This window comes from Equus caballus, chromosome 16 (genome assembly GCF_041296265.1).
Source record: "Equus caballus isolate H_3958 breed thoroughbred chromosome 16, TB-T2T, whole genome shotgun sequence".
Classification (NCBI taxonomy): domain Eukaryota; kingdom Metazoa; phylum Chordata; class Mammalia; order Perissodactyla; family Equidae; genus Equus; species Equus caballus.
Genome location: NC_091699.1, coordinates 88,123,561 through 89,276,993, shown reverse-complemented (window position 1 = coordinate 89,276,993; position 1,153,433 = coordinate 88,123,561). Strand labels below are relative to the sequence as shown.

General features: G+C 41.7%; 7 protein-coding genes and 7 long non-coding RNA genes across 22 annotated transcripts; 4 read left to right on the top strand and 10 right to left on the bottom strand.

Annotated features, from left to right (window-relative positions):
- Window positions 1–127,833: 127,833 nt before the first annotated feature.
- Window positions 127,834–149,841, bottom strand: DIPK2A (divergent protein kinase domain 2A). 2 transcript variants are annotated; one of them, XM_023621061.2, is made up of 3 exons: window positions 148,873–149,841; window positions 134,361–134,664; window positions 127,834–130,693 (listed from the first exon to the last, which is right to left on the bottom strand). In XM_023621061.2, exons 1-3 carry the CDS (start codon window positions 149,527–149,529, stop codon window positions 130,362–130,364), a joined length of 1,293 nt encoding a protein of 430 aa, XP_023476829.1. In that variant the 5' UTR covers window positions 149,530–149,841; the 3' UTR covers window positions 127,834–130,361. The 2 variants fall into 2 exon arrangements, with proteins under 2 accessions (XP_023476829.1, XP_070095211.1); XM_070239110.1 differs by lacking the exon at window positions 148,873–149,841 and adding an exon at window positions 142,218–142,285.
- On the top strand, window positions 149,678–161,434 carry LOC102148929 (uncharacterized). Its single transcript, XM_070236966.1, has 4 exons — window positions 149,678–149,746; window positions 149,831–150,175; window positions 154,795–155,021; window positions 160,503–161,434. The coding sequence occupies exons 1-3, from the start codon at window positions 149,678–149,680 to the stop codon at window positions 154,981–154,983; spliced, it is 603 nt and encodes a 200-aa protein (XP_070093067.1). The 3' UTR covers window positions 154,984–155,021; window positions 160,503–161,434.
- A 101,440-nt stretch (window positions 161,435–262,874) lies between these two features.
- Window positions 262,875–773,359, top strand: SLC9A9 (solute carrier family 9 member A9). Of its 4 annotated transcripts, NM_001434675.1 has the most exon segments (16): window positions 262,945–263,273; window positions 278,576–278,778; window positions 305,615–305,692; window positions 307,455–307,531; window positions 402,172–402,287; window positions 434,094–434,199; window positions 499,147–499,285; window positions 503,924–504,029; window positions 522,877–522,965; window positions 570,343–570,456; window positions 572,038–572,149; window positions 590,923–591,076; window positions 664,713–664,764; window positions 677,643–677,722; window positions 770,231–770,336; window positions 771,686–773,359. In NM_001434675.1, coding segments are annotated over 16 exon segments (1,935 nt in total). In that variant the 5' UTR covers window positions 262,945–263,098; the 3' UTR covers window positions 771,914–773,359.
- On the bottom strand, window positions 590,875–592,260 carry LOC138918266 (uncharacterized). Its single transcript, XR_011427384.1, has 2 exons — window positions 592,113–592,260; window positions 590,875–591,086 (listed from the first exon to the last, which is right to left on the bottom strand). It is a non-coding gene; the product is annotated as an uncharacterized lncRNA (long non-coding RNA).
- Window positions 656,227–662,936, bottom strand: LOC138918265 (uncharacterized). Its single transcript, XR_011427383.1, has 3 exons — window positions 662,768–662,936; window positions 658,415–658,552; window positions 656,227–657,378 (listed from the first exon to the last, which is right to left on the bottom strand). It is a non-coding gene; the product is annotated as an uncharacterized lncRNA (long non-coding RNA).
- On the bottom strand, window positions 676,749–682,473 carry LOC138918264 (uncharacterized). The gene is made up of 2 exons (XR_011427382.1): window positions 682,110–682,473; window positions 676,749–677,028 (listed from the first exon to the last, which is right to left on the bottom strand). It is a non-coding gene; the product is annotated as an uncharacterized lncRNA (long non-coding RNA).
- LOC138918263 (uncharacterized) lies at window positions 716,180–737,904 on the bottom strand. 2 transcript variants are annotated; one of them, XR_011427380.1, is made up of 4 exons: window positions 737,143–737,904; window positions 722,779–722,922; window positions 717,426–721,688; window positions 716,180–716,671 (listed from the first exon to the last, which is right to left on the bottom strand). It is a non-coding gene; the product is annotated as an uncharacterized lncRNA (long non-coding RNA). The 2 variants fall into 2 exon arrangements; XR_011427381.1 differs by lacking the exon at window positions 716,180–716,671 and adding an exon at window positions 735,079–735,231 and having other exon boundaries at window positions 721,508–721,688; window positions 737,143–737,279.
- Window positions 773,360–812,732: 39,373 nt separating the features above from the next.
- LOC102148858 (uncharacterized) lies at window positions 812,733–818,889 on the bottom strand. Its single transcript, XR_011427379.1, has 6 exons — window positions 818,754–818,889; window positions 818,104–818,289; window positions 816,712–817,668; window positions 815,774–815,882; window positions 813,510–813,721; window positions 812,733–813,097 (listed from the first exon to the last, which is right to left on the bottom strand). It is a non-coding gene; the product is annotated as an uncharacterized lncRNA (long non-coding RNA).
- Window positions 818,890–849,878: 30,989 nt separating this feature from the next.
- Window positions 849,879–853,301, bottom strand: LOC111768437 (uncharacterized). The gene is made up of 3 exons (XR_002800812.2): window positions 853,135–853,301; window positions 852,618–852,730; window positions 849,879–851,943 (listed from the first exon to the last, which is right to left on the bottom strand). It is a non-coding gene; the product is annotated as an uncharacterized lncRNA (long non-coding RNA).
- Window positions 853,302–887,874: 34,573 nt separating this feature from the next.
- On the bottom strand, window positions 887,875–890,215 carry CHST2 (carbohydrate sulfotransferase 2). Its single transcript, XM_023621060.2, has one exon. It carries the CDS (start codon window positions 890,032–890,034, stop codon window positions 888,451–888,453), a length of 1,584 nt encoding a protein of 527 aa, XP_023476828.1. The 5' UTR covers window positions 890,035–890,215; the 3' UTR covers window positions 887,875–888,450.
- A 38,749-nt stretch (window positions 890,216–928,964) lies between these two features.
- Window positions 928,965–1,016,037, bottom strand: U2SURP (U2 snRNP associated SURP domain containing). 2 transcript variants are annotated; one of them, XM_001493057.6, is made up of 31 exons: window positions 1,015,960–1,016,037; window positions 1,010,602–1,010,652; window positions 990,052–990,110; window positions 978,399–978,792; window positions 971,665–971,709; window positions 970,213–970,344; window positions 968,081–968,179; window positions 966,123–966,237; window positions 965,537–965,670; window positions 962,609–962,676; window positions 961,944–962,038; window positions 961,825–961,860; window positions 961,652–961,734; window positions 960,510–960,675; window positions 960,113–960,324; window positions 959,147–959,190; window positions 955,963–956,067; window positions 954,806–954,872; window positions 954,561–954,724; window positions 952,830–952,992; window positions 952,341–952,420; window positions 951,342–951,429; window positions 950,201–950,323; window positions 949,024–949,180; window positions 948,275–948,370; window positions 947,536–947,602; window positions 943,369–943,528; window positions 938,964–939,074; window positions 936,487–936,605; window positions 935,116–935,292; window positions 928,965–933,187 (listed from the first exon to the last, which is right to left on the bottom strand). In XM_001493057.6, the coding sequence occupies exons 4-31, from the start codon at window positions 978,441–978,443 to the stop codon at window positions 933,049–933,051; spliced, it is 3,090 nt and encodes a 1,029-aa protein (XP_001493107.1). In that variant the 5' UTR covers window positions 978,444–978,792; window positions 990,052–990,110; window positions 1,010,602–1,010,652; window positions 1,015,960–1,016,037; the 3' UTR covers window positions 928,965–933,048. The 2 variants fall into 2 exon arrangements, with proteins under 2 accessions (XP_001493107.1, XP_070094380.1); XM_070238279.1 differs by lacking the exons at window positions 959,147–959,190; window positions 990,052–990,110; window positions 1,010,602–1,010,652; window positions 1,015,960–1,016,037 and having other exon boundaries at window positions 978,399–978,481.
- PAQR9 (progestin and adipoQ receptor family member 9) lies at window positions 1,015,856–1,018,815 on the top strand. Of its 2 annotated transcripts, none has more exons than XM_023621055.2 (2): window positions 1,015,856–1,016,200; window positions 1,016,571–1,018,815. In XM_023621055.2, exons 1-2 carry the CDS (start codon window positions 1,015,874–1,015,876, stop codon window positions 1,017,852–1,017,854), a joined length of 1,611 nt encoding a protein of 536 aa, XP_023476823.2. In that variant the 5' UTR covers window positions 1,015,856–1,015,873; the 3' UTR covers window positions 1,017,855–1,018,815. The 2 variants fall into 2 exon arrangements, with proteins under 2 accessions (XP_023476823.2, XP_023476824.1); XM_023621056.2 differs by having other exon boundaries at window positions 1,016,073–1,016,282.
- Window positions 1,018,816–1,038,555: 19,740 nt separating this feature from the next.
- On the bottom strand, window positions 1,038,556–1,065,285 carry LOC138918090 (uncharacterized). 2 transcript variants are annotated; one of them, XR_011427053.1, is made up of 6 exons: window positions 1,065,156–1,065,285; window positions 1,062,696–1,062,793; window positions 1,045,032–1,045,440; window positions 1,040,031–1,040,121; window positions 1,039,654–1,039,773; window positions 1,038,556–1,039,138 (listed from the first exon to the last, which is right to left on the bottom strand). It is a non-coding gene; the product is annotated as an uncharacterized lncRNA (long non-coding RNA). The 2 variants fall into 2 exon arrangements; XR_011427052.1 differs by lacking the exons at window positions 1,040,031–1,040,121; window positions 1,045,032–1,045,440.
- Window positions 1,065,286–1,079,317: 14,032 nt separating this feature from the next.
- PCOLCE2 (procollagen C-endopeptidase enhancer 2) lies at window positions 1,079,318–1,145,919 on the top strand. Its single transcript, XM_023621057.2, has 9 exons — window positions 1,079,318–1,079,903; window positions 1,080,930–1,081,038; window positions 1,119,229–1,119,484; window positions 1,124,522–1,124,646; window positions 1,127,663–1,127,799; window positions 1,135,578–1,135,732; window positions 1,140,527–1,140,610; window positions 1,143,160–1,143,327; window positions 1,145,335–1,145,919. The coding sequence occupies exons 1-9, from the start codon at window positions 1,079,824–1,079,826 to the stop codon at window positions 1,145,463–1,145,465; spliced, it is 1,245 nt and encodes a 414-aa protein (XP_023476825.1). The 5' UTR covers window positions 1,079,318–1,079,823; the 3' UTR covers window positions 1,145,466–1,145,919.
- The last annotated feature ends 7,514 nt before the right edge of the window (window positions 1,145,920–1,153,433 follow it).

Below are 1,153,433 nucleotides of genomic sequence, written 5' to 3'. Positions count from 1 at the left end.
ATATTCTATGCATATAGAAAGATATATATATGTGCATACGTACAAACAGCAGCATACACTCACACAAACCATTTTGAATCCTGGGGCTTTTTCTTTACAAGATATTTTGTCAATATTTCCATATCAAAATATAGGATTCTGATGGTACTATATCAGAATATAGTACACATATAGGAGTACTGTATATTATTCCTTTTTATGTGCCGGCCACAGCTAGTCCTCTATTCACGGACATTTTGCTTGCTTTAATATTTTTCTGTGAAGACAATCAATAATGAAAATTTCACAGGTCCCCGAGACCATCCACATATTTTATGATTCACTAGAAGGATTATCAGGTCTCAGACTATAGTTGTGAGCACAGCTAAGTGTTATTACAGCAAAAGGATACATAACAGGATCAGCAAGGGGAAAACACATAAGTGGGGCCTGGAGAAATCCACACAAAGGCTTCCTATGTTCTCTTCCTCCTGTGAGAGGACACACTGAGTGTGTGCCTTCCTTTAGTATAAAAAGTGCAGTAACATATGGACAATGTTTCTGCCCAGGGAAACCCACTCAAGACTCACTGCCAAGGTTTTCATCTGGGACTGGCCACATGGGTACCCCCTGCCTAGCAACCACCTAAATTCCAAATTTCCAGAAGGAAAGCAGTTGTTCAATGCCCCATGGGTAAAACAGCCTTATTACTTAGGAAAATTTTCATATCAGCACAGGGAACTATTTACCAGCCAAATTCTCAGATGTCAACCAAGAACCAACCTTGGAAGCAGGCCCTTCTAAGGGGGCAGCCTCACACTTTCCACAGTAGCTCTCTTTTGCACAATAAATATCTTTGCATATGCCTGATTTTTCACATATATAAGTAGGCCTGTAGGGTAAATACCTAGACGTAGAAATGCTGCATCAAAGAACATGAACATTTCTAATATTAATAGATATAGCTGAACCTTACCAATGTACACTTGCACCTGCAATGTATGCGAGTGTTCTAAATCCCCACAAACACAGTGAAGCAAATATTTTAAAATATTTACTTTGTAGAAAGAAACATTCTAGGCTCTGGGGATATAGCGTTAAACGAGGTGGAGGTTCCTTCTTACCTTCTATGGGAAGAAAGGTAGAAATAAACAAGTAAATGAACAAGTGAACCAAATAATTTTGAATAATGGTAAATCACATGAAGAAAGTAGAATTAGATCACATAATATGTGGGGGCAAAGGGGACTACTGTGTATCCAGTAGTGGAGGAAGTTCTCTCTGATGAAACGATCTTTGAGATGAGATCTCAATTACAAGAAGAAGACAACTATCCTGAGACCGGAGGCAGAGCCCTACCAGACAAGCTCGAGGAAGTAGTCCACAGGCCCCAAGGCAGGAACAGAAGGACGGTCCCTATGACCAGAACCCAGTGCTGGACCAAGGCGGAGAATAGTTCAAGCTGAAATCCAAGAGGACAGTAAGGGCTTTCTACATCAATGCAAGAAGCTTTGGTTTCATTCTGAGTGCTGCTGGGAACAACAGTCTCATGCATGCAGACTTTTGACCCTCTCTTGGCCACATAAGAATGGGCCTTGGGCCTGGGACATTCCTTACCAAAAGCTAGTGTCCTGACAACATCACAGCGTCACTGGGCTCATTGCCCTTATGTGGGAATATCTTTCTCGTTTCAGACTCAGTGTGTACTGCTTTGTTCTGCTCAAGTGTATAGGTCATGTAGCACCTGGTCAACCCCACTACCGTATCTGTGCCCTGCAGGGGGAGGACAGCGTCCTTCTGCTCTGGCACAGGAAGGGTGCGTGTAGGCCAGTTGCCCTGCGTTGGCTGCCAGCAGGGACCTGCTGGCCAAGGAGGACTGACACCCAGTACTGAAGCTGATCTTGCTCTGTCCCTTCTCTCTGTGAGTAAAGCGTTGTTCCAACCAGCATTTGACTGTGTTGTGTTTTCCTTGGTGACTCTGATACGAAGATGCAGTGAGCAGAAGTGCTCACATTTCTCCTCCCAATGATAGGAGACAGATGCCGCTTGCTCAACAAGTGCAATGTGAAACTTTTGGAAGATTTTCAAGTAGGGGACAGAAGTGAACAGTTGGCAACTCTGTGGAGAATGGATTTTAGAAAAATAAAGGAAAAATCGGGAAGAATTTGGAAGTTATTAAGGCCTTCCTGGTGAGAGATGATGGTGATGAAGTGTCAATAGTAGCAGCAGGGATGGAAGAAGCGAAGCCAACAAGTGTTGCTGAGAGTTTGGATGTGTGTAGGGGGACTGAAACAAACATCATCTCTGTCCCTGTGTTAGACAATCTTGGGACCAGGCGTATTTCCTTTTCCTTGTGTTAAACAGTTCCAAGAACAAGCATAAATAACTCAGCTTATTGCTTGAGGAAATGCTTTCTCCTTAAAGACAAGACTGTGGAACCAACTAAATAGCTTAGTCACCAAGACTAACAGCCTCAATACTATTACCCTGACATAGCCGCCCTCCAAAGTTATTACGCCATAAACTCTTCTCAACCAGTTTCTTGCCTTGAAAGATCCACTTTAAAAATCACCCAGCCCAGGCTCTAGAGTCCTGTCAACATCCTCTCCACCTTCCCCTTCAGAGACACTGCCATGACGGTCAAAGTCGTTTTCTCCCACACTACGGAAGGTCTGATAAACTTAGCTTTACTTGATCAGCATGTTTTCGTTGTCGTCTTTTGTAGAGTTGAAGGCCCAGAGTTTGTTGGGAGAAAAGGAGAAAGAAGCAAAGAGAGTCTTCCGGAAGATTTCTATCCCACCTCTATATTGTCAAGTTCTCAGAATCTTCGAATGAGATCCTGGTAGAATGAGCCCTGGATTAAAATTCAAAACACTTAGTCATTGGCAAATCTATTGACTTAAACCTCTCAATACCTCAAGCTCCTATTCTACTAAATAATGTAAAAATAAAAAGTTAAACTCTGGTCCACCTTCAAAGAATATGAAACAATATATGTAAAGCATTGAGTAGCTTGAGGGGAGAGCTGAACTTTCCGAAGTGAAGGAACTGTAATATTTTCTGATTGGAGTGGAAATTTTAACCCACATTCGACCACCTATACCCCTTTGAAGTACAAGATGAGATTTTCTGATTCCTCAGGAAGTGCCTTGAAACCAACCTAATTATGTTTTACATGAATTTAGATTCTATCAAAATTGGTGAGAGAATTAGCATCTGGGTGTTAATTTTCCTTCAAATAGTAAGAAATAGATAATCCCAGAGCCAGCAGGGCCTTAAAAATAGACATAATCCTAAATTACACAGAATGATGATATATAAAACAAAGAGTACAAATATTGGCAGATAACCATACAAAGCTTTGTCCAGGTTATGCAAATTCAATTCTAAAATATCACTTTTCTCCAAAGAACCCAAGCTTGTTATCATAGACACATTAAAGTTTTGCTGACTTTTGAAATGCACAGAAATCTTTGTTCAAAACCAAAGAAGATAGCTACACTTCTCTCCGGTTTGGATTTTTTTTCAGTGAGTATTTCTCATCAACTATTTGTGATGTCCTTCTACATTGCATGAACCAGGTGCTACAACAAACCAGAACAAGTCTTTTCAACGAAAATACAATAATTGCTCAGAAAACAAGGACCTATAAACAGTGTGCTGTGGTATACGATCTTGCGAAATCTAAATTTAGTGTGGGGTCAATTCCTTTAGGTCACTAAATAGAACCGCCGGCAAATCCAGACAATTACTTTTTGTATTTTTCCCTCTGAACATTTTCGCCACCTGTCTTCATGTCTGACCTCTCCAGTCATTTCAAGCAGTTCACAAATGGAAGAAGGAAAAAACCTGGCAAGCCCATATGCCAAACTAAATCACATCCAGAAGACCAAACGCCTTCTGAATCCAAGACGTGGCTATTTATAGACCTGTAATTAGTGATTAAAACCCCAGGGAGTATCTTGTTTTCCTTTTAACCTTAAACTCCTCTCAGCTTCTACTTATTCTCATACTAAATACGATGCCGCACAGTTCTGCCATTTATTAGGAAACAACCTAGTAATTATTATGGGAAATGTTCTCTTCACAGTATGTCTAGTTTGCTCGTGGTTTTAGTGGCCAATTAGTCTTTAAAATAAGATCAGAACCTAATTTTCCATGGTTAACCATCAGAAAACTCAGCAATGTTTCACCATGTAGACATTAGGAGATACATTAAAAATGAAAAGCAAGTTTTTCTTTTTTTTTTTTTTGTTTGCTTGAGGAAGATTGGCCCTGAGCTAACATCTGTGCCAATCTTCCTCTATTTTATGTGGGACACCTCCACAGCATGGCTTGATGATAGGAATGTAGGTCCACACCCAGGATCCCAACCGTTGAACCCTGGGCCACCAAAGCAGTGTGCATGAACTTAACCACTACACCACCAGGCTGGCCCCAAAAAGCAATGTTTAGTTAGTAGTGATATTTCCGATATATTTAAGCTGAAATTATGATATTTAAGAAACAGGTGTTCAAGTAGGAAAAACAGAACCCAGCTTACTACCTTACCACAGCTTTAATAACTGAGAAGTGAGTAACGCTACATTAAAAGTTTGCTTATCTGTTATCAATTGCTCTGAAGATTTAAAGAGTCAAGGACTATATATTTGCTTAATTAAAATTTGTGGAATATAAACAGGCACTTCACTTCTAGCATTGAAAAACAAATATCAGGAAACAAAAAATTGATTAAAGATCTCAAATAATTTATGTAGATCCCTTGCCCTGAGGAGGGGCAGCACAAGGCCCCACTGCTTACATGTGGGCTGCGCATAGTCCCTTCCTCCCTAAGAGTGCAGTAGGGAGAGAGGGAACAGGCGACACTGTGCCGCAGAGAAATCTGACCAAGACACCTTAGCCGGGTGACCAAGGTCACTACCAACAGTGACAACTCGTGTTGACAGTATGTACCCTCGATATGATGTGATGGGAATGGCACTGCCCCTGTGGATATTACTTCCCCAAACTCATGAGCCCAGTCTAATCATGAGGAAAACACCAGACCAGTCCCACTAGAGGGGCCTCCTACAGAATGCCTGACCAGGATCCCCCAAAACTGCTAAGGTCATCGAAAAAATGAAAGTCTAAGAAACCGTCACAACCAAGAGGACCCTAAGGAGACATGACAACTAAATGTGGTGTGGTATCCTGGATAGAATCCTGCAATAGAAGAAGGACATTAAGCAAAAACTAAGGAAATTTGAATGAAGTATGGACTTTAGTTAATAATATATCAATATTGGTTCATTAATTGTAATGAACGTGCTATACTAATATGTCAATAATAGGGGAAAATGTGGACTATGTGACTACCCTCTGAACTACTTTCTCAATTTTCTGTAAATATAACTATTGTAAAAACTAAAGTGTATTAAAAATAATAATAATAATAATACATGTGAGCACATCCAGCATCCAGATCCTGGTTTCTAGTACCAAAGGCTCCTCAGAGAAATGGCTGATTCTTGGACTAGGGCAGGACATAAAACCTGGCACATCTTGTAGTGTCAGAAAGTAAGACAGTGCTCAAAAGAAAAAAATCCATGATGATGAGTGCATGTCAAAAGGATACAGGAACCAACTGAAAAAGCTTCTAAGGGCCAAAGCTGAAAAGAAGTTAATCATTTAGCTTTTGCCACTAACACAAGGAGGGAAGAAACTCATTGATTGCAGGCTGTTTATGAACCAGGCACGATGTTGAATGCTGAGCATTCACGCCCAATTTAATCCAAGGAACCACTCTGTGAAGTAGATGTGATTATCCCAGCTTTACAAACGAGGAAGCTGCAGGTCAACAAGTTTAGCTATACCTAATGTCACACAGGTCTCAAGGATAAAACCAGGTTTGGGAAGTTTTTTTGGCAAGGAAGATTGGCCCTGAGCTCAAATCTGTTGCCAGTCTTCCTCTTTTTGCTTGAGGAAGATTGTTGCTGAGCTAACATCTGTGCCAGTCCTCCTCTATTTTGTATGTGGGATGCTGCCAAGCATGGCTTGATGAGCGGTGTGTAGGTCTGCGCCCTGGATCTGAACCCAGGAACTTGGGGCCACAGAAGAGGAGTATGCAAACTTAACCACTACGCCACCAGGCTGGCCCCAACCTGGGGTTGCCTAGCTCCTGAGTCCATACTTTTTTCACTATCCCATGCTACCTCTAATTCAAATTCAATCTTCATCTGGTCATGAAACTTAGTCCAAATTATATAAAATGTTTTTGTAAATATCCATTAAAAAGTTAAAAAAAATTGGATGGGGGAGAAGTGCCTTATATTAGAATTTATTATTATTATTCCTTTAGTGATCATTATGGACAAATTACAAACAAAAAGAGCTGCAGAGCTGAGGAAATGAAAAAGATAACCATCCCGATCAAGGTACCCAGTGCTTCACTGTTCTTGGAGCTTGACTTAGCATCCCAGCGGTGGCATCTAATACTTACTCTGCTTCTTGAAAATCAGAGTGTTTCTGCTTACTTAGCCTCCGAAAGAACCAGTTTCAATTACAAATTGATGAGTAAACACCTAGTAGAACCTTTGTGTAACCTCATCAGAGGAAAGAACCCCACATAAGGCCATTCCCATCAAGCTGCCGTCCTGGAAAGGCCAGAGGGGATCTATTTAAACAGAGCTTCACCAGGGAAGACTTGATGCACAGTAAAAACACAACTCAGCATCTCACACACACACACTGCCCGTCCAAGGTCACGTCACCCCGCCCACATCTCCACTCCCGTTTCCTCTCCCTGTCGCCTCCAGCCACACCACCTGGTTCTGGGTTATCTTGTCACCCAAAGGCCTCAATATCCAGACACTGACCCAGGGACTGGCCATCACTGGGCTTAATCTATACTCCTCTGCATCGCTTTTATTGAAATTATTTCTTCTTTGTGGGTAAATCACTCACATTGGTTATTTTGGACTATAAGAGTTTTATCTAAATCTTTTCTTCCTTAAATCTCTTTACCTAGTGGTCCATTCCAACCACATTTTCAAAGTCTAATTTGAACATTATCCCAGGAATTGTGTAGCCTGAAAAGTTTAAGTCCTAGACAACGAGCAGGTCTATGGGGTATCCCAGAATATATTTTTCTGGCTTGGAAATTGCATCCTTTTGGACCCCTTTTTTCCTTCCAAATCATGCTCTTTATCATTGTTCGATTAGTCACTTTTACCTGTGGATCATTTTCATTATATCTTTGTAAACAAGTACTGTATAGTATATGAAACAACTTTTTAAACCTCAGAGTCCAACCATGTTATTTTCTTATTTTCTTTGCATATACAAGCCCTAACTCATTGAAGAACAGATGAAGAGGTTGAAAAATATCTGGCACCAATATAGGTAAAAACAGCCTTATTATCCTGAGAAGGCATCTAAGGCCTTCCACATTGGGCTTCCAGACTCTGGGAAAGCTGGATGAGACCACAGCTCAGATCTAAACGGCTTGATGTGCAGAAAACCAACTCGAGTTTCTCTGTCAAAGAAAAAGCCCTGTCATTGGGGATGATTTGCTGGGGTTGGTGGTGATATTAACTGATAAAGATTACTAATCTTTCTATAAATAAGTTATGGAACAATTTTAAACAATTCATTTTTCTTCTTTAAAGAAAATTGTGTGGCTAACTTCCAAATAAAATGTATATTTTGCCCGCCTTATAAAAGTTAACAACAATATACATGACAGAATTCTAAGCAGAGCTTGAAAAATATTATTTCTAATATTTTCCCACAGTAACAGTCTGGAGAACGTTTTTTCTTATTAGACAACGAAGCAGCCAGCCCTGTGTAACATTCTGGCAATTTGCCTCTCTGGACGAGGGTGGGAAAAGCAAGTATTCAAACTCTGGGAAAACCCATCTCCAAGGAAACCCCCATGTTTACCCTTCTTGGGGGAAAGTGTGTGAGCGCAGGACTCTCCGTGTCCAGGCAGGTGACACACAGAAAGAGCTTTCAGAGATGGGGACTCCAAAGCCCTCCCCAGCGAGTGCTGGCAGTCATCAGCTTATTAGGCTTCTTTGGTAATTAGATGTCTGTGTAACTGCCCAAAGCCACATGCTACCATGAAAAATGACATCTCTGGGAACTGAGCCCCTGGATTTAACGGCTGACAGAGAGAAATGGCCGAAAAGAAAGAGGGGGCTGAGGAAAGGGTAGAACCAGTTGCAGAGAGAATGGGGCAGAGCTTCTCTCACACAAAAAAAGATCAAATTGTAGCATCCAGGGTTTCTAATTAAACTTGGATTATTTAAAAGCCATTCCCTCTCCTGTCACAGACTGTTTTAGAAAGGATTAAGCACATGCCAAAGAAGAGATTTGGGGGTCACAAACCATTGAACAAATAGCACCCTTTTAATATAATAGGTCAAATATGAGCCTGGCTCCCAGTATAGAAAAACCTAGAAAATGTACATACTGGTTAATATTAGATTTTGTACAAACGAGTATGGGAGAAATAGCCAAACTGTACCATGGATACAACTGCGTCCTTGCAGCCCACTTAAGAGATCCACTGTAAGCTCTTAGAGAACCAATTTTAATGGATTTTTAAAACAAGATTAAGATTCAGTCCTTTGTCATCAAAACACATGTTGTCTGGTAGGGTAAAAAGGAAAGCACACTCTGTGATCAGAGCAGCAATGGAGGCTCAGAGAGGGATGGAGAACATGTGGTTAGGAGTAAGAGTAAAACCTTTACGGATGAAGCATATTTGAAATAACCCATGAAGGAGAAAGAGTCTTGAGTTTTGATAGGTAGAGATGGTGAGAAATAGTGTCCAGGGAAAGAGGCAATAGCCAATAATTAATAATAAGGGTTTTAGGTCCATGGAATCAGCAATCTGTTTAGAGCAGTGGTTATCAAAGAGTGGTCCCTGGACCACAGTATCACCACAATAAGGAAACGTATTAGAAATGTTAATTCTTCCAAAGAAGATATTTAAATGGTCAACAGGTATGTAAAAAGATGGTCAACATCATTAATCATCAGAGAAACGCAAATCAAAACCACAATGAGATATCACCTCACAACTGTTAGAACAGCTATTATCAAAAAGACAAGTGATAACAAGTACTGGAGAGGACAGAGCGAAAAGGGAACCCTTGTGCACTGTTGGTGTGAATGTAAATTGGTGCAGAGACTATGGGAAACAGTATGGAGGTTCCCCAAACAGTTAAAAATAGAGCTACCATATGATCCAGCAATTCCATTTTTGGGTATGTATCTAAAGAAATGGAATCTCTATCTCAAAGAGGAAACTGCACTCCCAGGTCCACTGCAGCATTATTTACAATAACAAACACATGGAAACAACCTAAGTGTTCATCTACAAATGACTGGATAAAGAAAATGTGGTACACATACAGTGGAATATTATTCAGCCATAAAAAAGGAAATTCTGCCATTTGCAACAACATGGGTGGACCTCAAGGGCATTATGCTCAGTGAAATAAGTCAGACAGAGAAACACAAATACTGCATGATCTCACTTATATGTGGAATCTAAAAAATGAATTTATAGAAACAGAAAACAGATTGGTGGTTGCCAGAGGCTGGGGTGGGGGCAGCATTTATTCTCCTCTTGTAATGGTATCTATTCCTATTTTGTTATTTTAACTCAAGCATTTCAAACAAATGTGCTTTTATAGGGAAACTCAAGGCCATTTTTGAGGTAACTAGAAAACAAATATGCACATAAATACTGTAAATGTTTCCCAGTCTGGGAAACAATAGATGCAAAACTGACCATTTCATAGCAGACTGCATCGTAATTCAGGGATATTAATACTCAAAGAATAAAATAATTTAGTTATTTTTAAAATAACAACAACTATGCAATAAAGAAAATGCAGGAATAAACATTGAAAAGAATCGATGCTCTGACATTCAGTGCCTAACTGCAGAAATGTACCCAAGTTTTCCAAGATGGGAATCAATAAGGCTTCAGTGGTGAGAAAGCAGCCTGAGCTAGAGAATTGTTACACTTGGAGACAGGAGGGCAATATGGCGTAGACGCTAGGAGTGTTGGCTTGGAGCTTGAAGGGACTCCCATTGATCTCACTGAGACAATTTCAGGATCCAAATAAATAATAAAAGCAATGGATTATAACCCATTAGAGAAAATATAAATCCATGAGTGCAACACTATACAAATAAATAAATGAATAAATAGAAAGTTTGATAAGAAGCAGAATATTTTAGAATTTCAACATACCTTTGCAAAAATTACTTACTAATTGTAAGAAGAGAAGAAGAATTTTATAGCAGAGAAGCCTGGCTGACCCTACCTGAATTAAGAGATCAAAATGAACAGCATTAGATGCAAGACAAATGGAAATCAGGTGCCACCTGAGAGGCTGCAGTGAGAAGACACAGCATCACTTCTGAGATAGCCCAAAGATGCCTGAATCTAATCATGAAAAACACAAGAAACAAACCCAGATTTAAGGGCATTCTAAAAATAACTGGCCTATAATCTTCCAGCATTAAAGTCATGAAACTCAAGGAGAGGCTGAGACACTGTTTCAGACTTAAAGTGGCTAAAAAGACATGACAACTAAACGCAACATGTGATTCTGAACTGGATCCTTTTGCTGTAAAGACATTGTCGGAACAACTGAAGAAACTTGAATGGGATCTCAGCATTCGATGTTGACCATACGTCGCTGTTAACTTCCCAATTTGGGTGGTTGTAGTATGGCTATCTGTGAGAATGTTCTGAGCTGTAGGAATTACACACTATGTTGTTTAGAGGGGATGAGCATTGGGTGGAGGATTTATCCTCGAGTAGTTCTGGAAAAACAAAGTTACTGTACTTCCATCTTTCCCATAAGCTTAAGAATGTTTCAAAGTAGAAATTACTAATAAAAAATAAAACAAAAAGTTCTCGCTTTGGAAGGCCTGCGCTGGTTGCCAGTGTTTGAAATCCAATGTGAGGTCACAAACCCAATGGATAGTCCCGGACTTTCAGCGACGCCTGCAAGCAGGGGAGCAGGGTTCCAGCAGGGGGTGGGGCAGAACTCAAGAAGCTATTTTGAGTCCTATTCAACAAGACAAAGCTTCTGGAGGGCCTGTGCTCAGTCCCAGGGCAGGTCAGGCAGGATCAGAGCTCCACCCTGCATGGAGTTCCGCCAAGACTCCATGGAGTTTCAGGAAACTTAGGCACAGGAACAACACGGAAGCCCAGCTGGCCCAACATGATAGACAACAGGGCACAAAGTAATCTTCAGAAGCGGAACACAGCGGGGAGACTCTGAGTCCCACAGCATTCCTTAATCGCTCCCCCTCTATTCATTGCAGCATTCTTTTTAATACCAAAACCTGGGGTGGGGGGGGGGAGGGCCGCGTAGTTTGAATGTCCACCAATAGATGATTGGTTAAATAAATTGTAATACAGCCATACAATGAAATACTTCTCAACTATTAAAAAGATGTGGCTTACTAATGTGTTCTGACTATAAGTCCATGGGAGCAGGCAATTTCTCTACTCCATCGTTTACTCTCTATCCCTGGTACCTGAAAACAGTGTCCCAGGTAGTACTTAATCAATAAACATTTGTTGAATATATGAAGGAATGAATGAATATGAAATTTTAAAAAGCAGGTTACAAAATAGTATCAATAGTCCAATCTCTTCAAACTTTTACCTGGATTTCTCAAGCCCTCCAGTGTTTATCCTTTTCCTTTAAATACTGGAACCTAACAACCCTCGCCCTAATCACGCTAACCTTTTTCTCATGGGAGGCACATTTCTAGAGGAGAGAGGGCTTGTACTCTCGTAGGAGCTGCCTGTCACCTCTCATTCCAATTTCCTGCTCGGTCCTGTCTCAGCTCTCACCCCAGGACATCTCTGTGCTCTTGGACACAGGCATGGCCTGTCCCCCTTCTTCATTGCCTCTGTCACCACTAAGAAAAGGCAGTTTTGTGCAGCATGTTTTAGTTGAAGTTCTGTGAGCAAAGGAGGTCATTTGAGCTTAGTACAAAGAACAATTTGAAAATAAATAGTAGGCATCGCTCACTGTCCCTAAACTCACAGGGCCTTCTTTCACTCACAGGAAACTGCTTTCCCATACTTGTGGCCTTCCTAGTTCCCAGTGTAGGGGAGGAAGACATTTCCTCTTCCCAAATGGGGGTTCGTCTGGCCGGAGAACGAATTAAATTCACATGAGACAGAATAGCAAGAGAAAATTAAACAAAGCTTTATGAGGAACCATGGCCCGGGGCCTTTCTTCTCGAAGGAAGAAAGGGCACCCAAGAAGTGGGGTGCACATAGTGGTTATATACCCCCAAACAGGGTGTTTCACATGTGATTGAAATGTCCCTTTTACAATAGTCACGAGGTTGCTCTGTCAGCACAGCTCTTGATGGAAATGACAGATAGGTCTGCTGTCTCAGTGAGCGCAGCAGGGTGGCAGGTGTGTTACCTCTGGCTGGGGGGTCACAGATGAGCGCTGCAATCGGTTCCCAGCCTAAAGAAAGATGCTTAATTTTTAAGGAGATGCCAATGTTGGGAGGGGGAGGGAAGTCAGTTACAGGAGGTTACCAGACTAGCACAATAAAATGTAGATTTGAGTCTTTGCCTTTGGTATTGATTAAGAGTTTTTAGAGAGAAGGTCATCTCCTTTCTTCTTCCTGGTACAGAGAGGGAGGCACCTTTGCAGATAGAGATTTACCTTACAAATGTAAACGTGTCCTAAGGAAGGGCAAGTTCCATTCCTCAGAGCCTCCTTCCCTGTCCCAGTTTGTCAAAAGCAATCAGCCTCAAATAATCCTGATGCCAAAGAGACATACCTTGGAGTGGCCAATTCCAGGTCCCCACACCAGCATCCCAAGTCTCCTTCCTCAGCTCTTCCCTGCTGGGGTCTGCTCTCACATCTCCCGTTTCCCACGTACACGGCTTTCTTCAATGCACACCCCATGCTTGCTCTCATGCAGCTCTAGAAACAGTGAAAACAACTATTACTTTACTCTGCACAGCAATTTTGGTCTCTTCTTGGTCTCAAGTTCTTCCATCCAGCTGAGCCCTGAGTCTTTCCTTTTCATGGGCCACTAAACCAACCCATTATTGTTTTCTCCCATCTGAAACTACTGTTTCATCTCATTTTAAGGAGATTCATGCGGTATCTCCCTAAAACATTTTCTGCCCTCCTAGATCAGTCTGCTCAAAGTGAGGGCTATTTTGGAACTAGTGAATGTTCTAGCCTCATTATGTAAATATATAGTCAGGGAGAATATACACCAAAACATTAGCAGTAGTTGTATCAGGCAGGTGGGGCACCAGGGGTTGAAATCAACAGGGCTAGGCAGGCAACAAAACGGAGTGAATCAGGCTGATGTAGGAAAGATTTCTTCTAAAGAAGCAACAAAGTTTGCAGTAACATTGCTTTGACAGACATGATTTACTCTAAAAAATTACGAATATTAATATAATGTATTCAGGTTACCTCCATAGACATAGGTTTCCCTAAAATTAATATAGATACTTGCTTCAAATTTTCATAACTAAAGAATAGTCCACCCAAATCCTCAATTAGAGCCCAGAAGAGCCAGATCTGGAGATTTTACCACAGACATCTGAGATTCAGGTATATACATAATCTCTTCTGACCTCTAAGTAATAGCTTATTTAAAAGAAAGTGCTAAAATGACAAATCACCCAATTAAAAAAGGGACAAAGGAACTGAAGAGGCATTTCTGCAAAGAAGAAATACAAATGTCCAGGAACACATAAAAAGATCATCATTAACCATCAGGGAAAAGCAAACTGAAACCACAATAAGATACCACTTCACACTCACTAGGATGACTAAATGGAAAAGCCAGATAATAACAAGTGCTGGTGAAGATGTGGAGAAATTATAATCTTCATACACTGCTGGTGGGAATGCAAAATAGTGCAGCTGCCGTGGAGAACAGTTTGGCAGTTCCTAAAATGGTTAAACATAGAGTTAGCACATGATCCACCAATTCCACTCCTAGGCATACACCCAAGAGAAGAGAAAACAACATTCACACAAAAGCTTGTACACAAATATTCACAGTAGCCGAAAAGTAGAAACCTCCCAAAGGTCCACCAACCGATGAATGAAAAAAGAAAAGGTGGTCTATCTGTACAATGGAATATTATTCAGCAGTAAAAAGGAGTGAAGTACTGAATACATGCTATGACCTGGATAAACCTTGAAAACGTTATACTAAGTGAGAGAAGTCGGTCTCGAAAGACTACATATTATATGTCTCCACTAACGTGAAATGTCCAGAATAGGCAAATCCACAGAGAGAGAGAAAGCAGATTAGCAGTTGCCAGGCGGAGGTACCTGCAAAGGGGTTCACAGTTGTTTTCTGAAGTAAACAAAATGCCTTAAAATTGCTTGTGGTGATGAATGCACACAACTCTGTGAATATACTAAAAGTCACTGAATTGTACATTATAAATGGGTGAATTGTATGGTATGTGAATTATATCTCAATAAAGCTCTTTAAAAAGTACTAAGCGAGCCAAACAAAACACATCTGCAGGCCTGACGTCACCGACAGACCCTCCAGTTGGGGATCTTCGCTTTATCCTTTCTCATTTACACAATGTTTTTTAGGGAGCATTGTCTTAGTAAGCTCTCTCTGCCATAACAAAACGCGACAGAGTTGGTGGCTTAAAGAACAGAAATCTATTTCCCATCACTCTGGAGGCTGGGAAGTCCAGATCAAAGTGCTGGCAAGGCAGGCTTCATTCTGCAGCCTCTTATCTTAGATAGTAGGTGGCCACAACCTCTCTGTGTGCTCCTGACACCTCTCCTCTGTGCATATGAGGGGAGAGAGAGTGAGCAAGCTATCTGGGGTCTCTTCCTACAAGGGCAGGAATCCCATCATGAGGGCCCCATCTCCATGACCTCATCTAACCCTCATTACCCGCCAAAGGCCCCATCTCCAAATAGCATCTCATGCAGGTTAGGGCATCAACATTTGAATTTCGAGAGGACACGTTTGGTCCACAACAAGCATGAAGTACTCTGTAATTTTGAAAACTCTAACAAAAATTTTAATAAAAATAATTAAACTTTTACTTCCTATAGTCTGGCTTTATCCTAAAGACTAGAATGCAAGCTCCATGAGGACGGGGATGTACTCACCAGCGAATCCTAGCTATCTGACACAGAGTTGGCGCTCAAAAGTATTTGCAGAAAAAAGGAAGAGAGGGAAAAAGGGAGGGAGGGAGGGAGGGAGGACTAACAAACAGGGGCCTAGGACAGAGCCTGCAGGTGGAGGTGAGGAACACAACGCTATGGGACCTACAGGGCTGCGGAGGCCAGGAGTCAGGCCCTCTGGGACCTTCATCCCTGAATTTCACCTGCTCATTCAGGTACGGTCCTTGCCTGAGTCTACCCTGCTTTAAAGACAGGCAGTGAGCTGAGGTTTAGGGAACTCACCTCTAAGGGAATCCTTGTGCCTGCCTTAAGTAACTTCAAATGACAGATGTAGCAAGGCCATCCACACATCGACGTGAACCAACACAATGAATTAGAGGTCACCCAGGAGAGCCAGAACAAGGCTCCCCGTGAAAGGAGATGACAGTGTCCCGCACAGGCAGGGGGCGCTCTCTGGTGGACCACGTCAACTCGTGTGGCAGCAGGGAATGAAGTCAAGGGTGGGAGGTCTACTGAAAGCAGCCGTGGGATTTCGTCTGTGACTGGGTGGTGCCTGTAACCCGTGTGCCTCAGCTGCCAGGAAACAAGAGTTCCCGGAGTTGCCATAAAGGAGCGTGCGCGTGAGCTGCGCGGCGGATCGCATCTCAGTTTTGCTCCTCCAGCGCTGTGAGCCTCGCCACGGCGCGTGTCACTGGCTCACTCCCTTTCCTCTCCACTCTCCACCTTGGTCCATGCGTTATCTGCCAAAGGTAGGGTCTGACATCTTTCACTTAACAGTAGTGTCTAAAGTAATATCCAACATGATTCAGCTTTCGAGTCACACAGGCAGAGAACTCAGCGTTGGGGGAGAAATTTCCAAGAACAGCGAAGAAATCAGCACTATGTTGCAAGGCTGCGCTTTAAAAGAAACGCTACCTTCTATTGTCTAATACATTACACACTACAAAGCACCTTCCCATGTTTACCTCACCTGAACTTTTTGTATCTCACAGGATTGTCATCTGGAAGCTGAAGCTCAGAGAAGGGAGATAATGAAAATATTTAAGACTGATTGAGTTCTTACGCTGCGCAGCCACCACTCTCAGTGTTTAGGTGTGTGAGCCCATTTGATGCTCACAGTCACACTGCCAGGAAGAGAAGGTTATTAGGCAGTCAGGGAACGTGAGGGAATGGCCCCGAGAGGCTCCTACCTGGTCAAGTCTCCCACACACACAGGAGGCCGTGGGAAAATGGGCGCAGACCCAGCCCTGCGGCTCTGAGCACCCGGGCTTGTCCTGTGCACCTGGGCTCCCTCTGTGTGCAGCGCAAACAGAATTTAAAAACCACCTAGAAGGCATTATGTTAAGTGAAATAAGACACAGAAAGAAGAATACAATACAATTTCACTTATATGTGGAATCTAAAAAAACCCAAAACAAATGAACAAACAAAACAGAAACAGACTCATAATACAGAGAACAGACTGCCAGGGGGTGGGAGCTGCTGGCAAATAGGTGAAGGGGATTAAGAGGCACAAACCTCCAGTCAGAAAATAAATAAGTCATGGGGACATAATGTACAGCATAGGGAATATAGTCAACAGGATTCTAATAACTTTCTATGATGACAGATGGTTACCAGTCTTATCAGGGTGATCACTTTGTAATGCAAATAAAGGTCAAATCACTATGTTGTACACCTGAAGCTAATACAATACTGTTTGTCAACTGTACTTCAGTAAAATAAACAAACAAATAAATAATAACCGTTCTGTCGATTCCAGGACTTTTCCACCATTTGCTAGTCAAGATCATCACTGCTTTTAGAGAGAGTGCTGAAGTGGTGGGAGTATTTGATTTGAGTTTTAATAAAGATAGATGATTTACAATCTTGCCTTTCTGGACTTCCATATCCTAAAAAAGACATTGTGTATCTTCCCAAATCCCTTTAAAATAGGCTTCCTGAAGGAGATGGAAATGGAGTCTGAGTGGAATGACTGTGCAGTTGGCTCCTTTCCCTTAAGGAGCTTTCATTTTCAAGGAGACAAGTTTTGCAGATTTAAAACAATTGGAGAGCACCATTAACACAAGTGCTAAATTGTATGGTAGAGACAAATGGTTCTCATCCTGGGCATGAGGATCTAGGGCCCAGTAGAGGTTGCTGTGTATAAGCTACATAGTGGTACATGCCAGCCTCGTGAGGATCCTTTTTCACTTATCAGTTTGTGTGTGCATGTGTGTGTAGGGCAGGGGAAGGTATATGATTGTATGGTTGTGATTGTACATTTAGTCTTTATTGATTGGGAATGTAAGTATGTGTGTAGATGGGTTCAAGAACACCTTGGTACCTTGCAGATTGCTGGGAGGATGGTGGTGTAGGAGGACTCCGAACTCACCTCCTTCCACAAATGTAACAAATATACAACTACCTACGGAACCATTACCTCTTAGAGAGAACTGGAAACTGGGTAAAGAGAACCCCCACAACAACAAACAACACTGGCAGAGGTAGAAATATCCCTCTGCTGAGGAAAAAAACTACATCCTAGCCAGGGTGCTTACAGCTAGGAGCAATCTTAAGGTACGAAGCTTTCCGTGGTGGACCAGGAGATCTGAGTGGGAGAGGTTTGCCACAATAAGCAGCCTTTGAATTCTGCACAACCAAGACAAATGTCATAATACCTGGCTTTGCTGGCTATTAAAATCAACAGGGAATACCCCTAGAAAAGTTATTCAACATAAGAGAAAGAAAATACTGTTCTTAACAGGCCCACACAGAGATTCACTTATTCTGGAAATGAACTCAAAATTACCAGAAAGGTACACAGTCCTTTGGTAAAAGAGACTCACCTGATTAGCTCTGAGTGCATCTCAGAAAGACAGGAGGTGGTTGGGACTATCTCTCCAGGGACTGAGACACTGGTGGCAGCCATTATTGTGACCAGAACAGGTGTGCTGACACAGAAGCTGGCAGACACCATTGGATTTCTTCCTCTAGCCTGTTAGCACAGGGTTTGTCCCATCCACTAGAGCACTGATTTAATCCAGCTCAGCCAGTGCAGAAAGGCTGCCCTAGGGCCTGGCCTTCCCACCAGCAAGCCCACAGGGAGTTTCTAGGCCCATGTAGGCAAAGTGTATAGGACTTCTGTAGCAGGAGAAGTGGATCTGCCTTGGCAGGGCAGGGCATGCACATGGGGTGGGACTGCATTGGCAGAGTGTGTGAGCCCACAGGCAGTGAGGTGTGTCAGTCACACAGGGGATCTGCCCCACATTGCAAAGCCTGAAAGGACTGTGTGCTGCCACGCCCAGGGCTGGCACCTCGCAGCTGCATTCCTGAGAGAGCTGACAATAGCCTTGCAGGCCACAGGCCTACAGCAATTGTGAGCCCCTGAGCCTAGCAACCAGCCACACTTGAGGCCTGACTCACTTAACAGCAAGACAGCAGCAGGTATACCCTATTAGACCTTGCAGCCAGCCGTGCTGAGGCTTGCCCCACCCAATAAAGTGACCAACGTTACCATAGCAGCTGAGCCTCTCAACTAGCTGACTCCGGGACCAGCCTAGCCTACCCATGCACCTGCAGCAAGAACAGCCCTGCCACAACAGAAGGACACACTTAGCCCACACAGAGGATGCTCCTGGAACACTTGGAACTGGTGATGATAGGAAAGTATATTGCTGGCCCTCATAAGGCATCTCTTACATAAGGCCACAACTTCAAGATGGGCAGATGAAGCTGACCTACCTAATACATAGATACAAGCACAGAGAAGTAGGCAAAGTGAGGAGACAGAGGAATATGTTCCAAATAAGGGAACAGGACAAATCCACAGAAAAAGAACTAAATGACTTGGTGGGCGGAGCAAAATGGCGGGGTGAGCTGACCCGGGATTCTCTCCCCTCCAAAATACAACAAAAGATTGGAAGAACTGAATTTCAGAGAATAAACATAATGCCAGCTCATTAGAGACCTACAATACCAAGAAGGTGGAGATCATAACCTTGCTTACACCCTCGGAGGCGCTGGAACGGTAGGAGAGAACATTGCTCCCTCCCCTAGAATCTGCGATCGCTGGGCGCGGGTCGGGGAGGAGCGGGGGAGGGGCCGTGCGACCGGGGGATCATCCAGGACTTCTGCTGCTGGTTCAGTGGAGACCCGCTGACGGGGGAAAGCTTCCGTCCGTGGGGACCCCATAAATCAAGGGCCTTGGGAGACCAGAGAACAAAACTGATCTGAACCCAGACTGGCGCGTGTAACAGCCCCTCCCCCCTAACAAAGCCAGTGGGTGCAGCCATCTTGCCCCAAGGCGGAGAGCTAACACGCCACTCTCAACCCCCATCTAGTGGCGACAGGCTGTAACTGCAACTGAATTCTACCACCATGAGAAAAAACCGCTCCTCTACCATCCAGCAATTTATAAAAGCTCCAGACCAGAAGGAAAACAATAAAAACACAGAGTTAAGTCCTGAGGACTTGGAATTAGGTAAACTAAGTGATAATGAATTCAGAGCAGCTATAATCAAAAAACTCAATGAGGTAGACAGAAAGATAGAGAAACAAGCCGAGTTCTGGAGTTACTTCACAAAAGAGATTGAAATCATAAAGAAGAATCAAACAGAATTAGATGAAACAGAGATGAAAAACACAATGGACCAGATAAAACAGAATACGGATTCCCTGAATGCCCGTGTAGACAACCTAGAGGAGCAAATCAGCATAATCGAGGACAGACAGGCTGAATGGCGCCAGACAGAGGAAGAAAGAGAACTAAGAATTAAAAAAAATGAGGAAAATCTCCGAGAGATAATGGATTCAATGAGGAGTAAGAACATAAGGATCATAGGAATTCCCGAGAATATGGAAAAGGAAAATGGAGCAGAAAGTGTGCTTAACGAAATTACTGAAGAGAACTTCCCAAATCTAGGGATCAATGGAGAAATGTGTGTGGAGGAGGGTTTTAGATCTCCTAGATTTGTCAATGTAAAAAGACCCACCGCAAGGCACATAATAGTAAAGTTGGCAAATAGGAATGATAAGGAAAGAATACTCAGGGAAGTAAGAAAAAAAAAGAGAATAACCTATAAAGGAGCCCCTATCAGACTGTCAGCAGATTTCTCTACAGAAACCCTACAAGCTAGGAGAGAATGGAGTGATATACTCAAAGCTTTAAAGGATAAAAACCTTCAGCCAAGAATACTCTATCCAGCAAGAATTCCCTTCAGATATGAGGGAGAAATTAAATCTTTTCCAGACAAACAAAAGTTAAGGGAATTTGTAACTAAAAGCCCTCCATTACAAGAAATCCTCAAGAAGGCTCTCATACTTGAAAAAAGAAAAAAGGGAGAAAGGGGACACAATCCACAGACTAGGGAGACCGATGGATAGAACCAGAACAGGATAGCAAATATTCAACTATAGCATTAGGGTAAAAATAAGGAAACTACCAAAACAAGGACGATCTTAGCACTCTAACTACAAATCAATAAGACGAGTTGGAATAAAAAATGAAAATAATTATTTAGGAGGGGAAGAGCAAAGGGTCTAAATCAGTATTGGTCGAGTAAGTAAGAGACCACCAGAGAATAGACTATATTATACACTAGATTCTAAATACAAACTTCAAGGTAGACACTAAAATAAAGTACAGAACAGAGTCACAAATCATAGATAAGGAAAAATCTAAGAAACCCAGCATAAGAAATTGCAGTATTAAATGGGTAGTCTAAAGTGCACAGGAAAAGAAACACAGGAAAACAAGATAATGAGCGACAGATTGACAGCATTAAGTCCACATGCATCAATAATCACTCTCAATGTGAACGGATTGAACTCTCCAATAAAAAGACACAGAATGGCAAAATGGATTAAAGAACAAGATCCAACAATTTGTTGCCTCCAGGAAACACACCTCAGCCCCAAGGACAAACACAGACTCAGGGTGAAGGGGTGGAGGACAATACTTCAAGCAAATAGCAAGGAAAAAACGGCAGGCATTGCAATTCTCATATCAGACCAAGTGGATTTCAAAATAAGACAGGTAAAGAGAGATACAGAGGGACAATATATAATGATCAAAGGGACACTTCATCAAGAAGAAATAATGCTTATAAATATCTATGCACCCAACACGGGAGCACCAAGATTCATAAAGCAACTATTAACAGACCTAAAGGAAGATGTTAAAAACAACACAATAATAGTAGGGGACCTCAACACCCCACTCACATCAATGGACAGATCATCCAGACAGAAAATCAACAAGCAAATAGCGGAGCTGAATGAAAAACTAAAACAATTGGACTTAATAGACATATATAGATCACTCCACCCTGAAGGAGCTGAATACACATTCTTCTCAAGTGCACATGGAACATTCTCTAGGATAGACCATATATTGGGAAACAAGGCAAGCCTCTACAAATTTAAAAAAATTGAAATAATAACAAGCATCTTCTCAGATCATAGTGCTATAAGGCTAGAAATTAATTACAAGAAAAAAGCTGAGAAAGGCACAAAGATGTGGAGACTAAACAACACACTACTGAACAAGCAATGGATCATTGAAGAAATTAAAGAAGAAATAAAAAAATACCTGGAAACAAATGAAAATGATAGCATGCCATACCAACTCATATGGGATACAGCAAAAGCTGTATTAAGAGGAAAATTCATCGCAATACAGGCACATCTTAACAAACAAGAAAAATCCCAAATGAGCAACCTTAAAACACACCTAACTGAACTAGAGAAAAAAGAACAAATGAAGCCCAAAGTCAGCAGGAGAGAAATAATAAAAATCAGAGCAGAAATAAATACTATTGAAACGAAAAAGGCAGTAGAAAGGATCAATGAGACAAAGAGCTGGTTTTTTGAGAAGATAAATAAAATTGACAAACCACTAGCCAGACTTACAAAGAAAAAAAGGGAGAAAGCTCAAATAAACAAAATCAGAAATGAGCGAGGAGAAATAACAACAGACTCTGCAGAAATACAACAGATTATAAGAGAATACTACAAAAAACTATATGCCAACAGAATGGATAACCTAGAGGAAATGGATAAATTCCTGGACTCCTACAATCTCCCAAAGCTCACTCAAGAAGAGGCAGACAATTTGAACAGACCAATCACAAGGAAAGAGATTGAAACAGCAATCAAAAACATCCCAAAGAATAAAACCCCAGGACCAGATGGCTTTCCTGGGGAATTCTACCAAACTTTCAGAGAGGATTTAATACCTATCCTTTTCAAGCTATTCCAAAAAATTAGGGAAGATGGAACACTTCCTAACACATTCTATGAGGCCAACATCACGCTGATACCAAAACCTGACAAGGACACCACGAAAAAAGAGAACTACAGGCCAATATCACTGATGAACATAGATGCAAAAATTCTAAACAAAATTTTGGCAACCAGAATTCAGCAATTCATCAAAAGAATCATACATCAGGATCAGGTGGGATTCATACCAGGGACACAGGGATGGTTCAACATCCGCAAATCAATCAACGTGATACACCACATCAACAAACTGAGGAATAAAAACCACATGATCATCTCAATAGATGCAGAGAAGGCATTTGACAAGATCCAACTGCCATTTATGATAAAAACTCTGAACAAAATGGGCATAGAAGGAAACTAACTCAACATAATAAAGGCCATATACGACAAACCCATAGCCAACATCATACTCAATGGGCAAAAACTGAACCCCATCCCCCTGAAAACAGGAACAAGACAAGGATGCCCTCTATCACCACTCTTATTTAACATAGTACTGGAGGTCCTGGCCAGAGCAATCAGGCAAGAAAAAGGAATAAAAGGAATCCAAATAGGGAGGGAAGAAGTGAAACTCTCGCTGTTTGCAGACGACATGATCTTATATATAGAAAACCCCAAAGAATCCATTGGAAAACTGTTAGAAGTAATCAACAACTACAGCAAAGTTGCAGGGTATAAAATCAATTTGCATAAATCAGTAGCATTTCTATACTCCAGTAATGAACCAACAGAAAAAGAACTCAAGAATACAATACCATTCACAATCGCAACAAAAAGAATAAAATACCTTGGGGTAAATTTAATTAAGGAAGTGAAGGACCTATATAATGAAAATTACAAGGCCTTTCTGAGAGAATTGGATGACGACATAAGGAGATGGAAAGACATTCCATGTACATGGATTGGAAGAATAAACATAGTTAAAATGTCCATTCTACCTAAAGCAATCTACAGATTCAATGCCATCCCAATCAGAATCCCAATGACATTCTTTACAGAATTAGAACAAAGAATCCTAAAATTCATATGGGGCAACAAAAGCAATCCTGAGAAAAAAGAACAAAACGGGAGGCATCACAATCCCTGACTTCAAAACGTACTACAAAGCTACAGTAATCAAAACAGCATGGTACTGGTACAAAAACAGGTACACAGATCAATGGAACAGAATTGAAAGCCCAGAAATAAAACCACACATCTATGGACAGCTTATCTTTGACAAAGGAACTGAGGGCATACAATGGAGAAAAGAAAGTCTTTTCAACAAATGGTGCTGGGAAAACTGGAAAGCCACATGTAAAAGAATGAAAATTGACCATTATTTTTCACCATTCACCAAAATAAACTCAAAATGGATTAAAGACCTAAAGGTGAGACCTGAAACCATAAGGCTTCTGGAAGAAAACGTAGGCAGTACACTCTTTGACATCAGTATTAAAAGGATCTTTTCGGACACAATGCCTTCTCAGAGAAGGGAAACAATAGAAAGAATAAACAAATGGGACTTCATCAGATTAAAGAGCTTCTTCAAGGCAAATGAAAACAGGATTGAAACAAAAAAACAACCCACTAACTGGGAAAAAATATTTGCAAGTCATATATCTGACAAAGGCTTAATATCCTTAATATATAAAGAACTCTCACAACTCAACCACAAAACATCAAACAACCCAATCAAAAAATGGGCTGGAGACATGAACAGACATTTCTCCAAAGAAGATATACTGATGGCCAATAGGCACATGAAAAGATGCTCATCATCGCTGATCATCAGGGAAATGCAAATCAAAACTACACTAAGATATCACCTTACACCTGTTAGAATGACAAAAATATCTAAAACTAATAGCAACAAATGTTGGAGAGGTTGCGGAGAAAAAGGAACCCTCGTACACTGCTGGTGGGAATGCAAACTGGTGCAGCCACTATGGAAAACAGTCTGGAGATTCCTCAAAAAACTAAAAATAGAACTACCATACGATCCAGCCATCCCACTACTGGGTATTTATCCAAAGAGCCTGAAGTCAGCAATCCCAAAAGTCCTGTGCACCCCAATGTTTATTGCAGCACTGTTTACAATAGCCAAGACGTGGAAGCAACCTAAGTGCCCATCAACAGACGAATGGATAAAGAAGATGTGGTACATATATACAATGGAATACTACGCAGCTGCAAAACAACAAAATCATTCCATTTGCAATAACATGGATGGACCTTGAGAGAATTATGTTAAGTGAAATAAGCCAGCAAGAGAAAGATAATCTGTGTATGACTCCACTCATATGAGGAATTTAAAACTATAGACCAAGAACAGTTTAGTGGATACCAGGGGAAAGGTGGGGTGGGGGGTGGGCACAAAGGGTGAAGTGGTGCACCTACAACATGACTGACAAACATTAATGTACAATTGAAATTTCACAAGATTGTAACCTATCAATAACTCAATAAAAAAAAAAAGAACTAAATGAAACAGAGATAATCTACCTGATAAAGAGTACAAACTAATAATCACAAGGATGCTTGGGAGAAGCATCTTGGGAGAAGACTGGGTGGACACAGTGAGAACATCAACAAAGAACTGGAAAATATAAAAAAGAACCAATCAGAACTGAAGAGCACAATAATGGAAATGAAAAATTCACCAGAGGGAATCAACAGCAAGTAGATGACACAGAAGAATGGATCAGCAAGCTGAACGAAAGAGGAGAGGCAATCACCCAAGCTGAACAGAAAAAATAATTTAAAAGAACAAGGACATTCTAAAGGACCTCTGGGACAACATCAAGCATACTCACATCCATATTATAGGTGTCCCAGAAGAAGAGAGAAACAAAGGAGCAGACAAATAATAGGTGAAAACTTTCCTAACCTAAGGAAGGAAACAGACATCCAGATACAGGAAGCACAGAGAGCTCCAAACAAGATAAACCCAAAGAGGCCACACCGAGACACACATTATAATTAAAATGTCAAGAATTAAAGATAGAGAGACTCCTAAAAGCTGCAGGAGAAAGGCAACAAGTTACATACAAAGGAAATCCCATAAGGCTATCAGCTGACTTCTCAGCAGAAACTTTATAGCTTAGAAAGGAGTGACATCGGGGCCGGCTCTGTGGCCGAGTGGTTAAGTTCTCACCCTCCGCTGCAGCAGCCCAGGGTTCGGATCCTAGGCGTGGACATGGTACCACTTATCAGGCCACGTTGAGGCGGCATCCCACATCCCACAACTAGAGAGACCTTCAACTAAGATATACAACTATGTACTGGGGGGGTTTGGGGAGATAAAGCAGAAAAAAAAAAGGAAGATTGGCAACAGTTGTTAGCTCAGGTGCCAATCTTAAAAAAAAAAAGAAAGAAAGAAAGAAAGGAGTGGCATGATGTATTTAAAGTGCTGAAAGGGAAAAAACCTAGAGCCAAGAATACTCTACCTGGAAAGGTTATCATTCAGAATGGAAGGAGAGATAAAGAGTTTTCCAGAAAGGCACAAACTAAAGGAATTTATCACAAAAAGAAAACAGAAATGTTAAAGGGACTTATTTAAGTGGAAAAGAAAACACCACAAATAGGAATAAGAAAATCATCACAGGAAAAAAAATCACTGGTAAAGGCAAATATACAGTAAAGGTAGCAGATCAACCACCTATAAAGTTAATATGAAGGTCAAAGGACAAAAGTACTAAAATTTTCTGTGTTCATGATAAGAGGTTAAGGGATACACACACACACACAAAAGAGGTTAAATATGATATCAAATACATATAATATGGGGGGAAGGGAGTAAAAATGTAAGGCTTTTAGTAAGAGGTCATACTTAAGAGACCATCAACTTAACATAGATTGATATTTACCTAGGTTATTATATATGAACCTCATGGTAATCACAAACCAGAAACCTACAATAAATACACAACAAATTAAGAGAAAGTAATCAAAACTAAATATTAAAGAAAGCCATCAAATCACAAGGGAAGAAAACAAGAGAAGAAAAAGGAACAGAGAAGAACTATTAAAACACCCAGGAAAAAAGTAACAAAATAGCAATAAGTACATACTTATCAATAGCTACTTTAAATTTCAATGGACCAAATGCTTCAATCAAAAGATACATGGTGGCTGAATGAGTAAAGGAACAAGACCCATATTATGCTGCATAGAAGAGACACACTTCAGACCTAAAGACACTCACAGACAAAGTGAAGGGATAGTGAAAGATACTCCATGCAAATGGCAATGAAAAGAAAGCTAGGGTAGCAATACTTATATCAGACAAAACCAACTTTAAAACAAAAACCGTAATATGAGACAAAGAAGGGCACTACATAAAAATAAAGGGAACAATCAAATAAGAGAATATAATACTTGTAAATATCTATGCACCCAACATAGGAGCAACTAAATCTATAAAGCAATTATTAACAAACATAAAAGGAGAAATTGACTGTAATATAACAATAGTACAAAAATTTAACACTCCACTTACAAAAATGGATAGATCATCCAAACAGAAGATCTATAAGGAAACATTGGCCTTAAATGACACATTAGACCAGATGGACTTAGTAGATATATACAGAACATTCCATCTGAAATGCTCAGAATACACATTCTTTTTGAATGTACATGGAACATTCTCTGGGATTGATCACATATTAGGCCACAAAACAAGTTTTAACAAATTTAAGGAATTGAAATAATACCACGCATCTTTTCTGACCACAATATAATGAAATTAGAAATCAACTACAAGAAGAAAGCTGGAAAAGCCACAAAAATGTGGAGGTTAAGCAAAATATTACTGAACAACTATTGGGCAATGAAGAAATCAGAGAAGAAATCAAAAAATACCTGGAGACAAGTGAAAATTAAAATACAACATGCCAAAATTTATGGGATACAGCAAAAGTACTAAGAGGGAATTTTATAGCAATACAGATCTACCTCAACAAACAAGAAAAATCTCAAATAAATAATCTAACAGTGCAATGAATGGAAATGGAAAAAAGAAGAGTCCAAAATCAGCAGAAGGAAGGAAATAATAAAAACCAGAGTGGAAATAAATGAAATAGAGACCAAAAAAAATAGAAAAAATCGATGACACTAAGAGCTGGTTCTTTGTAAAGATAAACAAAACTGACAAACCTTTAGCTAGACTTACCAAGAATAAAAGAGAGAAGGCTCAAACAAATAAAATCAGAAACAAAACAGGACAAATTACAAAAGACACCTCAGAAACACAAAGGACTATACTATGAAAAGCTATACACCAACAAATTGGATAATCTAGAAGAAATGAATAAATTCTCAGAATCATGCCACCTTCCAAAACTGAATCAAGAAGAAATAGAGAATGTGAATAGACAAATCACCAGTAAGGAGATCAAAACAGTAATCAAAAAAACAAAATTCCAGGACCTGACAGTTTCCTTTGTAAATTCTACCAAACATTCAAAAAACACTTACTACCTATCCTTCTCACTCTTCCAAAAAGTTGATAAGGAGGGGAAGCTTTCTAACTCATTCTATGAGGTCAATGTTACCCTGACCAAAATCAGTCAAGGACAATACAAAAAAAGAAAATTATGGGCCAATATCACTGATAAACATCGATGTAAAAGTCCTCAACAAAATACTAGGAAATTGAATACAACAAAGCATTAAAAAAATCATACACCAAGATCAAGTGGGATTTATTCCAGGGATACAGGGATGGTTCAATATTCACAAATCAATCAACGTGATACACCACATCAACAAAATAAAGAGTAAACACCGCAAGATCATTTCAACAGATTCAGAGAAAGCATTCAACAAGATACAGCATCCATTTATGATAAAAACTGAAAAAAAATGGGTAAAGTGGAATGTGGAAATGAGGAAAGTACCTCAACATAATAAAGGCCGTATATGACAAACCAACAGCTCAGATCATACTCAACAGTGAAAAACTGTAAGCTAACTCTTTAAGAACAGCAACCACACAAGGATACCCACTTTTGCCACTCTTATTTCACATAGTCTTGGGAGTCCTAGCCAGAGCAATCAGGCAAGACAAGTAAATAAAAGGGATCCAAATTAGAAAGGAAGAAGTAAAATGGTCATTATTGGAGATGACATGATTTTATACCTAGAAAACCCTCAAGAATCCATCAAAAAGCTATTAGAAATGATAAATGAATAGAGTAAAGTTGCAGCATACAAAATCAATGTACAAAAATCAGTTGTGTTTCTATACACTAACAATGAATTAGCAGAAAGAGAAACTAAGAATACAATCCCATTTACAAGTGCAACAAAAAGAATAATATACCTAGGAAAAAATTTAACCAAAGAGATGAAATTACACTATAGCGTACATGGCCCTAGCAGCATGTTTTCAAACACTATGTCTCATCAGGCAACAGAAACAAAAGAAAAAGTAAACAAATGGGACTACATCAAACTAAAAAGCTTCTACACAGGAAAGGAAACCATCAACAAAACAAAAAGACAACCTAATAACTGGGAGAAGATATTTGCGTTTTTCACAGAAATAGAACAGAGAATCCTAAAATTTATATAAGCTGAAAAAGACCCCAAATAGACAAAGGAATGCTGAGAAAAAAAGAACAAAGCTGGAGGTATCAGACTACCTGATTTCAAAATATACTACAAAGCTATAGTCATCAAAACAGCATGGTATTGGCACACAGACACAGATCAGTGGAAGAGAATTGAGAGACCAGAAATAAACCCACACATCTGTGGACAACTAATTTTCGAGAAGGAAACCAAGAACATACAATGGAGAAAGGAAAGTCTCTTCAATAAGTGGTGTTGGGAAAACTGGACAGCGACATGCAAAAGAATGAAAGTAAACCATTATCTTACACTATACACAAAAATTAACTCAAAATGGATTAAAGACTTGAATATAAGAGCTGAAACCATAAAACTTCTAGAAGAAAACACAGGCATCATGTTCTTTGACCTTGGTCTTAGCAGCAGGTCTAGTTAAACACATCCTGCCATGTCTGGAGTGTTTAGCTCACTAGAGGGGCACACAGGCAGCACCCCACTGAACCACTAAGTAACCTGCCTATTCATTGTATGATCATCCTAAGAAGCACCAGTGATTATTTCTGCTTTTCCAAAAACCATGAAACAGTAATAGAAGGAATGATTAAATTCTTCTCAGAGAACAAGGCAAACTTTTTAGGTCTGTAGCTTGACATCTAAGATTAGACAAACAACATCGTTTCCTATATCCTCAGGCTCACAAAGTTTTACATCCTAAATGAGATTGTGTTGTTTCTCAGTTTCAAGACAGAAGTTTTTTTTTAAAAAAAGAGATGTTTGATTCTTTCTTGTGATCTAGAGAAAGAAAGATCCCAAGTGATCCAGAGAAATGGAGGCAGTGCCAAAGGTGGAGAAATTGTGTTGTTTCACAAGAGAAAGAGAATTGAGAGAGAAGGATGGTACTTCAGCCAGGTGCTGTTGTAGTAATGCTGCATAATAAAGTACCCCAGAACTCAGAGGATTATAGCATAAGCATCAATGTGTCTTATGCACAGGTCTTTAGCTTGGCTGATGTGACTGCTCCAGGCTGTGTGTTAGCTCCAGAAGGCATGTGGGGACCAGATCCATTCCGGATGTCTTTCGTTCTCCTTAGACAAGTGACTACCTGGAGCAAGTTCTTCCTAACGGTCAGCAACCTGGGTCATTATGACAAACCAAGAATCAAATGTCAGAAAAAGCTGGAGCTTCTTAAGGATTTCTTGAGACCCAAGAAAAAGAAGAAAATACCATTCATGACCTAGGAAGCATGGTTCTCTCTCCAAACAGCATTACCGACCTCATGCCCTTGCTCCTATCTTCCAGATACACTTTTCTGATGGGCTTCTGAATTTTCTCTACTCTTTACAGTCTACTGACACATGGCTAAATTCATAACTCCAAAAAAGTTGGATGTCAGAGGAAAGAAACAAAGGGAAAGGCCACCCTTTGAAGACAAACAGTAGACTCTACTTTGTAAGTTACTCGTTCTCTCTGAGCCTCAGTTTCTACAAAATGTGATTTTTGAGTGTTGACAATAGCGGCAGAGGAAAAGCAGTAAAGCAACTCGGTGGAGGGGAATGTAGTCCCAAAGTTATGAGTGCCTTGCTGAGAGAAATGCGAGAATTAGACAAATTTAGTAACATCTTATCCTCAAATAAAAATCACCACTAAGAGAGTTTTTAAAGGTCAAGTCAGAACCCAAAATAAATATGTGGGACAATTCCCCTGAGACAGAGGTTTCACTTTGCAGCCAAATTTCTTCTCTTTGAGGTGGCTGTCAGGGTAGGGAGAGATGTCAGCAACAGGAATGAGGAAGGTCAGGAATAATTTATAGGATGCAGTTTCTTCTTGGAATAGGCACAGGCACTAGGAGAAACCATTCCATCCCTTCTTGTCTCTTCCCCACACTCGGTGGAATTGGGCCCCATGCACATGAGCGGAGAGGGGCTCCGAGGGAGTGAGCAGGCAGAGCCCACTGAGGGCACTGGGGTCAACCCGGGTCACGGCAAGTGGCCACGTGCTGCATTCAACCCTCTACAGAACAATTCCACCTGCCAAGCAAACAAGCTGCTGTGAGCTTCCTTCTACAACTGCTCTACCTCAGGTGACGAACAGCACAGCATGATGGAGAAGCCACCTGAGTCCTGCCACTTGTGCTTGTGCCATTGAGTTTTGGAGAGGTCATTATTGCCATTGGCCTTCAGGCTCAGGGCAGATGCCTGAACCTGCAGAGACAGCGCATTCTCATGTTAATCACCAAGGTCTTACCAACTGCTGGAGGAAGAGGAGGCTCCTAGCACTGGAAAATCAACCTGGTGGGAGGGACCTGGCAGGCAGCAGACCCAGCTCTTTTCTGTTGGAGCAAAGTGAGCAGGGAAGGAGTAGCCTTATGTGAAGGGGGAAGCAGGATGCCAGCTCCCATCTTGCTGACAGTTGAACTGATTCCCTGACAAGGTGGATAAAAATATGCCCCAGTCCTTTGGGACAACCTTGGAGGATGTGGAATAGGGCCAGACCCACAAGCCCAGAGAGAAAACAAGGAGGAGGATGAGAAACTGCCAGCTGGATGGTTTCTGTATCTGTGTTTTTTCTTGGTTTGCTTTCTCATGTTCTCCCTCAGCATTGACTAAAGTAATTGTGTCTTTTCATGCCAGCCTATCTCAGTGGTGGAACTTTCCAGAGAAAACAGGGCTCCCCTAACCCAGAGCAGCATGTGGTAGCAGTGCTGGCCCCAGGAGAGAGTGCACTGGGGGCAATGGAGCTGGAGCTGCTAAGATTAGGTGGTTTCCCCCAACAGGAAACTGGTAAATTTTAATATTAAGGGAGGGATTTCTCTCTCACAGGGATGACATGTTATTTGTTGGATAGGGAAGAAGTTCCCTTAGTGGCCAAGAATGTGGTCCCTGGAATTAGACCTTGGACTCAGTTTGGTCCCATCACTTACAGCTGTGTGATCTTGAGCTTCTTAATCATCCAAACAGGATTTCTCATCTATAAAATGGAGATAGTAATTGTAACTTACAAGGTTGTTATAAGGACTAAATAAACTAATGCATACAAAGTTCTTGGCACAAGGCCTGGATGAACTGAGTACATATTTATCATCATCACTATTTTCATCATTATTATCATTACTCCTATGCTTTCTGGGAATTTGGAGAACAGAGGTGATACTCAAAAAATGTAGGATGGAAGGAATTGCTAATTCCTCCATCTCTTTCTTACTTCTCTCTCCACCATAAGTAGACTGCTGACTCCAAATAATTGCATAAGGGTCACACTTTCCAGCGTAGGAGAGAACACTCACTGGAAGTTAGTGAAGCTTTTTTGTGAGGTAAGTTGGCTTCTGACATGAGCAGAAAAGAAAACAAACCCTCCTTGTGTCTCCTGGTGCAGGACTAAGCTTAATATTGATTAAATTCTCAGGGAAAAAAGAAAAACATGGCCTCTTCACCAACATTAAAGTTTCCTTTTAGAGGACAGTCTTCCTTTATCAGGCGTTTAAGTGTCCATGATTCATGACTCACAATGAGGAACTATCAAAAGGGAAAGTTAAACTGGAGAAGCAACATCCCCCACCCATGGAACTGAAACCTCTCCTTTCCCATATTCAAGACCTCAAGGTTCACTAAATAAGAGAAGAGAGAAATAATGCAAGGGGCCAGATCTTTTACTTTGAGAAGTGGTATTTTTAGATAAGGAGGAAAGAACAGAGGTGTCTGGGACATGGGTGTGGAGAATCTGAGGGCAAGTGAGTCAGGGCAGAAGAAAAAGGAAGTGTCACCAGAGACATCCCCATGCACACACATTGTTGTAAATACCTCAGACTTCATCAGGCTTTCCTGTGACGCCCAGTGGAAAATCCAAAATAGCTGGACTAGTCTTCTAGTAAAGAAAACTACTGGAACTGCCCAGTAAAGAAAACTCTATCTGCCCAGTATGAAGTACCAATCTCGGTGAGGCTAAAGACACCAGGTGAAAAGAGGTAGGAAAGAGTCCTCTTTGGTCCCATCTCCTTCCAAGCACATCAGAGAAGCAGTAACAACCACCAGGTGAACAGCATTTTGAAGTTCCAGATGGAAATCAATGGTACAGGTTAATGAGGTTGGCAAATTCAGGAAAGGCAGGGCAGACTCACTGGGTTAGAGAAACACTGGATGTGAGGGGTGGGAGAAGGTAGATATAAAAAGTGAGGAAAGCTGAAATAAAATTATAACCATTAAAGAAATCGAATTAATGAGCAGAAATTTCCCCACCAGAAGGCATCAGGCTTAGACAATGATACAGGCAGTTTAATTAAAACTTTTAGTAACTGATGAGATCAATCTTACAGGAATTGTTTCAGTGGCCAGAAAAAGTAAGGAAGCTACTTAACTTATTTTGGAATGCAATGTAACCTGGATAACACAACTGGTTAATAACAGCACAATAAAAAGAAAATTTATATCTGTCTCACTTGTGAACATAGATTCAAAAATACTAAATAAATAACAGCACATCAAATTCAGCAGCGTGTTTTAAAAAAGTGAATGAGAAGGGTTATCTCAGTCTTAAAGTTTCAAGGTTTTGTAAAAAAAAAAAAAACAACTTTAAATCTTTTGAAAATCAGAGCAGAGCTTCCAGTTTTTGCTAACCTAGCCAGAAACTCCATTCCATGATGCCAAGATCCAGGGAACGTATAAAGTGCATTAAAACATGACCTTAAAACCATTTGCCTAATATTTCAGTCACCACAATCTTATCCCAGACAACAGGAGGAGGAAGAAAGACATGACCTCTCCTTTAAGGACACTGCCTCAAAGCCTCACAGAACACATTTATTTACATCCCATTGGCAGGAACTGAGTGAAATGTCCACCTCTACCTTCAAGTTTAGCTGGGAAATGTGGTCTTTGTTCCAGGTAAACCTGTTCCCAGTTAAGTCAGAAGATCCCCTACTAAAATAGATAGATAGATAGATAGATAGATAGATAGATAGATAGATAGAGACAGGCAGAGAATGGATAGCAATACAATAGTAATAACCCATTAAAAATGTAATTGAAAAAGTTTCTGCTGATAATAACACTACATTATATGGTACATAGGAATAAATATAAACAATAGCAACTGAAACCCAAAAAATATATGGGAAAAGATGGAGAAAATTATTAAAGAGTATTAAATAATATAATAGAAAATTTGAATAATTATGGAGATATACCATGTTCATGAATAAAAAGATTCAATAGCACAAAGACTTTAATCTCACCAAATTATCAATAAGTTCAAAGCAATTTCAATAAAAATCTGAGCTGGGTTTTTTAGTGAAATTGTAAAGCAAGTGGTAAAACTCACATAGCAGAACAAGAGGTCAAGAATCAATTTTGAATAGGAATTAAATAGCAGGGATTAACCTACCAGATATTGGATAATAATTAAGTTGGAAAGGAGTAGGAAAATAGACAATAAAACAGAATAGAGTCAGAAAAAGATCCAAGCATACAAAGAAACTTGATATTTGGCAGTGGGGAAATATATAGTTTAAAAATCAGGGGGTCTATTAGTCAGGGATATCCAGAGAAACAGAACCAACCTAGGATGTGTGTGTATGTGTGTTTATATATCTATACCTGTGTCTATATCTATATTGAGAAAGAGAGAGAGATTGTTGATTTTAAGAAATTGGCTCACACGATTGTGGAGGCTGGCAAGTCCAAAATATTCAGGGTAGGCCAGTGGGCTTGACACCCAGGGAAGAGTTCATGTTGCAGTTTGAGCCTGAAGGCAGTCCGTGGACAGAATTCCCTCCTATTTTTCTGGAGAGGTTAGTCTTTTTCTAAGTCCTTTAACTGATTGAATGCATCCCACTTACATTGCAGAGGGCAATCTGCTTTACTCAAATTCTACTGATTTAAATGTTAATCTCAGATTTAAAAACGCACAGAAATATCTAGAATACTGTTTGACCAAATATCTGGGTACTGTAGCGTAGCCAAGTTAACATAAAATTAACCATCACAGAGGAGTAAGAGAGAGTTATTCTAAACATGATGCTGGGACAAATAATTATCCATATAGAAAAAAGGGAAAACTTAGATCGCCAGTCACTTCACGCCAAAAACTAATTGTAGATGGATTAAAGACCTCAACGTAAAGCAGTAAAGTAAACCAGTAAAACTTTCAAGCATTTATAAAAAAAATATGGAATATTTTTGTTGCCTCAGTAGAAGAGTTTATCAACAAAAGAAAAGCACACACTGTAAAACGAAATTGATAAATTCAGTTACCTAAAAGTAAAAACTATTCTTCCAAAAGAGGAACCATAATCAAAGTTCCAATACAACAAAAGATTGGAAAAAATATTTGTAGTGAAATAAATAACAAAGGCATAGTATCTATATTTAAAGAATTTTTTCAAATTGCTAAGGAAAAGACAAACAACCAAATAGAAAAGTAGGCAAAGGATATCAACGGCAATTCACAGAGGAGGAAATGTAAGTGGCCAATAAAAACGTAAAAATCGTTCAATCTCTGTAGTAATCAGGAAAACAAAATTTAAGAAAGTAGTATGCTATTTCATATCCATTACATTAGAAAAAGTAAAAAAGGCTAATAATTCCATTTCTGTGCTAACAAGAATGTAGAAAAACAATAACTCATGTCCTGTATGATGCAACCACTGCAAAGAAAATTTGGCATTTTTTAGTGAAAGTTGAAGATGCACATGCACTTCAAACTAGCAGTTCTATTCTTGGTATATACCCTAGAGAGACTCTTCTACCTGTGAACGAGAAATATAAGAAAGAATGAACGTAGTAGCATTATTCGTAATAGTGAAAATTAGAAACAACCTCTTACCTATCGGAAAATGGATTCTTAACATGTGGTATAGTCAATATTCATTCAATAGTATATTATGTAACAGCTAAAATGAACGACCTCTAGATCACGTATTGTGTAACATGTATCAAAATAGACAAATCTCAGAGACACAATGTGTAGTCTGATACTATTTACACAAACTTTGAAAACATGCAGCAGTGTTATAGTTACTTAGGAGTTTGTGTGTGTGTGTGGATTTATGTAAATGGAATAAAGTATAAAAATGTGAATGAGAATGATAAACACCAACTTCACGACAGAGGCCACCTCTAAAAAACGAAGGAGGGGAATGGGATCTGGGAATGTTACAAGAAGTGCTTCAACTGTATTCATAACATTTTGTTTAAGAAACAGTATGAAGCAAGAAGGGCATGATGTTAGAATTTGATAGAGCGGGGAGAAGGGTACACAGGTGTTCTTTATGTTCTCCACTGTGCTTGTCTGTTATACTTTAAATATTTCAAAATAAAAGATATTAAGAATTTATTAGTAACGTTTAATTTTTAAACTGCCTCCGTTACCAAAAGGCCAATATCTATTCCCAAAACATAATTTTTTGGACAGAGTGTTATAAATGTAAGTGCTTCCCTGAATTGGTGAGACAACTTCCATGTAACAAACTCTGAACAGCAACCTTAATTTCCATTCCATACAAATTCTGTTTACCCCCACACACTTGTGGATTCTTAGGAAATGCTTCCATTGATATGAATTTAAAGACCTGTCAGTGGACAGAAATAAAGCAAATTGTTAAAGGAAGAGACAAATACCCAAAGTGGTTAGACAACTGGAAGAAAAAATATAGCTGGTTCTTTTTTTTTTTTTTTTTCCTAAAGATTGGCACCTGGGCTAACAACTGTTGCCAATCTTCTTTTTTGTTTCTTTTTTCTGCTTCATTTCCCACACCCCCCTGGTACATAGTTGTATATCTTAGTTGCAGATCCTTCTAGTTGTGGGACATGGGACGCCGCCTCAACGTGGCCTGACGAGCGGCGCCATGTCCAGGCCGAGGATCCGAACCCTGGGCTGCCGCAGCGGACAGCGCAAACTTAACCATTCAGCCACGGAGCCGGCCCCTATAGCTGGTTCTTTCAACAAAAATTTATAATATGTATTCGTTTCATTTGTGTACACACTAACTACTCTAACTGGCATGATACATAATAAAACCTTGCTAATATTCTCCAGTTAAATTCTATGTGCTATGAATTAAAGAGTGCCACTTTCAACTTTAAAATATTTGAAATAATACAGTGACATAGTAAAGGAAGCCTCAATAAAACTTGCCTCCCTCCCCTCTTCATTTCTTGCGTGGACCTTAAGTTTTAACCAGTGTATATGGTTAGTCGTGTGAAAACCACCAGGCGAGGCGTCTTGACCAGGGGAAAAACCACAGCTGAGGAGTGAGAGAGACTTGGGTTCCATTCCAAGCCCCTCCACCTTCTACATGTGTGACCTGACTTGAGAGTTTCCCCCATATTGAGCTTCAGCTTCTTTGTCTATAAAATCTAGATGATAATACCTGCCTTCTAGGGTGAAAGATCAATATGTACACCCATGTGCAAAGTGTAAACAACAGTCACTAAATACATGCCAGCAAGCTGGAGCTGTTTTTACCAGCTTTTACGTATGGCAGTGTATGTTTTAGCCTACATTTAATTTTAGCATTAGCTTTATTCCAAGACAAGATAAGCACTGTCCCAGTGAAGGAAATTGTTTAGTTAATCAAAGTCAATGATTTGCAAACAAACTTTAAAGGCACTTGGAAATACTGGCAAAAACGCAAAATCACAATTTATGTTAATTCTCTGATTTGGGGCAATATCTATTCACAGAAAGCCTTGCTCATCTACAAATGGGCCATAGTGCGTACATTGATAGAAGCACTGAAGAAAGTGAAATAATTTCAATTTATACACTCATTTTCTTAACGTTCTGCCCCCTACAAGTCCATATGTTATATTATATTTAATGTGGCACTAAACACGGAGGGAGCCACTGAGCTTTCCTTCAAGAGAGAACCTAAAGCAAGAAGTACAAGGAGCTGACAGCACCTGGGTGCACCCGCTTGTCCATCTACCACAGTGTTCAGTTCCAGCCAGTGGCTGAGCACAGGGCCGTGATGGGCCGGCCGTTTCTGCCCACTGTGGGCCTTCTCTACGGGCCGTCTTTGCCACAGAGCTCCCCGTTGGTCTGGCCTAGTCTTTCTTGTTGCTACAGCACAGCCTGAGGCTCTTCCTACCCAATCCGCCCTCCCTCCCACTCTCAAGTCACCGTCCTTGCAGTACAAGTACCACACCCCATCGGAAGGTACCACTGCACCTCGAGCTGAAGGCACAAATAACACACCCCCTTGTGAAGGCACAACTATTACACCCCAATCGGAAGCTTTCCCTGCCTACCCCTGCTACCTCTCCCCTTTGTCTTCCATAGTGTAACCCCAACAAATATCCTATACTTCTTCCTGTTTGAGCTCCTGCTTCCTGAAGGACCTGAACTGACACAGGGGGAAATAAATCGAGTTGCCGAAAAGGAACTTGCAATCTAGAATATAATATAAATTATAATGTAATCGATAACATGAATTAATTGTCTTACTATGAAATATGTAAATTTTAGAAGCACATTATGATCCGTCCACTGCAAAACAAAATAATTATAGCCTAACCCCCCACAAAAGCTAACAAAATTCAACTACTTAATAGATATATTTTTTAGTCTTTTTGTTCTGCTGTGATGTCCCGGGGGCAAATGGGACAAGGTGGGGAAGTGATTCCGGAAAAAAATCCATCTTTTAATTGTTGGACCCTGCCGTGGCTAGCAAGAAGAGGAGCTGTATCCCACAACCAGAAGACCTGCAATTAGAATATACAGCTGTGTACGGGGGGGTTGGGGAGATAAAGCCGAAAAAAAAAAAAAGAGGAGCTGTAGTTACTCTGACCAACACTACCTGACACTGTTGAAATCCTTTCCTCCTTGAAGAATTATGGGGTGTGATTTAGTCCTTAATTTTCAACTCCGAGACACTGTTCTTGAGATTTATTGATGGCTAGTCGAGTTGATATGAGTATGTAGAAGTAAGCTGTAAAAGCAGTGTTTGAAAAAAATATGGCAAGATATCCAACGTATTTATTTATTCTACAAATATGTACTATGCCTCATGGGAAGGAAGGTACAACGTTAATGCTAGCACTATGGGAGAGATAAAAATGAAGCAAGCGCGAGTATTCCCTCTAGGAACTTAGAATCTAGTTGAGGAATTCAAAATTATTTGGATATTTCCATTTTTAAAGTCATACTAGCAAATTTAGAAATATTTGAAAAGCAGGGAAAAGTACCCAGAATAAAAATTACATTTCAAAATACAAGGCATCAACTTATTAAAGAGCAAAGATAAAATGCTCTGGGAATTCATAAAAAGGACCATATCTTCCAGCTGAGTTGAGGGGGGTATCAGGAAAAACTTCACAGGGAAGATGGAACTGGAGACAGGAGGGACAGGATTTGGACCTCAGGCACAGACATGAAGGCATGCCCTGCAAAGAGAAGGAAGTAACGACGTGAAGTGAACACCGCAGCAAGGACATGAGGAGGTCATGGGGGAAAGCAGTAATTCAGGTTTGCTGGCACAAAGGATAAACCAAGAAATATAGTGAGACATAGGGTTAAAGGGGTAAATTGAGGCTGGATTTGGAGGGCCTTGAGTGCTACACAGAAGGGTCTTACTTTATATCATACACCCCACTGACAAGAACAGGAGAAAGATGCAAAAACGCACAGGTGTGCTCTTTGACAGTAAGTGAGCATCAAATTAAAGCAACAGAGTCATCTGTAACATCAATGTCACAAAGAGGGAAAACTTTTCCACCCATTTTGGAAACTAATTAAAATAAAGAATAAGCGGCTTTGCCTGCCGGAAAAGAGATAATGGTAAAGAACTTTGCATTCCGTTTAAGTCGACCTTGTAAATATGTATTTCTACACCTGCTTTTATCCTGGGGAAAAAAAAGCTTTTCCAATGTCTTTCTCCATGAAAATGATAAGATTTTCACATCTGATGTCTATGTGCAGAGAATACAACCTATCCAAAACTCCCTTTAGCGTGGAGCAGGAGATTTCACTTCTGGACCGTATCAGTTAGAAAGGTTTAAGATCCAAGTGATAGATGACCCAAACTCAACTAGCCCAAACAATAGCGAAGAATTACTGCTTCAGATGACTAGAAATCCAGGGCAGAAAATTTCCAAAATTGGTTAATTCAGCCACCCAACATCATCCAGCACTCCAGTGATTTGCATCTTTCTGCTCTGCCATCCTCAGCATGCAGCTCCCCTTCAGGCTAGTAGCCCTCGTGGTGGCAAAGTGGCTGCTTCAGCTCTAGGCATCAAATCTCAGTCCACAATGTGCACTGAAAGAAGGAGGGCATCTGTCCTGTGTGTCTGCTTTCATGAGCCAGAGAACAGTTATGAGAAGCCCCTCACCAGGCTTTCCCTCCCATTTCATTGACCAGCTGCCAGCGCGAGTTGACTCACCCTTTCTTAAGCCTGAGGCCCATCAGGAGCAGCTCCGGGTCAATGATGCAGGGGTGAACCCTCAAAAATTAGGATCAGCCTCTGAGGAAGAACGAAAGGTCTGTGGTTGGCAACCAACGATGCCTGCTGCTACCACTACATTGCTGTCTGACTGTGTATGACATTGAACATCTCTGAGTCACAATATCTCCATTTGTAAACTAAGGAATTTTATAACTTCCACATGCTACTTTTCAATTTACTGTTAATTACCTTGCATGAAAATTTACCTTTGTCTTCAAAATTTTCTTCTCTTTAGTTGCATTTCTTGTTTATATTTTGACTAAAACTTTGGTAAGCTTGTGATTTAATGGTGCAAAAGATTTCAGGTAATGTTGTGATAAACAGAAAATAAACTGGTGAAAAAATTTGCAATTCATACACAGAGAAAGGGCTGGTTTCATGCATATGTATGAAAGAAAGAAAGAAGCCTCCTTCAAATTGCAAAGAAAGAAAGTCAATTAAAAAATGGGCAAAATTCAAGAAGAGACAGATCCTGAAAAAAGAAATGCCAATGATTCTTAAACATATAAAAATGGCACAATTAGGGTCAGTCCGATGGCATAGTGGTTAAGTTCACACACTCTGCTTTGGTGGCCCAGGGTTTGTGGGTTCAGATCCCGGGCCTGTACCTACACACCACTCATCAAGCCATGCTGTAGCAGCATCCCACATATAAAATACTGGAAGATTGGCACAGATGTTAGCTCAGGGCCAATCTTCCTCACCAAAAAAATATAAAAAAACCAAAATGGCACAACCTCAATTATGATGAGAGCAATATGCACATTAAAACTCTACTGCTGTTGAACTGGCAAAGATCCAGAAGTTTGGTAATGCCCCCTACCAGCAAAACTTGAAGAAAGGAGGAACCATGTTTTGCTTATAAGATTGGTGATTGGGAGATGCTAACAGAAGGTAAATTGCCTATAGCTTCCCACATCACAAATGCACACACCTTCTGACCCAGCAAAGCCAACTTCAGGAAATTATCTTACAGATGTACTTCTGGTAACAAAGTAATCCACTGTAAAGTTGTTTTTTAAAACAAAATACTGGAAACATCTAAATGTCTATCAATAGAAGATTTGTTGAAAAAATAAATTATACTGCATACATACAGAGAAATAGTATAAATCTGAGGAAAAGCAAAGGAAAAAGACTGAGGTGATATATACACTGATGTGAAAATATCTCAAAAAACATAGTCCAAAAGAATACACACAATATACCATTTGCTCAAGAAAAGTGGAAAAATATATACTACATTTGAACCTATTTACATAAAATATCTCATGAACAATAGCTTAGAAACTAATTAGATTGATTCCCAGTATGGAAGGCAACTTGACAACTGGGAGACAGAGTTGGGAGAAAGATTTTTTCGCTGTAAACTCTTCATATTTTTTGACTATTTAAGTGTATGGATGCATTTCCGTTCAAAGTTAAATAAAATGCTTTTAAAATGTTATGATAGCTGTTTCATAAAACTAAAGTTTGGCTCAACATCTATCTCACAAAATGTAACAGTAATCATCATAAGTTGAAAAAAAAACTTTTACAATATATATTTCCGTCCAAGGAAAAGTACATTTTTTTAACTTAAAAGAATAGAAAAGTAGATCATCTGACTTAAAAACAGTATTTTTCCCATTAATTTCTAATTAGTTAATTCAGTATTGTTCCTAAGAAGGACACATATAGGGTGGTTGATGTTGGTTCATAACGGCGTGCGTCTGGAAACTGATTATGTGTAGAAATCCAAACCTTGGTGTGCCGCAGTCAGCGGCCGTGGCAGCCCTGCAGCCCGCACTCTAAGAGCACCTTCAGGTCAGGAGAGGAGCCAATGCGTGTCCCTATTTCCTGGTTCATCCGCTACAAACCAGCACAACACTACTAAAGCCATGATAAGGATCAACCCTAAGCTTCAGCTGTGTCATTACGGAGACGGCATCCTCTTTAAAGATGAGAATCAGGACCATGATTTAGGCAAGTGTACATAATATTTATTTTGAACCTTGGGAAACAAGAAACTCCCCTGATTTTAGTTATGGCAAGCTGTTTGAGGAAACTCTATAATAGTGGGAGAGTTGTCCAGAACAGGCTAGTCAAACACTGCCAGAAATGAAATCCCTCTCCATACATTTCTGATTGCATCTCAGCAATATAAATTTTTGACTTCATATCCTCTTACTTACAAATGAATTCAGTTGCAAATTATCTACATGTACTTCTTTAGTAATAAGTTACGTACATTATAAAACCTACACAAGAAATAGCAATTTTTTAAAGATCAAGAGGTAAACATGTAAAAGTTCTACTACTTTCTTCTCACACTCCAACACCATGCTCTCCCTGTGGTGTACACACCCTAACATAGGATGTCAAAAATTAATTTAGTAATTTTGTCTTAATTTTCATACTATTAGACTTTTTCTTTGTGAGTATAATTATAATTAATATCTGTATCTGAACAGTTAAATGACTTATCCAAAAAAGATTTCACGATCCTGAACTACACAGAAGGCTGCGTTCTACATGCTTTGAACGAAATAAGGATTAAGAACTCGTTATCCGTGTCCTTGAGGAGCATAGATCTTAGTAGGGATGTTGATATCTATGCTTTTATGTAAAATCTATGTTACTATGAAGTGATAACTACTGCACACTCAAATGCTTTGGAGTTTAGAGGTCAGACAAAAGGTCATTTCAACAGGAATCTTCAAGAAAGATTTGACTGAAGAAGCTAGGTTACATCTTGGCTTTGACTCATAAGAAAATTTTCAACTGATAGAGATGGGTGGAGACAGAGATGTCATTCTACGTGGCAGGAGCAAAACTGTAGAATGATGAGGAGTGTTCCAAGGACACGGAAACGTAAGCTGGAAGTATGAACTGAGAGTCAGGTGGTGGAGGACCTCGAATTGCTGGCTAAGGATTTTGGTGTTTACTTGACACACACTAAGAAAGCTCTGAAGAACATATGTAATGGAATTGAAAGAATCCTAATATAAGAGTCAGCACACCTGGTTCTAGTGCCACTTACGGTTATTTGACATCAAGGAAATTACTCAATCTCTCTAACTTCATTTTCCTTCCTAGATGAAAGCTTCCTTCATCACTGATATTCTCTAATTCCTCAAGGACTTTTGAGACTGCCTTGGCTTAAGCTGAAATCTGGTTAAAAGTATACCATAATAATCCAGAGGAGGGTCATGGTGGTCTACACTAGGGAGATGGCAGTGGAAAAAGGCAGTGGTGTTGACACTAACCAAACACACTGCTCTGCTACAAGCTTTACCTACGGAATTGTCCAAATGAGATTGAGAAGGAAGAAAGAACATGAATGACATTGCCAAGATCATCCCGCTGGGGCATAGTGAGTGATAGGAAACAGGGCAACAGGAGGGAGAGAAACACAAGAGGACTCAGAGTCATTAGCCCACATTACCATTAGTATCAGCACCATTAACAGAGAGGTTGGGATATTAAAAAGAAAATATTCTAGAAGAAGGAGGTGGGGACAGTTTGGGGCCTATTTGAGTATCAGCACCATTAACAGAGAGGTTGGGATATTAAAAAGAAAATATTCTAGAAGAAGGAGGTGGGGACAGTTTGGGGCCTATTTGAGTTGAAGTAGGTAGAAGATTGTCCAGGTCAAAATGTCCAGCGAGGAGGTGGTAACTTGAAATTAAAAGTGACAGATTTGAGAGTCATCACCCAAGAAGGGAAAATTGACCATCAAAGGATAGTACATAAATGTTTTCAAAGAGTAATAAAGACACAGGGAAATGTTCAAGAAATGTTCTCAAGTAGAAAAAAGCATGATATATATTTTTGGTTGCAATGTATATAAATATATGCTCATAGAAAGAAGGTAGAAAGAAAATAAAAATATTATCAGTTATTCAGTCTACATTATGAATATATGAGCAATTTTTATTCCTTACGCTTCTTTGTATTCTTCCAGTTTTCCATATGAACGTGTTACTCGTAAACAGTAAAAAAAAAAAGAAATGTAAAAATAAAGTGATAATCAAAAAGTTGCTATTAGATCTTAATAAGACATTTTTGACATAAATGTCTCTGAAAAAGATCCTGTTTCATAAGTTCTCATGCTAACTAAAACTCATAAGTTTTATAAGTTTTATAAGTTTTCACATAAGTCCAATGAGGCACAAGGCAAGAATCAATGGTCTCAAGTCCACATAGTTCCAGGGAAAACAGCAAGCTATTTATACTCACATTCCTGGTAGAATCAAGCACATTCTACCTGTCTTGCCCTGTGACAGGTTTCTGAATACTTAAAGGAGACAGGCAAATATAGCTAAACATGAAGAAAACGTTTGAGGGAGAAAAGATAACACCAAGTGTCAAGAGAGAAACTTGAGCTTCAGGACTCAATACAGGACTGCCCCATTCAGGTAACTCTATCACCAAGCGCTAAACCTGAGACTTCAATTTTCATTTTATGGTTTCACACATGTTGGCAGCATCTTGTCCCTTAACCCTTGACGAAAAGCTACATCAAATACGGGAGGAGTCTTAAACTTAAAAAGAGGCACTTTTATTAAATCTAGAATCGAGCAACCTATTCTGTTAGGTCAAGTGTAACCAAAGTATTAAAAACAAAGTAAATAAATCAGTTTGTCTACTCAGAGACTCACATTTCTGCTGACATTACTGTAATTAGGCTAGACTAGAATGTAGGAGGTAATCAACAAGACACAAGATTCCAGGATTCCTCTGAAATTGGTTAGTATTCTTCCTTCCCAGCTATTTGGAAGGGAGCCGTTTGGGTTACACCAAGTGGCCTGAAACATTCATTTCTCCTAACGAGCACTCTCCCAGAGCCACTTGGACATAGATAAAAACATAAGTGACCCATGTGATGTCATGAATAGGGAGAATAGACAGTGACAGGAACAAAAGAGGAGCCATCCATTGTGTAGCATTTAGGTAGAGGTGGCTCAGGTCCTGGGTACTCGTCTATAACTTCTTAGCCCGACAGTGGTGATCACTGGGTCAGCCTCAACTGCTGGTCCCACGTCTGAAGCACTAGAGAGTGACGTCCAGCTTGACACTGAACCTGGCCTAGGACGATGCTTCAAAAAGAACCATGGCACCATAGTTGGCTTTCTGATATCCTCTGCTTGTGATCTCTCCGGAGTTCTTGGAAAACAATGTGGCATACTGGAAGGAACACGGGGTTTAGCAACCCTGTGCCTCCATGTGTCATCACCTTACCACAGAACCTTAGACTAGTCATCTACCCACTGGAACCTAATTGTTTGCATCTGGAAAAGAGGGGGAGAAATTCTACCACAAGGGACAATTGTAAGAATGAAGTGAGATAACAATATAAAAATGTTATAACTGTATCAACTCAATGCTAATGTAGTAAATTGCCACGGAGCAAAGAATTATTGTATTAGGTTCTCCAGAGAAACAGAACCAACATATATATATACATGTAGAAAAAAGAGAGAGAGAGAGCTTTATTATAAGGAATTAGCTCATGTGATTATGGAAGCTGAGAAGTCCTGAGATGTGAAGTGAGCAAGGTGGAGACCCAGGAGAGATGACACTGTAAGTTCCAGTCCAAAAGCGACAGTCTCCAGAACCAAGAAGAATCGATGTTCCACCTCAAGTAGTTAGGCAGGGAAAGACCCCTCTTACTTACAAGAAGGTCAGCCTTTTTGTTCGATTCAGGCCTTCAGCTGATTGGATGAGGCCCACCCATGTTAAGGAGGGCAACCTCCTTTACTCAGTCTCCAGATCCAAATGTTAATCTCATCCAAAAATACTCTCACAGACACATCTAGAATCTTAGTGCTTTACAAGGAGCATTCATCCTCTTTAAACCAGTGGTTCCCCCAGGCAGGATCTCACAGCAATGGCAGAGACATGTGAAAACATGCCCATGTCATGCACTAGCATATTTAAGCATCTGTTCACATGATGAATGCTAACATCTGGTTAACTAAAGCAAGCCTCATGGAAAGCCCAACAGTAATGGAGCAGGGAAAAATACCCACCTCTGGCAGGAGAAACTGCAAAGCCACAGAACAAAGGGCTTGGATGCAGACAACAGCAAAAATTGGGAAAAACAACGCAATTTACTGTGGTAACCCAGCGCCTGGCACATGTTAGATATTCAACAAACTTTATTTGTGCGCCTTTTCCACTCCCTCCACCCCAGTTCCACTTGCTGTGTTTGAGAATTTTCTCATTCCTCTTTGCAATGTTCTACATTGAATACAAACATATTTTTAAGAATTAAGATGATGCTGTTAATACAAAAATGCTCCTTCACTCTAGGCAAGGTTTTATGTACCAGGGAAGCTACTCATTTAACTGACCCATAATACCTGTTAGTTCAATTTCCTGAGAGCTTTTCCAGTCAATTAGGGATGTGCAACGTGTCCAGGTAATTTACACCCTATTCCTCAGTGTGCCCGACTTCACACTTGCTTATGTTGAATTTCACCTGCTATTTTGCCCAATTAACTATGTTTGTTCCACAATTATCTAATCTATTTAGCAGGTTCTGGGAGTCTTTCAAGCTCCATTCTCATCTTCGCCCTGACTAAGCAATTTATCATCTAGTGCGTTAACCAGCTTGCCATTGGGCCTTTTTGTCAGAGAGTTCTTTGAAAATATGAACATTTCGAGTCCCAGTGCAGAAGGCGAGAATGTTGTACAATTAATTTCTTCTCATGCTGTGACTTGCCTTTTTCTCTTCCTTGTTTTATTAATCTCTCAGCTTGTTTTTAAATCCATAATAAAATTTTATGTCTCACCACAGTGCTGCCAGTTTCTTTGTGTACTTCTTTATGGAACAAAGATGAAGATTTTATCAAGATGTCAAAAGTCACTGTTAAAAACTTGAGGCAATGTGAAAATCACTCACAAAGAACTGAAGGTGTCATAGGGGATGTTAATGTTTAGAAGCCAATGTTTAACATTAAAATGTGTATTTAACCCCTAAGCTGTCTTATTTCAAAAGAAGGACACTAATCTTTCTTGTCTCTTCTAGTATCTATCAGGCACTGTACAGACATGCTCAGACGCTTTATTTCACTTTACTTCTAACCACGACCTTACCAAATTGCTACTGTTATATCCACTTTACAGATGAAGAAACAGAGTTAACCTCAGTTTAGAGGACTTGACCAGTGTTGGCAGCAAAGATGTGAAACTCCGAATGGTTAATTCCCAAGTCCATCTTCTTTCCTCTAAACCTTACTTAATAGCTCTTTCTCATTCTTTTTTGTTCAATGACTCTTACTTACAAAGAAAAATTCTCACCACCTAGAACTATATTGAAAATTAAGTATTGCATTTCAAAAATAAATTGAAGTGATGGGACAAAAGCCACTTTTTTCCAAACTACTCTTCCCCTACAAAAACTTACCTTATACTCTACTGACGGAGTTTCCCCCTCTCAATTTGAGAATCAATCCTTTGTATCAGTAAAGTCAGTTCATGAAAAATATCTCCCTTGCACCAGTCTCCAAATCCTCTAGGCTAACCCATCGTTCTCAGTATACCGTATCTCTAAACATTTTTGGTCACACATCCCTATTAGTAAAAGATTTTGCATATCTATCTCCAATGTAAGTGTATTGATTTATGAATCATTTAAATGGGCTACTTTGATCTGTATGCTCAATTTTTCCTAAAGCTAACATTTTTCCTATTTTTTTAGGAAACAAATATAATTAAAAGTTTTAATGTCTCTTCCTCCACCTCATTGTGGGAAGAAGGTAGTTCAAGGCCAAGGCTGAATTATAAGCTCCTTGAAGTCCTCAACAATGTCTTACTTGTCTCTGACTCTTTGAGACCTAGCACAGACCTGGACCATGCTAAGCATGGAATTGAGGCTTTTAAGATGAACAAGGAATGACAGAGACAACTTTTTAAGAAAAGATCAGACCAAGCCTCTGTTGTACTTCTCTACCTCCAGAATAATATCTTTCTCCAAGAACACATCAGACCTTACATCCTGTGCCCAAATAAAATGAATTTTCCCGTGAAATGAATTTTCCTTGCCACCACAGCACTCGAATCCCCCCTCTAGAATGGAATGGTTCATAGGAAAGAGCACTGAAGTGGGACTTCCAGATGTGAGTTTCAGCTCTGCCACTGGCTAACTTCCTTCCCCTGAACAAGTCACTCCAGCCTTCTGAGCTCCTTTCTTTTCATCTATTAGAGAAACTTGGAATCAATAATTATGAGCAACCCTGTAGCTATACCAATCTAAATAAAAGAATGCTGTGATTTTTTTCTAAAAGAAAAGTTATATTATATATTCAAAGATTTACATAAACACCTTGAAAAAATAGTTACTTGAACCAGTCTAATACCGAGAAAAAAAAAATCTAAAGTTATTCTTTCTTTCTCATATTCCTCAGTAAATAAGCAAATGATCCCGAGTAAGGATGCGCTTGGTTTGATGTTCTCCTGCATCCAAACACGGTGAGTGTTGTAAGAGATGCCATCTTCCACCGACTCCCACACAAACCCCATGTCTATAAACTCCAAACTCTGCTCCCCTATACAGGCTACCCTTTGGGTGGAATCTAAGGAGAGAGACAATCAAATTCAGACTAGTGAGGGATGCAATAAGAATCGCATCATAAATTTGCTTGCACTGGTCTGCTTCTTTCTGTTCAGGGAATGGATGCAACTTGACTAAGTTACAGAAATGCTATCATAGGAAAAGACAAATCAAGGAGGGTGGGGGGCAGGGGAGGAGAGATTTTTTTCTTAGAATAGTTGAAAATTTCCATTTTAGAAGAAATGGTATTTATTTATATAATTAAATGTAGCATATATAAATCATTCTGCCAGACATACATTTTACCTAAAAGTTGCCTCTTGGCTTTTTGTCAGACTTTGATGTTTCAAAAGACCACACTCATGTGAAAGATTGAAATAAGTTGTACTGTATAAATGGAGAATTCTGCCGTCAGATGGCAATTTCTGTCGGAGATCTGCCCTTTGTCTCTTGAATTAGATCTAGCTGCCCTCCTGGCAATGAGCATTCTCAGCAGAGACAGAAGCCGTTGTAATACAAAGGAGAAAGTTTGGCTACTCAGCGTCTCCCAAAACAAGCCCCTGACTTCCCGATATTTATTACTTTGACAGAAAGTAAGGTCCCATGCGGAATATAGGCAAAACGAAAGTAAATTTGAATGTGTGTCCAGCAGGACAAAAATAGAATCCTTGGTTTTTTCTCCTCCCTATAAAAGTTCTCTTAGGGAAACTCCACAATCAAATGTTCTCTGTGAGAAAGGCTGCTCGCCGGCCAGTCTCCTGGGGAATAAAGCAGATTGGGAAAGGTTTTTCCTGGTTTGAATGTCGCATCCTTTGCAGGAACAGTTCTGTTGCTTTTCTTCTCATTCTCCTGAAGTGCTTCCCACCACAGATGTGAGATCCAGAGCAAGGAGCGCCCGAAGCCAACATTCGAGCACCTTCTGACAGCCGAGAGCTCCGGGATGTCTCTTGAGCGTGGATAGGACAGTACTATCCCCTTTTACAGTTGAGTGCCTTGAGGCTCACTTACCCAAACACAGACAGCTATCAAATGGCCAAGGTCCGTTTCCCCAAAGCTCACTATATCCTGCTAGGGTGTGGACAACCTGCCGGAATTCTGTTCCAGTCTTGTTTTCACCCCAGCAATGGTGGAATGAAACATACATTCTTCCAGACACTCCTGGTATCTCATCCAAGATTAATCCTTACTCTTGATTTGACGTTACATGGTTGGTATTTTTTAACAGTTAAAATTGAACACAATTTTTTTTTGGTCTAAAAGTAAATCTAACAAAGCCACAATTCCATAATTAATCATGCACATATATAAAGTTTAAAACCAGCAAATCTGAGTTACTCTGATGTATGAAGAAACCTACTACAGCCCAGTCATGACTTTCCCTTAAGAACTTATAGTATCTTCATATCTATCATCTCATTCCTTACAACATCTCTCTATAAAATCTAATTACCACATTTCGTATTCAGCATAGGTTCCAAAGACTGCTACTTCTAAACTCGCTTACCCAAAGAAGCTGCATGAGGAGAGGAGGATTTATTTCATTGTCTTAGCCTTAGCAAAGGCTTTTTCTAAATAAAAACAGAACTGAAGGATGGAAAGTCTCAGTATATATAGTCTAACCATACCTATAGCCCCGTGCCTTCTCACTAAGGAGTGCTTCTTTCGATTCTGATGCTGCTGCCTTCCCATCCCTTTCCCTTTATTTTCCTCAAAGAAAACAGGACAGATTCTAGAATCATGATCAAGTGAATTTCTCCATCACTCTCAAAGCATACAACGCATATACACATGTGCACACACACACGCCTATTTATTTATTAGAAAAGCCACAGTAATATATCTTTCCTTACCAATACCTGGTGATTATGCAAGCCCAGGCAAGAAGAATCTATGTCATTTTCTCTGGGATTCCACAAGCTTTGAGTTTCTCACAAATTTCTTTCCTTAAAAACTAGTGAGCAAAGCAACACTTGCAGTTATATAGAAAAAGTGCTTACTGCTGTCCTCACCTTTCAACATAACTAGCCTGGTAATTGGACTCTGAATTTGATAATGAAATTAGCCTCAGGAAGTTTCACATGTACTCATCTCATTCGAAGTATCCTAAGCCAGCTGAAGCATAAATTTTCATGGTATTTAATAGATATTCACTGCAAAAAGGAAAAGGGATAGAAATAGATATCTTCAGAGTCGCAAACAAAAGTAAAATAACACTAAGATCTACTTAAAATACACAATTGTGGCCCCACTGTTGTAGCTCAGTGTTACCTGGAGTAAGAGGCTTCATTATAGTGTCCAAATGTCCCCATATACTCCCCCAAAATCTGGCTAACTACACCTTTGTATGGGTTACCATATGAGTAAATAATGGATTTTCACCACTTTATTATCATGCAGAAGATCACACAGATGCAAATTACCTACACGGGCACCAACTCATCAAGTAACGTTTGCTCTTACTAAGAAATACTCATTCCATCTGCCACCAGCCACAGACTCTAAGCAACTTCTCTTGTCTTGCCTAAACTCTAGCCTTTTTTCTTTGTCTTGTTTGACCTAATTCTCTTATCTTCCTGAAAGGTGCAGATGTTCCTTTCGCTAATGACTTTGGGGTCTTGAGCTTATGCAGTTTCAGCTATGTTCAAGGAAGAAGCTCTAAGTGACAGCCCCTGGACCACCCACTCTGAAACAGACCAGACCAGTTCAGACCACAACCACAAGAAGGACACCTGGACAGTCAGGCAGAGTTGTAGTAAAGTAACCTGCCCTCATTAACATCATAAATTCTCCTCCTCTCAGAGGGGCAAAGCAGCCATTTTTAGATCATGTGATGTATGTAACAGCATGTTTTCAAACCACACACGTGCAAGCTTATGCCCACCTCTACATGTGATGATGAAACTTTCCCTTTGAATATCCATTCCTTACCCCAAATAAAGGTACCAACCTCTCCATGCTTGGGGAGCCATAGCTTTGTGAAATTATTCCTTAGGGTCTCTGTTTTGTTTGCTGCATGCTGCAAATAAAATTAGGCTTTGTGTGACAACTACTTCTGGTGCACTTTGATTAACTCACCAAGGAGTGGACTCACTTGGTCAGGTAACACATCCATTTGTCAAAAAGCTGTCCTTGCACTTGAAAAGGATTCTTAGAAAAAGAAATGCAATCCAAACTTGAACTGAAAACCGTAACTGGGTCCTCAGCTTCTCTCTTAAATTAGAAAGATGTGGATTTAGAAGTATCTATATTACTTGTCTTCTAGATGCCTATCAAATAGGACGTCAGGGAGAAGCTGCATAGATGCCCCATAGAAGGGCTACAGAACCTCCTTATTTGTATCTATCATTGTGATTTTCACCAATGAGTTGACTGGCAATACACAACTCATCTTTATGTGTAACAAACGACACTGTCCATTTTCCTAAGAAACGTATTAGTTTGCTAAGGACTGCTATAACAAAGTATTACAGATTGGGTGGCTCAAACAACAGAAATTTATTGTCTCATGATCCTGGAGGCTAGAAGTCCAAAATCAAGGTGTCAGCAGCCTTGGTTCCATTCAAGGGCTGTGGCTATCCCTGGCCTCTCTCTGGGGCGTATAGATGATTGTTTTCTTCCTACGTCTCTTCACTTTGTCTTCCCTCTATGTGCATCTCTGTGTCCATATTTCCCCTTTTCATCAGGACACCAGTCATATTGGATTAGGGCCCAGCCTAATGACCTCATTTTAACTTGATTGTCTCTGTAAAGATTCTATCTCCAAATCAGGTCACCTTCTGAGATACTAGGGGTTAGGAGATCAACATCTACATTTAAAATGAACACAATTAAACCCATAACAAGACATTACTACCTAAATATTATGTACAGTTTAGGAGAATTGTGCCACATTTTGTGCAGTAAGTTATTGATCTTGATTATCATCAAATTTTAACGAGAGGCTAGTATGGATACAGGAGATCCAAACAGCATAAGGGCCTAATTTCTGTCCCCTAAAGCTAAGCAATCTAATTGAGAAACTGGACATACACACAAGATAAATAACAATACAGTGTGCTTGTGATGAATAGTAAGATAAAATTTTATAAACTGAATTACTTTCTTCCATTTCCTTTTCATTTTAATTGTGCATTTACTAGTGTAACCAAATTTGACTTGTTTGAGCAACCACAGAAGCAATTGCAGCCATGACTTAATCAGAGTGAGTAGAGGCCAAATACAAATAGAAAAACCACCTGGAGATTGCTTTTAGGTGTAATCGGCCAGCATCGGAACTCCGTGTACAATAATATATCAACAGGACCTTTGTGTCTGGTTTACTTGCTCTGGATGCTTAGTTGCTATACTTGTGCTAGCAGATAATGCAACTGCCAGCCTTTACTTACGTTATTTTATCTGGCTTTCCCAACCCTAAGAGATATATTGTAAGTTTACAAATGAGGACACTGAAATTCAGGATCCCTTAGCTGACCTGGACAATGTTATACCACAACTTGGCAGTAAAGACAGGACTAGATTTTGGGTTCTTTCTGCTTCTCTATACTGATCTGATTTTCATAAAGTGAAAGTAAGGAATGTGAACATTGCATGGGTAGATTTGCTCTGTGCAGTTTTTCAACTAATCTGCACCTGATCCAGACAGCTGTCTCATAAATGTGTTTTGTGGGCCACGACGCCCATCAGTGAAGGTTGTGGATGAATCAGTAAAAACAACTCAAAATGAATGCTCTACCAATGTTAGGTCAGGAGCTATCTATCTATCTTCTTACATGAAAAGCGTACTTATAAATTATGTTATAGACAGCCAACTCAAAAAACAGCATTCTTTGGGACTATTTCTGTTCCCAGAACCTTGATACAGAGTTTACAAACCTGTTGCTATGGTTCCATGCATTCCATAACAGGTTCCTACTTGTATGTATCTTATTCTTACTAACTATAAAGAACAGACACAGAACCAGAGCAGGGAAGTGGAGGAGAGAGAGAAATACAATAGAACAGTCATTAGAATGGTTGAGTGTTCATACTGGTGATTCTAAAAGCAGAGGGGTCATATCCCCAGGGAGACATCAGAATCACTTGGTGTGATAGATTATGTCCCAAGATGAGAGCAAAGATCCCTCACAGCCCCACGCCCTTTCATAAATGTAATTGTGCCCTCCTATCATCAAGAGGTGGTGTCTATTTCCCTTCCACTTGAAGCTGGGCTAGCCCTGTGACTTACTTTAATTTTGGTGCTTTTTGAATTTTGGACTTGGGTCTTAAGGGAAATTACAACTTTTGGTTTTACCTTCTTGGAAGCCAGACTCCATATAAAGAAGCTGGGGTAGACTACTGAATGATGAATGACCATATGGACAGAGAATTCTCCCAGCCTCCTAGACACTCCCATCACGGCCCTAGACACGTCAGTGTGGGTAAGGCTATCTTGGACCTCCCCATCCAGCCCAGCTGTCAGCTGAATGCAGCCCCCTGAGTGAGCCCAGGGAAGCCTAGCAGAAAAACCGACATGCCAACTCACGCAATCATGAGAAAGTAAATGCTCGTTGTTTTAAGCCACTCAGTTTTGGAGTGGTTTGTTACACAGGAATAGACACTTGAAACACCTGAGAGCTTTTCTAAAATACCCATGCACCCCTAACTCCCTCCCTCAGACTCTGATGCCCTATTTACCTTCACAGGAACTTAATACTTATCAGATGAAAATCAATAACACAACTTTTTCTTGCCCTCCAGGTGTTCAAATAAAAACAATTAGCCATAATACATGCCAGCTTGTGGTAAGTGGAACAACAATTTAGGAATGCAAGAATTTTGTACTTATCAAAAGTGCGCCCCACCCTTGTTGTCCAAAAAAAAAAAACAAACTAAGAATTTCTGCTTTAAAGAACAATTAAAAATGATTCTTGGTCAACAACCACAAAAAATAAACAATCTGATTTTAAAAACAAGCGAAAGACTTGAAGAGACATTTTTCCAGGAATATGTACAAATAGCCAAAAAAAATAGGAAATGATGTCAATATCACTAATCATTAGGGAAATGCAAATCAAAATCATAATGAAATACCACCTTACACCCATTAGATGGCTACTATCAAAAAAACCCAGAAAATTATAAGTGTTGACAAGGAGGTGGAAAAAATGGAATCCTTGTGTATAGCAGGTGGGATGTAAAATGATACAGATTCTATGGAAAATAGTATAGTGGTCCCTCAAAAAATTAAACATGGAATTACCATATGATCCAGCAATTTCAATCCAAGGTATATAGCCAAAAGAATTGAAAGCAGGGACTTGAACAGATTTTGTACACCCATGTTCACAGAAGCATATTCGCAATAAGCAAAAGCTGAAAATAATGCAAACGTTCATTAATGGAGGAATGGATAAGCAAAATGAGATATATACGTACCATAGAATATTATTCAGCCTTAAAAATAAAGGAAATTCTGACATATGCTACCATATGGACGAACCTTGAAGACATTATGCTAAGTGAAATAAGCCAGATACAAAAGGACAAATATCGTATGATTCCACTTATAGGAAGTACCTAAAACAGTCAAATTCATAGAAATAGAGAGTAGAATAGTAGTTACCAAGGGCTTGAGGGAGAGAAGAATGAGGAGTCGCCATTTAACGGACGTGGAATTTCAGTGTAAGAAGATGAAAGAGTTCTGGAGATAGATGGCGGTGATGGTTGCACAACAATATAAATGTACTTAACGCCACTCCACTGGTCACTTAAAAAGGATTAAAATGGTAAATTTTATGTTATGCATGTTTTGCCACAATAAAAACATAAAATTTAATTTAAAAAGTGCTTGTCAACCTGGCTGTCCATTCAAATAATCTGGGGCAAATTCTAAAAATCCCAATGTCTATGCCCCACCTCAGACCATGAAAATCAAAATTTCTAGGAATAGGACATGGGGGCACAGTATTTTCTAAACTCTTTCCAGGTGATAAAAATATGCAGCCAGTGTTGAAATCACTATGCTAAAATACTGGAATCTACTTCATCTTAATATTTAAAGATGTAATCTTTAATACTAAAATACTTAATCTACTTCACGCATTCAGATTAGCATGCACTCAACACACTAAAATCAATGCCATCGATGAAAAGTTGGGAAGGATCACTGTAGTTACAAAATCATATCTACAGTCTTACAGAGTTTTTCAAGTTACTCGTATAATAATTTGATCAAAGCTATATACAGATGTTGCTGCTAACTAAAGCTTACCCAATTATTCATTCATTCTGCAGCAACTGTGGTTGATGTAATTTTAGGAATGGAGTTTTACATAAATCTGGCCTTTTGTTTTATATGTAACTACTGTCACCCTCACACCCCTTCCCCACAAGTCTGTCCCAGTCCTGGCTTGGCTCCTGCCTCCCATAAGCTCTGTCCAAGTTTGATCCAGCAGTACCGCTTAAACATATCAGACCCTGGTTCCTTTCCTCTGCACATTGGGAAAAGAGGGGGTGACAACACTTCCACTCCTAAGCCATCAACTTGGCCCTTGCTCTTCCTCCTCAAGGTCTCATCTCCATCACTCTCCAATCTGATCCATAGTTGATCACTTTGCTGGCCAACTCTAGAGTCCCTGGATGCCAATGCCCCTCAAAGGCATGTACAGTCACTGTGTGGGCCTCCATGGTGAGTTGAACGAGGACCAGGCCATGTTTCCAATATTTTCACGTCCCTCATCCTCCCCCATATCCCACCACCACCACATGGGACTTAATAGGCATACCAGAATTTACTGAGAATTTGGGGAGCTAAATAAAACAACATTGCAGCACTGCAAACAACCAGAAAGAGGGGCGTAGACATTCCTAGTCTGAAAAAGCCTCCAATGATGTGGAGCGAGTGGAACTCTAGTGGGAATGCAAAACGATACAGCCGTGTTAAAAAATCATTTGGCAGCTTCTTATAAAGTCAAACATAAATGTGTAATGGAGACTCCAAAACCCACTCTTACATATTTATCTAGGAGAAATGAACAGTTATGTTCACATGAAAACCTATTCACGACTGTTCATAATTGCCAAAAACTCAAATATCATTCAGCTGATGAATGGATAAACACACTGTAATACGTCCGTACATGGAACACTACTTAGCACTAAAAAGGAAGGAACTATGGAAACAGACAACACAACAACACCCATAAATCTCAAATGCATTTTGCTGGGCGAATAGGACAGGCTAAAAGGCTGCACATTCTATGATTCCATTTATATGACATTTTGGAAAAGACTAAAACTCTAGGGACAGATCAATGGTTGCCAGGGGCTGGGGAGGAGGAGAAGTAGACTGCAGAAGGGTACTAGGAAATGTTGGGAATGGGGGCGCAAGAGAAGGGTGAATTTTGCCTTACATAAATTATTCTTGAATACTTTTAAACAGGAAAAACTCTCTAAACATGGCAGGGACAATGGGCTCTATGTCCCCAATGCTTATCACCATGCCTAATGGACAGTAGGAGTTCAAAAAAATACAGACCCTCCTGGCACCAGGGTTTCCCACTGCCACCCACCTCAGCAGGCTCCAGCTGCCGGTCACATCCTCTCTCTTCCTCTCTCCTTTCTCTACCCCTGATACCGACCCTGGTATCAGTTTCCCCACATTAAACCCAGCATATATGGGGTTAAAACTAAAACACTCATTCCCTGCTTACTCTCTGGCTTCCTGGCTCCAAAATCCACTCTCCTCCATGGAGACAGACACCGTCAAGGACAAGCACCTGGACCATCTCCTCCCCACAAAGAGATACGAGCTGGTGGGAAAGCTGCTGACCAGCAAGGTCATGAGCTCCCTCCTCTCTGCAAGTGTCTCAAGGCCAAAGAGAGGCTGGTGGGAAAGCTCCGACCAGCAAGGCCATATGCTCCCCCTCCCCTACCTAAAACCCCGAATAAAAACCCTTCCTTTTAGCTTTTCGGGGAGTTTGGGATTTGAGTGTTAGCTGCCCTCTCTCCTTGCTCAGCGCTGTACAAAAAAATAAAAGTCCTTCTTTCTTCCACCACACCCAGTGTCAGAGATTGGCTTGCTGCGCAACGGGTGAGCGAACTCACTTCAGGTTCCGTAACACCCCCTCCACTCTTTTCTTCTTGCCTCATGCCCAAAATTTCTATTTGTTTCTCGTGCTGAACTGTTTACCTATTTCCTTTTAAAAATTTAATTACTATCCCCATTACATTGAACAGTGCCTGACACAGAGCAAGAGGTCAAGAAACGTCTTTGAGAAACGAAAGTGGGGAGGGAAGGAAAAGAAGGAAGCTAGAGAGGAGAGAGGAGAGCTTCCTCCAGTCTCTGTTCCCAGGAGCTCAGTTTCTTCCTCTAAGCAGCTTACAGAGGGTTTTTCTTTCCTTTGAAATTTCCATTCCTAAGAACATTTGTGCAACTGTTAAAACAAACTCTACACACACACTTTCATATCTACCTTAAATATATGTGCTTGTGCATATAATTTCATTATATCATTTACTCATTAAAAAGCCTATAAGAAGGACCAGAAGTAAGAAGTTTTGGCCTTCAAAAGTTAAAAAGGCAGGATCTTGACAGGCAATTGTAGAACGGCCAAGAGAATATTTGCACATCAATATTTGCACATCTAAGGAGACACCACTGTATACTGGAAGTGCTAGGAACATAAATTATAGAATAAAAGAACGTGAGAAGAGAATAAGTAACTCTGCAAACTGCCTCAATTTCCCCAGGGCAAATGGGAACATATGAAAAGATTAGTTCTGAGAAGACTCAGGCAGAAGCACATAGAAGATCTTAATTTTGTGCAGTAGGCCTTTCTAACACATATCCCGTATAACACTGTGACAATGTGACCAGGAAGCTTCCTGCCAGAAAGGAAAAGGGCAGGTCTATGCTGCACAGATAATGGGTAAAAAGGCTGTGCTCCACCTGGTTTGAGATCAGTCTATTCTCAATTACATTGGAAAAACGAGATCTAGGAAGAAATGAAGAAGGAATAAGTCACCAATCTCTGCCTTCAAGGAGCTCAAAGTTCAGGAAGGAATTGCTCATCAACAAATGGTGACTGCCCAACATGACAGGTGAGGTAATGCAGACGTGTACAGAGAGCCATGGGAACGCAGGGAAGGGGGCTGGGCCAGGGAATCAAAGGCCTGAGAGAAAAGATGATCTCCAGGGTTGATTTTAACAATAATGTTCAGCCATCAGGGAAATGCAACTTAAAACCAGAAGATACCAGCCACTTCATAGCCACTAGGATGGTTAGAATTAAAAAAACAGAGTTACCATATGCCCCAGTAATTTCATTTGTAGATATATACCAAAGGGAAATGAAAACATAGGTCCACATAAAAACTTGTATACAAATGTTGATAGTAGCGCCAAAGTGGAGACAACCCAAATGTCCGTCAATTGATGAATGGATAAATAGCATGTGATATGTCCATACAACCATATTATTTGGCAATAAAATGAAGCACTGACACGCATTACAACATCGATGAACCTTGAAAACACTATGCAAAGTGAAAGAAGCAAGTCACAATATGCCACGTACTGAATGATTCCATTGATATGAAATGTCCATCACAGGCCAATTCATGGAGAAGGAAAATGTATTAGTGGTTGCCGGGAGCTGGGCAGAGGGGGAATGAAGCACCACTGCTGGTGGATATGGGTTTCTTTTTGGAGTGGTGAAAATACTCTAAAATTGATTATTAATGTATTGAAAGCCATTGAATTGAACACATTAAATGGGTGGGTTTTATGAAATGTAAATTATATCTCAATCTAGCTATAAAAAATTTCTGAAGGAAAGATAACAAAATCCTGGGGGAGGAGGAAGGATAAGTTTAACTTTATCAGAGGATAGCATCAGAAGGGAACTCTGGGATAGAGAGGAACGAGGTCCAATCCATGGAGGCATTAAAAGGCATGTTATATTGGGGGGTTAGTGAGAAAGGCAGGATGGTTCTAGAAGCGTATGCAAAGTGTGGACGTAAGAGCTGAGGATAGAAAGGGGTTTGCATCTTTGGAATTTATATCAAGTTCCAAATTTGTCCCGAAGGTAATCGAGAACCGTGAACTGTTTTTAAGCAAGAGAGTGAATCATGTTTTAGGAGTATTTGTCTGGCAGCGTAGAGTCAATTGCTGAGGTAGTTACTGGAGGCAAGAGAGCCCAGTTGGAGGGTGGCTATAATAAACTGCATGAGATCTGTCAAGGACCTGACACACTGTGGTGGTAGTTGAGATGGACAAGAGGAAAAATATTTGAAAGCTAGTTATGAAAAATTCAAAAAGACTTGAAAAGTCTCTTATGATGCTAAGATTTCTAAGTTGGGAAAACAGGTAGATGCAGATATCAGTTTTCATCTTTATAGTAAAAACCAGTAAAGATCAAATTATGGATGTAATGTCCATGAAAATGTACCAGTGAGATCTCCTGCTGCAAAGAACATAATGCCCGAAGGCTCCAGACGCTCTGAATCCGCCATTGCCTTAGCACCAAGGCTGTGCTTCCCCTAGGCTGCTTTCAGCCAATGAGTGATGTCACAGGAGTACCAAGATAGGTCCCTTCCTGCAAAATAGGCAACTTCTCTGACAGGCAAATTCGACTCAAGGACTTCTTGATGAAACTTTCTTAGAACTGTAGTGCAGTTTGAGGCTCACCCTATCCAATCTTCTCTCCCTCCCTCTCTCCTTCACAGAGGTCGGACCTGCCTTGGTCGGACAGCTCTCCCAGCCTCTTCCAGCTCCCTCCCATTTTTCTCTTACAGGTTGCTATAGACCGAATGTTTATGCCCCCACAAAATTCATATGTTGAAATCATAAGCCCCAATGTGATGGTATTAGGAGGTGGGGGCCTTTGGGTGATTAGATCAGGAGGGTGGAGCCCTCGTGAATGGGATTAGTGCCCTTTCAAAGAAAACTCACTTCCTCCTTCATCTGACAGTACAATGAAAACATGGCCATCTGCAACCCAGAAGAGACCTCTTACCAAAATCCAACCATGCTGATCCAGAACTTCCAGCCTCCAGAACTGTAAGAAATAAATCTCTGCCGTTCATAAGCCACCAAGTCTATGGTATCCAGTTTCAGCAGCCCAAACTGACCAAGATAGAAAGTGGTACTGAGAACTGGGGGTGCTGCCATAACAAAAACCTAAAAACATGGAAGCGGCTTTGGAACTGGCTAAGGTAGGGTCTGGAAGAGCTTTGAGGTGCATGCTAGAAAAAGCCTACATTGCCATGAACAGACTGTTAAGGGCGACTGTGGTGAGAGCTCACACAGGAAAGGAGAGAGCTGTAGAGAAAGCCTCAGTATTCTTAGAGAATCCATAACTAACCGTCAACAGAATGTTGGTAGAAATGTGGACGGTAACAGCCATTCTAATGAGGTCTCAGGTGGAAATGAGGAACGTGTTATTGGACAAAAAATAAGAGGCAATCCTTGTTATGCAGCAGTAAAGAACTTGGCTGAATTGTGTTCATGTTCTAGTGTTTTGTGGAAGGTAGAATTTGTGAGCAATGAAATTGAGTATTTAGCTGAAGAGATTTCTCAGCAAAGTGTTGAAGGTGCAGCCTGGCTTCCCCTGACTGCTTATGATAAAATGTGAGAAAGGAGAAATGACTTAAAAATGGAATTGTTAAGCAAAAAGAAACTGGAACTTAAAGATTTGGAAAATTCTCAGCCTATGGATATTGCAAAAAAAGTGAGTTAGGAAGACAGCACTAAGAGTGTGGCCAAGTGAGCATTTGGTAAAGAGATTAGCCTGAGTGTGAACCATGACCTAGTCAGCTACCTCAACAGAAGCCAGGTGCTATTCTCCAAACCACTGGAAAAATGACCACAAGGCAATTCGGAGAGCTGCCACGTCCACCACAGGCCCAGAAGGCAAGGGGGCAGGGGCGAGAGAGGGTGCAAAGTCAAAAGACTGGCACCTGTAGGACATCAACTCACACTGCCCAGTGCCCCCTCTCATCACAGGCCCCATTCCCTGCCTTCCAGTGCCACACCCCTTGGCCACCTGAGGCGCAGCTCCGGGGGACCCCAGGGCAGCACAGGCTACATTGGCTGCCCCTCTGGAGGGCAAGGCAGCAAACTTTGGCGGCCTTTTTCTGGGCTGAGGTACATGGCTGCCTCCACCTGGATTTCAAAGGATGAGACTGTCCAGCAGACTCTCTGGCTCAGGACCCCAACCTGGGAGATCCCCAGGACCCAAGCAGAGAGCCACTGCGGGGCCATCCCACAGAGCCATGGGGGTGATGTTGCTACCACAGTGGGCCTAGAAGGAAGAGAATTGAACCTAGGAGGATTACTCACAAGCCTTAAGGCCTCGTGGAGTTTACCATGTAGTTTGGACTTCCCTGGGACCTGTCACTCCTTTCTTGTCTCTTATTTCTCCCTTTTGGAATGGGGATGTCTATCCTCTGCCTGTCTCACCATGGTGTTTTTGGAAGTGCATACCCTGTCTGTTTTCACAGGTTCACAGCTGCAGAGGAATTTGCCTCCGGATGAATCTTACCTTGAGTCTCACCCATACCTGATTTAGATGATATTTAGATGAGACTTTAGAGTTGATGCTGGAACAAGTTAAGACTTTGGGGATTGTGAAATGGAATGAATGTATTTTGCATGCAAGATGGACATGAATTTGAGGAATCCAGTGGTGGAATGCTATAGATTAAATGTTTGTGCCCTTCTAAAATTCATATGATGAAATCTTAACCCCTAATAGGATGGTGGGAGGTAGGGCCTTTGGAAGGTGTTTAGGTCATGAGGCTGGAGCCCTCATGAATGGGGTTACTGCCCTTAAGAAAGAGACCCCAGAGAGCAGCTTCCACCATGCAGAGGACAGAGTGAGAAGTCAGTTGTCCATGAACCAGGAAGTGGGATCCTCATCAGACACCAAACCTGCTGGCATCCTAATCTTGGACTTCTCAGCCTCCAGAACTGTGAGAAATAAATTTCTGTTGTTAAGCCAACTAGTCTATGGTGTTCTGTTATAGCAATGCGAAGGGAATAAAACACAAGTGTTTCCTCCATTAAATTTCGAATATTCTCTTCCCATCTTGGTATCTCCTTCTCAGAGAACTCAAAATAATAAATGAGGGAAAAGAGGTGAAAATAGTGATCCTTATTCCTTTAGCCTATTTTCATATCTTTTTCATTGAAAGTCGACATTAATTCAACAGACATTTTTGAGCACCTGCACATACAATGGTCAAATGAAATCAAATACCACAAAGAATTTCTTGGTTATAGTTGTTTTCCAAGGTTCTGTGGCTTTGTATTACATGTTAATGACTTGGCCTTGGTTCAGTACACTTTTTCTATTCTAGTGGAATATTGGTTGTCACATAAAAAGAAACACTGTACAATCCTAAGAGAAGGAAAACCAAGTTAAAACTTTAAGGTTGCCTCAAATATTTGAAACATATTTGTGTACAGAGAGAGAAAAGACCAAAGGAAAATAACAACAACAAAAGAATGTCGATATCTGAGTGGTGGAATTATGGGTTATTTTCCTTACTCCTTACTCCTACAAACTATGCTATAAACTATGAAAAACCACCTTTTCAAATACAAGAATAAATACACCCCACTGCTCATTAACGCTGGAAGGATATTAAATTCAACACAATTCTAGGAAGAGAATATTTAGAGGCAGCAACGTCTGCGCTTGAGGTGCATTTCAGTTCCCTTTCTACCACACCTTCACTTTTCTTTTCTTTCTGGTCTTTTTCATAAAAACTCATTCCCTCACCCTGGCTGCTTTTTTGCCCACAGCAAGAAAGTCAGACGTGGCACAAGCCTGTACCTAAAAGATAAAAGTAAAGGACATCACACTTTTCTCCTTGGGAGATTTCATTTGCTCGCTTCATTACGTCTACAGCAAGCGAGTCTTTCAACATCTGTGCCATTCAAATTCTCAACTAGAATCCAGTCAAGAATAAAATATAAATGCCTTATAACTCTTGCCAACCCCCTGAACAACTGTTCAAATAGAACTCCAGATTCAAAGACCCACTAGATATAGAAAAATGAAGGTTACCATTCAAGACCTTCTGAGCAAAAAAGTCATTAAAGTGTAAGAAATAATAGCATTATTAGAAATATGGGATCATTTTCCTTTCTTTGAGAAGACTAATTTCATTGTTTAAAAGACTCTATTCTCTTTAAAATACAGAGCTTGGGACCAAAATCTCCAGCTTTGACCTGTTGCTATAACAGACTTTGAGCCAAGATTGATGGGTCCAGGTAGTTCTCAGTGACTGGTGAGAGCTGTTCGATTTTTCGGGAATACTGAGACAGAAAATAACTTTGGAAAATATAGAGTCTATTCTGGAGGAACCAGAGTAATCTTTTATGAATTACTATGAATTTGAGTAGTGTTTCTGATCTCAAATTAGCATTTTTTAAAGTAAATGCTTTAATTACACAAAATCAACAGGACTTGAAATATAAACAATCTCATTCCACAATACAGAGCAGCAACAACATCGTTACAAGGTTCTATCCTAATTACTCACATATAATATGACAATATTACACTGGGAATTAAAGAAAGCCAAATTCTAATCTCAGACCCACTGTCTACTAGTTGTGCTAATTGGAGCAAACTGAACTGTCTTGTCTGTTTGCTCATCCACAAAAGTGAGTTTAATAATACCTGCTCTGTCAACCTCAAGGAATTATTTGAGATTTGAATAGAAAAGGGCATGGGGCTGGCCCCGTGGCATAGTGGTTAAGTTCTCACATTCCACTGCAGCAGCCGGTGACTCATAGGTTCAGATCCCGGGCACAGACCTAGCACAGCTTGTCAAGCCACACTGTGGCAGCATCTCACATAAAATAGAGGAAGATTGGCACAGATGTTAGCTCAGGGCCAATCTTTCTCAGAAAAAGAAAAGAAAACGGCACAAAAGTGCTTTGAATATCATGAAGCATTACTCAAAATAAAGATGATTATTACTTCCAGCCACAGCAAATTATTAATGGACAGCACATGGAAATGGTGGCAATGTGAATTCATATTCCATCAGCAGTGTCAGATAGATAGTAAGGGACCTAGGACAGAAGGTCTAGATAAAATGTTCTCTCTCTTTCTCACACATACACACGCACAGCACCCTTAATCAAAGCCAGCTATGGACAGCAACTTGGGTGATAAAATGAAGAGTAATATTTAAGAGCAAATTAAAAGTATTCTTTAACTCATTAAATAAAAATTCTAAGGTTTATGTCCCTTGTATTTAATATTATTTTAATATATAAAATATTCCTTTCTTCTTAAATAGGCACATACGAGAAAAATAATAAAATTAGATCCCTATCTCACGATTCACCAAGATAAAATCTACATGACAGAAAGAATGAAATATGCATATTTCTTTAATTAGAACAACCAGAAAAAAATAGGTGACTAATCCCTTATGTGAAGACGAAAACTTTCTAAGCATAAAAGAAAGGTAAAAAACATAAATCATTGATAGAATTTAATAATAAAAATTAAAACTTCATGTGTATCAGAACAACATCATAAACAAAAATTAAAAGGCAGATGACAAACTGGGGAAATCTATAACGTGTTAAAAAGGCTTAGATTCTTAACATATAAATAACTCACAATCAGCTAATATAAAGTAAACATTGCAATAAAAAATTTGATATGACTGTTCACAAAAGAATAAATTCAGTCAATAAACCTATCTTTAAAAGGTCAATTTTCATCATAACAAAAACTTTAAATTAAAAAAAAGCAAAGGGGCCAGCTCTGTGGCCGAGTGGTTAAGTTCACAGGCTCTGCTCCAGCGGCCCAGGGTTTTGCCAGTTCGGATCCTGGGCGCGGACATGGCACCACTCATCAAGCCGTGCTGGGGTGGCATCCCACATGCCACAACTAGAAGGACACACAACTAAAATATACAACTATGTACGGTGGGGATTTGGGGAGAAAAAGCAAAAAAAAAAAGATTGGCAACAGTTGTTAGCTCAGGTGCCAATCTTTAAAAACAAAAAAAAAGCATAATCATTTTTCTTCTATCACCTTGATGAAGGTTTCAGGAAGACTAGCAAAACTATAAATACCTGATGGGAATGTAAGTTGTTACGGCATTTCTGAAAGGTCATTTGGCGATATGAATTATTTCACTTAAGATAAATTTGTTGAGCGCCAGTAGAAGTCAGATATTCTGCTAAGACTGGAGAGAGAACAAGACATACAAATCCCACCATCAAAAATGTTGTGATCTGAGGCCAGCCCCGTGGCGCAGCAGTTAAGTTCCCACATTCCACTTCCGCAGCCCGGGGTTCACTGGCTTGGATCCCAGGTGCAGACATGGCACCACTTGGCAAGCCATGCTGTGGTAGGCGTCCCACATATAAAGTAGAGGAAGATGGGCATAGATGTTAGCTCATGGCCAGTCTTCCTCAGCAAAAAGAGGAGGATTGGTGGCAGATGTTAGCTCGCGGCTCATCTTCCTCAAAAATAAATAAATAAATAAATAAATAAATAAAAACTTGTCATCTGGTGGGGGAAATAAGCAATAAACTGCTTTATAAATAGCGATAGTAATGTAGTAATGGTATGAGATGGTGACTGGAAAGAGGAAATGGACTTCAGATCTATTTTGGATATAAAACTCATAGACCTTGACGTGAGGTCTTTGCTCAAGAACGGGTTTCCAGCATGAGCTAGTGATCAGCCACGAAACTGGGTAGATGGCGGCTCCTTCCCTGATGGGGCAAACCCCAGGGGAGGAACAGGCTGGGAAGGAGACAAGGAGATCAAGTCTGAAGATGTGAGGTGTGACATGCCTGTGAGTCATCCAAAGTGAAGAGGTGAGAAAACAGTTCAGAAAAGAGATTTGTACGGGAAATAGAAATTAGTGAACCGTCAACGTAGCGTGCATATCTAAAGCCATGGGAGTAGATAAGATAGGCTAAGAAAAGTGAATAGAGAGAGAAAAGGATGTTACTATTGAAATTGCTGAATTGTGAAGAAGAAAAAAAGCGTTGTTGATGTCGTAGTTCTTTGTATTTACCAGGTGAGTACAAGAATGAAAAGGGTTCTTGGAATTTTGCAACCTGGAGGTCATTGGTATTTCAGTGAAACAGTTTCAATCACTCTACTGCTAGGAATTAATTTGAAGGAAATAATTAGAGACGCACAGCAAACATTAGGTAAAAAGATGTCACAGGATTATTTATAATAGGAAAACATCAGAAACGATCTAAATGACTGAAAATAAGTAGTTAATTAAATTGTTTCTTTTGCAAATAGCATGCTATTCAGCCATTCAAAATATTTTTAAAGAATATATAAGTATACAGGGAATTTTTCATAATGAAATGTTAATTTTTAAAAAGCAGGGTAAAAAAAAAATATAGCACAATTTCAAATTTTGTAAAAATAAATGCAAATACAGAATATCACATAAATATATTTGAAAACTATATCAAATTCATCTCTGCATAAAGTTATGGATGATTTCTATTTTCTTGTTTTTTAAAGTTTTCTCAATATTTCTACTATCACTATGTATTACTTTAACAGAGAAGAGATTGTAAATTATATACATATTTTAATAAGAGGCTGTGCAGGCACCTCTGAGCTCTCTAGAATTTTTAGTGATATTAAAACCAAATTTCACAATTCAAATATAAGTTTCAAATGATGTCTGACGAATTCAAGGCATTTTTTTTAAATAATAAATGTGGAAAATATTGATTCAAAATTTTTTTATGTATGTGAAAAATCCAGAAATACTAAAATTAAAACCACTAAACCAATAAATAGTACTTAGTAAGAGTTCATTGTGTGTATAAGGACAGTTCTCGAACTGGGAGCCATCAAATTCAAAGACTGACGTGAAGCTCAGGGGCGTGATGTTCCAGGACTGCTCACACAGTGAACACGAGGAAGTTGCTTACCCTTTATAATAACTGGATCTTACAAGGAAGGTTTCCAGACAGTAGGGAATTGGTTAAAAGTGATTATCTCATACCATTTTTGGGAAGATGACAAGTTTCTTTTATGATTGTCAGAGGCATTTACAAGTTGAGTTTCACTTGTGTTCACGAAATAAGCTAGAGCTAGTTTTGCTTACGTGGCTTAGACGGTTTGGTTTGCTCAGGGAATTCTCAAGTCCGGTCTCCATTTTGTATATAATCTTAACACAGGAAACAGACTTAGGTTATGGGGATAAGATGGGAGAGAGTGAATGACCCATGAGACAACCCAGGAGGAAGTCTAGAAAAGCAATGATCTCCAAGGTTTCTTAGGAGTACCGAGCCCCAGGCACAGGAAGGCCGGCCCCTCGCCCGTCTCTGAATGTCTCGGGAGCAGTTGCAGGGTGTGGAGTGAATGAACGGGCCTCACTCCCACAGCCCAGACACCTGCATCTCTATTTCTTCAGTTGATTCTGCGGCTGAAGCTGCTAAATGGGATGAAAAAGAGACCAAAAACTCCCTCCCAAGAGTTAAATGTCTGTATCTCTTTGTTTCTAAAGTGATACAAATGAAACTAATAAACAACCACAGAAAAGGACAATAATTGATCTAGGCTCCTGGTTTCAAAACTCTCTGTTCAAATCCAGGGCCTGTCAAAAGGACCAAAAGGACGCTGAGGAGGAGGCTTAGGAGCTAGACAACAGCTTCCAGCTACAAAACAAAAGAGCAATAGAGTAGATTTTGAACGGGTCATTGACTTTCTGGCCTGGGGCAAGCTGCTCTGCTTTAAAAAAAAAGTCTGCTTCTCACAATGTTGCCATGCTTTCAAAATCAGAATTTGGAAGTTTGTTATAAAAGACAATACCTATTTGCAAAACACATGTATAATAAAAGTTATGGAAAATAGACAGAAATAATTGCAACCCCCCCACAACACACACACACGCACACACACACACACACCTCTCAAAGAGATGCCTGGATTGAAGAAACATTGAAAACCTGGTGGCAAAAGTTACTGTAGGCATACAAGCCAAAGTTTGAGATGAGAAAACCCAAAATCTTTTTTCTGAGATGAAGAAGGATTTACAAGCATCACACCTTTTGAGCACATTCTTACGTACTTTTCCTTTTCCATCCAGCCACATGCCCTCATAAGTTCTCTGGCACTGCTTATTACAACAGAAATACCTTGGTTCTACTTCAATCTGCCATAAACTAAAGTCATTCTTTCATTTGCTTTACTTTCTTCAAAAGAAGTTTTGTGAGCCAGCCCTGATGGCCTAGCTGTTAAAGTTCGATGCTCACCACTTCAGCAGTCCAAGTTTGTTTCCTGGTCACAGAACCACACCACCCACCTGTCAGTTGCCATGCTGTGGTAGTGGCTCATATAGAAAAACCAGAAGGACTTACAACCAGATATGTACAACCATGCACTAAGGCTTTGGGGAGGAAAAAAGGGAAAAAAAAAAAAAAAAGAGGAAGATTGGCAATGGATGTTAGCTCAGGGCAAATGTTTCCCTGCAAAAAAAAAAAAAAGAAAGAAATTTTCCATTGAAACCAAGAACTTAAAAAAAATTCATAGTTATAAGTTCATCTGTTTTGTAATAACTTTAATCAAACAGACTAATAAGGAAAATCACCTTTTAAATGGAAAGCATACATTAGCACAAGGAAGTTTGTAATGTGTTACAGTATCTTGCTTGGTAATCTTACAGCCTCCCTTATTAAAGCCTATTATTTTTTAGTTCTGCTTGACTTTCTGCCTCAATTCCTAAGAGAGATTAAATATCTACCTTCCATTTCGACAGATTTTAGTTTTATTAAATGTCACTTCCAACCTTTAGATTTTTGGAAGTTTTTATTAAAGTGGGCTGTTAGCAGAAGCTTCATTGGGATAATTTACTCAGCATCACCTTCTATTACTTCAGTTTCTAGTGGCCTCTAAAATATATCTGAAAACTATGATCATCCTCTCAATAGACAAAATTGCTCATTTTCTGCATCAAGGTTAATTTCAACCATAGTAATACAAGAACTTATCTGTGATTTTAAAAGACTTTACCAACTTATTAAATTCAAAAGAATTTTTTCTTATCATTCAAGAGCTGATACATATTTCATATTTTAGTTTGATGTCAAAGAAACAGAATACTTAATTTATTCATCAGTTTTAGTTGCTTCTGTGGAGGAGGAGGAACCCTTCCTCTCCCCTCTAGGTCCTTCAGCTGATCTAAGAATTAAACTGACGTGAGACAGAATAACAGGAGAAAATCAAACAAAGTTTAATAACATATGTACATGGGGGAAACCCAGGAAAACTGAGTAACTCATCAAAATGGTCAAAGCCACCACCTTAAATACCATCTTCAGCTAAAGACAAAGGAGGATGTTGGGGGTAGCGGCTTCGGAATTCAAAGAGGAGGAAGGCAATTCACAGGAAGATGGAAAAGCAAATGTCATACTTTGCAAAGGCGATGTGACATGGGGAGGACTTTGATCAAATGGGCCTTGCTAGTTTCTTCCCCATCTATCACATCTAGTTCATACTACACTCTACTTATGGTATTAGCTCATTCCTGGAACAAATCTTCTATTTTAAATTCTTTTAGGCAGTTAGGGGGAGGGTCAAAGTTTCTTTCTGAGTCTTTTGTTCTTAAAAATAATCAAGCCAAAGGATACATTTTGGGGTGGCAAATTCCAATCCTCCATGCTCCCTAAATCTAGGACAGGTCTGAACACAGACCAAGTGGACCAGGATTTCCAAATGCAAATGCCCACCAGGGTCAAGAAGGTAAAGAATACGAGAAAAGTAGAACCGCACTTCAAAGTGAGAGGATATGACCCACTCAAAGGAGACAGCTGCCACTCAGCACCAGCCAACTACGACGGGAGAGAATATGAACCAGGTGAAACCAGAGCTTCAAACTCATCAAGAGAACCCAGAAATTCAGATTTGTGTATAATGGCAACTAATGTTTAAAAAAAAACTGTGACGTTTAAACCAAATAAACAAACAAAAAATGTTTGTGGTTCATATGCAGCTACCATTTTGCTCCATCTGGGTGTAGGAAATCCCTCCGTGAAGTAATTGCTGAAGGCTTTTCTCCAGTTATGCCTGAAATTCCCACTCTACTCGCTCCTTCAAAGATATCAATGATACTATTTAAATGTAATTATGCTATCTGAAAGGAAAAACATCAATAAGAGCATTTATCATACCATCTTAGTTTACAAAATCAGAAAAAATCAATCTGAAACTAACAGAAATGAAACACGAAACGGCTGGGTTTTGATGATGGAGAGCCTGGCTAACAAAACTGCAATGGACTGTAACGTAAGAACGTCTGGATGTAAATGAAGCAATGGTCAGGGAGGTTTCACACAAACGGAGGACACAAGTTGAGGAGGCTTTGAGGATCCAGAGGCTCTGCAAGAGGCCCAAGTCATAGGGATGAGCCTGCAAAGCTCCATTGATTGCTAAACGTTGCCAGAGGCCAGCCCTGCTCTCAAACAACTATTTCTATTGGCGACTTAGTGTAATAAGCCCCAGACCAATTAATCAACCAAGCACAGAATAGGAGGAGAGTTGCTAAGTTGTATTTTCATGGATCAGGTTAAAATTAAACACTATGCAAAACATTCAAACATTTAAGAATCATATTATTAAACCTCCACCAGGTCTTGACAACCAAGACACAACAAGGAATCGAAGCGAAAGAGGAATTTTGATTGCACAGCAGCTGGCGTTTTCTGCAAGCCAATTTGTTTACAGCTGTTGGGTAACAAGCTAGAAAGTTCTTGTAGGACACAGAAGAGGGCCAAATACTGAGATAAGTGCACTGCCAGATTCTAAATTACATATCCCACGTACCTGAGTACCAACAAAACACCCCTCATCTCCCACTTCAGTGCCCTCTATTTCACCTGTCCACTTTCACTCTTTTGTTTCTTCTGATAAAGCACAAAATTCTCATGCTCCTTCATGATGGCACTTACATACGCTGGCTTGTACTATGGTTGCCTTCTCTTGAACAACTGGAGGGTAGGAAAAGTTTACGTCACTGTGACTAACATATTTAGCAGTGTCCCTGATGGGAAATACCAGCTCCATAAACTCTGATGTGAATCCTATTGATAGTGGCATTTCCCTAATGCTGACTAGTAGCTCCCTTTTCCTCAGCTATTCCCAGTAAACCTCTGGTCTACCTCCTTACCTGGCTCTGCTGCCAGCCTTACCAAGAATGGTGTCACTTCTCCCATCAAAATCTGTCACACAGAAACTATTTACAAAGTTTGCTTTTCATAATACTCTTTTTTTTTTTTTTTTGAGGAAAATTAGCCCTGAGCTAACTGCTGCCACTCCTCTTCTTTTTGCTGAGGAAGACTGGCCATGAGCTAACAGCTGTGCCCATCTTCCTCTACTTTATATGTGGGACGCCTGCCACTCATAATACTCTTAAGCTGGTTCTAACATTGTGTGTTGGTATTGAAAATGGTCTTTTAAAAACTCACTTTTCCTTCACATTTAAAAAATTATTCCTGATAGAAAATTCTCCCCATCTCCTAAAACCTAAAACCTAAAAACTATTAACTGTCCTAATCTGGTCAATAACTCTCCTAAGGCTATATGATGATAAAGACTTGAGCTCTGTCACATTCACCTCTAAATTTCCTAGTACAGCACATTCCTGCCTCTTCATGACCATTCTTTAACTCTTAGGACATGATTTGGTCCCTAACACATCTCTTTCTGGCAGTTCCAAGACACCTTCATCCATAGCAATACACTAGGTTTAATTTTCTTTCTCTCTGCTAAAATAGTGGCTAAGAAAAACGACATTGTTGAAAAGTGAATCTGATTCTCCATTTGGCTGGTGAATCCGCGTGCTGGAGAAGGCATCCTGAAAGTCTGTCAGTGACCTTGGGAGAACACAGCTCCCCATTTTGCTTGAACAGGCCCTTGACAAAGAAGCACTCAAGACCAGTGCTTCTCAGACGTCGGTGTGCTATGCATTACATGGGGATCTGATTAGATGCTCATTCTGACTCAGCAGGTCTGGGTCTTTCATTTCTGACGCCGTCCCAGGTGCTGCTGTTACTGCTGGTGCACACAGACCACATTTGAGTACCAAGGATCCAGACAATGTACCTTTTGAACTCTTCCTCTGGTGCCTTTTCAGTTTTCCTTTTCTCCAAAGCACCCACCCCACCCTGCAGTAGCCTGCCCAAGCTGCCTGCCAGGCACTGCCCCTCTTCAGTCCCTCAGTGCTGTTTGTCCATCCTTCCTACGATTCCTATAGGAGCCTGCCCTCAGCAGGCTGCAACATTGCAAGAGAAAGCTAGTTGACTGACTCACATGAAAAATTAATAGCTATTTTTTGAGCTGTGCTTTATTTTACGAATCTCTAATTGGTCCAAGGGCAGCGAGAGAAAGATTCTAGAGTGAGGGTGGGGGCTTTCTCTGGACTCCGTAAATCCCAGACCATTGAGGCCACCTAAATTCACCTGTGTTGGCTCATTTACTTTTGCTCTTGAATGTTATTATCCTGGAAATTTCCATTATTTGGCACCTCTTGAGTTCACCTGCCTAGATTATGATTCTCCTCATTTTCTCCTACGCCCCAGGTTGAGATGCTATAACAGCTTGCTCAGGAACTGAGACTGTTAAAAATGTTGAAGTGCTTCTGAAATCCTATCAGACTTGGCAACATCACAGGGATGAATCAAACACAGAAGAATGTTCAAACTTCAGCTGAAATGAGAATGTCTTTATCTAAATTCCGTTAAACCTGGCACCTTTCAGAGAGTTCTCCGACAGGAACAAAACTCAAACACAGTGTCTGCAAACCTGCCAAGTTCTCCTTATCTGAATAACCTTCCATTTAGGGCTGGCCTGTCTCATTGACTTGAGAAAATTACCTGTCATTCCTTTCTTGCTTCTTGTGTAATTTCGGTTTTGTTATAGTCAAGTTCAAGTATCATTTACAACATAACATTAAGATTCCTTTATGGTCATTATTTTAAACTCCATTAGCAAACATCTTCACGGATGAGAAAGAGATTTCAAAGTTGAAAATTTTAGAGATTGCATAGTCAACCGTTCCCATCCCAACACAGAAGAACCTAGCCTCCAATTTCGGATGTATTGAGAAATATTTTGAAGCAGAATTGAAGGTTGAGTCCTCTATAAACTGGATGAAGGTTGACTGTCAATAGAAACAGAAAGGACTAGCCAAGTCAACAAGAAGTGAACCGTGTCATTAGGCAATAATAAATAAGAGGATTTCTAGAATGGGAGTCAGAGAAAGGACACTATTTGTCTCGGATTTCTTCCTTTACCCACTAGCATGATTCTGAGTTCACCTCATATATTTGCTTCTTTAAACAAAGACTATCCTAATTATCTTAATGATTTCTTTTCAATAATGACTTAGAAAAGCATTGCCTCGCTTTCCCAATTAGGCGAGCAAAAATAGGATCTGATTTTACAACATTAACAGGATGGACTCTGCCGCATCCCAGTGTCGACACAGCAGAGTAGTGACAGGCACAGACCAAAGGCCTCCTCTCCTGAACTCCGAAAGGCACATGAAGTGTTTCCTAGCATTTACAATTTTGGAACTCACCATTTCCTTCTCCTTGAGTACAAAAAAATTTGAGTCTAAAAATCTCAGTCTGAAATGGCATACATTGGGCAAGGCAGAGCAGTGTGAGGGCTCTCCCAAAACTTTGAGTATGTTTAAAAGCTGGCATGCTCAATCTCACAAAATCCCAGTCACCTATGTGATTTCAGTCAGCTGACTTCAAGGCTTTGGCTTGGAAGAAACAAGCAGGAAATCATTAGTTATGGAGCACACACAGCAAGCATATGCTGGGGAGTTATATAAATCCAACCAACTCTCTAAATCCTACATTTAGAGCTAGAATTCTGGGATGGCCTCTTAGGCTCCCACCAGCAGCCTTTGTAGGATGTGAAAAAAAGGAACAATGGAGCGAATGCAAATTAGAAATCTACTGTGATAGAGTCCTCAGTGACTTTGGAGGCTGGAGAGACAGCTCTGTGGTGGAGAGCCCTGGAAACCTGCAGCCTTGGTGACTGCCTAGCAGCTGGGATCCAGAATCCCAGAGTCAGGAGCAGCCTCTAACAAGCATGAGTTGCTTGCAGGTGCCCTCCACCATCCTTAATAAATGCATGTCAGGTGTCTGTCATGTTCAGGGTTCCGATCAGACGGAAAGAAAGACAAGTACAGCAAGGTCCTTTCCCTGTTAGCCTCTTGGTTACTTGACCTATAAACACCACTCAACCCCTTAGTTGCCTTCAGTGAACATCTGTTGAAAAGGCACATAACCCAGGACTGAGAACAGGAACATTTCAATAGATTCAAGGACAAGAGCCAACAGATCCACTTATGAATTAAAAAAAAAGAAACTGGGAGAAAGAATTGTAGACAGAGGTTGGCTTAGTGAGTTTGGCAGCTAATCAAGCTATCATTGGTATTATCCAGATTTTAAGGACACGGCATTTTCAGGATTGCCTTCTCTTAATTATATAATGATCAAAGTTTTCCTTTCCAAAAATTATCAATTCATGAAGTAAAAGATGTTCTATGTGCAACATATGAAAACATGTGTTTCTGCTCTATTCTTATACTAACGTAAAATCTGGTCTCAAAACCACACTTACCAAAATGCAGCTTTACAAATATTACCAAAAATGTTATTGCCTTAGATGACTTCATCAGAAAGTGGGCCTAGAATAAAATGACAGAAATATTCTTTACTCCTCACTCAGCAAAGGCCATTATATGCCCAAGGCAAGCAATTGTTTGCCAGACTGAACTTTTAAAATACATTATGACTCAGAACCTATTGTCAACAGTATAATGCAAATATTTTAGAAAGCTTGATTACATAAGACTAGCTCACGAATGAGAAGTCAAAAGTATATTTATTTAATAAATATAATAAATATGTATGTTGATCAATAAAACATTAGCGGTGGATTAGATTTTTTAAACTATTTCCATTGCAAAACGGACAAATAGCTGCTGCTGTTATAGTGTATTTTGTTGTTCAATGTCCTCTATCTGTTAGTAAAGTAAAACATTACCCAAGTACCTGGAAAGCCATATCCTAGAATACATGGAGTCAGGGTTCAACAAACGCTTTCCTTTAGAAGCCAGATAGTAAATATTTCAGGCTTTGTGGGACACGTGATCTCTGCCGCAACTGCCCAATTCTGCAGTTGTGCCACAAAAGCAGCCATAGGCAATACATAGGAGAATGAACATGGCAGCGAGCCAATAAAACTTTATTAACTAAAACAAGTGACAGTCCAGATTTGAAAGATGGACCATAGTTTGTTAACTCCTGAGCAAAGCCAAACTCAATATAGAAATCAGATCCAACAATGTTGTCAAGATTTACCTAATAATTTAAGTATTTGGAGTTTATTCCAAGTGCATTTTCTAATTACACTAAAGTCATCTTTTCGCATATATGTAGGGAATGAAAATTCTGGTTAAGTATATAAGCAGGTTAACAGTTTTTTAATAAATAAGGATTCATTAAACTAGAATGGGTCAGATAATATTGTGCTATAACATTATATAGAAAATTGCATGAAAAGCAAATAATATTCTGCTGAAACATCATAATCAAAACATTTCAGGATCTTAAAGTAGTGCTGAAATGTAAGTGTAAACAACTTTCATTATATAGTGTTGTTCCAATATAACTTCAAAAAGCCAAAATTATGGGTCTTAAGCAAATATAGAATGAAGGAACACATGTGAGAGATTTTATTTAACTCATTATTTAATGAGAGAACTGGTAAGATGCCAAAACTGGTCTAAAGAGCATTTGAAAAGGTCCATGTAGGCAATTTAACAAGAAAACGTTAGGATAGGATTACAGAGTTGGATTTAAAACTGGTTAATGACCAACAACTGAGGTTATCTGTTCTACTAGACAGATGTTATTTGCACATCCACTTGACAAAAATCCGCAAGTTAACCTCTGTTCGACCTTGTAAACGGCCCCGACAACAGAAACCCAGTGCTGCACTGAGCAAACATCCAGTAATCTCTTTGACCTATTCCAGCTTTCAAGTAATTTTTCTGACCATGTTGGAGATTAGGTTCTATCTGCTCTGCATCTATGAAACATCTTGAAATGTATTAAGTAAACTCTATATATTACCTTCTTGTCTTGTATTTTTTTTCCACATAAAAGTAGAGGATAGAATTAAGAAATTGGTGACTTTCTCTGCATCATGGCATGACGGAGACTCAAAAAAATTAATGACAACCCACAGCCTTCTCCAGAGGTGTTCTGCACTGAGCCCTTGGTCATGAGGCTCGCACACCCGCATCCTCGGGCTTTACTGTTCCGAGAGTCTGCATTCACATGGCCAACAACAGACAGCTGAATGGAGGATGGTATATTAGCACCATGGAATAATTGCAGCTGTTGCCATCATATTGTAGAAGCAATTTTGGCATGAAAATATTTACACAATATATTCACAGGTGGAAAAAGGAAGCTACTAAATGGTGTATATAGGTACATTTTCCTGGTTTTCTGCCTTACATTTATAGTTTTGAAGTGTAAGATTCTCTCCCCATTCCTTAAATGTAGTCTGTGAGTAATGACATCCTTCCAAAGAGTAGAGGACAGAAAGGGGGAAAAACAGAATAACTTTACAGTGGAGACACCTAACAACACTACGTCAGCCAGGTGAGCAACGTAAGTACCAACAGTGATAAATCACGTGGCGAGTGTATCCTTGATATGACATGATGAAATGGCACTTCCTTTCTGTCGTCTTCCTCTCAAAATCCCACAGCCCCAGTCTAATCATGAGGAAAACTTCAGACAGATTCAAATTGAGAGACATTCTGCAAAATACCTGAATTGTGCTACTCAAAACTGTCAAGGCCATTAAAAACACGGGAAGTCTGAGAAAATGTCACATCCAAGAGGAACCTAAAGGGGACATGATAACTAAATTTAATGTGTCCCAGAGCAGAAAAAGGACGTTAGGTTAAAAACCAAGATAATCTGAATAAAGAATGGGCTTTAATTAATAGTAATCTATCAAAATTGGTTCACTAGTCATAACAAATGTATCATACTAGTGTAAGATATCAGTAATAAGGGAAACTAGGCATGAGATATATTGGAACTCTCTGTACCATCGTCACAATTTTTTATGTAAATCTAAAACTTTTTTCAAAATAAAAACATTTGATCTTTTTTTAGTTTTATGATTCTCTATTTTTTGCATCACTATTTTTTCACTTCAATCTCTGTAAAATTTTTCATGCATGTTTCACCTTCATAAAGTATTTTAAACAAGGAAGGCCTATTCTGTGAATTTATGTTTCTATATTTTCAAAGCTGCCATCTCAAGTTTCAAAGTCCCCTTTCTCAGAAGAAGAATACTTCCATTTACATCACACCACAATTTCCTCCAGTCTTTCCCTAATCGTTCCCTTTAAAAGAATTCTCTGCACAAATATGAAAAATTGTAACTTTGACATATTGAGACTTAGAATTCTTCATATGGCTCGCATGATTGATTTCCTATCACAAAAACTATCTTCTGTAATAATATTTTACTTTAAGGATACCACCCTGATGCCTAAGTTAAATCAAGGCAGCTGTATTGGTAAGGAGAAAAATGGTAAAAATATTAAATGCGGGCTCTGCTTTATAAGCATTCCAGTATAATCTGGTGTGATGGAAGAATCTTAACAGTAATGCTGGGGTCAGAGTTGATTTCTGTCTTTAACTTCACTCCACACTTACTGAGAGGTCAAGTTATCCATGTGGTGATTTTTAAGTATAAACAGTGATGATATATATATAAATTAACTTTAATCTATATCCCCAGGGTGGCTTGTTAGTGACTGTAAGACCCCCAGTCAGAAATCCACACAACAGAGGTGTCTAGTAAGCACTTCAAATGCAATTATTGAAATCTACACCAGAATATTTGTTAATTAACACTGAGGAAGCTTAGGAAATAATTTTCATGAATGAAATAAATGGCTTTCAATGGTGTTTACCTGGACTAAATGATTATGCAGATCCCACTACCCTTGAATGAAGTCAATATAAAAAGCCAGCAAGGCCAGCGCTCTGAGCCTACAGCTCCACTGGGTTCTGGGTCCTCCCCACTCCCCAGATGACCCTGTGGCCTGACTGCACCAGAGCATTGGCTGGTCCCCTAGAAGTGGAACGTCATTTGTGTCCATGTCAGAGTGAACCTTCGAAGTAGCAAGAGCGAACATTTCTTGATCACGTACTGTATGTCAGGCACTGTTGAAAGCTTCATGTGTGTAGAAACTCATTCAGTCTCTCTGAACCTTCTAGGACATGCAGGGCTATATATATCACAGATGAACAGAGGCACAGAGAGGTTACCTAACTTGCTAAATGTCTCATTGTCAATTAGTGATGATAAAGAAAGAAGCTCTCATTCACCCTCACAAAGTCCTTATGTCCTGTATTCTACAAGTTAGAAATTCCCATAACAAAAATATCCTTAAGGTGTTGATCACCTTCAATATATTACATGACATGACCTCTTCAAGGTCACACTCGCCTCGTTCTTCTGAAGGAGCATTTGACTCCTTTTATTTCAAATGTTTGTTTACTGTGATGTGCCTTGTTTTTAAAATGTTTATTCAAATCTCTTTTTAAATGTGTATCTGACCTTTCTTACTGCTGTTCCCCAAATGTGCAAAGTGAATACTTTGATTGCTTTTTATTTTGGTGAAGAAGACTGGCCCTGAGCTAACATGTTGCCAATCCTCCTCTTTTTGTTTGAGGAAGATTGGCCCTGAGGAACATCCGTGCCAACCTTACTCTATTTTGTATGTGGGATGCTGTCACAGCATGGCTTGATGAGTGGTGTATAGGTCCGTACCCAGGATCCCAGCCTGTGAATCCCAGGCCGCCAAAGCGCAACATGCCAACTTAACCACTATACCACCGGTTGGCCCCTTGCTTTTAAATTTGTGTGGTAAAAACTGTTGTGTGATAGTGCCTGGACTCTGGCTGACATGATTGACCCGTCACTTCACCCTCCAAAGTGAAAAATGCTGTGCTGGTCGTTCCCCACCACACTTTGGTGTAGTCTTGGCCTAACCTGGAATAGAACAGACCTTGAAGAAGAAGAGATGGGCTACCGGAAAAATCTCTTCCTGTCCAACTTCCAGAAAACCTTCCCTGAGCAGTTTTCAGTTCAACGGCTTTCATCATTTCAGGTAAGAATCATACTGAGCCTGTCTTCTGTGTTTGCTTGTTCTGGCTATCTTCCGTTATCCCTCCCCACCACTAAACATATTTTCTGTAAAGATTCCACAAATCATTTTTTCTAGGTAGCCTATTTTCCTCCCTAGACAAGATCCACTTTTTATGGGTGCTCCTCCATCCAAGAGTCAGGAGAGTGAAGCCTCACTCCTGCTCAGTTATTTTCAACTCAATGGACTCCATTCTGGACAATTTGCTGTGCTAGAAATGATCCAAGACATTCCCTTGATAACTTCTAGGACCATTATGGCCTGAATCATCTAAGAGAAAATAGAAAATTTTTTTCTAATAGAAAAATTCCATCCTGGCCAGATGGAGCCTGTTATCTACGGGAAGAAGCAGCATACAAAAGAAAGCCAAATTTTAATTGACCCCCCCTTGGATGCCCAGGAGAGGTTGCAAACCTTACTAAGTATAGAGAAAGAAATGCAGAGAGACAGAGAGAATTTGGGGACAAGTCCTGTAAAAGTATCTGTTAAAAAGTCCCAGGAGAAAAAGTGCAAATCCTCACATCTCAGAGGGGATACAGGCAGGTCCCTCCACCAGACTGTTAGGCAACATGGACTTCTGCGAAACATCTGGATGAAGGAGTGCCCAAGAACCTCAATAACCTTCATATTTTTTTCCTAGACTTACAACTACCCATGCCATGAAGCCCCACCAGCTTCCAGATTTCCTTCCTCAGGGATGCCAGGAAAGTTTCTACACAGTTATTTCAACATCAGATCAAACATTCAAAACACTATCGTTGAAGCTCTTAAACGCTAAGGCGGTCACACCTTAGAAATATGGCCAGTGGTGGCCACTCCACTTATAGTACGTGGAACGAAGGCTGAAGCCCAGGAAAAGTCTCTTTTTCAGAAATTAGTTCCTCTACTGTCCGTTCCTCCACTTTTAAGTCATTGGAAGTAGATCGAAATAACCTCTCTTCTTAAGTAAGCCTAAATTAGAAAGATGAGTGGGATAGAGAAAAGACTAGTCCAGTAGGAAGCAGAGAGTGGATGCTGCAATCCAAAGAGGTATGATTGTAGGCAACTCTGCGTTAGCCTGTGACGTGATCCCTCTGTCATAGATGAAAGAATGTGTTAGCCTAGAAAATAAAGAAGTAAAAATCTCCCTAGATAGTTACAAACACAAACTCGTTGAGTTACAAATGATGTCGAGAATTTTTTCAGAATCTTAAGAAGTGTCCTTTGGAAAGGAGCACTCCAAATGCATTTACCAGATAAAATTCCTATTTTTAAATGTATATGGTTCAAAAGTATAAAATATGTTAAATCTATATTAGAATATTTTGATTGACTATGACGGATGACTTTTTAAACAGAAAGACTGGATGACACTGAAAGTCTGTATATAAAAATAAAGAAAAATTATAAAATAATAATTATTCTTTTGCTAGCAGAGACTTAAGCTCGAAAATAAAAAGGAGTCTTTGGCCTGATAAAGACCAGCTACAAGCCAAGTAATTGAGCCTGAGACCAGTCTCTGAAAGTGAACAGAGAGGGAGGAAGGGAGAAAGGACAACAGTTTAAAACGTGCAAACAGCAAAGACCTCAGTTCTAGAAAAGTGGGGAGGGAGTGATCTAATTACTTCCCTCTTCTTTAATAAAATATTCGTATTTCATCTCACTTTTATTTCCAAAATATTCACTGCAAGTTTGAGGGGGTTTTTTTGGTGGTTGTTGCTGTTTTAAACACCCCTGTTAGGAAAAATTTGTAGAGTATATGGAAATAAGGCAAAGGATGACTGTGTGTCCTTTCATTGTCATCCTGGAACATTGTCTGATAGAAGACAGAATTATACCTTTGTTTTACTTACGATTTATGATTCATTAAAGTTCAGACTCTGTAAAGTTAGTAGTTATTAGCGCGTAGAAAATTGATAAGTTGCAAGTGATTTGGCTCTAGTAGAGATGTCAATAATTTCTGCCCTGTAGAAAATACAACTCCAAGGATTAAAGCTTTCTTGTCCTGTTTTGCACCTAATTTAGCACTCTCATTCAGTATTCTTTTCCGAATCCTCCTTTGATCCATCTTTGCCATCCTGCTGGTTTCCTCTTTAATGACTTAAATATACCTTTTTCTCACTCTATATTTATGTGAGAATTACGTTTTTAACTGTTTAAGTTTTATACTTTGACATTTTTAAATACAAAACTATAATTTTAAAGAAACATTGTATAATAGAAATGAAATTTCTATTGGTTTACATGAATTTTAAGAATATAATTTTATATTGTACTTTATAGTTACAAGTGCAATTACTATGAGATTAGTTTCCATTCAAGAATTTGAATTTCTAGGCCAGCCCAATGGCGCAACAGTCAACTTCACACTTTCCACTTCAGTGGCCCAGGGTTTGCTAGTTTGGATCCTGGGTGCAGACCTATGCACTGCTTGGCAAGCCAAGCAGTGGCAGGTGTCCCACATATAAAGTAGAGGAAGATGGGCATGGATGTTAGCTCAGGGCTAGTCTTGCTCAACAAACAAGAGGAGGATTGCTGGCAGATGTTAGCTAAGGGCTAATCTTCCTCAAAAAAAAAAAAAAAAAAGAATTAGAATTTCTGCACCAAAACTAAAGAGCTAACATTTTATGTAAAACATGACATTTGTTTAATTTGAAATAAATTTCAATTGAAATGTGTTATAATTGTAAATGTCAGTGTTCTTTACAAATATTGTTCTAACAAGACCAAGACCAGATAATCTGAAAATTATATGAATCCACAGAAAATTTTCTGCTTGAATTTCTAGAGTATAAATCTTTCTAATTTTCCAGTTATTTCTTAATTTGATTGCATTTTATTTTAATATACTCTTGATATTTTTATAACATTTTTAGTTGGACTTTAGAAGTCTAAATTTGTAAGTCCTAAGATAATATCTATCTGTATTTATCCAAAGTCTGCTGAATAATAGCTGTGATGATTAGACCTGCTATTAAACTAAAGATATCAATTATATATGTAAAGCGGATGCTTTTGACCCATTAGTTCAGGCAAAATCTGAGAAGCCTATATATCCATGTTTTGTTCTTTGATAATAACATGCCTTGTAACATATGAGGTATTGCCTTGATATCGCTGGAGCAAAATTAAAGACTGATGGTAGTAGGTCAATATAATCCTAATCAGGAGATTTGGATTTATATACTGTAAACTTGGTATAACAATGTAAGTCATGAGATGTTGCATTCTTAAACGCATGTTATATATTGTAACATTAAAAAGAGAATTGTAGCTCAGAAAAGAAAGCAAAATAAATTTAAAAGCTGGAAAGTTTAGGAGATGATTTAGCAGAGTTTAAAATATATATAACTAAATACATAAAATATATAGATTCTGATATTCTAGAAATTCAATAATATTTCTATTTTTACATATATAGTTTAATGACATGTTTTTACGAGAGATGATGGTGTTATAGGCAATGTAGGGAATTTCAGAGATGGAGCTCTTGCGTTCTGTGTTACCTCCAGTAGAGCACACCCTTCTCTCTCCTAGTTGACAATAGCCATCAAGAAAAGATTCAGAGCTAAAAGCCTCCACTGCTCTAAGAATTGAGATTTTTAGCTGCTAATATGCCAAGGCCCTCAAAATGAAAGCAAATGGAAACAATTGAACCAAACTGTCCATCACATGATAATTATATAGCCACACAAAGGCTATATAATTTCTAGACAAAGAAATTTGACTGCAAACCCTTAGAGTAATGCGGTTTAAAAACAAAAGGACATACATAGAAACATTTGGACTTTGTTCTAGTAGTTTAATTGTTTTTCTTAATGTTGTATTTTTATCTTGGAACTATGTTATTGTTAGTAAAGTAAATAACTAATTACATTGATTGTATTAGGAATCTAGACTCCTATAAGACATACATAGTATACTATATATAGTAGCGTGTGAAAGAAAGGAGATAATATTTTAAAGTCAAGAATTAAAGTAGGAAAACCCTACTGAGAGAATGTAATTGGAAATTTCCCATGGGAAATATGCCTAGGAAGCAAGATTACCTCATAATTTTACAAAATTTAAAAAACAAAACAAAAATCAAAAAAGACCTTTTCCAGCTCTGCAAATGTCACTTCTAAAAGTACCCTAGCACCGGCTTCTATGGCTTCCAGTGCTGCTTTTCCCAGGCTTCTTAGAAAAATGTCTGATATTGTGTCTGGGACAGGAAGGCACAAGGCAAATGAAGACCATCTTATTGGCCAAAAAGCAAGAAAGCTTTTAAAGTTTATGCGGTCATATCCAAATTACACCAGAGCCAATCAAAATGGGGCTCCTATTGGCCAAAGTTGTGATAATCTGAGCATGAAAAGAAGAAAATTGGCTGAAGTTGACTCCATACTTTAAATATGAAAAGCTATAAATCCATAATGATACATGGAAAAGAAAGACTAACATAAAATAATGAGAGAAGAACAGAAAAAATATATATTTCTATTCAGTTTTGTATTAAATCAAGATGATATTATTAAATCATTTATTATATCAGTGAAGAATATGGTAACAAATAAATGTAAATACACCAGCTAAAAGGTATTTTTTGTTTCACTGAGAATAACAATGGAAAGATTACATATGGTGTGAGCTGGAGTCAAAGCCACATAAAATATACACATTCAACTAAAATAGTGTTAAGTATTTTCAGCATTGTATGAGCTGAAGAATAACAAAGAATGCAAGATTCCACCGCGCCCCAAGACTTTACATTTCTCAGGATACCAGAGTGAGAAGGAGACTCACATGGAGGGAGCTGCAGGCTTCCACGGTTAAACAGAAGAATTGGGCAATAGGAACAGCTGGAATTCAGCGGAATGGGCTGTAGGATCACCACCCTCTTGAAGTTTCAGAATAATTGACATAACAACCATAAATGGGGCTCAGTATATCCCTGAAAAGACCACGTGGTTGGCGTACCACAGTATACACTTGCAATGGTGATTTTTTTATATGTCAACTTGACTGAGCCATGTGGTGCCCAGATAGCTGGTTAAACATTCTTTCCGGATCCGTGTGTGAAGGTATTTCTGGAAGAGATTAATGTTTGCAGTGGTGAACTGAGTAAAGCAAATGACCCTCCTCAGTGTGGGGGGCATCATCCAATTGGTTGAGGGCCTGGACAGAACAAAAAGATGGAGGAAGAAAGAATTCTCTCTCTCTCTGTCTGATTGCTTAAGCTGAGCTATCAGTCTTCTCCTATCCTCACACTGGACCTATACCACTGGCCTTCCGGCTCTCAGGCCTTCGGACTAGGACTGTAGTTCCACCACTGGCACCTGCCTTCCTGGATCTCCATCTGGCAGATGGCAGATTGTGGAATTTCTCAGCCTCCATCATCATGTGAGCCAATTCCTTATAAGAAATCATATGTATTTCCTATTGGCTCTGTTTCTCTGGAGTACCCTGACTAATACAACACCACAAAGAAAGTCAGGAAGAATTACATGGAGACACAGAACAAATCATCTCAGGCCTGTGTTATGAACTGGAAAAGCCGTTACTCTCATGGTGGCTGTAGGAGTCGGTCTGTCTTCATCTCACAGCTGCAGTTTGCTGCTGCCGATGACGAGGTTCCTTCCAACCCACTTCGCATCATGTTCACTTTCCCCAAGTGTCGCTTACAGTGAACAACGATAGCGCTTGGTAGGGCAGAGTTAAGACTAAAAAATGTATAGGTATATATGTGTGCATTTTTATATCCAAAGAGTAGAGAATATGATGACAAAATCAGTCCCTCTAAAATCAGCAAAAATTTAAAGTATATGTTCTAAAATTTTAAATCTCAATTCATTTTTTAAAATCCTTAATTTTTACTTTCTGGAACCTACTTCATGAGCCTTTCAGTGTCATATTGTGCTTTGTTCTTCCAACATAATACCATGACTCCCATTCTTTTCAATGTATATCTGAATTTCTTTTCAGATTTATATTTACTGTAGTCTCCCTTGTTTCAAATGTATATTTAAATTTTTTAAATTCATATTAACTTACTGTTAATATTCCCATTTTCAAAATACATGCTTGAGTCTCTTTTAACGTCCTAAGAATTGAGGTGTCTGACTTCTGACTGATAGACGCTCTCTTCTTTCCTCTTGCATGCACACTTTATACAAATAGCAAAAGTCATTTTTTTTAAAGATTTTTTATTTTATTTTTTTCCTTTTTCTCCCCAAAGCCCCCCGGTACATAGCTGTATATTCTTCATTGTGGGTCCTTCTAGTTGTGGCATGTGGGACGCCGCCCCAGCGTGGCTCGACGAGCAGTGCCATGTCCGCACCCAGGACTCGAACCAACGAAACACTGGGCCGCCTGCAGCGGAGCGCGCGAACCTAACCACTCGGCCACGGGGCCGGCCCCAAAAGTCATTTTTTGAACAGCCTGAGTCTCATTCTTGTATCCATGGCAGAGCCTGAGAATAAAAGCTAGTATCTCACTGACCAAACATCTGACGACGGGAGTAGGTGCTTTTAACTAAGCGCTAAGTTCTATGCTGTCTCTTTGCTAATAAGTAATGGTTTGCTTGGTAGAATTTGGCCTAAGACTGACTTTCACTGAAACTCCACCCTGGTACAGGGTTGGGGGAGACCAACGTGACCTAAAAGATCTTCAATCACCAGAAGCTCCTGATGTTTATTGAGAGAACCTAACAATTGCCAAACAGCTCTGATCGTAGCACAAGGCTGTTTCACTATATTAAACATTAATATTCTTACTGACAAGATCAAAATTAATTCATATTCAGAACTTGGACTGTATGTTGCACAAAATAAAGTTGGACAAAGTGATTTTTAACTGTCTTTGTATGCATTTTAAAAAAAAATAAACAGGCTAAAGTTTGTCATTTTGCCAAAAAAATTTTTTTAAACTTATCATTTACTGATTTCTAATCATGCAGTCCAACTTTCAAAAAACTTAGATGCCCCTGGAAAGCCAAGTTCTAGTTCCACCTCTCTCCCTGCTGTCAATTATCTGTATTACCTGGAGCAAGTCGTTCAGATGCTAATATCTTTATTATTCGTCTTCTTCAGAGCATTGAGGTAAAGAGCAAACAAGAAAATATATGGGACATGACATTGTTTCAAGAAGTTAAAATCGAATAAACAGGGCTACAGTTCTCAACTTTTTTTTGCCAAAGTGCACATGCCAGACCACCTTCACATACGCCACCCACTCCTATAAGAATATTCATGCTTTGCAAATGCTCATATAGCACTTGCTGTGTTCTAGGCACCATTCTAAGCAATTTTTAAAGAACAAGTCATTTAATGAAGTTGGTATGAAGTATGTATCTTTATCATCTGTTTTACAGATGAGGAAACTGAGGCGCAGAGAGGTCGTGTAATTTGCACGAGATCACACAGGTAGTTGAGCCGCAGAATTAAAATATAAAGCTAGTTCCGTAACTACCGTGGGGAGCTGTGTCTAATGAAAATTAAGTGGATCACACTGCAGTTGCCCCTTGTCGTTTTCTTTGGAGTTTTTAGCAATTATACAAGCAAAGTCAACTATTTGAAGACCCCAAATTGTAACTCCACATGGAAAAATGAAAGCGTTATTTTAAAAAATTAGACCTTTTAAAAAATCTCTACTATATAAACTAACTCCTCTCTCCCCACCTCTGAGTAATAATAATAAGACAACCACTTGGGAGGCCTAAGGCACAGAGGTAGAGAGGAGAGGTTATGAGCCAGACTTCAGAACAACTCAGCACTGAAATTCTTGAAGGATCTTATAATTGTTGGTCATGAATGTTTAAGGTCAAAGTAGAATTTTTGTGATTTTCCTCATTCAAGACCTGCTGCTGAATCACTTCCCACAGATTCAGGACCCCCACAGGGTCTCTTTTTCCGTTCTATATGAGAAAAAAAAGAGGGGCAGAAAGCACAGTGATGCTTCTCAGAGGATAACATAAAATTCTTGCAGTCTTTCTTTTTTTTCTTTCCGATCAGAAAGCAGTAACTTCTTACTCATAAAATCGTAAGAAGAGATACTTCTTCCCAGGCAGACAGTGATGACTGCTGGTAAGTTATTTGGTGAAGTTTAGCAACAGTAGATTTCCTCTTCAGCTAAAGTTGCCACTGGCAGCAATTCCATTTTACACATATTCCAGCAGGGTAACGTTTCAGAAATGATGCCTCAACAATCTTGTATCCTTAACAGAAACAAAGAACTTTAAACACTGCAGCAAGAAGAGTCATTTCACAGTTATTATACCACAAACACTCGTGCTCATAAATGCCTACTATGTGCCAGGCCCTGCCCTCATCACGGGATGCCAAGTCATGGAACGTGTCCTAAAAGAGGTCCCACAGGAGTGGTGGAAACAGTCTCAGGAGTAAACAATTACAGAACAACGTGATTCGTGGTCTGATGCAGGCACATAAAGTACTGTGGAAACACTGCAGGTGAACAGCTCCATCATCCTGGGGAATCACTGACGAGATGACCTTTAGTTTTGCCTTGAAGGGCAGTAGAATTTTAATAGGTGGAGAAGGGAGGCAGAAGGTGTCGATATTTCAAGGAGGAGAAAGAACACAAGAAAGGGCAGAGAGGAATGAAAGGCAATACGTAATTTGTTTGTGGGACTGATGATAATTCTTAGTGGCTGGGAAAGAGCACCCATGGGAGGAGACTGCTGGGAGGGTGGGGACGGCTCCTGCAGAAACTCGTAGGGCATTTTAAGGAGTTTCTATTTTATCCCATGTGTAAATAGATTTTTTTTTTTTAAAGTTTAAAAGCAAGACAAAATCACTGTTAAAAAATTGTAGTTTTGAAAGACCACTCTGGCTGCAACATGGAAGTTAAAGAAAGAAATTAAAGGTGGGAAGATGTGCTGGGGGAGAGTTGCAATAGTTCTAATGGAAGATAATAAGAGAGTAGCCAAGGAGATCAAGATCATAGATTTGGGAGCACTTCATGACGTAGAGTTAATGGGAGTTGGTGACCATTTGGTTAGCTGGGATGAAAAATACCTGGTACTCAAGCTCTGCAGGAAAATGACAATAGAGAGCAATTGAATGAGTCTCTGAAGGGGGTGTTTAAATGTAAAGCACACAGAGAGACAGGAGTGGGTACCAGCATCAGAAGTGGAGAGACATTCAGAATGAAAGCAGGAAGAAGCTATACATCTGTACAAGTCATGAGGTGGTAGAAGCCACAGGGCATCAAAAACCAGGATGTGGAGAAAAGTCAACTAACAGATGCAAGAGCAATAGAAGCAGAGATGGTGCTCGATGGGTCATGTCTGCGGAGCCCCTCCAGAGTAAGGATGCTGGCTTAGGGGGTAGAGCTTCTACAGCTGCCACTGGGTCTCCAGGAGTGCTGTAGGTCAACTGCAGGACCCCTGATGTGCCCAATGGTCCTGACCATACGGCTGTTCCAAGTCTTCCCGGATTGCACAGAGAGCTCTCTATTCCTCCACTTTCCCATGGATCCTGACAAACCCCTGTCACCTGAATTAGCATGAGCGTGTCTTTGTTCCTTGAAAAAAACAAACAAAAGACTGAGAACACAATGCGCAACACTTTTGAGAATTTCAGGACAATTATACTTTTCACCAAGTTCAGTAGTTGCCGCTTATCTGAGGTTTCACCTTCTGTGGTTTCCCACAGTCAACTGAGGTCCAAAATTATTAAATGGAAAACTCCAGAAATAAACAATTCATACATTTTAAATTGCACGCAGTTCTGAGTAGTATGATGAAATCTTGCACTAGGCCTGCTCCTTCCCTCCTGGGATGTGAATCATCCTTTTGTCCAGCTATCCATGCTGTGTATGTTACCCACCAGGTAGTTACTTAGTTACTGGTGATCGGCTATGGAGATCTCACAGTGCTCATGTTCAAGTAACCCTCATTTTACTTAATAATGGCCCCCAAATGCCGTTAATCTCTTATTGTGCCTAGTTTATAGATTAAACTTTATCCTAGGTCTGTGTATATATAGGGGAAGACACAGTATACACAGGGTTTGGTACTATCTGCAGTTTCAGGCATCCCCTGGGGGTCTTGGAACATCTCCCCTGGGGACAGCGAGGGGGACTATTGTAACTTTTTATTTTCTTTTGGATTTTTTTTATTTGTTTTTATAATGTTTTGTTTTGTCTTTATGCAAGGTTACCACACACACACACACACATACGATGAACTACGCTCATTATTGACTTTGAACCCATAGCATTGGATTTTCTCCACAAGCACCTCTAGAGATTTGATATAGAGTATACCATTCAAGGACTAGACCCTTCTTAAAAATTAGTTTCTGAAAAAACTCGTGCATTTGTGTTTGGAATTTCATGATCATGTGGGTATGGTTTTAATGCCAGTGAAGCTTCAAAACACAAAAGTTATCCATCAGACGCTGTACGTGGCTTGCCAATTATATCTGCCCATAAATTCTAATTTTTTTCTTCTCATGTTAGATCAGAGGTAGCTGTAAACTCTGAGGCTTTATTTGAATCAAAATTAATAAAGAACTTATTATAAGAAAGTACAGGACAAATGATGTTGTTTCTTCAACAAATAAATCACAAGGATTTAGAGAGAAAAAAGAGAAAGGATATGAGACCTAGAGATTAGAGAGGCTCAAAATCCTATTAATCATAATATGTGGGCCTGATTTAAACAACTTAAATAAGTTCAAATAAAAATGTAAATAAAAACAAAAAAACTATAACATTTATGAGACACTTAGAAATTTGGACACTGAATTTTGATGGAAAGAAGACGTATTGTTAATTATATTTATTTGTGCTAATGTTTTGTGGTTATGATTTTACAAAAAGAATCCTCATCTTTTAGAAACACATATTAGTATCTAGGACTTGTTTCAAAATAATACAGGAGGGGGGAAATGGGTGAGGGCATAAATGAAACAAGATTGGTCATAAGTTAATTGTTAAAACAGGAGATGGAGACTCCTAAAACTGTTATGACTCCCTGTACACATATTTTGAAATTTTTCATAATAAAAATCTTCTTAAAAATCAGTGAAGATCTTAAGTATCCGCCCTTTCTTAGCCTTGCTATTATATAACGTAAGTGAGAGAATTTTGTCTTCCTCCAAATGTGTGTTTATGTGTGAGTTTATGAAAATGTGATTGAAAACAAAATACCAAAATATTAATAGTGACTATATGCAGATAGTATACACTTTAGATCAGATACTTGTGTCCCTCCAAAATTCATATGTTGAAACCTAATGTCCAATGTGATGGTATTTGGAGGGAGGGTCTTTGGAAGGTGGTTGGGTCATGAGGGCAGAGCCCCCATGAATGGAATTAGTGCTCTAAAGAGAGCTCCCTTGCCCTTCAGCCAAGGGAGGACACACACAGAAGATGGCCACCTATGAACCAGGAAGCAGGTCCTCACCAGGCACTGAATCTGCCCACACCTTGATCTTAGACTCCCCAGCCTTTGGAACTGTGAGAAATAAGTTGTTTATAAGCCATCCAGTCTCTGATATTTTTGTTATAGCAGCTGGAATGGACTAAGACTGTAAGATTCTGAGAGAACTTTCAAAAACTTTCAAAAACTTTCCTACTTATTTGCTTTATATTTTTCCCCACAGTGGATATATACAATGTTGTAAGAGATTTCTTTCATTTTGCACAAATATCCATTATGCCTGAGATAATAGGTGAATTTACAGTGCTTAAATTACATTGCACGAAAGGGCAGATGTCCCTGAATGGAAACACATACATGTTGAGAATAACTGAGCCAATCAGAACCCTGCTAAGTACTAACGTTTTCAACCCCAGTTCTACCTTATTCCCTGAATCTCATATTAGACAGACTATTGTTCCAACTGCCTTCAAATTTATACTTTCTTTATGATTTTAATCTAAATTATCACATTCTCAAAAGTCCAATTCTAAATTTTCTGCCCAAATAAAATATGTTTCCTTCTAGTTCATATTTCAGGTATCAAGCTAATTCTTTTGGCAAGTTGCAATTCCAGAGACCCATAACTTTATAAACATTTGTGGAGCATCTACTATGCTTAAGATACTGTGCTGAGTACAACACAAAATAAAAAGAGCGACTTATGTCAGTCCTCTCTCTTTCTATATATATATGTGTATAATCTTTTGTGAGAATTAAGACAGGGACACAAGCAACTATAAGCAAAAGGCAAACAGAATGTGATACAATAGAGATGTTAAGATACAGTGGGAAATAAAGGAGGGACAGAGTATTTCAGATGAGATGCTCTTGGAATCCTCATGGAGTTGGTGACATTTGAGCTGGGTCTTCAAAAGTGGGCAGCATATAACAAGTAGAAAGGCATTGAAGGGCATTTCTCCCATTGTCTAGAAAAAAATCTCCTGTGTTTTCCTCCATTCACACACTCGCAATACTTCTGACACCAGATGTGTGTGTCTTCCATACTTCAAGCAATCCTCTGTAACCAGCTGGGTGTTCTACATTTCAATTCAATTCTCACACTATCTACCTGAATTAGCATCAGATCCCACAAGATAAGGGCCCAGTCCCCAAAGACTATCCCCACTTCAGACACCAATCACAAATCCCAGGTTGTCACCTGTACTGCTGACACTGTCTATAGATTGAGGTTCCCACAACCCCCTCCTTGGGGTCAATAATTTGTTAGAACAGCTCACAGAACTCAGGGAAAGACTTAACACTTACTGGTTTATGCTAAAGGATGTAATAAAGGATAAAAACGAACAGCCAGATGAAGAGACATATAGAGTGAGGTCTGGAAGGGTCCCCAGTGCAGGAGCTTCTGTCCTTGTAGAGTTGGGATGTGCCACCCCCCTGGCATGTAGATGCATTCATCAGCCCAAAAGCTCCCTGAGCTCTGTAGCATTGCGATTTTTATGGAGGCTGCATCATGTGGGCATGACGGACCATTAAGTCAATCTCCAGAGCCTTTCCCCTTCCCAGAACATGGGGAGTGGGAATGAAAGTTCCAAGCTTCTAATCATAGCTTGGTTTTTCTGGTGACCTGCTCCCATCTAGGAGCCCACCAAGAGTCACGTCATCAGAACAAAAGATACTCCCAGCACCCAGAAACATTCTAAGGGGTTTAGGAACCCTGTGTCCAGAACCAGGGTCAAAGACCAAATATAGGAACAAAAGACACTCCCACAGCTCTTATCATTTAGGAAATTCAAGGGTTTTAGCAGCTCTGTGCCAGGAACCAGGGGCAGATATGTATATATTTCTATTGTTTCACACTCCTGATCAAAGGAAAAGACGAGAAGAAGCAATCCGGTATCACACAGCATGGGAGAATCTCAAGTGAGAGATAAGCCTGGGGAGATGAATTAGGGTCAAACCATAGGTGGCCCTGGATGCCATATTGAGATCTCTATTCGGTTTAAGAAAATGCAGCCGAAAAATTAAATTTTAGTCAGATGCAATTTTGCTGGTGTCATAATAGTCTCTTAATGTAATTGTCTAGTTAACGACCATAATGAATACTATTGAAAATTTTACTCAAGTGGGCCCCTCAGAACCTTTGGGACTCAGTGCCATGGCTGGATCAACTTAGCTTTCTGCTGACAGTGTGGCTGTGGATAAAACTCTGGGGAATGTCTACATATGTCGGAAGTAGTTAAAATGGGAGGAAAAAGTAGATTAGTTAAAGGAATATCCCTTGAACTTCCTTCGAGGCTTTTGCTTAAAACTCTGTCTCCATCACATGTCCCTCTCCCTGGGGTCCTCTGCATGCTCTTCTATGACCTCCCAGTTCACATTCCCATGTCTACACTGGGGTCTCTATAGTCATCCAGGCACGGATGGCCTGGCTTGACTCTGAACACGCTATATTCTGACATGCTTCGATAATTATGCCTTTGTCTCTAAGCTCAAATGAGAAAGAAATATTCTCCCTCTCAGGACGTTATTTTTATACTACTCTGCCCCTGACAAGTATTAGATTAGTAAAATCCCATGACCACACCTCCCAGATGGATAGAATAGAAAGCGTCGTACATGATCCCATCTTGAGTAGAGCTGAAGGAGTGCCGTCATGGCTGGTCTGTCTGCATTCATTGCTCAGCCTGCAGACCCGGCTTGCGGCAGAATAGAAAAGCGCAAAGTGAGAACTTTATGATCAACAGGTTTCTAGAACAAGCAATTTTACAAAGCAGCCTTAGGTAGCAGTGTATACAAGTGCATATAAAAACAATGGGCAGTTTTAAAATAACATCCAAATGTCAGGCATAAAAATGCATTTTTCTTACTTTGCTCTGAAAGAATGCACCAGGGAGAAATTCAGCAAATAAAACCTGTTGAAAATATGAGCATTCCTGCAGGCTTATTTCCAGTGGGACGTTAACACAGGCTTGCAGTAACGCCTCTATTAATGAAGAGAATGTGTTCCAATGACACACTTATTCATCAGATATTTCATAAGCAAGACAGAAAAAAATAGAAAAATAGTGGTGTTAGCTTCAGAACTTCATGCAGGAGGGTAAAAAATATGACATATAATATAAAAATAAGACAAAATAATGAAAGAAATAGCACCAAATCTACCGGAAAATATAAAATAAGCCTCCTAAGATTTAGTTGTAGGGAAGTAAATGAGGAGAAATCTCATTTCTAAAGGATGTTAGGGAAGAAATTCAATATTAACCTTGCAGTCAAGAAAGGTAGAAGGTTTGAGGACGGGTTGATTGGAGAAAGTTTGCCAGCTGACCTGTTGAAGGGCGCGGCAGCACAGGTTTCGGTAAGACCCCACGATGAAGGACAAACTTTCATCTAGCTCCAGCCACCTCCATAGCTGCCACTCTCGGAGGAGTGGAGACTGGGAGGAGCATTCTTGGGGAAAAAACTGAAGCATCATCCCTTCCCTCCTATTTCTAATAGGAATAACTCAACTTCACTTTCATAACCTGGAGATTTCATAACATGCTTGTTTCCCAAGGTCTGATATTCTTTCATAAGGAAACCAAATCTTCCCCATCATAACTTGAATGAATAGGCATAAAACTTAAGTTCTTAAAACATAAGTGCTATTTTGGGTAAGATATTCACTAAATACAAGAGTCAAAACAAATGCCCACAGGAGCCAGCAGGTGACGTAAATAAGTGAAGCAATTGGGGGGGGGGGGCGGTTAACGTCAGAGGACATGCCCTGTCTGTAGGGGACAGCCATCACCCATCTTCAACTGAGGGTGGCCAAGGGAAAGTCTGGATGGTTATAAACATTGCAAGAGTGGCCAGCCCAGTGGCATAGTGGTTGGGTTCATGTGCTCTGCTTCCAAGGCCCAGGATTCCCAGGTTTGGACCCTGGGCACAGACCTAGCGCCACTCGTCAAGCCATGATGTGGCGGCGTCCCACATAAAGTAGAGAAAGATTCGCACAGATGTTAGCTCAGCGACAATCTTCCTCAAGCAAAAACGAGGAAGATTGGCAACAGATGTCAGCTCAGGGCCAACCTCCCTCACAAAATAAAGCAAGCAATTAATTAATTAATTATTGCAAGAGCTTCTTTTATTCCAAGTGAGATGCTGATTCCTATTTTTATGTAAAATGTTTGTATTTTCAAATGTTGGTAACTAATTCGTTAAAACAAATGAAACAAAACGCTGCCAGGGCAGATGAAATAGTTTTGCAGGCCAAACTCAGGACATGGATAGCCATTGTATAACTTGTTCATCATAAAATATTCAGTCAAGGGGCTGGCCCCGTGGCCAAGTGGTTAAGTTCGCTCGCTCCACTGCAGGCGGCCCAGTGTTTCGTTGGTTCGAATCCTGGGCGCGGACATGGCACTGCTCATCAAACCACGCTGAGGCATGCCACAACTAGAAGGACCCACAATGAAGAATATACAACTATGTACCGGGGGGCTTTGGGGAGAAAAAGGAAAAAATAAAATCTTTAAAAAAAAAAAATATTCAGTCAATAGGCAAGCTGGTGGAAGGAAGATCTATTAGGGCCTCGTCTGTTTTGGCAAAATTGAGAGTAAAGAGTTAGGACGACACTGGTTTAGGGGGCTAAGGCAAAAAGGAGGGAAAGCATATTTTGCAAGCCTCACGATTTTGCAGCCCTGTCTGCATGTATTTAGATGGGACAAGTGGAAGCTGTGTGTGCCATTTGTCAAGCCTAACCACATACAAAGCTTTACTTCCCACAGCTTTAATACTGCCGATGTCATCATAAAAGAGATTAGTTCCCAGAGTTTTCACTAATCAAGGTATCACACTACATGTTTTTTGGAGCAAAACCTGTTTATGAATCACATTAAGTTCCATCTATAAGGATAATTTTTCCAAGATGCAGCAGACTGAGGACAACTTTGGATTCTGCAGCCCAAACATCAATAAGGATCTGAGAATGGCGGCATTTTTTAAGGAATTAAACTGTAATCTGCAATGCAGCAATAATTTACTACAGAGCTTTGGGTAAGAAGCCTGCTGCAAATCGTCAGTCTGAAATGTTATTAACACATCAGCTATCGAGGTCACCAAAAGACACTTAGAAGTTTCTCTTGCTGTTCTTAGATGGTGAAATATATAAATCACTTAACTGGTGCACAGACCTTGCTTTAAGAAAATAAATTCAACATTTGCTATCAATCGATTTCAAGGAAAGCAGCCAGCTGATGAACTGTCCTTGGGATAGAGAGAATCCTAAAGCTTAAACTAGATAGCAAGAATCACCCACAATGACACCGCAAAGTTCTTGTGTACCTATGAGTAAACAGAGCATACATATGTTTATAGGTATGTGCATGAGGCATCTATAGCGTGTGTGTGGAGAAAACGTCCTCTTGGAGAAACTAGAAACATTCATATGGTTTCACTATGAATTTTTAAAGCTGGTACTGCTTGCTTACATGCTTTCTGCACTCTGCTGTAAATTTACTTTCTATATAAATAAATATTATCTCATTACCAACCATCTCCATTAGAATCTAGCAGACCATGAAATAGGCTTTGCAAGATCAAGCAATGCACTTAGGCCCAAAAAAACATTGTTTTGGCTTCTAGCTTAAGAACTCATGGAGAAATAAAATTTTACATAACAGCTTGGAGAACATACACTGTATAATCCTTTCTAGTCAAAGGCAGTTCTAAAAAAGGAAAGCAGATTACTTCTAACTGTGAAAAATAAATGTTTCTATTTCTACCTACTTCTTTGTCAACCTTTCTAATATTTCTAACTTTTGCCTTTTTTTCAAGAATCCATATTAAAAGAGTATATTTTCTTTAATGCAAAAATAGCCCAAGGACAAAGCATCCTGAGATTTAAGTCTACTAAATTAAACACTAAGTAAGTGATCAATCCACTCCCCCACTTATTTTAAGCACATAATTTCCAAGGATAACGTCACTAAGAATATTATAAAATTCAAGAGCAAGTCAGTGGCTGCATCCTAGATGCCATTCTGAAATGTTGCTAAAATATCAACAAATCTAGTGGATATTCCATTAATTAGGCAAATGATGCCCCATGACAACCGCAGCAAATACACACAGTTGATTATGGGTTTAGGCATCCATTTAAATCTTTACTTTATTTAAATTACATCAATTTTAGCAGTTTTCATAAAGTTCACATGGCCAGACTCCAAAATTCAAAAGGAGTATATAAGTACCCTCCCAGAGAAAGAGTAAAGAGTTATATTTTTGCCCAGAATTTAAAGTGAGTGGGAAATGTAACAACACAAAGTTTTGCAGCACGAGTCCTGTTGCCAGGCTTAGGAATTGGCAAAGGCCCAGGAACCCACGCAAGAGCCTGGCACAGCGGGAACAGTCAGTTTTGACTGGCAGAAGGCGCGCCGTGAGAGGCACAGCAAGGCACACAAAAGTGCATTTGTGTTCCGTGTCCTGAGAGCCCCAGAAAAGAGGCAATGTGAGGGCCCCAGGATGCTGACACAGCAAAAGCCACCGGAGTTCTGCAGCATGAAGGAAACATGGCAAAAGCTTCACTTTGCAGAACATGAAAGCTTTTTTTAAAAACTGAGCTTATGCATGAGGAAAATTAATCAATCTGTTAAATCGTTTGGTCTAATACAGTGCTTCTATTGCTCATTTTAGGAAGTTGATTTGGGGTGGTCATCTTTCAAAGTCAAGGATATTTATCGTGTACTTCAAGGCATTTCTAAAATTAAGTGAACTTACATAGAGGACTCTATTTTCAAAAGAGTCGTCGATCTTAAAATTCAGCTACCCGGTGGTGCAAGGCATGGTTGTAGAGATTTAGGAGGAGGAGTGGAGGTAGGAGCTCCGTGGGGAAGGATCAGGCTGGGGCCTCTTTGACTCAGGGATTAGTCTTGGCCTGAGGGTACAGGGACGGCCAGACATCACGCACCTCCCGATGGGATGCATCACAAACTAGGCGGCATCGCTCAAGCATTTGTGCCAAAAATGTTCAACCGGAATCTAATCATTCCCAAAGATGGAACTTCTGGTTTCTAGAGAAACAAGAGCTAGAAGAACAAGTTAAAGCAGCCCCACCAGGAAGCAATTAAACAAATTCAGAAAGCAGGTTGTTCGACAAGACAATTGGCCCAGTCTCATCAACAAGTTAACACTGGGGAGAGGGAAGCACAATGGGGTGTTCTCGATTAAAACAGACAAGAGACGTCACAACCAAACGCACAGTGTGTCCCTCCTGAGGATCGTGGTTTCAATAACAGGCTATCAGGATATGTTGGGGATAGGACAGAAAATTCGAAGATGGGCTTCATACTAGATAGTATGAGGCAATTATTATCAGTATATTTTTAGTTGTGGTAGAATTATAGTTACGTGGGAAACTGTCTTAACTTTCTACGAAATCCGTTCTGAAGTCTTTAGGGATAAAATGTCATGATGTCTATATTTATATTTAGTTGAGAAAAAATAGATAAAACAAACATGGCAAAGTTTTACTAATTGTAAAGTCCGAGTAGTGGGTAGATGGTGTTTATTATACACAGTATTCTTTCTGCTTTTCAGTATGTTTTCAATTTTTAATAACAACCAATGTAAAAAACAAAACAAAACAAAGCTATTTATTTTTTAAAGTTACTTCTGTTATATCATTTCTTAACTTTTGATATTCAAAGCAAGACAGTTTCTATATGGCATCTAATTATCTTCCTGCGCCGTAAGTCCTAATGAATAATTTTCAAGCCTCTATTTGTTCGTATCCTTTAATGCTTTGGAAAAAATGAACAGGGATCTGGGCCTTCATTCAGGAATTTTTAAAGGACATTTAGGAGTAGGTCTTATTCCACTTCCCTAAAATACAAAGGTAAACTGTACTTTAAAAGACAGCAAATTACTCTGTGCCATCAGCCCCAAATGACCACTGCTAATATTAATATTCCAGTGTTTTTTAAAGTATATATATTTTGATAGACTCAAGATATTGTTACATAGAAACTTTTTTTTTAAGATTTTATTTTTTCCTTTTTCTCCCCAATGCCCCCCGGTACATAGTTGTATATTCTTCGATGTGGGTCCTTCTAGCTGTGGCATGTGGGACGCCACCTCAGCATGGTTTGATGAGCAGTGCCATGTCCGCGTCCAGGATTCGAACCAATGAAACACTGGGCTGCTTGCAGCAGAGTGCATGAACTTAACCACTTGGCCGCGGGGCCAGCCCCACATAGAAACTTTATTCTTCGTTTTTCATGTATTGTAATGGAGCCCAGGTATTACAGTCTTTTTCTAAATAACGTTTTAAATTGTCTTAAAGGATTCTCCAACCACAAGGGAGACCTTACAACTACAGTGTACTTAAGCATAAGGAAGAACTTTTTAAGTCAATATTTAATTATCATTTTCCATTGGAGAAATCCCTATTAGGGAAGCCACAAAGAGGAAAACCACAGTTAGCAGATAAGCACCAAGTTATATTATGACTAGAATCAGGACCCACTGCCTGGGTCCAGCCAGACCTGGGGCCAAAGGTTCATTCCCTTCAAAGCTGAATAATAGTAATACCCAGTTTTATAGCTTTAAACAACGTGAAGCAATAGCAAACAATTTAGCCTTGGAGATATGCTCCTTCAGAAAGGAATGACCGTGACCTGAGACAGTCAGAATTACTAACAGAGATGACCTAGCTGGACCTGGAAGAAAGCATGGCATGGATATTTGGATTGAGAGTTAGGGTGGAGGTGAAAAGCAAGGACAGGGTCTGAATTGGAGAAGAGTTTAAAAAAATATGGGCATCCCTACAGAGAAAACATGAGCAAACGTATAGCAGCAGGAATGTGCCTAGTAAGTACCAGAGACCAGTCTAGTTACAGCAGAGTGTATTCTGGGGAGATTTAAAAGACAATTTTATAAGTAATTCTAAACCAATGATAAAAGACCTTGAATGACAGTCAAATTCAATTGGAATTCAAACTTCAAGCAACATATAGTTACTGTGAGTTCTCAAGCCAAAGAAAGCCACAATGAAAGCAATGTTTCAGATAGATTAATCTGGCAACAGTGTGTACTGTAGTTTGAATTAGAGGTAAATAAAATCTGGGAAAAGAGTGACATGTCTATAACAACAATGAGTCAGTTGAGGGCTGTAGCGTGGGACTAAGAAGGAAGGGACGTTGAAAGGAAGAGTAAACATGACTCCAAGGCTAATTAAATATGAGTAAGAATGGAGAGGAAAAAGTCAATGATGACTCATGATGTATCCCGTTGTGACTAGGAGGAAAGCATGCTGCCGACTGAAAACGGTGGAGAGAGAGATGGGAAGAAGATCCAGATGAGAGAGAGGCTTGATTTGGATAGCTGAGTGTGAGCTGACGGTGGGACGCACCTGTGAAATGCTCCATAGGCATCTGGAAAGACAAACAGGGCACTAAATGTACAGGGAAATCTGACAATAAAGTAACGTGAAGAGTTTCATGAGTGGTTTGTGAAATCCAGCATCCTAACTGCATAGAACTCCCTAGGTAGGCCGGTAGCTTAAATAGTCACTGAAATGAAGGAGCAAAAAGCTTCATTCATTCATTCATTCAATGAATATACACATATTATTATATTATATTTATTCTACATTATATTTATTTATAATTTGTATTATGTTATAATATATTATAATATTATATATAATACTTATTCTACATTAATGAGAGTCTAATCCCACTCTCATTAAGAAGGTTTACAAGTAAAAGTCAAAATACATGAAAGTCAATTTGGGATAACTAGGAATGTGTGCTGTCCTCCATTACATTGGAAATTACTTGTATATTGAAAAATCCAGAGAGGTTGTTTTCATATCATGGAAAATATCAGTGTGATTCTAGCTCCACAATTTAATAACACATTACATTCTTTTAAAAATACTTGTTAGCAAACCTAGTCTTAAAATGCTATTGCATCTAGATTCAACATTGCACTAAACCCACTTATAAAAATTCCCCTCCCATCACCTTTGCTATAACTGTCAATATTAGTCAGTTCCCATCTACTGACTGTGATTAAGTCCCATTGAGTCTAGTCCAACTCTCTTATGTAGTGATTCATGGTGTTTCTGCTGTCTCTAATCCAAATGAGTATGAGGTCTCAGAACAATTCACAAAGCACGAAAAAAAGTGAATCAAAAGGACATTAGTGTAATGGCTTAATCATTCAAAAGTGAGTGGTAGTAGTTTCAGATAGGCAAGTCAACTGCCTTTCAGAATTCTTTTCCCAGGATATCAAATTCTTGATTCTCTTTATCCTGTGCCATGATCTAAAAGTCTTACCCTATGTTTCTTAACGTTTTTGTACACAATGTTAATAAAAGCCCACACGTGAGAAGTAACCATTTTTAGTAGTTCATTAATTGGCTGATATTAGCTAGAATGCTTCCAGCTTCAAAGAAAAATCTGATTTCAGCTGGCTCAGAGAAGGAGATGTATTGGCTCATATAACTAGAATTCCAGAGGAAGGCACAGTATGGGTTTGGAACGAGCCAATAACGCCAGTCCTATTTCTCTAGAATTCCCTGCACTGAGTCCTCCACTGAGAATTAATGTCACTCTTAGATTAGTTTCTGCATGGTGGAAAAACAGCTGTGGTAGTTCTGAGCTTTTTATCTGTACCTCCGTGATGACCAGAGAAAAACACAATGTCCCTTTCAGCGGCTCTTTCTTAAGAGCAAGGGAATTGCTTTTCCTGAAGCTCTTAGAAAATCTTTCCTCACGTCTCATTGGCAAACTGGGTCACATCACATGCTCACTTCTGAACCAACCACTATGGCAAAGAAGAGAGATTATTTTAGATCAGTGTCACCAATCTCTAGAATTGGAAAAAAGGTCTTCTTACCTGAAGCCCGTGGGGTGGGAGGGGGAAAAGGGATATAGTAACAAAAAAAGGAGGGGAACTGTTAGGAAGAAAAAAGGCAGAAATGGATGCTATGGCAGACCACCAAGCCGTGCCGCTGGACATTGTTTTTGTTTTTTAATTAGGGATTTGTGATATGAGGTAAAGGATAAAATGGAAAAGAAGCCATTGACAGCTCTTAGGGTCACCCATTCCTGCCAATTGCCGTAACTTTTTCTCTTTTTATATTTCTCAAGATACTTTACTCTGTCATTGCTCTTCATTTATACGCCTAATTGCAAGTTTAATTTCTCAATAAGATTAGTGACTAGGATCCAATATACTGGGACTATTCTTGCTAGAAATTTTTTTCATATATATATTTTCTGTCTTCTATTTTTGGAAATATTAGACAACTTCCTAATATTTGGAGGGAAAACTCATCAAGAAACAAAAATTGTCTGTGCATCACTTCCAATAGTTTTTCAGGGATGGGAGCAGGCATGGTACTTCCAAAAAAGCATCAGTTTACTTAAGGAGATGTCACATTATCACTGCTAGACTAAAAGGTAAAGTTTCAAAACAATCTACTTGAGACTGGTCAGATGTCATCTCATCTGTCTCCCATACACTGCTTCTGAAAAGGGTGTAAATTTGTCTACTAACAAAGGGCCGCCAGGCCCTGGGAGCATGCCAGCACTGGGCATGCCTCCTTGTTCTCTCACTGGTATGAAGGATCAATTCCTTGGCCCCAAACCTGAAATGTACTACAAATAACAGCTATTACTTATTGAGCATGTAGGAAGTTACTCCTCATATCAATCCTGCAAGGTAAATGTTATTCACTTCATTTACTCCTGAGAAAACTGAGGCCCGGAAAAGTTAAATTTCACAAAGTTATCAGAGTAATGATTGGTAAAGTCAAGATTCAATAATGTCTGCTTGATTCAAGGGCCGTGTTATTCCCAGTGTGTCAAATAGCTTTTCAATTTCATATGCCCACCAACCATTTTTTTTAAATTAGTAAGCTTTATGTTTTTAAAAGCAACTTTAGATTCACAGCAAAATTGAGCGAAAACTGAACAGAAAGCACAGAGTTCCCGGAGACCCTTCGCTCCTACAGGTGGACAGCCTCCCCACTATCAATATCCCCCACGAGAGTGGTGCATTCGTTACAATGTTATACATTCTATGGGTTTTGACATATGTGTAATGCATTGCAATACTGTACAGAATAGTTTCACTGCCTGAAATCCTCTGTGCTCCACCTGTTCATGCCCGCTGCCCTCCTAGCCCCGGCAACCACGATCTTTTTACTCTCTCCATAGCTTTGCCTTTTCCAAAATGTCATATAGTGGGAGTCACAACAGTATGTAGCCTCTTCAGACAAGCTTCTTTCACTTAGTAATATGCATTTAAGTTTCCTCCACGTCTTTTCACAGCACGATAGCTCATTTCTTTTTAGTGCTGAATAATATTCCACTGTCTGGGTGGACCACAGTTTATTTATTCACTCACCTACTGAAGGGCATCTTGCTTGCTTCCAAGTTTTGGCAAATATGAATTAAGCTGCTATAAATATCCATGTGCAGGTTTTTATGTGGACATAAGCTTTCAATGTCATCGACAATTTTCAGTCACTCCCAACCCCAACCAATCCCTTAGAACTACAGTTGTCACAAAGATTTACTGCAGGCTTGTCCTCTGTGTAGAGTTTCCCAGGGACATGAAGAATTCTCTAAATAAAAAAGAAAACGTTTTAGAAATAGCAGTTAATAATATCTCATGAGCGAGTTTCTATAAAAATTATGCAAATGCTTAATATGGACTTCTTAACACAAATGGAACTCCTGAAATATTGTAAAAATGTAATTTGAAAAATGTTATGAATAAAGATTAGTTTTCACTGTTCTTCAATAGATAGAAATGAAAGTCTCAATGCCAAATGAAAATGACAAATAAAAATTATTTTCTAGGAATTGCATATTCGTATACCACCCATTCTTGGTGCGTATTTTAGAGTGAACCTAAAAGAAAGCAGAGAAGGCTGTGCAAGCAAACACAAGAACCTTCCCCTTGGAGGCCTCAGATCCTCTGGTCCCCCGGGGAAGGCAGACGCTGTGATGTCCGCAGCACTGGAGAGCAATATAATTAATTCCAAATCATAAATCCCACTGAGCGCTTAATGCCCATTATGCCGAGACAATCATTTTCAAACAGGGACACACAAAATAAATTCCGTTTTCAGTACAATTTTAGGAGTTTAATTTGAATCTGATGAATTATGTTTAACACATAAATTTTTATTTATAGAGTTCATGTTATTTTAGATCATTCTTTTTACTATAACTGGTAGAGACAGAGATAAGAATGGTCTGTAGGAAAAGAAGTACTTAATCAAGTCCCTACAACTGATCATTTCAAAGTTACTGTGGACAATGTGCAGCTATGCGAGCAGCAAGAGGGATCCAGTGTGAAAACCGAGTTTGAGACAACGTCAGGAAAGGAAAGGAGAGAAGGGAATCAACCCTACTCTACATAATAATGTGAAATACAAACTTGACAATGGCAGAAGCAGCCTGGCAAATGGAAACAGTTTTCTTTCTCCTTACGGACTTAGAGCAGAGATCAATCAGGTAACTCAAAACCCTACAAGGACCAGGCAGTTAACAGGTAGGGACTGAAGAAAACTGGAAAATTCATGCCTAAAATCTAAGGTGGCAATTGCTACTCAGCTCCAGCCAGTTGTTGCCATGTAGGAATGAGGATCCTGTGTGTTAGGTTTTATTACTCGATGAACTGTCTTTTCAAATCCTTTGCCCATTTTAAAATTCAGTTGCTTGTTTTCTTTCTTTCTTTTTTTTTTTAAAGATTGGCACCTGAGCTAACAACTGTGGCCACTCTTCTGTTTTTCCTTTTCTTCTTTTTCCCTCCAAAGTCCCCCAGTACATAGTTGTGTATGTTTAGTTGTGGTCCTTCTAGTTGTGGCATGTGGGACGCCGTGTCAGCATGGCTTGACAAGCGGTGCCATGTCTGCACCCGGGATCCGAACCAGAGAAACCCTGAGCCGCCGAAGACGAGCATGCGAACTTAACCACTCAGCCACGAGACCGGCCCCTAGTTGCTTGTTTTCTTATAAAGTATTGATCACTTTCCACATATTCTGGACATAAGTCCTTTATCAGATATGTGCTGTACAAATATTTTCTCCAAGCCCGTGGCTTGTCTTTTCATTTTCTTGACAGTAACTTTTGAGGAGTAAAAATGTTTACGTTTAATGAAGTGTAATTTATCAATCTGTTCTTTTATGAATTGTACTTTTGGCATTGTATCTATGAACTCTTTCACCGGCCTAAGACTACAGAGATTTTCTCCTATGCATTCCTCTAGAAGTTTTATAGGTTTAGGGTTCACATTTAGATCTATGATCCATTTCAAGTTGATTTTATTATGTGGTATGGGTTATGGATCAAGTCCAATTTTTGCATGTGATGTTCCTACTGTCCCAGCAACATTTTTTGAAAAGACCATTCTTTCTCCACTGAATTAACCTTTGCAATTTGTCAACAACCAGTTGTTCCAACTTTTGCTTCTGAGAAAATCAAGTGAATGTACTTTTCCCTATTTCTCCCATGAAGAACAACTAAAACTCTGAATATTATATATAAAACAAACATAAGAAGACTCTGAATGGTGGAGAGAAGAAGGCAGACTGGCTAGGGAACTCGGGACCCAAGGAACGACAAAGTGGTGAGTTCTGTCGGTTTTCTTTTTGCCTCGTATATCCCAGACTTGGGGCTGAACAAGCCAGTGATCCAGAAATGCCAATGGGTGCAGACAATAAAAAGCCCCAACAAAAGCCTGTTCCCTTGAGCTAAAGGACCAGGAAAAGAACAACCTAGCAAGACAGAACCCTGTAGACAGTTATCACAACACTCCAGGCAAACACCGCAGAAAAAGCTTGCCCCATTCACATCCTTGCCAGCAAAGGCCAAGTGGGAAGGCTAGACTAGCCTTGTGAGGCTGTAATGAGGTGCCCCAAAACCTTCTCTGGAGTAGGGTCAAAGAAGGCGAAGTAGGAAGCAAAAACCTCCATACTAGAGTGGACATCCTTGTCTTGCGTAGTTTCTGAAAAATCTGCTGTCAATCTTATCTTTAATCATCTATAATGTGTTTTTTCTTTTCTCCTTTAGACCCTTTGAAGATGTTCCTTTTATCACTCCTTGTAGGTAATTTAATTGTAATGTGCCTTGTTGTCGTTTTCTTCATGTTTCTTGTGCATAGAGTTCATTGAACTTCTTGGATCCATGGGTTTAAAATTTCAACAAATCTAAAAGTTTTTCAGCCATTATTTATTCAAATATTTTTCTATACTCTCCTCATTCAGAGACTCCAATTATATGCATGTTAGTCTGCTTGAAGTTGTCTCAAAACTCACTGATGCTCTTTTCTTTTGTTTCATGTTCTTTCCTTTCTCGATTGTTCATTTTGGATAACTTTTATTATGTCTCCAAGTGTACTAATCCTTTTTTTCAGCAATGTCTTATCTGCTGTTTATCCTATTCAGCATATTTTAAAACCTCAGTCATTATGGTTCTCAGGTCGAGAAGTTTGATTTGGGCCTTTTAAAGATATTCTGTTTAGCTTTTTGAACATATGGAATATAGTTTAATAACTGTTTTAATATCCTTATCTTTATCCAGTTTTAGTTCAGCTTCAATTAATTGATTTTTTTCATCATTTTGGGTCATATATTCCTGGCTTCATTGAATGCCTGGTAATCTTTGATTGGATGCCAGACATTGTGAATTTTATATTATTGAGGGCTGTATATTTTTGTACAAATATTCTTGAGCTTTCTTTCTCAATACAGTTAAGTTACTCGGGAAAAATTTGATCTTTTAGGATCTTGCTTTTAAGATTTGTTAGGTAGGACTAGAGTAGCATTTAGTTTAGGGCTAATTAATTATTCTCTTCTGCTCAGTCCCTTTTGAATACCCTAGTCAATGCCCTGTGAATTATGAGGTTTTCCAGTGCAGGTAGTGGAGTCAGGCCCTCTCCCTGGTAGTGTGTGAACACCAGGTTCTATTACCTCAAATCTTTTTTTGGATGGTTCTGTCCTTGACCCCAGGTCGTTTCCTCACAGGGGTATGTTGATTAAGACTCTATTGAATCCAAGAGGGGACCTTTTACATATTTCCAAGATTCTCTCTCTGTGCAGCTCCCTCCTTTCAATACTACGCCCTGTGAAGCCTACCTAACATAGTCTCTCTGGACTCCCAGCAGTATCTTCTTAACTTAGGGAGGCCACTGTCCTCTGCCTCAGTTTCCCTTCCCTGCACCATGGCCTGGAAATTCTCTCAGGCAATAAAACAGGCAATAGTAGGGCTAACTTCATGTGTTTCTCATCTTTCAAGGATCACTATCTTTCATTACCCAATGTCTAGAACCTTGAAAACTATTTTTTCATCTATTTTTGTCTTGTTTTCTTGTTTGTTTCCAGCAAGAGGGTAAATTTAATCTCTGTTATTCTCTCCTGGCTGGAAGAGGAAGGCTGGTGAGAAGATCTTGAAGGAAATTAGACTTGGAAATTGTACAGCCAGAAGAGAAAGGAATCCTACTCCCTTCCACTCTTCAGCAGGATTGGGCATGCCAGTGGTCACCATTAACTAAATTTTCTTGTCTCCCTAGTCCTCACCTTCGCTGACTCCCAGAATACCTCAGCCTTATGGAAATGTACTGTTAGTAAAAAGGGAATAGATACCGGACCTAGATCCTCTGTATAGAAATTGAGTTTTTCTGAAAAGTCAGTGGAGATGCACCCAGCACTGTTTCAATAGAAGCTTAGACCTGATGCAGACTTGAGGTTAGAACCTGACATTTCTCTGTGAAGCCCTGAACTTTTTGAACATGTTTTCACGTCAGCTCTGAGAAGGGCATGTCATCTGAAGGTGTAAATTCTTCTGAGGGGAGAACTGAGAAGGAACGTATGCTAAAATCTCCCCTTTCCTAACATATTCTAGGAGAAGCAACCTTTAATTGCATTTCTTAATTTCCCCCAGAGTAGAGTATAAATAACAGATTCATAAATATAGGAAGAAGAAACTGTGGTGAAAGCCACAAGTTACTGAAGTTAGACTCATTTGTTTAGTCTGAGATTGCTGAAACTTGACATTTAGAAAGCAACGTTTCCTGGCTGTGCAATACAAGTTTATTCTTAGGGAAAAACAATTAAAGAAATGACCATTCCAGAAAAAATTACTTTCAGACTATAATATAGACCAACTGGCAACACATTTTTAATGCAGTGTTACCAAATTCTGCCAGTGGAGTTGAAGTTCTAGCGAAAAAGTTAATGTTCAAGACTGACCAGCTTCTCTGCCTTCTTCCAAACTTCACTGTAACTTCCTTCTCAGAGAAGCTCCTCCTGCTTAAATAGACACACATCTTATCTTGTCATGAAGTTCATGTCTCAGAAAGACAGCCCAAAGGAAGAGAAAAGAAAGAAAACCATATACTTATATGACCTTGTTTGACTCACACGATATCAAACACATTGATAGACCTTACTAGAAAAGCATCATACCCTAAGACCACTATTCATGCTTAACTGCAGAAATCCTACCTTTTCATAGAGTCTAATTGAAGTCTTTCAAATGTATAGAGAGGATTTAAAATAAATTCTTGCTTCATTAACCACAAGAAATAAAAAATCTCCCTTAGAAACCCAGTGGAATAGCTGCAGCCACTTCTTCCTTTCCCAAAAACCCCGTTTGTCTTCCCTGGAATCTGGAAGACAGGCAACAGAGGTGAAACAATCATCTGTAAGAGATGGCAGAGCCCTTCCTCACGGAGCAGAGAGCATCTGAGGTGCCCAAGGCCTCTTTACCTCTGAGCACGTAATCCTCTGTCTTATGCTAAGACTGGACCACAAACCATCTGCTAAGTCTTGATTTCCCAACCTTCCTGAAGCGTAGCTATAATAAACAAGTAAGTACTTTAAGGCCCCCAAGAACATGAGAGAGCAGATCCTACCTCTGATAGGACTAGAAAAATCTTCACTCTGCTCCAGACCATCAAGGCACCACACAAACTCCTTGCTCCTAGCACCACATATTGCTCTTAACTCTAATTCTGCAGTAGTGCTCTATGCTCCTAGTCATTTATCCAATAGATATTTATTGTGCACCTGTTATGTGCTAGGCATTGTGCTAGATCGTGAAGACACAAAGACGAACAAGTCAGAAAAGGGCTCTGATGTCACGAACAGCAGAAGGTGAGAATAGATAATAGAGAAGTAAACAAATAAGATAATTTCAGAGAAATAACTTTTTTGAAGGAGATAAAACAGGGTAATTATGGAAGAGTACTTTGAATGTGATGTGGCAGTTCCTTTAAACAGAGTGGTCAAAGAAGGGCTCTCTGAGTAGGTGATATTTGGGCTGAGATGGAATGCAAGCCACACAAGGAGGCCAGGTAAGAGCCTTCTCCCAATTAAAAGGCCAGGAAGAGCAAGGTAAGGCCCTGTAAGAACTTAGCCAAGCCCTTAGTCTTTTTCTAGAGGGTCTGCCTCCCAGACATGAGACCTCGTGAACACTGAATTTCTGACCTGCCCTATTACACAGCTGTTCTACCCCCAAACTCTTCCCATGCTGAGTGCAAGCCCCAAGGATTCCCAGCTCTATCAGAAGGGTCACCACCCCAGGGCCAACCTTCTGCTAATGATCAACACTGCAAGAATCACATTAGCTTTGTCTTACAAGTCTATGTAGAAATGGTCTTTGAGTGTCTTCCCAGCCAGGAGTTAGACCTGTGCTCAAAGCACACTTACAGGAAGAAGCAGAGACAAGAAAAGAGGAGAAACTGAAGTTATACAGTCCCTGGATTCACTCCCCTCCTGAAGCCTGGCCACTTTTGTGCTGTTGGAGTATGAGACGCTTAAAATAAATACTTTTTTTTTTCACATAAGCTAGCTTGAGTTACTCTGTTAGTCACAATCAAAGAATATTAACCATAACGCTCTCTCCACTCTTCCCTCTACCACACCAGTATTTCCATTGAATGTCAGTTCTGAGCTGTGCACTCTGTGATTTAACATAATGACGAGTGACCACATTGGTAGGGTTTCCCATGCATTTCCTCCTGACAGTAGAGAAGTTTCACTAAACAGTCTGTCATTTCTTAAATGCTAGTGGCTTGTACCATTTTCCAAATATAATACTGGAACCATCTAGCCTTCAAATTGCCCAGCTATTTATATCGTATCTTTCATCTGATGGCTGTGCCCTTTGATAATAATGTGTTCATTTTCCTGGTTCTGTCGTGTTTGCATGTTTTACTTAATGTTCACTTTGACATTAGAGTCTTATTTTTTTTTCTATAAATATTTTAATAAGCCTTCTTATGATACTCGCCTTGATATCATTGAAAGTTTCTAAATGGAGTCTTTGGGAGCAAAATACCCATGCTCTATTCTTTGATCAGTAATGATGTATAAAAGAAATGTCACATTTTCCTTCCCGCTTTTTAATTTAGTTCAATGTGTTACATAAGTATTACAGACTACATCAATATTAATCTCATATACAAATACATAATGAACGAAAAATCAGGAATAGATGCTAAAACCTTGCAGGAAAAGAGACACTGAAAACTATTTCACAAAAAATAACTTAGAATCTGTTCCTGATGAGAACAAGTTTTCTTGAGAACACAAATTCTGTTTTTCTAGTAGCCATCAACATTCCTACTGATAAAGAACAACTTCAATAGAAGAAAAAATGATTGGAAAGAAACGATTGTTGGAAAGATTCAGACTTTTAAGTCACTTTGTCTTAATATGAACAAATGAGCTACTATATCTAATATGATTTTAGTAATTAATCCACATTTGATTTAATTATGTCAGTAAATATTTTTAATTAAAAAATAAACAAACCACGTTTAGACAAGTGATGTCTAATGGAAACTCGAATTTCAAGTGTATGAGGAAAGACATTGGAGATGTAACCTGTTCATCTTTTGGTGTTCAAAGCCCATAATGGGTGTTTACTATTCTAGTAAATAGGTAATCCCATTTAGATATATATCCTTTATATATATATACACATATATATAACTATAGATATCCCATATAGATATATATCTATATAAATATATGCCTATTTTCAAAGCATTAGACTAGCCCTCCTTTACCCCATCTCTCTGAAATGCTTCTACACACCTGGCTAAGATCCTGGCAGCCATTTTTGCAAGTGACAATAAGCAAATAAACAACTAACATATGTAGTAGTACACAGATGATGAAAAGTACCATGGAGAAAAATAAATCAAGGAAGGGGCATAGTCATATTCAGTGCATCTTTTCTACAGGGGAACATTCACATTCTATCTCAAATGTGAATATAATATTTTTTTACAAATATTTGAGAGAAATCTGATGAGAATCTTAACGAGTTTAGGATCCAATAGAATGCATAGCTGTTTAGAGACAGAAGAATGTGCAAAGGAAACACAATTTTATATGCTTTAAAAACAGTTCCTATAAATTAAAAACTTTATCAAATTCTAGAGAATAGTGCTTATTTAGCAACCAGATCATCCTCCACATTCATCTCCATCAATGCCACACCCCACCCCAACAAAGAACACACACCACACAGACACACACACACACACACACACACACAGATGTCCATGAATGCACACACATTTCATTTTGGTACTAAAAAGACTCACAGGACAGTATAGACAAATGGTCTAAGAAGAAATTTATCCCTTAGTCTTACCTTCTGCACCAACACGTTTCTGATACAAAGTCTGCTATGACCCGCTACAGTTCGCAAAACACATCCATTCCTGCAGCAAGCTTTCAATACAGGTCATCTTGCCTCATACTATAGTTATGAGTGTTCACTTCCCATCACGCTGACAGAGGTTCAGTTTATTAAAGGCATAGATATTTATTGAAAGAATATTTCAAAGTGTTTAACAACTTTTCAGTAACTCATTCAACATGACTTATCCAATGGTATAGTATTTATCATTTTAGAACATAGTTATTTTTTAGAACAGAAATTTTTGAGCATTCTTAAATATATTCCGCAGACTACAATAAATTCACCTCGTCTTGAAATTATAGGAAACTGCAGCTGAAAATGTCCTTAGGAACAATTTAATCCTACTTCCTCATAAGAGGAGAAAGTTGAAAACCAAAGAAACAAAGTGACTCTCCCATGATTATTCAGCTCATTAGTGGGAAATAGAGGCCTCAATCATAAATATCCTGGCATCCAAATCATATCTCCTTTCTCTAAAACTTGGTAAACACCCTCAATCTTAAAATTTGATACTCTGAATTACGATTCAGCAGACAAACTGGAATTTTTTAAGATTTATCCTTAAAAGACTTAAATATGCTCTGAGAATGTATATCCTTAAATTTATCCATAGGCACCACTAGTTTATCTCAGCAAAACAGCAGCATTTAAGTCTTCCCTGCCAAAGCATGGCTCACAGAAGTAAACAAAGCCTTTGCCTTGAGGTTGCAGCCGTCTTGAACTTGGTGCTCCATTGTCTAAGATGAAGACATTTAGCTAGACGCCATAGAAGCTCTCAGCAAATCACATCTATTCTCAAGTCCAAAGAGCTAATTCAACCTTAAGGATGAGGCATTTTCTCATGTTATCCTCCAGGCTTGACCCAGCCTCAAAGACGAAGAGAGAATTTATGATGACTCAGCTCTGGAGTGGCAGCAAAGAAACTAAAAGGTGGGGACAGACGGCATTTAAATTTGGAACATTATAAAACAGAAGATTAGAAAGAGTGCTTTTAAGGCCGTGGAGTCCATATGGAAATCACGTTGGAGACTTTTGTCAAGGATTGCCTCCTTGTGTCCTGCAGAGTAAAGCACACAAGTGGAATTTGCTTTCTCAGTAGAGATCAAAGAAATGTCCTAACCATTCTCCTTCCTTCAGCCAACCTCACTGCTAAGCAGGCATGCACTTTTATTTACAAGGCAGCTGCTCAGAGGAAAAAGGGGGGGAACCAGCATTTTCCCAAACTTTTCACTTACAGTAAACTAATGGACTAACAGTTAACTATGATGAGACAGCCCATACTGATGTCCTTCTAAATCACTTCAAAGTGAGAACAATAAACCTGCTTTCCTAAGACTTGAAATGTAAACGGACAGAAAAAAATTAATGAATGTGTCCCACTTTTTTCAGATTAGGCTTTTCCCTCCTTTAAGAATAATTTTTCAACAGTCTCTTCTTTGGAAACAGTCAGGCTGAAAACTGCTCCCGCGTTTCTTCTTGGTCTTGTTGAAGACAGGTGGCGAGTAGATGAAGGATGAGTTCCGGTGGCCACAACTCTTCATCTTTTTCCAGTATCATATATGTAACTCTGGTTACATGCCTCCACAAATAGAAATGCCCTCCGAAGAAAGGACAGTCTCTCAAAATGTGGCAACACGTATGAGCATATATTTTATTCAGCTCAAGGCCTGGTACAAGCTAACTTTTTAGTGTCAAAAAATAAAATGGTGCCAAGGCAAGTATTGAAGATCACATCACAGACATATATTTTTAAAAGCATCAAGTTGTCAGAAACTTGCCAGGAGGAAACAAATATCACACACACAGAAAAAATCTTGCCAAAAACTTGAACAAAGTTGAAAGATCTGCAGATCCATAAAATCTCTTGCCAGTAGCACTAAATATAACCTGAGGTGGCATGTAAACTCAAAAGGGAATCTCATCTCATGGGTCATTTCCTAACACGTGACTTGAGAACTTTAAAAGGAAACACAAAACAGATATGAACATTACTTTTAGCAGTTGTCAAAACTCAGATTTAGAATTTTTATTAAGACCATACATGAAGCATAAATAAAAAACTGATGGCTTGAATTCATAGTTTTTTAAATTGCTCTTTTTATCCCTATAGAATGCACAAAAAAAGGCAGTAAGTAACTGCTTCTTAATTAAAACCGTTAGTGCTGGTTTAGTAAAAACACTTACGGAGAAAGAATTGCTGGGAATTTCAAATGGGATCCTGACTATTGAACTGTTCTCTTAAAGGGTTAATTCATCCAAAGGTATGACATAAATTTTTCTTCAGGGTCAAAATTACCTAGATGTGCTTTTGACAGCTGGACAGCTTGTCAGAATAACAAAAACATTCCTAAAGATCTAGAAAGCTTAACAATTTTCCCCATGATTGCCAAGATTCATCTAGATTTTAGAGTGAACAGCATACTTGTAATTCAGAGCTTAGTTTCATGAATTCAGTTAAGAGTGAATAATTCATTTTCTCACAATCAGGACTGAAATATCTGTACTTAAGAAAAGTGTGCATCACAAGAAGAAAATTAGAATCAAGTGAGAAATTTAAAGATGCTTCTCTACCTTTTAACTTAGATTTTTACTTTGGTTACCATTAAAAATGAGATAAATCCTTTCTCTTTTTTTAGTTTTAAGTATTGCCTCATGCATTTATTTTATTCACTACTCTTTTTTAGTATTCACCATCCTACTGTGATGAGTATAAAAAGCACATCCATTTTCAATAACACTTAACAAAATAACATAGGTAAGAGATGCTCAAAAATTGGTAATATGGATTTAAATTATGAAACATTACCAAGTGGGAGAGGTTGAATGAGAAGTAGGATATATAGTGAAAGAAGACCCAAACTGGGGTAGGAGACTAGTTTCCTGAAGAAAGTATTGTCACCAACTGCCCCCACCACTGCCTTGGAGTGACCTTAACCACTCCTAGTCTAACTTCTCATGTATCAAATGAAGAGATCAGATTCGATGAACGATTTTGAAACTGTGTTTTTCAAAGTGGTAGAGTTCTGAGGAAGCGCCTCCTTTGGAGCCACCCCGCGGCTGGCACAGGTGATGGCTACCACAGTCAGAGTGGGTGTGCGTTTGTCTGCCCTATCTATTGGGAATCCACAGGCGGTTTTGTTTGCAAATACTTTTCCTCTGCTTGTAATAATTTTCAAAACTGCTGGACTAAACCTCTAACATCCCTTTTGGCCCTAAATTTTAAAAAGAGAATTGGTTTTGGATTTTTAAAGGTCTCTGCCATAATCCCTTGAGATTGTATTCAATTATCTCTACTAAATTTCTTTCTATGGCTTTCTACGGATGCCGTGTCACGTGTTTAAGTGTTGTCTACAATTCCAGTATTGCCTGCATGTTAACGTGCCTTCAGAGTGGGGCAGCCCATGTGTTGGAGAATGTGCTCTGAGTACGGTGAGGTACTCTCCAAAACTGGAGAGGAGACCCTCCTGAGAAGCTCTGTGTCAGCATTGTCCTAGCTGACCTGACCTGGCAGGTCCCAGCTGACCAGGCTGAGACTGGAGGAAAATATAAAAAGCATTATGTGAAAAGGTGCAAAAACCCCCAACAATTTACACACAAATTGAGGCAACAGAAAGCACAGAAAAGATGAGGCTACTCAGAAAGCGTGGAAAGCTTTCAATTTTAAACCTAGACCCAGAAATTAAAAATAAGTTGACAAAGAGGCAGCAGAGAAGTGATGATGGCTGAGAAAATGCTGTGAGCTGAAAGCTCTACCTGGCCATTTATTTACACAAGGGAAGCCCTAGCTACCCCTTGATGTTCTAAAGATCCAGCATCAGGAATCTCCATGAAAATCACATGATGGAGAAATGTGAAATGAATGGCTTCGCTTCGTAATATTTGTTTATAGAAATAGCAGTACTGTTTATCATGTGACCTGCAATGATTTAAGTTGGCTGATCTAATATAATATAGCCTATTGGGAACATTCTAAAACCTTTGATGAGGGAAGCTATAGAATCTCCTTGAATGTTAAAAAAATGCCTAGGCTGCATCAGTGCTTGGATCATTTATTTATTATTGCTTAACAAAATACTCCAAAACTTAATGACTTAAAAAAAAAAGCATAAATCAACCACCATTTTATTTGCTCATGATTCACTGGGTCACAATTTAGACTGAGCTCAGCTGGGCAGTTCTTCCATTGCTCTTGCCAGGTCACTCAGGTGGCTGCAATGGTTAGGTATTAGGTGGCTCAGTTGAGACAGGATGGTATACGATGGCCTCACGGACATATCTGGCCATGGGTACTGCCTGTCAGCTAAGCCACATGTCTTCAGGCGGTGTGCTCAGGCTCCCTCACAGGGCAGCAGCAGCAGTGTACCAGGAGGGCAAGAGCAAAATCTGTAAGGACTCTTGAAGCCTAGGTTCAGTCACACCATTCTGCCGCATTCTATTGGCCAACACAAGTAGCAAAGCCAGTGCCAGATTCCAGGAATGGGGAAACAGAATCTACCTCTCAAGGGGAAGAGGAGAAAAGTCACATTTGCAAGATGGGAGGCATTATTGGACCATCTTTACCAACAACCTTCCATGATACTCACTCATACGTGGAGTGCCAGCTCCCAATAACAAAAGCCTAGCATTTAAATAAAAGGTGTTGACCTTGGTAACTTTGGAAAATAATGTTTTGACTGGAAACTTAACACTAAAGACAAAAGCAAAGTACATAAACACTGTGCTTCAACTGATAAATTTGTTTCCTGTGGGAGCATGGGTTAATAAGGCTGAAATCACTGCACGTGTATACTGAGACTGAGCAAATACGTAAAGGCATGGCAGACGGTGGGAGCTGGGTTTCTCACTGTTGGAGAAGGAGGCTCCAAATAAGACGGGAAGGCTAGAACAACCCTGTGGAGACATCAGTATGTTTAGCTTAACATGGATACAGATGGATAGATACATAAATCACTATAGATATGTGTGCATACATATGTGCACAAGTATGTTAACACACGTAAATATATTTCCTAGCTCTGTCCACTGAGAGAGCTTAGAAGCAACGACACTCCATTAGCAACAAGCTCACCAAGGGCCCACATCTTGCTTCATATACCATTCTTCAATTAAGGATCCACTGGTCTTTGGAGAAATGGCCGATTCGAGGGCTGGGACAGGAAATATACAAGATGAACCCGGAGCATTTTGTAGTGCCAGAAAGTAAGGAAGGGCTGAAAAAACAAGGTGGGAGTGTCAAAGGGACACAACAGCCAACCTGAAGAAGTCCCAACAGCCAAAGCTGGAACAATTCAAGCAATAAATACTACGGTATTGGGTTATAATCCAAAATATAAAATAAATATCCATGAGTCTGTACTGATATAAACAAATGATTGAATAAATAAATAAATGCGGAGGGTAACAAGTCTCCCATACAAAAGAATTCCAAATAATTTATGTAGATTCTCCTCTGAAGAACGCAGCCTAACTCCCCAACCCTTGACTAAGGGCTGTGTTTAATGATTTGCTTCCAAAGAATAGAGTAAGAAAGGGGGAAAAGTAACTTGACTGTGGAAAAACCTGGCAAACACTACCTCAGGCAGGTGGTCAAGGTTAACATCATCAGTGATAAATCATGCCGGTAACACAAACCCCTGGTATGAGGTGATGAGGTGGCATGTCACCTGAGTGGTCATTTTCCCCAAATCCCATAACCCCAGTTTAATCAAGAGAAAAGCATCAGACAGAGCCCTTCAAAATTGTCAAGGTCATTAAAATCCAGGAAAGTTTGAGAAACTGTCATAGGCTAGAGGAGGCTGAGGGGACATGAGGACTGAATGTAACGTGATGTCCTGGAACAGAAAAAGGAATTAAGGAAAAACTAATGAAATCCAAATAAAGCATAGAGTCTAGTTAATAATGTACCAATGTTGGGTCCTTGGTTGTGACACATTTACCACTTAATGAAAGATGTTAACAGCAGGGGAAACCAGGTGAGGGTTATATAGGAACTCTCTGTACTATCTTTGCAACTTTTCTGTAACAACAAAAAGCCTAACAAAAAGCTTATTAAAAACAAACCAGGCAACCAACTCTTAGAGAATTCTTCTAGTCTCCTATTCTGTGGTTTAAACCTTGCTTCTACTTGCTTTCCCAACTTTCTATCCTATGACCTTGGACCTTTTTAGTCTGCCTAGCCCTCAGGATTGAAGAAGTCTGGAGGACGCATTGGCCTTCAAGTGAAAAACATAAATATATATATTTAAATACACATACACCCACATATAGCTATAGACATACACATATGCATTTGAAATGCACACACACATAGACATATGCATATACACACATATACAATGACACTGCAGAGTTAAAATGAAAATAAATATGCAAAGAGCAAAAACAACAGATAATCACTGCTAGCAGTCCTCTGCAAATCCCATTAGGCTGTTCCGAAATAAGAACAAAGTGTTACATGCTGTTCAGAAACCTGCTTTCTTCACGAAGTGTATTTACGAAGCTTACGCTTCAAAGCCCCATGTAGGCATAGACCTCTTCCAAGTATCTGAATCTATTTTTTTTCTAAAAGACAGTCTCTAAATTGTGTAAACTTCAGGCCCCATGAAACCTGGATTCACCCGCTTCCATGTGAATAAAGGCATATCTGCATTATCATTTTAAGTGCCAGAAAGTATCACAGTATGTCACTGCATAGATGGACCATCCCTTTTTAACCAGTCCCATAAAGAGATGTCTAGGCTTTCTAGCTCTTTGGACTAGGACCCAGTATTTCAGCTTGGGTGTTGAGTTAGCACCCCTCTAAGATGCTCTCCCGATGCCCTGAAGCCCCTCCCCTCAATCTGGGCTCCCAGCTAGCGCTCCTCCCCCTGCTGCTGCTGGCCTCTAACAGTCTTGAGGGGAGAACTGGGAGTGAATTTGGGACAATAGAAAACAAGTGCAGGTTCTTGAGGAGGAAATCAGTGAGAGGAAGCTGTGTTTTGGAGAATGTTATTATGAGAATCATTTTATCAACAAATTAGTATGGCATGTGTGCTCTGTGCAAATGTAACTCTTAGAGTAACAGAAAAAAGAAAAACTGTAACAGATCTGAGACCCCCTGTAGTGGCAGTTGCAACCCCAGGGGCAGAATATCCCTTGATGGGGCTCTTAGGAGAGACAATCTTTGAAACAAAAATATAAACAAATAAATGAGAAATAGAGGGTCTGGGTAGGATATGTTGTTGGGCACACTTTAGAAAGACACCCCCATAAGCTACCTTTTTTTTCTCCTATGAAAATAGGAGGCCTCCTTATGCAGCAAGTAACAGGAATTTGACACTGAAGTACGCGGAAAGAAGATGGAGGAGGTTAGAAGAAGGCAAACTCATATCAGCAGCACAAGGGGCAGTTTAAGAGTTTGGGAAAGTAGCTTTGTACCTCACGGACCAGACACCAGACACCCTAAAGGAGTTGCACAGCTCCAGGCAGGATCAGAACAGAACAGCCAGTCCCAGGAAGGGCAAGGCAAACCTGGAGGGAAAAGAGAGGACTCACTCTTTCTGACAACTGTCGACAGGAAAGAGCAGTAGTCAAAAAAAGAATTGCACATGGGGAATTTGTACGGCCAGCATGGCACAGTGGAAATGGCTGAGGAAGGGGGATGTGAACTTACAAAGCAAATTCACCTATTATTTTACCCTTGAAATAGCTTTATTTGGGAATAGCCAAAAGAATTGCAATTCAGGGTGCACATGCTATGGCGAACCATAGGCAATTCCACAAAACAAAGGAAGAAAGCTGCTTTTATAGAGAAAAAGGAGGAGAAGGGAAAAGTCTAAAGGAAAGTCCATTGGGGGAAAGTAACAGTTCAGGGAAGCAGTGGCTTCTCATTGGCTGAGCTGTGGTGTTTCTCATTGGCTGGGCTGCTGCTGGGTGGGGAGAGAAATCTTCCTTCCACAGTAAAGTAGTTGTACTTCTGTCCTAGATGCAAGCAGGTCTCTTCCTGTTGGGAGCAATCGACCATGTGTGATAGGGCATGAGCACTCCCCATAAAGGCCTTCCCAACTCTAATTTAGTTAAAGTTTCTTTTATTAATTTCCACAGTGGCATCTGGAAGCCAAGCCCTGGATTTGAATCCCATCTTTGCAGCTTACTAGCTCTGTGGTCTTGGGCAAGGCACTTAACCTCTAGGGACATCGTTTCCTATATGTAAAATGGAAATAGCATACCAACCTTGCTTTAAAAATGAAATACAGTGTGAAGCACAATGCCTATCATTTAGTGTATGCTCATGAGGAGTGGTATTATTTAAAATGATGTTAATAGATCTAAATTAATTGTTCTTTCTCCCTGCTTGTCTTCTTCTCATACTTGCTTCTTCCCTTATCAAGCCCCAGCCCATCTGTGTGGTTTCTCAATCTCTCTCTCTTTCTCAAGCAGAGCCATTTAGCTCTTTCCACTTACTATTTCAAACTTAAAAAATATGAATTGGGTAACTCTGGGCATAGGCTTACTCCTTAGATTTATTTACAACAGCTAATCTCTTTGTTTCTAAAGATATAATTAAAGAACCTCTGGCAGCTCTTGCACTTATAAGACATAAACTTGCATCGACACTGTTGACAGATTTGTTGCTCCAGGTCCAGTCAGTCATTGCTGCTGCCTTACGAGTTCTGGAACAATAATGGACAACTTTCTACTCCTCTCCACAGCATCGATCAGATGTTAGAGTTAAAAGATGTGTGATCGTTTGGAGATTTCTGAAAAAGTTAAGCTTAGAATTCTCATATGACCCAGTTAATTCTACTACCCAGTTAATTCTACTCCTAGATACATAGATACCCCAAAGAATCGAAAACAGAAACTCCAACAGACAATTGTATGCCAATGTTCATTTCAGCATGATTCACAATAGTCAAGAGATGGAAACAAGCTAAGCATCCATCAACAGATGACTGCATGAACAAAATGTGGTATATACATACCACGGAATATTATTCAGCCATATAAGGAATAAAATTCTGATACGTGCTACAACATGGATGAACCTTAAAAACACTAAGCTAAGTGAAAGAAGCCAAACACAAAGGGACAAACGTTGTATGATTCCATTTATATAAAATATCTAGAATAGTCAAATTCATAAAGACAGAAAGTAGATTAGAAATTACCAGGAGCTGGGGACAGGGGAAATGGGCAGTTACTGCTTAATGGGTACAGAGCTTTGTTCGGGATGATGAAACATTTTGGAAATAGATAGTGCTGATGGTTGCACAACATTGTGAATGTCATTAATACCACCGAATCCTACAGTTAAAAACAGTTAAATGACAAATTTTGTTTTATGTGTTTTACCACAAAAAAAGAAAGGACAAAAAAAGATACATGACACACTCGGAAAAAGCACTCTAATTCATCAATTATAACATAAACATTTCTCTAAATGTTAACATATCTAAAATCATCATTTGTTTGACAATCAATGGTGTCTTACCTTTGCCGTCTGCCAGGCAGTAGTTGTGAAGCGTTCAAATTTGGTTGTTGCTCCCATTATTATTGGAAATGTGCAACCTCTAAACACTTCGGTGAAAACACTACTCAAGAACCATTTAAGGAATACAGTATGAGTCCTAGTTTTTTTATCGAAAACCTTGTTAGATCTACTGGTAAGTTCAAGAAAGTGTCAACGTCAAAACTTACAGAATTGGTGGCTTTGGCTTGAAAAAAGAATCTGGAGATAATGCCGAAATACCATTTGGAGAAATGTGGCTGTACCAATGTTCTTGACACAGAGGATGACACATCATGTGGAAAAACATGTACAGCAAGGGCTCGAACAGAAAAGTGAGTCAAGAGAGTGAGTTAATTCTGAATATGAAATGCTTCCAGAATACCTTAGCCATCTATTTTGCTTATGTTTTCCCTTTTAAGTATACACACACAAGAGTTTATGCAAGCTCCTTCAATATATATATATATATGAAAATTCTAAGTGATAAGACTCATTGTAACATAGCTTAATTAACAGTGTTTTTTAAACTCCCTTCCCTTAGTATGTAAAATAATGGTATCTTACAAGCAATAGCATCTTAGATTTAATAAATACAGTAGTTGCAACAAATAAACCAAAAATTAATATCTTTAAAGAGATGAAGCACTCCTATAAGCCAATAGAAAAATATGAACAAATCAGCTTTTAAACATGAGCAAAGGATAAGAATCAGGAGGTCACAAAAAACCTTAAATGGCCATCAAAAGATGGTCAGCCTCACTAAGGCTGGAGCTAGGGTGTTGGGAGAAGACAGTGACATCCTACTCATGTTCCGGGGAAAGGACTGTCTAAGAGTGGCCCTGCTCATCTGTATTCTCCTCTGCAGTGACTAATCTAACTGGCGAGTTTGGGAAAGTGAACTGGATGTATGCAGTTCAGCTACTTTCTCTTTCTGTTCCCTTTTGGGATATGAGTGTCTTATGAATCACAAATTCTCTGCTTCTCCATGCCTGCTTTCTAGGGAGACATTGCCAATGGCAGAAAGTCTGTTGTTTTTCAACTCTGCCTCCAATAAAAGTGGGAAAGATTAATTCTAGGATATTTGGAAAACTATTGTTACCATGGATATAGGCCATGCTGTCCGACAGCTATATCAATAACAGGTGATATTCTCCATCTTGTTGATTCCTGCATTGCCTCTTAATTTATTCTAAATCAGGCAGGAAGGTAAGGGGGTGTTATTAGTTCTCTCAAGCCTCATCAACTATTAAGCAGCTGCAAATAAAAATAAAGGAAATAGTGTTTTTACATAATATTGGTAAAAATATAAAGAAATAAATAAAAGTCAGTGTTGGCAGGCGATAAGAAGCCCATTCTCATACACTGTTTTAGAGAGTATAAGTTGGTAAAGGTCTTTGGAGAATCTGGAAGCTATATTTACATATTTAAATATGCACACCTTTGACCTGGCAGATTCACTTCCTACAGAAGTACTCCTACACATACAGGGTTATTTGTATAAAGATCTTCATAACAGCAGTGTTCTATAGTGAAGAACTGGACATGATTAACTAGAGAAATAGTTAAAGTTGGTTATTTTTATGCAGAAATACTACACAATAATTTAGAATAGGGGTCAGCAAACTGTGACCCATGGGACAAACCTGGCCTGTTTTTGCAAATAAAGCTTTACTGGAACACAACTATGCTCAAGAGTTTATGTATTGTCTATGGCTGCTTTTGTCCCATACAATGTCAGATTTTAGTAACTGCAACAAAGACCACATGGCCTGCAAAGTCTAAAATATTTACTATCTAGTCTTTAAAGAAAATGTTTGCCAACCCCTCATTTAGAAGAATGAAGTAGATCTATTTAGATGACTAGGCTCTGAGGCCTATCATAAAAAAACTCCAGTGAAGACCAGTGTGATCCCTATTATGTAGTTAGTGTGACCTCCGTTACATAAAAAATCTGCATGTATTTAATGTGTGTAATCCAACACAAACAGCATTAACAGCAGTTACTTATTTGAAGTAGGGTTGCTGAGGACAGGACATTGTGGACGTGACTCATTCATACATTCATACTGTTGCCAGGAGTCAGAGCTAATTTGATCAGAGCTAACAACTTATTTGAAGGAGCAAAGAGCTGGGCTTGGGGAGAGGGGTGCTTTTAATGGACATTCATTCATTCCTTTTGGAAAGTTTCATTTAGTATAGGCATCAAAAAGGGCAAAGGAAACATCTGGACCCACCCAGGGATTTCTCTTTGCCGCCTAGCCCCATCCTTCTACTGAACCCTTGCCTAAAATCCATGTTCTGCCAAGAAGGAAAACTCTTCATCTGACTCTCCATCATTTTTGCTGGTACTGTTTCCTTCCAGTGAGGAGGATAGAGATGAAGTGGTTTATCATTTGATTATCAATGAGCTTGCACATTTTGCCATGTTAGCCCCCATTGTGATTGCTCTTTTCCCCAAAAAGTCTGCAATTTTTTTCCCCTGCTGATTATAAATTATTATCCTATGAAGCACAAGAAACTGGAACCTTCAAGTTCTCATGCTGAATCACATCTTTGGCAATTTCATCTAAACCACAGGAAGTTTTCTAAAAATATCTGGGGCCTCTCCCCCTGCTAAAACTAGTTTACAGCCTTAAGTTTCAAAGAGGTGAAAGTCATTGGTAGCTGTGCACCTCCAGCTAGCAAGAGCCAATTGTTTAATCCTTGAATGAAGTCTCTTCTTCTCTCTGGGCAAATCATCAACGTTTGTTATTAAAATATACTTGTGTAGTACTTCACACTTAGGAAGTGCTTTCCCGTACATTACCTCATCTGTCCAGCAAACTTCTGATACAGTGAAAGAGGAAATTCTGTTTCTCTAATGTGAACACTATCTCTTAGATGTCAAATAATTTGTCTAGGGGAACAATTGGCAAGTACCAAAGAAGAGACTCAAACTCTCCCTCTCAGAAACATCTAAATATACATTTTTAACTGTTCAAAGATGTCTATCTTTCCTTTTTAATTGCTTTTTCTCAAACGACATCAGAGAAACATTTTTTTCCATGGGGACAAGTGAGTGTTAGGTTTGAGATTTCTATTTATGGCTTTAACACTAGCAAATGACTTTGTAAAAAGAATATTAGTGCTAGAGGAAGAGAGGAAAGAACTCTTCTTGAAACTTCTTTGCATCTCACTGGGGGGGCACCAGTATCACTGGTTTCATGAGACCAAAATCTGCCTCTAACTTCTCCCAATTCTACTTCCCCAAACATTTTAAAATAAGTTATGTCTGAAAATCATTACATAAAAGGACCAGAAAAATATCATAGTGTTCCAGTAACAATGGGTAAATCAAAGAAAGTCAACACATGGTATTTAAAAATATATGCATTGATTAAAACAACACTCTAAAAAGTTGACTTTTAGAATTGTTGATGAGACAACTGGAAATACACCTTTTAAAGCAAGTCTCAGAAAATAAACAATTTGGGTTGAGAGTGTTTTCCTTACCACTCCCTCCCCACCAACCCAATATTACTAAGCAATTATTCAAAAAATGGAAAGATGACCTACGTGAGAAGCCCTTAGGATACTGCAAATATAATTAAGTAATTTGGGTAGCTAAAAAAAAAATGGCTGAAGATACTTTATAAGAAACTAAAACCAATAATGAATGTCTTTAAACACAAAAAGAAAAAACAGGAAGTTAGCGAGACCACGTAATGACTTTGGAGGGCCAGTGGATTTGTTTCAGGATTAAAATGAAATACTTTCATGAAAGAGCATTGCTTCTGCTAGTCCTGTCTTCATCTAACAGCCTGTAGGTGACCTCTTTCATTATTCTGAGTTACCCAAACATGAGATGTACATAGGAAAGGAGAGTTAAAATCAACAACAAATCCCAAGTCTGACTGAATAACTATTGAGCTTATTTTTTAATAGTCTGTCACCTTAGAAGGTAGACTTTCTTACAAGTCTATATTCTTACAACCTGGGGTACAAGGAATGGCCTAGAGTTTCAACAGTATCTGTTGGATGATGAAAGGTGAAAGGAAAAAAATTCAAAAGGCTGAGGTAGATCCCCAGAGACATTAGATATTAGTACACTCAAATTGGGAAGAGCAATCTTAAGTAACCTATACGGATATATGAGAGGCCTGAAGTTTTCAGGTCCAAGAGAAAGATAGCTTACCCTTTCTTTCATGAGATGTTATTTTTCTCATTTTCTACCTCTTCTCCTCATGTTACTCTCCTAACCCTGACTTCCTCTTTTCTACCTTGTATCTCACTTGGGATTTCTCTACCTCTCCTTGCCCTCACAAATCTTCCCTTCCTCTAATTTATAACAATTGAGAAAATGCATATGAATGTTTTTCACGATTGTATTTTATATGATCTTGCCTTCAGCTCTATGCTTCTGGTTCTTAAAAGTTGCAACACAGTACAATAGAAAGAATGTTGAAATCACTCAGAAAATCAGTGTTGAGCCCAGGTCGACCACTATTTTGTGATGATGGGCAAGTAACTTTTCAAAAGAACTGTTTGTATTTAAAACTTAGACATATAGCTAATTTAGTTCAGAATAATAAACTATAGCTTAGTATAGACTAGGTACTTGGATTTTTCCACATATTAAAGCAAGTGCAAAATTAAAGTGGATGAGTTTACCCAAGACATTAACCTTATAGTTCAGTTGTTCAAATTTGTTTCCACCTTGTTTTAAAGTTGACTTGTTCAAATCAGGATACAAAGATGACATCTCCACTTACTATATGTGTTACTTATGTCTCTTTTAATGTAAAGGGTCCCCATCCTTTTCCTTAGAATTTGTTAAACAATACCAAGTCATTTATCCCATAGAATTCCCCATGTTCTGGATTTCGTTGATTGCATCCCCACGGCATCCTTTAACATGTTCCTTTGTGCCGTGTATTTCCCATTAATGGATAGATCTAGGGGCTTGATCAGATTCAGGCTTTTTTTCTGGCATGACACTTCATAGGTGGTGCTCGGTACTCTTCATTGAGTCCTATTAGAAGGCACGCCATTAAGAGCAACCAATGAGTTCAGGTGTTGCCGTCCTGATCCATCCATACAAAGTTCCTCATCAGCTTTCCAATAGCTTCAGCAGACACTGATGATCATTGTCCAGCTCTTGACAATTCATCAGGAATTGCAAAACGGGGATAGTTTAACAATATTCCGTTTGCATTTATTAACTGGAATAATTCTATATATTCTACAAATTCTTCTCCTCAATTATTTGAATACTCTGAGGCAAGGCAGGATAAATGCTTCTTTCTCTCCTAAGTTACCAGTTTTCAGAATAATCCCTCAATATCCTTCTAGATGTGACTGAGTTGGTTTGTTCTGGGTTGCTGTCTTATATTGAATGCATAATTTACATTTTTAACGTTTCAATCCATTTATTATCTTTATTGATCATGATGTATATAGCCAATGGTTTAGAACTCCTGCAGTTGGATCCTGAGCTTTTGAGAAAACACCAATGGTATTTGAGAGCTTTCCTGCTTTGGTGATATTGAGATATTACTGTTAATTTTTTAGATGTGAAACAGTATTGTGGTTTTGTTGGAGGAGAAAATGCCTAAAGTGTACATGTAAATCAAATTGATCTCTCTCAGATTTGCTCAAAATATGCTGCGGGCAAGTAGGTTGGGGTATAGATGAAACAAGTTTGGCCACATGTTGCTAACTTTTCAAGTTCCTATAACCATAATCTGTTCACTGTATTATTCTCTTGTAGGGCTGGCCCTGTAGCATAGTGGTTAAGTTTGCTGCATTCCTCTTCAGTGGTCTGGGTTTGCAAGTTTGGATCCCCGAAGCAAACCTACACCACTCATCAGCCATGCTGTGCACCAACCCACATGCAAAGTGGAGGAAGACTGGCAGAGATGTTAAGCTCATACCCAATCAGATAGTTTCTGAAAATTTTATGAAAATACAAGCAAGGGGGAAAAAATAACTTACTTATACAACCTCACTTTCCACTCAAGAAAAATTTGGATATTTCAAGTTAAGAGATAGTCTGAAAAGTGTGATTCTTAAAGTATTCTTTATTAAGATCATTAAAAGTTGTAGAAACAACTTTATATTATAAAGGCACAGGAAGACAGTTCTGATAAAATATTCAAATTAAACAGTAACTTACAGTACAAAAGACAATTTTAATGCACATACAAACCCCAAATGTCTGATTCAAAAATATTTCACTGCGTCTATTAATGGGCAATGATTAAAAATATAAATTGCTGCTGTATAATAAATATCTGATAGTGAACATCTTGATAGCAAAATGAACAAAATATTTATTGCTTTTCACATACATATTTTTCCCTGTAATTTTAAATTCCTAATTCTTTTACTATCTTCTCCTCAATCTTTCCCAAAGATAAAAGAAATTCTACATAACCTCATGGGACAAACGGTAGTCATAAAAAACTCCCTCAAGTAGCAATCACTGCTGGCAGCGTTTTGTCACTTCCTGCTCTGCAACCACAATCACTCCTCCAAAAATAAGATAAACGTTTGCTAACCCACAGAAAGACAGCCCCTCTGGGACTGGCATTCTAAAGTTTGTAATGAATACTTATCAAATATAAAAGGTGCTCCATTTTGAAAATGTGTATTTTATTTGAAGTTTTGAGTAAGAGGCGAATGTTGACATGTAATTTTACCTACTCCCCTCAAAAGTTTTCCAAAGTTGTAAAAAGTCAGCTTTGTAAAATCTCCAGCACTAAATGTTTCTTTGAGGGCTAGCTGATATATGTAATGTACTGATGCATAAAAATAACATAATGTGATCTATTTTATAATGGAGAGATCTTACCCTTCTCCTTCCAGTTTTTAAACTGGGATTAACCTCAGATTTCACCCTGCCCTTTTTGTAGCAACCCAGTTACATACGGTACGAGTAGAATTTCCATCACGATAGTAAAATAACATGAAAGCATCATCCTAACTTAATGAGTGCCATTCCAACTTAAGAAATACCTACATTAAAGTATTTGATAACCATTGTAAAGTTACTTAACCATATGTCATATTCAGACAGTGTGTAGCAGCTAGTAATGTGCCTGGTACAGAGCTGATGCTCAATAAATAGCTGTTGAATGAATGAAAAAGAAAAGAAAAAATTGGCTTTGGTTGTGCATATTTTAATCATTTTCTGATTTAGAATAAAGTCAGTCTAGGACTAAATACTGCACACTACACCAAACTTTGCCGTAAACAGAAGTAATAATTTCAAACAGAAAAATATCACTTACATTAGTGATAGTTAATTTATATACTGTAACTTTTAAAGATAGCCCACAAATTTCACACATTTGTTAATTTTTATCCACATACTCAAATCTGATGTTTAACAATTGGGTAATGAAGACCAAGTTGGGCAGACTGGCTAAACTGTCTGTTTTATAGTAAAAATTACTAGTCTATCAATAAATAAAAAGTTATGATGCCTGATTAAACTCAAATGATGACTACCATGTTAATTTTTGCAAAAGTACCAATGAATATTTTTAAGGTACATATGCTTGGAAGCAGTAGCTTAATTTTTCAACACCGAAGAAGAACCAGGGAGATGTGACTTTAATAATGAAAGAGTTAAAAGTATTGGAAGTGGGATAGTAAGAATAAGTAGGTGGCCAATTTTAAATTCTAACCATGGGACTAGGTCTAATATTTCTTTGGCATATGCATTATCATCTTGAACTAGTTAGCATTTAAAAAATACTGGTGTTTTTTTCCTCAATCAAAATTAACATCAAAATGTAGATTGCTATTATACTCTTCTTAAAGCCATTTAAAGGACAAAATGACATTTTGAATCATATGCCAAGTTTATGTTTAGTGTACACTTATAATTATTGGCATTGAGGGATGTAACTGTTAAATAATCTTAAATGATCTCATGCAATGGTGAAACCACAGAAAGTGGGGAGAAAGGTATTTACATAATAAAATACTCAGCTTTCAGAAAAAACACAGTAAACCTGGGAATCCTGCCCTAACAGTAAAAGTGTACCGCACATAGCACTGAATGAAAACTAGTCCAAATTTAAATGAACACCTACAGTAACCTGATTGTGTAAAATAAAAAAACATAAAAATGGAAAAAAAACCCCCTACACATCAGAAGGAAAAGTGGCCTATAAAACAGGCCCATCTAACTTGACATTCAAAGCAAATGCAAGAGATTCACAAAATCATGATAGTAATGCAAACTAAGTCAAGTACCAAGTACCCTTTGATACACAAGCCAATGTAACTATCAGACTCATTTCCAATAGCTTAACAATATTCATTAATTCACTCAGGCATTCTGGGGCAAAGCAGTCAATGATGCTCAAGTCTCCAAAGTGTAAGAATAAACTTATTTGCAGAAGCATCATGTGATTTTTGAAGTAATGTCTTATTTTGATGGATGTTAACAAAAGATCTATCAGTGCAAGTTTATCATCCTCTGAATGTATTAATTCCAAATTTCGTTTTCCCAGATGGTTTTTGGTGGTTTAGTTTCAGCCAGCGATATTTAAACTAAGAGAAATGTCCACCATAGACTACCTCACATTGTTACTCAATTGTGCTAGATATTCCCGCAGTTCTTTTGCAGCCTGGAATCTGCCATAGCGCTTCTTTGGGTTGGCACACTCATCCAGCAAGGCCTCTAGTCGGCCATCTTTGGCAATTTCACTTGGTGGATCATGGAGGAGTCCTCCAGAAGTGCCACGCCAGGTGGCATGTCTGGATAAGAGGTTCTGACAAACAGCATAATAATTGTGGTCCACAGTGGCACGAGCACAAAGAATTTCTTTTGAAAATGATAAGCAAGCTTCCTTATCACAGTCATCAAATTTGCTTTCATACCATACATCCCAATTTTCAGGTTTATCTGTGAAAGGAGAAAAAGCAGAAAGAGAAAAATACATTTTAAAACAGTTTTCAATGCTTCCCCAAAGAGAACATTTCACTAATTAACATAGTGGTATTTGTTCTTAAAATTGTATTATAAACATTTAAATATATTTATACACAAGCATTTATTGGGAGTCCACCAATGCCAGGCAGAAGGATAAGAAGGTCCCCACTACTTAAGTGTTCAGTCTAGAGGGAAACTTTCCATCACACAGAGAAAGTGCCATAGGGAGGCATGACACTATGCTGCAGAGCACAGAGGAAGCAGTACTTCTGCCTGGGGCTGTAGAAGACTTCAGAGAGGAGAACTACAGGTTCTGATTTAGGTCTTAAAAGATCAGCAAGTGTTGGAGCCAGCCTGGTGTTGTAGTGGTTAAGTTCCCACACTGTGCTTCGGCAGCCCAGGGTTCGCGGTTTCAGATCCCGGGTACGGAACTATGCACCACCACTCATGAAGCCATGCTGTGGCAGCATCCCACATATAAAATAGACGAAGACTGCCACAGATGTTAGCTCAACAACAATCTTCCTCAAGCAAAAAGAGGAAGATTGGCAACAGATGTTAGCTCAGGGCCAATCTTCCTCACCAAAAGAAAGATCAGCAAGTCTGAAAAGAAAGTAGAGAAAACAGCATTCTAGACCCAGGGTACAGTAAGTACAAAGGCATGGACTTCAGGGATTAGTCCAGCTGGTTCAGGAAACAATAAGTTCACTGTGGCCAGAGTGTGAGACAGGTGTCTAGGGATGAGGTACAGATGAGGCTAGAGAAATAGGTTGTGCCTGTGAGGTCATGACCATGATTTGTTTTATAGAAAGGTAACTCTGGGCTGAAGACTGGAGGGACTAAGACGATGACAGCAACTAAAAGAAGGTCCAGGAAAAAAAGTCAGATTGTGGAAATATTTGAGACAAAAATTAACAGGTAAGTGTATAAATAAAATTTAAGGCCCTAATTGGATGACAAGGTAGACATTATTAACATAATACTGTTAATATTTTATATATAAATTAGAGTAAATATAAAGTAGCGATGAGGAATTCAAGTGGTCATGTCATATATGCAACTAGAAATACAGTTGAGACGACTTTGAAGTCAGAGGTACAGTACAATATTTAGAACACATCAACATACATGTGCCTGATGGAGCCAAGAAGAACAGCTGAACTATACTGGCAAGCATGTTGAAAAAAGAAGACTGAGGGTAGAACTTTGAAACTTAATGGGTTGGCAGAGGAAAGGTCAGTGAAAAACTCATTCGGCAAATGATTATTTGAATGCCTGCTCTATGGCAGGAAGGGTACATAGTGGCAAACAAAACAGATAAAACACGGTTCCTGCCCTCACTAGCTTACAATCAAGTATGTGAAACAGACATTAAGTAAATAAACAAACATTATCTAGCATAAATTATAGGAACCACTATAAAGGAACCAGCAGTAGAAAGGTTTCTAACCGTAGGAAGGTTTACGAAAGAAGTAACCCTCTCTACTGTCAGATATAAAGGTCAGATCTCTCCTAGTGTTAAGATGTACACTAAGGCTTGAAGGACAAGAAGCTAGCTGTGTATGGAGGAAGGAGAGACAGGCACTTTAGGCAGAGGAAACTGTATATAGGAAAGCTCAGGAGTGGAAAGGTTCTTTCAAGAAACCAAAAGGCCATTGAAGTTGAAGCATCAAGGGCACTGGACAGAGGCATATTAAAAATGAGGCCTAAGAGGAACCAGTCAGCTAATCATGGCAAGGAGTCTGTACTTCACTGAAAGAACAATGGGAAGTCATTAAAAGCACTAAGCAAGGGAGTGATAAGATCAGATTGGTTTCCTTCCATTTACATAGTTCCTTTTTTAAAACAAAAGGAGGGAGGAATTTGAGGAAGTTGTTACTAATCAGTCACTTCACTAATCTGCCAATTAGGGGGTTGCTAATGGCCATGTAGACTTCTAAATCAAGCTTTACTCGGCTGAGGGAGGCCGAGGAAGAAGACATAGGTAGAGTAAGCAACTTTTAAAAAATCCAGTTGAAATGAAAGGGAAAACAGGGAAGAGTCTTATACGTACGGTTTATGGGGAGGTTAAGAGAATATTTTAAGGAGGGGGTGGGAAGTTGAAGAAGATAACTCATGCAACAAGTTCTCAAAGATGGATCTTCTCTGTCTGAAAAAGAGGGATGAATGCGTATTTTTTTTTTTACTAGTTTAGATGACAAAGGGAAGGACACTGAGGGAGTCGCCACAGCAAAACCGAAATTTCCCTGTGAAGGAAAAAAAAAGTCATTTACTAGAAAGAGTTCAGAAAAGAGGGTGAATAAGCAGATACGGCCTTTCGCAAAGTGGCCATTTAGATAGCACCACCATGTGAGGCATTTGACAAGAATGCCAGAGCTAAGGCGGCACTGGAGCAATGCTCACTGTATGAGACACAGGAATACAGATGCTGGATGGCTGTATTGACCCAAGGCCAGGAATTAGTTGGTATAAAACTGTAACGTATTCCAGCAATGTGCTCATTAAAAAAATTACAAAAAATTATTTTTACAAACACTAGAATGAAATTTTTAAAGTTTAGGCAAGTTGTACAACTCTGTGAATTTACTAAAAACTATTGAACTGCACATCTTAAAAAAGAAAAGCATGGTGTAAGCTGCTGCCACCTTCATGAATGGGGGAAGAAGCAAGAGGGGAAGGAAGCACCCCAGCAGGGCGTCCACTCCTTGTGGGAGGGTCTACACGGCAAGTCAAGAAACTATCACAAAGTAGTTTGGTGTGCATGGAATCAGAACAAGGCATTGGGAAAAGTGAAGTATTTAATAAGATCAAGCTAAGATCATGCAAAAAGTACTTCTCACTCTAATGTATTGCTGTAGCATTTACTGCATTCCCCAGGTGCCACAAATTTTTGGTCTTTGTACATCGAAAGATCCTCATATGATGGGCAGGGAGGGGATTAAAAATACAAGACCCTCACACCATCAAGCAACAACCCTTTGGCGTCTTTTACTAAGTAGATTAGTTACAGAACAGGAGGCTTGGTCCCTGACACTTTAAAATTCTATGGCATTTAATTTTCAAAACACTTCAGACACTCTGTCCACCTATCCTGGGAAAAGCTCACAAATAAATGGAGAGGAAAGTTGTGGGTGAGAGGTAATAATGTCAAACCAAAGTCAGTGATCTGGAATGCTAGGAATCATCTAAATGGTTAAAAGAGAAAAAAATCACTGTAAGGACCCCACAGAACAACGGAATACAGAACATCACTCTAAGAGATCCTAGAGAAAGATAAGGCCTCCGTGAGAGCAGTACAGTCTCTCTGGTAGCCTGTAACAATATAAAACCTTGATTCTGCAATAGGCTCCTAAACCACAGAATACAGCAGGTCATATGAAAAAGATGTGTACACACACACAGAGTATACGTGTCCATTTGAACCCAGAGGATATTTTACTAAATATGGAGAAACTGTGACTAAGAGTACAAGTACACGTATAATAAATCAGTGTTGACTGATACTCACCAAATAAAAGGAAGAAAGACACAAGGTTGCCACCAAAGGAGGAAATTAAAGGTTTGCTTCATATAAATGGAAACATTATTTTGACATAGAAAAAATGTGTTCAAAAAACAAATCTAAAAGTTATATACTTACTTTGTCTAATTAACCTTTTGTCAGCAACCAAAACATTTTCAGCATCCACAATGATTACCTTCCCATCTCTAGGACCAACTGCAAAATTGTCAAAGCTGACGTCCAGGAGGTAGAGTGCAAATTCAAAGTCATTGTTTGTAAGCTGCTCTGCTATTTCCATTAATTGCCAAGCGAGGTCGACTCGTTTCTCCCATGGTGCATTAAAGTAACTCCACAGTTCTTCTCCAACATAATTTACGGCCACCATTCTTCCACAAGCTCCAAGATATTTTGCAAAAGGCCAACCTTCATCAGATGGAAAACTCTACAAAAGAATTATCTTAATATTATAAAAGAGACTGATGAAGACAGCCTAGGTCCAGCCCCAGATCCTCTCAGTAGAGAACGCTGCTAGGCAAGAGCTTGGGCTTTCCTGTTATAGTGAGTAATTCAATAGAGATAAATTTGATCTCTTTTCTAATTCATACCATTACCAGGGTCCTGAAAAAAAATTTTTAATAGACAACTTTACATTATACAGCTAAAATAGAATGATAAGTCTTGTCTATCAAAATCTCAGAATTCAACTGATCAAGAAAACACAAGACACCTTCTTTATTACCAAATCTAAAAGTACTTATGCTTTCCTTTATCCTTATTGAAAGGAATAAAAGTATTCCTTTTACTGTGTAAGTACAATCAATCAATCCTTTCTTTTGAATGGACAGCACTACAGGCCTATTAGCCAGGAAGCATATCCCAGCACCAGGCCTTGTGCTCTGCTGGCAATAAGAGTGAACTAAACAGTCTCTAAAATAAAAATTTTAGAAGATGGACACGAACAAATAATTATGAGCATATTAAGTCTTAGTTACTAAAAACTGGTGCAGGTCCCAAGGAAGCACTAAATAGAGGCCTTACCGAGTCTGGAAGCAGACAGCGGTGGAATTCAGAGAAGGATGTCTTTTAACCTACACCCAAAGGTTCATAAAGAGCACTGATTCCTATCAACGCAACCTCCACTCCAAGTGCCTTTGGTCCCAAGTTAGTCTTGTTTCCTTTCCACTGCCACCAGATTTTCTGTTCACCCTTAGCCCAATTTCAAAATTATTTCTTCTCCTAATCTCAGCAAGGTTTTCTAATAGATTTTATAACTACTGGGAGGATTAATATCCTAAAACAAAAGTCTTCCATGACCATGAACAAATCATTTTCAACTTAACTAAAATGATAGGCTTTATCTAAGGCACTTTCCAGTGCTAAAATGCCCATCTACAAAATGAGCATTCGGGTGCAAAAGGATGGGAAGTAATATTTTAAACAACTTCTTGGAAGATCACGTAATCAGAAGTGTGTTTTAAGAGCCAGTCCTTCAGCCTAGCACCTTTCCTTAAATTGGAAAAAAGGAAATTATGAGAAGAAGATGTTTACACAAACACTGCAGAGGAAACATAGTAAAACACTATAGAATATAAATGTAGCCTACCTCTATTCTGAAAATTGAACAATCTACATATATTAAATGAGCTGGAGAAGGTTCTTCTTCTTGGATCCCTCAAGAAAATAAGTAAAACTAATTTTCTTTTTTTAAAGCTTGGCACCTGAGCTAACAACTGTTGCCAATCTTTTTTTTTTTTAATTGCTTTTTCTCCCCAAATAACTCCTGTACATAGTTGTTGTATATTTTAGTTGTGAGTCCTCCTAGTTGTGGCATGTGGGACACTGCCTCAACACGGCCTGATGAGTGGCGCCATGTCCACGCCCAGGATCCGAACCAGCAAACCCTTGGCCGCCAAAGCAGAGCATGGGAACTTAACCATTCAGCCATGGGGCCGGCCCCCTAAGTGACACTAACTTTCCCCTGAGCTTTCATAAAATTGACAAAACTCAGTAATATGCTTAGACTAAAATTTTTATCAACTTTAAAATTTCATCCATAATTACCTATTTTCATTTGTGTCCCCATTCAACTCTATCAATGTACAATAACTGTACTTGTTCTTTGTATATATACCTTTTTTCTTTTAAATTTTAACATCTGAGTTTTGAGACAAAACACTAATTATGTAAATTTGAAATTTAGATACGATAGCATGAATCTTCAAATACAGTAACTAAATTAATTCAATTTTAGTTCAGAGACAATATACACTGATTCTTTAGCAATTAGTGGAAAGTACATTTTTTATCTTATACCCAAGAATTTTTTACTTCTTTTGGGCATTGGGAAAAGTGACAGATTGCCCATGTCCAATGTGAAGTGCAAAAGCTGTTTGCCAACCACATGTTATTTTCCACTTTTCCTCCCAACTTAAAATATCTCCTTGATCTTCAAAATTTAGCTAGATGAAATGATTACAAAAGATTTGTTTCCCAAAAGTCTTCAGGTATAAAGTCTCTGACATAAAAATGAAACACTAAAGACAAGTAAATATGTGAGTTTATATAGTTCTGTCACGCAAAAAGTAAAAGAAAAAACTCCGCCATACGCTATTGGTGTATTATTCACATGCCATATTGTAGAACAGACACAAACATATCTTTGTGAAAGTAAAATGGTCTTTGACAACAGGAGAAAAGGGAACCCTGCCAACATCTGCACATGTACAAATGCCTCCTTGTTTTTGGAGCCTTTCCAACTGGCAAACGACAGTCAAATATACACTTCATTACCCAAGTCCCTCATAGAAGAGGATAAAATATATGAACAAATGTCACATTGAGCAACTTTACATTCATACAGTGATTGCTGACAATGTTAACTGAAATCTTGCTACGCCTCATTTTAAGAAGAGCACTACAATTCTTTCATATAGTTTGCTACCTAATCTTTTGGAAGAACTTTAATAAACTAATTCACACCACTTGCTCATATGACAAGAATTTTTCATTGTATAATCGAAATAGTCAGATTTCATTAATGAAAACAGAATTCTATTGAACACACTGTAGCACAAAGAAAATGCTCAAAGGAAGCCAAAATATTTAAAATTTGTATTTAAAACAATTCTGGCTTAGAAGTAAATTACCACAGTCAAGCAGAGTATGAGAGACAAAATTTTAAGATGTTAGGGCTTGGATTCGGTAAATACATGGAGCCATGAGAAACACAACTTACTTCCTGATTACCAGACTCCCACAGTGCATAAACCACAGTGGCTAGCATGAGAAGTTTACTGCTGAGGTTCACATTTTTTTATTTTAAACCAAATCTTAAAATCACTTTTCAAAGTGCCTAGAACAACAGGGCACAGAGTTTAATCAACTAAAACGTGTGCATTTTAATGAATTATTTACAGCTGAAAAAATATGTACAAATACTTTTCATTTGAAGGAAGGAGTCTTTAAACTTGGAATGGTTTATATTCTAATTGGATTGGAGGCACTCCAATTAATTGCTCAGGGCGTCTCATCACGCTCAAATGTATGTCATAAAGTGTAATACGCAGTCTTTAAAAATAATGTTAAAGATTGTACAAAGACACAAAACAGTTATAAAACTATATATTTACTTTTCTATTACTATATTCAAAAAATTAAGTTGGTGAACAGCCAAAGACAATATCTACTATTACTGCCAATGTAAAAATTAAAAATGGAAATTTAAGCATTAAGCCAAACATGGTTAACTCCTAAGATTTAGGGAAACATTAAATGCCTTCATTGTTCATTTACAAAGTAAAAAGTACTTTGAATATGAAATCTAAGATAAATCACCATGTCTAGGTATCTTTTCTTCTTGGTAACAGAAAACTGCAAGCTACTTCTTGAATATCATAAAATTCAAATAATACTAATAACAATATTATCTATTATATGCATTGACAGCAGCTTACAACCAAGGTTTCAGAAACAAGTAAACGAAACCACAAAGGTCTTCTTCCATTTTAAGAGAAAATAAAATGAAGGTGACATAAAATGTATCTAATCAATACTATACAAAAGATTAGAAAATTTAGATATTTTATATTCTTTATGGTGATAATATTTTATAAAATTTCTATATTTAAAGGGAAATACAGTATATAAGTATAATAATGGACTTGAAATCACAAGGCTAGCTTTTAAGGTCCACCTTCACCTCTGCATCTCACTAGCAGTGTGACCACGGCAGAGTCAAAACTTCTTGGGGCTTTAGTCTCTTCCTCCATAAAACTAGAATAATATTTGTACCACCATAATCATCAGGGCAATCCAAGGATCAAAGGAAAAAAATTATGAAAGGTACTTTGTAGATTCCTTACCAAAACATTTTTATATTTCGTATTTAAACCTACTAAATAAAACATCCAGATATTCATCAAGAGAGGTGCTACAAATAATGAACACCTTCCAAATATAGCAAAAGAACCACTAAGTTAGAAATACATCTTAACTGTCCTCTAGTAGTTTCTATTTTACAACAGAGTATATAAATTAGTTACCAAACTTTAAAAAGGCTCAATGCTGTGAAAAATGTATAGGGCATCCACAGCACTAAAAATACAAAAAATTTAAAACTTGGTCACATGAATACAGATAAACACAGCACTGTAATTTGCTTTTCATTTATAATAGGTAAGCACTACAAAGCAAATTCTAAATGCTTAAGTAAGCTATTACCTATCTATTGATAGTTTATGTGATCAATAAAGAGGATGTGAAATCTAAGAATTCTAGAGTTGGAGGCTCTAGAACTTACACCGTGAGTTGTAAAACTGGTTCAGTCTTATCAGCACAGTTTAAGTGATTCGCCTAAAGTCACAGGGGTAGTAAGAGGCGAAGTCAGGCTAATACAACCCCTCAATCCAACATCCTCCTATTTCAGAAGTTTTCAGATTTTGGAAAGGTAACAGTGCACAGATTTCACACTCATATTATGCAACACCTCCAGGAGTCTGGGGCAGGCACCCCACAAGAAAACTTATTGTGCTGCAAAAATAAAGTAAGTTTATTCATCCTAAGTGGGATAAAGCATATAAATTACCTCATGTGTTTTCATGTTTGTTTTTTTTTTTAATTTGACAAAATCTATTTTTCTACAGGTTTGTAAATTTGGAATTACAGATAAAGGATCGTACGTTAACCTACATTCCAGTGACTACAATAAGCAGCTGAAGTAGAAAGGCAACAAGAGAGTTATTGTGGAATGAAAAGAACATAGATTTCAAATTAAAAAATCCTAGATCTAGCCTAACTCCACCATGAAATGCTAAGTAAACAGTTGTAAATAAAACATAGTCCCTATTCTCAGGAAGCTTTTTCAGCCTGAGTTGGGAGGATGGTTATTAAACACATATAAACTATAAATTACGGAATTTGTTACAAATTACAGAAAAGTGGAGTATGTTGAGAAAGAAGAGTAGGGACCTATTTTAGATTGGGTAGTAAAGAGCAGCCTCTCTAAGGAGCGCTGAGACCTGAAGGATGAGTATAATATTAGACAGACTGAGGATGGGGCAGTAAGAATGTTCCAGGCACAGGTTGGAGCCAGAAGCTGTCTTCTCAGAACTGAAAAGAAAGGCCAAAGCAGCTGCAGTGAAATGAATAAGGAGGAAATGGCTTGAGGCAATGGAGTCTGGAGAGGGAGGGAGGGCCCAGATCATGCTGGCACTTGGAGAATAAAACACAAGCTCCTCAATACGGTCTACCTGCCATAAAAAACACCTATGCCAAAGCCTTAACATTCAGAGACATCTTACACAATGGAATTAACCAATATCCTCTGGTATATAAAGTTATTCTAAAAAACAAGTTTTTACACTATCACAATACCCTTTGATCAGTAGCCATTGTCCTACCAGATCCATAAGTCATTTTATTCTATTATGTCAAAACACAGTCATGAAGAAAGGAGACATGGGATGTATGAGTAAAAATATATAACATTACTTTTTGGTTTTATTAATTAATTTACTTACAGAGAACACCATGAAACTGATAGATTAAAATAAGGTCAACTCTAAAGTGCTTGTATTCCATTATCTTTTTTGTCTCCTTACATAACCAAAAGTAGGGTTTGCATACTAAGTTTAAAAGATAATTCCTTTCATACAAGAAATGTAAAATATTTTATACTCATTTATTACATCACAACATTCCAGTAAAAGGAACATAACTTTACAGTTTGCCTAAAGAAGAGAGGTGCTGCAATAGACTTTTTAAGTGAGGAAATACCTAGCAAAAAGAAAACGGTTTGAAAAAAATCTATTAATAATCAAAACATACAATCTAAAATCTGGTTATAGGTTTTCTACGGAACTGGCATTTCTACACACACACCAAAAATAAATTTGAGAACACTTTTAGAAAGTACACGCCTATCAAAAGCATAGAAAATTCTTAAAGCTTCAATGTAAGTTTCAAAATTATTTTTAAAAGCCCAAATTTGAACAAAATCCCACTGTAGTAACGCATGTTATAACAGCTGTTCATAGAGATTAGTCAACTGTGCTGGTGACAGACTAATGTGTTCACAGTTTTGTGAACTGTCTGGAGGGGGAACATAGTAAAATTACTGGGATGATTTAATGGTTACCTAATTTTTTCTAAAATTTCTTTAAGACCTTAGCTTCTTAATTTATACTACCAAACAGTGGCCAAAATCCATTGCCAATACTGTAGAATCTTAAAAATCTCAAGATTTTCAAGTCCTAGGATATGTTTCACTTATTTCATTAATTTTCTGAATGCCATTTTCCACCCACCTAGAATTCCAACAATATTAAGCAATGCCTTGAAATTAGCAAGGTTGTGTTATTTCACTGAATATCATGTCCAACAGCTGTATCTAAAATTGGAAGGGAATGTCAAAACACATCAACAACAGAAAAAACTACCTCAGTTTAATAGAAATAAATTATCTTTTACAATAAATGGGTTAAGAAATGCTCTCTTCCATTAAAAAAAAAAAAAAACCTGGCCACAAATTTTAAATATGCATAAATTTACTAGTCAACTGACCCTTTCTTACCTACTCTGGCAACTAGCAACCTTGATTCACATTTCGAAGCTGAAATACATACCTACAAACACCATACTCAAACATTTACTCACAATAAAACAAAATGTCAAAGAAAAAAGATATAATAAGCTTCTTTTGGACCCAATAACGTAAGAATGCTACCTTACTTTCTTTAGTCAAGAACCAATTTCTTTAATCAGTCCACCAAATACAACAGTACTAACTTCCCTGATTGCTTTATACACAAACTAAATTAACACAGGCCCCCAGAAGAAGAGCAAAACACCTGCTAGTAGCATAGTATCTCTCTCCTCTAGGCTTCCTCGTCCTAATGGAATCATCACTCAGTAGTTGCTCAGACGAATCTTTATTTTTCCCTTTCCCTCATACCTTAACCCACCCAGGAAGTCTTGTGAGTTATTTCTCCAAAATACACTGGGTCTGACCACTTTTGATAACCTCCACTGCATCCATCTTAATGCAAACCACCCAGCTCTCTCCCAGGAGCTAGCGTGAAAGTCTTCCTGATTCCTCTCTTATCCCTTATTATAACCCATTTTCCACAAACCAGGCCCTGCCAAATACACTTCCATTGTTTCCCATTGCTTTGAAAATAAAATCTTAAACTCACTAAGAATGGTTACAAGGCTATGGACATACAGTCCTTGCCTACCTCGATGACCTTATATTCTACCATGCTTCTTCCCTACTCTTACATCTGATCCCACTTTGCGGCCTCTGGATCTGCCGTATCTCTTGCCTAAAAACATTCCGCCCTCAGAACTTTAGCACCATTGGCTTTTTCTCATCATTCAGACCTCAGCTAAGATGTCACTCTTCCTGACCACTCAATTTAAAGTATTCTATCCCCACTACAATTCTCCATCACACGAGTCTGCTTTGTTCTTTTTATAGTATGTAAAATGGGAAATTACCTTGTTCTTTGTTTGCTGCCCACACGGAATGCCCCAGAAAGCAAAGGCCTGCACAAACTGTGCCCTGGCCTGTATCCCAAGGGCGTAGAGATCAGTTCCTGGCACTACTGAGCAAGGCCACACAATTCTTGTCAGATCTCTTCACGTCACAGTTAAAACTCTAAATAAGCACTAAAAAGGCAAAATATGAAGAAGATTCTGAAGCATCATACCTACCTCTGTTAATAAATCTTTTTGGATTCTGTCTCAGAGTCTAAGAACACCTATAAATAACCTACACTTAACCCCTATTCTTAAAATTATCACTCATCACTGTACTAGGTACAATTATTACACTGTAGTAATGATTTACAGAGAAAAATTAAACTATTTGCTTCATATTACTGAATCCTTATTTAAACCCTGTTTCCTACAATATTCATTCTATTCATTGTACTTCATATGGGACAAATCCCTAAGCCTCCATTTAATTACTATTCAAAAAAACCTAGGTATTTATGATGTGTGTATATGTAAAGGGGGAGACATCTGAATGTCTGCCATAGGAAGAGTGAAATTTATATATTTCTAAGACAGATGTGAACATAATGTACTAAACAACTTTTCAACAACTATAGCTGTCTAAAAATGGAATCAGTTGATTTGCAAAGTAGTAATACACTATAAAAATTTTACAAGTGAAGATATTTCATATATATTATCTGAATAATTCTATCTCATTTAATCTTTAAAACAATCCTGTTGGATAAGTATTAACATTCCCATTTTACTGATTAAAAAACTCAGGCTCTGAAACACTAAGTAACTTGCTCAATGACATCCTACAACTTTGTGGTAGGACAGAATGCCAACTCAGTACTGCCCCCCACCACTCCTGCGCTGCCCACTCCCACCTATGAGCAAAATCTCACTTAGCCTTCAGAAGTCAATTTTTCTGTGAAATCTTCCTATGAAGATACACCCAGATGTCCCTCCCTAAAGGAGTCATTTGACAGAATGCACTATGTTTTTTGGTAGGGCTTATTATGCTGTATTGATTGCAATTAGTCATTTATATGCTTACCTCCTACACAGTAAGCTACTTGCTGCCTAGAAAAATCCCTTCAATCCAAATGCCTTAGACTAAATGAACAAATAAAATTCAGTTTTTCTGACTCTAAGTCCAGGGCTCTAAGTCCAAAGAGCTTCCAGGTATTTCACAGATAACTTCCTCTCAAGAATCTATATTAACAAAAAAAGAGACACACAAATTGGATAAAAGATTTGACTACATAATTTAAAACCTGTCAGGGTCTATGACCAGGATGAAGACCTATCCTCATCTTAAACTAGAAATTTACTAGTAATAAACTAGTCTTAAGACATTTTACAATCACTAAAGTTCTTCATATGCATAGGAAAAATGCAAGGCTTATAGTCTAAGACCATATGAGTTTAATATATACATAATGAGTGAAAAGTAAAGAAAGAAAAAAAATCAGCATTCTGTGAAGGGTCAGCAGCAATGATAGCAATATAGGAAGTAGGCCAGAGACCATAAGCCAGAAAAACAGAGAATAAAAACCAGTCTGATGATCCCCTGAGAAAGTGACCACCAACGTCCAGAAAGCAGATCCCCAAAAGTAAGCTATTCCCCACCAACGTGCATGAGGAATCTGTACTGACCCATGTGGTGGAAATATGAAGGAAAATAGTTCGAAGATAAGACAAAGTACAGAAAGGACCTCAGAATTAATAATGGTCAAAAGGTATGGATAAATCCAGAAAATAGGCCAGGGTGTCAAACGATTTGGCTCCAGTGATCTGGAAGTGGTGCTTTCCTAGGAGTGACTGACTGTTTCCATGGCTTTTCCAAAATAAAAGTCTCCTCCTTTTTTAGACCTGAGGTACACAGCATCTATTATTATTTTTTTGCTTTTTCAAGAAGGATGTTCAAGTGTCAAAAGTGTCAATGAAACCTCAATGAAAAACCAGAGAAACAGAAAAAAAAAATCCTTCTAGATTTAAACTTATGAATTTATTAGATAAAAAGTGCTCTAGCCCGAACCACCTAGCCAGAGCCATCTCAGAAGCCTAAATCTGGGAAGGCAGTTACGACAGCAGCAGCCAATGAGAGAGAAGTGGGTGGCTCCTGAAGCTGTTGCTTGAAAAGAAACTCCTGAGACAGTCTGGACATCCTTGCTAGATGCCATCGCCCCACAAGATCCTTGGCTACCATCAGCTTCATATTTTTTCCTTTAAAGGCAGTCTCGGGTTTTGTTTTGTTTTAATCTGATTTCATACGTGTAAAAATCTGGGAGTAGGAAGACAAACTTGAAACAGGGTTATCTATTCTGGCCTCCACCCCATCCCCCTAGCAGGCACCAAGTACCAAAACTCCCCAATTTCCTTTTAGAAGAACTTAAACCCACCATTTAAAGCTAAGCTCAGAAGAGAAGTAGAAAAACAATAATTCCTCAAATCAAGAGTCTCAGAGTCACAGGAGGTTGTGGCTAAAAAGGAAAGGGTCTAATCCAATAGTCTCATTTTATAATAAGTAAAGTGAGCCCCATAAAAAAAGTTTATCAGCTTGTCTAAAGAAAGAGTTAAATGGCCATAATCTTTTGTTTACTTCAAAAACTATAACTTTTAGTAGTGCATCTTAAAAACATATTCTTCTCCTATAGAAATGACTTTTAAGGACAAAAACAACAACATTCACTCAAAGTTTTCTGTAAAAATTCATCCTATAATGTAGGAATGGGCTAAATCAGCATAACTAAAGGTATGGTTGATAGAATCATAACTATTTTTAAGGTGATTCATATTCCAAACAAGCTTCAAAACAGCTGATCAAATGCACGAGACAGTTAGTTACTTTTACCTTATTTAATGTCTAACATTTATTGAGTGCTTACTAATCATCAGGTACTGTATGAAGTATTTCACATATATTATGTCATTTACAAGGTTTGACATGAAAGCTTAAAATCCATAGCTTAAATAATAATAGTTACATACTGTAAAAATTAGGGAAATTCTATTAAAACCATGATTCAGAAAACTTAAGACAAATAAAGTTCTATAAATACGACAGTAAAACAAATCCTCAACTCCTCCCCTCTAAACAACCAAGAGCTTTCTTTATTTCTATAGACAAGATCATCTTCACTATCTCCAGGTCATAAAGTCAGACATACAGTCTGGGCTTCAGGAAATCCAGACGGCATTTCTCTCCCACACCCACAACTTCTATAAATTCAAGAATAGGTAAGTAGAAATACTAGGAGAAAATTTACCAATAACAGAAAACATCTTGCCAAATACTTCAACACCTCAATTTTTTCACCTTCTAAGAATGTCATTATACAATACAAAATCAACAAAGTCCCTCTCCCCAATTTTTTTCATAGCTTTATGGATTATGGCATACTTGTAATTAAAATACACTTCTTGGTGAAGTAAAAATGTGAAGAGGAAAGGAAGGTCTCACAGTAGAAGTTAAGGGCACTAGCATTATCTTGTTGCTTGATGTTTATACAATTTTTTTAGAAGATAATAATTCTATGGCAGAACAACTTTCCTTACAGCCAGAGAAGCTGCCGTAAGCTAGTAAAACTATCCAACAATGGGCAGAGTTGTTCTTTCATACTATTTCATTCTATTCTATTCATAGTATTGGGAAATTTATATTACAAATCTAAATAGCCTTACATAGATAAGGCATATGCACAATATATTTTACAGACATTTAATTAACCTTTCCTGTCTCCTTTCAAGGCAAAATAGAAACTTCAATTTGTTATTTCTTAAAATCAGAAGAGGCGAGTTTAACAGGTTCAATCATATACATTTTTGAGTTCTTTCTTTAGTATCTTATCAAAGGAGACTCTTAAATGTTTATTTTGGAAGCATGTTTACAACATTGGAAGTTTTATTAAGAATAGTTTGATGAAGTCAGCTCGAAAGCCTTTCTTTCCAAAGAAGTTATCTTTTATTGTCCAAAAATTAAGGAAAATCTAGTTATCATCAACTGTCCAAAAATTCCTTAAGTGGCTCCCTCTCCTGGAAAAGAAAAAGAAAAAGTGAGTTCCTCTTTAAGCTGTAAAACACACACTTGTACCCTTAAAAACATTTTTAAAAATACATGAACCAAAAAATACAGAGCCAAAGGTGAGTGAGTTTTTCTACCATTATCATTTAATATCCCAACACAACCATAAACAGCTCCTAGAAACCAGTATAAATACTAAAATTGTATACATTTGTCTAGTCAACAAAAAGTAATGAACGTAATGATTTGACTTCGTATGTAACAATCTTTGCACTTGGTCACAGAATTTTGAGATTCCTTTCCTTTTAGTAGTTTTATACTATCATCAAACCTCAACTATATTGTTCATACTTCCTAACTCACTAGTTGTTACCAAAGGTTTTATGAAGAAAGTAGCAGCTGTAGGAAGATCTCTTATTTAAAAGTGAGTTTCTTTTTCTACTTGATTGTTCATCAGGTAAAAAAATAAACATACCAATATGATTGACTGGTATTAAGACTCCACATTTACATTTCACACAGCATGTGACTGACTATAGAACTAGGCTGCCTAAATTAAAATAGCAATTTACAAATGTCACAGTCAACAATGTTGAAACATGTATTTCCTCATACTGAAAGCAAAGTCTTGTCCTATAGCCCATCTATCTACCCACTCAAGAGCAAGTGAGTCACTAAGTTTAGATTACAAGAATATAACTGTAATTCTTTTAAAGCTGTTTATCACTAAAGAGTAAAACAGAGGAAGAAAGATTAAGTTTGAGGGAAGAGTTAATCAGAAAACAAGATACAAGCACCCTTGATTATCTCAACTTTATAAAGTAAACTGAAAAAGCCAAGACAACTTCAAACTTCAGAAAATATAAAAGCTTCCGAAAGAAAGCAGATTTACCTTAGTGCAAATCAAATGCCAAAGTTTCTCATATTAAAAAGCCATGACATATTTATAAATAACTGGATATAGTGTTCTTAAAATATTAGTTGTTTCTAATACATCAATACTCAGAATTACCTGATGAAAATCTCTCAATAGGCAGTCACTATTCTAAGTGCAAAAAATCTGTATTACTACTAAGGTAGCTCCTTACTCAATTCTTGGGTCCCAGAGAATTTGGCAAACTATCTACTCAGCAAACTACTGCTAAAGCTTTCTCCAGGGACCAACTTTGCTAACAAACATCTACTCCTCAAAGATAAAAGACAGCTTAAATAGAAAAGACAAGTTTCAAATCAAATGTATGTATCATAAATATGGGCTTCAGCTTTAGAGGCTGACTAGCTTGGAAACTACCAAATAAAGTAATTTCTTTGAGGAAATTTAAAGCAGTCTTATATACCATTCAGTGTTAGAGAGAGCAGTAATTAACACACAATCTTAAATTTGACCCTTTGCATATATCCTATGACAGCTTAAAATTTACTAAGACCCACACTAAAGTCTTGGTTGAGGCAAAATATTTTGTGTTGAAAGTATTTGGCTGAACTAATCAAACAAAACAGGTTTCTCTTAGCTAAGCTGGGCAGCAGAGATCTTGGGAAAAGCAAGCAATACAAATGAACACTGCATACTCCTACTCATGCACTTTAGATTTTAAAACAACAACACAACCCTGTACAACGCCCCCGGCCATCAGTGACATTCGTAGCAGGGCAGAAAGGGCGTGAAGTATGGCAAAATTGCTTGTGATGGATTTTCAGTCACGCTTTACCCTTGCATTTGAAATATTGCAAAACTGGCATGGAAAAGTAGCAAGGTAACTTCCCCTGCGCTCCCCGGGAGGGATCACAACCCCCGCGTCGTCGTACCCATCAGCCAAGGACGCGCGCTAAAGCCGGGTCAGAACGCGTGGAAACTCAGTAACTACTCCAAAGGTAAACACAGTTTTGGGGGCTTGTTTTCTTTTTTGCTGTCACCTGTAAAAAGATCGCAACCTACTCCCCTAAACGGCACATCTGTTTTCAAAATAAAGTCCCCAGAGAGCCACTAACTTAACCAGGCGAGAGGTGGGAATCTCTCCCCCGTTTCTCCCCCCGGCCCACACTTCGTCTCCCTCCTGCAGCCAAATGACCAGATGAACAGGGCAGGTCACAGGACCAGGATGCAAACGTCCGTCTTGGCCTTAAACCCTCCCAGCCCCAAGTCCAACGATGCCTTACTTTTTCCCCTTCCTAAACCCATGCAAAGCCCGGCTCGCGGATTTCCCCCACCCCTGATCACAGTCCCCATTCTCTCATCTTATCTTCCCCAGCTTGTCCCCAGACAGGCTGTCCCAACGATTTGCCAGGTCAAATAAGCTAAGGACTAAAACAAAGACAGACTTCGGGGCCGAAGTTAGGCCAGCCACGCGGGTACTAACGGGGCGGGCAAACGCGGTCCAGACACACTTGCAAAGAACCGAGGAAGGGCCGGGGGCTCGGGGGCCGCTGCGCCGGCGGCGACCCGCGGAGAGGCGGGGAGGGGGCCGGGGAAACGCTGCAGAGACATTTTGGGAGTAAGCACGCGCTCCCTCTGGCGTTGAAGGGCCCGTAGTCGAATCCCAGCTGCGCCCGCGTCTAGGGGACAAGAGCCCACTCGCCACCAGCCGGGTCGCCCCGCGCCCGCCCCGCCGGGTCCGCGCCTACCTGTAGCACGAGCGGCTCGGGGTTGAAGGCCAGGGTGAGCAGCAGCTGCATGCGCTCCGAGTCCTTGAGGTTGCGGAGCAGGAAGCTGCCCGAGTCCTTGGTCTCGGCGTAGCGGCGCACCAGGCGGTCGAGCAGGCGCTGCGAGGGGCAGTGCACCAGGTCGGACCAGCCCTCCACCGCCTCAGGCGTGAGCAGCCGCACGTCGCCGTTGAGGCGCGCGAACTCGGTGCGGGGCATGGCCTGGAGCAGGTCGCAGCGGGGCCGCCCGGTGGCCCGCTTGCAGATGCTCTGGTCGAGCTGCGCCAGCTCGCGCTGCGAGCCGAGGCGCTTGAGCACCACGCGGCGGCGGCCGCCCTCGCGGGGCTCGCCGTACTGCGCGAAGTAGACGTTCTTCACGTTGAGGAAGTCCAGCAGGCGCAGGCGGCCCCACGCCTCGAACGCCACCTGCCCGTTGAGGAAGCGGCGGCACCAGCTCGTGCCGAAGCACGCCGGGCACTTATTGAGCTGCAGGAAGCGCCGGTCGGCCAGCTCGTTGCGCTGCCAGGAGGCGAGCAGCGACGGCGAGTGCAGCACCATCAGCACCAACAGGCTGCCCAGCGCCGCCAGCTTCAGCGAGCGGGACAGGCGGCCCAGCTTCGGGGGCACCAGGCGCCACATCCCGCCCGCCCGCCGCCCGCGCGCACCACGCCGAGGGCGAGGGCACCCCCGGGGCGCCCCCGCCGCGCCGAAAGCCGGAGAGCGACCGGCAGGGGCCCCCGGGCGAGAGAAGGGGCGAGGGCGCGGGCCGGGGCGGGAGGCGGAGGAGATGTGTGAGCGCGAGAAGGGGAACGGGCAGGAGCCGAGCGGAGCGGGCTGCGACTTCTCCCCGTCACTAGTCTCCACAACTCTCGAGCTCCCTCCTCCGAGCTCCCCGCCCTCCGACTCCGGCGGCGCCTCCCCCCCGCCAGCCAAGTTATAGCCGCTCGGGGCGGGGGGAGTGCGGGGGCCCGACGGCCGTGCGCCCGCGTACGCGCACGCGCACTGCTCGCTGGGGGCGCGCGAGCTGCAGCGGCGGCGGCGGCCGGCGCGGGGCGAGTGGGGGACGTCTCTGAGGAGAGGGAAGGAGGGACTCACGGAAGGGGAAGAGAAGCTGCAATGTCTCACAGCGAAAAGTAGCAACAGTGTAGGAAGGTGGGAAGGACGAGGCGGCCCCGCGTCCCTGACGCCGCACGCCCCAGTTCGTGCGCGCCGGCTCTCCAGAGAGGGAGAGGGGCCGGGGGCGGGGCCGGCGGGCGGGGCGAGCGCGTCGCACCGCCCGGAAAGCGTAAGCGCGGGCTCGCGGGGGCGGCTTGGGGGCGGGCTCCGTGGGGGCGGAGCTCGAGCCTTGGAGGAGGGATGAGCTCTCGAGCTCTGGAGGCGAAGCGACTTTCAGGACTAGTTAATCTGTGATCGTGGAGTTTTACTGGGGCCTGTCTCTTGCTGTTGTGGCGACGCTCCCCAAAGTGGGGGAAAAACCAAGAAAAGAATTGCGGAAGCCTCGTGCCGTCCCCTCCCTCCGGGCGGCGCGCGGGCCGGGCCGGGGCGGGGCGGGGCGGGGGCTGGGCGGTGTGGCCCGCGCCTCAAGCGGGGGCGCGCGCGGGGGCTGGGCGAGGCCGAGGGAGGCGGTGGGAGCCCGTGCGGCTTGGCCGGGGGAGGGCCTGCGGAGGGGACGTGGGACGGGCGTGAGAGGTGGCGGAGCGGCTGGGGCTCCGTCTTTAGCGGGTCTGTGGAGGCGTCTTAATCTTCCTGAGTGGGCGCGGGGAAGGCGCAGCCCACCAGACGCCGTGTTAAAGGGAAAGTCGGTTGACGAGGGAAGCGACGCGGCCCGGGGCCGCCCGGAGTCCCGCCCCAGCGCTGCGAAGGATCGGGGCAGAGCGGTGGGCAGGTCGGCCTGGCTCCCCGCCTGCTTCCCAGCCGGGCCTGGCGCCGCTTCCCCGCCTCGGCCGAGGGGCTGTCCCGGCGCCGCCCCGAGGGCTCCTCCCTGCGCCGGGGCCCCGGCCGCTGTGCCGCGCGCGGGCCCGGTGGCTCACATCAGCCGCGGCGCCTTGTCTCGGGCTGAGTTTTAGGGACCTGGACTCTTGAGCTGAGCTGCGAACGCATCGTGATAATGCTCTTTCGTTTAAGCGCTGGGACAGTTACAGTGAGGAGTAGTTGTTAGTCCGGGGGACAGGTGGTTCCTGACACGGTGGTAAATGTCTGCGTCTTAACTGAGTTCATTTTAGGATCCAACCGTGAGTTTTAGAAGCCCTAGTACTGGCGTGTGTGGTCAGCTCTAGGGGGGCTTCATGAGAAACATCCAAGCTGGATTATCAAATTCGCTTTTCCGTGTTGTTCTCAGTAGCCATTCGATTGTAAAAGGCAGAGCCGTCCTCTTGACAAGTACTGTTGAGGTTACTGTTTTGTCTTGCATGACGTAAGAATTCAAACTCCGAAAAAAGCTTCTGGACAATTTAATAAAGTTATTCAACATATAAGTGATTTTTGAATGATGTTCCATTGAATACAGGCACATTGGAAGATTGGGTCTTCAAAGTGTTGTACAAAATGACTACTTGAGAAATTTGGCTGCTACAGCTAAGGACCTTCTGCCACCTTTGGCAATAATTTATTTCCCTTGCCTTCAAGCATCCCCAGACTCCATACTGTGTAAAGTATGCGCAGAAGCTCCAGGGAGGATTTTCTTAGTCTGGAGAGGTCAGCTCTGCTGCTGCTGAATTGTAACTAGGCAAGTTATTACTGAACTGCAAGTTTCTTGTCTCTGACATCTTTTCTACCTGTCCTGTTATGTTTTGTTAGTACTAGATAATTTCTGTGGAGTTGCTTTAAAACAATGAAAGCACTTCATATGTTTTTATATTTATAGTGAGAATGAATGATTCTATTCACATTCTTGCCAGTAAATTGATTAAGCTGAGAGGATTGGGCCATAGGGAGAGACTAGTTTCAGGATTAAGGAGGTACTGTTTCTATGTGTGGAAAAGGTCTTTGGAATTCTTAAACTATTTTCAGCCTCCAAATCCTTGGAATTGTATGGGCATCATTTAAAGAGTGGAAGTAAAAAAAATTACTAGTCTATAGTTGAATTTTAAAAAATGCTTCTTGTGTATCTAAGTATTTTACATTTGTTTAATAGCTCTGGTATTCTTTTCAGTTAAGTTTTCTAGACTTTTATAAAGAAAGATAGTCTTCAAGAACTTAATACATTCCTCAAGGGGAAACAAAGGCTTAGAGCCATGTGCGAGAAACTGAGTGTTCTGAAGTACCAGGTTAGGATTTGACAAAATGTCAGTAAGTGGATGTTAATGTACGTTACCCACCTGTCCTCTAAACTACAGAATGCTTTTGACTAGAATGGCTTATAAGCAGACACCCAAAGTTCTTCCCCATAAGGTTAAATAATGACAAATAATGTAATTTCCAGTGTTTTGTAAAGTGTCATTTTACGATAACTGTCACTCTTTTAACTGTATGGAATGGCATTAAGTGGCATAGTGTTTTGATGCCCATCATCTATTTAAAAAAAGTGAACTAGCTCTCTCATAGTCAAAGTTTTAGAGCGTATTGCTATTCTATCCCCTACAGCAGTGGTTCTCAGTTAGGGACTGTTGCCTCCTAGGAACAGTGGGCACTATCCGGAGACGTTTTTGGTACATAACTAGGGAGTAGGGGTTACTGGCATCTAGTGGGAAGAGGCCAGATATTGCAAAACATCTTGCATTGCTCAAAGCAACCCCAACAACAAAGAATTAACCAGCCCAAAATGTCAGTAGTGCTATGCTATTGAGAACCTTGACCTACAGAATTCTACTCTTACGTAGTATGGTTTTAGGTGAAAGTTTTATTGGTTATCATTCTTTCCTGCAGCAAAAAAAAGTGCATATTTAAATTTATTGCATATCTTGTGATCAAAATGTTCTAAATGTCAATTCTGAAAAGATCTTTTGTGTCATTACAACTATTACTAGTATATAGCTCATCAAAATATAAATATTACAATTGTGAATAATTATAAAAATTAATATTTGATTGAAATGTATTTCTTAATGAGATTGGGCTCTTTGTCGTTTAGCTTAAGTTTCCATGGATGATTATTATTTATTGCTAGAATCTGACAGAGTTCAACATCAATTCTTTTTCTCTTTTTCATTTTTAGAGACGTAAAGACCAAAAACATCTTGTTAATTTAAGATGAGAGGAATAAGAATATTAATATAGCAATTTCACTCTTTTTATTCCTTCTGAGTTATATGCCAAAAGTTATTTACTGACACTGATGTATCAGAATATTCTTAATGACATATCAACTAGGTTTTCTGGTTTAGTTTGGTGTAGAAGCAAATCCTTGGAATCCCAATTTGGAAAATGGTTCCTTACCTGGTCATTACTTTTCTCGATATTGACTGTTTAGTGCCCTGGCAGTTATGTCCTAGAACAACACACGGTACTAAGATTCAGGAGGGGTAAGCGGTATTGCTTTTGTAAGGGCCAAAAAGGCAATTCTCTGTGTATGCAGGTACTCAAAACAGTGTCTGATTTAAGTGGTGGTTTATTGATCATTGCTGGATGGGTGAATGGATGAACAACTGAAGGAATGAGTACTTTAGGATTAAATATTATTATAATAATCCAAACTAGAAACATGGCTGATAGCAGGGAAGCTGGTGAGAACAGATATATTCTGGATGCGTTCTGAAGGCAAACCTAACAGAGCTTACTCCAGCTTTGGATGTGAGGGAAAGGGGAGCATCAGCTATCACTGCATGGTTTTTGTCCGAAACTGCTGGAAGAGTTAACATTTACCGAGGAGGGGGGACTGAGAGGAAGAGGATGAGGAGGATACAATTCCCCCTGTCCGTTTTCTTCAGTGCCACATTTGTGTTTCTAAGCTTAATTTAGCTGTTGAAATCTGTAGTTATCTATAGAAATAGAAATCATATTGTATATGACATTCAGTCTAATTAAAAAACCTACGCAGTCGTTTTTCCACAAAATGATATTATTCCCACCTTGTGTCTAACTTCAGTGCCTAAAATTCAAGCACTTGACAAATGTTAATTGTAGCTTTTCTAAGTAATGTTAGTTATCTGATTTATGTATATGAGGTGTACCTTAAGGACAGGTTTTATAGGTAAAAACTGTTCCATGTTTTAGTAGAATTCTCAACACATTTTATTGTACTTTAAATCAATAACTCTACACATAGGTATTTTTAGGACAGATGTCATATCAAATTATTGGCTCCGTTGGATGTAAAAATAAACTTCTCAAACTTATAAACACAAAAATCATAATTTTGCTTGAGATAATTGAATTATATAGTTTTCTGACTTGATCAGAATAATGCAAATTAGCTCAAATGCAATGGTAACATTATAATTCATGATTATTAATTCAGATTAACATGCAGTGTTACATAAAGTATTCCACCTTGACTAGGCTAATCCAGAGAGGCATATTTTTCTCTTAGTAAATTTTTAAAACTTCTGGTTTTTTTCTAGTTCACTTCAGCAGAGAAAATATTGTATGCAAAGACAAAAAAATTAACACCATTTCAATGAGAGGTCACTTACATATTCCATTGTGAAGACGTTTTCAAAAGTTAATACAAAACATGTACATCTGTGTAAGTTAACCTTATTATTAGCTATCTTATGGCTTGGTATACATATTGAAAGTGCCCCTTATTCAGTTGGGCCCAAGTACCAGATTCTGAGGATGTAGGTTCTGATAGTCCAGTGGAGGAGACAGGTACATACATACCAACTTTATTACGTGCTTGTGATAAATATTGAGATATATGCAAATATTAAAGGAGCATAAATAGGGAAGAAATTCCTGTAGCATCGATAGCACCTCTCTTAGGAGAGTGCACCAGGATAATTTTGCTTCTTTCTCCTTTGACAGCCTGTTTTCCTCCTAAGCCTCACATTGCTGTGTCTCCTACCTCTCCGCATCTGCTGGCTTGTGCACATGGTGTTCCTGTCTCCTCTGCTGGATGATGGCAGCTGCAGCCCACTTCTCTTCTCTCTAAGCAAGCATGCCAGAAAGCTTGGAGAACCGCAGCTGTCCTTTTCAGAGCAAAAGGGCAGCTAAAGCTGGATAGCTAAAGCTGGGACTTCTTACTAAGTAAGGTATCTTTACCAGGATTCCTTCATGGCAACCACATGTATAGGTAAAAGACCTGCCATAATCTTCAGCCTAAGTGCTGTGCCAATTATAAAGATCAGCTACAGATGAGGAATGCATTTATGTTTTGTACTTGGGTATCATAATGTGTATTTAGTGTTCAAAATTATATGGTTGAGATATGTTGCTTTTTTTTTTGCCTTACAAAAGGGCTTATAAACCCTGTAGGTAAGTAATTAAGAGTTCCCATTTTAGGGAACTAAAGATTCTGGTCGGGGCTGGCCCCGTGGCCTAGCGGTTAAGTTCGCGCGCTCTGCTGCAGGCGGCCCAGTGTTTCGTTGGTTCGAATCCTGGGCGGGGACATGGCACTGCTCATCAAACCATGCTGAGGCAGCATCCCACATGCCACAACTAGAAGGACCCACAACGAAGAATATACAACTATGTACCAGGGGGCTTTGGGGAGAAAAAGGAAAAAATTAAATCTTTAAAAAAAAAAAAAAAAGATTCTGGTCACCAATTCCAATGTGTAGGGTGGGTGTGTGGAAGGGGGTTCCCTACACCAACAAGCAATTCTCTGACACCAGCTGGGTGTCCTTCAATTTAACTCAGTTCTGACACTCGCTACCCAGAAAGCCTCAGATTCCATGAGTTAAGGACTCAGTCCCATAAGACTGCCCTCCACTTCCGATACCAATTGCAAGCCCTGATTGTTACCTGTGCTTCTAACTGACCAGCTACAAATCAGAGGTTCCCATGACAACCTCCTTGGGTTACAGGTTAAGGGGTCAGTCCTGCAAGACTGTCCTCTCCCACCCCCAATTCAGAAATCAGTTGCAAGCCCAAGTTATCACCTATGCTTCTCACTGACCCCCTCCTCATGTTCAATTAATTTGCTAGAGTGGCTCACAGAACTCAGAGAAACAATTTACTCAATAGATTACTGGTTTATCATAAAAGGATATAATTGAGGAACAGCCAGACAGAAGAGATGCATAGGGAAAGATATGGGAAAAGGGCTCGGAGCTTCCGTGCCTTCTCCAAGAATACTGCTCTCCCAGTTCTCCACATGTTTACCAACTGGAAGCTCTCTGAGCCCTGTCCTTTTGGGTTTTTATCAAGCCTCATTACATAGGCATGATTGATTAAATCATTGACCATTGGTGATTGATTCAATCTCCAGCCCCTCCATCTCCCCTCATCAAGGGGTGGGACTGAAAGTTCCAACCCTCTATTCTTTGTTGGGTCCCCTAGTGACTAACTCCCTTCCTTAGGGGCTTTCCAAAAGTCACCTCATTTGCATTAACCTAGTTGTGGGCCTCTTCCATAAGGATTACATAAACCCACAAAGGGGCTTGTTACGAATAACAAGGCACCATTTTACCTTTATTGCTCTGAAATCATTTCAGGAACTGAGGACAAGAGACCAAATATTATAACAAAAGATGCTCCCATTGCTCCTATCACTCAGGAAATTCCAAGTGTTTTGAGAGCTGTGAGCCAGGAACTGTGGATGAAGACCAAATATATATTTATTATCATAAATCACAATTTCACAAGAACTAACTATGGAGATGTTTTATCATCCAGTGTAATCTGATTAGAGAGTGTGGCCAGTGGAATTATGGGTTCACAATAGAGATTCCCCATCTTGGAGATATAATTGATTTACTGGTCTATCTGATTTGACAGATCGTTTACTACTTTTCTGCTCTTGTGCTGTCCTATACTTTCTGTAGAAAATAGATTGATATACAGGACTTTCTCTGTTTTTTTCCAGTAAATAATAAAGCTCTGGTTATTTTTTGAAAAGTCAGGAATTAAACATTTAAATCACATCAAATGGAATAGAAAGATTACCTATTCCTTTATTATAATTAAGCTTCCTTCAAGATTTACCTGCTACTTAGAAAATAGAACTTGATTATAGATAAGTAAAATATATATTGGGTGCTAATATAATCACAAGATAACAAGACCATTAGGATTTGTTGGCAAACTAAAAATAGCACTTAGTGAATTAAACTAGACTATCGTAATAATTTTATTTTTATAAATGTATCATTCTAAGAAAAGCCAGCACATAATTGCAGTGTTCAGTTTACAGACTTAGTAAATACAGTAGTTGAAGTTCTAGAATTTGTTTAAAAAGATTCTTTAGGGCCGGCCTCGCGGCTGAGTCGTTAAGTTTTTGTGATCCGCTCTAGCAGCCCAGGGTTTTGCTAGTTTGGATCCTGGGCATGGACATGGCACCGCTCATCAGGCCACGCTGAGGAGCCATCCCACATGCCGCAACTAGAAGGACCCACAACTAAAATATACAACTACGTACTGGGGGGATTTGGGGAGAAAAAGCAGAAAAGAAAAAAAAGCTTTAAATTTTGTATAAGGGCAGATTTAAATTTTTTTGGATTAGGTTTTGGTTGTCAGGTTTTTAAGATACTAGTACTTAATATTGAACTGTAAATAATGAAAGAAAATTGAACAGTTATGTAATCTCCAATATCAAGAGAAAAAAAGAAAGTCAAGTGTTAAGGTCTCAAATACCAAAGAGATGAGCAATGGTAAATAATGAAAACTTTCCTACAAAAACCATTAAATCATAACATGTATGTTTATTCATTTTTGGGCTGTATGTTTCTACCAAAACGACTACCAATGAATTACATTTTTTGCATTGTTTTCTCTCTTAAAATTGGAAATAATTGCAAAAGAAATTTTGGGGAAAATAGTAAAAAGAAATTTATTTTAAAAATTATTTTTATATTCTACAGATCTTTTAAAAAGTCATATTTAAAGAGAGATTGTTCTAATAAAACATTAGCCTATCTTTTTTTATATTTTCTTAACTATTTGTTGCTGGTGTATAGAAATAAAGTCGTTTTTGTATATTGTCTTCACATCAACAATGCTATATTTCTTATTAATTCTAATAGTTTGTAGATTCTTTTGGGTTTTCTACAGACTCAAATTATATAAATTATACTAGCATCACTTTTAAAAAACTTAACTATGTAGGAATAAATATAAAGAAAGAAAGATAACACCTCTATACTGAAAACTACAAATCATTATTGAGAGAAATGAAAGAAAATCTAAATAAATGCAGAGAGGGATATACCATGTTCATGGATTAATAGATTTAATGTTGTAAAGATGTCAGATGTGAAGATGTTAATTTGTAATTCAACAAAACCCCCAGTAAATCCTGACAGGTTTTTAAATTAAATTGACAAGCTGAAAATTCATACAGATATACAAAGAGCCAGAAATAACAGTCAGTCTTGAAGAACAACAAAGCCAGAGGACTTAAACTAATAGTGAAAACATATACACAGGTGATCAGCTGATTTATGACGAAAGTGATTAAGCAGTGCTGTTTCCAAGGTGATGTTTTCAATAAATGGTACAAGGTCAAGTGAATATCATATGGAAAAATACATATATCTTGACCTGTACTTCACACACCATGCACCAAAATCGATTCTAAAGAGATTGCAAATCTAAATGTGAATGATAAAATAAAGCTTGTAAAGGGAAGCATAGGAGAGCGTCTGCATGACCTTTGGTAGGCTGTGATTTGGGAAATCCTCAAGACTACCGTCGCGTTCCATAGTTGCTCGAAGCACAGAACTCCGCAAAGCTTTATGCTCATGATTACAGTTTACTAGAGTGAAAGAATACAGATTAAAATCAGCAACAGGAAAAGATACATAGGGCAGGGTGCAGGAGGAACCAGGTGCAGAGAGCTTCCACTTGTCCTCTCCCACTGAAGTGGTGTGAACAGTGCTTGCTTCTCCCAGGAACGGTGTTGCAACACACACAGTATTGTCAACTAGGGGTGTGCAACCAAGCCTTGGTGTCCAGGGTTTTTATTGGGGGTTCAATCACATAGCCATGGCTCTCTTCCCACATTGTTGACCGTAGTCTCCAGCTCCTCCAGAGGTCAGTGTGATACCAAGTGGCCCAAGGTCCCCACCATAAATCGCATTGTTAGCAAAGACTATTTGGAATGGTTTAAACGCCCCCGGGTAAACAAAGATACTCTTATGAGGCAGGACATTCCAAGAGTTTACAGGTTACCTGCCAGCAGCCAGGAACAAGGGCCATACCTTTCTTTGGACAAGGTTAATCTTTTGCTACACATAGGTAAAGATGTCTTAAACAGGAAATGCCAAAAGCTCTAGCCGTAAAGATAAAAAATGATAAATAGGTCTGTTTTAAGAACTTTTATTCATTGAGAGAATGATTAAGTAACTCACAGAGTATGAGAAAGTATCTTCCGTATCTATGTTTGACAAAGGCTGGTATCCAGGTTATGTAAAGAACTCATACAAATTGATAAACAAACCCAATTGGGGAGGGGTTTGGGGGACAACAAGCAAAAGACTTAAAAAAAGGCACTTCAAAAAAGAAGATATACAAACTTCAAATTCATTAGTTATCAGCCTAATGTAAATTAAAGGCGTAATATGATACCACTATGTACTTAGCCAAAATAGCTAAAATGAAAAAGGTGGACAGTACTCGAGCTGGTAAAGATGTAGAATAATCAGATTTCTTATACACTGCTAGTGAGAGTGTCAGTTGGCACAACCACTTTGGAAGACTATTTGGCAGTATCTACTAAGGGTGAACGTATGTACACCCTATGCCCCAGAAATTCCGTTTCTCGGTGTATAGCCAAATGCATGCATGCATTCACCGGCACATGTATACTAGAAGATTCATTGCAACACTATTCGTAATAGCAAAAAACTGAAGAAAACTCAGATGTCCATTAACAAAGAGTAGATAAAGTGTGATATATTCACACAGTAGAATATGATACAGAAATGAGAATTAGTGATCTACAACTGTGCAAAATATGGTTGAATTTCACAGACAAAATGTTGAGGAAAAGCCAGACACAAAAGGATATGTTCTGTATGATTCCATTTATATAAAGTACAAAATCAGGAATTAGAGATCAGGACAGCAATTATCCTTAGGCAGTACAAAAGGATTTGGTGACTGGAAGGTGCACAAGAAGGGTTTCTGGGGTGCTGATAAGGTTCTGCTTGATCTACACACTAGTTATGTAGGTATTTTCAGTTTGTAAAAATTAAGTTGTATACAAGTTTTTTCTTTCATTAGTTAAAATTGCATCTATCAGATAATACGAGTAGCATCATGCTTTAATAGAAACAGAGTAGAAGGGATTACTGTGCAGCTAATGTGGCTTAAGCTTCAGGTCCTCTCACTTTCATGGGACCCTCTTAAGTGTTAGGAGTTTCTAAGAGTAGTAGTGGGTTCTAGGTGCAGCAAGGAAGCCAGGTTGCAGACAGAAGCATTTCCATATAAACATTTCTGGTTAAATTGCCTAAACAAAACTCAGAAAAAAGGGACCTGAAGTGCCAATCTTCCAGTAATTTGTTATATTCTGATTCTAAGTAAATATTCATTTTGTGACTAATTTCATATTTATTTTGTATTCTTTTTCTTAGATATGAACAACTCCTGCCCACCACTGCAATTCCCCAGTGTATAAACATCAGCTTCCACAAACTTAAGATATGCCTCCGAGGAGTCAGAGGAGCTTGTTCCAACCCTTGCTATGGTTTGGTTTTTATCACTGGCATCAAATCGTTCAGTTATTTTCCTTGCATTAATAGGCTTCATTTCTGTACAAGAAAATGTCCTAAATGATCATAGTTTGTCTGTCATCGTTTCAAGTAAAAATGGTTTGCTATGACAAAAGCAGCTATTTGAGCTTGCAACTCAAAAGACTTACATGTGCTTTTTCTGAAGACACTGTATTTTAGTATGCAGAAGAATTAATTTACGTGTATTTCCCATTTGTCACACAAAATGTTAAAAGGACATGTACTCCATAAAATTAATGGTTTTTACTAAGTTTTTTTAAGGACATTCTTAAACTTTTTTTTTTATAACGTGTGGCAGGAAGAATACATTGACTTAATTCATGCTAGCAGTTTTACTCACCATTGCTTTTGCACCATCAATGCAAATGCCAATGCAGGTGTTCCAAGATAAACTATGAAATTCAAAAAGTTCATTTACCACTTTGATATTTCAGCACAAGTTGTATTTAATGCCTGTCATTCAAATAAAAGATCTTCTCTGATGATTAGTTGGTGCTGATACCAGATAGATGTAGGCAAAACAGCTAGTCCAGCAAAATCTGTAGGCCTGCCCATTTTTTAAGGTAAAATTACAATTCTGCAGATGAGATATCAACCCAATCTTCATGATTTCAGTTAAATCTTTAAAAAGTTACTGTATATGTGGAAAATTGAACTTACGTAATTTATTTTACTGACTTTTCATCCAGCAGGTATTGCGATGTCATCTGTATACAGCTTCATTCGTATTTTGTATGCTCCAGCCAATGCAATACAATAATTCAGTCTGTAAAGTGTTTCCGTGGCTTTTTCACTTCTGATTTCAAAAGCTAGAATAATGTTTGGCTTTAAAGAGCTTTTCACATCTATTTTTTAATATATTCAGTTCCTTTTTCTTTAAACTCTCATCTCAAAATGAAACTACAACTTATCTGAAAGTCTTTTGTTACATAAGACACAATAAGGTAAATTGTTAACATCTATAAGGCCAAGGAAAAGATACTTTTCCTTATATTTTTATTTTTTATTTATATTATATCCAGTTTCTTTAAATAGATTACTTCCTTCCATGAATCAGAGGACTCTGATATCTCAGTTTCATCTTTTTTGGCATTTTTTGACGTAGTCCATCGTTGGGGTGAGAAAGCAATTCTTCTAATCTCCCATTTAAAGCCAACGATCCATCCATTTCCCATGTTGTTTCTTCCTTTGCATAAATTCAGATTTCTATCTGGTTTCATTTCTCTCCTGCATTTCCTTCTTTAACATTTCTTTTTCTCTTTTTTTTTTTTTTTTTTTTTGAGGAAGGTTAGCCCTGAGCTAACTACTGCCAGTCCTCCTCTTTTTGCTGAGGAAGACTGGTCCTGAACTAACATCCGTGCCCATCTTCCTCTACTTTATATGTGGGGCACCTGCCACAGCATGGCTTGTTGAGAGGTGCCATGTCCACACTCGGGATCCGAACCAGCGAGCCCTGGGCCTCCGAGAAGCAGAACGTTCGAACTTAACCGCTGTGCCACCGGGCCAGCCCCTCTTTAACATTTCTTGTAGTGCAGTTTTCTAGTGATGAAGTTTCTCAAGTTTTTAGTTTGAAAAAGTCTTTTTCATCTCAATTTTTGAAATATTTTCTCTAGATATATAATTCTAGGTTGACTTTTTTCAGAAAAAGATTTTGCTCCATTGTTTTCTGCCTTGTATACTGAGAAGTGTGCTATCATTCATAACTTTGTTTTTCTGTATGTAATGTGCCTTCTATGGTTGCTTGTAAGATTTTTTTCTTTACTAGGGGTTTTCAGCAGTATGATTTTTGTGTGTTTTGTATGGTTTTCTTCATGTTTCTTCTACTTGGGAGGCATTGAGCTTCTTGGATATGTAGGTTTATACTTTCTATCAAATTTGGAAATTTTCACCCACAATTTCTTCAAATATTTTTCTCCCCTTCTTTTTTCTGTGACTCCAATTATGTGTATGCTAGACTTTTTGATATTTTCCCACAGGTCATTGACACTCGTTGATTTTTTTCAGTCTTATTTCTCTTTTTCATTTTGAATAGTTTCTATCACTATATCTTCAAATTCACTAGTCTTTTCTTCTGCAGTGTCTAATGTGCTGTTAATCCCATCCAGTACATTTTTCATTTCAGATAACGTGTTTTTCAACTCTACAAATTCTTTGTGGTTCTTTGAAGAATCTTCCATCATGTTCCTATTTTACTCTACTTGTTGATCATACAGAATGTATTTATAGTAACTTTTAATGTCCTAATATAATCAGTGGCATTTTTGTGTCTATTTCAATAATTTTATTTTTTTAATTTAGATTATGGGTCATATTTTCCTGCCTCTTTGTCTGACTGCTAAGTTTTACTGGATGACAGGCACTGTGAATTTTGTTGATAGATGCTGGATTTTAGTGTGTTCATTTAAATATTGTTGGGGTTTGTTCTGGGATGCAGTTAAATTGAAATTAGTTTGATACTCTTGAGGTTTATTTTAAACTTTGTAGGGTAGGTCCAGAGCAGCCTATAGTTAGGAGCTTGTTTGGCTCCACTATTAAGGTAATACCTTTCTGAGAACTCTGCGCTGTGCCCAGTGTATTGAATGCCCCATGTGTTAGTCTTTCCACAAACTATTCCCAGAGTGAGAGAGTTAAAGATTGTCTGCCTCCTCCTTTTTAGTTGTTCTTTCTCTGGTTTCTGGTAGTTTCTTCTCACATATGTGCAGATCAGTCCTCAGCAAAAGACTCCAGATCAAGCTTCTGCAGATCTTTGCAGTACTCTCTATATTTGACTGCCTCCTCAATGTTATTATATCTTTAAATTCTAGAAAATTGGCCTCCCCAGACACCAAACTCTGTTTCCTCAATTTAGTGTGATTCCTGACTTCTGTTTGGGTACCCTTCCATAAGTTACAGCCTGGAAACTCCAGAAACAAGCTTGACAAAATAGGGCTTACCTTCCTTATTTCCTTATTTATAGGGTCACTGATCACTGTCCTGTGCTGACTGTCCTCCAGTGTCTGAAAACCATTGTTTTATATATTTCATCCAGTTTTCTGTTTGTTATGATGGAAGGATAAATCTGGTTCCTCTTACTCCATCATGGCTGGAAACTAAACTTCATAGTGTTTAAATTTTTTTTTTTGATGTTGCATTCCTTGAGAAGACATACACTTCCCAGTTTTACCACTAAAGTACTCACTGCTAAATATTGTCTTAGAATGAACAGTTTCACACACATTTATGTCACTTACTTGATCCCTAAGATGGCTGGGTTTGCAACTGATTTGTATTGTTACATTTCCAGTCTGCTTTCTCTTCTTAAGAGTTTTTTTTCCTTACAACACCAGAGTTCCAACAAAAACTGTGCAAAGAGAAAGGACAATAATAATATACGTGGCAATCGAAATCCAAAGAGAGAATAAGACACTTTTCCTGAGGAAGAAAAAAAATATCTGTGGAAACTTGATACTAAGATAACATTTAACTTACAAACTCTTAGCTTCTCTAAGATATTTACATTCAAGATACTTCAAGTTTTCCCAGGAACAACAGGTAGAGATTTGATTTACATTTGCTTTACAGGCCCATTTTTGTGGCTTTCTTAAAACAAAGAGACAATCTGCTTTAAATGTAAATTTAACCTCTTAAAAGGCAGATATATTTACAGCTTTTAAATGGCATTTCTCCTAGTCTGTATTCATCAAGGGTTCAAAAGCATCTTACGGTCCAGTGTGTCACCTTTTTGCACAAATGTGGTATAACAGAAAAAAGTTTGGTCTTTGTCCCTGGTTCCTGCCACAAAGCTCCTGAAGCCTTTGGAATTTCCTTAGTGATTGGGCAGCCCCCTAGATAGCTTCGGAATGGGGGCTGGTCACCAGTAAGGCCAATGCCTGATTACAAGCTTGGAACTTTCACTCCCCTCAACAACCTCCAGGAAGAGGAGAGTGGCTGGAGATTGAGTTAATCACCAACGACCAATAATTTAATCAATCATGTCTATGTAATGAAATCATCATGAAAACTCCTAACTGATGGAGTTTGGAGAGCTTCCCAGTTAGTGAACTCATTGAGGTGCTGGGAAAGTAATGCACCCAGAGAGGGCATGGAAGCTCCACACCACAGCGCCACCCTATACCTTGCCCTGTGCATCTCTTCCATTTGGTTGGTCCTGAGTTAAATATTTTATAATAAATCAGTAATCATAAGTAAAGCACTGTCCTGAGTTCTTTGAGTTGTTCCAGTGAGTTATCAAACCTAGGGAGAGGGTCAGGGGAGCCTCTGAATATTTAGTCTGCTGAGCAGAAATATAGGTAGGCTTGGCACCCCATCTGTCACCAGCATCTCAAGTAAGAGCAGTCTTGTGGGACCAAGTCCTTAAAATTGTGGAGCCTGACGCTAACTTCAGGAGTTGGTTTCAGAATTGAATTGAATCGTTGGACACCTAGTTGGTATGAGAGTTGTTGATGTGAATAAAAAACTCAACAAATATCTGTTTTTACGATGGTGGTAGTTATGGGCTGAATTGGTCCCGCCCCCCCATTCATATGTTGAAATCCTAACCCCTGGTACTTCAAAATGTAACTGTATTTGGAAATAAGGTCTTCAAAGAGATGATTAAGTTAAATGAGACCCTTTATATGGGTCCTAATCTAATCTGACTGGTGTCCTTATTAGAAGAGGAAATTTGGACAACTAAACAGATACCAAGGGTGTGCACACACACAGAAAAGGCCATGTGAAGAGGCAGCAAGAGTGCAGCCATCTTCAAGCCAAGGAGAGAGGCTTCAAAGGAAATCAGTACTGCTGGGACCTTGACAGAACAGAAATTTCTGTTGTTTAAGCCACCCAGTCAGTGTTATTTTGTTAGGGCGGCCCTAAGAAACTAACACAACAATTTATTACTCCCTCTTCATTTCCGCTGACTTTATATGCTTATTTCAGGCCTGAGTCTTTAGCCTGGAAATTTTAGGATTGCAGTAACTAGTATCCCTGTCTAGTATCCCTGTCCCAACCCAAGGATTTGAATCATGGTTTTCAAACTTAAAAACTCGACACATAAATCACACATCAGAATTAATAGCATGAAAGATCAAGTAGAGGAAAACTTCAAAGCACAGAACAAAAATACAGGTGAAAATATGAAGAAAAGATCAGAGAACTGAAGAACACATACAGAAGACCCAACAGTGAGTAACAGGAGTTCCAAAAGGAGGAAGTATAAAAGACAGAGTAGCATCAATAATTAAACGTTTCACAGAAAAAGAAATTTCCTAAACTGGAGAAAGACATTTATCTGTAGAACAAAAGAGCTCACTCAGGCAGGATTGAGGTAGAAAAACGCTGTTGTGGAAAATAAGACCACAGACTCAAAACTTAAACTAAGACTTTGTTATTTACCAAAAATGACATTGCAGAAAAGGAAGAAGGGGGTTCCCACGAGCTGTAGCAGAGCAAGTATAACCAGCTTTTTAATCAAAATTATCATGGTTTGCTTTTACATAGTAATACAATCAAAACCCAGTCCCAGGAATTGCATCACAGCCACGCACCACTTAAAGACACTCTAGTCAGCGACAGACTGCTTCTGAGATGGTGGTCCCGCAAAATGAGTGCCACACAGCCGAGGGATGTAGCGGACTCTATCACCAGTCTGTGCAAGTACACTCTATGATGTTCCCACACAGGAAAACTGCCTAGATACATTTCTCAAAATGTATCCCCATTGTTAAGTGATGCATGACTATATAGTCAACAGGAAAGAAAGGACCTCGGTGACGGTTAACGAGAAAGGAAATATCAGCACTTACAAATTAGCAAACAAAATGGATACCTGAAAGACTTGCTGATATCATATAATTAGAAGGGGTCATAGAATCTATTCATTAATATCTTAAGGACCAATCATTTTGTTGAGATTTCGACTTTCTCCACATACTGACTTTTAATACTATCTTGTTGTGAACATATTAGAAATAATCTTTAAATATCTGAGTTCCAAAGATAAAGAAAAATGTCTAAGTAACTTTGATAGACAAAGAATAATCATGAAGGAAAAAGAATCAGACCATAACAGCCTTTTCACTTACAATATTAGAAATTAGAAGAAAATTTAGCATCGTTTATATTGAGAAAAAGAACCATGATCCAATAACTCTAATACAACTAAGATATCATTTGATTGTCAATTTCAAAGAAAATTGTTTGGAAATATGTGAAGATTGATAGACTATATCACTGAGCACAACTGAGGAAGAGGGAAGGAAAGGACTATAATCAAACAACAAACGAAAGAAAATAAAGCCGTCAAGACATGGGAACTAGACTAAATGAAGAGTGATGAGCTCTGACACATGGGTTACGTAAAGAGAAATCTAAACAGAGATGCAGAGTGGCTCAGTATGTGTAATATAAGTACTAACCATTGATTCTTGAAATAGAAGTGGCACGCTGAAAGGGAACCCTGATAATAGACTCTAACTAAAGGCGATTAAAATATATCAACAAATCCTAGCAGTTTGGAGGTTGGGAGAGGTGAAGAACAAGTGTTCTGAAGGGTTCATCCAGTGAAGGAACAGAGCACCTGGCAAACAGGAATGGTTGATATCATATTTTCACATAACCCTTACTTCCATATGGATTTCATTTTGAGTGTATAAAAATGATAATCACCAGTTGAATGAAAAAGTATAATAGAATTTCCTAATTAAAAAGAGGAAAAAAATAAGTAATAGTAATGATAAAACAGGAAAACTAAATAAAGGAAATATTTAAAGTGAAATAAGGGAAAACTTTTAGAAATGCAAACAAAGTAGGGTAAAAGGGAAAAAACATATGAGTGATTAAATTCCCCAAAGTATAAATCAGATTCTCAGATTGGGTTGAAAAACCTATCACTACATTCCTTAAAAAAACACACATTTAAACAAAGTAGTGAAGAAATGTTGAAAACAAAAAATGCGAGGAGCTGGCCCTGTGGCCAAGTGGTTAAGTTTGCATGCTCTGCTTTGGCAGCCCAGGGTTTTGCTGGTTCAGATCCTCGGCACAGACCTAGCACCTCTCATCAAGCCATGCTGAGGCAGCATCCCACATAGGAAAGCCAGAAGGACCTGCAACTAGAACATACAAGTGCACTGAGGGGCTTTGGGAAGAAGGAAAAAAAGAATAAAGATTGGCAACAGATGTTAGCTCAGGCCAATCTTGAAAAAAAAAATTGGAAACAGAGATAAACAACTGCATACAAAAGGTAGAGGAAAGGTAACATTAATATCAGATAAAATGGAAAAGTTAAAAGTACTAAACAAGATAAAGATTATGTGATGATGAAAGTTTACAAAAAGAATATAAGTTATAAGCCAGTTTTTAAGGTATTGTCTCTCAGCTTCAAATTTACCCTTCTCTATTTTGCTCTGTGATCTGGAACTGGAACTCTGAAAATAGCATTTCTGATTTGTCAGCTTGTTCCCTGTTAAGCTCTGGCAATAGGGGGCAATAGGGGGTGATCGCAAAACAGAAGGAAGAAGAAAGAAACTCCTCTTTTTCTTACCATTTGCTTCTTGCTCCTATAGCATCACCTTATAGAGCTTCACACCCGCAGTGACATTCCCTTACTAAAGGAGCAGTTGACTCTAGTTTGCAGTTTTCCAAACACCATGCTGATGGTGCCCGCACAGGGAAACCAATACCAGTGGTAGCACCAGCTTCTCTTAGGGCTGGATCCCAACCCTATGAGTCCTCTTATCTGAACTCAGAAATGCCAGCACCAGCCAAGCAGTACACCCTTCTGTGGTCTCCCAGCTCTAGATATGGTAGTTGTGCCCTGCAGTTTCTAGCTCTGCGATATTCAAGGGTTCATATTGTGCCTTTTGGTTCTGTAGTATCTAACTTTTTTTATATCAAATTATTTCACTTAAGTAACTGTGTAGAATTCTGAGAATTCTGAGAGATGGTAGATAGATTTGAGCTCTTTTGAATTCCCTCGTAAAAACAAACATTGCAACTAGATAACAAAGCCAAAACCAAACAATATAGATAAACAAGACAACAGAGTATCCTCACAAGCCTCAAAATACAAGTAGGTGGTGAAAACAAGTCATCTGTAGTCACAAATTCCCATAAATTCTCATAACTGATCCACTCGGGCTCCCTTCAAGTGCAAGGTCTCATACTGAAGACAAACCGCTGGAAAGAAACAAAATTGGGCAGCATAGGAACAACTGAGATGAAGGAAAAAAGGTCTAGATAAAAGGGAGGAGGACAGAGCTGGGAACTGCCCCAAGCAAGCCATCAGAGTTTTGCTAGTATATGAAAACAGCAGAAAAAGGAGCTCAAAAGAAGTTAGAAAGGGTATCTGAACCAAATCTTCAAAGAAGTCATGAAAATTAAATCCACATAAAAATGAACATTAGAAAACTATTGAAGTCAAATGCCATAGAAGTAACTATAAGAAAAGATGACAATAAGAAACAGAATAACCCTGCAGGCAAAGAAACCATGCTAGAAAGACATACTCAAGATATATGCAGACTGAAACATACCATTTCAAAATGAGCTGAAAGACATTACAAAAAGATACAAGATATGAAAAAACAACAAAAATCTGAATTAGGAAAACTCAGAAATTAGCTGATATTGCTCAAAAAAGAAAGAAAAGAAAAAATATTTCAGAACTGATGAATGAACTAGAAGAGAAAACACAACACACATACAGACACCAAACACGACAAATAATGCCTTAAGAGAAAAAGTAGATTAAAAGATAAAAAATAAAATAAAAGGTTAAAAATAAAATGAAGAGATAAAAAGGATTTGAGAGAAAATGACAAATACTGAAGATATGAAGAGTCAACATTCAGATATAGGAGTCCCTTAAAAAAACAGGAAATCTAGGGAATAGAATAAATATTAAAAACTTGCTGAAAATATTGTTGTGAAATATACATTAAAAGAGCACATTGTTACCTGAGAATATCAAAGCAGAACAACCAAGACCAAGACATATTCTAGTAAAATTACTAGACTTTTAAAGAAAAGAAAAAATCCTTTGGGAATCTGGGGAAAAGAGCATATATTTTATAAGGGCATCAAAATTATATTATCATCAGATTTTTTTTAACAGCAATGCTTTATGCCAAAAGAAACGAAGTAATCTATTTCAGGTACTTAAATGGGTTAAAGCATAAGTGAGAGAAAGAAAATGAGTAATTATGATATAGTCTAAATCTGTCATTTCTTACGACCTTGAGACCCAGGATTCTCTGGCTAGAAAAAAGGAGATACAGATGTAAAATAAAAAAGGTTAAGTAACAAGCCTATAATCTTGAATTTGTAAAATCCTAAGAAAAAATCACCAACCATAGCAAATAGCAACCCCAGCTTCCAGAGTATTGTTTTGACATACTATTTTCTTTTTAAAAAACCAGGGCTTCTTCAAAAAATGACTGATTCCAGGTCTACAGTAGAAAATGTACTAGAATATCTTGAAGTACTATATAGCAGAGAAACAAGCAAAGATTACAAGGGTCATGTCAAAGGGATTCAGAAGTCAAATTGAGGCTCTCGCTAGCCATAGATTGTATAAAAGTTACAATGGATTGAAACCAACCAAATGTGTTTAAATTTGTGAGTTCATAGTAATATTAAACAATATTTTTTAAAGATTTCATTGGTCACTGTGGTAGGCCTCCAATGATACCCAGTTCTTATGATTGTACTGTATGTGGAAAAAGTGTCTTTGCAGATGTGATTAAGTTAAGGATATTAGATGGGGAGATTATCCTCAATTATACAGGTGGGTCTTAAATGTAATCACAAGTATCCTTCTGAGGGAGGCAGAGGGAGATTTGACTATAGACAGAAAAGAAGAAGGCCATGTGATGGAAACAGAGTCGGAGAGAGAAGATGGAGGAAGGGCCGTGAGTGAAGGATTGCAAAGAATGCAGCTCTAGTCTCTGGAGAAGAAAGGGCTTCTCCCCTAGAGCCTTGATTTTACCTCCATGAGATTCATTTCAGACTTCTGGCCTCCAGAACTGTAGGAGAATAAATAGATTTTTTTTTTTTTTTTAAAGATTGGCACCTGAGCTAACATCTGTTACCAATCTTTTCTTTTTTTTTCTTCTTCTCCCCACAGCCCCACTGTACATAGTTGTGTATTCCACTTGTGAGTGCCTCTTGTTGTGCTATATGGGATGCTGCCTCAACAAGACCTGATGAGTGATGCCGTGTCCCTGTCCAGGATCTGAACCAGCGAAACCCTGGGCTGCCAAAGCAGAGCACACGAACAACTACTCAGCCATGGGGCTGGCCCCTGGGTATTGTTTTAAGGCAGCAAGTTTGTGGTAATTTGTTACAGCAGCCATAGGAAACTAATACAGTCACAAATCATTATCTTAAAAACACAAATAAAAGGAAAAAAGCAAGCATTCATTTCACCCTTCCTAATGAACCATGCTACTTGGTAAATGATAAATGAGGGAGTGTATTCTTATAAATTTATTCCAACTAATAAATAAAAACATTGGGATACCACTATTTTGCAAATACCAGTGAATTAATGAATCTAGACATCGAGCACAAATGACTGCTAACATCAAAATTTACTAAAAACAAGTTATTTGTGCCTTTGGATGAAAGATTATAGTGCTACCAAAGGGATAAAAATGTAGTTTTATCAAGCTTCTGGATCCTGAAGACAACTTGCAGGAAATAGAAAAAAAATAGAAGTTGTTGAATTACACCATGAGTATGTAATCAACAAAATCAAGACTATGAGAAACTGGCCAGGACAAACAGCTCAGTTCTTCAACAGATAAATATTAAAGAAAAGAAAGGAATGGAGGGAATATCTATACATGAAAAGTAAATTAAAATTCAGATCAAGTTAACAAAAATGGGTAAATCTAAACTGTAGTGTCTAGGGATGCCCACTTGGGTGATCAAAAACCATAAAAACTTCAAGGAAATGAGTATAAAAGTTGGGAGAGTGGATATGGGTGGGAGGAGGCTGTGATAGGAAAAGGCACACAGAGAGGCTTTTTGGATGGCTAGCCAATTTCTATTTCTTGGCCAAGATGGTTCAAGAGTACTGTCTTAGATCATTTGGGCTGTTTTAACAAAGTACCACAGACTGGGTAGCTTATAAACAAAAGAAATTTATTTCTCACATTTTTGGAGGCTGGAAGTCCAAGATCACAGCACTTGCATGGTTGGGTGAGGGCCTTCTTCCAGGTTGCAGCCTTCTGCTTATATTCTCAGTAGGCAGAAGGGGCTAGGGAGCTCCCTGGAGCCTCTTTTATAAGGCTCTAATCACATTCATGAGGATTCCACCCTCAGGACTTAGGCACCTCCCAAAGACCTCACTTCCTAATACCATTACCTTAGGTATCCTACCTTAGGATCTCAACATATGAATTTTTTGAGAAACATTTAGACTATAGCAGGTATTTAACTGTATAGTAATTCACTAAGCTACATTTTCTTTTGTGTGTTTTTCTGTAATTTTATTTCATTTTACAATAAAAAGAATTAAAGCAAGTAACAAGTACTAGATTAGTGTGCCAACCATAACCAACTAAAAAATTGAACAAAATATGGGAAACAACTGTTTCAGACTTTGGAAAACAGGTAGCACAAGACTGATCCTAAAGAGGAGGGAAACAGGTGAGTCCTACAATCATTCCACCTTTCTAACTCGAAGCACTTACAGAATGCAAAGCAGGAAGAGAGCATGAACAGGCCTGGGAGATATTTGAGTTCAGACAAGTCAGAGCGGAGAAACATTGTTGAACAATCAAAGCATTCAGTAGAGACCCCAAAAGGGTCATACCTTAGTAGCAGGGCTGAATGATGTCCACATTAAAGCTGTTCTACCATCTCATGGACAAAGGTTTTTGAAAAACCTTGAATGGAGGAAATAACTGTGCCACAACAAAACTCAGTGTTCTTTACAGGAAGACTAAAAATCCAACTCGACAACGTAAAAATCATCATATTCAGCATTGGATCAAAAATTACTAGAATTGCAGGAAAAAGTGACTAATAACTAGGAGTGCAATTAGTTAATAGAAACAAAGCCCTAAATAAAATAGATGATAAAATTAGCAGACTTTAAAATAGCAATTATAAATATTTTGAAGAATTTATAGGAAAACATGAAGTTGTACACAATAACATAAAACATTAATGAACTTAAAGGTATAGCAATAAAACTGTTCAAACTAAAGCACAGAGAGCAAAAAGTGCTGAAAATGAATGAACACACTCACTCTGTGAGCTTTGGACAATATCAAGTGATATAAAATGGTATCCCAGAGGGAGGGGAAGCAGAAAATTTTGTGATGAAATAATGGTACATATTTTTCAAATTTGAAGGAAATTATATACTCACAATTGCATGAAGTTCAATGAGCCCCAATTAAACCAAACACCAAGAAAATCATACCAAGGGACATAAAATGAAATTGTTGAAAATTAATTATAAAGAGAAAAATTTTAAGTGAGCCAAAGACAAACAATGCATTTTACATGAAGTAGAATTAATAGGATAAGAATTAATATTGACTTCTCATTAGGAAAAATATAGGTTGGAGGGCAATGAAAAAACTTCTTCAGAATACTAAAAAAAAAAAAAAACTATAATCAGATTCTATGTCTAGTTAAAATATTCTTCAAAAATGAAGGCAAAATAAAGTCATTTTCAGAAAAGTCTAAGAAAATATATCACTAACAGCATTATAAAAATGATAAAGGAAGTTATTTTAGGCTGAATAAAAATAACACCATACAGAAATCTGGATCTACACAAATGTTCTAACAGTCCAATCAAAAGTCAGAGACTTTCATACTGGATAAAAAAGTGAGGCCAAACTTTATGGTGTACATAATAATCACTGTAAATATAAAGATAAGTTTTTAGTCATAAAAAAGCTAAAGTGGCTATATCAATAACAGACAAAATAAACTTCAGGTCAAACAATATTACCAAAGTAAAAAATATCATCTCATAACAATAAAATTATCAATTCATCAAGAGGACATAGCAGTCCTAAATGTGTATGCATCTAATAATAGAGCTTCAAAATGCATGAAGTCAAAACTGAGAGAAATGAAAGAAAAAATTAATCCGTAATTATAGTTGAAAATTTCAACAAAATTCAGTAATTGACAAAATAAGTTGACAGAAAATCATTGTTTATAGAAGACATGAACAATATCACCCTGCTTGACCTAGCTGAAATATAGAAAACTACACCCAACAAAGAATATATGTTCTTTTTGAGTGCACAGGAAATAGTCATCAAGATAGATATGTTGAGCCACAAAATAAGTTCCAATAAATGTAAAATAATCAAAGTTATACAGCATGTATTCACTGACCACAATGAAATTAAATTGGAAAACAATAAAAACATTATCTGGAAATAAATACCTAAGTATTTGAGAATTAAACTATATAGTTCTAAATAAACCATGGTTTGATGAATAAATAACATGATAAATTTGAAAAGAACTGTTGAACTGAATAAAATGAAATTATTTTTGAACTATAATGAAAATAGCACATTGAAATTTGTAGGGTGCAGCTAAAGTTACTCTTAGAGGAAAATTTATGGTTTTAAGTGCTAATGTTAGAAAAAAGGAAACATTTAAAAATCAATGACATAAGCTTCTATTTTAAAAAGCTGAAAAAAACAATTAAGACCAATGTAAGTGGAAGAAATGAAATAAAGAATAGAATAATGAAATAAATAGAAAATAAACAAGTAGAGAAAATCAACTAAACAAAGAGCTAGTTCCTTGAAAAGATCAGTAAAATTGGTAAACCTTTTGCTAGACTGATCAGAAAAAAATGGAGGAAGACAAAAATTGCCAAAGACGGAATGAAAGAGGAGAAAACTCCATGGAGCGCAGATACATTAAAAGAATAAGGACATATTCTGACAAAAATTTTAACTACTTTGATAAAATTGAAAATTCCTGAAAGACCAAAGTAACAAAGCTGGCACAGGGGAAAAAAATAAATATATGAATAACTCTCCTATTTAAAAAAATGAAATTCATTTTTAAAAACTTCCCCCAAAGAAAACGCCAGTCCCATGGGGTAGGACTGGTAAGTTCAAGCAAATATTAAAAGAAAAGCAACACTAATCTTATACAGACTCTTTGAGAAAATAGTAGTAATGAAACACTTCCCACTCATCTTAGGAGGCCAACAGTATCTTAATACCATAAAACCAGACAGAGACGTTACAAGTAAACAAAACTACAGACCAATATCCCTCATGAGCATAGATGCGAAACTTCTTATTAAAATGTTGTAAATTGAATCCAGCAATACTTAATACATCATTACCAAGTGAAATTTATTGCAGAAATGCAACATTGATTTACCTTTCAAAAAATACAGATCTTTAATTTGAAATGGATCATAGATCTAAACATAAAAGCTAAAATACGATAAACTTCTAGAAGAAAATCTAGGAGAAAATCTTCACAGAACTGGGATAGAGAAAGGTTTTTGAGATAAAACACCAAAAGCTCCCATCATAAAAGTGAAAAATGGTAGATTTACTTTATCAAAATTAAAACTTCTCTTTATTTTTAAAATACTTTTTATTGTAAACTTTATAGTTTAATAAATTATTTAATAAAATATATTTATGAGATAAGGAATTAAAGTGACTGGGGAGCTGGTTACAAAGGTTATTGAGAGAGTGGACATATGGGATCTGAGACATAATTGAACATAAATTGCAGGCACAGATGAGGAGAGCATCCTGACTGTTGATATCTCGAAGTAATGCTCATTGCCAGGAAGTTGCTGTGGCATTTACAGCTCTATTTGGCAAGGTAAGACCACACTTCATCCCAAGGTATAATGTGAGAGCAGCTATGTGTTTTAAGACTAGTTTGAAATCTACTAATATTCTTTTCTAAACACCATTTATTTTATGATTCTGACTTTCCTGCTCCTTTTTTCTTTTCCACTTTCTTCTTAATTATCAGCTCTTAGTTCACAATGCTTACCCAGCTTATCCTTGCTTAAATGTTTTCCCTGCTTGATGCTGTAGAGGTGCTGAAAGATCCCATGATGATAACTGCCTCTCTTCTTTTCTTCTCTGATTCCCACTGAGGATTGTTTTATTATCCATTTTCTAGGTGTAAACCTGTATTACAATGGGTTTTGTTAAGACACAGTCACAGTCTTGCTTCCTTTGGGAGTGGTTTTATTAAGTGGGTTATTATTTTAAGTTTTGCAAGAGTGTCTTTGCTTTAGTTTCAATTTTTTCTAGTTTTATTGAGATATAATTGACATACAACACTGTATAAATTTAAAGCATACAGCCTAATGATTTGATGTACATATTTGTGAAATGACTACCACAGTGAGTTTAGTTAACATCTATTATATAGATACAAAAAGAAAGAAAAAAAAGTTTTTTTCTTTGAGATGAAAGCTCTTAGGATTTACTTTCTTAACAACTTCCAAATATACCATACATTAGTGTTAAGTATAGTCATCATGTTATACATTTATCTGTTCATCCTTTGATGGAATGCTTACATTGTTTCCATATCTTGGCTATTATAAATAAAACTGTTATGTATATGGGGGTACAGATATCTCTTTGACAGAATGTTTTCATTTCCTTCAGATATATTCCCAGAAGTGGAATTGCTGGATCTATTTTTGATTTTTTGAGGAACCTCCATACTGTTTTCCATAGTGGCTGTACCAATTTACAATCCTACCAACAGTGCACAAGGGTTCCTTTTTCTCCACATCCTTGCCAGCTTGTGTTATCTCTTGTCTTTTTGATGATAGCCATTCTAACAGGTGTGAGGGTGATATCTTATTGTTGTTTTGACTTGCATTTCCCTTATGATTAGTGGATGTTGAGCAACTTTTCACATACTTGTTGGCCAATTTTATATCTTCTTTAGAAAAATGTCCATTTAGGTCCTTTGTCCATTTTCTCATTGAATTTTTTTCTTTTTTGTTTTTGTTATTGAGTTGTATGAGTTCTTTATATATTTTGAATATTAGACTTTCATCAGATATATGGTTTGCAAATATTTCTTCCCATTCCATAGGTTGTCTTTTCACATTGTTGATCATTTCTTCTGTTATCTAGAACCTTTTATTTTGATATAGCCCCACTTGTTTACTTTTTCTTTTGTTGCTTCTCCTTTAGGTGTCATATCCAGAAAATCATTCTCAAGACCCATGTCAAGGAGCTTTCTTCTTATGTTTCCCTCTAGGAGCTTTATGGTTTTCAGTCTTGTATTTAAGTCTTTAATCCATTTTGCGTTAATTTTTGTGAGAGGTATAAGGTAGGGATCTAGTTTCATTCTTTTACATTTGAATATCCAATTTCCCCAGCACCATTTAATGAAGAGACTGTCTTTTCTGCATTGAGTTTCATAGTTCCCTTGGCAAATATTTGCTGACCATATATGCGTGAGTTTATTTCTGGGCTCTCAATTCTGTTACATTGATCGATCTGTCTGTTTTTATGCTAGTATCATACTATTTTAATTACTATAGCTTTATAATATAGCTTGAAATCAGAAAATGTGATGCTTCCCACTTTGTTCTTCTTTCTCAGGATAACTTCTGCTCTTTAAAACATACTATTAAGAAAATGAAAAGGCAAGCCATAGATTGCAAGAAAATGTTATATCTATTTATCAAATTATATATATATTTATTATATGAATAATATTTATTTATATTGTAATTATATTTCATATAAAATTGTATGTATATAAATAACATGTAAATATATCAGTGGTCAATAAACACGTGAAAAATGCTCACCATCAATAGTTATCAGAAAAATGTAAACTGAAATTCAAATGAGTTACTAATACAGACCCTTTAACATGGCTGAGATTAAAGCAACTAGAAATACTAAGTGTTGGCAAGCATGTGAAGCAACAGAAACCCATACATTGCTGGGGGGATTGTAAAGTAGTACAACACTTTGGAAAACTATTTAGCAACTTCACAACATCTTGTTTTAGAATACACTTACACAAATAAGTCAATGTCAAGAAATGGCCTAAAAATGGACCTCATTCCAAAAGTAAAGAGAAAATTATATAGAAATTCATCCCAGTTACAATCAGTGCTAGAAGACCATGAAGCATTATTTACATTTTCCTCAGGAGAAGAAAGAACATTCTAAGAATTTGATACAAAACCAAATTATTGTATAAGTTTAAAATCAACAAACAGACATTTCCAATCTATAAAAATCAGATAGATTATATTAATTTTAAAAAGAAAACCATTGAAATTATTAGAAAAAATAAACAAGCTTAAAAGTAAACCAAGAAAAAGCAAATCTTATAGCAAATATAAAAAAATTAGAAGAAAACATAAGATAATTTGACAGAATGAAGACCAAACATATCTATCAGATCAATAAATTTAAATGGAATAAACTCACCTAGTAAAAGTAAAAACTTTTAGATCAAATTACAGGCAAAAACTAAGTATAGAGGAGGATTGGCAGCAGATGTTAGCTCAGGGCTAATCTTCCCCCTCCCCTCCCCGCCCCCCGCCCCAGAAAAACAAAAAAAAACCCTAAGTATAAACTGTGCATTAAAGAGATTTGTCTAAGACCAATCTAATCCAGGAAGGTTAAAAATTAATAGTTGAACACAAACATACCTGCAAATGCCAACAAAATGAAAATAAGGGAATATTTGTGTATGTTTGTATGTATTAATTTTTTCAAAGAAATTACTATATGCTTATCAATCCCATTTCCTCTTCCATGAGGAGACTGCCTTTCCTGGCCCAAACTGCGGTATGGATATGCCCTTGTGACTGGATTCTGGGAAAGCAATGTGGTGGACGGGATACATCCTCTTCGAGGCCTGACAATAAAATGTTTCAGGCAGTCTTCTCACTTTTTCTCTTGGCCAGCAAAAAGCAAAAGATCCAGCATAAAATTCTAAGGGGCCATAGGAGATGGCTTGAACTAATTTGCTCTTTTCTAAATATCAATATATATAGTTGATAATTTATACTTATTTCTCTAGAGAATATGGCCCTCCATACCAGAAGGTAGCATCTTCAGGAGTGATTTCCTCCTTCTGGGGCCTAGATCTGCTCAAATCCCAACTATTAGATATCCTTAAGCTTCAGAGAAAAGGTAATGTTGAAATATTGCTGGATAGTGCAACATACAAACCATTTTCATTCGCCTGCTTGCCCCGTGTAGAGGTTCTGTCTCATCAAAGCCTTGTCCAACTGTTAGCATTTTCAGGTCAACGCAACCGTTTGATGAGAATGATCTCATTCCTATCATGTTTCTTTGTCTAGATAATTTCTGTTTCTGGATTGTGTACTGACTCTTGATGTAGGATTATGGTTTTTGGTTCTCTGGGAGCTGCTTTCTGCCTCTTTATGATCTTTTAACTATAAACTAGTTGCAAACTACTGGTTACCACTTCAGTTACTAAATATATCTTTCTTGCTACTATCTCCTGTAACCACTTTTCAAATCTCTTCTTTAACCCAAATGTCATCCCATGATTTCCTTTCTCACAAAATGGAATTTTCTGGTTTTTCTCTTAAAGATATAAAGAATTTCTGGCTCTGACATTTATAGAACTTTTTGCAGATTATCTGGTGGTTGTAACTAGTGATGAAGTGCTGAATTATATCAGTGTATTAAAATGTGTTTTGAGCAGTAAAATAACACCTCATTTTAGGTTTCAAAGTCCTATTGAACTGCTCTAAAATCTCAGCCTTAACCAAATCGCTGTTGACAAAATGATGGATGTTAGACTCCTTTAAAAGTTTCCTTATGGGATTATTTAAAATTCCCCCTGCTCCCCCTCCCCCTTCTGTCTGGAGTGTCTATACTTCCTTAGCCCAAATTAAATATTATTTTAGAAGTTTGGGCAACATAATGACCTCCCTTGTCTTTTAGATCCTTGGCTCGGGTAAAGTTTAAAAGTACATCATTGGATGTTAAATCGTCCTCTGTTACACTTATAAAATTGGCTCATATTCTCCAAGTCTCCTTGCCAATGTTATTCCATATCTAGAATCACTGTATTGTTCTCTTAAAGTGAAAAAAATAAAAGATGCTTTATTGTGGAGAGCATAAACATTTTTTCACTTAAAGATTGTACTACCTGATTCAATTTACCTTCGTGTTTCTCCTTAAGTACTTCTGAAAGACAGGAGACAGAGACCCTCAGCTAATAGTTCCTAGAAAATAGTAAATCTTCCTAAACAAGTGCTGTGCCTTGTTAAATCTAGAGGACATATTAAAATAGTGGCTGTATTACTTTTCTAAGGCTGCCACAATAAAGTACCACAAACCAGGTGGCTTAAAAGAATAAGCCCCAAATCTGTCGTCTCACAATACTGGAGGCTATAGGTCCTAAATCAAAGTGTCTGCAGGGCCATGCTCCTCTGAAACCTATGGGGAAATCCTCCCTTGCCTCTTCTGAGCTTCTGGTAGTTTGCCAGCAATTTTTGGCGTTCTTCAGCTGATGGATGCTTTACTCCAGGCCTCCATATTCACATGGCGTTCTCCCTGTGTCTCCTCTTGGAAGAACTCCTCCCTTTGAAACTCAGACCTCTAGACCGGCCAGAGCATAAGGTTGCTGTGCAGAAAGCGAAACTTCTGGTAGTGGATCACTAGCAGTAGTAGAGAGTGGCACCGCTCCCGGATTCTATAGGAGGCTGTTTCTGTCTAAATCAGCGTGCTATGTGTGGTGGTGTTTCTCCCACAGTCAGGATTCACAGGTCCAGGAGTCAAGGGGTAGAAATGGGAATGAATCCTATTACTGTTTAATACAACTGTTTCCATAGTCTAAAAGTTGACCAATAATAGTGTTTTGCTGATTAGTTAAAATTAACTCTTTCTAAAAAAACTTTCAGCAATAAATATAATCACTAATATAAATACATAATTATATATTGCTTATACTGTACATTTTGAAGGAGGGTTGGATTGCAGTTTGTGTCTCATCTGAACTCTTTGCAGTTCTCTTCCTTCTCCATCTGTCAGCGGTTACTCCTTAATTTTACCATCTCAACTATCTCATCTACTCCTATCAGAGAGAAAAAAAAGATAAACTCAATCACCTTAACAGCTCAAGAAAAAGAAATAAACTAATGCCACCAGAGAAACGCGTTAAAAAAAAAAAAAGAGGTTAGATTTTTAGACCTTGTGGTCTTGAGTTTAAAATACCTTTTCACTGATTTATTGTAGTGAGGTTAGCATCATTGCCTTTTGCCTTGAGTTCTTGAGTACTGGATATATGATGTTTACCAATAGAGACATATGCAGACACTATTCCATGATTTATTTACCTCTCTTTCATATGTAATTTTATTATTAATAAAATGATTTTACATACAATATTTCACTTAATTAAAGGACCTTTGAAGTAGATTTATTGTCTTTTCAGAAATAAGAAAACTAAGATTCAAAGCAGTTAAACAATTTATGTTCAGTCATTATAACTAGTTTAGTGGCAAATATAAGCTAATAATCCTGGTTTTTTCCTCCTACAACTCAGCTTTCTGAAAACTTTACAAACTGAATATTCTCTGAGCGACTATTATAACAAAGATTACTTGATGTATTAAAATTCTCCTTTTAACCTATCAAAAATAATGCTGCTTGTATGAACTTGTCGACGAAAATAATCCATAACCAATCTGTAAATGAAAATTTGGATGAGTTTATTCTGAGCTGAAATCTGAGGACCATGGCCTGGGGCCTTTCTTCCCGAAGGAAGAAAGGGCACCAAAGAAATGAGGTGTACAGAATGGTTATATACCCCCAAAGAGGGTGCTTTACATATGATTGAAATGTCCCTCCCACAACAGTCACAAGATTGCCCGGTCTGCACAGCGCTTGATGGACACAGCAGGCAGTGGGCCTGCTATCTTCCTGGGTGTAGCAAGAGGCAAGTCTATTGTCTCGAGCTGGGCGGTCACAGGTGAGCACAGCAATCAGTTTCTAGCCCAAGGAAAGATGCTTAATCCTTAAGGAGACACCAACATTGGGAGGGGGAGGGAAGTTGCACCTTTATCTCAAGGACCTTTTGCTCTTGCCATAGGGAATCTCTAAAGCAGATATACAATGCATGTTCAACGGCCTCGGTCAGGCCCTTTGGAAAGACAAGGTCAGGCCGAACTAGGTTTACACCAAAATGGCTTCCTCATATATTCCAATATATCCTATTACTTGCCATTTTTATTTGACAAACTTCATTCTAAAAAGTACAGTAGCTTAAAAAATCTAATTTTCATTCATCATTTACTTATTTTTAAAAAGTGTTTCTGGATTGTTTGAATATTAAAATGTGTGATAAGACAATTTTAAGAAAAAAAGCAGTTACAGGTGAAAGTTATCATTTCTCAGCCATGAGAAAATTTTTTTCGTTATAGTTTAAAAAGACCTCATGCATCATCCAAAGTAATTTTCACAGTTACTTCATGTGTCCATCCCAAGGACATTAAAAAAGTTATAGGGGCAATGTTTCCTTTTATATACGTTGTCTACAGTAAAGGATTATAAGTCATCAGATGCCAATGTGGTTTAAAAAGTGACAGGTATAACTCAGAGAAAGTAGTTCGCTTTGAAAGGAAATGACTGCCCCACTTTGTTTAAAAACAGTCCAGTGTGTTAAACTTAAGAGAAAAAACTTACACCCCCGCATATAGCCAATGATCTAAATTTATATCTTCAGCCCTGATTGCTTCTCTGAGCTCCAGACATGCATATCTACCAAAATGACCTATGCACTGGGCTGACCATTAGGCACTTCAAACTTAACCTGGCCCCGTCAGAACTCTTGTGTCAGCCTTTATCCCCATCTTAGTAGATGGCTGAAATCTAAGATGTTCTTACTTCCTGTTTCCTTCACACCCTAGACCCAACCTATCTACGCAAACTGTGGGATTCACTTTCAAATTATCTCCTGAGTCCAACTGCCTCTTGAAACCTCTACTGCTACCACCCTGGTCTAAGTCACCATCGTCTCTCACCTGAACCACTGCAGCAGTCTCCTAAATATTTGCCTGCTTCTACCAGACCATTACCCCACGATCCAGTCTCTACACGGAAGCCAGGGTGATATTTTTAGAATGTCCATTAAACCGTATCTGTTACTCCACAGCCCAGAATATGTCCTTAACTTGGCCTAGGGACCTACATAACCTTCTGTCTGGCCTCAGCTTGTACTACTCTCCCCCTGCCATTGCTCTAGCCACACTATCCTTCCAACTCTTCCTACTAACACACCAAGCTCATTCAGGCCTCAGGGCATTCCCACCTGCTGTTTCTTTTACCTTTTCCTGGAGATCTTTGCATGATTCAGTCCTTCACATTATTCAAATGTCAGGTCAGATGTCCTCTGAAAAGGTTTTCCTGATTGCTCTATCTAAAATGACCCCTCCCCACTACTTAATTCTTTTTGACTCCTTGATTTGTTTTCTTCATAGGAAGTATTTATCTTTTGTTTCGTATTAATTGCCTGTCCCTCCTGCAGGAATGGGAGCTTTGTCTTTTTCATGGCCTCCTTCCCAGTGCCTGGTATAGTGCCCAGCGCTTAGACAAAAATAAGTATTTTTGAATGAATGGATGAACGCATTTATTTAAATATTCATAGTTCTAAAATTTAGGCAAAATAGTTTAATTAAAAATGTATAGTACTAGCTTAATAGTTATTTGGCTTTGGAAAAATCTCAATTGGTTAAAATTGTATGTAATTTGCTTCTCTGAAGAGAGTTGATCAACCATTTATAGGCACACCTGATGACAGGTGCAGGCATCGCAAAAACAAGGACTAAGAAATATAATTTGTCTCCCTCTATGGCAGTGCTTCTCAACCTTGGTTATACATTAGAATTGTCTGAGGAGGTTGTGAAAGTCTGATGACCAGGCCAGACCCCAGAAAAAGTAATTCAGAATCGTTGAGGGTTGTATCTAGAACTCCATTAACATTGTTTAAAAAGCTCCCCAGCTGATTACAATTGACAGTGAAGGCTGAGAAACACTGATCTATGAGGTAGGGGGTTTTTGCAAAACTATTCTGGATGCTGACAACAGTATAGGAGGTATTTAAATACCTGTTAAATGAATTAATGAGTGAGTGAATGAATGAATGGGTGAATGTAAAGGGTGCTGATAGCCAACTGAACTCCTGAACACCAATTGAAAACCATTCAATTGCACGGATTGCACGGTTATCAGATTTAGCAAATAAAAATACAGAATTCCCAGTTAAACTTGAAATTTAGATAAGGGAACTTTTTCTAGTAATGTATGTCCCAAACATTGTAGAAAGCATACTTTTACTAAAAAATGTATTCAAAATTTGCCTGAAATTGAAATTTAACTGGGCATCCTTTGTTTTATGTGGCAACCCTACCTACTAATGAGGGAGCAGTTAAGGTTCTCTGGTAAAAATCAGCATGTTATTAAAATATTTAAAGCAATTCACTATTGAAGTAGTAATTTAATCTCTTCTATCTTCAGCTATACAAAGCTACCATAAAAACAGTTTATTTTCCTTAGGAATGAATTTAATTTTGCCTTTTTAAGCTATTAGTAGAATGATCATAAAAATGAGGTGAGTTCTTCTTGTGCATTACAGATTTTCCAAATGAACTTAGAATTTAAATTCTTAAATTTTTAAATTTAAAATCTGTTTTCAAACTATCAAATCTCATATCCTAGAGTAAGAAAGGAAAATTCAAAGTATTTTTTGGACTATAAGGTACACACTCAGCATGACTTCTGAATTCGGGGTTACATCAGGTACCGTACCTTGAATTTTCTCCATGTCCCTAGGCAGTGTGAGAGACAGGAATCTCTCAGGCTATAGGCCTTTATTTCTGCCTAGCGATTTTCTGCTCATTATACTGACCAGCTAAAACTAAGATTAAATGGTAATAATGAATAAGACTTGACTTTAATGCTGGAAAAATAAAATGATTGAAACAAATCAGTTGAATAATTGGTCATACAAGCAGAAGTCTCAAATACACTGCCTTTTTTCTTAAAGGATCCGTGGAAGTTCCAGTCCTTTGCAAATGGCAGGTAAATACCTTTCTACTACCAGGTGGCACACTCATGTGTTCAGGAATTCTCCAATGGGTAGGTGACCCAAAGACGGACCAATTATGGTTCATTATGAATAGGCAAAGAGTGGAATGATGAAAAGGCGAAACAGGAAAGGCTACTCACATTTTGAACATTTTCTTTCCTCAACTGGATTGCACGGTATGGACCAGGTCCTATGCTTCCTGCAGAATTTGCAAGAAGTGGCTTGCTGAGAGTTAGGTGGTCAAAAAAAAATTGACTTTATTTGAACACTGTCTTTTATTGTTTGAGGACATCTTCTTCAAAACCTGTCCAACTGTTGTAATAAAAACCAAACTTTTGCAGCAATCTTCCAGATTATATGCCATTTCTTTGCAGATATTTTAGCAGCAATCTCCAAATCTAATGATAGTTAAAAAAACAAAACCACAAAGTCAAAATAGGAAAAGATCTATTCAGATAGAGATTTTAATCCATCTATCCCATAAGTCTGAGACTGTTTCGGCAAGGGCAAGGTCAGGCAAGCTATGTATTTTCTGCGTAGTGCTCTGGCTGACAGTCTGCAGTGAGGATACAAGAACATAGGAACTCAGTTTGATTTTTCTGATGTGGAGTGCATCTGGCACCATGCTCTTTCATAAACATCACTGCACCTTACTTTCTCAGAGCTTGAGATGACATAATTGCAAGCTTTGTCAATTCTCGGCAACACACACTGTTTAAGATATCTGATGCAGATGTGAACGTAACTTTGGAATACAAAGTTTCAAATTTTGTTTCTAGAAGGATTGTCCTGGGAAAGTGGATCCAGGTGTGGAGTGCTTAGCTCTATTTTGACTTTTGCTAGTTGTCCTCGTATTTACTTTGCAATTCAGTACAAAAGTGGATGCTCTCAATTCAAGAGATTATAGATGAAACTATTTGATCTCCTAAGTACATTTGTCAAGTTTCAAGCATATGCATAGATGTATTTTTTTTAATGTATTGATTTTATGGTTTTTTTAAACTGATACCTATGGTAATAATAATATTACCAGCTACTCCTTGCTGAGGCGATATAATAAAAGCTAAAGGCAAGGGCCCTGGAGGTTTATCTTCCTGGGTTCTGACCCCAGCTCTGCCCCTTGCTAGTGTGTAACTTTGGCAAACTATCTAACCTCCCTAAACTTTAATTTCCTCATTTACCGTCTACCTCCTGGCACCGGGGACTAATGGAGAAAACACATGCAAAGTCCCCAGCACACAGTAGGCGCTGGTTGATTGGTAGCTGCTCTTCTAAGGGCAGAGTTTGTAAACTGGAAGTTAACACTTCAATTAACTCATCTCTGAATTAGGGATAATAACAATGCCAACCTTTAAGGCTTTTGTGAGGATTAAATGATATAAGGTAAATGACACATTGAGCTTAGTGGCTGGCACATAGTAAGCAAGTCAATAAATGGGAGCCATTGTTTTATTATTATTATTTTTCAGGCGCCATATATACCATATCCCTAACAAAAATATCTCCATTTTACTGAGTAGAAGCTTAGACCCAAACAATCTAGAAGATAATTGGTCCAGCAGTCACACCCCGTTCTGGCTCTAAAGCCCCAGATCCTTTTGTGACAATCTATTTTGCTCTAACAAAAGGCCATTCCAACATTGAGAGCTGACATTGACAGAACAAGGAATGAGCTTTATTTCAATTTAATTGCTCAGACATGGGACACTCCTCATACCACTTTGCTGATCTGCTACTATATAATAACTGAAAAATGCATTGTTTAAGTTTTGAGAACTTTTTAAAAAATATCGTAATGATATTATCTTCTATCATTCGGTCAATGAGAATACAGAGATTGTGTAACCAAATAAAGAAATAAAGAAAAACAAGACAATATCATATTCTTAAAATTCTCCAAAATCTCTGACAGAATTATAGACTTGTTTATACTTCTTGGTGTACTTTAAAAGAGCAAGAAGGCAGATATTTAAAATTAGGAGTATTTTGTACAAAGATGTTACATGAAATTATTATTTTTACCTTTAACGTTTAGTTTTTACCTCTAGTGTTTACAAAATGCACCTGGCTAAATATAAATGAGTCAGTTAGTGTTCCAGATGTCTTGGGAAATATCCAGATGTTTGTGATCTTAAAAAAGGATATTTTCAAAACAAACATTTTATTTTCCCACTTTTCAGCTGCATGTACTAGCCTAGCTATTACAGAGACTTAACTTTAATTTGCTTTTTAGTGTAAAATAACCTGAATCTTTCACAGAGAAAATCCAATTCCAAAAATTTAAACTTTAAGTCACTTAGAAGACGTTTTAGAAAATTAGAATGGAAAGGAAAAGAAGGACTGTCTAAATCAGGGGTTGGCAAACTTTTTCTGTCAAAGACCAGATAGTAAATATTTTAGGCTTTGCAAGCCACATGGTCACTCTTGACGCTACTCAACTCTGCCTTTGCAGAGTTGATAGGTGTGGCTGGATTCCAATAAAACTTTATTTACAAAAGCAAGCAGCAGTGGGCTGCATTTGGTTAGCCTGTGTCTAAAAAGACTGAAGATACTGGGTATATCCTATTTGGGGTAATAAGTAAACATTTGCCAACATAAATTAGGGAGAATAAGTTTCAGAATGGTGGCATCTATCACTATCCACTTGGCTTTGAAGGTGTGCTGGTTATGCTTCATTTGTCCCCACCTCTTGTCTGCTGGGAGGCTGCCCTTCACAGACTGCATCATTCTTGGACTTTTGGGTGACACCAGCAGGAGATGAGAAGCTAGAAGGAGAGAGAAATTCTTCCAATTTTGGAGTGCCTCACCCAAACACAGAGACTTCACTGCCTACCAAACTTAGACTGCTGTGTCCTAAGGGAAATCCATACTGTGCACCAATCTCTCCCCTCTCTTCCAAACTAGTATATTACTTCCGTATCTATTCTCTCAGGGCAAGCTTCCTGCTGTTCTCACTTAGAAAATATCTGATAAATCTGTCAAGTTAACTCAACCTCAGGGAGGGACTTCTCTTTATTAGAGAACTCCAAGAAATGCCCTAAAAACTAAATAAGGAAAGAATTTATAAAGATGGTATGGAAAATGAGGACAAAAGAACCATTCTGGCAACTACTGCCGTGGAGACAATTTGTTGTGCATAAGGTCAACCTTGCTACTGGCAATGAACCAAGATTTAGGGGCACACATTTATTGTATCACCTCACCAAATGCCATTAGGTCTTTTAAAACAAGTGGTGTAATGTTTGTTCATGTTTGATACCACCTTAACTAGTATTCTAGAGATATTTTAAGTTCGTCTCAATTGTCAGGTGTTGTGCTGTGGGTGATATAATTGAGAGATAATGAAGTAAAACTAAAGTGGTGATTTTTTTTTCATGTTATCTTAATGACAGACGTGTTACTGTTTTGACTAGCTATGTGTCTACAAAGAAACTGTTGTTGAAAAAAAGGTCATTGTAAAACTGTTAATGAACCATTTGTCCTTTTGTATTTTCTGAAGTGCACTTTTTGGAGCACTAGTACTACAAGTCTGTGTAAAGGAGTGTGGACGTTTTATAGCCTGCTCTTAAAGGATCGCAATGCACAGGAGAGATTAAAGGCTGTGGGAAATATTGCAGTAACTAACCTGTTTCATTTTCTTCACTAAATATTTTTCAAGCTTTCTTAACCAGGAAATCTTATTTTGAATGTGATTTATTAACACTCCATGGAACTTACTTTGGGAAATGCTAGTAAAAGATATTAAGATATTTGGTTTTAATCACTAGGAAAATTGCTACTATTTTACTCAATTATTTTTGGCATTTTCAGTTGATTTGAATATCATTTAAAATCTTGCCTTTGAGAAGATTTGTAAGGAAAAAATAAGGCATTCCCCAAAATGTCTGGTAAACACAGCTTTTGCCTGTCTCCCAGTGTTAGGACTGCTGAAGTCAGGTCACCAATTGTGCTTGAGAATAAGTACTTCCTACGCATGACCAACATTCAACTCAAGTATCACCTCCACTTGGAAGCATTTCCTACCCTTGATCCAGTTACTTCCTCCTTCGTTTACGTTTCCCTTATTTTAAGACTTAATGATGGTTTGTTTTTACAGTCAGTGATTTACTTATCTAATCCCATTCCCCGATAAAGTCCTTCAGAGCAGAGGCTATAATTAATCACCTTTGTTCCTGATATCTGACACGGTATTTCATTTTTAGTAAATGCAAATAATGTGGATTTCTCTGACAATTCTGCATAGTTTGAGATTCCTATAGAAATAATTTTCATTCTCACTAGATATTTTAAGCAGTGGTTTGCTGGAATTACCTTGTTATTGGGCCGTGCGAGGGTATTTACACCTCAGAAAGTGGCAAAAGCTGCAAATCAAGGCTTTTTTTCTTTTCACCTGGAGAGCCAGTTTTTAAACATTTACCGGCACACCACTATATATGATATCTTTTATCTTTTCATTAAATAGTAACTTAATAATAATGATAAAATAAATTTTAACTGTTTTAAAAATAATTTTAAAGTGAGTTCTTCTGTCTCCTTTAGATTGCAGATGATTATCTGGGGAAAGGTCCATTACTTTCTTTTCCTTTATTGTCACAGTGCCTAGGAACTTATAAGCACTGAGCAAATAATTGTATGTGGAGGGCTTGATGTCTTAAATAGGCTTTGTGTTTTGAACAGTAGGCAGTGGTGGGGCATGGGGTGGAGTGTCAAAAAGGAGTGAAAAATATAGGAAAATGTTTTGAGTTGATCCAAACACTGAATTTTATGTTCAGAAGTTTGGTTATACAATATATTATTTCTTCCTTCTAATTTTATATTTATCCTCAAATTTTAAATATATTGAAAGAGTTATATTAAAACCAGTGACATGATCATAGCCACAAAATTACAATCTCCTGGATATAGGATTTTGTGGTGATTGGACCATAGACAAAAACATACTTTCACTGACACAAAACTGCAGCAAAATTAGCTGGAGTTGCAGAATTTCCTTAGTTTCCCATTTTTAAAAATTTATGTTAAAAGACCATTAATTTCCAGGGATATTGACCAACCTCATTAACTAATGCATTATGTGGAAGGTGATGAGAATTTCAATATGAGTTTTTGACCATACGTGAAGAAATGCTGCCTGCGCAATGTACTATGTAGTATTTACGCTCTTGTTGTTACAAATAAAATGAATCTTTGAAACCAAAGGCATCTAAATCTAGAATTTCACCTAAGCAAAATGTATATTATAAAAAATATTTTAAATTAAGCTATATTTTACATACAGTAAAATACATAAATCTTAAAAGTAAAGCTTGATAAATTTTTGCATACATATAAACCTCTGTAACCATCACCAGGTCAAGATATGGACATTTCCTCCCCTCCAGAAAGTTCTCTTCCGCCCCTTCCCTACTAATGCCCATCTTCCCATACCATTATTCTGCTTCTTCCACCATAGATTAATTTGCCTGTTAAAGATATATTTTTAACAATGTATTTTTTGTTGTTGTTAACAAATATATGAAAGGGAATGATTGCTATTTGGGGACTAGTTTGGGGCAAATGAGTATAAAACAGATTAGTGATTATATATTTAATAACAATAATGATTGGGTCTCACTTTCAAGCAACTAGTAATACTTGATCAAAGCAATTTTTAAAATATTTTCCAACACCTTAGGAGTTGCCGGTAGCTACTATGATTTTATTTACTTTTTGCCTACATTTCTATTAAACAACATGGCTATTCCTTATGAAGAACTTTTTCATAAAAAGAAATTTTTTATATTCTTTCAATACGTTGTTAGAGGACCAAGAGTACAGATTAGACATAGACATTTCTGTCAAGAAGTTTAGAATCTAATATCTATAGATCTTACAGGCCTTTCCTCATTCAGCACTGTTTGCTTTACTAGGCTCTCTCTCCTAAGCAGTATGTTTAAAACCAGTCTAGGATTGGAATCTGGTTCTCCACAACCTTTACCCTATGGTTAGCTCAGCCTAGTAAAAAGAAAAATAAAAGATGTTTCCTTTGATGGTGGGCCACAGGGATGTAGCCACAAAGCCAGATAATCTTGCTCAAGTGGAACTTTGTAGGCCCTGAACAGACGGTTTCTGGGAAAAGCCTGAAGGGCGTGATTTTCTGCACAGAGAAGATGGAGAAGAGGCTGGAACGATAATAATTATACTTTGTATGGTTGAGAATTTTCCTGCTTCCTAAGTTGCTTTTGAGAAGGGGCAGAATGTGAATGGAATAAGCTCAACATGGCATTCTTTGGGTGCTGCCTTCCTGGCCTGCTCCCCAACTCTGAACGCTAGAGCTCTGTCTGTAATTGTCAGCTGGGGTCTAGACTAGAGATTGACTAGGCCCTTGGTGACTTCAATCCTGTCATCTAATGTTCCATACTGCCTATTGCTGTTGGTGCTCAGCAGCCTACCCCCACCCCAGCCCTCTATTCCCCTGGTAAAGTGTAACAAAAGCTTCATGAAAGAAAGGGTAGTGATTTCTGATTTCCCTTTAATGTTTTTTTAAAAACTTATTACTCCATCCAAAAAATTCTTGTTTTCTTTCAAAGATGTTTGATTCAATCTCGTCTCTCCAATATCTCAAACTTAAAATTCAAGTTATAAATTGACACCTGAAATTTTGCCTACATATGTTTTCTCTTTTCTCTTAATTATTCTTTTTAAACTTAATTTAAATGAATTTAATTAAACAAATCTTCCTTGGCTTCTATTGTGTGCCTGGCACATATTCTAAGTCCTGGGGAAGCAAAAACAAATAAGAAGCCCACAACCTATACGGCAGAGGTTCTCAGAGGGGATGGGGTCAGGGAGGAAGGATAGACCTGGAGCACTTTTCTTTTTTAAAAATTCCCACTATAGTGGGAATTTTTAGAACCACATGTAGTGAATATTGAGGTGCGGCTATCTCTCTAGCATCTATTTCTCTTTTCTTAGAAACTTCCCTGAATTTTCATTTTGATAGTCACAGCTACTTCATACACTCCTGGTTCTAGGGTGGGGCATGAAGCTCACCCCTAAGGTAGATACCGTATTCTCATGTTCTGACCTCAGTGATTGGTTAACGGTTGTACCACCACAGGAAAGCCAGCCTCAGTGTGAGGCTAATATGTAGAAGACAGAGACCTGGAAAGGAATGGGTCCTTGATGAAACCAATCCTGAAGCCCACTGAAGCCCTAGACTTTCCAGGTACATTAGTCAATAAATCCCTTTTATTTTTAAATTTGTTTTGTTAGGGTAAATATTAAGCTGCTTTAACAAAGACACAAAAAACAAAAACTGTTGCTAAAATAAGATGGTAGTTTATTTCTTTCTTGTATCATGGTTTGGCTTGACCATCTCAGGCTGAGGGAGCAGCTCTGTTCTATGAGGTCATCCAGGAACAGAGAGTCCTCCATCTTATTCCTCTCCTATCACTAGGGTGACCTCCTTTTTGGGATGGTTGAAGCTGGGTCACTGCCATGTTTATACCCCAAAGTTTTAAGGCCAAAGCCTAGCAATGGCAAACATTACTTCTATTCATATATCATTGGTCTAAATTTAATCACAAGGTCCTGCCAAACTACAAAGCAGACTGGGAAATGTAGTCTCCAGCTGCATGCCTAACTAGACCTTGATTACCAAGGAAGAAGGGGAAAGTAGGTTTAGGAGACAGCCAGCAATCTGTCACACACTTTAAGTTTAGTTTTCTGTTACTTACATCAAAAGTTGTGAGACATCCTCAATATAAGAGCAGACATCCATGCTGACCTTTGCATGTAATGAGGTGGGTACTGTAGAAACACAAAAAGTGAAGCATTTCTTTCCCCTTAGGTCTTTCCATAAGGATAAAAATTGCAGTTCTCTGGAACTATTTCTTCCAACATTTGTAGAGCAGATTTAAGCCATTAGAAGGTTCTCGGGGATGTCAGTAATTTTCCTTTGAACCGTTGTCTCAATTTCCTCTAACCTGATCTATTATCTGCTTTTCATTCAGTCTCTTGCTTTACTTCAAAGTACGGTCTCCAAAATGGTCTTTTATGGAATATGTTGAGTCACTATCTTTATGAGCACATGCAAAACTAAAAATGTTTTCCAATTAATCATTGCTTTTATTTGTTCAAAGGAGAGTACAGAAATAGTCAATGGCATTTATAGAAAAGTACTTCAACCAACCAAAACTTAGTCAATATTTATTATACTCATTGTGCCACACATATGTAAGTGGCTCATGTTAGTCATATAATTTCATTGTAAAACTACAATAATGGAATGTTTTAGTTAAAACCTGAAGAAATGATATTACAATTTTACTTAAAAAAAATTTACCTCCTATTAAAAAATGGTAGTATGCCAGAGCTTATAGATTTTTCTTAGCAGACTTTATTTTTTTAGAGCAGTTTTAGATTCACAGCAAAATTGAGAGGAAGGTACAGAGCATTCCCATATACCCACTGCCCCCATACATGCATGATCTCCCCATTGTCAATATCCCTCACCAGAGTGACATTTGTAACAATTAATCAACTTACATTTGCACATCATAATCACCCAAAGTCCATGGTTTACATTCCAGAGAGTTGCACTCTTGGTGGTGTACATTCTATGGGTTTTAACACACATGTAATGACAAGTATCCACTGTTGTAGTACCATACAGAGTAGTTTCACTGCCCCAAAGTCCTCTGTGCTCTGCCTATTCATCCCTGCAGCCTCCTACCTCTGGAAACCACTGATCTTCTTACCGCCTACATAGTTGTACTTTTTCCAGAATGTCATATAGTTGGAATCATACAGTATGTAACCTTTACAGATAAACATCTTTCACTTAGTAATATGCATTTAAGTTTTCTTGAAGTCAAGAGATCTCAAATATAGCCATCCTCTTTTTGTAATAGTCCAGCTTCAGGTAATTGTTTTTCCATTTAAAATATTCTGATTTCATATAGATCTAAAATGAGGCTTTTCAAAGATTTGGGGAATGATTACTGAAGTTTCCTATGAAGCTATTTTCTCCCTTTCTATTTCCAGTATTGTGCTTTCATCATTAATCTCAAAGATTTGCTCTCCTACTAAGGGAATTTCCCATGTAGCATCACTTCTTTCTCTTTTCAAACCCCGTGGCTTATAGACACAAACATACGCACATGTACCTTTATTTGCAAATATGTGTATGTCTTTAAATTTTAAGATTTTAGTATCTTTAAAAATTACAAGATGTTTCCCTTTACCCAACACATCCTCAGCAATTACGTCTATGGCTGTTACCTTTTCATTCATCTTCCAAAAAGTTTTCTTAAAGAATTATTAGTGTAGCAGTAAGATGAATTACAACAACAACAACACTACCTCCATTATTTGTTAAAGAAAAATTTAGTAAAAAATCAGAACTATTAATCAGTCGATATTTTATTTATCAACTGCATGATAGACACTATGTAATGACTATATTGTATATTGTATTGGCATGTCATTAAAGTTAATTCATATTGATTAGTACAAAGGTAAAGAAATAGAACAATAAGACAAATATTTATGTTCTCTGCCAGAATTCCAAGCTAGAATACTCATTTCATGCCATATATTATTTAAGTTACCAATCTAAAATCATAGCATAATTTTGTATCTGTGGAATTACAGAAATTTGAAGAAAAATGTAGTTCTTCTTAAGTTGTTTTCCTACACTGACATGTAATTCTTAAATTAATATTACATTTTGAAAGAAATTTATTCATATGTAAAATAGTTCAACAAATAGACTTCCACTTTACAAACTCGCTATTTAAATCTCAAGGACAGATGCACTGAACACTGGTCAGCGGGCTCAGTGGACTTCAGAGCACAGTGCTCACACGCCTCGGTTGCTATGCACATTGATTCAGTGGGGCGTGGGAAGAAAATATTAGAACACATATTTCTTGTTAACTTTTGAAAATCTCATCTATTTAAAATGACTATTTTTTTGAATTCCCATAATGTGTAAGATATTAGTATAGGAACACATACACGCAATTATGAACATGCATGCGTAAATATGTTTGATGGGTGTACTGCCTTCTTTTCTAATAGCATTGCTCAACTTAAAAATTTTGGTAGACATTGATTTTAGAGATAAACTTCATTGTTCTCTATTGTGTGGCTCATACCTACTACAGTACTTGACACAGAGTAGAGCTGCTCAGTAAATATTTGTGAATGAATAATTAATCAGAATGGGTAGGGAAGGGCTCTTTGCATTATTTAAGTCTTGGAATGCCATGGAAACAGTCCCAATGTATAAATAGGCAGAGCAAATGTTTCCCAGACCTGTTTGTTTCAGGATGCTTAGACTTACTGATTGGTGTGACACTGGACTGTCCCAGGAAGCTCAGAACCTTCTGAAATGCATGCCCCCAATTTTGTTTTTAGCTTTATGGCAGAACAAAAACAAAAATAAGAGCAAATAAATAAACTATGTAAGTAGTTGATACGCTGGAATTTCATTTGGACTTAACAATGAAGAGGCGATTAGGAAGGAATTTACTGTTGAATCTAAAAATGTTGATAGGGAGCAAAATGAGGTGTTGACAATGATGCTTACAAAGACATGTCTTCTACTAATGTTTAAAGCCTAAAACTTTAAGAAGAATGTCATTTAACATTTTTTTACAAGACTTTATACCTTTGAATTTATATAGATTTCTTAGAGTCTTTAAAATTAAGTAGAAAGGCGAAATAGAAATTTAAAGAGGAATTCTGTTTAAAAAGGAATGAGTGACTGCTAGCTTCTCACACAGAAATTATAGCCCTGTTATTTCAGAGGGGATGGTAGTATTTTCTCAGGAAACTGCAGTGTAGGCCTCAGCAAGGTGTAGGAAATAAGATTGCTTATTGACAGTTCAACTTGAAGATCAAAGCAGAAGTATGATTGCATAGGTGTGCAATGTCCTTGGAAAGACAGGAATCTTGGCTGTCCCCAGAGTGGATGAATCGTCATGTCCAAAGAAAGACTATTGCCAGTAGGTAGGGGCTGCTCAGTCAAGGAGCACCTGCTTGCCCAGCAGCTGGACTTCAGAGTATTTGACCTCAGATGAGTTCTAGTGTAGTTATGGATGCAGGGGTGTTACCAATGGACTTTCAAGGGTGTTTTTTGTTTTTGTTTTTTTAAACCAAGACCTTCCCTATTCTGAAGTTCAAGTTATTGTTTCTGCTTAATTTGATTCCATCCCAACAATAGTCCTTCTGAACAAGGGGCTTTCTTCTGATTTGGTCTCATACCAAATGGGCTCACCAACAAGGAGAAAAATATACTGATGATATAAATTTGGGTCCTTTCTGATTCCTGTGATAGTGATTAAGTGAACTAACCAACTCGCTTCTGATGATGTTTGGGTTCAAGCTGAGAAGGGTGCCATGCTGAAGATGCAGGCACTGCAATCTATGAGACAGAGTTCTCATGATAGATGAGCTGGCGTCTTCCTCCAGTTCAGATTCATTTTAGGAACCATGAACCTTATTCACGTCTTATCATTTCTGAATGAGGACAAAAGCAAAATATTTGGCATTTTAAAATGTTAAAAGGTTGGGCTGAATCCAGAATTTAGCAATCCAATGAGCTCCAGCCAGCCTCCCCTTGAAGAACTTAGCCTAGCTACCTCTTCTGTGCTCTCTCCCTAACCCAAAAACGAATTTGTACACAAAGCACAAAGTATGTCCACCTCTGCATGAAAGAACAATCAAAGAAAGTGCAAAAAAGACTCAAAGAATAACTTGGACGTTTGTTATGAGTTTTGTTAAAGAGATGGCACCGTAATTTCACACTGTGCCTCATATAGCCAAGTGCCCCCCACATCTGTGAGCAGCTCTCCTTCTCCATGTTTTCACCCTTGGAGCAGCTGTATAAAAATCAGTCTCCCCACACCCTTCCCTTTGCAGGTGGTCCTCTCTTCACCCACACACCTGCATTTCAGTTCTCAGCCCTGATCCTACCCCTTTCAAAATCCTGCCTGACCTCTGGCCTGCCGTCTCCTGGGAAGAGCAGTCTGCCTTGTCTCTGAGTGCTGTCCTCCTGCTGAACAGTCCTCCTGAGATTCTGGAGAGAAAATTCCTTTACTTCAGTACATCAGGGAGAACAAAACTTTCTTGGAAAGACAATCTTTGAAATGATGTGTCATTTTTGTTTTAAAAATAAGTGAGTACCAAATGGGTGGTTTCTTATTTTAGCATAGGCACAAATTCTTTAAAAATGTAAAAATGTATTGAGAGCAAATGATTGTTTAAACCTTTGAATTTGGTAATAAGTGACATGTTACAGGTATAAAGGGAAGGGCTTTGAAAAGAATTGCAAGGGATATTTGAAAACATTTGGTAATAAAGGAATACTTAAAAGAATTGTATTCATTTTTTTAGCGTTACGTAGCCAGTTGTTAGAAAAACATTCCTCTTAATCTCAGGCCATGATCCAGGTTACTGTATTATTTTTTTTAATAATTAGGGGTTGGTCTGGTCACGCAGTGGTTAAGTGTGCACATTCCGCTTCAGTGGCCCAGGGTTCGCCTGTTCAGATCCCAGGTGCAAGCCATGCTGTGGCAGGCATCCCACATAGAAAGGAGAGGAAGATTAGCATGGATGTTAGCTCAGGGCCAGTCTTCCTCAGCAAAAAGAGAAGGATTGGTGGCAGATGTTAGCTCAGGGCTAATCTTCCTCAAAATAAATAAATAAATAAATAAAAATAATTCAGTGGTCTTTTGTTTTTCTATTATTACACAGTACTGTGAGTTCATTGTACACTTTTTTTCAGCTTTATTGAGATATAATTGACATATAACATTGTGTAAGTCTAGGGTGTACAACATGCTGATTTGATACACTTATATACTACAAAATGATTACCTCATAGTATTAGCTATCACCTCCATCACATCACATAATTACCATTTCGTGTGTGTGTGTGTGTGTGGTGAAAATATTTAAAATTTACTCTCTTAACAGCTTCCAAAGGTTACTATATTTTGTTTTTATTTTATTCTAAAGAAAACTGCTTGGCTAGACTTGACCAAAGTCAAGTGATATAACCCTAGGAAAGTCATTACATTTCCTCATGCACTTCAGTTTCTCCATCTGTAACATAGGATTATAGTTGCCCTGTTACAGGGATTAAATGATAGAATTAATATATGTGTAATAGGGAAAATTTCACAGCTCGCACCACTTCATTCCTAGGGTAAAAAGTTAAGGGTCAGTTGCCTATATGCTAGAACATAAGGTGAGATTTTAGATTTTTTTCCCCTCAAAATTATTTATCCCTCCAAAAAAGATAGCAACCTTAAATTCAAGTCTCATATTATAGGACATTCTTTCAATAGTTTCATGTTGGACAACAAAGAACCGTTTGGGGAAGATCTGCCAGAAACAGCTTTAATCAATGTTGATTTCAATTGTTTATAAAGGTCACTCTGGAGAATCGGCTACACAAATAGGAGGCAGAGAAATTTAACCCAGCTGTAATCATGATTCCCGGTACAACCTCTCAAATGCAAGTGTTGAATGTCATTGTAAATAAGGCTTAAAGGTCACTTTAAAAAGCAATAAATTAAGTGCTTATATTATGGAGAAAATAACAAGTTGATTCTTATGGCTTGGGATAACATTTCAGTACACGCAGTTTGACTGGATTAAATACGCTGTACTTGAAACTAGTTAGAAAGAAATGAACTTGATGTGTTTTGGAGAACTGTGTTAGACGGCTCAACAATGGCTCTATTGATGGCAAAGACATCCTTGTCAAATGTGAAGAATTTTCATGAACTCAGAGAGTGGGGAAAAATAAATCTGCATTTTAAAAAGCAATATAGGTCCTATGTAATGTGTGCTTCCGAGTATGATTGTGTGATTAAATTGAGAAATTCAATATCATAAGAAGACATTTGACTATTTCTTCTATAGTAATCATTTACATACATATTTAAGTTGGCCAAAAACTCTTTAAAGGGGATCTTCTCTTTTGGAATTCTCAGATCTCTTATATTCAGATATGTATGGTATCTTGATGAATGTCTTCTTGGAGAACTTGTGACTCTGGAGATCGGGGGAGAAGCTGGCTTGTCCCTGGGAGAAGGGCACAAGAAGGGAGGAGGGCAGGGAGGCTGGAACCTCTGGAAGGAAGGAGGCAGGACTCCCGATGGGGAGAAGGGTCAGGGCACGTTCCCAGTGATGGAGACACTCAAGGACAGGAAAAGATCAGAGATGAGTATGTTCATCTGAGGTTACCTGTGTGCTGCACTGCAAGCCCTTCCCAAGTCTCTCGTCACCCCAGGTCTTCAGAAATTCTACAGACTTTCATACGCTTTACGAGAGCAGAGTTTTTTGTGGAACTCAAGAAGAGGGATATTTTGCGTCTGAATTAACACTGGAACTGGAGCAGAAGGAGCCCGGAGGCTGAAATGACCTTAAGAATATAGACTATTTCCTGTCCTCTCACCTTGTACTTGTGGGAGATGAGGAAGGCTCAGAGCTTTCCCCGAGCAGAGGTCAGATCGGTTTCTCCCAGACCCGCATGGGAACGGGGCCCAGATGACATGTGGGCCACAAGCACGTGCAAGTTGGGAGCACTAAAGCACTTCTTAAAGTTAAGATGATTGTTATTACTTTCTGTCCAATAACTTGTAGCAAAAATTTAACTACTTCTGATACAAGTATAATGGAGTATTTTAAGTATCCACTTCTATTCTATGACTTAAAAAAAATTATGCTTGAGGCCCTTGTGTGTTTTTATAACTCATTAGTTTTCTCTTATCTCATTTGAGCCCCGTTTTCAAAGAAAGAATATTTAAGTAATTGACTGCTAATTTGGAAATAAGCGCTTTATGAAATAAAATAAATGTCACATTTTTGTTGAAGTCAAGCCTGTCACTGAGTGGGTGTGGATCTTCCTCACTTAGTTTTTACATGATGTTTAAGTGCTTTTGCTAGAGTCGCACACTTGCTCTCTTTTTCTGGGTGCAATTTTATAATTTAGTTATTGCCTTCATTTTACGAAGAGCCATGTTAGAAGTTCAGCTTTCTTATTTATGTTACCAGAAAACTTTCCTCAGGAACATAAACACTAGGAGTAGAGGACATCGGCTTAGCGGACCCAAGTGGAGGAAGGCTCAGGTAAGAGCTTTCGGCAAAGGACTTCTCAAAATTAACAGAAAAAGCATTACCTTCAGGAATCACAACTTCTTAAAAATCAACAAGATGGAATTAAAATACGTTCTAATTGTAATGTAAAATCATCTCCTTTATAAATTTCTGGTTTCCATAACAATAAAAAAGCTTTCATCATTTTTGGTAAATGAAAGTGTCATTTTATAAGCTTTGGTGAAATAAAAAAAGCACTTATGAAGTTGCTTCTGTTAGTGGGTATTGCTAAATTAGTCAGTCTTGATTGAGCCATTTTACTTTTTAAATAATTTTAAGCGTGAATCTGTTTTGAAAGCGTGCATCTAGCTTATGCAGGACTAAATAATTAAGGGGGAAAAACCAAGTTGAAAGCTGAATATGCTTTGCCATTTACTGTCCTGTGCAGTAAGGACTTATTTTTGAGGAGGATTAAGATGGAGGAGTGTGGAGGGGCAGGACACCACTTTTTTAGTTACAAAGGATATTTACTGTGATCCTTATGTTTCTTGTTATCTTGGATCTATTTCTGTAAAACTTATAGTAGCTATTTTCTTAAAAAAAGAATTTGAGGCCTAACTGCTGATATATAATTATAGCAGTGTCATGATGTCTCCTGGTATAATGCACTATAATCAAAGTTGTGCACTCCCTGATTATATAGCCAATTCTTCTACCAACCATGAAACGGTTGATAGGAATGTTCTTGAGAAATAATTTTTCTCCTCCTTATCAGTCCTTCACGAAAGCTGCTTCTGTGTGTACTGCAAAATCTTGAAGACCTTATCCCTCAGATGCTCACTATCTTGTATATCAAGCTTCATGTGAGGAATTTCTTTTAGAATTTAGTTTTGAGGCCCCAATCTTCCCTACTGATGGAGAAGAATGAGAAGTCAGAGAGAGGCAACCAGAGAGAAGTAATTCAAAAAAGAATTCTGGGGAAAAAAATTGTCTTTGGCCAACTTTGTTTATAATATGTTTGTCCTTCACACTGGAAAGCTCTTTTGTTCATCCCTGAGGACTCCATTTTGTCCTGGAGGTTGGAGCAGCATCTGTAACCCCAGGTTCTCATGTTGTGCACCCCACTTCTCGTGCCTGTGGCCGACACTGCTGGTTAATTTAGGTGTTCCTTCCTAACATGACCTCAGATTCTTGGCAATACACAGGATTGGCAGCTCCTGCCAAGCAGTCTTCATTGGCTTACAAGATGCAACCCATCTGTCATCTTCTGGTTAGAAGGTGTGACTAACAATTCCCCTTTTAAAACTCTTTTTGATGTTTTTGTGAAGACATTGAAACCTTTTTATCAGATTTGCAGATGACCTCATGGTGTGAAGACTGTTAGGAAAGCACCTTAGCGCTGTGCAAAGCAAAGTGCTCTGGGTACAAGTGCAGACCTTGACACCCAGTGTGACACTGCCCAAACCACCTTCCTTCTTGTCTTATTTTCCCTTGTGTAAGATGAGTATCATAATGTACCACTTAGGTCTACAGTTAAAATCTAGTTTAACAATGACTGTGACAATCTTTGCAAAATGTCCTATGGTATATACATGGAGGCCAGTGTTAATTTTATGTTTTCCTTGGAAAACTGTGAGACAGGCGTATGTTTTACCCTTTTGTTTTAGTCTGCTTGGGCTGCCAGAACAAAATACAACAGACTGCATGGCTTAAACAACAGAAAATTGTTTCCCCACAGTTCTGGAGGCTGGAAAGGCCAAGATCTAGGTCCTGCAAGGTTTAGTTCTGGTAATGGCTTTCTTCCTGGCTTGCAGATGGCTACCTTCTCGCTGTATCCTCACACGGTGGAGAGAGAGCTCTGGGGTCTCTTATTTTAAGGACACTAATCTTATTGGATCAGGGCCCTGGTCTTATGACCTCATCTAACCTTAATTACTTCCATGAAGACCCTATCTCCAAATACAGTCACATTAGGGGATAAAGTTTCAACATACGAATTTTGTGGGGACACAAATACTCAGTCTATAACATCTGTATATCTTGAACCCTTGATCCAGGAATGTCTGACAGTCATGTTAACAAGTCTGAGCCTGGGCACAGGGAGGCAGTGTCTATTTTTACTATGCCAGGAGAATACAGGGAGGTCTGACCCAGGAGGGCCAGGCAGATAAGTGTAGTTCTTACAGTACTAGGAGAAGCCACATTAAATTTTGAGGCAAGTGGTGCCGAGAAATTTGAGTCCAAGAGTTCAAGGAAAAGAAGTGGGATCCAGCTTTGGAGGCTGGGGATAGCACAGCTGCGGATACCTGGGGATCAGGCCCTGGCTCACTTTCTCACAAGGCCCCTCTCAGGAATCTAATAGTGGAACGCCACAAGGCCTCGAGAGACCCATCCCAAGGGCACTGAAGCTCCAGGATGTAGCAGCCATCATGAAACCCTACATATGGCTGGGGTAGATATGACTAACGCTGCTATCTGCTCATTATCTAGGTAGAGCTATAGCTGAACAGACACTCACCCCTCACAGACAACTGAAGCAGGTTCGTTCGTTAGACCCAAAGAGCTGGAAATTTTCCCTCCCTCCTCTTCCCTACCCCTCCACTACCCCTTTCCTACCCCATCTCCTCCTTCTGCTTCTCTTCCTCATCTCCCTCCCCTTCTCTTTCTTCTAGAACATTTTATGGGAATATTTGGCTAAAGATTAGGGAAGATTCCCTTATCTCTGCTAGGCCTCAAATATATTAATAAAGTCTTTTTATACAGCAGTGAATAAAAGTCTCCAAATGCCAAGAGAGAGTCATCAGTCAAGTTTTTAAATAAAGTTGCTTCATTGTTTACTCAAGAAAAGGTGAGGTAATAGTCAGATGTTAACTGCACTGGTTTCTCAGCTCTGACGGATGAGGCCTTGCTTCTTCGACTGTTTCAAAGATCTGAACAAAAACACATCTTAGGAAGGAGAGACCCACAGAGGGTCGTCCACGGTCAAGATCTGCGGTAAAACCTAGTCACTCTTCCTCCCCCTTGAGATGAGATAACTCTCTCTTTTACACCCAAGATGGATAATCGACAGTGAGTTCATCATCTACCACTTTCCTGTTCTCATCTGGGGTGATGAGAGGCCAACTTCCTTTACTCTCTGACAGATTTACAAGGTCACAAGCATGCAAAATTGCGGGAGAGAAACCAAGCACTAGAGCATATTATGCTTTTGTTCTTCTTCCCTTGTTTTTACTTCCATAATTTACCTCATGGGATTGGGCCCTGTTAAGCTTGCCATGTCAGGCTTTCCTGGAGAGTGGGTACCCACTGCATGTGTTCACAGACTGCACAGGGCTGGACGCTCTCTCTGTGTGATTTAGGGGATTAGGCAGAAGACTTCTTGGATGGAACTCAAGAGCCCATTCTGAAAATGAAATCTCACATAGGATCCCAATGTGAAGAGCATGCGAAAGTGGAAATGCTTTGCTGGGGCTGGGGACGGGGTGGGTTCAGAGAATGAGGTTGTAGGCTCCAAGAGGCACACTTTGAGAACCACTGGCTTTGGGCAAGGGCTCCCCAGCAGACTCACTTACTGCATCCCATCCAGGATGGTGGAGCTAAGAGGAGAGCCTGGATTTTATAGGACAAATTTTAGCTCAACTTGGAAAACAAAAGAAACAGAAATAGAGACATCCTTGTTAGGAGTTGTATAACAATGGCATAGATTCTTTCACAAAGCAGCGAACTTCTGGACACTTTTAAATATTGAAGAAGGGGTGGTTGCCACTTTTAGGGACATGACAGTAGAGTTTTCCTCATCAGGTGGGGCTATGGCTCAGATGACATCCGATTGTTCATTATAACTCTAATTTTCATGGATTCTCTGATTCTGTATGACATCTTAGCAGGTGGCAGAGACCACAGGCAACTGAAATATAGGGAAGTAATCAAGGAAAACAATTTTGAGTATATGATTATATGAATTATGACTGTAGGTTCCACTTCTGGCCACAGAAATTTCTCAATACCAACACACACAAAGGCTGCCTACTGTCAGTGAGGGCCACCTAAGCTTTCCGGCATTAACATACCAAGTCAGCCTAATTTTCATCTATACAAAAATAGCACAAGTGTGAAGAGCAGTAGTCCTAGGTGAAACAGTCATAGAAAGGAGCACTTCACTACAGAAAGCAGGACCCGGGGCTTCCACAGCAGGATGGCCCTGCTCCCACTGCAGGCATGCATGCCATTGCTGTGTTTTCCCCACACTCGAAACTTGAGGATCTGGCCAGAGACTCTCGATCCTAGTCAACTCTGACAGTATGATTTGCTCCACAACAACAGCCCAGGTGTCCTGGGAGGAAGAAAGCATTCATTCTTACAAGGTGACCGACCAATGGACTGATGCAGCTACCCACCTAGAGACCCCACCCCTCAGAAATGTATGTGTAGGGGGAGGAAGGTGCACATATTAATAGAAATGATTCTACATTTGTAGTATAACTCTGTCTTAACTATAAGAGAAGGCTACTCCGGTCAATTTCCACTTATTACATCAAGGCCATGGATGTTACACTGTTCACAGTCCATGTCAGACCCATCAGGAGCTTTGAAAGAGTAGTTTCAATATCTCAGTACTTTGAAATCATTTCCAGAGAATCCCCAGTCCAAACTGGACTCTTCTGGCAACGAGAGGATCCCCAGAGATTATATTAACCAAGACAAGTCTTGCTCACCCCCAGACCACCCAGCTGCGGCAGAGGCCATCAGGATGGATCTGTGGTGTCTCACTCTGGCTGATTCTGACAATGGAAGGACTGAATGGGGGCATTAGGACATTTCTCTTGCCAGTATGGGGGACAGTGTGATGTGGAGTGGGATTGGATATTGTTTTAGGTTCAATTTTTAGCATGCCCTGGGCCTTTGCGTATTGAAAGCTCAGGTATTCCATGCTGATAAGTCCCTGCTCTAAGGGCTTGGTCAAATCGGTACCATCTCTGCCTCAATTTCCTGTTCAGCACTTCAGTTCTCTGGGGAGCTGTATAGCCCAGCACAGTTCTTAAACCTGGGCTTAAAGACCCCTGCCCTGAGCCCTGGACTTTGGACAGCTTGCATATCACAAAAAACAAGTTGCAGAGACTAGAATTTTTTTGGATGTTTAGTAACTGATAGAACAAATGGGAATTATAAGAGAGTGATTTATGAGCTTAACTGGGTGTCCATCCAGCCCAGAGGATGCAGGGCCGAGAACCCTCACCTTTGAGAATGGTGGTGAGGGGTGGGTAGAAAAAAATCACAAACTCTGTCCTGGGAAACCAAAGAGAGGGAGTAGTTGTTTTTATCTGAAGCTGGCCCCGATTCATTCAAAGTGGTATCTAAGCAAACTGGATTCCATGAATAACTGTGCTCTCTCCCTCTCTTTTGGGAGGTGCTAAAAATTCTGAGAAGGAAAAGTTCATTGTGAAAAGCAAAACTGGCCCCCTTCAGCATTCAGGGGAACTTGTCAGCATCATAGACTGGGCCCAGTTTCTGCTCTGCCTTGCCCCACCCCAGCAGATCTGTGCTAGACCAGGAGAGGGGCTTGATCCTTCAGCCATCAAGTCTCTAGGGCAATATCTGGGAAACTGTTGGGAGAGGGGGTGCCTTGGAAGAGAATGTGAGCCCACAATACACTTTTGCCAGTCCCCTGTGCTGGCTTCCATGAGGGAGAATGGATTCTGCTTCTGAGATTCTGGTCTTGGTCTGGGGTCTGACTCAAGAGGCTGATCACCTGGAAGAACAATGCCACTGCCTACCCTTCTGCGTTTGAATTGCTACTGCTTAGAAGCTTCTGCTGCTTTTCCCTTCTTCTCTAGAACACCCACCATCACCACACCACCACAACAACCACCACATTGGACCAACTTGGATAACTCAGTCAGCCTGAGCGAAACTCCTATTTGTCTAGGATACTGGATACGAAGTAAAATCAATTCTCTGTTAACCCCATTTCCTCCCAGACCTGATTTCCCGGTAAAAAAAAAAAAAGATTTCAGAAGACCCACAGGCCAGGTGAAAATTCTGGATTGGTCACTATAATTAGTTGCCTAGGGCTGCCACACAAAGTACCACAGAATCGATGGCTTACACAACAGAAATTTATTTTCTCATGATTCTGGAGGCTAGAAGTCCAAGAGCAAGGAGTTGGCGGGATTGACTTCTCCTGAGGCCTCTCTCCTGGCCTTGCAGGTGGCCACCTTCTTTGTGGCCTCACACGGTCTTTCCTCTGCGCACACATCCCCGGTATCCCTCTCTTCTTATAAGGACAACAGCCATATTGGATCAGGGTCTACCCTAATGACTTCATTTTAACTTCATTACTTCTTTAAAGACCAAATCTTCACATACAGTAACATTCTGAGGTCCCGGAGCCTGGGACTTCAACATATGAATTTTGGAGGGGACATGATTTACCCCATAACTGTCACGTATCACCTAAGTGACTTTGGGAAAGTTATTCAACCATCCTGAGCCTCAGTTTCTACAACTGTAAGGTAAGGAGAGGAATATCCACCCTCTGAGGTTGTTATGAGAAATAAATACACACTATACGTAAGTAGCCAAAATGGTCCTTGGCACAGAATAGAGCCACAGACCCTGAGAGCCAACTTGACTTCTGTGGAGTGGCTGAATCTGTGCTCAATGGCTTGGCTTCCACAAGTCACTCATACGACCGTGTCTGTGTGCGCATGTGAATGTGGGCAGAAAACATATGACTTCTAGATAAGCACTCACGTATGTACCTTTTTAATTTCTAGTACAAGTATTTAGAATTTAGTTTGAGGAAATCGCCCTATACAATTTCAGAAATGAGAGTGACAATCAAATTCAGGTCTTAGGAAATGAAGGAAGGCCTGTTTTCATTTTGCTGCATTTTTTTTTTTTAAATCTTTCAGAACTTTGGAGTGAAGCAATTCAAATGATGTTCCCTAATGGTCTTTGGTGTGCATTTTACAAACTGAAGAAACAGAACAAGATAGAAGAGAGAATCTACCATTGGTATAATGGATTTCATTTTCCTTCTTTCTTTTTATAATATATTGTTGTTGAAGTGGATTCCCACAGGAATAGAATTTCCTTCATGAAAGTTGAAATGAAACCGAGGAGCTCTTCGCACAGAGACGGCTATGTGATTCCAAACACGCTTGCTATTCATCTCCACAATGAGAATGGGTTTTCTGTGACATAGGTCTGAGGAATGTGGGCATCATGGCTGGGGTTATCGAATAGGGCCAGGTCCGTCTCAGGGAAAAACAACAACAGAGAGAAAATGAGCTACAAGAGAATTTGCTTTTCCTAATGCCCCTGGTCGTGCCCAGCTGGTAAATCCCAGAGGCTCTGAGCAAGTCATCAGACAGCTCAGGAGGAGTGATCAGGTCCAGAGCCACTCCTGCAGCCTGATTCAGAGGCGGGGTGTTTGGGTCTGAGGACGGGCGCCTCACTCCATGGGCAAAAGCACATGGAGGGGGCGAGGAACGGAGGCACTGCACTGCTGGTTTGCTGTCTTTCTCTAACAAGTTTGGGGGCCTTTTCAGGACATGTTGAATTCATTTTTGGCAGTCATTTCCCATTCTATTCAGTGAGATAGTTCTGCTGCCCTGGTAGCTGGTCCGAGAAGTGCAAATAGCTGCCCAAATGTCCTTATGCCTTCGTCCACTTCTCCCATCTTCCTGACAGCCCTAGGCCCAGTCTTTATCTCTGCGCAATGGCAGCCGCTCCTCACCTGTGTCCCCACCCTTCTCAAATCCATGCTCCACACTGGAGCCAATGTGTCTTCCAGATAAAGCTCCAAATCCTTTGTTGATCTCATCGGGATGCCAGATAAAATACAGGATATCCAGTTAAATTTAAGTTTCAGATAAACAATGAATAATTTTCTAGTATAACCATGACCCATGCAATACCTAGGACACACTTATACTAAAAAGTTACTTGATGTTAATCTGAAATTAAAATTTAACTGGACGTCTCGTATTTTTATGAGCTAAATCTGGCAAATCAGGGCCCGGCATATTTGGCCCAAACTTGCTTTTATAAAACTCTTTGAATATAAAACCTGTTGGTCAGCTGCTTGCAATTCCCCTAAACAGGGTGCTCAGTCTGGGTTTCCCCGAATAGACCCTGTGAGAAGAACTGGAATGCAGGCACTTTATTTGGGATGCACAGAAGACACTGATAAGGAGTAGGGAAATGACACAGGAAAAGGGAGCAAAGGTGAATGGAGCTGAATCCCTGGGGAAGTTCTAGGAAGCACTGGAAAAGACACTCAGGATGATCCCATCAGATGGGAGAAGGAACTGGGATATTTACATATCACGTGCACCACCCTGTCATTGATGGAGGACTCCTCTTGGAAGTGTACTTCCTCTCAAGCTTTTTACCAGCATTTCCCAGAAGAGGGAGGAATGGCTTTCTGCCGCCTGGGGGAAAACTCTCAGATGGAGATGCAGATACTGGCAGGTCAAAGTGCACTGGAAAACAAGGAAATTTTCAAGCCCAAGGGACAGGGGCAGGGCAGCCACAGGCCTGCTACACGGACAATGGTTTTCCTCTTCTAGGTTCCTTTTCTTTGCTACTCTGGTGAGATATTCCACGTTCATAGATAGGAAGACTCAATATTGTTAAGACGTTAGTTCTTCCCAACTTGATCTATAGAGAATCAACACAATCCCAATCAAAATCTCAGCAAGTTATTTTGTGAATATCTCACTTTGATTCTAAAATTTACGTAGCAAGGCAAAAGACCCAGAACAGCCAACTCAAAATTTTAGGACAAGAACAAAGTCAGAGGACTGTCCTGTGCAACTTCAAAACTTCCTCTAAAGCTACGGTAATCAAGACAGCGTGGTATGGGCAAAGGAATAGAAAATAGATCAACGGAACAGAATAGAGCCCAGAAATGGACTCCCATCAATATAGTCAATTGATCTTTAACAAAGGAGCAAAGGCAATACAACGAAGCAAAGATAGTCTCTTCAACAAATGGTGCTGGAAAAAATGGACTAGACCAAAAAAATGATTCTTGACACAGACTACTTTTCACAAAAATTCATTCAGAATGGATCAAACACCTGAATGTGAAACAAAAAGTTATAACACTCATAGGATATAACAGGAGAAAACCTAGGAGACCTTGGTATAGCAATGACTTATTGATACAACTCCAAAGGTACTATCCGTGAAGGAACTAATTGGTAAACTGGACTTCATTAAAGTTAAGACTTCTGCCCTGTGAAAGACAATGTTAAGAAAATGAGAAGACAAGCCACAGACAGGGAGAAAATATTTTCAAACACACATCTGATAAAGGATTGTTTCGAAAACATACACAGAATTCTTAAAACTCAACAATAAAAAAATGAACCACCCAATTAAAAAATGGGCAAAAGATCTGAACAGACACCTCACCAAAGAATATATGTAGATGGCAAATAAGCAAATGAAAATATATTCCACATCATCTTTCACTAGGGAATTGTAAATTAAAGCATCAGTGAGGGTCCGGTCCAGTTTTATAGTGGTTAGGTTCACATGCTCCACTTCAGCGGCCCAGGGTACCTGGGTTTGGACCCCAGGCATGGACCTATACACTGTTCATCAAGCCATGCTGTATTGGCATCCCACATACGAAATAGAGGAAGATTGGCACAGATGTTAGCCCAGGGACAATCTTCCTCACCAAAAACAAAAACAAAAAACCCCACTATAGTGAAATACCACTACATACCTGTTAGAATGGCCAAAATCGGAGACACTGACAACACCAAACATGTGGAGAATTGAAGCAACTGGAACTCTCATTCATTGTTGATGGGAATGCAAAATGGTACAGCCACTTTGGAAAACAAGTTAGCGGTTTCTTACAAAACCAAACGGGCTCTCACCATATGATCCAGCAATTGGCTCCTTGGCATTTATTCAAAGGAGCTAAAAACTTATGTCCACACAAAAACCTGCACATGAATGTTTATAGTAACTTTATTAGTAATTACCAAAATGTGGAAGAAACCAAGATGCCCTTCAGTAGCTGAATGGTTAAATAAACTGTGGTCCACCCAGACAATGGAATATTATTCAGCGCTAAAAAGAAATGAGCTATCAAGCCATGGGAAGACATGGAAGAACCTTAAATACATGTTATTAAGTGAAAGAAGCCAACCTGAAAAGGCTACATATTGTATGATGCCAACTATATGGAGCTTTGAAAGAGGGAAAACTATGGAAACAGTAAAATGATCTGTGATTTCCAGGGGGTCGGGGGGGCGTGAATATGCAGAGCACAGAGGATTTTTAGGATGGTGTAACCATTCTGTATGTTATACAATGGTGAATACATGTCATATACATTTGCAAAAACATATAGAATGCACAACACCAAGAGTGAACCTTCATGTAAAATATACACTTTGAAAGGTGATATATGTCAATGTAGGTTCATAGATTGTAGCAAATTTACTACTCTGGTGGGGGATGTTAATAATGGGGGAGGGGCTGGCCCAGTGGCGTAGCAGTTAAGTGTGCACATTCTGCTTCGGTGGCCCGGGGTTCGCCGGTTCGGATCCTGGGTGCAGACATGGCACTGCTTGGCAAGCCATGCTGTGGTAGGTCTCCCACATATAAAGTAGAGGAAGATGGGCACAGATGTTAGCTCAGGGCCAGTCTTCCTCAGTAAAAGGAGGAAGATTGGCATCAGATGTTAGTTCAGGGCTAATCTTCCTCAAAAAAAAGAAAAAAATGAGGGAGGTCGTATGTGTGTTGGGACAGGAGGTGTATGGGAGTGCTCTGTACTTTCCACTCAATTTTGCTGTGAACCTAAACCTGCTCTAAAACATGAAGCTTATTAAAAAGAAGTTCGGTTGCACGAAGGTTTTACTTTTTCCCCCATCCTCCATTATCCTCCTTGGACCCAGTCATTTCCTGAGGTGAGGATGATAGATAAGGCCTTTTAGTAAGGCTGACTGAAAGAACTGCCAAAAAGATCTTAACCAGATAGTGTGGTTGGCTTGCAGGTGCCTCCTAACGCAGGATTAGGAGCTCTTTCCTTCCCTAGCCCTGCCTTGATTAGGAACAATCTATCACAAGAGGCTGAACAACAGGTAGAAGAAGGTGAACTCTGTAAAAGAAAGTGAAGCCATTGTTATATGATCCCAATCCTATGCAATGTCCCAGATAGACAAAACTGTAGAGATGGAAACTAAGCTAGGGTCGCCAGGGGCTGGGGGGAAGGGGCCATGAGTAGTGACAACTAAGTAGTATGGGGCTTTTTTCGGAAGTGATGAATGTGTCCTAAAATCAATTGTGGTGATGGTTGCACAAGTCTGTGAATATACTAAAAACCATGGAAGTATGTGCTTTGAACTTTATGGTGTGTAAACGACACCTCAATAAAGTTGCTAAAAAATAAAAGAGGATGAGGCAAACAAAAGCAAAAATGATCAAGGGGTGGGAGGGAGGTGGAAGGAGAGAAAAGAGATCAAGGGGGAAGGCGTTTTCCCGGCTGTCCTCTAGCTTCCAACTTCAAAGGAATGGCCATCTGCGGATGCCCTGGCAGTTTAAAAGTTCGGTTTCAAGTTTGTAAGGAACTACAGACAAATAAGAGTCAAGAAGCCAATCCTGAGCCTCAGTCCCTCTGTGAACTATGTAAGGATTGGAATAATCAACTTGAACCAAAGGAAGAGACATTTTGCACGTGTTCTGGACTCCCTCCGTGTGCCTGTCTGTCTAAGAGTGCGGTTGTTTGGGACCAGCCTCCTTTCACAATAAAGTGAAACTCACAATAGGAAGTCACCTCTTTTTGAATCCCTTTTGATGTTTTAAATTTTAACTTAGGATCAAACATGAGCCTCAGAGAGCTGTATACCGAGACTGTATTCTTTGGCCCCCATAAAATTGCCTTTATTTAATTGTGCTTTGTCATTTTGCCATCTGCCTCTATTGAAGAATGCATTGAACAAACAACCCTTGAAACTCAACATCTTCTTTATTGCAGGGGTGGTTCTCCAAAGCACGTCCACAGACCTGACTGCCTCAAAAGCACCTGAGGCTCTGGTCAAATGCACAGATGCAAAGCTGCTGAATCATAACCCTGAGACAGGGGCCCAGGGTTATGAGTCTGTATCTTAACGTACAATTTTATATGTTGACAAAGGCCCTCTTCTGTTGCATATCTCACCTGTTAACCACTACAGTACATCACGTATTCCTCCTTTATAATAAACCATGGAAGACAGCTCTCTCACCTCAGTTCTAGGAACAATTGTTCTGAACCAATCACCTCATTTCCGTCTACATTCCAACCACCACCAACACAGGCCCTAAGATAGTGAATTTTGTAATTGATCATCTTTTCCTCTCTAATTCACTATCAAGAGAGTCAAAACCAAATTTTCCACCTGTTTATACGTGATGTGCTAATGTTCAACTAAAATAGTTTCCCTTTACTCCAATTATCCCATTCATTTATTTCATTCTGCTTCTTACACATCTTTGTAAGTCATCTCAAATACTTTTTACAACAAGGGGCTGTAAATAAGTTAATATGTGAGATCTTAGCCTAAAGTGTCGGGATCCTGAAGTCAAGGAATCAGAGGCTCATTTCATCCAGTCCTGTGCCTTTCCTCCTTCAAATGTGTTATGCCATCACTGTCTCCAGGGGACAACTGTACATCATTGTCATCTGAAGAGCAGAAGTGCATACAGGTTATTCCTCAGTTTGTTAGCCATAATATTAAGTATGGAGATATCATAACACCCCTACAGTTTTAGAAGAAACTGAGGCCCAGAAATAGTAACTAATCAACCCAAAGTTATTCAGGGAGTGAGAAAGCTGGGATAAGAAGGCAGATCTTGATTCTTCACTCAGTCCTTTGCTTATCACAACGTAACCACATCACTTACCAATTTGCTAATTTCTAGGGATCAGTCAAGGAGAGTCATTGCTTCTCATTCCAAGTAGACTTATTTTCTAAACACCAACCTAAGGGGTGTGCTCTGGATGACCCAAGACTTAAGCACTAGGAAGACCTCACTGCTTGGAGTTAGCACACGAAAGGAGTTGGGCGCTCAGGGGTCATAGAGTGACCAAGTGTTAACCAGCCCGGAAGTCCACAGGCCTTTGCCTCATTGCCCTCTGGGTCAGTCTGGCCCTCCTCCACGTTATCCCTATTATTCCAATCTCTCCTCTCCTTTCAGTGGGAGCACCTATCAGAAATATGAGAATCCTCATATTTCTGCAGAGAAGCTCAGTATGATATGAGCATTTTCTTATCACAGAGAAGATAGCAAAGAGAAGACAGTTCTTTGAAGAACATTTCATTGATGGGCTTTTTCCCCTTAAAAAACATGAAAGATTTGGTCTGAGAAGCCCAGATACTAGATGGAATCCTTCATACTTTGGAGTTTCCAGAGACCAAAGTGGGTGTAAATTCACAACACTCAGAAGGGCATTTTATTTATATTATATGTCAATTAGTAATATTGTAGATGTCCTAAAATTGGTTATGGTTATATATTGCAATAATTTCTAATCCATTACTCATAAAATGAGTGATGAAATTACAAAATACAGCAACAGACCTAATTCCTCTTGAGTCAGTCCATTCCCATTCTGGCTCGCTTGTTCATTTTTTCTCTATCTAGACACACACACACACACACACACACACATACACCCACCTACATAGCAACTTGGTCGCTCAAATCCGCAGCAGTTTGGAGATCAAAGTTTCTACATTTCCAGGTGTGAAGGCCTCTTGACTACTCAAAACCAGGAAGTTATCATTACTAATGATAATAACACAGAGGCTCTTATCTACCACGATAATAAGAAAAATCAGCTGGTTTTATAACACAATTAGAACTATAACTAGAAACTACTTTGCGTATCATGCTGTGAGCAGTTCCTTCATTTTCCTTGAAATTCCCTAGGAATTCTCAAACAATTTCAGAGTATTTACACTCCAAAATTTTCTGTAAAATTACGCACTGATAATATAGCATATGACCCTGTTTTTTTCAACATGAGGGTGCCTCACAGCTGCTCAAGTTAATAAATGTTATCTTGATTGACAACTTGAGTAGAAACAAATGTAGGAGTGAAAGAACGAGCTGATTCATGACCTCTTTATTAGCCAAATTCTGAGTTTTGATGTCTTTAACATACTTTGAGATGTGCTGAGTTTTTCTTCTGATTGTGTATGGTCAGTTTTTGACCTTCTTTTGCCATTTCGTGTACTAGAACATGTGTCACTAGAAAAGTCTGTTTGTTTAATGGACTTTACTTTTTTAAAGCAGTTTTAAGTCTTTTGACACCAGTCCTGAGCAAGCTTTGATGCTGTAACTGCTCCTGCCTCCACTCAAGTTGGCACAAAGGGGAAGACCAATATTAATGGTTGCAAGCTGGCTAGCTTTACAACCTGGGGAGGCAACACAATTGCAAAAAAATAAAAGAAAAATTTTTCTAGCTCTTCATGAGTAAGTTATAGTATCTATAAAGATGAAGATAAATACACATTTCTTTACATTTTCTTGAGAATAAGAAAGTTGTAACAACAAAAAGGATCACAAAAATTGTAGTGAGTGCTGTCACCTTTATTTACTCCTGGTTCATCTAATATTCAAGAATGAAATATTGAGAATGCACTTTGCAATATTCTATCAATCCTTTATTTGGGATTATTTCCAAAAATTAATGTCTTTAAAATCAAAAGCATTGAACAAGATCTATAAATGTTAATATTAAGGTATTGTATTAGTCAGCTCAGGCTGCCACGACAAGTACCATCGACTGGGTGGCTTAAAGAGCAGACATTTTTTTCTGACAGTTCTGGAGGCTCAGAAGTCCAAGATCAAAGTGAGCAAGTTCACTTCCCGGTGAGGGTTCTCCCTGGCTTGCAGACAGCTGCCTTCTTGCCGTGTCCTCACATGGTGGAGAGAGAGGGATCTCTCTCTTCCTCTTCTTACAGGGCTAGCAATCCTATCGGATTAGGGCCCCACCTTTATAACCTCCTTTAACCTCAGTTACCTCCTAAAAGCCCTATCTCTAAACACAGTCACACGTGGGGTTAGTATTCCATATGTGAATTTGGGGGGACACAATTCAGTCCATAGTAGGTACGTTTTTAATATTCAAAAGGAATAGAGTAGGAAAGGAGGGCAAGCAAAGGCAAGGAAGAGAGGAATTTTGCAGGGTGTGAAGTGGTAAATACTAAGAAACAATTTCCTGGCAGTCTGTCCCACAGAAAGGTGTGAACTAGCATCCTTCTCACAAGTTTCCACAGAATTCTCGGCTAACAGGCATTGTTGCAGCGTCTGGAGTGCTCATGGAGGCAGTCATGGTCTTCGTCATCACCAAGTGTCACCATGGCAACAGGAGCCTCTGGAAAGTAAAAGAAAAAAATCTAAACTGTCAACTGGAATCAAAGAGGTTTGTGAGGGAAAAAAAGGCGGAGGCTGAAGTGAACATGAGGCTGGAGCAAGGGCCAGAGCAGAGAAATGTCTGTACAGGAGCTGAACACACGAGAGAGAAAGGAAACAATGAGCAAAACAGAGGGCAGAGACGTGGCTCGCATAGAAGGCAGGGAGAAACACGTAAACATAAAGTCGTGGAAAAGTTTCCAGTGGAAGGATTTGTAATATTTATTGATTTAAATAGCCCGGAGATCCAGAGATAAATAAATACAGGATGTTAAGGTCCGTGTTGTTGTAACTATCCAGTATGCTACTATTAATGTTAAAGAAATATTTAGAATGAGGCCACAAGATAGTAAGAAAGGGGAAACCAATTTGTGGAGTGCTTTTGGCACAGCCTCCTGCTGACTAGGAATTCTTGCAATATTCGGTGTTCAGAGGCACCATATTTGAATGTGCGTGTTCTTTTATTAGACAGTGTGATTGCTTCAGACAAGGGCATGTTGCCATTTGGTCCATTATAAATATATATTTCCTTCATTAAACGATCTTAATGGATTTTTTTTCCAAGAGAGAATTAAGATAATTACTCCAATACTGGTAAAAAGTAAGTGGCAATGTCATTTGGAATAAAACATTTTCATTTAATGTTTTCTGTCTTATTAGTGGTCAGACAGACTGAAGTTTTTTATGGCCCAATATTAATTTTTGTGAAGGGAATATATACACTTTATTAAAATATGCTACTGAAATATTTATACTTTTTTTTTAGAATTAAGAAATGATTTTGAGAAATGAGAGATTAAAGAGAGAATGAAAACAGAGACAGAGAAAGAAGTGATCAATGCAGTGACAAAGAAATAAAGCAAAGGAAAAATAACGAAAGCTTCAGATTAAAGCTTGGAAATAAAACCAGTAGTCTGGGTGCTTTGCAGAAACCTGGGCCCAAGAGCTTTAATAGAGTTTTAATTGTTTTCTATTTTTATTTTAATGACAAGCATTTCTCTCTAGCACTGTACGCTAACTCGGCAAGGGGCCGTTTGTGGCCATTTTTCTTCTGCTCAGAGTAAGTCAACTGGTTGACAGCAGGGATGAGCAAATCTCTTCAGAAAGACCCAAGTTTTCAGTGGCCAGATGCCCCTGCTGGCCTGCTCCCACCAAAAGTACACACCAAGCCCCAGAGCACATAAGAGGAGGGGTATCCATCTGATCTTTGAGATCCATCCCAAAAGCTTTGATGCCAACAATGGCGATGTCTCATTCTGAAAGTTTGTGATTCGAAAAGCAGGGCAAATCTTTTTGCTGGATAATCCTCACTCTCAAAAAAGTTTCATTTTTCTTTTGAATATTACAGCGATGTTTTGATTTTTTTCCTATTTTTCTACCAACACACCAACTGAGCATCATTATTTGTAAAGAATATATAAAATTCAATGAAATTCATAAATAAAATAGCCCATCTCTCATATTCTAGTTACTTGAGAAATGAAACAAAAAAGAGAGGAAACATGCAAATGGAAGTCAAATTAAGGATTATACCTTTTAAAAAATAAACTTTTGTGAAGTACAATTTATAAACAGAGAAGTGTCTAAATCATAAATGTATTGCTTGATGAATTATCGTATAGTGAACACACCTGTTTAATCATCACCCAGATCATGATATGAAAGATTATATTATACCTTTTCAGTGGTTTTCTAATAGCATAAGAAAAGCATTTTGACATAGTTCACAACCACGTCCTTTTATATTGTAAGATGGTAAGCAAAACAAAAATATTCCATTGCAACATCTAAGAATTTTTGTACCATGTGCAGAGAGAGACCCCTGCTGGAACAAATTTTTTTTCGGAGAATGTCTGAAACAATCCAGAGAAACTGTATGGAAAAAGAAATGGCTATGATTCTACTGGCTTTAAGATAAAATTTCTGAATGCATTTTATTCCAAGAAATAGGAAATGTTTAACCTCTACCACAAAAAAATTTCTACAGAGAGGAGGTTTGGAGTTTCCTTGATATTTACTTCTCTGCTTGTTTACTTCTGATCTTCAAGCCTAGATAACAATAGGGTCTAACTTTTTTCTGTGTGTCTTGAGATCCCTATTTCTTTTCTCCCTGCTGGACTGATCTCTCCACATACCAATAGAGCTTCTGGAGACCTCCACCCCATGGGGTGCACGGCCGTTCCTCTAGTTCTCTTTGGCAATGTCATCCAGTTTTTGAGACACACTCTGTGGAGGTGGCGACTGACTCCAGAGGGTAGACCATAATTTCACCATCAGATGGATGTATATCACTTATATCTTTTCTACCAAGTGGTTTAATTTATTCCAGACTTCAGTATTATGTTCTTGTTCTTTGCTGGGGTTCTCCTGGTGGTATGTTTGGAGTCTGTGGTAGCAAATTATAAAGACTGGATTTCCAGTCAGTCCCTTGGTGAGGAGTACCAGCTGAGATGGGAAGCCAAGAGAATCTGGACTTGGAGTAATAAGTGCGTGAGGGTGTTGTCCCGTCTAAAATAGGAAGGCGAAGGCTGGAACAATTTCCCGCCCCAACTCCCAGGCAGTTGGGAAGGCTTTGTCAAGACTTCATTGGGCAGAGAATGGGGCCTGCCCAGAGTGATTCAGATGCACAGGACATGGGAATGATGATAATTTTAGAACCTGTACCACTCTAATTTTGTCTAAACCCTCCCCCCAACCCCAAACTCCATACTTATTCTCTTTCTGTGTTTCCTCTCTCAGCAAAATATTACAAAACCTCTCCCCCCTCACCCCAAAACCCAGGATGCCAACGTGCTCATCTTCCTCTCACCTTGACCTGGACCAGTCTCAAAACGTTACCAAGTTCTATTGAACTCCAATTCCTAACATGTTCTGTATCTGTTCATTCCAGCTTCTGGAATGCTCCAAGGCTGCCCAGTGAAGGCCATAATGACCTTTCACTTGGACCACCACAGCAGTCTACGTATTGGTGCCTCTAATGAATCAATTCTCCAAATGGCAGGAAGAAAATCAACAACTTTCTTATCGTTAAAACAATCCACCTCAGTCTTCAGTGCATTTGAGGTCAAAATTTCTTAGTGCAGCATAAAGGGCCCTCCACCATCTTGATACTTCTAAGTTCCATCTCTTGGTGGACATTTTCTCACATTCCTATACTCTGACATTCTCAGCTGCTTGGGGTTTTCTAAAAACATCTTTGCATATGCCATTCTAATAGGGATATCCTTTTCCTGTCTTATTTATGTTGCCAACAGCTTGTGACTACCTCCTTTTTGAAGCTTTTACAATCCTTCCCCTCCAACCTCAACTGGGAAGAGCCATTTCCTCCTTCATGCAACTATTTTAACCTGTACCTTCTTTTATGGTCACTCCTTTGCCAATTTCTTGAAACTATTTATTTACCTGTCAATTTCTGAAAACTGGAAGGTAAGTGTGAGCCACACTTGAATGATATTCTTAGTCCTTAGCCAAGGGCCTGGCTCCTAAAAGGAGCTCCTTAAATATTTGTTAAATGTGTAGTAAGGTGCTTTAAGACCGAACTTCAGTGACTCTGAAGGAGCCATTGCTGGAAATGTAAACAATTTGTTATTTTAGTTAAGAGGTAGACTAAATTTTTTAAAGAAAATATATTAATTGATCTTTTGTCAAAGGTAAAGACACATTCAATTCCAGAATGCCCAAGTCAGGACCCAGAGAAGCTAAACTGAGCTGTGTTAGCACAGGCAGCAGAGTGTCTTCGTCTTGGTCCGAGCGGTATTTTTTGCAGAGATTATCATGGCATTCAAAGGACATCAGGCTGGAGTAAGGAAATATTGTCTCCCCTCCTTTGTGACATGGTCAACGGCATTATGGGTATGGGCAGTAGGCTGGCCTCCAAAACATGGCATCTCCCTAGGGATAGTTGGGTAGCAGATCGGCCCAGGGGAGGGAAGAACACTGATATACAAGGAGCTTTACTGTTTCCTTTCCTGTATTTTAATTCTCTCCCAGCCTTCAGTTGCAGTAAACATTCTAGCCTGGATTCAGTTGACCCCTGGGGAAGCATGTGAATGGTGGTGAACGGTGGTGTCCGCTCGGGACAAAGCAGCTTAGTTAGAAGCAGTGGGGGTGCCTCATGATGTGCCCCAAGAAGCTCTGGGTTTACAGCAAAATGGCCAGATGAGTGATGACAGAGCTGCTGCTAGCTCTTGTGGCGCCCTTGTAAAAATTAGAAAAAGGTGCCCATTCTTCAGTATTCCTTTCTTACCTCTGCCAGGAAATTGATCTAATATACTTCTGTTATGACTTTGTTAAATTAACGTGTACTAAGTGGAGCACGGGGTGCCAGATGGTGAGCTGCAGTTCAACAAGAGACCACAAGAGAAATTGAAATAGAGAAGTTGATTACACACAGGTCCTGGAGGAAGTACTCAACATGCCTTGAGGGGCCACACCGGGAGATCGAGACAGAGAGAGAGAGAGAGGACCAGGGGCACATGCCTTTATTAGGGTCAATGGGCGGAGTGCTTTAGGGTTCCCAGGTGAGGGCAGGATTGGTTAATTCAAACCCAAAGAGCTGGCTTGTGGTAAGTCCCCTGAGAGCCCTATCTAAGGGGTGCATAAGGCACACAGGCGCTGGGAGGCAGGGAAGATTGTTGATCACAAGTGTTGTTGGGGAAGTCATAGCAGGAACTGACATTTGCTTCTGACTCTGCAGGCTGCTACCTAGGGCATGTACTTGTACGAGGGGGCTAGTGTCAGTTTAAGGTTACTGCAGGCTGCTTGGCCAAACAAAAGAGATGCCGAGGCAGCAAAACCATGCAGTAGCTTAGCTAAACTCTTGACAACTTAGTTTCTTAAAACACTTCACTCTCATCTGCCAGAAAAAGTGTTGCAATAACTCTATGATGTCTACAATGGGAATGACGCTCCTTTATATGTGATGTCCCTATGCATTACAGACCTGTATAACCATACAGTGCAGCCTCTGTGGAAGCGAGAGACAGATACAATAACTTAGCATGCCTTGGGGGTCCCCAGAAGTATTGAGAGTGAGAACCTGCTGATCAGAGCAGGTTAGGGCTGGCCAAAGAGAACATTACCACTTCTGTTTGCATGAATGAATAATGTTTTTAAATAATCACACAACTTTTACATTTTCACCAAACCAGGCAGCTATGTCAATGACTATAGCTGTATTCTACTGCATCTGTAGTTACAGGAAAGTCCCTTTTGAAGGCAATCCAAGACTTTTCCCCCAGATACTTCCTTAAAAAAGAAAAGCTGAGATGTCTGGTTTGTTCAAATCCAAAGAATTGGATCCTTGCTGACTCTGGCTTAATCTTCCTCTATCCTGAAAGATGCAAGATCTTCAGCATTTTCTGTTTATACCTGAAACTATCTATTCTTACTTTGAAGGCAGCAAAGAACTGGAATGCTAAACCAGACAGGGGACTCAATGCCTGGGCTGGGTGTGAGAGTTGGCTGTGATGGGGTCCAGTGCAGGCCACCCCAAGATGCATCACTCTGGTATGTGGATTATTTCGAGCTGAAGACAATGAAGGCTCAGACTCAGCAAGAACATTCGACCTTTAGCCTCTAACTGCCTAAAAGAAATTTAAAATAAAGGCCTGTCCCCAGGACAGACCATCACCATAGATAACTCTGGGTTTCGGTAGACTGGGAGGATCCTTGCTAAGCCCACTGTTATCAAAGTTCTATTTACCAAACATTTGCTTTTCCATTTCCTTGTGGGTTGCCTTCCTCTCCTTTGAAGCCCCAAATCACTACCCCAAATGTCTCCTTGTCTGTAGCTGAAGATACTTAAACAGGCAGCCTCGGTCAGTTGGCTGAGTTACTCAGTGTCCCCTGAATTTCTCCCATGTATACATGCTGTTAAACTTTGATTCTCTCCTGCCAATGTGCCTTTTTAATTATTTGACCATCCATAAGAACCTTAAGGAAGAGGTGGGGGGTGGAGGGGGGTGGGAATTCTCCCACTTCCCGGACAGCTGGTTGAACTGTGAATTGTGAAATGTAAAGGAGAACTGAATTCTGCATTTGGGAACGGAGGAAGCTACGACGAATGGGTCAACATGGAATGTCCGGTCTAATGGGGATGATGGGAACAATGAGCACATCAGAGGCAGAGTCTAGAACAGATGAAGGCTGACCTGGCAGGGTCAGGAGATGCAAGTGGAGGAGGTACCCTTGAATGATGAGGCACAGAGGGGAGAAGCCCAGGGGCAGGGAGGGAGCTGCTAAGGCCAAGCTGGTTCAGAGGGGACATGAGTCACTTCGTGACTGTTCAGAATCCAAACACTCTTCCTATTTGGGGTTAATTCAAAATCGATGAGAGACAGGGGTCCGCCTCTCACCACAGCATCATAAGTGAGGCAGATGCTCCTTTTCCTAGCTCACTGGTGCAGGGCATGGGCATTGCAGCTCAGTATAAGCCAAGTGACTGCTCCAGCCCGGAAATTTGAAATTTCAGTGTGTGACACTGACCTAGCACTCGTTTCCTAGGTAAAAGATCCTGGGAAAAAACCTTAGATGCTGGGTTTTTATTGAGGAGGTGCAATCTCAGAGAAGCAAGAGTGAGGAGAAAAAGGGCAGTGAGGCAGGGAAAGAAAATACAAAGTGATGACAAATCTGGCCACAGTGTCTCAGGAAGCCACAACTGGTAGTTCAGTGATGTGAGACATGTCTACAGCGCATGCACGGAGCCCTGTCTCAGAATAGTCCAGCAGGGGCAGAGAAGATGGCAAGTTACCTGCCTGCATCTTCCTACCTTCCATCTCCTGCAGATCGAAGTCCTTCTCTCTTGGGTGTTAACTCTTCTGCACTTCCACGTTGTGTTAACCTGCCCTCAGGGGCAGCTTATGGGATGGACTGACCTTGGAGCTGCTTTGGCCATGCAAAACAACCCCATCTCAGGGGAGACTGATAAAGTAGGTGGTAATAGGCCATGTGGTGATATTTGCAGCAAAGCTTTCGGCACAGCATAAGCCATCGCTGGGGCTATCTGTCTAGGATGCCCGGCAAGTGGCCCAGGCCTTAGGGCATGAAGGCCCAGCCGCTCTAGAGTGGTGCAGAAATTGGATCTGGCACCAGTAGATAGTCAAGGAAATCATGGAAGATTATTTAAGGACACGTCTAGTGTTCCAAGGTGGTCATGTCAACAGTGGCATTACAACAATTGTCCCCATGGCTAGTAAGGATGGCTAGGGAAAAATGGAAATGGGCAATTATTTTTGAGCTTTCTGTGGATTCTGTAAGCCACTGAATTTCTTTCCAATAAACCAGTTTTCAGCATTAATAACCAGAGTGGAATTTTCCTGCTTGCAGCTGAAACCTCTGCTCCCCATCATAGCCAATTATCCTTTGTTTTAGAAAATGCATCACTCCTTACTTTATCTGGATGGAGAGTGTGTGTGAGTATATGCTACACGTCGGGACTTGGGATAGGCAAAAACAACTCCTATGACTCTAGAACAAATTACTAATGAAATAGTTTGAAAATTCTTTCAAATTTTTAAGATACTATATTACAGAGTATGAAGAAAGGAACTAGCGTTTGCTGGAGGTCACTCAATATACTGTGTGCTTTATGTATATTATTTTATTTAAACCTCAGAACAACTTTTATGATAGGCATAAAGCAGAGACACCCCAGAGCCAGAGCTGGTGAAGCAACTCTTAGAAACTTAAACCTCTATTTTATGTCATACTTTCTTGCTCTGATATCTTTATGCATGGTTTTTTGGTATCTTTGAATTGTTCACTGTATTTAATGCGATACTTCTCACATGGGAAACCCTCAAAAATGTTCAGCCCGTGGAGTTGGAGTCATATGTCATAGGCTACCAAAACTGCCTTCTACAGAGTAAGGAAAAAGCTACCTTGTATCAGTCTGCATATTGTAGCAATGGATTTTCATTTTCTTATACAGCACGTATAGCATAGCCATCTTGATGTCTCATCAAACTTGTTAAAAGAGGAATTTACCTGTCTGTATATGTCTGTGCGTGTATAAGTCTTTTGTTTTGGAAAATGACAGTGACTGTGATTACTATCTGCAAATCACTTCAATGACAGCTGTATAATTAGCAATCATTTCTACATTGTACACACAAAGACTCCCATTTGATTTTAACCCATTGACTCTGTGTGCTGCTCACTCTTTTCATTGCAGATTGCAACACGCCACTTCGATTTACTTTCAGGCAGATTACTTTATGAGACAATTGGGCACCTCTTGTCCCAACAGCTCCTAATGGTGCTGCACTCATTCGTTTAGCAACTATTTATGAAGCACCTGCTGTGTGCTAGGCGCTGTGGGGGCTTTGGTGCTATTTGGGCTTCAATGAATTGTAAACATTGCCCTGATCTTTCACATGGGTTCTTGGTTTTATATTAATTATGTGAAAATCTAAAATGCTGTAACAGGGGCCAACCCAGTGGCTCAGTGGTTAAGTTCGCACGTTCCGCTTTGGCGGACCAGTGTTCACCAGTTCGGATCCTGGGTGCGGACATGGCACCGCTTGGCACGCCATGCTATAGCAGGTGTCCCACGTATAAAGCAGAGGAAGATGGTCACGGATGTTAGCTCAGGGCCAGTCTTCCTTAGCAGAAAGAGGAGGATTGGCAGCGGATGTTAGCTCAGGGCTGATCTTCCTCAAAAAAATAAATAAATAAAAATAAAAATGAAAAAAATAAAATGCTGTAACAAAGAATCCAACAAAGCAGTGGATTAAGGAAGATTATTTTTCTCACCTGGTGCTCCAGGTGGGCTCCTCTGTCCCACGTGGCCATTCAGGGACCCAACTTCTTTCCCTCTCGCTTCTCCTCTAGGTCTTTACCCTCATTTGCATGGTCAGAGGTGGGTCACGAGCATCTCCCTGTTCCAGTTCACAGAAAGGAAAAGTTCGATGGAGGCGGTGTGTGCCTTGTTTTAAGGCCCAGGCCTGGAGTGACTCACATCACTTCTGTTCACGCTCCACTGGCCACACCTGGATGCCAAGGGGCCTAGGACATGGTCGTCCCTGGCTAAGGGGCCACATGCGTAGGTGCAGCTGCATTTGCACGGAGGGCAAGAGTGAAGACGGTGTGTTGCAGCCTCGGCGCATCAGGACTCCTTGCGCCTTGCGCTTTGTTTTTGAGCAGCGTAAGTCACGGCCTTTTCTCAAGCACCACCTCACAGCCATTCTGCGGCTTCCCCTTTGGAAATAAAAGTTTTGATGAACAACTTCTCTAGAAGCTCATGCTGGTCCAGGAAAACGTCATTTTTCTTCCCATCCTTGGTGTAGCACCTTTTATTCACCTATTACTGCACTTTCCTGGTCTCATTCCTAACTCCTGACCCCAAACCACCCCACCTTTACCACATCTCATTGTTCCTGGAACTTGCTTGGTCAGAAATCTATCATTGTTTAAGTTACTCTTTATGTGACAAGATAATTAATTAAAATATTTACTGAGATGTTAACTGGTATGTTTGTTTTCCTATTTTAGGAAAATCAGAAAGAGAGATGCTTATGTTTTTATTTTTTCATTCTCCAGTTATTTATTGAGCACTTACTATTTACTTATTTATTTGGAGTATAATTGATATATACTATTATATTAGCTTCAGGTGTACAACGTAACGATTTAATATTTATATATATTGCAAAATGATCACCACAGTAAGTCTGGTTAACATCCATCATCATAAATAATTACAAAGTTTTTTTTCTTGTGATGAGAACTTTTAAGATTGACTCTCTTAGCAGCTTTCAAATATGAAATACAGTATTAACTATAGTTACTGCACTGTACATTACATCCCCATGAGGATTATTTATTTCATAACTGGAACTTTGTACCTTTTGATGCCCTTCACCCATTTCACCCCTGCTTCTAACAACCCCCAATCTGTTCTCTGTATCTATGAGCTCAGTTTCTTTTTTTTTAGATTCCACATATAAGAAAGATAATACAGGGTTTGTCTTTCTCTAACTTATTTTACTTAGCATAATGTCCTCAAGGTCAAATTTATTCTTTTCTATGGCTGAATAATATCCCATTGTATATACATACCACATTTTCTTTATCCATTCATCCACTGATGGACACTTAGGTTGTTTCTATATCTGGACTTTTGTGAATAATGCTGCATGAACACAGGCATGCATGTATCTTTTCAAGTATTTTCGTTTTCTTCAGATAAATACCCAGAAGTGGAATTGCTGGATCATATAGTAGTTCTATTTTTAACTTTTTGAGGAATCTCCATATTGTTTTTCATAGTGGCTGCACCAATTTACATTCCCACCAACAGTGCACAAGTATTTCCTTTTCTCCACATCCTAACTAGTGCTTGTTATTTCTTGTCTTTTTGATAATAGCCATTCTAACAGGTTGGAGGTGCTATCTCATTGTAGTTTTGACTTACATTTCCCTGATGACTAGTGATGTTAGCATCTTTTCATGTAACGGTTGGCCATCTGCATGTTTCCTTCGGAAAAATGGCTGTTCAGATCTTTTTCTGTGCAAGATACTTATGTCTTATGTCTCGTGCTTCTTCTCTGATTGTAGCCAGACTTCTTCCTTCCCTCGCCTTTAGTCGGTTGGGAGTGCTATATCAAAGGCTGAGAGCGGAAGTTACCTGATGTTCTTGCTTTAGAAAACCTGGGTTAGTTGAATGGATTGTGCTAGGTCAGTCTTTCTCCAAATGTAGTCTTGCATCAGAGTCAGGCGGAGGGTTTGTTAAAGCATTTCCTGCTGGGCCCCTCCCGCAGAGATGATTCAGAAGGTAGTTTGCATCCGTAACCAGCTCCCCTGCTGCTGCTGCTGCTGCTGCTCTCAGGATCAGACTTTGAGAAGCCCTGTGACAGAGACAGGGTGGCGAGTAGAAGGTCCCAAGAGTCCTTCAGAAGCAGCCTAAGAAAGGAAAGCCATTTCCTCAGGCTGAGAAGGGGTCAGAGGTCCTTGGGCCAGAAGCCTGCTAGGTGTCCTGGCGAGATGTCAGATAATGCGCGCCATCAGGGTCTCCTGCCTTTGCCCAAAGAAGAGCAGCGGTCCGGACCTCAAGGGACCGTGTGGGCTTTGCTTACACACGTAACAAAGAAGGACCAAACTCTTGGCTGCTTCTCACCCTTCGAAATGTTCCTCTCTGCATAAGGTCCCCATGACCTTCCTATGACCCTGGTGAACAAGCCTAATGATCGTGGGATTGAATTTCCTAACAGCTCTGACCAACCCAGGCATAGGTTGAGATCAAATTTGATTTAAAGAAAGAAATATGACATTCTTGCCCATCTCGGTTTGCAGCATAAAATTCCCATCTGCTTCATTGACTAAAAGTTGCTAGCCAGGAACTGGCTTAGGGTCTACCCTTTCTCTTTATACCTGTACATCTTTCCAAGGCCATAGGGAGAGTTCCTCAAAAAGTCATTTCTAACCCCTGTGATTTAGCTCTGGAAGAGGATGGGGCAGGGGGAACACTTCCCAAGGCCGTGCCCTTGACCTTGACCCTGTGCCCAGACAGCACAGCAGCACAGATGTCCTGAGGTTGTGAGAGAGGTGACCCGGCACCCAGTTCAGCAGACCCCAATTCGGTCTAGACCTCAGGGCTGCTCTCTGCTGCCACACTTCTATAAACACTTTTAAATTCAAGCAACAGGTGGAAAACTTTTACAAAAATTATAATTGTTCCCCAATTCTCTCAAACAAAAGACAATTCTGTATACACCAAGATGTTTAAAACAAATGTTCCAAATCAGAAATGTTTACTGTCCAAACATTATAAACAAAGAAACTTTTCCAGTTTTCATGCACTTACCCAAATAAAGTGTTTTCTGAGACAGAGTTTCTTCTGGGAAACATGTGTCAGGGAAATCTCCAAAATCTCTGGAGTATGTCATATAATGCTTGTTTCTGTCCTTGCAAAATTACCCTTCATTTTGGCTTTGGCCTGTTCTTTATTGACTGAAGTTCTAAGCATAGCCAAGAATAATGTCTATTGTCTGAATTATTTTCTAGCCATTTTCACAGACACGTGGAAGGAGATGGTCACTATATTTAAAGGAGCTGACTATGGAGGCTGGCCTATTGGTGTAGTGGTTAAGTTAGTACACTCAACTTTGGCGGCCTGGGGTTCATGGGTTCAGATCCTGGGTGCGGACCTATGTACCACTCATCAAGCCATGCTGTGTTGACGTCCCACATACAAAGTAAAGGAAGATTGGCACAGGTGTTAGCTCAGGGACAGTCTTCCTCAAGCAAAAAGAGGAGGATTGGCAACAGATGTTAGCTCAGGGCCAATTTTGCCTCGCTATCCCCCAAAAAGGAGTTTACAACGGAAAGAAAAGGTGATATAAATAAGGTTTAAATACTTGTCAGGTATTGACATTGAGACAAACCACTGTGAAGGAAAGTGGAAAATGTTCCTATTAAAAGCATGGTGTTGGGGCTGGCCCCGTGGCCGAGTAGTTAAGTTCGCGCACTCTGCTTCCGTCGCCCAGAGTTTCGCCGGTTCGGATCCTGGGCGCGGACATGGCACTGCTCATTAGGCCTCGTTGAGGCGGCGTCCCACATACCACAACTAGAAGGACCCACAACTAAAATATATAACTATGTACTTGGGGGATTCGGGGAGAAAAAGCAGAAAAAAATAAAAAAGAAGATGGGCAACAGTTGTTAACTCAGCTACCGATCTTTAAAAAAAAAAAAAGAAAAGTATGCTGTTGACCCTGGACCATTATTTCATATCCTACTGAGTGCGGACCACATGTCTATTTGCCACAGAATTTGCTAAGTTTAGTCTTGGCTGAGCTTTACATTGCCTGTGCAGAGGCCACAACTCTCACTTTCTGAGCATCGATGAACTCTTTCAGGTCACATAGTCCATGGCTCTGGTGGGTGGGGCACAAATGGAATGCAACATGCAGTGCCCTTTCAAAAAGGCGACACTGGATTATTATTTATCTGCTCTTATAGATTGGGCCCGGTACATTTTCGGTAGCTATAAAAATAATTGAACTGCGTCCTGGGGACTGGTATTGTTTCACAGTTCTAATTTCAGAATAAATTAGGAAAAGTAGCAGCTTCTGCTGCTGTAAAAGCACCACTGGAGCCAAAGCTTTCAGCAACAGGAAAGAAACACAGTGTATAGGAGGCACTTTCGAGCCAGCTGGACAGTCGGCCTCTGTCCACTATGGTCTCAGGTTCTGTCTTTTTTGGCTAAAATGTGGGGAGTTCTTATATGTGTCATTTGGTTAAGATGTAGGGAGTCCTTAGACACTATGCCAGGAGATGTACATATATTTCTCACTTAATCCCCCCAATAATGCTCTGAGGTTGGTGCTTTTCTAGCTTAGGCTATCATAACAAAATGCCATAGCTTGGGTGGCTTAAGCAACAGAATTTATTTCTCGCAGTTTTGGAGGTAGGAGTCCAAGATCGAGGCACCGTCAGGATTGGCGTCTGATGAGAGCTCCCTCCTTGGGTTGCAGACCCCCACTTCTTGTTGTGTCCTCAGCTGGCCCTTCCTCAGTGCCTGCAGGTGGAGAGAGAGAGACAGAGAAAGAGAGAGAGTGTTCTCTGGTGTCTCTTCTTATGACGGCACTAATCCCACCATGAGGGCCCTGCCCTCCTGACCTCATCTACACCTAATTATCTCCCAAGGGCCCCATCTCCAAATACCATCACATTGGACATTGGGGCTTCAACATGTGAAATTTGGGGCACTTCATTCAGTTCACTGCTGTACTATCGTCATTTCCATTTTATAGATGGAGACATTGAAGCTCTAAGAGTTTCAGCTAAGCAGTGGAAGAGCCAGGAATTGTGCCCATCCTGCCTCCAGGTTTGATCCCTTCAAGGCCATACTGCCTCCATGGCGCTATCCTTGGCTGGTGTCAGTATTGCTTAATTCCCCAGGTCTTAGAAGCTTGTATCTAAAATGGAGTCACAATTCCAACTGGGCCTGTCCTTTCTTACTCATTCAAGGCTTCATCTCTTATAAATTGCAGCCCTCCATCCTTCTGGGAGATGGCAGGCAGATACCCCTGTGGGCAGCAATAATTCGGCTTCTGTAGGACTGCCTCTCTTCAGGCACCTGTTCTTTCCATGCCCAGTCCCCACGCTTCACCTCAGGTTGAGATCCTGGAACCCTCAAGCTTCACGACTTCCTACTGGAAATGTTTACTGAATGTCTCCTATGTTCCTGGCACTGTGCTCCATTCTTCCACTGTGGGCAAGACAGAAGATAAACAAGAGAAGAATCAAATATACACGACTAAATATTATGACATGTTTTGAAGGTTTTGAACCTATGTGGTGGCAGGGGGCAAAGGACATCTTTCTCCCCCTTTTTATGAGTATATTCAAAGAAACCACCCAAACTTGGAAAAAAGGCAAAAAGACAACCGCATGCTCTTTCTAAATCAAACTAGATTACTGGTTCTCAACCAGGGGCAATTTTTCCCCACAGAGGTCATTTGGCAATATCACGAAACACTTCTAACTGTTGAAATTGGGAAGGAAGGTGCTACTGGTGTTCAGTGGGTAGAGGCAGAGATGCTGCTGAGCATCATACAAACCACAGGACAACTCCCCACGACAGGTATCCAAGTTATCCAGCCCAAAGTGTCAACAGTGCTGAGGTTAAGACACTGTGTACTAGAGCATTACCTATCAAGCTTAATAAAGGTCATCTGATGCTCTAAGGGACTGTGACTTTGTTTGACTTTCTATTTACTACTGATTAAGCCTTAGGCTCTATAAAGTTGGATGTTAACTTGTAGAAGATTGATTATCTGCCAATGATTTCTGTTTAGAACAAAAGTTTTATTGTCCTATTTGTCATTGACCATTCTTTTAATCTAACTTTGCAATTTTATTCCGGCATTCTTTTTTTCTCTGAGCATATACACGCAGTTGATGCTCACTATTTATGGTAGTTCTGTTCTATGAAGTCACTGTAAATATTGAATTGGTCAATGCTGGACCACCGCTCCCAGGAGAAATAGCAGGTTAGCTTCTTTCAAACTTGTGGTCACAACATTTTCATCCATTGCTGAATGCATCCCCTTGATTTGTGTGTTCATTGAACCCTCTGTAAAGCATATCCAGCTTCCTTGAGTTTAGAAACAATAGGCAGCATCTCAACACTATATGTGGGAGTCATTTTGTACAGTAAAATCACCAACAAAAATACAGAAATGCAAGAAACACAACAATAAATAGACCTCAAAAAGCCCACTTGTTTAGAGAATGAGAGCCGAAACAAGAAGGCAGAGCCTCTCTTTGACCTCAACTGCTGACTTAGGTTTTGGGGGATTTAAATTTTTTGCTTCCCTGCTCATGACCTCTGCATGTCCTCAAACCTTCCACGAATTACTGGAAAAGCACCATGAGCATTGATTTGGGGGTTACAAATAAACTTTAGTGAGTAAACAAAGTAGCCAACACAGAATCGGAGAATAATGAGCAGCTACTGTATTCGTTTCTCATATTGGTTTTTGAATCAGTTTCTCATCCTATTAGTTTCTTCATCACAGAGTTAAATATTTGACACATGCTCACTATATTCATATGAGACTTATGTTTTTAATTTTTTGAAAATTAAGATAGAAAATCTAACACTTTTCCCATGTCAAAATTTGTTATTTAGGTGGACAAACGCCTGAGGTCTCACAGTGTTTGAGGGCAACAGCTCTTCCAGCTTTATTCCAGGGACTGAGTTCCAGTCTAGCGGGGACAGGGCCCAGAGACAAATGTACGTGGCTGACAACTCACTGTGTTCACAGTCTTCTCTCCCTTCAGGTGTTCCTGGGCTAAGCTCCTGTGTCTGGCTCCTATTTCCCTCAGGCTAAGTGTTGCCTCAGGAGGCTCTCGGTCCTTGGGAAAACAGGCTGCCGCTGAGCCCATTGCACAATTTCCAGAAATGCCAGACATATCTGAATCCCAGGCTGAACTCAAGCTGGGACATCTAGAGACAGGTGGGAAGCTGGTCTTCAGGGTCACAGCAAGGGGAAAGCCAGGGAGAGTGAGGTCAGGAAAGGTTCAACAAGGTTAAACCAGAAAGAATTCTGAGGGGAGTCTCCCCCGAGAGTGAAGCCTCACTGAGGGGACTGAGGAAACTCTCTTTCATCATGGAATCTTCTGGAACCTAAAAAATAAGGCCCAGGGCCTATAGCAAATTAATGTGTAGCAACCTCAGCATATAATTGAGAGTTTATCAGAAAATTAACATGTAGAAAGTCTTTGTAAGTAGGAGGTGCTATATTACATTAATGAGGCGACAGCTGAAGTCTTGAGAACCAAAAGCAACCTTATGATCCCTGCATACTTAGAATCCATGTGCATTGTATTTTTTTGTTTTTTTTTAAGATTTATTTTTTTCCTTTTTCTCCCCAAAGCCCCTCGGTACATAGTTGTATATTCTTCATTGTGGGTCCTTCTAGTTGTGGCATGTGGGACGCTGCCTCAGCGTGGCTTGATGAGCAGTGCCATGTCCGCACCCAGGACTCGAACTGACGAAACACTGGGCCGCCTGCAGCAGGGCGCATGAACTTAACCACTCGGCCACGGGGCCAGCCCCGTGCATTGTATTTTTTGACACCATTATATATTTTCTGCTTGGGAAGGGTTAAAATGAAAAATAGTGTTTAAAAAACTCAGAAAGGATATAGTTGCATTTCTCTTTTCCCTTCCCATCCCTTCCTCCTTTCTCACCCTTTAGCAACCTGAATTGTCCTTTCGGCCTTGTGAAAATTACACGAGTGGTGTTTTCATCATTTAAAGCAGTGGTTCCCAGCCGGGAGGGATTGTGGCCCCCAGAGGACATTTGGTAATGTCTGGAGACGTTTTTGATAAGGGAGCGGAGGTTGGATAGGGAGTGGTCCAAAATATCAATAGTGCAAGCTTTTGAAATTGGTCTACCCAGAAGTCAGCAAACTCTTTCTGTAAAGGATTGGACAAGAAGCATTTTTAGGCCATAGTCTGTTGTAACTCTGGTTGTGACGTGAAACGAGTCATAGACTACGTGTAAACAAATGAGCGTGACTGTGTTTCAGTAAAATTTTACTTATGGACACTGTTGAATTGATTAAACACAGAGGCCATTAGGCTGAGGTGGCTCTAATGCCGTGGCAGCCTACATAAGCAAACCAAAACCTATGCCTATAAATGCCTCAAGTTTATGAAATTGAAACCTAAGGATGGTCGTACACAAACTGCCAACCAGGCTTTAAGCTGTAGCCAATTAATAACTTCCTCACTTTGCTTCCACCTTTTCTCTGGAAGTCTCTCTCTCTCCTGAAGCTCCTGTTGGTGGACTGCTCCTAACCTCTTCTGGTTTCACGATGCCCCATTCAATGGGTTTTTGCTCAAATAAACTCTTAAATTTTTTAATATGCCTCAGTTTATCTTTTAATACCATTGAAATTTGGATTTCATATAACTTTCATACGCCATGAAACATTATTCTTCATTTTATTTTTTCAACAATTTAAAGATATAAAAGGAAAACCATTCCCAGCCTGCAGCCCATACAGTAAGAGGTGGTGGGCATGGTTTGGCCCATGAGCCCAGTGAACAGAAAGGTTTAGATTTCTATCTATTTTAGAGGAAGCATAGTATTTTCATTCAGCAAAATCACTTATTCTTTTTTCTTTACTTATAACATTTTAAAGAGTGATTTGTGTTGTGTGTTAAATGCCAATGATTCAGCTAAGAAGAGCTGGGGTTGAAGAATAGCCCTTTTTATGCAAGCAATGATGTTATGTTCTGGTCATTAAGAACTGAATTTGCAATAGGCTCATGGACTGAGGAAAATTATTCTTTTTCTTAAGTGTTTATGATTTGCTTATTTAATCTCTGTCCCCTCTTTCAGCCTTCTTGGCTTCCTTTAGCTCAGTCCTGCATTTTCAGAATGAGGCAGACCCAATTTTCTGTGGGGCTGAAATTTCACCAAGGGTGAGTTCGTTCAGATTCTGGGTCATTTACATCTCGAGTCTGCAATTTGATCTGATTTTCACTGGCTGAAAAGAAACACTAAGAGCTTTATTATATGAGCTGAACTGGATAATCTATCCTAAGGCCTGGGGCAAAACTGGGAGAAATGGGGAGTCTGGAGGGTAGTTGCTTTCTTTTTTTTTCTCAGTGGTAGAATATCATGGAAGAGTTTCGCAAGCACTGTTTTCCAAGGAAAAACCGAAAAAAGCTTGAAATTTTTGCTGAAGAACCAAGGAGGGAGAAATACTTCCTGCCACAGTGAAAAGGAAGGAAGAATGGAAGGGAACAAAAGGGGTTATTACGGGACAGTCTGAGACATTCCTAAGAGGGAAAGGGTGCAGTATCGTGCTTCCAGTACTTCCTCCTTTCCTAAGTGGTGTAAAGAGTACCTGAAATAGCTTCTAGAACTAATAAGAGACTTTGCTACAGTGCGCAAACACAATATAAAATTTACAAAAATCGATAATTTCTCTAAGTTTACCTATTTAAAGACATGATAGGGAAAACAAAGGATCCTATTCTTAACGTCAACAAAAGACATAAAATAGCTAAGAATAAGCCTATCAAGAAATGTGCAAAACATACATGATGCAAACTGCAAGATTGTACTGAGGGGTGTAATGAAAAAAGTGAATAAATGGAGAACATTGCTTCCGTCAGGGTTCTATCAGTGAAGCAGAACCATTATGAGTGGTGGAGAGTGAGGGATTTACTCAAGGATTAGACCTTACACATTTGTGGCAACCAGCTGAGAAATCAATATAAGGCAGTCGTTTTTGCATCCGGCGCTGGCCTCATGTCAGCAGAGTTGGCAAATAGGAAAGAAAGATGGCCTTAAGTGGAGGACAGCAGGGAAACACTGGAAATTGTGTCTTTCATCACTGCCAACCTCAGTGACCTGGGTGACCTGCAGGATAAGCTGGCCCTTCGCCTTAGTGACCTCTGCACATGAACCCAACCCAGATTCAGAGCTGAAGGAAGAGGTCCAGTATTGACTGGAGGAGCTGTAGACCCAGACGCTGCTTCATTTCTTCCCTTCAGATCTTGCACACATTTCTCTTGGGCCAACCTTAACCAGAACCAGATCGGGAGGAAAGTGTGAGAAGCGTGGTTCATCTTAGCTAAGCGGACCCTGTACAAAGCAGCCATACCTCCCATGTGTCTGGATAATAGTAATAACACAATAGCAATCACATAGTGTGTACTTCGTTAGACACTTTTCTAAGTGTTTTGCATTTAGTAACTCATTTTAGTCCTCACCACAACTCTCTGAAGTACGTATGATTATTAGATTCATTTTACAAATGAGGAAACTGAGCCTTGATGGGTTAATAGCTTGCCTGTGGCCACACAGCTTGCAAGTGGCAAAGCTGACATTCAAACACAGACAGTCTGGGAAGACTGCACTTTCCAAAATGTCAAGTCTCCCCAGATTAATGTATTTTCATACAATCTCAGTTAAGATCCTAAAGGGCTGAGTGTTGAGAATTTGTGAGGTTTTTCTAAAGCATATCTTAAAGAGCGAACATGTGACTCCATACTATAAAATGCCAATAACTGAAATAGCGTATTTCCATTAGAATCAACACAGCATCAAAGACAGCGCTCAACAGAGCTGAACATACAGACCTAGAAGAGATGGAACTCGACAAATGCGCCCTTGGAAAGCTGGCTCCTGGGGAAGAACCCAGTGAGACCCTCCTCTCCCCGCATGGCACTGTGACTGTGACACAGAGAGAGAGGAGGTGACATCAGTCAGTTTCATGCTCCCTCACTGCCGTCCCTGCAATCCTGCCACGTCTGGCCCTTTCTTCCTGTGCACTTGGGTACTGTCCTGGGCGGGAAGGACACATCATTTTTGCAACCGTTTTTAGATAATAAGTCCCTCCAGTCACCTTCAGTCATAAAGTAGGAGCAGTGAGGGGCAGAAAGTTCTGACTGACGGGCCCTGAGTCCCTCTGGTGTTGCTCCCCCTGGCTGTCACAGATATTTAAAGCTGTCTCTTTATCATGCTAGGATTTTCGGGGCGGCTCTAAGATTCCACTTCTGGGTCCTTTCCACTGCAGGTCCCCTAAGGGGCAGGGCTTCTCCTGGGCTGCCTCTTGCCTCCCGCCTTAGCCTGTTTTTCCTGAGGCCTGCCTCGCCCGTTTTTGCATGACTTGTTGGGCAAGGTGTGGGTCACCAACTGCCCTGGTTTGCTGGGACTGAGGGTTTCGCAGGATGGGAGACTTTCAGAGCTAAAACTGGGACAGTCCTGGGCAAACCACGAGGGTTGGTCACTGTAGAAATTCCCTTCCAACAACGTCTCCATACCAGCATGCCTGTCCATATTTGGCCCCTGAGAAATAAGCACTTTGACCTATTATTACTTCCCAAATGCAGCCTTCTGCTGCGGGGGGTCACTTTGGCCAATCTGTCCTCAGATACAGCTGGCAAGTGGCTTGAGTCTCACTCTGGTCCACTGTGTCACCAAACACGAGGGAACCACACAGCAAGCTCCCAGAGTGGCCTCCTAGAACCCTCCAAATGGGCACGAGCTGAAGGGGAAGAGTCCGCAGGTCCTCCCTTTGGAGTCAGTGTGGGACCCACACCAACAACTCTCTCTAAAGAAAGCCACCCTCCCTTGGCTTTTCCCTGGTCAATTCTTCTAGACCTTTTTCTGTGGGTTGGTTAAGGCCAAGCACTGGTGTTTGTCACTCCTGTGCCAGTGCTGCTGAGGCACTGAAGTGTAGGCACTCCACTTTGGAATGTAGGACTACCTGGCACCCATTTTTTTGGTCACAAGTTTTTAGGCCTCAGACAACACTGTGACAAAAGAATTAGAGTTTTAATATCATGTTTCATAAGCCCATTAAAGACAAAAAAGAAAATTTCAGGGCAAGAAAGGATTATGAAGCTTGAAAAAGATTTGATACATAGAAATGTTATATTTTTGTATGTCAAAAATCATATATAAATTTAAAAGTTAAATGACAACCAGGAATATATTTCCAACAAAATAACAAAGAAGAGGCTAATAAACATAATTATGTAAAACAAACCTTTTACAAATGATAATCTAGAGTCCACATCCATCTTACCACCCGCACCCCCACCTCCCCTGTCTGAGCCACTCTTCTAATTTCCTGGCCTAGAAGCACAGGGATGTAGGCTAATAGAGGCCTCTTTTGCCTCCCTATGTTCTGTGCACCACCAACGGTGAGAATGTTCCTTTAAAAATGTAAACGAGATCGTGTCATTGCTCTATCTGAACTTTCTTTACGGTTTTCCACTACGTTTAAAATGAAATGCAAAGTCCTTACGTGCTATGGCACAGAAGGCCCCATGCCATCTGGTGCTGGCTGGATTTCTGACCTTATTTACACCCAGCCCTCTGTGAGAGCAGTGACTTTGTTTATGGCTGTCACTCAGCACTCAGCACTGCTTAGCACAGAGCAGGCAGTCACTAAATGTTTGTTGAATGAAGGAATTAATAGATGGATGACTGGAAGAAAAAAAGCCAATGAAATATGAAGAGCTTTCTTAAAGAAAGGATACTGTTCATCTTTGGCTAGCTGATAAGGGCACTCTCATATACTGCTTGAGGAAATACATTTTTAGACAACATTTTTGGGAAACAACTTGAAAATAAGAATGTAAAGTATATGAAGTTCATATCATTTTAAGATTTAGTAGTTTCAATTCTAGAAATCCAGAATATGACATGCCAATTGATTTAGGTAAAATGAGTTTATTACAGCATTATTAATCATAATGAAATATTGGAAACAATCTAAATGTCCAACAATAGGGGAAAAGTTTAATACATTTTTGTTTACTCACACGATGGAATATTACATAGGCATTAAAATGATTTCCAAACAAATGTTTACTTCTGAGTAATTCCTAGGAAAATTTTCATGATATAATGCTAAGCAAAAAAAAAAAAATTACAAAATTTTAGATATCATATCATCATGATTAAAAATTATATATGCATAAATAAAAAATTGAAGTAAATCTTTACAGAGTTAACCGTGGTTACTTCTCGTTCTCACAATAACTAGTGATTTAAATTTTCTCCTTTATACTTTGCTTAAGTTTCAAATTTTATTATGTCTAGAATCGGGAAAGTAAATAAAACTTATTTTAAAAGTCATTGTAATTGACAGAGAAACTACTGATCAATGAATGCTGGTGGTCTTTAGCACTTCCACAGACAAGTGCAGCCCAGTGGATTGATGAACATGAATCAAATGTGCATAAAATTAAATTCATTTCCCTGTAAAACAAGGCCAAAGGACCCTAGAACAAGATTTAAGTCTACTCCTGTGGCTCACATATGCATAAAAAGGAACTTTCCTTATTTTCTAGGACTGGTCCCATTTTACTCTACTTTCGTGTTTCTTGATGGTAGAAAACAGTTGATTTGTCAGGTGAAGTTGTCTCCGTCTCATCCAGTTTAAGATAGCATATTTTGGGTAATTACTCTGTGTTATTCCATCTCTTCCTTCTCTGGTTGATATAAATCGGGGTGGGGGGTGTGGTTCACGAGTTGGCTCTAGAGACGTGTCATTTCATCCTTGCTGACCCTGGTCACGGTATCTCACTTGGTTTGGTCACTTGCCACATCTGCCACAGTGTCTCTTGGTCCCTTAGTGACTGGGGACTTGCTCCATCAACCACAGGAATGAGGCTGGTCTCATCCAGTGTTTAGGGCAGTGTTTGCAACTGATACTTATAAAAACTAGCTTTTATTGAGTACCTATCATGAGCAAGGGTCTAGTTCTAAGAACTTCGGGTGCACTTGCTTGTACAATTCTCATACCAGCTCTATGAGATTAGATACAGATAAGGAAACTGTGGCTCAGACACACTAAGTGCCTTGTCCACAGCCCATAAGTATCAAGTCAGAATGTCCATGGTCCTTGCCACTGTCCCCAGTTGTCAGGTCCCCCCACACTGTGGCCCTCTCATTTGATGCTAGGTCTCCTTGGGATCTCTTCCTCAAGGTTCCAGGAACCGTTGGCTGCTTCTCCATAGGCCACTGGCACGGTGAGGCTCTTGAGGTTATTCTCAGATGCCTGTATCTAGATTCCCCAACCATTGCTGCCCTGCCTCACCCAGGTGGGGTTGGAGGCAGGAATGACAGGCTGGCAGTTCCCAGTAATGCTCACAGGGAAAGAAGGAAATTTGTCCCGCTGACTTCAATTTTCTAGAGCCTGCCCTCTGGAGGACTTCCAGGAGGCTCAACTTTCTCCTCCAGCCTCTGGACGAGCTTTCTCCTTTTGAGCTTTGTCCTTTTTCCTTCTTGTCTGATCTTCAAACTGTAGATCTTGATGTGTGAAAACTCAGCTATGGGATATTTGAGAAAATCATTGACAAGCCAGATTATTAGGAGGACAAAAAAGTCTTGCTAGGAAAAAAGTTCAAACAAGTTTCTTAACTTCATGTGTCACCAATTTGTTGCTTTCCTGGATTAGTCTTCATAATAAGACTAATAAGAGCTGACAAAAAAAAAAAAAAAAACAACCATGTGAATTACACAGAAAGGACTTTGGGTGGTATTTGAGAACATTACCCTGCTCCTTATACTCTTTAACCCTGGCAGATTCATCCCAGCCTTGCCATCCCCGCCTGGCAGAACCCCTTCCTATCTTGGTTGGTGGTCCCACCTCCCCCATCTCGCCAACACACACTCAAGAGCAATTGTATCTAAGCTCTGCCATCACATCAGCATTTGGAAGGCTCTTGGGTTTCAAAGGATCCTTACTTAAAATCCACGCTGGTGGAAGTGAAACCTTAAGCATCAAAAGCTAACATATTAACTGTAATTAGCTTGTGTGTCACACGTGAGAGTGGGGAAAAGAACTCACGGAGGGAGCCCATAGACGGCTGCGGCAGCATCAGCATTTTGCCCAGAAGACCTCTTCTTTCTAATATGAATGCCGTCGCTGCACAAAGGGAATGTTATGCTGTATGTGCAGAAAAATACTTGCAGTTTGATTTATCTGTGGGAGTCAGATTAGCTGTGGGGCTAATGATAATGAGTCTTAGTTGACATCTTTCATTTTTTCCACATGTCTAGATTCCAGATTATGTTTTCCTCATGCGAGGAAAATAATCAACACTCCCTTTTTATATCGATGTGAGTCTTAACACGCACATTAACTCTGTTCCACTTGTAAAACTCGATGCTGCTGTTTCTATTTGCAGACTAAGATATATGCAATAAGTTTGGTTCCCAACCCCCACCACCCAAGGCAATTGGGGTGGCCAGATTATAAGACACAACAAATGGAGGCTACCAGTTTTGGGTTTATCTGCAACTCTGTTCTGCCTAGTAAGACTCCCCCAGAGCAAGGAAGAGGGAGGGAGTCCAGGTAATCAATTGGGCTACTTATAAGGTCCCTAGGAAAGGGGCTTAGGCAATGGGAAAATGCTCTTTTGTCCTCTTTATATTTGCCACAGTGTCCACCTCCTGTTCTGTACTACTCTCCTCAGTATCACGGAAAATCCACAGTTGGCCCCACCTGGAGCAATTGCCTCACGGTCTGGTAAGGAGACTGCCTCACCAGCCTTTGGTTTTGGTTGGCCATCACCTTCCCCTTCTGCTCCCATGTTCACTGACACAAAGCAGCCCCCAAGTGCAGCTGAGCGGGGTCCTCATCCCCAAGTAGATTTTCAGCTGATGATCAGAGACCCAGAGAATGCTACCCTGTAATTAAATATGTATTTTCCAGCTTAGGAACATCCTAAAGTGAATAAAAGTGAACAAGCAAGCAAATGAAACCCACAGGTTGTGCTTACAGTGGAAAAAGAATGAGAAGAATCACTTTCACTCAGGTATTGTTGCCATAAGAACCTTCATCAAAACAATCTTGCCTAAAAGTTGAGTCGACAGACCGTCCACACTCCTGTGAAATTTGTTGCTTTCTCGTTTTGAGGGCTCAACCAAGGGGAGGAACCACCCTATGCGAATCTCATCCTGCCCTAGAGACAAACAGCTAGAGGTTGGAAGTTCATCGAAGTTAGCGTTTAAGCTCTGCCCCTTCTTCCTCCTTTGCATATTGCCCTGTGCTTTATTCCTTCCTTAATTTACTGAAAATAAAGAAAATTCTGCCTTACCATTGGTTCCCTTAGAGGCATTTTAACATTTGAATCATGAAATTAAAAAAAAAAAATCTCTCTTTAAAAGATACTTCTTCTCTGATGCTCATCATTGTAAGGTCCTGCCCGTCCTGGGTCCTGTCTCTGTGCCTGCCTCTGACGTCCTCACCGGGAGAGGCCTTTAGGGCTGCGGTTACAGATGTCTGCCAGGGAGTCAAAGCTGGTTCATTGCAAAGAAGAAAAATAATAATGATGACGATGATGATGATGAAGTTTTGGCTTGTTAAAGCACTCTTTGGAGGGCAAAAGATAGGAGCAGACACTTCAAAGAAAATGAAATATAAATGTCTGTAACTCACACGTGCACAAATGCTTAGCACCATTCATAATGAGAGAAATGCATATTACTCGGATGCACCATTTTTCACCTAGTAGATTGACAAAGATCAGAAAGACAAAGATAATGCTCTGTGTTAGGGAGCATGCTAGAAAACATATACTCTCAAAATTGGTGCAGAGATTTGGCAAAATCTAACAAAATTGCCAGTACATATACTTATTGAGCCATAAGTTCCGCTTCAAGTAATTTATCCTATAAATATACTGATGCACATACAAAGTGACAGACGTGAGTGGTTGTTTACTGCAGAGTTGTTTGTAATAGGTTTATTGGAAACAATCTTAGATGTTTATTAATAGGTCACTGGTTACATAAATTATATAGTCCATCCCTACACTGGAATACCAATAGCATAAAAAGACTGAGGAAATATTTATAGATTACATAATGGTCTCTAAATATAAGTGAAAAGAGCAAAGTACCCAAGGGGGTCTACTATTTGCACAGAATAGTTGAAGGAGCGGTCTACATATTTGCACAGCATTCTCTTACAGCAGCAAAAGATAACTCTGAAAAGACTTCCAGGAAACTGATAGCATATGTTGCCCCCACAGAGGGGAACTGGAGGGTTGGGGGTAGGGAAGGAGTGACATTTTTCACTAAATTTCTATGTATACACACATACCCCCCCACACACAAATTATTTTTTGTTTGAATTTTGGACCACACAAATATATTATCTGTTTAAAACTTAAACACACTTTTGTTTGTAAGTAACTAAGAGCTGTTTCTACTCACAACACTTCTGACCCCAAATGTGTGGGTTTTTCCCAGCACCAACAAATTCTCCAACTCTCCAGCCACCAACTGGGTGTCTTACAATTCAGTTCCACTCTGACACTGCTACCCAGAATTAGCCCAGAGCCCACAGGCTAAGGGTTCATTCCCACAAGACTGCTCTCACTTCAGACACCAACTGCAGGCCCTGAGCCACCCTGCTTCTGACCAAACAGCTATAAAGTGGGAGTTCCCATGACTCCCTCATCAGGTTTGATCCTTTGCCAGAAAAGCTCACAGAACTCAGAAAAACACTTTACTTGTGCTTGCTGGTTTATTACAAAGGGTATAATTCAGGAACGGCCAAATGGAAGAGACGCATAGGACAAGGTACGGGGAGGGAGGGCGTGCAGTGCTTCCGTGTCCTCTCTGGGTGTGCCACCTTCTCTGCACCTCGACGTGTTCATGAACCTAGAAGCCCTCCAAACCCCATTTGTTTAGTTATTTAGGGGTTTTAATGGAAGTTTCACTATATAGACATGATTGATTGAATCATTGGCCATTGATGATTAACTCAATCACTGGCCCCCCTATAGGTCAGGGGGTGGGGCTGAAAGTCGCAACTTTCTAATTGTGCCTTAATCTTTCTGGCAACAGGCCTCCATCCTGAAGCTATATAGAGGCCCCCAGCCAGCAGTCACCTCGTCAGTATACAAGAGACACTCTATGGCTCCAGAGATTCAGGGGTTTTAGGAGCTATGTGCCAGGAACCAGGGACAAAGACCAAACATATATTTATTGCATCATAATAACACCATATTACCTTACAGAGGATGTGACAAATCATATTTTCCAAAGCCAGGTACATCAATCTATCACGCCCCAAAACTCTTCTTACGATACATACTGACATTCCCCTTGAATCTAGGCAGACCCTGGACTGTGTAGGGGTGACTGCCTGTGAATTTTAAAGTTAAATCATAAAAGGTGATATAGCTGCCCCTTGGGTACTCGCCCTTGGAAGATGATAGAGCTGTGGGGGATGCTTGCCTTTAGAATCCAGCTACTCGGTTGTGAGGAAGCCGGGTAGCCCCACCCTAGCTCCAGTGGAGGTCCCAGCTGACAGCCAGCATCAACTGCCAGACTTGGGAATGAGTGAGCCAGCCTTCAGACTCTTACAGCCCCCAGCCTTCAAGCCATCCCAGTTGGTGCTAAGTGGAGCAGAGACACACTGCCCCCTCCCAGCTCTGCCCAAACTGTAGATTTATAAGTAAAATAAATGATACATTGTTCTAAGTCACTAAGTTTTGGGATGGTTTGTTGTTACACAGTGATGAATGAGTAACTAGAACAGAGGGGAAATTGTTGGAAGTTTTGAGAAGAACTCTGGAGTACTTTCATGAAATAAAGGCAGTGACAGAGCTTGGTGTCAGGCACAGCTAGAATCAGGTTGGTCGCTTCCACGATTACCTCGCTCTCCATCACTTTCTCTCCATCCGTTGGTCACTGCTGCTTCTCCTTTCCTGGGTGTCATTTCCTCAGGTCATCTGGCTTCATTTGCACGGTATGCTTTCCCAATTCCCAATGCCCAGTTTTGCCCCCTAAGAATAGAGTCTCTTTTCTTAGTTACAGTTTTCAATATCCCGTGAACAACCTCGGACCAATCAAATGTGCCTAAGGGGAGGGTCCTATAACATTTGGCCCCTAGGGGCTCCTCAGGAGACTTGGGGCTATTTTCTGAGAACAGAAAATTGTAAAATGAGTAGTCTTCACTTTTGGCTTTCAGAACTCTTAGGAAAAGAATAAATTGCTTTTAGTGTGAGTTTAAATCTCAAAAAGAATCTCAAGCAAAATACAGCTCTAATTTTATGATAGAAATCAGTGGCAAATAGGATTTGCTGAGCAGGAATTCTTATAACCATACCATCTTGGATTATTTCTGTAAGAGTCATCAAGATCGATTGATTAGGGAGCCAGCAGATTCTAATTGTAAATCGAAAGGGAGATTGTGAAGGGCAGATTCCTCCAGTGTGGCTTTATACTTGAACTAATTTTATGGAGCAGCAAAACATTGTAGTCGTTAGGCACCTGGACTCTGGAGCCAGACTGCTCTGCTAAATGTGGCCCCACCACATTTATGGTATCTTTATGACATTCAGTAAGTGATCTCTTTCTGCCTCAATTTCCTCATGTGAACACTGGCTCTAATAATATTTCCTGCCACACAGGGTTATTGTGAGCTTTAGTAAATCACATGTAAAGCACTAATAATAGTGTCTAGCACAAAATAAGTCCTGGGTGAATAATGACTGTTGTTGCTTTTATATACCAGTCACCAGATCTGATATCCCGTGTAATTTATCCTAAATTAAGCCCTTGTCACTAGAGTTTACAACCACGTTAAATTCATTCAGTGTGAGCAAGTCTCAGCCGAAAGTTAGACATTAATGGGAAGCTGCTTTCTATTGCTAACCCTTTAGTCCCTTTCTCCCATCCATATTCAGGAGGGGCAGTAATGTTATGGATATGGCAGACTGGCGCTCAGTATCAGTTCCAACCTTCTCCACATGTGCCTAGAGTCGTGCAGAGACTGGCGTTCTAAAACGTGCCCTTCCCGAACTTTCACAGGGATGGTGTTCTGGATGGAAATTAGGTGCCCCGATCAGATGCACTTACGCAGAGTCTTTAAGGCGGACGTGAGATGGCTGCCATCTTCCTGTTGCTTTGGAACATGGTTGTGAGGAGTTGGGGTTCTTCTGGAGCAGAAGTCAGTGTGTGTTCACTAGCTTCGTGTGTGTTGACAGGCAGTTGTGAGAGGGAGCGCAGAGGCTGCACCTTCCCCAGATCACAGCATTGGCAGTGAGTTTTCAGGTCAACCAACCCGACAGCGTTTTCCTGAAGTCCCACAGCTCTGAACGTGTCAGAGGCAGCAGCTCCCTTGTTGGGCCTCTTCTATGATGTGGGTTGGGAGTCATTTCGGGACCTCATTCCTCTGGACTATACAACACTTACCTAAGCACCCAATTCCCTGTATTGCATCCTTTCAGCTGTTTTTCTTGCAGCCAAACTCTGATTCAGACAGGGAGCCTCAAAGGCTGTCTTCCCCATGTCAGTCCTCTGTCAAGTGACTGATTTTTCTCACTTATTCAGTATGACTTTGCTGAGCTTCTCTTTATAATGGAGGGGAACAAGAAAAGGAGGGTGGGCGCTGAGGTGTTAGACTGCAAAAGGGCAATTCCTCAAAAAGTAACAAGTTCATCGTGTGCACAAGGGGGAAGCCGTTCTTCGCCTCGGCGGTGTTACGGGGGCGCAGCGGGGCCAGATGTGAAAGGACTTGGACTCGTCCTCAGCATGGTCACCCCTTAAAAATTTTCAGTTGACTTTACAAGTTATTGTTAGATGTTTCCACTTGAGCAGAGAGTTTCAGATCGGTTTTCATCTCCTCTTGATTAAAGAAAAATTGACTTGAAAAAATTTTCACCTTGAAAAATGGACTTTTCAATGCCCATTATTCTTCAAGACTCCCGTTGGGTTCCCCAAAGCCATTCTCAGCCCCCTTCTTCCTTTCTGCTTCCGTCCACAGGGCCTAGAAAGCCATATACTCACTTCTCTTGCCCTCACAGGGATCGTGTGACCCAATTCTAGTGAAACGCTGCCTGGAGTAGCTTCTAGAAAAGCTTTTGTTTTCCTCATAAAGGAACAGATGTGGTTAGTAGGGCTTCCTCCTTCCTTTCCTTCTAACTTGAAAATAAATATGGTATTTGGAGCCACAGCAGCCACTTTGACATGAGGTGACAAGCCAATTCACCAAAGACGACAGAAGGAAAAGACAGAAGGAGCCTAGATCTTTGATGACACCGTTGAGCCCCTGCGTCTGCCCTGAACTTCTTACCCCTCAGCTTTTCCTCGAGTGAGAATAATAAACTCCTATTTGTTTGAGCAAGCGTTTGTAGAGTATTCTAGCCCTTGTAAAGCCTCATTCCTACATAATATTTACACCTCCTGGGACTTTTCTGAGGACCCAACAAGATAACTGGTGTGAAAGTACTTCGAAAAACTATAAAAAGAGAACTAATTTGAAAGTCTTATTTTAAAAGGAATCAGGTGTTTTGAGGAGCTCAAGGCAGAGGAGGTTTCAATGAAATGATAAATGATTGAAATAAGTATGCCACATAGTCCTTTCAACAACTGAGATGAAGCTTTGCTTCTCTCTTAAATTATTAATAACCCCATTTAGTACTTTCAAAGTGCTCTGCCATCGTCTGATACTTAATCCTCAGAATTTCCCTAGCAGATTGTAAAATCTCATTTTACAAGGGAAGAAGTGAAAACAAGGTTTTTCAAAGGCTTTCTCAGAGACACATATGCCTGCGGCAGACTCAGAATTAAAAATCAAAGACTCTAACCGTCCGGCGTGTAATTGGCTTTCTTGTGTAAGTTTGATATGCAGGGCATGACACAGCCCAAGGAAGCCCTAAGCATTTAAAGGCTCATCTCATATGTGTATTCAAAATAAAGTCCAGGTAACCATACAAGACTCCTTACACTTGTGACTAAAATGCCTTCGCGTACAGCATTAGAAGAGGGGAAGGCAAGAGTGCTTCCATCAGCAACCAACTTAAGGCTGCTTACATACTGCTATAGACCGTGTAATAGTTTTCTGTCCTCTCCACATTGGCATGTTGAAAGCTAATCCCCAATGAGATGATGTTTGGAGGTGGGGCCTTTGGCAAGTGATTAGGTCATGAGGGTAAAGCCCTCATGAATGAGATTAGTCCCTCAAAAAAGAGACCCCAGAGAGCTCTCTAGTCCCTTCTACCATGCGGGCACAGTGAGATGGCAGTTTATGAACCAGAAGGAGGTCTCATCAGGCATTGAATCCGCTTGCACCTTGAACTTGGGCTTTCCAGCCTCCAGAGCTATGAGAAATAGATTTCTGCTTCTAAGCCACCCAGTCTACGGTAATTTGTTATAGCTGCCTGAACGGCCTAAGAGAGCCTCATCTAATCCTAACGAAAAAGAAATGAGGTCAGATTACTTCATTATTTTCCTGAGGGACCTCATTCTAAGCAGGGAAAGCGTGGTTCTTTTGATGCTGCATGTTGAAAAAAAAAAATAGGGGCAAAATAAAGAGAAATAGTTAACTGCCAAAGCAGGAAGTGGACTCATGTTAAAAAAGGAAGCAAAGTACTCAAAACTTCATCTGGAAGTGTGGTGCTTAGAATCTTCCATCACCTCAACCCAAGAAAATGTTCTGGCGATTTTAATCGTGTTTTGTTTGATGAGACAAAAATTTGGCCTTTAATTAATGATGTTATTTTTCAAGAACCGATTTATGCACTTCAAGGCCTTTTGTCCAAATTCTGATTTAGTAAGATTTACATGATATGAGATCAAAGAGGGGAAAAGGAAAAAAGAGCTCAAACAGAAACACAAAAAGGCCTTAATGAAGTCTACATTATGACTCTTTATTTTCAAATCTGGAGACGACTGACACACGGATTTCCTATCCCAGCGTTACTACTTCCTGTGTGTGGGACTTGGAACAAGTGGCTTCGTCTGCATTTAAATTCCTCACATGGTACATAGGTCAATGGTAGTACCTCCGTCATTGGAGGCTTGAGTGTGTAAGATGGTATGGTAACAATAATGTTAGCTTTTGTTATTGTCTGTAAAAGGCATAAAACAATGGGCACAATGAGGAAAGGGACACACAGACATACACTCTAAAAGGTGTGGGATGTGTGTCAAATACATTTTGTAGAATACTAAGGGGAAGATTGTTGGGAGGCAACAAAAAGCATACTTTGATCTAGTTCTGCCACCCTTAAGGGCGACAATGGTCACTGGGCATTGAAGGGGCACAGTTGAATTTGAGGAATGAACAGGGTGGCATTCAGCAAGAAGCAGGCATGTTCCTGAGCAGAAAGCCACTGTAAATGGGAGAAAAGTATTAAAAATTGTTAAGGAATTATTATTTGTCACAATAAGGAGCAGATGGCTGCCCAGAAATGCACTTTCCAGAAAGCTTGGATGGTCAAACTTCGATATGCCCTCTGGATTTCTCGTCGAGGCTTTGAGTTTATGGGAACGGCGCACACCTTGGAAGAACAAGAATTTTGTAAGATGTTTAAATCTCTGTCACCTGGTGACTTAAAGGCTATTTTTATATGTACATTTTATTAGTGAAATACCTCTTCTGCAATAGTTTTATACTAATAAGAACAGGGGAGTGAGGTGACCATCTTGCCTGTTTTATGTCACAGATATTCTCAGGGTGTCGTGGAGTTGGAAGAGGGGAGAGATAGGAAAATGAAGCCCGAGAAGGCAAGTGCTTGAAACTAGAAGAATTAGACATGGCAAGCTCCAGAAAAAAATGTGCACAGAGCATAAATGTCAGGCCAATCCTGGCTTCTAGACATTGTTACTGCCAGGAGCACCCAGCATTGGACGGGGCCCTTCCCCGTCAGGGCGCCAAGTGTCCTCAGGCCCCAAGAGCACCTCTTGTGTTTCCTGCCTGCCTCCCAGGCAGCTCAGCCTCTCCTGAGGAAGCGGGGCTGAAAGGGGAAAGAAAATGAAAGAAGGAGGAGCAAGAGAGGACAACAGGGAAAAAGAGGGATCCCATGAAGGACACGAGAGGAGTGCAGGCAAAATTAAAGAGAAGAGCAAGAGGAAGCAAAAGAAGGAGGAAATGAGATAAAACGTGGGGAAGAAAGAAAGGAAAGCATGAGCATGGGACCAGCATGGAATCACAAAGACGTTACTAGGCAGCTGGGCTGGAGTGTAGAGCCGGGCCTGGACACATGAAGGGAGAAAGGGACACGGCATCCGGAGGAGCTGCCTCAGAGCAGACGAGGAGAAAAGAAGGATAGAGGAACAAGAAAACACTATTAGTTTCTCAGATGTCTGAATAATAATTAATCATCTTAACGTCTATTGTGTCAAAGCTCTTAGTGGCATTGTGGGCAGAACCACATACAATATTATTTCAAAACGGCGATGGCTCTTGATGAGGCAGAGTGTATGCGGGGCGAGGAGTCGGATGGATGATGGAAGAGGAGAGTAGAGGCCAGTCCTGTGGGAAACTGCAGGGAGACACTGATGCTGACCCTTTGGGAATGGAAGTGATGCAATGCCAGTGAGAATGAGCAGGATGTTTACTGTCTTTCTGCACAGTCAAAAAAAAAAAAGAAAAATTTATAGCACTGGCTGCACAACCGTTTCTTAAAGATGTACACATTGGCATCTGATTTATCCATGACTGGATGAATTAATTGTCACCTTGAGGCTTTGGTGTGTGTGGCATTATTTACATGGGATGTTACACACCAGTTATTTTACTACATATTTTTAAACCGGCCTTTAGCACTTCTTCATTTCCGTATTGGCTCCTTTTCCTTTATGATATGAGTCATTTATTGCTCTATCAATACATACATCCAGCAAGCTATCTCTTGGACCAGTAGGTCTCCAACTTTAGTGAGCTTCAGAACCATCTGGAAGGCTTGTGAGACACAAATTTCTAAGCTCTACCCCACTAGAATTTCTTAGGCTGTGGTCTGGGGTGGAAGAATCTGCATTTTGAACAAGTTTTCAGGTGATGCTGATGCCGCTGGTCCAGATCTCACTTTGAGAACCACAGTATTTGACTAATCATAGAGTGTTCCCACTGTGTGCAATTACTGTTACTACAGAGATATTGAAATACAAGATTGTGTTTCCAAAGGTGGAATTTCAGAATTTAGAAAAACTGTGTTAGAAGCATTACTGTACAAAGTTATCAATTATATTATTATATCAATAGTAAAATCAAAGAGTTCTGTGACGTTTTGTAGGGAAAGCTTCTCAATTTGTGGCTTTCTCTGATTAGATGACTCACTTGAGGTTCTGGCCTTCCCATTGTAGTCTCTTCAATTTTAAAACCTCAAACTTAAGAGTTGTGGAGGAAAATTGCTCCTCTTCTGCACGTGATCCCACCTTGGTCCAGAGAGAAGGACACATTCACCAACACTCTGTCCTCTCGGAATAGCCCTGGTGAGGAAGCTTGTGCCCCTCCCTCCACCCGCTCTGGACAGAGCGCGGTACTCATCAGGCCATCTTGGTTGCTAAAGGGCTGTGCTCGTAAGGGAGAAGGGACTCCCTTTCTCTCTTTCTGTGCTTCCCTGAGCTCTCAGGTGCAAATAAGTTTACCCCCTCTTCTGTGGCCAAGCAGGGAGCCCACTTGGGTAGCGCCCTTCCCCAGGCAGCAGTCCCTACTGGAGACAGGGCACAAGGCAGGCTTGTCCTTGCTGCTGGCTGGGGTCTTGGACACAGAGTCTTACTGCTGTCTGGACACAGCCCCAGTGTGAATGTGCAGATCCTAGATCTAAAAAACTTCAGAGCTAAGCTACATTCTCCAACGTGCTTTAGCAGAAGCCCTGCTAAGCCCTATATACAGTTGACTGTCTGTTCTTTGAGTGTTTGCTTCATCAGTCAGCACCCCAGAGGGGAGCAAGAGAGAATTTTAGACCTAAAAGACCTCTAAATATGGGCTGGGAAACAGGTCTGTGCACAAAATGGGCACTTGAGTAGCAAAAGGTGGCCTAGGGAGACTGAGGTTCTGAGTGTAGGACCTGGTGGCTGGCTTGGGCTGGGGGAGCTCTCATTGGCTTATAACATAGCCACAGCTGGAACATCAGGCACAGGGATGATCAGAAGCAGAGTTCCAGTTAAGTTACATCAAGAACCAAATAGTCTCTGGGGCTCATGAGGCTCCTGCAGAGAGTTCTAGAAATGCCGTACCTGTACCTCTGGGTCTTAAATAGGCTCTGAACTAGATGTGACAAAAAGTCTGCTCACGAGTGTAGATTTCAGAGACTCCAGCTATAGTTTCAACCTCAGAAGGGTAGTGGAACAGGCAAAGAGGAAGATGGGCCTTCTCCTATAGGGGCTCTTTCACATTTTTAAGCGGGAAGTAGAGGCCAAAACAAAACCATCCTTATTATGCACCAAAGGCTAACAGGAACAATTTTAAGATTTCCATTCCGAACACTCTGTTATTAAAGATTTGGTTTGCTTAGTGACATATCTAGGAAAGAAAACTCTTAGGAAAGAGCTGAAAAGATCTTGCAATCAGAACATCAATGAGAAAAAAACAAAAGCAAAATGAAGGAACACATATTGAAACAGAGGTGGAGAAAGATTGATTTTTTTTTTTTTTTTGAGGAAGATTAGCCCTGAGCTAACTACTGCCAATCCTCCTCTTTTTGCTGAGGAAGCCTGGCCCTGAGCTCACATCCGTGCCCATCTTCCTCTACTTTATATGTGGGACGCCTACCACAGCATGGCGTGCCACATGGTGCCATGTCCACACCCGGGATCCAAACTGGCAAACCCCAGGCTGCTGAGAAGCGGAACATGCGCACTTAACTGCTGCGCCACCTGGCCCGCCCCAATTGAATTCTTGAAAGAAGATGTGACCAGGAAAAAGGAAAATATTTTAGTTGTTACTCAATCAAGGAGTTTGGGGAGCTCAAGAGATCAGTGAAGGAAGATGGAGAGAGCTAACTCCCCCAGTAAGCACCCAGATAGAGAACATTATTAAGAAACCCTTGGGGGCTGGCCCGGTGGTGCAGTGGTTAAATGCGCATGTTCCGCTTCTTGGCAGTCCGGGTTTTGCCGGTTCGGATCCTGGGTGCGGACACGGCACTGCTTAGCAAACCATGCTGTGGCATGCGTCCCACATAGAACGTAGAGGAAGATGGGCACTGATGTTAGCTCAGGGCCAGTCTTCCTCAGCAAAAGAGGAGGATTGGCAGCAGATGTTAGCTCAGGGCTGATCCTCCTCAAAAAAAAAAGACCCTTGACTTTCCTTTTTCTCCCTTTCCTTTCCTTTTCTCCTCCTTCCTCTTTTTCTTCTTCTTCTCCTTTTTAAAGACATTTGTATTACAGAAATTTTCTAACATACACAAAAGAAGAGAGAATAACATGAGGAACCTTTGTGTGTTCATCTCTCGGCTCCAGTAGTTATGAATAAATGGCCATTCTTGTTTCATCTGTACCTCCCCACGCCTTCCCCAGGCCCCAGCACCTGCTGGATTATTTTACAGTTAATTCCAGACATCATATGATTTCATCTGTATTATCTTAAAGAAATAAGGCTTTAGAAAAACCAAAATTTACCCACAATATCATTTCACATCTAAAAATATTAATAATAACTCCTGAAACTAATAAATTATTATAGCAATGTTGCAGGATATAATGTCAAAATACAAAAATCAATTGCTTTCCTATATACAAACAATGAACAAGTGTAATTTGAAATAAAAAAACACAATATGATCAACCTTAAGATCCAAAGAAATGAAATGCTTAGGTATGAATCTAACAAAATACGTACAATATCTATGTGAGGAAAACTACAAAACTCTGATGAACAAAAGCAAAGAAGAACTAAATAAATGGAGAGGTATTCCAAACTCACGGACAGGAAAACTCAATATTGTCAAGATGTCAGTTCTTTGCAACTTGATTTATAGCTTCAATGCAATCCCAATCAAATCCCAGCTAGTCATTTAATGAATATTGACAAACTGATTCTAAAGTTTATATGAAGAGACAAAAGACTGAGAATAGCCAACACAATATTGAAGAGAACAAAATTGGAGTACTGATGCTCCCCAACTTCAAGACTTATTATTAAGCTACAGCATCAAGGCAGCGTGGTGTTAGTGAAAAAATAGAAAAATAGATCAATGGAACAGAACAAATAAACCCCCATAAATATGATCAACTGATCTTTGACAAAGGAGCAAAAACAATACAATGAAGCAAAGATATTCTCTTCAACAGATAGTGCTGGGAAAAATTGGACATCCACATGCAAAAGAAATGAATCTGGACACAGAAGTTGCTCCCTTCACAAAAATTAATTCAAATGGATCACAGACCTACACGTAAAACACAAAACTATTAAACCAATAGAAGATAACATAGGAGAAAACCCAGATGCCTTGGAAACGGCGCCTTATTAGATACAACACCAAGGTATAACCCATGAAAGAAATAATTGATAACCCCAATTTCATCATATATATAAATTTCAAGGAAATGCTGTGCCGGTAGTTCCAGAAAAATTGGACATTTGTGATAAAAAAAAAAAAAGACTGGAAAGATTAACAGAGAATACATTAAACATTGTTTGATGAGTTTGAAGGTGACACAGTTATTTCGGGTGGTAAAGCATCTATGGTCATGGTTTGGGGGAGGATGTCCAGGAAACTCAAAGGGTTAGGACTCGGAGCAACAGTTTAGGGAAGACGAGGCACAGTAATGGGGAGCCAAGTAGTTCAAAAGAGATAAATTCCAGGCCAGGGCTAGCTGCTGGGCTGATGGAAGGTACCTTATGAGTAGAGTTATCTCACTCGGCATGATGAGGATGACTGGATGTGTTTTAACAGTGGACACATTTGGCTGACCCAGAACTAACTGATTTCATATGGGGGACCCCAGAACAACTGTCCGGTCTTAAAGGAAGAAGAGGTTGGGAACTCTGATCCTGCACTCAGTGTACCAAGGAGGAAAAAAACAAAGCTCTGCTGAGCCTGCAGAATTTTTGGAAGAACAGAAGGGGATGGAACATTAGGGGAATTAGGGGAATATCAAACTGCTGCAGGAGAAGATGGAGTCGAAGGAATAGTTCTACCACCGATGATGTAGGGAAAAGGTATCCAAAGCCTGGAACGTCCAAAAGCCAGGGAAAGGCAAGGTTTGGGAGAAAAGCACATGAAAAAGGGCATAAGGATTCTTGCTTGTAAATATCTACAGGCTTCAGTTAGGGATTTGCCGAGGTTAATTCTCCAAATGATGCCACCATGGTGATAAGAGGGGACTGCATCTATAAGACAAGGTTCCTAGATTAACAGAATACCAGCTCCAAAGCTGCAGCCCCAGGACTAAAACAGTCTGGGATTTTTATTGGGGATGGAGAAACAGAGAAGGGAGAGGGGTTGAGATGACAGAATACGCAGGTCACAACTGGGCATCAATGAAAATAAAGGATGCATCACTGGGCAGAATGCAAGCTTGGGAGGAACTGGTCCTACAAATGCAGCAATCAAGAGGGAAATAAAAATACAGTTGAGAACATTTTACTGTGGAAATTTGCAATGCACACAAAAGTAGAGACTAACACAATATTTCCATCTTGCACCCCTAACAAACCACAAAATTATCACCATTCTTGTTTTAACTCTTCCCTCACATGACTTTATGGTGGAGTATGTTAAATGTTCAGATGTTTGTCATTTCATTAGTAAATAAGTAAGAGGTTTTCAACATACGGAACAGACACAGAGGGGACCCATGAAGCCTTGGGTAAAACTGGAGGACTGGAGCAGAGGTGTCACCACCAAGCATTTCAAAGTTTTAGAAAAGACAGGATTTTAAATGCCACTCTCTAATGGCGAGACAGTATATCCAAGTGAATTTCCCCATTGGTGCAGGAAATGTGGTGTGACAAAGAATGAGCAGTTTCTCCCTTGTGGGTTTAGATTCACTGGTAATGGCCTCTGGACCACATGTCCAGACTGACGTTTGTATTGGTCAACCTGAAATCAAAATATCTTACCGGTAACTGCATTTTCTTCACGTGCCTAAGATGAAACTCTCATCAATGTTCCATGCATGATAACAAAAGTATGGACCTGGATTGTGCTTTTACAAAGCTAGGGACAGATCATTTTGCTTGAGAACAATGTTCTAGTGGGACAGGAATTGCCTGCTTCTGTTTTCTAAACTTGGTTGGAGGAAGTGTTGTGCTGCGATTTTTATGTCCTGTTCATCACAGCAGAACGCATGAGGAATTTGTGCTTGGGTTAATTCAACTTTATGGCTGCTGAACATGCTCTAAGTGTCGAGTGCTTCATAGATGGCCCCAAATGTCGCAGCAGCTGAAGGAAATCTGGCCCCGTCAGAATGAGACCAAGCCAACAAAATCAGAAAGTAGAGACAAAAAAATTTGATCTTAGTTTACAAGGGGAAAAGAAATTTGATTTAGAACTTTAGTGCTCTCTCTCATCATTTAATAATCAAATAATTAATATTCAAATTTGAGGTGTTTAAATGTTTTATTGTGTATTTTTTGAGTATTTTTATGCTGACACATGGAGCTTATATACTCTTTTTGAGCTGGTTGCACAATTTGGATCAGCACAACTTACAAAAAAATGTTGAACAGGAGTGAGTTTTCATCCTTCCGTGTAGGGTGGAGTTAAGGCAAATTTAATGAGCTCTTATCCCTCCTCACAGCTTCTGGGGGCAACAGTTAGACCATTCAACACACTGGTCCCAGGAGGATACAGAAGAAGTATCCTCTTGAACAGCAGCAGGGCTGCTCTGGCGTGTGTTGGTTTCCTCTCTGGAGTAGGTCAGCCCGCCCCCAGCCCACCACAGGATTGACAGTTAAGTCCAACAGGTTTAAAGAACGAATACCTAGGGAGAGTTAATAGGGAGCCCTTCTGTTCTTATCCGCACATTTCCACAATGGTCCATGCATGAGGAACCCTCTACCTGTACTTCTGACCTTTTGGAAGTGCCATGAGGAGCTTCTGCTTGACTCTCGATCCCTTGGAACAGGAACGTTGAGTGGGTGATCCAGGCATCACATCGGTTGGGCCACGCCTTACTAGATGTGAGTTTCCTGGACTCAGTAGCAGAGAAGGTTGAACCTTTTCTCTCTTTCTTCATCGCTGCAGTCAAAGTGACCCTGAAGTTTGAGCAGTGGTTGAAGCCCCAGCATTCTCTCTTTCTTTTCCTGCTGTGTCTCTACAGGAGGCCTGCCTTCTTAAAACAGGCTGAGTGCATGGATGTAGATTCTGCTCGGCAGATCAGGTCTTATGCCAGCAGGTTGTCTCTGAGTGTGCTCTCCTCAGCCTCCTTGGAGATTTGGGGTGAGGTGGGAGGCCTCTGGTCCAAGCGACATTCTCAAACATAGTTCACCAAAAGCCTTATATTGTGGGTGTGACTATGTTGAGCTGTTTGTTGTGTGTGTGTTCTCCTTTGGTTAAGGTGGTGGAAGGGGCGAGCTGTAAGGTCAGGCTGCTGAATCTCTAACAGAACAATTCCATTCTTCACGTGGAGATAAATCTAGCTATAAGAGTAGATTTTGGTGGAGTCCAGTGCTATTTCAATCTTAAATTGCTGACAACCAATTGATTCTGCTTTTTCCTAATTCAACATTTCTCATGATTATACCTTAACAGACAAGGTTAAAGTAAGTTCAGAGTAGAGTTAGGAAGACATTTTTGATTTAACAAAAAGATTCTTCATTTAACATTTAACAACGGTATATTGTTTACAGTCCTTCAATTTTCAAGTCCAAATGTACTGAAAAATATTCTTTTAGCAAGGATGCTAAGAGTGAAGAGATTTTCATAATTATCTGTCTTTTTAGTAATTTGTTGAGGAATCCGGGAACCTGGAAGAGCCTTTCCACAGCTGCTATAACACAAAGTGCTCTGTTACAGCTTTAATGGAGATTTATAGGTCCTGATAATATTTTGGAAAACACTTCTTTCCCTCACATAGTGCCTTAGTCTATCTGGGCTGCTATAACAAAAATACCGTAAACCAGGCGGCTTCAACAGCATTTGTTTCTCACAGTTCTGGACCCTGAGAAGTCCAAAGTCAAGATGCCTATAGATTTGTTGTCTGGTGAGGACCCACTTCCTGGTTAATGCACAGCCATCTTCCAGTTGTGTCCTCACATGGTGGAAGGGGCGAGTGAGCCCTCTGGTCTCTTTTATAAGGGCACTAATCCATTCATGAGGGCAGAGCACTCATGACCTGATCACCTTCCAAAGGCCCCATTTCCAAATATCATCACATTGGGCATTAGGTTTCAACATATGAATTTTGGGGGACCCAAACATTCAGCTAGAGATTAGAAGTGAGAATGGATTATTCAGATGCTTGGATCTTCTAACTGAATAATATAATTGTTGTTATTTGTGTATCCATCCTTACCCTAGGTAACAAAGAAATATTCTTGGATCTACATATGATTTAACGACAACAAAATTGCGGTTGTAAGCTCTGTCTTGCTCTGTGAATTTTCTGTTTTTTTCTGCAGTAATTCAGGCCGTTTTTACAGAAATAAAATCACATTGTTCTATGACATCCCTTAAAACCTGCTAGACTCGATTAAGATGAATAGGTAACCACCTATGATTGATTTAATATTGATTTGGAGGAAGACCTTGGGGGGGGTGTGTAGTGTGCGTTTGTATGTGCATACGCCAAGCTACGTAGTTTCAAAGAGTCTCAGGGTATTTATAAACTTTTGATTTAAAACTTAAACTTTAGATATGACATAACATCAGAAAATGACATTTCAAAGCAAATTGAATTTCCTCTCCACGGGGCATACCGGGCTTTAACTCTGCTGGCACATAGGGCACAATTTGCCTTCTTATCTAAGAGACCCACATTGTTCGTCATGCAATTTATTATGTAATTTAGTTGCCTTAAGCATAAATAAAATTCACCTTAGGTGCTGCTTAAGAAATGTTTTGAGCATATCTATAAATTAAGTTATTCAAGTTTCAAAATGCACAGACCTATAGAGATACGGGTGAAATGGAGAATGCATTAGGCTACAACAAAGCTTAAAATTTCGTTTCTGCAAAATAGTATTTCCTAGTCTTTGTGCAAACTTTCTCACTTGTGATTTCTGGTATCATCTCCTAAGTAAGCCATCTGCATCTGAGTCCTTGTCTCAGGCTCTGCTTTTGAGGGAACTCACATCAAGACACCCTCCAACAAAGGCTACCTCCAAGGCTGGATTTTGAATACATTTAGGATGGACTAAGAGGCATTTCTGTCAAAATCTACTTGGCATTCACAAACATCATTTCAGAAAAATATTTCCAAGCATATACAACTTCACCTTGTCAAGAACTCTGCCTTCTCTGCTCCTGTGTTCCTTTCTCTCACTGGACAAAAATGTAGAGATTAGGGAGAGGTGAGGGGTGTGGCGCTTTTCTTTTGGCAGTTCATATAAAAATTTTATAATTTAGCAGAGAAGTGATAGGGCAAAGTCTGTCAGAGTTATTAGTCTGTAAGACATAGAGTAGGAGCTATATGCTAAGAAGAATGTGAATTTATCATGTGGACACTGAATAGAGATCAAAGCAATGAATTTCCTCAGGTCTCTGGTTGCAGGAAGTTTGCGTTAAAACAAGCTGCAGCTTGAGTGGCAGTTCTCCATCTTGTCCTCCTGTCCTCGGCTCTGGAGCCCATACATCTTTCCATCTCTGAAGCCTCCATCCTGGGATATGGGTCAGGGGAATGTTCCAGCCACTGAGTCCAGCCTGCAGTTACCCTGACTTGTGAAGAGCCCACAGAAATTGAGCCAAATAAAAAGCCAAGAAGTGATGTTTTTCTTACGATGTAGCCTTCAACATGGGCAAGACGGAAGAGGGGACCAATGACTAAAGCGTCTTTTAAAATTTTTTTTTTTATTGAGATATAATTGACATATAAGATTTATTATTATTATTCTTTTGGTGAGGAAGATTTACCCTGAGCTAACATCTGTTTCCAATCTTCCTCTTGTTTTGCTTGAGGAAGATACGCCTTGAACTAACATCCATTTCCAATCCTCCTCTTTTTTCCCTTGAGGAAGATTATCCTTGAGCTAACATCTCCCAGTCTTCCTCTAATTTGTATGTGGGATGCCTCCATAGCATGGCTGACCAGTTAAGTAGGTCTGTGCCCAGGATCTGAACCCGTGAATCCAGGCTGCCAAGCTGAGTATGTGGAAGTTTAACCACTTGGCCACGTGGCCAGCCCCAACACATAATATCTATAATTTCTTGAAGAGATGCCCCTACAAAAGAAAAGGGGTGAGGTGCTGTGGATGGAAGGCTGGGGACAAAAGAGAGAGAAGAGGCTGGGTTAGGAATCAAGGAATATCCATTTGGGATTCTTCTCACTCTGTGGCTTTGGCTGTGAGGCCATTGCCCTTTGGGGGCATAGGGATGACATGGCTAGATCCCAAGCACAATGCCAGCCTGCCTCCCTCCAGCTCTGTACAGCTCTGGGACTCTTCAGTGAAGAAATGGCTAAATGAAAGGTGGGATCCAGGCTATGTTTGCTGGGGCAAGACCAGCAAGCAGCAGCCGGTGCAAGTGGAAGGGGATTCCCCTCCTCTCTGGTCATCGCTGGATGGGGGACCTTCTGTACTTTTGGGCATCAATGACCAAAAATCCAGAGAGGAGACCTCACCTGGGAAAGCAGTGAGGTCTGTACCCCAGTTTTCCCTCCTTGGAGCATGGCTGGAACACAGCCTGTGGGGTAGAAGAAGGAAGAGGTCGTCATTCATGCCACATGTGTTTCTGTACATGAGAGGTTTAATAAAATTACACAAATCCTCTCATTTTCACTAGTTTGCAGTGACCTTTATTTCACCTTGCCACCATAAAGAAGAGCAGTGGAAAGAACATGGACTTGGGGGTTATGCTCTGGGTTCATGGCCCTGAGTCCAGAGACCCAGACTCTGCAGAAGCTGAAGAAGAAAAACCAGGTACTGGACAGTGAATTTGTTTGAGATTTAATGTTGTTTAAGTGTTCATTATGAAATTTAACTTTCCTGTGAAATTTTTGAACTCTCATTTCTCTGTGGGGATCCGCTAGTGGGAGAGGTTCATACTGTTCAACTTAGGTGCATTTTTTGTGCTAACGTGTCATTTTTTGGTAGGGGAAGCTAAGATGTGTTGAAAGATAAACTGAGGCACATTAAAATTGCTAAGAGTTTATTTGAACACACATATTCAAATGGGACAGTGCCAAACCGAAACTGCTTAGGAGCGCTCAGCTGCCAGCAGCTAGGAGAGAAGATTTCATAGGAAAGACATGGATGTGAAGCAAGGAAATTATTTGATTGGCTGTAGCTGAAGCGGCTGCCTCATTTGGGAAAGCCTGATTGGCTGTTTGTGACTGATTGTTCTTCAGTTGCATTGTCTTGGTTTTGAGTGCAGTTGGGTTTGGTTTGCTTGCATAGGCTACCAAGGCATCCGAGCCCCCAGTCTAACGGTCACTGCATTTAACTACTTTAACAGATGGATTTATGGCAAGTTTGCAAATAGAATAGGGGGGCAATTTTTGGCTTAGTGCACTGTGTGGCCTTCAAGTAAACTTAATCACAGTTCTGTCCTGGTCCATTTCAGAAGCTTTGGGGGGCAAAATATGAAATTCCCACCTCACTGGTCTCAGGGAAGGATAAATATCAGGGGAGAGGCAAAGGGAAGGAGGCAATGGGATTTTCCCTTAGCCCAGGGCCTGAGTTTACTTAAGTATTTTCTGTTAAGCCCAATGGTTGAGAGAGAACCAAGACTGGGCTCAAGGGAGTGGAGAAGGGGAATCCTCAGCGTCTCTCCTCACGGTGGGAAAGTGTCCCTTCTCCATCCTCTGAGCCCACAGTCTCCACTGTCCTCTCCAAGAACGTAGAACTCTCAAACGGTTGGTCAGATTCTGGAATGCAGTCTGTGGGTTCTAACTGGTCACATTCACCAGTTGGGGTGAGATTACTAATCTAGGAAAGCTTACCTGGCCTGGGAGGCCTCTATCTGTGAGTCTTTCCCTCCACAGGGCTGGATGAGCAGGTTGAGGCAGGGCATTCTCACCACAATAGACTGGGCCATCCTGTTTTTCTCTTTACTTCCACTCGCCTGCATGTTGCATCTTGTACCCAGTAGGTGTTCAGACTGGGATTAAGGGACAATCAAGAATTCTTCTTTGGGCCTTTTGCCTAAGTTTTGGGTTCCATCCTACCTTCATCAGAGAACATGGCACGAAGGGTTATGGTCGCCATCTAATGAAACAGTACCTTAATTTTTAATTGATATTCTTCTTTGTGTGAATGTCTCCCTCAGGAATCTCAGAAAGCAGTTATTATTGATGGTACAGGATTTGTGAATTTGGGGAACCTTAGCTTTTAGGGTGACTGACTGTTCTGGTTTGCCTGTGACTAAGGAGTTTCCTGGGATACAGGACTTTCAGTGCTAAAACCAGGAAAGTCTCCGACAAGCTAAGATGAGTTGATCACCCTAGCTGAAAAGTCATCTTCAGGCCATTAAACCCCACACGTGAATTTGACTCCTTCTGGCTATGAAGCCTTGGCTATGTCACCAAACAGCTCTGAGCGTTAAAGCCCTCATCTGTAGAAGGGATTTTGTGAATGTTAAGTTAAACTAAATTAAATTTCCTAGCATATTTTCTGCTCTGTGGTAGATACCACATTGATATGTATTTCTATTTCATTTTCTTACTTTTATTGGTACAGCAGAATATAAATGATCTCCTAAGAAGAAAACACACAGTAGAAGGAACTGAAATACTTTTCTGAGTGAAAGAATTGGAGAAGGTTCCTGAACCCCCTTTTCTTCTCAGTTTTCCATTCTAATGTTAAGCAGCACCGAGATTGGACAAGGGTTGGTGAATGGATCCCATTCCCGGAATAAACCAGGGGCCGCACATTCAACTAACAGCAGGGGCCATGCAGGGAGCCGGAATGAGTGAAATGGGACGAATGGGACTTGTGGCGAACAGGCCACCACTCAGCCCTCACAGAGTGTGGCCACACGGGTAAGACTAGTATGCCAGGGCTCATCAGTTTTCTCTAGAGAAGCCTTGTGTATGTTTTTTTAATGTGAAATATACTTATTTGAGTATGTTGACATCAAATTTGGGACTTTTGAAAACAACATCTTAGCCAATCAAAACTTTCTGAGGGCCTTTAACCCTCTCGCTGAGTTGCTTCCTTGGGTAAGAGAGTAAAATTGGACGTCATCATTAGACAACCAAAGAAACTTTGGTCTGCCCAAGTGGAATAATCAGCATTATTAAAAGGAAACCAAAGTAGTTAAATGATGACCGAAAAGAAAAAAAAATAGGAAGTTGCCGGATTTTGAATTTGCGTTATCTTGTGAATCTAACAACTCAAGACTAAACCTGTGGGGTTGCAAAATTATGCAGGTAGAACCTGCTAGCAAAGTTTCATGAAATGCTTGAAGCATTAGCTGACAGATTTCAAAACAGTGTGAATATTAGTCATCACAGAGACGCCTGCCAGAAAGGGCAGTATGTTAAAGAACGTCTAGGGTCGCAGAAATACCCCCTGCTGAGCTACACTCCGAGAGGAAGTGAGCTGCGAAGCTGCAGAAGGCAAAGGAGCTGAAGCAGCAGTTTCACATTATGTGGTGGATAGACTTTCTCTGTGGGGGAAACTGTCAGTGAGGAGCTAGTTAGCTCCCAATACATTACAGGTTTGACCTCTAGCTTGTGGTGACCAGATCTTTCAGGGTATCCTCGGACTCATCCTGCTCAATGAATCACTTCCACTGTATAAATTGAATTCTAATTCTGTCAAGTATGAGGATACTAGAGGATTAATAGTCCTGAGTTATAATAATATCCTGAAATGATGAGAAACCTTACTTAACCCTGGAGCGTATCTAATTGCCCTACAGGGCCGATAAGGCACACAAATAGTAACGATTGCTAAGAAAGCAGCATGGCAGTATTACCTTGAACTTTTTCAAAAAGCATAAAAATATGAATTCAAATAGAACCCACCTGCCCAATGGAAGAAGATCTGAAGAATCGTCACTGTCATGGTCCAAGCCCTGTTCAGGTCCCGGCCTTGTGATTCCAGAGACTTCATTACTGGTGGCAGCCTATTCCTAGGTGAGCCACAGTGTCTTGCCACAGGACAGAGGAAGTTCGTGATCTGTGGCAGATTTCTGTGGGTCGAGAATGTCTGGGCCAGAAGCTCTACAAAGAGAAAACCATGTCTGGAGCATCACTGAGGATGGCTGCATGGTTTCGTCCTTCAAAGATAGGTGTTTAGTTTCTTTTCTTTTTTGACACAACATATCCAAACAGCGCAGCTGTAGAGATGGAGACAGAATTTTCTTTTTGTCTTTTGCTTTCATTTATTCTTGTTAAAAGAAAAACAATTGACTCAGAATTTAAATGCTTCTCTTGTGACTACCAATTGTGTAAAGCCAAACAGAGAGAGTCATATTCGAAATTCTTTTTGGCTTTTCAACTTAAAAAAACTCCCTGTGAAATCATTTTAGGTCAAACCAGAGCTATCAATCCCCATCACGTTGGTAGGCTTTGGCTGGAGAGGAAAAATCTCACATGTGAGTAAGGTTATGTATGATTTGCAAATTGGCTTTTTAAACTTAGAAAATGTTGCTGTTGTAAGGTGATCTGTTTTATTATTCATCTGCAATTCACTGGTTATGCAGCTTAAGGAGACTTGTTTGAAACGGTAAGATCATAACTCAAAATCTCAGAATGATTGCTTGCAGGTTTGTCCAATATGAAAGACGATTTCGTGGAATCAATCATTTAAGACAGTAAGGGTCGATGATGAAACCACACTCGGGAGTTTGAAAAGAGACGAGGCTGCTTTAAGAGAGAAACAGGAAGTTGTAACTAGAAGCCATCTGAATACTAAGCCAAAGCAGAATGCTGGTGAAGTAGCAACTTAAGCGGCAGTGTTTATTCTGAAATCCTCAGGCTGACAGACTGTCTTAGGCAAACCTTCATAAAATAGCCCTTATCTAAGTTTTTGTCTAAGGAATCCCAGGAAGACTGGAGAATGGAGAGACAGCGAAGGTTCATGTCTGAGAAGGATGAGTATCAGTTTCAACATCAGGGAGCGGTGGAGCTGCTTGTCTTCAATTTTTTGCTCATCCTTACCATTTTGACAATCTGGTTATTTAAAAATCATCGATTTCGCTTCTTGCATGAAACTGGAGGAGCGATGGTGTACGGTGAGTGCAGAAATTGTAGGATTGATGTGAAACTTGTTGCTTGGGCGTAATTAGAGACTTGTGCTCAGATGGCAAAGTACCGAAACTGGAGAAAACGTGCTGATTGAAATGTCATTAGCTCGATGAAAGGTGCTGCAGCATAATGAAGGCTCATCTCTTTGCAGATGAGCTGCCGAAATTTGCCTTGTCACAAGAGTTAATGTCACAGTCATGTTCTCACGCGGCGCAGAATGCAAGTCTGTTGACAGATGCCGGTCCATTGTCATGTGGGGAGTGAAAGCTGGGTAGCTGTTTGTTTCTGTAGTGGTAGAGGCTGGGAAGTGATGGCTCTGCACGCACAAAGAGCAGCCTTCTTTCACAAGAGGGACTGGGGAGCATTATAAAGTTCCAGAAATAACATCACTTAAAAATGTATGCAGCAAATCTGCTTACATCAACTAGTTTCAGGAAGAAAACGTGCAGAAATGTACCCCACCCCTGCTGTTGGAATAATTGTGTCCAAATCCATTTTAATTATATGAAATAATTATATTTTTTCTTCTAATATACAAGAGTTTCTTTATGTAGTCCTTTTCATTTCTTAGCCTGATTTCAGACTTTCTGACTTATATTATTGCCGTTATTACTATTATTTGTCACATATCTTTTTTGGGGGGAAAGGAGCCCACGCTGTGGAAAAGCAATTGTTTAACATGTTCAACTCCTGAAGTATTGCTCTTGCTGTGCAATTTACCACGCCCTCCCTTTCAGAAGGTTTAATAAAATGTGACAGAGAATATCTAGTCTGTACTCTCATCTTTTAAAGTAAAATGCAAGACACCAGTAGTTTTAAAACTGATCTTATTGATGAAATAGTTCACTTTACCACTCTTATCTCAGCTATTAAGGGATAGAAACTTTGAACACAACAGAAACAGGTGAGGCATTGCTATAATTCATAGCAAAGGATGTAGTTATATTTCGCTTCCCTCATTTGGGGAGTCCTGAAGCCTTGTACGTCCCTGAGGTTCTGGGAGCAGGATCAACGCACATTTTATGTACTAACCGTATCATGTCCTGATGTTAACAACGTACGGTCATGATTTGAGACCATAAGAAATCCTTTGCCTTAACTGGATCCCACTGTGAGATACTTGAGCTGGGAGGCAGAAGTTTCAGGTGAAGCAGTGTAATTTCTTTGGGAAGACTGATGTGCTGACTCACTTAGAGCAGAGTTAAGTTCCTTTGTATTGAGGATCTTAAAGCACATGACAGCACTCTCATTTGAGGTGAAAAAACTCACAATCAGATTGAAGAGAAACAGTTAAACAGAAAGGAAGTGATGCTGTCAGATGTGAAACCCTAGGCTCCAGTCATTTACCCTTCCCCATTATCAGTGGACCAGGAACTTTCTCTTGACTGGGTTAATAAATAATCAATGAGGATATGGAACGTAATCTGAGAAGCCAGAAACAGTGTAATTCTTGGCATTAAATTAAAGGGCTACATATGGTTTAGCTAAACAACACACATTTAAAAATTATGAACTTTTTTAAAGGGAAAGATTTCTTCACAACCCTGAATTTGGTTGAACTATGACTCATTGGCCAATTTCAGCTTATCTGTGATACCATATGTTATCTTATCTATGATATGTTATCTATGATAAAGATATTGTTGATTAAATTTTGGTGACCTTTTAAAATTAAAATATACTTTATACTCACAACACATAAATGTATTTTTAACTTTTGAACCTGAAAAATTCCAGATTACCTTTAATCTTCAATAACTTTATGAAACTTTTAAGTTCTGGGTGAAGTCATAAAATATTAGTGCCTTGTACAAGTGTTGAGATAGCATTTCTCTAAATTGCTATTCTAAAGGCAGTTTAGGCTTAAAGTTTACAGATGGGATTATGTTGAGCTGTCTGATTTCTCTTTCATGAATTTTTTACGTAAAAGTTATTAAAAGCAAGTTCTGAAATAGTGAAATGCAGAAAGATTATAAAAATTATGAAGAAATGCATATATATGTATAACTATTCCGTTACTAGAATTTTTAGTATCTTCGAGTCATCTTGAAGTATATAAATCAATGAAAAACTTTTATTTTAGTGTTGTTTAACTTTTCTGTTGACATAGGATTATAATTATTCAAATTTAAGGAGATCTTAGAGGTTATCTTCTTCAGCCCTCTCATTGTACAGGGGAAGAAACTGAATCTCAAAGAAGTGGAGTAAATTCTCCAAAATTGAATAGCGACTTAGGGCAGGTTCCACGTGCTTTGACTCATCCACATGCCTGATGAGGTTCATGTTCATCCTAAAAGCTCTGTCACTGAGAGTCTCTGAAAACAGTCCATGTGGACGGCCTTAGTGACTTCTTGTATTTCTTCTTCAGAGGTGATCTAACTGTTTTATCTGAAATGTTTATTAGGGACTTTCTGTCAGTCGGATGATAAAATAGTCTGAAACTACAACAGAAGAACAAGATGGCACATTCTAATAAACACTTTCAAATGATAAGGGAAAAGGAGATGCCAAGTGAATTAACTGTCCAGTTATAAATGAATTTGGAATTCATAGATTATGAAAGAGCTTTGGAGGTCATAAGTCCAACATCCTCATTTCGCAGGTGACAAAACAGAGAGACAGATGTAGGTCATGTAGTTAGCTGCTGAGCTGAGATTCAACCTCTATCTCTACTAAGAGAGGTTGAAGAGGTTTTAAAATAAGTAAATTCTTTCAATGATTGTCCTGTGGAGAGGAGGTGTCCATGACATCCAGATGCATCCTCATATTGTTTATGTTTTCAGGATTAGTCAGACAGATTTATTTTCCAGGAAGTCCGAAAGAGTGAAATTTCAGAGTAAGACTAGATAAACCCCTTTGTCTTCAGAGGATGGAACGCATGGTTTCTGCCAGAGCCCGGCCAGGGTCATGGTGATAATCAATGGGAAGAAAAGAAACAAAACCATGTTTAAAACTAAAACTTTTAAAAGTTTCCTTTTTTAAAGGAGATGAACATTTGAGAACAAACTGTACCTCAGACATCTCCATCCTACAGACAAATATAATAAAGCATTTTCTAGGGTTTCATGGTCCTGCACCCAGTGCTTACCAATGAATTTGTCTGACAGATCTCCTACTGGATTGACTACTGCTCTTGCTCTCATCAACTGTTCGTACAACGTGTCATTTTCCTCTGTATCAAGAATCATAAATATTTATCTCAAGCACCGAATTTCCTGTTATACCTCAGGCCACTCTGCCATCTGCCTTTCTGCTGGTATCCCATTGACGTGTGTCAAATGTCCTTTAGAAGACACAATAGATGCTGATGCATTTTATCATTATACCAGGGAATCCAATTAAAAAAATTTAGGGAGCAGGGACTTAGGGAATAAGTAATTAAAGAAAAATGAGGGGAAAAGTCATCAAACAGAACACATAACTGGGGCCCGCCCTGTGGCTGATTGGTTAAGTTCGCACACTCTGCTGCAGCAGCCCAGCGTTTTGCTGGTTCAGATCCTGGGCACCGACATGGCACCGCTCGTCAGGCCACGTTGAGGTGGCGTCCCACATCCCACAACTAGAAGGACCTGCAACTAAGATATACAGCTATGTACCAGGGGGGATTTGGGGAGATAAAGCATAAAAAAAAAAGAACATGTAACTGCTCTTTTATGGTTATTGTTAGGTACAGTTTCCTGGTTGTTAACCTTAAAATATCATATGAAGGGTTGTAGAGGCCAAGAGAAATCATGTGTGGTGTTTGGTTTGACTCAGTGTTCGTTGGCTAGAAATCTGATACACCAAATACAAATAATCCACTAGGTGAAAAATAGCTTTTCTCTTGGTGTTGAGGGTCCTAGGATGCTTTTAAAAATTAGAGGCAGCATTATCAGAATAGTTTCACTTCACCAGGAGCGGGAATGGGTAATTCTGTCTCATGACATTCTATGGGTCTCACTATTTCAAAATTGAAGGACTAGAATCCATCTGGCTTAAAATAGAAGCTATGGTGATATTTGTTTAAATTGGACTAAAAGCTTAAATGACTATTAATGGTCAAAATATTGATTGACAGCAGCTGGTGCACTTAGTGCTGCTCACTTAGGGCTCTGTAACCCTTGCTCGTTGCTCATAAAAGAAAAATTGCTCCTTGTTCCCTGATGACATTAAGAATTCCATTACACATCACTGGGGGCTCCCATACTTTATAGGACATTCACAATGCCACGCATTTGAGGGTTGGGATCTGAGCTTAGGGACAGAACAATTTGAACCTCCTAGAATTCTACCTTTGATTTCAGGGCCTTACAATATAAGGGCCAGTCTCTGAATTCTTGTAGAAATTTTGCTCAGAGTTCAGTGGGCAGAAGGGAAATTTCAAGCTACAAAGCTTAGATTTTGAATTCATTAAATCATATCATATTAAACTGTTAAACTACGGCTGACTGGCTATGAGTATACTTAGCAGTTTAATCGGGTCAATTCAGTTCACTCAACAGCATGTTTTTCAAGATTTAAAGAAAATATAGTTACGTGGTGAATCACCAAGCTTTAAAAGCTGTCTTTCTTGAAAAATCGTAAGGCTTTAATTTCATGCTAACATTACTTGGAGTTTCCTCAGGATGAAATTGGGCTGTTGGACGTGGTGTGGCTCCACCCTAGTGATGCATTTCGCTCTCCTCAGTCCAGCCCTGCCTCCCTGACTGCCAGGCCCACAGGAGATGTTTACTAGCACTTCACGCCCGGCCTCCTGCCTGGAAGGCCCTTCTGAGGATTTTACTTTATTCAAACGTGGCATGCTTTATGGAGAAAGCATTGGGTGCTCTCTTGGGGATTTGAGTTTTTAAATCTTGATAATTTTCTTTTTTTTTCCCCAGTAGCTAGATGCATTACTTTGGGCCATGACTTAACTTCTGGCCTTACTTTCTCATCTGTAAAATGAGCAAGAAATGAAATAGATATCACCAAGCTCCCGTCCAGCTGCAAAAGTCCTTCAAAGTCCAGGCCAAGACTGACTTCAGCCTCCAGGCAGCTCTCAGCCCAAACCAGCAGCTTTCTTCCCAGAGCCTACCAGCTTCTAACATTTCCAGGCCTTTCTCTCAGACGGGATTTGAGTTAGTATTACTTCGCCCCTCTTAGTTCTTCTAGTCTGCTCTGACTTTGTAATGGTGCTCAGTCAAACCTGTTGGATTCCTGTCAGAAGGGGAGGCGAGCACGCTGTACTGTCAGAACAGTGAGGGCTGGCTGGCTTCAGGGTTTTGTGGATGCATGTCCTGAGAGAATCAGAGTGGCTCTGGTTTAATTTGAAGGGATCTGCAGAAAAGGTAATTAGGGTTAAGAGCCCAGTGAACTATACTTGCTCTCCCTTTTGGTGTAAAAAGGTTGATTTTAAGTGGCTTCAGCGATCAGGGCAAGGTTTTCCATGCTGTAGAGCATTAGCTGGACAGTGAAGAAGGCTGCCTCGAAACAGATGGATTCATTTGAAATATGGTGTCGGAGGAGAGCTCTACGCATACCCTGGGCTGCCAGAAAGACGAACAAGTGGGTCCTAGAGCAAATTAAGCCTGAACGACCGTTGGAGGCAAAAATGATAGAACCAAGGCTGTCCTACTTTGAGCACATCGTGAGGAGGCAGGGTTCTTGGGAAAGACAATAATGCTGGGAAAAATAGAAAGCAGCAGGAAAAGAGGAAGACAAATGGGAGATGGGTTGACTCCAAAAGGAAGCCATAGCACGAGTCTACGGAAGTTGAGGAGGGTTGTCGAGGACAGGACATTGTGGGACATCACTCATTCACAGAGTCACCAGGAGTCAGAGCCAACTTGATGGCTCAGAACAAGACGAGTGTCAGCCAAAGAAAAAATGGGAAAGTCGAAAGCTTATTCCTCTCTGTAGGTTTTTAAAAGTGGATTTTAAGCAAATAACCTCCTGTATATTTGTCAGTGCTTCTGAATCCCTAAGGAGCTACAGAGGAAGCCCTTAGAGCAAGCTACAGGCCTCCAGGATCCCTCTCAGGGGTCCGAAGGCTGGTGTGTGTTCACAGCAAGAAGATAAATTTGATTCAAACTAGTTATGGAGATATTACATGTAGTGTAAGTTGAATTAAAATTATATGGTTATGGAAGTGGGGACATGAAGAACTAACATTTGTTAAATATCTATTATGTGAAAATAATGTATAATAAAAATAGCTAACAAATAGCATTTAAGATGTGAACTATGCTGTCCTAAGTACTTTGCATAAATTAACTCATTTAATCCTCTGTAGCCACTGGTATCACAAACTTGAGTGTGTTTATGTGTGTATGTGTGTGTTTGGGGAAGGTGTTATCACTTTCATGTTACAAATGAGGAAACTGACACTTAGAGACATACAGTAATTTGCTGGTAATGAATAGGGCTGAGCCTCAGACCAAGGACCATAAAACTCGTGTTCTTTCACCTGTATTACTCACAAGTGTTGCTGTTATTTAATAAATGTCTACTCTGTGCCAGGTGATGGTACCTTAGGAAGTTTACAGAAGAAAGATGGATATTGAGATATCTAACTACATACATTTTGCTAATCCACATCCATGCAAAACAGGCATGATGATCTTCACTTTGCATATAAGTACACAAAAACTCAGAAAATTTACAACTTGGCCAAGGCTGTGCAGAATAATTGGCAAACACATCATTTTTGAAAGCCACAGTTGTCCTTTCTTCAAAGTCTTGATACGCTCTTGCTCTTGATGTAAACTCTCTGATGAAGTCAAGGAGTGGGAAAGGGTGGGGAAGAGAGGCCGGTGGTTAAGTTTTTCTTTTACTCAAGGCTTCAGAAATGTTCTATTGTCCATTGCAAAAACCCCAGCATGGGAAAGACAGTGGGAGTAATGTTGTGAAAGTGCATCCATGCCAAGCAGCTGGGTTGAAATGTCCCAGGAAGGGTGATGGGGCCGACCTGCAAACTCTTGCCCCAGCATCAGGGAAAGCATGTTGCAAATCCACAGTCATTCTGGTTTTAATTGGCTGTGGTTGTCAGAATGGGTGTGGAAGGCATTGTAAATAGTTTGAGAAGGGACTGTGCCTTATTCATGTGGATCATGTAAAATAGGCTTTCATCATCTATTAGTTTAATTGAATTGAGTCTTTGGAACAGACCAAAGGTAGAATCGTTAATTACACCTCTGGGCTCTCTAAGGTCAGTGAAACCCATGTGCATGAGCCTGAGATGGCATGGATTTTGGTGGAGTTCCATGCCTGGCTTGGTGCTAACTCTGGTGGGAACTATTGTCTTACAGCACAGTGCTTCTCATAGTGAGGTCCCTGGACCAGCAGCATCGGCATCACCTGAGACTTGTTAGAAATGCAAATATGTGGGTCCCAGCCAAGACCTACTGAGTCAGAAACTCAGGGTGGGGTCCAGCTTTCTGCATTTTAACAAACCTTCCAGAGGTTCTGGTGCACTAAAGTTTGAGAACTACTTCACCTGGAAAATAAAATTGAACATGCAGTTCTTAGTTTCATCTCCTCTATTTTCTCCTATCTTTTCTCTTTCTCACTTCATTACCCTCCTGTGAGGAAAAAGGGGTTTGGAAGACAATCTCCATTTATTGGAAAGTCCCTCCCTCTTAATAGTTTGTAATGTTTCCACCTCTGGTTTGAAAGAAAATAGACTGTTTTGTGTAAACATAAAGTAAGAAGTCATTTTGTTTTAGTCAGTGTGCATCTAGGTAGAGATCTCTAACTCTATATTTCTTCTGTAAACTTAAGATGATTGCAAGGAAGGGTGTTCGCTGTGTATGAGTTGGTGGTTGAGATAATTTCTAAAGAAAAGTTATCTGTAATACTATGATAGGAATCCCAGAGTCCTGTGAAATGTGTGTGTTGTGTGTGTATGTGTATGTGTTTTTGTGTATGTTGTTTGTTGTGTCTGCATGCATGTGTGCTTGTGTGTGTGTTCATATGTGTGCTTGTGTGTGTTGTCTGGCATGCACTAAGGATGGGGACAAACATTGGACACACCGTGGTGGAAGAGCTGATGGCCGGGACTTTCTGTCATTTCCCATATGGCTCTGTCCTGTGAGAAGATAGACACTTTGAACGAGCCATCCCAAGGTGGAACAGCTTCATGGACCACTTTCTACCTTGCAATATCGTGAGCTATTCTTGCTGGTGGGTGCCCCAGACCTGTTCTGAAAGCCTTGTGGGACTCTTTCCTTCACCAAAGCAAGTTGGTAGTGAACTAGCACAAAGCAATAAATTATGTCCCTTTTTAGCAACACCCACACTTTCCTTTAGTTCTTTGAATTTAGACGGTTGGTGGGAGAGCAGAGAAAGAACAAAAGCCATAAGTAACCAGAAGGCATTGTATATTTTTACTTTCGTTTCTATCCCTGACTAATCTCAGGGTAAAAGTAAACTGAGGGGAAAATGTTAGGAAATGCATTTAGCGTTTGAATTTCAAACATCCATCATCTCTCTAAATCAGTGCTCTGACAGACTTTGATAAAATGGAGGAGGCAGATAAATACCAAGCACAAAGTTAACAATTAGGGTGATATCACTTGAAGTCTAGTATTTGTGGATACATCTGCAGACAGTTACATGATATCCACTGACGTGGCTTCCTTGGGATATCTGTCACACCCTTTCCTTCTTCATTCCCACATTTGAATCCCTAGTTCATACTTTTTAAATCTAAGTAACTGAAATAATCTCACTGGTTTCCTGCCTTAGAGAGTCACCCACCATAAAAAGTCAATGTAAAGAACACTCTTTGGTAATAATAGTAAAGAATACTCTTCACTGGGCTTTATTTTACTCCTGTTATCTTGAAATTCCTCTACTCAAATCCCTTTGCTAAGTTCTTCCTCGCGCACCTGTAAACTAACTCTGAGGCTAACTTCCTCTCCATGTCCTCACCATATCTCGATTCTCTTTTTTCCCTTCAGATAATTGTCTCCAAATGCAGCTTCCTCTGCTCCAAGACAGAGCAAATCTGCTTCCCAACAAAGAACTCACTCATTTCTTCCTCAGGACCTTCTTGCCAACCACCTCTCCCCCTGGAACGCTCTCTGTTCCTCAGCCGTTCTGGGGCCCTTGATCTCAGCTGCCCTAGAGAGCTGTCCCAAACTGCTTCACGTGGCTGATTGGCACTGCTCACTGATTTCTGTATACTTCTTCCTAGAAAGTCCATGGCCTCTTCTCTACCTGGTGAACTCCTATGCATCCTTAGGAACCTCCTCTGTGAAGTCTTCCCTAACACTTTGGGGGGTGGGGTTAGTTGGTCTCTCCTTTAGGGTTCCTTAGGACTTTGTACATTCAGTTGTTAAAAGAAAAGAAAAATGTTTGTATCTGTTAGGATGCAATCAGCTGCTAGCAACAGAAACCCTGACTGAAGCAGACGTAGACAATAAGGACATTTATTATCTCCTGTAACCAGAAGTCTAGAGAAGAATAGTCTTCTGGGCTGGTTGACTCAGCAGCCTGCTATTGTCATTAAAGACCCACATTCTTTCCTTTTTTCTGTTCTGCTTCTCTCGTGGCTGACTTCAGCATCAGGCTAGCAGCAAGGTGGGGATGGCAGTTGCTGGTGTCCTAACCAAGCCCAGCAACATCCTGAGGAAGAAGAGAGTTCGTCTCTCCTCTGTCTCTCTCTTAGGATGTCAATATTTTTCTAAGAAGCTCCCTAGCCAGCTTCTCATCACTTTTTATTGACCGGAATAGGGTCAATACATGCCGTCCTAGAACCAATTATCACAAGGGAAATGGGAACACCCTTGGAGCTGAGAGTGAGTTCAATTTACCTTGATCACATGGCTGTGTGGGGAGGGGTGGATAGATGAACAAACCGGGGCGTTGCTGGGAAAAAAGGGCATGGATGCTGGGTTGACAATCAACAGGATCTGATACACTTACCAAGTTGGAATATAATATTATATAGCTTAAGGATTTATCTTCTTGTTTTAGTAAGGAATAATTCCTCATTTGTCTAGATTATTCTTGGTAGCCACTCAATGCATAGGGAGTGAAAGAACTACTAGACGATCTTCATGTATTAACTACATGTGCTTTAGGCTCCTAAATTCTCTCCAATATCACATGGCATTTAAATATATATCTGTGTAATAGTCTGATTAGATAAGTGTGTATAGCTGGGCTTGTTGCACTATGCGACTCCAAGGAGACCACTCCTACAGAAACAGAATCTGAAGAGAGCAAGCTGGAGTGTGCCATGCAGTGTGGGAGTGTGTGTGCTGATGGGTGAACACAATCATAGGTGTCGACATAGACAAAAAGATTTTAACACTCTGTTGTGTTTTAAAAACCATTCTGTAATCTGTTTCATTGTACATAAGTTTAATCATTATATATATGTGTGTGTATATATGTAAATCCCCATTCATATTCCTCTAAGAAAAGCCCCTTTAGGAAAATGCTCTGGCATCATGTAGAACAGCTGTCAATAAGATGTAGGGCAGTTGGCTGCGAAATGCAAGTTTAATGTAAGAAGAGACCGAAGAAACACCTGTACTTTATTCTCATTGAAAAATAGGACCACAGGATTAGGCAGGAAGAAAAGGTCTGGTAGCATTAAAATATTTGATTATTTTAGGGCCATGGCCAAATATTTGATTATTTTAGGGCCAAGGCCATGTTTTATTCATTTTTATAGCTCCCACAAGTCCTAGCAGCGTCTTGAGTGTCTGTGGCATGAAAGCAGAAGGAGGGAGAAGGGAGTGAGGTTTTCTCGTATTTCAACGTGGAGAATGCAGTGAGAGCCAGTACAGAAAGACAAGGCTCAGATTTCTAGATGCTTCTCACCTGGAGTGCTCCTGAGGCTCTTTCCTCTTGCCTTCCTTCTTCCCTCCTTTCTTCTCCTGCAAACATCACCATGTTAACTGCATGTTGGGCATCTGCTATGAAGTTCTGTTGCAAGCTCTGCAAGGAAGGGAACATCACAGTTTTTGGTGTGATGTTCCTTACATGTGACATTTTAAAATGTTGGTCACTGACTAACTACATAAACTCAGAAGATGCTTTCTTCCTGACTCCAAGGGAGAAAGTTGGCTTACAATGCTGTCTAAAGTGTTTGACCTTTCTAGAGGAAAAATAGAAAAAGAATGGTGCAGAGTCTCTGCCCTAAACAGTCTCATTGTCTAGTAGCGAAGACAAAGCCGAGGTCTGCAAAGCAATGCTCAACAAACAAATGGGGCAATCAAGAGTGTGATTCAAACTGTGGGTGCTGTAAGAACTCAAAGATGGGGAGCTCCGTGAGCACAGCCTGCATCAGAGCACAGGAACCCACAGGTGGGACATGAGATGGACTTTGTAGGATGATGAGTGATTTAGGGATGAGCTCTATTGTCCCAGCTCCATCCCAGGGCATGTATGCTATTGGAGAGAGGTCAGGGCTCACTAGAGAGCAGATCCACACTGCTGCTGCCCTGGATGCCAAGATGCCCCAACTTATAGGAGCAGGGGATGTAGCTGGTATAGAGTTTCTGCCTGGAGAAGATGATGCCACCAGCTGGCCAGGGGCAGAGCTCAGTGAAGTGTCATGCATTGAGGATACAACCTGGGACCGGGGCTGTGCCCATCACTGCTGGGTGGTATTACTTTGCTGGGGCAGCCTTGCTCCTGTTCTCCTGGCCACGTAGGGTCCTGGTTCATGGCTTACCAATGAGAGTGGTGGTTTGTGTCCATAAGCTGTGGCAGCCAGTCTCCTCTTTCCTTCTTCTATGCACGAGTGGTCGGTGCTTTCTCTATCCTGTATCTTTGTGTGGGTGTGAAAACAACCCCCTTTCATTAGCATTGTCTTCCTGCTAGCAATCCTACTTTGTCTGTCACCTGCTCTCATGCCGTATTGTGCTGGAGTGCATTAACTCAGCACTCAATATTTGTGTCAGCATATGGCCACAGCACTGAGTGGACGTTTGGCTGTTAAAGCATCTTGAGACTCTGTGAGTAGGGGTCTGGCCTCTGACAAATGAGGATTTTCCAGTTGCTACGACTGCAGTGGGTCGCACAAATGGGTACATGCATTTGTTAACTGAGTGAGCTGTGAGGCCCTACTGGCCCTTACGCTCTGCCATGATGATGGTTCCGCTCAGTCCCTGCGGTTGGGGAGAAGTGGGACAGAGCCTTGTGTCTAAGGTGTTCATTTGGGTCCTCCCAGAAGCTGATCCTGGGAAGAGATTAGTTGTGCAAAAGATTTATTGTAGACACTCCTTTGAGGGAAACGGGGAGGGAGCCTGCGGATGCTGGGACCGCTGTCAGACCCTGGTGCAGCCCCAACTCCTGTGGAGAGAGGGAAGGAAGGAGGGCTGGGCAGGAGAAGGTTTAGGCTGTGGTGCAATTCTAAGAAAGGTTTGGCAGGACTGATGGGGCATCCTTGAGCCTTGATGGCCCTTCAGAGGAGCCCCATCTCCCTTTCTTAGTATCCCTGCTGTGCTCAGTCGTTGGCGGGCCTCAGCATGAGTGGGGAGATGGATTCCAGAACGCGGAAGCTGAGACCATCTGTCAACTACACTCCTCGCCATGTGAGATCTATCTGAGAGGCGTGTTTTCATGGCCATCACATCCGGTCACTTCTGGCAGCAAGCAGCTTACTCCATTTACTCCAGAGTGCCCCTTCTCGAAGGGTGGGACTGGAGCGAGTGCAGAGGGCCAGGCAAGGCCACTGAGGTTTTGAGGACTTGTATGAATTTAACCACAGAACCCAGGTACTAGGCACTCATTATGACAAATAGTTGTTTTCCCTTCTTGGGAAAAAACACGGACACTTCATGTTTACCTCTTATTACTGCTTTGAAAGCATATTGCAATAATAAATGGCTCACCTTCTGGGAATTTCAAAGAAGTTAATACGGGTTCTGTTCATGGTACCTGCTGAATAAATTTTAGAAAATGAATCCTTCCTAGGCAAAGAGTGTTGGAAAAGTGATGTTCTTATGCAGACCCCCGGAACCACTTGGAGCGTGGATGATGTGTCTTCCCTTCTCTGTCCTGACTAGTTTTATTGTGTTGACACTGCACATGGAAGGTGCCCTCTGTTCTGTGGTGGATGGAGCACTCACGGTGGTTATATGTCCATCACTTATTTTCTCTGGCTCACAAAGGTTAGGATATAGTATTTCTCACTATTGTGGAGGAGTGAGACAAATACTGAAGTAGGAATAAATAACGGAAAAATATTCTTCCAAGAAATCTGTTTTCATTCTCACCTCTTACTCTAACCAGTTCTCCACGTTGTTGCCGAAATGCTGGTTCTTGCATGAAAATCTATTGTTTTACTCTCCTGCCTAAAATCTACATTACCTTTGAGTTAAAAATAAAAACTTCTTAGCATGAAAGAGGAGCCTACTTATGACCTGGTCCCTGCCTCTGATCTGCGGTCTAGCGTCCTCTCTCTCTCTCTCTCTCTCTGTCTTTATGTCTGTCTGTCTCTCTCTTTGTTTCTCTGGTCTTACACCACTACTGACTCACATCCACCAGATTTCTTAAGTCCCTCTGTATTTTTACGTTATATTAGGTTGTCCTAGTGACTGTTAACACAGAAACACTAGCATTTCAGTGACCACACAATAGAAGTGAACTTTTTACTCATGTAACTGACCACTGCAGGTGTTTCTGGCTTGTAGATGGTTTTCCCCCAGCGGGTATCTCAGGGACCCAGGCTTCTTCAGTCTGGTGACTCTGTCTATCTACAGGACTTTTGTTTCCTCCCCACCCGTCTCACAGATTGGGAAAAAGAAGAGAGAAAACTTGCTTACTTTTGTGATGCTGTGGCCCAGAAGTGGCACACATCACTTTGGCTTATATTCCATTGGTGAGAACCCAACCAGAAGCAAGACAGCCAGGAAACACAATTGCTGGCTAAGCAGCCACTCCCCGACAACTATCCACCACACTGGAGAATGCCAGTCCTGGGGAACTTTAGGCTGTCTCTGTGTTACTCACAGGCTGCCACTCACACGTGCAGCCTGGATCCCAACTCATTCCCCGATTCAGCTCATCTGGACAAATCTTATACAACCTTTTAAGATTCATCTAAAGCTTTGCATCATTCAAAGGCATTGGAGTGTCTCCTCTAGACTCATATAACACACAGTGCTTACCAGCTGTCATAGCACATGTCACGGTGAATTATAACTGTTTGCTTAGGGGTCTTCATTTTACAAACTTGAGCTCCTGTAGGACTGGGACTGTTTTTATTTTAAATCTACAAATGCCTGGCACAAAATATGTACCCAACAAATGCTTTATTAAATAAGTGAAAGGCTATTAGAGGCCTGGATTCGTAAGAGAGTGTTTGATGTTAAAACACCAATATTTGATGTTTTTAAGAGTGAATTGTGGATTTATCCTAAAACACATACATCAATCCTAATTTTGAATTGAGGAATGTGTAGACTTCTGAAGTTTCTTTGCTATTTGTTAATAAATCTATAATGTTAAGAAAGCTCACAGTTATCAGGTTACCATGAGCATGCTAACAGAGTTTATAAACTTAAAAGTCAAGGATTGTGACTTGGGTTCAACTCTTCACTACAAGGAATGTTATATCATTAGAATGTATTTGGCTACAGGTAAGCAGAAACTTGATTCACAATTGTTTGAAAAATTAGAGAATGTGTAATGTCACATAACAAAAAGTCTATAATAGGGTAGCTCCAGGATAGGTTGATCTGGTGACTCAGTGACGTCATCCAGGGCCTGGATTCTGCCTGTATCTTGGTCCTACCATCCTCAGTATATTGATTATGTCCTTGGAACGGATCCCCTCAAAGTCACAAGATACTGCCAGCAAAAAATGGAGAAACTAATTGCCTTGGTCATGTCCTGAGGGAGAGAACAAGAACACCTCTTCCCCAACCATGGTATAGGAATGCTTCTTTAGTCTGATGGGGCTGTCTTAGATACGTGCTGATCTATGGACCAGAAACTTTCTCCAGGGGAATTCTATCTCCAGACTGTTTAGATTACTCAGTATCTATCACAGAACAGCAGATTCTTTTCCAAGCTCTTGGATGGAATAGAAGAGGTGGGTAGCTCTTCTCTCCAAAATTTGTGGGTGTATTAGGAAGGAAAAAGGGGGGATATATGCTGGATATTCACGCAATAGTGTTCGCCGAAAATATTTAACAATACAATCTATTGAACCGGTATCTGTGGAAGAGTGAACAATTTTCTAAACCAGGTAATGACCCAACCCTTTCTCCTGTCAGTTCTGTAAGTTCCAAAACATATATTTAAAGCATCCAATAGTGAATGCGTTAGATTGCCTTCCTCCAGTGTAATTATTTATTCTTTATTTTAGGCCTCATAATGGGATTAATCTTGCGATATGCTACAGCGCCAACTGATATTGAAAGTGGGACTGTGTATGATTGTGGAAAACTGGCCTTCAGTCCATCAACTCTGCTGATTAATATCACTGACCAAGTTTATGAATATAAATACAAGAGAGAGATAAGCCAGCACAACATCAATCCTCACCTAGGCAATGCTATACTTGAAAAGGTAAGGATTCTATCTGGTCATATATTTTTGTTTTCCACTGTAAATAATTGCATCATGTATGAAGCACTATATGTAATGCATTCACACACACATGTACAGTACTCATCCCTTATCTGCAGTTTTACTTTCTCTGGTTTCAGTTACCTGCAGTCTGAAAATATTGAAAAGAAAATTCCAGAAATAAACAATCAATAGGTTTTAAATTGTGCACCATTCTGAGAACCATGATGAAATCTCACGGTGTTCCACTCCATCCTGCCCCAGGACATAAATCATCCCTTTGTCTAGTGTATCCACCCTGTTTATACCGCCCGCCCATTAGTCACTTGGTAGGCTTTTTGGTTACCAAATCGACTGTCGTGGTATCGCAGTACTTGTGTTCAAGTAACCCTTATTTTACTTAATAATGACCCCCGAATGCAAGAATAGTGATGCTGGCAATTCAAATATGCCAAGAGAAGCCGTAAAGTGCTTCCTTTAAGTGAAAGGGTGAAAGTTCTCAACTTAATAAGGAAAGAAAAAAATCATATGCTGGAGTTGCTAAGATCTACAGTAAGAATAAATCTTGTATTTATGAAATTGTGTAGAAGGAAGAAGAAATTTGTGCTAGTTTTGCTGTCGCACCTCAAACTGCAAAACTTATGACCACAGTGTGTGGTACGTGCTTAGTTAAGATGGAAAAGGCATTAAATTTGTGGGTGGAAGACGTGAACACAAACCATGTTCTGATTGACAGCAACATGTTGCAACAGAAAGCCCTGAACCTATATGAAGACTTCAGCAAGGCGTCCCCTGTAATGAGTGACATGAAGCCGTTTACTGCAAGTGGGGGATGGTTACACAGATTCAGGAATAGGTTTGGACTGAAAGAGACACCACATTCACATAACTTTCATGACAGTATATTGTTATAATTGTTACATTTTATTATTAGCTATTTTTGCTAATTTCTTACTGTGCCTAATTTATAAATTAAACTTTACCATAGAAAAAATCATAGTGTGTATATATATACTATATAGAGAGAGTTTGGTACTATCTGTGGTTTCAGGCATCCACTAGGGATCTTGGAACATATACTCCGTGGATAAAGGGGACTACCATATGTCCTTTTACAGTACCACACTATTGGAGAGATTTAGTTGACTAAGGGGTTAATGCCTTGATATACTCCTATTACAATAGTATATAGCTCAACTGCCTGTATTTTCTCCTAGAAGTTAGAAAAGAATGGTTTTTAGTATAATTATTTTGAAAGCCTTGGGTAAAAAATAATAATTCAGCTGACTCTGCCTTTCACAATGCTTGATTCAAGTTTTCACACACGTGTTTTAAGTATCATTGTATACCTCACCAGCTGGCTATTTAGTTCAAGTCTCCCATAAGCCAAAAGGAAAATGGAGGAGAATGAAAAAATTTGCAATTGCAAACCTTGATCTAGGATGACTGGCTCTTGGCTGCCAACACAAAACGCTGGCCACTTGGCTATTTATGAATGTACCCACTCACAGCCAATCTCAAGAGATCTTGACTCCATTGGTTTAGTTGAGGAATCTTAGGTGAAAAGAGAAAAACTGTGAAGTGACTCATCTTTTAAAAATGGCTTTATTGTTGCAAATTTGTCAACTGCTTCAGTTATTAGAAGGAAAACTTCCTTCTGTTCTCAGGGCTCTGGGTCAGAAAACAGGTGAGGTTACCTTTTGTGGGGCCTTGTGGGTTCTGGATCAGTCTTCGGAATAGGTGAATTCGCATCGAGCGATACAAGCATGTGCTGAGAACCAGGATCTAATGAGACTTATTCCAGATCCTGCTAGGTCAGAGCTGAGAACTTCCTTGATATTGTTCAAGTGCATTTTATCACTTTTATCCAAGATGGACTTAGTTTTCTTTTAATAGGTACATTTTTTTTTCTATTTTGAGAAATTTGTGGCTGAGGGCGGATATTTGGTCTGCCATTTATCCACATTCGAGATGGGTAATTTTAGTGTTCTCTTTTTCCTCTTTTCCACATTATCTTCTGCTAGCACATTTCTAGATTAACTTCCTCCTAGCACTTGGCGAGGGCTCAGGAAAGGCAAACTAATTATGATGTTAGCCTAAATCAGACTTAGTTAGGAAAGTGAATTGCAACACACACAAAAAAACAAATTAAATAATGCTTTTCTGAAATAAATAGGAGCAACTTCTAGATCTTCTGCTGTTTTGGATGATCTCGTCTATGTGACTCTTTCTTTTCACATGGATGCTAGAAAATTATCTATCTTGAAATAAATTTTTTAAGTGCCCTTATTAGCAGCAAAGGATTTTAATTAAAAGATACTCTTCAGTTTTGCCTTTGGTTAGTACCCGAACGTAAATTAAGTATTTCCCTCCTCACTCTCCTACCTATTTTTATCTATATTTCTGAGCAGCATTATTTCTCCAAACAGGTTGACCCCCCAAAGATGCTGACAATTATCTCTCTTACTATAGAGATTTTTTTCTCTAGCAGGATGACTAACAAACATCTGATGAGAAATTTTGTTACTGTATTATCGACATAGCTATTCCCTTACCAGCAGCCAAACGCCAGAGTTTGATTTTGAAAAATTAAGGCAAGGGATGGAGAAAATGTCTAACTTGCTGAGGCCCTCTTGGTTTTTTTGTTGAGAGGATTACGTGTTCTGCACATAAAATGTTTAATTGACCTTGAATGGCTGAAGGATTTTCTAGGTTAACTTCTAAATCATGTGACTCATTGAGTCACGGTTAGCATTTGTTCCTCCAAGCGTCCAAAATTGGCAATGGCAACTCAGTACCCAGAGTAAATCCTCCACCATTGCTGGTATAAAAAGGGGCATCCGCTGGTACACTTACCGTATCAGACGACTTTAAGTGGAAAGGATCTTGTTAGTAAATGGCCACAGTGTATCTTAATGCACATTTGTTGCTTATGTGCCAATTTTGGGGGACCCTAGTTAGTCTGCAAAAGTGAAAAACTAACAAGTCTGTCTTCCTTACTGGGAATTCTCCACTGCATGCAACAATTTATGTCAATCAATTGATCGGTCTGTGTCAGATGCAAAAGGATTCCAAAAAAGGGTCCATTCTTTGGAAAGCTTATTGGGAGGCTTGTATGGAGTAATGGGGACAAAATTCAGGACCAGGCTGATCTGCCATACACCCTTAGGAAGTTCTTTGATCTAATCTAAACTTTCTTATTTGTGAAGTGGGGAGATTAGAACTATTTTGTAGGATTGTTTTAATTTTTAAATGAGATGATGTATATAAAGCTCCTGGTGACCACAAGGCCCTTTACAGTGCACTGTCATCACTGCCTCTCCTCATACTACCACTGCCTCTTCTATTGCCACCAGCAATGTTGTCGCCACTGCACTACCTCTAACATCAGTGCTGCCGGAGCTGCTGCTAGGTAATGTTTGAAAGCTTAATATACTCCGGGGTTAATGAAATGTGTGTTTGTTTGTTTCATTTATGTAACATCCGTTGGGGAGATAATATCATGATAAATGTATGATAAATGCCTGTATATAATTAAGTTCTAAATTGTATCCATTGTACGGACTATGAGGACTATAAGACTTTACAGATTAGTTGTCGCAGATACTTGAGCTTGTCAGTGAGGCTTCCTTGAGAAGGGCTTTGAAGGGTGGGCATGGTTTGGATAGGCAGTAGGAATTAAGTTGAGAAAGGTCGCTGGGCAGGATGGATTGGCGGGGAGGCTGCAGGGTGTGCGTATCCAGGTGAGAGGAGAACAGAGCTTCACAGATGCTTTGGATCAACAGAATCTGCTTGATTTTTAGAAACAGCGTGAAGAGAAGAATCTAAGATTTCAAGGTTTCTGGCCTGACTGGGAGACTAGGAGAGTCCCAGGAAAGAAGTATGGGACGGAAGGAAGATTTGAGGAAGAGGAGGGGTGGAAGTGACTCTGGGTCTGCATGTAGAGAGCATCTAATTTAGAGCCAGAAAGAGACCCGACCTCATTAAGTTAAACCCCATCATTTGATAGATGAGTAAACAAGAACTTAAGCATTAAAATTGATTCAAATCAGTAGTTTCCAAACTTGTCTGAGCTTTGGAGTCACTCAAAGCTTCAAAAAATCCTGATGCTGGTGTTCTGACCCTGGAGTTGGTGATTTACTGGTTTAGGGTGTGGCCTGAGCTTTGGGATTTTCCGAAGATCACCAGGTGGTCCTAAGGGGCAGACAAGTCAGGGAAACCCTGATTCAAGTCCGCTGTTGTGTTCGGGTGAATATGGGGAGGAGAGAAATGCCCCTTCTGTGCTTCTTCCCCTCAGCCCGCTGCTGCAGGTCCACCAGCCCCTTTTACACACAAAGAACTTTTCTTGTTTCGGGACCTCTACATATGTCATTCTTTTTGCCTAAAATGGCCTTACTTCTGCTCTTTGGATGTCAAGCTCCTTCTTACCCCAAGAATCTTGGCTTGAAATGCCGTTTCTTCAGAGAGGGCCTGCCCCGCAATTTTCTCACACTGTGTCTTCTCTCTCTCTCCCTCTCTTTTCTTTCAAAGTACTTAGCACCACCTGAGATTGTATATGTACTTGCTTATTAATTATCATTCTTACATTGTTTATTGTCCACCGGACAGTAAACTTCACAAAAGCAGGGACCACGCCTTTTTTATCGACCAATGTATCCTCAAAGACTAGCACAGTACCTGGTGCATGATTGCTGCTAAATATATAGTTTGTGAGTGACTGAATGAACAAAGGAAAGAGTCTGAGAGCTTGGTAGAGGATATACAGCTAGAATATTTGGAAATTATCATCTTAGAGTTGGTAGAATTGTAGTGTCCTGGATGCTTAATGCTTGAAGAAACTAAGATATTCTCTCATCTTAGTTGTGTACATACAGATAACAGATTCATATCCGGAGAAATTACCTGAAATTACCTGATGAGTCCAGGGTCCCACTACTGGTCAGAGGCAAAACTGGGACCCATAGTACTTTACACTGGGTCCTGAGTGGCTTATTGTCCACACTACTGAACAGGTTCTCCAGTGGTTCTTTGGACAGAGAAGGGCAGGGCACCTTGGGCTGAAGTTTGGGGAATCTCACAGTGAGACAGGTAGGGGGAGATGAGAACCAGTGCTGGAAAGAGAAGAGGATGGCCAGAGTACAGCAAGAGGACCAGCACAGCAGAGTCACAGAAGTAGAGGATGGTCAGAACTACGGGCAGAGGTCCAGCATGGTTGAGTCACAGAAGCCATTGGTACAGCCCCCCTGGGTCCTTTTTCTTTGTGGTACAGATTAAAGGGAGTACTGGCCTTTGTTTCTGAAAGTTACAGGATAAGGAAATGAGTTTTACTCTCAGAAGAATATAGTTTAGAGGCTTGGATGAAATTCTTGACTTCAGGATTTGGAGAGGCTGGGATGAATTCCTGTGCTATGTAATCGCCTCTTGGAAGGTTTGTAAGAGCACATGTATTTCTGGGATGGTTAGGCATTGATGCACTTGGAAACAGCACCGGGCTTGATGGCTCCCTGAGTCCCTTCCAACAAGAAGGTATAAAACTGGAAAATATGAGAGCTGTTGGCATTTATATAAGCAGCAGTGTTCTGTGCTTTTATGCCATGTGTAAACATAAAAATTTCAAGAAATACCATATGCCACGCTTGTTTTGTTCATGCTCAATACAGATGAAAGTGTACAAAAGAAAAAAATATTTTCACTTAAATACTGGTGAAAGCAGCATTTTTCTATACATTTTGAGCAGCTGATGATCTCAAAACAACCTTCTGAGAGAATAAAACTAGATTGTGTTGTATCTAACTATCTAGTCAATGTTTCCAACACCATTTGTCAAATTTTTCTGTGGATCCAAGCTACCCTTAACTAGTTTTATCTTAGTGGAGCCTATATTCTATTCCACAATGGTTTTACAAACACTAATTTGTTATGTAATATTTAGGAATACCAGATGTCCACTAATCTTTTCTGAATTTCCTATCAATAATAAGTTTAAAACTTGCTTTTAGAGAACAGAAAGACCTTTCTCCATCACTCATTCATTCATTCATTCTTTGAACACGAATGAACTGAGTGAGTCCCATCAGTTTCAATTCTGAAACAAGGAATGGTCTCAAGGAGCTTCTGAGTAAATCAGAGGAAAACATAGCATATGAATAAATACACTACAAGGCAGGTGCCAAAGGAGTGCGCCAAGTACTACAGGCACTCGAAAGGGGACAATATGATTTCTTGTTAGGGTGATAGGAAAGATTTCAAAGAAGGATAGTTGGTTGACTCTGCTGATGGTGATGTATGTGGTGTGTGAAGGTGGGAGAGGCATTCCAGGCAGAGGGAAAAGCATGATATGGAGGTGGAAAAGGGGGTGGAAAAAGAATATTCCAAGAAAGAAAAACATTTCCGATTTGTTGAAGTATGGAAGACCAGTGAAACATAGGGCTAGAAATAAGTGCAGAGCTTGATTATGGAAGGCCTTGAGTGCCAGGTTGAGCAATGCCAACTCTGAAGTCAGTGGAAGAGTGTAATGTGGACAAAAGCAAAAGGATGGTTAGGCTGCCATGTGCAGGATAGAGACAGGAAGCAAGGAGACAGATGAGGCCTCAGCTTGGATGATAACCAAGGGGCAGATGGAAAAGAAGGAAGGAAGAAAGATAATGTGGAGTTCGGACCAACTGGGCACAAGGAGGAAGAAAGAACAGCTTACTCTGCTGCCCTAGTCTTGTGGGCTCATGGCAGGGGGTAGGCAGAAACAGGGAAGTTAGAAGTTAGGGGAAGGAGCTTATGTGTAGGGGAAAATCACAAGAATGGCTTAAAAGTGATGAGTGAATGACTCAATTTATTTCACTATTAATTTATTTATCTTTGATTTAAGATATGTTAAATATATGTTTACCATATTGAGTTGGAAAGGTCAGCAGGCCATTTGGCTGGAAGGGTCTTGCAGACCCAGTACATTTTCAAAAAGTGTGAAGACAATTAAATTTATACATCCTATCATGCACAAATCAGTTGACTGTAATGTGAAAAGTCAAAGGAAACTACCCAGTGAAAATTTTGCCAAGTCTTCACTTCCTGTGTGACAAGTGACCCTATCATTTGGTAAGGGAAGTTATTTTGGAGTAAGTCACACTGCTGAGTAATCTGTCCTGTCTATTGTTTCAATAAAGAGAATGGCCAGGCTGCAAGTAGGTCACACTGAAGCTACTATCAATTGTGTTGATAATAGTGTATATTTAGAGATATTTTAAGGAAGCCCTTACAGCAACGAATCATATGATTTTTAAAAATAATTTTGTATTTGCAGCTTGAAAACATCAGTGTTTTAATCTTTTTTCTCACTGATCAGCTTTTTCTAATGGTGATTTTGAATTTTTGTGGTTCAGTCTTAATTCTCATGTATTTATTTACAAACTATCCTTGTTCTTTCCAATTTTTCCATTTGCTTGATTATTCCGGCTGCAGAGGCCAGAGTACAAAGCTCTTCTAGTAACAGGAACAGCTTGACCAGAAAGAGTCATTGGACCATGAGATAAATATGTACAGTTAATGTTGGGACACTTTTGGGGAGGATAAAGAAAAGTCAAGAAAGAAATCTCCTCTAAAACCGTTCTAGGCTCACTGAGAGAAGTAAGCGTCACAGAATCAGCACTTGGGGTTTGGAGAAACATTTGTAGGACACTATCAATTATTGCTCTGTGCTACAGAGAATAGGGAGTCGCGATTTATGCTTCTCTATCGTGACAAGTTTTGGCTCTCAGCACATGAGGTGGTCCCAGGGAATGTCAAGCTTGGCAGTGAATGGGCTGAGGCTGTTTGGACAGACTTAGCTACTTTCATCCTAAACCTTAGTTAAGAGATCTGTTATTAGTAAAGAAACTCAACATTTTTTATTTGTTTTAGCGATTTTCTTCCACCTTTGTTCACTTCCTTTGCAGAAAGTTGGCCTGAGAAATGATTTCTGAGATGTCTCAGGACTCTAAGTATTCCTTTTCTTTTTCTTTTTTTGCTGTGAAGTACTTTTTATTTTACTTTTTTCTAGTTTTGTTTAGATATAATTGACATACCATATTGTATTAAAGTGTACAACATAATGATTTGATATATGCATATATAGCAAAATGATTGCCACAATAAGTTTAGTTAACATCCATCACCTCACATAGTTACAGGTTTTTTTCCTGTGATGACAACTTTTAAGATCTACTCTCTTAGCAACTTTCAAATATACAATACAATATTATCGGCTATAGGCACCATGCTGTACATTACATCCGTAGGACTTATTTATCTAGAAGTTTGCACCTTTTGACCACCTCAACCACTTCCCCCATCCCTCATCTCTGGCAACCACCAGTCTGTTCTCTGTTTCCAAGAGTTCCATTTTTTCAGAGTCGGCATAGGTGAGATCATACAATATTTGTCTTTATCTTATTTCACTTAGCGTACTGTCTTCAAGGTCCATCCATGTTGTCACAAATGACATTTCCTTCTTTTTTATAGCTGAATAATATTCCATTGTGTGTGTGTGTGTGGGTGTGGGTGTATACACCACATTTCCTTTATTCATATCTTGGCCGTATTTATTATTCATATCATAATGCTGTAATGAACATATGAGTGTAGATATCTCTTCAAGATCCTAACTTCAATTCCTTTGGGTATATACCCAGAAGTGGGATTGCTGGATCATATGGTTGTTCAATTTCTAATTTTTTGAGGAAGATCCATACTATTTTCTTTAGTGGCTGCACCAGTTTGCATTCCCCCCAACGGTACAGAAGGGTTCTCTTTCTCCACATTCTGGCCAACACTTGTTATCTCTTGTCTTTTTGATAATAGCCATTCTAACAGGTGTGAGGTGATATCTTATTGTGGTTTTGATTTGTATTTTCCTGATGATTGGTTCCATTTGGTTTTAATTTAGTCATTAAATAACATAGATTTTCTTCGTTCATTTAGTCATTCAACAAATATCTATTTCCTGAGGACTCATCATATGCCAGATACTTGTTTAGGTGCTGCTGCAAGTACAGCAGTGAACAGATCAAAATCCTTGCTCTCCTGGAGCTTAGATTCTCGGGGAGAAAGAGACAAGGGATAGTCCAGCACAAGCATTTATAATCTAATGTCAAGCGGAGACATATGCTATGAAGAAAAGTTAGCAAAGTGAGAGGATGGAGAGAAAGAGTATTTAGACATGTCCTGCAGGGAGGGCCTCACTGAGGAAGTGAAGCTGGAGCTGAGATCTGAATGAAGTTGCAAGTGAGCCGTGTAGAAATCTGGAAGAAGAGAATTTCAAAGCAGAGTGCAAAACTAAATGACATTAGATGGCTTTGCTTTCTGGAAGTCATTTTTTAACCTTGCCAGGTCTTTGTTATATTTTTCATCGATATTCAAGATCATTTTGTCTATATAAAAAGTCCTGGAAAAATTCTATTGTGGAGGTAGAAAAGGGTGGAGAAGAAGAGAGATGTCAACTTGGAATGGGGAATGAAAACGCAGAAAATGCAGAAATAACAGGAACATGGTGCGCCAAAGGCTGACAGGCTGTGCGTGGAGTCCTGGCCACTTTTGCAGACTTGCCTTCAGAATGGACAACCCAAAGAATACGGAGATCTTCTACTATCCTTTGACTGTAACTTGGAGCACCCCAAACTGCAAGATTAAGATTCACCTCAGACAGTGTTCCCTCACCAGATATGTTTGAGTTAAGCACCTGCACCTGGAATGCGGCTTGGCTTTCCGAGACAGAGCTGTGGACACAGCACTCAGAAACTCTCCTGACCTTAGGATAGGAGACTTTTTTCTTCTTCCTCACAGCTCATCACTCAGGACTCGTGTTCTAAGGAAACGGACCACTGGAACATTTATTTGGGGCAGGAATTACATTCCAACCAGCTGTTAAAGAACTGCATTCCAAAGGCTTTTGGTGACAGTGGTCTCTTGTACTGCCATGTGATTTGAGCACAGATTGTACTGATGTCTCTCACACTCATTCTTGGTTGGGAAAGGAAAGGAGTTGTGTGAAAGTATATGAGTAGGTTGAACACTGGGGTTGATGTTCTTTCTAATATAACAAGATTTGGTAAGATGGGAATGGCTATGGGAATAAAGAGAATGGCTTCTCAGATCCCTGGCTTCAAGACCTAGAAATATCACAGGCCACCGTAAGGAGAAGCAACTGAGATGCCCACCCATCTCCCAGTCACCCCTTCCTCCTGACTATGGCCTGATCTTGGACCATCTTAGGTCACCAAGAACATGATGGTGGCTCTTGGGCCTTTGCAGCCTTGACCATGTATAGAAACCCAGGGTTTCATCCATCTGTCCATCCATTTGCCTAGTTCAAGAGGGGACTTAAGGTGGTAGTACAGACATGTTTTCTAGAAACTGTGGGAGCCAGCATGGTGGAATATTCCACAGTGCTTCAGGATACGGAGTAGCTGCCACCCACTTAGGTATCAAAGGACAGGTTTTCACAGCTGTACTGGGGAGAGCGGGTGGCTGGGGGCTCTACAGCTATTCTCTCTATCTCCCTGTCCGACTCAGTCAAGGTCATGGGGAATTATATTCCACGAGAGGCCAGTCTTTAAGAAGTATGACTCATACCTGGTTATTTGATACTATTTTCTTTATTTATTAATAAGTCTATATTTATTACGTGTTATCCCAGAACAAAGTATCCCTCCTAAGAGACCATTCCAAAAAACCCTCAAATATTATTCTTTTAAGCATCAGTATGTATGTGGTGGGAACTGTCATGTATGAGGCAGCTTAATATCATGGGTGGAGCCCACTCTGCAGTAAGGATAGCTGGGTTCAAACCCAGGTCTCCCTTTAACCAGCTGGGCGAGCTCCAGCGTGTGACCGAACCCTCGGAGCCTTAGTTTCGTCAAATGAGGCAATGTAAGTACCAACCTTAAGGGTATTATGAGAACTGAATGAAATAATTCACATAAGGGGCTAATATGCCAGGTGTGTAGTAAGTTCTCAGAAAATATTTATTATTATTATTAAGCACCAGCTGATTGCTAAATACTTTAAAACACTGATTTCCAAACTTTTGATTATGCACCCATCAGTGAAACACTTTTGAGTGTATACACCTAATACATGCATATCTATTTACAAATGAGATGCAAGTACTACCGTACCAATATAGTATGTACATTATAAAGCAGTATCAAACTAGAAGTTTTTAAAAGTTGACATAAAAATGAAATAAAGATGTTCTTTGCACACCCAAGTGGATCATCTTGTTCACTCCCTAGCGTGTGCACACCGCAACTTAGAGACCAATAGAATAGTTCATATTTTATTAAAATTGTTTTATTTTGACTATTTGTTATAAATTTCTTTAAAAATTCTGCTCCTTTCTGAAATCTTAAATACTGTAATCCAAGTGTCAGCAGCACCGGTATGCACATGGGCTCTTGGCCTGAGATAAAGATGTTCTCAGGGCCCAATTAGCTTTGTGGGGACATCATTCCCACCCCAGTGACCCCACACTGCTCTACTCCAGTGTCGCTTCTTCCGTCTCACAACTCCGCCTGTTGATCTCACACTGTATCTTGGCTGAGTTGTAAGTTAATATTTGTATCTATGATGTTTGGATGAATGTCTGTCACCTCACTCGAGGAGGGTCCAGCAGGGTAGGGACCGGGTCTGTCTGTGGTCACACTGTATCCCAGCTTGTGGCAGGGTGGCTGGCACAAGGTGGATACTGTGTGGATCCCGGTAAGTGAGACGATGGTGTAATGAACTATCATTCTCCTCTTGTCAGTTGCTACTTCTCACTGCTGTGCTGCCCTGTCTGCACTGGGGACCATTTTATGCCTAAATATCCATCATAGATTTCCCTCAGAGTGAAGTGCCAGCGCTCTGTGATGGTTGTTTGCTACTTAGAAGGTTGAATTGCTATAAGTCTCTTCTCCAAATAGTCAAGTAGGGATGGAAGGAGAGAAAGAAACAGAGGCTGGGCACAAGAGAGGCAAACAAATGGGGCGGGGGGAGGGAGGAAGAGAGATTTCCCACCAGACTTTCAGTCTGAGTGCATAAAACTGAAAATGGATCTTTCAATTCTTTTCCCCTTTGCTTTGTTGCTTCAAGACATTAAACTGCGGCAATGTGCACATTTATTGTTGCTGGCCTCCAGCGAGCAGTTATGTAATGTTCCGTCCGACTGCGTTTCCCTGTTCTTCTCTCAGGTCTTTAAGTAGCTCCTCATTAGTAGCTTCTACAGCCTGAAGGTAGGGTCCGTATCTGCTGGCACAGGAGAGGCGGGACCATAAGGTGTCTGGGCATTTAACTGGCTAGTCTCCTGTGGCCGTCTAAGCCTGTCTTGAGTTGGGGTCTCCCAGCTGCTCCTCTCGATCCGTTTCTGATTGTAATGCTGACTGGACGCTGTCCGATTTAGGGAGTTCTACCGCAGTTGGGGGTGAGTGGAGCAAGACGTGCTGCAAATGCAGGTGCTCTTCACCTTTCTTTCTGACTGTTGCCTATTGCGTTCCCAGAGAAGCAGACTCTGAGGTGAAGTTTAGAGAAGAGGATGGTTAGGTGCCCTTGAGACCAACACTTTATGAATGGAAGGCTGCATGGGGCGAGGGAGAAGTTAACCTGAGATGCAGGCCCGGTGATTACGGCTACCCCCCCGGAAGCTCTGGAGTTAGAATGCCTCTTCAGATTTATCCCCAGTTGGACCGAGATGGCTTGGCCCCTAAAATACTAGATCATTCTGTCCTTAGATGTGGTCTACTCTGGAAAGGGGGTGACCGTGGGTGAGGTGGCTCTTTGCAGTCTTGGCAATCCCTGAAGGGACTGACAGCATTCCTAGCAGCAGGGGCAACAAGGCCTGCATTGAAGGGAATCCCAGCATCCGACACACTGATGCTTTTGGGGAGGAAAAATGTTTGCTTTTACTATCTAGGTTCTTGCCTAGGGCCCCTGTAACCAAAGACAGATTAATACGAGAAAAACAAACAAGTTTATTAACACGTTAATTTCATATATGCATGGGAGAAATCTAGGCAATGAGTAACCCAGAGATGGATTAGAATTAGGCTTAAATGTCATCTCAGCTAAAATAAAGAAAGAAGGTTGTGAGGGAGGCAAGTTTTAGGAAGGTAATCAGCAAAAGTATGGTAAACAAAGGTAAGGTGGTTATGCAGATTTAGTCTGTGCCTTCTCCATTGGTAAGTTACTAATGATTTAGAGGCATCCCTCTCTTCTTGGTGCTGAGAGAGAGACAGCCTTACAAATGGAGACTTCCTTATGTAAATTTCTCTTATAAAAGAGTAACTTCTAGTCTGTTTTATAGGGATTCTCCTGGGTCCGCTGTTTCTCAAAATAATCAGTTCAAAATAATCCTGATGCCAAAAAGGGATATTTGGAGGGGGGATATTCTGGTCTCCTATACATTCCATAGGCTAGGAAATTGTGTATAGGTTATGGGCTCAAGAACAGCACCCGAATCATGACTTAACACATAGTTGGGGACAAATGACGCAGTGGAGTCCTACAGCGGGCTCGTCCTGGCTATGGAGAGCTGATCCTTTATGAAATATCCAAGAGTTTCGCAAGCCAGTTGTTGAAACATTGGCAGCTTGAATGGGCCATGTTAGGAGTACTTACACCACAGGAATTATCAAGTGCTGCAAATCAGGGCTTGTGGCCTTCTTTTCCTCTCTAGAGAGATGGTTTACCAGCACACCAGTGAATATATGCCTATATAATAGCATTTTTAGAAGATCTGGAAATATCCAAACACCTCATTTTTCACCTCACCAAAAAGTCCTTTCCCACGCGACGATTGTCTTAAAATTCCACTGGTAGAGCTTCATATCTTCAGATTAAATTCTGACTGCATGAGGTGATATAAGGACGTGCATAAGGTTTTGTCTTAGTCTGTTCAGGCAGCTACAACAAAAATGCCATAGTCTGAGTGACTTAAACAACACACACTTATTTCTCACGGCTCTGGAGGCTGGGAAGACCAAGATCAAGGTGCTAGCATGTTTGGTGTCTGGTGAGAGCAAGCTTCTTGGTTCACAGATGGCTGTCTTCCTGCTGTGTCCTTCCATGGAGCAAAGAATGAAAGAGGTCTTCTTTTGAAGGGTGCTAATCTCATTCATGAGGGCTCCACCCTTCTGACCTAATCACCTCCCAAAGGCCTCACTTCCTAATACCATCACGTTGGGGGTTGGATTTCAACGTGCAAATTTTGAGGAGACACAAATATTCAGTCCATTGCAGTTTTGCAGTTAAACCTAGGGCTGAATCCCATCTCTGCCCCTCCCGGCTTTGAGACCTTGGATTAGTTAACTTCTCATATTTTTCTTAATCCATAAAACAGGGTTAGTGATACCCACTTTAGAGGGTTGCTTTTCAAAATAAATGAGAAAAGGTTATGTTTAGTGTTAGATGTGCAGTAAATATTATGCTGCCTCCTTAATGTCTGCCCTTGATGGGCACAGGTTTCTCCCTTGGGACCCAGCTTGAGGTTGGCACAATGGAGGAAGTTTGGTGTTGTTTTTTAAATTTGCCATTTTTAAGGTGAACATATCATTTGGAAAACACATCATTTTAATTTTAAATCAAGCTGTTTGGCATGGACCTTCTGCTGATTTCAGCACCTCATCCCGCCCTGCCCCGCAAGCCCTCAAGCATTCCTGCCATGGCTGTGGTCCTTGCTGACTCAGCCCTTCCTGTCCAGCTTCCCCAGGCCAGTTGCTCCCTGGTGAGGTCTTGTGATGGGGAAGCTGCATGCACACTTCAAAGCTAAGGCCTGAAAAGATAATGCAAACTCAGACAACTTGTCAGGCAAAAAAGAGACTTTGTGGGACTGCGAAGTTCCTGCATATTCTGAGGGTTGCAAAGCTCAGTTTCTTTTGCCTATAGTATAAAGTTTGGCCAACATTAAGAGCAATTCCAGTTTGAAGGGAAAATCACTCTTGACGCACAGGTTTTCAGTTATGTTGGATGCCGTTCTTTTTGCAATTTTTACCTGGGTGCTGAGGAATGAATACTCTTGGTGAGATTGGGGGACCAGGCCCTTCTCACACCCGGCTGTTATTTTCTCTTCCCCTGCTGATACCAAGTCAATCTTGGAATGGAGTCCCACTGTCACGTCAATACCACAGCTAGTGGGGGGGATGTAGGCAATCCACACAAAGAAGGGCAGGCCCACAAGGGACCATCAGCCAACCCAAGCTTTGTGTAGTCAATTAAAGGCCAAGAGTCCGGGTGTTTAGGGTCAGGAGTAGGAAACCATATCATTTGTCCTTCAAACTGAGACTCTTGAGAGGGTTGGTGGGGGCGGGGCTGGTGCACGATGAAGGCTGGGACAAAGCATTGCCTGGAACTGTTCTGGTCAAACTAGGACCTACAATTACCTTAGTCAAGAGTCATGAAGGTAGCAGAGGTAAGTGCATGTGTCAAGAGTCTTATGCAGAAACATGGGAGATTCTCTGGCCATCGGCGACTAGCTGCTGGAGCACTGATCTGGCAAACCCAGGTGGCCTTTGTCTATTTGCAGCTAATGGGGACACATCCAGCAGTGAGGCGGGTGACCTGAACCCACAGGTGGATGGCAGATGGAATTTTGTAGTTAAGAAGGCAGCCCCTGGAGCCGTGTTACTTGGTTCAAATGCCACTTTCCAGCTGCGCCATGTTGGCTGAGATAATTAACTTGCCTATGCTTCAATTTCCCCATCTGTGAAATGGGATATTCCTAACTGCTTTGTATGGTCATTGTGACTTACAAATGAGAAAATACAGTAAAGTGCTTAGAGTAGTGCCTGGCCTGTAGTAAGTGTTCAAAGTATATTAACCGTTAGTTGTGTGATCAACAAAGCAATGGAATCATAATCTGAAGCTAGAGTTTGAGTCCAAGTCTTGCTACTTACAAGCTATGTGACTTTGGACAAGTCACTTAACTCTCTGAGCCTTGGTTCCACCGCAGTAAAAGTGAGGTGTTCACAATGCTTACCTCAAAGGGTTGTTGTGAAGAAGAAAATGAGAGAATATGTATGAAGGCAATTTTAAAACTATAGAAGCCATATGGAAATGATAGTTGTTATTATTATGATGATGATTAATTCACAGGTGGTAACTGTCCTGGTCTATAAGTAAGGAAGACAGACCCTGAACATCAGCCCTGCCCAAATTATAAGGACTGTGAATTCCCTTTTCCAAGCTAGTTTACCTACAAGGGCTTTATTGCACTGTCCACTTCAATCTCACCCTTATTCCACAAGGGGAACAAATATTGCCCCATGTTTCAGAGTAGCCAGCTGAGGGGTTAACAGCATACATGACTTGGTCAAGGATGATCTGTGGCAGAACTGGCATTAGGACCAGGACTTCTGACGCTGAGTTAAATGTTCTTTCCACAACTCCATGTTTCCAGGTTAAATATTTAGAATTATGTAAATGTTTTGTTCTCAATTCTCCACTTATTTTCCTGGAGTTGTAGACACTACCTACCTCCAATGAAATACCAGTGTTTACATCTGTCATTTTTGCATATATAATATTAAAAATAGTGTATTTCTAACTTTTGGAATTTTAATAACTTGAAAAGTAATCACAGTTTTGAGCATAATATTCTCATAATTTCTCAATGATCATTTATGATTATTAAATTTTTCTCTACATTGTGCTTCTTTTACCATTTCTCTGTAATTTAGTTCTGCTTCTATGAACTTCATTGCAAAATATATATATTTAGTGATCTGCCATTTTTAACCATCAACATTCATAATACCACGTATTCTGGTTGAGGGGACTATCCTCAGCCTTCTAGTAATTTTTGAAAAGGATGAAAACTCAATAAATTGGGACGTAATAAATTGGTGTGGGTTGACCATTCACTGAGCATTTGTTGCTCACCTGCTTGTTTCCGTACCAGGCCTGTCCGGATGTTTTATCACACTGAAAAACCATAACAGATCTGAGTCTTCAATTCTCAACTTTTCCTCATGTGTTATTTATCACTTTTCACTATTCCTTAATCTTTTTAAAAGTTTCCATTCTATTTCAGATGTTCATAATTCTTTGTCACTTTAGAAAGATATGTGATTTTTTATCAGTGGTTCTGTTACAGTTGTGGTATAACTGCCTAAAGGATAACCTTACAAGCTGTTCATTTGAGAAGGACAGGACAGTTTGTTTGTTTTTAAGGAAGAATCCAAATAGTTCCACAATATTATGCAACCACTGTAAATTTTGCTAAATTTACATCCAGTCTTTTTACAAATATTTTTTTCTATGTGGTTTAAATTAGTCGGTCTCTGAAACTTTGTGATTTGATTTGTTTATTTATTGTCATAACCTACACCTTTCCTCAGGCTTTTAAAAATTCAGGATAATGGATATAAATGTATTTGACTTTTAAGTTATTTCTAAATTTTCACTCATGTGAATAATGCTTCATTGAACACCTACCTGTATAAAGCTTTTCCTATATTTTGAATTATTAAGTAGGCTAGCGATAGGATAATAGATATCAAATATTTACTAGACTAAATGTCTTATGGATCTTTGGAAAAACACTGGACAGTGACAGAAGAGCCAACCAGAATCAGTGGGAAAAGGATAAACTACCAAATACCTATGACAACTCCTGGGACAATTGGCTGTCAACATGGGAGAAAAAAGAATTCGATTCCTACTTCACATCATATAACAAATAAGCTTGAGATGGATTAGAAACTTAACTGTAAACAGCCAGCCATAGAACCGTAGGAGAAAATATATTTGTGACATCAGGACAGCGAAAGATTTTTTAAAAGAAGTTACCGAAAGCTGAAATCATAAGGTAATAATAGAATAAATTTTACTACATTAAAATAAAAACACTCTTGCATGAAAAAGACACCAAAACAAAGTTAAAAGACAAAGTTAAAAGTTTAAAGAGGTGACAGAATAGAAGAATATATTTGAAATGCAAATAACCAAAATAGAATAGTAACCAGATTGTGTGAAAAACTAATCACAAGAAAAAGTCACACTGGGTAAAAGAAATGATCCAAAAATTCACTAGAGAGATGTCACAAAAGGCCAATAAACAAGGAAAATATGCTCATTTCAGTAGTAATGGGAAATGCAAAGTAAACAAAAGAGTGATAACAACTCAAACTTATCTGATTGTCAAAAATTAGAAATTTGTCAATACTAAGTCTTGGCTAGAATGTGGGGGAATATTCTTACACTCTCATATGGGAGTATAAATTGGTATAACCACTTTAAAGTAATTTGGCAATACCCACTCAAGTTGAAGATTCATATGCCTTATCAGCAGTTCCATTTCTAGGTATTTTCCACTTCTAGAGAAACTTTCATGTGTTTGCAAGACTGAAGTGCAAGAATCTCCACTGCATTATTTTTAGCGATAGCAAAAATAGGCAACAATCTGACTGCCTGAATTCTCTTGTTAGAGAAAGGAGGAAACTGTGATGATCTGGTCATCCAGTAGAATGCCAGACAGCAGTTTAAGCAAATGGACGAGATCCACATGTATTAATATAGATAAATCTTAAAAAAAATGTTGAATGTAAAAAGTAGGATACAAAAGGATATTTATAGTTAAGTTTCTGTAAAATTTGAAAATACACTATATGTAATGTACTACTTATATGTATATAAAGTTTCTGTAAAATTTAAAAATATGCTAATTATATGTAATATACTATACAAAAATAATACAAATTATTGCTTATGGATACATGTAGCTGAAGTACAAGAATATAGTCATGGAAGGAACTTTCTAACTTCAGAGTATTGGTTACTTCTGGGGAGGGGTGGGGGGGAGGACTTCAACTCTGACACATCGTTTAAAACTTGTTTGAAGCAAAATGAAGAACATAAGTATAATAAAAGAGAAACAGCTCTAGTTTAGGATTCTAAGCTCTGTGTGGCCCGGTGACCTTCCACATGTCCTTTGAACTTTCTGGGAACAATATTAGGCTAGGGATTCAAACATTTTTTAGCAGAGGAACCCCTCACTCAAAGAAAATCTGACACTGCTTCCCAGTGTGTGCAACAGGTGAATTCACAACTGCTCAGGCAGGTGCCGGAGGGGAGGGCCAGGCGGGCGCAGGGGCTGCTGTGGCCACTTCCCATCACAGCCACCCCTCCCTGGAGCTGGGGATGGGCAGCGAGCAGTTTGCAGACCCCTAGGTGGGTGCCCTCCCAGGCAGCTTCTCCCCGGGGCAGCCTGTGTGTCCATGGCACTGAGTGTCTCTTGAACATGAGCCCACGCGAGGGAAAGCCTGTTTCTCTAGGGAGTGCCTGCCAGGAACGGCAGCTCTGGACGAAACAGCTGGAGGAATCAAAGAGTGCTTTCTCCTGTGGGCGACATCCCGAGTGAGGCTGTACCACAGATTTAAATGTCCAGGGTAGGATTTCTCCCATTTTTAAAAACATTGATTTATTAGCTTTTTGCTGCTCGTATCACTTCCTTACCTCCCTAAACTTAAGCCCTCACCTTTCTATGTCCTGCTCTGCTCTCCTCCTCTTTCCCTCGTGGCCTTTGTACCTTTGTCTCCCATCTCCTGCCTTCCTCTATCTCGTCTAAGAGCCATGCATCAGCTTCCCTAAAGAGCCTGCCATTCCACCCCCCAAATGAGGGACCTGGAACCCACTGCTTCCACATTCGCCTCACTCACTTTTCCCTTACCTCCCTGTACCCACTTCTTAGTTGAAATCAGTTGAAAAGGATCAACAACCACTTCCTAATTAGGAAATCCAAAGGACTCCTCCTGGGCCCTGAAACCCCTTTTCGAGGTCGTCAACACCAGGCCGGGGTAGGGAGAGTCAGCTGCTCCCCGCTGGTCCCTCAGTCCACCAGGCGTGACAGCAGTTTCATTTGGGGTTTTTCATTCTTGCCTCTCTCTTTACTTACTGAATTTCAGATAAATAATTAATAATTGGGAAAAAGTGTGTTACAAGTGTGATACTAAGAAATTATTCTGGAAAACTGTTGTTTATCTGAAGTTCCACTTTCACTGGGCGACCTGTACTTTTATTGGCTGAGGCTGGCGGCCCTGCCTCCTTCTTTCGCTGCTCTTCTCCCCAGCCTCTGTGCCTTGAGCCACCGCCTCCTCCTCCTCTCTCTGATCGTCCCTTCATTGTCCCTCCGCCGGGACTGCCACTTCTTCCCAGTCCCAGGCTTCTGCTCTGGTCCTCTTCTCTTTTCTAGGGCGCTCATTCCTTGGGGATCCCGTCTATACTCGTCAATTCATTTCCTCTGTGCTGATGATCTGGGTCATTTCTCCTTGGCCCTGACCTTTCCGCCATTCACGTATTTCCGAGTGACTCACAGACCCCTGAGACTCAGGGAACCGAGGCCTCAGTTAGCCCTCAGCTTTTGTGACCCTCTTACTTGTGCCAGGTCACCTCCTCCCCAGTCACGTTCTCTCAGTCATTCGCTCAGGTGCAAAAACAGATTCTTTTGGGGGTTTTCATTTTTGCCTCTCTATTTCACCTGCAAGCCCTGCCATTCCTCCCTGCCACACGCCTGGCTTATTCTAAGTAAATACTTGTTGAATGAATGGATGTCTCCTGGGTTTGTTCCTTTCTCTCCATTCTGTCACAGCCACCTCCATTCAGATTGTTATTACCTTGTGCTCATTTTGGTAACTACAGCTTGACAATGGTTTTCCTTCCTCCAGGCCAATCTTGAGGCCCCAACAAACTAATCTATCCAAGACTTCTTCTTTTTTAACGACAAAAAAAATGACTTTAATTTAATTTTTGAGTAAGTGATACATTCACATGGCTCAACATTCAAAAAGTACCAAAAGGTATGTTGGAATTTTGAAGGGGTCATTCAATATCATCACTTTTGCCTACCTGATTTTGTAACTGGTTGAGATATGGATACAGAAGTGAGAAAGATGAAGAGCAAAAGTTAGGTGAAATAATGAGGCTTGGTCCGTAAGCTGGCTTTCTTGTCTTTCACTCCAGAATTAGAAAGACTTATCCACTCAGCCACAGACCCAGCTAGACATCCTAGGCCTTTCTGGTGGATTCTGCTCTTAGAAAGCTGAGGGCTGGGAGAAGCCAGGGCCATCCACTTCCAGCAAGCATGCTGCTTCCAACATGGAAAGGGGGCTGCTGAGTTGCACACACTCAATTCCTTCTCTCCAACTCACCGATCAGACTGGTCACTCTCTTTCCTGGGGTGGGGTGAGTGTCAGGTGGGACCAGGGCCAGGAGTGTTCAACCCTGCACAGCACTCCCCAGCTGGTGTGTCCATCGGTTACAGGTGCACCACCAGATATAAATTCCTTCATCCTCATCTCTGGCTGAGGACGGTTGGAGCCCCAGTCTCTCCTCTCAGCCCTGAGCAGTCTCTTCAGGCCTCTAATTTCCCCATGGTCTACTCCATTGACCCAATATAATCATTTTCTGTGTGTGTCATGGTGGGGAAAATGATGGGTGGCAGTGCGCTAAGCAGTGATCATTTCTGTATCCCTAGATGTGAAGCCAGGGCAAAGAAAGTCACCCCTTCACTAAGTACACACAGAAAATCTTTCTTCCAGCCGCTACCCTGCTTCCAGCCATCAAATTCTCCTCCCTAGTCTCCTCAGAGGCAACCAATAGTGTATATACACAGGTAAATATTCTACGCTCCCCCTTTTCTTTTTCACACAAATTGTGGAATAGAACAAATGCTTTAACCTCTAATCCCAATGACTTAACACAATGAGGCTTTATTTCTTGTTCATGTCCCAATCCAGTGTGGCCTTTGAGCTAGTGAGGGGAGCACTGCCGTCTTCTCTAGGAGCCATTAATCATCCCAACTTCCTTTGATGTAGTGGTTCTACCAATCCCTAGGGATTTGTGACCTCTGCCAGATACTCTACATGAGCTCACAAAGGCAGAGAGAGAGAGAGCGTGGAAGATCTAGGGGATTTTTAGGGACCAGGCTTGCAAATTATTTATATTGCTTCTATACACATTCAATTGGCCGGACCTCTGTCATATGGCCCCACATGACACAAGGAAATGTAGTCTAGGTCACTGGCCAGGACAAAAAGGAAATGGGGCATGGTGGGCCCATAGCAATTTTTGTTACACACGCTAGACGTGCTATTCAACACCTTTCTCTTTTGACTTGACAACAAAGTTTAGAGAGCAACCACATCAGTTCATAGTTTCTTAAGCCTTTCTAATAGTTGCCTAGTCTTCAATTTTATGGACTATACTGTAATTTATTTATCCAGTCCATGGTACAATTATCCTCGGTGCTTTCTTTGTTCCCATTCTTTTATCTGCAATGAATGCTCTTGTTCTAACGTCATTCCACACGTGTAAGCATATCTGCAGGATAAATTCTCAGATTAGGTGTTGCTGAATTAAATGGTATGGACATTTAACATTTTGATACCTATTGCTAAGTTACCCTCCTAAAGGTTATGCAAATTTATACTCCCAATAGCCATTTTATTGTTTAATCCTGCTTGTGTAAAATATCCCTACTTGTCTTCATGTTTGAATGAATATAGTTTAAACCCATCTCCAGTGAGTCAGAGTGAGGTTCATAGTGTGGGTGGTACCCGCATGCCAGGCCTGGACCTCTTTCTCCATCCCTCAGGAGCCCCATGTTGTCTGTTTCTGTTTCCCAAGTGTGTCCCGTGCCTCCTATCCTCAATCCATAGTCTAATTAGTATGTGGTATATTTTCATCAAACATTCAGAATCTACTCTTCTTTCTCCCACCCTAGTGCTTCTTACACCAAAGCATACCTTAGGGCAGAGGAAAGGACATGCCCATCCTTGAGCCGTCTCTAGGCGCATCCCAAAGCTGCCTGCCCCAAACCAGCCAAGTTTCCTTGTATACAGATTTTGAATTTCACTTTTAAATATATCTGAATTTATTTTAATATTTAAAATATTTCAAATTAATTGCTATCAAGTGTAACTGAAACTCCAGGAAGCTGGCAGTTTCCTCTGTGGCTTCATCAACCCTGGCCCACTGCCCGCAGAGCAGACAAAGGAGAGTAGTTCTCTATGTTGGCGTCCCACAGAAAGGCTCCTACCCATCCTTCAAAACCCAACTCATAGACTGCTTCAACATTGAGCATCCCTGCAGCGTGAGAAAGCCCAGAGCAGCATCTCTGTCCTAGAGGACTCTGAGCTACGACTCAGCCCCATCTCCGTCCTGAAATGGCACAGCATCTTTCCTTTCTTTGACTATGACCTTCATGGATTCAGTCTATCCATCAAACATCTGCAAGTGCTCTGCAGCAGAGAAGAAGCTTGTTCTGTTTTTAACAAACAAAGCATTGAAGATGATTGAACACATTGTTTTGTTAGCCACTGTTACTTTTCCAAAGGAATTGAGAATGGCCCAAATCATGAAAGTCTACTTCTGAGTGCCAACTTCTCTTAAACACTCCTAAATCTTGCTTGAAGTGGTTCTGTTAGCCTGGTATTCCCTTGGAAAGCACACATTTAGTTTGCCCGTGCATGTACACCCAATTCCCGGTGATGTCCCTGTCACATTGATTGACACTGGGCATGCCATTCATTCCTTCCCCTGTCTCTGGAAAATGGAGCTAACTGCATTTGCCAGTTACCGCTCAGGAATGTTGTCAGAGTTGATGGAACAATGTTTTTAAAAGGCCTCTTTGGGAGTAATATGCCACATAAATCACAGTTCCCCATTAAGGTGGTTATTTTAGTGCTTATTTATTTAGTAGTTGAGTAGAACACTGGTATTTCTTCCCAGGTAAGTCATTTTGAGTTGCTGGATGCATTAATACTCAGGCCCAAACAGAATTTTATAGCTATAACCTTCTAATGAACTTGGGAATTAAACTTGGTACCTTTCCTTTCTACTCTTGGAAGTTTTCAGGTTGATTATTTCTGTGAATATGTGTCTGGGCCATTCACAGCCAAATACCATTGCATATATGAGATAAAAGGTAAAATTACGGCATCTCTGTGAACATATTGATACTTTTCTGTCTCCCATATTATCTAATATTTTAAGAATTGAATCCAATATTTAAAAATCTCACTACTTTCATGAAACATTAATAATTCTTCCATCTCAGAGTCTCGGGTCTGTTTCTGCAAATTCTAGCCATACCTTGTATAGTATGATAGACCATCTAAAAACTGGATGGTATGAATTTTTAAATTCTAGTAACTGTCTATAAATGTACTGCCCAATACATTTGGGCTCATACTAGCCATAGGTGTGAAATAAAAAACTTAATCCCTCAATTGCACTAGGCTACAAACTCAATTGCCCAATAGCTCATGTAGCTAGTGGCTACCATATTGGGCAGTACTGTTATAGAACATTTCCATCTTCATAGAAAGTTCTGTTGGACAGTCCTGGTCTATAAGGTTTGTATCCTACAAGACTAACGTCTTTAGCTGAAATATTTTTAGCTTTCTGCTTTTTCCATTCTCCCTTGTCTTAGATCTCTGCCCATCATACTATAATGAAAAATTTTAATTGTTTGGGCCTTAAAAACGATTTCACCTCCAAGGCCATGATTTGAACACAAAGTCTGAGGAAAATGACACCTGGAATCGCCATCTGGAGGTTGGTGCAGTGGCAGATCCAGCCATTTCTGAGAAATTGTCTGAGTTTGGAGTTACTCCCAGAACTCTGATTTAGCAGTTCCTAAGCTTATAGCAAGTCTGAAAGGAACACAAATCTGTTTTGTATATACAAATAAATCCTTGTATGCTGCATGCCATTCTCAGCCTGCCAGTTTCATCTGGCTGCTCCAGAAAATATAATTCAATGACACATTAGTTAACCTGCATGCAGGGAATGGGGCATTCTGATTATTGAAATGTTCTGGTTGAGTGATTAACCTGATTTTTGCAGAAAAACTGCCGAGGCAAGGAATTTTCTGTCCAAGATGTTGTGCCACTGTGATGCTCTCTTCCAGATGGCCACACCTGCCTACTTCATTCCCACAGCACTCAGGATATATCTCTTTGCTAAAAACTTTCAAATATGCAATTGATAGACTCACAAAGAGGCCTCATAAAAATAGATCAATAATGGTGTTTCAGATAGTCTTAGAAAAAAGAGTAAACTTAAAAGGAAAAGTAAGATCTTTGCCCAATTTTTACAGACTTGTAACCTTCAAGAGTTCCTGACAACACGACAGTTTCTTCAAATAGTATAACTTGAAAATATTTATTCACATATTTTCCTTTCTTTAGTAATAAATAGTTAAAAGTGCTTGCTAGATGTTAGGCAAAGCTGCAAGGACTTTGCAAATATTAATTCATTTAATTTCTGTCACTACTTTAGAATTAGGGATCACATCATTATCGTCATTTTAAAGATGAAGGAACTGAGGCACAGAGCACTATGGATGGACCATCACTGGTCTACCTGAATGCTCACTGGTACAGGAGGTTGTAACCTCAATGGGTGACTAACTAGGGGCTGGCTCAGTTCAGTGGCTCCTACTTCCCCCACCTCCCCCTTCCCAAATGTGAGATGAGTAGAATTGAGGGGCCACTATGGGGAAGGGAGAAGAAGGCCTCTGGCAAAGCTCAATTAGGCCCAAAGTGGAAAAGGAGTCAGGAGAGGCTTTTCTTGATTTTTATTTAAATCATCCTTACCTGTGATGTGTAAGGATGTTACGGGTACATACGATTCATTCCATTTTGACTCTCAAAAGTAATCAATTTTTCTTTCAATTCAGCAAATATACATTGAGCAATGGGCTGGCACTGGGAGAGATGAGAGCAACACAGAATTGACTAAGGCATCATTATGATCCTTGATAAATTCCCAATATAATGAGGGGAACAGTCAAACGCAAACCAATCATCACAGCAAGTATGTTATTAAACATATTTGCAACAAGGGAGGGTCCAAAGTGCTGAAAGAGCCAGGAAGAGAAGGATCAGTTCTGACGGACAGCAAAGTGGACCAAAGAGAGGAGGGGCTGTGAGATTCAGCTTCAGAGATGAGTGAGCAGTCCGGCATCAAAGGGGGAGGAAGTTAGAAATTATAATTGTGAAATTCCTACATCTGAAAAGACTTTGATGAGTCCTATAAAGGTAAGAAGGCCTTGGTGGCGAAATAATGAATGGCGTGTGTGTGTGTGTGTGTGTAAGTGAGAGAGAGAGAGAGAAGTAGGGAAAGAAGAGGATGCGTCCAAGGAAGGTTTTAAAGATTAAGTGAGCTTTTGTTTTCAGACTACCCAGCAAATAGCAGATATTGGATTCAAGAATTTCTACATCTCATCTCCTTGTACTTCAAGTAATATATGTATTTTTTGGCCAAGTTTATTTTACCATTTAAGTAAAAGCCTATAAACAAATACTAGAAAAATCCATTTTCACTTGCAAATGTGTTTTTCTACAGAGTCTGGAAAATATTTTAAACTTTTGAATGGGACAAAGTAGGGAAAACAGATAATTTCTAAAAATGTTTTACTTTGGAAAACTTTAAATAAATCCTTGTCAGAAACTAAACTGTTTGAGCACTCCAATTCCTTTGACCAGAAAAATGTAAAGTAGAATAAAAACATTTAAAGTATAAGAAATGAATAACTAATCAAAATCAAAGGAAAAAGTTGTCTTTGCCCAGAGAGGTTTCATGAGGCTTTGTTGTAGTTGTTGATAGTGATAGAATGGAGTATAGAAGTTACATGTAAAATATTACTTTACAGTGATATTGCATTTATGGCTTTCTGAGTTTACACTTTCTCTTATTTTTATCTCTGCTAATGGAAAAGCATGTTAATATGCCTCACTCAGTCTTAGCAAAGATGACTCTAACTGGTTTTTTAAACACATTTTTGAGTGGCCCCAAGGAGCATCTTCCTAACTGCAATTTTTGTCTCTTCTGGCAGATGACATTTGATCCAGAAATCTTCTTCAATGTTTTACTGCCACCAATTATATTTCACGCAGGATATAGCCTGAAGAAGGTAAATATATAGTAATCATTTTATTCTTTTACTAATAAGTAGAGAATTTTACCAGCACTAATGAAAAGACAGTTATTTCATGGATTTACCTATTTGGTAAGAATATCATTATCTTAGATTATGCAATACAGATCCAAATCTGACATGCTTAGAATTCTGCTAAACCTGCTCTGTCTGATACACTGGCCCATAGCCACATGCAGCCGTTAAGCCCCTGAAATGCAGCTAGTCTGAATGAAGATGGCCTTTAAGTGTAAAATACGCATTGGATTTTACAGACTTAGTGTTAAAAAAGAATGCAAAAATCTCAGTAATGTTTTATATAGATTTAATGTAGAAATGATAATGTTTTAGATATATTGGGTTAAATAAAACACATCATATGATGAAAATTCATTTTGCGGGGCCAGCCCAGTGGCCTAGTGGTTAAGTTCGCATGCTCTGCTTTGGTGGCGTGGGGTTACCCGGTTCCGATCCTAGGCGTGGACCTATACACTGTTCATCAAGCCACAATGTGGCAGCATCCCACGTACAAAATAGAGGAAGACTGACACAGGTGGTAGCTCAGGGCCAGTGTTCCTCACCAAAATTTTTAAAAATTCATTTTGCTTTTTTAAAACTAATTTTAATGTAGCTACTAGAAAAATTTTAAATGACATACTTGGCTTGCATTATATTTCTATTGGACAATGTTATTCCAGATGATTACAATCAAGGAGTTTGCTGTTAATTAACATCGGGTTCATCCATCAGGGTGGAAATCAAGAATGCTTTGTTAATACTCAGCTGTTGATGCTCATAGAGAGAAAGTCAAGTTTTGCAGTTTCTGTGCACTTGCAGGAGCTTACTTAGCTACAGCCTGAATGTGCACACTTCCTAGATTAGTAATTCACATAATAGTGTAAGTGTCATCGCCCCCAGTGCCACAGAGCAAGGCTCTGGCCTGGAAGATTTCTAGATGCAGAGGTGGTGAGGCTGCTTTTCTGCTGCCCACCCCCAACCCGGAGATGCCTGGGGCTCTCCTTCCTTTGGCCTGTCTGCAAGCAGCCTGGCAGCTGGTTCAGTCCCAACCTGATTTTCTTGTGTACTCCAGGCTCCCTCTTGCTGTCAGTCCTGGCTCCTCAGATCCCACTTATAGAACTGGAAGGGAATTTTCCCAGGCAGGCATCTGAAAAGGTTTAGCAGGCTGGATTTATTCAGGTTACTCTTCCTTATCTCGAGCCCCAATACTCAGCATCATTTTGTGTGATTTGTTAAAATAAATTGTAGGTGATTAAGGTTTTGTTTCATTACCATTATTCATATTCAGAAGAAATATATCAGAGATCCAATAAAAGTCAAAAGGCAACCTAAATCTTTTAGAATAGTGCTTTTAAAATGCTAAAGGAGTTCCAGTGACAACAAAACTTCTTAACTACTCTGTCTTCCATAAATCATCCCAGCGTCCCACATGGAAATTGGCCCAGTGTCTTCCCCTCTCAGGTCTGGCCGGTTCCGGCAGTTGTCTTTCTTGTCTTTACCCCGTCACCTTCCAGATGTACTTTTTCCCTATTTCTTTGAGAAACCTCTGTCCTTTGCAGTGTAAATCAGTCAAGTCTTATTTGTACAATAAGGCCAGGAACTGAGGCTCCAGAAAACAAAACGCGCCTCAACAGAAAGCGCAGGGAGGGGCTTTGAAAGTACGTACATTTATTTTTATATCTTGTTACACTAAGAAAAAATGCTGATGGACTGTACGAAATATATATTTTTTTCTCCCCAGAGACACTTTTTTCAAAACTTAGGATCTATTTTAACATACGCCTTCTTGGGAACTGCCATCTCCTGTATCGTCATAGGGTAAGTGACATTCAGAGCTCAAGATCCAGGAGGCTGTGGGGCCAGTGATCTGTGGGAGGAATCGCACACTTACTGGACTCACACTGACTGGGTGAATTGTGTATTTTTTTCAGTATATCACATCTTTACACATTTTTCTGGCTCACTTCCAAAGCTTAGATGTCTTCTGACAAACACAAGGCTTCGAATTAAAGCAAACTGGAATTAGATTGCTGGATTTTCTCTCTGAGTCTTGGACTTCTGACTTAGGGAATGTGTATAATTGGCTTGAGTTATGTGAAACGCATGCCGTTCTTTTGTTTTGTGGTTTTTGGGGGGTTTTTTTGCTTAAATAATGCAGATAAGCACACTGCGTTCTTTTCCCATCCTCTTTGCAGGACTCTACCTGTATTCGACAGGAGTACAATGCTAACTATATGTCAAGCGTTTTCTTTCTAAGAGAAGGTTTACAAGAGAGAAGTCTGACACAGGCATCTCCAAATATCACCAGAGTTGTTTACCACCGGGATGGTTTTCAGTCGATACACTGTAGAATGCAGACTTGTTTTTTCTCGTTATATTTTATGGGTTATGCTGCTAAACCCCACATCTAACTATCCAGTCTCTGGCTTGCAGCTCATCATAAAGCAAAATGTGGTACAAAATGGTGAAGCCAGTCCGATTCACTGATAATCCTACCCGATGCATTACCTCTCCACTGCAGCAGACCTGTCCAGCTGCTATGCCTGTGATGGTGTGGATGTCTTACATTGTCTCATATGCCAGCCCTCCCCTGGAATTTTACTGCACACAGCTGTTATATCCCAACACAAGAAACCAAAGCTAAGAACACACACTGTCACTCACCCAGCCCTTCCCTTATGAAGTGATTGGGGTGCGTCATGGGAAGCCTACAGAGGGATCATTCTGTGGACCTGGAAGCAGGGGGCTTTGATGATGAATTATCTGTGAAATTTTTATTGATCTAAGCCTAGAACAACTCAGACTATGTCATAAGAACATGTCCAGCCTGGTTAAGGCAGTGAGGAAGCTGAAGATTTTGGCACCTGAAGGTGGAGGTGTGCCGGAATTAGACTGTAGAGGCTCATCAGGTCTGGAGACCCAACAGGTCTTTGAGCTGTCTGTGACTGAGACGCAGTAGATTGGATTGGATCCTTCTCAGAGCGTGTTCAGGGGAGGGCACCTCTGTTCGGTGGGTAGCCATAGTTAAGTACTCAAATTTCAAAGTTGGCAAGGGCCTTAGAGATCGTGTAACTAAAGCCCCTCATTCTGAAGAAGAGGAAAGTAACATCTTGAAAGGCTAATTAGTTATCACAATCTCACCGTCTGTGAGAAGGAGGGTCACAGTGAGGGCAGGATTCAGAACCTGGGCTCCTGACCCAGCAGGTCGTACCATCACCCCCTTCCTTTAGCAATTTCTGTTGAATTCCTCTGCATCCCTCTACATTGTTCCTGGACATTGACTGAAGGCTCTGGGATGTGTGGACTCTCAACACATGTTCATTGGTTCATAGCAAAGATGGATCTTTAGCAGTTCTGTAACATGAGGATCTGAAATTTATAGTGGATCCAAATTCGAAACTTGTGGACAATGCTGTCAAATTATGGAATAATCAGTTTTCACTATTACCCTGTTTCCTTTGTATAACTGATTTTAAGTATACATAAGAGTATGCATTTATATAATATACATTCATCATCATGAAAAATCTAAAAATTTTTTAAAAAGTGCAACAATGTGTAATGTGTGTGTGTTATGTATAATTGACTTGTTCTAAAAAATTTCAGTTCAAGAGATCTGGTGATATTCATTTACTGGATTTGGGAAACTTTCTAATTGATTGTAAGGTTGCAATCAATAATTTATAATGGAAAGTGATTTGGATAAAAAGTGCAGCCCTTGGAAAACTTTTAGAACCATGTTGTCTGTTCGCACTGGGCATAATCTGAACAACAAACACTTGTAGGTGCCTTCTTAATGTGGGTCGCGAGATGAAAGTGCAGAAGGGAGAGAGAGTTAAAGATTTGAGAGTCTTATCTAGCAAGGTAAGGGAAGCCACTGTAGAGCTTCAGTGTGGGAGTGACAAGGTCAGATTTCCGCTTTAGGCTGGTCATTCTAGTCGCCGTGTGAAGGAGAAATTTTACAGTAGGGAAAAGATGGCATCAAGGGACCATTTAAGAGGCAATTTTCATAGGCCAAGTTGGAAGTGACGAGGGCCTGGCCTTAGGCAGTGGCAGTAAAGGTGGATGTGGAGTCATCAACTTGTCGAAATTCTGAGAGAGAATGGGGTCATCCAGGGCAAGTGTGTGGAGTGAGAAGGGAAGACACCTGGGCAACAGCACTATCTGAAGAGAGGGAAGAGGTGCTCGCAAAGGACTAAGAAGTATGCGCCAGAGAAACGGGATGAAAACCAGCAGGGCATGTGTCTGGAAGTCAAAGGAAGGAGAGGAAGGGTGGACAGTGTCTAACATGGGAGAAGTTAAGAGAGATATGAACTGGGGTGTCCATTGGATTCAACCCCTAGGAGGTGATGAGTGATTTCCCATTTGTCCTATGGGCAGAAATAATGGAAGAATATTGGCAAGCCCAATTGTTTTGGGTACTGTACGATAAGAAACAAGAATGTATTTTTGTGCTGTTGATTTCTGGGTACAATTTCAGAACTTCTGAAGGAAAGGCATAAGCTTAAATTCAGGCCAAACTGATACTTTCATAATTTGGTGGCTCTCATTGTATGGGTCACTCAAACTTACACTCAAACCTTAGCAAATGACTGGTCATATTTTTCTGATAAATTAATGGTAATAAGAACAATACAACAAACATTTACTGAGTGCTTGATATGTACCATGCCCTTTTTAAAAGTACTTTACATGGATTATTCATTTAATCCTCAAAATAATCCTATTAAGTAAATATTATTATTACCCTCATTTAACAGTTAAGACAGCCGAGGTTTAGAGAGAATAACACAGTGTAAGTAATAGAGCTGGTATTAGTAACTAAATAGTTTGGCTCCAGAGTCAAATCTTAATGCCAAAAATGTACTTTACTTCTATTTATTATTAGCACTGAAAAATAAAATTTAAAATATTAAGCTAAAAAAAATATATGAATGAGTCAGTATTCACTAACATGTCACATTTCTTCATTAGTCCCATAGGAGTTCTCATGGACATGAGAGATTTTTATTTGGGAATCCCATCCAAAAAGAATTCACATTTTTATGAGGAAGAAGGGATGCCTAGGTTTGTACAGATAGACTTGCATGAAATGGGCGGGAAGATTTAGGACAGTCAGTTAGATTGGACTCTGAGAATAAGAGGAGATAGATTCTGGGAAGTCATTTAATGCAGAGGGATGAGGCAGTTAGATTTTCCATCCATCAAGTGCATTAGTCCAGGTGGGAGTGGGAAACATTGTATAAGGTTCCGAGTTGGAGAGGAGGGTTCACAGAGCAGTCTAAGAGAATATGGGGACTGCAGGGCTGGAGGGTGAGCTGACAGATGGCCATGAAGCCCAGGATCAGAAATTTAGGAGAACGTGGAAGGCCATGATGGGTGATTATGGGACACGAATGAAAACTCAGCTAATGGGCCATGGTCCTCTGTGGGTAAAGAGTGTATCTAACTAAACTATGGGTTGATTTTAGAACTGGACTCAGATGCTTTATAGGAATTGAGATCGTTGGGTCTATTTAAATGAAAAAGTTCTTAAGTTTTATTAACTTCATATGATTTCAGAAATTAGACGTAAACCATCGTTCATATCACATGAGAAAGTTTAACAATATCCTTTCTGGCAATCAAATCAGAGAAATCTTTAAAAAAGTTTTTTAAGGATGGGCTGTACTTAGATAATTCAACCAACTTTTCTAGTCCTCTTGCCATTTTATCACTTACGAAACATCTTTAAAACGTCTCTGTTTTTAAATAAAACCCATGTATTTGAAATATTTCCCTATTCATCTCCTCCATCTCTCTTGGGGACTATTCCTTTATCTTGACCATATGTCCCCACCCTTATATGCTACCTAGATATATCATCACAATGACAACCTACCTAATGCTTACCGTCAGCACACACATTTTGTCCTCAGAACTCATCAATATCCATGAAATGCTTCTTCTTTAAGAGCAATGAAAATGATATTCTTTCAGTTTCTCTGTTATGAGAAATTAAAACAAATTCCACAATTTCAAAACTATTTAGAGAAAGGGATATGGATCTAAATGATGAAGAACAGAGTGTTAATTTTAAGAATAATTCACTTTTTAAATCTCATCCCATGTGCCAGACACTGACCTATGCTTTTTACACTCATTATCTTGTTTTATTCTCACAATGCCCCTATGTAGTGAGTACTGTTATTATCCTTATTTTACATACAAGAATGCTGAAGTTGGGACTTGCCCAAGGTTACACAGCAAGTCGATGGTAGTAAATGGCAGAGCCAGCCTGACTTCAGAACACGCGCTCTTGGAACCTCCTTGTTCTCCTCGTTCTCCTAATATTTACATTTCCTATGGTGTGTTGCAATTAATAACCTTATCTGCTAGATGAAGCAAGCCCTCAGTAATTTAAGATTCTTACATTTATCATTATGGCTAGCAATTAGGAAAAATCGGAATATTTAAGAATGATCTGTGAATATAATTGCAAAATAGAACTGGAATCTGTCTTTTCTTACTGAAGGTAGTTGGAGGGATGGTATGAATCCATTTTACTTGGTTAGAATTGCTGGACTCTGGGTAACTTACTCTAGAAAAACCTAGATTCATAAATGTGAAGTTGTTTATCCTATTTATATCAGTATTCCCCAAGAGTATTGATCTTCCTGTTGGGCATCTTAACATACATGCCACAGAAGCCATGACTGACACTCTGCCCATCAGACCATAAGGCATAGGAGTGAAGGGGCCTCGTGAAAGCTGTTGCTTTGCCCTCTTGTGTCATCACGCCTGCTGACCTGGGGACCCTTAGACCTAAGTGTCTTCACTGCTGGTTCTGGAATTGCTTTTGCTCTGTCCTTAACTAGGATAATGTATGGTGAGAGTCAGTAGTCTCAAATACCAATTCCTAAACCTAGAAGAAGGGACACATTTGCTAGCTAGTCTACAACCCAAACTTCAAGAGGTATAGTTCACAGACGGAGGCCAAGCAATACCTCCGTGCTTGAAGCTCTAATGCTGGAAAAAAAATAACTTAGAGCAGAATTCTTAACCCAAGAAACATGAATACTGGATAGTGCACAGAAGGGCTTCAGGGAGGCAGTGAACCCCTTAAATTATTCATGAATTTTTCATGAGAGAGAGAATGTTTCATCAGATTCTCTAGGGAATTGCAATCCACGAACACAAAGAACCAAGATGTTTTTCAAGAGCCTGAGCAAAGATATGGTTGGAACAGGAGGGATTTCACTTGTTGCCACATTTAATTAAAACTGAAGAATTCTCTAGGCTGCATTCAGAGTGGCTATAAAGTCTGGAAATATGCATGCTATTATTTTATCATGTACTATAATGCAATAACAACAAACCAGTTATTATGTACTTGTCTGTGTTCCCATACTTGGTGGCCATCTTGTATATAAACCTAAGAGTTGGAAGTGCCAGGTGGTATGCTCTACAAATGAATATTCATTTTTACAAAATAACGCTGAACTGTTTTCCAAAGTGGTTGTACCAATTTTTGCTCTTAATTTTTGGCAATCTAATAGTTGTAAAAGGAAATTATATTGCAGTTTTCATTTGTGTTTCCCTGATTGTTAATGGAGTTGATTATATTTTCATATAATACCTACCCAACATTTTTTTAAATTGAATTATAGTTGACCTACAATGTTATATTAGTTTCAGGTGTACAACTTAGTGATTGCACATTTATATACGTTATGGAATGATCACCATGACGAGTCTAGTAACCATCTGTCACAATACGAAGCTATTACAATATTATTGACTATATTCCCTATGCTGTACATCACAGCCCCATGACTTATTTATTCTATAACTGGAAGTTTGTACTTCTTAATCCCCTTCACTTATTTCACCCATCTTCCTACCTTCCCTGCTCTGGTGACCACCAGTTTGTTCTTGGTAGCTGGGAGTCTGTTTCTGTTTTGTTTGGTTTTTTTCTTTGTTTTGTTTGTTAAATTCCACCTGTAAGTGAAATCACATGGTATTTGTGTTTCTCTCTCTGACGTATTTCACTTAGCATAAAACCCTCTAGGTCCATCCATGTTGTTGCAAATGGCAAGATTTCATTCTTTTTTATGGCTGAGCAATATTCCGTTATATCATTGTACCACATCTTTTTTATCCATTCATCTATCCATGGACACTCACATTGCTTCCATATCTTGGCTACTGTAAATAATGCTGCAATGAACATAGGAGTGCATCTATCTCATCAAATTAGTATTTTCATGTTCTTTAGATAAATACCCAGAAGTAGAATTGCTGGATTGTATAGTAGTTCTATTTCTAAATTTCTTGAGGAATCTCCGTATTGTTTTCCATAGTGGCTGCACCAATTTACATTCCCACCAACAGTGCACAAGGGTTCCCTTTCCTCCACATCCTCACCAACACATATTATTTGTTGTCTTTTTGGTAATAGCCATTCTGACAGGTGTGAGGTGATATCTCATTGTGGTTTTGATTTGCATTTCCCTGGTGATTAGTGATGTTGAGCATCTTTTTATGTGTCTGTTGGCTATCTGTATGTCTTTTTTGGAAACATGTCTGTTCAGGTTCTCTGACCATTTTTTAATTCGATTGTTTGTTTTTTTGATACTGAGTTGTATGAGTTCTTCATATATTTTTGATCTTAACCCCTTACTGGAAATATCATTTGCAAATATATTTGCAAATATATCTTCTGTTGCTTTTTCATTTTTTTTGTGGTTTCCTTTGCTGTGCAAAACCTTTTTCGTTTGGTGTAGTTTCATTTGCTTATTTTTGCTGTTGTTGCCTTTGCCTGAGGAGACAGATCCAAAAAATATTGCTAAGACGGATATTAAAGAGTTTACTGCCTATGTTTTCTTCGAGGAGTTTTATGATTTCAGGTCTTATATTTAAGTCTTTAACCCATTTTTAGTTTACTTTTTGTATATGGTGTGAGAAAGTGGTCCAGTTTCATTCTTTTGCGTGAAGCTGTCCAGTTTTCCCAGCATCATTTGTTGAAGAGACTGTCTTTTCCCAATTGCATATTCTTGCCTTCTTTGTCGTAGATTAGCTGACCACATAGGTGTGGATTTATTTCTAGGCTCTCTATCTGTTCCACTGATCTATATGTCTGCTTTTGTGCTAGTACCATACTGTTTTGATAACTATAGCTTTGTAGTATAGTTTGAAATCAGGGAGTGTGATGCCTCCAGCTTTGTTCTTCTTTCTCAAGATGGCTTTGGCTATCTGGGTCTTCTGTGGTTCTATATAAATTTTAGGATTATTTGTTCTAGTTCCATGAAAAATGCCGTTGGCATTTTGATAGGGATTGCATTGAATCTGTAGATTGCTTTGGGTAGTATGGACATTTTAGCAATATTAATTCTTGCAATCCATGAGCATGGTATATCTTTCAATTTATTTGTGTCTTTAATTTCTGTCATCAGCGTCTTAAAATTTTCAGAGTACAGGTCTTTCACCTCCTTGGTTGAATTTATTCCTAGGTATTATATTCTTTTCAATGCAATTGTAAATGGGTTTGTTTTCTTAATTTCTCTTTCTGATTGTTTGTTATTAATGTATACTCAAGTTTTTTGTCCATTTTTCTATTGAGTTATTTTATAATATTTTCATTCATTTGCCAAATTTCTTTATATGACCCACATGTTAATCTGTATTCAATTTTATATATTGTAAATATTTTCTCCTAGTTTGTGTCTTGTGCTTTTACTTTGTTGTTGATGTCTTTTAATGAACAGAAGTTCTTAAATTTAATGTAATCAAATTTATAAATTTTTTTCTTTTATGGTTAGCATTTTTGTATTTTGTTTAATAAATCCTTTCTTACCCCAGAGTCAGAAAGATATTTTCTTCTAAAGTCTTTTAAAGTTTTGCCTTTTGCAGTCAGTGCATTTTCTAGAACTGATTTTTTTAACATGTATAGAGTAGACAGCCATTTACAATTTTCTTCCTCAAATGGATAATGAATTATCCTGTGATCATTTATTGTCTAGTCCCACCTTTCCCCAGGATCTGCAATGCCTCCTGTACCATGTACTGTGGTTTCTGTCTCTAGATCCTTAATTCTATTTAATTGCTCTATAATCTATCCCTGTACCAATAACACACTGTCCTAATTACTATCATATTAAGTCTTTGTCTTATAGTGTAAGACAAAAAGTACATTCTTCTTCAGAAGTACCATGTCTATTATTACTTCTTTCCTCTTTCATATAAATTTAGTCCAATGTATATATTTGTGAGTATGTAATTTTTAAATTTATAAATGTATTTTTATATACTTTGTATATATTTGTATACCTCATAATTGCGTTTCTGAGTATTTTCCTTAAGGACCCACTTGCACATGTACACCAGGAGATACATATAAAAATGTTTGTAGCAACATTGTTCACAATAGCAAAAACTTGGAAACAACTCATATTTCATAAAAGGATAATAGGCAAATAAATTCATTCAATATGACATTACTCAGCAGTGAAAAACAATGAAATAAACTTGCTTATGACGACATGGATGAATCTTAGAAACATAATGTAAGATCAATAAATCAAGTCCCATAAGACCAAATGTAGTTTGAATCATTTTTAAAATGTTCATAAATGACCAAGATTATGCAATATTTCTACAGAACAGACATATCCACATGCATGCATATAGATGAGAAGGCATATATGTATGAGCGTAGTAAGTAAAGGAATTAAAAACACAAAATTCAGTGAAGTGGTAAGTTCTAGGAGTAAGGGAAAAGAAAGGAATGGAAAGAAACACATAGAAGAGACAAGTTATTGGCAGTATTCTGGCTTGTGGGTTGGACTATGTTTCCACATATTCAACATATGCACTATTATAATTTATAACTTGCGTAGATATTCTCTTGCATGTGTCAATTATGTGAAAGAGAAAATAAAAGGGAAAACAAGTGGAAGGAACTTTCTAACAGATTTACAAAACTCTGCTTGGCTATGCTGCCTGCTTCCTTTCCTGGGAAACTCTGCTTCTTCTATTGTTTCTCTTTGTGTGTGTTTTAATACGAACAGCTTGGGTTGGCAGGCAGCAGCAGAGAGGCAATGGCGCCAGGAGTGTATTTGCCGGTATCCCCCAGTTAATTCTTATCAACCACAAATCCCTACATTTTTCCTTTCTCTTCTCCCATCTGTCTTCATCTTGTCTTTCCTTTCTCCCCTCCCCCTCCCCCACCCTCCCAACCATGCTTTTCTCACTGTCCCGTGAGACTGTCTGGGCTGCTGTTCTCTGAGACTCCATTTTCAGTAGGCTGCAAAACAGCAGAGCTCAGGGAGGCTGTGTTGAGTCAGCCTGGAAGGCCCCATGCCTCCTCTGTGCATTCATTTACTCTCTGGATTCAGAGCTGGCCCAGTAATAGCTGTCACCAGTGTCAAAGAGGAAAATAAATACGGCACTGCCCTGACACAGCTAAATAAGAGCAAATAATCTCTAATCTGTCAAGTAGAGCCGAGCTGCTTGGCAGTGTGGTTTCTCACATCCGTACCAGAGCAGGCACAGTGGGATTTCTGGCAGCAGTGAGAAGAGTGGAGTTTATGAGGAAAATAAACAAAAGGCAGGACAGGGGGACCATGGAAAACATCAGAGATGCCTGGAGGCAAAGGAGGCGAAGCCATCAGAGTCACAGGGACCTATGTGTTAGTCACCAATCTAGTCCCTCTGTCACAAGCTGGAAGATGTCAGGGATGAGAATGACAGAAAAGAGAAAAAGAAACAGATTCTGAAAGAATAAAAAAGGAAAGCAAGTAAAACCTAATTCCAAATTAGGAAGAGAAATGTTGAGAATCATGGAGAAGGAAAACAATGATATGTGAGATTGTTGACATGAAAAAAGATAAATGTCTAGTAATGAAAGAAAAATATTTGAAATGTACTCTATTCTGAAAAAGAACTTACCTGAGAAGTCTCACTACTAAACAACCTATCCTAAAGAGTCTACCTATGGGATTCCTTCTAAATGAAGTATTCAAGTCCTGGGATTATCCAGTTTACTTTCATTCTTTAGTACCCTCAGACAGAAAGTCAAACATTTTTCTCTCTTTGACCAAAATCTGATGGAAGAGCTACAGTAAATGTGGCTCAGCTTCGACACATACACATACACAACACTGCGTTTAGATAAAAGGTAAAAAAATAAAGGAAGTGTATCAGTTATCTATTGCCATGTAACAAACCCCTCCCAAAACTTAGTGTCTTAAGACAACAAACGTTTTATTAGTTCACAATTCTGTGGCTCAGCGCTTGAGGTTGGACTCAGCTGGGCAGTTCCGTATTTCCCATCTGAGCCTGCTCACGTGACCACAGTCATCCGGGGCTTGACTGGGACTGGGTAATCTACGATGGGCTCACTCAAATGTACGGTGGCTGACTCTGACTTTGGCTGGTTGGTCTGGGGACTCAGCTCTGTTCCATGGAGTCTCTCGCCCTCCAGTTGGCCAGCCCTGACTTTTCCCCATGGTGGTCTCAGGGCAGCATTCCAGGATGATGGGAACAGAAGGGCAAGACCTCTTAAGGCCCAGTCCCAAAAGTCATGCAACATCATTCTCCCTGCATTGTGTGGGTCCAGTTATCACAAGAGCAGCCAAGATTCAAGGCATGGGGAAATAGGCTCCAGCTCTTGCTGGGAGGTGTGATAAAGTCACATTACAAAGGGGCATGCATACAGGGATGGGAAGAATTATTGTGATCATCTTTGCAAATAAGCTACCACAGGGAGGAGCTATACAGCATCTTTAGAGATATCAAGGTAAGAGCCTGTATTAGAAAATGGGACTCAGAACCTGGTATCAAACCTATGGCTACAAAATGAAAATACAATGGAGAATCAAGTCCATCAGAGACAGGCTAACTCACGGGCCACCTCTGTTAGACTTCCTGATAGTCTGGAACCCATAACTATGAATTCCTACCCTGAGGACTTAAGTGATATACGAAGAAGGATCTTATAATGTTCTATGTTTGGATATAAAAGTTTTATGGAAAAATATATGTAGGGGCCATCCCTGTGGCCTAGTGGTTAAGTTCGTGGGCTCCACTTCAGTGGCCCAGGGTTTCACCGGTTCAGATCCTGGTCGCGGACGTGGCACTGCTCATCAGGCCATGCTGAGGCGGCATCCCACATAGCACAACCAGAAGAACCTACAACTAGAATATACAACTATGTACTAGGGGGGATTGGGGAGAAGAAGGAAAAGAAAAAGAAAAAGATTGGCAACAGTTGTTAGCTCAGGTGCCAATCTTTAAATAAACGAAAAATATATGTAAAGCTCAAGGGGGATAAGATAGAGAGCGTAGGTCACTAAAAGTTTATGCTACCAAAGCCAAGGGCATTCATGGAAAATTGACCCTTGCCCAGCTAGAGTGGGGAATTATGGAAAAGTTTTATTGAATCTGAGAATTTCAGTTGCTCTTTTTACAACTGGTAATGCAGAGACTGTGGAGGAGGAAGTAGAGCCATATTCGCTGTAAGTGCAGTCTCTCTGCTGAGGGGCTTTCTTCTACGGCTGCACGTCCCTTGCAAGGGCTGTCACGTGAAGTCTGGTTTGCATCTGTTTGTCTGCCTGGTGGTGGTGCTTCGGGAAAGGACGGACCTTTGGAGATGGTGAGAGCTTGATCTCGGCAGCTTACTCGCTTTGCTTGAACAGTTTAAGAAGAAATAAGGTTAAGGAGCTTTCCCACATGGTCTTTATTGCACCTTTCCAGGACCTTGAAGAATAACCTAAAAATGGAAACCCGTGAATCCTTCACCAAACTATAAACTACTTTACCAAAACTGTAGAACTTACCTGTGTGCCCTGCCCTGTTCTCCTTTCTCCCTTATCTCCAGAGGTAAATCTTATCCTGAATTTTCTTTATAGTTTTTCCATGTGTTTTCAAGCTTTGTAAAAACAGTAACAGACTTTATGCTGTCATTTGCTTTTTCCTCCATGCGAGATTTTTCTAAGATTCATCCATGTTATGGCTTTCAGCTGTAATTCACTCACTTTCATTAATAGTATGCAAATGTGTGAATATCCTACACTTCACTTAGTCTTCTATTGATGGCGTTGTTTCCATCTATGAATATTCTTTACAAGTCAACTGGGACCCATGTAGAAGACTCTTTAAACATTGAGCTTGGAGTGGACTGTGCAATACCAGATTGCTCTCCAAAGCGGCATTCTCACCAGCAGGTGTGATGCGGGGTCAGTGAGCCGAGGAGTCGAAAGAAAGATTTCTTAGACTCTTAAGATCTGGCAGTAGTGCTCTTTTATTTAGAGAATAGTGTAGCATGGGGACAGGACCCATGGGCAGTCAGAGCTTCTGCTGTCGTCGCTTCTGCTGCCCCCGCTGGCATGGGGACAGGACCCATGGGCAGGCAGAGCTGATGTGTGGGGACAGGACCCACGGGCAGTCAGAGCTCCTGCTGCTGCCCCGAGTTGAGGGTTAGGGCTAAATTTAAGGCATAGGTATATGATTCATCTCTTTACAAGACAAAGGAAAGAACATGAAAAAAAGTTAAAATGGTATCAGTGCAGGTGGGGTCTGGTCATTGGGTGATGCCATGACTTTTAGACAAGAATCAAATCGGATTAAGTAAAGGTTAGAAAGGTTAGACGCCACCACCCTAAAGCAGTTACATGAGATTGCCAGACAGCAACCAACTTAAGTTCTTGCCTTCCCCATTAAGAATTTCTATGGATAAGGTCATCTCTCTTCTTCTTCCTGGTACAGAGAGGGAGGCACCTTTTACAGATAGAGATTTGCCTTACAAATGTAAATGTGTCCCAACAAGGGCAAGTTCCATTCCCCAGAGCCTCCTTCCCTGTCCCAGTTTATCAAAAGCAATCAGCCCAAAACAATACCGATGCCAAAGAGTCATATCTTGGGGTGGACAACTTCAGGTCCCTACAAGCTCATCCCCGCCCTTCCTTCACAAATGCAAATGTCTGTCGAAAGGGCAAGCAAAATTCTAGTCCTCTGAGCCTGCTTCTCATCTGTAGTTTTAAAAGTAACCAGCCTAAAATCCTCATCAGGTGTAAGTGTTTGATTGCACCACATCCTTACTAATGCTTAGTTTTGTCAGACTTCTCCACAATCCATTTGTCCAGCCCTGTGACCATGCCACCCTATTTTAATTATCATTACCTTTTAGCAATTAACTCTTGATATCTAACAGAACAAATTCTACCCTGCCAATACATTATTCTTGATAAGTGTGATAGCTATATGGATATTTTTCTTTTCTTGCAAAAATTTTAGAATCATCTCATCAAATTCTTTGACTCACTGTGTTGGTATTTCAGTTAGAATTGCATCAAACCTATAAATGAGTTTAGGGAGAATTGATATATTTATGATATTTTCTTTTTATCCTTTAAATTTGATATCTCCCTTTCTACTTGTTTTCTTTGTCTTGCAATAAAGAAGTCTTGCACAATAGTCTTGCACAACTTTTATTCAATTTATTCTTAAAAATATTATAATATAATTAGCTTCATTTTCAACGTTTTATTTCATGAGTGTTACCGTTTAGCAGTCTTGTTGAGCAAGAAAATGGCCCCGTCCCAGCTGGCCTGGAGATTACAGTCTACGAGGGAGGCAAACATTCATGAGGGAGCCACACAAATACACGGAAAAGCACACCTGTGTTGAGTGTGAGCAGGGAGAAGTGAATGGTACAAAGAGATCACAGACTTGGAGGGTCTGCTTACGGGCGGGGTTGGTGTGACAAGAGCCAGAATGGGGTAGGTAGATGGGGCTGTGGGAGCACACTTAGGGGGCCGGGAGAGGCTTCTGGGAAAATGACATTTAACCTGAGGTCTTAGGTTTATTTCAGAGGGAGCCAGGCAAAGATCTGGGAGAAGGCATTCCAGGCAGAGAGGATAGCCTGCGGGAAGCCAGCAGCAAGGTGGATCTTCAGTCCTACCTTTCATCCAGGGCAGCCAGAATATGGCCAGGAAGCAGCAAGAGATAATGATGGTGAGGGGGGAATTTAGCCCAGGAACTTGAGACCTTGTTCTGAAATTTGGACATGATTCTGCAGGCTGTAGGGTGCTAAACCAGGAGGGGGGGGGGAGGGGTTTTAAAAGGTCACTCTGACTAGAATGTGAAAATGGGCGGGCGAGAAGAGGCCAAGGCAGGAAGCAAGAGAGCAGTTAGGAGGTGATGGTAATTGAAACCGGAGGCTACTTGGTGGAGTTGAGAGCTGATGGGAGAGGCAGCTGGTGGGCCGTGGACATTGATCAGATGCAGAGAAATAAAGGCCACTTGGGTGACTATCAATTTTCTGGCTTCAATCATAAGCTCGCTCTGGATTTCACTGTCAAATCTAGGACAATGTGGACCTCATATGCTATCCCCTTCCATCCTTTTCTTAGTTGTCATGACCTCTTAGTTATCATGACCTCGTTTTTAGTAAGAATCAATAACTACCTTGCCAAGTGAAGCAATGAATTAATTGACAAAGAGGTAGTAGAAATAACAAAAGTTACAAGAGCTAGCTTTTTGGGTGCATTTTCTAGGTCCCTGGCCTGGAACAGACCACTGCATTTATTATCTCACTTAATCTTCACAACAAACCATAGAGATAGATACTTCTCTTCTTCCCTTTTTGTAAGTGAGAAGCCTGAGGCTCAGATTGCTTAGGTAACTTTCCCAGGGTGGGACTGACTCCAGGACCTGTATGCTAAACTCACCTTTGCGACTGAAATTGCATCCTTGGACCTGCAGCAGCATCAGCAGCACTTGGAGCTTGTTAGAAATGCAGAGCTTTGGGCCTCACCCCAGGCCTCCTGGATTCTAATCTGCATATTAACAAAAGCCCCGGGTGGATTTGCTATGCTGCACTCCCAAACTTGTGGAGATATGGAATACCATACTTAGGATTTAGTAAGGACAGACTATGGGAATCAAGATAATTCTAACTTGCATTTAATCCACATTATCTAGGCCTCATTGAAACTAAACCAAATCAATTAGTTTTATAGTTTACATCCATGGAATTTATATGACTGTCTCTGTGCCCATGTCTGGGTCTAATATTGTATATGTATTATGTAGAAGATAATTGGTAGAATCCTCTTAGTCAGGCAGGCAGAGCCATCACAGTGAGAAATGCCCAGCGTTCTGCTCTAAGGGTTTCAGCACCACCAGTGTGGGAGGTGCTCAACCCGATTTAGCAATTACACTCTGATGTCGTTAAAATGAAATGGCCCCAATAAAAGGAATAGAAGTCAATCTGAACTACAGCTCTGAGATGCTTTATTGCTCTATTTCACCCTTACTTACTAATTCCCGCTGCTTGAGAAGTAGCTATAAAGGTTTCCAATAGGCCAGCTACATTTTCAATGGAGTCATGAATATGAACGATGACATCATTGTTTTAGCTTCGATGAGCAAGTATAATCTTGAAGGTCATTGCTAGTGGATGATAGGTGCCTAAATCTTTGTTTTCATATAATTCTTGACTATTTGTCCTGTGGTTGCATCTCCTTCCTCCAAAGTTTCTTGCCTCCAAACACTAACCATAATTTCATCATCTATTACTGATAGATTATTCCTGTCTGGGACTTACGTGCCACTTCTGTTTCAAAGTTTACTGATATATTTAGTTTTTTCTGTTGATTTTGTATAATTTGGTATTCTGTTATTGGACTCTTCTCTATCCAGGTAGATCTATGGCTTCTAACATATGTAGATAAATTGCTTACATGGTTGTGAAGGCATTTCTTTTAATTTGCAGTAAAAAGGTATCTATTCTGGGTTGCAAATTTAAGGCCTCTACAGATATCAATAACCTGATTATTCAAACAAGTTGCCACTGTGCTTCACAGGGCTGAATATAATTAGAGCCTTCTCGCAGCAGGGAGAGGTGAAGGGTGCAGGAAAAGGTAGACGTTATCCTCCAAGAGTAGAAAGTACGTGGAGACTCCTTTGGAAGAATGCAAGTGGTTATTGTGGATGGCACATCCCTTAGGAAAGAATCTCACTTCAAAATGGGCTGTTGATTTAGGAAGGGTACTCCAGTGTTAGAAATACGGGCAAAATGGCCTGTCTCCATAGCTCTCTACCTTCTTCACAAAGTGTTTTCATTTGCATTTCACAACAGCTACATGAGACAGGCAGGGGCAGAAATTATCCTACTTTATGGGTAAGAAAACTCAGTATTAGAGAAGCTAAATTACTTTCTCAAATACTTTTTCATTAGTATTTGTCAAAACTGGGAATTAAAAGTATTTTTTCTACTTCCTAGATTTCTGCAGATGCTTTTCATACTTGGTTAAGGGCCTACCCGCCCCTTGAAAGCCATTCTCTCGTTAATCACCCAATACAATGAGTAAAGTTTGAGACTTATGATAAATGTGATAAATAATAACAGTACACTATATATACTGTATGCATACCCACACACACACACGCACACACACACACACATACATACATACCACTTTCAATTTTTAATTAGGTTTTTTTACAACTATTATTTCAGTTGCCCATCAAGCCGGCCGGTATATGAGATTTCCCCAAAAAGACATCTCTAAACCAGATCCAGAAATGAATATAAATCTAGTGAAATTGTTTAAGACCCTGGAGGTAGAACTTCATATTATTGCAAGAGTCCTCCGTTGGTAATGGTGCTGTATTCACAAATGTCTGGAGGTTTGTACTTAGGTAATCTCTAGAGGAAGTCACAGACACAGAGCATGCAAGTCAACCAGCATTAACACACTCAGTTGCAGCCGAAATGATACTTTTCAGGAGCTGTGTCTGTAATCTTTTCTTAGACTCAACTGATACACAGTTTAGCTTGGCTACTTCTAATAACTAACTTTTTGTAGGGAAATTGGTTTTCTTGTTGGAAAAAAAGTACAAAAGTCTCCCCAAAGGTTTTTCTCTTTTTCCTTCTAAGTTTAACTAATTTTCCAAGTTTCCAATTAGGAAAATACAGCTATTTTTAAAGATATTTTCTTACATAGTTGCCAGATGATTTCCAACCCTCCTTTTTCTCTTCTTCCCTATCTTCCAGATGGATAAGGTTATAAGAGACATACTTAGTTAGGTACTGATATGCAGTCCCAAAGCCATTCTCTGAGTTCATTCCTCTCGAACTGAAGAATTTCAGCATTCAGTAGTAGTTACGGATTTTTGTTTTAAAGTTCCACAAGATGAAAGAGACTTTACTTAAACCTTGAGTTGTTTGTAGATATTTAGGTACTTTGAAACCTATTTTGAGAAATGTTGATACACTTTAGGCAATGTAATAATGAGAACATATAGAGTTTCTTACAAGCTTTCTGGAAGAGGTCGAGGCTGTCAGTACAGGGCTACTGCAGGTGCGGCCTGCAGCCTGGCACTAATGCATGGGAAGAATGAGCGCAAAAACTCAGAATAAGCCTTAGGAATGTTCCCAGTGACTTAAGACTTAAGAGAATCATTTTATATCTGTTGAATTTAATAATAAATATCTCACCTTGTGTGTTGTATAATGTAAAAATATCATTTCTCCAATAGTTCATTTTTATTGAATTTTACAAAAGTGTCAGTGGCAATAGTTTGGAAATGATATTAATTAACTAATTAGTTAATGCTCCCTCACAGAGAGTTTGAGAAGCAGTACTCAGGGAGGCTAATTCAAAGATTTCCTCATTTCATATAGGAAAAGAAAATGCTTAGAAAATCGTTTTTAGGTTGCAGTTAAAAAGAAATTTTGGTTAAATTTCAATAGGTGGATAACTAGTTTCTCAGAGCAGATCTTAATTCCATTAAAGTTCCTCAGAAAATTACTTAAGAATTTTTTTTCCTAGAAGGAGATTTTTGATAAAAAAAAATACTCTGACTCTGATAAACTGAGCTTAAAGTTTTCTTGTCTTGGAGTTGGGGAGAAGACGGAAGTAGTCCAGCTGGATACTTGGCATCTGGGTCTGTTAACTATATTCCTCCCTGCTGGAAGCTTGCCCTGTTAAGTTTGTTTGAGGCAGCTGAGCTGCAAGTAACTCTAGTTGTCCAGTTTTAAATGAAAGTGGCTGTTTTCCAGGAGGGCCCAGTAGAACTGAGCTTCAGACACGATCTCTGTGGTGAGCATGCCAATGCCAGCCTGGTGCTCCTGAGAGAGAGGATAGCCCCAGGGAAGAGGGGACAAAAAAGTTCTTTAGTGGCCTCCTCAATTCCCCCAAAGAACTAAATTAATGTGGCCTTCACTATGTAGATACTCAGTTCCTGAATGTGGTGAGTTCTTTTCTTCCCCAAAAGATAATTTTTGTATTGAGAAAGTATTTTAGCACTCCTTAAGTGAGTTTGCAAAATTCTTATGATGGAAAGTGTTCAAAACTTGCAATCTTTCTAAAATAACAAACATGTGCAGGGGTAGATTTTCCTCAGTCGAAGCAACATTCCTACCGTGGTGTGAAATTGGTTTGTGTTGAAGGGGAAATAACATATCGCTTTAGAACATCACTTACAATTGGAAAGAATTCTGATCTAGAAAAATATCCCCCTTTATAGATTCTCTCCAATTCTTTTATTTTAACATCTAATAATATTTATGCATCTTTTGTTTTATTAATTTGAATTTTGGTCTTTTTTTTGCCAATTAGTTTATAAAAATCCTTTAGCCTGTAGGGGAAGTTATAATTATGGAAAATAGTTTTTATTTTAAATCGTGTATTGTCTGCTCTCTCTTTTTTAAAAAAGGTGGGGAAAATATTACAAATTATATTCCCTAGAATGGAAGAGATGACTTTATAATGCTTTGTAGTTTGTTTTCATTATGCATCTTGCTGTTCAGATTTAATGTTTTCTCACCAGTCTCCAACTCCACTGTGTAAGTCCATCAAATCACTATCAAGAATGTCTCAATACTGGGGAAAGTGCCCTTAACAAAATTTGGTTTGAATGGATGGAGGAAAAATTCTGCCTTTGGCACAAAGATTGAGAGGACTGTTAATAACGATCTTTGATACCCCATTCCTTTCAAAAGATAGGAATAATTCATAATTTGTTATTATATGTATCAAAATCCTTTCCAACTGCCAGTATTGTAAATAAACACATGCTTTGAGAAAGCGGAATAGTAAATTAGTGAAAAACAAACTGTGGTACTTCTGATTTAAAGAACATAGATTTAAATTTTGCAGGTGATACCTTTTATTTAGAACATGATGAGGATGTGTACCTTTCTTCAATGTCCCACAGATTGGCATATAAACTAGATTCAGAGCATAAAACAACTTGATAAAGCTACGTCCCTGCTTTTTAACCAACACCCACGCAGAACTGAAGCCAAATTTTAGCAACGTTTAAAGGCACCACAGTGTGTTATTGTAAGTTTCCATTTCAAGGTCATTTCAAAGTTACAATCTCTGCTTATTGGAAAGAAAATTTGGAACTTTAAAAGGGATCTGTTTCAATAAGCAGATGTGAAAAGCCATTTTGGTAAAATTATTTGTGGATTTCAAACTCAAGCAAACCCTAAACATGTGAAGTATGGAGTGTGGATTATATTAAAATGGATGTTAAACAGGAGGGGGCAACTCTCACCACCTAGAAAGCTGAAACTCCGTTCCAAAATCCACAGAATGAAACAATTATACACGGGAAACCATATACCAGCTGTGGCTCAACGGCCATTGGCTTTTATATTGTGCCCTCTGGTGGGAAAATTTATAAATCACAATTTTAACAGTTTTGAACTGACTCAAAAAGGCTTGTTGTTTCCTATTTCTGGGCTTTATGTAAAATCAAACTTTAACCTAAGGGAAAATATGTGACGATGTTTTGAGGCAGAGTTACCTTGGGTATCAGCTAATCCAACCTCCTGGTTTTCCCTGAAGATGATAAATGATTTAGTCAGGCTTGAAAGAAGTGAACTATTTATTATTCAGTTCTCCTGTGTCCCAGGGAAAGTATTAATTATTGAATACCTCTTAAGTGCCAGACACTATAAAGGCATCAATTCATTTAACCTCATTATTTGTGTGTTTAGCCCAATGTTTTTCCTCTTTATTTCTCTGTTACCTAAAGGTCTTCTCAGTGCTGAGATCACTCCAGTCTGTTCATACTTGCAGATTCAGGCTGTACATGTCATTTAGCTTCCTGTCCCCTTTCAGACAGGGGCCTATGAGGGGCAAGACCAGCAGAGGTGGGTCCCAGGAGGCACTGTTCTCTCTCAAGCCAGTGAGACCAGAGGCTTGAGACCTTAGGTCCTTCAAATAAATTAGCAGTGGGGCTGGGAAATCCAACTCCAGGCCACCAATCCTGGGCCAGGTGGGGCCAACGGTCCACAGTGGAGGGGCGAAAGGGGGCTCGTGAAGCCAGGAAAGCTGAGGAGAAAATGCACCCAGGAGGCAGGGGAGAGGGGACTGACAGGGTCCCAGAGGGGGCTGGGACATGTGGGGGCATTTTCACCTAGCCTTGGGGCAGGCTTGTCCACATATCCTGGGTCAGTTTGAAAGGCTCAGAGTGGGCAAATATGTGTAGAATATGAACAGGTTTAGAATCAGAAAATGTTGCAGCAATATGTAGTTCAACTTTTGGTTTTTTGAAAATTATCTTTTTGTCTTCTTTGTGGTGTGATACACGACACACATGGTAATAATAAGATAGCTAACGTTTGTAGATCACCTAGTCTGTATTTTGTTCTGAGCGCTTCATGTGTCTTTGTCCTCAGTTTGCTGGTGAGGACACTGCAGCCCAGAGGGAGTAAGTACAGGTGTGACAGGGGCCGTCAGTGTGAAAGGCTGAGGTTCCAACCCAGGCCGCCTGGCTTCAGCGTGTGCTCCTAACCAGTGCTCCATGCCTACATGAAGTTATGAAGCATAATAAGTCAAGCACCTATGAACCCTTGGCTCAACTTAAAAAAGAAAAGATAGCGCTGGTACCAGTGAAGGCCCCCAACCAAGGTGCCTTTCCCAGGAAGGCTAAGTGACTGGCTCACAGTTGCTTTTTATATCTTGCTGAGTTTGAAATCCAACTGTTGAGTTATATGGCTGCTACAGAGCAGCAAAGGTCAAAGTTTACTAGTTGATTGGTTGTTCATCGAGGTCAACAACATAGACTTTTTGCCTTATATGCCTGTTTGCCTTATATGTGGGGATTACCCCTTATCCACATCTTATTTGATTTTAAATAAACCTGAGTCTTTTACTAAATTTATATTTGGAAAACTTTTAGGCTCTCATAATTACTCATTAATTAATGAACTAAGTAATTCACCAAATATGTGTAAAATACCTACTGTGTGGCTATCACCATGCTAGGGACAGGGTGACAATCAGTGGCACACTGAGTGGCTTGCACAGAAAGAAGAAGAAGAAAGGAAAAAGAAGATTGGCAACAGATTAGCTCAGGTGCCAAAAAAAAAAAAAAATAGACAACCTCCACTGGAATAGAATTCTTGGTCTAAGTGGAACGAGTGGTACATACACTCAAAATTTTTTTAAAAAGTAAAGCTGAGCAAAACGAACACCAAAACCCACCACGTCTCTAACAATGGTCGTTTATTGTATGAATATACAAATATATAAATTATATTAAAAATAAAGTTAATAAATACTAAAAACTTATCACTTCCTAATATTTTGCTACATTTTATTCATGCTCTTGAGGTTATTCACAATTGTATCTGTATGATAGAAAGACATTGTAAAAATGTGCTAGCAATTGTGCGTTTTTTCCCAACTCTACTTCAGACCTCACGTTGGTAGCTTGAAATTGGTCATTATGTATTTATACCATAGAAATCGGCAAATGCTTCAAATCAGGGCTTGTTTTCCCCCAAAAAAAGCCAGCTGTTAAACATTTAGCAGCATACCATTAGTCACAGTGAAGATTAATATACAATCTCCAGGGGCCAGCCCTGTGGCCAAGTGGTTAAGGTCGTGCACTATGCTTCAGTGGCCCAGGGTTTCGCTGGTTCGGATCCTGGGCACGGACATAGCACCACTCATCGGGCCATGCTGAGGCGGCATCCCACAGAGCCCAACCAGAGGCACTCACAACTAGAATATACAACTATGTGCTGGGGGGCTTTGGGGAAAAGAAGAAGAAGAAAGGAAAAAGAAGATTGGCAACAGATTAGCTCAGGTGCCAAAAAAAAAAAAATAGACAACCTCCACTGGAATAGAATTCTTGGTCTAAGTGGAACGAGTGGTACATACACTCAAAATTTTTTTAAAAAGTAAAGCTGAGCAAAACGAACACCAAAACCCACCACGTCTCTAACAATGGTCGTTTATTGTAAAGTATATTACCCTTTAACATAGTTAAAATCAACTCTATTTCCATATTTCTCTGGAACTCACGATGGAAGCGCAGAGCTGATGCCATGCTTCTGAAACTGGAATCAGTCTGGTGGGACCCCCTGGGCACAGTGATGTCTCTAATGGTTCCTGTCACAGCTCTGTGGTCTGACAGTTTTTCACACACTGGACTTGGGAGCAGCCAGTCAGCTTGCTAATTAGCACTTCACAGTAGTGGTCATGACTCTGCCTTTGAGGTGAAAAGGCCTTTTGAAGTATTTAACTAATAGGGGTGAAGTACTCTGGTTCCTTCCTGGACCTGCTTTCACTTCAGATAATAGCTGGGCAGAGAACACTCAGAAAAAACCACAGAGCCCCTGGGCTTCCAGAATAAGCGACACATGACTTAACCTGGAGTTTGAGGCCCTTCTGACTGGAGCCTTCGTTCTCAGATATCTGTGCTTGACTATACTGAATGTGCTTTAATCCATAAGCTTGAGTGTATAAGAAATAAAATTTTCTTTACTTTTTTCCTTAACTAATATTATTTTCTGTTTTGAGGCTTTACTATTCTGGGTGGCTGCAACTAAGACTCTTTCCCTGAGATTATGTCCAATACTAGGTGACTTTGGAGCATCCGGGTATCAGGGCAGGGGCCTCCTGGAAGTTACCTGGGCATGCTAGCATCACAGAGACCATCACCACAGTCTGGACTCCAGCCATGTTCTACATGTTTCGATTTTATTCTCTTCTTTGTCCTGGCAGCAAAGTCTCATCAGAGCTGCCAGGGGTCTCAGTCATGTGTGTGCCACTCTGGGGCCCATAGGAAACATTCTGATGCCCCCCACCCCTGACACACACACAATCTGGGCGTCCTCCGAGGCTGCTTGGACTCATCTGCCTGGGCCTGAGGCCCAGCCATGACTCAGCAGCCCGTCTGGCCCAGCTTGAGCATTTCGTCTTCCATTTCTGCCGCCCAGCCTGGAGAGCAGTCTGGAAAAGAGGCTGCTTCTTCCTCTCTATCAATTCAGGAACGGAATGTGGTCACTTCCCCGCCCCAGTAAGTGAGAAGAGGAGGTGAAGTCCTCTACTGGCCACCTCCAAGTGATGACAAGAGGAGAAAAGATTCTGAGTGGTTTCCACTCCTTTCATAGAAAAAGATATAAGGAATGGCAACAGGAGTAGAAAGGAAATCATAATGCCGTATGAACCAAGTCCACCACAACATCAGTGAAATTCCCAGTTATAATGAAAGCGTTTCCTACAGTTTCCATTACAAGTTAGGCTGAAACGGGACAGTTCAATGTAGGAAACAAATCCCCATTCAGTGTCGTTAGCTATCCTTGAGCTTGAGACCTTAACCTTTCCTCCATGGCACCCACTCTCAGCAAGTTCAAGGTGTCTGTCTATGTGTGGTGTGTGTGACTGCTAGGGATATTATTAATCTGGAAAGGCAAGCTTCCCTGAATCTAGTCACTCCATCACTGCCCTTCTTTGGTGCACACCATGTACTACATGCAACTGAATCAGAATCCCGCTCAAAATGTCACAAAATAATAAAATAAAGATCACCAAGAATAACTCCATCTTAACACAGTTGGCACTCAGTGAACATTGGTTCTATTTAGAGAATGTTCCTTTCCCTGTTCTCTACAGATGCTCTCATCAGCTGCTACAATTCAGGCCTGATATGAGATCCCCTTTCCCCTTGCTTCTTTGCGTTATTGTGCTAGCGTGGACTGAATGCTTGTGTCTCCCTAGAGTTATTATGTTGAAGCCCTAACCCCCCATGCGATGGTATTTGGAGGTGGGGCCTTTGGGAGGGAACTAAATTTAGATGAGGTCATGAAGGTTGGGTCCTCATCATGGGATTAGTGTCCTTTTGAAAAGAGGAAGAGACACCAAAACTTTCTCTCTTTCTCTGTCATGTGAGGACACAGCAAGAATGTGGCCTTCTGCCAGCCAGAAAGAGGGCCCTTACTAGGAGCCGAATCTGCCTGCACCTTGATCTTTGACCACCCAGCCTCCAGAACTGTGAGAAATAGATGTGTGTTGTTTAAGCCAACCAGTCTGTGTTATTTTGTTACAGCAGCCCAAGCTGGAATATAGTACAATGTGTGCTTGGAATCAAGGTTCTGTTACAGAACATTACAGGGGAGCCACTTGCCCTTCCACAAACTTTTTGATCTGATCTTTGCCATTTTGACAGGTGAAAAATAATAATGTGTCATTTTCATGTTCATTTCTCCTGCTGTGAGTGAGATGGAGCGTCTTTAGATTTGTTTGAGCCGTTTATATTTCCTTTCAGTGAATGACCTTCGTATCTTTTGTCTATTTTGTCTTTTTCTTATTGAGCTGTAGGAAGACTTTGTTCATCAATGAGATTAGTCCATTGTGATGTGAGTTGCAAATATTTTCCCCAGTTTGTCATTTGATTATGATGAAGGTTTTTTTCAAGAATATCTTTTTTTGTGTAATTGACGTTATTAGGACTTTATTTTGTGGGGTTTAGGTCATTCTTAGAAAGGCCTTTCCCTGTCTAAATTGTATTAAATTTTTTTCCCTTGTTTTCTGCGAGTGCTTTCCTGTCTGTTGGTTTGTATTTGGATTAGTTATTGGGTCTATCTCCAATTTCTGGTATATTTTCTTTATACAATTAGAATGGATTCCAGGCTGCCATAAGCACTCATACTTACTTGCATTCAGATACACCTTCTCTTGAAATTGGAGCAAAAGGGGCCACAGTTGCCATGAACACCCTAGGAATTCCACACACCCCTTGACGTATGTTATCTCTGCACTCAAGAGAGTGTATTCCCCATGTAAACATCATTCATCCTCATGTCACACTGAGGGGACAGAGATTTTGAATTGCAGCCAGAGCATATGCTCTTCTTTATCTAACACACGTTGCGGTGCTGTATTGCCTTTTCCTGGAGTATGTACTACCTTTTCAGATCAGTATTGGCCCAACTTGCTGCTCTGTTTTTTATTTTTATGTGTTTGTGTGCACTTTTTATTCATTAGCTTACATGGAATTACAAGTTAGCATAGCTTCCTAGAGATTTGGGGGCCATTAGGCTGCTCTCAGAAAATAGCGAAAGAGAGCATTTGCAATAGTGTGGAAAAGAAACAGTTCTCATGTCTTCTCCTGATTTTGCTTTTGTTTCGGAGGAGTACTTGAGGGACTGAAGAATAAAACAATAAATAGACTGAGCTGGTACCAGAAACTGAATTCAATATGGGCTCATTTTCACTAATGTTAACATGGGTAAGGATTATATAAATCTACCGAGGGGAATAAAGAGAAGTTTTGGTCTCTGGGTGTAGGAAAAACATGATGCTGTGCAGGGTCTAAAGCAAGTTCAGGTTGTAGTAAGAGCTGAAGAAACCACTCCTGTATTTGTTTTTCTCTCTCTCTTTTTTTTTTTTTGTGAGGAAGATTAGTCCTGAGCTAACATCTGCCGCCAATCCTCCTCTTTTTGCTGAGGAAGACTGGCTCTGAGCTAACATCCATGCCCATCTTCCTCCACTTTATATGTGGGACGCCTACCACAGCATGGCCCACTTGACAAGCGGTTTGTAAGTCTGCAGCCGGGATCCAAACCTGCGAAGCCCCGGGGCTGCAGTGGAACGTGCGAACTTACCCACTGCGCCGGTGGGTCGGCCATGAAACCACTCCTGTATTTTTAAGATTATAAAATACCATTTTGTTTTTATTTACTTTGGCAGCTCCTTGTTTCACCTTGATTACTAGTACTAACAATATGTACTGTCCACTACATGTCATTTGCTAAATATTTGCTAAGTAGTTATCTTTTCCTTTAATCTGATAACTCTATCGTGTTATTGCTTCCACTCTACAGATAAGGGAATAAAGGCTTAGAAAAGTTAAAAAATTTAGCCCAAGTCACACAGACAGTGAAGGCGGGACCCGAGTGCATCCTTTAGCTCTTTACCATGAAGCCATGCCTACCTTTTATAGGTATAGATCCTTTTAAAGGATCTTATTATTTTTTAACTCTTTTTATTTTAACATGAAACATTTTCTCCAAGTGATAAAATGTAAACATTTATACTAACTGTTGCACAGAGGTAAGGGTCTAATCTTGTTTTAAACAAAATAGCATTCGTATGTTGGAATTGGAAACTTTACCAAGAAATCCTACTTTTCTCCGTTAGCTCCCACATTTTGCTGAATGGAGACACACTCACTGAGCCTTAATATGTTATGCTATTCAGTCAACAATTACTATTAAAGCACCTATCATGTGCATAGCACTGCACATCTGAGTGGTCAGACTATATAGAATCCATGTGTTTTTTGTATGCATGAGTAGGACTTCTTTTCATCTAAAATAGCCCTTTGGTATCTTAAGCCAGCTCCTCCTAGTCTAGATGAGATACACTCCACCCAGTTCCAAGACCTTGTAAGTAGTGGTGCGTCTGATTCCAAGAGAGTAAACTTTCATTGTCTTAAAAAAAAAAAAAATAGAACAACCTTTCTCAACATCTATAACTTGGGGATAAAACACAGGGCAGGTTGCTGTGAAGATTAAATGAGTTAATATATGTGAAGTTCTTAGAACAATGCCAGACTCATAATGCCGCCTGCATCGGTGGTGTTCTTCTGATCGCTTATTATCATGGCGATCACCAATATTTATGGGTAGCAATATTTATCGAGTTTTTCCTCCTGAGGGAGAATCATTGTGAAAGAGGAGAGCTCCATGTGTACCTTAGTGTCAGTGAATGTTGTATGAAAGCAAAAAGGGAGGTGAGGTGAAGAATAGAGAAGAGGGGAAAGGAAATGGTAAGAAAGATGGAAAAGTCCAGCTGAAGGAGCAAATGGTGTGGTTATGAGAGTCTCTCCATAGCTGTTATCTACTTACCGGTAATTGCCTGGTGCAAACTCTGCAACAAGCAGAGCAAACATCAGAATTCCTACCAGCTCTCTTCAAGAGAATGTATTTTGATCATTAAAAAGTTCTGAGGGAGTGAGATACTGGGAAGATATAATTACGGTCTATGTAGTTAACTCTAAACCATTAAGCATCCCCTGTCTAATCATTAGGTTATCACATGGAAAGGTGTCATAGAAATACATGAAGTGATAAAGATGATTGGGAAACTCGACATCTAAATGGCCATCTCATTAAGGAAATAGGCTGTTATTTTTAAACATTCATCGAATTTTTTAAAAACATCATGCTGTAAAGGATGAGGGAAGATTCATTCTTACTGTTGAAGAAATTCTAAACCTTTTCACCTCTATGAAAACAAGGCCACACTAAGAGTTCTTTTCTACAAAAGAGCAGAAACAATAGAACACATTTGTTGAGGGTGTTCCATGTCTTTTGCCCTGGGCTTGGATGCTATAGGTACCGAAGAACGAGATGAGTCCCTGGCCACAGGGAGCTTTCTGGTTGAGGTTAATGAGACCTTTGCCCATGAAACTATCCTCCCTCCCGCAAACACATTGGTCAGTTAATGTAGCCCTTGAAGTCAATTTATTTGTCCACTTTCTTACATACAAACACACACACACTTTCTGTTTCAGTAACCCAACCATCTGAAGGGCAGTGCCATCCCATATGTGTATATGATGGGGAAGGAGTATGAGAAATTGCATGTAGGTGGGGAATCATCCACATCTTCCAAGCTCTTGTTGCCCAGTCCTGTCTGAAGATGCCTTGGCACGAATAACATTCCGGGGGTTTGCCATGTTATCCTAGTCGAACCTCAGATCCTTCACTCTGTCCCCTGCAGAAACATCTAGAGATCCAATCAAGGGGCGTGCCTCCTGAATGAGACATGCTGTGAACCCCCTCACCATGTTACTAGCGTATTTCTCCTGAGGTATTCTTCAGCTCAGGCACACCCAGATCATAGTGGTATTAATGCTACCGACGCTGCTTTCCAATTGCATACAGCAACGATGGGCATGACTATCATGCTTTTTAAGGACATCTCACAAAATAATCAATTGGTATACTGAAATTATAGACTCATGGGACATGTGGAAGGAGACTTGGAACTTTTCTAGTCTACCCCTCGATTTACAGCTAAAAAAAAACCCCAAGACTTTGTTGTAGAATGATCAATTTGCAATTTCTTAATGGTAAAGCAATCACCTGACTATTTTTAAATGTGTGATGAGGGCAGATCCTGTGTGGTAGCCATCCTCCTCTGCTGGAATCCCTTCCTTCCATACATATTAGCTAAGCATGTTTATAATGATTCTGGCCTTGTTGTCTGATACATCCTTTTCAACTTTCTTTAAGCGTCAACTTATCCTCAGCATGAAGCACTTTCTCACCTTTGTTTCCTCTGGCTCTCATCTTTCAATATCCCAAACTATAGTTCTTTGCTGACAGATTACTGTTTTCCAATAATAGCTTCCTCTAACCCCTAAGCCATTCCAAAACTTAGTGTGCATCCTTTATCAGTTATCTGTTGCCTCAATAATGCTGCTTAACAAACCACCACAAAACTCAGTGTCTTAAGGTAATAATAGCTCCAGAGTCTGCAGGTCGGTGGTTTAGGCTTTGCTCTGTGGGCTGGTTCCTCTTGCATCAATTGGTCTCACTCACATGTCTGATATTCAGCTGGGGTGACAAGATTGATTGGGTCACCTGCCTCTCATCTTCTAGCAGGATTGCCTGGACCTGTTTTCATGGTGATGGCAGAGGGGCGAAAGAGAAAGCAGAAATGTGTAAGTGCCTTGTTAGGCCTCTGCTTGAGCCAAGTCTGCTAACATCCTATTGGCCAAACAAGCCACAGGGCTGAGGCCACAGGTGGAGTGAGAGGTCACTACAAAGTTACATGGCAAAGGGATGGAAGGCTGAAGAAGCAGGGCCATTAATGCAATCATCCCACCATACATCCTAAATAAAAACTCAAATCTGACGTGAAAGTAATAATGAATTTGGCTGCCCAGAGCCCAGGGTGACTATGAAACACAGATTTATGTAAGTGATTTATATCAGCAATCACAGATTTATATCTTTCATAGAGAGCAGTTGTTAGCACAAACTGATGATTTTTTTTGTAGTAAAGGACAGTTGTATAAATTAAATGCTATTTAATTCAATTTAATAAGCATTTATTATTTTAAATTATTTTATTGCGGTCATATTGGCTTAAAACATTGTGTAAATTTCAGGTATACATTGTTATATTGCAGTTTCTTTGTAGGCTGCATTGTGTTCACCACCAACAGTCCAGTTTCTATCCATCACTATACATATGCAACCCATTACCCCTTTCACCCTCCCTCCATCCCCTTCTCCTCCGGTAACCACTAATCCATTCTCCTTATCAATGTGTTTGTTTATCTTCCACATATGAGTGAAATCATATGGTATTTGTGTTTCTCTTTCTGACTTATTTCACTTAGCATAATACCCTCAAGCTCCATCCATGTTGTCACAAATGGCAGAATTTTGTCTTTTTATGGCTGAGTAATATTCCATTGTTTATATATACCACATCTTCTTTATCCAATCATTGGTTGATGGGCACTTGGGTTGCTTCCACATCTTGGCTATTGTGAATAATGCTACAATGAACATGGCGTGCATGTATCTTTTTTAATTATTGATTTCATGTTCTTTGGACAAACACCCAGTGGCAGAATAGCTAGATCATGGAGTGTTTCCATTTTTAACTTTTTGAAAAATCTCCATACTGTTTTCCGCAGCGGCTGCACCAGTTTGCACTCCCACCAGCTGTGTATAAGGGTTGCCTTTTCTCCACATCCTCTCCAACACTTGTTATTTTTTGTCTTGTTAATTAATAAGCATTTATTTACCAAATATGATGTGTTAGTCATGAATAAACAGCTAGCTATTGAGCAGCATAATTATAACAAGATCCCTACTGAACCCTAAAGCCCCCATATTTCTAGGCAGCTTGGGGACAGTGTGACAAACTCATAGAGTCTGAAGCCGGGGAGTTAAAAAACAGGAATCTCTCTTGGTTCAATGATCTCTCAGGGATCACTGGTGATGGACTCAGGTGCCTAAAACAAAACACCAGATGTAATGAAGATGGAAAATTCAGCAAAGGACTTCTTAGCCTTTCCAGATCACTGGGGTGGACACATGAGGTAGTGGTTGTAGCTAAAGGTTTTCCAGAAGTTACTCTGAGGGAAGCCGTTAGCTGTACTTGTGGAAGTGTTAACTTGCATTGCATGTGTTTTGCCTTCCCAGGGGAAAAAGGATCAGACGCGGTCTATCTGGAAAATGTCATGCTATTCTTGAAATTTCTCCGGTTGGCTGCACAGAAATAAGTCTGTATTCACCCTGAGCAGTAGACGGGGACCTCGTGATTTATTACATCTCTTTAACCTACCCGAGAGCACAAACATCACCTGTTAGATGCCATCAGCAACTTTCTCCATCAAACTTTGGATGAGAATTAGTAACTAGGAGAAAAATGGCATTTCCTGAGCAATAGTCTCTTTCCCTTTCCCCACCCAGTCAGGGTGGATTTAGTAAAAGCAGTGAAACCCTCTACTATGGGCTGGGCAAAGGACAGGAGGAAGAACCCAAGTAGCCTGCCTGTGATAGGACAAAGAATGGCTTTCGAGGGTCAGAGATCTTAGTAGAGAAAAATCTGTTCATTACCTAGGAAATGTGAACCCTCCCAGTTAAAAAGAAGCAACATCAACATAAAATCAGACTCTCAATAAAGACATTTTGTGTAGGAAAAAAGTCATTCATCTGTCTTGATGGCTTCATCGCCAAGTTTCTTGTTTTACTGGTTTTACAACAGAGTTATGACCTTAAAGATTCCACTAGATGGAGATCCTGAGCCATTTTCCATGCTTTATGAAAAATAAATGTGAAAAACATTTTATTTCACTTTTTACTTCTTTTTCATGACTTTTTTGTTTTTGAAAGATTACAGGGTAGAATTATTTATTGGTCAGTATGTTAAAGAAAATCTGGTGTGTGCAAACAAGCACTTCAAAGGTTTTTACTACCACCTATCACAGAGGCTGAACTGATACCAGAAACAGGAGGGTAAAATCCATGGTCGTATTTTATTATAAAAGAGAAGTGCAAGGGTTTGCGATTTTCTTTAGAACCACAGTAACCAAATCACAGATCAATTATTTGAACTGATCTGTCTATAAAGACATTCACCTTAAGTCAGATGACTGGATTCTTTCAACTCAAAATTTCTTTGTTCAGAGTCTAGTATGATAAAGTCAAGATGAAAACAAAGCAGAAGAATGTAAATTTCCAAGGCTTGGGAGCTATCTGGCTCTTGCCTTAGTGACTGACGCAGATAATCTGAATGTCACTGTGGCTTGTATCTCACGCACGTTGTCTGGGCTCTGAAGGATGGAGAGAGGAGGACTCCCTCAGCTCACAAGAAGAGCATATGAGTTCCCAGTTAGCATATGCGTTCCCAGTTCTGCCCACTCTATAGGAAAGCCAGCAGAAGCTGCCGCCAGGAGCCCCAGTGGAGAGCTAACCAGGTCTTCTAGGACAGCTGAGGACTCTCCAGGATGTCAAGAAATCCTTAGAACCAACAGTTCCATCCCCCCTCTTTTTTACAAATGGAACCCAAAAGTACAGCTTTGTAAATGGCAGAGTCTGGACCAGAATGCCCCCTTCAGTGCCCAGCCATTCTGCTGGCTGCTCCTCATTGGAATTAATCTGAGTTCTTCAACTGTAAGCCCACATCTTAAGATTACAAAAACTGTAAAAGTCAGCCACAAAGGCTTCTCGAAGAGGTGAAATGTAAAGAGCTTTAAATCAGAAATACCGACAAACTCAGGATCCAGGCCTAACCTGGCCACTAAGTTGTGTGACCTTGCTCTTCAGGCCTTAGCATCTCGTGTGTAAAATGAGGAGGATGGAGAAGACCATCTCCTCGTTCTATCTGTGTTCGTCCACAGGCATATTAGTCTCTCAGGCAGGCTCAGGTCAACTAGAGAAAATAATCACAGGTAGTATCCTCGCGTCTGTCTCCCTCATAAAGACACAGTTTGTGTGGGAAAGTTGCTTTGGGGATCATCACTAATGAAACAACCCACTGCCAAGTTTCATTTGGGAATGCAGAAGTTAAACTTCCGTCATGGGCTATTTTAATTATTTATTAAGAGTTTCAGTAGAATTCATTTCAATGAAATTTGTAGACTATCAAAATATCCCATTAAAATTAAAACACTAAAAGATCAAAACACCATTGAAATTAAAGTCCACTCTACAAATAAAAAGAGTATTTATATTAGATATGGTGGTGGTGGTGGTTATTATTGTGATTTTTTAAGGCATTCCATAAAGCAAATGTTCATGGTCCTCTCTATATTTACAACAGTATCGAACTCATCAGGAGATGATGTCTAAACAGGGCTGTTTGGGGAATTTCAAAGAAAGGCATGTGAGAGCGGACGGCTCTGAGCATGTATCCATTTGCCCAGTCCCTATGTAGGGGCGTTCTATGAAATGTTCCCAATAAAATGTGGGAGACATGGGCACGGAGACCCACATTGCCCTGGGTTTCGTTGGGTTATTTTGTTCCCAGTCCTTCCAGTAGGAGATGGAGGTCTGCTGGTGCTTATGATATTATCGTTCTAGAACTGAATCTCAGTGGGATCTAAGAAAGGGTCCCTCATCCACAAGAAGACAGAAAATGCTGATGAAAAGGAACAGTGCTTAGGACAGTAAAATACATAAGAGGAGATAGAAACCACAGATTGGAGGTCTCTGTGGCATTTTAGTTGCAACTAAACTAGTTGGTTTAAGTCACAGAAATCAACTCAGGGCAGCTTAAGCAGAAAAGGAGTGTTTATTATGAGAACAGAGGGCGTCTCACTGAATCACTCGGCAGGAAAGGAGCTGTCCCAGAAGGGCCTGATGCCTGTCCCAAGGAGCCAGACAACAGCTCAGGACTTAGGAAGTGCTCGCTGTCTATCTCCTTTCTGTGTCCTTCCACTTTCTCCTCCTCCTGCCTCTCAGTGGAGGTGGAGGGAAGAAGGCAGACATCCCATAGCCCCTGCACTAATAGTTTCTCAGCAAAAAGGACCAATCCAAACTGACTGCTCATTTCTATCTCAATCCCAAATTATTTGGAGGTGAGCAGAAGCTGAATCGGCTCTAACTTGGAGCCAAGTGCCCACCTTGATTTGAACAATTCTGTCCTGGGGAGGGGAGAGTGCACACAGGGTTTCTGGGGTCCACCTCAGGGATGTAGCAATAGTTCTCACAGAGTCTGTCACCCCAGGAATAACAGTGTCAGACGTGAAAAGAGGCTGTGTCACCTAATGGTTAAGGGCAGGGATTTGGAACTTTAGTGCCCAAGTGACTGAGTTGGGCAAGTTATTTAACTCTCTCCACCTCAGTTGCTGTAAGATGAAGATGCCCAAGGTGTTGAGATGAAAATGCTAGTCCATGTAAGCACATTGCCTACAACATAACTAATGAATATTAGTTGTTGATATTATTGTAAATATTAAAAGGTACAAGTGTTTTAAAAAAATGTCCAAGGTTACTTTGACTCAGTTTCTGAGGCTGTAGGAACTTGTTAGTAACCTCTCATTTTGCAGTCTTTCCTTCCTGGTCAATAAGCATAGACATTACATTTAAAAGCGCAAGTTTATACTAAGCCTTAGATGACCCCTTTGTACCCCTCCCACCGGTGTCCCCTCTGTCTACCACCATCCCCCCCGTCCCATCCCAGTCTGCTAGTCTCTGCTAGAACCAAGCTTAGTATCATTTATAGCTCCTGCCCTTTCCTTGCCTGGGTATTCCTCTGCTTTACTCCTCTGACTCTCCTCTGTTCTGAACTTTTGAAATTGTCTGACAGCTGTATTTCCACCCCCATCCCTACCTTGGTTCATCCTCTCTTCTCTGTTAACAACTTGATTCCAAACATCTTCAAGTCTGCACATCCCTGAGAACTTCTTACCTTCTTTAAAGATGTGAGGGCCATTATAGGGGGACTTCCTACACCCGTTAAGTCTCCATAGATTTCAACATTTTCCACTCAGAGGAAACAAAAAAGCCCTACTTTGATAATTGATACCAGACTTACAAAGGATATTATAATGTGTGATCATCCAAAAGTAATTTCTATTTTTGAATGCAACACTATGTCAATAGGTATTTTAACTAGGTTGACTGGTAAATAAACAATGACTTGGGAATCCTTCTGTCCTACATGAGTTTTTCATTTTAGGAAGCTAATTATATCCATAACAGCAACCTTGGCTTAGTGTGGGCTGTTGACCATGAGTTGGCAATGGCCTCATTATGCAGGACTAGATGTTATAAATGGTAGTCATTAAGACAGGATTCTACCTTTATATACGGGCCAAAGATACAAATGCAAAGTTTCTCAAATTGGACATTCTGGGAAAGTTCCAAGGTGATGGAAGAGGATGAAAGAGAGCAGCTTTGAAAAACTGTGTGGTGGTGGCAGTAATAAAAATCGCCAGTCCAACCTCATCCCCACATACTTTCCCTGCTCTTTCCTTTGCCTAGTGACTGCCTTGACTCGTCCTTTGATCTTTTCCTCCTCCTCCTCGTCTCATTATTTTCATATTTCCTGCCAAGCCCTTCACACCACCCTTTTTAATCCGGTAGAAGACAAAGGAAAGGGTCTGTTACTATACTCTCCTTCTTAAATTCTGAAAGTCATGTTATACTTTTATTGTGAGGAAGGAAAAATATGAGGTGATATGAAAATGTCAAGAGATAGAATAGGTTAGCCATGGAACTGGACACTACGGTTCTCACCTTGGTGGGCTGGAGATGCGTGTTTGAAATTTGCGGGGTTGGGGGGACACTTCTAGTTTGTCTGAATGATATTATAGCTCTCGCTTCCTGGGAGACTTGGATATTCATGGACTTGCCATGCACAGCAAAGTCCTGCGTGGTGAAAGCTTGTTCCATTCCAAGTGCTAGTAGTTCAACTGTTGAGACCCTTTGGTGGAGTGAAATATATTGATTATTCAGATCAGGGGTCAAAAATGGCCACTGAGCCAACAAGTGTGGTCAACCAATGTGTTCTGTTTGTCTTGAAGCGTGTTTTATAAAAACTTAAATTTGAATGGTGGTGAATATGTTTCGCCTTTCCCCAGAAGACCCACCTTGCTGTGGGTTTTCACCACGTCTCCATTTATTCTACCCGCTTGGAATTTGAAGGCATTTGAGTCTACCTTGTGCCTTTGATTTAAGTGTCACCAATCTATGTTATTGGAAAGACAAGCAAGCTCTGAATTCTCCCTGTTCCTGGTTTGGGTTTTCTTCCTCTGGCGTCGTCAACTGTGGACCGGGGCTGACGCTGTTTCCAAGGGGCGGTTTCTGGGATTCCACAAGAGAGAGCTTTGATCCCCTCACCTCTCCTGTGCCCTGATGCAGATCTGCTGGTTCATGCTGCCGCTTACTGAAGGCCCTGTAGAAAGCTGTTGTATTCTATTACATTTATTTATACATGATTTACACCTTTTTAAAAAGGCTTTGAGGCAGCTTGCAGTAACAGGACAATTAAAAATAGAAACAGAAGCATTTAAGAGATCAATTAAAAGGAGTAGAACTACCAGGATTAATTTATTCCTTCAGTCAGACATTTAACTTAACTCTGTGCTTCCTTGGATAAACCGAAGGATGGATTAAGGATTCTCACTGCCCAATTAAGGGAAGCCTACACCTTTGTTTTGAGTTGATACTGAAATTGGCAATATTTTATTGCACAAATTCTTATAATGTGACCATTCCTATTAATATTTTCAGGCTATCTGTATTTATTGCTACAAAAATGGATTATCCATCCAACAAACCGACACTCTCCCACAGTGCCCTGGTTTCTGATGTGCAAAGGTGTGGAGGACCAATAAATGATTTTGAAAATCTTTGGATGCTTCATACACATAGGGCCAAGATTATAAGGCAAATGGATGTTTGTGCTAAAGTTTGTCAGGCAACTTGGGGCCTGGATATTTTTAAGAAAGCACATGAAAAATGTGGTAATAGAATTAGATAGTGTGTGGGAATGACAGCAATAGGTAACTCTCTTTTCATGCTAAAGCCCTTGCCTGGTGAGTCAATGGCTTTAATTGGTTTACTCCAAGGATTTATGAGGCCTGGGTACTGCCATGTTCTGTGAAGAAGAGCTTTTCTTTCCTGAATCCTGAGGTCTAATTATGGGATTGTGGCCCTCATGTATTGTGACCACAGGCACAGAAAGGCCTCTAGATAGTTTCTCTTTATGAGACAGTGTGATGGATGAAAAATGATTTGTTTGACTTCGTGTGGGTACAGAGAGGAGGCAGAAGACCTGATTGGTAAGAAATGGTGAATTACCTGCCTTGGTGTTCCAGAGACTAGGTCCCTGGAGCCACCACTGTATTCCCTAAGACATGCCACTGAGCAAGTTTCTCACCAGAACCTCAATTCCCCAGCATTTTTATGGTATGGCGCCCATCATCTTTTCTTTTCTTTTCTTTTTCCTTTCCTTCTCTTCTCTTCTTTTAATTTCTTTTCTTCTTATAGGAAGCTCAAACAAAAGTTTAGAGCCAAGTTGCTTTAACTTTCTTCTTGATATCCAACACGTCTCTCCCACTCTTCCCCTGATACATTTAAAAATTACGTACACACAAGCATACATATACCCACACATGCATATTCACATATACGTAATAGAATATATTTGGCATAATACATATTATGACGTTATATTCTAAGTGACTTCAAACTCTTTTTGGAAGTCAGAGGCATATATATTACAAATAAGTCAGATGAAGAATGAATCATGATATTTGTTTTTAGTCCTTTTTAGCAATCCTGCCATATGTCTATCTTCCACCTAGATGTTCAACAAGACGTTTATCTGTGACCACATAGGATGCTCACAATAAATATTTCTATTGCTTCTAGGAGGGATCTAACATATTTTCCAAACAGATCTTTTCAACTTTAATACTAAATTACCGCAACCAAGGTTGCACGCTGATTTAGGCACTCCTTCTTTCCCTGTGTCCTTGGATGTAACGTCTAAAACTCCCCCTTGCTCTGAGATGCCCATGACTAAGGTAAACACGTCAGACACACCTGTCGTCCTTTTGGGATCACTATTTGAGGGATTGTCAGGTCTTACAGATGTGCATACCAGTCTGTATCCAAATGTGTTGGATCCTTGGAGAAGCCAAGGCACTGAGCATGGGCAAGCTACTGAGAGGGGAAGAGTCTTGAGCTCCCTTTGGAGGTGGCTTGGGGGCATCTGGGGAGTGCCTGCCAGCCCCTTGTGCTGTCTGAGGAGGGCTGGAGGCTCCTGGATCACCCATTGTGCAAACACGCCCATTCACTAGCGAGTTGCCGTTCTAAGATTATTCATCCATAGCAAGGTTTTGATGGTGCTGTAAACCACTCAAGCTCAGCTCTTGTAATTTATTGAAACATCAGCTCCCCTCGAGAGAATTACAGGCTGATAATTACCATTTGTCCAGGTGCCATAAACCAAGTCAAGCGACTTTGAATTTCTCCATGGCAGAACTAAATGCTGTGTTGTAATGGAGGGGAGAGAGATTTTATTAAAACTGAACAGCTTAACAGACAGGAACCATGCCACCCAGATGGGATTCTCTTCAAACACATCCTCCCTCATTTCTCCTCCCCACCCACCCTTGTCTTCATCCCTGAACATTCCTTTATCGGAGGAGCTTCGCCGATAACCGGCTTTCCTTTCGAACATCTCGAGGAGATTCTGTTTTCGTAACGACCTTTGTCTCAGGCCTCCTGGCTCAGGTTCCACCCCTCTGTTGTCCCCTTGTCACTCTCTCCTGGCTCTGCCTCTGTTGGCCTCGTCCTTCCCAGCGGCTCAGCCTTTTCAGTCGCTCACTCGCTACGGGGAGAAGTCTATTCTGCACGGGCACCACTGAGGCTTCCATGTCAATAAACCGAATTGATGGCAGGTTTAACACATTTCCCAATTATTGTCTGCAGATGCTTTTCAGAACAAACAATCCCTGAAACCTTTCACACACAAGAAAACACTCCCTTGGCAAAATTATCTTGTTGGGAGCTTGAAAAGGAAAACCCTGACAAAGGAAGAATAGAGAATGCTCACTGGCAGGAGCTTCCTGGTCATAGAGCTCACGCCTGTTCAGAGGGATAAGAGCAGGAAAAAGTCGGAGAACATCCCACCGGACCCTGCGGTTTCCCTATTGGAAGGAACTCAGTGAGAGAGTGGCTGCAAGAACACTTTCCCTTGTAGTGTCACAGTGGTTCTAGTTTTCATATTTTCTCTTCTGTGGGTCTCACTTTTCTACTGTTGTGGACTCAGGCGGTTAATCCTGCCAGCTGGTTGTCCCTTGTCCATATCTTTGTCTTGAGAGTCTCTCAGACGTGACTTCTGAAAGCCTATCCCAAATTATGGAAGGTGGTTGGCTTCAAGCCCTTCTCCTGGCTTCTAGAAGGAGAAAGAAGAATCCTGAGACATCCAGACATCCCTGATTATGGGGGAAGATTCAGCACAAGTGTTAGTCTGTCCCCCGTCAGCAGGCAATCTCCAGTAACTATTTGCTTTATGGACTTTACTTTTTTCTCTTTATTAAAAATCTTTTTTCTTCTGTATCCCTTTTTCCCTCCTCTCTCCACATAAAGAACTAGAAAGTTAGTTTCAAGACCTTTTCTTGTATCTATTACTATTACTCACCCTTCTGGGCAGTGCAGGTGTGTAAGTGGTCCCGGCAAGGCTGGGACTCACTGAGCTGAAGGTGGGAAGAATGAGTCCCCTCCACACTCAGCCACGTCTGCAGCTGTCTACAGTGAGGGACCATCAGGGGCTCACAGAGCTCCAGGGTCTGCTACAGCGAGAACAGCACCCATCCCTGCGAAGCCTCGAAGGTTGCACGGATAGTCCCCATCCCAAAACTCGACTTGGGATAAGCAGTGAGCACCCTGGAGGGCACTAGGAAGGAACAAGAGTCTGGTGCTGCATCGGGCCCAGGGGGACAGCCCCTGTCGGCTTCCTTTCTTTTCCTCTCTTGGAGGAAATCTTCCACCTTGTTCTCCCACCCATCCAAAGAAGACTGGAACTCTGTTTGGCTGTAATTAAAAGAAGGTGGGGGGCAGCCCCTGTGGCCTAGTGGTTAAGTTTGGTGCACTCCACTTTGGCAGCCCGAGTTCAGTTCCCAGGCACAGACTTACACTACTTATCTGTTAGTGGCCAGGCTGCGGCAGCGGCTCACATACAAAAACAAAAAAAAAGAGGGAGATTGACAGCAGATGTTAGCTCAGGGTGAATTTTCCTCAGGGTGAATTAGCAAAAAAAAAAAAAAAAAAGAAAGAAAGAAAAGAAAATGGGAAAAGAAAGCTGAGGTTTCAATCCATGTTTGGTGTCTCTGCTTAATTCAGCTAGTCCTCTGGTCCCCAACTTGCATGCATTTGGAGTGAGCAAAGGGAAACATTCACACCTTATTTTCACATAGGCCAAATCCTAATTTCAAGGAGGCAGAAAAGCCTTCTGAAGGTGGCAAAATACAAAGTGAAGCTACAGCCCAGGGGCAGATGTGAGCTTAGAAAAAGCGGAGTGAAACTTCTCGGAGCTACTCTGCTCAGGGGAGTGGAGGAAGAGAAGGAGGGAAGGCCTGAACTTCAAAGAAATGTAAATAAAATGTTCCTCCTGCTCTGATTTTAATCTATTCTTGGGCTGCTTTCTATGGAGGTACCTAAGTGACTGGATTTGCCTACCTCTTCAATAAATCAAAGCTTTTCAGAACAGGATCATCGGTGGGGACGCCTTATCCCAGGAAACTGTAATTGAAGGTAAATATTAATTCCAGAGGAAGGCCTTTGAGCCCAAGAAGTGCAGCCACAATGTGCTTCCAAGGAGCCACTTCTTTTCTTTTCCGTATCCGTTGGAAACAGATTGTGGGAGCAAAGCTTATCTCCCATTTTTATCCGTTTTAACAATGCTCTGCCTACTGCTCGTTAAACTGAGCTGCCTTAAGCTCAACACAAAAAGCTCTTTTCAGAGCATCTAGCAGATAACTTTAAAAAAAGAAAAGGAACCTTTTCACACAGCTCTCCTGGTGCCGTTTCATGAATTGGGACTGTGTGCAGACAGCCAGGCCTGAGATGGCTTTTGGGGACACAGACATCACTGAGTATTAGGTCTACACTTACTCTTCTTTAAAGTTGCTGCCACATTCTCGCCTCTACCTTATGCCTTCCTTACAGCACGACTCCCCCAAGATGGGCAGGCTCATGCCGTCGGCTGTGATGGTTTCTCTTTGCACATTGGGTGGTTAAGCCCCGTGAGGATCTCCTGCCTTAAATCATGTCTCATCCTCATCAGGCAGCATCTATCCCTTTAGACAATGTCTAAAACTCACGGTCTCATCCGGAGACTCACTCCACCGACCGCCTATGGCGAAGGTGATAAAAAGGAGAATTCAGGGTAACAGGATGGTGGCCAGATTCTGCTAGAACTCTGAATAGTTTGTTTGCATATCAGCAGTGCTAACTGCCATGGGCTGCTGTCTCTCTGCTAAGGAGACAGACCCCTGGAAGGCCATTTCCCTTCCGCACTGAGGGCGCGGGCATTGCCCACGCCGATGCTGCTGCTGAGAAGCTTGCTGAGAACTCTAGAGTTTGTTTTAAAACCTCTGAAGATCACTGTGAAGTAATTCTTCTTGGAAGTAAGTCTGGAGTTGTTCTGAAGAGGCTAATGAGGGACAGAGGTGATTAAAAAGACTGGATGGAGGACTGGCCCTCCCCTCTCAGCCCTATTTATCCTTGCCTCTCAACAGCGGGCTATGTTGGCGAGAACGGAATTTTCGACAGTCAGGCTCATTGAGGATGCCCCAGGCTCTGGTCCAGAATTCGCTTGACTCGATTCAGTCTGAGGCGAAGGGAAAACATTGCCTACTTCATTTTAGTCATCAGTGTGGCCCACTTCTCCCCGTCCTTCCCACTACTCTCTTTCACATCCTTTCAGCACTGGCCTGTTGATGCCATGCCCACCTCGTTACTCTGACCTTGTTCAGTGTCAAACTATTAACCTCTTCTGGGATGGCACTTCCTCTCATCTCTGTCATAGGTCAGTTCCCCGGGAAGCTGACTCTGAAGCCGAGGTCTGTGTGCAGAGATTAGAGAATGCTTTTGTGTTGCAGGCCTGGGAAGGAGGCAGGGTGGAGCAGAGGGGAAAGTTGAGCTACAGGGCAGTCTCAGTGAAGGTCCAAGCTGACCGCAAGGGGATGAGAAACCCAGGAACCAGGACGGCCCTTCAGAGCCATCCTGAATCGACACGAGGAGGCCAGGTCTTTATGCTCTTTATATTTTGGATGCAGGCTGCCCCTGGAAGGAAGTATGCCCTTGGACAAGGTGAATCTCTTCAACCAAGGCAATCCCTATAGGGGGCTGACAGCTGAGGGCTGTCACGGCTCCCCTGAAGGGAGATGAAGGCCATGCGTCATCTCTTCTACCACAGTCTCCACGTCAGACCATTAGGTGGGCCTGCCAGGGACATCCTCCTGGTGATTTTAAGGTGATAGGTGGTTAGAGGAGAGGATGCCCTCCAAGAGTGTGCATCCTCCTCCACACATAGCAGGAACCTGAGTGAGCAGTGGCAAGAACAGCAGCTGTGACTTACCTTGCAATGCCAACCTGGGGTCCCCAGTTAGCCTGGCTTCAAAAACGGAAGTGTCCAGTAACGATGACTGTGTCTCATCAAAACAGCATCTGATGGGCGTCTTCTCCAGCAGCCCTGGAAACTAGTTCTGCCAGCTGGAGAGAAGGGAGCCAGCATTTGGACTCAACAGGAAGTCTAGATTTCAACAGAGAAAAAATATATAAATATTTATCTAATCACATAATTAAAGGAAATCCACTGTCCTTGTACTATTGCAATCTAAATGGCCCACTTCATTAAAATGCAAATGTTTTTGTGAAATTCTTAAACTGTTTCTTCAAAGAGCTCTTTCCTCCATGGGTTTATTTTTTAAAGAGAAAACAAATAAATATAATATTACTATACAATATTCATTATAAATATTATATATTTGTACATATTTATATATTTTATATTATATATAAATATAAATATATATATATAACTGCATTCTGCTTTTATCCCATACCTTCTTCCCATTTTACTATAGAATGGTTATCAGTTATTAGCACTTAACTAAGACATTACCAAATAGCATCATGAAACATCTTCTTCTCTGTTCCCATTACAGGGCAGTGGGTAGATCCGTCTACACAGGTGAGGGAAACAAAGAGCTAAATTATTCAATGACTTTGATTAATGTTTATGTCAGAGCAGGAACTAATGTATCAGTAATGGGGAAGTACAATTAGTACTTTAATTAATTAGACTCCTGTTTTTAGCTCTATTGTGAAAGATAATTATTTGTTAGCTTTGCATAGGACCTGGGTGAAGGCCTTGATTACAGGTATTACAAAAAATATAATGCACCAAGGTTGGGGATCTCTGAAGAAATGTGAAGCTTGTGAGAATAGAAAACGTCAGTGCAAATTCAAACACGTTGTCATTTACTAAAGCTATTAAAGACTCCATTGAAAATTAGAACAAAGTTCAAAATAATTATTGTAACTGAAGATAGGATTATAAGTAAGATCCCTTTGATGCATTAATTGTCTTCTCTCTGAATTTAAGGCCAATTTTAAGTGCGATATCAAGACAATGCAGTAGCATGCGTTCAACTGAGAGGCTGAATTGAGAGCCTCTCTCTCTTTCTCTTTGTCTGCTGGGAACTTTTATCCTCACAGTGATAAATCTACTAACAAATATTAAGATCTCGGAGGCTTAACCTTACAACAAAGTCGGGTGGCACCTGCAGGGGAGCCTGCATGGTTTAGATGTCCCCCCTACCCACCGCTGGGGTGTAATCATACCTCAAAGGCAGAGCAATCTAGAGGCCTAAGCAACTGCATGTAGATTTTCCTTTTGTTCCTCGTTTTAGTCTATCTGGTGCTTCTCAAACTTTAATGGTATGCTCAAGGACTACTGGACAGGAATATGCTCTTGATGTCAGGATAGTTGTATTTCATGGACCAATAAAGGGACATTCAAGGGCAATTTTGGCTGTCTGAGAGTTACGAGAAGCAAATCAACTATGCAGCCACTGAGGCCTGGAAATCAACTAAAGATCAAAAGCGTGACCCCAACTAGCTATTCTCCTTGACTCCAGCTTTCATATGTGACACAAATATTAGGCTACTGAGAAAGCATTGAACTTTGTGAATGTTTGCTTTTCACGTTTGAACGAAGTGGAGAGCATTTAACATTAGTCCCATAAAGTAGCATGCTCAATCTTTGGCATCCGGAATGTTTTCCTGAGTGGGAGAGAAGGAATTCCAGCTAAGTCTCCAGCCGTGGAGTTCGTAGCCCAGCTCTTTGACACTGTAGCATTTTGCTGTGGGTTGTGACTCTTTCAAATTACTGTAGTGTTTCTGAAATGTGATTTCACAGCTAAATTTCTGCTTAACTTTAACCATGGATACATTTTTCTAAAAGGAGGAAAACAAAGGATAGAGGAAGAAAAAATCTCGATTGTTTATGATAAAGAATGACACCATACTGACTGTTTTTAACATCACAACAGTGGCAATGCTCCCAAATAAGGCAAAGAAATATGCGCAGCATCTATGAATATTAATTTAAAATAAGCAAATAGTAAAGCCATGTGTTCACACTATTTATAATGACAAAGTGCTTTAAAATTTCTTTACTAGTCTATATTTGTATCCATGAAGTGAATGAAGGTTTAGAAAAAAAAATCGACAAAAAATTGTTTACTTAGAAAATAGATATGCCATATTTAACTATTTTCTGTGACAAAAATGACACTTTTATCATTCATATGCTTATCTAATGTTATTATGCACATCTTTATTATGTTTAGGTTTTTCGCTCTGCAATTTTAGCTTTCTTCCTGTCCTCAGTTAGTAGCATCCTTATTTTCCTTTCGTCTTCTTTTGCCCCTCTTTCACCTATTTTACATAGTTGAAATAAGTCTTTCATATTTTACATTACCCCTTTAAGACTTCTGAAATCTTTTTGATGAAGAAAGTGTGTGTTTGTATGTGTGCATGTGTGTGAGTTTGTGAAGGAGGACAGTGGTAGCAAGCACACAAGTCAATAAACAAAGACATTTTTACAAACATACAGGCCTGCATGGCCCTGCACACTCTCACACTTGAAGGAACAGATGAGTGCAGTCAGGAAGCCGCTGTTGTTAGATGGTATATGTATTAAACGTATGTGTGGAACATATGTATTCGCTGGGCTTACTGGATATGCTTCTCACTTGTGGGAAAGAAATGATTGATAAGATGTGACCCTTGCTTTCAGGGGGCTTATGGTCCATGGGAAAACATGGACTAGTACAAAAGCTATCGCTATGCCATGAGGTAAGTTCTAGGAACACTTGTGCTCAGGCTTGAAGGAAGAGTAGGAGCTCCTCACCAGAAAGGGCCTCTCTGCTATTAAGGCAGCAAGGTCAGAAGCAGTGAAAGTAAAATATTCAGGCCAGAGAGGGTCTCCCTGGAGGAAGAGGTTCTTTCTGTTCATGATGGAACCAGATAAAGCATGAACATTCCTGGAGCAAGAGGTCGTGAGGCCAGAGGGTCATGAAACACATACCCTGTCAGAGGGAGGGGGTGAGGAGGACCAGCATTTGTTAAGGGCCTCATGAGATGGCTGAGTGACTCATTTAACCCTCAGAGAAACCCTATGACGAGTGTCCATTCAGGAGGTAGTTACAGAGCAAGCACTATGCTAGGATCACAGCAGGAACCAGCCAGCAAATCCCTGCCCACAGGGGGCTTCCACTCCACCCAGAGAAACAGTCAGTAAGTAAACAAACAAGTGAGCATGAAGGTTTCAGCAGTGACTGATGTGACAGAGCGAGCCTGAGAGCGAGACCTCAGACAGTGATGGTGGAGCTGGGAGGTACTTAGAAGAAGAGGTCCAGTCCTGAGAAGATGTAGGGCAGAACGTTCCAGGCAGATACAAAGGACCCTAAAATGGAAATGAACATAGTGTATTCAAGGAACAGAAGGAAGGAAGGTGGGTCTGGAGAAAGGTGGGCCAGGAGGAAGCAGAGAGGAGAGGAAGTCAGAGAGGAGCTGGATGCAGACCCTGGCCTTCACTGGGGAGTATGGCTCTTCTTCTAAGGGGGAGGGGGAGCACTTGATAGTTTTATGCAGAGGACTAATGTCAAAGAAAAACCAGAGCTGCGCAGTAGTTAAAGTGGTCAAAACCAATTTTAATCAGGAATTATTGCAAGAGAGGAAAAGAGACCTCAGTATAGAACTGGGCTCAATTCCGAATACAAGGACAAGAGGGGATTTACAGTCAAGGAGCAGGGTGCGCGTCAGTGGATGGAAAATTGCTAGGAAGGGGGGATTCTGGCCAAGCTAACTCACCAGGTTTCCTGCTGAAGGCAGGCCAGGGTGATAGACACCAAGGGTGGGGATTCTCCATAAACTGACTTAGAGGATTCTTGCTCTTGAGGACGAGGCCCAAGGACAGGGCCTGCTTAAAATAGGGCAGGAGCCAGACTAAAGTTTGGTCAAGGAGAGTGTTTGTCAATGATGTGATCTGACTGTCTTGTTAAAAAGATCACTCCAGCTACTGAGTGAGAAATGGACTGTGGGGGGAAGAGTAGAGACTCAGGTCGCTGCAGTGGAGCAGGTGAGAGGCAGCTGAGGCTCCATGAACTTGAAGAATGTGCCACCAGTGGGGAAGCACAGATTCGATGCCAAGTCTGATTCCAAAGCCCCAATTCTTTCTGTTATTGGATTCTCTCCCCCGTTGGTTGTGGTAACCTGCCAGGAACTTGTCTAAAACTCTGATCAAGGAGATCAAAAACATGCAACACTCTTCAAACTAGGACTTGGGGAGGGCAAAGAAGTCACATGCTGGCAGCTTGGTGAACCCAGACCTATCCGTGGGTCTCTAACATTTGTGGGACCCGGAACAAGAGCACAGATGGACACCCACATACCATGTGCCTGAATATTTAAAAAGTCAAGCCAGCAGGCTGCTAAATATAAATGTTCATACAGCTACCTTGACAAATATACTTTCATAATGACCCAGAAGGCCAGTTCCAATTTGAATTCTTGAGACTCCAAGTTCAGTGCCAGAACACAGGGGCAGTAAGATTGTGTCTCTGATCCCTGGCTGCCAGCCCACTCTGGCTCATCTCAGACTTAGGAAAAGAGCCCACAGAGTCCCAGGAGCTGGCTTGGGACTGGTAATGACAGGGCATCCTAGAGTCTCAGATACTAGAGTGTGGCCTGGATAGGAGGATTGTGGGTTCAGGGTGGCCCCATCTCCTTGGCCACACACACTCTCCATCCTGTAGGGAGTGGACTTCTGGACAAGGTCAATAGTTGAGTCTCTAAAGCACTTGGGCAGATGGTCATTTCACCGGGTCTCGGAGAAGTGCCACCTGTCCAGTAAGCTGAGAGGTGAAGTGGGAAGCTACAGAGGACAGGAAGCAGACCAAATCCCTAAGAATTACCAAAAAATTAACTCAAAGCATAGCATTATTGTGTTAGTTTCCAATGGCTGCTTTAACAAATTACCACCAACTTGGAAGCATAAAACAAGACAAATGTATTCTCTCACAGTTCTGGAGGCCAAAATCTGAAATCGGCATCCCTGGACCAAAGTCAAGGTATCAGCAGGGCTGCTTTTCCTCCAGGGGTCCTAGGGAGAATGAGTTCTTTGCTTCTTCCAGCTTCTGGTGGCTGCTGGCATTCTTTGACTTGTAGCTGCATCACTCCAATCTTTAAGGCCAGCATCTTCAAACCTCTCTCTGCCCCATCTTCACATCTCCTTTTCTCTGTGTGTTCAAATCTCTCTTCCTCTGTCTTATGAGGATATACGTAATTGCATTTAGGGCCCACCTGAATAATCCAGAGTAATCTCCCCACCTCAGGATCTTTAACTTAATCACACCTGTAAAGTCCTTCTTTCTATATAAGGTAGGGGTTTACAGGCTCTAGGAATTAGAATCTGCTATCTTGTGGGCCCGTTGTTGAGCTTACCACAGCACTGTCATTGTCTGATGATTCAAGTTATGACATTTGGTTAAAAAGAGATTTAAAAAATATTACTTTTGAGGGAAAAAGCAATTGGACTTGTCAATGGTTGAATATGGAGAGAGAAATATTTTCATCTTGGATGTCATGAAGGCCATCATCAGTGATGACAAAAATTTTCTATTTGGTCATATTTTTCTATGGTTAGGGAGGAAAATGAAAAGCAGACGACTGAGAAAACAAGGATTTCTAGCCACTTTTTTCTAATTTTGTTTATATTAATCAGTACTTTTTAAATTTGTGACGGGCAGGTGGTAAATCACACCTGTTGGAAAGAAATCATTTGAGCACTTAGAAAAAAAGGTGAATGTACTCAAATAGGCAGGGCCTGATGACAAAGTTTTTTTCCTGAGAATTTGAGATAGGAATCTTGAATTCAATTTAACATTTCAATTAGACTCAAAAACATTTATTGAGAGACCTCTAGATCACAGGCACTGGGGTTTGAAAGTAGAAAGATAAATTATATCCTACACAGGTTGTCCAAGAGCTCACGATGTAGCGTGTGAGAGAGACAAAGGAGGAAATAACTGGGAAAGTGAAAGTACAGTGTGTTAAGTGCTCTGAGAAGGGTAAGATGGAAGTGCTGGGGATAGGGGTCCAAAAGGAGAAAGAAGAGAACCTGGGAAAGCGTATGACACTCAAGGAGCACTCAATAAATATTTGAATGAATGGACACTGCACTCTCCTCCCCAACGGCTCCCCGCCCCACTCTGAGTTCAAGCTACCGTCATCTCTTGCCTGAACCACTCTAATAGCCCCCACACTGGTGCCCCACAGCCACTCTCATACCCCCAAATCCATTCTCCATGCAGGAAAGCCATGTTCTCTGCCTAAAACCCTCTAATTGTTTCCCTCCATATTGGGAAGAAGATTGTACCTGCTTGCCATGGCCAACTAGGTGACATGATTTACCATGATTTACCCAGCCCGCCTTTTGATGGTTGCTTATGTTCCTTCTCCAGCCACACGGCCTGCTTTCTCTTCCAGAGACTCTGAGCTCATTCCTGCCTCAGGGCCTTTGCCCTTGCAGTTTCCCTTACTCTATCTTAGCTCTTCCTTTCATCCAGCCTCCGCTCAGGTGTCCCCCTTGAGAAGGAACTCATTTGACTACCCCATCTAATTTTTTTTTCATAGCACGTATCAGTTTCCAAAGGGGTCTCCTGTGTTTATTTATTTTCTTCCTTTTCCATTGAAATGCATTTTCTTTCAGGCAGGAAACTTGTTAATCTCATACAACATTTTATCCCCATTGCTCCTCACACGGGGTAAACTTTGGCACCTGTCACGATATGAAAATTCAAAATCTACACTGCCCAAAGTCAAGGCCTTGATGAAAAGAACTTCCAGAAAAAATATACAGCAGGGGCTGGCCTGTTGGCACAGTGGTTAAGTTCGCACATCCTGCTTCGGCAGCCCAGGGTTCACCGGTTCGGATCCCTGCTGTGGACATGACGCCACTTGTCAAGCCATGCTGTGGTAGGCATCCCACATAAATTAGAGGAAGATGGGCACGGATGTTAGCTCAGGGCCAGTCTTCCTCAGCAAAAAGAGGAGGGTTTGCAGCAGATGTTAGCTCAGGGCTAATCTTCCTCAAAAAAAAAAAAAAAAAAAAATATATATATATATACAGCAGCCCGAGTGCTCTGGGCATTGGTGGTGCTGGTATCCCAAGCCTTGAAGGAGGCTTAGCATTTAATCCAGTACAGGCCGCAGTGCACAGCTGCAGAGCTTTCCTGAAGGATGATTTTAGTGCTCTTTCCAGACTCCTAGGCCAGTAACTGAGCTAGAATTATGACACAGGAGTAAAAATGAACTTAAAAAAAAATGGTATCACTTCAAAATAAGAACAGTTCAAGAGATCGAATTGTGATAATTTGAATTAGTTATTTGAAAATCCCTCTTCTTTCTTTCTCTGGAGTCTTTCTTTCTGTACTTCAACAATAAAAATATCTGTAAGTACCATGCAACCAGAGAAGATAATTATAAAAACATGTCTTGGTTGCTGTCCAAAGCTCGCTGGTCAGTGTTTTTCATTTCTCAGTCTCTGTGCTGTGTTTTATCTGGAAGCCTCATCGCTCTCTCCTTTGAGTGATTACCTGAGCATCAAACTGGTATATTTTGTATGCGGTCATATTAAAATGAGAGGTTAAACTGAAAAAGCTCCTTTGTGTAAAGGTCAAGCTTTCCTTGACAAGCTTCTGGCATTCAAAGTTGAAGCAGTCAACAACAAAAGAGGAGGGCAAAGTTGAACAAATGGCCTTAACTGGCCCTTAGACTGAGACTCAGTTAAAAACGAGTGCCTAACTCTGCATTTGGGTCCCTACCATATGTAAAGCAGTCCCTGCTTAGTGGGCTCACTTCAGATAAGTGTCCTCTAATTCCTTTCTCATTAAAAACTTCCTCTGGATATTGGCATGGTAAATACCTGGTATAAAGCAACTCCTGGCTCATACCCCTTTCCTCTGATTCTCCACTTAATCAGACTTAATCATTATTCATTTGCCTAATTCAGGAAACATTTAAAGCTGTTTTTCACTTAATCATTTTGACTAAAAAAGCTCCTAGACCAGTAGAGATTTTTGAAGCCTGTTAAAACCATTGGAGCATAAAATGGTGAATTCTAATTATTATCTAAATAAGACAGGAGAAAAAAATAATCAGGACGTTCTTTTAATGGTGAGAGGAACACATGCAGGGCCTGGGCAGGCTGGTGAGTGAGCGGAGATGGGGCCCTGGGGAGTAGGGGGTCGAATTTTTTATTACTATGGTGGAGTTTGCAGCTCTGAAGGGTTTTGAGTTAGGGACACCTGTGTGGGAAACAAGCATGTCCAGGTACCTGTCATCTCTGATTAACACAGCCTGGAGTCCCATGATGAGGACGCCACATTGAGGACCTGTTAGAGAGTAGGTCTCCCCAGTCAAGAGGCACCATGAGGGCCGGCTTTGACGAGTGTGAAGCAGCCTTTGCCAAGAGGTCAGGGGCATCGACAGATTTCTGCCAGCTGAGTGGATGTCTGAGGGCACCAGAGCCAAGGGCACAACTGGGGCATTGTTATGCTCTAAAGCAAATGAGAATTGGCATTAACCTGGGGCATTAGAGATTCTTGGCTTTTCAAAAATTACTTTGAATTCTATACTGCTGGTGCCTGGGACATGGTTAAGTATTTAATTGGTGTTGGCTACCATTATTACTATTAATCATATTAGCTACTCACCACCTGCATCCACAGAATCATAAAGCCTGGATGGTCATCCGGTCCAAACTTCTGCCTTTAGGGGCTTCAAACTGTCAGGAGACATTCAAGCTGAATTTCTCACTTGCATTCATATCTCAAGAATTGTGCAGCAGAAAAACAGTCTTCTCTTCACACTCATGCTTTCATTCTCGAAATGATTACGAATGCCATGCATTTATGCAAACTAGAAGCACATACCAATGCCTCCATGCAAATTACACAAAGGCGCCCCTCTGTAGTGGTGCAGCCTATTTCCCGGGCCACAGGCTGTATAAGCAAAGTGGGGGTTGGGTTTCAGCCCTGAATCAGCCTCCTAAACTGGCACAAATTGGCACAACCCTACACATCAGTCCTATTGGAATGAGCTGAAGAGCACCTCCTAGGAACAGGCAGTGGGCTTTCTTGGGGAGGTGTGATGTATTTATTTTATTTTTTTAAATAATAGGCTATATTTTACAACAGGTATCGGTTTACAGAAAATTTGAGCAGATAGTATAGTTTCGGTTATGTCTCCTTCCATCCCCCACACACAGTTGCCCTTATAATTAACATCTTACATTAGTTTGGTACATTTGTTACAACTAATGAAACAATGTTGATACATTATTGTTAACTAAAGTTCACATGTTATTCAAATTTTCTTAGTTTTTACCTAGAGTCCTTTTTCTGTTCCAGAATCTCCTCCAGAATATTCCATTACCTTTAACTGTCATGTCGACTTAAGCTGCTCTTGACTGTGACAGTTTTTCAGACTTTTCTTGTTTTTGATGACTGACAATTTTGTGTACTGATCAGCTATGTTATAAAATGTCCCTCTAGTGGAATTTGTCTGATTTTTTTTCATGATTAAGACTGGGAGTATGGGTTTAGGCAAGGAGGTTCACAGAAGTAAAGTGCCATTTTCATCACATGACATCAAGGGCACAAACTATCAACATGATTTGTGATTATTGATGTTGACCTTGATCACCGGGCTGAATTTGTGTTTGTTTGTCAGCTTTCTCCACTATAAAGTTACTCTTTTCTCTTCCTTCCATACTGGACTCTTTGCAAAGAAGTCGTTATGAGCAGCCCACACTTAGAGGGTGGAGAGTTATGCTCCCCGTCCTTTCCGTGGAGTATCTGCATACCTTTTTGGAATTCTACACAAAGAGATTTGTCTCTTCTCCCCCATTTATTAATTTATTCAATTATTTATTTATTTCCGTATGGACTCATGGATATTTATTTATACTTTGTTTCTAATCCAATACTAATTTATTTATTTTGTTGCGCAAATTATTTTAGCTTTGGCCATTGGGAACTGTTTCAGTTGGTTCCTGTGCGCTGTTGATGTACCCCCATCATTGTGGGTTTTATTCCTTACTTTCACTTCCTCGGGTCACATCCTTACTTTCTGGCACTGCAAGAGACTCCGGGCTCATTTCCCACCCAGTCCTAGAATCAGCCGTTTCTCCAAGAAGCGTTGGTTCCTTTTATTGGAGAATATTAGAAACCAAGATCTGAGTGCTACATATGCTCATTGCAACTGGGGTTGTTTCTTTTAGGCCATTTCAGCCAACAGAGCAAAGAAATACATGTGTGTATACTAATTGTGTATATAGATACATGTATAAGTATCTCCATGTGTAACTGTCTGTATGTGTATTAACTTAAACATGAGTTCTTACCAATGTCTCCACTCTAATGTATTACCACACGGATCATTCTAGCCTCCTCCTTGCTGATCTATAAATTTTCTCTCCCATAAGAAGAAACCATTTACTTAATTATTTAATTCCAGTGTACATGTACTGCAGCATTAGAATTTTTAACCCATACCCCTGTGGAAAACAGTTTTATCAGCTAGAGTACAGGATTTATGTGCAGTTCCTTTTGCCTTGGCTTTTAGGTCAGCCCTTTTCCCGTCCCCTTAGTGAGGCTGTTTTATACATTTGTGGCACAACTAGATTCTCTTGTCACAGTCTGCATTCTTTCCTGGGATTTCCTAATGAGGAGATGTGACAGTTTAATAAATAAATTGATCTTGTGTTTACCAAATATATCACTGATGGTTTGCAAGATGGTTTTAAATAGACATCTTTATTTTAATGGATATATATTTATTTTAATTTGTACCAGAAAAAAGTATATAACTAGCTTATAAAAACTATACTTTCATGACTATTACTGATTAGAACAAAGGTAAATATATTTAACTTTAAAGCTGAGTCATAGAAATGAAAATTAACAGTGACAGAGGAATGGCTAAAGTTTGGGAAAAACTGAATTAACATATGTATAAGGCCCATCTATCTCATTCACATATCTACTTTTAGTGCATAGCCAATTGAAAATCCTACTTCAGCTCTGAATCCTCAACCTGTGACATTCTTAGCAGTTCAAAATAATAATCTGGTAAAAAGATAATAATAATCTGATATACATTATATATCTTTCTCAATTTTTTTTTTTTTTTTGAGGAAGATTAGCCCTGAGCTAACATCTGCTGCTAATCCTCCTCTTTTTGCTGAGGAAGACTGGCCCTGAGCTAATCCATGCCCATCTTCCTCTACTTTATATGTGGGATGCCTGCCACAGCATGGCTTGCCAAGCGGTGCCATGTCTGCACCCAGGATCTGAACCATTGAACCCCGGGCCACTGAAGCGGAACATGCGCACTTAACTGCTGTGCCACCGGGCAGGCTCCTCTCAATTTTTTATGAAAAGTAGCAAAGCTGCTCTCACTGATATAGTCTCATATGCTTTTGTATCACACGAGGCAACTGTCAATCTATAACTTTGGCCACCTTCTCACTGAGTTGGCAACTTCTTCAAATGGCGTAATCTAAGGAATTCCAGGATCTCCACATGGAAGAAGCTGGACTTTGTCAGAACACTAAATGAGAGAGTCCTGATGACAATACTAATGTAACTCACCTTATAGAAACCCAGCTGAGAGAAATAGCATCTTGATATTTGATGACAGAGCATGGATAGGACCAAGACACCTTGATATGGATGGGGATAGAGATGAAAAAAAAGACAAAAAAAACCTTGGAGAATTTATTAAAACACAAGCCCCATCTCCAGAGTTTCTAATTCAGCAGGTCTAAATAGGGCCCTAGAATTTGCATCTCTAACACATTCTCAGGAGATACTGAAGTTTTGGGTATAGGAACCACACTGTGAGAACCATTGGTCCAGGTGTTCAGACAGTGGCTTAAGAGAAGCGAAAGGACAGAGGAAGTCTGTGTATGCTATTATAGAAAATATCACTGCTTGAAGGCAAAATCCTCAAATGAAATTTTAGGTATCTAAATGAAATTTATCTTGAACCTTGGAGTTTCCTTAATTTTATTGCGGTCATTGATCACAAAAACAGGTAAGGTTGGTAAGGAAATATTAACCTGTAAATTGAATTAAAGTGACAATTATCAACATCATCATCTTTGTTGTAATTCTTTTCCTTTCATAGCAAAGAGCCTCAGATTTTTAGTAAATATTAAATAAATACTCTATTTGGGTTTGACTTTTTAAAAACCAGAGACTTTTTGTTGTTGTTTTTGGGGTGGTGGTTGATAGGAGTAAGTAGTTTGAGCAAGAAGGAAATTTTTTTTCACTTTGTTCAGTTTGAAAGCAAACCTCAAATTTGCTTCATTTTTCATCTGCTCATCTGAAGGGTATCTTAAAATATAAGTATAAAAATCTTGAAGAAATTCATAGCCTGAGATACAGTAACACTATTTTTAGAAATCTCTCTTTGTGGTACAATATGAAATGTAGGAAGGCGAAGCTTGGGAACAGAGATGATCATTTCAACATTAGTTAAGAGTAAAAATTGGAATTCATCTCAATGTCCAATATTAAAGGACTGTTTAAGTATATTGTGTTAAATAAAATGGAATGTTCTGTAGGTCTGTTAAGTCGAATGTGTAAATGACAAAGAAAATGCTATGATATCATGTAAAAAAATAGTGAATTGCAACATTTTATAAATGGTATGGGTCAAAAATGGATAAAAATGCATAAAAATTAGACTGGCATAAAAAGTGCCAAAGTGATACGCAATTTATCATAGAGTTTAAAAGTGCTGCCTGTGGATACGGACCCAGTGGGTGTAAACCTCAGCTCTAACACTTTCTGGCCATGTGTCCTTAAACAAGTTTATTAATCTCTTTTTGTCCTCTGCTGTGAACTGGGAGTTGTGGTACAGTGGGAAATATAAACGGTATTTGGCCTTTGTCCAGGTTCCTGGCACGGAGTTCCTCAAACCCTTGGAATTTTCAAAGTGATAGGAGTGTCTTTCGTTATTCATAACAAGTTCCTTTCAACCAAACCTGAGTTTATGCCTCTAGATAGCTTCAGGATGGGGGCTGATTGCCAAAAATATCCAACCAGAGGTTAAGTTCAGTCACCGATGGCCAGTGAATTAATCTAGCATGCCTATCTAATAGAACCTCCATAAAACGCCCAAATGATAGGGGTCAAAGAACTTCCAGGTTGATGAACACATCAAGGTGCTGGGAGGGTGGTGAGCCTAGAAAGGGCTTGGAAACCCCATGTCTCCCCATCCCCCACCATCCCTTGCCCTATACATCTCTTCCTTTTGGCTGTCCCCAAGTTGTATCATTTATAATAAACTGATAATAAAGAGTTTCCTACATTCTGTGAGCCATTCTAGAAAATTGTTGAACTGAGACTGGGTTGTGGCAGCTCCCAATTTATAGCTGGTGAGTCAGAACCATAGGTGGCCCAGGACTTGCAACTGGTATCAGAATTGAGGCAGTCTTGTGGAGCTGAGTCCTTTAACTTGTGGGATCCGACGCTAACTCTAGGTAGATAGTGTCAGAATTGAATGGAATTGTTGGACACCAAGTTGGTGTCTGGAGAATTAGAGAACTGGCTGTTGGTGTTGTAAAATATCCCGGGACTCATTATTATTTAGCTGTGACACTAATGGTTTAGTTGGGAAAATAGGTCCATTCTAGACATTTCAAGTAAAAAGAATGTAATAATATTTGGGGGTTTACAAAACTGTTAGTAGGGCTGGAGAAGGAAATCAAGAGGGTAGATACTAGATTTTACAAGTGTGCCCCAGAGAGTGGGGGAATTACGGATCCCATCCAGTGGTGAGGGACTGTAGGAAACCTTGCTGCTAGCCCAGGTATGCCTCAGCCCCACGGCAGGCACGTGGCTGGAAGGGGATTCAGAGGCCATTGAAAGACTAATTTCTGCTGAAGCCCACGTCTGCCACTGCATGAGGAAGAAAAATGGATTCTGACTCTTTTATCTCTCAAATCTAGTGCTAGAGCATCTCACTAGATGGCAAAATGTAGACTGCAGGCAGAATCCAAGTGGGAATGGAGTCTAGGACACGTAGTTCGTGGTCTTCTAACCCCTGTGATAAAGGGCAGAGTACAAAAAAGAACAGGGATAAAGGCTAATCGCTTAAAAATAGTTTTAAAAATCCAACATACTATCTCATGCGGTTTTTGTGAGGATTAAACGAGAAATGCATATAAAGTATTAATAGAGCATGTGGGCACATTTTAGGTATTTAATTAGTGTAAGCATTCTTGACGACGATCATGATGATTATGACAAAGTCTTAGGAAAAGGGAGACCATGGATAATCTATCTCATTCTATACTTTTCCCACATTTTCAAATTTTTTACTGTAAAACTTTATATTATATATTTAGAAAAAAATTAAGTAAATACAAACATAAATGCCAGAAAATTGTGTTTTCTGTAGACACATATAAAATATTAGTATAGGATAGCAAATTATACGAAACTGTAATATTAACTCATAAGCAAAATATATGTTCTACACAAACAAAATCCACAGAGCTTTATCCTGCATATGTTGTTCAAAGCTCGAGATTGATACGTGTTGTCAGTGCAGTCCTCACCAGCTTTGCCACTCATGGGAGTTTTTAAATTCTCTTTAGTAGGGTTCTTATTTTAGGCATTGAGTGAATTCGGAATCAAGTCTTTATTTCTGTGATTCAAACTTCATTATTCTACCTGCTGTCTTCCAAAAATAAAAATGCTTCCAATTCCTGGGAGAACATCTTGGTAAAAATTGGAAGAGGGCAAATGACTAACAGGAAGAACATTAAGTGTACCTGGAACATAACAAGTAATGAGAAAATGAAAAGAGCTAATTTTTTCAGCGAACCCAGGGAGACAATTCCAGTTAAAGGACTAATTAAAATACGAGGCCAGAAAATGCTATTTTCATGGTGAAATGATGTAAAAGAACTAGAAATCATGATCCTTCCAGACAAATCTGAAAATGCGACATAACTGCCTTGACATTTTTAATGTGGCATGAAGTCTATTGAGTTATTATTACTATAAATCTTTAACAATATAAAATATTGTAACTCGGTGTTTTAATCAAAGAATATTATTAGAATGACTCAATATCTGAGCTTTGCTCTACTTAGTCTATTAAAATAATTCTTTCAAATACACCAATTATGATTGTCAGAGTAAGTGGAAAATAATTTATTTAGGAAGTAACCGCATTCTTACTGTTCCCTACCCACTGACTCAAAGCTGATTAATACTTTACAAACCAGATGTGATTAGCCTGCAGCCTGGCTGGGAAGAGCCCTCTCATTACTGGCCCATTACGGTGTCAGCCGTTTGCTCAAGAACTGATTAGTGAACCAATTAACTACCCTCTCCTTTGTGTGCAGGAGTGCAGAAGTGTGCTGTGTTCTTCTCTTACAGATGTCGCCTACTGCAGTTATTTATTTTGAATATCATGAGAACTGAGAGCAAATAGAGGAGAGATTTCTCAGTCTTTACCCTTCTCACTATTGATTAAAAAGTACCCCAGAAATTTAGGCAAAAATTGAAAGAGGGAGTAAGTAGTTACTTCCACAGAGGTCTCTACTTAGGATGTGCTCTGTGTCTGTTCAATAGTTATCGAACATCTGCATCCACTAGAACATGACTTCTAAGAGAGCAGGATTTTATTTTGTTTACCTTGGAATCCAAAGGCTGAGAATTGTGCCTGATGTGTAGTAGATGCTCAAAGAACGTCTGTTTGATGAATAACTGAACACTTGACGGAATGCTAGTGTATAATGGCAAAGAGGACAGAGTTCTTACCTTTAAGGACCTCCCGGGCTACAAGAGAAACAAACACATAAACAAATAGATAGAAGGTAGTAGGTGATGAATTATGATAATACAAGTATACAAGGAAGAATGTGAGACAGAGGGAGACTGAATTTGGTGTCAGGAGGAGGTGAGAGGTTGTGGTGGTTGCAGAGCAAACTTCCCAGAAGTGGGGATGCAGAGATTTTAAAGAATTGCTAGGAACTTAACAAGTCAAATGGAAGGTTCAAAAAAGAACACAACATATATAAAAGTATGGATTCATGGAAGAGCATCGTCTATTAAAAATATCATCAGGGAAGTTGTTTGCATAGCCTAGAAATGTTTGAGGTTTCATGGTCATGATTTTCAAAAAGAGAAATGACAATACATGGAAAAGAATGGGTAAGTTGAAAGGAGAATCTGAAAGTGGCACATTAAAATCACCGTTGAATAAATTAAGGCTTAGAGAGGCCAAGCAACTTGTTCAATGTCACACAAGTAGCAAGTGGAAGAGCAGGGATCTGAACTCATGTCTCTCTTATTCTAGAATCCATAATTTCACACACTAACACTGTACTGTTGGCAGCATCTGTGAGGCATCCACTCAGTTCATTCTTCCCTTGAATTATTATACCTAAGAAATCAAATTAGCTATTCAAAGCCTTATTTGGTGACCATGAAATCTGACAAGAAGAAGGCTATAGTTTGAACGTTTTTACAGAATCCTACTTTCCTTTTAGCTTTCCTCAGGTTCTTTGCTTCCTTCACGCAGTCGGCTGTTCCTAGCTCATGGACACCAGGCTCTGGGCTGAGCATTGATTTGTAACACTCCTTGCCCTGGGCTTCACTGGACAGACAATGAGAGGAGTCTTAATCTCCAACTTTACTTCCCCAGGCTCACTGTAGTGTTAATGCAAATCTAATTTTACAAATGGCCTGTCTTTTTAATTCTAGGATTCTGGGGCTGAACTAAATATTACCTGAGCATTTCCTGGAGTTCCCCAAAGGGCAGGAGTCCTTTTATTTGAGGCCTTTAGGGGTCTATTGTCTACTTTTCTGCTTCACAATATTAATTGCAGAAGCTTTAATCATTATTAAGATTTTCATTTAGGTGATTGGTTCTCAAAAGCCATTCCAGTGATTGCTTTCTCTTTGGGGAATGGGGAGAAAGAAGAGAGTTTGCTTTCATTTTTATTTTACCAACAGAACAAGAAGTGCGGCTCTAACATGCATTAATGTTGAATTTGTCAAGGATTGCATTCTGTGTCCTAGGGAATACACTCTTCCTCTACCCAAAACAAAGGTTTACCTCTGAGTGTGCTTATTGTCACTTGTTAAATGGATCCAAATGGGCTGTAGCCAGATTGAACTGAAGCATCTTGACCAAAGTGCAGGTGACAACACAATTCACAAACTGATCATCTTTATTGTGACTTAGCCACAAGACACTTCACCTGGGATTTTCCTTAGTCATCTTGAGAGGGAGAGTAGAGAAAAGAGCATGGCCTTGTTACTTGACCTTAGTTCACCTCCCAGCTCTGTCACCTCTGTGACCTTGAATGCAATGCTGAATCTCTCCATAACAGAGTCTACTTATCCATGAAGTGTTGGTGTCGCAATCCAATGTACACATCAGGATAGATGCGGAGAGGGCTGATGGCCACTCTGAGTTTATTATAACCAGTGTTTCAACATATGCATAGCTTACGTCTGTTAAACATACGCAGGTGTTCTGGATGAAGTAATTAGCAAATGCCAAGAAGTCTTAGTGATTTCTCAAGGAGCCCTCCCTCGGCCTCTGTTTTGATATTATCATGTTTTTGCTGTGCTCGTATATTTTTATCTTGGAGCAGGCAAGACCTCTTAGGCAATGGCCCCTCCTGCTCCCGATATCGATATCTTGTCTCCATCTGTGCCCCCGGGCGACCGATGCCTGGCTTAGGTTGCCTCCCCCTGGAGATCTTACCCGTCATTGTCTAACTGGCCTTCTCACCTCCGGGTCACAGTTTGTTGGCAAGCCTTTTCCGTGATTATCAACCCTTCCTGCGTCAAGGGTGGCTACATGAACCTTCTCAGCAAGGTATTTATGAGGATTAGAGATAGTACCTGTATATAAAGTAACCAGAACTTAATAAGCACTCAGTAAGTGCTGAGTGCTGACGTTATTATCTAGGAACTGTAGATATTCTACTCATTCATGTAGTGGCACATCCACATGGGAGGACTTGAGGACATTGGAAAAGAGTTAGAGAATCACAAGATAAATTAGAAGGTTAAAGAATGAGCTTTGAGATGGGAGACTATAGAGACTGAGGTTCATGACGTTAGAGATGAGAATGAGAAAGACAATTTATTAATGAGGTTGAGCAATATGAAGGGTTATTATCCTAAAGATGGCAAGAGGCCATTTGCTATTTAACTGAATACAAAGTAGGAAAATTGGGGCCTACGCTGGGAATGGGGAGTAGAGGTTAGGTAAGCTGTTCTCGTGATGCTTGCATACACTAGCCTCTTGATGCATTAGTTGAATGAAAGCATATATGAATTAATGAGCAAATGCAGAATAATTTCCTAGTATTTATGTTTCTCGAGCTTTGGTTTGTTATCGAGAGAGGTTGAAGAACTCTTCTATCTGTTGAAATAGAAAGATTGGAGATGTGATTGAAGAGAGGCCTTCAACTGTCTAGATCACATTTTATTTCTGAGCTGGGTGGATGTGTGTTATTGTAGTTGTGTGTCGATTTATTCCTCATGTCTTTTTGAATATGCCAAATATTGCATAATAAATTTAGAAATAACCATAACCCACTAAATTAGATTCAGGTGTTTCAGAGGCTAGACTCTTTTGACAACAAGGCTTAGTGATGAGAAGAAATAACAGGAGAAGAGGATAACAAAATGCTTGTTTCAAGGGGTCCTGGGGAGTATGCTGTACTAGCTGCCCAGGATTCAGCATGTCGGAGGCTGGGCCACAGATGGACATTGTTCCTCTGCTCTTGTGGTCCACCGCCCCAGAATGGAGGCTGCTGCAAAGGCAGGGGGAAAAGCGTTCTGCTGGAGACAGCTCACTGTTGCTGAGGTACGACCCATGGGGAAGCTGGGATAGTTCTGGGTATTTAACTTGAGGGGCTGGGACCTCAGGCTTTCCTCTTGGTATCTCACTGGTCTGCAGTGGTGACAGCTACCGTCATGATTCTATGTGGTTTTCTATTAAATTGGCAAAAATTTTAACTAATGCTCAGTGGTAGTTAAGTGTTGAGTGAATGAAAATAGGGCATCCTTCAGAATGCTGAAAAATAAAATTGTAAGGAAATATGAACAGTTAACAGTTTTGAATATTATTGGCTCAAGTGGACAGACTCTCCTCTCTCTGTTTCCACTGCACAGTTGCTTACTCCTTTGGCTCCAATTTGGTCCTTCTCCCAGAATATCTGTTTGGAATGATCTATTCAGTGATCAAGATGCCTATAAGTCACAAGTGGTTATTGTGGATCCTGGGCCTTTACAAATGGAGGACCACAAGGAGACCAGCTCTCCCCCTTTCCTCCTTCCTCTGAATTGTGAACCCCTTAAGAAGGCTTCCTACAGCCTCATGACCATGAGCCTGTCCTGCCATCCTCCAAGATCCCCATCAAAATCCTCCTTGTGGCCATTCTGAGTGTGAGATCCGTCAGTGGTAGGTAGTAGGGACAGTGTTCCTTCATTCTTTTTTTTTCTAAATAGTAAAATATATGCAACATGAAATTTTCCATTTAAAACACTAAGTGTACAAATCAGTGGCATTAATTGCATGCTCGATGTCGTGCAACCATGATCACTATCTATTTTGAAAACTTTTTCAACACACCAAATAGAAACATTATAATCATTAAGCAAGAACTCCCTATTCTCCCTGCCCCATCCAAGGCCCATGGTAGCCTCTAATGTACCTTCTGTCTCTATGAATTTGCCTATTCTGGATATTGCATGTAAGTGTAATCATACAATGTTGGTCTTTGGTGTCTGGTTTATTTCACTAGGCATAATGTTTTCAAAGTTCATCCCTATTGTAGCACGTGTCAGAACTTCACCCCTTTTTATGGCTGAATAATTTTTGTTCGAAATAAGCCCATTGAGCACCTACATTTTCACAGCCCTAGGTGAGCTATACAGAGATAGATAAATAACACATGGTCTGTGTCCTCAAGATGTTCACGGCACAGGGTGGGATGAGAGAAGGGTGGGAAACAAACAAGTCAGTCAGTCATTATTGGTAGTACCATGTGCTAAGAGTGGACACCATGTAACAGTGCTGCAAGTGAAAAATAAACAAGAAGAGTTCAAAATGCCTGAAACAATACGTGGACTTACTATCTCAAATAGCCAGCCATCTGGCACTCTCACAGTTGGTTCAACTTAAATCCAGGCCAGTTTCCTCCCATCTTTTTGCTCTGCTGTCTCCATTCTCTTCCCTTCAAGTTAACTACCCCCCTCACGGTTGGACTGTAGCTGGCACAATTCCAGGCAGCTATTTCTCGCACACAGACATCCAGAGGCTGAGAAGAGGATTATCTCTATCTTGAGTCTCCTTTTGAGAGCTAAGATGCGTTTTCCACACTACCCACCCACCCCCAGCAGATTTCCCCTCATGTTTCATTGGCTTAGATTGTCATGCTTCACTCCTGGGGCTGGATGTGGGGCCTCCCCCGCCCAGAGTGCACTGAGAGAGGCTACTGAACAAGCTCAGGGTTCTCCTGGCAAGAGAGAGAGGGAAGGAAAGGGCATAGAATGAGCCACCAAAAATTCCTGCGACCTCCTGGGACAAAAGGGCATGGGGTCTCCACATCGGCTTGCAGAGTGGGAAGGGCTTAGGTGGGATCTTCTCTTTTCTGTTTCATCTCTCTGAGGCTCACAAGCTGGTTGTTTACACCGAATTCTTCCTTTTGTAACTAACAATTTTATTTCTAGTATTAATGTCCACATGCCTCTTGGAAAACATTTAAAATAAAACAGTATTTAAAGAAAAAATAAAAATCAGACAGAATTCTACTATCCTGGGGTTTTTCTGTATTTCTTTTCTTTTTCCATAATTATAGATATAAATAATCTGTCAACCAACTCAGGTGTATAAGCCTGTACATGTAACTTTATTTTCTATAATTCAAATCACCATTATGCTTGGGGGGCAAAAGCAAAATCTTTACTAGTTACATTAACCTCAATCAATTCAGGCTTTTATTAGTCAACCCGTTATCCTCAGTCAGTTCAGATTGTTCCCTTTCTCTTTTCTTGGGGATTCTCTAAGTTCCAGGAGTCATAGTGTTGGTGGAAAGCGAGGGCATCTGGTATTTCATTGCCAGCTGTCCACAGTTCATAGCTAGATCTGCGTCCTGGGTAATTTCTTATCTTTGGTCCAAGTAGATGACTACCATGTCCTCATTGTTTGTACAGCAAGGCCTCTTGGGTCTGTTGGCTGTCGTACCTGTCTCTCTGCCAGGAATCACACCAGGGGCTATAGGAAAAGTTGCCTTAGGCCTGTCTGTGTGGGCACCTCACACTCCTGTTTCTACTCAACTCCTCTCAAGACATGGTCCTCCGGTGACCAAGGTAAAGTGGGGGCCCTCACCGGGGCCTAGCTGAGAAACAATCCGTAAATCCTATGCTCTCAGATCACCTGGAGTCTATGTGAAGAGTGGCATCTCTCCCTCCATCTCCATGCCCAACCTGCAGCCCAGGGACACACCAATGTGTAAAATCCTTCCTTCACTCTCCTCTCATCCCTTTCTTCTCTCCTCCTAGCCTGGAAAACTGCTTCCAATCTGGATTTGGTGCTGAGGGTGGAGAGACTGGAAACCTGGCTGTGGCTAAAATCTCATTCTTCCATATCTATTCATAATGATATGGAGTCCTTCAAGGCCTTTGCTTTTGACATTCAAAACCTAAGCTTTTGCGAAAGATTCAAAAGCCATTTTCTCTCCAAACTTTGTCTATTTTAAAGTTAAAAATCTGGGAATTTTAAAGCCAAAAGCTGAGCTAAGGTGAGAGCAAAAAGATGTAGCAATAGTTCATGGAACGGACTATTTTGGAAAAAATGGAATATCCAGTTGATGTAGAGAATAAGGCAAAGTATAGTCTTTACTTACCGATGCTCAGGTCGGCCAGTGGTTTGACAACTTTTTGTCCTCAGTTTCACCATTCCAAGAGCTAGCAATGGCTCAGCATATTCAGTCTAGGATGGGCGTGTGTTCTGACTGAAACTGTTCTAGTGAAAATCATGCCCTATTTTACCACTTTTCATTTCTCTGCTCCAAATTTCCTTTCTCTGAAGTTCACAAACTGGTCACTGTTATTTTCTGTGAGTAACAAAAGCTCCTTTGGAGAAGGCAGCTCAACAGTGCCTTGGATTCCCGGGAGGTGTGGCTGGGGAGGAGGTTAATGAAGTATTTAGATGGACTCTATTGAAGCGTGGATTTGTCTATTGTAAAATTGGACATTAAACATTCAAGCTATGGCTTTGTTAATGAGAAGTTAAAGTCGAAGCGGTCAGAGGCTGTCCTCGAATCCTCATTCACAATTCCCACGGGTCTCTCTGAGACGTTGACATATGCAGCTGAAAGCAATGTTGTACAAAGCTCTTTCTTTGAGGATAACGCATAAACACGCACACTTTCATTTATGAGAAAAGGATCATTAATGGTGCTTGAGGTATCTCTGCCCACATGCGGGGAGAGTGATGAAGAGCTGCCCCACTTTTCTTTGTAGATTCTCTACTTTGTCCATGATTAGGTCACAGATTAAACACAAACTAAGGTATTTACAGATGAAATACAAAATAGGACTTGTGAGGCTAAAGTAGGATTTTTTGACAGAGGCATAAACTGCCACCAAGTTTTAGACAAAGCAAAATATTTTAAATTCATGGCACAGTGCGCTTATCTTTTGAGGTGTGAGATCTGGGCCTTCTGTTGTCATCAGGTTCATCCTCTGAATCAGTGACACATGCTCCAATAAACATCAAGTGACAGTTCCTAGTCACTAACCAACACAGGGTTCCTGGAGCAGATCCAATCCTCAGGAACAGAAGCCATGTAAACAAACTCTGTTGGGCAGGTCATGCACTGAGAACAAACCAGACTAAGACATCAAGGCAATTCCTGGACATATTGCTGTAGCTGAACAGATGGCAGGCAAGAGAAGTGCTTAAAGGAGCCACTGGAGCACAATTTCAAGTGATGTCTCACATCCTTTGACAGTTGGAGAGTGATAGAAGCAAACAGATCATGGGGCTGTGTTACCACTGGCAAAGGAACAATTTGGTTCAAAGATGACCTGGACAAAAGATGTAGTAGGATCTGCTCAGAAAAGGGCAATGGGTTTGGAGGGGTGACTGCAACTTGGGCATCAAGGTCATACGCTGGGTCAGGATATAGGAAGGGTGGCTTTGTGACATCTAAGAGCCTCCTATTCATTGTGGGACACTACATTTCAGATCATCTTAACAGTGTGAATATTTGATATTAGAGGCGGACAGCTGTATCTAAGCACTTCCTGGCTCAGAAGTGTGGATGAGAACACGTTATGAGGTTGAGTGGAAGATGGAAGATGAGTGAGAACAAGTTATGGAGCTGGAAAATCCAGAATGAAGTGGATAGCAAGCAGGAGTACTGTCCTTATCCCTTTATAGACCCTGCACAGGCCCAAGAAGGAGCAGTAGAACTCATCCCCAGCCTTGTTTGGATATGTGTGTTGAATAAAAGAATCAATTGAGAACTTAGACTTGGGGAACAAATATCTACCCTTCCCCTCTCTTCCTCCCCCTTGCTTCTAGAACCCCTATTTTGTTTAGGCATCTACCATCACCCACATGGCTCTGAGGATGGTGACCTCTTCCCTAGTTCAAGAGTAAATCCCTATAGGTGTGACCAGGGCCCCTGACAGAGATTGGTTGGGCACGTGAACTGGTTCTGGCCAGTGAGGCCTGGGGGGACGTCTCTGGGGGTGCTTCTGGAAAAGATTTCCTCTCTCCTAAGGGGAGGTAGCCCTTTCATCCCTAAAGGTTGTCATGTCCATATATAATGGCTGGAACAAGATGCTGTAGCAATCTCTGGCCACAAAAGGACCAGTCTGTTGATCAGGTGAAATTGGCAGAGCTGAAAAGTTACCAATATGAGTCAAGGTTTTTTGTTATTTGCAGCCTATAGCATCTTAACTGATAGGTTTTTAAAAAAGTTACGCTGCCTTTTTAGGAAGCTTAGTAGAGGTGAGGTAGTGGGGGGAGTGGCTTAGTCTGTAAGCCTTTATCTTCTGCTCTGTCCATCCATCCATCCATCCATCCATCCATCCACAGGTCCATCCATCATTTATTATGTTTATGATATGCCAGACAGTTAGATGAGCATTGAAGATATGAAGATGAATTGGAAATAGCCTCTGCTCTTGCAGTGCTCACAGCCTTGTTAACAGATGATAATATGATGTAATAAGTCTTGTAACATAGGAATATACAAAATGTCTTGGTAGTCCAGAGTGGAGAGTGATGAGTTCTTATTTCTAGGTCAGGTGTAGAGAAGGACACACAGAGAATTATCAGAACTTGCCCAACAGAAAGTATGTTCCCAGGAGTAGGAACTACAGAAGCAAAGAGAAGCGGTAAAGAAATCCCAGCTGCTTCCTCCCCAGACGTAAGTCCACACAGAACGACAGGCTAAGTGGAAATGGACTGTCTGTATTATAATGGAAACCCAGAGAATGCTGAACAAAAAAAGAGGTCAGTTTATTCTATTTAGATGCTACAAGAGAGAGAAGGTAGGTTTGAGGAAGGATGGGAGATGGGTTATAAGACTAATCCTTGCTCTTGAGTTACACAGTCATGCCAAAGTCTCCCAAATACTTCCCTGTCAAAGGGGGTGTGATGGGTGAGCAGGCTCCTTGAAGTCCTCATGACCCCCTTTCTGGTTCTGACTGTCAAAATAAGGTAAGTGCTTCCTTCCACCCCACTTGGCCTTAACATGTGCACTTCAGTTCCACAAACATTTATGTAATCAACTATCTGCTGCATGTGATACAGATTGAAGAACGAGTTACAGAGATGAATACCAGACTTTGTATCAAAGGAGCTCACAGGATAGAAGAAAAAGCACACACATTAAAAAGTAACTTTCGTACAATAGGAAACATTATAATAAAAATGTGTACCCAGGTAATATCCTTGTGGGATACAGTGTAGGGAGATTGGCCAGGTACACAGAGTAGATTATATTTCTGTTGACTCTGAATGATAAGTAACAGTATGAGTTTCCAGGCTGGGAAAGGCCTTCCAGATAGAAGGACCAAGGTAAACAGGCAACTCCAGAAGAATAGGGCATCTAAAGTGAGAATCTTCTAGGGGGCAAGAAGAAACAATGAAGTGAGTAGGGGAGATAGCACAGAGGAGCATGTAGAGAGGAGTCTGAGGTGACGGGATGGGAGAGGGCTTACGGATCAAAAGTGTTGTATGCCATCCTATGGAGTCTGGATTTCATTTATTATATATGTGTTAAGTGTCTCCCATGTGCCCAGAACTGTGTCAGGATCCACAGATACAAAGACAAGGCAAGGCCTCAAGGAGGCCTGATCCAGTGGAGGAGACAGACATAGAGACAGGAGTAAAAAGACTTGATGTTTGTAGAGCCCTGAACTTGTGCTAGCTCTCTGCCTAGATTATATCACGTATTCCTCACAATATCCCATGAGCTAGATACTATTATGCTGATTTTACAGATGAGGAACTGAGGTGTAGAGAGGTCAAGTAGCTTTTCCAAGACTTCACAGCTAAAATAACAAGGAGTCTGGCTTCAAACCCAGGTCTATTGGATTCTAGGACCAAAAAATAACGTAGAAGTTTGGAAGCTTAATGGAGTGGTACTTAATTCAGGCTGGGAGACAAGGAAGTCTTCCTTAGGGAGATGATGCTTAAGCTACATTTTAAAAATAAGAAAGAGGTGGCTAGTTGATGAAGGGAGGGGATTCCAGGCAGAGGGAACAGCAAGGGTGTGGAGGTAGGGAACTGCCTGGTGATAGAGGGAACTAGGTGTTGGTAGAGCATACACTGTGAGGCAACAGGGGAAGGAGATGAACCTAAACATGTAAGCAGGGACCAGATTGCGGATGACCTTTAATATTATAAGGCGAGAACTGGATATTACGCTGTCAATCCTAACATGACCAAAAAACGTTTCAACCATTTCACTGTCACAAGCTCCCTGCAAAATATCTCCGTCATATCAGTTATTGGAACCATAATCCATCTGGCTGTTACAGCTAGACCTTGGGAGTCATCCTTGATTTTTTCATCTCCCTATCCCCTTATTCAATGACTCAGGAGTTATTTCGGTGAGCTTCTTTCTCCCTTCTAAACAGATCTCTGATCTGCTCCTTCCTCATCCTTGCTGCCACTCCACAAGTCCCAGCAAATCATTCTTCACCTGGATCTGGGGAGGGCCTCCTTAGTGACCTCTGCACTTCCACGCAGCAGCCACAGCAATCTTCTAAAAACGTAACTCAGACCACATACCTCCCCAGCCCTGCTTGAAATTCTCCTGTGGCTTCTCTTATATTTCAGGTGAAATCCAAATACCTTCCCATGGCTGGCAAGGCTCTGCCTTCCTTTCCATGCTCACCTCACCCCTCACTCCCCTTCATCTACTTTGCTCCACTTCCTTCTGGATTTCAGAAGACGCTACATTTCCTTCCTCAAGGCCTTTATCTGTGCTGCTCTCCCTGCCTGCAAGGATCCTCTTCCAGATCTTCACATGACTTCCTCCTTCCCATCCTTCAGATTTCAGCTTAAATGATGCTTTACTTGATTCCTCCTTCCTTCCCCCGCAATCCCACTCCAATTTGTTCTCCATCATTGATGTTGTCATTGCCTTGGCATCCTCACCACAAGTAGTCATCGTGTATTTTCTCGTAAAATGTTGGTCTGTCAAATCCCGAGAGGACAGCACCATGTTGTTTTCATCACCCTCTTCCCCGAGGGCCTAGCACCGAAGAGCCGCGGTCCTTAGAAACGTGGTTGTCTTCTGCTAATTTTTTACTAACAGCTCCACCTACTAACAACTGGAGACCTAAAAACAACTTTAAGGGACAGTATAAGATGTAGAAGAACATGAAGAAGAAATAAAATCTGTGCAAGAAATGAAAGGAAGCATGGTGCTACCTTCGATCTATCAGGCATGGAGTCACGGTGACTGCTCTGGACAGCAACTAGCACAAAATAGGCATCGATAAATATTTGTCAGATGAATTAATGCTAGCTAAACGATTGAATCTGTTGACATAGACAAATAATCCGATAGTAACAGACTCCCTTGTGGCAAGTAAAAGTTATAGGCCAAGTCGGGTCATTGTCAAAAGCATTTTCTTCATCTATGAAGGGAAAGCACTCAGTAAGTTAATCTGTTTTATTTCTCAGTTGTCTTTTTTTTTTTTTTAACTATACAAGTTTGACACCAAGATGTGCTTTGTTGTGGAAGGTGAGCTCTGCTAAGCATAAAATTTTGGCAGGATAGAGGCAGAAGCCTTTTCCCTTGCTAGTGAATGGAATGTGATTCACTAAACAGGAATCTAATAATAGTGGGAGAAACACATGTCAAGCCTAAAGAGTGGTCCTTGTAGGCTAATGTAGTGTGAATAGGGATATAGTTTAATTCTAAATGTTTCTGATTCCAATGGCACAACACACCGTGTCGTTAGGGTTGGTTTATCAAAGGTAACAGTGGTTCTATTGATGCCCCAAGTAGCATTTTCAGAGAAAGCATTTTATAATACAGATTTTCTTTATTATTCACCTTTTATATTGGAGATGCAGTCTTATACTTGATCCACCTTGGTTAAAAATGAAGATAAAATTTTAGACAGTTGTATCCTCTTCTCAAAGTACTCAGAAACTAGTTTTTTAATCCCTACTTATCAGTCAACAAATATTTATTGAATATCTGCTATGTGCCAGACAGTGTTAATTAAAATTTGTTTCTCCTTTGTTATGTTAAAACTCCAGGCCTTTATTGTTGCTACCCTATAATTAGGAAGGCGGCTTCTTTTCCGACTATTCATTTTTTTTCCCAATTACTCATGACTTTTTGTGGACGTGGGGATCTCTCGTGTTCAAAATCTTCTATGATTCATCTCAATCGTCAAGTGATTATTAAAAAGTCCCACAATGCGGAAGTCCAGTCTTAGAGGCACTGGGGTGAATCCTTTAAACCTTATGCTGGTGCTTTTTGCAACGATGGATTCCTTGAGAATTAAGGAAAGATAACCACTGTCTTGGTTACTATATTTCCAATCAACCGTAGCCTCGCAGAGTATTTCCCTCAGCATTTTAGAAAAGAGATGGATTTTTTTCAGTCTATGAAGACATTATTTAATTAACTGGGTCAATACTTTTTAAAACTCTGGCCACAAAATGTATATTCACCTCTCCCTGCCTCCTATCTGAACAGACTTCTATTATAGCTTATTCATGGACGAGTAGCTTATCCACTGCAGAGAAGTGTCACAGATTAGATTCAGAATATTCAGGGGCAAGCACAAATCTAATGGTGCGTTATCAGACAAAAAATTAACAATATGTGTGATAATATTTTTTTGTCACCTTTTAAAATGAACTTTATCAAGGTATAATTTTCATACAATAGTAGGCATCCATTTTAAGTGTAGTTAGATGAGTTCTAACAAGTGTATACCCCATTTAAACGCCACCTCAATCGATATAGAGGGTATTTCCATTATCCTAAACGTGTCGTTGGTGCCCCAGTGCAGTCAGTTGCCCTCGCTCTCGCCACTGATTGGAATTGTTTTCTAACTTTCTCCTAATCACTGGGCAGAATAAAGGACAAGACACATCTCCTGCCTTCAAAGCTTTTATACAATAATAGGAGTGGGAAAGATGAGCACCGAAGAAATCCAACAGGAGGATAGTGATATATACTCAAGGATGAAGGTGGAATCATGGAGGCGCAGGCAGTGCTGGGGTGGGAGGAGGCTTGGACTAAGAGATTCGAGGCCTGGGCTCTTTTTTGAACAAACTCTGTTTCTAACTCTCTGTCTTGGTTTTCCTGCCTATAACGTGAGGAGCTTGAACCACCTGACCTCTAGAGGCCCGTCCAGCGTGGCCCCTTGATATTTTCCTTGTGAAGAGTGATGCTGTAGTCACTGGAAGGCCGTGGGTGCAGAAGTCTGTAATTACTCTGTGCTGGATAAAATGTGTGACTTCACTCACTAAATACGTTTTTGTAAAAGTTAATTTTTTTAATGTTTAGCATATTAGGCTCTTCTCATCAGAGGCAATCAATGGAGTTTTATTTCAGTCTATTTACATAATTTGAAATGATTTGAAGGAGCTACTTTTTGGTTCAGTTTTGAGAAATACGTTAATTGATGTTTTCTAGCCAGGAAATAGCTACGAGAGACTGTCCTCAACTGTCTGTCACATCCCCTACTGGCCAGTCTCCTCTACCCAAAGGTGGCTTTCCACAGTTATATTTCTAGAAAGTTACAACTCACTCAAACAGGGAACGAGACAGGGAGTGAAGACATGGGAGGAGAGATCTCTAGTGGACTTCAGTTCCGGCAATGGCAGAACTTCCATCTCCGGGAGTCAAATGAAGAACTGGCCAGTTATCTAAGCATTGTTCTAGCATCTCTGACTGTCAGGGGTGTTTTATTTTCCTTCACTAGGCAGTGCTTCTCGAACTTTTACAAGTTAAACTTCACAGACTCACATCACCTGGGAATCTTGTTAAAATGCAGATTCCAAGTCAGTAGGTCCAGAGTGGGGCCTGAGATTCTGCATTGCTAACACACTCCCAGGTGATGAGGACACTCCTGGACCAGGGACACACTTGGACAGGTGAGATGTTAGACGGCTTGCCTTCTCTGGATAACTGATCTACTGACCACTCTCCTTCAGGTTCTTTATGTTATAAAAGGTGCATAGTTTAGAAATGTCAACTTATTCAGGGACTATGCTTCCTGTGAGTTGAGACCAGTATAGAGTCAGCACCCTGACGGTGCTGAAAATGTTATTGAAATACACATTTTCCATGGGACAACCAACCCACTAGTCTAGGCTTCTTGCTAGAAACTATTTTGTCCTTTGAATTAACGTGAAAAATATGAAAATCACCTCCTGCCCCAAATTCCCGAGGACTTGTGCACCAGATGTAGAGGTCCCATCCATCACCATCCTGGCCTCCTGACGGACTGAAACTTGAAGCAATGGCAGGTTTGGGTCCCTCTATCCAGGACACCTGGTTTTAGAGTTTAGCATCTAACTATGTGTACAAGAGTCTGATCAAATTTTTGTCCTGACCTTGCTTTTCAGGAACACAGTTTCTTTTATTCCTGCTTATTGGTTTGTTGAGTTCTAAAAGCAATTTTTGTTCCATCAATCACATACCCAGAGAGACATATTATTTTTATCACCTAAAGAAAGCAGATGCTGCAACTCAGAGCAGATTTATGTGTTGTTGTGTTTATTTATCAGTAGGGGTACCAGAACTCAATCAGCCTGTTGGGCTGCCTAGAGAGGAATGAAGTGGAGAGTAATCATCAAACTATAGTCAGGAGACTGAGGGAAAAAAATTACAATTTGAAAGTTGTACAGAAAGAATAGACGGCATTAGCAATAGCAAGAACTGATGATATGGGATAAGGATGACACAGGAACTCATTTTAAATGAAATGGAGAGTTAGGAGACAGCCAAGTTACTGATGTCCTGAGCCCTGTCTGCACTCAGCAAATATTAAAATACCAATTATCAAAAGTAATTGAGCCTTAGGAATAGAGAATGGGTAAATAAAAAGAAAATAGTCTTGGAAAATGTAGCCCAGAGACCAATTAGTGGCCACTGAAGACAAAATTGGCTAAAAATGAAAGGGAAATTTGAGAGGAGTTGGGGAGTAAAAAGAAAATGTCCCCTTCCTTGAGGGAACAAGAGGAAAAGAAGTTAAAGCCAGAAGATTCTGACCAAGCGGAGAGGGAGGGAGCCGGAGTGCTGGGTGATTGGCTGGTTAGTGGGCGCTCATGGGAGTCAGACCTTTGGTGCACTGGCTTGGCCCTAGGGGGCGCCACCCGTGTTTATTGACAATGACAACTCATTTTAGCTCTCAGGAAACTGTTAAATTCAGGCGGAAGGAGAGTGTTACCAGGTTTACATCTGGCAGCATCATCCTTGATTTCACCATGCCACTCCCACCCCTCCATAATCAAACTGCTTCAAACTTAACATGATCCTGTTACCCTTGTTCACCTAACAAAATTGTTTTGGCTTACAAAGATTTTCTTAAAGGCCATATTTTCAACAGTACTTTTGTTTTAAACACTGACTAGTCAGATTGCTGAGACATAAAAACAAACCTTCTGTTAAAAAAATAACGTTTTGTTAGTCTTCCTCATTTGCTTTGGTTGGATGGACATCGACCCACAGTGTCAAAGGTCACCTCAGAAAGGGCTCCAGCTTTCTCTCCTTGCACTGAGCTGCTACCACGTGGGGATTTCTCTCCCTCCTCCCCTCTCCTCCCTGTCCTGCGCTGCTGAGTCTTACAACCACCGCCATTCTGATTCTGGCCTCGATTCTGCCCACGGCTGGTGTGAGAGACTCTGTGCTGGAAGGAAGTTAGGGGGCTGGGGCTCGGGGGGAAGTTACCCATCTCCACAGCCCAATGTAATAATGCCTCTCCCTGGGACCCAGGATGGAGTGGTGGGGCACACCTCCAGCTCTTCCCTCTCTTCTCTCTCTTTACGAGTTACCTTCTTCTCCAGAGGTTCCTTCCCTGAAACTTCACGGTACCCCAGGTTTAGAGAGTGGAAACTCACCACTTCTGAGTGTTTCTTTGTACCATGCCACTAAAAAGATTAAGAAATGGAAAGCCCCACCGTTTCCCCTCCCTCTGCCCACACGAGGGGTTTCTGACTTGGTCCTCTCATATAGCTCCCTCCCACACTCTCTGAGGATGTGGCATGAGGCTGCAGTAGGTAGGAGATGTAAGGGGGGATTTTTAGGAAATATTGTTGGGGAACTTTTTAGGGTACAAAAATTACATTTGGTGACTTGGAATTTATTCTTTTAACTAAGATAAGACTTATGAAAAATGCTTAAGGACTAAACTATACATAGGTTATAGCTTCAAAATATTAAATTGATCCTTCCTGTAACTAGACAGCCAACATTTTCATTTACCCATTCTTTTACCTTCCTAAACTGAACCTAGAAAGGAGACTTGAACATAAGGACCTAAGAAGGCACTTTTCAGTGCTCTGCCCATTTTCCTGTTGAAGGCTACATGTGTTCTTCAGGGACAGGTGGAGGGGGTGTGGGAAGGCGGAGGAAGCCGAGAGACTGTAGGAAGAAACAGAAGCTGGAGGTGGGAAGAGATGCTGGCTCTTGCATTTATAAAGGGTGTGTCAGGACACCCACAGGCCTAAGAAACATTTCGAGGAGGCTTCTACAGGCAGGAGAGCCTGGATTCTTGACACCTTGTATGTCTGGGTTGAATAAAAAAAATAAAACTCTGCACCTGCTCATTTGTTCTTTCCTCAGCCAGTGAGACCCAAGGCGCTGGCAGCCGAATGCATCCTCCACAGGCGGCCTCCAGCCTCACAGTCAGTCCTGGTTGTGATTGCCAGAAAAGGACAGCAAAGAGCAGCCTAGGTAGAAATCTGTCTTGTTTTTCCAAATTATTTGTCATGTGTCTTAACTGTATGGATAGAACCTTTGGAATATTTGCCTCATAACTCCAGTAAAGAACCCAAGTGTGGCACGTTTATGTGTGTTTGTGTGTGTGTATCAGAATCTTTACAAATATCAATCAGGCTCAATTTAGAACATTCATTTGGAAGCCTTTTAAAAATGCTGCCAGCTATTACGGTTAGGAATTACAGCCAAGTATGAGAGAAAAAGTAGATTAGTTATTTAATTGAATAATTATTGAGCATCTACTCAATAGTAGGAACAATAGTAGAAGCAGTTTTCCAGGAGGGCACCTCAAGGAATCTCCGGGTAGGTGGGCCTCTGATTCTTGGATTGACAGTTGACCTGCAAAAAGTACAACCATGTTCTACATCCACGTGGGTCGGTGAGTGAAAAACAGAGGGTGATATTCCAGAATGACAGGAAGGCCTGCACAGGACTGGGCTGGGGATAGCTCAATGCTGCTACCGTGGTAGAACTTTTTTTCATTTATCATAAATGTTTTCAACAAGCAATTGCTCAACACCTTTAAATGCCAGGCACTGTGCTAGATATTGAAGATAAGAAGAATAATGTATGGCGCCGGGACTGGGGCACCCACAGCCTGGGTACGACAAGTAAACAGATGTTCAGAACAACATAATAAGCTACATCAACCACAGAATCATGGATGGGGAAGGAAGGAGAGAACGCTGCCTTGGAAGACCCAGGGCAAACAGTGGGCAGGTCAAGATGGCTTCCCAAAGACAACGGCCCCTGAACTGAGACTTGAAGATTGAGTAGGATTGTTTCAGGTGGATATCAAAGGGCAGGAGTGGTGGAGGTAGAAGGCATGTCACGTGAAGGAAACAGCAAGTACCAAGGTGTGATTTAACTAGCCCTACATGATATTCAACAAGGAACATCACACATATATTTGCATCTATTTTTTAAATTTTTTTTGCAGGAGAAGATTCAGCCCACACTAATGTCTGTTGCCAATCTTTCCCCCTTTTTCATTTCCCACCTCAAAGCCTCAGTACATAGTTGTGAATAGTTGTAAGTTCTTCTGGTTCTTCTATGTGAGTCGCCGCCAAAGCATGGCTACTGACAGATGAGTGGTGTGGTTCCACGCCTGGGAACCATACCCTGGCTGCCAAAATTGAGCACACCAAGCTTTAACCATTAGGCAATCAGGGCTGGCTCTGCATCTGTTTTATTTTCGAGTAAAAATATGGACTCTGGTATTTTTCTGGTACCACCATCTTCCACATTGCTAAGACTCTCACCATCTCCTTGTTAGGAAAAGCAAGCAAATACTCAAATAAAATAGTGACTAGATTATTTGGGGCAAACATAATTAAAAGCTGAAGATAATTCCTCCTATTCCTGAAGGGGCTTACTTGAAAGCTAAAGAATATGCTGTGGTTTTATGGGTTCATGTGTGTTTTTATTAAAGACACAAGAAAAGTAGACTTTTTTCTCAAGTAAAAACATGATTTAAATGTACAATTTACCTTAACCTTGAGTGTCATGCCTGTGCATTCGGTGCCTGGGCCACCTACAGGGCAACAGCAGAGCCTGCCTGTCCAGGCTGTAAGAAGGAGTGGGCAGGGAAGATGTCAGAACTCAGGCATTTCACTCTGTGAGGGATTCAGTTCCTGGTAAGAGGGACTGGGACAGCGGGGAGATGGCTGAGCCTGATCGAGTCTTGCTGTCACATTGCTCCCTGCACCTTTCATCCAAACCTCTCGATTCCCTAACAAGGGCAGAAATGTTCCCTGTGTGAGGACTCTGTTGGTGTTAGGGATACTGTTTCAATAAAAACGTGAAAGAATTGTGCAAGGAAAACATTTTCCCCTGAGTTTCTTCTCAAAATCTTATGTGTGGGGGAGAGAAATATGTAAGAAGAACAGAAAAATGTAAGTAAACAGCGCAAGTCAAACCAGTAGGCGAGCTTGCACATCCAAAGATTGCAAGCAGGAGAAAGGAGTTATTTTAGCTTTATGTTGTTCTCTCTGAATGTGTCTTTTTTGTTCTAATGTCTTCAAGTCAGAGGCTTGTAAACTTGCCAGTTCCTAAGAAATGGCTTAGGTGGGATGCTCTATCTTCACTTTTTTCCGTTGGCTCAGTCATTCTTTTCTCTCCTGTTTAACTCACCATAACCTATTTGATCTTCAACTGTGGCTTGAACTTACCATCACCATCTGGATCCTTCAGTTGTCATTGAACATGATTAGCTGCTTAATTCTTACCACTTGAGACTGTTGCATCCACGTTGTGAAGAGTGGGCCTCCTAACCCTGCCCCTGTTTATTCAACTGTGTATTCATTTTTTCTTTCCTTGTCTGCAAACAGATAAGACCACCTTCTACAGAAAATGTGTTCTTTATGGACTTGTTTCCATCCTCAATACCAGTGACATAGCTCTCCAAAATGAAGAATTATGTTGATAACTAAAAACACTTTACTGGAAACAAAATGCTCTTCCAATAAGTGGGATGCATCTTGGTTCGAACTAGTGTGTCAGAATTCACAGCACAAATGCAAAGGATGAGGCAGGGAATGTAAAAGATTGAAGGCACCTGGGTGTGGTTCTAGGTTCAGACTGTGGCAAGTAGTAAGTTCACACCCCTCTGCGGGAGGCAGCCTCCACTCAGCTCCAATGGATTGTTTCCATGAGGAAATAATGGCCCAACATTTCTAGATCTTCCTATTTTCCAAGAGAAGCTCATAGTCTGATTTTTTCTGTGTAATCTTTTACTGTTAGCCACTAACCCTAACAATTTTAAAGGCATTCAACTGCCACTTAGCAGAGAGATTACAACATCTGTGGTAGGCGAGGAATGAAAGAGAAAAGCCATGTTCAGTGCCATTCATTGGAAGATGACTACCCTGTGTGTAGTTTAGGACCTCACTACTTAAAGTGTGCTCCATTGACCAGCAGTATCCATATCACCTGGGAACATATTAGAATTCAGAGTCTCAGGCCCCACCCCGAACCTACTGAATCAGAGTCTGCATTTTAACAAGATCCCTAAGTGATTGGTCTGCACATGAGAGTCTGAGAAGCACTGATACCTGTATAAGGTGATGTTTGCTGTAAGGGCATCCCTGATGTTCTGGAGGGGCACTCCACCATGGTCCACCCACCCTGGGAGGCACCAGAGGCTTTACCTCTAAGAGCTACTGATTGTAGAGCAGCCAAAGACTGTACTTCATTTGCAGTCCTCTCTCCCTCATCTTTTGCCCATCCTTTCCCCCTTCCTGGTCTCACCAGCTGTGGTTGGTGAAAACATTGCTGTTGCCTCCCACAGACTTCCCAGACATCTGAGCCAACAGCAGAAGAGCTACATAAAGAACTTTAGCAAGCTCTTATACTTTCCCTCTAGAATGACCTCTCTTTCTTTCCCTCTGCCTGCCACACATTCCCTTACCCACCCCCTCTCCCTTCATCATCATCATGCTGGTTTGTTTGTCTGATTTTTTTGTTTTGTTTGGCCTCGGCCTTTGTCCACCACCATTTGAATTGGTAACCCCATTCTGGACTGATTTCCTAACTTTGACTTGTACTCCCTTAGGATGCTTATTCTGAGTGCCCTTCTCCCTGTTGGTTTTCACAACCTCATAACAGGAGAGACTTGCCTGAGTCCCACACAGGCTCCCAGGCCAATGGTGGCCACTCTTCTCCACTTGTCATGAGTCTGGGATGAGACATTTTAACTAATCCTTTCTTTGATGTAAACTGATAATTAACAGGTAATACTTAATAAGAAATTAACTATGTGTTTTTTTAAAAAAATTGACGTTTGAGTCTTAAAGAAAAAACACCATTTCTCTTTTGAAAATAGCTCAAGGTAACACCTATGTCAAATCCAGCCAAGTGGCTATGGAGCGTGGTGGCTTGGTGTGCAGTACGATAGAAAATGACTTACTCTTTTGGGTATAAAGCTTACATTTTGAAAATGTGTTTAATTGAAGATAACCTCTTTGGCAAATAATCTTTTTGTGAAATGTATCCTGCCAGACAATGTTTTGCTGTCATACCTCCCCCAGCTTCTCTATGACAATGAGAGGACAGTCTACGCTGTTCTCACTTCTTGGCCCTGAAGTTGGGAGTCGTCTGTTTGTGATGGTTCTGGTCATATGATCAGGGCTCTTTCACATCTGTCTCAGCCCTCCTCCCTACCTCTCCCTCTTCTCCACTCTCACCATCCTTTTATTTGATAAATAGCTACTGAGAACCTATGTGAAAGTACTCTAGGGATCTGAGGATGGCTAAGACAGAGAGGCACCCTGTTCTCCTCATAGCAGGAAAGATAGACATTAGACAATCAATTACACAATCAGTTACTTCTATGGTGAGTGCTATGAAGAAGTATAGGCATTATAAACGCTTCTTTTAGTCAGATCTGACTCTCGCAGGAGGGTCCAGAGTGGTTTCCTTGAAAGACTGATATTTGAGGACTATTTAAAAGATGTGGTAAAGGCAAAGAAAAACCATGGGGTAGTCCAGTTTCCCAGGGCTAGTAACTGTGGGGCATCATTATCTGAAGGGGAAAGGGGTGCAGTGGTACCAGAACCTGCAGAGGGTGCTATGTGGACAGGACCAACTGAACAGAGCTATGACCTCTGACTGAAGGACAAAGAGAGCCCATATAGACCCTGAAGGGAGAGAATTGAAAGAATAAAGAATAAAAACTTCAGCCTTACTCTCCTCTCCCACTCTGATCTCTTGCTAGTGTCCTTTCACACCCGTTGGTCAAATTTAACCAGAATCCAGAGAATGAGGGAAACCATTTTTGGAGCCCATACAGGTCAGCCTCTTGGGACACAGAGCAGGGTGGAAAGGATGGAGAATGGATCTGGGAAGGAATAACCACCACAAGTATTTTAGCATTTAATTTAAGGGCAATGGGAAGTCATCAAAATGTTTTGAGCCTGGAGATACGTGGTCAGATTTGTGTTTTAAAATGATTCTGGCTACATGTTGGTGGGAAGTGAGGGAATGCAGGGAGGCCATTTCAGCAGACATAGAACTATCCAGAGGAGATGTGGTGTTAGCCTGGACTCGATAGTGGATGTATCTGAACCCAATTCAAAAGGTGAAATGGCTGTTTAGTGGTGGATTCCATGTGAGGATGAGCATGCTGAGGAGGTAGGGTGTGTCCAAGATGACCGCCAGTTTTCTAGATGGAAGTTGGTATCTTTGCTAAGAAAAGAGACACTGGAGGAACACCAGGGTTCTGGATCAGATCCTGTGTTCAGGCTCAGAGATAATGAGTTGGAGGTGCCTGTAGGTCCTCCTAGAAGCCAGACAGAAGTCTTGGTATTGGATGTGGTAGAGAGGCTGCTAGACACCTTGTTTAGGGTCATCTGGAAAAGCAAAATGACTGTTCCCTGGCCTTAGGGAGTGAAATGAGTTTTGTGAATGCCTCCTCCCATCTCCTGGGAAAGCTGAGGTATTTGACACAAAGATAACTTCATCTAATCTCATTCTAATCCCAAACTAAGCATTTGTGAAGAAGCTACTGTCAAGTTAGGAAAAGAATTCTGGCTAATGAAATCAGTTCCTGGTGCCAGATTTTAGGTGCTATCAGTTTTGTTTTTACTTTGATAACTGACTAAATGCTAGAAAATATTGTCAATTACAAAGTTTCCCATCTTCCTCTCTTGGTCTTTAATTTTTTTCTCCAGATTTTTATAAAACCATAAAGTTGTAGAATTTAAAATCACCTTGAAAATCATTTAGTTCCATCTCCTAAATTCACTGCCTCAAGCACACTCGTATCCTTTATATAGAAGAAGCCAGTATCCTTTTTATAGAATATTTCAAGGATGCTTGAATTCCTCCAGGGACGGAAACTCACTACCTCCCACCTTAGTGCATTCCCACCTCATTCTTTGGACAGGTTTTCAATAGGCTGATGTAACCCTTTGTAACCCACCTCCCCACCTTTTTTCCTGGCTTCCTGAAGAGCACAGAACAAATCCTGTTTCTCTCTTCCTTATGGCCACCCTCCAGTTTCAAACTCTTGGCGCCATGTTGCTTCTTGGCCTTCTCTCAGGTAGCAAACCTAGCTCTACATGCCTTGCCCATCTAACGTATTTCTAACCCTCACTATATTAGGAGGTGTTTTCCAAATGAGGTGTTTTGAACAAGAAAATATTTTAGCTGAGATCTCACCAATGTTGAATACAGTGGAATTAGTATATTCAAGGTCTGCACAAATACACTGATTTCTTTTTCCTCCACTACTTCTTTTGCTGTAGATCTGTCTTCACTTCTCATCTTCTCTTGTCACTTCCCTGGGCCTTGGGAATTTTGTGATATTTGTTTGAATATTTTCACTATGTGGATGACCAAACCTATTAAGCTATTTGTGGCTTCCTGGCAAGCTTGGCTTCACCATCTTCTGCATGGCTACTTGCCTATTTTCTTCAGGGGGACCTGAAATTGGAGCTGGTGGTGTTGGGAGAGGTGGCCTCAGTGGTGCATGCCTTGTGACAACACTAGATCCAGTATGAAGAACCATTTAAAGGAGTAATCTTTTTCCAATGAGGTCTTGGCAACTTTCCATGGTGGAATTAGGTGAAAATGTATGTTTCTTTGTTGAAAACAGCTTATTAAAGGCTTCTTTTGATAGCTTCAAACCGGAGGTTTTCTCACTTCTTGGGTCTTTGAAGGAATGTTGATGCTAAATGGCCTTTTGTGTTTCCCAACAAAAGTGATAGCTGAAAGAACTAAAGAACACTTCGGGTCATTCAGCAGTGACTCTCTAGTAATAACACAAAAGGAGGACTATTATTATGGCCCTTAGGACAAGGAAACTGAGGAAAAGATGAGATAGGTAACTTGCCTATGGTCAAAGAGCTAGAAAGTGGCAGAGACACTCACCATGATAGACTGTAAGTGTGTTTACTTCTCTATGTACCAGAAAGACTGCTCATTATCTTTTAACCATTTTATGCCCAGCACCTAACAAAGAGCTGGGCATATAGTAGGCAGTTGATTAAAAATGTATTATATGGCTTAATAAATAAAGTTGATTATTTCCTCTTCCTCTGAACCTCATTTTTATAAAGAAGAAGGCACTTATTTCTCCTATGCTGTATCCTTAAAGATGAAATCACACTGCATAATAACAGGTACTTTGTTCTCCGGGGGAATGCAGTTGTTAAGAAATCGAGTCATTAACTATTGGCCCCCTTACTTGACCCTCATCTGCAGATGGTTCACACGACCAGGTTCTGTCTTACAGTTGAATTCAAAGCCCATTCAACTCAAATCACATGGGGACATGCAGAACTGTCTACAGTTCAATGCCTAATAGTGTAAAGCCAGTCCATGTGTCAAAAGGATGGAGGTTAGTAGACGGGAAGTAGGGGCATAGCTGAGGATCAAGTTACATCAATTCTCTGGTGTGGAGTAGACCAGATGACTGGGTGATTGTCAGAAATGTTCCCACGGATTGGTCAGGCTGGCTCCACATAGATCTAGCCCTGAGCCTGCTCCATTCATATTATGCCTGGGACACTAGGGAGTAACAAAATTCAGCAAACCAAATGACCTTCTTTAGCAGATATTTGTGTTGCTGGGGTGATGGGGAGCAGGAGCAATGATCTCGAAGCTCAGCATCTCAGGCAATAATTACTTTACGGGACTAAATACTTTATTGTTTTCTTCTCCTCTGAAGTATTTTGGTGATTTCTTCTCTATCTGATTAGTGGGTAAACTCTGTTATTAGAAGTGAAGCCCTTGAGAACAGTTTGTCTGCTCTGAAAAGTGATTTGAAATATTACAAAAGAAGTTTGCTTTACAACTACAAAGCAATTTCCAGTAACGAGTTGTGTTACATGCGTCGTAAACAAAACAGGCCATTTGAAGCTCTCCATACTAGATCAAAAAGCTTTCAAAAATATATTGACATGGTTGAAAAGGAAGAATCAGGGCAAGGAATTAATGTTTGATTTTCATCATGCAGAGGATAGATTGTTCATTCTATCTTGTCATCAATAATGATAATATATTTTAAACCATCAATCAAACAGTAAATAGTGTAACATTTTAATATGAGCTAAATATGTTTTAAATATCTACATTATTTATAAGCTTGCTGCTTGCTGGAAAATTGAGCTGATTGGGGAAGATCCAGAGAGTTGCATTTTCTTGTTATTTACATCCTATCGCAACCAGCAGTCGGCTTTAGGGTTCCAAATGGTTCAGCTGAAGAACATAAATATGCTTCAGGGAATGTGAAAAGGGATGGAATATTTCCTGGGCATGATAGATTAGGCAAGTTATCTTCGAATCACAGGTTTTATTCCCTTTGCTGAAATCCCAGGCAGCAGTCTTGGAAACAGCCAGTTCTCTTTAGGAGAAAACTGGCTTTCCAGTCCTGGCTCCTCTACCTGCCGGGTTCAATGTGACTTTGACCAAGCCATCAACCTGGGTGGGTCATAGTTTCTGTACTTTTAAGTAGGGATTCTGGGTTGAATAGTCTTTGGTTTTTTTTTTTTTTTTTTCCTGATCTAAATAGCTGATTCCCAACAGTGTTTCAGTTTCACACTTGAAGAAAAATGGCGGCCCAAAGGCTGTAAGATGGTAGACGGGCCTCCAAGTTTGTTGTGGCAGTTACTTCATCTGTGACAGGAGAATAATGGACCTTGATTTCCTCCACCTCCCAGGAGGGGTGAGGGCACATGAGGGAACAGTCATGCGTGTGTTTTTAAAGGTGAAAAATATTGTCCAAGAGCCAGAGAGGACAGGGCAGTGGGCTTTTCTCTTGCTGCTTTAGCCTGGAAGAATTTCAGACTTTGGGATATTTTGTACAGGCTTCCTTACTTGTTATTAATCAAAGATCATATGAATATATGTATATACCTATTTACATATATGTCTAGATAGGTGTGTGTATATATGTAAAGCACAAATGCATGCACACACACACATATTTATACTGCCAATCAGAGCTTCTGAGTTGGTATCGTTCAGCCTGAAGCAAAGAAACCTGTTTTATCTAACTGGCACAGTATTCCTATAATGAACATGCAATTTCTGCTAGTATTTTAAAAAATATTTAAAAAGAAAAGCTTGAAGATTGCCTTTACCACTTTTGAAAACTCAATAGGACTTAGCAGTGACCAGCCTCGGGTGTAATGAGACCAAAGCAATTGTCCAGCTCCTTCCCTTTGTCAGCGAAGGATGTGTCTCTGTACGTGGGGAGGAAGTCTCTGTGGAGCTATAGATCAAAGGCACAGCTGGGGTCCGTTCAGTTTTACATTTTAGTGGGTGAGACATTCCTTCACTCCCTCTTCCCTACTCCTTTTTAATTTTCTTCTGCAAGGAGCTTCAAACTGGAGCCGAGAAGTAGCAATATCTTGAATCCTCACATGCTGTTCGCTAGTCCTTGCCTCTCACCCGGAAGTGAACGGGGAGACCAAGTCACCAAGCAGCGGGTGTTAGGTGCTTATCTGTACGTGGCCCTGTATTAATTGCCTCTCGGGCAAGCTCTATTTGTGAATCAAAGTGCTGCCCTCTTAAGGAGTTTACCGTCAGGGCTGAGTGGTTCTGCCTAATTAACAGCGTCTTCCTTTAAAGTCTCCTACTCAGAATGTGACCTGGGACCAGCAGCATCTGCACCAACTGAGAGCTCACTAGAAATGCAGGATCTCAGGCCTCTCTCCGGACCTGATGATCCCCAGGTGATTGGTCTGGACATTAGAAGCAAGATGTTCTAGATCCTGGCTGCAAATTGGAACAATAGAAGAACGTTAAAAAATACTGATGCCTGAGTCCCCCCTGAAGAGATTCTGATATACTTGGTCTGGAATTTTGCCCAGGTGTCATGATTTTTTTTTTGTTAAGATTATGATAGTTAACAACCTTGTGAAATTACAGTTGTACATCATTATTAGTCTTGTTGTAGGTACGCCACTTCACCCCTAGTGCCCTCCCCCCATCCCCCTTTCCCCTGGTAACCACCGATCAGTTCTCTTTGTCTATATGTTAACTACCACCTATGAATGGACTCATACAGAGTTCATCTTTCTCTGTCTGGCTTATTTCACTCAGCACAATACCCTCAAGGTCTATCCATGTTGTTGTGAATGGGACGACTTTGTCCTTTTTTATGGCTGAGTAGTATTTCATGGTATATATATACCCTATCTTCTTTATCCAATCATCAGTTGCTGGGCACTTAGGTTGGTTCCATGACTTGGCTATTATGAATAATGTGATGAACATAGGGGTGCATGGGACCTTTGGAATTGCTGATTTCAGGCTCTTAGGATAGATACCCAGTAGTGGGATGGCTGAGTCATAAGGTATTTCTATTTTTAACTTTTTGAGGAATCTCCATACTGTTTTCCATAGTGGCTGCACCAGTTCCAGGTGTCATGATTTTCAAAGCTCCCTCTGTGATTCTGATATGCAGCAAAATTTGAGAACCACTGAATTAGACTATGTAGCAATACATTGTGGAAGAATCCATCACACTGAATTACTCAAGTTCACTGTCCACATCTCATGTGTTACCACCTGCTTGTTTTGGTGGCCCATGTTACCTTTTCCAACAGTGACCAACCCTGTGCCTCCTCCTCCTATTTATGTCTGACCCCATCTGCCTTTCAAGAAAGATTCACCTTCAATGCCTTCTTTCCCCAGATCATGGTTCTCCCTTCCTCCTCTGAATCTCATATCACTTTATCTTTAGCTTTCTTACCAAACTTGTTAGTTTTCACTTAGTAGTGCAGTTCTGTACACATGTTGCTTATCCCTTCCCCTAAGCTGTGAGCTCCTAGAAGACAGAAGCCCCATCAGATTTGTTTTTGTAACTCTTAGCACCTAGCAAGGCTGGGTAATGTGTGCATAGAATGGAGATGGGAACAGAGTACAGAAGGCAGAACATTCCAGATGTGCTCTCTCTATTCAAATTAGTCAGGTAAGATGGGCATGCAAAGAATGCATGGGTGGAATTTAGGACCTGGATGAGATAAAGAAGAGAGCTTTGTAAACCATGTCAGAGGATGGACAGTGGGAATACAAGTTGAAAGAGGGGTGGGAGCGAGAGAGCTGTGATTATATCCAGTGAGCGCTAAGCATGGTTTTCTGAAAAGAGAAGGTGGGATGCCCAGGGAGTAGAGAAAGGTAAGGAACCGAGATTACTCAGAGCACCTTAAGGGCCATGCATCCCAGGATGCTGGCGAGGGCTGACAAGCTCTGTAAGGGAGGTTGTCACTTGGGTGCCTGATGCCTTTAGTGAGTGTGGCTGAGTTCTGCACTTCCTTCGTTGCTCCTCTCAGTCTTCTCAGAAGTGATCCCCTTTCACCCCTGCATGAGCCAGCATACTCCCAAAGAGTGGCTGTGAGTAGACATGCAATCACGATGCCTGGTCAAGTTCTCACCGAGTGTGGTTCGTCTTTCAGTAGATCGCTACCTCCTACTGCATGGCAGCATTGTGACTTATGCCCATTCCATGTTCATGCTTGGGATTTATATCACATTTCCTCCAAGAACTTTGAAGCGCTTAACAGAAGAGAGGCTTGATTCCCAGCAGGCACCTGTGAGGGTTGCTGTAGGAGCAGGAATTGGCAAAAAAGTACAGGAGTAAGTGAAGCCTCTGGGGGAGGCTGAGGAAGGTGGCAAGTTGGCAGGCAAGCAGACAGTAAGAGTATGTGGGAAATGGACTCCCTTCACTTTGTTCCAAGCGTCCCAAGGTCCCAGAGCCTTGGACCCCAGCCATGGTTAAAGAACAGCGTATTTCATCACAACCTCCCCTCTGGACCGTTTCCATTCTTGAAAAAATATGGTGGCCATGTTGTCTTCTTGGTCCACAGGAAGCCTGATCTAGAAGTGGCTTAAAGGGAGAATCATGGCAGCCGTGACGCTTCCCATACCCTTTACAGTGAAAACTGGTGCCTAAAAGGAAGGTCTTTTAGGCCATGCCTTCCCCTTGAAGAGCTGGCCCCCTGTGTATCATGTCAAAGACATTCTACCAGGAGCAAAGAATATAGTAATTGACTTTTTAAATTTGGGAAATCAAGGCAAAGATATCTTAAATTTTCTATTTAGTGTCCAATAGCAAAAAGTAGAAAGGAACATGTGTTTAAATCTCATTTCTATCACTTGTTGGGTTTTCTTGTTTATAAAGTAAGATTCATGATGGCTTCCCAACTGGTGTCTGTGTGTGTCTGTGTGTGTGTGTGTGTGTGTGTGTGTGGAGACTAAAAAATAGATAAATGTACTAATATGGGGCCTGGCACAGAGTAGGTACTCGACAAATGTTCAAATGTTCATTCCCTCCCCACTAGCCTCACTCTCATTCCCACTACTTTTATTCTTTCTTAAAATTTCAGGGCCAGAGGGTCCCCCCCAATGACAGATAGGTGCCTTGAGAAAAATCAAGTTCCACAGGGGTGTTGGCAGGTAAGAATAGAGTAGAGGGCATGGATAGAGAGAACTGTAGGATGTAGTTGTCTTGGTGATGGCTGTTTCAAACAAAATATTTGAGTGGCCAAATGTCCTGGCATAGAATTTTCCAACCTCAACACTCACACTTATTCCCCTGACAAAGAACCCTCCCCTCACTGCTCCCCTTCCTCCTACCCCATCCCGTTCCCTAACCAGCCTCCTCTTTCCACTTATAGACAAAAAATTGGACGCAACCTTCCCCTTCCTCTAAAGCCTGTCTTCCTCCACCCTTCAGAGGACAGAGGATTGGGAGCAGGCAGTCCACTGTCTTCATAGTTCCTGGTACAAGACATCTGCTGTAGGAACTGGACAGGGGGTCACCTGTCACCATGGCAAAGATGAGTGGGGCTTCACCTGATCCCCCGTGCTCATAATATGTCCGCAAGCCACCCAACTGACTCCTTTATCTTCTTCTTCTCCCCAACCTTCGATGAAGTAAAAGGAGCAAAGTCTTGAGCCTGGTAGGAAAGGTAGAAAGAAGCAAAGGGGCCATCTAGCCTTGTGCGACCTGAGCACCTGCTTCAGGTACAACGGGGCCCACAGGCTTTGAGGCTCTAGGGGCACAGCAGCCTGTACTGGGGGCTGAGCTGAAAGCCAGAAGTGGAGCCACAGCTCAGCCGGGACAAGCCTTGCCCCTTCATGTCTGCAGTGGGTGGCAGATGGCAGATGGTCCCTGGATTACCAAAGGAGGGGTTTCATTTGTTTGACCATTGGGTTTTGTAATGATTCAAGAAGGAACCACCTTCGTAGGAAAGGTTTTGCATTCTAGGAAAAAAAAATCAGTAGTTGAGACATCCCACATATAGATGGGACATCACTGGCAGTCTCATTACTTCAGTGTTTATTTCAGGTTCAGCAAATATGCCATCTTCCTCTCAGAGCCTTTCCTGTGTCCCCAAGTAAAGAGAGCTTGTTCTCCTCTGTGAATTCAGTGCACTCAATCTGCACCTCTCCTAGGATACTTACCACTTTCTATCACGTGTTTTGCCAGCGTAGGTGATTTGTCTCTCCTTGCTAGAGTGGAAATTGCATTTCTTTCTTTTTTTTTTTTTCATGAGGAATATTGGCCCTGAACTAATATCTGTGCCCATCTTCCTCTATTTTGTATGTGGGACACTGCCACAGCATGGTTTGATGAGTAGTGTGTAGGTCTGCACCCTGGATCCGAACCCTCAAACCCCAGGCCACTGAAGTGGAGTGCATGAACGTAACCACTACACTGCCAAGCTGGCCCCTGTTTGCATTTCTTATAGGACTTAATGTGTATACATTACATACATATACACAAATGGCATATATATACAGTGAGAAACAGTGACAAAAGAAGAGAATCATCCCTTTGACACCCGTAGGAGCCCATGGTCCTATAGACTCTCTCTGAGGCCTGAATAATTCCATGCAAAGTCAGACTCACTGCCTCATGCCGCTAGTCTTGACAACAGAATTATGAATTTGTAATCCCCATTCATGAGTTCCCATGAGATGTGAGCTTCTTCACAGCTTCTTCCTCATGTCTTTACAATCAACTCAAGTCTCACCCCAATCCCTCCTCTGTCTGGAGACAGAGCTGCCTTCCCTCACAGCCAAACTTCTCAGAAGAGTTGGTTGTGTTCCTGTCTCAGTTTCCTTATTTTCTATGAGCTCTTCAACCCATTCTAATCTCGCTTTAGCTCCCACGCTCCTAATGACATTAAGTAAAATGGCCCTCTTGGCAGCATTCAACCTTATTTATTTTATCCTTGAAACACTTTCTTCTCTTGACTCTTGTGATGCTCTACTAGATTTCACCCACGTGTCTGTTGCCTGATTCTCGGTATCCTCAGCTGCCTCATTGTCTCTACCTCATCTTCACATTCTGGAATTCCCCAGGCCTCAGGTGTAGGCTCTCTTCCACTTTATGTTCTCTTCAGACTTTCGTGCATACCCAAGGTGTCTGCTCTCTAATCTGTTTCCTGAGCAAACCCTTCATTGAGATCCAAATCTAATACCCAACAGTCCAACCAGCTCTTCAATCTCAGCATTGCTAGGACTGAACTTGTGATCCTTTCCATATGAAGTCCCCTTCAATGTTCCCATTGTGCACGTGTGTGCACATGTGCAGTACACATCTCTCCACAGGACTTAACCAAGATACTAATAAAATAACAAATTATAAATCAGCTATTAAGTGTTGGGCTCTGCCAATAAAATGTAAGCTCCCTGAGAGAAGGAATTATGTCCATTGTTAATTATTTGTTGAATGAATGAGTTAGTGAACAAATTAATAAGTATATGAGGGAGTGAATGAATGAATTTGACTAGAAGACCTTCTGAATCGCATCCAGCTCAGCGCTGAGAAATTATGAGTTCCCTTATAGGAACAGAGAATAGATTGGTGGTTGCCAGGGGCAGAGGGTTAGGATGGGAGAAGTGAATGAAGATGGTCAAAGGGTACAAACTTCCAGTTATAAGATGAATAAGTGCCGAGGATGTCATGTGCAGCGTGGAGACTAGCTAACAGTACCATTGTATGTTTGGAAGTTGCTAAGAGAGTCGATCTTAAAAGTTCTCACCACACACAAAAATATTTTAACTGTGAGGTGATGAATGTGTTAACTAACTTTATGATGGTAATCATTTTGCAATATATACATATATCAAATCATCACATTGTACACCTTAAACTTACACAGTTATAGGTCAATTATATCTCAATAAAGCTTTAAAAAATGAATTTATGAGTTCTCCATAAATGCATGCCCTCGAAACCCAGAAAATGTAAGATTGGAACTCTCCATAAAATATGAACAAATAAATAGGGAAAGATACTTCTCCAAAGAAGAATATTTGGGTATAGAAATCTGAAATAGAGATGCAGATTATAACCTTCATGTCGCGTCCAGAGCCTGTTGGTTCTGGGCTTTCCCACTGCAGAGTGAGCTCCACGGAGGGGCCTGCTTCACGTGCTCCCATGGGCAGGGATGGGCTTCTCTGACAGTCCACGGGACGGGTACACACAGCTATGTCTCCAAACTGACAATACCTCCCCTTGCTTGTTCCTAGCAGTTCAAAGACTGCCTTTTCCAGTAGATCTATTCATAGCTTGATCAAGACTATTTTTAAAAAGAAGAAGACATAATATTCTTTTTTAAAAATACTGAGAGAGATTAAGATGGCATACTTAAAAATCATCCAAGCAATTGAGCCTTCTGCAACTTTTTGTTTTGAAACATTTTTGCAACATGCCTTTAGGTGTGGAATTTTAATAGTGTGAAACAAGCTCATGAAATTTAAAATCAGTACGTGTGTCACAAACACTCAATAAAGTGAGCGTGTGGAACATTGTGTTGGGCATTTCCCCAAGTTCTCTTTTACCCAGTGCCTTCTCTTAGCATCAGTGACGCAACTGCCATCCTGTGATACTGGACTCTTTGAGGGCAGGTCATGGGTTTCCACCTTTGTATCCTCCGTAGCACAAACACTCTGCTTTTCAAAGAATAGCACTAAGTGGATATTTGTTGAAATCAATGTTATCAACAATTTTTCTTTTCATGAGGCAGTTCTGCTTTTGCCTATCCCTGATACCTGGGCTGTCGCCGAGCACAGACTGACCCCGGGAGGATATCTCACTTGGGTCCATCTTCTTTGTGGCATTGCATGTCCTGGACCTCCCTGGATTCCCTCTCCCCATCAAACCACCTCTTTCCTGTATCCTGAGCCATCTCAAGTACTTTCTGTGAAGTGCTAATAGAACATACCACTCTGTGAGAAGATGGTGGTTGCTAATGGGTTCATGTTTTTAGTCTCCCAGTTAATACAATTATAACTACTTAGTTTTTATTAATAATAATGTAGCAGCAATGACAATTGCTACCACTTAGAAAGGAGTGGCTGGCACATAGTAGATGCACACTAATTACTGACTTCTTATAATTACCCGTGATAATGACCATTGTTGTTACTAATAATAACAATGACCATATGGTGCTCATACTGAACTGAGCTTTTTTGTTGTTGTTTTCTTTTCTTGGTATTATCTCAAGGAAGCTATTGGAATTATAGTTATTTTATGTCTGGGAGTTGATTTGGAGTAAATAACTCATTTGCTTTTTTTTTAAATAAACTGTGTGTATAGGGTTGTGTGTGTACGTGCGTGTTCCTCCTCATTTCAAAGCAATTCGAAAGCTTTATAGAGTTGGTCATTAAGAATGTAGGCTTTGGCATCCAGCTGCCTGGGCTCAAATCCAGCTGTCACAAGCTAACTTCCGCGACCTTAGGCAAGTTACTTAACCTCTCTGAATCCTAATTTTCTCCTTTGTAAAAAGGAATAATTATAATGCCTAACTCATAGAATTTTGAGGATTCAATGACACAATGAATGTTTATTGTGTCACATACTAGGAATCACTAATGTACGCTGTTATTTGTTTTTACTGTAACCTATTTAAACAGAATCGGAAAAATGCAAAAAAGTAAAAAAAGAAAATAGTCACGTGTCATTCTGTTATATAACCAATATTAACATCCTAGACCATATGCTTCTGGTCATTTTGTATCTGTATGTATGCCTAAGTATATTCAATTTTTATAAAATTAGAAATTATTTATTACCACTTTATAATTTGCTGTGTCAATTTACTTTTCTGTGCCTAGTATACAGTCTGGTATATGGTATTAATAGCTGCATATTGATTCATCACATGTGTGTTCTGTAATTTATTCACTGGACATTTAGATTGCTTTGATTTTTCACTCTTATGAGCAATAGTAATCTGAAATAATCTGAATACAGACCTTTTGGAATGTATTTGATTAATTTCTTGGCATAAATTCTTAGGAAAACAATTAGTAAGCTATAGAATATAAAAAATTTAATACTTTTAACATAAATTGTCAAATTGGTTTCCATAAGGAATTTAATTTCATTTCCATCAATTGTATATGAGACTTCTAGTTTCCATAACCTTGCCAAGCCTGGGTAGTACATATGTATATATTTTGTATTTTATCCAATTTAATGGCTTCTGTGCAATATGGGGCATGTCATTTTTTTAAGACTTTATTTTTCCTTCTTCTCCCCAAAGCTCCCCAGCACATAGTTGTATATTTTAGTTGTGGGTCCTTCTAGTTGTGGCATGTGGGATGCCGCCTCAGCATAGCTTGATGAGTGGTGCCATGTCTGTGCCCAGGATCTAAACTGGCGAAAACCTGGGCTGCTGAAGCGGAGCGTGCAAACTAACCACTCGGCCACAGGCTGGTTGGGAAAGTTATTTTAATTCTCAGCCTCAGACTCCTAACCTGTAAAATTAACTAATGGGCATAGAATTCAGAAATAGAGTCACAGGTCATAAAGTTTCTATTGATTCCAAAGCCTGTTGATGCTCCATATTTGAAGTGTGGCTCAGATGAGACAGGACTGTGGTGAAGTGTGCTAACCCCAGAACGGCTGAGGGATGACTGTCAGAGAGCATTTCCGTGCTGATGTCGTGACTGGCCACAGTGTCCCAGTGTTGATCAGACCCGCAGGCTCAATTCAGAGAGTGATGTGGATAGCATATATAACTCAAATATGAGATTATCTTTTATTGCTATCTTGCTCAAAAGCATTCTCCAGATGGGCAGCAATCTTTGTTCTGTTTACTGATGCATCTTAAGCACCTCGCACAAGCCTGACAAAGAGTGGGGGTTCAATAGTAAAAGTCTGTTGAATGAACAAATAAGCTGAATGAAGTTTCCATCTACTTGTTAAGGGGCTGCGCGCCCTGGTAAACAGCAGAATGCCCTCCCCAGGGTAAGTGTGACTGAGCCAGCATGCCTGAGGCCCCTGGGACTTGCCTCTTCCCAGCAACCATTGCTGTGACTCATGACAATCTTTCAGATGTTAACGCCTTCAGCCTGGTCAAGATTCAGACTCCCTTGTTAGAATCCATACTCTTCACAGCAGTATTGGGTCTCTCTGCTCAGACCCATTATGGTGGTCTTAATAGTTCAACTCAGAGGGTAATATTATTTCCAAGTCCTTAGGGATACTCCACTGCTGCCCCTTTGTACTACCTAGAGCAACCACCGCACGGGGTAGTTGCGAGTATATTATGTGAGAGAACATGTAATGTAAAATACAGAACTACTCACCTAGGCAATATGTTGTGCTGGTCAACAGCTCGGGCTCTGGAGCCAAATGCCAGCCGTTCAAATCTGGCTTCACAACTTAACAGTGGCGTCACTTTGAGCAAATTGCCTGATCACTCTGTGTTCAACTTTCTCATCTGTAAAATGCAAATAGTACCTACCGTATAGGATCAATGTGTGGATTAAATGAGTTGAAACATGTGAAGAAGTGGAAATAGTGGGTAAATATTCGCTATTTTAATAACTATTATCAGCAGTAAATATAACCTTATTGAGAATTTACTATGTGCCAGAAACCAATGTGTATTCTCTCAGGCGATCCTTCAGACAACTCTATGGGCTAACCATTATTGTGATCCCCACCTCGTGAATAAGGATATTGAGGCTCAGAAAGTTTTGGTAATATCCTAAAATCATATAGCTAGTGGGCGGTAGAACGTGGGTTTAAATGTAGGTGTGTCTAAAATATTCTCTCGTGGAGATATTTTTCTTAACAGAATTTGAAACATCTGCATTCTCATTGACATTACAATTTCCATCCGATTTCTAGCCTTTTTAGCCATGCTCACAACCTTAGAACATTTTTCAGGAAACTAACTTTAAATGCGTGTGCATATTTAAACGTCGGTCTATCGGTCTGAGGGTCCGTAGTTTCTAGGGACTCCCCTGGAGTCACTTGTAGTGATCTTACTATGGTCCAGTTCACCAATTTCTGTATTTCCTCTACCAAGATTTTAGAAATATCAATCAATTAGATGATTAAATATTGTTTTAAAGGTATAGGGTGGCAAATGATGACCAAAACAGACAATTTTGCATTCAATGGTGTGGGTTTGGTAAGCTTATAAAACTCGTATAATCTCCTGAACAGCTTTTCTTGCAGGGTCAAAAGGTAACCATTTCAGGACTCATTTTCAGCACATTTCAGTGTGTTGAAGTTACAGGCGCTCTACCCTATGAGCGATTCTCTGCCCAGTGTGAAAGTGTCCTGACACCAGCCACACTAGAGACTCATCTGTTGTAAAGTAACTGGTTGACTGAGTGCCCTGTGAGTGGCCAATATCCTTCTCATCACAGTGACAGACTTGAAATTTAACCTTTTCAGACATCCCTAGCAGACAAAGCAAAGAAAACTGAAAAGCAATCCATTTACAGATGTCAACCCAGCTGCTATATTTGTGGGCATGACTTGCTGTGCCATATTTGACAGGTTATTTTTCATATCCTTGAGACTTATCTTGTTGTCATTGAAATATACTATAAACTGTTCTGTTACCTTTTGCTGGGTGAATTAGGCGTGATATTTGGTAAAGGTGTCTTTCATAGTCAAGAGATTTAGATAGTTTGCTGAGAGCCAGCATGGCCATAAATTAGCAGAATAGCAGTAATTTGTCCACGATGCTTATTGAGGACACACACTAGAAGGTTAGCCATGATAACGTGGGTTTACACAGGATTCAACTTGGTGTTTGAAGATCTTATTTTTCTCTTCAACAGGTTAATTATGTATGGCTTTGTGAAGGCCATGGTATATGCTGGCCAGTTGAAAAATGGAGACTTTCATTTCACTGACTGTTTATTTTTTGGTTCCCTGATGTCTGCTACAGATCCAGGTAATTGCTCAAATGTTTTCTTCTTTTCAAGAATCAAACATTTAAATTGAACGTTTCTCTAAAGACCATCACCTGGGTTTACGTAATAATAATTCCTAGTCCTCTGCACCTGCAGCGACACATCGGTTAGTGATTACAAGCAAAAGAAAAGAAATAAACAGGTGAATATTCTCACAGCTCTCAGAAAATGCATCTGAAAGCAATTTTAGTAGTGGGAAAGACTTTAAAATTTATTATAGTTTATTTCTCTAGAACACGTAGCCATTTTGAGCTATAGTTCCTAATTTTTCTCCATTCAACTTGCCTGTTTTCAAAAATGATCTATTGAATTAAACGGTAAAAAAAAAAATTTGTTTTAATTGTTTACTATGGAACTTTTCAAACATATTAAAAGCAGCAAGAGCAGTAAAAAGAATTGTCATATGCCCTTCAGCAATTATCAAATCTGGTCAATGTCTTTCTTTCTACACCCCTACACTCCCTCTCACCAGGGCTGGATTATGTTAAAGCAAATTCTAGACATCATATCACTTTATTTGTAAGCATTTTGAAAAATTACCAGTCATCATGAAGCCTAAAATATTAATAATCATTCTTTAATATTATCGAAGAGCTAGTCTCTGTTTAAATATCCCACTTGTCTTTTTGTCATTATCATTATCGTTATTAGTTTGTGTAGTAGTTTGTACAAATTAAGACCCAAATAAGAGCTACACATTACAATTGATTGATATGACTATTGAGTCTCTTTTAATCTACATATTCTCCCTCTTTCTATTTTTCTTGTCATTTATTTAGGAAGAAAAAGAGGCAATTTGTCTTGTAGTTGAATTGCATATGGATCTTGTAAACTGATAGTTAAATCTAGAGGCTTAATCAAATTCAGGTTCATCTTTTTTGGCAAGGTTGTTTTATCAGTGGCTGTGAGTCTCTTTAGCATCGCATCAGGAAGCACATAGTGGTTAGGGACTCAGCTGTCAGCCTGAGCCATCACACTGTTGAATTGCTACTCTGACAGAGACCACCGGAACACACTTGGAGTTGAACAAGGTGTGTTTATTACTCATTGTAATGAGGGAGCATGCTCACCAGAGGAAGCATGGAACCTGCCGGAGGGTATTAGAAAGGACTTATCATAGGACTTGGGTTTCTGTTTGATGATTTTAGGGAGCGTTTAAAGGAAGTGGGGCTTTGCTCCGGCTTAGACGCTGTCAAGACGTGGGGTGATTGGGCATTTTAGTAAGTCTTATCCAGCAAGAGGGAAGATTGAATTGAGCCTAAAGCTACAATTGGTAAAGAAGCAGAAGCCCCTTGTAATAGCCATAATAGGAGGATACTCGGTCAGTTTTGTGGTTTGGACAGTGTTCATTCTTTGTGTTTAGATGTGATTATGCAGTGGTATTGTTTTCATCTCGATTCATCATGGTCACAGAATGACCTTGTCTGGTGGTGTTCTGTGAAACTGTTTACTTTCTACAGGAGAAGACCAAGGCCCAGCTGATGGTAACAGGCCAGCTCCCAAACGTCTGGGGCTGCTTTTTCTTTCTTAGAAGGCCCTCTGACCAGCAGTATAGGCACCGTGTAGTCTTGTTATAAATGCAGAATCTCAGACTCAACTCCAGACCTACTGAATCAGATTCTAGAATTTAACAATATCCTCAAGTGATTCACATGCACAGTAAAGTTTGAGAAGCTCTACATTTTAGAGTTCCCAGTTTCAGTTAATGGCGTTAGTCCCCATTGATGATTACTGCTTAATTTAGCATTTATTAGGAGTTACAAAATAGTGGTAGGCTAATTCTATCTTTTTTTTGGATTTATTAGCTGATACTCTCTTACAAAGAAGCGGTTTTTCATATCAACTATTTGAGTACCCTGTGATATCATTTGAACAAAAAAGTAAGATAAATAATTGATTCTTTCCCTTTATGTACTGATTTTCAAAATAATTAGTTGTTTCCCTTTCCCTTTATATATGACCAAGATGTTGCCTTTCTTTCCTTAAGTATTATATCAACACTTGGATTTTAACATAGTTGATATGCTTCAATCTACTGCTGTCATTATTCTTTTTGATGATCAAAATATTCCATCTTTGACAACTGGGAGCCTCTTCAAGTTTCGCCTGCATCCTTTGTTATGACTCCAATGGTCTTTCATAGGTTTCTTGTTTGGGGGCAGGACTAGATGTTCCAACCTTATCTTCTTGGTTTCACATATCCTGACTGGGAACTAACCATTTCTTAAAGAAGTCTTTGTTCTTTCTAAGAGGGGAAATTTACTTAGAGACCAAAATTTGGGCACTAGGGGTTTTCATTGCTACTGGATTGGTCATTGTTTCTAGATATTTTTATTTGTTTTGAAGGAGAAGTAATGTCACAAATTCATCACAAGTTCAAATTTAGGGTTATAGGAATTTTACTTAACTACCTTGAATTTTTATTTCCACTTAGTTTTTCTTCTTCTTGCTTTTCTTCTTGCTATCACATTAAATAATTTCTTACTTCCTTAAAATATATATTTTCAAAATTATAATACACATATTATTATTAAAAATATGATTATTGAAAACTGCTTAAGATTTCATTGTGGTTCTTTTTAACCTTTGGATATATCCCCACTAAGAATGAACAGATAAAAATTACTCTGTTTTAAGATCACTTGAAATAATTCCTCTGTGTGGTTAAGCCACAAGTCAAAATATATACAAATATGTTCATTTGTATATATACAAATGTACAAAATTTCATTTTATACAAAATGTTCAAAATATACAAAAATGTTCATTTGCTTTTAATTTTTGTTTTAAAATTAGATTTAATATCTACAGAAGTCCAAAATGAACACCATAGAACAAAATAAGAGAAATCTAGCTTCTTTCTATCCCTGTCCCCTCTACCCTAATTTTCCATCCATTTTGGTTGGTTTTTAGTTCACCCTCTGTTTTTAAATCTCAGCAATACACAAACAGGCACACACTCTGCTATACGCATAGCTCTTCACCTTACTCTTTAATTAACAGTATTTTGGAGAGTACTCCACAGCAATATATGGAGGTCTTTCTCATTCTCTTTCATAGCTGCAGACTACTCCACCATCTACTCAACCAGTTGTCTGTGGATGGACATTTGAGTTCTTCCTTGTCTTTTGTAATTATGAATGGTGTTGCAGTTAATAACCTTGAAATTAACAGCTTTTCCCATTTTGCCAGTGTTTCTTTGGGATGGATTTCTAGAAACAGGTTAAAAGGCAAATGCATTTGCAATTTTCCTAGATGCCAAATTCCTCTCTATAAAGTTTGTACCATTTTGCCTTCACACCAGCAATGTATGACAGTACCTATTCTTTACAGCCACGCCAATGCAGGATTTTGTCACAATTTTGAATTTTTACCCATATGAGAGGTGAAGAATTATATCTCCCTGTCGTTGGACTTTGTGCTTCTCTATTATGAGTAAGGCTGAACATTTGTTTAGGGGGCAGATGCATTTTTTTTTTTCTGAAAACCAGCTGTTTATAAGATGCCCTTTTTTCCAGTAGGGTTGTTGGTCTTTTATTTTCTGAGTTTTAGAAGCCCTTAATATATTAGGGATATTAACCTTTGTCTGTAATATAAGTTACAAATATTTTTTTCCCAGTTTTTTATCTGTTTTATTTTGCTTATAGTATGGGGGAAGAAAAAGAATTTCTTAATGTATGATGTTGACCCTTTTCCTGGAAAAGGAGGAAATGAAAGTAGTTCTCAGATTTAGAACCCATGGTGTAGATTAGAGGACAAGAGCCCCAGAGTGGTGTATAGGGATAGACTGCTCCATCTCCTGGTTTGGAGATGACCTGGCCACTCAGTCATTGCTGGAAGAGTTCATGCTACACTCTCACGGCCCCAGTGAAAGGCAGAAGTCCCTTGGCAGCCACTGGAAGCATGGACTCAAGATAAAATATTTTCAACCCATCCGTGATTCTCATTAGTTAGGGTTGTTCTCTTCTGCTATATAGGAGCATTTTGCTTTTCACCGTCAGGTCTATTTCAGGTCACCTTTGCACAAATCTACATGTTGAAAGTCATTGTATCCATTGTTTCCTGGCCCCAGTGCTGAAGGCCGGTCTGTGGCGTTCTAATGATTCAGCCAGCTCTGAGTACAATTGTGTTGTGTTCATGCTTCACTCCTTCTGTGGCTGGTGATATCCCTGAGGTTATGTTTACATGACACAGGAAAACTGATTGAAATAGAAAAAAAAATTCAACTCAGTAAGATGGTTAGTTATCTGTATCGTGTCAAACAACTGAGCTGACCAGAATTAACTCACAGCCATATAGGGAATCCTGGGAACCGGGTTCCTTCCAAGTCTGGCAACTTTGGGTACCCCTTAGCCTTTCTAGATTTTATAGGTTCTTGGAAGTGGAAAATATTCAATCTCATCTCTTCCAACCTCTTCATTTTACAGATGAAGAACCTTACTTTTCATGTGTAAAATGAAAAGTTTCAACCAGAGCCCTTTCCAGCTCTCATGTTCCATGATTCCTATTTCTGTGAGATTGGTTTTTATTTTAAAACAAACTTTTGCTTTAAAGAAAGCTAACAGTCAACCCAAAGACCCCCACCCAGACATTCTGGCGTTCTAACCCGACTCAGCAAATGTTAGAGATCTCACAGCAGAAACCCATACGTGAGCAGGAAAACCCAAGCTCCCTTCTTTTTGCTGGGAGCTAATTGTTATATTAAAACATGCTGAACCTACTCTCTGCTAAATTGGTGCAATTTAAGATCTTCAACAACCTTAAAACACCGAGTTAATCTTACCCCACAATTATTCACTTATTGCCTAAATTATTGTGACTCACTAATTTATGAAAGAGAACCTATGCTGTCCAGGTCTCATTTTCTTGCCCTTCTTTAAATTAATTCTTTCCCATTTAGCCTAAGCTAAATCTAAGCTAGGTGCAAGTAACTACTCGTATTTTTCTTTTGTGGGTGCCTATCTAGACTTAAACCTAATTCTTCCTGCATGTTTCAATTTCGCCTTGGCCAATTTTCAGCGTACCTCCAGTTAGGATGATTTCACTATTATTTGATTGATTGAACATCCTCCTTTCCTCATTGACCTTGCTGATGACGTAAAGGTCAGCAGAAGCACTTACCAGAGAGTGGATAACTAAAGGCAGAGCCCCCAAAGAGACCGTGCATGGTAAATGGCAGGAGAGGGGACGAGAGAAGTACTTAGAGGGCTTGATCAACAGGATGGCTCGTCTTCAGGTGTATTTACACAGGGAAAGTAGGAGGATGGGGGAGGGGAGAGAAAGGACCAGCCAAATGGCAATAGAGTGAAAACCTCAACAACCGGACATGGATGTTTCAGTTAATATCCCTCATTTTACAAATGGCTAAAGCCACTTAGGGAGCCCTCTGACCTCATACTATGCTCCTACCTCATTCCTCATTGACTTAGGTCCCAGTTTGATAAATTTAGACTATCCAAGGTAATTTATTAAGTCTGAAATGTCTCTTTGTATGGGGTGGCTGAGATAAAGAGAGAGGTCTTTAAGGTATGTAAAGACACGTGGGGATCTCAGTGTACCCGTGTGTGCTGTTCCTTGAACACACCGGCCTTGTTGCTGCCTCAGGGTATTTGCATTTGTCGTTTCTCCCTCCTCACCATGTTTATGTCTTTGCTCAGATGTCGCTTTGATGAAACCTTCCCTGACCAGCCTATCAAACATTACACCCCTCCTCCCCCACTACAGTCCCCCTAAATCGTGGTGCATCCATCCTCTTTCCTTGTCTTCCATTCCCGCACAGCGCTAATTACTATTGATCTACTATTTACTTCCTTATTTCTTTGTCCCCTGTGAGGGAGGAGCTTTATTTCTTTTCTTTCTGTTTTTTTTCCCCTACCTTTTCCCTCTTATATTTCTAGTATCTACAACAGTAGGTTTTCCATAAATACTTAATAAATTAATGAATTAATAAATTTATGGAAGAAACTGCCAGAGCAAAGTGTGGGGCTTGAAAGGGGGTCTGTTCTCAAGTATGAAATGTGACGCGGTTGAGTAACCCAGGTCACCCCGGAGATAAGGATTCTCATGGTTGCTGGAGGGACAGTGACTCAAGGTGAGGGGGCAACTCCCAGCACAGAGCTGAACTCCCAGCACAGAGCTGCGTGGCAATATTAGTTTCTGTCCTCTGAAAAAGATACATTCAACTAAAACAAAAATGTGTGCCTTCCTTCTTGTCTGACCATGCAGCCAATATTTCTTTCTCCCTGTTCACCGGGTAGTCAGCGGCTTAACACTTTCCAGAGAGCTCCAGCCATAGATTGTAGATTTGCAGAAGCAGTTATAATAGTGTGGGGTTTTTTTCAGGTTGGAAGATGTCCAAAGTAGGAGCTTCCTTTAGGAAAAGGAAGAACTCAGCACATTGCATTAAGTATTAATCACCCAAAAGACGCCAGAATCTCATCCTGGTATTTACAGGACTGACATTTCCTCCAAGGTCTCCAGGAAGCCACTCATCCCGCACATGTGGGCTTTGCATTTTCTCACTTCATCAATTTCCCTGTTTCCTACTTGGGTTAAAATGTCTTCATTTCATATGATGCAGCTGCTTCAAGACTCAAATACAGCTGTGCTATTTTGAACTCCAGAAGTATTAGTCCAATATTTAAAACTAGAAAATAATTCTTACTTCATAGACTTGTCCTATTTTCTACCAAGAAAATTAATCCAGGTTGTCCTGATTTAGGTAACCTCAAATAGGGCTTATTTGAGAGCTGCTCTGTCCAATATGGTGGCTACGAGCCACATGTGGCTACTTGAAATGTGGCTAGTCCAAACGGATGGGCTCTAAGTAAATAATACACCCCAGGTTTCAGACTTAATATGAAAAAAAAGAAAACTATCTCAATAATTTTTATATTGATCACATTTTGAAATGATAATATTCATTTAATATTGAATTAAATAAAATATACCATTAAAATTAGTTTTACCCATTTCTTTTTACTTTGTTAATGTGATTACTCAAAAATTTAAAAAGACATATGTTGCTTTCGTTATATTTTTATTGGATGATGTTGCTGTAGAGAAGTATAGATGTGGAACTGTTGTAAGCCAAAAAATATGATCCTTTTTTTCCCAGCTTTATTGAGACATTATTGACATATAACATATGTATGTTTAAGGTGTACAATGTGATGATTTGACGCTCATATGTATTGCAGAATGGTTACCACAATAAGCTTAGTTAACGTCTCTAACCTCTCACTTAGTTACCATTTTGTGTGTGTGTGGTGATAACATTCAAGATCTACTCTCTTAACAGCTTTCGAGTATGTAATACAGTATTGCTAACGATGTTCACCATGCTGTGTCTTAGATCCCAGAACTTATTCATCTCATAGCTGGGAGTTTGTACCCTTTGACCAACGTCTCCCCGTTTCCCCAACTCCCAGACCCTGGCAACCACCATTCCTACTCTCTGTTTCTGAGTTTGGCTTTTTTAGATTCCTCACAAAAATATGATCCTTAATAGAAATACCACAACACCTTAATAGAAACACTTCCTGACTTCTATGGAGTAGAAGAATTAGGCACAGATACAGTGCAGTGCATAGATGGTCATATTTGATGAAATATAAGCACTTTATCTTTACGAGCTTGAACTAACGTCTGAAGTTTTCTTTCTAAAGTCTGTTTTCCAAGTCTATTTTTCTGCCCCAACACTTAATAACCCATAAACTAGTTTACATTCATGCTTCAGAAGCAAAGAGAAATGAGAAGAAATATCTGTATGATTTAAATATCACGTTATGTGCCATTCAAAACTATAAATACTGTAACCTTTGATTTGAGAGAAGCAGATTAAATAAGCTCCTGTCCAAATGTCTCAGTTGTGCTCTTTTCTTTAGTAGAAGATAAGTAACAAGTTCTTAAAGCCTGACAATCTCTGAGTTGGGTTTTTAATGCCCATTACTGTTTTGTTTTATATAGTTTGTCAGAAATCCAAGAAACTTGACATTTAATTTGCGTTAGCCCTGTTTCAAAGTATGTTGATGCATTTAATGTCCCCAAATTGGGTAGACTCAATATCAGAAATAAATATTTATCTAAAAGGAGTAAATAGAGGCTACCTGTGTAGCCAGTTGGGAAAATACAGTCCATAATTCTTTTCATTGAGTTTAGAGTTTATAAATCTAGTTGATGTAAATTATTAGTTCAATTCTCCAAACAAGTCAAAATGTGCATAGTGCTTAGTAAGATCCATTTATTTGTCTTTATCATCAACATTAAATGATATTTAATGACTAGACCTAAGAAAGTATCTACAGTTGCTTCAAAATACGAAAGGCCTGATGAGTTTTGCACAGTGCATAGTAAATATTTATTGAATACATAGAACAGCCCTTGAATATTGCTTAGGAACACTGTCCCTGGCGTGCGATAGGTCTGTGTCTAAATCCCCATGCTGTCTGACCCATTGGAACCTCAGTTTATTCATCTATAAAATGAGGGTAATAAGACTTATTTTAACAGTTCTTTCTAAGGATTAAATGAGATTTTTTATTGTTATCTTATTATTATTTTTATACTATACTAAGATGAGGCTGCTGTTTTCCCATCAGCAAGTGAAAGATGCACATTTTTTCTTGCTTTCCTGGTAATAGTAATGGATTTCCATGAATCTACTCTTGGTTAGTGGAATGTTCCCTTAACCAACTACATTTGTTTGGGAGTTGCTGGGTTAGAGCTAGGGGTGTAGTATATGTAATGCGGTAATTTTGCTTTGGATAAAACACAAATACACTTATATGTTTACTTTCATAGGTAAAAGATAGTAACATGTAAAAGTGAATCTCAGACCTTGCCATTTTATCCCCATGTATTTTTGTACACATCTCTATAATTATAGACATTATTATGGACATTGTTCTTACACAACCATAAACCCACAAAATTTTCCATAATCCATTGGTATCATCTAATACCTAATACCCATTCCTACATTCTAATACCCACATCTAATACCCATTCCACAATCAAATTTCTCTGATTTTTGCCTTTTTTCTTTAATCAGAACCCATAAAAGGTTGACATGTAACATTTAGTTGTTATATCTCTGCATTCTCTTTTAGTTCAGGGCAGCACTCCCTCCTCGTCTTTTCTTTTTATGCTTTGACTTGTTGAGAAATCGGGTCAGCTCTATAGGATGCCCCACATTCTAGATTTGTCTGTTTGCTTCATCGTGGTGTTGTTTAAGTTCCTGTATCCTCATACTGTAAGTGCAAGTTAGCTCAAAAATCTTGATTAGATTCAGCTTCACCTGTTTTTGCAAAAATACCATATAGGGGATGCTGCACAGACTGTGCTTCATCATATCAGAAGTTACGCCTTCGCTGGGTGCCAGCTTTTAGTAATGCTAAGTGTAATCAGTTGGGTTTACGTGGTGACAGCCTGACCCCATCCTTGTGAATTTCCCCATGAAACTTTCATGTAATGGTTTCATCCATTGATGCTTATTGTCTGAACCTACTAGTTTCATTAAGATTGACAAAATGGTGATTCTCTTCTAATTCTATCATTTTTTTCAAATTATTAGCTAGAATTATTCTTGCAGCAAAAGTATTTGATACTGTTATTTTAAACCACTTCTTATATCATCTAAAAGGAAGGTGCAGATCTTATCTGGGTTCTTGGCCAAATAAAGCAGCTACAAACAAATTTCCATTTTAAACCTATGGTTTTACACATAACCCCAATGCCTCATCACGTGTAGAATATTAACAATAGTTTTTGTGGTAGGCAAAAATAATAGTCCTCCAAAGATGTCCACGTCCTAATGTCCAGAACGTGTGAATATGTTACCTTACATTGCAAATAGGGATTTGCAGGTGTGATTAAGGTAGGGGTCTTGCAGTATGGATAGTACTCTGGGTTATCTAGGTGGGCCCATCTTATCACACGAGTCCCTAAAATCTGGGTGTGATCAAGGGAAGATGTGGCTATGGGAGAAAGGCACAAAGAGATACAATTTTGCTGCTCTGGATATGGAGGAAAGGGGCTACGAAGCAAGGATTGCGGGCAACCTCTAGAGGAAAGGACAAGGAAACGGATTCTCACCCAGAGCCTCCAGAAAGGAGCACAGCCTTTTGCCACCTCGGTTTAGCCCATGAGACCTATGTCAGACTCTGACCTACAGACTGTAAGATAATACATTTGTGTTGTTTTAAGCCACTACATTTTGATAATTTGTTACAGCAATAGAAAACTAATGTAATTTTTAAATGTTATAAAATATATAGTTAGATTTAAATTTCCCAGATTGTCTCATAACGTTTTTTATAGCCGCTCTATGCAACCAAGGATGCAGACAATGTCTGCACATTGCTTTTAGATAATATAAGGAGTAATTTAAAATAATAAAAGTGTAGGATATTTTTTCAGAAAGAGACTTTAGGAATCATTTAATCTAACCCCCTTATTTTATTGAAGATCAAACTATGGTTTAGAGGTGAATGATTGGCCCTGAGACAGTCATGTCAAAACATTATAATCACTCTAAAAGATTCATGAAGGTCAGCAGTGGGTTCTGGGAAAGTGATAACCTTGACTTGGCTTCCTTGCCCTTTATTGCCCACTCCAATCTACCTGATTTTGCTAAAATAAGATAGATGTCTATATGCTACTGAGTGCTGGTGAAGCCTTGAGCTCTGTGCAATCCCCACAGAATAACAGGTACTGAGCTTTCTCTACCGTGAGTAGCATGATACCTAGATACCAGCTTCAGAGATGTCTCTAGATGGAGACTGGAAAGCTATGAATCGTCCAGAAAGTTTTGAGTTGTGGAAATCTGTGGATCTAGGTGATGGGAAGTGGGGAGCAGATTGACCTGCTTGGCCCTGTGTAAGGGAATGTGGTCTCCTTGATTACTGGGGAAGGGGGTGGTCTCCTCCAGGTGCCTGAAGGGCGGCCCACCTGCTTCTACACCACTGGCCTACCTCCTGCCACTTACAGGTCTGCCATCCTGGGGGGGGGGGGGTGGGGTCCAATGAACAGTCTGAGCCCCAAAAAGCCAACAAAGAAAAATAAACACACAAGACTTTTCAGCAGCCTGAAAGAGGAAGATTAGTCAGAACAAAAGAACATACACACGGGATAAATTCCTAAAGTAGTCAAAGACAATTTTGGACAACGACCTTATGAGATCTTAGGAAGATCAAGGGCAGATAAAACTCAAGATTTTCCAAGCAAACAACTGAGTAGATAAATTAAAGAAGACGATGATGCAGTCATGACCGTCGTCCATAACAGATAGTCATCTGGCCCAAAATGTCAATAGCGCCAAGGTTGAGAAACCTGCGTGAACAATTGCTCAGGTCGGGGTTTAGACCCTTAGGGAGAGACAACAGTGGTAATCCACCAGCCCCAAGACTTGTAGGGAAAGACAATGCCAAGGTTCTCATCAACTCCTCACCCCAGGAGACCGTTTGCACTGCCCTGATAGTAGCCGCATGAGCACCTGTCCTGTGTCCAGCTAGTTGTGTATGCTTTGTGTGGCAAAGACCTGAGTAATAATTACTCCGTGGAAATGCGCGTGAGCCAGAAGGGCAGGGCTTACATGGTGTTTTTCTACTCTGTCTTTTCAGTGCTGTGTCTAGCTGCCGTTTGCTGGAGGCTGCTGCCTGCTTCCCGCCTCCCTTACCTCCCGCCCTTCCACAAGCAGCAACCCAAACAGCCTTCCCTTTCCCTGGGGCTTTCTCATGGCTTTTGCTGGTGTTATTATTATTGTTTGTTAATTCCAAATGCATTTTTCTCTGTATACTTCCTCTATAACTGATTTTGGGGAGGAAGCCAGTAGCCTATGCTGGCTCACCATCTTTGTGATGGCAAGAATGCTATGATAAAAATGCCACTTTTCCCCAAACTAATATAAAAATTTAACGCAGTTCCCATGAAAACCTAACACTTTAAAAACTGGAGCTGGATAAAATTTTCTTGAGGTTTATAAGGTAGAATAAAAGCATGAAGGGAACTGCCTAACCAGGTATGAGAATATACTACAAAGCTATTATAATCAAATCAGTATGGTATTGGCCTAGGAATAGACAGCCTAGTGGAGAAGCATGGAGGCTCCACAAACAGGTCCCAGTATAAATGAGAATTTGGCAGCGGTGGTGTTTCAGTTCAGTGGAAAATGGGTCATTTATTTAACAAACGGTACTTGCACAATTGACTGGCTATCCATGTAGAAGATGATAAAACTGGATACATATCTAACCATTTACATGTATTTAGAACAGTTAAAATGTAAATAAAAAAAAAACAAAAGAACTCTTGCAGAAAAATCTGTAAGTCTGTATTTATGTATTATAGATAGGGAAATTCTTCTCAACGAAGAGGAGAAACCCAGACTCTATAAACAAAGAATAGACATATTTGACTATAAAATAAAAATTTATAAATGAAAAAAGATACCATAAACAAAGTCAATAAACAGACAACACGTTGGGGAAAAGCATTTAACTATAGAGGACAGAGCATTACTATCTCTAACATGCAAAGAACACTTTACAATGATGATCTGACAGTAAACAAGAGAAACGCGGACAAAGGCTATGACGAGGCAATTCATCACAGAGCAAATCAGCTTGGGCCGCAAATGTCAAAAATTGTTCAAACTCGCCAGAAGTCATAGAAATGTAACAGAAAGTAACAGCATATCATTCTCCCCCTAGCAGATTGGCAACAATTATAACTCCAAGTAACAGTCATTGCTGGCAGGGAGGCAGGAAAAGTGGACTTAGACATTTCTAGCGGAAATTTAAAACATTAACAGACTTTGGAAAGCAGTTTGGCAACAGCTATTAGAATTCAAAATACTCAGCCCTTTCTGACCCCGTAATCTGACTCTTGGGAGTCTGTTCAATGCAAGTCAAAATAAGGACATGCGGACAAGGATGTTTATTGCAACATATTTTAAGTAGAAGGAAAAGAAAAAAAACCAAGAAGTAAAGTGAATCCTCTCAATAAGGGAATTGTTAGGTTATAGGACGCACAATATGCCTTTGGGAGAACAGGTGTGGTTGGGGTCCTGTCTTTCAGGTGCCTCATCTGTCCCTGGCTAAATGCAGTTCCTGACTCCTGCGAGGTGGGGAAGAGATGAGCTAAGGAAATTTTTTATTTGATTGATAATAAGCCACCATCAGGGAAGCTGGACAGCCACATCCCATTAGATTTCTCAGGTGAGTCAAACAGTATTGCGCTGTGTTCTCAAACTCCCGGGGTCACATCTTAAGCTGTCTGATGGTCTACTCAACGCCCCTTTCCACAGGCTTGAGATGAGGGTCACACACACCCAGCCCTCCCCATCTGGGAGGATAAGAGTCACAACTCACAAGTAGTGAAAGAACCCCCTTCACAAATCTGAATTGTAGGCTGAAGTCTAGAGACCTTTTCACATTCTCAGTGTAGGTGAGAAGTTAAGGGAGTCATGTAACTGGTTTTTGGATGAGTACTTTAAAATTGTGTATCTCATTGTGGAAAATGTTATTTTTTTCTTTATTCCACAGTTTAAACTTCTTATTTAACATTTTTTACAAATGCATGTGTATGTGATTGTTATAAAGAGAATTTAGTATAAAGAGGCATTGGTGGGCTACATACGAGATTATAAAGTGGGGTTACTTGGGAGGAGGGAACATAAGAGTTTGGGAAAGGAAGAGATGGGGAAAAAAGAGACATGCCAGAAAGGAAAATTAAAAAATGATTATTAAAACAAAGCAAACAAATAAGCAGAGTATGTACATTGTGATTACATTTATGCATTTATTTTAAAACTCCAAAATTTCATAGAAGTGGGAAAATAAACCAATCATTTTTTATATCATGTCAGTAAATCACTATGAAGTGTAATGAGAAGATCTTAAAGGAAAATCTTCAAACTCAATATGATATCGTGCAAGCCTTGAAGTCAAAAAAAAAAAAAATTCAATGACTTCACATATTACATGTAAGTCACACTTCTTGCCTTGTTCCGGCAGCTGAAGTGTGCCGAGAATCCCAAGTGCTTGATGAAGCCCTCAGCCCTGGATGCTGGCTTTCATAAGGAGACTACTGGTTCATGTTAATTGAATTTAGAAAATTCACTCTGCCATTATCCTGTCTGGAACCTAAATTAAATGCATGGATGATAATTCATTTATTGAAATTAGAAGCCAAGAGGAACATAGATACAAAATCAGCATCTCCACTTTGTTAATTTTGAGCCCAACAGCAAATGTCATAGCACCATGCTATTTTTATGATCAAGAGTTGGGGAATCTGAGGTCTGGTTCACTTTCTGCTACTAACCCACAGGACAAATTCGGGTGGCCACTTAACCTTTCTAGGCTTAGTTTCCTGAGATACTCCTAGAGGAATGAGATGATGGCTGAGGTCACTTCCTGTCCTACATCAGTGGTTCTGCAATTTGAGCACACATAAAGCTCACCTGGAGAGCTTAAAGTTCCGATGACTGGGCTCCAGCCCCAGAGACTCTGACTCAGTAGGTCCAGGGTGGGGTCCAAGCTGCACTGCTAGCAAGTGTCCAGCTGATGCTATGATGCTGGTCCAGAGACCTTTTGAACATAAGAATTGGTGAGTGAAATATTTACATTCTAAGTAAACATGGTGAATTGTAGAGAGTAAAATAGGCTCAGAACTGATGTTTTAAGTCTGAGGTAAGTATCATGAACTTATAGGACATGTATGTAATTTCAAGGATGGCACAATTTACTCATTAGCATAATTGTAGTAAAGATAAACTCCCACCATACGTGTTCCCTCCTCAGAGAGTGTGAACTGCATAAGTCCTAGTTTCCCGGAGACTGAAGAAGTGTAGAAAGTGATGCTAGAAAACCTCTGAGACTTCCACCTCTGGGAGTAGCAACCTCCCTCCTGAGATGCCACCAACCCCACTAGCTCCTGGCAGCCTCTGTTACCCAGCTTTCCCAGCATGTGCTACCTAAAATCACAGCTAGGTGTCACTCTAATTCTGGGGCAAATTGGTGTCGAGGGGAAGTGTGAGCTAGGGTACTGGGGAATGTGTCACCAGCGCTTGTTTGTGGCTTAAAGCATCTAAGAGAGCTTCTAGAAAATTCTCCACACAAAAGGATCACAATTAGGATCATGGGATCACAGTTACGGATCATAAACTTTCAATCCCAAGAAGAACTGCCACTAAAAATAAAATAGACATGTGATAGGGTAGGAGAGTTACCTAAAAATGAGGTAATGATAGGCCCTTCCAGTGGATATTGAAGGTGTCTGTTCATTAAGGCAAGATTCGTGTCGTGGGCGAAGGGAGCACCACATTTTAGTGCTTTCACGTCTCTGAACCTCACTTTCCATGTCCTTAAAATAGATACTGTAAAAACAGAACAAAACAGAAAGAACAGAAAGATTTCTACACAGAATTGTTGTAAGATCTAATGAAATGCTGCATAGAAAATTATTTGTAAATTGCTAAGTGTGATTAAATAAGTTTTTACTAACAATGAGTTCTTCTAAGGTACTCTATTGTCTTTTTAGACAACACTATCATAACATTCTTATTTGTTTCTAATTGAACATAAAATTGCCAGATATCCATTCTTTTCTTAAGTAGCCATGATGAAATAATCGTTTTTTCATGATATTTCATTACTCGTCCACCCAAGTCCATGGTAAATCCCAAATGTAAAGAAATTAAAAGAAAAAATAATCAAATTATACTTATCCTCATGTGAATTCTCTACTTTTTGTATCATCTGCTGTACATTTAAATCTTTAAAATTTGGGGTAATTTCTCCATGCATCCATATGCTGCTCCGGTGGTCATATCAGGCATGACAAGGTGTAGTATAAAGGCTTGTATACCAGCCTCTGTTTTGGATTATGAAGATCATAGTTCCTCCAATAGAATCATTGAGCATAGGTGCTCTAGACTTTTATTCCCTGCTCACCCATGCCCCCACCACAAATTATAAAGCCAAATTCAGATTTGTGTTTGAGTTGGTACTTCACTGCTTTTCTAAACCAGTTCTACTTCTTCTCTAATTGAAGGCTCCTTTTCTTTGTAATTTGACTGCCAGTCCACAACCTGAGTCTCTAGCTTCTGCCATGTAACATGTCTACAATGACCATTGACCATAGCCAGTCTCTGAGTGCACAGACACAAAATATGGCTGCTTATCCTGCAGGGCGCCCGAGGGCGGGGTTTTTTAGAACAAATTCTCCCACTTGACACAACGATTATTGTTGTCTCCTCAGCATGATCAGATAGAAGCACTGGACAAATGTCTAGCATTGAATTTTCATCTTTTCTATTATTAACACTTTGAGGAAATACGCGTCTTCCAAAATGCAAGGTGTTTTTATACACCGTACTTTCAAGTCACTATTTTCATTCAGCATTTAAGTAATAGGGGGGAAAAAAGCCAGCTTTAGCCTTTAAAGTTTGCTGCAGTGTAACCATTCCAGAGACACATGAGCTGTCTTACCTTTGATGGTGTTGATAATCTGAAGACCCTTTCTATTTGGAGTTACTATGGTTACAGCTGCACGGGTGAGCTGCACTGCTGTTTTGATAAAAATAGGTATTAACTACCAGTCATAGCGCTTCTCATTTCACAGTAGTTCTTGCAGAAGAACAGCACATTAAAAAAAAAAAAAGGAGGAAAAGAAAGAAAAAAGCCTTTCCAAAGAAGCAAGAGGGAACATCTGCATAAATAATGGTGATTGGTCATGTGTGTAAAAATATTTTTAATTAAATTCTTTTTAATTAAACAAGGCATTTTGCTGAATCCTTCTCTGTTATTTGCACCAAGCTTAGCCTTGAGGAAGACAGCTGATTAACAGACCCAAGAACCTATAATTAAAAGCAGAACCGTTATTTTTGGAGAAAAGCCTCTCCAGAAAGGGTGACTTAATTGGGCTGTCTCTCATATTTTTTCATTTGTCATTGAACTCTCTGGTTAGAATTTCAATTTTTTTTTAACATGGGAGAAATGATTGGTAACATTGTCATCATCAGAGGAGTTTTTACTTTTCAGTTTTCTTTTCCTTCATTCCCTTTGATCACACGCTCTCTTCATTGTTGCTTCTCAATATTTAATTGCGGTCTTCCTTTCTTTTGTTTGGATCACGCCTTCTTTTCAAAGTCATATATTTTGTTTCCCCTTGGCCCATTCTGCCTCTGCATTTCAGAGTTTAAGAGGACACTAAGTTTGTGGTTTCTCATCACTGGTATTATCAACATTCTACCCAGGAATTCAAGAGAAAACTGAATAACTTTCTATTTGTAGAAAAAAAAAATAAGATGTAATTTACAAAGCAGCCCCTTCGGTCCGGTGTTGGCTTACCAGTTACCAGAGAACAAAGATAACATTCATTTAATATCTGCTAAGCAGCATAGGAACAAATCAAGAAGGTTTTATGCCCATATTCTGGAAAAAAAAAATGCTCACGTACAGTATAAGGTTCATGTCCCTGAATCTTTTGCCCAGTCATGTGTGGAGAAACTTGGGTGACTCTCCTTTTAGTATCGAATCTTCGGTAGAGAAGCATTGGATTGGTCTTGCTGTAGGAGAAGGAAGCAGTGAGGGGATGTTCAGGGTCTTTTCACATGCTTTCATTGAATTTCAGGGCCGGGGGGAATTATATTCTGGAGGAAGTCAGAGGATATTAGACCAGCATACTTCTCACTGGAGGCAGCAGGCTGCTAGAGACTCAGAGAGACCAGCCGTTTTCTCTGTGCAACCAGTGTTTCCAACCTGCACGCAGCATCATTTAACAGTACGACAAACGCATTTTCCTTGTCTATCCAATTCCATGTTAAGCACACTGGGATAGCATCAGTTTAAAAGCCTCTACATAAACCTAGATCTGTAAAACACCATCATATAAACTCAGACTCTATTCTTGAGCAAATTTACTCAGAAATAAAAACAACAGCTTGGAATTATATTGTGTATGTCTTTCAAAGAACTCAACTAGCTTCCACACACAGTATTTCAGTTATTTTCACATAGTTTTCTCCGGTAGAGAGAATCCATTTCTTAAGTGAAATAATTGAAGTGCAGAGAAATTTTTGGATTTTCTTGAGATTTCGCAGTAAGTCAATGAGAGATTGATACAAAAGCCGGGACTGGGGCCAGCCCAGTGGCGCAGTTGTTAAGTGCGCGCGTACCACTTTGGCGCCCCGATTCCGGGTGCGAACATGGTACCACTTGGCAAGCCACGCTGTGGTAGGTGTCCCACATATAAAGTGGAGGAAGATGGACATAGATGTTAGCTCAGGGCCAGTCTTCCTCAGCAAAAAGAGGAGGATTGGCAGCAATTAGCTCAGGGCTAATCTTCCTCAAAAAAAAAGAAAAAAAGAAAGCCAGGACTTCTGTTCCTTTGGACTAGACTGTGTTCTTGCGAGACGAGATGCTAACATCTATGTGATCAAAGTATATTGTTGACTTTAGCTAAGTTGTAGCCAGCTCTAAAATCAGTAACATTCTTATTCTACCCATCAAAGCAATGGTGCACTTGAGTCAGTGCTTAGAAGAAACCAAAAGTCACCAATTGACAGGAAATTAAAGGCTCTACCTGAATTTTCCTACCTGGAGAGTATGTCATGTAGTGATAACAGCCATTAACTAAGCATGTACACATATATCATTTAATTTGATCATCACTGTACCCAGTCTGTTATCTCCATTCTAAGAAACCAAGGTTCTAAATGCTTAAGCGATTTAAGTGTACAAGACTCGTAAGTGGCAGAGATGGGAAAGAAAGCATGTCCAATATTCTCTGTCCTATGCCACTGCTATTTCTCAAAATAGAACAGTGGTGTTCCAATCAGGCTTATCCTTAATTAGGTTAAAAGGAAACCCAATAGTCAAGTATTCATTTTATTATTGACTTCATTTAGCAAAACTTTATTCAGCTCCTGCGGTAGCCTAGGCAGTATAGGAGTGACTCGGGGCGGAGGCGGGAGGGAGTGATAAACCAGACACAGTCCTGCCCTCACGAAGCTCCAGTCTAAAGAGGGATATGGATACAATAACTGACAGTAAGTTTGAAAGATAGGACAGAAATAGTCCATGCAGCCTTGTAAGCACAGAGGAAGGACCCCATGGACCCCTGTACTGCTCTGGTGGGGAGAGGGGTCCGGAAAGACGTAAAGCCTCCTTCACTTCAAGACAATATTTTGCTTGCGTGAAGAAGATGACATGCCAGTTGGAGCAACCACTAGCCATGTTTCTCTCCTGTAAGAGATGGCCTTCCGAGTAGGGGTTTTTCATTCCCATCCACAACCACAGAGGACATGACCTGCTCAACATTAGCAAGATCTTCCTGGGCTCAAACACCCTTTGGGGGTGTCCTGGCTTGATAATCCTGGGGGTCAGGGTCAAGGCAAGGGCACACACCCTGACACCTCTCTCCTCCCTCATGCAGAGAAAAGTCAAACTCAGGATCATTTGTTCTTGACACTAATCTGCACTGGATGTGGTGCAACCATGATGTGACGGCTGCGCCTGGCTCCACCTGCATAGTTAGGAAAATGCGCACACTGCATGCCTGGAGCCTCTAGTTTGGAGTGTAGGTCTGAGAGCCATAGAATTTGAGCTTTGGAAGGACCTTAAAGACAGCCTTGCTTCACCTCATTTTTAGATGCAGATCCTGAGACTCAGAAAGAGAAAATAAATGCACACTGAATAGGAATTAGGTGTTTTTCCAAATGCAGAAATGCAAGGGCTAATTTGTGAGAAAGGGAGGGAAGAGTTTTCACCACTGTTCTGCCTGATAATATCAGTTTTTCCCTCTTGAAGCCCCTTTCGAGAGTCAATGGGGAAACACACAGGTAGGTGTCATTCCTTTTTATAATGGACAAACCCTCTGATGGTTTTGATGACGTGTGAATAACAACAGTAATAGTAACCAACATTAATTGAGCTACAATATGCTGGGCACTTTCCATAATTTATCCCACTTAATCATTCTCCAAAAATCTCTGAGGGAGGGAGTATTTTTATCTCCATTTTGCCGATGAAGCTTCTGAAAACTTAGTAAGCTTAACTAGCTCAAGATCACCAAGTTCATTCACATCACAGCTGGGGTCTGAACCCAGGGTGGTTTGACATCAGAGTCAAGTTCCCACCCATCGTCTTTACTTTAGGACAGAGTGGTGAAGAGCAAGGTCTTAACACAAAGATCTTGCTTTAGAAATTGGAAGCCCAGTCATGGAGAGTCAGCTCCACAGAACAGAAGTGGAGAAGATAATGGATGAAAACCAACAATACAAATGCCATCAGCCCTCTATACCCATGGCTTCCACATCTGCAGATTCACCCAAACCTCAGATGGAAAGGCCTATGATGGTTGCGTCTATAATGAACGTGTACAGGCTTTTTTTCTTCTGGTTATCCCCTAAACGATCCAGTATAACAACTACTTACATAGCATTTACATTGTATTGGGTATTATAAGTAATCTGGATGTGATTTAAAGTGTACAGAAGGATGTGCATAGGTTATATGCAAATCCTACTACACCGTCTTATATAAGGGACTTGAGCAGCTATCCACGGATTTTGGTATCCACGGGCGTCCTGGAACCAATTCCCCTGTGAATACCGAGGGATGGATGACTTTGCTTCAGGATATTGAAAGTGGATAAAGCAAGACTCCAGGTGTTCTGAAGATGGGATTTCAAGAACACACTGAAAAACTGTTTGAAGCAATTCAACAGCTCCATGGACAGCTGGGAAACAGCTGTGGCTGACAGACCTCTCTGGCTCACTGCTTTGGGGAACAGAATAGGTCTGTTTAAATGAAAACAGTTCATTCTCAGCAATGTTCAAAGACAGACCTGCAGGACAGAAGTTTTGAAAGTCGATGTCCAGTCCACACATTCCATTTTTGTGTTAAAGAAGATGTTGCACGTTGTAACAAATTGGATTTGAAAATTTCTTAGAGAGTATTTCCTTGGACGGGAGGCTCTCTGGCTCCCTTTGAGATTCAGTTGGCTGACTAAGGTCAAAACTGTGGAAGAGTGGGGCAACTAGAGAGCCAAACTGAAGGTGGCACTCACGCAAGGTCAATGGAAGTGCAGAATCAGCACTTGCACAACCCTGAAATTGAGTGCCTCCTTAAGGGTGAGATGCCCCGGGGAGCCAGGAGAGCACCCACTCATAGCAGACTGGGGTTGAGTCTTCTCGCTCTACAAAGCTTCGCAGAGGCCCCTTGGGTCAGGATTCCTTGAAAAGCAGATTCGCCCCATCTAGAAGATAGCCAAGAAAGGACAGGGACTAACCTTTTATCAGGGTGCTACAGACAAAAACATTGTGTTGTTCAATTTATTATTTTGAACTGAAATGGAGACAGCTTTTTATAACAAGTGCTATCAGGAAAGGGAATGGGCAAAGAAATGACTGATCACAATGGGACAATCCAAATAATCAGGAGCTGGTCTGACCCAAGGATTTAGTCACATGCTGCAGGACCTTCAAGTTTCATTCATTCCTTCACTCGTTCGATCAATAGAATTAATTGCCTGCTGTCAAAGGCATTGATGAATATATAGATGAACGACCTATACCAGTGATGACCCACTTTTATCCAAGAGAACCAATTCAAAGAAAAGTTCAGATGTTTGCTGGCTATTTCTAGGGGGTATGTTTGTTAAAACGCGGCTTTAACGTAAGAATATGCATTTATCTGCAATTGAACTTCTGCATTCTTATATTATTTTCCAGTCCAGAAGGGATTAGCATAGAGGGCTAAAATTTCAGACATGGCAAAGCTAGCTCATGCTGAAGCACCTGATGTAATAGGCCACCTCTGGAACCGGTTTCTTTTTCCTTCCTTGACTGACTTTGTAAACTACTGAACTACGAAGTCTGGCTTGCCTCTTGATATTGTATCCTATAAAGCCAGAGATTTTTCCATAAATAAGATAAATCACAACATTTTTTTAACACAAACAAAAAGCTTCCAGGTTGATGATGATGCCATTCCTTGAGAAGGGTAATTCAAGACAAGCGCAGCACATTGGCCGGGGCTGGTTAGGGGGCGGAGAATCTGTAGAACGTGCATACCCAGTGCCAGGCACACAGTTGGTACTTAATAAGTATTTGTTCCAGTAAAACATCTCCAGGAGGAGTTGTCTTGGCAATGGCTGGATATGGGAGTCTGTAGCTAAGGGAGAGGAAGGCAAGGGCTGGAGAGGGAGATTATTGGGTGTGGTTAGGGTTGCCCAAGGAGAGTCAATAGAGTGAGAAGAGGACTGAGGAGATATTCCTGGGGGCGCACCTGTGTCAAAGGGATGGGTCTACAAAGGAGAGAGAGAAAGAGAGGCTGGAGGGGTTGAAGAGAAATTAGGAGAAGCCAGTCTCCGCAATACAAAGGAGAGCACTTGGAGAGACAGGAAGGGTCCACAGTGCTGTATCACAAAGAGGGCTCAGCAGTCTGGAAGCCCCGGGGGAAGTCCTGAGGAAGGGGAGAGGGGAGGGATCCTCCCATACGGCATCCTGGGTGGCAGGAAGAGACCCCAAGTTCCATGCTTTATCTCCTTATTAAGTTCTGCCAACTTTTAAAATGGTTTTTTATCCTTTCTAGTTCTAAAAATATGCATGTTTATTGTAGAAAATTAGTAAAATATATAAAAAGCTCAAAGAAGAAACATTAAAATGGGTTTGATCATGAGAGCTGCTTTATGACGTTGGCCTGCTCGCCTCAGACTGGGCTTGCCCGGTTCTGCTAACCTGCCGTCCTGGTTGGGACTTCGTCATCTCCACCTCAGCATCAATTCTTCACAGTGACTGTGCTCAACAGTGTGACCCAGATAGGACAAACATGGGAAAATAAAGTGATTTGATGAGCTATAAAATAATGCATTCTGAGTTAACGAGTGATCTCTTGTGTGTGACAGTCCCACTGACGATGACACACATGAATAATTAACCAGCACAGAGAGGCCGGTAGGCTCACAGATTCACAAACTCACAGACTTCTCATCGGTCCAGGTTTTTCCTTACAAAGCACGATCTGAAACATGGATTTGTCTAAGTGACTTCTTTTCCATCAGTGATGGGGTAGGTCCAGGAGGACTATGCTTTTGAGGGGTCATTCTAGCCACATCCCTGCTCAGTAACTCATGTATTGAAAAGCCAAACGCCTGGGGGCTGAGCCTGCCCACCATTTTGTAGTTCCCATTGTGAGAGGGGAGCAAAGTATATTCGTTTGCTAGGACTGTCCTAACAAATTACCACAAATACTGCAGCTTCAGACGCACAAATTTATCATCTCACAGAGCTACAGGGCAGTAGTCCAGGTTGACTCAGCTGGGGTCTCTACTCTGGGTCTCACAAGGCCAAAATCAAGGTGTGGACTGGCTGGGCTCTTATTGGGAAGCTCTAGGAAGAATCCACCTCCAGCCTCATTCCCGTTGTTGGCAGAATCCAGTTCCTTGAAGTTGTAGAACTGAGCTCCCCGTTTCCTTGCTGGTTGGAAGCTGGGGACACCCTTGGCTCCTAGAGTTCTCTCTCTGGCCCTTGCAAGTGAGCTCCTACATCTCAGAGTCAGGAGCAGTGTGTGGAATCCTTCCCACACTTGGAATCTTGCTGACTTCCCTTTTTTGAGTCTCTCTTCTGTCTTCTGTTCAGCTGCATCTCTCTGACTCCAGGCAAAGAAATTTCTCTGCTTTTGAGGGCTCCTGTGACTCGGTTGGACCCATCCAAATAATTCAACATAATCTACCTGTTTTAAGGTAACCTGAATTATATCTGCAAAGTCCCTTTTGCCAAGTAAAATATGCACAGCTCCCAGGCTTTAGTGCGTGGATGTCTTTGGGGAAGCGTTATTCAGCCAGCCACACAGAGTGATGAGTGTAATGAAAATGAGTGGATCCACGGTATGACTCCTCTCCTCTCATCTGTTTTCCCCTTTGTCTCACACAGGCTCAGTGTTGACTCTTCTCAGTATTACTCTTGTTCACCGTTAGCAACTTTGCTAATGTACTTAGTAGAAATATTCACCATCCATTTTGAAACCTTTCTGTATTGTCCCTCAGGGCAGGGTCTTGATCCACAGGTTGGGAAATGATGGTATAAGACATCTGCTTGTTTCATATCTTTTTGTAGCAAGACAAAAATTTGTTTGTGAAGCCCGCTTACTTTATGTGTACCACGATTGTGACTAACACAATTGCCTCTTTCCTTACAATTGTTACATTTAGTGGGTCACAGTGATATCTTTACCTCCAAGTATTTATATCTTAGTGACCCACCCCCACTTTGGCTGGTTTTCTCTGAATTTATTTCATAATTTGTAGGCAAACCCTTGCCTACCATATTCATTTTTAAAATGGCAAAATACTTAAGTAATACCCTGACTGGAGGATGCTTGTATGACAGGGTGTCATCTTTACTCAGATACTGGGCATACTGCAAAGATTCCCCATTCAACTGCACCATGGCTCATTAAACCCCATTGGTGAGAAAATTGGGTCTTTGTTAAACGTTTGTGTTCTGCACGACTGTTAAATTTAGAATATTCCTGTTGTAGATACCTTTGGGAAAATTATTAAAGCACTAGCTAAAGTGCCAGCACATTTCAGCCCATAAGATCCCAAATACAGGATCTGAAAAACATCCCCCTCCGCTCAGGATTTATTCTCAGATGTCTCCCTGTACAATCTTGGTATATCTTATTTATTTTTCTTAGTGCCAAACCTCATGATCTTCTGATTACCTTTCTATACTCTCAGTGACTTCTGAGGACTGTCCTTCTGGTTTTTAAGCAAAACAGGAAGTAGACTGTTCTGGAATGCCATTCAGCCATGTTTGAAGTCAAAGAAAGGATGTGTTATTGCCAACCTTTTTATTGTGCATCCAGATATTGTAGAAACAATTTCTGTTGACAAAACACTTACATTCCAAAAAAGGACTTAAACAAATACAAGTACTAACGACAGAAATGGGATTCCAGAAATGTGCTGGTGGAGTTAATGTAAAAAGAATAATTTTCCTCATTTAAGAGTTATTAGAAATCTTCTACATGTATGCCAAAAGAATCAATGGGTTATTGCATGGCACGAGATACTAAGATCTGGGGAGCCTTTCTCAACAGGAATCTGATGAGAGATTTAAGCTCTGCAGAAAATTATCTGAGGGAATATTTTCTCATTTCTCTCAAAGATGAAGTTTAGCTAGAATCATTCTTGAGGTATAGGATATAAGTTTATTCATTACATACAACAAATGCCTTAGGACTATGGTTCTCCAGCTTTTTGATATCACAACCGCTTTACAACTCTTCAAAATTAGGAAAGACCCCAAGGAATTTTTGTTTATGTTTGTTATATCTATCAATATTTACCGTATTCAAACTTAAAAAATTTTTAAACATATTTCTGTTGATTTATTTAAAATAACAATCATAAACTATTTACATGTTAAATAACATATTTTTATGAAAAATAAATTTATTTCCAAAACAAGACACAAAAAATCTACTGAGAAGAGTGACATTGTTTTACAGTTTTGCAAATCTCTTTAATGTGTGATGTAATAGAAAATGGCTGGACTCTCACACCTGCTCGTGCGTTCGATTGCACCAGCATGCATACGGCCTCTGGAAAATTCCACTGTACACAGATGAAAGAATAAGAATGAAAAACGTGGGGCTGGCCCAGTGGAGTAGTGGTTAATTTCATGGGCTCCATTTCCGGGCCCAGGGTTCACAGGTTTGGATCCCAAGGACAGACCTACACACTGCTCACCAGCCCATGCTCTGGCAGCTTCCCACATAGAAAATAGAGGAAGATTGGCACAGATGTTACCTCTGCGACAATCTTCCTCAAGCAAAAAAAAAAAAAAAAGAGGAAGATTGGCAACAGATGTTAGCTCAGAACCAATCTCACCGAAAAAAAAAGAGTGAAAAATGCAAGTAACATTTTCGCATTATTCCAAAAGTAGTTTTGACCTTGGGGATCCTCTTGGATAGGTCTCAGGACCCCCCAGGGCCCATACCGGAAATCATTGCCTGGCGGCATTAGGGCTTGTTTCTCCCAAGGATCCCTGGTGAAGACGGCTGCAGTGTTGTGCTTGCATAAAGTATTTTCCCCACTACTAACTCTGTTCTGAAATGATATATCATACTGATGGCCAAAATAAAATCGCAGTGTTTTAGGGCTAAATCATCCATGATGTTTGTGTAACTTCTAATTTAGAACGACCTCAGTAAAGTAACATCTAGCGATTAGCTGTCCAGATCGGGCATTGTTTCTCTGACCTGTTTCAGAAGGGTCAGGTTTTCCAGTTGTATTACTAGGACGTGATTGGCAGAGCTTGACTGGCAAAACCAATCTGCCCCCTGAGTCTGCTGCCCGGGTCTTCACTGAGAAGGTTTAGGCTCTAAATAATTCCAGCATTCCAGCCTGCGCCAGCACACCTCAACTTTTTGGAAGCCCCTCTTTGAAATCATACTGTATACAGTATTTCAAAAAAATGGAAAAGTTACAGGAGAATTTCCTCCTCCATCCTCGCTCTGAGAAAAAAGAAACACATTCTCACAATAATCACTTTTGGAAATAGAAAAATGCTACCTTGTTTATGAGAATACCAGGGTTCTCCACCTGTCGAGCCTGACATGATTCAGCTGCACAGGCTTGCGACGTTTTCGATTCTTGGTGTGTTGGGGACAAGTGTCATACATACTGATTTGCACAGAATAACAGAGAGAGCTCTCTCCAGGGAGAGCCAGCAGCTTGACAAGCTGAGTGACGACTCAGAATAACAGGAGTAGCAACTATCTTGTGGTTCTGTCCGCAGACCCAGGCAGACCTTGTGCCAGGTTGCTGAGAACGGCTGCATTAAAATATCATTTGAAATTTAAATTCTTTGAAAACACCAAGAAAATGTGGGTCAGAGAGCTGCTAATGGAGATTCTAGCGAAGCGACTGTTACTAACTCACCCTGAAGACTTAGAAGTGACTGAACGAGCATCAGGAAAGTGGTCAGTTAAAAAGCTAGCAGAAAAAAAAAAGAGCAAACTGTCTGTTAAGAGTCAACACACTGAGATACTGGTGGGGTCAGGCAGCCATTATCTATGTTTTTATCTCCAGGTATGGCAATTACATTTGATCAGAGACAATATTAGTTTTGATGCTATAATAGAGTTGTGGGAGGGGGCAAGATTCTTGGTATGATGAATTAATTAAGAAATTAATCAAAAAATTATATGCTTCACTGTTAGGGTATTTCTCTTGAAGAATGAGAATTACCCTATATTTGGCCATAGTGGTTTTTCATAAAACTTTAATTCATCCCCCCAGCAGATGTTCTGGACATTTTCTACCCTCCTCCAGCCTCTGGCTCAGGCCTTGCTGCCCTCGCTCTCAGCAGATGGTCTTGCTTTACTGAGAAGTCACCTTTGCCTCAACCCCTCCGTTGTTCCCTGCCTGCTCTGCTCCTTGATCCAGCGGTTTCCTTTCTTTTATATCTGTCTTCAGCCTCTCTTTCCTCTGGCTTATCCGCTCAACCTGTAAATGAGAAATCTAAGGGAAAGCCTCCCTGGGCTTTACACCCCGTAGGCTATTGTTTTTTCCCTCTCCATCTCTCATCGCCAGCTTCTCGGAAGTGCAGGGCACACCACCGCCTCATCGTTCATCCCCCCTTCCCCTGCTGTTTGACTGCTGACACTGTTTTCTCAGATCTCTCCAATTATTCAGCAACATTCCTCAATCATCCCCTGCTCTTACCTGGGGGTAGTTGTGTGTGTGTTTGTGTATGTGTATTTATTTGAGCATAAGGTTACATGTCCTTGCATCCTTTACTACCAATTTGAAAGACAAAGCTTATTTTTCTCTAGCTGAACAGTCAGGTGGGAAGACAGTGTGTAGAGGAGAAGGAGCCCCAGCCCCAGGTGGAGCATTAGAACTTGCCCCTAAGACCTGAGTGGGATGAAATACGACAAAGGCAAAAATGACTAAATCCCGTAATAAAATCAGAGATGTAAGAAATTGGATTGGGTCTTCTCCCCATCCTATCCATATGGTGTCTAGAGTGTTCTCTGTCACAAGAAGGTTCATCTAAATAGGCATTGCTTTTTATTCCGACCCTGGGCCCGAGTTGTCCTTACAACCCAGCAAGGTGTGGGCATGGCTGGTGTGGGCACGTCTACAGCTGTTCCAAGAGATTCTCTCCCAGGAATGTGCCACCAAGTGTCTTGACATTGTGTGTAAGATTGAGCCCTGCCAGCGAGTTAATTAAATGAGTTTTTTAAAAGCTTCAAGCTTAGCAGCAGGAGTGGGTGGCTAATGTCCCGACTCACCTATTCAACTCATTTTTGGTCCCAGCAAATACTCCATCTTGTAGGATACACTGCCTGGCTTTATTTTGAAACTGTTCCATTTCTTAACAGCGTAGATAGGAATGTGCAAAGTAATAGCTTTCTCTTTTGTGTGGGATCTCATTTATGAAGTGGAGTTCAGTTCTTTGTGCAAAAGGAATTGTGGGAATGTCAAAACAGTTTTGAACACAAGTGGATATTCAGTTAAAAGCCTGTCTCTCCAAAAGCCCAAGGCTCTCACTGGGAAGATGCAGAGTCCATCCCAGCGCAAAGTGGACTCCATAACTGGGGAAGGAGAGAAAGGAACCCGCGACCTCACATCCCAAGTCATGAGCCTAGGAAACCTCTCCGAGAGTGAAGATAACTGCAAGTCATCTTCAGAGCTTGGAAATACAAATAAACCACTACAGAAACTAGAGCCAACGATAGAGCTGCCATGAGTGAATTTTCTAGTTCAAGCATAACTTTACTTTTATTCCACAAGATCCTAGCAAAAGGAAAATGCTGTTAATTAAAGTCCCCAGCCGAAGCCTCTTTGTTTTGGTTAGATGCAGGGTCTTGACTCTATCCAAGAAGGGGAATGAGATTATTCAGTAGATGCAATTGCCTCCCACCTCCCACCACCGCCTGCAAAGGCTAAGTGTTGTGGCAAATACTAGGTACACACTAGGGAGTATATCTCTGCCAGTTTCCCTGTCATGATTAAGGACCTGTTCGGGTGGAATGATAAAAATTGGTTCTAGGCCTGGTACAATGGGATCTGGCTAATGGTCATGCCAATTCATGACATTTCATTTCTGTTGTCTCTTCTATCCCAAAGCTGGTTGTTGAGTTCAATACTCCTTCCTCTAGGACAATTTTTAGCAAATAAGAATCTATTTACAGAAATTCATGATGGAAATGGTTTCCAGCTGACTTGTTCATGCTCAAGGTCAAGTTTGGTAAATATACCACATGTGTATTTCATGCTTCTTTTTCTCCACTCACTGCTTAGCTCTAAGCGTCCCCCAAGGATCTCTCATGAACTCTCTCCTCTTTCTATACACTTTGCCCAGGCAATCTCAGCTACTCTTGTGGCTTTATGTTCCATCTATAGGCTTGTAGCCTCCAAATGCTTTCTTCTGCCTTAACTCTGTGTAGTTCCAACCTTTTTTTTCTGGCTTCCTTATTGAAATTTCCACTCAAAATTCCTCCTGGCTATTTAAGTCAACACGTCCAAAAGCAAACTTGCTGTACTCTCCCGTCTACCAACTAATTTCTCCTATGCACTCCCATCTACCAATTGCCCAAGATTAAAACCTAGAGTCACTCCTTCTGTCTCTCAAGCACCAAAACCCACCAATTCTCTATCCCAAATATCTTGGGAGCACCATCGACCCTGACATTACATTTTTTATTCATTCACTCCTTAAAGGTTTACTATATTCTAGCACTGTGCTAAGGGCTAGTGACACACAGGGAAGATGAGAACCAGTGGATAAGTAAAGCACCTTGGTCATTGACCTATCAGAACCCAAAGTGATGGATATTGTGGGGGAGGAAGAAATTTTCCTGTACCCTTCTAGGTTCTTCTGGCTGGTCAAAGAATTAAATTGACATGGAATAGATGAACAGAAGAAAATCAAATTTAATTTCATATATGTGGGAAACCCACAGGCGTAAGAGAGTCAGAGACACAACATACATGAGAGGTTCAGAGACAAAAAGGTAAAATGAGATATTTATGCCATCTTGAGCCAAGGAATGGGATAAGGGTCTGAGGCTTCAGGGGGAGAAGGGTAATTGATAGGATCATAGGAAGAGCAGATGTTCAGTAATTAGAGGTTTGCTCTGCCGTACAGATAGACCTAGAAATATATTTCTGGTAATAACTCTTATTATGAGCAAGGCCCCCAATTTAAATTCTTGAAAGGAGACGTAAAAGTTTCTCTTAAGCCTGCAGGGTCTCGATTGACTTTAACTCAAAATATTTCACATGCCAAAGTGGCACATCTTGGGGAGGCCTGTTCTGAACCCCTTCACTGTGGAGGGCACAGCAGGATGTGCGGGAGCTGGGAGCCTGAATCTGAGACTCTTCCTGTCTTGGTACAACTCATCTCTTGCTGAAACCCCTGGGAAAGCCTCCAGCCACGTGATCATTCTGCCCTCTGCTCTGCTGCCTGAGCTTTATTCCCAAGGTTGAAATCAGATTGTGTCACTCTTCCCGCTAAAATCCTTTCATGGCTTCCCATTGCAGTGGGACAAGTGCCAAACTTCTTGACCCTGCTTACAAAACCTTCCAACTCAGCTTTTCTTCCCCATAGCATTCTCTTGTACAACACAGTTATTAACCTCGCAGTCTATAAAATAGGCAAGGAAAGAACAGAAATGAAAATGCCCGCTCTGCCTTAAAAAGTTACCACCAGTATCATCTTCTACCACCCTCTTTCCTCCTTGGGCAATCAACTCAATGGATCATTTTCCTAATGATTGCTGTTCACACTTTCCACAACTGCTTCAAATATCAAGACACTGGATAGTTTTGATGAACACAGATAATCAATGTGTGATTATTTACTCTCTTGATGTACTCCCAGAGGCCCCATACAAGTATGTGGAATATAGTTGCCATGCAGCAGGCTGCAAGAAACAAGTCCTTAGGCCCGTTCTCAGGAACACTGAGTCCATTTTTATAAATGAGTGTGATCTCGGGAGAGAATGAGACCGAGGTACCAACCAACTCTCCCTTCCCAGGAGTAGGCCACTGTAACAACTTTCATTCATTCATTCATTCATTCATTTAGTCATTCATGCATCAAACACTTATCAAGCATTTGCCAAATACCCCGTGATGCAAAGATGAGCCCTGTCCCCAAGGAGCTCACAGTCTCTTCTGTGATAAGTTCTATGATTTGATCCAAAGCTGGGATCCAAAAGGAGCGAGCCAAGTCTCAGGGGGCTGGGAGGACCCTTGAGAAGCTTTTAAAGATGAAATAAAGTTTTCTTGTAGCAAGATGTGTGTATGTGTTTGTGTATTTAAGGAATGGGGGAATGGTAGCACACGGATGATAAAGGAATTGCTGCCCTGGTAAAGTGAACCAAAATGCATAGGTAATTTAAAAACTACGCAATGTGTTTGAGAAATTATAGCAAGTTCAATGTGGCTTGAGTGAGGCAGCATAGGGAGAGCAGGAGGTGCCAAGGGAGGTGTGGGAAGGTAGACGGTGCGGACTGTGGAAGACTTGTCCCAAGGAGCTCAGACTTCCCCTGCAATCAGTGGGGAACCCAGAGAAATCACTAAGAAGGGGAGTGAATGATCAGATTGGTTTTGCAATAAAGGTCCAGTGTGGGTATGGAGAATGGATTTGAAAAGATGAGTATTTAACGACTACTTTTTAGAAGTGACCACAACCAAGGACAAGTCTGTGGCTTTGTCCCAGCTAACTCTGCATACTTGTGTGTGTTTCTTCCTAGTGACAGTGCTGGCCATTTTCCATGAACTGCACGTCGACCCCGACCTGTACACACTCTTGTTTGGGGAAAGTGTGTTGAATGACGCAGTGGCCATAGTACTCACATAGTAAGTACCAGAACTTGGCCTATGTTTCTTTGACCATGTGAAATATGCTTCACTTGGTGATAATTCCTAGTGGCTTTAATAGTATCTTTCATGTCATAGAGGTGCAAGCAATTTCTAGCTTTAAGGAATTGTTACCACAGAAAATCTCCAATCATGGGTACAATTCATTAGGCACCTAATTTCTAACACTATTAATGAGTCTCATGTTTCCAGCCTATTACAAGATACTACCCAAAGGGTAACATTCCTTTCTCCTCAGTGCATATATTTAGCTGACTCATTTAGGGTTCCTAAAATGCACATAAGTGAGCTTTCTTCATTTCAAATCAATATCATTTAATTTTTTTCCTTATACAAGTAGTTTTCCAGATAATAGACTAATAGGAACCATTGTATTTATAGTAAATTTGGCAAATTGGAGATGGAACTTGAGAGTAAGAATACCCTCTTTATTTCTCAATGCAAATGTAAGGCATTATGGAACCCACACATCTTAAAGTCATCACGTGACAAGCGAAGTGGATGGAGCTACAGCTAAGAGCTCATGTAATTTTCCCTTCATCCTGGAAGAATTTTCTTTTCGAGGTGAGAACTGGCGCTGTTTCCTCACCTCCCGTTTAGACACTTACCATTTATATTTAATAAGTGTCACTTTCGTGGTTTTCAGGATGTCAGAGGTCTCTTCTTGCCTTTAGATTAAGACCAACATTTTGGGCAACTGTCAAATACCCCAAAGGAAAGGAGCTATCTGATAATTAAAGGTGACAACAGGATTCTATTCAGGGTGTTAATTACTTCAAACGCATTTGAAAATGTGCTGCAAAGGAAGAAAGGATTTTAAGTCAGATCTCACAGAGGGGAGCAGAAAACCAGAGCAGCCTCACTCTTTTTTTGGCCAGCTGACATTTCTTTAGGCTGCCACCCCAAAGTTGCCACCGAATTCAGCAACTTTCAAGCAAGAGGGCCCAAATGAACTTACATTTCCCCTGGCCACCAAGAAGCGCCTTTCCTGCATTAGAGGAAAATATCAGGGAGGGTGAATTCAGAGCACAAGCCCTGGCAGAGTCACAAATGCTAAGGGAGGCTTTGAAAGAAACACCGGGAATAATTAATGAGGACATCAGGAATCTCTGTCCAAGAAACACTAGTATTAAAGGAACATTTGGAGCAGAAATTTTAAAAAATCTGCTGAGTCCCTCGTTTTCACTTCCCCAGCTGCCAGGTTGTAAAAGGCCAAGCAAATCAAAGCCACCAGAGCCCAGATGAGCTGGGGAAAGAGTCAGGCAGCCGCAGCCGAGGGAGGGCTCGCCCTTCCTGCTGTCCACACTGCGTTCACAGTAGTTTCCCATTAAAAATGTAGACTCAGGATGAACGTTGATGCTGTTGAACGCAGGACCAGGCATCTGAAACAGTCTATTTAGCATCCCCGGGGGTCAGTACGTGGTTCTTCGGGCAGTGCTTCTCCCGCTTCCCGGCCTATGGCCTATGGCTGTGTCTGAGTTTCCCGCTGCGGCGAGGTCGCTTCCTTTCGAGGCATGAGATGCCTGCCATTCTGACTGAGATCTTGCGCTTCCCAGTTTTGGCAATTCAAGTGTTGTGCAGAGTGACCCTGTGCGTGCTGCCTTTACAATAAAAGTCATCCTACATTAGGAGTACTTGACAGGAAACTTCCACCACTGGACTCTGCAGGCTTTCTCCTGCCTGGGGCATTGGGACCCCGCAGCCCCTTCTGTGAGCTCTACCGAGTGGTGTGTACCCGTCCTCTCCTGGGTCTGGACTGTCCAGCCAGGGGTGCCATCTGTGGCTGACCACTTCCTCCACCTTGCACAACTTTCCATGTGTTGTACTCTGCACCTTTCTCACTTGCTTCTTAAAAGTAGTTTACAGCACATACAATAATCTCTTTTTATACGTCTACGTGCACACATATTCCCTCTCTTCTTGGTGCCCCACCCCCCACACTCTCTCTTCCAACTATCTTCTGGTTCCCTTAGAAAAGCCCTATTTAAAAGTTTTCCATGACTTTAGGCCAAAAGTTGAAACATTTGTCTCCACTCTTCTCTCCCTTCACCCTAAACCACCCATGGCGCCCTGACACAACTCTGGCTGGTAAATCCCTGCCTTCACACACACCAAGTTCACTCCTCCCCAGCTTCTTTCTGCCTAATCAAGTCATTTACCACTTAGCTCAGCCGCCTCCTTCGGGCACCGCTAACCCACATGCCAGGCCCCTATCCACCCCTGCGCATGCCTCCATCAGTGCCCTTCCAGCACAGCAGTGCAATCTTGGCTTTATGCATCCGTTGCCTTTCTTGACAGTAACTTCTTGAAGACAGAGTCTATAGACTTGAAATGCATATTAAAAGAACAAATAAAAACCTCTTTTGTGTTTTCTTTTTGTTAGTTCCACCTGTGTGTGGTTTTGAAGTTTAAGAACAGTGATAGAGCTCTTCCTGTACCAAGGAAAAGAAAAGTTATACATTTTGATGTGAAATTAAGTATGATAAATAACCTAAATCATCGCCCTTGGCAGTGCCTCCCTTTGGCATGACCACACACTCTCATTTACCATCCCATCTTCCACCAGCAAACCTCCTTGTTTAAGAACCATCCTCTTCAGTTTTATTATTTTTTAAAGTTTAATTGTTAGTGTTGTGACAATACTGTGCTCTAATCTTTTCATTCCAATGTATAGTAATTTAGCCACATTTTAGATTAAATCAGCTTTTCCATGATAGTCTAAGAAGCGAATGACTAATTATAGTACTCTTTCTTAGATAAAATATGCTCTGAATTTCAGACAACTAACATATAATTGAGTTTGATGACCACAACTCTTGCACACAGCAGCGGGTGGTGGGTGGTGTCCTTATGGCTTCAAGTGATCCAGAATTGTTCATCTTAAAATAAAAGTAGCTTTATTTAACAAAAAAGTTTTTAAGTTAGCTTGTCTCTGACCCATACTCTTATTTCAAGTATATAGGGAATGTCATACCCAAACATGTATGCTTACTGGTTCATGAGTGAATGAATTCCACGTGATGGATTTGCATTTCCAAAGATTATTTAATAGGCTATGAAGGAAGGCAAAAGATACATTGAAAAGGTCTTAAAGGATGTGTGTTTTTGAATCCTGAACAAAGACATTAGTTTTAGAGGCAGCATGGTGGAGTAGAAAGAGCCCAAGTCAAAAAAGCTGTGTCAGGGTAGCCAAGAATTAACTGTACAATTATTACAGTTGACAGGAAACCAGCCCAAACTGGAGTAAACAAAAAAAGGCAACTATGTTGGCTGATGTAACTGAACAGCAGGAGTAGAAATGGCTCAGGAAAGGATGCAGAGAAATAAGCAGGACTCTCTTTGCTCACTCAGCTTCTTCAGGGTTAGCTCCCTCACCTGGTCACAAGAGGGCTGCCAGCATCTGCCTGGGCTGTAACTTTCTTCAGGAGAACAGAGCAAGAATCTTTGTCCCATTGTTCCCAGGCCGAATCTTAATACACCTTGCAGATTCTGATGCCATTCAAAACCCACTTGTGGCGGGGATAATGCACTGCATTTATTGGCTCAGGTCTAAGTCACATGCTTCATGAGTTCAAGGCTGTAATCAGTTTCACTTGGAAGCACATGAACTAAGACTGGGGAATGGTGGGATTATTGCTCAGACTAATATTGCCACAAAAAAAGGAAAAGTGGATGCTGGACAGAAAGAAAACAAAACCTAAAAGACCATGACAGTGACTTTATATGGCCATAAATTCTCCATGCTTGTTTCCTTACCTACAAAATAATGGTGGTTCTATACACATTACAAAATCATTCTGAGCAATAAATAAGCAATGTGGTTGGAAGGGCTCTATAATCCATATAATCTGTGCCATATAAATATATACATACTTAGTATAATTTATATAATCATTTATATCAATGCATTTCATTCTACTAACACAGATCTCTCTGGTTTCATTAAAATGACTAAAGATCAACCTGCTTCTAGTGAAGCATTCCTTCATAAATATGGCATTTTATGATCCAAGGATTAGAGAGAATAACCATTTTTACGTGTGATTTCCCCTATTAGGAATGAGCCACTTAGTTAAGGCATACTGACTAAAGTTGATAAATCAAGAAATAGATGTTGAAGTATATTACTTAGAGTTATAAAGTTACAAGCAAAATTGAGATTACTCGTGGGAAGTTAAGTGGAGGAGGAGAGAGGGAAAGAAAGGGATATTAACTAAAATGCCACATCTCTCATAGTCAGAAATGAATATATATTCTGTGTGGAGTGGATAAATCAAGCAATGGAGGTATGTGCATATTATTTAGAGTCATAGGGCAACCGTCAGAAGAAAGAAAAACATAAATGCTTAAAAGGAGTTACTTTTGCTATTTAGGACCGTGATGTATGCAAAGGGGGAAAAGATAATTTAACCCTTTATTTTGTATCCTTTTATACTGTATGAATGTTTGCATGTATTTCAATTATATTTATTTAAAATATTCTCCAGGTGATCAAGATATTAACAGCAGAAACTATAAAAGAAAAGCCAATTTATTTAGTGGCAGTAGAGTCAAGCAATCCTAGTAGGCAAAAACCACTACAGATAAAATTAAATGGTGAAGGATAAGCCAAGGAGAGCAATTTCACCACACATGTTGATGGGTTAATGGTCTTTATAATATAAATGGTGAATGCTAATCTGTTTAATATACCAAATGTACTAGTTATGTTACCTTAGGTAAGTTACTTAACCTCTCTGTGCCTCAGATGCCTCGTTTGTAAAATAAGGATGGTAAGAACACTTGTCTCATTGGGCGGGACTCAACATAAAACACCGGGAACAGACCTGGCTCCTAACACTCAATAAACATTAGAGATCAGCTGCTGCTATTACCCTTGTATCAAAGACCAATAAGGAGAAGGGAAACATAATGGAAAAACGGGCAAAGGGTATAAGTAGGTCATGAACAGGGGGAGAAATATAAATGGCCAATAACCCTGCTAAGTAAGACCAGCTTCAGCAATAATGAAATAAAACAAATTAATCCAACAATGGAGTACCACTTTTTGCTCAGCAAGTCTTCATATCTTCAGAACTCAAGAGAGAACAATCATACCAGTGTAAGTCAGGGTCTGGGGAGATGGGCACCCTCCCACGCTACTGGTGAAAGAGAAAAGTCATAAAACATTTGCTAAGGCTATTTGGCAATATTTACTAACAGTCATTGGAATTTGTGAATCCTTTTATTCATCTATTTCATTTCTAGAAATTTATCCTAAGAAGTAGTTAACGACATGTGCAACAACTTCTCCATAGAGATGAGTGCATTAATTTGCACAAGAAGTTGTACATAAGTTACTAGCTGGTTGTAATTTTATGAGGTCATTTGAAAAATAATATAGAAAAAATATATTGATGTGAAGAGATAGTCACAATATAGTTTTAAAGAAAATTTTAAAATGGTAGCTACAGTAAGATCTATTTTGGGTAAAAAATCATAGCCAAATTCATGTGTGTATATGTGTGTGTGCATGTGTATGTGTGTATAATTATACCATATTATAAATGTAATTTCTATATATGTGTATATAATCAAAGTGTTAGGTGGGATCATAGGTGATTTTTATTTTCTTCTTTTGGCCTATATAGATATATATTTGTTGTTGTTGTTGTTGTTGAAAATAGATTAAATTACTTACGATCAACTCTGGTCCAAAGAATCGCCCATTAACATACTTGATGGTTGGCAATCTTCATTAAATGCAGATTCTACATAGGTTTAAGTCTGAAAATTTTTTTGTATCCATGAAAGAGCAGACAGGGATGTTGAGTGTTCTCAGCCATTTATCTGCAAAACAGAAATATGGCCACTATTGTACTGAAACATCTACTTGGGAAATAATTCCACAGTGTGCAAATGCCTCCAGATTTTCTCAGAGATAAAATAAGAGCCTCATTTAACAGCTGGTTCTTGGATGACAATAAATACGTACTTGGTTCCTTTATTCCCTGTTAAGCAAATGCTTGTAAAGAAATTCAATGTAGATCATTAAAAGAGAGGGAGAAATAGAGCACCAATTTTCTCTTTTTAAATAAGTGTTATGTTGCTTAGAGGTTCTTACTAGAATATGTCATTGAAAGTGTGCTACTGCTGAATGCGTGGCGCTTAGAGTGAGCAACATTTTGAAAGACCACATTTCTTATAGCCTGTGCATCTTAAGGGAAATTTAACTTGGAAATTAATGGGATGGCTGTAAGACTCAAAGAACCATGTGACTAAGAGGAACCTTGAGATGTCATCCAGCCATTTAACAAAAATGTACTGAGGACCCATGTGTGCCAGACATTATGCTGAGCATTGGTGATATAGATTGGAGGGGTACGGTCACCCACCCTCGCCCTCAGCAACTCCTCGCTGAAACACGCAAACAATAGCTGTAACGAGATTGAATGTGTGCAGCAAAACCTTGCTCCACAAACCATCCTGGAAAATAGCTGTGTAGGGATTGGTTATAAACATATATCACCAAGGAAATTCCATAATGTCGCTTGGTACTATCAGCTCTAAGTAGATTGTAAGCGCCTTGAAGGCAAGTTATACTTTTCTCCATCCCCCATCAACACAGAGCTAATTATTTAGAAGGTTCTCAAATAATTACTGGATGAGTGAGTTCGTAAAGCCCTTCAAATACAGATGGGGACATTATACTAATCCTCTCATTAAAATCTATTCCAGAAGATGGATATTTAATATTCTTCGTACTGCTTCTTGCAAATATTTGAAAAGCCTTGTTAGTTATCCTCATTATCTCTACTGCTTCTCCCATTTGACCCATAGTTGTAAACGCAGAGGTGAAAAGAAGGTGTCTCCTTTTCATGAGAATAAACTGAAACTGTTTTCACAACCACAGAGTATAATGTTTCTCATGACTCTGCTTAACTTAAAAACAAGTTTCTTATCTTGACACATCTTTCAGCAGGTAATTCACTTTGATATTTGCCTTGGAAACTGATAATCAGCATGAAATGCATTTATTTTGATGCCTGTCTAGATACTGCTGTGATGCATAATTAAAGAAAAAAAAGTTATGGCCCTTTTTGCTTAAGGACTCCTTGTCCTGGTGGTCGGTTCCACACCGACTTCATGTTTTGGACGCCAGGTGGCATCACTCAGCAGGAGTGGAAGCCGCCCTGGCGTCTCGAAGAAGCCGCTGGGAGGCAGCGCTCAGCTGACCTCCAGCTTGAAGCCAGAAGGCCCAGAGTTTGCTGCCCACACCCCTGCCTGCTGCGGAGGCCCTGTTTGCTTTTCTTGTTCCTGACCCCTGGTTCCTGTTTCCTGGATGTGACTGGCATCTTTCCTACCCTCGCTCTTAGTGTCCCTGTTCAGATTACTGGCAGTTGACCTTGGCTTCATCCTGTGGCTCTGTCCCTTGTCTCTCAGATTAGATCTGACGTTCATTCACTGCTTCTTCGCAACTCAGCCCATGACTTAGAACTTGCTTTGCTGCATGTCAGGCCACGCACAACAAACTGACTCAGCAAAAATAAATAAATAAAAGAAACCATGCTGACGGGTTCCTATCTCAATTCCACTGTACTTTAATTTATTGGTGTATAAATTAGATGTAAGTGACAGAAACCCAATTCAAATTAGTGTAAGCAAAAGAAATTCATTGGCCTGTTTAACAGAGGTGGGGCTGACTCTGGGCATGCCAGGATTCAGGATTCAAACATGGTTGTCTCTTCTTTCTTGGCCCTGACTCCCTCTGAGTACTAGCCTCATTCTTTCCTAGTACAGATAGATGACTTGCTCTACCAAGCAAGAGAGGGTGACTAATGGCTTCTCCAGACTTATATTAGTCTAGCTCAAAACACTTAATTCTCCCAATATTTGCATATCAGCAACAGAGAAGGACTCTTATTGGCTCTGCTTGTATCAGAAGATCACCTCTAGGCCAATCACATAGTACTCCAAGAGAATTAAACATGGTGATTGGCCAGATCTGAATCGTATCCCCATCCTTGTGGCCAGGGGCATGGAACCTATTATTAGAAGAAAGTGATTGAAGGACAAGTATAATGGGCATCCCAGAACAATAACTACCATATTTCACAATAATAAAATGTTCAGAACATGGTGGATTGAAATGAAGCAGATAGGCCCTATGCCATTACAAACTCAAAGACATGCTTTATTTAAAAAGGCAAAAATTCTTTTCTAAGTGTAAAACTGATTTTGAAGAAGAGAAAAGGAAATTCCGGACGTGTGAGAAATAAGAGAGAAATCACAGCAAGAGTGAGAAGCTACCACTGTCAGTGGCCACATGCTTTCGTTTAGGAGACAGACCCTTTGGTCTTGGAGGTTTTTGAGCTGGAGTCCCATTTCCACATGGAAATCAGAGCCCTGTCTGTAGGCTCACTTGTGGTAGCAGAACTTGAAGAAATCTCTTTGAATAAAGGAGTCTCAAAGTCCTCCCTCAGTCACACAACTGTCCAACAGCCTTAAGAAAGGGTGAGGAAATTGTCATCTATCCCTGGCTTGGGCTGTTGTGGTATAGGAATTACAAGCCGATCAATTAAGATAAACAGTTTTAAGGACTGTTGAAACTCCTGTCCCGGCCTCATTTCCCTTTCCTTATTTCCAAATATGCAAACTGCTCTGAAGCGATATTTTTTCAACCCAGGCGCATGGAAATCCCACAGGAAAAAAACAAGACTTTCGGAAAACGAGTTCACAATAAAAGTTTATAGGCCGCAAAAGGAAATAACTCCACTGTGAAGAAAGCCAGGAGATAAACAAAACAAAAGTAAATCAGAAGAATAAACACCCTAAGGAACTAAACAAAAATTACAGAAATTCAAGATAAATTATAAAATGAGCATATTGAAAATGACTAAAGAGATAAATGGAGGAGTAGAAAAAAGCTATTATAAAATAAGCATATTGAAAATGACTAGAGATAAGTGGCAGAGTAGAAAAAGTTAGGAAAGAATAGGAAAATAGGAAACAAAAGAACATTTCAAAATGAAAAAAGTAGATATTGACATTAAAAACTAAATGGACAAGATAAATATCATATTAAATCCAGCTAGCGAGCCAGAAGATAAATTTGGCAAATGATCAAGAATGCAGAACAGATTTAAAAAAAAAAATGAAAGGCTTCTTAAGAGACATGGAGGATAGCATGAAAAAAATTCAGAATACATCAATAAGAATTTTAAAAGGAAAAACTAAACAGAATTGATTTGTGGCAATATCTAAAGAGATAATGGGTGATAATTTTTCAGAATTGAAGAGAAAAATTGACACATCATATTGTGTCCAGAGCTGTATAAATTAAAGCTAATCTACAGCCAAGTGTATTACAGTGAAATCTGAGATCATCAAAGACAAAATGGAAATCTTAAAAGCAATCAGAGAGGAAAGATGGATTACTTAAAATGGAAAACAATTTGGATAACAGCAGTTTTCTCATTAGCAATAAGAGCTACCAGAGGACAGTGGAATAATATGTACAAAGTGCTGAGGGAAAATAATCTACAACCAAGATTCTCAACTCAACTAAAATACCATTCAAGGGAAAGAATGAAATTTTCATATAGACATTTTCAGACAGACAGAGTTTACCACTCGTAGATAATCAATGATAGAAATGTGAGACTAAGCTTGGAAAGAAGTGAGAGACAAAGAACATGAGCAAAAAAATTGGTGAAACAATCATAAATCTAGTAAGGAATGACTGTGACAATAATAATGCCGATAATTAATGGGGAGGGGTAAAGTAAGGTAAACCAAGCTCTCTGTTATCCACTACAATATTCAAAGATGGTGGACATAGAATGATAGTGGAGGGAGAGAGGATGTTGTGTAGAGAAGGTGGAGACACAGCAAAAGAGCTGTTTCTTAAAGTGAGTCAACTTTTGCTCCGGTAGTCACGTTCATCAAAATGTTTCTCAGAATGGTGCAAAAGAGTCTGACAACAGATAATGCTTTTCAGTTTGGTTTAGAAATGCTAAAATCAATTTATACCAGCTATGAAACTCTGGACAGGCTCTAATAATTTCGAACTGTACAAAGGATTCCAATACAGTAGGAAGCTGGTAAAGCATCTTCTCTGGGATCCTCTATTTTTCTCTCCCTTTTACCTCTAGTGTCTCCAGTTGTGTAACTCATCATGTTCTCTGTGGAGGCTGTCCTTCATCTTTCTCATTGTCTTCCTAGTTTCTCTTACTCTCTATTTTGATTACCTTGTTTTCTTCTTGTCAAATTTATGATCCACACTAGGAATCCATCTGTTCAGTTCTCTCCAAGTCCTGGGAAGAGGGGGCCTCCATGGGTGGAAAGCAGGGGACATTTTCTGCCACACAAATTATTAATATGCTGTGTGATGGACATCCTTTAAAAATTGACCTTTGTGTCCCCAAGTGATTTTGAGCTGATGTTCTAGACAACAAGCCAGTTTTGAGAGAGACTTGGAAGAGGTAAGTCTGTCTTCTGATGTACATTGTTACTAAGTGTTAGTAGCTTCTTACTCATTTTAGCCCCCATTTGAAATTTCATCTCTCTACATTGGAGGGCCTGACGACGTTCTCTAGTCTGGGCCCAGGATGACCAGCTATTTACTAAGTGAGTGACTTGTACTAAGCAATTACGCATGAGGCAGAGGTGGACACCAGGGTGCTGATGTAATAAACACCAAGAAATTACTGACCCGAGGACCAGAATATCCATGCTAGCACGATCAGCTCATTTTCCTTCTAGAGTCAAGCTACTTAGGAAGCTGAATCATAATCAGCATCTACTGTATTAATTCAATACAGGAAATTACTGTCACCAGGATTTCAAGTACCCAAAAGATCTCATGATAAAAGCAGGCTTTACTGTAGACAGACCTGCATATAAAAGCAAATGGTATCCAGAGGGTTGAATGATACCCTCTGATGAGGGGTAGATCAATGAATCAGATGTTGATCTGCATCCTTCACACAAAAGGTATTTTTTTCCAAATTGTCTTGAAATTTTGAAGTGATTGGCAACCACCCCCTGAATCCATACCAACGCTTAAGATAATTTAAAACTACTCAAAGTTTGTTAGGATAGCTAAATCTTGCTCTCTCCCCACTACACGGAGCTGGGATGGTCACTCGCAGTATTTGATCGTGTGATTCTTCTTGATTCTTCCATGACTAATGAATTCTTCTTCTGATCGATACATTGTACTTCTGTCACTACACATGAGTGCCGTTTGTCTCTACCTAATGTCCTCTAATATCTAGTGGGAGGATTGATAGTGATTCCCTCTCCTTCCCTATGTTGTGGCTAGTGGCGTATGTTCACAAGAAGTGGCCTAGTGACAGGAGATTGCTCATAGCTCGGTGTGAGGGTCATCCATGAGAAGCCATCTATGAGAAAAACCGATCATAACTGGCCTCACGTGAGGTAAGATTTCTAAAGATTGTCAAACTGGCTTCTATTGGTAACCTGATCTAAAATTCTACATGTTAAACTCTTTGGGAGGAGATTATAAGCCTCTTTTAGGATTTGGAGAAAGCTGTGGTTCTCAGCTCAGGGCAGGGGAAGGAAGGGCATCTGAACAAAAAGACAAAACTCTGTAAATAGTTTCAGGAGTTCTGGTTTAAGATGCTTTTTGTCCTACGGCAGAGTTTCTTTCCAACGTGTTTAAACCTGACTTCTCATTCTGGACAACGAAGAAAATGCCTTTTATTTCAGGTGATCAATGCTGAATTTTTTTCCAAGAAAAAATTTTCCAGAGTGCAAGAGGCCAAATCAATATGCAATCATAATTTTGGTCTAAATGCAAAGCTCTCCCTTGGCCCAGAGAATATAATCTGTTCCTATTACTTGGGCTCCAAAATGAATTTGCATGGCAGGCTTATTGCAGATTTTATGTGGGCTCTGCCTTACTGGGGCATGTAATGCTCGGGGAATCTGATTAAAACTTTGGGAAGGAGCAGCTGTTCAGCTATAGAGGGTGAACTCAGGGCCCATTTTTCAGAGCCTGACTGCAAGCCCTGACACCCTCGCCAGCTACTGGATGATAAATTAACTGTCTTTGAATGCCCAGCTCCTGTGTTAATAGCTTTAAAATATCGGTTGTTTATGGGAAAGGAGTTGGGAGCTCTTATCAATTTTCCTGTCCCAGGGGTCCTTAAATACATCATTTTTTTTTTATTGCCAGAAGGACAGGCAGTGTTGAAGGGAGAATTCCTTTCACCATTTAGTTTGTTCTTCATGGGTTAACAACAAGAGTTTGTCATTTCAAAAGATAGTGGAGTGAGTGCCCAGTGAATTCTTGTATGAAACGAAATGCATCAAATTCAGACCACACACTTGCTGGCATTATCCTGTAGTATCAGAATCATAACGTAGTTTCATCTGATTTCTCTAAAGGTGCTCAATTCAAATGGGACATATGAAAGTCCAATTCGGAAGCCTCTTTAGCTTAAATAGCTTATTTCCAGAATGGCAGCTAAATGGTCAAATTTGATCTAATGACGTTAATGTGAACATGCTCTATCTGATGCCATTAAATTAAATCCTAACCCTAGTATATTTGGAAGTCTATCCATTTTGATCTTTAACCACATTCCCATCTTCACCTGCCTACTCTGCTTTCATGGACATCAGAATATTTCCTAAGTGGAGTTAATTCTTGGTTATGTGACTGTTGACCATCTATATTTTCAGATGCTATTGTTTAATAGCAGTCTGCTTTTAGCCCTTTTCATTAGCATGTTTATAAGAAAAACTTATGGAAAGTAGAAAAATATATACATATATGCATTTATTTAGTTTTTTTCTTTTGAGGAAGATTAGCCCTGAGCTAACTACTGCCAATCCTCCTCTTTTTACTGAGGAAGACTGGCCCTGAGCTAACATCCATGCCCATCTTCCTCTACTTTATACACAAGACGCCTGCTACAGCATGGCTTTTGCCAAACAGTGCCATGTCCACACCCGGGATCCAAACTGGCGAACCCTGGGCCGCCGGGAAGTGGAACGTGTAAACTTAACCCCTGCGCCACTGGGCCGGCCCCAGCATTTAGGTTTTTTTTTAATTAGTAATTCTGGTAAAAGTTTTGGTGGAAAAATTTTCATCCTCGGACATACCTCCTGTGTGGATCGTGTGTTATACTTTTCCCTGGAGAAGTGAAGGCCGGGCTGGGAGTCACATGGTGACTCCATCAGTTACTAACTTTACACCTTTGAGCTGGTCAGTCGGTCTCTTCAAGTTTACCTTCTAATTTCATCAAGATGGCAGCTTCAGTATATGTATCTAGTCTCATCTTAAAAAATAAAAATCTGTTAGGATTTTAGAAGTGAGATTACACTGAAAATATAGATTATGAAAGCAGAGAAGAGCAATGTTATGGGGAAACAAAACTATAGAAAACCAAAGCCCAAAACTTGTATAAATTACTTACTGAGATGTATGTAGAAGGTTATTCACATCCATAAAACAGGGATGAGTTGAAATTTAAAAAGTAAAATCTTAGAAATTTAAAATATGAAAATCAAAAATTGAAATATAATGATGTACAAAATATAATACAAAATATACAAAAATATAATGATGTACAAAATATAATGATGTATAAAAATTGAAATATAATGATGTGCACTTGAAATTTATATAATGTTATAAACCAATGTGAAAAAATATGAACATCTGGGGCTGGCCCAGTGGCATAGTTAAGTTCTTGCACTCTACTTCAGTAACCCAGGGTTTGCCAGTTTGGATCCTGGGCACAGACCTACACACTGCTCATCAAGCCATGCTGTGGCGGCATCCCACATACAAAATAGAGGGAGATTGGCACAGATGTTAACTCAGCAATAATCTTCCTCAAGCAAAAAGAGGAAGATAGGTAACAGATGTTATCTCAGGGCCAATCTTCCTCACCAAAAAAAATGAAAATCAAAATAAAATACTTAATAGGTGAGCTGATATGATTGTCGACTTAAAAATACAAGAGACTCAAATGGCAAAATACTAGCTCAGAAGTCTGGCTGGACAGAAGATGGATACACAAAAATCAATAGCTTTCTTGGACTTCAGCAACAACTGACAATAAAATGTAATGGGAAAATTATTTTGTTTGCAACAGCATTTTAAAATGGAAAATAATTAGAATACCCTAAATAATAAAAACCTACAAGATATCTGAGAAGAAATAGCTTAACTTTAGTGAAGGACAGAAAAAGACAACCTCAATAAGTGAAGAGACATACTAAGACCTGGGATGGGAAGATTCAGTATTGTAATCAGCTCTTCCTCAAGCAATCTACACCTTCAGTATAATCTCCCTTCTGAAATCCAAACAGATTTTTTAAAGGTGATTCTAAAGTTCATGTGGAGGTTCTGCTTAAGACAGCAGGATAAAATATTTTACTCTACTAGACTCCCTCGAAACAAGCTAAAACAATGGAAAATGTAGAGAAAAAATTTCATAGTTCATGAAACAGGGAAACAGTCACAACTCCAAATCCTAAACTACGACGTGTTTAAGTATGAAGTATTGCTGCCAGATAACGTGAAATCTTGAACAAGAGATGGAAAGATGCTGAGCCAAATCCGCTCCTCTCGGAGCCGAGAGCAGATCACATTGCTGAAAGGACCAGCCAATGTTCCGTCATTTGGAGCACAGAGAAGATCACGTGGATGGGCCAAGAGAGAAAGGGGGAATAGTCTGACGCTTCCAATGAAAGATGAGTAGGATCATGCTGCCCCACCTTCTAGTTTGCTAGCTAGGATGCTGCAGGAGGCTATTTGCTGGGGGGGCGGGGGGGGGGGGGGCGGCAGCAATTTCCAAGTCAAAACATAATTCGTCTGTCACTTACGGATCTTTTCTTGGCGCCACCTCAATCTGAATGCCATGAACTGCAAAAAGATGTATTCCCAACAGAAAGGATACAGATTTGGTGACAGATGCTTGAGACACACAACTTGTAGCAGGTTTAAAACACAACCCCCAAATTCTTTGACACTCCTCCCATGGCGAGGCGAAGTCTCTGTTCTCTCCCCTTGACTCTGTAGAATGCAGAGGAGGGGAGGCTGTGCCAGTTTCCAGGACCAGGCCTTAGGAAACTAGCAGCTTCCACTTCCTGTCCCTTGGGACAGTCCACCTTGGAGCTCAGGGAGCTTGCTGTGAGGTCAAGCCACTCTGTGTAGAGTCCCACCTAGGGAGGGAATGAGTCGGCAAGACTTCCCAGATGAGTCGGTGATCCATCCTTGAAGTGGATCCTCCAACCCCGTCAGAGCTGCCCCAGCTGACACCATGTGTGGCAGAAATGAGCTGAGCCTGCTGCACTCCGCCTAATTTGCAGATTTGTGAACAAAATAACTGATTGTTGTTTTAAACCACGAAGTTTTGGGGTGGTTTGTTATGCAGCAATCGAGAACCAGAACAGAACCAAAATTAAAACCGTGGTCAGCCTCATGTACTCAACTCTGTTTCACCCCTTTCCCTATATCCCTGTACTATGCTTCAGTAAACAGCCAGTCTCTTTTAAAGGTGAGTAATAATCAAAAAGGAGGGAGTGAGACAGAGTCGTCAAAACTGCAGAATAATTTTTTTTTAATTTATACGAAGAGGAGCCCACAATCCCCAAACAAATTTACCAAGGTATTGCAGAAAAGTCTAGACAAAGAATCCTTCATTACTGTGAAGGACAACATGGATTCTCTCTCTTTCTATCTCTCCACATATGTATACATGAGATTCAAGTTTTATAGAAGAGACATAAAATAATCAAGGAAGATTAAAAGTGTGCTGGCAGAGCTCAGGAGAAAAGCTGGAGAGGTAAATAAAATCACTAATGGGATAAAAGACTCTTTAGAAGCAACAAAAATAGAATGAATTTCTCTGAAAACACTGCCAGGGACATAGAAGATAGACTTGAGGAAATAACACAAAAAAAGGAGAAAAGAACAAAGGTATAATCATGACTACAGAGAATAAGATAGAAGTGGATGGCAGGCAGTTGGGTGTTTCTGAAGAAGAAAACACATGGAGAATATTTAAAAACACACTAAAACAATATTCTCCTGAAATGATGTAGAGAGTGGATTGAGAGACCTCACAGACCCGCTGGATGCCAGGAAAATTTCATTTGGAAACATCAACACCATGAGATAATCTGGCAAAGTTACTGAATTTCAAGTTTAAAGAAAGAATTATGGGGGCATCTAGGCAGAAAATCCAAGCCACTTACAAGAGCAGAAATAATCAGGTTGGCCTTGGACTTGACCACAGTGACATTCAATTTCAGAAGATGGAAAAGCAGCACATTTTCGCTTCTGAAGCAAAGAATGTGAAACCCAAGCCAAATTATCCTTCCAATATAAAGGCAACAGACTGGGTGTTTTAACAAATAGTGTGGGGCAATGGGCTATCCCTTTGGGAGAAAAAGTTAAATGCCTAATTCACATCATTCCTAAAAAGAAACTCTATAGGGATTACAGAGCTAAATATTAAGGAAAAACTTTGAAAATATTAGAAGCCGTTTCTATAAATTTGGAATGTTAGTGGTCTTCCTAAATAAGACTCAAAACTTAGAAACAATGAAGTAAAAAATTAACCAATTTAATTATACATAAATTTTTAAAAGTAAATAACAGCATAAATAGAAGACAAATGGCAGGCTAGAAGAAGATATTTGCAACATCTTTGACAATCTTAATATTTTAAATACACAAAGAACACCTACAAATCAATGAGAAAAAGATTATACGATAGAAAATTGAATCAAATATGAACAAATAATTTGCAGATCCCTCTGTGTGTGTGTGCATATACACATATACAAATACATCTACATCAAGTAAAGTGATGTTTATTTACAAATGGGAAAATACAAATTAAAATGAGACATTTTTCATCTATCAAATTAGAAAGATTTAGAGTCTGTTTGCGTTCAGTTCCGTGTTGGCAAGAATGAAGAGAATCAAGCACTTTTATACTTCTTGTCAGTATCATCCAAAATTTTAAACTTACCCAGTAAAACTGCTTCTAGTAATATTCCTCAAGAAATATTAGCTTATGTGGATAAAGACATTTATACAGTGCATCAGTGCAATGACAACAAAAATATAAACAGCCGAAATGTTTAATAATCTATTGATAAGGAGGAGATTAAATATATTGTACTACAACAAACTAGGGAAAATTTAGAGCCTTTAAAACATAAATGACATGGAAAAAATCTCTCAGACATTTTAAGCTACAAAATAAGGTTTCTGAAAAATGCATATTGTGTAATAGTATTGATGCAAAACAATGACATTGGTATATAAGTGCATACAAATGTACGAGAATGGCTTTCGCGTTTTACTCTATATACTTTTGCATTGCCTTAGTCTTTAATGCAGAGAACGTATTTCTGTTTTACTTCTGTAATAAAAATGATTTAAGTAATAAATGCGTTTTTAATGGGAGCAAAAGCATCTCCCATGCTTGCTTAATAGAGGTTTTAAGTCGTGTTCAGTGCCACGTTCTGAGCACGTACAACCGGCATTAATAGTTGGCCCTTTATTGTGATTAGGTCTCTGTCTAATGAGTGAATGAGTAGGTATGTAGCGAGGATCTAATGGGAAGATGCTTGTGAAAGGCTGATACAAGCACAGGTATTTCTGTGACAGCAAAAACCTGATTTTAAATTATGAGAGTAAAACCCTGGGAATGTGTGTGTCTCTGATGCCAGAACAACGGATTGAAAATTGAAATCCTTGGCCAACCACCCAGCTGTTTGACTGATTAGCTTGGAGCCTTGATCAGCTATTTCAGAACAAAACAGCCCCAACCAGACCTGAGAGAACCCCAACGCCTCTGCTCATTCAGAGTTGTGTTCAGGTTTGTAAAACACTTACATCAAGCTCTCAAACCATGGGGACAACTTACCAAATTAGCTGAATATGAGATAGATTAGCCAATGTGGGGACTTCCAAAAACATTAATGAAATTTTCCTCTACTTTTGAACAAACGCTCAATTTTCCATTTAGATTATTTTTTATTTGAAGTTCCAAAGTTCTAACCATGTAACAATGTTTAAGAGGTATTTGATTTATGCACTTGATTCAGGAAAATATATTTACATAAAATCAAAATTTATTGCCGGGGGGACAATTTAAGTACTTTGGGGACAAGGCAGGTGATGTAAATTTGTGATGGTCCAGGATACAAGACAGCACGAAGTGGTGGGGCCAGTGGCTAAGTGGAGCATGCAAGCCCTCCAAAAGGACTTTAGGTTCAATGTTAATTTTAAACAGTGGGATTGTGAAACGTGACTGGAGGTGGCCAGTTTGTGACCCCAGGTTTAGTTGCCATAAACCATCCACTTCCATTAAAATCTTCTTTCTGCCACCCCCAACTCAGATCACCCTCATTTACACCCTTATTCCCTTGTACCTGCTGTTTTCTCATCCAGGAATTCCCTCCCAAGTCTTCTGCCTCCAAATGGAAATCATTTCTCAAAGCTAAGATCACGTTCTCTCTCTCCAAGAAACACTCTCAAGAACCTTCCAGCCATCGATTCCCTTCTATGAACCCTCAGAGACAGATTTGTTTGGAACCATAGGCTCTCAGAGTGAGACAGGGCCTTAAAGGTCACTGAATCCAGTCACGGAGAGGACTGCCTTCCAACATGACCAGCATGAGGTCACTCCACCCAGGTCTGGTGGTCTGAAGGGAAGGCAACTTTGAGGAGCAATGAGTCCTTCCTTCCACTCATCTTCTACCTGATTGCCTGTATCTTCAAGCCATTGGTCCTGGCCCAACCTCTGGGAATCATATAGTAACTAGCAGCCTGGTTTTTTCAGACCTCCCCAGCGTCGACTGGCAAGTGTTTTTTGAGAAAAATCTGAATTTATTGCCCAGATTTAAAAATTAAGATAAAAACTCACATTTCTAGTTTCTTTTGAAAAAGCTATAGGATATACTAACATTGGGAGAGCATAGATAACATCTCCCTTGACAATAATTAGCTGGCATTAATAAATGACTGCCCCTCCCCTTAACTGGGGCACAGCACCGTCATTTAGTCACTCTTCCCACCACCCCATATTGTGCCTAAGCTGAGCCCAGAGATCATTTGCCATGGATTATGGACTTTGCACAGTGGCTTTTTATGAAAGAGTTAAGAGCAAAGGCATCTGTGAGCATGTTTCTACCACAGGAGGAAAAGTAGAAGGGTAAGGCCGTCCTCTCACTCACACGGCCAGCCCAGCCTCCGGAAAGCTGAATTTGTCACCTGTAGTATTGAAGAAGAGCACCTTCTCTTTCATACAAAAGCCATTTACATATTAGAAAAAAATAAAATTACAAAAACAATTAAATGTTTTCTCCTCTGCAAATTCCTACTCCTGTTCTGTACGAGACATAGTTCGATTCCATTCATCATTCTGGTTGCTTTCCTGTGAATGAATTTGCATCTACGCTTTCAGAAATGCATTAGAACTTTTGACCCAAATGCAGGGATTATTTTTAATCCCTACTAAATTTTGTTTGGATTCATGCAAGGTGCCTGGCCTCTCATCAGAAACTTGTGGACTAATATGTAGAACTTACAGTTAGATGTAAGCAAAGTTAAGTAATTGGGTATTGATTTAAGCAGCTATGAAAGCCAATATTTCTGGTAGCTTGGCAGAGAGCTCTATCAGGGATTTACTCTAGTTAATATTTTTATCAATGATTGGATCAAGGGACAAATTGCAGGCTGGTCAAATTTTTAATTGACATGAATCTGAGAGGGATAACAAATATACTGACTAAAATATTGAGGTTCTAGGAGACAGCAACAGGCTGGAGAAATAGACTACCGCATGTCTTTAAGGTTAGTTTGACATAACTAGTCTCTGAATTATTAATTATTACATCATAATCATCCTATCAGATTTTGCTTTAGGCTATTAACTGATGAATAGCCCTAGGTAAGAGCATTTCCAAAGAAATATACTTTAAGCAAAGTCTGTAATATTCACAAAAATACATTGGAATATGAATTCTTTTTTTAATTTTGTTCAAATGAGCAAATTAAGAATTGAGCTGTAAATCAAAATTCCATTTTTTCCTCTTAAATGTTCACATAATGAACTCAAATCATGGCCTGAAAGCTAATCTCTGATCATTTCTCCCCATGAACTGAATTATCATTAATACAATGGATATTATCTGAAAAATCTCATAGATAATTGTCAAGGCAGAAAGAATTTGCCTATTGCTTCTGCAACAAGAGGAATGGCTCTGTGCTCTTATCCACAAGAATCGCTTCTTTCCCCAAATAAAATGACGTTCAGAGCAAAAAGACATCTCACCGGAGTATAAAGTGTTTGTGCTTATTCTGGAACTTCCCAGAAGATGGCTACATTTCTAGACTTTGTCCTTCTTTTGTTCATTTCTCGCATCCAGAGCATCTCTGCTATTCCTGAGGACAGTAGATCGAACAGGTGGTTATTTTGTGTTGTTTTTGTGCATTTTGCCCTTTTTCCCCACTTGAGTTGATTGGTTTAGGGAGTTATTTAAGCGAGTTTGAAATCTCTCTAAAGAGTTCATTTTACTTATCATTGATTTTGAGGCATCTTATTGAGGAGCAGCCCAAAGACAATTATGGTAAAGGACAACGAATTATTGTCTATTTCTTTTTTCCTGTTTTTCCCCTGGCCAAGCTGAGGACAAATGGTTGTTGAATTCAAGAAAGATATACATTTTTGTTTTTTCATTGAGCCTCATATTAGCATCCTAGGGAATAAAAATGGTATAGTTGGATTATCTTTCATCCCCTTGCTAAACATGATTTCTGTACAGCTGTGTCCTGTCGTCCTCAATTGATCCATAAAGGTAGAGTGCTTCTGTCCTAATCACCATTGTATCCCCAGTGCCTGGTGCTTGGCTTATAAAAGACGCTCAGTGAATACTTGTTGAATGAATTAATGTCTCAGGGCCTTTGAACATGCCATTCTTTTCATCTGAAATTCTTTACCCCTACCTCTACCTGCAACAATATCCCACCATCCCACCCTCTTCCTTTCCTTGCCAGCTTCTTTTTATCTGTCCAATCTCAATTTAAATGAATTGTCTGGAGTGAGCTTTGCCAGACTATTCTATCTAATATGTCTCTCCCCTAACCCTCACAACACACACACACACGCATGTTTATTTTCTATACTGGTAGGATTGCCAGATTTAGCAAATAAAAGCACAAGATATGCAGTTGAATTTGAATTTCAGATCAACAATGAATACTCTTTTTAGTGTATGTAAGTTTAATACTGGCAACCCTAAATACTGTGCCCTGATCATAGCTCTTATCGTGATTTGCAATGTGGGGGAGGGGAAAATTCCCCCCATCCCCTCTAGGTTCTTATAGCTGGTCAAACAATTAAAATGACATAAGGCAGGTTAACAGGAGAAAATCAAATTTAATACATGCACACAGGGAATTCATATAAGCATGAAAAATTCCAAAGAAAGTCAGGTAAAATGAAGTATTTATGTCGGTCTGGGCTAAGGAGAAGGGGGCAATAGTCTGGGACTTCAAAGGGGAAGGAGGGAATTTATAGGAAGATGAACAGAGTTCATGTTTGGTAAGCAAACGTTTGTTGGGCCATCTAGAGACAATGAGACACAGAGAGGATTTTGGTCAAAGGGGCCTTGCTAGCTTCCTCCCTGTCTACCACACCTAGACTATAGTTATCTACAGCGATATCTCCTTCCTGGGACAGGTCCTCTATCTAAGCTCTTTTTAGGCAGTTAGGGGAGGAAGTCAAAGTTTCTTCCTGAGTCTTTTGTTTCTTAAAAATAATCAGCCTAAAATAATCCTCAAGCCAAAGACACACATTTTGGGGTGGCAATTTTTGCTCCCCTACAGCAATTATATACTCATTTGTTTACTCATCTGCTGTCAATTATCTCCTACTATTCTGTGAACTCCACTAGGGTAGGTACCACATCTGTTTTCCTCAACAACATATTGTCATCACTCAGCACATTTCCTTGCACTAGGAGATGCTCAGTGCATATTTGTTGAGTGAGTAGTTTGGAGATCAGATGAGCTATCAAGTTTAATAAGTGATTGTTCATTAATTGATTGATGAGTTAAGCGGACAGATCATTTATTTCTTAGTGTTCCCCCCATGTGGTGACTGATTGCAGTCAGTTACATTTAAAGAATATTACCTTTTTACTTTGATGACGTCACCAAAGAGGTGACCTCTCTAAATGCAGATGTCAAGAGGAAAACAAAGAAATGGTCACGAATTTACCCAAAAGAGATTTTAATTAGTAAAAGATTGGTAATGAAGATCCTTTGCTGATAGCATTTGTGTCTGTTTTAATGTTTTTTGGCAAAAGCAAAATACTCAACTGAGCTACATTTTTAATTTTTTCTTTTGGCACAAAAAGAAATTTTGAATGTATTAATCTTGGATAAAATAAAATAGTTTGACTATGACATTTCAAACACATATTTGAACATACTCTTTGGGCCTGATTTACGTCATCTGTAAAATGAGAGTGTTGACTAAATGCCTCCTATTTTATAGAATGTAACTCTGATACTACCAAAGTATGGTTCAGAAAATAACTTCACAGTTCAGAAAATGATTGGTCTAACAGAAATAACCAATTTAAGTGACTCAGATAGGTCTCTATATTTAGTCTTACTAACAATGAGTCTTAAACAGTGAGCTATGATGGTACTCTCTCTATGCTTTTATCCTCCCATCCCTCCGTCCCCATCCATCTAGCCCTTAGGGAAATAGCTTCTGCCCCCTAGTTTCTCACATTCTAAACAAGAGTATGTTCCTTCTAAGAGGTCACAAACAGTGAGAAAGTAGTGTTTTCCTAAAAGTGCATAGAAGGGATTAACATGTATTGAGGGGGAGCCCCAGGGTAGAATACGGACTACATTAAATTAAATAATAATGGTCTGCCCTTCTGGCAGCTCACAGTTTAATTAGACAAGTAAATGTTCATCTCCACCTGAACTTGTACATTACCAGCTTCCTCCTCTTTTTTTAAATTTTAATATTTACTGAGTGTTTACCACGTGTTATGTACTGAAAAGTGATTTACATACATAATCACATTCAATCCTTCTGACAACATTGTGTGATAAATACTTATTATCCCCATGTAACAGATGAGAAAAGTGAGGCCCAGGGAGGTTAAGCTACTTACTCCAGACTCCTCAGTCAGAAAGTGATAGAACTTAGTAATGGAGCCACTGCTCAGATATCTGATACAATTTGAAGTGAGATAAATGGAATAAATGTCAAAACAAAAAGGTCCTACAAGAGACCCTTCCTGAAAATGAACCAAAGGATCGTGTCATGACTCCCAGACACAGGGGCCACTGAAGGGAAGTGGGGGTCCCTCAGCCTCTCTGCTGTTCTGTGGCCAAGGCGCAGCTGTAATAAGGGGCTCGGTGGGAAGGGTCTGGGGTCACCCAAAGACTGCCTGGATTGAGGCCCCACCGCTGCCACTTCCTAATGGTCCTGGACAACTTGCTCAACCTATTTGACCCTCATTGTTGTTACTCCCAAAATATAGATGCGACTCTTGTGAAAACTTAATGAGATGGGCTCTTTGTAAATTTTATGTAAAACACCATGAAAACAGTATTTATTATCTAGCCTTTTCTGTTAGTGGAGCCAGAGGTTGTTGAGATGCTGGGAAAGAAAAGGCCTTTCTTAGAAGTGCTTCGCCTCAGTTCTTGCAGGAAACCACTGGCCGTGTGGGTGGCCCTCCAGAGTCAGCTGGAGGCTAGTGGAGATCAAGAGGGACAAGTTTATCCTCTTACCCAAAGCTATTGTCCCCGTAGAATGAGGATTTGTGTGCCTTTCCGCAGGATTGACACAGCATGACACAGCGAGATGAATTTTTATCTGGGGCAATGAAAAACATTGCACACATGCATTACACTAAATAAAACGTTCTGTAAAGATTTTAATATTTGAATGCCGTGCATGGAAAATGTGTGTGTGTTATGTACAAGATGCAAATTTTTGCAAATTTGAAAATCCGGTTTTCATCAGACAAGCATAATGGTTCTGGTTTGCTTCAAGTAAGCTTCTTTTCTAAATATTAGTTACTGTTTGGAAATGTGTTTTCTTTCTTTCTTTTTTTCCATACACAAACAAAATTACTCTGCTTAGAACACTTATCACCAGTTGTCTCAAATACTGAGCACGGTTGGGAATTTTGCTTCAGAAACGGTGGTCTTTCCAGTGACTGCATTTTCTAGATTACCTTCTTAGCCTCCTGGCTTTTCCTCTTGTCTTCCAGTTGCTCCTTGTGGACAGTCTTCAACATCTCTCTATAATATTAATAAAATGTAGGTCTTAGAAAATTGCCTTAGCGACTCTTCTGAATGAGTTAGAGAGCCTTGTGGTCGTTGAGAAAATATCCTTTCTTCTTGTAAGAGTCTTTTCACTGTTATGATGGACTTGACTGTGGAAGCTTTTACAGTTTTCAAAATGCAGGGTGTCATGGTTTGAGTCCCTTTGATGTGATGCTCCATGGAAACTGCCATTTCTCCTCTCCCCAGAGAAATGGCCTAAACCCTCTGTGTCTTTCATTCTCTGTTTGGAGAACACTAGGCTAAAATCTATTGGAAATTCTATCTACTTGGTGTTTTTTCCATACATAACTATGCTGAGGTTATCTCTCGGTTCACAAGTGAAAGTAGCATTTCAATTCTTAAAGTGATATTCCTTCCTATTAGATGGAATAGATCCTTACTGGAAGGCTCAGGAGGGTCTTTCCAGCAGGCAAGAAGTAGTTTGCCTGCTGTACATCTAGGGAGGCTGAGAAGAATGGTGAGTCTCCTGTTATAGTGCCAGGTTGGTCCTGAAACAGCCTCTCTCCCACCATCAGAAACCATCCTTGGTTTTGGAGACAGAATTAGGAAAGAATGGGAAGAGGCACATGGATTCAGTACTATTTTCGAGGCCCTATGAGGTCTCTCTATTTATCTATATCTACCAGATTTTCCAAATCTGGGATGCACATTGGACCCCAATCCTCCCAACAAAGGCATTTCTCCCTTCAACCACCGTGACGTTCTACCTATTATGGAAGGCCATGGCCAATGGTGCCAGATAGGTTTTTTATAGCCTCTTCCAAAGAGCTTCTCTGCCCCACTTCAACATCTGTCATTCCCAAAGCTCCTGATGCATAAGATGTCTTGACATAAGGTTGATCACTCAGCCACACAAAGCAGGCCCTATGCCTTACCGACTCTGGGACTCTGCTGAGAATCCCTAAGTATGATTTCCGGACTCATAGGTGTTAATGCTCTTCCTCACCCCATCGCAGCAAGAACAGTAGCGGTTAACTTTTGTTAATCTAATATCTCCCACTTGTTTCTCAGTCCCAGCTGTACTCTTGGCTGCCATGCGAATATTCCTAATATCCATTTCTTCTTTACGTCCCCTGGACACTAAGTTAAGGCCTTCCTCAATTCCTTCCTGGACTTCTTCAAAAGCCTCTAAACTGCTCTCAGTGGCCCCATTCTCTGTCACCGTTAGTCCATTCTTCATGCTGCTATCAGAGTCTTGTTCTTTAAAAGGCCAATCTCATCAGGTCAGTGGGCTGTTTCAAATTTTTCCGTGGCTGCCTAGCACCTCAGGATCAAGTTCAAACTCCTCAACAAGGTGTTTCTAGATCTTCAATGTATCATCACTCCCTCTACCTGCAACTTCTACTGGAATTTGTAAACTTCAATTCGTAAGGCTGAGGTAGACAGATGAGCGAGAGAGGCTGGGAGCAGAAGGACAATGGGAGAAGGGGGAGCTCATGCCCATCGGAAGGGGCTGCTCCTACTCAGCTCTAATTCTTGCCATGCAGAAAAGCAGGCCCAAAATTGATAGAATTTCTGGCTTTTCAAGAGAAGCTAGGAATCTGGATTTTTATTTGAAATCTCTTTTTTTTTAAAAGATCAGCACCTGAGCTGACAACCGTTGCCAATCTTTTTTTTCTTTTTTTTTCTGCTTTATCTCCCCAACCCCCCCCCCCCCCCCCGTACATAGTTGTATATCTTAGTTGCAGGTCCTTCTGGTTGTGGGATGTGGGACACCACCTCAACGTGGCCTGACGAGCGGTGCCATGTCCGCGCCCAGGATCCGAACCCTGGGCCGCCACAGCGGAGCACGCGAACTTAACCACTCGGCCACAGAGCCGGCCCCTGAAATCTCTTAATTTTTAAAAATTGAAAATATTTCATATTTTTTTAAACAAAAAAAAGGGACAGTGTACAGGCCAGATAAAACATGGCAATCAGATGAAGCCCATGGGCCATCAGTGTGTAATCTGGCCCCTGCTACCATCTACTCTAATCCAGGATTCAGCAAACCTTTTCCTATAAATTGCCAAATGATAAATGTTTTAGGTCTTACATGCCCATATGGTCTCTATGGCAACTACTTAACTCTGTCACTGTAGTGTGAAAGGAGCCAGATACACTATGTGAGCAAATGAATTTGGCTGTGTTCCAATAAAACTTTATTTATAAAAACAGGCAGTAGGCTGGATTAGGCCCAAGGGTTGGCTGTAATTCTCTGATTCCTGTCTTATCAAACTAAAGTATCTGACATTTCTCTACAGACTCCATGCATGGTAGATTCTGTTCATTTGCCTGAAATGCCATTTACTGCTTCATCTGCCTGGCTGGTTCCTAGGTATCCATCAAGACTGAACTCAAGGACACCTGTCTTGGAAACCATACCAGATTCTTTTAAAGCCCAGCTGTTAGGGGTCCTCTGGGCTCCCATTTTACCTTGAGCCTTCTTTCTACCACATGGGACTTTCTCTGTTGTGTCCTTTCTTTGTCTGTCAAACTAGACCATGATCGTCTCTCAGGCAGTCCTTTATTTAGTACCTAATCGACTGAGCAAGAAAGAGTAAGCGATATAATAGATAAGTGAAAGTTAGACATCTAATTCAATAATATCAAACAGCAAGATTTCTTTTCTTTATCCGGATTTAGGAGAGGCTTCCTAGGAGGTGTCACTAGCATCCTTGGGAGAAGAAGCCAGGAGGAGTTGTGAGCCTCCTGGAGCAGGACTTAGGAAAACTGAGATCTGTGCTCAGCTCTGCCAGTGACCAGCACTGTTCTGGGTCAACCGTGACACCTTCTGGACCTCAATTATTTATATCTGTAAAGTCAGCTCAACACAACAATTCATAAACGTCCTTTCCATCAATAACATTCTCTGGGATATTTTCTGAGCATTTTAACGCAGAATAGGTTTAACCCTATTTAATGCCATAATCCAGTAATAACCTCAGAGATTATTGGGGGATGTACAGAACTATTTGCCTTTTCACTCAGTGTCCGCAGATTATTCATTCATTCATCTGTTTGGCGGGGGCCCAGGGGTGGGGGGGTGTTTTTAAATAGTTTTCTTTTCTCCTTCCAAAATTTCAGTTCTAAGTTTTTGTATTTCTAGAAGTTTCTGGACCCTTTCAAATTTGCCATTTCTAATATGTTTTACATTGTAAAGCCAGGTGATCAACTTCTCTAAACTGCTGAGAATTGTGTAGACGGTAAGGGCGAATGGAAGCCAAGTACTGTACTGCAAAGAACACGAACTCCAGTCAGATGAAGATGCAGTTCCCCCTTCTGTCACTCACAATGCGTGGCCTTGGCGGGTGTCGCTAATCTCTCTGAGCACCTGTTGTCCTCATCTATAAGATGGGGATAATTGTACACACCTCACGCAGTTGTAAAAGTCAACGATGAGAAATTGTTTACAGCACCTAATATATAACAAAAACTCAGCAAAAGATGCCCATTACATTTATTTCACTGTTATTATTGGCTCTGAGTTATCTCCTGTGATAATTTTATTTCATGCTCTCATAACCTTTTTTTTTTAATTTCAAATGTCTGGGCTCACAGCTGACTTCTGAAAGCTGAAATTGCCATATAGTCAGATCGTATCTGAATGAACACAAAGCACCCCACCTGACACATAAAAGGATGCCATAAATGTGGAATCTGAATTGATAGTTCTACTGCCCATGATGGGAGTGGAAAGTTTCCAATGCCCTAAATAGGGTTTATATCTTTCTCATACTAATAAAGAAACGAAAAAACTTTAAACTGTCCTGGATTCCTATTGAATGCTATGTGAGCAAAGACATGATCCAATTACAGCCCATTCAGAGAGCAATTTCTCCTCGTTTTATTAGGCAATCAGTAAGATGTACTCTATTGTCTGTTGGAGGACTATGAATTAAAGTGCCTGGAATCTGAAGAGAGCTCTGAACAGTCTATTTTCTCCCAAGCTGGAGGTATCTCTGAATACGCTTTGTGGCTCATTAGAAAAGAGAGGCAGAAATGATTGAGAGCCAGAAAGATTGATAAAAGAACTAAATATACGGCTTACCAGATGATGCATAGCAAGGGTGAGAGGGAGAAAGAGGGATCAGAAATGGATACAGGTGCTCCGCAAATGAGTGAAGAGACTTGTTTAGAGAGCTAACTAGAAGGACGGACATGAAATTGAGCCCAGGAAATACTAGTCTTAACCCTCAGAGACGAGGTACTCATCAGGTGGCTTGTTGAAGACTCTCCAAGGAAACAGAGGAGCCAGACTCGTTCAAGTGACTGACGCTGCTCTGGAGCAGGCGGCTGACTGAAAGCACGAGGGGAAGGAAAGAGCAGAGCCCATGGAAAGGGAGCTGTAAAAGCTGAAGAGGGGAGAGATATGCTATATTCTCGCCTAGGAAAGCTCAGTACTAAAAATGCTAATGCTCCCTAAATGAATTTCAAAATGCAATGCAATTCGCAAAAATAATATGACCACTTTTCCTAAAATTGGGTAAAATTATTTAAATTTCATATGAAGGAATAGTGACAATGATGTCTAAAGCAATCCTGAAAAAGAAAGGATAACGGAATGATATAATTATTATAATCATTGCGCTGTAGTACCAGTACAGGAACAGATGAACAACATAAAACACCCAGAAATAAACAGATGTTTGTCTGTGGACATGCACGCACATGTGTTGTCTGTTTAAATTAACATTACAATTCACTGAAAAAATGAGAAAGGAGATGAAGTTTGGGCCATTTAGCTGGCTAATTATGAGAAGACAAAAGAAAAAGAACGTTATAACTCTACGTGATACTTTATGTGAAATCAAATTCCAGATGACATTTTTATAAATGTAAAAAAATATACGTAAAATCTCCAGAAATACTAGGCTTATTACTACTTAGTACTACTTAGTAAGCCCTTAATAAATATTTATGAAAAATTTGGTGGTCACAAGAAGTTTTAACATGTACCGAAGACTCTTGTTGCCAGGGCCTCAAACATATTAAAATTACAGAATGTTTCACAAATTCTTCATGGTTCTGTGCTGAATTTTCTTTTCAGGAAGTTGTTGTCTATAACTGCCAGAAAATTAATCATTTGCTATTGATAGTTGGAATTTCTTTTCCACACTTTTCAGTTCTAAGACGTTTTTTGAAAAGCAACCAAGCAAGCAAGGAAACAGCACACCTCAGCCCCCGCCCCACCCGGAGTTAGATGGTAATCATGTGACTCTGACTACAGCACAGCGTAGAGAAGGAAAGGCAATTGATCACGGTAAAAGCAGCTTGCCATAAAAAAATGTTTTGTGTCTTTTCAGTCCTTCCTGGAGTCAAGGAATCAAACTGAGAAGAAAATACAAGCAGTATATTATTGGGAGACTGTTGCAATCTGCACAGCGGCTTCCAAATTGTTTGTCACATATTTCAGCCCCCGCCGTGTTATTTTTTTTCTTTTTTTCTACATTAGGAAAAAAATCCGTATCGATCTGATTTAACTTTCTTAAAGTGCTTCAGGTTTCTAAAGCAGTTCTTTAACTAAATTGCTATTGAAGTAATTCCCTTTGTTTGCGTGTAATATTCCAGTTGAAACCACAGTAGTCCCCTCTCTGTGGACATCTCAGGGACAGGTGTCAGAGTTTGCCCTCAGGGATGTATGGAAATGTAAGTTCGTGCATATCAGCTGGGAACTCCAGGGCATGTCATTTCAAATCAACTCAGACTAATCGCAGGTATTTTGGTCTCTTTTGCTATAAACAAAGAAATACTGTGAAGTGGAGGTTTGATAAATACACAGTTCTGCCAGGGAGACTTGAAATCACCACAAAGAAGCAATTATTTACCTCTGCTTTCAGTAGGGCGTCCATGCTGCGGTCTGGCACCTAACCCCCAGGATCTTCTTGCAAACCTGTCAGAGCCCAAGGGCACCATCCTGAAGGTCCTTATGACTGCAAGCCAGGCCAGCTCCTTATTTATTCACACGAGATTATCCCATGAGTGACGGTGACTGTCTGAAGGCAATAGGATCCCTAGGGTTTGGTTCTATCCCGCAAACAATATTCTATTTAAATAGGCTGCACTCATGCAAATTCGCATGGGTTCTGGGTTGAGACTGAAACAGGCTGAAATGCAAAGTTTAACTGCTTTGCTACTGTGTATAGTGATAGCTACTTCTCTTCAAGCTGGATGCTGCCAATGGCAATCACTATGCACAGAGACAGGGCCAGTGCAGCTCTGCAGTGACCCACTCATGAGCAGCAGGAGAGAATGCCGTCTAGGGTGAAGTCCGGCACTCACTATCTATCTTTCAGATGCTTCTAACACTGGTGATTGACCCAAAGCTTCGACTGAATGGCGCCCCCTGCCTTAATCTCCAATTGCTTCATGTTGACCTCTGTAATAGCCTTGTCCTTGACCTCTTGATTTTCCACCAAAGATCCACTCTGAGTCAACCTGCCTGTGTTTTTTCCCTCGTGTTCCCAGGCTCTGGAGCACTTCCTAGTCACCTTGCAGAGCAGGATCCAACTGAAAACAACTTTGGAGACTAACTGGCTGCAAACAAATTGATTTTCCAATAATTTTTTAATAAATGAATGTTCCATTCTGGTTGTTTCTCCTGTATCAATTTGATTTCTGAAGTGCCACACATCAGTTTTATAATGCTTTGTTTTCTTCTTTGAGCTTTTTTGTTTTTTTGCTGTTTTCTCCACCCTCGACCCCACCTCACCCCCACACCTAGAATATAAGGGGAACTAAATGTTCAAAAAATACATTAATTTGAAAAGACCTAAGTACCAAAACAGTTGGGGGGTGTGCCTGCCATTGTTGTTTGGAAAGTTTTTTAATGGATTGAGGGAAAAATTGGTTAAAACCGAATGTTTCCTTTCATTATATCATGATTTTATAACTCTTTGTATAAAGGGCATGAGGTAGTGTATGGGGAGATGACAGGATAGGACGAACAGCTGAGTAGACATACTTGACTAAGAATTAACTCAAACTTCATAAATTAAAGAAAAAAAATCGAAAGACCCAAGCCTGAAAAATTTTAGCATTTTTTCTTATCTGTGTTTTTATTGCTTTCTACCTTTAAATAAAAGCAATTTATATACTTTAGAAGAAAATCATAAATTGTAGACAAGCAAAAAGAAGTACATTTGAACCCTTGCCATGATCCAGCCTACCCAGAGACAACTACCGTTACATATACACATATAAACCACTTCTGCTCGTATATATATATAATATATACATATATACATTATTCAGACATTGTATCATATTTACCTAGTATTTGAGAACATTTAGCCAATCATCTACTGTTGGATATTAGTTTTATTTTACTGTGAGTGTGTATTTTGGTAAATTTTTACTATTATAAACAGGTACAGGAATAATTAGTAAAAATAGAAACTGAAATGATAAGAAGGAAAAAAATATTCTGGAAATTGACAAACATTCTAAAAACAAATCTTATGAAACAAACTAAATGAGCACCCAAGTTACCTATTCATGAAAAAAAACATGTGTTGTCCATAATTATTTTCAGCAATTCCTTCTTCTGACTAAATTATCTTATTCAACAAATTTCTTGTGAACTAATTGTTTTCTACCACCAAGTCCTTTTATTGGGTCCCATGAAAGGTTTTTGCTGCAAGTGTCTGGCTCTCAGGAGGGCTCAGAGAGAACCACTCAGAGAGAACCCAAGTCTTCTATCCATTCAACGTATCTCAGATCCATTTCTTGCTCCTTAAACCTCCAATTCTTCTGCCCTCCTTCTGAATGTCTCCTCCAGGCTTTGATTTATAGGCATACCCAAGTCACTGCTTACATATTAACTCCTACACCGTCAACCAGACCATGACATAACATATCATTGTTCTTACCTTTATCTTCTAAATCTTCTCACTAGTCTCAGATGAATTATCCTTCTTTCATTGTTAGAGTGAATACTTTCACTTGGGTTCTCTTCCCTTTGTATCCATTTTAAGACTTTGTTTCTAAACTCATCTCTTCCTCTATTATGCTCTATCTCTTCTTCTGTATCATCTCCTTTATTTCTCCTTTCAGACATGCCCTTATTTTCCCCTTCTTAAATAGTACTCTTCTCTACTATCTGCTTTCACTATTAACGTATTTTTCTTCTTCCTTGCATCACCAAAACTAGTAAATGAGTTGTATTACTCTGCTTTCTCATATCCCTCCTTAGCCCCTGTACACTGGCTTCTATCCCATTCACTCAACCAAACCTGCTTATCCATTTCTTTCATTCTATTCAAACTGCCTTTTCCAAGAATTCGGGCTTCCTTCTCTGAAGCGTCAAAAACTGTTTAACTGCCTACCTTTAGGACTTTCCCCACTTCTATCCATTCTATTCCCAACACTAACGGATCTCTCCATCTGTCTTCCCGACACCCCCTTGTGCTTTGTCTCACTGCATGCATCTCTTCCTCCTGATCTCAATAGTTAATGAGCCTTAAGTCTCTGTCCACACCTCTATTTCTCTCTTGGCTCTTATTCCCTTCAACAACTTATCTATTCTCAAAGTTTCACATCCACTTTCTATTTCATATATCCCCTATATTTTCATGGAGCACATCCTTTAGTAGGTTTCTGCAAAGGGAACATAAAAATTAGTTATTTTGAGATACTGTGTGGTGAACATGGCTTTATTATACTCTCATGCTTGGAATGATACTGTGGCTGGCTACAGAATTTTAGCTTAGAAATCATGTTACCTCAAAATTTTCAAGACATGTTTCGTTGTCTTCCTGCTTCCAGTGCTGCTCTCAGAAATAAAGTGCAGTCTGACTCCACTTCTTTGTTTGTGATCTGTCTTTTGTGTCTCAAGGAATTGTTTAAATTCTTCTCTTTGATGTGCCTGAATATAGCACTCTTTTCCACTCATTGTGCTTCATATTTGGTGGGCCCTAAAACTTAGAAACTTATATCCTGCAGTCTAGGAAATTCTCTCATACCATTTCTCTGATAGTTTCATTTGCTCTTTTCTCTCTTCTCTTTTTATGAAACCTGCTTAATAAAGATGTTGGACCCACTGACCTGATCATCTCATTTTCTCATCTTTTCTCTTCTACTTTTCAAGTCTTTATATATATCTAAACATCTATCCAACTATCTATCTATCTATCTATCTATCTATTAATATAAACATTTTCTGGGCAATTTGCTCAATTTTATGTTCCAATTTTGAAATTTTCATTTCAGCCCTTTGATTTTTTATTTCTAAAAGTCCTTCCTTATTTTCTAGTTGTGTCTTTTTCTAGATTCCTTGTTTCATGTTTCATGAATGCAATAACTTCTCTTGCCTCAGAATATTGATAACAGATTTTGGAAGATTTTTTTCAATGCCTTAAATTGTGTCTGTTTTCTGCAAATTCTTTTCTTCTGTCTTTTCATTTTGTTCTCTATTTTTCCTCACCTCTCTGGAGAGGCTTGGCTGAATACCCATATTTAAGAGTAGGAAGGAAAAATGCCTAAGAAGGCATTGGATGTGGGCTAGGGGCAAGTTCCGAGCTTGTCAATTAGTGAGCCTTGTTGTAGGGTAATTGGGGCACCTGGCCTTTATTTGGGGGCACCTCCAAATCTAAGCATCTGTGAACCAGTCAGTTTCTTCAAATGATTACTCTAATAGTACTTGTAAGTCAATTACCATACACTACAGGGAGCCCTGTATGGAAAAGGGTCTGGAGATTCTCATAGCTCATTATATGGACTTTTGCTTAACCACCCTCTATTCAGTTCTGCATCCTACTCCTCCTCCCCTGTGCCTGTTGTCCCCAGTCCGGAACCTCCCCAGTTCCATCTCTCAGGAGAGTCACTCCTCCTGAGACGGGGTGTGTGGTGATGGCTGGCTGCTCAGAGAAACAGACTGAATGTTTTAAACTTAACAAAATGATGCTAAGGTTTATCTAGAAAAATAAACATTCAAGATAGCAAGGGAAATTCTGAAAGTCCTGTGTAATGCTGGGAACGAGTCCTACCACATGCTAAAGTGCATCATGAAGCTCCAGCCGTCAAAGCCTGGTGCTTGTGAAGGAAAAGGCTGGCAGCTTTAGGGAAGACCAGGTCAGAAAAAATCCAAACAAACACGTGGGAATTTTGAGTATGATAAAAGTGGCTTTTCACATGTGTAGGAAAAAGATGAATTTTAACAGGATATTCGTTACAGCATTGTTTATAAAAGCAAAAAATTAAAAACAACCTAAATGTTCACCAATATGGAACTGGTTTAACAAATGTGATAACTTCATACAACATTTGCAGCTGTTCAAAAGAAGGAAATAATTCTCTGTGAGCCGATTTGGAAGTTATCCAATATATGACTTAGGTTAAAAAGCAATTTACTGAATAATATGTATGGTATTATCTTGTATTTGTTCTTTAAAAAGAGAGACTATATACTTGCTAATTATGTATGAAAGCTCTAGAAGCATAAGCAATATTAACAGTACCCCTGGGAGTGAGAATTGGTGACTAGAGAAGAAGAGAATGAATCTCTCAGTTTTCACTTGATACCCTTTGCACTCTTTCATTTGTTTTTTTCATTTTTTTCCCCGTGAGAATATATATCTTGTATAGCTAAAATTTTGTTAAAAATTAATAACTACAACATTGCTAGCCTACGGTCCAAATACTAGATTGTGAAACAGTTTTTAAATGTAATTGAAAAAATATTGATTCTAGCAGGCCTACCCCATAGCAAAGTGGCCCATGAGCCAGGATTTCTTCAGGCTTATCATCATCCCATATCTTTGCCCTCACCAACTGCAACTGCCAATCATCATGTTTTCTTGCTCGCTTTCTTTAGATACAGCCGTCTAAAGTTCTTAGAACACTCTCTCCAGAATTTTTATTTACTCAACCCTGTTGCAACATAAAAGTTTCCCAGATCTCTCTTCTCTTAGGTCATTTGCTACAGTTGCAGCAGATCAGTCTGCCTGAGAATAGAATTATCTTCACTCCCGCCTTAACTCACTGGAGTGGGGAAATAGACAAGATAAAGAAGTTATAGAACGCCACCCACAAAGGACACAACAAACCATGTTCCATCAGAGATAACGAGCAAATTTACATAATTTCGCATTTCTTTTTTTCTAGAGAGAAGTTTTAAAATGATTCAGCTATATACAAATATATAGAAAAAGATATGTACCCATTACCCATATTTTTTTAAAGATTGATATTACTTCAGAATTCTTTTCTAAAGGAATAAAAATATAGCTGCTGTTGTAGCTCTGTTCCTTCCTGTTCCCTTCTTTCCCCTAACTGCCTTCTCTCCGAAGTCAGTGTGTCCTTCCTGAGCATTTTTTAATGTACCCTATGTCTGTATGTACCTGTGAACAATATATAACACATTTCTGTGTTTTAAAAAACTTACATAAATGGTATTATACTATACTTATTTGTTTCAATTAGATCGCATTCAGCTACAAGTGGTAGGATATTAAATAATTAACAATGTTCTCTGTCTCACATAAAGGGAAGGGTGGTCCAGTGGCGATCCATGGCTCAGAGATGGCATCCGAGAAGATAGTGGTGTTATCTGTCATCCTGCTCCGCCATCCTAGTGTGTGACTTTTCGCTTGCTGGTTCGTAGGTGACTACGAAACCTCAGGAATTCAGATTCCAGCAAGAACAAAAAGGGAAGGCATGGCCAAAGCCTTCTCCTTCTTAAGTTTTGTCTTTTATTTGGGAAGGGAAAGACACCCAGAGAATTTCACTGTATCTCATTTGCCTGAACGAATCCACCCCTTGCTGCAAGAGAGGGCAAGATAGTGAATATTTTAGCTTTTCAGCTTCCTTAGCAGAGAAAGTTACCAGGGAAAAAGGGGACTATTCATGACTTTTAGGTAGCCAGTCATGATGTCTGCTATGTTATTCTTTTGCAACTTGCTTTTTCCACTTGCCATTATGTTTTTAAAAATTTATCCATATTGGTACTTGTAGATACAATCCATTCCTGTTAACTGCTGTGTAATACTCTATTAAATAAATATACCCCAATTTATATAATGTGCATTTTCCTACTGGTGGGCCTTTAAGTTGTCCCATATTTTTAGTATTACAAAAATGCCATGTGAATATCCTTGTATATATCTCTTTGTACTCGTGATAATTTTATATATATACTACATATAGATTTATAGACTACATAATAATGTAATATACAATACATATATTACATGCTATATTATATATAATATATTATATATTATTATTTATAAAACATATATATAAAGAGTGGAATAGGATGATAGATAACATTATTTTCATCCCTGATCACACACACATGCACACACACATATATCTTATTTTGTGCTTTCAACATAAATGCTTTTTCTGTGCTTCTTGTTTTCTCTTTTCCTGCTTTCATTTGGATTATTGAGTTGTCTGTGCTCCATTTTTGTTGTTCTGCTACTGTGAAGTGATTCATTCTAGTTCCTTTTATTATTTTAGGCATTGTCTTTAAATTTTAAATACATAATTCACATAGCATACATAATTAACAAAGTCTGAAATAAATAAATATCTGAAACTATTTAAATAAATAAATATCTGTAGCATCATCCTGGATTATACCAAGAAATTAAAGAGCTCTAACTCTTTGCACTCTTTCCATGATTCATGCTGTTACTTGTCTGGTATTTTAGATCCACCTCATTTTTAACCTTCAATAATCATCATTATTTTTACATTGGTGCTTATTTTGGTTTATCTAGACGTTTAATAGTGTTTTTGCTTCATAACTTTGCTTCATGAACCTACTCTTTCCTCTGTGACCAGTTTTCTTCTTTCTGAAGATTTTCCTTTAATGCTTCTTTCACTAAAGATATGTGATTAGTAAATTATCTCAGTAGTAGTAGTTTAGTAGTAAATTATTAGTCTTTGACTTAAAATTTTTCCCTCACTTTTGAAAGATAGTTTAATCTGGCCACAGAATTCAAAGGTGACAAATGTTTTCCCTCTGAACTTTGGACATATTAGAAAGTTGTATTTTGGACTTTGTTGCTATTGATTAAAAATATGCTCTGTAATTGTTACTCATTTTTAAAGCTGAACTGTCTTTTCTCTCTGGTTGATTTTTGGTTTTCTCTTTACATATTGTAATTGTGCAGTTTCACCACAGCAAGTCTAAGTGTTTATTAATTTTACTTTATTCCACTCAGAGCTTGATATGATTCTGCAATTCAACCAAAATTCTCTTAGAATATTGTCTGTCCCTCGTCTCTCTTCTTTATTCTGAAACTGCTATTAGATATATTTTAGATCTTTGCCATTTATTCTTCACGTCTCTTAACATTCTTCTGTATTTTTCCTCTCTTTATTTACCTGTGTTCTGGGTGATTTCCTGAGATCCTGTTCTCTAATTCTCTTTTGAGCTATGCCAACTGAGTTTTTAATCTTATGGCCTATGGTTTACTTTTTGGATTTTGGTTTCTTTCTTTTTCAGATTGGCTGTGTTCTTTCGCTATGTTTTATATTTATTTTTAAGATCTTGTGAATCACTTCAGATTGTCCTGTTGTTCTATTTCTTATGGTAGAGGTCTTCCTTTTTTATTTTTTATTTTCTGCCTATCCCTCATAGTGGTTACTCTTTTTATATTATGTATCTGTATTTTTATTGTTGTGAGACACAGCTACAATAAGAGAAAGATATTTGGTTTATATTGTTCTTCAGGTGAATTAAAGAAAGCACACAAACTCATCTTTTGTGAGGTTTCTGTTTTTTGGATCTTTGTAAAAAGCATCAAGTGGAGTTTATTCGTTCTTTGAGCTTTCTCTGTTTCTTACTCCTGGGGATTTCCTTCTTATTTTGAGTTCAGCTTTGTGTTTAAAATGTTGTCATAATTTACATACAAGCTTCTATACCCTAATACAGGTGGGATTCTGAGGTAGTTTAGTTCTCCTGGTAGCTAGAACCAACAGGACTTTCTGAGGACACTTACCTTGCTTAACACTTCTCTATACTACTGTCAGCACTCGAAGATGTCACAAGGTCATTGAAAACAAATAGGTGTCTAAAGAGATTTCTGTACAATTCCTTTAATATGTGCCAAAGACAATATCTGCTAATACGATTGTCTAAAGCTGAAGTCACAAACATGTGGTCCGCTGGCCGGGTCTCCTCTGCAGGCGTATTTTGTTTAGTCGACATAACGTTTAAATCTTTTCTATTAGTTTCCAACATTTAAAAATTGGCCAATTTCACATAACGGTTAAGATTTTGAGTGTCTCTTAAAAACAAACAAACAAAAATAACCAGAGAAACGCAGTTCCCCCTGCATCACCGGCCGGTGCTGAGAGCGGCTGGCTCCGTCCGCTGTTAAGAACTAGCTCTCCTCCGCTCCCCCGCTTTTCCAAGGCATCTGGTTCCTTTGCATCATAGGCGGGCCTTGCAGGCCCCTGAGTTTGCAACTTCCGGCCTAAAGAAATAACAGCGTTCATGGAGTGCCATCAAATGAATCTCCATTCAGCTCCTAAGAAACATGTAGAGGGTTGGTTAACCTGGTTAGCCACTGGGTGCTTGAGCAGGTCAAGGGGCTCGGCACTTCTTTAACTCACTGAGGTCAGAACGCTGATCCTGTTTTTTGAGACACTCTAATAGGAGCATATTTATTTTGGGGGAATAAGCTGAAGTCCTGTAAAGAAAATATATGCACTAATTGTGGTAAAAATGAACACAACCGGTTCCAGTGTGGTTTAGACAAGAACAGAAGAGGCTTTCATTTTTGCTTTGTATTGGTGCGTTTGTATCTTTGTGAGGTTTAGTGGTTTCTCTGGAAGCAGAGCCTCCAGAACTCTCTGTAACTCCTGTTTCAACCAGTGGGCCCCTTCTTGAAAACTTGACAGAATCTGTGGGGAATTAATAAGAATTAATAAGAAACATTGGACATGTTTCCAATTCTAAATTATTGCTTCTTTCTAGTTTTGCAAGAATTCAGCTGTATCACAGCTGAGTGGGAGTGCTGTAAACTGTTATTAAATAGCTTTATTATTCCCTGGTAGTTTAGCTATTTATTAATTTGGTCAGTACTAATGTAGAAAAGTAGCCTTTACTGTGTTGCAGTCTCTTGCATATAAACTGTGTTCCCGGATCCTCAGAAGCACATAATTGTTTTTGATTTGTACCCCAAATACTTCCACCTCTAGTCCGCCGCTCCCTTTAGCCACACTAAGCTTCTCACTGTAAGGGAGGAAGACATTTCCTCTCCCCAAAGGTGGGTTCGTCTGGCCAGAGAACGAATTAAATTCACATGAGACAGAATAGCAAGAGAAAATTAAACAAAGCTTTATGAGGAACCATGGCCCGGGGCCTTTCTTCCTGAAGGAAGAAAGGGCACCGAAGAAGTGGGGTGCACATAGTGGTTATATACCCCCAAACAGGGTGGTTCACATGTGATTAAAATGTCCCTCCCACAATAGTCACAAGATTGTCCTGTCAGCACAGTGCTTGATGGACACAGCAGGTAGTGGTCTGCTGTCTCAGAGGGCGTAGCCGGAGGCAAGTCTATTGTCTGGAGCTGGGCCGTCACAGGTGAGCGCAGCAATCAGTTCCTTCCCTAAGGAAAGATGCTTAATCCTTAAAGAAATGCCAACCTTGGGAGGGGGAGGGAAGTCAGTTACAGGAGGTTACCAGAGAAGCACAATAAAATGCAGATTTAAGTCCTTGCCTTTGGTATTGATTAAGAGTTTCTAGAGAGAAGGTCACCACCTTTCTTCTTCCTGGTACAGAGAGGGAGGCACCTTTCACAGATAGAGATTTACCTTACAAATGTAAGTGTCCTAAGGAAGGGCAAGTTCCATTCCTCAGAGCCTCCTTCCCTGTCCCAGTTTATCAAAAGCAATCAGCCTCAAATAATCCTGATGCCAAAGAGACATATCTTGGGGTGGCCAATTCCAGGTCCCCACGTCACCATAGGCCAGATGACTCTAATTTTCCCTGAGACCTAACGCCAACCTCTCCTTCTTCCTCAGGCCCCGTTCTAATTGCCGTCTCCAGTCAGAAGTCATTTTCCTTCACTGACACTTTCATCCTGCTTTATTCACTCTGCAAAGAGCGTGGCTGTCCCCTGGTTGTATGGGTGGTTCTCCACATAGCTGGTCATCACTAGGTTTTGAGCTTTTTCAGAGCAAGCCCTACTTCGTGTCTTTTCATCTTTGTTTTTCTAGAGCCCAATATTCTGCTTGGCACCTAACAGGTACTCAACAAACTTACGATATCTTGAATTAAACTCAATTACTTCCGCAAAGGATCAAGTTCGTTTACAGGGCTAAGGAATACGTATTTTCAAAGAGGATAGATAAAAGTCAAAGATGATAAGACATCTCGTAAAAGAAACACGAAAATGGGTATCTGGCAGAAATTAGATCCTTGAGTTAGCACTAAATTTTGTTCTGAGCCTCCTGGCAACAACGTGAAAAGGGAAGAACATCGTTTGTATGGTTCTCCAAGTCAGTGAAAGAAAACACACAGATCGTCTGCCTGAGCTGCTTTGTTATTGAACTCTGTGAGCTGTAGGGCACAGGGAACATAGTAGATAGTGTTCTTGATTGTAGTCTTAGGAAACGCACAGACGTAGTCTTCAAATTGACCTTCTAAAACCTGCCCTCTGTAAAAGCTGAAAGGAAAGCAGCCATCCCTAACTGAAGAAAGCCACTACTGTAACAGTTCTTCAGAGTTGTTTCCTGGTGTAATGTGAGAGGGGACTGCACAAGGCTATGGGGATCGCGGGGGACATCTCAAAGAATGGCACCCACTGCAACCGGAAGAATGTTTGGTTCTCATACGCTTTAGATGGTTCTTCTCAGGTCTCAGGCGTGAGCACTGTTAAGTACTGCATAAAGCTCATTCGGAGCTGACCTCTATGGTTGGAAGTCAGTGTTTCTGTTGTTGATTGATGAGAGATGTACATACTTCCAATTCCAGCAGATGAGTGTACTTGGTATGGTGTGAAAATGTGCAGTCCTGATGTTTGTATTTCTTTCCCATCTCCGCAGCAGTAAAAGTTGTTTCCTCTAAAGAAATCTGAATGCACTCAAGTACTTAAAAGAGCTGCCGATAGAATTCTGCACGTAGAACATGGAAGAGAAACTCCCGCCTTTGAAACTTTTCAGCCCACATGCACTCACGGGCATTCTCAGCCCTGAGTCTTGGAAATGCCAAGTCAGATGCCTGGTTTTTAGTAGGACTGCCGCTTAAATGGTCCTCAGGGACAGAGCTGAAACTGAAAGAAGAGAACTGTCTTATAACATTAAAGGGACTCCTTTGGAGAAAGCCGCGTACTATTATCACCCCTACTGTACAGGTAGATTAAGTAACTTAGCCAGCACTGCAGAGCCAAGCATCCGATGGCACAGTCAACCGGGAGACAGATTCGGCTCTCGCTTTAGACTCTGCGCAGAATCCCCTCAACGCCTGCCTGCATTTCCTACAGCCTCTTAAAAGGAATTATTAAAACATTAAAAATGAATAAAATATTAATTAAAAGAAACACAAAAACTATTATTAAATAGAGTTAAGGTAACGTACTTAAGTATTAGGAATTTCTAGAGGGTAAAAGAATTGCCAAAATTTGAGTCCTTTTGTAGGCAGCTAGTAACTGTTGGGAGCAGCTGACCTGATACAGCTGGCTCTCCTCACTGGGAAGAGCTTCTTAAGGAGCGAACTTTAGCTAAGATCTCACCGTTGAGCTCTTGAGAGGTGTTGACCTAGAATCCTTGGGTCTGAGCCAGAGCCTCCTGCTTGGGTCCGGATCGTGCACAGGAAGAGGGTTGGTGGCTGCTGGGCCGGCTACGTGCTGCTGGTCCCATAGCCAGCAAGCCAATGATTTGTCAAAACAAATGGTCCAACAGGCCTCCTCTCTCCCCCGTCTCTTGGCCACTTAGAAACATTCAAAAATACTATAGCAAAGTTAAATTTTTATATGATTATCTTAAGGACAAAGAAAACCTATGGGAGTAACAAGTTTTTAAAAATTGAAGAAAGACATTCACTAAGAATTTAAAACAAATGAGTAAGAGGACATGGGAAGACTGTTGTGTTCCGGCTGGATATGCGAGCGTAGAATTTCTCCAGGGCTATCAGGGCCTCAAGTCTTGGCCAGGGGAGTGTGAGGACAGGGAGAGATGGTGGTAGGGATGCTGCAGGCACAGCCTCTGGAGGGGGCGTGGGTGTGAGGGCCGTAAGTAGGGGGGCAGACGTAGTGAGGGGAGGAAGGAATGGAAAGCAGTGAGGGGGAGAGCGAGGGTCCTGGGCCCAGCGGGGGTGTTTCCTCCAGAAGAGTCTGCAGAGGGAGGAGTGCTCTTGTGCAAACACATGGACACATTCCATCTGATGGAGGCACTTATGGAAATATGTAGAACTGGGCCTTCCTTCTGGGTGATGCTACATGATGACTAGATAATGGGCTCAATAAAGAGCCCCATAAAGATGTGCTTCAGAGGCCTCTGGGCATGAGAACCTAGGAATTAGACCACAGGGGCTGTTGCCCGGAGTTCTGCTCACACCATGACATGGACCCAAAATTTCAGCAGCATACTGGGGTCCTCCTTGTGAATGGCAATCATGAGAAGCCCAGTTTAGCTACATGTCTTCCTCAGACATCTGTTTGAGGATTCCTTTAACGATGATTACACTTTGCCATTCACAAAGTCTTCCCACATCTGTTAGACAATGTGATTCTTATGACAACTCTAAGAGATAAATAAGGTAAACTAGCGCTATTGTTGTTTCCTTTTTAGAGACAAAGAGAAGTAGTAACTCCCCACAGCTGCACATGTAACCATTTTGGTGTGTGCCGTGCATTGCCACTTGTCCCACTGAATCCTAACAGCAGCCCTGTAAGTTACTGTCCTTGGAGAGGTCAAGTGGCTCGCCCAGTAAACTGCTGCTCCCAAGGGTGGCAGAATTCACTCCCAACCCAGAGGGTCTGACCCCAGCCCTCCTGTCTCTTCACAGTGACATTTGAAACCTTGGTTAAACTTGAAATCTGCAGTGCTGTGAGTTAGCAGTGGGGGTGGGAGGGTTAAGTAGATGAATTTAGAGGGCTGTGTAATACTGGATTTGGAAATTGTACATAGGTACACAAATTTTAAAAACAATCTATGGAGGTGGTATGATACAGTGAAAGAGCAGTAGTTTTGCAGAAGGATATCCTGAATTTGAATCCTGGCTCTTCCATTTACTGTTGAAATGGATTTGGCCAAGTCACTGAACTTTGCTGACTTTCAGTTCCCGAATCTACAAAATAGAGTTCACCATAAAACTTGTTTCATCGGAATATGATGAAACTCAGACAAAATATTGTCTGTGGAGTCACTTTATAGTTCTAAATTCTGAATTATTTTAAATCTTTGTGTGGGGAGGATCACAGATCATTCCCCATCTCAAAAAACTGATTGTTGGTTTCTGTATTTATGGTCTGTCTCTTTGCCTCCCCACTCCCATATTCACCTGCATATCCCCAGCCTCCACCATAGTGCCAAGCACTTAGTAGGTACTCAGTAAATATTCATTGAACGAATAAACATGAATTACAATAGAAATAATCATATGGGCAATGCATCAAAGAGAGGATATTTTTGAAAAATAACTCCCCTACTGTCATTATTGAGACTGTTTCTCCCCTCAGCTTCCCGTGTCTAAGGGAAATGAAATGTGTGCTTAAACAAACACGCTTGCAGCTCTTCCGCTTGCATCCCCTGGCGCCACTTTCTTATGCTCAGTTAAAATAAATCACACACAGCTTCTCCCCACATTGTTTTCTGATCTTCAGCAAGCCCTGCCAGGGGTGAGAGGCGGCCCACTGGGTCTCTTCCCTCAACCTCGGGCATAGTGAAAGAGAGCATTTGAGGTAATTGAAAGCACTTGTGAAGAAAGTATTTCAGGCTTATGGTTTAGTTAACAGTTTGTATCTCCTGTGTTTTGTTATCTTAGCTCCTCACAACGACTGGGAAATCATTTCCCAATTCTTTCCTTAGCTGTGGTTGCTGACCAGCATGGGGGTTTTCATACTGATCAGTGTTTCTGATTTACTCTGAGTTGAGTTTGTGGAGGGTGATCTCAAATCCACTGGGGGAACAAGAATGTCACCAATCTGTGCATCATGAATATTTAGAAATAGGAGAGTTATTAGCTACAAGGGTTGACTTACCAATGTTAATATTTAAACCTGATAAATTAATGAGTTCTACTTGTGTTTATTTTTTGCACACTTAATTCTAGTCTGTTCAGAGACAACTTCTCTCAGGTTTTGCTGCCTTTCAGGGCAGCTGGCGACGGGAAAGCAGCACTGGGCTGGGAGATCAAAGGCCAGAAAACAATAGTTGGGACAGTTATTGATCAGCTGCATGACCTTGCACAAGTGACTTTATTCTCCATATTTCCTTTGGTTTCTGAATTAAAACAAAAATGAAAAGAGCCATTGATGTCTTACTTGGAGAGATGATGAGAAAACAGATGCAATATTTGGGGACACTATTTCTTACGGGTCTTGAGGGATCTGTAGATGTGTGTTTGTTTCTTTTAATTATTTCCATTTCATTGTGTATGACATTTTAACACTTAAGACACTGTGAAGGAACTTGGATTTCTCCTTGCTCACAGTGCTTGTCTGTGGTCAGCCCCTAGCGCCATTTGCATCGCAAGGGCACTAAGGAGAGAAGTGGCATTTGCCTGGGGCACGGAGAGTGGCAGTGGCAGGTTAGGAGCAAACAGAGGCAATTGTTCAGTTCATAAAGCCCCACAGCTTCCCGCAGGTTATTTGTAGGTTGCATCTCAATTTTATGTTTAATAACAACCTCCATCACAACGATTGCTGATTACTCGGATGTTAAGCACAGCCGTGTTTCTTTGCAAACAAAGGCCCTCCTCACAGAATAAAAGAACCACTTATGCTTACCAAGTAAAGTCCTTTTATTATTAGATTCCTGGTATTTGGCAATTTATACCATTTATAATTCAATGGTCTTAGTAACAACAAAATAGCTGCAACTGATTGTTTGATAAAATACAGAGAAATCCAGAAACGTAATTGCATTCTTTAAGAGTTAAATAAGAGAGAATGACAGAGAAGATAGTTTCTTTTAAACCCTTTCCCCAGGAGGCACGTGGTGGGCTTTCATTTCCTACTTATTCTGCTGGGTAGTCTCCCTGCCTCTCCAGGTCTCTGAGGGGGAACTAGTTTGAATCTCGTTTGGAATGAGGGATTGGTCAACTAGAGGGGAACTAGTTTGACTCTTGTTTAGAATGAAGGATTGAGACCACCAACCTTTCGAAGCTGTGAGTTCTATTCACATACTTTTCAGCATCTGGTTTGCCAAGCAAATCAAGGCCCTGGAAACAAACAAAAAAACCCAACAAACAAAAGATTCCTGCTCCCTGAGAAAGGTAGTGCTGTTGTTCGAGACACGGCAGCTCCGCAGGTGTCTTTCTGTCTTCTTGGGGCCTGTTGAACCCCGTAGAGAAAACCAAACTCCCTCCACGTTAAAGGGCAAGGACGGCAGCAGCACACTTCCTACCCGGAAGGTGGGGAATGATTTTAAACAGGTCGGGCTGACTTTCTTGCAGCATTTAATAATGGGCAGGTAGGGGGCCGTGGAACTGCAGATAAACAAGTACTGAGCAAGTTTTGTCAGTAGAGCTTGCTTCCGGAATGTTCGGGGGTGGTGTACGGAGATTTAGAGGATGAGGGTATCTTTTTCAAAGGCAGCTATTGCAGGAAGTTATGTGAACAGCTTCCACAGCGACACCCTGGTGCTAAGTGTCTGCCTGAGAAAACCAGGTAGAAATTCAGCTCTCCCAGCTCTGAGTTGCTCTCGGAGAAGCCCCTGTCAGAGCATAGCCACAGCCGCATCTTTGATTCTGCTTGGACTTACAGACACGTCCCCCACATTCTGGCAAAAGGCAGGAGCGTCGTTGCATCTGGGCTTGTTTTATGATGCCTCGTGGAAACAGCTGCATCGCCTGTCTTTGTGTGGATACAGTTTTTAAAAAATGAAAGTCTCCATAGCAACAGCTGCAGCCACTTATTACAGAGCAGTGGAAGTGACACTGATATCTGCGAGGAAAGCTCTGCTCTCAGAATAATGTGCCCCTTACGATGAAGTGGATTTGTCCCACCAACATTTCCATTTTTAAAAAAGAAAAAGGTGTGCGAATGTGTTCAAAAGAAATGTACCAGGGAGCTTGCGAGCTCAGGTAATGGCAGGCGGGAACGGAGCCTTGTAGCAGTGGCCCCTGAGTTAAAATCCGACTGCTTGTTACCAGCTCTCAGCACTGGGATTCTCAGGAGGGCAGCGCGCAGCATCTGTTTTTAACCCCACAGAACCTCATATGCCTCTTTGAACAGGAGTGCTTAATGGCAGTGACAGTGATGATGAGAATTAATTGAAGCCAGTTTTCTGCTTCTTTTAGGGTCACACCTTCCTTAGAGCTTTGAGGAATCTCTAAATCTGAGACTATAGGAACCAATTTGCTCCCACCTCAGTCAATAAGTATGACATAGTATAAGAGTAAGTTTCAGTCTCCTTTTAACTCAGTTCTGAGATTAATAGCATCTTTCGTGGATTCGTGCTAAATGTTCTTTCACTTTCTTTTTGCTAAGGATTAAGAAGGAGAGTGAAGAGGAAGGCTAGCAAAGAAATGTTTGTCATGACACACGTTCAAGACTTTATACATTATGAGGGGAGCACCTGTATGCTGAGTTTTGAGTGAGTTTTTCATAATCCCTAAGCATGATGTCACAGCATTTTAACGATCCCATAGATCATGTCCTTGATGGAAGCAGCCAGACAATTCCACAGGATGTGTCTATGAGGGAACAGAAAAGTGATATCAATATTGGGTAACCTATGGAAATAATAAAACCTCAAAAAGTTGTTCTTGTAAGACTACAGATAAATAAGCCTTGAGCATAGCACAAACGTCTATCAAAATCAAAATCCTTCACTCGCTTTCGAAGAACTCTGACACCTGATGAGATGATTCAGGTGTGTGGGGATGTGTGGCCACTTCCGTCTCTGAGTGTGTGTTGTGTACGTGTGCTGAGAAGAAATCAGGATTTATATTATCTGCTGAGAAGAAATTAGGATTTATGTTATCTGCTTTATCTCTCACGAGGTTCAAATTCCTTGAAGAAAAGTTATTCCATATTTTTTGTGGGCCCTAAAGCTTTAGAGTGTATATTTCACCGCCAAAATTATATTTCATCCAAACTTTGCTAAATGATGTTGCACCCTGGTTTGTTTTTCTCCCACGGCTCAGCAGAAGCAGAGAAGCCCATGGAGAAAATTTTTGCCCTGGGCTATAGGAAACATATTGCAAAAAGGCTCCATCTCATCCTACTCCAGGAAATGGCTGAAAACGAAAGCCTTCCCCCTTTCAGCCCAGCCACCAGGGATTGCTTTATTTTTATTAGAGGACAAGGCAGCATATTAAAATCTATTGTGCAGCAAGCAGTGTGTCCCATCTCTCTCCTTTCTTCTGCCAAGTTTGTTCCCCATTCAAGCCAACCAAGCAACTGTTACACACGAGTAAGCCAGAATTTGGGATTAGAACACCACTTGATGGAATCTTCCCAGAGAAATCTTCACTGCTTTTTGACCGGCCACATTTATCCCATATATAACTTGTCCTGGCAATCAGGGGTAGTTTTTCAGTCAATACAAGATTCTGCCCGACTTAAAGGTTCTGTTCAGTTCAGTTCTCGTGATCTCTCCTGCACCCCCCCCCTCATTTCTACACTTCACCCACACCACCCTAATCAATTTATTTATGGCATTGCATCACCTCTTAGTTGAGAGACACAAAAGGAATGTAACTCTAACAATTTTATTTTCACTAAACTAGGCAAGAATGAAGGACACATTGATTTAAATCCTGACGCAGAAAAGGGAATGTTGAATGGTATGCAGCAATAAAGAAGGGAAATAATCATTCTCTTCGTTAAGAAGTCAATACATTTTCAAGGTATGGTAGCCTCAAGCAGATGTTTCATAAGTGTTTTCAGTAGAGAAGGGATCACCATCTGGCACAAGATTCGTCTTAGTATAATTAATTTCTCATTTAATAAATGCATTCAATTTTGCTGAGCCACCTCTGAAGCCAGGGGAATATGGTTCTGCAGGGAGGATCTTGAATCCGCAAGGAGGGTCAGGTCCATCAGCTCCACTCAAAACCTTTGTTGGTGTGCTGAAGTCACCACGGACCACTGTCCCAAACCCTTGCTTGTTTTGAAGCACAAATCATGTGTTCAGGAGAACTCATTGAGGGTCCCGTTTCTTGGTAACATCCTGTCTAGATGTCTTCAAGTTCGCTTTGGTGGTGTAGGCGTCCATCATTTTGCCCCCAGTAGACACTCCCTTTGGAAATACATTCCATTCTGATAGAAAAACAATGTTTTAATTATCTGTAAAATTTAGTGGCAGCCAAGGACAGATATGCCACTTCCTGCCAGATAACAAGCAAAACATTCTACCTTTCAAACAAACATTTTGTTAAGCCTAGGGGAAAGTCTGAAGGAGAGTTAACCCTGTTCCGCCTCAGTTTCAGCTGCCCTTGGAGCCACTTTTTTTTTTTTTAGTTAAATAAACACGTTAAGTAAGAACTAAAGAAATATGCAGGCATAAGTTAAACTAGATGCTTTAAAGACCTCACCAGACACATCTAAGATGAAGACACATCTAAGACAAGAACTTGCCTATTGGGACCACCACATATAACTAACCTTTGTTGATGCACATACTTGCCAACATAGAGCTTACTGGGTAGGGGCAGTGAGATGGAGGGCAACATGGGAAGTTCGGAGCCGGGTTCTAATGCCAGTCCTACCACCTACTTGCCATGCGACTTTGGCCACGTAGCTTAACCTTCCTCAATTTCCTCAACTTCTCCTTGTGATGTGTAGATCATATTATCTCTTCTGTGGGGTTGTTGATAAGATTCCAAATAATGTATACAAAAATGCATATCACAGTTCTGGCTTGCAAAAGGCCCTCAGTAAATGGCAGCTACTAACATTGCAGTGTAGAAAGCAAAAAGTCCAAGAGAATTTTAACACTGAACACTTTGCAGAAATAGACCATGTATGCTTTCCAAATTCAGTACTTAAGACTAAAATTAAACTGGTGTTACACAGACTGATCACTCAATTTACCGACTCAATTTTATATCTTACTAGTTTATTCTATTATGGTTTGAAAAGCTGGAAATTATTTTTTTTCTCTCTCATCATTTTGGTAACTTACTGATTAAGTTCATTTTTCTAAAATCTACAATTGCAAGGGCTGACTGTTTTCAATTTAAATAATATAACAGAACCAATGCCTTCCTTCCTCTCCTCTGCCACCTACACAGACTGGCGCCGGAGCCAAGGACTGTCAGGCAATTCCAAGGCAGAAGATGGCAGAGGCGCTCATCAGTTTCTCTGAGACTTTCAATTTCATTATGGTCCCCACATTCTGGCGTTAGGTTTGTGGGGCTTAGCATACTTTGCTGTGATGAAATTACCTGGGTCTTCAGCATCACGTTCCGTATGCACTCATGGTGCTGTAACCTCTGATTATGTGCTGGCCTCCTCCTGACGATGTTTCGTTAGCATTAAGTGATAACGCAGGCTTTTCACACACAAACACAGGGATTTTGCTATTTCTCAGCATAAAATTGTTTAGAGCTTCTTCCTCTCTCTCTCTCACACGTACACACACACGCACATTTAATGGATATGAAAGCAGTCACAGTCCTTTATTGTTTCCATCTGTATGGCCTTCTCCTCTCCTGTCGTCGGCTCACCTCTGTTTCCGTTTGGATGCTTCTGTACAATGGACCTGAGGCAGTTTTTAAAACTGAATTTTCCAAGAAGGTGTTAATAGATTTGAATAAAAATCTAATGAATACGCTTAATCCAGAGGAGACAATGAGGAATAATTATTGAATTCTGCCCTTTCTCTCAAAGACTTTGCAATTTCTATATAACCTTAGTCCCACTTAAGAAGTGAAGTTCAGCACTAGCTGGGAGCATACCCGTTAAATGGGTAGAATGCTAATATGAAAAACGGCTGACCAAAAAAAAAAACTACAAAGAAAGAGAGTGAGCGAGCGAGCCCTGCCGTAAAAGGAGTGGAGGGGAATGGTCAAAAAGAAGCCCTCACCATCTGCCGCTTGCCCTCCAAACAGGAGGAGCCCCATCTCTGGGCACCTTGTACCAGCTTCTCTTTCTGATCCACCCCAGCTACCTGCTCCTACCCTATGAATCATACAAACAAGTCTCTAATTTTAATCCATGTCAGAAAGAGACATCTGCATCCCAAATGCTTTTCATTATCAATGTATTACTTATTTCATAATTTAGCCCTCGAAGGACATTTCTCCCCCAAATTCCTGGGGGACCTTCAGCCTGTTTCCCCCATTTGCTCTCATGACATATAAATAAAGACAGTGGATCTTTTGGAGATCTTGCCAGGGGTGCACTGAACCATGCCTGAGAGCTGCTGTGTCTCACACATCTGGTTGACCCAAGGAGAGCCAAACCCTGGTGGTGGTGGTGGTGATGGTGGGTACCCTGGCAGGTGACTTTGGATGTATTGAATCAATAAAGTTGACACAAGCTACACCATGAATAGAGAGTAGGTTTGATCCTGGCCACAAGTTAATTTGTGCTTCATGGTGTTATCTGCTATACTTCCTAACTCTGTCATTTACTCCTGTATAAAGACAACTCTCAAAACCTCACCTTACTATCCAGATATACTGAGATGTGTCAACACAAATAATCCATAATCAATCTATAAATCAAAACTGAGGTGAGTTCATTATGAGCCGATTTTGTGAATTATAGCCCAGGAGAACTTTTCCACCAAGGAAGGAAGCTCTCTGAAGAAGTGGGGTGTACCGAGTGGTTATATACCATCTTGGAACAAAGAGCATACATCACATATGACCGGAATTTCTCTTTTACTGTTGTCACGAGATGCTTAGCTTCACAGCAGGTCAGTGGTTGCAAGGGATGCACAGCAAGTCGGTGGCCAGCAGGTCAGTGGTCATGAGATGAGTTAAAGCAGGTCAGTAATTAATTCTTAGTTTCTGGGAAGAAATGCTCATCCTTAAAGAAATGCTGATATGAGGAGGCAACATCCCTATCTTTAAGGGCATCATTCTTGTCTTTGGGACATTGTAAATGTTTAAAGCACATGTACGATGCATGCTTAACAGGCCGTGTGAGGCCTGTCTGGAAAAGCAAGGTCAGGCCTAATTAGTTTTAAGCCAAATAACTTCCTCGTATACTCCAATACATCCAATTGCTTTTCATTCATTCATCAGATGTCAGGAATTGTCACTCTTTCTGACCTGTCCTTATTCACATATGTTCTCCCATACCACCCGGGCCTGAGTAGGAGGTATGTGAAAGGCCATGGCTCAGGCCCAGGGTTTCCTCCATTGCCAAGGCCCCCAGTTCCTGTACCTTGCACAGGTTATCTGGTTCTCCCTGTGTCTCACGTCCTGCAGATTGCTGTCTGCCTCAGCTTTTGACTACTGCCTTCTTATTCTACCATCAGTATGTTTGTACTCCTGCTTCAGTGGTTTTAACCTTTCTGGGGTCATGGCCTAAATGGAGAAGGTGATGAAAGTTAAGGAATCTCCTTCCAGAAAAGTGCATGTATGCATTTACGTTGGGTTCACACCATCCCTGGGCTCCCTGAATCGCTGATTTCCCAGCCCCCTTCCTGGTGGTCTACTACTCATTGTGGCTTGCTTACCTGGTTCTAACCTGAAGCCTTCCACTGACCTCCCTCCACCCCAATTCCCAACCGAGCCTTCCAGCCTGCATGTTCCCCCAGCCTCTGAGCTAGTACCTGCCTAGCTGTGTACAAACTATCCTCCTGAGGTTTCAAGACTGCCTCAGAGCACAGCGCCCTACATCCCAGCACCGAGCAGTGGCTTGTGCTCCTTCACAGCTCAGCAATGGCCCAGTGAAGTGTTCGTCCCCATGCTTGGCCTCTGACTCCAAGTCGTAGAAACTGTAGTGCATGGGGTGGGAAAGGCCTATTAAATGCTTGAGTTAGGAATGTCTCAATTCTTACAAGTTGTATTGGTTTGAGATTCAAACATACCTTAAAGTCCACATTCTTATTCCAGATAAAGCTGTGTCCTGAAGATCTAGTATCAGAGATGACTCCTCTGTGGAACTTTAGCATTCCATAATATCTACTTTATAGCAACTCCTAGACACAGGTAATGAAATTTACAAACATTATGTGGAGGCAAAACCCTCTTTGGTAAGATTTGTTGGTCTGCAGTTTCCATGCTTCAAACATAAAATTGAAATCTGTGGGGTGAGGCAACTGCCTTGGTAAAATACATCAGTTTATGAAGATAACTATGTGCTTTGCCTCCAAAGATAAGCTTGAACTAAGCGAAATTATCTGCAACTCTAAAAAGATGGATGCAAATTCTTAATTAAATTAAGTTGTGATTTGGGGCCCAGATGCTCATTTAATTGCTAATAAGTGGAAGAACAGGGGAAGGGTCTGCAGGAATGAGCTGATCGGTGCAAATATTTCTGGGAGTTGGCTTGTAACCAGGTAAAGAGTCCGTCAGGCTGTCTCAGGCAGCTTTTTGTAATAGGAGTGAGGTTTGTCTAAGGTGAGAATGCAAGGCACCCACATCAAAAAGGCAGCCCATTGTCTATAGAAAGTCCTTTGAGCCAGCCTGAGGAAACTAGCATTTCATTCAGCCACTCATCTCTGTTCTCAGCACACAGCATTTGTGAGACCCTGCAGGCCCCAGTGCAAGCAACGGCCTGTTGGCAGATTCTTCTTCATCTCTACGTAGCATGCAGTGAGCTGCAAAGTGGTGATTGCCATGGAAGCAAACCCCGTTGGCTTCATGACTTTTCCTCGTTGTTGCTAATCAGCAATTCCACACAACTTCATTAGACACCCTCTGTTTACGAATATTTTTTGCTTCAGCTACAGGAACAAGGTTTCTGTGGTATGTCTACCTTGGTGTCCCCTTCTCCGGCAAGGCTGCTACAAGTTCAGCTCTGCTGGATTTGCAAGGCAACCATGGATCTTTTGTGCTTAGCTATTGTTAACAATTTACACGCACCTGTCTCCTTGTTTGATACTATCCCAGTAGCCTTCTGCTCTACGGGCCTCATTAGGAAAAAGATGAATTCAGTATTTGATCTCACTCTAAACATATTGCTCATCTACCCCAGAAGATTCTTATAATGTTCTGACACATTAATTGGAATCCCTAAATACCTCCATATTCTTAGAAGCAGAGTTCAGTTTTTAGTGATTTCTTCTGAGCAAATGGTGGAAGATGTAGTGATCATTCCAACCATAATATTAATACCAATAAGAGTAACAACAGTAATAACAGCTAACATATGGAGTGCTTTCTATGTTCCGGGGAGAAGCACTGTACACACATTTGAACAGTTAATCCCCACTCTATGAAGGAGGCACAGTGGTTACCATTACCATTTTTCAGAGGAAGACAGTGAGACACAGATTAGCAGTTACTGTAGAGACAGTCATCACGCAGGAGCACAGGGTGGACAATTGCGTAGGATGAAGCCCTGCATTGGCGGTGCTGTGAACGCCAAGAGACATGGAATATAGTTTCATACTAAACCCATTCAATACAGAGGAGAGGTCTCCGTGAAGAAATCCTGTCCCAAGCGTCACTAGGTTGTCAGCAGAACTCCTCATACTGAAGTGGATATATTAGCTAATGCAATTATTTTCCCCACAAATTAGGACCAGAAGTCCTAAAGTCTCAAACTCCCAGGGGTGGTCTTTGCCTCGATCCTCTGAAGGTGAAGCGTTTGTTGAGTTCTTTGTCTGTGAGCACACTCGGGTGAGAGATCCAGGGTTCCCACTGCCCGGTCTGCCCGGTACGCAGGCTTCAGTAGGTGAGACCTGAGCTGAATAGCTGCTATTCCACTCACTAGTAAGCTACCTTGAGCAAATGACTTACCCTTCTGGAGTCTGCTTATCTCTAAAATGCAGATACTTTCTTCATTAGATTGTTGGGATGATTGAATGAGGTGAAATATATACAATTACTGAATCTCTCTAAGCCATAGTTTCCTCATCTATAAAATGGAAATCATAATAGCACCTACTTCAGGGGTTACTGTGAGGGTTAAATGAGATAATGTTTACAAAAATGCTTCACCCAGGGGCTGGCCCCGTGGCCAAGTGGTTAAGTTCACGCGCTCCGCTGCAGGCGGCCCAGTGTTTCATTGGTTCGAATCCTGGGCGCGGACATGGCACTGCTCATCAAACCACGCTGAGGCAGCGTCCCACATGCCACAACTAGAAGAACCCACAACGAAGAATATACAACTATGTACCAGGGGGCTTTGGGGAGAAAAAGGAAAAAAATAAAATCTTTACAAAAAAAAAATGCTTCACCCAGTGCTTGACACCTCGTGAATCTCCCATAGTTAGGAATGCAGGGAATAGTAAGTATTCTGAGTTTTCAGCAAACATTAGAACGCCTGACCTCCTTCTCCGTTTCAACCTTGGGGATTAATATTTGGTCTTGCTGGTACCTGTTAATGATTATATTTCCATTTTAACTAGATTTCCATCTTTAGTGGCTATTAACCTACTTTTCTCTATCTTTGATATCTATTATGACTAAAAGGTTCACTCACGTATCACAGTACTCTTTGGAGCTAAGCTTTCATTAGTGAGGATTCAAGAACTGAAAAGTTGGAGAAGGGGTTGAAATTCCCATTAGATCGTGAGAATTAGTCTCTCTCTCTCTCTCTTTTAAATAGGCTCTCAGAAGTGAGATTCAAATTCCTGTTTCTGCTTCAGAAAAGAAAGAAAAAAAGAAAACGAAATAAGAAGAGAATTTGCAAGTTACTTTTACCTCTAGGACTATCTCGAATTCCTTTCCTCTCAGTATTAGGTGTAAGAGGAAATTTCTCAAAGCCCACAGAATAATTCAATTCTGACAAGACTTTTCAGGCTAAATTGCGAAGTAATTTAAGATCTCCTTTTAAAGAAAATGCACATATAATTCATAACAGACCTCCCTTAACGCTGCTTCCCTTTTAACCAATTTTAGACTCAGAGCTCTCTTTGTCACCTTCAAGTTGGAACTTAATGGACCAGAGCCACTTAGGAATCTGTCAAAGGCTTTATTCTGAGCTGAAATTTGTAACTGTTCTTGACGCCCTTATCAACCTGACTCCAACCTCAATCATCGGAGCCTTCATTGCATCCCCATGGTAGTACTGCTGCTTACTCTCTGAGGGCTCAGCCATTGCCAGTGGCAGGATCTGGATTGGCACGGAAAGCACCCTACACCCCTCTCCTGGTCATCCTGGAGGAAGTTGGAAAATAGTGAGTCAGTGACTCTTGGGGCGAGAGGTTCCCTGAGCCCACATTGTTAACCGTCTAGTGCATGAATTTTCTCCATAGCACCCTGGCAAGTAACTCTTTCATTCCATGTTTAAGTATCTCCAACAACAGAGAACTCACTACCCTTTTACAGAGCCCATTCTATTTTCCGTCAGATCTAAGAATTAGGAAATTTTGAAATAGACTATATAGCTGAAATCTTTTTCACCTATAATATTTTACTTTTGGACTTTATCTTGCCTTCTGGAAACACAAAGAATGAGGCCAGTCTCTCCTCTGCATGACTACCTTTCAGATGCTCAATGCAGCTGTTTCTGCTGAATTCATTTGTCCTTTAAACTCTCTTCCTTCTTTCCTTCTTTCTCCTCACTACCCCACTCTTTCTCCCATGGTCTGCCGTGATTTGTCAGGCCTCGTTCAGATGATGGCATCCAGATGGATAAGGAGACGCCTGGTCTGCTCCAGATGTTGAGGAGTAGAATGCGACCATGCTGTTTCCTGTCCAGCTTCCTCTACTGTTATTAACATAGCCTTCACCTGGAATATTCTATACCACAGCTCTCCGCTACACCAAACCCTCCAGTGGCTGCCCTTTCACCCCTAGAAGAAAGTCCTAAGTCCTAAACATGGCCTGAAGCTTCCACAAGATGTGGCCCGAGCCCCATCTCCAGCCCTGTCTCCCACCACTCTTCCCTCACTCGTTGCCTCCAGCCACACTGCCTCCTTGAGTCTCCTCAGACCCACCAAGCGAGCTCTGCCTAAGGCCTAGAAAGCTCTTCCCACTCCGTCTCATTCAGGACTCCACTTAATAATCTTTCAGAGAAGTCTTTCCTGACCACCGTAACTAAAAAGCAGCACCCTCGTCACTTTCTATCGCGTCCCCTCATGCTGCTCTGTTTTTCTTTTCAGTCTCTGTTGTTAGATCAGATATTATTGCTTAGCTATTTATTATCTTGTCTTCTCCACTGGAATGCAAGGAACACGAGATCAGAAGCTTTGTTGTGTTTCCTGCTGTATCTTTCATGCACACAGGAGGTCCTCAATAAATATTTGTTGGTGGAGTGAATCCGTTAATTCAGCCTGAGATGGGATTATTCTGGGGCAGCCATGATTCCCTAACTCGTGCTTGCCGCAGAATTCCCCTTGTCTTTTACTTTTGCACCAGACCTCAAAATGACAAAGTGATATTTGTCAAAGATTTGGAAAATTACCCTTTGGTATGAATTTGGATTCTTAGGGAGCAACCATTAACTAAACGGGCCTCTAGAAGCTGAAGGTATTAATTAATGTGCCTCCCCAACACAGCTCTCCACCCTGCGGGGTCGTTGGCCCTTGGGAAGGTGAAACCCTATGGTTCTAACTCAAGCTCGGCAAACTTCTGGCCAGAACCTCTTATTACTAACAGGCAGCTCTTCGAACCTCCCAGGGTACCTGGAATGCCCCCAATTCCTGAAGTCATTATGTTTTACAGCAGATTCTCTTGACAGAGCTTCATCGGCCTTTGGCAGAACATAAGCCAGAATAATGGGCAGGCAGATGCCAGAATGAATTCCAATGTGTACACACAATTCTTGGCCCCATAAAAATCAATTCCTTATTCATAATTAAGGAACTTCTTGAGAAAGGGCAGGTTGGTACAATTATTAAAAGATAAATAATAGATAAGGATCCACTTGTTTCTTTTTTTTTAAGAGATAAAAATTTTAAACACAAAATAGCACTGTAATTACTTTTTCCTCGACTTTGTTTCTTCCCTGTGACACTCAGAGCCGACCAAACCGAACAGCTTTTACAAATTTTCATTGCCCCTCTATGTTGTGTTTCTCCTTAAAATGTATCCTTAAGTGCAGAATTACAAAGAAATCCATCTAGGGAGAAAAGAAACTAGAAGCACCCTGACATAAAGGTCTCAAGACATCTCATCCTGTGGGCCTTTTCCTGTTTTCCAACTTGGGTTTAGGGGGTACAGCTGAAAACAAAAGTCACGAAAAGGCTCCATACTATAAAGAGAAGCAGGACTCCCCAGCAGTTAGGACCAAACACCTCCCAACTGGTGTAATTTGCAATAGAATCAGCCTCATTTCCTCCAATCCCCATCCCATCTCCTTGGCCTCAAGTCAGATAAGAACTCCCTCCCCATGGGAGTGCTTCCTCTCCCCTAAGTCAAGTGGAAGGGGCTCCCTGGAATCACCCGGATACACTGGGGCTGCCTGCAAGAAGAGGCCTTGCCAGCTCAGTCCCCACTGGGGGAAACTGCAGAGGGACTGAGGCCCTCTCAAGACAGAGGATGGAGAGAGGGTTGTTGGATGTGGCTTCTTGGAGTGGGAGTGCATAAGAACACAGGGACCGGCCTAGAATTTCTGAAAGGAGTCAGCTGGAGCCTCTGTGTCTGTGTCAGCAGGACCTGAAGGCTCTCTGGTTTGGTGTGTCTGGGGAGTGGGCAAGGTGAGCCCATTCAGCGCAGTGCCTCATGGCTCATGGAGGGGCCTCATGGGTACCCCAAATAAGTGATATTGGGGGTCAAGAGAGAGGTGAGAGCCACCAAGCTGCCCAAGTGGCCCCTGATCCAAGCCATAGAAAAGGGCTGGGAATGTGTATAGCTGTCAGGGCAGATGGAGGATCGAGTGGCTCCTGTGAGGGGATTGTCAGCAAAATGGAAGTCCCACCATATCAACAGAGACCTCCAAGAGAGGGATAAAGCAAGAATGAGAGTGAGGCCAGGGACGCCCACCCACCACAGACAAGCAGTGGGCCACATAAGGTGGAGAGCTTGACTCCCCATCCCGCCTCTGTGTCTCCAACACCAGGGGCACTGGTGCCCTGGAGGGAGGGCAAGGAACAACTCCTCTGCCTCTCCTCCCTTCCAAGCCGTTCTGCCTGCTGCTCTAGAATATTCTGCAGAGAAAAAAAGAATCCTGCTTTGAAGATTCAGGTTTTAAGCTGGACTGCACTAAGTTGTAATAACTGAAAGGAATTGAATAATGGAATTGGACCAAGACATACATTAATGGAACTATACATCCAGCACAAAGAAGGAATCGTTGGAGGCAGTCATTGGAGAAAAAGTAAACTATGTATGTATATAGATATATATATGGGATATCTATATATATATATCCCAACTAACAAGGAACTCTTTAATAAACTAGTGCCAGTAGTTAGAAATTTTTTTGTTAAGGATTAAAGATTTGGCAGAGGAAATGGAAGGTCTTTTTGTATATCTTTGGCTATGGTATCATTTTCTCATTTTTTTCTTTAATGATTAAATTCATAGGAATTCTGAAAGGGATACAATGTGTTTGCTTAATACTTTCCTTTTAAAAGTTTTCAAGTGGCATTGATTTCACGTTAACAAAAGAAGTGAGACTGGACTGGGAGAGAAGGGAAGCGGGTTGTCCCAGTCAGGTGCCCGGGACAGTGGACTGTGCGAGTTGGGAGGACCAGTCAGAGGAGAGTGTTGTTATAAAAGAACAGCTGCCCAGGAGCTTGACGCTGTTGGGTAGTTTCTGTGAGTAAAATACTTTCGCAGTAGCAGTGAAGAATAACGGGAGTGGATGGTGTTGGAAATTGGTGATCTTGAGAAGGAGTGTAAGAATCAGGAGAGAGATGACTCAGTAGGATCCAGAAAGGAAAGGTGGCCAGAGTGAGAGGGGAAGGCATTGGCAGCAGTGATGGTGGTACCATTTATAGGATACTTTCCCTGCATTATCTCATTTCACTCTCAGCATAAGTGCAATACCTCCTCTCTTCTTCCTCCTTTTCTTTCGCTTCTCCTCTCCCTTTCCTTCTCATTCTTTTCCTTCATCACTAGCATTTTTTGAGCATATGTGTCACATACCCTTCTAAACAAAACAATTTGTAAGATCAAATGATCCCTAACACCCAGAGATCCTAGGCCAGGAAGCAGTCAGTAAGAGTGTAAGAAAGATAGGTGATGATGTCGCAATTCTGTTCTAGTTGAGGTGCTGATTGGACTTCTAATATGAAATACTTTTTTTGGAACTAAACCAAGCACTCAATTCAAAAGAGAGAGAGAGAGAAGGAGGAAGAGCAGACAGAGGGATGGTTTATGAGAAGAAGGATGGTTACTTAAACGCTTGTCTAGTTTTTCCTATGTGTCAGGTACCATTTCAAAAGCCTTATAAACGTTAATTCATTGAATTCTCATAGCGGCTTTATGTGATAGGTACTATTGTAATTATCCTCATTTTATAGGAAACTGAGGTGCATATAGTTTAAGGAACTTGCTCAAGGTCACACAGCCAGTAAGTGGCAGAGCTGAGATTTGCACCCAGATCTCAGATTCAGTTTCTACACTCTTAACACCACCTCAGCTGCCATGTGTGTTCCCTGAAAGAACATCATGAAGATGAAAAGATAGATAGTTGAGAGATGCTAGAGTTGCCATCATGTCTGTGAATCTTCAGTGATACAGTGAGCAACGTGATGCTTTATGCACATTGCTGTCATCAAAGTAATTTACGATATTTCATCCATTTCAAAATTTTTGAATAAAAGATGCTGCACGCATTTATTTCTGAGAATGGATACAATATGCCATCATCAAACTAGTTTTCGCTGAATAATCTGTTCCTGAACAGAATGAATCAATAACCTGGACTTATTTCCAATTTATGAGATGAATATTTAAACACCGCTATGTATTTCTGGTCATGTCGTTTTCAAGGATGTGGGTTCCGTCCAACTTAAATATACTTTCCCAGAACTGTGGGGCTCGTAGATCCATCTTCACAAGCTTGTGTTATAAACAGTGCCTCTTCAGAGTAGCGTCCCAAAGAACAAGCACCACACAGATTAGCTGCAAGTGCAGTTCCCTCCTCTCCCACCTCCAGTATTTGCATCCACTCCTGGGTCAAGCATCTCCCTCAATGTTTCTCTCTTAAGTCCAAAGGGCTAAAACTGCTAGAACATGACATTCCTCCCTCTCTTGGGTTGAAGTTGGGAAACGATACGTGCTACCCAAACCCTTAGTTGTTTCCGAAAAAGACCTTCTGCAGCTGCTGCTCCGTGATCCCAAGCCTCAGTATGGCAGCTGAAAACCGGAGCCCAGAGAGATGCCTCCTTTGCCAGGGATTGGAGCCTGGAGCAATAACTTGCTAAGATCCTGGAAACTGGGAGAGATGCAGCCTCACTGGGCTGCCAGGTTCCTGATGACTTTGCCTCACTCCTCACCAGAAGCCAGAGGGCTTTGCCTGCAGAACGTCTCTGCTAAACCAGGGGAGGCACAGCTAAGCTCAGCCTCCTGGGCTGTTCCTGTCCTGGGGCAGGACCCTGCCCAGTCTGCCTAGGACACCCTTGCCCTCCTTGATCCCCAGAGCCAAGAGCTCGTGCTAACCATGACAAGTTTTTAGCCTCACTTCTATGGCCATTTTCTCCCTGGAGACCTTTCTGTTCCCACGCAGAAATGCCTAGTTCCTCTGCAGCCACCTGGGAGCATGGTGGGCCGGGAGCAGAGCCACGCCCCGGCTCCCTACAGTTGGAACTTAGGCTTGGCTCAGCCACAGCTCTCTGCTCTCTGACATTATGAGCCCTGCGGAAGTGTTAACAGGATGATGATGACACTGGTGATGAGGGTTGACATTCACTGAGTGTTTATTTTTTTTGTGCACATAATCAGCACTCAGTGAAGGGCCCTACAATCCACAAGATAAATATACAAGTTTTAAATGTACCTCATATCCTCCACATTTTGGGGGGGGGGGGAGGTGGTAAGTACTATTATCTCCATTTTACAGACTTTGACACTGAGTCTGATCGTGATGAAGTAACTTGGCCAAGGCCATCCAGACAATAAGGGTCAGCTCTTTGAGGCTCAAGTTAAGAGTCTCAAGTGTCACCTTCAGGCTTGGATTAATGACCCTAAAAGTAACCACAACATGACTACATACAGTCACTGTCTGATAAAAATGCTGGTAGATGACAATTCATTTCAAGGGATGAGTGGCTTTTGCAAGCTTCCTTCCTGTCTGCATTTCTTCCTTCCTTTCTACTTTCCAGTCATCCTGCCTCCATTCGATTAACCTTTATATAGCCTGCCATGTGCCAGCCACTAGGAACAAGACTCAGGCCAGGCTTGGCAAAGCTTAAGTCCAGGAGCCGAAGCCAGCCGTGAAAGCAGGTTTCCACGAGAAGCTCTCGCCTCTCGTAGAAGGGGAGAGAGGGTGCTGTGTCCCCATACAATGCACTCCGCTCTATCCTTGCATGCAGGAGGTGCTGCCATGTGCCATCCAGGCATGAAATTACAGGTACCTGAACTCCTATTGCCCCATAGTCAGTGAAACGCTCACTCAACAGTTCTGATGAGGGTTCATATTTTCTTCCCAATAAGATCACTTTTTTGAGGGAGAAGCAAGAAATTTATGTTTTGAACTTAATAGCTATTTGATCTTAATTTCTCTGTCCCTTAGTTTCTTTATTTTATTAAAAAAAGAACGAAGGGAAAGGTGGGCTAGCAATCCCTGCCCTGTTTACCTGGCGGAGATGTCACAGGGCCATAAAGTTATAACGTAGGCAGAAAAGGAACAAATGTTGTGTAAATGTGAGGGCTTTTGTATATTCTTAATATGGAATTTAAAGCTCTGAGTGATGCCCCACCTCTCTCCACCCTCCTCAGGTGCCCACGTCCACGCTCCCCGTGTTCCAGCCCTCACTGTAGAGCTCTGCTCCGAAGGCCCTCAGCTCATCTGCCTCCTTGCCTTTGCTTTTGCCCTTCCATGGCCCCTCATTGTCTGTTGACTCTCTTCCTGCTCAAATCCTAGCTCCTTTATTCTAAAATAGCACCCTTCTCCTCATTCGCACCATTAAATTCTGCGTATCTTTCACAAACCCACACTCAGCACATAACTAGAGCTAGTCACCGTCTACATCTCAGGCTGCTCTGCCTCAATATGCCTTGCATACCGTTCAGTAACAAGCTTGTTGACTCAAATTCTGCTTCCCTTCTCTATGCCCTTCCCTGCCTGCCCCCAGTCCCTGCACCCGGGGCATCACCTGGCACAGAGCAGGTACCTGAGGCATGCATCCTGGGGAGCTGGCAAACTCAGTGGACAAGTCCCGTAGGTCCAGGAGAATGAAGCTTTTCCCTTCAGTTAAGTCAAATGTCACAGGGAAGGTATGAAGTTTGGCTGTACCTTGTTGGGTGAGGTCAGAGCCCAGGAAGAGAGCGACATCTCCCAAAGTGCAAACTGTGAACCAGTGGGGTTACCAGATGATTTAAGGTGACACACAGGTGAACATTTTTTTCAAATTTAGTGATTACATAATCTGTTATGTATTAAATAGAAATATAATTAGCACATCAAACCTGGGTTTTCATAATTATTTTTTAATAAAAGCTCTGATATTTGAATAAAAATGAGTTGACTTAAAGAAAAACATTGCATAAGTAATAAATAATGGTATGGGATATGGCCAAATGACGTGATGGCGGTGCTCCAAGCTTGGGAAGCATCCAGAAGGGGAAAACACAACCGGGGAGTGTAGAGGTGGAGACGGGGGTGAAAACGTCCTTGCTGCAGGTCAGATCTACTGGTAGAGACTCAGGAATCAACAGAATTATTTACAAAGCTTTGTTACTATGCAAAAACCTTTGTTTGAAAAGGAGCATGCAACTGGGATGTTTTCTCATCATTATTTTTCTTCATTGGAATGAAGAAAATGAACGCCAACTCACACATCAACATTTGCAGCCTTGGGCACCAAGTTTCATAATGGCCATGAGGTTTTACACCCTTTCCCAGGACTGTCAGAAACAGAGGACCCAAATATGAGAATATGGGTTTGCTTTTCCTTTTTTTCTGCAAAGCACAACACTTTACAAAAAGAAAAACACTTCAAAAGCAATCCTTTTCTTGCATACATTTCAGGGCTCCATTCGAGATCCACATTTATCTTCCTTATCCAATTACGTGATCAAAGCAGAAGTGTTTGGCCTACTTTAGGGGTTTAAAGACTTCCGGGGAAAAACTAAGAACACTTAAAACTACCTTTATTATGCCACACGTCTTCGTGTAAGAGAATTGGAATCTACTCCCCTACCCCCCCCAACTAGTCTCTAGACACAAAAACTCAGGTCGGAGAGTTAACATGCTCAAATCATCCGAGCCACGAAAGATTCAGTTACATCTCGGCAAAATCCAATCTAATCTCAAGCCAGTCTGTCTAGTGTACTTTTCACTCTCTGTGTACTGCTACAAAGTCCCTTCCAGAACCCACTGCGAAACTCTTGATTTTTCCTCATTAAAGACCTCATTTTAAAATAAAAACTGCAAAAAAGAAAATCTGAAACGTTACTTCCTTAGTCTCCCCAAAGCTACTGGTTCTAGGACATCTGTTCATTTTAATGCTGCAATATGGAGTTCATATTTCCTAAAATAGGACACACCTTGTCCTTCATTTAATATGAAGGGATTTGAGGCCCTGGATAAAAAAAAAAAATAAGTGGCAAATGAGATGCCCTCCAAAATATTTAAGTGACCAGATTGCCTATTGGTGGATTGATTTTTCCCTCTGGAAATAAATTTGTTGGCCGCCACCAGAATTGGGGTATAAAAGATGACCCCGGGCAGCTGCTGCCATTTGTTTCGGTGGGAAAATGAGAGTTTTGTCTCTCCCCGGGGGTTAATACTGTGATGCTCTGAACGTCTTCTGGGCTGTTTCTGAAGGGTTACACTAGAGAGGAGGAATACTTTGTGGTTTATGACAAGATCACAGCAGAATATTTTGTACATGCTGTGATTTGTATCGCCCATTTGTGCACAGGCCATAAAAGTGCACTTTTTATCAGGAACATTTGTGAATATATAACAGCGCTGAAGACATATGGCCACTAAATAATTCACAGTTATCTATCTCCTCAGCAGATTCCTTATACACCTACCATGTTTTAATGCCTAGTTTGCTCAGAAACAATATTCTTTACGACCCTTCCAAGATAAAAATGTTTACTGACTGGCAGCAATATATGGATACCGTGGGGCTGGGCTGTAAGGAAGGGGAAAGATTTCTGCTTCCTCCACCTCTTTCTGTCCTCATCTGTCTCCCCGAACTCTTCCAACCAGCACCTAACCTTGTAGGAAAAGGTGCCCTTCCCAAAAGTGGGTACTGAATTCTGACTTCTGGTATTTGGGCCATAAGATGGCAGCCACTGACTAACCTTTACCCTCTTCTCTTTTCAGTTCTATATCCATTTACAGTCCCAAGGAGAATCCGAATGCATTTGATGCTGCAGCATTCTTCCAGTCCGTGGGGAATTTCCTGGGGATCTTCGCCGGCTCATTTGCAATGGGGTCTGCATATGCTGTGGTCACAGCACTGATATCCTTTGTGTGTGTGCAGAAAGCTGGGGACTGCTAAGAGCAGTCGATGTCCCTGGAATGCTTCTCAGGATGGACAACCTTCAGGTCAAGAAATGGCTAGATAGCCTAGTTCAAGTGTGACACAGCACCACTGGGGCCATCTTAGTTCTGAGTCACCCTCAAGGCATAGGTTGGTAGCAATGGCAGAGGGCCCCAGGTTCTTTTCCTGTCCAAGGCCAGTTCTAGCACTACTGATGCTATCTGATCCTAAGATATCAATAGTCTAAAAAAATTGCCTCCTAGGAAAATAGGTGGAGGGGGGCATCAGGATTGGCTGTATTAGAGTCAAGAGGAAGAACCAAAGATCCAAGGTCAAGAACAACACAGGGTTGACTGGAAGTGATAAACTGGGTAGTCTTTTCCTCCTTTTCAAGCTTGTGTCAATAACTAGCTCACAGGGTTGGCCAAGCCAAAGATGACTGTGAGTTTAAACAAGCATCCATAAATATTTTATGGAAGGAGGTCTGCAAGCAGTGCAGAAATGACATGTTTGCCATATCTGGGCAATTGTGTCATCTCGTTTCCTCTTTTGCAGTAGAGGGGTTGGAGGATGGATAGAATTCCTCAAGAATTTGAGCCAGGTAATGAAGCTGGTCTGGTGGGCTGTTCACTCACAGCAGTTGGATGGGGAAAAAGTAGGTCAGAGTTGAGGAGGAAAGCCAGAAGGCTAATGTCAAGAGTGAGGGATTTATGGAAACCACAGAGAAGAGGCAGAGCAAAGGATCGAGGACCAAAGACCTTGGGGGAAAAGAGAAGGAGTAAGGGTGCAAATGGGGTCAGGGCCCTGGCAAAGAAGGCAAAATGTTGGAATGTTTTTCCATGGGGACTGGCCCAAAGATTCACTGAGCAGCCGCTAAAAGGCTAGGTTCTACTAAAGGTTTCTAAGACAAATCAGAAGATGAATAAAACATGCATCCTGCCTTCACTTAGTGACAAGCCTGGAAAGACAAGCTCTACAATAAGAGTTGAATAGAATGTGAGCACCAAAGCCACAGCCAACTTATTAAGACTCTAAAAATTCAAATGAGGATGAGTCCATTGTGTCTGGAACAGTCCAGTCAACTCTTGGCCAACTTCGTGCTTTTGGAAAACAATTTGAAAAGCAATATTTACATGCAGAGAGGGACTTGGGTTTGGCCAGAAAGACAGATAGGATGTAGGCAAAGGCTATGCAATGAGTGATTCAGGAGAAGACCAGCATTCATGGAGGTGCGGGGGTGGGGCTGATGTGGTACATGGCAGGTGTGCCTGAGGGGACCAGAGAGCTCGGGCTGGTGAGCAATGGAAGATGAGGTGACTCAGGTGGGTTGGAGTCAGCTTGAGGAGTATCTTGGAGTGTTATTCAGAAGAGTCTGAGCTTCTTTCTATAGTCTACAATTAGCTACTGAAGGTTTCTGTTCAGGAGAATAACACATTGAAAATCCTGTTCGTAAAGACATAAATGAGGAACTGGTACATAGGAAGACTGGCAAGAGGGCTAGAATCAAGCGAAACTGAGATGATGAGCTGTGAGGGGATATCAGGCAGGAGACCGATGCTTAGAAGAATCTCTAGGACTTAACGATTGGTTGGTTATGAGAGATCAAGAAGAGGAGAGAATCAAAGGCCACTCCCCAGTTTTGTCCTGGAAACCCTGGAGAATGTCAATCCAGCGACAAAAATAAAGTCAATCAGAAAAGATAGGGCTGATTTCTCACAAAGTATGATTAATAATCTACCCAGTACTTATAGTATGTCAGGGTTCCTGCTGTTTGTTTTGCATACTACCCCTCATTCACCTCACAATGATCACATCACACAGACACTATTTTTATTGGATGCTGAAGCTTAGAAAGCGTAAGTTATTACCCAAGGCCACGCAGTTCGTAAGAAGCAGAGCCAAGATTCAAATCCAGGGAGTGAAACCAAGAAACAGACCACACTCTTGGGTGTGAATCCCTATTGCCTCTTACTTATTGAGTGGTATTATGATGGTGGTCTGTGTTCTTTAGAGTAGGGTAATGGCAATGATGATAGCAACGTTTAGTGAATGTCTAACATGTTCCAGGGCCTTTATATATATCTCCCCCTGTGAATCAACCCTATAAGAAAAATTATTATTATCCTCACTTTACACATGAGGGGAGGAAACTGAGGCTCAGGGAGGTTAAGTAGCTCACTCTGGGTCACGGATCAGTAATAATGAACACAGTAATAAAAATATCATCTGAAATTTATTGAGAACTTTACCATGTGCCAGCTGTTGTCTATAGTGTTTTGTGTGGACTATCTCAGATGGCTTTTATGAGAACCCTGGGAGGGAGACACTGTTCTTATCCCAGTTTTACAGCTGAGAAACTGACACATGAAGTTTACACAACTTGTCTAAGACCACACAGCTGGAACATTTCAGGGCCAGGCTTTAAACCCAGGATTTTTGGCTTCAGAACCTGCACTAGATGGAAGAGCTGAAATGGAAACTCCTCTCTGCCTGATGTGAAGGGAAATGATGGACACAGGAGTAAGCATGTTGATAAGGGAAGGGCTAATTCCTGGAGATTGGAAACCTGACATGAGATTGGATCAGATCTGGGAGAAAGCGGAGAGATGGAAGAGAAGAGGGCTCAGTCCCAGGGGCAGGACGGCTCATACAGTGCCTGATGCCTTGGTTCTCAGACTGTGAAGGAGACAGACACACAGTCATTCCCTCCATCGTAATAACCTCCATACCTTGTTCGTGATGAGGCAAAGGCTCCTTAGGGTAGAGGCCCTTGGGCTCTAGACAAGCTTGGGCTCGACTGAACTACTTTCTGGAGTTTGACAGAAAAGAATGCCCTATGATTCTTGATATTCCATTACTCAAATTGACCTGAGCCTTTCCTGCGACAAACTAGTGGAGGGAATTCAGGGGAAGATACCCCGCTAGAAACAAAGCCGGCCTCCGAGTGATAAGAGGGGATGCTGAAAAGGGTCAAAGGGCAGCCCATGTTTTCTTCCAGATAAAGAATTGCTTCCAGATCCTTACTGAATCCATTTCCAGGAAAGATGTTTTACAAAACAAATTAATTTAAATCACACTAGTAAAAAACTAACATCTCCCTTATGGCATACCAGGCCCCCTGCTGCGTGCTTAACACGTAGTAACTGGTTTATGCACCTAAGAGGCAGGGTGCATTATTACCCCCAATTTCAGACAGGAAACCAAAGCACAGAGTGGTCAAGGGACATGTCTGAGCTGATACAGTGAATGTAAACCCAGATGGAGTTGGCTTCCAGAGACCACACTCCCAACCATGACATTATTCTGCCTCTTCCTGGCATTTGGCCTTCTAAGACTTTTTTTTTTTTTTTTTTTTTTTTGAGGAGGATTATCCCTGAGCTAACTACTGCCAGTCCTCCTCTTTTTGCTGAGTAAGCCTGGCCCTGAGCTAACATCTGTGCCCATCTTCCTCTACTTTATATGTGGGACGCCTACCACAGCATGGAGTGCCAAGCAGTGCCATGTCTGCACCCGGGATCTGAACTGGCGAACCCCCGGCCGATGAGAAGTGGAACATGCGCACTTAACCGCGGCGCCACCGGGCCGGTCCCTGGCTTTCTAAGACTTTACAAAACATTTTTAATATGCTTCATCTCATTTTACTCTCCATGCTTGTGTGGGTAGGTATTATTCTCATTGTCAGTTCACATAGGATGGAAATGAGGCCGAGAGAGGTTAACGTATTGCTCAGAAATCACACAGCCAGTGACTGGTAAAGCCAAGATTTGGCCCTGGATCTTCTGCCACAGGGGTCATGCTTTTTGCTTCCCTGCCCTGCTGCTAACTATCTCTTAATATGGAATCTTTAGATTTTTTTCTAGAAGCATAAAAATGCAACATACCGTCCTTCCTGTGGATTCAGTTGCAATGTAACCCTTTCCCATCGTTCACACACTCCTAACCATCTCCCCCTCACCCGTTCTCTGCATGACTTGCATCACTACACTTTTGTTCTATTTGCAACTCATAGGCTATTGACCAAGTGTCATCCCAGCCAAAATGAGCCATTGCCTGCCAAAGGGTTTCCTGTCTGACCTAGAAATAATACACCGTCTCCTCTATCCTACTTATTCTAAGAGGGCATGAGCCACTCCCCTATCACTGAACATTAAGTGTTCCTCCTGACCCATTTCCACCCCCAAGAGAGAAGAGTCTTCAAGGTGGCCTCTCCACAGACTAGCACTCCCCAAGGAGCAGTGGCCTCCCTCGGTGCTGACACACTTGCAGCATCTCACCCCGCCACTCTCTGTGGCTTTGTCTCCTCAGATCTGCTGCAGTCTCCTGAGAGGCCCACCCCAATGGCCAAGGCCAAATTCAAGAGGTTTTGTACCCTCAGCTGGCTGACACTTTTTTGTCTGAACACAGGTTTGAATTTGTCCCGGAGTATTCTGCCCCCAGTGAAGCAGGGAAGTCCTGCTGGCCTTCGGTGTCGTCCTGGGGAGCGGGACAGCCTCCCAGTCAGGTCTGAAAATCAGTTCTCTGATTCTAAAACTATCACAACCAGATTAGTTTTTCTCAGCTGAGAGGGAGATTTAGCTATAAAAGCAGTTGTCGTTTCCCTTAACACGTCTTCGTCACTTGACCAAATTTACCAAACTGTGCGAGTTCCCCATGCTGGAAACAGGCCTGTTTTTCCTCCTGTCTTGGAGTGCCTTCCTGTCCGCCGAGGCTGCCGGCCTAACAGGTCAGTGCTCCATTCTGCACAGCAAACTGGGGGTGTGAATACGTGTGTGTGCCCCCAGATGTACCCCTCCACCATCCAGCGGGAGCTGAAATGGAGTCTCTCTTTTATAGGTTTGAGTCAGAATCAGCCTCTCCTGGGTACCCTGGGGAGAAAAAAATAATAATTCATCCATCTGTACGCAACAGTTTAATGGAAAGTCTCCAAAATGCCATTTCCTCTTCTCTCCATGCTGGGCAAGATGGGGTGTTGAAATCCACAAGTAACTAATTTGTAGAAGTGATAAATGACTTTACAAATGGAAGTCTCTTCTCAGGATGTGAAGGGACACACAACTGATTTGCAGAAGAGGGTAGTGGCTTCCCTTTGGGTGTTAACAGCAAGTACCCATGTAATCAGCCTCTCTAGAGTGTGCGCCTCTCCACAAACGCCAGTGTTTAAAGTCTTCGCATTCGCTCTATGGCAAGCCTGCGAACAAAGAGCTCATGTAGCAGCTCTACGGTTTAATATCTTTTACCGTCAAAATTCTATCTACAGAATCCTCTGAGGTGGAACAGTTGATAGAGACAGGGGCCATCCCTAAGGTCCCAAGGGCCTGTGATCTGGATTCGGCAATGAGATTGCCTTTCTGCAGCAGTGAGGTCTGTGCTGGGATAGCTGCCACGATTGGGTGCCTATCCGTGTACAAGAATCACTGTGGCTCCAGGCAAAACGTCAAAGCTATTTCTGTCCTTTGGACTAGTTACCTGCTTCGCCCAGGTTTCAGTCCTAGGCTCCTTGCACTACATCTTAACCGGCATTCAAGTGGCGAGAAAGCCCCCTGAAGTTAACTAGTAACAAGGTATGCCTCCCTCGGCATTGACATTTTGATAAGTGGTACTTTAAGTCTAAATAATAATAAAAGGTGACATATACTGAAGGGTTAGCATAAGCCAGATGCTAGCCAGCTGCCTTTCATGGATGTTCTTATTAATTTACAAAAAGACTCGAAGTTAGAGACTATATGCCCAGTTTGCTCAGGCAACAGCAAGTGGAGCTGGGATTGAAAACTGGGAGGTCTGATTCCAGAGCCTGGGCTCTTGGGCACCAAGCTTTGTTGCCTTGAGTAAAACTGCTTCTGTGGAGCATCAGGCAGGCCCCAAGAGGAGGAAAATATTTGGGGCCCCAGGAGCCTGCCTGGTCCACTTGCTCCTAGGCGGGTGTTGACTCTCCTGTGAAAGCCATGGCAAACCTTTTCTGTCATGACAGCCTGTTGCTCTGGGCAGCTGACCCAAATTACTGCTGAGTCAGGGGACCAAGCTTTCCCCACAGGCTTTGGAGGTGTCTGTTGCTGATACAGAAAGCCAGCCTGCCAGGTTTTATGACACTATAATGAAGACTACGTTACCAGAGTCCACCCTCCCGGGTCCTCGTATCCAAATCGTTCCAGCACAACATCCACTGTGTCTGTGCCTTACCCTGTTATTCGAGAGGCTGCTGAAGAGCTTATGCATTCCAGAGAAAAGGAATGCTAGTACCCTTAAAGGAAATAACAGAGGTAAACAATTTACACCAGTCTTTCGAAAAATTCTGGTTTCCTTTCCTCCACATTCTATGCCTTTTCAGCACATAACATGTTATAAAATTATGTAAGTAATGCTGATAATAAGCCTACCTATTTGACCTTCTGGAAAGGTAAAGAAGTATCTTAACTCACCTGATGTTTTTATTCTACTGTTGAACTTTCTAATAAACACACACACAAACACACACACACACACACCACCCCCAATGCCTGAGAATTGTTCATTTCTGTATGTGAAAATTATCTATTACCTGGTCCATTTCAGCTAGATCTTGTTTTATTAACTACTTTAAAGGTTGTGGTCCATGTATAAACTGCAAATTCACCTGCTCCTTGCTCTTTTGCCACCCTTTTCAACCTGATATCCTCATCGGATGCCACACAGACCATCTCTAAGGAGCCAGCATTGTGAGATGGGTGAAAGCAGGTGTTGGCCTCAGTAGCAGAAAGACCCAATGTCCATGGCTGCACCCTGGGACACACTCACCCCAGAGCAGTACTCCAGATTAACCAACGTGCCTGATAGGCATTTGGTACAAATCAGACTCTAGGTGTGAGCGTTTTCTACTGCCAAAGACCAAGCCTACTGCATCCAAATCACTTATGTGTTTGTTTGTTTGTTTGTTTGTTTATTATTTAATCCTCACCTATTTCCAAATTGGATTTGAGACAACTCATAACATGAGCCATGCATATCATGGGGCCATTTAGTTGAGGGTAAACACTCAAGTGCTTTGGGATAGAGTTTTTTGCAAAATTAGGCAGCTGTTCATTCCTGCGGTTTGGCAATAAATATAGCTTTGAGCTTTCTGGCAGCCAAAGCCTAAAGGGAAACATGATGAGTTATATAGGAATAATGCAGCATCATAAAAGAAAGTCATACTTATTTATAAAAATGGGCAAACCTTTTTCTAGTACTAAAATTTTAGGGGAATATATCACATCTTCTTTATATAAGAGTCTTTGATACCGTAATAGACAACGTCTTTAATCATAGGTTCAGGGAAGGTGGAGGTCCATTCTTCATGGAGGCGTTTCTCATATCAACGTTCAATACAGTCTGAGGGTGTGGTATCAAATTATAATTTTCTAAGGGTATTTCATGTAATAATAAAATTCTTCTAGTTCTAATCCACAAGTAAACTAATAGAATGCAAAGTGGAAATCTAGAAAAGTTTTTAAAAAGTGCTTAACAAATGGATATGTGGCAATGGACGTGGTGAACCAAATAGAATGAGCTGTTAAACAGTATCTGAGGAACTGTAGAGGGAAGCCCCGATCCTGGGGCCTTATGTGGGTTCACGAACAACACGTCATGTAGGTCCCGGGAATGGCGTTTACTTGCGATGGGTTCTCAGCAGAATTCCCTCAGCTGTGACATTCCAAAGTGGGTGCCCAAGGATGTCCACCAAGTGAGCGGGCCTCTAGGCCTGCCACCCCCCACTTTATCACTTTTATTAGTTCCACGAGTTGGGTTTTCACATAAGATTTCAGTTGAAAAAAAGGATTTCTGTTGCTTTAAACAAAGTACATCTTCTTTTAAGAATGTTTTTCATTTTTTTCTTCCCACCAAAGTAATACATATACGTTGTAGAAAATGTAGATTCACAGGAAATAAAATTAGAATGATCTGTGTTCTTACTGCCTATTAATAACTATTGTTAATATTTGTCTTAGTCCATCTAATTATATGCGTAGACATACACAAATATATACATTCATACATATATGTAACTATACCTTTTAAATTTTTAAGTAACTTACTTTTTTCATTCAACAATTTATAGTGAATGTTTTTTATGAAATTATTCTTTTATATTATTTTTTTAATGCCTAGTACTATATCATATCAACTTTCCATAATTTATTCTACCGACTTTTCGACAGTTTATAGTTCTCAATATTATTAATATGATAGCAGTGGTAATCGTTATAGATCGATATGTGGATTTCTATTTATATAACCACCTAGAAATAAAATGCTGATTAAAGGGAAGGCTAAAATTTCGATGGCTTGGAAAAGTTCATCCAAATGATCCTCCAGAAAATGTATATCCCTTTCTACTTTTCCAACGATGTGGGAGACAATGTGCTCACTCACATCTTCACCACCCTGCCTCTCATTCATCCCTGCCAATTTGATAATCCAGCTCCATTTCATTCTGATTTACATTTATTATATTTTTACTGAGGAAAGCATTTAATTACACGTCACTGGCAATTTGTATTTCTCCTTTGGCGAACTCCCTGTTTATGCCCTTTGTCCTTTTTTCCTACTGAGATGCTTATCTTTGTCCCGTTGAATTTTAAGAGCTCTTTATCTATTAAGAAAATTAACATTTTGACGGTCATGTAGGCTATAAATATTGTCCAACTTATGGTTTTATCTATGAAATATGTTCCACTTTGTTTGTTTAGGTAAGGGAAAAGTTTGGTAGACATTTTCAAGTTTTACGTGGTTAATTTTATCTCCTCCTTAGAAAGCCCAAGATTTTATTAGAATGTGTCTAGAAGGCCCAAGTGTTTATTAATGAATGTATACTTTCTTTTAATAGTTGTCCTGTTTTATTTTTGCATTGGAATCCAACTTGAATTTGTTTTGATATGTGGTGTGGGGTATAGTGGGGATTTGATTTTCTTCCTAGATGGTTGTCCACTCATTCTAACACCCTTCACCTTTAACCTACTATGAATTTCTAATATAATGTCATGCGTATTGGTGCATATATGTGTATGTGTGTTCTGGGCTCTCTGTTGTTCCACTGAGCTTTCGGTCTTCACTGTTTTCATCATTTTAGCTTCATGGTTGATTTTAATATGTAGTAGGCCAATCCCTCACTCACCTTCCCCATTTTCAAGAGCTTCTTTGCTATACTCACATATTTATTATTCTGGATAGACTTGAAAATAACTTCGGTAGGTTTCAAACAGAAAATAACTTTGGGATTATGATTGAGGTTGCATTAATTTCTTAGATTAGTTTGAGGAGAAGTGGTGTTTTTACGATGTTGAGTCCTCCCACACAGGAATACGTTATGTCTCTCCATTTATTCGAGTTATCTTTTATGGCCCTTAGTAAATTTTTATAGTTGTCTTCACATTAGACCTACAAATTTCTTGTTAAGTACTTTTTAAGCTATTTTATATTTGGTGGTATTATAATGAATGAAAACGTCTTCCGTTATAGTGTTTAACTGGCTGTTGTTTGTATGTGTGCATCTAGTCTTCACTACGCTATTTGATTTAGTCTGTATAGTTTTGAAATATAGAACTAGAGCTGATGTGTAGAAATAGCAGTGACGGGCAGAAGTTATGTCAGACTGTCGGCTCCATGAGGGCTATATCAGCACCAGCAGGGTGGCTGAAGCATCCTAGAAACTCAATAAATATTTTTTTGATAAATAGAATGAATGATTTTAGCTCAACAAAAGGAAAAACTCCAAAAATCTTAATAACAGATTGCTATATAAGGTAGCGAATGCTCTGTGCCTAATAATATGCCTGTGAATTCTATACATCCGTTGGTTAGATATTCTTAAGCAGATCCACACATCAACCAAAGAATATATCATAAATTTTATTAATCTGAAACTCCATTTCCCCAACTATTCAGTTAAAATAGAAACATGTAGACCTGAGGAGACAAAAGCCCAGTCAGGATTCATATGGTGGGCAGATGTTGGTTTGGGCACTTTCACTGGTGATGGCATCATGTTACTTAGGGAACTACTCCCTCTCCGTCAGATACTGTCTTGTTAATCAAGGTGTCCCACCCTCCCCCACCAAAGAAAATAGGGACATCCAAACTAGGTCAACCAGACACTCTTTCACTGGGTTGTGACCTTTTAGGAGGGAGACAGAAGGATGCTTAACTGTTGGCACTTGTTCTTTCCAAAAGCACAGCCCTGTTGAGACGTTCTATTTATTCCTGCCACAGATCCCTGGAGCTGCCTTTGTGCCTCCTTTCTGAGAGCTATCACTCTTCCCTCCAATAAATTTCTTTCTGATTACAATAGCCAGAATCAGTTTTTATTGCCTGCAAACAAAGAAACCTAAATAGTACAAGGGAAGAAATAATCCACAAAGTATTTCAACAAAAGAAGTTGCATAACTTGGTGACAGATGAGAAGGGAAGAGAGACCCAAAGTCAGCACAGCCTCTAGGCTAGGATACTTGGGACCACCTCATGCCAGGTGCATACTCATAGACAAACAAAAAGAATCAAGCTTTCAAAGACAGTTTGCACAGTGTTCATTATCCTTTTCAATTCAGCTTCTTATAAGATTCATCATGATCACTTCAGTGTGTGTGGGGGGGTACTCATTACTGCATCTTCTGCTTTCACATTCAGTTCTTACTAATTTGATGATGATCATTCGATTTATTTTGATCATCTTTTACTTCAAGGGCCACATTTGCAGCCGCTTCATCTCAGTCTCTTGGAAATTGCACCTGCAAGTGTTCAATAGTCACATGGAAGAACTTAGTTTTATGGAAATAAGTGGCTTTTAGACATGCAAATGAAGGTTGGCATTTCCATTACCCAGAAGTCTGATTCTCTGCTATTGGAAATATACAAGTGCAGTTTGAGAAAACTTTTATTTGGGAAGACTGGGCGGAATGTCAATTGCAAGTGAGAGGAAGCCTTTCCAGAGGATGAGAGAGTGTAGATGGAAATGGACTTCAGAGCACCCTCACAAGCTGCGAGAACATAGAAAGAAGACAATGTGTACAGATGTGTCTGCCCTACTTACAACATCAGCCACTGAGGGGTATGTCTACGGTTTCTGGCTCCCGCTAACTTGCTGAGGGATTGGAATAAGTCGTCCTATTACTTGGTCTCTCAATTTGTTACTGCTAAGATAAAAAGATTTTATTATTTTGTAGTGGAAGGACATTGTACACGTACAGAATGTGGCTTTTGAGTAAATATATGACCCTGAGATATTCTGTCTATGAGGTACCTGCTACACATGCATACCTAATTTATGATCAGGGAGAATTTGCTTTATGCAGAGACCTATTTTCTAAAAGTCATTAGGTTACTGAGCCATTATTTTAAATTGAATACTGAAAATAATTCAGCAGTATTATTTATAGCATAATCTCTAATGGAATTGAATCCTGTCATAGAAGCTGCTTTTCAGTTTATAAAGATAACCAAAAAGCACAGCTGGACAGGTTGTTTGAAAATTCATTTTTATAATCTTTTTCCCAGCTGAGACTTTGGGGGTCAGGTTTTTGCCAGAAGCAAACTTCCAGGGGCTGTCATTAAACACCCGAAGAGTAAGATTTCTAATGGCAACATTGACACCATGTCTAATGATTTCTCAGCTTCCAGGCGCTGCTGTAATAAAGGCAGCTTCCATTTTTAGATTCCTGGGGCATATTTTATGTCCATTGGAGGCGAAGGAGGGGAGGGAGGCCACTGGCATACCTCATGTTCTCAGACAAAATGTTAAACAGTGTAGCTCTCTAGTTATTCAGCTTAGAATGATTTCCATCTAAGAAAATAAACATGTAAAAATCTGAAAGAAAAAAAGTCCCAATTATCAAATAATGCTATTAGGCTTTGTAGTCTAATTCTAGAGAGTAGGAGACTCTGAAAAAGTTTTTAAACGTGGAAGGGTAAAAACAAGTCATGCTCTCCTGTTCACTAAGGAATTGACCAAGATGGCCGAAAGAAAGAAGAACTCGGCACACAGAAGCATCAAGCGCAACATTAACAGTTAGCTCATCTCAGTGCCATCCCCCAGGCTTGCTCTCCTGTTGGTGTCAAATGACAAGGGCCTAATTACATTGTCATGATAAGGACAAGCTGACACTTGGAAGCTCTGGTCCTGCTTATCTGTTCAAAAGCTTTTGTAGAGCAAGTAGACAGGAGAAGGGAACTTGGGAAAGTCTTTCTTTTTTACAAGAGGCAAGGAGGAAAGGTTTCCAAATGAAAGGACTATTACTGGACATGTTGAGACTTTGCTTGATCTGAGTAAGTAAGTTGGCTCATTACTTCTCATCTCCATCATCTCTCAGCTTGGCAAAAATTGTCTGAAACTCTTAAGAAGTCTTTTAGCTCAGAGGTGAATGTGTTCCATTTGGCTTGCCACTGATGCATTGCATGCTTGGATGGGAATATATTTTTAGATCTCAGTAAATAAAACAAATCACCAGGAGGGGACTTAGTTGGGATTGTTTCTCAAAACAAATCTGGCCAGTTTCAGCTTCTAAGTACATCTCATTAGCTGACATCTCTTAGCTTAAAACTGCTCTTGCTTTCATACAGACAGGACATGTGAATCCAACTTAATTAGCCAATAATGCACCAACAAATGAGGTGCATTGAGTGTTTTCCAAGCCAAAAATAAAATCCAGAGGCTCAAAATATTAGGCTGTAGTAATAGGCACCCACAATTCTCAGGAGGATTAGTTAACGAACAGAGTGCACCAAGTGCAAACACGCAACGATGGCATCCAGTAAACACAGGTGGAAAGTACAGCTCCTTGCATAATGACTCATTAACTCACACCTGCACTTTCTTGAACCAAATAACTCATCATTTCAATATTCAAACAACCTTTTGCATGTAACTTGAGTAGTGGACAAATTTATCCCTCCTTTCTTCACTGGAAATGTTTTCAGTCATTATTTAACATCTCCTCATGGTGCCAGAAGGCAGAGGGAAAAAACAGAAGGTTCTTTCTTTCTCAAGAACCCATATTCTGCCCAGGCATGTAGAAACTTGTCAGAAGACAGATGGCACAAACAGTTAACGTGTAGGTGAAGTTCTGAGAAAGAGGAGTTGAAGATAATTCCCAGCTTCCTATATCAACTGGACCAATGGTTCGTTTCACCAAAATGGGGAATCTAAGTGAATGAATACTTGTAGTAGAAAGGAGGCACAAACATTAGTTCACTCAAGGACCTTCTGGCTTCTGCACATTGTGGAACCTCCACATGGAAAAGTATAGTGGGCAATTGGACATGGACATCTGGGGAGAGGTTACTGATTAGAGATATGGGTGATACTGCTCTAAATGTGTTTGCCCACTTCAAGGAAATGAAAACTGCAAAGAGACAAGGGCGAGGCAGTCAGCCTGACTAACACCAACATTTGAGGTGCAACACCAGTGATCTAAGCAAAACAGCATTTTTTTTTCTTCTCCAGACCTCAAGTTCATTTACATAAATACCCACTACTACATTATGAAGGAGATTTTTGTTTTCAAGGGAAGTTTCTAAACCTTGCAACATAGATATGAAGCAACTCCTACATGCGTGCCTACACTGCGTTGTAGAAACCAGAAATACGATCATAGATCCGTCCGGTTTTCTGTATTGATGTGCTTAAATTCCACAGACTCATGAGGAATCTGCCAACTGTGGAGTTGCCAAATATGGTGAGCTAGACAGTAATTGTATTCTTTGGAATCTTGGAATCTTTCGTATTCCCTGAAGGAGTTTTCCATTTCGTTAAATCTTTGACTTCTCAGTTCCAGGTTCACGTTCAGCGGTGGCGGTAGGAAACCTGTCAGAAATGTCTCTCTTTACTAGATCAAAAATAAATAAAAGTGTGGCATGGAAAAATAACCCATCAACTTTAAAACCCCTCAGAATACTGTCTGAGAGCAAGACACATTTTTTTTCTTTCTCACTCTCTCTCTTTCTGTGTTCTGATGATATAATCAATATTTCCTGTCCAAAAATGCAATATTCACCAGTCTTAGAAACCCCTCAAGTCTACACTTAACGTCAAAGAGAATCATGCTCCATGTGACAGACATTTATTTTTCAGCATCTGTATCTGAAGGCTTCATCAACTTTTAATGAGAAAAGAACTACTGAATAATCTTATCAGAAGCAGAGACTGTGGGTGACAATAGGTTTGGATCAGAAAATTTAAATATTAAAAGAAAATGGACGCTGCCACTCATAAATCCAGATAAACATCTATTTGTACGTGAGGATCAAAAACTAATTTCTCCTGCATTCTCTTTTCTAAGAAGATAAATATTTCCAGAAATAGAAAGTCGTTCCTTTGGCAAACCTGCATTTGAGCGCCGTATGTCTGCTGGGCACTTTTATGGGGTTGATGGCAGCACAAAGAGGGAGGTGGCAGACCCAGCCGTTGAGGAGCTGTAGGTCAAGAGGGAGATTCTGGGTAATCTAGTTGAAAGGAAATCAACACCAACGTGAGGCTGTAATTCTTCACTCCTGTTTATGCAGACCTTGAAGCAAACGCGAACACTGAACCGTTCAGGTCACAGACACTTAAAACTGGAAGGTGCTTACAGGTCATCTGGAGCAGTGTTTGCCAGAGTTTTTTGATCTTTATTGGCAAAAAATAAAATAAAATAGATTTATCCTGCACCAACTGCACACAAGTGTAGTTTTTTGCCCACAAGGGTACTTACGTATGTTCGAATACACAAAAATTCTAACTAAATATTATGGAGTTCTTATGTTTTCTTTTACCCTCAGCGTGGTTTCTTGTATACCCCAATTTGAAGAGCACTAATGCAGGTCATCTTCTTTAATTCATCGAGAAGAAAACTATAGACTGGGCAATGAATTTAATTTGTACAAATCATCCAGCTAGTTAATTTTCTGAACTATGACAGAGGGATCCCAGGTCTCCTGACTCCCAGGATAGGACATTTTTCCTTATATAATTTACAACCACATGTTGAACTTCGATCACGTAGGCACATGTTTATACATACACATATACAATATTTAGTAGCACTAATGCTCTCTGAGAGGATCCAGAAGTGGGAATCAAGGAGAACGGTGTAAACCAAATCAAGGAGAACTCTGGTAACCGAAAAGAGTTAATTGTCCTCTGAAAATTGATCTCTCTGCAAAGAATTTGCTTGCCAGCAGAATCATTATTTTTCCCAAAGAATTATGGACCTCCTCGTGCTGTTTCCTAAGTTTCTTTGCTTGCCAATTAATTTGAATTTCACTGTGTACATCTTTGTGGTTTCTCAAACAGCTCTTTTAGCTAGTGTCATAAAGTGTTGGTTGTAGTTCTTGCTCAATATTGCATAAATGAGTCCCTGCTGCCAGCCCTGGGGGACCTTGCCCACCATTGAAATCTCGCTGTGCGAACAGTGAAAGGCAATCTTGTATACACACATGAGTCAGAAACTCTTATTATTATTTTCTCTGGGCCACCTCTTGATTTCTTTCAGAGCTCCTTATTTATTTTAGGTCACAGATATTTTTGAGCAGGCTCCACTTTCTGCAGACCCAATGTACATACTTAGTTCCATTCATCATTGCAGCGGGACCCCATGAATACAACTTGAATTTAAGATCTTAGACATGTAACATAGGAGGTGCATTTAATGAGCACTTGTTTTTCCAGCAGAGACAGAAAAAGAATAATCAGATTTTACTTTTGTTGGGAAAGAAAATGAAGTAATATTTTGTCAGCAGACGATAGACATACTAGATGTTTTGTACTTCTAATTTTTATGAATACTAGGACTAAGAAAACAAAGATAAGTACTTTCGTACTTGTAATAGTATCACCGTTTTAAGCATAGAGTGTATTGGTTGTTTCTTCTGTTAAGTTTTGTATTTAGAAAAGTTGTAACTAATGAATTCAATGTGTATTTATTCCCTAACCTCTAATGGATTAAAACCCAAAGCGTGCTGTAAAATGCATGCTTTTCATACATGCCCTGCAGTCTCCTGCCTCTCTCCTCATGCTCACATTGAATTCCCAAACCCTGACTCTGCATCCCCAAATTCTTCTCATCTTTCAAGACACAAATGCCCCTGTGTCCTTTAGGAAAACTTTCCCCTCCTCTCCCCCACCTTCCCCAGCCCGAAATCACTCCCCATCAGGATTCCTATTTTCTTGTCACCTTCTACCTGCTGTTATGTGTCTTTGTGTACATGTTGTCTCTGTTAGGAAATAAAGCTGCTTGAGGTCTAGGACCAGATTTATTCATCCTGTGTTCCTCATCACCACAACTGGTGCTTTGTTTATTAAATGACCTCAGCCGATAAATAGCCTTTGAGTGGATGAATAGAAGATACCCAAGCTAACTTGCAGAAATCTGATACCTTAACTGTAATATTACTGAGTATTGTCTAAGTTTGGATTACTACCAGCAAGGAGCACATTTTCACCTCTTTTCCTTGATGCAAGAGTTAATGTGGAAGGGAAGGCAACAATGATTAAAGACGTAGAATATGCGAGACCCGTACTAGATGCTTCATGTTTCTTCCTCTAGAAAATTGTTAAATAGGAAATGTTGTTGTATTTTCCCATGGAATGAGCTTCTTTATTTCTTCTTTTCATGCCTTCTTCCTTTCATTTACTTCTAGGAATTATAGCAAAATCTTAGATTTACTGACTTATTAGTATTAAGTTTATAAAACATTTTAAGATCCATCCTATTACTTTATACTCAGCACAGACCTGCGAGACAGGTGGGTGCTCTCCAAATGAGAAAACCGAGTCTCAGCAACATCACCCATTTTATACCTTCAGCCACGGCCGGAGAATGGCTGCCTGGGAAGGAGGGAGACCTGGCAGGCATGGACCACGCTATTATTTTACGACTTTTAATTTTACTGACCAAATCTTTTTTTTTTCATGTATTCTCTTTGGCTGTTTCTTTTTCATTTTTCTTTATTAAGATTTTAATTCTTTCTCTGGATTCATTTTTATGTCTCGTGTCTAGTTTCTTGAGGCAAGTAGTCCATTTCTTTTCTTTTTCTTTTTTCTTTTTTATCATTTATTTTCCTCCCCCCCCCCAATAGAATGCATGTAAGACTATAAACTTTCCTCAGAATAATCCTTTGGTTTTATCCCATTGGTTTTGATAAGGAATGTACTATACAACTATTGTTATTTATTTCTGCATAAGCTAAAATTTCAAATTTGATTTCCCCTTCAACTCCAATTTTATTTAGAAGAATACATTTAAGAATTCCTGATGGATACTTTTATGTATCTATCCTTTTTGTTAATTTCCAATATTATAACATTGCGATCAAAGGATATGATTTGTTTCCTTTCTTTTTCTGGAAGGGGAAAGAATTTATTGAACTATTTGATAGTGAAATATATCATCAATTTTATCTCATGTAAGTAATTTCTTTCACATTCTAGTATGGCTGTGATTAAAAATAAATAATTTAAAAATAAAGAAAAAATTTTTAAACTCCTCAAATGTCCTTGATAGATAATTGCCCCATGTAACTAAAATTACTTCATGGAATCTTCATGTTAATTCTGGAAAGTAACAAAAAGAAAAATGGAGAATAAAACACGAAAATGTAATTTTAAGGCATTTTTTTATAGTTAGCAAAAGACATTATAAAGCCAAGAAAAAAAGGAAACAAAAATTGCATTGTTCTTTTAGAGCTGTCTTCTAATTGTCCCAAGATGCTAAAGAGGCAAGAATAAGGCAACAGTCTCTTTGTAGGAACATACAAGGTAAAGACCAAGCCATAGCAAGGATGAGCTGATACTGAGTACCAAAGTGTGGGTCAGAGACTTGCTTCTCAAAGTGTCATCCTGGGACCAGCGGACTTGATATCCCCTGGTAGTATAATTGCAGAATCTTGGGCTCCACCTCAAACCCCCTGGAGCAGAATCAGCATTTTAACAGATTCCCAGGTGATTTGGACGTATATTAACATCCAGGAGGCATTGGGTAGATGCCAAAATCTCTCTTGCCCAATGCAGATTCTTGGGCCACAGTTGAGCTTCTAGATGGGGACAAGTGGCTTCTGACGTATGGGGAGGACAAAAGGATAAGCTGTAAATTAAGCACAACCTGGGAGTGACAAGAACAGGCAAGACAGACCCGTGAGAAACAGCGGTAAGAGAGATGAAAGGGTGGGTTCGTCTGAGGAGAGGCGCTTCTGGCGCTCTGACGCGGATGTCAGAATTCCCCATTTCCAACGTCCTTTGACCTGAAAGTTTGTGGTCCAAAGATTTACAACCATCCTTTTCTAAAACAGGAGACTTCCTGAGTTTATCTTGAAATCTCCTTGCTTACTTGAAAAAAATACTTTTGATTAGAAGGTGTGGTAATACGTTTTAGAATTTTACTTTGAAAGGGTTGTCTGTCTAAAATTGAAAAGATATTTGAATGTGTCTAAGTTTATCTTGTCTTTTTAAGAAAACTGAGCTGTCTCTATTCAAAATGTGTAAAGGTTTCATCTGGAACCAGTGTTATTTCCTTGTCTGAACTTAAAAAAAAAAAAAGACTAAATTGAGGTATTAATCCTAGTGAACTAACAAAATAATGTATGGGAAAATGACAAACCCACAGAATTGAAGGAAATCCAAAATTCCGCTTTATGAAAAGAATTCTTTCTACAACAGCTCTGGCAGATGGTCATTCAGCCCAAACATTTCATGTGATAGGGAACTTCTCACACAGCGAGGCAGCCTTCCACTGCAGCATAGCACTCATATTTTGGAAAGATCATGTGATCGGGAATCAGAAAACACATTCCGAGTCTGGGTCATGCCTCTTGAATAGCTCTAGGCCTACCTTACTCCTGTCCCCAAGCCTCTTGTTCCAATCTAGAGGCTCAGACTCATATCACTTTTTAAAAGTACCAATTCTAACCGCAGATCGGATTGAACTGGGCATGAGTCCATTCCTCTAGGACTTGATATGGGTCTCAGTCGCCACTGGTGTCCCCCACTGTCCCAGTTATTTATTTCTTTTTTGAGGAAGATCAGCCCTGAACTAACATCTGCTGCCAATCCTCCTCTTTTTGCTGAGGAAGACTGGCTCTGAGCTAACATCCATGCCCATCTTCCTCTGCTTCATACGTGGGACGCCTACCACAGCATAGCTTGCCAAGCTGTGCCTTGTCCACACCTGGGATCCGAACTGGCGAACCCCGGGCTGCCAGGAAGCAGAACGTGCACACTTAACTGCTGCGCCACTGGGCTGGCCGCCCCACTGTCTCAGTTATAATGGGAGGATATAATTGGATCTTATTTCCAGATGACAAACCTCCAGTGGTTTCAGAGAACCATCAAAGTTAGAATGACAAGGGACTCACAAGAGAGTACTGGTCAGGATTCAGTCAGGAAAAGAGGAACTGGTTGGTTCCTGACAGAGTTTAATGCAGGAAATTGGGAAAACAGGTGATGGAGAGCCAAAAAAATAAAATGGGGCACTGAGGCAACACTGAGGTAGTAATTGCAGGAAGCAGCGTGAGCCCTCGGAGTGGAGGAGCAAAATGAAGAGACTCTGGAAGCTCCTAAGAGGGAACCGCTGAGCTGGGACCCAGACCTCTGAGGACACTCCCTGGCCGCCGTTACTTCCTCTGAGGGCGTCCCATGAGGCTGGTCTGGAAGTGAAGGAAGAAACAAAAACGGAGAGCAAGGCTGGAACCAACTGCCGAAGCTATGGTGCAGAATCATCGCTGAGATGCCGCTGACAGGAACAGCCAGTAGACAGGAAGGAGCAAAACGTCCCCTCCCCCACTGTGTCCCAGCTTCCTCTGGGGCTTTGTATGGGGCTCTGGCAAAGCAAGATGTGGTCTTGCAGAACCCCAGACCCAGGATCGCAGAATGAGCCCAGGAGGGTGGGTTTGGAGCTGAGACACTAGTTTGCTGACTGGCGTCAAGAACTTTCGGTCCCCCTCCCTTCTATATGCCTGAGAACCTAAGATCCAGAGCATGTAGGAGGGTTTTCTGGGGCCCCACATAATAGTGGTACAACCAGTGCCAGCAAGCAGAGGTGTGTAAAGATATAATGACAATGAAAATGTAATTGTTTTTATGAGGTAGAAAACTGTCAACTCTGAATCTGTTTAGATGGCAGAGTATTATGTAGGTAATAGTAGATGTGTTTAGATGAGACATTTTCAAAACGTATTTTGGCTTATAAAAGTCATCCTAATTATGGTAATTTGTGTGAGTTAATTAATTCCGAAGCTATGGAATTATGATTTTGTGTGCTAACACTAGGGTCAGATCAACTTGGTTGCTTTCTTTTAATTACAAACTAAGCCTCAGGTCATGTAGGCACACTCTTCATTGTTTGTTGCTTGTGTGACATATCTGTTCACAAAACTCATGAAGAATTAGCAGAAACATTGCCTGTTAGTGTGCTAACGGAAAACCAATGGAGCTACCGGGCAAATATCCGCAAAACAGCAAGTGCAGCCATTTTCTTCATCAAATTTCTATTTCCCTGGGACATCAGGCATGATGTTTTTTAGATGGCTTAAGATCACCTGAAAACATTCACGGAGGGCCTACTACAGGCAGGAAAGCCCGACAAGTCCTTGGAGTTTTGAATCTTAGCTCTGCCACTGTCAAGGTGACCTTGAGTAAATTTCTTTAGTTTCTTATTTGTTGCATGAGGATAGGAATGTTTATTTATTTATTCGACAAATACTCACTGAGGCCTACCGTGTACCTGGCATTGATCTGAGGATTAGGGACCAATGAATCACTCCGCCCTCAGTGAGCTTCCATTGCCATGCCGGAAGGCAGAAAATAAACACATAATTACATAAAATGTTAAGTGACAGTAAATAATATGAAAAAAATAAAGATAGGCGAATAGAGAATGATGAGAGGGATCGTTTTTATAGAGTGCATAGAGAAGGCCTGTCCAATAATGTAACATCTTAAGGGAAGGAGAGAGCCATGCGGATATCTGAAGAAGAGCTTTCCCAACAGTGGGAACCAGAAGTGCAAGGGCCCTGTGGTGGAACACGCCTATGGAGGATAGTGTGGGGCAAGCAGGGAGTATGGCAGGAGACAAGGTTAAAGAGCTGTGGGAAGGGGAGAAGCGAGCAGGACCGGATCCTGCGGGGCCTTGTAGCCATGGGAATCCATTACAAAGTATGGAGCAGAGGACTGACACGATCTGAATTCTCTTAAAAGAATCACTATTGGTGGGTGGAAGATAGACTGTGGGGAGTCAACAGTGGAGACAGGGGAGCCCGTTAGGAAGCTATTGCTGTAATCCAGGCGAAAAATGATGGTAGCTTGGAAAAGGGTATTAGGGGTGGAGGTGCTGGGAAGTGGTTGGGTTGGGGGTAAGTTTCAAAAGACAAGCCAACAAAAACACTGATATACAGAAAGAGGAGCAGTAAAGGGTGATCCCAAAATTTTGGCCTGAGCAGCAGGGAGAATGGAGATTCTATTCCTGAGAAGGGGGAGACATTGGGAGGGGCTGGGTTGTTGTGAGATAATAAATCAATGCCATAAATAAGATGATGTAAGTAAAACTTGTGCATTCTTGGCCCACAGTACGCATTTGGCCAATCTTAGCTCCCTTCCCTATCTTTAATAAGACTTCTTCGTTACCTCTTCTTGTTCTCAGAATGTGCTCCCCACACCCTCGTCCCCTTCTTGCTCACTGCTCCTCTGCAGATCAATATAGAGTCCAAACGTTTCCACAACGGTGGGAGGTCAGCTAAACCTCACTCAGAAAAACCTCCGACTTCAGAATCAGCAGAGATACACGAAGCACATTTTTTAATAAAGGAAGAAAAATATTTGATACCAAAACGACATGCAAGGCAGTGCTCCCGTGCCTCTAAGTGCTTGAAGCGCTTCAGCACCATTGAAGGTTCCCTGGTACGGGGTGTTTTTTAATAGAAATTCTGTGAAGAGTGAAATATAATATTTTATATGCATTTTTTCTTAAAATTTCTAAAGACAGGCTAAGAAACTAAAAAGTTACCCAAAACATCTATAGAAATGCTGACTGCATATATATTTCTTGGCAAAATTTCCTGGTTGTTTTCATTCTTTCGCCTAAAATTTCGAAGCATACTCTGTAAAGGAAATAAGTAACGTAAATGTCTGTGCACTTGTATTAGGAAAACGTGTCTTAGCAATATTTTATCCAAAGCCAGCCGAAAAAATAACCAACATATAATAGAATCATGCAGTCTACATATGAAAAATATGCTTGGTTCTTTAAAACGCTTTATTGAAGATTCATTTGAAATGTCAGTATTCAGTTCACGTATCTCTACACTCTTAAGAATCATCAGCATTTAATTTATGAGTGTTTTTAGTTGGAAAGATTCTGCTGCTTAAAATTCAATTCAATCCCCTTGGTTTGAGTTGAGGAATACTTACGTCTTGTGTTTTTCCCAAAGCCCTACTCTATGCCCAATTTCCCATAATTAATCAAATCTTTAATCCAAAGTAGAATGCAACCCCACCACTTCCCCACCCCAGTTCAGGGGCAATTGCACAGAGAATAACAGAGCTCAGGGACAAATAACTCATTTTACCTGTGGTTGCTGCTCCTCTGTCCCCAGGCTGCATCTATGTGTGGCCTCACGTGGCATTTAAAGCTGGGTATAATGATGGTTTAAGAAATAAATCCTGCAGCCAGCCAAGAAGCAGCTGAGGGCCCACTGCAGGTAGGAAGCCCACAAGAGCAGACCAGCTTACCTGCAAGGAATGTGTGCCTCGGATGTGTTCGTTAATTATTCAACAGCAGAAAGAAAAAGCCCCCAGCTTTGCCAAGGAGGCCTGAGGCAAACAAGGACCTTTCTCTCTCATTTGGCAAGTAGGAGCCTTGGCGGAGGCAACAAGACCTTGTAGATGTCTTAGGTTTATGACTCATGGTTTTTAATGCTAAATTATGGTATGGCAGGAACTTCTTCAGGCTCCTCAAGGTACACAGTGGAAAGAGACTGTCTGAGCGTGTAGGCCAGCGTTTAGTATAAAATGCAGCAACGTCGTCTGCAGTGGTACGAGAAACCCAGAGCTGACTGTACAGTCTTTTGCTCTCCTCTTTCCAAGTATGACTTTCCTAACTCGTGACCAGGGAATCCTTTATCCCCTGGAAGAATCTGCTTCTTAATGCTTTCCTTTAGGTTTAATCCTACAAGACCCGCATTTAAAGCAAGTGACAAGGTATACCCAGGTTTTATTATCTTGGCAATTATTAGCGGATTTTTCTTTTAAAGATCGGCACTTGGGCTAACAAACGTTGCAAATCTTCCTTTTTTTTTTTTCTGCTTTATCTCCCCAAACCCCCCAGTACATAGCTGTATATCTTAGCTGCAGGTCCTTCTAGTTGTGGGATGTGGGATGCCACCTCAACGTTGCCTGACGAGCGGTGCCATGTCCGCACCAGGATCCGAACCCTGGGCCACCGCAGCAGAGCGTGTGAACTTAACCACTCGGCCACGGAGCCGGCCCCTATTAGCGGTTTTAACTCTGCTGACACCAAGTCCATTTTTTGCTAGGATAGCCCTACCCTTTGACTTTAATGGGAAAGAAGCCTGGTTTTGACCGGTGTGTTTTTGAATTTCAGGGATAGTCGCTGTTCTCTTCTGTGGAGTCACACAGGCACATTATACCTACAACAATCTGTCGTTGGATTCCAAAATGAGGACTAAACAGGTAACAGAAAGAACTCACTGCAGGCTTGGTCTCTTCTCTCAGTGTAATGTTTATGTAGCAATTCTGGTGGTGCACTCAGAAAGAATTTCGTTAGTAAAGGAAGAAAGTAAGCTTAAGGCTTCATTATAGATTGGATATTTATAGATTTTTTTTTTTCTTCAGGATAACCATTAACAATTCTCTTGGTAAGCAAAAATATAGTTATAATAGTCTCTCCCTCCTGAGAAATGTGGAACATAGACTACCGGTCTTGAAGATGAAAGGTCCACAGTCGGTAATAGTTCACAGTCAGTTACATCTGAAAGCATTATAAAGCATGTAAGATTGGGTAGCTATATAGAGAGAAGGAAATGAAGAAGAATAGAAAGTAGTGTTTGGTCTTTAATTGGGTGCTTTCGCTTCCAAGTAAACTCAGCTGCCAGTTGTCACACAAGCAGAGGGTATCTCCCATATGCCAAGAACACAGCTGTTTGCACATTTGCACATGTACACATAGATTCCTTCCACAAACATTTGCTGCACAGCCACTCTGTGCCAAGCACTGTGCTAGGTACTAGGAATAAAAGGACAGATAGTATATGACCTTGTCTTCAAGAAGGTCATTATCAAGTCTGTGGATGAGGATAAAGATGTGTTATGAACAATTCATTATCCACAGTGTGATAAGTACTGTGATGGAAATAGCTGTAAAGGTTGTTTGGGGAGAATTCAATAGGGCATCCTTCCATAGTTGGGATTGGAAGGTAAAGAGAAAATTTCCAGAGATGGTAGCCCAATCTGGAGCTTGAAACATGGATAGAAGTTAATTAGGTAAAGATGTGGGGTCTAGTGGGGGATGGGAAGGTAGCAGGGAGGGCATTCGAGGCCAGGGGTGCAGCATGACAAAAGCTCTGAAGCAGGTAAACTGTTCTGGGTGGTTAGTGAATGGGCCAAAGCTAAAGCTAGTGGGATGCAGTAAGGGATGCGACCACAGATAAGCCAGAGAGCAGCTTATGAAGGGACTTCCACATCTTGTGAAGGAGTTTAGACTTTATCCTCAAGGTAATAGGGAGTGGCTTAAACAACAGAAATGTATGGTCTCCCAGGTCTAGAGGCTAGAAGTCTGAGATGAAGGGGTCACCAGGATTCGTTCCTTCTGAGGCTCTGAGGGAGAATCTTTTCTCTTCCTCTTCTTAGCTTCTGGTGGTTGTCCAGCAATTCCTGGTGTCCTTTGGCTTGTAGACACACCATCCTAATCTCTGTCTTCATGTTCACATGGCTTTCTCCCTGTGAGTGTGCCTGTCTCCAAATTTCTCCTTTTTATAAGGATACCAGTCATATTAAATTAGAAAACTACTCTACTCCAGTATGACCTCATCTCAACTAATTACATTTTCAATAACCCTATTTCCAAATAAGGTCTCATTCTGAGGTACTGGGGGGTACCTCATGTTTCAGCATATGAATTTGGTGGGGTACAATTCAGCCCATAACAGAAGTCACTGAAGTGGCTTAGGCAGAGTAATTTTAGGATAATTGGAGTTTCATTTTAGAAATATCACTCCGCAAGACAAGAGGAGCATGGATCAAATGGTACTTGTATCAGTTAGCTTTTGCTGTGTAACAAACAACCACACAACCCTGGTGGAATCCAATAATAAACATTCATTTATCACACATCTGCAGTGTTCAACACTTTTGAGCTAGGTCGATCTGGGTGGCTCTGATGTCTCGACTGGGCTGACTCACATGTCTGTGAGTTTGCTGAGCTCTATTCAAGGGTACGCTTGACTGGACGACCTTAGCCAGTCCCATGTGTCTGTCATTCATCTTCTGGCAGAAGAACAAGGCCCAGTGTGCACGTGCATTTCTAGCATCTGCTTGTATCATATTTCCCAAACATCCTATTAGCCAAAGAATATCACGTGGCAGAGACCAAGGTCAAGTTGCTGAGTGGGTCACCAGCACACAGTGGGAGAGCACTGCAAAGTTATATGGGAAGGATCATGGATGCAGAGAATGATGAAGACTTGGACCAAATGATTGTAATCTACCCCCAGATGCAAATGGAGGTAGAGAGGCTCCTACAATACACCAAATGATGCTGAGGACATCTGATGTGATATTGGGGCAGAAGGAGTGGAGAAAACCAAAGCGACATCTAAGCAAAACCTGTAATTGGCCAGGAATTTCCTAAAGATTTTGAAGACTTAGCTTAAAGCTCTCCCAAACAGCTATTGTTTTCATCCTTCTCTGTTTGTCATGTCCCAAGATGAGCTAGACCTAAACCTACTGCCCACCTACTTAGGGACTCTGCAACGTCACCCTTTCCCTCTGCCCTCAGAGGAATCACAAGACGCAATCACGGAAATTTTAAGGATCCCCCCAGATTTAAAAAAATGAACAAAAAAAGCTGATACCAATACCTAGAAACCTCCAATGCATAGTCTTCTGGGATCCTTTTAATTATGGAGAACACTAGCATTCTCTAGGTTTTAAAGGGAAATATCTTGAGCTAGTTTTTCCTGACCTCGTCTGGTTCTCCGAGCATTTATATTCTGGGAAGCTGAACTCTGTTTAGGGACTTGCACTTTTAGTCATGCCATCTAGACTGCTCAGCAGAACTTCAAAGATAACTCATCTCATGGCGTGACAGGCGCTCAGCACCTCAGGGAGACAAAGCCAAAATCAGTGCCCCACAGCCTCTGTTCTCCTCCAAATGGCTTGATGAGCATTCCCTGACGGGCTGCCAGCATCCTTTTTACAGTAGTCTCCTTTAAGGAAGGAGATTTTTACACGTTCATTCTGTAACATCCAGATAATTGCATCCCTTCATCTTTGTTCCCCCCGTTGCCTTCTCTCCTTGGTGCCTGGTTCATAGCAGGGGCTTAAAGAACGCTAATTCCCTCCCCTTCTCGTACCTTTCCTTGCTTCTTTTCTTTCAGGGTCTATCATTTTCCATTTATTTTTTATCTCATAATATATGCACATGTAGCATGTGTACATGTTTATACATGCATGCATATATGTGTGCACATATGCACACACATTCCCCACTCCAGCGTGTAGGGTCAGAGGTCACCACTTTGAAGCAAATGAGATCAAGCCCTTTAATTGACTCCACAGGTCAGAGATCCTTGGCCCCACCTGCACCACCGTGGCAAACAAAGTTCAAACTCCACATGGGAAACCCATTACAAACTGTAAAGAAAGATGAGGCAGGGCTAGAGGTTGCCGCTATTCCCTCTCTGGGAAAAGTTTGGACAGCATCATCTGACGACACAGCGTTGCTGAACGCCTGTCTTCCTCTGCATCTCCTTGGTTGTGTTCACTGTCAACAGGAGAAGTAGCAGCTACACAACCTCTTTGCCTCTGTCCCCAGGACCATTTAGCGGGAATAAAGAAAGTCAATTAGCGAAGTTTAGGAAAATCCATGAAAATCAACTTAGTGTTATAAAATCCAAAGGTGATATGATTTATAGAGGAGTTTTATTCATGAACTGTGCCTATGCCAGCTAATCAAATAACTACATCTGAATGCAAAGACCTTTGAGACTTCTATATCCTTCATAACTTCGAGAGTGAGTGCCTTTTTGAAATTGCATTTTCACTTTAAAATATATTTTGCAACTCATAATGACCATCCAGATGTAGGTGAATTGATTTTCACTCCAACCCATTAGAAACATGTAGCATCACTACGTGTTAGGCACAAAGCAGCATTACAGAGACAGCCTGGAGCTGTGACCCACCATGAGGAACGTTGTGATGGCAGAGCCCTCTACTGAAGAGAATACAAACGTACGCAGCAATCCCTTCCGTGGATCAGCCGTTTGCTTGCTTTAGGGTGTGTGCCTCTAGCCCTAGAGACAAACAGAAGCTGGAAGCCCTGACTGTTGCCCCAGACACTAAGGATTGCTAGAGATACTCGCGAGGGACCTCAGCATACAGCAGTCTGTGAGCCTAGAGGTCTCACGCCGAACCATCCAGAGACTGCAGGCAGACCCCATGACCCCACTGACACAAGTCCCAGCCTGCCTCCCAAGCCCTGCTCCCTGCTGCCCTCACCCCTAGGCAGGCCTTGGGAGCTGGCAATCTGGGCCAGACTCCAGGGTGTTTCCCTCAGCTGTCTTTACCTTGCTTGAAGCTGACTTCCAAAACCATGTACTTCCATACCATCCCTTTTAACTAGAATTTCTCCTTCCCTTCCTGCAGTTCCCACCCAAAAACTCCTTCCAACAGATACACATGGCATATAATATTAATTTAAATAATTAACATTTATTATGCGTTAACATGTACAATGTACTTATCTCGTTTACTTTCTGCTTACTTTCCTCCTGAGAGGCAAGTCTTCTTCCAGCACTGATTACCTTCATTCATCAACTAATATTTTTTGAGAGCCTGCTTTGTGCCAGCCACTGTTCAAGGTGCTGGGATACAAGAGGGAACAAAAAACAATTTCTAGGAGAGGTGCTTTATAGCAATCAAAATCAATAAGCTGAATATATAGTGAGCTTATGGTAAGTCCTAAGGCCAGTAATAAAGCAGGAAAGGGAGCTAGGAGTATGTGTATGGGAAGGCAAGTTCGCAGTTTTAGATCGGGTGGCCAGGAAAGGCTCAATAAGAAAGTGATACGTGAAAGAAGTGAGAGAGGGGGCTGTGCGGGCACTTGGGGTAGAGCTGTCCAGAAACTGGGAACAACAGATACAATGGCCCCCTGGGGCAGGGTCACCAGGGTGGGTGAGGCGGAGTGGCCTAGAGGAGAGTAGGAGAGACAATATCAGAGGAGTGACAAAAGAGGGGTCATGGAGAGCCTGAACAAGGTGGAAAAACACTGAAGGCTTTTAAATACAGGCATGGCATGATTGACTTAAATTTTCCAAAAATGGAGGAGCCATTCATTAGCTGGAGAAGACTGCAAGATTGCAGGTTCGGGGGACCATCAGGAACCGAGTCTTGACTTGTTACATCTGGGATGTGTATTAGTCAATAATGTGGAACTGTTGAGTAGCCAGTTGGGCATAAAGACTTCTGGAGTTCAGGAGAGAGGTGTAGGCTGGAATTAAAATTCTGGGAGGTATCAGCATAGAGATGATATTGAAAACATGAGACTGGACAAGATCTCTAAGGCAGTAATGGAAGAGAGATCCAAAAACCAAAGCAGAATGGGAGGTAGTAGCCAATAGGGAGAAGAAAAACCAAGAATGTATGGTGCCCTGGAAGTCAAATGAAGAAGGAGCATGATGACTTATGCCGAATACTGCTGAGGAGTCAAGTAAGAGGAAGAGCATGAACATCGTTGATGACACTGGTAAGAACCGTATTGGTGGAGTGCCAGGGTAAAGACCTGATTATAATGGGTTCAAGAGAGAATGGAAGGAAAGGAATAGGGAACTGTGTGTATAGACAAGTCTTTCAAAGGCGTTTTGCTATAAATGGGGAGCAAAAAAATGAGATGATAGCTGGAGGGAGATGTGAGGCCAAAGAAAAACTTTTTATTTTTAAGGTGGGAGAAATAACAGTACTCTTTTATGTTGATTCAGGGAATAATACGAAAAAAAGAAAAACAAGACCGTGTGTTAGAGGGTTTGCCAAGGCTTCTAAGCGGCAGAGGCAAATGTTGAACTTAGGTTTTTGGACTTTGTAGTTCAAATGATTTTGCCTTTTACTAAACATTCTTTCACTAATAGATGGTATAGTAGCAATTGTAGGGCTTAACATCATTTATTCAGTAAACTTGGCATGGATGGATGGATGAATGAATGAATGAATGAGTGTTTAGCTATCTTTATTATACTTTCAGCTAATTCAGATAATTAGTCATTTATCTTATATTTAATTCTATCATCTTTGAAAATCTGCCAATTTCACTGCGTTTTAATTTTTTACTAAAATACAGCTTGATACGGACATAGATATTTTCATGCATTTAATTTTGAAAAGCCAGATTCTTTGTCTAGCATTTTTGGGCAAACAATGACATTGTTATTACAGCACATTCTTTCCAGATGCTTATTTTATTTCCATTTCCCTCAGATGACATTTTGAGTGTTTATCACCATTGAGTGGAAGAGCAGCAATGCCAATCCAAATTTAAATTTCCGATAGAGAAATGACAATGGGAGCCAAATGATGTACTGTGCGTGACTTTGCTAGAAAATTCAAGAAAAAGATCTGAAAGGTGGGAGAGGCCAGATGATATGGTAGAAAAAAACACTTGACTGAGAGACCAGAAAGCTGAGGTTTGCCCCTCGTCTCTATGACTAAGAGTGGGGCCTTGCATAATTAAACATCTGTGAGCACCACTTTTCTCATTTGTAAAATGAATGATCGAACAATATGACTGGGTTTTAAGGATTGTGCTCTAAACCTAATATTCTGTGATTTGACACAGAGCATAAGAAATGGATCTAGTTCCTTCTCCCAAACTAGAATTGGGCAGGGATGACTTGCTCACAGACTGCAATGCGTGGAGATGAGAGGAGGGATCAGAGTTTGCCATTGATCTGGAGGATAAATCATTGAGTAGAACATTTTAATAAATTGCCAAATCAAATCCAAAGATGAGGGGATCAGAAACAAAAGCCCTAGTTCATACTGGGGTGAAAAGTATGCGAGGTGGATGCTTCTTCCTGGAAAAACCCTCTGCTCCCAGGTGAGTGGTTGCAAGGCTTTGCTAAGACTGCCCGCATCCTTGGGGTGGAGAGTACAGAGCTTGCCTTGCTACCTCTCAGTCTCCGGGTCCAGCAGAAGGGCTTTCCAGCTTTTCGATTCAAGCACGGACTGAGTGTGGACTAAGTACCACATGGTTGCATGGCAGATGCCATATAGAAGTCGCGGAGACAAAGGCTTTAGGAGCTCCTAATATGGTAGGGGACACACACACAGGTGCACACACATGCACAAACAACGACCCCATGTGGCAAATGCTAACAAAGAAGGATGTTCAGTGTGTCATGGGAGCCAGAGGACTGAGTGGCTTTCTGGAGGCAAGGTGTTCATGGGAAGCTGATGGTGGGTTGGGTGTTTTAGAGTTGGGTGTAAGGATTATTAGGAGATTATCATGTAGATTTCATGGAGGATGAAAACAAAGAGAAAGGAGTCTGCAAAAGGATAAAATTCAGAAAGAGCTTGACAAGTCCCAGAAACAAACATGTAGTGCATTGTGCCTGGGGCCCAGGTAGCCTTGAGGAAGTAGGTAGGAGTGCGTTGGGGCTGCTGGTATAGGCTGGAGAGCAGGAAAGGGAGGAATGTGGGAGAGAACTGAGAATTAAAATGGAGAGGTGAGTTCAGGTGGGCCTTTTAGTATCTCACTGTGCTACATTTAGAAGAACTGTATCCTATAAGGCTAATAATTGCTTAAGGCTTTTAGGCATAGGGCTGATGATAATAATCAGATCTGTGCCCTGAAAAGATAATGAAGGTAGCATCACGGAGGAAATGACATCAATCCATGACACCAATCTCACTGCTGACCACACTTCCTTTTGATCAACTACTAACATATGTAACATTTAAATTTACCTTAACCTTCTGTGGCTCTAGACATACTTTTGTCCTGATTAACCTCTTAGGATGTTGTGGTCTATATGAAAAGTTAGTGGAAATTTACCATTTGGTTTTGCCTTGAACTTAGGAGTTCATTAAATTCTTGTTGAATTTATAAATAAGTGAATGAATGAATGAGTTATGACCATTAACATTCCAAGATAAAAAATAGAGAGGGAAAACAATATATGCTAATTAATGGTTTATTTAATTCTGATATGATGCATTAATTTAACTGTAATGAGTTGAATGCATAAAGCAAATGTCTAGGGTAATCCTGAGATATTGAAAGAAAGATCCAGTACAATTCCATTACTTGTGTGAGTTTCCCGCAGTGTGCCCCTGCCTTATCGATTTGCATTACAGTGTTTTTTGATTATGGTTTTGTGCAATTTTTCTCCATCATTTTCAACAAAAGCAGGCACATTCCATCCCAGTTACCTGTTCCGAGGCACAGTGGAGAGAGAATGTCGTGGGTAACAATGCCCCTGGTTTCTGAGAAGTAAGATCAAAGATATCTTCATAAAGCATAGAATTGCCTTTTTTTTTTAGTCTAATTACATTTCTTTTGTCAAGATTTCTACCACTTTTCTTCTTCCCTTCATTCAAAGTACCTTTAAAAATATCATTCTAGAAGGGTTGAATTTATAAATGATGGCAAAGCGTTTAAATTTCTCCTTAGCTAAGCTAGTGATTCTTTTCAATGAAACTCATTATATAGTATAAAGGACATTTAGTAGTTCAGCTAATAAGCGTTCTCTTTTAAATGCTAATGAGAGTGGAGCTCCCGCATCATGACAAGAACACCCTGTAATTTCAGTGCCCAGAAAGAATTATTGTCTGTGAAGCCCTAGTTAGAAAGCCTTACTCCACCACCACTGTACATTATAGTCGGGGCCACAAATGACCATTCAGCACTCTCACTAGTAGGTACCTCCTATATGCCAGGTACAGGGGCGCGGAGAGAAATAAAGCTAAGAAAGACATGAACTGTGCTTTCCCTTGAAAATTTTTCCTTTAAAATTTTTTCTCTGATAAAGCTATAATTGTACAATAACTTTGCGATCGAATCTTAGCTACTCTCTTAACCACACATCTATGTTTGTTTATCATAGTATATAATTGCAGTTGAAAATTTTGTCATAAAATCCAAGAAGTTCAGAGCAAGGTGGGACTATATAGATAAACTGTTAAGCCCAGAATTTTATGGGAGGAAACTGAAGCCCAAGGAAGCTTGATGGCTTAGAAGGGCAGAGTCAGTTCTCCAGCCCAGGGGCGACCTGGAAATACAGGAGCGCTCGAGGGATATGCACTGAAGGCTAAAATACACAGTGCCCACCTCGAGAAACAACCTTTCGTGTATTAGTCTTCTATCGCTGTGTAACAAATTTTCCCAATATTTACAGCTTAAAACAACAAACTTTTATTATTTCACATAGTTTTTGAGGGATCCAAGTTCAGCAGCATCAGCTGAGCTGGATAATTCTGGCTCAGCATTTCTCACGAGGTTGCAGACAAGCTGTTGGCCAATGCTGGACTGTCTGAAACTTGGCTAGTCTTGGAGGATCCATTCCAAGATGGCTCACTCCCATGGCCATTGGCAGAAGGCCTCAGTTCTTCACTGGGTGTCTTCCATAGGGCTGCTTGGGTGTCCTCACGATTTGAAAGCTTACTTTCCCCCAGAGCAAGTGAAACCAGAGAGAGAAAGAGAAAGAGTGCAAGAAGAAAGCAGCAATGCCTTTATTAACTAGTCTCTGAAGTCACACGCTGTCGTTTCTGCCATCTTCTGTTTGTTAGAAGCCAGTCACTAGGACCAGTCCATACTCAACGGGAAGGGAATTAAGCTCCACCTCTTGAAAAGAGAAGTATAAAGAATTGTGGACATATTTTAAAACATTTTTAAAACTAAGCCTGATACCATTTTTGGAAGTGATTTTGTGATAATTGTTTCAATTTCTTATGTGGTTGAATATTTAGGTTTTCTACTTCTGTCAACTTTACTTTCCTAGTAAACCATCTATCCTCTCCAGATCTTCAAAAATTTTAGTAACAACAATTATTGAACACTATATTATGCCAGGCACTATAAATGTATGTTTCGTTTCAACTATCCCAATTAACATTCACCAAAAAACCCATGAGGTAAATACTATTCTTAGTCAGATTTTGCGAGCCTTAGAGAAGTTAAGAAGGTCACACAAAGAATAGAGTTGTAGATGATAATCTGTTATTATTTTTTAACGTCTTTTTCATGTATTTGATTACAGACCTTTCCTATAGAAGATATTGTGTATATATTTCCCTTTCTTTTAATTTATGAAACTGCATAATATATCAATCATTTTAAGAAGCAGCACTTGGGTGTATTTATTCAGTGCACTATTATTATCTCTGATCCCTCCCTTTCTCCTTTTGTCGCTGTCATTCTTCCTCCTCTCCCTGGGCTTCTCATCCTCCCTATCCCTCTAATGGAGGATCATGAACCCCAGTAGCCTTGCCCCGCTGCCGACCACCCTTCCCTTTGCCCTTCTCCTCTTGTCTCAGCTTTAACACTGACTGGAGAGGGGCTTAATATAACAAAGAAGAGCTTTTCTTTTGCCACCAAAGTGATGGTGGTATCTCTTCTTTCATCCTGTGCTCCTCTTTGTCTTGTGACAGATACTTTATTCCATTTTACCGTTGTTGGTTTTCTCTTTCTTCAGGATTCATCAAAGTTCCGTGTACATGTAAGAGTATTTGAGTATTGTTATTGCTGTTTTATTCTGATTCTTCATCACCATCAGAAAGAGTTTTGTATCAGAGTCACCTACCAGGACAATCTTTATCACTACCCCATAGGCAACATCCTTGCAACCCATGTTAATTCACCTTTGAATTGCTTACCAAGAAGATTCCAAAGTCTTCTCTTAAGTTTTGTCCTTCTCATCTTCCAAAACCCCAGGAAAGTATATCTACCTCACTCAGCATTCTCTAAAATTTATTTTTTTCTATTACATTTTCCCCAAAATAATGGCTTTGTATTCTTTTTCACTATGTGGAGCCTCAGCCCCTCAGAGAGATGGCACTGTCTCTCTCTCTCTCACTCTCGCTTTTGCTCTGTCTCACTCTCTTTTTTTCTATTTCTTTCACCTTCAGAAAACAAAAAATTACCATCGTTAATGTTTGACTATCACCATATCAATACATATGATCCATGTCCTTCTGTGTATGGGTCTGATTCAATGCATAATGGGAAAATTTATCTGAATAGGATTTCAAAGATCAGCTGCCCTGGTCCCTGCTTTGATGACATTCAAGACAGATGGGCGCTCATTATGACCTTCAAATTTCTAAAGATGGCAATGGCATAACCCCCTTGAACAGCCCATTACGGTTTTATCACCCTGCTTGATAGGTGCAGGTATGAAGGGCTTCAGTCTCATAATGGCATTTTGGGGTGATAAATGGAAATTACTGTAATTTTTCTACTCATTATAATTAAATTTTATTGATGCAGCACAGAAAACATCAAGGCTGAATATGTGTGCCAGAATCTGTGTTTGTTAAAGAATGTTGCCAGATTTAAGGGTGCCATTTTTTTGATGGTCTTGAAAGATGCAGAAAATGGATTTAATAAAACATTAAGTCTTTGTGCAATTCCTTCAGAAGAGAAATTGAATTGCTTCTGGAGGCACAGCTCAACCCAAAGAATCCCGTCAGTGGACATGTGACCTAGACCTCTGAATAAAGTACCTGAAAGGGAAATCTAATAAATGAGAATAACAGTTTGGTTTTAGGAAAGTCACTTAATACAACTGCTCTGGGTCACACTGAGAAAGAACTTGATTGAAGTCAGTAGTGACCAATCTATTCTTGAGGGAGAAGAGAATGTCACTTATAATGGACCTGCTTTAGCAGTGAGCACCCAGGTACCGAGCTGCTTCTGATGCATTTTTCCATTGGTTCTAAGCTGTTAAAAAACTATGCTTGAAAACGTATTTCTCTTCCCTTTTTGTACTGTGCCTTGCTGCATTCAAATTAAACTTTCAAGGACGAACTACAGGGGCAAAGAGACCTTAGCGAAAATAAAAGAATTCTTCTGTTGGGAAAGAATGTCTAATCTTTTCTCAGTCATTGTAGGTAACTGAATTTACACAACTCTTGTCTTCCCCAGAGATCTGTGAAAACGTGGTCACTGGGACTCAGATCTGGAGAAAGCGTTATTTTGGGTTTCCAGGACAATGACTTCACACCTCAGCACTTGTCACCTTCCGATGTGCTTTTGCTTTCTGAAGATGGTGCTCTGGTAATAGCACCAGAGCCTCCAGCACAGGGCCAAGGTGGAAGGCCTCTTGGCCAATAGAAAGAGAGAGGCAGACAGGGGCCCGAAGCTAGCACATGGGCAAGAACAGGCGAGTTTCAGTATTGCAAGTTCTGACACAGCCGGTTTCTGGATGGCGAAGGTGGAGTTCTGTAAGCAGCCCCCAGGGTCTTCCCTAGGGCCACAAGTGAACTATATCTTAACTTTTTATGTCCTTATGCAGGTGTTCTCAAAAGGTGGTCTGCCGGCTGGTGTGGTAATGATTCAATTTTATGACACTGCCTGCACTCAATTCTGACATCATAATTTACATGACCCTTTTAGGGAAGACACCACCATCCTCCCCCTTTGTGCTAATGTATTGTTTGGTTTGGGGCTTGCTTTTATAGACCCAAGTTGGAGCAGGTGGGCTACAGGAGTCTTTTGCTTCATCCAGTATATCAGAGACTAAAAGAGTTTGAGACCATGTAACCTTCCAGGGAAAAGTAGCCTGATTTTAAGGGAACATTTCTTCCTCATTTGGCCCTACTGAATGTTTTGTGTAATGACTGGACTGTTGCTAGGATTCAGATACATGTGGAGTAAGGTGACAACATTCCTTAAGGGTCTTCCCTATGTTCTTGGCAGAAAACACCCTATTAAAGGCTCCAGAATGTTCCCAGGCACTAACACAGGTGTCTAGCCCTAGTTCCTGATTTGCCTGAGGTCCAGGCAACCCAAGGGAAAGAGCTTGAATTTTATTTGTAACTGGGATTCAGGCATGTAATGATTATGTGTGAGAAGGGGGTTAATGAAAGAAGGCAGATACAGAGAGGAATAACTAACCCCTTAAGAGGGAAATTCCTATAAATGGGAAGGCATCTGGTACAGCCTGAGGGTCAGCATCCTCTTGCAGGACCCTATGAGGATAAACGTGGCCCTCCCAACCCACCTGCTTACTAGCCTGCCTGCGCTCCGAGGAGGAGAGCACTAGTTGGTCAAATGGGCGGGGGGTAGGGGTGGGAGCAGCATCCTTTCACTGCTGGGACCCTCCTCTCTTGCCAGAATGTTGGGCAGTAAACTTGAATTTAAGTAGGTTTCCAAGTAACTCTACTAAGGGACCTTGCCTAAAAGAACTGGACACAAGAAAATGAAGTTCTCCCCTACTGGATGGAGAGAGAGAGAAGTGGCAGAGACCAAGAGGCAGGCAGCAATGGAGAATAAGGTGCCAGTGGCAGAAAGAGTGGATGCCCCGAGGAGTGAGGCAGTCCTAGGCTTGCAGGCAGCAGGCCGCACAGTGCGGGCAGCAGGGGAGAGCGTGGCCAGCAGCTCAGCGTAAAGCAAGAGCAGGTTGGTGCAGGCAGCACCCCCATGGCTGAGCAAAGCAACCACGTGGGCAGCCACAGCTGAGGGATAGCAAGTTCCAGACTCTGATCATATGTGCCGCCCTGGCTCCCTCCCCTTGGAAGCTCCCAGAGCAGAAATTCTCAACCCTGGGTGCATGTCAGAACCACTGACGAGCTTTTACAAATCCCAGATGCCTGGCCCCCTGCCCAGGAGTTCTGATTCATTTACTCTGTGGTGGGGCCTGGGCTGCAATTTTATTTTAATTCTCACCAAGGGATTCCAATGAGTGGCCAAAGATGAGACTCTAGGAAGACACTGGAAGGGGGAGGACTGGACTAAGGTTCTGTCGTTTGGCGGGAGCAGGGGTTTGATCCAATAGATCAGAGCCAAACTGTGCAAGGGACTTTATGTGGGAGCCACATGCTGGGGGGGTTGGGACACTGATTCTCCAACCAGGCTGCGCACTGGCATCTCCCAGGGAGTTGTCAAAATCTCAAGGCCTGGCGCCTCCCCCGGGGGTTCTGAGGTGGCCTGGGCAGCAGAACTGTGTAAAACTCCTTGGGTGGTTCTAAAGTGCAGCCACACTTGAGCACCAGTGACCTAGGAGACATTAGGTCACTCACAGAGCTTCCCTTTGGGATTCCCGTAAATGTTTAAGAGAAAAGGAAACTCTGGAAAGGATTTTATATTCTGTGTGACGTAGGTGGAGGCTTCGAGCCACGGAGATTTGGCAGTTTGTATACAGGCCTTTATCTTCGCAGGCAGGATGTTTCGGAGACATAACCCAGATAAGTATTTACACAGTTCTCAGGTCTGGGAAGGCAGTCACACGGTCCGAACCAAAAACAACTGACAGCCCCCCTTACAGGGTGACTTGCTCACCTATCTGAAGCAAACAAATGGAGGTTTCACTTTAAGATTCACTGTAGTAATCACAGGATGTAAAACTGTTAGACTACATAAAAAATGGCGCTTCACTGAGAATGAGTGATTTAGGGGTATCTACTTTCACTTCTTTAATTTTTAAGTTGGTAGAATGCAGATTTATTAATGGCTATTGAATAGCTAGTAGGTGCCAATCACTGTCTAAAGCAGTTTAGTGAAAATGAATACCTTTAATTTTCATGCCAACAGTCGGTAAGTTAGGTCTTATTAGCGGCTATTTTACTGAGGAGGAAACTGGGACACGGAGAGGGTAAGTAATCGACCTGGGATTACACAGCGACTAGACACGAATGGGGAAAATGGAATGGGAACAGGTTCCAAGTCCAGTTTTCTCCCCACCTCACCTAGCTAGCTTTCCTCCATCTCTAGTTAATGACTTAAAGTATCCCACAGCTCAACTCTCATCTTCCAGTTTGGGTTCCTGTGGTAATTTACTTACGATGAATTTCATGAAATACAGTTGGAAAGCTGCTAAGTGTGGGATCTACATGAATCTAGACTTACCTACACCATCCCATACAATAGATAATTCTAGGAAGGAGAAATTTTTCCACTTTTTCTCCATCTAAAATTATTTGGAGCCCCAATAAATAAAGTCTTCTTAGAGTCCATACTCTCAATTCTTGAGAGGCTGAAATCAAATCTCTAATTTCATCAGCTGAGGAAGACTGGTGTTTCTTAAATGACAGGGATTCTAATTAGTGTACTCTACTGAGGACGAATTAGCATAAAACTTGCCATGTCTATTTCCCAGAAGCTATGGCTAAGGTCCACTTGGATAATTTTTCAGAACTGTGCAAAAGAAAAGTGAGGTGTTTTCTATATAATGGGTAAATGTGTAAAGATAAATCAAATGTGTGTTTAAAGGTATAATCCATGTGCAAATATTGAACATGTTTGTGTTGGGGATTTTAGATTCTTTAACATTGTCAAGAGCTGTCACCTTAGAACACCTTATTCCAATCCCTGAATCCCTCCCCAACAAGGTATACATTTGTATCATGAATGGTAAGTACTCCAAAAGCCCGTATCACTGTAAGGAACATATTCAACTACTTGGAAATAGATAAAGAAAATCCTGCCTGTTTCCAAAAACATATATTAGTACTTAATTTCAACCAAGTCACACAACGCTTTTTAGAGTTAAGCAAGAAAGAATGGACGTAAATTCATTGATAATGTTCAACTGGACATGAAAATATACCACCCAGGCATCATTGGAAGAAAGTAACAGGATTGAACCTACCTCTCTGTTTCTAATTTTAACATGAATTTTTTTGTTCAGAAATAGTATGTACTAGGGGATTTTGTGATAGAGTACCCCAACTTTCATGACAGAACCCTAAAGTGTTTTAAGCTATCTTTAAGACTTACTCTAGGGTCCGGCCCTGTGGCTGAGTGGTTAAGTTTGCATGCTCTGCTTGGGTGGACCAGGGTTTCACCAGTTTGGATCCTGGGCACGGACCTAGTACTACTCATCAAGCCATGCTGAGGTGGAGTCCCACATAGCAGAACCAGAAGGACCAACAACTAGAATATACAGCTATGTACTGGGGGGCTTTGAGAAGAAGAAGAGAAGAAAAAAAAAAAAAGATTGGTAATAGACGTTAGCTCAGGGCCAATGTTAAAAAGAAAAAAGATTTACTCTAATCCATATGTTCATCAATATCTTAATTTTACTTTGACTTGCATATATATTTTTCAAGAAGTGCCTTCTCAGCACTTTTAAGTGCTTTTAAGTGATTGATTCTTTCCTAAATGTTTTCCTTGGTTATGATTTGTTATGATGAGTTAAGTAGTAACCTAAAGGACTTATGCTTCAGATCTGCTTTTAAAAGAGAGATGGTTTATTTCCATTGTTCACCCAAATATTGTAATGATTTATGCAATTGAAGTTACTTTTTCTATCACTTTTTTAAAAGGCCTCAACCTAGGAATTCTATTTGAAAAGACAATGCTTGATTTTAAAGTGTTTCAGAAGTTTCAGTTTATGCCACAGAGCATAAAAAGTGACTTTTCTAAGCTTTTTCTTTTTCTTTAAGTAAAATGTTAGGTGCACCACTGGTTTCTTAAGGACGTAAGTAGGGGTTGCAGTTCAAAGAAAGCCTCAAGCCAGACTGAACATATTTATCCTAAATACATTTTTCTGCCCCAGCATCCCAACTCTTCCACCAGTTTCCCAACATCCAACCAAGCAACCATTAAGGTCGATAAAGAAACACTTAAGTCTACCCTGCTGGTCGGCACACAGGACTCAGGTGGGTGCCAGGCCCCCTAGGTCTGTCCTGCTGCCACTCTCTGGGAGTAAATCCAAGCTCTGTGAACCAAAAGAGTCTGGGATCCCCAAATGCCCTGACAGAGCCAGTGCTCTGCCCACTAAAACACCTGCATCTGCAAAGCATCATTGCCCAACCCTGGGGAGCAGCAGTGCCAAGGCTCTAGGAGATGTGCCCAAAGCAGTGGGCTCCAGGAGAGAGCCGTTAGCATGGACTATCAGACTTTGTGGTGGCCACGTCAAGCTTTACCTTTCCAACTTCGACCTAGGTGAACCGAGAGATGATTTGATTTGTGGCTCTGCCACAAAACAGAAGTTACATGTCATTTAAAATCATTTTAGAATTTATTATCAAATTTTTAAAAGCACCAGTAAATAATTTTTGTGTTCCTTTGACTTCCAGATTTACCTGATTCTTGAAACATTATCATCTTTTAATTAGTATGAGCTGGTATTCAATTTCAAACTATCATCTGATAACTGAATTAATTTTCAATGTGTAAAATATGGGCTTTCTTCTCATAAACAGAGCTTTTTTTAAAGTGAAATCTGGGCTAGGTAGTTATTACATTCACTTTTTACCATATGAAATCTTTAATAAGAAAAGCCTTTGCTATAGCTTTGTGAATTGTCCCAATTTGCAATATATGACTCAATTTATTTGTAGATGCTTATGTTAAAAATTGCATTATATTTTAGACAATAGGTTAGGTGGACTAAACCCAGACATTTATTACATTACAGAAGAGATCTACATTATTATTTTTTTAAATATGCGTAATAGCTCTTCATAAATGTTCACCTCATTAACAAAGAAATGCCATCTCACTTTAGCTACAAAGACCTTTCCTTGACAGGCTCGTTTCCTACAATGGTCCGTTTGAACTATTTTTCTCCCTCTCTCAGATGCATTTTTAGAATACCTCTACTTCCAAGTGATTCAAAGATTTATGATATTTAAAGATGTAGAGGGTTTTTCATGGTTATGCATCAGTAACACAACAAAGGTCAACTTTTCTGTTTTGCACATGGTACGCTCATATATCTGACTGCTTCTATCTGTTGAGCCTCACGTACTGCATTTTTCCAGATTTCAGTGCGTTTGTCCTTTTCAAAGCATCTTCTGACAGGTTGTATCCGTGACTTTTTGAATTATCAACGCCTGGCACAATGCCTCCCAGAAGTGAGAGAACACAAGTACTGAATTATCCGGTGTGTCAGCCTTCACACAGCCTCGGCATCTGGGAAGTGAGGCAGGTGGGGACAAGCACGGACACGGGCAACCTGGATTCTCGGCCTGGGTCTGCTCGTGCACCTGTGGTGTCTCCCTACACAGAAGAGTCTTTTCTTTTACCTTTTACTATTTTTTTAAGCTTTTTTAAATTTACTACATCATGGGCGATTTTCCAGGCCAGGATATAGACGCACTTCATTAAAATGAGACTCACATGTATGTGCTGAGTAACACGTACCTAGATCATTTGATCTTACTTTTCCTACCATTTCTCATGATTTACACCCATGTATTGTATTCTATAGAGATTAGGCTATAAAGACGACATGAGAAGGAACCCAGTAAAGGAAGGTTTGCATAGACTGCCTCTTTTCTAAAGAGTTTTAAGACAAGCCTCCCACACGTTACGTCTTCCCTAGTTTAGTACCACTTCCAGTGGAGGATGGACTGTGGGACCGCTCATGGTTTTATTTCCTTCATTCACTCATCTGAATCCCCGTCTCCAAGGACACGAAAAGGTGCCCTTTCTTCTCTTTTAAGGAGGACTCAAATAAGTAAAACTCAGCTCAATTCACCGCGGGCTCTAGAGAGTTCAGAGCAGAGACTAAGAGAAAGTTTGAGGTCTGCGGTTTGCTTTCGTTGCCAAGAGAGCGTTCAAAATCTCAAGAGCTGAGTGAGACCAGGATGCAGAAGAGGAGGCATGAGGGGTGAATCAAGTTCATTCATGAGCGGGCATAATGCTAGTTTCTACTTCACGGCCCCAGAATCTATAGCACTCACCAAGTAGCTGTTGATGAGTGAGTAGCATTGTTGTGAGGATTAAATTAGTTTTCACATATTCGGTTTTACGGTGTTTGTGACACAATATGCATGTTAGGTTTTGTTTGGGTTGTTTTGTTTTGTTTCTGAGTGCTAGAATTAGGACTCATAATTACATCTTGCAGTTCAAGCTTCTGATCTGTAATGAGATTATCTTATTTCATGAAATCAAATTTAAAATGCTGAAAGAAGATAGGTTGACATAGGCAAATCCTGGATGACATCATGGCAATTTTTCAATGAACTTGGATACAGTAACTACAGATCTGAAGCTGGTTAGATCAGAAAACACGTAGTGAGAAATGCACGTCTTGACAGAGCAGCGAGGGGCCAGGTCTGCCCTTTAGACGGCTGTCTGATTCTTGGCTCCCTTTCCTGCACATTGCAATAACTATTTGGATAATGTTTTCGAGATTTCTGATGGACTTGAGAAAATGCGTGGGCACATTTCCATCTGGTCAGTGAGGAAAAGGCTTGACCAGATAATATAACTTGAATATTTGACTAACCATGATAACTCACTTGCTTATTAGCCGCATCTTGTTAATTAGCTGCAACTCTCTCAGTTCCTCGAAGGCAGATATTCGTTCCTTCTCCTCACACAGTGCATGTTACAAACTCGATAAATGCAGTAAATCATAAACCCTAAACGAGGCTACAGCTGCCTTGCCAGGTTCTCGAACAGGTGATGGTTAGGTTAGAGCCCAGGCAAGCAGGACTCCAGCTTTCTCATTCTCGCTCCTCCATCCTGGAGTCCTGGGGCTGGCATCTTTTCCTCTCATCAGAAATTCGAATCCACACAGGGCACACCTTTGACAGACTTTTCTTTTGCGAATTTTACTAGAAATGCGCATCAGATATAGTGTCTGATCTTTCTAATCTTCCGTTTGTCGATTCTTCACTTTGTAATATATATATATCAACAACTTTATATAATACTCTATAAATTTATAAATTTATATGAATATAAAATACTTTATAAAATACATTGGCTTCTTGATCTCTCCCTAGAAGCCAGTAACCATTCATCCATCACAGAGTCCTTGGAATGGAAAGCCATGACTCCTGTGTTCTTCTCCTTGTTAAAATTTACTTCCAGTTTTCTCAAGAGTTAAGTCTCTGCTCTAATGTATTCAGTTCACCCAACATATAAAACTATTCAGCAAAACAATGTTGGGTTCTTCCCAAATCCCCTGGCAGATCCTTTCACAGAATGACATTTCCTAAACAAAACTTCATAATGCCCTTGTCTTACCCAAATCCCTGGAGAGGATTACAGATCAAAAACAATTAAAATGTTTTAGTAGAAATGGGGCCAAAATGCCTCAGACGACTTAAGAACTCCTCTAGGTCTTTTTCAAAAGCCAAAATGAACTTGGACTGTTTTTCCCTCTTGTGTTTTTATATAAAAAAAAAATTTAATTTGTGTTTTTCTTCACTATCTCGGTGGTGTTGTGGTTGAGGCCATAAGATGTTGACTTCCTTCCAGAAAGGCATTTCCCACCAGGAAACGAGGTGCTCTGATTCCTGCTCAAGGGGCTTGTCTGGGTCCCTGAACCTGACGAGTTAGATCAGCTGGAGTCAGTGCACTTTGCTCCGAAGCTCTGGCTCCTCCCTCGGTGGCCCTTGCTATCTCCTCTTCATCTTTAAGATGCACATGTTCTCCTCCAGGCTTTTTTGCATTTTCTTTAGAGTTAGTGCTCTTGCTGGCTTCACTTTTCCATTTTTTTCATGTTGTTGATTCTCCTGACTCATGCATCACGAAGATCAAAGTAAAGATAACAGACTCCTGATTTATCAGACGGTCCAACAGCCAGCACGTAGTAAGTGCTCAAGAAGCAATTGTTGCCCTTCTTTTCTTTTGAGCTACAGGGACAAAAATATCTGGAGGAAATTTAATGCACAGAGGGCCCCTTCCTCTCCTAGCCCCCTTCTAGCCGTGTTCAGACCTTGTACTAGGTTGGACTATATGAAGTTGCTGCTATTTGATGGTTTCGGCCTACAAAAGCAGCAATTTCGTGATTCAACTAATATCATGCTGCTAAGCAGCTGCATTTCTGTCTCTAAAGAGTTCTCACACTCACTAGCAGGGTGAGCAACCAGCCGTCCCGGTTTGCTCAGCACTGAGGGGCTCCCAGGATATAGGGCTTCCAGCCCCACCACCGGAAAAAAATGCCAAGAACTGGGACAGTTGGTCACCCTACTCACGACACTGCAGTGAAATTCTGCTTTCTATGCTTCCTTATTTCCTAAGTGTGTAAAGAAAAATATGCCCAAATTCATCATAATAATACAGATTGTCCCTGATGTACAATTTTTTGACTTTACGATGGTGCAAAAGCAATACCCATTCAGTAGCTACCAAACTTCGAATTCTGAGTTTTGATCTTTTCCCAGGCTAGTGATATTGGGGTGTGACACTCTGTCGTGATGCTGGGCAGCAGCAGCCCCCGCGGCTCCCAGTCAGGCCCGTGATCACGAGGGGTAACGGCCCAGAAGTGTACAACCCTTCTGTGTGTCACTTTCAGTACAGTGTTCAGTAAATTACATGAGATACTCAACACTGTATTATAAAACAGGCTTTGCGTGGGACGACTTTGCCCAACTGTGGGCTCCTGTGAGCACGATTAGGGGAGGCTGGGCCGAGCTATGGTGTTTGGTAGGTTAGGTGTATGGAATGCATTTTCTACTGATGATATTTTCAACTTACAATGGGCTTATCAGGATGTAACCCCATCGTAAGTCAAGGAAGATCTGTATAATAATCATTAAGATTTACAGAAGGCTCAGTATGTGCAGACGCCCGAGTTAATTTGTTTAATTCTTCCAATAATTCTATGAGGTGAGTACTATTCTTATCTCCATTTTACCAGTGGAGATAAAAGGAAGCACAGAAAAGCAAAGACCTGACTGAGGTCACAGAGCCTGCGGTGGTGGGGCGGGGAGCTGAACACAAGGAACCTGAGTCCAAAGTTAGTGCTCGAAAGAGGAATATTAACTCCTGCCTTCTTTGAGTGTGTGTGGTTTTTGCAAAGCCTGTCCATGGAAGTGGTTCCTGGAAGAAAAGGAAGGAAATGGTTTTCTCCACTCTTCTCTGGTTTTACCTTCTTCTTTCTCCTCCCGCTCCCACACCCTGGGGATCTACGTTCATTACAGCCAGTTAACCTCGGCCGTGCCACAGCCTAGTCCAGCCTGGTGACATTGCCCTCACCTTGTCGCAGGTGCACACTAACCAACTCTTGACATGAGGTGCCACTCCCTCTCCTGCTAAGCCTGTCCTTCAGCTCTGCCTGGACCACCTCCTCGCAAAACAGTTTCATCTATGGCCCCTGCCGCCCGTTGGTTCTGTCCCCACTACTGAATGGTCGAGGTGGGGAGGGTTAAGCCTCAGAGGTGGGTCTGTTGCTGAATCTTGGAGAGTCTTGGGTCTTGAATGTCATGCTAAGCAGTCTGGCTGTTATCTGGCAAACAGTCAGGAGCCAGCTAAGGTTTATAAGCAATGGCATGAGCACATCTCTGTTTTAGAAAGACAAGATGAAAGATAGACTGGCCCAGCGGGTGTATAGGATTGTCTCTTTTATATGAGAGCTGACAAATTCTGATGGAATATTGCTAAATGTATATACTGTGTGGCATCAAGACCACTAGTCAATTAAATGCAAAAAGAATCAAACTTACCCAGTTACTTCAGCTTTGTGATAATGTTCCCTGATTCTTACTCTCCTGAACTGATAGAAAATTCTAATGATGAAAAAATATAAGCTGCCAAGCTTTGTCACCTGTCAAACACTTTAGCCATGCGTTCAGCCTCCTGTGCTCTGATACAGCTAATGTGTTTAGTTAAAATGATAGAGTTTCGTAATCTCACAGTAAAGCCTACGAGGAGAGGCCGGAATACATTTCACGCTCTCTGTGAAAAATGGTAAAAAGCAAAAACAAAAATGAAAACACATGAAAGAGAAATACGGGTGCTGAAAGATGCTATCAAACTATTTCTGTGGATTTGTGTAAAACTGCACGGAGGGAATTTCAGAACTAGAGATATAACAACCTACTTTAAAATAAAATGTCTCCTCAAATAAGCCCGATCCTTATTCTGGAGAAGATCTGCTCTGAACAGATGAGACTTTATGTGTGTAGGTGTCCACAGCTCCCCGAGGGCCCAGGCCCCTCACCCCACCGGAAGCTGGAAGCTTGATCTATATTTCGACCCAGAAGATAACATATACTTTGTCCTGAGACTTCCTTTTATGCCTTGCTGAGTTCAAGATCCTTACAATGGCTGCCAACTCCTAATATTTCAAAGACTGTCTACATTAATATCTTTCAAAGCCCCAGACCCTGGCAAGGAACGAAAATTGTTTTTGAATCTGCTTCAAGAATTAATATTAGAGAATAGTTTTCCTCTCAGCAAATTGAAGCTGAATAAATTGCTCTCTGTCTCCTTAGAAATGGAATTGATTGCTGCAGGTGAGCGCGCTGTGAGGAGCCAGGGTGCCAGCTGGGGAGGGGTGCGGGGGGCAAGAGGGGCCTTTGTTCTCTTAAATTATTGGCAGGTCTGTTTCTTTAAACCTGGTGTAGATGCTAAAATACAGGAAAAGTACATTAGCTTGGAGTTGCATCAGAGACAACCGGAAGTGCTGGGCGATCTCCGCCTCTTTCCTTTTGCCCTGCGCGCCCACCCAGAGAGCACGTGCTCGCTGCGGTGACACCAGTGAAGTGGAAGAGTCCTGAGCAGGGCTGCATCGGCCTCTGCTCCTCGGAACCAGAGGACGGACCCAGGAGACTTTTGCTTGCGGTGCTTCTGGCCTCTGCTTTGCCCACTCCCTGCCCCAAACAAGGGGGCATTCTGTGGTTTGAGAGTTTGGTGTAGTTCCCCCTGTGGGTTTAAAAACCCAGATATCAAAGCCATCTGCCAAAAGGTTTCAGTGATGGCTTTGACTTCGTTATTTTTTTTCTATTTATAAAAATAACATAATTCTTGTAGTATGCTTGTAAATACAAAACAGAACACTGAGACTTAAAATCCTGCTGCCTAAAGGCAACCGCGGTAACTGCTAATATGTTGGCATTTTTCCTTCCTAGCTTTCTTAGCCATTTTAACTTAGTCCAGAATAAACTGTGTGTGTATAATTTTGTATCTTGTGCTGTCTACTCAATGCTTGTAACCTAAGAATTTTCCCATCAGTTCTAATTCCTCCTCCTTCTTTTCTCATTACTGGCCAAATAGACTTATCTAGATACCATCGACTTTTCTTCTCTTACAACCTGTGGATTGTATCATTTCATTCTTTCTTGTTTACTTATCAATTTAATTCCACAACCCAGTACCACCAGCTAGGTGAAAGGGTATGTTTTTTTGGTTGCTGGGTTGGTTGGGGTTTTTTTTATTGCGTTAATACTTTAACTCGTCAGTTTGAGTTTCCCCTCCCAGCTACACATAGCAATTCTCCCCTGAAGCACCAAAGATTAAGAAAACAAAATCAACACACATTTACTGTTTAATAAACGAGTACATAGCTAGGTGTTAATATTATGAAGAAATCACTTAAAAAGGAACAAAAGGGCTGACACAATAGCTCATTGTCAAAAATCCAGGAGAGCAGGGCTACCTGTGTCCCCAGATTCACGAGAAAGAGCCAGTTAGTCTCCTGGCTGGACCCAGGGAAACACGGAGGTGGAAAACTGAGATGACTGGTCAGCAGTCCCACTGATTTTCGTGATTTCCCCGACTCAGAGCAGCAGTGAGGCGCTCTTAAGGGGCACAAGTGGATAGAGTAACTTTGCCAAACCTTAAAATGCCAGATACTGGTTTTTGCTGTTTTTTAAAGATTGGCACCTGAGCTAATATCTGTTGCCGGTCTTCTTTTCTTCTTTTTTCTTCTTCTTCTTCTTCTCCCCAAAACCCCCCAGTACATAGTTGTGTATTCTAGTTGTAGGTCCTTCTAGTTGTGCTGCATGGGACACTGCCTCAGCATGGCCTGATGAGCGATGCCATGTCCGTGCCCAGGATCCAAGCCAGCAAAACCTTGGGCCGCCAAAGCGGAGCGCGTGACCTTAACCACACTGGGCCACACGGCCAGCCCCCTAGATAACTGTTTTATGAACAGTCTGAAACCTGAAGGATCCCTAGGAAATACTTTCCGGGCTGAGGTTTATACATCCTACCAGTCAGGGGGAGCAGGGTCTGGGATGTCTCTGAGAGCGAAGACAGAACAAGCAGTTCTAGTTTTCAGAACATGGACTCCATACTGGTATCCGAATGAGAGCCTGGTGCTTGAACTCCAGCACAAACTGGCATTACTGGTGATAGAGTCCTTGAATAAACTGACAGTAAAAATCCTGTTCATTGGTTGTTAAAATTCTGGCACTTCCCCTTAACCTCACTGTGAAATAATAGAAGAGATATATATTTTTTAAAGGGATAAAATCTTCCTCCGTACTCACAGGCCCCAAAATATGCTGTAAGCTTGGGATGACATTTGAATGCTAATTCCTAGGGCAAACGAAGAAGTGTTTCCCAGGACACTCACAGAGCAGAGGGAAGATTGTGGGAAGATCTGGAGGATGAGATTCATGTGCTACTTAAGCATTCAAGGGAAAGCATCAGTCACTAAGCTGACAGAGCCACAGTCCTCGCTGGTCACTTACATGCTGTGTGATCTTGAATATGTCACTTAACCTCCCTGAGCTACAGAGGCCTCTTCTGCAAAATGGGAGAAATAATGTCTACCTCACACAGAAACACTGTTTAGCGCATAATCAATGCTTGCTGGAGCTCTGTCCTTGCTATTCAAGATGAGGTCTTTGCATAGTGGATCTGTGTTAATTTAAACAATAGTTTATAAAAATAGAGAAATGCCCTTTTCAAAAGCCTTAAAAATATGAGTACAAGTTCCTAAATTAACTGCATCCTCCTCTGGCTAGTGTTTTTAAACAGGTAGCCCATATTTTGCCTAGGCTGACAATTTCTTTTGACATTTGTATAGCGTTCAGTATACGTTGTTCATCTTGGTCAAGTATGGATGTAGATTCTCAAGAAATCTAATTCCATGCGTTGGTCTTAAATATGGGCGCTCTGGAGAGTCCAAACAATTAGTGTAGATGGAATTCTTGGGGCTTGTTGCAAAAATATGTGCATAAACTGATTTTAGTCCTGTCGAGCATTTTCAACCCAGCCATTGATGTAGAAACAACATGGCCAGGGGCCAGCCCAGTGGCACAGCAGTTAAGTTCGCACATCCCACCTTGGCGGCCCGGGGTTCGCCGGTGCAGATCCCAGGTGCGGACCTATACACCGCTTGGCAAGCCATGCTGTGGCAGGCGTCCCACATAAAGTAGAGGAAGATGGGCACGGATCTTAGCTCAGGGCCAGACTTCCTCAGCAAAAAGAGGAGGATTGGTGGCAGATGTTAGCTCAGGGCTAATCTTCCTCAAAAAAAATAAAGAAAGAAAAATTAAAAAAGTAAAAAAGAAAGAAACAACATGGTCACCACACGTTCTTCCCTGTTTGTTAGAGTTAATCCACTTCCTCCTTTCTGCACATTCTCCAAACCCACCCCTCCCTCGCCTTCAGCTTGACGGAGACAACTGAGGCCTTCAGTTGGATGGGAAATCTACTAACCTTGATCCCCCATCTCGGTTCAGCCTCCATCCTTTTCCTCTCCTGTGTCAGCAGGGACTTGGGCCATCGTCTCTCCTCCCTGTTGAAGAACTCTTGATCCCTCTGGCTGTTTCTCCTCAGCACAGCATTTTTCATTGTAGACAATGGGTATGTTCTTCAAACCTCCTCTTCACTTGTTTCTCTGAGACGGTCCGTCCTGTCCTGCTCTTCCTCCTGCTTTCTGCTCTTCCCATCTCGGTCTTCCATCTGCTCTGCTAAGGCATCAACGTCTACATTCAGAAAGGATCCCCAAATCATGTCCTTTCTACGTGTCAAAGAAATGTCACGTTACCATTAGATTTCATTGTTGGAGTTGGGTAAAAGAGACATCTATGTTCAACTCTTTCTTCTTTTTATATAGCTTATATGGTGGAAAAGAAAGAAATAAATATGTGTACCACCGATATTTTGTCCCTACCTCATTACCTCCTTGCCTTAGTAGACATTATATACAATGTTGTCATGATTTTTTGTCTTTCAACAATTAGCAATGGAGAATCCCTATGAGCTAGACATGGAAAAAATAAATAATGGTAACAGTTACACTTCGTTGAGCCCCTCATGTTTGCCAGAAGGTTTACATAACAACAGCTTGCACCATAGGTATTAAAATTTCCAATTTTACATGGAATGATGTTGACGCTTCAGCTTCTCAAGTTTGCACAGCTTGCAACCAAAGAGCTGAGATTCAAGCTGCGTCTCTCTCACTCAACACTTTCTTTTCATGACTCAACACTAAGTATAAATAACAGCTCCTAGGAGTACAAATTAGGAGGAGAGGTGATTTCTGGGGTTAGCTTTGAGTTTTGATAAAGTTAATTATACAGTTTTTTAAATTTATTCACTGTCTCTTTAAAAACTAAGAAAAATATGAAGTTCTGCAAAGTTTTAGAGTTTTGTAAAAGGTAAAAATAAGTCATCCCCATCCGCATTTTTTCATTTCAATTTACAAATCAGTTTTTTCCTACCTTATAAAATCATGCACTTCGGAAGCAAAGATAAGCATTATTTTGTGAAAAATATGAAAATACATTCAGAAAAGTTAAGTGCTGGCCTTTTGCTAGCATCTTAACACCTGTGGACTAGAAACTTTACATCTTTCAGGAGGTGCAGAAACTGTGTCTCTCTGACAGCTCATTAATTATTGACATTTTCTCTTTTTCCTTCCATGGAATTCTGGGACTGGAAGAAACCCTTTCTGTAGCCCCAATCTGAAAACAAATAATGACCTGAGAACCAAACGAAATTGGGGCAGCCTAATGAGAATCAGGAGGTGCGTGTAATGAGAGGCAGGCAGCAGGCCTAATGAGGAGCTTAACTAACTGTCTCCTCTTTCTATTAGCCTTTCTTTCTTTTTCAGGGTAATATTTTAGGGTGTGTTTTACTGGAATTTTAAGCATATTTACACTTACTGTTTCTTATATTCTTGTAGGTTTCTAATGTCGTGAATATAATGGCGCGAAGTGCACCTCAGTCTAAGTAGATACATGGGGCCATGTTAAGTGGCACAGGGAAATCCTTGGTAGCTCTGCTTGTTTCTATGCCACCCTGAAAGTGCCCAGGCTTTTCTGATATTGAAAGCTGCTTATATCTCGGGGGAATACTAGATGCTTCAGGTCTTTCTCCGAGGTCAGGGGAAACAAGGGATGACATGAGATGACTCAGGTGAATTGACAGCACAAGGCGGAGGTGGAGTTCATGGCTGTTTCCCAAATCAATGTGAAAGAAAGCCGTGATCAATTAAATGCCTGTCCTGGGCATAAAAGGGAGAAGTTGTGGTGCCCGTACTAGGTTTGGGGCATTTCTGCGTATCAAGACTGTGAATCCCTCTATTCGACTATTAACTCCTTGAAGACAAGAATTTGTCTTATTCCTTATTCCCCATCGTATCCCCAGGGGCTAGCACAGTCTTAGCACAATGCAAGGAGTCAACCAATATTTGGAAATAAATGGAATTGAATTAAGAGGATATAAATAGTGATTTTAAACTATTTTTTCAAGTCTGACTTATGGGTTAGATTTGTCTAGTAAATAGTCCTTAAATGTGAGCAACTGTATCTACAATATCGCAGAAAAGATCCATGGGTTCTAGGTGGGGACAAATGTATCTCCCGAGAAGTTTAAACCTCAGGCTTGACTTTATGAGAGTTTATGGTTTAAATTTACATTGCCTGTGATATCCAAAAGACCCAAACTTAAAAATAAATTTAACGCATGGACTTAGGTTGGAAATATCCTTGGAACAACTGGCACAAAAAAGACAAAGCATGGTTTGGAAGCCACACTCTAGGGCAAGGCCACAAAGATGTCACCTTTGCTAAAGCTCTACCAGCATTAGCTCGCTGTCCAAAATTAAAAATACACAAGGGAACAAACCACCATGAGAGAGAGCAGAAATAGCAAACAGAATCAGATCCCAAGATTTTCATGTAATGAATAATTGGATAAAGACTATAAAGTGCATATATTTAAAATGATTAAAGAAATGAAAGATGGAAAAACAATATGAGAAAGGAACATAAATTATCAACATAAGGAGCAAACAGATCAAAGGATGCTAAGTTCTTGTAAGGGAGCATTAACAATAATTCACTTTATGTAAAATATGTATGTAAAAATAAAATGCATAACATCCAACCCTGTGGAGAAATAAAGAAGAAAAAAATAGGTCAATCAATACAAAAGAAGGCAGGAAATGAGAACAGCAACAACAACAAAGCCCCCAAAGCATAGAAAAGGCAGGGTAATTCGAAAGCAGATGGTAGAAATAAATTCAAATACATTAATAGTAAACAAAACTGTGAATGGACTAAACTCATGAGTTAAAAAGGAGAGACTGTCTGATTTAACCTTTTAAACTTTTCACTGAAGTATAATGTCCATTTCCTTTTACAAAGGAAAATGAATATAAGTGCACAGCTTGCTGAATTAACACACACTGAACTCAACTGTGCAAACAGCACCAGGTCAAGAACTGGTTCCAGCTCCTCAGAAGCACCTCTCTCCTGCCCCTTTCAGTCACCTCCCTGCTCTCCCCCAAAAGGGTAACTGCTATCTTGACTCTAACAGCATAGATCATTTTTCCTTTTTATTCCAGATTAGATTAAAGATGTAAAGATGAAAGGTAAAACTTTTAGAAGACAATCTTTCTGATCCCATAGTTTGGAAAGACTTCTAAAGCACAAAGAACACAAAAAGGAAAAGTTTGATCAATTTGACCACATGAAAATAAAGTATTTTTTTCATCAAAACGCATCATAAAAACAATAGAAAGTCTAGTCACAAACAAGAGAAAATATTTGCAACTTGACATGTAAGTGCCAAAGGATCAGTATCCAGAATATAGAAAGAATTCCTACAAATCAATAAGAAAAAGATAAACTACCCAGTGATTTGGAAAATAGACAAATATATTAACAGGTATTTCATCTGAGAGGAAATTTTAATAGCCAACAATATATCCAAAATGTTCAATATAAATGGTCACGTGGAAAATTCAAATTAAAACTACAACTACCAGATTGGGAGCAAATGAAATATACAGTATGGTGATTAAGAGCACAGACTCCAAATTCAGACGAGCCGGGTTGGTTCAAGCCCAGATCCACGTACCGGTTGTGTGCTGCCCTTGGGCAAGTTGCCGCACTTCTTTGGGCCTTGGTTTTCACATTTATAAACTGAGGCTAACACTTCTTTCTACCTTATAGAATTATTGTGATAATTAAATTAGTTAATATGTGTAAAGTATTAGAACAGAGCCTGGCATGTAGGAAGATCTATTTGTTAACTGTATCTAACGATTATGGTCATGGAATACCAAGGATTACGGTCAGTTTTGTTCACTACTGCATCTCTGGCACCTAGAACAGTGACTGGCACCTGGTAGGTCCTCAACAGCTTTTTGTTAAATAAATGAATGAATGAATGTCAAGTTTTGGCAAGGGTGTGGACCAGCGGGAACATTTACACACTGCTGGTGGGAGTATAAATTTGAACAACTTTGGAAAACAATTAACAGTATCCAGTAAAGCTAAAGACGGACATACTTTCTGCCCGGCAGGTCTCCTGGTGGATACTGTCTACTTAAATGCTTCATAAATGCATCAGGAGACCAGACAGGAATAGTCAAAGCGCCACTGTCTGTAACGGCAAAGAACTGGAAACAACTCAAATGTTCATCAACAACAAAATAGATAAATACATTTCCACTTATTTCTACCATGTAGCAGGGAAAATGAATGAATCAGAACTATAGGAAAACAACACAGATGAGTCTTAAGAACAAAATATTGAGCAATGTATGCAACAGAGTTTCCTTTATATAAATTTGAAAAACATAAAAACCAAGTAACATATTGTTCAGAGATACTAAGATATGCAGCAAAGTATAAAGAAAAACAAGGCAATAAAGTACATACGATTTAGGATTGGGGTTATGGCAGAGGCAGGCTAAGGGGTGGGATCACAGGGGAGTGGAAAACAATTTTGAAATGCGGAGGTTGTGTTCTTCAACTGTATGGGGAATGTGCAGATGTAAGTTATATTATTTTCTTTTATATTTCACAGTAATAAGTATTCTATAATGTCTACTTAATATGTAACAAAAATAATTTTAATCAAGAATCTAAAGAAAATAAATAAAAATGGTTCAAGAAAGGGATAGGCTATTCATTAAACAGGAATTCCAGTTGGTCAATAAACATGAGAAATTGCTCAAACTCACTCTTATTCAGATTAGGTGTTTGTAAAGTTTTAGGGAAACAGATATTCCAATAAACTGCTCACGAAAAGGTAAGATGATAAACTCAAATAGATGGCAATTCTGTAGTATCTATTAAACTAATGATGTGTAAACCTATGACCAGCAAATTTACTCCTCAATAGATTTGCAAAATAATACCGTTTTTGACAAACATACAAAATGTTTTCATGAGTATGTCTTTCCAGATAAAAACATGCCGTAGGGGTGGGGAAGGGAGGGACCAGGAGAAGTAGTCAAAGGGGACTCTATCATCTGTAATGTTTTCACTACTTTTTAAAGTATATTTATGTATTTCTTGTTTAATTATAATTAATTTTATAAAAGAAATACAATTAAAGCTGCATAGCAAAATTTGCGGGATGCAGCTAATTAGATGTAGAATTTAAATGAAATTAAAGCATTTATATCTTTTAATGTTTATATTAAAAACTATAAAAGACAAAGAATTAGGGTACCGGTTTAACAGGCAGAAAAGGAACAAGCAGAATAAATCCAAAGGATGCAAAATTAAGCAAAAATTAAAGATAAAAGCAGAAATAAAAGAAATGGAAAACAAATCTACAATGAGAGGATCAACAAAGCTGAAACCTGTTTCTTTGAAAAAATCAATAGACCATTTTGATAAGACAAACAGAAAAGGCAAAAATAAACAATATTAGAAAAGAAAAGGAAGATATAACTACAGGTGCTGTAGGGGTTAGAAAGATAAGAACATGTCACGCACAATTGATGCAAATAAATTTTAAAACTTAAATGAAATGGATAGTTTCCTAGGAACATACAACTTATCAAAACTATCTGAAGGGGGAAAATCTATATAGACCTATAATCATTAAAGATATTGAATCAGTAATTAAAAATCCATTCACCAAAAAACACAAGGCCCAGACTGTTTTATAGGTGAGTTCTATTTAACTTTCAAGAAACAGATAATTCCATTTTATGCAAACATTTCAAGAAAAAAAATAAAGGAGGAATGCTCCCAAAATCATTTCACAAAGCTTTCACAAAACTCCTGAAATCAAAACCAGTCCATGGCAGTAATAAAAATGAAAAGTATATGTCAGTTTTACTTATGAACATAGATGCAAAGCCTGTGAACAAGATATTAGCAAGCCAAATTTATCAATGTAAAAAAAAAGTTTTTATAAGTGTGATTTACCCCATTGACCAATGAAAAGAAAAACTTTATCTCAGTAGATAGAGAAAAGGCTTTGAAAAAGATTCAGTGCATATTAATTATAAAATTCTTGGCAAAGTATAGGAAGGAAGAACTTCCTTTATCTGATAAAGTGTATCTGGTAAAAACCCGTAGGAAACATCATACATGGCACTTGAGCCTTTAGAAGTGTAATTCCTTTTAAATCATTTAGGTATTCTCCTTTTGATGTCTGTTTTGGTTGTCTTCCATATTTTTTATGTTAAGCAGTGAATATCCCAATGTAAATCTTGTAAGAATTAACTCCAAAAAGTAGAATTGCTGGTTCAAGCTTTTACATCCTCTAAATTTTCAGTTTTTCCAAATTTCCGTGTAGGAAGATTGTACAAACTTACAGGGACACAAAGCAGTTCTTGAGAGCTTTCTTTTTATTCACTCAACAGATATTTATTGAGCATTATGATATACTGAGCTCTCTGCTGGGAGTTGGTGTTCCGCCACAAACACAACAGATGTGCTTGGCTCCCTTCTGGAGCTCACACATTAGTTTTGGGGTCATCTGTATAAAATTTCTTTAAGAAATTGACTTTTTATGACTTTACTCATTTTTCTAAGTATTCAGCTTTAATTTTCCAGAAGGCAAGTTCTAGAGTGTTCAGCATCTGAAGTGTAAGGGGTATAGGGAATGAGCTCTCTTTGAGTGGAGTAACTATGTTTTCCAGACCGAAAATAGAACCCATGGTGGAAAAGCACTTTTGTACTTATACGGCAAAAAGGGAACAAAGTATCTGAAAATAGGTCAGTCCCCAAAAATCTGAATGTATGATTTCCTCACCTATAGAAAGGAAGGAAGTGCCACGCACAGAGAGGCTGCAAGCACAGCACACAGACTACATCATCTCCCCTGTTTTGCCTTGAGCAGGCCCTGCAGTACTCCTGATATGGTCTGTAATTTGACTCAAATTAAACTCAGAGACGCCGATAGAAGAGAACCCCTCAATACCATTTGTCACTCTCAATCAGCAACTCTAACTTCAAAAAATAATACAAAATTCAGTGCTGACAAGATAGTGAACTAGCATTAGCTTCTGGTTCCTTCCTCCCAAATCAAATTTGAGAAACTACGTAATCGAGAGGAAACATGGAGCTGAGCAAGCAACAATGCTGTAAAGAACACCTGGAGAGGCCAGAGCTGTCTTAAGTGGTGTGGGGCATGGCCGCGCCTGGACAGCAGCCAGAAGCAGGAGTGGGAAGAGAGGTTCAGTTAGAAATTTTAACTTCTGCGTTCACCTCTTCCCCTCATTGTTTTGGGGTGATCCTCACCCATCCCATTGCCACAGCCTCACGCACCCATTTTGGTGTCTGGGGTAGCACCTGGCAAGAAAGAAGTTGATGAAGATGCGGATGACCAGTTGCCCTGCCCTTGGGCATCCTCGCCTCCATCTCCTGTGCCTCCAAACCCCCAGGCTGATGGAAGGCAACCTAGAGAGATTGCCTTTTCCCAGTGTTGCTTCTTTCTAAGGATTTAAGGGTGAGTCCTTGACAGAGGACTTGCCAGAGGAGTGAAGTCAACTCAGTTTTTGGGGGTGATGAAAAATTTGATGATCCTGAGGGCTTTCTCTGCTGTGGAGCTCATTCCTTCCCATCTCCTAAAAATCACTGAGGGGACACTCCAGCATGTTTCTAGGCCTTTCCCCTAGGACACTGACAGACAGGATTGACCTCAGGAATATATGAGCTCAGAGGCCAAAATAACCCAGTGACCAATGACTACAAGCACTACAAAACAGAGATCAAATCTGGACATAGACCACACGAAGCAGTATTACTGGAACAGATAGACTAAGAACTTAAAATCGGCATAATTAGTGTTCTTAAAGAGATAAAGGAGAATATGAGTAACATAAAGCAGCTACAAGAAGCTGTAAAAAGAACCAAGCTGAAATACTAAATACAGAAAAACGTTAAAATAGAGAAGGAACAGATGCTCACTTTTATCCAACGCAAAATCAGAACTGGTCAATTAATGGAAAAGTCAGTTCAAGGAGTCATTAAAAAATAACACAATACCTCCAACATTTAATGGTCATTTACATAAATGTATATTCATTTGCCAATCTTTTGATCAAGAGTCAGTGCTTTTTCTTTGAATCTCAGAGTTCTAGGTTGTCTTTCTTGCATAAAGCACACCCAAAATGTATCGACCAGAATTTCCAGTTTCTATTTCTGTGTCTTTAGTTCAGAGCCAAGAATGAAAAGACATCAGCAAAGCAATGTAAGTGAAGAATCCTTCTATATTTAAATATGTATTTTTGCAACATTTTTTAGTTGTCCTGCTCACTACTAATCTAGTAGCATTTTCTAAGCAACTAATTTTTATTGTGTTTTCTACACACAGTTTTTTGAAAAAATAAACTCTTTATTTCATATTCACACATAATTAATCTGTATAGTTAAATTACAGAATTACAAATAGCAATTTAAAGCAGATATGAAGAGATTTTGGAACAAGTGGAATTGACTCTTGTTAAGCCTAAAGTATACGTGGTGGAGCAGAAGTGACTTGGGTACCCTAGAGAGTAACTCAGTGCCATCAGCGTTTGGTGGGCAGAGGACGTTGGTCGCTGTGCTTAGCAGAAGGAATGAGGGTTAAGCTAGAAAGTGGAGACTGATTAAGAGCTTCTAGTGCACATCTGCAGCAGAGTCTTTCCCTCTATATGTGAATACGATTTGGGTTGCATATAAACTTGTTTTGAGCATCATCAAAAATACACATATAGCCCAAGAGAACTTTCTGGGGGATCTTTGTGGGGTAACTTTGAAGTACGTAAATAGCGTGGAACAAAAATAAAATTGGCTCCAAACCACCAAAATAAGTTAAAGCTAAAGCTCTCATTTAAAGTTGATTTATGCATGCATGGTTTTTATGTGAAAATGTAACTGCCTTCCTTGGAAACAAAGAGAAATACATTCTTGCACTGTAATAATTCATAATTGTTGACATCTTACCTGTATTGTCAAGGGTGTGCAGTAGCTTCAGAGGGGGCTTTATAAATCTTGCTGAAAAAGAAAGCTCGACGAAGTTATTGGTGTAAAATAAGTTTTCTAGAGTTCAATATAAGCACTGACAATCTACGTGCACTACATTTTAACTGTCCATCACAAAAGAACAAGTCAAGCAAACTTAATTTTCATCAGTTAATGATTTATTGATATTCATGCCTTAATAAAAATCATTTGATAGCTGTGCTCCAATTGAATGGCATTATTCAAATGTCATATTTTGTGTTTCATTTTCATTGATTTCTCTGATTTATAAAGACTCTTTCACACTCTCCAATTTCTCACCACGCTCAGCAGAATCAATGTTCTACCCTAAGCTTCGCGCCTTCTATTGAATGCCTTTCCATAATCCACTCAATCATAGTTCAGAAAGTAAATTCAAAATCTTCTGCATAATAGTAATGATTTTTAACCCTTAGTTGTGGTTTTTTCTTGTCTTTGTCGGTCAAATCCATTAAATCTATAACCATCTGGAGAACAAAAAATTAAGAGTTTGACTATTACTGTTTGTAGATAGTATAAAGGTGAGTGTTATGTACAGGTATTAGACTTAAAATCATATTGAAATATACAAGAAAAAAACCTCTGTACCTCTTTACCTTCTAAATTATGAAATGTTTACCTCCATGTATTGTACAAAAGATGACCCAAAAGCTAGAAGAAAGTTGAGCAGAGAATTTGGTCAGGTTAAATAGCAAATCAGTTTAATTAGCCTTCAAATTCTCCTCCCTCAAAAATAGGAGATGGGTGAAGGGTAGTAAAAGACATTTTTCAGAAAAGTTCTGACTACTGTTGTATCAGCACAGTAGCACAGTAGAGTATTCAAAATTAGCTAATTTAGAAAGTTTTGAATATGATAAATGCACTAACATAAGTGGCAGTGTCTATTAGGAATGACATAACAGGAAGCAAAGAAGCTCTTGAAATTTTCAAGCTAGTGATACAACTAAGTGTTATTTCAAACACGTGCTCCAACTTCTAACTCTCAAATACAGGAAGCAAAGCCTTTTTGAATGAAGACTAATTTGATTCTAGTGTTTTGCCTTTGTCCTGATATTCTAAGGCATTTCATTGTGCAATAGCTGATCATAAAACAACACTGAATAATGTCCTCAGTCCTAGGTATTTTAGTTTGCAACACTTTCATCAAGGAAATGGGATGACATGGAGGGGTCAAACACAGCTCGTGGTGTTTAGGGCTCAACGCTCTGTATGTTGCCGGTGGTAGATCGTCACGTAGAAAGAGCACATTGTTCTCGTAGTGGATGGAGCTGTATATCCTCAGCCATGCCGTGAGAGGTTTTCATTCAGATCACTAGCAAGGGCTGGGATACTGATATTTGACTCAGAGATCTAAAAAAATGACATCATTCGAAATCATCCCTTTTTGTATGTATTTATCAGACTCCCTCTCAGGAATGAATTTAGCATAGACTAATTACAGATAAAAAGACACACAAGATGAATAAGAAAGGAGATTAAGAATAGCTAAATGAAAAAAGTTAAAGAAATGGAATAGCAACCTTTAGAAATTTTGATAACTTGTGAATTTTTCTTACCAGTGCCTAATATTAATTTCAATGTTTCTCTCGGTTTACTCATTAAGAGATTTTTTGAAAGCCTGGTTTTAATTTCTGCACAGGTTAATTTTCTTCAGATAGTATTTATTGGCAAAACCACAGAGAAACTAATTATGTTATGCCATGAGTCATTTTTTTAAAGGCCAGTAGTGTTAGGTTTCCTGAGAAGATCCTTCTGGAGAATACTTATTTGAACATAATTCTGGGTACTGTGGCCGTCAGCCTTTGCAGCTAGTATTCTAGACTCAAGGCCCCACAGGCCAGCCACAAATTCCTAGCAAAATGTTTACTTTCAAGACCAAAAAGACGCAGAATGAAAAGTGACCATTGCTGCCTGACTGTAGAATTGCCCACTCTTACAACTCTTCTGATAGAAATTCCCTTTCTGCTGTTACAACAAGCAGTAGGGACTAAAATGAAACCCTATTTGACTTATTTTCTATGAACCAAAGAAGTAGAAGGAAGAGGAGCAGTTGGAAGTGACAGAGAACCAAATTTCAGTTGAACCCAAGAAGAATTTTCTAACAGTTATAGATGTTCAAAAATGCCATTTGCTTCCTTGGGAAATACTGAGTTTTCTGCCTTTGGCAATGTTCAATTACAAGAGCAGCCCCTTGACAAGGTGTTGGTGCAATCAAGCATTGGCTAGATGTCTGGACTTCATACATTACAAGGTGACAGTACCCTTGAAATCTTGAGATCCTATATTGGCAGGGGGGTGGGTGGCTTGTAAGTTCATCAAAGTAGATCTAAGGCTAATCTTACCTGAGACCAATATTTCTGATCAATATCATGATATTAAACACTTTATGAAGTTGCAGACTTGAGAGGCTTTTTTTTTTTTTTGGTGAGGCAGATGGGCCCTGAGCTAACATCTGTTGGCAATCTTCCCCTTTTTGCTTGAGGAAGATTGTCGCTGAGCTAACATCTGTGCCAATCTTCCTCTATTTTATATGTGGGGTGATGTCACAGCATGGCTTGATGAATGATGTGCAGGTCTGCGCCCGGAATCCAAACCTGTGAACCCTGGGCCGCCAAAGCAGAAAAGCAGAGCCCACAAACTTAACCACTGCACCACTGGGCCGACCCCTTGAGAGACAATTCTCTTTTTTATTTTTTAAAGATTTTGTTTTTTTCCTTTTTCTCCCCAAAGCCCCCCAGTACATAGTTGTATATTCTTAGTTGTGGGTTCTTCTAGTTGTGGCATGTGGGACGCCGCCTCAGCATGGCTGGACGAGTGGTGCCATGTCCGCGCCCAGGATTCGAACCGACGAAACACTGGGCCGCCTGCAGTGGAGCACGAGAACTCAACCACTCGGCCACGGGTCTGGCCCCAAGACAGTTCTTAACTTAAGAGTATATTAACTTAAATGCAACCTTAGAAAACCCTGTACTGACTTTTACTTTAACAGCTGAAAAAAAAAGGAAGAATCAAAATTGGAAAACCTCCAGAAATAAGAACACTATTATCAGTGTTTATTGGCTAAAGTAATTTAGCAAATTCATAGAAAATAATTTTCCCCTTAAGTTATAAGCTCAAGGATTTCAAGAAAATCTGGCTATAGTATTTACTCAGTTTCATGAAGCTCAATTCCTTGTAACTGTAACTACATTTATTTCCTATATTAACTTTACTTACTTAATGATGCCTATTCATCTTCCTAAAATGTGTTTTGTTGTGTTTTTATAGGCTGTGCTTTTGAAATTCTCACGCTTTTAAAAAGTCAAATTAGGCTTAAAAGAAGACAAGAAATTCAGGGAATGAGAGAGGGCTGGGTAGCAGCCGGGAGGCACAGGGAACTCCAGAATTCTCAAAGAAATGTGTGACAAAGCAGCAGGTCTCTGAACACCGAAGTGGTGCCCCTGCTCTCCTTCAGGGCCTGTCTAGGCCTAAACTTGAAGAATCTGATCTTGGATTTGGGGCCCACCTCCTGCAGGTGGGGCCGAGACAGAACATCAACACTTCAGAAAGTTCGTCTTATTTTAGTATATATATGTGTATATATATATATATATATATATATATATATATATATATAAATCTATATGCATAATATATATATTATATATATAAAACTATACTATATAATCATCATCATGGTACTATAGGGCACAGTGCAAAGTCCAGAATTTCTCTGAGGGGAAAATGGGCTGGAAAGGGGATGACTGAGAAGGATATTTGTCTTCAAGTTACAAATGTGAGCCAGAGCTTTGTTTTCACTTTTGTTTTTAGGGGCAAGGGAGGATTGGGGGATCGGCTTGGGTGAGTGAGTGATAAGAGATATTGAGAGAGGATACGCATCCTCCACCTCAAGTCACTCCCCCAGTTCTCCTCCTGGTTGGGTAGAAAGGAATTTACCTCTTGGGTTTCTTTACTTGAAAAAAATGTGTCCAGAGTCACAGATATGTTCCTTACCAAGCCCTGAGTTGCTCTGATGATGAAACAAGAAGTATGTATGAAAATATGCTTTGGAAGCTCGAAAGTATTGCAAATATTCACCAATACTACTGTTAACAAACATGATGCTGCCGCTGAACCTGAATCTTGTGTAAAGGGCAGGCAGCCTCATCTGGTGGAAGAGTGGGTCTTGATGACTCAGGATGACTTGATTCTTCCCTTTCTTGTGTCTTATGTGGGCAAGTGCATTAATACCGCTTCCCAACTGTAAAATGGAAATAATATTACCCATTTGTGAGTTTGTCATCATCGCATAAATTGTTAAAATTCTTAAAAGTAAATAAAAGTCCTTGACACATCCCCAGCACAATTTAAGTCCTGAAAAAAATGAGTCCCATTAACATTATTACTATTTTGAAAGCAGTAATACTGATATTACAATGTCCTAAATCTAAAAGGATCTCAAAGGATTGCACTCGCTCCTGTACGTAACTGTAGATGTCCAGCTCTGTAGGGGAGGCTACACGCCCTGGATCATTTCTGTCCTAGTGGTAACGAGCACAGGTTTTGCTACAATTCCTCTCCTATGCTACCTCTAGAACCCATAGGAATTATTGGGCTCACCTTGAACAAATTTCCTCAGGACTTAGGACTCAGCAAATATTAGAATCCCAGGAGCAAAAATTTATTATTTCAATAGAATATATTGTAATGTTTATTTGTAAATCCCCCAACACAGGAATAAAAGTTATACACTTATACTCCAGTTTGTTCAAAATAATTATAGATATACTCAATAGCATACAATAAATGAAATCTGAGATAACCTCTAAAGATAGCTCTCAGTTAGGAATCAAGACAAATTTTGTAAACAAAAAATTCACCCTGTGACAAAATTATGGAGAAAATAAAAGAATATTTTTAGTTCTTCCGTTTCTTTCACTTTTATTATAGTTTTGTAGGTTCTTTAACATCCCAGTTAAAATGAATTTCAGTGCGTTACTTAGACAAGTGGATGAAAATCAGTAGATTGTGTCAAACTATACTAAGCCAAATTAAAACCATGTTGAGGAAGTCATGTGAATTTAATTATGTTAGTCAAGCAGTGTATTGGGAACGGCTGTAATATTTCTCTACATGAACCATAGTAATATGGTAAATTTTCATTCTTTTACAAATAGGAGAAAAAATCAGTCAGAATGAATGATAACCATTTTATAAAATAGATATAACTTTTTACTTTCTAGTAAGTAGAATAAACAACTCAGACTAAAAAACATAGTATCTAATAAGTCTTTGGAGAACATGGTTTGCTGACCAGATTAAGTTGTTTAATTAACATATGAGTGGTTGCCATGAACTTTCAGTGTTTTTAAACACAGATTATCCTCTGATGCAGCTTAAATATTTCCCTGGTCTTCTTTCCACTATTAAGTTGCGCTTTTTTTCCTGAAGAAAAGCTTTACTAAGCAAAGATTGCTTGAAAACTCGATCCTCTCCAAAGTCTCACAAACTGTGAATTAATGGGAAAAAAAATGTTGTTTACTGTACTGGATAAATAAAATTGAATCAAGTCGTTTTTCATTGACCGTGTGTGGGGAAGTAGATTTAAGGTTATTCATATTGAATACTGAATCAACTAGTTTGACATTGATTGTTGTTATTGTTATTAAGATTGGTTTGGGATGGAGTTTTTTTCTTTTTCTTTTTTTTCCCCAAAATTGACCAATAAGTCTATTCCCTCACTAATTGACTACTTCCAGCCAGACTCAGGCAATGAAGTTCTAATTGTCAAGTTGGTTGCTTCCGTCAGCCTGGTCTGACTGTAGATTCTCCTTCTGAAACACGTCTTCAGGAGATTTTTGCATGTGAAACAAAATTGAATTCACCCACACATTTTCATTAAATGCCCCAAGAAGGAAATTATTATGAAGGCTGTTCATTCAGAGGAATGTTATTACATGATATAAATAGCCAAAGGAGTTCTAATCACTGCGCCTGCATTGCTAAGAAGAGAGCCTTTTTTAAAATGCTAACAACCATCTACAATTTAAAATAAATGAGTCTATCAGATTGTCAAAGGTTTTTAAAAATTGATAAAAGCTAATTTTGGTGAGAGTGTGGGGAAAAAGGCACCCTCTGTATCATTATTAGAGATGCAAATTGGTTTATTCTTTCTGAAGGGCAGACTGGTAGACTGGTAGTATGTTGAAAAAGAAAATTTATGTACACCCTTTAACAGAAGGAACCCACCTCTAGGAATTTTACCAAAGGAGTATTCATTCAGCTGGGGAGAAATCTTAATACAAGGATGCTCAGTACAACATTGTTTATAAGGGAATGATCTGGAAATAGCCAAATGTCTAAAAATGGATAACAGTGGGTACAGTAAAAGAAAATTTGGTAGGAAAATACCAAGGGATATTGTGGCACCATTAAAAATTGTTTAGGAGATTCAAACTTATTGCCATGGAAAGAGGTTTATAAAATATTATTGAGTTAATTAAAGTAAGTTATATGAAAAATGTGGTCAGATTAACGTGACATTCTGCATGTTGTCTGTGCATCTACAGATCTATGAATAAAGAGAGCACTGAGAAAGATGTTTCACAAAAAGATGAGTGCTTCTGTTGCTGTTGTTTGTATTTTTCTGCACTCAAAAACAATTTTTAAATAAAATAAGAAAAATGCTAGTAATAGGTAAGAATGTTTGATAACTCTGAAAATAGAAAGATGAAGCGTTGTTCCTCAAATAAGGCTAAAGGAAGAAAACATTTGGAAAATTTTTCATGCTAAAATTTTTGTTCTAATTTAATCTAATTCTTTAAATGATGAGAGTAACATAGTTTCATTGTAAAAAAAGTTAATACAAATGTTCATAAAATGAAGCGAAATTATGAGTGTATTTTTATATTAATACACTCAGATGAATTTATACATACACAAATGCATCATTTATTTCTTCAACTTACTTTTTAATATTTAACAATGGATCTTAGAAATTGCTGTATTTCAACACATATAGAACTCCATAAAATGTATCCTATGAATGTATTATAATCTATTTAGCCATTTCTTATATCATGGATATTTGTTTCCAGGTTTTTGCTAATAGAAACAATTATTATAAAATTTCCTGATTGAAAAATTATATACAAAATTATTGATAGTTTCTTGAATGCATTCATAGATGGGTTTTGGTTTCCATTTAACTTGATTCCTCTGGAATTTATTTGGATATAATGAGTGAGTTAGGAACCCATTTTTAGTTTGGGTTATTTTTTCCCAAATTAGCCAACTTTTTTTTTTAAAGACTGGCACCTGAGCTAACATCTGTTGCCAATCTTCTTTTTTTTTTTTTCTTTTCTTTCTCCCCAAAGCCCCCCAGTACATAGTTGTACATTCTAGTTGTAGGCCCTTCTGGTTGTGCTATGTGGGACCCCGCCTCAGCATGGCCTGATGAGCTGTGCCATGTCCTCGCCCAGGATCCAAACTGGTGGAACCCCGGCCACCGAAGTGGAGCACATGAATTTAATCACTCAGCCGAGGGGCCAGCCCCCAAAGGTGTTTCTTGGAAACACTCATAAAATTGATAACTCTCTAAGGAGATTTATCAGGAAGAAAAGACACAAATTACCAATGTTAGAGGGGAAAGACATAACTACAAATACTGAGATATTGAAGATATTAACAATTGTCAAGCAGTAAATATGAAAATTTAGATGGAATGACAAACATAACTTATTAAAACTATGCAGAAATAAGTATAAAATCTGACTGATCCTATATCTATTCATTGTATCTGTAGTTAAAAATCTTCCTACAAAGAAAACTCCAAGCCCAAAATTCTTCTAAGCATTTAAGGAAGAGAACAGAAACTTGTTGTTTGAAACTTGAATAACTTTAACAATACAACCCAGTAAAGACTACACAAGAAAAGAGAATTAAAAGCCAGTCCTCCATGATATAGTCACAAAAATCCTAAACACAATATTAGCAAATTAAATCCAGTGGTGTATAAAAACGGATAATACATCATGACCAAGCAGGGTTTATTGCTGGAACACAAGACAGTTTTAACATTTGGAAATCAACTAATGTAATTAACTACATTAAGAGAATGAAAGAAAAAATGCCATATGATCATCTTAATAGGAGAAAAAAAGCATTTGATAAAAATCAATGCATTCTTGTTGGTTTTTTTTTTAATATCTGTTCCTAGTAGACTAGGAATAGAAAGTAACTTCTTTAATCTGTTAAAGAGTTCCTGTAAATTTAGTAGAGATGTATTGAAAGTTTTTCCTTTGAGACTGGAAATAAGACAAAGATACCCCTAACACCACTTCTACTCTGCACTGTGCTGGAGGTCTTAACAAGTGTAATGAGAAAAAGATGCAAAATGTATAATGACTAGAAAGAAAAGAACAAAACTATTTGAAAACAACATAATTGTGAAAATCCAAAAGAATCTACTGATAAACTATGAGAAGTATTAAATCAATTTAGTAAGGCCCTGAATGCAAGATCAATTTAAAAAATCAATTATATATGTGTATCTAGCTATAAACAATTAGAAAATGAAACTTGAAAAGTGTACCATTTACAATAGCAACAAAGAACATCAATATCTAGGAATAAAATTGACAAAAAAATGTGGAAAATCTTTATACCAAAATTACTGGGAGAAATTAAAGGAAACAAAACTAGTTGTAAGGATATATATGATGTTCATGGATTCAAAGTTTCAATACTATAACGATGTGCATTCTATCCAAATTATCTATAAATTCAATGCAATTCCAACTAAAATGCCAGTAGGTACTTTTTGTGGAAATTGCCAAGCTGCTTCCCAAATTCAAATGGCAATGTCAAGAGGCAAAAAGTGTGAATTTGAAAAACAGCAACAAAATCAAGTATTGGCAAATTGTGAAGCTACTAGAACTGCTGACGGGAATACAAACTGGAACGACCATTTTTGGAAAACTGATTGGCATTATGTCCCAAGAATTCTACAGAAATCCAAACATATTTATAGCAGCAAAATTCATCATAGCCCCAAACTGGAAACAACCCAAATGCCTATCAATAGTAGAATGAATAAATAAGTTGTGATATATTCGTATAATGAAAAACAAAATGAATGACTTCCGCATGCAACGACATGAAGAATCTCACAAACACAATGTTGACTAAAAGATGACAAATACAAAAGAGAACATGTTGTCCAATTCCATTCATATAAAACTGAAAAACAAGGAAAGCAAATTTGTGATGCTAGAAGTGCTAATAGTAGTCGCATTGGGGCATGAAGGTAAAACTGGGAAGGGAAACAGGAGGAATTCTGGGGTGCTGGGAATATCCCCTTTCTACTCCTAAATTTTAAATTATGATTCATACACTTTTCTGGGTGATTATGCTTCAATAAAAACATTTTTAAGCGTGCAAAAATAACCAGAAAAATTCTGAAGATGGAGTATGGGAACAGTCTAGATCCATGACATATTACAGTGTATTACGGATCTGCATCAATTGAAAAGAATGTGGTACTGGTGCAGGAATAGATGACAATAGGAACAAAGAACAGGTCTGAAAATGGACCTAAGTGGAAAATGGAACCTTTGTACCATGTGTTTGTAAAGTTACTTGTAATTTTGGTCAGTGTTCGATTTCAATAAACTGAGTGACTAAACCAAGTTAAAAATCTGGGTATGCAAAGGAAGCAGATCTCTACAACAAATATTGAACAGGTCCCCATGGCAAATGCACAGGATAAAGTCCCATCACATCTCAACAACCAACAGGAAAAACCCAGACTTTCCCCATAGACTTTTCTTCTCCCTTTAAGGTGAGGTATAGATTAAAATTGGGTAGTGGTGGGCAGGAGTAACAGACTTTCTTGCCATCTGAAAAAGGTCAACAAGTTGACTGCACACCCTTTTGTTTATAATCTACATTTGGTCAGAAGAGGTATTTTGTTCTGTCTTTTTTTAAAGTGGGGCAGGACTATAAATGAGTATGTATCATTTTAAATGATAGACACCCAGCCTCAAATCGAAAAATGGTTTCTTGGTCTCTTTAATTCAAAAGTCCGAGGGTAGATTTTGCTTTGGGAGGGATTTGACACAAAAGGTGAAAACAGCGTCATCAAGGCGTGGCTTCTCTCTCCAACAGCCAGCCACCTCCCCCGTGACCACAGATGGCTAGCAGCAGCTCCCCAGCTGCACCTTTCTGATGTCTCATACAGTGAAAAGGTGGAGGTCTTTGTCCCAGCATTGTTTGCAAAGGCCTTGTTGTATTTCTTTGGCTCCTAGTGCGTCGCACCTATTTCTGAACCAACACTTTGGCTGAAGAAAGTCATTGATTTGAGTGATTTAGTCCTAAATCACATATTCCATGTCTGAGTTATGGAGGAGTCAACCCATGGGCTGAGAGTAGGGAAGGAGGTGGGCTCCAGAGGGAAATTGGGGTGTAGCCTCCAAGAAGAGGCTGAGTGGATCCTAGATGGCAAAATGTCACCTCTAGAGTAAAATATGCTTTGGATGGGTATGGGAGGAGAGGCCCTGTGAATTTAACCTTGGCATGCATTCATTAGCGTTAGAAACTGCATGGCTGCTATGGACTGAACGTTTGTGCCCTCCCCTGCAAGTTCATATATTGAAGCCCTAACCCCCAGTGTGATGGTATTTGGAGGTGGGGCCTTTGGGAGGGAATTAGGTGGTGAGGGAGGAACCCTCATGAATGGGATTAGTGCCTTTATAAAAAGAGACGCAAGAGAGATGATCTGTCTCTCCACCATGTGAGCACACAGCAAGTAGGCTGCTGTTTGCAGACCAGAAGAGGGTCCTCACCAGAACCCACTCAGCCAGCACCTTGATCTTGGACTTCCAGCCTCCAGAGCCATGAGAAATAAATTTCTGCTGTTTAAGCCACCCAGCCTATGGTATTTCATTATGGAAACCAGAGCAGATTAAGACAGTAGCCAAATTTCGCTTTTTGAAAAAGCAAACATATGATGAGGTAGAAAAGTGTTGCCCGTCCCCTGTATGTGCCCCCATGTTTTCAAGTTTTCCGTGGTTCTTTGGGTGTTTGTGTAGATGAGCTGGCCTAGAATGTAAAATGTGTGCTCAGGATAACTGGTGATCACTGCCACTGCAGAAAGACCATCTCGTACCAAAGGAGCTACGACTTTTTTAATCCTTTCTTACTGTTACTGGTTTAAAATAGTGTTTCCGACAAGGCTCTGCTTTTCTTTCTGTCAACTGTCAGTGAATAGGCATTGGGCATTATTTGTGGGGCTCTAAATACATTACATGAAAAAATAATGAGCCCTTAAAAAGTCAAGAGAAATGCCTCCCGGGACGTTCACCTACCATGGTGATTTATGTAGGTTTGGGAGTGAAGTTTCAGAAACTTCCAGATGAAAAGTCTGGAACATAAACTAAAGCCTCTTCCAACTCTGCCTTTGTTGTGGCCCCGGACACATTTCCCTCTCACTTCTAATCGGGAAGTTGGAGGACGTTTTTCATGTTCAACTTAAATTGTTTAGTTAATGGACTAAGAACAACTCTGGGAGCATCCCTCAGCATAGCATGTTATTACTCCATTCCTCTGACTGGATTTGATGTATCTATTGTGTTCTTGCTGCATAAGCTGATCCCTGGGATTAATCATTTTCTTTTCACCAGCTAGAATTGTAGACATTTAATGGATATACCTACATCAGTCAATTTAATGAGTCTCATTGTCTTAGGGTTTGAAATATACTGGTCATTCTGATGCTGAAATATAATCGACATTCATCCTTGTTCCCAGTTTCCAAGCTTTCCAGGTTTGTCCCTCCTGCCTGCCTGAGGAAAGTAATTTAGCTAGAGCTTTTTTTTTCAATTTAGTTCTTCAGGGCCTAGGAAACCAAGTGCACCTGCTAGGTGATGTGCAGGTGGGGCCAAACGACCTTTGCATCGTTTACTCCAGTACACCTGGAGCAAATCACATAGCTTCGGTTTCTAGAACAGGAATTGTTCCATGGAGGATCCTGCTGGTTAATATTACCCAGCGGTATCTCTGGCAGCCTTGTGGTTGGAAAGGAGGATGGGATGTTGACATGGCTGTGGCATCTGTCACTGGGTAAAGAGCCAAGGGAGAGTCAGCTGGCCTGACAGGATAGGCAGGGGTCCCTGCGCCCTCCAGAGGCTGAAGACAAGGCCAAAGGGATGCCTTCCCAGATAAAGGAGGATCACCCAGTGACCAAATACAGTTACAAGATATTAAGTGGACTCAAACCTGAATCATAATTAATAACTTTTTGTTTCTGTTTTGTTTTCAGTTGTTTGAATTCATGAACTTCTTGGCTGAGAATGTCATCTTCTGTTACATGGGCCTGGCGCTGTTCACGTTCCAGAATCACATCTTTAATGCTTTGTTTATACTCGGGGCCTTTGTATCCTTTGAAATACAGAATATGGGGTGATGAGGGAAGAGAACAAACTACTGACTTTTACTGATTGTTCTGTTAAATTGTTAAAGTAATTTCCTCAGGTTTGCTGCAACGCTCAAATTCAAGGCTAATATGTGATTTCTAGTTAGCGGAGAAAAGCATCCTAGGAAATTGGAGCCTTTATTAAATGCTTATGGTTCAGGTAGGAGTTCGGAAAATATTGAGAGAAATAAAGGGGGAAAACTAAAGGAGAATGACATTTTTTGAATATTCAAAATATGTTTAACTAAATTATGAACTATTTACATAAAAATTATGTCAATCTACTCTGTATAAAGAAATATATTTAGTCTGCATTAGGGTGTATCAGAACACAGCCAGGATTATTAAGCTTTAGAAATGTTTTCATTACAAAATAGTAAAATCTGTTTTCCAGGGAGGACTTTGAAAACAGCGTGGACAGAGTAAAAATCAAATGAAATTAGCATGATGGATGGGCTTTGAATATCTTAAGCATTGTGCACATGTAAGATTATTTTAATAAGTTAGCCCCTTTCCTATAAGTAAGAGGACACATAAAATCGAGGCCTCACTTCCATGCAGAGGACTTTTCCAGCTCTAGGCCTGAGGTACAGGCATTCCCAGTGGCAATGGATGTCTGTCTGAAAGGCTACTGAGCCACTGAGGATGTCCCCAAGGACAGTCAGCAGCTGTTGACCTTCTTTTCACTTGGAAAATGGGCAGGTGCCCCCTCAGATCACAGGCACGTGATCTCAACGGCCGGGAGAGCTGAGCCCTCTCCGTTAGCCCTGTTCCCACAAGCACCTGCATTCGCCTCCTGCTCTCTTTTCACTGAGCTTTCAGCCAGACCCTCAAATTTCATCCAAAATCTGGATCTTAGAATCCTCCTCCCAAATCGCTTCATCGCATTTGAGGGCAAACTAGCATAGACAGCCTGTCAGGGAAGGAGTCCAAGACAGCAAAAGGGGAGAGATGACTACCACCAATATTTTCGTAGATTTTAACCAGTAAAGCTTGGATTTTAGTAAAATGCCTCTTAAAGCAGTAGTTGTATTATACATTTAGACAGGCAATTCCTCTTAAAATGAACTAAAAGAAAAAAATAAGTGAAGCTTGCTAGATAGAGGGAGTACAAACTGACGGGGAGTCAGACGGTAATCGTGAGCAGAAGCACATTTATCCTTCCGAAAGTGCTGCGCGAGAGGATGGCGCAGCAGCCGCCCAGTCCCCTCTGTTTACGCTTTGCGGCAGAATTGAGCGTAGTCAGTCATCAGCAACACAAATGCGATGAGAAAAGTTACAGTGATTGAAACGGCATTGGGTTAACAATTTTAACCCAACTATATATTCAAAGAAAGGCAGAGTTCTCTTATTATTTCTGGAAAGGCATTGACATTGAAAGATGAATTTTGGAAGCAAGTTGGACATACATGTACTGACATGTTTACTCCTGTTTTCTGGGTCATAATATAGAGAAACTTAAAGGCATAATATTTAAAGTTCAAGGACTTGTACCCTCATTGCAGCAACATTTTCCTCAATGTTTCCCTTGCTTATCTACAGCTGGCAATTTTTGTTGCCAGGGCCTGCAACATATATCCCCTCTCCTTCCTCCTGAATCTGGGCCGAAAACACAAGATCCTCTGGAACTTCCAGCACATGATGATGTTTTCAGGTATGTGAACTACATTTGTGTTAGTGCTGCCGGCTTCTCACATTTTCACAGTACGTGGAAAACCACAAGGAGACTTAGAGACCTTCTGGGGAAGCATAACTTCTCTTTACCCCATTGTACCCAGCACCATGCTGATACTCCCTGAGTTCTGAGCAACCGTGGGATTTCTCTTTCCAGAAGGAAAATGAAATTAAAGGGAATCTTGTTGGGATAGCCTCGAGGTACATCTGCCAGAAACAGACCTAGAGTAGGTATTGGACTCTCTTCTGACCTATTTCAGATCAGTGTTTCTATCAGGCGATTTGCGTGATCCTTTCACAAATTGCATACTTGAAGGTGAATAGTTTGCAAATGGTGCCATGCTCGTCCGTTGGAATCCCTTCTCCTTGGAATCCCTGTTCCCTCCCTGTGCAAAGCTCCAGGAACTTCTCACGGTCAATACAAAAGCAAATCATATCTAAGTATTCTCAGTTATTAGTGGAGAACACAAGTATTAACTGCACACTCACCAGGTGCTCAGAGCAGTTCTGGGCACGGGTGGATAAAACCAACAAGGTCCCTGCCCTCCAGAAGCTTGTGTTCTACTTGCTTCAGCCACACCTGAGGGCTCCTTTTTCCAGAAGAAAATAAACCAAATGAACTCCCTGACCCTGAATTACTCTGGGCATTGTGGTTTCTTTCTGTTCCATCAGTTTTCCTACCATCGCTGTCCTTATTTGGAGATCTTTCCCCTCACATGCCTGCTCTGAGTGTACACACTTACCTTACACTCAGAGGCAGTGCATTAGATACATGAGAGTAAGACAAACCAACAGAAACACTGCTCTCAGAATAGAGCAAACAAAATTTTGGGTATTCAATGGGATATGGAAGAAGTGAGAGAAACTATCATTTATTGAATATCTACTATCTGCCACTTACTACAGATCAATCCTATGGAGCAGATATTAACCCATTTTTTAGATCAAGAAACTGAGGTTCAGAATCCTAAAGAGATTAAGTGACTTGGCCAGGGACCAAAGCATTCCTGAATCCAGGTCTGTGACTCCACCTCAAATCCAACCCAGTTTTTCCAAATCCACATTCTTAGAACTAGTACTAGGAATAAAAGGCTTGTTTCACCTTCAGTTCCATTCTAGCCTGTGCCACCCAGTAAAAGGTGGCAGCTCCTGGGCTGAGAATGAGTAGTTTAACCAAGTAAGGGGAAATGGAGATCCAGAATCAAAAACTGCCCTTCTGTAGGCCTCTGACAGTGCTTGCCTCCATTTCCAGACGAGCTAGAGCGAGGGAGCATCATAAAGAGGTTCAGCAGGACTGACAGGCGATCTTTGACTTAGAACAGCGATGAACCTTGGCAATGAGTTGAATTCTATTAAGAGAAAGCAAAGGGCAAGTTGGATCACTTATAAATAGGAAGTCAGCATTGGGTTGCATTTTTGCAAAGCATTTCTGGGAGCTGGAAAGTACTTTTCCTTCTTTTCCGTCAAAACATCAGTAGTTTTACTCTGGAGAATAGTGGCTTATTTTTTAAACTTGCGTATTATATTTTAAACAATGCTTTATTTCACAAAGAGTACATTGAGGAAAGCGTAAGGTTTTAGACAGCCATGTTGGGATGTGAAGTGTCTGCCCAAATGGCCACCTGGCTTGATGGCTTCTCCGGAGTCTGGCACCATCTGTGTTTGCTTAGCTGTGGGATTAGAGCTGCATTAACAACTGAGGCCAGCAATACGGTGCGTATGGCCAGGGGGCATGAGGAGGCCCAGAATTTGGTAATATCTTTATGATATTCCAAAGCAGGGAGTCAGCAAACTGTGGCCTTTGAACCAAGTCTAGCCTGCGCCAATTTTGTGAATAAAGTTGGAACATGGCTACACCCGTTTGTTTACATATTGTCTGTGGCTGCTCTTACACTAAAAAGGCAGGGTTGAGTTGTTGGAACAGAAACCGTATAGTCCACAAAACCTAAAATATTTACTATTTGGCCCTGTTCTAAAGCATTTTCACCTTCTAGAAGGAACACAAAAACCCCATCATATTAGTGAGGTTGACATTATTAGTTTCATTTGGGGGAATGCCAATCAGCTAGTTCCTATCATTAAAAAGACCATCATGCTAGGGGCTGGCCCCGTGGCCGAGTGGTTAAGTTTGCGCGCTCTGCTGCAGGCGGCCCAGTGTTTCATTGGTTCGAATCCTGGGTGCGGACACGGCACTGCTCACTGAACCACGCTGAGGCAGCGTCCCACATGCCACAACTAGAAGGACCCACAATGAAGAATATACAACTATGTACTGGGGGCTTTGGGGAGAAAAAGGAAAAAAAATTAAAATCTTTAAAAAAAAAAAACAGACCATCATGCTAAATTTTCAGGATACCTACATACATTCGATTCTGACATCCAGAGAACAACATCCCTTATCTTCCATACTGAGCATTCATGTCATCTGCCAGACATTGAGCCAGTCACTGTCAGCAGTTCAGCAGCTTGACCTCAAGGATTTCAGTCATCTTGGGCCAAAGTGGGCTTGTTTTTATAGGTTTGACTGGATTTTTGTTTTGTTCACTTTTCTCATTGAAATGAATCTAACAACAAAGGGATTGGGTTACTTCCTTATATTTTTAATGCCATTTTTATTATGAAATAACAATATTGATGATAGTCTCCGGTATGATGGAAAGAACATTGGATTTTCCACTAAAAAGCTGTCTTCTTAGCTGTAAAATGAGGAGCTTGCAATCTTATATGATTACATAGGAGAATCATAGATGTTCAACTCAAAAGTCACTTTCCACCTAAGACCTTTCATGAGCAATGTTTAGAGACTCACAGCCAGGCCAAGGTAGGATAAGCATTATTGGTCTCTTTTTGCAAATTAAAAAAGAGAGACATGGAGAGGTTGGGTATCTTGCTCACAATCTCACAACGAATTAGAGATAATATTGAGACTTGAACCCAAGCCTCTTGACTTTGAATTTAGAGCCTTCTCACCCACATAACAATACTTCAGATTTACCCTCAAGGTCATGAAAACACAAGTTAAATCAAAACCATGCCCTTGTTAACCCAGGCCAATCCTAGCATGTCTAACAGGTCTCTCATGCAAACCCAACCCCCATCCAGTTCACAGCAAACCAACATCTGGGCCACACCCCTCCCAGCCAGCGGTTCAGGTTCTCCACTGCACCCACTGACCCCCATCACAGTGTGGGAAGGATCAGATGAGTTCACCACATGCAGGGCAGTATTTTTCTACAAGGGAACGCTCCAGACTCAGCTTTGTTTTCCTACATGAATTCTGATAAGCTGTACCACACTTGGGACCTAAAATTTTAAATGTATTTGGCAGGAAATAAAGAATTTAAAAGGCCAACTTAAGGTAACATAAGCCAGAGGAGGAGATGAGGAAGCAGATCAAATAACACCCTGTCTTGCCTTTTCTGGGTGTATGAGAAAAACACCTGCTGAAACCAGAAGAAAAAGCCAGTCCCTTTAAAGAATATTTGCTTTATAATATAGTCTAATGTTCTTGATTATGCCTGGAGGGGCTTTGGCCATCCACTAAGAAGGATGACCTCAGTAGATCCCTGGCGGAATCTAGTTGTCCATGCTTCACAATAAATTTAGATGGAGCCTTTCTCTACTTAGCTCAAAACGTGTTTCAGAGTCCTTCAGAGAAGGTAAACAATCATGACCCTCTATCTAAAATGGGAGTGTGAGTTTATTTACACATTCGCTCATGCACAGTCATCCAGCTGTTCATTCAGCAGACATTCATTGACACACTCTCTTAGGTAGGTATTTGGGTGAAAAAGACAAAGATGGGGGCCCTGCTTTTAAGAGGCTTGCAGCCTAAGAGCGAGAACTAGACTTTGGCCAAAGCTCAGTTCACTAAGACTGTGCACCTCAGGTGGTTCAAAGGTCAGTTGAATAAGAACCAGAACTTTCTATCTTAGTCAATTACACCTACCACTTGATCAATCCTTTTCCATCATCTTTGCTCTTCCTTTATGCAAGCCCTTTTGGCACTGGACAGAAGAGCTGCTGATGCCTTCCAGGCATAAGTGGATTCACTAGTAAAGTTAATGACACTTAAGCTTCAGGCTCCCTCACCTACAGGGGCCCCTTCTCGAATCCCAAGAGGAGCCCTAGCGGTGTGTTCTGATGGTGTATGAGGTTTGTAAAAGATATTTTTTGTATTATTTTTCTTAAAGAGGTCCCCCAAAATCTGTAAGTTTTTTAGGCCTCACAAAACCTGAATCAGACCTGTCTCCAAATCTGGATGCACCTGGGGGTGAAAGTTTGTGAAGGGACGCAGCTGCTTGGAACTCATCTCCAGGCAGTGAGCAGGCCTGGCCTGAGCACTGAATGAGTGCTGGGAGCTGGGCGGACAGCTCTGGTTCTTCAGTGTTTTTGAGTAAAGCTCGCATTGCTCACGGATGGCTCCACTGCCACCGCCCCCACCCTCTGCCCCTGCCTCCACCTTTTGCCTCTAAAACCAATTAAACTTAGTGAAGCAACTTTCAGGACCTGGATCGAATTTCTCACCTAGCGCAGACCCTACTCCATTCATTTTGTATGGACCGGTAATCTACACACACGAAGCCTTGGAACCTGAAAATGTGGGAGGGTCTTGAGGTCAGCAGTAGTGGTCTCTCTGTCTTCTCTGTCCTAAGAAGTTTTTAATAATGCAAATTCTGTTTTTGGTAGCTAGGTTGCAGTGAAGAGTCAATGGGAAGTTAGCCCTGAGACAGTTTTAAGACCTTCTTTAAATTCAAGGCCAGAGTTGGGAACTGCTCTGGTGTATCATGTGTCACCGGGCACAAAGGGCTTAAGAGGAACGCTGAGCTCCCCTGAAACAGCTTCTGTTGCTCTGAGCACAGCCCTGGTTAATGGCAGGAGGGAGCTGCCCCACCCCGGCTCTCAGTTCCCGTGAAAGCGAGGAGGCAGAGCTCTGTAGTTTAAATTCCAGGAGGAGATGTGCTCCGCACAAATGAGCTTTCCCATTGGTGTGGTGCATATTACAAAGATCAGGCCTCTTGTTTTAATTCAAACCCATGTGCTGCAATTTTTATTTAATTTAAAACTAAACAAGAGCCAGGAGTTGCTGGAAGGAGGAGAAATGCCAAGCCCAGTTGAGCCCTGGCAGCTTTCCTGAAATCACTGTGACTTGGGGACGGTGGCCTCCTGGGCTACAGAGCCTCTGTGCAGAGCGGCTGCGTGGATCTGGACACGAGGGAGCCCCAGAAGCACCTGGGTAGGTTGAAGGAGCCTGACGATATATCAGAGAATATGCTCCTCCAATTTGCCCATTTCTGCTGCACTTTGAAGAGACTTTGAAATGTCCTATCACATAAACTAGGAAGAGTTCTAACCAGGAAAATGTGAGCACAGTGTACAGATATGATGTAAAACGTCATCCATGGGCTCACACAGCCATCAAGACAACAGCACCCGGTGTCTCCAGGCTCTGCCGCTGATTTGATCATCCACTGCCACTCAGCACTCAGATAGCTGCCAGCACCAAAGGACTAAGAGAAAGACGTGGAAGAAAAACTTTAAGAAAATTTTTCCATTAGCATTCATTTTTTCTCCTCCATGGTGGAAAAAACTGCCCCAGAGGCAGCTCTCGGACCAAGCTTGCCTGGCTCCACCAGTGGGAGCTAAGCAACAATAATTTTAAGGAAAAGAGATCAACAAATAAAACCTTTTCTTTTTTAAATGAAAGAAAATATCTTTCACCTACTCACTTCTGGCTGAAAAACCTTTCCCTGATTGTTGATAGCAGTAAACATTGTTAACACTTCCTCAGAAGCAGCATTTGGATCTGAGAATATTTTTCAAACCTTTGCTTGCTTGTGTTTGGGGATTGTGTTTGTTTCCCAATTAAAAATGTGAGATCTCGTTAAAATCACTGGGACTTTTACATGAGCCAGGTGATTTGAGTGAAGAATCAGGTTGAACCTAACTTCAGCCTAGGAAAAAGGTTTCTTTAAACATATGTACAAGGGTTGTCTGAGAGACTGAGGCCCCTATGCAACAGGACTCTTTCCTTCTCTCTCCCCTTGTTGTTACTTCCAGAGAGAGAGCCAACCTACATGATGCCATCGTGCTGTTAAGCATTTCTTGCCAGGCCTACCTCTTCGCAGCCTCCTCACCCAGAGTCCAGTGTTCTCTCACCCTCCCATGCTACATACCCCTCCTGCCCTGGACACATCTTGTGCAATTAATTAGGCCACTATCTCTTCCTTACCAGGACAAGACCAATAATCCACTAAGGCAGCACAGGCTCAGCACTCTTTCTCTGTTAGAGGAGATGAACTTCCACCGAGCCCCCTTCTCTTTTACGTAGTACCCACTGTGGCCTGGGACGGGCATTAGTGAGCAAAGTGGCCAACTGGACTGTATCTTCTGAGGTCTTCAAATGGGACAGGGTTGACCAGCTTATGCAGAAAATGAGTCATGACAATGTTTTAACCAGGGTGTCAAGCAGTCACAGAAAAAGTCATCTGGAATAATGAATAACCATGAGCAGCACTCCTGTGACAAAGTGGACAGGCGTAGTAGGCCCGTATGAAGTGCAGATCCCCCTTAAGTTCTCACCGTTTCAAGCGCTGAGAAAGCCTATGTGATTATGATAAATTCACAACATCCAAGAACTAGCTCAGAACTGCGGCCAGCCCCGTAGAGTTGTATTATTAGGTCAAAACATTATCATTCTTCACTTAGCTGCAAAATAAATTGACAATAACAATTACTGGCTCTTCCATTTTTAAGCAGCAAATTAGGTTCTGCTATTTGGCACACCACGGTATTTTCTAAATAGGAGCTCCTGTTTCGGTGAAGTGCAGGGAGCCCGGGTTTGAGGCTGGCTGTGCTCCGTGGAGCAATGTGGTTAACCCTCTCCAGACCTTAGCTCCTTTGGCTGTAAAATGGGAACAGTAATATTTACCTTAGGTGGGCAATGTTGAAACCCAACTGGAAAGTGTACGTACAATGCCCAGCACAGGGACTGCCGCCCAGGAAACACGCAGTGGCTGGGGAGTTTCCATCACTTCCTTTAACCCCACAGATGAGACGCCATTAGTGCTCCACAGAAACACAAACTCCCAACTACTCGCGGGATAACCTCCTATCACAGACTGAGGTTTCACTCCAAAGATTTGACTGTCAAATAGCTGGTGAGGACACAGTCTGAGGCCAATGCTAAGGCTAGTGACGTATCAGTGGAAGACAAGACCAATGCTCCTCCCCGCCCTTCATTTAGGGACAGTTGTTGATATTCTACTTTTAGTCAGTGACTTACTCCTGGCACTGATAGATGAATTGAAATGTAACTCTAAACACTAGTTTTTATGAGGAAAATATATTTTAGCCCTCTCTGGGACATGTTGACACGTGAAAAATATCACTATCTACTTAGACATTTGCTGAGTGTGAGAAAGTGGCAAGACCTTATAAATGACCTGATCATCCTATGTAGTGAGGGAGCGCAGCCAACAAGAGCTTGACAGCCCCTGAGAGACCCTGAGTCATGAAGGGAGACAATCCAGAATGCTTGTCACCTCTCCCATATTTCAATGACATGGTCCTAGGATACAGAAAAATAAATAATTTTATCATTTAATTAAGGAATTTTCCATGTATGCTTTGGTTTTTCAGGCTGTCCAGAGTGTCACAGATATCACGACTATCTGATTGATAGTTTTAACCAAATTAACATGTCCACTGAGGCTAACAAATGGTCTGCATTATTTTTCCCCATTTTCTGCCTGAATTTGCCTACTAATTGCTTGCTTGTTTGGGTATTATGTAGACATAACCTTAGAAAACTATCAACACATGTGAACCAAGTTCCAAAAATAAGTCTGTGCCAGGCACAAATCCCTCTAATTCTGCCCTCAGGTTCTGTGGAGAGAGTTCAAAAGAAGTCAATAAGATTGACTCAAGTAAGTTATATGTGCAAATGAGCAAGAAGCAGTTACATTAAAAAATGCCCTGTGCTAAATTTCCATAGGGCCATTAAATAATTTAGGACATATCAGCATTATTAGCCCTGATATATTGGGGAAGTTCAAATGCTGTTTGGGCAGCCAAGCCCTCCACAGACGGACCAAACCTCCACGAGTGGGGTTGGGTTGCAGGCCCACTGCGCAGCCTCCATGACTGCCTGGACGGCTCTTCCAAAAGCACGGGAACTTCTAGAGACCCGTGGTTCCACCTGAGGGCAGAGGGAGACACCGGGGCAGGTGCCCAGCCTGTGAATGACAACCTCGCCCACGCTCTACAGGACCCTCCGCCCCACTCGCCACTCACTTCCCTCGGTGCCTGAAAAATGTCACTGGACCTCGCTGGAGCTGTTTTAAATCCCGCAAGTAAACGTGAGAGCAGGCATGTTAAGAAGTACTTTAAACGCACGCCCTTCAGGAGGATTGTGTGCTCCCCTTCCTCAGCAGATTTCTTCCTTCCCATGGTTTTCTATTGTTTTCTTCCTGGCAGGAAGCTCATTTTGGCTGCGTGAGGAAATGGGAGTTCTTACCGGAGAGTCAAAAACCGATCATTTTAGATTAGGGTGGCCTAGGCCTTGGGGGGGGGGGGGCACGTGATGTTAGTGATGTTGGGCAAAGAGAGAGAGAGAGAGAAAAGGCACAGAAAGAGTTGGGGAGGAGAAGCAAAAGGCAAAACATCTATTTCAAATCGTTGCTTCAGAAGGATCTTCTGTCTAGAAAGGGGGAAGAAAATTTTCTTCTTTGCATCTTTCCCAAAAACTCTGATTCTTAAGATAACTATGATTTTTAATCTTTTGATGGATTAAGTATTCAATCGAGAGAGGAAACACAGATTGATAACCAGCCACACCATTTACTCTGTAAGTTGGCCACCCCATCCCTCCTAGCCCCTATGTCCTCGACTCTTCAAAAAGTATTCAGTGATTCTACAGGGACACACAGGGGAGAGAGATGTGGGTGGGAAGGGTAGGCAGAGGTAGGGCTGATGTAGTCTTCCGAAGCCTAAGCTGCTGGAACACACTGACTCCCAAAATTCAGTGGTTGAACCACAGTGGTGAATCCTCTCAGGCTCACGTCACAGGCCAGGGTTAGTATTAACATGGGGGCAGGGGAAACGCCTCTCCTCCAGATGGAGACTCAGATGTCTTCCACTTGTGGAGTCGTAATTCCCTAAGTCAAGTGTTCTAAAAGTGTGGTCCCTGGATCAGCAGTATCAGCACCACCTGCGAACTTGTCAGAAATGCAAATTCTTAGGTCGCACCACAGACCCACTGAATCAGACGCTCTGGGAGTGGAGCCAAGCAGTCTGAGGTTGAATAAGTCCTCCAGGTGATTCCGATGTAGCTAAAGTTTGCCAACCTCTGCTACAGTGGTTCCTCAGGATTCATAACCAGCTGGTGAAAGGGGAAGGAGAGTCTGGGGTAGGAACAGCTGCTTCTTAAAGGCCTTGGCCCAGGAATGACATGCATCACTTCTGCTCTCATTTTACTGGTGAGAACCAGCCGTATGGTTATACGCAGCTGCAAGAGATGCCAGGAAATGTAGTTTATGCAGTTATGGGAGCATACCATGGATGATAAGAACAAGTTCTGATGGACAGATAGCCATCTTTGCCAAAATAGCCCTCTGCAGTGGGACATTATCACCATTTGTAACATTGCTCCTATGGGAATAAACAATCCACTGTCTAACCTAGGGTTTCTCAACCCCAGCAACTTGACATTTTGGACCAGATCATTCTTTTCTGTGGGAGCTGTCTTGTACATTGTAGCATGGTTAACAGCACCCCTGGTCTGTACCCACTTGGTTAACAGTAGTGCCCACCCCCACCTCACCCCAGGTGTGGACAACCACAGATGTCTCCAGACATTGCCAAATATTCCATGGGGGGAAAAATCACCCAAGTAGAGAACTGCTGGTCTGAAGAGAAAACGTGTTAAGTTGACCTTTGGAACACAATCTGGCCATAAGTTGGGTGCTGCTCATATAATGTTGACTTCATGTGATCTCTGTTAGCCTTTCTTCTGAAGCCCTCTGTTGAAGATTTCAGCTAGTGGCAAGGAGTATTCCACAGTTCACTACCATATCCACCTTACCCATATAAAAATAAACTTCCAATGCCAGAGGCATCTATGCATGTTGACTCGGAGCTGTGACAGAGCTAATCCTATTTACAATTACCCTTCCTGGCTGCCCAAGGCATCCAGAAACAAACTTCATTTTATGTAAAAATATACTGAAGTTATGTCGCATTGCTTCTCAGTGGCCTTAAACTTAATGATTCAAGTTCAGGAAGAGAAGTGAAGGAAAGAAAGCTCTGCTTGTCTGACACAGACTTAGTTTCCAGAAAAAACTCAACTTATTTTTGAATGCAGAAGGCTTTTCTACTGAAACAATCTGTTGGCTTCGTTTCCATGTGATAAAGTGATGTTGAACTGAAAATGGAACGGTGTAGCAAGGTTGTACTATCCTGGAATTTTATTTGGAAACCAGACTGACGTTTTTGCTGAAAGTAGTTACCCTTTGCAAGGTCATCTGACTTCAGCAGGGGGTAAAGGTAATACATAATTCAATTGCAGACCCAACCAGGGTCTGATTTATCAGATTAATAAGAATGTGCTGAATCTTTGAAATCAATCCTCTTACAGTATTTGAAGTGAAAGGAAAAAAGGGATTGCAATGGATTATATCCCAAATGGAAAGCAAGGAAGCAAAATAACTCATCTAAGGGACATTTCTCTTAAAGGATGGGTCAGTTTCTCAGGGACATTTCTGCATGCCTGTCCATCTACTGCTCATTTTCTTTCAGGGTCCAGTTGTGTTTCAAATGCAAAACACGACCTTTCCCTCATCCGTTCACCATGCATTCATCCAGTGCTTGGAGAGAGCCTGCCCCATGAGAGGCTCCATTCTCACCGAGCTCGCTTTCTTGTGAAGCGACACAGATGTTAAACATTAAAAAATAAACATGATAATTTCAGTGGTGATAAGTGCAATAAAAAACATACAAAAAAGACCTGGGTGAAAGTGGCGGGCACTTGGCCGGCGTGATCAGGGCAGCCTTCCCGAGGACTCATGTGATGAGGCACAGCGGGCCGAGGGGCAGCCTGGGAGGAGCGCTTGAGGCGGGAGGAGCAGAGCTTCAAAGGCCTTGAGGAGAAACAAAGTTGATTTACAGTAAACTTTATCTTCCTACACTTTTCCAGCTCCAAACCTTACCCCCATCTTCCCACTCTCTCCAGTAAAATGACTCTACCCTCTCCTCTGAACTCCGGACTCTCGGATCCAAACACCCACTCAGACTCTCCACTTGGATGACTAACAGGCATCTTGGAATTCCCACGGCCAGAGCATAAGCCTTGATCTCCCCCATACACCCAAACATGCTGTTCCCATGGTTTCCCCCAATTCTTCCAGTTGCTCAGGCCATAAGTTTTTAGAATTCTCTCTTCTTCTCATACCCCTCGTCCAACCCAACAGCAAATATCGTCGACCTTTGGCATTATTCCAGCACCCACCATGCTACCAACCTCGTCTGACCCACTTTCACTTCTTGCCTGGACTAATGCAGCAGCCTCCTCACTGACCTCCTACCTCCAGCCTGGAAATCTGTTTTTCATAGCAGCACCAGAGTGGTCCTTTCAAGCGTAAAATAGATCCTATCACTACCCAGCCAAAACCTTCCTAAAGTTTTCCATCTCAAAACAAAATTCAAAAGCCTTGCTATTCAAGAGCCCAACATGATCTGGCTCTGTCACCTCTTCAGCATTATCTCCTTCCAATTCCCCCCCCCCCCCGACATTCACTCCATTCCAGCCACACCAGCCCCTTCGTTGCTCCTTGAACATGCCAGGTACATCCTTGCCTCAGGGCCTTTGCATTTACTCTTCCCGAAGCCTGGAATGCTTTTCTTCCAGATACACACACATGGCCTCTCCCTCATTTTATTAGAGTCTCTGCTCAAATGTCAGTTAACCAGAGTGGCTTTCCTAACCACCATAAACACCACCACCCCTCACCTAAGTACATTCTCTATCTTCTTACTCTACTTTGGTTTTCTTCATAGCACCTGACATAGTGTATATATACGTGTGTGTGTGTGTATTTTTTCATTTTCAACTAATCTGGAAGCTCGTTTAAGGCAGAGACTATCTCTTGTTTACTGCTGTCCCTTGGAGCCTGAATAAATAAAGCAATGAATGAATGAATACCTGATTACCATGTCATAGCTAGGGAGTCTGAAACCACTGCAATCATTCAACTTAAAAGCATTTGCGGAGTTTCATGTTTTGGGTACTACGAGAGATATAAGAACTGTGTTAGGAAGATGTAATTGCAGACTTTTACAAGATTAAGAATCGAGGGAAAAGAACAGATCACATTAAACTACTGCTTGATCTCAGACTATCATTTAATAATACCAGTGGCATGAGCAAAGTGTTTTATGGGATTTCTAAGAAAGAGAGAACAACACGGACCAGAGTATTTTGGGAAAACTTCACGGAGGTGGAATAGAGGCAGAAAGAAGTGAAACAAGGGGTTAACAGTGGGATCACAGCACAGAGGCAAGGATAAGAATCGTTTACGGGAAGAGAGAAGACCACCTGTTGGTGTGAAACATACACAGAGGAGCAGGGGAGGTAAATGGGAAGAGTGGTGTGAGGTTCTAATGGAAGGGTTTCTATGCGCCATGGGAAGCCACTTATGGTTGCTGGGTGGGACCACAGCCTCATAAAGATAGGTTTGGAGGAAACTGTCCAGAGGGACATGGAGAGTCTGGAAGGAGGAGAGGCTGGAGGCTGTGAGGCCAAGAGACCAGACGGTTGGTCAGGGCACAGCCAGGGTGTGAGGTGATGAGCCTTGGACCAGGGTGGCCGAGTGGGGAGTGAGGGAGCCTCAGCTATGATCCAGCTCCTTCTCTGCTGAATCCAAAGCTCTAGAGTCAGGGCGCTAACATGAATGACCACGTGTATTTTTAAGTTCCACAGCTGATTCTAATGTGCACTTCTAGTTAAAGACCATAAGTCTAATCTTAAAACCTCCATTTGGAGATGAGACAACGCAGATCCAGATGTGGCAAGCTGCTTATGATCATGCAACCCGTCCGGGGCATGTCTGGGACCAGATGCCAAGTCTCCTGACTCTCAATATAAGGCTTTAGGGGTCTCAATAAATAATGAAAAGGGCAGAAGCTGAACTTGCAGAAACAATTACTCATCCATTCCATTGGCTGAGTATCAATCACTTTTCTACATGTAATCTAGAATCATGAAGAATCAGAACATTCACCCATTCATTGATTTACAAATCAACAAATATTTATTGGGCGCCCATTATGGGCTTGGCTGCTCTAGGTGTTACAGATAAACAAAGCACCAGCCAGTCACCGTGTCATGTCTTAAGTCCCCTGATAGGGCAAGCACAGGTTGTCCTAGGAAGATGTTAGCCCGACCCAGGCCCAGACCTCAGAGGGGACTTGTAGAGAAATCAGTGGCACACCTGAGCTCTGAAGATCAGTTGGAATTAGGTGAAGTCTGTGTGAGGGTTATAGGAAAAAGAATGGAGAGAATTTGGGTGGGAGAAATGATTCAGGTACAGAAAACCACGTATACAAAGACCTCTTTTACCCCTGCACTGATTTCAGTGCCGTAAACACTGCACATCTTTGACAATGGTCTTGATCTGGGCCCTCAGGAGGTTTAGCAATCTTACCTTTTGCTTCATCAGTCGATGCGTGCAAAGCACACTCTTTACACCTCTAATACGCCTTATCACAGTCTACCTGTTAAGAGAATCGTTTTTGTAGGAACGTGAGCCCTGGAATAGAGGAGCCAAACTTCATCATTGCCTTCCCACTGTGTCTTGGGTAGTCTATAGCACATAGTGAGTGCTCAATAAATGTTTGGGTTTTGACTATTGCTTTATACCTTCAATAAAAATGTCCTAGGGGATCCTTATATTCCTGTGATTTAAATGTAACTGTATCTTACCCTCACCCATTCAGAACACATTTGCAAATTTATAACAGATTAAGTTTCACTTTTGCTCTTTAAAGATAAACAGGAAGCTGCACATTTTATGCAGCAGGGGTCCTTGCTAGAAAGATTGCCTTGGTTCAATAGTCCTCTGTTGTTATGAATAGAACATCAACATAATTAACATAAGAATCCCTTACAGACCAATTTTAAATGAAACCACATTTAATTGCAGGTAATTATTTTATTCCCCAAGACGATGCTAAATTTCCAACTGAGTATCTGAAATATATCAAATCTCTGCAAAGTGAACCCATCTAAAATGAAATGGTATAGTCTATCAACCCCCAAAAGTATAGAATTATTTCCATTAGTTGGCCAAAGCAAAGAGAAAAAGAAAGGTAAATCCAAAGGGTCAAATTATTCATAAAACAAAACAAAACACAAGTTTTCACAGTGAGTTCTGGATTTCCTGAGTTTCTAAGCAAAATGGTATGTGTTCTTTGGAAATAACGTTTTGTTAAAAGAAACTCCTTACTCAATATCATTTTTTATTTCTAATATTTTGCTGGTAGCCTAAGTAATTTATTTCAATCCGAAAGTCACCTGTTTCCCGAATCCATGGGGTTAAGTAGGTAAGTTTGCACAGAACCTCCACTTAGCAGGTCATCAGTGTGGATTGCCATGGACTGAACTGTGTCCCCCAAAGTTGTATGTTGAAGCTCTCACCACCCCAATGTGATGGTATTTGGAGGTGGGGCCTCTGGGAGATCACTAGGTTTAGATAAGGTTCTGAGGGTGGGTCCCCTGTGATAGGATTAGTGCCCTTATATGGAGAGATGGCAAGAAGGCGGCCTTCTGCAAGCCAGGAAGAGAGCCCTCACCAGGACCCAACCATGCTGGCACCCTGATCTTGGACCTCCAGCCTCCAGAACAGTGAGAAAGAAATGTCTGCTGTTGAAGCTGCCCAGTCTATGGCATTTTGTTGTGGCAGACCAAGACACATATGTACTGAATGAAGCCATCAATGGCCACTGACTTGACAATTGTCCAGGCTCCAAATGTGTGATAAATAACTTTGGAATCATGAAAGATGAGTGAGACACAGCAACAGTTCTTATCTTGAGTTCTAAATTAGCTTCACTTTGTCCACTTAGCAACCTCATCTGTCTCTGTTCCACGTTTCTCCTGCTGCCAGGCCATCCCACATGTGGCGTGTGCCATATGCGCCACATGTGACCAGGGCTATAGACAGAAGATCCTTTCTCCAAAAACCCCCTTTTTCTGTGTTTTTTTTAGGTGGTTATCATATGGAGAAGGTAGCCTCTTGTCAACATCTTGGAGTTTGGCCCTAATTGGCAATATTTGTCAACCTGCCACAAGTACAAGGCAGTGGCTGAACTTTCCTTTCTTCCCCTAGAGATCTCTATATTTCATCTCCTGTAAATATAGAGAGCTTTATAAATAGACTATATATATTTTTAGAAGTCAGAATAACAGATATCTTTTGAATATATTTTTAAGCCAAAAACTGCTCATGTATAGATAATTTAGATTTAAGAGCATAGTTATGCTAGTTTAACATAATAACAACACATTATCAAACGTACTTAGAAAGATAAATGATTGTGTCCTTCCTTGTCCTTGATGCTAACATGAGAGAGTTTACAATAAGTATGAGATGGCAAGTTTTAATTTGTATTCCGGTCTCTATTCTATTCTTTCTCACAAAAACGTGAAGTAAAAAAAAAAACCTATAAATATTCAATAAAATAAAAATAAATACTTAAAGAGTCCCATCACTGACTACTTCTAATACCCACCACCTAACTTGGAGTAATGCTGTTTTATGGACATTTCTAGCAATGTGAGCTTGAGGAAAAGAGAAAATGAAAAGATCACCTTCTATTTCTAAACTTGTACTGCAATTAAACACTGCCGGGAGCTTTCCCTTGACCTATAAATTCTCTCCTCAGATCCGGAAGTCTGTTGCAAGACTGTTTCCTTGAGTTTCCATTCCCTAATGACACCATTTGTATTTCCCGGTGAGAACAGTGAAATACTCCCCAGTGTTAAGGGCTATGAACATCCCTACTCTCTCGTCCCCAGCTGGGTCTGAACGCATGGACCTCTCTGGTGTGGGACTTTTCTTCTTGAGTACAATCATCTCAAGCGTTCAGAATTTCTGATGTTTCAGAACTTTTTGTTAATATCTACTTCAAATGTTATCTTCTTTATCTTCGGGCCATTTCCTTGTCTACGTGGAGATTTAGAATAATTTCCTTCCTCCATTACATTTTGTTCCTTGAAGGTATTTTATAATCAGAGTGCATTTCCTCTCTCTTTCCTAGGCTTCCTTGTTTCGGGCAAAATATATTAAGTCTCCCTAGTCTGATCCTCTGGATCTTGTGTTACGCCACTTGTCTCTTGTGTATGCTCAGCGTGGAGATAAGAAAGGAGCATTATTTTCTAAGTCGAGAACTCGGGGATAAAAACCGGAGTTGAGACAGTGTTCCTCATCCTATCCGGTATTGAATTCCTAAAATTCTTTTAATGTATGAATACAAATTTATAAATTTAGAAACCTAGATGATACAGTAAATATTATAAAAAGTGGACCATTGAAATTTTATGTATGTCATATAAACCTTCCCATAAAAATAACCAAACCACTACCTCTTTGACTTATACTGGCTGTCATTATAAATGTTTATATGTCATTACCTGATGTAACAGGGCCCGTAAATGTCTTGTACATCTGTGTTACCCAAGAGAGACCTTCCACTTGAACGTTTTTACTTTACTGCTTGTGCCCTTATTTACTCTTCTTCAAAGTCTGTATCTCTGTTTTGTTTAACGTCATCATGTTTTGATTTGAAATTTTAGCATTCAATCTTTAATACCTCTTCCTGCAAATATATTTGATATGGATTCATAAGAATTCTATTAGCGTATTATTATTAAAGAAGAAAAATAAAACATGCAAAAAGCAGGTTTTAACAGGTTAGTTTAGATTATAGACTTTGTAAAGTATTTAGTCAGGCTAGAGTAAGTCTTAAATGTTATTTAATTATTTATTAACTTTCACAGGTGCATAAGCTTGGTTTTCCTTGTTGTCTAACACTTGATTTTTTTTAAAAAATTGTGCCCAAAAAGTTTTTTTTTTGTAGATATAGACAATATTATTCTAAAGTTTAGGGAAAGACCTAGAAAAGATATAACAGACCTAGAATAGATATAACAACTTTAAAAATGAAATATAAGAATCACTCTACCTGATATAAAACCCTACTGTGTATCTGCAGTAATCAAGACAGTGTGTTTTAGAAGAGAGATTGACACATAGATCGAGGGAACAGAGTAAAGAACCCAGGGTTAGATCGACACAAATATACCCAAGTGATTTTTGACAAAAGTGCAAAAGCAATTCAACAGAGCAATTAAACATCTATAGGCAAAAAAATGAAGCTCAACCTAACCTCACACCTTATACAAAAATTAATTCAAAATGATCGTGGACTTAAATGTAAAATGTAAAGCTAAACAACTTTTAGAAATCATTTTAAAAACATAGGGGAAAATCTTTGGGACCTAGAGCAAAGCAAAGAGTTCTTAGACTTCACTCCAAACACATCATTCATAAAAGGAAAAAAATCAACACATTAGACTTCATTAATAAAAAGCTACAGAGCAGGAGGAAATATTTGCAAACAATGTTTCTGACAAAGGACTATTAGCTAGAATATATAAAGACCTCTCAAAACCAACAATCAAAACTCCAACAATCCAATTACAAAATGAGATAAAGACATGAAGAGACATTTCACCCAAGAAGGTATAAAGATAACAAATAAGCACATTAAAAAATGTTCAGCGCCTTTAGGAAAATGCAAATTAAAATCACAATAAGCTATTACCACACACCTATTAGAATGACTAAAATAAAAAATAGCAACAACACTAAATGCTGGTGAGGATGCAGAGAGCTGGATGACTTATATATTGCTAGCGGGAATGTAAAATGGTATAGCCACTCTGGAAAACAGTTTGGTAATTTCTTTTAAGAATATGCAAGTACCATAGGAGTCAGTGATTGCACTCCTACGCATTTATCTCAGAGAAATGAAAACTTACAATCACACACAGCAGCCTTATCTGTAACAGCCAAAAATTGGAAACAGCCCAGATGTCCTTCAACAGATGGATGGTTAAACAAACTATGGAACATCCATGCCATGGAATACTATGCAACAATAAAAAGGAACAAACTATTGACACATTCGGCAACTGGGATGAATATCCAGAGAATTATGCTGGGTGAAAAAAGCCAATTCCAAAAGGCTACATACTACATGATTCCATTTATATAAGATTCTCGAAATGGCAAAATTATAGGAATGGAGAATTGCTTAGCGGTTGCCAGAGGTTGAGGCGGGCGTGAGAGGGAGGGAAGTAGATGTGGTTAAAAAGGGCAACATGAGGGATCTTTGTGGTGACGGGCATGTGCTGTATCTTGACTGTGTCCATGTCAAAATCCTGATTGTGATGTTGTGTTAAAGTTTTGCAAGACCTTATGTTTTGGGGGGAGGTGGTGGGGAGCAACGAAAGGGTACACAGTAAGCCTGTCTTATTTCTTACAACAGCGTGTGAATCTACATCATTATCTCAAAATAAAAAATTTAATTTAAGAGCGTAATTGTGTTTGTTAGCAAACTGTACAGATAAATTCAATGAAATGAGAATGAGATTCATGCAGCTGTTTGTTTTCTTTTTTCGGTTTTCCCCGTAAGGTTTGCGAGGAGCGATAGCATTTGCTTTAGCTATTCGGGACACGGAGTCTCAGCCCAAACAAATGATGTTTAGCACCACGCTGCTCCTCGTCTTCTTCACAGTCTGGGTATTTGGAGGAGGAACGACCCCCATGCTGACTTGGCTTCAGATCAGGTGAGTAGCGCTGTGGAACAAAGGAAACCATCAGGTGGCACAGCGGGCTCGTCCCTTGCTGGTGTTGCTGGCTTGGTCTAGAGGACAATGGCAGGTCTGTGCACTAACCTCCCTGGGCAAAGCTCACCTTCATTCACAACGCAAGACAGTATCACCCATCACAGTTGGAACTGACTTTCCCAAGAGTCCTAGAACTCTCAGGATGATGTCTGTTCATAGCCTGTCTCTAGAAGTGAATTTATCTATCTGTGAATTCTCCCATTCAACAATATTTATCGAGTACAATGATATGTTATGGAGTTTACAAAAACGAGTAAGACGCACAGCTCGTCTTCATACACATATCTTATACTCACGATCCGATAGGATTTATACAGAAAAGCTGTAATACCAGGGAGAAGTGAATTTGTTTGCTTTTAATTCCTCATAGCACTTAGGACAGAATTAGGAACACAGGAAACGCTGAAACATATGTGATTCGTGAGCCACATGTTTAGCCAGAGGGATGCTATGACACAAGTTAGACAATTTCTCACAGGGAAACAGGGTCAAGACTGCAGCTGGAGCCTTCCAATAAAAAGTGCCCAAATGATTGCTGTAAACCTGAAGCACATAGATAGTGGACAATTGACAAAAATGGATAGCTTGTGCCAATTGCGTAAATGGGGAAATCTATTTTAAAATGTTGTCGTCTTTATTTAACTGTTTATTTGACCCGGATCATTTTCATGTCCCAGAATGTAATTGTGCTTTAGGTAAATCACATTTTACTCCTCAAAGCCATGTATCTGACGATCATGCAGCCGCTCCCTGGTCCCAGCCCATTCTCTGTAAGGCCGATCCATACCCATCACGTCTGACAGGAAAAGATCCATCTGCCTGGAAAATGACTTCCAAGAAGGTCCTTTCAGACAACACTCTCTTATTCCAGCACCAATATAGTGCCTGGCACATAGTAAGATTGAATAAATAAGTACTACAAGAAAAATTAAGTGAATATAACCCCAAATGTAAATTGCTTTTGTTAGGCACTTACTGATAATTTCCGATCCATGACCAAGAGGAGGCAGAAGCAGGACTCACAGTCTAGTATAAGCAAGCTTATGCTTAAGCTCAGCCAGGTGGCCATGCATTCAACCAAATTCAAAGAAAAAAGAACCTCTTGAAGTACTGTGAATGTTGCTAAACACATAAACGGCCTTTGACCAAAGGTGAATGGAGAGTGTTTTGCAATGCTTGTTGAATTGTTTTCTAGGCATATAGATGTGACCTGCAATTTCTTTCACAGCGGTGGCTACCTGTGTCGGCACCTATGGATGGGCACACATATTACATTAAACTCTATGGTGCTGCGTGCCCTGTGAACTGTTAGTAAGACAGTGGTGTGTTCAAGTTTCTGGAAAATAAAATTCAGTAAGTGGATCCATGCATGGAAAAAGTAGGGCCTGGAAAACAAAAGTTAGAGGATAGCAGTCCCGATAAGATAAAAGATTGAACGCTCCGTCAGGTAGATTAGAATATTCAGAACATAAAGTAGTAATGTCCACATTTTCTTAAAGTATTTCAAACATAACTTATTTTCTACTGTTGTCTTTTTTTACTCTGAAGAGTTTGTCCCCAAATCAGTAACGTGTTTTATCCTAAAGTGTTTGCCTAACTCTCCTATAGTGTTTTCTGAAGGCACCCATTGACTTCAAAGAGATGTCATAGCTTATGCGGTCTCTTGCTATCCGGATCAGCAGAGAGAGGGGAGTGTACTAATGGGGCTTTAGGCAGGTTAGAACAATTATCCAGGCTACAGGATTGGGCCTGATAAGGAAAGATAGTGATGTCAACCACAGCGTCTGCAGGTGGGGGGGCCTGGAGGTCGAATTAGGCCAGCGATATGACCATCGCCATGTCACAGAGATGCCCCAGTGGGAATTGGCTCCAAATGACTCAACTGATTCAATGCCAGACTTGGCCATCAGCCAGGAGGGGAGAGGGCAAAGGCAGGGCTGTGATGTATTTAGGGAAAGGAGTTGACAGGGCCCCGTTTAATAGGCAAGGTGGAAATCTCAGCTGGGAACTCGAGTGTTAATCTGAAATCAGAGCAGAAGCCCAGTCAGAGAGACCAGAGACCCAGTCATGAGGAAATCAGAGGGCGTAAACTAAGGTTCACAGATGTGTGGGTACCCAGGAAGTCAAGCCGGGCAGACCGGATTCAGGGCAGCAAGTTAAGACAATGGCTCTCAAACCTGAGTGAGCATCAGATCCACCTGGAGCGTCATTAAACCTCAGCCTGCTGGGCCCCTTCCCCAGAGTTTCTGATCTGGTAGGTCTGGGTCAGGGCCTAAGAATTTGCATTTCTACCACATTCCAGGCAGTGCTGATGCTGCAGGTTCCAGGACCACACTTTGAGAGCAGCTAGTTTAGACTTTGTAACCCCTAGTGGAGATGGAGCTAATAGTAAATACTGCCAGATTTGCCCAGAGCTGTGCGGGGTCAGGCACACCTGAGCCTTCAGTTTCAACTCCGTAGCACCTATACTGAGGGAGGCAGGGGTTAACTTGAGGAAGAGTCACCGTGTGTTGATGAATGGGAGGGAAATAAAACATGACAGAATAAACGTGAAAGAACAGAACCATAAGCCAGCATATGTACAAGCGTGACTTAAATTTGGTTCAACCATGTCACAGTGACACCATCATATGTTCTCCTTCCCGGTTTATAATGTTATCAAAGAAATCTTTAATTTCAGTATAGCTTTTAAATGATAGTTGTCCATCATTTGGACTATATTTAGCAAGGCTTTGCTTATTTACAGAGCAATGTCTCATTAACCAACTTTCATGTCAGACACTTCCAATAAAATGCCAGAATGTAAGTAAATTGGAGTTTTAATAAAATGACAGCAGTGGGGAAACCCAAGAGGCAGGAACACAAATGTGATGTTGAATGAACTCAACATTCTCTCTTGGTATATGATTAATTTATACACTTTACATTGCCTTCCCTTCTTGATTTTTTTCTTAATTCTACATTTTTTTTCTCTTATTAGGTAGGTACTTGAGTTTTTTTAAATCCCCATAAAATTCGCCATTCAGCCAGAGACTACCACAGTAGGCTGCAGATAAAATACTTTATATCAGGTAAAAAATGTTAGTGTTAATATGAATGGCCCTTTGTTGGAAACGACTTTAAAACAGCAATGATCCTGTGCTTAGAGACACTCAGAATGATCTTTACATCTGAAACAAATTCTCCATTGACTAAGCCTTGTCCTAAGCACAAATTTCTTGTCCTAAAGCTGTTTTATTTTCTTTTAAAAAATAATAATAAAATATTTTTAATGCAGCATTTGAAATAAATCACAGACCTTGTTTCTCAAAAATCTAGAGAAAAAGAAAAGACACGTACAGTATTGTGTTGGAGGTTGTCACGGAAAAGAAAGCAGAATGATTTCTTGATTAGAATCCGGACCTCCGCCCTCCTGCAGAATCCATCAGTAGTGATGGCGCGAGGAAAACCCGGCCGCAGTCTCCAGGGACTAGCTCTGCTCTTAGCTAGCCAGGAAACAAGAGATCAAAGGTGTCAGGCTTTGTCCTGCAGAGTCCAGTAAACAGGGGTACCCCCCAAATGATCCCACATGCCCACAAATAAACCTCAAAGGCTGACAGAGCAGAGCCCTCTGGCAGTGGTGATTAATTGGGGGTGGGGTGGGGGGTCGGGGGGTGAAACCCCATCCTCAGTTTAGCATAGGGTGCCACATGGAGCAAACAAAGCACATGAGAATGGAGCCCATGCAATAGTGCAAACCTCTCCTGGACTCCCCCAGACGGGCATGCTGGACCATCTCTTCAAAGTGTCTGAACCACAGTGCAGAAAGCCTTGCACACCAGAGCAATACAGAACTTGTGTTCCAGACTACAGTAGAAAGTGCTCCAGCAAGATGACTTCCACAGCTTCTAGAGTTTGACTTCTAACGTCTCAAACAGTAATAGCCAGCTTTTATTGGGTACTTGCTCCGTGCCAGATACAAGATAATCAAGTGTGAGACACATAACCTCCGTGTGACTCAGCCTCTAATCTGTGAAATGGGGACCGTAGGGAGGTCCCTGGGGACAGTAGTGATGTTAGGAGTAGCCACTTCCCAGGGTGGGTGAGGCCCAGCAAAGAGGCCCAGGGTCACACCGCTGTCAGACTACAGAGCCAGCCCCCAGCCCAGGCAGCCTGAGCCCAGGGCCCGCACGCCCAACTAGAGCATTCTTCTGCTGCCCTAAATAAAAGAGCTTATTTCTGATGCCTGCAATCCACGTTGATTAACAAATCATCTGGGGAAAAAGAGATGTACTTTTTAAACCAAGCAGGCCTGATAAAAACAAACACAGGAAATCTTCCTCCTTCGTGAGTGGCTAGGTTGACCTGCTCACACAGCACAGAAACTCTTCCGTGTAGGTTCTCTCTGACTCAGAACAGTTAAGGGCAAGCAGGGCCCACCCTGGTCTGAAGTAGCCAGGCGAGGATGTTTGTCCTCAAATGTAGGAACTTGGAACTAAAGGAATTCGTCACCCTCACAGCCATCTTTGACCCCATCCAGGATCCTAAGTCAGACGGCTGTCAGTCTCTTCCATAATCAAACAATAAATTGCACACGCTAGCCTGTGTCCATCGCACAGTGAATAACTTTAAGATAGTGCAATGTCTCCACTATGGTTATTTTAGTTAAATATTTAAATTCTATTTTTGGTTTATGACCCATCCCCATTTTATGCCATCCTAGAATGCTTTCTTTACCCACTTTTACGTTTATACCCACTGGCTACAGATTTATTAATAACAGCCATCATAGGAACGCACACAGGGGTAAAGAGAGAACTGCCCTGAGTAAAATTTTTTAATCTGAAACAACAGCACAGTTAAATACATCTGCTTACAGACTTTCTTTACGACTGGGGTGAGGAAATGTCAGTTTAATATAATGGAGGAATACATATAATTATGTTCCCTTAGCACCTAGCTGTGTTCCGTTTGCTGTTGTTTCTGGTATCCAGAGTCCCCGGCATGTTTAACGATTTGCTCCACTGATGTGCTGATGTAGTAAATCAGCACGCACACTCCAGAGGAAGACAGCGTGGGTCCCAGCCCTGACTCTCTGACTAGCTGTGGGACCTCGAGCAATAAACCCAACCTCTCTATGTCTCAATTTTCTTATCTGTAAAGTGGGATTAATGATATCTCCCTCTTTAGATTGTTACAAGGGTAAGGTGTTGTATGTATAAAGAATTTAGGGCATACAGTAAGTGCTCAGCAAATGTACCCAAAGGAGCAATGATGACCCTTTCGTATCCAAACACTCTTTTACTGCCCATGGCACATATATACACACACATACATACATATAAAGTGTTATTAATGAATTGTATTTGTGGAAGCATAGCTTACGTGGGAAATAGAAAGAAATAGTCTCTGGGGAGCTTGGTTCATTTTATGTATTAACTAGATTCATCAATTTTACAGGCAGCTCTAATTTTGGCATTCAAAATGATAAACCTCTTAAAGAAAAATGCTCACAAAAAGCATTCTGTGTATCCAACAGCTCAGAAAGATTCTAGAACATGCTTTCATCTCCTTCTTAACGTAATCTTTGCTTAGGATCTTTACTGGCATTTAAGTTGCACCATTTCATCAATTTGTATCAATTTTATTATTTTGTATTGATTCTGTACCAATTTGTATATTTTGTATAAGTTTGTATCAGTTGACAGGCCTGAGACATACCCTTTCTCATGAAACATGGGAAAACCAATTTACTCACTTGAATGGAGACTTATACTTTATATTTCCTACCCCTACCCCTCATTCAAAATTATGTCCTATTTTCCCTATGCTAGCCTAAAAAGTGTTTCATAACTCTAAATATTTATTGCTCGAATCAATCTAGTTTGATATATTCTGTTAGAGATAATGGATATCTGTAGTAACCTATTGTTGACCTAAAAATATCCTAGGTTTATAACAAGCACTATGAATTAGCAGCTCCTAAATTTGCTTCCAGTGCCGCCTGGGTTCTGTGATATGCTTTCTTTCTGTGTACAAGATCTTCCCAGTTCTAGAGATAACAGTCTTTATCTTCACAATTGCCAGCTGCCCTCCACTAGGCACGTTCTTGTTTACCTTCTCTAGCATGCTCTTGAGGACATCAGCATCAATAAGCTTCACCCATTTATTAAGTTCACCAAACAATGAACATTCTGTTCTATTGAGGAGAATTTCTTAGCCTGTTATCATAAAGCATGATCCAATACAGGTGCCTTATGTTAAGTAATAGGTGTATCATTATTTTAGGTATAGATGAAGTCTGAAAAGTTATTTTAAATGCAATAGATGGAACTCGTTATTCAAAAGGCTGTGGAGGGGGTTCCACTCCTGGTCAAGACGGAGCCTACTTACTCCCCTCTGTCTCTTCTACTGAATGAAATTCAAATCCCTGGACAGAATGCATCTGGCAGCTATCTAGGGACTCTTAAAGTAAATGGTTGCAGACAGATTGGGGAAGGAAACCAGAATTTAGAGTACTATCAAACCAGTGGTGAATTTTCCACTTTTTCCCTCTCTAAAATCTTTTGACCTAGACTCAAAGGCAATTAAAAGACCAGAATTATGCAACCAGGGAGACAGAAAGAATTGGAAAAGAAATTCTGGTTTTGACACAAAGCACAGGAAAGGGGACCCCTGTTGGTCATAAGAGTGGGGGAAATCTCTGAGTTTGTCATTGTTGTTTATGTTATTCTCTCTCATCCCAATACCAGACAATCCTGAGGCAACAGTGCTGATGATAGCAGCAACAGTTAGGCAGACCCCTAAAATTCCAACCAGAGGAACTGAGGTCCTGAGACCTTGGGAAGAATTCCCATTGCATTTTTTTCTCTCTTAATCTTCTCACTGCTTGACCTTGGAAGCAGGCACAATATTACGGAAAAATCATGGGAAACATGTAGCAGTGTAGGGAAACTAAAGCCCTGGGCTTTGGGAAGCCAGAAAATGTGGAGGAGATAGTGGAATGGAGGGAGTGCAAGACAGTGATCCAACAAAGTGGTGTATAAACTTTTGAGCTCACCCCCAAGTTGTGTATGCATGTATCTGACCCTAAACGGTACACCAAGGCTTTAAGAAATGAACTACAAGGCAGAGCATCACTCAAGTCCCAGATTGGACATGGATGACATACATGCAGGACAGACCTGAATAGCACTGCAAAGACTTTGAAACTGAACTGACATTGGAGCCACAGGCAACAGAAGGCAGGTAAAAACTTGTGTCTTGGACCTAATGTGATTGATTGCCTGATAAAACAAAGTATCAACATTCTCCATAGGAGAATCCTATGTTACTTAACATATCCAGACCAGAGTCACTTAACATAATATTCAAAATTTCCAGGATAAATCCAAAATTAATCAACATATGAAAACCAGGAAAATCTTAACATCTCACAAGAAAAAAGACAAAAGGCATCAACCCCAAGATGACGCAGATGTTGGAATTAACAGACCAAAACTTCAAGGCAGCTATTATAATGATGCCCCAAGAAGTAAGAGCAAACACAATGGAAACAAATGGAAAAAATTAACAGAGAAATAAAAGCTACAAAAAATAAATAAATAGAAATTTTAGAACTGAAAATGTAATAACCAAAATAAAACATTCACTGGATTGGCTTAACAGCAAAATAAAGAATGACAGATGAAAGAGTCAGTGAACTTGAAGATAGATTATTAGAAATTATTCAATTTGTGCAAAAGTGACAATAGAATTTTTCACCAGCTTACTTGCTCTAAAAAAAAAAAAAAAAACAGGGGCTGGCCCCGTGGCCGAGTGGTTAAGTCTGTGCGCTCCGCTGCAGGCGGCCCAGTGTTTCGTTGGTTCGAATCCTGGGCACGGACATGGCACTACACGTCAAACCACACTGAGGCAGCGTCCCACATGCTACAACTAGAAGGACCCACAACGAAGAATATAAAACTATGTACTGGGGGGCTTTGGGGAGAAAAAGGAAAAAATAAAATCTTTAAAAAAAAAAAACCCCAAAGGAATTTCTTCAGATGGAAGATAAATGATATTAGAGGTAAACTTTGAGCAACAGGAATGAAGAAAGAGCAACAGAAATGATAAATATCTATTTCATATAATAGACTATTTTTTTTCTCTGAAGACCTTTCAAATGTATATGATTGCTGGAAGAAAAATTTAAGATTGTCTTATGAGTTTATCCAAAAAGGGGAGTGGTTAAAGGGACCTGTAAAGTGGTAAGTTTTCTACATTCCACCTGAAATGGTAATATATTAGTTTAAGGTAGACTGTGAAAAGTAAAGCATTTATATTGTTTATTGTAATTTCTAGATCAACCACTAAAAATGTCTAAACAATGAGATATAGTCAAAAATCCAATAGATGATGTGGAATACACAACAAATTCAAATAACCTCAAACAAAGTAAGAGAGGGAAATGGGGCACGTGGGGAAGAAACAGAGGGAACAAACAGAAAACAGGCAATAACATGGTAGATCTAAACCCAAACATATCAATAATTATATTAAACTTAAATGGTATAAAGTCATCAATTAAAAGAAAGAGATTGTCAAAGTAGATAAAGAACAAGAGTCAAGTATATGCTGATACACTGTCTATAAGGAATACACTTTAGGGGCTGGCCCCGTGGCTGAGTGGTTAAGTTCGTGTGCTCCGCTGCAGGGAGCCCAGTGTTTCGTTGGTTCGAATCCTGGGCACGGACATGCCACTGCTCATCAGACCACACTGAGGTGGCGTCGCACATGCTGCAGCTAAAAGGACCCACAATGAAGAATATACAACTATGTACTGGGGGGCTTTGGGGAGAAAAAGGAATAAAATAAAAAATCTTTAAAAAAAGAAAGTAGTTTAAAAGCAATACACTTTAAATATAATGATATAGTTAGGTTAAATATTAAAAAATGGAAAAAGATGTATAAAAGATGTACCATGGAAACATCAAACTGAAGCTGGTGTGGCCATAGTAATATCAGACAGACTAGTGTTTAGAGCAAGAAAACTTCTCAGAGATAAAGAGAACATTACCTAATAGCAAAATGGTCAACTTACCAAGAAGACATTACTATAGAAAATGTGTATGTGCCAAACAACATAGCCTTAAAATATGTGAAGCAAAAAGTGGTAAATCTGAAAGGAGAAATAGATAAATGCACACTGATAGTTGGAAGCTACAATACTCTTCCCTCAGTAATTGGTATAGCAAATAGACAGAAAATCTGAAATTGTATAGAAGAACTGAACAACACCATTAACTAATTGGATTTAATTGACATCTACAGAACACTCCACCCAACAGCAGCAGAATACGCATTCTTTTCAAGTGCACACTGATACAGCAAAATAGATAACATCCCAGGTCATAAAACAAACCTGAAAAATTTAAGAATTACAATCATACAATGTCTGTTCTCTGACCATTATGGAATTAAACTGGAAATAAATAACATTTAAAAAACTGGAAAATCTTCAAATACTTAGAAATTAAACAACACAATTCTAAACAGTCCATGGTTCAAAGATAAAAACTCAAGAGAAATTAGAAAATATCTTGAAGTAAAGAAAAATGAAAATGTAACATATCAAAATTTGTGAGATTCAGCTAAGGCAATGCTCAAAAATAAATTTGTAGCACTAAATGCTTATACTGGAAGACAGGGAAGGTTTCAAATCAACAATCTAATCTTCCAGGATTAGAAGATTAAGAGAGCAAACTAAAGCCAAAGCAAGAAAAGGAATAATAATAAAAGATTTAATCAGAAATCAATGGAACTGATGATATAGGAACAATAGAGACAAGTCAATAACCAAAATCTTGTTCTTTGAAAAGGTCAATAAAATTCATAAATTTCTAGCCAGGCCAACAAAAGGATAAAGAAAAGATCCAAATCACCAATATCAAAAATGAAAGGGAGATCTCATGACAGAACTTAGAGACATTAAAAAGAAAATTAGGGAATACTATGAACAACTCTTTGCACATAAATTCAACAAGACGGATAAAATGTAACAATCCTTGACAAACTACCAAAAGTCATTCAAAAAGAAACAAACTGAATCATCCTATATCTATTAAAGAAATAGAATTTGTAGTTTAAAACCTTCCAAAAAATAAAGCTGCAGGCCCAGATGGTTTCACTGGCAAATTTTTCTTTGAAAGAAGATATAATGCTAGTACTAAACAATCTCTTCTGAAAAATAGAAGAGGAGGGAACATATTCCAACTCATTTTAAGAGGCCAAAAGTATTCAAATACTAAAGCCAGACAACAACATCAGAAGAAAGTAAAACTACAGACCAATACCTTTCGTGAGCATAGATGCAAAAATCCTTAACAAAATATTAGCACGTCAAATCCAGCAATACATAAATAGACTAAATACCACAACTATATGCAATTGATCCCAGGAATGCAAGACTGGTCCAATACTCAAATATCAATCAATGAAGTCTGTCACGTTAGCAAGTTAAAGAAAAACGTGATCATATCAATTGACACAGGAAAAGCATTTGACAAAAAGTGATTTTCATTCATGATTTTTAAAAAAAACTCTTAGCAAACTAGGAGTAGAAGGAAACGTCCTTAAAGTGATACAGGGCATCTACAAAAACCCTTAGCTAACATCATATTTAATGGTGAAAGGTTGAATTCTTTCTTCCTAACATCAGGAATGAGACAAGGATGTCCACTCACCACTTCTATTTAACGTTGTACTGGCAATCCTAACCAGTGAAATAAGGCAAGAAAAATCAACAAGATTTATACAGACTGGAAAGGAAAAAATACAAGTGCCCAGTTTGCAAACAATGGAATTGTCTATGTAGAATGAGAATCTACAAAAAGAAAAGTTTCTAGAAATAGTGAGTTTAACTAGGCTCTAGGGTGCAAGTTGAACACTCAAAAGTCCAATATGTATCTATACCCTAGAAATAAACAATTGGAAACAAATTACTAAAAAACATATTGACAATAGCTCCAAAAATTTTAAATATTTAGGAATAAATCTAACAAACTACATGTAGGATCTGTATGCTGAAAATTACAAATGCCAATGAAAGAAATCAATAAAGACCTAAATAAATGGAGAGACATACTGTGTTCATGGATTGAAAGACTCAATATAGTTAAGATGTTAATTCCCCATGAATTGATCCATAAATTTAATGCAACTGTAATCAAAATCCCAGCTGGATATTTTGTAGACAAACTGATTTTTAAATTTAGAAAGAAAGGCAAAGGGACTAGAATAACTAAACTAAATCCGAGGAGAAGAATTAACTTGTGGGATTCACACTGCTTGATTTTAAGACTTACTATAAAGCTGCCATAACCAAGAAATGTGGTATCAGCAAAGGGATAGATACATAGATCGACTGAACAGAAGAGAGTCCAGAATAGACACACACAAATATGGCTCATTGATTTCAATGAAGGTGCAAAGGCAATTCGATGGAGGAGGGATAAGATTTTCCACACGTGGTATTGGAACAATTGGATATCTGTGGTAGGCAGAAGTCTAAAATGCCTCCCAGCATTTCCTGCCCCTCCCACTTTGCTGTACACACCTTGCAAAATCCTTGGAATTGTAAATATGATGGATTTTACTCCCATGATTAGGTTACATTATATGGCACCGTTGACTTTAAAATAGGGAAATTACTGGGAGGGTGCTGACATGAGCCTTTTCACAAGTAGAGAGTTTTCTCTGGCTGGTCATAGAAGGAACTCAGAGACTCAGAACACAAGAAGGATTTGATGCACTATGGCTACTTGAAGATGGAGGTGGACACGTGGCAAGGAATGCAGGCAGCCTCTGGCTCCTGACAGCATCCCAGGCTGACAGCTGACAAAGAAAAGGGGGCCATAGGCCTACAGCTGCAAGGAACTAAATTCTGCCAACAACAAGAATGAGTTTGGAAGTAGATTTGGAAGCAGTTGTTGCCTCCAGACAAGAACTCAGCCCAGCCCATTCCTTGATTTCAGCCCTGTGATACCCTGAGCAAAAGATCCAGTCACACGGCGCAGACATCTGACCCAGAGAACTGTGGGCTAATAAATAGGCGTTGTTTTAAGCCTCTAAGGTTGTGGTAACTTGTTACACAGCAAGAGAAACCTAATACAATATCCACAGGCCAAAAAAGGAAGCTTGACTTAAACCTCAGATTTTATACAAAAATTAACTCTAAATGGATTGTAGATCAAAATGTAAAATATGAAACTATAACACTTCTAGAAGAAAACGTAAGAGAAAATCTTCATGACCTTGAGTTAGGCAAAGGATTCTTAGATATTATACCAAGAATATCATCCATAAAAGAAAAACTGATAAATTGGACTTCATCAAAATGAAATACATTTTGCTTTGCAAGAGATGCTGTTAAGAGAATGAAAATACAAACTACAGACTTGGAGAGAATACATTGCTGGTGAGAATGCAAAATGGTACAGCCCACCTGTAAATCACTTTAGCCTTATAAAGTTAAACATAAAATTATGACATGACTCAGACTTCCCTCTCCTAGATGTTTACCCCAGAGAGGAAAATGGGGATGACAGCTTCTATCTCTGGAGATTAAATGTGTGAAGATTAAATGAGAAAATGTGTATTAAAGTCCTTTGCGCAACATTGAGCCATCATTAAATAACCTTATTTTACTCACAACTTTTATTAGAAATGTCAGATGAATTTTAATAGCATTTTCAACATATGCTGGGATAAACACATAGTTTTTTCCTCTCCTTACTGATGTGATGAAATGTATTGATAAATACCCTGATATTGAATTATCCTTATGTTCTCAGGATAGCTATTTTTTCCTACAATTTTGTATCTATAATAATAACTGAGATTAGCCTATAGTTTTTCTTTTTCTCTTTTGGGGAGACAGGGCTATCCCTATTGGGTTTAGATACTATTAATGCTGTACTATATTCATAACAGGAACTAAAGACTTTTCTGTTTTTTCATGGTCTGAAATAGAGTAACATAGAAATGATCTAGCCTTTAAAGCCTAGTTAGAAGTCAGCTGTAAAACCATCCGGTTCCTGGAGTCATCTTAATGGTAGGCCTTTAATCACTTTTCTAGTGTCTCCTGTGGTAGTTGGTGTATTCAAATGTAAAACCGTCATTTTGTAGCTCAAAAATGGTCAAGTATTGGCAATTTCTTATGATTCAACCTAATAGTGAAATGAATATCCATATATCCTTTATCTAGTTTTATCCATGGTTAATAATTTGCCCATTTTGCTTTCTCACCTTTCTCTACGTGTACATATAGATCACATATATTAAATGTGTTTTTTATTTATTCCTTTATTTTTCATTGAATCACTTGAATGTAAGGACAGATTTCTTATCTAAATACTGAAGCAAGCATCTTCAAAGAATAAGGACATTCTCTTAGATAACCAAAATACCATTACTATGCTTAAAAATATTCAAAACAATTAATAGTTTTACCAGTACATATTCAGATTTCCCCAGTTATTGAAAAAAAAATTGTATACTGTTTTTAAATTCCAGACCCAAACAGCATCATATATCGCATCTGGTAAAAATTGTTTTAGTCTCTTTAAATCAGTTGCTGCTCTTTTTTTTTCTTTTTCCATGACACTGATTTTTAGAAGAAACCAGGTCAGTTGTTTTGCCCACTACTCCACATTCTGGACTTGTTTGTTTCCTCATAGCATCAATTAATATATCTTTTCTTTGCTATATTTCCTGTAAACTGGAAATTAGGTCAAGGCTTGAAATTCAGGTTGAACATTTTTGGCGAGAATATTCATTGGTGATATTGTTTGCTTGATAATGTGTATTTCATCTTAGTAGGCACATAAGGTCAGGTTGTCCCACCCTTGGTGATGCTGTTTGTTCATAGGGTAACCTCCGTTGTAAAGGGATAGCCTTACCTTCGTAATTTGTTTTTCACTTCTGGGGCGATACTTGAGCACTGTGCGAATATCTTGTTTTCAACAGTGTTTTACCCACTGAGGAGAAAGAGTGGCAAGGTGGCTAGAGGGGACATGAGGTGACCCTCGATGTCCAAATTGGATCCTGCAGGAAATAAGAAAACAGCAGCCAGTGCCACTGAGAAGACAACCATTGAGATGCTTCTGAGCCATCATCTCCAAACATGGGTCCCGCCTCAGTACTCCGTTACTGGTCCGTCGCACTCTACGCGGCACATCTAGCACTGGGGATGGTGGAACCCCTCCCATTAAAAACAAAGAAAGCAAGAAAAGAAGAGCTACTTTACCTCAGTGGGTAAAACACTCTTTCTCCTCCTTACCTCTTTGATAAATAACATTTTGTGGGAGAGTTTTTAGTTTATCAAATGATTACAATTTTTATCACCTTTTTATTATTTATTTCTAATTTATCAAATTATGAGAATGTAACCTGTAATAATTATACTTATAAAATATAAGATTTTCTTTGTGATCAAGTACGTGACTGATTTGGGTGTGTGTTCCATGAACATGACAAAAAACGTGTGTTTGCTATTTTTTAAAAAACGTTCTGTACGTATGCATTAAATTGAGTTTCTTGATTGTTATTCAAATTCTCTAAATCCTTACCTATATTCTTACTAGATGTCAGATTCTGAAAGATATACACTAAATTTCCCACTATCCTGTTTTTTGTAATCAAGGTCTTGCATTCTAATTTTTTATATCCTTTTGTATGCATCTGCTGTGTTCCGTGTGGTGCAGCATTTTATGATAGCTGGTGGATCATCAGGTTTGCCTTCGAATTTGTCTGGTATGTCTTTCTCATTGCAGAAATAAAACTTAAAATGGTCATATCCTTCTTATATTTTCATGCCCCTTTTCTATCCTCTAGACCAGGTAATGTGAAATCCTAAAATGAAAAGTGAAAGCAATATAGAGAAGTCATTTTTATAAGCACCAGACTGTAGGGGACTCTCTCTCCCCCCATTTCATTCTGGTTATGAGTAAGCAGTGAGCTAGTATTGCTTGAAATAGATGTCAGTGTTTTGATCAACATCATTTAATTCCCTGGGGTCCTTAACTTCTCTTCAGAAAATAAAGTCTTATTTTTTAATCTTTATAATCTTCTACCTGCTAGTATGCGTTTTAAACCTTAATGAAATGGTTTAAGGAAAATTACTGTGTAGAATTCAAAGAGTTGCAATAAAACTCCCATTTTGCATTTACCCTAAAGATCAATTGCATAGCCAAAATATGGGATTTTAACTGGAGTTTTTTAAAAATAAGTGCTGGATTCTATCACACACTATCACTTTGAAGAAATTGCTTAAGACAGGGAATTGCCCATCAGAGGCAAAATATGCTCTAATGCCGATTTCATTGTACTGAGCAGGAGTAATGTGAGGAAGAACACCAGCTCTTCTTTGCTTTCTTTCTTTGTTTTTAATGGGAAGGGTTCCACCATCCCCAGTGCTAGATGTGCCGCGTAGAGTGCGACGGGCCAGTAATGGAGTAATGAGGCGGGACCCATGTTTGGAGATGATGGCTCAAAAGCATCTCAATGGTTGTCTTCTCAGTGGCACTGGCTACTGTTTTATTTCCTAGGATCCAATTTGGACATCGAGGGTCACCTCATGTCCCCTCTAGCCACCTTGTCACTCTTTCTCCTCGGGCACAGCACCCACGCTTGAGTCCCCACCAAGCAAAATATCGTCTTTGGGAAGACCTAGCTGAAATGCTAGGAATGGTTTGTTCAGCCCCCTCTGCGGGCCGCCACTGACTGGGCTGCATCACCTGCCCCTCTGGCTGGCCCTGCAGACTTTGTCCACGTGGGCTACAGTTTATTGTGCTCTAGTCATCAAAATAGTCCCACGCTTTTCTTTTTTTAATTTATTGTCACCATGGGTCTATTCATTTTTGTGCAGCTCTCTTGTCATTTCAATGGGATTCTCAAAGAAAGGAGAGAAAATGTATATGTTTGAAACAGTAATCTTAATTATATTTTTCATTAACCAATACCATTTAAGCAAGTGTTTAATTTTTATGAATATAAACTAACACGTGCTTATTACATAAAATTAGAACACTAAAAATTATTTTAAAAAATTAAGTTCATCTGGAGTCCTTTTACATAGAGATAATTACTGTTAACACTTTAGTACGTTTTTCTGTAGACTTCTTTTGGTAATCAAATTTTCTTTTACAAAATTCAGATTTTTTTTTTACTTAAAAATATAGTATGATAACTTTCTAATTTTATTAACTATCCCCTGAAATTATGTTTTCAAGCACTGAATAACAAAATCATGTGAATATACCAAAATTATTTATTTAAATTGGTATTAGAATATATTAGACTAGAATTATTTTAAACTATTATAAATGACATTGTGATTATTTCATACATATATAAATATACACACATTTTTGTATCTCTGATTATTTTCTTAGACTCGATCTATAAAAATGGGATTAAGGACTTAAAAGGTAGACTATTTTTTAAAGCTCAAAATATACTTTGCCAAATTGCTTTCTAGTAAGGTTGAGTTGATTTAAATACCAACAATGTAACCTATTCTTTCCTTGGTGACTTTCTAACCTGTTTATTATAGTCTAGGATTATTGCATGTTTTTGAGGATGCCTAACAGCTTTCTCAAACTTTGTCCTGATTCCAGAAGCTCACTTCTTCTAGGTCTTCAGGAAGATGTTCCTGTTTTCTTGCTCTATAGAACACCTTGGTAAGCTCTGTTCTACTTTTCTTGTCTTTGCTGGCATTTGAACATGGAGAAATCTTTCCAGATTCGAAGTTTGCTCACAGACAGGTGTGTGGATTTCCCCCGCCCCCCTCAATGCCCGTCTGATTATTTATCACATTCTTTTCTTGGAGCCATAGCTAGCTAGTCAATTTGAAACATTTATAACCCAGGCCCTGGGAACAAGCAAATTTCATCTTTGAAGCTATGCTTTATGTGTGTGGAATTTTCTGTTGTCCTCACTGTTTGGTTTTCAGGCTCTCTGATCCAAGGCAGCACACTCTGCTCTGGCACCTCCCAGCCTCCACCCTTGGTTGCCACTTTACTTATGGGACATAGACTCCCAGCATGCAATGTGCCATTGCAAATGCCAACATCTGTCCGTCATCCTTTCCTTCATTCATTCACATTCATTCAACAAATATTTATTGAGCTTCTACTCTGTGCCAGCCACCAGATAAAGCACAGATTAGAAGAGACTAAAGTCCCTGCCTTTGTGTAGCTGGCACAACACCCCCAATTCCCACCTTCCACCCCTGCCCTGTGACTTTTTGCCGTCCGTTTTTTGGTTGATACAAGTACTCTAAATTGGGGCAGAGAGTGGGGCAAAGAACGAAGTGTGTTTCCATTGTCTCGTAGACTGGCAAGGATGCTGTATTCCATGAGATGGGTAGGGATAGGCCGCTGGATGCTGTTCTCAAAGTAGCTTTATCAGCATTATGATTATTCCAACTCTTAGGAGATTCTAACACCCCATTATTTGGGGTTTTCAGTGGTATTGGAGTTGTTTGCCTTTTCAGGGTCTTCAAAAGCATTTTGGCCGGAAGTTAGCAGGGGCACCATTGGGGACTGCCAACTGGAAACCATTTTAAACAGAAGTCACGTGGGGCATTTGCAAACTGTGACTTACACTGTTTCCTTTTTCAAGGTAAACTTTGAGGCAATGGTTTTTGGAGAATTTTTCTGTTGGCAACAAAAGAAACACAAAACAGTAAGTGTATTTTGTAAAGCTATTGGTATATATTGACGGCATAGTTTTAATTTTTTATTTTACTTAATATTTCTGCTCCAATGCTCAACACAAACATTTGGCTAGGATTTTTTTTTCAGTCACTAAGCCAAATCCTCAGTCTGGGTAATTCAGTAGGACACGAAGGCGAAATGGAAATCTGGCGTGTGTTTATATCTTACAATTAACTTTTCATTGGGCTGTCCAGTATGTCCCATAACTTCTAATATATGCTATAAAAATAAATAATAGCATTGTAATTTTGACCTCTGCCAAGCATATTTGCCATCAGTTGGGCTCAGTGAGATGCGGAGGTAGTTTCAAGAATGTGATGCACAGCCTTTGGAAACGGGAAGGCAGAATGTTGCTGATCATGGCATTGAGCACACCTATCTCTGGGACTCACTTGCTCACACATGCACCCCTCTTCCAAACATGCATGCATTTGGGTCCATACACATGTGTGTGTGCAGGCACACACACACACATACACATCCCTATATCTCAGCCATATTGAAATACTTTCATTTCCCCCACATGCCACACTCCCTCCTCAGTACAGGCTCCTCTATCTACCAGGACAGCCTTTCCCCACTTTACCTGGATGACCCCTACTCCTCCCACATGCCTTGACTAGCAGCCGGTCATCTGCTCTGAGAACCTTTGTCTCATCAGCAGCATCCTGCCCCCCAGCTGGAAGATGTTCTTTCCTGCTCTGTGCTCCTACCACTATCCCACGCTTCCCTTCCTGATAGATCACCCACCACAGAAGGAATTCGTGGCCCACTTCTGTGAAAGCCAGCTCTCTACCTTAGACAGGGGGAATCCTGAGGGCACGGTCTGGGTCTCTTCCCTTTGTCTCCCACACTGCATGGCATGTAACAGACATTCAGGGCCTTTGGGGGCTTCCCGGCCATTATCCTAAAGTTTCCCGGCCCCTTGACAGTCCCACTATGCCAGAAAAGTTCATTCGTACCTTCTCTCTCCTCCTCTCCAGCCCTTGTCACCTCTTCCCTAGCTTTCTCTTTCAGCTTATGATCTCCCCAATTCACTAAGAGAATAGAAGCAATCAGAAAATAGCTTCCACATTCCCTCTATATCTACTTACCTCCCTGCATCAGTGTGCTTAGCTCCGCCTTCCATCATATTACGAGGGACAAACTGACCTTGCCCCAGCTAAGGCCCATCCTTCTATTTGTGTGTTAGTTACATCCTCTCTCACTTACTGGAAGACATCACTCCAACATTTATCGCTCTTCTTTCTGTTATCCTGATTTTGTCCTCTTCACTGAATAATCTTAAAACATAGTTGCATTACTTTCACCTTAAAAAAATAAAAATAAAAAACCTTTCTTGTCTGCACATCCCCCTGCAGATACAGCCTTGTTCTCTGCTGTCCTGTATAGCGAAATCCCTAAGAGAGTTTTTAACTCTCAGTGTCTGCAGATCCCCTCCTCTCACTCTCTCTTGAAGCTTGTCTGAGCAGGTAGTGCCCCCCATCATTCCACCAAAACTGTCCTTGTTAGTCTTGCTGCTGTCCTCCATGTTGCCGAACCAATGGCCAAGCCTCACTCGTCATCTTTATTGGACTATCAACAACATTTAACTCAAATGACCCTCCTTCTTCCTTGAAATCTCCTTCTTCACTTGGATTCTAGGACACACTGCCTCTAATTTTCCTAGTACCTTCCTGGCCACTGCTTGGCTAGTATATAAGTCAGTTTTTGCTGCAAGGACAATAGGCCAAATACCTCAATGATTTGAAACCGTGAAGATGTATTTCTTTTTCAAGTTATGTAAAGGCCAGGGGTCAGCTACAGGTCTGCTCGACTCTGCTGGGCTCAGCTTGACTCTGCTTGGCTGCAGGTCAGCTGAGGCTCTGCCACCTGCTTTCTCATTTAAGACCGGGGATAAGGGAGCAGCCCTACCTGGAACATGCTCTTCTTTCATGGCAGAGGACCAGAGCAAAGAGGCTGAAATTCCCAAAGTCTCTAAACGCCGCTGCTTGGACATGGTGTGTATCAGGTTTACTCACATCCCATTGCCCACGGTAAATCTGTGAGTGCCATCGCCTATGAGAAAGGGATAATAACACAATTGAGGCCCACTCCTCGTCTTAAGCCCACAAAATGGGGTTCAGTGAGACCATCGACAAGCTTGATGCATGTTCCCAGAGGACTGAGAGACCCAGGGGCAGACCTGCAGCCTGACCCACCTGAGGAATCTAAAGGGCCAGAAGCTGGCTGAAGCAGCCTGCAATAGAGTGAGAGCCACAGTTTGGGCAGTTGGTACATTCCCACCAAGACCATGTCTAAGAAATGTGTGTAACAGAGAAAGCCTGTGTGAAGTTGTCTTAGACCCTGTGCTACCGTGTTACCTGGAGAGGCGAGGAGATGACAGCAGAAGAAAGCTGAGGCTGTAGTCAGATGTTCAGGGCCAAGGGAGGGGTGCATGGAACTCGCAGTTCATGCCAGGAAACCACAGCTGAGAGAACGCGGGGGTGGATGGGCCTCTGAAGAGCCCTCGCTATTGCCCACACCAGTCAGCTTCTAACATCCATCATAGTCAAAGGGAAATATCACCATAGTCATGCCAGGGAAACATAAGCTTTGTTGCCCGTTTACCTCACCTCCTTCCCCTGTCCTCTAACCTTGGAAAGGCCAAGCTAGCAAGCAGGAGTAGGGTGCGGAAGAGGAGGAGGATAGAAAGACTTGCCGCCTGCAGCAGGCCCAAGCTGGTGGAGGGGACTCACTTTGAATGAAATTCAGATTCTGGTATTATTACGTGCAACTGAACATGGTTATTACCAAACAGAGACTATTTCTGTGATTGTAAGTGACCAGAGGACTCTTTTATAAGCTGAGAGTAAGAAAAAGTCACAGGACCAGTTCCACAGAGGGAGTCTATAGAAGCAAGGGTGTGTGTTTGTGTGTGTGTGTGTGTGTGTGTGTGTGTGTGTGTGTGTCGGGGAGAGGGGCATGATAAAGTTGTTTTCTTTTGTACTCTGTTGGGCCACGTTTGCTGCAAGGGTTATAGGCCTGGACCCCTGGGCTCGTCGCATCCATCTGCTTGGGTTTCTCTATAAGAAGAAGTCACATGCCTTTGTGGAAACCAGGCAACTTCACTGACATCTTTGACCATGAGGATCTGAGAGGCCAGCTCTTAGTTTACAATTGGCTGGCCTCACATTTGACCCTGTTTACGTAAAGAAAATCTAGGCATCTGGCCAATTCAGGACCAAAGAATTTTGCGGCTGGGTGTTGAACTTCATTTCCTTTTTCATTTATAAACGCAGTTGGAGCTGATTCCAAAGTGTTTTTAGGAAGTCAGTAAAAACATTTAGGCATAACTACTACTGTGTTATGAAATTTCATCTATTGTTTTGACCTTGCCTGTGCTTAAATACGGAAATAAAGAGCTCCATGGGACCATGGGGGAATGGAGGGGTATTATGTCATTACAGCACCTACTTCGAGTCAGGAAACTCCAAGCCAACCATCCATTTCCTACTTGATTAAGCCAAGGAATGCAGTCGAGTGTGTGACTAAGGGTAACATGACTCAGGTTAAGAGCTGGATCTATGGAATTTGTTTCCTGGCCAAGAGAACTACAATTCAATTGTACTAGAGTTAAGTGGAAAATATATACTTTTGCCTTCATTAAAGCTTTTGTTACTTTTAAAGACTTGTTGAGAACATAAGATCAAACTTAAACATGATAGCATGAATTCTAGTTATTGGAAACTAAGAGAACCCTTGGGAATATTGCCTTTCGTTCCCAGTTCCACCCATGGTCCGCGTCTGATCTCGGACGTCACACCTCGGTCCTTACACTTGAAAGACACTATTGCTCCTCAACACTGGGCAAACGAAAAACGCTCATCAGGCACAAGTTTCACGAATGTGGTCCCTCACCTGTCGATTTATGTGCTTATCTAGTTCTTCTCTTAAAATGGTACCATTCACAGAAGCACCTCAGGGTACAAGCAGCGCATTAAAATACATTAATTAAAATAGATAAAACATTACAAAGCAGCAATTAAAAGAGCAGCAAATGAGGTTACATCTTAAAACACTGTTCTGCTGAAACCTTTAGAACAATGCTCGCCTCATCAGTCCAGCAGGCACCCGTGCAAGCAGCGCAGGAACCTTGTGGTAGCTTTGAGAAATCATAAATGGAAAACATGTGGTAACACAAATTGCTCTAAACCTTGCGTCAAACTGTGATTGTCCAGCCCTCCGCCCCCCGGCCCTGCTCTGTTCTTCTGTAGGCGCAGCTTGTTGTGCACATGCGTTCGTGTGTCTGTGCAGCCAGAAGGGGTTACAGAGGATTTAGAAACCTCTTTCTTTCCCAGAAGCTGTAACTGGAGTCCTCGGCCATACTTTACATGGCTTAAATGACAGTTGGCCATGCTTAAGTACTAGAAACAATCAAAGGATCGTAACCTCAGAGAACATTCTTCCAACTGAAGTAGGAAAATCCTTGTCCGCATCCCCAGCGCCTGCCTCCCCAGACCCCACAAACACACACAGTTTCCTTACACTGAGCTGTGTGCCCACGCATCCTGTCTACACCTGAGCAAGCCTGTGGGAGTCTCTGCTGACTGACCTCACCTGTCCCATTGCACTTTCCCATGTTAATAAAGGTTACTTGAAATGTGTGGGTTTTACAAATTAGTATTTGCATGGGTAGCAAGCAATTTACAAAAGCTGATAACGCACTTGCTCGGTTTGTAAGCATGTGCGAGTTTGGGGAGCATTCTGAACCAGGGAATTGAAAGAGTCTTCTCTGTTATATAGAAATGGGGCATGGCTCCACGGAGCTGCTGCTCTGTGATGGTAATATTGAGTCCTTCAGAAACCATCCCGCAGGAAGTCCATCTCCTGGTCACTAGATGTCCGTTTTGGTCTACACGGTACTTAAAGGGTAGAGTTTCCTCATGTGCCTGCCTCTGCAGCCCTGGCCCCTGTCCACCCCACCCTCTCCTGCTGCAGCAGGCCAGACCACTCACAGTGCTCGCACTCCAAACTCTCCACACTCAGTGCTTCTCACACGTTGTTTCTCCTACCTAAAATGACCTCTCCCTTTCAGCTAGCCAACACTTTCCATCCCAACTAGATTCATAGAGAATTGAACATTCCCCTCTCTGTTCCCTGCCCAGGTACTGACTCCTCCTTAATGTAATTGTCTGTTTACTGTGTGGCCCCCTCCGTTACTCTGTGAACTTGCAGAGAGCAGTGATTGTGTCCCTTGGCTTTGGGGCCCCAACAAAGAATCTGGCAGTAGTACACAGTTGAATTTGAGGGTTTAAGAGCAGTGGACCTGGATTTAGAACTGGATTTGGATCCTAGATCCACCACTTCCTACATGAGCTGCCTGAGCCTCAATGACGTCATCCGTAAGATGGGATAACACAGGACTACCTCAGACATTCACTCATTCATTCAACAAATACTTGTTGACTGCCTACTATTGTTAGGTGTTTCTCTAGGCTCTGGGGATACAGCAGAGAGGAGAAAAGACTAAGATCCCACTTTCCTGGAGCTTATATTATAGGGAGAGTGACAGGTAGAAACAAATAAGTACCTCTGATCTTCTATGGTGATTATCTTAGGTAAGTGTTTGGATAAAAAGTGGGCAAGGGGGATAATATGAAGATGTCTTTATTTTAGAAAGGAAAACCTTTTTGAGAAAGTAACTTTTGATCAGAGACCTGAATAGAGTAACTGTGTCAGTGAAGAAAGGTCTGAGTAGAAGGAATAGTGAGCAAAAAGGCCTTCAAGGAACACAGGAAAGCCCGTGTGACAGAGTGGAGTGATAAAGGTGCTGAGTTGCAGGAGAGAGAGGCAGGGTCTCAGTTATGTGGGAGCTAGTTAGCCATGGCAAGGAGTTGGATTTATCCTGAGGGTGATGGCAAACCATTGGAAAATTTTGAACTAGAGAGTGACAGTGACCTGATTCAATAAAATAATGGATGGATGGATGGATGGATGGACAGGTGGATGGATGCATGGATGGGTGGATGGATCCATGGATCCACAGATGGATTGATGGATGAATAAATGACCTGCTGCCTAGAGGATATATTAAAGAACACTTCACATATAGCTAAACAGAGAGGTGAAGAACTCTGAGAAAAGGGCCCACAGAGAGGCTGACATAGAAAAGACTTTCCTTCTGCACAACCCATCTTGGGCACACAATAACCACCCCAGTATAACTCTGTGCATTGAAAGATGACAAGGTTTTCTTCTTTTAAGAAAGAGCAGGTATTGGTTCACATGAAATTAGCAATTGCCACCTTGGGTTGTCCTAAGTGCTTGAGAGGTGCAAGCGTTTACCTGCTAGGACACCTGTGACTAACCTTTGGGTTCTTTCTAAAAGTGGAGAGACCTATGGCTACTAAGAAAGCGGCTATGAATATATGCTAAGATATCTGACGCAGTAAGAATGACACAGCAGTTTGACGCCAAAATTGTTCATCTGACATTTTCTGTGAGGGTCCCAGCATATTTACATACACTTCCCACTCTCCCTGGCATAGCTCCACACCCTTTTTCATATGGCCTGAAATACCCTTTAAGGCTCCAGAGAGGACTTATTAAACAGATACTCTACCACAAAGTGGAGGAAGGGGTTGGAAGAAGAATTGAGAGCAATTCTAGCTCATTCCATTTACTCATGAATACAGATGAGACTATCAGTTTCTGTTTGCCACTTGAGCACACAGAAAGTAGGGCCCTGAGAAAATGAGACTTAGGATGTGTGAGTTCTGATGGGAGGGAGGGAGGATGGAGAGATGAGAAGGATAAAAGAGAAAACTGGATGCGCAGGAATATCTACATCCACACAGTAAGATCCTGTCTGAAAGGATACAGCGCAAGAAGGAACAGACTTCCTGACATCCCAAAATGGAGCCGGCCTCAAATAGACAGAATTCCCAAGAAAAGCACTTTAAATCTAGTGTTCTGGACCAAGCTCTGTGGAACAACAGCCCACAAAATTATGCCAGGTTTATTTTAAAGCCTCTTCTATGTGAACACACTTACGCAGCTTTAATTTTGCCAGCGAAGCTCCTTTGGGGGTTGCGCTGTTCAAGTGGTTTTCTACCACAAAGCCGCCTGTGATCATTCTGGAATTTCGCATCAATGAGAGCAAGAATCCCTGTGTTCAATAAAGACCATGCCTTGGGAAGCAAATGCTTGCTGTGGCCCTGGGCAAACTCCGCCAGGTTCCTATGGCTCATTTCATAAAGAGCTTCATGTACCCGATGGGTGTATCCCCACTCTCACAACAATAAACAATAGGGAACCTCCCAGAATTCCAGCGGCATTAGCAGAGCGGCAATTAAAGAAATCACTAGAATGCCTGAAAGGACCTTCTGATTTCCTGCAGGAAACATTACGAAATTGCTGTGTTTCCAGATCTTGTAAAATCCTTAAGTGGGTCTCCCCTGCAGAGGAAAGTGGCAAACAAAAGCTGAATAGGTTCTCGGCTGTCAGCAGGCTGGCCTCCCCTCATGTCCTGCACCGTTCACTTTGCCTTGATTGTCCGTTTCCTGCTGGAAGCACAGTTCGAAAGTGGCTTAAGTGAGCATGAAGACAGTCCAACTTGCGTTGGCTAATTCCGCTGCCCTGGAAAGCCCACAGCATCAGGGGCAGATTGAATGTGGACCCAGGGCGGCCTCTGAACTCCTGAACCCAGAGCCATTGTGACCTTAACTTGAAAACCCAGACGCAGGCACCCGAGCTTTAGAAGAGCCGCCTCTGCTCCCAGCGTGACCAGCTTCTGCCCTGCCCTTGTGGCCGCACATCCCCCAGAACCGCCTCCCCACCCGCCTGCCGTGCCCATGGCAGACACTCAGCCTCCTCCTCTCAGAGCCCCGGTCCCTGGTTCTCTGCTCCGCCCTCTCTTTTCGTTCAGCTAGTATTTATCGGGTACCCTGGGCAATGAGGGGGTGGGGGACACAGAGAAGAATTGCATGATCCCAAAGTTTGGCCCCTGACTGGGGGACAGGTTACTCGTGTGTGAAAGCCATGTCATTCCACAAGCCAGGGTGTGACAGGTAACCCACTGTGAGGTTACCTTTGCTCATGACGCCCTAACAGCTCAGGCTGCCTTTCGTGCCCCAATTCTCCTCCTACTCCACTTTCCACCTGGTGCTGATTTGTGGCGACTTCTCCTCCACGAGCCTTTGCTGAGACCTGCCTCCTTGCTCCCCGTGGCCCCACTGGACTGTGCCCATAGGTGAGTTTAGCCAGAGGCAGCTCAAGGTGGTGGCTGGGAGGTTGGGCTTGGAGGCAGAACGACCCTGACACTGATCCTACGTCTCCTTAGCTGGGTGACTTGAGGCAAGTTATTTCACCTTTCTGTGCCTCTGTTTTGTCATCTGGAAATGGGGACAACAGCATCTACTGCAGAGGGTTCTTGTGGGGGATTAAGTTAACAGAAAAGCCTCAGAATGGTGCCTAGCATGTGATTATGTTCCTATAATCATGTGTTATCACTGCTGTCACTCCTGTTAGGCTGTGTGATTCCCCAGGGTCCAGCCACTGCTCATTTATCTTTGCGTCCCCATCCCTTGCAGCTGTGGGCAGCACAGAGTGGGCAAGCACACAGTTCGATGCTGAATGAATTGAACAATTGCATGAATGACTGAATCCCCAAAGAAATGGGCCTTAGCAAGGACACAGGAAGCAGCATCTTATTGTATCAAGAGCCCTGGGCGTGGACCTGGGAGACCTGAGTTCAGCCAGTCAATTGAGCCCCTGGGTCCTCCAGCACTGACGTTCCTGGAGACGGTGGAGTGTGGCCCTGGAGGCAGCTTACAGGGCTGAGGCGCCCTAGGCCGGGCGCTGGAGGCTAGGGTCCAAGCCCTGATCTGGGACCCTAGTGATTAAGCAACCATGTGCTTGAGCAACCCCAACCTTGGTTTCTTCAGCTGCCACGGCAGGCACTGGACAGCCCAGAGGGATCCAAACCCTGTGTGTCATTCCGGGCTGAGAGCTTTGCCAAACGGTGTTCTGACTCTTCCTGAGGAGACCATTCCACTGTCTGGAGTAGGGCTGGGATCCATGTTTTTAAAAAGCTCCCCAAGTGTCCCTGAATCTAGACTAGATGACTTCTCAGGCTGGAAGGCAGAGGTGGCTACAGGCTGGGCCATGGAGGGAACTTTTATTTTTAAAGGGCTAACATCTGTTGCCAGTCTTTCCTTTTTTTCTTCTTATTCTCCCAAAAGCCCCCCAGCACATAGTTGTATATTGTGGCCATAGGTCCTTCTAGTTGTGCTATGTGGGTCTCCACCTCAGGATGGCTTCATGAGCAGTGCTAGGTCCACACCCAGGATCCAAACTGGCAAAACCCTGGGCCACCAAAGCGGAGCATGTGAACTTGGCCACAGAGTGGCTAGTTCCTGAACTTCTTTTGTAGAGCTCCCTACATGCCTGTCCCAGCCCTTACCATGTGCACACACACATGCATTCGTGTACCAGGGGGACACGCGCTAGAACCGTTTCCACCCTGATCCTTAAACACAGACCTTCGGGTGCCGCCAACTCCCACACAAACCTTGCTCCATGAGGGGTGTGAAGAGTTGTCCTTCGAAGCCACCTTCCAAGGAGATGGGGCCTCTCGGCTGCTCAGCCCCTCCCCGGCACACACGTGCTGAGCAGTAAGGTGAATTACCGCCTGCGATTGGTCGGTGCTGGTTCTAAGCCGTTATGGACCTGCTTAACTGTTTCGCCTGTATAAGCACATTTTGCTTCATCCATTTGTCAAGATGAAGGAAGGTTGTTTTATAAAAGGGGATTTAATTAAATGTTTTGTCCCAGCCTGGCCTTTCCTTTCCACATCTGCATTATGCTTGTGTCATATTTTCCCTGGAGGGCAGGAAAACAATTTAGTGAAAATGAAGGATCCATTGATTTACGATTGAAAAGGGAAATGCCAAGCCGCTGACTCCCCTCTGTGATTTTCTAGTGACCGTGAGAGAGAACCCAGCCATTTGACTTACAGACAGTGTGTTTCCTGGTGCACCTGGCTCTTTATATCCTTCTGTACCTTTCATGCTGTTATGTTTATAGCCTTACTCTTGACTGAAATTATTTCACGAACACTCTTAAGAGCTATTTTTCTTCCCTGAACAGAATAGCTGGTTTTGGTAAATAAAGTCCTTTAATTGTTTCCACCTCCCTGGGGAATGGGGAATCTTTCTTTCCCCAAGACCGTATCAGTAGGATCACAACATGCCTCCTGTCGTTTAACCACGGACCTCCCCTGTGTATAGAATTTAACCTGACCTACTTTTCTGCCTGTTGAGCTGCCTCAGGCCTCAAATGTTCTTCTAGTAGAGATCAACTGTTTTCTGGGTTAAAGTCTTAGATCTTTAGCTCCATGTGGCATCCCAGTGCCTCAAAGGAGGTGGGATGCGTTGACAATCCGAGGGAGCTGGATATGACAGGGCCCTCGCTGGGTGTCCCCTTCCTCCAGTCACCTTGTGTCCACTGATTACCGTCCTGGAATCTGAGCCTGCAGCCAAGGACCAGGGTGGATCTGGGAGCAATATGTTTCATTGGGGGGTGGGGCGGGATTCACAAGTGACTCTAGGAAGGAATATGGGACTAGAAATCAGGAAAATACAGTTTGCTATAAGGAGCACTGTCTTTGGACAAATTACGCCACCTCTGGGGTCTTCAGTGTCCCTTCCAGTGCTAAGAGTCTGTGATTTTTTTCATTCAGAATGTATTGAGTACCTGCTCAGTTGCAACCACTGTGGCTGGAGCAGTAGAGGGGAACTGAGGCAGACCTAGTGCTGCCATCGTGGAGCTCAGAGGCCAGTGGGAGGAACAGGTTGAGTCAAATGTGAGATGATAACATTCCGGTAAGAGCTATCATGATTGGCACACAATGCTATGAGACTTCACAGGGAGATACAGCTTGGGACCTAGCTATCTGTCATCCAGGCAGTGGGGGAAGGCCTTTGAGAGGGAGTGACTTTTGAGTGGACTCGTTGAAGATGAGTTAAGCAGGAGGAAGATGGCTCCGGGCAGACCCCATCCAGACAAAGGAGCAGTGCTTACACAGACACGCCAGCTCATCCCGGCTGGGGATGCTCACTTCCCTGTGATGAGCATTTGCCTCCTCTCTGGTTGATCCATTAGGAAACACACCAGCTGACCTCTGGATTAGAGCTGGGCAGCCAGAATGCGTTTATCCCTAATCGGCCACAAATTACAGTCTGTGGAGAGGAAATGTTTCATTTTGCTGTGTTAGACCAAGAACCAGGGCAGCCACACTTTCACTCCTTCTCTTTCATCTGCACCATGAAGAAAGCAAGGGAGAGGACCTTGCTTCTGCTCTGATTTTCACAAGTCATCTGCCTGAATCGGAAGGGACTCGCTGGAACAGGACAATAACTCCCCTATCATTTGCTGATGGACTGAATAAGATCCGGCCAAGGCTGTTTTGCATTTATAGCACTTTCCACCCGAAGGCCTCAAAATGTTTTGTGAGCAGTGACGGCAACAGGGCCTCATGCTAATGCTAAGTGCTCTCGTAATAAATTTCCACAGGCCAAGGTCTGTCTCATTAGCTAGCTGGGGTGAGGGAGGGGCAAGCCAGGAACGGGGGCCAGGCACTGAGCCTGCCAGTGGGAGGACTAGACCCTTTGCCCACCACCCAGTGCTTGTACCACAGACACCAGTGGCAGGCTCGAACTCACTTCTCCCCTTGCCAGGGGTAACCCAGTACCCTGGTGTCTGGAGATGTCCTATGAAGGCTGATTGACAGGAACTGAGAGCAAGAGAAGGGCAGAGAGAGACCAGAGGTGAACAGGACAAGGAGGGTAAGGAGAAACGTGGTTAAGCCATGGGGCCTGGCTAGGTAAAAAGACGTGCAAGCTGGCATAATCGTCTTAAAGGATTGTTGTCATTGTCTGTGACTTCCCTTTCTACACGATTCCTCCTGGTCCTAGCTCCGGCACCAGTGTCCCTCCAGGCAGGAAAGGGTGTAAAAATGCTAAGCAATCTTGTTTTGGGTGTAACCGTGTTAGCCCTGCAGGTTGAGTGGTGGTTTGAGCAGAGCAGAGAACAGCATTCCCGTGTGCCATTTCAGATGGAGTGGCTTTCAAGCTGGGAAACTTCAGGAGAGATCTGAATGGGGCTTCCAGTCAGCCCTCAAATCCTGCCACCCCGCGGGCTGCTCCAGACACTTGCCCCGGGCTTCCATGCCCTGACATGCCCCTGTGATGTCCTCTCATTCCAAAGGCCCATAGCTCCTGAAAAGCTTGATTTCCTTGATTCATTCCTTTAAGATAATTTAGTGAAAGTCCAATGTGTCAGGCGATGTGGTGGACTCAAGGGGAAGACATTTTCCCTTGCTCTGACTCGTGAATTTCCCAAATGTTCTGTAATGTGTCTGCAAATTTTTTTGGATAGTAGAGCTTGCTGTAGAATTATGTTTGGAAATGGAAATCTGTAAGCTAAGCATTTTTAATAGTATTAGAGAAACAAACACATGAGGATTACTTTTTTAAAAGGTTACTTGAAACTCTTACTTTAAACCCTTGACTTTGTTATCTTCTTCAACAAGAAGATACAAGGCTATTGGGCTCAAACTCTCTTGCAATCTGTCTGCAGATCTCTTTCCTCTAACTCAGAGAATCAGGTGGGTTTATAGCGGGAAAAAAAAACTTCTTTAAAAAGCAAAGACACCCTACTCATGCATTCTGTCCTCAAAGTGCTTACAAAATAGTCAGGTAGGAGAGAAAAGACATCCAAAACCAGAATATTTTATAATACAAAATATACAAAATATTTATTAAATATAAGACAAGATCAAGAGAGATAAAAGTTTTAAAAGGGGTCTTGATAAGGTCCAAGGGCTGCCAGTAGAAGGCGTTTACTCCAACTGAAGGATGGAAAAGCTTGATGATGGAAAGGCCCAGGATCCATGCCTGAAAGAAAACAGGGCCCAGAGCTGCAGACAAGGGCAGTGCTGGGTGACCCGGAAGAGGTTAACATGAGATCAGAAAGGCTTGTGGGATGGATCACCTGAGCTTGGTTAGGATGGAAACCAGGAGGCATGGAGAGATGGAGGTGAGGCTGAGAGAGCTGGGTGTAGAGAGGTCATGGAGGGTGCTGGGGCCCAGGCTGAGGGATCTGATTCTATAGTCAGGGGCATTGAGATGATGGGAGCTCTACCTGAGTCAAACTGGTCCAGCAGCAGAGGTTATGGATCGAGGTGGGGAAAGATGGAAATTGATGCGGCTGAATGCAGGTGAGAGAGGATAAGCACCTGACCTAGGGGAGTAGCCATGGCGTGGAAAGAAGGGGAGGCACTGGAGCATTCAGAGGCAGAATCAGCAGATTCTGGACAAATAAGGAGTAGAGAGGATTTTTCCTTCACGCTGAGCCCTCAGACTGGATGGGGCCAGCAAGGAGAGGCCCAGGTGGTTAGTTGTTGCAACGAGCACCGGAAAGGAAAATTACAGCGCCATCCCACGTCTGAAAAGGAGAATTACAGCATGTTCTTCCGTGAGGACTTCTTCAGCTCAGAGGAGCTGCGGGAGAGGCCAGCACAATGAACGCTGAACACAGCACTTCCAAATAAGCAAAAAAGATAACCGATGAGGGTTCTCTCCTTTTCCTTTCTGCCTCGTTCTTCTGTTTTTAAATCATCAGTCACTAAATATCTACGAAGCAGTTACGCTATGTAGGAAACCAAAGAAACCCAGTTGAACGCCCAGCCCCCATCCTCAAATGACTCTCAATACATTTGCAGAAATAGAACTGCACCCACGTGTAAACACAACGTTATATACTCTAGTTCATGGTAAAGGCCACCTTGAAAATCGCTGGAACTTGAAGTGAGCTTGAAAATTTGCTTAAATTAGGGGAAATTAAGTGTGTGTTTCTACGGGGAGGCGGGTATCCTAGTATAGTGAAGCTGTGTGCCATATACTTGACTTTTTATCTTATTATTGTACCCATTTTAAAGACAAGGACACAAAACCAAGAGAGATTAAGTGACTTGTTCAAAGTCACACAGCTGGTAAGTGGCAGAGCCAGGAAAGCCACCTGTAGCCCGTCACCCTCTAGTGAGAGAGAGAGCAAGAGGGGAGGCATCCGAGATGAGAACTTGGTGTGCAAAGACCTGGCAGAAGTGGGCTGTCTGAACTGCACACCACTGAAACGCTAAAGGTTGGGTGTGCAGCTCCCCGCTGACATTGCTTTCCAGTTGGTTTTGATAAAGGTTTGAGAAATTCACATGCTGCCAAGAATCTGCACATTTCCTCAAGATCTGCAGCAGGGTAGAACAGGGTAGAAACACATGAGTAAATAGAATATAGATGAGTTGCTTTCTGGAGTCCGAGAGTCAAACAGGTCTCTTCCTTGTGTTCTGTGCGCCTGCTTCGTGGGGTTTATGGGGTTAAGAGAGACCCAACCTTTTATAACATCAGCAGATCTCGATTAATCTGGCAAATGCTATAAATCAAGGGGCAGTGTGAAATTGGACACTAAATGTATTGGACGTTATTATAAAAAGAGAAATTGGATAATTTCTACTCATTTCTATCTGAAAATGAAAAACCGCCAGGGTAATGAATCTCCTTGATCTGCTGAAATGCCTATCGCTTATAAAGTACTTTTCCATCAAAGAGATACGCCGAGTCGAAACACACAATAAAAATTATTCACCACAATATTTTTGAACAAAAGTAAATAAATCTCCATGCTCCTTGTGGGGTACGTCCCTCCCCCAAAAGGACCAAGTGACCATCTCTAAAAAAAAAAAAGGGCCACAAAGTCAAAATCAAGGAGCTCCTTTCGCCCTGACACATTTGAGCAAATGGAGGAAATCTCTGCCGCCCATTACGTGAATTGTCCCCCGGTCCATAAAATCAAGAGCAGACTTATCGAGATTGACTCCTATCATCAAGTCCAATTAGATTTGCATGAAAAGGAATGCTGGCCCGAGGGTTATGTTTAAATTCTCCCTTTCATTGTTAAGTTCAAAGAAAGTTACCAGGGCTGTAACTTCACACCCACGGGGGCCTGTTGATGCTATTGGTCTGATGGGTTCCTGTCTTGGATGCTGATTCCTGAGCCATAGTCAAAAAGGTGAGAAGTGGCTCAGTTGGGATGAAATGTGGGCAAGGTCAGCCAGCGGGCCTCCATTCTTGGGAAAGGGAGCCCTTCAGATATTGATTCTTGGGCAGCCTGCCCGTTGCAACAACATTTTTCTGTACAAAGTTCTCCAAAACCTGGAGCCATCTATCTTTTTTCTGTATGAATTACGAATGTGATTGCAACTAAGTGGCCCTCCGGAAATCAATGTTTTAATTCTTATTCTTCCTTTATGTGATAAATACCCACTGCCTGTGAATGAGACTAGTCTAAGTGGGGTAACCAGGATGGGAAATGATCAACCAGACTGCAGACTCTTCAGAGGCTGGCAGAGTATCTCCTTTTCACCACATCCCCAGGAATGGAGAGGCTTTGGCGCATAGTAGGTCCTCGGTGCCATGGCCATCTTATGTGAATCAGTTTATTCACACACTCAACAAATGTGCCAAGCACTATTCAGGGCACTTGAGATAAATCAGTTAAAAAAAGAGACAAAAATGCCTACCCTCAGGGAGCTTTCATTCCACCAGGAAATAAACCAGAAGCAATTAGTATAATAAACAGGTAAGTTAGATGGTATATTTAAAGGTGCTAAGTGCTATAGAAAAAAGAGAGCAGAGTAAAGGACGGGGTGGACTGAGTATAGGAAAACAGTTGGGTTACAGTTTGAATTAGCGTGATCCAGGTAGGCCTAGTGGGAAGATGTCTCTTGAGCAAAGACTTGAAGGAGGGGAAGGCAGAAAAGCATTTTAGCAGAGGGAACAGCTTCTGTAAAACTGTATGAGTGTGCCTGGCACGTTGAGGGAACGTCAGTGGGCCAGTGTGGCCAAGGAGTTAGACGGTAGCAGAACCGTAGGAGCTGAGGTTGGAGAAATAATGGGGGGCAGGAAGAGCCTACCAGGCCTTATAGGCCATTATGAGGACTTTTCCTTTTCCTTTGAAAAAGGGGGAGTCGCTGGAAGGGTTTGCAAAGAATAGGAGTATGGTCTGACTGGTGTTTTACCAGAACCCCTCTGTCTGCCGTCCTGAGAATACACCGTAGGAGGCGAAGGTGGAGGCTGGGAGCCAAGCTAGAAGACATTTGAATGAACGCGAGCAAAGCAACAAATACTGCGTGGCTTCGTGTGCCGTCGTAGTGGTACAAACAAGGCTAGCCCGCCGAGCAGGGTGTGCGAGCGGTTCTTCCAGAGACTTCTCAGGCTGTGACCTTGGAATCGGAGAAAAGGGATTGGAGAAGGGAGGGGGGTGGCAGGAGGGGAGACAGGAAAGGCTTTGTGGCATCAGATTGTGAAAAGCCTTGAATCTCGGGTTTGGTGTTTGTTATGAAACCAGGAAAATGCCCAACTATGCAGCTTAAACAAATAGGGTCTTATTTGTCTCACGTATTAAGAAATCTGGAAGAAGCAGTCCAGAACTAGTGCAGAAAATTGAGGATGACTTTGGTGTTTTGGGCTCTTTCCATCATCATTGTTGTGTCAGTTTGTCACAGTCATAAGAGGCTGCCCCAGATCCATGTTCTAGGAAAGAAGAAGAGGGCAGAGAGCACCATGACATGTGAATCTGTCACCCCCTTTTTTAACCAGGAAAGCAAATCTCCTAGACAGCTACCCAAAAGCCCCTGCTTATGTATCCTTGGCCCCACTGGGTCACATGACCATCCCTACCTGGAAGGTGCCTGGGCAGAAGGGCTGGGGGACCAAGTGTGTCGGCAACGAACAGTGCTGCCATTGGTTCTGAATGCCACTGAGGCAAGTGAAAAAGATGTTTCCCCAGAAGGCCACATGCAGCTGCAGTGGCCTTGCCACCTCTTGGAGCCAGGTCCAGTGGAAGGAGAGGTGCCAGGGAGCACCCACTCCCCATCTCAGCTGTCGTCGTCCTGCCCCCTCCACAGGGGCCGCAGGCGGGCCAGCTGGGCTTCCAAGTCCAGTCTTCCCTGCGCGTCTGTGGGCATCACTGAGTCAGCAGTGGGGCCAGGCCCCTGTGCTGCCTTTGAGATCTGCCTGTGTGTGGAGAAGAGGAATGTGTGCATGTGCTTAACAGTCAGAAGATCCCTGAGGCTACAGGCTTCACTTATTTTGTCAGAAGTGGTTTCTGCCCTGTCAGCATACGTGAGGAAGCATGAAGGCACACGTGTAAGAGGACCCATGGCTGTGCGTGACTGAGCCACATGGTGAGTCAGCAAAGCTTGACTTCAGTGGCCGCAACCTGCTTTCCCCACCACCAGGTGCCTGCTGCCCATCTCTCTTTAGCCTTTTTCCACATCTATTCTCCAAAAGGCTCTGATGAAGTTAACCCTGAAGTGTAAATAACTCGTGAAAATGCCGCCTCCCCTAGGGGTTTCCTCATTTTAGCAGCTGCCAAGCGCCTGTGGCTCAGGCCTAACTGTGGCATGGACAGGGCATCAGAGCATCTGGTTTTTATTTCTAGCTTTGCCCCTCAGTGCCCAGGGAATCAGTGCATCTTTTGGGCTTCAGTTTCCTCATCTGTAAAATAACCGATTTAGAGGAGATGACTCTAAGGTCAGACAGCTGGGTAATGAGCACAGGACCCTCTGTGACTCTGGCCTTGGCTGGGGCTCAGCTGCCATTGTGGTGATGCAAAGGCTTCGTCTTGTATACTCTCTGACGACCATGACCCCTCACACCCCACGTCTCCCTCCGCAGGGGCCATCTCCATCCATGTGTGCACCCCCTTCCTCCCAGACCTCTGCCGGACTCCCTCTACAAGTGGGTATCCGGGTGTGGACAGCCATGGAGAGGAGCGGCCTCTTGGTGCCATCCACTAGACCGTCAACTTGTTGAGGGCAGGGATATGGCTGGGTCACCGTGGTGCTTCTGGCATCCAGCACAGTGCTGGTGCAGGGCAGGCACCTGGGAAAGGATTGTAAAGAGGAACTGCCCGAACCGTGGTCAGAGACTTCTCTCTCCACGCCTCCCTTTGCAAATAGACTCGGGGGCTCTGCCTTCCACCCTCACTGCCTTCTCCCCTCCATCTCTCTTCTTAAGGCGAGACAAAGCCTGCTTTGCACACAGTTCATATTATGGAGTCCCAAGGTGGGCCCCTCATGCCAAACATCCTCACAGCCTCCATCACTGCCTGAGTCACCATTAGATTCCGTTCCCTAGTTTAAAGGTCTTACCGCTTCACCTGTCCCATGAGTATAACAGGAAATACCTGCAGCACCTTTTCGAGCTTCCCAGGTGCTGTCATTTACTCTGCCCTGGGTCTCCTGGGAGAGGCAGTTTCTCCAGCCAACATCAAGCTGTGGCTTCTGAGAGGTAAGCTGACCCCCAGCTATGACACTCAGGTGGGGAAGAAATCACAGGAGTCCTGCCTGAGAGAAATATCAGCATTAAGTGCCAGCGGCCGGGTGGGAATAAGAATAAAAGATGAATTATCAGGAGCCAGGACAGTCTCACCCACCTCGCACAGCTCCCTTGTGCCAGTCAAACATGAAATGCTAGGATCCGTTGTAGTAACTATGTCCAGCCCTAAGTTTTCTGAAACCGTCATTTTCTACCCATCCCGCACCCCACCCCATCTCCTTTCTCATCACTTGTTCTTGCTCAACAACTTGACCTTCTAGTATAAGTTGCCTCAACCCCTATTTTGTAAAAGGATAGGGTACAGGTAGGAAGTACCTTACTTGATAATTAGTAGAGACCGTTTACTCTACACCAAAGGCCCTGATGCGATAGGAAGAAGGGGCAAGAATAGTTTTAAATACCTGAAAAGTGGCCTACGTATCTAAATAATAATAATAGTTTGAATTATGTGGCAAAATATAGTGGTTCCTTTTCTTTGAGACCACATAAGGAGGTAAGGGTGACTTCAATAATGCTATGTGCATGAATGTGTTACACAAGCATAAGTTTTGCCATCATTTCCATGCCTATTTTCTGGGCATTTAACTACTTCATGCTTTAGCCTCGCAGAGAGTGAGCAAATGGAACTTTCCCCAGGAATCTCATCAGCATTGATCATCAATCAGGAAATAAAGTTGCTTTTCAAACCTCTTTTACTGCGTTTTTATGGATTTGAAAAGAAAACCACAACACAAAAATTGGCTCGACCTTGCTTTAATGGTCATCAGTTTTGGAGATGCTGGTAGACTGGAGTGGCTAAAAGCGTGAGCTCAGGGGCCAGCTGCCCGGGTTTGAACCCCAGCTCCGCCACCTGCAGGTTCTGTAGCCACAGCCTAATTACTCAGCCTCTTGGCACCTCCCTTTTCTCTTTTATAAACTGGGGATTATAATAGAAACTACCTCAGAGGGTCACTGTGAGGATTAAATGAGTTGGTATATGGACAGCATGCACAGTACTTAAAACAGTGCCTGGCACATGGTAAGTTCCCTAGCGCTTTTTCTAACGTGGCACTCCTTGTTATCTAAACTATTAGCTTTCTTTAAATAGGTTGTCCACATGATGGTGATCATAAAATACCTAGCTGACCTTCAGCAAAACTGGTTTCTCATGCACGCTGAGTGCATGTGCGTGGATGAAAAATATTAAGAATTCGAACTACATTGAGATAAAAGAATTTACTTAGGAATGAACAGGAGCAAAAAGGCAGAGGGAGACGGGAGGGAAATTGTGCCACATTTCCCCGAAATGGAGAATCAATGAACTCTGAGCTGAGTGTTTTAGGAAAGGAAACCCATAGGTTTCCATGAGCGCTTCTTCTAACCCCACGTCAGCTTGGAAATTTCCAGTGCCTTAATTGCGAGGGGCCAAAATGGTGCCACACTAGTGACTGAATATAAAAGGGTTGATTAAAATACTTTTCAAGTAGTTCATATCCTTGAAAGTGAAGTCTGTGCTACGACCTGAGCCAGTAATAGCCAGTAAACAGCTAATTACATTATAACGTGCGTTTTTTAATTGTTAATTATAGTAAAAGAAGCAACAACCCAACGATAATTTGCCAGTCCATACATCTGTGAAGTTTAAATGGGAAAACTGCCTCTTGTCTCAGCAAGGACGTAATTGATTCTCGGGCACTTAACGATGTAATACCAGTAGCTGCGTGTTCTTCTTTCTTCCTTCAAAGAGCTGACACCATTATGTCACTGATATAAATGGAATCTTGAAGGTGTATCAAAAATTCTCTGCCTTTGGGAAAAAAAAAGGCAGTGTGTTCTTTAGTTTGGAACACGGGCATACGCAAGTGGGCATTCTGGGGTCAAGGATAGAGTCCGGCCCAGTTGGAGTTTTTCTCTTTTCTGTGGGGTGGGGTGGAGCCCATTTTGTCATGTTAGCAACGGTCATTGTGAACCTCTACAATCTTTTAAAGCAACATTTTCAAAGACTGCCAAATGAGAGAGCAAAGAGGCTTTTGTCAGAGGCCATCTGCTCTCGTGTCAACCAAAGCTAACTGGAAAAGAACTCAGGGTTCTTAAAACTGAATTTCATTAGTGGAGATGGACCAAAAAATGTGCATCAAAAGAGAACTGGCAAAATATTAGCCTTACCTCCCACCCCCAGACTCAACTCCTCGCATTGTATTACTGCAGCTTGATGGTAAGGATCTGAAGGGCAGAAAAGGAATAAATTCAGAGAGTCAACATCAAAGTGCGATCTACATTTCCTTTCCAACCAGAACATTGTTTTAATTTCAATTTTTAAATTTTCATTTTTAATTGACTTAGTGGATTAGTGGTAGTGGATATACTTTAATCCTTTGTAATAAGCCATGCACGTATATTTTTAAACTGCTTAAGAGACATCTTATCAATGTGATAATCACTTTCTTCTTACTAATGCCTAGATTATTCCTAACACAATATTTTGGCCTGATATACTGATTATGTATAATCAAAAAAGAATCTAATCCCCTTTGCATCGCACATCAAAACTAAGTGTACATCCAAAGATTATAAACATATGAGTGTTATTTTAAACTTTATCAGTCTATGAAACCTTCAGCCATCTGCCTGAATAATAGGATTGGCCATAGAGCAATGTTTTATAGCTGAACTATATTTCTAGCTGAACAAGTCAGAAGAGGTTCACCAGCTCTTTCTCCCTGGCATAGGACCCGCGGGGAAAATGGACCACAGAGAGTCTTGTTGGTGCCCACCATGTAATCAGAGCAATACTGATTATAAACCTTATGATAATGAGTGCTTGATGGGTGCCACCTCATCTAAATCCACAAAGATCTTGTGTGGGTGCTTTTGTTATCCCCATTTTACAGACCAAGAAAGAAAGTCACAGATAACGTAGGCCTTAGTTCACACAGCCAGTAAGTGGCGAAGCCAGAATTCAAACCGAGGGTCTACGTTTTCAACCACTTCACTACAGCCCCGGCATCCAGAGCCTCCGTTCCTTTTTATTGTGGTTTTTGTTTTGAGGTTTTTATTGTTAGGGGAGATAACTTTTTATTTTGAAAACTATCAAACTTAAAAATAGTTGCAAGTACAATATAAAAACCTTTACTTCCAGAACCATTTGAGAGTAAGCTGTTCACCTGATAACATCGTCACCTTGAAATGCGTTAGCACATCATTCTGACAAACCAGATATTCTCCCACGTGACCACAATATGACCACCAAGATCAGGAATTTAACAGTCAAGACATTTCTTCCATCAAACCCTCATACCCCATTCAAGTTTTATCAGTTCACCACTAATGCCCTTTAAAGCAAAAAAGCCTGCAGTTCAAAATGATGCGTTGCATTTACTTGTCACATCTCATCAGTGCCCTTCAATCTGGAACAGTTCCTCAATTTTTTTTTTTTTTTTTTTTTGATGAGGAAGATTGTCCCTGAGTTAACATCTGTGCCAGTCTGCTTCCATTTTGTATGTGGGGCGTGATGAGCAGTGTGTAGGTCTGTGCCCGGGATCTGAACCCATGAACCCCAGGCCACCAAAGCAGAGCATGTGAACTTAACCACTACACCACCAGGCCAGCCCCAGGAACAGTTCTTTTGACTTTCACAACCTTAATACTTTTGAAGATTACTGGCCCGATCGTTGGTAGAGATCCCTCATTTGGGGGGTGTCTGATATTTCCTCATGATTAGACTCAGGGTTTGCATCTCCAGCAGGAATATCACAGAAGTGCTGCTGAGTCCGTCTCGTTGCATGCTGTCAGGGGACACACCATTTGGACCCATCGCGTGGTTGGCGATCTTCACTTTGAGCACTTCATTAAGATGGTGTCGACCAGGTTTCTCCACTGTAAAGCGATTCTTTTCCCCCTTCATAATTAATAACGTTTTGTGGGGAGTTACTCTGAAGCTGTGTAAAGATTCCAGTCCTCACCAACTTTCAAGTCATTCGCTTATTTTATTATATCAGCACGGATTTGTGCTTCTCCATTTTATTCAATGGATTATTATGTGTTACTACTATTATTTACTTTGATGTTCAAATTGTCTTCAGTTTGCCTTTCGGGAGTCCCTTCAACCCCTCTGCTCTGTCTGTTTGACATGTCCCATCATTTTTAGAGCCCTCCCTTACTAATTGGCACAATAAGATGTTTTGGGCTCTTCTCGTACCCTCCCTGCTCAAGCCCTGGCACCAACCATTTCTTCAAAGAACCCTGGTTCCTTTTAGTGAAGAATGGTGTTTAGAAACCAAGATCTGGTACTGGGTGTGCTCATTACTGCTTCAAGGCTGGCCCTGCAGGTGGGAGGAATTAGGAACTCTGTGTGTGTGTGTTTGTGCGTGTGAAGAAAGAGAGATTTACGTACACGTTCATGCCTATATCTGTGTGTGGCTGTATTTACATTTATATATGGGTTCACACAAATACCTTCAATTCTAGTCCAACATCATTCTAGTCTTTCCCATTCCATATTTGCAACTTCTGTCTCTGACAGCAAGAAACCTAACAGGCTGTGTTTTTAACCATTCTACTATATCGTCTGCCCCCAGGGAAAAGAGGGGAAACTGGACTGACCATCAAGAAAACTTGGACTCAGTCTTGGGCCCCCTCTTCACTAGCTGTGTGACCTTGAGCAAGTCACTTGACTGCTCTGGTTTGCCATTCTTCATCTGTAGAATAGCTATGACCATAATACCTGTTTCAGGAGGCCACACAGGATGGAGGTCAGAGCAAAGGGCCTGGGGCCAGACTGGCTCTAACACTCACTGGCTGTGTGACCTTGAAAAAGTGACTCAACTCTCTGAGCCTTGTTTCTTCATCTTTAAAATGTGAAAAATGCTACCACTGAGCTCCCAAGTGGTTATGACATTTAAATGTATCCAAAACTGCTTGGCACAGTGCCTGGTAGACAGAAACAATCAATAATAGTTATTCCCTTCCCCTTTCTCCTTACCACAATGTTAAGTAAGGATAATAGTAATAATAATAAAACAAGTATAATTATACCTAGATAGAGCAATAGAAAGCCCAACACAAGTTGAAACGATCATGTAATTTCTTGAGTATGATCCAATGATAACCTTCTAAAATAGAAATTGAGTATAAGAAGTTGCATTTTGATGATATTTTTACCCTCTCTGAACATTCCCAACATGAGATAGAATTACGAGAAGCAGATGACTGCTCCAGCAATAAAGGGTATATTTAAGAAAATTTTGCCAAAGAGGTTTGTGGGGGTTTTTTTTCGAGGTAACATTGGTTTATAACATTTTATAAATTTCAGGTGTACATCACCATATTTCAACTTCTGTACAGACTACATAGTGTTCACCACCAAAAGTCTAGTTACCATCTGTCACCGTACAAATGCGCCCCTTTACCCCGTGCCCTCCCCCACCCCCTCCCCTCTGGTAACCACCAGTCATTCTCTGTCTGTGTTTGTTTGCTGTTGTTGTTTTCATCTTCCACATATGAGTGAAATCATATCGTATTTGGCTTTCTCCAACTGACATTTCACTGAGCATAATATCCTCAAATTTCCATATGTTGTCATAAATGGCAAAATTTCATATTTTTTATGGCTAAGCAGTATTCCATTGTGTGTATATATATATATATATATATATATATATATATATATATATACATCTTCTTTATCCATTCATCTGTTGTTGGGCACTAAGGTTGTTTCTAAGTCTGGCTATTCTGAATAATGCTGCAGCAAACATGGGGTGTGTATATCTTTTCGAATTAGTGTTTTCATGTTCTTTGGATAGATGCCCAGTAGTGGAATAGCTGGATCATACGGTAGTTCTAATTTTAATTTTTTGAGAAATCTCCATACAGTTTTCCATAGTGGCTGCACCAATTTACATTCCCACCAGCAGAGTATGAGGGTTCCCTTTTCTCTGCATCCTCTCCAACACTTGTTATTTCTTGTCTTTTTAATAACAGCTATTCTGACAGGTGTGAGGTGATAATTCAGTGTGGTTTGATTCTCATTTCCCTAATAATTAGTGACCCTGAACATCTTTTCATGTGCTTGTTGACCATCTGTATATCTTCTTTGGAAAAATGTCTATTCAGATCCTCTGCCCATTCTTTAATCGGGTTTTTTGTTTTGTTGTTGTTGAAGTGTGTGAGTTCTTGATGTGTTTCAGATTTTAACCCCTTATCAGATATGACTTGCAAATATCTTCTCCTAATTGGTAGGTTGTCTTTTCATTTTGTTGATGGTTTCTTATGCTGTGCAGAAGCTTTTTAGTTTGGTGCCAGAGTTTTAACTGTCACATTTAACTCTGTGTAATAATGAATAATGATGGCTTTGGTTGATTGACTGCCTCTCACAGTAGGAACTTTACAGACTCATGGCTAATCCTTACCACATCCCTACGAGGAAGGTATTACCTTCTCCATTTCCTAAGCTAGAAAACTGCGGTTCGGAAAGCTTAAATGTCCTCCCCCAGGCTGCCCGGCCAGTAAACACTGGGGTCAGACGCATCCAACGTGTGAGGGGCTCCATCCCTGCCTGCTTTCTGATCAGCCCACTATCACATTACGCATCACGAGAAACACGCCAGGACCCCATCCAATTGATCTGTGGGAATCCGGCCATGTTCCATTTGGTCAAAGAGACAAATTAAAATTGCTAAAAATGAGCTCAGACTGTCCCCTCCAGTTCCCAGCATTCCTTTCCCTATGTTCTGGAAATTCAAGAGCACAGTGACTAGAATCTTTGGCATCTTGTTGCCAGAGTATTTCTCCAGCACAACCAGACGAGCTGGTATCTGCTCAGAGACTGAAATGGCTCCTACTGAGGCTGAAATAAGTTCAGCATCATAGACCTGTTCTTTTTCTTCTATGAGCTGTCTTTCACAGGATCTTGTGTCTGAGGGGGTCCCCCGTGCCCTTTGTGGTACTCCCCCTGTTCATGTGTCTGATCCCCAGCTAGACTGAGTTCTGGGGGTGCTAGGAGAGTAAGTTTTGATCACCTTTACCTCGTTTGTGCCAAAAACAGGGTAGGACTTTCATAAATATGTGTTGGCTGGCTGTATGACACTGGTAACCTTTATCTTTAATGACGTGGGAAGTGGGGAGAGAAATATAACGTGATGGGAGGGTAAGGGCTTGGCACAAGTAGAGGCACACAGATCTATTATAAGTTTTCTCAGAAAGTAACTATTTTGGAGAGACTCCAATGTTTTAACTTAGTATCAAGGGTGCATTAGAGAAGCACAGAGGCACAGAGCACGGACTCGACAGCCAGGCCGTCTGGATGGAATCCTGGCCATGATACTTGCTTGCTGTGTGACCTTGTGCAGGTTACTTAAGCTCCCTGTGCCCTATCTGTAAAATAGGGTTGTTGTGAAAAATGAGTGAGTTTGTGCAAGAAAAGTGCTTAGAACAGTGCCTGGCGCATAATCAGCGCTTTATAAGTACGAGCCTTCCTTATCACCTAGCGCCTTTGCTGCGGTGGCAGAGATTAAGACCCCAGTAGCGTAATGAAAAGAAAACAAAGTACCCAAAGCCACATAAACTAAGAAAATGAGTTCTTTGTGCAAAGCATTCCACAAATTAAATTCCCATAAACTGGTAATTTACACATGTAGTCTCGGGGGAAAGGGACGGGAAATGAAAATGAAGCCGCAACACAGTGAGAACCTCCAATATATTTCCCTTCATCATTAACGTGATGTGTTACAAAAAAATTGGCACAATCGCTGTGTATAAAAGCAGACCTTAGTGCCCAGCAGACACACACCCCTGCAAACGAGGACAATCGGTCAGAAAGCAGCCCCACGCCTTCCTCCCTCCCGGCTCCCCGGCCGCTGGATGTCGGAAGAAATTTGCACAATCAAACCTCTGTTTTCACTTTAAATTCATGATCTCAAGGCTCAAATTGTCATCAGCATTGCTCAGCAAGCTTACTAGGTTTCTCTAGAAGGTTCATTTTCCCCCCTCTCAGGCATCTAATTCATTCCTTCTCCATCACTCACAACCCCCACAGCCCCTCCTCCACGCTCTGTATCAGCCAGTGACCTTGCTTCCCGCTTCACTGAGAAAACGGAACCCACAGGCACGAACCCCTCACCTCTGTCACCAAAGCTGCCCCCAGCTTCACTGCTCCCACCTTACTCTCCTGACATAATCAAGAGCGTTTTCCTTTAGAAGCATGTACCTCGGCTTGAGCTGCTCCTGTGTCTGTTCCAAGAACGGCCACTGGTCCCCAGCTGACGCAGTGGAGGAAAAGGGGCAGCAAAAGATGATAAGAGCCAATATTGAGTGTTTACAATGTGCTAAGATTCTTTTATGTATATTTAATTTCCTGATTCTCCACAACAAGGCTACAAGGTAGATGGTATTATTGTCCCCACGTTACAGATAAGAAAACGAAGGCACAGAGAGGTTCAGTAACCTGCCCTAGGTCACAATACCACTAAATGATGAACCCTGGCGTCTGGCTCCAGAGACTGAGTCCTTAACCCAGTAGAGCCTCCTCATGAAGACTGGGTAGCAGATGTGAGAGGAAGAGAGAATAAGTCATGAATTTATTTTATTGTGCTCTTTTTGCTGAGGAAGATTCACCCTGAGCTAACATCTGTGCCAACCTTCTTCTATTTTGTGTGTGGGTTGCCACCCCAGAACTGAACCTGGGCCACCAAAGTGGACTACCCCAAACTTAATTACTAGGACATGGCACCAGCCCCTAAATCATGAATTTTTATGTCAACACTTTGGTGCTCAGGACTGACCCACACTCCTTCCTCGGAGGGCCTCCCCTCTTCCCAGCCTCTGTGACTGTCACAAAGCAAGGGTGTGCTTCTCCCAAAGGGACAGTCCCTCTGGGCCATGGAGGCTCCTCCGCCCCTGGTTGATGGCCACGTGGGGAGTCCTTGGGGGTGTCTCAGTCTGCTCTGGCTGCCGTAGTAAAATGCCACAGACTGGGTGCCTTAAACAACAGACATCTGTTTCTCACAGTTCTGGAGGCTGGGAAGTCCAAGATCAAGGTCCCAGCAGGTTCAGCTCCTGGTAAGGACCCTCCTCCTGCCTTGCAGGTGACCATCTTCTGACCATGTCCTCACGTGGCCTTTTCTTGGTGCATGTGGCTGGAGAGATCTCTTTCTCTTCCTCATCTTATGAGGCCATCGTGTAAGTCCCATTCTACGGGACTAGGACCACACTCTTATGTCCTTATTTAACCTACTTACCTCTTAAAAGCCTTGATCTTCAAGTAAAATCACATTCGGGGTTAGGACTTCAACATATAAGTTTTAGGGGGACACAATTCGGTGCACAGCAAGGAGTATTTCAGAGTCTGCTGCCACAGAGGCTACCGCCTGAGAGCAGTGAACCAGGGGCACCCAGCTCGGGAAGAGCCTCCTGACCTGGTGGAAGCCTTGTCCCCTCTCCTCTCTAAGGCAACCCCTCCCTGCGCTCTGAATTCTCTCCTCTCACTTCTCAGACCTTCCTTCCTTCCTTCAGCTCTCTCCGCCCTCTCTCCTGTACCAACGGCATCTTCCCTCTCCCTTTAGACCAGATGGCTAATGTCAGCATCCCAAATGGTCTCCTATACCCCATTCCACTAAAATAACTGTCTCTTCTTTACCCTTCCCCATCCTCCTCCAGCAATGCTGCAAGACTCGGGGAATAAACACGAGCTGGATGGCATTTAGACCCTTTTCAATCTAGCTCCTATAAAGAAATGGCTTGATCACCAGGCTATAGTTGGTATCTGATATATATACTGATATAGATATGTATGCATGAACATATATATACACATATACACAAACTTACACACACACGCAGATATACACATGTTTACAAATATAGACACACATATACATACAGACATACACGCATTACAGACATAACCACACATGTGCACACACTTAAGATACAAACACACATATTCACAGATATACACACCTACACACACAAATATACTCACATATACACAGCCATGTATACAGAAATACATGCATCCACACACATATAAAGGCATATACACATTTACCCATGTAAGCATGTACACACATATACATACAAACACATATATATACACACATAGTCTTGAAGGGGTTGTGAAGAGGAAAAGAGGAATTGGAATGCAGTTTTAAAACAAATGGTGTGAAGGCCACAAAGAAAGAAAACATCAGACTGAATCTCTGCTTTTCCCCCAAATCCTGCCTGTTCCCTCTTCAGCACACATTTCAAGAGCCTGCTGTGTCCAGGACTGGGCCAGGCATGGCACTTGCCTTAAAATGGTCCATTTAAGCACCCTTAGTCACTCATGGGATTCCTAAATGGGCAAGAGGCTCCTCTCCAGGAAGAGCTGTGATATGTTGTCACCCAGGGAAGGCCACTTGGAGCACGTGAACACATCTCTATAATACACGCACATACACACACACACACACACACACACACACACAGAGTTAATAATACTGGTCTCTGTATGTTAGCACCTTCAACATGGATTCCAGAGCAAGAGCCAGAAAATGGCACCATGAGACCAGCTGTTTCCAGGGCCCCCAAGCAGAGGAAGGGTTAGACAGGTCAAGGTGAGACTGCTGCTCACCGAACAGCCTTTTCTTTGCTCATCCCCCGTCACACAGAGATCTGGTGACAGGTAAAGTGTTTGACAACCTACCCCTCTCACTTCTTCACATGATGCGTCTTTTCAAACTTCCTGAAATGTCAGAGGCGTTTCCCCCTCAGAATTCATCTTTTTAATGGTTCGTGTATGACAGGTCTTCTGAAGAGCACACACCTCTGGGATGGGCGTAGCTTTAGCTGGTCGTCTTCTACTTTACTAACCTTCATACTCCCAGGCAACCGAGGGGGCGGCGCGGCCTGAAATTCAGTGGCTGTGACTGACCACAGCCCCTGCTGCTCTTCCTCCCATTGCCCTCTGTACAATAACACCTTCGAGGGGTGGGAGAAGATAAGTCCTTCCTGTGGGACTCAGAGGCCTTTTCCGAAGGGCAAAGCCTGTTAACTGATGCTGAGGACGTCAGTCCCTCCGTCAAACTCCAGCAGATCTTTGTGGCTCTGTCTCCCACTCACAGTAAGAAAGGCTCAGGATTGGCCCACCAATGTCCTGTTTAATTGCTTTCATTGTCAATTCAACACTGCAAAGACTGCACACCCATTTCACGCAAGACACTGTGGGAAGAGACAAAATGAAACAGACCTGGAACCTGCCCTTGCATTATTTAGGGTTTGGGGTGAGAGAGGGAGAGAGGTGCCTAAGAAAAGGCAGGTTGTGTTCAGAGCTGCCCCTGAGAAACAAATAGGAGCTATGGGGGCCCTGAGGAGGAATAAATTCCAACTGAGTCTTCCTGTAAAATGTGCACTCTGAATTAGAGAATGGGAAGGATGCCAAAATCAGAGACAGGGAAAGTGGTAGGACTTCCAGATGAAGGGAACATATACATCAACACAGAAGGGGGAACACACGGCTCGGGTTTGGAGAAAGTGAGTTGTCTGGTCTGACAGAAGGCACAGGGTATAGGGCCTGGTCCAATGCATCTTGCTCAAGGAGGGCTCAGCTCAAAGGGCTTAGAATTTGGACGTTGTGCTATAGGAAATGCGGAGCCACTGAGGGTTTTAGGATCATCATGCCTGCACTTTAGGAAGATAACTTGGAATCTGAGAAGGTGGCTGCCATAAAGAAAGCATGGTCCTTTCCCCTTGTCCTTTTCAATCCCTTCTCTGGAGTCAAGAAAAGCAAGATTAGAGGCAGAGTCCAGAGGACACACCAAGGGGAGAGCATGTTGGGGACTTCTGGTTCCATAGCAGCCAGCAAGACCTGGCGACCAACAGCAGGGGAGGAGCCTCGAAGCGAAGGCCTTGGATTTTGTGACTCCCTGAAGAAGCCCGGCTGACAGATGTCTGTCTGCCCCTTTAGCAAGGAACTAGGTCCCTCCTGACTATAGGTGTGGAATTCGAAGAGGTCACCAAATCATCCTCACCCTCCTGGACCTTCCTGGGGCTTCCCTGATGGGCTGGATCGGCCTCAGTCTGCTCTGCTGGGCGAGGATTCAGTCAGCACTTTGGCAGAAGGTAGCAGTTTGCGTGCTTGCTGGCCACCAGCCCCCAGGAACGGACACCGGCATGCCTCCTGCCCCCTGCTCTACCATCACTGACAGAATACCCCAACGGGCTGACTGGCACAGGGACTGAGGGGACACACAAAATGAGGAGGCAATGAAAAATTACAACCCCTTACAGGGACTCTGTAATCAGAAGGAGAAAGAGTAGACTGAGCAAGTAGAGCAGGCAGCTTCATTTATAGTAGAGGTAATGGAAGAGAAAGGGGACATTAATAAAAGTAATTAGAACAAAGATATAATTAGAGCACAGAAAAGGCTTTCTGGAACTCAGAATGATATTTCTGAATTTCAGAAGTTCAATAGACGTTGGAAAAATGAAGTCTCACTGCTGAGAATAGAATTTGTGTTCTGGAAGATCAAGTGAAAGAAATATCTCAGGACACAGAGAACTAGCCCCCAAAGTAGAAATCAAGTGGAACAAGAAGAGACTTAGAAGACGAATCCAGAGGATCCACCACGTTAACAATAAGACGCCAGCAGATATGAAATGAAAGTACATGGAAAATAACAAGCAAATAACAGAAGAAAATATTCCCCACACTGAAGAAATACTTGGTCCTTCAGGTTAAAATCTTGGCTGAGAGGCTGGCCCGGTGGTGTAGTGGTTAAGTTCACATACTACGCTTCAGTGGCCCAGGTTTTGTGAGTTTGGATCCCAAGTGTGGACTTTCACACTGCTCATCAAGCCACGCTGTGGAGGTGACCCACATACAAAATAGAAGAAGATTGGCACGGATGTTAGCTCAGGGCCAGTCTTCCTCACTAAAAAACATCTCCTCTGAGTCCTAGAGCGGATGAGTTAAGAGGGGAACACAAAAACAATAAAAACCTGAGACATATCTAGTGAAATTCCTACATTTCAAAGATAAGGAGAAAATCTCACAGACCTTCTGACAGAAAGAACAGGTTACTTACTCATCATCTGAAATACAAGAATCTAAAGAAGCCTGGAATAACACCTATAGAAAGAAAGGAGGATTATTAATAAAAACAAAGTATAATCTTAAAATCCTATTCACCCAAAGGATAGTCATCTGAAAGGGAGAAGAAAGAGTAATATTATAGATCCCATTCTCTAATTATAATATAATGATATTGTAAATCAACAATCAATGATTACCAAAAATTTTTAATTACTTGCAAATTAGGAAGCATTGTTTTAAATTATCTTTAGTCCTACCTAAAATTTGACATTATCTAGAGAGTAACAAAAAAGAAAACATTTTAAATCAAAGAGTTTAGGATAGAGCTAAAACTGTATTCAAAGAAAAATGTATAGCTTTAAATGTTTTTATTATTGTTGATGCAAATAGTCCATAACTAACGGATAAATCAGAAGTGGGGTGAGTTTATTATGAGCCAGAGTGAGGATTAAAACCCGAGAAGACCTTAGAAGACATTCGGGAGAAGCATGGGTTTCAGTACAGTCTTATATCTTTTTAGAACAAAGAACATATGTTAAACATACCTAGGATATGTTTTCATCAAAATTTCAGAGAGGTATTTCACGGAGTTGCAAATTAGGTCAACGTGACGGTAAGGTCAGGAAAGGGACTAATCAGGAGTTACCAATAGGGTGTCACCAATAGGGTGTCTGCATTCGTATCTTAAGAGAGTCCATTCTTTACTTTGATGGTTAAGCAGATATACAATGTACGTTTGATAGGCCATGAGTTAGGCTTATTAGTTCAAGCTAAATCAGTTTTGAACTCGAATAGTTACCCCATATACCTCAATATGCAAAAATCTCTTGTCAGTAAATTAGAAAAATTAAAATGAAACTAAAGAAAAACAAAATAAAATTTACTATTCAACTTAAGAAATCAGGAAAGGAATAGCAAAGGGCAAAAGAAGACAACTCTGGAAGCAGTGCCCTGGGATAAAGGGTGGAAATAACTCTGCAGCCAAGGGAGGAAGCCCTGGAACTTGGAAGCAGCAGGATCAAAAGGAAGAGCTAAACTGAGAAACGCTTCTGGAAGTGGAATGATCGCGGCATCTGGAAGTGGAGAACAGGAAGTGAGGGGAGTCACAGATGAGTACGAGTTTGAGACTGGGTCACTAGGTGAAGGTGAGGCTATTAATAAGACAGAAAATGGAGAAAGAAGAATACGTGTGAAAGAGAAGACATGCAGTTTAATTTCGAATCCATGGAGTTTGAAGTGCTTGTGTGGGCAAGACACTGTTTGAGGTACTGTACTCATTATAAATCTGAATATGCCCCTGCTCACCCCAGATTCCCGGGTCACCTGTCCAGGGCTGCAGTTTGCATATCAAGGTAACAAATAAGCAAAAACGTGGTATGTTTAATATAGGCTGATCCCAGAAATACTCAGCCCAAGCTCTGAGTGAGAGAGGAGGTGACTCCGCGCCCCCAGCCTCTCCTCTGCTGCAATTCAGAGGGCCGGGCCTAGGAGCCTGCAAACGGAGCGAGCGTGGGGGCCAGAGTGAAACAAGCAAGCTCAGCGTTTCCTCAATCTGGCCTCAGTATTCAACTCAAATGCTTTACTCAGGAAGCAAGTGAGCTGCTCAGGAGACTTGTCCCTAACGTAATTAAACACAGCCTCACAGTTGCAGCTCAATGACTGTTAAATAGGACTTGAGCACTTCAGCTCAATTGATGTCTTCTTCCCCGCTGCCCCTGCAGCCCAGAACCCCAGCGACACAGCCCTGAGAAATCTAGATCTTGCAAATCAAATGGAAGAATCGCCGGTCAAGATCTCTTAATATTCAGATAACTCTTTCAAACAAATCTGGTAACAAAGCTTCTGGATCCCATCCAAGTCAATCTTCCTGCGTAGCCTCTAGGAAAAGCAGCAGGTCGATGACAGTTTTCGCTTGGAAAAGAAACAGCCAGGCAGAGAGCACCCTGGAAAGATGCTCTTCTATCCCGTGCACCTGCCTAGGCCAGCTGGATGTCTATTTGATGCAGAAGGATGGCTTCAGGCAGAGTACATTTACTCAATCCTCTACCACTGGCTTGTGCCGTAACTTAGTCCTTGGTGAGAAGGTTTAAACTGTGAGTGAAATGGGAACTTTGAATACTGGCAGCTGATGTTAATCGAAACTTCCTGGTGCTGATTCGAAGCTGTTCAACAACAGACTGAAAGGCTAAGCCACTACCCTGGACCCTCAGGGATGCTTACCATACGGAGACGTCAGGTTGGTCCTCCTGCCGGGAACCTGTGTCTAAGAATGTCTGTGCAGTATCCCAAAAAGTGTTCTCCCAAGCTCAAGCCAGGGAAGGTCAGATAGCTATTTTTATGCCTGCCACTTTCCAGTCAAAAGAAATAGAAGGACATCACACTATTTACAATGGAAGGCTCCAAAGTTTTACTTTGAGTTAAAACCATTAGAGGTAACTGAATGCCAACGCAGGGGCCTGACCTCACATCAAATGAGCCTAATTCATACTCAAGGAAACAAAGGCCCAGATACCCAAAGTAGCCCTGAGAACCACTAACACATTACTAGAGAAAACTAGTATTCCTGGGCCCAGAGTTAACTAGCCTCGTTTGTAGAAAATTGTCAAAATACATCTGGGCAGGCGTTCTTTTTTGTTTTCTGTTCTTTTTCTTTTTCCGCGGATCTTTTGTAAAGTCAGTCCTTGTTTCTCCTGGCTCGTGATTCTCAGCAGTACAAATAAAATGAGGGCAAAATGGCCCGATTCTTCATCTTTTTTTAAGCTGCACCGATCTCTGTAGAGTTAATAGAAGTTGGAATTTCAGGCAAATTTGGAAATCCAGGCAGGATTTTCTTTCCCCTCTATGTGCTAAGATTATTTTTCTCATATGGTACTGATGTTTTCATCTCTTTGATTTATCTGAAAATGGACTTTTAATAATATTCCAGAGAAGGGGTCTGTGGCAAGAGACTTTCAGATTTGGAGGCATAAAGCATGTGATCTGGAGAATTTCACATGTCTTAGAAAAGGTCCAGAAATCTGAAAGATACTGACCAAGGCGGTTTCACTTGGTGTTGTTGAAGAATTAGCTGCCATTGTGGGAATCTCTTCATGTTTTTGTGCTTTCTTTGAAGACATCTTACATACAAATAGGACACAGTGCTGTTATTGTCATCAGCATCGTTCCTGAACAAGCCTTATTAACATGATTAGCTGTGTGTCATCCCATTCATCACTGAACACCCTCACTCTGTCCTAAAGGACCTGGGACCTTTGACTTTACTTCCCTGATACTCAAAATGTTGTCCAAAGACCAGCAGCATCCACATCACCTGAGAGCTTGTTAGACATGCAGAATCCCAGGCCCCACACTCACCTACTGCTATGGACTGAATTGTAGCAAATTCATGTGTTGAATTCTAACCACCAGTGTGACTGTATTTGGAGATAGGGCCTATTAGGAGGTAATTAGGTTAAATGAGGTCATACAGGTAGGACCCTGATCCTATAGGATTAGTGTCCTTATGAGAAGATACACCAGAGAGCTCCTGTTCTTTCTTTCTCCACACACACAAAGAAGAGGTCATGTGAGCACACAGTGAGAAGGTCGCCATCTGCAAGCCAGGAAGAGAACTCTCACTAGTAACCAAATCAGCCAGCACTTTGATCTTGGACTTCCCAGCCTCCAGAACTGTGAGAAATAAATGTCTGTTAAGCACCCAGTCTATGGCATTTTGTCATGGCAGCCCAAGTTGACTAAGATGTCCACTGAGTCAGATTCTTCATTCTAAGAAGATCCCCAGGTGATGAGTACACATATTAAATTATGAGACACACACTGCTTTAGTTAACTGTGATCATGACATTATTTAAACTCATTCCTGTTCTGTCATTTTCCCATGGAAGAGAACTTGAGTCATAGACTGGGATGGACTTTGAAGTGAACCTTAGGCTTGGTTGGGCCTTGACTCTTCAATTCTAAAGCTCCTTGCCAGTCTCAATTTGCCAAACAATCTCTGAAATGGAGAGAACCCGTAGGCTTAAGCCATAGGTTAAGAGGGAAGAGATGCTCCTTGAAAAGCCCTGTGTATCTGTAGGTCTGGGAAGTTAGACTCCCTTTGCAGGAGGAGTCTCTAAGAGGGTCACCAGGGATTGTATAGTGCAAAAGTGAACCAATTGCACAACCCTTTGGATTATACCAGAGACTTCCTACCCTACAAGTACATTTATTTTTATCTGTGGCATCAGCCTGCTCTTCGGTCTATTTGGGAGGTCCATCAAGTTGACAGGGCTATTTTGTTTGGAACCAAATTTACTGCTTTTCAGAAAATCTGGATATTTTTCCTTTCTCCTTGGAATCAGTAATATTTGGTGAGATGGGAGACATGACCAGAGCACGATTAATGGACAAATATGTCTTCCTAAAAAAGAACATTACAAATAGGAAATAATATCGAAGGTGACAAATGGGCAAGAAATACGTGTTTATTGTGGGCTAGTACTAGAAAAATCCAAGACCCACTTCTGTAGTGGGAGAGAGGAAGGGCTCCACCTTCTCCAAGTCTCTCTTCTACCACATTTAGTGGGGACGTCCTGGGTCAGGCTTGCCACCCATTTTTGCATGGTACATGAGCCAATGACGATTTTTATATTTTTAAACAGTTTAAGAAACATTTTTTAAAGAATAATATTTCTTGACATGTGAAAATTGTAGGAAACTAGCATTTCAGAGTTCACAATAAAGTATTATTGGAACACAGCCACGCTCCTTTGTCTACATATTTCCTATGGGTGGTTTCATGCTACAACCACAGAGTTGAGTAGTTGCAACAGAGTATGGCCTAAAATACTTTTACCAGCTCCTTACAGAAAAGGTTTGCTGACTGCTGTCCTAGGGGAATTGGAGTGGAGGCGAGGAGACAAAATTATGTCAGTTGTTTCTAGATGGGTTTTTGGACTATTGGTGATAATCTTTGATGAACATGATGATGCTTTTAGTTTCGGTTTTATTTAAAACTCCAGTTGGGCAGTTTAATGTCAGAATCAATTCCCAGGAATAGACTTTTGGTGCAGCAATTATACGGCTTTTACATATTGCTTACTGGACTCCAAAACAGTTGTAGTGATTCCTAACATCAATCAGTTTTACCATCTTTCCTGAGTGCTATGCAGTATGCCTTCCTGAAGCCAGAGAATATACCTGATGGAGTCTACCATTTCTTTCCCTCACATTAATAAAGCCCAAGATGACACGACGAACCTCCTCAATGGTTCCCATTCCTTCCTTTGTCATCACTGTTCTGCTTTCTTGGTCAGTACTGAAAGCAAAATAGAAATCCCTCTGGTTGCTTTCCGTGTCTTCTGAGTAATGGTAATGAAATTGTCATCAGGGCAAACCGAGGAATAATCAGATGTCCTGTGTTCAAAAAGAACCCTTAAACTTCCAACAGATATGGGCACTGAAGATCCAAGAGTATGAGCTCCTGTCTCCTCTGTACCAGCCTGCATGTAGTATTAAGAGAGCACATCTAGGTCTTTACTGGCTGGAAGTTTGTAAAATGCTCCCAGAATATAATCTTTCCACTTCTCTTTTATCCATCAATAAACACCCTTTATCTCATTTTCCCACTAAGATTTGTTTATTTTCACTGAATTTTATGTCTTTAAACACACACACACACGCACACCACACACACAGTGCTATTCCTCTATTTGTAATGTTTCTTTTGAACCAGATCTATTTTTCTACTAGTTATAACCTAGTCATGCATTCTCCTCAGCAAAGATTATCGATACCAAAAAGGAAAGAAGGAAGAAGCAAGCATTTAATGGGCACCTGCTGTTTCCTAGTTAAATATGCTAGGATGATGCTCTATGATGCTAATTCTGCAAAACAGGTTCTATTACTCTTTCTTTATAGATGAATAAACTAGGATTTGTAGAAGGGATGATTCTTGTCTATGGTCACACAGCTAAAAGGAATGAGGCCAAACTTCAAACCTGGGTTATCCTGGTTCCAAAACCATCAGCTGTCCTAGCACACCCCTGTGCCTAACGTGTGAAACACATGAATGCAGGAGTACTTCAGGTGGTACAATGATGAAAGTTAAATTTTTTTTAAGTTATACATTTATGTTTAACCCCTAGTACACTAGAAAAAAGTACTCATCCCTATTTACCATCTAGACCCAATGAACCTTTATTTTTTATACTTTAATACATTTTACAAATGATTTTCAGAACAATAAAAGGATAGTGAAAAGCAACTTTATTCAAAATTTTAGTAAGAACATGGATACATCAAACACAGTTTTTTTGTTATATATTCTCTCTCTCCCTAGATACATGAGAGAGAAAAGTCTGAAAGGGGCAACATCCTCTGAGTTCAGTTAATTGCTTGTCAACTGTCACGCATGTACCTAGAACCTATTCAATTGTAAATACTTATTCCAGACTTCAAATACATCGCTGAGGTTCTAGCTTATCATTACTCATTGATCTTCTTGCACTTACATCATCAAAATGAAAAACTTAAAGATTTTTTTGGAACTTTCGGTTGATTATAATTTTGTTGAAGAGATGGCCATGTTTTTAGTTCCACATTACAAAACATTTCCATTTTAGATTTACAAATAGCAATTATAATAATGTCTATTGAATTGTTTTAGTTTTCTTCCATTCATCTTTGTGTACATACCTGATTCAGCATTTGTCTACTTACAAATCATATCAAGTAATTTTTGCACAAAAACATCTTAAAGGTAAAAGAATAATGGATATGCCCTTTTAGAAACATGGGATAATCCAAATTGTTTTTGCAAGATATTACATGATAATGTTCTTCCTGTTCAGTGACTAAATGGATGAAAATGTCATATTTGCTTTGTGGTCTTAGAATTATATTTGTCACTCATGGATTCTTGAGTTTAAAACAACTCATCTAGGATATTGTTATCTGAAGAGCTGCAGCCTAAGATTTTGCTAATACAATCAATTTGACCGTTATCCTTACAGTATAGAGTTTTGCTGTCTCTTTACATTTGGTTTCTCATTTGTCTAATAATTGTGAAATGTCTTCTATTGTAAATTTTATTCTTTTTGTTATTATGGGTGAAAAATGAAAAAATTCTGAATTCTCAATTGTGTCCAATGAAAGCTAAAAGTAGACTAGAAAGAGAGTGTCTCCTGTCTTCTTTTACACTTTTTTGACAAGTGATGCAATACTTTGGGCAACATAATAAAAAAACTGAAGGATGATAAAATGATGACTCATTTCGCTATTGTACCTAGATGATCCTATCAGTCTTCTTATTTTCTTATTATTTTAGTATTTTTTAGCATCATTGGGAATAATGAGTAATGAGGAAATAGTTTCCAGGATGATAAAACAGCAAAACTTTTCAAGATAGATGAAAATTAAGATCACTAAGATTTTATAATATATCTTAGATGTTTTAAAAGATCTAATGGACCTTTGTGGTAATTATAGGAAAAAAATAGTATTATTTCATTTTTTTAAATAAGTAAGATTTCTTTTTGTGCTTTGGTAGACTTGTAAGAAGTAATTCAAAAAGTGGTGAAATATCAACACTTACAAATAGAACTACTCAAAAAATAAACTCAAAAACTAAAACTAAGTTCAATGAATCCTGATGGTGTACTGAGGTTTAAGGGGGTATTAAAATATATAGCTAGCATATTAAACCATGACTTCATAGATAATATTGCTTAAGATAAACTAAGCTTGTAAAATATCGGTTGAGCCAAACTTCCAAAATGGAAATAGACCTCAGGTCATTTGTCCAGGCAAGACTCTAAAAAAACTAACCAAAAAAATAGAAACATTAACAAGTCTCGGGAGTGGGAAAGGGGACTAATCAGAATCCAGAATTGCTACAACATATATCCATAATGTCCAGTTTTCAACAAAACAGTTGAAACGTGGAAAGAAACAGGATAGTGTGACCTTTGCATAGGAAGACAACAACAACCAAGCAATATAAATGGCATTTGAGGGGCCCCAAATGAAGGAGACAAGGACTTCAAAGTAGCTGTGATAAATATGTTCAAACAACTAACTGAAACCATGTTTAAAGAATTAAAGGAAAGCATAATAACAATGAATCCTCAGATAGGGAATATCAATAAGGAGATAGAAATTATATTAACAAATGGAAATTCCTAAGTTGAAAAGTACAATAGCTGAAATGGAAAAGTCTCCAGAGGGGTTCAACTGTAGATCTGAGGTGGAAGAAGAAAGAATCAGCAACCTTAATAGATTATTAGAAATTATACAATCTGAAGAACTAAAGAAAAGAAAAAATTGAGGAAAAATGACCAGATCCTCTGAGACACCATTAAGCACACCAACATGCACATAATGAGAGCACCAGAAGGAGAGGAAAGAATGGTGAAGGAAAAATATTCAAAGAAATAATGGTTGAAAATTTCTCAAATATGATGAGAAACATTAACCTACACATTCGAGTTCAATGAACTCCAAGTAGGAAAAACCAAAAAAGAGCCATATCTAGACATATCACAGTCAAAATGTTGAAAGTCAGAGACAAAGAGAAAACCTTGAAAGCAGTAGAGAAAAATGAGTCATCACATAGAAAAGAATCCCAATAACATTAACAGCTGACTTCTCTTTTTTTTTAAAGATTGGCACTTGAGCCAAAATCTGTCACCAATCTTCTTTTTTTCTTCATCTTCTTCTCCCCAAAGCCCCTCAGTACATAGCTGTATATTCTAGTTGAGAGTACCTCTGGTTGTGCTATGTGGGACACCGCCCCAGCATGGCCTGATAAGTGATGCCATGTCCATGCCCAGGATCCAAACCAGTGAAACCCTGGGCCGCTGGAGCAGAGTGCATGAACTTAAACATTCAGCCAAGGGGCCAGCCCCAGTAACTGACTTCTTATCAGAAACAATGGAGTCCAAATGGTAGTGGATAACATATTTAAAATGCTTCAAGAAAAAACTGTTGAGCAAGAACACCATATCCTTCAAAAATGAAGAAAACTTAAAGACATTCCAAAATAAACAAAGACTGAAAGAATTTGTAGCTAGTAGTCCTGCCTCACAAAAAATACTAAAGGAATTCTTCAAGCTGAAAATAAGTGACACTAGACTGTAATTTAATCCATATGAGAAACAAAAAGTGCTGGCAAAAGGAATTATATATTAACTATAAGAGACAGCATAATTATACATTTCTTTTCCTTTCTTCTCTTAATTCAAAAACAACAGGATAAAGCAATATCTATGAAATTGAATTGTGGAGCCTGTAACATATAGTGATATATATTTGACAATGACAATACAAAGGGGAGAAGAAGGAAGGAAGCTACAAGGAAGCAAGCAAGGAAGTGACATGAGATGGTAACTTGAGTCCACAAGAAGAAATGAAGAGTACCAGAAATGGTAAATGAAAAGATGAATATACAAACCTTATGGAGGCTGGCCTGGTGGCATAGTGGTTAAGTGCGTATGCTCTGCTTTGTCAGCCAGGGGTTTGCAGCTTCAGAGCCTGGGTGCAGACCTAGCACCTCTTGTCAAGCCACGCTGTGGCAGCATCCCACATAAAGTAGAGGAAGACTGGCACAGATGTTAGCTCAGTGACAATCTTCCTCAAGCAAAAAGAAGAAGATTGGCAACAGATGTCACCAGGGCCAATCTGGGCCAAGCTCAGGGCCAATCTCCTTCATAAAAAAAAGAAAAAAAATGTCATGATTATATTTTTCTGCTTTCTTCTTAGTTTCTTAAAAACACATAAGATTATATAAAGCAACAATTATAACACCATATTTGTGGGTTTGTAACATATATAGATGTAATATATATCACATTAATAGTACAAAGAAGGAGGAAGAGAATAGAGTGGAACAAATTTTCTATTCCTCTGTGGAATTAATTTAGTATAAATCTGAAGTTGAGTCTGATAAATTAAGATGTGTATTGTAATCTCTAGAGCAACCACTAAGAAAATAACTCAAAAAATATATTTAAAAAGTCATTAATGAAAGGGCCAGCCCAGAGCTGCAGTAGTTAAGTTTGTGCCCTCTGCTTCAGTGACCCAGAATTCAAGGGGTTTGGATCCCAGGCATGGACCTACACACTGCTCATCAAGCCGTGCTGAGGTGGCAGCCCACATACAAAACAGAGGAAGATTGGCACAGATGTTAGCTCAGTGACAATCTTCCTCAAGCAAAAAGAGGAAGATTGGCAACAGATGTTAGCTCAGGGCCAATCTTCTTCATCAAAAAAAGAAAAAAGTCATTAAAGGAATTAAAATGGTACATAGAAAATATCCATTTAATACCAAAAAAAGGCAGTAAAAGTAGAACAGAAGAATAAAAAATACATGAGACATAAAGAAAGCAAATAGCAAAATGGCAGAAGTAAATCTGACTATATCAATAATAACATTAAATGTTAATGAACTAAACAATCTAATCAAAAGGCAGAGATTATCAAACTAGATTTTAAAAAAATAGAAAACAAGATACAACTAGATTCAAAGATACAAATAGGCTAAAAGGCAAAAGATTGAAAAAAACATACCATGGAAACAGTAATTGTAAGAGAACTGGAGAAGTATGTTAATTGCAGATAAAATGGACTGTGACACGTACACACAGACACACGTTGCCAGAGGCTCTTTTATAATGATAAAAAGAGTCAATTCATTAGGAAGATATAACAATTATAAACACATGTTCTTAACAACAAGGCCCCAGACTGGAAAAAAGAAAAGTTAATTTAAAGAAAAATTATTAAAGAAATAATTGTACAAGTGGCTTTCAATTATATAAAAAAATCACACAGGTGCTATGTCAGTTACTAGAGTTTGAGAAATACCACATGACACCACACTACCCCCATCTTGTTTTCAAATTTTAAATTCACTCTCCACTGCCATATACTGACATCTTTGGCAATAAGTACCTTCCACTAATTTCTTCATTTTAATCTTCCCTTCTCCTAAAAGTCCATTCTCACCAAAGGATGAAAAAGATTTTATAATCTCCCCCATCATTATTCATGGGTATTTTTTAAAGATAGGCAGCCTACAAAGTTGAAAGGAAACAACCTCAATTTAAAAACTGGTTTAAAATTTGGTTCTATTACTTTACTACCTAATGACCTCTGCCAAGTAACTTCTGCCAAGTAAAATCTAGGGGTCTTCGCATTCTCATCTTTAAAATGATGTGGTGAGACAAGATGGTCTGAGGTCCTTTCTGAGCCTGATGTGAACTGTTGCCACCAAGCTCACCATGAGAAAGGTCAGCAGGATCTAGACGCTCAGTCTGACCTGGTGACATCCACCTCACTCCTTCATTAGAGTACAATTTCAGCGTCTAGAAAGACTTCTGAGAACTCAATATTTCTACAGAATTTAGTAGTTTAAGCTGGAGCATTTAATAAAGTACATTTTGTCTTTGGGTGTAATAAGTGGATTCCGTTCTAGAACACTTTCATTCCTCCTGTGTAGGTCCTCCTGTGTCTGTGCTGTGGTATGATTTACACTCCTAACATCTGCAGTTGGCAGACGCCAAAACCGATATAGGAATTGCCTGTGGAAACCTGCCCCAGCCCAGGGCTGGAGCAGTTGAGGTCAAGTGGGGCATGAATATTCAGGCACCCTAGAGAACAGTTAAAAACACAATTCTAACTTTTCAGGCTGGAAACAAAACTCTGTTTAAGATTTGTTTATTATATTCAGGAGTTCCTTAAGAAATTTCAATTGCCTATAAACTTGAAGCTTCCAGTTCAAGTGAGACCTTTCTGCAGCCGAGTGCTACAGATGTGAAACTTTCTATATTTTATAGAAAATTTCAGGCAGGAAACAAGTGGTACATTCAAACTGAGTCATTTAAAGAAAGTTAATAAAGGGAATATTTACAAAGATATGGGCTGATCTAAGCAGACCAATAAGGGATCATGCAGTAGCCCGGGGCTGGAATCAGTGGAGAGCAGTTACTACCCATTACCCAAGAGGACAGGGAGAAGGGTATTGACCAGCACCCAGAGAGAGTGGCTGGATAGAGAAGGCTGCCGATTAGGAGCTGAGGCTTCGGCAGAGGGACACAGACCACCATGGTGCCCTGGCAGGGTGGGAGCCTGAGGAATAAATACCCTGTTTTTGCTCTCCTCCCTCCTTCCAATATTCTGCCAGTGCTTCCCTGTGGCCAAAACCAATCTGAAGTCAGAGGGCAAGAGAGTGCAGTTGATGCTGTTGACACTGTGAGCACCCGGAGCCCAGGACAGTGTGGAGAAAGAAGGAGAGCGCACAGAGAGGAGCAACTGGAAAATGTCACACAGTTCCCAAAGATCCAGGGGCAGGGCAGCAAAAACGATTGTGAGGTGATTTCACCCAAGGTCAGGCCAAGGGTGGGCAAACAAGGCACTAGGATGCAAAATTTGAGGAGGGTCATCTAAGGATCAGGCAAAGGCTCAGCACATTCACAAGCTGGAGAGAGGCTGCCTGGCTTGCCTCGCCTCATCCGAGCCCTGATTTCACCCAGAGACTTAAGAGTTGTTGGCAATAGAATTTAGAGAGGGGATGTATCGCCTTTTAATCTGTAAGCATAAGAAGAATATTTGTTAAAAGATTTAAAAACATCTCCTTGGGCTTTTTCCCCAAGGATCAGGCAGATAATAAACTATTCACACATGAGCTGTGCAGAGGCTAGTGTGCTTCATGGTCTGGCATTGTTCTCGAAGACTGGATTTTGATCATTTTGTGTGGGTGTGTCATTGATTCCAACTGCACATTTTTTCACACCTTAACATTTCTGAAGTCAAGCTGTGTCTTATAATCAATGGTGTCAGAAATACTATGATAGTACTTTTCTTTTTAGGGGTACCTAAAGTAATAGCGTGCCTCATAATTGATGGCATCTTTGATTTGATGAAATTCAGCATAAGTACTTTGAGGATGTATCTGGGTTTAACACATTTCTTGTATCTATCACAAAATCTAGCATGTAATAATGATAATGGTGCGTCCTCAACCAGGATTTCATGAATGAATGAATGAATGAATGAGGGAGGGAAGAGGGAATGAATGAATGAGGGAGGGAAGAGGGAATGAATGAAAGCATCCATCTGTCCTAGCTGATATTTACTTTTAGGGCTTGGATAGTGTGGTGTCAGGAAAAATATCAGTTCTTAGACAACAGTTGTTTAAGCTCTCATGATGATCTTCTGGAATGATAGACTGAAGAATCCTGAATGTTGCATTAGCTGTGAGCATTCACTTAACTCTCATTATTTCATTTTCTACCAATTTGATGCTAATTCTGTTCCCATGCTGTGCATTTTCTCTAGTCTTCATGATCATTTGAAAACCTGTTTTAAAGCAGATTTTTACCCATTCTTTTCATCTTCCTCTTTCTCATCTACTTTAAGATAACTTCTTCCCACTGGCATTTTCATTAATTCTTGACTCACACCCCTGATTTTAACCCTTTGATTCTGGAATCAAGGTTCAGTCTTCAGTGTAATTCTAGCGTTAACCATGAATTCTTTTACTTTTTGAAGTTTACACATTTGATTTCGTTTTAACATAGTCCTGCATGCAAGCTTGCACCTCAGCTTCATCGCTAATGGCAACTGTTCGGCCAAAGAAAAACATTACTTTTCAAGTGATTTGCTTAAATCCCTCTAAGCAAGGAACTAAAATTATTTTCTTCTCTTTTGATGAGTCAGGCAATAGTAGCCTCCTAGCTTATCCATTATCTCTTCCTGTCAGTTTCCCTTTTAAAATTAAGATACTGTTTCATTTCTAGCAAAAAGAAAAATACTACCATATTAACACTGGTATTTCTGACTTAACTCTCTTCTGGGAATAAGGAAGAAGTTTTTTCATTAAAAAAGTAAATATATGTATATCACAAAGCTGGGTATTAATTATTAATAGTATCACATGGCCTTACAAAGTATTAACCACCCCAAAGGAGAGTAAGATTTCAGTTAGTTTGTAGGGCTTATGAATCACAATCTATTTCCAATTGTGGGCTTAAATAATGGTTTTGGCAACCATTATTTATCCCAAAGCTGTTTTAACTTCAATTTTGGTGATTTATTAGTGTTGGTGAAGCAATTTTCTTTGGCTATGTTTTCATGTTTTAAGTCCACGTGGCTAATAATTCTGTACCGTCTTCAGGATATTGGTGATGGATAGCCAGGAGCAACAGATTTACTGGTGCAAAATTATTACAGAACCCAGTCGCAAGTGCTTTTTAATGGCTAACTTAAAGAAATGGGTTATAAATCTTTCATTTTTTATCTTTAATTACTAAAATACATGGTGTTACAGTGATAACTTCAGATCCTCTTCCCAACCTCCATGTGCTTTCAGTAATACATGAATATTACCTAGCGCATATTCTAGCACCCCATAAGCACTCAATATATGTTAGCTGCCACTATTAGATAAACCTCTCCAGCTGCCTTTTCACCCTCTGCCTCCCTTCCTTCCATGCTCCATGTGCCCTCTCTCGATACCTTGATGCCCCTTTGCCCTTGGGCTTTTGTTTTCCTCTTTCTGCTCTCAGGAATAAGTCTGATTCAGTTACTTGTACCTTGTGTGAATATAAGCCCAAATATTACCTCTACCAAGTCCTTGTCTTTAGGTCTACTTTTCAGTGAGGAATGAAGCACTTTCTCCTGTGCTAAGGAAGTTCAGGAGTTAGAAGTTAAAGAAAGTCATGATTTGGGGAGATTGCTTTCTCAAAACGTCTTGTAGATCACCCGCCCTACTAACAGGTGAAGTCATTTGGGGATGGACAGTTCAGAGCCATCCATTGGAATTGTACCTTTCACATCAGTTGCGCTATGGGTAAACATCCATCAGTTTTGCCAAGTTTTGTCGTTCTCCTCTTAGGGTTATTTCCAGGATGTCATTTCACATAAATGTCTCCTGGTCATCATTTACTTTGACTGGTTCAACTTTTCTCCCAGATGATTGCGTAGAGGAAGTTTATGAACCATAACTATATGTATGTTCTATGTATTTTCCCCTCAGTGTCAAAGTCCATTCTTGACTTTTGTGGGTGATTTCTCAGGGGGAGAACATGCTCCTTGCATCAAGAGAACACATTCCCATCCAGGCTCCTTCTCACTGAAGCCTGGGCACGTCGACGAGCAGCAATGTGAAGACTTGCTCTGAGATAGCCCTTCCGACCCGCACTGCACGCCAAGAGTGCTCCTGAATGGAGAGCTGGGGCTAGACCACAGCCCCACCTGGAGTCCCTTATCGCTTGGGATGGTTTGGAGTGGGAGGAGGGGGTGCACTTCTGATATTGTCACAGGAGTCTGTCTGTTTGACCCTGAAGTCACCACGAGAGTTTCCAGGTTGTAAGATTTCCACTCTCACTCAGACCCCTGACAGTCTGGGATTTATTTTCTGCCACTTTTGGTCTCACATCAACATGTAAAGCAGACTCCTACAACCACTTTGTATTCAGTAGTAAACTCTCTCTTTTTCCTCATACAACATCTTCAGTTTGACATGGCGAAGATGCCCCACCTGGTTACACACTAGAATTTAAACAAGCTAATGCACTTGAAAGGATAGTTTTTCTGGGGACATGCACGTGGCTTTGATGAATCCCTAATTGCCCAGGCAGGGCACCCAGAGTGAAGACTTAGGGAAGAAAGGCCAGCCATCTTGATAAGCTATTACATCTGTCTTCCCACCAAAAGGTGTCAGTGTGTGTGTGGCTTAGGTCAAAAGAAATTAGTCTGCACACTCAGTCTCAATCTGGTTTCTAATTGGCTCTTATCTGTAGCCTGAAATTAGCTTACATCTTGGCAGAACTAAACACTCCAAACTCAGGGGAAGTTTTGCCAAACTTAAAGAACAGAGTGTAGACCTGCATTTGTGTCTGAGACATGTGCTCGTTTATTGGTGTTTATTTCTCAAAGAACATAATGTTTTCAGCACACTTACGTGTTCCCAAATGTATTCCTACATTGTCAGAGATTGTAAACACCAGCCCCATGGCCCATCATCTCCACAGCCAGAGTACACCTACTCTTCTTAGTCTTTACTGTCAATAAGCCTCCGCTGAACCAGAAGTCGCAAGGAAAATCAACTTTAGGATCAGATGAGGAAGGGCAAAACAGAACTCTTATGCTGGAGATGGTCACAGTCACATCTTCACTCAGAAGGCCCTAAGTAGCAAAGACAGCATCAACGGCCACCACAAGAACGGCAGCTACTTCTCCTGAGCACTTTCTGGGTGTAGTCCTGTGCCGAGCTCCTTACATGCATTATCTCTAAACAACCCTGTGAGATAGTTACTATTCATATTCCATTTTATGGAAAAGGAAACTGAGGCACAGCTTCTTGCCTGTAGTCATACAAGTAAATGATGGGACCAACTTGTCAGGGTGTCTAACTCGATGATTATGCTACGTGCCTCTTGTTAGTTGTTACTTAGTATTTTCAGTAAACTGGGTCAGCAAAGAGTTAAAGAGAGACTAGACTTTTCTTTAGTCTGATCAGCCTGACAGTGACCCATGGAATCGGTTCCACATCCATAATTCGTGGGAGAAAAACAACGTCATGTGGCAAGGCTCAGGATACCAGGACAGGAATGTCACATGAACCTGTGATCCAGCCATTTTCAGTTTGGTAATCAGCCAAGTCCCAGGGGTGGGAAAGTGTAACCAAACAGAGCATACAGGAGACCAACAGAAGACAGTGTGTCCATACACTCATGGAAACCCAGAGGAGTGGCTCTACCCTCAGCAGCATCCCCAGACTTGTATCTTCCTCTTCTAGGGGAGTCCACAGGCACATCACATGCTTCAGGTCCCCAAATTATGAAACCTCCCTTTCTTCCTTCACTTCATTGGCAGATATGCCATCTTATCACTCCCCGGATTCAAAATCAGAGTTGCCTCTGAGTAACACATTTACCTTTGTGCCCTAAAACCAGTCTTCTCATAGAGGTGTAGCATCATCTACCCAGTCGCTGATCAAGGGACTCACTCTCACGCCGCTGATGTGAGCCATCATCCTTCGCTTGAAAGCAAACAAGAAACGGGAGGACTGTTGCTTTTCCTGATATTGAGCCCACATTGACTGTATTTGAGTAACCCCAATGTGCTGCTGTCCCGTATAGTGCCAATGAACCCAAACTGAAATTTTCCTGTATCTACTGCCACAGCCTTCTTCCAGAAAATGTTCACCACTCTCCCAAGATCATGGTAAATTACTCTGCTAAGCCTCTTTCCTGCCAGTCTCTCTGTAGCCCTTCTTAAATAAGATGCTGGACTGTCTTCAAATACTGAATGGGACACATCCTTCTCTAGCTTCCGGGAAGGCTCCCAGTCCGTGGGTCTTGGCCTTGAAACACCCATTATCCTTCCTTCATTCCTTGGACTTTATTGTTTGGTCTCAACCTTCACTTCAGACAAGCAAATAGCCAAAGCTCTTAAGGAGGAGGGGCTGTTTTTCTTGAGCTGATAAGACTGTAGAGAACTGACCTTGCTATACTCATAATAGAAATGCTCAGACTCCACTGACCCTGAGCTTCCGGCCCATCTTCCTAATAGGATGGAGCTCGCGAAGATTCCCACACATATTTCTCTTGTAATATGGTTACCGGCAGGGGTGAACCATTCAGATGTCCCTGAGTAGAAACTCAGAAACATCTCAATACTTGCCTCTCCTTCACTTTACAGTCGGTCTGTCCACCACCACTACCCTTCCACGTGCACATCTCTCAAATCTATCTCTTCTCCACCACTGCTATCTTAGTTTAGACTCTAATGGCATCTTGATTGGACTATTGCAGTAGTCTACTAAATGCCCACCATGCCTCCAGTTTCTTAATATCACAATTTTGCCACTAGTGATTTTTCTAGAGTGTAAATCTAATTATTTCAACTCCTACTGCTACAGGGGGAAAAAAGCACACACACACACACACACTTTCCTAAGCTTAGCATTCAAGATCCTGTATAATTTGGCCTCAAATTACTTTCTGATCTCACCTAAAACAACTCTGCCCACCTCAACATGCATAACCCTCACTGTCTAACCACATATTACTTACCCCATCAATAGTTGAGAAAACTGAGGTTTAGAGGCTGAGTAATTTGTCCCGAAGTTACAAATGCAGTCGGTGATAGAAGTGAGATTTGAACCCGTCCAGCCCGGATCCAGGGTCCCAGCTCTTAGCTACTGTACCACACTGAAATAACGAATAAAACGAGGGGAGTTTTTCAGCTTACTATAGTTCATTTTCTTATTTCCCCAACACAAATTTAAAATATTTGAATGATTAATTATTTCCGATTAATTTTGGTCATACTCAAGCTCCACTGATATTCATTCGAATCCTATGGGGTGGGGGTGGGGTGAAGTACCAGATTTGGGTCCCTGTGTGATGTTCTCAAGGCTACACGACAGTCCCCAACCTCAGCGGGTGACTTTCAAACTCCTCCATTGTCTTGCTGTATTTGTGTGCTCAATATCCAGTCACTCTTCCTTTACTGAAAATGTCATTTTTTACACGTGGCCATCAAATACAGTTCTTAGAAGAAATGGTTTCTCCTCCGCCACCACCCAGCCCCTGTCAGCAGGGGCTTGAAAGAACCCAAACCGCACCTAAGACTATTGGAACTCACACAATGAGACTAAGCCCTAGCAGTATTTCCGTGCCTTTCCGGAGGTGCTAAGTGATAAGGATCAGAATGGATTTCGTTAGCTTTAATGGGAGAAGTGAGCCTTTTGTTAGTTACTTATCTTGCTTCCCCTCTAAGAAAAACCCACCTTTGGAGCGTTCTTTCTGGCCATGATTGGATATGGGAGCATCCTGAGGTTTCAATAAGTCTAATAACACTCACGCAAGAATGGAGGTGCGATGGAAGGGGGTGCGTTATGGTGCACAGAGTGCTTTGCTCTAAAATGGAGCTGGCCGCTCGCTATGAACGAGGACCCTGGAACGAGCTGCTCCGGGGCACAGCTGGCAGTGTGTGCAGAGCTCGCTTCCATTTTCATTTGAATACCGCAGAGGAAGCGCCCAACTTGCTTAAAATTAAAAGGTACATCAAGAATGCAAAACCCAATATAAAATTTTAACCAGCTTTTTTAGTTGCTTTTTAATCCTTTGCTGGTTCATCATTTCTCTATATTTTTAGAAGTTTTCTTGGGCTGTGTGGTTGTTCATCCATCCGCCCTTGGCTTCCCCTTCTAAGGCCGCAGGCCCTTTATAATGACTTATGCACCAGCTGCGCCTGTTCCTTACGCAAATGCGTGTTTCCTCTCCCCCTTCCTTCTCTGTGCTCTCTTTCTGATCAGTCCTACCCAATCCCTCTCTTGTCCTTCCTCAGACACTTTCCTTTCCTTCTTTGTTGCCCTCTCACCCCGCTAGCCTACCAGTAAATTGTAAATAAATTCCACTCTAGGAAGCTTAGCCCTCCTTCAACAGAAATGACATTTTCCTATGAAATCAGAAATCTCTGCCATACACTGGCCACTCCCTGTGGCCCAGTTGTAGCTGTTACTGTTGCCTAGTGCAGATCTGAGGACTAGGAAAATTGCTCTCTGACCTCAGTGAGCGGTGAGCATGGCAGGACCGAGCTCTGGGCCCACTGTTAAACAAACAAAAAGCACTGATAATGATAAAAATAATAACATGGACAATAACTGCTAATACTTCCTGAGAGCTTACTAGGTACCAGTTCCTAAGCTGTCCGCTTTACAAGTATTTCCTTGTTTCATCCTCACCACAACCCGGGAGGCAGGTTCTGTTTTTATCCTCACTGTACTAACAAGGAAACTGAGGCACAGTGAGTGATGCAGTCACACAGCAGTGAGCGGCTCTTCACAGCTGCCTTTCCCCGAGCCCTCAACAACCGCAGGGTGGTCCTGAGTCCTGGGATGCCAGCTAGAGCTGCAATATGGTGAAGAGCACAGGCTTGCCCTGCACGGCTGGGTACAGTCAGACCGGTGAACACAGAGGAGGCCTGGGGCGCCATGGCCAGAGCAGGGTGATCACAGGTGCCACATCAGGGCCAGGTCTGGAGCAGAGAACAGAGTTGGAGGTGTACAGCTACTTGCAGTCCAAGTCAGCAAGAACTTTAAGTGATGGGGGATCTGAACCAAGTTAGGGCAACAAGATGGGTGGTCCACGTGGTGATCAGAAGAGGAGGGCATTAGTGGGAAGTTCAGGAAAGGTGGCTGGGCATCCCAGGTGCCCAGTACTGGCCAGGATGGCCCAGATCACCAGCTGGAGTTTGGAGGGAGGGGTTTCAGTTGATGGGAGAGGCACTGACAGATCCGAGCAGGGCCAGAGCTCGGGGACCATACTGAGTACTGGGCTCAGAAACACAGACAGGTGCAGTTCCAACCCTGGCACACTGTGTGCGGATCAGACGAGCAGAAAGCGTGGCTGTATGCTGTGGGGAAGGTGCTAAGAGCCTTGGATAACACAGAGCTTGGACTTCATCCCATCCGCCTGTGATCTCACCTGGGCGCTGCTGTATACACACATGGCACCACAAGCCGGATGACATCGTGTCTTCTTTCTAATAATCTCTCAAGAACCCATAGTGTGTAAATGATCTTTCATGCATAGAAGTGAGTGGATTCAAGGTTAACCCTAAAAGAATGTCACTTTCACATTCTGACTTGCTTTCTTAAAGAGGAGAGTAAGAGATACAGATGCAGCTGGCATGTTGGCTTAACCCTGGGGGTGCTGCGTGAATGTGCCATGCATGCTGATATCAGTTTCTGTATCACAATCGAGAAAAGGCAGAAAGTGGCCCTCGGAGGCATGGGGAGTTGCCCAGGGGGTGTGCGGGGGAGGTGGGGCAGAGAACAACTGCGTTTTCTTGTAAGCCCTTCTATAAGATTTCAATTTTATTATTTTGTTGTGTGTATGTGTGTGTATTATAAACTTGAAAAGAAAAAAAGTATTAAATTCGACTATGAGGTTATCGGTCCCATACTGAATTAAAAGCGGGGACACATAGAGAGAACATGCAACAATCGTTGCAGGCAAGAAAGCAAGGCCATCTAACTGGCAGATACAGGAATTTCAGAAAGAAAAAGCATAGCAGCCGGGGACCATTTAATGTGGGCCTGAAGAGGCTCGTGTACGTCCAAGAAGTCATTATAACACGGCAACGGTGAGATTTTATGGGGCCGGTGGTGATACTGAGACCTCGAGTAATGAGCAAGGTATCCCCATCACACTCTGTTTAAGGCAGGGAGCCAGATCTCAGCAAGATTTTTATCAAAAGGAGCTAAAATCATAAGTGAAGGAGGCATCGTTTTTATGTGCCTTTCCTTCATAGCGCTTAAACTAGAGCACGTTTTTTTTTTAGACTTTTCTAATTAGATCTGCCAAATCGTATGCCCTGTGAGGGCAGGGACTACGTCTGTTTTGTTCACCCCAGCTGCCCCAGAAGGGAAATAACTTTCACAGGGTTTCTCTTTCCTCAAGCCACTTGAGATGTTTAGTCTGCTCCAGGCCAAGCAGGCTGCAAACCCGGCCCCAGGAGCAGACCCCAACCTTCCTGAGACGGAGGAGGGAGGAGGCACGTGTTTGCTCCCAGTAGAGCAGCATCACGTCGCAGGCCTCCGAGGTGCTTTTCACGGAGTCCCGCACAAAACTGAAGAACCTAATCCGCTGCCGTCATTGCTCAGCTCCATCTGGCTGCTGGAATAATTGAAACTAGAAACGTTTGCTTTGATCGCTGCTGGGGAGGAAAGCTTAAATTTTAGTGGAAAACCTCACTACTGCCTCAAACTTTAAACGTAGGGTGGCTTGTGAAACCTGATTTCTGTTCTCGCCAGTTTTCTACACAGATAACTAGAAAAAGGCTCTAAACAGATGCAGCTACTTCTGGACCCTCAGTTCAATTCACGGCCTCCAAGGTGCCCGGTAGCCCCTGGTGGGGGGAGGGGCGGATCTAGGCTCACCCAGTAACAGAGGCTCCTAGGGGCTCCCAGCGTCAGCTGGTGCACTCAGCTTCACCCGAGGCTTGAGGGTGGCCCAGCTCCTGAGAGAGGGGGCCGGGGGCCTCAACTCTTGGACCCCATTGTTCACAGGATCTGGACTCAGGCCAGTGGCACCCCAAGGTCACTGCCTGGACCCACCTCGGGAGGCTGGGCCTTAACTCCCCCTCCACTCTCTCTCCCCTTCCGCTTCCTCCTTTCCTTCCTCCTCTCACCTCCTGCATCCTTCCAGCCTCCCTCCCCCCTTCACTTCCCCTTCTTATTCTCCTCCCTGCCACCTTCTCCCCCTCCCTACCCTCTCTCTTTTTCTCTTTCCTCCCCCTCCTCCTTTCCCTCCCTCCTCCCTTCCTTCTCACCCTCCAACTTCAGTGAAATAGATCAAATAGCTCTTTCTACTCTAAGGAATCAAAGGTTAGTCCCCACAGAGCCCCTTCCCAGTTACCTGAGGGCCAAAAGTTCAGCACGCAATGACTGGCTACCCACTCCAACCCCAGGGTTAGAGCGACGGGCTCTTCCGCCCAGAGGACACCCAGTGTCGAAGAATCAGAGGTATTTTAAGCAGCTGCCTCTCCACTGCTGCCACTTTCCTTTGACACGCTGACGGGTCTCCTGCCTTCCCTTCCCCCACCAGAGAACAGAACTACAACTACGAGGGGCCTGAAGAAGTGTTTACAGGAGCAGGAGCCCAAGGAAAGACTCTAAAGCTCTAGAAATTGTGCGTTCCCAGGAAAGGCCCTGGTGGAGCCTGAGCCAGGTGTCTGGGCGCCCCCCCCCCTCCACCCCCTTGCCCCCGACCCGGCCCCACCGCAGGCAGAGGCCCACTGTCCGGAGCAGAGGAAGTTCAAGCTCCAGGCCCCTCACTTGCTCTGGGCCTTCCAAGGCCCTGGGAAGAGCCCCAGCATCGTGTTCCCATGGTCCTGTGTTTTTGTAAGATTTGCAAAAGGAATATATTTAACCGCAGTGGGGTTGGATGGCCGTTTCTTTCCACTACAACTTCCCCTCTGTCATATGTCTCCTCTGGTCAGTTGGCCCTGGAGTGGCTTTGAGCATTTGGGGGGTCCGACAAAGGGGAAGCAGAACTGGGAATGCATTTAGTTTATATATAGTGGGATAGGTTTGTGTGGTCTGCAGTCACTTCTGTGCGTGGGCAGGTCACTGCTGGCCATCCCTGTGCAGGAGCAGCTTATAGCAATAGCGCCACAAGGCTGCATCAAAGATGGACATGTCTTAGAAGTCCATGGTTAGTGGAGGAAAACAAGGCTTAATTGCTCTGAGCCAGAAGCTGTCTGTGGAAAATTCTTTCAATCAGGAGATGTGTAAAATTCAAAGTGGAGGGTTCTGCTTTCATTGATGCCCCGTCAAGAGGGAAATTCAGTAACATTCTCAGTGACGCAGCATATATACTGATGAGCACACTGTGCGTTGTTTATGAGAATCTCACGAAATGAAATCTATCAGAAATTTTGGGTTTGAGGGCGTTAACTGGCCCCAGTACCTCGCATGGCAGGTGTGTCTGTGTGAGGAAGCAGGCTTGAATGACTCCCCGTTATCAATAGTCTGATCAGTCTTGCTGGAGGAAAGACTTCCTTATCTTCCGGTTCTCTCATTCAAATCATTATCATCTAAAGAGAGTATCAAAGTATGCCAGGAACATTTACAGAGGAGAAGCTTCTTTTAGAGATGTGTCAGGCAGTTAATTCATTAGAATATTAAGTGTTTTATAGATTTTGAGATATCTTTTACACTTGCCAGATTTTAAAATAATGAAATGTTTTGTAGTTTATTTTTCTTTCTAAAGAGTCACTTTCATTCATAATTTTTTCCTATTTGTATTTTTGTATTAATTTCCTTAAACGGAGCCCCCCAAGTTGTGTAAGCCTCAGGCCCCATAAGCCTGCATCCTCCCTCCAGGCAGCCTCGGAGAGCATGTGGACAAAGGACCGGTTTTTTCTGTCTCTGGGATCCTGCTCCAGCCTGAGCACCCCCACCCCCTGCCCCCGTTCCCGGAGCAGTTTGGTCAATGAGTCCTGCAGGGGTGGCAGGTGGCCTTTCCTCCAGGTTTCCTGTCTTGGGCTGTGGAGGTCTTTTTCCTGAGGGCTCCTATCGCGGGATCTCAGGCTCCTGCCCTTGTTGGGAAAAACAGCAGCGAGGAGCAGCTGTTGGTGCTCCGTCTCACCAGCTGTGCTGAGGCCCAGCTGTGCTGAGGCCCAGCTGTGCAAGGGCTCACTGGCCATGAATCTGTTTGAAGTTCTTTTGATTCCGGGAGAGGCAGGATGGTTTTCTGCCAAACCTGATTCGTATTGTGTTTGGTTCAGGTGATCCGATGCACAAGACGGTCTCGCCTCATCTGCAGCAAGGCCCTTACAGTTTTCTGTTTTCTTTAACAGAGTTGGCGTGGATCTGGATGAAGATCTGAAGGAGAGGCCCTCCTCACACCAGGCAAGTCAAAGAAGCCAATGCATGGAGTATAGAGATGTGAAATGTTCTGTTCCATGCAGTGTTCCAAGCTTGTCCACCATGTGGCCCAGGGGCCTATTCTAAAGGGGCTCGCCTCCACAGATAAAACAAATCAGATGGCTGTAAAATACATGGGAATCAGGGTGTCAATAACCTTTGCGTAACATCTAAAGTGCTTTGAACTAGCATACACTCGTGCCCCCTCTGTGGCAGTAGGAAGCCTGGAATCTCTGCAGTGCGGGAGCAGGAGCAAGAGCACAGCTCTCGGAATCAGGCAGCCTAGGGCTCAGATCCCTGCCCAGCAACAGGCCAGCTCGGCGAGCTCAGTGCAACTAACCCGATGCACGTCCGATGAGTGTTGGGCTCACAAAAAATGGACCCGTTTCTCCTGCATGACTTCTCATTTATCAGGTCTAGGGATACAGAAAATTGAACATTTGCAAAAGCAAGGCAAAACCGTCTAGGTGATCCATTCCTGACTTAGCTGAGCAACCGTTATCTGCTGAGACCTGAAAATCCTGAGGGAAACTCGTTTAGAACAATGTGCTGTTCCCTCAAGTAAGGGAAGTGTATTCTCCAAACTCTGACGTGAGCCTAACATTGGAGTAGAATCCGTCATCAGCAATTTTGCATTAGTCGTTTTTAACTCAGCCCTAAAAACAAACAATTGTGTAGAAATGTTGCACCTTTCGGCGAAATTGCAAGCACGCAGACGTGATAGAATCACATTGTGGATAAGTAATGTTGCTTAATGAATTGTTATGATCTTCTCCGGACTGGAAGAGGACCCGTCTCTCTTGGAGTGCAGGGTTTTTTCCCCGCAATCCGTCAATAAGGCACAGCTAGTTGGTGCTGCCGGGCAGGAGCTGCCGCTGTCCCGGTTCACACAGACATCAAGAAGGACAGAGACTATGTGCTGGAAAATTAAGTTGCTGATGATCCTGGCTCACATGTACTTTGAATTTTTTTGTCACTTGTGTTCCAAGGCCAGGCTGGGGCTATTTTCACAGACTTCATTGCGCAGAAAACACACCTAACTACAGGATGAGGACAGCGGGGTGCCAGCGCACGGGGATGAGGGCCAGCCTGGTGACCTTAGGAAGCGGATCAAAGCCGGTCTCCTCACCCTGGTGGGCTGTAATGAGAAGTTAGTAAGGGCTGGTGGTAGCTGATTCTTACAAAGCATTTTCATCTCATAGAGGTCAACCAATCCATTCTCCTACTTTCAAGCAAAACTTTTATCTAAATTTTGTCCTTCTCTTACATCTTTTTCTTTAAAAGAGAAAAGATAGAATAAGAAAATTCATCAAAGAAAACTCTTCACCTTCCCATAACTGCCTAATATTTTACAATCACGTATAATTATGGGTAAGATTACCTAGTAGCCTAACTCATTCTTTTTCCAATTTAAATGTATCTTATTTTAGCTCATTCACACCATTGTTAATTCAGTAATAACTCTTATCTGAATAACTGAAACCAGTAGAAAGTATTTTTTTGTTAGATAAATGACATAGTACAGTGAAAACTACATGGTATTTGGATCTAGGGCAAGGTTTCATATCTTTGAATCTCGTTTTGTTTATCTGTAAAGTGTGAGTGAGAGTAATGTCCACTTCTCCAGGTTGTCATGACAATCGAGTGAAATTCTGTTTATAAAAACTACCTAACTTTATTTAGTTAAACCCGTCTTCTCTTATGAAGGATTTGAAGCAGCTTACACCACTACATATAATGAAATAATAGCAAAATATTTTTTAAAGAATTTTAAAAATCAGCAAAAGAAAATTAGTAGGAGCAGAAAGTCAAAACCAGACAAGTAAAAAGAATTATGAACAAGCAGATCATAAGCTCCTGTATACTGACTGTAGTTGAACCACAAGTAAGCTTTCTGGTAGCCAAAGGGGGGAAAAGGAAATAATAATCACTAAGGTACTGGATTATTATCATTAGAGGGGAAAATCATACTCTCTCCTCAAGCAGTACAAAACTTCACAGGCCGCCATGACGTCTCCCACTCGGACCTTCCTGGAGAGGATGCTTACAGAGCCATCCAGATGCAAACTAACTAGCCTTGTTATCATCTGCATGGTTCCTGCCGAACTGCTGCTGCTTCAAAATAATTTTATTTTTAAGAAGCATCCTGGAAGTGTTTTTATTCCTGGTAATTTTTGACTACCGAGACAGCTACATTTCAGAAAGAGGTTTTCTCCACATCTTGGAATAATTCTTATCATCAGTGTCAAGTACAGGAAACAGTGGGCGTGGGCCAGAGGTTACAAACCACAGTGTCCACGCAGCTACCGCTCAACCTGGACAGAGGTGGGTTTTTGGTACTTTCCAAACCATGTGTCAGGAACCTCTCTGCCCTCATTTCGCCTGACAGCTCTTTGCTTATATCAGCATTGCTTTTTTTGTCAGACGACGGAGCATAAACTCATGCTTAGGAGGGTTGCGTGTTTCCACTTGGCTTGCATTTATTATCATGCACTTGCGTTAACAAATAGGATAATCTTTGCATCAGTCAACCTCTAAAAAAAAATACTCTATTCTTACGAAAAGCTAAAGATTTCACAAATAGTGATGGCAATTACTGATCATATACTCTCAAAATCAATAATAAGCGTATGTAATGGTATGTACATATTTTTAAAGGAATTTCCTCTTGCTCTGTTTATGGAGAGTAAAATATCCTTCAGGAAATAAGAACTTGTAGCTGAGACTAACCAGCAACGTCACGATTTTCCTTTTTGCCTTGTAACACCTTTAGACTGTGAATGGCATTACATTCTTACTTGTACCAGACCCAGAAGCTTCAGAAAGCATGTTCCATGGGCAGGTTTTAAACTTAAGTAAGTACTCTAGGCAAATGTGCTACTTTGAGAAATGGAGGGTATTGCAGTGGAGAATTTTGTCTCTTAAATGTTAAAAATCAAAAACAGAAAAACCTCAGACACCACCCCCCCATAGGAAATTTTCCTTGTAATTGATTCTGTGTCCTCGGAAGCACAACATTACAGACACAGTGACTGGCTGGAGCACCACACCTGCCTTAATCTTTTAATAGAAACTCCTGCCGCCCAAGAAGGGCTGCACTATTTTTCCCTCTTTGCCATTTTTTCATGATCATCCTAATATTGTTGCGTACTGACTGTTGTTGGTAACACTGTTCTGAGCTCTTGATCTCTACTAACTCACTTAGTTTCCAAGATAGCCCTCTGAGAGGCACTATTGTTATCCCCATATTTCAAACAAGGAAACTGTATACAGAGAAGTTAAGTCACTTGCACAAGGACACAGAGCGGGAAGAGGCAGAATTTGAACCCCAGACAATCTGGTTCCAGACTTCCACTCTTGTTTTTTTTTTTTTAATTTTTTTTATTGAGTTAATGATAGGTTACAATCTTGTGAAATTTCAGTTGTATATTATTGTCTGTCAGTCGTGTTGTAGGTGCACCCCTTCACCCTTTGTGCCCACCCCCACCCCCCTTTTCCCCTGGTAGCCACTAATCTGTTCTCTTTGTCCACATGTTTAAATTCCTCATATGAGTGGAGTCATACAGAGATTGTCCTTTTCTATCTGGCTTATTTCACTTAACATAATTCCCTCAAGGTCAATCCATGTTGTTGCAAATGGGACGATTTTGTTCTTTTTTACGGCTGAGTAGTATTCCATTGTGTATATATATATATATATATATATATCACATCTTCTTTATCCAATCATCTGTTGATGGGCACTTAGGTTGCTTCCACATCTTGGCTATTGGTAAATAATGCTGCAATAAACATTGGGGTGCATAGGCCTTTTGGAATTGCTGGCTTCAAGCTCTCTGGATAGATACCCAGTAGTGGAATAGCTGGATCATATGGTAGTTCTATTTTTAATTTTTTGAGGAATCTCCATACTGTTTTCCATAGTGGCTGCACCAGTTTGCATTCCCACCAGCAGTGTATGAGGGTTCCTTTTTCTCCACAACCTCTCTGACATTTGTTACTATTTGTTTTAGTTATTTTTGTCATTCTAATAGGTGCAAGGTGATATCTTAATGTAGTTTTGATTTGCATTTCCCTGATGATCAGCGATGATGAACATCTTTTCATGTGCCTATCCTTTTCAGACTTCCACTCTTAACTGGCATGCATGTATTCATTCATTCATTCATTCATTCATACAGCCCACCCAGGTCAGGTACTAATGTAGGTGTGAGGAGGAGGATGCAGGCACCACCTCAAAGTCTTCACCCTCCCAGAGCTTGTGCTCTAATGGGGACACTGATGAGAAACGGAAACAACTACAGACTGTCAGTTCAGAGGATGATGACAATAAAGCAGAGAAGGGTATGGAGAACAATGGAGGGGAGGCAATTGGCTGGTCAGGGCAGGTCTCTCTGCGGAAGCAGCCTTCGATCAGAGGCCTGAACGATGTGTAGCAGCGAGCCATGGGGGATCTGGGGGCAAACGGTCCCGGCAGAGGGCACTGCAGGTCACAATGGGTTATGGTGTGCTCGCTGAGCACAGGAAGGCCAGTGTGGCTGGAGCCAGGCAAGCAAGGCGGTAGCGGATGGACATGAAGTGAGAGACAGAGAGGGGCCAGACCATTGGCTGTGGTGTTGAGTTTTATTTTATTCTTCGTATGATGGAGGTAAAAATTCTTCAAGGTTTGGAGCTTGGAAGCAATGGAACCAACCCTTTTTAAAAATGCATTTTTCTCCCATCTCCACTCTGCCAACTGTTACGATGAGGTTAATTTTCATCTTTTCTAACATAATTTTAATTTTTAACGCTGTGCTTGCTTCTCTGTGTGCTCTCTTAATGCTAACTTCCAATTTTATCTTTGCTTCCAATAGTCCCTTCCTTGAAATTCTGGTTTAGGTCATCATTTATGCTTGTATGTAACCTGGGTGGATCAGTTCTGGTCACTGCAGCTCTAGAAAGTCAGAGCAGGGCTGAGAAAAGCCCAGAGAAGAGCAATGTTAATAACTGAACAGAGAGATTAAAAGGATGAGGATTTCTCCAGCTGGTCCAGAAAGACCAGCACTGAGGAGGGAGACAGGAAGTGACTGTAAACACATGAAGGGCGTGAGTAAGGTGGACGAAGACTTGTTTGCCAGCTCTCAGAAAACTGTAACCTGGAATGCCCTAAAATCTGAAAGAGCTCCGCTGCAGAAGGACGAACGTATTTGTTCTTCTGCACAATTGATCCTTTTCCTCAGAGTCATCTAGAGCTGCGAAGCCTGGAAATGTAAGTAGGTTCAGGAAGGGAAGAGATTAATTAACAGATGGTAGGGTCATCTAGTCATTAAATAAAATTTACTTTGCCTTGTGAATATTTTCAAATATCCCTAATAAACTTACAGAAAACAGAATAAAGATTCCCACATATATATCCCCCCAAGTTGACAGTGATCAACATTTTTCCCTGCTTGCTCCTGTGCTGTTGGAGTTGGCCTCATAGAATGTAAATTCCACACTACACTCCCACAAATATTTCAGAAATAGAATACTAGGCTCTGGGATTGATCTAAACTAGATGAGGGTTTTTTATCTTACGTTACAACTAATAGTATTTTGAGAAAAATAAAATGAGCAAATATCTCGGGTTTTCCCTTGGCCAACATTGAATTTTTTGGTTATACTTACTCATGGCTTATACATCCAAAAGTATATGCCCTCCTTACTAACTTTCTACTACTTATGGCTAAATTCCATATGTTTGCCCTACCTGAAGATTCTACAATTACCTGCTGTAGAAAGCAGAAATAACGATGAGGAAGAGGAAGTGGAGGAAGATGGCAACTACAATTTAGTGAGCGTTTTTTTATACATTAGCTGCCCTATATAAAATCACACTTAGTCTTTACCTTGACCAATCAAGATACCTATTATAACCCCCATTTTATAAATGATAAAGTTGAAGTTCAAAGAATGAAAGTAACTTGCCCAAGAGAACAACAACAAAACTCCAGCCCCTTCAGCAACCGCCAAGCTCCCATCTCTTGTTCCTTAACTCAGAGAGACTGCTGCTTTCTGCTTGGACCCCACCTCCTTGCTCTACAACTGGGCGGGGCCTCTAGACAGAAGGTCAAGGAGAATATAGGGCTCACCTCATTTGTTTTCCTTCTCTTGGAGTTCACAGTCCTTTGCTGTCTGTTAACCAATACTTGAATTCTATCATATGTTTACGATACTAGTTACTCTCTCATGACCAGCCATTATAAATTTTGGAAGTAATTTTGTAGGGGGAAACATTGTTTTGTTGTATTTTGTTTTCAGAAAAATACATAATAGTATATACTCAAATCACAAGTCTAAATGTAAGACTTATCTGTGCTGTGGTGTTTGTGATTCGGGGGTGCTGTCACTAGGGGATGGCATGAGCTGGAATCTTCTTGTTCCATTAGGATGTGTGTGCATTTTCCATTAGGATGTGTGTGCGTGGGTACATGTGTGTACATGTATATAAAAGAGTTAGCACACTAACTAAATGATGATAAAAATGAGGCATTAGTTAAGAATGCTGTGAAGCAGGTACAGTGAGACGGAGTGAACTTCCCCCTGTCTGTAAGCTGAGCCATCATTTCATGTCTTTGTATTCAATCTGCAATCTGTACCATGGTGTACTGGACCTAGGATAATTTTTTATATGCTTTTAATGGGGAAACGTTTTCTACACCACAAATATGTTACCCTTGTGAATACACTTTGTAAACCACAAAGAGTTATGCCTCATCATTTTATTATCTCTTCCCAACTCCCACTCCAATGCCTTCTACATCTAGAATTTATGATTCCAGTATATAGTTATATTAGCTTTCTATCGCTGCATCAATAATTATTCCCAAAATCAGTGCCTAAAACAATAAATATTTATGATCTCACAGTTTCTCTGGGTCAGGAGTTTGAAAGCAACTTAGCTGAGTGTTTCCAATTCAGAGTCTCTCATGAGGTTGCAGTCAGATGTCAGCCAGAGTGATGCTCATCTGAAGGCTTCGCTGGGGCTGAAGGATCCACTTCCATGTGGGCAGGAGGCCTCAGTTCCTTGCTAGCTATTGGCAAGGAGACTCAATTCCTCACCACAAGGATCTCTCCATAGAGCTGCTTGAGGGTCCTCACAATATGGCAGCTGACTTCCCTCAAGGGTCCCAGAGAGACAGCAAGGAGGAAGCCCCAATACGTTTTTATGGCATGGCCTTGGCTACAACACACCAGCACTTCTGCCCATTCTGTTGATTAAAAATGAGTCACTAAGTACAATCCCCACTCAATAGGAAGGGAAATTAGTCTCCATATTTTAAAAGGAGAAATAACAGAGAATTTGTGGGTATACATTTTAAAACCACCTCAATATTATATGTACCTGAACCAAACAATTTCTTTGCCTGTGGATTAACTTCAATCTCTTATACAGACAAAGTTATTTGAACCTGGCCCTTTCTTTGTAGCTAAACCATGAGTTTAGCCCATCTGGTAGTATATCTATGATGTCTACATGTCATCCTAACAGTTTTACCCATCCTCGACTCCATGTTTTCCTCCCTAAGCATATATTTTCTAACTATACATTCTTGGAACATTTATGAATTTATCATGGTGGGGGGAAGGTAAGAATATTTGTATAAAGTACTTTCTATGTGGAGGTTAAGAATTCATGATTTACCTTTCGTGTGTGTGTGTGTGTGTGTGTCAGGAAGATTTGCCCTGACCTAATGTCTGTGCCAGTCTTCCTCTGTTTTGTATGTGGGACACCTCATGGCTGATGAGTGGAATAGGTCCACATCCAGGATCCAAACTGGCAAACTCTAGGCCGCCAAAGTGGAGCAAGCAGAAATTTAACCACTGGGCCACAGGGCCAGCCCCATGATTTACCTTTTAAAATGTAAATTTGAAAAAAAAAATCCTATTGACGCTCAACTGTATTATACTCCCTCTTCAGAATCCAGAAATCTTTCTTTCTAAGGGCACAGAATCTGGTCCTCTTGCTGGTAATCAGAAAATCTAGGCAATAAACTTGAAATTATTACGCAAATAGATTCCGAAGTAGGGGGAGATGGTGGGGCAGAGTATTGCTGTCAGATTCCATCCCCAGGCACTGCTTGAAAAAGTGCTTTGGAACCTCAACAGATTTGTTATGATGATTATTGTCTTTGTTATCATTCCGCACAACTTCCGCTGACATCAGTATTGAATATGAAACCTTGAGAAGTAGATAGGAAAATCTCTCTCTCTTAATCCATTGAATCTTCCAGAAACGAGGAGCGATCCCACATGATGGTCCCAGAGCAGCGCTCATCCAGATCACTTAGGGAAGGCCCCACATTTGGATATTGAGAGAGGAATGTATTTCCATCTGCTTAGTTCTTTTTCATTAAAGTTAATACAACAAACAATCCCTCCTTGCTTCAGGGTCTGGTTTTCACAGATTTCTGGCCAGAGCCTTTTCTTTTCTCTCAGGGGTCCAAAGAAGCGGAAAACAAAGAGGACTGGTAATTTTCCTGTTGCTCCCTCTCTGGGGCCGTGCTAAGGGTGAGGGCGTCACTTAAAAGACAACTGCTCACTCCCTACCGTGCTCAGTCACTTCCCAGCCTCTGATCTACTCCCCTGTTTATGGAGAAAAAAGAAAGATATCAAATGCCCCAGTCATTTTTACATTTTCCCAGAAATAGGGGATAATAAAGGGACCAGAAATTGCACATATATCACTCTGCTTCTTAAAAGCATCAAGGGCAAATAAAAGTTAAGACTCGATACCCTTGAATCTCCAGTTCCCATTTACGGCTGTGATCACTTACAGGCTCAGAGTTGGTGAGCGATAGTTATTATTAAATGGTAAACGGTAGAGTCAGAACCCAAACCTTGGTCTTCAGTTTCTGGATCCTCTGCTTATTCCAGCATGCACACTGCTTTCCCTCTGGGATAAAGGAACTCAAAAAGGAAGAAATATTGCTAGTGATTAACAAAATACCACCGACTTCCTGATTCTGCTTCTAGTAACTGCTCACATCCGTTGTCCTTGGGTGTGAGCCCATCTCTGCTTTAGAGTAATACAGGTAAATTGATGCCACCTGCTGTCCCCTGCCCGTCTGGGCCCTCCAGGGCCTTGCCCTCTGTGCTGCCTCATCAGATACCTTCCCTGTTCCAGGGTGACTGCAAAGGCTGGCATTCCCTTGGCACATTTATCTTCAGCCCCCGGTGAACAAGCAGCACACACAGAAGACTAACTCATTTATTTCTACTCATTTATTGATGGCCTTTCATAACCGAGTTATTAAGTCATCAATAACTTCAGAGAAATAAATGAATGGATCTAGAACTGGGCCAACAGATATTTAAGATGTACACTGAACATTTTATCTAGGGTCAGCAGAAAAGTCAATGCTGGGCCATCAGTGGTACTTTTCTCACCTGGGAAAACATGCCCTATGTTTTATTCTAATGAGAACCCAGTGTATTTCTCTACAAAGTAATGAAATGAATAACATCTCCAGTCTCCCAAGTAAAATAAGTTTTGGACAAAAGATTGCATGTGTTAACATTTTTCCAAAATGCTACCTGATGTCTCTTGCTCTCATCAGCTGACAGAAAAATAACCCTGGAAGTTTTGCCAGAAATAGTATAAGCTCTTTCAGGATTGCTGGTGAGTTCTGATATGTTCCCCTCAGGAAGTAAAATAAAATAAAAAGGAGAGGGAAAGGGAAAGAAAGACAGAGAGGGTTCCTTAGACCTTGGGAGACCTCTGAAAACCTTCTCTAAGAGTCTAGAGAAATTCCTAACAGTGAGGTTAGCTTTTTACAGAGACACTTTCAGAGCCATCAGCAGTTCACCCAGCTGAGGAGAGGCACGCATTTTCATTATGTTTGGGGTTCATGTAGCTGCTCTGTATCAACCACCATGAGCACCCCACTATCCCGACCTCTTCTCCCTGCTCAGATACCCCATGGCCCTGGTTTCCTCTCCACTCACACCCTGGGGCCCCAGCTAGATGAGAGGAACTTGGCTGCTGAGGAGCTACAGGTGTGCTTGGAAACCTCTCCAGGTGCCAGGAGCCTCAGATTCCTCATCTGTCAAATAGGAACCATCATAGAACAGACTTCATCAAACTGTTAAAAGAGTTAAAGGAGTTAATATACGGAAAGCACTTAGAATAGTGTCTGGCACATGGGATGTGTTCAAGAAGTGTTAGCTGTTATTGGTGTTGCCGTCATTAATAAAAATAGAGTATTTTTCACATGATTAGGACCTCAGACACCAGCCAGGCCGATTTCCTCAATTCATTTTACAGACAAGGAAACTGCAGCCCAAGTGGCCCATCGTACATCTGCTTCCCAAAGTTTAAAGGCTGAGTGAGATACAGGCAGAAGGAATGTCATCTTTGGAGTCAGGCAGTCCTACATTCAGATTCCAGCTCTGTTGCTTGCTAGCTGTGTGACTTTGGGCTCATCTCTTCCCTTCTCTGGGCCTCTCGAGGTCCTCACCTGTAATATAGGTATAACACAACCCACGCTGATGGATTATTGTGAAAATTGAGGAATAATGACTGTAAAAGATAATGACTGGATAACGTGACTAGCATGCTACCTAGGAATCCATAAGTATTCAAGAGCTGGGGACTGTCATCATTGCAAATGTCATTCTGCTGGGCTGCTGCAAGGTGGGTGCTGGAATCCTGGACCCCTGACCATCAGCCGAGCTCACCATGTCACAGCCTACCTTTACGTAAAAGCAAACAACCAAACAAACAACAAGAATTTGCTTACACTCCTTTCCATCAGTTTTCTTCAATGACTATCTTGTCATCAGTAGATATTATCAGCTATCAAAAATTACCCATGCTTGTTGATGGATAAAGTTCTGTAAGTCCTTATTCTTCTTAAAGAAAAAGAAAGGAAAAAAAAGAGAGAGGCAACTCCCCACTGTTGGCGCAGAGGTTTGCTAACTAGTCGAGTCAAGGGTGAACAGCGGTACTGCCAGCTAAGCCCCAACATGTGGTGCCTGTTTGGGAGATGGTGACTCAGAAACAACCTGCAGAGGCTGCAAGACGATGAAGAAAACATTATGCGCAGCAGTGATTTTGAAAATCTGATTCCTTTATTGGGATAGAAATAGCTAAAGAAAGGTTCAGGGAAAGAATGAAAATTGAACTGGACACCCTGGTTTACTTTTGGGGGAATATGATGAATAAATTCTAACTCTATAAAACAGGGCATGCACGCCAGGTCTCTCAGAAAATGGATCCGTGGAAGTCGAAGGTCCATGAAAAGATTGTAGATGCCCCACGGTGGGGTTTGGGAATGGGTTCCATGGCCAAGTAAGTTTGAGAAACACTTCCCTCTTGACGATTTACAATGCTCATTTATAAATGGAAGATTCTGAGAAACCCTGTATATAAGAAACCTGTGTAACGCTGTCAAACCTATCCTTTCCTGAACGATTGGCACAGAATTTCCATCAACTCCATGTAGAACAATGGCATACTGGGGAACTCCATTTGGGAAACTGCAAGATTGGAAATCAGAGATCTTAAAACAACCAGTGAGAAGGGCTGCCAGTTTGGCATTTAATTTTATTGTGAGTCTCTGCTTCAACCATTTTGGACAAAGGATACATGGCTGACTAGAAATGGACCACATTTTGCTTTCTTGTATTCCCATGTTGTTTGCGGGGGATGGAACTGCAGTGTCTGCTGTTACACAGGTTTCAGAGAGCAGAATATGGCCCTTTGCGTTCAGCTGGTTGTCATTAACCATCAGTGGGACTGTCTGGGAATGGGCAAAAAGGTAAATAAAATAAAATGAAAGTTAATCAACTTGGGCTCATCTAAGGGCTGGCAAGGAGCAGCCAGTGGCTCTCCATTTCTTCCACGCGCCATAATTTGTTGAGAATGTTCACGTTATTACTGGACTGCGAACTCCTGATGCAATTTGAGGGTGGAAGCTAAAGGGCCAAACAAAGCAATGGAGTCCACGTTAAGATATAAATTCTTTTAATGATGGAGATAATTACAACTGATTGAAGTCTGGAATTCTCTTGTCTTAATATGCAAAATGCGATACACAAAAGAAGTAAAAATGCCACTGAATCTCCTTCTTCTCAAACTGCAATGTTCGTTATCATTCGTCTCTAAAGTTCACAGAAAAGGTTCGCCTTCCTTCCTTTTTCTCACATTTTTATCCTCTACTCTCAAGCATCAAGTGCTTTCTCTTTTGTTCTTCTTAATTCATTTTCTTCCTTTCTCCCACTGTGGCCCTTTTGGGGAAAAAAAAGGAGAGAGAAAAGCTCATTCAAGTACTACAGGCTTCCCATCAGGAACATCTCTTTCAAAACTCAAGAATCGAAGCAGGAAGATATCAAAAACTAACAGCCTTTGGTAGTGATCTATCCAAAGGAAAATGGGTGAAAACGAATTGATCGTTATTAGACTGTTATCATTCCTTTAGTCTTGACCTTTTTGTAAGTCTTAAATAAACACCCTCCAAATCTGACAGAAGTAAACTGCAAAGTTCCCACAACAGCAATCTGACAGAAAAATCATTTGTATTGATGTCAAAAAATGACATTTCTTAGCTGTGTAATAAAATGGGGATTATTAAGAGAACTAAATGTTGAATTATACCACAAGAGTCTCATCCACATGGCAAGATCTATGAGCTAATTTGCTTGGCAGCTGCTTCATCATTTAGAAGAAGATGCATTCACCTAGAAAGTGTTTTTTAACGTGGTTCAATTTAACTTGGTTTGACATGTATTTTTATAGTGAAAATATATTAATATTGTATATATCATTTACTAATGTTGATATTATATGTCAATATTTTATATTGATTATTTATCCAATGCCTTTTTCTATTCTCTTTCTCCAGGAAGCAAATAACTTGGAAAAAAGCACAACCAAAACAGAGAGTGCTTGGCTCTTCAGAATGTGGTACGGCTTTGACCACAAGTATCCTTTGACAGTGATGATCTCCCAGATGCGGCCGCACAGCAGAGATTAACTTCCGGCACTTAATCCCAGAGCTGTGCACTCCTGCTCTTCAAGAAACAGAGAAAGGTAAAGTGAATTCACCACCGAACTTAGCAGAAAGAATGATTTCGAAAAATACAAAGCTGTATCATCCATACTTAAAGTTACAAAGAGCTAACGGGAAATCTCTCAGAGTCAAATGAGTTTGGTATATTCATGGCAATCTAGTATTTCCAAAGCGAAGAGGTAAAATCATATAGTCCTGAGGACTGATCCATTTTACTAATTTTACTGCTCCTCCCTTTGTAGAGATTTTACTTCCGGTTGAGTTGGCCAGGTGGACCGGACAAAGGTCCTTCCCCCTTCTCCCGGGAACCCATTCATGTGCTTGGTTTCAAACTGTAAAAAATGAAGGGAGTTGGGGCTCAGGGAAATGGATGGTCTGGGGAGAAGAATGAGTCTGGTCACCACGTTATAAAATGCCAGCACTTTGTCTTCCAGGCAGATTCAAGTAAGCTTTTCCTAGTGAAGGGCAGTTTTATAATTCTAGCACTCAGTGTAAACATAGTGCCCAGACACACCCCGCCAGCGGACTCACGGGGCTGAGAAGTCAAGCCTGAACGGCTTTGCCGTTGTGAGTTGCAATAAGCCGTCCATCTTTAATCCTGAGCAAAAGCGCCACGGAAGAAAGAAAAAATCTGCGCTGAAAATTCAATGTGTTGGGTCTTTGTAGTTAGTTTTGCACAGTCACAAATCCCTCTCCTTTCAGGGAGAAAATGTCAGTCACTGGGTGATTTTAAAGCGCCTAAGCAATGATTAAAGCCACAACAGATCAGTGGGAGAGGAAGAAGAATTAAGAACAGGGAAAAGAAATTCAAAGAATAAGATGAAGAGGTAAAAGTTGAGAGGGAGAGGCGGCAAGAGAAATACAGGAAATTCACAGTAGGAAGGAAAGGAAAGCAAATTAGAGGAATGGCTGTGTAGAAAAAGAATTAAGAATGAAGCGAAGAGAAGCCAATTGAAGATTGTAGAGAGAAGCAAAAATAAAACAAAGAGAGAAATAGAGAGCAATTCTGCAAAAATAGAGCATTCTAGGAATTACAGACGGAGGTGTGGAAGGTGGAGGTTTTTCGAGGCTACGGTCTTGTTTTTCCGTAGCTCTGTTATCTGTGCACGGCGACGTCGCCTTGCTCAGTCTTGAGCTTTCCTGCACAGTGTAGGTTACCACCCTCTTGAACGCCGACCGTCTTGGCCAATAAGTCCCTCTTGGAGGTTCTGGTATCTCATTAACTACTCAAAGCCTTCCTGATCTCTCAAAGGGAAGCTGGTTCTTAACAGGTTATGCTGGTTTGCGTTCCAAGTTGATTTCTTCTGGAAACACAATTTTCCTCTGCCATTGCTTATTTGACAACCAAATTTGTAGGAAGTTATAAAAATTTGACATAAAGAGCACTTTTTATGTATATAAAGAATACACATAAAAACTGCTTGCTTATGATAAGATACACAGTAAGAAAGTGTCTTTTTGGGTTCCTGAACCCAATTTCCAACTTGCTGGGGGGGGGGGGCCTCCCCACATGTCCAAGCGATTCTCTGCACACCAGCTCGGTGTACTACAATTCAACTCATTTCTGACAGTACCTACTTAGAGATAGCGTCTCAGAGGTCAGGGCCCATCCCACAGGACTGCCCCCACCACCACCTCAGATGCCAGTGACAAGCCCAGGTTGTTACCTCTGCTTCTGACCCACTGGCTATAGACTATAGATAGTTCCCATGACCTCCTCCTTGGGTTTGGTTAATTTGCTAGGGCGGCTCACAGAACTCAGAAACATTTTACTTGCAGAGCATCGGTTTATTACAAAAGTATACAACTCAGGAACAGCCAAATGGAAGAAATGCATAGGGCAAGCTACAGGAAAAGGGCACAGAGCTTCCATGTTCTTTCTGAACGTGACGCTCTCCCCAAATCTCTACATGCTCACCAACCCAGAAGCTCTCAAAACCCTGTCCTTTGGGGTTTTGTTGGAGGCTTGTTACAGAGGCCTGACTGATTAAATCATTGACTATTGGTGAGTGAACTCCATCTCCAGTCCCACCCTCTCCCCAGGGGTGGGAGAGTGGGGACTGAAAGTTCCAACCCTCTAATCACATGTTTGGTTTCCTGGCAACCAGTCTCCATCCATAGGTGCAGGGCCAAAAGTCACCTCCTTAACCTAACAAAGGATACCTTTGTTGCTTTCATCATTTAGGAAATTCCAAAGGTTTTAGGAGCTCTGTACCAGAAACGGGGACTAAAACCAAATATATATTTCTTATTATTAATCACAATATCACAAAATGGTAAATCATAAATGAGATAAAAGATGTTTTTGTTCAAATTCTGACAATGCTGTGAGGAATGCTTTACAATGCAGAAAAGGAGTAACGTGGAAAAAAATACCTTGGAGACAAGAAAATGAAAGTGAGAACCCACCCAAATTTTTAGCTTAGAGCTGTGACACTAAATTCAGATGATGTCATAGTTTTTGTCTCACTTTTCACCAGGGGTTTATTTCCATATGATTATGGACAGGTTGGCAAAAAACAAAAGCAGATTTACACTCTCAGTAATATCTCTTCTCGGGGTAATTTGTCCTCCTGTGCATTTGTTCTAAAATTGCAGTGCACAAATATATTTGCACTCAGACAACCAAGTTTTTATATCCTAGTTATGCTCCGAATTCATACCCAGAGAGCAGCAAAGCAACCAGTTTCCACTCTGTGACCTCTCGATAGATCTGTGGTTTTGGAGACAAATTATCCACTTGGCATTTATGTTCTTTCTATTGTCCGCCTAGAACCCAGGTCATGTGCCCCATGAACCTCATAGGTAGGCTATGCCAGCGACCGTCAGTGGAGGAGGATCCCCCAGTCCGGGTCAGGTTGCCTGGCCCAGGTCAAAAGGAAATTGTTGTGAGCCTGAAAGAAACTGATTATGCGGTGTGGAGCTATGCAAGTTTCGTTTCAATAAAATTGCATCATGCAAGTGAGGCATCATAAAGAATTACTGACAAAAGACAAAGAAGAATAAATAAGGCTCCACATGCACCTGTATCAGTCAGGATTCTCCAGAGAAACAGAAATAGAACCAGTAGGAGTACATATACATACACATACATGCACACACATATACACACATATAAATATACATAAACATAGATTTATTTCAAGGACTCTGTTTATGCGATTGTGGGGGGCGGCAAGTCCAGAATTTGTAGGGCAGGCTCTCAGTCTAGAAACTCTCGGGCAAGAGCTGATTCCTTCTTCTTCAGGGAAACCTTAGTTTTGCTCTTAAGGCCATTCAACGGATTGGATGAGGCCCACCCACATTATTGAAGATCATCTCCTTTGCTTAAAGTCAACTGATTATTGATGTTAACCACACCTACAAAATACCTTCACAGCAACACCTAGATTAGCGTTTGAGTGAATAACTGGATATCCTAGCCAAGTTGACACATGAAACTAAACATCACAGAATTCAACTCACATTCAATTCACGCCCAATATTCAGACCCGAGGATAGAAAGACTATCTTAAGTCACCATTGGTATCAATAAAACAAGCCACTGTTGCTCACAAAGTTTTGTTTTCTTTTTATACTTTTTCATAGCAAAACTAATAAGCATATACATGCCCATAAAATGTTTCCAAAAAGCACAGGAGAATAAAAATAATAAAAATTAACATTCAATGAGGATGAACAATGGCCAAGTACCATGTTGAGTGCTTTACCGTTATAATTTCATTTCACCTCCCAGCTCTGTAGGAGGCTGGGACGGTCTGGAGAGTCTAATGGACACAAGTGGACTGCAGATTGTGTCGGCCTCTGCTGAAACAGCCTGGGCTCCCGTGCTCAAGAGCCTTGTTGGAAGCCTATGGTGCCAAATTGATGGTTAATTAAGATTTCATTGTAATTCAATGTGGGCAGCAATTCTGAGTCATGCAGTGCAAAGAAGAAATTGAGGGCGGGGGATGAGCAGGGGAACTATGTTATGAGCACCGAGGCTTTCCCACAGGGTACATTAGTTCATTTAATGCTTATAACCACCCTTTTTATTTAATTTAATTCTCACAATCACCCTCTTCGAAATGGAATAAACAAAGGCTCAGAGAACTTAAAGAACTTTCTTAAGGTTCCACAGCCAGCGTCAGTTCTTTGATTCAAGCCCAGATCTCTCTCACTCTAAAGTCCATTAATATACTTAAATGAACATTATCACTGATAACTCTAAGTCCATGTTATCACTTACTCTATATGCAAAACCCCAACTCAATATTTCATAAAGTCACTATTACAGCAATGAATATTAAGACTGCTTACCTTATGTAGTGCAGAGCTCATACCTCAAGCATCGGTTGAAGACACAGGGGGTGAGAAGGTTGAGGTCCTGCTTGGTCAACCTAAGAACACTTCCATAAAGGAGTCCCCAAGTTTCTGAGTCAGGTCCTCAACTTTTCAGGTGTAGAAAGTTAAATATGCCAAATACTCCAAGAGTGGTTTAATTTCATAGAGATGGATGCATTCCAGCCAAGCTCAAAGGAGGCACCAGTATAAACCAGACACCAAATTCCCAAATCACCATATATATCCCCCTGGGGAGGAATATCCCTTCCCGGCCAAGAGAAGGCTCAAGTCACCATCTGGTCCCTAGTATCCCTCTGGCCCCCTCTCCTACTTTTCTCCCAGGATCCCTCCGCCCCAGCCACCCTGGCTTCCTGAGACACACCCAGCACCTTCCTGCTCCCCGGCCTTTGCGCTGGCAATTCTCTCTGTTTGGGATGCACTTCCCTCAGACTTTCACATGCTTCCCTCCCTCCTCTTTCATTCAATTTGTCACTGGCTTTCCTGGTTCCATATTTAAATTAGCAGTCCCAACAGGAGCACTCCCACACCCCTTCCTTGCTTTGTTTTCTCCGTAACACTTACCATCTGACACAGTATGTACTTTATTTATTGATTTTAGTACTGTCCTCCAACCAGGATATATCTTTTCCGGGGACAGGGATTTGGGTCTCTTTTCATTCACTGGTATGTCCTCAGGGCATAGAATAGTGCCTGGCACATAGTGGATACTCGATAAATATTTGTTTATGAATGAATGAATGGATTGAGCAAGCCAGCAGTATTTTCTATCTGGGGCTCCTTCATTCTGGACATTGATATACATGAAAATCCAATTAATTACCTGAAGGTCACTAGGTGAGTCTGAAAGCAGAAGAAGGCAGAGTGAGTTATCTTAGTGTTTTCTCCCAGGCTGCCCTTTGGCACACAAAGTACACACCCCATCTAGACATCCACCCCCTAGCCTCAGTGTCCCTGTCCCTAAGCAGAGACAGCCACCACAACACACTTGGATCCCTGTTGCCACACTGACCTCCTTCCTATGGTTGGACCACGCTTTCTTAGGTTCAATTAGTACACCCAGTCTGGTACATTCAAGCCTGGCCCTGGCTTAGAAGCCATTCTCTGTCTTGGTGACTGAATACATATTACCTCACCAATCATGTGTTGAGTTTCTTAGTATACAGAACTCAAAATTTTACAGCCACCTATCATCCTCACTAACGATCTCCTATAATGAGAAGGTTAGAAGCAGAAATTGATGTCCCTTTATTCATATTTTAAGACACCAGATAAAATGATTTGCTTGGATTCACAGTGTTACAGCCAGCGTGGGAATCTTAGGTTGCCTTATTCATCAGTGACTAATGATCCTGCCGGACTGTCTGCTTCCTACAGTCTCTTTCCTCTCTATCATTTATCATCTCTTTCCTTAAGCATGTGTATATATTGGTCTTACAAATGGGAATGACACAGTATAAGAATGACCTTTTCCACATTAAAAAGGGCAGCCTACAATCATTTTTAACACTTCCTGTAAGGACAGCGTTCGGAGAGCTTCCGGGTTGTTGTATCAACTGAAAAGAAGGAGCTATCATGTGATTGCCAACACTTTACATACTTGTAAAGAAAGCACAAAGATAACAATGGGTTGGCAAGTTGACACAGTACTAGAATTACATAAAGCCATGTGAATGGAGACTTCCTTCCCATCATTGGTTTGGAATGAAGAGCGCACTGAGGTGTTACCAGCAAAAGGAAAGGCCCATGGTGGGTGTGGACACCACAGCTCTTGAGTTTTCCATTAAAGAACCTGGCCAAGAAAGTGGCAGATACCAGACCCCCTACTATACCGAAGAGTGACAGGCTGGAGCTGCAATCCCGGAAAAGTAAATGCAAACATCAGGACCATTCAAAATGACACTTGGAATCAAGTAGTTAATGGATTTAAATGTAATGGCATCATAGTCTTAATAAAAGGGGGGTGTCTTCCCCTCCTAAAACTTGACAGAATTCATTATATCCCACACAGTCATGCTTATTTTAAATCATAGGTATGACTATTGTGAGCAGCAATTTCCATTCTAAATGATGATCCCTTACTTTTGTTCTTATTCTGACTAGCTGAGGCATCCATGAATTATTTATCGGGGTAGGACTGTGGCCTTGTGAATGACTTGAGTTTACTTCACAAAAAACTCTCAAAGGAACAAGGAATGTTAGCTCTATGAGCCCTGTTTTATAAATGAAGCATGAGCCCAGAGGAGGGAAAAGGCACGTCTAAGGTTACTGCTGCACTTGAAGCCAGCATTCGTAATCCACAGGGAGCAGGCTCTGTCCACCCGCAGATCCCAAGGGTCCTGGTGTGGGTGGTCCAGCCGCTGAGTTCTGGCAGCATTAATATATGTGTGATGCTACTGTTGTAAGTGTGCCTGGCATACAATTGATACTTCCATGTGATGGCTTCTTCCGTGGCTCATGAAAAGCTTTAGCAGTCTGGAGTGGGGCTGTTTACTCTCAGCAGCAAGCAGGATAGATAGCACAGAATGTAAGTAAGACAGCTCGCACTCACCTTTATTGAGCGCCTACTATGTGCCAGGCTGTAGACTAGGTACTAACAGAGAGGGTCGGGTTGGGAGGCAGGACCTTCATGAAGTCTTGCATACCTGCCTCATTAAAATGAATCATGACCCCAAAGTCCTTTGAAATGACAGGTGGTCCTTAGCATAGGAAAGAGAGACACTGGCATCACCAGAGTTTAATGGGGGGGCCTCTTTAAGGGAGCGATAAATTAAAATCATTTGTAACGTTCACTAGTACAATGTAACCAGATAACTCCTTGAGTGGTTTCAGAAAGCACTAAAACTTGAAACTATTTGAAACAAACTTAAGCCATCGGCTTTCTAAAGACTCTCCCTAAATACAGCCCCAATGGTATCCCACATGAGGGTGCACGTGGCATTTTAATTGCTCCCCTGGGAAGCTGGGTGTAGGGAAGAGCTTACCTTGCACTGGGCTGCAGTGCAGCCCCCACTCCTACCCAGGTAGTTAATCCATTGGGTACTCAACTTGGCTGTTCCTCGTCCTTGGCCTCGCAGGTGCTTGTATAGAAAGATCTTGTAGATAGCCCTTGACTTAGCACCTAAGTGAAATGAAATTAAAACTCCCTAGAAGAAAATACTGGCTTCCTGGATCCTTGTGTTCCCATGAATTTTGGTAAGAATCAATGTAGGAGAATGTTACCAGTACCAGTCTCTCGTTCGGGTCATAACTCAGGTCTCCCATGATTTCTTCCTCCATATAATGGGAATAATAAACAATATCCTTTGTTGTGACTAAATCCATCAGAAAAGTTGACTAGTTATTAAAACAACTTCTTAATGATGGTAACTTGTTCACTTGCCTCTCAGAGCCAAAACATGATTAAAACAGTTAAATAGAGCAGTTTTCTCAAGACCGTATGGCCTAAATACTTTGCAACGTTCTGTAACTGGACTAAAACTCTTCTGGAGCCCTGACAAGTGGCTACAAGTATGACACTGTAAATTGTTGCCCGAACATGTGGGATCCCCCACTGTGAATGGGCAAAGTTGTGGATCCCAAGATGATAGCTGAGTTTTCTAGAATAATCCTAGGATTCCACAAGAGATTTGACATCCCTGATTTGTTTTGCCTTTTCCCTGTAAAAGTTTTAATAATATTTCTATTACATGAGAATGCTTTCTCGTTTCATCTTCACTTTAAGAAAATGATATGAAAATATGGATTCACATAAACGAGAAATCAGAAAGTGACCCCCTGCTCTTCTAGAACAGATTCATAAAATAAGTTCTTTTAAGTCCAATTTTTAAAAACGTAATGATCACTTTCTCACTGAAAAGCACTATATTAGACTCTCTTCATTTCTCTATCTACTTATTTCTTCATCACACATTTATCAAGAGCCTACCTTGACCGGGTGCTCTCCTGGGCACCAGGAGTACAGCCACTGACAATTTCGCGCAGAGCTTACATTCTAATCTGGTTCTGTTTTTCAATTTCTGATTTGCAGATATCTTTTCAGGAACGTGACTATGATATAAAGAAAGATGCACCGAGACATTCCACCATTGGTTTTTGTCAGACAGAGGAGAGTCTGGCGGTCAGGATTTATTGATTTGCTATTGTAGCTTATCCACTTACTAGCTGTGTAATTTGAGGAAAGTTCTTTGCCCTCTGTGCCTCAGGCTCTCAGCTGCAAAATGGGGATAATAGAAGTCCTTACTTCATAGGTTTGTTTTGAGGATTAAGTGACTTAGCGTGAAGCACTTAGGAAAGTGCTCAATAACGTGAGATTTATTATTATCATTACTGCCCGTTGATATCTCCATCTGTTAAATGGGGGCATCATGTAATGCGTTTAGTCGTCATTGTCATTTATTGTCTCTGAGCGACCGAAATACTCATTATTTTGTATGCTTGTGATAATTTTTAGTTGCAACAGCCATATTTTAATGCCATTAGAAAGTCTTCAGTCTCCATAAACAAAGGTTCCACTTAAGCTGTAAATGAGCCCTAATTCCTCTTCTTGGATCTCGAGTAAATGGATGTAGCTGGTGTTTGGCCGTTCCTTTGTGTCCCCTGTTCTGCACATGTGATTGTCTCATTTATGATTTTTCTAAGTTACAGTCCATTGTCTCATCATTATTTTTCTGGAAATTACACCACGGATAGTAATTTTGCCTTGATAGAGAAGTGCAGCAATTTTTCTGTTTCACAATGGAAGCAATGCCAGCCTTTGGAGACGATTATTCCTCTCGCGCCTTCTTGTGATAAAGGAGATCTTCCAATTGAACCTTTCAGGTGAAGCCATCATGTTTTGTCGTTAGTGGTGTGATGTTATATTTGAAGATTTCTAGGTCGGTATGGAATCATTTTATTAGGAAAAAGGGAGAAGGGAAAAAATGTTAAGACTCACAAAAATAAATGTATTACCTTAATGTTGCCAGTTTTGATTTTAGTTTTAATATTTCTTCCCCATTAGAAAAAAGAGTATTTTACTTGAATTTTCTTTACTTGCTACTTGGTCACTCCTTCTCAACTGCAGGAGCCAAGGCTTTTTCAGGCAGCCAACAAATTCGTGTGCTACTAGAGACACATTATCAGCATGAGCCGTGGCTGCCAGCCTCACATATTATCACCTGACATGGGCCAGGTCTGACTCGTGGACCACAGTATTCAGCCCTTGTCTGCATGTGAAGCTGTGGCAAACACAGCACAAAGCACATGGACAGACGTGGCCCTGCCCTAATTAAAGTTCACTTCACAAGGTAGATGGTGCTGACATATTCTCCACCTGTCAAACCAACTCATAAATAAGAGTGGCAAAGAGATAAGTGCGCTGGCGGTTAAGGGAGGAAGAGACTGTTGGAGAAATAAATACTGTTCCAGTCATGTGGGAAAGAGTCCATGGAGGAACTGGGATTTCCTAACACGAAATTAAACAATGGAAAGGGAGGAAGAGCATTCTGAGCAGAAGGAATAACATGCAGGAAAGTCCCATGACAGGTGTGGCATGAATAGCTGAAAGGAGCCGGAATAAACCTGCCTGAAAGGCACAAAATTGGAAGAAAGAAGAGAAAGGAGATAGTCTCCAGGGAAGAGTGGAGTCAGCCTTTGAAGCAAAGGGCGAGACTCTCATTACCTATACCCAGTGTAACTAGAATTCTCTCTCGCTGCTACTAATTTTATATTTTTGTTGAGTGACTCAGATGGCTAAAGGTAGAGCAATGTGTCACATGCTTAAGAGCCTTCCAAAGTTTCCTTTCTGTCACAAATCTGATTCATCTGTATGACAGTAATTTATCAGGTACCTACACATTTAATGCTTCCAGAATTGGATTTAGTTTTAATATATCTTCCCCTGAAAAAAAATAAGGGTTTTGTTTAAATTTTCTTCAATGATTTTAACTGAATTTAGTTTTAATACTTCTTTCCTAGAAAAAAATATATAAGTATGTCTTCTAGTTTCTTCTGAAGCCACAGAGACAAATAAATGGTGGTTGCCCTCAAGATGCCAACATCCTAATGAGGTTGAGACAGCAGCCACCAATGCACTAAGAGCTATACTAAGGTTATGAGCAAAAAGTGTTATGGAAGCCAGAGGGGGTCGTAGCCAGCTAGCCAGCTTTGGAGAATCGAGGAAGCGACACAGAAGTAAGTTTGGAAATAGACGAGAAAAATGTAAGAATCTATAAGGAGCTGAGCCAAGGATGTGAAGGACTTTCTGGCAATGGAAACAGCTCAGGCAAAGGCATAAATAGGGTGTGAGGTGTTCAGAAAATGGTGGGAGTTTCAGAGCGACTGGATCAGTGGGCAGTAAAACTGGAGAGTTATCATGGACAGACGGGGCAGGACCACACATGTTGTGGTCAAGAAAAAAGATTTTCTCTTATTGCCAGCAGGAGACCAACACAGCGCTTTAAGCAGAGTCACACAGTCCAGTTGGTTGTAATGAAGACAACTGGTGGTCGCGTGGAAGGTGGTGTGACAGGGAGAGCAATAAACCGAGCATGCTTCTGTACAGTTGCTCCTGAAGACACCCACAAGTTTTCTATGTAGATAAAAGGACAGGAATGTTCTGCTTCTTGTCTGGAAGATATTTTGGAACACTGAATATGTGTTTCAAAATATAAATTATCATTTCACTCAGAGGTAGATTCTTAAATTTCCAGCGGCGAACGTGATCCCACGGTGTAATGGGGCAGGTCTCCCAGAACGCTTTCTAGTTAAAAAGCCAGCTCAGCCTCTCAGCTCAGCTCCTGGTGTTGACCTATCCCTGGTGAGAAGTGGGAGAACCTCTGACAGAGATTTTAACTGATCTCACAGAAAAGTGAAGTAAAATTCACTTTGAAAGAAAAGCCTGCTTTTTGCTCCTAAACTGGTAAACCAGATAAAACAGAATGCCGCCAGCCCTTCGGCCACACTCAGTCTCCTGGGACAGCTGCTTGCCAGTGGTAGCTGAGGCTGTGGGCTCTTAAGTGTAGGGGAAGAAGCCCAGGAGAGCTAACCTTTTACCCAAGGAAACAGACACATCCTCAAACCATTGCCTTTGACATACCTTGAAGCCATTTCCTTGGGATTCCTTGAAATCCACCAGTGTGTTGGGTTTCACTGACCTGTTGCTCATAAACATGGCCAGAGCTGAGTTCTGGCTTCTATGCACAGGCTCCTAAGCAAGTCGATCCCAACCCTTTACCGTGGGTTTATAGCTGCAACAGGAAAGGCCGTAACTGCTTTGTCCTTTGCTCACTACTCTTTCCCAGCAACCTCGAGCACCTCTCCCCGCGTGCATCCTCACTACCACCTAGCCCTCTGCTGGCAGCTGCCAAGCCCTTTGCCTTTCCCTCCGCTGCTTCATGCGGACATAGATCCTACCCGGAGCTCCCAAGAGCAGTGTGGCTGCCCAAGGCCAGCTGCAGGCACTGCAGACTCCAGGTGCTGAGGGAAGAGGGGACCCCATTGAGAAGCAAGTACCCCACATCTTAAACAGCTCCAGCGGCACAAGGTCAAAAGCTGGGTCTTTAGCTTGACCAATTCTTTTTCCTTTCCTTTTTTCTTTTACTCTTAGCCTGAAGTCCTCAGGCCTTCTCTGAACTGAAATGTTCAGAAGATGAACATGATGGTAATTGGTAATTGTACAAGCACTTTGCAAACATCAAGTGCTTCATAAGGTTGAAATGATACTAAATTCAGTGACAGGTTTGTAGGCCTGAAGGCCCTCAGACTCACTATGCAGATATAAACAAGGAGTTTTATTACATTTTTATTATTTTTAAATTCTAGCTGATTTCCTGCCATATTCAGGGTTATGACGAGCACATCAGTCTCCTCTCAGTCTACAGACATGCCTTATTGAGGACTCTTCCTCCCCAGCTCTCTGGTGCCCACACATCCCACTCCTGTGAAGATGTCCCGCTGTGAAATGCATGCACCCTCGTCCTTCATCACTGGCCCTTTAAGAATTCCTGTCCTTACATGATCTCATTTATATGTGGAACCTAAAACAGTCAAATTCATAAAAGCAGAGATTAGAATGGTGGTAACTAGGGACTGGGGGTTGGGGGAATGGGGAGATGTTGGTCAAAGGGTAAAAAGTTTCATTTATGCTGGATGAGAAAGTTGTGGAGCTCTCCTGTAGACCATGGTGACTAGAGTTAAAAATACTGCATTGTGTGCTCAAAATGTGCCGGGAGAGGAGATCTTAAGTGTTCCTACCACAAAACAAAATGGTAACTAGGTGAGGTGATGAGATGTTAGTTAGCTTGTGTGGTAATCATTGCACAACATATACGTACGTCAGAAAATCACGTTGTACACCTTAAATAGATACAATTTTTATTTGTCATTTATACCTCAATGAAGCTGGAAGAAAACAAATGCCTACCCTTGGCCTTCCAGCAAGTAGAAGGTGGTGCTCTCCAGCTGAGGCCCTTCCTTCCTGGCCCAGCCATTGTGAGAACTGTTTGTATTCCTGTTAGGAATTCAGACAAAATCCTTGATGAACAAATCTCACTTGCTCGCTCAGTCTTTTGCAAACCTTTGAAAATGCTGTCTAGGCCATTTAGAAGAGACACATAAGATTTAAACCAGAGTTTTCCAAACTGCTAATCAGGACTCATTAGTGGTTCTCAAAATCAATTTAGTGGGTTCCTAACCAGAACTTTTTAACAAATGAAAGTAGACTAGAGAGAATAAAATACTGCATTGCAGAATTAGAAGTCAATACTATTTCATGAAACCTGTTCAGGGGTGTGTGTGTGTGTGTATACACTAGTTTGTGATAGAAAATGTGTTTCTTAATGGGAGTCATGATCAAAAAGATTTAAAACCTTGATCTACGCCAGCCTCAAACCCTTATCCAGGAACTCTCAGGCCTTGTCCCCAATTGCTCGAAGTGCCGGGTAAGTTGGACAAGGAGCTGTAAGAGCTCAGAGAAAAGGAGCCATCAGGGCTTTTGTGGAAGAGCTCATGGAGTTAGTGGATTTGAGCTGGACTTTGAGAAAAAGGTAGGATATGACAAGTAGAAACTGGAGGAAGCCAGATGAAAGGCTGGACAAAGGAGAAGAGCAACACAGAGCCGCGAGTAGAGGGAACATGAAGCTCGGGCTCCTGGGCCTGCCTCGGCCCCCCGGCTATGGAGCCACAGGTGCTGGGCCTGCTCAGGGCCACTGTTTGCTAATCTGTAAAATGAGGATAATCATATCTGCCCCGCTTAGTAACTGCAATTTTCAAATGGAATAAGGTAAGTGAAGCCACTTTGAAAACTAGACAGTACCCAACAAACCCAAGGTCTGCTTATTACATTTTTCCAGGCAGAGCAAAGGTCCCAGGTAAAGGTGAGAACGTGGGAAAGCATTAGATGTGCTTGGGGTGAAGTGAGATGGCAGTGTGGCACATTTAGGGTTGACTGTTAGAGCAGAAGGGACTAAAAAGCTGTGTTCAGGGAAATCTGTAAGGATTTTGAGTATCAGGTGAAGGTGTCCGGATTTAATTCAGTAGAAAACAGGGAATTGGATAATTTGTAGAGACACAGGAGTGACACAGTCCTGTTTTAGAAAGATTGACCTAACAGCATTGATTAGGGAGAAGTCACAAGGGTCTAAATGTTGGCAGGTTCAATAGGAATAGAAAGGAAAGGGATAGATGCTAGAAAACTCTGGCCCCAAATCCACAGACTCCGCTGCTGCATTACGGGGGGTATCGGGGCACAGAGAGGAAGGGCCAGGGAGGCGCAGTTACAAGGAAGCGGGTGGCTGGGGGTTCCAGCCCTCATGACTGGCTTCTGCTTGCCAGTCACAGAAGGAGGGGAGGCAGGACGCCTACTCACGTGGGGAGGAGACCAGTGGTTGGTTCTCCCCAGGTGGAAACCTGTTTCCATGAACCTGCTCCACATTCTTGCTGAGCCCATTCTTTGCAACAAGCCACTCGCCCAGTCTTGCCTCACAAATGGAGTTCTCTAGACCTCTGAGTGAACGTGTTTCTCTTTCTTCTGAGCTGCTGTCTCATAGGGAGATTCTCCACAATTAACATCTTACTCAAAAGGAGGCAGAACAGTTATTTTAGCTGTTTGTGAAAATTCAGTCTCATCAACTTGTCTTCTGTTTGTAGACTTTGCTTAAATTAACCCTCAGGTTAACCTATGTTATGAATACAGCGCTGATACCATATCCTACCAAGTCAAGTTCAAACTCATTAGCCCGGAGCAGCATGGAGCATGAGTCAAACAGCTCAGTCTAGATCTGCGCCACTGACTACCAGTGTGATGTTGGGAAGTTACTAGAACTCTCCGAATCTTGATTTCCTAATCTGTAAAATGACGATGATAATCATGTTAATAATACCTGTCTTTCAGGATGGCTGCGGGATTTGGATATTAAACTTAACATACCTAGCCTAGGGCTTAGGAAAAAATAGGCCCTCAATAAAGGGCTGCTATTGTTATTATTATCCAAGGACCAGAATTGATGTGCTCCACCCTCCTTCCTAACCACATGCCACAGCTTCTCCCTGGTTCCCTGGGATGAGGTTTACCCAGGTTCTGCCCTAGAAGGGGAGCTTCCAGGGCTGACCTGGCAGCACCCGCCTCTGCGGGAGCAAAAGGGCTGCCACTGCACCTCTCCTCTCGGGTAAACGCCATTAAGCCCTTCTACAGGTTCCTCAGGCATGCTATTATGTTCCAGCTCAACAGTGGTCTGAAAATGCCACAAATCCCTCTCTGGGAGTAAACACACAGACATAGGACTACACCGTGTGTACCACTGCCGTCTCCCAGTAGCCAGGGGCAAGGGGCTGGGGGTGGAAGAATGGGTCCCCATGGCTGCAGCCAGCAGAGACCGGGGACAGCTGGCTTCCTCCTGCCCCATTATCAGGAGAATCTTTGGGGATCTTATCAGGCCACGGAAATAAACTGTCTATTTTTCTATCATAAAATATGGCTGCAAGAATTATATTCAAGCAATTATTTAAGTGAATAGAGTGTTCCTTGTGAGAAAAGTCAGGTATTCTCCAGATTAAACCAGAAATCACATTCAAAACACATGCATTAGGGCCCCAGAGGTCACAAAGCAGCAAGGTTACCAGTCAGAAGTTCCGGTTTGCGGCCCCGGCTTTGCTGGCCATGTGAGCCTGAGCCAACCCCTCTGAGCTTCAGTTTCCCCATCCAGAAAGTCAATGGAATGCCCCTTCCAGTTCTTTAACAAAAGCCACTCCCCCACACGAGGCAGTGCTGGCAAGTCCAGAACCCCTGAGGCCTTGACGGCCCTCAATTTCTCTGCACGTTTCTCAATAGGCTTGGAAATTAGAGCTCGTTTTCAGTCTTTTATGTCTATTTATGCTTTCGATCAAAACTATATTGCACAATGGAGGTGCTTAAAACGCATTATTCTGTGAGAATTTGCCCAAACCAAAGCTACTTTTACGAGCTAGAGTATATCCCGGGGTTTTGTGTAAAGAAAGGAAAGAGACGCCTGGCTCTCTGTTCCATGCTTGGAATCTATTTTCCAGAAATACGGTGCACTTGTCATGTTTTTCTCCTCACAAATTTAACAGAATGTGATGGCCCTGTTTGATGGCATATTGTAAATAAAGGTACTTTCTTAGACTCCCAGGAAGTAAATACTTGACATATTAACTTCCTATGATTCAATCACAGGAAGCAGACACGAAAATGAAGGAAAGAAATGGAATACAGTCCACCACGCTGCCATCAAAGCTGCTTACCTGCCCATCTAGCTTCCAGCATGACCTGAATTTACCCCATTTCTTATAGAAACAGAGGAAAATTCTTACATCATTCCTGACCGGCCATGAACTCATCTTTTTGATGAGGCTCCTGAAATTGATTGTCATCTCACAAATATCTTTTCTAACTGGATCCCCTTCATCGTCTTGGTTTCGGAGTAATTCTTTCAAGACAGAGTTAGAAACAGCTGCTCACTCAATGATTGTCTATAAAATACGTCTCAAGTATTTGAAAGAAGGGTTGAAAAGGCAGCTCTCCCAAGTCAAATAGAGTGGCTGTGGCCGAGAGCGGGCAGGGTGACGACTCTGTTGGCCTTTTTGCTCTAGTATAGAGCAGGAGGCATTCCTCTCTCTTCACAGGGGGAAACTGAGGCTCAGCAAACCTGGGACTAAAACCCAGGGCATGGGACGCCCCACCCCAGGGCCTTTGCTCTGTCTTGTGCTTTATATTTATAACTTGACCTCAAGTGGGTGTCGTTTCCATTTGACTGCCGGTTTAGCTGAAAATGCCGGCATTTTCTTAGAAGAAATTCTCTTTGGAGGAATTTTGAATTGTATTTCTGCTCCTTCATTTATCTGTTTCCTTGAGCGGTCTTTTTGATTCCCCTTTTATCTTTCTCACCAACCCATTTGTTCATGCAAGCAAAGGAAACTATCCTTGATCCTTTCCCACCCACCCATCTGCTTAAACCATACATGGAGCCCTTCTCTATGGAAGCCCTGGGCTGGCCGCCCTGCTGTGGAAGTTCCTGAGCCGGCGCAGGGCCAACTTCAATGATGAAACATACCTGGAGCATTGCTTGCCAAAAAAATTTTATCCATCATTTCTTATAGGCTCCCAGATTGACACATTCTGGAGTTCTAGCAATTGCTTCAGTGTATATCTCCTACCAGGTCCAAGTTCAGACCTTGAATTGTTAGATACTTTTTGTTTATTTGAGGCTTAGTTGGTGAGAAGACAATTCCATTTCCTTTCATTTGCTTTTCTGGAATAACTGGTCATTTTCCTTTCCGGAAAAAAAAGAAAGGTTAGACTTGCTCTTGGCTGTCATATTTCTTTTTATTTGGTGAAGGAAACTGACAAGTCACCTGAAAAATTTTGTGGAGTTTGAGTACCAAGTTCTTTTCCACTATTTTTCTCTTGTTTTCCAATAGCTAGTGTTTTGTTTGTTTGTTTTTGGTGAGGAAGATTGGCCCTGAGCTTACATCTGTTGTCAATCCCCCTCTTTTTGCTTGAGGAAGATTGTCTCTGAGCTAACATCTGTGGCAGTCTTCCTCTATTTTGTATGTGGGATGCCACCACAGCATGGATTGATGAGCAGTGTATAGGCCCGCACCTAGGATCCAAACCTGTGAACCCTGGACCACCGAAGCAGAGCACATGAACTTAACCACTGAGCCACTGGGCTGGCCCCCTAGCTAGTGTTTTCTTTCTTTCTTTTTTCATTTTATCTAAAGATTTTAATAAAAACAATATAATATAAAAGGGCCCCTAAGTGCAGAAAAAGAAATGAGACTTTAGGATGATCATTTTTGCTTATTTTTTACAACACTAAGTATCAGTTTTCTCTAGCAATTAGCTCAGCATTCATTTTGCTAAGAATAATTGAAAAATTAAATGAGGTTCCTTTTTGAGTTCCTTTTTTCCTCACCTGGACTACAGCTCTTTGTACACGATGATGCTCCTTTACCCTTTACCAGATGAAAAGAGGAGACTATTTTTCCCACAAATTTATTACACTGAGAGAGCTTTAACTGACACATAAGGAGAAATCTATATTCAGATAAGAATATATACAAGCCTGAGCTTGTCTTTGAAATTTATTTTGTCTGTGCTTGTGCCCTCCTACAAATTTAATAGGAGAGAGAGTAGTTAAAATTGGACTTAGTTTGGGCCTGCCCCGGTAGCCTAGTGGTTAAGTTCAGTGCACTCCGCTTCAGTGGCCTGGGTTTGGTTCCCAGGCGCAGACCTACACAACTCCTCTGTCAGTGGCCATGCTGTGGTGGCGGCTCACATACAAAAAGAGGAAGATTGGCAGCAGATATTAGTTCAGGGCGAATCCTCCTCAGCAAAAACATAAATAAGTAAAATTGGACTTAGTTCTCTTTTGCCCTTTAGTTTAATCAAAAAGAAATTCCTTATATTCAGTGGCTTTAAAGATTTGTAACTGTAAATAAGACATTATTTTTCCTCCTTCTATGGACAAGCTGTGTGAAGGGTGGTATATGAATGGATGAGAGCCTTCTCTGCCATGATAGGCACTTCAGTTCACTAGATCTATCCTTTCTCCACTTTCCTACTTATGTAGATTGGAATCCATGCTCCATCATTCCAGTAACACTCTTGCAAGGAAAGATATTCCTTTGCCCAATATCTTTTTGGGATCCATCTGGTAACACCTCAAGCAGTGATGAACCCAACTCTCCGCGTTTGGGGAGATCATGTCTGAGGAGATGAGGCCTGTTAGAGAGAGCTACATACCTGTGAAGACTGGTTTCCATGCAGATTATGGCTCACCAACCTCAAGTGGACCTGCACTGCCCAACTACCCTGCATGTCTCTCATAATTTTTATCTCCTATTGCTTTTTGAAACCTACATCTGCTCCCCTCAAACCTCCAACTCTCTAACTTCCCATCCCACTCTCAATAAATGAATTCACCTCCTACTCCACAGCGAATGTAGAAGCCAATAGATGGGAACTTCTCTCGACAATGTATCAAACATTAAAACCAAACTACTTCTACACTTCCTCTTTTCTTATAACGTCAACCATTCTTTCTCAACTAAATCCTTTGAAATGGCTATTAAGCATGTTTAAGTCTTAGCCATTTCACAACAATCACATAAATACAAACTTCCAGGGACCTCACAGCCCCTTCAGCAAACATCTTCTAGCACCTTCCCTTTCACAGTCGAGCTTCTCAGGAAAGGTGACTATCCTCGCTGTCTCCCCTTGCTCTCCTTCTGTTCATTCCTCACCCCCGCTTGGATCTGGCTTCCACCTCCAGCACTTTACTAAAGCAGCTTGTTAGGTCAACAGTGACCTCCATATCTCTAAACCAGATGGAGATTTGGCAGTTCTCTCTGACATGTCTTTCTAGACCATATGACACTGCTGATTGCTCTCTTCTTGTACTACTCTCTTCCTTGTCTTCCCTGACTCAGCACTCTCTTTGAGTTTCTTCCCACTCCTCTGGCCAGTCATTTTCAGGCTCCTCTTCCTTTGTCCATCAAATGCTGGAGTTAATCAAGGTTCCATCCAAGGCTGCCTTCTCTTCTCACTCTATTCTCTATCCCTAAGTGATTCCATCTATACTCTTGGATTAAAATGACACGGAACCAGAAATGAGTCACAAATTTATACCTCTCTCAAACTCCAGACACACAGATACAACTTACTTGATATCTCCACTTGTATGCCTTTTTTTTTTTAAAGATTGGCCCTGAGCTAGCATCTGTTGCCAATCTTCTTTTTTTTCTTCTTCTTCTCCCCAAAGCCCCCCAGTACATAGTTATATATTCTAGTTGTAGATTCTTCGAGTTCTGCTATGTGGAACGCCACCTCAGCATGGCTTGATGAGCGGTGCCACGTCTGTGCCCAGGATATAAACCAGCGAAACTCTGGGCCACCAAAGCAGAGCATGCAAACTTAACCACTTAGCCACAGGGCCGGCCCCTCCACTTGTATGCCTTAAAGACACATCACTGTCAATATTATCCAAAACTTAGCTCACGAATCCTCACTCCAATCCTACTCTGCATCCAGCTTACCCTCTATTCTGTTGTGTAAACAAAAAGCTCAAGCGTTTTCCTGGATACTCACTCCTTCATCCAGCTGTTATGTAAATCAGCTCTCACCACTTTTACTACCTTCAGAATTTACATTCAGGATAAACAGTTTAGAATGTTATGATTGTCATTATTTGGTTGAATTTCTTTTAAAGAACTACATAACACTCTTTTTTTCTCCAACACATTAAAACAAGAAAGAACCGTAAATGGGAAATTATGTAAGTATAAAATACTGTGCAGGGTCAAGTATCTTTGAAAAAACAATTACATGCCAGGAAATATTTTGTTTTTTAAAAAAGGAACAACATTAATAGTGGGCATCATTCTTGTTACCATCTCAAGGGCAGTGTCACTAAATTACACAGGACCTAGACACATAAAGGATTGCAAGCTAAACAGAGAAAAGGTCTGCATGGATTAACGTCTTAACTTCTTAGATGCATACATTTCTTACATTTGGTGGAGTTGTAAAAAGGAGTTTTAAAGTTAATTTTCTGATCATAAAATTTTGCAAATGGCATCATCATATTGGATTTCTCAAGGGATCTGTAACTTGGCCTATAAAAGAGATGTCTCAATATATTTTAAAATATTATCTTTAGTTCTAAGCAGAAAGCACTACAGAGTTAGAATGAACATTTTGCCCTATTCTCTTTTGGTCTTGACTGCCTATACGCTACTAAGGAGAGAGAGATTCTTTGGCAAAGCCTCCTGAGAATACAGAACTAAATGCACAACCAGGATATTTATTCATTTGGGCAAATGAGTTGCATTTTTGCAAACAAACCTTTGTACCTATGTTGAAAACTCAATATTCATAGGAGCTTTCCCAAATAATATGCCTCCTTCTGCCAAAACACAAATCAACCTCCATCAGTTCATAATGAGCATGACTAATTATTAACCTGAACAACAGATGACATCAGAGAAAACTGGCATAAATTATCCCAAAATGAACTGTGAGTGAATCTGTCCATTTAATGAATCTAATTTACATAATTCTTCTCCCTGCTGTTCCTTTTGTAAATAATCTTTCGTGTAAATAATTTTCAGCCCAAAAGCTAGAATCATAATTATTCTGGGAGTTTTGTGGGTTCGAAGGGTAAGCCTTCTTTCAGCCATAACTTGCAAGCTGTTCAGATCATTGATCGCTACACCTGGCTGTTAGTCTAGATACAACATTGCTCAGGTAGTTGGCTCAGGACCTTGTTCAGAACTCAGATCACAGACAGAGACTCCTTAAATGGGAACTCACGGGACCTAGCATGATGAGTAAATAGCCTAGGTGAAAATGTATATCCTCCATCATTTAAAATGTACGAATAGCAGACGAAAGTGCTTCCTTTTATACATAACCATCTCAATCATCTTTGACATCATCATAAGAACCGATGATGGACATATCACCTTGTGAAGGTTCCATCAGACCCTTTAACTTCATCTTGGGGGGACACACAGGGACTCCTGCAGCTTTCTCTCCACAGCATGTTCTTGCTGAATCCACGACCACATTATGAAGCCATGTCATTGATTTGATTGACTACAATTTGTGGCAGTTCTCTCTTAGCTGTTGAAAATTACTTTTTTTCCCTCTTTACATCTTGGTAGAAGATCTCGTTCTGAGAATTGACTTACTCTCACCCTTCATTCCCACACCTTGCCGAGAAGAAGAAAAGAATTTTAAAACAATGCCCTCCTGTTCCCGTCACCACAAAAAGAAAAATCAAAAGGAATTTAATATTTCCTGTCACGCACACACTTGTGCGCGCATGATCACACACAATTAGTCTCCTCAATGATAAAGAGGAAGAGAAGCAAGGAGAAAAACATCCATAACCTCTCTTGGTGTTAAGTCTTTGGGATGCGGTGTGCAGTCAAACCGTCTATTGAGGTCAGAACCATTATCTCCTCCTCTGGGTTTCTAAACTGCCCGTATCAGTCATTTCAGTAAATAAAGGAATAAACACTAAACAATAGAATAGTTGCAGATTTGAGAAACAGTAAAAGTGTCAGTACCATGGATGGCAGTGGTACCACTTGTATGATTACAGTCATTTTTGTATTACTAGCATTTGAGGATTAAATTATCTAACATTTGAGGATTGTTTTGACAATTGTTCCGTGAGAGATAAGATAGAAAGAAGGAATAATCTTTTCAGGAAGAGACACACATTTATGTGTGTGTGAGTACAACACATACGCCAGAACTTGAACGTGCACTAGACACACCACACCCAACCTGAGTGATTAAATAGACCCCCAGTAGGAATTTTTGCAGCCAGCTTTCAGTTTGCTTGGTCTTTTGAAATATAATGATATTTAAACGGTGTCCACAGGGGTGTGCGTCTGTAAGCATTGCCTGGTTTCAACAACCGGCTTGAGTTAATCTTGCCAAATCTGGTTCTTGGCAGCTGTTTGGTCTTGAAGGTTATTTTATTTACGGATGCTACTCCAGTTGCTACATAGATGGTGGCACTGGGTGGGGTGTTTTAAATCTAAGATAATTCAATGATAAACAGGAACACATCAGCAATAAACTTTATGAGTGGACTCATAAGGAATCTTCCAGCTCAGTAACTTCTGGTCAGGGTGCACTGTTCAAAGGAAGCAGAAGTTCTGCTGTTTGTTTCATTGAGAGGTCTCTTCCTAAGGGATCAACAAGCAGCTCCTAAGATGCTCAGCAAAGCACTCAGATGCACTAAGTGACCCTAGAACCCTGGAACCACGTTTCCCTTTGCCTCCTACTGAGGTGGCAGGACAGCCAGGCCCAGCTTGGGACATGGGTTCCCATAACACAGCTCTACAGCCAGAGGTCGATTCACCAAGAATCAACAGCACTCAACCCTCAGGCCCTTCACTTGAGGGGTCCCCTTGAAACAGATCTGTGCTTACTTTATATTTAAAGGTTTATATTCTCTGAATTTGGTGCCCTCCGAATTGTGTAACCTTTGGGTTCCACAAAATCTGGATTCGCTCCTGTTCATGTGAGTAAGCACTACAGAAAAAAATATGATATATTTATGGTCTTATTGTGATATTAATTATTATAATATATATTAAAGTGTTACAATATTCTCACATCACTGTGAAAGATTTCAATCTCTAGCACCCACAGAGCACCATTTTCTGCATTTGCTTACTAAAGTAGTTTTGCTAAAAGAATATATCTTCAATTGACTTGAGCAGGGTTCAAAAATTCCTCAGGAAGTTTAATTCTCAATTTGGCGTCTGAAGCTAATGTCATTCTTTTCCACATCTCTCTCCAACCATTTTGCACATCTTCTCCTGCTCATAATACCATGGCAAGCAACTTTTCACCTCCAAAAAGTGTGTTTAAATTCACAGATACCCAATAATGATGATTATAGGACGTGCTCCAATACCTTTCATTCTTCAGTCTAAATGTTCATTATGCAGCCATGACCTAGAATGACTCTCCTGCCCGCCCTTGCAATGCAGTCCAGTTATCAATGGATGATTATTTATTCTAAATACTACTCTGGGTCCCTTAAACCAGCCTAGACCACAAATCTTTAACTTCAGGCATTGGAGTCTCCCAAACAGGTCCAAAGGGCCTTCATGACAGAAGCACTGAAGAACAGTGCCAACGCTCCTAATTAAAGGAAATCACCCCCCAATCAGACCAAATTAGTGCTATCCTGAGATTAAACTGGAGAAAACAACTGATTATATTCAATGTACATACCAAAAGGCATTTGGGCAGACTTTCCAGCCTAAACGATGGTGGGAGGGATAGTCTTAAGAATTTTATTAAGGATTTCTTAAAGAGTTTTCTTAGAATTAAGTACCCTTTTCAGCTTTAATTATGATTCTGCTACCAGCCAGAGTGATAAAGTTCAGATGATCCTAACTGCACAAAATAAGTAGAAATGAATGAAAATTTTTGTGCTGATGACTGACAAATTTGAATGAATTCCCTATGTCTATTCTTTGCATTTCTCATACCAACTATCCATACTGTCATCTTAGAAAGAGCAAGTCAAAGGGCACCTGAAGACAGGTTTTGGGTCCTTAAAGGAATCTTTACTAAGAGGAGAGAAGATCTGAGCAGAAGATCTTTTCTGAGTATATTCTGAAATATAGACAGATGAATACAGTAAGGACAAATAATTATTATGAATTGCATCTGAGAAAGGGTCGGGGGCCTCCTTTCCAGCAGAAATCGTGGAGAAGGTGCAGACACAGAGCCCTGGGAAAGCTGCCAAAGGCCTGAAGCAAAGCCTCTTTGACAGGGTCTTTCAGAGACTCCACCAGCCGTAGATGGTTGAGGTGGGGCCCCATCTGGCTTTCCATTGAGAAGTTCCAACAACTCACTAGTACCTGTTTTTTCACCATTATAGCCTCTAGGCCTACCATCAAGCCTGGCACACAGCAGGTGATCTAGTAAATGTCGAATGAATGTTGAATCAGTGGGTAATCAAAACCGTCCTTCAGTGAAATGATACCAAAAACACTCACACAGTCTGCCAAGAGACTTGCTCTTTTTCAGATCAGTGATGGGCCTTGTCTTTTGACCTCTGCCCACTGTTTTACTTATTTGCTTTTCACTTAACTTCTGCAGCTTGGCATGGTTGTGCACAGAATCTGGAACCTAAGACTGTATTAGGCCAGCCAAGCATGAAATTATAGTTTGTCAGCTGACAATGCACAAGGGTGCCCAAGAGACTAAGCATGAAATAATAATACTGAGGACTTCTAACATGAATTTAATCAACCATGATTCCAATCATTTATTATTTTGTTTACAATGTCATGATGCAAAAGTCCTCATGTTGTGTCTTTAATGCTTTTGAGATTTTGCCTATGCATTAGTCTTTGACCCAGTTGCTTTTTTTTCCATGTCAGTTAATACCTTTTTGGGATCTGTAATTGTATGTAGCACACCCTATAATCCAGGCAGCACCATCCTTTGACAGAAGCAGTTGTCACTCTCAGAGTCACATTAATAATTGTAAGAAAACGGTGAACTGAGCGACAGTTGTTAACATGAACCGAAGGATCAGAACTGAACACAGCCGAGCTCAGCTTTGGAACAGGAAAGGAAGTCATCAGAGTAGATGTGATTGCTGAGAACTCCAGAGAACACCTCAACCATCTGCTCTTTTGGTAACAACTATTGTGCACCAGGCACAACAATGCTTTTCAATGATGTGACAATATAACATGATGGGAAGCCTTGAGAACATCAGTGAAAAAGATCTGAAGAGTAATTTCTTCAGGTTAGAAACAAGGCAGTACATCAATGTAAAAGGAGGGAACTCGCCATAAAGGGAGGTAGGAGGAAAAGGAATGCTCTGCGCTGAGCCAGAATTTGCAAGGAGATCCTCATCCAAGGTTGAGCCAACTAGGTGAGCAAGAGAGCCACAGACTGTATTTCTTCCCTCCAGCCACTCAGCTCGTATGCAGCTGCGCAAATTGTAATTAACTTCAAAAGAAAACGATGACAGCCAGTACGTACTAGCGGGGAAGGAGGCCGAGGGCACCTGTCCAAGGAGGCGCGTGATGAACCTCCGCCCCAGGAGGGAGCACTAATGAGAGGATTGTGAGATAGCAAGTTGGAATTCCAGGGGACTCGGAAAGAACTATTGATGAGGACTGAGAGTGAAACCATTGGTGGCAGATGTGGCATAGGGAAGCCAAAATCCCGTCCCTTGAGCTGTCGGTTGACGCAGAACCTTGTGTACGAGGCCTCAATAAGATTTAAATGATGGAATCTGAAGGTTTCCAGCATTCGCAACCACTCCTTGGCTGTAATTCCAGCAATGCCTAACAGAGAAGACAGCGAAGAAGCTTTCAGACCACACAGCACTCTTCGATGTTGTAAGTTAAAGGTGGTGCGATGCTGTGGAACTCAGGGAGGCTTCCGATTCAAAACTCTTGAGTTCACACCCCTGTCTCTTTCACTTAATAACTGAGTGACTAGACACAACTTCTTCAAATATCTCTTTTCTAATCTTCCAAATGAGATGACGCTGGTGTCATAATGGTAAAGTGCCAAACACCATACCTGCGTTCATGATTGTTTAATAAGGTGGCAGCCTAGACATGCAATCCTCGGCCTGCTTGAAGGTGGTTGTAACATAAAGGTGATTGATTCGCCCTAGACCATTCTCATTCTTCTCCACCCAGCAGCTGCCGTGAGCAGAAGCCAGCACGTGTGATGCCATCACCTGGCTTGGGGTACAGTCAGGTCTTTAAATAGCTTTAAAGAACTATTTAAAAATACATGTATGCGTGTCCCAAGATCTATACACACAATTTGAGCTGGGAATGAGTTAAATTAGAAATAAATGATTAAAAAGAGCTGACTGGCTCCTGCTTGCCCCACCCCCCTTTCTCTTTGAGTTTCACAAAGGTGTTTGTTAAATGTAACACTGCCCTGTCTGCCTATCAGGATTTTCAGTCTGACCCAGAAAAACGCTAACACCAAATTGGGCCAAAAATGTCTACAGTGTCCATCTCTTTGCCACATTCTTTGTGCAAACTGAAATAGTACAGAAAAGAGGATCCAATTTTATTTATTAAAAAAGCCTCTTAAAATGTGGTTAGGCACAACTAGGTTGACGACCATAACACTTAGACATTGCAATCCAAGTGCGAGCTCTTTTCTTTCTTGAAACTCTCCAAGACCACTAGGATAACAGAGCCAGCTCCTGAGCCTGGTACAAGAAGTACACATTCCGTACCTCTCCAAATACAGGAGTATCTGTTTTAATAGGACTTTTTCTTTAAAAGAAACATCCATATTAGTCTCTTACATATGGCAGTCACTTAACTGGCATTCAAGGATCCCTCCTTACTTCTTTCACCCTTCTCCTTAAGGACAGAAAAGCAAAAAGCATGGGACTCCTCCAGGGGCTCATGACTGCTTCCACTCTGGCCCTGACAAGAGGCAGCAGTGGGTTCTGACTTTCCAAGTACCCAAGTGGAGCCTCCTCTGCCAACAGAGAGGACACAGGTGTAGGAAAAAAGAGACATGAGTACAAGGCCAGGGTCAGCACAGGCTGGGGATTCCCTTCCCATTCTCTAGTTCCCTAAGAACTGTGACTACGTTTGTCAAGCTTCCTCTAAAGCATTGTTTCCAAACGTGGAGGCAGTTCAGAATCCCCTGGGGCATTCGTTAAAATTTCAGTTCTGGCCCTCCCCATGAAGATGCTGATTTAGGCAGCCAGGGGGCTGAGCCCAGGGACCCGTAGGTTTAACCGGTGTCCCAAGGAATCCTGCTGCAGCAGGTCAACAGGAAAGCTTTGAGGAAGTCCAGAAGTCCTATGAAGGAGGTGCCTTGTCAGATTCCAGTGGAGCCTGACTACTTATGTCCATTTTACAGAGGAGAACACTGAGGCTCAAAGTCACAAAGTAAGTGAGGGACCAAATTGGGTCATGAACCGAAATCTGTTAGATTCCAGAGTCCACACTTCTACCTACTATGAGACAGTCCCTCCAGTGCAGTGGGTGACTAAGTGTTAACTTGCCTCCTCTACTGTGGCATCTATTACTTTTCAACATATCAGCTTCCGGCAGCTCTCTGTTAATATATGCTGTTGACATCTAGTAACCAGGATTGTTAAATCAGACACCTTATCTTTAAACCCATTTTAAGTCCACTGGCCATGGTGTAAGGGCCTGCAGGTAGATCCAGACCACTCCTGAGAGTCAAATTCATGGGCTTTGCGACAACTCTTTTCTGCTAGGTTCAGGCCACCTTTTTGCAGACACATACAGGATCAGAATTGGATTTCCAGATGATTAAAATTATGAGGAGTCCAGTTGATTGACATATGCAAATGTTTTACCCAGAGATTTCTCACGTCTAGTGCATTGCTCTTCACACCAATTATAGCCCTTTTGTGGGGTTTTTTTCCCAAATATAAAATTAATAAAAGCAAAACTGCTGTGGTTGAAGATGAGTTGAAGACCCTAGAGCCTAGAGTCCAACTCTCTCTCCCCACTTCTTCTCCTCCTCATGACATCCACTGAGGTCTCTCTCACCCACCAAGGAATATTGGGGCTCCACTGGAGCACAGCTGGAAAGCCAAGGGCCAAAGGCCTCCTTCCAATAATAAATATGCAGACGCTAACGAAATGAATAAGATTTTTGTCAACAGAGTAAGCCATAACAAATGAATAAGATATCCCTTACTTGGCTTCATTGCCAGGAATTAACACAATCTGATAGCTGAAGGAATCAGACTCAGAGTTAGGAATTCTGCACTCTGTTGTGCGTTCCACTGCTGCCATCTTTTATTATCAAGGCAAGCCATGGGGCTCACCTGGCTGCAGTGACGTTCTCCTCCTCTAGCCCAACCCTCATGGCCTATCTCCCAGGCCAGGAAGCAGCCTGCTGGCCGGTAGATGAGATTCAGGTTGTCAAATCAAACACACACCGTGGGTGCTGGCTATTATAGCCACCTTGGTTGTGTAGAGAGATTTCTAAAATTAAAGTTTCAGATCAAGTAAGAACTTAGTGTTTCCTGTGAATATGACTGTTTCCACTAGTTTCCTGCTTACTTGTTCTGAACCCATGCAGATAATTAGGCAGCCACGGAACATTATTTGGTTGCTAAATAACAATTGGTGAAACAAATCCAAGTTTTAAAGACATTTGCAAAAGGACATTTAAAATGAGCCAACGTGTCTTCTAATTTTAGAGGTTTCTTTGTACTGCGTGTTCACAGGAATCCCAACCAAGCAAACACCTCGTCGGGGCGATGCTGTGATGTGCACACAATGAGGATTCGAGCCAACCGGGCACAGCGTGAAAGCACAGTGCCTGATGGGTGGGATGACCTCGTCCTGACCCGGAGCCGGGTGCTTGAGTTCCCATCCGTTTTTCCCAAAAACACTACAGTAGGTGTAAAATCACCCATTTTCTGGGCCAAAGGGCCAGCCCAGCCGACTTCACAGCAAGAGCTCAGGCTTCAGGTCCTGAAAGTGGGCTTGATCATCCCCAAGAGGGACACCACACTCCCCGACTGCTCTTATTTCTTCTAACACAGTTCCTGTGTGTTATATGTGATTTAAATAAAAGTCCAAAGTACCACAGAGGAGTGACAAAGAATGTAACTTTTGGCAGCAGATTTCCCTACGATCTGAAGCAAGTTACTTCAGGTCTCTGAAACCTGGTTCCCTCAGCTGTAAATTGGAGATAATAAGTACATATTTAGAGCATCAGTGTAGGGATTAAATGAAATGATATATCTCTATATTAGTCAGCAGACACATAGAAGACTGCCAAGAGAGCACAGTCATTATTAGTAACACCCTTTGAGTAAAGGCCCGACAATGGCAAATCCTTTCCCATCTTCCCCAAGTCACCTTCTCTCCAATCCAAGGTCATATTGAAGGAGGATAAAACCTCTTCTGTTTAATAAATGTTCTCACTAACTAATACCCAGGCATGTGGATCTCAACCCTCAGGCACACGTGAATCACTTGGGTTCATTGTTTTGCAGTAGGGCCTAAGCATAAGATATTTTTAGGAGCCGGCCTGGTGGCATAGTAGTTAAGTTCTCACACTATGTGTCAGTGGTCTAAGGTTCACAGTCTTGGATCCTGGGCATGGACCTGCACACTGCTCATCAAGCCATGTTGTGGCAGTGTCCCACATACAAAATAGAGGAAGATTGGCATGGATGTTAGCTCAGCAACAATCTTCCTCAAGCAAAAAGAGGAAGATTGGCAACAGATGTTAGCTCAGGGCCAATCTTCCTCACCAAAAAAAAAAAAAGAGAGAGACAGAGAGAAAAAGATATTTTTAACAAGCACTCAAGTATCTCAATGTGTACTCAGGTTGAGAATCAATGACTTAAACTATTCAATAGTTTCCTATTAGTTTACCTATTCAAGATTCTCCCCACACCAAAACATTTTCTAGTGTACTAGCAAAATAGTCTTCCCAATGATCAAATCTGACATTGTCATTCCTATATTTAAAAACCTTATTTGGCTTCCTCTGCCTGTAGCAAAGATGGTGAACACACTTCTCCTAAGACCTTGCACAGGTTATTTCTCTGGCTGCATTTCCTGCCTATGAAGCCACGAGCTATCTCCACAATCAATTTCTTATTTTCTTATTTTTCCTCCCAAGCATGAATCCTTAACTCCATGATTTTCTCATGCTGTTCCTTTGGCAGAAATGGCCTTGCCTCCCCCAACCCCCCACCTTAATCCCCTAATCCTTCTTCAAGATTCAGACTGAATGTCACCTTTTTCTGGGAGAATGCCTATGACTACGCTAGATATAATTTGTCCCTGTCTCCACCTCTACACTTGTGAAGCATTTTTTCCCTATCTTTGTAACTGACTTTGTCATAAATCCATATGGTAATTTACTCCATGTTTACAAATTCAGTCCCCTAATACATGATGCGCATCATTAATGCTCAGTAAATGCTGATGAATGAATGAATGAATAAATGCATGGACTCCTTGGCAGAAGATACTATCGCTAACTCATCTTTGTTTCCCCGTGCCCAGCTAGTAACCGACGCATAGTAGGAATTCAGGAGTCTGCTGAGTGACTGCGTCAGTGTCTACGGGCTCTGCTGCCACCCATATGGCACTATGATCTGGGCTCATTCTGAGTCACAAACCACAATCTGCCAAAAAACTTCCATCTGGAGAGATTGCTCCCCACAGCAGCTTTTCCTTTCAGTCTTTAGGCCTGTTTTGTTCCTTATTCAACAGGAAATAATTGAATGCTAGCACTGACTCAAAAATAACTCGGGAAGCTATAAAAACTGTAAAAGGTCTATTAGTAATATTGTGCGGGATGCTTCATGGCAGCCCTGTGGAGTGCCATACATCTAGTTCGCAGGGTTTCATTACGCATTTATATTGCCCTTGTACTCTTAGCCATGTGGCCAAGGCAGCCCACTGGCCCCTCACAACCCTCTTGTGTGTAAGTCAGCCTTGCTGACTGCTCAGCGCAGCAAAACTGATCAGCTGTCTGAGTGGAGTAAAGGGAAAATGCTCGGGGCATTCAGGGTTATCCCTCATCGGTTAATGTCGTGCAGAAGAAATGTTGCATCCATCTTTTCTCACCCCGTTCCACCTGAAACATAAGTGCTGTACTCTCTCTGCTGACTAAAAAAAAGTGAAATTCTGCCCCAAAAGAATTCTCCTATAAGCACAACAATGCTGAGATGCACAAAGAGTTAAGCTTTCTCGATTCCTTGTGGTTTACTCATTTAAATCGGCATCGCTACAGAGCAGAAACTATTTTGGCTCTATGCAGAAGTGGAATATCTAATATAGAATTACATTATAATGAAATATGCATTAATGCAAGCTTCATAAAGTGCCTTTCATGTTCTGCAGGCATCTAAAAGTTTAAAATGCATATAATCTTACATTAGTCGCGGCTCAAATGATGCTACATCAGGTTATATCTAATTAAAAGTCACATTTGAAACATTCAAAGGGATAGTTCCTTCGCTATTGACATTTGCTGTAACACAGTTAACCATTGTGGAAACGAGACAATGGGATATGTCACTCCTGCCAGGAACAGAAGGAACATACTGTATGATTTTCAGGAAACAGCATGTTCTTGACACCCAAGAGAATGCAACTAACCATGCCCTAAAATATTTGCCATTAATAATAAAATTCTGCTTAAAGAGACACTCTCAAAATAATATCCAAACCACTTAACTGTCTACTTTTAAATGAAGATTAGTGGGAAAGAGATATTTCCAGGTGCCATTTATTCCACAGTTCAGGTCTGACTGGTTGACCGTTGGGCACATTCCCCAGAGACAGACAAGACTGTCTGAAGACTGTCCCTTCAGCTTCTGATGAGCCAGCTGTCCCAATGACGAATGTGAGATGTGGAGCTGATGAAGACCACTCCCTACCACTCGGCTCTGAATTTAAGCTAAGACAGCTGAGCTCATTCCAGTCACAAACGTCCTGCCTCCCCCTTTCTAAAGCTTCATCCGTTTATCCTCCTGCCCTGAAGTCCACAGTGGTTATAAGGCAGGCGGACCGTCCTCTGCCCCTCGCTGCTCCTGTGCATGGTTCCAGCCCCTCCATCAGGTGTCACACACCGTTCCTTGCTTCACCACCTGTTTCCTCCACCTGGAAGGCAAGGCCTGGCCAAACGTGCCAATCCACTTTCCACGAATTGCGCCTCCAGCATTTTTTAAGTATTTCCAAGGCTCTTTCTCAGGATTTCCTCTGAACTAGCCTTCCTCCTGTATGATGGTGAAAAAAACTCTGAGAGCAGAGCCCGCAGGAAGTGCAGGTGCGGAGGAAAAGCTGGGGAAGGGAGCGCTCACGAGGACCCCGCGGCCCCCGCGGAGGACTGCTGGGCACCCTCAGGAGACGGATGTGGTGGACGCGGGGGAGAGGCAAGCACAGCACTCAGCCCCGGAATCCCGGGCGACAGCAGGGGCGGGCGCGGGTCAGGGGGTCGCTGGCCCGCCTGTGAGCATGGTGTCGGGCGAGGGGGCAGCTTCACCACCGTTATCCCCCCACCCCCACTCCGAGGAACTTGGTGGCAAACCAAAATTGTTTTGCTAATCAGTGATTTCAAATTTCATGTCAATAGAGGTCTGCTGCTACCGACAGAGGGGAGTTACAGGTTCTACAAGGTATTTTTCATTTTGGCTGTTTTGTTCCTCGTGGCTCTACTGAGTACCTTCTTCTGCCCTGGTCTCAGGTTCTCATCTTCTTTCTTTACTCACCCATCAACTCCTCTACGGCCACTTACACACACACACACGGGACAACAAGTTACCAGATCTGTAAGGTTGCCTTAATAGGAAACGCCTCTTGTACCCCGGGATTTATTGTGAGCATGGTGGGGAGCAATGTGTTGTTTGGGAGATGGCTGTGCTGAGGCTGGGAAACAGCTCCCTGTTCTTAAGTGGTCCATCCTTGAAAGTGGGCTGTTTGCCCTCCTGACTCTTTTAGAACAAGTGTCACATGCAAAGGTCAACTTGAGTGGAAAGTTTGGGGCCCACATCAGGCAATAAGGTTATATTTTGAGGGCTCTTTGACAAAGATCCTTAAATGGGTCAAATGTGGTCAAGCAAAGCTGATGTAGAACATTAAACAGCACGAAGCATGCACACTTGCAGGCAGGCAAGAACACGGTACCAGAAAGGAGAAATCCAGGTGCTGTCAGAACCATCCTTGGGGTCCTCAACAAATAGGATGTTGGGGGAATGGATCAAGCTAATCAGAGGGGACACCCCAAATAGGCTCCAGCAGCTGAGGCGAACTCGTGATGGAAACAGGAGAAGCCCTCTGTACAATGTGTGGAAGCCAGGAAAAGGTCACACAAATCACCCCTGGTTCAAGAGTGACAAAATTACTGCCAGGTGGAGAGTTGGACGTTCTGATAAAGGAGATGGCAGAGAACTGAGCTTTGAATGCCGTGTAGGGTTTTGAATCAAGGAGACGGGGGAAGGGAATGTGTCGAGGATGACCAGGGCATCTAGAATTCCGTGTTGCATCAGCATCCCATTAAGATGGCAGAAGTCCACCTGCTTCTTCATGGTTCACGGTTGCTGTGTTCTCAGGCTGTTCAGAATAGTTCGGTGAAACAATCTCTAATATCATCAAAGATCTTAAAATCAGAGGCACTATAAACTACTTTGTATTTTTTTAATTACTAGACTTTACATTTTAGAGCAATTTTAGGTTTACAGAATTTTGAGCAGAAAATACAGAGTTCCCATATACTCCATCTCTCTCTGCACACAGTTGCTCCTGTTATTAACATTTTGCATTAGTGTGGTACTTTTGTTACATATTGGTGACCCAATATTGATAATTATTATTAGCTAAAGTCCATAGTTTACACTGGGGTTCATTGCTTGTGTTATACATCCTATGGGATTTGACAAATATATAATGACATGTATCCACCATTACAGTATCGTATGTAATAGTTTATTTTTTTCAAGAAAGCTCAGATTCTGATTTCTAGATATCTATCTATTCTTGACCACAGGTAGGCAGGAATTCAGATAGTGCTTGTCCGTGCAGCAGAATCACCCAGACGGCAAAACTCGCCCTGTTGATGTGCATTGCGAGCAGGAAGAGAGGAGCCTTTCAGAACCTTTCTTTTCTTAGAAAGATCATCTTATCCAGGTTTGCGACTTTGAGTGGAACATGGAAGTTGGGGATTGGACTAGTTAACGCTCAAAGAGTTTAGAGTGAATGTGGAAGAATTAACACTGCTTCTCATAAAAGTTGCTGTGTGTACTTGATTTCCCCCCTGGATAGCCTGGATAATCCAGTTACTACCACATTCCGGAACAGTGCGAACGCACACCCAAAATTTTGAGGTCAGAATGTCCTGTTAATCTTGTTACAGTCAGAGTATTAGCCCTGAGTACCTTGAACAGGAAAGATGTTAGAGGATATTTCTATCTCCAGTAGGTGGCCAGAGATGGAAGACGTTTGTGGGAGAACTAAGAATAGCGAAGGGGAGAGGGGACGGAGAACGGGGGACGAGGAAAACACTTCTAAATTCAAATGATAGGAAACAAGAAAGCCTCAGGATACAAGACATGAAATCAGTCTACTAGTGATATAGTAAGAGGAGATGGAACAAGTAAAACAGACAAAAGCTAGGTCTCCTTTTCCTCTGGAATTAAAATTCGTGTCTGTTCCATATGGCACCATGCTAGGGGACTTCTCCTTTTGGCATTGTCTGATCTGATGTGTAAGTTTTCCATTTTTCCCCCGCATTTAAGAGGAAACTTCTTTTACAGTTCATTCACCCCACTTTACCCCACCCCCAAAATCTAGTTTTATAGACTTTTTTTCCTTAATTGTGGGAGGTGGTGATTTTTTAAGAGAGTAAGTTTACCTCTCACTTGGATTTATCATTTGCCATTTTTGGAGAACTTACACTCCCTTCTTCTTTCTTTCCTGTCTGAAAGAGACTCTACAAGTGAGTTCTAGTTGAAATTCTGGAGGAGTATGTTTCTAGTTCCCCACTGTACTCAGAATACACCAGAACCATTTCTGAGCTTTTTCAACTGAAATTATCAGAAGACTTATTTCTGAACGTGTGTCTGCTGACAGATTCAAGGAGATCATTACTACCAAGCGAAAAAAATTACTTTATTTCACCATAAGACAGATGAGTGGACTCTATCCCCATTCGTAAGAACTATGAGCACAAGGCAAGAGAAAATGGGACCCTGACAGAGAGCCACATGTGACCATTGTGATATACACAAAGATATACCACCTCATTGGATCCACAAATATTTATTTAGTGCCTACTTGGTGCCAGGCACTGTATTCGGTGCTGGGGAAAGAAGACATTGTCCCTGTTGTCATGAGGCTTACAGCCTAACAATCTAGCAGGCAGAAAAATAAAAATCAAATGGAGCATGTGGAATGATGACACAGTTGGTCAATGTTTGCCTGATGGAGAGTGACCAGAGAGGGGAGAGCCACGCTGGGGAAGGTAGGCAGGGGAGGGCTTTCTGAAACTGAAAAGGAGAGGGAGCTAGCCTCTTGAGGAGCTGAGAGAAGAGAGTTCCAGGCAGAGGGAACAGCATGTGCAAAGCCCAGCAGGGAAAGAGTTAGTGTGTTTAAGAATCAGAAAGGCTGCCAGCATGGCTGAAGGGTGGCAAGGGAGAGAATGACTCAGGAGGAAGGTGCAACGGAAGCCGCTGAGGGGGACACGCCATGCAGGGCCTATAGGACAGGATCTGCACTCAGGGGAGTGTAGATCTTATTCTAAATGAAGTAGGCATCCATCAAAGGGTTTTAAGCAGAGCAATAATGTGACCTAACTTACTTTTAACAGATCACTCTGGTTGTGCTGTGGAGAATTGTAGGAAAGTGAGCATGGCTCCAGGAGGCCGGTTAGGAGGCTGTTGCCTTAGTGCAGGTAAGAGACAGCGGGGCCTGGATGCAGGGAATCGTGATGCCCGAGATCCAGACTAGAGGTAGGATCAGAGGACTTTCATGCATTTGCTGTGGGGAGTGGAGTGAGGGAAAAGGAGAAATCAAGCCTGACTCCCAGCTTCCTGACTTGAGCAGCTGTGTGGATGGTGGTGCCATTTACAGAAATAGGAAGGACTGGGTGGGGACAGGAAGACTCCAGAATTCTGTCTCAGACATGTTAAGTTTGAGATTGGCCATTGGAGACGAGTAGCTAGTTGGATATGTGAGTCTAGAGCTCACAATACATATACAGATGTATACATATACATGGTCTATTGACCTCTAGATGCTATTTAAAGCCATGGATGAGCTCACCTAAGGAGATGGTGGTTGGGGGAAGAGAGGAGGTCCCGGGACAGACCCTCCGGAACACCAGTATTTAGAGCTAAGGAGAGGGATGGGAGTCTGCAGAGAAGACTTCAAAGGAGAGGTGCATGAATAGTGGGGAAGACAGGAGGCCAGGGGCCTGAGAGCTCAAGGAGGAGTGTGCGTGGAGAAGAGTGGCCACTGTGCCAGGGGCTGAGGGACACAGAGAAGAGTCCTTTGGAGATGGCAACACAGAGGTCATTGGTTGGCCTTGACAAGAGCAAATTCAGTGGCGGGCAAAAGCAAAAACTAGCTGGGGGTGGATTGAGGAGTGAATAAAAATGAGGAAGTGGAGATAGCGAGCATAAATTAACTCTTTTGAGTGCTCGAGCTCTGAAAGGAAGCAAAGAAATGGGGCAAAATGTGAAGGAGAGTTAAATACGGGAGATATGAGATCACATTTGTAAGTAGCGGTTGTATGATTCAGTAGAGAGGGAGATGGCAGTGATGAAGACTGAGTAAAAGAGGAATTCCCTGAACAGGTGTCAGAGGATGGAATCCACATCCCACAAGGAGGGACTGGCCTTTGGGGTGGCAGGATGAACACTGGCCGAGAAGGAGGAGCGGAAGAGAGTGCGCAGGGCAAACAGGCGGAGGTTTGGTGGTGGGAAGATGAGGTGGTCCTGTCTGTTATATCTGATACCGCCTCCTTATTTCCAATAGAGTGTGTGGTAAGGTGATCAGATGACAATGAGGGTAGAGCAGGAAGCTGGAGGAACGGCAAGTCATTTCAGAGAGGAAAAGCAAGTCGTCTTACAAAACACAGTAGGGTCGTCTGGCAGGGCTGAGTACCCAGCTGGGTTTGTTACCACAACTCAAGTGTGTCATTTTCTCCAACGCTGTCCAGAGAGAGCATCATTCTTGCTTCCTCCAGAAGTCCTTTTACTTGCCAGAAAAATGTGTCCCTGTTCAGGTGTTAACACAAGGTAGCTTCAGAAATGCCTACCAGGACTAGACGCTCTCTGTGAAATGAAACACTGCACAGGTGCCTGGGAACAAGGGGTGCCCAGCAAGTGCTGAGAGGACGGGATAGATGGAGGGAGGGATTCCTTCTAATTCTTCCCCATCCCCTTCAAAGTGTTCATTTCTCCAATAATTGGGTCCAAAGAGGGTCGAAACCTCCTTTCACTGCACATCCAAAATCTGTATATTTTTTCTTTCCATTATTGCTAACAACTTTTTGTTGAATTCTCCGTGAATATTCACATATGACCACATACATGAAGCGCTCACAGAGCAGCTGCATGCACGAATAGAAAACCGATACCTGAGGGTTTCAGAGCTTCAACCATAACAAAACAGATTCATCCTTCTTAAAGCGATACATTAACCCAGGACATGTTTGATGCCTGAGGACTGATTGAGGGCATGTCCGTACATACCAGAACATGCACAAGTGATGACTGACACGCCCCTCTGTGTTTGCGCTGAGCTGATCTTATAGGCAGAGACCAGTGCTGCGGGATTCACTTTAAACAGTTACTGACAAGGCACCAATAGATAGTCCACAACTGTCCCTTTCGATCCTGCTGCTAGTAATACTGACTGGCGTGAGGCCATGGGCTTTCAAAGATTCGAAAACCCCACAGAGCCCAAAGGGATGTTGTGTCCCTTGGAACAGGCTAAGGCCTTCCAGGAGTGTCTGTCCTGCTCAGTTGCTCCTGCCCACAGCATCCTCACCCTTAGCAAAGTTAGGGCAGACCGTTATCCTGACTTGCACGTGTGACATGTAAGGCAGGGCCCTAGCCTTCGGAGCCTGCAGTCAGAGGCAGAGGAAACACCAAAAGGACGGCCACGCTGGTCCTGCCAGAGCAAAACCCCATCTGTCAGTAAGTCTGTCTGAACTGAGTCTAGGGCAAGGTTTGGGTTATGGAGGGTGAGGAAATGGGAGACGGAGTTGACCAGGGTCCTCAGACCTAGTAACGAATACTTAACAAGGCCAGGATTCCAGGCTCTTCCTGGGACTCAGGGCTCTCATTGCTTAAGCACGGTGCTGGCTGTTTTACATGCAGTTTCCTATGCAATCCTGGCACCAGCAGTAACTTACAGGTGAGGGAGGTTAAGTGGCCTGGTGACACAGGCAGTGAGGACATATTCAACCAGGGCCAATGGAGAGTGGGCTCTGAACTGCTCCCACCACCATGAAAAAAGGAGGTGTCAGACGCTTGTTTTTAATTTTTTTTTTTTTTCCGGTCAGTGAGAAGAGACAGAAAAACATAAAAAAGAAAATAGTAGGTTGGCCGGAATCTGACCAACCAGAGTAAAGGATTGGGGGAATTTTTGCATATTTTCCATAGAAGGTTTTTGATGAGGGAAGTGACATTATTTTAAGAAGATGAAGCTGACGGTAGTGTAGGCGGTGGGAGAAGCAGCCTTGAAGAAGCTGCCGGGAGAGTCTCAGTGCAGATTAAGGAGGAGCGGCTACTATTTACTAAGCATCCACATGGTCCAGGCACCACCCAGGTCCTTGCTGTTTACGCTCTCCTCACGCAGCCCGAATAGGCAGGTACTGCTTCCAGGAGCGGAGGACGCCGCCCAGTGGGGGTCACACACGAGGAACAGGAAGGTCCCTGACTGCAGTTGAAGCCAGGGTTGGTCTGACTGCAGAGTGCTTCCCCGCTGGGCTGTGTTGTTGGAGCTTCAGGGACCCAGGGAGGCTGTGGGAATGGAGAGGAAGATTTAGACCAGGTCCACCTGTTGCCTGGGGAGCACTGCAGTGACCCCACGGCGCTCCTACATGTCCAATAGGCATAATCCAAGGAAGGCTGATGCTGTTCCCCTGCCCCCATCCCTGCCCCCTCCCAGGAGAGCAGGAGTTTTCAGCTGAGTAAAGCAGAGAGGTGATGATAACAGCAAAGAACGGCAAAGGGAAGTAACTTCCACCTGGATTGTCACCTCCACCACCCAAAGCAGACTGATAGACATAACGCAAGGAAAAATGGATACATCGGGACCAACTATACAGAACCAACTAAATAATTGGAGGATTAGGTAATCATTTTCTTAGGCTGACAAATTGAAGGCTGACATAAGCCAGCTTCAAGAATCCATTTTAAAATATCAGTATCCTCAGGGTGCATATGTGTTATAAATGGAGCCATATGCTGGAAACAAAGCAAGCATCACTATCTTTTCTGATTACCATTGTGTAATGACCACACCAGACACCCTAGTCTGGTAGACTTCTTTTTTCTTTTAGTCTGTAGGCATCCTATTTTATACTAGTTAGTACTCTAAAAGCAGCCCTTGGACTTTCTGGTTTGAACACACACTGAGCAAGAACTAGTTCACAGGCAAAAAGAGGTACAGATCCTGCCTCCTCTTTCCCTGGTTGTATTAGTCAGGGTTCTTCAGAGAAACAGAGTAAATAGGAGCAATGTATAAAGAGATTTATTTTAAGGAGTTGCTCACGTGGTTATGGAGACTGAGAAGTCCCAAAATCTGCAGTCAGCAAGCTGGAGACCCAGGAGGGCTGATGGTGTAAGTTCCAGTCCAAAGGCCAGTAGGATCAAGACCCAGGAAGAGCCAGTGTTTCAGTTCAAGTCCAAAGGCAGAAAAAGACCCATGTCCAAGCTCAAAGGCAGTCAGGCAGGAGGAATTCCCTCTTATTCCTGAGAGGGTCAGCTTTTTTGTTCTATTCTGGCCTTCAACTGATAGTATGTGGCCCACCCACATTGGGGAGGGCAATCTGCTTTACACAGTTTGCTGATTCACTTGTTAATCTCATCCAGAAACACCCTCACAGACACACCTAGAATAGTGTTTAATCAAATATCTGGGTACCCCACAGACCATTCAAGTTGATGCAAGAAATTAATCATCATACTAGTAAACTATGTAAATAAAGGAAAAAGAGTCAGATGAGATCGACCAAAAGGTCAGAGCTCCTCCACTGTCTTCCAGAAAGGCAGAGGCAGGGCTCCATCGTATCCCCCTCCTCTTCTGAGAAGCCAGGGGAAGAGTCAAGCAGCTTCCCCTTTTGACAAACCGCAATGAGGGAGAAGATAATCCATCTGGGGCAGAACAGGGGTTACTTGCCCGGGGTTCCAGGGCTTAAAGGCATCGTCCAGATATTGTGTGGCTGTTCACCTATTTGGGCAGACACTCCATAACATCTCTCAAAGGGTCTGTCACCTAAGCAAGTCTAAGAATCACTGCTCCAGAGCAAGTAGTCTTCCTAAGGGGCTAAAAATCAGAATCAAGAACTATTGACATTCCAAAAATATTTGAATTGAATTTTTAAATATTCCACAATTACAAGAAGGAATATACTTCCAAGCAATGGGTACATTATTTCTGCTGACTCTTTGGGCCATAGTGATTATAATTAATGTGAGGGGAAGTGTCCTAAAGCACAGCTGACACCCAGACCACAGCGCCCATAGCAGGCCCCTTGGTCCCACTGGAAACATTGACGACCACACAAAGTAAGAACTTGAAGCTCCAAAATGAATGGCAGCCAGTGAGTAAGTAGCTGGTGCTATCCATGATGGAGAACATGCCACGTGAAGCTAGCCCTGGGAGAAAGGCCTCCCAGAATGTGAAGGCCTTCAAGTGGCCGTGTTTGAAGACCAGACAGACCAGCCAGGGCAGAGCTTCCTTGGCACAAAGGGAAGGCCCTTGTAAGTTCCACTCACTGCCCTCTCTTCCTATCCATGTGTGGTACCACTCTCACAAGGCTGCTATGATGAAAAACATAACTGCCTTGCTCTGCAGTGGAGGTCACAAGTAAACTGAGCTTCCAAGCAAAGGGGAGGAGGGCTTCCTGTCTCATTCCCCAAGGGGTCTCTTGTTGATGTGTAATAACTTTCACTGTTAGTTTCCTAGGGTTGTCATAACAAAGTACCACAAACTGGGTGTCCTAAAACAACCGAAATGTATTCTCTCACCGTTCTGAAGGCCAGATGTGTAAAATGAAGGCGTCAGCAGCTCCCTCCAGGAGGCTGCAGGGAAGAATCCTTCCATGCCTCCTCCAGCTTCTGCTGGTTGCCGTCAGGCAGTCTTTGGCATTCCTTGCCTTGTAGATGCCTCACTCCAATCTCCGCCTCCATCGTCACATCGTCTTCTCCCCTGAGCAGCTGAGTCTCTATGTATAAATTTGCCTCTTCCTATAAAGACGTCAGTCATTGGATTTAGGGCCCACCCTAATTCCAGTATGACCTCATCTTAACTTGGTTACATCTGCAAGGACCCTGTTTCCAAATAAGGTCATGTTCACAGGTACCAGGACTTAGGACTTGAACATATCTTTTTGGGGGGATATGAGTCAACCTGCAACACCTCAGACACAGAAACTTCCTTTTCTTATAAACAGGAGAGTTTGTTGTCCTTGGAGTTGTAGTATATAGAAGATAGGCAGTAATTTATTCTAGCAATATTTATTGAGCAACTACTATGCACCAGGCCAGGCCCAGGCACTGAGGATACCATAGTGAATAAGATGGACAAGGTGCCTGCCCTTCTGGAGCTCACAGTGCAGCCAAGAGAGACCGAGTATGAACAAGCAAACAAGCGAAATAACTTCAGAGATTGGTAAGAACCGTCATCCCAGCTGCTCCAAAGTGGCCGTCCAGGGGGCAGAGAATTAAGTGGACCTCCAGTGGACTCACAGCTCGTGTTTTAGGGCATGCTGTGGCAGAGATCTTGACGCAGCAGACACAGGTGACAGCACCAGCCCATACAATATGCTAGGGAAACAAAGGGACAGCCAAGCCAAGGACTCTCAGCCCCTGTCTGAGTCAGGGAAATAGAAACACCAAGTGGGAAGGCATGCCACTACAGTCCCTCCCGGCCTCCACTCTCGCTGCCACCATTGTGCCCTGATCATCTTGCAGATGTTTCTTGCAAGATTTTAAATTTGCAATTGTAGCAGAAATCCTTAGTGACTTGTCACTGTCTCCACTTAGCTTTCTTTCCCCCAGTACATCTATCCTTTAGGAATTTGTGACTTGCAACAGACTGCAAATGTCAGCTGGGGGAAAGACAAATGATAATAATACACTAGGAGTTGAAGCCTCTTTGCTAATTTGCAGAAGCTGTTTCCAGAAAAACACTGCCTGCTAATTAAACAAACTCCTTTTTTCTGATAGATGAAAACATGGGGAAGATCTTATCCCATCAGATGGGGAGCAGCCACCGCCCTGCGAGGTGGCCTCTCTTTGTAAGAGAATTGACTTCTCAGGAACAGCAGTAAAAAGCTTTTACAGGAGGTAGAGCTCTGAGCTTCAAAGCACTTGACAAACATTAACTAATTAATCTGCCCACACCCTGTGGGTAGGTATCATTCATTAGCTTCCGTTTGCAGATGGGAAACAGGAGGCAACAGCCAAAGTGGTTTTGCCAAGGTCAAAAAGGAAAGCTTCATGACACCCAAGGAGAGAACCGAGGATGCCTCTGCACCAGGCTGCCCAGGGCCCGCTTAGACTCTTTCTTGCATTCATTCTCAAACTGCTATTGAAAGACTTTCTCCATCAATTCAGGCGCCAGGCATGAGCATCCCAGCATGCCTAGTCATTGATTGGGTCTGCAGTGAGTGAGCTCTGGTTTGATTAGGTGCTATCCCAAGAGGCCAAATTTGTGGCAATTTCCATTACCTTTACATGGTGGATTTTTTTTTTAGTTTGACCGTTATTATAAGAAATCAAAATCAAGATAAGAGACCTTCCCAGAGATCCAGAGCTAGTGATGTGTGAAATCAGAAGATGACCCAACCCAGCCTTACTCTACCAGCCCCTGTATTTAGCAGCATCATAATCTATGCCTTCTCTGCCTGCTACCCACTCCCTCTCCACCTGGCCAGTCTTCCTCTAGCAAGGCCAAGCTCAAGGCCCTCTCTCCCAAGAAGTCTTCAATTAATGTTAGCATCTCTCATCTCTAAGTCCCTTTGTCCTGCCTCTGTCCCATGCAGCTAGTCTCAAGGATCCTGGCAACAACTACATTTGTGTTGACAGGGTGTCTTATACCATATCCTCAGGCAACTGAAGTGGGTATCCCAGGCTGAGTAAAGACCAGGAATGACAACTGAGACCCCATCCCATGTCAGGGAGAAGTGGTGGGGACTCTGGCAAGTCCAGAGTTCATGCCCCATAAAGGGCAGCCATTTGTGACTGACAGGTTGTTTTGCTGTAATTGGTCCAATGCATACTTCCGGATGGTTGACTATGACGTTTACTGGCTAATTGTGAGGTCTGGACGTATTTACAAGTTTTGCTTGACTGCGCTGTGTATTCTGAACAAGGAAGTCGCTTTTCCTCTCCATGTTTGTTTCCTCATGAGAAAAATGCACCTAATAACATTTCTTTCATATTTACTTCCCCACGGGGTTAATTGAAGGTTACTTTGAGTTCCTCAAAGAAATAACACCAAAATCCCTGCTTATCTTTCTTATTTTAAAGATTGCAGTAATGACAGCCTCTTCCTAATACAGTTTTAATTTATTTCTCATCTTCCCTTCGAAATACCCCAGTCTCAATTTGTTGAAAGAAGGGTGAAATGCATTTAGGAGCATTTATTAGTCAACGGGGAAACAACTTGAGCTTTTGTAAAGTTTTTGTAGTTTTTGAAAGCAGATTGTCTGAGAAAAAGTGAAAATAAAAAGGTGACTATATATCAACATCCAGCCCCACTGCTGGTGGTTGTAACAATCTTCTAGAAATCCCATTGGGTGACAAAGGCCTGTAAAGACATTGGGGTGGAGACAGAAGGAAGAAAATGAAAAAGATCCTTCAAATCTCTAGAAATATAACATGAATTTTGTAGACACAGTTTTCCTTAAAGAAAGAAAATAGATGTCTGCTCTCCCCAGTGCCCAGAGTGCCTACATCTGGAAAAAACTGGTGGGAAGTGTGGTTCACCAAATCTCATCCATCACTCCCCCAAGACCTCACATCCTTCTGCTGGGGCGGGAATCGGGAGGATTTTGACTAAGGAAAGTCTGTTAATCTCGGTAACACCAAAACATCCGGTGAGAGAGGAAAGCGAGGGGCAAAGGAGGCGGGAGTCCTCCCAGCCATGGGCTCCAGGAGCTTCACTGTGTTCTGCGTGAGCAGTGAGCACGCAGGCAGGAGCCTGGCTCTGAGAGAGCTGCCTAGGCACGCATACCATGTTCTTGTTTCACCACGAGCCTGATGGCTGGCTGGACAGAGGGAGCTGGCAGGCTCCCGCCACATTTCTTTTCTCCTTTAGAGGCAGATAATTAGTGCCTTTAATCACCGACGGGTCTGCATTAGGTTGGTTATTTGAGGGGAAATCATTTATTTTTCTCTTAGAAGAGATCTGCAGGAGAGATTCGTCTGTGTTGGTAATAATGGTTGATGCTGACCAAGTGCTGGCTACATTTCGGGCCCTGTTCCTGGCACTCTGCAAGTGTTGACTTAGTTAGGCCTCACAACCACCCTAGGATGAGAACTAAGATTGAATCCTGTGCCCACCGCTTAGTATTTGTGCGATACTGTGCCCATGAAAGCTACTTGACCTCTCTGAGCCTCACTTTGCTCATCTATGAAATGGATAATAATAATCGCTCCTTCCTGGGACGGTCGTTGGGAGAATTAAATGCAGGAACATTTGTAAATGTGTTAAGTACTCAATATGAATTTGCTCTTGACAGTGTCAATGTCATCCTTCCCTACTCCTTCCCTGGTGTGTCTGTTATATCCTACTATTCCTCGCAGGGCTGATTTTCCCCACTGTCCTATTTTTGGTCCATGTCAGATCGTCAGGGTTTTATCAAATGTCCAGAGTGCATTACCTCATATTTACGTACCTGACATGGGGTTGGCCAGGTATTTTATTAGTATCCTTGTGGGATCAATGTCTGTGTAGTCTTCAAGGCACATCTCCAAGGCAGTTCACGGCATGGAATGTTGTCTGCTTGGCCCTCTGCTGCATACCAGCTCTTCTGGAAGCACTGCAATATATGAGTGGTCCTCTTGCCACTGAGTTTGATAGCAACTGCCAGTCCTGTCTACTCCCAGACTCCTATCCAGCCCCTCTCAGAGCACTGAGCACAGGGAATTGAAGTTGTCTGCTTGTTTTCTGTCTCCCTTACTGGAATAGGAGCAAACTCGAGGGCAAGGACTATGTCATAATTATGGCCGTATCCCCATTGGCTAAGAAACTCCTTGACATGTAGTAATTGCACATCATAATTGTTAGGTGGATCGATTGAGAAAATGAAACAAAGCTGGCAAGCCTCTTTGCCCATGTGGCCAAATATGTGGTCTTGTGAGTGGCAAGTGGCTTTCAAAGTCTAAAGATGGGGGGAATGTTTTCACCTGTGCAGTTGCAACAACATATCATTTCCTCCTCATATCTTAGCTTCCAACCCTCCAAGTCCCCATTGCCACAGCCCCTACATCCTGGCTGCCTCAGCCAAGTATAATCCGACTTGTCTCTTCAGACACTCAGATACAGATCACAGAACCCTCTAGATGTAGCTTCGGGCAAGAGGACTTAGGTATCACCATCTTCCGTTGCTGCCTCCTGACTTCTTTTCACCACCAAAGTTCCTTCCTGGCTGCCATTGGAGGCCTTTTCTCTCCACCCAGATCCCAGACTCCATCTTCTCCAGCACCTTCCATAACAAGCAGCCACAGATCACGTTCACTCTACCAGCGCACAATTAACATGCACTTTAGCAGGACCCCAGGGAAGCATTAAACACTGGGTTTATTTTAACTCTTCCCAAGTGAGAATTCTTCCAATTAAAGAAGATAATGTAAAAGCCTAAAATTGGTACAGACAATAAGTAAGCGTCTTCTAGTCTCCTTGACCAAAGGACAAGCAACCCCCTGGGTCTTTATTATCTTATGGTTCCTGAACCATGATTCTTACACCACGATTTTAAACAAAATTAGGTAGGAAAGTGACTAAGTGGCATCTCTCAGTTCTTGTTGGGGGTGACATGGATGTTTGGGCAGGACCAACCATGGACTTACTCTGTGTGCCAACAGCAGAGGAAAGAGAAGCTGACCACTGAGTTTGTTTTGTCATGCCACTTAGCAGCAGTGTATCAACTCTTGAAGCACAAAGAATGCTTTAAAGAGCTGAGCAGAACAGAATCTTCCCAGATGGAGTGTGTTGCTGCTAGAGCTCTCACCACCCGTCAGCCCTGTCAGGAGGAGCCAACTATATCTTTTCAAAGATCTAATTTTAGAGAAATTGGAGCTTGGTAATGTGTGCCCAGTATAATGGGAATAAAATATGATTTCCATTAGTTAGATGACCAGAAGATGTACTATAACTTGTCTTTACTGGGGTCCATAGCTGACACATTTTAAATTTAATTTATTCTCAAAAATTGATTTTCTTTATTTGATTTGCCTCCTCTATCAGGCTTTCTATTAAGACTGCCCATTGTATGGCCATTAATAACCACAGGACTCTCTGAAATTTCCTCCAGTATCACACCTTGGGGTTATTTGTTTCTATGAATTAGACTTTTAGTTCTCTGATAAGAACATTTCAAAAACCAAATTATTTCATGTGTAACTTCCCAGGTGCTAAGGGCTAATGGAAACAGCACTGCCCACCAGCCTTTTAGCTGCTCACTGTTGAGTGCTGTGATAGACCAATTCTGACAGTCCTAAGAGTTACTCTGAGGGTAATCTCCAAGAGGATGATTCTTGCCCCAAAATAGAGCGAGGCTAGCCTGGCTGCCTCTGTCCAGGCGACATTTTACCTCCAGCTTTGCAGAAGTGCCGAGACATTTCCTCAGAGCCAGTTAAAATTCGTGACAAGCAGCCAGCAGGAAAGAACTGGGCCCCATTTCATCTCTGTGATGTGGGGACTGTAGCTTCCAGGAAGGCTGGCCAGTGGGGAAAAGCAGGACTAAAGGCGATCTTGGGGCTTCAGCTGGAGAAACTTCTTTCCTTCGATCAGTTTAGAATGATTCAGAATGATTCGTTTCCATGGAGTTTTGTTTTAAATTCAGAGTTCATTTGTAGTGATACTTGCTAATCAATTTTAAGTGGAAACAGCTGCTGTGTGTCACTCACACAGTCCCCCTCCACATCCTGGAAACTATAATTCAAGCCATTCGCTCCCCACCCCCAAATCTGCTCGTAGTGCTCATTCACATGGCTCTGTCTATGGATTCCTTACCTCTGTCCCCTGGGGCCAGCCCCTCTCTGGGGACAGGTCAGAGGGTGAGGGACCAGCATGCTGTGAGAAATGGTCCATGGGCAGGGAGGAGCATGGGAGCCTGACATCTGATGGAAGAGAGCAGGTTGTGATATGGGCCGGGAAGGCAGTCTACCTGAGGTAGCCATGTTTCTCCTCCATTTGTCCAATAAACATTTACTGAGCAGTTCCTCTGTGCTAACCAACTATACTGCCTGCCGGGGATGGAAATGAAAAGATGCAGGCGCTGTTCTCAAGGAGCTCACAGCCCAATGGGGAGACAGAGGCTTAAACAGTCATAATTCAGGGAGTTGAGTGCTGGGATGGAGAGGGGCACAAGGACAGTGGGAGTTCAAAGGAGGGTCACTGAGCTCCCTCTCCACCCCACCCTTGCACACCCACATCCTCGGTCCCACAAGGAGGCAGGTGTCAGTGGCGTAGTCAGCTCTGCGCCTGGGCCCGCGGTGGCCACTGCCTGGAGATGGGTTCTGCCCATGTGGGATCGGGGTGGAAGGAACCCAGCCTCCCTGCTCTGCACTGTGGTACTTCCCACCATGGCAGGCCCTCTTTGAAGGCCAGCACCCCAGCCAGGGCCGTTCTCCAGGACCGCCTGGAAGAGACGTATGCTGCCTCATCTCCACCCAGAAGGGAACCCGAAGAAGACCCAAGTGTTTCCCGAAAGCCAAGAGGTCAAAGACGGTGAACGTTCCCGCCTTCGTTGCTCTCAGGACATGAGTTTCTCTATCTGTAGGAGGGGAATAACCCTTGGAATGTTTTGGCAGATTCAGGAGAAAATAGAAGTGTTGACGTTCTGGTGAGAGACCATGAGGAAGTCTCATGACAGGAAGCAGTGTTTCTGGCCATTGTGGTTGCCAGGACAAAGCAGGACCGTGGCGTAGACTTCTCTGCCAATCCCAGGGCATGCTTCGTGACTCACATGTGGAGCTATGTCCCTATGGCTACAGGGGGACCAAAAAAAAGAAGAGAGGCAGGCAGGGGCAGGATTTAGCCTTTGGGACGGAACCCTTCCCCATCTCCAGGCCCCTGCCTTCCTTGAGCAGCCATGCGGCCTTAGAATCAGCAAGGCCCTGAACTGCACTTCTTCCCCTCACAATGGAACTCAAGAACAGCAACAGCCAAACCTGCCTTGAAGGAGCATCCTGAGGACTAGCTGTGAGGTCCACATGGAAGCCTTTGGTATGGTGCTCAGTCCACAGTAGATCAATTAATTCTAGTTTTTTAGCTTTTTTTTTTTTTACCCTCCTCAGCCTTTGTTCTGTTCCTTGTATAATATTATCAGCTTCATCAAAGTCTCATAGGATGATAAAGTTAGCTTTCTTGCCCAGAGGATGTCCTGAAGGAGGGTAATTTGAAAAGAGAGGAGGTGTACACCTGAAGAAGAGCTTGTCCTCCAGGATGGAAGATTGACTGGGGAACTCTGAGTCAGCAGCATAAGACGGGGTCATCACGGAACACAAGCTGCCATCTTGGTCTGAGCAACGGTCAGAGGTGTGAGGGGGATAATGTCAGTCCCCAGATGCCTGATATTATTAGAAAATAGTAACCAGCTGCACTCAGGAAGGTACAACGTGAGGGACTCAGCTGCAAAAGTGAGAAGACTTTCTAGGAAGCCAGGGTTGCTACTCCAAGGAATGAGCCGCCTGAGGAAGGTGTAGAAAATTACTTCTCTGTCAGCCGTATGAAGCAGAGTAGGCTTTCATCTACTAGACAGAAAAGCAGGATGATGGAACAGATGACTTCGCGGGCTCCCACCTCATCCTCTGGCCTGTAAGCCGGCGTCCAATTTGGAAAGGCCGTGCTGACTGCCCTGGTGTGACAGCAGGCGGTTTACCTGCATCTCTCTTTTGGGAAAGATTCGATTAGTCAGAGGAGGCTGGAGCAAAGATTTGAGAACAGCCTCTTTCCAGACAAATGTTCCCGCTTCCGAAAACAGCAAGGCCAGACCTTCCGTAGAGGTGCTTTTGTGACATTACAACCGAGGGTCAGCTTTTTGGCAACAATTTGTTTTTCCTCCACAGTGTATTCCTGCCGCCTTGACTTGCTATTGGATCGAGCCTGTTGCAATGCCCTGTCAATCATCCACCCCCACGCCCGACCCACACAGTTCTTGTTCGGCAAGTAACAAAAGTAGCTTACACCGTACCCTCTGACATTGTGAGAGGGCACTGAGTATTTTCCTGGGGTGTTTTGATTCTCTGCAACTTAAAAAAGATTTAACAGACCAAACTGTCAACATTTAGACTTTGTTCCTCCATGAGATTAGAGAATAATTCTTTGTTTCACCTTTTGGTAGACAAAATTGTCTCACCCCTCAAAAGGACTAACTCATTTCATTTTTCCCTACTGGGTGGGGAAGTGTCACATATTTTCAGATTATTCTGTAAGGCTGAGCTTAGGAGGATCTCAGAGAAACTAAAATATGGAATGGCAAGCCTCACTCTTGCATCTCATAATGTTTAGGGTTGGTATTCGGGACACAGGGGAACACAGTCAGCCCGGGCAATAGGTAGAGACAAAAGAACAGGGACATTCAGAACATAGTTCCACTTCCCACCATTGTCAACATAGTCAGAAGAGACGTTTTCCCACTATTTTTATTTTATGTAATAAGATCTGACATATCACCTGCTGCTGATAGAACTTTACTTAGGCCATTACTGTTGTGTAGTTCTGCAAGGTAAAATGAGTAGTTATTGACAGTAGAGGCGCCTAAGCTGCCTGGGAGTAAAGTCTGCTTTCACCTGGATCCTAGAGAAGAATTTCTCATAACCCGGAAGAAATGAATGATGATAGAAAGAGAATTTTGAATTGGAACAAGAAGTCCCAGGGGCAAGCCCCACATCTGCCACTTAACTGTATGCCCTTGAGCGAGTCATTCTTTTCTATGTTTTTAATTTCTTTATCTGTAAAAATATTTTACAAATATTTTTATACAAACAGCAAAACAAAAGAGATGATGTGTTCTCGTTAACTAAGTGCTATTAAATTTCCCAACTACCCAAAAGAGAGGGTCATAACCAATGGAGAAATCAGGCACATTAGTTTATTAGTGTAGAATATTTATGATCCCATACCAAAATATTATGCCATTTCACTTCACCAGCCATATAAAATCTTCCCAAGGCAGACCAAATTATCAAAATCTGGACTATCAAGGCTGTTTATTTTGGTCTCTGGCTGTCAAGGGTATTTCACCATCTTTTCTGCTCACTGAGTCATCCTTCCCTTTATTGCAAAAGTATAAACACAAGAGGGCAGCTAAGAGGAGGCCTGGCCACCATAGACAAGGCAATTAAGCAAGGGTCAATGAGCGCACTCTGGACAGACTTAAAGAAAAGACCCTCACCTCCCACTGACTGTGTGGGGCGGTAAGAAGCCAGTTTCAGTCTTAGTTGAACTGTACAGGCAAAGTCTTCTGGAAATCAAGTTGTTTACACAGAGAGTCTTCCCTTTTACAACCTTCGGCAACTCACTTAACCTTTCTGGGCGCCCATTTCCTGATCTCTAAAATGAGAGGCCTACGGACATCCGACATCCTCCCAAACAGACAATCTAGTTTGATTTGAGGACATTCTTAGCCCTGAAGGATTTTAGACCCAGAATATTTTTCCAGAACTTAAATTTTCATTCTGATTTTCTGTTCATGAAAATTATGACCACTTGTGCTTATCAGTGTTTACACAATCTCACGAGCATGAGAGGGGCCCCGTGACACAAATTCTTGTGGATACACCAATTCTCGTCACTGCCCTCTCTGCGCACACAGGATTATGCCCACTAATTTCCTTAGCCCCTCTAGAGAATGCTCCATCTACCAACACTACCACAGCTAGGTCTCTATGACTCTGTAGTCTCTGCAACTAGAAAGCATGCCTTGTGTCAGAATAGCGGGCAGGAAGCAGGAAGTATCCATTTAAAACTGGTGCAAACCTAGATTCTAAATCAGGATTTTCAAAAAAGTGTAAGACTTTCTGGTTTTATTTTGTAAAGGCCACACCACCCCCGCATTTTACTCCAAGCCTCTCAGCTCTCGTGCTGGCCCGATACCAGTTGAAAATTCCTAGCAGCCCAGACTTACGTGACTTCCTTCTAGAAAAGAGATTATTACACAGCCCTACGGAAAAGAAAGAAAGTGCCCACTGGAAACTGCTGGAAAATGTTCTTCGTTTAGAAACCTCATTCGCAGGCCCACTCAAACTGGTTGGCAAATCACATTTCCTTAGAATTTGAGCCTTTGGGCTTCCTTTCGAAGCTGTTTCAAAAAGAAGAAAATGGCATGTTGCCCTAAATCTCAGTGAACATGGAAGGTGGCACAGAAAACCCTTTCCAGCTGACTCGGAAGCATCTATGAGTCCAGCCCCACTGCAACAGCAGGTCGGATTAAACTAAGAGAAGAGCATAAAATTACAGGCTTCACGCCCACTGAAACAATACGTGTCTTGTCTGGCCCTGAGCCGCTTCTTGTGAAAAGTACAACCTTAAATTAAAAAATAAATCACTCAGAAAGTGCACTGGATCCATTGTCCAGCCAGAGCCCCCTCAGTCAAAGGACCATCACAGCCGAGGGTGGGCACAATTTTAGGAAGTGACAGGATTTCCAGGGACAGACAGAGAGGCTGTTTTTTCTCTAACTCTCACCCTTGGGAAAAGCTCAAAACTTTCCAACCACAAGGCACATGATCAGATGCCCCGCGAAAGGTCTAGTGGGAGTCCCATGGACCAGACCCAGGGAATGGCTGAGAACTTTCCTTCCCTCTTCCCAACCTTTTCTTTTAAGGAAATGATTAGATATCCCCAAAAGACCAGTTGAGATAGAGGGAAACAAAAGGTTAAGAAGATGCGCCTTTAAAGGAACACCTGTTTATTCACCCAGAGGACAGAAACGTGAGAAGAAAGGCTCTGGAAATCCTACACTCAAATGGGAGAGAGGCAACCCTCGTCCTTACCAAACAGAAACTACTGGAGAAATCTTGAAACCAAGCCCAGGTCAGGTGTCCAGGGTTTGAGAAAAATGGGGACATACTTGAAAAAAATTCTCTAGTGAGCCCAAATGGAAAGTTACTTTCCTTTTTTTTTTTTTTGCTTTTCTGCTTCCTCTTTATTTTTATAAAAATTTTCAGGAAAGAATAATTGCAAAGTATAATTGTAAAGATACCCTCTGGTGTCTCCTTAGCCAAGAAAGAAACTACATAATACCATGGAGGCCCTGGGTTTGATTGCTCCCCGTCTCCAGCTCATTCTGTGGCCCCAGGCGAGGTGTTCAGGGGCCCAAGCCTCAGACTGCTCACGTGTAAAATGGGTTGACCTTTGTGTTAGAGGAACTTTAGAAATAATCTAGGAGCCCTTGATTTATGTATTCAGGGTGGGGGGGAGAGACTCTGTGATATGAGTGGAACTTGAAGGCCAAATAGAATCTCAGCAAACCCAGTGAGGGAGAAACTGCTTTCAAAAGAACATTAAGACCGTGCTCATATGTATAAATGTCACGAAGTTGGCCGAAACAGATTTAGAGCTGGTAAGCTCTTTAGAGATTTCCTGCAATCCCCATGTTTTACAGAGGGAAAAATCTGAGCCTAGAGAAGCTGAAGTGACTTACAAAAGATTACCCAATTCACGTTACTGTCAAGGTAAGAATTCAGGTGTCTGTTCTGGCAGAGGCTGAGCCAGCCCGGGGCAGTCCGGCCAGACCCCAGAAGCAATCACCACCACCTTCTGCACGTTATCCCTGGGCCAGGCATGGTGCACAATGCGGTTGATGCTTTGGGCCATTGAATCCCCACAACTCTGAATGATAGGTGTTGTCATCTATCTCCAGGGCTAGCTTCATGGGCTTGAGACCAGTGGAGTCGCAGAGAAACCCCCGTTCAGAAGAGCCCCATGCTTTGCGGTCGCCGTCTTGAAATTCTTAATTTTTTTACTAGGGACCCCATATTTTTATTTTATACTGAGCCCCACAAATTATGTAGCTGGTCCTCATTATCTCCATGTTGTAGATGTATCAACAGAAGCTTAGAGAAATTAAATGGCTTGCTCTTAGTGCCAGCCACTGACAAAAATGGGGACACAAACCCAAAGAATCAGCAGACTGTGTAAAGGTGGACATTGTGGAAGGGGATGTTGTGTTTTCAGGGCTCCTTTGGGATTTTCCTTGCCCTGATGGCCTCAGATCTCTCTGTGCTCTGAGTAGGGTGACCAACCATCCCGATTTGCCTGGAACTGTAGGGGATTCCCAGGACATGGGACTTTCAGTGACAACATTGGGAAAGCCCCGGGCAAACTAGGATGATTTGGTTACCCTATTGCCAAATCGTAGGCATGGGGCTCTGGGGGCTTCCAAGCCCTTACCTATTGTGCCATGTCCTGTGCCCTCTGGGCCACATGTAGGTCTTCAACGGCAGGACCCATCCAGAGGGCAGGCTGGAGACCTTGATCCAGGCAGAAGGTAGGCAGTCAACTGCTGCCATTGTGAGACTGGGGACCAGGCAAGTGAACCCAGAGAGACCAGTCTGCTTGAGAACAGGTAGGCTGCAGTGCACATTCAGAGACCCAAGCCAGGCTGGAGACAGTGTGGGTGCAGACAGCCAAGAGCAGGAGGCTACAAACTGGAGCAGAGCCGCAGGGCGCAGGCTCGGCCATCTTCAGCTTACTTGCTCTGTGACCATGGGCAAATCACTTACTTTGCTCAGCCTAAATTTCCTCATTTGAAAAATAAGGGAAGCAATGCTAACTTCATGAGGTCATTGTTAAGGTGAAAGATTATGTATATAGTGGTCAGTATGACCACACTGCAAGTCTCAATTTATGCTTATTTAATTCCATAAATACCTATAGAACCCTATGATGAGCCAGGCTCTGCAGGAGGGACTGGCATACCTTCAGCTCTTGTGGGGCTAACCAGTGGTATGCTAATAAATGTTAACAACCAGTTGTCCCGAGAAAAGGTAAGAAACCGCTTGGTAGCATATGCCAGTTTCCATGGCGTAAATTCCCCCGCCATGGCTGGTGTCAGTCTACCAGTGTGAGGCCGCTGACTACAGAGTTGGGACAAGTTGTGCTTAATCTGCTCTAGGGAGCCTAGGTGACCCAGCAGATCACCCTCTGTCAAAAAGAAGAAAGCTGAAGGTGTTCTAGAAGAGGCAGGAGAAGGGAAAACAGGTCAATATAACTTTGGAGAAGTGCAGGGAGGACCTCCTTGAGGAAGGAAGATTTCTGCTGAGACCTGAGGATGCATAGACATAACCAGGGGAAGGAAACAGCATATTTGCAGGCCGGGAGGAAAGAGAGGGAGGAAGAAAGAGGACAGCATGTTTGAGAAAGGCCAGGAGCAGGGAAAGACAAGGTTGTGGAAGAGCAGAGACCAGACAGTGCAGGGGCCAAGCTCACCAGGTTCCAGAGCTGGGTTTTCAGCTGCAGAAGCCACCGGCATAATCCTTAGATTCTAGAACCGTCACTCTGGCTGAAGTGTGGGCAATGTGTCAAGAGACAAGAGGGCCAGCAGGTAGATCAGGCCTCCTGTATCCCAGGTGGAAGATGCTGGTGTCTTGGGCCAGGTTTTCTGTATTTGTGTAACAGGTATTTATTGAGCGTGTGCCATGTGCCTATGACTGTGCTAGGCCCTGGGGATTCGTCAACGAGAACACTGTCCAGCCTTCATGGAGCTCACGGGCAAATGGAGAAATTCTTGAAGATATAGTAGTAGTTAACTCTTGAGTGTTTCCTGCAGGCCGGGCTTAACACTTCACGTGTATTATCTAATTCTCACAATAATTCTAGGGGGTGGGTCCTGATGTAACGCTCACATGAGATATTGGATGCTAAACTGGAAGCAAGTGGATTCATGGTGCAAGCACCTGGGTGTTAGCTGGAAGGCGTGTGGGGGCTGGAATGATGGCAGAAGGGGGCCAGGTCCTCTTGGGGAGCCCTCAGCCTCCACCAACCATCCTCCACCTCCCTGTCCAGTGCCCCTGCTCCCCACAGCACCCCCGTTTTCTTCCGAGTTGCATCAGAATCCTTCAGGAAGAAAGGGAGGCTAGAGCAGACAGGAAAACAATGTCCAGGTTTGTCAGCATCCCATTTTAGAATTTTTTTAAGGAATTCCATTTTTTATGATTTTTTTAGGTCATAGACACAAAGAGAAATAAAAACAAATGTTCATAATCTGATTACATTGCCTATGAGGATATCCTACAAAAGAACGTTCTGTTAGACTGTTTTGCCTATTCTCAAAGAAATATGAATTTGACAAATAGCAAACATTCTTCTCTACCACTTGACAGCTGAGAAATTGAGACAAGCCAGGAAAGAAGCCAAGGAGACAATTCTGTGACTTGAGCCATGTTTTCTGCAAGCCCACTTCTGGTCAACGATGTACTTGTTTTTATCTTCAGTCATTTTTTTTCTTATGAGGTTATGGGCAGTTAGTTTGGATCAGGAGCTTTAAATAGAATCGACCTTCATTAACCAGACCCATCAAATTTGCCGAAAGATTTCCTTGAGACCATTCCACACTACAGTGTTTATATTTCCATAGGCAGCCTCTTCTCAAGACTTTCTCTTGCCATCCATTCACTTCTCCCAGCATCCCTGTCATAAAGAGAGTGAAACCCATGTAGCTATGAATCATCATCAAGGCCACAAAATTGCCTTGAGGACTTCAAGGTCAGATAGACCTGGTTTCCACCACTTATGAGCTGTATGACTCTGGGAAATATATTTAACTTCTCTGAATCTCAGTTTCTCAGCTGTAAAATGGTATTGCCTACCTTATGTGGTTGTCAAGAAGAATAAATGAAGAATATAAAGGTTTAGCGCTCAGCGCGTCTCTTGCTGTCATCACCACCATCAGTAGCTGCTGCCACCTAACAAAGTAATAGTGACCCAGGGCGAGGGCAAGGAGAGGGAACAGGCCTCACCTGCTAGAACGTGGTGACACAGCAGCAGACGTGCTGAGTGGAGCTTCTCCAAAAGCTGCCCTCAACGCTCCCTTCCCCAATCTACCCAAACGGCCCACATCAGTGGGCATTTAGGATTCCTGAACATGCAGATGTTGAGATAAAATCTGATGGCTTCGTCACTGCCTGAGCAAAGGAAGAGGGAATCTTTTTCTTAATCCCAAAATTTAATTATAATTTTGATATCTGGTCCAGGATCAGATCTCAAAATATGAAATATGCTCTCAAATTACTACTCATAGACCCAAATCAATTGGTTGACCCTGAGTTACAAAGTTATAAGCAGAGCTGAGCAGTCACCAGCAGGAGGAGCTAGAATGCTAAAGAGTGTGCGTGTGTGAGAGTGTGAGTGTAAGTGTCTGTGAGTGTGTGTGTGTGTGTGTGTGCATGTGCACATGTATAGGGGTCATGGAAGGAAATTGTGACCTAAGGGTGGGAATGCCCTTCACCTGGCTTGCAGGTAAACAGTCAATCCTTGGAAATATCTGTATGTTAAAACTAAAGCATTTAATGCCACTGGACTTGAATTTTAATAGGAATACTCCAGAAGGAAGGGGAGGATGTTAAACTAAGCTTTTAAAAAACTGCTAATAGGAGATGGATTTTGAATGTCTGAGGGGACATTTTGGGAAGAGTCATTATTATTCACATTATCTTTGTTGAGAGAAACGTCCAGGAGCCTCAGCCTCATCTGCAGTGATAATAGCAATTTACTGCTGCTCTGAAGATGGGCCTGGGGTGTCTCATTTATGAGCCAGCCTTGGCTGGACTCTTACCAAGTCTGTCGACTTGAAACCAAGTTCCTGATTGAGGCCTGAATGCTGCCAAGATGAAGCCAAGCATAAACAAGGCACAAACATCCCCTCTCATCCTAAAGTGCCTCTTTGGTAAAACTCCAGATGACGAGGAGACCTTGGGCTCCTCTCTCAGCTCCACTTCTTGACACGGGCTATTGTCCCCTGTTAACTCACGTGTTTCTCGCTGGTGGCATTAAACAAAGGCACAGCTGGTAAGGTGGGGTGTTTCCTGGATGGCTTACCAACCAGTGATTCAGAAGCTTAACCCCTTCTGAATCTCACCTCTCTTCTCCCTGAGGCCATCTCTCCATTGGGCAGAAATCTCACCTGTGTGTGGAAGGCAGGAAAAGGAGGGAAATGCTGAAGAAATTCCATTCTGTTATCATCAGCAGACCTGGTATGAAGTTATGTTGAAGGAACAGACCAAAACCAGTGGACACAACTTGGCTTCCAAATCCACCCCTCCAGCAGGCCACTAGGAATTGACTGTGGTGCCGTCTTCCCAGGGAGACCTAAGGGATCGCTGAGTACTCTTTCCCCCAATTTCCCTCTTTCAGCTGATAATATAAATGTTTTCTGGAAACCAATGCCAATAAATGCCCAGTGGAGCATTTGGTTTAGCTTTCTAAAGACTAACCTTGTATGAGTAAAGTCCTTCTGTTAAGAAATGAAGGAACTAGATGACTTTTTTTAATCACTTCTTTAGAAGCCCAAGGGGCAATATCCGTGCTGGAATGAATCTAGTCCTTTTTGGCTTTTGAGGTAGGTGAGATGGCCCTAGCAAGTTCTGCAAAGGAAATCTCACAGAGGTCACCTGGACCTGAGGTGTGGGTGAAGAGACCCACGTTTAATGCACAACAAAATGGCATCACGTTCTGGTTCTGCCATTAACTGTGTGACACAGAGCTGGTCATTTATAGATACCCCTTTGAGGCTGAGTTTGCTCATCTATAAAAAGCAAGTAATAATACCTTTCTGAAGTAATTATTCTCCAAAGCAAATCTTATGTCTTGTCCCTGCTTAAAACCAGACACTCCCTATTTCCTGTGAGGTGACATCTGGTTCTGAGCCTGGCGTGACCTGCCCCTTCCTACCTCTTCTAGCATCATCTCCGCTATTCGGTCCTCTCCTAACTGCCCTTCACACAAACACTCCAGCGATAATGAACCTCATACTGTTTCCTGCCTCCACTCCTTGGCACATGTTGTTCCTGCCCCAGAGAAGCCCTCTCCCTTCATTCCACCTTCCCCCACCAAAAAAATCGCCTGGAACAGAGAAAACCTTCGCTCATCTTTGAAAACTCAATTCAAATATCACTTTCTACAAGAAACTTTCCCCAAACCCTCCTCCGCGCTCACCCACTGCCCCATCACACACACGCCGAGCTTCCTCCTAGAGGCTCTGACTCTGTGACAGCAGTCCTGCGGTGTCTTCCCCGCACCTTTCTCGAACTCATCTGCCCAGGACCCCCAAGGGCCCTTTTGTCTAATTGGCACAAAGTCTGTGTGAATAGGCTGGCAGTGACCCTGGAGGAACCAGGGTCTGTGGGGACAGGAAGGCAGCCTAAGAGCCCGTGTGTCACACTGGCCAGAAGTGCCTGCCAGTTGGGAAGGGAAATGCCTGAAGATGCAGTTGTGGTTCTGTGGGGGAAGGGCAGGATGTGGTGGGCGGGCGGGGAAGGCTGCCAAGGAGTTGTCTGTGGTGGCGGTGGTGTGTGGCTGGGGCTTAACTGAGGTGGATTTGCGCTGTAGGAGGGACTCTGCTCTCTTGTAGAGGCTAATTGAGAACAAGGAGGATTATGCAATTTGAAAATACCCAATTCCAGAAAACACGATCATCCCTGACGGTGACCCGCTTCCCTTGTTCGGGTTTGGCTCTTCCCTCCAAGTCTGCCTCTCTCAGGCCTGAGCCGCTCGGGTCTGTCCCCCTGAGGGAAAGGGCCAACTCTCCCGCCTCCTCGGAGGCCATCTCTGTCCTTGCTGACAGCTCGCCCTCTCCCGCCTCCTTCTGTGCAGCCTTTACTCCTTTCCCTCTGTCCTCAACTCCCCTCAGGTGCTCGTCAGTCACTGCCCTTCTTTCTTTCTCTCCTGTCACTTCTCACTTTTTCTGGCTGTTTCAGGGCCCCCTTCCCCTCCCCAGGCCACACAAACCTTGGGCCTCCTGGCCTTCCCTGCAGCTGCTTCTCTGGGCTTTTCAGCCCTTTACTTCATTGCCTTCCATATTTATCAGCATCCTTACCTTATTTTCACCTGTTTTCCCTTCAATATCATCTCCTTCCTGTTTCCTGGAAGGCTCTGACTCTTCTGTGCTGCCTGATCTTACTTCTCTCTGCCCCTTCATTCACCTGCTCAACAGGCATTTCTTAAGCACCTCCTGTCTTCCGGGCAGTGTGCTAAGTGCCGGTGACACAGAGAGCAGGAGCCCGTGTCACACAGCTGAATTATAGGCAGTTGTCCAGGAGAAGTGTGGGCGGGGGGACCACGTGCACAAGGGGGCACTTTTCCACTGGGATCAAGAAAAAGACTGCAAGGCCAGCTTTTCAGCAGCTTTGAAAAACCATTTCTGCCCTCTTGCCGATTCCTCTGCATCTCTGGCGCGCCTTAAGCTGAAACTTTGCATGAATAAAACAGGAAGCAATTGGTACCATTAAAAAAGGGAGAGAGATAGACTATAGTTTAAATGTGACAGATTTTCAAGACTCACAAAGTATGCGTTTTGCATAAATGTCCAAATTTAGCCAGCAAATCAGAACAGTCTGGGAGACGTGCAGCAGGGGCGTTTTTGAAGCTGAGTCTGACCATACACCGGTTCTGTGGATGCTTTGTAGCATTAGCCAGGTTTGCAAATGAGAAAATATGGAAACATCAACATGAAAAGATTTCCCAAGGTCACCATGAGGGCAGTGCTGAGCAGTTAGGAGCCGAATGCTGTCTCCTGGGCCGATTTCTGAGCTACTGGTCCACACGGCTTCCTGGATGCAGATGTTAAACGGGTGTTTGCCTTTAAAATAAGGGTAAAAAAGTGTTCTCCTTTGGGCCATATTTCAGTGCAGATCTCCCGGGGAAAAGGGAGTCCATCTGAAGGGAAATTATTTACCTCGAGCTCCTGGACTATGAATCGAGCCGACTTCCCCTTGTGCCTTGCTGAAGAGTGCCTTTGACTTCAGAGAGAGCCTCTCAAACTTTGCTGCCTGCTAGAATAACCTGCGAGCTTTTAAAAACCCTAACGCTCAGCCTCACCCTGGACCAAATCAGAATCTCTGGAGTGGGCCCCAGCATCATTATTTTTTAAAACTCTCCAATATGTAGCCAGCCTTGAGAACCAGAGCTGTCAAAACTGTGTGCACATTGGGATCACCAGGAGAGCTTCAACGGTTACTCCTGCCTGTACCCCAACCCCGGAGACTGTCTTTACTCGGCTTTGAGGAAGTTAAAAGATTCCCAAATGATTCCACCGTATGACAGAGCTCAAGAGCACCTGCTGACAAGGCTTGGGGCTCAGAACCTGGCTTTGTGGGCCAGGAGCGTGGGCATCAGCTCAGCCGAGAGCGCCTCCAAAAGGCAGACCCTCAGGTCCCACTCCAGCCCCACTGAGTCATAATCTGCATTTCAATAAGATCCATATGGATGCACATTAAAGTCTGAGACGCGTTCTTGTCGAGTCTCCTCCCTCCAAAATTTAAAAAAACTTTCTACATTTCTGAACACTGAGGTTTTATCTGCTATGTATTCGCGTTCTCTATGGTTGAGGTACTTTGCGTGGCAAGCCCCCTACGTACATTACCTCCTTTGATCCTCACCACAAACCTATGATACAGGTACAAGCACTATGCCCATTTCACACCTAACCAAACTGAGGTGCAGACTGATGTGAACAGCTGCGAGACCACACGGACGAGCAGAGGGAGGACTTACCCTAAGATTTCCAGGACTTGAAAGCACATTCTCGTAATCCCTTGGTCAGACTTCTCTGGATGGGTTTCAGAGGCGCCAAGGTATTGATCCCCTCAGCCCTCCAGCAGTCTGGCAGGGCCTGGGTGACCACCCACTGCAGAAAAAAGATTAGGAAGCTCTGCTCTATATTATACTTTTTGCCCATAGTTGGACAAAGAAGAAGCTGTCTCCTAGGGCTGAAGTGACTTGCCTAAGGTCATGCAGCTTCTTAAGGCCATAATGGTCCCAGAGTCCAAGAGTCCCAACCACCTGCATGCCTCCTCCCCCTGCGAAGTAGTGTTTCTCCAAGTGTGGTCCCCAGACCAGGAGCATCAGCATCATCTGGGAAGTGTAAGAAATGCAGATGTTCAGGTCCCACCTGGCAAGCTGTTTTAACAAGCCCTGCAGGTGATTCCGTGTTCACTCATTTGAGAACCAGCGCACTAATGCAAGCAGCCCCGATGGCCCTGCCTGCGTGCAGCTCTTGTGCCCGAGCCCTGCTACAGGCTGCAGCTTCTCTGCAAACAGAGATGTCTTACCGGGCTTAGCTTCGAACTAAGCAGAAATTTACATGCTGATTTAATCTTCCTAGGGCTTTCTTTACCTCTCAGGGAAGAGCTGTAATGCCTCAGAACAGAGAAAGTAAATGATGGATAACAGATAAAATATTAAATACTCTTTCCATGCCTTCAACCCACTTTCTGCTAGGGCAGCAAACACGTGGGCATCAGAAAGGGAAGAGAGAACTGACATCCTTGAGCATCTGCTGTATGCCGGGCATCAGGCGTGCAGTGATGCCAGCATACATATTTTGCTCACCCGTCGTCTCATTTAATACAGTGATGCCTGTCTGAGAAATAGGGAAACTGAGGCTCAAGCCTAAAATTGCAAAGTGGCAGTGGTGGCCCCAGGCTCTGTCCCACACACCCTGTGCTCCCGGGTTCCTTGCCCTCCAGCAGGAAAGGTAAAGATCTTAGGACACACTCAGTATCTGGAATGACTGGATTCCAGAACTCTCTGAGCAAGCTCCCAAAACAGATCCGCCTACTCAAAGCCCCCAGGATGCCTAATTCAACAACCTTTTCCTGTGTTCTGTGTTCTCGCTGCACTAGGGAGGGGAGCTGCTCTCAAAGCATAAGAATAGACCAGCCACGAAAAGTGAAACGGCTCAGCTGTGCCTGAGCGCCCTGAAACACTTAGAAATCTATTCTTAACTGGCAGCATCTGTTCCAAGGCAGCGGGCCCTGCGGTGCCAACGCCCCACTAAGCAGCCTTGAGCTTTACTCTTCAGAAGACCAGGGAACTTCTTTGCCACATCTAGAACTTGCGAAATGAACTCCCAAGAGGAAGGAGCACATGAAGATGGTGCTGGTGAGCCACATCCTCCCCATTCCCCAGGGAGAGCTCGCGTTCACGCCATTGGATGCAACGAGGCTCTGAGCTATGATCCAAGTAAAACAAAAAGGATGCTGGCTAACTCAATCACAGAATGAGATGGACACCTGGTTCAAGGTCCGCATTGGGTGTGGATCCACACAGACTTCCTTGTCCGTCCATTTGCCCCAACGCCTGCCAGCACAACCTCTAAACACCCACTTACCGCTCATCCTATTCAGCCACAGGATGGACACACAGTGGTTAACCTGAACCCCAAGAAGAGGGATGCTCTTCCAACACTTGGTCCAAATAGATAAGCTCTGTAGAGAATTCAGCAGGCAAAACACAAATTTTGTCTCAGCCTTTCTCGTGCATGCAAGGAGAAAGCGGTTCTCTACTCTGAGTAATTTTATGCGAATTATATGCTTTTCCCAAAAATGCAGGTCAGTTATTTCTGTAGGGGCCTCAATGGACCATTTTCTCTCTTGTTTGAGGTTAAGTCGGGCCTGGGACTCTGAAAATCTGCATCTAGCCCAAGGGTTACTATTTACTTGTCACTGATGGGACTCCAAGTTCCACTCCCCATTGCCCCTTCCAGGTACATATACCACTACCATGGCTGACTCATAGATTAAAATTAAGAAAGAAGTTATTCAGACATGATGGGCAAAGCCATGTTATTAACTATTGCAGGCCCCTGAAATAGGAGCGATAATGGAAATATCCACAATGGTAGCCACATGCCAAGAAGTCTGGGGCTTCCTCTCTCAACGGACAAAGAAGGGATGCCATGAGCAGCCATGTGAAAAGGTGTTGCGGGGGAGGGCAGGAGCCTTTGCACATTTTGCTCAATTGTTCCATTTTGTATTGTGAAAAAATGTTGCTATGTAATTACAGTCATGTTGGAAATGGTCTGAGCACAATTAAAAATCACTTGGCTAAAGAGGAAATTTTAAAAAGGGACAAATGGTCTAGAAAAGGGTATAGGTGATTAGAAAGGTTAGCTGTGAGGATGGATATGAGAGGCTGTAGGTACACTGTCAGTTACAGCATCCTCTGTGGATTGGGGAGGGGCAAAATTTCTCTAAGAAATGTCTGAGAATGTTTTAGAGTCAGTTAACATTTACCGTCCATAATCTCATGGACTATTTTATTTAATCTTCCCCAAACTATTCATCATTCCCATGTAACACATGAGGACTCTGAGGTTCAGAGTGGTTAATGGGCTATAGCCTGAGATCACAGAACTGACGAGTGGTGTAGTAGGTTTTTGAACGCAAGTCTCTCTTCTTCTAGCTTTTACTGCTTTCTTTAAAGTACCTACAGGGACAAGGCAGGCAGTGCAAGAACAGGGAGCTGCCAGATTTGAGGGAGTCAAAGAAAAGAAGTAAAAGCAATCAACGTATGGCTTCAGTGTTGAGGAGACATTAGAGATTGGCGGGGACTATGACAAAATGGAGAATTATAGACAACCTCTAAAGTGAACAGCTGCTACTGAGAACTGACTAATTGTTACCTTTCAGGAGTGCAGACTCGACTGCCAGGTCTGCTGGTTGTTCAGGAGAAACTAGAAGTCAGATTTTATATAAGCTTTAATGTTAGCTCAAAAAATTCTTAAACATCAGATGTTTCATCATTAGGCGAAACAAAATCTATCTACGAACCAAATTCAGCTCATGGAAAACCAGAGATAACCTCAGCTTTTTCTAAACCAGTAATATCAAATTATTAAACTTTATCATAGATAAAAGTTATCACTGAACTTCTATCAGCTCCTTCTTCTTGCAGATGAAAATTGTCATAAACACTAATTGAAATTGTGAATATTAACCCTCATGATAATGTTATTGTAGACATAATTCTATTTCCTACATGGGCCATGTGTAGAAAGAACATGTTGCCCAACCAAGGTTGGAATCCTATTCCTGCTAAGTAGGAGCTGTGTGACCTTAAGCAAATAACTCAACCTTCCTGAGCGTTCAGTTTCTTCATCAGCAAAATGGAGACACTCGTGTCTGAATTACACAGTCAGGATCAGATTTAAATAAGGCGATTATTAGAAGTTATAGTACACAAGGCCTGTGAGAAGGAGCTTGAGCAAGGCCCCAGGGGTTGCCACTGTCCACCCTCCACCCTCCCTTGTCCATGAATTTCTTTTCTTTCAGTATTTGAACAACCAACTTAGAATCCAGCTGATTTCCTCAAGAAGTTAATGTGAAATAGACCCTGAAACTTCTCATTTTGTCTGAGGCAGGCTCCCCTCTACGCTTCTATGCTTCCTTGTCGCATACCTACTGGGGACCTTGTTTGGCAATAGTCTTGCCTTGTTAAGATTTGAAAATGCACGGTCAGGATTGGAGCCTTACCCCACTGACAGGAAAGGCCCAGAGCTTTCCTTCCAGCTGAGGGAGAAACCCGGTTCTTCCCCGCGGTGCCTCTCTCCTGTGAGCTGTTCTCCTACTCGCACACCACCCTTCACTCTGGCTCTCCTGGTCACCAAATGGGGGGCAGTCCCCACAACAAGCAAGTCTTGGACACCAGCTGGGTGTCCTGCAATTTGACTCAATTCTGACACATGCACCCAGAGTCAGCCTCAAATCCCACAGGCAAGCTCAGTCCCACAAGACTGTTCCCCTTCAGATGCCAGTCACAAGCCCAGGTTGTCACCTGTGCTGCTGACCAGCCAGCTCCAGATCCGAGGTTCCCAGAACACCCTCCTCAGCATCCATTAATTTGCTAAAGTGGCTCACAGAACTTGGGGAAACACTTACGTTTATAGGCTTAAGGTATGTGGTATTTACCAGGATATGGTAAAGGATACAGATGGACAGCCAGGTGAAGACATACACGGGGTGAGGTCTGGGAGGGTCCCCAGCACAGGAGCTTCTGCCCTCGTGGAGTTGGGGTGAATGTGGATGTGTTCACTTACCTGGGAGTTCTCCGACCCCCCTGCCATTGGGATCCCGTGAACACTTCCTCACGTAGGCATGACCAATTACGAAGTCAGTTTCCAGCCCCTCTCCCCTCTCTGGAGGGTGGGAGGTGGAGCTGAAAGTCCCAAGCTCCTAGTCATGGCCTGGTCTTTCCAGGGATGGCCCCGTCCAGGAGTCATCCAGAGTCTCCTCATTAGAACGAAAGATGCCCCAGGGCTCTGATCACCCAGGAAGTGACAAGGTTTCAGGAACTGGGGGCAGAGACCAGTGTGTATCTTTCCTATCATCTCTCACCTCCTCTAAGTCTTTGTCAGCTGAAAGCGGGCAGAACACCACGGCTCTTCCATCTCCTTCCTCCCTCAGTGGCTTACACTCAGCGTGTTCTTTCCCACTGTAAACACCAACAATTACAGGAGAGGGCAGGCGATTTGAGTGTAGTTTTTAGTTTTATTTGAGGTTACGTGAATCCCACAGCAATGAAAAATCAATACTGTATTTGGCCAGATAGACATTATTAAAGCACCTGGATTAAATGGAACATAAATAATAGTCCATTGATTTTTTTTATCCAACTCTTTGTAATTTAGTTTACAAGAAACAGAATTATTTTTAATGCACCAATGCTTTACTAGGCTGAGTATATTCTCCAACATTTTATATGAATTTATGTTTCATCATCTCATCTTATTCTGTTTGTTTTTACAGATGTGTGTAAGAAAAGAGGTTTATAAAAATTTTCCTTCTCTTTTTTGCTCTCTGGTTCCTAATTGGATGCTTGGTTTTAACCATGAATACCTCCTATAAGGGTTACAGAGGCATTCAAAACATTGACTTTTGCTAAAAGATGCAATTATTGAGTATTAGTAAATACTGTAGGAATCATCTTTTAAAATCTGATCATGGAGATTAAATGACTTCTGATTCGGAAGCTACCCGATGCTTGAGTGTCACCTTATGCAGGAATTTCCAATTCCAGGCCAAATAAGACTCAGATAAGCGCCCATGATTGACAGTGACATACTAAAATTCACAGCTGCTGACCGCAGTCTCAGATCACATTCAATAACAGAACGTAAACTCGCTCAGCGCTCAGCGATGCCCAGTCCTCAGGTGGATTCCATCTCGAAGGTCCTCTCTCCCATAAGCACTGAGGATGCAAAGACAATTATCGGGAAAATGCCAATTATGCCAATAACAGAACAGCATGAATTAGCATAATTGGTCAGCAGCTGTGAATGATAAACAGCATGAATTAGTCTCCCTTCCCCAGCCATTTCCAAAAGGATCTGTTCGTAACAGGTTTCCTATCTAAAGGTGTGATCGCAGAGCAAACTTCATGCACATACGATTGGTTTTTGGCAGAGTGAAGCCAAATGATACTAAAATAAGGTAAGAATGGGGAAGACATGCAGATGCACCTATCTGCCAGGCCACTTGTTCAGCCCGGCCTGCGCCAGCGCACACAAGTAGGTCATTGAAAGTCAGCGCAAAGCGGGGCAGCTCCCCTGGCAGGAGCCGTTAACCTGCAGGAGGAATCTTGCAGACAAGTGATACGTTTTAGCCGAGCAGCTGTATATTTTATTTATGAATTGATAGAAGCATAGAGATATATGGGGAGAGGAATGCATATAATATTATCCTTAAACACACTCCAAAATAAAGATAGATAGGAAGAGAGATTTATACCCATACATCTTCCAATTTAAAGGGCCTCTTCTCCCACCATCTCCAAAAAAAGAAAAAGGAAAGAAATCAGAGCTCTAATGACAGCTCTGGGGCCTTAGTGTCGTTAGCGTCTTCTATTCTGTCTGCCAGCAGGTGTTCCGCCCCAGGCCCCTGTCTCGGTTAAGAGCACCTATGCTGCAAGGGCCATCAAGGCACAGAGGGATCCAGGCTCACACATGCCACTTGGCCCAAGGCACCGGGGGTCTTGCATTTTGGAAAAGAGGTACTAAAGGGGGCAGGTGTCTCTTCCTAGGCGTCCACTTAGGTGAGAACCCCATTTTAGACAGTGGAACATGTGTTTGCTTAGAGTCCTGGAATGCAAGATCAGGAAGGAAACTTCGAGGTCCACACCCCTCATTTTACAGCTCTGGGACATCCCCCAGCCCCAAGGGCTGCTCAGCGGACACAGGAAAGCTGAGAGGACCTCCACGTGGCCAGCAGGAGGCAGGATATAGCAGAAAGAATATGGGCTCTGGAACTGGGCCTAGTCGGGTTCAAATCCCAGATGTATGAATGGAGCCAAATTCCCTAACCTTTCTGGTGCTCAGTTGACTCACTTGGTCAGTGGAAATTATAGTGTGAGCCCACAGCTGTCAGCAGGAGTTCAGAAATCCAGTGCCCTGAAAAGCAGAGGAGTTTCCTGGTTCATTTGGCGGCAGAGCCAGCCCAGACTGAACTCACTTGGAGGTGACACCTGACCGGAAGTGATGAGGCCACACATTGTCATCATCTATCCCAGGGCAGCTGAGCCCCACCCCAGGGGCTGCAGGGGCTTCTCTGGCTCTGTGTCCTCCTCCCACGTGCTCAATGGAGGGGCTTCTGCTGCTTCTCCGCCCCCAGCCCAGGCCTGCTGTTCCGGCTGGAGTGGCAGGTTAGGCGGGGAAGGAGCAAGAGGATGGCTCCTGTCTGTAGGAGCAAAGGGAATGTGGGTGAGAGGCCCCTCGGGCCACATCCCTCGTTGCTTTGGAGCACCCGTGTGGGCGACAGTCCCTCCAGCTGGACTCACTTGCAGCTCATATTGGCTCAACTGCAAAATTTCACTTTGGCATTTCCTGACTTTTTTTCCCTTTTAGATGGGAAATAGGACAGTGGAAAAGGAAGAGATTCAGCTTGTAGCTTCATGAAATGTTGTCATTCTATAAAAAAATAGTTAATTTGAAAGAAAGAATGGTATCTCAGAAGAAAAAAAAAATCAAAGTAACACTGCAAAAAATTCTTCCAGACAGACTCTTTAAACCTGCCCCATCCTTTTTGCCTCTGCTATTGGGTGGTTTTAGGTTGGGTTTGCGCTTCAGGCCCAACAGCTCCCCCTCCTGCCTCCTGAACACTGCCCGCGAGGCCGCACAGCCAGCCCTCTGGGTGGGTGGAGAGGACGTTTGGCTCTGGTACATGGTCAGGGCCAGACTCACAAGTGGGCAGAGTGAGGAATACGATGTGTGTGGCAGGGGGCAGAATCCTGCTCAAAATAAGCTCTGCCACCTGGCCTTCTGCCACCCGAGCTGCTCTCCCGTGAGGCCAGAGGGTGTTAGTCAGCAGGAACCATCTAAGGCAAACAGCACTGGGTGAGACTGAGCCTCAGCAGCTTAGCGCTTTGGTGAACAGACACTGACAGCCAAATCCCGTGGGAGTGGATGCTGCAAAGCTGGGGATGGAACTGGGTGTGAGGCCAAGCCTCCTTGTGAGGCACCGCTCAACGGGAGGGGACAGGGTGTGAAAGACAAGCTTCACCAACCTCCTCGTTCCCCAGGTCATTTTCAGGCAAGTCAGCATCCTCCTGTTCCTAAGGCACCTGCAGGGCTGGCGGAGCAGGCTTACGGGCTTCCCCAACCGGGGCTCTTCTGTCCTCTGGTGAATGCGTGACACTCCAGTTCACATGCAACAAACATTTTTTGAGCATCGGCTGTGTGCCAGGTCCTGGTCTAGGCAATGGGAAGAGAGAAACAAAGTATAGCCCTGACCTTGAGGGACTCAAAGCTTTCACCTACCGAGAGACGTCTGGGCAACATGATTTTATTGGTTTTCAAAGTAGGTTCTGTGGAACATGGAGTCTGGGAGATAGGAGAGGTAAGGGGACTAGGTTCTGGGTCTATCTAAATTTGAGAAACACTGCTGACTTCACGTGGTTAGAAGGGTCTTAGCAATAAAGAGATATGCTTAATTTCCATGACTTATTTGGACGCAGAACGCACTTATCATGTAATATGTCTTAACACCCTAAGGTATGTATCCTCCGTAAAACAAACTTTGAGACCCAACCCCTCGGCTTCATTTCTGCCAGGTGTGCTTCACGATTCAGAGTTTGGCAGGGGGGGATGTTAGCAAGGTAATCTAGTACACCCCTTTTCTGTGCCATTTGTAGTGGCTGAGGGCTTCTTCAGAGAGGAAACAGAGAAGACCAGGCTCCATTGGACAGCAAGACCTGCCAGCAGGGTCTGAGGACAAATGGTTTCTCATTGAACTCTGGAGTCTGGGACCACGTGACCAGATTCCTATTTGTTTCAGCCATATTCATCCCTTCCCTCATTTATTTAACAAAAAAATGTGGATTGAGCACCAACTCTGCAAGCAGCTACATTGGAAACTGGGCATTCTCTGTTATCCAGGAACTTGCAGTCTGCCAGGTAGGGTGGGGGAGGCCTGGCCAGTTAGCAAGTGATTTGAAGCTGTGATAAATGCCATGATTAGAGGACCACACACCCTGGTTTTCCTGGGTCTGTCCCCATTACACCTGTTGTCTGTGTATAACATGTGCAGATACCCCCTTCACTCCCATCAGTGTCCTACTTTTTGAGAATAGATTACATGACCCCTAATTGTAAAGGGTGAGTCTGTGGAAGTCCAGAGGAGGGAGGGCCGGGAAGCCTTCTCAGAGGAGCTGGCACTTGAGTTGAGTCCTAAACTGAGGAGGAGGAGGTAGCCAGGGACAGTGGTGGAGTTTCACTCAGGTGGAGGAAATAGCAAGTGGGAGGAACGAAAGAAGACAGGACCCAGCACATGCAGTGACATTGAAGGAGGCAGGAGGCAGGTCTCAAAGGGCCCAGCTGCATCGTGCTGAGGAGTTTAGACTCCTCAGGGCTGTGGGAAGCCTTTGATGGGGTTGTAGGCAGGGAAGTACCATGATCCAGTCAGCGTCACAGAAGAACTACTCTGGCTGTGAATGGGAGTGGAGGTGGGGCAGTGAGCTGGGGCTGGTCAGCTGAGCCCCTAGACCAGTGAGGAGACTGTGGCAGCCACCCAGGGGAGAGGTGCTAGCAGCCTGGGTAAGGGCAGCAGCTGTGAGCTGGAGAGACGTGGATAGTGGATGGTTAGATGGATGGATGGATGGATGGATGGATCAATGGATGGTTGGATGGATGGATGGATGAACAGGGAGTTCTTTAGCTGATTGATTGACTGTTTGGCTGTAGTGGGAAAGGGAGAAGAGAGAGGTGGAGGTCAGGCCCATGCATGTGCATGAAAGTGGGTGATGGAGGCTTCAACAAGCCAGGGAGCAAAAGGGGAGGATCAGGTCTGGGGGAGAGGGAGAAAAGGAGGTCAATTTTGGCCTAATAAATGTGGAGTGTCCTTGCTGTGTCTTGGTCTTTTCCATAGCTTCAGGGCTGAAAGGGTAAAGACAAAGGGACATTTTTTAAAAATGATTCAGAAACATTCTTGAAACTGAATGAAACAAAAAGCCAAGTCAAAGTGTACAGAGCAGCCTTGTTACTGGCACGACGTGTCACTGGCTGTTGTTTGGAAGGCAGTGTCTTGAGCCTCCAAGACCAAGCTCCTCTGTTTGGCCCTACAACAGAGCGGGTGTAGACAAGGGCCCCGTACGCATCCCTCCCACCCACCGTGAGCACAGAACCATCCGCTTCCAGCCTGGGCTACCACTGACGGCCCAGCTGAGCAGACCAGCTGTTATCAAGTGGTCTCAGTCCTTTGTCAGGCTGAGGCAGGTTTACAGTCTGACAATGGAATGCTCTCGAAGCCATTCACCGGCCCCCTGACGGATGATCCACCAGCAGGGTCAGTTCTTTTGTCACTGCTTCCTCATCATCCTGGGCCCATCGTGCAGGTTGGATGAGGGCAGAGGCAAAGGGATTTAGTTTGCTTTTGCCCAGAGAAGATCAGAGCTTTAAATTGCCATGGCAGCCCTTGGATCTTCCAAGGTCGTTTGAAGTTCTGTATTTGATTATCCAACCATTTTTGGCTTTAGGTTCTTGGTTCAAAGCTTATTAATGTTATTCATCTTGGTCAGGGTCTGAGAAGTAAAATGACTACATGTCTGTAGTGATCCTACTCTTTCTAAGCAAGAAACAAGAAAAATTTCTTCATGGAACATCGCTGTCACTAGGGCTGTGCTCGGTAGTGATGCTGTACTGGGAGGCGGCCCCTCTCTAGCGGTGATGAAATCATCTCACTCACACTGTCCGGTTCAGGGACTGGAATGAGCTCCATGTCTGGAGCCCTGAGCCATCTGCAGACTTCTCATTGTAATTCAGAGGGCCAACCTTTACATGTAAAGCAAGAAAATCCCAAATTCAAGTTTTATTTCATAAGTCGTTACAATGACCCAAGGCCAAGGTAAACCTTTCAAAGAAAGCCTAGAAAGAATTCTTGGCCCTGAAAATGCAAATAAGTAGAACATGAACCATGTATTTATATTTTACTTAGCAGTCCCAAGAAACCTATGGGCATTTGGATTTCATAAAGTGTGATGTCTTTTTTTGGATTTGTTATAACGGGAGTCTAGGCTTAGCTTTTTTTCCTTGCTCTCTCTGTGTATAGATGAAATTACAATCATCATAATCAAGCATTTAAGCAAACAAAAATAATCATTTGAAAGCTATTTTCCATAAGCTCTTTAGTTCTCAATTCACTATAATTCTGTTCAGAAGGAAATGCTCCATTTTTTCCTATTGTAGTACTGTCAGCAGTAGGAGAAATGACCGCTCCTCCACATATAAAACTAATTCCATTTCAGCTTTTCTGAATAAAAACAAATCGATCAAAAGCCTAAATTTGTTTTTCTTTCAAGAAGACATTTTTTGGTACAGGCCAGAATCTTCTGGAGAACGCCATCCTAGTTATACTTAAGTGTAAGCACTTGTAATTTTGAGCCCTCCTGGAAAAACCAAATCATTTGTCTCTGGGAAATTTTTTAATCTCTAAAATCCCCTTTGGCATCCACTTCATGTGAATTCTCCTCTTAACCCAGGCCATTCCTAATTAAAATGCAAAGATCTATAGATACAACGATTCTATAAACTAACTCACTATTATTCCATTACCACTGAGGGACAAGGGGCTGAGCAGAAGAAGGAAAAATGACTGTACCGGGCTGCACGAAAAGCAGCAATGGGAATCGTTTCAGACCCTGAGGGAAGAGCTATAGAGTCAGCGCCTACAGCGTAGGCAAGGAGACAGAGAATTTGCAAGGATAAATCAAAACAATGGGCGATCCGCTCCAGGTTCTTCTTTCAACTTCAGTAACCTGTGAATCATAGAAAAGAGACAAAATCACAAGAGAAGCTCCCATTGGGCAGCACAGCAAGAGAAGCACCCAGAGTAGAAAGAAGGGGTGAAAGGATTTTACCTTCTGGTGCATAACACACTTTGATGCTTGCATCTTGACAGCCTTTTTTTTTTTTTTTTTTTTTTGTCATCACGTAAATCACAGTTTGCTTTATTAACAATCTTCTAAATTGGCAAAGCAAAAACTTTTGCCCAAGGTATGAGCTGGCCAAGCTGCAGGTCAAGCATGGAATAGGACACGCTATCAGCTTGGCCCCCTCCTGCAGGTCAGTGCTGGCTGCCCATATAGAGTTGCCTTGCTGGGCATTCCTGGGCCTCCCCTGCTCGCCAGCAGTTGTCTTCCGTCCCCCGCCGGCCCAGTTCCCAGGACAGAGAGGGACCTGAGAGATGGAGAATTTTGCTGATGCACACCTCATGAGGTCCAGACAGAGGGGAGCCACATTTTGCTTTCAGACTTCTGATGACAGGGGCTATAATGACTCAAAGGTGACCTGCAGTGGCACCAGTCTCACAGTTTATCAGACACTGAAGTTTTATGCTAAAGAGTCTAGAGTTAATCTGAGTAGTTTGCTTCCTGGAGGAAACATCAGAAGATGCCATTCTGACGCTTCTCAGCAGTCCTTGAAATCCGAAGTGATGGCCTTCCAGCTCCAGTTGGATCTGGAGCTGTATCCCTAAACCGGGAAGAATCAGTGGGAGAAAAAGACTATCACGCCACAGTCCAGAACAATGCAGCCTTCGCCTGAGCAAGAACACTCTGCGAGGCCCCAGCTGAAAGGACGGTTGGGAGCCAGAGGGGATGTCACCAGGCAGTAACCCTCGGTGATTGGCAGACCCACGGCACTGCCTGAACTGAGATGTCTTGGCCTCCTTTCACATCGTCAGATTTCCTCCAAGGGCTCTGAATGGCATCAGGAGCCCTGCGGCCCTCCAGCAGCCCACAGAGGGAGCCTGGAATGCTTGGCCTGGCCGCCTGCAAATCCTCAGGAAGGTCCTAGATTCTCTGTGTCCAGGAGCACTGTTCACATGGGCAGGGCCTCGCCATAGCTCTCAGGCAGGTCCTGAGGTTAATCAAGGCCCCAGCCCTTCCCTACCACTACCACTCCAGGGCACACACATGCCTTCTTATGCAAACACTCTTAAAATCAGCAACAGAAAAAAAGAAGCTCAATTAGGAGAAAATGATAACAACTAGCATTCAGTCAGCAGATGGCACATGGAATGCAAAAATTCCCCAACTTCCAAAATCACCAACTTTTGAATGTTCTTGGCCTCCCTTTTGTTGGTTGAAAGAGGAGAATCTTTCGGTTCTAGGCACGTTTCTAATCTCTATAATCCAACCTCTCCTGGGTTCTGGGTTATAAATCACATCTCACTCCCTCAACTGCGTATTCATTTCCTAAAATGCTCAAAACACGACAGCTCGTGAGTAGAACCTCAACACTGTAGTAGAGAGAAAGGGGGAAGGGAGAGATCTCGGCTCCTCCTCCGTGGTGTCCCTGCTATCTTCTCCTCCTCTTCTTTTTCCTCAAGGAACCGGATACATGGGACAAAATATTAAAACTCCAGCCATTGCAAATGGAAGTCTCCAGTAAACTCCCCCATGGCAAATCTTTTCTACCAAATGGTGGGTAATTCTGCTCCCAACCCAAGCCATGAATCATGCCACAAAGTTCCTGGGCTGCTGTCACCTACTGGGTTGACGGCCTCAGGTATGATTGGGGCTGAAGCAGCCTCAGAGAATGCAGAAGAGCGAAGGTCTTTTCCAACAGGCCCCTCTGAGGACTTTTTCCGAGGCCAGGGCTCTGCATGCTGTGCTGAGCTCCAGAGTCAAAGCGAGCGGGAGTTGGGCTGGCAGTACTGCAACCTGAGTTCACGTCCTGGCTTCACCACTTCCCAGCTATGTGGCCATGGGCTGGCTCCTCTGCCTCAGTTTCCTCACCTACAAACTGGGGATAATGATACAGCTACCTGCCAAGATTAAAGAAAATTATTCATATAAAGTGCTTAATGCAGAGCTTTCAACATAATTAGTGTTTTGAAAATGGTTAATGCTGTTAGTGTTGCAATTTTGAGTCAGAGCAGCAGAGGGGCATGAGCTTGCTTTTTTTGATTCTAACCCAGGTCAGAAACTCAATGATATTTGCATAGAATTTGAAATTGGGGGGCCAGAATAGCAAGAACTCATCCACGCTGTAAAAAGGCCCATTGACATCAGCACATATTTACCTTCCATATTCCTATTTGTAGTTGATCAACAGTGATCTCAGGGGTGTTTGAAACCTCTTAGAGCCAAAGGGTGCAACTATCTCTATCACTCCTATTGTCAGCAGAAAGTTTTACTAGATTTGGCAGATTACCAGTAAGTGATCACTTCCCGGAGAGGTGGGGGAACCCCTGAGAGCATGGCTGAAGAGCAAGCATCCTCCCACCACTGGGGAGTGCTTCCCATAGGCTTCATGTCTTTGTCCAGGCATCAGTGTCCTACTAGGTTAGGTGGAAATCTCCTTAGATCTAGTTTCCTTAGCAAACTCCAGTTCCTAAGATTCAGGTCATGCTGGAAACGTCCTCAAGGTAATCATATTTCTGAGAAACTGCCAATTCTCCCTACTCATGACCCTCATTGGGTCGTAGAGGGATGTAAATGGGGGCAAGTTCTCCATCCTGCTAAAATGTTTAGAGAGGAATTCTGACTGAAGGTCACAATCCAGTCAGCCTTCCCAATGCCTGAGAGTGATTTCAAATTGGGTTTCAAAAAGAGGCCAAGAGGCAAATCCCACAGAAATTTCTGGAGCTGGCATTAAATGAGTCTTTCACTGAACTCCCAGCAGCGGTTGGATATTAACAAAGAGAAAAGAACAATTATCGTTTGGGACTCTGAGTGCCACTTTATGTCACTTTAAAGAATGAATAGACTTCCAGCTCACTCAGCTGGCTGCTCACAATTACAAAGCAATGGTAAATAATCGCGGCAAATGGAAGGTTTGATTTAGGAGAGTGAAATTGTATGACGACTCAGTGCTTTCTCTTCCTTCTCCATGGCAATGAAGACAGCTCCTGCCACTGGTTTGGCTTAAGTTCAAATCTGCGACTTACCAAAAAAAAAAAGTCCCTGGAACTGTTTATTAAAGCAGATGCACAAACACACAGCAAATCTACCAAAACACTTCTTATTATTTTTACAAGGAGAGAATAATCATATCATGAGACATGGTTTAATTTGCTCTCCAGTGGTTTTATTTAGCCAAAGGATCATATTTGTCAATGCCAATACCACTTTTGAGTGGTTTTAATAGAAAGTGCGTCTTTCCGTTTTCTCAGCCATCAGTTTCCGAGCCCGCTGTCTGAGATCTACCCTGAGAAGCTGTGTTGGCACGGTGGGTGATACGAGTAGAGCTCCTCTCCTTTTGCACCCATAATTCACCTGAAGGGGAGGGCAGGTTTTATACTTGCTCTGAAAGGGGTCTAGACCCCGAGCAGTGCAGACTTTGATCTAGGGGCCAAAAGCATCTTATCCAAACATGCATTCATTTAATCTTGCAACTCAAGAGTGACAGGCCCTTCCAAAGTGGTTTGGGAGGACCGAGGGCACAGGATTGGGGCGCACAGCAGGGACTTGCAGATATGCTCAAGGAGCCAGTTATCTGTGATACCCAGTCTCGGGAGAGAGGCCTTGCCTCTCAGAGAGGCAGGCGGGCAATGTAAAGCTTTCCTAATGCAGGCAGTCTCCTCTCGGAGAGTGAGGTTTTGTATACGGGAAAGCACGAGAGCAAACAAGAGCTGCCCTGGGGAGATGCAGACAGGCTGAAACCCATGGCTGAGGTTTTTCCCACCTTTCCTTTGGCCGGTGCAGCTGCCCATCTCTCACACTCCTGTCTCGAAGGCCCCCATCCAGCGTCCTTTCCCATGACTTTATTTCTTGCCAACTGAATCCCAAGTAAGGTTCAGGTTTCATATAATACCCTTCCCCAAAGAATTTTCATGTTAACAGAAAACCCTAAATCCTTTTCAGGTCTCCATTCAATTCAACAAACATCAATTGAGAGGACTCATTTCCGGCTACTGGGCATTAAGCACACTGCAGATACAAAAAGGAACGAGACAATGTTCCTCCTAACAGAAGAGGAGATATATAGTCGAATAATTCTGCTATGTTATGATTAATGTAATCAGAGAGGTCTGAATGAAGGCCTGTGGGCGTCCAAGTGAGAAATTCTCTAGTTGGGGTATAAGGAGAGTGACAAAGAGGTATTACTTGAAATGAACTGTAAATCTATTAGGATTATGTCTGGCTGCATATAACCAAAAAAATCCAAATAAAAATGGCTTAATCAAAATGGAGATTTTCCGTTCATGTAAATAAGTCCAGCATTATACAATTTACAACTGGTAACAGAATTCCATGATATCGTCAGTATTCCTATGATTCCTACCTTTCTCCTCTACCATCCTTAGTATAAGTTTCTACATAAGCCAAAATGGCTGCTGGAGCTCCAGACAGCTCATTCAAGATCCAGGCAATAAGGGAAAATGGGCAAAACTGATATTCTCTCTAAGGAACGTCTCTAGAAATTCTACCCAACAAACTTCTTCATTTCGTTGCCCATCCATCTGCTGAAGAAATAGAACCTCCTTCTATTGTAAGGAGGAAAGGGAGCCTGGATGTTGGGTAAGCAAATAGCAATCTGTCCCACAGGCTTTAAAGAACAAACAGGACTTCTCAAAAGACAAAGTGAGGAAGGACCTTCCTGGTAATGGAGACAGAGCATGCAAAGACAAAAGTTAGGAAGGTACTTGGTGGATATGGGAACTGTGAGTAGCCTAGAAAGGCCTTCTGTGTCAATCTTAGTAAACCAACCTTGTTTTCTAAGTCAGTGGATTCTCTAACATTAGGTTGTGTGTTGTGGTTATTACCGTGCACAGGAACCCCTTTGTTTGGCTGGAATTTTGTGTGGAACCCCGAGATGGAAAGCTGAAAGCGAAGCAGCTGTGGTTCCTGTGGGAGTGGAGCAGGAGAGCTGTACTTTAACAATCAGAAGGGAGAGCGTCGTCAGGCCTGGGAGACCAGTGATGGAAGATCAGTGGGACTTCAGAGGCACAAACGGCTGAGCTGTCTGAGTGGATTGGGGATTTCCAAGTGCCAAGAAAAGCTGTTCAAATGGGAGGAAGAACAGATGCAAAGACCCAGAGGGACAGTGATACATAAACAGGAATCAGTGCTTAATTTCATTTTTCAGAAACTAAGTCTTGTGAAAGAATGTGGGAATAAGGTTGGAAAGAGAAGGGGGCGGGGCCAGGGAGGGCAGGGAAGTTCAGCTATCTAGCCAAGGACGCGTCCTCTGATCTCACCGCATGGCGGTACGTGAGTGGCAGTCATGCTTTTGTACTCCTACTTCTTTTAATAATAAGCAGGATACACCTGTAATCTGGGTGCTCAATGCACATAGGCCCATTGATAAAACGCAGGATCTGTGAGACCTGAATCTGGATCCATGTGCATCTAAAAGGCAAAACCTCACAGAAAGGCTAAGTCCGCTACTCATCACCTTTGAAACCAGTCCCTGGTGCCTCCCCTGCCAAAGCAATTGCAACCTAACTCTCTAGGTCCCTAGTGACACAACCACCTCGTCCTTAAGTCAATGAATCCTGGGAACTTAGGACCCCAAGGAGAGACAGCGCTGGTGTACGCTCTGCCTCCCCTATGACGCTCTCTCTCTGTCTATACTTCGGGACTATTGATGTGGCAGATGCTTTAGAAATATGATTTGCAAGCCATAGGAGGCTACCTATATGGGTCATAGAATCATTTAACCAACTCAAGACCAGCATTTATAAAAAATGCAATAGTAGAGAATACTGCATTGGTTAGGACAGAATCGACTATACTGTGGTAACAAACATTTCCCAAATCTCAGTGGCCCATTAAGCAGTTTTATTTCTCTCCCACTTAAAGGCTGCTAAGGATGTGGGTGACCCTCTAGAGCGACTGTCCTCCCTGTGGTAACTCAGTGCTCCAGGCGGCTTTGATCCGCAGCTCCACTTCTCAACCTGAGGCCTCCTTGGGTCTCTGTAGCGGGGAAAGAGTCAGCTGGGGGGTTGCATGCTGGCTCCCTATGTTTCAGAGTAGAAGTGACAGTAGTCCCTTATGACCACAGGACATCAGCCAGAATTAGTCATTTAGTCCCACCTACATCAAGGATGCTGATGTACCTACTTCAGGTACCAGAAAGAGGAGGAGAACTGGATACTGGTGAATACTAGCTATGTGCAGTGTAAGCATAATGGAAGACGGAGAACGGAATCGAATAGAATAGGAGTAGATCCAAGCGCATCACAGAAGCATTTCTAGTTTTGTGTGTGTGTGGTTGAGCAGATGTTGGGGCATGTACTGAGCAGCAATTGTAAAATGTATTTCCAGGTAGGGGTTAGAGGTGAAAAAAAGTTTGAAAGTGACTACATCTCAGAGAAAAATGCTCCTGGAGAGGAGAATGTGATTATTTATGACATGTGACCCTATGACAACAAAGGACTCCTCTTGTGTCTGCTCAGCCAAAGGAAATAGAGTTTCTAAACTCTCCTGAATGGGCTTCATTCCATAGCTCAAAAATAACCCAATGTCACAAACCTCCTTTCCTGTACCCGTAGCACACTCAGTGGGTTACAGCAGTCAGCATTGCTGAGGGTTATGTGTGGGTGAGAGAGTGTGTGTGAGCTTTGTTTTCCTCAAAGAGCCACAGGGCATGCGTTCTACTAAGGAGTTGCTGAAGGGTCAAGAAGAGAGGTGTCCATAGAGTATAGGAAAGTTAGAGCTGCCTCAAGGACAGCTAAGGCCCAGAGAGACAGACATGATGATGAGAAAGGGCTGCTGCAAGGTGACATTGAACACCCGATGCCCAACATGAACACAGCACCTTCTGAGTAAGCACCTCCTTCCTGACAGGTCTTTCCTGTGCCAGGACCTCGTAATATAAGTGCTTGATTGAAATCCTGCTGTCACGAAACAATGAGCCTCCCTGGGTACCACCGTGTAGGGCACTGCTCCAAGAATAGAAGGGAATCTTCTGAGAGAAACTTTGCAATATCTTTCCTGGGTCTCCAGCAGCAGCACAAGAAATATTATGAACTCTGCAGGGCATGTGGTGGGTGTTTCATGAGTAAATTGACTTAGGGATGTTTGAAGTATATTTCTAATACTTATAACTCCTCAAGGGACACAGTGAAAAAATAATAATGTTAACTAACATTTACTGAGTTCTTATTATGTGCCTGGAACGATGCTAAAAATTCTATCTATTTTTAACTCACTTAGTCCTCTCCCTTAGAGGTTACTATTGTAAGCTATTTTTATTTTATGGGTGATGAAAATGAGGCTCAAAGAGCTTAGGAAATTTGCCCAGTCATAGATAATAAGTGGCAGAGCTATGATTCAAACCCAGCCTGTCTGTCTTTTTAACTACTACTAAAAAATAAACAGAAGACTTGGGGTTATTCAGAAATAGCAGGAAGTTATAGGCTGAATTGTTTCCTCAAAAAAAAAAGGTGTGTTGAAGTCCTAACCCCCCAGTACCTCAAAATGTGACCTTATTTGGAAATAGGTTCAAGGCAGATATAATTAGTTAAGCTGAGGTCATGCTGGGAAAGGGTGGGTCCCGAATCCAATATGAAGACAATCATGTGAAGACACAGAGCGAACAGCATGGGAACATGGAGGTAGGGATTGGAGTGAAGCAACTACAAGCCAAGGACCACCAAGGAGTGCTGGCCATCACCGGAAGCTAGGAGAGTAGCATGGGACAGATTCTCCCACAGAGCCTCAGAAGGAGCCATCCCTGCCACCACCTGGATCTCAGACTTGTAGCCTCCAGAACTCTGAGACAATGCATTTCTGCTGTTCTGAGCCGCCCAGTTCGTGATGGTTTGTTACAGCAGTCCTGGGAAATGAACACACACGGTAATTGCAAACTCTAAATAATTACCTAACTGGATCTAACAGCATCACGGGCTTCCATAATAAGGAGAAAATCGAGGTCCAAAGAGTTTGAGAGAATTTGCTCAAATTGAGAAGCAGTCACAGCAGCCGGAACCTCAGCCATCTGTGTTAGGTGTCTGCTGTCTCCCTCCCCGTGAAAGTATCAATGGCGGTCTCCTCCTTAACTTCATATTCTGAGAATTCTGAACCATAGTGTCCACACTGCAGTTGCCAGTGCAAAAGTGACTGTTTCTATTTCCCAAAGGTACTCCCAAAGATGAGTACAATTATGCATCCCCATGGGCTCCCTGCCCAAGCCCACACGAGGACTGGTCCCCCCCAGGCTCACACTCCATTCCGAGAGGCAAGGGTAGGACGCGGCCCCATGGGGTACTGGATGAGCCTGAGAGCTTGGGCAGTGCTGACCGCCTCCGTCTGAAATATGAATTCTGGAGCCAAGGCTCCAACTCTCACAAGACCGCATCCACTCAGTTTTGGGAGGAGAAATCAAATAGAAATTTCCCCCCAAACCAGAGTGGAGACCTGGAGCAGAGTTACTTCTCAGAGCTCAGTTCAACATGCTTCCAGGGAGGCAACCCATAAAGGCCTGTCGCCAAAATCTTAGTAAGCTCACAGAGAGGGCCTGGGTCTGGGTGGCACTGCCCCTAACCAGAAGGCCACCAAAAGACAAGACTCATTCCATGTAAGCAGCAGCAGCATTTTCCTCCAAATTATTTTCTCTCAAAATAACTTGAGCCAAATGTGACGTTCAATATGGTACAAATGGATTTCAGCTACCTCTGATAGGCAGCAAAGATTCCTACAAATCTTTTGATCCCATCCTGTGTCCAAAGGGAAGAGTTTCAAGGACACAATAGTAGGAGGAGAAGCAATAGTAATAAGAGTAAAAGTAATGTTATTGTCATTATTATTATTATTGCACTGTGCAGCTCACAGATGTGGCACCTCCACATCCAGAGTCCTTCAAGAGACCGGACACCATTCTGCTCTGCATCATTTAGACCACTGGTTTTCAGGGGATTGTTAAAATGCAGATTACTAGGCTCCACCCCAGGGGGTCAGGTTTAAGAGCCAAGGAATCTGCATTTTAACAAGCATAACAGGGGATTAGGATGCAGATTGTCAGGGACCACACTCAGAGAAACCCGGGTTAGGATTTTCTTCTGTATTAAGATCCAAGGCTGTGGGTCAGATGAACTCTCAGGTTTCCTCCAGCCTCATGATTCCAGTATTTCCCCCTTTTATCTTGTGTTTATCTGTTTATCTTGCGTCCACTTGCCCTACTTAAGCTGGTTGCTTTGGTATCCTACAACTGTCTTCTTTCCATTAACCTTTCCAACAAACTCCACTGCCCTTTCTCTGTCCCTGGATCGTCTGTCTGGAACCAAGAAGCTCAAAAGAATTATCTTAACATTTGCTAGGTAGATCCTGTAGATATCACTGATAAAACCAACCCCCAGTACAAATAGGATAGCAAGCATCCCATTTTATCGGCCTTTAGTCTGCCCTAGTCCTTAATACTTAATCACTCCTGACCAGAGCTTCCTAACTCACGACCTCTCGTGGAGCATGGATGGGTTTCCAGGTATCTGGGAACTCTCTGAAAGTCACGTGAAATTGTATGCAAATGATGAGTGCGCAGGCATTTTTTTCAGAGAGGCAAGTCCTAGGTTAACCACTATGGCTCCAGACACCATCTGACTCACCTGGCGGTGACCTGGGGAGTTGATTTTGATAAATCAAAGCTACATTGTTCCAAAAAGATGTTATTAGTGTGCAGAGCATCTGTCAATGATTAAACAATAATAAAATTTATGAAACAGTCTTTAAAAAAAAAAGCTACATTGTTTGAATCATAGTTCCCAGTTAACTTAGGCAGTTCATTCAGAGTTCAATTTAAAAATCTAACTAGACCACGTCCCCATTCATTAGTAATGTGCTAGACACTAATCACCAAGGATAGAAGATCAAATAAAATAGTTCCTGGAGGATTCTGGGAAGACAGCAGTGGCATCAACAGCATAGTCTTTCAGTCTCTCCAGATCTCCATATAAAATAGGCAAAACAAATCCATAACAAAACCAAAACCCCATGGACACATTTCCAACAAAACTAGAGGCAAGTTTTCTCACAAACTCCAAATTACCAGTGAGTAGAGACAAACCACCAATACCACAAGTGTCCACGCAGGAGGAAAACGGAAGCCCTAGGGTAGCGTCTGATGGACCTGAAAATGGGAGAACTCCTAAATAGCCCATAGAATTTCCTGGAAAGGGTCTTTGGGCCAACTGGATAAACTTCTCTAAAACTGGAGTAGGGGTAGGGAGTGGGGAGTGTTGGCTTCTCCACTAGGAGTAAGTGAACGGTCCCAGCAGGAAGGACTGAAGGGGCTGGAGCAGTCGGGGCCCCTGAGAGCCCTCAAAATGGATCCTCCGGGGCTCCCTTCCAGGACAGGGCCCTCCACCCAGGAGAAACGGCCTGGAGTGAAATCAAAATTGAGCTGGATAGAGACAAGTGTGAGGAAGGAAAGACGAGGTCCAGACCAGCTGGGGAGAGAAATGGGGCAGGAAAGCACAGAATGCAGGTCACCATGCTTAGCACTGCATAAAAACGACAGAAGAGGGACCTCTGTGAAGCTGAAAAGCTTTTCTGCCTCATTCTACAAGTTCGGGAAAATAATTTCACATAAAAATGAACAACAGAAAAGAATAGAAGTCAAATCTCACACAGACTTATTATAAGAAAAAAAAGAGGATAAAGAGCAGAATAACATCCATACAGACAATGAAAACAAACCAGAAAGACATGCTCATAAATAGATCAGAACTACCACATACTGTATTGAAACAAGTTAAAAGACATTAAGAAAATGATACAAGATATGAAAGAACAATATATCAGAATTAGGGGGAAAAACTCTGGAAATAATTTAAAATAAAGAAAAAAAGCATTTCAGAAATGAATAGTGAATCAGAAGGAATACAAAACCATATAAACATAATGGATGATACCTTAAGAGAAATAGCAGGTAAAAAAAGGAAATTTTTTTAAATCAAAAAGGAATGAAGAAAAAGATAAAATGGATTCAAGAGGAAGTCGTAAATATTGAAGATAGGCGAAGAAGGTTGATCATCCAGAAAACAGGAGTCTCTGAGGAAAAAAACAAAGCTAGGAAACAGAACAAGTACTCATTCAAGAGAACTTTCCAGAAATGACAACACATTTAACATATTGGAACTACACATTGAAAAACCACACCATGTGTCTGAGAATATCAACCTAGAACAGCAAACATCAGAAAAGTGTTAGTGAAATTAATGAACTTTAAAGAAAAAGTCCTTTGGGCCTCTAGGAAAAAAAATGTGATCTATAAGGTGAAGAAAATTATATTTTCATTAGACTTCTCAGGAACAACACCCTGTGTCAAAAGAAAATAAAAACATATTTAAGATAATCAAATGAAGAAAGTATAAGCCAACAATTTTACTTCCAGGAAAACGGACTTTCAAAATATAAAGGGCACAAGCTGTTGTCAACATACAAGAACTCAGTTCTTGAACAAGCCTCATGTTCCCATGAGTCCTCCTCAAGGAATCTGCTAAAGAATGAGCTGCAGGGAATCAAAATGACTAGAGAGACATTGACCCAGGCCTGGAGATGAGCATTAAATACAGTTACCTGGAGAGCTGGGACTAAATGAGGGCAGTGAGAGAGCACAGAAGGTGGTGCCTGTATGATCTGACAGTGTTGATACAGTACAGACAGTTGTACTATAGGGTTTTTTAGTGGGAGGTTAGAATGGAGGGAGGATATGCAAAATTGTTCAATGTAGTATGTAATTACCATTGTGGTAGAACAGTATTATTACTTTGAGACTATGTGTAATACAGGATAAGACAAACGAGTAATTATAGAATATTCTAATTCTACATTCTCTGTGTCCTTGAGAATCAGAAATGCCTGAACTTGAACTGGAAATATCCATAGGACTCCTGAGATGTATCACCAGCAGCGTGGTGAAGGGGGTTTGCAGTAGCTGGTGAGGACAGACTGTGCACATCTTGTCCCAACATCACATTTATCGACTTCATGTTGGTATAATGAATTCAGTCACAATGGGAATATTTACACCATAGAAATTGGGAAACACTACAAATCCAGGCCTTTTTTTTTTCTACAGAGAGAGGGAGTCGGTTGTTAAACATTTGCCAGCACCTCACCTTATATGGCAACGCGTGGTGCCCAGATTGTGCTGTTAAAATGCCATTTCTTGCTAAAAGAAACTGGAGAGTTTTGGAGAAATAGTTGGTTTGAGGTCTGAAACAGGAGACGCACAAGATGAGCCTGGAACAACTTGTCATACAAATGACAAGGAAGCTATCAAAGACAATGCCATCATGTCAATAGGACGCAGGAGCCAATGTGAAAAGACTCACACTGACCAAAGATTGTGGGTTAATTTGAGCTTCAACAAGGATAATATTGCAATCAAATGCATTTAAATTCATTACTTTATAATGATGTTTAAACAAAGAATCGGTCATCTTCGGAGGATGATAACCAATCATTATCTTGAAAACTGGTAAATAGAAAAAATCAAGCATTTATCTTGCCTTTCCTGCATTGACTATTTCACTGAATATCCCAATAGCATAAATGAAAATGTCTCTTTATAAAAGTATTCTACCTAATAAAATAAAAAAGATAGAATTTCACTATTTGCAATCCCCAGTGAGCAAATAGACAGAGGTATTACACATCAGTGGCCGCTCAGCAACCACATATGATGTGCCTTCTTTAGTCCTGACAAAGGGGTAGAATAGAACCTGAACCTAATCCAATCTCTGGATCCAGCTGGCAACCTGCAGGAAACACCAAGGGCAGAGGACCACGCTGGGCTGCACGTGAGTTTGCAATCAGCAAAACTCAGGCCGTGGGAAACTCCAAAGGTCAAATGGCCCAGATTCTTCAGCAGATAATTCATAAAGAAATTAGAAGGGTGGAGGAGGAAGCTATGGACTTAAACATACAATATTTTTTTCATAGGCAAGCCCACACTGTAGTGTGTCAGAGCGCACACTTGAGTGATAAAACTATAACACAGACTCAAGGAAGTGATTAGTACAAAAGTGAGGATAGCTGCTCCTTGTGGGGAGAGGGAGGGGTTTTGATTAGGATGAGACACACCCGGAAGGGGCTTAGATGGGGATAGGGGGTGGGTGGCAATGTTCTGTTTCCTGGCCTGGCTGGTTGCCGTGCCTTGTAATGATCCATTAAGCTATACATTGGATTTGTGAAGTTTGATGTCTCCCTTTTTCATTTTGCAATAAAAAGATTTTTAAAATAATAAAGTTCTTGCCCTCAAGGGGCTTAGAGTCTAAAGAGGGAGAGGGAGACGTGAACAATTAGCTTCAAGACGATGTGATAAATGCTGTCAGGCAGGTATGTGCATGTTGCCATGGAGCTGAAGTGCTTCAGCATGGCAGGTTCAAGAAGGCTACCAGGAGGAAGGGACACACCAGCCCAGCCTTGAAGAGAGAGCCCTTCACCAAACAGACATTTGAGTAACAGCTCAGAGCCCAGGCTGAAGGGGGCTGCAGTCACTGCTTGCTGGATTACTCCAGGCAGTTCTGCTCACCCATCAGCGTGTTTTTATTCTGGCATCTGCTGCTGTCTTTCTGCCCCAGCAGTTGTCCAGGGCAATTTTCTTTAAGATGGTAAAGGTTAGAATTGTCAACCAAAGGAGCATATGCTCACCTGCGTGTGAATAGAGGGTTTCTGCCTTTTCCTTGTTTTTAAATCAGAACTTCGTGGATAGCCTAGGGGACGGTGCCATCTTCACAGTTTTTCTTGAAATAGAGTGGGCGCTGCAAAGATAGGATCCCACTCCTATGTTCTCCGCAAGTGCCCAGTGCAGAACTGGAAGTCCTCCCTCAAGCTGGAGAGAACAGAGTGAGGAAACGGCTTAGAGAAGAAGGGCTTTTGGTTGGACTCTTCAGGCCCTTCCTCTGACCCAAACCCTGAACACCAGCTCAGCAGAATGGTTCATCGCGTATTTAACCAAGATGGCAGGACAGCGAATGTCCATTTACAGAATCTGACATGTCCAAAGGAAAGAGAGAGAACACGCTCGATTTGTTAGGCTACATTTCCTGAGAAACAAAGCAGAAGGGGAGTGATTTGTATATTGGAATCTGAGAGCGATGGGATATGTACAATTTTGGGTGTCCTCAGCTGGCTCTGTTCGTGGATGCTGCGTAAATAACAGTTTGGGGACTCAGCAAGTCACTAGCAAGTGCAACCTGGTTTTCTGCAGAAATGTATGGGCTTGGAGGGCAAGGCTGGCCTCCATTCCAGGTATACTCACCCTTCCCCACCCACCTGGCACTGATCCCTGACCATCTCTGGTGGCAAGCTGGCACTGGAAACTAAATGCACTCTAGAAAAAGAGGTAAGAATAGATTAGAAGAGAATTGAAAAGCCATCCGTTTACACATTTCTTGACTGGTAAAAGAAGACCATAGTACCCACCTACAGTTGTATAGAGAAAATAAGACATATGGGAATGCTTTATAAATGAAAGAGTGCAGAGTGTATTCCTGAAAAGCCTATACAGAGATAAATATGCTTGCCTTCTTTACACAGCTGTGCAGTGACAAGTTTTTTATCCTGACAACAAGACCATTCATCAAGCCTATACATACAAACACATGCAAATGCTTCTGATAGGCGCAGTCTCCCTACACAAGCTGAGATGTGACGCTTCATTAATCCACTCTCGGGTCTAACATCATCAAGGCTTCACCTTGTGGCGCCGAGTATCTGACCCAGCCTCCAGACAAGATGGAACAATTGGAGGAGGCCGTTAGAGAGGCCTGGGTTCCAGGCCAACTGGACTTACCTCATACCTATCCTCACCTAAAAGAAATGGCTTTATGGACATGAGAGGCCATGTTCTTTTTCTTCCTATTTAAGATTTGAACCTCATGTGGAGGGCAATACTCCAGAGAGAGCCTACTGTGTTCCACACTTGCTGATCCACAGTCACCCGGGGCACTTAAAATACACCTCTCAGACCTGCTGAATGGGAATCTCCAGGGGAGGACTGGGAAATCTGAATTTTTAACAAATGTCCAAGATGATCTTCATGATGAGGCAAGTTTAGAGAAAGTCAAGATAGAAGATAGCTCCTCAGGGCTCTCAAATCAAAGACTTCTTAAAAGGTCCAGAGAGAAAGGGGTGTGTTCGTCTGTTCAGTCCGCCATAACAAAATACCGTAGACTGGCTGGCTTAAACAACACTTATTTTCTCACAGTTCTGGAGGCTGGAGGTCTGGGATCAGGTGCCAGTGGGGTCGGGTTCTGGAGGAAGTCTCTTCCAGGCTTGCTGAGAGCCACCACCTCATCATGTGCTTACAGGACCCCTTCTGTGTGGACATGTGGAGGGAGAGCGAGTAAGCCTCCTGGCGTCTCGTATAAGGGCACTTATCCCATCGTGAAGGCCTTACTCTCATGACATCATCTAACCCTAATGTCTTCCCAAAGGCTCCATCTCCGAAGACCACCACATTGGGCGTCAGGGCTTCAACATACGAATTTGGGGAGGATGAAAACATTCAGTCCATGATAGGGACAATGGTGCGTAGTCCCCTCAAAGGGGCAGGTGTTCATTTGTGGAGCCGGATCTTTGCTTGGAGTTTTCGCATCTCACCAATCTGTGTAGGACCTCGTCGTGTGAGGCACAGGCATGAGTAAGCTGTGCACCCAATGGTCTTGGTAACATACAATGGACAAAACATGAGGATTTAAAGTAATCAAAACAAAAGCTAACAAAAGAGAGAGAGAGAAATCAATGTAACCAGGTATTTTGGGTGTTAGTTAAATTACGCATTAAATTTAGCTCTGGCCCTGCTGATAGCTCAGGCCAAAGGAGAAAATGCATCTGCTAATTGTCTTTCCTAATTCACGCGTGTTAAATTCTGGGTAGAGTTCCAGCTTTTACTTAAATCTTCTGAACCAAACTGCTATTTCCAAATTTATGCCCTTTAAGGATGAGAAAAGTCATTGTTTTTTTCCCCCCAGAGCTCAACATTTCATCTTGATGTTTCTAGCTTATTAGAGAAGCAAAACTCGCTGTACCAAAAACATCCAATGGGGAATCTTTCTTCCCAAACATATACTAGAACCTGATGAGAAAAATAACACATTTTGCAAAATCGGCAGTTGGGGTTTTTTGTAGGTCAAAAGAGTTTTCTTACTTTTTAATAATTCAGATAACCCTGGAGATCCAGCCACTTTCCAGAAATTGCTCAGCAAGGAAGACTCTGGAAAGTCACTGATTCCCAGGTTCCAAATCAGTTATCCAGTCAGACGAGTCCTGTTACTCAGTGTCTCTGTAACAGAAGGAAGACACCCAGTGTGGTGGAATGTCCCTGCTCTCAGGCCCAGCTCTGCCATTAACTAACTGGCTGGGTTCCATTGAGCCATTCCTTTACCCTCTCAGAGCCTGTTGTCTTCATTAATTCAACAATGATTTCTTGAACATCTAAAATGTGCCAAGCACTGTATCTAGGTGAAGGGGACAGCCCTGCCCTCAAGGAAACCATAGTCTGGAGACAAGGGAGCTTTCCATTCTAGAAGTAATTGCTAATTTCCTTGTGTGGGTGCCTCACTAGTTTGGCAGATAAAACAAAAACAGAAATATACGAGTGCATGAAGGCATGAATGATTGAGTAAGCAAGTGAAACACAAAGGTTTTTTTAATTTGTTTTTGTTTTTCTCTGTGTGTGAGGAAGATCGGCCCTGAGCTAACATCTGTTGCCAATCTTCTTCTTTTTTCTTGAGGAAGATTGTTGCTGAGCTAACATCTGTGCCAATCTCCCTCTATTTTGTATGTGGGGTGCCGCCACAGCATGGCTTGATGAGCAGTGTGTAGGTCTGTGCTCAAGATCCGAACCCACGAACCCCAGGCCTCCGAAGCAGAGTGCATGAACTTAACCACTACGCCACCAGGCCAGCCCCACAAAGGTTATTTTTTAACCGCTTTATTTTATGTCATTACCACTCTTTTCATGGTCCCTTTGTCGAATAACTCAGGCCCAAGACGTCGATCTTCGCCTCACCTTTCTTAGCCTTTTATCCTCAGGAAAACCTCATTCACTGGCTGCATTCTGTCCCCTTCATTCTCTTCTTGACACAGATACTCAGAATCTACTTCCATCACTCACACCACCTCCGAATATTTTTCTATACCATAAATTCGACAAATGTCCATTGAGCACATGACATATGGAAGCACCCAGCAAACCAAGACGTTGGAAAACAGAGACTCAGCTCCTCGTCTGCTGCGGCTGTGGATGGCGCTTTGCGTGTTCGAGTCACAGCCCCACAGTGTGTGCCTCACCCCTTCACCGCACAGCTACTGGGATGTCAGAACAGCCAGAATGGCCCCATGCGCTTCCTTGAAGAGTCTTACACCAACAAATTCTCCCCACCTCTTACCTACCACCTCACGCTAGCTCCTGGTCCAACAATTTTAAGCCCAAATAGCGATTTTTGGTGTAGGAGCAGCTTAAGTTTTCCACCCACTAACCAGCCTGTAAACCCCAACGCTACACCAAATGCCTGGAGCTCCGGCTTCTCATCTCTACCCTCGGAATCATCTCCCAACAGTATTTGAACAACGACTGAGACACCAGACTCTCCAGAAAGTATTGCTTAGAAAATAAACTTTTAAAATAAAATAAATAGCATTCAAATAGCATTTAAGAGTTTAAAACCACTTACTTCTACATATGTTATTTCGGTTAACATTCACAACAATACTTGAGGCTCAGAGGGGTAAGTAACTAGACCCCAGGTCACACAGTCAGTAAAGTGACAGAGTGGGCGTTCTGCCCAGGTCTTCCAGAGACTGCCTACAAATTTAGTCTGTAAGTGTTAGCTCCAACAATGTTGTTCAGAGTTAAAGAGATACGTCATCAGGATTAAAAGAAGAAAATGTTCGTTACACAATTCTAAATCTGTGTTTTACTTTTGAAACATGATTTTGGCATTTCGATTTTTCAGTATAGCGAGAACCCCAAACAGTGGACGTGACCCAGGCCTCTCTCAAACTCTCAGGGCCTTGACAAACCTCTTCATTTTTTTTACATGACGTCTCTAAAAATGTTGCTTACTTGCTATCACTTTTCCATCTGAAAATAAAATTGGCTGGATTTTCCTTGATTTACACTCTAGTTGTACATATATCTTGTCCTCCTCACCTCCCTAAAAAAGCATTTCTCACTGACCCATGCCCACCATAAACGCTCATGAGACCACATGTCTTCACATGCCCCGCCGGAGGGCGTCTGCAGCTTGCCAGCAGGGGTGAGGTCTCAAGCTTTTCTCTCTGTAGAATCCAGCTGCTCACATGCCTGATTCTGCCCTGATCAATTATCTTCTGCAGGGAATGAGGTGGTGGATTCATACAGCAAAGGGAGGCTTTGGACGATTTAAACTCAATTCCTTCCTCTGTGAAATGAAGGAAGGAAGACTCCATACTGAAAATTAACGGAAGACCATCAAGGGCTTTCCAGAGTTGTAGATATGCTTACAAGATGTTATAGGGAATGCCAGGCTCTGAACTTTAATATCTTCCCTGGTCCTTAACTGAGCACAACAACTGTTCATCTGAAAGCAGTCGGCAAGTTTTCCATTTGCAGTTGGAATTACAGACCCTCTGAACAATCTTTTCCGTCACTCTCCTTGCATCACACTTAGGCCATGTTCATGAGCATCCCCTGCCTTGTCACCACTTGGGTAGCAAATGAGTTGAAGCCAGAAGCAAACAGATTCCCGGTCCCCTGTGGGCTGCGTCTTCCCTCTGTCCCCATTCACTCAGGGCATCACGGGAATGACAGAGTGGTGCTGTCCAGTGGGGCCTTCTCCCTGGTCTTCTTGTGTCCTGAGTCCAGGGGGTGACTGGGGATCTTCACAAGCCAACCAATGTGAACTGCTTTCCATTTTTTCCCTGTCTCTATTTATTACAGCTTTTCAGAAAGTTGATGAGGTGAAATATTCTCCAGCAGAGGAAATAATATAAAGCTTAAAAGTTGTTTCTGATGGAATGGTGAAATAATTCCACTACTTTTCTTTGAGCAAAAAAAATAATAAGGCAGCCTGAGGCCGCCTCTGGGGATTTCATTATTGACAGGCTGGAGGGAAACAGGATGGCTTTAGACAAACAGATTTTTCTTTTAACTTGTTAGAGTACTTTGGGATGAAGCGATGAGAAAGATAGGTGCTAGACAATAGAGTAAATGGGGCACCGCTTATTTACATAATTTTCTATAGAGATGCATTGATGTATGAAGTATAAAGTCACTGTGTTGAATAGTGAAAATAAAGTATTTTGGAAAACAATCTGTGTTCACTACCCTGCTCTGAAATGACAACATTTTATGAAATACCCCTTGCTTCTTTGTGAAAATTACCGGTGGTTTAAGCTGTGTGTGCAATTTTAAGAAAATGCAATCTTTTATGCTATTGTTTAAGACAATTCTTAGAATGCATTCTCTAAGCAGATGAGACATGGAGTAGGGGATGGGAGAGGAGGGGAAGAGGCACGTTGACACCTCGCTCTGATGTTGGCGAGTCCGTTCGCCATCTCTTCCCTGCGAGGGCTGGAAACGTGTGTGGAGCAAGGATTATAAAGAGCAATTTTTGCAAACCAAATTGTCTCCTAAATGAAGGAGTGGGGGATTTAAAGATGAACGTAACTGTCTCTTTTGCTGCGTGCAAAGATTTATGCTGTGTGAGAAACTAAATCCTAACTCCCTTTTGGCAAGTATTCCTTAACAGGCCTCACAGATATCTGAAACCAATTTTAACCCACTCTGGTCCGCCACTGACCACCACCTTACCTGAATGGTGCGGTCCCATCTCGAGGCTACTCACCAGCCCTCAGGCCTATGGGGTGAGTAGATATCCCGGAGGAACAAGGTTGTGAATATTGATAAGCCCAGGAATCTTGGGCTGTTCCTCCCCGGCTCAAGGAGGAAGCAGTTTGAAAATTCGCTACACCGAGAAGCATTTCTCTTCTCTTTTCAGTTGTTGCTGATGTGGGCTCATTCTTCTTTTAAAAATGCAATTTTTTATTGTTACCAAAATTTTTTAACCATAAGATGGATTTAAGAAATGTAAAAGAAGTAATGTGTCCTCACAGAGTTCTATGTTTGGAGGTTTTCAATATTAGGTCTGTGCTTTATAGCTCAAGGGAGTGGAATAAAAAATGCTGAGAAGCAATTAGAATCATTAGCAGCAAATCAGAGTGTCAGGCATTGGAGAGGAGCAGAATCTTGGAGTTTGAGGCACCCTAGGAGGTTATCCAGCTGGCCACTCACATCAACAGAGAAAACGGCATCTCAGATATGCGTCAGGCACAACAGGCCAGGGGCGGTGGTTTTTAAAGTGTGGTCCCCAGACCAGCATTCTCAGCATCATTTGGGAGCTTGTTAGAAATGCAAATTATCAGGTCCCGCCTCGGAACTCTGAGCTTGGGGACAGCATCTGTGCTTTAAGGAGCCCTCCAGGTGCTTCTAGAACAGGCTGAAATTGGAAACCACCGACCTGAGGTCACCTAGCCAGGGCTCATTCTACAGATAATTTTGTATGGGCTTCCCAAAGCCAATGGAAGGGGAGTTGAGACCTTAATTCTTTCTTTCAAGGGAAGCTCTGTCTGAGGAAAACTATGCTGGCCAGATCTACTTGGTTTCTGCCATTATCCGCTGTGGTGACTTCCAACCATTCTTAGCCTTGGGATGCTCATCCCAAGAAACATGCTGTGAGGACACATTTCTAAAATAAATATAACAGAAACTGTGTTTTGAGAATTTTCTGACAGGAAGGAGTGTTAGAAAACCCACACGATGAATCATTCTGTCCTCTAAGGTCACAGGATTCTGCTGCCTCGTAACACCTGTCAGCCAGGTTAGGTATCAGTTCTCGAAATCCACAGCATTTCCTTTTAACTCCCTTAACCCAAGGAGGCACTCAATTAGCACGTGCTCTCTATTGACTCTTATCTTAGGCCTAGAGACCCCACATGGCTGCGTTATGGTGTCGAGTCCTCAAGGCAGGCAGCTCAGAGAAACGCTTCACCATGCCCATGGAGATGGAAAAGCTGCTATCTCCTGTAGCAGAAGCTTCAGCTAGGCAAGACAGGGCAGTTAAGAAAAGGAAAACACCCTATTTTCCTACGCAGTAGGACTGCTGTTGTTTCCTGCCTTCGTCATGAAGTGACCTCTCTCTCTTTCCAAAATCCAGGAACAGCTAAAAGAAGACGATGCGGAGTGCATTGTGAACCAGGACGAACTGGCCATGAATTACCAGGAGCAAGCCGCCTCCCCCTGCAGCCCTCCCACGAGGCTGGGGCTGGACCAGAAAGCTGCACCCCAGACTCCGGGCAAGGAGAACATTTACGAAGGGGACCTCGGCTTAGGGGGCTATGAACTCAAGCTTGAGCAAACTCCGGGGCAATCCCAGCTGAATTAGCGGGCGTGAGCGTGCAGATGTAATCACAGGAATGCAAGGCTCACCCAGGGCTGTGGGCCGAGCTGGGGAGGGGTGTCAAGGAGAGGCTGGGAAATGTATTAAGAGTGGAAATTGGAGAGAATCGAAACCCTGTCCCATGTATCCTCTGGTGCCTGAAGAAATGAGAATTTATTATCCTCCTTCGATATTATGCAACTGAATTTAAGTTTTTGACAGCGGCCATTTTTGTTAGTGAGTTGGGTGGGGTGGAGGGTGGGGGGCGCAGTCAGGAGGGGTCAGCGAGGAGAAAACAGATGGGCTGTGTCTGCTGGGCCTTTCTTCTCTGTAGGCAGCTCTCCAGGCCCTTCTCCTAGATTCTGGATTTTATTCCCTTCATTAAGAAGAGTGTAAAAATAAGAAAAAGAGTTTCTGAGCATAAACAGGTGGCTTCTAAACTGAAGGGAATTGCCCAGTTATTTAGGGAGTGATAAGTTGTATATTTTAGGACCTGGACTCCCACCTGCCCTGAATGGCCCGAGGGCTATCTGCGAGTCAGGGAACTGCTCGGGACCACTGTTGATGGCCTCACAGAACCCGTGTGGCATGGGGACCCCCTTTTCAAGCTGCCTGTCCTATTGAATGAAGGGTTGGTGACAGCTGGGTGTACCCTGCACTCGATCAGTCCTGCTCTCCAACCTTGGTTAAGACCCTCCCAGGCAAAGCTGGTGTCTTTTCCCCATACCGTGTTCTACCTGAAGAAAGAGCCTTCCTGTCCTTGCTTCCATTTGAGTCCCTTCTTGGCTCTGCGGTGGGTCCCCCTGTGAGTTGGGCAATGAGATTCTGCAGCACAGGTTGCAGGGTCCATGGGGCAGGAGACTGCGCAGGAGCCCAGACCTATCCGATTCCAACGCTCTCAGCTGATGAGCGGGACCGGAGTGAGAGGAGCAGGGCTGACGATGCATGGACCACACTGAGGAGTCCAGGACGCAGCATCAGGACTCCCCTTACAAGGGGTGGCTCCTGGCCCGCACTGGAGAGACCGACACAATAGCTCTTAATTCAGCTGCATGACCTGTGCCTTTTAAGCCATAAAGATACCTCAAGCCTAGCTTCTCTTGAAATACAGACATTAACATTAGACTCCAAAAAGCAGTCTCCAGTTTGGTGCCCAGGCTATGATGGGTCTGCTTCTGAGGGAGGAAGGGAGTGACATCTTCCCCGGGCCCAAAGCTTGGAAGTAACGTACGCTTCGCTGACCAGTGTTAGACCTTAAACATTAGCCACGGTGGTGTCAGGCACACTGCTATGCACATCGGTGTTCTTGCTTTCAGAACAGTAGAATCCAGAGGCACAAATTGTTTTATACTCAGCTAAGTATCATCTGGTCATCCCAGGGAAATAGGACAAATGGTGAAGCATGAAGTTTTCTAATTTGACTTAATCCTAATAAAATTTTGTTATAAAGTATGATTGTGTTGGTCAATGCTTTATTTAAGGCATTTTCTCTGCCTGTACTAATTGGCACTTCTAGCCCTTGTACTAGAAGTGCCAGGTGAAGCAGGCACTGAAAGGTTACATGAGGGAGATGCAGGGGTCCTGTGGCCCAGGAACAGCCATAGGGGCCAGCACACCAAGTACCTGAGGGATGAAGAGAGTGGCGCTGGGATGGGAGGATGTGCCTGTCAGAGGAGGGAAAACTACATCAAGCTTCAAAAACAGGAGAAGACACTAGAGGAGAAAGGAAAGGAAAGAAATGCAGAAGATAAGGATTCATCTTATTTCTGCACACTTGGTGTCTGTTTCTTTCTCTTTGTGTGGAGAAAGACACACCAGGGAAGGAGAAGATTCCCCACAAAATGCCAAACATTAGTGGGGGCAGGAATGGAGAGAAGGGAGAGAAAGATGACATACCAGATGGAAAAGGGGGGGGGGCACGTTCACAGTCTAAACCCAGCGCCAACTTGGGAAGGGGGTGAAGTAAAGATAGCCTGCTGCCCCCCAGGCAAAGCCCTCTTCCTGCTTTAAAAAATGTCTCTTTCCAGCTGCGCATTGCGGACCACCACCCACAAGGAGCACGGGAGACTGTTTAATCTGGGCTGGGCCACTTGTCCTAGCTGACTCCAGGGAGATGCAATATTGTGAGTCTGAGGAAACTGTGCCCTGCCCAACCCCTCAGACAGGGTTTCGGTCCTGAGATGTGCGTGCCAGCCTCCTTCCCTCTGAGTGAGCCTGAGACCCAAACAGAGGCTGGTGTCCCAGTTAGCAGTTCATAAAACCAAACTCCCTTTATGCTCCTGTTGTGAAGGATAATAATTTATGATCTTAAGAAATGCTCTGTGCTTTGATTAGCAGCACCAGGACTGTGAAATTCAAACCTATTATTTACTGCCAGTTTCTAATGAATAATAAAGAGGAGCTTTATTCAAAGCACTAACGCTTCCACTCATTATTAGAGTTTAAATAGGACTCTAATTAATTAATTGACTTATGGTTCTTCCTTGAGCTTCTTACCATGGGTACATCACCCACACATTCATGCACGTGCACATGTGTGCGCACACACACAGAGTTCCACTCACTGTCGGGGTCCCAGCTAGAGCCTCTGCAGTGCCCCCTGGTACTTGGCGCATGTCTGAGCAAGTCGGAAGCCTGGTTGGAAGGGCCATCAGGGCCTTCATTCATGAAGCTTCTAGTAACTTCTTGGAGGGCAACTTAACAATACAAATCAAAGCTGAAAATTCAAATACCCTTTGACCCACCAATTTCAGGCACAGAAGTTTTATTCTAGATATTTGGGAATATTATACATATAAAGAGTATTTATCAAAACAACTAAATTGACATCCTGGTTAAATAAAACACAGCACAGACATCTCATGAAACAGCGTCATAGGTACTGATACGGCATGAGCTCCAAGATACATCGTTAACGAAAAAAGCAAGGTGTAGGGCAGAGTGGAGGGTGTGCTGCCGTTCTGGAGGGTTAAAGAAAAAATTGGTAGTCTGATTGCCTCTTAAGAACTGAGGGGAGACTTAACTTTTCACTTTTGTACCTTTTGGGTTTTGTACACTGAAGATGCATTATTTATTCAAAACAAATTAAACAACAATAATACAATGCCTATGAAAGAACTCATTGAAGTGCTGAGCTACAATAGGAAGTGGAGTGAAAACTGGAAAAGTTATTTTTCCCCGTGATCCTTGAGACTCTGAGAATACAAAGTGTAGCACCAATAGCATCAGCTGCTTTGGGTTTATTTATTTGCATCATTCGCACAAACATGTACGTGAATTATGTAAAAGGTCTTTCAAATTCAAAGACGAATATGACTCAGTCCCATCCATCAAATGTCTAGTAAGAGAAGGCAGACAACTAAAAAATACTGATTCCTTAAAAGATACCAAAACATACCGTAAAGCTATAGTAACTAAAACAGTGTGGTATTGACCCAGAAAAAAGCAAGGAGATCAAGAAAATCTACTACAGACTCATGAATATATTTAGAAATTTAGTTCCTGAAAAATGGCATTTCAATTTGGGGGTAAGGATGGATGGACCATTATTCAGTAAATAGTGTGGACCAACTGACTTTCAATTTGGAAAAAGAAATAAAATTAGGTAATACCCTCTAATGTACGTAAAATAAACTCCAAGTAATTTAAACAGCTAAATGTAAGAAATAAAACTATAGGATAATAAAAAAGTAAAGTATAAAGTGTAAATAACTCTGGTATACGGACAGCCTTCCCAAGAAAGTCACAAACCAAAAACAAAGAATGATCATTTTGGCTACATAAAAATATGAGATTTCTTATGACAAAAAACACAATAAGCAAAATTTTAAAGCAGAGAGAAAAAATATATATACTTTTTTGTGTGCATATATGTGTGTATCAGGCTAAAGATTATTCTTCAATATATACAAGGAACTCTTACCAATGCACAAAAAAGAAGGAAAAACTACCAAACACAAAAATAGGTCAAGAATATGTAGAATCAAATAAGTATACCTTCTATTCAGACTTCTACTTTTAGGCATCTGTGTAGAAAAGAAATACTTGGCATTTATGCATACGAAGGCATACAAAATGATGTTCATTGTGGCACTATTATTGAAAAATATTAGGGGAAAACTATCCATCAATCGCAGAAGAGTTAACCAAACTAAACACACTCATACTAGGGAATTTTCTATACCAATTATACTCTCTGTCAAGATGGGTCTATATGCATCACACGTGGAAATATTTCCAAGATGAATTGTTAGTGAAAAACAGTCTAGAATGATCCACAGCAGACTGATAACAAATAGGGAGTGGGATTAGGAGGGCTGGATCAAAAGAGCCTTTCGGTTTATCTACATTATTTTTAAGTTTTACAATGATACCATATTCATGTGTGGTCCATTCTGACAGTGACACTGGCTTCAAGATCGGGGAGGGGGAAGATGGCATGGTCAAGAAAGGCTTCAAGGAAGAAGCTACATTTGAATGAGGTCTTGACAGATGAAAGGTTTGACCAAGCAGACATGATTGGTGGTGGCCTGTGGGGCAGAAGGTGGGGTGGATCCCTAGATATGAGAGAAGAATTCCAATCAGAGGGAACAGCATGGGCAGACACGGGTGTGAAGCAGCCTGGCACATTAGAGGACCCATGAGTACTCCACATGGCTACTGGATAGGTTGTTTATGCATTGGAGGGAGGGAAAATCGAAGAATAAGGATAATTCAGGAAGTGTTGATCAAACCAAGGAGTCTGGGCTATGATCCTGTGAGAATGGGGAGCTATTGAAATGTTTTAACAGGGAATAAAATTCCATGGATTGTAGGGAGGCGGAGTGCAAGTAAGACTGGAGGTGGTGCACTAGCCCGGGAGAGAGATGGTGACAGACTTAGCTAAGGCAGAATCAGAGAGGATGGAGAGGAGGGGAGGCAGTAGGTAAGTTTCAGAGCTGGAATCTACAAAGTTGGCAACTAATTGGATATGTGAGGTGAGGAGGCTGGAGGAGCCATTATGACCCCCAATTTAAGGCTTAGATGATGATAGGTGGATGGTCCCATCCACCGAGGGTGTTACCAAGAGGAAAAGGTTTGAGGAAAAGCCAGCGAATTCAGCTCAGATACATTGAGTCTGAGGCTCCAATGGAGAGCCACATGGAGCGTCCAGACATTGTTTAAGTGAATCTGAAGTTTAAGGAAAAGGTCTAGGCTGGAGATGGATATTTGAAGGCAGGAGATGTGCATCACAGCTTCTCTGAAGAGCCTTTCAACTGCCACACGACCCTCCTCACCTTTCTCTAACTCTGCAAAGAGATTCTGCCATGCCCTCCCCACCAAAGGGCCATGCCAGAATCTCCGCAAGGACAAGCATGTTTTTCTTCAAAAGGACGATTCTCATCCAAACCCTGGGGAGAACCCCTGACAATAAGAAGCTAGAGGGAATGGGACAGAGAACTGAGAAGTGCTAAATTCGGTGGATGGGCGGAGTAAGCACCTGGGAAACAAGCCCTGGAGAATCCCTCACTGAGAATTTGAGAAGATCTGGCATTCCCATGGGACAGGGAACTAGCTACAGAGAAAGACTGATTTCTACCATTACTATGCTTGTGGCTTTAGACTACTGCCCTACCTCTCCTCAGCTGTGAGGGTCAGCTTTACTTGTCAACGATAAAATCCTCAATTATTCAATCAAACACTAATTCTAGGTGTGAATGTATATTTTGTAGATATAGTCAACACTCATAATTAGTTGATTTTAAGTAAAGGAGATTATACTAGATAATCTGGGTGGGTCTGATCCAATCAGTTGAAGGGCCTTAAGAGCAGAACCGAGGTTTCTGGGAAGAAGGAGAAACTGCCCTTGAACTGCAGTCTCAGCTCATACCAGTGAGTTCCAGACTGCCCATTCCGATGGCATGCCCTGAACTCAGCTTTTCTTCCCTCACCTGTTCTCTCTCCCTCCCTCTCCCCATCCAGATTGGGAAAGAAAGACAAAAGCTGTAAGAGGAATGTTCACACAAAATTAACGAAACAGGTAGATTATTTGAGGAATTCAAATGTTTCTGAAAGGAACGCTTCAGAGATTTGTTTCTAAAAAACACATTCTGTGCTATATTCTGATTTACTAACAGAGTTGATCCAGTCTCCTGCCCCTTCTCCATCTATAGCCTAGTTCAAGGATAACAGATATTCCTGGGATGGCCCTGAAGCAAAATCTTGAAGTACTTGCGAGATTAGCAAAGAAGCGTTCAGGTGTGTTCGTCATTCAGAGCAGGGCGTTAGACTAGGTCGGGGGAAGGTTTCGAGGAGTAAGAAGCTTACCTATGGAAGGTTCCATATGCATCCCAAATATTGTCCATCAACCTGTTATTCTTTCAGTTTGACAAACATTTATTAAACCCTTACGACGTGCTGCTGATAATCAAGGTTAGGCACTGCCGATGTCAGCATCATTCATGGATAAACAAAGATGGGACAGATGAGCAATGATGGAGTCCAGAAAGCACATTCACTGAGGGACATCCTGGCCCATCTCATCCCCTCATCACACAGATTGATTTGTTTTAGCAACAAGCAGGGAGGAGATGGGAGCCCCGACAAGCCAGCCGGTAGGTAAAGGAGGGGACTGGGCCATCTGATTGCAGCATTACAGAGTCAGTTTCTCTGCATGTCAATATCCTCCTCTATGCTCCCCTCCCCCCGGGAACTGGTTGGTGGGAGGGGAGCACCTCCACAAGGACCTCATGCAAGAGATCAGATTCAAACGCTCCCTGCTTCATAACGTGGCCTGAAGCAATGCAGTCATATTGTGAAACTCACCAACCCCGTGCTTGGTCTACAGGCAGCCCTCAGCTGAGCAAAATCACCAGGTCACCCTCCTTGAAGCTCCACTGCCCACTAACTATCTTGCAGATGGCAAGCATTTAGGATATGCCGATTTAACAGAACTGACCTGGGTTAAATCCTGGCTAGGCAGAGCTCAGCCGCACCTGGCACTGTGTCTACATGGAAAAGGAAAAATGACAAAAGGAGGAGAAGGAAACAAATATTAGTTGGCCCTTTGATATGGGTCTTACTTTTCCATGTATGATCTCATTTCATCCTCACACAATCCTGGGCTCATCACATTTCAAGCCCTGCTTTATGTACATCAACCTGTGTATAACTTACAAGTCCAAGATTGGAAGATAGCTTTGGTGAAGCTGAATACAAGGGCACAAACCAGCCATCAAGATGCCTCCTACCTCTCTCTCTCTATCTCTCTCTCTCTCTTTCTCTCTCCCCTCCCTGCTTTTCTCCTTTTTGGCCTCATTCTCAACAGGCCCAACAGTGGCAAAGATGCCCACCAGCAGCTCTGCGCTTCCATTATTCTTACAGCCATAATCCCAAAACCAAGAGGACACCTTTCTCTCAATTGCTCTAGCAAACTCCTAGGAATGACAGTGGTTGGCCCAGCTTGTGTGACATGCCCACCTTTGCACCAATAATATTCACCCAAGGAGCACAGTTATTGGGTTGGCCGGCCAACATCACCTACCCATCCTGTGGAGGATCAAGCAGAATCATTTAAATGACAGCTCCTGCAGTGAATAAAAACCAAGTCCCCTGTGCTTTCCCCTCCCACACTGACCTGTGTAGCCAATATGATATTGTGGAGATAATAGGGCACAATTATAAAAGACATTTCAACTTCTGCCTTACTCTCTGGTGGGCTATCAGTTGCCATGTTGTAAAGACCCTCAAGCGGTGGTATGGAGGTCATCTGGCAAAGAACTGAGGCCTCTGCCAACAGGCAGCACCAGCTCATCGGCCATATGGGTGACCACCTTGGAAGTGGAAGGCCCTAGTCAGGCCTTCAGATGCCCACAGTCCCAGATGACATCTTGACTGCAATTTCATCAGATTCCCTAGTCCAGAATCACCCAGTGAAGCTGCTCTCAGATTCCTGGTCCACAGAAACTGTGTGAGATAATAAATGTTTATTGTTGTTTTAAGCCATTAAATTTTGCAGTAATTTTTTATGCAGCAATAGATAATTCAAACGAAAAGTTGCTGAGCAGACAAAAAGAAGTCTGTAGCTGTGTAGACCTTTAAGCACATTTTTTCTAGCAGAGTCGATTCCTTTGCTTCATGATATTTGCCCTAGAATACCACAATTTGGGGCTGGCCTGGTCTCAGCACATATATATCTGACTTCCTCTGCCCCTCATCCCTGAATCCAGAAATGGAGGTGATGGGGGCAGCAAGAGGAGCAGTAACCACACGCCCTCTCGTCAGCGTTGGTGGTCACCCATGGGCCCCACGGTAGAGCGAAGGATTGGAAGGAGAAACAATGCACAAGTTCGCCAAGCTACATGCTGGATGCTCTCGGGGGACACAGAGATGAGGAAACTCTGCCCCTGACTTCTAGGAGCTTCCAATCTTGGCATAGAAGACAGTGGTCTCTTGTGTAATCCATAGTAGAGTGAGGCTTGAGAGGAACCCTAAGAGGAAAAGGTTATGGTTCTAGTTCTCCATGCTGGCTGAACACTGGACTGACCTGGAGAGCTTTACAAGTATTGCCTGGGTCCCGCCCCCAGCAACTCTGAGTGAACTGGTCTGGGCTGCAGCCTGAACATCAGGATTTCTTAAAGCTTCTCAGATGATGCTAATGTGCAGCCAAGGTTGAGGACCAGTAGATTACAGGCACTTTCTAGGAGGGAGAAATGTCATCCAGTTGCAGAAAATCATCAAAGGCTTCCCAGAGGAAGTGTGGTCGGGATGGGCTGTAAAAGCTGGGAATGGAGGTAGGACAGTCCAGGGAAAGAGGATAATTAGGAGCAAGCTGTGACCAGGCAGGTGGACTATCCCATGGTACCATGGTTGCTGGGGCAATAAAAGCACATTGGCTACAAAGTAACAGAGAGCTGGCGGGCATGCTGCTACCATTTGCATTCTAATTCTCAACCCTGGGCTGTGAGTACACACATTGCGGAGACCACTGTCCGGCTAGAAAAGCACCAACTCACAAAACCTGTGACTCATCAAGTTCTAAATCCTGGGCATACAACACATTTGAGATGTCATTTATAGGGAGACACAGCTGCTGCCTGAACAAAGGAAGAGAAAATAACTGCTCCCGCAAGCCCCGGGGACCGTGCGACGTCATCCACCAAATCACTCCAATTGTCTCCTTTCATAAGGCTGGATCCAGAGACGAGAACTGTATCAGAATGTGGCGCAGCCGTGCCTCAGTCAGCCTTGGCTGTGGGTCTCCACGTGCATCCTTTTCCTGGTGAAACCTTGACCGAGAGCCACCCCTGCCCCCGACCCTCACCCCACAATCTGCACCAGCAGGAAATGAAGAGATGATGCCTGATCCTGTCAGTGACTGGGTAGGTGCAGAGAACTTCTCCCTGCTTCCCTCCTAGGTTCTTTGGCTGGTCTAATAATTAGGTTGACATAAGACAGATTAACCGCAGAAAAACAAATTTCATATGTACAGGAGCCCCATAAAAATATGAGCTTCCCGGCAGTCAGGTAAATAAAGCTAATATACCATCCTGAGCTAAGGAGAAGTGGGTGGGATCTGGGGCTTCAAAGGGGAGGAGGAGAAGTCACAAGAAGAGAAGAGCACAGGTTTGGTAAGCGAATGTTCGCCCTGCCCTGCAGGTGAGTCTTTCCGATAGAAAAGTGATCTCCTGTGATAGCTCTCTTTGTGGTACAGGCCCCTATCTAAATTCACTGAGGCAGTTAAGGGGGAGATAAAAAGCTCTTCCTGAGTCTGCTGGGCCCCCACTGTCTTCAGCTCAAAATAACCCACGTGCCAAAGTGGCATATTCTGGGGTGGCGTATTCTGCTCCCCATCAATTGCCAATTCAGTTGGTGGGGTTGCCATCCTTAAAGGCTGAAGTGCAGCTGTTCTTTATTAAGAGAGTAAGTGCACCCTCCTGATCTCCATCTTAGTTAGAAAGGGATGTCTAGAGCAGCACTTCTGAAACTTTAAAGTGCATTTGAATGCCTGAGGACGGTGTTAAAACGCAGGTTCCGATTCTGACGGTCTAGCAGGGGACCCGAGGCCCTGCATCTGCAGCCAGCTCTGGGTGCTGTTGATCTGCTCGTCCCTGGACCACACTTCGAGTAACTGGGGGCCAGAGCAGTGTTTCCCAGCCCTGGGACTTGGTTAACAGGTGGTCTGTAATTATCTGTCAAGGGGTCTGCAGGCAGTTTGGCAGTTTCAGAAATAAAGTAACAGAACCATTTGGTTCACAACCAGGTCACTCATTTGAAGTGTAATGTTAACTGTGATTTTCACAAGAAATCCTTCTATTCTTGAAGTTAGTCTGTGTCTGATACGCTTGGGATTGGCCAGTGGCCTAGCAACTCTTCAGTTAACAGGGCACAGCTCTTCTTTTTTTTTTTTACCTCCCCAAAGCCCCAGTACATAGTTGCATATTCTAGTTGTATGTCCTTCTAGATTGTCTATGTAAGCAGCTGCCACATCATGGCTACTGACAGACGAGTGGTATCATTCTGCAGCCAGGAACTGAACCCGGGCCACCAAATTGGAGCACACTGAACTTTAACCACTAGGCCATCAGGGCTGGCTCAGCTCATCTTTATTAATGTATTTTCTCCCTATTTGGGCATCAATGTTTACATTTGTCAAATATACATTTTGGTTGTTAGTATTGTGTCATCACAATTCATGAAAATGGATCAATGACTAAAAGTCCTTCATTGGAGCATAAAAGTAGAGATGGAAATAGTGATGTAAATATTATAATTCAAAATGGTAAACATGTAGGGAGCGAACAAGCCTTGAGGGAGAACATGCGCCGTGATTCTAGCGGCCAGGCAGATGGATCCACAAGGATAAAAACTGCACAAAAGCAGCCATGAAGAAAAAGGATCTGAAACTCAGCGGTCATCAGTTACTCTCACCACGTGGGACATCGTCTGCTATGAAACTTGTCAAAGGAGGGCATGAGCTTTCCCTTCACCTTCAGAGCACAGAGGGAAGCTTCTCTTACCTTCTGTGATAAGACCCTCGAATTTGTATAGAACAAGTACAAATAACACTTTCTAGCACAAAATTGACAAATTGGGCCCAAAGTCGAAGACGACTCACAAGCCACAGAAACATCATTCAAAGTTGTAAGCCTAACAGCAAAAATGGGGCAAGCTATACTTTTGCTAAAAAGTCTGTCAAGCCAGTTTAATTATAAATACCATCCTTAGAGGGAAAACAAGAGTGAACTTGCAGACGTTATCTTCAAGGGGAAAAGCCTCTGTGGCCATGTGTGTTTGCTGGTCGGCTTTTCACTTTTCAACTGGATGATACCGCTAATGAAGAGAGTAGAGGTCAGCTCTCAGCTCACGTGAGATAAATAAATGAAGTAAAAATGCTCTAGACCTTTTTGTGCTCTTTGCTACCGAAAGCCTTTGCTACAGAAAAGACTTTCCATTTTAAAAATAGTCATTTTGTACCCGGCGAGGTAGACCAGAAAAGGTGTGACAGGATCATAGTGACAAAGTACAGTTAGAGCAGCCAGGGAGGCCTTTGCTGGGCAAATGAAAACATCCACCCACACACGGCGTCATTCAGAGAGGGCCTCAAATGTCACCAATATACCTCTTGACTTTTATTTATTCAATAAATGTTTAATGAGTCACTATGTTATGTCAAGCACTGTTCCAGGGGCTTAGGGTACAGAAGTGACCAGAAGACAGTTTTCCACCCTGTTAAAGCTTACATTCTAGCTGAAGAAGATGGACTTTTACAACAAAGGTATAGTGTATAGTACCAAGTGACAGCACCATGGGAGAGGTAAACAGAGCAGCGTAAGGGAGGGTGAGAACACAGGGTGAGGAGTAGTGTGGAGGTTGGGATTTTAAATACGATGACCAGAGCAGGCCTCTAGAAGAAGAGGGCATTTGAGTAAAGACTGGACAAAAGTGAGGGAGCAAACCATGGTGATTTCTGCAGGGAGGAAAAGTTCCAGTCTTGTCTGGAATGCTCAAGGACAGTGAGGAAACAAGTGTGGCTACAGCAGAGCGAGCAACGAGGAGAGTTGTGGAAGATGAGGTCAGGGAGGAAATGTGCATGTAGGTCCATATAAAGACTGGTTTTACTCTTCGTGAAGTGAGACCCCATTACAGGGGCAAGAAGTAGCTGACAAAATCTGACTTCTAAAGAGATCACTCCATCTGCTGTGTTGCAAATAGACTCTAGGCAGGTAATGCTAGGAACAAGGTATTTTGCTCAGCTAATGCTACAGAGCACACAACTACAAAATCTCAGCAACACACACAGGAAGCATCCATTTAGCTCATGTGTCTGCGAGTCATGGGGGTCTGCTGATCCAGACTGCGTCACACTGGGGTGGTCCCCCTGGGGCAACCCTGCTGTACCTCCCATCCTCCTCTGGGACCAGCAGACTAGACCTGGAATTTTCTTTACATGAGAATCATTGGCATATAGATGTCATTTTAAGCCATGATCTTGATTTAACAATAAAAAGTTGCATATCAAATCAAATCGTGGCCACCAAGTGTGGTTTTTCAGAGTGCCATGTAAAGAACGGACAGTGAGTCTTCTGTGCTTTGACTCACCGAAATGCTCTAAATGTCAAGGAGAAAGGGGCTCATGGAGTTTATTAAGTGGGTGATAAGATGTAAGTTTTTTTTACTTCACTCTGGCAGCCAGTAGAGACCATTTCTGCAACTAATCATTTCAACTGTGTTGCTCAAGTTACATATCACAGTTGGATATTCGGTGTCTTGAACAACCTGAACCTATCATTTCAGAGCTGAAATACCACATTTTTAATGTTGGAAATAAGACATCAGGATTTTTAAGAAATAAACTGTTGTGTAGACAGCTCCATCCCTTGAAACTGGCTCTTTTCCAAAATGATTTTCTTCTCTTCTGAGAGAGAGAAATATGTGGTTTGTTAATGGGCATATTTAAAAGCCATATCTAAATGTTATGAAAAAATGTGAAGAAAACTTACAAATACAACCAAAGAATAAATGAGAAATCCATTCTCCATCATCTTCCTTGTTGAAATATTCCTGTTTCCACAGCAGGACTTGTGAATTGATACAGGCTGATGGGCACCCAGATGATAATGAGAAAGCCCTCTGGAATTGGGGGTTCAGGTTCTATTCAGATATCCGGAACTAGCTGGCAGAGCCACCCCACATGTCCTTCCATTACCAAAGACATAATTATTAATTAGAATTTCAAATTTAGGAGAAACACAAACTAAAAAGCCATGGACTGGGTAGGGAAACTCATCTGTGGCTCAAACTCCCCACCACTGAACAGACACATTTTACGGATCTGGGTACAGACATGGACATGTTGGCGAAGCATGATAAACAATGTCATGTCTCTCACTTGGACAAAACTCTTGTTTTTCATTTTAAATGCAGTTTTAATTTTACTTTTTAAAAATTTGTGTTACATCTTATTTCTATGAAAATGGTGGTCCCCGGGTGTATCAAATATCCACTGGGTATTCTTATATGCTAAAGTTTTGAGAAACACATGCCAAGAAACTGCAAGCAAACCCAGTTCACTCACTCATCTACCGCAAGTCAGGTTATGCTACGAACTTTTGACAGACAACCAAGGAAGAAGGAGGCGAGGCTCTCCATTTGAAGGGAAAAAAATTACTGCTAGTAACTTTCAGTTCATGAAAGCTGGCTGTGCCAATAAGCCCAGCCAGTTAAAAGAAAGATGAAACAAGTACAGCCATAAAAACAGCGACCCATCTGCATTAAAAAGAAAAAAAGACACACAAGTCCATTTTGCAGCTCAATTAAAATGACCTCTAGCCATCACACTTGTTACAATGACAGCTCCTCCCTCCAACACCCACTAGACTTGGCTTTCTCTGCCGCCTCGAAAAAAACGACAGGGCATTTATTAGCTCTTTCTCTCCAGGCATATCAGCATTTCACAAGCACTTATGGTGGCTTTAACCTCAGGAGAGTTCCTCCTCTGAGGGCTAAACTTTCCTCCATCACATGTAATTAGCCCATTGATGCGTCTCCCACACTGGGCTGATCGTCTGGAAGGCAGCATTAGTGGGTCAAGTTCAAGTGGCGAAGGCGGGTAGCAGAGCTGCATAAGAGGAGACAGCCCTCTGTGGACAGGGGACCTGAGGGTCTCGGAACAAACATCGATGCCGTGGGAGACAGGACAATAGTTTGAACCACAGGGTATGTGACTAAAGTGTGCAGGGCAGGGGACAAGATGCGTGTGATTGGTGTGCACCAGTGTCGTTGTTCCTCCTCTTTCATCTTTCTCAGGAATTCTGAACTAGGTGAGGGCAGAGCCAGCAGTGAGGAGAGAGAAGAGGGAGCAGAGAGGGAGGCCAGAAGCTATAATATAAGTGCACAGCCCCTGAAGATGCCGGGGGGAAAGAAAACTATTGTTTCAACATCTTTGTTAATTAAACACAATTACCAGAAAGAAGTCACAACCAACTACAGCTGAAATAGCAATTGATCGAAGGAGAGTAAGAAATACGGGTACCAAGCCAAGCAAAGCTGCGTTAGCACAGTCACATTGAAGACAGAGATGCTGGGACTGAAGTATACTTACCAGTTGAGTTGTACCTGAGCGTTCAAGTTGTTTTTCTCTTCTAGACTAGTGAAAAACATGAGGATTTTGCACTGTTGCAGAACAAAGAGAACCACATCTTGAGTTTCTCACATTTTCAAGCTGACTTCATATGCTTTTGACAGTCTGACCCAGTTTCAACACTTACAATCCCCTCCTGGTTCAGGAATTTGGGGGGAGAGATGAAGACGTGTTTTTCCCTGTCCCCCGCACAGGCACCCTCGCTGTGCTAATGGGTGGGTTTCCCACAAGGAGAGTAGGCAGCCCCACTCAAAGGTGAGCCAGTCATCACACACATGGATCAAACATGGAGTGACCATAGTGCCCAGCAAACACTCAGGAATAATTTTGCCCTCTGGGACACCACCCGTAAAACTATACATAATGCATCAGTTCCGCCATCTGTGGAAATAAACTAAAAGATTGTAAACGCGTGACTGACGAGATCAGAATATTCAAAACTCCAATCAAGGGGACCAGGGTGTAATTTTAAAGAAACAAAACCGAACTGTAATTGTAATTTAGGAAAATAAATCCTAATCAATTGTATTGTGCCCAGTTTAAGAACAGACTCTGGAACACAAGAGGGAGGGTTGGCCTGGAACGCACATAGGGGAAGCCCAGAGACCCCCCCCCTCCCGCCTTGCTGAATGTGTGTTCAGCCCCGTCAGTGTTGGTGGCAGAGATCAAGGCACATGTCAACAAGGAGCTGTGCTCTGCCATGGCACAGGGCCGACACACAGGCCTGTCGCTGGCAGAGCCATGGTGGCTCTCCAAGGGCCTTTGGGGGCCACCCCAAGTTAGGAGGAGGGACCCCCACCCTGATGCACCCAGAACAGCTCTCCCTTTATGACTCCCACATGCTAGACTTCACCAAACATTTCTTTTAAAAAAAGCCTTCTTTTGAAAACAGCTGTCCTGAATTAAGCACCCCCAAAACTCTCTTATCTATTAATACTTCCCTTTGCTCTGACTTCATGGCTATTAAGCAAGCTTCTGATGATAATTTGTCCTCCTTACTAAAGAAAGGAAGGCTCCCAAATGGCAAGTATAAATATCAGTCACCAGCATTAAATAAGCCCAATTATGGGTGTACAAAATCCAGTTTAGTCATTGGTCTCTTCCGAGTTTAATTGGCTCCAGAAACACCCAAGTCATAGTCCAAGTCAAGTCACCTTCCTGTCCAGCTGAGGCTTATCCTGTGATGAATTCACCACCCTTGAAGAACTCAGAGAGCGTGTGGAAGCTGGCCTTTCACTGCCATCTTCAAATTACAACATGTAAATGTGAATTAAATGGTTAACTTTGTACTAGTCAACTGACAAGATCTCTTCTATGCCAGCAAAACCCAGTGAAAGAGCAAGTGGACAGTTTTTACCAGCAAGTTGCTGTGGCAGGGGGAGTGATTGCTAGTGTGACACAGGAAGCAAGTGGAAAATAAAGGCCTTGTAAGGGGGAGCATTTTTGAGGACGCACACAAACCGAGAGTTATTCGTGCCTCTTAAAGTCAGAAGAATCCATGAAACCCACCTAGACGGATCAGGGGAAGTCACTTGTACACCTTCACAAACGCATCACTAACACACTGAGTGGCAGGTGTTTGCAGAAAGCACTTCCTGGAGGAAAAAAAATCCACCAGCACCTGAGCTTTGGTGTGGAGCATTGCTGCTATAACAAATTACCACAAATTTAGCTGCTTAAGACAATGCAAACTTGTCTTACAGTGCCAGAGGTCAGAAGTCCAAAGTCAGTCTCAGTGGCCTAAAGTCAAGGTGTCAGCAGAGTTGGTTCCTTCCGAAGGCTCGGCTTGTGGGGAGAGTTTGTTTCTCTGCCTTTTTCTGCTTCTTAAGGCTGCTGCCATCCTTGGCTCATCACCCCTTCCTCGCCTCACTTCAGCCTCTTACTTCCATCATCATATTTCCTTCGAGTGACTCTGAGCGTCCTTGTGATTACATTGGGCCCACCTGGATAACCCAGGCTGCTGTCCCCATCTCAAAAGCCTTCACTTAATCACATCTGCATGATACCTTTCACCACGTAAGGTGACATATACACAGGCTTCAGGGACTAAGACGTGGATATCCGTGGGAGCCATTTTTCAGCCTACCACAAGCATCATAGCCATGGGTGGTGTTAAAAGATAAACTGAGGCATATTAAACATTTCAAGAGTTTATCTGAGCAAAAATCAATTCCAATCAGGCAGTGCCAAACCCGAAACGACTAGGAACACTCTGCTGACAGGAGCTAGGGAAAAGACGCAACAGTTGCAGAGGAGAAGAAAGAAAATTATTTGATGGTTTGCAGCTTAAACCCTAGTTGGCTGTTTGTGATTGGTTGTCCCTAGCATTTTGATTTCATGACCTTAAGGCATTGACAGGCTTAGATTTTGGTTTGCTTATGTAGGTGCCATGGCATTAGAGCCACCTCGGCCTAATGGCCTCCTTGTTTAATTAATTTAACAGTTGGAACAGGAGTAAATGGCGTGACTGAAATGCAGTTGGTAAATCTTAAAGACTGGGCTCCAAGGCATTGCATTCTAAAAGACAAAAGGACAGAGATCCCTTTGTAACTTGGATATTGACTGACTCAGAATGAAGATACACGCCTGAAGTGGCCTGGCATGGATCAACATGGGACAAAATCATCACAGGACATTAGCGCAGATCAACAGAACTCCCAAGACTTGCACAACATAAGGAGAGAATACTAATAGGGCCCAGAAAGCACCCTCTAATCTCAGCCAGCTCCACATTTCACCAACTAGTAGTTAACACCAGACACTCAAATATAAGGAGCATCCAGTATGTTTAGGATCTGTGTGGGTTTATTTTACAACATATAAGCTGGATGAAAGCCGTGTTCTACATTGTGTTCCTGATGATTCTTTCTTGCTGTGTTTATACAGTCCTGGGTAGAGAACTCCGTTAGATCTTGTTAAGCAAGTAACTTGAGCAGAGGTCCCCACCAAAGCTGGTAGTCACTATGCCAGGGCCTGAGGTAGGTAGCTCAGGGTCGACACCATACATGATCTATTCCTGTGCCTCTCCTGTCAATGTCAGGCATGCTGAGAGCCCCTCCTTAGCCCCAAATATCTCCCCAGCCAGCCCCATCGTAAGTCTATAAATGAAGGTCTGTTTCATATCAAGCGTGGCTTTCAAACTGAGTCTGCCCTAGTACAGATTTATCCTCTTTTTAGCTGTGTGATGGTGAACTTACCCGTTCTGAACCTTGGTTTCATCATCTATAGAATATGGGTTATAATCTCTATCTTGCAGGTTATTATGATCATAATAGATAAAGTTGAATTACAGTTAACATTGGAACATAGCACTCAAATAGTAGTTATTATTGTTATTGACATTATTTTCTGATCTGTGAAAAAGGGATAATAATATACACAAATTTGTGTAAGAATTGAGGTAATTTATGTTAAGCACCTGACACAGTGCCTGGCACATAGAAGACGTTCAGTAACGACTCACCCCCAACCCCCTCCTTCCCCGTGTTCCTCTCAACCACTCTGTTGGGTTAACCAAAAGGAGAACTATTAGCTCCAGAAAACTGCTGTCAAAATGTAAACCTTTTACCCGAGACAACCCTTCCCCATCCCTCTCCCATTGGCTCATCAGTCTCATTTCCTAGTCACAGACTCATTTCCTAGGTGATCTTGCCATGCACCACTGCCCCGAGAGCCTGCCCCTAAGGAGACAGGACAGACTAGTTTTGGTGGGATGAGACATTAAGGTGTGTCGGAAGGTATTCACTAGGGACCTCTTATGAAAGGATCCTCTGAGTGAAAGAAACACAGCTTTAACAAGCTTAAGGAAAGACATGTGGGATGAGGGATTTGTTGACTAACATAGCAGAAAAGTCCAGTGGGCATATCTGATAAATAAGACTGGATCCAGATACTTAAAAGACGTTGTCAAGAAGTGTGTCATGCTCCATCTCTTGGCTTTGCTTTCCTCTGTTTGGTTTCCCTTTCTCAAGAAGCTGCTCTTCTCATGCTGGCCCCTGGTCACCAGCTTAGCAAACACAATGGACAGAGAGAAGCTCTTTCTCAAGAGTCCCAACAAAATGCCTGGGCCAGAATTCCCTGGACCAACTTGGGCAAGGTGCCCAGTCGTATACCAGCTAACTGAGGCCAAGGGGATGGAATACGCTAACTGACCAGGCCTAGGGAACATGCCCACCCTTGGAGTTAAGGTACATGGATATTGGGGGAGAGGGTAGGTTAGTAACAGACCCCCCCCCCCGAATTCCATGGATTGGGTGATGAGTAGTTTGCCAAAGAAAAAACGCAGTGCTAAGATTAAAAGAAGCAGGAGTAGATGCTGGAGAAACAAAACCTTCCAGGGGACCTAAGATATAGGGGCCCAGGGTTGGCTGGGCAACACCAGGTCTCTGGGCCAATGTAGCCAACCCTACAGATGGGAAGAGAGATGTGTAGTTTCTAAGCAGCTCTTCTGCTTACCCTTCTTGCCCTTGTCTGCCTATCATTCCTCAGATTACCACATCCCACCACCCTTTCAAAACAGTCTCTGGAATACCCGTGATTCATTTCATTTGTAACACATTAGAAGATCTTACAGTTCAGAGCGTAAATCAAGGTCTGGGGTTAAAACCAGACAAAAAGCCACTCAACCTTGCTGCTCGGTCCTGGACAAGCTGTCATGGACAAGGAGGACGGCAGAGAGCTGGTAATTAACCCCTTTGCTTGAGGAGCCTTGTTTCTCAAAAGGTGTTCTGAAATTGGGTAATAAAAACAAAAAAGAATCTTAAAAGTCGCAAAGTTTTTGACCAGATCATCACATGGGTCCCCACCAGAGGTGGCTACCCTGAAAAATGGCCATTTGTTCCTGACTTTCGGTGTCCCATCTCCTAATCAGCCCTTAGTCCCTGACAGTTCTGTGGTCCCCGCACCCCAGTGCTGGTTACTGAGCTCCCTTCTTAATGAAGAGCTTTATCAAAGGCTTCTGGAAACACTAAATAAATTATAGCCACTAGTCCCTTTTATCCACTGCTGTATTTCAAGGACTTCTGACAGGCTCATGAGGAATAATTTTACTCACCCCAGAGGCATGCCAGCTTGTTCCATTCAAATTCTGCTCGCCCAGGTGCCTTAGCAGACTCTCCAGTGATTCCACTTGCTTCATTCTTCTCAGCTTCCTTACAGAGAAGTTATGCTATCAGTCTGTAACTCCCTAGGATAAGTCAACGTTCTTTCTTCAGGCATCTTCAGAGAACAATAAAAGTGGCTTAAATCAAAAATAAACCAAAGTTCTGCCCCATCGGGCCATGGCTCTACAAAACCTGCTTTTAAGGATGAAGTGGGTCCACACCAAATCAGCAAAAGAGCCAAGACTAGTGTTGGTTCCTAAACCTGGTCATACGTTAAAATCATTCAAGGAGATTTTTACAAATAACCGTGCCTGAGCCTCATCCCAAACCAATTAAATGCAAATCTCTGAGGTTGGGGTCTAAGTTCTGGAATTTTCTTTTAAATGTGCAGCTAAGTTAAGAACTACTGCATGGAGGATGCTCAGGTTCTCAGGGTGTTGGTCCAGGTCACCATTTCTGATTCATCCACAAGCTGGTGTCACCTGGGCAAAGATGTCTGCAAGCATCCGAGGAATGGTGTGCTCCCTTCGTTGTCTTGAGAACCTGAGGACGAAGAGCTTATGAATTAAAGGATCCTGAGGATAGTTTTAAAGGAAGCCAAATCTCCTTTGCTTATGAGAAAAAAACTCTGTCTAGTCATAAAGGACAGTGACTGATAAAGGAAGTTTGTCACCTAAACTGTAGAGGAGCAGACCGTCAGGGTACAGTTGGCAAAGTCTTGCAGTGACAGCATGCCAGGGCCTGTTTGTTCTTCCAAGACTCACACTCATTTGCTTTATGACCTGGGATTAATCTATTCACCTTCCTAGTCAAGTTTACCCACTTGAGGAATGGGAGTGGCCTTCTTGGCCTTTTTAAGATCCTTTAAATAAACAAAAGGCATTGCTCTCAACCAAAAGTAACTTTTGACCTATAAGAACTGAATGAAAAACAGGCCATAGAAGTTGTTAATGGGAGAGGGGCAAGTCCGCGGATAACCGCTATCTTGACCCGTCCCCATTGCTTTAATTATCTGTTTACAGAAACAAGATGCAAAAATTCTGGAAATGCACCAAACTAAGGAAAGGATATGTTAAAATTCCCTCAGGGTGCTGAAGATAAATGCTTTGAAAATTAAGTTGATCAGAGCTACTCGGAACTGAAATATGTTCAGGGTAAGACAGAGCTTCAGAGGTTTCAGCGATCTGTTAACAGGCGTAAAAACCCACAAGCTTTAAAAGAGCACCCCAGATCTACAGATACATTCATGCATTATCAAAATTTCTTTTCTGTTACAGACAAACAGGAAACAATGATAGAAAGTGAGGTGGAAGAGATGTTTTTAACCATTACAAGGTCTCTTGACAATAACAACTGATATATAAAAACTAAATAATATCCAGTGAGAAAGACTGGAAGTCAGAGCTGACATACGATGCATCCTGGCGTTCATTCTTCCAAAGTCTGCAGTACTCCCAGGTCAAGTAGCTGAGAAGGTGGACTTAAACTCCTTACGTGACCTCCATTGTCAGAAGGACAGAACTTGGGAAGCAGGCTGGTTAACTCCCCCCAGGCCTGGGGACCTGGCCCTTGTGGGCAGTGTTGTTTGATTCTGGAGAGCACAGCAAGCAACAGGGGTGCTCTCCGGGGGTTATCTCCATCTCCAGATAACTGAGATGGAGCACAGGCAACTCATTGCACGGTGGCAAGTCCCCTGTGGCAAGCACAGAGATGTGGACATGGCGCCGTGGAGGACCATCTACCTTCTAGATTTATTCCCGTCAAATTGATCCATTCCTTCTTTCCTTCTTCTGTTCACTCTTTGAGAAAACATTGTATTCCTATTGTATGCCAGACTTAGTACTAAGTATGGTGGTATGGTGGATACAAAGCTAAAAAAAAATCCCTTCATTCAAGGCATGTGGTCAGAGCAGTGATTAAGGAATGCCTAGGATGCAATGAGCAACAAGAAGGGAACCTATCCTGGATTTGAGGGGTACAGACAGGAAAGGCTTTATGGGAATGTCAACTGAGCTGAAAAGAATAACCCAATGAAGTGAATAACCTGGTGGAAAACTTAGGGAAATTGCATTCCAGACAGAAGAAAGAGCTTATACAAAGTCCAAGAGACGTCCTTCGATCAGGAAGAGTGTTCCAAGCATTCCAATACGGCTGAGGGTTGAGGAATTTGAAGACAAAATGGAGAGTGATGGGATAAGCAAGAGAGGTGGACCAAATCAGGAAGGGTTTTGCGGGCCCTGCTGAGGGGTTTGGATTTTACACTGAAGGAAATGCAGAGTTACCAAAGGTCTTAAACAGAGGGTTGTGAATAGAGAAGAGCAACAGAGTGAAGGATGGATTGGAGATGGAGAAAATGCAAATGAGGAGGCCAGTTAGGAATGTTCATTACAGTAAAACTGTGGAAATCAAAGGGGCACCGAGACAGGAGTGAGGAGGATGGAGTGGAGGGGGCAGAGGAGACTCAGGGAATCCCTGGAGGTGGAGAGTCAGAGAGAAAGTCCTGCACCGGATGCCTCGGGGATGGCGGTGAGAGAGAAACCCGGGAGGAAAAGTGCATTTGGGGAGAGGACAATGAGTTCAGTTTCAGTATTAGTTGCAATGTAGATCCTGTCAGCAGGTTGACTGGTACATCTGGGGCTGGGAAGAGAGGCTTGACCAGCAGTAGAAACACAAAACTAGAGATACAGGATGGAAGTAGAAGCGATTGGCCGCAGAAAGCGTGTTTGTGAGATGAAAGGGTGGTCAAGGCCAGAATCTTCCCTCCGGGAGCACAGGATTGACAGTAATGGGATCTATAAAGACTGACAAGGAACTTAAAACCCCTCAAGGGCCAGCCCAGTGCCATAGTGATTAAGTTTGAGCTCCGCTTTGGCGGCCTGGGGTCATGGGTTTGGACCCCTGGTACAGACATACTCCACTCATCAGCCACACTGAGGCAGCATCCCACATAGAAAATAGAGGAACAATAGCAAGATGTTAGCTCAGCGACAGTCTTCCTCAAGCAGAAAGTGGAAGATTGGCAACAGATGTTAGCTCAGGACCAATCTGCCTCACCAAAAAAAAAAAAAAAAAACCCCTCAAAAGTATAAATATACTAGCACTGACTACTGTTTATTGAACCCTTAGCAGGTGCCAGGCAGTGAGTGACTGTGCGTGAGCGATCTCATTTCATCCTCAAACGATCGGGGAGGGGTCTCCCTGATCATCTTCATTTTTCAAATAAGCAAACCTAGATTTATAGGAGTTAACAAACTTGCCCCAATAATATGTTAGTAAGCGAAGGAGCCAGGTTTTGAACCTAGTTCTGTCAGACTACAGAGCATACACCTTTAACTAATGTGTGATGGTCTAACACCACATACTAAATGCAAAAGAGAAAGAACTTTTCTTTTCCTCTGCTCTTCACCAAGACAAGAGGTGAAATTTTAAAATACAAATGTTAGAAGAAGAAACGACAATTTAGGGGCTAGGAGAGTAAGAAGAAAGATGCGGTTTGTCAGAAATGGCCTCAGCCCCAGTGTGCCTGTGCTGCAGGGCAAAGGGCACAGCAGGGAGAAGACGTCAGTTAGCCAGTCCTTCCTGTCTGCATCTGGCAAGCACACGCTGACACCTCAGTGTGGTTCGTGCCACGTGGCAAAGAATTACATGGTGGGGGGGGGGGTGCGGGGACAGGGCAGGGCCCGAGATGCTGAAGAACAACAAACTTCAAGGCAGGGTGGAACTTTGCTGAGAGATCGAATCATCAAGAAAGGAAGTAAGTCCGTTTCACTTGCTTGACATCAGACAAGATGGTTCTCAAACATTTTTTTCCTTTCATTTTTTTCTGCTGGAAATCTGTACCTCCGTGGGGCGGTCCGGTTTCCAGCCTGGTTTTGTTTTCCACTATTCACAGCATTCACATGCAGGCTCAGCAGGAGCCTGACCTCATCTCAAAGAGGGTCCTTGAGGGGAACTGGACCAATGACCCCTTTCCGCAGAGGCCCACCAGGGCTGGTGGTGTCCTCTTCGATTTCACGTGGCTGACTGGGTCCCATCATTTTAGGAACTTATTTTTTTAAAGGTGAGTGTTTTTCTTCACTAAGACTCGACTGGAAATCTTTTTCTCTCTTACTCTCTGTCTCTGTTCCTCCCTCTCCCTGCCTTCCTCTCTTTGTCTCTCTCTTCCTCTGTCTCTCTGTCTCTCCCTCTCTCAGTCTCTGTCTCTCTGTCTCTATATCTCTCTGTCTCTCTCTCTCTCTAGCTCATACACACACACACACACATGCACACATGTGCACACCCCTCTTCATTTCCAGCAGCATCTCATTGCCTTGGTGAAGAGTGCAGTGAAGCAGAAAACAAATGCAGGAAGTGACAAACGACACAGACATTTGTCCAATTAGCAAGAAGAAAATCACAAGGCCGGGTGGTGCCCACTCATGTTGAACAGCTAACTCAGCAAAGAGCCCTGCTCCACGTCTCTCTGATCTAATTAGGACCAGTCAGGCCACGGCCAACCAGCCTCCCCTGCACCGCCAGCACACGCAGCGCCCGTGCTCTCTCAGGCGTTAACGAGGGACATGAAGCCATCAGAAGTTTCCATCAAGCCACAAACTATTGCGCTGTTTAGATGCACCATATTTCATCAATTCTAAGACATGCTTTTTTTCCTCCACATTTTGACATCTTTAAAATCAAAATGTGCCTTAGAATCAAGGTAATTATGGTACAGTTGTCATTGCCTCTGCCTGGCAAACTTGGTCACAGCTGCTCATATTGTCATCACTTCAGCTGAGTTCAATACAGTTGCAACGATGGGTGTTGAGGTTCAATGCCATTTAAAAGGCACACAAAAGATTATCCTATATCCTGGCTCTCGAATAATGAGCTATTGTGTATGCAAGAAGAAACAGGGGAGTGGGCTGTGAATTTGACGTTTGTGGAGCAAATATTTGTTGTCACAGGAACAACTACAATTCCATGCTTTCTCACAACGCAACAATCAACTGCTTTCAAGACCTAAAAAAAGACGGAATCCACAAGAAATGAAGCAGTCATATTTGCCCCACATCAAGCAATGCAGCTGAAAGCAAGAGTAATTGCCAAATCTCTCAGAAGAGATGAAAGAAATCTCAAAGCAGCAAGGGGCAATATCACAGGCAGCATCACAGAGGGCCACACACAACCACTGCTGAGACATTATGTCAGAGTTTAAAACAACTTTTGTCTTAGAGGTTAATAAAGTAATGGTGAATCTCATACACTATGGTTTCTTCGGTTTGATGAAATATAGTACATCCAGAATAACTTTCTCCCCAAGAAAACACAAAACTGCCCTTCAAAGTGCTTGAGAAGTTGTGAAGGGGGAGTCCACATTTCGTAGATGGTAGCCACTTACAGACTTTGATTTGAAACAGAGCCAGGTCTGAGCACCCACAGGCATCACCCACCCTACAGCAGATGATATTGGTTGGTTGGAAAGCCTACCTGTCTTCGACACTAACAGAACCCTGAGTTAATTCAAGGCTTAGGGGGCCTTGTGCTTTAGAGGAGACTTGGTTCTTCTCCACCCAGAGAATCTTCATTCATCAGTCCCAACATGCTGATCTCTTCTCTTTCCCATTGGTTGTTTTCGGGGTGGCATGTAACCCAGTTCTGATGGATGACATATGAATGGATGGGAATGGGAGGGTGGGGAAAGCTTTTGAGATCTTAAAAGCAAAGATATATGAGAAGAAAAGAAAGGTGTCTCTTCCACCTCTGGGCTTGGTGATGCCTAGGGCTACTGTGGCCATCTTGCAACCAAGAGGAGGCTAACTGAAGGACAAAGACACACACTGAAGACAGCAGAGAAGAAAGATGGAGGGGACCTAAGTCCTTGATGACACCACCAAAACACTTTCTTAACAAAGCCTAAAGACTGGTTTCCAGTTACATGAGATATTAAATGTTTTTATTATTTAATCCATTGTTAGTTGTTGGGTTTTCTGTTAGTTGCACATAAATTCATGTAATTGACACACTCCCACCTCGCCACTACCACCATGATGCCACCTTCCCTTCTACACTTCTTGAAACACAAATTTCAGCTTAAGCAACACACATTTATTACTGTGCAGTTTCTAAGAATCAGGAGGCCAGGAATGGCTTGGCTGGGTCCTTTGCAAAGCTGAAATCAAAGGGTCCATCAGAGGTGAGTTCTCATCTGGAGGCTTGGCTGGAGAAGGTCCCACTTGCAAGCTCCCTCAGGTTGATGGCAGAATTTCTCTCCTTGTGGCTATAAAATCCATGCTAGCTTGCTTCTTCAAAGCCAGCACTGGAGCTAGCAAGGCCGTCTGCTAGGGACATGGAGTCTTATATGACATAACATAATTATAGGAGTGACATCATCTTTGCCACATAGTGTAATGTAATCAGAGGAGTGACAACCCATTACCTTCACCATATTCTATTGGTTAGAAGTAAGTCTCAGGACTCACCTACACTCAAGGGAAGAGAATTACACAAAGGCATGAGCACCAGGAAGCAGGGGTCACGGGGTCATCTTAGAGTCTATCCAACTCACACAGTTAATTAGTGGCTCTTGTGCAACTGGAGACCAGTTCTATCTTATTCAAACATCCATTCTTTCAATTTAACTATGAAGCCTCAAAAACATAAGAATAAATTTCAAAAATGTAGAGTCTTCTAAAATGGAATATACCGACTGCAGAGGTCTTAAATTCCCTGTCGCTAGAGATGTCTATGCTTAAGTTGGACCGCCATTTGATGTGCATGTGGCTAAAGGGGCTTACGCTTTTGCAAGGGTATCCTGGGGCAAGATGGCAGGAGGAAGTTGTTGAGTTAGGTGACCTCCAAGGTGCTTCTCAACCTTGCAGTTCTGATTCTTCCAGATATTTCACAGAATCACTGAACGTCAAGGTTGGGAGGAGTCTTCGAGATGAAGACCAGCCCCTGCACTTTACAGCTGAGGAAAGTGAGGTCTAGAGAAGCCAACACTTGTTTCAGGCTCAGCGAAAGCTGCTGGTGATAGAAAATGAGCGAACATAACTCCTGTCTTCAAGAAGCTTGTAATCTAGTTGAGAGAAACAGTAAAAATATAACAGAATAAACAACAAACAAGTCCTAGGATGAAATTATATTTAAGGCACCTCAGAAACCCAGAGGAAGAGGAACCTCAGAAGTGGGACAAGTTGTGGGGGCGTATGATGGGGTTAGATTCAGACCGGTGGACGTTGGGTACCTAAGGGACATCCAGGTGGTAAGGTGTGGTACAATGTCCACACAAATTTACCGAGAGGCTTTGTTAAAATGCAGCTTCTGACTCAGCAGGTCTGGGGGTGGAGCCTGAGGTTCTGCATTTCAAACAACCCCAGGTGGTACAGAGGCTACTTATCCTCAGACCACAGTATAAGGAGCAAGTCTAACAAGACAGTTGGATAGTCAGCTCTCAGATATTCGCTCTCCATTCCTTCCCCCTCCTTCCGTTGTCCACTCTCTGTGTAGGGATAAGACTGGATGCTATTGCCAGAATGAGCAGGAGAGACACTGAGGGGATTTTCAGACACGTGCATCTTCCCCAGAAGGCCAGTGTAGACAGCCACGTGCCTGGGAAGGGAATTCATCCACTATTTCTTACCTTCAACTCATATTTGCTAACCTTCCTTTTGAAGGGAATACAAAAATGAAGGACTCAGCTCATCTTTGCAAGAATTTAATAATGCAGATGAATGGCCTGATTAGCCAGGAATGGTGACCTTGAAGGAGGGTGATGTAATTGGCAGGTTTCAATGCAGAGTGTGAAAACCAAAAGGAGGTAGGTAAAGGGTAAGACACTAAAAGGAGAATTAGGGCTGAATGGAGAAGAGGCCGAGGCCGGAGCTAGAAGACAGTCTCCTTAGAAGTCGTTTCCCTCTCCTGAGAGAGCACTGAGACCCACTCTACAGAAAAATAAATTACGAACGTGCCAACTCTACATCCATATGGACTATTTTCCCCATCAGACACTCTAGGCCCAGTGCCCACGGCATGTGAGTTCTTCAGTGACCTACAAAAACGTTTGAGGCCAGAATATGAAATCATTGACTCCCAAATGTGAAAAGAAACCAGCAAAATATAAATTAATAAATGTTTATTGCCAAAATACAACATTATTTTAACCTCATTAACTGTTCAGTTTTGTATTCATAAAAATTCCATTACCTCTGAAAACCATTTGCAAGTTAGATTTGCTCACCTTGTAAAAACTCTTGAGCAGCGTGATGATTGCCAAGAAATCCCAGCAAATTGTCAATTAAGTAAGTTTCCAGTAGCCAATAATTTCTAAAGCCTCACACAGAAATCTTTCTCTTATTTTACAGCAAAATATTTTTTTTTAATGTGGGATTTGAGTTGAGTACGCATTAATCCACATAACGTGATATGAGGTCTGAGACCTGGTACCGACCCTAGAATGTGGCAGCTCTTTGTGGAAAACTATAAACTGAAAAAGGCAGGTGGATCTCCAGGTGACAATAATTATCCAGATAAAAAATTAATGGAACTTTTAGGGTTTCACTCAAAGTAGTCTAAGGATAAAAGAGATCCACTTATTGAACAATTTTATTGGGCACCTACTGTGTGCCAGGCGCTATTCTAGGCAAAGGGCACAACAGTAAAGAAGTAGATAAAGCAGCGGGTAACAACGTACCTTGAGGTAGAGCTCCCTAAGCCACCCTCAGCCACCCGCCTGAGGCAAGGCCAGAGGAGCCTGACCCTAGGAAAATGGACCTCCAGGATGCCATGGAAGGCCACCCTTGCTTCCTCTGAGAGAATGAAGAAAATCTGCATGATTAAGTGCCTACTTTGTGCCAGATTGTGCTGAGTGCTTCCTAACGCATTCCTGTGGAAGCCCACCCCCCACCAACAGCAAGAACACTGAGGCTCAGAGGGCTTGGCCACCTGCCCGAGATCAGACAGCCAGTGAGTGGATCATTTAGGATTTAAGTCCAGGTCTGCCTGACCCCAAAGCCACACACCAGACACCATTCCTGAGGGATGGTCAGCCCTGACCACTTCATTCTTGGGAAGCGGCGTGGCTGATGAGAGCTAGAGATGAGGGGCCATCCTATCAGTGCCGTGCCTCCTGGTCACTATCCAGGGACACCGGGCCCACCCAGGCCCTGGCTCTGCCAAAGAACCCTACACCAGCCTTGAAGTTCTGGACGTGCTTCGTCTCTGTCCTCACTTCCAGCCCTTAAATAAACCTCTCTCTAGCCTGGGGTAGGGTTATCTGGCAACTGGGGAGCTAACTATCCTCTCAGCACCTCCCAGCCCTCCAGATGATTCTGTGGCCACAGTGAGGTCTAAGCTCAAGTGTCCTTCACATCCTGACCAGCATGGCGGAGCGCTCCTTTGCTCCCTCTGGCTCTCTGGTTCAGGTCAGCTGTTCTCCCAGAAGCCCCCAGGCCCGAGAGGGCAGTGGATGGATCTTTCCTGGTCTCTGTGGCTCAGACAGCCTCTCGTCTTCTCTCCTCCCCATGCCCACTGCTTCTTTCAGGTGAAACCTGGGCCTGGCTCTCTCTCAGGACCAGATGCCAGAAAATCCACGAACAGGACCTCTCTCAACAGCAACCATCCCAGGGGTTAACTGCTTGCTTCCAAGCACCCCCACCCAAGGGTCCTCCTCTGAAGGCTGCTGGGGAAATGGTTAATGACCCCCACACCTGTCTCTGGTGTCCCTCAAAAGTGAGTAAAGAGGGGCCAGCCCAGTGGCGTAGTGGTTAAATTCAGTGCATTCCACTTCAGCAGCCCAGGTTTGCGGGTTCAGATCCCAGGCACGGACCTACACCACTCATCAAGCCATGCTGTGGTGGCGTCCCACATACAAAATAGAGGAAGATGAGCACACATGTTAGCTAAGGGCCACTCTTCATCATGAAAAAAAATAGTGAGTGAAGAAAGGAGTCAGCCTTCTGCTCAGTTTTCTGGCTTTCTTCTTTCTTTTTTTCTTTTTTCAAAATTCTTAAGTATGAAGAAAGAGGCAGCAGTAATTATATTTCTTTTCCTTCCTGTGAGAGAGCTGTCCTAGAAAGTTTGGGGGGTTCCTAGACATGAAATTTGGACTCTTTCCCCCTCAGTACCTGAAATAGAAGTCAGTCTTCCTGTTCTTCTGGGGGCAGCTGCAGCAGCACGGTGCAGGCCTGGCCAGCTGCCAAAGCTAAGCACAGCAAGGGGAAGCCATCCCGTCTTGGAGCAACAGCAACTGACCCCAGCCCACAACAAAATGCACCCACAGAAACTCTCTCTTTCTCTTCAACTGGCTTTCCTTCACAGACACCCCCAGTCACCTGTCCCATATCCGTTCTCCTTGTCTTTCTTCATTCTGTTTAAACCTTTGCTTCCCAGCTTTCTTACAGCTAGGCACATTAGGCTGGCCATGTCTTCTGTCCTTCCAACTTCTCCTTCATCCTGTGAGGATTTTGGACAGCATGGCTCAAGACGTGGTCACCAAAGTAGTTTCAAAATACGAGATCTAGCAGTTTAAAGAGATCCTTACAAGTCTCATTCCTTTAATCTATCTGAAATTTATTTTTATGCGTGATACTGGGTACGAGTCCTCTTTAATTTTCTTCCAGATGGACAGCCTGTTGTGCTCACATTATTTATTAAATAAATGATTCTTCTTCCACTAAGTCAAAATACCACGTTTTCACATATAAAATGGGATCTATTTCGGAATTGTCCATCTGTGTTCCGATCTATATAGCTTCCCCTATGCCTGTAACATACTGATTCATTATGGCAGTTTTTTAGCGTTTTCATACCTAGTAAAGCAGATACTGCCTCCCCATGCTTCTTTTTACACTTTCGCTGGCTGTTCATAGGCATTTTTTTCCTCTGTATGAAATTTATCATCATAATTAATTATCCCCCCAAAAGCCCTGATGGAAATCTAATTGGAATCGCATTGATATGTTAATAGTGATGTCATCGATTTTATATGATATTACCTCTTCCATGGAGAACATGATAAGCTTTTCCATTTATCCAGATGTTGATTTACACCCTTCCATCTCATTATCTTTCACTTCAAATCCATTCTGTAGTTTTCTGATCCATATTTTAAGATTTTTGTTGGCGTTGTAAATGGAATATTTTCCCGTTTCCATTTCTAGGCTCTTATTTCTAGAATAAAGAAAAGCTTGTGTGCAACGTTACCAAATTCCTTTATTCATTCTAGAAAATTTTGAAACTAGAGTTTCTTGTTTTTTCTAGGGGTAGAATCACACGATCAGTTTAGCTCTTTTTTCTTCAATGCTTATGCTTATTATTTTAGTAGTATTTTGTCTTAGCACCTTCAGTAGAACCTCCAGAATAGTATTGAACAGGAAAAGTAATAGTTGGCATCTCGTTTCTGAATTTCAGTGACTTGAATTTATCATTTCAGGATTTACAGTGATGTTTCCTATTTTGTTTTCAAAAATAGTCAATCATGTTTACATAGATTTCTTTTATTGCCTTTTAGAGTTTTTTGGTAGGAATAACTCCTGGGTTTTGTTTTTGTTTTTGTTTTTGTTTATCAAATGCCTTTTCAGCATTTGTTGCTCTGATCATGTAGCTTTTCTCTTAATTTGTTGCCATGATAAATTATGTTGACAAATTTTCTACTTGGTTGTAATATGCCATGCATTTGATACTTTGCTGTATTCTTTAGCTAATAATTCATTTTTAACTTCTGCACCTATATCCATAAGTAATGTTGGTCAATATGTTTTGTATACTGTTTGCGCAACAACTAAGTTTGATATTAACATTATGCTGACTTCATTAAATGAATCTGGGAGATTTCCATCTCTTTCCATGATGTGTAAGGGTTTTCTATGATCTGAAATAACCTTGGCATTATTTGTTCTTTAAGGGTTAAATATTCTCCAACTGTGAAATCGGATCCCGGTGTCTGTTATATATAAGCAGATCTTTCGGTGCTTTTCTAATTTCTTCCACAGTAATTGTTCTGTTCAAATTATCCACCAAGAAGAAATTATCAAGTCAGTGAGCAATGGCTCCTGAACCTAGTCTGGCCCACCATCTATTTTTCTACAACCATTGAGCTAAGAATGCTTTATATATTTTTTAATGGTTAAATTTTAAATGGTTATTTAAATACCAACATAATATCCTCAATTTGCCTCTCGGCTCACAAAGCCTAAATGTGTTTACTACCTGGCCTCTACAGAAAAAGTTTGCCAACCCCAGTTCTTGATTTTCAGGTAGGTTGCCGACCAGTTGCACATCATATTTTCTTCTTGTTTTATTCTGCAGTCTCTGTAGCTCTGTCTCTTTTCTTACTCCTCATCTTGTATATTTTTGCTCTCACACTTTTTTTTTAATCAGGCTCAGGAAAAGTTTATGTATACATTATTAATCTTTTCAAAAATCTAGTTTTATATTTATTTATATATTCTAGTCTTTTGGTTTTCTATTTCATTAACTTTAGCTTTTGGCTGTGTTACCACATTTCATCATTATTTTGGATACCAATGAGAAATAAAATAACTTCACATAATCTGGGACATAAAGCCTTCCTATCACTTAGAATGCTTATGTTGTACTCATTGGAAGAGCTCTTTTAGATTTATTTAGGCGCAAATTTTAATCGTATTTCTCTTGTGCATCCATAAAAGGAAAGTATAAAAGTGCAGATGGTGTTTCTAAAATGTCTTCTCGTTGAGAGTCCAGTGCTTTGACATCACTGTCAAGTCAGTCATCAGTGTTCCAGTTGTTCCACACATTGTCCTCTGTGCTGGTGACACAGCATTTCTTAAAAGAATATCCCACCATTGTTTCCAAGATGTTCTTCCAAATTGCTGATACTTGTTCGGCAAGTTACAATGCTGGTTCTTTCTTACTGGAAATGTCATTCAAAATATTTCAGACACCAGTCAGTACTCACGTCCCTTCCTCAAATAGTGCTTAAATGGTCTTTTGACTGACACGCCAAGGGATTTCAATCACGACACCAGGAAGAACAGCCAAGTTCTTACATGCACCGAGGTCACACTGCTACATGGTCAACAGAAATTAAGGACACATTCTTATTTCAGAGATGTCCAAAGAAAAAATAAAGTGGGCCTTAGAATCAACGAAATATGATAATCTTCATTTCCTGGTTTATTTTGCTTTATTGTATTTTTTTAATTTTTTTTTAAGATTGGTAATATGTTTACTTTTAGTTTTTCTTCTCTAATAATGAAGATATTTAAGGTTGTGAATTTCTCTATGAAAATACCTTTTGCAGTGACTTGAGATTTTAGTAAAAGCATTATTTCCATTGCTTTTAAATAGATTGTAAATTCAGTTTTGATTTTTTGATTGTACCAAGTGTTTTCCACTTATTCTTATTCTCCATGTAGCAACATTTTGGTTACTTTCCAGTATTATTTTTTAATTGTATTGGATTATGACCATACAATTTGCCTTGTAAAATCTCTACCTTTAAAAATGTAGTAAGATGTCGTTTTCGGTAATATATATAACTAATTTTATACATTTTTATGGGCATATAAAAATGTATAATATTTATTCAAAGAAAATAAAATCCACTAAGAATTAAAATCAGTTGGATAATTGTTTCATTCAATTCCTCATTGTCTTATTTTTATTCTACGAGTTATGAAAACTGGAAGGTTAAGAAGCGTCAAGAAGCCAGAGTTTCTGGGTAAAATATGGAAACTCGAGCGGACTGGGAAGTGAGATCCTTTTTTAACCACATGGTCAAGCAGAGGTCAAGGTGCAGGGCCAGCTTTAGACGTCAGGGTGGTGGGGACTCCCGTGCGCTTGTGACTGAAAGAGGCCGTGAAGACAACTTCTGGGATCCTGCTAATACTCTGGGTTTGTGTTTTTTAAAATTCATGTGCTAGTTACACGGACACATTCTGTTTGTAAAAACTCTATGATTTTTGTACACATCTGTACATACGTTATTCCTTTTTAAAAGTTTTTTTAACACAACCACAAGGCAGAATTATTTAATGTCATTTGTTCTTTCTTTCCCTATTCCTTGTTCTCTTCAACAAATATTGATCAAAAAGAAGTATAGATTCCACCTTTAGACCTTTGTTTGTGGAAACTGCTTCACGTTCTCGCTCCTTCCTTTCTTCCTAGTTCTTTCCCATCTGTTAGGGCAGTTTAACCTACAATTTAACCCAACATTGCTATGGCTGCACTTGCTCACACAAAGCCCCGTAGAAGTCAGGAGAACTTCGTCTGTCTTGCCTCCATCTAGAAAACATGACCTTGAAGCATCACAGTAGCAGAGAAAGAGGAATCTGGGGAGTGCACCTGACTTTTAAGAGCAAGGTCTACAAGTGGCTTAGACCACTTCTGCCCTGCTCAAGTGGCCAGAACCCAGTCGCACCGCCCCAAACAAACTGCCAGGGGGGGTGGAGAAAAGGAGCTGCCATTTTGCTTCTGGTCACATGCCTTAATGACCCAGAAGAGCATGTGTCCCACGTCAACCCTGCCACCTTCCCAGCTGTTCAAGGTAGCTCTTAGTCCTGCAAACCAGCTCTTAAACTCATGAAACTGGTATCTTAATCCCACTTCCTTCAGCACAAGGCCAAATGATGTATGTAAACGTCTTGCTGTATTAAGAAAGCAAAAAGATTCCAGCGCTTGTTTCTAGTTAGGTTTGGGGCGGGAAAGGGAGAGTTACTGTCTACCTACTTACTTGTTTAACATCTCTAATTTTTCTTAGATGTTCCTTAGCGCTTGTCCAATCTTACCTTTGATGTTCTCACATAAGCAATATATTAAAAGAATCAAACTCGTGTGATATAATCAACAAATGGCTCAATCGTTTTCTCCTCCTACCTATTCAAACCCATTCTGTGGGCCTGATTTTTCCCCAGCCTGCTAGATGAAATTTAAGGCAACTCTCACAGTTTTATGGTCAGTCATCATCAATAAAAAAAAGTTTTCCAGTCACTTGTAGTCATGAAAGCAGTCTCAGTTCAATAATTAAAATATCTAGTCCTATGTAATAGTCACAAGATTCAACTCCAGTTAAAAGTAAATCTTTTTTCTGTCAGACATGCTTCGAGAAGGAAATAGATGTGGTCAACTCTTTTACTATTTCTCCACCTCGAGCTTCCATTTTCCTCCTCCATCCCCGAGGCTGCGTCCACCTCTTCTAGGCTTCCAGAGCAAGAAGTAAGGGGCAGACCTGACTTACTGGACAGATACCATCATGACTCGGTGCACTACAAAGGTCAATTCCAGCAAGCCTGGACTACGCCTGAGCTATTTTACTCAAATAAGAAATGTGCCAGCATGGCCTTGACTCCTGGTCAAGGCATGATGAATAGTGTCGCTTTATAACCATGTCTGAGGAGTTTAGAGATGGTTTGTACCAGCCTGTCAGCATTGCTTATTGATAAGAGCAAGGTTGATGATTTGCACATGGTCTTGGTGAGATCCCCCCAAAAGTCTCGGCCAGTGCATACCGGGGCTGGTTGCATACCAAAGATATACCTACATGACCAGCAGAGTATGAGAAATCTTGGCCATGACTCTACGTTGAGCTCCCTGGTTCCTAAGTGTTCTGTGCACACGCCAGTGGTTCCTGCTCTGAGAGAGCCAGTGCATCCTGGCACAGACCTCAGAAGGAAGACAGCAGGAGCTTGCACCTGGTCTCTGACCCCTTGCTGTGAGGCAGTCTTTGGCTGAGAGATATGTCCTTGCTTTAATGCTGATGCTATATTTTACCTTCTCCTGCAACAAACCAGATTTGTAAGCACTGACATTTGGGGTCCTGTGAGCCTTCTTTAGAATCATGCCCCACCTGCCACCATTAGTGCAGTTGACACCAGTGCTTCCTCCCATTAGCAGGTGTACACAACTGACTCTTTGTTTTGAGAGGCCCTTTTGTGGGTTCTTCAGGGACCCCTCCCAACAGTGGGTTTTCTCCCATAAAACTGAGCCCAGCAGTACCCAACAGCACTCTCCACTGGGTTCACCTTGCCTTCCAGGCAGCCTTCCTGGTTGGTATCTAAGACAACCCTCATCAGTTTTCTCACACTCATGGGCAATGTCTGGTCAAAAGGAAACATATATTCTTTGCCCCAACCAACTTGGGGAGTGAAAGTCATCCCCTTTGCAGCAACATCTTTTCACTCCTCTCTCAGCAAAGTGAAGCAACAGCAGTCTCTTGCCTTTCTGAGTCTCGGGCATGACTCAGATATCAATCCATTGAGACACATGTCAAATTCACTGGTGGTTCCACTGGAGACCTTCTCCCTAGGCTTGAGGTAAAAGAAAAATGTTCCACCTTTTCAACAAAATTCTTCTTCCAATCTCTATTCAATCCTTTTATACTCCTGATGGCTGAGGGGATAAGAGACCCAAAACTGGTTTTGAACAGTTCCTTGCAATTCCTGCATGGTGGTCTCATACCTCACTTTGTAATGTAAGTTAATATCATGGTCTTGAAGTCCTAGCCAAAACTGATACCCCAAAATTTTTATTTTAATATCCTATTAAACTGATATAAGTGGAAAATCAAGGATTTGAACCCTATTCAACTGATTCTAAATTCCATGTTCTTTCTACTATGCCAGACCACCTCCACATTTGTCAAATTAAGGACTGCATATCGAATTTATTTAGTCCTTTTTGAAAGTCTTCATTTCGGCCCTGGAAAGGATGCCTTCCTAAACGTGTACGTGTCGTACCCTGCCCTTCACAGTGGTTTGTTTTTCCACTTGACCAAAGGATGGAAAACCAAAGGAAGCCATTGGTTTCCCTTTCCTTGGACAAGTGGAAAAATTTAATTAGCTCCTATGCTCAATGGATAGTGCGGTTTTAACCTTTGTCAAACTATGGCTTTGTGGCATTCATTTTTTTCCTCAGAGAAATGGGGAGGTATGGTGGAGCACAAAAGAATATACATATTCTGAGCAAATGCTTAGAAAAGGCTTTTGAAAGCTTTTGCTGCTGTTTTCTGACTCTGAAGCCCATGATTTCCAAATTTTCATTTCCAACTGCGGCCATATCAACAAATGCGTGAATCTCGCTATACCCTGTGAGTGACGTTGTTGTATTCATTGCGGGCAGTAAACTCAGGGCTACCTGACGCCCCTTGTCACCCTGAGCTTTGGCCACATGGTCAGATGGTCACTTGTCACTAGGGAGCTATCTTTCCACAGCTTCATTATTTCACTTCACTCATTCTGTCCCCCTCTTCCCACAATTCCTCCACAACGGAAGCAAATCAATAGACAATTTTGTGCAAAACGCAACAATTCCTCCTTTTTTAACATAAAATCATCAGTCTTCCCCAATAGCATTTACCCAACCACATAAAAGAGCCAGCAGGACCTCTATCTGGAAAAAACTTTGTGAGAGTGACCCCACAAACATAACTCTCACAGGCAGAGAGCGTGCCCTGCACGGCAGAACAGCAGGCTGGGGCTCTGCTCCAGAATTTTACCCCAAAAGCCTTCAACTGTGTGGCTTAAAGAAGCACCTTCACATTAGCTACTCCTATTTCAGGAAGACCTGAAATAATTTTTCTCTATAAATTAAAAAAAAAATTTAATTGTTGTAAGTTAAAAAAAAATGTTTAACGTATGAATACTTTCTCCTCACCCCGCCTCTTAGAAAATCAAAGTTAAAAACTTGGCCATATACTTTCCCACATTTCCTCATGATCATTTAAACATTTGTAAGTATACATGCGTATGTGTAAAGCAGATTCTTTCTTTCACAGATATTTTTAAATGAAATCATACTATACACATACTCTACAACCATATTTCTTTTCCTACTTAGAAAAGATATTAATTGGGCTATAAGTCTGGCTGCAAACAACAGATCTAAATTAAGAAGACAGAATTTTCTTTCTATCTGACCTAACAGTCTATAGGTAGTAATCCAGGGCCTTCTGGAACTCTGCTCCATTTTCTATCTTGTTGCCCACCCTCCCAGGCAGCACCCCTCATCCACATGGCTTAAGTTAGTTTTCCATCACAGCCACATTCCAGGAAATAAGATGGAGGAAAGAGGGAGAAAGGACATTTCTCCCCCTCTTTTTCAGAACACAACACACTGCCCCTCATATCTCAACAGCCAGGACCTGGTCACATGGCTACAGCTTGCTGCGAGGGAAGCTGGGAAATGTAGTCTTTCTCCCTCTCAGCTATGTCCCAGCTAAAAATCATGGAAAGGGGTAGACTTATTGGGAGGGAGAGGGATAACGAGCAGCCTTTGCCCTAGATAGAGCTCATACTATAATACATGTCACTCAAACTCATTCTTTTTAATAGCTACTCAACTTTCTAAAGTGTGGGTATCTCAGATTTTATCCAACCATTCTCCTATTTCTGAAAATTTGTGCTCTATCCAGGTTTTTGTTGCTTTGCCACGACAAGAAAGAGTATTTGAATTTGAGTAGAGATTTATCAAGTGTATTTAAACAAACGCATTGCAGTTTCACTCTCCTTGACTGACAGGTGGAGGGGCTGTCAAGTCTCTCTTCTACAGTAAACAATCTTGAAGGATGAAGAAACTCACGTAAAAGACCACAACACCCTCTTGTTTCCTCTTTTCTTCTGGTGCTTGTCATTCCCTCCCCAGTGAAAGGAGCTGTTGACGATCACGCAAATGGAACTAGACACACGTACTTTCTAAGAGGAGGCTGCCTTTAGGGAAGAACAACGACTTTGCTTATTTTCTTCAGGTACTAGATTGTGAGCTATGTTCTGGGAGGTACATCCTTCAGCTTAATTTACCCATCAAAGCTGAGGGTTAGTAGCTACGGGATTCTTGGCAAGAAAATGGCTTCAGGTTAGAACAGGGATTCTCTGTAGCCTGAATATACAATCATAACGCAGTCTTGGAGAAAAGAATTAAAAGGAAAAGAGAGAGAGAGGGAAGGAGGGAGGGAAGGAAGAAAAAGTTGTGTAGCCACAGGCAGGCACCAAAAATACGTTCAGGCAAAAGGGCCTGTGTTAGTTAAGTCTGTTTGATTTTAAGTAACAGAAAATAATTCAAGTTGGCTTTCAGCGTGGGGGCGGGGGGGAGGCGGTTTATAAAGATATAGGAGTATCTCCGGAGGCAAAAAGAAGGTGGGATCAGGGAAGGATGGAAGCCCAGAAGAAGAAAGTTCTCTGGAAATCGGCTTTTCTTTTCCCTCTAAAGACCAGCCTCTGATGCTTTTCTGTGCGCATGTGAGCAGGTGAACATGTCCCAGCTCCAGAGACTCTGTCCTCTCTCTTCAAAAGACCAGCCCAGACTGAATGGGTCATATTCTCAATTCAAGGTTTCCAGGAGACAAAATATGGTTTGTTCAGCTCAGGTCAGGTGCCCATGCTTGGTTCAATCAACTGGCCAGAGCGGCAGGTAGGACAAACCTGGCTTCCGGGACAACGTCCCCATGAGTAGAGGTGTGTTCTCTAAGCAGGCAGGTTATTGAGAGCTGGAAAGACAGCCAAGTACCTAACCTAGCTAAAGACAGCACCAAGCACCGACTCAAGTCTCTTACTCAGGAAGGAGAAGATATTCTACTGCAGACAGTCTAAATGCAATGTGCTCCTGGCCGTCTCTGGACGTGTTTCCTGGATTGAAGATTCCGATTTCACAGCTAAAGATTAATTATAGCACACGCAGCAATTCTTGTCAACAGTATGTGTAAACCTTAGCATTCAAACCAATAGATCAGAAAAAAGTCATTAGTTGTGGTACAATCGTCGGAGCACTACCCCAGCCCACAGGAAGGGAGGTTTGGGGTTTTCTCACCACACTCAGACCCAAAATAATGATCTCCCTGCTCTAAGGAGGTGTAAGCCAAAACAGAAACAAGCTCAGGAAATGAGCGAGGAGTTAAATTCAGGAATAATACTTCCCGCGTGCAGCGTCGGGGTGAGCTGGTTGGAACAGAGAAATGAAATGTTCTCTGGTACCTACAGGGTACACTTCGCAGCCACTCCCATACGTCCATCCACATGCCTCTTTCCCAGACCTCTGTGTCCCCAGCCTTCCAATCTTTCCCCTGCCAGGCCTCTAACCAACCGGTCAAGCCACTCACCACTGCCTACGACCTTGAACCATTCTTACCTTGAACCATTTCTCCTTCCATAAAAGTATATGACCAGATGTATCACACAAAATTCTGCCCTTTGAGAGGATATGAACAGACATTTTTCCAAAGAAGATATACAGATGGCCAATAGGCTGAAAAGATGTTCAACATCACTAATTATTAGGGAAACACAAATCAAAACTACAATGAGATATCACCTCACACCCATCAGAATGGCTATAATTAACAAGACAAAAAACAACAAATGTTGGAGAGGGTGTGGAGAAAAGGGAACCCTCATACACTGCTGGTGGGAATGCAAGCTGGTACAGCCACTATAGAAACAGGAAGGAGATTTCTCAAAAAATTAAAAATAGAAACACCATATGATGCTGCTACTCCACTACTGGGTATTTACCCAAAGAACTTGAAACCAACAATTCAAAGAGACCTATGCACCCCTATGTTCATTGAGGCATTATTCACAATAGCCAGGATGTGGAAGCAACCCAAGGGCCCATCAACTGATGATTTGATAAAGAAGATGTGGTATATATATACAATGGAATACTACTCAGCCATAAAAAGACAAAATCTTGCCTTTGCAACAAGATGGATGGACCTTGAGGGTATCATGTTAAGCGAAATAAGCCAGATAGAGAAAGACAAACACTGTAAGATTTCACTCATATGTGAAAGATAAACAAATACATGGATAAAGAGAACAGATTAGTGGTTACCAGAAGGGAATGGGGTGGGGAGAGGGCGAAAGGGATAAAGGGGCACATATGTATAGTGATGGATAAAAGCTAGACTATTGGGAGTGAACAAGATGCAGTCTATACAGAAACTGAAATACAACAATGTGCACCTGAAATTACCCAATGTTTTAAACAATGTGACCTCAATAAAATAATTAAATACAAAAAAATTCTGTGCTTTGAGAGGGTTTAGGGCTTCATCAGTTATACTAATCTCTGCCATTCCCCTCAGGATGCTATATTGCTTTTAATTTACAGTTGTTTAAGCTACTTGTTACTGAATAACAAATAACCACAAAACGTGGGGGATTAAAACAGCTACCATTTTATTACTTAGAACCAACGCGTGGGTTCACAGGGCTGAACTGGATCGTTCTTCTGCTGGTCTTGCTTGGAGTCTCTCAAGCAGATGCAGTCAGATGGCAGGAATGTCCAAGACAGCTTCACTCATGTGGTGGGCACATTAGCAGGGAGGGCTGGCAGGCTGGGGCCTCTCTTTCCGTGTCGTCTCTTCATGTGGCTACCTAGAGCTTCTTTCCATGGCTAACAGATCCCCAGAGCAAGCACTCCAAGAAGACAAGCCACCACGTGCAGACTCTTCTCAGCCTTTGCTTGCATCATGCCTGCCCACATCCATTTTCCCAAGCTCAGAGTCGATGCTGGAGGGGACTACACATAGGTGTGACTATTGGAAGGTGTGGCTCATTGAGGGCCAACAAAGTAATAGCCCATGTGACCATTAGGAGGAGAGCAGTTCCAAAGGCTTCCACTTGGCTTTTTCCTCACAATATCCCTTAGCTTAGAAGCCAAGGAATAAAACGGCAGTTCTACAAACTACCAAGTATGTCTGTTCCAGGGAAACGACCTCTGGATGCTTCCGTGGACTCAATGGACTATGTATGTTGGACCTAGGCTGTCTAAGAGGGAGGGACCCCGGGTATCAAGGTCAACTGAGACTCTGCTGCCAACTCTGTTTGAAATATTTGGGTGTGCAGTTACCAGAGTAACTTCATCCAGTTACCTGAGTACCATTGGAGGCCCTTTGGGGAATTATTATCCGAGGAATTATTATCATATTTACCTGCGTGGTGTTGCAAGTTCCTTCGTCCTGGAGAATCTGCCTTTCCTTCAGTCAACAGGTTCTGTCCAAAAACTGGCTCAAGTCTGGAAACTGGACAAGGGCCTTCATGAACTTTTATTGGAGTAGTTCCCTCGACCTCCTCATGGTCTAGCTTTGACGTCTTTTGATTGGATGGGCTGAGCCATCCTTTGTTGGCTGCCCGTCGATCTCACCTGTAGAGACACTACATTTTACTAACCATCTCCATAGCTCTCAGTGGCTCAGGGTTTCTGGCTGCCACTTCGACCTGTGCCGTTCATTACGATAACTGTGCCCTCCTTGCTTTTGATAGTTAAGTACCACCGCCTGGATCCTATCAGCCCCATTGCTATCACCGAACTCGGTCCTGGAACAGCATCACCTACTTTCAGCCGTGCCCTTCAGAGCACAGCCAACACTGAACCATTCCGTGATGCTAGTGTCCTTCCTGCTCATTACTTATTGTTTGTTAAATGGATGGTTCTTCTGGCCTTCCCATGGAACATAGTTAGTTGGTATATTTTTTTGTCCTTACTTCGTATTTTCTCTCTAGCATGCCCACTTCTCAGCCTTTGATCCCTTCTCCCAACTACCACACAGTTCTGGCATTTCTACTTCACTTAGCGTAGACCATCACTTTCTCCAAGCTTCCAAGGGCAGTGTGTTAGCAGCGTGTTAGCATCCTCCCCTGGGGTCCGTGCCAAAGTGTTAAATCATATATCCTGTGAGAGTGTTCCCATTTCAATAAACCCTCCTTTAACCAACTGTGTACTTCCCCTTCACCAACAGCCCCAACTGATCCTGACTCCCGTTCATACTCTTCCAGCTCTGGTACCACATGTTGGCCAGGTATTCTTGCTACCTTTCCTCCCTTAGTAGGCCCGGACTTCTCCGGCCAGGTTATATGGTAGAAAGGATAACCATGTAGAGATAGATCCTGGGGGTAGACGGGATTGGTGACGTCTTTTTCAAGGCAAAAATCTTTGCCTTGTCTTCAAGAAAGGGGTGCACCAGTCTTTAATAGTGAGGACTGTGGCCATTTCTGCAGGCTCAGAAAGTTCAGGAGACTCAAGGGATAAAGAGTGTCGATTACACTAACTCAAGTGATCCCATCCCAAGTCTAAGAGTCCCACACCTTTCTCATCAGGACTCTGACCTTAGGGCAGGAGATTTGCCAGGTTTGAGAATTCAACCTCTTCCAGAGCTGCGTCGACATTATAATTAAATCCTAGACTTGATGCTGAGCATTTTCTGCCCTTTGGCTGCTGGAAATGAGAGTCTCTTTATATGTTGCAAGGAGGCCCTCTGCTTTTCACACTTCACCTTAAATTGGTGTTTAATCACCTTCAGACTTTCGTTTTTCTCAATGCCTTGATATCCCCTGACAATTGCCATCCAATTCACAATCTTAAAAATTTTTACTTGCTCTGAACCTCTAAAGCGCTGAACATTACATCTGCCAGTGAATTCCCTTTCACTGGTATCCCATCTCAGTTCACCCCCAGAGAAATTTTAGCAACTGCACCATCCCACCATCATGGGGCTACTAACAATGATGGAGTCCTCATGGCCACCTGGTCAGTGGCATCATCCCCCAGGGTCCAAAATCCTAATTTGGATTCTGCTTTGTAGGACTATGCCTGGCACTAGCCTTTGTAGGTGGACTCCCTGAAAACAAAGTCCAGGGTGGAGGTTTACTGGGGTGTCTTGTTGGAAAGAACCCCTGTAAGCAAGTGAGGGAAGCAGAATGGAGCACAAGGGAGAGCTGAAGTGTGATACAGTGGCAACAAAGATCTAAGCCTATTTCACGGGGAGCTCTAAAGCTGGAATGGCTATTGAGGCAAGCGGATAGGGCACCTGTACCACCACGCCAACCTGTCCTTGGGGCGAGGCAGCTCCCTCTGTCCAAGGACAGTTTCTGAGGGAGGACTTTGCTATGAGCCATCAGCAGACAACGTGCCTCCCCACTGGAGGAACGAGGGCCAGTGGGGAGGGCTCTTCGCAGCATCCCCCATACAGCCCAAGGAAGAGAGTTTACTACACAAAACGCATCGTCTAAATGCACTCGTTAATAATAATGCGATACTAGGAAAGCATAACTGTGTTCTGATTCTACTTAAAGACCTGGCCAATACCCAATAATGGCAGGACAGTGAGAAAGACGACAAATATCAAAAGGCTCACAATCCTAAAATCCTGTGACTAAAGAGAAAAATAAATTAAACCACCCAGTCAGGGCCATCAACCTGGGTTGTGGTTAAACTCATCTTGAACTTAAAAAACAGGTTCCACGTCTGGACCAAGAATCCACCGGTGCATCCCAGAACTGCCGTCTAAGTTGGTCTGGTAAAATTACTGCGAAGCAAGAGGGAGAATGAGGAAACAGATGTGGCTAGAAATAATCCAACACTGAAATCAACCGTGTAAGTGTTAAGAACAAGGTCTGCAATCATTGTGATACTGTGTGTGTTTTATCTCCTTCTTAGGTTATTCAGAGCATTTAAGAGAATCTGATACATTGGACTTGTGAAAATTAACTGTTTAGAAGGGTTTAATCTGGGCCAGCCTCCGTGACCTAGTGGCTAAACTCTGCGTGTTCCACTTTGGCACCCCAGGTTCAGTTTCTAGGTGCAGACCCACACCACTCTGTTAGCAGCCATGCTGTGCTGGCAGCCCACATACTAAAAGATAGAGGAAGATTGGCACGGATGTTAGCTCAGGGCATATCTTCCTCAGCAAAAAAAAAAAAAAGGGAGAGAGAGAGAGAGTTTAATCAAATAAGTTCCTAAGTTTTGGGGGGAAAATATCTTCTCAAACTCCTAAATTTTGACTTCTTAGCTGTGTTAAGCAGTGTATAAATATTTAGCGGAATATTATTTAATCATTAAAGAAATGCTTATTGTTTCATAAAGTCCGAAAAGTTAATAAATTGAGCATCAAAGAAAAGATAGATAGTAGCAAGCATTCCTCTCCAGGTGAAGAAGCCCTTCAGACAGTAAATAATAGTATCAACAGAGACGATATCAGAAATGTGAAATTGCTTACCCCAGGCTTGGCACAGAACACATACTTGATATATGTTGATATTGTTTTAACTATAAAATCCCCATATTCAAAAGACGGTACCAACCAAAAACAGTTCAAAGCTAAATATAAGTCATCGAGTGTTCTCCACAGCTTTTACCTTTTCATATCTATCTTCTCCCATTCGCCAGACAATTGTGGGCTGACTCCACATGCAAATCTTTATGGAATTCTCTGTGTTGGCCATAATATAGGAGGCGCTCTTTCTCTGGTTCTCCAGCAACTCCTTCCATCCTTTGTTCTTCCTGGAAGGCAGCAGATGGAGCGAGTTCCAGGGTCCCAGCGAGTGTCAGCTGGAATTGGTAATTATTTGAGACTTTATGCAAGTCACTTCCACCAAAAAGGCTGCTCTACTTCCAGAGTGGAAGAGAATCAGAAAAATCAAAACAGATTCAGATTTATTTTTGTGTGGCACAATAAACAAGACACTGGACTACTAACACTTCAGAGACACCGAGAACCAGGCGAAGATTCTGAACCTTCCCAGATGTGTGTTTAAGTACTCGGGCTTCCAAATGCATGCTGTACACTCCACACCACTCTCCTGGAAGGATTAAAACAAACCCCAACGAGTGTGTTCCCTTTTCTTTGTAAAGCATTTAAGCTCTGCTCCTGTGGTGCAGTGGGAGCCCTCTGTCCCCGGACTGCTAACCTCTCTTGGAAGTTTTCAAACCTCAAGTAAACGTGGATTTAAAGATGTGAGAGCTTCCTGGCTCCATTCAAAGACACTTTGATGTCAAAAAGAGGGAGCGCACAATGCCCACTCTCTTCTCACGGATTTGTTTGTGTTTTTGGTTTTTTTTCAGACTCTTCGTTTCCTTTTCATTTTGTGTTGAGTTAGTATTTACTTTTCAAGTCACTTTCCTGAGCCAGCTTGTCAGCAAACATCAGCCAAGTCGGCCTGGGGCTGCTCTAGGAGCCAGAGTCCCTGGGGGCCCAGGCAGCACCTGACCGCCAGCTTTCAGCATTTCCTCCTTCCCAGCAGATCCACAAAACACAAAGACCATCTCCTGGAGAAAGAATCTTCTTGTCCTCCAAGGTGGCTTTCCATCAGACACTATGAGGGAGAGGAAAAATCTCTGGTCCCCAGAGGCCTGGATTCCAGTGCCAGTGCTGCCACAAGCTGGCTGTGTGACCTCAGGCAAGTCACCTTCCCTTTCTGTGTCTGAGTCCTCGTTGGTAAAATGAAGGCACAGGATTAGATAATGTACAAGTCTGAATCTTTTATTGTCAGCATTTAGAATTGACAGCTTTTAACCTCACCCTTCCCTCTTCCTGTTCTGCCCCACCTCTGGCAAAGCCCAGGTGTGCCCTCAGGGAGGTTCAAGTCACTCACGCTCTGCCAGCACGCGGGAACCCTCACCCTGTCCCACCCCCTACCACCAGAAAAATCCCAAGCCAATCTCCTTTCCCTGCTCCCTCAGGCTCTTTTTGGACCTGCCTGGGATGGACTCTGCTCTCCCCCGAAAGCCTCATTGCATGAGTAACAAACCTTTTCATCTCCTCTTGATATGTGACATAATCAGTCTCGACATCTGAGCCAAATTTTGGGTTGAGGTCCATCCAGTTTCTACAGGGTGGTCACAATAGACAATCTCTGAGATCCTCATTCGGTGACAGCACTGTCCAGAAGTGTAACGCAGGCTGCATACGGAAACTGAAAGTTTCTAGTACCCACCTTAAAAAGGTAAAAAGAAACAGATGAAATCAGTTTTAATAATATAGTTTATTTAACCCAATATCTCAAATATTATCATTTCAACATTTAATGAATGAAAAAAGTATTAGTGAGCTGTTTTAATGTTACTTTTTTCTGCACTAGTTCTTCAGAATCTGACGAGCGTTTGCACTACACCACATCACCATTTGGACCAGCCACATTTCAAGCGCTCAAAACCCACAGCGGGCGAGCGGCTACTGTTTTGGACAATAGCTGTGATGAGATCCCAGGGCAGGCCCTAGACTCCTGAAACTGTCGTCCTTATAAAAAGTGTTACTGTATTCATCAAAACTGGGATGTCATTGGTTACAAGATGTGCTCTTATTTCCTAGACGCCAAAGAAACAATTGTATTTATAAATGACATAAACTGTCAAATGAATTCAAACATCAGAGATCTTTAAATGTGGAAAAAGTCTGTACCTTAGAAGGGATTAAATAAAGAAAACTCTCTATACACCGTAGTTTCCCCTGAAGGCCTGAGCCCAGGCAAAGCTGGGAGGTGAGGAAGTCAAGGTCTTTGGCGCGATCACCCATTTCCTGCGAGATCCTCTCTCCCTTGCCCCTCGATACTTCCTTCTGTCAATCTTTGCTTTAATTATCATTCAGGGACGGGGAAGTGCTCATTGATGCGCTCTCAGTGCGTTGTAGGAATCCTTGACAGGACACTTGTGTTTTCAAAGAGGACGTCTAAATGAGACGGTCACTGAGCCCTGTGGATGCTGTGAGCTGATCCAATCTTTCCAACAACACTGCGACTTAAGCATTATTTTCATTTCCAAAGGCAAAAAAAAAAAAAAGCAGACAAAAAAGAGAGGTTACGTAACTCTCTCAATGTCGAACAGCATCTAAATGGCAAGATCAGCTTTCACACCTGGATCTGTCTGATTTAAGAGCTCAGGTCTTTTCTCTCTAACTAGAAGGAGGAGGAAAAAAGGCAGGATGATAGGAGGACCCCAGAAGGCAACCACTTACCTACTCCCCTTCCTAATAAGACCCCTTACCCCTCCACGAAGGCCTAAAGGTTGAACGGACAGCGGCCTCCTCCACCAGGAACACCATCAAACGTCAGCTCCAGCCACGGTATTTGGCCACCGCTGATGATTCAGCAGGTTTCCTTTGTAAGACGGCAAGAAGCACTTGGAACTGACAATCCCCTAAAAAAAAAAAATGCACCACCCTGAGCTCCAGGGGAATGCCTCAGTGAACAGATGCAAGCACGCAAAGAAAAGAAAGGGCTGCATGTGCATCTTCGGTGGTGAGCCTGCACAGCTGAGCGGTCACGGCCCATCACTCACGACAGGATGGCTACGCAGCTGCAGGTCTCGGCCGCCCAGCAGCCAGGGCCGGGCAGGCAGGACTTGTTTTTCTTCTCCATGGGTTTGACAGCAGCAGCCCGAAGTCCTACTTAGATCTGAAGGGCTGCCCAGCAAGCCAGGCAGATTGAATTCCAGCCTGGCACGGAGAGCTGAGATGTGAGAAGGGGGTGTTCTTTGGGATAACCGGCGTCAAGGCAGCTCCCAGCATAAGCACGGCTTCCAAACACACAGGCAGAGAGCCCCTGAGCTCAGTCTCTCAGCTGGAGGTGTGGGTGGGTATTCAGCACTATTTATCATTAACAGACTGTGCATATTAGGGAGAAAGTAAACAGGAAAAGAGTGATTAGATGCCTTAATAGAGAGATAAGACAGTGCAAAAAGTCATCCAGCTCTGCACTGATGGGGATTAGCGGCAGACCATCTTATGGCAGAATTTCCTCTGCCACTTTGAGCTGGAAGTCAAGACTTTTCATCCATTAATCTTTCTTGGACGCCACGGCAATTTGAAGATACTTTACAGACACCTGGCCCACCCCTCCCTACAAAAATCCATGCTGAGTAGTTTTTGTCATTATTCTCCAATTTCTAGGTATTTGGAAAACGTAGAACAGGAACTGCTCCTGCAAAGACGAAACGAGCCTCACCCAGCCAAGCCCTCGCAGCTTTCAGTGCACGACCTCGGCGTGCGGGCGCTGGAGCCGTGGTTCCGTCCGTCCACCCGCTTTGCACAGTTGGGCGGCCTGAGGCCATGGCAGCAAGGAGAACCTGGGGACGTGCTGGCGCTTGGCCACCTCAGTCTGGCACTCTCCCATCACCCCGGCTGCCCGAGGGTCAGACCAGAGCCAGTGGACGCCCTTCCCATGGAGCCCCTTGCACAACAGCCACACACCTCTCCCAGCTCACCTGGGGCGGGGCCGGGCCGAGGAAGGAGCCAATTCCAAGATGCTAAAGGCTAAAATTCAGACCAGTGCACTGCAGAGCAGGCCTCAACTTCTTAATCCTAATGGATGGAAACAGGAGGAACGAACACCCTTCGCTTTCCTACAATCCTCAGACCAAAATCAAAGTTCACTCATGCTCACTCGCTTTTCCTAATGGTGATCTGAATACCATTAACTTTAAGAATAAAAACAATAGATACCATTACGGTTTGCTGGCAGTGTGCGAGGCCCAGTGTTGGGCGTTTTGTGGGCCTCGTCTCATTCCATCTTCGTAGCATTTGCCACTGAGATTCTCTTGTTCCTTTGCTCATTTATTACCCGGCTCCCTCGCACCAATCAAGGCACCATGACGGCTGGAAGCTTATCTGTCTCCCTCAAAGCCACTTCCCCAGTGCCGAGAACGGTGCCTGGCACACAGCAGGCACTCAATAATGACTTATTGAGTGAATGATTTTATCTTCACAAGAATTCAGTAACGAAAACCTTTTTTATCCTAATTTTACAGTTGAAGGAATAGAGTCAGAACAACTCAAAGTTTCACAGCTGGTAAGTGACAGAACCAAGATTTGAACCTGGATCTTTAGGACCAAAATCTGTGCTCTGAGATAGCAAAGACCACTTAGGCAACTTTGGCTGAAGCTCTCAGAAGGCCCAACGCAAGCAGGCTCAAGCAACGAGGAAACTATACTCCACAACAAGAAGTGCAAAGGCGGAGCTTCTTCCAGGACTGAGCACCGTCGATGTTGAGCATCATCAAGGGCATGGCTTCTCCCCGCTCCTCTTTGACCTAGCACCTTTAGTGTGGGGCTTGTGCTCTTGGGCTGTTGTCTCCCCCGATAGAGAATCCTAGGATGGGTACCACAGGCATAGGCACCATGCACAGACAACAACATGCAAAGGTAGCAGTGGGAACCACCCTGTCCTGCAAATCCCATTGAGAATAAGGGGAATTTTCCCGAAAGCAGCCCAGCAAACTTCTCCACCCATTGTATTGGCCGGAATAGCATCTCCAGATCACACCCAATCTAAACACATAGTGAGAGAAATGACATGATCACAATTGCCTTAAACAAACAAATACTCACCCTCAGCAGCCGAGAAAGGGCCACATCCTCTCCTCCAGGACATAAACATGCAGTGGAGGGTGAATTGGGGTTCAGTTAGTGTTTTGGTTATTAATGTTGCTTAAGAAATGTCCTTAAACTTAGTGGCGTAAAACAACAATGATTTAATTATTCTTACAGATAATTTGGAAAGGGTACAGAGAGGATGGCTAGCGTCTGTTTCACGATGTCACGGCTTCAGATGGGACAAGTAGAATGGCTTGGGGCAGGATAATTACCTGGAGGCTCCTTCACTCACATGTCTGGTGTCTGGAGGCGAGTGACTCAGGCTGAGCTCAGCTGGGATGGTTAACCGGGGCAGCTACGCAGAGCCTCACAGTGTGACTTGGGTTTCCACACAGCATGGCGGCCTCGTGCTGGTCAGACTTCCTATGTGGCTTCCCCAGGCTCCCAATGTGAGTGTTCCAGTGAATGGGGAGGAAGCTGTACCACCTTATATGAGTCAGCCTAGAAAGTCAAACGGCATAACTTCCACAATATCCCATTGACTGAGTCAGTTAAGCCCATCCAGACTCTAGAGGAGATTACAAAGACCCCATCTCTCAAGGAGTATCAGAAAATGTGTGGCAATTTTTTTAGAAAAACCACCACTGTTAGAAAAAATGAAGGAGTGAAGAAACAAGAGTATCTGCCTTCAGATCAGAAATGAATTACATTGTCAGAAAACAATCACAGAATAATCCCACTTTTAGAAAACTAACAAACTTTTCCGATAGCTGATTCTCCCTCCGTTCAGCAGTGAGGCTATAAGGTAGACCACATACCCATTGATTCCAGCTATAATTTAGGAACTAGTAAGGCTGATACTTTTTAGAACATATGAAGAACACATTCTCTGCTCCCTAAGAGGCGCAAAGTTTAATGAGAAAAAATGGGCTGGTTTACAGCTCCCTTTCTTTAGTTATTTCCGTTGGTCGAAGTTCTTTCTGCACGCTTCCGAGCCGGTCCTGCCACTCATGTGGAATGGACCCCTGTGCTCTGCTTGATCCCGCTTAGCCATCTGTAAAATAGAGCTAGCCATCCCTGCAGGAGCAGGTCCTCGTGATTCCTTTCCTCCATTCACAGCAGACTTTAAGGTCCTCGGAGACTGCACTGTTTAAATCGCAAAATGTTATTGACTATCTTTTCATTATTTGAAAAACTAAAGAGCACGAGGATGCTTCTGTGGCCACGTTGCTAGGTTACTGACAGACCTCCCTGCCTGCGCTGAGATGTTGAGACTGGCTACAGCTCTGCACCAGGGCAGCCTTTCTCCAGCTGAGAGGAAGGTGGGAGAGAGAGGTGGTTGGCCTAGAGTCAAAATGCTAAGGGCATCACTGGGAAGAGAGGGTATTTGGCCACCAGGTACCACGAATGTGTTTGCCTGTTCTTTGGCTCCAACAACTCAGTTTGTAGCATCAATGCTAGAGATGGCTCCATACACAACTGATGGGCTTCACCCTGACAGAGTTCAGCTGGCTTCTCTGAAGGAGCCAAGTCCATACAAACTTAATTTCCTGGGGAATACGGGAGGATGGAATCAAATGTGGCAGGCAGGCCATAACACCTGGAATGCCTTTCATACGCTCAAGGCGTGACATCACCTTTTTGACACACTGGCCGACATTTTTTTAAAGGGAGGAGACAAAAATCTTATGCTATTAATATGTAATATTAAAAATACTTTCCAAGGCCGTGTAATCTGCTATGGGCAGCCTCAAGGTGGATGCTATTGCAAATGTATAAAGGAAGATAAGCTGTCCCAGATATGACATTTAGGGACAGTGACAAGTAATTACACACACACGCAAAAGAAGGAGCTGTCGCACAGTGTACCTCCAGGTGAGTACTATTATTGAATATAGTCTACTGCTGAAGAAAATTCCAGCAGCTTTATCCTGATGAGCCTTTGTCTCTTTGATAATGGTTTAAACCTGGCAGCAGCATCCCAACTCTCAAAAACCCAGGGATATTTTCTCCCTGGCCATGTAACCGTGAAGAGTAATTTTAGAAAATTCCGAAATGATCTCATCAATGGGGATGTGATATTCAGTATTCATCTGAAATCCTCTACCCATCTGTTTCCTTCTAGAGCAACATGGGAGAAAAAAACAAGGAAACCAATAAAGTTGTTGCAAATGAACAGAGGGAAGGAGGGAAGGACAGAGACGGGGAGTGAGAAAGTAGAGGGGAGACAGATGGAAATCAAGCTGTCGGAGAATTCTGCCTGGACAAGCCAGGGGAATGGAGACCAGCCTTCCTCAGAAAACCATAAAGGTGGCTTATTTGTCACCAACAATTTACTGGGCATCTTCTCTGCGCCAGGCCTCTTCCGGGTGCTGGGGAGCGGCAGCGAGCCCTGACTGGGATGCACAGTCCGGCCAGAGAAACCAGTAAATGCACAGGCAAATGCACATTTACAGACAGCGGTGCAAGCCAGGTGGGAAACCCGCAGGATGCAGTGAGCGCATAGGCGTGGGAGATCTAAGGTAGGTCAGCAGACCGTGGAAGGCCAACCTGAGTTGGTGACGTTTGCTCTTGAGGAACCCTGGGGGCCTGTGGAGGATGGCTGGAAAAGAGGCTGACCAGCAGCGCTCGTGGGCATGCTCAGCATTGGGACCTGACCCCAAAGGCAACTGGAAGGCACAGTGGAGCAGGTCCGCTGTCACCACTGCATCTGGAACGAGAAACCCAAATGAGCCACAACCCGTGTGCTCCTCTGCCCCTCCTTCCCTTCCCTAGGACCCCCAGAGGGAACAATCGTCTGTTCGCAGGATGGTTGGTTCACACGACCTCTTTCTTACATCTGGAAGGAAATCAAAGAAAATTGTCTGTTTGGTTTTATAATTTGGCGTATTATCCTCCCTTTCAATCCATGGCACTTTTCATAACATTTTCGTCACTCTTTTCTCCACGTGAAGCCCTCCTCCCTAGGTGAGTAATTAAGTGCTTCCCCAGAACCCGGTTATAAAAGAGCCTGTGTGGTAAACCATCTTCCACAATAGAACGGGAAAGGATCACAATGTGCACAAACGGGGTGAATTTATGTTGTGCCATCTAAAAAAAAAAAAAAAGGAAATGTTTCTGGGGCTGAGAGTAAACCTGCATTTCTCTTGTTCAAAGAGTTCTTTCAGAGGACTCACCTCACAGAAACCTCTAACAGAGCTGCATCGATTAGCTGCAAATTAAGTTAAAATTATACAGACTTGTGGGGAAGACCTGTTACTGTGTCTCGATCCCTGGAATCTTTCTCTTAGCACCGCACGGCCTCAGCTCCCAGATGCTGGGAGCCTGGACAGAGACGGGAGGCAACATCCACAAGAACCAGCTCTATTTATTCAGTCACATCTGCCATCCTGCAATAAACATTCTCTGTGCAAATTGCCTCAAGCGACTCTCCAGAAATTGACTAGTTTCTTACGCTGTATCTTAACACCAAAAGGAATTGAAAACATTTTTACAGCTGATGTCCATAATACATTGCTTCACTGTGTGCTGTGTTTTTATCTGCCAATATATTAAGCTCTTCTTTTATGTTTGCTTATGCATCGCTAGTTCATTTTTTGTGACAATGAAAAAAAAAAAGAGCTTTCAAAAATATTCATCCAAATGAGAGCTGTTAATGGCCGCCAACAAACTGAGTTCGAGCTTCCATTGTTCCTGAAACCAAATTGTTTCAAAAGTAGTAGGAAAAGTTGTGCAGATTAAAACCATTTATGATGTAGAATTAAGCCTCATTTTTCTAAGGTCTAGGGTGGACCTAAAGCTCTGCGCTGAGGTATTCTGTCCTGGCCATGAAGCTTTGGGCCACTTCATTGCAAAAGAATTTCCATCCAAGCTTTGTAATCCACTTACAGAGATCAACCAGATCCACTGTCCTTCATGTTTTCTTTTTAATGGCGAGATGAAGATGATTGTGTTTTTGTTTTGCAGCTTCCAGGGGGATAGTAAATGCTTGGTCATGCCCTCAGAAGCCTCATTTTCCTCCTAATCCTGTTGCTCTTAAGAAGAGTTTGGCAGGGACCTTCAAAGCTCCTCCATTTCCTTTGTTTCGCTTCCCTGGAGCTTTGCGCAATGGTAACAGTGCCCACGCTCCATGCCCCCATCATGAGACCCGCCTCCTCCCACTGAGGGCTCACATCTCACCCTTGCTTTGGAACCTCAACGACGGTGTTGCAGGGTGCTTTTAAATTTGTTTTTATCACAGCACTGAAGGCTAGAAAATGTAAGAAAGCGAACTAATTCCATAGAACACACAGGTCTTCTGTTTCTTAGTGCCCCTCATCTCAGGAGGGGTGGGTGGATACGTTGATCACAGTTCTGCGAATGCCTGTGACAATCGTGCAGTGAGGTATAGTAACGTTGCTCCTCCTTTGGGGGACAAATTTTGCATCATGATTCATGGAATCACAGACTGCCTTCACTGGAGAGATCTTCGAGGACTCTTCATGAAGCCTTCTTCATTTTACAGGTGAAAACACTGAGGCCCAAAGATGCTCCTTGTCCGAGTTCATACAGCCGATCGGCGGCAGAGCTGGGGCAAGAAGCCACGCCTCCTGGTCCAGGACTGCTTTGGTCAAACCACATTTCTACAGGAGTTCATGGATTGATTAAAAATCTTATATTGCAGACATTTTACTGATTATATAAAAACAAGTTAGCTATTTGAATAAACAAGAAGATAGATCATGCGGGAGGAAAAGCCTGGGGAGTATGAAGACGTCAGTTCTCTTCGAATTAATTTATAGGCTTAATATATTAGATTCAGTAGATTGGGGACAGGAAAGAGTACAATTAAATTATTCGGAAGTTTATATGAAAAAATAAGTGGCAAGAATTGCTTTTAAATTTTTGGAAAAGGCAAGTCATTAGAATTCTCACTACCACATAGAATAATATGAAGTAAAAATAGAATAATTAGAACAATGTGTTACTACTTCAGTAAGCAGATACGGTGAGAGGGTATCCTTGAAGCAGGTCCTAATGCATGTAAGAATTAAGGATATTTCAAAAATAACATTTCAGTCTGGCTGGTAAATAAAATATCATTCAGCGAATGGTGTTGGTACAATTGGCCATCAGTTTAGCAAAACGATAAAGTTAGATCTCTATATCATACTTGTACAAATAAATTCCAGGTGGTTTAAAGATTTAAATTTCAAAAGTGCCAAAGCATATAAACCCATAAGAGAAAAGGTTCATGCAAGAAATTTAAAACTTTTTTTTTAATTTAGGATTTTTAAAAAATCTTGATTTTATTTATTAAACAAGAATTTTTCTCCTCTATATATGTATGGATATGGAAAAGAACAATTCTTAATCTATAAAAGTCTTACAAATTAATTAATAAAAGAGAGGCACATTAACAGAAAAATAGGCAAAGATCTAAACAGAAAAGATAATAAAAGAAGAAACACAAATGGGATAGAGAGACAAAGACAGATATTTAATCTAGCTAAGAATCAGAAAAACACAAGAGAAAAAACATTGAAAAATATTCCCTTCTATTATGCTGATAGAAAATTTTTTCCCAGTCTCTCTCTCTTTTTTTTATCTTATCAAGTTTAGATGCTAGCTCAGTCACAAGGGAATTCTTACACACTAACCAAAAATGTATCCATTTATACAGCTTCAGCAGATGGACAATTTGGCAGTATGCATCGAAAGCTTTAAAATGTGTTGAAACACTTTGGCCTATTATCTGCCGTTCTAAGAATTAATCCAAGGAACAGAGATGTGCAAAAAAAAACAAAGCTTTACGAACAAGAATGTTTCTCATAACATTATTCATAACAGAAAAACTTTAGAAATATCCCAAACATCAGAAATAGAGAATAGTCAAATAAACTGTAGTACGGCCTGTGATAAATATTGTGCAACCATCAAGGATCATGTTTTTGAAGAACATTTAAAGATATGAGCTACAAATTTTTAAAAAGTCAAATAAAAACTATATATATTGTATGCTACCTATTTCTTCTCAAAAAATTGGAAAGCTGCATACTGAAATGTTAATTTTTTTCTGAATGGTAGCATAATGAGTGATATTTAATATTTTAACTCTCCCGAATTTATCAAGTTCTCACAATGATCTTGTATTCACAAGAGAAGAAAAAAATATATTAGTAAAATAAACAGACTACCAAGTTAGGAAGGGGCCAGAGCTGGTCCAAGGGTAGCATGCCCAATCCCTTCTCTAGACAATATAGATTTAAACAGTTGCTCTATATTCTGAGTCCTGGAGGTCTGCTGTGCTGCTAATAGTGACTGGGCAGTGACTTTGTGAGGTACCCAGGGGCTGAAGGAGATGGTTCTGACTCCTGGGTTTCGAGAGAGGAGGGAGAAAAAACTCACCACCATAAAAAACCCTCTAGATTGGAAACAACCAAGATGCCCTTCAGTAGGTGAGTAGATAAATAAACTGTGGTGCATCCAGACAAGGAATATTATTCAGCACTAAAAAGAAATGAGCTATCAAGCCATGAGTAGATGTGGAGGAAACTTAAATGCATACTAGTAAGTGCAAGAAGCCAATCTGAAAAGGCCACATACTGTATGATTCCAACAATATGCCATTCTGGAAACGGCAAAACTATGGAGACTGTAAAAAGATCAGTGGTTGCCCTGGGTTGGAGGGGTGGAGGGATGACTAGGCAGAACACAGGATTTTGGGGGAAGTGAAAATACTCTTATGATACTATAAAGATAGACACATGTCATTATACATTTGTCCAAACCCATAGACTGTACACCACCAAGACTAGACCGTAATAAAAACTATAGACTTTGGGTGATTATAATGTGTCAATGTAAGCTCATCAATTATAACAAATGTGCCACTCTGGGGGATGTTGATAGTGGGGGAGGCTATGCATGTAGAGGGGAAGAGGTTATAAGGGGAAATCTCTGTACTCTTCCCTCAATTTCGCTGTGAAACTTAAACTGCTCTAAAAAAATAAAGCCATAATTTTAAAAAAAACAAAAACACTTTAGGGTTCCCTTGTACACATCAGCCACGTTAAACACTAACCCATAGCAGAACCACCACCCGTAAGACAGACTCTCCTCCTTCACTTCTGCTTCTCAAGCCACACATTGACTTTTTATAATGCCTTTTTCCCTAAAGCCTTCCCATGATACCCACTTTACTCTGGCTTCACTTGGATAAAAATACACAGGTTATATACAGGGAGCAAGGGTGTGAACTGCCCCCAAAGTAGGAATAGCTCAGAGAGAATTTTTTTGGTAAAATCTGCTGTAGAATCAGAGCCACTCAGCTCCAGAGGAGACTCACCTTACTGGCCCATATTAGAAAATCGAATCCTTTCATTACAAATAGGAACAAGCAGCCAAGGCTCGGCACACATTTGAGGAAATCAACAGCACAAAAGACTCTCTAAGTTAACAGAGCAGCCAGTACCAAGGATGCAGATACGGATTCAAAGAGAGACTGCATCCATCAGATCTGAACAGGCTGCTTGAATGTGGTGCAGGGAACAGCCCATCCTTTTGGCAATTAAATACATACTTGTCAACAGAAAAATAAATAGAAGGACTAGAAGACAAAGTCAAAGAAAGACTGTGGACTCAAGAGAAAGAAGAAAGGAAAGAAGGAGAATTTTTAAAAAGAAAAACAGGAAAAACACTTAAGCAAAATGCTAGGTCTAACTTCAATCTAGGAACTCCAACACCAATCCAACAGGAGTTCCAGAAGGAGAGAAAAAAAAGAACCGGAAAGAAGGAAATCATCAAACAAATCAAATAAAAGAAAACTTCCTAGAGCAGACGTAAGCACAAGTCTTGGTTGCACCAATTACTGAACCAAAAAGCCAACACCTGAAAAGATTCTTATGAAATCTTGAAACATCAAAGATAAAGAGAAGAACTTCAAACTTCCAGAGGGGAAAAAATATCTGCAGAAAAACTGATGTCAGACTTCTCCAACTCTAACTGGATAATGCTGGAAGACAGTGGAGCAATGCTGGCAAAGTTCTGATAGATTATTTTTAACTTAAATGTACAGCTAGCCAAACTATCATCAAGCGTGAGGGCAATATCATGCAAGGACTTTTGAAACATGCAGCAACCAAGAAATTTTCATTTCCAGTTACCCTTTCTGAAAAACTTACTGTCATTGCATGCCAGAAAAAATTTAAATGAAATAAAAGAAAGAGGAAGATCTGTGGACCAGACAAGAAGTGCAATCAAATAAAATGTCAAGATGACAGCTATGCAGCAGGACTGACCCTGAAAGTTCAAATGGAAACAGGAAGTCAGAAATCCCTCCCATTAAGGTCTTCAATTAAAAAAAATAGATTTACTTCAATAACAGTGTAACTAAGGAGCTTGTTATGCCTCCTAATTGGATAAAGACATTACAACATTATTAAAATGGTCTCCAAAATCAGACTGCTTAGCTCAAATTACAAACTATGTATGTGACCTTGGACAATTACTTAAATTCTCTTTGGCTCAGTTTTCTTGTTTGACAAATGGGTATAAAAGTAATTTCTGCTTCATAAGGTCGTTGTGGGTATTAAATGAAACAGTGCATGCAAAATATTTAGTGCCTGGCCCTCAGTAACTTCTCTAAAAAGATTTATTTTTATTATTATAATTTTCATATCAGCAAGAAGAAAGACAGGCAATTAGAGATTTTGGAAAAGACAAAACAAAGCTGTCAAGAAATGTCGTATGTCAAATTAAACTGCAGCATGATTTGAGCAAGTAAAGGAATATGAAGTGGAAAACAGAATTCATTTGACCTTGAAGATTGGATCTTTCTCCTTTGAGTGCCATGCATTTGGTGATTTAGGGTTATTTTTCCTTCTCTACAAGTCTAATCAAACTGCTTGGTTCTCCACTGAATAATATTTACATAATCATAATTTCCAATTGCCATTTAATGGTATTCGATTTTAAGAAACTAAACTATCGTCAAAGCACAGAAGACTTAATTACAGTTACAGATCGGAATATGAATGTAATAAAACTTGATCATGTGAAAGTCATGACTGGAGCTGAAGAGGGGCAGAGAAGAGGGGAAGGGAGTCTCTGTGGTGCCCATTTTCTCTTCTTACATAATGGGGATACAAGAAATAGTGGTTTACATGTGCTGTTTATGGTTATAGAGGTACACAAAAGAAGGTATTTTAAACGATAATGGAACTTCTAAAAATGAAAGAGAAGAGGAGTGATGTTAATGGACTAAATTCTACAGCTTCCAAAACCAACTTACTTCTTGGGAGCAAGACCAGGAGGAGGAGATCCTGAGCACAAACAGGAGGATAATTTTACTTTTTTTTTTATACCTGATGCTATTTGAAAATTTCCTCATGTGCTCGAATCACTTATATTACTCAATAAATCAAAAAGCACTAGTCTAGCCCATCAATACATATTTACAGAGAACACACTCTGTGCCGGGCCTGGTCAACGTTCTGGCGAGGAAGATTGACAGTGAACAGGGGAGCGATCTGATGAACAAGCACATTTTAGGTGGTGACTGCTATGCAGAAAGTGGAGTGATGCGATCTAGAGCGTCCACAAAGGGCATGTGAAACCTGCTCCATCTGCGGAAATCAAGGAAGGCCTCTGGGAGGAGATGACTTGAACAGAGATGTGACTGATGAGAGCAGCCACGCACATGTTTGAGGAAACATCACATTCAAAGGCCTGAGCTTGGCACGTTGTCAGGCTAGAAAGAAGGCCAGCTGGCTGGATGGAGTGGGTAAAGGGAGATAATAGGAGCTGAGTTCAGGAAGTTTGGCAGGGGCTGGGTCTTATTGGGCCTTTTAGGCTATGCATAACAATTTGATTTTGTTCAATTGTAATGCAAAGGCATTAAATAATCTTAAGTAGGAGAGTGATGTGGTCTGATATTCCTTTTAATAAGTTGACTCACTCTAATTAGTTTGTCATTTGGACCAGACAGCCTGATGTCCTACGCTGTGATTTTAACCATACCTCAATGTCTTTACCCAATTAATAATAAAGGAAGTTGTAGCCAGGGAATGTGAAGGCAGGGTGGGCAGCTAGGAGGTGCCGTTGTGGCTTGGACCCAGGGTGATAGCAGTGGAGATGGGAAAACAGTCAAATTCTGAATATTTGGAGGTAGCGTGGAAGGACCTGAAGATAGATAGATGGATGGAGAGATGAATGAATGTGGGGTTTGGAAACAAGCAAGGAATCTACTGGGATGGCTAGGTTTTTGTCAAGAGAAACTAAATGGATGGTGGTACCCTTTGCTCAAGTGGAAACTTGAAGAACAGCAGTTTAGGGTATGAGTAGGAGGCTAAAGATCCATTCTTCTGTTTAGCTATGTTAATTTCGAAATGCCTATTAGACATTCAAGTGGAGACATGAAGTAGGCAGCAGATGTACAAGCCCGGAGTTCAGCAGAAAAGCCCTAGCTAGAGATCTCATTTAGAAGTCATCAGAGGACAGATTGCATTTAAGGCCATGGGATTAGATGTGATCACCAAGAAGAGCGTGTAAATAGAAACAGAACGATATCCCCAGGGAGTGAGACTAACTGATGATGTTGGTGTGAGGAGGGATGCATGCAGAAATGAAGTCTTTTATAAGGAGAGAAAGGATGGAGAGTGCACAAGCGGACCCCTGCACAAGTGGAAGGGTTTGCCTTAGATGGGATCGGGGATTCTTTTACCATTTCAACACAATGGAAGGCAAGGTGTGTGAGTACAGATTTATGTAAGCTGACAGATATCAGGACGGGAAAATGAGGTACCTCTCATCTGACTGCATCTATAAATTATGAAGTGAAGTGAACCCCAGTGTGGCCTAGACCGATAGAATGCTGTTGGGGATTTAAGGAAAGAGAAGAGGTGTGAAATGGTCCTGCTGAAGAGTGGGAAGGCAAACACCCAGGAAAGTGTTAAGATTGCCCAGCAGTCTTCAGCGCTCATTTGAGATTCATGGCAATGATATAAAGGTGAGAAGAGTTAGAAAGTTGTGTGATTTTTCTCCAGAAATGTTCAGCTACTTGGGTGCAGGCATTGAGCGGATTGACAGTTGGGTTTGACCAGGTCAGGAATATTGCCAAGCAAGGAGGAAGCAGGAGAGGAGAAGGGAGTAGAAGTGCTTGCAAAGGAGAAATGGCAGTGCTGCATCACGGTTAAATCATGTTTCCAAAGATGGCTGAACAATACCCCCCGTTCCACGTGCTCTGTTGCAGTGTGATCTCGCCACTCGCCTGCCAAGAGGTGGAGTCTATCTCCCTCCTTTGCATCTGAGCTCACCGTGTATTTAGTTTTGACTAATAGAATGCAACAGAAGTGATGCTGTGTAACTTCTGCAGCTTCTAGCTTTGCTAATTACTATACTCACTCTTGAGATCCAGCTGCCATGGAAAGAAACCCAAAATAGACACCTGGAGAGAGAGAGAGAGAGAGATGGATCTCAGGCATCATCACCAAGGTCCCAGACAGCGAATGAAGCTGTCTTGGGTCCTCCAATCTCAGTCACCATCTGACTACAACCTCATGAGAGACTCCAGTGGATGCCACATGGAGCAGAAGAACCATCCAGCCAAGCCCTGCCCAAATTTCTGGCCCACAAAATTGTGAACAAATAAAATGCTTATTGTTTTGAACCACTAAGCTCTGGGGTGATTTGTTACACAGCATTAGCTAGCTGAATCAGGAAGTGCTCCCCTGGCTTTTTGCCATCGTCCGCTGAAAGGAGACATGGATTTTAGGGAGGGTTAATATAAGTGAAATAATACAGCGTCAATGGAGGTGTTGGAGCTGAGGCTTCCACGAAGCTGAGGAATTTCCAAAGTGGGAGCACTACAGTGGAGGGTAGGAAAGACGGGAGATGACACCAGAGAGTGGAAAACTTGAAATCAATATTTTGAGATAATGCTGTTATAACTGATAAAAAGGCCATGAATGTGACCACAGGAGTGGGTAGCTGTGGTGGAGCAGAGGAACCAAGGGGATCAGGAGCAGAGAGGCCAGCGTGTCGAGTGGTTCATCTGCACAGGTGTTAAGGTTGCTGGGAACGTCACCAAGACAGGAGCTTAATACAGTGTTTAAGTGGAGATGCTCTGGAGCCAGACTCTATTTCCATCCCTGACTCTGTCACTATGAATGACGTTAGGCAAAGTATATTATTCTCTGCACCTCAGTTTACTCATAAGATGAGGATAATAATACTACCCATCTCATAGTATTATAGGAATTAAAATAATGCTTTTAGAGTGCTTAGAAGACTGTCATTGTCATTATTATTGGCAGTAGAGATAAAGACAGCAAAGCACGTGCTGGAGGCACCCACGACTAAGGTCAGCGAACAACAGCAACAAGGTGGGTAGCAGGTGGTAACATCTGATGAGGTGCTTCAAAGGGGCTGAGGTCTTTGAAGTTGGAGCAAGAGCAGTGATTAATTAGCAGCATCAAAGGAGAGCAAGGAAGAGACTTGCCCTTTTTCCAGGCTTTAAGGGCCTTGGGGTATGAAATCATAGCCTCTCCTTGAGAGGACTGCAGTGGAAGCAGTGTCCTGGGGAAAGCCAGCTTCCAGTTACAGTGAGAGGGTAAAGGGGACATTCAGGGAAGGGGATGAGAATGCACGTCCACTCAGGACAGAGGAGGAGCTCCCAAGGGCACAGCGGAGGGGTTGGACAGGTGAAGGGGAGTGGAAGAAGGGTCAGATTTCAGGATGTACAGAGCAGTGTGCGGATAAGGGAACGTGCCGTGAGGGGTTCTCTGGTGAGGGTCGAGGCAGAAACATTCATGACCCACCTGGGGTTGGCCCAGGAAGTCTCTCAAGAAGCACTGTGGGAAGACCCAGAACCAGCTGTCCATTCTTGTGACTCAAAGGGGTGTGTGGGTGTAGGGGAGGGCAGGGGCCCCCTCGGAGCTGTTCTGCTCAGCAGCTCACTTCCCTACACAAGTTTCAAAGGTGCCAGGGCAGGGACTGGGATGAAGGGGGTGTTCTTCCACTGTGCCTGGCTGGAAGAGTGAAGGACTAGAGCATCCATCTAGGATCCAGTCATGGAAGTCCAGAGACTGATTATTCTCTTCCAGGGGCATAGACGCTGGGCCACCTGACCATGGGCGATTAAAGGACACCAGACGCTGGACATCTCCCACGATAAAAGAAGGGACAATTACTAGCCTTTATAGTGTGTCTTAGTCTGCTCTGCCTGCTATAAGAAAATGCCATAGACTGGGTGGCTTATAAACAACATTTCTTTCTCACTGTTCTGGAGGCTAGAAATCCAAGATCAAGGCACGAGCAGACTGAGTGTCTGAGGAAGTCTCGCCCCCTGGTTCACTGATAGCTGCCGTCTTCCTGCTGCGTCCCCAAGTAGCAAAATGGGTGAGGAAGCTCTCGGAGGTCTCTTTTATAAGCACACTAATCCTCACTTCTTACCCCTTTCCCCCAGCCTTTCTACTCCAGTCACACTGCTCTCTTTCAGTCCTTGACCACGCCAGGCACTCCCACCACAGGGCTCTTGCACCTCCTGTTTCCACGTGTCTGGAATGTGAACCTGGCTTGCTTCTGCATTCCATTAAACTCTCTACTTAAATGCTGTCCTGTTAGAGAGGACTTCCCTTACCCCCGTCCTGCTTAAAATAGAACTGTCATCCACACAAATGCTATCTCCTCATCCTGCTTTATTTTTCTCCATTACACTTCTCATGTAAAACACTATGTTCACTTTTTTGGCCTTTGTTCCCTGCTGTATCCCCAGCATCTGGAACTGTGCCTGGAACATAAGTATCTGCTGAATAAATGACTGAATTTGAACCTCACTTCAATATATTCTGTGTGCGTGACGTTAAGTATAGGGCTTAACCTCTCTCAGGTCTCATTTCTTCATCCAGAAAGTGGTGACAGCAAAACACTTACCTCACACTGTTTTTGCTAAATTAAGTGACACAACGTGCGTGGAGTATCTTCCTCTGTGCCAGGATTTGATAGTTGTTGCCATTGTTGTTGTTGTCCTCGTCATTAATCTATGTTACTGTGGCAAACCACGGTCAAGAATTCAGTTTTAGAGTCCCTGGAAAACCCCCCTGACCCACTTCTAGAAGCTTCAGTGGCCAAACCCAATTCCCATGCTCGCCCTGTCCTGGCAGACCCCCAGCCGAATATCCCCCAGTCCACCCACCCAACTGAGGCTCATGGGCACACCAGAGCCCTGTGTGTACAGACACTTGTTCTCAGGGAGAACCGCTCACCCGTGTGACACCAATTCCATCCTCCAGGACACCAGCGGGGTATTCTGGGCAATGAATTTACTAATGGTCCTCTGGTGCCATGGAAAAGTGAATTCATTTTGCACAGGTCACGAGCGTACTTCCAGAGAGCAGTTTCCTCCCCGCCAGAGCAGGCACAAGTCTAACAGGAACCTGACGCGCAGCAGCGCGGGTCCCTGCAGCGGTGGCGCCCATCGCCCCGGGCCTCGGGAGCCCGCTGAGGGAGAGAAACGAGGAGCAAGGAGGACTCGCGAGAAGGTGAAGTTGTTCTCTGTGTTGCTCTCGGGACTGTTAACTTGTTGTCCTGAGGGACCAAAAGATGGGGGGACATGTTGACCACCACTGGGAAGGCATAGGAAGTGGGAGGATAAAGCCAGAGGCCCAAAGCCACAGTCAGAACCAGGGGTCCAAAATGACAGGAAACGTAAACCTGGCTGGTGAGGAGAGGGAGGAAGAGAGAGCTACAGGAGAGAAGGGAGACACAGTGTTCTTCCGCATCTTCTCAGAGGGCGGCTGGGAATCCCAGCCCAGAGCGTCGGGTGACTAGGATGACCGCAGAGCCTTCAGTGAACAGCACATCCCTGCACCTAGCACCTCCCTCCCCACCCCGCCTCAGACTTCCGTGTTTTAAAAAGATCTCCTTTTCACATTTGTGTGCGCTCTCCATGGCTGTTCCCTCAGATAAGTCATACCGTTTCTCACCAGATCTGGATTTAGAATCTGCCCTTTTCGAGCATTCAGAAATCGCTCTAAAATGTCTCACAAAGCAGGACTATTGGAGGAGCCGTGCACACACACACGCAGGGAGGGCCAGTGCGGCTCACCGCCAGACTTCCCAACTTACGTCTGGAGCCGCCTAAGATCAGAAAGAAACCCAACAAAACGTTATCCGGTGAGGTTCAGCAGCTTATTCGAGACCTTAAAAGGTGAATTTAGACAGCGGAGGCAAAAAGACGACGGCCTGCATCCTCGTTTCGCTTCGTGTCATCTTTTTAGCCCCTCTCCACTTCTCGCTTGCCTTCTAGAAATCTCAGAGCCACTGCTTTCATTTTAAGGGACCAGCTCGAAGTTGTACAATCTGGTTCTATAGGACGTTAGTAAGTGTTTCACGAAAAAATAATTCTTTGGTCATTTTAACTTGGTCAATCCTAGGATGAAAAAGTTAAACGGGTGTCTTTACTGGAGGAGTTTTCAGTACCTTTAATATGTGTGTTGTGAATCTCAAATATCTGGATATAGCACGTGGTGTTCCCCAAACTTATTTGACGATAGAAATCTTTTTACAGGAAGCATCCTGGAGGCACATTCCTGCAAGGGACACATTTTAAGAAATGCTGATTAGATCTTTCTCTTCTACTGGCCCAGAGAAACATTCATGGATTCTCTCATGGTAATATTCCAATCAACAGTATTTTTAAGATGAAGACTTATATACCGGACACTTTTGAAAATGTTAGTTTAAATGTTGGGTAAACATTTCAACTCATAGTATAGAAATCTGAGCCCCACAGTAGTGGAATTATCATAAACTCAAAGTCTCCATTGAAGGCAGAAGACCTGGCATAGTAGTTCAGCGACAGACTATGGAGCCAGACTTCCTGGGTTTGAATCCCAGTTTTAATCTTGTTTACTAACTGTGCAGCCTCATGTTAAGTACTTAACCTCTCTGTGCTACAGTTCTCAGCTTCCCCACACCTACAATGAGGATGATCACAATAATAGCACCTACTTCACAGAGTTGCTTGAGATTTAATAAGCTAAAAATTTATAAAGCACTTGGTATGAAAATTTCTCAAAAAATGCAAAATAGAAATACTATATGATCCAGCTGTCCCACTACTGGGTATTTAGCCAAAGAACACGAAATCAACAATTCAAAGAGATTTATACACCAATATGTTCATTGCAGCATTATACACAATAGACAAGAAGTGGAATCAACACAAGTGCCCATCAACTGATGAATGCATCAAGAAGATGTGAGAGATATATATATATATATAATGGAATACTACTCAGCCATGAAAAAGACAAAATTGTGCCATTTATGACAACATAGATGGACCTTGAGGTTATGATGTTAAGCAAAATAAGTCAGACAGAGAAAAAAAATACTGTATGATTTCACTCATATAAACAAACAAACAAACACACGGATAAGGAGAACAGATCAGTGGTTACCAGAGGGGGAGGGGTTGGGGGAGGAAGAAAGGGGTAAAGGGGCACATATGTATGGTGACGGATAAAAACTAGACTGTTGGTGATGAACACAATGCAGTCTACAGAAACTGAAATGTAATAATGTACACCTGAAATTTACACAATGTTATAAGCCAATATGACCTCAATAAAATAATAATAAAAAAATTTATAAAGTACTTGGGATGGTAAATACTAACTAAACTTTTGAAAAGTAATATGTGATATAAATTGTTTCAAGCTCTTGGGAGCAAAATGGCGCACATATCCTTTGAACCAATAAGATTTATCCAATTGTCCTTCCCCATGTAAGAACTGCCCTATTTTCAGTGTGAAAAAGAACTAGCAGAAATTTAAGTTAGACGTTAACAAAAAAATATTGACTGAAAAGTTATACAGTATGCAGGCGTAGAATGAGAGCTTGATCAGTTTGAGATATTTTAGAGAAAAATATCAGACATGAACTAAATACAACTTAGCCTAAACCCAGCAAGTCTCCAGGCTTGGGAGCATTGACGTTTTGTGCAGGAGGGTATGCAGACAAGTACACCTGGGTGCTTTTGTAATATGCTGGGCAACAGCGTTTTAAGATTCTGCTGTTTTTGATTGCTGAATTGAAAAGTTAACTATTTCTGTGTCATAAAATCATACTCACATCAATGTCGTGAACCTTTCATTAACAAACAGATTTGCAGCGTGTGACTAGATTTACAGACGTTTTGGGGATATCAATGATTATACATCGAGAAATCCATGTCCCACCTCACGCTCCCTCTTCCCAGACCTCTCTCTGACCTGTACCTTTGTCCCCACACTCTCCTGGTCTATCCCTTCCTCCCACCAGCATAAATGCCTGACTCTGCCTTGAAACAATCCTTCAGAACTCCTCTGAGAACTCCATTCTCACATCCTCGTATTCTCCCTAGCTAATTTCCGCTTTCTTCAAAATCATTTTCTGTCGTTAAAAACAAGACTGAAACTCCTTCAGGTTTGGGAAAGTCACTTTATACCACGCAAGTCCTAGTGAGGCTGGAGCTCCAGAAGAAGCCTACAAACTCTCTTCAGGCTCATTATTGCCAGCTATGTCAACAGCAAGTGTGTGTGCAGCGTGCGTCCAGCCGTGGCCCTGTCTGTGCAGCTCTCGACCTTGGGGACCAACTCCTGTGGACTGACTCCACCACCCTCCAGTGCCAGCTGGCTCTTGCGTGGGTTTGGCCAACGGAGACACCTCAAAGCAAGGCAGGAAGAAAGAGAAGACAGCATTTCTTTCCTGCTCCAGGCCACGTTTTCTGGCAGTGGCTGCAACCCTCCCTGAATTCAGCTTGCACTGGACTGAAGTAACGGGCTGGGTAACGCCTCTTGTCCCTTCAGGCCAGGGGCAGTAATGGTTCCCGCCTTTGCTAATCTCTGGGTACCTCACCATCCCTGTTTGTTCCCTTAACCCCGTGCACACTCCTGTAATCAGACTCTTTGTTGCAGTTTATGAAATATGTGAATTAGATTCTGTCTTTTGCTAAGATCCTGACTGACACAGAGCCCTGGTAAAAGTATAATAATTTTACATAAATCATAATTATTAATGTGATTATTAAACAAAAAGCATTTGTGCAAATACACATAGCCTCAAAGATAAGAAAAAATCAGTTATTGCTTCCACTCAGCTCTGCCACCCTGGTGAGTGAGGGGCCCTCCTGCAGGGAGCTAAGCCTGGTACAGAGACCTTCGCTCTTTCCAGAGCCATAACTAATAGTCATGATTCCTGAGCAAGTTAAGCAGCCCATACACAGCACACACTTACAAACCAGAGACAATGACTTAGCAAAAACCAGAAGCATTTCAAAATGTATAATGTTCTCTTTAAAAAAAAAAAAAAAAGCTTATGTCGACATTTTTAACTTAGAATCTCACAAAATTAATCCACTTTGGCAAACACCTTGGTCCCTTGTCCTGGCTCCTCCCTCTGCCTGGAATTCTCCCAGTTTCTTCATGGCTGACTTTTTCTTGTCATTTTGATCTCAACTTAATGGTTACTCGCTTAGAGAGGGCTTTGAATAGACACCCACCTTCTCCCCTGCATTCTAACTTAATCCCGTACATAACACCTTTTCCTATGTGGCATTTTTGCTGTTTATTTCTTCATCGTGCACCTTCTCCCCTATTAGGATGAAAGCTCCATTACAGCCGAGACCTTGTCTATTTTGTCATTGATATATTCTCAGCACTGGTCCATAGTAGGCGCTCAAAAAAAATATCGTTGAATGAGTCAATGAATGAATTGGCATTTTACAAGAAATAAATGAAATAAAATACTGCTCCTGCTCTCAAGGAACTCATAAATGAACACACCTGGAAACTTATAGTGGAAGAAAGTGCTGTAACAGAAGAACAGAGAGAGTCCCACTCCCAGCTATGACAGACTATCTTACAGCACAGCCATCATCCCACTGAGCAAACTACAAAGGTGTGATAAAATGGAAAAAAAGAATACATTTGAAGACATTGGAAACTTTCAAGGAAGCCAGGATTTGCAGGGCCAGGGGCCCAGAGAGAACAGAAACTCACTGAGATGAGCCCAACGTTCTACACCACTTTCCTCTCAGGGAATTTGACAATACATACACAGTGTGTGTGGAAGGGCTGAGAAGCCAAGCAGAAAGCAACTGCTGAGAGACAAAAAAAAAAAACTGAGCAGAGCTTTCATGTCTCACAGAGTTGGGAAGACAAAAATTGGAGTTTGGGGCCAGCAAGATAGCCAGGACTTAAAGGACCAAGATCCAGGAGAGGCAGGAAGCAGAGAGAGATGAGTCCAACGATCTGAGCAGCATTTCCACTTGAGGCATTTACTGATTCGTAAGACACACCTATAGAGAGGCAGATAGTGGTTCCTAAGACTGTAAGAAGCTGGGCAGAGCTATCAGCAGTGTCACAGTGCTGGAAGACTTTCTAAATTCTCTCTGGAGGAAGAAAGCGTCATCTATAATCTCTGCAATTTTTAATATACATGCCTGGCATTCAATAAAGTGTTACCAGACATCCAAGAGAGATGACCAAGAGGGAAAAAAGACAATAGAAACAGACCCTCCAGAGATCCAAGGAGTTATTTAAAACTCCTCTGACTTATACGTTAATGAAAACAGATGGCAAGATTGAGAATTTCACCAGAGAATTTCACCAAGAATTAGAATCTATAAAGAAGAATCAAATGGAAATTCTAAAACTGCTATCAGAAATTGAGAACATAATAAATAGATTTAATAGAAGATTAGACACAGCTGGAAAAAAGGGCTATTAATCTGGAAGACAGGACAGTGGAAATTATACAGAGTGAAGCACAGAGGAAAAGGATGGAAAATACTGAAGGCACATAGGGTACCTAGGAGAAAAATCCAACATATATGGAATTAGAGTCCAAAAGAGGAGGAGGGAAAGAAACAGGCAGAGCACTATTTGAAGAAAGAACGACCCAGAATTTTCCAAAGCTGACAAAAGACATCAAGCCACGGATTCCAGAAGTCCCTCAAGCCCCCACCAGGAAAAATACAAAGGAAAACATAGCAACTCACATCATAGAAAACTGCTAAAAACCGAATGCAAAGAGAAAAAACTTGGAGCTATATACAAAATGCTATAGTTACATAAAGGAGAAAATAATTGTGCTTCAGAGGATCAGATGAAGATTCACAAAGGAGGCAACCGTTCACTTATTCATTCAACAAGAAGAATTCACTGAGCACTTAACATATATCCATCACTAAGATGAATCTTAAAAAAGACAAAAATGACACAGTCCCTGCTCTCTAGGAGCTCAAGTTTAACGTTCAGGAGAGAGAGAAATGTAAAAAAAGTTTCCATAAAACCTGCCAAGAGGGATTTTTAAAACCTCAAAGGAAGAGCAATGCTTGGGGCAGGCTGGGGTGGGGGCAAGGGGAAGGCTCTGGACATTTGTATGTTGTCTTGCTGGAGCCTCCACGGGTGAAGACAAGCCAAGCCAAGGCTCAGGGGGTCAAAGGGGGCATCTTGTGGAGCAATAGGGAGTTGTCTCGGGGTTCCATTGCAGGAAGATGGCAGGCAGTTGCATAAAATGAGGCTGCAGAGTTAGGTTGGAAACAGATTCAGTAGGCAGAGAGGACCCACCACAAGATTTTCAGCAGGAGAGGGGCCTCGTCTGAGTCATTCTTTAGGGAGAGCTCCTGGGGGCAACATGAAGGGTGCTTTTGAGAGGGAATTATGGCAGCCCATGAGACCAATTAGACAATCGTGTGTTGCCGTGACCCAGGCAAGCAAGCGAGCTTGTGACCTGAACTAAGACAGTGGAAATAGAAAAGGAAACCTGAGAGAGTATTCTCTAGACCTTTCACAGTCAGAATCAACAGGACTTGGCCACCTCTGATTATAGGAGACAGAAAAATAAGTCAGAGTTGACTCAGGCGTATGGAGGATGTCAGTGATGTTAACGCATCATTGGGGATATATCATGAGGTCACTATTAGTTTGGTGAGTTAGAAATATCAATCCGGCTTTTCTGAAATGTTTATCGAGGAGCTAGAAAGTCCAGTCTGGAGCCCAGAAGCAAGATCAAGAGCTGACACCAAGCAGTGAGGGCCCAGATGGGGAAACCTGGCAGAGCAAGAGCTGAGTAAAGACCAGTGACTCCAAAGTTAACATATTTCGGTAAAGACAGATTATCCCAACAAAATATCCTCGGGTCTCTCATTCTGAGATATGTGAAAATACATTAATTGAAAAAAAAATCATTAGGATGCTCATTACACAAGAAAACTGTTTGAGAAACAGATCTGTTACCCTTCATACCTTATATTTTCCTTGGCCTTTTGCTAAGCTGCATCCCAATATTTTCTGCTTAGACAGCAGAAACACTAATGATGTGAGCTCTAGTTACAAGCGCTCTCCAAGCCGGCTGGCTGAAAGCTTCAGTATGAATCACGCCAAAGGCACAGGGGGGTTAAAGGCTGTGTCTGTGCCCTGTTTTTAAAATAACGCACATCAAATTAAGAAAAACACCACTTAAAACTGAGATGAAGTTTCCATAATACTAACCAATTACTCTGATTTAAACACATGCACATATACGTACATTATCTACTGTCACTGGGGAAATTTTTCCTCTGCTATCAGTCTGTCGGTGCCTCTAATTTCAGATATGATTTATGGATAAGAATACAACATTGTCAGTGAGATTAGAAGCATTTTTGCAACTAAAGTTCAGGTCAAGAATAACAGACTTCCTTCTGCTGCAGAAATTCTCTCACAGGGTTACACCGGATGCGATTTGAACTTTTGTGTTTTTCCGCTACTTGTGGTTTATTTCTTAAAAAGTCTGTTGATCTGTTCAAGTCCCCTAAGGATGGAAGAGAGGCAACCCCAGTTGATATTTGCACAGTTGGTCTTTGGAGATGACTTCTCCGAATTACTTTCCTATGCCCCTAAAAACCAGCCCCCTGAAGTATCTACTCCATAGTGGTCTAATTAGAGAGTAAAACGATTAATAGTTACTGAGTTCCTCCTACGTGTCCCACACTGCTTCATGTGACAAGAAGCAAGGAAGCCATGGAAGAGATGAGATTTGAAGCAAATGAAAGACAGAAGTTATTAAAGAAACTGACTAAAAATTGCGAGACCATAATCAGGGGCTTGAGCAGTGTCAAGTATTAAATGCTGTAGGAGCTTCCGTGAAGGAGCAATGTGCAAGGACTGTATGAATCTGGAAGTCTCCACGGAGGAAGGAGAATTTAACCCTGGAAACACTAGTGTGTCTCTTGCACACTCTTTGGTCTAGGTGTAATATTTGTGCTACATTTTACCAACCAGCCCAAGAAGAGTGTAGTATCATGGACCTAGTGTTTAGACCTGGCTGAGTCCATTGAAAATTCAAACCCTCTTCTTCACACGTTGGAGTAAGTGGTCAAAACTACAACTTCCCTCACTCCCAAGCCCACATTTGTGCTGGTTGCCCCCACTTTGCACACACACGCACCCATGTGCGTACCTGAGTATGCATGAAGAGGGAAAGCAAGGAGAAGGATGTGAAGTTTCTTACAGGCTGGATGTCTATAGCCTTATCTGAACAGGGATGTTGCAGCCTGATTGCAGACCAATCTCAGGCAAAATGGCGGCATGATGGAAGCTGGTCCACAGAGCCCGGGTTCTACACCTCTTCCAACAGCTCTCCTTTCACTCTCATTTAGCTTCTCTCTGGAGTGTTTCCCCTGTAGATTTAGATCTCATGGGCTGTCATTCGCCAAACATTTATTAAGCACCTGTGAAGTACAAAGTACATGGAGTAGATAGATTGTGTATACCCAGTGAACGGACTGCCGAGAAGTATACAATCCATCAGGGGAGCACACAGCAAATCCTAAGGCTGGCAAGCAGTACTGTGTGCCAGAATTGTGAACAGACAAAGCTATAAGATGGTGTAAATGTCAAGTCTACAGACACAGGAATTTTTTTAAAGCCGGTTGTTTACCGCTGTCTGCAGGGAAGGGGGGAGGGGAGCACTCATCAGCAATTAACACACAAAATTTACGAGTGAACCCCTCTGAGAACTCCTTGTGGTCGGCAGGGGAGGGTGGCCTGGATGCCACGTGGGGAGAGGAGATCTCATTAAATTCAATAGGAGAGGGAAGGGTAAACCTTAGAACTGTAAGGAAAAAAAAAGACAGACAGGGGAGGTGCTGATGAGGCACTCGAAAGAAGTCCCAGTGTTTGTCTAATACCATCTCCATGAGCTGTCATGTTGCTAAAATTTTACCTCTCTTTCTCTAACTCCTGATGTGTAATGCCATCTTATCAAAGTAGGTGGTTTCTGCATTAAGGGTCACTAAGGGAGAGAAATCGATTGAGAGGCTCAGGGAAGACCTTGTGTAGGAGGTGGCATCTGAACCCAGCCCACTGGGTAGACTTTTTAAAGGAAGTGATGGGGAGAACAGCATGATGGGAATATATGGGGAAAGCAGCTTGTGGAAGAGGATGCATGCACTCCAGAGGAGCTGTAATATCGACCTGTGGGATAGGAGGGGGAATTCAGAAGAAGTCCAGTCCAGAAGAGTAGCCTGGGCCTAGTCCCAGGAGGGCCCAGTGGGCCGGGCTAAACTGTTCAGATTTAATTACACAGGCACTAGGGAGCCACTGAAGGTTTCTGAGCAGGGATGGGGACTTGATTCCATCAGACGATGCCCCAAAGTCACTGACTGATATGGCCTCAGGCGCTGCCCTCCTGTAAATATTTACATCTCAGTTAAAAACTTCCTAAAGGTAAAATAAAGTGTTAATCCAAAGAGACAGATGTCAAAAGGGGCGTAGCCAGGGACAGGGGCCTCCGACTGCTGCTCAGACCACCCCTTGAACACCAGGATGCAAGTTCTGGAGGCTGAGATATAAAGAGAGTCTAGCCAAAGTTTCTCTACCCTTTCTCCCCTGAGACGCCCAGGACAGATGGCAGTCACTGACAGAACACACTCCCACGGTGCACCCAGGCTGATGTGGGAAACCAGCTCATTGAACAGTCTGAATCGAGCAGGGTTCAAACAGGAAACAGCTTTGTTTTCCTCTAACCACTGCCTTCAGACCTGCCCTGTCAGAGCTCCCCTCTCTACACTTGACCACACTTGACAGATCCCATAACTTTCCAGTCACTGCAGATTCTAAGAACAAGGCTCATTTTGGTAATCCAGACTCACTCTCGGGCCTGGTCCAGTCGCGGTCAAAGTACCAACCTGCGCAACTCAGCGCTCAGCCTCCTCTCCCTCCACAACGGGACCCCTTCTCCTCTAGCTTAGTCCTGACCCACAGCGGGTGGAGAGAGGTCTGTATTCCACGGCCCTTTCAGGCCTTCTCCTCCTCCACTCAGCTCTCTTCCCTGGTAGGTAGGAGCAGGGAAAAGGGGCCTGGGGCTAAGTGGGACCAAGGTGCTCCCTGATGGATGCTTTTGCAATTCAGTGCTGGCGCCCTGGGGAAGCCCCACCCCGGGCTTGGAAGGAAGAGCCAGAGCCCTCTCCCCAGGCATGCGACTCCTGCCCTTGATGACCCCCTGGAATTTCTGGGCATCTCTTCTTATAGGTTGACCATTCTGGGCTGAAGATCACTGGGCTAGTGTGGCAGGTGCCACAGGGACATGTCTAGCAGGAACTTGTCATCCAATCTTTATTGGCTTTGGGACTTTAGCTGAATTTTTCAAGACAGCAGAAGAGATGTCATTTGACAACTGATGTACGTGCAAGTTGCCACTCACTAATTGTAACAAAACCTTTCTCTCCCAATCACTCATGAATCACACCAAACGCAAGTCAACGGGAATGGAATTGTCATACAGAAACCCCTGAATTTACTCAAATTTATTTTTTTAAAAATATTATTAGCAAATGTGGATGCTTTAAGCATGACTCATAAGTTGGTTTTGGTACCCCCCCAACGACAGATGTTTTGCAACATAAATAGAACCTTTCCTTTACTGGGGCAACTATAGTCTTAGGCCAAGGAGAAGACCTCGATAGAAGGAGGTCCATTTATGCAGATGTAAAAGTTCTAAGATATCACTGTTAAGTATTATCTTGTATTACTAAATCACATATCATGTGAGCAGTAAGGAATCCTGGCTAATTGCACCTCGCATCCCTGATCGAAGCAGGGAGGAAAGTGCATGGAGAATCAAGACAGTGGAAAAGGGCCGTGGCAGAGAGCATGTGGCAAGGAGGCGGTACTAATGGCTTCGCACATGCAGCCCCCACAGCACACTTTGCAGCATTTTCCGGCCACTGGGTTGTGAATACCTTTGGTCTCTGTGGCCTCACGTGTGGAGAACCAGTGTTGCAGAAACTGTGTGAAGGCCTGACCCAGAGGCACCAGGGCTTAGACACCAATACCCACCCTCATCCCTTGGTCTCTTGCAGGTTAAGGCCTTAATCTTCACAGGGATTAAGTCATTGCCACATGCATTAGCTTCTGCTTCTGTGAGCAGGGAGAGGTTGATAAAGGGTAGTCAATTTTTATCAATTTCCCAGTCTCTTCTCAGTTATCGAAAATATTTAGAATCACAGGCCAGTCAATCAATCAACAAACACCTAAGAAGCAACCACTAGGCGCAAGGCCCAGCAGGACCCCTAGTTCTATGGAAAAATACAAGCTAGTCCACCCCTTAGACTAGAGACTGGAGTCTTATCCAACAACACTCCAGCTCACGACATATTCTCTTTAGGAAGGGACTTCAAAGTGTGACGTGGGTCAGGAGGGAAGGAAAGAAAGGAGAAATCTCATCATGAGGTGAAAGAGAGAAAAAATTTCTAGCAGAAGATGCTCAACCGATAGTTAGAAATTAGAATCTAGGAAGAATTAGGATTCTTAAGAGAAGACGAGTCAAGCGATACAGTCAGTTCTGAAATTAGAAAGTATCACTCAGGAACAAGTCAGATTCATCCATTCAACAGATGGGTTGAATGACTTCTAAGTCTTCACTACTCCAAGCACGGGCCACAGACCAGCAGTATCAACATCACCTGGGAACTTATGAGAAATACAAACTCTCAGGCCCCATCCCACAAATGATGAATCAGAATCTGCATTTTAACAAGATCCCCAGGGGATTCACAAGCATGTTAAAGTTTAAGTACTGGTCTGAGTGCCAAGCATTGACTCTACATGTATATGTCTACAAACGGCAACCAGGAAATCTGTTTAAGCAGACCATTCTGAGCTGCTGAGAAAGAACAGACCCAAAACCTGCACAGCTGTAGCAGTCAATGGCTCCAAATGAAGGAACTGGGGGCAGGTGGGAGGCACAGCCACCTGAGAATTCTCTGAAGCACCTTGGGCATCATGGTTATTTAGACTAAGAAGCACGTGTAGCTCTGGGGTTACTGGAAGCCAAAGCAAAAAGAGAAACATGATAAGTTATGAAACTCCTCACCTGAAACTTACCACTCAAGGGAGGTGAGAGATGTTTCTGTAAGGCCTAGATACCAGCGTTAGGAGGAAGAAGTTAAGTATTTAGAGAAAGAAAAATTAAAGAAAGAAGTCTAGTCCCAAAATCATCAGACAGAAAAAAAAAGGAAGACTTCAGATGAGTTTCAAGAGTAAATGGTCTGCATTTTACATGTATCCTTCAAACTCCGTCTAAAACGCTTCAGCACAGGAGATATGTTTCCTAGTTCTTTTGTCCCCCTACCAAGGCCCTGATACAGCCTGCAAATTCAGTTCTAGCGAAAGCGTTTCCTCCTTTTCGTCTCCCTTACTGACCTAGAATTTAAAACACTCAGGTTTTCACAGCCTTTTCCAGTGTTACCTCCTATTTGCCCTTCACAGCAACCCTCCGAGGGATCCCCTCCACGGCACTTTGAGGAGGGCAGGCCCAGGGAGGTCTGCTTCTTGCCTAACATCACACTGCGGGTCAGCCCCAGATATAAACCTGGAATCTGCGTCCCCCAACACCCGAACTGGTGTACTTGACACTACAACCAGCCCCCTTTCTGGGAAGTCAAGATTTAATTCCAGTGAGCAGTCTGAAAATCTCATTTCCAGCTACCAAATGGCAGATTCTTAGCAGAAGTAGCTCTTTAAGACAAGAGGAAGATGGGTCTGCAATATATTGCGAAACCAGTGCCTGCCTGCATTTAGGAAACTCATTCTTGAAAGGGTCAGTGGGAGAGGGCTCCCCATCTAAAATATGCCTGCATCCATGCACTTGATAGCTGCAGCCAAAACCCGGAGAGGTGGTTGTAAAGTCTAAAATAACCCCCCAAGGGGAAGGAGAAAAGTAAGTCTACCATAATCACAGAAAAACAGCCAAGATGAATGAAAGAGACCTCTGCTGGGATGGGCCATTCAGCAACAAACTTGTCTTGCCAGAATATAATTCAGGAAAAGGTGTCAACATCGAAACTGAGATGGCAGATGAACTGTGCAGAGGGGCAGGCTGATCCCACAGAGGATGACAACAGAGACTCAGCACACAAATAATGTCATCGCCACTACAGGGAGAGCCCCAGCCCCACTCCCTCCCAGAAGGAAGCGCTCGGTGTCTCCCTGCCGGGAGAACAGAGCCAAGAGCAAAAAAAGTCTCTGGTTTCTTCTCTCCTCACCACTAATCCACCACCCAGACAAACAAATTTGAAACCTGGGGCTCTGGATAACAGAGATCAGCTCAAGATGCTCCTTTGCAAGCAAGTGAATCTGATCTGTGGGCTGTTTAGTAACTAATCATGTTTCCCTTTCTGCTGCTGTGGCTAGGAAGCTCAGAGCCAAATCTGTGGTCTGCCTCTAGCAAGGGTTCAGGACCAAGTCGTGTCTATTTCCTTGGGGCTTTTGGTTTGTATTTATTCCCTACACCATTTTATCCAGTGACTGACATGTATTTTTATGAGCCACATTATATTGGCTTTGGAATGAGGTGGGATAAAGATGGTAGTTAATAGGATGGAAGGAAAGAAGTGAGGGAAGGAGGAATGGAGGGAGGGAGGAAGGAAGGAATGTCCACAATTGTATGTCTGTTAGAGAGAGAGAGAAGGGGGTGAGCGGAGAAAGAGAATATGTGTGAGTTAAGAATTCAGGTGCATCACTGTGAGTGAAAACAAGAACATCGCAACATCTGCCCAGAGTTCCACGTGAGTCCCACAGGACTCTGCTCGGCGGAGGAGATGGCTGGCAGAGCCGCTGACTTACTAGGGCAGGAGATCAAGACTAAAACCCCTGGTATTGTTGTCCATGCCTGTAATACCCATAGACACCATTCCAGAGAAGTTACCGTGTGCTGCGCACTTGAACAGGCTGTCCTATTTATTTAGGAATAATTTACATACTGTAAAATGCACAGGTCCTCAGTATTCAGATCAATGCATTTGATAAGCATGTACACTTGTGTAACCACCAGTCTAGTGAAGATATAGCTCTTGTGCATCATCCACAACATTCCTTCGTGCCACTTTCTAGTCCGTTCCCTCCCACGAAGACAACCATTGTTTGATTTCTATCACCATAGATTCATCTCGTTTCTAGAATTTAGCATAAATGAAGTCATGCTGTGTGTTCTCTTGTGTCTGATTTCTTTTACTCAGCATAATGAGTTTCACCAATGTTGTTATGTATCAGTAATTTGTTCTTTTTATTGCCAAGTAACGTTCAGTTCTGTGTATATACCATAGTTTGCCTATCTTTCCACCTATTGTTGGACACGTAGGTCGTTTCTAGTTTCTGGCTCTTATGAATGAGACTGCTGTCAACGTTCTTGTGCAAGCCTTTTTGTGGACATAGGTTTCCATATCTCTTGGATAAATATCTATAAATTTAATTGCTGACTCGCGGGGTAGATGTATGTTTAACTTTGTAAGAAATTGGCTAAGAGTTCCCCAGAGTGGTTGTACCATTTAAATTCCTGTCAGCAGTGTATAAGGGTTCCTGTTGTTCTACAGCTTGGTATTATCAGTTGTTTTCATTTTAGTCATTTTAATGGATATCTACTGCTATCTCATTCTGGTGTTAATTTGCCTTTTCCTGATAAATAAAGACATCGAATATCTTTTCGTATATTTATTGTCCACTCATATATCTTCTTTCGTGAGTTTTCTGTTCAAATCTTTTGTCCATGTTTTCAGTGAGTTTGTCTTCTTGTTGAGTTGTAAGAGTTCTTGGTATTTTCTGGATGTAAGTCCTTTTCTGCTATATGTATTACAAATATTTTCTCCCAATCTGTGTCTTGCCTTTTTATTTTCTTAACAGTATCTTTTGATGAGCAGAGGTTTTTAATTCTGAAGTAGTCCAATTTATCGATTTTATCTTTTATGGTTAGTGCTTTCCATGTCCTGACAAAGAAATCTTTGTCTACCCCAAGATGACTAAGATATTCTCCTCTGCTTTCTTTTAGAAGAGTCATGGCTCTGGTTTTATATATTATATCTGTAATCTACCTCAAATTAACTTTTGTATGTGGACTGGTGTAGGGGCCGAGGCCCATTTTTCCACCCACGTGGATATCCAGTGGCTCCAGCACCATTGGTCAAAAAACCTTTCTTTTCTCACATTGAAATAGCTGGGCACCTCAGTCAATTACCATGGTATCATATTTAATCTTCACAACCCTGTGATGCATTTTCCCTATTTTACAGATTAGGAAACTGAAGCTCAGAAGGACGAGATGACTTCCCCAGTGTGACACAGTCTCTGGGATGAGGCATGTGAGTCACACCCAGGTGTCCTGTGTATAAAGGTAACGCTTTTAGACATCATCATCTACAACCTCCATCCTCAGACACCCACTCAAATCTCACTTCCCCCAGGAAGACTTCCCCAACAATTCCAACCTTCCTCTCTCACTCTTCTAAACTCCAACTGCACTCCGTTACCGCGATGGTGGTTGCGCAGATGTGCATCATTTTCTAATTGATACCTATGCCATTCCCAAAACCTGTTCTCTTTCCAACATACTGCTCTGAAGCTAGCAGAAGCCAGGTCTTAAATTTGATTATGCCTCTGTATCACCAAGCACAATGCTGGGTACACAGTAGGTGCTCAATAAATACTTTTTCTCTGCGTGGAAAAAATAAGCATTCTTTTGAACAGTGGAGCCCTGTGCCCCCCTCATACGTTGTTCGAGGCACCTTGGCTTTTACGTTAGGTCCCCAGATCCCACCTCAGTTCCCCCCAGAAATGAAATATCGCTGCTCTCTCATGCAGAAGTTCAGAAGAGGATTTCCAAAGGCAACAGGGCAGACTCCTCATTGTCCCGATTCCCAAGTCTCCAGGTCGGTTTATGCCTCCAGTCGTTTGGGTAGCCAAGTGTTGCTACAGATTAGCAGAAGAACCATGGGGTTTTGAAACTAAAAGGAATTGATTTCAAGAAGTTATTAAACTGCCAAATAATTCATGAGCAAAACTAAAGTTATTAACATTTTGATGAATGCAACAACTTTTCCCCACAACACAATGTTTCCTAAAGCTCACAGACAGTTTACTATTAAGAGAGATTTGGGATAGAAGTCTAACATTGGGCTTATTTTGCAAAATTTGTAGAATTTTAGTGGAAGAATTCTCCTATGTAGAACTTGGAAATTAAGGGAATAGACAATGAACAATTAAATAAAGGGAAAATTTGAAAGTAACAGTTAAATCCCCTTCAAAAATAGTTAAATCCCCAGAAAACCAAGACTTTGTCAAAAATGTGAAATGTGTATGTGCTACTAGGGAGAGAGGAATTACAGAAGAGACTGAAGGCTGAATCATGGGGCATTGTCAGACGAGGAGGCCTCTGAGGAGTCCCAGAGAAGTCATTTTGAAGAATTACAAAGGCCAATCTCACAGAAGATGTACAGTTATTGAACTGAGCTGCAGGCCGCAGAGGCCCACACTGGGAGCTCAAAGGGCACCAACAAACAGCTAAGAAGCAGCGCCCTGCCAGGGCAGGGGTGTCTGGAAGTCAGAGAAGCCACGAGCCTGAGGCCCACCGAAGGAGTGATGCGGTTACTGAGACATTAAATTAGTTCTTCAAACCCACCTGTCCTTTAGAGGAGTTGATGGAGTGATTCCATCCCAAGGACACTGTCAACAGGAAGTCACTGGAGGGCCATGACAGAGCTGGAAGCCTCCAGGGAAGAGGTGGGGCAGTCTCTAGAGAAACACACAGTGACAAATCATGAGGACAGAAGGGCTGTGTCCAAGAATTCAGAAGGAACTAAAAAGCCAAATGGTAGCACTCATGACGAAGATATGAAATCCAGGTTGTAAAAAGAGAAACACTCCAGATGCAGAAGCCAATGAAAGGTTAAGCTTCAAAATCATGTCCACAGGCTCTGCGGGCCGCCCCTAACATCAGGACACAGTCAAACGTTTCCGTCTGCACCACGACGTGAAGTGAGGAATTCAGCAAATCTCTGGGAAACTAGGGACAAAGAATTCAAGCTTTTTAAAAAAGAACTGTCTGTTGCTTTCTTCACCTAAATTATTAGAATACATTTTCAGCTCTACCTTTAGAGCTCCGCAAATAGAATCTTGCAATTAAGGACAAAGCTCACCATTTCAGTAGCCCCAGAGGAAGTTAGATTGTTGAATCCAATCAGTTTATGCACATTTTTTCAAAAAGTCTCCTCAGGTCTTTGTAATCTCTTAGAATTCTCTGGAGAAAATAACAGCAACAGCAAGTCTCTCACCAGATACAAGGCAATTTGCTTAAAATATATGTGCATACACAGGGACGCAGCCACCCACACAAAAGGAAGGAAGCACAGATCATTCACAAACAGCCAGTACCCCACACAGAGTCAACGGCCACCGTGTATTAAGGGCGTGCCGTAGCAGGGCAGGCCCTATGCTGAAGCACTCACGTACGTGAATTTAATCCTCAAAAAAATTCTATGATAACAACATTGGCAACTTATGCAGCTATTTCATTTAGTTCTCAGATCAAGCCTTGGAGGGAGGCACTGCCGTTACCCTATTTTACAGAGAAAGAAAGAATTTAGAGACATTACGTAACCTTCCCGTGGTCATAGGAGCTGTTGAGTGTGGACCAGGGAATCAGTCTGAGTATCTGATCCTATCGCTTGTGCCTTTAACTGCCAGACCCTCTCTGCATTTTACAGACGAGGGCGCTGAGCCCTTGGGAAGCTTGATAACATCAGAGAACACGCAGCCAGTGAGTGGCCACATCAGGACTTGAATGCCAGTCTTTCTAATTCCAAACTTTCATGCTCTTAAGCTTGATGTTATATTAAATTGACTTTCACACCCAACCTTTTATTTGAGGATTTCATAAAATATGAAATTGGAGAAACCCCAGGGCTTCAAACCAACACGAAAGCCCCGAGGTAAAGGGCTGCCTCAGAGACACTGGACAGATGTCCGAGGGAGCCGCCCTGACCACACGCTTCCCACCACCCTGGAGGATGGAACCTTCAGCGTGCCACTGAGAGCGCCACTCAGACGACAGCAAAGCCAGCCATGCGGCGCCATCTAACTCACACCTGCCAGGCAATGAGGGGTTAACTACATAGGATTTAAGGGGATCCACGTAAGGAATGTGGGGAAAGAGAGTCCATTGCTGTATGTTTTTATTGATAAATTAACTTAGAACTCACAATAAATAGGAGGAAGATGAGCACATCACAGAGAATAGCAGGCACCGGCTATTTGCAATTTAGCACCCTCTCCCCATGAATGGATTTCTATTCTGGGTGCTCTGCCTTCCCACAACCCAGGGGTGGGCATGTGACCCAGGCTAGACCAATGGAACACTCCCAGAAACTGAGTCTTCAGTAGAGAGATACAAAGGGACGTTTCTGGAATTGATTCATCCTGGCGGCCATGGCCTGGACACAGTGACGTTCCGTCCCTGCTACCGAGCTTCCCAGAGCTTCCACGGTCCCTTTTGTTCCGAAACAGAGTCCAGAAGCTTTCTCTCCAATTCTGTGAGCTGCTTCATATCGTCCGACACATTCCTCCTCTGCTTAAGTTATCTAGGGCTGCTTTCTGCAAACAAAAATCCTAAGTGAATCTCAAGTCGGCCTAAAGCAAGCTGCACTTGCCACTGGTGAGTCTCAGCGTCAGAATCCACTCCAGGAATCAAGAAGTGACTGACAGGAAAGAGCAAATGAGTGGAGGAATAGGGGTTGTTTTGAGAGACGAGAAGAGGGATTAGGCTCTGATTTTGTTGGGTTTCTGCATAGTTTTACACCCCTGAAATCCTCCGTCCTTTCCACGATTCACACCCTTCACAGTTACTCATCATTTAAACCCGTAGATTCATTGTCCTCCGGGAAGTAGCTCAGCTGTCTCGAGCCTGATGCTAATGAGGGCAGCACTTCTGACCTGACTTTTGTGGGCCAGTTACCTTAGTTCTGAGTCACCGACAAGCATGGCCCTGAAAGCTGATCAAAGCTCTTTTGACGTTTCATAGGGCTGGAGTAATGAAGCTGATGGACAGCACTCATCATCGCCGCCCATTCAGGGTCAGCTCGTATTTCCTAAGACCCTGCTCCACGCCAGGTAGTGCATTAGGCCCTTCACATGCATTATCTCATTGGCCGTCAAGCAGGCACTTGTGACAAAGGGATCCAAGGGTATTACAAAGGAATGACATAACCACATTGAAAGGGTGAGGAAGGAAGGAACTGAGCTAAGGAACTTTGGAAAACAGTCTTTGTCTGGATACTACAAGGCTAAAGACAGAAAGAACGTACGTAAACATTGGACTCTAGCTGGTAATTTGTTCCTCACGGGAGTGTTGGGTTAGTAATTATGGAACTACTTGATGTGTATGCCAGTGTTGAACACAGAAGAAAATATATCGCAGGTAATGAGAACCAAGTTTCTTATTGCTAGAGAAATAAGTTACAAATAAGGCAAGAGGGAGGCTGGACTGAACCCTGTGGTGCTTGATGGGAGTGGGAGGTAGCAGTGTGAATTTATGATTATTATTGTTATTGTGGTAAAATATACATAACATAAAAAGTTACCATTTTAAGTGCACAAAGTAGCAGCATTAAGCATATTCACACTGTTGTGCAACCATCACCGCTATCCATCTCCAGAACTTTTTCATCATCCCAGACTGAAGCTTTGTGCCCATTAAACACTGACTCTTCATTGTCTCATTGTTCTTTTATTGTCCAGTCTTTGGCTTTGGTATCAAGACTCATGGTTATTTTAGATAGATAGAGATAAGTGATAGACAGATGGATGAGAGATGATAGATAGACAGATAATAGATATAAATGATAGACAGATATAAATGATCGATGATAGAGATAAATGATAGACAGATGGATGATAGATAGATAGATAGATAGATAGACATATGGATGTACGTGTTTGCATGGATTAGTATACACACACGTGTGTCCTGGCTCAGCCTGGCTCCCGAGAGAGCCTGAAAGTCGTAGGAACCCAGCGGCACTGAGCACCTAGCACCTGATCTTGGTTTCTAACACCACGCTCCAATGAAAGGAAGCAGGGCTCCTTGGAGAAGTGGCTGATTCCAGGGCTGGAGCAGGGAAAATACAAGATGAACTTGGAGCATCTCACAATGGCAGGAAGTAAAAGAGTGATTAAAAAAGAAGAAGATAAGGGCGTGTTAAAAGGCACCAGAGCCAACCTGGAAGAGCTCCCAACGGTTAAAGCTGGAAGAACTTGAGCAACAAAATCACGGCAACGGTACTGGATTATAACCCAAAAATTACCCTGAGTCCATAGTGAGATACAGAAATGACTCAGCGAATAAATAAATGAATAATAAATAGACGGGAGAGAAGGGACAACACTCCCTTACAGAAGAATTCTAATTAATAAATGTAGAAGGGGACCAGCCCGATGGCATAGTGGTTAAGTTCGTGCGCTCCACTTTGGTGGCCCAGGGTTTGCAGGTTTGGATCCCAGGTATGGACATAGCACCACTCATCAAGCCATGCATCCTACACAAAATAGAGGAAGACTGGCACAGATGTTAGCTCCGCGACAGTCTTCCTCAAGCAAAAGGGGAAGATTGTCAACAGATGTTAGCTCAGGGCCAATCTTCCTCACAAAAAAATTTTAAAAATAAATGTAGAGGGATGGGAGAAATAGAAAATCACCATTAGAACACCACAGTAGTACCTGTTGGAGGCACATCCACTGATAAATGTTAAAATTAGTGAGTGAAAATTTAGGGAAAAACTAGGTATTTCCATAATCTCAGACTATCTTCCTCAAAATAAATATTTATTAGTTTCAAAGGTAAAAACGGTCATTTTCCAGGAGAGATACCACCTCTGTGAAGTGACCCAGGCTAACATCACTAGTGATGTCATTATGATATCATGTACCCCGATATGATCCACCGGAAGGGCACAGCACCTCTGTGGTATTCTTCCCAGAATCCATAACTCTAGTCTAATCACGAGAGAGTATCAGACAAACCCAAATTGAGGGACAGTGTACAAAGTACCTGATCAGCATTCGTCAAAACTGTCGAGTCGTGATAAACAAGGAAAGACTGAGGAGGTGCCACAGAGCAGAGGAGAGGAAGGAGACGTGACGCTAATGATGATGTGTGCATCTTGGACTGGATTCTGGGGCAGAAAAAGACAGTAGAACAACTGGGAAAATCCTAATATCGTCTGTAGTTTATTTAATAGTATTGTGCCAATGTTCACTTATTAGTTTTCATAATTATACTATATTTACGAAAGATTTTAACATTAGGGAAAGCTTGATAAAGGGTATATGGAAAGCCCCTGTACTATTTTCGCAATTTCCCAGGAAGTCTAAAATTATCTCAAAATAAAAAGGTTTTTAAATACCTGAAAGAAAATAAAAGCACACCGTAAATACTTTGAGAGTCCTGAAACATCAGCTTTCTGGGCAAAGAAGGCACATTCTCATTTTTCCTGAATTAATCACTCATAGTAGGAGCTCACGGTCTCTGCCAGCCTGGGACTAAAGGCCTTCAGGGCAACGGGTCAGGCAGGTATCTAGGAAGCTCTCCGGCACCGCGCTGAGGCAGGTCAGAATTTGAATTTGGGGAATTTCCTGGGGGGAAAGTTGTTTCACACCTCTGATATGCAAAAATATCTTCCCAGGATTGTTGTGAATGTTAAATGAAGTCATGCTTAAGAAAGCACTTTATCCCATAGCAGGTATTCAACAAATAGCCTTTCTTTCCTTTTCTCTTGTTTTAAACCTTTTAGAATACAATGAAAGGAAAACAAGATGTGGTTCCTCTTACGTGGAGGCTTTATCATCTAGATTGGGACAAATGTACACATGTGGAATAATCACCAAAGAACAGCTTCACAGTCTGATATAATCAAGCGCTGAGTTCAGTTGGAGAGGGGGCCAGTGCGTGACAGAGCACGACCCACACAAAAGTTGAGATGGGAGAAACGTGCGCTAGCATCCCCGGCGTGGTGGTATGCACCTGAGCGTAGTGCGCCTGGATGAAGAAAGGATGGGGCTGAGGACAGGAGGGCGTCTGGGTGGAGGCTGGGTGCTTCCACCTTGCAGGTAGAAGCAGCCTGGCAGCAGACACACTAGTTCAGAGCACAGGATGAACGTAGGGGAACAGCAAAACCACACCGACTCACTAGGGAATGGAGCAGAACTCTGGAGAGCTGGAAAGGCAGGCTGCGGCATTCTGGGTGCCAGAGGCAAGAGCACTGCGGCTGGTCCTCGAGTACAAGCAGGACTCAAGGGAAGCAGAGAGTGTGTTAGCATGGACTGTACTTGGTAGCCACAGAAGCGTTTCAAGTAGAGGAGTCGGGTGACCATAGCATGGTGTATCAGTCAGGGCTCTGCTGCAGGAAATCAAAACCACTTTGGCCATTTTAAGTGGAAAGAGAATTAAGTGCCTATCAAATCATTGAAAGGGCTGGAGGGTTGAGCGCTAGGACGTTCTATTAGAGAGACTGTAAATTGGTGAAGACTTTTTGGAAAGTTCTTGAATGGCACCTATCAAAACTGTAAATGTATATAATATTTGATCCAAGAATTCCATTCTAGAAAAAAATCAATTCTAGAAAAACATTCACATATGAACATAAAGATAAATATACAAGGTTGTTCATGGGAGCATTTTTTTCTACCAGTGAAAATTTAGAAACTCCTAAATGGAAGAGGTTAAATGAAGTATGATGTGGAATATTATATACTCAGTAAAAGAATATACTGAGCCTTTATGAAAAGATCTCCCAGAAGAACTGTTAATTGAAAAAACAGGTCACAAAGCAAAACCCATAGGATGTCCTATTTATGTGTTTTACAAATGTGTGGACGGAATGAATGCAAAGCGGTATTCACAGCCCTTGCCGTGTGGGGTAGGAGGCAGGAGGGATGGGCGTGTGCTGGAGGCGGCTGTCGTGTTTCCCAGTGTTCCTTCATGGTTTGAACCTTTTATGGGGAGCACGCATTCACGTGCTACTTGTGTGGTAAAAACATCAGTAACTGGTCACCTCCTCCAAACTTCTCCCAGAGATGCAATAAAGAAAAGAAGCCTGGCCTTAATTCAGATCATGACAGGGGTGGGTGACATTCCTCTCCCATAAGAAATGAACTGCTGTGCATCAAAAATGATGACTGGGGACAGGCCCCACAGCCTGGTGGTGAAGTTCGGCATACTCCACTTCGGTGGCCCAGGTTCAGTTCCCAGACATGACCCTATACCACTCATCAGTGGCCATGCTATGATGGTGACCCACATACAAAATAAAGGAAGATTGGCACAGATGTTAGCTCAGAGCAAATCTTCCTTAGCAAAAAAAAAAAAAAAAAAAAGATGACCCAAGTAGAGTGCCAACAGCGTTTCTCCTGGTTTGCTCTAGTGGATGGGGTGGGAGGGCAATGCTGTTAATTTCCCTTTGTGGGCCAGCTAGGTTAGCAGGTTATACCAAAGGGGATATATTGAAAGCCTAGGGGCACTCTTGGAATCAATTGGAAGACTAAAGATCTAGGTTTGGGAAACAGGCAGAAAAAGGGAAGGCAGGCAGCCCAGGAACACAGACATGCTCCCCTCCAGGCAAGGTGTTGTCAGGTCATCTCCAGCAGGGCCAGCGCCACCCAGCTCTGCCTGCCACAACTTAGCTCCAGCAGACCGTGCATGCTTGCGTCACTCTCTGAAAATTCCAAGTCCTGGTAGAAGTGTCTTATTCACCAAGCAAACAAGGAGTAAGGAATAAAGAGTGTCTGTCCCTCTCCTTGGTTGTATTGTGGGCATCTGGGCCCTGCCCCTCTCCAAGACCCCTACCAGGAGAGAGTTGTCTCCAACAAGAAGGATGCTCTGACACTGAGAAGGCCAACGGTGATGAATGGACTACACCACACTTAGATATTTCAACTGCAGACCCTGCCTGACTGTTAAACAGACGCTCCACCTGCCTGTCCGGTGGCCCAGGTCTAGAAAATTCATTTGCTTCTGATTTTCAAGCACTTCAAGTTAGCTTAGCACTTTACAAACCACCTGAGGAAGGAAGGCCCCACGGAGAAGAGGCAGACTCCCTTCTGAGGAGGGCGTCATAGCAGCATCCGTGAGACCAGCATTTATGGAGCTGAGGAGCAGAGGAGGCGACTGACGGCCCGGCCCACAGCCTCCCCTGAAGCCATGTGCCCCGTTTCAGGCGCCCCACTGCATCAGGAAATGAAGCAAATGATTGGGAAGCGTCTAGACTGGCTGGCTGGGGGGCTGGGGGTGTATTCACCGCCTTCAGCGGGCTGCTAGCTTATATTCCAGAAAGGAGTTATTGAGCCTAGACCGGGGAGACGAGAAGGCAAATGCAACTGAGGTTCATCAAACTCATGGAGCATACGCTGGAAAGTGCCTCAGCGGCCCACTCCACAGCCTTGTCCCATAAATAACACAAGGACAAAGGGGTAAGGACATGAAATCGGAGACTAGGAACAAAAGCTCTCACACATCGAGTCGAGTCGTTCGGATGCGGAGAGCCCCTGCAGCCGGCCGTCAGTGCCGGGGTGCCCGGGACGGCAGTGTCTCTGCAGAGGCCCATTTCCTTCTAACGTTTTTTATCATTTTAGGCATTTGCAGGTATATGGTATCGGCACAGCTTGATCTGGGATGCCATTACAGGTTTATGGGAAAAGGAAGGGCTGGGAGGTGATTGCCACGTGGGACAGCAGTTCACAGACGCCACAATCACTCCTGCAGCTCAGCCCAGGCTCTCCGCACAGGACCCTCGTCACTTTGGCAGAGGAAATATGCGAACTTCTCCCCTCTGGGAAATCTCCGGGCAGATGTGGACATGAGCAAAGAGGAGTCGCAAGGCTTGGTCACTTCTTGGCAGACATCAGAGTGTCTGCTTGCTGACGGCTGAGGAACACGCATATGCCATTTCCAGCCTCTGGAAACTGAGGGTTGGGTAGGGAGCTCCAGACTCCAACCCATACCTGCCCACCAGGAGCCCTTTGCCTAAAACGGCGTTCCCCTTTCCATCCAGTAGACCAGCAGCTCAAACAAGAGGGGGTGGGTGAGACCATACAATTACCTAGGAATGCACTGTTTGCTGAATTTTTGTCTCAAAGGCCAGGAAAAGCGAATGGGACTGTAGTGGTCTCTCTCTGGCCGTTCTCATGGCTGTAGCTCACGTCACTCTTGGTCGAAATGAAGGAACAGGAACAGCCTCTGAGATAATAACTGCAGAGAAAGCAGTATTTGGGTGGCAAACAGGGCCAAGAAGAAGCTGGGGGACATGGCCGAGAGGAAAGGAGCCAGGACAAGAGATCAGGCTAAATAGGAGCCGAACGAACCCTCACCTGATCTGGAGACGCAAGTGGCCCATTGGCGTCCTCACAAAGAATTGCTTCAATTTAAATGTTTGTAAGGAACGAAAGACACAAGCACCCAGACGCCATAATTTAAGACAAAGCTGAGAGGCTGGTTGTCCTACAGAAAACTAGACAGTGCATCGCTTTGATTATCCGCTCATGTGCCTCTGTTTTCACATAAAATCTAGTGTCCATTTCAAAAGGGGAAATGTATTTATGTCCGCTAGCCCATTGTTATGGAAGCTATTTGTATCCGTTAGAAACGAGGACTGCTGCAAATAACAGAAAACCTGACTCCAAGGGGCTTAAATAGAGAGGGATTTATTGGTCTTATGCAAACAGCAGTCTAGCCACAGCTCAGAAACTCAACGCTGGCATCAGCATTCTGGGTTTTCTTTCTGCTCCACAAGCCTTTTATTTTAGGCCTCTATCTTCATACTTGTTGCCTTGTGGTTCCAAAATAGCTGCTATACCTTCAGTCATCACATCTACATCCAGGCAGGAAGAAGAGAAAGAAACAAAAAGAGGAAGAGTGTTTATCCAGAAAGCAAGTGTTTTTCCAAAATCCCTTAGAAGCATTCTGTTTACAACCCAGTGACCAGAATGGTGTCTCACGGCCATTCTTAGCTGCAAGGGAGCCTGAGAAGTGTGCCCTTTTTGCTGGACATATTGCCAAGCCCTAACAGAGTCATCATTCTACTGAAAGTGAAAATATATGTTGGATAGGCAACCAGCAGGCCACCACCACAGCTGGGCTCATTGCACTGTGCACGACCACAAGTGCCAGGCCAGAGAGCAAGCAAGCCTGTGGTTCAGCGCAGGTGCTGTTGTCTGCTGAGTTCCCACGCTGTGTGAAGAACACTGGCATTTCATATTAATGGACAAACGCGTAATGCTGGTAAGGGTGTATGTGGTTTAGTCCTCTCAGTAGCTCAGTTTCCACATCTGCAATGTGGCTCTGAGCAGAGTTGGAATCATCTGGTGGGCAGAAGGGGTAAATAGCCTTCATAACATGTGGAACTTGTATCTGATTCCGTTTTCTCCTCAGCTGCCTAGAGTCTGCCACTTCTGATTATTTGTTCCCATAATTACCCAATTTCCAATCCCATTAAAAGCCCCTAAGCTGCATAGGCAAAGTCCGCCTCTACGGTTGTCGCTGTTAAGTCAACGGGGCCATGGGTCAGTGGATCCTCAGTGATGCTGTCAGAATTCCTTCCTCCGAGACCGGCTGCCAGCCCTGGGCATTTGCAGGCAGAGGTGGAGGGAAGGGATGAAAGTGAGGGGAGGTGAGGGAGGGGCTCAGAGGGAGAAGCTGCTCCTGCATCCCGCCTGAGCCCTTGGTTCACGCCCAGCTCCGCCTCAGTGAGGCTCTTGGGCTTCCTGGTGACACGGGGCTGGGAACGCTGCTCAGGTGGGACCTGCCTCGGAGGATCAGAGTCCTCTCCATCACGGTCCCTCACTGAGGCTTTGCATCTTGGGTCCACGCCTCCGGAAGACAAGCACCCCGGATGGGAAGTCGTGGGCTGCCTCTGCACGCAGCCTCCTCCAGAGAGGAGCCTCTTGAGTGCACCGCCATTCTGCAGAGGTGACCTCGCCCACTGGCCACTGCAGGTGCTCATGGGGATATGAAGCCACATACTATCCCAGGGAGTTCCTGACCACAGGACTATGTCACGGATCTGAAACTCTCTTGCCAGTTAGTCTTTCTCTACCTCCAACCCTTGCTATAGGCTCTAAGATCACCCTCATTCATCACAGGTCACGTCCAGCATCACTCTCTCAGAGAGGCCTTCCCCAGCTGCCTTCCCTAATGCACTTGGTGGTCCTCACTCCCTGCCCTTTGCTCACAGGGCTTCTGTTCCACATACATTGCTTACACTAAAAGCCCCGCGCAGCCAAGTACTCTGCCAGTCCCCTCTCCTCTGCTCAGAGCAGCACCTGGCATATAGGAAATAATATCCATGAATGTCAGCCCAATACTTTTTAAGTAAACATTTATTGAGTATCACTAGGTACAGTCCTAAATGTTTTACACGTATTAATTCATTTAAACTTCACAGTAACCCTATGAGGTCAATGCTGCCATCCCGTTTTTCAGATGAGAAAACTGAGACTCAGAGAAGTTAAGACTGCACAGTAAACGGCAGAGCTGGGATTCAAAGCCGGAGGCTGCAGAGCCGTGATGGTGGCCACCGGTCTGTTCTGCCTCCACATAGTAGAAGCTTCCACAGCATGGCGGGTTGGGCGGTGGCAGTGCCCATCTGCTGTTCCCGACACGTTAACCCGGGGACCCCATTCACTTCCCCAGTTATCCTTCTTCTTAATCTTTTTCTCCTTCTCAGTCACGGCTTGAAGTGACCCCAGATCTCCTTTAACACTTCGCTAACTGGGCACAAAGGAGGCACTGGTAAATTTTTATCTAAAACTGTATTAAAGTCCTCAAGTGCTTGGGAGAGTCCTAGTTTGTTGGAAATAACCTACGTTTTAAAGCCAACTGTGAAAATCCTTTTTGCTCGAGGAGCTTCAGGCACAGCAGCTGTAATTTATTGAGCACCTACTTCATGCCAGTGGGGTGCCAGATGCTTTTCATACATCATTTCTGTTCCTTTCAACGATCCTTTAACACAGGCAACATTTTCCCATTTGGAGTTGAGGAACAGAGCCTTGAGGAGTTTCAGTGAGTTGTCTGAAGTCGTGTCGTAAGGAGTCAGCAGAGGATGGGGATTCCCGTTCACTAGCGTTCACCGCTTTGGAAATGAACTCGGTGCCTTCCCAGGCCTGAGGCCCTCACGGGTGAACGTGTAGAGCAGCACACATTCACCCACGGTCTCAGGAAGATGGAAATCCACAGGCGTCATGTGACCCATGAGAGAGCGGAGCAAACAGAACTTCTCCATCCAAGGAGAGACGGTGCGATGCTCCTCCAACAGTCATGCCAAGAGGAAAGCATTTCTCAGACTGCCGCAGGGCCAGCTCACGAACCGTACGAGGAAAGGAGCCTCGTGACTCAGCCATCGCATTGCAGGTGCCCAGCTTCTCCCGGAGCGAGCCCCTTATTCACAGCCCCTTTCTGCAAAGGCTTTTAGCTCTATTCCAAAGATCAAACCCACCTTTAAAGGATAAAGATTGGCCCATCTTTGGAGATGATGACGAGGTGGTTGTTATCTCCATTTTATAAGGCTCAGAGTTTGAGTAAATTGCCTGAGGTCGTTTATTTTGTCATCCGTGGAGCCCAGACTTGAACCCTTATCTTATGACACTAAACCTTGTGTTTTTCCTCCATTTCTAAGAGGAACTTCATTGTCCTGCACAGAATACAGAAGCTAAAGAGGAGGAAGAGAGAACATATTATGGGCATTGGCAGCGTCCTTAGAATAAGCCCATCTTGGCTCAGGTTTTGACTTTGGGGACATCACCCCTGCATGTGTTATAAAGCCATTGATTTCCTTCATAGTCACAGCTCATGAGATTTTAATATGTGAAGACCTGTTGGCTCTTGTCCTCCATGAGAAAACATCCTTAGGCTCTCTCCAGAGAACGTATTCCCCTGGACATGGGGGCTTAGAGATTTCTGGAATTTCTGCTCATTTCCTCAGTCAAGCAAATGACAGGATTGAAAGACCTTCTGAATCCCTTAGATGACAGGCCACCTGTCATGCTGGGCTCTAGAGTCAGCCAGACCTGAGTCCAACTCCCATCTCTGCCACCCACCAGGTGAATAACTTCACTTTCTCCCACCAATAAAATGGAGTTAACTAGGGCATCCCTCAGGGGTGGGCGTGAGGACTGGATGACCCCATGGATGCCGAGCCTTGAGCACAGTGCTGGCGCTGAACAAGCTCGTCTATTATTTCTGTCCCTTCCAGCTAGAAGTAGATGCTCCCAGAGGAGCCACTGCCTCCCAGCTGTGGGGAGTGAACAGGGCAGGGGACGCAAAAACTGCTCTTCCTTCACAGGTCAGCAGGACGTGGCCTAAAGGGACTCTGACTTCAGATTGAACCAAAGTGGCTCCCTGCGTGAATTCCACAAAGTGCGTCAGCTGGGGAGTGTCCTCGCCTCCCGCCACAGCACCCGGGGGCAGCGCTGGCTGGGACCCCATCACTCACGCGGAGAAGAGCCCGCCGAAGGAAAATACCCCAGAGCAGCTTGTTTGCAAAGCAACCGTCCAGACTCAAAGTACACTTTTCTGATAAAAATGCACAAAAATACTGTTTTTCTTTGTTTATACCATTTCTAGCAACGAAACGTTGTCTAAGAGGCACATTACCATAACTGCCGTCACCCTCTGTGCGAATAACCTGCTTCTTGCACAAAATATAATTATTCCTGCTCTCCAGGCTTTTAGCCAAAGATTAACTTGTAGCAATTTAAAAGGTCAAAGCTGAGATCAAACTGCGTGCATTTTAATCTCCAAAAAATGTAAATTGGGCCAAAATTTCAAAAATAACAAGCCCTGCGGGTAGCCTATATATTCACGAGAAGTTTCTCGTGACGCATGAGCTGGTCTTTGGATACCAGCCTTGCTTCTGAGCCATGGACGTCCCTCTGACGGGGTCTTCGCCTGGCACATGGACGGTGGAGGCTTTATCGAGGAAGAACAGGCAGACAGGCCAGGCGTCTCAGCTCCACACGGCCCCGAGGCTGGAATGAGGGTCGTCTGCCACGTGGTGGCCGCGGTGACTCATTCAGTCAAATCTTGGAAATAAATGTCTTGGTGTGTTTGCATTGATTGTCCTCATTTTCACTGACAGAAATTGTATCTGCTAACTCCAGCTCTGAGTAGGGGGGGTGGACTTGGGGATATAAATTCCAGCGATGGACACCATAAACCATCCTGAGAACAATGAGCTCCACTTTGCACAGAAACAAGATGCATTCCTTTCCACATGGCTGTTCTTCAACAAGAAATAATGAAGGCAAACAGAGCTGAAATGTGCTGGGCAATTCTTAATGACATTTTAATAGTTTAAATGAGGAGCAAAGGGCCTCTTGGGGTGCGGTGTTGCATCAACGTTGCCCTTTCGTGATATTAATTGGGGTGGGGGGATGAGCTAGGACAGAGATGTCAGCTGGCAGACCTCCATCCTGGCTGCACAGTGAGGTGGGGGTGCACAGCCTCCCTTGGCCCTTAGAAGCGGCAGCCAGCCCCAGAATGTTCTAGTAGAGCGAACCCTGTCTGCACCCCACATTAGAAATGACTTACAGTGGGAAGTGCTCTCCACACACAGAGGACAGCTTGCTGGCCTGGACGCTGCCACTGCTTAATTTATGCAAAGTTCAGCCAGGGAAGAAGGCTTGAAAGTAAGAAAGAGGCAAATGATTCTTCACTTGCCACCAAAATCCATCTTTTCTAATCTCTAGAGAGAGGGTTATCATAGTAGTGAAATTCCAGCAGACAGACAGCTCCAGGGGCGTGTGGATTTACAATTTAGAGACATTCTCCACATGACAGCCTGCCAGCAAAGGAGGATCCTGGACTCGTTTCTTCCTGGTAAAGTGGATAGCTCCATGAACACATGGCACGGGCGCTGCAGGCCTGTTGTAAGACAGATTTCACCAGTCCTGGCCTAAACCCTGGGACACACGCATGACCAAAACAGACCAGGTCCCTGCTCTCAAGGGGCTCCATTCTAGCCCCAGATGTCAAGTAAACAAATGAACCCACAAAATAATATCAGATAATAATATGAAGAAAATAAAACTGGGGGACAGGCAAGAGAGTGCCCATGTTGTCAGAGAAGCCTCTCTGCAGAGGGTAGATTTAAGTGGAAACCTGAATGGCAAGAGGAGAACAGACATGCAAAGATCCCCAGAAATAGCATGCCAGGCAGAGGGTACAGCAAGTGCAAAGGCCCTGAGGTGAGTCTGCCATGTTCCCTTCCTTTCACCATCAAAGCAGATCCACATTACGTCAGACCTTCTTACTGCAGCATTTTTTTTTTTTTTTTTTTTTTTTTTTTTTTTTGCTGAGAAAGATTTGCCCTGAGCTAAAATCTGTTGCCAATCTTCCTCTCCTAGCTTGAGGAAGATTCACCCTGAGCTAACATCTGTACCAATCCTTCTCTATTTTTTTGTATGTGGGTCACCGCCACAGCATGGCTGCTGACAAGTGGTGTGGGTCCACGCCTGGGAACCAGACCCGGGCTGCTGAAGTGGAGCATGCTGAACTTAACCACTAGGCCATGGGGCCAGCCCCACTGCAGCACTTCTTGAACAGGTGGGCCCAGCTCTCCAGGGTAGAATATGGGTGTGTTTCTCATACAGAAAATCATCACCTATTGAAGATGTGATTGTAGTGCTAGGTGATCATAAGGGCACAGAATTCCAAGAAAGTAGGAAAATATGAGTGCTGTTTCTACGTGCAAGGACTAGTCCATAGAACCCCTCTGAACCTTCTAGGGCAATTACCAATAGCAACAACACATGGAATCAAAGCTGGGGGTGTGGGGGTCCCAACAAGGTGTTTGACCAACACCAGGTTGTTAGGTTTTTGACAGATACTGAGGGACAACATGCTCTGTCCCACGTTGGCTGATCCGGGTCAGTCACGAGTTTTCCTCTGCCCCACACTTCTCGTGACGGCAACAATACCAGCCCTTGGTGGGAATCTACAAAGGGGAATTAGCTTCAGCACGATCACTTGGGGCGGCAGGAGCCAACAGGAGGGCGAGTGCCTGGGCTGGGGTGAGAGAAGTTGACCTTCTCTGCACCAGGAGCTCTGGATGAAGAAATGATGCCCCCAAGTACCTTTGAAATGGTATCAGATTGGGTCCCAAGAGGTGGGTGGAAGACTTGAATGGATCTTATCTTTTCAGAATACAATTCTAAGGGAAGAACTACTCATAAGAAGAGTTTTTGTGTTGAAACAGTCCCTTGAGGTACACAGGGAGTAACGGAGATACGTGGATTCCTCCCAGGCCTGCTGGGGACATCCTTCTCTGTGGAAGGACAGCGCCATTGTCAAGTCTGGTGTACATCCTGCTCAGATGTCTCTCTTGAACAGCAGCTGCTTTTGCAATGACAACCCAGGTTGGATCATGTCAGGAACTGCTCATCTTTTGGGGAACTGACTCTGGGCAACAGCAACAACCAAACAATGCGTTTTTATGAGAAGAATATATAGAATTCCTCCTAACTTCTCTCTTGAAATCTCACACTTTTCCTTCTTAATCTATCATTTGCCGCTAAATGCATCAAATACAATGTAGAAAAGTCTTTGACTTTCTAGATGAGAAGAATTAGATGTTTGGATTTATATGATTGCACTAACTGCACTACCCAAGTGGGAAATTGTTGGCTAAATCAATATGATTGAATCGTGTTCCAAGGATTTCCTCACTGCACTCCTGTTTGATGTATAGAGTGAATTTGATGAGGAATCCATAGAAAATGAAATAGAGACATCCTTCACCACCACAGAATAGATTAGCTTTTGCACTCGGAGATTTGGCCTTGGAGTTCATAAATTGCCTGTTGACTATGCATGTAGCCCTGTGATATCCTTCAGGGGCTTGGGTGTCCCAGAGTACCAGCTATGCTGAAATTTGATAAGATTCAACCATCTTGGCAAATGCACTGCAAACTGGGAGATTTAATTTCTAATTAAAGCTCTACCTACACAACAGCACAATTGTTTTAAAAATGAAAAATGTAGCTAGTTCATTAGGATTAACAATGCCAAACAACTAGTCAAGCTGACTTTTGCTCCACTAAATTGATCAGCAGCTTGTGCAAATGGGCTGAGTTAATCAGTTGGTAAGGAATTAAATAATCTACTCATACCAAAACATGCAAGTATCTAGTCAGAGTTAGGTTATCCATAGTCTGTTCTCTTCTCGACTATAGTAGCAATAAATTTTGGTGCTCATGGGTAAATAGATGAGTTGTTAGAACAGTAAATATTCAATAAATATTTGCTGAAACACAGTAAATAAAAATAAATATACACACTGATATTTCTAGAACTGTCAGAACAATAGCTTACATCCTGACACTTCACAGGCCATCAAAACAAGTTGACAATGGAGAAGTAACTGAGTGGGAAAGAACGAAGAATGGCAACACACAACGGAGGCCCTCAGAGAGAGGCTGACCATTGTCAGCACCCAGGTCTTAATTTCTAACCACCATTCTCCAATGAAAGAAGTCATCGCTGCTTGGAGAAATGACTGATTCCAGAACAGAGAAGGAAAAGCAAAAGATGAACCAGGACCATCTTATGTTGCCAAAAAGTAAGAGATGCTCAAAAAATGATGGGAATATGTCAAAATGATACAAGAACCGATTGGCCAAATCTGGGACTATTTCAGCAATGAAATGAATAGATAGCAATAGATAATTGCCCATAGAATAAAATAAAATCCATGAATTCATACTGATATAAATAAATAATTGAATAAACAAATAAATGAGAGAGAAGGGAAAGCTCTTTCTTGCAATATAACTCTAATCGATAAATGTAGAAGGAATGAGAGAAACAGAGAATTACCATTTGACAAATGCCACAGTAATAATTGTTGCAGGCCAAATTACCAATGGGTGCTAAAATTAATGGGCACAAGTAGGAGAAACAAGGTATTTACGTGGCCTCAGAGTATCTCCCCATTAAATACTTATTAATTACGAAGGGGAAAACAGTAACTTTCCTATGGAAAAACTTGTCAGACATCCCCTTACCCAAGTTATCAAAGTTAATATCATTAGTTATGGAACAAACGAGTCTCCCCTGCTTCCTGATACGTTGCACAAGAAGGACACAACATCACTTTTGTGGTGTTCTTGTCAAACAGGCATAACCTGAATTTAATCATCGTGATACCTGGACAAAGCCTAATTAAGGGGCACTCCACAAAATAACTGGCCAGTACTCTGCAAAAATGTCAAGGTCATTAAAGACAGAAACAGGAGCAAGCTGTCACAAATTAAAGGAAACTAAGGAGACGCAACAACTAAACGTGACATATTATCCTGGATTCGATTCTGGAACAGAAAAGGGGTTAGACGGACACCTGGAGAAACGTGAATAAGGTCTCTAGGTTCTACAACAGTATAGACATTAATTTTCTGATTTTTACAACTTTACTGTGGCTGTGTGAGATGTTAGCATTTGGGGAATCTGGGCGAAGAGGATATGAAAATTCTTTGCAGTATTCCTGCAACATTTTGTTAGTCTGAAACAATTTTAAAATTAAGCATTAAAAAATAAAGCAAATGTTTACAATGTTTCTGGTTGGGGCCGTGGCTGGAGTTGGCAAGTAGCAGGTGGCCTCTTATTGGAACCAGCTTTGTAGGGACTGGAGGGTATGGTCTGTCTGAGAGCTGGGAAGTCATCCACCAACAGGGGGCAGCAGTGACCTGACAGCGCAAGGGTTTAGATAACGCATGAACCCAGCACTACCCTGTTAACCTAACCCATACCTCTGGCCACACTTACCTATTTATACCCACAGATGCTTCAGACCCCATCCTGCTTCCAACTGACCTCAAAATGGAGAAGGAATTTCTTAATGGGGCTTAGGACAAGTTACTTCACCTCCTGGTTCTTCATCTATAAAGTGGGGCCCTAACCGCAGTTAAGTCATAGGGCTGTTGTGAGAATGACACGACACAACATGAGAACTGAGGTTGGTGTGTGGCACAGAGAAAGCTCTTCATAAATGTCAGCTGCTCTAATCATCATCTTCCTCATTATCACTATTATTATTTTGCTTCCAGAGCCCTAGAGACTGCCTCCCTAGAGCCTCGTTCCATGGGAGCGGGTCCTCTGTTGGGCTTGGTCACCGCTGTACCCCAGCACTTCACACAGTCCCCCCGCGGAGAAGGTGCTCAGTAGACGTGCTATTCAAATGGAAGGAAAGAACACCTGGACCCAGCTTTCCTCGCCAATTATTTTGAACAGAAATACAGCCGCTATGATAGGGACCCAAATAAGCAGTAAATGAAATAAGACAGAAGTTTATTTTTCCCCCACAGAACCATTTGCGCACGAGCAGTCCATGCCTGCAAGACGCCTCCAGGAACAGGCCCCCAGATCCTCTCCTGGGGCAGAGCCATCCCCAGAAAGCTCATGACCTCTTCCACATTTCAGCCTGCAGGAAGCAGGAAGGGCAAAGAAGAAGGACACATTGTTCGAGGGGGCAGCCAAGAGGATATACACATCACTTCTGTTTCCTTCTCACTGGACAAGTTAGACAAGGGCCACATGCATTTGCAAGGGAGGCTGGGAAATGTAGTCTTTATCCTGGGCCGCCATGTGCCTGGCTCAGTTTGGCAATTCTGCTGCTATAGATGAAGAGGATAATGCTATTGGGAAGCTGCCAGTCGTCCAGCCAATCTTTATCTCCAGCTTTATCCCTCACTTTCTGTAGGCCAACTCTAGGGCAGGACTTACACCCGCTGCTCCCTCTACCTGGTGCCCTAACGTGGCTTCAACCCCACCCCTTTAGAGGATTTCCATCTCACCTTTCAGACCCCTGAAGTGACGTCACTTCCTTTTGGAAGACTGCTAGCACACCCCCACCCGCCTCCAACCACCCTGGAGGGATTAGCTCCTTCCCTGAACTTCCCCTACAGTGACACTTGTCACACTGCATCTAAACTCTTTATTGTCTGTTTCTCCTATTACAATGTACACTCCAACAGGGCAGAGAATACGTCTGTCTGGGTCCCTTGCACGTGCCAATGCTTTGAATTTCTGCTAAATTATTTTTTTAGTTTTATAAAATATTTTAATATCATTTATAAAAATAACTGGAATGATTATAAATAAGAAATCTACCATCTGATCAATTTACTCCCATCTCTGCATAGTTTCTTGACTTCCTAAAATGCAATGTATTATGATTGACAAGAAAATTCATCTTTTAGAAGAGTTGCTAAAACTTCATCTTCTCGGACAAACATTTCTAAGTTCAATCTATCTGAACATATAAACTCTGTAACTCACTATTTCCTTAGTGTATTATTCTGCTGAATTATTAAGTATATACTTTAGAGAATCTGTATTGAATTCCCAAGCTACTGCTGCTTTGCCCAATGGGAAGAATATTCTTGGCATAAATATGACCACCCCAGACCCAGGCAGGTAGTAGAGAAGGTACCAGTGAAATCAGGCCCCATTGCTTAAAAGAGGAAGTAATCCAGATGCTGTGGGCCCCACAGGACCCTGGGACTGCTTGTCCTGCTCCTAACTCCTGTTTATGTTCCGCTGAGCTGGAGGACAATAGAGACCCATCACCAGCATCTCCCTCACTGCAATCAGCCGGACCGGGGGCTGTCTCTGGACTCACTTCCTGGGCAAGGAGAGTTAGGGTGGCAACATCAGGGCTCTGCTGGCTGAAGTCACAGCACAGATGGCTTATGAACATGAAAAGGCTGTTTAATGTTAAAAGGCTTTGATTTTTTGTTTCTTCCAGATTGATTCCTTTGGTGCCCTGTGAGCTATAGGCAAAACTGTATGAGCCAAAGAGAAAGGTCATTTCAACCAAAACACTGAATTTCCTTGTTTAATATCGTTTTTGTGAGTTCCAAATCACTCTTAAATATATATTTGTGGGTCCAGTGTTTGCTATTGTTTGTTTGAGGAAGGGGAGTGAAGGATATGGTTTCAGGCTGTTTTTCTTGCCCAAGTTTCAAAAAAAGGGGAAGAGAGAAAAATACCAAGCTCAGATGGAAGAACGAAGAAAAGTTACCACTTGCTAAGGATGTTCTCTTAAAGGAAACCTAATTTTAAACCTAATCCTAATTCTCACTTTATTACTGGGCTTAGAATTCCTGTCTCAATCTCCTTTCCTTACTCAGTGCCCTTTCCCTCACTTCCAAATCAGTGTTTTAAACTGGTTTAAACTAAGTTTGCCGATCGAGGTTTTGTTTGCTAAGGAAGGAAGGAAGGGTCTTCCATATGAGACCACTACGTCCTCTAAGTGTCAGGCTCTCCTAGGAGTTTCATCTCATTCACTTTTCTAGCCAACCATGTAAAGTCAGTAACAAAACAGGGTGCCCAATGGTCCCCAGCTGGTAAATGACAGTGTCTTCTCATCAGAGATGACCACCATCTGGAAAAAGCAGCCGAAGATACAATGTTTTTGCTGAATACTCCGGGAAAGTTAAGGGGAACCCAAGAACTCTTTCCTGAGGAAGTTAATCAGCCCATAGACTGTCCTGGTCCTCGGCCCATACCAGTCTGTGATGTCACCAGCTGATGACACCACTTTTCACCAAAGACGCCCTGACTTCTTGCCTCTCACTGGTTGTTCAACAGGCCAGAGCAATCTGGGTGTACTTTCTGGATAACCGAATCTGTGCTCCGCGGCCGTCTGCTTTGTCCTGAACACAGAGCTATCACGTGACACAGTAATAGTTGTCACACACACACGTTGTCTATCCTTAGTTTTAAGTACATAATTCTGTGGAAGATGACAGGTTTGGGGATTTTTTTCAACCACTTGGAACATCACAGGCTGTCTTCACAATGCCTTAAGACCCAAACTCTAAAATCCAATATCCATGTGTGATTAAGTTTTAAACGTGAATCTTGATTAACAATGAGGTTCCTGAGGCCCCCTGGAGCACTTCTCATTGAGAAAATTCACAAATAAGGCCTCCGAAATCATACCACCTCAGCTGGTTCCAAACTGCACCAAAACAGAAATACTTGTTCTCTTTGTGCTCCTAGATAGGACGTTTCCATTCAAACCGTTCATTTGATTCAAAGTGTGGATGACACGTGATGATGATTCAAATCAGAAATTAGATCCTAAGTGGGCCTCCGGATTAGATAACTTCAAGTTTTTTAAAAAAAAAAAAACTAAAAAACAAAGATCCTTCAGTAATTGCCACATGTAAGGAGGGAGCTGTGTGATGTTTTCCTCCTCTTCTTAGCAAATCGTCAGGCCCATCCTAGATTTTTGACTTGACAGAGGGTAGCCATGTCAGTCTGAAATGAGAACAACTACCAACTCTTTAACTGGGAAAAAGAATTAAGTGGTAAGAGCTTGGGCTTTGGGCGGACTGAGCTGTGTGCCCTTGGGCAGATGACTCCACCTCTCTGAGCCTTTTCTGTAAGCAAGGAAATGAGTAGTGGCTACCTTAGAAGGTCACCGTGTGGATTAAACGTATGCACAGCACAGTGGCTAGAACAGTGCACTGGGTCAAGTTCAGCAAATTATTACCATCCTCTGGAGGTCAAAGAAAAGAGGATCTTTTCTACCCATTCATTGCAAATATAAAGTTGCTCTTGAAAAGTGAACCAATCAGCAATTCAGCAAATCTAAGAGGGCTGGGCCTCCCTCTCCCAGAGGAAGCGAGCATTATCTGCACGCTGGCTGTTAGGGGCGCTCCAGCCTAACCTGGTGGGTTAGGCACCACCTGTTAGGGGCGGTCCAGCCCAAGGTGGGGTGTCTAGCATTTCCTTGCTCAGCTCTGATATGTAAAATGCTTTTTGTCCATGAAATAGCTTCCTTAAAAACGCACACATAGGGGCTGGCCCCGTGGCCGAGTGGTTAAGTTCGCGCGCTCCGCTGCAGGCAGCCCAGTGTTTCGTCGGTTCCAATCCTGGGCGCGGACATGGCACTGCTCGTCAGACCACGCTGAGGCAGCGTCCCATATGCCACAACTAGAGGAACCCACAACGAAGAATACACAACTATGTACCGGGGGGCTTTGGGGAGAAAAAGGAAAAAATAAAATCTTAAAAAAAAAAAAAAAAACGCACACATACATGTTTTTTTGTGCGTTCATCTATATAGATAAATGGATAGAATGTACATACAACCATCTATTACCACACTCTTGATTTGTCACCACGCTGTGAGGACTGACCTCAGCCTTCTGCAGGGAGAGCCGGCGGGGCCAGCTGTCAGAACCCTCACTCAAGGAGAGTTCCTCCAGGCTACCGAGAGTCAGGTGTGTTTCACGATGTGTCTTGCTTAGTCTGTGGTGGCTTTGCTCTCTGCCATTTATTGGCTTTGTAAACCATGTTGGCTGCCAAAAATTGTGTAAATGAAGGCTCTTAACTGCCGCAAAGAAACAAAAGATGAGTAACACATTGGATATTAAAATGCAAGTTACCACACTGGGATATTTTCATCAGAGTGGTGCGGTAACAATCTATAAGCAATTAGGAGCTCCTGGAAGTCCTCTGATGTTATTATCAGCCATCATAACATTACTGCAACCCCGAGAACTGATCCCCAACTGACTCATGACTGTAGTCTGGAGCCTGGAAGAAATAATGGCCAAAGGTCTGAAATTATTTCAGGTGGTTTGAAAAGCCTGGAAGAGCAACTGCCAATGGCAATGCCAAGACCACATCCCCATAGGGACGATGCTGAGTCAGTCACCTCTCTCATTTCCAGAAGAGATGACCGCAGCTGGAAGGGATGTGAGTGTGTTCCTCTCCTGGCAGCTTGAGGTCTCCTCACAGCCATTTTTAAACAAATTCTTAAGTTACGGAAAAGAAATGACTCATTCTTTCTGCCCTGCCTTATTCAAAGTTATGCAAGTCACTTATGTCACATGCACATATGCATAAAGATGCACATATGACCTTTAGATGAGACTCTGTATAAATTCATTCAAAGCTCATGTTACGGTCAGGTGCAAAACTCTTGCAGTAGAAAGATATTTTCTCTAAATGGGGTGAGCAGAAATCAGAAAAAAGAAAAAGCTCTACATTGTCATTTACAGCTAACATGATTTTTAGGAAGTCTGGCAAGTCAAATTTTTTCATCACCTGACAACAGGGTCGGAAATGAGAGTATACGTCATTTTTCTGTTATTTATACAATGCTTGTTTGCCGTTAGTCTTCCTAATAATGCACGCTCAAAAAAACTCGAAAAATCCAATTCTTGAGTCAGCCACATGGCTAACATGCTGCTGGATGGAAGCCCAGAATTCATTTTAACAGGAAGTATTCCCTTGACTGTGACACCGTTCAAGTTTCAATTAGCCTTCTCCGGGCTCCCAAAACCAAGAAAAATCTAGTGGGTTGTTAGCATATTCATAAGTAAACAAACGCTTGTTCCTTTGGCAGGCTGCCAGGCTGTGGTGCCACGGAGGGATCCAGGCAGCCAAGGTGCAGCCACAGGGGTCTTTTACTCCCCTCATTCTGTGGCGCTGGACCAGCTGTGGCTGCCACTCCTGTCTTTCTGAGCATCTTTCTCCATACATTTATGGAAGCCTGTGAGCAGGAGGCCCACTGAAAAAGGCCTGAAACGCAGCTCTAATTACTGAGCTGAGGTGGCGTTCCTCGTGCTGAACCACTCCAGGCTGGATGTTTGCAAACGAAGTTGTCTACGGGTCTGTACAAACTGTAATGTGCACAGAGATCTCCTGGGGATCCTATTAAAATGCAGGTTCTGATCAGGCAGGAGAGGGAGGGACTGAAGCTGCTGGTCTGAGGACCCCACTTTGAGCAGCAACACTGTAAAGTGAGCTCAAGACCATTCCATTCACAATTAAATAAACATGGGTTGGAGGCATCCCAGGTGCCAGGCCTGTGCCTTCTGGTGACTGCACAAGGGCAAGACAAGGGCCCAACTTAGAGGAGCTTGCATATGAGAGAGGAGACAGCTTACAACATGCTGGGCAACTTGGCACTCATTTGGATTCTTTGCATTACAAGGAAGAAGGGGCCCATGTAAAGTGCCTCAAGCAAAAAGGGACTGTAACGGCTCCTGTAATTGCAAAGCCCGGGTAAGGCGACCTCAGGTCCAGTTTAAAGCAGGTAAAATGATGTCATCAGTCCCTCGTTTCTCTTTCCCCATCAGTCCCTGGTTTCTTTCTCTCCATCTTTCGGGGTGGTTTGGCTCCCTTCTCCTGGAGGCAAATTGGATGCCAGTCTGTACGTCTTCTCCCCTTAATGAGAGTGCCTGCCTGTCCCAGAAGTCACAGCAGAAATCTCAAGGTCTCTCATCAGCTCTAACTGGTTCACGTGCTAGGTCCTAACCCATCACTGCGCCCTGGGAAGTCAGACTTCCACCATGGCAAACCCCAGAGACAGGACAGAGTTGGCCCCAGCAGAACCACATGTACCAGGAGAGCAGGAGGCACGGATTCCCAAAAGAAAATCAGGGGTTGGACGCTGGGCAGCCAAAAGCCCACAGGCTCCGTGACAGAGGTGTGATAGAAGCACGTGCAGGAGGCAATGAGAGCATGGAGAATAAGTACTGTCAACAACAATGTGTGTGTGCGCGCGTGTGCGTGTGTGTCTCAGCAGCTACAGGCAAAGTTCACACAGTCCCCGGTCTAGGAAGGACTACTGTTAAGTTTCTTGGGAGCCTTTAACACAACACTATCCCTCGTCCACCTCAGCCACAGTAGTTCAGTCACTCCAGAAATTTCATTCACTACTTCTGTACAGGAGATAGGAAGTGACCAGCATGGTTTAATTGTTCCTGAGGAGATTAGAGTTAAACAGGAATATAGACCAGATTGACACCGGTCAGCTATTTTGAAGCCAGTACACAATACTGCATGGCTGAGTACCGATTTGTGCTCAAAGAAAGGAGACATTGGTGTGAGCTGGAATCGGAGCTTCCCTCGGTGTGGACAAACAGGTGCAGTAATGAGCCAGCTTATGCACTGGGACGTGAAGAGACAAACAAATCGTAGGAGAGAAGTGTCATCTTCAAAAACCAGGGACAACTGCAAGATTTGGGTGCCCAGATCAATGACCTCCTCCCCACCTTGGCCTCTGCCACCATTATCCGTGACTTCAGTAATCAGGCTGGGAAGCTGTGTGACATCCCAGCCTTTCAGCTCCTCAACATCTCTGCCTCCCATCCAACGCAACTGCCTCAGCCCTGGATCAATCAGAACTGCGCCATCGCGGAAATGCAGGTTTCAAGAATTCCTGACCACACGTTCCACTTGCTATCCTGCCAGAACGCTCTCTATATTATTTATATTTATATAAAATCTCAAATCTCTGATCTCATCGAAAGTTCCAATCCAATATCCCTCGTCCTTCTTCCCTATCCATTACCCACCAACCAATTAGCCATCTTCTCTACACCTAACCTCAAGCAGCTAGAGAAACACGCAACCTTTGAGTTCATTATAGCCACAAATGCCCAAAATAGCAATGACGATACTGGTGACAACAATGACATCGTTATCGCCTAACATTTATTAAGTTTCATTATGAGCCACCCTTATTCTTGGTTCTGAGTCAGTAAGAACATAATTCTCTTTGGCTTAATTTAGCTCAGTATTTCTGAAAGGAACCACTATTCGCATTTGGAGCAGGACAAGTCTTCATTACATGAGACAGCCCTGGGCCTGAAGAACAGTCAGCACCACTGCCCCAGTCCACTAAACACCAGCACCACCCCCCGCTCACGGCACACACATATACAAGCAAATTTTCCCGAAGACTGTTCCCTAATCCTCCTCCCAACCAGATTGCAGCGACAGTCTCACACCCAGCTGAGAACCGCTGGCTGGGTGGAAAGAGTACTAATTTGGACATCGAAACTGACATTTACTAGGGGCCAGCCCCGTGGCCGAGTGGTTAAATTCACGCACTTCTCTTCGGCGGCCAAGGGTTCGCCAGTTCAGATCCTGGGCATGGACATGGCACCGCTCATCAAGCCATGCTGTGGCAGCGTGCCACATATAAAATAGAGGAAGATGAGCACAGATGTTAGCTCAGGGCCAATCTTCCTCAAAAAAAAAAAAAAAAAACACCTGACATTTACTGTGCTTTGAGATCTTGAGCAAGCCACTTAGTCCCTCTGAGTTTCTTCTCCTAAAAGGCAGATCATAATTCTACCTCTGCCTAGTGGTGGCAAGTTCAAATGAGCTAATAAAATAGTAGCGAGAATATGTAGTGTATTCATTAGGATTATATTTGGCTGTGAGTAACAAAAAATTGACAGCAGCAGCTTAAACAATGATGTGTTTATTTTTCCTGCACCACAGATATTCTAAATGCTGGTGGTCCACAGCTGGTGCACCGGCTCCATGATGTCATCAATATCCCCAGCTTCTGTCTTACTACAAGTGACTTTTACCCTCATGGCTGCCTCTCAGTCACGAGACAGAGCCTCCACTTCCAGACTCAACCTGCACAAAAGACAGAAAGAAAAAGAGACAGAGAGAAAGAAGGAAGGAAGGAAGGAAGAGAAGAGGAAGAGAGGGAAGAAGGAAGGAAGGAAGGAGACAAAACAGGCAAGAAAAGCTCTATCTATATCAGAAATATAACACTTACCTAAAAATCCCCAGCAGACTTCCATTTACATCTTATTGGCTGTCACATAATCATTCCTACCTATAAGGGAGACTGGGAAATATTTTTAGCTGAGCACATTGCCTCCTTGAACAAAATTAAGGTTCTGTGAGGAAGAAAGAAGGGAGAATGGATAGGGGGTGGGAGACCAGCAATCTCCGCCATACCTGGTACACTAGAAAGCACTATAGCAGTGTAAGGTGGCATTATTATTAACACTCAAAGGAAAGTACTTCACAAAATACAGTATCCACAGGGATTTCACTACATGAATTAATCCACATTACTTAAGACTAAATGAATGTTCTTGTTTATATCCAATAAGCATGGCAGCCGCAGTAACTAATAAGGCACATCTCTGCCCACATTTTCACATAGCAGTGTGGAGTGAACAACCTCGTGTGCAGTGGACTCTAAAGCAAATAGCCCCCAATTATTCAAGGTAACAGGAGAATGATACTAAAGTTATACGTGAATATAGAAAACATTTACTGGTTTGAGGCCACCTGGCATCCACGTCCCTACTTTTGATAATTGCACCCTGATTTCCTTGTAGAAAACTACTTCCCCAAATTGTGTGTAGGTTGGTGGGACTGTAGGTCAAGATGCCCTGCTCAGGTGTCAAGGAACAGACACCTGGCCCAACCTCAGCCAACGTAATTTTCTCTTCCAAGAGTTTAAATTCTGAATGTGTGAAGCAAGGCAAAGGAGTGGGGGGGGGGGGGGGGGGGCGGGGACAATGGATGGAGGGAGGGAAGAAAGAAATCCAGAGTGTCCAGCCTTGATCTTTAGCTGTTCTTCAGTTCTGTGGGCTCCCCACAGCTTTTCCACTTAATCTCTTGTTCTGCTCAATGTAGTTGAGTCAGTTTTGCAACCAAAGACCCTTGATGGATGCCTCATAGAATGACCCTTACAGACCACCCAGAAACTCAGCTGTCTGCTTTGGTTTCACCTCATCTCCTATTAAAGCCTGACCAGAATCCCAAAGGGCACACCTCTCTGATCCCAAACATTCTAGAGAGACAGTGAGAATATTGGAGTGGCCAAAAGATTGGTAGGAACCAAGGCAATGAAACGGCTCAGGGCAAGACTATGTCAGAGCGCCCTCGACTGGGAAGTGGGGGCTGTGATTTCTAGGGGTACAGACTATATCTTTTAGCCTTTCTGAACCTCAGTTTCCACGCTCGTAAATGTCTGAGCTGACTTGATGACAGCAGCTTTTATAACACGCCGCTATTTCCTAACTTTGCCAGGTCTCCACCCGCCCACTGAGTTCCTACCTGCATAGCTTTAGAGTTGCAATCCACACATCAGCCTCTCGGACATCACTTGCTCCTTGAGCCGTGCTTGGGCCACTTCATCCTTTAAAATTTAAGTAAGATTGTCTAGAAGCCCCAAGTCACAGTTGGAGACAAGTTTCTCTCCCTCTCAAACATCTCCAGCACCTCCCTGTGCTCCCTCTCCTGTGGTTTTCTGCCCCAGGCCCTCTTGGTTGGCGCTGCTCTGGTCACTTCAGCCTGCAAAGCGCCACCACTCAAGGAGAAGCATGAGCTGCCTAACTGGAGGTTTGGGGCAAAAGAGGCGACTACATTGCCGCTCAGGGGGACAAACAACTTGAAGCTGAGCATCGCTCTTCCTGTCACTGGCCACTGCCTGCTCGTCGCTCCAGCATCCCACCACGTTGCTTGTCTCCTGTTATTCCTCCATTACGTACGTCTTCGCCTCTCCTTTCAAACTCTCTTTCTCCCAACCCCTAAATTCCCTGTTCAGGTTTTACACAGAGCTTCTTCCCACCACCAAAATGGCCTCTGACACGTTGTGCTAACACAGGTCATTCTAAGAGGAATTTTGACCAACAGCTCTTAAGCCAATAATTGCTTTTTTCTTTCTGCTGCAAAAAACGTATCTCTAAAGATGCCGGTAACTCCTGTTCCCAGGCTGAAGGCACGATGCCTCCAGCTCTCAGGATGAATTTCTCAGAAAGCATCGGGCTGGGACAAAATGATTTGCTCTTTTGTTCCTGTCCCTTAAATGGAGACAGTGTGGTCTCTGAGGTACCAAGCAAAAAGAATGAGGCTTTGACATTTACTGGCTCTGTGACCTTAGGAAAATTACCCATCTACACCTGTATTTCCCTTCTGTAAAATGGGGACAATCATAATACTCATCCCATAGGATTGTTATGAGAATCAAATAGAAGGTTACACATAAAGTGCTTTGCACAGTGACTGACACATAACGGACGTTCTACAAAGGGAAAATGATGGCACTATTATTATTATCGCCACCATCGTTATTGCTGCTTAAGGCATTTGAGGGTGAAATTAAAATGGTGATAGAAAGTTATAAAGAGCACAGCTCATCGAGAAGTCACTTGGGAAATGTGAAAATATAAATGAAAAACTATGTGCAGCAAACACTTAGCATAAATAGAGTCCACTCAGAACTCACGTCCTACGAAGGATGCTGGCCTCACCAGGAAGCTGGGCTGGTTAAACAACACGGCTACAAACTACAAATGCGAATGCCATTATTTCAGAAAGAAAATGTGTTTTACTTCTATTTTCTTTTGAAAAGGAGTAACCTAATACCCTCCTTCGTCTAAAGATGCTGAGCACCCATATAAGAAAATCAAATATTTTCATTCCTCCCAGGAGCTATTCAGTCCTAGAGGGAAGAAGAGTGTGCCAGAGTAAGTGGGACATCTGAAAATGGAAACGTGACATTTAGACCTCCACATTGTTTCTTAAAAATTTCCAGTCCCTGAAAAGGTTAAAAGACAATCACACTGGTGGTGAGCTAGCATATCAAAACCAAACACACAGCCTCAGCCTACGTGACAGTGACACATTTTCCTACTGGGCCCTTAAAAAACGGCATCATTTCTGCTTGACTATAATTCAGTTGTTACCTTTCTTTTTTGGGCTGCAGTTTATTGTTCCTCTGTTTCAAGGATCAATATGGAAAGACCACAGTTGGGGCCTTCCGCAGGAGTTATTTGGTATTCCTTTTCATCCAAGTCAACTGGCCTTCTTTTTCAGCTTCCATCTGTCACACACACAAAGCTCAGGACAGGGTGGAATGTCGCATCCTAACTCTAAAGCCTCTTAGACAAAGTGTCTGCCCCTCACTCCCTTCTGCTCTGGCTTCTTGGGTGACACTTTTTATTTAGCACTGACTTATTAAAGACCTATGAGCAAGACGCAGCTTTGGTGTTGGGGAGACATACACACACAGTAGGATCCAGTCCCTTCCCTCCTGAAGGACCTGCACGAGGAGAGGAGATGGGCTGTAAACAGAGAATCCCAATCAGCAGGGACCCACACCGAGGGAACTGTGCACAAGGCAGTAGGAGGAAATAGGAGACAGAAAGACAGTTCTGCATCTTGGAACAGGGCTGATAAATAAAAGCTTCAAAAAGATCCAGGATCTCCAATAATGAGTAAGAACTCACAAAGTAGAGAAGAAATAGGTGGTGGGAGAAGGATAGAGAGAGTAGAAAACTGCTACCCAGAGGAGAGTGGGACACATCACACCCACAATAAAAATGGACTTAGCCGGCTATCCTCAGCATACTGATGAGGCGTACCAGTTGGCTTAGCCATCTTGCATCTTTATTTCTTGAGTTTATTGTGACTTGACCTTCTGCTTTCCATACATAGACCTTCCCTCTCTATTATACACGAAGCAAATAGAGAGAGTCCCACAGCAGTTCCAGAAGGAAGGGAACATTGTCATTAGCAGAACTTGCCAGCATCCACACGCTGAGGACAAGTTGGCCACACTCTCCATCCTCATGGAAGATGTCTGATCTGTTCTTGTGAGGATTCCCACAACAGCACAGGCTGTCTCGGTGCCGACCAGGATTGGTCCCTATCGTTCTCGAGCCCAACCAAGGACTCAGAGGGCACTGTCAGTCACTCACTGCAGTCACCAAGGATCATCTGTCCTGTGTGCACTCATCCCCTTAGAATTCCGTCATGCAAAATGCTCTTGTCTCGCCAGGATGTCTTTGATTTAATTAGAGTTATACACAATAACTCATACCTTTGCATCCACTTTCCAGGGACCTGTAGGCCCCTGTTATTTGCTCTCTCCTGTAGTTGGCATTTAGTCTCCGCATCTGGACGCAGGGCTAACTTGACGGCACACAGCCTGTGCAGTTTGTGGCTCCCCGCTCACAAGGGCCCCGTGCTTGGTTCAATTCCCCGCTGCTGACGAATTGAAATGCTCAATAATTTTTTCACAAGGGGTCCTGCATTTTCATTTTCCATTGAGCCTCACGAATTAGGTAGCTAGTCCTGTCTAGAGGAGTAAGGGCTTCAAGGTGAATTTCCGTCAAGCCCTGTCTAAACGCCAGGATGGAAGCCATTACTGACTGGGTCTGAGTATAGCTTTTGGTTACAGTAATCATTTTCACTGTCATTCACTTGGCAGGGCGACTGTCACAAGCCTGAAAGTTCAAGCAGCCCAAAAATACTTTTGACATCTGATTACAAATAACCAAACTGAAGCTTTGGCCTTGGCACCCCTTTATCATCCTGCCGGATGTACAGACAGGCTCCTGACCTTTAAGCCCCCTTGAAGTTTATAAACAATACCGTCCCCAAACACTGGTTCATAAAGTTTCTCATTCTACAAACTTAATGCGTTATTCAGAATTTAACAATTCCCCTCGCATACTTTGATTCAGGGTGCGCAGAACTGCACCAGATGTAATAAAAGTCAAGCCCTGTAACTTCAATTATTAAACACTTGTACCAACGCCTGTACCCGAGCAGCCCGGTGGCTCGGACTCAAACTGCACGAGTAGCAGCGGGGCCGCCCGGAAAGGCAGGAAAGTATAGGAACGAACTGTGTTCTAGGCCAAGCCGGATGTGAAAGGGCCCTCCAGGTGGGTGACAAAAGGGGCCTGCAAACTGTGCATTTACCTCGGGTCATCCCGTCACACACCTGAAGCCATTCTTCACATTGCGATTGTCATTTTCTATCTGTCCACATTGGATCCTGACACAGATCTGTCAGAGATTCTGATAGAATAATTGCCACTTGATCTCCGGAGGCCTGAAATCAAGCAACCCTCCCCACATACGTGTTGGCTGGTATTAAAACATTCTCTTTTCCAGGCTCAAGACAACGCAGAAACTCACTTGCATGTGTGAGTGCGCATGCGTGTTGTGTGTGGGGGGGAAGAAAGTTGCGGGGGCGAGAGGGGGGGCTGGTAAAGTGACACCTCATCCTTATTCAACACTACGGGTCAGACACACCTTTCCATTTCCCTCTTGGTCTTTTTGAAGTCATCTCTAGAGACCGGGTTTCAAACGTGATCTTCATTTCATTGCTCAGACCTGGGGAATATTAATTTAACGGCCTCACTCGGATTCACATTAATTTCAAAGCGACGGCATAATCCAGCCACAACTGTACTGCCTGCAAGAGAAATCCTGGACAGAACTGGCCGTGGCCGGGCATGGAGATGCACGGGAACAGGCAGCCGTTGTTTCACTCAGCACCCACAGTAGGACAAACTTCCTGAAAGCAGCTATCCTGTGTCCAGGTAAAATCCACCTCACAGTCCTTCAGACTGTGCGTTCACGGACTCACGACAATAAAAGTAGCATGCAGTTTCTGCAAGAACAAACACCTTTCACGCCCCCCCTTTGGCACGGCGAGCATCAGCTCTGCAGGCATGTTCAGATCCCCGCCTTTATCTTGATAAGGCAATTGGGAAAACAAATAATAAAATACTAAAGATGGTGGTGGACACTGAAGGGTCCAGGATTTGTCCCAGTCCCTGCCTGCCAGGTACCCACGGGCCAGTCTGAATGAGGCCTTTGAGTGGCCTCGGAGATCCCTGAAACTCAAGCCCCCAGCCTGTGCCACTGCCCTGTTGCAAACTCCTATTTGTTAACTAAATGCACTGGGCAGACCTCGTTTTCATAAACAGAGCTTTCTAATTGACAAAGGCATTCCAACGTCAAAGGGGTAAGTCAGGGCTGCTATTAGTTGAGCAGAATTTGAAAATAGAAATCACTCTGATAACCTGCTCTGAAGATTATTTCTTCCTGCCGATGGACATATTGCCAAGTTGGGAAATGTGAAAGGATCTCTTGCTCGTTTGCTGCTTCAGAAATGGACACAGGCTCTGTTGCAATTTGTTGTGGCACAGGCCTGCTTGCACCAGCAGCTGACAGAAGCTTGTAAGCACCAAACAAAAAAAAAGCTTCTCTCCGTCTCAAACCTGTGGAAGCCGAATGTCAGTGCTATGGCCATCTCGGCGGTTGGTGGGAACTACACCTGTCTCGCTTTCCTAGAATGCAGCCAGCTACAAATCTCCAGGAGCAGCAATTCACCTTTTCAAATTACAGAGCCCAGGAGTGGCAGAGTGGAGAGCAGGTAGCTGCTACAAACAAGGGAATTAGCCCGTTCAAACACAGCAAGGACAGAACTGTGGGTGTTGAGCTTAAAATTTCCCCTGGGCGGAGGCCACAAACGCTCTGCAGGCTGCAAAGGCTCGACACAGCATCAAATATTTTTCTAAATACAAGATCCAAAAACATCATAATTCCACTTTAACGCAATCAAAGTCCTTAGATCTACTGAGAGAAGAATGAATTCGATTGCTTCAAAATCCTTCACTCAAAAACTAAGCACGAATTTTACTGTGATTAAGTGATAAGAGCTGGTTCTAATGCCACATGAAATTTATTTTTAAATGGTTATTTTATTCAGAGTAGTTGCTTTTTAATGACGCTGCCTTAATTTCCTGTTAAACCTGTTTCATCTGTAGTCATCCAACATTAATATTTATTTTGTTCATTTAATGTTAAAGTATTCTTAAATTAAAGCTATTACAATCTCCTACGGCTGCTGAAGATAAGTCAGCATGGGCACTACCATGAAAATAGAGAAAACATGGTCAACGTGTCATAACCAGAATCCGGCTTAATAAACACAATGCTTTAAACGATTTTACTAGATTAAGACATAACCATTCTAGAAGGTGTTATAAAACCCACTGCTCAATACATCTTTTTTTTGAACCTCTGTGCTTCTTTATCCTGGAATTCTTAACAGTTAGATTTCACATTGTAATGAAAATTACACTTAAGAACCCTCTTGTGCTAAAATACTTCCCATGTACATATTATTTTCCATCAAATAAAATCCTCAGCATTTAACCTGTACAGATTGGCCAGCAGAGATATCACAATAAATTATAGTAAAATAAAGTCATGATGATATTGAACTTGTACCATATTTAATATAATATATAACTACACGGTCTCTTGTGCCTGTTTAGGCTTCATAACTTCCTATCGTCATATGACATTCTGTAGAATGCTTCAGTACAAACGGGCTCAGGACAGCAGCAACACCATTACCACCGCAGGAAAATTGCAATGGTTTTCTCCCTGGAGAATACCAAATCTCAAAATGCAACACACTGACTTATAATTCATTTTCACATCTAAAAGAAGCTCTTGGCTGAAGCCTTATACTGTCTGCAACGTTATAGCTTCCTTGCAATTTTACTTTTAGGAAACATGATAAAGAAAAGCAACAGACCCCATGGGCATCGCAGATAAGCCATTTTAAGTTCACGTTCTCTTTTGCACTAATCTGGATGGGAAGCGAGGAAGAGGAGGAAAAGTCTGAGTGCCCCTACAGTTCCCAGATAAAACTTCCCTTGTCATATGGCACCGTGTGCTTGTCAGTGGCAAAAAAACACTCCAGACACATATACTTCTGTCACTTTTCTAACCAAAGAAGTTGTTACCATCGCCAATAAGAGGTCCACCCTGATTTTTGAGGCATGTGTTCTAATCATCAGAAGTTTTATTAATTACACACTTTTCTTTAAAAAAATTCTTTTTCTGAACTAACCTCAGAACCAAAAAAACATTGGTCTCGGCTTCAAGGTTCCCCAGACTTAACAGTAACGAAAACCGAATGCTTCAGATCCCCAGGGGGCTGCTTCTTCCTCTCTGTGCCCGCAGGGAACAGGAAAGGAGTGTGTGCTTTTTCCTCCATTGCCCTGCTTGGGTTTTGCCTTTAGAATTTGAAGATTTGTTCCCATTCCTGGGCACCTGACAGGCCATGATTTACATCTGAGAAAACAACTCCCGGGTTCTTATCAGAGTCAGAAGCTGCCCCCACCCATCTTAGCTGTTCTCTAGGAATCAGAGGGACAGAGGGTGTGGGGGAGGGGAAGCAGAGTCTGTCTGAGGCTACACAGGACAAGCAACACAGGCAAATCCAAAGTAATGGAGGCAAATATAAAAAAAGAATATTATTTATTATCTTCTTTATTAATACTCACATATAACCCTTGCTTTTTTCACAAAAGTCTACTTGAGAAGAATGCCTCCTTGCTTTATCATGCCCAATGGGGCTTTTTGCTCCTGGACCACTTCCCCTTTCTCCACCCCACCCCCCACATCCAAATTACTCTTTCACATGTTCACAGATACCACGAAAATTTTGTAAACAAGATTTGGATTACTGGATCTTGATTTAATCAACATCCCACTTCAAGATGGAAGGCAGGTAGGGGAGAGGGTAAGAAATGGGAGAAAAGGGAAGGGAGAGAGGCAGGGGAGAGGAGAGGAGGGGCAGCCCGTCAGAACTTTCCAGTCTAGTCTTTTCCGAGATGTGTGTGTAGTATTGTGGCTGTTCCTTGAAATTCGATGACTCAGAATATTGACAGCAAGTGCCTGTGTGGTTATTTATATTATAGAACTATAACCGAATATTCGGGCTTCCTCAGTTTGGGTCTAGACTGTTCTAGTTTAAATACACCACAATCCTCCTGTGGGGGTCTCCACAGAGAGTCAGGTCCCCCGGGAACCACTCTCAGAGCCGGGGCTTCCGGAGCAGGGTCTTGCTGAGGTCTTTGACCTCCTCGGGGCTGTTGACCCGCTCGTAGCCCAGCACGGCCATGGGCTGGTAGCAGAACTCCTCCACCTGTTTGATCTGCTGGAAGGTGAGCGCGGTCCGCCAGGCGTTGGCGGCCTGTGTGGCGTTGCGTGCGGACACCACGAAAGGCTTGGAGGAGGAGCCCGAGCCGCTGGTCATGTTGAGGGCAAACTGCTCCATTTCAGGGCTCACCAGCAACCCCACAAAGTCGTACACCCTCCGTAGGGTCTTGACAGGGTCTCCCACCAGGTCCTCGTACCGCACCACCAGGTAGTGGCCTTGCAACCAGTCAGGGGGCTGCAGGGCCGTCTGCAGCGTCTTGGCCATGCTGTTGCAGATGACCTCCATGGCGCCGAGCGCGTGGTAGTCCGCCGGGCCGCCCACGCCCTCCTTCTTGGCGCCCAGCTTGTGGCCAGCGGCCTCCAGGAAGGGCATGCGGTGGGCTCGCGGGTCCCGGCTGCGCACCACCTGCAGGCTCTCACGGATGAGACCGTGGCGCGAGCGGATGCGTGAACTGGCCACAGCACGGGGATCGCGCACCAGGTGGATGACCTTGAGGTCCAGGGCCGGGTCACGCAGCAGGGGCGCCAACACGGCCACGTCGAAGACACGCACGCCCTTGATGACCAGCGTGCGGTACTTGCGGCACTCCTCCTCGAAGCGCGCCAGGCGCTGCGGCGGGCACTTCTTGCACACGCGATCGTCCACCAGCCCCACGACCTCCTTGCGGTAGGCGGGGCAGAGCGGCGACGAGCACACCACCTTGTTGGTGGCCGCGCCAAAAATGCCCAGCGTGGTGAGGTTGCGCCCCCCGCTGCCGGCGGGACTATACAGCTGGAAGACCGAGAGGTCGCAGCGATAGAGAGCGCTCAGCATGTCCCGCGCCGCCCCTTGCAGGGAAACGGCGTCCCCTGGGTACAGTTTTTGCCACACGTGCCACACTGGCTCGTAGAGGAAGAACACCTCGGGGTTCTGGTTGAAGAGCTCGCCGAAGAAGGACGAGCCAGAGCGCCACGTGGTGAACACGTACACCAACTGCCGCTTGTCCCCGCCACCCCCGGTGCCCCGAGTGCCATTGCCGGGAGGGGCTGCGGCCCCCGCCGCAGCTGCCGGAGCCGCCCCGACGGCAGCGGCGGGAGGGCGGTACGGGATACGCGGGTCCAAGCGGGTGTGTGCGCGGGGCGGCGCGGCTGGAGGAGGCCCTGGGCGCCCCCAGCCGCCCCCGCCTGTCCCCGCCGCGGCCCCGAGCGGCCCGTCGGGGCTGCACTGCTGCAGCGGCTCCTTGTGCCACTTGTAGTCCAGGAGGTTGAGCATGGTGAGCACCAGCAGCAGCGCATAGCCCGCGCACAGCACCAGCGCCTTCCTGCGGAACACCTTCATTCCGAGCGGGGACGCGGGCCAGCGGCGGCCCGGGCGCCGGGGCCACGGCGGGAGCAGGGCGCGCGGCGCGGCGGCAGGGGCGGCCGGGAGCAACCGGGCGGACGCGCCCGGAGGCAGGGCTCGCGGCGGGCTGCGGCTCATCACAGGCACAGCCTGGGCCGGCGGCGCGGGGGAGGCGGCCCTGCAGCCCGGGAGGGGGACCCAGCGGGCCGGCTTCGGGCGCGGGGATTGGGGCCGCGGCTCCGAGGCGGGCGCGGCGGCAGCGGCGGCTGGTCCCCGGCGCCCAGGGCTGGCTCTCCCATGGCAGCGGCTCCGAGGAGGACCTGCGAGGGGAAGCGGAGTAAGCCGGTGCCCCCCAATCCTCCTCCCCGGCCGCCTCCTCCGCCTAAGTAACGCCCACCCTCGGGTCTGCCTGGCTCCCCCGCTCACCTGGAGCCGCAGGCGCGCCCCGGAGCGGCCCCGGATCACCGCCCAGCGGTCTATCCTGCTGTCACTCTTTCCTCGATTTCTCGCGCCTTGTCTTTCGCTGGGGGTGCCCACGCCTCCGAGGGGGCCGCGGGACTCGGCAGCCCAAGCCCTGGGCAGAGTTTCCGGGCGGCGAGCGCCCTGCGGCTCGGGAAGGGAAACTTTCACCGGGCCCGGAGCCCTGCTCGCGCTCCGCTGAGCCCAGTGCGCCCGGCTCCAGCGGCGTCTCCTCCGCCCTCTCGGGACCGCAGCTTCCTTCCTCGCTCCAGGGGGCGAAGCCGGCTGGGGGAGGTGGGGGGAGGGGGCTTATACGGGACCCAGCTCCCGGCAAAGCGGCTCCGCCTCTCTCGCTCTCGGCCTCCGAGCCCCAAATCTTCCCATCTCTCTGGCGGCGGCGGATGGGGCGCAGCGCGTCCCTGCAGCGGCGGCGGCAGCAGCTGCTTCTCCCATCATCCGGAGGATGCCCGGGCGGGCATTGCCGGCAGCCCCCGCTGCTCCGCAGCCTCCGACTGGCCCGCAAGGACCCTCCACACACAGCTCTCAACAAAGGAGCCTGGGGCCGCAGCGCTCCCTTGCCCGCCTCGCCCCCGGTACCAGCCGCTTCTGGCCAAGGAGATGTCGGGCCAGAGGAAGCCCCCGCCGCCGCCGCCGCACTAAAGCGGCGCCCGGGAGGATGCTGCTATCCGACTCCCCCTGCGCCGAGCGGCTGCAACGCGCCCGGGCCGGCCTCTGCGCGGCTCCTGCCAGCTGGCGCCGGGTTGGTGCGCGCCGCCGTCCGTCGCCGCGGCTCCTCCCCTTCGCGGCGCTGCTCTCCTCCTCCGCGCATCCCGCGCCCGCCCCTCTCGCCGTGCCCGGCTCCCGCCGCCGCCGCTGCCGCCGCCTTGGGGACCGGAGATGCGGGGCCCCGTTTACGGCGGCGCCGTTGGGGCCGCCATCCGCGCGGCAGAGGCCGCAGCAATCCGTGCGCAGAGCGCCAGGGCGCGGACGCGGGGCTCCGAGCGCCCGGGCGCCCCGAGCTCTGAGAAACTTGGATTCTCCGTGTCGCTGCCGGGCTCAGCCGCACATTTTTGCTCTCAGAAAGAGTTGGTGATAAAGTTTGGGTGGAAATCCCTCGGCAGCCGCTCACTCCACTCTTCCCCCGGGGTCGGCACTGCCCGGCCCCTCGGGGAACCGAGCACGCACCCGCGCCAGGCGCGCTCGGAGGATGCCGAGCGCCGCTCTCAGGCTTCCTTCTCCCGGCTCGCCCGCTCCAGCTGGCCAGCGGCTTCTCCCTCACCGAGGAAGTAATAAATCTTTCTGACCCCGGGGTCAAAGAAGACGCTTCAGTTTTCCGGAGGAGCGTGCCAGCGGGGCGTCTTCTCCCCGCTTTACTCCACCTATGGACAGGGCCACTTCGGTTCTGTCACGCCCCCAGCAAATGCTGTCCCCATCTCCGCTCGAAGTGATGGGTCCGCTGTGACTGACGTCCTCCGGCCCCTGGGTGATGGAGGGTCGGGAGGTGACACTTGGTTCTAATTTATAGTGAAATACTTGTCTTGCTTCTTGGTTTTAGAGATGAAATTGAACGATTTAGCCCTAAAGGAAACACCGTTGTTGGAAGTAGATCATTTTTAGTTGCTTTGAGTTGGTTTAAGTATATTTTAAGATAATGAGGAAAAGCTTCCCCTCACCTCCCCCCCCCCCCCGCAAGTGAACCAAAGAAGACTAAGCTATAGCCTCAATTTCATCCGTCAAGTGGAGACAGTTATAATGGCCTCCAGTAGTTAATCTGTGGTTGGGGGCTGGATGCTCAGATGGTTAAACCTCAGTTGAGGCCTGAACGGCGACGAATCGCGACCAGCGCCAAAGCTCCTGGGCCGCGGGCAGACTGAGCGCTGATCTGCTGGAGGCGTTTTGTTGCCTCCTGTCCCGATGGAGTTTTTAGAAGTTTGACAAAGTTACTGCAAATTTATTTCTGTGCTATTTTGGGCAGCCTCTCTCAGCCGGAGGAACCTTCTAAATTTAAAATGTTACTGTTTGCGCCATTATTCTTCGGTGCGTCTTACAGAATCTTGTGAGTGCAAGGAATCTTGGAAAGTGACTTAACTCATATGGGTCTTCAGGGTAGAAAAATGTTCAAGGATCTTGACTTGGCCCCGTTTTGCAGAAAAATCCAGAATGTCACGAGTAGAGCTCAGCTAATTGCTTTCCCCTGTGGTTCTGCTGAAGCGTAGGGGTGAGGCTTTTGTAGGACAGGTTTTATGCAAATAGGGGGAGGGAGAGTAGAGCACGAGTTTCATATGCAGCTTGCTCAAGTAGCACAGCCTTAGCTCTAGGAGCCGGTGAGGACAGACACTGTTTAATCCCTGTTTACAGACGAAAGTGGTAGGGTTTGAATGACTTCCCATCTCTCCATTTCTGGACCTCCCTTCCCCTGCGGTCTCAGATATCCTTGTCCCTTCCTCCCTCTCCCCTGTCCCCACAAAAACCAAAGTCATATTGGCACATTGTAAGACTGATGGAAAAGGAAGGGAGTTGGGGAGGAGAGAAAATCTCAATCTTAATATTCAGCATGATTCCAAGAAAAATAATTTCTAATATTTTTCATTTAGTCTCTGGCTTTGTGATTACTCATAAAGCACGTGAATTACAGTCATTTGATGTAACAACCCCGTTTTTAAGCAATTGTTTGCATAGAAACAATTTTGTCGCAATTTTGTCACACTTTACTAGAGTTGGCAAAATAGTAAATCCATTTGCCAGACGCCCCCACAGTGAGTGCTCAGCTGTGAGTGCTCAGCTGGCATAAATTTACAGGTTCCGGCATCTCCATCTCTCCTTGCTTGCAAATATTTTACCATTTTGCACAGTGTCGCAATTAATTCCAAACTTTGTTACAACTAATGACATCCAAAGACTTGATAATGCCTTCCTTCCCACGTTTGTTCAGAAATTCCTTTCATTTTAATCCACTTATCCTTTTAGCGTAGTAATGACCCAGACATATAATAAGTCACATAATCATTTCACTGGCAGAGGAGCCATTCTTGCCACAGAGCTGTCCTGAATTTCAGCTGATGTTTGGTTCATTGCAATTCAGTCTTTTCCAGGACGTTCCTTCAGTCTCTCTTCACTGCTGTCCGTCATGTAGAAAGGAAATTGCTGTTGGAAACTTGCTGTGGCTTTTACCTAATCCTAGACAGATAGGGGGCCCATCATTCTGGGGTGCTGGAGGCTCAGCACCCAGCCCATGGAATATGGTGGAGAGTTCTTCCAGAACCTTCCTCCAGAGTGTGAACTGGGAAAAGATGTGAGGCTGGGTTACCTGGAAAGTTCCCTCCAGGCCTGTCTGTGTCACTGGGGCCTGCAGGATTCACCTTTGAGGAATGTCTGCTCCTGGGCACCAAGATAGATTAAGTCACTCATATTTTCAGCAATTATGCGTTTTCAATGGAACTTGAGTGCACAGAATTGGATTAATCATAATCCTTGATTTCAAACACACTGTCATCATTAGTTCAAGGGTGGCCCTTTTCTATTCTATATAATTTTAAATAATATAGTGAATACTCATGAACTCATCACACAGCCTAAGAATCTCCAGAGGTAACCATGCTACTTAATTTAGCTTAAAAACTTAAATGAGGGGCCAGCACGCTGGCATAGTGGTTAAGCTTGCATGCTCCACTTCAGCAGCCCAGGGTTGGAAGGTTTGGATCCCTGCCCCCACCCTTTCTCCCCTCCTCTGGCAACAGTGTCTGAACTACCCCACCCCACTGTATGTGGCTTTGGTGGGACTTTTGGCCGAAGTTCCCCTCCTCAACTCCCAAGGGGCATGTCTGTGACCCAGGCTCAGCAAATTAGATGTTCTCACTATGAAAGTTCCGTTCCTGCCTTCATTCCATCTATATGTATTGAGCTCTACTGTGTGCCAGGCAATCTGAGGCTTCACCCAACAGACCAAAAGACGGAAAAGAGTTGCTGTCCTCTCACCCCAACAGTGGATCCTAGAGCGATGTCCCATTGTCCTCTCAGAGGGGACCCTGTCCCTTTCAAGCATGTTATTTGGTTTTTCTTTTATATTCTGTGAGCTATTCTAAATGCATCCACGAATAGCTCCTTCCTCCCCACTAAGTTCAGCAGAGTTAGTTTCTGTTAGGACAAAAAATTCCAAATTGACGTGGCAGCTTCCGGCCTAATTCCAGGTTTGGTTTTATTCCTGCTTTGTCTTTGTGCCTTGTTCTCCATCTGCCCTTGAGCAGTGCTTTCTCCTTTGAGTTCCCACCTTTAAACTCTAAGTGTCTGGCCAGCCAGCGATCCTAGGGAACTCCAGCCCAGCCCCCACAGCAGCATCGGCGAGCTCACAGCCCACCCATCCCTGGCCTGATGCATCACAGCACTGGTGGGGCTGCTCACTTGGAACCCCTGACCCCAAGAGCCACACAGCCAGGACTGCACTCACGCTAATTAGTATGCCTTTTTAGTGAGATTTATTTCCAGAAACCATACCTAATCATCAGTATCTCCTAACCTCTGGTCCTAAGGACCTGCCAGGTTTTTAATTATTATTAAATTATAGCCCCCCTATTTAAAAAAAGATAATGGTTGTGTGATGTGAGGTGGTCAACAAAGATAAATACAAGAAAATTGATCAAAGCGAAAATAACGTGAAGCCAGGGGTATGGTCTTGTATAACAATCCATTCCATGAAGTCCTGTTCAGTTGCTAGAGATGAGTCCAAAAAATTGGCTCTGAGCTTCCTCATAGCCAGAGTAAAGAAGGGAAGTTGCTCAAGAGACTGATAGCTTTATCGTACATAGAGAACTAAAAAAAGAAGAAATGTATCTTCCTTTTATTGTAAGCTTCATTCACGTGATTTCTTTGTTCACTACTTTATTCACAATACTAGCCTAATGTCTGGCATGTAAGTGCTCAATAAATATTTATTGGCTGACTTAGTAAGGGTCCTTATAAAAGAATTATATGGTATAGAAAGTGGACTATATCCTTAAGTATGTCTCTACAATCTACAATAAAAACAACTATGGAGTTGGGGCAGAAGGTGCTGGTTTGTATAAGCCCGATCAATGCAATCTAATGGCATAATGTCAAGGCTCAGTTCACTAAAGGCAATTCAGTGTGGGCCACGTCCACCACTCTGATGAAGCTATTTGTCATGCTAAAGAGTACAGGGAAGAATAACTTCTAGAAAAAGACATCTTGGAGAGACTATTGCCTGGAAACAAGAGACCCAAACTCTGTCATCTCTTTCCACGTCTCCATGCCAAACAACTCCCAAGGGCAGTAAAAGCTGCGTCTTGTGCCATCCCCAGCTGGAAAGTGGTCTTGAAGCATTTTGGAAATCATTTAATTTTTCCTGGCTTTTCCCCTAGTTTCCCAGGACTCATGAGTCATGAAAACACTCAGTGGGGCTGAACTGGGGAGCACTCAGTGAGTCTTGCTCTGACCACTGCCCTTCACCCCTTCTGGTGCTCCAGTTGGCAGGAATTCCTCCCTGGAGTAAACCTGTTGTCCCCACGGAGGGCCTGTCCCCTGACAGTCGGTGCTTAGAGGCCAGGACCCCGTGCATCTGCCGCGAGATGGCCGTCCCCCTCACTGTGGACCGTCTGGACCCGTCTCCCACCTGGTCCTAATCAGTCCGGAGAGATAACTCACCATATTGTGAAACACCACATTTGAAAACCCGGAGGAGCTTTGACACTGAGGTTCCAGTCCCTGATCAGAAATGCTTTAAAAATGATCAACCAGTCACCAAAATCAACTGTCATGAGGAAGCAGAGACACGTCACATTAGTAGAGACTCCGTGGGACATCCATATAGCTCTGCAGTAATAGGATTCTGTTTAAAACAAATGAAGGGATGTCTAACGGTTCCCGTGCCTTCAGTGTGACTTCTACCGCAGGTGCCACAGTGTCTGATAAAAGGCTGTCAGTTGGAAAACCCTCTCTTTGTTGACAGAAGGAGTTAAGTTCCTTAAGATTTAGAAACAAGACATAGTGGCTCCTGGACAGAATTCAGAATCGGCCCTGGATTCAATTCCCCACAAGCTTACTCACTAGTTCTCTGTTCTCAGACGAGGTCTGTAATCTCTTTGAGCCTCAGTTTCCCATCTGGGATATAGGGCTAACAGTAGCTGTCTCATAGAATGGCTAGAAAAAGCCAGGGGCGTGTGGAGGGAAAGCACGCGGCCTGGCCCAGAGCGAGTGGTCCACGAGCATCCTGCCCAGCCTGGTGAAGGGCTTCTTCTCGGGGAGGAATGAAGTGAGTTAAAGGAACTCAGGGTCTACAAGACTAAGCATGCCGGGTCCCTTTCTCCAGCCCTTTTTTCTTCGGGATGTTTGGAGATTCGGTTTGGTGAGGGCTTTTTGCAGGGCGGGGAAGGTTCTGGTTGAGGTTCGGAACGGCAGAGAGGAGGGGAAGGGTTCCGTGGTAGCAGAGAGCGTAGCCATCATGGCGGGAGCTGACCTGTGCGCTTCGTTGGCCTTGCGGTCTGTGGGGACTTGCTACTCCGAGTGTGTCAGAGGACCAGCCAAGTTAAGGTCACCTGAGAGCTTGTTAGAAATGCGGAATCTGAGGCCCCAGACCTCTTGCACCAGAATCTGCATTTTAACAAGATCCCTGAGTCACTGGTCTGCACACTGCAGTTTGGGAGCACAGAAGCAGCTTCTTTGGTGTTTAATGGGGGTAAAGAAATAACTCAGAAATAACTACAAGAAATAACTCAGGGTCGTGCAGGTGGGTGGACTGTCCCCCTTCGCTGCCCCCTTTCTGTTGTATAAGGCTCGTAGAAGCTTCCGGAGCAGCTGGTAGCCCATGCAGTGCAAATTAAAAAGAGATGCTTCCCTCCCCCATTTCCACGCCCCAGGTATGGCACAGCCAACGAGCAGACGCTGGAACCTTTGCACAGGACACAACCTGCACAACCGTGTGAGGGCCTGTTCCTAGCACAAAAATAAGTCAAAAAATACTGACAGATTCCCAGAACTGGCCCATCCCTCTCAACTTCTGTATTTACCAAAAGTAGTAGAAATAGCTGCTTTGCTTGCATTAAACAGAAAGAGAAAGAAATGATGGCACTTAATTAGACTAGTGACCACATTGTGACATAGGTTCTTTCTGAAGAAAGATGAGTGCCTTGGAGACGGCATGAGTCTCGCGGTGCATGTGGCCACACACGAAAGCAAATTCCATTCTAGGCAATGTTACCTCCATTCTTGTAACTTACAGACAAACTATGATGCAGAAACGTAGCAATTTTCCACAGGTGGCCTCCATGCTTCTGTATTTCATTTCTACAGTGTCCTGGTGAATGAAGTGGAATGTGCAATTTCATGCGCGCGTTGTTTTGGCAGTCACAAGATAGAAGACCCAACGGGGGGAAAAATTGGAGGGAGAAAGTAGCTCTCGACCTGGAAGGTTCTGTTCCACGTCTTCTCAGCTGTACGGTTAGTCTTTTCCCCTTTCAGCTTCCATGGCTGTGTCTCAGTTCTGAATTCCCAGAGTTTTAAGTCAACTCTATATAATTTGGCTCGGATCTTGCCTAGTTACATGCTGAAAAGTTGGATGCAATTTTGGCTCAAAATGTAACATCTCATTAGTTTTCAGATGATATATCCTTGTCCTTCTCAGTCACGACATAACATGTGGTTTTACTTACTTCAAAGGAGCACCCTTTCGGCTCTAGCAGTTTCTGCCACATCCATTTCCAGAGCACAAAACGTTTTGTTGATTTGTCGAACTGCATCTTTTCTTTGCCTTGTTAGCTGTCTGTTTTTATGCAAGATTTCATCGTTAGGACACAACTTATTATGCAGAAAATTCTCCTCTGCGTATCCGTGTCCCACTTACAGTTTCTGGGAAACAATCCTCGTTTTAACGCCACAGGTCCATTCCAATCCAATAAATATCTAAACTCCCAGCCTTCCATGAAAATATATTGTTTTCTTCATCTCCAGCCAATGCTTCGGTTGTCATTTGTTTCAGGATCTAATTGACTTGATGAAATTTCTGTACAACGTAAGAAATTAGGAATTTATTGTACTGAGATATCTGTTTTGATTTTTATGACAAACATCTGGGTTCATCCAGATTTATTTTTCCGTCATTATTTTAAGGATGGACACTTTGTTTCTTTTTCCCCAAAGTCTCCTCTGCCGGAACATAGGAGACAGGTGGATTTTAGACCTGCCGTTGCAGCCCCCCACCTTACACTCATTGTGGCGGACGAGCCTTCAGCCATTGGCATGGCCTGGACTCTGTGCCCAGAGAATGAAGAATTGATGGACAGCATCACAGCACACAGCATTGCACTCGACAGAAAGGCAGTGCCGACAAAGCGGGAGTAACAGTCACTAGTGACAGAAGGAAGGCCTCTCCCACTGGGGAAAACTCATTCTTCTCAATTACTATGTATGGCACTGCTCTGGAAACTTTTGGATGCCTGGCCTGTTTAGTTCTGTCCATAATGAGGTGGAAGCTGCAACATCTTCACATATTTGCAGCATTTTTGCGTGTGTCGCCGGCTCAGAGCACTTGGGCATCCATCTCTACAGTTTTGCCCTTCTGCTTGGCATGCCATGTTGGAGAAGAACCCAAGAGAGATGGTGCCATTTGGTATGTTTTGGTTGCATAGCACCGTTTCCGTAAACAGCTGGATTTGTCCAACCACGTCGGCCATCAGCTTGGGTGTCTATGGCCCTTAAGAAGCCCCCATATCACTCAGGCAGGCAATTGTTTACTTATGTTCTGCTGAAAACCCTTAGAAGTGTGTGCTCAATCGCTGCAGCTGTGCCCACGGCTTGCCCAGAGTCCCAGCCTGGGTCAGCAGTCTTTTATATCCTTTTAAATAACCCACACAGAATATCCCCTAACAGATTATTATCCATCTGGAAGTTCAAGGCAAAGTGCTGAATGTGCACTGTGTGCATTTGGGGCTCACGTTCAGTCTAATCTCATGGTTCCTCCTGACTGAGAAAGTCTCTCTTGACCTCCCAGACTCCCCCCATCGCCTATTCGTGCTGTCAGGAGAAGGTAGAGAATGTCATCTGCTTATGCAATCATGGTTCACTTGTCAAAGCAATGTACAGATGCTCGCCCTTATAATCTCCCACCAGAGAAGGATAGAAATTTCAAGAAGACTGAAAATGGGCATTAATTTTGCCCATGAATAGCTAGGTCCAGGAGAATTTTAACACCCTTATTTTGTGGAGTTCCCCAAGGACCACTGACTGAATGCCTGACACAGTACCAGGCTCAGATGGAAAGGACGAACGGAGAACTCAAAAAAGGATGTCTCCTCCCTCTGTCCTCGCACATCCACGCCTTCTCCTCCTGATCTCTGCCACAGAAATGCCACCTAACTGGAGCAAACATGCGTGGGAGCCTCCTGGGCAACGTGGGAGATCCCTAAATGTTCTGAAACTGAGCTTCCCCATGACAGCAGCAAAGAGCCGAGGACAGCGGAAGCGGCCCAGCTATGGTGCAAGTCCATGACCACAAACGGGATGCTGACTCCATGCTCAGGGGGTTCTGACTTCCAACTCTGTGTTTGTTCTCTAGATTCACAGGCCTTCTCAAATTGTGGTCCAATGACCTTCTCAAAGTAACGTTTAAACACTCCCCTCCCCACCTACCGAACCATTATCTCTAAGGATGGGTCCTGGGAAAGCCCTTCAGCTAATTCTGAGGCATGCTTACACTGGGAAACTGCTGCCACCTGCAGCACACGCACCTTGACACACACACACACCAGGCTCCCCAGCCATTTCCTCCATTTGGAAGACCCCTTGCTCCAGTGCCAGTCTCCATCCCTAGACAGACAGGCTGACAAGCCTCCTCCAGAGAGCCTTCCATAAGGACGCAGGAAGAGGCCCCGCGCGCTCTCTGCCCTTCACGCAGGAAGCACTGAGTCCACAGCGGTGTGTTCTCCCTGGGCAGAGGTTCCCAAACCTCACGCCTTCCTCTACGCCTTTCACTCCTTCCATGTGTGGATATCACTTGTTCTGTTGTTTATTTAAAAGTTTCTTTCAGCCGACTCACTGTTCAAGACCTAATCTATGTTTACGTTAAATAGAAATTGTACATCACCACCGAAAATGAAAACCATTATGTTCCAGAAATGAAAAGCAATCAAAAAATAAATGTAACAAAAACAAAGGAAGTTATTAAATCCTAGTTAGATTATAGCCCACAGAAGGCTTAGATATGCTCTCTCTTTGTTTAAACAAAAAAAGGAGGGGCCGGCCCATGTCCCAGTGATTGAAGTTCCAGGTGCTCCGTTTCCGCGGCCCGGGCTCGCAGGTTCAGATCCCAGGAGCAGATCTACGCCAGTCACCAGCCACACTGTGGAGGCATCGCACATACCATAGAAAGTAGGGGAGGATCAGCATGGATGTTAGCTCAGGGCTAATCTTCCTCAAGCCAAAAAAAAAAAAAAAAACGGAGGAGATTGGCAACAGATGTTAGCTCTGGGCGAATCTTCATCACCTAAATTAATTAAATAATTAAATTAAAAAGGAGGGGAAGATTCACAAGATTGAACAGCATTGAAGACAGACCAGCCCCAGACTAAAATTGAAAATCCTTCCTTGTTCTCCTGAAAACCAGCTGGCACACCATGAGTGGTAGGGTTCCTAGTCTTTAAGAAACGCTGCCTTGGAAATTAAAAGTTTCTCAGAGATAAGGACCATATTTTATGGGAAATGTAACCGTTCAAAGGTAGACATATTGTCCCTTAGGAAACCCATGTGAGCATTCTACAGTACGTAATGTACCTCTTCAAAACGGCTTCAGGACTCAGCACAAGTGCTCTGCACGTGGAGTGCATTGAACAAATATTTGTTGAGCGAATGAATGAAGGAATGTACAAACATCCCCTAGCTGTAAAATTGATTTTGCAACTTTCCTCAGTTTAACTGCTCCGTTAACCTTTAGTGTTTCCCTAGTCCAGTGTCTCTCTAGTACAATATAAGCTCTACCCCGTGAATTCCTTCCACTGTGCAGTGAGTTCCAATTACACAATTCAAGTCGACAGCACCTCATTTGCATGGGGTCTGATTGGGGTCAGAATGCTCATTAACAGAGACTGAAGTGGGGTTTTTGTCTGCTTGTTTGTTTACTACAGTTTCCATCTTGCATGCCAAATCACCCCCTTCATTGATGTTAGGTCATGAACCACACAGTTTAATGGAGCCGCTGGTTGGTTTTTATGTCGGGGTTTTGGTTTAGGACGCACGTCGAATATTCATCCTCCGGTCGCTAGCTTCTCCTTGCTGAGGGTTTGTGTTTTTGCCTGTACGACCTGAAGCCATTTCTCTCAACCTGCAGCTCCGCTCCAGCTCACTGAATGACTTCTTCGTGATATTTCTGGTTAACTTAGCGGTAAATATTTCCGTTCCTGGCACATGAGCATTGCAAAACATGCTGGCAAACTCCTTGCACCCAAATCTGCTAATGCCTTTGAAATGCTTCTGTAAACTATATACACACAGTTTGCTTTTGCTGTTAAGGTTCATAGTTAACAAAGAGCTTTTAAAAATACTCACTTTGCCTTTAAGTATATCTAGGCCTTCTTTTCAGAATAGTATATGATCAATTATTTGGAAAGATCAGAGTCACATGGGTATCGCACTTGCAGTTACAATGATAAGGGAAAATACATTCTGCTTGTCATTACACTTGGCATTTTGACTCATCCAAAAGATTCATATATTCAGCACATACTTTTTAAGCAGCTACCAGAGGCATGAGGTCAACGTTATGTCCCCACCCAAATTAAATCACAAAACATATATATAGTCCTTTTCCATTCTAAATCTTATTATGACCCACTAGTGGGAGTGCACATTTGTATCACCTTCTGCAGAGTGCCATTTGCTGTGACATATCTGAGTCCTTAAAAATGTTCTACTCAGAAGATACTGCTTCCACTAATGACAAACTTGGTTATTCAGATCAACACACCCAACATCAAAAAGTTGATGGATATATAATGTAGAGGGCCAAGAAAAGCCAAGAGAACCTCAGGGAAGAACAAGTAGGAAGCTTTGCTCTTGCGGATTTCAAAACATAGTATAAAGCTCTCATTATTAAGACACTGGGGTATTGGTGCAGGCACAGAAAAATCGACCGTGAACTACAATAGACTCAGGTATCGGAGACTCAGGCATATATGGACTGTGAGTTGTGACAAAGTGGGAGCTGCAAAAGGGTAGGACAGAGGCTCTCTTTCAATAAATGATGCTTGGACAATTGGGTGTCCATATGGAAAAATGACATTGGATCCTATAACAAAACTCAAGTCCAGCTAAATTGCAACCTGAATGTGAAAGGGACCACACTAATGCTTTGGGAAGAGGCTGCAGAAGAAGAGCTTAGCGATCTCAATAGGGAAAAACGTTTCAACATTATACCAAAGCACTAACCATGAAGGAAAAAATGTACGTGTTTAACTACATTAAAAATAAGAGCTTTTGTTCGTTAAAAAATAACATAAGGAAAATGGAAATACAAGCCATGGAATGGGAGAAGATGTTGCAACCCATGTGAGTGACAAAGGACTTCAATTCACATTATACAAAGGACTCCCGCAGATCAGAAAGAAAAAGGCAGGAAATCCAATAGAAAAAAACTACAAAAGATTTGAATAAGCTCTTCACAAAGGAATAGGTTGAAATTGTCAATACACGCAAAAAGGTGCTCAATCTCATTAGTAGTCAGGGAGATGCAATTAAAAACCACAATGAGATATTACTACACACCACCAAACTGCTAAAAACATAAAAAATCTGGCAGTGCCAACTGTTGGTGAGGATGGGAACACTCACTCCGTGCTGGTGGGGATCATCAATTATCACTATTTTGAAAAAAAGGTTTTGGCATTATCTAGTAAACTTGAAAATGTTCAGAGCCTGTCACCCAGCAATTCTACTCATAGGGCCTATTTGCTGGAGAATCTGTAAAATTGTAAAATCCAAAAAGTCAAAATAGATAAATAAATTGTATGATCAAACAATGGAACATGAAATGAGAAGACAGGAACTAGAGGATCAAAACATGATGAACGTTTGGACACTGTTGAGTGAAAGGAGCAAGACATACAGGACCATCTCATTCGCGGGAAGGTCAAAAGCAGGTGAATTACATTTTTGGGAGCTATACGTGGGTGACAAGATTATATTTTTTAAAAATCGAGCAGATGCTTTCCACACAAGTCAGGTAGTGGTTACCTCTGTGGAGGAGAAAGCAAGTGTCGATAGAGAAGGCGTATAGGGTGCTTCTGGGGACTCGCGAGATTACCTTCTTGATTTAGGTGGTGGTACATGGGTGTTACCTTATTAGCATTAATTACAATGTACATTTGTATGTACTTTTCTTGTGTGTGGTGTATTTTATAAGATAAAAGGAAATGAATGGAGACAAATGGAGAATGAAGGAAGACAAAGCAAGGAAAGAAGAAAGGAAGGAGGGAGGGAGAAAATAAGACAGATCACGTTACAGCTGAGGAAGGAAGTGAAAGTCCACAGTGACCGGCTGAAGGTCGCCAGTGAACCCAGATGGGGGCCAGGAACACGGGCTCTTTTTAGCCAGTGCCTTTCTCCCTGTGCAGCTGCCAGCAGCAACTTCCAAAACCAGCCCTCAGAGGCCCTCTCGGCCCCCCTCCCTCCCCTGCACACAGTCAGGTTACATATTGGTTTTGGAAAGCTATGGGCTTTCCAAACGCTTCGGTTCCTATTTGCTATAAGAACTCAGATTATTTTTTGGTGAATTTTTGTTTTTTAAATCTCTGAGGAAAGTAACACTGATTACATGTGACACTGGAAGAACAACCACTCCTCTGGCCTCCTCACAAGCCGTGACCAGTGGAAAGGTCGCCAATGGGGATTTTTCTGAGGACACCATGTGGCCATGGGAATCGTCTCTCTTCCCATCCCTGCATTTGCCTCACTGGATTCTAGAAATCTGAAAATAGCCGCAGAATCACTAAAATACTGTGGAATCACTAACTGATGAGAAACCACATAATTTCATTGGCAGCTTGCACTGCTGCCCCCGGCCCCCCACAGCCTGGGGAAACGCAGAAGGTTTAGGCCCTAAACATAGAATATGGACGGGCCAGGCCCAAGCCCCTCAGTTGGCGAAACAGGAATTTCCCATATCCTGGGCACCGAAGGCTCTAGGTTTCTAGGCTTTCGTCAGTTTAACTTAGTACTTTAATGCAATTTTAATAGGCAGCGATTTTATTTTGTATCTAATGAAATCAACGGAGTGTGAAAATAGACATCAGAATTTGGAAGATAATGAGTCTGTTAGCTCTGCTGCCAGCCTCGCTGAGCGAGGTCCAGGACTTAAGTTACGAAGAATAGACTGCTTCAGAAGAGGCTTTTATTAGCTTCATTAGGGTGGTCATCAAATGAATGATTTCATAGCAGATCTAATTAACCAAAGAATGTGCGGGAGCGGCGGGCGTCTTCTTCCTGCTAATTGGGCTTCTGGACACACCGCATCTCAGCACCTGAGAGATGGCGCCTACGGGCACACTCGGTGCATTCTTCGTGGGAAAGCAGGTCACGCATGGGGATTTTATAGCAGAATTTTGATCAGCATAAGATAAAAACTTTCCCACCTCTGGCTTCTGACGGTGGACCAAGGACACCCGTCTATCTCATCTCTTTCTCCAACCACCAGGAAAGGCAGCCTCAGAGACAGAAATTTTGAGGAATCTCTGAGAAATGGCTTGACCGAGGGAAAGAGTAGAGAAAAAGGCAGAGCCGGATGGTAGACAGAGTGTGGGGTGCGGGTCCCCCGCAGACGCTGTGAGTCCTGCCGGATGCAAAGGGCTGTCCTGGAGAAATCACCGCGCGGCAAAGAAGGCACTGAGGACACCAGGGCTCTCGGCAGCGCCCACTCAAACACCACAAGGCGAGCTCCAGCCCATTTGGAGGTTTCCAACGTGCGTCTCCCAAGGCCACCTGCCCCCCCTTTCTCGTCAACGCAACTATGAGCTTGGTCTTTCAAGATGCCCCACCCACTTACATGAAAGCACCAGGGCCCTGTTCACCAAAACTCAGACCCACACGTCTGCAGAGGAAGCTCATGTCAGCCAGTGGGTGCTATGGAAAATGGTCAATCAGGAAAAAAGAAGGGAGATTGATTAAAAATATGATCGCCAAAATTAAAAAAAAGAAAATAGAGGGAATAGTGGAAAGGATTGAAGTACAAGTTGTTGATTTTAAAGGCAGAGTCAAAAATCTCCCAGAACAGATAGAGTTAAAAGACAAAGAAATGGAAAATCTGACAGAGGAGTAGAGAAGGAGAGCAGATCTGGGCAGTTTGACACGCATCCAACAGTAATTCCAGCAGGAGCGTACGGTCACACCTGGAGAGAAAAAATAATCAAAACGAGAGTAAAAGAAGATGCTCCTGGACTGAAGCAAGATGTGAATTTTCAGACTGAAAGGGCTCATCAAGCGGCAAACAAAATTGAGGAAACAGACCCGCATCTAGACACATTCTGCTCACATCTCCTGACTCCAAGAAGACAGAGAAAATCCTAAAAGCTTTCAGAAAAAAAATCAGATCACCAAAAGGGAATAAAAATCAGGCTTTTCTTAAACAACACTGGATTCTAGAAGACAATCATGGTGTATTTAATAGTCTAGTGAAAAATTATTGTCTACCAAGAATTTTATGCCCTGGCAATTTTGATCAAATATTAGAGTAAAGTAAAAGTATTTTCAGTCAAGTACCAAAGGATTTATCACACCCATACCCTATATGAAAGAACTAGACAAGTACATTAAATGAAACAAAATAAATCTACATCATGTAATAAGAGTAGCCGTTGAATGTGACTTCACAGAAGTAAAGGAAACTGGGAGACTTTAAGGGAAAATCCACTAGGATGAGATGCTTAGAAAATTCTTTGATGAGCAAAGTTTTTCAAAGGAATGACTACAGTTTCTACTGTATGACTCAAATCATAGTTGGCTCTACAATGACCAACACCTACCTAATAACATTGCTGTAAATGATGTTAATAGGTTTTCAATTTTCTAGAATGAAGCTAAGGAGAGGATGGAAGCCTTAGTTACAGTTACATGAACAGAATGTAGTTGTGGTAAAGCGTGACTTTGTACCTCTAACAACCATAAATCGGGAGGTGGAGAAAGAGGTCGAAGAGGAGACATAAGAGTTGGAAGGAAGAGCAAGTGGGTAATCTATTTGGATTCTCTCAGCTGTTGGAGGCAACCCTGAGAAGAATCAGGCAAATTACAGGCTGTAGGCAGCCAGTGTGGACAGTGGGAAGGGGGCCGTGGTACGAGTGAGCTAAAGTCTTCTCCCTGATAGAGAAGCTAAAAGATTCCATTTAAAGACAATAAATCAAGAAACAGAGGTACAAGCATATTACACAAAGTTATGATGGTAAGTGCCAGAAGAATTTATGACAGAAACTTGACAGTGGTTGCCTCTGAGGGGAAGCCCCAGTAGTTGAAGGAGATTTTTAATCTCCTTTTTTGCTCTTCTATGTGTTTGAAATTTATTATTTTACCATAGGCATATATTTTATATGAAATCTTCACAATAAAAGATGAATTTTCACATTGATAATATTTTAGTCTTCATCAATGTTTCTCAAATGCAGTTAATAGGAACATACTGAATCAAATAGCTTTATGGCCTTCACCAGACTTCAAAATCCACTTGTCTTTAAAGAACTTCATTGAGCTGGATGTTAAAGATCAGAATGAAGTCTTAGACATTTTCTTTTTTTATCTTAAGAGAAAAAATGACTAGCTATATGAGAACTACAACACACACACAAATACACACTTTTAGACTAAAGAATAAGCATATGGCTATGGCTCCAAAACCATTACTGATGTCCCCAAATATGCCATACCAATATTAAGAGAAAATGTGTGCAATGTTTTTTCCTTCTTTCTCGCTTTCTGAATGGTAAGCCCTTTTAGGAGCTTGATAATGATGCTGATATATCCACATATATATAATATTATGTGTATATTTCCTTATTGGGGTTGGATGAGAAAGCTGGAAAGTAAGGTGAAGCCCTCAGGAAATCCCGAACCCCTGTGGCTTCTGGGGTCTAAGCAAACAATACACACCAGAAGCCCCCCTTCCATGTTTCTTGTGATGAAACCATTGGAGACTGGTTTTCTCTTAGTATCTCCACTACAAGCCTGACACCTTTGTGGAGCAGCAGTAAAAATGTACTCTCTTGCTGTTACAAACAAGGGTCTTAATCTCTTCCTGAGGTCAGACAGTTTCAAATCTCAGCTCCAGAACATAACTCCAGCCCCAAAGCTGAAGGCATATCCATTGCTCCCCCCGCCTTGGACAATGACATCAGAAGGCAGCTGTTACCCTGATCTGGGGAGAGAGTCAGGTGGTTCAGATCATCCGCCTGAGAACTTTATAAAAATCTCAATAACTGCCTCCATGGTGTGAATGCTTGTGGAGAGAGAACCAGTCCAATATTAGAATTGTTATTAGGAAAATACGGTTTTATCTAAAACTCCAGTTTTAGAGTGAGGGGAAACATCTGAGTGTCTGTCCTCACAGTTATTGAAAGTCAAAGCGTGGTCCCAACGGTGGTTCCAGAGTTGCACTTTCTATTGTCTAAAACCCAAATAGACACTAAAAATCTCTGTGGGAATACCTAACATTTATAGCACGCTTACTCTGCAGCTGCTTCAATGTGCTCCATGAACACGCATTACTCAGTATTCACGGGACCCTAGGAAGTAGGTATCATATTAGCATACCCATTTTTTAGATGAGATAACTGAGAAACAGAGAGGTAAAGTGACTTACCTGAAGTTACACAGCTAGACAGAAATACAGAGTTGAGATTTGAGCCAGGCAATTGCCTTCCTCCCTGAACCACGCTTCCTCCAGAAGTAATGCTTTCCTTCCCCCAATAGCTTAAGTGCGATTGGTTTTAAGAGCCATAGTTTGTGCCAGAAGGGATTTTCGAGATGAGGTAGATTGTTACATGAATGCCCATGCCCCTCCCCATGATTCACACCCCCTGGGTCCACACTCTTTTGCAATGTCAATTTGATGCTCCCATCCAGAAAAGGGGTCCATCTCCCCACTTTTTGCAGCTGGGTTGACCTCATCTCTTGCTGTGACCAGAGAATGTGGTGGAAGTAAAGTTGTGCGCCTTCAGAACCTAGGCCTTAAGGGGTCTTGCAGCTTCCAGCTTCGTCCTCTCCAGAGACCCTGTGACCAGCATGGCTGGAAGAAGCCCAGGATGAAAGATCATGTGGAGAGAGAGGCTAATGTCCAGACGTCCCAGCTGAGTCCAGCCCCCAGCCAACCCAGCTGAGTGCCACTCACCAGTGCACATGGGCGAGCCCAGCAAACAACAGCCCATTCAGCCCACAGCGCTGCAAAATTGTGGTTGTAGGCCACTAAGGTGTGGGGCGGTTTGTCAGCAGCCATAAATAACCAGTGGAGATCAGATGGCACAGTCCACTAATTTTACAGCTAAGGAACTAGAGGTAAAGCCATTCACCAGACCCTTAATGGTGGAATTAAGATAAGAGCCCCTGTGACTTGATGGCTGACCCCTGGTCTTGCTGTAGACAGAACAGTGCCTGGTCTCAGGAAGCCATAGGTATTGTGGGGTTTGCATCCACCATGCCCTGGAAAGATCAGCCGCCAGCTGGGAGCCCAGAGCCACAGGTGGAAGAGAGTTCCAGCTTCAGGCTTCACCGCTCAGACCCTCCCCTTCCCTGGCTTGGCCAAGTACCAGGAAACCTCAAGACTGACGTGTGGGGATGGGCGGTGAGAGGTGGAAGGGAAAGGGGCCCCCCCCACGGTTGCTGGAGGGTGCCCCCCTTGTTGGTGAAGCCCGAGCTTAGAGGTTGGCAGATGGGAGAAACATCAGAAAGCATCAAAGGGATCTCCTCCTGATGACCTGAGCCCCAGCTGAGAGGCTGCAGAATTGGGGGGACGCTCCACACTTCTCCCCTTGTTGGGGGCCAGGTGGCTTCAGAAGCCCCACACTTACCACAGTCACTGCCCTGGGCTGCTCAGCCAGCAAAGCCAGGCAGGCCTGAGCTCAGGGTGGGGTGGTCAGGGGAGGAAGGGCTGGGAGGAGGAGGAAAAAAGGAGAGAGAGATAAGAAGCCCCGGGCAGTTTTCACCCTGCCTCAGTAGATCTCTCTACCCCTACAGGCCAAGAAGGGGGAAGACGAGGGGTCACCGGGGGTCTCAGAGGGAGCAGGTCAGCCTCTCCTTTCCAGCCGGGGCCTGACTGTGCAGCCCCTGGGCGCCTCACTCTGCGGCCATGGCAGGAGGCTTCTTTCTGGTTCTGGCCACTGCCAGCGTCTCCTCTCTCCAACCTGCCCCAGGATGGCACAGAGGGAACTCATCAAAATTGAAATCTGGTGTCCCTTTTCCTGAGAAAATGTGGCAGGTCCCCATGGCCTCCCCCAGCTATTTGCACACCGCTGTTGAGATGTTCTCCCCATAGCCACAGACACCTGTACTATCACTCAGTGCTTTTCTTGAAAATGACTCACTTTCTGACTTAAATAAATGTATCGTCATTCTAAGCAGTAATACCCATGACATTGTGGGTTTGATGTGCTGTTTATAGTTTTTCCCAATATGCATTAAAACAATTACATAACCAAAAACTTTAAATGTTCCTTGTGTACCCCCTCAAATCATCCCACTGACTGTATTTCCCTCTGAAGCCATACTGAGAGTGTGTCAGAATACTTGGGTACCAAGAAACAGGAGCTGAGTCTGACCACCATGAATAGAAAGGGATTTTATGAGAAAGCTGTGGGAGCGGGGCGGACAGTCTCACAGGAGAGGGAAGAAGGCAGGAGTCCCAGGCTCACAAAGGACAGGGCCAGTGGGTCAGTCAGGGGGTGGGGGTGCCGAAGACACTGGGTTCCAGTGGTACCCAGGCACAGCCACTGGAGTGAATGACAGCCAAGCATCTTCATCTCCAAGTCACTCGGTGACTCCAATTCCAGGGAGGGAGTTCCCACCGGCCTGCTTGGGTCCCCCGCCCACCCCTTAACTCCTGGCTCGGGTGCAATTATAGAATGGATTCTGCACCATCCAAAAACCACCGTCCACTCCTGTTTCCTTCTTAACTAAAAACTGCCTCTGCAACAATATTCACGGAGAGAGCATTTCATGAACTTTACTTTGAAGGTGAAAATAATTTTGTGTCTTTGGGGCAGACTTGTTTCTTTGGGAGATTTTTACGTTGTTTATTTGTTTGATGTTGGAGCTTTTTTGGAGGAAAGGTGGGTAACAGAGGACATTAATAGCACTATAATTGTCTAGTTTTTAAAAGTAAATCTGATTTAAATAGATTAAAAGTACTTTAATCATCACAATCTGCTGATTACCTGGACCCAAAAGAAATTCCTTCTGGCTCACATTCTAAGACCAGCTGGGCTCCTCCTAGTTCGACCAGAAAGCTCAGAGTCAAATTCTGGCTCGCTGATCGTAACTAGGTGTGGTTTTTAGCCTCATTCCATTTTTAGAACCCATACTTGTTTTTCTTTTTCCATCACTCCTGCCTAAACTCCACCTACTTTCTCTTATGCGATATTGTTTGCTTTTTGCACCCTTGAAAGGCACTTTAAATGTGATATGGAACAAGTTGGGAGATGATGAAGATGAAGACGCCCTCACATATCCACACACAGCAGGATGTTAAAATGGGCCTCTTTCATTCTCCATATGGCCAAGAACAAATCAATAGATGTCAAGAACTCCCACATTTCACAGGTTGGTACTAGACCACCCATAACAAGACTTGCAAAGGAAGGGCTCAAGACGGCAATCCTTGGCCAAGACCACTTTGAGGTACTAAAAGGTTGGAGCTGAGAGATTATGGAGAAAGATATTAGCGAGATAAGAAAACTTGCCTCTCCCTCCTTCTATGGGGAGAAGTGGGAGGGGAGAGGCTTGTAGGAGGGGAAAGAGGCCGGAATAGTGGTTCCTGATGAGCCCTCAGGACTCCTACTCTTTCAACACGCCAATTCCACAACTCGCAGTCTTCACACACACAGTTCAGATCACAGAATCAATTCTTCACACAGCACTGGTCCCAGGGTCCCTGGATGCAAATCTGTGTGATTTCCAAAAGAAAACCTATCACAGAACTAAATGAAAGCTCTTACTCGTGACTGGACCACAGAATTGTTCTTAATCTAGCGACATGTCACTCCATGCAGGTGCCTTTGGACTCTGTGTTCTTGATCTGGGAGCTCTCTGTGTTTTCCTTCATTTTGCATTTGGCCAGCTCTGGTCTTGAGGACTGGACAGCTCCTTCCCTTTTCTCGTAAGACATGCTGACAGAGGCCACTGCCCCCGGCTGGCAGGTGTGTGCAGAGTCTAACCAGGGAAGGGGAAGGAGAAAATGGAACAGCAGAATGGCTGTGGGCTCAGGCAGCAGAGAAATCCCAAGGCATAAACCTCAGGAAAGCCTGTGAAATCTCTCGACCAGATTATCAAACCACAAACCCAGGGGCGAGGTCCTCCCTGACTTCCGCGCAGGCCGGGACGTCAGACAGCCCTCCAGCCCTCCTTCGTGAAATGCAGCAGCTAAACGTAGGGCCGGAACCCAGTGCTTCACCCAATCGGCAAACGCTTCAAGACCGGGTCTTCCAACGCCCTCTCAATGACAGGTTGTACTAATGTTCAACACATGTTCATAGATGTGGTAGGAAGAACGGACTGTGCAGTTTAAAGCAAGTGGTGTGAAATTCTAGCAGAGCAACGCACTCTTGGTTAAGTGTTTTATTACAATTACAGGAAAACGAAGAGATTCAAATAATTGGCTCAAAATAAATTGTTCCTTAGTTTTCTGAGCTTGTGGATTTAGAACATTACCTTTTCTGAAAATCGAAAACACAGCAAATGAGATTCCTTTTTTTCTTCAATTGTTTATCTTTCATTCACCTCTGGGACTGTGTCTGACAGCTGGAAGAATGAGAGATCAAGGCATCCAGGGTTTCTTAGTTCTACAGACCAAACATCTCCAAATAACTCTATATAATGCCCTGCCGACAGGAAATATTGTAGCCTGAGAAATAAACATATTTCATTTTAAATTTATGGTTTGGCGATAAGCTTGCTCTCACTTCTTAAGTTTTTTATTGTTTCTCAGAAATTTCCCAGAGATATGTTGAAGAAGGACATGTCAGAAAGATGTTTTTTAAATGTGTTTGATAAAGAACAGGGCAAAAAGATATGAACAGACACTTCACCAGCAACCAAATTCCTTTCCGTTATTTGGAAACTTCTCCAACATGAGAGTCCATCCTGCTAGACGAATGAAAGGGCTGACCCTCACATTCCCAGACTCTGCATCCATGCTCAGCCTTTGACCTCAGCTTGGCTAACCAGCCATGCAGAGGCAGGAAGAGGCGAGGATCCAGGATCGGGTCTGAGAGCGGCAGCAGCGGTGGCTGCAGGTCTGCGCCATTAGCATTTCTACTCCTGCCCATCCTCTGAGCCTGGCTGGCCTGCCTTCCTAGTCATCCCGGAGCCGCCCAGGCACTCCTCAGTCAGCACTAGGCAGTTTCTGTTGCTTGCAGCTGAGAACCCTGAGTCAGAATACTGACTCTTTCAGTACTGAACCAGGAGTGTCGGGACACTGTGCTCGGACAAAATGCCAGACTTCAAATGTGCCTCGGTTTCCCACTTAAAATATGGAGTTGTTACCACTAGCCTCTATTTCCCCAAATTCTTGAAAAGAATAACTTGCAAAAATGCAAGAGTTCTTTGGAATTAAGTGACATAGACAAAACAAGTCTGTATACATGTTTTTGAACCTACATGTTTTACTAAAAAGAACACAAATTTCAAAGCCAGAGGAGAAGAAAAGAGTGTGCAGAAATGCTGTTCCATATCCATGTTCTGTTCTCTCAGACAGGAAGTGGAAATCCAGCTGCACAGCAGCCGACTGGACTTCAGAATTTATGGAGCCACCTTGGAGAAGAGAAGAGGTTTTTCACAGCCCCAACAATGCCATCTAAAGCTTTGGAAGCATCCCACTTAGCCACAATTCCACCTGTGTCATAGCGTCCGTGGGCTTCCCTGCCCTGCGTCTTTTTAAGCTGCTGACATAAATGTAGGACCTTGGTCTCTTAAGAATTCATCTGTTGAAGACTTTTTCTTCTCACCAGCTGTGCCTTCCAATCATAGCATCCAAGGTAGAGGCTAGGAATGTGGCAAGCATGTCACGAAGAATGAACCAGAAGGAGAAAACGCAGCAAACACAAGGAAACCCTGCACTGCAGAGGCCCGTTCTTAGAAGAAAAGGTCACTTACGGGGGGAAAATAAAAAAGGAAATTGAATGCAGTGCATCTGGAGAATATTCTTTCCTTAAGACTTGCTTTCTAATCCTGTGTAAGGTCGAGGGACCCACAACCTTTAGAGAACATCACACACTTAGGTTTGCAAAGCCATCCAGCAGCACCGTGTTCTCTCTCACTGCAAACGTGCTGGAGAAGATGAACAAGAGCCGGCCCTGGGCTGACACCGCTGGAAGGACCGGAGCCCCAGGGACTCCGGGGCTTTAGACCAGAACAAGCTGCTTGGACTGAGTTAACATTTTCCTGCCGGTGTCAATGACTTGGAAAGTCGATTCTATTCCGCCGAGGCTTTTTCATCAGTTATGATACCCTGAACCCATCTTCTTTTCACACCTGCAGCTTAGAGAAAAATCTGTGAATCAGTCTGTCACCAGCCTCCCTCGGCATGTCTCCACCAGACACAGAGGGGGCTGCAGCCAGCCTGCCTGAGGCGAACACTTAGATGCCTTGCAAGGGCAGGCGCTGCCCAAAGAACGTCAAAGTGTGGGGGCAGGTAAGGGCGACCCGCAGACCTCCTGCTGTCTCCGTGGAACCAGACACCTCTTCCAGGGCCCGGAGGGCAGGGAGAGGGCAAATGTTCTCCGGCTCTGAAGGCTGAGTTTATCCATACTTCCACACTCCTGGAAGGAGTGCCCGACACACAGACGAACTCACAAAGTACTTGCAGGATTAAGAGAGCGGAAGACGGCCAGTGGGGAGGGTTCAGCTCCAACCTCTCCCTGCAGCACGAAAGTGACCAGTCGGACACGGCCCCCAGGTGAGCCTCAGGCCTGTGCAGGGGCCTGGGGTGCCCCAGGTCCCAGTGCTGGGCATATTGGGCGTGCCAGGTTTACCCTCGGCCTGCCATGCCCTGCTCCCAGGGCACAAGGAGAGGCCTCCACTCCATCAGAGATGGGCACTCCCTTTACACGGTTTCAAAATGAGTGCAGCCCCCTGGGCTTCAGCCACTGCTGGTTCAAATGGCTTCAGCTCTCCCAGCCAGGGGGACGTGGAGGGGGCCATGCAGACCTGGACTCCACCTCAGGGCCCAACCCGTCCCTGTCATTTCCATTCTGCACGGTGCTTCTGCAGCCCATTCTACCAGCTGCAGCAGAGAGCTGACTCTTCAGAGAGTTTAAACAGTTTTTGTTAGCATTTTTCAATATTATTCCTAGATGAGACACAACTTTATTACCATCTCTAGCTGCCCTTTCTGATTCTAATATTCTCATATTCTGGGCATCCCAAGAGGCCCCTTTCCTGACAAAGATATTTACCTTAGATATGTGTAACTTCCAGGAGTCTAAAATATGATCATAAAGCTATTAGTTAACACGGTGGCTTTCAGCTTCTCCAAAGCAGAACTCACGTCATTAATAAGTCTTTTAGGATATTCGTCTTTGTGTAGCCTCCTTTACACCCTATGTGAGGAGGACTTATTATGGACTATATATTGGATCCACCAGGGGCCTCAGAAATGAGGTCTGCGTGGCATTTTATTAGTCCAATAGATTATGTTCATGATGGAGAGGGAGAAAATGCGAGTTAATACCCCCAGGAGACTTGTAATGGTCCAAAGCTTTTCCTTCAGGCTGAAACTGGAGGGGGAAAGCCCAGCCTGGGCAAGAAGGAAGTCAGGCTCCTGGACCTCGTCTCACAGGGCTCATGTCTGCCTTCGAGAGACCGGAAGGTTCACGCTCTTCTGGAAACTAGCTCTGAGGCCTCCTAAGGATTCGGAGCTGGTTTAGACAGTGACTTTCATACTTGAACACCTATCAGAATCCCCTGGAGGGCCGGTCAAAACGCAGATGGCTGGGCCCCACCAGAGTTTCTGGTTCTGTGGGTCTGGGGTGGGGCCCGAGAATCCTCATTTCTAACCAGTTTCCAGGGCTGCTGCTGCTGCTGCTGCTGCTCTGAGGACCACACTCGAGAATCACTGGCGTTCCCAGATGGTCACTGTTAGAGGACGCTCTCAGGGAGCCAGTGAACACAGGCTCCGATGGACTCCCCAGGCCAGCTGCTCTTCAGGCTCCTGGCCCTCACCAAGAGCCCCGACTCCCCAGGAGTCCAACCTTCCCTGGATAGGCCCAGGCCCATTCCCCATGACCTCATGGCCAAGTGCTGTCCACGCAGCAACTCCCTCAGCACAAGGACAAGCATTCGCTGGCTCTGCCCCTGTTTCTCCCCTGCCAGGACCACCTATAGAATTTGTGGGGCCCAATGTAAAATGAAAATGTGGGGCCCCTTGTGCAAAAATTATGAAAAGTTTCAATACAGAGGCAACAGAGTATTAATCCAAGCATGCGCCTTTCTTCCCAGAGCTTGGTCTCTGGGGCCCCCAGTTCACACCAGTGAGTTCTGATGCGTCCCCTCCCCATCCTCCCACCTCCCTCATGCCTTCGAACAAGAATCCATCCTCCCTCTGCACCATGCCTCACTTCCCTGATTCCACAACTTGCCCCTTAAAAGGGGAGGACTGGTATATTTGGGGAGGGAAATTTAAATACCCATCGCAACTATAAAATGCTTCTATTCTTTGTCACAGCAATTCCACTCCAAGGGACTTCTCTGTCCTGCAGTGGGCAGAGTCCTTGAAATGCCCTCCCCGTGCCCCAAGGATGTTCACTGATACGGTGTATGTAGTATGAAAAAAACAGAAACAGCTGAAATGTCTATCACTAGCAGTTAAAGAACGAGGCAGATTTACAGGTAATGACAAGGCAGTGTCTTCAAGATACAGCAAGTATAAAAAGTGAAAGTGTGTGTGTGAGTGCATAAATAGAAAAAAATACAGGAACTCTAAACAACAAAGTGTTAGCCATTACCACTGAGAATTTTGACTTTACAGTTTATACATCCTACATATTACAATTTTTTATTATTTCTGAGTATACGTAGAACTAAAAATTACTTAAGACCCCCACCAAAACTGTTTTTATCCAGAAACCTTGACCTCCAGCCAGGGCTGCTCCCTCCCTGACCCCTGGTCCCTCCAGCCATGACCCTTCACACTGCTATGTCTCTCATCCCTGTGGTCCCCACCCCTGACAGCTTTCTGCTTGGTCGTCCAGGGTCCCAGGTGCCTCCATCTTCTGGCTCTGCCGCCTTTATGAGCTCAGCAGAGAGGAAGGGAGAGAACATGAACTACAAGGGGGATTTTATGGGTTAGGCCAGGAAGGGATGAGTAAAAACCTCATTCCCTGGTCACATTCCAATGGTCAGAATTGGGCCTCATCATCCCACCTTCCTGTATGGGAGACAGAATGATGGCCCCAAAGATGTCCCCAGAGCCTGCGTTATACGTTATCTGCCAAAAAGGACTTTGCAGGCATGATTACGTTGAGAATCTTGAGATGGAGAGATTGTCCTGGATTGTATGGGTGGTCCAGTGTAACCACAGCGTCCTAATAGGAGAGAGGCAGGAGGGTCAAAGTCAGAAAAAGGAGACATGAAGATGGAAGCAGAGGTTAAGGTAATGTGCTTGAAGACGGACGAAGGAGCCCCAGTCAAGAAATGCAGGTGGCCTCTAGAAGCTGGAAAAGGCAAAGAAACAGATTCCCCGTGATCCCTGCCGAAGGAACAAAGCCCTGCAAACATGTTGATGTTAGACTTCTGACCTCTAGAACCGTAGAACAAATCCATGTTGTTTTAAACCACTAAGTTTGTGGCAATTTGTCACAGCAGCAATAGGACTGATACAGGTGGTCCAGCTATGTGCCAAGGAGGAAAAGGCAACAGAATTTGGTAAATAATAGCAGACTTCTCCTCAGTGGATAATCCACGCCACCCTCTCCGCTGCTGCAGGCTCGGCTCACGGTCCCGTGGCCTCTCACCTGGTGCATGGCTTTGGCTGCCCTGGCCCTGATTTTTACTTCATGTCAGCATCTTTCCCTCTCAGCTGCCAGAGTGTCTCCCAAAGTACGGGTCAGATTGCATCGTTCCCTTGCTCACAATCCCCTGTAGGTCTCTCAGAAGCAAGTCCAGAGTTCTCAGCTGGTGTTCCAAGTCCTCCGTAATGCGGCTTTTACCTGCCTTTCCATCCTTACCCCTCCCCGGGTCCTCCCTCCCACGTGCCCATTAGTAGACGTCAAAAGATGTGGATGAAAGAGGCCTGGTTAAGTGTTGGTAGCTGGCCTGGGGCTCATCCCCTTCCTCACCCTCAGCTTCCCCTCAGGCACCACCTCCTGTCAAGAGAGTGAAAGCCAAGGAAGGGCCTTCCAGATGTGAGGCAGCGGCTGAGAAAAGATGCCTCGCCTACCAAAAAGGACAACCCAAAGGAGCTTGTGCTAAGTCTAAAGAATGAAAAGGGCAAGCCCCAAACAAATTTTCATTGTCTCCCTTGGATATCTGAACATATTGAAGCCAAATTCCTCAGCATGCCAGGCTGAACACTCATCCCTGCCATCAAGCCACTTCACCGAAGTCTTTGGTGGGAAAACTGATCCACAGTACTCCCAGTGACGAAATGCCTGGGATGGCCAACAAGGAGACAAGGGAGCTTTTAAATATTCCCATGCTTGTAGCTGACTTGTTTGTGAGCATAATGAAGACAAAGCTCAGGTAAGACTGAAGGGGAGGCAAGGTCACATCCACTGTCACCTCCACCGGCCTTTCTCAGCCTGGTGCCATATCCCCTCCCCCATTACTCCTAGGTAATGCCCCAAACTCTGGGCTGTGCCTTATGCCCTGTGCCCTTTTCTCTAACCCCTGTTGTTTCTAAATGACAATGGACTGCAAGTCAGTTAATCATGTAATACCATAGACTTGTAGAATTTTAAAATACATGTTTAAGTAATTTTGGAACAAAATTTGGAAATGGGGGAGGGTAGAGAGAAACCAGCCACAAGTCTACTAAGCTACTGCTATCATTTTGATATAATCCATTTTAAACATTTCGTATGCATATTTTAACATCATATCATAAACGCAATTTTGCATCTGGCTGCATAGTCCTCCCAGGCATCATTTAATGGCTTCATAATATATCTTCCAGTAAATTCTCTGCAATCTACTAAACTGCTCCTCTATTTTTGGATGTTCAAGCTATGTCTAATTTTTTACAGTTTGCAAATAAAGTTGTGATGCATGCATCTCTTTCAATATTTTTTTTATTATTTCCTTAGACCAGACTTCTAAAAGTGGGATTTTGGGTCAAAGTATATGATACATTTAGTCAAACTGCATTTTAAAACGTTGTACCAATTTAAAGTGCAGTGAGCAGAGGTAAAGAATATCAGTGATTGAAACATACTTTTATTTCATATAAACATCTAAAAATCATTGCAAATGTATTTCTGCTATTTTAATTGGCAAGAAGAAAAAAACCCCAGCATTTTGGGATTGGAAGGAACCTCACATCTAACCCAGCATCTCCCAAACTTGGGTGCACGTCAGAATTACCTGAGGAGTCTTTTGATAATGTGAGTTCCACTAATGCTTGAGAAATGGCTGTTTTAGGTCTGGAGTAAAAAATGTACAAGATGAGCCTGGAGAATTTGTCATTTCAGAGAACACAGAAGCTATGGAAGACCAAGGTCATGCATCAAAGGACTCAGGAGCCAACTTGAAGGAGGTGCCACTGGCCGAAGAGAGGAGTGCTAAGGATCATAACTGTAATGGATTGAAGCACGTCAAACACGTTAAAACCCACGAGGTTATGATGAGACTAAAAATAATAACAACACTGCAATGGTCACTTTGAAGGATGGTAGCGAGAGCTCAGCATCAAAATGATTTTGAAAATTGGAAAATAAAGGAAAAGAATCGAGCATTTAGGCTGCCTTTCCTATCTGAACTGCACTGTGGAATAAACAAACAGTGGATGAGGGCAAGTTTCTCTGTATTATCTAAGCTAATAAGTGAAAAAGGAATGATAAATTCAGGACATCACCACTTGCAACCATAATGGATTAGTGGACACAGGCCATAACCATCATTGGCTGCTAATGTCACAAGAGACACAAGCAGGTATCGTGTGCCCGATGGAAGGCACACCATCTCTTATGCAGTATTCTTGCCAAAATTTCCAAACTCATATCAGATCAAACCTCTAGATCAAATTACTGCTTCACAGAAGATAAAACGTGGTGGAAGGCAGGGGTGCAGTCAGCAAAATCCAGACTCTGGGGAAGTCTTCAAAATGAATGAGCCAGTTTCTTCAACAAAAGATTTAAAGGGAAAAAAATTAAATTGGAGGACACCAGTGGATTAAAAGTTACTTAAGAGATATATTACCAATCATAATGCATGATCCTCATTTGGGTTTCTATTCAGACAAATTGCAAAAAAACACATTTCTTATAAGACAATTGTGCATTTGTGAACACCAACAGGATTTTTTATATTAAAGGATTACTGTTAATTATTTTTCTGGTGTATACTGGTGTTGTGGATACTTTTAGTCTGTATCCTGTAGAGGAATATACTAAAATACGTACAATTAAAATAACGTCTGGGATTTATACAGATTAAAGTGGCCGTGAAGGGATAATTGTCGAAGCTGGCTGATGATATTCAAGGGGGTTCATTCTGCTATTCTGTCTACTTTTGTATATGCTTGAATCTTCCAGAGTTAAAAGTAAACACATATATATCAGGTCCTAGGCCCCATCCGAGACCTGCTGACCCAAGGTCTCAGAGGGAGGGAGGGAGGGACCTGGAATCAGAGTGCTGAGAGCTCCCACGTGCTTCGGATGTAGCAGGGCTGTGGACTTGTGTCTGGGAAAGAGTAATTTGACTCACAAGGAAACTGAGGCACAAGGACAGTACATCTCTTGCCCAAGCTCACACAGCTAGTTCGTGGAAGAACCGAAGCTGCCTGACTCTGGCACAGGGTCCTTTTCAAGATAAGAGGCAGCCTCTCGGATGCAAACGCCCTAGCTCCTACACATATTCCCCTCTGAGGCAACATGATGCTTCAACTCAGTCTCAATGCATGTGTCCAGAAAGCACCCTGGGAGTTGTCTAGCATCTTTCATCACTCTGAAATCATAGTGCCATGGGGCTACCTGATCCATGAGGACCTCAGTCCCTGTTACGGAAAAGGTGGGGGGTTTTGAGTCACACCTCCACACAGGAACTCAAACTTAAGACCTCCAATGTTATTTCCAAATGAGATTATACACGGAGATCACAAACCTTCCCCCAGCTGTTCTCCAGGATTCGCAGTCCAACGGTAGCAAAGTCCCCTATGTCCTCAACCTCTTTTCTGAATGTTCCTATTACCTGTGTTTGAATGGAAACTGGAAGGCAGTAGAAACATTCAGAAAGGAGGTTGAGGACATCGGGGATTTTGCTTCTGTTGGACTGTGAATCCTGGACCGAGCAGAGGATATTTAGCCTGAGGGGTATTAGAATGTCGGAGGTGAAGGGTGGCATAGGAATCGGGGCCTCTCATGATAAGTGACGTGACCTGTGATAAAGGATTGGGTAAATGCAGTCTTGGCAGACTAAAGAAAAATAATGGTAGGAGTGGTTGTGAAAAGCTGTGAGGAGGGAAGGGGAGGAGGCAGGGTTGGGTGTCTGTGGTTTTCTCCTGACCACTGTTTATGAGTGAGGACTTCCTCTCGACCTTTGCTGATGGCGGTAGAGGCTTACGGGAGGTTCCCTCCCAATCTGGCCCGTTGTTGAAGAGGCAAACCCACACCAAAAGCACTGGCTCCTCTCTGGCCCGGAAGCTGGAGGTGTCTCATCACCCATGATGACAGGGATAGAAAGCTTAGGGCAAGTATGGTTCACTCTGCCACCTTGCTCTGACATTTGATGTTCAATATTGCTACTCTTCAGATTAATCAAAAACAAGGTAAGATTTGGAGGATGAGAACCTTAACGTCCGGTTTTGTATTAACTCTTAGTGCAGGAGGATCTCTCAGTATTCACTTTGGAGGAGGAGGTCCCTCACCACCAGGATAGAGCATAAAAATGGAAACCCGTTCAGGGGGTCCCTTGTCTGTAAAAGAGGACACAGCATTCCTTGGCTTGATTTTTTAATGTACCAGAAACGTCCCACAATCCTCACCCTGCCACACACGACCATACTCGTACACTTACACACATGAAAAACATACCTGGCAAAATTACACTTGAAAAATTGAAAACAGCTAAAGTCACCCAAAGACTTACACTTAAGTTATTACATAATTTCTCTCTTCTAAAAATAGTATAAAATAGTGATTTTTTAAAAACTCAGTTACCATAGATTCATACTGGGAAGTTTTTGGCCTTTTGCCTCAGCCGTCAGAGGAAATCAGTGTGGATCTAGGGACATGGTGCCGCTCAGTGTGGCTCATGCACGTGGGAGGGCTTTAGACCACACGTCTCCTCAGATGACTACATTGACTACCTCGCTCATCTAGAGTGCGTGCCAAAATCACCCTCTTGTTTTTTAGATTCCAGAAATCTCCCCAGCTGGGAGCAAGTAATTTCATCCCATTTGAATTACTTTTTAAAATAGTATGTCACAAATTCCCAGGGCTGGCAAAGGTGTGGTGAAATACCATCCCCCAACATTACAGAGCGTCTGAAACAGTACATTTTTAGAAAGTTGGCAACATGCATCACATGTGCTTTTAAATGTTCATATTCTTTGACCCAATAATTCTGTACCTGGGAATAATCCAAAAAATTTTTTAAATGAAAACAAAAATGTTATGCATAGTGATGTTCATCACAGCATTATTTAGAATAGAAAAAAGTGGAAACAACCCAAGTTTCTAACCACAGGGTGTTGGCAAACTACAGTAAATGATAGTTTGTAGCCATTAAAGCTATAATTTCTCTAAATTCACCACCTGTGAAGCTCGGTCCATCACGGGCCCCCTTCCTGGACTCCAATCCTCCAGCAGAAGGACAAAGAGGTGAAGGTTGCAGCTGCGATCCTTCCTGGCGGGGGGGGGGGGGGGGGGGGGGGGGGGGGGGGGAGGGCCTGGCCAGACTGCCCACAGCTGTGAGTCCAGCTCCTTCAGCCTGCTGCTCTCTCACGTCCTGCTGATTCCCACATCTGGCTTTCCAGCTGCACCATCAATCCTCTGAGTCTCCATAGGCCTCCAGTGAATTCCTCTTTGTTTAATTTAGGTAGAGATGGTCTCTGTTGTTTGTGCCAAAAGACCCTGACACATCTAACCAGCCCATTAATCAGACCATCAGACTCTGAGAAATACAGTGGCCCAATCCCAGTTTGAAAGTGTTTTCCAAAGTACGTTCAGTGGCACTTTAGCCCTCTGAGACCAGAAAAGTTCAGGAAATATGAGCTGTCTCCTGGCTGGGGATACATGGTACGCATTCAAGGCTCCGAGAAGTACTGCTGTAAAGAAGCCTGTTTAGCCCAGTGTTTCCCAGCTCACTTGCCCACATGACTCCTTTCCCCAAACACCTTTTAACACCCTGCAGTGCAGCAGGTAGGGGTAGCAGGGGGTGGCAGCGAACTGGAGATACAGAAGAATGCTTATGTAGTCTACACAACTTCCAGCTGAGAGCAACAGGGCCGCTATGTCCTGATCTGGCTGGATCTGTTTAAGAGAGGTCAAGTGAAGGTAATCTTAGGGTGAATACCTAGCCTCTCTCGTGGGGAAAGGAATCACAAAATCCGAGAAAATGATGAGAGGAGAGGTTGAATTATTTATCAGGGGGCTGCTAGGTACTTGGGGCTATGCTAGATGCTTTACTTAAATGATCCCACTTAACCTTCACAGCCAAGAACCTCTTAACTAGTTTCCCAGCTTCTCCTCTTACCCCTCTCCCATTCTCTCTGCACAGTGGCCAGGGATCTGAAACTACATCAGGTAGTCTGCTTAAAATGTCACGTTCTGCCTAATCTCATCTCCTGCCACACTTTCTTTCCTCACTGCACTCAGCCATACTGCTTCCCAGTCCTCAACACACCAAGCTTGTCCCCGCTTAGACACCCACACTTGCAGCTGCCTCGGCCTGGAGCACTCAGGGCCCTACCCTCACATGGCCAGCTCCACATTATTTCTCAGGTCTTAGAACGTTACCACCCTTATGAGGCCCTCTTTGACACTCTATCTAAAAAAGGTACCTCTCACCCACTTTTCTGTCTCACCAACCTGTTTTTCAGTACATTTTACTATCTGAAATGATCTTGTTTTTGCGTCTGGCTCCTCCCAAATGTGTGTAAATTCTATGACAAAAGACCTTGTCTGTCCTGTTCATCACCATTTACCCCAGCACCGAGAAGAGGAGTGCCTAGTGCATAGTAGTAAATGCTCAACCTGTTGATGAACTCTGTGAAGCGGATGGCACACTCATGCTGCAGATGAGAACATAGGTTCAAAATGCCTTAGGTAAGCATCTCGATCAAGGCCACACAGCTGGGAAGTGATTGGAACCCCTGCTTTTCAATGGTGGATGGCTGAAGGAAGGCTTTGGGTCTTTGGAGTCCAGATATTCTGTTGTAAGGTTGGCCAAGTCCTGCTGAGCCACAAAATACAAAGAGCTAGGTTTTCAAGGAGGCATTCAGCTTCTGTGAACTTTCTGCCTATCAAGCCCTATAGGAGCTAATCTAGATTTATTTAAATGATCAAAGTCAGAAATTCTTCTTTAGAAATCACACTCCGCCCAAAATATCCAAAGAGCTCTAAGGTGTTGAGGTTGGACAACTAGACCCATTCGTACATGAGATTATGGCAGTGATTACATCCAACATTCCATGCCCTTGCCCCAGTCTTTCCTCTTGCATTGGGCAGTGTTTTGGTCAAAGGTAAGGATCTGTACAAATTAATCAGAGAGAAATACCATTTTAACTAAGATCAGATATTTTATCATAATTACCTTGCTGTCTGCAACACATTCTGCAAGGGGGGAACCAAAAGCTTCAGAGAAAGTGGGGAGGAGAAAAAGCACTATAAGGTAGTCAGAAGCAGTAAGGAGGGCAGGGTAAGTCCTCTATTTTCTCCAAAGTACATTATATTCTCCTCCATTTTCATCAAAAGGGTCTGTTTCAAGACAGGTGAACCATCTTCCAGGCAGTCCTAAGGAGCTTGGCAAGGTCTTCAAGGGCCTTTGGATCCCTAACGGGTTCATGTAAGGACACATCAAGATAAACTGACAAAAGGCCAAAGTCTAGGATAAAGAGGGGTAGGTATTAGTATGCTCAGGCACTAAAAATAGCTTCAAGGATTTTTCCTATAATCCAAGTTATATAAGGCAGTGTGGGGCACAAGGAGATCTACGCAGTGGTGGTCTGTATAGCCGAGCACCTTCAATCCCACTGAGAGGGGCTGTGGCACTTGAAGAGTCATTTAAACTCTTTCCTAGGTAGGACAATATCAGTGTGCATGCCATGACTGTTAATCACGAAGAATATCAAAAGCTCTTCCAGAAATCCTCTCAGATCTAGATGGTGGAATTCTGCAACTTACCACGAATGGTACTGTAAGCTCTGAAATACACAGGAGGCACAGTAATTCCCTTAGCACCAAAGCTTTCTCTCATTCTTCATACATTGTTAGTCACGGTTTTATTATGTAATAGGCAAAATAAAGAATACACTAGGCTTCCTTACAAAATACACACAAATAAAGAATATTCTGAGAGGTTTTCACAAGCGCCAGGTCAGTCAGGAGAACAAACAAGTGAAAAGATCATTCCCTGCTTAAAGGCTTTCTCTAACATACACCTGCTCTTTAAGTAAAATTAAACATGCTTTTAGGGCAATCAATTCAGAATTAATCCAGGATTTTCAGACTTTGATGCTCTCGAGAAGAACTTGATAAGTGGTCTTTCTGCTTTGTGGCACTTACACATCCCCAGTATTCGGCACCGAGTTGGACACACTGCAGCTTTTTCTGGGAAGGACACAGTCTTAAGATAGGATATCTCAGGAGAAGTTGAGGATAAGGAACCTATGAAAAAATAAGGTACACATAATATGTGATCTTGAAATTTAGAGTTGAAATTCACATTAGCTAAATGTTATTGTGACTGGACAACATAAAGATAAAAAAATCTACTTAGAACACCTTTTGGTTTTTGAGACCTCACTACACTCTGTGAGGAAGATCTGTATTAGGCCCAGATAATTTACTTTGCCAGAAGTAAGTGAAGAGTTTGACAGAGCTTTTATTAAGATGTTAGCACGGCAAAAATCCATGTGAACAGCATTTTCCCAGATGCTAATAAACTGCTCACACCCAGTAGCTACTGCAGTGCAATAAAACAAAATACGCTGAAATAAGAAAAATCATCTAATAGCACTTCATGTAATAGGACTGTTTAGCTGCCAAGGTAGCCAGTGTGCAGTGAGGCGCTTACTCGTTTCAATTTCAATGTCTCGGCCAGATGGAGGACCGCACAGTGTTTCTAATCAAAGTTTTGCTCTTCTAGATTCACATTTGTGCGGCTATGAGAACTCCAAAGAGCTTTACAAATGTCCTGAGGACATTACTAAAAAGCCATTATTTGTGAGTAGAATTTAAAGTGTAATTTCCTTTTTGAATTCCATATAGTTTCAGCTCTCCATTCTCAAAGTAGTTTTAGGATACATTTCTTATTTCTGCATAATCTGAAAATACAAACTATAACTTGAAAATAAGCACAAAATACCAGAGATCAATTACACTCACATTACTAACCTTCTTTTTAGTCTTCTCTCAGGATACTGTTCTCTGTCAACTCATTTTGTGAAAATTACACATTGCTGCTCAGCTCTGGTAATTTGTATAGATTTTTTTGTTTCTTTGAACTTGGGCAAAGAATCCAGTGCTTCATCATATTTCATATTATTCTCCTGGATCTTTCCACACATACTCTATTTAAAGCTGTTAACATCTAGATTTCCCTTTATGGGCTTCCTTTCAGGAACTTTGGTTAATGGAATTCTACAATAATAAGTGACAACTAATAATAAGTTATTTTTAAAAGTCCACTTAATAAAAATGTTTTTCTCAAAGGAGATTAAGAAGTAAATGTCATCTATAAGACTGGGACAGTAGACTGCAGACTATGAAATGATACTCAGTGTGCAATAAATCAACATATCGTCAAAGTATAAGTTTAACAAATCTAACTAAATACAAATCAAGTATAAAAAGATATCTTCTAAAGGTACCAGTGCAGGCAGCCGGCCCGGTGGCCAAGTGGTTAAGTTCGAGCGCTCTGCTTCAGGCGGCCCAGGGTTTTGCCGGTTCGGATCCTGGGCGTGGAACATGGCACCGCTCATCAGGCCATGCTGAGGCGGCGTCCCACATGTCACAGCTAGAAGGACCCACAACTAAAATATATAACTATGTACTGGGCGGGGAGCGGTTTGGGGAGAAAAACCAGGAAAAAAAAAAAAAAAGATTGGCAACAGTTGTTAGCTCAGGTGCCAATCTTTAAAGGTACCAGTGTTGTGGAACTGCAGTATTACTCCGTTTTAGCTAAAAGATGTTCCCATCGTTAGTTTTCAGTACTGAATGTTTATTAATTTTAAATGCCACCATAGCACAACTATGTGCCAGCAATTTACATGGGATTTCATCCTCACAATAAACACGCAAGGTTTATTTCAAACCCAATTTCATAGGTGAGAAAATAGAGATTCTAAGATTCCAAAAGATCACACAGCTAGCAGCGGAGGAAGAGCTGGCCTTCAAGTCCAAATACAACTTCACAGCTCAGGCGCCTCCTTCTCCTCCACCACGATGCCAAGCCACATCTCACTTTAAAATTAGGTTTTCGTCACTAATGCTCTGTGTTTCCTACTTCCTTCCTGTGTTTCCTTCTTACTCTGTAAGAGTTTAATGCTCTGTTTCCTAAGGATAGGGAAAAATACCTAAAAAGAAGTTAGAACAAAAGCTCTTTTTTTCCTTTCTTTGTGGCAAAACGAACATCTAATTCAAACACTGAGTTTACTACATGCCAAATTTTAGTTTCACTTTTCAGCAGGCAATAAACTAAAAAAGCATGAGTGTGATCATTAATATTAATACACTACAATTTCAAAACCACATAGCTTACTTTGAAAATATATTTTGTACCTCATGCTACGAAGTGTTGATGTGAAATTACATCATACATAACCATTAAAGAGAGCACAGCACAAAAAATGATAAAAATGGTAAAGAAAAGTGGTATGAAGCAGTTGGCATATATATTTGGTATTACTTTGTTTTCTTTTGATGTTTTTACTCAAAATGGAAAATGCTAATGTGCCATTTGGGGAAAATCCTTTTCAAATTCTGTAAGGAAATTCAGAAACTTTAAAAAAGCAGGCTTTAAAAAAGAACGCACGCACATGCTAGCACATGGATGAACCTTAAGGACATCAGGCTAAGTGAACGCACCAGTCACAAAAAGACAAACAGTGTATGATCCTACTTATTTGAGCTATCCGGAGTAGGCCAACTCCCAGAAACAGAAATGAAAACGGCAGTTGCCAGGGGTGGGGGATGTGGGGGAAATGGGGAGTTGTTGTTTAATAGGCACAGAGTTTCAACTTTGTAAGATGAAAAGTTCTGGTGATTGGTTGCACAACGTGAATCTGGTTAATATTACTGAACCATACACCTAAAAATGGTTAATATGGTAATTCTTGTTACAAGTATTTTACCACAGTGAAAAATTAAAATTTTTAAAAAGGAACCACTGAATTTCTTTTTCTTTCCTTTTTGTGAGGAAGACTGGCCCTTAGCTAACAACTGCTGCCAATCCTCCTCTTTTTTGCTTGAGGAAGATTGTTGCTGAGCTAACATCTGTGCCAATCTTCCTCTGTTTTATGTGGGACACTGCCACAGCATGGCTTGATGAGCAGTGCTAGGTCCGTGCCTGGGATCTGAACCTGCAAACCCTGGGCCGCTGAAGCGGAGTGTGTGAACTTAACCACTATGCCACCAGGCCAGCCCCCAAATGAATTATTTTTTAATGTGATAATGATAGCGTGATTATGCTTTAAAAACACTGAGAGATACATCTATAAGATGATATTTGAGGTTGATGGGTATTAGGGATGTTTATTCTACTATTCTTCTTTTGTATATGTTTGAAATTTTCCTCAATGAAATAAACAGAACAAAATAACTCATCAAAAAAAGGGGAACCAATAAGGAAATGACATTTCCTAATCAAAGGAATCATCTATCATGAAAATATTTTATTATAGTTGAAACATATAAAATGTAGTAGCATTTTAGTTACAACTGACAATGGGACCCATCGCTTATTTCACTTAGAAAGCTGCCGAAACCTAGATACAGTGTACTGGGCTTGTATCAGAACACCCGGATGGAGAAAATTACATGAACAGTATAAAGTTTGCTATGAAAACAACATTTTTTATTAAAGTAATTAAAAGTCAAAAAACAACAACAAAAAGGAAATTCCACAACCTTTGTTTGCAACTATATAATCTTTATGTAGAAAATCTATAAAGTGACAGTCTGGAAAGCAGCTCCACAATAAACTTAATCCTTACATCAAGAGTAACTAAATTATGGAATCAGTTCACTCAAAAGAAATTGTCTCACTTAGGATATTTCAGCTGGGCTGATTTCAACTATATTATTCTCATTTCTGAAAAATTGTCTTTCCTGATATTTCAAATCAGCAGAGATAGAAGGTACGAGAGCCTGCTGAAGTAAAAGGATAGAACACAAATACTCCAAGCACAATGCCATGTGAAAATGAACAAGGGCATTTTATCTAAAGATCTACAAAACTATACAAATAACCAGTAATACATATAGCCCATTCACACTGAAGCTCCACGGGTGGTGCTGAAGAGACACTGCGGCACTGCTTTCCAATAATGGAACAGGCTCACTCTGAACAGCAGCACATTCCCACCTTTTAGTCTATCATCACGATACTGCCCCTGGATCTGTATTTGCGTATTATCTAAGTCCTGGGAAGTTAACAAAAATAAAGAAATAAGCCAAAAAGATAATGAATTGAATATCCTCTAAAATCTATTCTAAAACATGCATGTGAAATATGAAGAAACCAAGCACTTTGTGAGTTTTTAGTCACATGTTCCTTTCAACTTATGCTAGTGTCTTCATTAGTATCTGCACTGAATTTCCTAAAATTAGCTTTCCCAGTAAACATTAATAGAAGAGGAAAACAACAAAGGAAAAAAGCTCTTATTTCTTAAAGGTACAGTCCTGGAAAACTAGTACTATGGGTTTTCAAAAACAACTTTCTCTGCTAAAGAAATCACACTGTTGTGGTCATCAGAACAGGTAAAGTCACTTTGGCAACACAGAGATCTATTTAGTCTCACTTTTAACAATCATAGTGGTAAACTATTATCATGGCTATATAATTTTCAGAACTGATACCACCACAGAGGCAAATGTGTAGAGAATATTCCTAATAAACCTAAATTAGATGATGACTGAAATTTCTTAAAAACATTTCAAGTGCTCAAGAATATTAAAGTTTGGGGGAAAAAATACAGAAGTCATAAGCAAGTATTTCCTCCCTCTAAGAGTCTAATTGGGATAAAAGTCTCAGGCTAAGCCCACAAGAATGGTCTGCAATAAAGAAAAATTAGGTCACTGTATAGTAACTTCTGCAAACTTTAGGAGAAAAGCCAAGAACATTCTGAGCCAAATAAAAGCATTCTTTCAGGTCAGGGCTTTTTGTTGTTTTAGTTCTTTAATCTCTAACTTCCCAACATGTTACAGTTGAGAAATGCCCATGTTTACTAACAGTAATAAGGAAATACAAAGTCCAAGAAAAGATTCACAAACACGATCCTCTTCAATCCTAGGTCTCTCCTAGGTAAGAAACAGACCACCATTTATTTACTCTCTCACCTGTAGAAGAGAGGGACATCAAAGGGTTTTAACCTGGTAAGAAATCCCTGTGTATAAATGTTAGGTTAAACGGTAGAGTTTAAGCCACGCCCTTCATAAGTAGACAAGAGAGGATTTCCTCTCACATGTGGCTGTGGGAGAGGACAAGAACTGTCTACTACAGAGCTGGAACAGGTATTTCCTGTAACTAGAAGGCCGTGCCCATGAACATTTTAGTCAACCTGCAGAAATTTTTATATCTAATTAAGAGTGTTCTTTAGATCAGAAATAGATGAATAATATACTATTATAAAAATATGTTAGAATATCTCCCCCCTTACAACTCACCAATTTCTGATACCGTCAAACTTTCATAGAGTCCATGGAGAATGACACAGGTTTACTCTAGATATTTGTTCATTAAGTAAAACTGGAAGTAACCTACCTATCAATACCATTTGCAATTCCTGATTTTAACAGTCCAATACAATCTAATACACACATTAACAAACTTCAAAGAATACACATTCTATCAAGCCTAAGCAATTCCCATCCACCCACCCAAAAGGAAGCCAGTGTTACCCACTGTAAGACAAATGATGTTTGCTGTATCTGGATCAAGATTAAAAGAACTACGAAATTCCATTCCAGTACGAAAATACTACAAATAAGCACCCAAAACTGACCTAAGAATTTCTACTCACTCTTGCTTCTCCAGGTTTTTAAAGGGAGAGAAACAAGCATTCCTTGCAACCTGACTGGCAAAATCATTACCTTACCAATTATTTCTAAGCCTATAGTAGATACCAACAAATGATGGAATGCCCAAATCACTAGCCATTCAACATAACTGTTATTTTCGAAAAGAAAGATAATTATATAAAATTCCATTCTCCCAAGCAATGAACAAGGTAGAAAAGCATACTACTTCAAAAATGGCTATATTCGTAGGTTTTTAAAAACCAGCACCAAACGTTCATGTTTAATCATGTCGAGCAACACTTAGGAACTAACATTTCCTGACAATACGGATAAACAAAAGAGTGAATGATGAGGGAATAACTTTCAAGCAATATTGCATTTTGCTAAGAACCGCTAAGTAAAATAATCTGATGAGCTCGTTTCTAAAGCTCTTATGTCTGCCCAGTTTGGAAACAGCATGCCTCACTGCTCAGCTAACAGAGCTACTACCCAAATTCTGGGTACAGCTTATTTTATTTTGTGACTAGGCAAGATTAAGTAAAACAACCTGAAAAGATAAAGTAACCTAACTCAAAACAATCCATTATTAGAATAGTTTTCCACGGTCTCTGTATAAAGCACCTAAATGAAAACTGAAAGCAAGATCCACAAACAGTAGTAATGTCAGTTCAAGTCTACATACCCTTTTATTACACTATATTTATAGAAATATTATGATCATCACACAAGCTTTCTTACTTCCTCATACTGTACCAATTTTACTCCCATTGTATAAGAGATTTTGACTGCAAATGTTTAAATCAACTTTTTGTACCTTGAATTTACAAATCATTGGATGTAAAGCTTCCTGAAAACTATTTTATTGTTAAATTTTACTTAAAGCTAAACCTAGAACTAAATTCTTTTAAAAAAACAAAATACCAAGGTGCTTTCAACAGAACCCTGTAGAAATCTACCAATCCCAGTGTTTGAGAGCAAGCCTACAGAGGAATATAAAGCAGCAACCACCACACACACAATTCTATGGCCAACTCTTGTTAGGAAACTTCTTTTATAAATAAACTTCTTTCATGATAGAAGATGAAATCAAAAGATAGAAATTTAATTTTTCCCTAAAAATAAGTAGTTGCTCAGGACATAGGTTGAGTATACTGAAATCATATTGCTTCTCTGAAAAAAGAAAAAATAGTTTAGCCAGGCATTCCATTAACAAAACACCATGCCACATTCACCTAGTGCTTTGATCTCCGGGTACTAGTATTACCCAAGGGAACCTCATCAAAGAAACTGGTTGGCAAACCTACCAAATCGGAGGCTCAGGTCCCTTCATTTTGATAATCATCTTAGTAAATATAAAACTTTAGCTACTTGAACAATGGAGCTTGTAAAGTGCAGTCAGGTATAAGAAACACAACAGAAGTGCTAAACTCACTTATTAGTAGGACTTCAAGGGACTTGATGTCACCAATAGGGCAAAAACACAACATCATAGTTTTCTGTTCAGATTTTATTTGAAATCTAATTCAAATTGTCAAAGCTACAAAAGAGGGGAAGACATCTGTATTATTTTTGCTAAGTCACAACATCCTAAAACAAAATACTACTACTGCCAGCAGATCCATTATACACATTTCTGATGAAATTCATTAGCACAATAAAAATTTCATCTTGAAAAACAGCCACAACGAAAGTAATTTATACAATATAAAACAATGACAGTCTACAGATGCAGTTACTCATGAGTTTACACATGCATTCACAAACAAATAAACAAAAAACCCCAGGAATGCTCTTTCATTTGATTTTTTGTTTTTCGTTTTTTTTTTAAAAAAACAGACTGTTCAGGCACAAAACAAAATCGCATTTCCACTAAATGACAGCATCTTAAAAACTGACGTCAGTGTTTGTTTTTCTTTGACTTTTTATGAGACCTGTGTGGAGACCGGGACTGGGATCTGGATTTCTTCCCTGATTTTTTAGGGGATCTAGACCGTGAGCGCCTAGACCTTTTAGGTGTCCTTGAACCAGATGGTGATCTGAGGAAACAAACAAAAACAATTTATCAAAGCACTCATGCGATCAAAACTGACTATCCTTATATCATCTAAAATGATCTTTAACAAAGCACAATCAAAGTCACTGAAATAAAAAAGGTTGTAAAGTTTCCAAATTTAGACTTTGCCTACTGGACACACACACGCGCACACGGATTTTGTACTTCCTTTGCACAGCATCAGCAATCATCAGTGGTGCGCTTGCTTAAGAAAGACAGATTCCTGAACCTTACCGCTGCTCTACTGAATCAAAGTCTTGAGGTTAGGGGCTGGGAATTTGCATTTTTAACAAGCTCCCCAGGTTACTAACATACCCCAAAAGTCTGAACCTCTAAATCTATAAGATAAAGTTCAAAACGGCACCTAAGATCATTCACAATTTTAAAAGCCCAGGCAGCTTTGCAGCCTATCTTCTTGAGGGACAAAGCCCCAACTACTGCAAGCTCATTCAAGGGAATCATTAGAGACGGCATGATTGCCTAAGTGCTGTTCACGAAGATGACCAAAACAAATAAATACGCTATATATAAACAGTCAAGCAGTGATTAATGACAGGGGTATGTTCTGAGAAATGTGTCATCAGGTGACTTGTCACTATGAGAACATCAGAGAGTATACTGAAGGGGAACAAAACCTGCCACCCCAAAATGTCTCTCTTTAACATGAGGATTATTTTAGGCTGATTATTTTTAAGAAACAAAAGACTCAAAGTTTTTCTTGTTACTCCCCCTTAACTGCCTAAAAGAATTCAGATAAACCCATCTCAGGAAGCAAGCTATCACCTTAGCATAACATGAACTAGGTGGCAGAAAGGGAGGAACCTAGAAAAGCCTGTTGGGCTCCACTCTGTGTTCTTCTGTTTCTGCATGCCCCAAATACTTGTTTTCCAAACGTTTGATTCTTTTCCTATCTGTGAACTGCCTTCCTTCCCTTTGAAGTCCATGACCCTCCCCACCCTCAACATCTCTGTCTTTAGCTGAGTATGGTAGTTAAGGTGGCAGCTTTGGCCACTTTGGCAAGTTACTCAGTTTTCCTGGGTTTCTCCCATGCATACATGTTATTAAACTTCTGTTTGTTTTTCTATTAATCTGTCTCATGTCAATTTAATTCTTAGACCAGCCAGAAGAACCTAGAAAGGTACAGGAAAATTTCTTCCTCTCCTCCAGTACTTACATAGACCTACATGGTACAGCCTGTTCACACCTAAGCTGCATATGGTACTCATCGCACAGGACCACTGTTGTATATGCAGTTTGCCATTGACCAAAACATTGTTATGCTGCGCCTGACTGTATACGCAAGCGCTATTTTAAAAAGGAGAAAATTATGTCATAAAGATTTTACTAAAAATGAGTACAATAATAAAGTTTTAGGATATAAAGCAGTTTTAGCTCTCAGGAAAATTCCTCTGTATAACACCAGATAAATAAAACATTTCTGAACCACTTTTCTGGAACTACAAGGGGAAAAGGGTATAACACACTAAATTACACACTGAAGAAATGGTATTTATGCTGTTTATTTCCACAAGTCTCTACCCAAGAACTTGCTTATAATAAGACTGTTTGGGGTAGGGTGGGATGTATTTTTCTTTTAGCCTTGACAAAATCAAAGAATAGTCTACAGAAACTAAAGAACAGAACGAAAAGTAAAGCAGCTACCCCTATTCCATAGGAAATACTGGATACAATGTTTAAAACTCCTGGCTGGTCTTTACCTGTTGGAAGCATTTTTCGGTCATGAGGAGACTGGGATGGGAAGGTGGGAAGGAATAATCTAAAATCAAAGTATCTCTCTCTGGTTTTCTAAGATCCTTTAAAAAATGGCTGCCAACCAAATTATTTTCAAAAGTTGGTAGAATGACAAGGAAACTGGCATTGGAAATATTACAAGAAAGGACTTGCATTTACCTTTTGGCCTTTTTGCTAACATCTCTAGGAGAATCTTTGTGAGATGACCTGGATCGTGAGCTCTCTTTATGAGATCTTTCTGAACGCTCTGATCGCTCCGATTTTGGTGATGGGGATTTCACTCGTCTACCACTGCTACTGCGAGATGGGCTGGGGGATGTGCTGTGCCGCCTTTTCCTATGGAACAAAGCCCCCAACATTCCATAAGTGAGCAAGGGTCAGGCATTAATCTTCCTTCTACTAAATTAGCTACTAATTCCTGCCTGTTTACACTAACTTTATTTTCACTGACCTTATTAACGTTATTTTCCAACAACATTCAAAGCCCTTTTTACTAAGAATAAATGAGTCTTAAAGATAGGTTGATTGAGACAAAAACTGAATTCAACTAAATTGGATTTTCTTCTGCTTGTAAGAGATTATTGGGACAATGGACAAAATTTCATTAAGGTCTCTGATAACAGTGTTTTTTTAATGTTAATTTCCTGATCATAAAATTTTTATTATGGTTATATAAGAAAATGGGGCATCACGAAGGCAAGGTACTCTTAAATGGTTGAGGGGGGAAGGGGGGAAAAAGGAGAATAAGAAAATATAGCACAAATAGAAATATTTTAACATCTGGGACATGTGGGTGAAGGATATCTGGGAATTCTTTATACTATTCTCGCAACTTTTCTAGAAATTGAAATTATAACAAAACAATAATAAAAGACAAAAAAGTGATAGATTTATTATTTAACCAATTAATATACTATATTTGTAACTATCTGTCAAGTGACTAAGCCAGAATTTTTTTATTTGCATTCACTTGGTTTTTATTAGGAAAACCTCAGTTCCATTAACTGAAGCAATTTTCTCTACTAAATCAGCGATTGAGGAACTGTGAAAGTAAGAAATAAAGACTAAAAGAGAAATGATTTTGATTAGAGTGAAGACAAAGCGAGGATCAAGTTCCTATGGCCTGGGTACAAAATGTCCTTTTGAGACAGGACTGGGAGACTCAAGTTTGCAGGTAGAGCCTCAGCACAGAAGAAACGTTTAACTAGAGGCAACAAGGAAGGCCTAGCTGGCTGTTGAGTTAGTTAAGCCTCAGGTTTGCTATCTAATACGCTAACTGAATTCTTGCACTGAAGTAAGGTGAAGGTACTATATGAACCATGTAAAGGGATGATGCCCAGTTAATAAGCCAAGTGCCAACTAAATGCCCCATTTCTCAGCTAATTCTGCCTCCTGCAGGCAGGAGTCAAACATATTTATCATGAAAAAATACTTTTTCAGTTTGTTGGCATTAGTGATGAAAATATTACAAAATGAAACATCATTCCAAATCTTGAAACCAGTTTAGGAATTAAATGAGAAATGTTCTACCTTTCTTTCCTTGTTGGAGTACACTCATCTTTCTCCTTCTTGTCTTTGGACCGAGATTCCAATTTTTCTTTATCCTTCTTATCTCTTTCTCGTTCTCTTTCTAATTCTTTCTCTTTCTCCTGTTTTGTTTTTTTAAAGAAAGAATACTTAGTCATTAAAAAATAGCAACCTGGGTTAATCTCATTTATGTAACTGTATTTTCTCTTTTGGTTAACCATTTTTTAAATCACTACTAACGGCACAACACGACTTTTTAAAAAATACCCACTTTTCCATAAAAACTAGTCATTCCTTCTACTGCATTTAATAATAGTAGTGATACCAGTGACAGCAGCTAAACATTTACTGAGTGCTTACCATAGGCCAAGCAATTACTAAACAACTTTCATATACTATTTCATGTAATCCTTCAAAGACCCGTAAGAACAGTACTATTATCTTCATTCTAGAGATGAAAAATGAGATTCAGAAAGGTTAAGTACCACGCCCATGGTCACACAGGATGGTGAAGTCAGGATTTGAGCCCAAGCTCTAGAGCCAGGGCTCTTAACTACTACCTACTGAGTACTGTCCCTCCACTAAAAAAAACTATGAAAAACTGACAATATATTGACCTTTCCATCTCAGACTACAAGAAAACAGTCAGCTGCGATTCTAATTGTACAGCAAGCTGATTTAATCAAGAGAACTCTTACCAAAGCAATAGGACGAAAAGGGGAAATAACTATTCACGATAACTGTCCATCAGAAAATCTCATTAGTGAGAAACAAGTACCACTGTATTGGACATTTTAAATCCTACTTTATAAAAGTACAAACTGATGACATGACTACACAATTATATAAACCAGAAAAATAATTTATTTGCTTATCCCCAGCTACTGACAATCACCACTTCTCACTTGAAATTATGATTTCTGTTGATAATACAATTAAAGGAGTGGCTACAAACAATGAACCCACAAAGCCAATTTAGCTCTCCGCTAACAGGAATTTAATTTCTCTATGATTTGGATGCATCAAGAAAGCTATCTGAGAGCTGATAAAAAGCCTATACAGGATGTTGGCAAATGTTTTCTGTAAAGAGCCAGATAGTAAATATTTTTCTGCTTTGTGGGCCACATACAGTCTCTGTCACAAGTATTCAACTCTGCCCCTGTAGTCCAAAAGCCGCCACAGATAATTGAAAGGGCATGGCTGTGTTGCAATAAGTTTATTTAAAAAAATGAGTTGATGGCCAGTCAGCTGACTCCTGGTATGTACCTTCAAACACATCCTTCTCTCCAATTACAATCACGGAATGCAAGGAGACTAAAATGGTAATACATGTATTACTACCATCAGGACCAGTGAGCATCTCAAGGTATAGTCTTTCATGCATATCAAACACCTGCCATCATCTCCAAAGGCACTCATGGGGTACAGATACATGGCATCTTTTCAAAAATCTCATTTATCTTTTTTCCTAATACAACATATAGTGTACAAATTTAAAAAGTGATGCTGAGGAGACTGACTCCCTCTGGTGATCTGTAGGATGTATTTTCCTGATTCATAATTTTATAGGAATCAAATTACAGTTAAAATACTTAAAATATTTTAAACATTTTAATTCAATAATAAGAGTAATAGTAGCTATTATCTAACTCAAAATACTGCTAAATTGGGACAATCAACCCAGTCTCACAGAGAACAGGCAGGCTTCAGTGACTTGGCTAGAAGTGCTCAGCAGAGTGGCACCAGGAGACCACAGATCAGTGCAGCACAAAGCTGCTTTACCATACTGCTGCTCACACCACCACTTGTACACTATTAATAGCTTCGTAGTGACTGTCAGCTCCTTTCTAGCTTTGTCCTATTTCTCTTTCTATGTAATCTATTTTGTAATGACAGTCAAGACATAGGCAAAAATTAATAGCAGTCCCAATAAAATTCCTGAGTTCTTTCAACAATTACAATATGGGCCTCCTTGTTCTAAAATTCTCTGTATATCCATACTTTTTTTATGTACAAGAATATGAGGTCCCTCAAAAGCTTAGAATTCACTGACAAGGTATTCTACCACTTGCTGTCCCTCCTTGGAAACAATGGAAAGAACCCTAAACGAACTTCCCAATCTCTAACTCCATCTTTGTCTCTGTGCCACTTCAGGGGCTGTCAGTATCTCACTGCCACAAATGTGACTCTTTCTGGAGGGTCTTCCAGTTTTGAAAGCATGTTTTCAGCAGGGTTTTCTAGTCCACTTGTAGTATCCAGAATAAAATACTGTGCTGATGCCCTAAGACCTTTCTCCAAGTTGAAATAATTGTAGAACATCAAATTTCAAATGTCCCTGTCTACCAGTATTCAGCATTTACACACCAAAGAATGTAATTTGAAATATACTTTTCCTTAAGTATACCAATATACCAATTTTCTAGGTAGTCAAACAAGTAACTTTGGAAAGTGCACATTATTTGTGTATATGTTTTCCTTACTCGTTGAAGAAGTTTATCTCTGTAGTGTTCTACTTGCTCTTGAAAACTCTGGCCTGGTTTTTTAGGTCTTTTTCCAGATTCCAATTCATCCTGAAACTTCATAACTTTGAGCTGTGAAATAAAACATGTTTAAAATAAATCTTTTCATCACTATAGCTTCTAAAGGCCTCCTTTGCCCCTTTTTTAAAAAATTCTTTTCTTTAAAACAAGTGTGTAAAAAGGAAAAACATCAAAACAGCAAAGTAGTAACTGATTATGACTCAGTCAAAATATAATGTCAACATAAAACCCCCTTATCTGAAGGCCACTTGTGAGACATGCCCAACTACGCAAAATTCAAGTGATTAGCTGTGGGTCCACAGCCTGCATAGCCATATGAGATGGCTGTGATTCATATGCCCTGAAGAATCTACTTATTATCTCAACACAATGATAATGAATTTGGTATCTGGTTCCCCAAATTAGAAAGGCAATGTCGCTACAGGCAAGCATACTTCCAGCAAGATATGACAGCCAGCAGAACATACAAAGATAAGCAACTATTTAAAAAGAACAGCAGCATGCTGGTTACAGCTCGTGTAGGACAAAACACAGAGCTGCATAGTTTGAAGGTTTCACTCCTTTTACAGTATAGTGCAATCACTAGTCATCAAGACATCAAAAAAGGTTAAATCACATTTGGAATGTACTTTTTAAGACAGTAAGAGTATATACTGATTAAAAAAAGATCACAAAAACTTCAAATTCCATTTCTTGTAATGTATCCATACACAAACACAAAACTATCTGTACAGAAATATTCACTATAGCATTGTTTGTGAAAGAATGACCACCTATAGTTTACCAAGAGATTACTGGCTGATTATATACACCTCCTTATTGAACTAAGGAAGGACAAATAAGGTGAAAAGCAGGAGGACTTAGACGATGCTAGAGGCAGAGGTGGACAGCACATGGATCCTGGATGGTATATCCTCTTTGAAAGGAAAAAAAGGTTTTGCAGCTTGTTTCCATTCTATTGGAAACCCTCATTTGTAGGGAGAGGGGGAAAGCCTAAAACAATTGAGATCTTATTTTTAAAATATAAATAAAATATTCTAACAGCATTTAGTCCATTTTAAGGACATATCACTGCTGAATAAAATAGTTTATGATGCTTGCATCTACAATAATTCCATTAGACAAGAATGTCTCCCCCACCCCCCTCTTCGAGTGAAACAAGATTGTACAGGTTTGGGACCGTAACCAGGTGGTACCATCCTCCTTTCACTATTTCTGACTTCATGAGCATTTCTATTAAGTTCTCTGATTTTTGCCCTTTTTCTACCTAATTCCACTTCTATAACCAGGGTCATTTATAATCAGAGCTTTGAGGTTCTCTTCTTTCAAAATCCTTACAAGGTCTTGGCTTTTTTTTTCTCGTTTTAAGGATGATAACATTTTAAAAGACGCTAAGATGTAAAGGTAAGGGGGAGATACTTAAATGTCGGAGTTCAACACTGTGTGAAGCCTCTCATGACTAAAACGGCTCTGTTCTATAGAATGTATTTGTGGTAAATCAGTTTAAGTAAAGTGTCCAAGAGCCAAACAACAGACCTGAATGCTACTTTGGGGAAAGGCATTCCTAGGGAACCTTTTTAAAAATCATTATAAAATCCCAAGTTACAGTTCCTGCTGATGTGGCCTAACTTAGGTGTAAGCACAAGTCCAGGGCACCCAAAAAACAGGTAACAAAGGGTCCCAACTCAAAAGAGAACAGCCTGTGCAATGGCTTCTTAGCCTTCTACGCCTCTGTTCCCCTAGGACAGTGGCAAGTATCACCTTCCCACTCAACTATTCACTTTTTCCTCGGGGATCAGGACAGAAAAGGGATCTTTCTTCTCCAACAACATAGAAGACCCGCCACCTGGCTCCCCATCTAGTGTTCCACTCTTCCAATCCTTGTTAGGAGAAATAAGGATAACAGCAGAATTGGAAAAGACAGCTCCAGCCTGGGCACTGCTCTAAGTGGTATCTGAAAGATTAAGAACTTGCTTCCAGGCAACGCTACAACATCATACGGCTGGATGTTTTCGAAGTGCTTTGTAGAGAATGTCAATATTTTATAACACAAATCTTTTGGTGTCTATTAATCCCATGCTAAAAAATGTTCACCTAAAGATATCTTTATTAGGACACATTTGGGGAACGAGAAGAGCTTTTAAAAAGAAAAACTACAGTATACAGATGCATCATACATACTATATATACTATAACATAGAATAAAATTAATTAGAACTTTATTCTTTATTTAAGGATTCTCCAATAAAAGAGTACTCACTGGATTCCATATTCAGAAAGTGACATTCAATTTAGGGGCAGAGAAAAAAGAACACAGCAACAATGCTCATGAGCTGAGTTCTAGTCCAAATTTGCCACCAGTTGTGGACCTTTATGCCACATGACTAAATCTCAGAGTAAATAAGGGAGAAGAATTAGGTAATTCTAAAATGAAGCCAAGATCTATGTTTTAAAATTAGGATTTGGTTCACAGTCCAAAGCTCAAAAGGGCAAGTAAATTCTAAGAGGTAGGCACTATGAGAGCAGGAGAAACAAGCGCTGAGTGTCTGACAACGAAGGGAGAAGAGACATTATCAAAGAGCACACAAAGTACAGAAATGCGTGTACACACGTATATCACATATACAGTGTGGAAATAGTAAGATTCATAAAAACCATTCCAATTAATAAAAAGCTAAATTACATGGTTTTCTTCTAAGTCAATAAGGAGACAGAACATTTAACAATGATCAGTCTGTTTTGACATTTATAAGGGGATAACTCCAATTATCAAGAAAACATATTTTTATTGAACTCAGTCTTTGTTTCTACTCCAACAGTTCCATCAGGTCAGTAAGGCAGAGTTGAGTATGGTTGGGAGGAGCTCTGAGAGTTAAGAAGGGACATGTGCAGCTTGAAAAACGTCCACAGCTGAGGGCATTCACTGATACACAATATCTTATTCCCCTAAAAATCTTATAAAGAATGTATATGCATACATCCCAGGAAAAATGAATCAACTTATTAACTCTAAAAATCTCTCCTCTCCACTTATAACTGACACCATACTGATTCTGTGTAAGGTTAAAACAAAATACTTTCTCCGTTAACTTTCTGGCTAGGTGATACTGGAGAAAGAGGTGGGCAAGAACTTATCATCAGCCTAACAGTGTGTGGGTGGAGAAGCAGAAACAGGGTAACTAATGTGGTAGAGATTACGAGTTAGTAAAAGGAATAGCACTGACACACAAGAGGCATTCAAAATACTGTTAAACGAAAGGACAGAGTATTAAGATTCACTCTCACATATACTTCTGAGGCTCTGGACTGACTGCAACACTGCAGCTAACATTTACTGGGAATGTTTCATCACCGTGGAGGTGAAATGAAGGTGGATGAAATAGGAGGAACGCTCCTATTGCAAAACCCTTCCCTCTCTGACATGTCTGAATACCTTTGGTAATAAAAAAGAGGCACTGAAAAAGGACAGGGGCTAGAGGAAGGGAAAAATCTGCTTGAGATAGTTTGGACTCTTTCAAGTTTTTCTCCTTCTTATTGTTAAGCCCCACTTAATGTCTACTCTCTCCACATCACTAAGGGGTGCAGACACATAAAATGAGCCTACTGTAATAAAATGTACATATAACTTGAACATGCCAGAAAATCTCACTTTTCCTTGTTACACACCACATACACTCAAAATGTAATGATTTTCCTTTCCCTTTTTTTTTCAGGAAGATTAGCCCTGAGCTAACATCTCTGCCTATCTTCCTCTATTTTATATGGGAGACACCTGTTACAGCATGGCTTGATAAGCAAGTGTGTAGGTCCGCACCTGGGATCTGAACCTGCAAACCCTTGGCCACCAAAACAGAGCATGCAAACTTAACTGCTACACTACCAGGCCAGCCCCAAAATGTAATGATTTTCATAATGCAGATACAGTCTATTCATTAGAATCAGTATCTTCAGAGGATCTCCTATGTGCCAGGCACTGGAGATATGATGATGAACAGACAACAGACATGGTCCTTTCCTCTAATGGAAATCAGCCTAGTGGGGAATACAGACATTAAACAAGCAAGCAAGCAAGAAAAAAAAAAACATAATACATATACCACAATACTTGTAAAATCACAACAGAGATAAATAGGGAGAAGTAAGCAAATCCAGAAGAGTACGAAAAGGATACGAGGAAAAGGATGCTTGAACTAAAAAGGCCTGAAGGAAGTCAGCTGGTTTGAAGGTTTCTAGGCAGAGAGGGAACGGTACGTACCAAGGTACAATGCCAAGAGGGTGCCTAGTTTGGTGGAAAAGGTGAAAGAAGGCCAGTGAAGTGCTGTTTAAACTTCACTGCAATACTAACCTCAATTTCACGAAGTTTAGCTCGTTTTTCCTCACTCATTTCAGAGTACTTAGAGAACTTGGACTCAGTCATTTCTTCTTTGATTGGATTAGAGTACAAATGATGTTCTTCAGATTTGGAACTTTGAGTGTCTTCTTCATCTTCACTTTCTTCTTCTTGACTTTGGAAATAAGCAGAACATACACTGTATGTCAAGGCAGCAAAAAAAAGTTACATTCTTCAGTCTGGCATTTTTATTTTTCACTGCCTTAGAGTTTAAGTAACGTTAACAAAACGTAAGACGACAATTCACCACTAAAACATTTTTTATAAAATATCTGATCCAATAATATACACAATTTTATAAAATTCTTGTTTCCTTCACAAAAAAAGTTTGAGCTTCAACATAATCATACTTTTAAAAATTGTTTGTTAATCTTATCTGTATGCCTTTCATCCTGCAACTTCCCTTGCAGCAGTTAAATGAAATGAATAATCAAAGATTTCTGCATACTTCACAATTCAGAGTGATTTCATCAAGCTTAATGTTTAAAAACCCAAATGTTTACCCTTTCTTCAGCAGAGCCTATAAACTAGAACATGAGTCTGAGTCACACAGAGTTACTATGAAACAATCAATGCAGCAGGAAAGACCTTATTTGGTTAGCTCATAACCCCAGGAATAAAGTAATGGATATATTTTAAATATTACCACACATTAATACTTTATGTCATAGGTGATTTTGAAAGTTGTACTGGTTCTAGGTCAGACAAGAAGAAAATGAAAAAATAAGTGACTACCATGGGCAAGCTACAGAAGAAAACTTCTTTCCAGAAGCAATCTAGTGTAGAGGCAGGCAACTATATGTAAAACTGGTCATCATTGCTAGAATAGGATTAACAGAATGTTCTTGAAGCAGAAAGAATGAAGGAGCTTAAAAAAAGACTTGTATGTTCTGGGACTGGGCTTTGTGTGTATCTATGTTAAATCTGGGCAAAACAATTCATCCATGTACAAACAAACTCAGAATGTTTATGTTTACACAAATAAAATTCCTTATAAACAATATTGATTGTGTATTAACATTACTGGCATAGCCTAGAAAATATGTCATTTTTCCCTTTAATATCTGAACATGATAAACCCTTATTTGTTGGTATTTGGGTACTAAATACATTTTACCTTAAGTAGAGGGTATCCTTTTAGCATATATTTAAAACTATCCATAATGTAGAAAGTTATAACCAAAACCTTTCCAAATAAACATTTAATTATTTTAGAGTGATAATTAGATTCACACTGAATGAGAAATATTTAAGCAAGACACACAAAGTGCTGGGAATTCAAAATCAGACACAACATGGTACTAAGAGAAGACCATGCTACTAGCTCTTGAATTTCTCATCCAAAGATCCTTTCCAGAACACTAATAAAATGCTTTACAAACTTTACACTCTAAGAGCCCCACAAATCATTACTACCACACTCAAGTACAACTCAATACAATACTTACGTGAGAAAGAAAAAAATCAAAACCAACCACGAAAAAACTAGATTCTTCTTCAAAATACTTTAATATTTCTTGTTAATTTGTCAGAAACTTCCTAAACGCAGTTTTTAGTTAATTTTTTAAAACACAAGAATTTCAGATGCTTTTTTTTAGATGCTTCTAAATGATTAAACTATTTCTGCGTGTAGGTGTAAATACAGACATTTACTGAAAGATTACTCTGGAAAGGGTCAGTCAATAAGGACGTGACAGTTAGTTAAACTGTAGTTATCTACACAATGGAAATTACTTAACCAATTTCAGCCCTATTATTTATGATTTTTTCAAAAAGTTTTTTCTGCAATTTCAAATAGTCCTTGGTAAACATCCTTGTACACTTATCTGAATGCTTAATTCAGAGTGGATAAATACACAGATGGACATGAAATAATATCCATGACACTTCAATGAAAAACGCAGATCACAAAACAGTATGTACAGTATTATATAATTTATGTTTAAAGTAGATATGTATGTTGTTATATATAGAGAGAAAAGATCTAGATGGCTAGGCACTAAAGACTAATCATATTATTTAAGACTTTTTAAGTGAGCTGCATTATACTTTGGGTAATTTAAAATATACACATATTTTACAATTGCTATTTTAATTTTGCAAGGCCTGAGCAGTCTGTTCTAATTGGTTTTTTTTTTTTTTTTGAGGAAGATTAGCCCTGAGCTAACTGCTGCCAATCCTCCTCTTTTTGCTGAGGAAGACTGGCCCTGAGCTAACATCCATGCCCATTTTCCTCTACTTTATATGTGGGACGCCTACCACAGCATGGCTTTACCAAACAGTGACATGTCCACACCCAGGATCTGAACCGGCGAACCCTGGGCTGCCAAAGCGGAACGTACACACTTAACCACTGCGCCACCAGGCTGGCCCTCTAATTGGTTTTAGCTTTAGCTCTTAGTTACCAGTTTCAGGCTCAGATCTCATCATTGCTTCATCTTGCTCTTCTTTTAAAGAAATGTAAATTCCAGATTCTAAACCCATACAGAATTCATTACAAATGAAATTAAATTGCTATTTCTAACTTTTCTGCAAAACATTGGTAGTGTTATATATTTTTTTAATCACATTTCTGCAATAAATACAGTTACTACTTTCAAAAAGCAGCTCCTTAGTAAAAAGGCATTTTGGATTCAGCCACCAGGGAGTAGTAGAGAGGCATAAGAAAATTTCAAGGACCAGAAAGTTGTACTGTATGTGAAAAAGTATTTTTTCCTTGCTTTGTACTTTCACGAAGTTATTTTTATGTTATCATGATTTACTTGGAGCTCCTAAGAAAAATCAAAAAAATATTTCCAGGGATCCATGCTTCACTGTATCAATGTATGATTATTCTACCATCATACTAAAAGGCATTCACATTTCAAACATTAACACAATAAAGTGAATACTTGTAGAAACAAAACCAATTCAACAATATTTGAGTTCTGAAATGGCTTTTCTACCCTTCCTTTCCTCTAAATTAAATAACTATGAGTACAAATAGTCATTTTAAAGCAGTGATTCTAGAAATGGTGAGAGATGCTACTGAGTGATGGGATTGTAGATATAAAAAAGGTTAAAAGAACCACTGTTTTTTAAAGCAAACTACCAATTTTAGTACTCAATTCCCGTACTCCTAAACAGCTTCGGATAGGTATTTCCATCAGCAAACCACATCTATATTTTGTAAATATTTTGTCATAATCATTGCTGACTTGATCTGATCACAACAACGTTTCTGGAAAGACAGCACTGTTGCCAAGTTTCCCCCATCATATCAAATTGTTTTTCATAAATGCTGATCAATCACATTTCCTTAACAATCTAAAAGCTACTAATGCCACTGACTGAATCCATACAAATGCCCAAGTTGTGCTGGGACACACGGGACCCTCCCTTTGCTCACTCTTCCATTGAAGAAGAACAGAAGAAGATTTTTTCAAAAAACAGAAGCCTCTGCTTTGTGTTCTTGAAGTCATCTCTTTTCCTGCTTAAAAAATTAACTTCCTTTACATTGATTTAAAAAGGTGTCAAGTGCTATCTAAAAACTGCCAATATAAACTTGCAGGAGAATTCAGGGGTAAGAATTCCTATAATCACAGTCAGTATTAAATGCAAAAACAATTTTGGGGTAATAACCGAAGAGCAAAATTCAAAATGATAATATTTCTCTATAGGTTAAAGGAAAAGTTTTTTTCCTTTATTTACTTAGTTCTTCTGAGGTATTTAAATAACATAACGGAATGATCATAATACAATATTTTTCTTAGCAATGTAAACCCAAAAGAAAAAGAACATGACCTTCCCATTCACATTTCAAAAATCACTTTTTGTGGAGCCAAAACAATATTTGACAGCTAAGATTTGAAATAAATACATGTGACCAATTAGTAACTACAAAGTGAGAACATATAACCTAGTGCAGAGAAATAAACTCAAAGGCACAGTGAAACCAGATGCATCAAGACCAGAAATCAAAAGTTCTTTATTCAGTGGAAAAACAACGGAGAACTAAAAATGATCCTCAAGTTTTTCTGAGTGAAGTTTTCCTCTTCACTATTATTTCAAGCATATCTCTTAATGAAAAAAGGAGCATATATGCAATAAGAAACTGAGTATATTTGAAACTTAGATTCTTACTTTTGATTTTCTTCTTCTTCTGATTCTTCATGCTGGTCAAATAACTCCCATTTAGAAGTTGTTACAGCTGAACAGAAGGAAAGAAAGGATGTAATTCCATAAGGTAAATTAGCGTTTTTGCAGTAGCATAGTAGAAGCCCAGCTTTAGAACTGAAAGTTTGTATTACAGAAGTTATCTATATCTATTTGAACAGCCATTCCCATGTGCTAAATCTATTTCTTTCCTCACACCGACACTACAATTTTATTCAAATTCACAAAACGACACAATGTCTCCTTATTTCTGTGCAGGATGGTAGGATTTATTTCATTAGAATCTAAAAATATTAACAATTACAGATTATAAGCCTAGGATACATGTCCAAGTAAGTATGAAAGGCAGGTCTAAACTGAATCTAACAGGTGAAGCATTATGGGAGAGTCAAAGCTTGGTTTCTCTGAAACTGACGTCTAAGTAGATTTCCAAATAGGTATAGCTTCCCTTCTACATTTTCTACTGAAATGCCTTAACCTGAAATGTCTTTAGTGATTTCTCTGATTCCTCTCAAAGCATCCAAACCAAAGGACCTAAGAAAATTATAACAGCAACCACAATGAAAACCTAGACAATAAAATATGATAACACTGGGTCTTAAGGTTGAAACATACTATAAAATATAAAGGGAAAACATACACACGCACCAATAATTAATTTTAAGTACTCAATTTTTTAAAGCTTAATACTTATAGTTTTACTCACCCTGTGCTTCCAATTCAGATTCATCTACAGCTTCCCATTTTGATGGGGCAACTTTAAATATAGGCTCATTCTTCTTTGAGTCTTCAGCCGCATCCACTATTGAGGAAAGATGAGCTATTAACCCTGACTACTAAGGATGACCTAACTTAAAAGAGTTCATGGGTATTCACTATATTACTAAAAAGTAAAATAAAATAAGGCCACACACGGACTAAAATGCTAGTGTCAAGATTAAGTATCGTGACTAATCCAATTCTCTGCATCTGAGGTCCAATTTTTAAATAGTGTATATATATATATCAACTGCGAACATTCAGGTTATTATTATTTCAAGCAAATGCAAAAGTGGAGGAAGTAAAAAAATCCTTATTATCTTTACTTAATTATTGTTTAAACTATAGAATATATTATTCAATATTTTAACATATAATTCAAATGTACTGAACATTGTGTACACTTCCTACTTCCAAAAATGATTTTAGGCAGTCAGGAAAAGTGAACCTGTAAGTTAGGAAAACTAATAATAAAAGACACGTGATCAGAAAGAAAACCTTCTTGGCACAGTCAAATGTATAACTGGGTATTTGAATTTTGCAAAGTCAGAAATAAATAAAAGACAGAAAAAAGTTAATGACTGACACCTTAATCAGAAATTGTAACCTTTTTCCATATCAGCATGTATGTAAATTAAAGAGTTCTGGGAATCAGACTTATGAGCTAGATATAATCAGTTTGAAATTTGAACTTACGAGGCACTCCATCAAGATCATCATCAAGACTCTTTATAGGGACTCCATCGAGGTCATCAATGGGAGCAGCATCAATAGGAATTCCATCCACGTCTTCTAGAGGTGCCCCATCAAGCTCTTCCTCAATAGGGGCACCATCAAGGTCATCCGGTACATCCTATGGAAACACACATACTATCGTAATATTGCTAAAGTCATATTGTTACAACATTAATTTGCAATCCAGTATAAACCAACCAGCTGGATAGCCACATTCCTAGCTACAATGTGAGGACATAATAAGAACATAATTTATCATCCAGTACTGAGGATACAATGACGAGCAGAAATGAGCTTGGTCCCTCCTGTCAGAGCTTTGTAGAATGGGGGGAAGTTGGAGGAGGGGGGACAGAACTGGGGTGGGAATATGAGCCAGGCAATCAGATAATCACGACAATATATATATAACCGCAACTATGATGACTGCTACAACAAAGAGGTATATTGTACTATTACAGTGTATAATAAGTAGGTTTCACCCAAAGAGTTCTGAGAAGGCTCAATGAAGCTATGCTTAAACTGAGATCTGAAGGATCTCAGGTAAAAAGGAGACTTCCAGAAAGAGGGAAGAACATGTATAAGGGTATATGGTAGGAGGAAACACTGTACATTTAAGAAACTGAAACGAGGACCATGTAGTTGGAGAAGGGAGGCCAATTAGGAGGATCTTATAAGAGACACAGTGAAATTATGATAGCTGCATTAGGATGGTAGAAATGAAGACTAAGGTTTCAAGAATTACTGAGGAAGTAAAAAGTAATAGAATGGTGATGAACAGAACCTGCTAGCATTGTGGTACATCTTTTCATGTACATATTTAACTTATATAGCTATCTTTAGTTTAACAAAATGAAATCATGCTATATATTGCTCTATTACTTGCTTTCTTCTAGTAATATAAATCTTTTCATGTCATCAAATAAAAAACCAGTCACCAATTTTCACATAAAGACTCAAAACAGAGAATTCCTGTTATACGTAATTTCAGATCTTCCAGCAAAAGAAATGTCACTATTTAGTGATAAACAGTAAGTATTTTCCCCAAAGAAATGTTACTCACATCTGTAATCTATCACACTTCCACAGCACCCCCAGAAATACATTTTAAAATAATCAGACAAATACACTGAGTGCCTACCTCTGTTTCCTTTTCTTCAATAATATTTACAAGTCCTAAGAAAATATTCTGCAGTTTGATCAAAAATGGTTCTGGATAAATTGCCCAATCTTCCCATGCTCTGAAGCAGGTCATTACCCGTTGCTAAATAAATAGGAAAAGACGACGAATTATCATTTAGGGCAGTATGTTTCAAACTTCATCTCATGAGAATGACCACCACAATTTGCTGAATATTCCTTTAACCAGATATTGTTTTTAAAATTCAAAGAGAATAACTAGCATTAAAATGCTTTTAAAAAATCAATGTCATCTAATTAAAAGGAAAAAAATTAAATACAACGAAAAAGAAAGTAACTATTTGCTCCTGACCACTGAAGTTCCATGTCCCATTCTACTAGAGGTACGCTTGAGGCCACATTCTGGGAAAGACCAGCTGAGAAACTTAGGAAAGCTGGATATCAAGGTAAATCAAGTTTTGACCTGAATTCCCTAATGATTCAAAGAAGTACTTCCTGATTCTGGCTCACACGTTTCTCTGTCTCCGCTGTAAACTTTTCTATAAGCTCTGACTTATGGAGAAAATTTAAAGTCAAGAAGTTTTTAAATGGAGTTGTTTGTTTGAATCCCCTAAATGGTGGTGTCATTGGGCATCTTCTCAAACTAAGAAATTTCCTTAATAACTCTTCTTCCCATGATAAGTATATCTAGTTATTCAATTATAAGTAAGGTACTTTGGCTTTTCTTAACATTAATCTACATCTTAAGAGGTTATAAAAAATTAGTTAAGTCAATATACTTTCTAAATACGAGTAACTAAAATGAATGTTCCTAATCCAGCCAAATTATATACACCATTACAAAACAAGTTATCTTCTGAATGTGTTTTGTGAAAAGAGAAGGCTAATATTTAAAATATTTAAATAAAACACTTAAACCTAAAACAAATATCTGACAAAATAATACTAGATAATACATTTTAAAATTCAGGACATTTTTTGATACTGAAAGTAAAATGGCACTAAATTTTAAAATGATAATTTCTGAAAAATGCAAGTTATGTCTTATACTTATCTTAGGTACTTTCCTAGCCCTCCAATGTGCTTCCTAGCCACCATCCCCCGTTTAAAACACTAGGGCAAAAATAATAAAATAAACGTACCTTAAAGTTTTCAGACTGTAAATGGCCTTGAATTGTACGATAGGTAGCATTGAGGTCTGAAAATATCTGACATAACTTTGTTTCAAAACTGAAATTCAAATAGTATATTTTTTACAATAGAATTTGTTTAAAAATCCCTATCCACTTCAGCATGCTAGCCATTGAAAACCCCTCGTGGACTTAAAAAAAAAACGTATAAATTAATCAAGTAATTCTTTAAAAAATCAAGAACTAGGTGCTTAAACTCTAAAACCATAATTTAACTGCTTTAACTCCTATTATTCTGAATTATTCTCCTACAAAATCCGTAAAAGTCTTAAGAACTAGTTCCCTTGATTATCAAGGAACTCTACATCTAGGATACTTTGAGCCATCTAGTCTGACTTCTTTGTTTTATAAAATAGGAAAAGGAAAAAAGTGACTTCTCCAAGGCAAAAAAACTAATAGCAGAGCTAACATTAGGACCCAAATTCCCAAACTTCCTAAGCTTCCCTATTCATAAAATAAACACCAAAAAGAACTCTGGAGAATTGAGGAAGAGCTATATATTAATTACAGTACAGAAACATAATTTCCTATTGCCTGGGAAAACGTGAACAATGAACTACAGCAATACAATGACAATCAGAAGAGAACGTCGAGTCTATACACAGTTAATGCTCTGCCTTTATGTTTGCCATTATTTCTATTGTTTCAGCTTATTCATTATGCAAGTAGCTAAATACGCAAGAAAAATAAAGTCATTTTTTAATTTTTCCTATTTGTTCTATTATCAATAGTTAATCAAAAAACTGATACAAAAAATTCCCCAAAAACCGGTAATTTAGCTTAAACTGGTTTAGTTCAATGAACGCAATCCAAGTTTTTACAAAACTCTACAAACTATGAAAAAATTTAAATTATTTATTATTAGGGTGTTAATGAACAAAATCCTTTTAATAAACTCCTTACCCTTAAATATTTTATTTCAGGAATATCAGCTTACATCATTATACTTACAACTTTCTATAATATGAAGCATTAGCAACTTTGGCTGAAGAGTTGTACAAAACATCAGAAACCAAATATAATCTGGCAATCTAGAATACCAAAAGACAACATAAAACAGATTAAAAACCAACAGTGAATAATATATCTGGGAAAAAATTCCATATTGAAATCTTTTGGAATTAGTGGCATAAGGCTAATGTTTAGCTATAATTTAATAAACACAGCTACTTAGAAGAGTTATAAGAAATTCAACATCACCACAACCATGACTTTGGCAGGGATAAAATTTGTAACGCATTTACATTTCAACCTGTTGATAACTTCTGTGTCAATTAACATAAGTTTTCCAGGCAGAAGGAAAATAAGACTGCAAGGGAAAGATTTCTTCAGTCAAGTTCTTCATGCAAAAAAGCAAACCAATTTCAATCCAAAAAGAAGTCAACTAATATCTCCCTTTCACTTCATCAAATGTTCCATAAAGAGAAACCATTTCCATACCTTTTTGGGAAGGGGTGTCTTTAGGATGGATAATGACTCAGTAATGCAATCCACTATTTCTTCAGCAGCTTCAGCATTATTAAGACAGAAAACCATTGCATCTCCAATATCATTTTTCCTTGGAGTTAAACCCCGCAGGATTTCTTCTAATTTGTCCCTCTGTCTGAATACAAATTTTTTTAACTTATAAATATTTATAGACATAAATTTCAAATGCCATTTTAGTTTCTGTTCATAAACTAAGTTCTTTAAAACCCACTAAGATAAAATTCTGACGACTAAATTGTATTAAGTCTGATTTGTGTTAAGTTCCCCAAATACAGTACACTTTTTTCTGAAGAACTTACATGGGGAAGAATACTTTTCCGGGAACAATTAAATGATTCCAGTGATTTCTAGTTTACAAATTAAGTAAATTTAAAATTATGGGCATTTTTCTCAAGAATCTTTGAGCATGTCCCAGTCCTATTAGCCCATTACACTGAAAAAGAACTGCCGTGTTCTTTTCTTTCCCTTGAAGGCCGTCTGCCTGTTACTTTAGCACTTCTGCATAGGATTAGGACAGGCTAACGCAGAGGATGACAAACTTCTGTAAAGGATCAGACAGTAAATATTTTAGGCTTTGCAGGCCACACAGTCTTTGTCACAATTACTCGACTCTGCTGCTAAAACACCAAAGCAGCCATAGACAACATGGAATGGAATGGGCATGATTGTGTTCCAAAAGAACTTTATTTACAGGGCCGGCCCCGTGGCATAGTGGTTAAGTTCGGCACACTCCACTTCGGTGGCCTAGGTTCACAGGTTTGGATCACAGGCACAGACCTACACCACTCATCAGCCTTGCTGTGCCACGTGGTGATCCATATACAAAACAGAGAAAGACTGGCACAGATGTTAGGTCAGGGCAAATATTCCTCAAGCAAAAAGAGGAAGAATGGCAACATGTTCAGGGCAAATCTTCCTCAACAAAAAAAACAAACTAACAAAAAAACTTTATTTACAAAAATAGGAGACAACCAAATTTAGCCTGTGAGGAAAGTAATGATGAATATACATCTTCAGAAGCAAATATACTCTCAAATACTACAGTTCTCCATTAGCAAATGCTCTCACAAACAATGAATCAATGCAGCTAGTATTAAGAGTTATAGACTATACAGAATCCTATATGCTAAAAATTCTTTTAGCTAATTTTTTCCATGAGGTATACAGAACTTCCTCTCTGAACATTTAATAGTTAAATTTGTTTCTGCTTCCTAAACCAGGCTAACAGCACTGTACCACTGCTGACTGAGCACTAATAACAACATATGCTTGCATGGTGGCCACACACTGCGAACTGTGTGGAGAGACTTGGCAACCATCTGACCTCCCTAAGCCATACAATCATCTGTCCTCTCTTTATGTTGCATTCAGAAAGGCAAGAATTCTAAGGGTCTCGGGGTAATTTCTGTAAGAATCTGAAGCATTCCACTGCTAGAGAATCACTGCTTAAGAGGTCATGACTAATTTTTATCAGTAGCAAGAGGTCAAGGTCACACACTTATAAGGACACACACTTATACTTGACAAGATGTTTAAAATTACAAAGCATATGATGAGAGATGTTACTATTTTAAACATTCACAAGTGAAAAAAACTATCTTATTTTAGGGTCAACATCTTAGTAAAGACCATTAATTACAGCAACTTTTCTGAATATATTAACGGTAAGGAAAAAAATCTTACTCTTCCTTAAGTGCTCCCTTTTTACTAGGCTCCTCTACAAAAGCTTCTGTTTCTTGCTCTTCTGACATCCCATGCAAGTATGGATTTAATGGTGGTGGCCTCCAAAATGATCCATTTTTGAACATACGAAAATCTTCCGTCCTCCATTTAGTTGGAGAATCTCCCTAATAAACATGTCCAGAATGTTATTAGAAAGGTTTAATACCTCAAGAGCCAAAATTAACAAAGTAATTGATTATACTTGCCTGTAGAATAGAATAAAGCTTCCACCTATAGTAAACATGGGCTGGTGTCTGGTTTTCAAATAAGAACCTAAAACAAAACAAATTTAAAAAATTAAACATCCATTCTTTAATGAAGAACTCTCTTCAAGTAAATATACACAAATGACAAATATTATTTGCCTATTTAGTGCTAAACGAAACTAAAGCAAAGATCTCTGAAGAGAAATCCTCATCCACTGCCATCTGCCATCTACCCCCTTTCTCACCTTAACCACAGACTGGCTTTATGACTGACATTAAAATAAAGGTGTGTATGCATCTTGCTGAGTCTTACTATCAATTTTACTGAATACTTATGTATCAGATACTGTGTCTGGCAATGGAGAGATTTTTCCCAAAATATAATTTCAAAAGCAGTGGTTTTTGAACAACTTAAGAGTGTCAAATGAATGTCTCAGATACCATAGCTATTCAGAAGATAAACAATTTCCTATACACTTCATTTGTTCTATTATATCTCACTTATGAAAGACTCTCTCATTGAAAAGCATAATGGAAAGCATTTTCCTCCTAGAAAATGTTAAAAACAATGTTATTTAATTAACTAAATCAAAATCAGATGGAAAACTGACCCAAGCAAATTTTCATCCAATTACTAAAACTGCTTTGTCATTCCACTGCAAAAATAACCCCATACTTTTAGAACTTTATTCTTAGAAATATTTTTCATTCCAAAAAAACAAAAGTATTTTTAAATTGCACACCTGAGGATAAACGAAATGTGGTATATACTTGCAATGGAATATTATTCAGCCTTAAAAGGTAAGGAAATTCTGACACACCCTACAACATGGATGAACCTTGAAGACTTACGCTAAGTGAAATAAGCCAGACACAAAAGTACAAATACTGTATGACGCCACTTATCTGAGGTACTTAGAGTAATCAAATTCAGAGACAGAAAGTGGAATGGTGGTTGTCAGAGGCTGAGGGATCAAGGGAATAGGGAGTTATTATTTAGGGGGTACAGAGTTTCAGTTACGTTCAGAGAAAAGTTCTGGAGACAAGACAGTGGTGATGGCTACACAACAATGTGAATGTACTTAATGCCAATGAACTGTACTCGTAAAAATGGCAAATTTTATATGTATATTTTATCATAATAAAAAAATGCACACCTGAACATAGGATTGTTGATTTCTCTGTTCATAATCATAGCTTCAAACATTGGCCCTTCACGTACAACAAACTCTATCATTCGATGTATCAGGGCGAGCAAATTCCTACAACAACAACACAGTTAAAGAAAATGGATTCAGACCTACCACTATATAAAACTACACTTGACCTAAGTTACTATAATTGCGCAGAAAAAGATTATTCTGCTAACACAGAATTTTATACCAAAAAAGTAACCTGGAGCATATGTTAATGCCTTGTGCATTAAGAGGGAAGGGGGCAACAGGGATAAGGGAGTGGGAGGGGAAGGAAAGGTGCAGGGAGGGTGGGAAACCACAACACAGCTTCATAGTAATAAAGACTTAATTTTCTAAATGCCACTTAATTTTATTTTCCAAATGCAAAACATTAAGTTATGAATCACAACTGAGAAAGCTGCAAATATATAAAATCAGTAACTTAGAGCTTACACGTTATTATAGCCATCTAAAAACTTACACACTATCTCAGTTTTAAAGAAAATATTCCTAAATCAAGCACTTTTGTGGTGGTATTGAAGTGTTATATACATGACTATAATTTGTAGAAATGTGAAACTATTTGACAAGTTTAAGGCCTGATTTAATAAAAAACCCATCCAACTCCTGTGCTTTTCTGGTACACATATAGCAGATGGAGTTTTTATTGAATTTGACCTTTGATGAGGCAACATCCCTTTGGACCACACTTCAAACTAGCTCACACAATTCATGATATATACAATTCTGCCTGTACTATGAATCAAAGAAGCAATTATATTGCCAAAGCCTTAAATAAATGGAGTCCTCTTTCCAAAATATTCCAAAATACGGAACAGAGTGAGATGCCCTTTCCATTTGTCATAACCATTATTTTCTAATATTAATGCCAAAAATAAACATACATAACTTCTTAATACGCGATTTTATTGGTTGGGCTCATAGAAAGCCTTTAGTTTTAAAATCTGAAGCTGGGTCCCAAAATCATGTGATACTTTATCAGACTCCAAATACAACTTTAGACAGTGATTTACACTGTCAGGCAAAAATGACTCAGCTTACTATAAGCTGCTTGTGATCTCTCATTTCACCAGTCCCCAACATATAGAGTTGATAAATAACAAGTGGGAAAAGCAAAAGGATATTGGCTCTTGGTACAGGCACACACTAAATTACACCTTTAGCATTCCCAGCTCAAATTAAGTTCATAATAACTGCTGGAATATAAATAAATATACAGTTATAGAATAAGACAGATTTTTGGGGGCTCTATTATGCCCTGCTTCAGAGTACATGAACAATAAAATAATTTATCTCATGGTGATTAAAATTATTTTTTCACAGTTTGCAAACAAACCTACTTAAGTGGACACTAAAATCTCTAGTAAAAAAAATTATATGAAAATTTAAATCTTTAACAAAGGGGAAACTATATATTTAAAACTATTAATTCAACCTCAAACTGTTAAAACAAAAAACCAAAAGCATCACTTCATTTTAAATCTAAAAATTATTTTTGTTTCACAGAAGTATTAATTACTCTGCAAATATGCAGTTCTTGATATCCAAATGAGAATGTATTCTCAGCATCCATATAATTAATGACATTATTTTGATGAAGGGAGATAATGCAAAGTTATGATTCAGTTCCAAAACTCCCACTGTTACGTGTCAAATTAAAGTGAAGGGAAATTTTATGTATCATAATATATAAAATCAATTATAGGTGGACAAACGCTATATATTCAGAAACTTGTATGAATTAAGTCAAAAGCAAGTTGACTTGAGTATTAAAGATAGATGAAAAATGATTTAGCAAGTTTAAAACAAAGGATTCATTGAAATGGTGAGTCAAGACTTTTCAGCAAAATGTATACTCAAAATTTTGTTTAGAAATAAGCCGAGCTACATGTAAAGCTACTACCAGATAAATGTTTTGTGAATGCTACGAAAATATTTTTCTGTGAGCGCTTCATCAGTGGGGAAAAAACCCACTATAGTTTTAAACAGGCTTGTAACTGATAAAATCTATTTTAGAAAATTTAAAGTTTAAGGAAGTTTTAAAATGCTTCATATGATTATTTAAAATCAAAATCTGACAATTAGCTGTTGCTAACTTGAATTCAAGATTATTAAAGAATTGTAATCAAACTCTTTCCTTAAGGATTGTGTGTTTAATTTCTTATTTAAAAAAGGGTGACTTTTCTATCAGAATGAAACAGTGTAGTACAAAAATATGATATATTTTAAAGTGCATTATTTTATTTTAAAATGGTAATTATCTTATTCTGAGCAACAACAACAAAAAAAAACCAAAAAATTGTCTCTCAGTTATAATAAAACCACATTTATTGGAGTCGATCGTACCAATGTCTGGTCAAAAACTGTATACTTTCCCAATCCATCCCATGATGTTTTCCTGGTCCCCCGCTGCCGCAGACAGTTCAGCTGGTGTTGCTCACCAAGGCCAATGTCAAAGAGAATTTGGTATTCTTTTGTGTTCATTTATTATTCAACCAGTGTTGTGTTCCTGTGTTTGGGAAAAGGCTTAGCTTGACTGAGCAAGAGCATACCTAGAGCATGAATTCTTCTGCTTTAACATTATGTTGAAAAAGAAAAAAAGGAAGAAAAGAAAATAAAAGAATTCCAAACACCTTTATCGTGAAAAAATTTCTAGTATGTTCAGTGTTCATGAAAATAATAGGAATTCCTTCTTAAAATCAATTAGAAAAAAACAAACTATGCCTTAGGTAAGGAGAACTCAACCTACGGGTGCACATTAAACAAAGATAATTCAGAAACAAAGAAAAAAATAAAAGATTGGGTCAAATTGTAACACCAAAATTTATGACATTAAAAAGACCTATTTTCCCATCATAATAGTCTAATATTAGACTAACAACTCCAGATTAAATCTATTAAACACATTCTAACTACTAAAGCTATAAAATTCTCTACATTGGTAACAATAAAAACAAAAAAGATAAAGACATAAAATTGCAAAGTATACTAAAGTTAGTTGAATTTCACATATCCCCCCAAAAAGGACTGGGAAGGAACCATTGCTCAGTCAAGATATTACCTTTTCCTCAACACCATTTTTTTTTTAATTCAGAAGGGGATATTGTCTATATTTAGATCAGTAATAATAAAGAAAAACATGTACCTTTCTGTTGGGATAACCACTTTGACTATGGCTTGCGACAGAGTCTGTATATGAAGTCACATCAGATAATAAACATAGAATATGTGAGTATTGTTAACAAGTAACAAGCAAAAATATACATATGCATTGAAAATACTACACATCTAATCACAAGTTTTGCAGGCAATCACTGCATTTGAATTATACACTAAGCAATTACATAAATGCAAATGGATGTGTTCAGTGAACAATAAATGTTCACCAAATGCAAAGAATCAGAACATTCCTGCCAGAATGCACATCAATGCACTGAAATAGGTACTACACCGAGAATTATCAGATAAAGATTTTAATTTGTGAAATAATTAACTGTTTGCATCTTACCATACAGTTTGCTACTTTGTTCCCAAGCCTTTAAAACCAGCCCTGTCATTTTAAGTGTAATTAACTCATAATAGAACCAACAAATTCTTATAACTTGAAATTAAGTTGGTTTTATGTTTAATAAAAAGAAAATACTCACCCTTTGCTTTTACTAGAGTAGTTAACTGCTTTTAAAAACCACATATGCTCTCAGTATCTAACAGCTCAGATCTTGAGAACTAAGTTAGCTAGCTGCCATCCAAACACTTTAACTCTTTAGGAGGTCTATTCTAATTGAAAAGTCACTTTACCAAATACAAAGTATCACTTTCTCAGAACAAAGTAAAATTAGATATTTTGCACTTAAGCAAACCTGGATACAACAGTGGACAAAGGGGAAAAAAACTTAAGTGGTCAAAAAAAGGAATGGTAGCCACAAATAAAAATATGACCTAGTATTTCAATACAGGTTTCCACGGGCTAAGGCAGGGAACACATCTACTTATTTCTTTAAGAGTTGCCAAACAGAATTACACACAAATTTATAAAAAATTGTTGAAAAGAAATACTACCAGATTTAGTATTTACAAATTAGATGCGCCCTATGTACATTTTTTAAATTACCTTCTCAAAATCCTCCTTGTTTTTAGGTGGTGGTAACATGGGAGCATTGGGGTTTTTTAACCGCTCTCTAGGCTGCGCGTTAAAAGGCAGTCCTGACGGAGGTGGGGGAAGCGTATGTTCCATCATAGAAGGCGGAATGTATATCGGATGTGGAGGAATAGGCACCGCTTTACCCCAACCTAACTTCATTTCAAAAGACATAATCATCTTTCCTGCAAGAAAGAAAAGAAAGGTCACCTTGGTTAACTCTCAAAAGAAAATAAAAGATTTCTCGTGATTTGAATTAATTCTCATTTTTAACCCTTCCATTTCTCGTCCATTCTCCCTAAAGTTTTTATAAATATTTTTCAGAACCAAAAAAAGTCTGAATTCTATAAATGGACAATAAAAACTTTACCATTTAAATTTTTTAAAGCTCTTTCAGCATCTCTTCTATTCATAAAGGCCACAAAGCCACAATTTCTCTCCCTTGCTCTTTCTTCATCAGTTCTAGGCCACATAATTTTCACACTGGCTAATGGCCCAAATCTTCCAAATTCTTGGCACAGCATTTCTTCATTCATCTATTAAAAAGCAGAAGAGTTTTTTGGTATGCAAAAAAGAAAGGAAAAAAGAATTCCAAGCAAGAAGAAAGTAAAGTAGTTTTTGCAAAATGGAAAAAGACATACTAACACTACAAGTTCCCATTCAAACTAGGACCTCTACACGGGTAAAATCCTGCCCTCATGTGGCATGCACAAATCTTTTCAGACCATAAACATTCTGTTTCACACAAACAAGTGGCCAGAAGGAAGAGGCTGGGTGGCTTTCACCTCCCCTCTTCCTCCTTTTGAGATCCTGCATCTAAAATATGCTGTTCTACAGCGATGGTTCCTTTAGGCATTTAGCAACATTCTCCAGGCAGCAGTGATTACCACATTTAGGTCAAGGAGGAAATACTTGTTGTAAACGAAAGAAAAAGATATGATCACTTTTTTTCCCAGCACCCAGCTACTAGTGTAATCAAGAAGAGAGAAAAAAGAAAATGGTAAATATGCAATGAAGTCTAAAACACATAATTTTTTAAAAAGAGCACATTATGTATAACAACCACTAAATTCCCCATAACACAATTAACACTGAAGCGGGGAAAATAATTAAAATATAAAAAACGAAAGCACAAACACTAGCTTGCTATTATGAGGGGGAAAAAATCCATAAGGAAGCAAGCTATGCCTCAGAAGAAGGTAGTCTCAAAAGAATACTGTCCCCCACTAGTCATATCCTGATTTTATAAATAAATCAGCAGCTAGTAAAACATTTCAAACTCAGAATATAGTCCAGTTATAGAAAGAAGAGATGAGCCCTTAAGAATTGTAGCAAGACAATTTGGCCCACACCAATAAAGCTCAACTTTAGAGGATAATTTTAGAGACTATCTAGTTCCATCAAATTTGCTTACTTCAGATTCCTGACTTTATTTTTGTGATTGACAAAGTAGTTCTCTTCCAAAAGTATAAAGCATATGAGCCCACATTCATCTTACTTTTCTAACATTACCTGTGGATTAATGTTTCCAAGGTATAAATTAGTAGTGCTTGGATCTCCTACGTCATGTGAGCCAGGTGCATAATCATCAAGAACTAGGGCAAAGAGGAAAAAAAAAATTACAACCTGCAAAAAACAAAGTTTGGACAATTTCTATTAATTAAAAAAGCAAAAAACTGTATTACCACCAGATGATCTATTTCTTCTTGAAGGCGCATCCACTTTAAAAAAGGGGGAAAAGAAAACAACTCTTAGTTTTTAGAATAGTTAATCAAATAGAAACATTAAAATAAACATCACTTACTAGAACGACGCTGACCATCAGAATCTGACTGAGGAGGCTCGAATCGACTTAACCTGCCTTTTGTTTTATGTCTCTCATCACGTTCTTCTTGAATTCTGTTGAAAATATTTATAATCACTAATAATGAGCCAAAATTTGTTTGTTCACATTTAATAAGAATAGAACTTATCCAGGCACCATCTTCAAATAACTTGAAATATTGGTGAGTAATTAGACGCCAGTACCAACAACCAAGATCAGAGAGTCTCCCAGCTATAACAGAATCATGAGCAAATTTCTGCTACACAAGCAATGGAATACAAAGCCCACTTTTATAGTGAGGAGGAAATTCAACAGTAAAACCACAGAATTTATTCTTTCTTGGCTAAGTTCAACCTCTGCTCACCCCCACCTCAGTGACTATATTGTTTCCACTGCAAACAGGACTCCGGACATTAGATAAATCAATTGAATTGCATCCACATAATCTAAGCAACCTAGACGCTGGACAAAACACTTAGTTTATTTTCAAGCATACCCCACAAAATACCACTATAATATCTAAAACAACCTCACGGTAAGCCAGTTAGTGATAACTAACTGGTACACTACACTCCTCATACCTGCATCTGTAACTACCAGCTCGATATACCTATGAGAGCCATTCTCAGCACTATAAAACTTACTGTTTCAATTCTTCTTTGAAGAGTTCCAAATTGCTTTTTTTCTTTTCTTTCTCCCCTTTCTTCAGTGGCTATGAAGGATATGACAAGTTATACTTCAAACCAAACAAGGTTAAGCAAGACTAATGGTTCAATAATCAGATCATTTTAAATAATTTTTATTTTAGTGCCAATTATGTTCTAATTATTTAAGTTCAAAAGAAAGAATGCTTCCATCATCACTGAACTTTCCCTCCTGTCCTCTCAAACTAAGAATTTAATAATCAAAATATTTAAAAAATTAAACAAAAGGACAAGCAGCAGTCTTAAAGTAAAGGAGCCACCAACTTCATCCCCCAAAGCCTGTAATACCTAGGCCTGACAATTGTTGGAGGGGAACAGGAGACAAAATTAATGAACATAAAGTAACTGAACTACCATCTAAAGTAACTGCCATAAACAACTACTAAAAATGTGCGCTCTTCAAAACAATGCCCTTAGGAGGATATGAATTACTGAAACAATCAGTTAACATCTTTGGAATTCCTCTTTTAAAACTCCTTCCAAAACTGCTTTTGGAATCCCTCTTTTAAAAGCACCAAAATAATTCAATGAGGAAGAATAGTCTTTTAACAAATGGTGCTAGGACAACTGAATATCCAAAGGCAAAAAAGAATGAAGTTGGACCCCTAATTCACACCATATACAAAAATTAACTCAAATGATTCACAGACCTAAATCTAAGAGCTAAAACTATAAAAGTCTTAGAGAAAAACATCTGAGTGAATCTTCATGACCTTGAATTAGGCAATAGTTTCTTAGATACGACACCAAAAGCACAAGCAACAAAAAAAACTGATAAACTCAACTTCATCAAAATTAAAAACTTTTGTGCTTCAAAGGAGACTATCAAGAAAGTGCAAAGACAACCTACAGAATGGGGAAAACATTTGCAAATCATTATAGCCGACAAGAGCCTTGACTCGGGGCTCAGCCCCATGGCCAGGTGGTTAAAGTTCTGCACATTTCACTTTGGCGGCCCAGGTTCGCACATTAGGATCCGGAGCGCAGACCTACTCCATACACTAGCCATGCTGCAAAGGTGTCCCACATACAAAACAGAGGAAGGCTGCCAGAGAAGTTAGCTCAGGGCTGGTCTTCCTCAAGCCAAAAAAAGAGGAGGACTGGCAACAGATGTTAGCTCAGGGCAAATCTTCCTTAGGAAAAAAAAAGCGAGACTTGACTCATAGGTGTAAAATACTCTTAAACTGAACAATAAAAAGACAACCCAATTAAAAAATGGGCCAAGGACCACTCATCAGGACATGCTGAGGTGGCATCCCACATAGCACAACCATAAGTACCTGCAACTAGAATATGCAACTACCTTCTGGGGGGTTTTGGGTAGAAGAAGAGAAGAAAAAAAAAAAAGTAGAAGACTGGCAATGGACATTAGCCCAGGGGCCAATCTTTAAAAAGAAAAACAAAAACTGGGCCAAGGATCTAAAAAGACATTTCTCCACAGAAGACTATAAACAGATGATAAACACATAAAAAGATGTTCAATATTAGGAAAGTGCAAATCAAAATCACAATTAGGTACAACTTTCATACCCACTAAGATGACTAAAATAAACTTTAAAAATAAACAGGCAATTTTAACAAGTGTCGACGAAGATGTGGAAGAAGTGGAACTCTCATACACTGCTGACAGGACAGTAAAATGCTACAGCCACTTTAGAATAGTTCGCCGGTTTCTCAAAAGGTTAAACAAACAGTTACCATATGACCCAGCAATTCCACTCTCAGGTACATATAAGAGAAGTGAAAACATATGTCCACACAAAAGCCTGTACACAAATGTTTATAGCAGCATTACTGATAGCCAAAAAGTGGAAATCCAAATGTCCATCAAGTGATAGATGGATAAATATTATGTGGTATAGCCATAAAATAGAATATCATTTGCCCATAAAAAGGAATGAGGTACTGATATATGCCACAACATAGATGAACCTTGAAGCATTATGCTAAGTAAAGAAGACAGACACAAAAAGCCACATATTGTATGATTCTACCTGCATGAAATATCCAGAACAGGCAAACCCAAAGAGACAAAGTAGATTAGAGGTTGCCAGGAGATGGGAATGACTAAAAGTAGGTATAAGGTTTCTTTCTGGGGTAATAAAAATGTTCTGAAATTAGAGGTTAGTGATTATTGCACAACCATGAATATTATTTTTTTTAAACTTAATTGTATACTTTAAAAGCATGTATTTTATGGTATATGAATTATATCTCAATAAAGCTGTTATTTTTTTTAATTGCTTTCAGAGCTATTTTAAAAGTCACACAAGAAAAATGAATCTCACTATTCAATATAATCATATTTCTTCACCAAATTTGGCTCAAATGACATGACCCACATCTATCTACCATGCACCATGAAAACCCTACCCGCAAAAAACAAGAGTTTTTCTAATACTGAGAATATTTAAAAGAAAGTGTCACTAATTCTAACAGTAATTCCAAATAAATTCCAAAAATGTTCTAGGTAACAGACACATTGCTAGAGTACAGATAGTCTTCCAAGGTAACTGACATGACACATGCTGACATAATTTAAACCTCAGTTCAGTACTGTTTAAAAAGACAACCGAATTCTTTTACACGGACACTTAAAATATAGTTAACTTTTTACTTGCAATATGCTACGAGTATAGTAAAAGCATATGTTCACTGCTCAAAGAGAATAAAAAAGAGTACCATCCATATGCCCTGCTCTAATTTATTATCTCTCATCCAGGAAGATTAAACATCAAAACTCAACATCTACTCCCAAAATAATTAAAAACAAGAAACCAAAGTCCTGCTTACAGTGGAAGTACTGAAAGTATCATTGGCAGTATCATCTCGGAACACAAATGGTCACTTAATTTAAGTATGACTTACAGGTTTTTTGGTTTCTATCACAAGAAGAGATGGTGGTCTTTCACTGGATGACTGATTTGGAGGATTTTTTTGATCTGCAAATCTTGACGATGGCTTATAGATTTTACCTCTTTTCTCATCTGTTTCATGTTCTTCTGAAATTTAAAATACTGTTTCAAAACTAATTTCACATTATTTGGATTTTCTTTACTATTTTTATTTAAAAATAAACAAAAATGTAATATGCTTGTAGTATTAAGATACATCACTACTGACAAAATATGAAGTTAAATTCAAATATTACCACCCCACTCTCAAAAATATAATTTAATCATTTAACAGCAAAACTATGCAATATATTAAAATTTTTCCAAAGTGTTCTATCTCGAAACTTGAAAGGAACTAAATATTTTAAAAACTTATTTTGCTCTAATTTCTCATTAATCCATTATTTGGCCATTTATCTTGCTAGTTAATACCACCACTAGAGGGTGCTAATAGAAAAGAAACGTAAAATTCAAAAGCAACCAAACTTCTTTCATAATTATCTGCAGTCATTCAACCAAGACTTTTGGGTTTGCTCAAGGACTGTAATATTCACACTTACCTTTAGCTGCATTAACAACACCTCCACGTACAAACGTCTTCACTTTATTACCATCACTTCCTTCAAAAGCAGCAAGAAATTCCTCATAAATCTCAGCAGCTGCCTTTTCATCCTCCTAATTACACATGAAAATATTAGTATCACCTAATATAAAAATTATTATTGCACACAGGGGGAAACTCATCAAGGAATAATGTAAATGACAGCAGGTTATGCAGTCCTAATAGGTAATACTCTCTAGTCATTAGTAGACACTATATATTAATTAACATTAAAACTAAGAGAAGTTTTGCTCCTCTACTGGCAATTTGCATAACCTGAAAAGGACCTACTAAGTAAATTTGTTTAGACACAATTCAAGGGTCAAAAATGTATGACAATTGACCATATAAAATGTATTATTCTATTAATGTTTGTCATTTCCAAAGCACAATGATTTAATCAGTGAAGATAAAGATTTCCTTTACAAACCACTGAAGACATGGGTATTAGAAGCTGAAGCAGCAGTATCTCCACACAGTTGGCATTAAAGGAAAAAAAGCTCAGAAGAACCTTGACAACTTCAATTATAACTATTCTAAATGTCCCCAAAACATGTATGAATAGAAAGGCCAATGGAAAAGAAAACACAGAAATAAATCCAACAGCGTGTAGAAATTTAGTATTCAATAAAAGGGGCATCTCAAATCAGTGGAGAATAGATGGACTTTTTAATGGATAATCTTGGGATAACTTGACAGCTATTTGAAAAAAAGATAAAAATGAACCAATTCTTCACATAATATACCAGGAAAAATTGCAAATTAATCAGATTTAATTTTTTTAAATGAAATTATGTAAGTATTAGAAAAAAAACATGAGGAAACTCCTTCATAAGCTGAGAGTGGGAAAATCTTGACTGAAAAACCAGAAATCGTAAGGAAAGACTAATAAATCCGATTCCATTATCAATAAATAGTTTCTGCATGGAAAAAACATCAGAAGCAAAACAAAAAGATAATCGACAAACTGGAAAAAAACACTGCACCTTTTGTCATAGACAAAGCGTTAATATTACTAATATACAAAAGAGTTTTTCTAAAAACAGAGATAATCTACTAAGTTGACAAACTGGTTTAGATATGAGCAGATAGTTCACAGAAACAAACACAAGAAAAGTTGTTCAACTTTACTTGTAAGAGAAATGCAAATTTAAAACAACACTGAGACCGTTTTTCACCTAGCAGATTGGCAGAATTCCTTCGCTAATATCCTGTTGGCAAGGTTATGGGGAAACAACCTCTCATACATTGTTGAGAGGGATGCAAAATGGCCCTGCCCTTACAGAGAGCAATATGACAATATCTAGCAGAACTACATTTATGTATTTACCATTTAACCCAGAAATCTAACTTAAAGGAATGTATCCCAAAGATACACTATCAAAAAACCATATGCATAACACTATCCATAACAGCACTATTTGTAAAGGCAAAAAACAAAACACAAATGCCTTCAACAGAATTTTAATTGAATAAACTATTGAATATCCACAGAGCTTTACAAAAAAAGAACAAGGAATATTTCAATACACTTCCAGTAATCTCTGACGTGTTAAATGGAAAAAGCAAAGTGGAGAAAAGAGTACTATATACAGTATGCTATCATTCATCGAAGAAAGGGGAGGGGGTACAATATATATGTATATACAATTGCTTATATAAAAAGACAAGACCAGAAAAGAACCAAAATTGTTACACAGAAGAGAGGAAACAGTGGAGGGGACAGGCATAGAAAGCTGGACTCCTCTGAACATACCCCGTATGATAGACTTATAGACTTGACTTGGAGGATAAGAGCTGAGAATACCTTGGAGGTCAAAAATCTCTGAAAAACATCCTCTACTGTCCATACACTTACTGCCCCCTTAGACACATTTATTTCCAAGGATAACTCAAAACCTACATTTTAAACATTACCTTTTTCTTTAATTCTTCTTGCTCTTTCTTACTTAAAGTTCGCTTAGCTGTACTCATTTTTCCAATACTAAATGCTTTAAGTTTGTTTTCTAGAAGAGGCTGTAAAAAGAAATAAAAAGGATACCTTTAATACACATTCTTAATGCTATCCACAACTCAAGTGATACACCTCAACTGATAACCAAGTCTTCAGAACAGATGATCTTTTTAAAAAATGGTTCACTGTAAAAGGAAAAGCTGAGGCTACCCTAAGTGTCAGGTGCCTACCATGGGCTTGATTCTGATGTAAGTATTCATGAAAGAATGTCTTCATTTGCTAGCTCAAGGTCAATAACAGACAAAAGCCTTTAAAAAAAAAAAAGGCAAAAATAAAACGGAGAAAGAGATGCCAAGGCTTAGAACTCATTCAACCTACTTGTTGGCAGCAAAAATAAAAGCACTTGAGGGAAAGTACAAATGTTTCTGGGCAAAAAAAGCAGTAATAGAAAACACATTTTCAAATAGGGAGAAAGAGGCATACATTTCCATGGTTCAGTAGCAGGAACCTAAATACCATCTATAATCCCCATTTCGGGTACTACAAATTCTCTCTCTTCCTCTTCTAATTTAGTAAATTACCTCATTCTTCACCAATAATACTGATGTTTATAAACATCATAATTTCATTTTCTTTGCTGGGATATATGACATACAGTATTTTAGTTTTCACTACAAGTAAATATTCATCAATTAATTTTGAATATGAGAAAATAGTATTTTAATGAAGTCTTCATTTATGTAACTTGGAAGAAATTTCCTTCTGAACTATGGCTTGAATATCAACTGTCTGTAGACTTGTATTTGTTCAATCAGTTATGCACTTGAATGTTAGATTCTGATTCATAAGAGAAGGATGTTTATTGAATACAACCTAAAATATTAATCGCAACTGAAATCTAACGGTTTCTCTAGTGCCTATCAAAATGAGAGGTTAACCAATTACAAAATTAGACTTTTTCAATTTCCTGGTTATTAAAAAGGCTTGCCCTTGAGAGATGCAGAATGGAAGAGTAATACTGCTGCAAACTATTTTAAAGTTACATTAAAATTCTTTTGAAAAAATAAAGTGGTTTACAACCCAAAAGTCAATTTTGGGTTTCATGAACAGATTCAAAGTAAATTTTTTTTCCTCAAAATAGAAAGAAAAATGTTTTGTCATCATTCAGCATCTTTGGTTTCAAAATTTCAAAAATTTAAACAAATGATAAAATTACATATAAAATCAGTGAAAAACATTTTTACCAAACAAAATTTTTGTGCTCAAATTCTATTTACATCCTAAGAGCTAAACTTAGACACCCAAGAGAGAAATGGTTAAGGAAATTACGGAATGTTTACTCAAAGAAATACAACCATCCATTAAAAAGTTTGTTTACAGAATTTTTGCTAAAATTTTTTAAAAATTAGAACTGAAAACAGAACATTTCAAAGGTGTTCCTGTAAAATGGATCTCAGCGAAGTACAAATATATTTATGCTTAGAAATAGTAAACAAGAAAAATAAAGTGTTAATGCTAATACTGGCTGGTGATGATTATCTTCTTCATTATCTTTTCCAAATTTAATCACAAGAAAACATTATTTGAATTAGAAAAAAAGACTAAAAGAGCACAAGAGCACTTTGAAGACAGACGAGGTAAAGCTCCTTCTCTGGGTTCTCATATTGTCCTGGGCACTGCACTAACCAGAGTGAACAGCACCTGCTCCATTGTGCTTCCCAGGGCGAGACTACAAGCTCCCTGAGAGCAAGCACTGTGTTTTAACCATCTGTGCATTTCCAGTGACTGGCATTTGGTTCAGTAAATGTTTGGTATAAGGGGGAACAATAAATCTTAACATTAACCATTTATACCCAAAATGCTCGTTTTTCTCAAATAAAATTTTAAATTTTAAATAAAACATACTTGACATATGAACTAAAAAACATTTCCTTATATGAAGTCAAGTTTATCATTAACCCGAATACAATAAAGAATGCTATTTTCAAATAGTACAAGATGAAACAAGTACAAAACCAAGATATTCAACTACCAAATTCAATCAAGGACAGATTAAAATCATTAACTATCCTTTCTTATCTTTATCAATACTTACTCTTGAGAGATTCTGATGAGGAGAATCACAAAGGCTTTCACGGGCGCTCTCATTCCTATAATTATGTTTTCTTGGGCTCTTAGGTCGTGTCCGACTTGGCATATCACTATCTGAGGGTCCAGATGCATCCATCTTCAGGAAAAATACAAGTAGTTTTTAAAAATCATATTAGCAGTACTGAAAACCAGAAACAACCCAAATGTCCAAATATTCACAAATTTCATTATACATTATCAAAACTCTCATCCCTTAATATCACCACTGATTTCATTCAAAAAGTCCGTAAGTGCAGGGAAAGTTTTCCATAATTCTAACTTGCACCTGACGGCTCGAATTTTATAGTGGTAACAAATAGTTGGTTTCCTTATAGGAATAGGTTCATTTTCTTCATTTTCAAGAAAATATCTGCCACAACTCAAGTCTGATAAGCATAGTTTTGTCAGTTGTTCCTCCAAGTAAAAATGGTATTCCTTTAAAAAAGGAGCCAGTTTTATTTCTCAATTTAAACAATCCCACAAGTACTTTTCCTCAAGACAACATCACACTTTGGTAAGCAGAAATGGCTTGTATGTACTTCCCATTTCATCACAAAAAACATTAAAAATATCCATATACGACGACAAGATTTAACATTAATAATTTTCACTGCTTCATGAAGAACTCTCTTAAGTGTCACCAGCATACTTTTAGGCACAAAAGTGCCTACTGAGGAAGAATATAATGACTACTAGTGCATTTTGGCAACATTGCTGTGACTTGTGCTAAGGTGCCAATAGTTTGCCTATCAATTGCTTTTGCACCATCAGTGCAAATGTCAACAAAGTGAAAATGGCAATCAATGTCTTAGTATTATTACAAAATAGTTTTGAACTCTCAAACCCCTTGAAAGATTCTCAGCAACCCTGAGGGGTCTGAAGACCACACTTTGAGCACTGCTGTAATAACATATGTAAAGGAAGGTTTACTGCAGTTATTACCCAAAATGTCAAAAAACTTTAAACAAAAACTATATGCCCCTAAACAGAGAAATAGCTTAATAAATAAATGTACCTCCCACCGTGGAATATTATGATGCCATTAGAAAGACAAGATTAGAGCTACATTTGTTGACTTTCAGGGATTTCCAATAGGTGTATTGTGCAGTGAGAAAAGAACAAGTGTCTATAATGCAAACCATAGTTAAAGTACAAGTACACACATTTATGTATGCACACAATTTTATAAACACAATAAAAACAAGGAAGGAAACATATATATTAGGTTTCTAACATGGTTTGAAGGGGCCAACTTATGCAAACAGAAAACAAAAAAAGCAGGGCACCTAGCAAAAGAGGTGAAAAAATAGGCACATATACTATAATCATATTTATTTATCAAGTAAAATCATTAAGTGTAGGGATATATACAAAGAGAAATTAAATTTTAAAGACAAAAACCGCCTTTTATACTCACATGTGCATCTGAAGATCCAGATGAATGAACATCTGATGATCTGGTCTGCAAGTATTAAAAATAAAAGTCAATCTTTAAATGATCAGAAAATGTCTTCCTATGCTCACAAAGCAAGTGTTTCTCATGTTATAGAGACTTAATCTTTCCAAACTTATAGCAATTTCTTCTCAGCTAGTAACACTGAATAACGGCAATCTCTGACTTACAGAAAGTTTGTGACACAAAATAAATGTGCAAGTCAATTCTTTAAAATTCAGAATGTGTATTTCCCAAAATATGATACAAATAATAGTAGGACATGTCTGACCCACAGTTACCTTTTTATATTGTAGACTAGAAACCTAACCACTAATTTTACAATAGAGTTTTTGTGCAAAAGTTCTTTCAAGTCATAAGATATAGTGTTTACTGCCACAACACTGACAGAGCAGCGACTTCCTGCTACACAGCAAAGAAACCTCCCCTGCTTTCTCCAACCACCCAAGACATAAGAAACAGATGCTAATAGCAAGAAAATCCACACATAAACCCCTAATGTCTAGTAAAAGGTACAAATTCTACTGCAGAAATAGTTCAAGAATCTGGAAGTACTAAAACATTAAGAGCACAGATTCTGGAACAGACTTCCTGGTTTTAGCACTTCCCAGATTTGTAACCTTGGGCCTAGTTCCTTCATCTGTAAAGCTGAATAGCATCTGCTTCACAGGATTGTTATGAAGGACAAATACAAGTGAAGCACTTAGAACGATGCTTGGTACATAATAATTCTTCAATAAGTATTAGCCAGCAGCAGCTTTATAACAAGGTCACCCTGGACTCCTTCCTTCCCCCATAATCAACTGAGTCAAATTCTGTTCACCCCTCTTCTAATATAGCTCTTCTCCAGGGACCCTTCTTTTCCTTTCCAAAGATACCATTGCGCTTCAGATCTTCCCTTTATTCAACCATTTTACTGAGCAACCATTTACTGGTACCGTGCCTTGTGTAAGAGATATAAAGTAAAATAAGACACAGCTCCTGCCCTTAGGAGCTAATAAAAGACACAAGTAAAACAATATGGCTATGCCACAAGAGCACAGAGTGCAGGAAATATTAAAAGGAGTGGGGAAGACGTTAGGAAAAGCTTCCCAATGAAGATCTGAGGTGAGACTTCTGAAGCAATCCTCAATTATCAGCAGCACTGCAATAATCTTCCAACTCACCTTCCTCACTCCCAAATCCTTCCTAAACTATGCTCATAGAGAGGCTTTTCTAAAGAACTTTCCTGCCTCAAATTTCCCATGGCTCTCTAATTTTATTCTGTAGCATTCAAAGCCCTCCACAATTTAGTTCAAACTTACCTTTCCCTAACCACTGGCTAAACCAGACCATTTATCAAACCATTTCCCAGCAATTTATTTTTTTCACCTCACCCATTTCTTTTTTTATACCCCTATCTCTACCCTTCAAAACTCTACTCATTGTTCAAAAGGACTCAATCAAATTCCTCTATGCTCTTGAAGCTTCCCCTTCTCCATCCCCCATTCAACCAACTATCACTTCCTTCTCTAAATTTTTAGATACCTCTGATAGCTCAGCCTTGTACTATTACATGTTGACACTCGGCTTCCACTAGACAGCATGCTCCCCAAAAGGGAGTGCGGTCTTGTTAATGTTTTCTTCTTCAAAGTCAAGCACAAGATCTGGCAAGTGACAGAGCCTCAACATACTTGTTGACTTAACCTGCTGAAACAAATACCTAGCCAACAAAATTACACTCCACAGTGTCAACATACTATGCTGTTTACTCACTAACAAGTAGCAGCTACATAGCTTAATACCGCTCTCCAAGCCAAATCAAGGTCTCCCTCTCAAAAAAACTTTGTAAGATCGCTGAGACATGCACTATATATAATAAAGTTAAATAACAAACTTCAAATGATCTTTAAAATTACATCCACAACACTACTAACACACGAAAAGTTGTAAGTACATTTCGAATGTCCTGTCGTTTACCTAAACTGAGGAAGGGCCTAGTGAAAAAATTTAACTCCTCAAGACACCTAACAGTACCAAAGAGCCTCAATTGTTACAGGGGAAGCATTTCTTGCTTTCAAAAGTTGCTTCAGCAAAATATCTAGCACATGGCTGGTCTGCAATAAAATGTTAAAGCTATTTAACAATAGTATAAGAGGCAAATTTTGTGTAATACTAGGGTTTTCAAGTTTATCCTGTATCAAGTTTTTACTTTTATTTTAAAAATTATGCTCTTTGTAAAAAGGGGTAGACAAGCAGGAGTCTTCAACTTGCATACAAAATGAGCCCTCATCTCATTTGCCAGTAAGGCAAATGGGTATCTTTCATAGGTTAACTTTCCAGGGAAAAAAAAGCTTCAAGAATAAAAAAAAAAAAATCAAAAGAAAATAAAAATTGGACTTTGAGAAAAGAATCAATTCAAGCCACTAAGAAATCTTTTTTAACCATATCAATAGTCATATTCAAGCACCAGTGCTGCAAATACTCAAGCTTCTAAAAAGCACCAGTGAGGGGCTAGCCCCGTGGCCGGGTGGTTAAGTTCACCCACTCTGCTCCGGGAGCTCAGGGTTTCGCCAGTTCGAATCCTGGGCGCAGACATGGCACCGCTCATCAAACCATGCTGAGGTGTCATCCCACATGCCACAACTAGAGGGACCCACAACTGAAAATACACAACTATGTACCAGGGGGCTTTGAGAGAAAAAGGAAAAATAAAATCTTTAAAGTAAAAAATAAATAAATATAAATAAAGGGGCCAGCCTGGTGGCGCAGCAGTTAAGTATGCACATTCCGATTTGGCAGCCCGGGGGTCAGCGGTTCGGATCCCGGGTATGGACATGGCACCACTTGGCACGCCATGCTGTGGGAGGCGTCCCACATATAAAGTAGAGGAAGATGGGCACAGATGTTAGCTCAGGGCCAGTCTTCCTCAGCAAAAAGAGGAGGATTGCCAGTAGTTAGCTCAGGGCTAATCTTCCTCAAAAATAAAATAAAATAAAATAAATAATAAATAAATAAATAAAAAGCACCAATCAAGAAAACCAAAGTTCATAATTCCACTCTCCACCCCAAAACACAACATTCCATCCATAAAACTAGCCATCTTATATTCTTAAGATAAGGTTACAACCATACCATAATAAAGATTTCCTTTTAAACCAGAAGTGGCAAACTATGAAGAGCCTAATTTTCAAGGTTTGTGTTTTGCTTGAAGTTTTTCATCATATTTAAATCTTAGATATCTTCAGAACCACAGGAAAAAAAAAATGTACAAAGGCAGTAATAAACACCTAAGGATCACAAGCCTTGAATGGATCATTTTACTTATTCCTTGCAAGTGAAATACTTTTGTTAACCAGCAGCAAATTGAAACAGTTCCCAAACCAATTTAGCACTGGATGTCAAGAAAGCCAGCAGTATTTTCTACTTTGTTCATTTAGCTCTCTAACCCAATTTTTAACTATACAGTAAAAAGTAAGCACTGTCACAGCGTAAAAGAACAGGGCACACAATTCAATTACATTAGTAGTATTACCAGCAAAGGAGATGCAGAAGGAAAGAAAATACCACATTCTCTTCATATCCTCATTTTGCTAAGCAAGCAAACAAAACTCTTAAAATCAAAATAGTAAGTTAATTTTTATAAATTAAATGCTAAAGAAAAATGTTTAACAAATGTCTAAGCAAGCAGTTACAGGCTCTCTCTGTCTCTCCTCCGCAAATCAAAGCTCCAACATGGCACCAACACCCTTCTCCCCCAAAGCAATATTTTAGTCTGGTGATAAACAAGAATAAAAGGATAGGAAAATTTTAGTTCATTCCTAAAACATTTACTGAATTTCAACATTTGCCAGACTTTAAAATGAAAAGTACAGCAAAACTACACAAAAAATAAAAGGGCCCAGGGTCTCTTCGTCAGGGACAACTACACATAGTCATTTGACTATACATACATAAGTTATTTGACTATACATACCTAAAATGTCATTATTAAAGCTAGAAGAAATGGTAGAGGTTACCTAATTTAATCTATTTTATAATTAAGACGTCAAATAATTTTGCTATTTCAACAGCAAAAATCCGTATGTTGTACATTTTAAAATTAACATTTTCTCAAAGTCTAGAAATATGATTAACAAGCATCCCCACTCATATCCATGGGAAGTTAACTACCAAAGAAGAAGAATGAACATGAAAAAGAACCCATTCACTCCATCTGACTATAGAATGTGTCACTCATCTGCTCTCCCCAGAGGAAGGGAAATCAAACCACAGAGATCAAAGGCTAGAAATTCCAACCACTGTGGTGTTAGTCAAAATGATTTCAGACTCTCTCCAATAATTTCTGGACTTGGGTTACAAACAAAAAACAACAATCTGGGCAGTCATTATGATAGTCGATGACTTAGACTATAAATCTCAATATTAGAATTTATCCTGACATTTTGAAAAGTAAGCAATTTTTTATTTCTTCTAAAAAAAAGGAGAGGGGAAAGAAACTAAGATTTATTATGTACTTTACAGACATTAACTCATTTAATCCTTACATGAACTCTGTAAAAAAGAAATTATATCCAAATTACAAATGAGGAAACTGAGGCTCAAGTTTAAGCAGTTTGCCTTAATATCGCAAATATAATTAATTACCAAGACAGAATTTGAATCCACATCTCTTTTGTTCATTATCAAAATCATAATCTTCCCACATTATGCATCCTCCATATTATTGTAGAAAATCACATCAATATCACTTGAGTCCTGAGACATTCTGATTCTTTATACAGACATCAGTAGGAAATCTCTTAATAGCATCAACTGATGATACCCTAAAGCAATATAAACTGACAAGATTTATTACTGGAAGATCCAACAACTTACTTATAGGAACCACCACCCTCAACCATGAGAAGTACTAAAGAAGGAACACTGAACATGTACATTAAAATGATTTCAATGTATCCAAGGCCCCAAATAGGAGATACTTAAAATATTACTTTGAGAAAAAACAAAAATCGTGAAGCTTATGCATCAATTATTATGGATGTAGGTAGCTTTCCTAATAGTTCCCTAATAGTAAGCTGGGCTGTTTTTGTCATGAGTCTGCTGAGGGGAAGTGGGCAAGGAGAGGTATCCGACTATTTCCCTGCTCATCAAGGGGAAAGGTACTGGGGAGGGAAGAAACTAACAGAGTAAACAAAGAAGGCAAAGCAACCCAAACTGGCCCTGTACCATAGTTTCTACATAACTAAAGGATGTCCGGTAAAGCCATTACTAATTACAAACTAATTATGGACATCATTCAACAAATGGCTTAAAAACTATGATTTATTGGAGCCAGCTGCTGGGGTAGTGGTTAGGTTCGCCTGCTCCACTTGGCAGCCTGGGGATCGGGGTTCGGATCCCCTGCGAGGACCTACACACTGCTCAAGCCATGCTGTGGAGGCGTCCCATACAAAAAAACAGAGGAAGACTAGCACAGATGCTAGCTCAGCGACAATCTTCCTCAAGCAAAAAGACGAAGATTGGCAACGGAAGGTAACTCAGGGCCAACCTTCCTCACCAAAAAAAAGATGATTAAAAATAAATTATGATTTATTAGAAACTGAGAAAGCAAGTATAAAACGAGTTATGCTTCTGAGAATTGTAAACGCAAGACTTGCCCCCTCTATCGTAAACTTAACTTCCTAATAACCAAGTTACAATCATACTCTTTAAGAAGAACAGTCCCTAGAACCTTCAAGTGTTACAAAACCTACTGCATCTCCATCAAAAAGCTTAACTGCTACTTCGAGCAGTACCTATTACTTTCAATACCGTGTTCGAGATGAGAAACTCAAAGCAAAAAACGATTAAATGACCCGCCCAAGATGGCAACTAAGACCTGATGCTAACCGTAACCTAACTAACGCTAAACTACTTCTACAGCTCACCGGTTTCACAATACGTGCACACGGTTCCCTGCGAACGCAAACGCGATTTGCTAATCTTAGGCGGCTTCCAAGTCTTCGGAAGTTCTCCTTTCCGTAGAAGACACAACATGGAGATGCAGGAGTCTCCGAGTCCTCGGAAACGAGCCCCAGAAGAAGAGCTCAGTTTACGCTTCCTCTCAGGGGAGGGAAGACCACGTGTAGCGCGCAGCATTCACCTTGGCGATGCAGCACCGCAAAGGAGGGCTGCTCCCGCCTCTGCACTCCCCGCCCCGCGTCCCTCCGCTAGTGGTCCTCCCCGCACAACTTGCGCCCCAGAGGTTATTTATGCTCTGGAGGGCGCGCAGGACACGGAGGGAGGCCGGCAGCGTGTGAGATCCAAAACCAAAGAGCCGACGAAAGAGACGTAGACCCCAAAGCCCGGGGAAGCGATTCCCGCCTCTCCCAGGCGCTGTCCGGCGGCCCCAGGGCGCAACAAGCTGAAAGACACGAGCGCGTTTTCGCGGCTCTGGACCTCCATCTAAATCCCTGACTGCACTCGAGTGCCGAGCGCGGGCCCAACTACCCACGCCAGCCCCCTTGGCCCGCCAGTCTGGAGCCCAATCCAGGCTGGGACGAAGGAGAGACACCAGGCCTCTCAACCTGCGCACCACCGTGCGTCGGCGGCCCGGCCGACCGTCGCGACCAGAACGCGGACGCCCACCCCACGCCCTTCCAGCTGGCCAGGGGCGTCGACAGGCCCCAGACGACAGTGACAGACCCACTGACTCACGAAGTCCTCTAAGAAATTACCTTTGAACTGGCCTTCTGGGATCCGCCTGGCGTTTTGTCCGCCATCTTGCGCTTTGCCCCTCCTTCGGCGGCGGCAGCAGCACGGGCGAGCCGAGCGCCGAAAGAGTAGATCTCGGCGGAGCCCGCCAGAGGCGCCGCAAGGCTGAATAGTCGATTGCGGAGGTGAGGCGTTCGCGCGGCGCGGCGCCACGTGACTTCCGGAGTCAGTCGCTCCCCGGCCCCGCCCACGCCGCTGGCGTCTGTGGGCGTCTGAGTTGTTCGTCTGGTTCCTGGGCCGGGAGTTTGCGCAATGTCTTCGTCCTGACTTTCGGCGCCGCTGCTATTTCACCCTTTTCCCAGCGGCAACCCTTGATGGCGAGCCAGTTTTCCTTCCTGGGCGAGGAGGGAACGGCTCCTTAAAGAAGAAATGCACCGGTCAGCTGGGGAGAAGCTTTTCAACGCAGGAAATAAGTCTGGGGCTAACTAGGGGGTCCGGCGCTCCACGGACAAAGATGGTGTTTGCGCCCCCTCGGGAGCTCACACCCTACTGAGATAGGCAAACTTGCAATCTGCTCAAGTCACTGTAACATTGAGTTGTGCCCGGCAAGCGGAGAAGAGTATTTGACTCAGCCTGAGAGTCTGGCATTGGGGGGATCCGATAGATTGTTTAGGGCATCTACAAAATGGGTACCTGCAGAGAGGGTGAATGAGAGAAAATGATAAATAGGTGGTTTTCCAAATCTGGCAAGCACGTAAGTTGTGTATCATTTAAGAATTACGTTTTAAGATTTAGTACTGTTTTCACTTTTAAACACATAAATGGAGGGGAACACCATACACTTTTCTGTACTTAGTACTTTTTTTTTTAAAAGTTCTTAATAGGGTCTGTCTTCAAAGAAGGAAAGCTGCTTGAGAAAGTCATGCCTGAACCGAGCCAGGCATGGAAAATGGAAAGGCATGCCAGGCAGAGGGAGTAGTTGCAATGAAAGCCTGGTGGCATGGATCAGTCCAGCCCACTGTGCGGTCACTGCAAGCAGTCCAGTTTTGTTAGACGAGGTGTAGTGGGGAACGTGGCTGGAGAGGTGGATGGGCGCAAGTTCAGCCAGAGCCCGGAGGTTACCAATGTGCTTAGGAGTAAGAATTCTATTCTGAGGATGAGGCGTGGCCTTCAACAGGTTAAGTAGGGCTGTGATATGGTCGGACTTTAAGTTTTAAAAGATTGCTCTGAGGACCAGGGGAAGGGAGAAAGAAGGAGGGTTCGTGACTTTCCCTAATTCATTTATTCAAAATATTTTTGAGCCCCATTGTGTGTATAAAAGCCTGCCCAAAGTGTTGAGAGGCATACAGAGACAAAAACACGTTGCTTCATATGATTTAAAACAACGCAGAATGGGGGAGACAAATACGGGAACAGCCAACTAACTATGTGGAGTTAAGCCCATGCTGCAGGGAAGAATCAATAGCTGTGGGAACTCTGGAAGAAGCAATTAATTGTGAGGGTAGGCGGTAGGTAAAGAGATGGGGAAGGTTTCACAGAGAAGGAAGCATTTGAGAGAACTCTGAAGAAGTAGCATTTTGTCTGTTGGTTGGGGTGGTGGTGAGGGAGGCACTTAGATCTGACACTCGGCAGGCCCTCAGGAAAGGTTAGCAGCCATAGGCGGCAGGCACTGAGGTATCAGCAGGCCAGGGCTCCTGTTCTGTGTGAGGGGATGGGGGTAGAAAAACACACAATAAACAAATAAGCAAACAAACAAGAAATGATCAGAAAGTGACAAGTGCTATACATTGAAATTAAAATGGAATGATGCTTTGCAACCTCCAGTCCCACTGAATTTATTTCCAATCTCAGATCTTGTCACACTTTTTCAGTCGTGGGCTTCTTCCCCCACTCTCCTCCTGGCCTCTGATTGAAGGCTAATCAATTTTCTGCTCTTATTGAAGATGGCGCTTCCTCCAAGAAGACTTTCAGACTTCCCTCCTCCACCAAGCCTAAGTGAGAGACTCTGCTTCTGTTTCCATAGGAACCTGTGCTTTCCCGCTCTAGATACTCATCACCCTGGATCTTAGTGGTCTGTTTACAGTCTAGGATTAGAAAGTGAAATCATCAGCTGAGAGGAAGGGAGGAGGGGGATTGCCTTTGCCTCGTCCTGTTCTGGCAGTACTGCAGGCTGAGCGTCACTGTAAAGTGAATATATGCATGCTTTTCATTCAAATCCCTAAAGTCCTACTTCTCATAAAAATACTTGTTACTAAATATTTACCCCTAAACAGTTAAAAGAACACAAACTTCTTCCCTCTCTTCTTTTTCATACAGTAAAGCCCCAAAGGAAGTCAGACAAATGTGACCTGACTACGGGTAATACATAGGTCTGTATTACCCCTAATTAAATACACCTTTAAAAACTCACAATCAAGGTTATGAGCAGAGTTCTCCTTAAAACATATAAGTCATGAAATCTTGACTATTACTCAAACCAAGAATTAAGGAGGATGAGATAGCATGAATATGATACAAATGGAATTTTACAGAATCTGAAATTTTTAATTAGATTCACAATTACTATTCCCAAGGGACTGCTCGTAAAGAGTAAGAAAATCATACAGTTTACTGCAATTAGTATTGCGTTTTTACAATCACACTAAAACCATGCCATTTTTCTCTTCCTGATGTGTTGGTTCTCTAGTCCCCACCTGTCACCAGTTTTTAAGGGTCCTCCCTGCCACTGTGTTCAACAGAAATTACAAAGTAGTGCCAGGTGCAATCCACAGAGGTGTTCTGTTTGGCTTGAGCAGAGAGATTATTTTTCTTTGAAATTTGGCTAGTACTTTAAAATTGAGAGGTTTTATTTTTTTATACTCAGGATTTCCAGTTTTTCTTGAAAAATGGGAAAGTCTGGCAACAATCCAGTGGAGATGAGTCATAGCGACCTCTCAGAAAGGGCCTTCACCACACACAGAGTGGACAAATGCCCCACACCCCGCCTGCCTGGAGGCATTTAAGTTCTGCTTCTCATGTACAATTTAAGTCTCGCCAGGGGTGATGGTCAGTACATGTACCAATCGGTCCCCCAGGCACTTATCCGTTAGGCACAGAAGGCTCAAGGCCTAGGGCCCGCTATAATTTTAGGGACCTCCTAGATGATTTAATTTCTTTTAAAATAAGAGGGGAAAAAAGGTGAAGAGGCTGAAACAAAAGCAGCAGTTAGCATTATACACAATGAAAGATAGAGACCTCAAAAATGATTACTCCAAAGCTAAAATCTCCTGTACTATGCCAATGGGCTGCTCAGATTTGGTGGCACTCCATTCCAGGGAATTGTTAAGCAGCGTCTCCCTGCTCTCTAGGCTTCAGCATATAGGCTGGTGAAAGCACAATGCCATTCATTTGTTCGTTTGGCAGTTATTGAATTTCTAGCACGTGCCATGCTCTGAAAAAAGAAGATAAGGAGGCAGGGAGGAACAGCTAATAATCAGACTTAGCTCTGCTGCTAAGAGAGATCCTAGTGGCTTCTAGAAATAGAGAACAGCCTTCAAGGAGGGTGTGGTCTGTGTGGAATGGAAGATTCTTTCTAATGAAGTTGATTGCCTGCCCCGCCCCCACAACACTAGCCTGACCAGTCATTTGGGTGGCAATAGCGGCTTCTCCCATATCTCCCCTCCCCCACCAAAAAAACAAAATACCCAACTTACCTATTGATGATATCCAGAATTCCTTTGACAATAATAATTAGCTGTGGCATTTTTTTTAACTACAAATGCCCAGGAGGTAAGAGAGATGTAAAAATGGTGTCAAAAGGCACATAGCCCAAGAATGGGCTGGTGACATGTTGAAGATAATAAAAAATTGCTATTTTAGCTATGATCCTGGTGAGATTACCCTTACTATGTAGCAATTATTATATCAACAAGATAATAAAACCTAAGATGTTCCAGATGGAGTATTGTGGAAATAGGTGTTCCTAAACGAGTGTGTGTGTGTGTGTATGTGTATGTGAGACAAAGGACTGAAGGTGCCCATGGCAAGTCATGACAACCAGCAGAGGGCAGCATCTCCTAGGGAGTCCTCATTTGCCATGGCCTGGCAGTCCAAAGGTGGGCTTGGCTTGGACCACCCAGAGATCAGGCCTCACTTAACCTATGACCTTCCTTCTGCCAGTGGGAAGCCTACATATCCCCCATGAAGACTAAAACTCTTGAGACAAGACCAGGTAATACAAAAGGCCAGCTGGAGAATGATGTTATGAAGAGAAAATGAAACAAGACTGTTTATCTTATCAGTCTCATCTGGTGGCCAATAACGAGTCCAACTCCAGGTCTTAAACACATAAGGCTTTATTTTGACATTGCTGCCATGGTAAATCTTTCTATTGAAAAACATGGCATACCTTTCTTCTTTTTCAAGTTTTGTTCTGTTTCCTTCACATTAACTTTGCATATTTCTTGTTACCTTAATCCTTATTTATTTTATCCTTTCTGTTGTTACTGCAAATAGAATAAGCTTTCCCATTATTTATATATGTCCTAATTATTGTTTTATATTGATTACTATACATTAATATTGTTCCCAGCCACCTTGATGAATTCTTTTATTATTTTTATAGTTTTTCAGTTTTTTTCTCTTAGGTTTTCAGGTACATGATCATATTATTTGCAAATAACAAGTTTACCTCCTCTTGTCCAATTTTTTAAAATATATCTTTTGTTTTTCTCTTGTGTAATAACATTAGCCAGTACCTCCAAAATAACATAAGTGAGAGTGGATATCCTGGTCTTATTTCTGACTTTAATGAGAATGCTTTTAGTGTTCGTATGAGGATGAGACTGACTTTGGAGGTGTAAGTTGAATTACATATTCATTTTTTAGCTAACCATGGAAGCAAAATTACAGAATTTTAAATTCTCATAGAAAACTCAGGGACCCTAATGATATGCCAAAGAGTGCCCATGGTCAGACAACCCTGTTAGACAAACACTGTTACAGGCTTGTGCTAAGAAAAACTAGAACATCTCCATGACTTGGGAAAATGAGGGAACAAAGTAGAAACGTCCTGCTCTGTGCACCAGGGAGAATGGGCAGTGGGGAGGGCAAGTTAGAGGGAGGACAGGAAGAAATCGATATTAGTGTCCTATTACTGCCGTAACAGATTAGCACAAAGCTAGTGGCTTACAGCAACGCAAATGTACTAGCTTATGGCTCTGGAGGTCAGAAGTCCAAGGCGTGCCAGCAGGCCTCTGCTCATTGTGGAGGTTCTAGAGGAGAATCCGTTTCCTTGCCTTTTCCAGCTTCTAGAGTTAGCCTGTGTTCTTTGGCTCATGGCCCCTTCTTCGTCTTCAAAGCTAGCACCATAGTATCTTTTCTCCTCCCTGACCTCTGCTTCTGTCCTTATATCTTCTCTCTAACTCTAATTCTACTGCCCCCCTCATAGAAGGACCCTTGTGATTACATTGGGCCCACCACGACAATCCAGATTATCTTCCCATCTCAAGAGCCTTCACTTAATCACATCCACAAAGTCCCTTTGCCGTGAAAGTTAACACAGTCACAGGTTCTGGGGATTAGGATATGGACATCTTTGGAGGGTTATGATTCAGCCTACTACTGGATCTAAAATGAACTGTCTGCTTCTGTATTTTTGTCCCTGGCCGGCAGGCACAGATTTGATCCCACCAGAAAACTGACATGGGAATGGTGCTAATACATACAGTCATCGCGAATCAATTGAGTTCTGAAATGGTTACTGGGGAATTCAATGGGTAGAAGGTATGGCTCCAGTGAAGATGGAATGAGACAGGTCCCTGTCGCTAGATTTACAGGGCATAAAGGAGACAGATATGTCACAATAAGAGTGTAATAAGTGAGGACTGAAACTGTGTCCGATTTGTTTACTGCTGTCTCTGCGGTGCCTACAACAGGGTGAGCACCATGCATGTACTCAATGAATGCTTGCTAATGAGTGAAATCTACATCAGACCCGCTTTTGGGGGAGCACAGCATAAGAGGCGTCAGGGAAGACCTCATGAAGGATGCTGTAGAACTTTAGCGGGTGTCTGTCCCACTTGCAAGAGTTCACCTCTGAGGCTGACTCCCAGGAGTTACTAGAGGCTGCTCAGAGGGCAGGATGGAGACCTTCACACAATGTGGTCTCCATTTAAGAAAATGCAAATTTTGCTAATTTTAAACAGACTTAAAAGTCTCATTTTATGTAGTACAAATTTTGAAATAATATGACTCTTTTCTCATCCTCAATTTAAAAAATTTGTTCAAGAATTGTGTAATTTCTATGTAGGCAGGCTCAACAGACTGCAAACATCATTTACTATTTTGCCACGTGGTGGCACTGCTGCAGCTGGTAAAAGGTAAAGAAAAGCACCCGCCGTCCGTCTCAGGAGTCCTGTGAACACACACGGAGCTTCTGCCAGTGACCATGGTGCTCTGTCACATTTGTTGTTACAATTAAAATTTTTCTAACGTCCTGTCGCTGTCAACCAAGCTTTCATCGAGAAATTGTGCTAGTGCTGGTGCTAAAAAAATGTGCTAAAACATAGTTTAGAAGGGGAAGTTAAATGTGGTAAAACCATGGTATACTGTGTTGCTCGTTTAGGAGAGAACAGTCCACAAAATATTAGTGATAACAAGAATATTAGAGATAACATTAGAGATAATATCTCTACAGGCAGCAGGGCAGGGACAGGGCTGAATCCAACCCCTGTTACCATGCCTGGCGCACAGTAGGCACACAATAGATATTTGTTGAATAAATAACAAATGAACATGGAAGATGGCTGCCTTATAGCTCCCAACCATATGTCCTCTCAGTTTGACCCCTACACAGACAGTAACAAAAAGTTCCTGAAACCAAGTTCCCAAATCGCAGCAGCGAGCCTCTGAACAGTCCAGCTCAGGTTAGCTGCTCCTCGTTCTAATCAACTGTGCCCAGGGAAATAGTGCCACGTGGTACAAATGGCTCCCGGAGACTACCATGGGGTGAATGTAGATGGGGGGGGGAGGGGGTGTAGGGGCTGTGAGCCAAAATTAAGTGTAAAGTGTATGAATAGGTCTCAGAGACATAGACAATTATTTTTCTTATGTTTGGAGATGCTGCTGGGACCGGTAGGATACAATTTGTTTTATTGTGGGAAAATACACATAATATAAAATTTGCCATTTTAACCATCTTAAGTGTCCAGTTCAGTGGCATTAAGTACATTCACATTGCTGTGCGACCATCACCATGCATATCCAGAACTTCTTCATCTTCCCAAACTGAAACTCTGTTGAACACTAACTTCCCATTCCCCTCTCCCCCCAGCCCCGGGCAAACGCCATTCTACTTTCTGTCTTTATGAAATTGACTGTTCTATATATCTCAAAAGTGAAATCATACAATGTGGGTTCTTTTGTGGCTGGCTTATTTCACTTAGCATAATGTCTTCAAGGTTCATCTGTGAACCTTGCATGTGTCAGAATTCCTTTTCCTTTTAATAAAAGGCTGAATAATATTCTATTGTATGTCTGTGCCACAATTTGTTTATCCATTCATCTGTCAATAGATATTTGGGTTGCTTCCAGCTGTTGGCTATTGTGAATAATGCTGCTATGAACATTGTCAAAGCATTCTTGGATTCACAACAGCTCCTTGTCATTATGCATACTCTCAATCAAGGGTCCTAAAAGTACACCTGCTGTCATGTGGGGATCAGCAGAAAAACTGGCATTACAGGTGTTCTCATGCTTGACATCTTTTTGAATCTTAGGATAGGAGTATTTTCAAAGGAGAGGAATCAGTGTGCTGGTGCATCTGGAAATCAACTCCTGGGAAGAAAGAACGATGCAAAATGAAGTTGTCAGCCTGGAGATCAGCAGACTTGAGGAAGCTATGACAGCTGTTTACAAGAAACAAAGATTTTTTCCTTGTTGCTTCTGAAGGCAGGTGGAGATGCACTGGATGCAGGCACAGAGCCATAGATTTCTGATTCCAACTCAAGGTACAAAGTGATTTTGGAACCTCTAGAACTGTTTAACAATGGAACAGTCTAGCTTAATGATATCAGTATTTCCCTCTGAAAATACACAGACCGAAGCTGACTGACTGTAGAAAGGATTCCAGAATTTGGAGGAAAGTTGGAGGAGAGCTATATCTGGGCTCTAAGGCTTCTTTATCCCAACATTCTCTGTCTTTCTAATACTTGAAATATCAGTAGAAAAGACAAAAGATGATCAAAGCTGTAAAGTTTCCAAAGTAAATAATTATTCAGTGTAAACTTGGTTTGATATTTATTAGTGTCATGTCTTCCAGATGAAGTTGGAATCTGATAAGCTAACTGTTGAGTGCTGTTAGAGAGCCCCACAACCCTCAGAGATGGAAACATCATCTAAGATTATAGTGACAGGAGCCAGAACAGAGCATCAGGTACACTGGGGCCTAAACTCAGGAGTCCCTGCTCTCGTTTGTATATATCATACTAGGAAAATACCCCAGAAAGTCCAGATCAAATTAAACAAATAGCAGAGCCTTGTTCCATTTTTAGTGAATAAAAATTAGTGGTTCCAATTTGTCCCACTTATGAGACTTTGATTTCAGTTTTTCTCCTGTGATTTCTCTTTTCCTTTTTCATTAAAACTTATGAAAAAAATACCTCAAGAAGCTGTGGAGAAGTAGACAATTCTTATACTTTGCGGTTGGAAAATAAATTGGTACAACCTCCCTTGGATGGCAGTTTGGCTGTAGTTACCAAAACGTGAAGTCCAGATACCCTTTGATGTGGCAATTCCACTTGTAGGAATTTACCTTCCAGGTGCATTCTCACTCTGGTGTGAAGAGTATGTGCAGCAAAAGATCAAAAATGCCCTAACCATGCATCCGTGAGGGACTTTAATAAGGGAAGGCGCGCCCCAAGATGGACGTGCGTCCATTCCACACTCCCTCAGTGTGGAAGCGGGTCTGAAATGCTTTGCCACTGCTGGAAGAATGAGGGGGATTGTTATGTACTGACCTGGAAACTGCTCAAGATACGCTGATGCATGACAAAAGCAAGGCAGGAAACTTTGTGCTTAAAGGCATCTATAGTTAGAAATGTAGCACACACATGTGTGCTAGGCAATTTCTGAGATAACCCGCCTGTGATCACCAGCCCCTGGCATCCATGCCACATGCGTGTATGTGGGTTCAACCTAGTGACGTGCTTCTAACAAACACAATACTATAGCAAAAGTGAGAGGGTGTCACTTCTGAGATTTGGTTACAGAAACACTTTGGCTTCTTGTCTTCTTTGACTTTTCTGGCTCTTCTCACCTGTTGGCTCTGCTGAAGCCAGCTGCCATGCTGTGAGTGCCCTACGGAGAGGCCTGGGGGGGGGGGGGGCGGGGAGTGAGAGAGGCCTCAGGCCAAGAGCCAGTGAAGAAATGAGGCCTTCGCCAACAGCCCGTGAGGAGCTACATCCTGCCAACAACCCCTTGAGTGAGCTCGAAAGCAGATGCTCCTGAGTGGAGCTCTGAGGTGACTGCAGCCCCAGGCGACAGCCTGATGAGACCTCGTGAGAGACCGTGAGCCAGAGGGCCCAGCTAGGCTGCTGGATTCCTGACCGCAGGAAATGTGAGATGATAAAAGTTTGTGTTTTAAGCCACTAAGTTTTGGGGTAATTTCTAACACAGCAGTAGATAACTAAGATAAGATATATGTTTGTTTATGCATATATACAATATGTTTCTTTAAAAACTGACCACTTTGCTTGCCACTGGGGAAGGAAACTTAAGATTCTGGGGATGCGGTGGGAGGAAATTGAGTCTTTACTGTCTGCCCTTTGGTCTGCTTGGATATATTGTTTCTTCAACAAATGAACAAAGAGACAAATAATAGCATTTTTAATATCCTCCAATAAACAATCATTCCAAAGGTCCATTTCTAAAATTCTCATATGAGTTTTTTTTCTATATCTACATACATTAGCTACTCACTCACAAAGAAGCTTTTTCATACTTCCTTTAACTTGGGCACACATCACATCACATCACATAAAAAAAGAGACTCTCTTTCCTTTCACCTTTGTGGGAGAAACAGTAAAAACCCCTTCTTTCAGCCTCTCCTGGCATGAGAGCCCTGTGCTCCAGCCACACCAGGGGTTCCAGTTCCCCCACTGGGGCCTGTTGTTTCCAGTCTCTGACTCTTTACTCACACCTCCTCTCAGCTTGGAATACTTTTCCTCCCAGGCCCCTCCTCTGACTAATTCCTTTGCAAAATTCCAGACCCACCTGCAGGCTCTTCCTCTGACACCTTCAGCCCACTCCTGCCCCAACCCCCTCACGCTCCACTGTTCATCCAGCAGTTCTGTTCCTGGATGTGCCTCCCACTCCTCCGGGCTATCCCTGTACTTCACACTTAGTCCCAGACAGGTCCTCACCCACTGTACTGTCATTTTTCTGTCTGCCCTGCTAGACAGTAAGCTCCTGGGAGATGAGAAGGGAAGAGATGGAAGGCAGGCATAGGGGACCTGTGGTTTGACGTTCCCCATTCCCAGTCCCTAATTCTACCCCGAGCAGGGGGAGTGGATATGGGTAGCCCGTCTAGAGGTCACCTACATTCTTGACATGAATTCACAAGAGATATTTGAGGATTTACACGTGTATCACCTTAGGGGGAACATATATGACACTTTTACTTGCAGTTGATAGAAGCCTCCTCACTTGCGTGGTGTAAACTATAAGGAAATTTTATTATTTCACCCATCAAGATCAGAGGTAAGACTGTTCCAGGATTTGTTAATTTAGCAGCCCAGTTTCATCAAGGACCCAGGTTCTTTCCATCTCTCTGCTCTGCCATCTTCAATGGGGCAGCCTGCTCCTCAGGCTAATTCCCCTTACAGTCACAAAATGGCTACCACAGCTCCTAACATCACACCAGGACAAGAAGTGTTCCTTTCTTCCTGAAAGCTTGAGTATTTTTTTTTTTTTAAGACTAAGAAAAAAACTTTCTGGAAGCCACCCCAGCAGACTGTCCCTTCGTGTCTCATTGTCCAGAAATGGGTAGATGCCCATGCCTAAACCAGCTGATGGCAAGAGGAGTAGATGACTATGACTGGCTTGGATGAGCACCTGGCTGACTAGGGTGTGCATTATCTGAATCAAATTTAGATTCTGCTAAAAAGAAGAAAGAGGACGGGTAATAATGATAGTCTCCGATATTGTGAGGATCTAGGCTGACTGAACTTTTCTTCTATTGAGTTAAATTGCATATATTATTATTAGAAAACACTACATCACTCCCGGCACCTGGAGGTCTATTTTTAAAATTATCACACATGTAAATCCAGCTCAGAACATGAGTTTTTAAAACTTTGAGCATTGGTGATCTTGTTATTTGGGAAAGAAATGATGGGGTCTGAGTGAGAAGAGTGAGGCAATTAAACCGAGAACTATGCCAGTGTTTGCCGAGGGACAGAGATGAATTTTTTTCCCCTTCCCCACTTGGCCAGGACTCTTCTGTGAGCTTAAAGGGCAACCAAACCGTGAGCTGACAAGCTCAGCATCTTGTAGGAAGGAAGCACAAGGTTCTCAAGCCAGACTGACTGACTTTAAATCCTAGCTCCACCTTTTAATAGCACATGAACCTTGGGCAATGAAATTAAATTTTCTGGGCCTCTGTTTCCTTATGTGTAAAATAGAGATAATAATACTGACCTTGCAGGTTTCTGAGAGCATTCAGTAAGGATCTGGAAGGAAAGTACATAGCCGAATGCCTAGAACATAAGAATAAAATATCAAACCTCCTGTCATAGTAAAAACAACAAAACAAAACAAACAAACAAAAAAACAATGTTATAATAGCACAAGAACTGACAGGTTGGCCAATGGGATAGAAGAGAGATCTCTAGCATGGTGCCATTTGGGAACTTAATATACAACAAAGGTCTCACCACAAATCAATGGGGGAAAGGATGAATTGCTCAACAGATGGTGCTAAAAAAACGGGCTCATTATGTAGAAAAAGAAATCCCAGTCCCTATCTAACATCATGCACGAAAGCAGGGTCATGGGACCATGGTGGAAAATGCCCTTTGCACTTCCCAAATTAGCAGATTAGTTTCAAGATATATGAAGGATCTAATTGTCTAAGGAGAACTATAAAGTCGACGGGAGAAATTATAGTCGGATGTCTTTGTGACCCTAGGAGTTGAGAAGCATTTCTTAAACAAAACTTCACAAATGTATCATAAGGCAAAAAGTTGATGCATTTGATTGCATAAAAAATTATGGAGTTTTATTCAACAAAGGCCATCATGGATAAAAATAATAGATTGCAGAATAGTAGAAGATATTTGTAGTGTCTAAACATGGAAAGGTATTAATATCTAGAACATGCAAGAACTGAAAACCATCAAGAAAAAGACAGCAATTTCATAAGAAAAATGGACAAAGGATTTGAACAGGCAGTTTAAGAAGAGAAAGCCCAAAGTCCACCAAGCATGTGAAGAAATACTCAATCTTTTAGTAATCCTAAAGATATCCAGATTAAACAAGATATCATTTGTACCTATATACCTATAAGATGGGCAAAAATTAGAAAGCTGGATAATGCAAAGTGTTGATGGGGATGTGAATCTATCATGCCCTGCAGATAGGGAGTTATCACTTATCTATCGCTGCACAACAAGACACCCCAAACCCAGAAGCCTAAAACAACAACCATTTTATTGAGCTCACAATTCTGTGGGTTTGCAATGTGGACTAGCCTCTACTGGGCAGCCCAGTCTTCTGGTCCCCCTGCTCTCCACTCACTCACATGTCTGGGGCCTCAGCTGAGGTGGCAGAGGCACCTGGGTCTTCTCCCCACAGGGGCTCTCGTCCTCCAACAGGCTAGCCCAGGATCGTTCATGTCACGGTGGAAGGGCTCCCAACTCAACAACAGGAGTTGCAAGATCTCTTGAGGTCTAAACTCAGAACTCAAACAATGTATTTTTTGCCATATTCTGTTCAAAGCAAATGATAAGATGAAATGAGATTCAAGGGGAAGGGAAATGGGTTCCACTTTTTGACAGGAATTGCTACAAAGAATTTGTGAACATTTTTTTGCCCTCTGCTATGGGAGGTATAGATTGGTTCATCCATTCTGGAGAACAGTCTGGTGCTATAGTCAAATTGAATATATTCATATTCCATGGCGCAGCAATTCCATTCCTGAGTATATATCCCAAAGACATTCTCACTCAACTTCCTTAGGAAACAGCTTATTTGTGGTAGCTGGGAGTTAGAGACAATTGGATATCCATCACTGGGCGAGTGGATTGTTAAAGTGGTAGACACAGCATGGAGTATTACGCAACAGTTAAAAACAACGGATTAAAAGTACACACAGCAATATACATAGATCTCAAAGGCACATGCTTAAGGAAAAGAAAAGGAACAGAATGATTTATATAATACAGTACCATTCAATTAAAAATACATGTACATAAAACAACAACATACATTTTGCAGGAAACATACAGACAGATACACATTAAACCCAGAATCATAGTTGCCTTTCGGGGAAGGCTTAAAGGCAAGCAGATAAGGAAAGAGGAGATAGTAAATAAATTGTTTAATCAATCAATCAGTCACAAGGGGAGCCCTGCCCAGACCAACGATGACAATGTCCCCTGAAATGAGCAGAGTGATTATTTGAAACCTGTCTATCTGAGGGCCAGGAAGAAAAAGCTAGATATGATAGCTCCTTCATTTCTTTGATCCCATCCTGCACCAGCATTCCTTTTCATCTAAAACATTAAAGAATTGTCAACTTCAAAAAAGACAACAGTCAAGGGGTAGGAAGGGCTAGTCCAGGTGACAAAGTCAGATTTAAGCCATGTCTCTATGTCAAGGCCACTTTCACAGGTGGTAAATCCACGAAAACGTGGCTTGTTACTATCCCATGCATTTTTGCCAGAGTCCAAGGGCAACAGGCATGGGAACTGGGTATTCTGCCTTGAAAAGTAGCCCACACCTATTCTGTTTTCCTACCAGTGACCTAAGTGGAACTGTCAGTCACCTTCATCAAGATGACCACCACTCACCCCACTGTGAGCTGAACGTCCAGTCCTGTTGGACAAAGTTGCCTGTAGAAAACCACATCCCAACTCTCCATAGGCTTCCAGACCTCTTCAAAGAGACCCTGGTTTACCATGGCCAGGTCTAAGGACACTTTGCAAATGAAGGACCTTGACCGCCACATTCTGTGACACAGTTTTTGAAAAATTTCTATGAATCTGGTTCTTAAATCGTTTACTAAAATCAGGCATTCTTTAATTAACCAATTCCAATGGCTATTTACTGTATGATGCATCCTTTATTTCTTTCATAGGCAAAGTACCTACTGTTATGGGCTGAATGTTTGTGTCCTCCCAAAATTCATATGTTGAAATCCTAACCTTCAAGGGGATAGTATTAGGAGGTGGGGTCTTTGGGAGGTGATTAGGACACGAGGGTGGAGCCCTCACGAATGGGATTAGCACCCTGATAAAAGAGACCCAGAGAGCTCTCTCGCCCCTTGCGCCATGTGAGGACACAGCTAGAAGACAGCCATTTACGAACCAGGAAGGGAGTCTCATCAGACACCAAATCTGCTGATGCCTTGATCTTGGACTTCCAGCCTCCAGAACTGTGGGAAGTAAACATCTGTTGATTAAGCTGCCCAGTCCGTGGTGGGTTTCTTATGGCAGCCCGAATGGACTAAGGCATCTACCATGTTATGTTTCTCATGGCTTTTTGTTTTTAATTTAGAACACGGGGTTTTCACTCAGATATTAAAAACACAGAAGTCTTTGATCTTTGAGAAAATGAGGGGCTAGTGAAAGAATAGTTTGAGAGTGTTTTCTTTAACCACTAGAGGGCACATTGCATCGGTGTTTTGTTTTTTTCCAATTCTGTATAATTTAAATGGATATTTCAAGAGAATGTCAAAGAATAGGAGAAGTTTGATGTTTTTCAATGTCAACATTGAAAAAATTTGGTTAAGTATGAAGAAAGGGACTAAATAGAGGGGAAAAATCAAAATCCTTGACACCTAAACATTGGTAGATCTAGGTACTGTACTTGACAATCAAATAAACAGATACGTAAAATTTCTCTTCAGTTACCAAGTGGAAGGAGGGGAAGTGTGACTCTCTGGGAAGTGAAAAGAGGAAGCCACAGCGCGAGGGAAGAGCTCTGCTGTGAAGTGCAGGCAAAAGATGCTCGACGGGGTTGTGAGAAGAGAAAATTCCCTACTCAGAAGTCATTAGAGGTTTTATTTAGTTTATTGGATTGACAATACATGTGCATCATAAAACTTTAAAGGTACAAAAGAGAGCACAGTGAAAGGTAAAGCTTCCCTTCTTCCCGTAATACACAGTTCCCCTTCTTGGAGACCACTGTTACTAATTTCTTACATATCCTCCAAACAAAATCTACACATTTGTAAACATATAACTGAACAAATGCATTGGTTTTCCCCCACAGAAACAGCAGTGCGCTACCTACATTGTGCTCCCTTGTCCTCCTTTTTTTTAACTTAATTTATCTTGGAGCTCCTTCTCTGTACATACAGATCTGCCTTATTATTTTTAGTGGCTGCCTGCTATTGAAGTTACATTATTATTTTATAATTCTACTGAAATTATACCCTTCATTTATTTCATCACCCTCTCTCTTTTTTTTTTTTTTAAAGATCGGCACCTGAGCTAACAACTGTTGCCAATCTTCTTTTTTTTTTTCTTTCTGCTTTTTCTACCCAAATCCCCCCAGGACATAGTTGTATATTTTAGTTGTGGGTCCTTCTAGTTGTGGCACATGGGATGCTGCCTCAACTTGGCCTGAAGAGCGGTGCCATGTCCACGCCCAGGATCTGAACCTGCCAAACCCTGGGCCACCGCAGTGGAGCACGCGAACTTAACCACTCGGCCATGGGGCCGGCCCCTCATCACTCTCTATTAATGACACAAGTTATTTCCAGTCTTTTTCTTCAATAAACACTATTGCAATGAATTCCCTTTTGCATATGTCATTTTCCACTGTGTAGATCTGCAGGATAAATACCAGGATTGAGTCAAAGCATATACACAATTACAGTTCTGATAGACACTATCAATTTGTCTTCTATAAAGGTTGTACTGACTAAATTCCCACCACCTGGTTTTCCCGTGTCTCACCACACAATTTGTACTTCATTTTTTTAATCTTGGTCAATCTACTACGTGAAAAATATATCTCCTTGTATATTGCTTTGTGTTTCTCTTAATATAAGAGAGTTGAGCATCTTTTCACATATTTAAGAGAAGGGCTGGTCTTAATCAGGGCAAATTCTACCATAAAAGGGGGTAAAATGTTGAGGTATTATCAGCCAAGTTAAGACCAGAGGGGAGCACATTGTAATGGGGAAAAGAGAATCTGAGAAAGTCCTGAACTGTCTCCATAAACAAGGTCCTCAACATCCCCGCTCCACCCCTCCTATTCAGGCCCATATTATTGCTTTCTGTGCTGGGGCCTCAGCCTCTCAGCAGATCTCATAGGAGGCCTCTCCATCGAACTGAGATAAAACCAGACACCTCCTGAGACCAAAAGGTACCAAAGCGAGGCTATCATTTCCAAAACGCCTTTCGCCCCCGTAATCCTGAGCCCTGCTCTGACCTAATCCCCAACTCAGCCTTTCCCTCTCCACTTTTTAGATCAACTCTGTCCAATAGAAATATAAGGAGAGCTAAATTTAAAATTTTCTAGGGGCTACATTAAAAAAAAGTTGAAGAAATTGTAATGACTTTTAATAACATAATATGTCCAAAATATTATAATTTCAATATGTAATCAATATTAAAAATTATTAATACTTTACATTCTTCTTTTGGGTCTGTCTTTATAATCCAGTGTGTATTTCCACTCACAGCACGCCTCATTTCAGACTAGGCACATTTCAAGGGCTCAGTAGTGGCCCTCTCCTGAGGTCACTGCACCACCCTTGGGCATTTCTCCTAGAGGCCGCGTATTCTACACCCCAAACCACCACCACCACTTCCTCATGCAGCTTCAGTGTAGGTCTGTGCTGTCCAATATGATAAACATGAATAATCATGTGGCTACTTAAATTTAAATTAATTAAAATAAAAAATTCATTTTCTTAGTCGTACTAGCCATATTTCAAGTGCTCGATAGCCACATGTGGCCAGTGGCCACCATATTGGACAGTAGACTATTTCTCTTCCACCATCAGATAAAGGCCTCTGTCCTTGAAGACGTCTGCCATGCAGCTCTAGGACCTCCAGCCATGCCCTTCTGGAAGTCATGGGGCTGCCCCTCCTGATTAAGACTTTTAGAGGGTCCTCCCCATTCTTCATAGCCCTCAGAGCTGCCCCAGTTGTCCTGACCCAGTGTGAAGCTCCCAGCATCACACTGAGGCTTTTCCACATCTGTGCCCATCTAGGTAACAGCGTGCCTGAACATTTCTTGTACCTCCTTGACTCCAACCTCACCTTCACTTCATTTTAGTCATCTACTCCCAGAACCTGACCCTTGATCTGGTCATTGCCCAGCACTACTCCATCCCAGAAATCTTTTTTATTTCTTTCTTTATAATTAACTAACAGGTAATACATACAATATTCTCCCTGGAAAAAAAAAATTGAACCATACACCTAAAGGGAAAGTCCCCTTGGCCAGTCCGCCCCTCATGTCAGGCCCCTTTCTGAGCCCTTCTCCCAATCCCCTTCTCCTTCCATTTCTCAACCCATATGTGTGTGCACATGGTTGTCCAGCTTGCTTGTTTTCCTTAGCAATGTGTCTTGCAGGCCTTTTCACGTAGGAATATGTAGACCCACCTCTTGCTAGTTATATGTATATGGGGTGGGGGGAGGTAGTATATTCACATACTTAAAGCCCCAAAAGCATAAAAAGATGCACACTGAAAAGTTTCCCTCCCCATTCTGTCCATCGACACCGTTCCCATACCAGTTTCATATATGACCACTGTTGTTAGTTTCTTATGACTAGTCACTCTTCATACATTTCAAGCAAATATGGACATAGATTCTTATTTCCCTCCCATTTTACCCACATCTTATGCAACTTTATACACTGTTCTGCACCTTGAAGTGCCTTTCCACATCTTGAAGACCTTTCCATATCAGAACATAGAGAGAGCATCTTTATTCTTTTTTCAGTGCCACGGTATTATTCCATTATTTGGCGATACCATAATTTAATCAGGCCCTGGTTGATGGAGTCTTGGGTTGTTTTCAATGTTTACCATTACAATCAGTGCAATAATAAAGATCTTTGTACCTATGTCAGTTTCCACCCGTGGAAATATGTTTGTAGGATGAATTCCCAAAAGGGAAATTGCACAGTCAAATGGTATTTGAATTGCTAATTTTGATAGATATTGCCAAATTGCCTTCTACAGGTGCTGTACCAATACATGCTCCCATCAACGCATGTCTCAGTGTTTTTAACTGTTGCACAGTATTCTGAAGTACAGAGGATATACTCCACAGTGTATAGCCCCCCCCTACTGACGCAGGACATTAGGTTGTTTTCAACTGTTGTGTTACAAACAATGCTGCAATAAATATCTTTGTATGTGCTTCCTCGTGCATGTATTTCTCTAAGATAAATTAAAGAAAACAAAGCAAAGTAAGCAGGTGTGCCAAGTCTCCAAGGTGGAACAGAGCTCATTGTGATGAGAAACCGGGAGTGAGCAAGTGTGGCTGGAGCCCGGGGTCGGGGCAAGGGGCCTGCAGACCTCAGAGCGGCCGTGATAGGGCCTGGAAGCCATCGGAAAGGTTTTGGGTTTTATTTTATGATCAAGAGTATCCGATTTACATTTTAAAAGATTACTCTGCTTCCAAATGGGAAATGATTTCGAGGGAAAGTGTGTTAGCAGGAGACCGGACAATGAAGAATTTAAGAACGGGCATCGGAGGCCTGGCAAAGTGAAAGGAAGGAAGGCTGAGCAGCTTGCAGCAAATGGGAGGTAACTGGAGCCGGAAGTGCCCTGCCCCCAACAGAGGGATCCGTAGAGCGTCACGAGGGACACGCGGATCCGCAAGGCGGGCTCGGCCTGCACCCTCAGGGAGCTTACTCCCTAGCAAGGGAGACGGAGATTAAGCAAATAATTTCGGGTGCAGACAACAGTTCACATGCAGTGTGACAGAGAAGAGAGCACTGGCTTTGACGTCAGACTGCTCTGCATCCAAAACTCCGCTCTCCCACTTACAGGCTATGTCACATTGGTCAAATTTCTCTCTCTCTCACCAGATTCCTTCCCCTGTAAGGGTTAGTGAAAGGCTTAAGTGAGATCATTTTTGAAACGCACGTAACACTGGTAAAAAGGAGGTACTTATTAATATTTGATGAAGGAACGGAAAAACATTCCCTTTTCTCTGCCATCTGTCTTGTGCCCCTGCCGGCCTTTCCAGGCAGTCATCTTGGTTCCAAATTCCTGTCAGCCCCCCAACTACAGAATGTGGTTATCCCGGAGTCAACCCAGCTCATTTACTCTTTGCGTGTGGTTTTGCCAGAATCATGAGTTGCCAAGTAATGCAAATTAATTGCTTACACTCTTTTGGGTTTATTCTTTTTCCAAAGTCATCCTTTTTAAAAATAAACTTTCCCCCTCTTTCCTCTTTTTATTACCAGGGAATTTGAAATATACGAGAAACAGTATATGGAGGAATTAATTTATTTGATTAATAGATACCAAATTATTATGGCTCAGTTTATTATTTTAGACCACAGCTCCATGGGGGCATTAATAAATGTGATTGCTTTTGCTAGAATATTCGTTAATCCTGTGGTTTTGCGTGCTGCTAATGGAACATGCTGTTCCATTGACTTTTAATGAGTGTGCTCTGCTAACGGAAAAGCAAATAATTTTATAAATGCACACATGTTAAGAAGACTAAGGTAGCTTTTAAATCTCCTCATGCTCTCTGCACATGTCACAAAGGTGTTCTTAAATGTAATTTCCTTTTCCTGTAACTTTTTCTCTATAGATCTTTTTTTAAATTTAAAATAAAAATCTAAGGAATAGTGCTCTTAAGTTCTGAGACAATATGAGTTATTCCTAGCTGTTGGGATTTTAAAAGACTTTGGCTTGAGGCTGTAATTAAGATGATTTGTTTGGGCAGTTAAAAAGTTTTGCCTTCTTTGTGAGTAAATAATTCAAAACTGACAAAGTAATATGATGATAATAGATGTAGCACCTTGTTGATTCAGGTCATTGCCACAGTTGTGAAGAGAAATAATGCTACATACAAGTCACTGGAGCTTTCCACTCAAGGAGGAAGATTGCCTCGGCGTCAAATGAAAAGTTAACTCTCGTGTGTACCCTTCATACCTTCCTGTGCCCTCAGACAAATCTATATGAACGGTGCGTGCACATGCAGGGCAGTCTGTTCCCTATTTCTTGTTTAACAACATGAAATGAGAGGCTTCTGGTTCAAGAGAGTAGACTCAATATACACATTGGCCTCCTGCTGTTCTAGAGACCATCATCATAGAGATATTTTTTTAAGGGGGGGATAGATAAAATTAAAACAGCAAAGAGAACAGGTGAGGAAGTCACCAGTGGACAATACATTTCTGGAAGACAAGTCAGATAAAACAGAAGAGAAAGCTGAAACCCAGCATACCCAGGGAGGAGGATGCGGGTAAGGTGGGACAGAACCCTGGCCAGCACTTTGAAGGAAGATGTTGCATTTAAATGGCTTAGCACTTGTAAGTTCTCAATAAACGTGAGCTATTATGTCGTAACTCAGGAACCTGCTTTTGTTATTCCAGGTCAGTACGTATACATGTAATTTATTCCTTTGTACAAATGCATAATATAAGAAACCTTCAGATTATTATTATTATTTTTTTTTTTTTAGGGAGTGGCTTACCAAAAAAATGGTGCAACAAATTTCCGGATACACATATCCTTTAATTATTGGCACTTTTCTTTCTTTTTTTCTTTCTTTCTTTTTTTTTTTTTGAGGAAGATTAGCCCTGAGCTAACTACTGTCAATCCTCCTCTTTTTGCTGAGGAAGACTGGCCCTGAGCCAAGATCCGTGCCCATCTTCCTCTACTTTATACGTGGGACACCTACCACAGCATGGCTTTTGCCAAGTGGTGCCATGTCCGCACCCAGGAACCGGCAAACCCTGGGCCACCGAGAAGCGCAACGTGTGAACTCAACCGCCGTGTTAGCAGGCCAGCCCCCGGCACTTTTATTTCTATAGGCTAGATTTTCAAAAGTGGGATTGCTGGGTCAAAAGGTATGTGAGAGTTTAATTTTAATTGATTAGTCAACCGATTTGACTTTTTCAAAAATTGTAGGAGATACACGCTGGCCAGCAATGCTGAGGACGGCGTTTCTCCATCCTCCAGCCAGAGCAGGCTGTCTTCAGTTTTATAAATCAATAAATTCACCAATTAGTGTCAGTCTGATGGATTAAAAAAAAAAAAGACTGCTCACTACTATTGTAATTTGCATTTCCCTGGCCTAGTAGAGTTGAGCATCTTTTTATACGTTTATCAGCTATATGAAGTTCTTCATTTGTGAGCTGATTATTCATATCCTTTGCCCATTTTTCTTTTTCTTTTCCTATTTTATTATCAGATTGTAGGAGTTCTTTATATTTTAAAGATATTAATTTCTTGTCTGTCCTATATTGACTTTGATTACCATTTTTTGCTAGGCAGAAGTTTCTAATTTTTATGTTGTTCAACTCATAAGATTTTTCTTTTATGGCTGCTGGGTTTCCTACCCTGCTATAGGCTAAGTCTCCCCCAAACTGAGATTATACAAATATTTTCCTATATTTCCTTCTGTTATTTTACTTTTTTTTTTTTTTTTTTTTTTGGTGAGGAAGATCAGCCCTGAGCTAACATCTGTTACCAATCTTCCTCTTTTTGCTTAAGGAAGATTGGCCCTGAGCTAACATTGGTGGCAAGCTTCCTCTATTTCGTATGTGGGATGCCAGCACAGCATGGCTTGATGAGCAGTGTGTCAGTCTGCACCCAGGATCCAACACCTTGAACCCGGGGCCACCAAAGGGAAGTGCACGAACTTAACCACTATGCCACTGGGCCAGCCCCCTCCTTCTGTTATTTTTAATGCTTTAAATTTAGCTCTTTAATCCATCTGGGATTTATTCTTGTATAGTGTGAAGAAATAATAATAAGAGTAACAATACCAGCTAGCATTTACTGAGCAATCTCTCTATGCCAGGTGCTCTGTAAGCACTTCATACAGTTCACATAAATAAGACAATTAAGGATTAGAGAAGTTAATAAACCAGCCAAGTTTGCACAGCAACTAAGACACAAAACTAGGGTTTGAACCTAAGCAATCTCACTCAAGACCTCACCCTTCTAAATATCCAGATGAACAGTTAATTATGCCAATCTCATTTAACAAACATCCTTTCCCATTTAATTAAACACAAACAATGTACAAGTTCTCAAATACAGTCGGTCTATCTCTGGATTCTATGCTAGTTCTGTTGCAGCTACGTGATTTGATTTTATCAGTTTTATAGTAAGTTTTGTCCTCTCTCTCTGATAAGGTAAGTGCTCCCTCACTCCTCTTCTAAATTTATCCAATAAACTTTTAAATATTTTTATTCGATACAAACGTTGAAATCATTTGTCCAATTTCAAAGAAAATATACCTTCACGTTTTGATTTGAATTTTATTCAATGTGCCTATTAAACTGTTTAAGAATTAACGATTATATATTAAATCTCTCCATCCATGAATACAGTATAATGCTCCATTTATTAGGTTCTTCAATAAAATGTTAGAGTTTTTAAAAATAGAATTCTTGTACCTTTGTCATTGAATCTCTTCCAAGTTATTTTATAATTTTTGTTACTAACGTGAATGGGATTTTTTTCCCCATATCTAACAGTCAATTGCTAATATAGAAGAAACTAAAGATTTGGGCATATTTATCTGGTATCCAGTAATCCAGCTAAAATCTCTAATTATTCTAATTTTGTTTAAGAGAGCCCTGCATTTTCTAGGTATATAGTCACATCACTACAAAAAATTTATCTTCTTTTCCAATATTTATACCACTTGTTAAATTTATGGAGAATGAGTCTTATTTCATTAGTTAAGACTTTCAAAAAACATTGAACAGAGGTGAATGTGGATATCCCAGCTTTGTCCCTGATTTTAGTGGCAGTAGCTTTAATTTTTCATTCAATAATATGATGCACCGAGTGTAATTCATAGTCTTTAGCAGGTTTAGGTAGTTTCTTTCTGTTCCTATTATATTTGGAATTTTTATTAGAAAACTTACTCAACTTTATCAAATTATTTTCATCTATTAACGTTTACTGTGATAATATTTTAGATTACGTTGATATGTTTCCTTATGTTATAAAACGTTACAGTTCTGGGATAAGCACTGCATGATTATTCCTATCCTTCTCAAACCATTCCAGACCATGGAAAAAGACAAAAAGCACTTTATTCACTGTATGATTTCACCATATCTTTAATACCAAAACCTACTGCAAAATACATAACACAAAAATTATAGAACAATTTTACTTATGAAGACAGAGGTAAACAATTCTAAATAAAATATTAGCAATTTAAATTCAGCAGTGGGTTAAAAGAATGATAGCAAATGATACAGTATAATGAGAGGACCTAAGAGATTTAACAACACCAAAAACACTAAAGAAATTTGAAAAAATGGGCAGATATCAAAAATCAATAATATCAAAAATCAGTAGCTTTTCTGTACGCTAACAACCAGTTAGAACTGGAAATGGAAAAAAATATATCCTACTTATATCATAGTTTTATTTTTTAAACAGAATTTTTGGAAGAAAAATTATTTTCAGTGTTAGTTGGGGATTTGTGAAACATATTCTTGAAAATGGAAAATAAACATGGGTGGGGCCCTGGATGTCATCTAATGATTAATTCACGCGAGACCATTTGGAGACGAAGCCTTGGATGCATGGCTGACTCGGCAGATCTCCCTTCCCTGCACAGGAACAAGGGCACCCGCCGAACTCAAAACAATCCTGTAGTTTCCTTGAAAATTACTGATTAAATTGCATTTCCCAAGAGAATTTCTGTAATTAATTCCTTTTGTTGGGGCTGGTCTCTACATCAAGGGCATGGCTGATGTTCACTTTAGGTCTGTTGAACATTGCATTGTCACTGTTAACTATGAAAATAAGCAAATTAAAAAGCTGCACGTGTAAATTAGATAGAAAGTCCCCTGGAGAGAAAGAACTGGGTTCTCTCATTTATTGGAACTTTCCTCTATCTAGGAATACATTCGTTCCTTTATGAATTTAACAAATATTTATCGCACGCCAGACACCGTACCAGGTGCTGGGGGTAGGGCGGTAGCACAGCCGGACAAGTCCCCACCCTCATGCAGCTTACAGGCTGAGGACAGCGCTATGCCGGAATTGTGACGGACTCAGCGCTTTCCTTTGGAACAACAAATGGAGAGCAACTGGCAAATGAAGGGTTGGCTATGTCCACCTCTAAATGAACAAATAGGGTCTTTTATCACGAAAAGACCTGTTCCCAGGACACTACAGTAAATTCTAATACGACACACAGGAGGGTCCCTCTCCAGTTCAGTTCCGGGGCCTGCTCCCGTCTACTGCACGGGGCACTTGTTTTCTAAGCAGAAAGAAGCAGTATTTCCTCTCTGCCTTTTCTCTGGGGCTGAAGTCAGCCTTGGGGCGAAGCCAGCATGAGTCAGCTTGCCCAGCACAGACTCTCGCCTCTGCCTGGAGGTCAGCCTTGCTAAAAGCTTGATGCACACGTGCACTGTGTGTCTCCAGGGTCCAGGACAAAAGGGAGGGCACGTCCCTGTGGAGTATGAGGTGTGAGACCTGTCGGTGCTCTGGGTTGATAGGGGAGTGAGGAGAAACACCTCAGCTTTTTTCCCAAAAGAAACTCGTTAATTGTAACAGGAGCCACCAAACTGTCCAAATATATCCTCATAACAGTGCAATTGGTAATCATGATAAGTTCTTAGTATCCCAAAGACTTCCAGTGGAGAACTGCAATGTAAACTGGATGACACATTACATAGGTCTTAAAAATCGAAAGGATGTGTACTATGTTAACTCATGGAAATAGCTACATTTAGAACAGAACATAAGATGGAATTCACACGTGGATTATAATCATATGAAACATCTGTGGGTATATCAAGAACTATTAGAAGAGAATTTAAAATGTTGCTAATGGTTCAGAATTTAATTAGTTTTTTCCCTAGAACTCTCTATTTTTAAGGAAAAAAACACTCTTTTATGCAAATAATAAATGGCAACTGACATATGGACATGCACTACCTATTCCAGCCTGGCTTAGAAGGGAGGCGCAGAGGCAGTGGTGGGCATGTTGGGATTTGTCAGGCGGCCCCACCTCCCCCCTCTCCAGGTCCTGAACTGGAGACCAGGTTCTGAGACCCCAGCACTTCGTAACAGATCACCCTGATGTCAGCTACTCAGCCCTGCAAGCATGCATCTCCGCTCCTCTGGGTTTCTGGTTGCTGTCCTCTGTCCCTCAGTCTAACTAGACAGCATTACCTGACCACGGCTCCTGCCCCCAAGGCTGACTGTGTGCCTGGAACACGGCCCTGTGGGTCTTCATGCCTCCTGTGTTCGCCTCCCAGCACCTTCAGATGGAGCTGTTCTCCTAATGCTTAACCCATCCTGCTGCGTTTAGCTGGATTGTGCACCTGTGTCCTCTCCATCACTAAAGTTTATCCCTTTATATCTCAATGGCTTTTCATTTTTAAGGATCTCCACCAAAAGATAAACATCCTTGAAAGTTGTACCATCTTAAGCCAGTGTTTTGCAATATTGTGGCTGGGTTTGTTGTTCCTGAGAAAGGTGGGGAGGCAGGGGCCATAGGAGTAACAGTGCCAGCTACCTTTTACTGATGCCTGGTCTGTGTCTAGCACTTTCTATACAGCGGTCTTCACAACAACCCTGCAAGAAAGCATTATGGTTTCCCTTTGCAGATCAGAGAGGTGAAACAACTTGCCCAAGGTCACACAGCTGGTACGTGACAAAGTCAGACTTCAACAGGCCTATCTGACTCAAAAGTCAGGGCTCTTTCAACTACCTCACACTGTGTACCTTTTGTAGTATCAGAGGAAGCACAGGGCTGGGAGTCAGAAACACAGCAGCGTGGACTTGCACAAGACGGCACTTCTCTGAGCTCTGATTTGCTCACCTGTAAAGTGCGGGATCTGAACTTAAAAAGCTGCCCCCTAGGAAGGAACAGAAAAGACTAGAGAAATGTCCAACAGGGTCTCCAAAGGCCCTCCCTCCCCACTTCACCCCAGGACCATGGACAGGCCGTCCTGGGTGCCCACAGGGCACGTTATCCATCCACTGGGGAGAAAAGGCCACGGGTGGTCACCACAGTGACCTTGAATTTTCCCCAGGTGTCACATGCAGAGAGCAGCACAGGACTCCTTACACATTCGGGAAGAGAAGCCTTTCGGACAGAGAGCTCTCAGCCGGCAGTTTTAAGCCCTGTGATATAAACACCTTGCCACGAGGTGTGGGGAAGCCCTGGTGGAACCCCGGCCGCGGGGTGAGAGTGAGGAGGCCTCTTGGGACAGGCTCTGAATCTGCAGAAAGGGCCGGAAGAGAAAATACAACAGGGCTAAGTGATCTCACCATAGGCTCTGTCACCAAAGCAGACATGCAGAATGCAAATGACAGGAAGTATCGCAACTGGAATAAACCGCCCCCCCCCGAAAAAGGCACAAATTGTTCTTTTCCAGGAACTACCAGCAGGGGCCACCTTCCTGGGTCATAGTACACAGACATATCATCATCCCTCTGGAAAACACAAGACTATACTTTCCTAAGTTTCTTATTAAACACTTTAGATGAAATGAAATCCCACCTCCATCGAGATGGAAGACATTTAAAATACAGCTTTAACCGGTCAGTCACTGAGGCTGAACTCAAGTCTCCTCCGTGTCTCATGAACCCATGTTCCCCAGAGCTGCCTTCCCTCCTGAGCGCCCGCAAACAATGCCGGGCTGGACTCTGCTGTTAGCCGCGCACCACCCGCCACCCCGAGAGAGGCCTCCAGGGTACTTGGCAGCTCAGGTGCTGTGGTGTCCAGGAGAGGGCACGCGGAGAAGGCCCTCAGCAAACACGATGGCCGGCAGCCAACGCCTGGCTGCTCCCTCCACTCTTCCCAAACGTGCCTGGCCTCGGGGCCATGAGTGTGCCAGCGAGAGGGCCACCCCGAGTGTCAGTGCGGGAGTGGGGATGGGGTCTCTGTGTGAACCAGAGTGTCCCTCTGCAGCTGCATGCTTGGCCGCGCTCTCACCAGTGGGTCAAAAATTAGTATGCAGCACTGTTAGAAGCTCTTATGACATCTACGAAACTCCAAGCAGTTTTAAACCAGACTTTCAGGAGAAGGATCCGTTTGAGTTCTAAAAACTCAGGCCAGAGGCAAAGAGGGTGTGAATTTTTTATACCTCTACAGCACTGGATCCGCACTGACATTTGTTTCTCCGTATCTCAGTTAAGGTGAAACCGTGGTGAGACAGAATCCTAACCAGTCTCTGCTGAGCCGCAGGGGTGCTAAACGAGGCTATTAATAGAAGAGGTTTGAGGAATTCTCTTTGATACAAACTACTTGGTGAGAATTGACCTTTAAAATTCAAGTCAAAGCTGTGTCAGTCTTTCCCATCATAATAGCCCACCAAGTGAATGCGCCTCTTTCCAGAGGCTCAGCCGGGGGCAGGGGTGTACGCATCATTTTGTGGTTTTGATTTTTTTGTTCGGATCCCCAAGCGATTGATTCTGAAGTGCAGAAACCACTGCTCTCGTCACTGAGGTTCGCAGCCAACAGCTTTTGTGTTTTCTATTTTTGGTTTAGCTTTTCTGGGTTGTGGAGGTCAGTTAATTAGAGAAGATTCTGCCTGAGCAGGGTCAATACAAATATTCCGAGTCCAGCTCAACTCTGGGCTTAGACAGCCTTGGGGTGGGATGTTTTTCAAACATTCCAAAAATGTTTATTAAGTGCCTACTGTGTGCCAGGCACTCTGACAGGTGCTGGGGACCCAGCAGCAAGCAAAGACCCTGCCCTCATAAAGCTTTCCTTTCAGTAGGGGAGAAAAGATGAATAGATAGATGTTACATCATATATTATATAATGTCAGGTAGTGAACTATGAAGAAAATAAAGCAGGGAGAGGAAGCAGAGGCTGTCATTTTAAATAGAGTGGGTGGCAGAGTTTTCTGAGTAGTAGCAATGTTGAGCAGAGAATTGAATGAAGGGAGAAAGTCAGGACAGAAAGCACTGGAGGCAGAGGGAGGCAGAAACAGCAAGTGCAAGGGTCCTGGGGCAGCTGTCAACCTACCAGTGAATCAGGAAAAGGCAGCCCTTCTGGACAGACAAACATGTCTAGGCTCAGAGTGTGGCTGGCAGATTACCGGCTGCCATTCAGACCTCCCTGCCCCCTCAGCCAGGTCTTTGTGCAGGGGACAGCCTGGGCACAGCCACACGAAGCCTCTCCTAGTGGCACATGCTTGGGACTTAGAGGAACTGCAGGAAGGCTAGCGCCGTTGGATAGGAGACAGTTTAGAATGGGGGAGAGTGATAACTAGCAACCTCAGTCTTAAAAGATTAGTGACTCAGAACAAAAATCCTTTTCTTAGTGAACTAACCACCAATCACATAGGATTTAGGAGCAGCCCCTCCACTGGGCTCCCCTCCCTCCCCTGATGGGGCCATGATTTTCTGCCTCCAACCATGACACTCAGATGGAATCTAAGAACCACGTTAGCCCTAGTGACAATACCATTCCAATTTGGAAACCGAAGGCTGGCTCTTTCCATGCCCATCTCACAGAGAAATTCTCTCCCCCTCCCCCTTTCTTCCTTCCTTTACAGTATTTGTACCATGCTCGTCTCTCCGGAGGCAAGACCTTCTGCACAGCAAAGTCAAAAGAGCCTTGGCATAAGTGTGAAGTCACTAATATTTTTTAAATTACAAAAAAGAGCCTCAAGTAAAATAGACTTTGCTCACCCCTTCTTCCATCTCTAATCCTCTTCTTTGTGAGACTTTCATTTTCCACTTTATTTCTGAATTGTTTAAAATGTTTCACAAAGCTATTGTTTTGACAAGCCCACATCCAATTACTTGATACTATTTTAAATTTTTCCAATAATTTCAGGAAACAAAGCGCTGTGTTGTATTGTGATGACATCTACCAGACCCGGATTAGCCTGTCTCCCCTAAGTGGTTATTATAAGGAGTTTGATGACAGTAGGTAGAAGGCATGTACATTGCGGAAGGACCTGTTAGAAACGTTAATTGAAGATTGTCAATGCAAAGCGGAGCTGGGAATCTGAGAGAGAAGTGCAGCCCGCAGAGCCGTGCCATTCCCACTCGGCGTCCCTCCCAACAGAGACCCAGTTAAGTTAGGTTACAATCAAAAAGCCTCCAAAATACAGGAGTGGCCATTCATGCAATTTAAAGTGAGAAACAAAGTAAATTCCATCCTCCAGTATTCAAATCCATTTGTTAATTAAACGTAAGTGAGCCTGGGCATTGTTACAGTAAAGGAGAAATTAGAGAAGGTGAGATGCCAGCCAAGGAAGGGACTAGCAAATAACCCAGAGTTGACAGTTCTCCTTGAGATGAACACGTGTGGCTGACTCACGGCTCTTAGCTTTACAAGGTTTGCTTGCCAGATGGTGCTCAACCCTCACCCCAGCCTGACCTCCCTCGGGTGGGAGTCAGGGATGGGATGCAGGTGTCCTGCTCGCACATTGCTTAGAAGTAAAAACATTGAAAGATTAATGGTGCTTGAAGCAGCATTGAAATGTCTGTGTTTCAAAATGGCTGCATTAGATAAGTAGTCACAAGGTGGTTGCAATTCAAACATTGTGGACCCATTTCCCCTGCAGCTGAGGACAGAGATGATTCTGACTTCTCTTTCTTGTGCTCCAGCTTGCTCCTCTGCTCTTCCACGCCTGAGCACGTAGTATCAGCTTTGTACATAGGTGGTGTTTATCACTCCTTGTTAAATAAACAACTGGGGCCTGTCTCCTGGATGCTTCCTATAGATTGGTTTAATAATCTCTACCCAGGACTAGGAAGAATAAAACAAAACTAATGCATTTTGACCACAGAATTCTCAACACAAGGCTCAAAAGAAGCGTGCCAGTGGGTGGCCACAAGAATAAGGATGTTCCTAGAAGAAAAAGCTTCTTGTTCATTGTGTAGAAATGGATTAAGTGTGCTGAGGAAACTCCTATTGGTAAGCCCCAATTCTTGTAGTTTTCACATGAATGGGGCACAAAAGGAACATAAGATCACTGCAATATGCTCTTAAAAAATCAACATGTGTAAGATATGATACCCTAAATGAGTTTAGTGATTGACACCTAGATAATTATGTTGATAAATATTTTCAACAAAGCAGATATCGTACCTCAAAGGAAAATCATTACATTAGAAAATGAAATATACAAGTACACGAAAAGATGTTCAACATCACTAATCATGAGGGAAATGAAATCAAAACCACAATGACATACCACCTCACACCTGTCAGAATGTCTATCATCAAAAAAACAACAAATAACAAGTGTTGGTGAGGATGTGGAGAAAAGGGAACCCTTGTGCACTGCTGGTGGGAATGTAAATTGGTGCAGCCACCACAGAAAACAGTACGGAGCTTCCTCAAAAAATTAAAAATAGAACAACCATAAGATCCAGTAAGTCAACTAACTGAGTACATATCTAAAGAAAATGAAAGCACTAACTCAAAAAGATATAAACACCCTCATGTTCACTGCAGCATTATTTACAGTAGCCAAGATGTGGAAACAACCTAAGTGTCCATCGATGGATGAATGGGTAAGGAAGATAATGGCGTACTACTCAGCGACAACACGGATAGACCTGGAGAGCATTATGCTAAGTAAGAAAGTCAGAAAGAGAAAGACAAATACCATATAAATCACTTATATGTGGAATTTAAAACAAAAACTAAACAAAAGAAAAACAAGCTCATAGATACAGAGAACAAATTGGTGGTTGCCAGAGGCAGGGGTTGGGGAGGGTGAAATGGGTGAAGGGGGTCAAAAAGTACAAATTTCCAGTTATATAGTAAGTCAGTCAGGAGGATGTAATGTACAGCATGGCGACTACAGTTAATAATACTATATTGCATATTTGAAAGTTGCCAAGAGAGTAAATCTTAAAAGTCCTTGGGGCCAGCCTGGTGGCATAATGGTTAAGTTCGTGTGCTCTACTTTGGCAATCTGGAGTTCACAGGTTCAGATCCCGGGCACAGACCTACACACTGCTCATCAAGCCATGCTGTGGCATCATCCCACCTAAAAACAGAGGAAGACTGCCACAGATGTTAGCTCAGCAACAATCTTCCTTGAGCAAAAAGAGGAAGATTGGCAAGAGATGTTAGCTCAGGGCCAGTCTTCCTCACTGGAAAAAAAAAAGTCCTCATCACAAAAAAACAAAAAAAATTTTCGTAACTATGTATAATGAGGGATGTTAACTAGACTTATTGTGGTGACCATTTCACAGTATATACAAATGCTGAATCACTGTTTTGTGCACCTGAAACTAATTTAATGTTATATGTCAATTATACCTCAATAAAAAATTTTTTTTATTTTTTTTAAAGAGAAGAAATTAACCTAAATGGAGCCAATGGCAGGTGAGCTTAACTGAGGCCCAAACAGAGCCCAGTAACTGAAATGTCGTCCCCTTGATTTTAAATATGCCATGATATCATAGCAGAATATTTTCCTTTCTGTTAATCACTGTAGTCAACAACATTATGGGAAGTGCAACAATCATCTATGAAACCGTGGAATCTGCCAGTTGCCTCTCTGTGGAGGTTTAGGGTACGGCAAGTCCCCTGAGAACAGATGTTACTCATTTACAGGAAAATGCTCTTTATATGAAATGTCCCTTCCAGCCGTGCCGAATCAACATTCACCTGTTGCACACCACATACACACATGCCTTATTTGGCATCATTCTTTTTGGGGACTTTCTAACCAGATCCAGTTGGTGACCACATTCAAAAGCACTTATGATTGATCCTTGGGCCAAGATGCAACAGTGGTTTTTTTCTCATCCGTCATGCTCATTTAACTATTTACAAACTTTTCCAACAACAACTTTAAAAAATTAAGATGGAAGGGAAGGCCATGTGAGATGGTCAGTGCGCTTACTGGAGATGTTCTGGGCTGGCTGCGCAACAGCCTCGCTCAGGAGGCGGTGTCCTGTAAAGGAAAGATGGGAGTTTGGAATTAACAAAGTCTGACTCCAGGGGCCAGCCAGTGGCCAGTGGCTAAGTTCACACGTTCCACTTCAGCGGCCTGGGGTTTCGCCAGTTCAGATCCTGGGCGCAGACCTAGCATCGCTCATCAAGCCATGCTGAGGCAGCATCCCACACAGAAGAACTAGAATGACCTACAACCAAGATATACAACTATGTACTGGGGGGGCTTTGGGGAGAAAATAGAAAAAGAGGAGGCTTGGCAACAGATGTTAGCTCAGGGCCAATCGTTCTAAAAAAAAAAAAAAAATGCAGATTCCATTTAAAAAAAAAGTCTGACTCCAGCTCTGCCACCCAGCTGTTTAACATCTCTGAGCTTCTGTTTTCCTGTCTGAAAACGAGGAGAGTGGATTTCGCCTGCCAAGAGAATTCTGAGAATTAGAGATAATAAATCTAAAGTGCATATCCCAGTACCTGAAGACAGTATATGAGCAATACATTGAAAGAACTCTCATAAATGGGAAGAGAGTGGGACCAAATGACTTAAAGGATTAAGTGACTTCCCTATTCTAAGACTCTAGGAGTCTAAGTTCTAACCTTTTAAAGCCTTACGGTACGGAAAAGAATTTCCCCAATCACAAATACGTGTTGAGTGCTTACTATGTGCATGGCACTGTGTTTCAAGGAGAGTTGTCCATAAATAATGAAGAGCAGGAATTCAATAATCCATCTTACAGACTTATATAACTGTTTCTAAAGTTAAATAAATGGAAGCCACCTAAAAGGGCCTACCAAACGCAAGCAACAGCAAATGACAGTCTCCTCCCCAAAAGCTAAGTCTGAATTAGGACGAACATAACATGTAAACATGAGGTCTTTGTAGGAAGACAATATACGCTCTAGCCAGGAAACAGGAATGGCAGCATTGGGAGAAAGAAGTCCAGAATGGGGACTGCCATCCTAGCTCAGAGAAGCTGTGGGAGGGGCTGAAGCCTTGGGGAGGTCTGGGCAGAGCTTAGGGACTGGTGCCTGACAGATGGTGACCCTGAAACACTCTTTCCAGCCACCTGAGAGGCAGGAAAGGGGAGTCCATTCTGGATCCAGGGGAGGGGATGGAAGCAGGCCAGACAAACAAGAGCAATGGGCTATAGGACGGAAGTCAACAGTCTTGATCACACACCCTTTATCAGCGGGCGTTTCCATGCTCCTCAATGCCCCAACAACATATTATTTATAAATTACCTTCACCTACTACATGTTAAGTGTATTATAAAACCTTCCCAGAGTATAGACACTTAAAAGGATGAGAGGGGCTTGCCCCGTGGCCGAGTGGTTGAGTTTCCGCGCTCCGCTGCAGGCGGCCCAGTGTTTCGTTGGTTCGGATCCTGGGCGCGGACATGGCACTGCTCATCAGGCCGCACTGAGGCGGCGTCCCACATGCCACAACTAGAAGGACCCACAACGAAGAATATACAACTATGCACCGGGGGGCTTTGGGGAGAAAAAGGAAAAATAAAATCTTTAAAAAAAAAAAAAAAAAGGATGAGAACTATTGAAAGAGAAGTTGTAGTTCTATTCTTCACCTTAATCAGTCTTCTTGCGCACCCCACTTTGGAGGCCACTGGTAGAGAAGAGGCCAACTTGTGGGAGAGAGGGCAGTATGGAGCTGTCATTTCCTGCACGGAACCTCAAAAAACATCCTCAACAAGTCTCCCTTAGCTTTTCTTCAAAAGAGAACCCCGTCACCATGTCCGTAAATGGGCAGAAATAGTGCCAGATAGAACTTAATCTCCCACCACTCTCTCCCTGGCTTCCCGCCCTCTACCTGGACTTCCGGTTGCACTTTTTCCCCACGGTTGCCATAGTTACACCTGATGCCACTGCCAGGCGGTTTTCCACCATCAGGAAGCTCAGAGCCTAAAATTTGGTAGTAACCAAAGCTGACTGGGAAGAGTCTGGATAACATTCTGGCTGTTTTCCATTTGGGGAAGGGAGGCACTTCATTTAGACTGTATATTCTGAGGAGAGGGACTGAAGCTCATAGAATTCTCTTTATACAGAGGCTTGGGTGCAGTTCAGTACTGAGTCCACAGTGGGTTTTGTTTGTTTGTTTGATTGGTTTTGGCTAAAAATGAGACAAGGGAAAAATTATTTCCTCTGAAAACAGTGTATTATTTGCAAATATCATCGCATACTTTTTCTGCAGGTTTTACAAACAGCTCCTTGTCCATATTAGAGAACAACAAACTTGCTGTGGAATTTTATATATGCTTCACTTTATTTCTGTAGAAAGAAATACAAATAAACCTATAGTGCTCTATAAGAATATCACCAAAGCAAACCACATGGGCGAAGCATTTGTCCCGTTTGCTGCAGTTCCTATACATGACTGCATTTTGCAGCCAGGACCCCTCAGCACCAGAATGTACAGAGCCGCCACAAAATTACGAAACCACATTTGTGGTCTTGGTTTGACAAGTTTTCGATTGGGAGAACCAGCTGATTCTGCCTGTAAATGCTGGCAGTGACTTTCCGATGTAACACCTGGCAAGTCCTCTCTGTCAAGAACTTGGTAGGCAGTCCCGGTTCCCTTAGATATGACTTTTCTTCAGGGCACCTCCAGAGGATGGCAGCCAGCCAGCCCAGGGGATGTGCGCGTGGTTCTCACTGACCAGAGGCAATTAGTTTACTGGAGTTAAACTACAAAACCCAGCCTGCGTAGGGTTTGGGGAACACATTTTTATATCTCAAAAAACTTAAGAAAAATTACTTCTGTAGATTGGTAGTACTTGAAGTCATATTGCTGACTTTTTAAATTTCATTACTTTTATTTCTTTATTTTTTAATAAGTTAGGTCAATTTTGCTGTTTTCTTAGTTCCTTTTTACTTGGCTTTGTCAAGGTAGAGCAAGGATACCAGTGTGGTTTGGCACCAGAGAGCTTTCAGGAACACCACTTCATGGCATCAGCTGACTCTGTGCCTCATGTGGGGTGGGAGATGGATGAGAAAAGAGAAAAGCAGAAATCACAAAGGCTTTCTCAAAGACTTACAAGAAATGCTACGACAGATTTTTTAACTTTATAAAGTACTGAGTGTTTTAAAGCACGTCATATTTTATTACAGCCAGTCTCACCATTCTTAGTCAGAAAGATAAATGTTCTTTTATCTAACTAGAGTTTTTGCACATTCAGTCAATTCCATTATTTTACTTGATATGAACTTTCTCCTATATTCTCCCTGATTATGTAAGTGAGCTGATTATGCAACTAAGAGGTTGCTAAATATAGGAATTTTTATAGGATCAATATTTTTTACAGGTTACAGCTCAGGTTGTTTGTGGAGTAACAAAGAGAATATGAAAAAAGACCCTGTTTTCCGTCTGCCCTGGATTCAGGTTTATCATTCCTAGGCTTGATTGATAAATGCCTGAATCTTAATCCCTTTTTCAAATTAGCCTGGGTGCTAGTCCAGATAAGAAGGGAAATTAGGTCTTGCTTTGAAACAACAAAGCTATAGACAGTGGGAAAGCAGAAAATACTAAAACAAAATACTAGTTAAGTAACTACAGGAAAATCTCATTTGTTTAAAATCTATTAATCAGAAATTTGTGATAGTTCAGAAAGGCTCAAGACCTAAATGTACCTTTGGCCTAATTGCATAAGAGTTTGCTAAGTCCATTACTAGCGGAAAACATTTTTGAGAGAGAAGGCCGAAACTTCTAAAGAGACTGTCTCTAGTACCCTTAAGTAATTTTAGACATGTACAATACTGAATGATTTCTTCGTTATAAATATTTCTTATGCATAACTTAAGTCCTTCTTGAGCCACTACTGAGTAAATCTTCCTTGACCTACTTAAAGGATTTGCTGTAGTGATGAAGGCAGCCTTTCATTTATAAAACGAAAATGAAAGCCTTTTGCTAAATCAGACTGCCATTTCTTACTAGTTTCCTTTGGGCAAAAGCAGGTCGTTGGGTGTTCTGGTTTAAGCACATGAGAAGCAGTTTGCCTGGGTTCAAATCCCCCTTCACCAATAGGGCATGTTATTTATGGTCGTGGTGCCTCCATTTCCTCAGCCGTAAAATGAGAAAAATAGTAACACCTAAAAGATTTAAAAACTGTAAAGCACTTAGAACAGTGCCTGGTCCCTTAAAAGTTAGCTCTTATCGCCATGACACTGTACTGCAGGTCCATGACACAAGTCAGACTCAGTCACACCCTCATAGCATCACTAACAGAAACTTCTGTGAAATGGTAAACATTTTAGAGCAGACAGCTTTTTTTTACAAGGCTCAAGGGCATAATTTCATCCCGCAGTGCATCACAACCGTTTTCCACTCTTCTCCCTTTCTTCTGGCCTCCAGACACCCAGTCTAGCCTGCCAGGTACTTCTGGTTAATTATGCATAACTTTTTTCCAAGCCACCTCCTTCCAGTCTCCATGAATTCATCTTCGTTCTCTTTTCAGTTCCTGCTAGAATGCACCTCCTACCTTAAGTCCTCTCTCATCAACGTCCTCTACTTGATCAGCCTTTGACTGGGGCACAGCTCTGCTTGGGAACCCCTTCTTTTTTTTTCTTTTTAAAGATTGGCACCTGAGCTAAGAACTTTTGCCAATCTTTTTCTTTTTTCTCCCCAAATCGCCCCAGTTGTGGGTCCTTCCAGCTGTGGCATGTGGGACGCCGCCTCAGCATGGCCTGACCCGTGGCGCCAAGTCCGCGCCCAGGATCCGAACCGATGAAACCCTGGGCAGCCAAAGCGGAGCGCGCAAACTTAACCACTCGGCCACGGGGTGGGCCGGGAACCCCTTCTTAATAAATTCCTCGGATCGTTACAGGCTTTCTGAACCGCCTGGTCGTCCTCTGAAATTTTTCATTGAAACTTGGCGTTTGAGCAGCCCGCCCTGAGATGTAGGACTTTGGACGCCAAACAAGATGCCTAGCTAAAGGCACAAGAACACGAGGATGGGTGACCTGCGGCCCCCGAGGGCCGGGGAGCGCGACCGGAGGCCAGTTTAGGGACGACTCGTTTGGACAGACAACAATCAGGGAGAAGGCAGGTTAGTGACGCACCTGAATAAGTCCGATAGACGAAAGGAGATAACTAAAGCTTGATACGGTGGGAGAGTGGGAGCCTCGCGCGCGTGCGTGCGCGCGCGCGTACACACACACACACACACACACACACACACACAGGGAAAGAGACGAGCAGTCCCAGGTAGCTGACAATGACACTGCCCCGATCCAGACACGGTCTCCAAGCCCCACGATCCCGGAGCGCCCCCAGCCCCTGTGGGGATCCCTGTTGTCGCACCTCTCCGCCAGCCCCGGCTCGGACACGCGGGCGCCCTTCGGGCCCCCGCGGCTGCCGCTCCCCGCCCCCCGCGAACGCGGCCGCCCAGTGTCCTTTCGAACGCCAGCGGGCTGTCGGGTTTCGAACCCCGGCGCGGACCCTCGCCCTCCGGGCGCACAGCTCATCGCTGGCGCAGCCTTTGGCCCCCGCATCAGTCATTAACGGGCCAGCTCCGGCTGCTGCGGCCCGGGGAGGGGGGATGGTACGGAACTCGAGACAGGGGACAACTCTATCCCCCGTGGCGGCCGCGAAACACTAGCCGGGGAGGCCCCCGCCCTCCCTTGGTGCGCCCGTCCCTCCCTCCCTCCAGCGCCTCGGCTCCCACATCCCCGCCTCCCGCGCCGGGGGCGGCGGTGGCGGCGCCCGCACCGCGCGATGCCCAGTCACCGCAGCAGCGCCGCCGCCGCCGCAGTCCGCCGCGCCGCCGCCGCCACCGCCGCTGCCGCAGCGCGGGCGGCCGCGAGCCGGGAGCGGGGAGCCTGGCGAGGGGGCCCCCGAGCCCCGCGCGCTCCTGCCGGTCGCCGCGCGGCTGGTAATTGATTATCATTTTTACTTATTTATTTATTTTTCAGGAGCGGCTGCTCAGAGGCTCGCGTCTTCTCTTGAAGCTGCAGCGACGCCCCCGGCGGGTGCACAAAGGCTCCGACGGCGGCCGGCGGGGACTGCCGAGCGCGCGGGAGCCGGCGCCAGAGGTCGCCTGTGCGCGCCCTAGCCAAGCCCCGGGCACCATGCCGCGGCGCCTGCAACCCCGGGGCGCGGGCACAAAGGGCCCGCCGGCCGCCAGCGCGGCGGCTTCGGAGGCTGCCTCGCGCCCCCACCCCTCCGGGGACCCCGCAGCCTCGGCCAGGCCGCTGCTGCGCTGGGACGAGGTGCCCGACGACTTCGTGGAGTGCTTCATCCTGTCGGGCTACCGGCGGCTGCCGTGCACGGCGCAGGAGTGCCTGGCCTCGGTGCTGAAGCCGACCAACGAGACGCTCAACTTCTGGACGCACTTCATCCCTCTGCTGCTGTTCCTGAGCAAGTTCTGCCGCCTGTTCTTCCTGAGCGGCCGCGACGTGCCCTTCCACCACCCGTGGCTGCTGCCGCTGTGGTGCTACGCGTCAGGGGTGCTGCTGACTTTCGCCATGAGCTGCACGGCGCACGTGTTCAGCTGCCTGTCGCTGCGCCTGCGCGCCGCCTTCTTCTACCTGGACTACGCGTCCATCAGCTACTACGGCTTCGGCAGCACGGTGGCCTACTACTACTACCTGCTGCCTGGCCTGAGCTTGTTGGACGCCAGGGTGATGACCCCGTACGTGCAGCAACGCCTGGGCTGGCACGTGGACTGCACGCGCCTCATCGCCGCCTACCGCGCGCTCGTGCTGCCCGTAGCCTTCGTGCTGGCCGTGGCCTGCACCGTGGCCTGCTGCAAGAGCCGCACCGACTGGTGCTCTTACCCGTTCGCCCTGCGCACCTTCGTCTTCATCATGCCGCTCAGCATGGCCTGCCCCATCATGCTCGAGAGCTGGCTTTTCGACCTGCGCGGCGAGAACCCCACGCTCTTCGTGCACTTCTACCGCCGCTACTTTTGGCTGGTGGTGGCCGCCTTCTTCAACGTGAGCAAGATCCCCGAGCGCATCCACCCAGGCCTCTTTGACATCATCGGCCACAGCCACCAGCTCTTCCACATCTTCACTTTCCTTAGCATCTATGACCAGGTGTACTACGTGGAGGAGGGCCTGCGCCAATTCCTCAAGGCGCCGCCTGCCGCGCCCACCTTCTCAGGCACCGTGGGCTACATGCTGCTGCTGGTCCTCTGTCTAGGGCTGGTCATCAAGAAGTTCCTAAACAACTCCGAGTTCTGCAGTAAAAAGTGAGCCTCTGCCTTGGAGGAGGCTGCCGGTTGGCCCACCTGTTTGGTCGGAGTTTCTGTTGTTGTTATTGTTGGTTTGTTTTCAAGTTTCGTTATGTTTCCTTCTTTGCTCGAGGAGGGTGCTGCAAAACCACAGGGGAAAAGTCCACTGCAACAAGGGGGTCTCGGTGCATTGGGCTTTGGAAGAGGGAGGCGGGTCAAGCAGGAGGGCGAGGGCCGCTGGTTCTTGCTCCTGGGAAAAAATCAGGTAGTGTCTGTGACATCCAGGGATTTTTCAAAGGCAGCGAATAAAATCCCAAATAAAACCCCGAACAGTTCGATTTTCCAATCGTCTTCTGTGCCAGCGGTAATAACAAGTAGCTCTCGTGAGGTCAGGTGTGCAGTAAAGAGGGTAAGTAGACAAAAATCCCTGAGTACTTCCATTTCAGTCTTAGGAGTACTGGGATTTGTCCAAAGAATGGAGCTTTGTAGGAAACGGGCACAAAGACACAAACCCAGGGCTTAACCTGCTAGAAAATGCATGGAATGTGAACGCAAGTTAATTATTTCAGAATGTTTCTCAGATGTTATTTACATAGTAATATATACAATGATTTTTCATAACTTATCAAAGCCTGTGATGTGCACTGAGTTTTCTTTGTCACGTAGTTTTGAACTTTGCAGCCCTTCTGCATTGCATTCACTTGAACTGGACATCAGGGCGAGCTGCTTGAGAGTTCTCAACTACTTTTTTAAACAGTGTTTTCTGAAGGCCTGTGTGTGTCATGATACAACTGTGAATTATTCTCCCTTAGGCACTCTGGTGAAACTATTGGAGAGGAGCTCAGTGGTTTGTATAGATCCCAGATTCCTATTTCCTTTAATGTATTCCATCCTATTTTTTTTTTGTTGGTTTTTAATTTTATTCTTCTCTACTGACTTAAATTGCCACTGGAATAAATGTGCCTTTTGAAGCAATGCCCAAATGACTGGTCCTCAAACATAGTTTCTTACATGGGGAGAGCAGTAGGAATAAGCTTTTCATACTTGACTGCAAATCAAGGTTTAACATTCCACCCAGGAGGGGAGGAAGATGGTGTTGGTTCTAAGTTTTTGATAGGACCAGAAGTCGTTTACCAGGACATGCGAGCATTTGGCTTCTCTACAAGAAGGAGCCAGCTCACTAATGTGGCTGTGGTTGTGTATGCAGCCACTGGGGAGGGTGAGAGGACTCTGTGTTAGACTGATGCCATCTATCCTTGCTTAAAGTTGGAAATATAATATTCAGGAATAAATGAGGCTGTTATATTGTGAAAGTTAGGAGCATATTACTTGAGTTGTAACTGAAGATTTTGAGTTAAGTACGATTAGCTTTGCCTAGTTAAACACTGTATGTCTCATTTGGATCCAGACTGTGGAAATGAATGCTGGTCACCCTAAATCATTGAAAAATTAGTGACCACACTCCTGAGATCCTTTCTAATAACTATATCAGCCAGTGTTATTTAAGACATTTCTTAGAAATGCTAACCTGTACTTGAGATGGCAACTCTAACACAAACCTTTGAGGCGGCTTATTTAAATACTTCTAACGCTTCCTGACAAGTCCTTTTGGTTAAGGGGCAAGTAAGTTGTTGAATGGGGAGTCTTGACTTCATAGTATAGTTTAGATCAAGCACATAAAGTCGATGAACACTTACCTCAGCACTGGTAGGCTGGAGCTTCTAAAAAGATTGCTGGTTTTGTTTATGCTTTTAATCGCTGCTGTATTTGTAAATAGAGAGGCTCGACACAGTTCCCTGGAGGAACCAGTATTCGTGTGTGTTACTTCGCACACAGAAGTTACCTTTATATACGTCTGTATTTAATGTAGACCTTCTTAATGGGATTGTAAATACACTTTTTGCACGTTTGCTGGTGAGTGTCAGTGTCTCATCTTTTGCAAAGTGCAAGGAGATTCCTGTTAGGTTACAGGGGCTGAGAATTTGCGCCTAACCACAGATGTTAATCCACAGCTGTAACTTAATTCAGGACGTGTATTCAAGGACAATTGTGGAAATCAGGATATTTCCACATGCAAACTTATTTGCATGTCATTGTTGTCTCTTCTAGAGCTCCAAAGAAGGGTGATTTGGAAGCTGGAGAAACAGGTGGAAGAGTATTTTGTAGCTGCCTTGTAAAATGGGCCCTCCCCTTTCAGAAGGAAATTTCAACAGTTAGACTTCTAAAAAGAGTCGATGAGTTTGAGAATAAGAAATAAACCCTGTATTTATCATTTTAAATTTTTGTTGGAGATCTTCTGGGTCCACAAGGAAAATTCTCTTCTGGCTGTGTCTTTGTCCTTAAGCAGAGGCCACTTAAGGATAAAATTATACCCGTATCATTTTCAAGTGATAATGATGCATGAGCTCAGTAAGATGACACACTTTTTCCCTCAAAGGTTTCGGCACCCAGTGTGTCCCAGAGAGAAGGAGGACTCACTTTCCTTCCCTTTACCTTTTCCTTCTTCCACTTTTCTTTTCCAATTCCATCTTAGTTTTTATAAACCACACATAACCTTGACAAAAGGACATTCTAGTTGATAACAGTGGTTTGGCTTCACTTCATGTTTGCAAATAGGTACGATACACACTATATAAGACCAGGGATGATTTGTGAAACCATATATGTTATTTGCTAAATTATGTCGATTTCTGTTGAGATAAATGATGATATTTTAGAATCAGCAAATATTTACTGAGTCTCCATTTGCGTGGAATTATCCAGGTATAGTATATATTTCAGGGGTAGTATGGCAATCAGAATAGAATACCTTTAAAAATATTTTTTCCCACTCTCCATTTTGCCATATCCATAAAAATTCAGTTTTCCTTTATTGTGTTCAGCTGTTTGAAATGTAGGACAAAAGATAAATAAGAATGCACTCCATTATCTCCGTGCAACCTATTCTGGCAGCAGAATTTTGAAGCACGTTATGTAATGCATTTTATTTTTACTTATTAGTCATGATCTAGATGACATCTCAAGGAGCAGCATCATAGAGTCATGCCTGGTAAATGAGGGTGTTTGACTCCAGTGCCTGTCCAGTGGGTTGATTTCTGGCAGTGACTCAGGCTGAGTTAGTTGGCTAAAAGGGGTTCCTTTTCTGCCTGTCCTTGCAGCTGCACCCTCAGGTGAAGCGGACGACCTTCCCAGAGAGAGGAAGTGAGTTCTTTGGTCATGTCATGACTGCCTTGTAAAAATAAACGTGGTCTTTTCCACCGGCCATACGCTTTCTATAAATAGCCCAGGAAGAAAGTATGGGGCTTCGGAGCTGGCGGGAGCGGCCTTCACATGTTTCCATTCATAAATCCTGCCTGTGAGTGCTTGCAGTCCAAAGCCATTTAGCCTAATTCATCATGATACTTAAAGGGAATTATTTCTAAGAGTGCAAAATTTGGGGATGGAGGTGATTTTTATAATATTTTCTGATTTGGTGCTGAATCTGAAGGCAAATGGCAATAATATACAGGGATAGTTTTCTTCAGATCTCTTCATAACTTTAATTAGTTAATCTGCACAAAGCTAGAGTTGGAGACAGGAACAGTAGGAGTTATCTCCATTTCAAGGTCATACCATTGGTCCAAGGTGACAATTAAGTTTTCAAAATGGCGTTAGAATGTGGAGATGGTTGTGTGTTCAATTGTGAGCGTTTACTAGTTTGCAGGGCTGTGATGCCTGGCCAAGCATACAGACACTAATTGTTCTTTAATTGACTACTTCATAATTATAAAATAGGGCAAAGTAAGGTATGGCTATCCTTGAACTTAAATTACAGAATCTTAAACAAAATGTTATCAGCTACTTAAATAGTTTGCACCGTCTTGGGTTGTTCTTCCTCTGCTGACGTCCACCACTGCTGACTTCACTCTGTCACTGTCCTTGGAGTTGATTTCACTCATTCATGTAACCCCTTTAGTGATCATTGAGCAAAGCACCCACTACCTGTGAGACACCGGGTGAGGATCCATCCATATTATGACAGCTGTTACCTTTTTGTATGCTGGTGGAACAGAGGTAGGAAAGGCCCTCTGGCCAGGGACCAAACTCTGACCTTGGCCATAAGCAGAATGTCCTAAGCCACTGGGTTTGGTCCTTTTCTCCTTTCTATTAGCATGAGAGCAATGCGTAGAATCTTATTTCAATTAACATGGTAACTTACCCACAATCAATTTCTTTATTCTGTTTTTTTTTTCCTGTCTGCTCCTAGGCCTATGCGAATTTTATGCTTAAAAATAACTAGAAAATTTAATGTACGATCCAGGAGAAGGGATAGCAGGCATGTGTACATTGGATCATCACTACTAATTAATAAAGACACTAATAACAATCGCTTTGGGACGGTTAGGATTCATGTCATTAGGTCCATCCAAAGTGCCTAGACTGTGATGTCGTTAGTGTCTGAAGTTCGTAGATAGCATATTTAAGGTTTTTAAAATGTGAGCTTAAATGCTTACATCTCCAAAGATTAACTAATGTTCTTTAGCCTTTTTCCTCTTTTAAAGTCTTTGTGTTATAACCTATGAAACATGTCTTAGAAAAAAATTAATCAAGGGGAAATTATAAAGGAAAAGTATCCTATATAGAAAAGATGAGAAGACGGCACAAGAAGGGGAGAACAAGGATTCGATTCCAACAGCAAGTTCAACTCTGGACAGTTTCACCTGAGTTTTAAATTTTGTCCCTAGAAAAGCGTGTGAACTCCCGTGATGTTAGCGTTCAGATAGGCAGGTGAGGACTTCTACTTGGCAGCCTAAACACATCCTGCAGCTTTTGACCTGAGCACTAGCACCCAGGTATGTTTTGAGTAGTACACTTACCCCTGGCTTAATGTCCTTAATTTGTTTCCATAAAATTAGGGCATACGGCAAAAAGGCATTAGGGGATAGCACCAGCCAATGGTAAATCACCTTTGGAATCCTTTTCTTGAAGGATTGCCAGTATCCTCTGACATATATCGCCCAGCAAAAGGCGAACAAGTCTAGAGTCACTAAACAGGGAGCGTGCCTCGTTGGCGAGGCTGACATCGCCGTGTTCCGTCGTGGTAGGTCACACACCTTCCTGTTGAAGATTTCATTCCTTCTTCAATATTATGAATAATTTTTTCTTAATTGTGAAAATGGGTGTCAGTGTCAATTCTTAGTCACTGTTCCAAAAAGCTGATACAAGTTTTTGTAGTTGTTAAAAAAGGACAAGTGTATTGCATTTCCAGTTGGCAGATTTCTAAGCAGTTTGTAGCTTTTTTTGTTTTAGAATAGCTTCTTACGAGTCTGTGAGCGGGTTGCAGAATTAGAGTGTTTATTTATAGGTCAGGGGCCAAGAGTGTGCATTGGGCTGCTAACTGTGACAGGATGTGACTTTTGAAAGCTCTGAACACCTATATGCAACAAAATGCTCACTTATTTACTATTGAACTCAATGGAAAAACAGCCTTTTGTTTGAGCTTTTGAAAATGTCCTCCAGTGTATTGTGCTTCTAAATGTAATGCATGACCTTTCATACTTGTTGTTCTTGAACAGTCTCTGAAAGCTATTCCAGACATGGCATCTCTCAAGGAGAATTTCTTCAATGTGCAAAATTATTCTGGAATGTGTGTAAGTGGCAGGTCCCCTCTCTCATGCCTTACAGCTCCACCTACAATATGCAATAAGCACTCAAGGAGGGGTGGAGGGGTCTTCAGCTGGTTCTTTAATCATGCTGTAGAAATCGCCCTGCTCCTCACGGCTCACCACAACCGCAAGAAAGGACACCGTGTAAATAAACCCTTGCTTCTAGATGAAGGGAGTTACGGGGACACATTAATTTCATTTCTTCTTTTAGTTCCATCTCTAGTTAGAAAGCGTAATCTGTTTTTAATATCCTGGATGCAAAAAAAAAAAAAAGAAAATTAATAGGAAAATTTTTTAAAGAAGTATTCTAATTTTATACTTTAAAAGTTTCTAATAGCAATTTGTTTGTAAAAACAGGCCTTAGCACATAGATGAGAACCAGCGTTTTTTGGAAAGCCTCATCTTTGTCCTGGAAGTTATTCACCTTGAGCTCTTACCCAAATGATGAAGACCTAGTACGTCTTTAAAAATGTAAATAATGTATAGTTTAAAGAGGGATAAAAAACCATTTTTTTAAAAAAGAGGAAAACAGGTCAGATATGTTATAGGTGTGTAACAAGGCTAAATTTAAAAGTCTTTTTAAAATTCTAGTTAGAAGCTTCATTAAATTCCCTCTCCCGGCAAGGCCTAGCAGAGAAGGTCTGTGCTTCTACCAGACTGGTTTTCTTTTATGGAGGTTATGACAGAAGTTATCCTAAGCAACTGAGTACCAAGGCAATAAAGAGCTGAGGCACGGTTCTCTCTGATGAGGGTGTAACCGCAGTGAATAAGATAGCCAGTAACATGCCGCCCTGGACACTCTGCTCCTTGTTTCTTAGGAGCGGAAAGAAGAAGAAAGCCCGTGCCATCGCTGTCCAGGCCAGGAAAGGCTGGCTGTGTCTCAGGGCTGGGGGACATTCCGAGGCTGCTCTTGCATCTGCATAAAGCACAGGGTGGCTCTGAACTCTTCCTGTCAGCCCTCTCCCAGACCAGTTCCACCAGTCTTCCCTTTCCATAAACTCAGCCTTGAAGACAAAAGCTTTCTCCAAGGACTCCACGTGTATTTAAGCCTTCTCAAACCATCTGCCTTATGAGGTTCATCCATTTCTCAACTGAGGCTTTAAACACGGTTGCTGTACTCGGGTTTACAAGAATGTACAACCAGCAGGTCCCCTTTTGCAGTAAAGGGCATTGGTTGAAGGGCCATACTCGTTTTTTTCCTCAGGTCAGAGGCAGAGGGAGGATTTAGCAGCAACCAAATGGAGACCTCCTTGTTTTATGTTCACGTAATGGTGGTAGTTGAGGGAGAGGGGAGTAAGGAAAATGCAGGCGTGAAGAAGTAAACTGAATGATGTTTTCCCACTGCTTGCTAAATTAATTCTTCTTAGGCTAGCCTGACTCCAGCCATCACCTCCGTCCTAAATAGCTGTGTTTAGCTAGCTAGAGAGGCTGCCTCAGGATGTGTGAACTTCCACACAGGGACCATGATGTGGTTTCACATCAGTAGTGTATTCTGCCAGAAAAGGGTGATTTAGTCATAATTCCACATTACCTGATAAATTAAGCAAAATAATCCATAGAAATAAATATCACTTGGGTCGGTTCTGTGCATGTAGCTGAACAAAATTGTGACTCACTTCTGTTGTATAGTTTGCTATGGTTTTGGTTTTCTGAGACATTTGTTCCCTACAGTCTTGAAAATGAAATTCTGTATAAATAATAGAACTATGCATTTTTTGCTGGAAAACAAATGTATGAAATAAGAATAAATTGTTTGTAAGCATAGTGTTTAGGACTGCATTTGTGCGCCTCTGTGGGTGTTGAGAAGATATCTTTCAGCAAACAAATTATTCCTAAATTAATAGTAAGTATGTGTAACACTAAAAAACATGATAAGAAAAACCATTACCCTTTCCATCAAAATCAGCAGGCAGAAGGGGAAGAATGTACGTTAGTTCTGAAGAAGTACCCTTAGTATTACTTTTACAATTTTAGTTAAATGAAAAAGAAAATTCATGAGTTATTTTAAAACCGTATCCTCTAAGAAAATACTTATATAATCCTTACACCTGCCTATTGTTCACAGGCACTTGTGGTCCATGGACTTCTGTGCAGTCCAGCCTGTCCCGGAACTCTGGTGATGTGTGTGAATTTGCCCACACAGTATCTCTGTCCCAGATGACCCTAGCAAGGGATCCAACTTCAGTTCTTAAGCTCTGTGGTGATTGCTAAGTCTTTAAATCACATTGATTCTTGTTTCAGGTAGAGTTTTTTGGTTGGTTATTAGGAACAGAAAAATCTCCTCTCAATTAAGCACGAAAAGATTTGTAGGAAGAATGCTGGGGAGTTCCCAAAATGCGCAGAGCTGACCACCCGCCTTGAGAAGGACAAGGAGCAGGGCAGAGCTCGAGATTCCAGCTGGGAACTCCCGCCCTAGCAGCTCTCTGGGCGCTGCTACCGGAGTGAGCCAGCTTCTGCTATCTTCTGGCCCTGTTATATCTGTCCCCAATTCAAATTCCTGGGAGAGAGTATTTGACTGGCCTAGCTTAGGTCACATGGACTCTTCTGGAGTCAGAGTATGGGCGCCTGTGATTTGCAGCCCTTTCCAGAACCACGTGGAGGGGAGAGGTTTGTTCTCCAAAGGGAGGGATGATGGGCAGACAACAACAGCTGCCACTTCATCCTCGCCCTTGGCTGTCTGGCACACAGGCATACCTCTGTAATCCCAACTCCTGGGGAGTGTGAGGACAAGGACAATGGGAGGCTGAAGGTTTGGGCTGATGGGTGCTCTGTAAAGCACTTGTCCAAGCCAAGTGTCTTACCAGCGTGGGGTCCCCGTCCAAGCTCTGGAGCTCCTGGTTGCAGAAGGCAGGAGGAGAAAACATGCCGCACCCCAAAACAATAGCAACCACAGCCCAGCGCCTGGCTGGCTTAGCCCACACCCCCCTTTCTCTATATGCTTCCCTTAGTGTAATACAACTATTACTTGTATAATCTTAGTGCTCTTACCCTCTCCCCAAAGTCAACCCAAAGTTCTCACTTAGAACTACAGCCAGCTGCCAGCACCCAGCATCTCCACGTGATGTGAATTCCCCTCATTCAGGTCAGGATGTGGCTAAGTGAGACACGCAGCCACCCCCCAACTCACTGTACAGTGGCAGAGAAGAACTGGCCCGCCGAGAGGCACTCCCACTCAGAATAGCACACCGCTTCTCATGGCACACTGTGCCCCCAGCACCTGGCAGCCATCACCTCCTGTGGTCTAGAAGGGACAAGGCCTCCATGAGCTGTAGTGGGATGAGTACCTCAGGTTCTGTGTGCTGGGAGGATCTCTGTCTGCCTTGCTCCTGGGTCACCCCATTTTGGCTACCCAGTGTCTCTTGGGCTTGTGCCAGACATCTGCCTGTTTGCCCTCACATCCATTTCCCCACCCTTCCCCTCATCTGCTCTGAACTGGAGCTGATTCTAGGCCCCCTTGCCCTCTGGCTTTTTCTTAGGTCCTGCTGAGGGGGAAAATGGTAGAAGATTGAATGGAAAAAGGAGGGCCGAGGGCAGATATTTTTCCCTCATCCCTCCCCCCTCTTCCTTTATGGTTCCAATTTTTTTCCTGGGATCCTCAGCCCTAGGTGCTACTGGCAGTCAAAGTGAAACCCTGAGGGAAGCCAGGATACGAATAAAGTCAAGGGGCTGGCCCCGTGGCCGAGTGGTTAAGTTCACGCGCTCTGCTTCAGCAGCCCAGGGTTTTGCCAGTTCGGATCCTGGGCACGGACATGGCACCACTCATCAGGCCACGCTGAGGCGGTGTCCCACATGCCACAACTAGAAGGACCCACAACTAAAAATATACAACTATGTACCGGGGGGCTTTGAGGAGAAAAAGGAAAAATAAAATCTTTAAAAAAAAGAATAAAGTCAACACATGGAGTGGGGCCAAATAGAGTAAATCCAAAAAGGAGACTTGATCACTTTGTGCCTGAAGCCTATATACTTTTGGACTTTTCCTTATGTGAGCCAATAAATGTCCTTCATTTTACAATCCAGTTTAAGTTGTGTTTATTGCTGGTAATCAGAAGTATCTTAATTTATCCATAAGGTTTGCTAACCTCCCAGCCATATAAAACAGGATTTGCACTGCCGCCAGCTCACCTTCAGTCAGCCAGCCCCACATTTTAGGATCTGTGTATTAGATATCTGAAATATCTCATTTTTAAAGTACAGATTTCTCAGACAGCCTTGATGGCCTAGTGATTAAAATTCGACATGCTCTGCTTCGGTGGCCAGGTTTGAGTTCCCCAGGGAACCACACCACTCATCTGTCAGTAGCCATGCTGTGGCAGTGGCTCACATAGAAGAACTAGAAGGACTTATAACCAGAATGTACAACTATGTACTGGGACTTTGGGGAGGGGAAAAAAAAAAGAGGAAGGTTGGCAATAAATGTTAGCTCAGGGCAAATCCTCCCCGGCACACACACACACAAAAAAAACCTTAAAATAAAGTACAGATTTCTGTATTAGGATTCAGTGCTTGCCCACTGACCCTCCTGTGTTGCCTAAACCACTTTCTCTCCAGTTCTCCGTTGCAAGTATGTCATATCTCTGATCCCCTCACACCCACTCTCTCCTCAATCCTCATCCTACCACTCATCTCACATCCTCTCCCTCACTACCTCCTCTCCCTCATCCTACCACTTCCCATCTCTTCAGGAATCACCCTCTATCTGTCGTGCATTGTTCTCCTGTATGTATGTTTAACTACTTCTGCTCAACAGGATTCTTCCTATGAACATTTAAAAATGTACCACTAGTATTCCCCATCTTCTAAAAAGAGAAAGTCGCCTTCTCCCCACTATGCCACACTCTAACAACCGCCCACCTCTCTCTTCTCCTTTCCAGCCAGGCTTCCTGCAAGCGTGGTGGACACGGTCCTGTTTTTGTACCTCCCACTCGCTCCTTCGCCCACTGCATTCTGGCTCCATTCATTTCACTAGAATAGTTCTTAGGAGATTTCCAACAACCTCCTTCTTGACTGATGGTCATTTCTTAGATCCTCTTTTCTATTCCCTTCTCCCACCACTCTTCCCTTGGCCTCCATGACCCCACACTCCCTGGATTCCCTCCTACCTCTCTGGCTACTCTTCCACAATCTCCTTTGCTGACTTCTCTTCCCCTGTTCATGCCTGAAGCCAGCTTTCTCAAAGTGGCAGCCCGGACCAGCTACATTAGTATACTTTCCGAACTTGGTCCGCAGCTTGATTCTGCCGCCTCCTGTCAGCACTCACACACAGCAGAGGCATCGTAATCCTTGTTCTGAAGCTCAGCCTTAAGCCTACTCCTCCAATCCTTCCCACAGGTTGTAAGCCAACCAAAGCCTACTCATAAATCCCCTTCAGCCCCAATGAGCTTGGTAGATTCTGTTGCCTGCAACTGAACTCCAACTGATACAACAGGTAAGCAGAAAAAGATGGTGATCAGAAGTGCCAGAAATGGGAAGACATAGCTCTTTATTCCTGAAATCAATCACTTGCAAGTGTCTGTTGGGTTTCTGATTTTTTAGCTTTAATTTTCCTTGGAAGACAAAGCAGGTTCTGGACCAGGCAGCTTCTTCAGAGAATCTGGTTCTATTTCAAAGCAAAAAAGAAACTTTAGGAAAAGAATTCCCTAGGAATTTTTTCCCCTTAATGTTGACTTAAAATAGATGAAGGGAGACACAACACGGATACTTAGAATATATGTCAAGTAGTAGGAATCTAAGATAGTAAAGCCCGTAAACAGTAAGTGACATTCCCATGTATCAGATAGTTCATATAATTTTCACATAGAGACTTAGCCCCTAATAACTACAAATCCATCCAATAAAAAGAGTACACACAGTTATAACATTGGATAGGAATTCTACGAATCTTTGATCTGAAAACATTAACAGTGGTTCTACATCGCAGTGGGAAGCAATCAGAAGCTAGCCAGAGCTTCAGCAGCTACTTGGTCTCGTCCTTCCATAGACAAGGGTGCTTATCGCTGTAACGCGTCTCCCTGCTTCTTCTAGCAGTCCCCTAAATTTCCTTTTAGGAAGCACCTCTCCCACTGAACCTTGGTGGGACTGCTCTCCCTGGCCATGGGTGGGCATGTGACCCAAGCCAGGCCTGCAAGCACAGAGCTTCTCTGGATTCTGAACTTTCCATGACTTGCCTGCATTTCTCTTCATGCAATTCTGTGAGCTACCACGTAGCCTTCAATAAGCTATTTCTTTTTTTCTTATTATTTTCTCCCCGTTAAGTTAGCCAGAAGATTTCCATTTCCTACTAAATGGAAAAAAATATTACTAAAGAATATTGGTCTGCCATATAAGGAGTTTAGAAGTTGTTACTCCGTTCTAACAACAACTGAAAAAGATGAATAAACAGAAAATTCAACAGCTCTTCTTAGATCCGTCAGAGAAGTGAGGTCACAGGGCAAACCACTGTCCTCAAAATTGGAGAGACAGACAGGTGGATACAGAGAATTACAACCTGCTACATTAGGAATCCATGAGCAGCAACCCCTGCAGGAATCAGTACTGGCTTCCTCTTACCTGGTACATTATGTCTGGCTTTCAATAAAAAATTAGAAGGCTACTAAAAGGCAAAAAACATAATTTGAAGAGATAGAGCAAGCACTGGAACCAGACAGAGAAGGAAGGGATGTTGAAATGATCAGACTGGGAATTTAAAACAACTATGTTAAGGGCTCTAATGGAAAAAATAGACAACACACAAGAACAGATGGGTAATTGTAAGCAAAGAAATAGAAGTTCTAAGAAAGAATCAAAAATAAATGCCAGAAATCAAAAACATTGTGACAGAAATGAAAAATGCCTTAGATGGGCTCATTAGTGGATCAGACACAGCTGAGGAAAGAATCAGTGAGCTTGCAGACTTGTCAACAGAAACTTCCAAAGCTGAAAAGCAAAGGGAAAAAAGACTGGAAAATAAAAACAGAAGAGAATATCCAAGAACTGTGGGACAACTACAAAAGATGTAACACATGTGTTAGGGGAATACCAGAGAAAAAAGAGAGAAAGGAACAGAACATACTGACTGATAGAACACCCACTCAAAATTTGCAACTTGAAAGGAAAGGAAATTCTCCACATAGATGGGACATGACTTTCGAATCCTTTGTAAATATTTTCTTTCTTTCTTCTCTGTCTCAGAAGACTACTATCAGTGTCTAACTTCCAAAAATTTTTTCTCAAGAGCTGAAAGAATTCCTAAAAGAAGGTGGAAATTTCAGAAATCTGATCACCTTCACAATTTATAAGTACTTCCTAAAATCATAGAATTAATAAAAGAGGTCCCATATCTTGCCTGCTCACATAATTTCCATCCTTTCTACCTTGGACCTATACAACTGTAAAAATATATGTGGAACACTGAGAGATAGGGAGAATGTAAACATTTACCAATATAAAACATATTTTTATAAGAGCTACATTATTGATTCAAGATGACTCGAGTGGGTTCTGACTCCAGCTCTTAATTCAGAGGTTCACTATGTTTGTTCATCCTTACTCACTATCAATCTGTTTTGATGGTAATCTATACATATTCATTTAGAGTTCTTTCATTTTTTTATTTTAGTTACACAGAAACGTCTTAAAGTGCAAAAAGAAATGAGTTTAATGAAATAAATGTTTCTACAGATATACACACATAATACACTAACTATGAGAAGAAGATGATCATATCTTGCATCCAAGGCAAGAAAAAGATGCATCTCCTCATTTCCTGTTGTTGTTTTGGTTTGTTTGGTTTTCATTTACTTTTTTGCTTTTGACTTTGGTGTTTTCTTTTTGTCACTTTTAGCTCTAGAGAAAGAGTCAAATGTAAAAGATGACAGAGGCAAAATCCTGTCAGAAGCCCCTTGTTTTGATCTCTGGTGTTACCCATGTCTTGCCAAATGTAAAGGTTGTTAATTTATAGGTCCCAACTTATCACAGAAACACATAAGGGGGTCTAGGGCCAGTGGTATCCATCACTGCCCCACATCCATTTTATTACACAAGAGGAATCTGGCTAAAATGAATTTAATAGTTAAAAAGGAAAACTGGAGGCTTTTCTTAGCACCAGGTGGCAATTCTGCACTATCTGCCCATCCTACTGTTTCACAGAATCATTTTGGCCCCGGGCCATCATTTGCTGGGTTGTGGCAGAGGGAGCTGTCCTGGAACGATGAGTCACAGATGTCCTGTGAGTCAGACTCAAGTCTGATGAACATGAGCTTCTCTCTTTCTTCCTGGGCAGAAGAAAATGGAGCTCATCACATGAAGACGAGGGTGCCTTAAAAAATAAACCTTTCCCCCCCAACCTTGTGTCCAGTCCCATACACAGTTCTGGCAAGACATCTGTCAAGCCACAGTGTCACTTGGCTCCCCTCACAAGTGCTGGTGACTATTCAAAACCCCTCTTAAGAAATCCCAAAGAGGAAACAAGTGCCATCTTGAAAAATGGGAGGCCACATCTGGAATAGCTGCCCAGGTGTTTGAGACATCTTAGCATCCAGCGAGGCTCTTATGTCTGGCGCTCTGATCCTACTGTCCACTCTGTGGTCACAGAGCTGGACCACTGCAGTCAGGCAACCTTGTGGAGGTGCAGCCACCCAATAGGGCAGAAAAAAACCCACTCCCAAGGTGGGAGGTGGGAGGAGAGATTCTGCCCCTCCAGAGAGTGGTACCCACAGAGCTGTGGACACACACAGGCGCACACACGCAATGGCTCTTGCTGGATTCCTGCAGGAATTCCTGCAGGGCCAATGCAGGCTCGGGAACACATTCCCAGCAGCCAGGGGGACGCAGGGTGTTTTCTGGCTGTGGAGTGGGAGATTTCGCCAGGGGAGGGGGGTCGGGGGACGGTCCAGACCCATCCGTGGTCTACGATCCTGCCTCCTCCTTCCTCCTACTGTAGCTCCTTGCCTCCTGCATCATCAGACCCGGACTGGGTTTGACTTCTCGCTCCATTATTTCATAGTCTTGTCATCTTAGGAAGTTATTTGGCCCCCCTGAACCTCCATTTCCTCATCTGTAAAATGGGGTTGGAAATATTTTTTACTTCATAGGAATGTGAGGATTCAATAAATGGATGTTAAGCAGTTTCGCTCAGTGTCTGGCACATGGTAACCGTTTCAGTACATTTCAGCTAGTGTTATATTAGCTCAGATTCTTCAGAACCCATAACACACTCAATCCATGAGGATCCTGGGGCCATGTGTGCTCTCTGGAAAAAATATGGAATTGAGTTAATTTTTTTTTTCTTTTTTAAAGATTGGCACCTGAGCTAACAACTGTTACCAATCTTCTTTCTTTTTTTTTTTCTGCTTTTTCTCCCCAAATCCCCCAAGTACATAGCTGTATATCTTAGTTGTGTGTCCTTCTAGTTGTGGTATGTGGGATGCTGCCTCAACGTGGCTTGATGAGCGGTGCCACGTCCGCGCCCAGGATCCAAACTGGAGAAACCCTGGGCCACCGAAGCGGAGCGTGGGAACTTAACCACTCAGCCACGGGGCCGGCCCCCAGAGTTAACTTTGTTTCTAGATCAGTGCTGTCCAATAGAAATATAACGCAAACCACATACGTAATTTTCTATTAGCCGCACTAAAAGGGTAAAAGAAAGAAAGACGAAATTAGTTTTAGCAATATATTTTATTTAATCCACTATATCCAAAATATTATCATTTCAACATATGGCGCCAGCCACGTTTCAAGAGCTTCAATCTCCCAGGCACTGGAGTGCATAGCTCAGACTTCTTGTCACCATTCGGGTCTCAGCACAAACGTCACCACCACCTCTGATGATCTAAGTAGCCTCCCACCTCCTCCCCCTCCCCACATACGCACACATTCGCGGTGGCTTCCCCGTTTTAGTTCCTGCACATCGTTTATCACCCTGTGACGTTACTTTGGTTATTGTTTCTCTCTTCCAGTGGAATCTAAGCTCTAAGTCTGCAGCGCCAGCACACCGCCTAGCACATTGTAGACAGTCATGTAATATGCATTGAACGTATGAATTAATGAATTAACAAATGAATAAATGACTGTCTGTGGTAGTGTCTACCCACTCTACAGACAGAGCTATCCAGTTTTGACTAAGATCTTTCAGCAAGGTGGAAATAATCATATTATATTTGAAGAAAATTCAAAGGATGCACAATACTCACAGGGATATGAAAACAGGCTTCTACGAATTCGACAATGAGGCAATGACAAGGACTCAGCTACTTGATGACGTAAGGGTCAGATGCTCTGCAACACCCTTTTACTTATTTTATGGGTTATCTGGAATGTACGCCAACTCAAAGATTTAAGATTTTAAAAAGTTTTAAAAATAAAGATTAATATGTAAAAATATTAAACTGAGTCCCAATGGTGAAGAGCCAGTTAACTATGGATGGGTTAACATCCACTAAAAAGAGAGTAGCTGGCCTAGCATAAGAGTATGTGTATATGCTCTGTTGGGACAATTTAACAATAGAGCTTTCCTGATAAAACTAAGCATTTGGACTATGGGTCAATAACAATAGTTAAAACCCATCTCTGGGTAAGCTACACAATGAAGGCAATAGATGTGTTTGTGGTACCAGTTCTAATGGACTCATTCACTGTTATGAAATGGGGAGTAAAAGAGTGGCTTGCACACATGGCTGCATAGTAGAATTCCCTAGGGAGCTTTACAACACAGCTGATTCTTAGGGTCGATGCTCAGAGATTCTAATTCGGGCAACGTGTCGGGGCTTTCCTTCAGGGCTTTGGAACCTGTCATTGGGAAAGCCTTCTTGGTGTCTCCAATAATCAGCCAGGTCTGGGAACCTCTGCAGGAGAATGGTCCAAGTGTCACCGGAAGCAGACCCCCAGGACACTAAAGAGGCTCCATTTTCAAGGGCCTCTCATCTGTATGGGTCCCTCCCAAAGCCTTGCACCTAATTTTGTATTTGTAATTTTGTATTCTTTTTCTTAAAGAGAGGCCCCACAAATTGTAAAAGGTTCCCTCCCCACAAAACCTGGATGTGCTCCCAGCCATAAACTACACTGTAGTCAGAAAACTACAGCCACAGAGCAAGTCCAGCCCTTGGCCTGTTTTTGTACAGCCCACAACTAAGAATGGTTTTTACATTTTTAATGGTTGAGAAGAAGAACAATACTTCATGACACGTGAAAATTATGTGAAATTCAAATTTCAATATCTATAAGTAAAGTTATATTGGCTCACAGCCATGCTCATTCATTTATAAATTGTGACTGTTACAGCAACAAAGTTGAGTAGTTGCAACAGAGATGGTATGGCCTGCAAAGTTTAAAATATTTACTCTCTGGCCCTTTACAGTAAAGATTTGCCAACCCTGACCTACACCACCAAATGATAACATCATAGACACAATAGAAAATTGATTGAAAAGGTTACTTTATTTTATGTGAAAAGCGTGAAAGGGGAATTGGTTAACATACACAACTTATAAACACTCTCAATTGTAGAAGTGAGAGGTTTATTTTATGAAAATCTACAAGCGATTAAATTCAGATGTGAACCATAGCATCTTATTCAATATCATTTAGAGTAAGTGATGGTTGGTCTATCGGTTAGAAGCAATGATTCAAGATAGGATGATTATCAGTAAAAACCTTCCCAGGTGGAAGATCAAGGAAAAATCTTGGAAGAGAGTTGCAAAAGATGAATGCAATTAGATTAACCATTAACCATAAAATGGTATGTGCTCCGGGTTGCGGAAAAGTATAGTAAAATGTGGCTTAAGTTATACTGCAAAGTTTAGCTCTGAGGTGGGTTACTAAACCAGTTAACCCAACACTTTAAACAAAGCTAAAAACATTTGAACCATATTGATTGGGTGAATTGGGCAAGAACTGTGACAGATCGTCGAATTCTGGCAGCAGAGCAGATCAAAAATATTGATTTAGCTGTCCCTCTATATGGAAGTATGACAGAAACTTATGCAGAGCTGTGAAGGTCACTCTGAAGATAGAAGATGGAGGAGGGAAGTTTGTCAAAGGACAGCTGGCATAGCAACCTGAGCTGGTGTGAATGATGACTGGTCAGGTTGCGTAGATGCAGCAGATTTCTTAGACAGGCAAACAGTAGGTGGAAAATTAGACCAACGGGCAAATCAATCGGGACGATTAGTCACTGAAGATGTTATTAGGTGGGGAAGTCAATGATAAAGGCAGAGATTTTTATTAGTCAGAACTCATTATTGGATTGTACAAAAGAGAACAAGAGATCTTCCTTAACTGACTCAGGTTCCCAGCACTTTGAAGATCCAAGTGGTCTGCTGCTCCAGCTTCTGCGGGAATCTTGGCTGTCTGAAGACAATATATTCTGTGTCGTTTGGATGGAGCACAGTCCTCTGTGTTCCAAAGACCACCTGGGGTCAATATCCCAACCATTGGCCTACTTTTCCATTTTCATGATAAGAGAAGAGTCTTGAGAGCTGGAGGGTAAGAGAATTGTTGAGACAACCTAAGAGATGAGTGATTTACCAGGCAGACAGGAAAAGAGGAAGCAAAGCAACCTTTTACAGCATCTACTATGTGCCAGGTACTTTGCACGTGTTACTGCATTATCTCCACATGCCAGTACAATTAACATTGATTCCACTTAGCTTCTGAAGAAAGAGAGAGGGTATGTTTCAGGCTTACAGCCATCCAGCCAGTAACTGCAGAACTGAAATACGAACGCAGGTCTGTCTGTCTGCCTGGCCCTGAGTCCTTACTCCTTCCAATACACCATTCTGCTCCCAGCAGCCTCTCCAAGCAGAGAAAGCAACAGGCAGAAAAACACAGCTGCATAAATATGTTTTCCCACTTTCAATGACCACCAAGACATTTTTTTATCAGAGTTACAAAAACAAAATTAAACGAATACCCTTCATTAATTAGTAATACTATCTCTAAGGTGGAAGGTCACATTACTTGTTGCAATCTTTCCTAAAACAAACTAAGCATCAAATTCTAAATCTAGGAAATATCCTCTGTTAGGTCCCTTTGAGACCTGACATAATTTACACCCCCAAACTAGCTATAAAAACTGTCTCATACGCTGATACCAAGCTTTGCTGACGACAGTGGCCCCAGACAGGCAAGCCGCCCTCCTGGCCCCTGGTTCCAGCTGTGATTGGTTTCTTTTTCACCACACTCCAATCAGAAACGAGGTTGTAACTCTAAGTCTTCCCTCCCCGGGGAGTTTCTTTCACAGGCCATTCCAGTAATGAGTCACATGGTCTTCCTTTAGGTGATGGTCAGTGGTAAAAACACATTCAACAGAATATTAGAGGAATTATTACAAGCTTCTTTAAAAATTGGTTAAAGGACATATGCTGCCGTTTAGAAGTCCTTTAGTAAGTTATTTGATCAATTTGTAGATATTTCTATTCCCTCCAAAACTGCATCCTCAAATTTGTCAGAGCTTGAAGTATTTACATTTTTTTCCCAATCACAAACCGCTCAGAAGAGACTGGGAAGACACTACCATCAAGTAATGCTGTCGCAAAGAATCCCGTCCCCTCTAAATTTAGTAGATTTCTTTTGTAAACCCAGGTCTAATCTCAGATTAAACAAAACAAATGGTAGCTAAATAGACGGCCTCTTTAAATCTGTTTGCTTTACTACAGATGAACAAGCCAAGACTTACTTAATTCGCGGTTCAGAAAGCGCTCTTTCCAACTTAGCAGCAGAGGGAAAATTAAGACCAAACACCAACCTAAACAGACATTCCATAATTATAGGATTTTAGGTTTGGAGTCACTTCACTTAATCTTTGCATGACCCAGAATTCAACCCAGAAGATTAAAAAAAAACCCAGCATTTTCAATTCTATTCATGAAATTAAGTACTTGGCTAGAGTTAAAGCTGAGAAAAAAAATATAAACTGTTAGTCAAAGCAACATAATCCTCGCTCCAATGCAAAGTGAAAAAAAAAATTAGCTGTACGTGATTTCCATTATAATAGGTAGTACTTTTGCTGATTTGTGAAAAAGGACATAATATCCTGCAGGTGAATTGCTCCATGTGGGAGACCCATATTAAGATTCCACTGTTGGAGGAAACCCAGAAGTTTATCAGATCTAAATAAAAGATTGATGGTGATTCTGAGTTTAAAATTTAATGTCCAGACTAGCTACTAAATTTTACATTACAAAAATATTGAGGGTACTGTAAGTCAATAAAATTAATTATGCTCTCTTATGGGATGGATTTCATAAGATAAAAAGTATTTACATATTGTGCTTTTTCAGAGGGCATTGTTTACTTATTTCACTCACTGTCATTTGTCAAAATTTTCATTGGATGGATTTAATGGATAATATTCAATACATGGTATATTAGAAATCTTACTCTGCTAAAAACCCCTTTTTTCCCTAAAAATTGCTAATAGGCGTGATCATTTCTACCTATAAACATGGTATTTGCTGATACAACCTAATAACTTGATAAGCCCAAATTAAAGGAAATAATTCCCAACTTTTAATTATGTTTAAACTGACTCTCTTCCTGGAAAAAGGAGCTTCAAGACAGCTAGGAAGAAACAATCAGTATGATAATCATAGCTGTGAGGCTTCTGTAAATAAATGGTAAGTGTTTATCCAACACCTTAGTTACTATGTAAGTCTTCTCCGAAAGCCAGGTTACCAATTCACAGGAGCTTTATCTTTGGCTAAACCCATCTCTCAGGTGAGTTAAAGGTTTGTGAGAGAAGGTAAATGACCTTTATGGGTTTAAAATGGGCTGTAAGATTAAGACCTGTGAAATGCCACTGAAAGGCAAGAGTTGGCAGTGTTTTCCCCTGCACTCTCGTCATTAATGTTCCCAATGATCTCCCTTGCCCAACCTCCAGGAGGGAAAAAAAAACCATCTTACTAAATAATGCAAATGTAAATACCCCGTGACAACATATGCCTCCAAATTGTTTTTTCATAAAATTGTGAGATCAAGATTTTTGATCATTTAATTTGATCAGATACTTGGATACATTTAGAATAAAGAAATGAAAGATACCAGTGTGGAAAAAAGTCTCAAATATTGTCATAAGTAATCATTTAAAACATATTTCAAATTAACTATGATAAGAACTTATAATTAGTTTATTAACTCAGAATTAGAATTTGAGAAAGACAAATTTCCAGGTCAATAGAGAAATTATTATCTTGTTTTCTTAACATGGAGGGAAGTATATTTTAATTTTTAGGGAGAAGTCCTGTTTACTATTCCTAAATATATTGGATTAATGTCATATGCACATCAGTTTAGCTTGGAAGAAGGCCATTTTAAAGAGCATTAATCATTTATATTCAAGATAGAGATACAAAGAGCAATAATCAGTTCTCTTTAAGTTCTGAAATCAAGAATTTACTTAGAAAAGCTTTTCTAAGTTTTCATCAGTTAATATGATTATTTTTTAAAAAATATTTCTAGTGTCACGGGGGCCAGCCCGGTGGTGCAGCAAAGTTCGCATGTTCTGCTTCTCAACGGCCTGGGGTTAGCCGGTTCAAATCCCAGGTGTGGACATGGCACCGCTTGGCACACCATGCTGTGGTAGGCGTCCCACATATAAAGTAGAGGAAGATGGGCACGGATGTTAGCTCAGGGCGAGGCTTCCTCAGCGAAAAAGAGGAGGACTGGCAGTAGTTAGCTCAGGGCTAATCTTCCTCAAAAAAAAAAAAAAATTTCTAGTGTCAAATTTAAGCTTTTTTTCTTCTCCAGGTCACTTGCATCTTTACCCCCTCTATAAAATCCCATATTTGGAAAAACACAAAATATATGACACCCATTTAAACAAAATATAGACTTTTAAAAATTACAAAAGAAACAAACATTTGTCTGCAAGTCAAACATTACAGAGATGTATAAAGAAAAAGTAATCTCCCCTCACCCTCTCAATTCTCACCCCACTAAGAAACCCACTGTCAACCTTTTAGTGCATTTCCTCTGCACCAAACAAATATGTACCTATGCATTTATCCAAACACAAATGCGTAAGTATAAAGGCTCCATTTTACTAAGTCAGGATCAATCATCCACGTTATTCTGTATGTTAACAGGATGCTTTTGGTTGCAAGTAACATGAACAGAAAGTAGTTTAAATTAAAAGAGAGATTCATTGGTTCACAAAACTGAAAATCTTCAAGCATAGCTGGCCCTAGGAACTTAAATCAGCACCTGGTTTTGCTTTGTCTTGGCTCTGTTTTTCTCTATATTGGTCCGTTCTTGGGCAAGTCTCTCCTTGTGACGGCAAGATGGGCACCACAGCTCCTGGCTCACAGCTTCAGAGTTCCAAACCTGGGAGAAAAGTAGAGTATGTTTCTCTTTGAACAGAATCAACAAAAGTTCAGAGATTTTGCACTCACTGCCTCTAATTGGATCAAATGCCCATCTCTGAATCCGTCGCTGTGGCCAGAGGAATGCTCTGACCTCGATCGTCCAGGCATGCGCATGGGCACACATGAATCAGGAATAGGCTCCCTGTCTTAATTTGGTCTGCCATAACAAAAACATCCGAGAATGGGTGGCTTAAACAACAAACATTTATTTCTCACAGTTCTGAAGGCTGGGAAGTCCAAGATCAAGACACTGGAAGATCTGGTGTCTGGTGAAGACACTCTTTCTGTTTTGCAGATGGCTATTCATCTGAGAGAGAGAGAGAAGAGTAAGAAGAGGAGGAGGAGGAGGAGGAGGAGAGAGCTCTCATGTTTCTTCTTATAAGGGCACTAATCCCATCTCATGAACTAATTACTTCCCAAAGGCCCCACCTCCTAATACCATCACTTTGGGGGTTCCGTTTTTAACACATGAATTTGGCAGGGAGTGGGAGGGGGGAAACAAACATCCAGTCCACAACACTCTCAAAAGGAAAGCCCAGGTTCTGTTTTACCAGAAAGGTTAATGAACCCTGGGCCAAGAAAAACAATACATTGTCTATTACATCCTGTATCTTGCTTTCTTCACTTAATAGTATATTATGAACATCCCTCCATATAAAGTAATCAATTATTTCATTCCTGATGGATGTTCAGCTGTCTCTCCCCGCTACGCGCTTCTCAGAGTTTTATGTGATAAACAGTGCTGCAGGAAACATCCTGTATTGTCTAGTTCACTTACTCCTGCCATACAGATTCCTTGAAGTGGGATTGCAAGTTCAAAAGATGAACATGTTTAGTGTTTTAATATTTGTGGATCATATTTCAAAATCTATTGCTTGCACTCCCATCAACAACACGAGCTGAGGGGGCTGGCCCCGTGGCCGAGTGGTTAAGTTCACGCCTGCAGGCGGCCCAGTGTTTCGTTGGTTCGAATCCTGGGCGCGGACATGGCACTGCTCATCAAACCACGCCACAACTAGAAGGACCCACAACGAAGAATATACAACTATGTACCGGGGGGCTTTGGGAAGAAAAAGGAAAAAATAAAATCTTTAAAAAAAAACAAAAACAAAAACAACACGGGCTGGGAACGTTGCTTTCCTCACATCCTTGACAATATTGTTACATATGGTACTATCACCTATGTGTTCTGATAACCTCTTTACATTTTGCAAATCTCAAGGGTGAAAAGTGATAACACACTCAAAAAACCCGACAAATCTGCACGCATGAGAAATGTTTAAAATATGTATGTCAATAAAAAGACAACTTTAAAAAGTTTGAAAGTCAGAATCAGACTAGAAGACAATATTTACTACAGATATGACAAATGAAGATTTGAGGTCCATAATTCGTGTTTCCTTAACAATTTAATGACAATTTAATTTTTTCATATTTTTATTGCCACTTGCTTTTCCTCTTCTGCAATTAACCTGTTCAGGGACGTCGTTTATTTCTTAATTGTCTGCTGATATTTTTTTCACCAACTTTAAAAGTTCTTTATTTGTTAGGAATGGTTTCTGAATTTTATCGATTCCTCTTTTAGGGGCATATATTTATTCTAACATAAGGTTATTTACTTTTAATTAGTTAAAACTGTATATAGAATTATGTTGATATATTTCCTAAGATTGAATCATCCTTGCATGTGGCCACAGAGCATTATTCTCTGAATCCACTTTTAGGTTCAGTTTCCAATTATTGTGTTTTGAATCTCTCTCTCTACAGAGAGATATATGGTTTTCCTTTGTTTACACATTTTACTTTTAAGCTTTCATCCTACATATATACATTTATAAAAATTCCTAAATGTGCTCATGAATTTTTGCATCTTTTGTTCCCTTTTTGGCTTTGCTATCCCCCACCCTCCTTCTCCTCATCACCCACATCATTCCTTCTCCACCGTCTCCTTTACCTCCGGGCCCATATGCTCCATGTTAAAAATACATTGTGCATCCTTCCACGTTTTCTCTTCAAGCTGATGTAATCTTATAAATATAGATGTGTGTACATGCATGTTTTTTAATTTGTCCTCCTAGAAATTTTTCCTTTTTTTGAGAAGGGATGAGGGTGGGAGTGGAGAAGGCTCTTTGAATCTATGGATTTTTTTTTCATAAGTTCGGGAAATTCATACACACACACACACACAAATTCAAAGAACAAAGAAACCTCAGGCAAAAACATTAAACATACTAGGAACAAAGCACCATGAGCAAAACCCAGTAGAAAAAGTAGGTGTCAGGAAAGGACCCCAATGACCTCAGATGTTAGATATACCAGACACAAAATGTAAAATAACTATGTTTAACAATTTTAGAGAAATACAAGACAAGCCCGAAAATATGAGCAGGCAGTAAGAAATCATTTAAAAAAGTCAAAGAGATTTAAAGACTATTTAAAACTTATAAGAATGAAAAATATAATGATGAAATTAAAATCTCAATGGAAGACTTCCATTTCTGACAATATGTAACCAAGATATTTTGGACTACTCTCCACTGAAAATAACTAAAAATGTTAGCAAATTAGAAAAAAAAAAAAAGTCTTAGAGGCATCCAAGAGCTAACAAAATAGTTAGAAATAACCAAGCCAAAATCTAAGTGCAAGTGGAAACACAGAGAAATAAGCATAGTGATAAAGAAGCCAGAATTTATTCATTCAAGATAATTTCTCAACATACTCTTCCCTCAGATGGGGGCATTGCCTCATAACTTCGTGTCTTCATAACCCTTGACAAGGCCTCAGCACTGAACATCTGTCCCCTATGCCCTGGGGATACTCAATAAGTGGGCTTGTCTGGATAGGGGCCAATTGAGAGGGCACTTTCTTGGGCATCTCAGCATTAGATCTGTCCCTCGAAAGTCTAGACCACAGACAGCCAACCCTGCTGGACCAGAAGGATGATGGGTTTGCAAACCCTTAGTTAACAGTATCAAAGTAGAATTGGGTTGGAGTGAGGGGAGCACACAATAATTGGAAAGGATGAGCTAGCCTGTCATTTTTCCTACCTGCCTTACCCACAACAAAGAGGGCAGTGGAGAGGGCATGATGCTCACCCTCAGTTCCGGGAGGAGCCAGGCTGCAGGGCTAAGTTCAGACCTGCAGTCCTCTCCCTACTGCAGTCGCCACAAACCTCTTTGCCTGCAGGAGATGCATTGGGCTAAGTTTACTTCTGCACACGCCCTGCTCTAACAATTTGTTATTGCTCAGAGCTCTGGCAACACTTATTGCTGGTACTCCTGCATCAGTTAGGGTTCCTCTGGCTATGAGTAACTGAAAGTCCAGCTCAGAGGGGCTTAAGCGATAAAAGGGGATATTTTGGCAAAAAGTTCTAGAGAGAGTTCTCAGTTTTAGCACTAAAAATTGATTCTGACTGAATTAGGAAATAACAAATTTGTTGACAGGATCTTGGGTAGCTCAAAGGCTAGGTGGAAAGAACCACAGCCAAAATTAGTCCACAGAACCAGTCTGGTAAACACAGTGCTGCTGGTGGCACTAAGTTCTGTCCCTGGACATAGGATACTAAGTGCTACTCATGAAACTGCTGCCACAGGATCCTGGAGTCAGCTGCTGTCACCAAAGTTGCTGCTACAAAATGAATTTTCCACTGCCCCAGCTTCTTCGCGTCGCCAGCTTGGGATTCACAGCACTGCACAGGTCCATCTGATGGCAGCCAGAGAAGAGAAGCCTTCGCCTTAGCTGTAAAGCCGCCAGAGACTGTGAATATCTGGCCCTGGGTGGTTCTACACTGGGGGGCATCTCTGTTGCCTACTGAGACACGTGTAGTGGGAACGTCTGCCAAACCTGGCAAGGAGTTGAGCGGCAGGTCCTGGCCTCACGTCCACATACCACATTCATTCAGAAGGAAGGAGCGCATCTGCATCCCAGGAGTCTCACAAAGCCTGAGCTGCCTGCTGACTGGGTTCCTATGTGCAGTCCCTGTGGCCATAGGAAGCCCATGAACTGCCAGGACCCATCATTTGGGCCAGACATTGGGATTGCTTTGATTGATTTAGCCCAACTAGGGATCATCCTGGAGCTGGGGGTGAGGGTAATCCCACATAAATAATATGACTTCTTCAAAGTGGGTTCAGGCTTTATGGATGCTCGGGAGAAAACACTGGCCCCTCTTCAACTACTCTCACTGGACTTTTAGCACTTATATTTTAATGCCTTCTCTTATTAGTTTCTTAAAATACATATATATGCACTGATCACCTCCCCAGATAGACTATTGGATCCATGCAAACAAGGACAAGGTTGATCATCTTAGAATTCCCTCGGCGTTTAACTTGACAGGTGCTCAGTAACGACGAATTAAAGATCCCCCTTGTTGGTTCCCTCTTGTTCCAGTGATCAATTAATTAAGATCATTTAAGTGAAGTTGAATTGAGTCAAATAATTAAATGACTAGACTTTTCACCAGTTGTTTTAGTTTTTCACAGAAACTCATTAAATTTATACACAAAATGAGAATAAAATATTTAACTTTCATATAACAGAGACTATGGGGATTTCTTTTAAAGAGTTTTGAACTAGTTGGAAAAAAGCTTCATCTAAATATAAGCATTGTTCTTATTTCCCTTAGAGCTTTAAAGGTGTCAAGAAGAGCCTTATTTATGGGGTATGTATTTATGGTGTTGCCTCTGAGTTTATGTTTTTAGTTAATTTCTTTACCCCTTTCTTCCTCACTATCCCAATCTACAGTACGATTAATACAACTGGTTATTAGAAGACACACATTTCTTCAAAAGTGTGCCTTGCTCTGTTTAGTGTCAAAACTAATCCTCTTTGGGTGAACTGGTATAATAATATACTTTATAATTACTATTCTTACTCTATTAACTATCCAGTAAATTTATCTGCATGAAAATACTTTCGAGACCAACCTTGTCTAACTCCCTCATCATTTGCAGTGAGCACTATAAAGAGATGGTTTGGGGAGTTTTTTTGAACATCCTTTGGGAGGTAGATAATGAACTGGCTTAAATAACTGACTTGGAAATTTGACAAAAGTAAAGTTTTATGGATTGAGTGTCCATTTACATAAGTAGTTTATGGTCAATTAAAAAAGAAAAAGTCTTTCAAAGACTTCTCCGTAAGCTTCCGAGGATCTAAATAAGGAAAGCAGTTCCACGCCTCCAATGGTAAGAACAGTAACTAGAAAGTTGGACTTGCCATCTAAATTTTACACCATTGGTGTGGTAGAGTGCCTCGAAGACCCGACCTTCACTCCTCCTCGTATTTTCCTTCTTTGCAACATGACATTGCACTTACTCTCGTAAAGTTGAGTCCTTCGACTTAGAGTTTGGCCAACAGAATGAGATAAGAGTGAAAGAAAGTGTGCCAGCTCCAAGCCCAGGCTTCAGAAGCCTTGATGCTCAACCCCTAGTTTCTTGAGCTATATGAATATTTTGTTGTCATATGCCTCTGAGATTTTGTGGCTGTTTTAAACAAGTATTTGTATCAGTTCTTCTGGGAATTAATTTGATTTACTTAAGATATAAAAATTGCTCTTAAAAATCAAGACTCCAGGTTCTGAGAAGCGAGACTCTGCAGCTAGTTCACAGACTTGTGGTTCTTCTCCCTGCAATGGAATAAAGTAGATGTTCTTAAACTTTTTCATCTGTAATGGGTTTTCAGAACACAATTACACTCTTAAAAGTTTTTGAGAACTCAAAGAATTGTTTTTTGGTGGGTTACATCTATTGATAGTTACTGTATCACAAATTAGAACTGAGAAATTTTAAGATATTTATTTATTAAGTTATTTTAAAATAGCCATAATAAACCCATTACATATTAACATAAATGACATATTTTTATGAAAAATAACTATATTTTCCAGAAGAACAAAAAAGATGTAGTGAGAAGGTAGCACTGTCTTTCATTTTTACAAATCTCTTTAATGTCTGGTCCAACAGAAGACAACTAGATTCACATATTTGCTTCTGACTTTAACTTGTTGCGATATGTTATTTTGGTACAAGTATATGAAGAAAATTTGACCTCATACAGGTATGAAGTTGGAAAATGGAAGAGCATTTTAATAGCCTTTTCAGATAATCAAATACATTCTTTTGTTTACTACATCAAAACTTGACAAATGGTAGTTTCTTAAAGGTTAGTTGCAGTGTGGAAGCTGAAACCACATTGATGAACATTTGGCACTGTTACAGTAAAATCCATTGGTCCATTCTGCATTTCGAATAGATCTTTTGTGAATGAATAATTTTGACCTGATGAGCGCCCTTGGGAACTCCAAGCGACCTTCAGATCACACTCTGAGAACCCCTCGTATGGAGAATCAAATAGGCTTAGTCTACATTCTACTTGATCAAGCAGCCATCTCTTTGCAAACACACCTCTTCCCAGGAAAAACAAACAGATAAAGAACATTATCCACAATCTTCTTTATTACACTAACAAAAGCTATGCTTTTACTTATCTGACCATTGAACTTTATATAAAGGAAACCAAGGAACACAATGAATTGGGTTTTTCAACTGTGTTTCTGTAGAAAACATGGCTATTTCTTCTACCACTCTTAACTAACATGTGCTGGGCACTGAACTGAAGCTGGAGCTATAGAGATACATGAGACAGACAAGGTCCTTGCTCACGATGCATTTACAGTCATACAGTGAGGGCAATAAGCAAGTAAACAAATAAACAATGATGATGATTTCAGGTTGTGATTAGCATTATAAAGAATATAAGGTCTCCCACAAAATCCAGCCCTGATGTTTCCTCAGAAAGAAGAGGGAAGTGTATGAATCTACAAATCTATGGAAATCTGGGTGAGAACCATGAGGAACTGGGGGCAGAGGGAAGGGGTGGTTGTGACCTGCTGTGGGCAAATGACAGGCCAAGCAGAGGGGGTCACTGTTGGGACATGGTGAGGGCAGAGGTGGGGGCTGTTTTCTCTCCGCATCACTGTCCTTGGCAAATCATTGCCTGGGCTGGTGCCACCTTGAGGCAAAGTATCAGCTAGTTGAGGGTGGTAGGATATCATCAGGGTAGTGCCAAAGCCTGGCCAGGGTGAGGAACAGATAACGATGGGGCCATCTGGTCTGTCTCTTCCACAGCCTGAGGGCTAGGGGCTTACTGACCCGGGAGAAATAGTCTAGGTAAAGGGCAGGACAGTGGTGGTGGCTCCCTGGTGGGCCTTTGTGTATGGCATATGGGGATGGGCTGAGGGGCAGGAAAGCCCAGGCTGTGGCACTGGGGGCTCTTCTTATACTTCCCTGGAGGGAGTCACCTACAATTTAAAGCCCAGCTCTGCCACTTACTAAATTTTAGCAAGTCATTGACCTCTCTGTGCCTCAGTTTCTTCATCTGTAAAATGGGAATAACAGTAACATCTACCCCATAGAGTTATTGTGAGGATTGAGTGATTTAATATATGTAAAGCATTTAGAACTTACGTGTATATAAATATGCATATACATATGGCCCAGCAATCCTTTCCATGGGTATATATCCAGATCAGTTCTCACCCAGGTCCATAAAGGAGTAAAGATGAGGATGCTCGCTGTAGAGCTGTATATGGAATCTGGGAGCTGGATGCATCCTGAGGGGATGAATGCACACTACCGAATGCTGGGGATCAGTTGGAAGCAGTGAACCAGAGGTACATATAGCAAATATAGGTGGATCTTTAAAACCCACTGTTGAGTGCAAAGCATAAGAAATAGAACAAGGTCTATTGCACAATACTATTAATAAAAATTTAAAACATATACAAAACAACACCTGACATTTTACAACATTGCATTTATACCAAAGGATATATATCTAATAGCTTATAGTGGATGCATATGTGGAAGCAGAAGGAATGGAAATGGAAACCAGGGATGAACGGGAGAAATATCCATGGAAGAAGAGTGATAACAGTACACCATGAACTAAGGTGTATGATTGACTCAACACTTTTCACCCGATGACCAAGAAAATAGAAGAACAGAAGGGAAGGAGGGAGAGAAAGGGGGAGGGAAGGAATCAGGTAATATATTAGACACTGTCTGGGCTGCAAGTAGGGCAATCGACATGAAATAGGGTGGTCAGGGAAGGCCTCTCTGAGGAGGTGACATTTAGGCTGAAGCCTGAACAGTATGAAGCCTGCCATGTGATGATCTGGGCATAAGGACTCCAGGCAGAGGGAACATGTGCTAAGACCCTGAAACAGAAATAAGGTATATTTGAAGAACAGGAGAAAAAGACAAGTGTGGTTGGAACACAGTGAGCACTTGAAGATGAGTTTTAATGTTAAAAGATAGTCTGGTGAAGGCCTCTGCTCACACACTAAGTCTGTACATATGGTTTACGATAATTAGTTTCACGGAACTGGTAATTCCCAAGGAAAGGGGAAGTCCTCCCTGGGCTTATGGTGACCTGGCTTGTGACACAGAGGTGAGAGGTGAGCGCCAGACAACCAGACAGTGGCAGAACCGTACTTTGCTCCTGCAGGTGTAGAGGAGTCAATTCCCATCCCTGGGAGGGCAGAACTTTCAGCTGGGCGGGCCCTGGGGCCTTGCGATCTACCACCTCGACCTCGCTGCCGAAGGCTGGACAGCCAGGAGAGGAGCCTGGTTGGGCAGGGCTTCTGACACAGCGCTGTCCCTGCTGTGGTCCTGCTACGGTCCATGCCCCCAACACTTTCTGTGCAGCATCACCTCCCTGGGACAACTGTCCACACCTGTGCTCTCTGGCGCTTGGACTCTGTTCTCCTTCTGCCCCTTCCACAACTTCCCAGAGACCAGACATTTCTCGAATTCCTTCAAAAGAGCACTTGGGGTATCAAAAATACAAACTTTAGGTTTCTATTCTGTCCTGGGATGTTGGCCTCTTGACACCCTGCCAAGGGTTGAACTTTTCCTTCTGAAACAGCAAACAAATAAACGAACAAAAAATAACAATTGGCTTTTCATGAACAAGAAATCCTTGAGAACAGGGACCTAATCCGTCTTGATCTCCATCTACCCTCATGCCTAGAAAAATGCCAGGCCTAAGGTAGGTGCTCAACAAAGTGGGTTCAATGTGTTTACATACACACACACACATATACACACTTAAAATGATGAAAAAAATCATATGCTGTTTCCATGGCGAAAGCTCCGAGTGTAATTCCTCTTTCTCAAGATGACAAGCATAAATGTAGTTTTGTTCAGCACCAATTTTTGCTCACGAAGAACTGATTTTCCTCATGGGACTACAATGGGTGACAATAATGTTTGTTAAGCACTATGTACCAGACACTGAATTATCTCATTTAAAACCTATGCCACCCCTATGACTTAGGTACTATCTTATCCTTACCTAAAAGAAGAGAAAATTGAAACTTAAAGAGATGTAACTTTTAAGTGATGGCTAGATCTGAGTTTTTAATCTGAGGTCACCTAACCCATAACTTTTGGACAAACTCCTGAAACTGGTCAATTTTACAAAATAAATTGTATTAAAGTTGTATGTGAAATAACGCTCTTCTGAATATTGCTTTTCTCTTTTCTAGACTAATCATTGGCATCCATACACTTAAGTATGTTTTAAGGAACTGACAGCTTTTCACAATATTGTCATCATTTAAAACATAAGGTTTACAGGACGGCTTGCAGGTGAGCAGCAGAGAAAGACTTGAAGGGAATTCTAAGTCACAGGCTATTCTTCACACTGTGAGTGCGTGTTTTAATTTTAGGTTCTAGCTTTGAAATTCCGTTTTTTCTCTATTTTTCCCTATTTTTCTTTGTACTAATGGTTTAATCACTTTTTGTGATCATAAAACAATGTCTGAGCATTGTGACAATTTTGCTGCAGTAAACATTCTTTGTCTGAGTCTGAGTTCCCTAAAAATTATAGCCTTGGGCAAAATTTACATTCTAAAGCTTTTCTGGAAGGATGCAGACCCGAGGAAGCAAAGTGAAGGGAGAAGGGCAATGAGGCAGGGAGGAGGGAAGCAGACAGAAGGTGGATTGTCAAGAGTCAGTCCCTGCTTCACTAGAAAGCACAACTGCTTGCTCGGTCATGTGGGAAGTTTCCAGAAATTGTAGGATTCCTTAGAATCCATAGGTTCTCTTTCATCCTCTCTCTCTCCGTGGTTAAAATTTGCTTCATTGGGTATTAACTTCCCGCACTTCTGCCGGGTGTTGTTTCCAGGCTCCTCTTGGCAGCCACCAGGAAGCAGCAGTGGCATCTACCGCCCCGTGAGCAGGCACAAGCCAGGGACAGTCCCTTTGTACCTGAAGCCCGCAGCATCCTGGGGCTATCAAGCCAGTGTGCCCCTGGCAGTCCTGTTGTGTCTTGTGCCTCAGCGGTGACAGAGAGGGCTCAGGGTAGGAGAGAAGAGGCCTGCAGTGAGGCACAAGATAGGGTGATAACTGGGCTGTGCCGTGAGCGAGCTGGGAGACCCGGGGCAGCCATGCAAGGGGCCCAGCTGGCTGAGCAGGAGGAACGCTGCAACTGCATGGCTTCTGTAGCAACGGAGTTCTGTGAGCCTCTCTATAACAATGATCAAATCACCCCTCTGTGGCCCAAAAGAAGGTGATTTTCCTAGAGTCATTGGTAGCATCGAGTAGAAAAGCATGGCTGAGCCCAATAAACTCAGTGTGTCAGAACATTCTCACGCAAGTCTTCCTGTGCACATCCGGGAGGTTTCCCGTGGTGTGTATCTACAACTGGAATGGCTGGGTCACTGCGAATGTCCATCTTCAACTGTGCCCGATACTGTCATATTATGCTCCTAAGTAATAACTTTAAATAGTGGCCTGTTACTGATTTGGTCTGATTCCTTTCCTTTCCTATAGATATATCGAAAACTCATCTGTTGTTTCATAAATTCACGCTGGGGGGAAATCACTGAATGTCCTTTCCCAATTTCCTCTTATTAAACGTCTAGTAGGCATCTCTTGCCAAACTCACACGAAAACTGAAAATATGAATTAAACAGTGTCTGTGAGGTATTTTGAACTTCTCGAAGGGAGAGCCTATTTAAATCCACAGTCACTTTAAAACCAAAATTTCCCATTGTTTCCAGAAGAGGGCACAAATTCATTTTCTGTTTATTCTTAGTGCTCTTCACCACCCTGCCGAACATCAGCCCACACACACACCCTCACTCTATTTTGCACTCACCCAGGAGACAAACGGCTTATGCTATCATTTCAGAACCCATGAGGAGCAGCCTCAGGCAGCCTCCTCACTCGGCTGTGAGATTCAGCATATCCGCTGGGGCTTCATGAGGTTCCCTGTGTCCACTGGGCCTGCAATGGGGAGGGCGGGCAGGAGGGGCTTACAGAATAAATAATCTGGCTTTGAGTCATAGTTCCTATACTATTTGTCCTCATTCCCTGTGGCATGAGTGTCCCGGGAGTACTGACAGGAGTGGTCGCAGGCAATAAGGGGTGCATTGTATGTAGAAAATTTTAAAACTATAATAAAACAGACTAAAAGTTGGTCTGCTTTTACTATCGTCACACACTGCCAATTCTACACAATGGCAGATACAATGGAAAATACTCTTCCTCCCCCAAAATCTTTTGTTGGTCTAAGTTCTAAAAAATTTCTGTGATTACTATTTAATTTTGTAATAAGTAAAATTCACGCATCTTATTGCTTACCCTTTCACAACATTGTATTCTGCCTAGAAGTTAACTCGGAGGAGCCCTGGCATAAATGGGCCTGTCCACATGCACTTGTCTGAGAGTTAAGCTCCGATGGTTCAGAACCACCCGTGGTTGTTTTGAGCACATCCATGTCTCCGACTGTGGTGGAACTCTCTGCTTCCACACTGAGACGGATTTGAAATAAACAACTGCAGGCGTGGTTTAATGGACCTTGAGCTCCTGCAGTTCTCTCTCATTCAGTTCGATTCTCTCATTCTGTGTGACCACTTAGAACTTTTATTTATGGTTAAAATTTAAAGCAAACAGTGCAGACCGCAAGGGATAGTATTTTTGTTTAAGTGCCAGTTTTAGTTCATGCATGTAATATTTTACTGCATTTGAATAACATCTTTAAAAATTGAAATTCATCCCTTCTCGTTATTTTTCTTATTTAATTGTTACTTAATTACTATTAACCTGTAATGTTATTCTTCATTTCTGTGGCAGGCTAGTATGCTGGTATGTTTTTTCACTTTCACTTGAAAAAATTAATGTGATTAAAAAGTATTAATCCCTTACCTTTCCCTTTTTTGTGATCTTGTAAAATTTATTTTATTACGTAGTTATTTTTATTGGCGTGATTATAGATAGAATGTTCAATAAAAGAAAAATCTCATTGTGCTTCTTTTCTGTCCGTTATTATGATTTTCATTTCATTATTATTACTGAAGATAACGTATCGAGGAGGGTCTGTTAAACAGGAATCTGCTCTGTCCGTCAGATACAAAAGGCCCACGGCTGCTTCCCAGAGCAGAGCCCCACCTCGGGGATCCCCAGAGCCGGGGAGGGGGAGCTGCCCCCGCTGCTTGGGTGTGAACCGGCAGACAAGGCTGACAGAGGCAGTGTCATCCTCACTTTCCTTTCACCTTCTTCTTTTCTTCAGAGACGCACATTTAACTAAGATGTGGACTCCATGAGGACCAGAGCACGCCTGGTTCAGCACCATCCCCAGAACAGAGTGGGCAGTCAGGACATCCTTAGTGAATGAAAGAAAGAGTGTGAAGTTACTTTGCACACACTGGAGTGTGCGCGTGTTCATATTTCTGAGTGTTTTGTGCTAGTGTTCCCAGACAAGATGGGCACTGCATCAAGAGCAGACATCACGGATTTTGCATTTCTTCCCCCGCAACTCCCCCATCCTGGCCCCCAACTTCCCGGCGGGGCCAGAGACTCTACACTGCGGACTGACTGACCAACTGACTGCCTGGTCAGGACTCAAACACTATTCTGAAGAAACTAAGAATGGCCAAGGAGTTAAAATTCCATAAAATAAAATACCATTTTTAATTTTTTTCTTACTATATTACAGGTTTCTTTTGGGAGGAGGGCTACTCATTAAAAAAAATAAAATGCTCAACTTATTAAAAGATACTGTAACTGATACTGATCTTTACCCAATTTTAATAGTTTATTTTTCATTCATGTAATGGATGCCCAGGAATACACCTACTATTAATACTATGTGTCAGAATTACTAAAAGTTATATTCAAAGTAGGAAAGGAGAGGGTATGTCACTTTTAAAGGATCTGAGCAGCTCATATAAGTTGTTCTTTTGAAGATAAGGAACATGGAATGTCAGAGTTAGAGACCCTAAAGATGGGTCCAGCCTCAGGCTGTAGATGAAGAAGCCAGAGCCCAAGAACCTGAGACTTCTGTCCGGTCTCACAGCGCAGTGGGCAGGCAGGACCAGAAGCAGCAAGCCCGACTTTTACCCAAGACTCTCGTCCTAAACAACAGAGCTTCTAAAGCATAAGAAAATGGCTCTATACTTGCTTAAAGCATTTAAGATAGGTGGTCCAGAGTCACAGTTGTTTATAGTGGTCATTGACTAACCAACGAAAAAGACTGTTATAAAGACATCCTTAATTGGCAGATAGCAATATACTGATTAACGAAGATTTGAAGTTACCCTTAAGAGCTACTTATTATAGCACAAACATTTATGAAGCAGAGTTAATAAACATTTGTTAAGCATCCACCATGTTCCTGACACATAGTTATTTCCTATAGAGACTACTGAATGAATAGATAACAGCACACACTTAAGTAACACTCACCATACGTCAGTCTCTGTTCCAAATGCTTTACATTCATGGACACATTGAATCTTCCCAACAAGCTGCTGTCATCATCGTCCTCATTTTACAGGTGAGGAAATCGAGGCATAGAGAACTCCAAGATCAGACCCCTAATGAGCACGTCACTGTAGAGTTCTGCTAGTCTGATATTCCAGCTCCAAAGGCTGTGCACTTCTCGTTTTAAGAAACAAACATGGAAAGGTGACTGGCAGTGCAGATTTGGCAAAGAGTTAAGGAAGACCGTCACACCCACAAGGCAGGCAGGACACAAGAGCTGAGCGAACCAGAAGTCAGAGCTCTTTGGGTGCAAGTGGTAGAAAGTAAATTAGAAATAGCTTAAGTTACTTCAAAAGCTATTTACTTCTTGTCCACATTAGTTGTTATGGCCTAAATTGTGTCCTCCCCCCAAAGTCATTTACTGAACTTTTAACCCCCAGCACTTCAGAATGTGACTGTATCTGGATGATAGGGCCTTCAAGGGGGCAAAGTAAAATGAGACCATTAGGGTGGGCCCTAGTCCAGTCTGACTGGTTACCTTATAAGAAGAGGAGATTAGGACACAGACAACACAGAGCGAAGACGATGTGAAGACAAAGGGGGAAGACGGCCATCCATAAGCCAAGGAGAGAAGCCTGAGAAGAAAGCAACTCTGCCGACACCTTGATCTCAGAGTTCTAGCCTCTGGAGCCATGAGGAAATGAATTTCTGTTGTTTAAGCCTCCAATCTTTGGCACTTTGTTATGGCAGCCCTTGGAAACTAACACAGAAGGGTACCGGGTAGTTTACAGAATTGAAGGGAGGGCGATAGGAACCAGTCAGAACCAGTAACCTCAAGGACTAGAACGTTTAGGACACACGATCTCTCTCCCTCTCTCTCTCCTCTCTCTTGCTCTCCCTCTCTTTCTTTCTCTTTCTCTCTCCTCTGTGTTTGACTCCATTCTTTCCTATCTCAGATGGGCTTCCTCTATGTGGAGGGGAAACATGGCTTCTGACTCTGCTTTTTCTCTCTCAGCCTCAATATAAAAATGGCAAAGATGGACTCAGTTGGTCCAGTTTGGGTCACACGTCCAACTCTAGACCAATCAGTTACTTCTCCTCTGTCTGTAAGGTGTCTCTGCCCCCCTTGCCTGGCCTGTGTCCCTGAGTCTGGAGCCTCTTCTGGCTCACTTTCCGCAGAGCATAAACCTGGCTACTGCTGGGCTGGGAGAAAGGTAGTCATTTGGATGCTGAGAGAAGGCGAAGGAGTCAGGGATCCAACTGCTCCTTCAGAGGACTTTCCACCAACCTCCTGTGTGCAGCCCTGCCTCTTCCGCTCTGTCTCAGAAGAGCCTGCCTCCAATTCCAGGGCCTCTCTGGGGTGCCGTGCCACGAGCTGGCTTCCTTTTCAACAGTCCCCACCTGCAGACACTCAGGTTTCGGGTTTCTCAGCTCTGCTCGGTTAGCCTCCACTCATGCAGCCCCGGTTCAAGTTCCAAAAAATGAGTCGACATTGATTCCTCACTCACTCTCTCTGTCCTTGTAGACTTGGGCCTTTTGGGCTGCTTTGCTGTCATTTTAGTGGCATTTTGAAGGGATCAAAGAAAAGTGCATGCTTTTCAACTGCAATCTTTAACCAGAAGCCTATTCTGGGGCTTTTCAAATAATGCTCTGTGAACATGCCACAGTGGCTGCTGCCTTCCGGCTTGGGAGTAGTGGGGGCCATGCAGGGGCAGAGGAGAGGGGAGAGGCGGGGGAAGCGCGGGCAGGCTCTGGCCCCCGCCCCCACGTCAAGCAGAAAATCTCTGCTCTTTTCTGTTTTATATGTTGGGCTTCTAACATTTCTTTTGAACAAAAAGCCTTTAACTAAAAATAGAAAACCTTAAAAACCACAGCACAACACCAGGCTGCTGCCTACATACTTTACAGAGCTGTAATCATAGTGTACATGCAGTTTTGTATTCTGGTTTTGTTTATTTATTTATTTTACATTAGATTGCGTTTTAAACATGTTGCCATATTTCTGTAGCTTTTTCATAATCTGTTTCTTAACCCAGTGCCCAGCACGTGATAGGTCCTTAATATATAGGGATTGAATGGATTATAATATTTAATAGCTGCTGTTTCTATTTTTTTGCTATTATAGTAATAACTTCTGTTGAATTCATGCATTCATTCACCTAACACATACTCGTTGAATACCTACTATGTGCCACGCACTGGTGGGTGGTGCTGGGAATATAGGAGTGGGTAAGATAGACACAGACCTTCCTACACAGACCTTACAGCCTACATTACAAGGAAATCTGACAAGTGTGTTGACAATCACAATGCAAAAGCATCAAAGCTCTGGGCAACAAAAGGGACAATGGAAACACATAGTAGGGGCCCCTAACCTAGACTTCAAAGCTTAAGAAGGTTCCCTGGAGGAAGAGACCAAGGAAAATCGTAAAAAAAATAAAGAAGTCCTGCCCGGTGCGGAAAGGGAGACAAACGCTCCACACAGAGGAAGCAGCAGGTGCACGGCTGGGCACAGAGGAGACCGTGGCCCATCCCAGGACCCGGAAGAGGCTCAGGGTGACTGGAGGGCAGGGGACACAAAGGCGAGAGTCCAGGGATGAGCTGGAGAGGCAGGCAGGAGCCAGAAAACGAAAGGTCTTAGGGACCCCACGTGTGGCCTGTATCCTGAGGGCAATGGGGAGCCATTAAACTGGAAAAATCCACTTGCCATTTCAGGGGCAGGTCTGCAGATCCTATAGAGCCAATAAGCTGTGCTGAGTCTGCGACTCATGCCTAAGAGTAACGGAGACCACTGCAGGACTCAAGTAAGGGGGCAATATTTCCATTTCAAAAAAGAAAGAAGAACCAACCTGATTTCAATGAGGAGAATGGATGGAGGGAAAAGGTAAGACTGTAAGACCGCTTAGGACCAGCAGAGACTATAGGACAATGACAACGGGGAAGGAGAGAGGTAGATGCGTTCCAGGGGCAGGCACAGGCAGAAACAATGACACTCGGTGTCTGGACGTGGGAAATGAAGGAAAGGAGAGAGCTGACACCGGATTTCTGGCTCAGGCAGTGAGTGGACTGTCATACCATTTGTTAAGACAGAGACCACAGGATGGGGGAAGCCACTGAGTTCAGCTGGACCCGTGGGTCTTAATGTGCCTGAGGGACATCAAGCGGCGTTGTCTGTAAAACGAGCGGAAATGTAGTTCAGGAGCACAGGAGAGAGGGCTGGGCTGCAGATGGGGGTCTCGGCATTCTCAGCACGGCAGCCAAGCGGTGTGGAACCGAAGAGGAGCGGTAAGATCCCTCAGGGAGAGAGGAGGAGGAGAAGGGAGGAGGCGTGAGGTCAGATCCCCAAGGTAGACTGAGAGTTAGGCAGAGGGAGGGAGCCTGCTAAGGAGATGAGAATGAGCAGCCCGATGGGGTGGATGAAATCCAAGGAAAGGTTGGGTTATGGAAGCCAAGAGAAGACGGTGAGGGAGCAACAGTCCGTGTGTCAACGGGTTAGGGACCGCAAAGTGGCAACAAGTAGGTCACTGATGTGCAGGATAAGGCAGCTCCAAGCAGAATGATGGGCCAGAAGCCAGGTTGCCGTGGTTTAGAAGCATCTGAATTTCAGACAAAGTATTTAGGGAAGACTTTCAACAAGTATGGCTGGAAGGGAGGGGAGAGAGACGGGGCCTAGCTGGAGAGGAAGAAGGCAAAAGAGACTTGAGCACATTGGATGCTACCTTTGGCTACCTATTACCACCTATTTAAACACAAAACAAAACAACCAACAAAACTCCTAGTTTCCTTACCATTCGGGGCCCTCCACAGCTTGGCTCCAGCAGGCTTTACTTCCTCCTCTTCTCCCACCTCCACCCTGTGCTTCGGCCAAACACGTCATTGTTCCCCCAAAAGACTTCAGAGTCTGCCACCTCCGTTTCTTGGTTCATATTGTTTCCTCCACCTGAAATGGCCCTGTCACCTCCCCCGGGACAAGCTTACCACGTGAACTGCCCACCTCTGGCTCTCGGGAGCCCCATGACTCTCCATCCTGAGGCTCCCCAGAGTCAGGGCTGGTCTCATCCTCAGGTCCCTGCTTAGCCTCTGTACCGGTTATGTGGATAGTTCTTTTATGCCCCTACTGGACTGTAAAGTCCTTGAAAGCATGGGTTGTATCTTACTTAGCACATTGTAAGCTCTTTTTTTTGGTGAGGAAGATTGGCCCTGAGCTAGCATCTATGGCAATCTTTCTCTACTTTATATGTGGGATGCCACCACAGCATGGCTTGATGAGCGGTGCATAGGTCCACCCCCAGGATCTTAATCCATGAAGCCCGGGCCACCAAAGCAGAGCATGCAAACTTAACCACTACGCCACTGGGCCAGCCCCACATTCTAAGCTCTTTTTATGCAGCAACAGTTCAATAAATATGGATGAGTAATAGTTTCAATGAACTTCATGGAAGTCTTTCTTTATCATACACAGTTGCTGCTTTGGCAAGAGGCAACCTTCACTCCGATCTTGTTCCAGGCCCCTGTATTTTCATTTAACAGTAACTCCCTGGGCACATATTATGTGCCAGGCATATAATCTACTTTATGCATCAATCCTGTGAGGTGACTACTATCATCACCTCATTTTATAGATGAGGCAATTAAGGCTCAGAGAGGTTAAGAAATCTGCCCAAGATCACACAGCTAGTGAATGACTGAACCAAGACTCCAAACTCAGATCTCCTGGCCCTTGAAGCTTGTGATCTTATCCAGGACACCACACAACTGACATTGCTGACTTCTCTCTGCTTTCCTTGCTGACTTGAAGAATGGAGAAAAATAATTTTAGGAAATGCTCTAAAACAGTGTTCTTGGTCACAGTCATACGAAAGATTGTAATATATGCTGCATTAGGAAGCCCTTTCAGACCAGTAGAAAAGTCAGTAGATTCTGTCATTTTTCCTTCTTTAAAATTCAGTAGTGCTTAAATAGCACAAACAACAGCAGCCTCCAAGAAATAGCCAAGTAAAACACACTCCATGAAAAAGCAAGATATTGGGATACTAGAAAAGAGAGAAACAGCTAGATATTCACTTTTCTTGGCTTTGATTTGGCAACACTTAATATTTAGCAAATTTTTAAATTCAACTCCCTGCCATGATTCTAAGAACCAATGTCTTACAAAAATTATATTTGTCAGTGAGTTTCCTAGGAACATTCTTTTGTGGTGATACAAAATTAAGTGGCCTTAGTTCTTCAGGCTTATAAAAATGACTCTTTGCTTACATGACCTTGTTTTGCTAGAGGAGAAACATCAAGCATAACAACTTATCTCCTCCTGGACGGGAATCCTGCCCTCATTCCTGGGTGGTGACCCACCAGCTGGACTGGATTTTCTGTTTTCACAAACAGTAGGTCTTTCCCATTCATCTAACGACATTGCTCATTATTTCTTGACAATGATTATTTAACAACTCATTTGTTTTCTTTGGGATATCATTTCTAATTAGATATTCATTATAGTAAAATTAAAATATAGCTCAATTTCTGATAATGGGCTGTGGCATCCTTCATCTTAGGAAAAACTTCTATCTCTATGGCATTATAGAGACATTAAGTGCCAGGAATATTCTGAACAAAGTCAGAAACATCCAATAATTGTCCCTACTTTGGCCAGATTCCCAGTAATCTCATTGTGCCTTTTCCCCAAATAGTCTATTAGGATGCTGCTTTCTCATCTTTTAAAGATGAGCAGTCCATCATTGTTTGATGTCAAAGAGTTCTCTTGGCCTAACTCCCTTTCTTTCCTCTGACCACCTGTCTTCCATCAAAAAATGCTCTGTAAAACACTTTTTAAGATAACGGTAGAATTAAAATAGCTGTGTTTTGAGGGGCTCTCTTCCCCACAGAGTTCTGGGTCAGGCCTAGAGCATCAGCTTCCATCAAGAGGATTGCACAACCCTTAGGGAACCCTTTTCCATTCACCATCATCTAAAAGCTTTATTACTGATTTCCTATTTATTCCTTTTTACTTAATGAAAAAATCAGAAGTCGGTTAATATAACTTTCTTAAACAGAGGCTTTTGAGAGGAGACTGGCTTCTGGAGGCACTCGTGTCACATTTTTAGCCACGCAGCAGCCGTGCCTGATCCTTCCTTCAGGCCCTGGTGTAGTGGGTGGAATACATCCCACCACGTGCTGGGTGAGGCCGAGGCAGGGATGAAAATGAGAGTGACCTGGAGAGGGGGCAGTGTGGTGTGTTATAGAGCGGGTAGACCTGGATCCCAATCCCAAAGAGCCACTCTGTGACCTTGGGAGACTCCTTAACCAACACAAACCCCTGTTTGGTCACTGGTAAAACGGAAAGCCTGTGATATCACTCAAGGTCCAGTCAGGAGACAGAAACCACATCAGCTGTCTGAGCAGTGACAATTTCACATCAAAAACTGTTAACCAGGCATAAGGTTGTCGACTAGGTGACTGAAAAGGTAAAAAGAGGACATGAAGGATTCAGAGCAGTAGCAGGAAATAGTTATCCTCCAAGAGGTGGGGAAATGAGGAAGAAGCTGGAGGAGCGAGCAGGGAGCTCTGGGATCGGGGCGCCAGCGCATCGTTGCTTGGGTCTCTGCAGCGTGCAACAAAGCTGGCCCTGCACGGAGGGGAGTGCTGCCTCAGCCTGCTCCAGGAGGGAACTGCCTCTGCCGGGATGAGTGAGCACTGCTGACATGATGCCCACCGGCACAGGCAGTAAATACGAGCCCCCAGGAGAGGAGCAAGGCCCTCCTCCCTCCTCCAGTCTCCAGGTCTCCCTCTAGTTGGTCCAGGCAGAGGCCAACAGGGAGTAGCTGGTAAAGCAGAAAAGTGTTCTGCAGAGTCCCAGACAGAGCCAGCACCACAAAGCAGAGCGTAGAAGGGTGGGTCTAGAACCGAGAGACAAAGACCTAGTAACCGGCACATGCCAGGTATTGAGCACTCACTCCATGCCCGGCACGATGCCAAGCACTTTACATGCGTTACCCTATCTAGTTATCTTAACAACTTAATGAAGTAGCCGCGTGTTGCACATGGGTAAGTAACGAAGCCAGGTTTATCTGACTTCTTAACTCCTCTGCTGTACATAACAAGACGTTGAATCCTGTCTCCACGAGCAGATGTTGCACCTTTACCTTTGCTCCCTGTTCAATATATTCAATATTCTCAGAGCCTGGCTGTTCCCGGGGAGAGGTGAGGGGAGTGGAGAGTCAGGCAAATTTACAGAAGAACCCAGGGAAGGAATTGGGCCCATCTTATGGTTCAACAGTGCATGATGTGGCCCTGGTGACAGGCAGATGGGAAGAAAGAGCAAGAGGGCTCCAGGGGAATTCACCTTGCAGGAAGGAGAGACTGAAGTAATGGCTGAGGTGCCGTTAGCTCATGGGGGGAACACTGGTGCTGGTCATGAAGCCTTGGCAGCTGGTCTGACTGGAGAGGGTCGCCAGGATGGAGGGTGCATAGGGAGGGCTGTAAAGCGTGGGTGGACCTCCTGAGAGAATCTCAAGGGAAGACGCATCCTTCTTTGTGTCTTGAACTATCGCTGCGGCCTGGGCATGGATCTGCACTGGGCCCTAGGGTGGCGAGAGTGCCATCTCTGGCCACCAGGGCTGAACAAAGAATTTCCGCTTTAGTGAAAGCAGCAGTGACGAGAAGTGGCATCTTGCTGAATGAACTTTTGAAGTTTCAGTGCGGATAGTAAAGACTTTTGCAGCAGCAATGGCACATTGTGGAGCAACCAGCTGCCATGTCACCTCAAACAGCTCTAGAAAACAGGCCCATCTATAGAGAGGATTGTTGAAGTGAGAGCCACAAGGCTGAGTGAGTAACACATTCCATCTGCCTTGGGTCCAGTTCCCTGGAAACAAACTCTGAGATGGAGACTGGCATGCAGGTGGTTCATTGAGGGGTGTAGTCAGTAACAACACCTACAAAGGAGGGAGCAAAGCAAGACTGGGCAGAGAGAGACTGAACTGCAATGCAGATGCAACAGAGGCCTAGCTGATTCCATCCCCAGGGGGAGCCGGGATGGTCCTTTGGAATAGTCTCAAGTTGGGACTGATCTTTTAACTCCTGTGTAGACCAGCCACTGGGTGCTGTCCTTAGGGAGTGGTTGTAAATCTTGTCCTGTGGGAAATTCCTAGACAGATGCCAACCGGGAGCTCTTAGCAGCCAACATCCCAGGCGCTGGGAGAATGAACGCCTTCGTCCTAAATGAGAGACCAAGGAGGCTCACCATAGCATCCACTGTACATCCATCAATTAAATATTTGTTGAATAACTACTATAAGTCAGATGCTGTGCTGGGCACTGAAAACACATCAGTGATGGAGACAGAAAAATACTCGGCCTCATGGTAGAGTTACATTTACTGAAACTTTCTTTGCCTCAATGACCTCATCTATGAACTATGGATAATGATAGTTCCTAACTCAGAGGATTGCTGTGAAGAGTGAAGGAGATGGCACAGGTGAAGCCCTTAGAATTCTGCCCGGTACACAGCTCTCGATTAATATTAGATGTCGTTATTATTATTTACAATGTCTACTCTACAGGGTTTGAGGACTGCCTGGAGGACCAGCAGGGCAGTCAACGCCACTGCTGCCATCCTTTCCAGTCATGAATTTGCATGAAGAAGAGAGGAAACTCTAAGGGAGAAAGAGCTGGAACACTGGACCTGCCCAAGCGCAACAATAAGCTACCCCTGAAGGAAAGGCATGGGTCCCTGTAGTCTAGCATGTAGAATGATGGTCAGCCTTGCCGCCAGGGACTCACAGTGTAAGAGGACTGCGAGAAAGAGCAGGTAGTAACACACAGGGCTGTTTGACCAAAATCTATAAGCATAGCCCCTCTCAGAATACCATGCCTGCCCAGGCCAGCAGCTCTGGGAGAGCAGCTGTGGGATGCTCACCAGGCAATCAGCTCAAGCTCAGGACCGCCTCTCCACCTTGGTGCTCCTCAGCTATTGCTCCCCTACTCCCTGTGTACTTGCACTCTTAGCTGGGACTTAACAGGGCGCTGCATCCAGGAATTGCCCTGGACTCCTCGGCTCCATGTCCTCGGCTATACAACCACAAATAGTTGAGCCCCAGCCCAGCCCCTGGCTTACCTGTTGGCTGGGCACACACCACCTGATCCTCATCTGTCAGGTAAGAGGGACTGAATGGCAGAAAGGGGAGTGAAGGGTACTGTCCTCAGGCAGAGCCCCTGTTGGAGAAGTGGGAAGAGACACCATTTTTTTAAGGGTTTGGTCCTTTCAGCAAAGTGTGCGGGGTCTCTGCCGCCTCTGGAGGGCATTGGAGGCTGCAGCAGCCGTGCTGTGCTATGGGTACCTTGGCCTTGGCAGCCACAGAAACATCACAGGAGCCACAGCAAAGGGGGAAGAGGTTACAAGTCCTGAGTGCTACCCAAAAGAACTGTCTTACAAGTACAAATGAGACTCCTCGCTAAAGTCTCCAGGGACTCCAAAAATAATTTGAGAGGAAGCTGAGGCGCTGGAGTTGTCACTGAACAGGTGGGGATAAAGCCATAGGAATTCTAGTTTGCTCTTGTGACCCTGTTTGTCCCTCTCTTCTGCCTCCTCCACTACCACCACCCTTGTGTGGCCTGAGGAATTAGAGTTACATATGGGTAATTGACGAGTTGTTCTGTCACTCAGCTTCCATTCTCCCTACTGGTAACTGTAGCACAATTTCCCTCAGGGAGATCACCAACTCTTCCTCTCTCAGTTCATAAAATGATGGTGGGGGTGATTGCATCCTTGACTCAAGGTATGGGCATGTGACTCAGCCCAACCAATCACAAAGAATATGACTTTTCTTTTGGTTGCAATGACTGGTTTGGGAAGGGGCATATGATCCAAACAGTCAATAAGATTCAACAAGATTTTTGCTGGGAATCCTAGGAAAAGGATAATTCTTCCTTTCTAATAGACTTGAATGCAGTCTGCTGCCGCTAGAAGCATCTCATTACCCTAAAAGACGGTAATGTTTGGAAACTGAGCCAACATTGAAGAGAACAGAGATGAGATTGACTGGGTTCCAGTGATACCCTTGGAGCCTACATCTATCTTTGAATCTTTCAGTTAGAAGAGCCAATGTATCTTGTTTTTGCTTAAAGCCATTTGGGCTGTTTTTCTCTGTCACTTGCAACCAAGAAAATCAAAACAGATGCAGTCTATGAAACAAACAGCACAGGATGGGAAACACAAAGGTATGCAAGCTAACTTTATCCTCCTTCTCTCGTTTCATCTATTCCTCATTACAACTGTGAGATGTAAGTGAGGATGATGGTTTTATTGCTCCACTGAAAAGGTGATCAGATTATACCCTTGATACGTTGAACGACTTGCCCAAAGTCTTTTAGCCAATAGATGATTGAGCTTGAGATTGGTGACCTTCCGATTTGGGAAATAGGAAAAGTCAACAAGCTCAGTGCACCAAAACAGAATAGTTAATCAGACTATTCACTAATATTGCCTTGAGGACACTTTAGAAAATCATTTGATGCTTCAAACATTTTCTGTTTACATCCTTAATGTCATTTTATTCTGCTATAGGTCATATCTACAATTTCATTCAGCTTTTCATATTAATGGAGAGAAAAGAGTACCTATAAGAAACCAATTCAATTGCTCAGTAAGAATTTATTAAATGCTTAGAAACTATTCCCTCACCCTCGACCTCATTTTCTTGGCTTTTGTGTCCCCGCCTCTCCGGAGCTGCCCACTGAGCTCCCCCTCTGAGAGCTAAGTTTGGCCACAAAAATCAGTGCTGGGCATAGGTAGCATTTAAACAGCCCTGAACTTCCTATTCCCAATCATGAGTCACTCTCCTAGCCTGGGAGTCCCAGCTTTGAATGATGCCCAAGGACATTCAGATACACAGACAGACTGACTGGAGGACAGAAAGACTGGTTCTTTCCATTGTCCATCCCCAGTTCTCCATGGCCTCACTCTGCCCACCAGCTGAAATGCAAACATCTCTTATTGGAAAACTTCGGGGTAGATTCTTTCCCCATTCATTCATTCATTCATGCAACAAATACTAGTCACGCACCACTATGTGTCAGACACTGGACTAGACTCAGAGGATACAAAGCCCACAGACAGATAGCCCCTGCCTTCAATCGCTTTACAGCTTCTGGGAAAGAGAGTCACCCCTATAAGAACACGGATTCTAAAGCAGTTTAGGTGCTGTGATAAAGTGTGTACAGAGCATAGCGTGGGGAAATAAAGGAGGGTCAGCTGCACCTGAGGCAGGGGAGCAGGAAGGACTCATTGATGCTTGCTGCTTACAGCAAGTCTTGAGAGAGAGAAGGAGGTACTTGCAGTAGATGGGGGGTGGGGGGAGTGGAGTGGGTAAACTCCAGACAGGAATCAACAAGAGCTTGTCATTTCAGTTACATGTGACAGAAAACCTGACCCCAACTGGTTTAAGCAAGAAGTGGATTTATTGGGGAAATAAGTGAGAAAACAGAAAGTACAAGGATAGACTTGTCAGGCATGCTAGACGCAGGGCCCAAGCACCGTTCTCCTGTGTTCTTGACTTGATTTCTCTCCGTCTCTCACCTTGAGATGCCTCCAGTAGAATCGAGATGGTGACAGCAGATCCAGCCCTACATCCTCTCAGTTTTTAGCTTCAGAGCGAAAAGTACTTTCACATCCTGCTCTTCTGAGAAAAGTCTCACTCTCCGAAAACGTCTCATGGCATCCCTCTGGCTCTGGGGAGGGAGCAGTCACATGCCTATCCCTGAGGAAATCACTACGCCAGGGGAGCGTGAAGCTCTGATTAACTGTAGCCTGAGTCATTGCTCTCTTGAGAGCCTGGGTGGAGCCGTCCTCTCCAGGACAACTTGGACTAAGAGCTGAGAAAGACAATCCAAGCACCATTATCACAAAAAGGGGAATTAACAACAAATGTCCATTTTGGCACTAGTCCTGTTGACCTCTGCTGCCCTGTGTCACTCTGACCAGGAATCTGGAGCCAAGAAGTTGAACACCACAGAGCCCCTGGTGACCAGCACCAAGTCAGATTCTCTAAAAGGACCAATTTCTGTTAATTTAGCTGGAGCAGCCATCTTCTGTGGAGTTGACAATTTGGGAAAGGTTTTCTCTTCATTCCCGCTGGAGAGCCCCAGACTCTGGGGGCAGCCAGCAAGCAGCTGCGGTCTGGTGGGGCTCCTGGAGTCTCAGGGGAGGCCTGGCTGACTTACTAGACCAGATATTCTCCTTTTCTTCTCTCATCTCCTGCTCCACCATCAACTCCTCCCCTCTCTGTCCCTTATTCTACCAAGGCCAGGCCACAGGTAGTGCCACCTCAGTTTTCTACACTTTATTATACCTCACTGGAATCTCACAGTTGGTAAGAACAGCCAGAGGCTTCATCTGCCGGGGGCTGAGCTTCAAGTCTGTGTAGTGGCCTGCTTCCTGCATTTTGGAAATTATTTCTACCTGCTCATTATATGTTATCCTCAAAGCTAAGAAACATTCTCATTCCTGGTATAGCTTCTTCCTTGTCTGGAACTTGCTGACTTATACACAGTTCCCTGGATCCTCACAGCCCTTCTTGTACAGATGAGGGGGAAATTTTATACAGACATATAGGTACATACATATGGATATATATACTTTATAGGTAGATACGTATTTTTTAAATTGTCTTGAGATATAAAGTGCATACAATAAAATGCATCCATTTTAAGTGTACAGTTCAACGGGTTTTGACAAAAGCATGCACTCTTGTCACCACCACAATTAAGTGGTAGAACATTTCCATGCCCCAAAGATTCCCTTGTGCCCCTTTGCAGTCCATACATACCCCCCGCCCCCCATTTCTGGCCCCAAACAACCACTGATATGCTTTCTGCCTCCTACATTCGTTTTCCTGCTGTAAAATTTCATATAAATGGAATTCCATGGCATGTTCTCTTATCAGCCTGGCTTCTTTTGCTCAGAATAACGTTTTTGAGATTCACCTATGTTCTGGCCTCTCAGGAGTTTGTTCCTTTTTGGAGGCTGAGTAGCTTGACATTGTACACACACACACCACAGTTTGTTTATCTACTCTCCTACTGAGAAACACCTGGGTATTTTAGCTTGAGCTATTATGAATAAAGCTACGATAAACATTCAGGTATAAGTCTTTGTGTGGACATACATTTTTATTCTCTTGGGCAAATAACTTGGGGTGGGATTGCTGGGTCAAAAGTGTACATTTAACTTTATAAGAAATTAGGCAGAAGGCTATTTAATAGAAGTATAGAGCACTCATATATGTCAGGTCTTGGTTTCCTCATTAGCAAAATGGGAATAATATTTGCCCTAATTCTTGCTACCAGTGTAACGATCAGAATGGATAATGTACGTAACTTGTCATAAAGGGCTAAACCGTGCAGTAGGGAAAAAAGGTTGTAGGGATTCTGAGGAAGGGAGATAAGGGAGGGTTGAAGGAGTCAGAGAAGGAGCTCACCTTGGATGCTCAACTAAATTTGCCTAACAGGTGGATGGATGGATGGATGGATGGACGGATGGGTAGATGACATAGCCTCAAGGAATAAAGAACAACTAAACAAATATAGGGAGAACACTAAACTTATTTTATTTGTGATGCATGTTTTAAAAAAATCACATTGGCCTAAAGAAGATCCTTAACAACTTTGTGATATGCATTGCCTTGTTTAGGTGTCCAGGTATGGCAAGAGCAACAGCTAGCCAGTGTGGTCCTACAAGAAAGATGATGCTCCCGCCAAAGGAAAAGGGTCATCTTGTCTTTGCTTCAAATTATGCCATATCAAGTTCTATTTAGACTTTCCTAGTACCATTTCCATTTTATACCAAAAGCTAAAAATAAACAAGGCAAGGAATATAAAATAAAAGGGAAGAAATGCACAAGTTTATCAAAGAATGTTTACTAGTGTGATAAAATTCTGAGATAATACTAAAGTTTCTCTCAAAATTTTCCAGTTGCCCAAGTCCCACCCTGACTGAGGCAGCCTCATGCATTGCTCTGGGTCAGGATGGGGATGCAGTACCCGCTTTGCCAGTGCTGGAGACCACGGAAGACTTCGAAGACTTCAGAAACTAGGTAGCCAAGCTCTTTCTCACCTCAGAGTCTATTCCCTTGCTGGTCCCATCACCCAAAGTGCTCTTTCCCCTTTCTCAAGGCTGGTTCTTTCTTATGAGTCAGTTCTCAGCTTGAATGCCTGCTTACCGAGGCCTCTATCACAACGCACTGCTTTACTTCTCTGTAGAGCTTTTATCACTGTTGATCTTTTTCATGTACTTATTTGTTTGCTTTCTCATTGTCCATCTTCCCCACTGGGATCTATGCTCCCCAAGAGCAAGGACTCTGTCTTATTTACCACCATATCCTCAATTCCTACATCCTCGTGCATAGTAGGAGCTCAATAAATATTTGATGAGTGAATGAATGAGATCACCCCGTGGAGAAAGGGAAGAGAAGGGAAGTGATGATCACCAAATTGCTGGAGTGATTAACCAAAATAAACTGAGAAGAATCTGAAAGTGATGGAGGTTAGAGTCAATAGGCAAGATGAAGCTTTCTGCCACCTAGAGCTTGAGAGATGGTTTAATTTCAGCTATAGAAGAATAGGGAATGTTCCATTCTTGTGACACCTAGATCCATCACTGTAAGATTCGTAAATGTTGCACAATTGACCAAATGAATGAATGTTTTTATTCATGTAGAGACTACTCAATTCAAAATCAGTGCCTGGTTTGATGGGGAAGGCTTTATTAATGATTTAAGCAATAGGGCCAGGGCCCTTAATTGTATACATGACATTTCACCAAACTAAATATAACAATATTTCTGATTTCTTTAAAATGTTGGTAAGATTTTTACATATTGTAAAAACTTTTAGAAATCTGTCTTTAGAATGAAGCCATTGATTTTTTAAAGTCTCCTCTGAAAATATAATTGTTTTTCTTAATTTTCAAATGTATTTTTCATTTTTTTGTAACTCTAAGCTCGTTTATCTTTACATGGGTAAATAAATTAAGATAATATAATTTTGTCTAATTTTAAAAACTTGAGTTTAAAAACTTGAATTTAACCTGATCAGGAAGCCCATTTCCAAGAGGAAGGGGACAGTTTCCAGTGGATTGCTATTTTGAAATTCTAACTGATCTAAGGTCTCTCTTTTCCTTTGGGCTTTAAACACCCGAGGTGGGAGGGGCAGGCCCAACCTGCTGAGGATGTTTAGGAGCATAACTCTTCTTCTCAGCAGACATTAGAAGAATAAACAAAGGAAAGGAAGGAAGGAAAGCAGGAAGGGGAGTTCTCGCAGCAAAGAGAAGTTATAAGCATCTGCTAAAGTCAAATGCTCTATTTATTCAATCATTTGCAAGTGAGAAGCTGTTTGACTCTCCTGTACACCAGGCCAAGTCAGTTTAAAATCTAACCAGTCACCTCGATCAGCACTGTCCAGTAGCTGTGGCTGTTGGGCACTCGAAATGTGATTAGTACAACTGAAGACCTGAATTTTTAAACTTTATTTCACTTAATATAAATTTAATTTAAAAACATTTCATTGACAATTAAAATTTAATTTTAAGTAGCCCCATGTGGCTAGTGGCTGCCCTATTGGCCAGTACAGATCTAGATAAGAAATCACAGTTATGTTTCAAAATTAATTAACATAATGGAGCTAGTATTCTGGCTGAGTGGAGATCCAATCTTGAAACAATAGAGAAGAAGCAACAATTAGAGAGGATCTCCTGATCACCTTCTTGGCTGCTCATTGTGTCTAACGTTCTCATATTTCCTCTTTTTGGAAACCAAGAAGCAAGGTTCTCCTGTTTATGTAGTGTTTTTGCAGAGATAAAAACAGAGAAAGTCCAACCACCAGATCTTCATCTGAAACACTACCCCCTCAATGCTTACTGATTCAGTAACTTGGTTGGTTGGTTGTTTTTGCCCCAAAGAGTTCAGTTGACCACTAGTCCGGGTATTTCGAAATTTCCTTGGTAGTAATAATTTTGAAGGTGGAGAGTTACTTGCCTGGTACGTGGTTGGTTAAAATACTTTGGGCTGCCTCCATTTTCAGACCCCTGAGAGCTATCTGATGAGAGGGCAACCCGGAGAAGGGTTCAATCAGAGTGCAGTTGGGTCCTAATTATTCTGGAGATGGTTTTGTAGTTTTTCTTTTTAAACTCATTTTTCTTGCTTGGTCTTTCTTTCCTTTGTTGCAAGTCTTTTGTGGGTGGTGGTGATGTAAGATACTGTGTTTTTGGTTTGGTTTTCTTTTAAGAGAAGAGGAAATGCAATCCAAAGATGTCCCTAGATCTGCAGGCCCAGGAGGAACCATGACAGGAGCAGCCTAGAAGAGGCAGGTGATGCAGGATGCCTGCTATGTATCTAATTCTATACCTGAATGCTGGCAGGCATCCACTGTGGGACAAGAGTGAAAAAAAGGATTTGGAGCCTTAGGCATTCAGCCCTGTATATACTTCCAATGGAGCTGGACTTCCATTGCTTTGCCCACCCAACACAGTGACTCTCTGCTCAAACTGGGAAGCATGCAGGCATGCATTTGAGTGCCACCAAATTAAATTCTTGACATTTGCTGTCTTTACACAAGGGCAGCAGTGAAACGTTTCTCCCACTCCCTCCCATCTCTGTTCCCACCTGTGCCAAGAACTTGAAAATCAAGTTTCCTCTGAGGATAAAACTCTAAAACTCACCCACATGGCAGCCACGGAGTACAGCTCTTCCTCCAAGAGAGGACCTGCTGCAAGGACTGTCATTAGCCAGCAGCCTCCAGCTGCGGTACCTCTGGGATCTGCTGCAGGAGGCATGCCGAGGCCACCTCTACCCCAGCTGCTGGCAGCCAATGGCTGAGCAAGGCAGGAGTACTGGAGTCAGGCCATTGCTCCCCAACACAGGACTCCTCCAACCGGCTCCTTGCTGGAGCTCCTCATTGCCCCGGCCAAGATTTTACTCAGGGCTGCACTGTGGTCTGAAGCTCTTCCAACCCAGTCTGCCTCCTTCCCCTAACTCCTTTCACAGGTGTCACACGGCACTGCAGCTGGAGGCTCCCCACATACTCACGCTTCTCCTTCCCTTTATCCTCCACAGGCGTTTCCCCCAATACACCATCTAAGTCTGTATTGCTGTCTGTTTCACAGAGGACCCCAACCAACCCAATACAACATGAATGAGATTAATTATTTGAAGAAATAACCTTAAAGGGCATTCTCAACCGTGAGGATATGAACCAGGTCTGTGCTCCTCAACACTGTATCCCCAGAGCCTGGTCAGCACTTGGCATAAAGCAGGCCCTCCAGAACTTGTGAAAGGAAGGAAGGGAGGGAGGATGGGAGAGAGAGACAGAGGGATGGGGAGAGAGAAGGAGGGAGGGAAGAAAGAAAGATTTTGGATTAGCTGGCATTAAAAATCTAATCAAACTTTAGTGAATGTTAAACAAAAAAAAAAAACTGTAGCATTAGAAGGAGAACTATGTAGATGGAAGAGGATGGTCAGTATAGAATTTAGAAAAGGGAACTCCAAACGGTGAAAATTTGTGAGTGTGTCTCCCACACTGTCTGGGGAAGATGTGCACACACACAGACGCACACACGCATTCCTACCTGCCTCCTTACCTACACATGCATAAATGAGAACACGCAGGAAATAATGTGTATAGTACTCATATACTTATACACCAGCTATTTTCTTCAGAATTCCCGATATATACAAATAATACCTAAATATACCACAAAGGTAAAAGGAAAATGAAACAAACAAAAAACTCTCCTCCAGATACTGCCAATGGAAATATTACCAGTTGAGAAAACAGAGACAACTGCCAGCTCCAGGCACGGAGACAACGCTTCCGTTACTCCACCCCCCATTTGTGCAATTAGTCCTCCGCAGCGGGCCAGGAGCCTCCTGTCATTAGCGTCTGGCAAACCTCCCTCACTTAAGCAGCGGCAGTTGCAGTGTCCCCGAGAAAAGGCTCTGGACGCAATCAAGAGCTGTAATCCTATTAAATTCCATCCAAAAAGTCTCATGCTAATTTTTAAAATTAATAACCATTTAATATCCACAATAAATATATATTGATGTTCAAGCATTTTGGCTTTATTTAGAATTTACTGAAAGTGATGTTTTTCCACATATATCTTCTTTTGCAATTATCTTAGTGGAAAAAATGTGTACTCAGAGTTCTACTTGTTTCTTAGGAAAAATAAAGTTTTTGTTGGGATTATTTCAAAAGCATTTAGACGAGCGTAAAATGTTTTTAGAATTCTGAGGGCAAAGGACTCAGGGCACACACTTAAACTAGTTTTATTAATATCATGGATTGAGGACTGTGTTCATCGCCATAGCTAGATATATATATATATATACCTACATTACATACATATATATTATATATTTATACATAAATTCTTTATATATAGTTCTTTGTATATATAAAGTCTTTATATACAAATTCTTTAGAGAAATTCCTAGATTTTAATTTAATTTTAGTTCTTAAATACTTCAGAGAAATTCTTTCACCAAGACATGCCTTTGTGAATTTTGCAGTTGGTTTTCTTTCAAGCTCAGAACTCTAAAGAAGCTCTTATTGACTCAGTCTCATAGTTCTAATGCCTTTGTCTGCACATGATATTGATTTGAATAATGCCTTTTAGGCAGTACTCTCACTTTTTCAAAAGTAATAATCCTTAAGCAGTCTTGCAACTCATAACAAACCAGGCTCAAGTGGGAAATACAAACTATTTTATTCCAGATGTTTAATGAGCAATGAATGTGAATCTTTTTCCTTGAGGAACAAATGAAGGGATATTTGTATTGGGGTAGATTGGTCAGCTCTGCCTGTGATTAGAACTGGTTTCTCCAAACAGCAGTTGAGAAGGGCAATGAGTTAACAGGAAGTTATTTGTGAGTGGGGTTAAAATAGAAAAAGACCCACTGTTACTCCTTTCGGAAAGTCATTCTCCATCAGGCTGTTATTACAGTAATAGTGACACTATAAAGTCATTTTCTTTATTGGCAACTTTTCCAAAAGCAAAGAAGGGCTTGGAATTAAAGCAAATTCTTCAAATACCTAGATAAAATTTTATCTTAGAAGAAATGCATTGGAAAGGAAGGGGACTAAAGTGACACTAGTGTTGTCTTTGGGTGGTGATTTTCTTTCTGTTTTTTAAAAATATTTTTCAGATATTATAGAATGAGCGTGTATTTCCTTTATACTCAGGGAAATTTTTACTTAAAACATAAAAAGAAGAAAGATGGTGACCAAAGATGGAAACCCACACAACTTAAGAGAGAGCTTCAGTTCTCATTCCTTGGTGTGGGTTACGGTTTGGGTGTAACACCAAACTCTTGCCCTGAGCTTTGAGAATCAGTGAGGAAGACACAGGGGCCCCAGGGTCATCTGGGGCAGAGGGATCTGGGCCAATACCCTCTGGTACTTGGGCATTTCTTGTTCCAGACTCCTGGTTCCTTGTTAGCAGCTAGTCGTGGTGGCATTCCTCTCATCTTTGCGGTCCCAGCACTTCCCCAAGTGGCCTTATTGCATTGCCTTACTTGCAGACAACTCCAGCTTGGCATGACTCATGATTATGAGTAATACTGAGTCCTGGTGAAATAGCCAGATGAGTTAGCCACATAAAGCACCCAGTTGGCTAACTGGATCAATCTATTGGATGAGGGTATTTAAATATGGAGAGTATATCCAACAAATGAAAAGACATTTCTCACCTACAGTTGATAACAATCATTCTTATAGGCAAGGGGTCCTCCCCAACAGTCAACATAATAAAATAATTCCAAGGTGTTTTGGGTTGATTTGGTGGTAGTGTTAATTATACTCCTCACTTCATGGTCCTCATTACCATTAATGGCCCATTCATTAAGGATTTTTTAGGTTCAAGTTAGTTTTTTGATTAACACTCATCCTATCTTTCCTCATGCCCAAGTCTTTGTATTATGTGGTAGAATCCTGGGTTCTCAACAGAGTCCTTTTCAAATTCTTGGAGGTCCATCTCCATGTGGAAGTTGGGTGTCCTGTTGCTCTGACACAGTCACCTCAGGCTTGCTCCTCCTTTCCTAGGAAAACATTTGCTTAAATGCTTCTTCCAGAGGAAGAAAGATGCAGAAGAACCTTTTTCCCAGTGTCTCCAGCAGAAAAGTCCTGGGAGAGCTCTCTGATTGAACAATCCATGGTCGCATGCCCCATGTTGGGGCTAGAGGAGCAAGGAATGGATTCAGTGATCCTGGGTGGACAAACACAGACGTCCGTCCACTACAACCACCGTCTCCATGTGCACTGACAGGAGGCTCTGCCCGATGGGCATGCGGTATGGATTAGGAGCTTGAGCTTTCCAGTCAGCCTGGGTTCAAATCCTAGCATTTCATTTATATATTGCAGGTTTTGGATTAGTGCTTAACCTGCGTAAATCTCAGAATCTTCACCTGTAAAATGGTGAAATGTAATGTAAATGTAAAACCCACAAGGTTGTTGAGAGAATTAAGTGAAATATTAAATTATCACAGTTTCTGGTGTATAATAAGTGCTAGTAAAAGATAGGGATGATGATGCTGACGATGACGATTCGTTATGGAGTACCTCCAGTGGACAAAGTTTCGTCCAATCTAGCAAAACACAGCTGACTCCTTTGTCCAACGTGGGCAGGTAAGTGGAGCTGGTTTCACTCACCATGCATTACATTGCCCCCGGCATCCCTATACATATATAAAGACCCGCTTGGGGCTGTTTTCCTCAGCAAGGCGACGCAAGGAGAGAGATGAATTGAACTTTGTAGAGCCCTGTCATGGACATTAATCTTACTTGTGCCTGTCCATTATTTTTTTAGTAGCCTTTTAATATTTGGAGACATTTCTACAGTATGCGGCCCTTATCCCCCACAAAGAGTTGAATTCCTAGTCTCCCTTGCAGCTGAGACGCAGACATGTGACACAGACATTGCCAATCACATGCATTTGTATGAGGCTCTGATTCAAGAGATCAACAAGAGGAAAGAGGGTCTGTGCCGGACTTTCGTTCTGTGGGCGGCAGCAGAGCTGGCTGGCCTTTGGGGTGGGAGTGCTGTTGTGAAGTTGAGTTTCCCAGGGCAGAAATGCACTGACGTGCTCAGAGCAGTCCCAACTGCAGTAAAGTGGAGCACTTGCATTTAGTGCTCGTCTTGGTGGCAGCAATGGCAACAGATTTCTCACTGGGCCATTTCTAAAGCGAAGCTTTAGCCATTATTCCAGGAAAATTAGCTTGGGAACAGTTTTTCCAATTCTCTTAATGGTAATGGGAACTACCTTCTATTTTAAAATGCATCCCTTTTGTTATCTAAACTAGACTGGACTCATTTGTTTGTAGCTAAGAAGCCTGACCAATACGGCTCCACTCCAATGTTCTACTCTTGAGAGGAAGCTGGGGAGGTCCACTTCTAATGTATCTTTACAAACATCAAAAAACATCGAACTAACTTTTTTTTTTTTAAAGATTTTATTTTTTTCCTTTTTCTCCCCAAAGCCCCCCAGTACACAGTTGTATATTCTTCGTTGCGGGTCCTGCTAGTTGTGGCATGTGGGACGCCGCCTCAGCGTGGCTCGATGAGCAGTGCCATGTCCACGCCCAGGACTCGAACCAACAAAACACTGGGCCGCCTGCAGCGGAGCGCACCAACTTCAACACTAGGCCACGGGGCCAGCCCCACGAACTAACTTTTAACTCTAAAAATTCGTGTTCACACGAGTACCTACTGATGGATCTGTGCACAAGAATTCAAAGTTTTGTTTTGTTTTGTTTTGTTTTTTCACTGAGGAAGATTCTCCCTGAGCTAACACCTCTTGCCAATCTTCCTCTTTTTTTAAATTTTGGTTGAGGAAGATTAGCCTGGAGCTAACATCTGCGGCAATCTTCTACTATTTTGTATGTGGACTGCCACCACAGCATGGCTGACGAGTGGTCTAGTCTGCACCCAGGGTTCAAACCCACAAACCCAGGCTGCTGAAGTGGAGCACATCAAACTCAACACTACGCCATGGGGCCGGCCCAGCAAAGACTTCTTGATTCAAAAAAGTTCAAAGAATTAAAAGATTATGGGGAATTCCTAAATGTTGATAGTACCTAAAAAACTGAATTCAGAAAAGGCAGTTCCATCACTAAAGTATTAATATCATAATCTACACTGGTATGTTTTCCCAGGGAAAAGCACATGGCAAATTCTAGGTTGATAGCTCTGCAGAACTATAGACATCAGGGAAAGGTCACGAACATTGTATTGTCACTAACTTGGGCTGATAAAAGAATTTCCACGCTCATTGCTTTCCAGATACTTTTCATTTATACCTTTTACACATCTGTGGCACTTATGAATCTAGAGATCCCTGTGGTACAGCTGGAGCGGTGGCGTGTTCAAGGAAGCACAGACCGCACCTGAGTTCCAGATACGGCTCGTGCCTCTACAGAACAGAGGGAGTGACCCAAAGATGGAGTCCAGGCCCCATTATCTCCTCTGCCATCCCCTCCCCCTCAATCTGATGCACAGCCCTGCATTGTTGCTCAGGTACGTTTCAAGGTAATCGGAGATTGTCCACATCTGAGATTAAGTGTATTGGAAAAGGCCCCTTAAAATTTACTTAAAACAGGCTTCAAATTTTCACAGCAGATGTTGAAAATTGATTCAAGATTTTATCTTCAAATATGAAACTAAAAATTAAATTTATTTTGCTTTTAACAAAATTTCATTTATATTTGCAACTGTGTGCCAATTCTCAATGAACAAAGAAGGAATCAAATATGAATTTTTTAGCATAATTTTCCTACAGAAATGCATTCTAGCAAAATACGGACCTCCCTCCCTTCACTTCTGACTTGCACAGCATCCTAATATAGAAGATGGCTTTTGGAAAAGTCTTACAGGGCTTCTTCATTTTTCTCACGGACTTCTCTTTAATATTTTGGCATTAAAAATGATTCTTTTAGGGGGCCGGCCCCGTGGCCGAGTGGTGAAGTTCGCGTGCTCCACTTCGGTGGCCCAGGGTTTCGCTGATTCGAATCCTGGGCATGGACATGGCACCGCTCTTCAGGCCACGCTGAGGCGGCGTCCCACATGCCACAACTAGAAGGACCCACAACTGAAAATATACAACTATGTACTGGGGGGGTCTTTGGGGAGAAAAAGGAAAAATAAAAAATCTTAAAAAAAAATTATTCTTTTGAAGGGATTTTTGGCCAGCAACCTTGTAAGGAAACTAAAGTTTCTTTCCCTCAGTTGTTCACTGTAGTAACTCATCCAGGTCTTCACTTATCAAAAAAACCCACCATTCTCTTGCTTCTTTTAGCATCACCTGCATCCATTTTATGAAATTCTAGATCTTTTAAAAGATCAGCACTGCACTGTGGATTGAATGTGCATCGCATTTAGACTGCATTTTCAGATGTTTGCAAGGTTGATAAACTGACCAGAGACTAACCAACAAAGATGTTGCCATATTGGGTCCAGCTTGATGCTCATATTATGCAGGAAGGAATGTGTGAGTGGGGTCTAATTTCTTAAGTGGTCAGTTCATTGGGGAATATTTTCATATTCCGGTGACTTTGATCTTCTGTGCAACCTGGTTAATGGCAAAGACTGGGGAATCTATGCTTTGGATAACAAGGATGACTTCACCTACCCCTCTACTTTTCTTTCGAGAATCCGCCCACAGGGCTTTTGTCCTCTTTACCTCTCCCCTCTCCTACTGCCTGGAGTTCTGAGGCTCTCTGCCCATTATACTACTTCTGCATCGCGAAAGCCCAGAAAGTGGTCTCAGAGAAATGTACCTTACGTACATCTTCAGAGTCTACTTAGGTCTGTCTCAATTTTAACACGTTAAGCTTCTCAGGACATTTAAGGTTTATAATTTTGGTCAGACTGTAGTTCCAAGTCAAATATGTGTTTCTAAGAGCAAATTATATGGGTTTCAGTAAACTTTTAATATCACATGGTAACATCAGTGTCTTTCTGTGTGGGTCAACAACAGGACCGTCCGTGTTTGAACCCTAACTCTTTAGTGAGAATGGGAACACAGTCATCAATCTATAAATTAAGAAAAGAAAATACGGTTGCATATTTATGTTCAAATAGCTTTTTACCCATTTAGGCCTGTTTAATACTTTGTTTTTTAATTTTAAATTTTGAAAACTTCGCTTAGTCCTAAGAATGAAGTATTTTCTGGCCACGATGGCTTCAAATCATTACCAGAAAGTGAATTGAGCAATATTTTCACTTTATAATTTAAAACTATGACTTTTTAAAGAAAGTATCCTCTGAAATACTTATGCTATTGGGTAGCATATTCTTGAAATATGTGCAAAATAAACAATCATTTATTTTCCTCTTTGCTGTTTTCAAGCAATATTTATTGGGTTGAGGGTGTAGGTTTCAGGATATAACGTTGTTTGCCAAATTCTGTAATCCTTTTTTTTAATGTCACAGGGTGTGGTGCCTTTAGAGAAATTTTTTTTAAGTTGTAGTTCTTGGTGTTTTTTCCTTCACTTTTTCAAAAATAGTAAGATAATACAAACCCCACAGGGAAATTCTGGTTCCTACCATTGGCTCCTGGGTTCCCTCACTACTAAAAGTCAGCTTCTCCCTTGGAGCTGGTTTTTACTTATTTCCTTGCCACAAGTGTTTATGTTCTTAACATTGTAAGCTCATCATCAGAAATGAAGTCTTCATATGTACTATCTTAATGCTTAATTTTTCTGCCTAGAAAGGTGAAAATAATTTAGAGGGAACAACACAAATGAGATATCTAAATTCAGCTCTATCCCTCTCGTGGTGGTGTGGTTGTTGAAGATCTTAACGAATCCATTCTGTTCTTGTTTTTGTTTTATTAATCCCTGGTTATCGGGAAGCAGTTAACAAAATAAGGGTTTAAAATTATTTTTCTGTAATTAAATAAAGGAAAGTCTTGATTCCACAAGGCTGGAATTGTTCTCAGCAAAACAAATTCTCTGTAAATCTTAGCTCACCAATACTACAGAAAGAAATTCTTGGAAAAGATCTTTTAAGAACAGAGAGAGGCCAGCAAAGAACCATTTTCAGAACATAAATCAGGGTGGCCCAGTGGCGCAGCGGTTCGCAAGTTCCACTTCAGCGGCCGGGGGTTCGCAGGTTCGGATCCCGGTGTGCACACGGCACTGCTTGGCAAGCCATGCTGTGGCAGGCATCCCACATATAAAGTAGAGGAAGATGGGCATGAATGTTAGCTCAGGGTCAGTCTTCCTCAGCAAAAAGAGGGGGATTGGCAGCAGATGTTAGCTCAGGGCTAATCTTCCTCAAAAAAACCCAAAAAACACAGGATGGTGAGATCTGATGACTCGGGTCTGTCTTCATTATTTGACAGCTAATGACAATTCACTCACAAATCGCTTAGCTGAAAACGCCTTTCTAAATCCCCACACAGAAACTGTCCCCTTATTCTCATATACCAGCGAAAACAGGAAAGAATCTATTGAGAGAAAGAGAGCGTGTGTGCGCATGTGTTTAAAGTAAGAGAATAAGAGAAGTTAAAATATGATAGAATCCCTCTTCAACTTTCCGTTTTCGTGCCTTGGGTCTGGATGTTTGAAGAAGACAGAAATAAAAGGAACCTCAGGTTTTCCAGCAAACAGCAAGCGCTAATACTTTCTATTTAAAAGCAACTAGGGAAAAACACTCCTCAAAGCAAACCAGGACCCTCCCACCCCCCCGCCGTGAATCGTCTGTGGATCACGGAGCCAGGTCCCGCTTGGGTACCACTCGGCAGGGGGTTCCGCTTTCATCCTCCTCCCAGCGCCCCTGCAGGCGGGATGAGAGCAGGGCTGTGGGTCCGCGGTGCCAGGGAGGAGCCGCCCGCCCGCCCAGGAGAGGAGGCGGCTCTGGCTTCGGAGCCGCCCCCTCCCGCCGCCGGAGAACAAACGGGATATTCAGCCGTGGCCTGCGGCTGCCAGAGCAACTCCTCCGGGGAAATTAAGCGTCGAGTCAGACGGCACCGTAATCGCCTTTATAAGCGCCCCGCCCGCCCGCCGCGCACACCCGGATACCTGGCTGCCCCGGCCGGGCGAGAGCGAGCGAGAGACAGGGCGAGCAGCCAGCCGGCCGTGCGCCGCCGGGCCGGGCTTCATGCCCGTGGGAGCCCGCGTGTGAGCCGGGCGCGTGCGGACGGGTGGGAGCCCCGGCGTGCGCGCCGGCTGCGGGCGAGCCCGCGTGTGCACCGGCCATGAGGGGCGCGGGCGCCTGGGCCCCGCTCTGCCTGCTGCTGGCCGCCGCCCAGCCCTCGCGGCAGCAGCCCCCGGAGAGGTAACGCGCCCCCCGCCCTGCCCCCTCTCCTTTTCTCCCTCCCTCTGCCCTGCAGCCTCGCCCGAGGCTTCACTCCACTCGCTTCGGGGCGCCCGGGACCCAGCGCACAACCCTGCGGCCGCCGCCCCCGCGTGGGCTGCCGCGGCGACCTCAGGAGCGCAGGACCCCGGCGCACGCCTGCCCGCGGGGCTCCCTCATGCGCCCCGCTCGGCCTGCGGGTGGGCCCGCAGCTGGCCCGGCCACCACGTGGCGGGGGCTTAATCTGACCTGCGTCTCCTCTCCCCGAGGGTTTCTGCGGGCGGAGGGAGCCCTAGGGCCCAGATGTGTGGCCTTTGGTTTACGTCTGTTTTCTTGCCCCGGGGAGGCTTTGCCCAGAGACCGAAGCCTGGGGAAACAACCGGCGCCCAGGCAGCCGCTCTCGGACAGTTAACTCTTCGCCAACCTGCGCGCTGAGGGACAGCCCCAGGTCCTGGGCTGGGGGACCCAACCTATGGGCAACTTTGGCATCTCCTCTTCCCCCTCCATCACCGTCAAGCTCCCTTTTCAATGAGAGGCTCTGCCAATGGCCCACGATTTTCAGAAAAGGGGAGAACTAGGCATTTCTCCAAATCGAGGAAATTAAAACTTTTGTATATTGATCAGTTGCTTGTCTGGCTTTAAAACCGTTCTCCTCACCCAGCCGAGGTCTCACCCTCTCTCTTTCTCCCCTCTGGTTACATTTTCCATTTACCATTTTCCTGTAAGATCTTACCACTACGTGGAGGGCTTGATTGCAGATGGACGGATGGATAAAGAGATACTGAGTTATGTTGATGGAGACAGATGGTAGCTGGACTGAATGTTTTATCAGGCTATAATTTAAATATTCTAAGAGCTAGCAAGTATTTCAAATCCCTTATATGGTGCAGGCATTTATTAATCAGTATTAACTTTATCCATATTAATAGGCTACACCTTTCTGAAGTTGAGGTTAGATTGTAAGTCCATGTTTCAAATTAAGTTTCTTTTCCTCCTTTGTTTTCCCAGACCTGTTTTCGCATGTGGTGGCATTCTTACTGGAGAGTCTGGATTTATTGGCAGCGAAGGTTTTCCTGGAGTGTACCCTCCAAATAGCAAATGTACTTGGAAAATCACAGTAAGCGTTTTTTAAGGGTATTCTCCTGGAAGTGGGTCTTGGAAACAGTGGGAGGCTGCTGCTGGTGTCTGGTGTCGGGTTTTGGGTTAGGGGCAAATGCCTGAAATAGTGAAATTCTGGATTTTCCTCAACTATTTGGGAGATTTTTATTAATAGAGCTAGTGGTGTCCTGCATTAGTGATTAGAAAGGGCACAAGATAATGCTTGAAGGAATAAATTCTGAAAGCAGATGTGTTTCTGAAGACCCAGCCTGACTCAGTTGAGTTTCATAGATTCAAAATTAAGGCTATTTTCAGTCAAAGGCCTGTTGTAGTGACTTTTAGAAGCTGTTTGTTGCCTGTGCCTTGCATAGATGCCTCCCAGGAAGAAATGAAAGATCAAAGGTGGTCCTCACCCCTGACCACTTTATACCCAACAGGGGTAAAAAGAGAAGGAAAAAAAATCCCACTTAATGTCCCTGACTTGTTACAACCACTACAGGCAATGTAAGATTAGAGAATAATAATAACTGGGGTGGGGGGGGAGCGGTAAATATCAAACAAAGACCAACAAAATGCCCATGCTGGTTGGTAATGGCATAGATTATGCTGAGTCAAGATAAGAAATCAGATTTAGAGACAGCCAGCTTAAAAAAAGGTCTGGATTTAGACTTTTTAGAGTCAGCTGGACTGAGTCATCTTTCCATTCAGCATAGGAGTGACTGTTATCTTCTTCATGTTTTCCTTGTTGGGAAATTGTTTGGTAATTGAACACACTGGCTCACTGAGAGCTTCCTTCAGTCAGATTACACCACGCACGGTTGGGATTTTTCAAAGTAGCTGCCTCTTACTGAACACTTGCTGTGTGCCAGGCACTGTGCCGAGTAGTTAACGAGCATCTCACTGAATCCTTGAGATCAGTCTGAGAAAGTAACTGAGAAAGTTATCCTCGTTTTAAGATGGGAAGGCAGAGGCCTGGAGCAGTTATGTAAATTGACTTGATCAAACATTTGCTAAGTCCAACTTTATGTAAAGTGAAACCTATTTCGCAATGAGGCATTCTCACCAAGAAGGTCATTTGACAGGCAGATATGAGGAGTCCCCCTACTTAATATAAAACTTGGCTCCTATATGCATTGATGCTGTCCTATAAAATATCAACTATCTGATGAACTGGTACCAATTTAATTATATTATTGCAAGACATGGGGCCAGGAGAGAATTAGTCATAGGAAATAGCTTTGAAATATTGGTATTTAGCATAAATGTGAAATAAGGCTCTGAAACAAACATATAACTTGGTTTTCATATTGTAGTTGTGTTTCAATTGTTATTAAATGGCTATAAGTTAAAATGATTCAAAGAAGTTAATGACTGAGAGGCATCATGTGCCTAACAAGCAGATATTCATGGGTGGCCATGTGTTTTGGGCAGTGTTGGTGTGACATCAGACTTTACTGTCCAGTGAAGGTTTTCCTTGGTAAAGAAGTGGCGTGCCTCCCAGCGGCCTGACTGCCTCATTCTTACGTGTCGGGGCAGGGCAAGGATAATGGATGCTGCATTGGGATGCACTGTAAGGGTAAGGCAGGGTTTAGGCCTGTGGGCTCAGCAGTCATCCTTCCCTGGATTCACATTCTCTTCCCATTACTCATAAAGTGTGTGGCCAGGATTTATCTTCTGTAAACCTCAGGATTGTTGTGAAGATAAAATGAAATAGTTCACGTAAAGCCCTTCAGCTCAGTGCCTGGGATATGATAAGTGTTCAATAAATGTTAGCCATCACTGTTGTCATTTTCATTATCCTCATTATTGCTGGTATGGAGTTGTCCTTCCTTCTGCCCTGTAGGCAATATGGCAGATCGCTGCCACCCCCTCACCACGTTAGCCAAGCTGGGCATGGCATTAGCTCAGAACAGCTGAGACTTTTATGGAACAGTCTACTTTGTCATCTGTATCTAGGAAGACCTTATTTCTGTGCTTGGGTTCTACTGTAATCTTCTTGGACAGGTTCTATGTGAGTTAGGTCTACGTCAGCTTCCAGTAACAGAGACCCAAAATAGCAGTGGCTCCAACAGAAGTTTGGTTCTCTCTCACAAAGTAAATCTGGAGGTAAGCAATTCAGGATTGATGTGGCAGCTTCACAATCATTGGGCACCCGGTATCTTTCTCTTTCCCTGCTCCGCCACCCTGAGCCTGCCACCTCATTGTCCAAGATGACTGTTCAAGTTCCAGCCATCATGTTCATGTTCCAGCAAACAAAAAGGAAGAGAAGAAGGGCTTCTATCCTCTCCTTAAGGACATCGTGCAGAATTACATGCAACTTGCTGCTTACATTTCATTGACTGGTTCTTAGTCACGTGGCCACTTATAGCTATAAGGAAGCTAAGAAGTGAAGGTTTCCTTTCAGGCTTCCAGAGGCTCCACTAATGCTAAAATTTAAGTTTTCTATCACTGTACAAAGAAGGGAAAACTAGCAGGCGACAAGGAGTCTCTGTGACATATTTATTTGTGGTTTGCCAAGGCTGCCTGAACTAATGTTCGTAAAGTTGAGTAACAAATGTCAGCCTTTTTTGAAAAAATATATCTGTAGAAAGCATAGGTAGTACAGAAGAAAGGGCTGCACAATTTGCTTTTCTAGTTAAAAGCTTTATATTTTTCAAGCTTAGCCAGTTGAGTTTGTTCTGTCGCAAGGGGCTGCCTCTCTATTTGCCTATGAGTAGCTATGAAGAACTTCCAGAGGAGCCCAGCACATTCTCCTGGTTATAAATACAGCCTCAGCAGAACGTTCACAAAGGCCTTGGGTGTTCTCAAAGTCTGTTTGACCACATCTTTATTTCTTTGTATTTCACAGGAATACAAGTAATTCATTTGTATAAATCTTCCCAGTTTTTCTTCCTGGTGCTCTGATTTATCCAGGTAGCAGAAGGGAGCTCCCCAGCTCCTGTAGATCCTGGGGGAGAGAAAAGGAGGAGAGCTGTGGTAGAGCTCAAGCTAGGAATCCTGAGTGTCATTCATTCAACAAACGTGTTGAGTGCTGGGTGCTGTTGGAGTTACGACAGCGAACACGACAGCCACCTCCTTGCCCTCATGCAGCTAGCATTCTACTTTGGGGAGACAGGCAATTAATGTTTAAACAAACAAGTAGGCAAGAAAATATCAAGTAATGATAAACGCATTGTAAAAAGAAAATAGTACTTCACACACATTAAGATGGATGTTATGAAAATAGCTATGTTGGCGAAAATGTGGAAAAATTGGAACCCTTGTGCATCGCAGGTGGGAATGTAAAATGGTGTAGCTGCTGTGGAAAACAGTATGGTGATTTCTCAAGAAATTAAACATAGAATTACCTTAAAAAGCAAGGAAATTATGACCCATAATACAACATCGATGAACCTTGAGGACATTATGCTAAGTGAAATAAGCCAGTCACAAAAGGACAAATCTTGCATGATTCCACTTATATGAAACACCTAGAGTAGTCACATTCTTACAGACAGAAAGTAGAAAGTAGAATGGTGGGTGCCGGGGGCGGGGGAATGGGAGTTAGTATTGAATGGATACAAAGTTTCAGTTGGGGAAGAGGAAGAAGTTCTGGAGATGGATAGTGGTGATGGTCACACAGCAATATGAATGTACTTGCCACTGAACTGTACGCTTAAAAGTGGTTAAAATGGTAAACTTTGTTATGTATACTTTATCACAATAAAAAAATTTTAAAAATAAAATGAAACAAAGCAGGGGAGTATTGTGTAATTCTACTTGCATGCAATGTTCAGAAAAGACAAATCTGTAGAGATGGAAAGTGGATTAGTGGTTGCCTGGGACAAGGGATAGGTAAGGGGAGTAACAGTGAATGGTCACGAGGAATCTTACTGAGAGGATGGAAATGTTTTAAACGTGACTTATAGTGATGGTTGCACAACTTGGTATACTTAGTAAAAATCATTGAATAGAAATGAGTGAATTTTATAATATGTAAAATATACCTCAAGAAAGTTGTAAAACCCCCCCCCCACACACACACACACGCACCCCATAGCGGTGGGATAGAGAGTGGCTACGAAGCTAGGTTAGATGGGGTGGTCAGGAAAGGCCACTCTGAGGAGGTGACATTTAAGCTGAGGCCTAAGTGCTAAGGCTAAGCCCTGTACAAGTCTGGGGAGGAGGATTTTAGGCAGAGGGACCAGCAAGTGCAAAGGTCCTGAGATGCAAAGAAGCTTGATTGGTCTGAAGAACAGCCAGGAGGTCAGTGTGGCTGGAACAGAATGAGCAAGGAGGACGATGGTAAGAGAAGTAAACAAGGTGAGTTGGGCCCTGTAGGCCATGGTGAGGAGTTTGAATTTTCTTTTGATTAGGAAGCCACTAGAGAATCTTAAGCAGAGGAATGAGAGCATCTGGTTTTGAAAGATCGTTCTGGCTTCTATGCAGAGGATGACTTGTAGGGAGTTAGGAATGGAATCACAGGGAGACCACGTAGGAAGCTCCTGTGGTATCCAGAAGAGACAAGATGATGGAGTGGACAAGGGTGGTAACAAAGGAGACGAACGTGCCTGGAATCTTCTGCCTAAAGCATGTCTCAGCAGTTCTGAATGCAGTAGTGGGTAGTGCGCCCGCCCAGAGGCCAGATGCACCAGGCTGGCCGCGCCAGGCTGGACCCTTGGTTGGCAGCTGCTCTGGACTGGGCTGTGCTCTGGTCTCATCCAGGGTAGGCTCTGAAAGACTTTCCCAAAGCCGGTGGATCTAGTCCATTTTTCTGCTCCTGCACTCAGTAAACCAAGAATAGAGTTCCCACTGAGTGAGTCAAAATGACTTTTACTAAAATATCACAGAGAAGAGACCCCTCAGGATGGGAGAGTCTCAGAGTAGCCCTCAAACTCGAGCTCCTGTAGCTGGAGAGAAGGATCCTACTTGAGTGTACCTGCCTCTCTTTCCTTCCTTCCGCGCTGGAGGTGTGTCCCAGCACCAAATCGTTTTCATAAACTATCGGTGGGCGAATGTGGAAGGTCTGATTTTAGCATCTGCATGCTTCGAGAAACGTGAATGCCAGTCGTCACCACCAAACTTTCTAGCCAATTGTATTGGACTTGCTGGTGTGGAAGTATACAACGCACACTGGAAATTTAGCTTTGTCCTTAAATTATAGCACTTTACAATTTTCATAGCAATTTCTTAGACAGCTATACTATCCAATATGCTATCAATATTGGTTATGTAAATTTAAATTAATAAAAGTTAAATTAAAAATTCAGTTCCTCAGTCACACTAGCCACATTTCAAGCGCTCTGTAGCCACATGTGGACAGTGGCTTCCATACTGGACAGTGTGTAATATGAATATGTCCATGGCCACAAAAAGTTCCTTTGGACGGTGCTGTTCTGGAGAATCTTTGAGGTTAATTTGGTCATGTAAAGACACGTCGGGGAGGAAGGCGCTGCCTGCTGCTGAGTTGCACTTCTGCTCTGCAGATGCGGAAGCTGACGCTTGTTCTGCGTGGTCTGGAAGCTGTGACAGGAACTCAGCCTCTTGAGTCAGCTTTATCCTTCTGGCCACCAACTCTTGGTGACCTCAGCTAGTCTTAGGTTTACTGATTACTAATTAACTTTTTACTAAATTACTAATTAACTTTGCTGAGTATGTTCTCAAAAATGTAAGGCTAGAGATGAAATCAGAGAATTTGAGGGTTAAGAAATTGTCAAATATTTTATAATCCATGATGGGGCTGAGCATTTCTTAGTTTCCTGTAAGAGCTGATTTTCAGGACTGCAACCTAAGGGGCATCTGCATTAAAAAACCTAGTCTTCCTATGGGGGAGGGGCAGGAGTTAAGTGTGATTTGACAGCCAGGGGACATATAAGCCTTTTGAAAATAGTGGCTGGTCTTCTAAGCAAGGTTGGAAGGACAACAGGATTGGGTGGAGGCAAAATTGCTTTAAGGATGAGAATCAGTGACTCCACCTGTACTGAGCCCTGCAACAAGAAATGAACCTCCAAGTATTGACATAGCACCGCTTGGACCTGTTTATCACAGTGGTCCTCCTCCTGGGTCCATGTGTCCAAAGGGCAAGACTGTGTGAAGAGACAGCAAGAGATCTCTGAGATCCTTAAAGGAAGTCGGGGAGAGTGGACCATTGTCAGCTAGCACACAGCCAGTGTGATGTGGTTCTGAAGCCGGGTACCTGAGGGTTACTGTAGATATTCAATAAGCAGATTGCCCTTTTCTTGTTTAATTTGATGGGTGACTCAGGGGTCTCCAAGATTTGTGAGCTTGTTTTGCAGAAGAAAGAGAATGCCTTTGGGAGGTTGCAATCACCGTCACTGCAAGGCCGGCCCCCAGCAGCCGTTGCAGATTGCCCAGGGGCTTATCAGGAGTGACCCCTTTATTTCTCCAAGGCTTTTCCTGCCAAGCCCCTTAGCTCTATAAAACCCCTGCTTTCTGCTCTTGTGAGGGCGGATTTTAGCGAACCCACCTTCTCGTTTTGGCCAATTCAAATAAATCTCTCCATCTCCAAGCACCGATGTCTCAGTGTTTGGCTTACTACACGTTGGGCACAGGAACTTGAGATGAAGAGGGTCGGTGACACTTCACCGCTACATAGGCAAGATGCATTTTTTATGAAGAGCCCACCAGACACGGAGCGAAGTGCTGGAGACACACAGATGAATTCAGAGGAGATGTGAGCGTGGACAGCTGCCTGTGATGTGTTCCCCAGGCTCTGAGTGGGAGCGAGAGAAGGCCCAGCAGGCACCTTGACACAGAGACCACCTTCCATTCATGGCTTCATTGCAAACTTGGCAAATCACCAATACTTCCATGATCTTTTCATCTGTAATTTGTTCATTTTATAATTCCATAGTAGAACTAGAGATTCATATTGACGATTTGACCCAATTTTTTGAAAAAGAGAAATAGGCATTAGTAGTAAAATAATACCTTGTGAAAGCACTTGGTTCAGAGTTTGACTTGGGCTACATATTATGGCCAGCTAAGCAGGACCAGCTGAAGCTTTATTCATAGCAACCATGCAAATTAGAGGAAACTTGAAGCCTGGTATGTAGGAATTGTTGTTTTTCAGTTGATTCCTGAAGTTAAACTAAATATCGCATCTGAATGTGTTAGGCAGTTGCTGTTATTATCTGACAAAAACAGCAATTGGTGTGCAGGGATCGGAGAAAATGATTGTGTTCTTAGATTGAAAGCCGAGCGTAATTTACAAAACAGTTGTTAAAATGAGATAATCCATTTATGTGTTCCCATTTTTATGAATCACTATTGAGATTACAAGGTATTTATCTGTTATTTATATGTCTTCTTTATTCCCCTCCCCCCGCCCCAGGTTTAAAGGTATTGAAGTTAGAGAGCCGGCTGTTGAAGGTTTCGGTTATTATTTTCAGCACAGGTTGGGCTTGGGGAGAATCAGCAAACATGTGAGCAGTTTAAAATTTAGCATTGGAAGTCCCCTTAACCTTGAAGTAAATACTGTAGGAGGGTCAGAAAGTCGCAGACCTTTGCCAGAACGGGGAGGAGAATTATAGGGATGATTAGAATCAATCCCATTTAAGCTGACAGTATGAGGCAAAATTTTCCTTATTTAGCTAATTCATGCAGAAGAAAAAAAGCATAAATTAGCGTATGTAGAAGATCTTCAGATTCCCCAGGTAATGCATGGATTATCGTTTTGATAACTATTTTTTCTATTTAGCTGGGATTAACTATACTAGTTATTATGTGGATTGTGGATCTAAAATAGTAATGTACGGTTTTCAGCATACCTTAAATATATTGTATCGTTTTCTTTCTTTTGCATCCAATCCTGTGATGTCAGTGGGATATGTATTAGTATGTCCATTTCATAAGGACTGTATCTCGCCTAATATTGGTCGTCATGCTTTCGTATGGTATGAAAAGACTAACACAAAATGTTCTGATTTGGTAGTCCAAATGCACTATTATGCACTTATTTAGCAAATAAATAAACATTCACTCAACACTTATTGAGCACCTACCACGTACTAGGCATTGGGTTGGGCCCTGGGGTAAAAAGACAAGGCATAGTTTCTGTGCTCAGGGAGTTTGTAATCTGGTAGGGAGTAGTCAGAGACGAGAATCAGTAGCAGTTACATGTGTAAATAGATATGATGCTCATTGCAAGTAGTCCTAAGTATTGATAATTTGAAATGAGGCTTATTTACATTTTTAAAAATTACTGAACCTCTTAGATTATTTAAGATGAAAATAATTATTGCCTCATGCAAAGAGTAGAAGATGTTATGACCCAGTTTACATCTGCGCTGCTCCAAGACTTGAGGAATTGTTACTATGTCCTTTGTTTGATATCACAGGGCTGTTTTACACCACAGGCCTTGATATTTCCAAATATGCCTAATAAGCAATTAGGTAAAGGCGTTCCTGTAACATTGCTTTGGGGGGGATTTTGTTGCTAATGTATGTTAGTCATCATGCTGAATTCATCCTCCCAAAGCCTGCTTAAATTTCAGTGGCACTGGCGCTTAGTTTAAAGAAATGGCAGATTAAACATGTGATTGGGTTTGTCTTCCAAGAATCACCTTCATATGGCTTCATGAGAAGGAAGTCAACAGCATGGGGTTTGGGGTGAAAATTGAAACATATAGTGATGTTCTAGTAAGATCAGTGCTAGGTATATGATTTGAGAAAACAAATGCTGCTGTTGTGAATTTAGACAGGAACTCAATATTTTAAGTCACTTAATTATACCTAAGGGTATAGCAAGGGATTCGAAAATTACTATTATTTGCTTGGCATAACCACAGCAGGACAGATAGGGGAATGGAATTTTGGCCTTAAACACATGCTTCCTGGCTTTGAACTACATGTAGGATTTCGAATTATATAGAGACGTAAATTCCAATCGTAACTATGGGTTTTCTTTTTTAAAGTCCATATACATTTGTTGGACTAGCCTCGATTATTTCAGCTGCCTGAATAGTCATTTAACCGAATACTTGACTTAATATGATTTGCATCTGATTCCTGAGTAAAGCTGAGTATAGTTCGCAGAGAGTGTCTGCGTACCCAGGCCTGAGGACCGTGTGCGTGGGATAAGAGCTGTGTGACTGGTTTTGTTTGTTTTCTTTTGTTTTTTAGTTAAGAGAGTATAATTCTGAGACTTTGTGATTTTTATAACACTTAAACTGTCCCAGTTAGGTTTCAGTTGATAAGAGAATGGAAGAATAAAAACATTTCCGTGCTGCCTTAAATCCTCCTGGGAAGCAGGGAGAATAAATATCCTAAATAAATAAGCAAGTAGGAGACATTTTTCCCACTGGGGCCTCCGTCCAATTTTTCTAAATTTGTTTACTTTTCTGCTTACTTTTAAGGGTCTGTGTTGCTTGATTTTGTTTTATTTTTCTTTGCTCTTTCACATGGAAATCAAATATGTTTTTATTGATTGAAAACCTGATGTTCTATGAATGTGCTTATTTGTACTGCTTGTATTTTTAGCGTGGTGTTCAGGCAGATGCCTTAGAAAGGGCTTCAGGAGAAGAGAAGAAAGTGAGAAACCATGGAAATGAAGTCTTCATTGAGTATTTTTTCTGAAAGAGATTCTCTTTAATAACATATTAATGAGCAAAAATGTCATTCTTTCCTAAGATATTGCTCTAATAATGGAGCACAAAGATAACACATTTAAAACCGCTCCACTACAAAGCAATGTGGATTGAGAAGGCATTTAACAGAGGTAAAACACTCAGAAAGGATTTTTAAGAATGTATTATTAAAAAGACTGATGGAATTACTTTCACATTCCTTGTGCACCTCCAGAGTTCAATTTATGATGTGAAATTATGGGCAAATTTGAATTGTTCCATAAATTTGCAGATTCCTTAAAATCAGATACTGACAGTAAAAAAGAGAGTGGTCTCATTTGCTGCTTGCTTTATGCTGGTGACCAGAGAAGCATTTAGAGGCTCCTAATTTTAAGGGTTTCTCTCTTTTTTTCCACGCTGTTCTGCTTGGAGTTAGGAGTGTTCCTGTGGATACTTGCTGCCCCATGTTCCGTGCACAGAGAAGTTTTACATGTTTGCATTATTGTTCCTGGATCCCACAAAAAATGTCATGACTACCTTCGACTTACACAGTTGCACATCATAATTTAGCAGCTTTATCAACAGTGGCTATAGCCGCTGATTACTCTGAATTTCTTACTCTAGGAACTTGGGAGAAGAGAAGTGTTTTTTTCAGATGTATTATTTGTTAGATCATGAGAGTCAATGTGGCAAGTCTCTAGAAAACCAATACAAACATCTAAAAATAGATGGAACACCCACAGAAAAGGGGGAGTTGGAACTGAAGCTGCACAAGCCCTGCCACTAAATATCACCTCTTTCACCACCTCACCCCCAAGACACTCCTGAGCGCTCCATATAATAAAATAGTGTTTCCCAAATGTGGAGGGAGGGAGAGACCATTTAGTCAGAAACGGGCTGTTCCATGCACCCGGCTGACAAGAAGAAGGGCACAAGGAAGCCAGTAGAGATTTTATTGCTGTTGACTGCTCCTAGAAATGTCTGATTGCTAGGCACAGACTTTCTAAAAGCCCTGGGCTACGACTGACCTTCTCCAAAGAAATCATAATTCATTAATTCATTAAAACTATTTTTAAAGTGCCTACAGAGATTGGGTGCTGGGTTGTGCACCGAGACTGCAATAATTGGAAAACCACATCCCTGGACGGGGCTGGGGGAGGTAAGGAGACTCTCAGTAGTGAGGGAGATGTCAAGGAAATGAATAACAGTGGCACAAGGTGACAAAGTTCAAGGTGGAGGGTTGGACATGTGGCATTACTCACGACTAGAAGAATGGGCATTGGAGAGTCAGACTGACATACTGTTCAACCATTTCTTTGGTATGTGATACAGTTTCCAGAACTTTCCAAAGTTGGTGTCATGGTCAGACCTGCCTTGTAAAGGTGATGTGAGGATTGAAAGGAGGTAGTAGATGAAAGGCCTTTGGCACAGTGCTTGGTACAAGCAAGCACTCAATAAATGGTGGTGGTGGTGGTGGTGATTATTTTTTTTTACCTCTCTTCCAGGGCTGTAATAAGGCTTAAAAGTGTGGTGTTTGTATAGAACTTGTCTACAAGCCAATGCATTTCGAGCTGAATGGTAATCCCTTTGGGGCATGGCTAGCTCCCATTGGAAATACCCATTCCTACTCACTATGTCCTTTCTTCATGTAAAATAGGATCTTTCATAAGACTTTGTCCACAGAAGCTTTTCCACACCTTCCCTGCCTGTCCTCACGCCGTGTCCCCTCAACCACCCACCTCCCACCCCAGCACCAGCCGAGAGTGCCCCTTAACTTTTGAAAGCCGGGTGTTTAGAAGAAGAGAAAGGACTGTCAGTTAAAAATTGCAAATAACTTTCTGTCTTTAGAGATGGAGACCTTAATTCACCTTTGGAACCCAAATCACCAGAACAGTCCCCTAGTTATACAAATTAAGTGATGAATTTATTCATTTATTCCATCAGACAGCTCATGATATAATGGTTAAGAGTGTGGTTTCTGGAGCCAGACTGCCTGAGTTCAAATACCACCTCCGCTATTGTGGTGGTGAGTCTCCAAAGATGAGCCACCAGTAACCACGCCTCCTGGTATGCATGCCTTTTTCTAGTACCCTCAAACACTGAGTCTGGGCTGGCCCTATGAAACAAATAGAATGGGGCAGAAGCCACACTACGTGACTTCTGGGGCTAGGGCATAAGAATCTTAAAGCTTTTGCCTTAGTCTCTGAAAACGTGCACTTTTGGGGAAGCTAACTGCCATATAAGGACCACCATGCTGTGAGGAAGCCCAAGCTAGCCATGGAGAGAGGCTTCATGGAGAGAGAGAGAGAGAGAGAGAGAGGTACAGAGCCCCTCACAGCGCCTAGTCTTTCCAGTCTTCCCAGCTGAGGGGCCAGACATGTGAGTGCAGAAGTCGTCTTGGAGGACTAGCCCGATTAAGCCTTCAGATGACTTATCGAGCTGAGAGCTGAGAGTAACTGCACGAGAGAATTGAAGCAAGAACCACCCAGCTGAGACCAGTGAACTCAGAACCATAAGAAATAAGAGTACATTATTATTTTAAGACACTAAATTTTGGGATGGTTTGTTATGCAGCAGTAAGTTACCAAAACAGTTACTTACTAGCTGTTTGACCTTGAGTTTGTAAGTTAAACTCTCTGTGTCCCAGTGTCCTCATCTATAAAACATGGCTAATAATACTCCCTGCCTCGTAGGATCACTTTGGGGATTAAATGAGTTATTGCACGTACGATATTAAGAACAGTGCCCAGCACACGGTAAATACCCCCCAAAATAATAAGTATCATCCATTCATGAAATATTTATTGGATACTTCTTCTGTGTCAGGCCCTGTTTTACATTCTAGGGCTACAATAATGAAGGTCCTTGCACTGATGGTGTTTACATTCCAGAGGGGAAGAGAGACAGTAAAATGGACCACAAAGCGTAGGGTGGGAAAAAGTGCCATGAAGACAGTAAAACAAAGTGACGTCATAGAGATTGACATCGATGATGTGGCTTCTGAGCCGAAACCTGGATGGTGCCAGGCATCTAGCCACTGGTGGTTCTCGGAGAAATCGTGAGGTCACCACCGCTCTGAATGCAGATGGTGTAGTATCAGCAACCTCTCTGAGATTTCCTGTCCCTTGTAAGTAGAGTACAGAATGTCTCCTGGATGCTCGTGAATGGCAAGGCCTTGCTCATGGGTTAAGATTAGCTCCTGTGGAGAGGGCAGTGGATTTGGTTTGCTTCTGTGCTTATTTATGCTGGGTTTGTCGGTTTTTGACTTCTGAGAGGTGCTTTGGCATGTGGAGAGGGGAGGAGCTAAAGGTCTGTTTTTGTGAGTAGTGTTGCCTTGGGTCCCAGGTGCCACAGTGTGACGCAGAGTTGGGAGGAGGCTGTTTTCCTCATCCCCACTCATGACTCTTCTGCGACCTGGGGAGGATGTGGAAACAGAGGAGCGTCAGGAAGTAGCACCCTTGAGACAGACAGAGGCTTCCTCTTCTTGGGCGTTTCAGGGGACTTGGAGGGTGTGTCTTTCAGCAGGAACATTTTGTTTATCCATTCATCTGTTAATGGACACAGGTTTTTTCCACTTTGTGGCTGTTTTGAATAGTGCTGCTGTGAACGCTGGTGTGCATGTCTCTGTTGGAGCACCTGCTTTCAGTTCCTTTGGGCACAGACCGAGGAGTGGAATTGCAGGATCATATGGTGATTCTATGTGTAGCTTTTTGAGGAGCCACCAAACTGTTTTCCAGTTCTAAGAGAGAAATGACGTAGTGAACACCATCACCAGGGAGCCAGACTGCTTTGTCAGCCTGTGTAGACGTCCCTTGGAGATGTTCCAGAACAACTGGGATTTCAGGGGGGACTCTGGCACAGTCATCAAGCTGATAGGAACTTGCACCATTGGTCTTTAGTGATTACAACTAAGTGTGTACTGTTTGGGGATACATATATATGTGATAAAAAAAATTTTAAGCAAAGGAATCATCAGGAGCCAGCTAGCTACTCCAAGAGATGCCCAATATACTTCTCTTTATTATTATAATTGTGTTATAATTTTAAGTAACTTGTTTCATTACTCTCCATAAATCTTGGAGATATGTATATTTATCCCTATAAATCTTAGCAATGCATATATTGTTACATTACCCTCTATAAATATTAGCTATCTATATCTGAAAATAATGAAACTGTATTTCTTAAAATAGAAATAAAGCATAGAATTATTAAGTCAGAAAGGTTACCAGACAGCCTTCCTGACTCTCTCTCTCTCCCCTAGTGCAGACAGGGCATCCACTTCCTCTGTGTTCCCATAGCATCTGGGGAGTATCTTTATTGCAGCACTGACCACTGATCATCTGTTTACTAATCTGTCTCCTCTGCTAAACTGTCAAGGCCCTTGTTTTAGTTGTCTGTACTTCGAGTAGCTAACATAGTGCTTCACACATGCAGTAGTAGTTGAGTGAGAGAATGGATGCATGAAGAGTACAGAATGTCTCCTGAATGAAAGAATGAATGAATGAATAGGTTGATTACTCCACGTGCTTTTAGGCGGAACAGCACAGAAGCGATCCATCTCTGCAGAAAAGTATCTATTTATTACCAAAGATCTCTGGGAAAAGAGACTTATTCCATAAATTTTCATAGTCTGTGGAATGCTGCAGGTGAAAGAGATGTTCTCTTCCTGTGTCCTCCCCTGCCGCGTCTCTAGTTGTGTTCCATATGTGTGCTCTTTACACCACCCCCTGAGTTTGTGCATTATCAGTCACCATATGGTTGTCCTGGGGGACCACCAAACAGTCAGCAAAACAGCCTCAGTGACATGAACAAAACAACACGCTGTTTGGATTTAAGGCCACTTTCTGAATATTTACTTTCCAATATAGGTGAATGTTCTAGATGTATCATGGAGTGAAGCTCTTCTTAGATACTTTCTATGTTGACATTCCACTACTCAATTGAAGTATAAATGGACGTTACACTTCTGGAATATGCAAGAGTACAGTGCTGCAATTTGAAAGCTGTTAATTTTATGTATAAAACCATTTTGGGTTGGAATTTATGAATAGTTAAATAGGGAAATAGACAAACAGTTAATATGAATTGAGAGTATATTATATCTAGTTAACTTTAGGAAAAACATTATTTTCTTTTAAAGTCAACAAATACTTGTAAAAATGTAAGTGATATAACAAACATCCATTTATGATGAAAACTCTCAATAAAATAGGTATAGAAGGAAAGCACCTCACATAATAAAGGCCACATATGACAGACCCACAGCCAATATCATACTTAATGGGGAAAAACTGAAAGCCATCCCTCTGAGAACAGGAACAAGACAAGGGTGCCCACTCTTGCCACTCCTATTCGACATGGTACTGGAGGTTTTGGCCAGAGCAATTAGACAAGAAAAAGAAATAAAGGTATCCAAATCGGAAAGGAAGAAGTAAAACTCTCGCTGTTTGTGGATGGCATGATTCTATATATAGAAAACCCTAAAGACTCCACCATAAAACTATTAGAAATAATCAATCAACAACTACAGCAAAGTTGCGGGGTACAAAACCAACTTACAAAAAATCAGTTGCATTTCTATATTCTAATAATGAACTAGGAGAAAGAGAAGTCAAGAATACAATCCCATTTACAATCACAACAAAAAGAATAAAATATCTAGAAATAAACTTAACCAAGACCTATATGCTGAAAACTATAAGACACTATTGAAAGAAATTGAAGAAGACATAAAGAAATGGAAAGATATTCCATGCTCATGAATTGGAAGAATAAACGTAGTTAAAATGTCCATATTACCTAAAGCAATCTATAGATTGCATGCAATCCCAGTTGGAATCCCAGTGATGTTCTTCACAGAAATAGAGAACAAAAAATCCTAAAATTTATATGGAACAAAAGACCTCGAATAGCTAAAGCAATCCTGAGGAAAAAGAACAAAACTGGAGGCATCACAAACCCTGACTTCAAAATATACTATAAAACTATAATAAATGGTGTTGGGAAAACTGGACAGCCACATGCAAAAGAATGAAAGTAGACCATCAGCTTTTGCCATACACAAAAAGTAACTCAAAACGGATTAAAGACTTGAAGGTAAGACTCCTAGAAGAAAATATAGGCAGTACACTCTTTGACATTGGTCTTAGAAGCATCCTTTCGAATGCCATGTCTACTCAGGCAAGGGAAACAAAATAAAAAATAAACAAATGGGACTTCATCAGACTAAGGAGCTTCTGCAAGGCAAAGGAAACCAGGAACAAAACAAAAAGACAATCCACCAACTGGCAGAAAATATTTGCAAATCATGTATCTGACAAGAGATTAATCTCCAAAATATATAAAGAACTCATACAACTCAACACCGAAAAAATGAACAACTCGATCAAAAAATGGGCAGAGGATATGAACAGACGTTTTTCCAAAGAAGATATACAGATGGCCAACAGGCACATGCAAAGGTATTCAGCATCACTAGTCATCAGGGAAATGCAAATCAAAACTACAATAAGATATCACCTCACGCCCATCAGATGGCTATAATTAACAAGATGAGAAATAATAAGTGTTGGAGAGGATGTGGAAAGAAGGGAACCCTCATACACTACTGATGTGAATACAAACTGGTGCAGCCACTATGGAAAACAATATGGAGATTTCTCAAAAAATTAAAAATAGAACTAGCTTACAATCCAGCTATCCCACTATTGGGTATTTATCCAAAGAACCTGAAATCAACAGTACAAAGAGATTCATGCACCCCTGTGTTCATTGCAGCATTATATACAATAGCCAAGACATGGAAGCAATCCAAGTGCCCATTGACTGATGAATGGATAAAGAAGATGTGGTGTGTATATACAATGGAATACTACTCAGTCATAAAAAAGACAAAATTGTCCCATTTGCAACAACATGGATTGACCTTGAGGGTTTTATGTTAAGTGAAATAAGCCAGACAGGGAAAGACAAACACCAGGTGATTTCACTCATATGTGGAAGATAAACAAACACTTGGATAACGAGAACAGATTAGTGGTTACCAGAGGGGAAGCGGGTAGGGGGGGTGGGCAAAAGGGGTAAAGGGGCACATATATGGTGGCGGATAACAACTAGACTATTGGTGGTGAGCACAATGCTGTCTATACAGAAACTGATATATAATAATGTACACCTGAAGTTTACACAGTGTTATAAACCAATATGACCTCAATAAAATAATAATTAAAAAAATGTAAGTGATATAAGGCTGAATGATAGACGTTAGATTATATCATAATTCTAACATTCTTAGAATTGTTTGGTGAACTAGCATTTATAACGTTAAACAAAATCACCTTAAATATTATATTTAAGTTTAGGTATTTCATTCTATTTAGGGCATAAATCTTTTGGGGAAAAAAGTCATTTTGGGGGGAATTCTTCACACTTTGTGAGGAAGAATTAACAGTAAAATTGTCATCCTGATGATGATGATATTTGCTTCTGCCTAAATAGTGATGTTCACACTTAGCCAAAATATGTATTCAGTGATCCTGGAGTACATCGCGAGGGAAACAGGCCTGGCAGCATGTGGCAGAGCCATGCAACAAGAGACAAGGTTTTTCTTTCCACTTAGTGTTATTTTGTGAGCTGTGATGAAGACAGAACATGGATGCAAGAAGGAAAGATGCTAACATGGGAATCGATGAAATTATTTTATTTTATTTATCCAAAACATGTTTACTGAGCACCTACCATGTTCCAGGTACCATTTAGGCCCTTGGGATGCACCAGTGAACCAAGCAGACAGAGACTCTTGTCCTCGAGGAGCTTTACAGGCCTGGCATGTACTGGGAGCAGTGACAAGGCCTGTGGAGTGAACGAAGGAGAAAGTAGCAGAAGCTGGGATCAGAGAGGGAAGAGTGGGGCAGATGCTATAAGACCTTTATCAGTCAGGGCCCCAATAGAAACAGCACACTCAAAATGGGATCATTCCAGGAGGGTTTATTTACAGAGAGTCTGTTTAATAAGGTAGGCTTAGTAGAACCCAGGAGTCAACCCAAGCCAACCTGGGACAGAAAAAACCAGGGAAGTAAATATCCTGACCTAGGTCTCTGCCCTATTTTCAGTTTCCTGCTGGGGTTTCCCATGGCCACAAGCAGCGGGAAGACAGTCGTGGATGTATTCATCCAGGTCAACCACCCAGGAAGGAGAGTAGGGTGGAGATGGGAGGAGAAGGGATCCAGGGGGCAAAGTGAAGACATTTGACACAGGGAGCCTGTATCAGGGTTCTCCAGAGGACAGAACCAGCAGGAAAGACATATATACATATAAACATAAGCATATTACATGTAAATATATACACACACATGCATACAAATACACACATACATACACATATAAAGAGATTGGTTTCATGGCTTACGTAATCATGGAGGCTGGCCAGTTCTGAAATCTGCAGGGCAGGTCAGCTGGCTGGAATCTGTCAGGCAGGTGCTGAGTCTGTCGTCTTGAGGCAGAATTCCTTCCTCCTCAGGGAAACCTCAGTTTTTGCTCTTACGGCCATCCAAGTGATTGGATGAGGTCCACCCACATTATCAAGATCACGGCCTTCACTCTAAGTGAGTTGATTGTAGATGTTAACTCATCTGTGAAATACCTTCACAGTGGTACCTGGGTTAGTGTTTGATTGAATAACTAGGTGCTACAACTCAGCCAAAATGACAGATAAAACTTTCACAGAGCCACGGCAGGCTTTGGGCAGAGGAGTGACGTACGTGACTTGTGGTTTTAAAGGATCACCTGGGTGCTGTGTTGAGAATAGAGCATGGGGTCCAGGGGTGGAAGCAGGGGGACAAGTCAGGAGGCTATTGCTGTCATCTAGGCACTCGTCCAAGTTTTTTGTTTATTTTTAACTTTATTGAATAAAAAAATATTCCATGTGCATGGAATATCTTTCCATTTCTTTATGTCATCATCAGTTTCTTTCAATAATGTCTTATAGTTTTCATCGTATAGGTCTTTCACCTCCTTGGTTAAATTTATTCCTAGATATTTTATTCTTTTTGTTGCGATTGTAAATGGGATTGTGTTCTTGAATCCTCTTTCTGTTAGTTTATTAGAGTATAGAAATGCAACTGATTTTTGTAAGTTTATTTGATACTCTGCAACTTTCCTATAGTTATTATTTCTTATAGTTTTCCTGATGGATTCTTTCGGGTTTTCTATATTTAGAATCATGTCATCACGTCATCTGCAAACATAGGGAGTTTCACTTCTTCCTTTCCAATTTGGATACCTTTTATTTCTTTTTCTTGCCTAATTGCTCTGGCCAAAACCTCCAGTACTATGTTGAATAAGAGCGTCAAGAGTGGGCACCCTTGTGTTGTTCCCATTCTCAGAGGGGTAGCTTTTGGTTTTTCCCACTGAGTATAATGTTGGCTGTGGGATTGTCATATATGGCCTTTATTGTGTTGAGGTAGTTTGCTTCTATATGCATTTTATTCAGCATTTTTATTATAAATGGATGTTGGATCTTATCAAATGCTTTCTCTGTGTCTATTGAGATGATCATGTGGTTTTTATTCCTCATTTTGTTAATGTGGCATATCACATTGATTGATTTGCTGATGTTGAACCATCCCTGCATGCCTAGTATAAATCCTACTTGATCATAGTGTATGATCCTGTTAATGTATTGCTGTATTCGTGCAAATTTTTGAAACGAAGAATAGTATATAGTAAAAAAAAAAAAAAAACCCCAAAAAACATTGCTTCACTTCACTGATCATGTCAATAGAGACATTTTTTCTATTTCAAATGACCTGTTCTGGTGTGTTACAGCAATAAATCCTATTTCACGTCTAGCCTAAACCTATTATCCACAGCCAAAATACCACTATTTGACATTGAAAATAAGGTACTGGAATCTTTTGCAATTGAACTGTGGTACAAAGAGCTTGGTTGCTGAGATTTCAGCATATTCCCAACACTTGATGTTTTTCTTCACTTTTTAGAGAAATAAGTCAATAACTTATTATTGGGCATATTTTCAAGCCACACCCAAATGCTGCAGCAGAACATGAAAAAATACTTTGTAAAGCTGAATGTCATCAGAGACAGTCGGGAATCCATTCACTGCTACTGCCCTAATCGAAACAGTCAGCTCTGTAGGTCATGAGTGTAATCTGTCCACCAAGCTAACGTTTTACAGAATACCACGGTTTATAAGGAGACATCACTGCCTTATTCTGGGTCCTAAATTGACTTGACAATCCACAACTCTGACGAAGCCAGCAAACACTTGCTGCCGTTGTTGTCATCTGATTCTTAGGATTTTCTAACTTGTAGAGATATGAATAAAAAATAAAACTGCCTTTGGGGGACTGTTACCAAATGTACTGGCATATGTTAGAATCATCCCTCGTTTATGTGAAAACAGAATTAATTTTAAGGTTGTAAATTAATTTTAGGCTTTTAAATACGCGCCTAAAGTTGATGAACTGTGTATGTTGTCAATATCCATGAAGTGGTCCTTGGAGGCCAAAAGTTTGAGAAACCGTCTCGGAGATAACGCCCTCGTTAAATGCAGAAGCCATAGTTCTGCTTTTGTCCTTCCTTAGAGCCCAGCATGTGACCTGACAAGTAGTAGGAACTTAATAAATATTTGATTAATTTATTGGAAAAAAATTGGGTGGCCTTTCTGGGAGAAACAAAAGAAACACACGTTGTTCCCATGTGTTCCTGCCTCACCCTCAAGGAATTTACATTCGTTTGGGAAGAGTTTTCAGCCATTTCATTTCTGAGTTTTACTGTTGACAAGTTTTCGTCAACACATTCAGCTTCAGTTTTCTGACACATCTCAGGTACTTTTCTGAGCAGAGACCAAGAACCACAGGTCACAACCCTCCACAGTTTAGCTTTAGCTCCTTTGGGAAACTACCAAATTAACCACTGATATTTTCTACCTTTATTCATATACAAAGTGGCTGTTATTTCGAATTAAGGATACAGTTGGTATTAAGACAAGATAAATTGGATGTGGCATGTATTAAATTATAGGATTTTTATGATAGATCACAGGATGATAGAATATGACTGGATTTTATAGTAATTTATTATATAGATTCATAGCAATTTCAAACTTTTCCTAAATAGCAGGTTTCAAGTTTACACAGTGATGTGGATACACTTAACTAGTGGCTTTGTTGTAATAGATAATACTGGTAATTTTGGCCAACATTTATTGAGTACTAAGTAAGCAGCAAGCACTGTTCTGGACTCAGTAGACTGATCGATACATGTTCACCCACCTGCGTGGCCCTGTGTGTTTCCGCTTGTTTTGTTTTAAGTATACTTTACAGACAGTGAAATGCACAGATCTTAAATTTACAGTTCAATGAATTTGACAAACGCTTATACCTGTGTAACTGACACTTCTGTCAAGTGACTTGACTTCTGTCGAGATAAACTTTCCAGCACCTGGAACCTTCGGTCGTGCTCCTTCCCAGCCAATTCTCCATCCATCCAAGGACTACAGATTAGTTTTTCCTGTTCTAGAACTTCATAAAAATGGAATGATATGGAAGATAAGTCTTTTTTTTCCTTCATCGTTTACTTAGCATAATGTTTTTGGATTTATCCATATTGTTGTATGTGTCAGCAGTTTGTTCTTTTTATTGATAAGTATTGTTATCAAGAGTGGAATTGCTGAGTCACGGGGCAGGTATGTGTGTATAAGAAACTGCCAGGTCGCTTTCCAGAGTGGTTGACCATTTTACACTCCCACCAGCAATGGTAGAAAAATCTATTTGCTCCACATTCTGGCATTTGATATCATCAATCTTTCTAATTTTAGCTATTCTAGAAGGTGTAAAGTAATGTCTCTTTGTGATTTTAGTTTGCATTTCCCTGTTGACTAAGGAGACTGAACTCTCTTCATATGCATATTGGTCTTTGTGAAGTATCTATTCAAGTTTTTTTTATTGGATTGTCTTTTATCTTAAATTGTAGGGGTTCTTTATTTATTCTGAATATAAGTTCTTTGTCAGGTATATGTGTTGCAAATATTTTCTTCCCAACTATGGTTTGTCTACTCACTTTTTAACAGTTTCTTTTGATGAGTGGAAATTTAAAATTTTTTGAAATCCAATTTGTCAGTTTTTACTGTTGCAGTTAGTGCTTTCTTGCTACCCAGGATTGTAAAGATATTCTTCTGTGTTGGCTCCTAGAAGCTGCGCAGGTTTATCTTTTACATTTATGTCTGTGATCCGTCTCAGATTAATTTGTGTGTGATGTGAGATGGGGGTCAAGATCCATATTTTTCTCTATGGATTTCTACTTTCTCAACATCTTCTGTTGAAAAGACTGTCCCTTTACCCGTTGAAGTGCTCTGACAGCTTTGCCAAAAATGGCTTTACTGTATAAGTGTGGGTCTATTTCTGGACTCTATTCTATTCCATTGATCTGTTTGCCTCTCCTGACTATTTTTCTGGTGCTTACAGGGAGTCTTTGAGACACCATTACTATGGTGATTCCAAACAACAAATTAAGTGAACCACATATTTAAAAAGGGGGAAAATGTCCTAGATTAAAAGATCTTAACCTATCCACATTTCCTTTCTTTCTTCCCAGGCACACAAATTATTCTAAACTCTCCATACTTCGATTTTTCTGATATATTTATATCATGGGTTAACATGTTGATTACAAAATATTTGCATTTGTAGTTATTTCTAAAACTTCCCCATGTGTTTTGATGGTTGCTCTTCCATATTGTCTTCTGAAAGCAGTGAGACGCCTTCCATCCTTCAGAGTGTTCTTCCTTTTTATACTCTGTAGAAATTGTTGCTGATCGAGAAATTACAGTGAGAAACCAGTGTTCCTGGCCAACTCATTCTTTAAGAGGTACTATTGTCAGCTCACTGTTATTTTGTGTAGAATAACTTCATCAAACAAGCTTGTTGGGGTGACTTGCCTCTCCCTCTTGGCATATAATGGATGCATGAAACCAGATTTTGCAGTATGACTCAGACACTTATCTTTATTACGAGTTAAGTTTTGATGCTTTTTTTTTCTATTTGTATTTTAAAAGTGTTTTAGGGTTGACAGTTAAAAAAATAGGCAAAAGATTTGAATAGACATTTCACCACGGGAAATATGTGAATGGCCAATAAGCACATGAAGAGATGCTCAGCATCATTTGTCATTAGGGAAATGCAACCCCAAACCGCAATGAGACACCACTTCACATCCACCAGGATGACTTAGTCCAAAACCAGATAAGTGTGGTTGAGGATCTAGAGAAACAGGAACTCTCACACATTGTTGATAGGAATGTAAAACAGTGTAGCCACTTTGGAAAACAGATTCTTTTAAAGTTAAATATTTACCACATGATCCAGCAATTGCACTCTTAGGTGCAAGAAAAATGAAAACATACATCCACATGAAGGTTTGTAGAAAGATGTTCACAGAAGTATTATTAATAGTAGCCAAAATAGATACATCTCAAATATCCATCAACTGATGGATGGATAAACAATATGTGATATAGCCATCCAATGGAATATTACTCATCCATAAAAAGGACTGAGGTGCTGATTCATGCTACAACATGGGGGAGCCTCAAAGATACTATGCTAAGGGAAAGAAGCCAGATGCAGAAGACCACATATTATATGATTCCGTTTATGTGAAATGTAAAAAAAAAAAAATCTATAGAGAAAGCAAATGTCTAGAGACCAAAAGTACCTTAGTGGTTGTCTGAGGCTGGGGGTGGGGATGAGGAATGACTGGAAATGGATGCGAGGGTGCTTTTTGAGTGATAGAGGTGTTCTAACGTTGGATTGTGATGACAGTTGCCCAACTGAAAATTTACTGAAAATCATTGAAATATACCCGTAAAACTAATGAGTTGTATAGGTTGTAAATTTTACCTCAGTGGATTTTTGTTAAATGTTTTAGGATTGAAAAATTCTCACCTGAATGGGTCTAAGGTCAAGGAAACACCAACACTTTCCTGAGACTTGTGGCCAAGTGGGGCGGGATAAAAGCAGAAACGCTCCATCGGGCAGCGTAGGACTCTCAGTTTTAAGAATAACCTTCTCCTTGAATTGAAGACCCACAAGATAATGGCTCCCCTCAACATCAGCCACCCCTTCAGGCAGCCGAGGGCTTTGAGTAAAGGGTGCTTGGGCCAACTTGGGTTTTCTTATTTTATGACTAATCCCAAGATTTGCGGTTGAAGAAACAAGAACAGATGGGGACACCATGGCAGTGTCTGAAGGTGATTACCTCTACCTGCCATAACTTTTCGAGCCATCTGTGCCGGCTGGGTGCAGTCTGCACTACTGAGTTCCTTCTGAGCCTTGCTCCAGTTTTCTTTTTTCTATCCTCTAGTGTCTTTTTTTTTACGATTTTTCCTAAGTGTGTTGTTGTCACAGAACATTTCATTTAAATGTCACACCAGCTGAGCAAAACACTTCACTGGCTTTTCTCCTGCTGACTGAACTCTCCTCTGGGAATCCTGAGGTTCTTCTCAAACAGCATGTTAGTTTCTCCATTTTTCTTTTGTTTTTAATTTCATTTACATTTTTTGAAATGCTTTCCTGGGGGGTGAGCGGAGGAGAGTTTGTAAGCAAGGTTAGCTAGTGTCGGCAGGCTGGGAAGAGAGTGGGGGAAATACAGAAGGGGCCTCCTTTGTTTATGCAGCTAACCAGCATCCCCGGGACGTGCCCTTTGGGTTGTGGCTCCTGGCACCTCTGAGCCCCTCACACACCCTCTTCTCTCTTACCCTCTCCTTGTGGCTACGCGTTTGTGAGACATCTGGCTGGAGTCAGAGTCATTCGTGGCCTCGGACTGTGTTTTCTCTTGTAAAAGTTTTTCCATATCCTCATTCCTAAGAGAACTACACCTTTTAAAATCGTGTTTTTTCCCCTCAAACCATCATTCTAAGTGCCTTTTGATGCTGAAACATATACCTCTAACATCTCAAACTTGATGTGTTCAAAACCAAACTTATTATACCCTCTCTCCCTCCCAATCTACTTTCCTCTAAAACAAAACGGTGTGAAACCTTCCTCACCCTCTCACTGCCTTTCTAATGTGGATACTGCCTGTGGGGCTTGAAACCTGGAGGTGACCTTTGGTGAGGTTTCTCTTACCTGCCAGCATCCGTCTTGTCTCCACCACTGTAAGTGAAGCCAGCTTTCCCATGCAGATGCCCACTGTGAAATTAGCACCACAGCGAGATGTCATTTTTTTGCCTACCTGATTGATACGTATTGACAGCACCAGTGTAGCTGAGGGTGCGAAAAATGGGAATGGGAATTAATTCAGCTTTTCTTGAGGGTATTCCATAATAATCTAAAATGCCATGCTCTTTGATTTAGCAAATCTATTTCTAGGAGTTTATCCTACAGATATATTCCCTTAAACACAAGAAGATTTATATAATTGTGTTCATAATAGCATTATTTATATTAATGAAACATTAGAAGCATACTAAATGTAGAAAAATATGGGAATTTTTTTATAGATTATGGTACAAGCATACATTAGATTAGTATAACGTCATTAAAAATGGTAATATAGCTGTCTTTCAGTTCTGCTGAGTCCTCCATAGCATCTGGCATCATTCTTGGTATTTCATAGGTGCTTAGTAGAATCTGGCTTTTATTTTTAAAATATACTCTTATACATAAACACGTGTGTTTATTTCTGCCCCTTCTGAAAATCCCACCAGAATTACAGTAAGAAAATTAAAAAGTTTAGACCCACAAGAACAAAGGGAACTGGAAGTAGACAAGAGATACCAACAAAATTTTGGAAGATAAGAAAGCATATGGTCAGTGGTAACTGAATTAGCGAAGGAGCGAGAATGAAGATCAATGTGTCTGCCAGAGGGGAGGGGAGGCGCCAGCGAGAAGCAAGCTGATTTGTGCCACAGGCTCCCTGCAAGGCTCAGGAATTGGAGGCACTGGGTTTCTTGGAAGACAGCAGAGCAGGTGAGGTTAAAAATTGGAGTTATGTTTGGAAACCTTTGCAAGAGCAGCTAACCTCCCAGGTTCCCTCCTCCACCCCAAGCAGCAAGGGGGCTGCCTCCCTTGCCGCTCACCTCCATCATCACAGGGCTTACTCTGTGGGAACCAGAGGGGCTCTGGATGTGGGAACTGCAAATCCAGCAGAAGGGGCCAGGCTGAGGTGTGGCACTGAAAACAGGATAATTAAATTAAAGTCTACATACTGTGAATGGTGAGGCCCTCCCCGTCCTCTTTCCCCCTGCTCCTCCACGAAAGCTGCAGCAAGGTCTCTACCCAGAGGCAAGACGTTGAGGGATCTTAGAGACCAGGAACAGCGCCAGAGGAAGAACCTCTGGGTACAGACATTTGGGAGGCCCAGTGAAAAAGCCAGCCTGTCCCCAGTCACACTGTGGTGACAAGTCCTGCCACAGAGCTTCCAGTCAGCCTCGCCTCAGTTCTGAATATGAATAGACAATCTTTACTAGACATTTGAGGAAAGCCTCTTACATTAAAGAATGGAGCCTCAAACAGAAAACAAAAACTCCAAGGAAACAGAGACAATGCAGAGAGCAGAAGAAAACTTCAAAATGATTATTATCCTCAGAGAGATCACAAGATATTGTGCACATAAAATAAAAGCAGGATGCTGAAAAAAAGACTAAGATAAGAAAAACACTCTTGGAAATTAATAACTTGGTGGTAGAAATGAAAAAATTAATAGAAGGGCTGGAAGATAAACTTGAAGAAGCCTTTCTCAGAAAGTAGAACAAAAGAGAAGAGAGAGAGAGAGTACTATTGGAGGGAAAAGATGAGAAAATCAGAGAGTCTCACCAGAAGTCCCAATCTGACTGAGAGTTCCATAAAAAAGAACAGAGAATATGGAGGGGAAGGAATTATCAAAGAAATAATATTCAGCACAATGAATGGAATAAGACAAACACCAAGTACATCTTTGTTCAGTTTAGACAAGAAAATCCTCCAAACTTCTGGAAGGGAAAAATCACATGGAAAAGGAAAAGAACATGAGCCTGTTGGAAGCTAGAAGGCAGTGAAACAATGCCTTTAAAATTCTGATGAAAATTATTTTAAAGCTGCTATTCTGTACTCTGCCAAACTGGCAGGCCAGTGTGAGCACAGAATAAAGATGCTTTTAGATATAAGATCTTAAACTTTTTATCTCTGTACACGCTTTGTAAGAAAACTATGAAAGGATGAGCCCCAGCAAAATGAGGGAATAAAGCAAGCAAGAAAGACATGGCAGCCCTGGGGGGGGATTTCCTGAGTTGATGATAAAACGAGTCCACGGCTGTGCAGTGGGCCTTGAGAGCAGCCAGTCTAGACCAGATAGAGGGAGAATGGGAGGGTGGAGGGCTCCAAATGTTTCCAAGAATAAAACAGAACTGATAGTTTACCATGCCTAGAGGGGGTTTAGTGATAGGTACATAGAAAACCAAGAAAACTTAAAGCACAAAGCAACTCTTAGCCCTAGGAAAAACAAAACATTGGCAAGACATGTAACACCTTGGCTAAGCAGCGAGTAATATTTGTGTGGTCATAGTAATGGAAATCCTGGATTCTGATATGACCAGAATTTTGATGCAGAATTGGGGGCCATAATAGTAAGCCAAGAGAGAAACTTTTAAAGGGATAAATCAAGAAATAGCAGCACAAGCACAAGTTATTAAGAAGCAAGGAGGTGAATTCCAAACAAAACAGTTGAAAGAGTTAAACTGATTGCCTCTGAGGACTGTGAACCAGGGATGGGCAGAGGAACCAGGACTGTTATTTTCCCGTAAAGCCCTAGTGCTATTTTAGGTCATAAACTATCTGTGGACATGAACTTTTCTGATATAAGAATTAGGTTTGAAAACAATTTTAGTTCTCTTCTAGTAACCTAACGCTACCATGTAAACCCTGTTTCTTATTCGTTCCGGGGGACCTGGATGTTCACATTTGCATCTGTCCTGTTTTAAATGTGTTTATTACCTTACTGTGATTTCTCTTATCCCAGAAGGGAAGGGCTTTCTGTTTCATTCCTTGCAAAACAGTATAATTTTGTGTTCCTGATCCATTACGGATTTCTCAGATGAAATTACAGATTACAAAAGTATTTTCTTGAGAATGTCATTTCAGATTTTTTCTTAGGTCATTGCATTGAAATCAGGTCTATCCTCTAAAAGCTTTAAAAAATTATACTCACATGTCATTAGGAAGAAAACATGGGTGCGGTATGACAGATAGTCCCCCAGTTAGCAAAAGGCTCCCCTGGCTTCTATGTCTGTTTCCTGAAGCCTACCCGTCAGACAACATGTACCAGTGGCTTAGGGTAGGGTTGCTTTTGCTCCAAGAATCTCCATCAATCCTGTTTATGCTGTTCTGGAGTGACTCATGTTGACAACTTTTGGAGAATGGAAAGAATATCCTAAAAGGACTTAAGCACTTTGTTCCATTTTTTGAAGGCGTGAAGAAATTGGCTAGATTTAGTTTCTCTGACCTATCTGCAGTCTTCTATCTTGAAACACAGCTTAAAAAATATTTAAAAATATCCTTACTTTAAAAAAATCATAATCCTGTATATGAAGATTGAGAGATTATAACAAAGCAGACTGATTGGGTCAAGTGTTTTTACAAACTTCTGGTGTCATCTTTCGTATGTCTTAGTGGGGCCCCAACTTGCCCCAGGGAGGGACTGCCAGGTTCTGGGTCACGTGGACCCTTGGAGTTTACATTTTGTCCTAGCTGGATGTATGTTACTGGCCAGCAGCTGGTATTTCATTAATACTTGTTGATTGATTTAATTAATACTTGTTGAACAAATAAAGTGGCATAGGAAGTCCCAAAGTATTCAGAGATCTGAGACTAAAATATGTGAAATGAAGATAGAAAACTTTGCCCCGTCTCCCTCCTCACCTTCATTGCATCTTGACACCTGGTGCCCAGCTGCGTGTCAGATACTCAGACACAGATGGATCAGAATGGACCAGTCCTGCCTGTGAAAGGGTCACAGTCCACTGCGAGGCAGGGAACACACCCCAGGCCCTGTGAGACCCTGTGGGCCCTGTAGATGCTGAGGAATCTACCAGAAGAGAGGGGAGGACAGTGGGCTCTGGGTGTGGGAAGAGGGAAGATAACATCCCCCTGAGTCAGGACATTGGTCGAGGAGTGGGAGGCTGGTGGGTTCATAGAGAAAGTACATTTGGCACAGGCTTTGAAATCAGCGTGGCGGTCAGCAACCTGAGATGGGAGAAAGGATTCCCTGCAGGGAATGACATGATCTCGTAGAGGTGGCAAAGGAGAAGGGCTGGGCATCTCTGAGGATGGGTAGATTTGTACCCAGGATACGAAGGAGAAGATGTGACCAGAATGTAGACTGAGGTGGGCCTTACACGTTGTTCTAAGGAGCTTGGACTTCATTCTGCAGGGACCAGGAAGCCATTCTGTTATTCTTTCATCCTTGTATTTATTCAGCAGCTATTCATTTAGTCAACCTGTGGTTTTTAGGATGCAGTGGGGCAGCTTCAAACTTGAGAGGAGAGGCCCAGGCGCCCAAAGGCCAGAGTGGCCGTATGTCCCCATTTGTCCTGGACATTTCCAATAAGTACTTGTCATTCAGGGCATCTCACATGATTTACCATTTGTCCTGGATTTTTCATTGTTTTAAAAGAAATATTACGCCCAATATTAGCTTGAAAATAATCCAGGATGGATTTGGTAGAGCTTCGCTTTGTACCTCTGTCTTCTCCGGTGGTCTTGTCTACGAGTGTATCTTACACATACGTAGTACTCGGAGTTCTCTCTCCAACACGTGGTTCGTGTGAGTGACAACCAGTGAGCACCCGGCTCTCTGTTCCTGACACAGCTAACACCTTTCAAGGACAGCATTCAGGACACATACTAAACACATGAAACTGCTGGGCTCCTTCCAGTCTTGGGTGGTAGGGGGACGAGTATTCAATGCTGCTGCTCCTGTCAGTCATGTGGTACCAGCGCTGTGGTCAGTGGGGTGGCCGGTGAGACACACGAAGACACCAGGCTACCAGTCGGCTGGTTCAGTGGACAACGTGGGAGGTATAGATTCCTTGTACGTAAAATACAAGCTGGAAGGTGAGCTGCCCTGCTGTGGAATCGTCTGAGTGCTCTTGCTAGAGTGGTTTTGTTATTTATTGCTTGGTATAAATCTCCAGCTCTTTATTTTATTGCTTGGTAGTACTTTTTCAAATTCTATTGTTTGGTAATGGTTTTTGATTGCGGTAAACCCTTTCAGGATCAAACACCTGAAAAGACAGCTCATGTTTAATGAAAAATTAAGTGGTGGATTTCCAGTTCTCAAGAAGGTTGATGATGAATGCATAACTTGGTCAGAAGATTTGTCATCACTTACATCCACCGTAGGGTCCTAGTGACATCCTCGGCCATGGGAAACCCAGAAGATGCACATCTGTGAAAAGGAATACTCTGCATTTAAATGTACTTTATCCCCTCCCCCAAGCAAAACCTAAACCAGCAGCTCTTTGCACAGTTGCCCTTCTCCCCATCCTGGCTCCTGGCTCCCCGTCCTGGCTCCTGGCTCCCTGTCCTGGCTCCTGGCTCCCCATCCTGGCTGTAATTTCCTCAGAGTTCCTGTTGCTCAGGGTCCTGCTTTGTTGTTCGCTCACGTTTTTCCCATCTGTGTTGTCTCTTGGCAGACTTGAGTTCAGTAACCCTCTCAGTGCTGAATGGCTTGCCCCAGCCACCGTCTCCTCTCTGATATTTTTTTCACCCTTAGGCAGCGTTTGCAAAAGAGACACCTCCTAAAGCCCCAGCCTCTTGTTCATTTCATAGCCAAGTTTTCAGTCAAAAGATCCATTTCTTCGCTCAGCTCAAGAAGTCCTTGTGGCTGCTGAGTGCCTTCTCGCCCCGGCTGACCAGCCGCAGGTGGAGGAGTCAGGGGTCGTGATGGTTGGGCTGGAGGTCCTACTTATACTTCCGCCGGGAACACTGAAATTACACGTGCCTCAGTGATACTGAATTTTCTCACTTCTGCGATTGCTCCAATTGTCTGTCGCTTCCCCTGCTATTCACGCGGCCTGAGATTGTGTCCACTTTTTTGGTGTCCCTATTACACTGTTGATTCTGTAGAACTTAAAAGCACCAAAAACAACAAAGATGTCTCCACAGTTGCCTGTCACAGAGCTGCTAGGTAAGGACAACTGGTGAATGTCACCATCCGGTTGTTAATCAGGGAGATTTACACAAAGTGCAAAACTGCTCTAACAAACAACCCCCCAAACACAACAAATGGTTATTTCTTGCTCCCTTCACAGTCCGTGCAGTTGGATAGCTGTCTCAGGCAGCTCTCCTTCGAGAATTAGCTCCTGTGTGGCACTCTGCTTCTCCTAGAACCTTCCTGTCTCCTTCATTGAATCCCCTCCTGAGAGCAAGAAGAGAACTCCAGAAGGATTGCACAGGACACTTTACGGCTAGGCCTGGAGATGGGTATCACTTCCACCTGCATTCTGTTGACCGGGACCCAGTCACATGGCCCCAGTCTACCTGCGGGGGAGGCTGGGGAATGTCGACTTCATGTGTGCCCAGCGAGAGGAGGCAAGATTGGTGAGCATCTCGTCAGTCTCTGCGGTGGTCAGGCCATGGAGTACACAGTGGGGTAGAATCAGGAGACCTGGGCTTGCCACTGACTTGCTGGGTGGCTTTAGCTAAGTCATCATAACCACTCTGAACTGTTTCTTCCTTCCCATGAGGGTGCTAATGCTGCTGGCCTTGTGCCCGTAAGCGAGAGTTTACATTGTTATGTAAATGTTTATGCTAGTAAAGGGTGCTGTGGCCTGCGGTATGTTTTTTTAAATTAAGATTTTAAGGGTCCCAGTCATTTATTTTTCAACTGAAATAAAGAGTCTAGGAGATATTAGTGAAGTTTATTCAGTAATCAGCGCGAGGAGTTTGAACCCTGGGAAACCGTTCAATAGTGCTCTGATGGAACTGCTCCAAGGGGCGTGAGTTTTAAGTGCAGCTTAGATCTCTTTCACAAAACAGGACACGTGCAGGGAAAAGAAAAGAACCTTACAACTGGATTTCAAAAAGACGGGGTAGAGTACATCTGGACTTTTCTCTAGATTATATGTTGAAGGTATAACAAACAAGAATTTCTTGGTCATACATCAAACAGGTTCAGAGATGCTGACGTTGTCTGTGTGTGGAGGGAGGAAGCACCGGGGTCATTCATTAGTCCCTCGGTCTCTAAGAAATGCAGCTGGGAAATGTGAGAGGGAGATTCCCCTCGTCTCTTCCTGCTGTGGCTCTGTCCAGCTGGCGCCTTCAGTCATGAGGCGTGGGGTTTCGAGGTCATTTGACACAGGCTGAAGGTGGCCTGCCCGGCTGTCTCACGGCACAGCTGCTGCACAGGACAGCGTGGGTTTTATTGCCTATGCAGTTTGCTTGCTAGATTTGCCTATTAGACCAGGGAGAGGGGTGCCAAAAATGTGTCCAGATATTCAGTAACTACTTTTTGAACTCCTGTAATAGACGGGCATTGGACTAGCTATGGACAGGCTCTGATCTCTGGATCTCACATTCTGGTGGAGCGACAGATGATAAATAATCTATAAAGAAATACCATCGTGATGTGATCTACACGATCTAAAGCAGCGGAAGGGCTCAGGATAGCCCTCTCTGGAACCATGACACATGAGCTGAGACCTAAATGATGAGGCGGGGCAGACACAGGAACATCAGAGAGGAGAGTGTGCCAAGCAGAGGGACCAGACAGTGCAAAGGCCCTGAGGGGGAAAACCAGCTTGGAGTGTTCCTTGAACAACCAAATTATTATGTAAGAGGGAAAGATGAGGTCAGAGGGCATATCACGCAGGGTCTTAACTTCTCTGTGCCTCAGTTTCTTCACCTGAAAACCGTAAAACTAGGCTAATAATATCAACTTCATTGGATTGCTGTAAGAGATTTAGTGGAATAATATATGTAAAGTGCTTAGAAAAATACCTGGCCCCTGATACACACGACGTCAGTGTGTGACTGTAGGTACAGTGAGCATTCTGTTCCACGTGCAGTGGAGGAGTTTTCGGACAGTTTTCACTGGTGCTGCCGGGCTGGGCGTGAGGTACCTGGGGCCTTCCTCCTTCCTCCCGGATGGGAGGGTGTCAAGGCTTTTTTGGTGAAATACTCAACCAAAAAAAAAAAAGTCCAAAACATCCCATGTTATTTCCACTAATCAAAATGTATGTTTTCTTTTGCAAATGTTTATAAGATTTCCTCTTTAAAAAGAGGAATATTTAAATATACACAGAATATACAGAAATAAGATCTTGTAAGCTTCTGATTTATTCCCCTCTGGAAATATAGCCAAATAACTGTATGTAATTGGCACTAGATTTCTCTGGGTTACGTTTGGGGCTGTGTGTGAGATGCCACTGCTCTGCCTGCCTCTTCCCCTTTATGTAAATAAAACGTGGGCTGCATTTTAGAACATGCTTTCCCAAAGGTCTGTTTGTGGAAGAGGAAATCTTAGAAGATTCAGACAATGGCTTTTTAAAAAATCAGACATGCTGCAGAAACAGATCTTTTTGTTCAAGTTAGTAAATGATGTGTTGGGGGTAGAAAAGCTGCAGGCTCCAGGGAACGTTACCATTGCTGCAGAAATCTCCTCTATACTAAAAAGGGAAGCTGGCCTTATTTGCATTTTGCTACTAGTATCCTAAAAGTGCAAACCATCAGCTTAAAATCCAGTCCCTTGTGTGTCTCCACCACCCTACCCCAGCCCCCCTTCATCCCCTGGCCCCCATTGACTCTCTGGCAGCAGCCCCGGGCAGGCATTGAGAGACTTGGCACGTTTGCCTGTGACAGTAAGGACATCCCAGGGGCTGTGGGGTGAGCTAAGGTCATTGTTGCAGCACCAGACTTTGGCCCACACTAGACTTGGCTGTTGATTGGAAAAAACGCGAACAGAGAATTATTTTTCTACAGGCAGATAATGACTCCTCTGGTCAGTATAATCTGACAAAACAGTAGCTTTATCTAATTTGCCACCAAAAAAAGTGTTTTAGTTGAGTTTCTGCATTAAATGTTAGCATTTATGGGAGATTTGAAATATAAAGTTGCCCAAAAGATAGGTGTCTTTTTTTTTTTTCAGTAATGAATGATTTAGAAAGGAGAGCGGCCTTCTGGAGCTCTCCTGCCAGATGGGGTGGGAGATATTAGGACACAAGAGGTGGAGCCACTCAGTAGGTGCTTGTCCACGGTTTGTGCAGAGAAGCTGGTGTTCCATGTAGCACCTGCTGGATTCATTTATTTAACAAATAATTGTGATGCGCCTCTTCTTGGAGCCACGCAGTGTCTGGAGGCTGGGGATGCAGCAGGGAACAAGGCAGGAGGGAGCCTCGTCTCCTAGAGCTCCATCTTCAGACAGGGAGGGAGTCAGCGGGTGGAGCTATCCCACGCCCAGAGACCCAGAGACGGGAGAGGCGGGCTGCTAAGTGGGCGGAGTCCATCTTGGTGGGGGGAGGTGGGGGTGGCAGGGCAACGGGGCTGGGAGTGCCTCCAGGAAGAGGTGACCTTGAGACTGAGACCCTAAGCATGAGTGGGAGCAGGGCAGAAGTGGACAGGGGTTCTAAGCAGAAGGAAGAGTTTGTGAAGGGCCTGTGTGTTTTTGTTTTTATTTTTATTTCTCCCCCTTCTCTTCCTCCTCACCCAGAAAATTCAAGGATGCCCAGGTTGTAGACTGATGTACAGCATTATCCTATTTTTATTAGTTTTTAAAACAGATACAAAAATGTAACTATGTATTTTGCATGGATATATGTATATGCATGTAAAAGTATTTGGAATGGCATGGAAGGTGGCACGGCAGGAAACCCACAAATCTGTGACAGTGGTTGCTTCTGAGAAAGGAGGGAGAAATGGGGCTTGGGATGGGGACAAAGGAAACCTCATTTTATCTGAAATTTTAAATTTATTTTATTAAAGGAGACTTTAAAAATGTGTTGACAAAAAGTTAAAATAATCAGTTTTGGATGGTTGATACCCAGGTGTTTGCTATATTACTCTATGTTTATTTTTCTGGATTTTTATTTTGTTTCCTTAACAAAGAAAAAGCAAGGATACAGACTGTAGATTCTTCAAGTGGAAGGATCATCTTCAGAGAATACGCTTTCTAAAGTCCCTTAGAAGGACAGTCCGGGCACTCACAGCAAGGTTCACATCCCAGGGCATCAGACAGTCTTGATCACCCGTAAATATGAAGAGCAGCTGTGTATTGGTGAAGGGGTTTGCTGCACCTCACTTGCAATAGAATTTCTCTTAGGCCTTCAGTGCAAGATGGCATATGTCTTTGGTTACGGTAGACCCACAACTGATACAGGTCTCCACTGTGTCCTTCCTTCAAAAGGTTTTCTTGCCAGGGTTGTTGGGATCAACATATGTTCAAAACAGCAATGATATAACCCAGTTTCTGTTGCTGAACATATTTGTGTCTCATTCTCAGAGAAGCTTCAACTTTTCATTGCAATGGGACCAAGTAAAGAACTCCTAAGGGGGAATTATTTATCCCGTTGGGAAAGGGTATCCAAGGCCTGTATTCCCTCTCAACAGCCTGACTACAGGAATGAATCAACAGAATAGTCTTGGTGTCAAAGAACTGAGAACTTACCCATGAGACAAGGCTGTGCCCTCCATGCCCCTCCTTGTTGGAGTCATCTAAAGATCCCAGGACAGTCTTCTTCATTTCTTGTAAATTTTGGCTCACTGTCACTGTCTTCAGCATTCTTCCTTGTCATAATTCATAGTAATTTCAGTATTTATGTGGATGATGCTCTTGAGTCTTTAACCTTCTCTCCTCCAATGAGTTTATCCTCCATTGTTCCTCAGCCACCCACTTCCATTGTCATTATCCTTGCCTCCATCACAATCTGGGTTGTTTCTGTCCTCACCCCACTGAGTCCTGATTTCTGTCCTTACCCAGCTTGGATGCCGTGGTCCATCATGTGGTCATTCCCTTGGCTACTTCCTCGGCTCTCTTGGCCCTCTCTCCCTCCATAGTCCCCCAGCCTCCCGCCCTTCGCTGCCTAAATCCACCTCTCCACTTGCTCTGCACCTCCACCCGGGGAGCTGATTAAAAAAAAACACAACCATGCAGAGAGGACTCACTTTTAATTCATTTACTTCAGGTGGGCCCTCAGCACTCCTGACAGTCCTGCTATATTTCCCTAATCCATTTACACACCTTCTCCTCTGTTCTCAAACTCTCAGTAGCTCCTCTCACATCCACCCTTGCTGTCAATGACCTCGTTTCCTATTTCACTAAGAAATGAAAATCGATCAGAAGAGAAGTTTCATATGCTTTCACATTCTCATCTGCTAACCTGCTTGCATCTGCCTTCCCTCCTCTCGGTGGGCAGAAATGTCCATGCTCTTCTCTAAGGCCTCCCCCTCCAACTAGGCCTTAGGTCGGATCTCCCCTAGCCTGCTCAATGACACCCTCCAGCGGTTCTGCCTCTCTCCTACTTCATCAGTTTTGCTCTCTGTGGAGTTATTCCCATTGACATGCAAACATGCTTTGATAGAGCCCGTTTTAAAACCCTGTCTTGATCCCACATCCCCTTCCAGCCAGCCCCATATGACTGTTCATCTTTCCAGCAGAACTTCTTGAAAGGCTGGTCTATATTCATTACCACCAGTTCCTCTCACTCCATTTTCTCCTGATCCTTCTCTTTTCAGGCTTTGTCCCTCCTGCTCCACCAAAACAGCTTTGTCAGACGCACCAGTGACCGCTGGTTGCTAAACCTAGTGGTCGTTTCTCAGTCCTCGTCTTCCTTGACTCAGCAGCAGCACTTGACTCAGTTGACCAGCGTTTCCTCCTTGACACACTCTCTTCACGTGACTTCTGGGCGCCACACCCTTTGGATTGCCCTCTACTTACTGACTGCGTGTATGGTGGTTTGACCTCATCTTGAAGACCTGATGACATTGGAGTGCCCACGGTTCTCTCCTTAGACCTCTCCCCTTTTCCTCTGCACTCACTCTGTGGGTTGATGAGTCTCATAGCTTTGAATTGGCCTCCATACAGTTTATCTGTACATTTATACAAATAGTCATTATTCAGGCAAGGACAATCCAACTTGAATTAATTTAGTTCAAAATGTTTTTCCTGGCTGGGGATTTTTCAATGCTTCATAGAGAGCTTGCTTATATTTAAAGTGACAGACGTGACATCGCGTTTTGATAATTTTCTGATCGTGGAAGAAATAGAGATTGCATGCAACAAAGCAAAACAAAAAACAAGTCCTACCACAGATGCCTCAGTGAGAATGTTTAAAAATTAAATTGCATTTTGTGCTGTCAGCTTCTTAGGCTGTGGCTTAGGAGCTTCAGTTATTCACACCATTAAGATAAGCTCTTAGCACTTAGAATGCAACCTTGGCAAAGGCAAAATAACCCCCTTCTTGTGACGACTCCACTACAGTGTCTACCATGAGGTGTGTATGTGTTTGGCTCAAAAGGCAAATAGCACTGAAACACTTCCTGTTATCATAGGAAAACAAAATTCATGGCACTCAACTCAGCAACCTGGGAAAGCGACGTGTATGTTAAAGCGTCTACTGACCCTTGTGTCTGAGAAAGTTAATTAAGAAATGTAAACCAACCAGTGTTGTTTGTGGGTCTTTTATTTTTTTCCTTTGTCATCTGTAAGTTTTTAGAGGATGAAATTCTTAACATAGTCAGTGGAGACCTCATCTAGTTGAAAAGGTGAAACAGATCTGATTGAGACTTTACGACTAAACAACGTGAATAAAGAAATTCAAAGATGGTGTGACCTGGGAAAGAAATGGGGCTTTTGTGAGAATCCTTCCGAATGCTTTTGTAGCCACTTTTTCTACCTTTTCAGAGAATAAGGAGAGAAGCATTGTAAGGGTTATATGGAGGAAATTATGGTGAAGGAATTCTAATGAGAAAGTGAAAATTTATCTTTTTCGTCAGTGCCTTGTGTTTCAGGGTTGCCTGGTATGTAAAATTTTCACCCGGAAAACAAACAAATAAGAATGCAGTGACTTCCAGAAGAGATGATTCAACAATTACTCAGTTAATGTAATCAGTATAGATAGTTGATCTGGACTTTTGAGGACCCAAAGTGAATTATCTGTGATTAACTGCACAATTGCCAAATACCTTCAGTTTGAACCTCATAGAACCAGTCTATATGCCGAGATTGTCCTATTGTATTATTTGTAAGAAATGATATTTCAAATATTCCTTTGCCAACATATCTCTGGGTGCCCTGGTGTTTTAGAATATGCAAATGTGTGCCCAGGTCCAGTCAGGACTGGTATTCTTCGTAAACAATGACTTATCAATAAGACTGATCCAATATTTTCAACTTGTTGAGATCAACTCTTAAGGAATAAGATCGTGTGCCCTAGAGAATTGTGGGATTTGTCAAAAGAGAATAAATACTTAGATTTTATTAGGAATGCGTTACGTTAAAAAACCTTCTCTGGCTTAGTTCACATTTGAGGGAAGAAAAAGCCTCATCTTGGGTATTATTATCCTTTTATCTGCTCACTTTAGTAATTGGCTGTGAAGGCCTCAGACGTTGTTTTCATGACACAGTTTTCCACTTGGCCCTTTTCTCGGCAGGTTCCTGAGGGAAAAGTGGTAGTTCTTAATTTCCGGTTCATAGACCTGGAGAGTGACAACCTGTGCCGCTATGACTTCGTGGATGTGTACAATGGCCACGCCAATGGCCAGCGCATTGGGCGCTTCTGCGGCACGTTTCGGCCTGGAGCCCTTGTGTCCAGTGGTAACAAGATGATGGTGCAGATGATTTCCGATGCCAACACTGCTGGGAATGGCTTCATGGCCATGTTCTCTGCCGCTGAACCAAACGAAAGAGGTATCGTTTCCACATAATGGCGATAATAGCAATAACGAGGAGTCTCTGTTATTGATGCCTCCTGTGTGTCAGGCCCTGTTCTGGGTCCTTTATATGTATTTACTCCTTTAATCTGAGTTTAAGAACAGTGCTTAAACTCAAAAAAAAGAAAAAAATATATATATATATATAATTGGGATCATACATTCATATTGTTTCACAACTTTTTCTTTTCACTTAACACTGTGTGTTGGGATGTTTTTATATCCGTACATGTGAGCTCCCAAGAGTAGAAGCCTCTCCCCTGGGAGGATAACTGCAGCAGGCAAGATCTGTGAAGTTTGCAGCCTTTTGCCTGTTGGCACTCCCTGATCTGCTCTTGCCTTGGGCTGTACTGGTTTGGGATGTCACAAGACAGAATCTGGGGCTGTCAGAGCAGCCAGAATGTTTGGGAGGGAGTCCTGGCTGGGAGCTACAGAGGAATTGAGGCACAAAATATACATATAAAATCCACCCAGATCTTTGGCTGACAGCTAAACTCTACATCTGTGGAGGAGAGCCCAGCTGGCGTGGCATAAAAGCATCAGCTGGAAGATGAAAGAACTGAGCAGAGATTACAGCAGCTGCCCACTGCCAGGGAGATAGACTTTGAGCTTGAGTCTAGCTGAGTTAAATGCCTGCTAGAACAAAAATCATTTTGCATAGAAACACAGCAGAATCTAGAGACTCTATAATGTATCATTCATAATGTCCAGTATCCAATTATGTGATGAAGCTGGAAAAGTGTGTCCATATTGAAGAAAAAAGAGGTGAATAAAACCTGACCCCAAGGTAACTCAGATGTTGCAGTTAGCAGACAAACACTTAAAGCAGCTGTTATAAATATGTTTAAGGACTTAAAGGGAAATATATGTGTAAGAAAGAAACAGATTGAGAGGGGCCAGCCCAGTGGCATAGTGGTTAAGGTCGTGCACTCCGCTTCAGCAGCCCAGGGTTTGTAGGTTCGGATCCTGGGCGCGGACATGGCACTGCTCACCAGGCCATGCTGTGGTGGTGTCATACATAAAGTAGAGGAAGATTGGCACAGATGTTAGCTCAGCAACAATCTTCATCAAGCAAAAAGAGGAGGATTGGCGACGGATGTTAATTCAGGGCCAATCTTCCTCATGAAAAAATTAAATTAAATAAAAATAAGTAAAAAATAAACTGATTGAGAATCTGAGGAAAGAAACAGAAACTATTAAAAAATAAAATGATAATTCTAGAGCAAAAAGATACAGAATCTGAAATGTTAAAATTTACCTTTTGGGCCTACAAGCAGATTGGAGATGGTAAAAGAAAAGGGCAGTGTATTTGAATAGAAATGATCCAATCTGAAGAACCAGGAGGAAAAAGACCCTCAGAGACTGTGAGACAGTATCAAGTGGTCTAACGTAACTCCAATTTGTATCCCAGAAGAAGAGAGTGAAAATAGTGCAGAAAAAACATCTGAAGAAATAATGGCTTGAAACTACCCAAATTTAGTGAAGAACATCAATTTATAGAGCCAAGAGGGTCAGCAAACCCAAAATAAGATAAATAAAAATGAAGCCACACCTAGGCACATTATAATTAAATTACAGAAATCTAAAGATAAGGAGAAAATGTTAAAGTCAATCAGATAAAAACTAAATTACATCCAGGGGAACAGTGGTGTGAGTGATGGCTTTCTTTTAATCAGAAACAATGGAGGCCAGAAGGCAGTGGCACAGCATTTTTAAAGTGCTGGAATAAAGCTGTCAACCCCAAATTGTATAGCCAGTCTTCAGAAATGAAAGTGAAATAAAGACATTCTCAGATAAATACCTGCATCACAAGAAATATTGAAGGAAGTTCCTCAAGTTGAAGGAAATTGGCCCCACAGGGTAACAAAAGGTAATGGAAGGATTGGAGGCCACTGGAAATGGTAAATATACAAGAATATATATTCTTTTCTTTTCTTCTCTTAATTTCTTTATGTGTGTCTGTTCAAAACAATGTTAACACTGTTGTGGAATGTGTAATGTATGTATAATACACATGACAACCACAGAACAAAGGATGGAGAGGCAAAGGGAACTGTGCCGTTGCCCATCCACGCACCTACATGTACGACACATGAAGAAATGCAATGCCAACTCTACATAGATTGTGATAAGTTAAAGATGCATATTGTTATCCCTAGAGAACCCATTAAAAATGCAAGAGTTATAGCTAGAAGCCAAAAGATTAAAATAGAATACTAAAGTTATTCAACTAACCCAAAGAAGGCAGGGAAGGAAGAAGAGATGGAACACAAGAAAGGGGAGACAAAGAGAACAAAATAGTAATTGGCACACTAAATCCGAGCATATCAATAAAGACCTTGAAGGTAAAGGATTAAATACTCCAATTAGGAGACAGTAATTGTTAGAATGGGTTAAAAAGCAGCGCCCTACTATATGTCGTCTACAAGAAAGCACTTAAAATACAAAGACAAAATAGGTTGAACATGAAAGGATAGAGAAATATGCACTGTGCAAACTTCATTAAAATTAAAACTAATGCTTATAAGAAGACACTGTTACAAAGATGAATAGGCAAGCCACAGAATGGGAGAAAATATTCACAAAAATATCTAATAAAAGACTTGTATTCGGAATATACAAAGAACTCATACAACTCAACAATAAAAAGATAAAGACCGCTTGGGGCCATTTCTTATGAAGTTAGACATCTGCATCTACTCTTGGCCTAGCAATTACATCCCTGGGTGTTTATGCAAAAGAAGTGAAAATCATGCCCACAGAGAGATTTGTACAAAAATATTCATAGTGGCTTCATTCACGATAGCCCAAACTGGAAACAACCCAGATGAATATCAGTGGGAGGAGGGGTGAACAAGGTGCGGTGTTTCCGCACACTGGAATAGTACTTAGCAGTGTAAAGGGACAAACTGCCACTACACACAGCAACGTGAATGAGTCTCAGACATTGTGCTAAGCAAGAGAAGTCAGACACAGAAGAGTACACACTTTCTGATTCCATTTATGTGACGCTCTGGAATAAAACTCACGTGGAATTTTCCAGAAAAGTTGTGTGGAGAGTTGGCAGATTGATTGGCAAGGAATACAGGAGTTTTGTGGAAAATGGATTCAATATCGTCATAGGAGGGTGGCTTACATAGGTATATCCATTTTTCAAATTTTTACAGCTAAGATTTGTGCATTTCAAAGTATAATTTATGTCCCAAAAATCTATAAAATAATAACAACGATGCAGGTGATTGGAATTGGGTAATGGCATTGATAAAAAGAATAGTAGAATGATGATAATTCTTGAAACTGGGTGATGGATGCATAAAAATTTGTTATATTATTCTATCTACTTTGTATATGCTTGAAGTTTCCCATAAATAAAAATTTTTAGAAATTATTCCAACCTCAATTTTTATAGTATATTTTCTTAAATTTAGAGATTTAAGAATGATCTTCTGTGTCAAATAAATATTTCATTAAAGTATATTAATTCCTTTAGTTTCATTCAAGTAAAATTGTTAAATTCAAGTAAAATTCAATTAAAATTTTTATATTAAAATATCTTTCTAAAATTATTTCTGTCAACCTATTGGTACATGTGCATAGAGGTGTCTGAAATGATGTTTGTCAAATATTAATTGCGGTTAGTTTTAGGTGGTGGGATTTGGGGTGGTTTTACCCCAAATTTAATTTTATTGTTTTTTTCACGAAGGCAGAAATAGCTTTATTAGGAGGCTAGACAGTCCAAGAAACCCAGTCCAGTCACAGAGAAGAGAGGCTAATGTTAGTACAGGGCAGGGATCTATCTACGGAATACTCTCTGGAAAACTAAGCGTGAAACTGAAACCTCCATCTTAACGTCCCAACCGTCACAAGTGCTGCAGAGTTTAGCTCTGATGAAACTCCTGGAAGCTCCTGGTGAAAGAATGAGATTTGTGCGTTAAAGGAGAGCTCGCCAGCACTGCTGAGTCTGAGCTCTGTGGAAGGTGTGGGTCCGGGTGGGAAAGTAGAGGAAAGATAAGGGGATGCTCTCGTCACCCACACAAGATCATCTCGACGTGCAGCTGACAGAGGGACCACACGTTTTTTGACAGAGGGCAGCAGAGGGACGCTGGCTGAAGGAGCGCAATGTCTGGGCAGTCTGTCATAACCCATAATCCAGAGGGCTCCCTGCAGTCTGGTGTGAGGGCGCCTCCAGCAGGTCCTGGCAACACTGGCATCCTTTCCTGAGGCCCCTGGGAGAGAGTCATTTTGATCCTGTACTGACTTCATTCGGAGCAGAACTGCCAACTGTTGCCAACTGCTTGGTGCCAACTGTCCAGCACCAAGCCCGGGGTCATAATTAGCTGAGAGGAATGGAGTGGCCACCCCGTGACACCTGTCCCTCCTGGTCTTAGGAGACTTAGTTTCTGGAGCAGTCACTTTTCTCAGATCAAGAGAGATCTTGCCCAATTTAGGCCCAATCTGGAAATCACTCCCATCTTCTTTAATGCTTTTCCGTATTGCTGAAAATTTATGAACGTGTATTGTTCTTACAAACAAAATTATTCTTAAAAATTACCAAAGATATATAGTATATAAAGTTTTCTAGTAATGAGAGTTGTCTATACCAACTAATTCAAATTTTGTCCTTGGGCATGGATTTTACCCTTATTAATAAACACCCCTGCCTAGAAAGTTCTTAAAATCTATATAATTTGTTGAGCCTGCATGATTTCTGAATGAGTGCACGCCTGAATGTTTTGTCTGGTCCAAAAATATGGAAAAAAGAAAAGATGCTCTGGCCCTCATTCCACTCCTTCACTGTCTCTTGCTGATGTGATATGTCAGGTGACATGGAGATCATTCAGTGTGTGTGTGTGTGTAATAATTTTTTAAGAGAAAATTTAAGAGCTTCTGCCATTGTTTTTATTTACTATCCTATCACTTTATAGTCCAAAGTCATAATTTTCACTTGATTGTGTTGCCATAACCTGTATCAGGATAGAAACCTGTTTTTCTTTTTCGTTTGTCATAACTTCAGGGGATCAGTATTGTGGCGGACTCCTTGAAAGACCGTCCGGCTCTTTTACGACCCCCAACTGGCCAGACCGCGATTACCCTGCAGGGGTCACCTGTGTGTGGCACATTGTAGCCCCAAAGAATCAGGTGAGATTCCCTGGAAATATGAAGAAAGTATGCGTGTGTGAATTGCCCGGACAGTGTGAGAGCCCCAACTCTCAAGAGCTAAGGATGCAGGACAACAAGGCCCTGCTGGACACAGGTATTTCTTCATACAAAGACCCAGATTAAAATTGCCTTTGCACTATTTGACTTGCAAAGGCACAGATTTAATTTCCTATTATAGAATTCCAATTTCAAAACAGATTTTGAAATGCAAATGGTAAGCAAATCCCACATGAGATTCTTTAACCCCGTGGAAGATGTTATAAGCAGGTGGTTATAAGCAGCAGTGGCTAGCTGTGGGAGGGTAAAAAATCCCCAAGTCCAGGTACATTTCAGTTACCATTTGCCCACATAGCAAACCCATCCAGTCCTGATAATGGCCATCCTGGTCACCAAGTCAAAAACAGTCTGAACGCTCTGCTTTGACAAAGCCACTGCAGGCAGGCCACATCATCTCGTCAAAGAACGAATGGGCGCCTGAGGTGAAAGCTAGTCTGCTTTGTGGGTTTTTTGGTTGCTGTTTAAAATAAAGTGTTTGCAAGTTCCCCACAAATTATTCATTGCCCTAAAACAATCAACAGAGAAAGTCTAGTTTTCCAGTGTTTATTAGTTTGTGGTTGTATGAATTTTTACCCTTTCTGGGAACCACTTTTAGAAATTAATTGCAGGACAGAACTTAGCATGACAATAGACCAAGCCTACTTTGTGGACTTTTGAAAATAACTTTTTAAAAATTATTATTATTGCAGACACTGTAGACTTTAATTCAAACACTGTATGGTGAGGGTTATGATATTGTTTTAAAAAAACTGATCTTCTCTTATCACTTAACACTAATACTATTTGCCATGTATTCATTTTTTAATGGAAAATTATTCAGGCAAATAGACCATGCAAGAAGTTAGTGATTTGAACACACACACACATGTACACACTTTGATCATAATCCCCAAGCTCAGTTTTATTTTTAAGAAGAAAGATATGGTCATTTATTTAATAGTGAAAGATTCTATAAGTCTATTCAATATTTTATAGTTAAAATGACATTTAAAGAATTACATTTCTCAAACGTTTAAGCCATTTGGTAGTTCTTAAGATTGTATTGGTCATTTTTCTCTCTGTCATTTGTAAACATATTAGACTAAATAATTTCAACTTAATTATACTCACAGATTACAATTTAGCATTTTTTTCATTGTTATTTTTGGTTATTTCAATTTAAACTTGGGTTTTATTTTATTATGTGACTTCTGGCTCCAGCTGAGGGAGTTTTTAATCATTGTTTTAGTGTCTGAAATCACTGGAAGCTCTGTCCGTAGGAGAGGAATATAATGGGAAAATTAAGTCCTAAGTAATTCCTGTGCAAGTCTATGGGCATTTTCTTCTATTAAAGACTTACCTCCAATTTTTATCATAACTTTTCCCGTTATCCTCCTGTTTACTTTTTTTTTTTGTAAAGAAGACTTGCCCTGAGCTAACATCTGTTGCCGATCTCCTCCTTTTGCTTGAGGAAGATGTTGCTGAGCTAACATCTGTGCCCATCTTCCCCTATTTTGTATGTGGGATGACGCCACACTGTGGCTTGATGAGCGGTGCTAGGTCCACACCCAGGATCCCAACCTGCAAACCCGGGGCCGCTGAAGCAGAGCACACGAACTTAAGCACTACGCCACGGCACTCGCTCCTTTACTTATTTTTTATCTTCTCTCCAAAAGTTTTTGTGACTAATTTCTAAACAGAGGAAGTTCAGCCAATGTTTTAATAACCTGGAAAGCATTTTATTACTAACTGATGAGAAGTTACTGGACTCAGAGGGGAAATATTTTAATATGATTTAAAGCAGTTGTTAAGTATGAAAAGCCATTATTCACCCATCACTGGTGCTGACTTTTTAAAAGGTGGATAAACGCGTAGAGATGTGGCAATTATGTTCAAAGCCAGAGTTTACCTTTGTGTCTCTGTGATGCTGTGGCTGTCATCATCTTCACCCAGATTACTGTGTCTGAGTCTTCTGTAGCTAATAACCATGTGCCTGTCCTGACAGGAATTAATCCCCATTATCTTCCGTAAGCAGCAGGGAGGGTTGCCTGCCCACCTGCCACCCAGCAAAAGTGGGGACCAGCTGTCTGGGTGCCATGCATCTTTAGGAACCCAGTGAGATTTCCTCTGATTCACATACTGAAGATACTCTTGAAAAACCTGCTTGCAAGGGGAATGATTGCCTATCACGTCAAAACTTCCTATTGACTTATGTAATTTAGGACACTATTATTGGTACTAGTGCAAAAGAATTAAGAAACACTTAAGAAATCTAACACCAATTTTGTATATCAGTGCTTCTGGGCAATCTCTTCAAAAGTCAACCACATCACCAAGTAGGTTGTGCTCCGTAGGCACATTTTTCAAACATACTTCAAGAAGACATCATAGTCAATTCCCACTTCCCTAAACCTCTGATCCTGAAGAATCTCACTTCTTACCTGTGGGAATGGCAGTCTCCTTCCCTTGAAAGGAGAACCACTCTATCCACCCATCTCACCCACCCACATACATATGTACCACACGCCAACACTCATCTTAGGGGACATCTTAGACAATACTTTTTATTTCTATTAGTTTTCTTTTAGAGAAGAATGAAGATGGGCTATGCCATCACACACCCAATTTCAGTCTTAATGGAGGTTGCTAGGATTACTGAGTTCCTATACTTTCGTAGCTGTAAGTGAACAGAGTTCCTAAGTTTAAGATTCTACCTAGGGTTGATCTGGGGTTGAGATGATCTTTTGGAAGGATTAAAAGTTAAAGCAAGAGAATACCACAATTTTGTTAACTAAAAAAGAAATAGGAAGACAACAAGAAAAGAGTAATTTAAACAGAATGAATATATTTTTTACAAAGGAAAATCATGGTCCCTTACAAATACAGGTAGAGCAAGAATTCTGTTTCAGGTTATTCAGTAATGCTGTTTTGACACTTCTGATTTGTGCTTTCACTAAAGCTTGTCGAGTTAAAGTTTGAGAAGTTTGATGTTGAGCGCGATAACTACTGCCGGTACGATTACGTGGCTGTCTTTAATGGTGGGGAAGCCAATGACGCTCAGAGAATTGGAAAGTATTGTGGTGATAGTCCACCTGCGTAAGTAGCACCTGTTTTATTCCATTAATATTTTAGTGGCTCTAAACTTGTTTCTTATTAAATTGCCCAATTATATTTTATCTTCTGGAAGATTTTACGCTGTTGTTTTGTTCAGAAATCCTTGGGTTCCGTGGCGGTGGGGTCCCATGCAGCGCCAACACAAGGAATAGGCAACCCAGAAAGTGAGGCAACCTTAACGAGAGTATAGAGAGGCTTCCACAGCCAAATAAACAAACCAGCAGAGTTGGTGATGGCCCAGGGGCAGATGCCGAGCCAGACACCTGGGTACATCACTGCCCTGCCAAGGTGAGTTCAAGCATCAGAGTGGCATCGGGAAAATTCTAAGAAAAAACCAGGCGGTTGATTATGCGGGATCCAAACAAGGAAAACTGGAAGCTTAGGACAAACCGAGATGATTTTACCTGGTTAGAGATCTGTCTGGACCTTGTGGGGCTTTGTGCCTCCTCTCTGCTTTCTTGCTCAAATTTTTGCTGAATGAGCCTTAAAGACATCCTGCATTTATTTAGCAACATTTATGGAGCTAGGAGCTCTGCCACTTACTAGCTGTGTGACTTTGGGCAAGTTCCTCAACTCCTCTATGCTGTATTTTGGTGCAAGACTTGACTGTGTTTGGTGGAAGATATTTCATACCGTCACATACGATGCCAGGAAGAGCAGCAATTTAAACTAGTACATGTTGCCATCAAAACCACCATTATGCCAGTTTACCCTTTTCTACTCTGTGGCTTCAACATAATTAGATTATATGCATCTCTTGATTTTACATGCATTTCTGTGATTTCCCATAGACACATCTGAGTTAAAGCAAGATATTTTTCAGTTTCAATTCATTTATATTTATTAAGTTTGATAATATGAAGAATGTTTTAATACATACAAGTTAGTGATAATTTAAACGTTCTTATGCCCAAATTTGGCTTTACAGATGAATGTGATGGAGAAAGGCCCATTTCTAAGCTCCTTGAGAAGATGTCCCTCTGTATTTTTTTCCTATTGCTGATGTAACAAATTACCACAAACGGAGTGGTTTGATACAACACATTTACTCTCTTAACGGTTCTAGATGTCAACCGTCTGAAATCAGTTTCACTGGGCCAAAGTCAGGGTGTTGGCAGGCAGTTTCCTTCTGGAAGCTCTGAGAGGAGAGTCCGTTTCTTGCCTTTTTCAGCTTCTAGAGGCTGCTTGCATTTCTTGGCTGTGCTCCCTTCCTCTGTCTTCAAAGCACATTACTCCAGTTGCTGCTTCCGTCGTCGTATTGCCTTCTCCTCTCCAGTGGTCAGATTTCCCTCTTCTGAGGGCACTTTTGGTTACACTTAGGGCCCACCCAGAAAATGCCAGATACTCTTCCCCCTTCTCCAGATCCTTAACTGAACACGTCTGCAAAGTCCTTTTGATAAAAGGTGCAACTTATGAGGAGGGTGTAATAATTGTAAACTTGTATGTACATCAAAAATATATAAAGCAAAAAATATAAGATCTACAAAGTCCACTATTATGGTAGGAGATTTTTAACACATCTCTTTCAATAATTGGCAGATTAACCATCAGTTTCAGAAAGATGGAAAATTAGGATATGGAAGATTTGAACAACCATTAACAGGCTTGGTATAATGGGTAAATAGAGAACACTACATTCAACAACTGGAGAAAATATTTTTTTTCAAGCAAAAATGGACATAGGAAAAAGAAAAAGACAGAATTGTCAAATAATCATTAAAGAAATTTGATAAGTAGTTTAAAGTCTTCCTATCAAGAGGGGAAAAAAAAAAAAAAACAGGCCCAGATCATTTTTCTCCATGAGTTCTAACAAATATTTGAGGAATAGATCATTCGAACACTACATACGTTCTTCTAGAGAAAAATAGGAATTGTTCCACAACTAATTTTATAAGGCTAGTGTAAACTGACACCGAAACAAGGTAAGGAGAGTGCAAGAAAAGAATATTAAAGACCAATCTGACTTATGAATATGATGAAAAATAAATCCTAAAAGAAAAAATATTAGCAACTCAAATCTAACAATTTATTAAAATATACTACATGATCAGGAATTCAAGGTTGGTTTGAATTTAGAAAATCTATTACAGTATTCCCCCCTTATCCTCAGGGATACGTTCCAAGACCCCAGTGGATGCCTGAAACCATAGATAGTACCAAACCCCATGTATACCGTGTTCTTTCCTATACATACAGACCTATGATAAAGTTTAATTCATAAATTAGGCACAGTAAGAGATTAACAACAACTGATAATCAGATAGAACAATTATAACAATAAATTGTAATAAAAGTTACTGTAGATCTTAGCAACCTCAGCCTGCATTATTTTTCTTTCCTTATTAAGTTGAGAGCTTTTCCCTTTTCACTTAAAGGAAGCACTTTATACCTTTCTTTGGCGTATCCAAATTGCCAGCATCACTATTCTTGCACTTTGGGGCCATGATAAAGTAAAATAAGGATGACCTGAACACAAACACTGTGATACCAGTTGCTCTGATAATCGAGATGCTACTAAATGACTAACGGGTCATTTATACAGCGTGGACACGCTGGACAAAGGGATGGTTCATTTCCCAGGTGAGATGGAGCAGGGTAGCACAAGATGTCATCACACTACTCAGATCGGCAAGCAATTTTAAATGTATGAATTGTTTATTTCTGGAATTTTCCATTTAATATTTTTGGACCAGGGTTGGCTGTGGGTAACTGAAACCATGGAAAGCAAAACCATGGATAAGGGAAGACTACTGTGATTTAATTTTATACACTACCAGATTAAAGTATAACTTGTAGATTCATGGTTTTATTTGTTGGAAACATCAGTTTATTCAAGAATATCTTTCCTTAAATAGCTTGAATTAAAAATTTTGTATTTTTTAAAAGATTATCTTAAAAGCAACCAAAAAACTATAAAATACTCAAGAATAAATCTAACAAATCATGTGCAAGGCCTCAAGACAGAAAATTATAAACCCTTACCAAAAGATATTTTAAAAGAACTAAATAAATGGAGCTATATACTATTCTCATGAATGGGAAGAATCAATATCATTTTAAAGTATTGAAATTGGTTTCCCATTATCCTGACAGCCTGATTCTAAAATTCGCGTGGAATTGCAGGGGGAAGGGGGTGGGGCAAAACTAAGACAGTTCTGAAGGAGGAGAACCTGTCAGGAGGATTTGCCTTGTGTGATGGAGCCATATCAGAAAGCTGCTGTAATGAAGACAGTGTAGCTTTAACGGAGAGACAGACAAATTGGCAAAATGGCAGAGAGGTCAGAAACATGTCCACGTATATCTGCAGATTGAGCACATTGCACAGAACCACAGGTCAGCAGGGAAATGACGGCCCCATTGAAAAATGGAGCAGGACAATTTTTATTCATAGGGGGAAATGAAATTTTATTCATGTCTAATATCACACAAAAATCAATTACAGATGGACTGGGAACTTAAATGAGAATTCTTGCTCATCAAAATACACCTTAAAGAGAGTGAAAAGAGAAGGCACAAAATGGAAACAGATGTAACACATTTGACAAAGACCTAGGTTCCAGAATACATCAAGAAATCCTGGGGCTGGCCCAGTGGTGCAGGAGTTAAGTTTGCACGCTCCGTTTCGGCTGCCTGGGGTTTGCAGGTTTGGATCCTGGGCGCAGACCTACACACTGCTAGTCAAGCCATGCTGTGACAGGTGTCCCACATATAAAGTGGAGGAAGATGGGCACAGATGTCAGCTCAGGGCCAGTCTTCCTCAGCAAAACGAGGAGGATTGGCAGTAGATGTTAGCTCAGGGCTAATCTTCCTCAAAAAAAGAAAAAAAAAAGAAGAAATCTTAAAAATTAATAAGGAAAAGGCAACAACTCAATAGAAAAAGTGGGCAAAAGACATGAAAAGGCATTCCCCGAAGACGAAAGCTACACAGTGAATAAATCTTTGAAAAGACTGTAAATTGGTACAACCACTTTGGGAATCAGTTTGGGGTTATCCAGTAAAGTTGAAAGTGAGCATGTATCTTGTGACCTAGCACAGAGCATAACCCTTCCTTCCTGGTGGGCCCACTAAAGACACTTGCCATGTGCACCGCAAGGCATATACAAGAACGTTCTCAGCAATTTCGTTTGTAATGAGGAATAAAAGAGTAAACAGCCCACTGTTTATCAACAAGAGAATGTTAAATTGTGTTGTAGTATGCACTATACACAGCGGCAACAGTGGATGAATCTCACAGTTATAATGTTGAGGGTGAAAAAAATAACAGAAAAATACACACCATACCCTTCCATTTATATGAAGTTTAAAAGCATGCAAATCTAGACAATATATTGTTTAGTGATGCTTATATATTTGTAAATCTATAGATGAAAGAAAGGAAAGGATAAGCACAAAATCCAGGTCTGTGGTTACCTCCATGAGGGTGGGGGATAGGGAGGCGATGGAGGGGCCTGTGGAGCATCACTCACTTCGGAGGAGTTTGGCTGGAGTAACTTTGCTGCCCACCCACCAGCTGATACTTTTACCAGACGAGTACTTTTCCATAGTCAGAGTATTTCTGAGTAGGGCAGTGCCCAAAATGAGAAAACCTGTTTGGGGAGCTTTTCCCCTGTTAAAAGTATGACTAGAAGGAGGAGTGTTGGGGTTAGTGGGACATCACTTCCTCATCCCTGTGTCTGGTTCAATGCAGGATCAATGCCACTGAAGTCAGTTCAGAAATGTTTACTACACCCCAGTATGTGCTAGGGACTATGTTAGGACCTGGAATACAAAGATAGATAAAAATACAAAGATTAGCAGTGGGAGAGAGGGAGCTAAGGCAGATAGCTAATTGGCCAAGGGATGTCCTGGGTGGATTTCTGACGAGATCTTTGGCCCAGTTGAGATGAGTGGTAGGGAGGCCGGGGGAGGTTTTTTGGAGGAGACTGTACCTCTTAAGCGGAGTCTTGAAAGAAGAGTTGGAGTTAGTGAGAGGCAGAAGGGAAGACAGACTCATTCCAAGCAGAGGGAACTCCAGTGATAAAGATACGCAGGGGAGATCTATGCTGTTCTGGAGCCTACACCTTGAGTTGGGGCCTAGAGAGATGAGCCTGGAGGGTTGAGTCGGGTTCCATGTCCTGCAGAGATGGGAGCCCACCAAGTGCACTTAGGTAGGGGAGTGAGAGGACCAGTACCTCTAGAACCCGCATCCTAGACAAGATGAGCAGAGAGGCTGGTTAGGAGGCTGCGGCAGTGGTCCAGGGAAAGTTGAGGAGTAGGAAGTGTAATGAAGAGACGAAGAGGAGGATGTGGATCAAGAAATGTTTAGGAGGCAAAACTGGCAGCACATGGTGGTGGATTGGCTGTAGTGATTGAAGAACAGGAAGACTTTCGGATGACAAGGCAGAGCCCGCTAACGTAAGACGCCAAACAGGATCCTTGATCCATTCCTGGGATTTACCAGTGCGGCCAGGATCCAAGTGAGGCCTCCTGTTGGCTTTCTGGTGATTTGTAACATTAATCTGCAGATGCAACACATGGCGCTCAGTACATTTATGGCTCTGTGATTCTGCACGTTCATGCTGAAGCTCAGTAGCAGCCTAACAAAAATATGTCTTTGTTATTAAAATACTCTTCCTTGAAAAAATTCAATTTCCAATGTAACGTCTCCAAGATTAGTTCGTAGAAGAGGCAGTGAATGATCACTATAATTATAACATCCCGCCTAGAAGGCTGACCCAGTTGCGTCTTAAGGTTTCCTTTGCTGCTTAAAAAAGTGCTTTTTATAATTTTATCATTTAAACAAGAGCAACACATTTTATTTGTAATTGTAGGTGAGAATTGTGTTTAGTGCACGCGGGTTGTATTTGTTTAATGGAATGCGTTTTTCAAAAGCAAGATAGAATATTTGTTAAAGGCTTCATTCTCAAAAGCATAATTTAAATGATGTTGGTCACTTTTGTGACCAGAACTATACATGTAGGTCATGAAGTTCACTCTTAGGTTTGTCCCATCCCTTGGCTCAGAGAATAATAACCTTCAGGACAGAAAAGATCCTGCAGTGTTTCTAACTGGTTGGGTTAAGTATAGATCTACGCTCCCTTCCACCCACCCCCACTCAAAGGAGGGGAAACGATGCCTTGCCTCATAATTTGCTGTCCCTGGTGCCTAAGAAGTGGCTTGGCTGAAAAGATGCCTCAAAAAAGGAGTTTAGTCAAACCACCAGTTAACTCAATTAAATAACTTGTTTAATTTTTTCCGCACTTCTAAATTAAATAGTTTTTAAATAGAATTACGCAAACAGCATTTTTTACCATTGTTTAAAATAATAGCAAAAGCATAAATGAAACTGCTATCTTGTATAATATAGTTATCCCCTAAGATTTGAGACCTTTTTTTAAACTTACTTACCTATTTATTTTCATTTTTTTCCAGTTTTTTTGAGATATAATTGACATACAGTACTATATAAGTTTAAGGTGTACAGCATAATGGTTTGACTTACATATATTCTGAAATGATTACCGCAACAAGTTTAGTTAACATTCATCATCTCATATCGATACAATAAAAAGAGAAAGCAAAAAAAAGAGAATAACCCGTTTTTCCTTGTGATGAGAGCTCTTCGGATTTACTCTTTCATACATATCATATCATACAGCAGTGTTAACTATAGTCCTGATGCTGTGCATTCTACATGCATCCCTGGTACTTCTTTATCTTGTAACTGGAAGTTTGTGCCTTTTGACCAACTTCCTCCAATTCCTCCCCCACCCCCCAACCTTGGTAACCACAAATCTGATCTCTGTTTCTATGCGTTTGGTGTTTTGTTGGTTTTTTTTAGATTCCACATATAAGTGAGATCATGCAGTATTTGTAGTGATCCCGTAAGATTTAAGAGAGCTTTTGAGCCTCAGTAATTGTCTCCACCAAATCTTTAGTAATCACACTAACCAGGAAGCCCCTAAAATAGCTTTAAAGTTAGAGTTCTTTGTCGTTCATGACCACCAAAACAGAGTAATCACGTTCTCTTTATTCATGGCGTCTTGCTGCAAAGATTATAGACAGAGATGTCTCCATTTCAGGCATGCATAAGAGCAACCATTAAACAGGAAATGCAAGTCCCATTAAACCCCACATGGCTTTCCTATCCCCAGACAACCAGCCCACTGAGATGGTCCCTTGGGCTGTGTCTTCACAGGATGTGGGAATTTGTTCATCGGATTTGTCCATCTGATTCTCCATGGCCAGCATCCCCAGCTCCCCCTCCAGCTTGAACCCAGAGGCTTAGTTCAAAAAGCTGTGCTGCCAAAGTCAGGCCAAACCCTAAGGTGCTTGTGGAGAACCAGCCGCGGCGTCAGTGTTGACATCGGCCCCAGTGTCTACCACAGCCTCTAGAGTCGCCTGATCCTGGGTTCAGATCCTGGCTCTTCCACATTCTAGCTGTAGGGCTTTGGGCAAATAACTGAACTCTCCGAACTTCATAAAAAGGGGGGATGATAATAACAGGGTTGTTGAGAGGATGGAACTGGCCAGCTTGCATGAAGCCCAGGGCCTCGCTGAGCAAACACTCAGGACGTGTCAGCCATTAGCGTTAATATTAAGCAGATTAAGACTTTCACCTTTTCAAGTGTTTTAACTTTTAAGTTTAAACGAATAGTAATTTATTGTCAGAGATTAATGGAAAGCTAGAACATTCCACATTTCAGAGCGGTGCCACTTAAAATTTTAAAAAATATATGTATATATATATATATTTTAAAAACGTATTCTTCTCCTTTTAGGCCAATTGTGTCTGAGAGAAATGAACTTCTCATTCAGTTTTTGTCAGACTTAAGTTTAACTGCAGATGGATTTATTGCTCACTACCAATTCAGGCCCAAAAAATTGCCCGCAACTACAGTACCACCTGTTACCACCACGTTCCCTGTAACTACAGGTAAGTTCCTCGGTTTTGAAGTTTGTACACCAACTTGAGGAGTATAAGAAACATTTTTTGAATTAGAAAAAAAATTAAATAAGAGGAAGATACCGGAAACTAAAATAAAGTTGAATAAGATGAAAATTTATGAAAGAGAATAATATGACTCCACTAATGAAGGCAGAGTATAAGGTGTAACAATGCTTATTTGCTAATAACTTTTAAATGTTATCTAAGAAAATTATGACCACTTAAAAATTACTAGGAACCCTATTATAGCCGTAGGTCATGGTAAGCCTAATTTTTCTTTTCTGTCACATAAAATTATGCTTTTCTTTTTATTACATAGAATTGTAGTATTTTAGGTTAAAACTCTAGGGCCTTGATGCCTGCCTGTTTCACTTCTGCCAGTCTTTGGTTGGGCTTTTTTTGCTTTGCTCCAAAATGTATCATACAAAATATATTATTTTTTCAAATTGGAGTAAATCGAACAAAAATATTCGATGTATTACAAAAGTCGGTTGGGAAACTCTGGTTTAGGGCATGATCGGAGACGCAGGAGTGGGTCCCTGTCTAGTCTCTACATCCTGTTGGCTCCACCCACGGGACTTTCAGGCCTCAGATCTCAAAGTCCAATTTGAGGGAGGAGAACACAAGTAGGGAGGAGGGATCTAAGGTTAAGGTATGAAATAGCCTGAAGTAAGCCCGGTTTTCTTGCTCACCGTTTTCTGCGTGCATCCAGCATAAGGCCTTGCTGAGTACAGATGCTTCGAGAAGGGCTGACCTTTCCGGGCACTCCACCAGTGTGCCACCTCGTGGCCTGGAGGAGTACTGCCTCGTGTTCCTGCAGTGTTTCTCCAGCTCATCTCAGGGGACCGGGATGTTCTTGTTCTTTCCAGTGAATTGTCGGGCTGCACTCACGGTGCTGATGATTCCCGAGCTTTTATCCCCAGTCATAATCTTTCTCTGAAATTTCAAACATGGATTTATAATTATCTCCTTGAGTTTTTCGACTGCTTGTCGTTTAAATTAAAATGTGTCAAACTCAACTCGTTTTTATCACACTATTTTCTGCCTCACACCTGCTTGTCCACCTGTTTCCCTGAGCATGGTCCACAGCATCAGAGCCACACTCTTAGGGTCATCTTTGACTTCCTCTGTCTTACGTCCCCACTGCATGCCCCACCGCCACACACACACAGCAGACCACGTGGTTCTCCCACTTAAATTCATTGTCTACACCTGTGCTGTCCAAAAGGCTAGCCACTATTGAACATTTGACGTGTGGCTAGTGATACCGAGGAACTGAATTTTTAATTAAATTGTTTTAAAAGCCTCATGTGGCTAGTGGCTACCATATTGGACAGCACAGGAGCCAAACTCCTTCACGTGGTATGTAAGACCCTTCGCACTTTGTCCCCAGCCCCTTTCTAGCTTCATCTTTAGGCCCTACCACCTCTCTCCTTACGCTCTATGTGTTATGGAGTTCATCCTAAGTGCGGAGGAAGCTGATGGTGGATTTAAGCACAGTCCAGGATTACATGCACACTTTATGAAGATCATTCTGGCCACTGGGAAGTGAATGGATTGTAGGGGTCAGGGGGCTCAGCAGGTTCCTGTGGCTGTCCAAGTGAGCTGTGCTCTGATGGAAATACAGAGATAGTCAAGAGGTGTTGACTGTTGCGCAAGCCAGGGACCTTGGAGGATGTTGACAGGCCTTGGTGATTAATTTGACTAGGAGATCAGAGAGTTGTCAAGAACGCCTCCCAGATGCCTGGCTCGCACAACTCAGGGGTAATGTTACTGTTCACTGAAGGCGAGAACTGGGTTTAGGGGTAGATCCGTAAGTCCAGCTGTGACCTTGTTGGGTTTGAGGTGTCTGTGAGACACTCAAGTGGAGACGTCATGTGCACAGTTAGATCTATGGGCCTCCAGACCAAAAGAGAGATTTAAGCAAGAGATTTAAATTTGAGAATCATCAACATATACATGGTTGATACCATGATCTAGAAAGAGATTGCCTAGGGAGAGGTTAGGGCTGGAATTAACTCCCTAGAAACTCTCACTTTTTAAAGAGGAGGGCATACTGGCAAAGGAGATTGAAAAGGAACGGCTGAGAAGGAGGAAGGAAAACCGGGAACGTGTGTCATGGAAGCCGTGGCAAAGAACGTTTTAAGAAGGGAGTGGTCAGTGGAGCCAGGTATTGATGAGACTTCAGATGAGGGAAGGAGTAAAATGTTTCCATTTGGTTCTGTGACATGGAGGCTCCTAGAGAGGCTGGCAAGAGTTGTGTGAGTGGAGCTGTGCAGGCAGAAGCCAGACAGAGTGGGCTGAGGGGCATATGGAACAAGGTGGAGAAATTGAGACAGGACGTTCCAGCAACTCATTCCATAAGTTTGGCCCTAAAGGAGAGAGAGAAGCCTTGAGAGTCTTGAACATGTTAATGCTAATGGGAAGTAGCCAGCAAGAAGGAGAATGTAATGGCACACAGAAGGAATAAACTGAGGAGGAAATTTCTACAAAGGTGGGAGGGTCTGGGCTCCAGAGGACTCACAGAAGGATAGACCTTAGACCAGAGATGGGTGACCTCCTCTCTCAGGGGAGGAGAGGAAGAGAGGGTACAGATAAAGACAACTGGAAGGTTTGTGGGGGTCTTGAGGACATTTTCTTCTATGATCTGTGATCTCTCAAGAAAATGGGCAAAGTCACCTGCTGAGAATGAGAAGGAGTTAGGAGCACTGAGGGGTTAGGAGAACAGGAAAGAATTTGAAAAACAGCTCTGGAAATTGGAGTAAGTTGATCCACCAAACAGCTTGTCGCTTTGATGAAGGTCCATTTGTGTACTCAGCTGTCTGAGTGCAGGCAGAGAAAAAACAGAGGCTCCTACAGGATTCCCACAGGGCTGAAGGACAGAGGGAAGAGGGAGTTTAAGGTATGGTCAAGAAAATGCCTGAAATAGTGGACCACGGAAACTAAGTGGAATAGCTGAGGAAGTCAAGACAAGCCAGGGTTGATGGATTAGAGGAAACGAGAGAGGTCAAGGTGTTGAACCTCTAGACATAGGGAAAAAAGTAGTCATGAGAGTAAATGAACAAATAAGCTTGAAGGAGAGGGGGCTATTCTGGATATAGGATGTCTAAATTTGAGAGATTGGAGGTGAAAGCCTTTAGCAGGTGGACATGTGAGCTTGGGACTGAGTGACGAGATGGAGCAGAGGGAAAGTCCCTGGGGAGGCAGAGGCCCCGGCATGGAGAGGGATCATCCACCAGGAGAGTGGACCCACTGAGATGGTCGCGGAGCACATAAGGAGGAAGGCTGTGAACCTGGTGCCACGTTGGGGAGTGCAGTGCAGGAGACAGACGACAGTAAGAGGAGGAGGGTCAGGGTGGCCAGCTGACGACTTAAAGGTGAGACAGCAGAGATCTACCCGAGGCGGAGAAGGCGCCGTTAGGACACCCACCCAGCTTCCAGACTGACCTTCCGGGGCTGACAAGGAGCTGGTTTCCAGGGGTCCACATAAAAGGATGCTCTTTCCTCAAACTGAGACGCACCTTCGCCATTACTTTTTGGCTCAGTTAATTAGGTAAATTTAGTGCCAAAGTGAGGTCCCCACCTTCTGGAACACTGTTCCTTCTAAATGTTTTCTATTCTATTTCTCCTTAAAATATATATATATATATTTAAGCTATGGTATGTATTTTAACATTAAATTGTATATGTTTTAATATTGTAATCCACTTCAGATCGTTTTTGGAATTAAGTAGGGATACAAATTAAGAGTAAATAATAAATTCACAGCAGAAGCAGCAGAACATATTAGAAGGACGATATGACAACTGCAAAATCCTACCCAGCGAGTATAATTCTGTTACCATTGTTTTGTTTCATTCTTCCCAGCATATTGCCGCATATAAGTGAATAATGAGCAAATATTTTTTAAACAGTTTTAATGATGATAAGGGGGATTACATATTTTCATCTTGTTAACCTAGGGTTTCTCAGCCTAGCACTGTTTACATTTTGGGCTAGATACTTCTTTGTTGTGAGGGGCTGTCCTGTGCATCGCAGGATGGTTAGCAGCACCCCTGGCCTCTGCCCAGCAGATGCCAGGAGAACCCCCTAGTCATGACAACCAAAACTTGCCAAATGTCACCTACAGGGGTGAAATCAACCCTGGTTCAGAACCACTGTGTTTATCTATTTAGTTTTACTTTTACATTTGTCTGCTTCTCAGTTTTTAAGGTACTATAGCCAATGACAGGCTCAAACCCAAATATTTAGTGATTAGTTGCATCTAATTACAGATGCAACACAGGTTACATATGAGCGGTGTTTCTAAAAACTTGTACCACTCACATTTGGGCAATTGCATGTTTTAAATGTACCAAGAACACTCCCTCCGTCCTCAGGGGGAACACCATACGATTCCTTTCGTAAAGTGAAGAATTAACCTATATTTTCTGAGTTCACATTTGCTGTGCTGGATTTTTCTACGCAAGGCACATGGAGGCTATATCTATTTTGGGTTATAGTGCTATTTATATATAAAAGAAGAGAATAGGGCTCCATTTAGGTTATCTTTCATCTCAGGTTTAAAATTCAGCAGAGGATATTGAGTTGCACGGAGGAAATGAGAGCAGCAACTGGTAGCATGAAGAATTTCTTATGCTTGCTTTTTAATTATTTCATCGCAGTGACAGATCGGTGGCTCAGGGAAATAACTGGGAACGTTACATTGATGGGTTCAGATCTAAACGTCAGTTATACTGAATTCATTTTCCTGACCCTTATGTCTTTCTCCTTTGCGTTAAGATTTAAAGCCCACTGTGGCCCTGTGTCAACAAAAGTGTAGACGGACGGGGACTCTGGAGAGCAATTATTGTTCAAGTAACTTTGGTAAGAAATAAAACCCAGGCTTTTCTCTTTAACCAGAAACTTGAGACTGCGTGCTTGGCCTCAAAGGAATTGCCGTGAATGTGATCGTGAAAGTTCAGTAACGCTCTTCATTTACCCAAGAAAGTATTTCCCAACAAACTGAGGTGTGCTGACCTGTGTTTTCACAACAGAGAGAAATATGTATTCAGAAAATACACTCTTCACAGAAACTTACTAATTTGACCCCCGCTACATGATACTGCTGCTCTGTGGATTCTGGCTGGCTCAGTGTTCCTGAAAGACCCTGTATACTTTTCTCCTCACATATTTCTCATGTTCTGAGCATTTTTTCACACATCTGTAATTCAACTTAATTAAAAACATATCTGAGCTGGCCTCTCTCAGAAGAAATTCAGGTATTTCCTCTGTAGTGTCCTTCCAAAGTGCTAAATTAAAACTTGGAAATCTGAAATCCCTTTGGAAACTCTTATAAATTGGAACCGAGGAGATACTGCCTAATGACTTGGAATTTCTGGGAGTTTTTCCCAAATCAAAAAATTGCACTTTCCGTGAAAACCACTTAAGAGCAAAAGATACCAAATTTAATTACGTTGGTTATTTTTCTTTTAAAGATTGGCACCTGAGTTAACAACTGTTGCCAATCTTCCTTTTTTTTTCTTTCTGCTTTTTCTCCCCAAGTCTCCCCAGTACATAGTCGTATATTTTAGTTGTGGGTCCTTCTGGTTGTGCTATGTGGGACGCCACGTCAACATGGCCTGATGAGTGGTGCCATGTCCGCACCCAGGATCCAAACCAGTGAAACCCTGGGCCCCTGTACTGGAGCACGTGAACTTAACCACTCGGCCATGGGGCCGGCGCCTATGTTGGTTATTTTTTAAAGGAACATTTAAGAAAAGTCTTATCCGGAAACAAAAGTTGCTATGACCTAAATAGATTGCCAAACAAAGGGCCTTCCCGAAGAGGTTCTGCTTGCTTTTTCTGCACCTCAAAGTGGTGTGTCCGCAGCCCGGACGAACTGTGCAGTAGTGCAGGCATGAAGGCCCTGCAGAGTCTGGGGCCCACATCTTCCTGCAGTTTGCGTGCTGAAACTCAAACAGCTGGCGTAAACGTGAAAACAAACAGCACCAGCTGTCACTGACACCCCATCCAGTTAGCCTTCTGAAGGGGGTGCTTAGGGGGATCACCCTCCCCGCCCTCGGGAGCCACTGATGTCCCTTGGCTACAGACTGACGTTTTGCAGTGAGCACTCATCCCCAGGAGTCAAAGTATAAGGTATGATGAGAATTCTGATTTTTTTTTTTTGGTGATCGCTCGGCAAGCTGTGCTAGGTCTGCGCCCAGGATGCAAACCTACAAACCCCAGGCCACCGAAGCAGAGCATGCGAACTTAACCACTGTGCCTCTAGGCCAGCCCCGAGAATTCTGATTTTAGGAGCTTTGCACACTACATGAGCAGCGAGTTCTCACTCTATCCTGAAGGGCTTTTATCAGCCAAGTCCAAACCGTGATTTATTCTGTTGTGACTCACTCATGTGACAAGATGACCAAATACTATCACTGCTGGCCCATTGGTTCTCTACCAGGGTTGGTAACACTCCTCTAGGGGCAGCTTTTGCTTGTCACAGTAACTGAGGAGTGCTACTGGTTTTTCTGCACAGGGACAGGGCTCATAAAAAAGTCATTCAGGGGGCCAGCCCGGTGGCGTAGTGGTTGAGTTTGTGCACTCTGCTTTGGAGGCTCAGGGTTTCCCGGTTCAGATCCCGGGCGTGGACCTACACACTGCTCATCAAGCCATGCTGTGGTGGCATCCCACATACAGAATAGAGAAAGATTGGCACAGATGTTAGCTCAGGGCCAATCTTCCTTTAAAAAAGAAAAAGTCCTTCAGTGCAAGTCCTGCACCACACATTATTGTCCCCCCAAATTACCAAAAGTACCAGTTTGAGAAACACAGCATCTTTCCTTCTGTGGCTCAGAAGTGAGACTCTTTTCTCTAAGTGTCACAATGGAAAAAAAAGAGTTACATAATGAAAAGCAACTAATTTTTGCTAGAGGTTTTTTTTTTTAAAGCAAGAAAATGTTTTAAGTTATACCTCGGTTCCTTACTTTGACTTGTTAAATGAGATAAACAGGGTGGATAAGAAAGAGAATATGAAAGACCCAGAAAAAGATATTTACTGATAGAGAGAGAAAGGGACCCATGGGATGAACCAAAGTTCAAGGAGAGAGGACAGCGAAAGAGAGGGATAAGGGGAGAGACACAGAAAGGTAGATGCTCACCCGCACAGACACAAGGACTCAGATCTTCATGGCTCAAACCAGCTCTCCTCGGTATCAACACCAGACAAACTGGGTAACATTACAGCTCCATGGCCCCTTGTTCAACCTGAATTTTGGTGACACATGTACTGAATCAAATGTGATAGCTCTGTTAGGGCCCCTCTCTTTAACATTAAAATGTATCCCATCTGAAACTTAGAAGAATGTAAAATTATTTTCAGTTCTGCTTGCCTTTCCCTTCCATTATCTCAAAAGTGTTTTCTCCTGCAGTGTTGGCTGGCACTGTTATCACAACCATCACTCGAGGTGGGAGTTTGCACGCCACAGTCTCAATCATCAACATCTATAAAGAGGGAAATCTGGCAATTCAGCAGGCTGGCAAGAACATGAGTGCCAAGGTCGTTGTGGTCTGCAAGCAATGTCCTCTCCTCAGAAGAGGTGAGTAAAGAGGAAAACTTTAGTCTTTCTTCTAGGGGAGCTTGGGGACAGAGAAGGGAACAAGAGAGCCCCTCTGAGCAAGCCGTGGATCTTTCCATGCCATCACTGGTGTAGGGAAGGAAATTCAGGGCTTATGTATTGCCCACTTCTGGAATGGAAGGAAGGCCTTTGGAGTCAGGCAGAACTGGGCTCTAACCACAGGTCTTGTCATTTGTGGAAGAAAAAGAGGTAGTGGAAATGATGAATGAGTCCAAGAAGCATTTGAAAGTTGGATCACTAGGGAAAAGACATAAAAGCAGCAGTCTGGAGAAAGGGATTTTCAATTATTGCATTTAAGATGCCAATACAGTGTTTAGAGGAAAACATTCCTCTAACATTCAGGAAGCAACAGGAAGTTCAGAGCTGAAGTTCAGAAAATTCTGTATGTTAGAATTAAAGATTTGGGAATCATTTGCAGGTATAGGATCATTAAATCCATAGACAGTAATGAGTTTATTCAGAAAAATTATGGAAAAAGGAAAGTTACGCCAGAGCACATGACTTTAAAAAAAAGTTTTTAACTTATAAAAGTAATGTATGTTGCATGGTTTTTAAAAAGTTTAAATAAGTAGAGAAGGATATAAAATAAAAAGTGAGGCCCTTTCCCTTTCTCCAAAGGTACTATGAAAAGTTCCTTCTAGAATGTTCCATGAATGTAAAGCATGCACATGTGCACTTAGACAGATGGGATCATGCTATACATGTTCTACTGCAAGTTTTCGCCCACACAAGGTATATGTAGACATCTTTCCACAAACAGCTCATATAGATAGATCTCCCTGTTTCTTTGGAATGGGAATAATGCCTAGTATTCCACTGTGTGATATATCTGATTTCTCTAGTCAATCTCAGCTCATGCCTTTCTTCAGTCTTGTTGCAAACCTCTCCCATAAACAAATCAAACCAGACCACACAGACACAGAGAAATACTCACTGCATGAAAGCTTTACTGTAAATTCAGATTGTTCAGAAAAGCCATGAGCTCAGCAGCCTCACACTGACTCTTCAGAGGGAATGGCAAAGGATCTATAAAAGGTAACATTTCTCGCCAGAACTTCCAGGACAGCAAATAATTCCCGTCTAGGGACTTACTGTACGGTCTCTTAATGAAGCTGGCAGTCCAGGCTTCAGGTGGCAGCCACTGCCCAGCTTACCACGCTTTCACAGGCTCAGACCATGATGATGACAGTGTTAGCCCACGAAGGAAGGATTATGCAGAGGAAAAGGAAACATGTATTTCTCTATGACACACAAGGGCAGAGGGAGAATGGAGGAGGTGGTAGTACACACCTCTTTATGACATTTTCTGAGGCAATATAAATCTTCAGAGTTGACCCAACATACCTCAGCTTGGGCCCCAGTCTGGGCCCAGCTTAGCCAGACACACTGATGTATTAAAAAATGGTATAACAGAGATCAGTACCTTTCAGTACCTGTTTTTTCCAAGGGACTATGGGAATAGAAAGAAGTATGTAAGCCAATCATGCCCTCAAGAAACTTACATAGTGTACATGCTTGAGATGTTGAAACAAGTTCAAGACAGCAGCAGAAGAGAGCGGATCATTAGCTGCCAAATGCCTGGGAAGTCCGGAAGCATTATGGGACTGTGAGAGGCCGTCGGAACATGGCGTGTCAGGGAGCACTGGGGGCCCCCGCGGAAGGAGAACCTTTCACATGAACACTGCGCATGGTTCATGGTAGACAGGAAAAACAGCAGACGTGCAGCAGGGCAGAGCAGGGCACGCCTGGGTCTAACCCTTCCACCCAGTTTCCTAGTGTTCGCAGAGCTGGAATGTATTACTCAGTGGAACTTAGTTTTTTGCTGATGAGAGTCTTAAACCAGATTTTATCCTAGATAGAATAAAAGTATAATTATATTACTTACACTTTGTCTAGAGGTAAATTATAGTCTAAGTTGTTTCAAACCAACACTCAAGAGAGAAAAAAATTGATTTTCTCTTTCTTTAGGTCTAAATTACATTATTATGGGCCAAGTGGGTGAAGATGGGCGAGGCAAAATCATGCCAAACAGCTTTATCATGATGTTCAAGACCAAGAACCAGAAGCTCCTGAATGCCTTGGAAAACAAGCAGTGTTAACAGCGGACCGTGTCCAGTGGAGCTGCGTTCTGTCACTGCCTTTGGGAGATCTATTTTTTTCTCAGTAGGAAAAAACACATCTTATAAAGTTAAATATTGAGCATTCAGAAAGATTTACTCTTCACATGCTGTAGGTGTGAGACCTCCACTATCGCTGATGGAAGTTCCGTTCCGGCACCGAGAGGAGCAGACAGCTGATCGAAAACCTGCAGTTTCGTGCGGCCGTAGGAGACTGAATGTATCAAGCACTGACAGTTTGGAAGCAGTTTATTCATACATCGCTGTAAAAGGGTATTTTAGAAATGGGTTGTGTGAAGATGTGAAAAAGAGATTTTATGCGTGCAATATTTATAGTGATATTTGTTTTACCTTCAAGCATTTGCTCCGACGTGTTATATTCTTCTCTTGCATTTTTTTAAATCAATGCTTAATAAAATATTTTTAAATGACTATATAGCAGACATTAAACTTGTTTTTGTAGAAAGTGGGACAACTGAACGAAGAATAGTCCCTGGTACTTACATACAAGGTTGTCTTTGTAGCAGTTTACACTATGCTAAAAAAGTTAGCAGTTCCCAAATTTCAGGGCCTGGACGGATCCAGTAATGTAAATACACGAATTCTCTGCAGAACCAGAGAATGTTCGAGCTCGAGTGCTATCCCTCGGGGCTCTAGTGCAACCCCCTCGTTTTGTAATAGACATTGAAGCTCAGGTATATTTGGTGACTTGTCTAGGGCACCCATCTCCCATGAGACAGAGCTGGCACCCCAACTCAGAAGCCCTAATTCCAAACCCAGTGCCCTCACTGGCACTGGAAGAGGCCCTCTCTGCCCCAGAGGAAAGCCCGCTTATCCGGATTGCAGAGTTCAGTCCTTGTTTTTCTAGGCTAAATCCTAATAGGTCATTTTAAAGGACTTGGAATTAGAGGTGAGCCCGACGCCCGTCTCCTGTTCATCCCCGGGTAACTGGATCAGGCTGAAGCAGCTAGGATGGATTCTGCCATTGCCTTTGAAAAGTCTGTTCTCACTCCCTCGAGGAAGAACAGTGACAGGGCTCCCAGCACGTGCACAGGGCTGCTGGGAATGCAGCTGTACTTGCAACGCCTGTGGACACCAGCCCCTGCAGGAGGTTGCCAGCCGGAAGCTTTGGGAGAAGGGACAGCCATCCCTCTCCGAAGAAGGTAGAAAGAACTTTAGAGATGAACAAAGACTTGGGTCACCATGTCTCCCTAGTAGAAGCAACGTTCTAGAAATAAGGGAAAATATTCTTGTGGTGAAAACAATAATTCCCAGCCTTAGAGGTGACCAGACATTCAAAGGGCTGCAAAATGGAAGTTCAAACTTTCTGTTCTGGCAGCAAGTGAGCAGAAGGAAGCAAAGAATGGGGGCTGGCTGGCAGGGTCGGGAGTCATTCCTAGGCTCTCCCTCGAGGATGCCCATCAGCACCAGAGATTTCCCCAGCTGAGGAAGTGGATGAACTAGAGGACACGGGGTTGTCTTCACTGGCCAGCGCCGCTTTTAGCAAGGGCCTCTCAACCAGATGGACTTCACAGAGCGGCTGCGTCCAACCAGGGTGTTACTATGGGATCCTGACTGATTCCAACCTTGTCGAGGCAAGTTAGTTCCTTTCGAGAATGCGTGTTATGGGACCTGGGAGTGATTCCTAAAGAGTTCAGTATTTCTTGCGTTTTACTAGAACTTCTCACTGGCACAGTCTGGGCAGCGTGCCTACACCTCTCAGTGCCTGCATTGCCAGTGGAGAGACTTTCCAGGTTTCTGAGCGGGGGCTTGAGTGACACTCTAGGTAAAAATTGGGAAAAGTAGTCCAAACTATTTGTCCCATTGACATTCTGACACAAGACTTACAACTAGTTAAGGGGTTAATGGTTAATAATAAATAAATAAATAATAATAATAATAATAAATAATAAAACATACGGCCCTGGTTTGTCTTTTAATTCAGTTATTCAAAACAGAGAAAAGCTGAGCAGTGAGGCCAGTCTTTCTGGTCCAACAACCATTCCTTAATTTCTTTCTTGTTTATTAAGTCATTTATTTTGACTGAACTTCAGTTTCCTGAGTTATAAATTGAAGGTGTTTGGCTAAATAACTCTGGGCTTCCGTACTAGTTTCTCTTTTAGGGATTATTTCTTTTTCAAATTTTATTCTTTTTCAAGAATAATTGAGAAACGTTTGTTTTTGTTTTTAGGTTTTTGTCCTTGGGAAATCAAACACACATGGCAAACAAATGGGTGACCATACTAAGACATCACAAAACGTTTCAGAATTATAAACTATTCTGATGTTTCAGAGGGTCCTGCTAGCTTAATTTTCATCCTTTGAATTCAATTCAATTTCTGTAGCAAAAATATAGGAATCTTGGGGCCGGCCCTGTGGTGTAGTGGTTAAGTTCGGTGCACTCCACTTCAGCAGCCCGGGTGCACGGGTTCGAATCCCAGACGTGGACCTACGTCACTCGTCAACCATGCTGTGGTGGTGACCCACATATGAAATAGAGGAAGGTTGGCACAGCTGTTAGCCCAGGGTGAATCTCCCTAGGAAAAAAAATAGAAGAATCTTGCAGTGTTCCCAGATCTTAAGTTCTGTTATATTACTTATTTACTTGAAGGTTAACCTTTGTTGGAAGAAATTTACGTTCTTTTTTAATTTTAAAATTTTTCTTTTTTGAGGAAGATTATCCCTGAGCTCACATCTGCTGCCAATCCTCCTCTTTTTGCTGAGGAAGACTGACCCTGAGCTACCATCCATGTCCATCTTCCTCCACTTTATAAGTGGGACGCCTACCACAGCATGGCGTGCCAAGCAGTGCCATGTCCACACCCAGGATCTGAACTGGCGAACCCCAGGCCACTAAAGTAGAATGTGTACACTTAACCACTGTGCCACCAGGCTGGCCCCAAAATTTACCTTCTGTTTTTACTTCCTGTAGGAAAGTACTGCCAGGCTCCATTATACCTTCTGGACTGTTGAAATAAAATAAACAAATGACAAAAATCTTCTTTAAAGAAAAGCCCTATAATAACACATCTGCTAATCAGGAAGCTCGAATGAGAATTAAGGAATATTAACCAGAAACTCCTTTTGCTTGAATTTGTGGACGTATTTATATAAGTGCAAACAAATTTGCAGAAAAGTAAATTCAAGTAGAAAACAAACATTTAAAGAAAAAAAAGTTTTGTCCTAAGTGTTCTAAGGCCCTTATATTGAGAGAGAGAAGGATAAAAATATTGATTAATTTAAGACTTTGATAACTTAAGTATTTACATTAAAATATCTAGGGTAACCATAAAAGAATATAGAGTTTGAAAATTTAGAACTAGCAGAGAAAAAAAAAGAAGTCAAGAAATTAAAGAAAGTGAAATAAGGGAAAATAGTACAAAATATGATGGTAGAAATACAAATATATCAATAATTTCAATATATAAAACCAGCGTAAATACTTGTGTTAAAAGTCAAATATTACCAGACTGGATTAGAAAAACAAATTCCAATTATATGCTATTTGAAAGAGACAGCTAAAACATAAGGGCACAGAAAAGTTGAGAGGAAAAGGATAGAAAAAGATAATTATACCAGGCAAATACTAACCAAAACAAAACTGATGTGAGTTTATTAATATTAGGAAAAAAACAGACTTTAAGGCATTGCTCAAGATGAAGAGGGTTACAAGGAGACATAGTTCTAAAATTTGCAACTAATATCCTTCAAAATATATAACTAAATCTGCCATAGTATAAATGGAAATTGACATGTTTATCATCATAGTGGGAGATTTTACACATTTCTCTCAGTAACTGACAGATTTAAAAGAAAAATAATAAAGATATTGAAGATTTGAACTACACAGTTAACTAAATTTACCCAATGGACATACATAGAATGGAACCGAAAACACATTTTTAATCTTATTATGGAACAATTTCAAAAATTGCCTACCTACTGCACCATGAAACAAATCCCAACAAATTTCAAAGAACTGGTATCATACAGACGTCCTTCAACAACAACCAATGATTAGAAATTAATAACAAAAAGCAAACAATAGTAAAAAAGATAAGAAAAAACCCTAATGTTGGAAACTGAGAAATGTGCCTTTAAATAACTCCTAATCAAAAGGAAATTATAATGGAAAATAGAAAATATTAAAAACTGAACAAGTGGAACACAGCTTAAACAGTACTTTACTTTAAAATTTATAACCTTAAATGTTTAGATTATAAAAGAAAGGGTGAAAAATAATTTTTGACTGGTATATAGTAGGAAGTTAGTAAAAGAACACAGAATAAATTTTAAAAGGTAGGAGGAAATAAGCATAAGAGCAGAAATTGAGTAATTATCAAAGCCAAAAACTGGTTCTCTAAAATGCCTAATATCAATGACAAAACTCTGACCAAGATTAAGGAGGAAAAGAAGTAAAAATAGACAAGAAAACAATTTAGGAGTGAAAAGGGGAGCTTACTACAGATGCTACAGAATCTTAAAAGGTAATTAGAAGATATTGTGAACCGCTTTATAGCAATCGATTTGAAAACTTAGATGTAGTAAACAAATTTCTAAGGGGAGAGGGGCTTATCGACTCAGACTCAAGAAGAAATAGAATACCTAAATAGTCCTATAATCATTAAAGAAATTAAATCAGTAATTAAAAATCTTTCTTCAAATAAAACTCCAGGCCCAGGTGGTTTTACTTGGAAGGTCTACCAAGCATCTCAGGGACAAATAAATACCAATCTAACATAAACTATTCCAGAGTATCAATAAATAACAGGCAGCAATTCTTTTTTTGAGGTTAAGATAATCTGAATACCAAAACTTTAGCAGTCAATAGGGTCTAGGAAAACCATAGTCTGACTTCACTTATGACCATAGGTGCAAAAGCCCTAAAAAAATATATCAGCAAACAAAACCCAGCAAACAAAAAGGGTCATGATCAAATTGGGTTTATCCCAGAAATGTATGATGATTTAACATTAGAAAATGAATGATCATACTTCATTGCATTAATAGATGTGCATTGCCAGCTAAGAGTCTTAGGTGCAATTAAACATTCAGACTCAAGAGTGCCACAGGCCTCTCTTGGTACCGATATCCTCGGAAAGACCAAAGTACAGGGACCAGAGTTTAACAGGACCATGCCGGCCTTTAATCTTCTGCGGGAGTCTGCAGCAGTTCACACAGCCATCCGGGAGCTCTTTTATTTGGCCTCTCTAGATGATGACTCAGATGCCAGGAGACAGGATCATGTCAGGTAGCTGCAGACACTCTGGCTTAACATAGGCAAAGCTTCCAGATGCCTCATAGATGACATGCTTAATGATAAGAGTCACACACTCAGGAAAACCCAGAGCTCCACCTCCCCTCTCAGGTACTTATAGCTCAATTATAGCTCCTCCTAATCCAAAGCAATTTAACAATCAGGGTTCATATTTTGTATAAGTAGCCTTGCCTAAGAACACAGTTGACATGCTATGTTATCAGATTACCAGGTAAACTAAGCTAGAGTTAAACAAAGGTCAATTCTTAACAAAATGGGAAAAGGTTCTGTTAAGCCCTTTTCACAATAGATTAAAGGAGAAAAATCAGTTGATCTTAATAGTGCAGAAAAGCATTTGATATAACTCAACATTTATTCATGACAACATAAACCTTAAGCAAACTATGAATAGACTTCCTTAAGCTGACAAGAAAACCTGCAGCAAATCTCGTACTTTATGGCAAAATAGTGAGAGCATTTTCTTTAAGATCAGCGATAAGACCGAATGCCTGAAATCCACATTTCTATAAAAATAGTACAAGAGGGGCTAGTCAGTATAGTAAGGCAAGAAAAAGAAATAAATGATACTGGACAAGAAGAAATAAGACTATCATAATGCGAAGATAATATAATTATTCAAATAGAAAATCCAAAGTAACCTGCGGGTAAGTGATTAGAATTCACAGAGGTTCACAAGTTTGTCCCTTAGATGTATGTATGAGCTCTAACCCAAGGACAAAATATTGAATGTTATTTGATCTTTTATAATTCATCATCTTGAATTAAATATATGAGAGTCATTATTCACACACTCACAGCCTCCTTTTAACATAGGATCGATGGATATCCAAGTGTCGGAGTATGCCTCGAGAATTGGGTGTTCTGCAGAGGAGCTCTGGGGCATACGTACATGGAAATTCGTTCTGAGAAATTTTAAAGTTATTATTTAAAATCCTAACACTTACTTTGTTTTTGTAAATTGCTTCTTCCTCTTAAAAAATAAAGTCAATGATTAGATTTAAGATTTGATTAGATAGAAATTTGAAACATTATCTTTTGCTCGAAGGATGTCCGTGTGGCCTTCTGAAACCAAGATTAGGTTAGATTTCAACAGTGAGATGGCGCCTTTAAGGAAAGAAATCTATTAAGAAAATTTACAAGCTTAAAGTAAGACCATATAGCTGATTAATTTATCTCACAAACAAGAAACGACAGTAACATAATGTAGTTAAGAGCCTCCAGGACGAGGGGTCTCCTTCACAGCAGGGCATTGGGAGAACTTACTTAACTGTAAGACGAGAAAGTTAAATTGGATCCTTTCTGAGATCCCTTCTAGGCTTCTAGATCCTTGATTAACCAAATTGACCAGGATATAAAGTAACACAGAAATAAAATTAACCGGTTTCTCCATTTTCAGCCCTTCGTCCTTCCATGGCCTGGCTTGTTATGTTTTGAGACTTGTTGCCGGCACATTGGGTTCTTGTTGTCCCCCAGGATAGAAATCAAGAGAGACAAGAAATGAGAGTAGAAAGGTAAAAGTTGATTAGCTTGTGCACAGGAGAGGCACAAGGGAGCCAGTTCTGAAAGGAAAGGGGCAGGTGACAGCTTCGTTAGGAAGCGGGACTGTGGGGCTTTTATTAAGCAAAGGCTGGGGAGGAGGGCCTGGTCATGGCATGTAGAGGGGGGGTTGTGCTTGTGCTTGCACTGTTGTTCAACAGGCCACCACAGGCATTGCATGTATCATCAGCATGCTAGCTCTCCACCCGTGGGTGTGATTTTTAGTATAGTAATGAGGCTAGGGTCACCTTCAGACAACTCCTGGGTGCTAGGGCGCATGCGTAAGCCCGGGAACATCCAGAGGTTGTGGAATGTGGATCTGGGCGGCCTCTATCTGATCCTCCTAGCTTGCCATTGGTTAGGGGCCTCATGTTGTTAGGCCAGGGGCCTTGCAGAGGACCCTGTCTTGTTAGGCTGGTTCCTGTCTCCTGCTTTTCTATTTATGTCACTACCTCCCTGTCCATCCTTTCCCTTTAACTCTTGCTCATCTTGCTGGTTTCTGTTTTTGTTCTGTCATAAATTACAAGTCTTTAATAAACTAGTCATTTAGGAAAGCAGGGACCAGACATCTTAAGTTCTGTTCTCTGACGAAGATGAACCTAAAGGAGAAATTAATGCCAAAAAGCAAAGCTTTTGGCTATATATTACCTGATACTAACAACAAATTGAGTTCAGGATCTCAAGTCAGTCATTATACAACCTGGGACAAATTACTTAAAATGTCAGTTTTCTCACCTATAAAATGAGCAGGTTGAAGTAGGTAACCTAAGTTTTCTTCCAATCCAATTTGATGAAACAGGTTTTAGAGCACGGAGATGTTAGATGGGTATCTGACTGACTGGATGTCCGTCCCAGGATATTTACACAAATAGATAATGGCTAAGTGTTCATTTAACAAATTTGTGCCATTCAACAGCAACACTGTACTTAAGCTGAGGATCAGGAGGAAAATAAGAGAACTGTTTCCACTTAGTTTTAGTTTTTTTTTAAAAAAAGAGAACTTCTGCATTAAAACAATCCTTACAGAAAATATAGTAATTGTTTGCTATTTCCACTGAAATATAACAATGGAGAAAATGAGTTTTAAAATATTAAAATTTTAAATATTTTAAAATAACCTCACAGAATTAATTCAG

Excerpts from the sequence above, each read along its gene's own strand:
- SLC9A9 (XM_070236903.1), top strand. The coding sequence starts at position 263,099 with ATGGAGAGACAGCGAAGGTTCATGTCTGAGAAGGATGAGTATCAGTTT. Across the intron at positions 591,077-664,712 it reads CTGACTTGGCTTCAGATCAG|AGTTGGCGTGGATCTGGATG; the intron begins GTGAGTAGCGCT and ends TTTCTTTAACAG. Across the intron at positions 664,765-677,642 it reads AGAGGCCCTCCTCACACCAG|GAAGCAAATAACTTGGAAAA; the intron begins GCAAGTCAAAGA and ends CTCTTTCTCCAG.
- U2SURP (XM_001493057.6), bottom strand. The coding sequence starts at position 978,443 with ATGGCGGACAAAACGCCAGGCGGATCCCAGAAGGCCAGTTCAAAG. Across the intron at positions 961,861-961,943 it reads TGATGGTCAGCGTCGTTCTA|TGGATGCGCCTTCAAGAAGA; the intron begins GTAAGTGATGTT and ends CCTTTTTTAAAG. Across the intron at positions 948,371-949,023 it reads TGATCTTGATGGAGTGCCTC|TGGATGCGGCTGAAGACTCA; the intron begins GTAAGTTCAAAT and ends TTTCCTCAATAG.
- PCOLCE2 (XM_023621057.2), top strand. The coding sequence starts at position 1,079,824 with ATGAGGGGCGCGGGCGCCTGGGCCCCGCTCTGCCTGCTGCTGGCCGCC. Across the intron at positions 1,079,904-1,080,929 it reads CGGCAGCAGCCCCCGGAGAG|ACCTGTTTTCGCATGTGGTG; the intron begins GTAACGCGCCCC and ends TTGTTTTCCCAG. Across the intron at positions 1,124,647-1,127,662 it reads TTGTAGCCCCAAAGAATCAG|CTTGTCGAGTTAAAGTTTGA; the intron begins GTGAGATTCCCT and ends CTTTCACTAAAG.
- PAQR9 (XM_023621055.2), top strand. The coding sequence starts at position 1,015,874 with ATGACACTGCCCCGATCCAGACACGGTCTCCAAGCCCCACGATCCCGG. Across the intron at positions 1,016,201-1,016,570 it reads CGGCCCGGGGAGGGGGGATG|GAGCGGCTGCTCAGAGGCTC; the intron begins GTACGGAACTCG and ends TTTATTTTTCAG.
- CHST2 (XM_023621060.2), bottom strand. The coding sequence starts at position 890,034 with ATGAGCCGCAGCCCGCCGCGAGCCCTGCCTCCGGGCGCGTCCGCCCGG.
- LOC102148929 (XM_070236966.1), top strand. The coding sequence starts at position 149,678 with ATGTGTGAGCGCGAGAAGGGGAACGGGCAGGAGCCGAGCGGAGCGGGC. Across the intron at positions 149,747-149,830 it reads GCGACTTCTCCCCGTCACTA|CCGCTCGGGGCGGGGGGAGT; the intron begins GTCTCCACAACT and ends GCCAAGTTATAG. Across the intron at positions 150,176-154,794 it reads CGTCGCACCGCCCGGAAAGC|CCTGTTTTCCTCCTAAGCCT; the intron begins GTAAGCGCGGGC and ends CTCCTTTGACAG.
- DIPK2A (XM_023621061.2), bottom strand. The coding sequence starts at position 149,529 with ATGTGGCGCCTGGTGCCCCCGAAGCTGGGCCGCCTGTCCCGCTCGCTG. Across the intron at positions 134,665-148,872 it reads CCGAGCCGCTCGTGCTACAG|AGTTTTCCATCTGATGAAGG; the intron begins GTAGGCGCGGAC and ends ATTCTTTTGTAG. Across the intron at positions 130,694-134,360 it reads CAAAAGGTTAATTAGACAAA|ATAAACCTGAAAATTGGGAT; the intron begins GTAAGTATATAA and ends CTCCTTTCACAG.